The sequence below is a fragment of the Euprymna scolopes genome, chromosome 6 (genome assembly GCF_053919585.1).
Source record: "Euprymna scolopes isolate OS-2025 chromosome 6, ASM5391958v1, whole genome shotgun sequence".
NCBI classification, from domain to species: domain Eukaryota; kingdom Metazoa; phylum Mollusca; class Cephalopoda; order Sepiida; family Sepiolidae; genus Euprymna; species Euprymna scolopes.
This window is the reverse complement of record NC_136487.1, coordinates 101,635,740-102,589,508: the sequence shown is the minus strand read 5'-3', so window position 1 is coordinate 102,589,508 and position 953,769 is coordinate 101,635,740. Positions and strand designations below refer to the sequence as shown.

At 36.0% G+C, this 953,769-nt stretch overlaps 2 protein-coding genes and 1 pseudogene across 4 annotated transcripts in view; all 3 read right to left on the bottom strand.

The window, feature by feature from the left end:
* The window catches only part of LOC145277826 (fibroblast growth factor 9-like), a 384,714-nt gene extending 256,336 nt beyond the window's left edge, over positions 1-128,378 (bottom strand). The window contains exon 1 of the mRNA XM_080129731.1: positions 127,088-128,378. The gene's annotated coding sequence lies outside the window, so the exon portion shown is untranslated. The remainder of the gene's footprint in view (positions 1-127,087) is intronic.
* A 122,428-nt stretch (positions 128,379-250,806) lies between these two features.
* LOC145277825 (inositol monophosphatase 1-like) lies at positions 250,807-847,841 on the bottom strand. Of its 3 annotated transcripts, XM_080129728.1 has the most exons (9): positions 847,267-847,841; positions 764,053-764,245; positions 712,393-712,526; positions 642,548-642,652; positions 497,086-497,131; positions 490,441-490,549; positions 317,938-318,043; positions 256,642-256,796; positions 250,807-251,108 (listed from the first exon to the last, which is right to left on the bottom strand). In XM_080129728.1, exons 2-9 carry the CDS (start codon positions 764,194-764,196, stop codon positions 251,002-251,004), a joined length of 906 nt encoding a protein of 301 aa, XP_079985854.1. In that variant the 5' UTR covers positions 764,197-764,245; positions 847,267-847,841; the 3' UTR covers positions 250,807-251,001. The 3 variants fall into 3 exon arrangements, with proteins under 3 accessions (XP_079985854.1, XP_079985855.1, XP_079985856.1); XM_080129729.1 differs by lacking the exon at positions 642,548-642,652 and having other exon boundaries at positions 847,267-847,761; XM_080129730.1 differs by lacking the exon at positions 256,642-256,796 and having other exon boundaries at positions 847,267-847,641.
* LOC145278484 (U2 spliceosomal RNA) lies at positions 540,910-541,130 on the bottom strand (annotated as a pseudogene).
* Positions 847,842-953,769: the final 105,928 nt, after the last annotated feature.

Sequence of the window (953,769 nt, the reverse complement as noted above, 5' to 3'; positions counted from 1 at the left end):
GTTTAAGAAAAAACTATGTAGAATTCATGAAAGACATTCTTAGAGATGGGGATACAGAAAGGATAAAGAAACAACCAGAGCCAGGAGCTCTGTGATACATTCATCCCCCAAAATTCAATAAAATCAATGTTGTTTATGTTGCTTTTGCAAAGTATGAATAAACTGCCTAAATGACCACTTGCTAACAGGCCTTGATCTCATAAAAGGATCAACTGGAGTGCTCCACAGGTTCTGTAGTCATCAAATTGCCATCATGCGTGATGTTGAAAGAATGTTTCACAGATTTCATGTTGGTGAAAATAACATTATTATTATTTACAATTCTTATGCTTCACAATCGAATATTTCAACTATTGACTTGGGTCAACTAAGGATATCAACAGCAGCCGTGACTTTGCAGGAAAGCTGAACTCAGAAATTTCAGTGAAGATGATCTCAGTCTCAACTAGTACTGTTTTATCACAGGCCACCATTTCTCAATCTTTATTGGAACAAGTATTTTCTCAACAAAATGTTGTTGGAGGCCAACAGAACTTTTCCCAACTATAGCCAAAGTCAAATAACCTTACCTAACACTCAGTAGTTAACAAATGTGATATAACCCACTTAAATGCATCATCAGCATCAACATCGGATTCCAGCTCGATACTTACCACAAGTTGAAACAACAAAATCACATTCAATGGGAAATGAAGGAAGGCAAATAGTCCTGCAAATGCACCGTGATAAAAAAATCTAGCCATTTGAAGCAGCATATAAAATCTCATAAGACTGTTGAGCAGTGAGGAGAACACACCAGCATGGCTATTAAAAGCTGATACTCAAATCGAGTGAGATACAATGTCTTATAGATTCATCTACTGTCTCACCAGGACCTACAAGTGTTATGTAATGTGTTATTATTAGAAGGTACTAAATATGTGTATATGTTTCCTTGTTCTTATTTAGATGACGACCTATACATTTGTTGTTGTTGTTGTTCATATTTGTAAGAGTCTTAGTGAGAGATTAGAGACAGTCTTAGGAGCGTCTTGTGTGCTGAGTGTTCATATGTCTTAAGATGTTCATGTTGTAGGAGACGAAGACATTGGTGAGATATAGAGACAGAGTACATATAAAGAGAGAGAGACTTCTGCATATATATAATAGGAAGGTACATGTTACTACAAGAGAACCAATTCAATGAGAGGAGATTTATGAATATTTTGAGAGCTAGACCGAGTGATAGTGCGTTTGACATTTACGTTTTGACAGTTGTGCATATAATATAAACACGTTACCTTTCTCGTTGTAATGATGAACACAGTAGACGCAGATACACAAAGACGATGACGTCCTTTATTTCATGACCGGTCCATGATTTCGCGTGAGGAATTCAAAGTTTCTTTACATGATTATTTCTAAAACCCTCTCACTTCTAGAGGGTGTGTTGATTCTAACGGAGAATCGATCTGAACCTCTCTGCTTCTTCGACTCTCTCCCAGACTCCCAGACTGCATCTAAAAACTCTACCTATCTTGAGAACTCGTCACATCATCGCATGATTAATCATGTGCTCATAAAGCACGTCGCATGACATGCATCATATTGCCAAACTTGACATGACCCCGAGTTCAGTAACCTATTTTCTAAATAATATTTTTACAAAATATGTTTACAATTTCAATTGACGATTAAGGAATTTTCCTTAACAGAAACTTATGATTGGAGTTTTCAATCGCAAGTCTGAATCCTTGACTATCCTATTTCATATTTACATTTAACTAAATCCCTATTTTTTTTTTACTTACATGAAAAGGGGACAGCTCTTTTATCATGTAACACCTCTTCACCTTCTTTTTCAAAAAAAAAAGAAATGCACGTCTTTTTAAATTTTAGTACATTTTGTGTATATATATATATATATATATATATATATATATATATATATATATATATATATATATATATATATAACCACTTGGCTAAGAAAGATCAGACACCATAATACGAAACCGAAACTTCTTTTTTTCCAAGTCAGCCCTTTTCTAACTGACTTCATAATTTTATTTTTTTATACCAGACTCTCTATCTGATCTCCCTGGCATATTCCTTTTGGTTGTAGGGTAGTACCTCTTATAACTCACGTCAGCTGCTTCATCCAGCCACCCTTGTGCCGTAAACTGAGGTCTCATTTTACCTCTTTACAAAATCGACGACTCTTCGTCCAAATGTGTCCTTGATCCTTTCTTCCGTATGGTTCTTCTATTAATTTGAGCTTTGTTTTCGTTTTGTAACTAACTAATCTTTTTGGGACATTCTTAAAGCTCATTTATCTTTGTGGTTGGCTTCCAAAGTTTAAGATATACCTTTCATCTACTGATTCGCTCGGATTTCCTTGCTTGCACCCTTGGAACTTGATGAAGACCTGGAAATATCACCCTTAACTAACTAACACCCTTTGCGCCACAATACCTATTTGCGCACTAAATTCTATCTAATGGCCCGATTTTTGTGATTTTTCTTTTCTCTCACTAGAGCTTCCAAGATCCAGTAGATCTATCCCACGTTCATGCGTCTCTAAAAAATACAAAGTCATATCTTCCGACGTACTTACAGTATATTTTTCTTTTCTCTCACTTCATTATGCTATATGTGATTAGCCTTCGGGCTCTCATAGCCCTTTTTTCATAAGAATTATCGTATCTGTCCTACGCCTGCATTTTTAACTTATTGTGTCGGGACTTATTCCTTTTCTCAAAACCGTTACATGCGGCCTGCTTTATAAGCACACAATATCGCAGGTTCCCATCTGTATTTTTCTAATTAGGGGCACCTCTAGTGCTTATCATCTCTACCAAGTTACTCTTCTTGGGAAAAATGTTATGGGCATCATAAAAAAAGAAAAACCAATCGTCAAAAAAAAATATACCTTTCTTTCGACTGAAAACTCTCTAAATATCCGTTTACGTAATTTATTTTGTCCCCTCTCTAAAATTTTAACTGATTTCTAAGCCAACCATTTGTCTTAATTAATCTTATTTTCTCCTAGATCATTTCAATTCTAATGTATATACCTAATAATGACTTTGAATTCCTGTCGCAAAAAAACCCATAACATCTACATACATTTAAGACATTTACAATATAAAAACATTTAAAAAAAAATACGCTACATTATACATTTAAACTATGATTTTCACAAACAGTTGTAACTTTTCTCAAGAAAAGAAAGAAAAAAATTTTTTTCTTCTTTTCTGTAACGCAAAGTCCGTTAACACAAAAATAATAAATTGTCCCTTTTTCAAAGACAAAACAATTAACCACATTAAAAGCTGGAAAGTTCAACAGTTTCACATTTCTGCATCTTATTTTTGACCATAGCGTATTTTCGTTTTCGAACAAAACATGATCTTAAGTACACAATACTTTTGAAATTTTTTGATTGACATATGTAAACACATCCAGCAGGACATTTTTATACACATTTTTATGAATGACATACTGACTTACTTTTTCTTTCTCTGTGTTCGTGTGAGTTCATATTTTCCAAACAATTTATTAACCGAATTCAACAATTATCAAAGCAAAATTTTTCATCTCGTGTAGTATATCTGAACATAACAATCTCTTTATTTTTTTCTGCTTAAACTTTCTGCGTTTGTGTGTATATTTAAACAATCTTTAAATGAATGAAATGCATAGTGAAATTTTTTTTCCATTCATTACGTATGTTTTTTATTTGCGGCATATCGGCCTTTTTCTTGTATACTTTGTTCTATTGTGTGTATGTGTGTTCATTTTTTTTCTTTAATGATTGTTTTATTTCATTTTGCATTTTTTTCCTTTGAATTTTTTTTTTTAATCGACCCTTACGTTGTTACCGTGGTAACGCCAGTTTCTTTTTTCAAACCACTCTTGCATGAGTGGACTAGTTACGTTCACCAAATTACATATATGTTACGTGGTGGTGTTATTTTTAGAAGGGTACCAAACATTCGTATATGTTATGTAATTCTTATGAAAAAGAGGACTGATGTTATTTGTTGTTCATATTTGTGAGAGTCTTAGTGTTATATTAGAGTCTTAGGGTGATAGTCTTAGGCGTGATAGCATATTGGTGACATAAACAGGTATATATAAAGAGAGAGAGACTTCTGTATATATATATATATATATATATATATATATATATATATAATAGACAGGTACATGTTACTACAAGAGAACCAATTCAATGCAAGGGGATTTATGAATATTTGATAGCTAGATCGAGAGATAGTGCGTTTGACATTTACGTTTTGACAGTTGTGCATATAATATAAACACGTTACCTTTCTCGTTGTAATGATGAACACAGTAGACGCAGATACACAAAGATGATAAAATCCTTTATTTCATGACCGGTTCATGATTTTGCGTGAGGAATTCAAAATTTCTTTACATGGTTATTTCTAAAACCCTCTCACTTCTAGAAGGTGTGTTGATTCTTACGGAGAATCGGTCTGAACCTCTCTGCTTCTTTCCGACTCTCTCCCAGACTGCATCTAAAAACTCTACCTATCTAGAGAACTCGTCACGTCATCGCATGATAAAACATGTGCTCATAAAGCACGTCGCATGACATGCGTCACGTTGCAAAACTTGACATGACCCCGAATTCAGTAACCTATTTTCCAAATAATATTTTTACAAAATATGTTTACAATTTCAATTGACGATTAAATTCCTTAACAGGAACAAATTTCATTATTACATTTCCATATACAGATATGCAAGCTAAACAATTGCAATTTCTTATTTCAATAGCATTCTGTATTTATTGTAACTTATGATTGGAGTTTTCAATTCTGAATCTAGCTTCGCAAGTCTGAATCCTTGACTATCCTATTTCATATTTACATTTAACTAATTCCCTAATTTTTTTACTTATGGGACAGCCCTTTTATCATGTAACACAAGCTCTTCATTGGCCTAGTTGCAGACAGCATCTATCAATACTTCTGTTCGTGGGAATACCTGGAAAAGAACAAGCAGGATATAGGAAGACGTGCTGAGACACTAAGGACCAGTGTTGATTAATAAGACAATCCTTGAGGATTGTAATAAAGGATGGCTTAAATCGATTATCAAAATGTCTATGATAGTGTGTCCTACATGTGGATACTTTGATGTCTTGATTTAAATAAAATTCATCTCATAATCAAGAAAATCATGATTGAACACAAAGATGCGGCAGACAAACAGTGATAGAAGAATAACAATCCTTGACGTGAAGATCCAAAATCGAATTTTCCAAGAAAATAGTTAATCTCCTTTGCTCTGTAAACTAAAAAAATGTTTGTATGCCTACAACCTGTGCACGGGCTGCCAACAACCCCCCCCCCAAAAAAAATAACCACATAATTTCATGGATAACCTCAAGCTGTATGCCAGTTCAGACGTTGACTTAAGTCAGCTCTTCTAGATTGTACATACCTTCTCAAAATATATTGGAATGAAATTTGATCTAGAAAATGTGCCAAGTGTTCCATCAGAGCTGAGAAGAAGGTCCAAATGGAAAAAAAAATACGGCTTGAGTCTACTGACATCAAAGATCTAGGAGAACAGGGACAGTAGAAATGCATTGCCATAGAAGAAAATGACTTAATTCAACATAGCAAAATGAGATTATTGACTGACCACACAAGGACACTAACAGGTTGAATGAAACTAAGATTAAAAAATAATGATAATAAATATTCATCCAAACTCCTCCTTGCCAACTCCCGATTTTAACTGTAATCTTCACCGAATGTTTTCCCATATCTCTCTCTCTCTCTCAGCTATTCCAAAAAGAAAACTGCCCCGTGCCTTCCCCTTCATTCTTTTTCACAGCAGTCATTATTCTCACATGCAAATTAATGTCATATTTATATTAATAAGCCGTCTATAGACGAAAGTTTTTTTTCTCTTTCCTTCTTTTATCGAAAATCGAAAATAAACGATTTAAGAAAAAATACACGTCTGTTTTACCAAAACTTAATAAAGGACACAAAAGCCGCCTGAAAAAAACAACAGCTAGAGGATTATTGAAGGCCTCGCTTTGAAAATGAGGGTATAAATACAATAAAGAGCCCAATGGATTCTGGATGTTGCTAAAAGCAATGAAACCAAACCAGAAGTAACAGTTGGCATGATAAAACAAAAGATGTATGGGTTTCAGAATTACAAAAGGTCTGGTATAGACAACCTGCTCCACACTTCATAGTCATTATATCAGTTGCTTCACTAGACTATTGATGGGTGAAGAGGCCACACCAGCATGGCTGTTAAAAGGTGACACAACCCTAATACCCAAAACGAGAGAAACACAATGCTTTAGACCCATCTACTTTTTCACTACGACCTACAAGCTCTTCACTGCTCTGGAAAAAAAGCAGGATGCAGTATGACGTGTTTAGGCACCAAGGACTAATTATTGATTAATAAGACCATCCTTGAAGACTGTAGGAAGAGGCAGAGGAACCTCAACATGGCTTGTATTGATTAATTGATTATCAAAATGCATATGATAGCATGTCCCATATGTAGTTACTGCAGTACCTTGATTTATATAAAATCAATCATGTAATCAAAGCCAATGGGACTACACATAAAAATGTAGCAAACAACCATGGCATTAACCTACATAAATGGAACTGTAAAAATCCCTGACGTAAGGATCAGAAGAGGAATTTTACTCTTCTGCCTGGCAATAATGGTTCAATTCAATACTTAATAAAACCCGAAGTACTAACAATCTTAATCATGCCCACTAACACGATCCAAACAATAGAGTTAACCACTTGCCCTTCCTAGATGACCTCAAGCTGTATGCCAACTCAGATGCTGACTTATGAAATTTTCGTGAGATATTAGAATGAAGTATTGTGGTCTAAAATATAATTAAAAAAATTGATTACATGATGAAAGGAACAAAATAACTTACACAAACAGGTGCCCCTCTCTCTTTCCTGTCGCATGGCAGAATGAGGGAGGGAAAGAAAAAGAAAAATCTTCATTTGTAGAAGGCTCAGTAATGTTCATATGGTATCGATTTGCATAAGAGGACAGAAACTGTTATGAAAAGGACGAGTTGGAAGCATGGCAGCAGTTTTTTTATTTATTTTTATTTTTTTGACAGCGTGATCGGACGGTGGAAAATTGCAGTTGAATTTAGTCGTGGGAAAGCAGGAGTTTGAACAAATATTTTTTCTTCATTTAATTTTCCTTTTTTATTCCATATGGATATATTTTATTGAACGTTGGTTTCTTTCTGGACATATTTATTTGGTAGAAGAAAACTTGCAGTGTGGGGACGTTTTACCTTACCAACGTATCTAAAAACAAATATGGTTCAGATAAATGTGCCAAGTGCTCAATTAGAGTTGCTAAGAAGGTGAAAACGGAAAACATACAGCTTGATGAAGACATTGGCATCAAAGATTTAGAAGGAAAAATGCAAATCCGTCGCAATTTATATTCGGAAATCTCTTCACTCTGGCATTCATCCTATTTTAAATTCTGTCAAACTTCCTGAACTTTCTCGGGATTGCATATCTGTTTTTTTCCCCATCTTATTGGAATAGCATTTCATCTGAAATCTTTTTTCACTTTGGTTATCCTCATTGAAACAACACAAGCAATCCCATTCTGTAAAAATCACATTATGAGTTTTTTATCTCCTTTTGCCAACATCCACCAAAGCAGAATCTAGTTAGAAATCTCATGCCGCTTTGTTCGAACCCATTTGAATAGCCTCCACCGAAAATTCCACGTTATTTTTGTTAACCTTGTTATAATAGTATTTCGTCGTCGGAAATTGCTTCATACTTTTGTCCTCCATGTTACAACAGCATTCTCGTTTATACATCATCCCACTCTGTTCGAATAACATTCTGCATAAAATCCTATTTTACTTTCGTCCAAACAGCAGCCACTATGTAGTGTAAGTTACTTTGAAATAACACGGAAAAATTGTGTACATTAGTGATGCATCTGGAATAGAAAGCTGGAAAGCACAGTTGCTGGATTAGTTACATATTTCATGCAGTCAAATATGGTTAGCCTTTAATTTGAGATTTGCCAAGAAATTAAGAAGGAGGAAAATCAAAAACTAAAAAGTGAAGAGAGATAAAGTAGAGAGAGAGAGAGAGAGAGAGAGAGAGAGAGAGAGAGAGAGAGAGAGAGAGAGAGAGGGGGATGGGGGCAGATAATGGAGAGTATATAATGCATTATTTGGATGTAATTAAAAGAAGCAGTAACAACTGAAATAATTTAGAATAATAATAATAAACATTAGTTTGATGAAAAAGATGATGATGATAGAAGAGTCGAGGGATAAGAGTAATGGTGAATGGTGAAATAATATAAATATATTAGTTTGAATGGAGATCGATAATGTTAGTTGAATGATAAACATTAAATATTCGCATGAAAAAATATTTAAAAAAAAACATATGGTTTAATCAACAGTAAATAATTAAGCGTAAACAAAGCGGATCTACTGTAAGGAAATGACTAATAATGAAAAACATGGAATGATGTGAAAGGAGGTGTGGTTTGAGTTGTCCCCCTTTGCAAATTGGCTGTTTGGAGAAATGGAAAACTAGATGGCTCTGGTTGATAGTCAATTTGCATAAGTGGAGAAATGGGCAGCATATAAACGGTACTTTTTTTAAGCAGGGGTGAAGAGCGCAGAGAGTGAAACGACGGTTGGAAGAAGTGACGGCGAATTCTTTTTGTGACGGTGAATTATTTTTAGACGTTGAAGAGCTCGACCTTTTGGAAGGAACAGCTGTGTCTTATATATATATATTTTTTAAATATTCCTTTTTTTCTACTTCACTACAAGCTGTTTCGGCGGGAACTATGGAAGCAAAGAGGATCAGCAGTGAAATGCTTAAGACGTTATCTGGAGAGGGAGATGTTATAACCTGGCTGACCAAGGTTAAACTTGTCGCTAAGTTGCGAGACATCGCGGATGTAGCCAGCTTGATACCGCTGTATCTTGATGGTGATGCTCTGGCCCTATATCTGGAGATGCGGGAGGAGGATCGACTGTCTGTTGACGCCATTGAAGAAAAGTTGAAGGAAGCATTTACCGAAGGACCGTTTGTGGCATATGGCAAACTAAGCCGAATGGTGTGGACCGGAGAGCCTGTCGATGTTTACGCTAACAATATCAGGAGGTTGACGGGACTAGCAGGATTCAATGGAGGAGGCCGTCGACAGATGGTTAAGATGGCCTTTATCAATAGCTTCCCGGACCATATTTCTATAGCTCTGCAGCAACTGCCCGGTGTAAATACTATGGAGGTGGCGGAGTTGATTACACAGGCTAGGGTGCTGGCCAGGAAAAAGAGTGAGCAGGAAATCGTAGGTGTCGCTCAACGAAGCAAACTGCAGCAGGAAATTGTGAAGGACGAAAAGCAGAGAGGACTGTGGCAGAGACCCAGGTTCTCTGGCAGATGCTACTGATGCCAAGGCCCCCATATGGCGAGGGAGTGCAGGGAGCCAAAGCCAGAAGTCACGTGTTACTGCTGTGGGGAAGTCGGCCACATCAGCAGATTCTGTCCAGGGAAACGAACAGGGGGAAGCCACTGCGCTGGTGGCTACCCCACTTATTCGATGAAGGCGCTTCAGGGAATGTCACCACAAGTAGAGGTGACCCTAAATTGACGAAGTGCAAAAGCCCTTGTCGACACGGGCTGTACTTCAACAATTGTCACCAAAGACATGGTTGACACATGCAATGGAACCAGCAGCATTACGGCAGTTGACGGCAGAGAGGTGAAGTGCAATGGCACAAGTATCGTTCGGTTGATGGTACGTGGGATGTCAGTAACAATCCAGGCGATTGTTATTAACAAAATTGTCATGGGTGTCGATGTGGTGCTAGGGATGGACGCAATTGCTCGACTAGGGGGCGTTACGATATATAGGAACTCCGTGAGATTTGGAGGACATCAAGGGGCTGCATGTGTGCAATTCGAAAAAGGTGTCACAGGAACGGCCGGGTTAGACAAAAGTTGCACAATAGAGGACCAAGATTTCTCTGCACACTTTGATGGTGAGAAATGGACAGTCAAGTGGGCATGGAAGGGAGAACCTCCCATGCTGAACAACAGAGTGGAATGCTACGAGCATACGTTGCGAGGAGGCACAAGAGTTGAATTGAGAAGGAGGTGGACCGATGGATCTCAGAGGGGATTTTAAGACCATGGACGGAGAAGGTGGAAGGTGTGCTGCCGTTAATGGCGGTTGTTCAGCCCACAAAACAAAAAGTTTGGCCAGTACTGGACTTCAGGGAGCTGAACGTACACGTTGCGTGTCACACGGGAGGCGATGTGATGGATGTGTGCGGAGAGACCATGCGAGAGTGAAGGCAGATTCAGAAGGCTGCGACAATTGTGGATTTAAAATCTGCATACCTACAGATCCACATTTCACAGGAATTCTGGAAATACTAGCTGGTCAGATACAAGGGCCGAACGTACTGCCTGACTAGGTTGGGTTTTGGCCTGAATTCTGCACTAAAAATCATGGCAGCGATCCTGAAAACGGTGCTAAGCAAGGAGGACGCAGTCAGAAGAGCCACCAGTTTCTATATTGATGATATTTTGGTAGATGAGACTGTAACAACTGCGGAGGACGTAGTAAAACATCTCAACAGCTTTGGGCTAATTGCAAAATGCCCGGAATCGCTGGAGGGAGGAGCTGTGTTAGGGCTCCAACTAAGAAAGGACCAGATAGGACGGTTAGTGTTCCGGAGGGGAAATGAGATCCCAGAGGTGTCGGAAAAATTGAGCAGGCGAGAACTCTTCTCAATATGCGGAAGACTGGTGGGCCATTACCCTATTGCAGGATGGCTACGGACTGCATGTAGTTATATCAAAAGGCGAGCTAGTGGAGAGAAGTGGGAGGATGGAGTTGATAAAGAAACTGTGGACATTATGAGAGAGATTATTGAAGAGGTGAAGAGGGAGGATCCAGTGAGAGGGGTTTGGCATGTACCCAACAGTGCAGAAGGTGTTGTGTGGTGTGATGCAAGCTGTATAGCAGTGGGGGTCACCTTGGAGATAGGTGGTGTTACTACAGAAGATGCTGCTTGGTTGTGGAAGAAGGACAACGTGGCTCACATAAATGTGGCGGAACTGGATGCGGTTATGAAGGGCATCAACTTAGCCTTGAAATGGGGGCTACAGAATGTTGAGGTGAGGACCGACCCAGCCACTGTGTTCTCTTGGATCCTGTCCGAAGCTACAGGAGAAAGGAGGGTGAAGATGAAAGGCGCTGCCGAGATGCTAGTAAAGCATCGATTGATGATGTTAAGGGAGCTGATTAGGGAATTTGATCTTCAACTTAGGGTCACTATCGTTCCTTCAGCGAAAAACAGAGCAGATGTGATGACGAGGGTGCGGAAGACCTGGCTAAAGGCGCCGAATGAGGCGGCTATTGCAATATGTTGTTTGAATGAAGACACTCTGAAGGATTTGCATGACATGCACCATTTTGGAGTGGATAGAACCTTGTTCTTGGCCAGGAAGGTGGACCCCAGAATCACAAAGGAGGGCGTTAGGACCGTGGTTGAGAGATGCAGCCGGTGTCAATTAATCGACTCTGCGCCGAGTAGACACGAAGCTGGTGAGGTTCAGGTGGCAGAGAACTGGAGCAGGTTGGCGATAGACGTAACGCACTATCGACAGAGGCCGCATCTGTCAATGGTCGACTGTGGACCCGGAAGAGTAGCCATTTCGAGGGAAATCAAGGTGAAAAATGCAGGTGAAATTGCAAAGGTCTTGGAAGAGGTGTTTTTGGAGAGGGGTCCAGTGACGGAAGTGCTAATGGACAATGGAACTGCCTTTCGCTCAGCTGCCATGAAGAATGTGTTGGATAAGTGGGGAGTGCGGCGCTATTTCAGGGCTGCATATAGACCAGGCGAAAACGGAATTGTGGAACGGTATCACAGGACCATTAAGGCTATAGCTGAAAGGGGCCAGATTTCGCCGCCAGAAGCTGTCTTCTGGTATAATATGGCTCCAAAGTCAGGGCAAAAAGTGGAGTCAGTGCCGCAGAGGGCAGTCTTCAAGTACGAGTGGCGGCATCCCCAAACTGCACAGGTACCCGCGGAGGAAGGCGAGAAGCGAGCGACTGTGCGAGTGGGAGAGGAAGTGTGGATCAAATCGCTTGATGCTCGCTGTACCACACGCTGGGGGAGGGGCATTGTGACAAGTGTCCAGTCCCCGAACAATGTATCTATCGACGGCATCCCTCGACACATCCTTGATGTGCGGCCAGTAGTGGTGTCATCAGAGGAAGACAGCGACGTCGAGCCAAGTAGCGACGTTCATGAAGAGGCTCCGCGGAGATCGCAGCGAGAGAGACGGCCGCCATGTTGGTCGAGTGACTACGTGATGGGTTGACATGTGATGATCGTGTAGATCAAGGGGGCGTGTAGTTTGAGTTGTCCCCCTTTGCAAATTGGCTGTTTGGAGAAATGGAAAACTAGATGGCTCTGGTTGATAGTCAATTTGCATAAGTGGAGAAATGGGCAGCATATAAACGGTACTTTTTTTTAAGCAGGGGTGAAGAGCGCAGAGAGTGAAACGACGGTTGGAAGAAGTGACGGCGAATTCTTTTTGTGACGGTGAATTATTTTTGGACGTTGAAGAGCTCGACCTTTTGGAAGGAACAGCTGTGTCTTATATATATATATTTTTAAATATTCCTTTTTTTCTACTTCACTACAGGAGGTGAGAATGAGATGGTGAGAGATGTATTAGCAATACATAGCCGAAAGAATTGTGAAGGATCATGTTTTAGAAGGCGTTCACATTGGATCGTGTTTTAAAAGGCGTTCACATTGGATCATGTTTTAGAAGGCGTTCACAATTGGATCGTGTTTTAGAAGGCGTTCACAATTGGAGAAGAAATCGCTATGAGTAATATGATGGCTATTGAGGTGAACTGTGGAATTCAGTGGGTGAAGCTTTTCATATCTATTACCTTCACATTTTAATATCTTGGATAATGAAATATATGAATCAAATTCCTTTCAGGCCTGATTAAATCAGCTCTGTAAATTCGTCTACAATGTTGCAATAATCGTTACAAGTAATCGTGCCCAATTGAATAACGTCAATTGTCAAAGTTAAAATAATTAATAAAAAGAGTTGATATACCAAAAGAATGCGTTAAATGCTTATATGATACGGAATAATCTATATATGCTGCCATTTTATTCTTCAACATTAGTTTAATCATTTCATATGACAAGACTATAAAACTATTGTTTAACCAGTTCATATGACAAGAATATAAAACTATGGTTTAACCAGTTCATATGACAAGAATATAAAACTATGGTTTAACCAGTTCATATGACAAGAATATAAAACTATCGTTGCATTGTGCACCTCCAGTCGATATTAACGCAGAAAACTTAACTGGGAGTAATTACCTCCACAAATTCGGCGCATGCGGCAGGAGTAGGCATAGTTAATCTCAAGCCACACACACGAACACACACACACACACACACACACACACACACACACACACACACACACATTATACTGGTAAATCTATACCAAATGTCTCGGGATGTGTCGAAATATTTGTAAAACCATTTTTATGGTAGTTTCAGCTTCTTTAAGTTGTGTAATAGGATGAAAAAAAGTCCATTTTAAAAATTATGTAGCTTCGTTACTAGAAAAATATCTGTCTTTTTGTGAATAAGGTTGCATGTTTATATCACGTCTGGGGTCGCCAAATTTCAGTTTTGATGAGGAGGTTATGTGGTTGGTTAGGAAAAAGGTCAAAATGAAGAACGTAATTAGTAGAGTTAGTTGTATCTGACTAAAATAGAATATTGAATTAAAATCTTCTTCATAAGACCATATCTTCACAACTAAATTACACAACTTTTATTCAAGAGAAATCTATAATTGTTTGATAAGCTGGCCTTTTGTGGATAGACTAAAGCTGTATCCTGGAGTTCAAATCTAGTCGGCCGCTTGTAGCGAAACGGCGAGCACAAGATAACATTCTTTCAAGAGACAATCAAAACAGGAACTCAGAGAATCGAAATTTTGGCGCCAAAATACGTCTACCTGCGTTCTGCGTAAATATATCGTAACACCCACAAAATTAACAGTCCAAGCTCGATTATATGTGCACGAAGCCAGATCACAATTAAATAGCATGCATGATATAATAGGGAAATTAAGGACACAACACCGGTTGTAGATAACCGATGAGTGGTTTCCCCTGGTTTGGAAGCTGACAAGGGATTCGAGAAAGCACCTTCTCATTGTCATTTGCATGACACTGCTGTCCGAACTTTCACTTTCTGGTTACCACTTGACGCGTCTTCTCTCCACTCCAAAACGAACTTCTGCAACTTTAGCTTTTCTCTCCCCGAATCCGACTTTTCTCTTCTACAAATACAACTTCTCTGCTCGCAATCTAACTTCAGAATGCCTTCCTTCCCCAAATCACTCCTCTTTTATCTCCAATCAGGAGCATCTCATTTGCATACCTCGTGGTCACCCTGTAGGCATATAAAGAAACAGGGCAGCCATTTTTGTTTCTTTCTTCTTCATTATGAACACGAGGTAAGCCACACAAAAACGCGGTCGGTCGTTCTTGTTTCTTTTTTCTTCATTTACACCACACTCATGTATGGTGGGCCAAAACCCATGTGCGAGAAAGCATTATCACTTATCCTCTATTTTAGATACAAACCTTACATTGTCGTTGTTTTTTCTTAGCCACGCCGCATCCTCCACAGTTACACCTTCTATCTCTAGTACGACGCCCAATGCCAGGTTATTGGCATCGCACCAAACCACACCCGCATCTTCACCGCTGACATACCATTTCCCTTTCACTGGGTCCTCATTCCTCACTCTCGCAATGACTTCTTGCAGCATGTTCATGACCTCCTTCGTCACACGGCCCTCCCAGCCATCAGTGCCTGTTTGTCGTTTAATAAAGCTGCATGCTATCCTGAGCCAGCCAGCGATAGGATAGTGCCCGACCAGCCTCCCGCAGACTGAGAAGAGTTCTCGCCTCGTCAGCTCAGATCCGACTTCGGGTATTGCATTCCCTCGTTCGAAGACAAGGCTTTCTTTTCCATCTCGCCTTAGTTTCAACCCCAGCACCGCTCCTCCATCTAGGGCCTCCGCCGGTTTTGCAGTTAACCCATACTTCTCGACATGGCTTCTTACTTTCTCTGCTGTCACCTCTGCCTCCTCCACCAGGATGTCGTCAATGTACGAACTAGTGGCCTCCTCCACTGTACAGTCTTTGCTCAGCACTGTCTTCAGCACGGCAGTCATAATTTTGGGGGCTGAACTCAGCCCAAAGCCTAACCTCGTCAGACAATACACCCGCCCCTTGTACCGGACCAGTTGGTACTGCCAGAGTTTTTCATCTACATGGATCTGCAGATATGCCGATTTCAGATCGACAATCTTAGTGGCCCGCCCCATTCTTCTCCATTTCCTCATGACCTCCTCACATACGTCGATCCCCGTTCCAGGCTACGTGTCTGTTCAATTCCCTAAAATCCAGCACGGGCCTAATCTTGTTTTTGGTAGGCTGAACAACCGCCAGTAGTGGCAACACATCTTTTTCTTCCCCTGTCCACGGTTTCAGAATTCCTTCTTTTATCCACCTCTCCACTTCTTCCTCGAATCCTTTTCTTATTTCTCCTCGCAGGGTGTTTTCGTAGCAGCCCACCTTATTCTGTAGTTCTGGGGGCCCGGAGATCCATTTCCATTCCACCGTCCACCTCACGCCATCAAACTTCGCCAGGAAATCTTTGTCCTCAATACAGCAACTGACGGTTCTATCACCTTCCACTCCTGCCATCCCCACTGCGCCGAGACGTCCAAACGTCACTTGGCCCCCTCTTAACGTAGCGCCTCACAGTCGGTTAATTGCACTCATAGCTATAATCACGTCGACACCACCGACCAGATGATTCACCACTAGGGCTTGCAGTCCAATGGGCACCCCTTGCACCATTACTTCCGCTGTCGTCTCTCCTAGGCATTTCACATCCCTGCCATCAACGGTCCTAATAATCCTGGTTCCGCTCCATGACCTCGCAACGTTCCTCGCTAACAACGTTGTAGTGCAGCCTGTGTCTACAAGGGCTATGGCTCTCTTCCCACTGACTACCACCGGTAACCGAGGCAATGTTCCATCATGCGCCATTTCCACACAGAAGGGGTAACCACTGGCGCAATAGCTCCCCTTCACTGATTTCCCTGGTCCCGTGCAGCAACACAATAGCGGCTAATATGCCCCACTTGTCCACATCGGTAGCACGTGATCCCCGGTCTCGGCTCTTTGCAGTCCTTGATCAGATGAGGACCCTGGCACCGGAAACACTTGATGGCAGGTCTCCCCTCCTGTCGCCTCGCCGGCTGCCTCTCATTCAAGTGAGGCCTCATGCACATATTTCCACTCACAGCTGCAGCCACGATTGGGCTTTTAACATTTTTCACTAGGACTCTGGCGTGGACCAAGAGATCGTTCACTTCCATAGAATGGATCCCCGTGATTCTCTGCATGTTCGCAGAGATTTCCTCTGGGAAGCCGTTCACTAGGTACAGCTTTACCGTCATCTCCAGCCTCTTCCCCACGTAACCAGCCAACCCTGCCAGTCTCCTGATTTCTGCCGCAAAGACGTCAACGGACTCGCCGGTCCACCTCAAACTTGACAGCTTGCCAAGTGCTTCAAATGGGCCCTCAGCGAAGGCCAATTTCAGCCTTTGCTTCACTAAGGCAAGGTCTTCCTTGTCTTCATCTCGCATCTGCTGGTAAATCATGAGGGCTTCCCCCTCTAAGTATAGCGGCAGCAGGGTGACCACATCTTCTATCTTTTGCAGCTTCGCCACCATTTTTAATTTCTCCAGCCACTTAATCAGGTCACCCTCCCCAGTAAAGGGTCTCAACATCTGAGTGCTCAGTCTCCACTCAACCATGTTAATTTGCTTGATGTGCCGAAATAGCTTGGCGTTTGCGTGACACTGCTGTCCGAACTTTCACTTTCTGGTTACCACTTGACACGTCTTCTCTCCACTCCAAAACGAACTTCTGCAACTTTAGCTTTTCTCTCCCCGAATCCGACTTTTCTCTTCTACAAATACAACTTCTCTGCTCGCAATCTAACTTCAGAACGCCTTCCTTCCCCAAATCACTCCTCTTTTATCTCCAATCAGGAGCATCTCATTTGCATACCTCGTGGTCACCCTGTAGGCATATAAAGAAACAGGGCAGCCATTTTTGTTTCTTTCTTCTTCATTATGAACACGAGGTAAGCCACACAAAAACGCGGTCGGTCGTTCTTGTTTCTTTTTTCTTCATTTACACCACACTCATGTATGGTGGGCCAAAACCCATGTGCGAGAAAGCATTATCACTTATCCTCTATTTTAGATACAAACCTTACATTGGTAGAACATATCCATCCTATCAATGACAGAGGTCTCCACTGAACATTTGTATTGCTCTGTTATGTTGTGTTACTTGTCTGTATTGCATTTGTCAATGTGTTAATAAATGTCTATATTTGTACTTGCGTTCCGTTTAGTTAGTCATTATATGTAATTTATGCTTGTGAAGTATTTTCCGTTTCAGGTTAATTGCTTTAAGCAATACGTCCAAAAATATGCACGTATATTGCCCACTGTACAGATACCAACACAGTACACTGAAACAGACAATCTTTGTCAAACAGTAATAGTAACGTAATAATATATGAGCGTAACGGTATGTTGATGTTTGCAGGTGACACGATCGTGCACATGTGTTGATACTCATCAAATTAGCAAATACAGAGGAATAACAATCCATACACTTAGCTATAAACGATAGTAAACTTATATTATAGCTACTTGCATGCGGATGAATACATGTGTTTTATACTTATGAATACGCAATTTTTTTTTTAATTACATTTTCACCCCAAACAAGGCACATTGCCACTTTGGTGTAGGGGGCTACTATCAGGGGCAACAACTACTGGAGCACTATGTTGTAATTTGGGCAGGAAGATGTTGGTTCACGTTACACTTGAACTTCTGCATATCAGTACAGTTGGGGAAGTAGAGGCCTGGAGTGGAATTCCAGAGTCTAGCGGTTCTGGTGAAGAAACTACTGGAGTAGAAAGTCTTTTACATCCAGGGATCTCTACTGTGTGGGGGGTGGGATTTAGCTGCCTGTCGGGTTTGTCGAGCGTGTCTACATCGTGGGGGCACAAGTGTCTGCAGTTCGCCAGAGCGTTCACCATTAAAATAGTTGTAGAATAGGCAGAGGGATGCAACGTTTTGTCGATGGGACAGAGGCTGAAGCTTAGATGCCAGTTCAGGGCCTATCAGATTAGCGACTCTCTTTTGAACCTTGTCAAGGAGCAGGAGACTAGTAGCAGATGCACCAGCCCAAATGTGACAACAATACTCCATACATGGGCGAACGGTGGCCTTATAGAGGTACAGGATATTTTTGGGTGTTAGTAGTTTTCTAGCATGGTAGAGAGAGCCTACCTGCTTCGCAGCGGCCCTGGCAATGCTTTTAATGTAATTGTTCCAACTCATGTTTCCTGTGAACGTTAGGCCAAGGAGTTTGAAAGATGTACTCTCAGATAAAGAGTCACTGGCCATTGCTATTGGTGGCAGAGGAGGTTTCTTGTAATTATTGAAGGAAACCAGTTTAGTCTTGGCAGCATTGAATGTGACCATCCATTTTTGTCCCCATTCCACTACAGATTGGATGTCATCCTCTAGTGTTTTTGCCATTTCTTTAGATATGTGTTCATTTTTTTCCTGTTGTGCCTGTTATAGAGTGTGATGTCATCAGCATATATATCCATCTGAGGCAATTTTGTCGGAGAGGTCATTAATGAATATTAGGAACAATAGAGGTCCAAGGATAAACCCCTGAGGCACTCCCACATTTATATCATATTGTACGCATATGTACGACCGTGCATATATCATATATCGTATATGTACGACCATCGAGGACAACCTGGATTTTTCTTTTATCTAAGAAGGATTTAATTATGTTAAGTATTCTACCAGTGATACCATATTATCTAATTTTCCTGAGGAGACCTTCATGCCATACCCTGTCAAAAGCCTTGAATATATCTAGAGCTACCGCTCTGCCCTCCCCCTGCTTTGTCCAGTGAATGGTATATACGTTCAGAGATTACAGTGAGGATGTCTGCTGTGGAACGGGCTTGTCTAAATCAATAGTGTTTGTCAGTCAGAAGTATAGCATCTGTAAGGTGACGGACTAGAGCATGGTTAATTATGGTCTCAAATATTTTGGCGAAAAGTGGGAGGAGGCTAATAGGGCGATAATTTGATGGGTCAGTTCTTTCGCCAGAATTCTTGAATATTGGTACCACAGAAGCAGTTTTCCAACAGCCTGGAAAGCAAGATTCGTTCAGGCATTTGTTGTAGAGTTTGGAGAGAACTGGAGCTACTTCAGCTGAGCACTTTTTTAATAGCACAGCTGGGATAAGATCGGGTCCACATGCTTTTGAAGTGTCAAGGTTTTTTATGATAGCATGTACCTGAGCAGGGGTGATTTTTAGATCGTCTAGCGTGGCGTCTGTCTGCAAAGGAAAGTCAGGCAGGGGGTTGTTGGAAGGTTTCAGTGTGGAGTTTGAGGCAAACCAACTGGCAAGCATATTAGTCTTGTCGGTTGCTGAGCAAACAACCTCGTGATTGTTGGTTAGTGGGGGAATTGTTGATTGCCCATTATTTACTACACTGTTGTAGATTTTCCAGAAGTCACGAGTTCCTAATTTTTGTGCTTCAATGCATTTTTTAGTGGCTTCAGTAAATTCTCTCTTAGCTGTCGCTATTTCTTTCTTAACATTACTTCTAGCTTCTATATACTTCTGTCTGTTTGAACTGGACTTATGTCGGTTAAATCTGCGGTATGCATGCTGCCTTTGAGCAATGGCAGTTGCGCAAATAGAAGTAAACCAGTGGGGAGAGTGGGGCTTGCTATAAAATTTCCGTATGGTAACATGTGCTTCAATTGCTGTTTTGAATCATTCAGTGGTCTCATTTGCGCACTGTTCAGCATTAAGATAAAAATATTTCCCCATGGGGCATCTCTGATAAGATCTCTGATGGCTTCCCAGTTAGCCTTTTTATAATATCTCGTTGTTTTGAGCACTGGCTCTTCAGTTTTGTGTCTAGAGTTTAGGGCGATTTCGACCATTATCACTGCATGATCAGCATTCCCGAGTGGGCTGTCAGCATTTGTTATACAATCACCGAGAACTGTGGTCAGAAACAGATCTAAAAGTGATGCGTGTTGTTCTTGCTGGTCAGGAAAACGGGTTGGAAACATAACCATTTGTGATAGGGAATGAGATATAGAGAAGCTATGTGTTGTGCTGTCCACTGCATCAGTGTGAGTAGAGAATCCAAGCCCCTTTTTGTGGTGGTCATTAAAGTCACCAAATACATGTACTTGTGCGCTAGTGTCGAGGGAGAGTGCTGTGTCTATGCTGTCAGAGGCTTTGTTTATTATGGTGCAGTGGTCAAGGTCAAGGGAGATCAATAGAGAAAATAAAAGTAGCTAATGTTATGTTGTATGTTTAGTCTAAAGCACATAAAGGCTTGATCGTCCGATTCTAGGTTTGTTTCTCTAGTCAAGGGGAGGGTGTTACAAATGTAGACTCCAAGTCCGTACATATGTCTGTCAGAGTCCTTATGGCAGAGTGGGAGATAGCCTGGCCTGGTTTAAGCTTATTTATTGATTGTTCTGTCATCATGTTTTTAAAGAATTTCAGTTAGGTAAGGGGAAGCTGAACAAGAGGTTATGCAGGGTATCAGACATGCAACACAAGTAGACCATCAGCTGACTTTTCTTCAACTAGGACTGTGGCCTCAGGAAAGCCCATCGGGGATGAGTGCAGGGTCCCTTTCCATGTGTGACATGGCACTATAAACATCCCGATATTATACAACTGTTGATGGAGCAGCCGCTCTAAGCGCTACCAAAGAGTAAGTGCTTCTGTACTACCAGTCGGAAACAGCAGCCAGGAACTGTCTATCCAGTACCCTCAACCTATCAGAAGAAGTTCAACCCAATCTAATTGCACAGGCATGTGTGGTATTCAAGCACTCCCAAGTGCCCAGTTTTGAGGGGTGGGATGTTTCGGGAGTGGGGAAAACGGCGTTCATTGTCCAAGACAAGAAACAAGATCTACCACTAAGTGTTTTGTTGAATAACTGTGATAGTGTCTCTGCGCCTGACTAATAGGCAAAGAAGGAGTATGGAAGCCGAGTAATAGACAGAGCCTATCTACTCCTTACGCAGTTTAGGTTTGCAAACCGGTAATTTGTTTGAATCACCAGCTCTAGGAAGGTTGTCATCCAAGACTGGAGAGGCCTCCCTCCCTTAGGTTTAGTTTCAGAGTTTTCCTTCTCCTAGACGGGTGATCTGGGAAGATGTACTGGGTCCATCAGCCCTGAGAGGGGTTGCTCGGCGCCTTGGTCCTAATCCAGGTAATTGATGGGTACGAATTGATGGATACGAAAATCTGTACTTGAAGAAGAAGGTTTATACATGTGATCAAAAGCTAAGAAAAACTTACCATGGGTGTGCAGCAAGTGAGTTCAGGCTGAAAAAAGGAAAAACAAAGATGGCGGCCAGCATTTTATTACGTGCGTTCTCGCAAAATCTCGTGTGCATGTAAAGCTGGAAACTATAAAACGAGCTTCATTTTTCGGTGCTGGAGAGATTCTAGATCTGGCAGGAGAGTAGGTGCAACAGGAGTGGAGATTCTACTTTCTCGGATTTATTCCCTTTTGTATGTTTGAGGTGAACCTCCCCCTCGGGAGGCGCACTGCAGTTTAAGGACTGTGCTCCCCCTTTTTTTTAAAGATAGTATTTTCAAGCTATTTTGGCTTAAGCCAATCATGTTGCTTAAGCAACATGATTAAGCCTTTTAATGGCGACGGTGATGTGGTAGCATGGCTTAAAAAAGTGGACCTTGTGGCAAGGATTCAAAAGTTGGACGATGTGGCCGTAGTAATACCACTGTTTCTAGAAGGGGACGTGCTGGCCCTCTATTTGGAGCTCAGCGAGCGAGATCAGGGTGACCCAGATGCCATCAAGGGTCGACTGATCGAAGCTTTTTAAGAGGGGCCTTTCGAGGTCTTTAATAAGTTGAAGGAGAAGAGGTGGACTGGTGAATCTGTTGATGTCTACGCAAATGAGATAAGGAGATTGGTTGAGTGTCGGGCATCAAGAGATATGCCATGAGTCACGTAGACAAAATGACATTCATTACCGGGTTCCCGGAAGAGATATCAAAATGTTTGCAGCAGGTCTCGGGAATGAAGACGCTGGATATGAGTGAGCTGCTCAAAACTGCAAAGATCTTGGTGAGCACCCAGCCCACGGAGTCTGGAGGGACAACAGCAACGGTACATCAGGATGTGGGCAGGAGTCTGCCGAACCTGAGGATGGCATGCTTCGAATGTGGGGGACCACACATGAGAAAAGACTGCAGGAAGTTCTTGCAACGGACAGTGTGTTATAAATGCAATCGGAGAGGCCATTTAGTGGTGAAATGCACGAGTTTGGGAAACTGGCAAGAGGAAGCCGACGTGCCACAGTCCGCCCCGATTCGGGAATAGTGGCGCACTCGCAGCAGATGCCCAAATAGAAGATCGTGGCAGAAGGACGGGGAGTTATGGCCCTGAGCGACACTGGCTGTACCACTACCATGGTGTACACGACCCTGATCGGAAGATGGAAAGGGAATGGTGAAGTAGTGGCATTCGATGGGTCGCGAGTGAAGTGTCGAGGGAGGAAGACTGTCACTATTGATATTGCTGAACACCGGATGAGGGTCCATGCAATTGTCACCGATCATCTGGTGCCTGGCGTCCAAGCTATCATTGGAATGGATGTTATATGCCGACTTGGAGGTATTAACATCACATGCAACAAAGTGAGGTTCGGACTAGCTGAGTGCGCAGTGACAGAGGGAGGGGACCAACATGGCCAGGGAGGAAAGAAAAATGTTGATCAAAGATCAGGACTTCCGAGCCGAATTCAACAGAGAGCGGTGGACGGTGGAGTGGGCATAGAAACATCAAGCACCATCGCTGACAAACAGGCTGGCGTGCTACACTAATTCGCTTAGAAGAGGGGCGAGAAAGGAGTTTGAAGAAGAAGTGGACCGATGGATTGGGAAGGGTATACTGATGCCTTGGATGGATGACGTTGAGTCGGGCATTTTGCCGTTGATGGCTGTTCTGCAACCAACTAAAGGGAAAGTAAGACCAGTCTTGGATTTCCGAAAGCTGAACAAACATGTTGAGCGCCATACTGGAGGCAACACCGTAGATGGTGCAGTGAGACCATTAGAGAATGAAGGTAGATCTAAAATCTGTCTATTTGTAACTCCGCATCGCCAAGAAGATCTGGAAATACCAGTTAGTCAGGTACAAAGGCAAAACCTTACGTGAGTGGGGTTTGGGTTGAATTCGGCACCCAAGATCATGTCAACTATCCTCAGGAAGATTCTGGAGACAATGGGAAAAGGAGATGGGGCAGTGAGTTCATACATGGTGAATGAGACTCTAGTAACTGCCAAGGAGGTGGTGGCTCATTTGAAGAGGTTTGGGTTGGTTGCCAAAGCGCCTGAAAAATTAGACGGAGGGGCTGCTTTGGGGCTAAGGTTGAAACGAGGTGCATCGGGCAGCCTAGAGTTTTGAAGGGGGAACGAGATCCCGCAACTGAAGCAAGACGGGAACTTTTTTTCATATGCGGGAAGTTGATCGGACATTACCCCATTTCTGGCTGGCTTAGACCAGCATGCAGCTACATAAAGAGGCATGCCGAAGGAAGAGGATGGGATGATAAAGTGGGAGGAAGAACAGTCGCCATGATGGAAGAGCTCCTGAAAGAAGTAGAATGGCAAGACCCAGTCCGGGGAACCTGGAACATACCGCGAACATTGGATGGAGTTGTGTGGTGTGATGCAAGCAGCATTGCAACAGGGGTCGTCTCGGAAGTTGGAGGAGTGGTTGCAGAAGATGCGGCCTGGTTAAGGAAGAAGAATGATGTCAGCCACATCAATGTAGTGGAATTAGATGCGATAATCAAAGGGGTCAATCTGGCCTTGAAATGGGGACTGCGTGACATCTGCATCAAAGCAGACACTGCCACTGTGTTTACTTGGCTAAGTCTCTCATTTCAAGCGAAAAAAGGATAAGAACGAAAGGGGCAGCAGAGATGTTAGTGAAGCGCAGGCTTGGGATGCTAGCTGAGCTGATGCAGGAGTTTTGTTTGAAGCTTTGCGTAGACATGGTGGCTTCTGAGAAGAACTGAGCAGATGCTCTCACGAGAGAGAAGAAGAGCTGGCTTGTGCCAAAGAAAGATGTTGTTACTGCATCGAATCTAGATGATGTTGGCATACGAGAGCTGCACAATCTGAATCATATTGGGGTAGAGAGGACGTGGTACTTGGTGAAGAAAGTCGACCCGAGTGTCACCAAGGAGCAAGTGAGTTGAGTCGTCAGGACATGCGACAGATGTCAGTCGATTGATCCTGCTCCAAGCACACATGAAGCTGGTCAATTGGGGGTGAGTGGGACCTGGGAGAGACTAGCATGTGATGTAACCCATTACAGGGGTGGACTTTACCTGACCATGATTGACTGCGGGCCCGGGCGATTTGTCCTATGGAAGAAGCTACGTGGAGGAACAGGCAATGAAATAGCGGCAATCCTCGGTGAGGTGTTTTTGGAGCAAGGTCCCATGGAAGAGCTGTTAACTGACAACGGGACCGCATTCAAGTCAGTAGCAGTGACGGAAGTAATGGAGAAATGGAATATCCAACAATTTTTCAGAGCTGCCTACAGACCCAGTGGCAACGGGATCATGGAAAGAAACCACCGCACCATAAAGGCAGTTGCGGAGAGAGGAGGCACCTCACCTGAGCAAGCTGTCTTCTGGTATAATATGTCACCTAGATTGGGACAAGTGCCAGAGACGGTTCCGCAACTGTCAGCATTCACATATTCCTGGAGACATCCCAGGGTTGAGCCGGCAAGCAGAGAGGCGGAGGCCACAGGGACGATTAAAGTATGGGTGAAGCCACCGGGGGCACACTGCACTACACAATGGAGTAGAGGTCACGTGACTGGGAGGAACCAGAAACAACATTGTGGTGGACAGAGTACCAAGGCATCTTCTCGACATCAGACCAGTGGAAGGCAAAGCAATGGAGGGGAATGTGCGGCAACAGGAGGAGGATGAGACACCTCAGAGGCCAAGTAGAGAGAGGCGACCGCCACAGTGGATGAGAGACTACGAAATATGATCTTAAGATCAGGGGGGCGTGTGGTTAGAAGCTAAGAAAAACAGAAGTCTTACCATGGGTGTGGAGCGAGTGAGTTCAGGCCGAGAAAAGGAAAAACAAAGATGGCGGCCAGCATTTTATTACGTGCGTTCTCGCAAAATCTCGTGTGCGCGTGAAGCTGGAAACTACAAAACTAGCTTCATTTTTCGGTGCTGGAGAGATTCTAGATCTGGCAGGAAAGTAGGTGCAACGGGAGTGGAGATTCTACTTTCTCGGATTTATTCCCTTTTGTGTGTTTGAGGTGAACCCCCTCCCCTCGGGAGGCACACTGCAGTTTAAGGACCGTGTCCCCCCTTTTTTTTAAAGATAGTATTTTCAATACATTTATAGCAAGTTTTGCCGTGGATAAAAAAATAAAAGTAAAACACTGATATAAATACTGAAAAATAAATAAAAATATTAAATAAATAAACAATGGTTAGAACATTGACCTGCATAATATTAACAAATTAAGAAACCCGTAATAATTAAAGTAAAACAAACTAGAATTTATTCTTCAAAATGCAAATGTATACAAATGTTGAAATGCTGGGATATATATAGCCTGACAGAATTCTAACGAAAATGAAACACGGAATGTTCTGTGTAGCTTAATTGCAATATATATTTTTATAACTTACTACCTAGCTCTACCTATGCATGGAGCACTGTTGAAGCAAATACTGAAAATTTACGCATAAAAGTATACCTTCATATATTATTTTATGTGATTAAATGAAGTAGTCATATATATATATAATTATTATTATAATTTTTTAAAATACCTACAAACAGTAGTGTTTCATCCTTTCGTGAATCATCAGCGTCGGAAGTCACGATTACAGTTGGTCAGGGGATTTGAACCTGGCCACAAAGCCATTTCTGACTCCATTAGCATTAACCGTGAGAAGTACTGTTTAAATTTAAACATTTATTATTAAATGTCGAAACGTCTGTCTAAAGTGATCCAATGATTACAATATAATGATGTGCGCAAACTTAAGTGAAAGACTTTCATTTCAACTGCCACGTGCAACAAGAACCGCGTTCTTAAAGGGACTGACATAATTATTGCTATATATTTTTTTTAAATATCTACAGACACTAGTTTTTCATTCTTTCGGGAATCATCAGTGCAGGAAGCCATGATTACAGCCAGTCGGGAGATTCGAACCCGGCCACAACGCCATTTCTGACTCTATTAGCAAAGAACAAACCACTTGGCCAACGTTAATTGTGAGAAATACAGTTGAAATTTAAACATTTATTATTAAATGTCGAGACGTCGGCTCTAATGATTATAACAACATGATCTGTGCATATATATAAATATGAATGTGTATGCGTATTTATATCTATATATATGCGTGTATGTGCGTGAAGGTGCATGTAGATATGGTTAAGTATATATGGGGATATATGTATGGAATATATATATATATATGCATTTCCATATATATGTGTTATACATTCTCCATGGCCGGTTGTTCAAATGTGCTTTTCAATCTATATAATTTCTAAATCTACTTTTGTCACTGGTCTATGATGTATACACACTGACAGTGAGTAAAACACAACACATTTGATCTATAAAATAATATTTTGTTTAATTTCACACCAACAACAGTTTTGGATTGACAGTTATGACGGGTGTTTGACATAAGTGAAGGCGCGTGGAGGTGGTGTGAATGTTTGGCATTGAAGAAAATGTGTCGGTTTTTTCTCTGTTTGTGACCGACTGCTCGCTTTCTGTTGTGTCGATTTATATAAACATCCTTTCCCCATGGAATGTTTAATATTACCCATTGTTTCAAATTCTTTGACCAACATCCCCTCACACATTTCTGGTAAAATAATGTATTCCAATAAATAATGGTGGAAAGTCCAGCATTCCTCAAATGGATCAATCTGCATGTGTGCAACCCATCAAATGCCTCTCTTCCTGGGGTTACCTACCAAATATCCAGCACTCCTGCCCTTGTTATTTCGAAAAAAAAAAAATTTAATATATACACACCCCTTCCCCATCACGGAATACAACATAACAAAATAATACAATTGAATTTACAAAAAATGCATGTCACAATTACAATAATATATACACACGAAAAATAATATCTTTTAGTCCGATGTACATAATGATCTGCGCATGCGAGCTTAAAGTGATCAACAATAAGAACCTCTTAAAGGGTCTGACATGATTATTACTATAATTATTTTTTTTTAAATATCTACAGAAACAAAAATGATTCGTGAATCATTTTTTTCTCTCTGTTTTACTTTTCATTTCTCTGAATAATTCCTGTAAAGTTTTACTTTTCATTTCTCTGAATAATTCCTGTAAAGTTTTACTTTTCATTTCTCTGAATAATTCCTGTAAAGTTTTACTTTTCATTTCTCTGAATAATTCCTGTAAAGTTTTACTTTTCATTTCTCTGAATAATTCCTGTAAAGTTTTACTTTCATTTCTCTGAATAATTCCTGTAAAGTTTTACTTTTCATTTCTCTGAATAATTCCTGTAAAGTTTTACTTTTCATTTCTCTGAATAATTCCTGTAAAGTTTTACTTTCATTTCTCTGAATAATTCCTGTAAAGTTTTACTTTTCATTTCTCTGAATAATTCCTGTAAAGTTTTACTTTCATTTCTCTGAATAATTCCTGTAAAGTTTTACTTTTCATTTCTCTGAATAATTCCTGTAAAGTTTTACTTTTCATTTCTCTGAATAATTCCTGTAAAGTTTTACTTTCATTTCTCTGAATAATTCCTGTAAAGTTTTACTTTTCATTTCTCTGAATAATTCCTGTAAAGTTTTACGCATTATTTCATTTTTTTATGAACATTAGGTTTTACAATGTTCAATTTCACACACAAAAAAAAAAGTCCTTGTTTTTTCCTGGAGACATCTTTATCAAATTGGCATCGGGTAATAGACATTCGATAGGTCCATGCGTGCTTCTGTTCAGTTAATTTCGTTAAATCTAAACTTCTTGCCATTCCACATACTATGTTGAAACGGGAAGTACTGCTATCTTTCCAAATGTCATTTGTCAATGAACTAACATGAAAGATTTGTTTTTATTATTTTAGTATATATATATATATATATATATATATATATATATATATATATATATATATATATATATACTAGCTGTACCCTGCCACGCGTTGCAGTGGCTCAATTTGGTGTAATGGAAAAATTTAATAAAAAGAGAAAATGCATGTTTCTTATATTATTACAGCAATCCACTGCAAAAAGTGAAAAAGAAGGCGAAAATGAAAAAAAAAAAAAAAATGGTACTCTTGCAGAATTTGATCTGGATCCTCGGGAGTTTCTGTCAATCATTCATGGTTTGGACTTGACCAACAATCAGTGGATGAAGCCGAACGTAGCAAAAATGTTGAAACGCTAAATGTTTTTTTTTGTTGTTGTTTTACAAAAATGTGAGTTAGTAATTAATATTTAGTTGATGGTGGGGGGTTACTATACACAGATTCGAAAAAGTTGTCCAAAAACAAATAAATGAAAGCAAAGGTAAGGTAAGTTACGTTTCTACCTAATTGGATAATTGTTTAGTGTTTTTATGTAATGTAAAATGTTTAATCGGCTCAAAAAACAGAAATGGTCGCGGACTCTGTTGAATACGTTAAGTTTGGGAAAGTAAGTTGAAAACTAAAAACTATACAAAACAGTGTCTGAAACTCACCGAATATATGTTACCATGACATAGGCTGGCATAATCGGTGGGTTTCTGGCAGTATTTTGTATAGTTTTTTTAGTTTTAACTCACTTTCTCTAACTTAAAGTAATCAACAGTGTCCACCACCATTTGTAGCTTTCAAATACCCGATAAACACTGTTTTTCGAGCCAACTAAACGTTACATTAAATGAAAAGGGTTTGTATTACTAAACACAGATACAAAGAAGTTGTCAAAAAATAAATATATAACAAATAAATGTTATCAAAGGCAAGAAAAGTAAATGTTCTACCTAACTGGATAAGATTGTAGTGTTTTTATGTAATGTATAATCGGTTCAAAAACATTCAATGTTTATCGGTATATCTGAAAAATACAAATGACGGCAGACTGTATCGAACACGTTAAGTTTGGGTAAATTTTGGGAAAATGAGTTTAAACTAAAAAACTATACAAAATACTGTTAGGAACTCACTCAATATATGTTACCATGACGTAGGCTGGCATATAATCGGCTCGATACAGGTGACGACTTTTAAAAGTCCCTTTTAGTGATTACCTGGTTTGAGGATATTTGTACAACTAAACGGCAAATCTGCTCCAAAAAATCTGGTATTATTTTACTTTAAGGCCCGTTTCACGTTCGTATATAACGAAATATTTTATTGTAGATTTCGGTGTGCTAAAAACGAATCTGCAAACCGTTTCCGTAGCAAAAAGAAAGTTTTCATGATATTCATGAAATTACTTTTTCGAAAAGTGGGTGATCACTTTTCAATGTAAATTTAACTTCGAGTGAGCACCCACTTTCTGGCCACCTGTGAGAGGGGCATTTTTCTGTGTTTCTTGGCTAAAAAGTTTTTTGTTTGATTTCTTTTGCATGGTAATAACCCCTGAACTCTGGGACTATTTTCTATTTCACAGCCGTAGCCTTCATTTACGCTATGCGTGAGCATAAACGAAAGCTGTTTAGCCAATAAACATGGGAAAAAATCCCCCTCTCTCAGGTGGCTAGAAAGTGGGTGCTCATTTTAAGTTAAATTTACATGGAAAAGTGATCGCCGCTTTTTCGAAAAAGTAATTTCTTCATATCATAAAAACTATTTTTTTTGCGACGGAAACGGTTTGCAGATTCGTTTTTAGCACACCAAAATCTACAAAAATTTTTTTGTTATTTACGAACGTGAGACGCGCGGCCCTTAATGGAAAATTATATCAAAAATCCGGGGGAAAATAGTTTTCAATAAAAACAGCAAATGAATTCGATAGAAAAAAAATGGATGCTATTTTTTTTTTCTTTTTTCTGTGAGTTTCTTGGCTAAAAAGTTTTTTGTTTGATTTCTTTTGCATGGTATTAACCCCTGAACTCTGGGACTATTTTCCATTTCACAGACGTAGCCTTTGTTTATGCTATGCGTGAGCATAAAAACGAAAACTGTTAAATATGCATTCGCGTACCAAACTGCCTTGTCAAAAAACCTTTTAAGCCAATAAACACGAAAATAAATGCCCCTTCCTCAGGTGGCCAGAAAGTGGGTGCTCATTTTAAGACAAATTACCCACTTTTCGAAAAAAAAAATTCTTCAGATCATAAAAACTAGTTTGGTACTCCTTGGGCGTTGAGTTCCATGGCGACCCGCAGAATTATTTTCCCTTAGTTTATTATTAGTTCCCTTAGTACCCCTCTAGTCAAGGCTAACGCATGCGCACGTAACATTTTTTATTTATTTACTTACGTGGTGGAGTTTCTATACTGATAGGTTTTTTGAAATTTTTTCACTGGATTATTATTGAGTGAACACTAACCAGATTATGAAAAAAAATTGAAAAAAAAAATAATTTCAACATTTGAAAGGGGTACTCACTTTTTAGTTACCACGTTCTGGTAAATCGGTCACTCATTTTTTTTTTTTTTCTAAATATGGAAGTGTCTTCGGGAGATATAAAATGGTCGCATGTATCGGGAGGCGTACGGGATGAAAAATTATTGGTAAATTTTTAGATTAGGTCCACCTCCTCAATTTTCTTTTAAATGACGACTTGAAATGGTTTTTGACTATGCTGAATACGAAAATCGCATTGAAATTTTGCAGAAATAAGTAGTTATCAAGATATGAAAAGTTGTATTATGCATTGTAATCTTTGGCGGCCATCTTTTTTACGTGCGTGTATTTGTTTATGGCGCGTGTGCACGTAAAAAGATGGCCGCCGAAGAATACAACTATTTATTTCCGCAAAATTTCAATGCGATTTGCGTGTTCAGCATACTCGGAAACCTATACATGTCGTCATTGAAAGGAAAATTGTGGAGGTGGACCTAATCTAAAAAAATACCAAATTATTAAACATTTCTCCAGCATGTTAGTGAAATTTATAATACTTTTTAAAAAAATTAAAAAAAAAACAAACTCACCTCTCATAAAAACAATTAAAAAAAACCCACAAACTGACTTTTAACTGAATAAGTAAAAAAAAAAAATTAAAAAAACTCGAAAATTTATTTTCATAAACACAATAAAAAAAGTCATGTTCAATCTATTTTTTTCTTTGAGAAACAAATATATTTCTGACTTACAAATGCGGTAGAGGCTCATATTATTTTTACTTTCTATGGTTTTGATATACCGCGTTTTTATTGGTTACAAAATGGGTGACTGATTTATCAGAACGTTGTAACTAAAAAGTGAGCACCACTTTCAAATGTCGAAATAATGATTTCGTTTTAATTTTTTTTTTTAATAATCTGTTTAATTAGTGTCCAATCAATAATAATCCAGTGAAAAAAAAATTGCAAAAACCTATAAGTATAGAAATTAAGCATGGGAGTGATTGGTTGTACAACGTCGCCTTTCGCACTTTTACAAACATTATTTACGTTAACTCTTTTCATAAATAATTTTTAAAAAAGTAACTAAACCATTTATTGATAATTTGTCACGTGTACAAACATTTATTTATTTACGTAGGCTTAACTCTTTTCATGATTAAGAAAAGTTTTACTCTTTAAGAATAATAAAAGGAAAAAGTTACTGAACATTTATAAAAGGACTTACTTCTTTTCATGAAGGCCAGAGGAATAGTTGGCCGAAAATTCGTGAAACAACAACTAATAAAGATGAGAATAATAGTCCGCAATAAATAAAAATGGTGCTAATGCAGAGAGCGATCCGCGCTGTTTTTAAAATCATATTTCTACGTTTACGTTTATTTCCAAGTTTTACGATATGCTTTTTTTATTCAATTGTAATTGACAGAATAGGTACAAAACATCCTCCCCTCCCCATGTTAAGAATGACTTTTTAAATAATAACTCTATTTCAGCACGGATCACTCTCTGCATGAGTATCCTAAAAATTAATACAAATAATACTTATCTCAATAAGTGAAAGGCTAATTTCTACCGGAAATAAAATGGCGATAATCTCGCAGTTATGAAAAATATTTTTTATTTAATTTAATATTTTTATAATTCGCAATGTTAAATTATTTTAATAACATACAAACATTCCTTAAAATAGAATTTCTGAAAATTTCAATTAAATTGGTAACGTAGAAATATGGATTCGCTTTTAACGAACCGAACATTATATATATATATATATATATATAATATATATATATAATATATATATAATATATATATATAATGTATATATACATATATATATATATATATATATATATATATATATATATATATATATATATATATATATATATATATGAAAATCTTTCGAGGGGTACAGAATTTAATGATGGCTACATATAGACCAATATACATAATGATTATTTAAAAAAATAAAAAATGAAAATAAAGGCCAGCTAACCCGCTCAACAGAGCCAAATCGAGGACAATACGATTAAAAAATAAATAAATAAAATCATGAATATGGCAAGGGAAAGGAGAAAAAATATCAAAAATAAACAGGGGAAACAAAATTACATACGTATGGTTCTGCGATTTGCGACCACCTTATAAATAACCATGCGTGTGCCACGAATTTCAGTGTCGACATGTTCACTATTTTTGAGCAGGTCGCACTCTCCATATCATTTAAAAATTCTAGAGACTATGAGACCTTCTCTTTGCAAGCAAAAACAAAATATTCTCGGACTTAATTTGGTCTCTATGTAATTTTGTTTTCCCTGTTTATTTTTGATATTTTTTTTCTCCTTTCCCTTGCCATATTCATGACTTTATTTATTTATTGTTTTTTTTTTAATCGTATTGTCCTCGATTTGGCTCTGTTGAGCGAGGATCGAAACCGGGTTAGCTGGCCTTTATTTTCATTTTTTTTATTTTTTAAATAATCATTATGTATATTGGTCTATATGTAGCCATCATATATATATATATATATATATATATATATATATATATATATATATATATATATATATATATATACATTATATATATTATATATATATATATATTATATATATATATTATATATATATATATATATATATATATATATATATGACTACTTTGTTTAATCACATAAATTAATATACGAAAGTATAATTTTATGCGTAAACTTTAAGTATTTACTTCAACAGTGCTCAATACATAGGTAGAGGTAGGTAGTAAGTTATAAAAATATATATGGCAATTGAGCTATACAGAATGTTCCGCGTTTCATCCATTAGTGATGGAACGATTCCAAAATTTTTCCCGATTCCGATCCAATTACCGATTCTATTTTAAAATTTCGATTCCGATTCGATTCCCGGTTCCGATTCTTTTAATATTTATAAATATTTCATTAGAGATTTTTTTCTTTTCTTTTTTTGTAAATTTTTAAATTATTAAATAAAACCCCCGGGTAATTTCCGGGTATATTTTTTCTCAAATGTTTTCTTTGTAATTAATTGAAAGTTACGACACAAAGATTTATATTTCTTTTTAAACAAGGCTGGGTTTACAAGGTTTGTTCTTAATGTTATTTGAATTTTTTCATAATTGAAAATAATCGACAATTTTTATGCACAATTAGAGGACAGTGTAAAAAGAAAATAGTTTACATCCTTCTTCCTCTATTAAAATAATTTCCTAAAAAAACATTCGGCGGACGTTGTCTCTAAATTCCACAATTTTCACTTTTTTTATATTATATTTTACTTTTTCCCTGTTAATATCATTGATTACAGACTTAAGTTTCAGATTATAAAAAAATTGAAAAAAAATGCATAACTTTTCACGTGAGGGTTCAGTTTTCAATTATAACGTTGTATTAAATTGAACACGAACTTTCTGCCCACGGTGAAAAAAAATGGCAACTCTCTCTGATGTGACCGGAAGGTAGATGTTAGAATGGAAGAGGAGGATTTCTTTAATCCCCCCTCTTTCCTCCTCCCAATCTCATCTATGTATTTACCCACCTCTCTCTTTCCATCTCATCTTATTTCTCGTGGTCAGAAATTTCGTGTTCAGGTTAGTACAACGTTATAATTGAAAACTGAACCCCCACGTGAAAAGTTATAAAAATGTATTTTTTCAATTTTTTTTATAATCTGAAAAAATAAATCTGCTAAAAATAATAATAATAACTAGCGGGACCTGTGGAAATTCCAAAGGGCACTCATTCACATGTAATATATTGATGTTGGCATTCTGTAGATGTTCAGTGTAAATGGAGACGCTCTGATATTATTGTAGCTTTTTTTTGTTAAAACTGCAAAAGTATTTATCTAAGCTAAGCACAAACGCCCGCATATATAAGTTGAGTTCCTTCGGCCATAATCGAAACCGAAACCAAAACTTATGAAGAATTCTTGATAAAATTATTTATAAAAAATAGATGATTTAAGTGCCATCAGCTATAGTCGAAATCGAAACCAAAACTTTTTAAGAATTCTTGGTAAATTATTTATGACAAGAAATTGAAGACCATAACAATTAAACGATCCGGATGTAAGCGTGACACACAAAAGAACACACACGCTATCATATTAATATATAGATAATAATAGCAGCAGTAATTAACTCATTATAAGATTTGTATGTTTTTTTTCACTTGTGGCAAAAAAATAAAATAAAATAAAAATAAATTAATATATGCAATAAAACGTGGGATTATTTCAAAGATGACCACTCCAGACAACACGAGACTAGGTCGGTGCCAGAAAAATTAAAAATAAAGCCTTCAGGAGCGGCTTAACCCTTTTTCATTTAACTGTGAAGAACCAAGTAAAAAATAGATACCCTGTAGCAGAAGACGACTACTGGCGACCACCAGCGCTCATTTCAAGTGACACCTGTGATTCGACCTTGACATTAGCACAAGCACATGGCGTTGGTTATTTGTAAACACGTCAAATAGCAGACATGGTCGAATATTCGCAAGCAAGATTCTTTAAAAATATATTTACAAAACTTTGAAGATTTAAAAGAAACATATATATTTATAAAACATTTAAGTAAGTAACAAAACGAACGTATTTAAATAAAATATATTTAAATAAATGGGTGTCTTTTTGCGTTTTTAATATATTTACAGAACTTTTTAATAAAACTTATAATAATCTATATAGCGTGTGTGTTCTTTTGTATGTCACGCTTTCCGGCAAATCTGATTGGTTGAGATTTTATTCTGGAATAGACATTTAATTTCGGAATACACATTTACGAACGCTCTAGGTTCTATTCGATTAGCGTGTTCTCACAGATATATTTGTTTTTAATTCTATAAAATTTAGGGGTTTATCTTACAAAAGTTGTTAAGAAATAATTGATTTTAAGTTATTCCGTAATTAAAAAAAACTATAACACACATCTCTCGGCCAGTGGGGACAAAAAATTGAAAAGTTATTTGCTTTTTTTATTGTTTATTTTTCTTTACATTTGTTTATTGAGAGAGAAAGAGAGAGCGAGAGTGAGAGAGACGCTGATGTCTTCGTTCATAAAATATTATAGCTACTACTAATTGCTATAACATGTAAACAAAAGCGCAGATGCATATGCTATGAAACCTCGAAGTTAGCAACACGTTATATATATATATATATATATATATATATATATATATATATATATATATATATATATATATATATATATATACACACATATTAAATGACAGTTCCTTTTTCTAAATAAATTATTTTTGGTACTAGTGCAGAGAGTGATCCGGACATAACTCAGCCACTGCTCGGCTGTCACCAGAACACTGACGTCAACAGCCGGAGTAAGCCGAGCGTCGCCGAGGAAATTAAGCCGAGCGTCGCACAGCATTACAAGAAAAAGAAAAGCAAAACTTACCTTGGAACTTTAAAGTTTTATTACCGATAAAGGAAAAACTTTTTTTTATATAAATATTGTTTTATGGAAAATAATTTTAAACATCTGTTAGTTCAATAAAAGGTTCCCTGGTAAGTCCAAAACAATACTTTCAAAGATTTTTTTCCTTTTTTTTATTACAAGAAAAATAGAAACAAAACTGTTTGTTTTTTTTAGGCAGGGGTCATTTTTATGTTTTTTAATAGAAAAACGTGTAAAGTTGAAACATTTTTTTTTATAAAAAAAAACGAAACCAAACTTTTTTTTGGGCGGTGGGGGGGGTGTGAGAAATCTTTTTGTTTTTTATTTTAGAAAAACGTGAAAAGTGAAACATTTGTTCTTTTTTTGGGTGGGTATGTTGTTGTTTCCTCAGACTGTTGGACGGCATCACACGATGACAAAGTGGTAGCAGATGTGCAAGGGAGCAGCTTGTCATCAACCGGGTAGCTTTTGGCGATTTGAGCTAATATGGAGACAAACGGAGCATTACCAAATCTTTGCCTCCACATAAACTCTAGGTATGTGTCCAAAAGCTCCCGGTTGGTCCTGCATTCAACTTTGTTGCATTGTTTCGCTTCCTTCCACATTCGCTCCACATAATCATAGCCTTCATTTCAGGATCTACAAAATGAAGGCTGTGGTGGTTCACCGTCAAATGGCGATATCCCCCCTCCCACTTTGTTGTATGCCTTCCAACAGTCTGATACGACCGTGGTCCCCGGCAGAATATACTGTTTTACAGGGTGACCCAAAAAAAAAAAACAAAAAACAAAAACAAAAGCTAAATGGAGGCCATCTAGAACATATGCTATAGAATGGAGAAAAAAAAGGCCAAAGACCCTAGTGTTTTGATGTGATGTTTTGAATATAATAAACTAGTTATGACCAAAGTTTCATTTCATTCGGACAAAACACTAAGAAATGGGGCCTAATTAGAGTTGGGCCCCGTTTTTTTGGGTCACCCTGTATTAAGGGAAGGAGCATTTCGGTTTGGTACACTCTCCAAAAAACCCTCCTTGTTATGTTTTCGGCGGTTGAATACTGCCTCGTCTATTTCCACCGTATGGCCCGGGCCCCCTATCTGCCGGGGATTTTTGAGAAAATATTCTCCACAGATGTCTCCCAGGAAATTTTTCCAATCGGCGATGGTGTGTGATGACCTTAAACTGCATTCACGTTAGGCTCGCTGGTAGGCCCACAGGTAAATGATTTCGATAATTGTTGCTATTGTAAGCCTGGACTTGGCGAAAAATGTGCCAGTTCTTAGTGAATTATACGTTCAGCAATTGCTAGCCTGACACCTCCAGGCATAGCCATTGCTGACTTTGGTTCTTCTCATCAGCTGACAGCTGTGTCCGCATGACGAACACGCTTTCGACCTTGCCAGTAATTTTTTTTGTTGGCAAAAAATCCAGTACTCTGGCTGGGGTTTTGAGTTGGTCACATAAAGATGTGAAATTCATTTTTTTTTCACACTTTTTTTCTTCCTGCCTTGAATTTAATAACTTGTGTGTCTTTTCCGTTCTGGTGTGTGTGTTTTTTTTTTTAAACTTTTCTTTTTTCTTTTCTTCCTCTTCTAAATTGTTGTCTGCTGCTTTGAATTTACAACGCGTGCCGCGTTGAAAAACATTGCGCCTCATTTTAGGTACTCATGAGTGATCCAGACATAACTCAGAGTCCGCCCAGCTTTCTCTGGAACATGACGTCAACAGCCAGAGTAAGCCGAGCGTTGCCGAGGAAATTAAGTCGAGTGTTGCCGATGAAAGCATAACAAGAAAAGAAAACTTACCTTAAATTTTAAGTTTTATTAACTGTAAAGAAAAATGTTATAACAATATTTTTTCTTTTTTATTTGCTATATATATATATATATATATATATATATATATATATATATATATATATATATATATTAAAATAAATAATGTTAAAGATTTTTAAAAATAAATAATGTTAAAAAATTTTTGTTTGTAGAAAAGGTTTAGAGGTAAGTCAAATAAATACTTTCAAGGAATTTTTTTGTAATTTTTTTTTCAAGAAAAATTTAAGACAATTTTTTTATTTTTGTTTTTTGGGTGTTATTTTCTTATTTTATTTTATTTTTCAAGGAAAAACCTGAGAACTAGAAAAGTTCAAACAAAACTAGGTGAGATAGTTTTTTTTCATATTAAAACAGACATTGTTGTTGTTTCCTCAGACCGTTGTTTTATTAATCGTGTGTGTGTGTGTGTAGATTGTATTCTGCACTGTATTCGATGATTTTAATTATGATGGCAATTGTTAGCCTAGACTTGCCAAAAACGTTACTAGTATGGATGATGTAAGGGTTCGGCATTTGGTAGCCTGACACCTTCAGGCATAGCCATCGCTTACCTTTCCTCTTATAAAAAAATTACACCTGTGTCCACATGGCGCACAAGTTTTCGTCCGTACCAGTAAATTTTTTATTGACAAAATCGAGGACTCCGGCTGGTGTTTTCAGCTGCTCAATTAAGATTGTAAAATTCATGTTTTTTTTCTGATGTGAAAGTACGAAATGGTGAGCTTTTTTTTTGCCTTTTTTTGTTTTACAAATTTGTTTTCTTTTCTTCCTCTTCCAAATTGTCATCTGCTGCTTTCAATTTTCAACTCGCTTGAACGTGCGTCATTTTGAAAACCATCGTGCTACATTGTCATTGGCTCAGCTTTATGTTACGCTAGGCAGCTTAATTTCCTTAGCGATGCTTGGCTTAACTCCGGCTGTTGACGTCATGTTCCGAGGATAGCCGGGCGTGCACGTGTGCTGAGTTACGTCTGGATCACTCTCTGCATGAGTACCATATTTTAATCTATATGGCGTGTGTGTTATTTTCTGTGTCACATTTATTTTTTTTCTTCCGAGTGTCTGTCGTTTAATTGTTATGCCTTTCCATTTCTTGTAATAAATAATTTTACTAAGAATTCTTCATCAGTTTTGGTTTCGGTTTCGATTATAGCTAAAAGAACTCAAGTTATATGCCCATACATTCTTTTTTTCTTAAGTTTTGGTTTCGGTTTCGATTCAAGCTGATGCACTCAAGCTATATGGATATATTTTTTTATTTTTGAAATTACAGGTTTATAATATATAATGTTACACGATAAGGGCTGTCCCCCTTTTCATGTAAGTATAAAAATAGAGAGATTTAGTTAAAATGAAAATGAAATAGAATAGACAAAATTCGAACCTCGTAATTTAGGTTTAGAAATAGATTACGAGAGAGAATTAGAAAATGGAATGTAAAAACAAACCATTGTTTAGCTTAGAGATAAAATAGTTTTAAGAAAAGGAATGTGCATTTGTCAATTCTGTTATGAAATTGAATTGAGGAATGCAACTATAGGATAATTTAATAAACATGTTTTTAACATATTGGAAATATAGGTTACTGGAAATATAGGTTAAAATTCCTTTTGTAAACAAAGGAAAAAGTTTTGGACACGCATTTCTGTTACATGATAAGGGCTGTCCCCTTTTCATGTAAGTATAAAAATGGAGAATTTAGTTTAAAATGAAAATGAAATAGCAATAGACAAATTCGAACCTCGTAATTTAGTTTAGAAATAGATTACGTGTGAGAATTTAAAAATGTAAAACACACATTTGTTTAGAATACAGATAAATATTTCAAGGAAAGAATGTTAACTCTCAAGTTTGTTATGAAATTTTAAATTGAAAGAATGCAGCTTATAAGATAATGTTTTTAACATATTGAATATAGGTTAAAATTCCTTTTGTAGAAATAGGAAAAGTTTTGGACACGTATGTCCAGAACACGTGAAAGAATGCACATGTTTTAACATGTGTATGACGTCACGGAAAATAGAAAGTTCGAGGGATAGAAAAAAACTTCAGAGTTAGTCAGTCAGTGAAAAACTCGGAGAGAGACAGTCGTCTAGGAAGCGAGACGTCACTTCAAGAAAAAAATGTGAAGCCTTGAATTCTTGGTGATGGAAACACGGCCGTGTGACGAAATAAATCATCATGTGTTTTGTAAAGCTCGTCTTGTCTTATGATTCTTACAAAAATGTAAAGTGAAATTGCATTATATATTTGTGTTATAAAATGTCTTTACATACACGTCTCAACATCATCATGTCTACACAATGTCCGAACAGTGAACACTATCTCCTTCACTCAAAGAGCTTCTTCTCTTTCTTCTTCAACACAATTAAGGAATGAACATTTAATATATAAGAATCTCTCCTTACATGAACAAAATCTCTCTTAGTCTCTTCTACAACAAGTCTCTTGCAACAACATCTCTCTCTTTCTCTGAGTACATCAACATCCCTCTAATAAATCTCTCTCACTAAGAAAAAGCATCACTTATAATAAGACTCTTCTAAGACTGCGCATATAATAAGACTCTCTCAATGAAACCCCTATATGTAACATATGCATATTTTGGTTTCTAAGCATCTCTCTCAAGACAAACTCTCTAATAAGACTCTAAGACTCTCTTTTAATGAAACGAATATGCAACATATACATATTTTGGTGTCCGTGAACCAGTTTGCATCAGCGATGCAAAAGAAACACAACCTGGGGTCGATACCACGAAAAAAAAAACAACACAACGTTTACTAGACGATCACAGAATGCGAAAAAGAAAAAGAAACACAACGTTTTAAAAGGGTCCAAGATAATTAAGAAAATAAATAAATAAATAATACCACGGAAAAAAAAATTACATGATCACAGAATGGCGAAAAAAAAAGAACAAAAAAAATTGAACACACACGCACACAGAGAACAAAAGATATAAGAAATAAAAAAAAAGAGAAAAGAAAAGGCCGATATGCCGTAAAAGAAATCCGTAGTAATGAATGGAAATATAGTAAACAAGTCACCATGCGTAATTCATTGATAAATGAATTGGTTTGATAAAAAAAAAAAAACACACACACACACACATGCACGCAAATGCACAGATTGGGGTCACCTATTATTGTTTTGAAATTTGTATGAAGTGTCAATTAGAAAATTGTGTCAATATGAAATCGTTTGGACGAATAGTTGAATTTAATCTGTCAATCAAAACAGGATTTTTTCAAAGGTCGCATGTAGTCTCTGAAACAGCGTGTAAATTCTGTTGGAAATGCGTTTTTGTGTTCATAGTTGAACTTTTCGGCTTTTGTGTGTTCATTTATTTTGTTTTTGAAAAAAAAAGGACAAATTTTTGTTTTGTGTCAACGGACTTTTGAAATGTATAATGTAACGAATTTTTATTATTGTTTTTGTGTGTTTTGTTGCAAAATGTTTAAATGTATTAAGGTATTTTTTTATTGAAAATATTTTTATGATGTTGAACAAATATTGTAAATTGTCTAAATGTATGTTATTGATTTTCACAGCAAGAATTCAAAGTCAGCAGTAAATATACATTAGATTTAAACAGTCTAGGAGAAAATAAAATTAATTAAGACGTATGGTTGGCTTACAGATTCTGTTAGAATTTTAGAAGGGGGACAAGAATTAAAATTACGTAAACGGGTATTTAGAGAGTTTTTTAGATGTGATAAGCCGTAAGAAAGATGTTTTGTTTTAGCATTTGGTTTTGTTGTTTTTTTTAGAGATCCTAAAAAATTTTCTCCAAGAAAAGTGACTTGGTAGGGATTGATAAGCACAAGATGTGCCCCTATACGAAAAATTTGACAACCTGGTTAATTAAGTGCTTAAAATAAGCTGGTTGCACGTAACGACTCCAAGCAAAGTGGTAAGACTTGGCTTAATTAATTAACAGGCGTTGGAAAGAATACGAAAATTCTTAAGGGGACCAGTAAACAGATGAGAGGTAGTCCCGAGGCAATCACATATAGCTTAATGAAGTAAGAGACAGGCAAAAATATGCCGTAGATTACGTAAGAAAGATATAACCTTGTATTTTTTTCGAGATGCATGAATGTGGGATATATCTGCTGGATCTTAGAAGCTGGTGAGAGAAAAGAAAATCACAAAACAATCGGGCTATTAGATAGAATTTAGGCGCAATTAAGGTTGGGCGCGAAAAGTGTTAATTAGTTAGGGGTGATATTTCTAAATCCTCGTCGAAGTTTCTAGAATCCAAGCAAGGAAATCCGAGTGAATCCGTATGAGAGAAAAAAAAGGTATATCTTAAACTTCTGAAGCCAACCACAAAGATTTAAGTATATGAGCTTTGGTATGTCCCGTATAAGATAGTTATAGAATAAAAAAACAAAGCCATACTTGATAAGACTAACCATGCGGAAAGAGAGATCAGGACACTAGGGACGCAGGAAGTCGTCCATTTCGAGAAAGGTGAAAACCTCTAGTCTGCGGCATATGGGTGGCTGGAAAATAGCTGATGTAAAAAACACCCAAAAAGTAAATGCCACGAAGATCAGAAAGGTTCTGATCTTATAAAAAAAAAATAATAATTGTGAAGTCGGCCGTGAAGGGCTGACTGAAAAAGATATTTTTTGTGTTTTTTTAACCTGATCTTTCTAGCCGTGTGGTTGTGTAGATGTAAAAATAAAAAAAATGTACTAAATTTAAAAATGCATGCATTTTTTTTTGTGAAATATGGAAGGGAGGGATGTTACATGATAAGGGCTGTCCCCTTTTCATGTAAGTATAAAAATGGAGAATTTAGTTTAAAATGAAAATGAAATAGCAATAGACAAATTCGAACCTCGTAATTTGGTTTTAGCAATGGATTACGTGTGAGAATTTAAAAATGTAAAACAAACATTTGTTTGGAATATAGATAAATATTTCAAGGAAAGAATGTGAACTATCAAGTTTGTTATGAAATTTTAAATTGAAAGAATGCAGCTTATAAGATAATGTTTTTAACATATTGGATAAATAGGTTAAAATTCCTTTTGTAGAAATAGAAAAAGTTTTGGACACGTATGTCCAGAACACGTGAAAGAATGCACATGTTTTAACATGTGTATGACGTCACGGAAAATAGAAAGTTCGAGGGATAGAAAAAAACTTCAGAGTTAGTCAGTCAGTGAAAAACTCGGAGAGAGACAGTCGTCTAGGAAGCGAGACGTCACTTCAAGAAAAAAATGTGAAGCCTTGAATTCTTGGTGATGGAAACACGGCCGTGTGACGAAATAAATCATCATGTGTTTTGTAAAGCTCGTCTTGTCTTATGATTCTTACAAAGATGTAAAGTGAAATTGTATTATATATTTGTGTTATAAAATGTCTTTACATACACGTCTCAACATCATCATGTCTACACAGTCCGAACAGTGAACACTATCCCCTTCACTCAAAGAGCTTCTTCTCTTTCTTCTTCAACACAATTAAGGAATGAACATTTAATATATAAGAATCTCTCCTAACATGAACAAAATCTCTCTAAGTCTCTTCTACAACAAGTCTCTTGCAACAACATCTCTCTCTCTCTCTCTCTCTCTCTCTCTCTGAGTCTTACAACATCCCTTTCTGTAATAAGACGAACACTCACTAGAACTCTTTCTAAGCATCTCTCACTAAGACTCTCTTTCAATCAAACCACTATATAACATTTCCAGAACACGTGAAAGAAGACACATGTTATAACATGTGTATGACGTCATGGAAAATGGGAAGTTCTCGATATAGTTAGAAACTTTAGAGTTAAGCAGAGGGAATCTGAGGACGAGAGACGACAGTCTGGAGTCGATAGATGGACAGTCGAACGTCTGGAAGCGAGACGGTCACCTTTGAAACATAGAATTTAAAACTTTGAATTCCTGACTAAGAAAACCACCGACCGGTCGAAGAAGAAATAAACCCATCATGTGTTTTTATAAACGTCATCTTTGTGTTGTAATTCTACCAAAAGGTAAGGTGAAATTGTCATTATATGTCTTATATATCGTGTGTTTTAAAATGTCTTCACATACACAATTTGTCTACATCTCATATCTACAATGTGAACACTAAGACTGTCTCAACACTGTCTCCTCACTCTAAGAGCTTCTACTACACTTCTAAGTATGAACATTTTATATATATGAATCTCTTCATAACACGAACGCAGAACGCAACATCTCTCTTAATAAGACTCTCTAAGACTCACTTTTAATAAGACTTCATAACAACGAACAATAACACCACCAACAACAACAATAATAATAATAATAATAATAATAATAATAATAATAATAATAATAATAATAATGAAACCATATATATAACAATAAGAATAGGTCGAAAATTGACTCTTATAGTAATATATACGAAATCTGCATAAATTACAATATCATATTTAAGCATATTTTACGACCAGGCTATACTGGGCGTCCCTGCTAGCTAAGATATATACTTTTGCAGTTTTAACAAAAGAACTACAATAATATCAGTGTGTCTCCATTTATGCTCTATTCATCCAAAAAAATGCCAACATCAATATCTTACATATGAAAGAGTCCACTGTGGAAATTCCACAGGTCCCGCTAGTAATTATTATTATAATTATAATAAAATAAATAAATAAATTTAAGCCAAACTTATTAATGGTAGAAACAAATATAAAATAACTGACTTGTTCGGATTTTTGCGACCAAGATTGATTTTTATGTACAGTGCTTTTTCTTTCTTTCTGTGTGAGTTTTTAATACAATTCAATATTTATTTTATCATTCTTTAAAACATTAATTACAATTTTTTTACAATATTTTTAAAATAATATTTTTAAATATTAAATTTTCATTTAATCTCATGATACCCTCGTGCGATCAATTCATTAACTGACAAAAAAATCCCAAAGCAATAAAATGGGTGTCTTTCCAAGTGCGTTTTTAATATATTTACCAAACCTTTTAATAAAACTTAAAATAATTATTATAATAAAAATAAATAAAAAGAATGAGCTATATTAATTACTAAACATTAGAAAAAACATTAAAAATCGACATCCTATCTATTAAAAATACATCATTTTAAAAACTTTTAAAAATAAATTTATTTGAACCAAATTTTTTAATGGCAGAAACAAATATAAAATAACCGACTTGTCCAGACTTTTGCGAATGTTTTGTTGGTTTTAGCGACCAAGATTGATTTTTATGTACAGTTTTTTTTCTTTCTGTGTGTGTTTTTAATATAATTCTATATTTATTTTAAGTGCGGTGTATGTTGGTAGTCAGTGAAGGAGAAATCCTTCTAGGCCGAGGCAATTTTTATGCATAATAAAATCATTTTATGCATACGTATAAACAACAATTATAAAGAATCGAGATTTAAAAAATATATTATTATATTCACATATCATTTTATAACTTTTATTTTTATTCGCAAACATCCAAACACGCCAGTTATTTTATATTTGTTGCTGCCATTTATTAATTAATTAAGTTTGGCTTAAATGTATTTATTTTATTATAATTATAATAACTAGCGGGACCTGTGGAAATTCCACAGCAGCATTTTTCATATATAATACATTGTTGCTGGGCATGCTGTGAGCGTTCTGTTCAGCATGAATGAAGGCACAATCATATTATTCTACTTTTTTTATTAAAACTGTATCGCCCCCTTACTAAAATAATAACTTTGATATATTTCCTGGGCTGATTATTTCATTACAAACACACCGGTCAATTAACTCATATTTTATCATTTTTCATAATTATTGAATATGTTACTATGTTCGACAATAATGTTTCATAATTTCAACCCACATTATCGCCTCTCCCTTTACTAAAATATTAAATTTGATATATTGTATTGGCTGATTATTTTATAAAAAAAACACAACTATCAATTAACTCACATTTCATCATTTTTAATAATTCTTGGATATGGTACTAATTTTGACAATTATCGCACACCTTACTAAAATAATAACTTTGATATATTGTCTAGGCTGATTATTTCATTACAAACACACACATCAATCAACTCACATTTCATGATTTTTCGAAATTCTTGGATATGTTACTAATTTCGACAATATTTTTTTATAATTTAAACCAACGTTGTCGCCGAACTTTACTAAATAATAACTTTGATACATTTGCTGGGATGATTATTTCATTACAAACACTAATCAATTAACCTCCATTACATCATTTTTCAAAATTCTGGGGTATGTTACTAATTTCGACAATTATTTTTCATAATTTATACCCACATTATCGCCCTCTCCTTAATAAAATAATAACTTTGAAATATTGTCTGGGCTTATTATTTTATTACAAACACACTAATGCATGAAACCACATTTAATCATTTTTCATAATTCTTGGATATGTTACTGTCGACAATCATTTTTCATAATTTTAACCCACATTTTCGCCCTTCCCTTTTTACTAAATAATAAATTTGATATATTGTCTAAGCTGATTATTTCCTTACAAACACACCAATCAATTATCTAATATTTCATCATTTTTTCGCAATTGTTGGATATGTTACTTATTTCGACAATAATTTTTCATAATTTAAAGCCTCCTTATCTCCTTTCCCTTTGATATATTGTCTAGGCTGATATATTTGACATCAATCAAATAACATTTCGTTATTTTTCATAATTCTCGGATATGTTACTAATTTCGATAAATTTATTTTTTAATTTAAACCATCCTCGTCGCCCTCTTTTACTAAAAAGAAATTACTTTGATATATTGTCTGGGCTAATTATTTCATAAAAAACACAACAATCAATTAACTCACACTTCATCATTTTTCTTAATTCTTGGATATGTTACTCATTTCGACAATTATTTTTGATATTTTTAACCCACATTATCAACCCCCCCCCCACTACTAAAATAATAACTTCGATATATTATCTGGGATGATTATTTCATTTCAAACGCGCCAATCAATTAACTCACATTTTGTCATTTTTCATAATTCTTGGGTATGTTACTAATGTCGACAATCATTTTTCATCATTTTAACCCACATCATCGCTACACTTACTAAAATAATAACTTTGATATATTGTATGGTCTGATTATTTCATTGAAAACACACTAATATATTAAATAACCGATTAGATTTTTCATAATTCTTGGATATGTTACTAATTTCGACAATTATTTTTCATAATTTAAACCATCCTTATCGCCCTCTCTTACCAACATAATTACTTTGATATATTTCCTGGGCTGTATTTTATTATAAACACACAATCGATTAACTCACATTTAATCCTTGTTCATAATCCTGGATATGTTACTAATTTCGACAATAATTTTTATAATAAAAAAACCCACATTATGCCCTTCCCTCCTACTTATATAATAGATTTGATATATTGTCTGGGCTTATTATATCATTACAAACACACCAATCAAGTAACTCACATTTCATCATTTTTCATAATTCTTGGATATGTTACTAATTTCGACAATAATTTTCATAACTTTAATCCACTATGTTGCTTCGCCTTACTTTAATAATAACTTTGATATATTGCCTGAGCTGATTATTTCATTACAAAAAAATCAATAAATTCTGGGTATTTTCATAGTATATATGTTTCACCTATCTTATCCAATCCCGGGTGACGCCGCATATTCTACTAATATATATCATTCACTTATCTCATTCAATCACGGGCGATGCTGGGTATTTTGCTACTATATGTTTCCACCTATCTCATTCAATACTTGGCGACACTTTCTGATAGTATATATTTGCACATCTCATTCAATCCCGGGACTGACTTCATATCCGCCACCCCACTGTTAAAAAATACACATTAAATAAAGTAATGTTTTAATTGTAAACTGTTTCAGCCATTTCCGGGATTGCCTTTATATCCCCAATCCACTGCTAAAAATATACATGAAATAATGTAATGTCTAAATAGTAAACTGTTTCAGCCATTTCCGGGACCGACTTTATATCCCAAACCCACTGCTAAAAATATACATGAAATAATGTAATGTCTAAATAGTAAACTGTTTCAGCCATTTCTGGAACTGACTTATAATCCCCAACCCATTGTTGAAGATATATATGAAATAAAGTAATGTATAAATCGTAAACTTTTTTAGACATTTCCGGGACCGACTTCTTATCTCCCATCCTATTGTTTAAAATATACATTAAATAAAGTAATGTCCAAAACATAAATGGTTGCAGCCATTTCCGGCCTCGACTTTATATTTCCCACCCCAATGTTTAAAATATACATTAAATAAAGTGTGTAATGCGTAAACAGTTTCACCCATTTTCGGGACTGATTTAATATTCCCCACCCCACTGTTAAAAATATACATGAAATAAAGTAATGTTTAAATCATAGACAGTTTGAGTAATTTCCGGAACTGACTTCATATCCCGTAACCTACTGCTTGAAATATACTTGAAATAAAGTAATAAACTCTTTCAGCAGCTTTTCAAAAGTAATGCATAAAAACATTAACACAGTTAGAGATTAGGAAACCATTGCTTCAACATAAATTTCTGAATGTAGTATCAGTTTCAGCATTCCAGTGACTTTAATCCCCTCTTTTTTGGTCTTGGTTAATGGAGGAGAAATCCTTCATTACTGATAAAATTTTTATTTTTGTTATTGACCAGAGTGCCCCTTTTGGGGAGCTGGTTTTTCCCTTAATTTATAACCGACCTCATGTTCAATTCCGCCCTTGTGGGGAGGCAAGTAAACAAAAAAAATAATCAGAACGGACATTTTCCAGGCATTTTATAATTAATCAGAAGTGACATTTCCAGGGCATTTTGTGATTAAATCAGAAATAACCTTTTCCAGTTAGTTTTTTTAATATTAAAACTTTATTACATTAAACATAGTACCTACTCACAATGCCTCCCTATGGGACAGATTTAGACACCAGGGTCGTTTTTTAACGTAGAGAAAAAATTGTCTTATTCGTAAAGGTTTTCTCTTTCACTGAGAGAGAAGAAATTGAAATGTAGCACCTGAAGATACTACACTTTGATCTTAAAGTCTTTCCATAATTCCAAGTCTAGAGAACAAGAAATTTGACCGTACGTGGGGATGGGGGAGTGATTTACCGCCTGCAGTGTGATGGACGACACTGGAGGCTTCTCTGTAAGAAGTTTCAGTGGCCAGGTACTGCAGACTGCTCCAGTATCAACCAAGCAATGTGCTTGGGATAGGGAGTCTGTGATAAAATAGGCATGGTTATGGTAAATATTCCGTGGAAAGACTGCCATGCTCAGCTCCCCAGACCTTAGTTTCCCTGGTTCATGTACAAACAGGGGTTTTTGCATTTCCGCACCTCCATACCAAACCGACTGCGATGAAAGCACAGTTTCAGTTTGTTTGAGTGACTTTGGTGGCGACGATAGTGGCCTGTATGTAAGGGGTTAGTCTGGAGTCGGTGTCTGTGTGACTGCGGCTCCAGCTTGCCAAGTTTTTTTACCTCGTGAGTGAATCTCTCAATGGCTTTTAAAATAACCATGTCCATGCTGTCGTTAGGTTGTGACATCATTGCGAATGCTCGCGGCAACTATTTAATATCTCGTATATATAAAGAAAGTGACAACAGACAAAAAAAAAATTAACTATCCGAAATATAGATAGGATATTGTTGAAGGATCACGTGAGGAAAAAGGGGAAATATTTAATGAGACAAACATTACGAGAGAAAATACTTAAAGACGAAAAAGAGATTCCACAATCAAATAAAATAGAAAAATATACTCTTGAAAGTAAAAGGCGGTGGTAAAAAAGTGTATATGCGTGTGTGTTTTTTTTATTCGTAAGTGTATGTGTCTGTATATCTATATCTATCTATCTATCTATCTATCTATCTATCTATATATATATATATATATATATATATATATATATATATATAGAGAGAGAGAGAGAGAGAGAGAGATTTTTTTTAAATGTGTATATACGTAAAGCCTGAAGTTAAATCTTTTTGAAAGGGTACTTACGTTTTCTTTGGCCAAGAGACAAAGAGAAATGTTATATATATATATATATATATATATATATATATATATATATATATATGAACAAATGATTAATAAAACATGTTAAAAGATATCTTGAAAAAGAGTTAAAAACATATTTAATTTAAAAAAAAGGAAGCACAAGATAAGTGGATAGTCCTTAATCCGCGGAGTTTCGAAGAAATACTCTCCTTCTCATCAGAGGGCAGGAATTAGCAAAATGCAGGATCGGATTTTGCATATAAAAGTATTTAATGAAACTACAAGTCAGTCACAGATCTTACTTGATTAAAAAAAGGGTGAGGTAAGGGGAATAGGAGGTAAAAGAATATATATATATATATATTCTTTTTTTGGAAAACTTCTCTTTTCTGTATCAGTTGTCTCTTGCTTGAGTGTGTATGTGTACGCACGTGTGTGCATGCATGCTTTCGTTCTTCTTAGCCCCCCCCCCAAAAAAAAACATGTTTAGTCACTTTTTTTTTTAGGTCTGACATTTGCTTTTTTTTTATTTGTGCTGACATGTGCAACGAGTTGCTTGGACAGTGAAGTGAATTGTTCGTTTGGAAGGAAAATTTTTGTTCGTGTTGACGTGGTGTGTACAGTTGCCTGTGTCTTCGCAAGTGAGTCTGTGGTGGTATGTGTACATTGCCTGTACAGACGCTTGTTGCGCATTCGTTCATGTTGAACAGTGGGTTTCCAGTTACCGGCTGTCAACGAAACTTCCAGTTGTGAGTTTATCCGTGTGCGTGGTGCATCTCAACTCGTATTGTTGTTTTAACTTCTTCCTAATAGGGATGTCATGTTATTGTTACTTTGTTGTTGACTCTGCTGTGCGGGAGAGAATGTGTATAGGCCCATGTGATTTTGCCCCTCGCGTTTGTTGCAGGGTAATGTCAGGAAACCGTGAAAAATGTTTGTCGAGCTCGATTTTTTTTTTTAATTCAGTATGAAGTCAACAGCTCTATGTTTATTTATCTTAGCCGAGTCTGACGAGGGATTTCATCATTGTTGTTTGTCCGCTGCTGGAGAAATTCTCTTTTTCCTCGCCGTCTGTATACCCAACATTGCACATAACGGGGTGATGTGCCGGTTGTCTGAAAAGGAAAAGAGTTCTGGAAAAACGAAGTCCGTTAGTGTGAAGAGGAAATAGGGGGTTCAATGACATTGTTATTTGTTGAGTTTCTTGTCAGTAGTAATTTACTTGTCAGTAGTAATTTACTTGTCAGTAGTAATTTACTTGTTTTTCTTTGTTGAAAAGTTCGTTTTTTTTTTGTTTATCAAATAAAACGCGCGTCTCGCTCAAAACAATTCATTTAAAAAAAAGTAGGGTCACCATGCGTGTTCGTTTCACGTCAGTCGGGCGCCAGTTTGTTGCGGGACTTGTAATATAGAAGGAAATGCGTGTTCATCTCACGTTCGGGTGTCACCGGTTTGTAGCGGACTGGTGGATATTATATATATATCCCCCCGTCGTACAAAATAAGAAAAATGAACTGAATTGAGAAAGAAACGAACAACGCGTTTATTGAAATAAACGAACTAGAATTTATTTCATGAAGAAACAAATGAAAGAAAAGAGGGTCCGTTCCGTTTGGTGTCTCTCTCAGTAAGGACGAGTTCTTATTCCTCAAACCGGATGCTGGCCGAATTCCTTAGGGGATAGAAAGGATTAATGCGCCGTACCCCTGATTGGTCAGTATGTGGCCAAATAGCACAGGGGAGAGGCATTGATTCGTTAAAAGAAAAAAGTTCCATCTGTTTCTGCTACAATATTTGTCATAGTAGCGTCATTGCTTAGTGACTATTCGGCGTAGGAATATGTATCCTATTGAGATGCTCTCCGGTTACATACGAACTACATACTTATATAAGGCCGTGTTTTATTCAAATCTGCTAACTATTCGGCGCTTTGTCTCTGACAGGATCGTTTTCTCATGTGGATTATTGTTGTCATCTGCCTTTCCCAGAAAAGGCACCTTAAAGCCGCACACGTGGTGACAGCGGCAAACATTCAAAAGAATTCAGCCTTCGACGATAATACGTTCTACAAACGAAATAGTCGTACTCATTGACTAAGGACACGCAAAAGTTTTCCCGGAAATATTGTTAAAAGTACGAGGATTACAAGTCGCATTATATTGCATGTCGGAAAGTGGAACTTGTACCCTGAAAGAATTACGAAAAATACCACATCGTAATTTAAGATTTCGAGTCGCTACAAAAACGACGAGAAGAGACGATTTTCAAAAAAATAACTGATAAGAAAAAAAAAAAAAAAAAGTAACAAATGAACATTGTACTCCTACAAGTCGTTTCTAACTACGAGTGAAGATGGCTTACGCCAGAAATAAACGCGAGGAGTTAAAAACATTACATGCACCTCCAAGAAGAAAAGAGAAAAAAGTACTAAATATATTATTCACTTATGCAGTAAAAAAAAAAAAAAAAAAAAAAAACACTTGCTTGCGAGAGCCACGCAGCGTGAACGTGGTGGATTGTCGTAACGAAGGAACAAACGATATAAAATATTCGAATTATAGCCATCAATATCCCCAGAATAAAATGTAAATATACTTTTATTCATTTGTTCTTTTTCTTGCTAATTTTGAAGTAAGAAACTGTATGCAGCTCCCTTTGAAAGTGACAATATAACCAGTTTTCTGAAGTCGGCTTACTGCGATACAGGGACACGACAATCGCATCTCGTATCTACGCGGCACACATTAGTTTGTTTTAATCAATTATTGAAATCAATGTGCTGCTACAGAATCTGAACCGGACCAAATAGACTTTTACGTAAGTCAAAAAAAAAAAAAAAAAAAAAAAAAAATACTTACGGGAACCACGCAGTAAGTGAAAACAAATATATCCTATACGTTTTTCCACCAAAACAATTAATCTATTTAAACAAACATGTCTTAGTACTAAATAGAGAATCCTCACTGAACATGAATCGAAAGGTTCCCTCGAAGCGTGGTGTGAACAATTAATCTACCATATCTCAAATGAAGAAAATTTAAACGTTATTTGGAGGACATCAAAACCTGGAATAGTGTAATCACGCCGAATAGAGGGTTCAGTGCTGATGAACAGAAAGTCAATGGGAAAAAATTCTCAGCAGAAAAAAGGCCATTAACTTAAAAGTGCTACTTGGCTTCATAAGCATTCATGCTCCAGTTATTAGTAGTGTCTTCATTAAAGAAGAGGCACATAGTATAGATGAAATATTTGACAGACTCCAACAGTACTATGATTATCGCAAGTCCGGAACGAATATCATGAACATGTTCAGTTTCAAATGTGGCGCCACTGAAACAAGAGAGGCTCTCTGGGAAAGGTGCTACTTGTTCATGGAGGATAGTCTAATTACGAAAGCTTCAGCTATCAAACATTGCGGAGCAAAGCTAGAGAATGATAAACGCCTAACTCCAACTTTACAGAATATCACGGTGATGATTTGGCTTGATGCAATCCACCGAGACCTACCCTTCATTGTTAAGCAAAGATTTGCCATCACCTAAAGAGATTCTACACTATATTCCATTAGGAAGGAAATCAGTGATGCAATATCGTCCCTGTTACAAGAAATAGGTGATAAAGAGGGCAACATATCATACTCTAGTTCCAGCTATAGAAGGAAAGGACCGATGAAGCCAGGAAATCGGAGAAGTCACCTGGGAAACAGGCCTAAATGTTGCCTCTGCGATGCTGGCAATAGACCAGGAGCAGAAACCCACTATTTCCAAAACTGCCCTTTTATGCCAATCTTAGACAGAAAATTTCTTCGATCTAAAATTGGAGATATCGAAATCCTATCAGAAACTGAGGAAGATGACAAAAACTTAGAGTGTTATAGTTCCGATAATAGGATAATTCAAATCAAAAGACCCGAGAGTCCCAAAATCAACAGAGTAGACATCATATCATCGTGTATGGAGGTAGAAGTAAACAAAGAGGATGCAGACGTTACATTAGACACCAGAAAGTAACCTAATTAAAAAGAGTGAAGCAAGACATCTCAAATTGAATATCTTACCTACAAAGCCAACATGGCAGATGGTGTCTCCCCTATGCAAATAACAGGTGAGGTTCACAGAAAATGTTTCCAGAAAATGCCCAATCACAAAACAAACACACTCCTTTCGTTTCGATGGGCTTGTGGTAAAAGATTTCAATTGTGCAATTTTGGGCGGTATGCCATTCATGGGCAGAAATGATATTTATCTTCATGCAAACACAAATTGTGTATACCTTAGAGATTGCTGCAATTTCAAATATATAAGCATAAAAAGATGCGCTAATGTTAGAGCAGCAACCATATTACGCATCCCATATCAAACCTGCTTATTACCTGGCGCAGATATAGCTTTAACAATACTATCAGAATACCAAAGTGAAACGATTTCGGTGGAGCCCAGACACACTGATAACCATAATGACTGAATCCAATATAAAATAACCAAACCAGAATACAACAGAATAACCCTCACAAACAATTTAACCTGTATTTATCAAGCGGCATGAACAAATATGCCAGATATGCTATACTACTCAGATGCCTTTCACACGTGACTGATTCTGGCCTCTGAGCAATCGGACAGATCAGCAGAAATTTCTGTGGACCCCTCAAACATCCTCAATCAAGTTGAAAAGTCCACCTTCCACGAGACAAATAAAAGTACAGTCAATTGTTTTCACCATCACTAGGATGCTACAACGGAAAATCTAGTAAATTTCAACATAGATTTAATATGAGTACATCACTACCAGCACAAAGAATATGTATAATCGAGCGAACCTAGAACTCCTTCAAACGAAAATTGATGAACTATATGAGCAAGGTATCTTCGTGCGACGAGAAGACATAAAAATTCAAGCAGAATATGTAAGTCCGTCATTCCTCGTTGCGAAATCTTCAGGCGGCCATCGACTAGTAACTGCATTTACCGAATTGGGCCACCTGCTCTCATGCCTAAAGTTGACGATATCATCAAACATATTGCTTAGTTCAAATACATCATCAAATGTGATTTGAAACAAGCATATTTTCAGATACCCTTGACCAAATCATCAATGAAATATGTAGGTATTTGCACACCATTCCGTGCAATATATGTCTATACAAGAGTGGTAATGGGTTTCCCAGGCTCCGAATCTGCTTTAGAACAATTAATATCCAAAGTATTTGGCGACTTGATGGTTAAAGGATCAGTTGTAAAATTGGCCGATGACCTATATGTCGATGCCAATACACCCATGGAGCTTAACAGTGTATGGGAAGAAGTGTTACTAACACTACATGAGAATAATTTAAGATTGTCTTCATCAAAAACAATTTGCTGTCCGGCATCAACAGAAATCCTAGGCTGGCAATGGACCAGGGGAACGCTCAAAGCTACAAGCAATCGTATGAATACTTTGGCTATCTGTGATCCCCCTGAAACCATCAAAAACTTGAGATCATTCATAGGATCCTATAAGTTCCTGAGTAATCTGGCATCAATTGAAATGAATGGCTCTCGTCTTGGGGATGCCTCATGTTTTGACAAACTTCTAGGCTTGGCCTTTACTCCTGATCTTAAATGGAACACATACATTAAATCCATTGCCAAGGCCGCTGGAAAAATGGTGGGATCCTTCTATCGATCCAGTAGATATCTCACTGCTGATGCAATTCTCTATCTATATAAGAGCCAGGTACGTCCAAGGATGGAGTACTGTTGCCACATCTGGGCAGGAGCTGCTAGAAAGGACTTATCCTGCCTTGATAGAGTTTAAAATAGACTTCATAGCCTTGTGGGGGATGTCCTTTTCTCTTCCCTGCAACCTCTTTCTCATAGAAGAGATGTTACAAGTTTGTCTCTGCTTTATCATTATTTTCATGGCAAGTGCTCAATTGAGCTCCAATCTATGGTCCCCCCTCGCCAAACTTTCACAAGAAACACCCGTCTAGCAGAAAACACTATCCCTAATTTCCCCCACTCTTCATCTGTAGGTTCCATGAGCAAAGTTTCTTTCTTAGAACTGCATGCATGTGGAATTGTCTTCCATTTTTCTGCTTTCCAACTGACTACAATATGGTTGCCTTCAAGTCTAACGTAAACAAGTTTTTGATGAGCCGTTCCATATAAGTTAACAAATTTACCGAATCTCCATTACTAGCGGATACTATATTGTCCAATTTATACTGTACACTCTTTAACCCTTATCCTCGAATGGCCTCTTGATAAGTGGTGATGCCTATGTAAAAAAAAAAAAGAAAAAAAGTAAAGTCATACCTAAGCACTCGGATTTTTTAGTACCTCTGGATAAAGTCTGCGCAACAGGTTCATCAAATGACAGAATCCAATGGACGTCAGACCTGGAGGAGGCATTCTTCAAAGCAAAAGAACATCTTAAGCAAGCAAAAATTCTGACCTTACCTAGAAGAGAGGACCAACTACAAATAATTACTGATGCATCCACGACTTCTGATGGCTCAGCTGCATCCCTTTTCATCTTGAGAGAAGACAAAGCTCATCTCGCAGGTTTATTTAACACTCGTAAAACATCTAACCCAAGCAGGTTGGCTAGCCTGTGAGTTGGAAGCTCTGGGGATTGCTTCAGCTATCAAGCACTTCAGTCCATATATAATTCAATCGGAACATGCTACCGAAGTGCTCACAGATAGCCGCCCCTGTGTCCAAGCATCTGAGAAACTCTAACCTGGTGCATTCTCTGCGAGCTCTAGAGTCACAACGTTCTTGGGTGTTATCTCCCGATATTCTGTTAAATTATCCCATATATCAGGGAAAAATAATATCAGATTATGCTGGCCGGAACGCTATTCATTGTAAGGAAAAATGCCAAATTTGTAAATTTATCAACGCCCTGGAGACATCAGTAATTAGAGAAATCACTGTTAAAGATATATTAGCTGGTCATTGTCCGATCCCATACATGACTCGTAATGCATGGATCCAGGCTCAACAAGACTGTCCGGACTTACAAGTGTATAGACTATGGCAGAACTCCATCTAAGAAGAAGAAACGTTTAACCACTATTAAAAACTCTCATCAACCCTGGCAGATGGGTTAATCATAGCTACACAGGAGGAAGCCTTACGCACAGCTACACAGAGAATCGTCATTCCCCAAGTATTATTAGATGGACTTTTAGTCGCTCTACACTTACAACTTTACCATGCCAGTAAACACCAGTTAAAGCAGATTTTTAATATGGGATTCTATGCATTGGATGTGGACAAGGCCATCAGTCGTACCATAGATAGTTACCACACCTGCATGTCACTAAAGCAGATACCAAGCCAATTCAAGAAACAATCCTCAACAAAACCACCAAATAAAATTAGGAGCTGGTACGCTGGTGATGTCGTAAAACGTGAAGGACGACTAATATTATTGGTTCGAGAAAATGTTTCTGCCTTAACACATGCAACATTATTATTATCAGAAAGCAGCCAATCTCTAAGAGATGGTTTAATCACAACCATATCGAGGTTCCCCCCCCCCGTCGGGTGATGAAGTAAAGATCAGGGTTGATAGCGCTTCTGGATTTCAAGCCCTACTCACAGAAAGTTTACTGGGATCATTCCATATTAAAATAGAGATTTGAGAGATAAAGAACTGTAACAAAAATCCAATTAGTGAACGCTCAGTATTAGAATTTCATACGGAATTATGCAAATTAAAACCATTCGGCTGTAAGATAACAAGTTGGCCGTGATAATATCTAGTATGAATAGTAGAGTTAGAGAAAACGGCTACTTTTCTCTAGAAGTTTGCACAATTAGAGACCAAACCACTGGAGAGAAACTACCGATAGAAGACAAATACCTGATTAAAGAAAAATACCAAATTAGGTTAAAAAGTCACGAGGGATCAGCTAAATATAAAGGCCAGGCAAAACTACTGAGATAAAGATCGACGTAAAAGTTGGGAAGATTGTCTATCTATACCAAGATAGGGTGAAAACTAACGCCTGCAGTAAATATATGATGATGGAAGTTGGAGATCATTATTGTACTGTACAGAAGTTTACGGATAGACAGTTTAGGGGGAAAGTGAAGAAATGTGATATCAAAGTTGACCAACACCCTAACCATTCCACCACCGATCAAAACGGAAGTGAAAATATGACCTTCACCTTCACCGAGGTGAACGATTTATATGACCTTCACCGAGGTGCGCGACTTGACACACAAAAATAAACCGCCTCTTAATCACCTGCTAACGCACGCGTCACTCTAACGTCCAATGACAACAACAACAACAACAACAACCTTCTCACTCGACCTGCCTTTATACCACTATCTCAATCCCTTCTCTTGCACATGCATCTGTAGATTCCTGACAACCTCGAGACTTCCGCTTATAAAAACCCAAGTTTTGTTGTCACGTATACCTATACAAGGCACAAACACGAGGGCGTTTGTTGTGTTGGTAAGTACTACACTCCCCACTCCGGGGGTGGCCTCTTAGTTCGTTGGCTTCTGCGAAGGGTAGTATTTACACTCTCGGATTCAGGTTCTGGTTCTGGTTCTGGGTGTGGTTCTGGTTCTGGTTCTGATCCTGCCTGATCAGACGAACTACAACTACCACTCTCTTGCTCGGTGACCTCACTCATTAGCAGCTCATCATCTGATGATTCATCGCTCTCTGTAGTTGTGGGATGTACTTCACTAGCCGGGCGAAGATCGCGCACATGGCGTGGGGTTCCATCAACAAGGACCGACTGCTGGCTGACCACTCCAGATATTCGTCCTCACTTGAACTTGGTGGTGCACCGGTTTCCAGGGGGTCTAACCCAAACTGGATCCCCTACCTTGTATTTGTTATGACTCTCTTCGTCGATTAATTGGACAGTGTCAATGCCCTTTATCCTAACACGGTATTTGTGTATGGCATTGGCCGGTGCTGTTGTTAGTGTCTTCCCATCCTTTGGTGTGATGTTATACCAATACATGGCCTCCGTAATGGTGCATTGCTTTCTGGCAGCAATTCTCTTGATGCTGCGATGGCTCCTCTCAGCAATGCCATTCCCTGATGGCACATGAGCACATCGCAGTCGTAGTCGGACACCCCACTCATTCAACAACTGCCGAACTTGGTGGCTACAAAAAGCAGCATCGTTGTCCGTCAATATCTCTTCCGGCGCACCTCGCTCAGAAAAGATAGATGACAGTTGGCGGACAACATTCGCTGAGTCCTGCCTGGTCATTTGCCGCCACACCGCAAAACGAGTGGGTCCACAGTCGATAAGGGTTAGAAAGGGCTTACCACTGTAATGGGTAATATCCATCGCTAATCGTTGCCACACATGCTCAACTTCCAATCGCCCCTTCTGCCATTGCTCAGGTGCAGGATCGATAGACTGGCATGCCTCACAGTGCTTGATGATCTGCCTGACATCTGCCCTTGTCACTGCCAGGTCCACACGCCTCGCAAAATACAAAGTTCTTTTGATACCTGGATGTCCACTCTGCACATGAATTCTTTGTATTTGGCATGAGCTAATCGCGCCAACTGCACAAGATCGAGCAGTGAACTCCACGCCTGTCTTCACAGCTTCATACCATTTGTGAGGCACACGGGTTAGTTGGTCTGCACGATTACAGTGTGATGCCATGAGCGTTACACTCACCGACAGGTCATACTCTGATACCAGACTCTTCAGGGTGTTTAGCCTCCGCCGGATTAACATCTCACTGGCTGCCTTAGTACGGACACTTGTTCGTCCCGAGAGAGTGTCGGACACCCAGTGGTAGACGCAGAGAGAATCCGTGTACAAGTGTAACTTCTTTGACTGCCATTGCAGTGCCAGATTTAAACCCTTCACAACAGCATCCAGTTCCGCCAGGTTGATGTGTTGAGCATCATTCATGGGTCGCAGCCAGCATGCGTCTTCAATTACATTTCCACATTGCTCCAATAACACTCCCAATGCCAAAGAACTAGCGTCAACCCACACATTCACAGTGTCCCCATCGACACACCAATCTCCACGGGCAGGATCCTCCTTGTTAACTCTCTCTAGGGTTTCTGTCGTCATCAGAGTTAGAAGAGCATCATCAGATACATCATCCCAACCTGTAGTTACTAAACTTGCCCTGCGTTTGATGACGCCCACAGCTGCTCGGAGCCAGCCACACGCTGGTAAGTGACCAATAAGTTTCCCACACAAGGAAAAAATAGTCCGCCGCATAATAACATCAGGGATGGTTGGAATCTCACTGCCACGCCTCCATCGTAAGGTACCGTCTTTCCCGCAAACGTCCAATCCTAATACTCGTGCTCCATCCCTCAGACGTTCGGGATCCTTGCACTCCAACCCGAATTGAGCTAACTTTTCTCTGATGTGAGAAGCAGATTGTACGTCTTCATTGACATACACATCATCAATATAGGCCGGTGTTGCGTCCTCAGTGGTCTTTTCCTGGGACAACACTGCATTTACGATGGTCTTCATGATTTGCGGTGCCACATTCAGCTCAAAGCCAAGCCGAGTAAGGCAGTATCTCTGACCCCGGAACCACACTGTCTGGAACGGCCACAATGTCTCATCCACTCGCACCTGCAAATAAGTCTTCCGCAAGTCTACTATAGACACATTGGAGCCCTTCTGGCGCCATTCTCTCAGCTTGCTGGCGCACACGTCAGCATCGGCAGTGTACGTCTCAATGTATCTATTGAGTTCACAATAGTCCAGCACCGGACGAACTTTTGATTTGTTATGCTGGACTACCGCCATTAAGGGAATCAGACCCTTGGGTGGTCCCAGCTTGTTGGGGTAGGGGATTAGCCATCCATCCTGGATCCATGCCTCAAGTTCCTTCTTGTATTCATTATGGGCCTCGTCGGGTATCGAGTACTCTGCAATGCTATTCTTGAGTTCGGTTGGCGCCCTTCCTTCTGTCCACTTCCACGATGCAGTCCATGCTTTTTGATGAGGGTCGTAGTCCACCTTAAAATCAGGCCGATCAATGTGAACTGCAGCACACACTGGGGTTTCCAAAAATCACACAGTCCCATCTCTTCCGATAACCACTCGCCCCAGTGCCTTAATAGCATCATATCCCAACAGTACATCGAATCCCAGCAAATCCCCTAGCGTCACCAGCACATTAATGTTTGAGCCACACCAGAGTCTGTGTGGACTTTGACAGTTCCGGCTCCACAGCAAGCTTGCGTATTGCCACCTATTGTGGTTACTTTGATGTTCTGCTTTGTCCAGTTTCGACACAACTTGGCACTCATGATGGTGTGTGAGCACCCGGAGTCGAGAAGAGCTGAACAAAGCACTTGGTCCACATACACATTTATTGTCGGTTGCGCCTCAATTAAATCTTGTCCGGGGAACAGGGCGGCGCTGACGTCCTGCCCCCTAATGCATTTCCCGCACAATTTTGGGATAAATGTCCATAGCTACCACATTGGAAACAGCGCGGGCGCCCCCGCCCCTTGTTAGTACAATTTCTTGCGATATGGCCTCGCTGGCCACAGCAGAAACATCTCCCATTGGTCGTGGGTCTCAAACTGGGACTCTTTTCAGCATTAGTCTTGGCTGCCTGCACCATCATTACAAACGGTTCCCTCAGGTCCTCCTCATCTCTGATAATGGCTCGAGCGCGTTCTAACAAATGTTCCATGGGCGTTACAGATATGCTGGTGGAAGCCCTCAACAGTTGCTTAACATGGGTGGGAAGGCCGGCCACAAACGCGTACGCCAGTGTTTGCTCTGACACTCCATTGCCAAATAGAACTGCAAGTTTCTTCAGCTCCACGAAGAAGACGTCCACGGTTTCTCCTGGCATGAGCTTCCTAGTGGCAAATGTTTCGTAGGCCGTACAGGGATCCATGGCAAATGCCTTGTATAAAGCATTTTTTATACAGGTAATATCAGCCTTCTCCACAGCACTCAGTTGCTGATATACACTTAGGGCGCCTCCAGCCAATCTCAGGGGAATCACGGTATGCACCCCCTTTACTTCACAGAGGTTGCAGGTCAGCTCAACCCTTTCGACCCAGTCGACAACAGAAGTGGATCCGTCGAATTCGGGTATCAGTTTTAAATCAAACTTTGCCCCAGCCATAGTTGTCCAGGAAAAGAGACAAAATGAAATCGCTGAAATAGCTTATGACCTTCACCTTCACCGAGGTGAACGATTTATATGACCTTCACCGAGGTGCGCGACTTGACACACAAAAATAAACCGCCTCTTAATCACCTGCTAACGCACGCGTCACTGTAACGTCCAATGACAACAACAACAACAACCTTCTCACTCGACCTGCCTTTATACCACTATCTCAATCCCTTCTCTTGCGCATGCGCCTGTAGATTCCTGACAACCTCGAGACTTCCGCTTATAAAAACCCAAGTTTTGTTGTCACGTATACCTATACAAGGCACAAACACGAGGGCGTTTGTTGTGTTGGTAAGTACTACAGAAAATGAAATAAATATCCCTAAATATATCGAACCCAATTCATCATTCGATGAACAATCGAACTCTACTAAACATAGAGACACACAAAACATGCAAGATGACAGTACAAACTGTATGGACCCGATAGAAGAAAGCCCCCAGAGTTCCTGATGAAATTAGTGATCTGCGTCGGTCTTCACGAATCCGAAGATGTCCAAGATTTTTAGAAGAGAACTATGTGACGTATAGTAACTCTGATTAAGTTCTATTCAGAAATCGTACCCACGCAACTTGGTGGGAAAGAAAATGGAGTAAAAAGGACTCCGTCACTGCTTAGTGACCATTTGGCGTAGGAATATGTATCCTGTTGAGATGCTCTCCGGTCACATACGAACTACATACTTATATAAGGCCGTCAACACTACTTACGAGCAGTGTTTTATTCAAATCTGCTAACTATTTGGCGCTTTGCCTCTGACAGGATCGTTTTCTCACGTGGATTATTGTTGTCATCTGCCTTTCCCAGAAAAGGCACCTTAAAGACACACGTAGGTCAATGTACGTGGACAGTGTGTGTGTTTAAATTCTAAGGGGCATATGGAGTATGTTGGTTAAAAGAAGTTGCTCAATCAAACCTATGTGTATATGTGTTGTAGGTGTAGAGAGTGTTTACATTAAATAGGTTTCTTTCTGCTATGTTTGTATATTTTCGGAGGGCATGTCTTAGATAATGACAGTGCTAATACGAAATGTATTATGAGTGATAGTGGGAAGATTAATGTGGGGGGTGAATTAGAGGGGGTGTATAGTAATAGGTTTTTAATAGTGTAAGCTAAATGATAAACAGAAAATGGAGTAGGGGATAACAATGCCAAATGCTATGGAATAGATAGGTGCAAACATATAAGAATTATAGAGTAATAGGGATGCATACTTATTAAATATAGGAGAGTAGAAATAAAATATGAGAAAAGTTTGATGATAAAAAATAAACTACGGGAAATGTGATGTAAACAAAGCAGAAATATAGGAGTGTAAGGAGTAGAACGGAAGAAGTGAAAATAAATGAAAGGGTTAAAAAAGATATAAGATAAACGGGAATAAATCTAGTGAGGGAAATTTCTTTAAAGCAAGGGGTGAGAATGTGATGTGTGGGAACATGCCAACCGGATGCTAACGTCTCCAGCATAAGAGACAAAGTAAAAAAAATCTTCGTTTGCACATGGCTCCACGCATCGCTTCCGTTTGGAAAAAGAAAAATAAGAAACCATAAAAAGAATTATGAACCAATGGCAGAGCTCCCCGCCGAAAATAAAGGCCTAAAATATGACAGCCGCTGGGAGCCGGTTTACGACTATAAAAGGAGGGGACCAGAAAGAAGAAGAAAAGAAGGAAAGAGTTTCGCCCAGCTGTGTCAGTGAACGCACGGACATTCTTCCACCGGACCTACAAAAAAAGAAGAAGAAAATACAGGAGAAAAAAACTCCGCGCTGCTAGGTTGATAAATGTAGTCGTCGCTCTCCAGTTAAAAGCCTGATACATATCACCGAAGTAGCACGACTGGCCGCCACTTACCCCCCCCCCCCCGTCGTCTGAAAAGATAAGTACGCTTTGTTTAATTATAATACCCTACAAAAGTCACTCCTGATCAATGCATACACAAGCTGAACTACCATTCTCAATTTTCCTACAACATTTGTTTCTTTTCCCTCGCGGGAACAAGCAATAGTAACCCGAACTTGAGGTGAAAACACATCTCCTCCTTTTTGCTACAACACCAGTCCTGCAACGAGCATTGGTTACATACGCTCGGACACATCATAACTAAAACATTAATTTCTTTCAATAGCAAATAAACAACGTTTATCTTATCCATTAACTGAGCCTTTGTTTCCTTCAATTCCTCATTCGTTTCATTATTCTCTTGTAACGGGATTGGGGTATTTATATATCCTAGTCCCCTACAGATGTTAAGCATTTAAAATGAGTTCTTGTCTTGAATGCAAAACAAATGGTGAAATAATTTTTTAGACAGACCAAAATAGGCGAGTACAAGTGGGAAGATAAAGTCTTTATCCAATTTAAATATTGGTTCAGAAAAGCATGTTATTGTTGGTTGTAGAAAATATTGCAAGTTTTTAAATAATTGGCTTTAGACGACAATATAATGAAGAACACATTACCTCTTTCTTTATGAGTACAAGATAATCTTGGACGGTTTTTGAATTCCCGGGTGTCGTTTCTTCCTTCCGCCTTTATTGGAGTGGAAATATTTTTCCTTGAAAGATGATGGAGGTGTTTTCTGTGTTACTCTTGCTCATGGTCTGATAGAAGATGTAGTCCTTTACCCCACTAGATGTCTTCCCGTCTATCTAACTGTCATTTTCCTTTCTGCAACTTGACTCCTTACACCCCTATAGTTCTGTCTTGTTTACTTCCACTTTTTCCCATAGTTTATTTTTTATCCCTCACTAGATTTTTTTTCTTTTCTTTCTTTTTTTTTTTTACACATAGGCATCACCACTTATCAAGGCTGGCTGATTGGCTGCTTGAGCGGCATATCAACCCTTTTCAAGTTATTTAATGCCGAATCCAAAGATTTTGAAGAAAAAATTTTTAATAGAATATATTTGTTGTTTTCAAGTCGGTTTCTATTCAACCCATAGTTGGGACCCTAACAGGTACTACCACTCCGGGTCAGAGTGGACCTGGGAGCAATGGCAATTAAAGGGTGGCTTCACACTCCCCAAAGCTTGCAAGCTGGGGCCTCACCACTGGATATAGTTTAAGGTCATATCCAGGACCACTTATCAAGGCCCAGATACCACTCGAGGATAAGGGCTAAGAGTCAGTTGAACAATATAGTAATTGTTAGTAATAGAAATTCGGTAAATTTGTTAACTTAAGTGGAACGGCTCATCAAGAACTTGTTTACATTGGACTTGAAGACAACCATATTGTAGTCAGCTGGAAAGCATGAGAACAGAAGACAGTTCCACAGGCGTGCAGTTCTAAGAAAAAGCTTTTTTCATGGAAACTACGTTTAGGTTTAGACACAGATAAAGAGTGGGGGAATTATTGATAGTGTTTTCAGCTAGATGAGTGTTTCTTGTGAAAGTTTGGCGAGGGGGGACCATAGAAGTCGAGCACTTGCCATGAAAATAACGGTAAAGCAGAGACAAACTCGCAACATCTCTTCTGTGAGATAGAGGTTGCAGAGAAGAGAAAAGGACATCTCCTACAAGGCTACAAAGTCTATTTTGAACGGCAGCTCCTGCCCAACGTGGCAACAATACTCCATCCTTGGACGTACCTGGCTCTTATATAGATAGAGAATTGCATCATCAGTGAGACATCTACTGGGTCGATAGAAGGATCTCACCATTTTTCCAGTGGCCTTGGCAACAGATTTAATGTATGTGTTCCATTTCAAATCAGGAGTTTGTCAAAACATGAGGCCTTCTCAAGACGAGAGCCATTCATTTCAATTGATGCTAGATGGGGATCAGAATGTTGATGATGTAAAGATAGAAGTTTGGTTTTAGATGCATTAACAGTAACCAGCCACTCCTTTCCCCATTGTATCACGTGCTCAAGATCAGAGGAGAGAGAATCAGAGAGAACTTCGTCGTTTATGGTCTTAGATGTGCTACCATAGATAGTAGTGTCATCAGCATAAATATCTACGAATGATGGAAGGATGTGATTTGGAAGATCGTTAATGTAAATCAGGAAGAGAGTTGGGCCTAGGATGGAACCCTGAGGGACTCCAGCATTAATACTATGAGCTTCTGACTTCTGCCCATCAACTACTACTCTTATGAAAGGATTTAATAATTGAGAAAGGATTTAATAATCGAGAAGACATTTCCAGCTATACCATAGCTGGAGATCTTGTGAAGTAAACCTTTATGCCATACCCTATCAAAGGCCTTAGATATGTCAAGAGCAAATGCCCTTGAAAGGTAGCCTCCGTCGAGAGATTCGCTAATCCTATGGGATATAACTGTAAGCACATCTGCTGTAGATCTAGCAGAAGGGAAACCACATTGTGTGTCACTAAGAAGGTTATTTTTGTTGAGATGGTTGATTACTTCTCTATTCAACAGATTCCAGCAACTTACTCATGACGCACAGGAGACTTATTGGCCTGTACTGAGAAGGAGATGAGCGATCACCTGAATTCTTAAATACAGGGCATACTGATGAGATTTTCCAGGGTGATGGGAAGCAATTCTCCTTAAGACAACATTTAAACAGTTTTGTAAGTATAGCCGCTAGTTTTGGTTGAAGTTTTTTTAGCACTATAATTGGAATAAATAAATTGTACTGGATAAAGGAAATTTAACAATTTGTCGAGAAAATGTATTTCAATGTAAAACGATTTCATCAGGCGACAGAGGCCTCTGGTCTTGAGGCCAGTCTTTGAATGAAAAGAAGAAATTCGGAAGGCTTTTATTTATTTATAATTTCTATAGTGTGATTGGAATCACTAGAAGAAAGAGGAAGGTGGTTTAATTAGCAGCTACTCGATACAACGGAAATTAGCCTTAATTGCATTAAATTAGGTCAGACGGATAGACAAAAGGAAAAAGGGGGAAGAGCGTAGTCAATCCGTCTGTGGCAGGTTTTTATGTTTATGCACATACATTTTAGACAGTATTTGCTTAGTTTCATATATAATGATAGTGGTAAAATTTGTTGATAAAAACTTAGTTTGAATTAAAATTTCAGTTATTTTGAGAGGATTCCAAATTTAATATAATAATACTATTCAATCTACTCGATAAATATTTTCAGTATAAATAAAATAGTTGAAATTTATACAAAAAATGAAATAGTACTACATCCATTGTTATATCTATTTCATAAAAGTTGTTAATATTTATTTTATTAGAATTAAGTTATATATAATGGATAAGTACTTAATAGGAAGTAACAAATACAAACACATTATAAACATTAAATTAAAATCTTTTAGGTTAATATATCATACTAATATTAGTTAAGTTTATGAATTATGTATCTTTATTTTTTAAAGCTTATACATTTTTTAAAGTTTATATACAGTTTAGATAAATGGGTTGATCTAAAAATGTAGGGTTAAACCCTTAAGGTTGATATTGTGATATTCTAGGAGACAATGTCAACAATTAACTATACGATTTTTATAAGGTTTGTTTGTTTACTCATAAGAATAATTAAAAAAATTGTTAGATTAAGATAATGCATATTATAGGAGTGTATATTATTACAATTTTTCAATAAAAGTATTAATTTTACATATTAATATTATGAAGAGTAAAATCTACAAGTTTAGTTAATGAAAGATTAGTTTGATTTATCCACATCTTTTAAAACTATTAGTAAATTATAAGTATTAAACAACGTCTAGGTTTTGTAGAATACAATAATATGCAAGTGAAGGGAAATATTAGTAGAGAATTAAGAAGATACTATCTATATAGTCACACCTATGAAGGCATGCACATATATGTGTGCCCACAATTATATTGATATGTATTCAATATGTATATGTAAATCAATTAAATTTGTGGAAACAAATAATAGGGATTAAGATGGTAAAGTATTATTCAGAGTTGAAATAAATTGAATTTATAGCCCATAATAAGATACTAAAAGGAAGATTATGTTATAAACTTTGGTATCATAATTACTTTTAGCTTACAAAATAATATTTACATTGCTGAGGTGTTTTTAAGGGGTTTCTGGTTTTTATTGAGCTATCTTTAAATCTTATAATATATAATTTCTCAGCAAGGCATGAATAATGAGAGGAGTTAAGGGAAGAATAAATTTTAGCATTTTTCAGGATGTTCCACTTCACAGTTGGTGTTAAATTTTGTTCAATCAGTTCATTATAGTATACAGAAAGCGATGTTTTAACTTTATAGTTTGGATTCGTGAAAGAGCATTTATGATCTGTGAATCTTTCTATGAATGCCTTATATGCTCAAAATTTTCCTATTGTGTTTCTTAATTATTTTTTCCAGATTGTCACTGCCACTATAACTCAATTTTACTGTGTTTTTGTTAAATATTTTGGATAAAGTATGGAATAGGGACCCCAGAAGCTAAAATTTTACAGAACACATTCCAATCAACACCGGTTGGTTGCCAACATAGTGTCGTTTGTCAGCAAACACACACAAGCTAAGATGTTTGTTTTATTTGTTGATTTTAATATAAAAGAAAGATTTATTTAAACAAAAATGGAGAGATTATATTTGTTTTATGTTGGCCGCGTTTTCTTGTTGAGGGCGAGGTGGGTTCCGTTTTTTTTTTTAACAAAACAGTTTAATAAATGAACATAGGGATCGTAATTGTTTTAAATGAGAATTTTGGATGCTCACCTTTTCTGTCGTCGGTGAGTGAATGAGAAATCTTAAACCTAGACAATTTTTATGCATCAAATATTAAATTTTTAGTTTAATTTACAAAACTTAATAAACAAACAAAACATTGCAGAACACAGTTTACAAACTTTTTCATTTGTTTTTGTAAGCAAAAGTATAAATAAACGAAATAAGATTTAACAAATACACTTTTATTTTTAAATCTTTTTATAACTTTTACTTTAAAATATTTTATTTACTTGTCTAAAATGGTATTTAATGAGTGTCTTTCATATCACAGAAATTCCTTTACATAGGAATGTAAGTGAAAGCATTAATGTAATAAACCGTTAATAGAAATTCCAATAGCTTTTTATTGTCTGCATATGAATTTGATTTATAGGATTCACAAACTAACGTGAATGGTTTACAATGCAGACGGAAAATCCTAATGTGTTCTCTTTCGTGCAATATGATTTTTCACTCATTGCATATGACAATATTAAATTAAAATTTAATATTTAAAAAAATATTAAAAAATTGTTTTGGTCACTAAGATTAATATTTTCAAAAATGTTTAAGTATAGAGTGAGATAAAGTTAAAATTTCTGTGATATAAGTGTTGTTTGAGTTTAAAAATAAAATATGTGTTTATAAGCCAAATTACAACGCAATATCATATGAAATAAACAAATATTTATTTATTTAAAATTATCATTTAAAAGATATACGCCATCTTCGACTTTTAGACATTTTTTCCTTGCCATGGTTGTAAACAGAACACTACTTTGACTTTCATATCACACATGATAAGAGTAATCTTCCGGCATTAGGAAATATACTCACAGATGAACAACACACGAACTCTATACTAACTTTTTCTTCCATTTACTATCATGACGAGGAAAAACTTTTTAAAAATGTATAAAATTCTGAAGATGGCGTATATCGTCAAAATATTAATTTTAAACAAATAAATATTCGTTTATTTTATATAATATTGCATTGTAGTTTTGCTTAGAGACATATTTCATAGTATTTTATTTTAATACATTGAGATAATTTAAATTCAATCCAATTCTTCTTTTTTGGAGGTCAAAAGTTTTTGTAGTTAAAAAAAAGATTAAATATATAAATTTAAATTAAATATAAATCGCATAATCGTTGAGAATTAACTCAATAAAAAATAATTTAACGAGATAAATACACAATGTCTGCGTTTATTTATTAATAAGTTTTATAAAAGAAAAAGAAGAAAAACGCATCCTACATTAAAAATTTATATTTTATTTCTTTTCTTAAATGCCCAAAAGGAAAAACAAAATCGAATAATATTAGAGAATGAACTCATTTCAAATCAAGGAATTTCTCGATAGAGTAATTACTCTGCATTCGTTTATTGAAAAATGTTGTTAAAAAAATAGGAAACCCCTCCCCCAGAGAAAAAAAGCACACTATATAAAATATATTTCCCCATTTTTAAAATGTTTTCTTAATATTTAAAATAAATAACTCATGCTATGTATGTTTGTTTACAAATGACACGGTCGTTGAGAGTCAACTGGTTTCAATTGAAAAATGTGTTATGTTTGAGTCTCTCGACATCCGGAGTTCTTATTCCATACTTCATCCAATATTTTATGTAAGATATTATCAGGTGAAAAATGTAGCTTTATGAGAGTAAGACAGTTTTTCTTAAGTTTGTTTTGACATTTAGACTGAGATTTTTCTTTTTCTACTGTTTTTGGATGTGTTTGTACAGAATGTAGGCTAAAGTGGCACTTATGCACTTATGTTATCTGTTTTTGTACATTCTAACTGTGTGTGGTTTATATCCACTTTCCTTCAGAGTGTTGTTATAAAAAGTTTTGTGGGAGTTAACAATGTTTATGTTAGAAGAATTAGCCCTAATTCTTTTGCTGATTAATTTAGGGATATGCTTTATTGTGGATTTAGGGTGATTAGAGAGTGGATGTATGTAAATTGGGTTAGTGTTATCTTTTTTTGTATAGTTCATATATCTTTTTTATTAAGTCTAGCGTTACATCTAAGAAGTTAACTATTTTAATATTTGTGATAATTTCTACCTTTAACCTAATTCTTCTGAATTTCTTAAGGATTACTTTCTTCATATTTTTACATTTTGGGGCATTGGAATATTTTATAGCCATGAGTCCATTATCTCTATAAAATCCAATATTTTCTACTTCAATGTTTTTTGTTAGGTTATATAAATGTAGAGACCTACCAAATCAGTCATCTCGGTCGAATCCAAGGCCGATAGAAACATCAAATTGGCTTTGATCTTTTTTGGGCCACTGTTCGTAATTGCTTAATAGTACAGTGATTCTGTGCTTTCTGACAATTTCGATTTCATCCTTATAAATGCCCGAAAGAAGTTTGGCGAATTCCATTACTTCCTCGAAAAGTTCTTTGGTAATGGATAGGTAGTAGTGGTCTATGCCGAATTGTATAAAAAAAAACATTTTTCCTTTTTTTTTTCCAATATTTGAAAACCAACTGATTTTTTCAGCTGTGCTAATGCATAGATTCAGTTTATAAGTAGCCTTGATTGGCATTTGACTCTTTCTAGTATTTTCTAGTAGTATCAATTTCTAGTCTGATGGGGTTTTTTTGCAGAGTCGGAGTTTATGATCCTTTAGAAGAATGTACGCTTCTTTTTTTTGTGTAGTGTATTGCTTATTTTAAGCAGTATGGCCTAATTTAAAGTAACTAAGGCTACTTTTCATTGTCTAGCAGCTGCTGATTACACCACCTTCCCCTTCTTCCAGTGACTCCAATCACGCTATAGAAATTATAAATTAAAAAAAGGCCTTCCAAATTTCTTCTTTTCATTAAAAGACTGGTCTCAATGAAGACTGTAGGCCTTTTTTGCCTGATTACATTGAAACAGTAGATTTGCTGTCACGACAAATGGTAATTTTGTTTACCTAAATTGAATAAAATTATATATATATATATATATATATATATATATATATATATATATATATATATATATATACTAGCTGTACCCTACCACGCGTTGCTGTGGCTCAAATTGGTTTAATTTTCCATTTCGTATGGGTACACAGTTTTTGTTGTTCCATTTTCTTAGCTGATATAGAGATTTTCTGGTTTGGTGACTCTTGAATACATAACATGAATTGTCCATGTGAAAAAAACAGTCAGTGTGTAATTATAAGCCCCACAATTGTAAAGATTGTTCCCTGTGCTTTGGTGATGGTTATTGCAAACGACAATAAAATTGGAAAGTGCAATTTCCGAAAGTGTAATGATGTATCCAGTGGAATCATCGGAATGTATGGAATGAAGATATATTCATCTGTGAAAGGTCCTGCTAAGATTGTTGTTTCTATGATATTGTTTGTTAATTATTTTTACTGCAAGCTATGTGCCATTGCAAAGTTGGATTGGTTTATATTGCACAACATGATATGCCAAATTTCAATTGCAATATATGTGGTGGCATCCCTGGCAAATATAGCTGTTGGATAATTAACCACTTTATCTGCTTTCACAATAGTGTCGATGGATTTGTATTCGACTATCTCACTTAGAATTTTACATTGAATAATAGTGTTAAGTTCATGGGCGTCTTTGTATTGACCTGCAAGAATAGCTCATTCACTCAGTCAAGTGGAATTCTTATAATTTTAATATCTGCAAAAACCTTTTAAACTAACTGTTCTTTTGATGAAATAAAACTGCAGAAGTTAAAAGTCAAAGAATTTTGCCCTTAACTCTGATTAGCTAGCACTTTTCCGTACCCAATTTCCCACAAGTGATGCAAAAATGTTTGTGCGGATCGCACAGTCTGCAACTGGACATGCATATTTTGAGTTAAGTTTAATGTCTTCACATGGAACAAAAAAGTAGAGCATTTGAGGCAAGCATTTATTTCATCTACTGGTGTTGATTGAAGAATAACAGGTAACATTTATCTGAAATCTCCTGCAAGCAATATTACTGCATTCCCAAATGGTCTGACATTGCCAAGCAAATCTTGCAAGGATCGACCAAGAGCCTCAAGTGATTTTTTGCGTACCATTGGGCATTCATCCTAAACAATAAGTTTGCATTTCTGCAATATTTTTCCCCATATTGGATGTTTTGGAGATGTCGAACATGAGATTTTTGAAAAATTGAATGTTTCAAAGTAGAATAAATAATTCTACTTGGCAGCAAGGTCGCAGGTATTCCTCATGCAGCAAGGGCTAAGGCTATGTCATTTTGTTACTGAATGGCTGCCAAAATCAATTTAATTAGAAAGGTTTTACCAGTTACTTCTGGTGCTGTTCAAGGTAGCAGTAATTTCCAAATAACTTCTATTCTCACAGTCAGTAAATTAGGTGACAAAAATAAGATTTATCCATGTTTTGACAATGCCTTATTCACTGTAATTAATTTCAGAGACTAAAATAGGATGAGGGATTAGAAATGGACAGATAGAGAGGAAGATATATAGACAGAAAAGAGAAAGTGAGATGAAAATAGAGAAAGAGCAGGAGATAGAGAGAGATAAAAGGGATTGATAGATAGACAGAGAGAGGGGGAGAGTTAGAAACAGAGAGGGATGATACAGAGGAAAGGAGAGAGATAGAGGGAGTTAGAGAGAGAAAGGGGCTCAAAGAGAGATGGAGAGGGTGATATAGAGAGAAAGATAGATTGAGAGAGGGAAAGGGAAAGATGGATAGAGAAAGATATAAAGAGAGGAAGAGAGAGGGAGAGAGAAACAGAAGGTGAACTACACTTCACCGTTTTTTTCCTCGTTCAGTAGAAAATAAATCTTGCGAGACTGAGGCAATTTTAATTTTTTGGTACTATCCAGAGTAACCCTTTTTTTTGGGGGGGGGGGGGCTAGATTTTCCACGCATTATAAACCGACCGGGTTATCTGTACTTTCACCTAACAAATTAATAAAAGAAAAAGATTTTGTAAAATTTGAATTTAACATGAAAATACTATTTTAAAAAATAGCACGATAACATAAGTGCATAAGTGCCACTTTATGTACTCCTTGGGCGTTGAGTTCCATGGCGACCAGCATAATTATTTAATGGTCGCTCCCTTAGACCCCCCTCCAGTCAAGGCTAATGCATGCGCACGTAACATTTTTTTTATTTATTGAGGTTGGCTTAGCAAACTAAACGATTTATTGATAATTTAGTAACCCTTAAACGCATGCCGGAAGATTTAAATTGGTTCATTAAAAAAAAAGTTTCATTCAACAAAAACAAAAAACACATATTAATGATAAATGATTTATTATTATATTCATTGAAATTTAATGATTTTTAGATAAAATAAGTGAAAAAAGTTAATAAAAAAATACTTGCTTGTATGCGCATGTAAAAATGTTTGTAAAAGTGAGAAATTATTTTAATCATTTAAAAAACTTGCCTTATTTTTTTGTTTTATTTTTAGATTAGGTCCACCTTATAATCACCCCAACATCCTCATCTTAAGAACAGCTTCCGGAATAAACACCACTTTTGGAGGGGGGGGGGCTATTTGCAAAATTTAACTGATATTTGTTGTCAGCATACCCACCCGAAAATACTATTAAAAAAAGGGGAGGGGTTCAGTGCCCGTTGCAGAGAAGTAGATTTATTTATCAATGAAAGTTGCGAAGAAGTAAATTTATTTATCAATAAAAGTCGTCATTTAAAAAAGAAAATTGTGGAGGTGGACCTAAATGTAAATATTTACCCAAAAAACTATCCCGAAGTTTATTACAAAAACGTTTTGTTTTCGCACTATTCAACAATTTGTTCATCCACGCATGTAAATTAAAAAATATTTGTAAAATTGAGAAGTTATCAGTAAACGATTTATTTTTTTTATTTATTTATTTATTTTTTTTACATTAGGTCCACCTCCACAAATGTTAAGAACGGCTTTCAGAATAAACACCCTCAACCTCTCCATGTTAGCAACGGATTTTGGAATAAACACCATTGGGGGGGGGGGGTCAACATACCCATCCGCAAATACTATTAAAAAAAAAGTCGTCATTTAAAAAGAAATTTAAAATCAAATGTTTGTAAAAGTGAGAAATTATTAATAAATGTTTAGTAACATTTTTCGGTGCTAATACAGAGAGTGATCCGCGCTATTTTTTAAATCATATTTCCACGTTTAATTAAAGTTTTATGTTTTTTTGTATTCAATTGCAAGGTTAAAGTGCAGAATAGGTACAAAACACCCTCCCCTCCCCATGTTAAGAATGGCTTTTTAAATAATAACGTTATTATTTCAACACGGATCACTCTCTGCATGAGTACCCATTTTCTTTTAATATTCATAAAAAGTAAAACTTTTTTTCAAAATAAATAAATAAATAAATGTTTGTAAATGTGACAAATAATCGTTTAGTTACGGCAACGTCAGTAAATAAAAGATGTTACGTGCGGGGTGGGGTGGGGACTAAGGGAGCAACTACTATTTTTTTCTGCTGGTCGCCATGGAACTCAACGCCCAAGGAGTACCAAATTGTAATTTTTTTTGTCAAATAAATAAATTTCAAGCAATTTTTACAATAAAAACCCTCCCTTCCCCATGTTAAGAATGTCTTTTTTAATAATAACGTTATTATTTCAGCACGGATCACTGTCTGCATGAGTAACTTTATTTTTTTTTTTTTACTTATCTTGTAATTCGAGAGAAGTTGAAACGGAAGTTACCAGAAATATTATTGGGCAGTCTCGCAGAAACGACTTCGAAAAATATTTATATTTTAATTAATATTTTTATAATTCGCAATGTAAAATTATTTTAATAACATGCAAACATAGATTTTCTGAAAATTTCAATTAAATTGGTAACGTAGAAATATGGTTTTATTCACTTTTAACGAACCAAAATTACATATATATATATATATATATATATATATATATATATATATATATATATATATATATATATATATATAAGCGAGATAAGACACTGATAGAATTCAGATGAAAAATCCTGATAGATATTACTTGAAGTAATACTTTCAAGGAGATCCTAGCCAAAATGGAAAAACTCAATATTTAAGAATAGAGCAATATATAAGTTTCGTGGTTAAATTTTAAATTCTGCAAAAACAACATATAGAGACATATATTCGATTTAAGAATTTATTGCTTGACAAAAGGAATATATAGAAGGGGTTATTTTAATTTCCTTAATCCATGGATTTTCAACAATGGCTCATATCATAAGAGGAAATGAAATGCAGTTAGCAAAATGTTCAGCTGCGAATGGACGCTATTTTGCTTTTCAGCACAATTATTGAAAATAATTTTTTGAGTGGTTGTGGATAATCATATGGAGAAAATTATACGAAAAGAGAAGTTGATACAACCTGGGTAGTCCATTATCGGAAGGAGTCCAATGTCGTTCGGGGTTATAAATCCAGGTGGGCAGAATATAGGCCCATGGGAGAAAGTGATATTCCCATATAGCGAAAGCGTACTGCTCCTTATTGATATTTGGAAAAGTATACCTGGCCGCCTTATTTGATGTTGCGTTGGTTGCGTGTTGGTAGCTGTAGTCGAAATGCTTTCTCGGTGTTGACAAAGTATATCCGAAATTGGGTGGATATACCATTCCATTGTAATTATCCCCGTAAGTAATAGAGTTTGAGCATTGAGTTAAGTGTGCAATTGACCTCGGAATCAATAGTGTGGTTATCAAAATACCAAAGATAGCAATATAATCCTGGAGATGATATTTGGAATGGTAACATGGGAACGGCTTGCTTGAGGTGTGAGCGGCTTAGTTCGTTTTCTTGTTTATAGTGGATGAGGGATGGCTTTTAAATGAGGGAAAGAGGAGAGTGGGGTGAATTAGAGAGGGTAAAGAGAGAGGGGGGAGGGTTAAAGTTGGGCAAGCATACAGGTTCTTAATAGAATTTATTCGGCGGGGGGGGGGGGTAATGTGTTTTAGTAGGGTTGGCCTCTTGATTTTAAGTTCAAGTGAGAAATGGATATTATTGTGATTTTCAATGGGGGATGGTGCGTGATAGAGGGTGGGTGTGCTGTTCTTGCTGTGGAAATGGGTTAGCTGATGAGGTGGAGATAGAGACGAGTCATGGTGTGAAAATATGGAATGTTTGGAGGGTTACTTAATTAAGTGGATTTAAGGTTGGATTCTTTTAATTTTGAGTGTATATTTTAAAGGTGACTTGTTAGTTGAGATAAGTCAGTTAAATACGTTTGTTATCGTAGTTTGATATAGTTTAATTATGTTTGTTTAAATTTTATTTAAAATACATATATTTCTGTTTGGAGGCGATCTATAGACGAGTTTGTTTTGTTGTTCGTTGAGTTGCAATTGATGTTTGAGTGAGTGCTTTATATACTGTGGTTAATTATATATATTTTTTATATTTTTTATAAGGGGAGAGTTGATTTAAATGTGGGGCTGGGTATGTGGTCACCCAGGCGTGGCTAATTTTAACTATTTATATAATGATTACTTGTATATCAAACCTAAACGTAAGTGCAAATATAAGCATATATATATATACCCACAGACGCATGCATACGTACATATACATATATAGACATCCACATATGCATATAGATAGTATACATTTACGTACAAACACTGATCCATACCATGCTTACATAAATACAGACTTATATACATGCGCATCATTATACTAATGCATATGTGCACTCAATTACATATATACATATCATAACGCAAACACGCATATTAGAGAAGAGAACTACTTATACAGCCGGGTGAAAATGTATCCACACGTACTCAACTGTACAACTGTGCTCATAAGCACGGCCGAACATCGATATAATCAAGTGCAAGCATGCAATTCATACTCCTTTTAGTATATCATCCCATACATACAGAAAATATACAACTACATAAGTGTTATGTCTAGAAAGAGATAAATATTTTTATAAAGGTAAAAAAAAAAAAAAAAAATTCGCGTTGCAGCTATTTGCCTTTTAAGTGTTTACACGTATCTTATTTTATTTTCAAATTTCACTCAACGCCTTTTAATGGATAACCTACCCAGATTTTCAAACCATGCGCAACTACGCATAATTATCCGTCTACAGATAAATCCACAGCTAACATCATGTGGACTCAACTCAAATTCTCCCATTCAACACCATGGCAAAGAATAAGAGAAAAAATATAGGCATACATATAGATTGAAAAAGGAATGTATATCTCCGAAATATATCTCTTTAAAAAAATAAACATTCGTTTATTTTATAAAGGTAAAAAAAATAAATTTGCGTTGCAGCTATTTGGCTTTAAAGTGTTCAATGAAGCATGTATTTTATTTAATTTTCTTATATATATATATATATATATATATATATATATATATATATATATATATATATATATATTTATAAAAACAAGATCCAAAGCTGCAATAAAAATACAAATAAAATTCGTAAAATGCCGAAGTAAAAATAGCAAAAGGCATTTAGTGTTTTGCTTTTATTTGCTTTTATTTTAAATGCGAAAAGTTGCCGATTAAAAAAACAAGCTTTTATAGCTTTGCTTTTATTTATTTACGTATGCACACTTTTTTTGAAACCGGAAGCTGTAAACCGGATGGACGGTTTCAACGCCCAAGCAAGACGATTTGAGTTTTATATCATAATAGATAGATGAGTTCTAATTTAACTGACAGTGCCTACAAAATCTGAATTTATTGATTTAACAATTCTACAAGTGAAGTATTTTACTTTAATATGAAAGAATTTAAAAAAAAAAAAAAACTAGACTAAAATAAATTATAATTCCATTCCTTAAATTAGAGGATCGATATGGGAACATTTAAAGATCTGAGAAATAATAATATAAATATTATCAAAATGCATATAACAAGTTAATATCTGCAAATGATTGTGTGAGACGAATGACAAATAAATTACGAAGATCAAACTTGACGCATTTATTTACTTCAAGTTTAATTAATTATTATTAATTAATTATCATTATTAATGACAATTTCTTTAATAAACTCGAAAAGCAAAACATTTTTTAATAATCAAAAGAATTGAGTATAACATTGTAGGATGCATAATAATCTAAAATCACAAGAAAAATTAACATGTTTAAAAAACATGATAAAGGTAAATAAAACTGAACAAATATACATGCAGAGAAAATGATAATTGAAATGTAAATGAGAAAATAATATTAAAAATACTAGCAGAACCCATGTACCAGCATCTCCTGATGGAAGTATGATACAAAGTCAGGATAGGACAGGAATGAAGACCCTTGGCTCTGCTTGCACAGTTAACACAGATACTACGCTATGATCACAGCCTAAAAGGGTTATAACATTACACTGGAACCTTGAAGCGAAGGTGGAAAAAAATCCTGACATATTATCTGCTCGCCAACGACGGCACAGTAACAGAAAAGTGTTTTAATTTAACAATAAAAACTTAATTGACATGTGCGCGAATTTATTGATAATGAGGTCAAACATATCCAGCAGTTAAGTTTTGATGCAAGGCATTTTTTTTGTTTTCTTTCCCCAACTTTAGCTGTTTGTTTCCCCAAGATGTTGGGGGGGGGGGACCAGCTCCCTAATATCGCAATAAATAGTAATTGTCTGATATGTGTGGTTTCCCCCGCATTGATCAAACATGAGTGCTAATCAGCTGATATTCAGTTTCGCTTTTTTATACTGAAAATCTCGAAAATAGCGTGTAAAAGTTAACCAAATTAAAAATAGACGCAACCTCCCTTCATAACTCATAGATATTATAATTTAGACAGTATATAAAAAGTTTTAAGAATGAGTGACCCCACTGAGCGCGTTCCATAAAAAAGCCTTTGCCGGACATAGACAAAAAATGCACACACTAACACACATTTTGCCTTTTATATATATAGACTAGCGAGGGTGCCCGGCGTTGCCTGGATGTTTGGAGGTGTGTGTGTGTGTTGGGTAGGGGGTAGATCAAAACAAAAACATTGGGAAAACAAAAAAACAACAACGTTGAGTCGCCTGTGTGGTAAAAGAAAAAAAGTTTTGGTAGGTAGATAGGATCGAACATGGAACCTTGAGACGTAGGTGGGAAAAATTCCTGACATGTTACTCGCCCATGATGGAAGAGTAACAGGAAAGTATTTTAATTTAACAATAAAAACTTAATTGACAGGTACGCAAATTTAATGATAATATATATAGGGATGAGATGAAGGGAAGGGGAGCAAACTAATAAACACCCAAAAAGGAAAAAAAAAATAAAACGACTAAACAAAATGCCTATGGGGGCGGGTTAGTAAGGGGACCCTCCCGACCTAATCTCTAAGTATTGGACGCCCACTGTCTTCCGACCCAAAAGTCGAAAGTCGAAAGTAAGCAGATCATTCCCTAGTGGGGCGGGGGGGGGGACCTAAAGACAATGCTTTGAAAAACAAATTATATCAGGTTGGGGACGTAGGGAGTGGAAGATAATCAAACGTGCAGACTGGGGTACAAAACAAAGGGGGGAGTGGGCATCTTTGGAAGCTCTCCTAGCGCTGACGAAAAAGCAACTGGACAACATTCTGACCTTAGTATATGACCTAATAAATTATTTTCTCCACTCTAAGTGGTCACGTGTCTAACTAAACCTAGTTCTACCCATACTTTGTTCGGGGCTGGATACCGAAAAGAAACCAGCACCACCAGACCAATACTACTAGGACGGAAAGACAAACTTGACCCTAGCGCCTCGTCAGATGCACAAGCTAGTGTTGTGCACCCACCTCCTATCAAAGTCTATGTGATGTAATCTTTTCCAATCGCATCTGATCTTTACTTTAAGCTGATGCTTAAAGTAAATGACCAGATCCCGATCCGAAACAGATACAACCCCATAAACAATGTTAAGACATGAAACCCATGTTACTAGCCTAGCTACTGCTAGGATCACTAGAAACACCAACCGTTTCTCCCCAGTAAACGGCGGGTCCACATTGTCCACTGCATATGCTAAATCAAGTGGCACCGACTGCTTGGGGTCGATGCGAGCCATTACCTCTCCAACATACTCCCAGAGACTCCGAACTTCGCTGCAAAGAAAGAATTTGTGCTCCCTCGTTTCTTCCTCGTCCTTGTTGCAAAGCAGGCAGGATGGATAATACTTGTTATTCCTGCAATCGCTGGTGAGCCTGCCAAAGAGTGGCAGTGCATCCTGGACAAGCCTCCACATAATAAAAAATTCTAAGTTATTCTAATGGCTACTAGCTGGCGCCCAATTCCACAGCGAGAGAACCTCCCTCCTCGACATGTGTAGCTACTTAACCAGCGGGTCTTTTGTGGTCCCCACCACTAAATCCCGATATAGCCTCTTCCTAGGCCGTGCAAGGTCACTGGACTCCGGCAATGCCCTAAGGGCGGCTCAGCATTTGGTGAGGAAACGCATCTCCCCTACCGGTCTTCTGCGACCTTCAGCAGCAGTATGAGCCAAGGAAAAACTTGCTAGACTACAGGTACCCAGTGCAAATCCTCAATCAGTGTTCGACTCAGGAACGCCAACCTTTCAGCGTGTTTGTGATACTCTAGAGCAGGCATCCCCAAGTCTCCCTCGTTAAGTCTCTGTGTACAGACCTGTCTACGGACAAACGGCTTTCCCCACTTCCAACGGCTTTCAAAAGGAGGTGCTCTAAAACCTTACAGCGATCCGTAGGTAGGGGAAGTACAGACAAGCAGTAAAGACGAAAGTTGCACACGTCTCCCCACTACCCTTCAAGGACAATCTCCTACGAATCCAAATCCCAACTGACGACTCAACCTTCATCTGCACCTCTGACAAATTTCTATCCAGCTGGAGGCCCGGCCCAGACCACACTCCAAAGTCCAGCCGAAACCGCCTGGAAGGGTATTTATTCCCAACCAAGCTCCCAACCACTGGCCAATGGACTTGCTGCGATTGACTACGGCCCCTGTGACTTCATACTCAGCAATCACCTCCATCACCACTTTAATATTGATATGCTATGCAACAAACATGGTGACATAATCAACATACATGGACACTCTCGCAAATTTGCCACCAGGTAGAGCTAGCTACCTTGTCCCTTAACTTGCAAAGAAAGGGTTCCAACGCGGAACAAAATCTTCAACTCTGTGTATAGCAGAGTGATGGGCCTACAATCAGCTAAGTCCTCCCCACCATTCTCTTTTCTTGAGTACCACTCCTTTGGTAACTGCCCAGGGATGGATCCCTGAGCAAACCAGTGGTTAAACACATCCTTCAGAAGAGGAACAAACATGGGCAACAGCTATACAGTTTGTAGGGCAGACCATCGGGCCCTGGAGATTCGTTATAGCCGACCTGCCTCAATGCAGTAATGATCTCACACTCCGTAACCATCCCCTCACAGCTAGCCACTTGGGTCGCAGTAAGGTGGGGTGATCCAGCTAAATAGCTGTCAAACTCCTGGCCGCAGAGTCTGGATAGTTGAGTGAAGTGCTCCTCCAAATGTTGCCGAAACCCATTACAAATCTTTCGAGTCGATGCAAGAGTATGTCCTTCCAGTTTTTTCACCTCCTGAATGTACCCATCCGAGCTGCGTCTTAAAGCAGCCGTATGCTCAACAGCGTTAATGTTCACAGCTTCGTTAGAGACTCTGTTTAACCTAGCTCTAACTACTTGAAGTTTGTATCACTTGCTAGCCAAGCGACTGAGGTCCCCCTTAACTAATGCTATCTCTAGGGGATCTCCCCCTGCCACCACCTGTGCCTTTTCATCCGAGCCCTAGTTAACGCGAGGCTTTGGCTATATTGGACACAAAGGGCCTTATGGTAGCCTTAAGTCTAACCCATCAGCTACTCCCGGCAACCGCCCCCATTAACTCTTGCTGTCAGCTGCTCCTGGAAGTCGGCTGACTCCAACAAGAAGATGTTCAACTTCCAGTACCCAGCTAACCTAGGCCTATTACCTAACTTCATAACTAGTTTATGGTCCGAATAACCTAGCCAGTGTAACTTGGGAAAAGATAAGAAATCTATGTCGCCTCTTCTAACTAACATCAGATCAAAGTAAGTACTTGGATGGGAAGGCACACTAGCATGCCACGTCCACATCTCCCTCCCCTGTTGATCCGGACAGAACCTCTCGACAAGATCGCATGAGGCCATCAGGTTAGACAGGCTGCTTTCACACCTCTCCGAACCTCTATTCCCCTCGACTTTATCTATATTGGGGTCCAGGATGGCATTCCAGTCCCCCATTAACACTACTTGCTCTGGACCTGCTGAGAGAAACACCTCCACCCACCAAAAAAAGGAAACCCTCTTGCTGTAGACATTAAGCGCATAAAAAGCCACGATCCGGAACTCGCTGCTTTTAACGGCAATGTCGACCATGAATAACCTTCCATGAGCCTCTGCATGAACAACAGTAACCGTTGCAGATGGGGTGCGACTCATAAAAACCCCACAACTATGAAGATTGCCATATGCTGAGCAAACATCAAAGTCATTCACCAGCACATTGCAATCCCCGGGCCCAACAAAGCGGGTCTCCTGCAAAGCAGCTACATCTACTTCACGAGGGGCAGGAGATCCTCAGTATGCTTCGGGATCTCATGGCCCTCGTGTTTTAACTAACTAGGTTTAAGCTTGTGGCCATGCTCCCCAAACTAGTAGTATTTGTTGACGATGGGTCTGAAATCTTCGGGTGAAAGGATGTCGAAGACCTGGGTGAGACTGCCCGTGAGCAGGTCGGACGTAAGCTGTCTGTCTCGTGATAGCCCCCCCCCCCCCACGTCCAAGGGAACCGTCAGTTTGAGTGCTCTATAAAACGAGGGATGAACATAAATGGGGACCCTCCCTTCACACTTTGTGGCTATTTTGCCAAGGGATGGGTGCTCCCTGTCAATTAACTTGATTCCCGGAAATGCTGTCTTTCCAGCTTCTATCATTCGCCATAGTGCTGTAGCGTGCTCTTCCCTATTTGCCCTGACAGTCCAGGAGCATAAGGGAAGTTTCGTGGATCAGTGACCTCCTTGTCATCTACCTTTGTGATGCCCTCCAGGCTCTTAAGGAACTTTCTTTGCCTCCTGTTGAGATCACCGATCACATGCTCGCAGTCTACCAAACAAATTCGGTCACCCGGTCCAAAAAGAAGCTTCCTTGTTTTATCCACTTATGTGGCAGGTGCCGGTGTCGTTTTTGCTTGACCTTGGCTTTCTTTTTCTTTCGTTGCTTAGGCTTCTGTTATTGGCGTTTCAACGGGCTCCTTCTCCATTGGAGTGTTGAATAGGGGATGGGTAGGCTGAACTTCCTCCTGAGGGATGCTTGGTTGGGGAAATTCTGCGACCTTGGTCTTGTTCATCTTCAATGTCTTCAATGGCTTCCACTCTTTTTCCCTCTGTCTAGTCTTCTCTTCTCCCTCTTCTCCTTCCGATTCAGAGGAGCTTGTCCTTAGCTTTCTTTTAGCCACCGCCGTCCCTGCAGGTGTTTCTTGAGGGGGCCGCCACCTCTTGCTTCTTGCCTTTCTTAGTGACAACCTGGCTCCAGGTGGTGGCATCTACTCTTTACTCCCTTGGCTTATCTTCCTCCTTGCTCTTCTTCTGCCCTTCTTCGGACGGCTTTTCTGGTACCTTTCTTTGGGGACAGAACCTTGCTATATGTATTGGCTTTTGGCAGTGCCAATAATGTGGCCTCCTTCCCTCAATGATCATTGCCATAGACCAGTCCTCGCAGTTTGGCTTTGAATCCCTTTCTATCGACGTGCATGTTGAGGTTTTTCCATGTGAGGTCCGCTCTTGACACCTTTTCTGCTTCCTCCTTTGTTGGCAAGAGGAGGTCCCACATGGCATAGCTCCTCCTAACAATATACTGCGCCGGAATCTTCAGGTCACCAAGAAGCTCCAGCATTTTGTCTGTTGGGACCCCTGTTAGTCCCTTTTCTTCGACTTCAAACATAACTAAGGACACCAATCTTTCTTTGATTTGCTCCATTGTGCCCGGGACTACCTTGATCGTATTGCCTTCTACAAATTCCCTGTATTTGGTTTTGTACAACTCTTTGTAGTACTCCAGCGTTTTTCTCTCTTTTTGGGGCCCCAACTTTCCGCTGGTTTCTGTTGATCTTCCTGGGAGCTGGGCTTTGTTGGTGACTTTTGTGCTTCAGCTATCAGGGAGTCTGTTACTATGAAGGTTGACCATTCTTCTGCTTGTTCAATCCTCCTCCTGGCCGGTTTTGCTCTGATCCCCCTTCCCCCAGAGAGCACCTATCAACAACAATCTGGTCTTCCTAATCTGCACCTCTGCTTTTCTTGGGCTGCTAGTCACCGACTGGGACGTTGACAGCCTTTCATTGTCGATGATCCACCATGGCCTCTTCTTTCTTCTTGAATCCCTCTGCCTCACTTCTCTGGCATACTTCTCATCTACATTTGCGCAACCTGGGATCTTCTCCACATATTCCTGCAAGCGCCTCTCCTGCTCTTTTCAGTCCACTACTATCACGTCTGCTGACGCTATCCACTGGGACTGGGTCTGGTGATCCTCAAGAGCGCTGTCTCCTTCTGCTGATACTGCCAAGCTGGGAGACCTACTGGAGGTGAAGACCCCCGCAATGAATGCAGTGTCTTTCGAGGAAGCCACATTGGGGTTCCTTCTGGCATGGCAACCCCCGGTAGTGATGCGGGACTGACAATAGTTGGGGTTCCTTTCGGAGTGGATACCCCCTGCACAAATATGGACTTGAAACTGATGGAACTGGAGTTGGTAACCTCTGGAATGGACACAGACACTGGGGGGTACCACATTCGGTGGTACCCCCCAGTATGGACACTGGGGCACCACCGGGTATTGTACCCCCCAACACGGACCCTACACCAGGGGCGTCCATCATGGTGACAGGAGCAAAGGCCTGCTCCCTCTAAGTGTTGGCCCAGTGCCTGACCTCGACCCGCCGATTCAGAACTAGTGGTATCTTCGCCTAAAAAGGTATGTCAGTTTCCCCTAGACCTACCGGCTGCTTTAGTCGACGTCAAACACTGGACTGTCTGAAAAAGATTGAAAACGAAATAATTAATAATAACAAAAAGCCCAAGAGGGGCACAAAACAATAAACAAAGCAATGTTTTAGGGGACCATTCTCACAAAGAATGGGGTCGGTCCTTATCACCAACAACAAGAAAAAACCCTTCAACTTAATGCACAAAGTGGTCAAGTGAGTGCTCGCTGATCTCTTTACAAAATAAGATCGTATACTATCAGAGCAAATATTATCAATCTTGTCAAAACTGCCCGGGAGGAAACTTATGCTATGGATTCAGTTTCGTTTTTATACTGAAAAGCGAAATAAAGACGTGGCGAGTAAAAAAAAATCTCGAAAATAACAAAATTAAAAGTCGGCCAAATTAAAGATAGATGCAACCTCACTTCGTAACTCATAGATATTATAATTCAGACAGTATATAAAAAGTTTTAAGAATGAGTGACCTCACCGAATGCGCCCTGTAAAAAAGCCTTTGCTGGACATACACAAAAATACACAAACATATACAAAAAATACACAAAAAAATGCACAAAAATACACAAAAAATACACAAAAATACACAAAAAAAACACAAAAAATACACAAAAATACACAAAAAATACACAAAAAATGCACAAAAAATACACAAAAATACACAAAAAATACTAAAAAAATACACAAAAATACTAAAAAAATGCAAAAAAATACACAAAAAATACACAAAAATACACAAAAAATACACAGAAATACACAAAAAATACACAAAAAATACACAAAAATACACAAAAAATACACAAAAAATACACAAAAATACACAAAAATACACAAAAAATACACAAAAAATACACAAAAATACACAAAAATACACAAAAATACACAAAAAATACACAAAAAAATGCACTTAGGACTTTTTATATATTCATTAGATCATAATATCTATGATTTGTGTATGGACGTCGTGTCTATCTTTTATTTTGATCAACTTATCAGGAGGTGGCTTTCCCAAACTTCTTGCAGCGTGTAAAGCTTAACTGGCTTGCAGCCAAAGTTAAGTGTGGGATTTACTTTCCTTTCTTAACATCGTTAAATTTATGCACCTGTGTGAACTCATCCCCTTAACTTTGTACTCACTTAATTTCAACGCTTTTCACTTCCCCGCACCTCTTGGCACAGCAGTAACGTATCAGCTTTTTCACCTTCGCCTCAAGGCTACGTTTGAAGCTTGCCTACTAAGATTTTTTTTTCTTTCCTCCACACACACCTCCAATCACCCGCACAATGCTGGGTACCCACACAAGTATAATATAAATCTCACATGTCTGTTTAAATGTATGTATGTATGTATGTATGTCTAAAACTTTCGACAGAGGCTACAGATTTTCACAAGATTGGTATCATTTTGAAGCTCGATCCTTCGGACGACAAATATCGAAAAATTGACTAAAATCATTAAATCCATTCATGCTCAACTGTGAATTTTTCTACAAGGAGGGGTCGCTTTTTTTGCCGATATTTTCGAAAGTCCTCAATACACACCTCAAAACACCCAGGCAACGCCGGGCACTTATATATATATAGAAGCGAAAATGTATGTATGTATGTATGTATGTATGTATGTATGTACGCTTTTCCTCAATGTCCACAAAAGGCTTCTTTCAGGGAAGTGCTTGCTCGGTTCACAACTTCTTAAAACTTTTTATATCATCTATAAATTGTAATATCTCAGAGTTATCCACGGAGCTCGCCTGTCTATTTAATTTTATTGACTATCAAACGTTAATTATTCGACATTTCCCGCATCGGCATGCGTTACATTCAGTTTTTGGTATAAAAAAAAGCGAAACTCAACTCTAATCACTGGCCCACGGCCACTTGCCCCCGCGCCCTCCGGGGCCCGGGTGACATGATCAAAGTGTAGTATCGGTTCCGGCAGATACTGCAAGCTATGACTAGCTAGGACTAGCAAAGACTAGATGTGGGGGCAACCCCACATGCTTGACCCTTAACCAGCTCCCATTTCCCTCCTCTCGGGAGCTGGTCCCCATTTTCCCTTCCCCCTCCCTTGACTCCTCACATTAAAAATTGGCCTTGTGCCTAATTTGCTCGGTGGGGGAGCAAATAAATACAACAGGCCGACAAGCCACACTTGCCCGCGCGCCCTCCGGGGCCCCGGGTGACATGATCAAAGTGTAGTATCTGTTCCGGCAGATGCTGCAAGCTATGACTAGCAAAGACCAGATGTGGGGGCAACCCCACATGCTTGACCTTTAACCAGCTCCCATTTCCCTCCTCTCGGGAGCTGGTCCCCTTTTTCCCTTCCCCCTCCCTTCACTGCTCACATTAAAAATTGGCCTTGTGTCTAATTTGCTCGGTGGGGGAGCAAATAAATACAACAGGCCGACAAGCCGCTTGCCCGTGCGCCCTCCGGGGCCCGGGTGACATGATCAAAGTGTAGTATCTGTTTCGACAGATGCTGCAAGCTATGACTAGCTAGGACTAGCTATGACTAGCAAAGACCAGATGTGGGGGCAACCCCGCGTGCTTGACCTTTAACCAGCTACCATTTCCCTCCTCTCGGGAGCTGGTCCCCATTTTCCCTTCCCCCTCCCTTGACTCCTCACATTAAAAATTGGCCTTGTGCCTAATTTGCTCGGTGGGGGAGCAAATAAATACAACAGGCCGACAAGCCGCTTGCCCGATCGCCCTCCGGGGCCCGGGTGACATGATGAAAGTGTAGTATCTGTTCCGGCAGATACTGCAAGCTATGACTAGCTAGGACTAGCTATGACTAGCAAAGACCAGATGTGGGGGCAACCCCACATGTTGACCTTTAACCAGCTCCCATTTCCCTCCTCCCGGGAGCTGGTCCCCTTTTTCCCTTTCCCCTCCCTTGACTCCTCACATTAAAAATTGGCCTTGTGCCTAATTTGCTCGGTGGGGGAGCAAATAAATACAACAGGCTGCAAGCCGCTTGCCCGCGCGCCCTCTGGGGCCCGGGTGACATGATCAAAGTGTAGTATCTGTTCCGGCAGATACTGCAAGCAAAGACCATATGTGGGGGCGACCCCACATATAAGACCTTGGTCAATGTAGGGGCAACCCTTCATACCAATTGTCACTATCCAGCTCCCCTACTCCCCGGGGAGTTGGTCCCCATTTCCCCTTCACTCCTCACATTAAAAATCGGCCTTGTGCCTAATTTGCTCGGTGGGGGAGCAAATAAATACCATCTGTTCCGGCAGATACTGCAAGCTATGACTAGCTAGGACTAGCTATGACTAGCAAAGACCAAATGTGGGGGCAACCCCACATGCTTGACCTTTAACCAGCTCCCATTTCCCTCCTCTCGGGAACTGGTCCCCTTTTTCCCTTCCCCCTCCCATTAAAAATCACATTAAAAATCGGCCTTGTGCCTAATTTGCTCGGTGGGGGAGCAAATAAATACCCACAGGCTGAAAGCCAGCCACCCCCCCCCCCCCCGCTTCGGCGGCACGGGGGACAAGATCAAAGTGTAGTATCTGTTCCGGCAGATGCTGCAAGCTATGACTAGCTAGGACTAGCTATGACTAGCAAAGACCAGATGTGGGGGCAACCCCACATGCTTGACCTTTAACCAGCTCCCATTTCCCTCCTCTCGGGAGCTGGTCCCCTTTTTCCCTTCCCCCTCCCTTGACTCCTCACAACAAAAATTGGCCTTATGCTCAATTTGCTCGGTGGGGGAGCAAATAAATACCCACAGGCCGAAAGCCAGTTGTCTCAAGAGAGCTAAGTAACGTTTGTTCAATGTTGACTTCGTCATATCACTGTAACTTTCATTTCGCTCCTCCATTTTTAAAAACAAACAAACCGATTTATTCACCTCATTTAAAACTGTCCCGCACAAAATGCTTACTGCTATCGCCGTTACGTCAATCAAAAACGTGCACCTGTTTTTTTTAACACTTTACTATTTTCCAACTGCGCGTCGTGAAGGCTTCGTTTTTTTTTTCACGGGCACCTGTTTTTTTTCACATTTTCGGGTTTTTTTCACATACCCCGAAAACACCCGGTCAACGCCGGGTACCCCTCGCTAGTCTATATATATAAAAACGAAAATGTGTGTATGTATGTATGTATGTATGTATGTGTCGTAAAAACTCTCGACACGGATCATGGATTTTCACGAGATTGGTATCATTTTAAAATTCTAACCTTCGCCTGACAAATATCGAAAAATTGGCCAAAAACATTAATTTCTTCACCCTAAAATCATCAGTTTTCTATAGGGAGGGGTCAGCAAAAATAGTCCTCTTATGACAAGTTCGCTTCTACGCATGCGTCATACGACGTCGGAACATGATTTAGTTTAAATATTAAAATAACCAACACAATTTCGTCAATGTCGTCTGAGCTCAGTTGCTTAGAGCGCGGGGTAATTATCTAAAGGTTTTGGGTTCAAATCGTGGTGTGAGATGTCTTTTTTTTTTCGATTTTTTAAATTTTAATATTGAAACAGGTTTATTTAAGCCATTTTTCACGTGTTTTTTTTTTTGGGGGGGGTTATTTTTCAGATTTTTTAACGAAGTTGTAACGTTAATTTTTCTGCTTCGCGTTTTCTTTTTTTGTTTTTCCGATTTTTACAGTTAACATCGTTCGTTTGCCTTACGTTAATTTTTTTTGTGTTCTTTTTTAATATTTACTTCGCTTATTCTTATGTTTTGATTTTTGATTACCCCCTCGCTTGAGCACACACACCTCGATTCGAGCCGACCTGTCACCTCCCCGTTATTTTTTTTTTCCATTTTTAAAATCGCTGTTTTTATCATTTTTTTAATATTTAAACAGGGTTAAGTTTCCTTTTGGTTCTTCTTTACCCCCCCCCAAACGCACACACCTACAAGCACCCGGCCAACGCCGGGTACTTCCTGCTAGTCTATATATATAAAAGCGAAAATGTGTGTATGTATGTTCGCTTTTTGTGTATGTCCAAGAAAGGCTTCTTTCAGAGAACCGCTCGGTCGGCTCGCAACTTCTTAAAACTTTTATATCACATATAAATCATAATATCTCCGAGTTAACAATGGAGCTCGCCTGTCTATTTAATTTGCTCGACTTCGGGAAGATAAATATTCAACAGTTTTTGCTCGCCGCATGTGGATTAGGCTTTTTCCTATAATAAAAACGAACACTAATTCTGGCGGTATTTTTCCGGTCGCCATCGCCGGAAGTGTCCGAAAGCAATCAGCTTTGATTAATGTGGAAATATTTTCCTTATATCAGACAATTGCTATTCAAATTGGACAAGGGGAGCTGGTCCCCCCCAATATCTTGGGAAAATAAAAATAAAAACCCTGCTGTCAAAGTTGACCTCATTAAGACATTAAAACGTGCACCTGCAAATTCTAAGTAATTAAATAAATTCAAAAGTGTTTCTGTTAGTATGTCGCGGTGGCCCAATGGTTAACGTCGCTCTTTTTTTTTCACACTTTAATTTCCAACTTTGCCTTAAGGGTTCGAGTTCGATCCTCATACTCACCAACCAAAACTTTTTTTATTTTACCCCCCCCCCCGAAGTTTTGATGTACCTCCAAACACCCGGGCAACGCCGGGTGCGCCCCCCTCGCTAGTCTATATATATAAAATGTATGTATGTATGTGTGTATGTTTGTATGTCTGTAAAAACTTTTGACAGACAGAACAAAAATTCACAAACTTGGTCTCATATGAAAGCCCAACCCTCCAGACGACAAATATCGAAAAATTGGCTCAAAAAGACCATTAGAAGTGGGTCAGCTGATCGATTTTCTGCAGGGGGGGGGGCCAAAAAGTGACATTTTAATGTTAAACATTACATATTTTTAAATCGATTTATGAGTGCCCCCCACCCCAAAAAACGGGCCCCAACTCCTCTACATAAAGTGTACACGGGCCCGTTTATTTTAGGTCACGTTGTATTTAAAAACCGCTGAGACATGTCACGTGATCTTGACGTCAGCAAGCTGTAATGGCAGTCTGTATATAAAAACATTGTTGTTATCAGTAAAAAATGTAACACTCATACAAATTAAACTATAAACTTCTACGCTATGACAACGTTACCAAAGTTATTAGCAAGTTAAAAATAGTCAAATCCGAGACTTAAACCAAAAATAATACGCAAAAATGATAAGTAAATAAAAAAATCACGCTTAAAAATATTTGGCTTGAGACGATCGATGCCCGTTTGCAACACTACGACCTAATTCTATTGAGAAGGCGGAAGGTGGGAGGCATGAGTTAATCAGCGTTTGTTTCACTACAACCTATTTTAATATAATACGAAATGAGAGTTAATGGATTTCGTGACATAAATCCTTATTTTCGAGTTTCTTAGTGGGGGTTGGGGCAAAAGAGGAGACCACTTGAATTCTAAGAACAGATACTACACTTTGATCTTAGCCAAAAGACCAAGTAACCGTCTTATACAGCTTAATTTTCTGCCGAGCATTATTTTCTATTAAAAAAAGATGCATAATTTATATTTATCGATAAACTAAATTGAGACCAGATGTCATATTCCAAAAATCACAGCTGAACTAAAAACATTATTACTTAGAAGGCCATCCTTATTTACGATTGACGTTTGTTTCTCCAAAAATTGACATGCAAAGCATGACCAGCTCCTTATTTTCTTATTGGGGGTGAGGGGAGAAGGATGGAACCGCTTTAATTCTAAGAAAAGATACTACACTTTGATCTTAGCCAACAGACCAACTAATAAAAAAAGATGCACATTATATATTTTTCGTATATAAAATTAGTACAAGATGTCATATTCCAAACATCACAAATGCTAAACTGCTGATTCAAAATTCTGAAATAAAAACATTATTCAGAAAGCCATTCTTAGTATTGGGAGGTTATGTTTTTTAGTGGTGGTTGGGGCGAAAGATGAGACCACTTGAATTCTAAAAACAGATACTACACTTTGATTTTAGTAATATATTTTATTTCCGGCAAAAAATTGCAACATTTCACAAAAATAAATTTACAAAACATGCAACAAAATGCTAGACAATAAAATTAAGCACAAGACCAGCTAAGAAGGGGGAGGGGAAGGGTACAGGGTCTTTTTGACTAAAGTGAAAAAATTGAATGATGCAGACTTTGGAGTCTTACTCTTGACTGGCGACATTTACCACAATACCTCATTCACTTTGTGGATCCTAATCCAACTAATAAACCCCCATCGTTTTGTATAAAATTAACCTATTTACAATTAAAAGAGAAGAGGTGTTTGTATGTTGTGTATGCATTTTTTTTTTTTAAATAACATTTGTTAACAAATCTGTGCGTGTGTGAGAAAAAATAAAAGTTCAATTTCATTGGAAAATAAAAGTTTTTGAATTATGAGTGAAAATGTTCGTGGAGTGGGGAAAGCTAATCAACAAAGTTCTTTTAAAAAAATAAAGAATAAATCCAACTGGGTTGTTAGTAAGACCCCAGCCCACCCCCTGTACTAATCTAGGTGACTAGACCCCCCACTTTTTCCGGGGAACCGAAAACAAGCAGGGCGATCCCTATTGGGGATTGGGGAAGAAGCCTTAATGGAGGTGGGAGAAAACAAGGCAACGAGTGGAGGAGGTTGGAGGGTGACCGCTGAGTAGGGGGGGGGGCGGATGACCGTGGATATCAAAAAAACAAAAATGTGGCGTATAGGGGATGGGCAGACTCAGAGGTTCTCTAGTACCAAAAAATAAAATCAGGAACAGGATCTCATTTGTACCACCACTCAAGAGTCTTCTTAATTTAACTATGCTAAGACCTGAGCGGGATGGGTTCCGAAGGGCCCAGCACCACCCGTGCCATGCTCAAGGAGGGAACACGTATTCAAACTTGGCTCCTCGACGGATGCACAACACTAGTTTGTGCATCCACCTAAACTCCACTCGAGGCAACCTCCTCCAATCGCATCTGATCTTTAAAGTAAACGATCAGATCCCGATCTGGAACGCATATCCCTTTGCGGACCAACTTGAGGCGCGTGATCCAAATCACCATGCGCGCTACTGCTAAGATCGCCAGGAAAACCATTCTTTCCTCCCTGGGGAACGGCGGCTCCATGTTGTACACAAAATATTCTATGTCGAGATCGAGCAGCCACTCGCCATTGATGCGAGCCGTTACCTCTCCAACGTACTCCAATAGGGCCTGGATCTGGTTGCAGCGGAAAAACGCATGCTTGACTGATTCGAGCCTGCATTCGTCGCAGCGCAGGCACCAAGCCCTTCTTTGTTCTTTATACATGCTGAATTCGTTGAAGAGGGGCAGCACTTTTTGGACCAGTCGCCTGGTCAGAGAGAATTCCGAGTTAGTCATTCAATCCGCCTACCAAGAGGATTCTTCGCGGTGCCCTCCACTAATTCCCGATAAAGTTTCTTTCTAGGCTGATTGAGGGCACTGGTCCACGGCAACGCTCTAAGTGTGGTCCGGCATTTGGCAAAGAACTTGGACTCCCCCTTCGACCTCCGACAACGTTCTACCAAAGGGTTGGGTTTGAGATTGGGAAACAAGTTCACAACCGCAGGGACCCAAGGAGCGTTCTCCTCTAGCGAACGACCCAGGAAAGCCAATCTCTCTGCGTTTCTATGATACAAGAGACTGGGCTGACCCAAGCCTCCCTCGCTCGGACTCTAGACACAGACCTCTCTGCAGACATACTGCTTACCCTCTTCCTACAGAAGTGAGTCGAGGCGCTTTTGTAAGCGGGTTAGGCATTCTGCAGGGAGACGAAATACAGAAAATCGGAGTAAAGGATGAGCAGAAAGACGTATCTAGCACACGCCTCCACCAACCCTTCAAGGACAATTTCCTTCTAATCCAAGTCTTGATCGACGATTTGACCTTGATCTGTACTTCCGACCAATTTTTCTCCAGCTGAAGTCCCAGTCCAAACCAGACACCGAGAATACGGACCGGCCCATCGGTCCAGCTGAAGATTCCTGGAAGCAAGTTTACCCCGGTCCAGGCCCTTAACCACAGTCCGACAGACTTGCTGCGGTTGAAGACGGCCCCTGTGACTTCTTCGTATCGAGCGAGCGCCTCGACCACCGCTTGAACGTCCGTGGGGCACGAACATGGTGACGTCATCGGCGAACACGGAAACCCTGGCTCGTGTGCCTCCAGGTAAAGCAATTCCGCGCAGGTCTGAAGTGTAGTCGCCTCGTCCCTTTACTTGCAAAGAAAAGGTTCCAACGCCAAGATGTACAAAAGAGGTGACAGTGGACAACCCTGACGCACCGACCGGGAGACGGCGAACGGCTCCAGCAGATTACCGCTGATATGCACCGCTACTGTCGGCCTATCATACAGGACAAAGATCCACTTGCGGAAGTCCACATTAAATCCAGCGGCCTCTAGCACAGATCCCAGAAACTGATGGTCGACCCTATCGAACGCCTTGGACTGATCTAAACTAATCAGTGCTGCTTCAGTGTCGTCTTCTATTCTCTCTATGATCGAGCGAATCAGATGAAGATTGTCTTGAATTGATCTCCCCTTCACAGCATAGCTCTGGTCTGGTTCGATCAAGTCAGTGATGACAACCTACAAGCGATTCGCAAGAATATTTGCCAAAATCTTTAACTCTGTGTTTAGCAGAGTCAAGGGCTTAAAGTCGTCAAAAGTTTCCACCCCACCATGCCGTTGACCTTTCCTCAGCAATGTGATCACTCCCTTGGTCACCTGTCCAGGGATGGAACCCTGGGCAAACCAATGGTTGAATATATCCTTCAGAATAGGGACCAACATGGGCGACAGCCACAAGTAGAACTCATAGGTCAAACCATCAAGCCCCGGGGACTTGTTAAAGCCGACCTGCTTCAACGCAGTAATGACCTCACGTTCCATAGCAAGACCATCACAGCTAGCCACCCGAGCCGCCGTGAGGCGGGGCGAGTCAGCTAAATAGCTGCCAAACTCTTCGACCCTGAGTCTGGGTAGTTGGGTGAAGCACTCCGATAGATGCTCCCGAAACCCCTTGCAGATCTCCCAAGTCGACACGAGGGCATGTTCTTCCAGGTTATGTACTTTCCGAATGTACCCGTCCGAACCACGCCTTAAAGCAGCCTTATGCTAAACAGCGTCAACGTTCACAGCTTCGTTAGAGACTTTCATTAACCTAACCCTAACTATCTGACCTTCATACCGCTCGCTAGCCAAGCGACTGAGGTCCTGTCCCCCCCCTCCACCGCCTGAGTCAGCTTATCCTCTATACGCTTCTTTGCCTTAGTCTTATCTAGCGAGAGGCGTTGGCTGTACTGAACAGAGAAGCGTCTAATTTTGGCCTTAAGACTAACCCACCACTTACTCCCTGTAACCGCCCCCATTAAAGCCCGCTGAATTAATTCGGTAACCTTCAACCGGTAGTCCTTCAGTTCCAACAAGGTGCTGTTTGAACTTCCAGTATCTGGCTAGTTTAGGCCTAGCACTTAAGTTCAAACGGGCCATAACCAGTTTATGGTCCGAGTGTCCCAACAGTTGAAATGTGGGGCAAAATAGAAAGTCTACGTCGCCTCTTCGAACTAACATCCGATCCAAGTAAGTACTCGGATGGGAAGGCACTACAGAATGCCATGTCCACATCTCCCGCTCCGGATGATCCAGTCGGAATCCATCGACGAGATCGCACGAGGCCATCAGGATACCCTCTCTACAGCAGAATTGGGAGCATAAACAGCGACAACCCAAAAAACACTGCAATTAATGGCAACATCAACAACGACTAGCCGCCCGTCCTCGCCTGCGTGAACAACATTCACCGATGCTGACAGGGTGCGACTCACTAGTAAGGAGATTCCACGACTATAAGTATTGCCATATGCTGAGTAAACATCGTAATCGTTTGCCAGCACCTGAAAATCCTCGTCACAAACAAAGTGGGTCTTGCGGATAGCGGCAATATCTACCTTAAGGGACACCAGGTCTCTCACAATGCGCGAGGCCTTGCTTCGACACCTGATGCCTCTCACATTAAATGTAGCCAAGTTCAAAGACATGATCACTTACTTTAAGCAGTGTCACAGACGGGTCTGAAATCCTTGGCAGTCAGGATGTGGTAGGCCTGGCCAAGACTTCCGGTGAGTAAGTCTTCTTCGGGCTGACCATCCTTGGCTACGCCTTCCCCATCCAGAGGAAAGATTAGCTTCAATGCCCTGTATAATGATGGGTGGACGTAGATGGGGTTCTCCCTTCGCATTTGACCAGAGTCTTTAGGAGCGAATGGTGATCCGTGTCTACCAGCTTCAGGCCTGGTGTAGCCGTTTTGGCTGCCTCCAACATTGACTACAGGGCGTCTGTCCATGTGTCCTTATTTTTTTGTACGAAGGTGGTCAACATTGGGGCGTTTGGAAATTGGGTGGGATCGGTAACATTATTGCACCCGACGTAAACCATGTCCCGCAGTTTATTATGTTGAGTTTTCTGCTTGCCCTTCAACTCATGGGTTGCTGCCAGAAAACTCGTTTCACAGATCCTTCCTCCAGGGAGGAAGGGGAGTTTTCTGGTTCACTCCGTGTGAACCGTTGTTTTCTCCTTGTCGAGGGGGGGAGGAGGAGGAGGAGGAGGAGGAGGAGGGGTGTTGTGTTTGGTGCTGGGGATGGTTGCCTCCCTTTGCTCTTCCTGTCATAGGATGGGGTCCGAGATGAGTCTCTGGGGAAGAGGGGTGGGAGGGGGTTGATTGCTCTGGCTGTGAAGGGGTTGGGGGTTTGGGGGATTCAGCCTCTGCATTAGTTGGAATGTCTTTCTCGCGGGGTGTGGAGTTTACTCTTGTCCTCCTGCTCTTCTTCCTCCTTGACCTTCTTGTCTCTGCTTCTGCTGCTGTTGTTGTTGCCGCTGCTTCTTCTTGGACTGGGTTGACTTCTTCGGACACTACCTCCTCCTCCTCAGACTCTTGTAATTTCCTTTTGGTTGAGGAGAGAGTAGTCTCCATATCTATGGGAGCTGTCTTGTCTGCTTGGTCTCTGTCCACCATTTGTTTGGGCTTGTTTTTGGCATTTTTGACCTTTCTGGTGACCGTCGGCTGTAGGAGCTGTATGCACTGCTGCTGAAGTTGTGGGTGCAGCTGCAACTGGGGCTGAGGGCTGGACGTTCCCTGTGGCCTTGGTGGCTGTTTTTACTGGTGGTTTCTTGGGGCAGTCTCTGGCCATGTGTCTCTGCTTCTGGCAGTGCCAGCAGTGTGGTCTCCTGCCTTCCACTATCAACGACATGGTCCATTTGCTGAATTTCAACATTGCTGGCACCCTGTCAAATTCGGCCCTTTCCAGGACCATCATTAATTTATAGTCCCCAGTCATGACATTGCGTTGACCGCGGACTGAGAAGATTGTTTCGATGTCCCTGTATTGCTCATGATAGCCCCGAGCCTTCCAAGTGGCATGGGACGTTTAGCACTGAGACGTTGATCCTCCTCTTGTTGAGGTTTCAGGCTGTAACCGGATGTTCCGCCATTTGTGGTTGGTCCTGGACAGCCTGATCGCTTCTTCTTGGGTGGGAAGCAGGATGTCCCACATGGCATAGCTTCTTCGGCAGATGTAGCTGGCTGGGATGTTCAAGGCCACCAGCAGTTCTATCATTGTGTCTTTGTTGACACTGGCTAGCCCCCTGGTCTTTAGATCGGATGTGACCAGGGAGAGGACTGTGTTGGAGTTCTTCTACATGGTATGATGTTGATCCCCTCTGTGAACTTCTTGTATGTGCTGTCAAACAGCTTCCGGTAGTCCTCCGGTGTCATTTTCTCCTCCTTCTGAGGGCCCCATGCCACTTCCTCGTTTGCCTGGGAGTTTGAAGGACACGGCTACAGAGTAGCTGGCACTGCCTCCTTGAACTGGTGTTGTTGCTGCTGCTGCTGCTTCTTGGGTTGTGGTTGTCGCTGGGCAGTGGTGGTAGCCAGGGTTGGCCAGTCTTCTTGTTGTCCCTCTGTTGGGGAGGGTTTCCTCTTCTTGCTAGGCGTCTGCGGACTTGGCGATTTTTCCGCCGGCGCCTTACGCATAGAATCGGAGTTGGAGGCTTTGCCGCATGATGGTTACTTGGCCCCACTTGCTCATTCTAGGCTGTCCTGTAGGGGGGGCGTTGGTGTTGACTGGTGCCTCCTCACCCTGGAACAGCCTGTTAAGGGACGCGATGGTGTCACTGATGAGTGCCTTTGTTCTTTGGTTGACACCATCCTCTTCTTCTTCTTCCCCCGGTGTGGGGGAGTTGCCCTCTTGGGAGGTTGGTCGACTTGGCGAGCCTGTTGGAGACCCGGTAGTTCTCGTTTCCACTGGCTGTGGTTTCCCGGTCACTTCCGTGGACTCCTCTGCCTTTTTCTCCCTTTTTGGGTTGGTCTTGCCCTTTAGGGGAGCTGTGTCAGCCGGGCTGGCATCAGCCGACGAGGATCAAGACTTGAGAGGTGCCTCCGCTTGTGGTTCCTTAGCGCCTAGCCTCTTTCCCTCGCCAGCTGCATCCTTATTTCCCTCTAATGGGGAGTGGCCTTCTTGGGAAGCAGGGACCGAACTTGGTGGCTCTTCATGAGCTGGCTTCGTCTTTTGCGGCCCTACCCTGCCATCTGCTTCCTTCTTTTCTGGGAGCTGGGGTTTTGCTCTCTTTTCGGGGGATTCCTCCAACGGGGCAATGTTCCGCATTTGGACCGGTATGGTCTGCCTGCCGAGCATCATGGTGTTGGCAGCACTGGCCACTGATGTGGACCAAAGTGTAGTAGGGAGAAAAGAAAACCCAGGGGAATGAAGGGGGTGGAGGAGGAGGAGCGGGCTCAGAAGAAATTAGAGTCTTTGACCTCCCTTAACGGGGATGTCGGGTTAGCAGCTCGAATACCCCCGCGAGGGGGGAGAGTAGAGAAAAAAGACACAGTGGGTGTTAGCGGGTCAGAGTGCCGCGTCGCAATTAAGAGAGAGAGTGGATAGACATCTCTGCCCACAGAGGGGAGCAGAAACGAAGCACCCGCCCTACCCCATGTCACCCTACCCACTAACTATCCCAACGGAAGCGAGAAAGTGAACCCTGTCTGCTAGATCCAACGGGAGAGCAGCGAAAATAGACAAAGTTTGAGCATGGCAGGTCAGAGTGCTGCTCAGGCAATTAAGTGTGGACCATTCCCCGTCTCTAGAGAGAGATGGGACCAGAACGAAGAAAAAACATGCAAAAAAGGAAAAAACAAAAGGCAGGTCTCAACTACCAACTAGTGGTGTTGGTTCCGAAATTCCAGTCTCCCAAAAAAGGGGATCAGTTTTCGGGTCCAAGCTCCCACAAATGTGGAGTCGGTCCTTTAGGTCGTGACTCCCCAGAAGAGGGGGTCGGTCCTTTCTAACAAAAGTTAGTGTGTGAAAAAACACTTTAACCTAGCCCGAGAGCCCGGTGGTGGATCCCTTCCAAGAGCGAAAGTTTTGTAGTTGAGAGAACAAATACTACACTTTGATCTTATATATATATTTAATTGTCGTCAGAAATGAAATTACAATTAAAAAATCATTAAAACAAAAATAACAAACAACAAAATTAGGCACAAGGCCCTATAAGAAATTGGGGAGGGGTTGGGTTCAGGGTCTTTGTGACTATCTGACAAATGATTAAATGATGACTTTGGAGTCTTACTCTTGACTGGCAACTTTTACCACAATGCCTCATTCACTCTGTGGATCCTAATCTAACTAATGATTCCCCATCGTTTGAATAAAATAAACATATTTACAATAATAATAGAAAAAGAGGTGTCCGTATGTTGTGTATGCTTTTTTTTTTGTTTTTAAATTGTGTGTATGTGCATGTGTGAGAAAAAGTAAAAAGTTCAATTTCATTGGAAAAATTAAAAGTTTTCGAATTATGAGTGAAAATGTTCGTGGAGTGGGGAAAGTTCTTTTCGAAAAATAAAGAATAAATACTACTGGGTTGTTAGTGCGACCCCCCTGTACTAATCTAGGTGACTAGACCCCCCACTGTTTTCCGGGGAACCGAAAACAAGCAGGGCGATCCCTATTGGGGGTTGGGGAAGAAGCCTTAATGGAAGTGGGAGAAAACAAAGCAACGAGTGAAGGGGGTTGGAAAGTGACCTCTGAATAGGATATCAAAAAACCAAAAATGTGGCTTGTAGGGGGTGGGCAGACTCAGAGCACTAAAAAATAAAAACAGGAACAGGATCTCATTAGTACCACCAGTCTTAATCTTTCTTTAGCTAGAACCTAGGCGGGATGGGTTCCGATGGACCCAGCACCGCCCATGTCATGCTCAAGGAGGGAACATGTAATCAAACTTGGCTCCTCGACGGATGCACAAACTAGTGTTGTTCACCCACCTCTTATTAAACTCCACTCTAGGCAACCTCCTCCAATCGCATCTGATCTTTACCTTAAGCAGATCTGGAACAGATATCCCTTCGTGGACCAACTTGAGGCGCGTGATCCAAATCACCATGCGCACTACTGCTAGGATCGCCAGGAAAACCATTCTTTCCTCCCTGGGGAACGGCGGCTCCATGTTGTACACAAAATAACCTTTGTCGAGGTCGAGCGGCCACTCGCCATCGATGCGAGCCGTTACCTCTGCGACGTACTTCAATAGGGCCTGGATCCGGCTGCAGCGGAAAAACGCATGCTCGACTGTTTCGAGCTTGCAATCATCACAGCGCAGGCACCATGCCCTTGTTTGTTCTTTGTACAGGCAGAATTCGTCGGAGAGGGGCAGTGCCTTTTGGACCAGTCGCCAGGTCAGGGAAAATTCCGAGTGAGTCAGAGAATCCCTTCCCGGCGCCCAACTCCACTGAGAGCGGATAACCGCCATCGTCCAACCTAATCCCCTACAAAGAGGATCATTCGCAGTACCCACCACTAGTTCCTGATAAAGTTTCTTTCTAGGCTGATTGAGGACACTAGTCCCCGGCAAAGCTCTAAGAATGGTCAGGCATTCGGCAAAGAACTGTAACTCCCCTTTCGGCCTCCAACGACCTTCTACCGAGGGGTCGGGTTTGAGATTGGGAAACAAGTTCACAACCGCAGGGACCCAAGGAGCGTTTTCCTCTAGCGAACGACCCAGGAAAGCCAATCTCTCTGCGTTTCTATGATACAAGAGACTGGGCTGACCCAAGCCTCCCTCGCTCGGACTCTGGACACAGACCTCTCTGCTGACATACTGCTTACCCTCATCCCACAGAAGTGAGTCGAGGTGCTTTTGTAAGCAGGTTAGGCGTTCTGCAGGGAGAGGAAGTATAGACAATCGGTAAAGGATGAGCGGAAAGATGTATGTAGCACACGCCTCCGCCTGACCCTTCAAGGACAATTTCCTTCTAATCCAAGTCTTAACCGACAGTATAACCTTGTTCTGTACTTCCGACCAAGTCCAGCTGAAGATTCCTGGAAGCGAGTTTACCCCGTTCCAGGCCCCCAACCGCAGTCCGACAGACTTGCTGCGGTTGAAGACGGCCTCTGTGACTTCGTCGTATCGAGCGAGCGCCTCGACCACCGCTTGAACATCCGTGGGGCAAGACACGAACACGGTGACGTCATCGGCAAACACGGAAACCCTGACTCGTGTGCCTCCAGGTAAAGCGATTCTGCACAGGACTGGTGTAGCCACCTCGTCCCTTAACTTGCGAAGGAGGGGTTCCAACGCCAGAACATACAAAAGAGGCGATAGCGGACAACCCTGACGCAGCGACCGGGAGACAGCAAATGACTCCGATGGTAGTTGCTCTGCACCGCTACCGTCGGCCTATCATACAGGACAATGATCCACTTGCGGAAATCCGGATTAAATCCAGCGGCCTCTAGCACAGATCCCAGGAACCGATGGTCGACCCTATCGAACGCCTTGGACTGATCTAAACTGATCAACGCGGCTTCGGTGTTGTCTTCTATTCCCTCTATGATCAAGCGAATCAAATGAAGATTGTCTTGAATTGATCTCCCCTTCACAGCATAGCTCTGGTCTGGTTCGATCAAGTCAGTGATGACAACCTGCAAGCGATTTGCTAGAATCCTTGCCAAAATTTTTAACTCTGTGTTTAGCAGAGTCAAGGGCCTAAAGTCGTCAAAAGTTTCCACCCCACCATGCCGTTGACCTTTCCTCAGCAATGTGATCACTTCCTTGGTCACCTGCCCAGGGATGAAACCCTGAGCAAACCAATGGTTGAACATATCCTTCAGAATAGGGAACAACATGGGCGACAGCCTCAAGTAGAACTCATAGGGTAGACTATCAAGCTTCGGGACTTGTTGTAGCTGACCTGCAGTAATGACCTCATGTTCCATAACAAGACCATCACAGCTAGCCGCTCGAGCTGCCGTGATGTGGGGCGAGTCTGCCAAATAGCTTCCAAACTCTTCGACCCTGAGTCTGGGTAGTTGGGTGAAGCGCTCCGATAGATGCTCCCGAAACCCCTCACAGATCTTCCGAGTTGACACGAGGGCGTGTCCTTCCAGGTCAAGTACTTTCCGAATGTACCCGAACCACACCTTAAAGCAGCCTTTACACTTTGATCTTAGCCAAAAGACCAAGTAACCGTCTTAGACAGCTTAATTTTCTACCGAGCATTATCTTCTATTAAAAAAGATGCATAATTTATATTTATCGATAACTAAATTTAGACAAGATGTCATATTCCAAAAATCACAGCTGAACTAAAAACATTATTATTTAGAAGGCTATCCTTATTTATGATTGACGTTTGTTTCTCTAAAGATTGACATGCACACCATGGCCTCCTCCTTATTTTCTAAGTGGTAGAAAGATGAAACCGCTTTAATTCTAAGAACAGATACTACACTTTGATCTTAGTCAAAAGACTAAGTAAAAAAATGATGCGTATTATATATTTTTCGTATATTAAATTAGTACAAGATGTCATATTCCAAACATCACAAATGCTAAACTTCTGATTCAAAATTCTGAAATAAAAACATTATTCAGAAAGCCATTCTTAGTATTGGGAGGTAATGCTTTTTAGCGGGGGTTGGGGCGAAAGATGAGACCACTTGAATTCTAAGAACAGATACTACACTTTGATCTTAGCCAAAAGACCAAGTAGCCGTCTTATACAGCTTAATTTTCTTCCGAGCATTATCTTCTATTAAAAAAAAGATGCATAATTTATATTTATCGATAACTAATTTTAGACAAGATGTTATATTCCAAAAATCACAGCTGAACTAAAAACATTATTTAGAAGGCCATCCTTATTTACGATTGATGTTTGTTTCTCTAAAGATTGACATGCAAAGCATGACCAGCTCCTTATTTTCTTATTGGGGGTAGGGAGAGAAAGATGAAACCGCTTTAATTCTAAGAACAGATAGTGCACTTTGATCTTAGCCAAAAGACCAAGTAAAAAAAAAGATGCTTATTATATATTTTTCCTATATTAAATTAGTACAAAATGTCATGCAAAGCATGACCTCCTCCCTATTTTCTTATTGAGGAGGGGGGGGGGAGAAAGATGAAACCGCTTTATTTTTAAGAACAGATACTACACTTTGAGATATTAAATCTTTTATTCATGTTAAAAAATACAGTCAAAATTAACGATGAACAAAAAACTTAAGCACATGGCCAACTCAAAAGGGGGGATTTTGGGGGTCGTTGGTCATCCTTGTCACTCCAGAACTAAACAAAGTCAAAAGTTTCTCCCAGCTAGTATCTTCTTTCACCATAATACCACATTCACCCTTTCATATTGGGGGACGTCCTAGTAACTCCCAATTTTTAAAACATTTTTTATTGACGTGTAAAAACAAAAAAGATAACAATAAAATGGTACAATAATTCATTTGTGTCGAGGGCGGGGGAAGAAAAAACAAAAGGTGATTAGTAGGACCCTCCCAACCCCGTCTAGTAGATAGACTGCCCGTTCCACTAGGTTTGTAAAAGGAACCTCGCTTCTGCGGGTCAGTCTCTAGGTGGGGATGCCCTCTAGATGGGGGTGAATGGAGAAAAGAAAATTTTGTGGGTAAGGGATGGAGGTTAGTTTGTATTTCTTTTTCTTCAAGATGGGTAAAATTTAGAGGAAGGGGTGAAAACAAAAATTGCAGGTAAGAGGGGATGGGGATCTTGGAGGCTTCCTAATCGGGGAGGGATGGAACACACACTCAGCTAGCTGAGAGACTACTTGTTTAATTTTACTTTACAGAACTGCGCGTTCCACACCTAGGCGGGGAACACGTATTCAAATTTGGCTCCTCTTCGTACACACAGACTTGCCACATGTATCCATCTTCTGTCAAATGCCGCGCGATGCAGCCTTCTTCTATCACATCTGATCTTCACCCGTAGTTGGTGTTTAAAGAGCGCGATCAGATCTTGATCAGAAAAAGACAACACCCCCCGGCAACCTTGCAGACGCGACGTCCAAATCACCATTCTCGCCACGGCCAGGATCATAATGTAGACCATTTGTCTTTCCTGGTCCCACGGTGGCCTCACGTTGTCCACAACATTGGATACAGTAATTGGGCGAGGATGCTCAGGATCGATGCGAGCCGTCACTCTGCTGACATACGACCAGTACTGGCGGAGTTCGCGGCAATCGAAGAAAGCGTGATCCGTAGTTTCTACGGCCGTTGTCCCACAACGGGGACAATCAGGCAACTCAAAAAAACCGGAACTGCATTGTATGTTGTTGAGTGGAAGTGCATTTCGGGCCAATCGCCAGGTCAGAGAGAACTCCGAATTGTTCAGATGACTCGAACCTGGCGCCCAGCTCCACGCGGAGCGGATCTCACTCTGCTGCCACCCCAAACGCGCGCATAGCTGGTCGTCAGCGGCCCGCTTCACTAGATCCCTGTGGAGTTCCCTACGGGTAGCAGTCACAAGGTCACTGGACCTTGGTAGTCGTTTTAGCGCGGCTCGGCACTCTTTCATGTAGGCAGATTCTCCCCGCGGCCTGCGACAGCTCTCGATGGAAGGGTCGAGAACGAGGTCGGGGAAGGCGGCGATAACCACGGGGTGCCACGGTTGGTCATCCTGCATATAGTGGCTCAGGAAGGCCAGCCTCTCAGCATCTCGATGACACTTCAAGTCCGGCATTCCCAAGCCTCCCTCACACGGACGTTGAATACAGACCTGTCTGCTCACCCAGTGTCTTCCTCTGTCCCAAAGGAGCGAGGACAAGAGTTCGACAAGAGCTTTTAGGTGTTGTGCAGGCAGGGGAAGTACGGCCAGTCGGTAAAGGATGAGAGGAAAGACGTAAGTGGCGCACGCCTCAGCTCTACCCTTTAAGGAAAGTTTCCTAGGAAGCCGCGAATTGACTGCAGCCTCCACCTTTGACCGTACCTCCAACCAATGCTTGTCAAGCTGGAGACCCGGTCCGAACCACATGCCGAGGATCCGGACCGGGCCATCTGTCCAGCTGAAGGGCGCAGGGAGGTTTGCGTTACCACTCCATGCGCCCAACCGCAGTCCTACCGACTTGTTGCGGTTTATCTTGGCCCCCATGATTCTTTCATACTGTGTGAGTGCCTCCGACACGACCTCAATGTCTCTGAAGCCCGACACAAAGATCGTGACATTATCGGCGAACACGGATACCTTGGCAGCTGAGCCGCCAGGCAGAGCCATTCCGCGCAGGGCCGAATTTGCCTCCCCATGTCTCAGCTTGCGTAGAAGAGGCTCCAAAGCCAGGACATAAAGCAGGGGCGACAGTGGACAACCCTGACGAACCGACCGAGAGATAACGAGAGATTCCGTTGACTTGCACGACGGCCATGGGCTGTCGATACATTATGGAGATCCACTTGCAAAAGTCTGGTTTAAAACCGGCGGCCTCTAAGACAGATGCCAGGAAACGATGGTCGACCCTATCGAAAGCTTTGGACTGATCTAAGTTTATCAGCGCGGCTTCCGTGTCGTCATCTGTCCCTCCCTCTAGGATCATGCGGATCAGGTGCAAGTTGTTCTGAATCGATCTCTCCTTCACAGCGTAGTTCTGTTCTTGTTCAACCAACTCGTCGATAACAACCTGCAGCCGATTCGACAGGACCTTGGCCAAAATCTTCAACTCTGTGTTTAGCAGAGTTATGGGCCTGTAGTCGTCTAACTCTTCCCCTCCATGCCCATCACCTTTCTTCAGCAATGTGATCACTCCCTTGGTCACCTGCTCTGGGATGGATCCCTGAGCAAACCAATGGTTGAACATATCCGTCAGAAGAGGCAGAAACATGGGCGACAGCCTCAAGTACAGTTCGTATGGCAGACCATCAAGTCCTGGCGATCTGTTACAGCTGACCTGCTTCAGCGCAGTAAAGACCTCCCGCTCCGTCACCCGGCCCTCGCAACCAGCCGCTCTAGCCGCCTCGAGGTGGGGAGAGTCGGCCAAATAGTCGCTAAACTCAAGGACCGGAAGATCGGGCTGCTGCGTAAAACGCTTCTCGAAATGTTCTCGAAACCCCTCGCAGATCTCCCGAGCCAATTCCAGGGTGCGTCCATCCGGAAGTTTGACTTTCGCAATATATTTGTCCGAGCCACGCCTAGAAACCTCACGGCGCACGTCTGCATCAGAATTGACTGCTTCGTTGCCTATCTTTCTAAGCCTAGCTCTTACTACTTGGCCTTCGTAACGCTCGCTAGTCTCACGTAGAAGGTCCTGCTTAGCTAGTTCCTGACTAACCCTATCACCCTCCCCCGTAGCCTGGGCTAGTTTCTGCTCTAGCTGCTTCTTCGTCTTGGCCTTATCTAGTGCGAGGCGCTGGGCATACTTGACGGAGAAGCTTCTGATCTTGGCTTTGAGACCTAACCACCACTTACTCCCGGTAACCGCCCCCACTAGTGCCTTTTTAATCAATTCTCTTAACTGATCTTGGAAGTCTTGTATCTCCAGAAGGGAGGTGTTTAACTTCCATTTCTCCGCTAACTTAGGCCTATTTCCTAGCTTCAGCCGGGCCATAACTAATTTATGATCCGTCTGGCCTAGCCAAGTGAACGTGGGACAAGATAAGAAGTCTACTTCGCCTCTCCTAACTAACATCCTGTCCAAATAGGTATTTGGATAGGAGGAAACGCTATTGGTCCACGTCCACATCTCCCGCCCCGGATGCTTGAACCGAAACCTGTCGACCAGACCGCATCTAGCCATCAGATCAGCCAGGCTGGACTCGCACCTCTCCGATCCTCTAGCATCGCCTCCTACCTTATCTATCTCGGGGTCTAAGATGGCGTTCCAATCTCCTATTAGCACTACCCGCTTCCGACAATCTACAAACGCGTCAAGCTGACTGAAGAATGAGACCCTCTCACGAGCGGTGCTGGGCGCATGAACCGCGATCACCCGAAACACAGAATCTTTTACGGCAACATCGGCCACAACCAGCCTGCCCACCGCATCTCTATGGACAACGTCGACCATCGCCGACAGGGTACGTTTAACCAGCACGGAAACTCCCTTCCCCCGCGGGCTGCCATATGCTGAGAAAACCTCAAAATCTCTGGCCAGCACCTGACAGTCCACAGAGGAAACGAAATGCGTCTCCTGAATCGCAGCCACATCCACTCCCAGGGACAAGAGGTCGTACCGGAGGCGAGCCGCCCGGCCCGGTGATCTCAAGCCCCTCGCATTCAAACTAGCCAAATTCAAAGCCATGGTACCTACCTTAGGGTGTGTCATACTCAGCTCCGAAGTCAGCTGGGGAGAGGACGCCGACGTTATGTGCCATGCTCAAGGTGGTCAGGTTTTTCATATCCTGACCTTCTCTCGCAATGCCGCCGATGTCCAAAGGATAAATTAATTTTATGGCCCTGTAGAGTGACGGATGGACCAACACGGGGACCCTTCCCTTGCATTGTTTTGACAGTTCATCAAGAGAAGGGTCATTTTTTTTCACCAGTTCAATTCCCGGAAATGCCCCTTCAGCGGCCTGCAGCCTTGTCCACAAGTTGGTCTTGCAGGCCTCTAGAGTTCTGACAAAAGTTATTAGGAGTGGGGCGTCCGGGAAATTTGAGGGGATATTTACATCTTTCCCCTCTATCTGTTTGTAATCGAGCAGAGGTTTTAAGTTTTTCCTCTGCCGATGGGAAATGTCTGTGGCCACAGATAGAGGGTCTACATTACATAGTTCCTCAGGGGCAAGGACCTTTAGTCTGGTTGGTCTGCAAGAGGCAGAGGAGTCTCTCCCCTCCCTCGGTTCATTCTTTTCCTTTTCTTTTTGGGGTAGTGGCTCAGTTTGCCTTGGTGTGGGGACGGGTGTTTGTGTGGTGCCTGGTGTTGGTGTTGGTGTTGGTGTGGTGTCTGGTGTTGGTGCGGTGTTTGGTGTTGGTGCGGTGTCTGGTGTTGGTGTTGGTGCGGTGTCTGGTGTTGGTGTGGTGTCTGGTGTTGGTGTGGTGTCTGGTGTTGGTGCGGTGTCCGGTGTTGGTGCGGTGTCTGGTTTGGGGGTGGAAGTGGATTTTGTTGTTAGGGGTGGTGTATGTTCACAGGGAGTGGGGGCCACTTTTTCTTCCTCTTTTTTTCTTTTGTTTTTCTTTTTCATTCTTTCGAATGAACCGGGGAGAGGTGAGGTTGAGTTCCTCTCCCTCTCACTTGCGGATTCATCCTCAGAGGAGCAGTCTTTTCTCCGTTTGATCCCCGTCTCGATTGGTGTGGGGACCGTTGGTTGTGTCTGCTCCTCTATTTGCTGCTGCAGCTGTTTTTGTTGTTGCTGCTCTCGCTGGTGTCGTTGCTGCTGCTGCTTCTGCTGCACTTGCTGATTTTGCTGCTGCAGTAGTTGTTGCTGCAGTTGTTTCCGCGGCATTGGCTGCGGTGGCTGTTGTTGTTGCTGCATTTGCAGAGGCTCCTGCCTCGATTTTTGGGCTGGTGGTGGGACGGTGGCAGAAGGGATTATGTGTTTCCGCTTTTGTCTCACTACCGTGCTCCATTCTTCCCCCTTGGCCTCCTGGGTGGTTTGGGTTTTCCTTGGAGCTGGGGTTGGTGCTGCAGTTGCAGGGGTTGTTGCCGCCTGTTTTGGTGCGGGCGTTGTCTCAGGGGCTGTGACCGCCTTTTGGGTTGTTTGATTAGAGGTTACCCTTTGGGAGCAACTCCTAGCCATGTGGCCCTGCTTTTGGCAGAACCAACAGTGTGGACGACGGCCCTCCACCACTACCGTTATGCTGGCGTCTTTGTATGTCAGCAGCGGTGGTATTGCTCCAACACCCTCCCTCTTCAGCCTCATTGCTATTGTGTTGCAGCCCAGGTGAGTCCCAGTTTTTGATCGTACTGGGGTCACCTGTTCTACCTCACCGTACTGGCTGAAGAGGCATCCTAATACTTCCGCAGGTATTTGGGTTGGCACATTAAATACCTGCACCCGAGTCCTTCTCTTGCCCTGGTATTCAGGTATTAGTTTGACTCTCCCATGCTTTATTTCTTGGAGGGAGAGTCTCTCCGCATCATCCTTGGTGGGTAGGAGAATGTCCCACACAGCGAAGCTCCTCTGGTACAGGTATAGTACTGGGATGTTAAGTTTGTGGAGGAGCCCCGCCATGTCTTCCTTCTTCATCCCTAGGAGGCGGTTTTCCGGTATATCGGAAATGGCAAAGGACAGGACTCTGCCCTCAATCGCCTCCCAGGCACCTGGTATGGGTTTTATATTTGCCCCCTCTATGTATTGTCTGTACTTTGTCAGGTACAGGTCTCTATACTCTTGAGGGGACAGTTGTTTTTCTACGGTCTTCCCCCATGCAGACCTTCTTGTTGGTGTTGGTATGGGGTCTTTAGTGGGATTAGACCGTTTTTGGTCTTTTATGGAGGTCGCCCCTGCCTGTTTATTGGCGACGCTTCCTGCCTCCCCAGATGTCTTGGTCAGTCCTTTTGTGGGAGTGTCACATTTTTGGGCGGCGGCTCCCTTTTTAGTGTCTTTTTCGGGAGCAGCTTCCCGTTTTGGGGAGTCAGCCTCTTGGGGAGCATGATCTTTTTTGTTTACTTTGAGGCCATCTGCCCCTTCCTCGTTTGTGAGGTCCAGGCGGTATGCCCCCTCATTTTCTTGATCTGCTCCCCTTCTGAGAGAGCAGCGCTCCTGGGGAGCGCTGTCCCCTTTATTGTCCTTTTGGTCTGGCACCTCCTCCTTTTTGTGGTTGGAGTGAGATGCTACGACCGATTTTGGTTTTGCTCCCCTTTGGGGGGAGTCGCCCTCGGGGGGAGCTGTAGTTAAATTTTCCCCCTTCTGGGGAGCGTCCAATGGTGTCATACCCGGGCGGTACGCCCCATCAGCAGTTGTTTTTTCTCCTGTTGGGGATTCGTCCTCTTGGGGAGCAGTAGCCCCCTGGCTGAGGGTATCCATATTGGTGGGCCCCTGGCTGAGGGTATCCATATTGGTGGCCCCCGCGCTGAATTCACTGAAAAAAGTGACGTGGAATCAGCGTCCAAAGTGGGGAGCTGACTTTGGCGCCAAAAAGAGGTGGCGCCAAAAGGCGGCAAGAGGGGAGATAGAACTGAGAGAGGGAGTGGGAAGTTAGTGGAGGGAAGAGAGAAGGTGTTTCCGACCCTCCCTCGCGGGAAGGTCGTAAATTATCAGCTCGGATCCCCCCCCCCCGTGGGGGAGGGGGGAGAGCAGAGAAAGACAGACAAAGTCGGGGTGCGGACAGAACGCGACCCAAAAAGCTTGTCAGGTGTTCCGGGCACGAGAATGTGTCGCCAGAACAGCACTGCCTCGCACGATGTAGGTATCAGAACAGATACTACACTTTGATCTTGACCAAAAGGCCAAGAAACATCAGATACTACACTTTGATCTTAGCCAAAAGACCAAGTAAAAAAAAAAAGATGCGTATTGGATAAAATTGGTGCATATGTATGAGCAAAATATCAAGCGTCGCCCGGAATAGTATGACATAGCACTAGCACGACATATATACTAGCTGATTACCCGGCATGGCCTGGGATTGGAAGAACACTCGGCGACGCCTGGGATTGAAAAAAATTGGTTGATATATGTACTAGACAAATGCCCAGCGTCGCCTGGGATGGATTACATAGGTGGATATCTGTACTAGCAAAATACCCGGCATAGACCAGGATTGGATAAAGTAGGTGTACTAGCAGAACAACCGACGTCGCCCGGGATTGTATGACATAGGTGGATGTGTACTAGCTGAATACCAAGCGTCGCCTGGGATTGTATGACATAGGTGAAGTATAGGTCCAATTCGACAATTTTGAAGGTGCTTGTGCAGTATAGGTCCGATTTGAAAAATTTTGATGGTGCTTGTGCATTATAGGTCCGATTTGACAATTTTGAAGGTGCTTGTGCATTATAGGCCGATTTGACAATTTTGTAGGTACTTTTGCCATATAGGTCCCATTTGACAATTTTGAAGGTGCTTGTGCAGTATAGGTCCGATTTAAAAAATTTAGACGGTGCTTGTGCTGTATAGGTCCAATTTGAAAAATTTAGATGGTGCCTGTGCAGTATAGGTTCAATTTGAAAAATTTAGAAGGTGCTTGTGCAGTATAGGTTCGATGTGAAAATTTTGAAGGTGCTTGTGCATTATAGGTCCGATTTGAAAAATTTAGAAGGTGCTTGCGCAGTATATATGTTATAATATGCAAGTGACCTCCCTTGGATGTAGCTTCATTATCAGATTCCATTAAATTAATATACAATCATTGTTATAATATGCAAGTGACCTCCCTTGGATGTAGCTTCATTGTCGAATTTCATTATATTAATATACAATCATTGTTATAATATGCAAGTGACCTCCCTTGAGTGTAGCTTCATTGTCGAATTCCATTAGATCATTATACAATCATTGTTACAATATGCAAGTGACCTCCCCTGAGTGTAGCTTCATTGTCTAATTCCATTAGATTAATATACAATCATTGTTATAATATACAAGTTACCTCCCTTGGATGTAGCTTCATTGTCGAATACCATTACATTAATATACAATCATTGTTATAATATTAAACTTACCTCCCTTGGATGTAGCGTGATTATCAAATACCATTAGATTAATATAAAATAATGGGGGTAATATGCAAGTGACTTCCCTAGGGTGTAGCTCCATTGTCGAATTCCATTAGATTTATATACATTCATTGTCATAATATGCGAGTGACATCCTTTGGATGTAGCTTCATTGTCGAATATAATTAGAATTATATACAATCATTGTCATAATATTAAGTGACCTCCCTTGGATGTAGCTTCGTTGTCGAATACCATTAGATTAATATAAAATAATTTTTATGATATATAAGTTACTTCTCTTGGATGTACCTACATTGCATATTATTCTAATAGAATGTGACAATCATTATAATATGCAATTGACCTCCCTTTGGTGTAGCTTCATTTTCGAATTCCATTAGATTAATATACAATCATTGTCATAATAGATAAGTGACCTCCCTTGTGTGTAGCTTCATTGTTGAATACCATTAAAATAATATACAATCATTGTCATAATATGCAAGTGACCTCCCTTGGATGTAGGATCTTTGTCGAATACCATTAGAATAATAAAAATCATTGGTGTAATATGCAAGTGACCTCCATAGAGTGTAACTTCATTGTCGAATACCATTAGATTAATATACAATTATTGTCATAATATGTAAGTGACCTCCATTGAGTGTAGCTTCATTCTAGAATTCCATTATATTAATATACAATTATTGTTATAATATGCAAGTGATCTCCCTTCGATGTAGCTTCATTCTCGAATGCCATTATATTAATATACATTAATTGTCATAATATGTAATTGACCTCCCTTGGATGTAGCTTCATTCTCGAATGCTATTACATTTATATACAATCATTGTTATAATAGGCAAGTGACCTTCCTTGGATGCAGCTTCACTGTCAGATTCCATTAGAATAATATACAATCATTGTTATAGTATGCAAGTTACCTCCCTTGGATGTAGCTTCATTGTCAAATACCTTTAGAATAATATACAATCATTGTTATAGTATGCAAGTTACCTCCCTTGGATGTTGCTTCATTGTCGAATACCTTTAGATTAATATACAATCATTGTTATAACATGCAAGTGACCTCCCTTTGATGTAACTTCATTGGCGACTACCATTAGATTACGCAAGTGGCCTCCCTTGGATGTAATTTCATTTTCGAATACCATTAGATTAATATGTAATCAATGTAATATTATGCCAGTGAACGCTCTTGGATATGGCTTCATAGCTGGATATTTGTACTAGCATAATACCCAGCGTTGCCAGGGATTGTATAAGAAAGGTGGATATATGTACTAGCAACATTGCCTGGGATTGGATGTAATAGATGGGATGTTTCCTAGGAGAATACCTGAGATGGACCAGATAGGTGGATATTTGTGCTTACAGAATACCCCGTATAGGAAGATGTTGCGATTATGTCATAAAATCATGAAAAAATATTGTCCAAAATAGTAACATATCCAAGAATTATGAAAAATGATGAAATGTGTGTCATTTGTTGGTGTATTTATAATGAAATAACACACCAGACAATGCCACAAAATAATTATTTTAGCAAAAGGAAGGGATATTATGTGGGTTAAATTATAAAAAACGATTGTCGAAATTAGTAACATATCCAAGAATTATGAAAAGTGATTAAATGTAAGTTATTGTATTAGTTTATAATGAAATGAACAGCCCAGATATAGTCTTAAAGTTAATATTTTACTAAGAGGGTGTCGATTATGTGGGTTACATCATTAAAAATGATTGTAGAAATTAGTAACATATCCAAGAATTATGAAAAATGATTAAATGTGAGTTATTTCATTGGTGTGTTCGTAATGAAATAGACACGCTAGAAGATGTATCAAAGTTGTTATTTTTGTAAGAGGAAGGGAATCGTGTCGGTTAAAGAGAGGGGCGATTATTTGGGTTACTTCATTAAAAATAATTGTCGAAATTAGTAACATATCCAAGAATTATGAAAAATGGTCAAATGTGAGTAACTTGATAGGTGTGTTTGTAATGAAAAAACAGTTACACAATGTCTGAAACTTATTATTTTAGTGATAGGGGGTGGCGATAATGTGGATTAATGCGTGACAAATTATTTTCGAAATTAGTAACATATCCAAGAATTATGAAAAATGAAGTTTTAGTTATTTGATTGGTGTGTTTATAATGAAATAAACAGTCCAGTCAATGTAGCAAATTTATGATTTTAGTAAGAATTGGACGATTAGATGTGTGCACTTATTAAATTTGATTGTCGAAATTAATAACATATCCAAGAATTATGAAAAATGATCAAATGTGAGGTATTTTATTGATGTGTTTGTAATGAAATAAACAGCCCAGAAATGTCTCAAAGGTATTATTTTAGTAAGAGGAGAAGGATTATGTGATTGAACTCAGAAAAAATGACGTTTGAAATTAGCAACATATCCAAAAATTATGAAAAATGATGAAATGTGAGTTATTTAATTGGTGTATTCATAATGAAGTAGACAGACCAGACAATGTATGGAAGTTATTATTTTAGTAAGAGGTCACAATTATTTTCGTTACTTCATTAAAACTAATCGTCGAAATTAGTAACATATCCAAGAATTATGAAAAATGATATAATGTGAGTTACTTCTTTGGTGGGTTTTAATGAAATAACCAGCCATACAATGTCTAAAAGTTATTATTTTAGTGATAGAAGGGGCGATAATGTGGATTTACTCATGAAAAGTGATAGTCGAAATTAGTAACATACCATAGCCTATGCATCAAAGTTTTTATTTTAGTAAGAGTGGTGGCGATAATGTAAGTTAAATCATGTGAGAGCATTGTTGAAATTAGTAACATATCCAAAAATGATAAAAAATGATGAAATGTGAGTTATTTGGATGATGTGTAATAAAAAATCAGCCAAGACAATGTCTCAAAGTAATTATTTTAGACAGGTGAGCGATAATGTGGGTTAAATTTTCGAAATTTGTAACAATCCAAGAATTATGGGATTTAACAAGATACGTCCACATATATACTTATAGATTATCCGGAGTCACCCTGGATTCAATGAGATACATGCAAATGTATGCAAGCAGAATACACGGTCGCCTGGGATGTAATGACATAGATGCAAATATATACTAGCAGAATATTTGGCATTGCCTTGGATTGAATTAGATTGATTGAAATATATACTACCAGAATACCTTGCGTCATCCAGGATTTAATGAGATTGATTGAGATATATACTAGCAAAACACCCAGCGTTGCCCAGGATTGAATGAAATAGGCGAGAATATATAATAGTAAAATATCTGGCATCGCTTGGGATTTGATGAGATAAATGTGTTGTATATTACCCGTCCTTTCATATACATGCTATAAATGACCTACCCTAGGTAAGATACAATTATTTCATATGTGTATTACCCGTCTTATGTAGGTAAAATATTCTTTTGTTCTAAATAACAAATGATGCATAAACATACAAAATTCCTCTCTCATAAGAATAACAAATATATTACAAAACCAAATTAAATTTTCTCATTGTTTATACTATCCCGAGCAACGCCGGGTAGCCCCGCTAGTTTAATATAAATCTTACCTGTTTGTTTAAATGTATGTATGTTTGTATGTCTGCCTAAACCTTTCGTTAGTGGCGACGGATTTTCACGAGATCGATATCGTTTTGAAGCTCAACCCTTCGGACAACAAATATGTAAAAATTAGCTAAAAACATTAATTCCTTTACCCTCAACTGGGCAATTTTCTACTTTTTTTGTTTTTTTCCCCGATATTTTTGAAGTCATCCACTATTTTCGATTGAATAGCCTAAATTAAAACCTACAGCATTTCCGGTTTAGCAATAGGCCCAAGAGCAAAGACGTTACGTTTTTCTCTTCCTTCACGGTACGGGTTCAAGCCAATCTACCTACTACTGCTTTTTTTTTTATTTGCTTAAAACACACCTTTAAACACCCGGACAACGCCGGGCACACAGACTATATATATATATATATATATATATATAACTTGCCCAGGTGTTTAAATGTGTGTTTTAAGCAAAAATGAATATATATATATATATATATATATATATATATATATATATATATATATATATATATATATATATATATATATATATTATATATGTATATATTATTATTATATATTATATATTATATATGTATATATTATTATTATATATTATATATGTTATTATATTATATATTATATATATTATATATGTTATTATATATTATATATTATATATGTTATTATATATTATATATTATATATGTATATATTATATATATTATATATATGTATATATTATATATATATTATATGCATATGTATATATTATATATATTATATATATATTATATACATATGTATATATATGTTATATATATTTTATATATGTTATATATTATATATATATATTATATATATATATGTATATATATATTATATGTATATATATTATATATATTATATATATATTATATATATATTATATATATTATATATATTATATATATGTATATATATATTATATTATATATATGTATATATATATTATATATGTATATATTATATATGTATATATATATTATATATATAGTATATATATTATATATATATTATATATATATATTATATATATTATATATATATTATATATATATAATATATATATATAATATATATATATTATATATATATTATATATATATATTTTATATATATTATATATATATATTATATATATTTTTATTATATATAATATATATTTTATATATATTTTTATTATATATAATATATATATTATATATAATATATATATTATATATATATATATATATATATATATATATATATATATATATATATATATATATATATATATATATATATATTATATATATGTAATAAGAAGGAAATTGATTGATAGAAGAAGAATAGAGATAAATGGAGTATTCTAACACACTTATTGGGAATTAAATTAAAAAAATAAATGACCAGAAAACATTTCTTCATAAACAAAGGAGAATTTTGATAAAGAATTGTCAGGCAAGTCGTCTGTTATACTTATTGTTGTCACAAGTCGAAAACATATCTGATGATGAAAAGAATTTACCTTCAAGGTTAGCGATTGGCTATGAGTGGAACTCAGAGACAACCTTTAACTTAAATCCTGATTTTCATTTACTACTCAAAAAAATTACTTTGACCAAATGGTAGAGAATAGCAGAATTTTTCCTGCCAAATTCAGATTAAAGAACTTTCAGTTCATACAGTGTACAAGAAAAGTTCTCTTTTGTTTATCTAGTTGATTATTTTGTTTTATGGCATATCAATCTTTTGGGGGGTTATTTAATGTTGAATCCAGTCATTGTGGTAAGAAATGTTATGCATCAAGTAGTTATTCCTGGTATTTGGTTTGATTATTTTGTATAGAAAAATTGTTATTTTCGTGTTTGTCTTAGCAGGACCGGATTGAGTTTCACAAAGTGAAAAGAAAAAAATAGCATCAATGTTTTGTACCATTTTTAGATGGGAAACCGGTATTTTCAGACAGCCTGATTTGGAAGCACGAGTCTTTTTTTTTTTTGTGTATGCAGCATGAAATGATAAAATTATTGCCCTGAAGAACGCAACGCTACAATTTATTTTAAAACTGTTATTGAAAAAAATCAATTCAGGTAACCTGATTAAGTAGTAAAGCTGACATCTATTCAATGTAGCCGTCTTCAGCCTCAATCACTGCCTCGATACGGGTCTGAAACTGGGAGCATGCCTTTTCCACAAGCGCCAGCAGGTGCTCGGCAAATACTTAGTGAATGACTGCAATCAAGTTGGCTTTGGTATTGTTGTGATGCTCTCAACATACGACCATACAGAGTATTTCAGCGGGTTCAGGTCCTATGAGAGAAGGGTACAAAGTCATAGCCCACTTTCTGAAGCCAAGCCTGGGCCTCTTTCAACTTGTGAATCAGCGCCGAGTCCTGCTGCCACACCCAGGGTCTGACAGCGGCCACAACTGTATCAGGGGATCACCACACTCTTCAGCACATCAAGGTACACTTTGGTGTTGACTTCGAAGATGTAAGATGGCATGATGTAGCCCTCACTTGAAACCACACCAAAGACCATAACCGTGGCCGAAAACTTTATTTTCATCACTCTGGGCACGTCTCTGTTGCTCATGGCAATCCAGTGATGAATTCGAGGGTGCTGGCAATGGTCTTGTTGTCATAACTTGGATCTGTAGAGAGCATGAGTTGTACAACGGCGCATCTCTGATCTCGCTCATTGAACAATGTGTCACTTTTAGACATGATAGAAGGTCCCTATCGCTCTTGGGATTTGTGCACTACTGGCCAACTAGTAGATGGTCTGCAACAAACAAAGAAAACACGTTTTTATTTATCAAACGGAAATGGAATATAATATATTTTCTAGGGCAACAATTTTATCATTCCAACCAGTTCAAATTTTATTGCTATTCTATTATTTTATTGCATGCATCGACTACTATAATGATGTTGATTTTCTTTAATACTTTGCGTTTTGTTTTTGGCATTGTTAGAACAACATTAAAAAACAAAATATTGAAGATTTGCAGCTTTCAGTGAGCGAAAACATAGTTTAAGGCAGAGAAATGCAAGCTGTGTGGATCGTTAATCAAATGCAAAGACAGACAAGGTTTGCCCTGAGTGATGAAAGGATTTCTTTTTTTTTTTTTTTTTTTTTTTTTACACAGTGATCACCACTTATCAAGGCCCGGAAGCCACTCAGGGATAAGGGTTATTGTAAGTACATCACGTTAGTGAGGAGATTTTATGAAGTGTTTAATTAGGGGGGCGGTTCATTAGGAATTTGTTAACATTAGACTTGAAGACATCCAAGTTGTAGTCTGGAGGGAAGCAGGCAGACGGAACAGAGTTCCACAGGCGTGCAGTTCTAAGAAAGAAGCTTTGCTCATGAAATCCGCGTTTTGATTTAGGCACAGATATAGAGTGGGGGAAATTTTTCACAGTGGATTCAGCTAGACGGGTGTTTTTTGTGAAAGATTGGCGAGGGGGGACCAGGGATTGGAGTTCAGACGAGCACCTGCCATGAAAATAACGATAAAACAAGGATAGGCTCGCAACGTCTCTTCTGTGGGAGAGGGGTTGCAGGGTAGAGAAAAGGGCATCCCCCACTAAACCACAAAGTCTATTTTGTACTCTGTCAAGGCATGATAGGCTGTTTTTGGCAGCTCCTGCCCAGATATGGCAACAGTATTCCATCCTTGGCCGTACTTGGCTTTTATATAGATAGAGAATTGCATCAGTAGTGAGATATCTTCTGGAGCGGTAGAAGGATCCCACTATCTTTCCTGCGACCTTGGCAACAGACTTGATGTACGTGTTCCATTTCAGATCAGGAGTAAAGGTCAAACCCAGAAGCTTGTCAAAACACGGGGCCTCACCCAGACGAGAGCCATCCATCACAATTGATGCCAGCTGGGGATCAGAGCGTTGATGATGTAAGGATAGGAGTTTGGTTTTGGATGCATTAAAGGTAACTAGCCACATCTTCCCCCACTGAACCACGCGCTCGAGATCAGAGGAGAGAGAATCAGAGAGTACTTCGTCATTTACAGCCTTTGATGTGTTGCCGTAGATGGTCGTGTCATCAGCATAGATGTCAACGAATGATTTAAGTATGTGTTTAGGGAGGTCATTGATGTAGATCAGGAAGAGAGTTGGGCCCAGGATTGACCCCTGAGGGACTCCAGCATTTATATTGCAGGCCTCCGATTTTTGTCCATCTACCACTACTCTTATGAGCCTATCAGAGAGAAATGATTTAATGATTGAGAAAACATTTCCAGTTATACCGTAGCTGGAAATCATGTGAAGTAGACCCTTATGCCATACTTTGTCAAAGGCCTTTGATATGTCAAGAGCAATTGCCCTAGAAAGGAAGCCTTTGTCAAGAGATTCACTAATCCTGTGCATCTGCGGTAGATCTTGCAGAGCGGAAACCATATTGTGTGTCACTAAGAAGGTTATTCCTGCTGAGGTGGTTGACTATTTCTCTATTTAATATTGATTCCAGTAACTTACTCATAACACAGAGAAGACTTATTGGTCTGTATTGAGAGGGAGATGACTTATCACCTGAATTCTTAAATACAGGGCAAACTGATGAGGTCTTCCAGGGGGTCGGAAAGCACTTCTCCTTAAGGCAGCGCTTAAATAGTTTCGTAAGTATGGGAGCAAGTTCTGGTTGAAGCTTTTTTAACACTATAATTGGGATGCCATCAGGGCCAGTTGCTTTACTGGAATCTAGGTTTTTTATTAGGTTGGCGACCACATGCACAGATATTTGTATGTTACCTAGCTTGTTCTGTGTTATAGGAGGAAATATGGGGAGTTGATGGCCTTCGTCGCATAGGGTAGAATTAGCTGCAAAGTTCTTTGCAAATAGTTTGGCCTTGTCTGACGCTGACGAGATAACCTCTGGTCCATTGATAATGGTTGGGATAGAACGCACACTTCTGTTCAGGATCCTATTTGTTATTTGCCAAAACTGGTGGGAACCAAGCCGCTGATCAGCTACCTTGGATTTAACAGACTGGGCATATAGCTCTCTTGCATTTTTTATTACTCTTTTACAGTGGTTGCTGGCAGTCCTGAAAGCAGTTTTAGTCTCAGTGCATCTATTACGTTGGTAGTTATGGAAAAAGTGATTTCTGTGCGCGATAGCAGCAGCACATTCTGGGGAGAACCATGGCTGGCTGTTAGGTTTTTGTTGGAATTTTTTAGATGGTATGAATTGGTCTATGCCTACAATTAACCATTCGGTCAGATCTGATACTATAGAGGACACTTCCTTTTTAAACATGGAGTGCAGAGGTAAATCAGATATGAATGTACGGAAGCTATCCCAGTCAGCCATAGAGTATCGGTATACAGTACGGTGGAGGGGTACGTCTGATTGCTTCTTACATTTTGTTTTTATCTTAACTGATACGACGGAGTGGTCGGAGGATCCTAAAGGAGAATGAACGGTACATGAACATAGCTCAGGGGAAGTTGAAAGAAAAAGGTCTAAGAGGCTTGCATATTGATTGGGTGTATCGGGCACACGGGTGGGTTCGCGAACAATCTGAGTGAGGTCATAAGCAATGGCAAAATCATGACAAAACCTCCCCTCATCATCTGTCTTATTTGAATGGGTCAGCCATTCCACGTTATGGACGTTGAAGTCACCACAGATGTGGATGTTAGCCGAGGGATGTGAAGACAGTATGTGGTCTATTTTCTCAGATATGCTCTTAAAGATAGTAACTCCGCTGTTGTGGGGCCTATAGAGGGCAAATATAAATGCAGTGGTGTTAGCAAGTGCAACCCTGAAGCACATATAGGGTAAATTAGGATCTTCTCTAGAGATATCCCTGCCACATGGGAAGCCATCCTTAATGTAGGCACATATTCCATGCCCATGGCGATCTTTCAAATGATAATTAAAGTCAGGCAACCAATAAGTCAGAAACGAAGCGAACTAACAACATAGAAACCTGACAAAAAAAACAGCACTAAGAACCAAACACACTTTATTTTTTACCTACTGGTTCAGAAACAGTGTACCACAAAGGTGCCATTAATTGAGACTAGTAAGATACTTGCGGGGGGGGGAGGCTTCAAAATGTTTTTCTATAGTATTGTTCTTTTATGTACATGCTAACAACTATTTTTTTGAATTGTTCTATCCAATGTTGAACGAAGTCGCATCGTTTGAAGACACAGAAGTTAGTTATGTTTATTGTTTATTGTGTAGTCCGGATTATGATCTACAGAAAATTTAGACAAACTTTCAAAAACATCTGGAGAAACTTAAGACCACAGAGATAATTGTTGGAGGCTATCCAGAACAGACCAATGATTTAATGGATAAGGAATTAGTACTAGCAGCATTTGATAGAGCCACAGGACCAGTTTAAAGTATTGTAAGAAACTTATTTTCCAGAAGAGTCATGATTAATCAATAGAAGCAGTACAGTGTCTAATGAGAGTTGAACAGAGTATAGCCAGATGAAACCTGATGGCACATCTTGTGGAATAAGAAAAAGGAGTATTATATAAACACAGCCTCATTGGATTTTATGTGAACGTCTTCAGATGAACAGAGATTAATTGAGGTAGAGAAGGTCATGTTAAGCTCAGGGAAAAAAATGGTTCCAGATAGACAGGAAAATTACAAGTTGGAAGAAGAATACTAATCCCAAACAGAAGGAAGATTGGTCTTTATAGCATGGCTTCAGGTAACTTTGGATGAAGTGCTGAAATGCAATTATGAGGAGCAAAGGCTAAGTGGTGTCGACCTCTGAAGAGAGAAAAATGGGACGCTACTTATAGGGATAGATTTTTGTTTACTATTTCCATGTCCAGATTAGTTCAGCGACTAGAGGGGGAGAAAACAATAGCACCTCAAGTAATCAGGCTTCCCCATCAACATAGATGGCAAAGAAACAACGATGTACCCAGCTAAAAACAAAACAAAATATGATAAAATGACAGAAGAAAAATTTAGGTTGTTGGCCATGTAAACAACAAGTTGCATTTGCAAAAGTGCTGACGTTGTCAGAGGTTGTGTGCGTCCAAAAATAGGAGAATACAGAAAAAAGAGGGAAACACTATATGCCACTCTAATGTTTGTCTACCAGAAAAGAATTAGAATGGTGTTTTTTTATAATTCAAAATAAGACATATTGACACTGAAGCATAACAGGCTACCGTGATCAGAACCAGATTTATAGGGAGTAACATGGATAGAGAGTTCGGCAGGAAAACGTTTATTTACATTACATTTAAATTTTTACATGTTGATATGGTCAGAGAAAAAGGGGAAGTAAAGAAACAAGGGGGGTCAAAAAAATAAGCTATCAAAATAGAAAATCTTACATGATCTAGGGAATTCTACATTGAAGCGATGGAATCTAGCAGCTAGTCAGGTTCTTTGAGAGGATGCAAGTGCACTAATTTCATTATTACCCATTGCATGGAAGTAATTGTAGAAATACGAAGGTTAATGTTTTTTTTGGGGGGGGGATTAACTGTTAGGGTTTCCTGTATCTATAATGTTCTAAAAGTAGCTTAGTTCACTTTATGCTCTTGCCTAGGCGTCGTAATCTGTAGAAAGCTTAGGATAAACCTACATTTCAACATTATCAATTTGTGGTAGATTTCGAATCTGACGACGGACAGACAGAGAACTGATTATTTCCATTCCTAACCTGGATTAGGGCGCTCTCTGCATCCTTGCTGTGTGTGGAGGTGGGTGGGTTGAAGTCGCTTGACTTCTAGTACTACTACACATATGAGGTGTCAGACTGTCAGGGTACGATCATTTTGAATGATACTTCGGGTTAGTATGAGTATAACACTTAGTCAGGAAACTAATCATTTTAGTCAATCCTGTTTAAATTATGGGTCTTTTTATGCAAGTTTTGAAAATCTAAAATATTTCATGGAATTGAAAACATTTCAACAAAACATACGACATTTTGTAGGAATTTGCGGTGTTAATTTTCTTCTCTGGACTTTTATTTGTTTTGGCAGATCTACTTTTCGATATTATTTAAGTGTATTGTTCCTATCTGCTGCCTTGCAACGAGGGCTGAATACAAGGTCGATTTAATATGGGTGATACCAAGTTCCCCCCAAAATCCACTCTCACTCAAATAGAACAAAAAATATTGCCACAATCAAAAGTATTTCTTCTCTTCTAAGTGAGAATAAAACATATACTACACTTTGAACACAAATAAGAAATCAATTTCTTACAAATTAGGCTATCATCAAAACTATTAGAGTGTTACTCTTAACTGGATATGTTCTGACCCACTCATTTATTAGTTTCAGCACTCACCACGATACCACATTTATTGTATAGACATAAAATATCCACAATGGTTTGAATTTAATTAGCAAATATACCTAGTATTAAAAATATACCTAGTATTAAACCAAAGCTGAGTTAATCAGTGTTTGTTTCCCTAAGACTTATTTGCCATATCAAAATTAAATTACACAAAATACAAGTTAAAATGTTTATTAGTTTAAGGATTTTGAAGAAAAAAATTATTTTGATTTGTCTAATTAGCCATAATTTGCAATTAACTCACATCTCTTACCAAGTTTCTATCTGTCATTCTTTCCTTTTTATGTTAGCTCCATAACTCTCTCTCTCTCTCTCTCTCTCTCTCTCTCTCTCTCTATCTATCTATCTATCTATCTGGACATGTAGATTGTGATTCTCTTTTCAGCTACTTAACAATGTGTTCGTACACACCATGAACACGTATGTAAATTAGATAAAATAATAGGACTATTTACCCCATAATGATAATATAGGCAGAGATTCACTACTTTTAGTTATACAAGAATATTTTTTAATAAACATATCCAAGGACGAGCAAGGGAAGGAAAAGGATTTTTTTACTTTAAAAAGTGAATACCCACTCACCTCCGCCTCAATTAAAAAAAAATCTACCAAAAAATCAGATTATTTTCGAATCTTCTGGAATCTTAAGTATTTATTAAAATGAATGTTGATGATTTTATTTTGACAAAATCATAGACATTTTTTGGTTTCTGAATTTTTAAACGGGAAATGGTAATTTAGATCATTTGGACAATTACTGCTCTCATGTTAAGTGAGAATCTGGAGAACATAAATCCGAATAATGCAGACTTTTCTTTCTTTTTTGAGGTCACTTCAATCACTTGACCATCATTTCAAACATGAAATACGTCTCATCATAGCCATAGTCGAAAGTAAGTGATTTGGAGAAATTTCGAAATATGAAGGTTAATGTTTTTTTGTTTTTATTAACTGTTAGGGTTTCCTGTATCTATAATGTTCTAAAAGTAGTTTAGTTCACTTTATGCTCTTGCCTAGGCGTCGTAATCTATAGAAAGCTTCGGATAAACCTACATTTCAACATTATCAATTTGTGGTAGATTTCGAATCTGATGACGGACAGACAGAAAACTGATTATTTCCATTCCTAACCTGGATTAGGGCGCTCTCTGCATCCTTGCTGTGTGTGGAGGTGGGTGGGTTGAAGTCGCTTGACTTCTAGTACTACTACATCATATGAGGTGTCAGACTGTCAGGGTACGATCATTTTGAATGATACTTCGGGTTAGTATGAGTATAACACTTAGTCAGGAAACTAATCATTTTAGTCAATCCTGTTTAAATTATGGGTCTTTTTATGCAAGTTTTGAAAATCTAAAATATTTCATGGAATTGAAAACATTTCAACAAAACATACGACATTTTGTAGGAATTTGCGGTGTTAATTTTCTTCTCTGGACTTTTATTTGTTTTGGCAGATCTACTTTTCGATATTATTTAAGTGTATTGTTCCTAGCTACTGCCTTGCAACGAGGGCTTGATGTGATACAAAGTGCAAAAAATAATGATGATGGCAGTAATCTTTAGGGGCACGTCTTGTATGATTTTATTGGAAAATGATGGGGAGTAGTAGAAAAAAAGAAAAGAAAAAGAACGTCCACAAAAGAATAAACAAAATTTAAAAAAAAAAAAGAGGGTATTTTGAAGCGGTTAGCTCTTAAAATGGCTGTCAAATTTTATCGGTTAGTTTTGTCTGTTTTTTTGCAAAAAATAATCCACATACTAATTCGTTGTTTGACTCTTGCGGAATTAAACATATTGTTTGTTTTGCAAATATTAATGTGTTTGCTGATTTTTAAATTTCAGTAGTTACCTTTAGGAATTCCTCAGGCGCCGTTGTATAAAAACCTTGCCAATAACCATGGTCAAGTGTCAACGCTCTTGCGCCGTCATATATAAGATAATTTCTTCGGCAATATTGGCACCGATACCAATTTTGGCAGCCATTCTAGGAGTTAACCGCTTCAGTATATTCAAAATAAGTTAATTTACATTTTGTTTTGACCCTGCGTCTCTTTGTTCGGATAGGTGTATAATGTAAGAAATGTCAATGTTTAAAAATAAAGAAAACATAGAAATATAAATACCAATGTTGGTAAGAAAAACAAAACAAAAACAGAACCATACGATGTAGATGCGATGTATTGAAAATAAGTAGTTGGACTTACATTAATTTGTTGTTGCTACGGCAACCGAGATGCTGGAAGAGTTCACCGCCTTTTCTTAAAATATATATATTTTTTTTATTGTAGAGATATGTGAATTTCGCAGTTTGTCGCAATTTTTCTCCCTTTCTTTTCTTTAAATTTGTCTCTTTTATTTTTTTATTTATTTCAAATGTTTAGTTTTCCTTTTTCTTGTCTTATTTACATTTAATTATTGTAAGATTCTTCGTATAGTTTTTTATATGGGTTAGGTCGTTTGCTTTTCGCACTTATAAAGTTTTAAGTCTTTTATTTCAACACTTTTATAAGATCTTTTTTTGCCAAACTTTTTTAAAATTCCTTTGGAATAAATTCTTGAAATAATTAATCTTCAAATTAGTTGAGTAATTTCAAAGGATTTGTTACTTCCATTACCGAAAATAAGTTTGCATTTTATTATTATTATTATTATTATTATTATTATTTAATTAATTAATTAATTAATTTGTTTTATCGATATTATTTTTTACTTTCCGAAGGCTTAGATAGAATTGCTTGCTTCTTATACGTGTCGGTTTTTCTTTGCTTCTTTTTGTATTGGAGCTTTTGAAGCAAAGAAAGTTTTTTTTGTAAGAAGATGCCGATCAACGAGTTGTAACGGTGGTGGAGTGGATAGATGCGGGTTCTGAAGAAGGAGGTCTTTTACTCAGTCTGCCCGATGTGCAGTTCTCAAACGCTAATTTCCTTTCGGTCGGCTTTATTGCGTTTTATCATTATCTGTGAAGACATGCGTGGGTTCGTGTGCAAGAAGGCGAGGGAGAGATTGATTAGATGAACGTGTGTAAAATGAAAATGGAGATAGACCGAATACGCGTGCAACCAAAAAATAAATAAGAGAGAGAGAGAGAGAGAGAGAGAGAGAGAGAGAGAGAGAGAGAGAGAGAGAGAGAGAGTGTGTGTGTGTGTGTGTGTGTGTGTGTGTGTGTGTGTGTGTGTTGAGGTCGTTATTGGATTCTTCTCCGTTAATAACCAATGAGTACCAGCATTCATTTGAAATGACTCGTTCACTGACTCGTTCCATACCTGCCGAGCTACGTCATTGGCATTATCGTCTTGGCAGAGAAGCGAAATTGGCTCGCTTGTAAGCAAACCTTTCTTTTTTCGAAATAAAGCATGGTACGATTCAAACTTACGCGGAGCAAGCACCCTCTCAGATATTACGTTTTCCTTCGGAATTGATTTTGGTTTGTTGCTGATTGCCTGAGAATGCCAACAGGACTATTTTCAGCCATATGTGTACCTGTAGATATATAGGGAGATGCGAACCAAAGTGAAAAGTTACTATCTTTCTCCGTTTGTTTACCTTACTCTTTTTCTTTTTCTCTTTCTATATCGAGGGGAGATAGAACACGACTAAATCAATAGCGTTATGCCCACTGAACTGTAAAAAAAAAAAAAAAAAATTATTTCACATAAATATGTAAATTCCACAATCAATCAATGAAATGATATCCACTCGTTCGAAACAATTTTTTTACCTGTTGTAATATTGTGATATGCGGATGGTAAAGCAGAGGGCCGGGTCATGCCTTTTAGAGGCCCTAAACACTTAAGACTTAGTGTCACTCAGAATATAATACAATAAACCACTCTAATAATAAACACTCAGAATATAAATACAATAAACCACTCTAATAATAAACACTCAGAATATAATACAATAAACCACTCTAATAAAAAACACTCAGAATATAAATATAATAAACCACTCTAATAATAAACACTCAGAATATAAATACAATAAACCACTCTAATAATAAAAACTCAGAATATAATACAATAAACCACTCTAATAATAAACACTCAGAATATGCATACAATAAACCACTCTAATAATAAACACTAAGAATATAAATACAATAAACCACTCTAATAATAAACACTCAGAATATAATACAATAAACCACTCTAATAATAAACACTAAGAATATAAATACAATAAACCACTCTAATAATAAACACTCAGAATATAAATACAATAAACCACTCTAATAATAAACACTCAGAATATAAATACAATAAACCACTCAATAATAAACACTCAGAATATAAATACAATAAACCACTCTAATGATAAACACTCAGACTATAATACAATAAACCACTCTATTAATAAACACTCAGAATATAATACAATATACCACTCTAATTGTTGTGGTTGCAAGGTTGAACAATAATTAGTAAGGAAATACAATGAAGACGCAAACAACAAGATAACGCAATAATAAGTGTATTAAAGAAAAGGTATATTTACAATATGTACAAATGACGGTGTCGAGTCAGAGAGTCTTGGTGGGAGGACATGTACGCTCTTCCGCGTCACTTCCGGTGGCATTTGAGTAAGACACCCAAGGCCAACCTAGGCTTGCCATTTATAGTGTTATGTTATTCGCATATGCAAATAAGTGGTTGCCACCACAACACCCCCTCCCAAGATTTGAAGTCACACAGATTTCAATATCTTTTTCTTTTTGGGTTTACCATTAATGGTTCATTCACTTTTCTTTTCCTACCTGATCTTCGGGGTTCAAGTGCATTTTGAGGCGGTTTCAAATTAAAAGATTCGTATATGATATCTATGGTGTCCTCCTCTTCGACTGTTGTCGTATCATCATCATCTTGGATATGACGTTTTTTTTTATCTGATTTAGGTGCCTTTTATGTATATTCTGTGGACCTTTAATCATGTATGTACAATCACCAATGCGTTTATCCACTACTCCACATTCCCAGTAAGATGTGTTATTTCTGTAGCACTTAAAATATACTCGATCTCCCGAGTTATATTTCTTTCTTCTCGTGTGTGTAGTGTTTCGGATAATTGCCTGCCTTGGCAATAGTTTGTCAAACGCTGATTTTACCTTTCTGGCAAACATTAGATCAGCTGGTGATATGTTTGATGGTGTACTAGGATGTGGTGTAATCCTATATACTTGCAAGAATTGTTGCAAAGCTTTTTCTGTTGGTGTTCCAATGGATTTCTTTAACGCTCGTTTTAGCGTGTCCACGAACCTTTCCGCGAGGCCGTTCGACTTTGGATGATATGGCGGAGTCGTGATATCCTTCACTCGGAACGTGTCGCAAAATTCCTTAAACTCTGCGGATGTGAACTGCGTTCCGTTGTCAGTGACCAGTGTGTCTGGTACACCGAATCTTGCAAACAACTCGTGTAGGAACCCTATTGAGTTGTTCGTTGTTGGATTCCTGCAACGCATTACCTCCGGCCATTTTGTGAAACTATCCACTACAATTAAATAATAATTTTCACCTACTGGACCAGCGAAGTCCATGTGGATTCTCGACCATGGTTGGTCGGTTTTCGGCCAAGGTTTGTGTACTATAGGTGGAGATTTTGCCGCTAACTGGCATCCTTTACATTTATCAATTGTTGTCGCTATGTCAGTGTCCATGTTACGCCAGTACACGTAGCTTCTCATTAACGACCTCATTCGATTTATCCCCGGATGTCCTGTGTGGAAATCTCTTAACATCCTATTCTGCAATGTTTTGGGTATTACCACTCTCTCGCTGTACAGTAACACATCGTCACATATGGAGAAAACTTCCTGCACCTTTGTGTCCGTTATAATTTTCTCTTTTATGTCCTTTATATATTCGTCTTTCTCGGCTTCCCTTTTAATGTCCGACAAAGTTACGGGTAGTTCCTTAATGATGTTTGCTACCATATTTTTTACTTCAACATTTGTCCGAATTGCTGCAATGACTGATTCTTCCAGATTGTGTTTCTGTGGTATCAGTCTTGACAGTCCATCCGCATGGCAAATCTTTTTTGATGCTAGATGTTGTAGCTGGAAATCGTAATTAAGTAGTATTTTACCCCAGCGCAGCAATCTATTTGCGGTGTATACCGGCAATCCTTTTTTTGATCCATAGATCGTGACTAACGGTTTATGGTCGGTTTCAAGTATGAATTGTCTACCATATAAATATCGGTGAAATTTAGTCACGCCAAAGATTATGCTCAACGCTTCTTTTTCGATTTGTGAATATGCCCTTTCGGCTGGTATCAGCGTTCTCGAAGCGTGCGCTATTGGTTTTCTAGACCCATCCGGCATAATATGTTGAATGCATGCTCCTAAGCCGTAGGAGCTAGCGTCACTAGCGACGACTATTTTTAAGTTTGTGTCAAAGTGCGTTAAGAATTATTCGGATGTTAGTGCGTTCTTTATTTTGTCAAAAGCGGTTTGACATTCTTGCGTCCAGTTCCACGGTGTATCCTTTTTAAGCAGATTATTTAAGGGGGCTCGCAAGTTATGCATTCCTTCAATAAAAGATTGGTAATAATTTGCGAGTCCTAAGAAACTCTGCAAGGTTGTTACATTATCGGGTGCTGGCATATTTTTTATTGCCGCAGATCTGTCCGGGTCTGGACGTCGTCCATGTTTGTTTATTATGTGTCCAAGATACTTAATCTCGCTCATACAAAAGTCACATTTACTTTCTTTTACTTTAAAGCCGGATTCTTGTATTCGAGTAAATACTTGTTTCAAATGTTCCTTATGTTCTTCTAGGGATTTGCTCCTGACAACAATGTCGTCCAGGTATGCACATGTGCACTCAATACCACTTAGCATGGTGTCCATCGCTTGCTGAAAGATGGCAGGCGCTACTTTGATGCCAAAAGGCAATCGGTTGTATTTGTATAATCCCTTATGCGTATTGATGCATAGTATTTTTGAGCAATTCTCCTCGACCGGTATTTGCAAATACGCGTCGCTCAAGTCTATCTTGGAGAAGATATTACCCCCATTCAACTTCGTGAATATTTCCTCTGGGCTTGGTAGGGGGTAATGGTGATCTTTTAATAGGGAGTTGACCCCGGTCGAAAAGTCTGCGCACACTCTAACTTCGTCATTCTTTTTCTTTACGTATACGGTGGGGGCTGCCCACTCGCTGGGTTCTATTTTTGATAGAATTCCCGTCTGTTCCAATCTATTTAATTCTTTATCAATCTTTTCCAACCCGGCGAACGGAACATTTCGCTTTTTTCTAAAAATTGGGCTGGCGTTTTCTTTAAGTTCAAACGAGGCCTTGAATTTATTGCAGCGACCTAAGTTAGTCGTGAATGCCTCAGGAAATAATTCTTTTAAATCGTCTTTTATATTTACTGTTGTTGGAGAAGAACATTCTAATTTTTTACAGAATGTATTGATTGGCTTATCCCATAGTCCGAATTTCTCAATTAAATCTATTCCAAACAGATTTTCACTATTTTTTAGTACGAATATTTTTAATTTCTTCGAAATCCCTTTCAATTTTATCGGGAGGACAACTTCTCCTTCAAATTTTATACCACCACCAGTTACCGTCCGGGCTGCTTTACTAGTTTTCATCATGGCCGGTTTTCCCAACTTTTTCCACGTATTCAGGTTTATTATAGAAACATCGGAGCCGGAGTCGAGTTGTAACTTTATTGATGTTTTAAATATTTCCACTTTTACGTATTTTCGCCGATCTTTGTCTAATTTTGCATTTGATTTTGTTTGCTGTACTCTCTTTCTGGTGTAATCTTTATATCTGCAGCAATCGCTTTTGTGTCCCACCTTCTTACAAATGTAGCATTTTTTCTTCTTATAAGGACAATCTGATTCCCAATGCTTTTCTGCACATCTCTTACAGTTATATCTAGGAAGAGGCTTGTTATATTGTGTACTATATTTATGGTTATTATCTTTGGAATATCCCGTTCCATTGCTTTTCTTTGTAAAGTTCTTGGTTGGTTCGTATGGTTTTCTAACTTTTCTTACATATGCCACTCCGGATTCTTCTATATTTTTTAAATTCTTTTTTAGTGTAATGGCCCTTTCACAGTCCTCTGCTAGTTTCTGGAGGGTTAAATCTTGCTCAGATTCCAGCTTAGACAACACTCGTCTGCGTATTTCTGCATTTTTCGTGGAAATTAACTCTTAAGCGAAGATTAGACATTTAAAATCTTCTACCGTTAGTTCTGCAAGCTTAAAATTATCGCAGTTTTTATTGACAACTGATGCGTATGTCAAATAATCTTGGTTGTCCATCTTTCTTAGATTCATGCACAGCCATCTTTTATGAAAAAGAGATATATTTGGATTAAATAATTCTTTTAGTAATTCTACAGCTTCCATGAACTCTAATTCCGCAGTTTTTTTAGGTAATATGTAATCTACGAATTTGCTGTGTTCTGATGTACCCAATTTTCTGAGTAAGAGGCTCACTTTCTGACTATTTGGCCAATTTTTACCGTCCAGTTGAAAAACATCCTCGTATCTTGTGTAGTATGCTTCAAAATTCTTCTCTTCCTCAGGCACATAATGAAATGTGTCCATGCTATTAAAAATAGTTGTATAGGAGAAATTAACACTATCGACATTTTCTCGATTACTCTTTAGTAGTTCCAGTGTTTTAGCAAAACGTTCCTCTTGTCTTTCTTCATATTCCAATTGTAGTTTCTTATGCCTTTCTTTCTGTTCCAATTGTAGTTTTTTCTGCTTTGATTGCGCCATTTTCTGCTTTTCTTCTTGTTCCTGCTGCCATTTCAATAATCTGTCCTCTCTCTTTTCCTCGCGGTCAGCCTGTGCCTGTATTTGTGTTTGCAAAAGCTCGTTTTGTGTAGCTTGTCTGCGTTCATCCCGCTCAGCCTGTGGTTGTAAAAATTGCATGAACATTTTTGATAAGTCTTCCATGTTTTTTTTTTTTTTTTTTTTTTTTAGTGTGTAGCTAAAAAAAAATATTGTACCATGTACCATATACACCGGTTTGGGTTACAACAAAAAAACAAATTGCTGTAAGCTCCTGTTTTCAATAATAATATCGCTGCTTGCAATAATATATTCTTTTTGCGAGTCACGCTGCAAAAAAAAAAAAAAAAAAACAGGTTTATCTGGAATCACGAAATGGAATTGACTTTCCGTTTTTAGGCACTTACTAATAAGTATGTCTTTCCACAAAATAAAAGTTTGGGTTTTTTTTTTTTTAATCGAGTCACAATTGAATAAATGTATGCAGTACATTTAGTTCTTTGAGTTTTTTTTTTTTAGTATTTTAGTAATTAAAATACCTCTTAAATTGAGATTACCTTTTTTTTCCGTGACGTTTTACTGTATTATTCGTTATTCAGTGACAACTTCAAGAAAAAAAAATCCTTTCCTTGAATTTTAGTTTTAGCTGTGGTATTTCTTTTAGTACCGACATCAACCAAAACATTAATTAAAAAGTCCTTTAGTTGTTGTTTTGTTTACGGAGACCCGTAATTAGAATCAACTGGTGAACTTTTTCCGTAGGTTACTTCCTTGCTTTTCGTAATACGGGTCTGACCTGTCGTTTTTGCGACAGAACAAAGTTCGCTTTTCGTTTGCAAGTTGGTCCTTTAGTAAGATTTGTCGTGTAGCGACAAAACAAAAATTCACTTTTACATTCGTTTGCAAGTCGGATTCCCAGAAAACGGCGTAAATTGTCGCTTTTGCCACGTTAGAGTTTTTTTTTTCACTTGAGTTGAAACTTCACTTTAGCGTAAAATCCGTTTGCTCGACAACACTTTGCATTCCTTAAAAAAATGGTCAACCTTTGCGTTGTAGTTTTTTTTTTTTAAATAGTTCTTCGTCAAACTGTTATATTTGACGCTTCATATCTCGACGCCAACTGTTGTGGTTGCAAGGCTGAACAATACTTAGTAAGGAAATACAATGAAGACGCAAACAATAAGATAACGCAATAATAAGTGTATTAAAGAAAAGGTATATTTACAATATGTACAAATGACGGTGTTGATTCAGAGAGCCTTAGTCGGAGGACATGTACGCTCTTCGGCGTAACTTCTAGTGGACTTTGAGTAAGACACCCAAGGCCAACCTAGGCTTGCCATTTATAGTGTTATGTTATTCGCATATGCAAAAAAGTGGTTGCCACATAAACACTAATAATAAACACTCAGAATATTAATACAATAAACCACTCTAATAAAAAACACTCTGAATATAATACAATAAACCACTCTCATAATAAACACTCAGAATATTAATACAATAAACCACTCTAATAATAAACACTCAGAATATAATACATAAACCACTCTAATAATAAACACTCAGAATATAAATACATATACAACTCTAATAATAAACACTCAGAATATAATAAAAAAACCACTCGAATAATAAACACTCAGAATATAAATACAATAAACCACTCAAATAATAAACACTCAGAATATAATACAAAAACCACTCTAATAATAAACACTCAGAATATAAATACAATAAAACACTCTAATAATAAACACTCAGAATATAATACAATAAACCTCTCTAATAATAAACACTCAGAATATAATACAATAAACCACTCAAATAATAAATATAAAGAATATAAATACAATAAAACACTCTAATAATATACACCCATAATAAAATACAATAAACCATTCAACATTAAACACTAAGAATATAAATACAATAAACAACCCAAATAATAAACACTCAGAATATAAATATCATAAACCCCTCTCACATTAAACACTCAAAATATAAATACAATAAACCACTCTCATAATAAACACCAAGAATATAAATACAATAAACTACTCTAATAATAAACACTCAGAATATAAAACAAACAACCACTCTAATAATACACCCTCAAACTATGAATACAATAAACCACTCTAATAATAAACACTCAGAAGATAAATACAATAAACCACTCTAATAATAAACACTCAGAATATGAATACAATAAACCGATCTAATAATAAACACTCAGAATATGAATACAATAAACCACTCTAATAATAAACATTCAGAATATAAATACAAAAAACCACTCTAATAATATATACTCAGAATGTAAATACAATAAACCACTCTAATAATAAACACTCAGACTATCAATACAAAAAACCACTCTAATAATAAACACTCAGAATATAAATACAAAAAAACCCACTCTAATAATATAAACTCAGAATATAATACAATAAACCACTCTAATAATAAACAGTTAGAATATAATACAGTAAACCACTCTAATATTAACCACTCAGAATATAATACAATACACCACTCTAATAATAAACATTCCGAATATAAATACAATAAACCACTCTAATAATAAACACTCAGAATATAATAAATAACATATTCTAATAATAAACACTCAGAATATGAATACAAAAAAACACTCTCATAATAAGCACTCAGAATATAATACAATAAACAACTCTAATAAGAAACACTCAAAATATAATACAATAAACCACTCTAATAATTAACATTCAGAATATACTACAATAAATCACTCTCATATTAAACACTCATAATATGAATACAAAAAAAACACTCTCATAATAAGCACTCAGAATATAATACAATAAACAACTCTAATAAGAAACACTCAAAATATAATACAATAAACCACTCTAATAATTAACATTCAGAATATAATACAATAAACCACTCAAATAATACACCCTTAGAATACAATACAATAAACCACTCTAATAATTAACATTCAGAATATAATACAATAAACCACGCCAATAATAAAAACTCAGAATATAATACAATGGACCATTCTAATAATAAACACTAGAATATAATACAATAAACCACTCTAATAATAGACCCTCAGAATAATAATACAATAATCCACTCTAATAATAAACACTCAGAATATAATACAATAAACCACTCTCACATTAAACACTCAGAATATAAATAAAATAAACCACTCTAATTAAAAACACACAGAATATTTATACAATAAACCACTCTAATAATAAACAATCAGAATATAATACAACAAACCACTCTAATAATAAACCCTCAGAATATAATACAATAACCCACTCTAATAATAAACACTCAGAATATGAATACAATAAACCACTCTAACATTAAACACTCAGAATATAATACAATAAAACATCCTAAAAATAAACACTCAGAATATAATACAATAAACCATTCTAATAATAAACACTCAGTATACACTAGAAAAAAACACTCTAATAATAAACACTCAGAATATAATACAAACAACCACTCTTATAATACACACTCAGAATATAAATACAATATACCACTCTAATAATAAACACTCAGAATATAAATACAAAAAAAACACTCTAATAATAAACACTCAGAATATGAATACAATAAACCACTCTAACATTAAACACTCAGAATATAAATACAACAAACCACTCTAATAATAAACACTCAGACTATCAATACAAAAAAAAACACTCTAATATTAAACACTCAGAATATAATACAATAAACCACTCTAATAATAACCACTCAGAATATAATACAATAAACCACTCTAATAATAAGCATTCAGAATATAAATACAATAAACCACTCTAATAATGAACACTCAGAATAGAAATACAATAACCAATTCTAATAATAAACACTCAGCATATAATACAATAAACCACTCTAATATTGAACACTCAGAATATACATACAATAAACAAATCTAATAATAAACACTCAGAATATAATACAATAAATAACTCTAATAATAAACACTCAGAATATAAATACAATAGACCACTCTAACAATAAACACTCAGAATAAAAATACAATAAACCACTCTAATAATAAAAACTCAGACTATCAATACAAAAACCACTCTAATATTAAACACTCAGAATATAAATAAATAAACAACTCTAATAATATACGCTCAGAATGTAAATACAATAAACCACTCTAATAATAAACACTCAGAATATAATACAATAAACCACTCAAAAAATAACCACTCAGAATATGAATACAATAAACCACTCTAATAATAAGCATTCAGAATATAAGTACAATAAACCACTCTAATAATAAACACTCAGAATATAATACAATAACCAACTCTAATAATAAACACTCAGCCTATAATACAATAAACCACTCTAATATTGAACACTCAGAATATACATACAATAAACAACTCTAATAATAAACACTCAGAATATAATACAATAAACACTCAGACTATAAATACAATAAACATTCAAGAAAAAACACTCAGAATATAAATACAATAAACCACTCTAATAATAAACACTCAGAATATAAATACAATAATCCACTCTAATATAAAACACTCAGAATATGAATAAATTAAACCACTATAATAATACACACTCAGAATATAAATACTGTAAACCACTCAAATAATACAGACTCATTATATAAATAAAATAAACCACTCAAATCATAAACACTCAGAATATGAATACAATAAACCACTCTAAAAATAACACTCAGAAAATGAATACAATAAACCACTCTACCATTAAACACTTAGAATATAAATACAATAAACCACTCTAATAATAAACACTCAGAGTATAAATACAATAAACAACTGTAATAATATACACTCAGAATGTAAATACAATAAACCACTCTAATAACAAAATTCAGAATATAAATACAATACACGACTCTAATAATAAACATTCCGAATATAATACAATAAACCACCCTAATAATAAACACTCAGAATATAAATACAATAAACCACTCTCATAATAAACACTCAGAATATAATACAATAAACAACTCTAATAATAAACATTTAGAATATAAATACAATAAACCACTCTAATAACAAGCACTCAGAATATAATACAAATAACTACTCTAATAATAAACACTCAGAATATAATACAATGAACCACTCTAAAATTAAACATTCAGAATATAAATACAATAAACCACTGTAATTATAAACACTCAGAATATAAATACAATAAACCACTCTATGATTAAAAAATCATAATATAAATACAATAAACCACTCTAATAATAAACACTCAGCATATAATACAATAAACCACTCTAATAATAAACACTCAGAATATAAATACATTAAACCACTCTCATACTGAACACTACGAATATAATACAATAAACCACTTTAAAAAGTAACATTCAGAATATAAAAACAATAAACCACTCTAATAATAAACACTCAGAATATAAATACAATAAACCACTCTAATAATAAAAACTCAGAATATAAATACATTAATCCACTCCAATATTAAACACTCAGAATATGAATAAATTAAACCACTCTAATAATAAACACTCAGAATATAAATAGTATAAACCACTTAAATAATACACACTCATTATATAAATAAAATAAACCACTCTAATCATAAACACTCAGAATATGAATACAAAAACCCATTCTCATAATAAGCACTCAGAATATAATACAATAAACCACTCTAATAATAAACACTCAGAATATAAATACAATAAACCACTCTCATAATAAACACTCAGAATATAATACAATAAACCACTCTAATAATAAAAACTCAGAATATAATACAATTAACCACTCTAATAATTAACATTCAGAATATAAATACAATAAACCATTCTAATAATAAACACTCAGAATATAATGCAATAAACCATGCTAATATTAAACTCTCAGAATATGAATACAAAACACCACTCTCATAATAAGCACTCAGAATATAATACAATAAACCACTCTAATAATAAACACGCAGAATATAAATACAATAAACCACTCTCATAATACACACTAAGACTATAATACAATAAACCACTCTACTAATAAACCATCAAAATATAATACAATAAACCACTCTAATAATTAACAGTCAGAATATAAATACAAAAAACCCCTCTAATAATAAACACTCAGAATATAATACAATAAACCACTCTAATAATAAACACTCAGAATATAATACAAAAAACCACTCTAATAATAAACCCTCAGAATAATAATACAATAATCCACTCTAATAATAAACACGCAGAATATAATACAATAAACAATTCTTACATTAAACACTCAGAATATAAATAAAATAAACCACTCTTATTATAAACACTCAGAATATAATACAATAGACCACTCTAATAATAAACCCTCAGAATATAATACAATTAACCACTCTAATAATTAACACTCAGAATATAATACAATAACCAACTCTAATAATACATACTCAGAATATAATACAATAAACCACTCTATTATTAAACTCTCAGAATATGAATACAAAACACCACTCTCATAATAAGCACTCAGAATATAATACAATAAACCATCTAATAATAAACACTCAGAATATATATGCAATAAACCACTCTAATTATAAACACTCAGAATATATATACAATAACCCACTCAATCAGAATATCATAAAACACACCACTCTAATAAACCCTCAGAATATATTACAATAACCCACTTTAATAATAAAAACTCAGAATATGAATAATAATAAACACGCAAAATATAAATACAATAAACCACTCTCATAATACATACTAAGACTATAATACAATAAACCACTCTACTAATAAACCCTCAAAATATAATACAATAAACCACTCTAATAATTAACAGTCAGAATATAAATACAATACACCCCTCTAATAATAAACACTCAGAATATAATACAATAAACCATCTAATAATAAACACTCAGAATATAAATGCAATAAACCACTCTAATTATAAACACTCAGAATATATATACAATAAACCACTCAACCAGAATATAGTAAAACACACCACTCTAATAAACACTCAGAATATATTACAATAACCCACTTTAATAATAAAAACTCAGAATATGAATAAATAAACCACTCTAATAATAAATACTCAGAATATAATACAATAAGACAACCTAATAATAAACACTAAGAATATAATACGATAAAACACTCTAATAATAAAAACTCAGAATATAAATACAATAAACCACTCTAATAATAAACACTCAGAATATAAATACAATGAACCACTAAATAATAAACACTCAGAATATGATTACAATAAACCACTCTAATAATAAACACTCAGAATATAAATACAATACACCACTCTAATCACTAAATTCAGAATATAAATACAATACACGACTCTAATAATAATCATTCAGAATATAATACCATAAACCACCCTAATAATAAACACTCAGAATATAAATACAATAAACCACTCTCATAATAAACACTCAGAATATAATACAATAAACAACTCTAATAATAAACATTTAGAATATAAAAACAATAAACCACTCTAATAATAAACACTCAGAATATAAATACAATAAACAACTCTAATAATAAACACTCAGAATATAATACAATAAACCACTCTAATAATAAACACTTAGAATATGAATACAATAAACCATTCTAATAATAGAAACCCAGAATATAAATACAATACATCACTCTAATAATAAACACTCAGAATATAAATACAATAAACCACTCTAATAATAAACACTCATAATATAAATACAATAAACCGTTCTCATAATAAACACTACGAATATAATACAATAAACCACTCTAATAATTAACATTCAGAATATAAAAACAATAAACCACTGTAATAATAATAACTCTTATAATAAACACTCAGAATATAATACCATAAACCACTCTAATAATAAACACTCAGAATATGAATACAATAAACCACCCTAATAATAGACACCCAGAATATAAATACAATACATCACTCTAATAATAAAAACTCAGATTATAATGCAATAAACCAATCTAATAATAAACCCTCAGAATATAATACAATAACCAACTCTAATAATAAACACTCAGAATATGAATACAATAAACCACTATAATAATAAACACTCAGGATATAATACAATAAAACACTCTAATAATAAACACTAAGAATATAATACGATAAACCACTCTAATATTACACACACAGAATATAAATACAATAAACCACTCAATAATAAACACTCAGAATATGATTACAATAAACCACTCTAATAATAAACACTCAGAATATAAATACAATAAACAACTCCAATAACAAAGCTAATAATGTAAATACAATACACCACTCTAATAATAAACATTCAGAATATAATAAAATAAAATACTCTACTAATGAACACTCAGAATATAAATACAATAAACCACTCTCATAATAAACACTCAGAATATAATACAATAAACCACTCTAATAAAAAACATACAGAATATAAATACAATAAACCACTCTAATAACAAACACTCAGAATAAAATACAAGAAACCACTCTCATAATAAACACTCAGAATATAATACAATAAACCACTCTAATAATAAACACTCAGAATATAAATACAATAAACCACTCCAAATGTAAACACTCAGAATATAAGTACAATAAACACTCAAATAATAAACACTCAGAATATAAATACTATAAACCACTCTATTAATAAAAACCCAGAATATAAACAAAATAAACACTCAGAATATAAATACAATAATCCACTCTGAAAAACACTCACGATATAAATACAATAAACCATTCTAATGATAAGCACTAGGAATACAATACAACAAACTACTCTAATAATTTACATTCAGAATATAAAAACAATAAACCACTCTAATAATAAACACTCAGAATATAATACAATAAACCACTCTAATAATAAACACTCAGAATATAATACAATAAACCACTCTAATAATAAACACTCAGAATATGAATATAATAACCCACTCTAATAATAGAAACTCAGAATATAAATACAATAAATCACTCTAATAATAAACACTCAGAATATAATACAATAAACCACTCTAAAAATAAACACCCAGAATATAGTAGAAAAAAACCACTCGAATAATAAACACTCAGAATATAATACAAACAACCACTCTAACATTATACACTCAGAATGTAAATACAATAAACCACTCTAATAATAAACACTCAGAATATGAATACAAAAACCACTCTAATAATAAACACTCAGAATATGAATACAATAAAACACTCTAATAATAAACACTCAGAACATAAATACAATAAACCACTCTAATAACAAACACTTATACTATCAATACAAAAAACCACTCTAATAAGAAACACTCAGAATATAAATACAATAAACAACTCAAAAATATACACTCAGAATGTAAATACAATTAACCACTCTAACATTAAACACTCAGAATATAATACAATAAACCACTCTAATAATAAACATTCAGAATATAAATACAATAAACCACTCTAATAATAAACACTCACAAATTCAGTAAAGCATTCTAATAATAAACCCTCAGAATATAATACAATGACCCACTCTAATAATAAACACTAAGAATATGAATACAATAAACGACTCTAATAATAAACCCTCAGAATATAATACAATAACCCACTCTAATAATAAACACTAAGAATATAAATACAATAAACAACTCTAATAATAAACACTTACAATATTAATACAATAAACCACTCTAATCATAAACACTCAGAATATAATACAATAAACCACTCTAATAATAAACACTCAGAATATGAATACAATAAACGACTCTAATAATAAACATTCAGAATATAAATATAATAAACCACTGTAATAATACACACTCAGAATATGAAAAAATAAACCACTCTAATAAAAAACACTGAGAATATAATACAATAAACAACTCTAATAAAAAACACTCAGAATATAATACAATAAACCATTCTAATAATAAACACTTAGAATATAAATACAATAAACCACTCAATAATAAACTCTCAGAATATAAATACAATAAACCACTCTAATAATAAACATTCAGAATATAAATTCAATAAACCACTATAATAATAAACACTCAGATATAAATACAAGTAACCACTCTAATAATAAACACTCAGAATATAATAGAATAAACCACTCTTATAATAAACACTCAGAATATAAATACAATAAACCACTCTAATAATAAACACTCAGAATATGAATACAATAAACCACTCTAATAATAAACACTTAGAATATGAATACAATAAACCACTCTAATAATATACACTCAGAATATAAATACAATAAACCACTCGAATAATAAACACTTGGAATATAATAGAATAAATCACTCTAATAATAAACACTTAGAATATGAATACAATAAACCACTCTAATAATAAACACTTAGAATATAAATACAATAAACCACTCTAATAATAAACACTCAGAATATAAATACAATTAACAACACTTATAATAAACACTCAGACTATGAACACAATAAACCACTCTAATAATTAACACTCAGATATAAATACAAGTAACCACTCTAATAATAAACACTGAGAATATCATAGAATAAACCACTCTAATAATAAACACTCAGAATATAATACAATAAACCACGCAAATCAAAAACACTCAGAATATAAATACAATAAACCACTCAATAATAAACACTCAGAATATAAATAAACTAAACCACTCTAATAATAAACACTCAGAATATAATACAATAAACCAGTCTCATAATAAACACTCAGAATATGAATACAATAAACCACTCTAATAATAAACACTCAGAATATAATGGAATAAACCACTCCAATAATACACACTCAGAATATAATACAATAAACCACTCTAATAATAAACTCTCAGAATTTTAATACAATAAACCACTCTAATAATAAACACTCAGAATATGAATACAATAAACCACTCTAATAATAAACAATCAGAATATTAATACAATAAACCATTCTAATTATAAACACTCAGAATATAATAAATAAATCACTCTAATAATAAGCACTCAGAATATAATAAAATAAACCACTCAGAATATAATATAATAAACACTAAGAATATAATATAATAAACAATAAGAATATAATACAATAAACCACTCTAATAATAAACACTTAGAATATAAATACAATAAACCACTTAATAATAGACACTCAGAATATGCTTACAATAAACAACTCTAATAAAAAACACTCAGAATATACATACAATAAACCACTCTAATAATAAACATTCAGAATATAATACAATAAACCACTCTTATAATAAACACTCAAAATATAAATACAATAATCCACTCTAATAATAAACACCCAGGATAAAATACAATAAACCACTCTAACATTAAACACTCAGAATATAATACAATAAACCATTCTAACATTAAACACTTAGAATATAAATACAATAAACCACTCTAATTGTAAACACTCAGAATATAATATTATAAACCACTCTAATAATAAACACTCAGAATATAATACAATAAACCACTCTAATAATAAACATTCAGAATATAAATAAAATAAACCACTCTAATAACAAACACTCAGAATATAATACAAAAAAACACTCTAATAATAAACACTCAGAATATAATACAATAAACTACTCTAATAATAAACACTCAGCATATAAACACAATAAACCACTCTAATAATAAACATTCAGAATATAAATACAATAAACCACTCTAATAATAAACACTCAGAATATAATACTATAAACCACTCTATTAAAAACACCCAGAATATAATATAATAAACCACTCTAATAATAAACACTCAGAATATAAATACAATAAACCACTCTAATTATAAACACTCAGAATATGAATACAATAAACAACTCTAATAATATACGCTGAAAATATAATACTATAAAACACCCTAATAATAAACACTCAGAATATAATACAATAAACCACTCGTATAATAAACACTTAGAATATAATACGATAAACCACTCTAATAATAAACACTCAGAATATAAATACAATAAACCACTCTAATAATAAACACTCAGAATATAAATACAATAAACCACTCAATAATAAACACTCAGAATACGATTACAATAGACCACTCCAATAATAAACACTTAGAATATAATACAATAAATCACTCTTATAAAAAACCCTTAGAATATAAATACAATTATCCACTCTTATAATAAACACTCAGAATATAAATACAATAAACCACTCTAATTATAAACACTCAGAATATAAATACAATAAACCACTCTAATAATAAACACTTAGCATATTATACTATAAACCACTCTAATAATAAACATTCAGAATATTATACAATAAACCACTCTAATAATAAACACTCAGAATATGAATACAATAAACCACTCTAATAATAAATACTCAGAATATAATACAATAAAACACTCTAATAATAAACACTAAGAATATAATACGATAAACAACTCTAATAATAAACACTCAGAATATAAATACAATAAACGACTCAATAATAAACACTCAGAATATGATTACAATAAACTACTCTAATAATAAACACTCAGAATATAAATACAATAAACCACTCCAATAACAAAACTCAGAATATAAATACAATACACCACTCTAATAATAAACATTCAGAATATAATAAAATGAAATACTCTAATAAAAAACACTCAGAATATAAATACAATAAACCACTCTTATAAAAAACACTCAGAATATAATACAATAAACCACTCTAATAATAAACATTCAGAATATAAATACAATAAACCACTCTAATAACAAACACTCAGAATAAAATACAAACAACCACTCTAATAATAAACCCTCAGAATATAATACAATAAACCACTCTAATAATAAACACTCCGAATATAAATACAATAAACCACTCTAATTATAAACACTCAGAATATAAATACAATAAACACTGTAATAATAAACACTCAGAATATAAATACTATAAACCACTCTATTAATAAAAACTCAGAATATAAATACTATAAACCACTCTATTAATAAAAACTCAGAATATAAATAAAATAAACCACTCTAATAATAAACACTCACAATATGAATACAATCAACCACTCTCATGATAAACACTACGAATACAATACAATAAACCACTCTAATAATTAACATTCAGAATATAAAAACAATAAACCACGCTAAAAATAAACACTCAGAATATAATACAATAAACCACTCTAATATTAAACACTCAGAATATAATACAATAAACAACTCTAATATTAAACACTCAGCATATACATACAATAAACAACTCTAATAATAAACACTCAGAATATACATACAACAAACAACTCTAATAATAAACATGCAGAATATAAATACAATAAACAACTCTAATAATAAACACTCAGAATATAATACAATAAATAATTCTAATAATAAACACTCAGACTATAAATACAATAAACCACTCTAATAATAAACACTCAGAATATAAATACAATAAACCACTCTAATAATAAAAACTCAGAATATAAATACAATAATCCACTCTAATATTTAACACTCAGAATATGAATAAATTAAACCACTCTAATAATAAACACTCAGAATATAAATACAATAATCCACTCTAATATTAAACACTCAGAATATGAATAAATTAAACCACTCTAATCATAAACACTCATAATATAAATAAAATAAACCACTCTAATCATAAACACTCAGAATATGCATACAAAAAACCACTCTAATAATAAACACTCAGAATATAATACAATAAACCACTCTAATAATAAACACTCAGAATTAAAATACAATAAACCACTCTCATAATAAACACTCAGAATATAATACAATAAACCACTCTAATAATAAACACTCAGAATATAATACAATAAACCAATCTAATAATTAACTTTCAGAATATAAATACAATTAAACACTCTAATAATAAACACTCAGAATATAATACAATAAGCCACTCTAATAATAAACACTTAGAATATAATACATAAAGCACTTTAACAATAAACCCTAAGAATATAAATACAATAATCCACTCTAATAATAAACACTCAGAATATAATACAATAAACAACTCTAATAATAAACACTCAGAATATAAATACAATAAACCACTCTAATTATAAACACTCAGAATGTATATACAATAAACCACTCTAATAATAAACAATCAGAATATAATCCAATAAACCACTCTAATAATAAACACTCAGGATATAATACAATAAAACACTCTGATAATAAACACTCAGAATATAATCCAATAAACAACTTTAATAATAAACACTAAGAATATAATACGATAAACTGCTCTAATAATAAACACTCAGAATATAAATACAATAAACCACTCAATAATAGACACTCAGAATATGATTACAATAAACCAATCTAATAATAAACACTCAGAATATAAATACAATAAACCACTCTAATAACAGAACTTAGAATATAAATACAATACACTACTCTAATAATAAACATTCAGAATATAATACAATAAACCACTCTTATTATTGACGTTGTACCAATAGACTGCTTCAGGTACCGTACACCCCTTCCGCGCTGCGATTGTCTTAACAGTTCTGTGATTGCGCTCAATAATCCCGTTTCCACTGGGAACATGGGCACACCGAAAACGCAGATGGACACCCCAGCCATCTGCAAACTGTGTAAACGGCTCACTAACAAAAGCGGGGCCATTGTCGGTGAGTATCTCAGAAGGAGGGCCACGCTCGAGGAACACACCTTCTAACTCATGGATAATGGCAGCCGCGTCCTGCCGGCAAAGGGGCCGCCACAATGAAAACCTAGATGGTCCACAGTCGATAAGCGTCAAAAAATGCCTCCCGTTGTAGTGCGTTATGTCCATCGCAATCCTATCCCAATTACACTTCACACTGAGTATTCCCTTCTTCCACCAGACAGGTGCTGGGTCGATCGATCGGCAGGTGTTGTAGCTTCCCACAACAGATGTCACAGCCCTCCGAGACACAGAGGGGTCAAGCAATCTGGCGAAGTAAAGCGTTCGGTTTACACTGGGGTGCCCGCTTTGGCAATTGACATCATTAATATGCTCCGGGCTGAATCTATGTCCCACTGCAGTGCAATTTACAGGTGCTGACTCGTTCACTTCTTTTGGCAGGTCTAGCCAACGGCGTGGCACTCTGGTCAGACGATCCGCCCGATTCAAACAGGACTGCACCAGTGCCACATCTATGACCAAGTCGTATTCCTTAGTGGTTTTGGTTAGGGTAGCAAGCCGCCTCCGGATCAACATTTCGGCCGACGCCTTCGTTGTCAGACGTGCTTTTCCGTTCAAGGCATTGGTCATCCACCGATGCACACACGTGGAATCTGTGATGATGTGAAGGATTCTAGCCTGCCACTGAAGCGCTAGATTGACTCCTTTCAGTGTAGCATCGAGTTCAGCTAGGTTTATATGCTTGGCGTCATTCTCCGGCCGAAGGCAGCAGGCATCTTCTATTATCCTTCCGTCGACTGCCAGAGCAACGCCAAGGACAAGTGAGCTGGCGTCTACCCAAACTGTAAATTCACTCCCATCGACGCACCAGCTCCCCCGTACAGGGTCATCATTGGTCACTCTGGCCACAACTTCCACCAGCATGCTTCGCAGGGCAGGATCATGCACCTCATCGTCCCATCCAGTTGACATAGAAGTTGCCCGTCGCTTTATGGCCGCTACAGCCACTCGGAGCCACCCACACACAGGGAACTGACCCACCAATTTTCCGCAAATGGAAAACGTGCTCTGACGTGTGATGGTAGATGGGATTTCCGGGATTTCACCACTCCTTCCCCATTGAAGGCCATCTGCACTTCCGCTCACCTGCAGTCCGAGCACTTTCGCCCCGTCCTGTAGCTGCTCCGGCTCCTTGAACGACAATCCGAAGTGCTCGAAGTGTTCTTTGACCGCCTGGGCAGACAGGAGGCTCTCATTGACAAAAATGTCGTCTATATACGACGATGTCGCATGTTGCACCGCTTCATCTTGACGCCGGATCGCCTGCATGATTGCTGTCATGATGTTAGGGGCTACATTCAGGCTGAATCCTAGCCTGGTCAAGCAATAGCGAGTTCCTTTGATCACCACCGTCTGGAACGGCCACAGCGATTTCTCAACACGTATTTGCAAGTACGCTCTTCGCAAGTCCAGTATGGCTGCTTCCGCACCCTGCCGCCGCCACTCCCGTAGTTTATGAGCACAGACATCAGCCCCCGCAGTGTGTGGGTCAATGTATTCATTAAGTTCCCGGTAATCAAGAACAGGTCGAACTTTATGCTTGTTCTCTTGTCTGACAGCCATCAGGGAAATTAGCCCCCGCGGGGGCCCGAGCTCATCCTCTGGGTATGGAACTAACCAGCCATTATCCAGCCACACTTGAAGTTCTGCCTCGTACTGCCCCCTAAGCCACGCAGGAGGGGGATACTCTGTAAGTCGATTCCGCAATGACACTGGTGGCTGGTCGCCTACCCATTTCCAGGACGCTGTCCAAGTGTTTGTGCCCTTATCGTATTCTGCATGGAAGTCGGGCTCATCGAGAGTGATTGCTGCACACATTTGTTTGTTTGGTCGAGAGAAGCTCACATCACCGGCGCCGTTCACAGTAATTCCGCCTAGCTGTGTGATAGCGTCCATTTCAAGGAGAAGGTCATATCCGAGCAGCTCCCCATCGACCACTAACACCGTCACAGCAACCGGAGAGCCATTGCCAATGCTATTATGAACAACGCTGACCCCACAACACACCAATGAGCCTTGGCCGACAGTAAGTACAGGGATCCTTCGTTTCTTCCATGTGGCGCAATATTCCGTTCAAAAAAGGGTTTGGGTACAGCCGGTGTCAACCAGCGCTGAACGTTCACATCCATCAACTTGAACTGTTACTGCAGGCAGCGCTTTGTTCAATGCCGCGTTGGGGAGGGTGCTAGCGCTGCGGCGTCCTCCCCTTGCCCGTTTCCCGGACAATTCCGCGCTATGTGGCCTGGCTTATTGCATTGGTGACACCGTATTACTTGTCGTGCTCCATAATTAGGGGTGCGCCTTGTACCGCTTTTGCAGTCTCTGGAAAAGTGGTTGGAGCCACCACAGGTATAGCATCGTAGACCCTTCGTTGGCGAGTCCAGAGTGTCAACAACTGCGGAGACTAGTTCTCGATCGTCTTTCAAGATGTTTTGTGCTCTCGCCAATAACTCCTCCAATCCAATCTCAGTGAGTCTTGACGATGCTCGCAGCAGTCGACTTGCCTCATCCGGAAGTCCCGACAAAAAGGCGCATGCCAATATGCGATCACTTGCACCGCCGAAGGGAGTGGCAAGCTTTTTCAAATCGGCCATGTAGACATCCACTGTCTCCCCCGGCCCAAGTCGGCGTTCGGAAAACTACCTCTAGGCGACAAAAGGGTTTGTACCAAATGCCCCGTATAGCGCTTGTGTAATCTGCTCCATGGTCGGATCCTCCCCTATCTGCTGGTACACGGCATAAGCCCCTTTAGTGAGTCTCAATGGGATAACCATAGCTGGGTCTTTAATCTTGCACAACCGGCAAACGCGCTCAGCCTTTTACAGCCATTCGACCACCGAGGGACCAGTGGGGGAGCCATCGAATTCCGGAATTAATCTGATGTCAAATTTCTCCATACCAAAGCCGAGATAGCTTGTAATCAGAGTTTTTTTTCTGTCTGTTTCGATTTACTCAAAACCGCACACACCTCGTCTTCTCATGTATCTTCTTCCTCTTCTACTTCTTGCTCTTTTTCTTCTTTTTTCTTCTAAGTCGTCAGAAGCATCGTCTTTGTCTTGACTACGTTTTTCCTTCTACCTTCTTGCTCACAGTGACCCGTTTTTATGCTAAGCTGAACTCTCGTGTGTGCGGGAAAACACAAGATTTTGCGTGATTACTTGGCAATATTAACCGGCCGCCGCCATCTTGCCATTTTCCTTTAGACGTGCCCGCTTTGCAGAGTGCACACCTCGAGCGTTTGTCAGGTAAGCCCGTCTGTTTGCAATTTATTACACATAAACCACTCTAATAATAAACACTCAGAATATAATACAATAAACCACTCTAATAATAAACACTCAGAATATAATACAATAAACCACTCTAATAATAAACACTAATAATAAAAGAAACCACTCGATAATAAACACTCAGAATATAATACAATACACCACTCTCATAACAAACACTCAGAATATAATACAATAAACCACTTTACTAATAAACACTCAGAATATAATACAATAAACAACTCTAATAATAAACACTCAGAATATAAATACAATAAACCACTCAATAATACACATTCAGAATATAAATACAAAAAACCACTCTAATAATAAACACTAAGAATATAATACAAAAAAACACTCTAATAATAAACACTCAGAATATAATACAATAAACCTATCTCACACCAAACACTCAGAATATAATACAAAAAAACAACTATAATAATAAACACTCAGAATATAAATACAATAAACCACTCTAATAATAAACATTCAGAATATGCATACGATAAACCACTCTAACATTAAACACTCAGAATATAATACAATACACCACTCTAATAATAAACACTTAGAATATAATACAAGAAACTACTCGATAATAAAAACTCAGAATATAATACAATAAACCACTCTCATAACAAACACTCAGAATATAATACAATAAACCACTCTAATAATAAACGCTCAGAATATAATACAATACACCACTCTAATAATAAACACTCAGAATATAAATACAATAAACCACTCAATAATACACATTCAGAATAAAAATACAATAAACCCCTCTAATAATAAACACTAAGAATATAATACAATAAACCACTCTAATAATAAACACTCAGAGTATAATACAATAAACCACTCTCATAACAAACACTCAGAATAGTATACAATAAACCACTCTAATAATAAACACTCACAATATAATACATAAACCACTCTAATAATAAACACTCAGAATATGAATACCATATACCACTCAATAATAAACACTAAGATTATAAATACAATAAACCACTCTAATAATAAACACCCAGAATATAAATACAATACACCACTCTAATAACACAAACTCAGAATATACATACAATAAACCACTCTAATAATAAACACTCAGATTATAAATACAATAAACCACTCTAATAATAAACACTCAGTATATAAATACAATAAACCACTCTAATAATAAACACTCAGAATATAATACAATACACCACTCTAATAATAAACACTTAATATATAATAAAAGAAACTACTCGATATCAAACACTCAGAATATAATACAATAAAACACTCTAATAATAAACACTCAGAATATAATACATAAAACCACTCTAATAATAAACACTCAGAATATAAATACAATAAACCACTCTAATAATAAACACTCAGAATATAAATACAATAAACAACTCTAATAATAAACACTCAGATTATAATACAATAAACCACTCTAAAAATAAACACTCAATATATAAATACAATAAACCACTCTAATAATAAACACTCAGAATATAATACATTAAACCACTCTAATAATAAACACTCAGAATGTAAATACAATACACCACTCAATAATAAACACTAACAATATAAATACAATAAACCACTCTAATAATAAACGCTCAGAATAAAAATACAATAAACCACTGTAATAATAAACACTTAGAATATAATACAATAAACCACTCTAATCAGAAACACACAAAATATGATTACAATAAACCAATCTAATAATAAGCACTCAGAATATAATTACAATCAACCACTCTTATAATAAACACTCAGAATATACACACAATAAACCACTCTAATAATACAAATTCAGAATATAATACAATAAACCACCCTAATAATAAACACTCAGAATATAATACAAAAAACCACACTCATAATAAATACTCAGAATATAAATACAGTAAACCACTCTAATAATAAACAGTCAGAATATGAATACAATAAACCACTATAATAATACACACTCAGAATAAAAAAAAATAAACCACTCTAATAATAAACACTCAGAATATAATACAATAAACCACTCTAATAATAAACACTCAGAATATAAATACAATAAACAACTCTAATAATAAACTCGCAGAATATGAATACAATAAACCACTTTAATAGTAAACACTGAGAATATAATACAATAAACCACTCTAATAATAAACACCCAGAATATAATAACATAAAAGCAGTGTAATAATAAACTCGCAGAATATAAATACAATAAACTACTCTGATAATAAACACTCATAATATAAATACAATAAACCCCTCTAATAATAAACACTCAGTATATAAATACAATAAACAACTCTAATAATACACACTCATTATATAATACAATAAACTGTACAAATAATATACATTAAGAATATGAATACCATACACCATTCTAATAATAAACACTCAGAATATAAATACAATAAATCACTCTAATAAAAAACTCTCAGAATATAATACAATAAACCACTCTAATAATAAACACTCAGAATATAATACAATAAACCACTCTAATAATAAACGCTAAGAAGATAATACAATAGCCCACTCTAATAATAAACACTCAGAATATAAATAAACATAAATCACTCTAATTATAAACACTCAGAATATGATCACAATAAACCATCTAATAAAAAACACTCAGAATATAAATACAAAAAACCACTCTTATAATAAACACTCAGAATATAAATACAATACACCACTCTAATAAAAAACTCTCAGAATATGAATACAATACACCACTCTAATAATAAACACTCAGAATATAATACAATAAACCACTCTAATAATAAACACATAGAATATAATACAATAAACCACTCTAATAATAAACGCTAAGAATATAATACAATAAACAACTCTATTAATAAACACTCAGAATATAATAAAATAAAACAACTCTAATATTAAACACTCACAATATTAATAAAAAAAACCACGCTATAATACACACTCAGAATAGTAATACAATAAACCACTCTGATAATAAACACTCAGAATATGAATAAAATAAACCACTCTAATAATAAACACTCAGAATATAAATACCATAAACCACTCTAATAATAAACACTCACAATATAATACATTAAACAACTCTAATAATAAACACTAAGAATATGAATACAATAAACCACTCCAATAATAAACACTCAGAATATAAATACAATAAACCACTCAATAATACATATTCAGAATATAAATACAATAAACCACTCTAATTATAAACACTCAGAATATAATACAATAAACCACACTCATAATAAATACTCAGAATATAAATACAATAAACCACTCAATAATAAACACTCAGAATATAAATACAATAAACCACTCTAATAATAAACACTCAGAATATAAATACAATAAACCACTCTAATAATAAACAGTCAGAATATAAATAAAATAAACGACTCTAATAATAAACACTCAGAATATAAATACAATAAATCACTATAATAATACACACTCAGAATATAAAAAACATAAACCACTCTTATAATAAACACTCAGAATATAATACTATAAACCACTCTAATCATACAGACTCAGAATATGATTTAAATAAACCATTCTAATAATAAACACTAAGAATATAAATACAATAAAGCACTCTAATAATAAACAGTCCGATTATAAATAAAATAAACAACTCTAATAATAAACTCTCAGAATATGAATACAAAAAAACAGTCTAATAGTAAACACTGAGAATATAATACAATAAACCACTCTAATGATAAACACCTAGCATATAATAACATAAAACCAATGTAATAATAAACACTCATAATATGAATACAATAAACCCTCTAATAATAAACACTCAGTATGTAAATACAATAAACCACTCTAATAATAAACACTCATAATATAATACAATAAACTGCTCAAATAATATACATTAAGAATATTGATACCATACACCACTCTAATAATAATCACTCAGAATATAATACAAAAACCACTCTAATAATAAACACTCAGAATATAAATACAATAAACACCTCAATAATACATATTCAGAATACAAATACAATACACCACTCTAATTATAAACACTAAGAATATAACACAATAAACCACTCTAATAATAAACACTCAGAATATAAATACAATACATCACTAAAATAATAAACACTCAGAATATGATTACAATAAACCACTGTAATAACAAACACTCAGAATATAAATACAATAAACCAATCTAATAATAAACACTCAGAATATAAATACAATAGACCACTCTACTAAAAAACTCTCAGAATATGAATACAATAAACCACTCTAATAATAAACACTCAGAATATAATACAATAAACCACTCTAAAAATAAACACTCAGAATATAATACAATAAAGTACTCTATTAAAAAACGCTAAGAATATAATACAATAAACCACTCTTATAATAAACACTCAGAATATAATAACATAAAACAACTCAAATATTAAAAACTCACAATATTAATACAATAAACAACTCTATAATAAACACTCAGAATATGAATACAATAAACCACTCTGATAATAAACACTCAGAATATTAATACAATATACCACTCTAATAATAAACACTCAGAATATAAATACAAAAAACAACTCAATAATTAATATTCAGAATATTAATACAATAAACCACTCTAATTATAAACACTCAGAATATTATACAATAAACCACTTTAATAATAAACACTCAGAATATAAATACAATAAACCACTCAATAATAAAAACTCAGAATATAAATACAATACACAACTCTAATAATAAACACTCAGAATATAAATACAATAAACCACTCTAATAATACACCCTCAGAATATGAATAAAATAAACCACTCTAATAATAAACACACAGAATATAAATATATTAAACCACTGTAATAATACATACTCAGAATATAAATACAATAAACAACTCTAATAATAAACTCTACGAAGATGAATACAATACACAACTCTAATAATAAACACTCAGAATATAATACAATAAACCACTCAAATAATAAACACCCAGAATATGAATACAATAAACCACTCTAATAATAAACACTCAGAATATAAATACAACAAACCACTCTAATAATCAACAGTAAGAATATAAATAAAATAAACCACTCTAATAATAAACACACAGAATATAAATATATTTAACCACTGTAATAATACATACTCAGAATATAAATACAATAAACAACTCTAATAATAAACTCTACGAAGATGAATACAATACACAACTCTAATAATAAACACTCAGAATATAATACAATAAACCACTCAAATAATAAACACCCAGAATATAATAATATAAACAACTCTAATAATAAACACTATGAATATGAATACAATAAACCACTCTAATAATAAACACTCAGAATATAAATACAATAAACCACTCAATAATACATATTCAGAATATAAATACAATAAACCACTCTAATTATAAACACTCAGAATATAATACAATAAACCACACTCATAGTAAATACTCAGAATATAAATACAATAAACCACTCAATAATAAACACTCAGAATATAAATACAATAAACCACTCTAATAATAAACACTCAGAATATAAATACAAAAAACCACTCTAATAATAAACAGTCAGAATATAAATAAAATAAACGACTCTAATAATAAACACTCAGAATATAAATACATTAAATCACTATAATAATACACACTCAGAATATAAAAAACATAAACCACTCTTATAATAAACTCTCAGAATATAATACTATAAACCACTCTAATCATACAGACTCAGAATATGATTTAAATAAACCACTCTAATAATAAACACTAAGAATATAAATACAATAAAGCACTCTAATAATAAACACTCCGAATATAAATAAAATAAACAACTCTAATAATAAACTCTCAGAATATGAATACAAAAAAACACTATAATAGTAAACACTGAGAATATAATACAATAAACCACTCTAATGATAAACACCTAGCATATAATAACATAAAACCACTGTAATAATAAACACTCATAATATGAATACAATAAACCCTCTGATAATAAACACTCAGTATGTAAATACAATAAACCACTCTAATAATAAACACTCATAATATAATACAATAAACTGCTCAAATAATATACATTAAGAATATTGATACCATACACCACTCTAATAATAATCACTCAGAATATAATACAAACAACCACTCTAATAATAAACACTCAGAATATAAATACAATACACACCTCAATAATACATATTCAGAATACAAATACAATACACCACTCAAATTATAAACATTAAGAATATAACACAATAAACCACTCTAATAATAAACACTCAGAATATAAATACAATACATCACTCTAATAATAAACACTCAGAATATGATTACAATAAACCACTGTAATAACAAACACTCAGAATATAAATACAATAAACCACTCTAATAATAAACACTCAGAATATAATACAATAAACCACTCTAATAATAAACACTCAGAATATACTACAATAAAGTACTCTATTAAAAAACGCTAAGAATATAATACAATAAACCACTCTTATAATAAACACTCAGAATATAATAACATAAAACAACTCAAATATTAAAAACTCACAATATAAATACAATAAACAACTCTATAATAAACACTCAGAATATGAATACAATAAACCACTCTGATAATAAACACTCAGTATATGAATACAATAAACCACTCTTATAATAAACACTCAGAATATAAATACAAAAAACAACTCAATAATTAATATTCAGAATATAAATACAATAAACCACTCTAATTATAAACACTCAGAATATAATACAATAAACCACTTTAATAATAAACACTCAGAATATAAATACAATAAACCACTCAATAATAAAAACTCAGAATATAAATACAATACACAACTCTAATAATAAACACTCAGAATATAAATACAATACACCACTCTAATAATACACACTCAGAATATGAATAAAATAAACCACTCTAATAATAAACACACAGAATATAAATATATTTAACCACTGTAATAATACACACTCAGAATATCAATACAATAAACAACTCTAATAATAACTCTACGAAGATGAATACAATACACAACTCTAATAATAAACACTCAGAATATAATACAATAAACCACTCAAATAATAAACACCCAGAATATAATAATATAAACAACTCTAATAATAAACACTCAGAATATGAATACAATAAACCACTCTAATAATAACCACTCAGAATATGAATACAATAAACAACTCTAATAATAAACACTCAGAATATAAATGCAATAAACCATTCTTAAAATAAACTTTCAGAATATAAGTACAATAAAACACTCTAATAATAAAACACTCAGAATATAAATACAATAAACCACTCTAATAATAAACACTCAGAATGTAATACAATAAACCATTCTAAAAATAAACACTCAGTATATACATACAATACACCACTCTGATAATAGACACTCATTATATATTAGAATAAACCACTCTAATAATAAACATTCAGAATATTAATACAATAAACCACTCTAATAATAAACACTCAGAATAAAATACAATAAATCACACTAATAATAAACACTCAGAATATAAATACAATAAACCACTCTAATAATAAACACTCAGAATATAATACAATAAACCACTCTAATCATAAACACTCAGAATATGATTACAGCAAACCACTCTAATAATAAACACTCAGAATTTACATACAATAAACCACTCTAATAATAAACACTCAGAATATAATACAATCAACCACTCTAATAATAACCATTCAGAATATAAATACAATAAACCACTAAATAATAAACACTCAAAATATATATACTATAACCTACTCTAATAATAAACACTCAGAATATGAATAAAATAAAAAACTCTAATAATAAACACTCAGAATATGAATACAATAAACGACTCTAACAATAAACACTCAGAATATAAAAAAAAATAAACTACTCTAATAACAAAAACCCAGAATATAACACAATAAACCACTCTTATCATAAACACTCAGAATATTATTACAATAAACCATTCTAATAATAAACACTAAGAATAAAATACAATAAACCGCTCTGTTAATTAACACTCAGAATATAAATACAATAACCCACTCTAATAATAAACACTCAGAATATAAATACAATAAACAACTCTAATAGTAAACTCTCAGAATATGAATTAACTAAACCAGTCTAATCAAAAACACTCAGAATATGATTACAATTAACCACTCTTATAATAAACACTAAGAATATAAATACAATAAACCACTTTAATAATAAAAACACAGAATATAAATACAATACACCACTCTTATAATAAACACTCAGAATATAGATACAATAAACCACTCTAATAATAAACACTCAGAATATAATGCAATAAACCACTCTAATAATAAACACTCAGAATATAAATACAATAAACCACTGAATAATAAACACTCAGAATCTAATACAATAAACCACACTAATTATAAACACTCAGAATATAAATACAATAAACCACTCTAATTATAAACACTCAGAAAATAATACTATAAACAATTCTAATAATTAACATTTAGAATATAAATACAATAAACCAGTCTAATAATAAACACTCAGAATATGAATACAATAAACCACTCTAATAATACACACTCAGAATATAATACAATAAACCATGCTAATAATAAACACTCAGAATATAATACAATAAACCACTCTAATAATAAACACTCACAATATAATACAATAAACCACTCAGAATATAATATAATAAACACTCAGAATATAATATAATAAACACTCAGAATATAATACCATAAACTACTCTAATAATACACACTCAGAATATAAATACAATAAACAACTCTTATAATAAACACTCACAATATAATACAATAAACCACTCTAATAATAAACACTCAGAATACATACAATAAACCACTCAGAATATAATATAAAAAACACAGAATATAATATAATAAACACACAGAATATTATACAATAAACCACTCTAATAATAAACACTCAGAATATAAATACAATAAACCACTCGATAATACACATTCAGAATATAAATACAATAAAACACTCGAATATAAAAACCTAAGAATATAATACAATAAACCACTCTAATAATAAACACTCAGAATATGAATACAATAAACCACTCTAATAATAAACACTCAGAATTAAAGTACAATAAACCACTCTAATAATAAACACTCAGAATACAATACAATAAAATACTCTTATAATAAACACTCAGAATATAATACAATAAACCGCTCTAATAATAAACACTCAGAATATTATATAATAACCCACTCTAATAATAAACACTAACAATATAATACAATAATCCACTCCAATTATAAACACTATGAATATGAATACAATACACCACTCTAATAATAATCACTCAGAATATTATACAATAAACGTCTCTAATAATAATCACTCAGAATATAATACAATAAACCACTCTAATAATAAACACACAGAATATAAATAAAATAAACCACTCTAATAATAAACACTCAGAATATAATACAATAAACTACTCTTATAATAAACACTCAGAATATAATAAAATAAACCACTCTAATAATAAACACTCAGATTATAAATACAATAAACCACTCTAATAATAAACACACAGAATATAAATAAAATAAACCACTCTAATAATAAACACTCAGAATATTATACAATAAACTACTCTTATAATAAACACTCAGAATATAATACAATAAACATCTCGCATAATAAACACTCAGAATGTAAATACAATAAACAACTCTTATAATAAACACTCAGAATATAAATACAATAAACCACTCTAATGATTAACACTCAGAATAAAATACAATAAACTACGCTAATAAAAAACACTTCGATATATAATACAATAAGCCACTCTAATAATAAACACTCAGAATATAAATACAATAAACCACTCGATAATAAACACTCAGAATATAATACAATAAACCACTCTAATAATAAACACTCAGAATATAAATACAATAAACCACTCAATAATAAACACTCAGAATATAATACAATAAACCACTCTAATTATAAACACTCAGAATATGAATACAACAAACCACTCTAATAATAAACACTCAGAATATTATACAATACCCCACTCTAATAATAAAAACTCAGAATATAATACAATAAACCACTCTTGCTATAAACACTCAGAATATAATACACTAAACCACTCAAATAATAAACACTCAGAATATGAATACAGTACACCGCTCTAATAATACACATTTAGAATGTAAATACAATAAACCACTCTAATAATAACACTCAGAGTATAATACAATAAACTACTCTAATAATAAACACTCAGAATATAAATACAATAAACCATTCAATAATAAACACTCAGAATATAAATACAATAAACCACTCTTATAATTAACACTAAGAATATAAATACAATAAACCACTCTAATAATAAACACTCAGAATATCAATACAATAAACGACTCTAACAAAAAACTCTCAGAATATAATACAATAAACCACTCTTATCATAAACACTCAGAATATTATTATACTAAACCACTCTAATAATAAACACTAAGGATATAAATACAATAAACCACTCTAGTAATAAACACTTAGATTATAAATACAATAAACCACTCTAATAATAAACACTCACAATATAAATAGAATAAACTACTCTTATAATAAACACTCAGAATATAATACAATAAACCACTCTAATCATAAACACTCAGAATATGAATACAATAAACCACTCTAATTATAAACACTCAGAATATGAATACAATACACCACTCTTATAATAATCACTCAGAATATTATACAATAAACGACTCTAATAATAATCACTCAGAATATAATACAATAAACCACTCTAATAATAAACACGCAGAATATAAATACAATAAACCACTCTAATAATAAACACTCAGAATATAATACAATAAACCACTCTAATAATAAACAGTCAGAATATAATACAATAAACCATTCTAATAATAAATACTCAGAATATAAATACAATAAACCACTCTAATAATAACACCTCAAAATATAAATACAATAAACCACTCTAAAAATAAACACTCAGAATGTAAATACAATAAACCACTCTAATAACAAACACTCAGAATATAAATACAATAAACCACTCAATAATAAACACTCAGAATATAAATACAATAAACCACTCTAATAATAAACACTCATAATATAAATACAATAAACCACTCTAATAATAAACACTCAGAATATGAATACAATAAACGACTCTAATAATAAACACTCAGAATATAAATACAATAATCCACTGTAATCTTACACACTCAGAATATAAAAAAAATAAACCACTCTAATAATACACACTCAGAATATAATACAATACACCACTCTAATAATAAACACTCAGAATATAAATACAACAAACCACTCAATAATAAACACTCAGAATATAAATACAATAAACCACTCTAATAATAAACACTCAGAATATAATACAATAAACCACTCTAATAATAAACAGTCAGAATATAATACAATAAACCACTCTAATAATAAACACTCAGAATATAAATACAATAAACCACTCTAATAATAAACACTCAGAATATAATACAATAAACAACTCTAATAATAAACACTCATAATATAAATACAATAAACACCTCTAATAATAAACACCCAGAATATAATAACATAAAACAACTCTAATAATAAACACTTACAATATTAATACAATAACCTACTGTAATAATAAATACTCAGAATATGAATACAATAAACCACTCTAAAAATAAACACTCAGAATATAAATACAATAACCCACTCAATAATAAACACTAAGAATATAAATACAATAAACCACTCTAATAATAAACACTCATAATATAAATACAATAAACCACTCTAATAATAAAGATTCATAATATAAATACAATAAACACCTCTAATAATAAACACTAAGAATATAAATACAATAAACCACTGTAATAATACACACTCAGAATATGATACAATAAACCACTCTAAATATAAAACACTCAGGATATAATACAATAAACCACTCTCATAATAAACAATAAGAATATAATACAACAAACGACTCTAATAATAAACACTTAAAATATAAATACAATAAACCACTCAATAATAAACACTTAGAATATGAATACAATAAACCACTCTAATAATAAACACTCAGAATATAAATACAACAAACCACTCTAATAATAAACACTCAGAATATAAATACAATAAACCACTCGAATAATAAACACTCAGAATATGAATACAATAAACCACTCCAATAATAGAAACTCAGACTATAAATACAATAAATCACTCTAATAATAAACACTCAGAATATAATACAATAACCCACTCTAATAATAAACACTCAGAATATAAATACAATAAACCACTCTAGTAATAAACACTCAGAATATAAATACAATAAACCGCTCTAATAATAAACACTAAGAATATGAATACAATAAACCGCTCTAATAATAAACACTCAGAATATAATACAATAAACCACTCAAATAATAAACACTCAGAATATGAATACAATAAACCACTCTCATAATAAACACTTAGAAAATAATACAATAAACCACTCAGAATATAATATAATAAACACTCAGAATATAATATAATAAACACACAGAATATAATACAATAAACCACTCTAATAATAAACACTCAGAATATAAATACAATAAACACTCAATAATACACATTCAGAATATAAATACAATAAACCATTCGAGTAAAACAACCTCAGAATAGAATACAATAAACCACTCTAATAATAAACACTCAGTATATAAATGCAATAAACCACTCTAATAATAAACACACACAATATAAATACAATAAACTACTCTTATAATAAACACTCAGAATATAATACAATAATCCGCTCTAATAATAAACACTCAGAATATAATACAATAAACCACTCTAATTATAAACGCTCAGAATATGAATACAATACACCACTCTAATAATAATCACTCAGAATATTATACAATAAACGACTCTAATAATAATCACTCAGAATATAATACAATAAACCACTCTAATAATAAAGACGCAGAATATAAATACAATAAACCACTCTAATAATAAACACTTAGAATATAATACAATAAACCACTCTAATAATAAACACTCAGAATATAATACAATATACCACTCTAATAATAAATACTCAGAATATAAATACAATAAACCACTCTAATAATAACCACTCAAAATATAAATACAATAAACCTCTCTAATAATAAACACTCAGAATTTAAATACAATAAACCACTCTAATAATAAACATTCAGAATATAAATACAATAAACCACTCTAATAATAAACACTCAGAATATACATACAATAAACCACGCTAATAAAATGTGGAGAAATGCGTGACTTACCTGGATAGACCACGTGCGGGTCGGTCACCGAAAATAAATAAAAAGAAAGAAAAGAAACGGTCAAGACTCTTATTTATAGAGTAGTGATCACGTGAGTTAGAAGAATATGCAAATAGAGGTGAACGATTTTGCGATATAAAAAGCCTGTGTTGTTAAGAGGAGGGGCAGACTGTTGGCAGAAGTCAGTGCTGTCAGACGTGCTTTAGAGTTTTGTTATTATATGCTGTGTTCGATTGTTGGGAGAGAGAAAATAGAAGAGGAGGAACCAAGAAGACATTCTGCAGATACTTGACTTTGTGTTGGTTTTAAGCTATTTCGGCGCTTGGTGTGCGGTTACTAACAATGGACAGATTCGACATTCGCTTAATACCCGAGTTCGACGGATCTACCACTGGACCGGCTGTCGTTGAATGGATTGAAAAGGCAGAGAAAATCTGTAAACTGTGCAAAATTAAAGAACCAGCCACAGTTATCCCTTTGAGGCTAACCGGAGGGGCCTATGCAGTCTACCAACAACTCGGGGATGAACCAGACTGGGATGAAATCAAGCAGAGCCTGTATACAGCGTTTGGTACAGATCCATTTGTTGCGTGGCAACAGTTCACGAGCCGGACACTTCAACCCAAGGAAACAGTCGACGTGTACCTAGCCGACCTGCGAAAATTATCTGTACCGTTTGGTGGGGTCAACGATAAAATATTAAGCTGTGCTTTTTTGGTAGGCCTACCCGAGGAGGTCAGTAAACTGTTGCGGGCATCATCAAGAATCGATGAATTGTCAACTGATGAGTTATTGGCCCGAGCTCGAAACATCTGTAAGGAACAGGAACCAATTGCAGCAGCAGCTCGTTTTCGACATGGAGGCAATGTGGACTCTCTTCCAGATAGTAATAAGCATGCCACCCCAGTGTGCTATAAATGTGGGGAGGCCAATCATTTTGCTAAAGAGTGCCGGAGTGATAGGAGAGGTGTATATCCACAATCAAAGAGACCAGTGCAATGCTATCGCTGCAATAAGTTTGGGCACATATCTCGCAACTGTTCGGGAAACGAAGTTGGGGGCAAGGTACTATCGCTACCCTTGCCCCCTGCCAACCAATAAACACAGGATTGCCTGTCATTAGCGTTAAACTTGATGATGTGCAGTGTTCAGCACTTATAGACACGGGGTGTTCCCGGTCTATAGTTAGTGCCCATTGCTGTCCGGTGTGGCGGAGGAACCCAGTTGGCGTTATGACCATTAATGGCTTATCACGGGTATGTTGTGGTGAAGGGACAGTCACAATCTGCACTGAGAAGGGTGACACAGCTAAAGTTGACGTTCTGGTGATGCAGGAGAAACCCCTTGGCTACGACATGTTGCTTGGAATTGATGCAATACAAGCACTAGGAGGCGTTACAATCACAGCAGCTAGAGGTATCAGGCTTGGAGAAGGGAAAGACGTCTGTGCAGCCATGTCGATTGAAGAAAAGGACTTCTGTGCTACATTTGATGACAACGAAAGGGTGTGGACTGCAAAGTGGAAATGGGCCATGGGCCAGGAACCAGATCGGCTGTGCAACACGATTCCAGAGTATGCAGTTTCTACCAAGAATAGGGCCGCATATGAAGAAGAACTTCAGATGTGGATTGACAACGGTTGGTTAATACCATACCCACAGGAACGTCTGGGACCACCCAAGGGATTAATTCCGCTCATGGCTGTTGAACAACATACCAAAGAAAAAATTCGTCCCGTAATGGATTACCGAGAGTTGAATCGGCATGTTGATGCGTTTACCGGAAACGCAGATGTGTGCGCTGCTAAACTGAGAGAGTGGCGTCAAAAAGGGAGCAATGTAGCACTTCTGGATCTAAAGAGGGCCTACCTGCAGATACGTGTCCATGAGTCATTATGGCCGTTTCAGACAGTACTACTCAAGGGAAAACTATATTGTTTGACACGTTTGGGTTTTGGCCTAAACGTAGCACCCTTGATTATGACAACCATTGTTAAAACTGTTTTGATGCAGGATGAGACCACAGCAAAAGCTGCTTCAGCCTACATAGATGACATCTATGTTAATGAGGACATAATGTCTGCGGATGCAGTTCGAATAAAACTGAAAGCGTTTGGGTTAATAAGCAAAGACCCTAAGCGCCTAAAGGATGGAGTGCCCGTGCTAGGCCTCGAGGTCTGGGAGGAGGGCAATACGTTGCGATGGAAACGAGGGAGCCCACTTCCAAAGTTACCCAATGTATTAACAAGACGTACTGTGTTTTCTATCTGTGGTAAATTGGTAGGACATCTACCTGTCTGTGGATGGCTCCGATCGGCAACAGGAGTGGTGAAAAGACGAGTGACTACAGTAACAAAAGGATGGGACGATGTTGCGGATGATGATTCTCTCCAACAAATGATGGCTGAAATGTTGTCCAGAGTGCATAGGAATGACCCTGCCCGGGGTGAGTGGCAAGTGTCTGGAAACGAACTAAATGCATGGGTTGACGCAAGTTCGTTGGCTACAGGTGTCGTGTTGGAGCAACTAGGTGTTGTTGTGGAAGATGCATGCTGGCTTCGTCCGAAAAATGATGCCCAACATATAAATTTGGCAGAACTTGATGCCACGTTAAAAGGTCTTAATCTCGCATTGCAATGGCAGACTAATGTTGTGCATCTCCACACTGACTCATTGTGTGTTTACCATTGGTTAACCGACACCTTGACTGGAAAGGCTCGAGTTAAGACTAGAGCTGCAAGTGAAATGCTAGTACGAAGGAGACTAGCAATAATTAAGCGTCTAGTTGACGAATACAGCTTGCAGGTAGACATTACGTTAGTCTCGTCGATGCAGAATTTGGCTGATAGCTTGACTCGAGTACCAAAGAGGTGGATCGATGCAATGAGGCAGGGATCCGATCTTCAACAACAAACATGCGCGACTGTAACGGATCAATTAACACCTGACCAGATCCGTATGATACACCAGCAGATTGGACATCCTGGAATTCAGAGGACTGCATATTTTGTCCGAAGAGTATGCCCTGCAACTACAAAAGCATCAGTGAAAGCAGCCATACGTTCGTGTGAAGAGTGTCAGAGAATTGATCCGGCACCATCCCAATGGCAAAAAGGGAAGCTCGAGGTGGAGGGCAACTGGCAGCGAGTAGGGATGGACATAACACATTATGGGGGCAAACATTTTTTGACCATGACGGATTGTGGCCCGACGCGTTTCACAATATGGCGCCTGTTGACACGACAGGATGCAGCCAGCATTATACAACAGTTGAGAGCCGTCTTTTTTGAACGTGGTGCCCCGATTGAAATTCTGACTGATAATGCCGCCACATTTCGATGTCAAGAATTTCAGAAATTCGTGCACGAATGGGGGATTAAAATGCATTATCGGTGTGCATATTATCCCGAGGGTAATGGTATAGCAGAACGGTGTCACCGCACCATCAAAAGAATTGCAGCCAGGACGCAGTGCTCTATTCCAGAAGCTGTGTACTGGTATAATATAACACCCAAGGACAATGCAACACCAGCAACTGCACCAGCCAATGGGATTTACCAATATGAACAGCGTGTGAAAGGAGTTGATGCCATACCATCAGTGGTGAGTGTTGTCAATACACCATATCAGGTGGGAGACCTTGTTTGGATAAAACCCCCAAATGCTGGGTGCACTACGAAATTTTTCCGGGGAAAAATAGATGAAATCATAAGTCCTCAGACCATGTTGATTGGTGGCATACCACGTCACGTAAAAGATATCCGCCCTTGTTATACCTCTTCTGATTCTGAGGACGATGAGGAGGATCACACACCGTTCAGAGATGATCCTGATCACTTACTGCCCCTTCAGGTGAGCATAGAAACACCACCAACAGAACCAGATGAGGGAATGATGGGACATACTGATGACAATAGTGAGGAGAGCGATGGACACAAGGAAGTAATGCCTCATCGAAATACTCGACAGAGACGAATACTGCCCACCCCCCGTGATTGCGAAACCCAGCGAGAAGGGATGATGGAGCATACCGAGGAGATGACGCCTCCGATTCTTCGGAGAAGTACCCGACAAAGACGGATACTGCCCCCCTGCCCTGATTGTGAGACACCGCCTATGGAACCACGAGACGGGATAATGGAACAGACTGGTAGTAATGATGGTGGTAATGAAGAAAACAGCAATGAGGAAGTGCTTCTTCGAAGGAGTACCCGCCAACGACGATTGCCCGCATGTCCTGTTTGTGATCATGAGATCAGGGGGGAGTGTGGAGAAATGCGTGACTTACCTGGATAGACCACGTGCGGGTCGGTCACCGAAAATAAATAAAAAGAAAGAAAAGAAACGGTCAAGACTCTTATTTATAGAGTAGTGATCACGTGAGTTAGAAGAATATGCAAATAGAGGTGAACGATTTTGCGATATAAAAAGCCTGTGTTGTAAAGAGGAGGGGCAGACTGTTGGCAGAAGTCAGTGCTGTCAGACGTGCTTTAGAGTTTTGTTATTATATGCTGTGTTCGATTGTTGGGAGAGAGAAAAGAGAAGAGGAGGAACCAAGAAGACATTCTGCAGATACTTGACTTTGTGTTGGTTTACAATAAACAACATTCAGAATATAAATACAATAAACCACTCTAATAATAAACACTCAGAATATACATACATCAAACCACGCTAATAAAAAACACTCAGAATATAAATACAATAAACAACTCAATAATAAACCCTCAGAATATAAATACAATGAACCACTCTAATAATAAACACTCATAATATAAATACAATAAACCACTCTAATAATAAACACTCAGAATATAAATAAAATAAACCACTCGAATAATAAACACTCAGAATATAAATACAATAAACCACTCTAATAATAAACACTCGGAATATAAATACAATAAACAACTCTAATAATAAACACTCAGAATATAATACAATAAACCACTCTAACAATAAACACTCATAATATAAATACAATAAACACCTCTAATAATAAACACCCAGAATATAATAACATAAAACAACTCTAATAATAAACACTTACAATATTAATACAATAAACTACTGTAATAATAAATACTCAGAATATGAATACAATAAACCACTCTAAAAATAAACACTCAAAATATAAATACATTAAACCTCTCTAATAATAAACACTCAGAATTTAAATACAATAAACCACTCTAATAATAAACGTTCAGAATATAAATACAATAAACCACTCTAATAATAAACACTCAGAATATAAATACAATAAACCACGCTAATAAAAAACACTCAGAATATAAATGCAATAAACAACTCAATAATAAACTCTCAGAATATAAATACAATAAACCACTCTAATAATAAACACTCATAATATAAATACAATAAACCACTCTAATAATAAACACTCAGAATATAAATAAAATAAACCACTCTAATAATAAACACTCAGAATATAAATACAATAAACCACTCTAATAATAAACACTCACAATATAAATACAATACACCACTCTAATAATAAACACTCGGAATATAAATACAATAAACCACTCTAATAATAAACACTCATAATATAAATACAATAAACCACTGCCATAATAAACACTCAGAATATAAATAAAATAAACCACTCTAATAATAAACACTCAGAATATAAATACAATAAACCACTCGAATAATAAACACTTAGAATATAATAGAATAAACCACTCTAATAATAAACACTTAGATATAAATACAATAAACCACTCTAATAATAAACACTTAGAATATAAATACAATAAACAACTATTATAATAAACACTCAGAATATAATAGAATAAACCACTCTAATAATAAACACTAAGAATATAATAGAATAAACCACTCTAATAATACACTCTCAGAATATGAATACCATAAACCACTCTAATAATAAACACTCGGAATATAAATACAATACACCACTCTAATAATAAACACTCAGAATATAAATACAATAAACCACTCGAATAATAAACACTTAGAATATAATAGAATAAACCAGTCTCATAATAAACACTCAGAATATAAATACAATAAACCACTCTAATAATAAACACTTAGAATATAAATACAATAAACCACTCTAATAATAAACACTCAGAATATAAATACAATTAACAACATTTATAATAAACACTCAGACTATGAACACAATAAACCACTCTAATAATAAACACTCAGATATAAATACAAGTAACCACTCTAATAATAAACACTGAGAATATCATAGAATAAACCACTCTAATAATAAATACTCAGAATATAATATAATAAACCACGCAAATCAAAAACACTCAGAATATAAATACTATAAACCACTCAATAATAAACACTCAGAATATAAATAAACTAAACCACTCTAATAATAAACACTCAGAATATAATACAATAAACCAGTCTCATAATAAACACTCAGAATATGAATACAATAAACCACTCTAATAATAAACACTCAGAATATAATAGAATAAACCACTTCAATAATAATCACTCAGAATATAATACAATAAACCACTCTAATAATAAACTCTCAGAATTTTAATACAATAAACCACTCTAATAATAAACACTCAGAATATGAATACAATAAACCACTCTAATAATAAACAATCAGAATATTAATACAATAAACCATTCTAATTATAAACACCCAGAATATAATAAATAAATCACTCTAATAATAAGCACTCAGAATATAATAAAATAAACCACTCAGAATATAATATAATAAACACTAAGAATATAATATAATAAACACTCAGAATATAATACAATAAACCACTCTAATAATAAACACTCAGAATATAAATACAATAAACCACACTAATAATAAACACTCAGAATATAAATACAATTAACCACTCTAATAAGAAACACTCAGAATATAATACAATAAACCACTCTAATTATAAACACTCAGAATATGAATAAAACAAACGACTCTAATAATAAACACTCAGAATATTATAAAATAAACCACTCTAATAATAAACACTCAGAATATAATACAATAAACCACTCTTACAATAAACACTCAGAATATAATACACTAAACCACTCTTATAATAAACACTCAGAATATGAATACAATAAACCGCTCTAATAATAAACACTCAGAATGTAAATACAATAAACCACTCTAATAATAAACACTCAGAATATAAATACAATAAACCACTCTAATAATGAACACTAAGAAAATAAATACAATATACCACGCTTATAAAAAACACTCAGAATATAATACAATAAACCACTCTAATAATAAACACTCAGAATATAAATATAAACAAAACACTCTTATAATAAACACTCAGAATATAAATACAATAAACCACTCTAATAATAAACACTCAGAATATGAATACAATAAACGACTCTAATAATAAACACTCAGAATATGAATACAATAAACCACTCTAATAATAAACACTCAGAATATGAATACAAAAAACGACCCTAATAATACACACTCAGAATATAAATATTATAAAACACTCTAATAATACACACTCAGAATATAAAAAAATAAACCACTCTTATAATAAACACTCAGAATATACATATAATAAACCACTCTAATAATCAACACTCAGAATATAAATATAATAAAACACTCTAATAATAAACACTCAGAATATAAATATAATAAAACACTCTTATAATAAACACTCAGAATATAAATACAATAAACCACTCTAATAATAAACACTCATAATATAAATACACTAAACCACTCTAATAATAAACACTCAGCATATTAATACAATAAACGACTCTAATAAAAAAACTCTCAGAATATAATACAATAAACCACTCTTATGATAAACACTCAGATATTATTATAATAAACCATTCTAATAATAAACACTAAGAATATAAATACAATAAAACACTCTAATAATAAACTCTTAGAATATGAATACAATAAACCACTCTAATCATAAAAACTCAGAATATGATTACAATACACCACTCTAATAATAAACACTCAGAATATAAATACAATAAACAACTCTAAAAATAAACACTTAGAATATAAATACAATAAACCACTCTAATAATAAACACAAAGAATATAATAGAATAAACCACTCTAATAATAAACACCCAGAATATAAATACAATAAACCACTCTAATAATAAACTCTCAGAATATAAATACAATAAACCACTCTACTAATAAAAACTTAGAATATAAATACAATAAACCACTCTAATAATAAACACTCGTAATATAAATACAATAAACCACTCTAATAATAAACACTCAGAATATAATACAATAAACCACTCTTATAATAAACACCCAGAATATAATAACATAAAACAACTCTAATAATAAACACTTACAATATTAATACAATAAACCACTCTAATCATAAACACTCAGAATATAATACAATAAACCATTCTAATAATAAACACTCAGAATATGAATACAATAAACGACTCTAATAATAAACATTCAGAATATAAATATAATAAACCACTGTAATAATACACACTCAGAATATGAAAAATAAACCACTCTAATAAAAAACACTGAGAATATAATACAATAAACAACTCTAATAATAAACACTCAGAATATAATACAATAAACCATTCTAATAATAAACACTTAGAATATAAATACAATAAACCACTCAATAATAAACTCTCAGAATATAAATACAATAAACCACTCTAATAATAAACATTCAGAATATAAATTCAATAAACCACTCTAATAATAAACACTCAGATATAAATACAAGTAACCACTCTAATAATAAACACTCAGAATATAATAGAATAAACCACTCTTATAATAAACACTCAGAATATAAATACAATAAACCACTCTAATAATAAACACTCAGAATATGAATACAATAAACCACTCTAATAATAAACACTTAGAATATGAATACAATAAACCACTCTAATAATATACACTCAGAATATAAATACAATAAACCACTCGAATAATAAACACTTGGAATATAATAGAATAAATCACTCTAATAATAAACACTTAGAATATAAATACAATAAACCACTCTAATAATAAACACTTAGAATATAAATACAATAAACCACTCTAATAATAAACACTCAGAATATAAATACAATTAACAACACTTATAATAAACACTCAGACTATGAACACAATAAACCACTCTAATAATTAACACTCAGATATAAATACAAGTAACCACTCTAATAATAAACACTGAGAATATCATAGAATAAACCACTCTAATAATAAACACTCAGAATATAATACAATAAACCACGCAAATCAAAAACACTCAGAATATAAATACAATAAACCACTCAATAATAAACACTCAGAATATAAATAAACTAAACCACTCTAATAATAAACACTCAGAATATAATACAATAAACCAGTCTCATAATAAACACTCAGAATATGAATACAATAAACCACTCTAATAATAAACACTCAGAATATAATAGAATAAACCACTCCAATAATACACACTCAGAATATAATACAATAAACCACTCTAATAATAAACTCTCAGAATTTTAATACAATAAACCACTCTAATAATAAACACTCAGAATATGAATACAATAAACCACTCTAATAATAAACAATCAGAATATTAATACAATAAACCATTCTAATTATAAACACTCAGAATATAATAAATAAATCACTCTAATAATAAGCACTCAGAATATAATAAAATAAACCACTCAGAATATAATATAATAAACACTAAGAATATAATATAATAAACACTCAGAATATAATACAATAAACCACTCTAATAATAAACACTCAGAATATAAATACAATAAACCACACTAATAATAAACACTCAGAATATAAATACAATTAACCACTCTAATAAGAAACACTCAGAATATAATACAATAAACCACTCTTATTATAAACACTCAGAATATGAATAAAACAAACGACTCTAATAATAAACACTCAGAATATTATACAATAAACCACTCTAATAATAAACACTCAGAATATAATACAATAAACCACTCTTATAATAAACACTCAGAATATGAATACAATAAACCGCTCTAATAATAAACACTCAGAATGTAAATACAATAAACCACTCTAATAATAAACACTCAGAATATAAATACAATAAACCACTCTAATAATGAACACTAAGAAAATAAATACAATATACCACGCTTATAAAAAACACTCAGAATATAATACAATAAACCACTCTAATAATAAACACTCAGAATATAAATATAAACAAAACACTATTATAATAAACACTCAGAATATAAATACCATAAACCACTCTAATAATAAACACTCAGAATATGAATAAAATAAACGACTCTAATAATAAACACTCAGAATATGAATACAATAAACCACTCTAATAATAAACACTCAGAATATGAATACAATAAACGACTCTAATAATACACACTCAGAATATAAATATAATAAAACACTCTAATAATACACACTCAGAATATAAAAAAATAAACCACTCTAATAATCAACACTCAGAATATAAATATAATAAACCACTCTAATAATCAACACTCAGAATATAAATATAATAAAACACTCTAATAATAAACACTCAGAATATAAATATAATAAAACACTCTTATAATAAACACTCAGAATATAAATACAATAAACCACTCTAATAATAAACACTCATAATATAAATACAATAAACCACTCTAATAATAAACACTCAGCATATTAATACAATAAACGACTCTAATAAAAAAACTCTCAGAATATTATACAATAAACCACTCTTATGATAAACACTCAGATATTATTATAATAAACCATTCTAATAATAAACACTAAGAATATAAATACAATAAACCACTCTAGTAATAAACACTCAGAATATAAATACAATAAACCACTCTAATAATAAACTCTTAGAATATAAATACAATAAACCACTCTAATCATAAAAACTCAGAATATGATTACAATACACCACTCTAATAATAAACACTCAGAATATAAATACAATAAACAACTCTAAAAAAAACACTTAGAATATAAATACAATAAACCACTCTAATAATAAACACAAAGAATATAATAGAATAAACCACTCTAATAATAAACACCCAGAATATAAATACAATAAACCACTCTAATAATAAACTCTCAGAATATAAATACAATAAACCACTCTACTAATAAAAACTTAGAATATAAATACAATAATCCACTCTAATAATAAACACTCGTAATATAAATACAATAAACCACTCTAATAATAAACACTCAGAATATAATACAATAAACCACTCTAATAATAAACACCCAGAATATAATAACATAAAACAACTCTAATAATAAACACTTACAATATTAATACAATAAACCACTCTAATAATAAACACTCAGAATATAATACAATAAACCACTCTAATAATAAACACTCAGAATATAAATACAATAAACCACTCAATAATAAACACTCAGAATATTAATACAATAAACCACTCTAATAATAAACACTCATAATATAAATACAATAAACCACTCTAATAATAAACACTCAAAATATGAATACAATAAACGACTCTAAAAATAAACATTCAGAATATAAATATAATAAACCACTGTAATAATACACACTCGGAATATGAAAAAATAAACCACTCTAATAAAAAACACTGAGAATATAATACAATAAACAACTCTAATAATAAACACTCAGAATATAATACAATAAACCACTCTAATAATAAACACTTAGAATATAAATACAATAAACCACTCAATAATAAACTCTCAGAATATAAATACAATAAACCACTCTAATAATAAACATTCAGAATATAAATTCAATAAACCACTCTAATAATAAACACTCAGATATAAATACAAGTAACCACTCTAATAATAAACACTCAGAATATAATAGAATAAACCACTCTTATAATAAACACTCAGAATATAAATACAATAAACCACTCTAATAATAAACACTCAGAATATGAATACAATAAACCACTCTAATAATAAACACTTAGAATATGAATACAATAAACCACTCTAATAATATACACTCAGAATATAAATACAATAAACCACTCGAATAATAAACACTTGGAATATAATAGAATAAATCACTCTAATAATAAACACTTAGAATATAAATACAATAAACCACTCTAATAATAAACACTTAGAATATAAATACAATAAACCACTCTAATAATAAACACTCAGAATATAATAGAATAAACCACTCTAATAATACACACTCAGAATAAAATACAATAAACCACTCGAATAATAAACACTATGAATATAAATACAATAAACCACTCAATAATAAACACTCAGAATATAAATACAATAAACCACTATAATAATAAACACTCAGAATATGAATACAATAAACCACTCTAACAACAAACACTCAGATATGAATACAATAACCCACTCTAATAATAAACACTCACAATATGAATACAATAAACTAATCTAATAATAAACACTCAGAATATAATACAGTAAACCACTCAGAATATAATATAATAAACACTCAGAATATAATATATTCAACACACATAATATAATACAATAAACCACTCTAATAATAAACACTCAGAATATGAATACAATAAACCACTCAATAATACACATTCAGAATATAAATCCAATAAACCATTCGAATAAAAAAAACCTCAGATTAGAATACAATAAACCACTCTAATAATAAACACTCACAATATAAATACAATAAACTACTCTGATAATAAACACTCAGAATATAAATACAATAAACCACTCTAATAATAACCACTCATAATATAATACAATAAACCACTCTAATAATAAACAGGCAGAATATAAATAAAATAAACTACTCTAATAATAAACACTCAGAGTATAATACAATAAACCACTCTAATAATAAAAACTCAGAATATTATACAATAAACAACTCTAATAATAAATACTCAGAATATAAATACAATAAACCACTCAAATAATAACCACTCATAATATAATACAATAAACCTCTCTAATAATAAACACTCAGAATGTAAATACAATAAACCACTCTAATAATAAACACTCAGAATATAAATACAATAAACCACTCTAATAATAAACACTCAGAATATAAATAAAATAAACCACGCTAATAAAAAACACTCAGAATATAATACAATAAACCACTCTAATAATAAACACTCAGAATATAAATACAATAAACCACTCAATAATAAACAGTCAGAATATGAACGCAATAAACCACTCTAATAATAAACACTCATAATATAAATACAATAAACCATTCTAATAATAAACACTTAGAATATGAATACAATAACCAGCTCTAATAATAAACACTCAGAATATAAATACAATAAACCACTTTAATAATACACACTCAGAATATTAAAAAAAACACTCTAATAATAAACACTCAGAATATAATACAATAAACCACTCTAATAATAAACACTCAGAATATAAATAAAGTAAACCACTCAATAATAAACACTTAGAATATAGATACAATAAACCACTCTAATAATAAACTCTCAGAATATAAATACAATAAACCACTCTAATAATAAACACACAGAATATAATACAATAAACCACTCTAATTATAAACTCTCAGAATATGAATACAACAAACCACTCTAATAATAAACACTCAGAATATTATACAATGAACCACTCTAATAATAAACACTCAGAATATAATACAATAAACCACTCTTACTATAAACACTCAGAATATAATACACTAAACCACTCTAATAATAAACACTCAGAATATGAATACAATAAACCGCTCTAATAATAAACACTCAGAATGTAAATACAATAAACCACTCTAATAATAAACACTCAGAATATAAATACAATAAACCACTCTAATAATAAACACTCAGAATATAAATACAATAAACCACTCAATAATAAACTCTCAGAATATAAATACAATAAACCACTCTAATAATAAACATTCAGAATATAAATTCAATAAACCACTCTAATAATAAACACTCAGATATAAATACAAGTAACCACTCTAATAATAAACACTCAGAATATAATAGAATAAACCACTCTTATAATAAACACTCAGAATATAAATACAATAAACCACTCTTATAATAAACACTCAGAATATAAATACAATAAACCACTCTAATAATAAACACTCAGAATATGAATGCAATAAACCACTCTAATAATAAACACTTAGAATATAAATACAATAAACCACACTAATAATATACACTCAGAATATAAATACAATAAACCACTCGAATAATAAACACGTAGAATATAATAGAAAAAACCACTCTACTAATACACACTCAGAATAAATATACAATAAACAACTCTAATAATAAACACTAAGAATATAAATACAATAAACCACTCAATAATAAACACTCAGAATATAAATACAATAAACCACTATAATAATAAACACTCAGAATATGAATACAATAAACAACTCTAACAATAAACACTCAGAATATGAATACAATAACCCACTCTAATAATAACCACTCAGAATATGAATACAATAAACCAATCTAATAATAAACACTCAGAATATAATACAGTAAACCACTCAGAATATAATATAATAAACACTCAGAGTATAATATAATAAACACACAGAATATAATACAATAAACCACTCTAATAATAAACACTCAGAATATGAATACACCAAACCACTCAATAATACACATTCAGAATATAAATCCAATAAACCATTCGAATAAAAAAAACCTCAGAATAGAATACAATAAACGACTCTAATATTAAACACTCAGAATATAAATACAATAAACCACTCTAATAATAAACACTCACAATATAAATACAATAAACTACTCTGATAATAAAGACTCAGAATATAAATACAATAAACCACTCTAATAATAACCACTCATAATATAATACAATAAACCACTCTAATAATAAACACGCAGAATATAAATACAATAAACCACTCTAATAATAAACACTCAGAATATAATACAATAAACCACTCTAATAATAAAAACTCAGAATATTATACAATAAACCACTCTAATAATAAATACTCAGACTATAAATACAATAAACCACTCTAATAATAACCACTCATAATATAAATACAATAAACCTCTCTAATAATAAACACTCAGAATGTAAATACAATAAACCACTCTAATAATAAACACTCAGAATATAAATACAATAACCCACTCTAATAATAAACACTCAGAATATAAATAAAATAAACCACGCTAATACAAAACACTCAGAATATAATACAATAAACCACTCTAATAATAAACACTCAGAATATAAATACAATAAACCACTCAATAATAAACAGTCAGAATATGAATACAATAAACCACTCTAATAATAAACACTCAGAATATAAATACAATAAACCATTCTAATAATAAACACTTAGAATATGAATACAATAAACGGCTCTAATAATTAACACTCAGAATATAAATACAATAAACCACTCTAATAATACTCACTCAGAATATTAAAAAAAAACACTCTAATAATAAACACTCAGAATATAATACAATAAACCACTCTTATAATAAACACTCAGAATATAAATAAAATAAACCACTCAATAATAAACACTTAGAATATAAATACAATAAACCACTCTAATAATAAACTCTCAGAATATAAATGCAATAAACCACTCTAATAATAAACACTCAGAATATAATACAATAAACCACTCTTACTATAAACACTCAGAATATAATACACTAAACCACTCTAATAATAAACACTCAGAATATGAATACAATAAACCGCTCTAATAATAAACACTCAGAATGTAAATACAATAAACCACTCTAGTAATAAACACCCAGAATATAAATGCAATAAACCACTCTAATAATAAACACTCAGAATATAAATACAATAAACCACTCAATAATAAAAACTCAGAATATAAATACAATAAACCACTCTAATAATAAACACTCATAATATAAATCCAATAAACCACTCTAATAATAAACACTCAGAATATGAATACAATAAACGACTCTAATAATAAACACTCAGAATATATATACAATAAACCACTGTAATAATACACACTCAGAATATAAACAAATAAACCACTCTAATAATAACACTCAGAATATAATACAATAAACTACTCTAATAATAAACACTCAGAATATAAATACAATAAACCACTCTAATAATAAACACCCAGAATATAAATACAATAAACCACTCTAATAATAAACACTCAGAATATAAAAAAATAAACCACTCTAATAATAACACTCAGAATATAATACAATAAACTAATCTAATAATAAACACTCAGAATATAAATACAATAAACCACTCTAATAATAAACACTCAGAATATAAATACAATAAACCACTCTAATAATAAACACTCAGAATATAATACAATAAACCACTCTTATAATAAACACTCAGAATATAAATAGAGTAAACCACTCTAATAATAAACACTCAGAATACAAATAGAATAAACCACTCTAATAATAAACACTACGAATATAAATACAATACACCACTCTTATAATAAACAGTCAGAATATAAATACAATAAACCACTCTAATAATACACACTCAGAATATAATACAATAAACCACTCTTATAATAAACACTCAGAATATAAATAGAATAAACCACTCTAATAATAAACACTCAGAATATAAATACAATAAACGTCTCTAATAATAAACACTCAGAATATAAATAGAATAAACCACTCTAATAATAAACACTCAGAATATAAATACAATAAACCACTCAATAATAAACACTCAGAATATAAATACAATAAACCACTATAATAATAAACACTTAGAATATGAATACAATAAACCACTCTAACAATAAACACTCAGAATATGAATACAATAACCCACTCTAATAATAAACACTCAGAATATGAATACAATAAACCGATCTAATAATAAACACACAGAATATAATACAGTAAACCACTCAGAATATAATATAATAAACACTCAGAATATAATATAATAAACACACAGAATTTAATACAATAAACCACTCTAATAATAAACACTCCGAATATGAATACAATAAACCACTCAATAATACACATTCAGAATATAAATCCAATAAACCATTCGAATAAAAAAAACCTCAGAATAGAATACAATAAACCACTCTAATAATAAACACTCAGAATATAAATACAATAAACCACTCTAATAATAAACACTCACAATATAAATACAATAAACTACTCTGATATTAAACACTCAGAATATAAATACAATAAACCACTCTAATAATAACCACTCATAATATAATACAATAAACCACTCTAATAATAAACACGCAGAATATAAATACAATAAACCACTCTAATAATAAACACTCAGAATATAATACAATAAACAACTCTAATAATAAACACTCGGAATATTATACAATAAACCACTCTAATAATAAAAACTCAGAATATTATACAATAAACCACTCTAATAATAAATACTCAGAATATAAATACAATAAACCACTCTAATAATAAACACTCACAATATAAATACAATAAACTACTCTGATAATAAACACTCAGAATATAAATACAATAAACCACTCTAATAATAAACACTCAGAATGTAAATACAATAAACCACTCTAATAATAAACTCTCAGAATATAAATACAATAAACCACTCTAATAATAAAAACTCAGAATATTATACAATAAACCACTCTAATAATAAAAACTCAGAATATTATACAATAAACCACTCTAATAATTAATACTCAGAATATAAATACAATAAACCACTCTAATAATAACCACTCATAATATAAATACAATAAACCTCTCTAATAATAAACACTCAGAATGTAAATACAATAAACCTCTCTAATAATAAACACTCAGAATATAAATACAATAAACCACTCTAATAATAAACACTCAGAATATAATACAATAAACCACTCTAATCATAAAAACTCAGAATATTATACAATAAACCACTCTAATAATAAATACTCAGAATATAAATACAATAAACCACTCTAATAATAACCACTCATAATATAATACAATAAACCACTCTAATAATAAACATGCAGAATATAAATACAATAAACCACTCTAATAATAAACACTCACAATATAAATACAATAAACTACTCTGATAATAAACACTCAGAATATAAATACAATAAACCACTCTAATAATAAACACTCAGAATATAATACAATAAACCACTCTAATAATAAACACTCATAATATAAATACAATAAACACCTCTAATAATAAACACCCAGAATATAAATACAATAAACCACTCTAATAATAAACACTCAGAATATAAATAAAATAAACCACGCTAATAAAAAACACTCAGAATATAATACAATAAACCACTCTAATAATAAACACTCAGAATATAAATACAATAAACCACTCAATAATAAACAGTCAGAATATGAATACAATAAACCACTCTAATAATAAACACTCATAATATAAATACAATAAACCATGCTAATAATAAACACTTAGAATATGAATACAATAAACGGCTCTAATAATAAACACTCAGAATATAAATACAATAAACCACTCTAATAATACACACTCAGAATATAAAAAAAACACTCTAATAATAAACACTCAGAATATAATACAATAAACCACTCTTATAATAAACACTCAGAATATAAATAAAATAAACGACTCAATAATAATCACTTAGAATATAAATACAATAAACCACTCTAATAATAAACACTCAGAATATAAATAGAATAAACCACTCTAATAATAAACACTACGAATATAAATACAATACACCACTCTTATAATAAACACTCAGAATATAAATACAATAAACCACTCTAATAATAACCACTCATAATATAATACAATAAACCACTCTAATAATAAACAGGCAGAATATAAATAAAATAAACTACTCTAATAATAAACACTCAGAGTATAATACAATAAACCACTCTAATAATAAAAACTCAGAATATTATACAATAAACAACTCTAATAATAAATACTCAGAATATAAATACAATAAACCACTCAAATAATAACCACTCATAATATAATACAATAAACCTCTCTAATAATAAACACTCAGAATGTAAATACAATAAACCACTCTAATAATAAACACTCAGAATATAAATACAATAAACCACTCTAATAATAAACACTCAGAATATAAATAAAATAAACCACGCTAATAAAAAACACTCAGAATATAATACAATAAACCACTCTAATAATAAACACTCAGAATATAAATACAATAAACCACTCAATAATAAACAGTCAGAATATGAACGCAATAAACCACTCTAATAATAAACACTCATAATATAAATACAATAAACCATTCTAATAATAAACACTTAGAATATGAATACAATAACCAGCTCTAATAATAAACACTCAGAATATAAATACAATAAACCACTTTAATAATACACACTCAGAATATTAAAAAAAACACTCTAATAATAAACACTCAGAATATAATACAATAAACCACTCTAATAATAAACACTCAGAATATAAATAAAGTAAACCACTCAATAATAAACACTTAGAATATAGATACAATAACCCACTCTAATAATAAACTCTCAGAATATAAATACAATAAACCACTCTAATAATAAACACACAGAATATAATACAATAAACCACTCTAATTATAAACTCTCAGAATATGAATACAACAAACCACTCTAATAATAAACACTCAGAATATTATACAATGAACAACTCTAATAATAAACACTCAGAATATAATACAATAAACCACTCTTACTATAAACACTTAGAATATAATACACTAAACCACTCTAATAATAAACACTCAGAATATGAATACAATAAACCGCTCTAATAATAAACACTCAGAATGTAAATACAATAAACCACTCTAATAATAAACACTCAGAATATAAATACAATAAACCACTCTAATAATAAACACTCAGTATATAAATACAATAAACCACTCAATAATAAACTCTCAGAATATAAATACAATAAACCACTCTAATAATAAACATTCAGAATATAAATTCAATAAACCACTCTAATAATAAACACTCAGATATAAATACAAGTAACCACTCTAATAATAAACACTCAGAATATAATAGAATAAACCACTCTTATAATAAACACTCAGAATATAAATACAATAAACCACTCTTATAATAAACACTCAGAATATAAATACAATAAACCACTCTTATAATAAACACTCAGAATATAAATACAATAAACCACTCTAATAATAAACACTCAGAATATGAATGCAATAAACCACTCTAATAATAAACACTTAGAATATAAATACAATAAACCACTCTAATAATATACACTCAGAATATAAATACAATAAACCACTCGAATAATAAACACGTAGAATATAATAGAAAAAACCACTCTACTAATACACACTTAGAATAAATATACAATAAACCACTCTAATAATAAACACTAAGAATATAAATACAATAAACCACTCAATAATAAACACTCAGAATATAAATACAATAAACCACTATAATAATAAACACTCAGAATATGAATACAATAAACCACTCTAACAATAAACACTCAGAATATGAATACAATAACCCACTCTAATAATAACCACTCAGAATATGAATACAATAAACCAATCTAATAATAAACACTCAGAATATAATACAGAAAACCACTCAGAATATAATATAATAAACACTCAGAGTATAATATAATAAACACACAGAATATAATACAATAAACGACTCTAATAATAAAATCTCAGAATATGAATACAATAAACCACTCAATAATACACATTCAGAATATAAATCCAATAAACCATTCGAATAAAAAAAACCTCAGAATAGAATACAATAAACGACTCTAATATTAAACACTCAGAATATAAATACAATAAACCACTCTAATAATAAACACTCACAATATAAATACAATAGACTACTCTGATAATAAAGACTCAGAATATAAATACAATAAACCACTCTAATAATAACCACTCATAATATAATACAATAAACCACTCTAATAATAAACACGCAGAATATAAATACAATAAACCACTCTAATAATAAACACTCAGAATATAATACAATAAACCACTCTAATAATAAAAACTCAGAATATTATACAATAAACCACTCTAATAATAAATACTCAGACTATAAATACAATAAACCACTCTAATAATAACCACTCATAATATAAATACAATAAACCTCTCTAATAATAAACACTCAGAATATAAATAAAATAAACCACGCTAATAAAAAACACTCAGAATATAATACAATAAACCACTCTAATAATAAACACTCAGAATATAAATACAATAAACCACTCAATAATAAACAGTCAGAATATGAACGCAATAAACCACTCTAATAATAAACACTCATAATATAAATACAATAAACCATTCTAATAATAAACACTTAGAATATGAATACAATAACCAGCTCTAATAATAAACACTCAGAATATAAATACAATAAACCACTTTATTAATACACACTCAGAATATTAAAAAAAACACTCTAATAATAAACACTCAGAATATAATACAATAAACCACTCTAATAATAAACACTCAGAATATAAATAAAGTAAACCACTCAATAATAAACACTTAGAATATAGATACAATAAACCACTCTAATAATAAACTCTCAGAATATAAATACAATAAACCACTCTAATAATAAACACACAGAATATAATACAATAAACCACTCTAATTATAAACTCTCAGAATATGAATACAACAAACCACTCTAATAATAAACACTCAGAATATTATACAATGAACCACTCTAATAATAAACACTCAGAATATAATACAATAAACCACTCTTACTATAAACACTTAGAATATAATACACTAAACCACTCTAATAATAAACACTCAGAATATGAATACAATAAACCGCTCTAATAATAAACACTCAGAATGTAAATACAATAAACCACTCTAATAATAAACACTCAGAATATAAATACAATAAACCACTCTAATAATAAACACTCAGAATATAAATACAATAAACCACTCAATAATAAACTCTCAGAATATAAATACAATAAACCACTCTAATAATAAACATTCAGAATATAAATTCAATAAACCACTCTAATAATAAACACTCAGATATAAATACAAGTAACCACTCTAATAATAAACACTCAGAATATAATAGAATAAACCACTCTTATAATAAACACTCAGAATATAAATACAATAAACCACTCTTATAATAAACACTCAGAATATAAATACAATAAACCACTCTTATAATAAACACTCAGAATATAAATACAATAAACCACTCTAATAATAAACACTCAGAATATGAATGCAATAAACCACTCTAATAATAAACACTTAGAATATAAATACAATAAACCACTCTAATAATATACACTCAGAATATAAATACAATAAACCACTCGAATAATAAACACGTAGAATATAATAGAAAAAACCACTCTACTAATACACACTCAGAATAAATATACAATAAACCACTCTAATAATAAACACTAAGAATATAAATACAATAAACCACTCAATAATAAACACTCAGAATATAAATACAATAAACCACTATAATAATAAACACTCAGAATATGAATACAATAAACCACTCTAACAATAAACACTCAGAATATGAATACAATAACCCACTCTAATAATAACCACTCAGAATATGAATACAATAAACCAATCTAATAATAAACACTCAGAATATAATACAGAAAACCACTCAGAATATAATATAATAAACACTCAGAGTATAATATAATAAACACACAGAATATAATACAATAAACCACTCTAATAATAAACACTCAGAATATGAATACAATAAACCACTCAATAATACACATTCAGAATATAAATCCAATAAACCATTCGAATAAAAAAAACCTCAGAATAGAATACAATAAACGACTCTAATATTAAACACTCAGAATATAAATACAATAAACCACTCTAATAATAAACACTCACAATATAAATACAATAAACTACTCTGATAATAAAGACTCAGAATATAAATACAATAAACCACTCTAATAATAACCACTCATAATATAATACAATAAACCACTCTAATAATAAACACGCAGAATATAAATACAATAAACCACTCTAATAATAAACACTCAGAATATAATACAATAAACCACTCTAATAATAAAAACTCAGAATATTATACAATAAACCACTCTAATAATAAATACTCAGACTATAAATACAATAAACCACTCTAATAATAACCACTCATAATATAAATACAATAAACCTCTCTAATAATAAACACTCAGAATGTAAATACAATAAACCACTCTAATAATAAACACTCAGAATATAAATACAATAACCCACTCTAATAATAAACACTCAGAATATAAATAAAATAAACCACGCTAATACAAAACACTCAGAATATAATACAATAAACCACTCTAATAATAAACACTCAGAATATAAATACAATAAACCACTCAATAATAAACAGTCAGAATATGAATACAATAAACCACTCTAATAATAAACACTCAGAATATAAATACAATAAACCATTCTAATAATAAACACTTAGAATATGAATACAATAAACGGCTCTAATAATTAACACTCAGAATATAAATACAATAAACCACTCTAATAATACTCACTCAGAATATTAAAAAAAAACACTCTAATAATAAACACTCAGAATATAATACAATAAACCACTCTTATAATAAACACTCAGAATATAAATAAAATAAACCACTCAATAATAAACACTTAGAATATAAATACAATAAACCACTCTAATAATAAACTCTCAGAATATAAATGCAATAAACCACTCTAATAATAAACACTCAGAATATAATACAATAAACCACTCTTACTATAAACACTCAGAATATAATACACTAAACCACTCTAATAATAAACACTCAGAATATGAATACAATAAACCGCTCTAATAATAAACACTCAGAATGTAAATACAATAAACCACTCTAGTAATAAACACCCAGAATATAAATGCAATAAACCACTCTAATAATAAACACTCAGAATATAAATACAATAAACCACTCAATAATAAAAACTCAGAATATAAATACAATAAACCACTCTAATAATAAACACTCATAATATAAATCCAATAAACCACTCTAATAATAAACACTCAGAATATGAATACAATAAACGACTCTAATAATAAACACTCAGAATATATATACAATAAACCACTGTAATAATACACACTCAGAATATAAACAAATAAACCACTCTAATAATAACACTCAGAATATAATACAATAAACTACTCTAATAATAAACACTCAGAATATAAATACAATAAACCACTCTAATAATAAACACCCAGAATATAAATACAATAAACCACTCTAATAATAAACACTCAGAATATAAAAAAATAAACCACTCTAATAATAACACTCAGAATATAATACAATAAACTAATCTAATAATAAACACTCAGAATATAAATACAATAAACCACTCTAATAATAAACACTCAGAATATAAATACAATAAACCACTCTAATAATAAACACTCAGAATATAATACAATAAACCACTCTTATAATAAACACTCAGAATATAAATAGAGTAAACCACTCTAATAATAAACACTCAGAATACAAATAGAATAAACCACTCTAATAATAAACACTACGAATATAAATACAATACACCACTCTTATAATAAACAGTCAGAATATAAATACAATAAACCACTCTAATAATACACACTCAGAATATAATACAATAAACCACTCTTATAATAAACACTCAGAATATAAATAGAATAAACCACTCTAATAATAAACACTCAGAATATAAATACAATAAACGTCTCTAATAATAAACACTCAGAATATAAATAGAATAAACCACTCTAATAATAAACACTCAGAATATAAATACAATAAACCACTCAATAATAAACACTCAGAATATAAATACAATAAACCACTATAATAATAAACACTTAGAATATGAATACAATAAACCACTCTAATAATAAACACTCAGAATATGAATACAATAACCCACTCTAATAATAAACACTCAGAATATGAATACAATAAACCGATCTAATAATAAACACACAGAATATAATACAGTAAACCACTCAGAATATAATATAATAAACACTCAGAATATAATATAATAAACACACAGAATTTAATACAATAAACCACTCTAATAATAAACACTCCGAATATGAATACAATAAACCACTCAATAATACACATTCAGAATATAAATCCAATAAACCATTCGAATAAAAAAAACCTCAGAATAGAATACAATAAACCACTCTAATAATAAACACTCAGAATATAAATACAATAAACCACTCTAATAATACTCACTCAGAATATTAAAAAAAAACACTCTAATAATAAACACTCAGAATATAATACAATAAACCACTCTTATAATAAACACTCAGAATATAAATAAAATAAACCACTCAATAATAAACACTTAGAATATAAATACAATAAACCACTCTAATAATAAACTCTCAGAATATAAATGCAATAAACCACTCTAAAAATAAACACTCAGAATATAATACAATAAACCACTCTTACTATAAACACTCAGAATATAATACACTAAACCACTCTAATAATAAACACTCAGAATATGAATACAATAAACCGCTCTAATAATAAACACTCAGAATGTAAATACAATAAACCACTCTAGTAATAAACACCCAGAATATAAATGCAATAAACCACTCTAATAATAAACACTCAGAATATAAATACAATAAACCACTCAATAATAAAAACTCAGAATATAAATACAATAAACCACTCTAATAATAAACACTCATAATATAAATCCAATAAACCACTCTAATAATAAACACTCAGAATATGAATACAATAAACGACTCTAATAATAAACACTCAGAATATATATACAATAAACCACTGTAATAATACACACTCAGAATATAAACAAATAAACCACTCTAATAATAACACTCAGAATATAATACAATAAACTACTCTAATAATAAACACTCAGAATATAAATACAATAAACCACTCTAATAATAAACACCCAGAATATAAATACAATAAACCACTCTAATAATAAACACTCAGAATATAAAAAAATAAACCACTCTAATAATAACACTCAGAATATAATACAATAAACTAATCTAATAATAAACACTCAGAATATAAATACAATAAACCACTCTAATAATAAACACTCAGAATATAAATACAATAAACCACTCTAATAATAAACACTCAGAATATAATACAATAAACCACTCTTATAATAAACACTCAGAATATAAATAGAGTAAACCACTCTAATAATAAACACTCAGAATACAAATAGAATAAACCACTCTAATAATAAACACTACGAATATAAATACAATACACCACTCTTATAATAAACAGTCAGAATATAAATACAATAAACCACTCTAATAATACACACTCAGAATATAATACAATAAACCACTCTTATAATAAACACTCAGAATATAAATAGAATAAACCACTCTAATAATAAACACTCAGAATATAAATACAATAAACGTCTCTAATAATAAACACTCAGAATATAAATAGAATAAACCACTCTAATAATAAACACTCAGAATATAAATACAATAAACCACTCAATAATAAACACTCAGAATATAAATACAATAAACCACTATAATAATAAACACTTAGAATATGAATACAATAAACCACTCTAATAATAAACACTCAGAATATGAATACAATAACCCACTCTAATAATAAACACTCAGAATATGAATACAATAAACCGATCTAATAATAAACACACAGAATATAATACAGTAAACCACTCAGAATATAATATAATAAACACTCAGAATATAATATAATAAACACACAGAATTTAATACAATAAACCACTCTAATAATAAACACTCCGAATATGAATACAATAAACCACTCAATAATACACATTCAGAATATAAATCCAATAAACCATTCGAATAAAAAAAACCTCAGAATAGAATACAATAAACCACTCTAATAATAAACACTCAGAATATAAATACAATAAACCACTCTAATAATAAACACTCACAATATAAATACAATAAACTACTCTGATATTAAACACTCAGAATATAAATACAATAAACCACTCTAATAATAACCACTCATAATATAATACAATAAACCACTCTAATAATAAACACGCAGAATATAAATACAATAAACCACTCTAATAATAAACACTCAGAATATAATACAATAAACCACTCTAATAATAAACACTCGGAATATTATACAATAAACCACTCTAATAATAAAAACTCAGAATATTATACAATAAACCACTCTAATAATAAATACTCAGAATATAAATACAATAAACCACTCTAATAATAAACACTCACAATATAAATACAATAAACTACTCTGATAATAAACACTCAGAATATAAATACAATAAACCACTCTAATAATAAACACTCAGAATGTAAATACAATAAACCACTCTAATAATAAACTCTCAGAATATAAATACAATAAACCACTCTAATAATAAAAACTCAGAATATTATACAATAAACCACTCTAATAATAAAAACTCAGAATATTATACAATAAACCACTCTAATAATTAATACTCAGAATATAAATACAATAAACCACTCTAATAATAACCACTCATAATATAAATACAATAAACCTCTCTAATAATAAACACTCAGAATGTAAATACAATAAACCTCTCTAATAATAAACACTCAGAATATAAATACAATAAACCACTCTAATAATAAACACTCAGAATATAATACAATAAACCACTCTAATAATAAAAACTCAGAATATTATACAATAAACCACTCTAATAATAAATACTCAGAATATAAATACAATAAACCACTCTAATAATAACCACTCATAATATAATACAATAAACCACTCTAATAATAAACATGCAGAATATAAATACAATAAACCACTCTAATAATAAACACTCACAATATAAATACAATAAACTACTCTGATAATAAACACTCAGAATATAAATACAATAAACCACTCTAATAATAAACACTCAGAATATAATACAATAAACCACTCTAATAATAAACACTCATAATATAAATACAATAAACACCTCTAATAATAAACACCCAGAATATAAATACAATAAACCACTCTAATAATAAACACTCAGAATATAAATAAAATAAACCACGCTAATAAAAAACACTCAGAATATAATACAATAAACCACTCTAATAATAAACACTCAGAATATAAATACAATAAACCACTCAATAATAAACAGTCAGAATATGAATACAATAAACCACTCTAATAATAAACACTCATAATATAAATACAATAAACCATGCTAATAATAAACACTTAGAATATGAATACAATAAACGGCTCTAATAATAAACACTCAGAATATAAATACAATAAACCACTCTAATAATACACACTCAGAATATAAAAAAAACACTCTAATAATAAACACTCAGAATATAATACAATAAACCACTCTTATAATAAACACTCAGAATATAAATAAAATAAACGACTCAATAATAATCACTTAGAATATAAATACAATAAACCACTCTAATAATAAACACTCAGAATATAAATAGAATAAACCACTCTAATAATAAACACTACGAATATAAATACAATACACCACTCTTATAATAAACAGTCAGAATATAAATACAATAAACCACTCTAATAATACACACTTAGAATATAATACAATAAACCACTCTTATAATAAACACTCAGAATATAAATAGAATAAACCACTCTAATAATAAACACTCAGAATATAAATACAATAAACCATTCTAATAATAAACACTCAGAATATAAATAGAATAGACCACTCTAATAATAAACATGCAGAATATAAATACAATAAACCACTCTAATAATAAACACTCACAATATAAATACAATAAACTACTCTGATAATAAACACTCATAATATAAATACAATAAACACCTCTAATAATAAACACCCAGAATATAAATACAATAAACCACTCTAATAATAAACACTCAGAATATAAATAAAATAAACCACGCTAATAAAAAACACTCAGAATATAATACAATAAACCACTCTAATAATAAACACTCAGAATATAAATACAATAAACCAATCAATAATAAACAGTCAGAATATGAATACAATAAACCACTCTAATAATAAACACTCAGAATATAAATACAATAAACCATGCTAATAATAAACACTTAGAATATAAATACAATAAACGGCTCTAATAATAAACACTCAGAATATAAATACAATAAACCACTCTAATAATACACACTCAGAATATAAAAAAAAAACACTCTAATAATAAACACTCAGAATATAATACAATAAACCACTCTTATAATAAACACTCAGAATATAAATAAAATAAACGACTCAATAATAATCACTTAGAATATAAATACAATAAACCACTCTAATAATAAACTCTCAGAATATAAATACAATAAACCACTCTAATAATAAACACACAGAATATAATACAATAAACCACTCTAATTATAAACACTCAGAATATGAATACAACAAACCACTGTAATAATAAACACTCAGAATATTATACAATAAACCACTCTAATAATAAACACTCAGAATATAATACAATAAACCACTCTAATTATAAACACTCAGAATGTAAATACAATAAACCACTCTTGTAATAAACACTCAGAATATAAATACAATAAACCACTCTAATAATAAACACTCAGAATATAAATACAATAAACCACGCTAATAAAAAACACTCAGAATATAATACAATAAACCACTCTAATAATAAACACTCAGAATATAATCACAATAAACCACTCAATAATAAAAACTCAGAATATAAATACAATAAACCACTCTAATAATAAACACTCATAATATAAATACAATAAACCACTCTAATAATAAACACTCAGAATATGAATACAATAAACGACTCTAATAATAAACACTCAGAATATAAATACAATAAACCACTCTAATAATACACACTCAGAATATAAAAAAATAAACCACTCTAATAATAACACTCAGAATATAATACAATAAACTACTCTAATAATAAACACTCAGAATATAAATACAATAAACCACTCTAATAATAAACACTCAGAATATAAATACAATAAACCACTCTAATAATAAACACTCAGAATATAATACAATAAACCACTCTTATAATAAACACTCAGAATATAAATAGAATAAACCACTCTAATAATAAACACTCAGAATATAAATACAATAAACCACTCTAATAATAAACACTCAGAATATAAATATAATAAAACACTCTTATTATAAACACTCAGAATATAAATACAATTAACCACTCTAATAATAAACACTCAGAATATAATACAATAAACCACTCTTATAATAAACACTCAGAATATAAATAGAATAAACCACTCTAATAATAAACACTCAGAATATAAATACAATAAACCTCTCTAATAATAAACACTCAGAATATAAATACAATAAACCACTCTAATAATAAACACTACGAATATAAATACAATAAACCACTCTTATAATAAACAGTCAGAATATAAATACAATAAACCACTCTAATAATAAACACTCAGAATATAATACAATAAACCACTCTTATAATAAACACTCAGAATATAAATAGAATAAACCACTCTAATAATAAACACTCAGAATATAAATACAATAAACCACTCTTATAATAAACAGTCAGAATATAAATACAATAAACCATAAAAGATATGAATCAAAATCGTCGAAATTAAGCAAAACTAGCAATAAGAAATAAAACAACTTTTACTTACATTTGAACGTTTTCTCCCGTTTTTTTTTGCCTTTGCCTAAATCCTCAGAATTAATTGGCTGGCGTATCTTCTTCTTCTAATCTATTATATAAATCTCACCTGTCTGTTTAAATGTATGTATGTATGTATGTATGTATGCATGTATGTATGTATGTATGTATGTATGTATGTATGTATGTATGTCTTAAACTTTCGAGAGAAGTGACGGATTTTCACGAAATCGGTATTCTTTTGAAGCTCGACCCTTCGGACGACGAATATCGAAAAATTGGCTAAAATCAGTAATTCCTACACCCTTGACTGCACACTTTGCTACGAGGAGAGGCCGCTTTTTTCACGGATATTTTCGAAAGTCATCCATTCTTTTCGATTGACTAGCCTTAATTTAAATATTCGCCACTTCCGGGTTGGGTATGGACGTACAAGCACAGACGTCACGTTTATTTTCATGTTCTTTTCATCCTTCGTGGTACAGATTCGAGCTTGCCTGCCAATTACCACTTTTTTTTTTTTTTTTGGCTCAACACACACCTCCAAACACCTGGGCAACGCTGGGCAGCCAGGCTAGTCTAATATATAAAAGGCAAAATATGTGTGCGTGCGTGTGTGTGTATGTTTGCATGTCTCGCAAAAACTTTCGACGGAGACAATGGATCCTGAAGAAACATTTATTCCGCCCACCATGATCAGCACAGCGAAGCCAGACCGCTACCAGAACTATATCCAGACCAATGTGTGTGTATACTCAACAGGGCGTATCACACATGGAATCTGGGGACCAACCTCAAGAATGATGAGGGACCCAGTAGTTATATAGTCGAAACGCCTAATGGCGCAAGACTCCGTCGCAGTCGCACCCACCTGCGTGCCATACCTTTCCCAGCAACTAAGAAAGTACATTTTCAAATCCCTGAACCTAATATCGCGCATGATATGACCAAGCCAGAGGAAACAAAAACTGAGGACAAAACTAACGAAACCAAGAGCAACACACCCCTACAGGACAAAAGCAGGCATGGCCCACTCCAAACCAAACCTGGCAGAACTATAAGAACACCCTCACGATACAAAGACTAACCCCATCCCACAAACCAATGACATGAACTGTCACAAAAACAAAACAAAACAAAAAACACACACACACACACACACACACACACACACACACACAAATACACACAAGGAACTAAACAAGGGGATGTTGTAGTAATGCACAAAACCTCCCTTTGTATAGACCCGGATGTAACCTTACCGGCCCAGCTCTCATGCTAAATAAACGTCGATTTACTCGCTCCTCTATTCGACTCTATTTCCTATAAATATCACTCCAATAAGTAACACTTCACACAGTTTGTATCAAGAAATCCGACGAATCACAAAACAAAGTTCGATTAAATTTACGCTCCGCATCCTCGTGTTTACAAAGCCGTTTAGCGGAAGTAATGTCAAACAAATTCTTACAGATGACCAAAACTGTACAGAATGTACCTTTGTTTTTTAAATGCAAATAAAAAAATAGAAGTTTTATTCAAATCGTATTTATTTGAACTTTTGTAACAGATTCTGTTCACAAAATATAAAAGAATATCAAAAGTTGATTATCACGGACTTATGGATGTCAAAAGCAAGACATGAAATAGAAAAGGTGTAAGTTGGTTCAATTTTTTTGTGTTCAACTTATATTTGCGGCTTACACAAATCAAAAGTATATTCATTGTTGCATATACATTATTATCTAAACATGGAAGAATTCTCCAAAGTGATAACAGAATTATTCAAATCACAGCAAGAAAGTCAACAGCGTCAAAATGAACATCTGGCCCTTTTAATAAGGGAACTGTTTCATGTGTGAGGATGCCCACGGATAAATATAACATAAAACCAGTCGTTGTGTTTACTCGGCAACCATCTTTATTTAAACACCGGTCACCTCCAAGGGGCGTTACTCCAAACGGTGTAACACCTGTTGTTGTTCATGCAACATCTTCCCTTTTCTCAAAGAAAGGAGAAAACAAACAACAACAAAAACGTCTGAACGGAATTAAAATAAAATATATATAAAAAAGTGACCCAGGCATTCATTGGGCAGACTACCCTCCTGCCTAACAGGGATTATTCTGCCCTTCCCTACTTTATTTCGCGTAGTCCCTGAATCTCACAGGATCTCTCACTACTCTTCCTGTGTCGGGTTAACTCCCTCTCCCAATTCACTTTCATACCCAGGTTGGCCTGTGTCATCTCTCTCTTCTATGCCGTTACCTTCATTCTTTACTATTCCGCTCTGCACTCCGCATGGCTGGTGAATCAACAATGTAAGTGGGGGTGCTTCTGCAGTTTTTTTCAAGTCGACCCTATTCCATCGATATAGTTCCCCATTCACTGTATGACCGCTCATCCAGTCTCTCCCATACAATTGCCTTCTTCCACTCTCTCTGACCCTTTATGTGGGTTTTCATCCGTACTACATCTCCAGGGTGTAACGGTTGAAGTGGTTTGACTTTGTGGTTAAAAAACTGTTCTTGTCTCCTGCTGTCTCGTTTGACACACTTTTTGAGATTTTTGGCCAATTCTGGTCTGAGTAACTCCTCTCTAGTTGGAAGAAGCGTTTTTGTTCTCCTTGACACCAGCTTCTGAGCTGGTGATAAGAGACCCTTAGATGGTGTATTCCTATGATCCAACAGTGCTAGGTATGGATCAGCCTTATCCTCCATCGCTTTCCGGAAAAGGTTCGTTGCCATTTTTACTGCAGATTCCACTTTCCCATTCGCCTTGCTATTGTATGGACTGACAAGTGTATATATAAAACACCACTTTTTAGCAAAGGTGGAAAATTCCTGGCTGCTAAACTGAGGCCCATTATCAGTTACCACCTGATCTGGTATTCCATGTCATGCAAAATGATGTTTCGGTTTGGTTACTACTGTCTTAGCTTCTGTATTTTGAAGATGATCAATTTCCCAGAAGCTGCTCATGTAATCCACAATACAAAGATAGTCTCTATCTGTAAATTTAAACAGGTCCACTCCCACTTTCGCCCAGGGTCTGTCAGGAACTTCATGAGCCATTAATGGTTCGGCTGGATTGGCTACTTCGTATTTTCTGTATGTGGGGCATTTTGAAACATAGTCTCTGATCTCACTGTTCATGTTTGGCCAATACAAACATTCTCTTGCCCTTCTGCAACATCCTTCTATTCCTAGGTGTGTAGAATGCAGTTTCTCCTTCAGTATAGCCCGCTGGGTAATTGGAACCACTACACGATTACCCCTGAAAATTAACCCATCTTGTACAGTCATTTCATTTCGTATAGCAAAAAACGGTCTCACCTCTGGGTCAAGATGTATTTTTTCGTCTGGCCATCCCTCCACAATTACTTGCTGCAACTGTTGCATGCTTCAGTCTTTTTTGGTGGCTGAGCGCAGTTCAAGCAGCCTCCTCTCTGTTACAGGAATGTATTCAGCTTCCTTGACATCATCTTCATTGTCCATATCTTCGCTGTTCACTCCGTGGATATATGCTCTTGATAGCGTGTCTGCAAGGAACATCTTCCTACCTGGATGGTACAGAACGGTAGCATCGTAAGCCTGTAATCGCATCAGCATGTTTTGCGGTCGTTTGGGGCATTTTCCCAACTCTTTTTTCATGATAGCTTCTAATGGCCTATGATCGGTCAGTACCGTTATCTGTCGACCAAACGTATATTGATGAAACTGTTCGGTAGCATAGACTACTGCTAGCAGTTCTTTTTCAATTTGCGCATATCGGGTTTCTGTGTCAGTCAGTGCACAGATGATATAGGCTAGAGATTGACCTTCCTGCAGTAGTGCAGCCCCCATACCTTCTCACTTGCATCACATTAAATGACCAAAGGTTTGTTGGGTTCATAGTATCTCAATACTGGTGCCTCACTCACTAATCTTTTAATTTTTCCAAAAGCTTTTTCATGAATTTGGGACGACGTCCATGGCACATCTGCCTTCACTAAATTCCGAATTGGGGCCATCACATCCAGCCAATCTTTGCACGCCTTTAACATCTGTTGGGCATGGCATCTCTTTTATAGCTTTTACCTTCCCAGGGTCAGGAAGTAACCCATCACTGGTTATCGTGTGACCTAGGAAAGATATAGATGTTTGTCGTAGGTTCAATTTTCCAGCATTCAATCGAATCCCACGATCACGGCATCTCTGCAACAGTTTTCTCAGTTTTTTGTCATGATCAGCTGTTGCTTCCTCCATTGTTTTACCTTTCCCAATCACCAGAAGATCATCTGCTTTGTTGATCACACCTTCTAAATCCCATACATTGTTAAAGAGGGCCTTTTGAAATATCTCTGGAGCTGGAGTAATCCCAAATGGTAAAACCTTCCACTGAAACCAACCAAATGGCGTGGTAAATGTTGTCAAACGACTGACTCCATCCAATTTCAAATGCCAAAATCCATTTCGTAAATCCAGGGTGGAAAATACTTTGCTGTCAGCCAGTTCTGGCAGCAAATCATCCAATGTAGGTAGTTGAAAATGTTCCCTTTTCAAAGCCTTATTTAGTGGTCTTGGGTCTATGCAAATCCTTAGATTTCCATTTTTCTTCATCACCAATGCCAATGCACTTACCCATGGGGTTGGCTCACTTACTGGTTAAATAACTTTCTTTTTAACCAGTTTCTCCAATTCAACTTTTAATTTGTCTTTCAGTGCGACTGGCACTCTTCATGCTGCAGCTACATTTGGTGTTACTGCTGTATCCACCTCCAAATGTACCGCTCCAGGTAACTGACCCAATTCCTCCTTAAATACATCTCTGAACTCGTTTATAATGCTGTCAGAGTTCTGGCTGCTGGATTCATCCACTTGGGAAATTTTGGCTATCATTTTGAACTGGTCCTGGTTGATTGTGATGAGTGCCATCTTCTGAATTGCATTTGCTCCCAATAAAGGATGGAAATGCTCTTTTACAATGACAAACTTAACTGCATATTTTTGTCCAGTTTTGGGGTTTATCATTTTGACTCGACACTCTCCCAATGGCTTCACTTCTGTTCCATTCCACATGACCAGTGTCTTATTTGAAGGCTCCAGTGTTTTCCCCATTACATGCTTCTCATTCAGTATGTTTACTGATGCTCCACTGTCAAGCTGAAAAATAATTGGCTTTCCTTTCACCATCATTTCCGCCTTTATCACCTCATGATTCACAGCGTTAACTTTTTCTTTTATTGTTACACTGTCTACCTGCCCATAGTCTGAAGAACTACTACTGTCATCTTGATCCTCGTATTGTTGCGTTTTGACAGTCTGCACCTTCTTTTTCCTTGCTAGTCTGCATATCACAGAAAATGATTTTTTTTCCATTACAGTTGTAGCATGTCTTGCCAAATGCAGGACATACTTCCTTGTTCGGTCCATGTTGCAGTGTACACGCTCTGCATTCTCTCACCGTTTTTTCCCCTGGCTTTTTCTTGTGTCTGAACTCCACTCGGTTCACTCTCTCAAGCCTTAGGATACTGGCTTGTAACATAGCATTTTCAAACAGCTTACAAATGTCTATACATCTTTGTAAATCCAGCTGTCTTATTTTAAGTAACTCAGCTTGTGTCTGAGGGTTACGTATTCCCAGCACTACTTGATCTCTGAGTACTGAGGAAACGCAATTGTGACAAAAATTGCACGTTTTTACTAACGTCCAAAGTGCCGTAATAAAAGATTCAACGGTCTCCGTTTCTCCTTTCTTTCTCGTGTGAAAAACATAACGCTCGTAAGTTTCATTTGTTTCCCCTATAGCATATTTATCAAGCGCCTGAATAATTTCCGTAGGTGTTCTTTCATCTTCAGGCGTTGAAAAGTGAAACCCGTAGTACACTTTCAAAGCATCATCCCCTAACGTATGAAGCAAAAGTGCAGTTTGATATTATATCGACTGGGTTGTCAGATACGTAATAATAGCATAATTATGCCATTTCATCTTCAATAGCTTCCAATTCTCTGTCAAATTCTGCTCCATACAAAGGGGTGGTGGTGGTCTTATGCCAGCTACCGGTCTGTTTATTGCCCTCATGTCTCCTTCCGACATTTTTTTTCCTCACCACCTCGTGGCGTTGTAATTTTCACACCGAAAAATTAAACGTTACTTATCTGTTTTTTTTTTCTTCTTTTCTTTTTCTGCTACCTTTCCACCGTTTGGTTTTTTATTCTCTTTATTGTACATCCCACCTCTGCCACCATGTTTCATGTGTGAGGATGCCCACGGATAAATATAACATAAAACCAGTCGTTGTGTTTACTCGGCAACCATCTTTATTTAATACTCTTCTTACACCGGTCACCTCCAAGGGGCGTTACTCCAAACGGTGTAACACCTGTTGCTGTTCAATGCAGCAAAAATATCAAGAAAAACAAAATGAATAGATTGCTTTATTGTTGCAAAAACACGATGGAAGACAGCAAAAATTTAAAAAAAAAAAAAAAACAAGATGAAAGACTAGAAAAACAAGAACGGTTCACACTCCTGCAATTAGAGAACGAGAAATATCATAAAAAATTCCAAAAAGAACAAAGGAAATTTCAAACCGAATTACATAAAGAAGCAATGTCAAGGTCCGAAGAAATGTAGAACAAGCATTTAGAAATTAAAAGGTTAACCCTGGAGAAATTAAACAACAACCAGGCAAATGAAGGAAATTCTACATATTCTAATAAAACCATATTTAATTCGCTGGAAATTTTCAACTACGTAACAGACGAAGAGAAAACATTTGAATCGTATTATAAACGTCATGAGTCTATTTTCGGACTGTGAAAGCTGGTCGAACTCAAGCAAAATCAGTCTATTACTAAGAAAACTAGATACAGCGGAACATAGCAAATTTGTAGATTTTATTCTACCGAGGAAAACAAATGAGTTGGAATTCTCGGATGCAGTTAAATTGCCAAAGGAGCTGTTTGAATCAAATATGTCGCTTTGGCATCAGCGATGATTATACATGAATGTCTCTAAATCCGATGATCAGGATGACTTAACATATGCATCTATAGTAAATAGACATTGTAACAACTTCAGATTGGCAGATATTACGGTTGAGGATTTCAATTAATTTTTGTTCAAACACTAGTATTGTTATATCGCATATCCCTCCATATCTTCATGAATAAACCGAAAACCAGCAATGGCGACGCTAGGACAAATCTGTTCGTCGGTACAACGCAAATGAACACAATAAATACACATGACAACTTCAAATCCCCTTTCTTTAGATGCACACATCATTAGAGTACCTCTCACCTTACTTCAACAAAGAAAACTGCCAGAGAAAGCCGCACAGCAAAAGAAAAAAAAAATACAAAACACAAACATCACAGTAAACGCAACTCCTAAGCATATAAACACCAATATATAATTTACAAAACATTGCAACCTCAGAACACCAACTAGATTATATTCACAATTTTATCATCTTTAAATCGATATAACACATGCACACATACACCAAACAGACAATTCTTTACAACTCATTAAAGCACGAAAAACAAACACAATCAAAAAGTGAAACTCAAGCCAGCGACAAAAAAAAAAAAAAAAAAAACAGCGACTACTACTACGTCCGCTTCATGACTATAAAAGACAAGCCCTCTTCGACAACAGATAGATCGGCCCTAGCGTGGCGCACTGTGAACTCGCTCCGTCTTCAACCAGCATCCAACCCCTCGCCAGCAACCTCAGACGCGGAGCTTACTACGCACAGCCAGCATCGCCCACCGCTACCACCGCGATCCTGATACAAGCCCCTTTCCTTCTTCGGCTGATACCAAATCATCACCTCTCACCAACCCCGCGCTAAGCGACATCAACTAACAAGGATCGGTGCACACGCTAAGCCACATTTCTGCCATCACCACCCTAATGTGCTAACAGTTATATCCCATAGGATTAGTGAATCTCTTGACAAAGGCTTCATTTCTAGGGCAATTGCTCTTGACATATCAAAGGCCTTCGATAAGGTATGGCATAAGATTTTCAATTACGGTATAACTGGAAATGTTTTCTCAATCATTAAATCATTTCTCTCTGACAGGTTCATAAGAGTAGTGGTTGATGGGCAGAAATCTGAGGCCCACAGTATTAATGCTGGATTCCCCCAGAGGTCCATCCTGGGCTCAACTCTTTTCCTGATCTACATCAATGATCTCCCAAAACACATACTAAATTCATTCGTTGACATCTATGCTGATGACACGACCATCTACGGCAACACATCAAATACCGTAAATGACAAAGCTGACTCCCTCTCCTCTGATCTCGAGAATGTAGTTCAGTGGGGGAAGAGATGGCTGGTTACATTTAATGCATCTAAAACCAAGCTCCTAACTTTACATCATCAACGCTCTGTTCTTCATCTAGCATCAATTGAAATGGATGGCTCTCGTCTTGGGGAGGCTTCATGTTTTGACAAGCTCCTGGGTTTGACCTTTACTCCTGATCTGAAATGGAACACGTATATAAAGTCTGTTGCCCGAGCCGCTGGGAAAATGGTAGGATCCTTCTACCGCTCCAGAAGATATCTCACTACTGATGCAATTCTCTATCTCTATAAAAGCCAAGTACGTCCAAAGATGGAGTACTGCTGCCACATCTGGGCTGGAGCTTCAAAAAACAGCCTATCCTGCCTTGACAGAGTACAAAATAGACTTTGTGGCTTAGTGGGGGATGCTCTCTTCTCTTCCCTGCAACCTCTCTCTCACAGAAGAGACGTTGCGAGCCTGTCTTTGTTTTATCGTTATTTCCATGGCAAGTGCTCGTCCGAGCTCCAATCTCTGGTCCTCCCTCGCCAATCCTTCATGATAAACAACTGTCTAGCTAAAACCACTGTCAGTAATTTCCCCCACTCTTTATCTGTGCCTAAATCAAAACGTAGATTCCATGAACATAGCTTTTTTCTGAGAAGTGCACGCCTGTGGAATTCTCTCCTGTTTGCCTGTTTTCCACCTGATTACAACTTGGACGTCTTCAAGTCCAACATAAACAAATTCCTGATTAATCACCCCCTTAAGTAAGATGTTTATCAAATCTCCAATACCAACTATTACTACGATATTATCCCATCGATTATTTGTACACAAAATAACCCTTATCCCCGAGTGGCTTATGGATCTTGATAAGTGGCGATCCCCATGTAAAAAAAAAAATGTGATATCATAGATTGTAGTGTCGTCAGCATAAATGCCTACGAATGATGTAAGGATGTTATTTGGAAGATCATTAATGTAGATCAGGAAGAGAGTTTGGCCCATGATAAGCCCCTGAGGGACTCCAGCATTAATACTGAGAGCTTCTGATTTCTGCCCATCAGCCAGTACTCTTATGAACCTACCAGAGAGAAACGATTTAATAATTGAGAAGACATTTCAAGCTATACCATAGACGGAGATCTTGTGAAGTAGACCTTTATGCCATACCTTATCACAGGCCTTTGCCCTAGAGAGGAAGCCTCCGTCAAGAGATTCACTAATCCTATGTGATATAACTGTAAGCACGTCTGCTGTAGATCTAGCAGAACGGAAACGATATTGCATGTCACTAAGAAGGTTGTTTTTGCTGAGATGGTTGACTAATTCTCTATTTAACACAGATTCCAGCAGCTTACTCATGATGCATAGGAGACTTATTGGTCAGTACTGAGAGGGAGATGACCGATCACTTGCATTTTTAAATACATAGCATACTGATGAGATTTTCCAAGGTGTTGGTTGCATTTTTCCTTAAGACAATGCTTAAATAACTTTGTAAGTATGGACGCTAGTTTTGGTTGAAGCTTTTGAAGCACTATAATTGGAATGCCGTCAGGGCCAATTGCTTGTTTTTTTTTTATTAGCTTGGCAACATCACATACAGATATATGTATGTTGCATAGCGTGTTTTCAGATACACAAGGAAATACTGGGGGGTGGCGGCCTAGGTGATAAAGAGTAGAATTATCTGCAAAGATCTTGGCAAAGTGTGTGGCTTTGTCTGATGCTGACGAGATTACCTCAGGTCCATTGATGATAGTTGGGATAGAGCACACACTTCTGTTCAAGATTCTGTTTGCTATTTGCCAAAACTGATGGGACCCTAGCCACTGCTCAGCTACTTTGGACATGACGAAATGAGCATACAACTCTCTCGCATTCTTTATTACTGTTTTACAGAGGTTGCCTGAAGGCAGCTTTAGTCTCAGTACATTTATTACGTTGGAAGCAATGGAAAAAGTGATTTCTGTGTGCACTAGCAGCAGCACATTCCAGAGAGAACCATGGCTGGCTGTTAGGTTTTTGCTGGCACTTTGCTGTAAGGTTTTTGCTGGAACTACAATTAACCATTCAGTCAGGTCTGATACAATAGAGGATACATCCTTTTTAAACATGCAATGCAGAGGTTGATCTGATATAAATGTGCGGAAGCTATCCCTGTCAGCCATGGACATCGATATAATGGAGAGGTACGTCTGAAGACTTATTACATTTCATTTTTATCTTAACTGATACAACAGAGTGGTCGGAAGATCCCAGTGGAGACAGAATGTAAGATGAACATAGCTCAGGGCAAGTTGTAAGAAAAAGGTCTAGGAGACTTGCATACTGGCCGTCAGTGTCAGGGACACGGGTGGATTCATGAACAATCTGAGTGAGGTCATCAGCAATGGAGAAATCATGACAGAACCTCCCCTCGTCATCGGTCTTGTTTGAGTGGGTTAACCATTCCACATTGTGAACATTGAAGTCTCCACAGACCTGAATGTTTGCTGAGGGGTATGCAGACAGGACGTGGTCAATTTTCTCAGATATGCTTTTAAGGGTAGTAACTCCACTGTTGTGGGGAGGGATAGAGTGCAAATATGAACGTGGTAGTGTGAGCAAGTGCAACCTGGAAGCACATATACGGTAAATTAGGATCTTCTCTGGAGATGCCCCTGCCATATGGAAAGTCGTCTTTAATGTAGGCACATATTCCATGCCCATGGCGACCTTGGGGGTCGGGTTAGAGGTTGCCAGTCTCGCTTAGGAATAATAGGCCAGGTTTAGTCTCCTGTAATAGAATTTGAACCTCTGGAAGGTTGGAACATAGAACCCTAATGATGGAGAAGGGACATGGTAGTGGGGGTCTATGTTGAAAGTATGAGATCAGGGTGTGATCGAGTATTTATTCTGGAAACCTTTCATGACTGGGATTTGAGATTTGTAGAGTAGGTCGACAGACTTGCTTAGGGCAGAGCAGAGAGGGAAAGTAAGAGAAAAGGAAATCAAGAATTGTTTTTTTTGTAGCACATGATAAGGTAAAGCCGTAACAATTACCCATTAATATGGCATCAAGAAGCCCCACAAGGTACAGAATCAATTCACCAAATAGCAATACAGCAACCCTAGTGCTTTGCCCCTGCTGATAGGACAGCCTCCTTAGTGATTAATCCAAGGTTCGGGTCCCTGACCCTCAGGCGGATAACCTCAACTCAGTTGAAACGTTTACTTCCAGCACCCTTACATGGCCACAAGAATAGACAAAGAAACAATTTCCAACATCTTTGGCAACTGTTCACACAAAATACTGCCAACCTAGTAAACAGCTTTTTCTTCTGCTTTTGTCAGAAAAATCACTAATTGAAAAAATGAGGACTGAGGGACAAACAAGAAGAAGCGAGAGTAATGAGAACTGCCGATAACGCATCCACAATGCATTGTCTACTCTCCATTAAAAAAAAAAGGATTAAAGGGATTTATTAATATTTCCTTAGTAAAAGTCCGTGGCTCTAATTGTTACAGGAAAAAGGGCTGCCCCCTTTTCATGTAACTAAGAACATTAGATAAGTGGAAAATGAGATTAGGATAGACCGAGATTCGAACTTTGTAAGCAAGGTTCAGAAATAGATTCAGAAAATGGAATGTTAGAATTTCGCATTGTTAAATTTCATATAAAATAGTTTAGACATGTTTGTATTGTAAAAAGAATTTAATTGTGTATTCTTTTATGGAAAGTGAATTAAAAAGGTCAGATAAAAAATAATGAACAATACAATTTAAAAACATTGAAAAATAAGTTAGGTTGAAAAATAGGTTAGTGAGAATTCTTTGTTGCAGAAGTGTGTTTTGGAAATGTATGTTTAAGCCACGTGTGTCGATCACGTTTTGAGACCACACGTCTGACGTCATAGCAAAAATGAATTCTCAATATAGGAGCTAGAGTTGAAGATAAGAGTCAGTCGAGTCCGGATCGAACAGTCAGCAGGGTCGGTTGGAAAGAGCTGACATGATCAGAGGAGGGTCCCTTTAGAAGCGAAGGGAGAACGTTTAATCATGTAGTACGACTTTGAATTCCTTAACTTCATCATCATTCGATAATAAAGAAGTTATCATCATGTTTTTGTAAAACTGTGTCGTGTCATCATTCAACAGCAAACTTTGTATAATCCCATACTAAGTAATGTCTCTCTCCATCATAAGTAATGACTGTCTCCATCATAAGTAATGACTGTCTCCTCCTGTGTTAAAAGAACTGATCACCCTCTCCCCTCTCTAATATATGTGTTAAGAAGAAACATTCCAGAACTATATAAATGTCTCTCTCTTCTCTCCCTCATCATCGTCTATCTTGTATTACATGTCCCCGTCATCTCTCGGTATATGATTCCCAATATGAACACCCAGCAATACAACATAATTTAAAATTAAAGATATTATTTGAAGATACATTACCCTCCCATATTTATGCGTTGTCAAAACTTCCAACTTCCAACACTGTTGTCCAAACTTCCAACTTCCAAACACAACGATCTTTCTTCCATACGTCTGTACAAGTAACTCACCTTCTCTCAACTCCAAAAGCACTTCTGCTGATCGAACTTACTTCTTCAAAATCCAACTTCAAAATGAACCTCCTCTCTGAAAAATCAACCCTCTTTTATCTCCAACCAGGAGCATCTCATCTGCATATCAGGTGGTAACATTACAGACATATAAAGAGATAAGACAGCCATTTTTGTTTCTTTTTTCTTCATTCATTTCGTTCCACGACCGACCCGTTGAATTATGCACACGTGCTAGTTAGGTAAGTCATGCGTTTCCTACAATTATAGATTTCATATATATATTTTTTAATAGTCTACATACATTTGCATTTTAAGAATTAACTGAAATAAGCTTATATTAAACAAACTTAATAGAATAAATTTAGAATTTAGAACAAAACATGGTGGGGATTATCTCGTGTTTTAAATATGGTCTCCAAACATGTAGTCTGAAGAAAGAAAGCTCCACAGGCGGCATTGGTCAACAAAAGAATATAAACAAAATAAAATAATATAAAGTCAAAGAATCAAAGTGCGAATTTAGTTGGGAAGAAATTAAATATTTAAGATACATGATCAACAAAAACAGCAGACGACCTGATCCGAACAGGTCCATTGCAATTAGACATGCTAGCGTCCACTAACGTGGCAACGTTACAAAGTTTTCTGGGGCTCGCTAATTACTATCAAGCGTTCATTAAAGAAATGCACAATCTAAGAGCTCCGTTGAATGAACTATTGAAACAAGGCAGGGCATGGGAATGGACAGCAGAGTGTCAGAAAGCCTTTGAGGGAATCAAGAAAACTTCTTTTTAACCCATTACAATCCAAAACTGTGGCACCAATTCATATGGTGTAGGAGCGTGTATCCAACACACCATGCCACATGGTTCAAGGAAACCAATTGCAAACTGTGGGGTATATGGTCAGAAAAGAAGAAGGAAAAAAAAAGAAACGTACCGGGCGTATCTGCATCGCTCGTTGGGAAAGAAGAAGGAAAGGATGGCCAGCGCATTTGTATACACGAAGGGCATCTTGAGAAGGCAGGGCATGATGGGAGAAGCTATTATTTTTTTCTGTCTCTTCCTTTTTTTTCTAGATAGGAGGATATAAAAGCTGGGAAAAATTCCCTGTGGCAGAAGGGAGAAAAGAGTTGTGAACATCTCTTGAAAAGGAATTCGTGTTGCTGACGTTCGGATTGTGAGGTGTGACATTGGTGGCGAGAGGCCAGGTGTGGTCGATTGGAAAAGAAGAGGACAGAAACGTGCCGTTGTCGAGAGAGTGACTCACTCCTTCCCGAACTCCAGAACCGAATCCTGATTATAACCCTAGAACACTACTTCCAGCAGAGAGAAACCAAGAAAATGCTTACATCCAACCTCTTTTTAACCCATTACAATTCAAAATTGGATATTGTAGTGGCAAGTGACGCCGGTTCATGTGATGCAGGAGATAACCAATTGCAAACGCTTCTAGAACATACTTCCAGCAGAGAGAAGTTATTCACAAATCGAAAAAGAAGCTCTCAGTATCATTTTCGCCGTGATAAAATTTCATAGATACATCTACGGCAGGCAATTTATGCTAGAAACGGATCATAAATTTCTGATCACAATCTTTGCCATGGCAAATTGATTGCTAAGATGGGGTACCATTCTTCTCAATTATAACTTTCACATAAAGCATCTATCATCTAAAAACATAAATCATGCAGACAGTTTATCAAGACTCATACCAGTTCAAGAAAAAAAATTCGAAGAATCATTTATTGCAATATCAGAGCATTATTAGAGAGATATTGTAAGAGAACTGCCAATGACACCAAATGAAATCAAACTGAAAATGATGATTTCATTTTAGATATAAAAACAAAATTGTAACAAATGAGGTCCTGAATATGACCTTAAACTATATCCAGTGGTGAGGCCTCAGCTTGCGGGCTTTGGGAAGTGTGGAGCCACCCTTTAATTGCCATTGCTCTCAGGTCCACTCTGACCCGGAGTGGTAGTACCTGTTAGGGTCCGAACTATGGGTAAAATAGAAACCGACTTGAAAACAAATATATTCTATTAAAAAAATTTTCTTCAAAATCTTTGGATTCGGCATTAAAAGGGTTGATATGCCAGAACTCGCAAACAAACTTCTCTCTATAAAATGTGTATTCGATGTGTCACACAAAGAACTTAACTGGTTGTATCAAGTAATTCGGTGTGTCACACTCTACAAAGGTCTATACAGAAATTGACGAATCGCAAATCAAAGTGAAGTTTCAACTGCTTGTATCAAGAAACTCGAATAGTCGACCAACAAAGTTCACTATACACAAGTTGTATAAAAAAATTCGATAAGTTGCACAACAAAGTTCACTATAAACAGGTTGTATAAAAAAATTCGATAAGTTGCACAATAAAGTTCACTATACACAGGTTGTATAAAAAAATTCGATAAGTTGCACAACAACGTTCACTATACACAGGTTTCATAAAAAAAATTCGACGAGTGGCACAGCAAAGTTCAGTCTGCAGAGATTGTATCAAGAAATCCGACGTGTCACACTAAATTGAAGTTTACACAGGCCAGAAATTTGACGAGGCGCACAACAAAGTTCAGTCTTAACAGGTTATATAAGGAACTCCGACGAGTTGCACAACATAGTTCTCTCTCTCTCTCTCTCTCTCTCTCTCTCTCTCTATATATATATATATATAGGCTTGTATGAAGCCATTTTATGCGCATTAAAGTCTACATTGGTTGTGTTACAAAATTTGGCGAGTTGCATATCAAAGTTCAGTCTACACAGGTTGTATTAAGAAATCCGACCAGTCGCGCATAAAAGTTCACTCTACTCTGGAGGATGAGATATCATCTTTGGGGTCACTTTGCACAGACACCGTTCGATGGTTTTGACAATCCTGTGGTTCCGCTCAATGACGCCATTTTTGCTCAGTACGTAGGCACATCAGAACCGCAGGCATACTTCCCAGCTATCTGCAAACTTTCTGAATTCTTACTGGTAAATGCGGTACCAATTTCTGTTAGTATCTCTGTGGGGGGTCTCGTTCAAGGAAAACACTGTTAAATAGATGAATAATGGAGGATATATCTTGCTGGTGCAGCGGCCACCATATTGCAAACCTGGATGGGTCATTGAGTTTCAAGTTCTATCAAGAAATTCCACGAGTCACACAATAAAGTTAACTTTACACAGATTGTATCAAGAAATCCGACTAGTCTTGCAACAAAGTTCACTCTACACAGATTGTATCAAGAAATCTGATGAGTCGCACAACAAAGTTCACTAAACATAGATCTGAACGCTTCCATCCACTTCCCCTAGCAACCTGCTTTTATATTTCTGGGGCGCGCCTCAAAATCACATGTGTGACGTGATTTTTTGAGAACTGTGCGAGACCATGGTCATTGGAAACCACGGTCGACATCTTGGATATTTTCGTTTCTCCTTTTCATCCTGCAGGACAGAAAGACATGAGCACGTTTTTGCGGTAAGCCTTCCCTATTTTCCCCACACTTTCTCATAATCTCATGACCACAGCAATGGCAGAGAAGTAGTGATCGCCTCCGCTGGGTGCTTCTTTAAAGCGTTGATAAACGCCTTATCTTTGCTTGCACACTTTTATGCATCTGTTCCTTTTACCCTGACGTGGTACAATTCCTTGACCGGCGCCGTGGAAGATGATATTATCTTTGAGGTCACGTTGCACATGTAGACCACTTCAGACACCGTGCAGCTCATCCTGGCTTCGATGATCTTTACAGTCCTGTGGTTCCGATCAATGACCTCTATTTTGGCTAAGTACGTGAGCACATCGGAACAGCAGGTGTACTCTCCAGCCATCTGCAAACTTTCTGAATTCTTACTGGTCAATGCAGTGCCAATCTCGGTTAATATCTCTGTTGGAAGCCGCATTCAAGGAAAACACTCTTTAATTGATGAATTATGGCAGCTGTATCTTGCTGGTGCAGCGACCACCATATGGCAAACCTGGATGGGTCACTGAGTGTCAGGAAATCCTCACCATTGTGGTGAGTAATATCTATCGTAAGCCGGTTCCAATGGTCCCTCACCCCCCATCTTCCCTTTCTTCCAGTGAACGAGTGATGGGTTTGATCGATTGACAAGTGTCTGACTTCTGCATTCTTGAATCAACCAACTTAGTGAAATATAGGGTCTGTTGGATCCCAGGATGCACACTTTGTTGGTGGACTTCTTTAATTTGATTAAATCGAACAGGGCTCACGGATGTGCAGCAGGTTGATTGTATGGGTTCAATGGCTTTCTTAGTGGTGTCAAGTCATCTTTGGGGTACCCTTGTCAAACGATCTGTCTTGTTTAGGCTGAATTTGACCAGGGACACCTCTATTGACTGTGTGTATTCTTGAACCAGCCTCATGATTGTGTCAAGCCACCATCGGATGAGCATTTCACTTATGGCTTTGGTTTACACCATGACCCTCCCAGTAAAAGTATCTGGAATCCACTTGTGGACACAGGCAGAATCGGTGAACAGTTACAAGTTAGTTTATTTCCACAGGATTGCCACGTTTATCCCCTTGATGACACCATCGAACTCTGCCCGGTTTATATCCTGAGAGTCTGGTCATAGTCAGTAAGTATCCTCCACCACAGCCTCATCATGATCTAGTGACACGCCAGTGGCAAGAGAGCTTGCATCAACCTACACACTGAGGTTTCGGCTGTCAACACACCATCTGCCAATGCTGGGTCTTCCTCGCGCACACTGGTGAGAACCTCCCAAAACATTGTGTTGAGAGGGGCATCTCACCCAGTGGTAACATCAGATGCTCTCCGCTTGATGCAACATGAAGTCAGCTGTCCATAGGAAGATGCCCAACCAACTTTCCACATAGAGAAAATATGCTTTGCCCCGTAGCAACGTGGGGCATGTCCAGGACCTTGTTTCCTCGTTTCCAACATAGGACGTCATTCTCTTTCCAGACCTGCAGACCAAGCACCCGTGCACTATCCCGTAGCCTTTCCAGTTCCTTGCTGATGAGGCCAAAGTTGCAGAGATGCTCCTTCACGCACACCGCAGCCATAATTCCCTCGTCCACATACACATCATCAATATGTTCAGATGTTGCCTGCTGTACGCACTCATTCTTAGTGAGAACGGCATCTACAATCATCTTCATAATTAATGGCGCCACATTGTCCAAACCCTGTTAAGCAATACCTTTTCCCCTTTATAAAGTACGGTTTGGTAGGACCACAGTGATTGGTACATGTGCACTTGAAAATATGCCTAAGATCTAACACAGATACATTAGATCCCATTTGCTGCTATTCTTTCAATTTCTCGGCACATACATCCACGCAAGCTGTAAAAGGGTCCACGTGCTCACCTTTTGCTTGTTTTGCTGGATAACTGCCATTAGTGGGATCAGGTACTTTGGGTGACACATTCCTTGGGATAAAGAACTAGCTTCCCATTATCGATCCAAGTTTGTAGTTCCTTGTCGTATTCCACACGGGGGGGGGGGTTATATTCCAGCACTGTATTGTACAACTTCTCTGGCAGCCGCTTGTTCAACCATTTACCCTCCAGGACTTTGTGTGCTGGTTGAATTCCGCACGAAAGTCAGGCTGGTTTATAACACTTTGTCTTTCTGTTAGCAGTGCGGGTGCTTCCGCAGCTGCTGAAACCGGCTCCGCAATGTCTTTTAGAATATTCTGGCGTTGTCAACTCGTCAAGGCTCAGCTCACTGAGCCTTGACGGTGCTTGCACTTCAGCTGGCATTGTCTGGGAGTCCAGCCAGAAAGGCACATCCAAATATTTAGTTGCTCGCTCCACCGAATGGCACGGCTAGCTTCCTTAAATCAGTCAGGTATACATCCACCATCTCATTTGGCCCAAGCCGCTGTTCGGTGAACTGTCTCTAAGCGATGAAAGAGTCCATAGCAAAGGCCTATATAGTGCCTGTCTAACCATCCTCAAACCTGGTTCATCTCTGAGCTGCTGATAGACGGTGTATGCTCTTTTGGTGAGCCTCATCAGGATGACTGGTACTGGATCCTTTATTTGACATAGCCTGCAGGCATGCTTAGCCTTTGAAACAAAAATGTAGTAGGCAAAACAAACAAAAAAAAATACAACTAAAAACAAACGGAACAAAAACTCGCTTCTCACAGACACATGGGCCGTAACAAGCACAATCTACTCGCCAGAATCACCTACACACAATCTGCAGAACGCTCCCTCTCCTTTCCAGTGTCCTGCCTTTATAGCGGCCGGGAACGACATATTTGCATAATCGCTCGAGAGCAGACGTGATTCAACGATAATTACATTGGGTAAACGCTAATAAAAGCCCATGGACGCCATCTTGGAACTCTCTCTTTCGCTCAGCCCAAAACAGACGTATCCGAGGTAAGCTCTCTATTTCTCATTTTGGTTACTGCTAATTCTGCTACAGCCTTTTTCCACCACTCGACTACAGAGGGACCAGCGGGGGATCCGTCGAATTCTGGATTCAGTTTTAGGTCGAACCTGTCCATATAAATAGATGAAACTTTCAGATCATAAATGCATAAATTCAGTCATCATAACAATGTAATTTGCAATCCCCTTTAATTCATTTCAGTGGAATTTAAAAATAGGAGGCGTTACTTTATGGACGCTCCTACTACTACTACTACTACTACTACTACTACTACTACTACTACTACTAATAATAATAATAATAATAAGAAGAAGAAGAAGAAGAAGAAGAAGAAGAAGAAGCCAATGAGAGAACTAGGCGTACAAGGCACCTATAAATACTTAGGAGTTCTGGAAGCAGACACCATCAAAGCAACAGAGAAAGAGAGAATGAAAAAGTTCAAATTATGGAAAAGCGGAAATTGTTATTCAAGAATGGAGCACTTCACCCAAATTCTAATGTGCATCATAAAGAAGAAAGGAGGAAGAGGGCTGATTGGGATTGAGGAATGTATCGGAGGAGAGCTTAGAAGTATGCGCCACTACTTGGCTAACAGTGATGAATTGTTACTTGCAGCAGTGATGAAAGAAGAAGAGATAGATAAAGAATCACTGGAAGATAAGCAAGATACAAGGAAAAAATCGAAGCAGAAAAGTTGATTGAGTTGGTAAGAAGGAAACTTCATGGTCAGTTTGAGTAAGATACTAAAGACAGAAAATCTTATATTTTCTGCTCAGGAGCAGGCACTAAATGCAATCAATACAAACATCTTTGAGAAGAATTGTTCTGATAAATGCACGCTATGTGGTTTAACTGTGATTAAAAAGTGCAAATCTGACCTTGTACAACATGTCGTCCATTTCAGGATAAAGAAAAAAAAAAGTCCGCTCTGTAGTAACTGTGTCACACATTGTTAGTGTGCGTTCTACACTTTCTCAAAAAGAGTACAAACGTCACTATGACAAACTATCTGCATTAGAGTTTGTGCCAGCAGGTTGAAATCCAAGTGACGAACAAATGGTACCAACATCACCCAAAAGAGGTAGTTAAAAATGAGGACGTTAAGATTCTCTGGAATTTCGTGATTCAATGTGACCGAGAGATAACTCACTGGAAACCGGATATTGTAGTTGTGAACCAAAAAAAATAACAATGAATGCAAAATTATTGATGTGGCTTGCCCAAACGACATCAACTTAACAGGTAAAAAGATAGAAAAACTACAGAATTATCAAAAACTGAGGGTAGAGATTGCTAGGTTGTGGAATAAGAAAACTTCCATCGTGCCAGTCATCGTAGGTGCGCTTGGCTCAATTCCAGATGATTTTGAGAAACAGTTGCAATCAAGTACAACATCATCGTACTCGAGAAGCAAATTTTGCTTAGCACAGCAAACATCCTACATGAGGTTCTTTCCATTTAATAGACTCTTTTTGACTATGCTCACTAGCCTTGATGTAAAAGCCCATTCTTGAGTGAAAAAAAACGGTGTAAAACATCACAACATTTTGAAGTTAACGATGATGATGATGATGATGATGATGATGATGATGATGATGATGATGATGATGAGAGGAAGAAGAATGGAACTGACAGCTGATGGACAACACATAACAGAAATTAACATACAAAAAAGGCATCTTCCAAGGTGATACACTATCATCACTACTGTTCATCATAGCTATGATGCTCCTGAACAATATACTGAGAAAGTTCTCTAATATAAGGGAAAAAATAAATCACCTGATGCACATTGACGATCTGAAACTTTGTGCAAGGCCTGAAAAGGAACTAGAGATACTAATAAACACTACGAGGATCTTCAGCTAGGATATTCAAGTGAAGTTTGGTATGGAAAAGTGCGCACTACTAGTTATAAAACTAGAAACAACAGAAGGCATGGAACTACCCAACCAAATGGAGATGAGAGCACTAGGGGTACAAGGCACCTATAAATACTTGGGAGTTCTGGAAGCAGACACCATCAGAGCAACAGAAATGAAAGAGAGAATTGAAAAGGAATACCTCATGAAAACAAGAAAACTCCTGGAAACGAAATTATATAGCAGAAACTTAATAAAAGGTATAAATGCATGGGCAGTATCACTAGTAAGATACTCTGGACCGTTTATAGAGTGGACTAAAGAAGAACTGAGATAGCTCGATCAGAAGACCAGGAAACTCATGACCATGCATAATGCACTACACCCAAAGGACGACATTGACCGACTCTACATAAAAAGGAAGATAATGGGAGAGGACTGGTTTGTTTCGAAGTTTGTGTGAATGACACACACAAAAAAAAAAAGAACTAGAAAAATACTTAATACAAAACACTGAAGGGGTAATTATAGCAGCCAGAGACACTGAAAAAAATCAATAAAACAGAAAACAGAGAGACAAAGGATAAGACGAAAAGAAAAATTGGAAGAGAAATATCTGCACGGAAAATTCATGAAAATGACAAAAGATGAGAATAACGAAATCACCTGTAAACCGGGAAACTGAATCTCTGCAGCACAAGATAGCTCAATAAGAACCAACTACATCAAAAATTGACAAAACACAAGAAAACAGCAAATGCAGACTCTGTGGACAAAGAGACGAAACGATAAACATGAATGCAGCAAACTGGCCCAAAAGAAGAACAGGCACGATTTAGTGGGGAGGGCAGTACACTGGGAATTATGCTAACAACTGCATCTCAAATGCACAGACAAATGGTAAAAACATAAGCAGGCAACAGTACGTGAGGACGAAAATTACAAAATCCTATGGGACATGCACATACAAAAAGACAAACCCATCCAAGCAAGAAGAAAAGTCCTGTCAAATCGTAGACTTTGCTGTCCCAGCGGCCCACATGGTGAATATCAAAGAAAAGGAGAAATGCAGTATATACACAGAGCTAGCCAGAGAACTCAAAGGGATATGGATGATGAAGAAAATCAAGATAATAGTGGGAGCACTGGACTATAATAGTGGGAGCACTGGAAACAATTCCGGAAAGCTTTGAAAAAAGAGTGGGAGAAATTGGAATCAGAGGAATGGCTGGAAATATACAATGAATAAAAATAATGAAAACAGCTCAAATATTAAGGAAACTTTTGAACGCGGAGACTAATACACATGAGCCACATGCGTGGATCAGACAAATTGCTGCAAAAGCAAAACATAAAGAAGCGTTACATGGAACCAAGAACATTGAATCTGCATATCTATAAGTGCTCTATCCCCTCTCCCATTGCCCCATTACTGTGCCCCCAAAAAGAGTGATGTCAAATAGTTGAGAAAGGTCGAGGAGGATGGAAAGATCGAGGAGAAAGCACTGACCAGACCTCCGCTGGACAAGTGTGGAGAGAACTGGGACCTTGGGAAGGCTTATTGGATACCAATAGCCACTGTCAGCGAGAAATCAATGGTAAACGGTTGTTGCAATAACGCAAATTCATTTACGAATGTTATTGAAAGAGGTGGAGAATACTGGAAATCGGGGGAGACTTGTTGTCACTCAGCTTCCAAGGAACACTACAGGTTGTCTTCAAGGAGAGATCCTTGATGACCTGTGTGAGCGCTGCTTGTGAGCAAATAATAATATGATAATGTAGGAACAGAAAGCCTGCTGAAAAAGATCATATGGCACCAAGGATCATCTTCTTATTGATAAAATGATCATGAGAAACTGCAAACGAAGATCTAACCTTGTCATGGGTTGGTAGATTATAAGAAGGCATTTGACATGGGGCCTCCTACTCAAATGTTTGGAAATTTTCAGAATAGCTCCCAACATCCGAACATCTATAAAGAATAGCATGAGAAACCAATTTAACTTTAGAAAATATTGCATTAGGCAAAGTGAAAATTAAGAGAGAGATTTCCCTTTTTGTCAATAGCTTCATCCAGTTAACACTTCTTTTACAAAATGTGAAAGCAGGATATGAACTTGGAAAAGGACTCCCTAGAGTCAACCATCTACTATTCATGGTTAAAATTTTTGGAAGGAATGAAAACCAGCTAGATACCCAAATAAATATGATTAGATTGTTTAATAATGACATAAAGATGAAATTTGGCATCACCAAATGTGCTATTCTTGTGATAAGAAGGAGCAAGCTCGCTCATTCAGATGGCCTTGAACTTTCAACAAAAAATCTGATAAAGAATGTTGACAGCTACAAATATTTGGTGATCAGATTATGAAAAAGCAGGTCACAACTGAGTACGACAGAAGATTAAGGGTTATTCTTAAATCGCACCTCCACAGTTGGAATGCAATATATGCTATTAATACCAGAACATTCGATATATCACTGGTGTACTTGAAAATGAATTAAAATGTTTGGATGTAAAAACACTTAAAATCCTTACAATTTATGAGACTAACAAAGGTGTAGATCGATTGTATTTACCTAGAAAAGGTATGGCATAAGGGCCTACTTCACAAGATTTCCAGCTACGGTATAACTGTAAATGTTTTCTCAATCATTAAATTATTTCTCTCTAATAGGCTCATAAGAGTAGTGGTCGATGGACAAAAATCAGAGGCCTGTAGTATTAATGCTGGAGTCCCTGAGGGGTCCATCCTGGGCCCAACTCTCTTCCTGATCTACATCAATGATCTCCGTAAACACATACTTAAATCATTCGTTGACATCTATGCTGATGACACGACCATCTACGGCAACACATCAAAGGTTGTAAATGACAATGTTCTCTCTGATTCTCTCTCCTTTGATCTCGAGCGTGTAGTTCAGTGGGGGAAGACGTGGCTGGTCCCAGTATATCCGAAGTCTCACACAGTTGTGCCTTCTGCAGCACTTTCTCTGAGTCACGCCCTGGTAGGTGCGCAAATGACTCAGAAAACTTTTCACAAATCTGGCATTCTGCAGCAACATCCTCTCCTTGAACCACTCTTTTGAACAGTCGCGTAAATAATGGCTTCAGTGCTTCTAAGCAGATACCTCAGTTTTAAGCCATTGCCATGATCTTTCATTCGCCACATCTGCTTCATCCTAGAAGAACTTTCTGTGCATGAAGAAACAACTTCTTTGTTCTTTCTCTGTCCATACATTTAACATACTTGGCCTTGGTTCCATTCACTTCGACTTAATTTGACACAACCTTGAGCACCCACTCCTCACTTCTAACATACTCCTTCAACAATGTCTTTCTAACATTATCTTTTCTTTTCCGATATAACTTTGCTATGCTACTTCAACAATGTACCAAACATCGCCTAAATTTTTCTTTGTTTTGATGTCCATGCCATTCAACTCCTTGTAAGACCATTCCAGGATTCCCATACTATCCCTCAAAATACTGACATCCTATGCATTCACCACCTTAATTAGATTGACTCTATACAACTTGGACTTTGCAATAATCTTCACCCTTCTTTTTGACTTTCTCTTTCATGTCTCTGTTCCTATAACCTCCAACACACCCAAATACTTATACTCTGCTTCTTCTGTTTCTTTCATAATTTCTCCATTTGGCAAAATAATACCATTCGAATGCATCTTAACTCCCATTTTCATCACACTTACTCATTCAAAATTCCATCTGGATGTCTTCAGAGTATGCCCCGATGAGCTCCACTAGTGTCTCCACCTCCTTCTCATTCCTATCAAACAATTTCAGATCATCCATAAATAGCATGTGATCGAGGTGCCAAGAGGATGCTCAATGGTATCATCACTATTCTAAAATGGAGAGGAGATAATGAATCTCCTTGGAATATACTCCGTCTAATGCCAACTTCCCCAAGCATCTCACTGTTTGCTTTTAGGGCCGTTTTCCATTGAGCCATACTTGTCTTGAGAAGTCCTATAACATTTTCAGCAATTTTCATTGGCAGTGTTTCACGGAGCCATGTATGAGGGAAAATATTGTATACCTCTTTGCATCCCATAACCCTGCCTTATCAATAATAATAATAATAATAATAATAATAATAATAATAATAATAATAATAATAATTCTGATTTCGTTTATCAACGTTTCTCTGGAAAGGGATGGGATTCATTTCCAGAGGATTTCCCTTAATCTCGGCATCAAACCAGGAGCTTCAAAGATCAAGGGTTTTCCTAAGAATGTTGGTGGTACCTATAATTGCAGAGGTCTAAAGACCACCTAAAACATTGGGGATTTGTAGATTTTTCAATTGTCCTTCCAGACAACTTGATACTACTCCCAGTGTACCAACTACAACCGAGATTATTTGTGTTTTAACCCCGTGTATTTTCATGTATTTTCTTCCTAGTCAGTTCCTCTGCCCTTTCTTTATCCATACGTTTCACATAATCAGCCTTGGTCTCACATACCTCCACTTCATTGGCCACAACCTTAAGCATCCACTCCTCACTTCGAACCACATGCTCCTTCAACGACATCTCCTCGGTTCTAACACAATCTTTTACACTTTTCAATCCTCTCCCACCATCTTTCCTCTTTGGAGCTACGCTACTTCAAATGTGAAATATACCAAATATTGCAAAAACTTTTCTTGTTTTGATATCGATGGCAAATATTGCAAAAACTTTTCTTGTTTTGATATCGATGGCAAATCCTTGTCAGACCATTCTAAAAGTCCCGCACTGACTGCCCATGCATTCACTGCTTTCATTAGGTTTCCTCCATTTTTCGACTTTGCAATTAGTTTTACTCTTCTAAGATACTCCTTGCTAACTTTTTCCTTCATTTCTCTGTTCATAATGCCTACACCCTCCAACACTCTCAAATACTTATATCCTGTATCTTCTATTTCTTTCATGATTTCTCCATTTCGCAGCACTATTCCATTCGAATGAACCTTTACTCCTCTTTTCATCACCAGTACCGCACACTTACAAATCCCAAACTCCATCCCAATGTCTTCTGAGTATGTCCCCACAAGTTCTACCAGTCTCTCCATTTCCTTTTCATTTATACCGAAAATTTCCAAATCATCAATAAACAGTAGATGGTTGAGGTGGCTGTCACCAGATCCAAAGTTATACCCCAGTTTTTCTCTCTTCAAGAGGATGCTCAGTGGCATCATTATTATTATAAAAAGAAGTGGCGATAAGGAATCTCCTTGAAATATTCCACGTTTAATGCCAAACTGCCCCATCTCCTCTCTGTTCGCTGTCAGCACCGTTTCCATTAAGCCATACTTGTCTCCAAAAGCCCTACCACATTCTCAGCAACCTTCATCATCAATAGTGTTTCACGTATCCATGAATGAGGAACCATGTCATAAGCCTTTCTGTAATCGATCCTTGCTACGCTCAGATTCCTCTTCTTCTTCTTCTTCGCATCCTGCATTAATGCTTTATCAATTAGTAGTTGCTCTTTGGTACATCTCGAGCCTTTCTGGCACCCCTTTTGTTTGTCAGGAAAAACACCATTACTCTCAAGATGTTCATAAATTTTCTCCACAAATATTCCAGTCAACAGTTTCCACATCAATGGCAGACAATGTAATTGGTTTATAATTTGTGGCATCTGTTCCTTTTGCAGGATCTTTCCTAATCAGTGTTGTTCTTCCCTTCACAAGCCAATCGGGGACATCTCCCGACTCTACAACCCTTTGTAGGGCGGTAGCTATAGGTGGATAAAGGCATGGAAACTGTTTAAACCAGAAGCCCATCACTCCATCTGGACCAGGTGTATTCCAGTTTGTCATCCTTCGTATGCCAGCCTTAACGTCATCGATGGTTATCTCAACGTTCTTTATTTGTTGCATTTCTGATAGCCTTTCTCTGACCTCTCCCAACCAGCTAGCCTTCTTATTATATCGCCCTTCGACAGACCAAATCCCACTCCAGAACTTCCTTGCATGTTTTGCATTTGGAGTGTTGTTATTTCCCGCGTGTTTACTACCATCTAATTCTTTATACAGCTGAGACTGATTGTTCTGGAAAAGGTTGTTCTGCCAAAACGCAACACTTTTTCCATCAAAGTTCCGAATTTTCAGACCACCAGTGTGGATCTTCTCTTTCAACATTGTTAGAACGTTCATCGTTCCTTTTTCCAGCAATCTATACCTCCTTTCAAGCTCGTCCTTAGCGTTCTGCCATAGTTTGACTCCTTTTCTTATTTCTTTGATCCTACCAATATCTTTCCTTCACCGTTTAATACTTTCTTCAAGCCGCCTCTGCCAGTGTGGCCTTCTATCCTTCATTTCTCTCTTTTTCTTCTGTATTAAGCCAAGACGATTCGCAACACCATATGATGCTGCATATAGAAACCTGTTAAGTTCCGTAGTCGATATGTTCTTTCTTATGATGTAGGGAAACGTGCAACTAACCTAATTAGCACGTGTACATAATTCAACGGGTCGGTTGTGGAATGAAATGAATGAAGAAAAAAGAAACAAAAATGGCTGCCTTATCTCTTTATATGCCTGCAATGTGACCACCCGATATGCAAATGAGATGCTCCTGGTTGGAGATAAAAGAGGGTTGATTTTTTAGAGGGACGTTCATTTTGAAGTTGGATTTCGAAGAAATAAGTTGAATTCGCAGAAGTTCGTTGGGAGTTGAGAGAAGGTGCGTTACGTATACAGAAGTTTGGAAGTTGGAAGTTTGGACAACAGTGTAAACCTTACCCAGGAAATTATTGGTGTGACAGGTGGAAGAAATAACACTCAAGTTATTGAATTATAAGCTATTTATTATGTGCGGTGACTTGAAAGGCAGAAAATGTGCGGTAACTCGAAAGGCAGAAAATGGACAGATTCGACTTTCGCTTGATACCTGAGTTTGATGGATCTACCACTGGACCGTCTGTCGTCGAATGGGTGGAAAAGGCTGAGAAGATCTGTACACTGTGCAGAATTAAAGAACCAGCCACAGTCATTCCTTCGAGGTTAACCGGATGGGCCTATGCAGTCTACCAGCAACTCGGGGATGAACCAGACTGGGATACAATCAAACACAGCCTGTATACAGCGTTTGGTACAGATCCGTTTGTTGCATGGCAACAGTTCACGAGCCGGCGACTTCACCCCAAGGAAACAGTTGATGTGTACCTAGCCGACCTACAAAAGTTGTCGGTACCATTTGGTGGGGTTAACGATAAAAGATGTGCCTCATCTGAATAGATCAGAAAACTGTTGCGGGCATCATCACGGATTGATGAATTGACAGCAGACGAGTTATTAGCCCGAGCTCAAAGGGAAAAAAAAACAGATGACGTGAACCCCATCATTAACGTTAATGATGGGGGTCACGTCATCTGTTTTTTTTTCCCTGATAATTTTTAAATAGAATAGAATTGCAGTGCATGGGTTCGAGCCCTGATGTGGGTAGTGCCACGGCCTAATATCATAGTCATTGCTTATATAGTTTTGTGGCTGTGACCTACTTAGTTGACCTTGACCTCCTTTGCTGACCTACTTTTGAAGTTTTCTATCGTCGCTGATGCTGATTCGATGATGCCCCTTTGAAATTCTTTAACGATCCCAGGTCTGATGATCAATCTGAAATAGAATATCGAACATGCTAAAAAATATTGAATCATGCCAATACCATATCAGTTCAAGATGCAGTAATTTAATAACGATTTGAGTTTAGTGTATATATATCTCACAGTATGTACATCATCGTCAGTTGGGTTTAGAAAAGATTTATAATTTTCAAATATCATTGATCAGTGTCATTGATGTAAAAGTTTATCAATCGGAATCACTGAGCATTTCCTCACATTCTAAAAATAGCTGTGAAGTTGGCTCTCCTCCGTTTACCTGACGCAGGTATAGTGCTAGGACGTAGTTAATGTTGTTTTTTTTTGTTCTTTTTGGAGTGACGAAGTCGTCGTCGTCCTCGGGTGCCTCTGTTTCTGAGTCGGTGAGTATTATTACACCTGATATTGGGGTGTCCTCCGTAATTGTGTCCTGAGAGAAGGTGGGTGCGCTCGGACTTGGTCGGGTTCCTGCGTTAGGACATCTGTGGGCCTTACAGCCGTGTGTTTGACAGTATTGTGTGAGTTGGCTCTCATCCAATTCGCAGGCCTTCGTCATCCAGTCGTCCACGTTGAAATCGTCTGAGATGTGTATGTTGTCCACCTCCTCTCCGGCCATGAGGTCGTGGAATAGTTGCCGTCTTGCTTTACAGTAACCTGCCTGTTTCTCTGGTGATAACCCTTCCATCACCTGGACCGTAAACCGTTTGGATGCAGCAGGTTCCTCTACGTCCTCCTCCTCCTGGAACTGATACGTCTGGTTTGTATAGTCCATCACGTACTGTCTCCACACAGTTAGCCACATTGTTGGGTTCAGCTCGCGTACGCCCCATCCTTTTAGCGCAGGCATGGCCCTCTTGGTTTCGTAGAGGAACATGCGGTTGTGCATGGCTGTACGTTCCTGCAGTACGTGTATCCATGGGTCGTCATCGGAGGTCGACAGGCACGGCGTCCTTTCTAGGTAGCGTTCCGCTTGGTGCTTGACGTTGACCGCGGTTGTAGTGCCCTCCAGGATACATTTCCCCTCCTCGACGTTCTGTGGCGTGAACCACATCTCGTCCGTGTAGATCAGCGTCTTGTCGACGCACGACCCGAAGGTGAAATTATCTGAGGCCTGGCATCTCATCCGCCCACAGTTCATTAGTCCGTTACGTACCGATCCGAGTTGCTGGGTCCCGTAATGTGGAACCCGTTCTTTTTCGCCCGTATCATGTGGCAGACCTCAAAGAGATTACGACCAAACTCTACGGGATCGAAGCCGTGGTACTCAGCCCACACGTCGTATATATTGAGGCTCCTCTGGACTGTCCAATATCGGTTGCCGTCCATTGAAAACAGGTCCTTTTTCTGACGAATCTGTTCGAAAGTTGGCGTGACCTTTGTTTGAATTTGTAGGTCACTGGCCGCTGCTTGCATAATAGGTTGAATGTTCTGGGTGTTCGTGAATATGTGTTCCCACGTATCACGAACTTTGGCGTTGGTCGACTGTTTACAGTAGAGCATGACTTTCGCCATGTCCGTACTGTTACAGCGCCGCATTATGTCCAGTATAAATTTATACTTCTGTCCACGTAATGTGGACTTGCCCGTAAACCCAGTTTCGACCGTCGCCTCCTCTATTTTCTGCAAGGGTTTGTCGCAGATTCGTGTGTAGGTGGCTAGTTGGCCGGGCGTCTCCAGATGTCCTGCAGCAGTTACTGTTCTTTTTGCTGGATCCATCGTTAGGTAGTTGCATAACCCGTAAGGGTTATATATCTTTTGGCATGATATTTGGTATGGGTTGATAGCTCGTTCTCCCTGCAACCTCTTCATTTGCACGTAGCTGTGCTCGCAGGTGGGGTGGTTATGATGCCACGTGATCATGTGGAAATGGTCCACATCAGCGCAGTGTTTTAAACTGCTGGGTCCCGCTACGTGGTATATTATAATATACGGTCTCTGGTCCAGTACCCTGGCCAGGTACCCGTGTGTTGCATTCCCGGCCTGCAATGTTATTGCGTCCTGCTAATGTTTAGTTTCCGTCAGTCCTGGAGTTAATTTGAATTCCGCTGGAGTTTCCCAACGGTAGATCCAAGTGTACGGTCTTATTTGTTTGCCGTTTACAGTTTCGCCGTTTACTAGTTCGTTAAAATGTGCCTGTTCCTTGCGCTGAGTAGCACCGCTTGTCGAAGGTCCCTCCATCGTGCTGGTCTGGAACTTGTGGCTGGTTGGTGTCTGACTTCTCGTTTATATAGCCTCGAATTGCGTCGTCGAAATAAATAATTAATAAATATTACCTACAGAACCAGATGAAGGAATGATGGAACATACTAGTGGCAATAGTGATGAGAACGATGGACATGAGGAAGTAATACCACCAGTTCCTCATCAAAGTACCCGACAAAGACGAATACTAGCCACCCGCCATGATTGTGAAACACTGCCTATAGCACCACGAGAGGGAAAGATGAAACATACTGAGGAAGATGGAACCGAGGAAGTGATGCCTCCAATTATTCGAAGGAGTACCCGACAAAGACGGATAATGCCCCCTTGCCCTGATTGTGAAACACCACATAGGGAACCACAAGAAAGGATAATGGAACAGACTGGTGGCAATAACGGTGGTAATGAGGAAGATGGCAATGAGGAAGTGCTTCCCCCGATTCTTCGAAGAAGTACCCGACAAAGACGACTGCCCCCCTGCCCTGTGTGTGATCATGAGATCAGGGGGGAGTGTAGGGAAACATGCGACTTACCTAATTAGCACGTGTGCATAATTCAATGGGTTCAAAGCATCTGTAAGGAACAGGAGTCAATTGCAGTAGCAACTAGTATTCAACATGCAACAGTCGAACCGCATGGAAGCAATGTAGATCCTCTCCCAGGTAGTAATAAGCATGTAGGCCCAGTGTGCTATAAATGTGGGGAGGCCAATCATTTTGCTAAGGATTGCTGGAGTGATGAGAGGTGTGTATATCCACGAGCACAGAGAACAGTACAATGCTATCGCTGCAATAAGTATGGGCACATATCTTGCAACTATTTGGGAAACGACGTTGGGGGCAAGCTTGCCAACCAATAAACATAGGATTACCGGTCATTGGTGTTAAAATTGACGATGTGCAGTGTTCAGCACTCATAGATACGGGGTGTTCCCGGTTTATAGTTAGTGCACATTACTGTCAGATGTGGCGGGAGCAACCAGTCGGTATTATGACGATCAATGGTTTATCCCGAGCATGTTGTGGTGAAGGGACAGTCACGATCTGTACTGAGAAGGGTGACACAGCCAAAGTTGATGTTCTGGTGATGCAAGAAAAACCCCTTGGCTGTGACATGTTGATTGGAATTGATGCAATACAAGCACTAGGAGGCGTCATAATCACAGCGACTGGAGGTGTAATGCTTGGAGAAGGAAAAGAAGTCAGTGCAGCCATGTCTATTGAAGAAAAGGACTTCTGTGCTACGTTTGATGACAACGAAAAGGCGTGGATTGCAAAGTGGAAATGGACTATGCTGGAAAGTGGAAATGTACTATGACTGATGAAATTATGAGAAGTTTCCACGTCAGACCTGTGACTGCTAAATAATTTACTGTAGGATTTATTAAACAAAAACTTTTTAGGTGAAATTGTCATTACATAATAAAGTAGAAAATATGATATGAATTATGATCGGTAGCGAGTTAGAAAACTCATTTCAAATAAAAATTCCTGCTAAAAGCACTAACATATAGAAAATCTGCCTTCTGGCTGATTTTCTATGTCAGTGCTTTTAGCAGGAATTTTTAATTACCCTCAGTCAGCACAGTGAGCAGACTAAGAAAAAGACTAAGTCAGTGACAGATCAAATCAAAAGTGTAGGAATTATTTTCCAAAATTAACCTCCTCTAAGAAAAGTAAGATACTCTGTTCCAATAATTTCTATAAATTAGAGGGTATAATTAAAGAAAATTGGAAGATTCTACTTATACACACTGGTGATAGGAACAGAACAATCAAATGGAGACATGTTCTGCTAGCAAACAGAAATCAGGATCACTCCATAAAAATACTGAATCTTATAATTTTTTCATGTCCACATGAGAAAGATCTTTACTCTTCATATGCAAACTTTTACAGTTCAAGACTTATATAGATTAGCTACCCACTGAAAACTCTATTTTTCATCTCCAGACTTGTATAGATTAGCTACTGTAGCGGACCAGGGTATATACCCTAGCTCGCCACAAGAAAATAATGAAACGAATGGAATTGAAAGAAACAAAGACTCAATTGATGGATAAGATAAACGTCGTTTATTTGCTGTTGAAAGAACGTTTTAGTTATAACATGCGTTCATGTCCGCGCGTGTGTAACCAATGTTCGTTGCGGGACTGGTGTTGTAGCAAGAATAGGAAATGTGTGTTCATCTCAAGTTCGGGTCACTATCGTTTGTTCGCGTGTGGGAAGAGAAATGAGTGTTGTAGTGGAAATGAGAATGATAGTCCAGCGTGTAGACAAAGACAAAGAATGGAGAGCTGACGTCAGTTAGTAGTCAGCTACGCAAAGGTGTTCTCAGGGAACAGTAGTAGATAGAGAGAGAGAAAGAGTGTGAATGTGTACATATGGTCAGTTAGCTCGTGCCTCATACATAGTCGCAGGGAGGCGGCTGGTTAGCCCAACCTCTCTGGTCAAGAGCTAGTCCTAAAAAGGGATAGTAACAGCTTGTCTCTTTGTTTTATACTCGTTTCCGGTGGTCATTTGCGCATGTGTATTTTTCCTTAGAAAGCGGAAGTGACGTCGTCCATGTGTGCGTTCGTGTGCGCGTTAGCGTGTGTGTCTATACACGTGAATGTGAGTGTATGTAGGCGAACGTGAATATGTGTACATGTGTGGACGTGAGCACGTATGTTTGTGTGCGCATATGTATATAACATAGCTTGACATGTGAATGTGTGTTTTTGTGTGAGACTTGAAAAAGGCTCGTACAAAAAGGCTCATACACTACCCACTGAAAACTCTATTTTTCATCTCCAGACTTATATACATTAGCTACCCACTGAAAACTGTATTTTTAATCTCCAGACTTATATAGATTAGCTACCCACTGAAAACTCTATTTTTCATCTCCAGACTTATATAGATTAGCTACCCACTGAAAACTCTATTTTTCATCTCCAGACTTATATAGATTAGCTACCAACTGAAAACTCTATTTTTCATCTCCAGACATGTATAGATTAGCTACTCACTGAAAACTCTATTTTTCATCTCCAGACTTATATAGATTAGCTACCCACTGAAAACTCTATTTTTCATCTCCAGACTTATATACATTAGTTACCCACTGAAAACTCAATTTTTCATCTCCAGACATGTATAGATTAGCAACTCACTGAAAACTCTATTTTTCATCTCCAGACTTGTATAGATTAGCTACCCACTGAAAACTCTATTTTTAATCTCCAGACATATAGATTAGCTACCCACTGAAAACTCTATTTTTCATCAAAAGCCATATATAGATTAGCTACCCACTGAAAACTCTATTTTTCATCTCTACACATGTATAGATTAGCTACCCACTGAAAACTCTATTTTTCATCTCCAGACTTATATAGATTAGCTACCCACTGAAAACTCTATTTTTCATCTCCAGACTTATATACATTAGTTACCCACTGAAAACTCAATTTTTCATCTCCAGACATGTATAGATTAGCAACTCACTGAAAACTCTATTTTTCATCTCCAGACTTGTATAGATTAGCTACCCACTGAAAACTCTATTTTTAATCTCCAGACATATAGATTAGCTACCCACTGAAAACTCTATTTTTCATCAAAAGCCATATATAGATTAGCTACCCACTGAAAACTCTATTTTTCATCTCTACACATGTATATATTAGCTACCCACTGAAAACTCTATTTTTCATCTCCAGACTTTTATAGATTAGCTTCCCACTGAAAACTCTATTTTTCATCTCCAGACTTATATAGATTAGCTACCCACTGAAAACTCTATTTTTAATCTCCAGACTTATATATATTAGCTACCAACTGAAAACTATATTTTTCATCTCCAGACTTATATACATTAGCTACCCACTGAAAACTCTATTTTTCATCTCTAGACATGTATAGATTAGCTTCCCACTGAAAACTCTATTTTTCATCTCAAGACTTATATACATTAGCTACCCACTGAAAACTCTATTTTTCATCTCCAGACTTGTATACATTAGCTACCCACTGAAAACTCTATTTTTCATCTCCAGACATGAATAGATTAGCTACCCATCGAAAACTCTATTTTTCATCTCCAGACATGTATAGATTAGTTCCCACTTAAAACTATTTTTCATCTCCAGACATGTATAGATTAGTTCCCACTTAAAACTATTTTTCATCTCCAGACTTGTATAGATAAGCTACCCACTGAAAACTCTATTTTTCATCTCCAGACATGTATGGATTCTACCCATTGAAAACTCTATTTTTCATCTCCAGACATGTATGGATTCTACCCATTGAAAACTCTATTTTCCATCTCCAGACATGTATAGATTAGTTCCCACTTAAAACTCTATTTTTCATCTCCAGACTTGTATAGATTAGCTACCCACTTAAAACTCTATTTTTCATCTCCAGATTTATATACATTATCTACCCAATGAAAACTCTATTATTCATCTCCAGACTTGTATAGATTAGCTACATACTGAAAACTCTATTTTCCATCTCCAGACATGTATAGATTAGCTTCCCACTGAAAACTCTATTTTTCATCTCCAGACTTATATACATTAGCTTCCCACTGAAAACTCTATTTTTCATCTCCAGATTTATATACATTATCTACCCAATGAAAACTCTATATTTCATCTCTAGACATGTATAGATTTGCTACCCACTGAAAACTCTATTTTTCATATCCACCCTTATATAGATTATCTAATCACTGAAAACTCTGTTTTTTATCTCTAGACATGGATAGATAAGCTACCCACTGAAAACTCTATTTTTCATCTCCAGACATGTATAGATTAGCTTCCCACTGAACACTCTATTTTTCATCTCCAGACATGGATAGATAAGCTACCCACTGAAAACTCTATGTTTCATCTCCAGACTTATATTGATAAGCTACTCACTGAAAACTCTATTTTTCATCTCCAGACATGTATAGATTCGCTTCCCACTGAACACTCTATTTTTCATCTCACGACTTAGATAGATTAGCTTCCACTGAAAACTCTATTTTTCATCTCCAGACTTATATTGATTCGCTTCCCACTGAAAACACAATTTTTCATCTCCAGACTTATATAGATTAGCTAATCACTGAAAACTCTGTTTTTCATCTCCAGACATGTATAGATTAGCTTCCCACTGAAAACTCTATTATTCATCTCCAGACTTGTATAGATTAGCTACATACTGAAAACTCTATTTTTCATCTCCAGAATTATATTGATTCGCTTCCCACTGAAAACTCAATTTTTCATCTCCAGACTTATATAGATTAGCTAATCACTGAACACTCTGTTTTTCATCTCCAGACATGTATGGATTCTACCCATTGAAAACTCTATTTTTCATCTCCAGACATGTATGGATTCTACCCATTGAAAACTCTATTTTCCATCTCCAGACATGTATAGATTAGTTCCCACTTAAAACTCTATTTTTCATCTCCAGACTTGTATAGATTAGCTACCCACTTAAAACTCTATTTTTCATCTCCAGATTTATATACATTATCTACCCAATGAAAACTCTATTATTCATCTCCAGACTTGTATAGATTAGCTACATACTGAAAACTCTATTTTCCATCTCCAGACATGTATAGATTAGCTTCCCACTGAAAACTCTATTTTTCATCTCCAGACTTATATACATTAGCTTCCCACTGAAAACTCTATTTTTCATCTCCAGATTTATATACATTATCTACCCAATGAAAACTCTATATTTCATCTCTAGACATGTATAGATTTGCTACCCACTGAAAACTCTATTTTTCATATCCACCCTTATATAGATTATCTAATCACTGAAAACTCTGTTTTTTATCTCTAGACATGGATAGATAAGCTACCCACTGAAAACTCTATTTTTCATCTCCAGACATGTATAGATTAGCTTCCCACTGAACACTCTATTTTTCATCTCCAGACATGGATAGATAAGCTACCCACTGAAAACTCTATGTTTCATCTCCAGACTTATATTGATAAGCTACTCACTGAAAACTCTATTTTTCATCTCCAGACATGTATAGATTCGCTTCCCACTGAACACTCTATTTTTCATCTCACGACTTAGATAGATTAGCTTCCACTGAAAACTCTATTTTTCATCTCCAGACTTATATTGATTCGCTTCCCACTGAAAACACAATTTTTCATCTCCAGACTTATATAGATTAGCTAATCACTGAAAACTCTGTTTTTCATCTCCAGACATGTATAGATTAGCTTCCCACTGAAAACTCTATTATTCATCTCCAGACTTGTATAGATTAGCTACATACTGAAAACTCTATTTTTCATCTCCAGAATTATATTGATTCGCTTCCCACTGAAAACTCAATTTTTCATCTCCAGACTTATATAGATTAGCTAATCACTGAACACTCTGTTTTTCATCTCTAGACATGGATAGATAAGCTACCCACTGAAAACTCTATTTTTCATCTCAAGACTTGTATAGATTAGCTTCCCACTGAAAACTCTATTATTCATCTCCAGACTTGTATAGATTAGCTACATACTGAAAACTCTATTGTTCATCTCCAGACATGTATAGATTAGCTTCCCACTTAAAACTCTATTTTTAATCTCCAGACTTATATAGAGTAGCTCCCCACTGAAAACTCTATTTTTCATCTCCAGACATGTATAGATTTGCTTCCCACTGAAAACTCTATTATTCATCTCCAGACTTGTATAGATTAGCTACATACTGAAAACTCTATTTTTCATCTCCAGACTTATATTGATTCGCTTCCCACTGAAAACTCTATTTTTCATCTCCAGACTTATATAGATTAGCTAATCACTGAAAACTCTGTTTTTCATCTCTAGACATGGATAGATAAGCTACCCACTGAAAACTCTATTTTTCATCTCCAGACTTGTATAGATTTGCTTCCCACTGAAAACTCTATTATTCATCTCCAGACTTGTATAGATTAGCTACATACTGAAAACTCTATTTTTCATCTCCAGACATGTATAGATTAGCTTCCCACTTAAAACTCTATTTTTCATCTCCAGACTTATATAGATTAGCTACCCACTGAAAACTCTATTTTTCATCTCCAGACTTGTATAGATTAGCTTCCCACTGAAAACTATATTTTTCATCTCTAGACATGTATAGATTAGCTCCCCACTGAAAACTCTATTTTTCATCTCCAGACGTATATACATTAGCTTCCCACTGAAAACTCTATTTTTAATCTCCAGACTTATATAGATTAGCTACCCACTGAAAACTATATTTTTCATCTCTAGACATGTATAGATTAGCTCCCCACTGAAAACTCTATTTTTCATCTCTAGACATGTATAGATTAGCTTCCCACTGAAAACTCTATTGTTCATCTCCAGACGTATATACATTAGCTTCCCACTGAAAACTCTATTTTTCATCTCCAAACTTATATAGATTCGCTTCCCACTGAAAACTCTATTTTTCATCTCCAAACTTATATAGATTAGCTAATCACTGAAAACTCTATTTTTCATCTCCAGATTATATAGATTAGCTACCCACTGAAAACTCTATTTTTCATCTCCAGACTTATATACATTAGCTACCCACTGAAAACTCAATTTTTAATCTCCAGACTTATATAGATTAGCTAATCACTGAAAACTCTGTGTTTCAGTTCTAGATATGGATAGATAAGCTACCCACTGAAAACTCTATTTTTCATCTCCAGACATGTATAGATTAGCTTCCCACTGAAAACTCTATTTTTCATCTCCAGACTTATATAGATTAGCTAATCACTGAAAACTCTGTTTTTCATCTCTAAACATGGATAGATAAGCTACCCATTGAAAACTCTATTTTCCATCTCCAGACATGTATAGATTAGTTCCCACTTAAAACTCTATTTTTCATCTCCAGACTTGTATAGATTAGCTACCCACTTAAAACTCTATTTTTCATCTCCAGATTTATATACATTATCTACCCAATGAAAACTCTATTATTCATCTCCAGACTTGTATAGATTAGCTACATACTGAAAACTCTATTTATCATCTCCAGACTTATATTGATTCGCTTCCCACTGAAAACTCAATTTTTCATCTCCAGACTTATATAGATTAGCTAATCACTGAAAACTCTGTTTTTCATCTCTAAACATGGATAGATAAGCTACCCACTGAAAACTCTATTTTTCATCTCCAGACTTGTATAGATTAGCTTCCCACTGAAAACTCTATTATTCATCTCCAGACTTGTATAGATTAGCTACATACTGAAAACTCTATTTTTCATCTTAAGACATGTATGGATTAGCTACCCACTGAAAACTCTATTTTTCATCTCCAGACTTGTATAGATTAGCTACCCACTGAAAACTCTATTTTTCATCTCAAAGATGTATAGATTAGCTACCAACTGAAAACTCTATTTTTCATCTCCAGACTTATATAGATAAGCTACCCACTGAAAACTCTATTTTTCATCTCCAGACTTGTATAGGTTAGCTACCCACTGAAAACTCTATTTTTCATCTCAAGACTTGTATAGATTAGCTTCCCACTGAAAACTCTATTATTCATCTCCAGACTTGTATAGATTAGCTACATACTGAAAACTCTATTGTTCATCTCCAGACATGTATAGATTAGCTTCCCACTTAAAACTCTATTTTTAATCTCCAGACTTATATAGAGTAGCTCCCCACTGAAAACTCTATTTTTCATCTCCAGACGTATATAGATTAGCTACCCACTGAAAACTCTATTTTTCATCTCCAGACTTATATAGATTAGCTACCCACTGAAAACTCTATTGTTCATCTCCAGACGTATATACATTAGCTTCCCACTGAAAACTCTATTTTTCATCTCCAAACTTATATAGATTCGCTTCCCACTGAAAACTCTAGTTTTCATCTCCACACTTATATAGATTAGCTTCCACTAAACACTCTATTTTTCATCTCCAGACTTATATAGATTAGCTACCCACTGAAAACTCTATTTTTCATCTCCAGACTTGTATAGATTAGCTACCCACTGAAAACTCTATTTTTCTTCTCCAGACTTATATAGATTAGCTTCCCACTGAAAACTCTATTGTTCATCTCCAGACGTATATACATTAGCTTCCAACTGAAAACTCTATTTTTCATCTCCAAACTTATATAGATTCGCTTCCCACTGAAAACTCTATTTTTCATCTCCACACTTATAAAGATTAGCTTCTACTAAAAACTCTATTTTTCATCTCCAGACTTATATAGATTAGCTACCCACTGAAAACTCTATTTTTCTTCTCCAGACTTATATAGATTAGCTTCCCACTGAAAACTCTATTTTTCATCTCCAGACGTATATAGATTAGCATCCCACTGAAAACTCTATTTTTCAGCTCCAGACTTATATAGATTAGCTACCCACTGAAAACTCTATTTTTCATCTCCAGATTTATATTGATTCGCTTCCCACTGAACACTCTATTTTTCATCTCTAGACATGTATAGATTAGCTACCCACTGAAAACTCTATTTTTCATCTCAAGATTTATATAGATTAGCTACCCACTGAAAACTCTATTTGTCTAACTCCAGACTTATATAGATTCGCTTCCCACTGAAACTGTATTTTTCATCTCCAGACTTATATAGATTAGCTACCCATAAAACTCTATTTTTCATCTCTAGACATGTATAGATTAGCTACCCACTGAAAACTGTATTTTTCATCTCCAGACTTATATAGATTAGCTAATCACTGAAAACTCTTTTTTTCATCTCCAGACTTATATAGATTAGCTAATCACTGAAAACTCTTTTTTTCATCTCCAGACTTATATAGATTAGCTACCCACTGGAAACTCTATTTTTAATCTCCAGACATGTATAGATTTGTTCCCACTTAAAACTCTATTTTTCATCTCCAGACTTGTATAGATTAGCTACCCACTGAAAACTCTATTTTTCATCTCCAGACATGTATGGATTAGCTACCCACTGTAAACTCTATTTTTCATCTCCAGACATGTATAGATTAGTTCCCACTTAAAACTCTATTTTTCATCTCCAGACTTATATAGATTAGCTACCCACTGAAAACTCTATTTTTCATCTTAAGACATGTATGGATTAGCTACCCACTGAAAACTCTATTTTTCATCTCCAGACTTGTATAGATTAGCTACCCACTGAAAACTCTATTATTCATCTCCAAACATGTATAGATTAGCTTCCCACTGAAAACTCTATATTTCATCTCTAGACATGTATAGATTAGCTTCCCACTGAAAACTCTATTTTTCATCTCCAGACTTGTATAGATTAGCTTCCCACTGAAAACTCTTTTTTTCATCTCCAGACTTATATAGATTAGCTACCCACTGAAAACTCTATTTTTCATCTCCAAACATGTATAGATTAGCTACCCACTGAAAACTCTATATTTCATCTCTAGACATGGATAGATAAACTACCCACTGAAAACTCTATTTTTCATCTCCAGACATGTATAGATTAGCTTCCCACTGAAAACTCTATGTTTCATCTCCAGACATGTATAGATTAGCTTCCCACTGAAAACTCTATTTTTCATCTCCAGACTTATATAGATTAGCTTCCCACTGAAAACTCTATTTTTCATCTCAAACATGTATAGATTAGCTACCCACTGAAAACTCTATTTTCCATCTCCAGACATGTATAGATTAGCTTCCCACTGGAAACTCTATTTTCCATCTCCAGACATGTATAGATTAGCTTCCCACTGAAAACTCTATTTTCCATCTCCAGACATGTATATTTTAGCTACCCACTGAAAACTCTATTGTTCATCTCCAGACTTATATAGATTAGCTACACACTGAAAACTCTATTTTTCATCTCCAGACTTGTATAGATTAGCTACCCACTGAAAACTCTATTTTTCATCTCCAGACATGTATAGATTAGCTTCACACTGAAAACTCTATTATTCATCTCCAGACTTGTATAGATTAGCTACCCACTGAAAACTCTATTTTTCATCTACAGACATGTATAGATTAGCTTCCCACTGAAAACTCTATTATTCATCTCCAGACTTGTATAGATTAGCTACATACTGAAAACTCTATTTTTCATCTCCAGACAGGTATAGATTAGCTTCCTACTTAAAACTCTATTTTTCATCTCCAGACTTATATATATTTGCTACCCACTGAAAACTCTATTTTTCATCTCTAGACATGTATAGATTAGCTTCCCACTGAAAACTCTATTGTTCATCTCCAGACTTGTATAGATTAGCTCTCCACTGAAAACTCTATTTTTCATCTCCAGACTTGTATAGATTAGCTTCCCACTTAAAACTCTATTTTCCATCTCCAGACATGTATAGATTAGCTTCCCATTGAAAACTCTATTTTTCATCTCCAGACTTATATAGATTAGCTACCCACTGAAAACTATTTTTCATCTCCAGACTTGTATAGTTAGCTAAGTATCTGAAAAGTTTTGTTGGTTTATCATTTGTCAAATGCTTGTCTTCTACTAGACACTTTTTTTTATTGCTTAGTCCAGACGATAATAAAGAATAACATAAAATTAACACTTCTACCAATCATGGCTTATAGAATTAAATAGATGGTCCTGTTTACATGGTTAAAAGAACTAATTTAAGTCCAAGTTTACATCGGTCGAAACCTTGTGAAATAACTAGGATGAAAACAATCTTAAAAATCCACAATTTCTATTCAAACATTTCTATTTGCCCTCAATACAATAGATCAGATAAGATTGTTAGTTTTTATATTACATCAAAATTCTTGAATTGTTATCTTCAATTACATTTTGTTTTATTTTTCAACATATTTATAGATCTACAATTGCATAGTAATTTACATCCTTATGTGTTAAATCTTCATTTCCAATCTTTTCTCCCCATTGCGTCTCCTCACCCTAACAGCATTTCAACATTGAGGTCCACAAATTGTTTGGCATAATTTTAGATCAATTCCATCCCAGCAGCGGGGGTGGGCTTTTGTCTGATATTCACTTTCAGACGGTCTCTTCAACTCTCTGCTCAGGCTGCTCGAAAGCCTGCTTTACCATTAACCCACTCATCCATGACAGCTTGGTTTTGATTAAACTCCTTTAATGACTATGGAAACACTCTCTCAAGCAAAATTAATTTTAGAATTTCTTCATCTTTTATTCGATTAAAACAAAAACAAATGACACGCTTTTATCTCATCAAGTTGGTTCCTCAAGGTGACCACTGCTATAATTGAATGAAGACCACTGCTATAATTGAATGAAGACCACTGCTATAATTGAATGAAGACCCTAACGGGTGTTCACTGGTATAAGAGTTCGAGTCCAAAGTGTATCCGAAATTATGGAACACTCGGACAGAGTTCAGCAACTATCTAGTCACCCAAATAAAAGGCTCGTACAAGATCACAATAGTTTGGCCATGATTGATATGCGTGAGGGCAGGGTTGGCTGGTCATTCCAGGTTCTTCATTCTTCACATGAGGAGTCTTCTGCCTGTGATGAGCACTAGGGTATGGTATGTATGGAGGAACCTGTCTGTGAGGGCTGGACTTTATATTGCATTACCCTCACAGACAGATTCCCTAATAGAAAACATTCCATACCCTAGTGCCTGTTACAGGGAGAAGATGTTGTGTATATATAAACCTGCCTTTGATGAATATAATAATTTTACTGATAACCTACTTACCACATTCCAAGCATCACGTGATACAGCATGTAATCTGAAACCGAAAGCATTATGCCAATGATCGTTAAGAGATGCGGATGTAAGTGAAAAGGCTCCGACAGATGAGTGGGGTGGGAGTTTACAGTACCAGGATACATATTCCTCAGTCCTGGAACAGACCCAGACAAAGTATGATATCATACAGCAGTAAACAAATTTGACGGTTAAAGATCACAACCTAAATTATGAAAACCCTCGTAAATGAACACAAGGCGATACCCAAATCTGAGGGAACCAGAGTACTCGGCACCATCAGCAGAGCAGCTATCCAAGCAAAAAACTACCTTGAACTTTCAGAAACAGTAACCTCACCAACTGTGTTAGTGGTGATCATACTAATAAAACCATGGAAAGAGAGAATTCGTCAGATCGCGGACAGAGTAACGGGTGGCAGAGAACATCCGTTGGTGGAAGCTTCCCACCTGAGATGGGAAACGGTATTAAAGAGGTCATAATGAAGAGACGATTCAAAAACATGGTGAGGACCACAGACATTAACAGCACGCAGGGCACGTTCACAAAATACTAATCAGAAACGGATACAATACACAACATAGGGCACTTCTGTTGGTCTCAGCCGGAATCTGCAGATTACATCGTGCCATACTTTCTTTCGACACAGGTAGCGCAGATAAAATGGGAGGCGGCGATGATGGGTGGAACTTTGTACAGGGTAAAAAGCATGGGATATATGATATACAACATCATATGCAGGAAATGGTTACCAAAAAACACCGAAGCCTAAACCTTACTTACACAAACAATGGGAACTACAAAGGATGTGGAAACCTAGTCAGCATGACCAACATACCAAACAACTTCATAGAAATACAAACGATGACGAGAAACGACGCAGAATTACTGAAATATAAATGTAGTTATGGTGCGCTAATCCATCTGATAAACGAGCTACCAAATATGAGAGAGATAACAGCAGACAACTTAAGCATGAAGGTGCAAATGATACACGATTGGAGAGAGATGCCCAACAAGAGACAGTTACGTCAGGGAGACATGTTCACGCACATATGGAGGAACCACTCGCTCTTAAGAAAGCCGCTCACTAACATGGTGACTCAAGGTAACTACATGGTACAAGGTTCAATGCTCAGCTTGGCGGAGCTGCTATGGGACAACATATAGACAGGCAATTCCAGTGCACGGAACAGCAGAATAGACATTAGCACGATGCCCAAGTACGGGATGTTCATGACCAACTGCGAAAATAACCTGGGAAGCAAAAAGCCACAAAAACAAATGGATGAGGAAACGATGGACTTGGTACTAACAGAATTGTCAGACATAGTGTTTGACAACCATAGAGCGAGAAAAATGAACGCGTTGGGAAAAAAACAACAGCTGATGTAGACATCCGGGTCGGTGACTGTAAACAATCATATGGTAATAAACAAAGTCTTAACAAGGACACCCCGGAGATGATATTGAGACACGTCCTACCCATACTTTGCCCCAAATCATTCATGGGAACACTATACTTCATTTTACATCATTGAACTAGAAATCTATTGCGAGTCTACAAAAAGTTCTGGTGACGAATCACAAATGCTCAGAAATGGCAACATCATCAAAATTCGCATACGACTTGTTTTGCATCACACCACCCATCCATCATTTCCATGGACAGACAGCTAAAAGAATGCTCATAAGCACTCTACTCATATTGCAGAAAAAGCTAACAGTGCAGTCGGAGGTTACCAACAAGGACAATTCGTAAACAAGATCATATTACAGATGTATAAAAAGGAATGCAGAACACAACCATCACTTGCAAAAATGGCGTCAACATCGACACACAGCACAACACAGATGGAGGAGAAAAACTTATTCAACAACACGGCAGCACAGTGAACAGAAAACAACTGATACCATACATATGGATCTATCGCTGGGAAACTCCCACCGAATTTTAACTCACCATGAGATGGACAGGAAGCATTTCTGAGACATACAGAAGAGTCTCAACATCTATTCAGAATGGTGCACCACAACATCAACGAGGAGGAGTTCAGACAGCACATGCTTGAAATCTGTCACAAGAAAAATGGCCCGCACATAACAGGCGTCAGCAACAGTGGCAAATTTTACATCCTCCACTTCATATGTGATGGATTCACGAACTGCGTCAGAATGCAAGGACAACTTCATATTCGGCAGCTGCATTGACACAATTTAATACCATTAAGATGTTGCCAAGATGTTGTTCACGCCGAACAACACTGAGGAGGCCAAGTGCATAATGGAATGGAAACGTATGTCAACGTGAAGCACCAGAATGAACAGCTGCTGAGAAGAACCTCGAGCCTGAGTACCAGCAACAAGGAACCGTGGTGACACATACTGGGAGAGAAGGAAACTCTGTGCAATCGCATGTTTGTGTATGAGACCCGCTGCCTGATGACCAAACTCATAGAATGGGGTGCCATCGAACTGAACGTGTTGATGTGGCTAACCATATGGAACAAGTACATCGACAAGTTCATTCACAATGTGTACATGCAGAAGTACAGTGACAAAGCAACAAATATCTGCTTCTACCATCCCACTTATACGGCCTTGAGAAGATGAGATAGTGAGCCTCGGGGGGGGGGTTCACGTCAAACACACAAAAAAGGATTATAATTTCAGAAAGTATCTCCACTCTCGTTGCGCCTACTCGCCTGCCCGATCTGGAATCGCTCAGCACCGAGAAATGAAGCTCGTTTTATAGTTTCCAGCTTCACGCACACACAAGATTATGCGAGAACAGATGTAATAAAATGCTGGCCGCCATCTTTGTTTTTCCTTTTCTCGGCCTGAACTCACTCGCTGAGCACCCACAGTAAGACTTGTTTTTTCTTAGCTTCTAAGCACATGCCTCCCTGATCTCAAGATCATATTTCGTAGTCTCTCATCCACTGTGGCGGTCGCCTCTCTCTACTTGGACTCTGAGGTGTCTCGTCCTCCTCCTATTGCTGCACATTCCCCTCCATTGCTTCGCCTTCAACTGGTCTGATGTCGAGGATATGCCTCAGTACTCCATCCACCACAATGTTGTTTCTGGTGTTCCTCCCAGCCATACGACCTCTACTCCATTGTGTGGTGCAGTGCGCTTCTGATGGCTTCACCCATACTCCATACCTCATCCCCGAGTTTAATGGGCACTGTGGCCTCTGCCTCTCTGCTTGCCGATTCAACCCTGGAATGTCTCCAGGAATATGCGAACGTTGACAGTTGCGGAACCGTCTCTGGCACTTGTCCCAATCTAGGCAACATATTATACCAGTGCTCAGGTGAGATGCCTCCTCTTTCCGCAACTGCCTTTATGGTGCGGTGGTTTCTCTCCATGATCCCGTTGCCACTGGGTCTGTTGGCAGCTCTGAGAAATTGTTGGATATTCCATTTCTTCATTACTTCCATCACTGCTACTGACTTGAATGCGGTCCCGTTGTTGGTTACCAGCTCTTCCATGGGACCTTGCTCCAAAAACATCTCATCAAGGATTGCCGCTATTTCATTGCCTGTTCCTCCACGTAGCTTCTTCCATAGGGCAAATCGCCCGGGCCCGCAGTCAATCATGGTCAGGTAAAGTCCACCCCTGTAATGGGTTACATCGCATACCAATCTCTCCCAGGTCCCACTCACCCCCAATTGACCAGCTTCATGTGTGCTTGGAGTAGGATCAATCGACTGACATCTGTCGCATGTCCTGACCACTTGCTTCACTTGCTCCTTGGTGACACTCGGGTCGACTTTCTTCACCAAGTACCATGTCCTCTCTACTACCCCCATATGGTGCAGATTGTGCAGCTCTCGCACGCCAACATCATCTAGATCCGATGCAGCAACAACATCTTTCTTTGGCAAAAGCCAACTCTTCTTCACTCTCTTGAGAGCATCTGCTCGGTTCTTCTCAGAAACCACCATGTCTACACGAAGCTTCAAACAAAACTCCTGCATCAGCTCAGCTAGCATCCCAAGCCTGCGCTTCACTAACAGCTCTGCTGCCCCTATCGTTCTTATCTTTTTTTCGCTTGAAATGAGGGACTTTAGCCAAGCAAACACCGTAGCAGAGTCTGTTTTTATGCAGATGTCACGCAGTCCCCATTTCAAGGCCAGATTAACCCCTTTGATTATCACATCTAATTCCGCTACATTGATGTGGCTGACATCATTCTTCTTCCTTAACCAGGCCGCATCTTCTACAACCACTCCTCCAACTTCCAAAACGACCTCTGTTGCAATGCTGCTTGCATCACACCACACGACTCCATCCAATGTTCGCGGTACGTTCCAGGTTCCCCGGACTGGGTCTTGCTATTCTGCTTCTTTCAGGAGCTCTTCCATCATGGCGACCGTTTTTCCTCCCACTTTATCATTCCATCCTCTTCCTTCGGCATGCCTCTTTATGTAGCTGCATGCTGGTCTAAGCCAGCTAGCAACGAGGTAATGTCCGATCAACTTCCCGCATATGGAAAAAAAGTTCCTGTCTGTTGAGCTCTTGCTTCAGTTGCGGGATCTTGTTCCCCCTGTGAACTTCTAGGCTGCCCGACGCACCTCGTTTCAGCCTTAGCCCCAAAGCAGCCCCTCCGTCTAATTTTTTAGGCGCTTTGGCAACCAACCCAAACCTCTTCAAATGAGCCACCACCTCCTTGGCAGTTACCACAAGAATGTCGTCTATGTATGAACTCACTGCCCCATCTCCTTTTCCCATTGTCTCCAGAATCTTCCTAAGGATAGTTGACATGATCTTGGGTGCTGAATTCAACCAAAATCTCACTAGCGTAAGGCAGTAGGTTTTGCCTTTGTACCTGACTAACTGGTATTTCCAGAGCTTCTTGGCGATGTGGAGCTGCAAATAGACAGATTTTAGATCTACCAACGTAGAAGCGCCATTCATCTGCCTCCATTCTCTAATGGTCTCATCTACAGTGTCACCTCCAGTATGGCACTCAACATGTTGGTTCAGCTCTCAGAAATCCAGGACCGGTCTTACTTTCCCTTTAGTTGGTTGCAGAATGGCCATCAACGGCAAAATGCCCGACTCAACGTCATCCGTCCAAAGCAGCAGTATACCCTCCTCAATCCATCGATCCACTCTTGTTCAAACTCCTTTTTCGCCCCTCCTCTAAGCGAATTTGTGTAGCACGCCACCCTGTTTTTCAGCGATGGCGCTTGATGTTTCCATGCCCACTCCACCATCCACTGCTCTCCATCGAATTCGACTCAGAAGTCCTGATCTTTGATCGACCTTTTTCTTTCCTCCCCGGCCTTGTTGGTCCCTCCTGGAGCTTGCTTTGTCACTGCGCACTCAGCTAGTCTGAACCTCATGTTGTTGCATGTGATGGTAACGCCTCCAAGTCGGCATATAACATCAATTTCAATGATGGCTTGGACGCCAGGCACCAGATGATCGGTGACAATTGCATGGACCCTCATCTGGTGTTCAGCAATATCAATAGTGACGGTCTTCCTCCCTCAACACTTCACTCGCGACCCATCGAATGCCACTACTTCGCCCTTCCCTTTCCATCTTCCGACAAGGGTTGTGTGCACCATGGTAGTGGTACCGCCAGTGTCAATCAGGGCCGTAAGCTTGGACATCTGCTGCGAGTGCGCCACTATTCCCGAATCGGAGCAGCCGCTGGCACGTCGGCTTCCCCTTGCCAGTTTCCCAAACTTGTGCATTTCACCGCTAAATGGCCTCTCCGATTGCATTTATAACACACTGTCCATTGCAAGAACTTCCTGCAGTCTCCTCTCATGTGTGGTCCCCCACATTCGAAGCATGCCACCCTCAGGTTCGGCAGACTCCTGCCCACATCCTGCTGTACCGTTGCTGTTGTCCCTCCAGACTCCGTGAGCTTGGTGCTCACCAAGATCTTTGCAGTTTTGAGCAGCTCACTCACATCCAGCGTCTCCACTCCCAGGACCTGCTGCAAACGTTTCGATATCTCTTCCGGAACCCAGTAATGAATGTCATTTTGACTACGGGACTCATGGCGTGTCCCCTGATGCCCAACAACTCAACCAATCTCCTTATCTCGTTCGTGTAGACATCAACAGATTCACCAGTCCACCTCTTCTTCAACTCGAAAGGTCCCTCTGCAAAAGCTTTGATCAGTCGAACCTTGATGGCGTTCACGTCACCATGTTCTCTCTTGCTGAGCTCCAAATAGAGGGCCAGTGCATCCCCTTCTAGAAACAGTGGTATTACTGCGGCCACATCGTCCAACTTTTGAATCCTTGCCACAAGGTCCACTTTTTTAAGCCACGCCACCACATCACCATCGCCATTAAAAGGCTTAATCATGTTGCTTATGCCTGCGTTGGCCATCACCGAAATAGCTTGAGCCTCCGTAATGGGGGGGGGGATATTCACCTCAAACATACAAAAAAGGATTATAATTTCAGAAAGTATCTCCACTCTCGTTGCGCCTACTCGCCTGCCTTATCTGGAATCGCTCAGCACCGAGAAATGAAGCTCGTTTTATAGTTTCCAGCTTCACACGCACACGAGATTATGCGAGAACGCACGTAATAAAATGCTGGCAGCCATCTTTGTTTTTCCTTTTCTCGGCCTGAACTCACTCGCTGAGCACCTATGGTAAGACTTGTTTTTTCTTAGCTTCTAACTACACTGAAAGGAGCATTGAAACCTGGAGATAACTCTGATGGCTAACGAAACAATCAAGAGTTTGAGATCACCCAGTTGCCAGTACCATCCCAATAAGGACACTCAGTTCTGCGTGACGCACAATAGGCCCATGGCAGACTGTGACATCATCCAGCCGCTGGAATACACAGCTACACTGCTATACATGATAAGCACACACACACACACACCACAAAACTCACTAACATCAGACTTAACCTACACAGGACACTTTCGTTATCGCTCTCGATGATGACATCGACTCATATAAACCTGAAAAAAAATAAGCTAGATAGAACCACTTGCACAAAGCAGAAACATAGCATTGGGCCACCACTCCACACACTTACAGAATGAACACATCGCCATCAGAAACAGGAAGATAACAGGTAACAACATAGAAAGAAGCATACTGTACTGCTCCGAGGAAATCGAGTAACTGCTACTGGAAACTAGGTTAAGAGGTTGACCACACACCATGCACTGCGACAGCTAAAAATAGAATGCCCGCGAAAAACTTCTTCTCTTCAAAGGCAGCCCCCCCTCTTAACAGTGAAAAACTTCTTCTGTTCAAAGGCAGCCCACCCCTCTTAACAGTGAAAAACTTCTTCTCTTCAAAGGCAGCCCCCCCCTCTTAACAGCGAAAAACTTCTTCTCTTCAAAGGCAGCCCCCCCCTCTTAACAGTGAAAAACTTCTTCTCTTCAAAGGCAGCCCCCCCATCTTAACAGTGAAAAACTTCTTCTCTTCAAAGGCAGCCCCCCCCTCTTAACAGTGAAAAACTTCTTCTCTTCAAAGGCAGCCCCCCCTCTTAACATGGAATAACTTCTTCTCTTCAAAGGCAGCCCCCCCCCTCTTAACAGTGAAAAACTTCTTCTCTTCAAAGGCAGCCCCCCCTCTTAACAGTGAAAAACTTCTTCTCTTCAAAGGCAGCCCACCCCTCTTAACAGTGAAAAACTTCTTCTCTTCAAAGGCAGCCCCCCCCCTCTTAACAGCGAAAAACTTCTTCTCTTCAAAGGCAGCCCCCCCTCTTAAGAGCGAAAAACTTCTTCTCTTCAAAGGCAGCCCCCCTCTTAACAGTGAAAAACTTCTTCTTTTCAAAGGCAGCCCCCCTCTTAAGAGCGAAAAACTTCTTCTCTTCAAAGGCAGCCCCCCCTCTTAACAGTGAAAAACTTCTTCTCTTCAAAGGCAGCCCCCCCCTCTTAACAGCGAAAAACTTCTTCTCTTCAAAGGCAGCCCCCCCTCTTAACAGTGACAAACTTCTTCTCTTCAAAGGCAGCCCCCCCCCCTCTTAACGGCGAAAAACTTCTTCTCTTCAAAGGCAGCCCCCCCTCTTAACAGCGAAAAACTTCTTCTCTTCAAAGGCAGCCCCCCCCCCTCTTAACAGTGAAAAACTTCTTCTCTTCAAAGGCAGCCCCCCCTCTTAACAGCGAAAAACTTCTTCTCTTCAAAGGCAGCCCCCCCCCCTCTTAACAGTGAAAAACTTCTTCTCTTCAAAGGCAGTCCCCCCCTCTTAACAGCGAAAAACTTCTTCTCTTCAAAGGCATCCCCCCCCTCTTAACAGCGAAAAACTTCTTCTCTTCAAAGGCAGCCCCCCCTCTTAACAGCGAAAAACTTCTTCTCTCCAAAGGCAGCCCCCCCTCTTAACAGTGAAAAACTTCTTCTCTTCAAAGGCAGCCCACCCCTCTTAACAGTGAAAAACTTCTTCTCTTCAAAGGCAGCCCCCCCCCCCTCTTAACAGCGAAAAACTTCTTCTTTTCAAAGGCAGCCCCCCCTCTTAACAGTGAAAAACTTCTTCTCTTCAAAGGCAGCCCCCCCCCTCTTAACGGCGAAAAACTTCTTCTCTTCAAAGGCAGCCCCCCTCCTCTTAACAGCGAAAAACTTCTTCTCTTCAAAGGCAGCCCCCCCCCCTCTTAACAGCGAAAAACTTCTTCTCTTCAAAGGCAGCCCACCCCTCTTAACAGTGAAAACCTTTTTCTCTTCACAGGCAGATTTGTTCTCTTTTTCTTCTTTCTTATATATTATATATATACTATAAATATATATATATTGCATTTTGAATCTAAATTCCAATAGTAAATAAATATATAAAAACGTATATATGCTTATTTGTTTTTAATATGTACGTTGCCTGCCTCTGAGTGTTTATACTTTTTTTAAGCTCCGCACGAAACCTGCCTACCTGTAAAAAAAGAAATTTTTATTTTCAGAACCTGCCTGTCATTGATGTAGTATTTTCAATGGTTGCACGTGCGTACCAGGGAAATAATTATCTCTATCAAAGGTGAGGTAAATCTTTAATGGGTATCTCTTCCACCAGAAGTCACCTGTATCTTATTTTATTTATAAACTATCAAGGAGGAAAGTTAAGACTGGCTCTTTCTCATAAGGAACGTTTCTCATGAGAAAGAGTCAGTCTTAACTTTCCTTCTTTTGAACCTATCTGTTTCCAGATAGGCGTCACCTTAGTCTCTACGTGCAAGTCTGTGGCCGCCACATGTATGATGTTCTGCAGGTTTGATGTGTTTCGAAATATGTTTTTCCAAGTCTCCCTCATCCTGTCGTTTTTGGTCCTCTTGCAGTAGACCATGATGTCGTTCATGTCGGTAGAGTTGCATTTGCGCATGATCTTTTTAACAAAGTCATACTTTTTTCCTCACACAGACAACACTGTGAGGAAAAAAGTATGACTTTGTTAAACTTTGCTTGTGAGGTTATTCTCGTTGCTCGAACCATCGTCCTGTGTCCTAATGTCATGTAAGTATTTGTTCATGATTCTCTGTAGGAAACGGGTCTGGCGGTTGTAATGTTCCCTGCCAAGACTGCATATCTGCTCACTGGATCCTGTGTCAGGTACTCGCACGTCATAGATGTTGTACACCTTCTGGCATGAGATGGCGTATGGCTTTATGTCCCTAGTGTGCATCAATTTTTTTAGCATGATGAAACTATGGTCAGATGTTAGGCGGCTGCTGTGCCACATGGAGACATGTCACATGGAGGTTGATGTCCGAGCAGTGCTTTAGTTTGCTCAGCTCGGCTTTGTGGTAAACTACTATGTATGGATGGTTCTCCAAGATTTTCAGCCAGTACCTTCTCCTCTCATCCGGGTGATAGTGGAAAACCTTTTGTGCTGGTAGTAAGATGGATTTGATGCTGGTGGTCCTGCAAATTAAAGCATCTTAACTCCGAAAGTCACACAAAAAAGCGATAAATAACTCCTCTGCTTGTGTTCTGTACAAGGACTATATTGTCAGAACTAGATAATTATAAAGTTTTTAAAAAAACTGTACAAATATATAATGCTGTGGCAACAAAAGATGGTTAGATATATATTTGTAGACCATCAAGCCAGCCGCCCATTAAAGAAATACACCTTTTTTTTATACTGGAAATAGAAATGCCCATCCTTTAGAACCCCAGCCCCCACCTTTTGATTTGAATATCGGATAACAGTCTCATTGCAACATGTTAGTTCGTATTTCTCCCTCTCTCTTTCTGAGATACACTTTCTTTCTCTCTTCTTTTGGAGAGCTACAATTACGAGGCATGGGTGGTCAATGGGGATTAGTGAGATGGGAGTTTTTTTGGCGTGTTCCAATCTAGTGAGTTCCTTTTGTTGGCCTGCAAATGAGAAAGAGCTTGTGCAGAGTCAAATCTTAGCTCTATCTCGCTCGGCTGTCCTGAACTCCATGCTCTCTTACTCCCTTCTTCTCTGTCTTTTTTCTCTAAATTTGCTTGTGCACATCATTTTATATTTGGTAACAGAGAGAGTCAGGCACTCTTGCGGCATACACTTCAGTCAATGGGATATTGCCACGTCATACTAAGGCTCATTCCCATTGGTTAATTGCCAATCTTACTTAAGTATGGCCTGGTCAACCATCATCCCAATTTCCTCTCGCCATCCATCAGCACATTTACATATGTCTTAAATGCTAATGATTCTAAGAAGACACATTAACACTCTCATACAGAAAATACATATGACCTCTTTTGTTTTCCCAAATTCACTTAAACATACCTGAACCATAATTTCATCTTTACAAAACCAATTTATCCCAACAAAACTGCCTGACATTTATCCCAACAAAACTGCCTGACATTTATCCCAACAAAACTGCCTGACATTTATCCCAACAAAACTGCCTGACATTTGCTACTTCTATTTAGCAAAAAAAAAAAAAGTTTTGACCATGTCACAATGTGATAATCTTTAGATATTTTATTGATCTTAACTTTTTTTCAATGAATAAACAAATTAAACAGAGAAATTTCACACAAAGGCAGTTTAAAATATAATTATTTTACTAATAGATTTTGTAAGTGAGGTTAGTTTTAATAGCATCTTAACAGAGTTGACCACATCTGTCTTCTGAAGTGGTTTCTCTTGTGAACTAGTCAGATGGAAAACTTTGAGGTGTTACTTGATTTTTCAATTGATTGGCCAAAGATCGTGATGAAGCACACAAAATTCGCCGACTCATCAAATCCACTTTTCCGCCTGTAAAAGACAAACAAAATTTCTTTAATTAAAATACATGGACATATTTAGAACAGAATAATCAGATGATTTCAGCAAAATATCACATAATGTAATGAAAGAGCTAATCATAACAAGAATCGTTAACAATTTAATGTCAGCTTGTGCTTTACTTATGTATTTATCCAAGAAACCTATGCATAATAAACACAGCTTCATCTGAGATGAAATCTTTCAACCGGCATGAAACAATGATTCTTGGAAACTTTAATTGATATGAAACCACTGCATGTGACCATCTCAACGATATATATTAACTATTATGTAAAATTTGGAGAATTATAGTTCACAGCACCTGAACTCTTTGTGACAACTTTTTCTTTGATCACTGTTTTGTTCATACGTATGCATGTCTTTTTTTGCTGACGGAGATTTACTCATCAAGCGTGAGCAAAATTCCCTCAGAGTTTGGCTATTTATGTTCAGCAACTCTCACCACTTCACATAGCTTATCTCGTCCATCTCCATAAAACCACATCTCTTGAATCTTCTTCTAGTTTCCCTGTTCGTGTAGCAGAGGGAGCACAACTTTTGTTACTTTGAGGTGAGGTTGTTTGAACATGGAAGACCACCTCCCGAATGTTTCTTGTGTGATCATAAGATTATGGGGGAGTGTAGTACTCCCATGTGAAACATTTAGGAGATGATCTTCTGCACTGTGTCCTTTTTTGCAGCATTAAGTCTCTATGCGAAGTGCCATTGGAAGAGGTATCACCTGCAAATGCTGGGTGACTATTCACCTAATCTTTCTCTAATTGTCACAAATCTTTCACTGGCATTCTCTGAAGACAAAACAGACTGTCGACAGGCCTGGTCCCACTATGGGTTACAGATCTTTCACATGGCATGGCATTCCATCGACCAATATGTTCTATGCACTGGTAATTCTGGTCACATGTTCAACTCCATACTTTGTGGCACATCATCCATGTGAAGCCTTTACTCAGTCACTCGTTTTGGAGACATTCTGCTGTTGATTGTGTGGAGGCAGTGATGTTCCATTGATGCCTTTCAACCATATGCGGTACTGATAGATCATATTGGTAGGTGCTGTAGCAGAGGACACGTCATCTTTTGGCATGATATTGTACCACTGTACCAGTATGCTGTTTCCTGTATAGTACACCGTTTTCTGACTATGATCCTTTTTACACTTCTGTGACATCGCTTGATGATGCCGTTATCAGAAGAGATGCATAGTGGAATTGAAGTCGGGTTCTCCACTCATTTAGAAAGGTTCTAAACAAGCGTCTCTGGAAAGTGGTGTAATTATCTGTCAGAATCTCTGTTGGTTATCCCCACATAGAAGAGTGGTTGATTAGGTTGATTACATTTTTTGCATCTTACCAAAGAAGACACTGCCAGATAGCAAACCTAGTAGAGCTGCAGTCAGTCAATGTCAAAAATGGGCTCAATTGTAATGCGTAATACCCATTACCACTCGATGTCATGTTTGTTTAACATTTAAAATATCCTTTGACCAGTGCATAGGTGATGGATCTATCGACTGACACTCTTCATATTCTCTGATGACAGTTTCAAAGTGGTAGCTTGCAAAATAGAGTGTCCGTCTCACTCTAGGATGACCGTTTTGTTGGTGAACAATCTTGATGTGGTCAAATCTGACTGAGCTCACGAATGTAGTGCAGGCAGATTGCACAGGCTTAGTATTCAGCTGTGCACTCTTGTGAGAACTTCCTTAATGTTAAGGGGGGCATCATTTACTTTGTCATCTCTAATTGTTCATTAACGGCAACATAAAGCCAACTATCCACAGGAAGGTGTCCAACCAACTTGCCACATAATGAAAATATATTCCATTGTGTGTCGACACGAGGCAAAGACATGCGTGAGATTTTGTTTCAAACCAAGCACTTGTACACCATTCTGTTGCTTCTCCGGTTCTTTATTGAAGCGGTCCAAACTATAAAGATGCTCTTTCACATGCACCACTGGCACAAGACTCTTGTCATCAATATAAACATGCTCATTTCCTTCATCAAAATAGCATCAACAATTATTTGCATGATGGATGGTGTCACATTGAATCCGAACTCTATGTGACTTGAACAATTACTTCGTCCCTTGATCAGTCGGGCCACAGTGATTCGTGCATATATACTTGAAGGTTTGCTGCTTCCTGCAATTCTCTCAACTTTTCAGTCCATATGTTCACATCGACCATAAATGGGTTCATGTGCTCATTTAATTCCCGATAGTCGAACACCAGCCTCACCTTTTGTTTGCTCTGCTGAATGACTGCCATCTCTTTTTATCAATTCAGATCAGATGTAAATATTCGTTTAAACGAGATCAGGCATATAAACATTTTATTTTATCAAATTAAAATGTCTGATATATCCATATATGTTTTATTCGACTGTTGTTTGGATGATAACTTGAGGAAACGATTTGAAACCCCCAAAAATGGTGGCAACTAACGCCAGATAGAGTTATTTATGTCATGACTTACGAAAATTTATACAACATAATAGACGCACTACCAGTCGATGAATTGTCAGGTTTCAAACAGATCAACTATTACTTGGCATGTTTCAAACTGATAAAATATTGCTTGGCATTTTTGAAAGAGATCAAATATTACTTGCCATATTTCAAAGAGAAGTACCGACAACTTAGCAGAGATCAGCTATATGTCAAATGCTTGAATAGGAAAAAAAATCTCAGAATGAAATCAGTATTAAAACTTAACCTACTACTTAATAACGGAATTTATTTGACAAATTTACAAGAAGCTAACTGACAAGAGTGCAACAGTTAGATGTTTATAAATTGAACATAGATGTAACAGAGGATAATGTATAAGTTTTTGTTATAAATAGGAAATTCTTGTAGTAATGCTGTTTTTAAGAAAATAAAATTTAAAGTTGCAAGAATGTAGTAGTTGGAAGAGATAATATGGAAGAAATACCTGAAATATTTTCAGGCGATTAAATCCTAATTATATCAAAGCAAATTTTGTTCTCTACAATTACTACACTGTTAAAAATGTCTTTTTTGCGTCTTTCCATACATCAATTATTTTTTGTGACCGCACGCTATTTTTAAGGAATGAATTCTTCTTTCAGTCCCGTCTATGCTGTTGAGAACAAAACGCACACTCGGATTTTATCTTTCTTTTCCCACGACAAAACGTTCGCTTCTTCACCTGAGCAGCAGAGCAGCGGTCCATTCCTTTTTCTTTTTTCCCCAATTGAGCAGCGGTCCATTCATTTTTCGTTTTTTCCAAACGCGAACGAGACAACATCCAAAAAAATATATATTTAATTCATTGTTTGTTAGTATCTAAATTATTTGTTTGAATTTAATTTGTTTTATTTTCTTGTATCTTATCATTTGTTTTCATCTTAACTTATTGTTTTTTTACATTTTCACAATTGTTTATTGTTTGTTTTTTGTTTTTATTTTCTTTGTTATAATCGGCCTCATATGATAACAGGTTGAGGTCCACATAGGGAAAAATACCTTTTCTCATTGAGACAACTCACTTTCTTCAGATACATTTTCAGTGAGATTGGGATATGAGACCCAGAGAAGCTTGTAGTAATTTCAAATCTTCCACCAACGTTGGGGAACGTCTGGATATGTTTCAGTATGTAGATTCATATCACTATGCCAATGTCAGCAAGCCACTCCAACAACTCATAAGATACAGAATGGAGGTGGGTAGAGACAGAAGAAAAGGGAGTGAGAAAGTTAAAGGAAACCCTGATTTGAGCTGAGGCCTATTTTGACCTTAAAAAGGAAACAAATATCCCTTGTAGGTTCACCATCACCACTGACCATTTCTCGGAATCATAAAACGTCTCAAACCAGCCATATCTAGAATTGAATGCTGGTGACTGTGTGCCATACCATATGAATACTGCTAGGTGTACCAACCCACAACACAAATACTAGCGTTATATTATTATAACGTAAAGAAAAATTATAATCGGCCTCATATAATGACAGGTTGAGGCCCACACTAGAGGCTGAACAGGGAAAAATACCTTTTCTCAGTAAGAAACCTACTGACTATCTCAATCAATATCTTCATTACAACCTAAGACAAACATTGCAGATGAGATAGGCATAAGGTCTGTAGCTCAACATGCCTTCACCCTTAATCAATCACGCTTGGAGATGTAGGTAGCCACAAGAGAAGATCCTCTGTTTCAGAAAATGATGGCTGCATTTTTGGACATGCAATTGAATCACCTGAAGATATCCAGTTTCACACAATTTAAAGATGAGTTAACCATATGTTTTGATGGTTTCATATTTTGAAGCCATCATCTTTTGATCCTTTCCACTTAACATAGTCCATTGCACACACCAGTGTAATGCAGCTAATGAGAGAAAAATTCTGGTTCTCTACAATCGACGAACTAGTGGAAGAGATGGTACGTAACCCTGTCAGGCTTCCAACTCTACATCATCACACCATCAACCCATATACACCACCCCACTTTTCACTGCCCCATGGACTGAAATCTTGCTGATCTTTTCCCATCTGGAGATGACGTATTAGTCACTAATAATGATTACAGCAGATTCTCAGAAATAGAAGTACTCTTCTTACTATCAGCAAGAGTGATTATTCCTCATCTTTATGCAATCTTTGCCTGACAAGGCTACCCTGCTATTGTTAAGTTTGACAATGGTCCTCACCTTCCAAGGAGAGGAATTCAAAAACTATGCAATTCAGTTAGGATTTCATCAAAGAAAAGTGACACCTTCTTTGACCCAATGCGGAGAGGTTTAATGTTTTATAAGAAATTTAAATATATTCGCACCACCAATGTGGAGTGCATAAACTGGAAAACTCGGCTGCTCCAATTTCTAAGGTAGTACAGAGTCATCCTCCCTACAGGACAATATCTCTATTTGAAGCCTTCACTGGAAAGAAGGACCACGAATATCGGCATACACTTTGTTCCTAAGACTCTATGCCAGGACCGATCCACATTCACATAGCAGAGAATGATGCATAAGCAAAGAGAAAAACGAAGACCTATGCAGACATAAAAAAGACAAAGTTCTCACCGCTCGGCCTAGGGGACAGAGTACTTGTCAAACAGAAACATCTTAACAATTAATCTCAAAACAATTTATAATTATCAGTCAAAGGGTAGCATAGTTACAGCACAGACACCTCAAACTCATCTCTTCCATCAGATAGACCCTGACAGTTCTCCCAGAGAAGGAGTAGAGTCAGGTTTTAAATAAGAAGACCACACACCCATCCACAACATTAAGACACAATCCACCACCATTAAGGTGCAATACAAGAGTTACTTTTTCACTACAAACAATCTATGTGGCATAGTAATCCATAGGATGGCCTGCTCTTTTGATTATAGCACATTGAAATATTTAATGAAGCACAATTCAGTCACTACATATGACATTTATTATCTGATCAATGTTCTTGTGGCTAAATGTTTTGAAAAATCAAGCTAGCTTAGTTTATGTGAGAGTTTGCACTCACCTGTGTCTGGATCCATAATAATTCCTCCAGCCTCACATGCGATTAAGATTCCTGCTGCAATGTCCCAAACATGGATACCATACTCGACATAAGCATCTGCTTCTCCACAGGCGATACCACACATGTCCAGTGCGGCAGAACCTTGAGCACGGATGCTACCAACAAGAAACAAAATAATAATCTATATATCTATAAAAGTGAAAGTGTATGTCTGTCTGTCTGTCTGTGTACATTTCCCTACAAAATAACTCTGTCAATTTTCAGTCTACAGACTCGAAATTTGATATACAGCGTAGTGAGATTTGGGAAAATCTTTGTAATCAGTTTTCGGCTAGAGATTTGGCTGTTAAGGGGTCAAAGTTCAACGATTTGACCTTTGAGAACTCTACTAAACTCCTCCGCCAATTTTTGGTCTAAAGACTTGAAATTTTAGGTATAGGTTCTTTGGACATGGATCTAACTTGATTTGAACCCAAAACAATAAATATTAAGGGGTTATAATAGGGGTCAAAGTTTTAAAAAGCTTGACCTCTGAGGTCTCTACTAAATTACTCAGACAATTTCTGGTCTAAACATTTGAAATTTTACATAAAGTGTATTCAGAGATAGGATAAGCTTTTTAATCGATTTGGGTCGAAAATTTGAGCTATAAATATATAAATCTGTGCATGTATATTTGCATGTCTGCCTAAAACTTTCAACAGAGACGACTGATTTTCACAAGATCAGTATCGTTTTGAAGTGACAAATGCTGACAAATTGGCTAAAAATATTAATTTCTTCACCCTCAACTCGGCACTTTTCTACAGGGAGAGATTGCTTTTTTCGCTGATAGTTTCGAAAGTTATCCCTTCTTTTCGATTGCCTTAATTTAAACCTACATCATTTCCGGTTTGGCGGTGGTCGTAACAGCAAAGACGTCACGTTTTTTTCACGTTCTTTTCCTCCTTCGTGGTATGGGTTCGAGCCTGCCTTCCTACTACCACTGTTTTTTTTTTTTGCTCGACACACACCTCCAAGAACCTGGGCAACGCTGGGCACCCATGCTAGTATAATAAAAAGCATTTACCAAAGATTTTTTGATGGGGGGGGGTGACAGACATGCTAAAATAATTATTAAAAAACAAATAATAATTCTTAACAAAATAATGAAAATCATTAATTATAACCAGATACATTTTAACTACTAACACGAAAGATTATGTTAAACCATTAAATAGATTATTTAATAGTGCGACCTGTTCATCAGTGTTGCCCGGGGAAATAAATAAATCCAAAATCTCCTGCTTTTAATCGAACTTGCTTAGAAGCTTTCTGTTTTGGAAAGAGTGGGAAAGTTTAATACAAAATTTAATCCAAACTTATCTTTAAAATATATTTTAAATAAATAATGGATGAAAACAATGTAGTTTGCATTTCAATCGAACTTCAAATAATCAATGAAAAAGAAAAGAAATACGTACAAATAATTCTGACATCTGGGTTCATGAATTTATAGTTGAAAAACTGTTATATTAGATTTTTTCACCCAATACTTCCCAATAGGTGGAATTATTTCTGTTAGTTGTTCAAACGCACTATTTTCATTATTTTCTCTTGGAATGTATTTTATTAATAACAAGCTAAAAGCATATATGAATGTTAAAAAAATTGAAGTGTTAAAATAATACTAAGGCAGCCTCCAAAGCACTACCCCAACAATACTTTCTAGAGTGAATCATGAACTATTGCTGCTGTTAAAAGCCACTCTATTACTTTTTAGAATATATTAAATACATTGACAAAAAGTTAAACTAAATAGTCCTTTCCAAATTAACCCTGTGAAAATATGTTGTTGCTTTTAAGAAGCTTTGTATTAAGTTGAGAAGAAAGTTCTTGCAGAATTCTTTAATTTGATTTCAAATCAGTTTTCGTTATAATACCTTTACTTTATGTATCATTTTAAACAGCATTTAAATTACAATCGTTTTAAAACAAGTACGTCTTCTTTTCAGAACATTGAATACAAGATGGAAAAAAAGCAAATTCGCACAATTTTCTTATTTCAATTCAAGCTAGGCCAAAAAGCTGCTGAAACAGCTCGCGATATCAATGAAGCACTACTAAACACACAGCACAAGAAATTTTCTGGCGGCGACAAGAGTCTTGATGATGATGATGATGAGTGCAGTGGTTGGCCATCGGATGTTGACAACGATCAATTAAGAGCCTTAGTCGAAGCCAATCCACGCACAACTGTTTGAGAACTTGCTTCTAAATTAGACGTAACGTATACAACGATTTCCAACCACTTGAAAGAGATTGGAAAGACAAAAAACTTGATAAATGCGTACTTCACAAATTGAATGACAATCAAAAGAAACGCCATTATTGTCGTTTTCCCTTCTTTTACGCAACAAGAACGACCTGTTTCTCGACCGAGTGTGTCTTGTGGTGAAAAGTGAGTTCCTTAAGACAACTGACGATGCTCAGCTCAGTGGTTGGACGCCGATGAAACTACACGGCACTTCCCAAAGCCAGAGTTGCACAAAAAGAAGGTCATGTTGATTGTTTGGTGGTCTGTGACCGGTCTAATTCAATACAGTCTTTTTAATGCAGGCGGATAAATACTGTCAACAAATTGTTAGAAATGCATCAGAAGCTTCGACAACAGAAAAGGCCCAAATCTCTTCCATGACAATGCATGTTGCTAAACCGACCCTGCAGAGTTTTGAATCTGTAGACCAAAAATGAGTTTCCTCAGACAGAACGTTCCTCAGACAGACACACAAGGTCACTTATATATATACTAGTAGGCAATTGTAAAATAGGCATAAATATATTTTAATTCATGTAAATGTCATGTTTATTATTTTAGAGCCAATTATCTATTTATTATTATATTGTATCCAATACGTAGTAATGATTTCAAAAGTTATAAAAAAAATGACTAGCGAACCATCAGTTGGAATCGAAACCAAAACATCAATAGATGGATAAAAAACGTGAAAAATTAAGCGACTTTAAGATATGTATATATTTTTGGCGTAAGAGCTTTATTCAACTTTTAAAAAATTGTGACACATTTTTACAGGCTAAAAACAAAATTGAAAATGTTCCATATATATCAAGAGTCAAGTTTGCAGGCAAAAAATTCAGAGATGAGTTTGATCAAGACTTTTCATACACATACAAAGTCACTTAAATATATATATATTTTTATAATTATTTTCCACAGCCGAACCAACGTCGCAGCCCACAAGAGCCAAAAAAGCCAACAAACCGGAAGTCCAAGACTCGAGTTTCACCCTCATTTGGGCTCAGGATTTGAAACCCGAACCTCTTGCATGCTAGACGAGCACTCTATCAACTGAGCAAACACGCCACACACACAAGAATATCTATTAACTTACACAGATCAAACAATCTGCGGTACAGATCTGACAGTGGAAAGAACCTACCTCATATCGAACAAGGGACGAGGTATCAAACCAGCTTTAACCGAAGCCAATGACTCACCAGTAGGAATTTTATATACTCGAAAGGATGATGTCACCCCCACAAGCTAACCTAACGTGGCATGTTTGCTCAGTTGGTAGAGTGCTTCCCTAGCCCTTGCAGAGTTTCAAATCCTGAGTGCGAATGTGTCTAACTGATGAGCCCAAATGAGGGCGAAACTCGAGTCTTGGACTTCCAGTTTGTTGGCTTTCTTGGCTCTTGTGGGCTGCGACATTGGTTTGGCTGTGGAAAATAATTATATATATTCTCTCACACTTTCTGAATATATATTTTTTTTTTTTTTACATAGGCATCACCACATTATCAAGGCCAAGAGGCCACTCAAGGATAAGGGTTAAAAAGTGTACAGTAGAAATTGGACAATATAGTAATCATTAGTAATGAAAATTTGGTAAATTTGATAACTTATATGGAACGGCTCATCAAGAACTTATTTACGTTAGACTTGAAGACAACCATATTGTAGTCAGCCGGAAAGCAGGAAAACGGAAGACAATTCCACAGGCATGCAGTTCTAAGAAAGAAGCTTTGTTCATGGAATCTACGTTTAGGTTTAGGCACAGATAATAAGTGGGGGGAATTATTGATAGTGTTTACAGCTAGACGAGTGTTTCTTGTGAAAGTTTGGCGACGGGGGACCATAGATTGAAGCTCAGTCGAACACTTTCCATGAAAATAACGATACATCAGAGACAAACTCGCAACATCTCTTCTGTGAGATAGAGGTTGCAAGGAAGAGAAAAGGACATCTCCTACGAGGCTACGAAGTCTATTTTGAACTCTATCAAGGCAGGCCAAGTCCTTTCTAGCAGCTCCTGCCCAGATGTGGCAACAGTATTCCATCCTTGGACGTACCTGGCTCTTATATAGATTAGAGAATAGCATCAGCAGTGAGATATCTACCGGATCGATAGAAAGATCCCACCATTTTTCCAGCGTCCTTGGCAACAGATTTGATGTACGTGTTCCATTTAAGATCAGGAGTAATGGTCAAGCCAAGAAGCTTGTCAAAACTTGAGGCCTCCTGAAGACGAGAGCCATTCATTTCAATTGATGCCAGATGTGGATTAGAATGTTGATGATGTAAAGAGAGAAGCTTGGTTTTAGATGCATTAAAAGTAACCAGCCACTCCTTACCCCATTGTACTACGTGCTCAAGATCAGAGGTGAGAGAATTGGAGAGAACTTGGTCGTTTACTGTCTTAGATGTGCTACCATAAATGGTAGTGTCGTCAGCATAAATGTCTACAAATAATGTAAGGATGTGATTTAGAAGATCATTAATGTAGATTAGGAAAAGAGTTGGGCCCAGGATGGACCCCTGAGGGACACCGGCATTAATACTGTGAGCTTCTGATTTTTGCCCCTCAACTACTACTCTTATGAACCTATCAGAAAGAAATGTTTTTATAATTGAGAAGACATTTCCAGCAATACCATAGCTAGAGATCTTATGAAGTAAACCTTTATGCCATACCCTATCAAAGGCCTTAGATATATCAAGAGCAATTGCCCTAGAAAGGTTGCCTCCATCGAGAGATTTGCTAATCCTATGAGATATAACTGTAAGCACATCTGCTGTAGATCTAGCAGAACAGAAACCATATTGAGTGTCACTAAGAAGGTTATTTTTGTTGAGATGGTTGATTACTTCTGTATTTAACACAGATTCCAGCAACTTACTCATGACGCACAGGAGACTTATTGGCCTGTACTGAGAGGGGGATGAGCGATCACCTGAATTCTTAAATACAGGGCATACTGATGAAATTTTTCAGGGAGATGGGAAACTATTCTCCTTAAGACAACGTTTAAACAGTTTTGTAAGTATGGGCGCTAGTTCAGGTTGAAGTTTTTTGAGTACTATAATTGGAATACCGTCAGGGCCAGTTGCTTTACTGGAATCAAGGTTTTTGATTAGCTTGGCAACATCACGTACAGATATACGTATATCACATAGCGTGTTTTCTGATACAGGAGGAAATATTGGGGGTTGGTGGCCTTGATCGCAAAGGGTAGAATTAGCTGCAAAGTTCTTGACAAAGAGTTTGGCTTTGTCTGATGCTGACGAGATTACCTCAGGTCCATTGATGATAGTTGGGATGGAGCACACGCTTCTGTTCAGGATTCTGTTTGCTATTTGCCAAAACTGGTGGGAACCAAGCCGCTGCTCAGCTACTTTGGACTTAACATACATAGCATACAACTCTCTTGCATTCTTTATTACTTTCTTACAATGGTTGCTGGCAGTCCTGAAAGCGGCTTTAGTTTTCATACATCTATTACGTTGGAAACAGTGGAAAAAGTGATTTCTGTGCGCAATGGCAGCAGCACATTCTGGAGAGAACCATGGCTGGCTGTTAGGTTTTTGCTGAAACTTTTTAGAGGGTATGAAACGGTCAATACCTACAATTAACCATTCCGTCAGGTCTAATACTATAGAGGACACATCCTTTTTAAACATGGAATGCAGTGGTAGATCAGATATAAATGTACGGAAGCTATCCCAGTCAGCCTTAGTGTATCGATATACTGTACGATGGAGAGGTACGTCTGGGGACTTATTACATTTCATTTTTATCTTAATTGATACAACAGAGTGGTCGGAAGATCCAAGAGGCGACAGAACAGAAACTGAACATAGTTCAGGGCAAGTTGTGAGAAAAAGGTCTAGTAGGCTCGCATACTGGCCGTCATTGTCGGGCACACGGGTGGGTTCCTGAACAATCTGAGTGAGGTCATAGGCAATGGAGAAATCATAACAGAACCTCCCCTCATCATCAGTCTTGTTAGAGTGGGTCAACCATTCGACGTTGTGAACATTGAAGTCACCACATACGTGAATGTTAGCTGAAGGATAAGCAGATAGGACTTGGTCAATTTTCTCAGATATGCTTTGAAAGATAGTAACTCCGCTGTAATGAGGGCGATAGAGAGTAAATATAAATGCTGTAGTGTGAGCTAAAGCAACCCGGAAGCACATATAGGGTAAGTTAGGATCTTCCCTGGAGATGTCCCTCCCACATGGAAAGTTATCCCTAATATAGGCACATATTCCATGCCCATGGCGATCTTGGGGGTCAGATTTGGAAGTTAAGTTAGAGTATCCTTTAATTGCGAACTCTTCTAGGGAAATAGCCTGTCCAATGCCAGTTTCACTTAAAAATAAAAGGTCTGGTTTAGTCTCCTATAATTGGGTTTCAACCTCTGGAAGGTTAGAACGTAGACCCCTGATGTTGGAGAAGGAGACATGGTAGTAGGGGTCTACGTTGGAAGTTGGAGAACCGGGTTTAATCGTGTATTTTTTCTTGAAACTTGTCATGATGAATTTTTGGAATTTGTGGACTAGGTCGTCAGATTTACTTAGAGCAGGACAGAGAGGGGAAACTAAGAGAGAAAAAGAAACGAAGAATTTTTTAAATTTTTTTATTTGTAGCTAATGATAAGGTAAAGCCGTAACAATTACCCACTAGTATGGCATCGAGAGGCCCTGCATGGTCCAGAATCCATTCACCAAATGGCAATACAGCAGCCCCAGTACTTTGCACCTGCTGATAGGACAGCCTCCTTAGTGGCTAGTCCAAGGTTCGGGTCCCTGACTATCAGGCGGATAACGTCAGCCCAGACAAAACATTTACCTCCAGCACCCTTACTAGTGACATGGCTACAAGGATAGACATAGAAACAGAAAATCTCCGCCATCTCTGCCAACTGTTTGCGCAAAATACTGCCAAGCTAGAAAACAGCTTTTTCTTCTCCCTTTGTCAGAAAAATCACTCATTAAAAAATGAGGACTGAGGGACAAATAAGAAGAAGCGAGAGTAACAGGAGCTGCCGATAACGCATCCACAATGCGTTTTCTACTCTCCATTTAAAAAAAAAAAAATATATATATATATATATATATATATATATATGTGTGTGTGCGTTTGCTAAAACATTTTCATCCCCCCCCAAGTGACATTTTAATGTTAAATTCTACGTAATTTAAAAAACGCTGAGTAATGTCACGTGACCTGACGTAACCAAGCTGTAATGGCGGCTGCTAATACACAAATTAACTACCTTCGAAGGGTAACTTGATATTATAACCCAGAGTTAAATATTAATTTTCGAGTTGAAACGTAATTATCGCATTTCAAAACGTAGAATCCCAAATTTACACGAAAATTGAAGGGAAAATAAAATTATTAGTGATCAAACTTTTTTACCGACGGCAATCGATTTGCTATCTTTTAAAATGTAAACAATGCATTTCACAATCTAAAACATTACATATAGGCGAGTATGAAGGGAAGGGGGGGCATAATATTAGTTAATGATCGTTTGTTTCACTACACCGTTACGAAATGTGAGTTAATGGATTTGGTGACATCTCAGGCATAAACACTGTCATAATATAGGCTAAGAGACTATTAGTCGCCTAGAGTTATGCCCCTTGGCCCGTGACGTATGAATCTCGTCCGCCATTGTTTCTCAGTGCAACGTTTACTACTAGACAATAAAGAACGCATTTTACACCACCTTCGAGTCTGTTTATCAATGCTTCCAAAGTATGTATTATCACGACATGGTGTCTGAAGTGGGATCCTCTAAAGAATCAAAGGAATAGTAACAATATTACCCTAAAAAAAAAAAAAAAAAAAAAAAAAACGAACATTTTCGGGATCTAAAAAAAAATTAATACAAAAACACACGTGGTGTCGGTATTTTTCTCGCAATCGACGATGAATACATATTCGCAACTACCACCTCCAACAATCGATTGGAACACTTCAAATTTGGCCAAATCAATGGACCGATTTATCAGGCAAGTTCATTTATATTTCGACGGCCCAATGAAAGACGTAGATTCAGACACAAAGTTAAATTACTTGCTAATATGGTCTGGTATCGAGGGCCAGGAAATAAGTGACACTTTTCCCTTTCGACAGGGAGAAGAAAGGACATTGGATAAATATATCCAATTTTTTAAGGAATATGCGAATCCGCGATCGAACTTTCGTGTAGCTAGACACAACCTACTAAAATGTAAACAAAACGCGGATGAATCGGCACACGCATTTCTAAGTCGGCTGCGTCAGACAGCCAAACAGTGTGAATACGGTCGGACGGTGGAAGAGACCATTGTGTTGGACCTATTCATATTCGGTATTTATTTACAGTCTGCACAAAAGTCCCTAATAAGAGAAGGAAGCGATCTCACGATCGAGAAATCACTCGGAATCGTCGAGACAGAAGAAGCCACGTGTAAACAAATGGAAGCATTACGTACAACAGCAGTAGAAGACAGCTCTACACTCGCAGTTAGAGCCAGACAGCCCAGTGGACCTACCACATGTGGTAATTGTGGCACAAAACACCATCAATATAAATGCCCAGCTAAAGGCAAATACTGCCTAAAATGCAATAAAAAGGGACACTTTGCTAAAGTTTGCCACTCTGAAATGGGAGACGAGGGGCACACACGCAGACAGTCATTCCAGCCACAGAGGAAATATAATAAGAATAAAATCCACATGGCAGCAGCACATATGGGTAGCAACGACGACAGTTCCACAGAGGAGCTGTACTTTCACACAGTAAAGGAATTACCGTTAGCGACCACAGAAGCTTTCACAAAACTGAAGATAGGCAACAGCAAAGCCCAAATAGAGGTTGACGCGAAAATCGACACAGGTGCAATGAGCAACCTGTTACCTAAACAGGTATTCAAGGAACTGAAAGGAGTACCACTGGAAAAATCAGCTATAAGGCTAATTGCGTTTGGAGGCTCAACGATAGACCAAGAAGGGACCTGTCGTTTAGGGGTCAGATCCCGCGACAAGTTCGTTAAAGCGACCTTTCACGTGGTGAAATCAAGAGACCCTATACTAATAGGACTCCAAACATCAAGAGAATTAGGGCTAGTCACCCTTAACTTGGCTATAAAAACGGACACAACTCATGTGACGGACAAAGCATCCCGGCCTACTCCCCCGCACGACATGAAACCGGTCCCCGTGCAGGAACCATGTACGATGGGAAACCTTGGAGAAAGGAGGAAAATCATTGAGGAATTTCCAGACGTATTCGACTCCATTGGTTGTCTGCCAGGTGAACACACCATCCATTTAAACCCCGAAGTACCACCAGTTGTCCACCCACCACGGCGAGTCCCAATATCCCTAAAAGGAAAGTTGAAATTGGAGTTGGACTCCTTAGAGGCCCAGGGAATAATTTCCCCTGTAAAGGACCCAATGCCCTGGGTAAACTCATTCGTCTGTACCACTAAAAGGAACGGATCGGTCAGGCTATGCCTCGACCCCCGAGACTTAAATAAAGCAGTGCACAGACCACACTATGCGACTCCGACATTCGAAGACATCACTGCGGAACTAGACAACGCTAGATGGTTCACAAAAGTCGATATCAAGTCCGGCTACTCGCATTTGAAACTGGACGAAAAGTCGAGACGTCTCACAACATTCATTACCCCACATGGCAGATACATGTACAACAGGTACCCCATGGGAGTCAAATCTGCCCAAGATGAGTTCCAAAGAGCCATGCAGGAAAACTTCGGAGACCTCGAAAATGTCCTATCCATATGCGACGACATAGTAGTGTACGGATTCGAGGAAGACGGCAGTGACCATGACAAGGCACTGAGGCAGCTAATGTTTAGAGCAAGGGAAAGAAACTGCAGGTTTAATTCAGAGAAATTTGTGGTGAAAACCTCCGAAATCCCTTTCTACGGCCACATAATCTCAAGAGACGGTGTCAAGCCAGATCCCCGGAAAATAGAGGCGATCACACAGATGCAACCCCCCGAGGATGCAAAGCAGCTCACCAGCTTCCTAGGCCTGGTGAACTACTTGAACAAATTCTCTCCACGACTCGCGACACTGACAAAACCCCTACGTGAGTTAACATCGAAGAAGAATGAGTTCACATGGTCTTCACAGGAGCAACAGGCATTCGAAGAAATCAAAAAAGAGATCGGAAATCATACGACACTCCGATACTTCGACCCTAAAGAACCAATAGTGCTACAGGTAGATGCGTCTTCAATGGGTATAGGCGCGGCTCTGCTACAAAACGAGAGACCAGAAGCATTCGCGAGCAAAGCACTTTCCGGACCAGAAACACGCTACTCAAACATAGAGAGGGAGATGTTGGCTATCGTCTTTGGCCTGGAGAAATTTCACAGTTACGTTTGGGGCCACAAAACGACAATTCATACGGATCACAAGCCATTGGAGTCGATAGCATTGAAAAATCTAGCACAAGCACCCCCAAGACTGGCTAGAATGTTATTGAAGGTCGAGGGATATGATTTTACTGTAAAATATACCCCAGGAAAAACAGTTCCAATTGCAGACTGCTTGTCACGAGTAGCACCCAGACCCAGTGGGCACATTGAAGGGATCGATCTCAACGTCCATAGCATGATCTCATACCTCAACTTTGCACCGACGAGAGTTGAAGATATAAGAGTGGAAACATCCCAGGATCCACTCCTAAAGCAACTTGTAAGCATGGTATTGACCGGCTGGCCTTCCAACCGGGCTGACTGCCCAGGAATTCTCCTGCCATTCTGGAATTTCAGAGATGAGATTGGGGTCCAGGATGGAATTCTACTCAAGAGCCAGAGAATCATTATCCCAGCCTCGTTGCAAAGAGGCATACTGGAAGAGCTGCATGCTTCACATCAAGGAGTAGAGAGAACGAGGTTACGAGCGCGTTCAGCGGTGTACTGGATAGGGTTAAATAAGGACATAGAAGATATAGTCCGAGAGTGCCACACATGCCAGAAATACCAAGCCAGTATCCCGCCCGAATCAATACTCCAGCACGAAACCCCTACGTACCCCTGGCAGTACGTCAGCACAGACTTGTTCACATTGGCAGGGAAAGAATATCTGCTTGTGGCGGATCAGTACAGCCGAAACCCCTTCGTACGACGCCTTCCGTCCGCCTCATCAATATCCGTTATTAGAAGTATTAAGACGATATTTGAGGAACAAGGAGTGCCGGAAATCTTGTACTCGGACAATGGTCCACAATTTACAAGTAAAGATTTCAAGGATTTCGCCAGGACGTACAGCTTCCAACACAGGACATCGTCCCCACATTACCCCAAGTCTAACGGATTCGCCGAAAGAATGGTGGGAACATGCAAGAAGATTTTGACGAAGGCAGGGGAAACTGGTCAAGACAGCTACCTAGCAATGATGGCTTACAGAGCCACGCCACTGTCATCAGACATTAAGTCCCCGGCAGAGTTACTCAACGGACGAAAAATACGGACACCCCTAGTATCCAAGCAACAACTTGGCGATGAGCAGACTAGGACAGCCATACAGAAACAGAAAGATCATTCTAAGGTCTGCTATGACAGGAAACATAACAGACACCACTCCCACCTACATGCAGGACAGAATGTCTATGTCCAGCAGGAAAAAGCAAAGATATGGGAGCCTGGAAAAATTCAGCGCTCCAGCGTGACACCCAGATCCTACATAGTTGAATCTGAGAACGGCAACACCTATAGAAGGAACAGGCAGTTCCTCAGACCAGCTGGGAGGAGATCAACAACCGCAAATAGATCCGACCAACCTCGCCCCAGCGACTCTCCACCGGATCCCACCCAGAAGGAAGGTCCCCCCCCTAAACAAATCGAAATGCCGACCACCGAACAACACTCCAGCGGCACGCCTCACACCCGAACTGAGAAACTCACCCCCGAATTAAGAAGATCTCAGAGACGAGTGAATGCTCCTCAGAAACTGAACTTATAGGTTACACTATCCTAAAAAAGAGACAATACCATTACCCTAGAACAATGGAGACAAGCTAAATAATATATTAGAGACTATGTTATCCCTTAATCAGATAAAGGCTAAATATCGCCCTTGGACTATATACATATATATGGAAGGGAAGGGATGTCATAATATAGGCTAAGAGACTATTAGTCGCCTAGAGTTATGCCCCTTGGCCCGTGACGTATGAATCTCATCCACCATTGTTTCTCAGTGCAACGTTTACTACTAGACAATAAAGAACGCATTTTACACCACCTTCGAGTCTGTTTATCAATGCTTCCAAAGTATGTATTATCACGACAAACACCTCCTTATTTTCGAGTAACTTTTGTTTCTCTAAAGCTTGAGATCCCAGGCATCATCTCCCCCTTATTTTCTTACAGAGAGGGAGCCGAAAGATGAGACCGCTTCAATTCTAAGAACATTTTGATCTTAGCCGAAAGGCCAAGTAAACAAAGATACAAATTATATATTTATCGTATACCAAATTGAGACAAGATGTCATATTCCAAACATCACACATCGCTAAAATGCTAATTCCAAATTCTGAAATTAAAACATTATTATTCAGAAAGCCATTCTTAGTATTTATTTTATAAACAATCATTATCATAATATGCAAGTGACCTCCCTTGGATGTAGCTTCATTGTCGAATACCATTACAATAATATAGAGTCATTGTTATAATATTCAAGTGTATTGGATGTAGCTTCATTGTCGAATACATTAGAAAAATATATATGCAAGTGACCTTCCTTGGATGTAGCTTCAATGTCGAATTTCATTAGAAAAATATACATTTATAGTTATTACCTCACGTGGATATAGCTTCATTGTCTAATACAATTAGAATAATATACAATTATTGTTATAATATGAAGGTGACCTCCCTTGGATGTAGTTCATTATCAAACACCATTAGATTAATATACAATCATTGTTATAATATGTAAATGACCTCCCTTGGATGTAGCTTCATTGTCGAATACCATTAGATTAATAATAAATCATTGTTATAATATGTAAGTGACCTCCCTTGGATGTAGCTTCATTGTCGAATACCATTAGATTAATATAAAATCATTGTTATAATATGTAAGTAACCTCCCTTGGATGTAGCTTCATTGTCGAATACCATTAGATTTATATATAATCATTGTTATAATATGCAAGTGACCTTCCTTGGATGTACCTTCATTGTTGAACATCATTAGAATAATATGCAATCATTGTTACAACATGCAAGTGACCTCCCTCAGATGTAGCTTCATTGTCGAATACCATTAGATTAATATACAATCATTGTTATAATATGTAAGTGACTTCCCTTTGATGTAGCTTCATTGTCGAATACCATTAGATTACTATACAATCATTGTTATAATATGCAAGTGACCACTCTTGGATGTAGCTTCATTTTCAAATACCATTAGATTAATATATGATCATTGTTATAATATGCAAGTGACCTCCCTTGGATGCAGCTCAATTGTTTAATACCATTAGATTAATATACAATCATTGTTATAATATGCAAGTGACCTCCCTTAGATGTAGCTTCATTGTTTAATACCATTAGATTAATATACAATCATTGTAATATAATGCCAGTGACCTCCCTTGGATGTGGCTTTATAGCTGGATATATGTACTAGCAGAATACCCAGCGTCACCTGGGATTTTATAAGAAATGTGGATATATGTACTAGCTAAATACCCGACGTTTCCTGGGATTAGATGAGATAGGTGTGATGTTTCCTAGTAGAATACCTGATAAATGGATATTTATGCTAACAGAATACCCTATATAGGAAGATGGGGCGATTATGTCATTACATCATGAAAAACAGTTGTCGAAATTAGCAACATACCCAAGAATTATGAAAAGTGAGTAAATGTAAGTTATTTGTGCTTATAATGAATAAACAGTTCAGACAGTCTCAAAGTTATTTTTTTAGTAGAAGGTGGTCGATTCTGTGAGTTAAATCATGAAAATGATTGTCGAAATTAGTAACATATCCAAGAATGATAAAAAATGATGAAATGTGAATTACTTCATTGGTGTGTTTGTAATGAAATATCGAGCCAAGACAATGTCTCAAAGTTATGATTTTAGTAAGAGGAAGGGGATTATATGGGTTAAACTATCAAAAATGTTTCTCGAAATAAATAACACATCCAAGGATTATGAAAAATGATTTAATCTGAGTTATTTGATTGATGTGTTTATAATGAAATAACTAGCTCAAACAATGTCTCAAAGGTTTTACTTTTGTAAGAGGTAAGCGATAATGTGTGTTAAATCATAAAAAATGATTGTCGAAATTAGTAACATATCCAAGAATTGTGAAAAATGTGTAAATGTGAGTGTTGGTGTGTTTGTAATAAAATAACCAGCTCACACAATGTCTCAAAATTATGATTTTAATAAGAGGAAGGCGATTGTATGTGTTGAATAATTAAAAATGATTGTCGAAATTAGAAACATATCCAAGAATTATGAAAAATGATGAAATGTGATTTATTTGATGTGTGTGTTTGTAATGAAAAAAAAAACAGTCAGACAATATCTCAAAGTTATTATTTTAGTAAGAGGAAAGGGATTATGGAGGTTAAATCATGAAAAACGATTTTCGAAATTAGCAACATATCCAAGAAATGAGGAAAGTGATTAAATGTAAGTTATTTGTGTTTATAATGAAATAAATAGCCCATACATAGTCTCAAAATGATTATTTTAGTAAGAGGGGGTTAATTATGTGGGTTATATGATAAAAATGATTGTATAAATTAGTAAAATATCCAAGAATTATGAACAATGATGAGATGTGAGTTATTTGTGTTTATAATGAAATAGACAGCCAAGACAATGTCTCAAAGGTATTATTTTAGTAAGAGGTGGGCGATAATGTTGGCTAACTCATGAAACATGATTGTCGAAATAAGTAACATAGCCAAGAATTAAGAAAAGTGATGAAATGTAAGTTATTTGATTTGTGTGTTTATAATGAAATAAATAGCCCAGAAAAAGTCTCAAAATTATTTTTTAGTAGGGCGGTGTCGATTATGTGGGTTTAATTATTAAAAATGACTGTCAAAATTAGTAAGATATCCAAGAATGATGAAAAATGTGAGGTGTTTGTGAGGTGTTTGTAATGAAATAACTAGCCAGACATTGTCTCAAAGGTATTATTTTAGTAAAAGGAAAGGATATTATGTGGGTTAAATCAAGAAAAATGATTGTCGAAATTAGTAACATATCCAAGAATTATGAAATATAACGAAATGTGGGGTATTTGTATGTGTGTTTGTAATGAAATACCCAGCCAGATAATGTCACGAAGTAATTATTTTAGCAAAAGGAAAGGATATTTTGTGGGTTAAATTATAAAAAACGATTGTCGAAATTAGTAACATATCCAAGAATTATGAAAAGTAATTACATCTAAGTTATTGCATTGGTGTGTTTATAATGAAATAAACAGCCCAGATATAGTCTTAAAGTTAATATTTTATTAAGAGGGGGTCGATTATGTAGATTACATCATTAAAATGATTGTCGAAATTAGTAACATATACAAGAAAAGTGAAAAAGGATGAAATGTGTTATGTGATTGGTGTGTTTGTAATGAAATTACCAGCACAGACAATGTCTCAAATGTATTATTTTAGTAAGAGGAAGGAGATTATGTGGGTTAACTCATGAAACATGATTGTCGAAATTAGTAACATATCTAAGAATTATGAAAAATGATGAAATGTTAGTTATTTGATTGGTGTGTTTGTAATAAAATAGACACCCCAGACAATGTTGCATGGTTATTATTTTATTAAGAGAGGGGCGATTCTGTGTGTTAAATCATGTCAAATGATTGTCAGAATTAATAACATATCCAAGAATTATGAAAAATGATAAAATATGAGATATTTCATTTGTGTGTTTATAATGAAATACCCAGCAAGACAATGCTTCAAAAGTATTATTTTAGTAAAGGGAGAGGGTTAAATAATGAAAAACGGTTGTCGAAATTAGTAACATATCTAAGAAGTATTAAAAATGATAAAATGTGAGTTATTTGATTGGTATGTTTATAATGAAATCACCAGCAAGCCAATGTCTCAAAGTTATTATTTTAGCAAGAGGAGAGGGGATTATGTGGGTTAAATCATGAAAAACGATTGTTGAAATTAGTAACATATCCAAGAACTATGAAAAGTTATTAAATGTATGTTATTTGATTGGTGTGTTTATAATGAAATAAACAGCCCAGCTATTGTCTCAAAGTTATTATTTTAGTAAGAGGGTTTCGATTATGTGGATTAAATCATAAACAATGATTGTCGAAATTAGTAACATATCTAGGATTATGAAAAATGAGGAAATGTGAGTTACTTGACTGGTGTGTTCGTAATGGAACAGAAAGGCTAGAAGATGTATCAAAGTTGTTACTTTTGTAAGAGAAAGAGGATCCTGTCGGTGATTATTTAGGTTACTTCATTAAAAATAATTGTCGAAATTAGTAACATATCCAAGAATTATGAAAAATGATCAAATATGAGTTATTTGATCGGTGTGAAATGTCTGAAAATTATTATTTTAGTGATAGGAGGTGGCGATAATGTGGATTAACTCATGAAAAATTATTGTCGAAAATAGTAACATATCCAAGAATTATGAAAAATGAAGTTGTAGTTATTTGATTGGTGTGTTTATAATGAAATAAACAGCCCAGACAATGTAGCAAATTTATGATTTTAGTAAGAAGTGGGTGATTTTATGTGTGAACTCATTAAATATGATTGTCGAAATTTATAAAATATCCAAGAATTATGAAAAATGATGAAATCTGAGGTATTTTATTGATGTGTTTGTAATGAAATAAACAGCCCAGAAATGTATCAAAGGTATTATTTTAGTAAGAGGAGAGGGATTATGTGATTGAACTCATAAAAAATTACAGTTGAAATTAGCAACATATCCAAAAATTATGAAAAATGATGAAATGTGAGTTATTTGATTGGTGTATTCGTAATGAAGTAGACAGACCAGACAATGTATGGAAGTTATTATTTTAGTAAAAGGTGGCGATTATTTGGGTTACTTCATTAAAAATAATTGTCGAAATTATGAAAAATGATATGTGAGTTACTTTGTTGGTGTGTTTGTAATGAAATAACCAGCCATACAATGTCTAAAAGTTATTATTTTAGTGATAGAAGGGGGCGATAATGGTGATTTACTCATGAAAAATGATAGTCGAAATTAGTAACATACGTACATACATGTATCAAAGTTTTTATTTTAGTTAAAGTGGGGGCGATAATGTAAGTTAAATTATGTGACATGTTTGTTGAAATTAGTAACATATCCAAAAATTATGAAAAATGATGAAATGTGAATTATTTGGATGATGTGTTTGTAATCAAATAACCAGCCAAGATAATGTCTCAAAGTTATTATTTTAGACAGGTGAGCGATAATGGTGGTTAAATTGTCAAAATTATTAACAATCCAAGAATTATGGGATTTAACGAGATACGTCCACATATATACTTACAGATTACCCAGAGTCACCCTGGATTCAATGTGATACATGCAAATGTATGCTAGCAGAATACATGGCCGACTTGGACGTAATTAGATAGATGCAAATATATACTAGCAGAATACTTGGCGTTGCTTTGGATTGAATTAGATTGATTGAAATATATACTAACAGAATACCTTGGGCCGCCCAGGATTTAATGAGATTGATTGAGATATATACTAGCAGAATACCCAGTGTTGCCCGAGATTGGAAGAAATAGGTGAGAATATATATTAGCAAAATACCTGGCGTCGCTTGGGATTTGATGAGATAAATTTGTTGTATATTAACCGTCCTTGCATATACATGCTGTAAATTACCTACTCTAGGAAAGATACAATCATTTCATACGTGTAATACCTGTCCTAGGTTGGTAAAATATTCTTTTGCTTGAAATAGGAAATGATAAACATACAAAATTCCTCTCTCATAAAAATAACAAATACATTACAAAATCAAATTCAATATTCTCATTGTTTATACGGTCCCGAGCAACGCCGGGTAACCCCGCTAGTCTATATATATATGTATATAAAAGCGAAAATGTATGTATGTATGTATGTATGTATGTTTGTGTGTCTGCTAAAAACTTCGACAGACGAGACGAAAATTCACAAACTCGGTATCATATCGAAGCTCCAAGCTCCATCCTTCGCTCAAAAAATATCGAAAAATTGGCCAAAAACATTCACTTTTTCACCCCGAAATCGATAAGTTTCGACAGTGGGGAGTCAACAAAAACGGTCTTCTCGTGACAGTGGCCAGTTCTACGCATGCGCCAGATGTCGTCATGACCTGATTGATTTAAATAGTTGAAAAACGGACTAAATTTCATGTACGTTGCGTTAGGTCAGTCGATTAGCGCGTTGGTTCATTGTCTAAACGTTTTGGGTTCGAATCGTGGTGTGAGATGTCTTTTTTTTTTCGATTTTTTAAATGTAAATATTGAACCAGTGTTATTTAAACCATTTTCACGTAACGTTCATTTTTCTGTTTTTTTTTTTTGTTTTTTACTTCGCTTATACACCCCCACCACACACCCCAAAAACACCCGGGTACCCACGGACTTTTTAAATTTTAATATAGAAACAGGCTTATTTAAGCCATTTTTCACGTGTTCATTTTCTGTTTTCATCGTTCATTTGCCTTACGTTAGTTTTTTTCGTGTTTTTTTTTCGATGTTTTGATTAGAGGGAGGCAAAGGAGGGAGGCATAACATGAGTTAATCAGTAGAGACTTAGACTTATACATTTTAATATTATACGAAATGTGAGTTTATGGATTTAGTGAGGTCCCAACGATAAACTACTCCTTATTTTCGAGTAGATCGAACAATGCTATATTTTTAGTATTTTACTATTATGGAATACGAACCGTGCTAAAATAAACAAATTACATGAATTAAACATTATATAAGTTATGCAGCGTTTATCAGTCTTATAACCTCCTCCATATATTCAAGTAACATTTGTTTCTCTATAGCTTGACGTCCCAGGCATAAACTCCTCCTTATTTTCGAGTAATATCTGTTTTTCTAAAACTCGACATCCCAGACATAACCTCCTTATTTTCCAGTAATGTTTGTCTCTCTAAAGCTTGCCATCCCAGGCATAAACTCCTCCTTATTTTCGAGTAACCTTTGTTTCTCTAAAGCCTGATATCAGACATAACCTCCTCCTTATTTTCAAGTAACGTTTGTTCCTCTAAAGCTTGACACACCAGGCATAACTTCCTCCTTATTTTGAGTAACTTTTATTTCTCTAAAGCTTGACATCCCAGGCAAATCTTCCTCCGTATTTTCGAGTAACGTTTGTTTCTCTGAAGCTTGATATTCCAGGCATAACCTCCGGGTTATTTCGAGTAACGTTTGTTTCTCTAAAGCCTGATATCCAAGGCATAACTCCCTTATTTTCGAGTAACGTTTGTTTCTCTACAGCTTGATATCCCAGGCATAACTTCCTCCTTATTTTTGAGTAACGTTTGTTTCATTAAAGCTTAACCTCCTCCTTATTTTCAAGTAATATTTGTTTTTCTAAAGCTTGACATCCCAAGTTTAACCTTCTCCTTATTTTCGAGTAACGTTTGTGTCTCTAAAGCTTAGTATACCAGGAATAATCTCCACATTATTTTCAAGTAATATTTCCCTCTAAAGCTTGACATCCCAGGCATATCCTCCTGCTTATTTTCAAGTAACGTTTGTTTCTCCAAAGCTTGACATCACAGGCATAACCTCCACTTTATATTAAAGTAACGTTTGTTACTCTAAATCTTGACATCACAGGCATAACTTCCTACTTATTTTCGAGTAATGTTTGTTTCTCGTACCCTAGACATTCAAGGCATAAACTCCACCTTATTTTCAAGTAACGTTTGTTTCTCAAAAGCTTGACATCACAGACATAACCTCCACCTTATTTTCAAGTAACGTTTGTTTCTCCAAAGCTTTATATAAGACGTAACCTCCACCTTATTTTCAAGTAACGTTTGTTTCTCCAAATCTTGACATCACAGACATAACCTCCACCTTATTTTCAAGTAACGTTTGTTTCTCCAAAGCTTGACATCAGACATAACCTCCACTTTATGTTCAAGTAACGTTTGTTTCTCCAAAGCTTGACATCAGACATAACCTCCACCTTATTTTCAAGTAACGTTTGTTTCTCCAAAGCTTGATATCAGACATAACCTCCACTTTATTTTCAAGTAACGTTTGTTTCTCCAAAGCTTGACATCAAACATAACCTCCACCTTATTTTCAAGTAACGTTTGTTTCTCCAAAGCTTTATATCAGACGTAACCTCCACCTTATTTTCAAGTAACGTTTGTTTCTCCAAAGTTTGATATCAGACGTAACCTCCACCTTATTTTCAAGTAACGTTTGTTTCTCCAAAGCTTGACATCACAGATATAACCTCCACCTTATTTTCAAGTAACGTTGTATTCTCCAAAGCTTGACATCAGACATAACCTCCACCATATTTTCAAGTAACGTTTGTTTCTCCAAAGCCTGACATCAGACATAACCTCCACTTTATTTTAAAGTAACGTTGCTTTCTCCAAAGCTTGATATCAGACGTAACCTCCACCTTATTTTCAAGTAATGTTTGTTTCTCCAAAGCTTGACATCAGACATAACCTCCACCTTTTTTTCAAGTAACGTTTGTTTCTCCAAAGCTTGACATCAGACATAACCTCCACCTTATTTTCAAGTAACGTTTCTTTCTCCAAAGCTTGACATCAGACATAACCTCCACCTTTTTTTCAAGTAACGTTTGTTTCTCCAAAGCTTGACACCAGAATAACCTCCACCTTATTTTCAAGTAACGTTTGTTTCTCCAAAGCTTTATATCAGACGTAACCTCCACCTTATTTTAAAGTAACGTTTGTTTCTCCAAAGCTTGACATCACAGACATAACCTCCACCTTATTTTCAAGTAACGTTTGTTTCTCCAAAGCTTGACATCAGACATAACCTCCACCGTATGTTAGAGTAACGTTTTTTTCTCCAAAGCATGATATCCGACAGAACCTCCATCTTATTTTCAAGTAACGTTTGTTTCTCCAAAGCTTGACATCAGACATAACCTCCACCTTATTTTCAAGTAACGTTTGTTTCTCCAAAGTTTGATATCAGACGTAACCTCCACCTTAGTTTCAAGTAACGTTTGTTTCTCCAAAGCTTGACATCAGACATAACCTCCACCTTATTTTAAAGTAACGTTTGTTTCTCCAAATCTTGACATCACAGATATAACCTCCACCTTATTTTCAAGTAACGTTGGTTTCTCCAAAGCTTGACATCAGACATAACCTCTACCATATTTTCAAGTAACGTTTGTTTCTCCAAAGCTTGACATTAGACATAACCTCCACCTTATTTTCGAGTAACGTTTGTTTCTCCAAAGCTTGATATCAGACGTAACCTCCACCTTATTTTCAAGTAACGTTTGTTTCTCCAAAGCTTGACACCAGACATAACCTCCACCTTTTTTCAAGTAACGTTTGTTTTTCCAAAGCTTTACATCAGACATAACCTCCACCTTTTTTTCAAGTAACGTTTGTTTCTCCAACGCTTGACATCAGACATAACCTCCACCTTATTTTCAAGTAACGTTTGTTTCTCCAAAGCTTGACACCAGACATAACCTCCACCTTATTTTCAAGTAACGTTTGTTTCTCCAAAGCTTGACATCACAGACATAACCTCCACATTATTTTCAAGTAACGTTTGTTTCTCCAAAGCTTGACATCACAGATATAACCTCCACCTTATTTTCAAGTAACGTTTGTTTCTCCAAAGCTTGACATCAGACATAACCTCCACCGTATGTTCAAGTAACATTTTTTTTCCCCAAAGCATGATATCCGACAGAACCTCCATCTTATTTTCAAGTAACGTTCGTTTCTCCAAAGCTTGACATCAGGCATAACCTCCACCTTATTCTCAAGTAACGTTCGGTTCTCCAAAGCTTGACATCACAGACATAACCTCCACCTTATTTTCAAGTAACGTTTGTTTCTCCAAAGCTTGACATCAGACATAACCTCCACCTTATTTTCAAGTAACGTTTGTTTCTCCAAAGCTTTACATCAGACATAACCTCCCCCTTAGTTTCAAGTAACGTTTGTTTCTCCAAAGCTTGACATCAGACATAACCTCCACCTTATTTTCAAGTAACGTTTGTTTCTCCAAAGCTTGACATCACAGACATAACCTCCACCTTATTTTCAAGTAATGTTTGTTTCTCCAAAGCTTGACACCAGACATAACCTCCACCTTATTTTCAAGTAACGTTTGTTTCTCCAAAGCTTGACATCAGACATAACTTCCACCTTATTTTTCAGTAACGTTTGTTTCTCCAAAGCTTGACATCACAGACATAACCTCCACATTATTTTCAAGTAACGTTTGTTTCTCCAAAGCTTGACATCACAGACATAACCTCCACCTTATTCTCAAGTAACGTTTGTTTCTCCAAAGCTTGACATCAGACATAACCTCCCCCGTATGTTCAAGTAACGTTTGTTTCTCCAAAGCATGATATCCGACAGAACCTCCATCTTATTTTCAAGTAACGTTTGTTTCTCCAAAGCTTGACATCAGACATAACCTCCACCTTATTCTCAAGTAACGTTTGTTTCTCCAAAGTTTGATATCAGACGTAACCTCAACCTTATTTTCAAGTAATGTTTGTTTCTCCAAAGCTTGACATCACAGATATAACCTCCACCTTATTTTCAAGTAACGTTGGTTTCTCCAAAGCTTGACATCAGACATAACCTCCACCATATTTTCAAGTAACGTTTGTTTCTCCAAAGCTTGACATCAGACATAACCTCCACCTTATTTTAAAGTAACGTTTGTTTCTCCAAAGTTTGATATCAAACGTAACCTCCACCTTATTTTCAAGTAACGTTTGTTTCTCCAAAGCTTGACACCAGACATAACCTCCACCTTTTTTTCAAGTAACGTTTGTTTCTCCAAAGCTTTACATCAGACATAACCTCCACCTTTTTTCAAGTAACATTTGTTTCTCCAAAAGTTGACATCAGACATAACCTCCACCTTATTTTCAAGTAACGTTTGTTTCTCCAAAGCTTGACACCAGACATAACCTCCACCTTATTTTCAAGTAACGTTTGTTTCTCCAAAGCTTGACATCACAGACATAACCTCCACATTATTTTCAAGTAACGTTTGTTTCTCCAAAGCTTGACATCACAGATATAACCTCCACCTTATTTTCAAGTAACGTTTGTTTCTCCAAAGCTTGACATCAGACATAACCTCCACCGTATGTTCAAGTAACGTTTCTTTCTCCAAAGCATGATATCCGACAGAACCTCCATCTTATTTTCAAGTAACGTTCGTTTCTCCAAAGCTTGACATCAGGCATAACCTCCACCTTATTCTCAAGTAACGTTTGGTTCTCCAAAGCTTGACATCACAGACATAACCTCCACCTTATTTTCAAGTAACGTTTGTTTCTCCAAAGCTTGACATCAGACATAACCTCCACCTTATTTTCAAGTAACGTTTGTTTCTCCAAAGCTTTACATCAGACATAACATCCCCCTTATTTTAAAGTAACGTTTGTTTCTCCAAAGCTTGACATCAGACATAACCTCCACCTTATTTTCAAGTAACGTTTGTTTCTCCAAAGCTTGACATCACAGACATAACCTCCACCTTATTTTCAAGTAACGTTTGTTTCTCCAAAGCTTGACACCAGATATAACCTCCACCTTATTTTCAAGTAACGTTTGTTTCTCCAAAGCTTGACATCAGACATAACCTCCACATTATTTTCAAGTAACGTTTGTTTCTCCAAAGCTTGACATCACAGACATAACCTCCACCTTATTTTCAAGTAACCTTTGTTTCTCCAAAGCTTGACATCAGACATAACCTCCACTGTATGTTCAAGTAACGTTTTTTTCTCCAAAGCATGATATCCAACAGAACCTCCATCTTATTTTCAAGTAACGTTTGTTTCTCCAAAGCTTGACGTCACAGACATAACCTCCACCTTATTTTCAAGTAACGTTTATTTCTCCAAAGCTTGACATAAGACATAACCTCCACCTTATTTTCAAGTAACGTTTGTTTATCCAAAGCTTGACACCAGACATAACCTCCACCTTATTTTCAAGTAACGTTTATTTCTCCAAAGCTTGACATCAGACATAACCTCCACCTTATTTTCAAGTAACGTTTGTTTCTCCAAAGCTTGACATCAGACATAACCTCCACCTTAGTTTCAAGTAACGTTTGTTTCTCCAAAGCTTGACATCAGACATAACCTCCACCTTATTTTAAAGTAACGTTTGTTCCTCCAAAGCTTTGCATCACAGACATAACCTCCACCTTATTTTCAAGTAACGTTTTTTTCTCCAAAGCTTGACATCACAGACATAACCTCCACCATATTTTCAAGTAACGTTTGTTTCTCCAAAGCTTGACACCAAACATAACCTCCACCTTAGTTTCAAGTAACGTTTGTTTCTCCAAAGCTTGACATCACATACATAACCTCCACCTTATTTTCAAGTAACTTTTGTTTCTCCAAAGCTTTATATAAGACGTAACCTCCACCTTATTTTCAAGTAACGTTTGTTTCTCCAAATCTTGACATCACAGACATAACCTCCACCTTATTTTCAAGTAACGTTTGTTTCTCCAAAGCTTGACATAAGACATAACCTCCACCTTATTTTCAAGTAACGTTTGTTTCTCCAAAGCTTGACATCAGACATAACCTCCACCTTATTTTAAAGTAACGTTTGTTTCTCCAAAGCTTGATATCAGACGTAACCTCCACCTAATGTTCAAGTAATGTTTGTTTCTCCAAAGCTTGACATCACAGACATAACCTCCACCTTTTTTTAAAGTAACATTCGTTTCTCCAAAGCGTGACATCAGTCATAACCTCCACTTTATTTTCAAGTAACGTTTGTTTCTCCAAAGCTTGACATCAGACATAACCTCCACCTTTTTTTCAAGTAACGTTTGTTTCTCCAAAGCTTTATATCAGACGTAACCTCCACCTTATTTTCAAGTAACGTTTGTTTCTCCAAAGTTTGATATCAGACGTAACCTCCAGCTTATTTTAAAGTAACGTTTGTTTCTCCAAAGCTTGACATCACAGATATAACCTCCACCTTATTTTCAAGTAACGTTGGTTTCTCCAAAGCTTGACATCAGACATAACCTCCACCTTATTTTCAAGTAACGTTTGTTTCTCAAAAGCTTGACATCAGACATAACCTCCACCTTATTTTAAAGTAACGTTTGTTTCTCCAAAGCTTGATATCGGACGTAACCTCCACCTTATTTTCAAGAAACGTTTGTTTCTCCAAAGCTTGACATCACAGACATAACCTCCACCTTATTTTCGAGTAACGTTTGTTTCTCCAAAGCTTGACATCAAACATACCCTCCACCTTATTTTTAAGTAACGTTTGTTTCTCCAAAGCTTGACATCAGACATAACCTCCACCTTATTTTCAAGTAACGTGTGTTTCTCCAAAGCTTGATATCAGACGTAACCTCCACCTTATTTTCAAGTAACGTTTGTTTCTCCAAAGCTTCACATCACAGACATAACCTCCACCTTATTTTCAAGTAACGTTGATTTCTCCAAAGCTTGATATCAGACGTAACCTCCAGCTTATTTTAAAGTAACGTTTGTTTCTCCAAAGCTTGACATCACAGATATAACCTCCACCTTATTTTCAAGTAACGTTTGTTTCTTCAAAGCTTGACATCAGACATAACCTCCACCGTAGGTTCAAGTAACGTTTCTTTCTCCAAAGCATGATATCCGACAGAACCTCCATCTTATTTTCAAGTAACGTGCGTTTCTCCAAAGCTTGACATCAGGCATAACCTCCACCTTATTCTCAAGTAACGTTTGGTTCTCCAAAGCTTGACATCACAGACATAACCTCCACCTTATTTTCAAGTAACGTTTGTTTCTCCAAAGCTTGACATCAGACATAACCTCCACCTTATTTTCAAGTAACGTTTGTTTCTCCAAAGCTTTACATCAGACATAACCTCCACCTTATTTTCAAGTAACGTTTGTTTCTCCAAAGCTTGACATCAGACATAACCTCCACCTTATTTTCAAGTAACGTTTGTTTCTCCAAAGCTTGACATCACAGACATAACCTCCACCTTATTTTCAAGTAATGTTTGTTTCTCCAAAGCTTGACACCAGACATAACCTCCACCTTATTTTCAAGTAACGTTTGTTTCTCCAAAGCTTGACATCAGACATAACCTCCACCTTATTTTCAAGTAACGTTTGTTTCTCCAAAGCTTGACATCAGACATAACCTCCACCTTATTTTCAAGTAACGTTTGTTTCTCCAAAGCTTGACACCAGACATAACCTCCACCTTATTTTCAAGTAACGTTTATTTCTCCAAAGCTTGACATCAGACATAACGTCCACCTTATTTTCAAGTAACGTTTGTTTCTCCATAGCTTGACATCAGACATAACCTCCACCTTAGTTGTGAGTAACGTTTGTTTTTCCAAAGCTTGACATCAGACATAACCTCCACCTTATTTTAAAGTAACGTTTGTTCCTCCAAAGCTTGACATCACAGACATAACCTCCACCTTATTTTCAAGTAACGTTTGTTTCTCCAAAGCTTGACATCACAGACATAACCTCCACCTTAGTTTCAAGTAACGTTTGTTTCTCCAAAGCTTGACGTCACATACATAACCTCCACCTTATTTTCAAGTAACTTTTGTTTCTCCAAAGCTTTATATAAGACGTAACCTCCACCTTATTTTCAAGTAATGTTTGTTTCTCCAAAGCTTGACATCACAGACATAACCTCCACCTTTTTTTCAAGTAACATTCGTTTCTCCAAAGCGTGACATCAGTCATAACCTCCACTTTATTTTCAAGTAACGTTTGTTTCTCCAAAGCTTGACATCAGACATAAGCTCCACCTTATTTTCAAGTAACGTTTGTTTCTCCAAAGCTTTATATCAGACGTAACCTCCAGCTTATTTTAAAGTAACGTTTGTTTCTCCAAAGCTTGACATCACAGATATAACCTCCACCTTATTTTCAAGTAACGTTGGTTTCTCCAAAGCTTGACATCAGACATAACCTCCACCATATTTTCAAGTAACGTTTGTTTCTCCAAAGCTTGACATCAGACATAACCTCCACCTTATTTTAAAGTAACGTTTGTTTCTCCAAAGCTTGATATCAGACGTAACCTCCACCTTATTTTCAAGTAACGTTTGTTTCTCCAAAGCTTGACATCAGACATAACCTCCACCTTATTTTCAAGTAACGTGTGTTTCTCCAAAGCTTGACATCAGACATAACCTCCACCTTATTTTAAAGTAACGTTTGTTTCTCCAAAGCTTGATATCAGACGTAACCTCCATATTATTGAAAAGTAACGTTTGTTTCTCCAAAGCTTGACATCACAGACATAACCTCCACCTTATTTTCGTGTAACGTTTGTTTCTCCAAAGCTTGACATCAGACATAACCTCCACCTTATTTTCAAGTAACGTTTGTTTCTCCAAAGCTTGACATCAGACATAACCTCCACCTTATTTTCAAGTAACGTGTGTTTCTCCAAAGCTTGACATCAGACATAACCTCCACTTTATTTTCAAGTAACGTGTGTTTCTCCAAAGCTTGACATCAGACATAACCTCCACTTTATTTTCAAGTAACGTTTGTTTCTCCAAAGCTTGACATCAGACATAACCTCCACCTTTTTTTCAAGTAACGTTTGTTTCTCCAAAGCTTTATATCAGACGTAACCTCCACCTTATTTTCAAGTAACGTTTGTTTCTCCAAAGTTTGATATCAGACGTAACCTCCACCTTATTTTAAAGTAACGTTTGTTTCTCCAAAGCTTGACATCACAGATATAACCTCCACCTTATTTTCAAGTAACGTTGGTTTCTCCAAAGCTTGACATCAGACATAACCTCCACCATATTTTACAGTAACGTTTGTTTCTCCAAAGCTTGACATCAGACATAACCTCCACCTTATTTTAAAGTAACGTTTGTTTCTCCAAAGCTTGATATAAGACGTAACCTCCACCTTATTTTCAAGTAACGTTTGTTTCTCCAAAGCTTGACATCACAGACATAACCTCCACCTTATTTTCGTGTAACGTTTGTTTCTCCAAAGCTTGACATCAGACATAACCTCCACCTTATTTTCAAGTAACGTTTGTTTCTCCAAAGCTTGACATCAGACATAACCTCCACCTTATTTTCAAGTAACGTGTGTGTCTCCAAAGTTGACATCAGACATAACCTCCACCTTATTTTCAAGTAACGTTTGTTTCTCCAAAGCTTGATATCAGACGTAACCTCCACCTTATTTTCAAGTAACGTTTGTTTCTCCAAAGCTTCACACCACAGACATAACCTCCACTTATTTTCAAGTAACGTTGATTTCTCCAAAGCTTGACATCAGACATAACCTCCACCTTATTTTCAAGTAACGTTTGTTTCTCCAAAGCTTGACATCAGACATAACCTCCACTTTATTTTCAAGTAACGTTTGTTTCTCCAAAGCTTGAGATCACAGACATAACCTCCACATTATTTTCAAGTAACGTTTGTTTCTCCAAAGCTTGACATCACAGACATAACCTCCACCTTATTTTCAAGTAACGTTTGTTTCTCCAAATCTTGACATCAGACATAACCTCCACCGTATGTTCAATTAACGTTTGTTTCTCCAAAGCATGATATCCGACAGAACCTCCATCTTATTTTCAAGTAATGTTTGTTTCCTCAAAGCTTGACATCAGACATAACCTCCACCTAATTTTCAAGTAACGTTTTTTTCTCCAAAGCTTGACATCACAGACATAACATCCACCTTATTTTCAAGTAACGTTTGTTTCTCCAAAGCTTGACATCACAGATATAACCTCGACCTTATTTTCAAGTAACGTTTGTTTCTCCAAAGCTTGACATCAGACATAACCTCAACCTTATTTTCAAGTAACGTTTGTTTCTCCAAAGCTTGACATCAGACATAACCTCCACCTTATTTTCAAGTAACGTTTGTTTCTCCAAAGCTTGATATCAGACGTAACCTCCACCTTATTTTCAAGTAACGTTTGTTCCTCCAAAGCTTGACATCACAGACATAACCTCCACCTTATTTTAAAGTAACGTTTGTTTCTCCAAAGCTTGACATCAGACATAACCTCCACCTTATTTTAAAGTAACGTTTGTTTCTCCAAAGCTTGACATCAGACATAACCTCCACCTTATTTTCAAGTAACGTTTGTTTCTCCAAAGCTTGACATCAGACATAACCTCCACCTTATTTTCAAGTAACGTTTGTTTCTCCAAAGCTTGACATAAGACATAACCTCCACCTTGTTTTCAAGTAACGTTTCTTTCTCCAAAGCTTGACATCACAGGCATAACCTCAACCTTATTTTCAAGTAACGTTTGTTTCTCCAAAGCTTGACATCACAGACATAACCTCCACCTTATTTTCAAGTAACGTTTGTTTCTCCAAAGCTTGACATCAGACATTACCTCCACTGTATGTTACGTAACGTTTGTTTCTCCAAAGCATGATATCCGACAGAACCTCCATCAGATTTTCAAGTAACGTTTGTTTCTCCAAAGCTTGACATCACTGACATAACCTCCACCTTATTTTCAAGTAACGTTTGTTTCTCCAAAGCTTGACATCACAGACATAACCTCCACCTTAGTTTCAAGTAACGTTTGTTTCTCCAAAGCTTGACGTCACATACATAACCTCCACCTTATTTTCAAGTAACTTTTGTTTCTCCAAAGCTTTATATAAGACGTAACCTCCACCTTATTTTCAAGTAATGTTTGTTTCTCCAAAGCTTGACATCACAGACATAACCTCCACCTTTTTTTCAAGTAACATTCGTTTCTCCAAAGCGTGACATCAGTCATAACCTCCACTTTATTTTCAAGTAACGTTTGTTTCTCCAAAGCTTGACATCAGACATAAGCTCCACCGTATTTTCAAGTAACGTTTGTTTCTCCAAAGCTTTATATCAGACGTAACCTCCAGCTTATTTTAAAGTAACGTTTGTTTCTCCAAAGCTTGACATCACAGATATAACCTCCACCTTATTTTCAAGTAACGTTGGTTTCTCCAAAGCTTGACATCAGACATAACCTCCACCATATTTTCAAGTAACGTTTGTTTCTCCAAAGCTTGACATCAGACATAACCTCCACCTTATTTTAAAGTAACGTTTGTTTCTCCAAAGCTTGATATCAGACGTAACCTCCACCTTATTTTCAAGTAACGTTTGTTTCTCCAAAGCTTGACATCAGACATAACCTCCACCTTATTTTCAAGTAACGTGTGTTTCTCCAAAGCTTGACATCAGACATAACCTCCACCTTATTTTAAAGTAACGTTTGTTTCTCCAAAGCTTGATATCAGACGTAACCTCCATATTATTGAAAAGTAACGTTTGTTTCTCCAAAGCTTGACATCACAGACATAACCTCCACCTTATTTTCGTGTAACGTTTGTTTCTCCAAAGCTTGACATCAGACATAACCTCCACCTTATTTTCAAGTAACGTTTGTTTCTCCAAAGCTTGACATCAGACATAACCTCCACCTTATTTTCAAGTAACGTGTGTTTCTCCAAAGCTTGACATCAGACATAACCTCCACTTTATTTTCAAGTAACGTTTGTTTCTCCAAAGCTTGACATCAGACATAACCTCCACCTTTTTTTCAAGTAACGTTTGTTTCTCCAAAGCTTTATATCAGACGTAACCTCCACCTTATTTTCAAGTAACGTTTGTTTCTCCAAAGTTTGATATCAGACGTAACCTCCACCTTATTTTCAAGTAACGTTTGTTTCTCCAAAGCTTGACATCACAGATATAACCTCCACCTTATTTTCAAGTAACGTTGGTTTCTCCAAAGCTTGACATCAGACATAACCTCCACCATATTTTACAGTAACGTTTGTTTCTCCAAAGCTTGACATCAGACATAACCTCCACCTTATTTTAAAGTAACGTTTGTTTCTCCAAAGCTTGATATCAGACGTAACCTCCACCTTATTTTCAAGTAACGTTTGTTTCTCCAAAGCTTGACATCACAGACATAACCTCCACCTTATTTTCGTGTAACGTTTGTTTCTCCAAAGCTTGACATCAGACATAACCTCCACCTTATTTTCAAGTAACGTTTGTTTCTCCAAAGCTTGACATCAGACATAACCTCCACCTTATTTTCAAGTAACGTGTGTGTCTCCAAAGTTGACATCAGACATAACCTCCACCTTATTTTCAAGTAACGTTTGTTTCTCCAAAGCTTGATATCAGACGTAACCTCCACCTTATTTTCAAGTAACGTTTGTTTCTCCAAAGCTTCACACCACAGACATAACCTCCACTTATTTTCAAGTAACGTTGATTTCTCCAAAGCTTGACATCAGACATAACCTCCACCTTATTTTCAAGTAACGTTTGTTTCTCCAAAGCTTGACATCAGACATAACCTCCACTTTATTTTCAAGTAACGTTTGTTTCTCCAAAGCTTGAGATCACAGACATAACCTCCACATTATTTTCAAGTAACGTTTGTTTCTCTAAAGCTTGACATCACAGACATAACCTCCACCTTATTTTCAAGTAACGTTTGTTTCTCCAAATCTTGACATCAGACATAACCTCCACCGTATGTTCAATTAACGTTTGTTTCTCCAAAGCATGATATCCGACAGAACCTCCATCTTATTTTCAAGTAATGTTTGTTTCCTCAAAGCTTGACATCAGACATAACCTCCACCTAATTTTCAAGTAACGTTTTTTTCTCCAAAGCTTGACATCACAGACATAACATCCACCTTATTTTCAAGTAACGTTTGTTTCTCCAAAGCTTGACATCACAGATATAACCTCGACCTTATTTTCAAGTAACGTTTGTTTCTCCAAAGCTTGACATCAGACATAACCTCCACCTTATTTTCAAGTAACGTTTGTTTCTCCAAAGCTTGACACCAGACATAACCTCCACCTTATTTTCAAGTAATGTTTGTTTCTCCAAAGCTTGACATCACAGACATAACCAACACCTTATTTTCAAGTAACGTTTGTTTCTCCAAAGCTTGACACCAGACATAACCTCCACCTTATTTTCAAGTAACGTTTGTTTCTCCAAAGCTTGACATCAGACATAACCTCCACCTTATTTTCAAGTAACGTTTGTTTCTCCAAAGCTTGACATCAGACATAACCTCCACCTTATTTTCACGTAACGTTTGTTTCTCCAAAGCTTGACATCAGACATAACCTCCACCTTATTTATATAATATAATACCTGGATTTCAAATAATTCCACTTATTTATATAGGCAACCAGTTACTTCGCGTCGATCTAGAGTCTAGATCAACAATGGTTACGTTTTTGTGTAATAAAACAGCAAACTATGGAAGACCAAACAGGCCAAAAAAAACTTATTTTTCAGTGACGAAAATTTCAATGTATTATTAACGCTGAGGCTGGCCAGTCTAGATTGGTGACCATTTGTACGAGTTTGGTTTTTAATGTGCATGTGTGTGGGTGCCAGGTTCCCAAAAATGGGGGGGGGGGCAATTTAAAGCAGAATAATAAAAAAAATTATTTCAGCGCGTTTGGTCTACCGTAGTCGAAAGGCGGCAAACGTTTTCAAACGGGATCGAAAAAATGATGCTATTTTTAACACAAAGGGCACAATATTTATAGAATTTTTTTTTAGTATCGATTCTTCAAAGCATTGTTTAATAATGGTCATGCGTTATTCAGCTCGCTAAAAAAAAATTGTTAATTTATTCATCAAAGATTTTAAAATGGCTTTTTTCGTTTTGCTTAACTTAAATTATTTTACTTAACATATTCACCGAATTTCACACTTCAAAACTCAAGAGCGGGATAATTAAACACAATCGAAGTTCTGATATTCAGACGTCAAAATAAGGTATGCAAACAATTTTTTTTTCCAGGCAATCGCCATATTTTGCAAAACTAAATAACGTTTAGCAGCTTGTTGTGAAGAAAAAAAAAATAAAAGGGAAGAGAAGATTGAAACTCCTGAGGATATTTGCAAGGAAAATGGAAAAAGGAATACCAATTTGAGAAGTCCCTCTTAAAAAAAAAAAACATTTATTTCGTTTCCAAAAAAAAAAAACGAATAAATAGTATTTCTGCCTTTGTTAAAGGTTTAAAATTCAATGAACATTTTAAAGGAAAAAGAATTTATTTCGTTTCCAAAAAAAAACGAACAAATAGTATTTCTGCCTTTGTTAAAGGTTTAAAATTCAAAGAACATTTTAAAGGAAAAAAAATTTATTTCGTTTCCATAAAAAAACGAACAAATAGTATTTCTGCCTTTGTTAAAGGTTTAAAATTCAATGAACATTTTAAAGGAAAAAGAATTTATTTCGTTTCCAAAAAAAAACGAATAAATAGTATTTCTGCCTTTGTTAAAGGTTTAAAATTCAAAGAACATTTTAAAGGAAAAAAAAATTTATTTCGTTTCCAAAAAAAAACGAACAAATAGTATTTCTGCCTTTGTTAAAGGTTTAAAATTCAATGAACATTTTAAAAGAAAAAAAAATTTATTTCGTTTCCAAAAAAAAAGAAAACGAACAAATAATATTTCTGCCTTTGTTAAGGGTTTAAAATTCAATGAACATTTTAAAAGAAAAAAATTTTTATTTCGTTTCCAAAAAAAAAAAACGAATAAATAGTATTTCTGCCTTTGTTAAAGGTTTAAAATTCAATGAACATTTTAAAGGAAAAAAAATTATTTCGTTTCCCAAAAAAACGAACAAATAGTATTTCTGCCTTTGTTAAAGGTTTAAAATTCAATGAACATTTTAAAGGAAAAAGAATTTATTTCGTTTCCAAAAAAAAACGAATAAATAGTATTTCTGCCTTTGTTAAAGGTTTAAAATTCAAAGAACATTTTAAAGGAAAAAAAATTTATTTCGTTTCCAAAAAAAAAACGAACAAATAGTATTTCTGCCTTTGTTAAAGGTTTAAAATTCAATGAACATTTTAAAAGAAAAAAAAATTTATTTCGTTTCCAAAAAAAAAGAAAACGAACAAATAATATTTCTGCTTTTGTTAAGGGTTTAAAATTCAATGAACATTTTAAAAGAAAAAATTTTTTATTTCGTTTCCAAAAAAAAAAAACGAATAAATAGTATTTCTGCCTTTGTTAAAGGTTTAAAATTCAATGAACATTTTAAAGGAAAAAAAATTATTTCGTTTCCAAAAAAAACGAACAAATAGTATTTCTGCCTTTGTTAAAGGTTTAAAATTCAATGAACATTTTAAAAGAAAAAAAATTTTTATTTCGTTTCCAAAAAAAAAGAAAACGAACAAATAATATTTCTGCCTTTGTTAAGGGTTTAAAATTCAATGAACATTTAAAAAAAAAATTTTTTATTTCGTTTCCAAAAAAAAAAGGAAAACGAACAAATAATATTTCTGCCTTTGGTAAAGGTTTAAAATTCAATGAACATTTTAAAAGAAAAAAAAAAAAATTTATTTCGTTTCCAAAAAAAAAACGAACAAATAATATAATATTTCCTGTTGTATTATTAAAAGTTTGAAACTTTCTACCGACTGAAGTTCGCGTAAAGCAGGCATCATTCGTTCAAGAGCGTGGCGCCGTACATACGAATGTAAATAAACATGGCCTCCTTATATAAGGGCGATAACTCCACTTATGCAAACTTCCGTCCAAGGGCCATAACTCCATTTATGCTAAGTTCCGTCCAAGGGCCATAACTCTTCTCGGCCTATACACAGACATTATCAAAAATACTCCCACAAATTTAACTTGTTTAAAAAAAAAAAAACAACTTAAAACCATCATCCTTTCCCAAAACAAAACAACTGTAAAATGGATGATTTCCGGACCTTGAAGGGTGTTAGGGCGCTCATGGACTCCAGAAACGTGTTAAAGGAAGATATTTCCCTTAACACGGACATGTTGGAAGAACGCGAAGGTTTGAGAAAAAAAACCTTCCAGAAGGAAGAAGCTATAATTAAGGAGTTGCAGATTGAGGTCCGCTCCTTAAATGATAAAATTAAAGGGCTGTGTATAAAAGCAGAACTTGATTTAAGGGAGTGTGGATTTGTTGAGGAGCAAAGGAGGGAAATTGGCTTTCGAGCTAATATTAATGATCGCCTTGCCGACATTGAAAATTCTATTGAAAACCCCACCACATCACGGAAAAATGAACCTACCTCTGTACCTTTGCTTTCTGTCCCCAAGTTGCAATGTGCCACCTTTAGCGGAATCAATCCTTCCAAATTTGAATATAAAAATTTTATTGCTCAATTCAAAAACTGTACTGAGTCTATTGATTCCGGCAGGGCAAAATTAGCCTTATTGAAAGGGTATTTTAGTTACTATGCCTTGCAATTGGTTTCCCATCTGACCTTGGAGGATGGTAATTACGATGTAGCGGTGGATTTGCTGACCAAGGAATTCCTGGATGTCCCCTTTATAATAAGTGAGATCTTCAAGCAGATCATTTCTACTTCTCCTCAATATGACCCTGAATTTGTGGCTGTGAAGCGATACCTTGCTGAGGTGAGAGCGGATTTATCCGAATTGAGGACTTCATATCTGATAGATTTTTTTTAGGAGAACTCCCCCGGATTTTTGCTGGTCAGCCATATTATATACGAAAAGTTGTCAGTTGCCTTGAGAAGGGAAATTAACCACAGAGTGGGCACGAGTTACCCGTCTCTAACACAAATTTTTGAAAATTACAATGAGGCACTTCGTGCTCTGTCTCGAAATAAAAAACTTTTTCGGGTTACGGAAAACCCCTCGAAGAATGATAAAGGGCAGGTCAAGACCTATGAAAAAAAGAATGGTGATGCTGCTCTACAGAATTTCACTACAAGATCTTCTGGGGCATATTGCAAACTTTGCACATCACGTGGCCACACTATGCTAAAATGCATCAAGTTTGCATCTTATGAAGCCAGAGTTGAGAGGTGCAAGCAACTGAAACTGTGTACAGGATGTTCCAGCTTAAAACATAAAAGTGAGAATTGTCCTGGACTCCAGAGCAAATCCCCCCTCACGTCCAGCTTAGGCCTTTCAAAGGCGCATATTGCACCCCTGTGCAACACTAAGAGAGTGGTTTCTCTATTCTCTCACGTTTATGAAAACGAAATCATATTGCCTGTTGTAGCTATTTCTTTAAATTATGGATCTGAGAAAGCTACTATTAACTGCCTATTGGACACAGGGAGTCAGCGTTCATATTTTTCTAAGAAAATATTAAAGGAGCTGAAGTATCCTGATGGAAATTCTGATCCAACCGATTATCAAATGAAGACCTATGCGGGTGTGACTATGAAGCGATTTGAACAGGTTGTCTTGAACGTTACCGTGGGAAAGGGGAAACAACTCCCTATTCCTGTTTTAATCGATGATGGATTCAGTATGCAGTTTGAGTTCGCCAGCTTTGGCCAAGTGAAGTCCAACCTGAATGAGTTGAAACACAGATTGGCATTTTCAAATGAAAAACAGGGTGATTCCATAGCAATTCAGGGTATCCTGGGAGTTGACATATTTCAGTTCATGGAGGGTTCCAGAATCATTAAATGTATGAATGGACAGGCCTGGGATTTGCCTCAAGGGATTGCCCCATTTGGTAATGTACAACACTTTTTATATCCTCATCAAGTCAGTCCTGTGAGATGTGGAATTTCCAAAACAATTGTCAATTATCATACTACAATATCCAAATATGCCCATTGCCCTGAACGACAGTTGAATTCCATATTGGAACCCAAGTCTTCCTACCCGGATCCGTTTCCAGATGTATTTGAGAATTCCAACATGGAACGGAATTTGGAAAAAATGTTTGCTGTGGACTCAGCTGCTGCTTCCCATGACGAAGAACTAATTGGTGATTATGACAGAAATAGGATTGAAAACTTCAGGAAGTCTATCGAATTCAGGGACAATTCTTATTTCGTGGATCTACCTTGGCATAAGGACAAAATAGATTCCGTTCCCTCTAACTATCAAGTCGCTCTTAAAGTGCTTGACAGAACAATGCTTTCATTGGAGAAAAGGGACTTGGATAAGACCTATACTGATATTTTTCTTCAGCAAGAGAGCGAAGGGATTATCGAGAGAATTGAAGTCGCCCCACAAGATTTCTGCAAATACATCTGGATACCCCATCGACCGGTCTTTAAGTCGGATCAACAGGTAACCACTAAAATCAGGCCTGTTTTTAACTGTTCGTTGAAGACCGGGGGTGGTTACTCCTTCAATGAAGCATCTTATCCGGGTGTGAACATGATGAATAACATGCTTGAACTGTTGCTCTTATTTCTTACTAACAAATATGTATTATTGGGAGACATAAGAAAGGCATTTCTTATGATCAAACTCCGGTCAGTTGAGGACAAAAACAGATTTTGTTTTTTCGTAAAAGATGGAGACAATTTGCTTTGCTTCCGATATTGTACATTGATATTTGGCTTCAATGCCAGCCCATTCATTTTAAATTACGTTCTCAAACACCATGTCAGCCGTTTTCCGAATGATGCATGTACTGAGATGCTGAAAAATCGATTTTATGTCGACAATTTATGTATGACCAGCAATTCTTCTGAGGAAATAATCAGTCTCTATAAGAGTGCCGTGCCTCGTCTGCAGACGGGAAATTTCCAGTTGAGATCGTGTAACTCCAACTATGAGCCTCTTCGAGACATTATAACGGAGGATGACAGAATCGTGCAGCATGGTTGCGAGTACGAAAAGGTCTTGGGATATAAATATCACCCTGAATTGGATACTATTAGCATTGTTAACACTATGGTTCAGAGGAACATACTCTCAAAAAGGGATATTTTGGCCCAGACAGCAAAAATATTTGACCCACTGTCACTATGTGCCCCAGTTACAATTAGGGCAAAAATACTTCTCCGAAGATTGTGGTTGCTCAAGTTGGGTTGGGATGAAAAGGTTCCTACTGACATAATGACTACCTGGTCGAATTTGGCCGAGGACCTTTTTGGTCTAGGTGATCTATTTTTTACAAGACATGCTATAGACACTGGTAGCCAACTGAAATTATATTTGTTCTGTGATGCGTCACCACAGGCTTATGGATTTGTCATATATGGCGTGCAAAATGAGAAGTCTCACATAATATTTTCCAAGGTTAAAGTGGCCCCGATGAGGACAAAGACATTACCTATGATGGAGTTGCTTGCAGTATATATTGCATTCAAGGCTTTAACTATGATACTGAGATCCTTCTCTGGTGTCAACATAGAGGACGTTTTTGTTTCTGTGGATGCGCAAGTTGTTTTGTCATGGTTGCTCACCGAGAATATAAAGGCAAAGAGTCTGTATACCAGAAACAGAATTAAAGATATTCGAGAAATGAAGGAGAAGTTGAGTGAGGAATTTGGGTTGGGCATTCATTACAAATATGTTCCTTCTGCCGACAACCCGGCTGACCTTCTTTCTCGTGGTATCACTCTGGAAAAGTTTAAACAGGGATTGGACTACTGGACATGCGGACCTGCGTGGCTTGTTGAGCAACCTGAGAAGTGGCCTACGAGTACTTTGAGCTGTCTGAGCCCGGAAAATAAGTGTCATGTGGAAAGTGTTTTCCATAATACATTGAGTGAAGCTGTTAGGGAACCACTGATTCCATTTGACAGGTTCTCGGACTTCAACAAGTTGTGTCGATCAACTGCTTTCGTATTCAAGTTTGTGCATCGATGCAGAAAAGTGAAGGAACATTCAGATCCAAAACAGACAGCCACGAATTACCTGATAAAGATGATGCAATTGCAATCGTTTGAAAAGGAAATTGCTTATTTGAAGAATCCTCTTGACAGGGAAATCCCAGTGCTGGTGAAGAATCTTAACGTTTTCATCGATTCTGATGGGATTTTGAGAGTGGATGGTAGAATTGCCAATTCGACAAGATATGACTACAATTTAATCTATCCAATATTGCTTGCAAAACATCACTCTCTTACAAAATTACTGATTATGGATAGCCATAATCGATGCAGGCATTTGGGTATTGGTACGACAGTGACCAAATTGCGGTTATCCGGATACTGGGTCCCACAGGCAAGACAGTCTGTGAAGACTGTGATTTCTAACTGCAATACCTGTAGGAAATTCAACAGCCTAGCCTTCAAATACCCCAAATTGACAAATTTACCAAAACACCGTGTTAGATTAATCAATCCTTTCCAACACACAGGCATAGACTACACAGGTCACATCTGGGTACAAAGAGATGGAAAGTCTCATAAAATGTACTTATTAATTTTCACATGTATGAACGTGAGGGCTGTTCACATTGAACTTGTACCTGATATGAGCACACAAGCCTTCATTCAAGCCTTGATTCGGTTTTCAAATACCTATGGAGTTCCCAGTCACATATACAGTGACAATGCACGTTCCTTTAATGCAGCCTTAGGTGGTGATGTAATTAAACATCACATAAACAGTAATGAGTTCTGTAACTCATATTCAAGCGCTGGCATTAAACACATAAAAATACCCTTATACTCCCCTTGGGTTGGAAGTACTTGGGAAAGAATGATCAGAGTGATAAAGTCATGCCTATTCAAAACACTTGGCCGATCTAAAATCAGTTATTTTAACCTTCTAACCCTTCTATCAGACATCAAAAGAGCCGTGAACTCTCGACCTCTGACTTACAGATGCTCTACCGATATTGATCTGCTTCCCTTAACACCCAACTGCTTCACTCATCCAAATATAAACTGTGAGCTCTCCTTCCAATCTGACACACCCAGTTTGGTTGAGACAGAACCAATAACTAGGTCTCTCCTTGTGAGTACCTTGGAAAGCAGAGAGGAATTAATATCTAAATTCAAAGAGATGTGGCACGATGAATATTTGCTAAGTCTGAGGGAGAGTTGCAAGGATTTACACGAAATCGAATTTCACAATAAAATAAATATCAACGACGTAATACTCGTCAAGAATCCGGCCAAGTCCAGGCCCTTCTGGAAGCTGGGCAGAGTTATTGAGCTATTTAGTGGCAATGATGGCAAGGTTCGTTCTGCTCGAATAAAAAGAGGTGATGGTGCAGTGGAAACACATAGCCTCAAACATTTATATCCGTTGGAGTTATCACTCACTCATAACCACTTTCCTGACACCCCAGCAGATGAGGAATCTGATGAATTTGCATCCCACCCTATAGAAGAATGTAGGGACCCATCGGAACCTTCAGAAGAAATGGCCAATTACAGGCCTAAAAGGATCAAGAAATCCACATCTAATCCTGAATACATTTATTATTAAAAAAAAAAAAAATTTCCATTGTAAATGGGCCATAATAATGCCCAACACATTAAGGTATATTCTACCTGTTAAATATTTCTATTAAACAGAATATTCTGTACAATTTAATTTAAACACTTTACGTAGCAATCACAAATATTGTAACTGATTGCCTTTATATAGCATGCAACGATTTCAATCGTCGCATTATTTGTTGTTGTTGGGAGAGTATAAAAGAATTAGTTACCTCCCTTTGTTCAAACTAATTATATCGACCACTTCTCCTTTCTGAAAGCCCTATTTTGATTGGCTAGGATGAAGCTCCTTGGCCAATCAACAAACATTTAATATAAGCAGAATTCTGGAAAAACAGATTCGCCCTCTTTTTGAATCAATCGTCGGCCTATAGACAACTATGGAAAATCTCTCCTAAATTTGCCGCCGAATTTTGATTGAACTTTTTCAGGGAGCCGTCCAAGACTTTTGGACGATAAAGAACTTTTTATTGGACTTCTAAAGCCGCAAACACAATTAGTTTTGCAAGAACCTTTTCTTTGTAATATTTTCAATTTAATATACATAATTTTCTCCAATTCTTGTGTGAGTTCAACAATCTTTATTTCTGTATTTCCCAGTTCCTACTTCAACAAGACACCAAGCTCCCGGCAATCGCCATAATTTCGTATTGATTGGATAATTACCTAAGTTTTGGTAGATTTTTAAAAAGACGGTCCGTCAAAAAGTACTTACTTGTCCCCCCCCCCCAGTTTTGGCGGTGCCTACTCTATACCTTCACATCCCAGGCATGACCTCCTCCTTATTTTCGAGTAAGTTTTATTTCTCTAAAGCTTGACATCCCAGGCATAACCTTCTTATTTGCGAGTAATATTTGTTTCTCTAAAGCTTGACATCCCAAGCATAAACTCCTCCTTATTTTCGAGTTACGTTTGTTTCTCTAAAGTTTGATATCTCAGGCATAACCTTTTCCTTATTTTTGAATAACGTTTGTTTCTCTAAAGCTTTACATCCCAGGCACAACCTTCTCCTTATTTTCGAGTAATATTTGTTTATCTAAAGCTTGACATCCCAGGCATAACCTCCTCCTTATTTTCGAGTTAGATTTGTTTCTCTAAAGCTTTACATCCCAGGCATGACCTTCTCCGAATTTTCGAGTGACGTTTGTTTCTCTATATATTGACATCCCAGGCATAACCTCCTCCTTAAAATGCTCGGCATTTCCCGGTATTGGATGAAATAGATGGAAAAATGTACTAGCAGAATACCCGGCATCATCGGGGATTGGATGAAATAGGTTGATATATATATATACTAGCAGAATACCACCATTGCCTGGGATTGGATGAGATAGGTGGAAATATGCACTAGCAAAATACCCGGCGTCGCCCTGGATCGGATAAGATAGGTGGACATGGACATGTACTAGCAGAATACGTCGCATCGCCCGGGATTGGATTACATAGAATGATATATGTACTAGCAGAGTACCCAGTGTTGTTTGGGATTGGATGAGATAAGTTGATCTATCTACTAGGAGAATACATGGAGTCGCCCGGGATTGGATGACATATATGGAATACCCGATAAGATAGGTGGTAATATGTACTAGCAGAATAAGTCGCATCACCCGGGATTGGAAGCCCAGGATTGGATAAGACAGGTGAAATGTTTCCTAGCAGAATACCTGGCATCGCCTGTGATTGGATAATATGGGTGGATATATGTACTAGCAGAATATCCGGCATTATGCAGGATTGTATGAGATAGGCGGATATATGTATTTAGTAAAATACCCGGCGTCGCCCGGGATTGGATGATATAGGTGGATATATGTACTAACCGAATTCGTTGCATTGCATAGGATTGGATGAGATAGGTCAACATATGTACTAGCAAAATACCCGGCGTTGCCCGGAATTGGATAACATAGGTGGATATTTTTACTAGCGAAATACCTGGGATTGGTCTGGATGAGATAGGTGTAAATATGTTCTAGCAGAATACAAGGCGTCACCCAGGACACTCGGGGGTGGATGACATAGGTCTATACGTGTCCTAGCAGAATACCTGGCGTTGCCCGGGATTGAATGAGGTAGATCAATATATATACAAGCAGAATAACCGGCGTTTCCCGGGATTGAATGAAATAGGTGGAAATATGTACTAGCAGAATACCCGGTGTCACCTGGGATTGGATGAGGTAGGTAGAAATATGGACTAGCAGAATACCCAGCGTTGCCTGGGATTGGAGGAAATAGGTGGATATATGTACTTGCTGAACACCTGGCGTCGCCCGGGATTGGATGAGATAGGTGGAAATATTATTGACCAGATTACCTGTTATCACTCGGTATTGATATATATATGTATAGGTGGAAATATATACAAACAGAATACCTGACTTCGCTCAGGATTGAATGAGATAGGTGGAATTATATACTAGCAGAATACCTAGCGCCGCGCCGCGCAGGATTGAATGAGACAGGTGTTAATACATACTAGCAGAATACCCAGAATTGCCCGTGAAAGGATTAAACAGGTGGAAATATATAATAGAAGATTACGCGGCATGGCCTGGGATTGAATAACCTTGCTGGAAATATATACTAGCTTTGTATCCACCATCGACCAGCATTGAAAACGTTGCTGGAAATATATGCTAACAGAATGTATCAAAGTTATTATTTTAATAAAGTGGGTCGATAATGTGGGTGTAATCATTTACAATAACTGTCGAAATTAGTAACATATCCAAGTATTTTGAAAAATGATGAAATGTGAGTTATTTTATTGGTGTGTTTGTAATAGAATAACTAGTCTAGACAATGTATCAAAGTTATTATTTTAGTAAGAGGGGGCGATAATGTGGGTTGAATCGTAAAAAATAATTGTCGAAATTAGTAACATTTCTCAGAATTATGAAAAATGATGAAATGTGAGTTATTTTATTGGTGTGTTTTTAATGAGAAAAAACAGCCCAGACAATATTTCAAATTATTATTTTAGTAATGGGGGGGGGGGCGATCATGTGCGTTGAATAATGAAAAATGATTGTCTAAATTAGTAACATATCCAAGAATTATGAAAAATGATGAAATGTGAGTTATTTCATTAGTTTGTTTGTACTGAAATAAACAGCCAAGATAATTTATCAAAGTTATTATTTTAGTAAGAGGGAGGCGATAATGTGAGTTAAATTATGAAAAATGATTTTCGAAATTAATAACATATCCAAGAATTATAGGATTTAATGAGATATGTCAAAATATATACTAGAATTTTTACCCGGAGTCACTCGGGATTGAATGAGATACATGCAAATGTATGCACGCAGAATACACGGGTGCCTGGGATTCAATGAGATAGATGCAAATATATACTAGCAGAATACCTGGCGTTGCCTTGAATTGAATGAGATTGATTGAAATATATACTAACAGAATACCTAGCGTCGCTCAGGATGTAATGAGATTGATTAGGATATATACTAGCATTTGAGATATATACTAGAATTTCCTGGGATTGAATGAAGTAGGTGAGAATATATACTAGCAAAATTCCCAACGTCACTTGGGATTGAATGAGATAGGTGGAAATATATATTAACAGAATACCCTACATCACCCCGGATTGAATTATATAGGTGGAAATATATAGAAGCAGAATAACAGGCATGAATGAGATAGGTGAGACAATTTACTAGCAATATCGTCGGCGTCGCCCAGAATTGAAGGAAATTGTTGGAAATATATATTAGCAAAATTCCTGGCGTTGCTCGAGATTGAATGAGATAGGGGAAAATATATACTACCAGAATACTAAGCGTCGCTCTGGATTAAACGAGGATTAAATTACTAAAGAAAACAAATAGTATAATTACTAAAGAAAACAAACAAATTAATTACTAAAGAAAACAAATAGTATAATTACTAAAGAAAACAAATAGTATAATTACTAAAATAAAACAAATTGTATAATTACTAAAGCAAGCAAAAACATTAATTACTAAAGAAAACGAGTAGTATAATTACTAAAGACAACAAACAAATTAATTAATACAGAAAACAAGTAGTATAAATACTAAAGAAAACAAACAAATATATTACTAAAGATAACAAGTAGTATAATTCCTAAACAAAAACAAATAAATAAATTACTAAAGAAAACAAACAAATTAATTTCTAAAGAAAACAAATAGTATTATTAGTAAAGTAAACAAACAAATTAATTACAAAAGGAAACAAAGATTATAACTACTAAAGTAAACAAATAGTATAATTACTAAAGAAAACAAATAGTATAATTACTAAAGAACACAAACAAATGAATTCCTAAAGAAAACAAATAGTATAATTACACAGGAAAACGAATAATATACTTACTGAAGAGAACAAACAAATTAATTACAAAAGAAGACAAGTAGTATAATTACTAAAGAAAACAAATAGTATTATTACTAAAGTAAACAAACAAATTAATTACTAAAGGAAACAAAGAGTATAACTACTAAAGAAAACAAATAGTATAATTACTAAAGAAAACAAACAAATTAATTACTAAAGAAAACAAGTAGTATAATTACTAAAGAAAACAAATTAATTACTAAAGAAAAAAATAGTATAATTACAAAGGAAAACGAATAATATACTTACTAAAGAGAACAAACAAATTAATTACTAAAGAAAACAAGTAGTATAATACCTTAAGAAAACAAATTAATTTCTAAAGAAAATAAATAGTATAATTACAAAGGAAAACGAATAGTATACTTACTGAAGAGAACAAACAAATTAATTACTAAAGAAGATAAGTAGTATAATTACTAAAAAAACAAAAAATTAATTACTAAAGAAAACAAACAGTATAATTACTAAAGAAAACAAACAAATTAATTACTAAAGAAAACAAGTAGTATAATTACTAAAGAAAACAAATTAATTACTAAAGAAAACAAGTAGTATAATTACTAAAGAAAACAAACAAATTTATTACTAAAGGAAACAAATAGTATAATTACTAAAGAAAACAAATAGTATAATTACTAAAGAAACCTACAAATTAATTACAAACGAAAACAAATAGTATAATTACTAAAGATAACAAATAGTATTATTACTAAAGAAAAAAATAGTCTAATTACTATAGAAAACAAATACTTTAATTACTAAAAAAACAAACAAATAAATTACTAAAGAAAACAAATAGTACAATTACTAAAGAAAAAAAAACAAATTACTTACTAAAGAAAACAAATAGTATAAAATCTAAAGAAAACAAACAAATAATTACTAAAGAAACAAGTAGTATAATTACTAAAGAAAAGAAACAAATTTATTACTAAAGAAAACAAATAGTATAATTACTAAAGACAACAAACAAATCAATTATTACAGAAAACAAGTAGTATAATTACTAAACAAAACAAATTAATTACTAAAGAAAACAAGTAGGGTAATTACTAAAGAAAACAAGTAGTATAATTACTCAAGAAAAAAACAAATTCATTACTAAAGAAAACAAATTAATTACTAAAGAAAACAAATAGTATAATTATTAAAGAAAACAAGTAGTATAATTACTCAAGAAAACAAATTGATTACTAAAGAAAATAAGTAGTATAATTACTAAAGAAAACAAACAAATTTATTACTTAAGGGAACAAATAGTATGATTACTAAAGAAAACAAATCGTATAATTACTAAAGAAAACAAACAAATTAATTATTACAGATAACAAGTAGTATAATTACTAAAGAAAACAAATAGTATAATTACTAAAGAAAACAATAGTGTAATCACTAAAGATACAAATATTAAAATTACTAAAGAAAACAAAGAAATTAATTACTACAGAAAACATATAGTATAATTACTAAAGATAACAAATAGTATAATTACTAAAGAAAACGAATAATATAACTACTAAAGAAAACAAACAAATTAATTACTAAAGAAAACAAATAGAATAATTACTAAAGAAAACAAACAAATAAATTACAAAAGAAAGCAAATTGTATAATTACTAAAGAAAACAACCAAATGATTTAGTAAAGAAAACAAATAGTATAATTACTACAGAAAACAAACAGATTAATTACAAAAGAAAACAAATAAATTACTAGTGAAAACAAGTAGTAAAATTACTAAAGAAAACAAGCAATTTAATTACTAAAGAAAACAAGTAGTAAAATTACTAAAGAAAACAAACAAATTTATTACTAAAGGAAAGAAAAAAATTATTACTAAAGAAAACAAGTAGTATAATTCCTAAAGAAAACAAACAAATTAATTACTAAAGAAAACAAACAAATTTATTACTAAAGAAAACAAATAGTATTATTACTAAAGAAAACTAACAAATTAAGTACTAAAGGAAACAAATAGTATAACTACTAAAGGAAACAAGTAGTATAATTACTAAAGAAAACAAACCAATTACTTACTAAAAAAACAAATAGTATAATTACAAAGGAAAACGAATAGTATACTTACTGAGGAGAACATACAAATTAATTACTAAAGATGACAAGTAGTATTTTTTACTAAAGAAAACAAACAAATTAATTACTAAATAAAACAAGTAGTATAATTACTAAAGAAAACAAACAAATTAATTACTAAACAAAACAAGTAGTATAATTACTAAAGAAAACAAACAAATTAATTACTAAATAAAACAAGTAGTATAATTACTAAAGAAAACAAACAAATTAATTACTAAACAAAACAAGTAGTATAATTACTAAAGAAAACATAGAGTATAATTACTAAAGAAAACAAATTAATTACTTAAGCAAACAAGTATTATATTTACTAAAGAAAACAAAGAAATTAATTACTAAAGAAAACAAATTAATTACTAAAGAAACAAATAGTATAATTACTAAAGAAAACAAACAAATTAATTACTAACGAAAACAAGTAGTATAATTACGAAATAAAAAAATGTATAATTACTAAAGAAAACAAACAAATTAATTACTAACGAAAACAAGTAGTATAATTACTAAATACAAAAATGTATAATTACTAAAGAAAACAAACAAATTAATTACTAACGAAAAAAAGTAGAAAAATTACTAAAGAAAAAAAACTAATTACTAAAGAAAACAAGTAGTATAATTACTAAAGTTTTTGTTAGTAATTATACTACTTTCTTTTCTTTAGTAATTAATTTGTTTGTTTTCTTTAGTAATTATACTATTTGTATTCTTTAGTAATAAATCTGTTCGTTTTCTTTAGTAATTATACTATTTATTTTCTTAAGTAATTATACTATTTGTTTTCTTTAGTAATTATATTACTTGTTTTCTTTAGTAATTATATTACTTGTTTTCTTTAGTAATTATATTACTTGTTTTCTTTAGTAATTAATTTGTTTGTTTTCTTTAGTAATTATACTACTTGTTTTCTTTGGTAATTAATTTGTTTGTTTTCTTCAATAATTATACTATTTGATTTCTTTAGTAATTATACTACTTGTTATCCTCAGTAATAATACTCTTTGTTTTCTTTAGTAATTATACTATTTGTTTTCTTTTGTAATTATACTATTTGTTTTCTTTAGTAATTATACTACTTGTTGTCTTTAGTAATTATACTATTTGGTTTCTTTAGTAATTAATTTGTTTGTTTTCTTTAGTAATTATACTATTTGGTTTCTTTAGTAATTAATTTGTTTTCTTAAGTAATTAATGGTTTTTTTTGTTTAGTAATTATACTATTTGTTTTCTTTAGTAATTATACTACTTGTTTTCTTTAGTAATTATACTATTTGTTTTCTTTAGTAATTAATTTGTTTGTTTTCTTCAGTAATTATATTATTTGTTTTCTTTAGTTATACATTTTGTTTATTCTTTAATAATTATACTATTAGTTTTCTTTAGTAATTGATTTGTGGTCTTTAGTAATTAATTTGTTTGTTTTCGTTAGTAATTATACTACTTGCTTTCTTTAGTAATGATACTGCTTGTTTTCTTTAGTAAATAATTTGTTTGTTTTCTTTAGTAATTATACTATTTGTATTCTTTAGTAATTATACTATTTGTTTTCTTTCGTAATTATACTATTTGTTTTCTTCAGTAATTATACTATTTGTTTTCTGTAGTAATTATACTATTTGTATTCTTTAATTATTATACCATTTTTTCTTTAGTAATTATACTATTTGTTTTCTTTAGTAATTAATTTGTTTGTTTTCTTTAGTAATTATACTACTTGTTTTCGTTAGTAATTAATTTGTTTGTTTTCTTTAGTAATTATACTATTTTGTTTCTTTAGTAATTAATTTGTTTTCTTTAGTAATTAATTTGTTTGTTTTCTTTAGTAATTATACTACTTGTTTGCTTTAGTAGTTAATTTTTTTTTCTTTAGTAATTATACTATTTGTTTACTTTAGTAATTATACTACTTGTTATCCTTAGTAATTAATGCCTTTGCTTCTTTAGCAATTATACTACTTGTATTCTTTATTTATTATTGTTTTCGTTGGTAATTATATTACTTGTTTTCTTGAGTAATTAATGTGTTATTTTCTTTAGTAATTATACAATTTGTTTTCTGTAGTAATAAATTTGTTTGTTTTCTTTAGTAATTATACAATTTGTTTTCTTTAGTAATTAATTTGTTTTGTTTTCATTAGTAATTATACTATTTGTTTTCTTTAGTAATTAATTTGTTTTGTTTTCATTAGTAATTATACTACTTGTTTTCTTTAGTACTAAATCTGTTTGTTTTCTATTTTTTTAAGGAATTTGTTTTTTGCTTTAGTAATTATATTCCTTGTTTTCTATAGTAATTAATTTGTTTTCTTTAATAATAATACTACTTGTTTCTTTAGTAATTAATGTGTTTGTTTTCGTTAGTAATTATACTATTTGTTTTGTTTAGTAAGTAATTTCGTTTCTTTAATAATTAATTTGTTTGTTTTCTCTAGTAATTATACTACTTGTTTTCTTTAGTAATTATACTATTTGTTTTCTTTAGTAATCATACTATTTGTTCTCTTTAGTAATTAATTTTTTTCTTTAGTAATTATACTATTTGTTTTCTTTAGTAACTTTTTAGTTTGTTTTCTTTAGTAATTATACAACTTGTTTTCTTTAGTAATTTATTTGTTTTCTGTAGTAATTATACTATTTGTTTTCTTTAGTAATTAATTTGTTTTCTTTTGTAACTAATTTTTTAGTGTTTTTAGTAATTATACTACTTGTTTTCTTTAGTAATTATACTACTTGTGCTCTTTAGTACTTAATTTGTTTGTTTTTTCTTTAGTAATTATACTATTTGTTTTCTTTAGTAATTATACTAATTGTTGTCCTTAGTAATTATCCTATTTGTTTTCTTCAGTAATTATACTATTTGTTTTCTTTAGTAATTTATTTGTTTTCTTTAGTAATTATCCTACTTGTTTTCTTAAGTAATTAATTTATTTGTTTTCGTTTGTAGTTATATTACTTGTTTTCTTGAGTAATTAATATGTTTGTTTTCTTTAGTAATTATACTATTTGTTTACTTTAGTAATTAATTTGTTTGTTTTCTTTAGTAATTAAACTATGTGTTTTCTTTAGTAATTAATTTGTTTGTTTTCTTTAGTAATTATACTATTTTTTTTTTAGTAGTAAATCTGTTTGTTTTCTGTAGAAATTAATTTGTTTTCTTTTGTAATTAATTTGTTTGTTTTTCTTTAGGAATTATACTACTTGTTTTCTTTAGTAATTATACTATTTGTTTCCTTTAGTAATTAATTTGTGTTCTAAAGTAATTATACTACTTTTTTCTTTAGTAATTACTTGTTTGTTTTCTCAAGTTATTATACTATTTGGTTTCTTTAGTAAGTAATTTGTTTCTTTAGTAATTAATCTGTTCGTTTCCTTTTGTAATTATACTACTTGTTTTCTTTAGTAATTGTACTTTTTGTTTTCTTTAGAAATTATACTATTTGTTTTCTTTAGTAATTATACTAATTGTTTTCTTTAGTAATTAATTTGTTTGTTTAGTAATTAGACTAATTGTTTGCTTTAGTTATTAATTTGTTTCTTTAGTAATTAGACTAATTGTGTTTTTTAGTAATTAATTGGTTTGATCTTCTTTAGTAATTATTCTATTTGTTTTCTTTAGTAATTATTTTGGTAGTGTTCTTTAGTAATTATACTCCTTCTTTTCCTTAGTAATTAAGTTGTTTTCTTTAGTAATTAAAATTATTTGTTGTTTTCTTTAGTAATTTATTAATAGAACCTGATATCTTTAGTAATCAATTTGATTGTTTTCTTTAGTAATTATACTATTTGTTTTCTTTAGTAATTTATTTGTTTTCTTTCTTTAGTAATAATACTATTTGTTTTCTTTAGTAATCATACTATGTGTTTTCTTTAGTAATTATACTAGTTTTTTCTTTAGTAATTATACTATTTGTTTTCTTTAGTAATTTTTTTGTTGTCTTTTTTTAGTAATAATACTACTTGTTTTCTTTAGTAATTATCCAATTTGTTTTCTTTAGTAATCATACTATGTGTTTTCTTTAATAATTAATTTGTTTTCTTTAGTAATTATAATACTTTTTCTTTAGTAATTATACTATTTTTTTTCTTTAGTAATTATACTATTTGAAAACAAGTAGTATAATTACTTAAGAAATTACTTAAGAAATTACTTAAGAAATAAGTAGTATAATTACTAAAGAAAAGAAATAGTATCATTGCTAAAGAAAACAAAACAAATTAATTACTAAAGAAAACAAATAGTATAATTACTAAAGAAAACAAACAAATTAATTACTAAAGAAAACCAGTAGTATAATTACTAAAGAATACAAATTAGTTACTAAAGAAAACAAACAAATTGATTACTAAAGAAAATAAATAGTATAATTACTAAAGAAATCAAACAAATTAATAACTAAAGAAAAAAAGCAGTATAATTACTAAAGAAAATTAACAAATTAATTACTAACGAAAACAAATATTAATATTACTAAAGAAACCAACCAAATTCATTACTACAGAAAACAAGTAGTATAATTACTAAAGAAAACAAGTAGTATAATTTCTAAAGAAAACAAACAATTTAATTACTAAAGAAAACAAATAGTGTAATTCCTAAAGAAAACAATAAATATATTACTAAAAAAAACAAGTAATATAATTACTACAGAAAACAAAATGTATAATTACTAAAGAAAAGAAACAATTTAATTACTAAATAAAACAAGTAGTATAATTACTAAAGAAAACAAATAGTGTAATTCCTAAAGAAAACAAACCAATTTATTACTAAAGAAAACAAGTAGTATAATTACTAAAGAAAACAAGTAGTATAACTACTAAAGAAATAAGTAGTATAATTACTAAAGAAAATAAATAGTATCATTGCTAAAGAAAACAAAAAAAAATAATTACTAAAGAAAACAAATAGTATAATTACTAAAGAAAATTAACAAATTAATTACTAAAGAACACAAGTAGTATAATTACTAAAGAATACAAATTAGTTACTAAAGAAAACAAACAAATTGATTACTAAAGAAAATAAATAGTATAATTACTAAAGAAAACAAACAAATTAGTTACCAAAGAAAACGAGTAGTATAATTACTAAAGAAAATAAATTAATTACTAAAGAAAACAAACAAAGTAATTACTAAAGAAACGAGTAGTATAATTACTTAAGAAAACACATTAATGACTAAAGAAAACAAGTAGTATAATTACTAAAGAAAACAAGTAGTGTAATTACTAAAGAAAACAAGTAGTATAATTACTAAAGAAAACAAATTCCTGAATTACTAAAGAATACAAATAGTATAATTAGTAAAGAAAACAAACAAATTAATTACTAAAGAAAACAAGTAGTATAATTACTAAAGAAAACAAATAGTGTAATTCCTAAAGAAAACAATCAATTTGTTTTCTTTAGTAATTATACTACTTTTTTCTTTAGTAATTATACTATTTTTTTCTTTAGTAATTATACTATTTGTTTTCTTTAGTAATTTATTGGTGTGTTTTCTTTAGTAATTATACAACTTGTTTTCTGTAGTAATTTTATTTATTTGTTTTCTTTAATAATTATACTACTTGTTTCCTTTAGTAATTAATTTGTTTTTTTCTTTAGTAATAATACGACTTGTTTTCTTTAGTAATTATACTATTTGTTTACTTTAGTAATTATTTGTTTGTTTTCTGTAGTAATAATACTACTTGTTTCCTTTAATAATTGATTTGTTTTTTCTTTAGTAATTATACTATATGTTATTTTTAGTAATTAATTTGTTTGGTGTTTTTAGTAATAATACTACTTGTTTTCTGTAGTGATTATACTATTTGTTTTCTTTAGTAATTAATTTGTTTTCTTTAGTAATTATACTACTTGTTTTCTTTATTAATTAAGTTGTTTGTTTTCTTTAGTAATTATACTACTTTTTTTCTATTGTAATTATACTATTTGATTTCTTTAGTAATTATACTATTTGTTTTCTTTAGTTATTATTTGATTTGTTTCCTTAATAAGTATACTATTTGTTTTCTTTAGTAATTATACTATTTGTTTTCTTTAGTAATTTATTTGTTGTTTTCTTTAGTAATTATACAACTTGGTTTCTTTAGTAATTTATTTGTTTGTTTTCTCTAGTAATTATACTACGTCTTTTTTTGGTAATTAATTTGTTTGTTTTCTGTAGTAATTATACTACTTGTTTGCTTTAGTAATTAACTTGTTTGTTTGCTTTAGTAATAATACTTTTTGTTTTCTTTAGTAATTATATTATTTGTTTCCAATTAGTAATTATACTATTTGTTTTCTTTAGTAATTATACTATTGGTTATCTTTAGTAATTATATTATTTGTCTTCGTTAGAAATTAATTTGTTTCTTTTCTTTAGTAATTTCACTATTTCTTTTCTTTAGTAATTATACTACTTGTTTTCTTTAGTAATTAATTTGTTGTATAATTTCTTAAGAAAACAAAAAGTATTATTACTAAAGAAAGCAAACAAATAAATTACTACAGAAAACCAGTTTTATAATTACTAAAGACAACAAATAGTATAATTACTAAAGAAAACACACAAATAAATTACTAAAGAAAACAAATAGTATAATTACTAAAGAAAACACACAAATAAATTACTAAAGAAAACAAATAGTATAATTACAAAAGAAAAAAAAATTAATTACTAAAGTAAACAAGTAGTATAATTACTAAAAAAAACAAACAAATTGATTACTATAGAAAACAAATAGTATTATTACTCTAAGAAAACAAAGAAATTAAATACTAAAGAAAACAAGTAGTATAATTACTAAAGAAGACAAGTAGTATAATTACTAGAGAAAACGAGTAGTATAATTACTAAAGAAAACAAGTAGTATAATTACTAGAGAAAACGAGTAGTATAATTACTAGAGAAAACAAGTAGTATAATTACCAAAGAAAAGAAAACAAATGTATTACTAAAGAAAAATAGATAGTATAATTACTAAAGAAAACAAACTAATTAATTACTAAAGAAACAAGTAGTATAATTACTAAAGAAAAGAAATTAATTACTACAGAAAACACAGATTATAATTACTACAGAAACACAAACAAATTAATTACTAAAGAAAACAAGTAGTATAATTACTAAAGGATACAAACAAATTAATTAATAAAGAAAACAAATAGTATAATTACTACAGAAAAACAACAAATTAATTACTAAAGGAAACAAGTAGTATAATTACTAAAGAGAACAATCAAATTATTGCTAAAGAAAACAATAGTATAATTACTAAAGAAAATAAATTAACTACTAAAGAAAACAAATAGTATACTTACTACAGAAAACAAATAAACTACTAAAGAAATTAATTACTAAAAAAAACAATTGTATAATTACTAAAGAAAATAAATTAATTACTAAACAAAATTAGTATAATTACTAACGAAAACAAATAGTATAATTACTAAAGAAAACTAACAAATTAATTACTAAAGAAAACAAATAGTATAATTACTACAGAAACCAAACAAATTAATTACTAAAGAAAACAAGTAGTATAATTACTAAAGGAAACAAACAAATTAATTACTAAAGAAAACAAACAAATTAATTACTAAAGAAAACCAATAGTATAATTACTAAAGAAATCCAGTAAATTAATTACTAAAGAAAACAAGTATTACAATTACTAAAGAAAACAAACAAATTAATTACTAAAGAAAGCCAATAGTATAATTACTAAAGAAAACAAGTAGTATAATTACTCAAGAAAACAAACAAATTAATTACTAAAGAAAACAAATGGTATAATTACTAAAGAAATCAAACAAATTAATTACTAAAGAAAAAAGCAGTATAATTACTAAAGAAAACAGGTAGTATAATTACTAAAGGAAACAAGTAGTATAATTTCTAAAGAAAACAAACAATTTAATAACTAAAGAAAACAAATAGTGTAATTCCTAAAGAAAACAATAAATATATTACTAAAGAAAACAAGTAATATAATTACTACAGAAAACAAAATGTATAATTACTAAAGAAAAGAAACAATTTAATTACTAAATAAAACAAGTAGTATAATTACTAAAGAAAACAAATAGTGTAATTCCTAAAGAAAACAATCAATTTATTACTAAAGAAAACAAGTAATATAATTACTACAGAAAACCAAATGTATAATTACTAAAGAAAACAAACAAATTAATTACTAAAGAAAACAAATAGTATAATTACTAAAGAAAACAAACAAATCAATTACTAAAGAAAACAAGTAGTTTAATTACAAAAGAATACAAATTAGTTACTAAAGAAAACAAACCAATTGATTACTAAAGAAAATAAATAGTATAATTACTAAAGAAAACAACCAAATTAGTTACCAAAGAAAACGAGTAGTATAATTACTAAAGAAAAAACAGTAATTACTAAAGAAAACAAACAAATTAAATACTTAAGAAAACGAGTAGTATAATTACTTAAGAAAACAAATTAATGACTAAAGAAAACAAGTAGTATAATTACTAAAGAAAACAAGTAGTGTAATTACTAAAGAAAAACAAGTAGTATAATTACTAAAGAAAACAAACAAATTGATTACTAAAGAAAACAAATAGTATAATTACTAAAGAAAACAAATTCCTTAATGACTAAAGAATACAAATAGTATAATTAGTAAAGAACACAAACAAATTAATTACTAAAGAAAATCAGTAGTATAATTAGTAAAGAAAACAACAAATTTCTTACTAAAGAAAACAAATAGTATAATTACTAAAGAAAACAAATAGTGTAATTACTAAAGAACACAATTAGTATAATTACTAAAGAAAAAAAGTAGTATAATTACTTAAGAAAACAAACAAATTAATTACTAAAGAAAACAAGTTGAATGATTAGTAAAGAAAACAAATAGTATAATTACTAAAGTGTTTTCTTTCGTAATTATACTAGTTTTTTCTTTAGTAATTATACTATTTGTTTTCTTTAGTAATTTATTTGTTGTCTTTTTTTAGTAATAATACGATTTGATTTCTTTAGTAATTATCCAATTTGTTTTCTTTAGTAATCATACTATGTGTTTTCTTTAGTAATTAATTTGTTTTCTTTAGTAATTATACTACTTTTTTCTTTAGTAATTATACAATTTTTTCTTTAGTAATTATACTATTTGTTTTCTTTAGTAATTTATTTCTGTGTTTTCTTTAGTAATTATCCAACTTGTTTTCTGTAGTAATTTTATTTGTTTGTTTTCTTTAATAAGTATACTATTTGTTTCCTTTAGTAATTCATTTGTTTTTTTTTCTTTAGTAATAATACTACTTTTTTCCTTTAGTAATTATACTATTTGTTTCTTTAGTAATTATTTGTTTGTTTTCTGTAGTAATAATACTACTTGTTTCCTTTAATAATTGATTTGTTTGTTTTCTTTAGTAATTATACTATATGTTATTTTTAGTAATTAATTTTTTTTCTTTAGTAATTAATTGGTTTGGTTTCTTTAGTAATAATACTACTTGTTTTCTGTACTGATTATACTATTTGTTTTCTTTAGTAATTAATTTGTTGTCTTTAGTAATTATACTACTTGTTTTTTTTATTAATTAAGTTGTTTGTTTTCTTTAGTAATTATACTACTTGTTTTCTTTAGTGATTATACTATTTGTTTTCTTTAGTAATTATACTATTTGTTTTCTTTAGTTATTATTTTATTTGTTATCTTTAATAAGTATACTATTTGTTTTCTTCAGTAATTATACTATTTGTTTTCTTTAGTAATTTATTTGTTTTTCTTTTTAGTAATTATACAACATGGTTTCTTTAGTAATTTATTTGTTTGTTTTCTGTAGTAATTATACTATAGCTTTTCTTTAGTAATTAATTTGTTTTCTGTTGGAATTTATTTGTTTGTTTTCTTTAATAATAACACTACTGGTTTTCTCTAGTAATTATACTACTTTTTTTCTTTAGTAATTAATTTCTTTTGTTTTCTTTAGTAATTATACCACGTCTTTTCTTTGGTAATTAATTGGTTTGTTTTCTCTAGTAATTATACTACTTGTTTGCTTTAGTAATTAACTTGTTTTTTGCTTTAGTAATCATACTTTTTGTTTTCTTTAGTAATCATACTATATATTTCCTTTAGTAATTATTCTATTTGTTTTCTGTAGTAATTATACTATTGGTTTTCTTAAGTAATTATACTATTTGTCTTCTTTAGTAATTAATTTGTTCATTTTCTTTAGTAATTTTACTATTTCTTTTCTTTTGTAATTATACTACTTGTTTTCTTTAGTAATTAATTTGTTGTATAATTTCTAAAGAAAACAAATAGTATTATTACTAAAGGAAGCAAACAAATAAATTACTACAGAAAACCAGTTGTATAATTACTAAAGAAAACAAATAGTATAATTACTAAAGAAAACACACAAATAAATAACTAAAGAAAACAAATAGTATAATTACTAAAGAGAACACACAAATAAATTACTAAAGAAAACAAATAGTATAATTACTAAAGAAAAAAAAATTAATTACTAAAGGAAACAAGTAGCATAATTACTAAAGATAACAAACAAATTGATTACTATAGAAAACAAATAGTATAATTACTCTAAGAAAACAAACAAATTAATTACTAAAGAAAACAAGTAGTATAATTACTTAAGAAGACAGGTAGTATAATTACTAAAGAAAACAAGTAGTGTAATTACTAAAGAAAACAAAACAAATGTATTACTAAAGAAAAATAGATAGTATAATTACTAAAGAAAATAAACAAATTAATTACTAAAGAAACAAGTAGTATAATTACAAAAGAAAACAAATTAATTACTACAGAAAACAAAGAGTATAATTACTAAAAAACACACACATTGATTCATAAAGAAAACAAATAGTATATTTACTACAGAAAACAAACAAATTAATTAATAAAGAAAACAAATAGTATAATTACTACAGAAAACAAACAAATTAATTACTAAAGAAAACAAATAGTACAATTACTAAAGAAAACAAACAAATTAATTACTAAAGAAAACAATTAGTATAATTACTAAAGAAAACAATAAAATTAATTACTAAAGAAAACAATAAAATTAATTACTAAAGAAAATAAATTAACTACTAAAGAAAACAAATAGTATACTTACTACAGAAAACAAATGAACTACTAAAGAAAACAAACAAATTAATTACTAAAAAAAAACAATTGTATAATTACTAAAGAAAATACATTAATTACTAAAGAAAATTAGTATAATTACTAAAGAAAACAAATAGTATAATTACTAAAGAAAACTAACAAATTAATTACTAAAGAAAACAAGTAGTATAACTACTAAAGGAAACAAACAAATTAATTACTAAAGAAAACAAGTATTACAATTACTAAAGAAAACAAACAAATTAATTACTAGAGGAAACAAATAGTATAATTACTAAAGAAAACAATAAATATATTACTAAAGAAAACAAGTAATATAATTACTACAGAAAACCAAATGTATAATTACTAAAGAAAACAAACAAATTAATTACTAAAGAAAACAAGTAGTATAATTACTAAAGAAAACAAGTAGTATAATTACTAAAGAAATAAGTAGTATAATTACTAAAGAAAAGAAATAGTATAATTACTAAAGGAAACAAAACAAATTAATTACTAAAGAAAACAAATAGTATAATTACTAAAAAAAACAAACAAAGCAATTACTAAAGAAAACAAGTAGTATAATTACAAAAGAATACAAATTAGTTACTAAAGAAAACAAACAAATTGATTACTAAAGAAAATAAATGGTATAATTACTAAAGAAAACAAACAAGTTAGTTACGAAAGAAAACGAGTAGTATAATTACTAAAGAAAATAAATTAATTACTAAAGAAAAACAAACAAATTAATTACTAACGAAAACGAGTAGTATAATTACTAAAGAAAGCAAGTAGTATAATTACTAAAGAAAACAAGTAGTATAATTACTAAAGAAAACAAATAGTATAATTACTAAAGAAAACAAACAAATTGATTACTAAAGAAAACAAATTGTATAATTACTAAAGAAAACAAATTCCTTAATTACTAAAGAATACAAATAGTATAATTAGTAAAGAAAACAAACAAATTAATTACTAAAAAAAAACAAGTAGTATAATTACTAAAGAAAACAACAAATTTCTTATTAAAGAAACAAATAGTATAATTACTAAAGAAAACAAGTAGTATAATTACTAAAGAAAAAAATAGTGTAATTCCTAAAGAAAACAATCAATTAATTACTAAAGAAAACAAGTAATATAATAACTACAGAAAACAAAATGTATAATTACTAAAGAAAACAAATAGTATAATTACTAAAGAAAACAAATAGTATAATTACTAAAGAAAACAAATAGTATAATTACTAAAGAAAACAAATAGTATAATTACTAAAGAAAACAAGTAGTATAATTACTAAAGAAAAAAATAGTGTAATTCCTAAAGAAAACAATCAATTAATTACTAAAGAAAACAAGTAATATAATAACTACAGAAAACAAAATGTATAATTACTAAAGAAAACAAACACATGAATTACTAAAGAAGACAAATAGTATAATTACTAAAGAAAACAAACAAAGTAATTACTAAAGAAAACAATTAGTATAATTACTAAAGAAAACAAGTAGTATAATTACTTAAGAAAAGAAACAAATTACTTACCTTAGAAAACAAGTATTATAATTACTAAAGAAAACAAACAAATTAATTACCCAAGAAAACAAGTTGAATGATTAGTAAAGAAATAGTGTAATTACTAAAGAAAAAAAGAAATTAATTACTTAAGAAAACAAATAGTATAATTACTAAAGAAAATGTGTAGTATAATTACTAAAGAAAACAAGTAATATAATTACTAAAGAAAACAAACAAATTAATTACCAAAGAAAATAAGTTGAATGATTAGTAAAGAAAACAAATAGTATAATTACTTAAGAAAACAAATAGTATAATTACTAAAGAAAACAAGTAGTATAATTACTATAGAAAACAAGTAGTATAATTACTAAACAAAACAAATAGTATAATTACTTACGAAAACAAGTAGTATAATTACTAAAGAAAACAAATAGTATAATTACTAAAGAAAACAAATAGTATAATTACTAAAGAAAACAAACAAATGAAGAGCAAACGATTTAAAAACTGAAAATATGATAAATAGAAAAATTTTGTTCATAAATAAACTTGTTTGATTGCTCATTTTGTTTAAATTGCACTTCTTGTCCTTAAATAAAATTGTTGTACACATGTTTACACAAAATCCCCAAAAAATAAAATTTGAAAAAATTTAAACAAAATAATTTATCAATAAATGTTTATCATGATAAACAAAATGTTTTATGCTATACAGACTTATCATCGTGTACAATTATTAATAATAATTATAATAAAAATATTATAATACAAGAATATTACTTTAGAGAAAATGAGCACATTTTTTATTTAATATTTTTCTATCAAAACTGAATTTTAGTCTAAACAAGCTTTTGTATAGCTTTATCTCTAAATCACTATCAGAATTCTACCTTGAAAACGACATCATCCATAAGTATTCTGTTTTCGATATCAAACAATTATTAGATAAAAAGAAGAAATAATTTAAGAGAAAAATCACCACCGTCATAGATCTACATGCGTCTAGTTTATCTGCTCAGGCATGACTCAGTATCAAAGCAATGACGTCACCAGATAAATGCGACTTCGTGAACAGGAATTGTCTTAACGAAGGTCCATTCATAATTATGTGTGAGTGAGGTCAAACTATACATTTCATCTTCATTCATAATGATGTGTGAGAGTGAAGGGAAATCAAACTACACATACTTGTCCATTCATAATTATATGTGAGTAGCAGATGTCAAACTCGAACATACTTAACTATAAGCATCGATAATTGCTGCGTGGAGTGAGGTGGGTGAGGATGTCAAGCTACACATACTCACCCATTCTCTTTTTACAATCCTGTGTTGGCTGTGATGGATGTCTAAATATACTTACCCATGTCCATTCATAATAATGTTGTACATATTGCCAAATTTTATCTCCAGTTTTTCTGGATCACGATGCGCTCCGAACTCAGAATAAATGAGTGCGTTTTCCAATTCTATAAAAGAATAAAATAAATAAACAAGAGAATTCACGTAATCAATTCTATTTGCTTATTTCCATATTTTCTAAGCTTAATTTTTATTTAACATGGTTAACCGACGTTTCCTCGGTTATCATTAAAATCAACATCACATGCCAAACATCATATGAACTATTATCATTACTTTTATGCATTTTACAATAAATGTGGGTTCCGTCTTTTTACACTCCCTTCCATACGTAATATTTTCTAAATTTCTGTAAAAAAAACTTTAAAAATTTTTGCATCTTTGAATGATTTTATTTCCAACGGGTGATACGTGGGGGTTAGTTAAAAATGAAGACAACGAAAGGAAGTCTCATTTTAACATTTAATAAACAACTTTATTTGTCATTTTCGTTATTAGCATTAGTAGAAGTGATAAACAGGTTTGTAGGTTGAAATATACTTGTGTGAAGATATTTTGCGGGCTTGTTAAGGAGAGAACAGCTCAGTCCACACGTGTGGACTGAGCCTAGCAGGTGTGGACTGAGTCTAGTAGTCGCCGGGACAAAGGAAGCCGATTAAAGGAGAAAGAAAGGGCAAAGTCTTCAGTGTGTTTACGTGTTGGCGTGGGTGAGTATGAGTAGCATCGACGAGATCAGTTCTTTAGCATGGTAAATAAAGTTTGTGTGGGTACCGCACGTGAAAACACATGGGAGTTTGAAAAGAGCCATTGTTAGCTTGTAGTACTCACGTTTGCCTGGGGCCAAAGCCCCAAGCGAAGTCTGCTCCCAGGCAGGGTCAAGATCAAAAAGAGTTAATTTCAGATATCGCCTTTTATATACTCTGTCACGTGATAGAGAGCTGGCTTGTGATTCGAAAAGCCAGGAGAAAATGGATTTCAAATCTCGAATCGTGAGAATTAGCTTCTGCCTGTGATGTAGCGAGTGTCGGCTGCTACAAGGAATATCTGCTCTATTTGCTTCTTAAACAACGAATGTGAGAAGTGTTGTAATTTGATGCGATCAAAAATATTTTCAACATATGTGCATTATAATTTGGAGGTTAAACACCCCATTATGTAGTGTTTCAGAATTCTTTGTAAAATATCAGAATTTTAGAATCTAAATTTGCGTATAAATTCCCGCAGATTAAAAATATTATTTTTTCAATACCCTTTTTATCCTGCACTCTCACATTAAAATGATCAAATGATATCGAAATTTAGGAATATTTCGTAATTGGTCCAAATCATTCCTAATATTTTTCAAGTTTCATACAAATCGGATATATTTTAATTTTGAAAGCGTTTTTACTTTTATGGCCCCCTCTCCACAAACCATAAAAATTATATACAAATTGCAACAACATCCTTAAAATATTGTTGGTTACAAATATTTTATTGGTTTTGTTGCATTAACCATTGGAAACTGACGCTCACACATGCATATATATGTTACATAGATATACATAGCACTGCCGGGGGATGCCAAGTAACTATTGAGTATCAGCCTTTGGTGGCAAGAGTTAGTGAAATTGCAACCCCAACAGAATAATTGAAAAGATTATGAAATCACCAACTTGATCCGGCGTTGGTTGTTAAGAAGAAGAGATGAGACGATGGCAAAAAACACCCCCCCACACACACGGACATAAACGAGATGGTATATACATCAGACCCTTTTTGTTCTGCATACATTTTTTAATTAAATGTTGCGGGGTATATGGTTAGAAAGAAAAAAAACGTACCGGGCGTATCTGCATCGCTCTTTGGGAAAGGAGAAGGAAAGAATGGCTAGCTCATTAATATACACGAAGGCAGGGCATGGTGGGAGAAGCTATTTTTCCCCTGTCTCTTCCTTTTTTTCTAGATGGGATATAAAAGCTGGGAAAATTGGTCTCTGTGGGTGGTTCGAACGTACGGTTTGCGTGTCAGTAGGAAGAAAGAAAGACGGATTTTCTACGAACGTCGAAACTGGAAGAGAAAAAGGATTGTCGTTTTTTTTTTGTGTGCGTGCCGAGAGTGTTGCAAGCTGAAGAAGAAAAGCCTCTTTTTTTTGCATGAACATTTAACAGTATTCGGCAGTTAAGAGGAAAACTTTAATTTCAATACTAGAAGCTATTTCGGCCTATCAAACAGGTTAACATTGTGCTGTCCTCGCAAAAATGCTATTTGACACCTTGCTCGGACAGCCAGATAAACTCAGACGCAAAGAAAAACAAACGAGCGCATTCCAATTAAGAACAATACGGTATTTATTCTTCAATGAATCAGGTAAAAATCTGAAATAGAAAATAAAGGAAAGTGAGTTCTACTGCGACAAAAAAAAAAAAAAAAAAAGGAAAAAAGGAAAAGGGATACTAAATGAAGTAGAAGATAACTATAAACATTGTGGAGAGAACTACAAGGAAAGCAAACGTCCACTATCAAGTGACAGTTTAAATGCTTTCAAATTCCTTTCAACGTAAACAGGGAACGAGAATGCTAGAGCAAAATTATCTTGCTTAAGAAATTGGTGGAATCTAAATGAATTTAATTGCGAGGAAATATAGCAAGCATATATCCTATGAAAGAAGGTAGAGGATTCACTTAAACAAACACTGGAGAATTTAAAATGAACATACTCAGTTGTTTGACCGGCATAGGCGAGCGTGGAAGAACTACATACATACACATGGGCTGGCTAGAGTGCGCTGGCTTGAAAAACCCGCTACTCTGACCAAGTCTCGTCGTAATCACCACGACGAGAATGAGTAAAAAATGTATTCTAAATTAATTTAACTATAAGTACGCTAACGGTTGTTGTGTATTGGAGACTTAGGCACAAAGAAGAGGAAAGAAAAATAAAAAATGATTAAACAAAATAAATGAAATAACGTCGCTGCAAAACGAGAAGTTACATATAAATACGGTGACAAGTAGGTTTGTCCCTGATGAAATAAATACCGTTCCCGAAAACATAACAAACATGGCTGACTGGAGACTCTCAACTCAGATGTTGAGACCCTTCACTGGGGAGGGTGACCTAATTAAATGGCTGGAAAAATTAAAGATGGTGGCAAGGTTGCAAAAAATTGAAGACGTGGTCACCCTGCTGCCACTCTACTTAGTGGGGGAAGCCCTCACTATTTACCAGCAGATGCGCGATGAAGATAAGGGAGACCTTGCCTCAGTGAAGCAAAGACTGAAATTGGCTTTTGCTGAGAGTCCATTTGAAGCACTCGGCAAGCTTGCAAGTTTGAAGTGGACTGGTGAGTCTGTTGACGTCTTTGTTGCAGAGATCAGGAGACTGGTAGGATTGGCTGGTTACGTGGGGAGGAGCCTGGAGATGACGGCAAAGCTATACCTAGTGAACGGCTTCCCAGAAGAAATCCTTGTGAACATGCAGAGAATCACTGAGATCAATACGATGGAAGTGGACGATCTCTTGGTCCACGCCAGAGTCCTAGTCAAGAATATCAAGGGCCCAATCGTGGCTGCAGCTATGAGTGGAAATAAGTGCATGAGGCTCCACTTGAATGACGAGAGACAGACAGTGAGGCCACAGGAAGGGAAACCTGCCATCAAGTGCTTCCGGTACCAGGGTCCTCACCTGCTCAAGGACTGCAAAGAGCTGAGACCGGGGGTCACCTGCTACCGATGTGGACGAGTGGGGCACATTAGCCGCTATTGTGTTGCTACACGGAACCAGGGAAATGAGTAAAGGTACCCCCTTCTATGTGGAAATGGCGCACAACAAAACGTTGCCTCAGTTACCGGTAGTAGTCAATGGGAAGAGAGCCATGGCCCTTGTTGACTCGGGCTGCACCACGACGTTGGTAACAAAGAATGTTGCTAGATCATGGAGCGGAGCCAGGAATATTAAAACCAACATAAAGTCAAGTATCTGCAGAATGTCTTCTTGGTTCCTCCTCTTCTCTTTTCTCTCTCCCAACAATCGAACACAGCATATAATAACAAAACTCTAAAGCACGTCTGACAGCACTGACTTCTGCCAACAGTCTGCCCCTCCTCTTAACAACACAGGCTTTTTATATCGCAAAATCGTTCACCTCTATTTGCATATTTTTCTAACTTACGTGATCACTACTCTATAAATAAGAGTCTTGACCGTTTCTTTTCTTTCTTTTTATTTATTTTCGGTGACCGACCCGCACGTGGTCTATCCAGGTAAGTCACGCATTTCTCCACACTCCCCCCTGATCTCATGATCACAAACAGGACATTCGGGCAATCGTCGTTGGCGGGTACTCCTTCGAAGAATTGGGGGCAGCACTTCCTCATTGCTGTTTTCTTCATTACCACCATCATTACTATCAGTCTGTTCCATTATCCCGTCTCGTGGTTCCATAGGCGGTGTCTCATAATCAGGGCAGGGGGGCAGTATCTGTCTTTGTCGGGTACTTCTCCGAAGAATCGGAGGCGTCATCTCCTCGGTATGCTCCATCATCCCTTCTCGCGGGGTTTCGCAATCACGGGGGGTGGGCAGTATTCGTCTCTGTCGAGTATTTCGATGAGGCATTACTTCCTTGTGTCCATCGCTCTCCTCACTATTGTCATCAGTATGTCCCATCATTCCCTCGTCTGGTTCCATTGGTGGTGTTTCTATGCTCATCTGAAGGGGCAGTAAGTGATCAAGATCATCTCTGAACGGTGTGTGATCCTCCTCATCGTCCTCAGAATCAGAAGAGGTATAACAAGGGCGGATATCTTTTACGTGACGTGGTATACCATACGTTCGTGTGAAGAGTGTCAGAGAATTGATCCGGCACCATCCCAATGGCAAAAAGGGAAGCTCGAGGTGGAGGGCAACTGGCAGCGAGTAGGGATGGACATAACACCTTATGGGGACAAACTATAGACCGGGAACACCCCGTGTCTATAAGTGCTGAAGGTCCCTGGTTTATACCCGAGTTCGACGGATCTACCACTGGACTGGCTGTCGTCGAATGGATTGAAAAGGCAGAGAAAATCTGTAAACTGTGCAAAATTAAAGAACCAGCCACAGTTATCCCTTTGAGGCTAACCGGAGGGGCCTATGCAGTCTACCAACAACTCGGGGATGAACCAGACTGGGATGAAATCAAGCAGAGCCTGTATACAGCGTTTGGTACAGATCCATTTGTTGCGTGGCAACAGTTCACGAGCCGGACACTTCAACCCAAGGAAACAGTCGACGTGTACCTAGCCGACCTGCGAAAATTATCTGTACCGTTTAATGGGGTCAACGATAAAATATTAAGCTGTGCTTTTTTGGTAGGCCTACCCGAGGAGGTCAGTAAACTGTTGCGGGCATCATCAAGAATCGATGAATTGTCAACTGATGAGTTATTGGCCCGAGCTCGAAACATCTGTAAGGAACAGGAACCAATTGCAGCAGCAGCAGCTCGTTTTCGACATGGAGGCAATGTGGACTCTCTTCCAGATAGTAATAAGCATGCCACCCCAGTGTGCTATAAATGTAGGGAGGCCAATCATTTTGCTAAAGAGTGCCGGAGTGATAAGAGAGGTGTATATCCACAATCAAAGAGACCAGTGCAATGCTATCGCTGCAATAAGTTTGGGCACATATCTCGCAACTGTTCGGGAAACGAAGTTAGGGGCAAGGTACTATCGCTCTCCTCACTATTGTCATCAGTATGTCCCATCATTCCCTCGTCTGGTTCTGTTGGTGGTGTTTCTATGCTCACCTGAAGGGGCAGTAAGTGATCAGGATCATCTCTGAATGGTGTGTGATCCTCCTCATCGTCCTCAGAATCAGAAGAGGTATAACAAGGGCGGATATCTTTTACGTGACGTGGTATGCCACCAATCAACATGGTCTGAGGACTTATGATTTCGTCTATTTTTCCCCGGAAAAATTTCGTAGTGCACCCAGCATTCGGGGGTTTTAACCAAACAAGGTCTCCCACCTGATATGGTGTATTGACAACACTCACCACTGATGGTATGGCATCAACTCCTTTCACACGCTGTTCATATCGGTAAATCCCATTGGCTGGTGCAGTTGCTGGTGTTGCATTGTCCTTGGGTGTTATATTATACCAGTACACAGCTTCTGGAATAGAGCACTGCGTCCTGGCTGCAATTCTTTTGATGGTGCGGTGACACCGTTCTGCTATACCATTACCCTCGGGATAATATGCACACCGATAATGCATTTTAATCCCCCATTCGTGCACGAATTTCTGAAATTCTTGACATCGAAATGTGGCGGCATTATCAGTCAGAATTTCAATCGGGGCACCACGTTCAAAAAGGACGGCTCTCAACTGTTGTATAATGCTGGCTGCATCCTGTCGTGTCAACAGGCGCCATATTGTGAAACGCGTCGGGCCACAATCCGTCATGGTCAAAAAATGTTTGTCCCCATAATGTGTTATGTCCATCCCTACTCGCTGCCAGTTGCCCTCCACCTCGAGCTTCCCTTTTTGCCATTGGGACGGTGGCCACGGAAGTCGGAATCCGCTAAGGAGTGTGTAACAACTCACCTGCCGAAATAGCTTAAAACCAACACAAAGTCAAGTATCTGCAGAATGTCTTCTTGGTTCCTCCTCTTCTCTTTTCCCTCTCCCAACAATCGAACACAGCATATAATAACAAAACTCTAAAGCACGTCTGACAGCACTGACTTCTGCCAACAGTCTGCCCCTCCTCTTAACAACACAGGCTTTTTATATCGCAAAATCGTTCACCTCTATTTGCATATTCTTCTAACTCACGTGATCACTGCTCTATAAATAAGAGTCTTGACCGTTTCTTTTCTTTCTTTTTATCTATTTTCGGTGACCGACCCGCACGTGGTCTATCCAGGTAAGTCACGCATTTCTCCACAAGTATTGACCGTGGATGGCAGGGAGGTGAAATGCCTAGGAGAGACAACAGCAGAAGTACTGGTGCAACGTGTGTCTATTGAACTACAAGCCCTGGTGTTGAATCGTCTGGTTGGTGATGTTGATGTGGTTTTAGGTGTAAGTGCGATCAACCAACTGGGAGGCGCTACGTTGAGAGGGGGCCAACGAACTTTCGGACACCTCAGCACAGTAGGAATAGCAGGAGTGGAAGGTGATAAAAATATCAGAACACAAAAACCGGAGGCTTGCTGGATTGAGGACGAGGATTTCCTGGTGAGGTTCGATGGCAAAAGGTGGACGGTAGAATGGAAATGGATCTCCATGCCTCCAGAACTACGAAACAAAGTAAGCTGCTATGAGAAAACACTGCGAGGAGACATAAGAAAAGGATTCGAAGAAGAAGTGGATAGAGGAGAGAATTCTGAAACTGTGGACAGGGGAAGAAAAAGGAGTGCTACCATTACTGGCGGTTGTTCAACCCACAAAGAACAAAGTTAGACCGGTACTGGATTTTAGAGAATAAACAGATATGTAACCTGCCACACTGGAAAGGGGATTGACGTATGCAAAGAGGTGATGAGGAAATGGAGGAGGATGGAGTGGGCCACTAAGATTGTCGACCTGAAGACGGCTTATCTCCAGATCCATGCAAATGAAAAGCTCTGGCAACATCAATTGGTCCGGTACAAGGGAAGATGTATTGTCTGTCGAGGTTAGGCTTTGGGCTGAGCTCAGCCCTCAAAATTATTACTGCTGTGCTGAAGACGGTACTAAGTAAAGACTGTACAGTGGACAAGGCCACTAGTTCGTACATTGACAACACTCTCGTGGAGGAAGCAGAGGTGACAGCGGAGAAAGTGAGAGGCCATGTTGCGAGGTATGGGTTAACTGCAAAACCGGTGGAGTCCCTGGATAGAGGAGCGGTGTTGGGGTTAAAACTATGCCGAGATGGCAAAGGAAGCCTTGTCTTTAGACGAGGGAATGCAATACCCGAAATCGGAACCGACCTGACAAAACAAGAACTCTTCTCGGTCTGCGGGAGACTGGTGGGACACTATCCAATCGCCGGCTAGCTCAGGATACCGTGCAGCTTTATTAAACAACAAACAGGCACCGATGGTTGAGAGGGCCATGTAATGAAGGAGGTCACGAACATGCTACAAGAAATCATCATGAGAGTGACGAAAGAAGACGCAGTAAAGGGGGAATGGTACGTCAGCGGGGGAGACGCGAGGGTGATTTGGTGCGTTGCCAGCATTCTGGCATTGGGTGTCATATTAGAGATGGGAGGTGTAACTGTGGAAGATGCGGCGTGGTTAAGAAAGAAAAACGACTATTCCCATATCAACATAGCCGAACTGGAGGCCGCTATGAAAGGAATCAATCTGGCCCTGAAGTGGGGATTGAAAACGATTGAAATCAAATCCGATTCGGCAACGGTAGTTTCATGAATCTGGTCGGCAGTGACTGGCGATAAGAGAGTTAGGACCAGAGGTGTGCAGAAATGCTGATCAAGCGCAAGCTCAGAGCACTCGCAGATGTGATAGGGGAATTCCAGTTGAAGTTATCTGTAGTGCTGGTCCCATCAGAAAAGAACAAGGCGGATTCGATGACACGGGTAAAGAAGGCCTGGCTGCAAGAGGGAAAGGAGGTTTCCTCGGTATGCTGTGCAGGGGAGGAAGTTAAAAAGTTACATTAAATGCACCACTTTGGTCGAGAATGGACGTTATTCCTGGCAAGAGAGGTTTAGCTGGAAACCACCAAGAAGGAGGTCAGGGATAGTGGAGCACTGTCAGGAGTGCTAATCGATAGACCCTGGACCATCCTGACATGAAGCAGGAGAGTTACACATTGCGGTGGACTGGAGCGATTGGCCATTGATGTGACCCATTATCACCATAAGCTGTATCTGGCGATGATCGACTGTGGACCGGGAAGTTTGCCATATGGAGTGAGATCAGGGCAGAAGATGCATGGGTGATCGGAGAGGTCATCGAAGAAATATTTTTGGAGAGGGGGCTAGTTGAGGAACTGTTAATGGACAATGGCCCAGCTTTCCGATCAGAAACCTTTAAAGAGGTGTGTGATAAGTGGGGAGTAAGGCAATGTTTTAGAGCAGCGTACCGGCCAAGTGGCAGTGGGATAGTGGTGAGGAATCATCGCACCATCAAGGCTGCTGCGGAAAAAAGCAACATTTCACCCATGGAGGCGGTGTTTTGTGTTAGGAGAAACATATATACCCCCCTCCTTATAATCATAATAGATATACAGATATGAGCCAGACAGACCTCCCCTTCCCCCCTTCCAAGTCAAGCCAGACAGACCTCCCCTTCCCCCTTCCAAGTCAAGCAGCAGACCTCCCCTTCCTAAGTTGACCAGCGAACAATCGAACGACACAACCCCTCCCTCCCTCACTGATCAACTATAAGCAGCAGTCAAACACCCATGCAAACATAGGTAACCATGACAACCGACATCAAGCGATCGTGACATTAAGCGCAGAAAGAAAATGCGCGAAAAAGTTTAGTTTCAAGTTGACAACCATTGTGAAACAATGGCAATATTTTCTGCTCCCCAAAACGCAGGAATATGCACCTGCGTGGACGACGCATGGTGACCGACAAATGATCAGCTCAACTCAACTTGGCGGACGGCCATGAGACCAAAAAGGGACATTTACTCCAACATGGAATTACCTTGGTCAACATAATTTAACGAGAGCCATTCTACCCGAGAACTTTATTAGGGCAAACCGCATATTGAAAATGACGAAGAAAGAAAAAGAAGTGATAAAGAAAACCTAAGGACATTATCACGTCATCGAAATGCATGCATCAGGGGAGAAATTCCCACCAAAAAAGCTAAGTATCGTTCGATATCCATTCTCTCATATTTCACCCCCCCCCCTCAGCCCGCTCAGTGACAGTCGAGTTCTTTCCATGAAATAATTTCTTTCCTCACCAAGCATAAAAGTTGTGCGGTGTGACATTGGTGGTGAGAGGCCAGGTGTCATCGATTAAAAAAGAAGAGGGCAAAAACGTGCTGCTTTCGAGCGAGTGACTCACTCCTTCCCGAACTTCAAGACCGAATCCTGATTGTAACCTTTAGAAAGCCTAAAGCAGAGTTGAAAGCAAACTGACAGGCAAGCAGGTTAGCCTTCGCAGTTGCTATGCAAACAACCTCAAGATTGTTGGATAGTGAGGGAATTGTTGATTGCACATTATTTATTACACTTCTATAAATTTTACAAAAATCATGAGTTCCTAATTTCTGTTCTTCAATGCGTTTTCTGATTGTTTTGATATATTCTCTCTTAGCTACAACTATTCCTCTCTTACAATTACTGTAGACAAAATAAAGAAAATTTTGCTATGGTAATTCTTCTGCAACTTTGATAAAGAGAAAAACATTCATGGGAGAGCGGAAACGAAGAAGAAAAGAGAGAAAGGGACAAAATAAAATAGTGGAAATAATTTTCCACATCAATTCTAGCTTCTATAATGTACTATTTGTACTTGACTTATGTCAGATAAATCTGTGATATGCATGCTACTTTTGAGCAATGGCAGCTGTACAGGTAGAAGTAAATCATTGGGGAGAGAGGGGTTTTTACAGAAGTTCCGTGTGGAAACATGCACTTCAATTGCTGCTTTGAACCATTCAGTAGTCTCATTTGCGTACTATTCTACAGGAAGAGAAAGATATTTCCCCATAGAACATCTCTGATGTGATCCCTGATCGCTTCCCAGTCAGCCTTATTGTAGTACCTTATCGTTTTGAGCAATGGTTCTTCAATGTAGGAGGGAGAGTTCAGAGTGATGTCTATCATTATCACAGTGTGATCAGCATTCCCAAGAGGGCGATGGGCATTTGTTATACAATCCTCGGGAACTATGGTTAGAAATAGGTCTAGAAGTGAGGAATACTTGTCCTGACAATCTGGAAGATGGGTCAGGAAATGGGATATATTTTATAATTTCAGTTTTAGGGTGAGAGCGTGTCAGGGAATGGGATATATTTAATAATTTCAGTTTTAAGGTGAGAGTGTGTCAGGGAATGGGATATATTTTATAATTTCAGTTTTAGGATGAGAGTGTATCAGGGAATGGGATATATTTAATAATTTCAGTTTTAGGGTGAGAGCGTATCAGGGAATGGGATATATTTTATAATTTCAGTTTTAGGGTGAGAGTGTATCAGGGAATGGGATATATTTTATAATTTCAGTTTTAGGATGAGAGCGTATCAGGGAATGGGATATATTTTATAATTTCAGTTTTAGGGTGAGAGTGTATCAGGGAATGGGATATATTTAATAATTTCAGTTTTAGGATGAGAGCGTGTCAGGGAATGGGATATATTTAATAATTTCAGTTTTAGGGTGAGAGTGTATCAGGGAATGGGATATATTTAATAATTTCAGTTTTAGGATGAGAGCGTGTCAGGGAATGGGATATATTTAATAATTTCAGTTTTAGGGTGAGAGTGTATCAGGGAATGGGATATATTTAATAATTTCAGTTTTAGGATGAGAGCGTGTCAGGGAATGGGATATATTTAATAATTTCAGTTTTAGAGTGAGAGTGTATCAGGGAATGGGATATATTTAATAATTTCAGTTTTAGGGTGAGAGCGTGTCAGGAAATGGGATATATTTAATAATTTCAGTTTTAGGGTGAGAGTGTGTCAGGGAATGGGATATATTTAATAATTTCAGTTTTAGGGTGAGAGTGTGTCAGGGAATGGGATATATTTAATAATTTCAGTTTTAGGGTGAGAGTGTGTCAGGGAATGGGATATATTTAATAATTTCAGTTTTAGGGTGAGAGGTGCTAGAAAAAGTGGATGTGCATAGCCTCCATCAGGGAACACAAGAAGACCATCAGCCGACTCCTTGTTCACCGGAATGTGGTCTTGAGAATGCCCACCAGCGTGATTAGTGCAGGATTCCTTTCCATGCACGATATGGCACTACAACCATCCCAATATTATACAACTGATGACAGAGCATGCTACAAAAGAGTTGGGGCTTCTGTACTGTCAGTCGGAATATACCAACTAGACAAAATGTCAAATCGGTACCCTCAAAACTGCTAACAGTTTTGAAGGTACCTGTAAGAGTAGCGAATCTAATCATGTCAACAAGCACCCCATAAGATGACCATTTTTAGAGAAAGTCAGGAAACAAGGTCAAGCACTGAACGTCTCTAATGAGTCCCTGTAACCGCATCTTTACTCCTGGCTAATAGACAAAGAAGGGATATGACAGCCGGGTGATAAACAAAGCCTATCTACTCCTTAAGCAGTGTAAGTTTCCAAAGCGGTGATTTGATAGTTACCAACTCTAGGCTTCTCTTCCCCGTTTAATGCCGAGACATATGAAATTAGTGGCACAAGTTTATCATCAGAGTTTTCCTTCTCCTAGGTGGATGACCTGACAAGATCTTCAGGTCCATCAGCACCGAGTAGCCCTGCGCCTGGTTTCAAAACCATGTATTTTTACGCCCCTGCATGGGTAGCTAGAATTAATAGAGTTAGTATCAAAGATAATTAGTATATGTTATGAAGTTATACTCCTCAACAAAATAGAATAAGATTGGAAGATGTGGTTATTCACAGATTATGAGTGGAAAGGTGGAGAAGTATGTATGAGTATGGAGTGTAGATTTAAAGTTAGTGTCTGTCAGAGTGAAACGAGGAATAAATATGGTTTATGGATTAATAAATACATTGGAAAAAGTATAGTATAAAAAGTTAGGGTATGATTTAAAATGAGCTTCAAACACCAGATTTTGGTTTTCATGTAAAAACAATCACCAGATATAGAGAGTTTCTATTTAACAAGATATAGAGAGTTTCTATTTAACAAGATATAGAGTTTCTATTTAACATAGATAACATTAAGAATACATATAAGTATAAACTATGGCTAATAAGTATTTATCTTATATAGATAAAAATTAGAGTATAAGTATAAATTATAGATAATACATATCTACTCTATATAGAAGATAAGTATAAATGTTTAGTATTGATTTTTAAAGTTCTTTCTTCTAAAGTTAAGGACTAGAAGATAAACCCTGTAGCAGCCGGAACTTGCTACAATCACAGGCAGGAGCTAATTCTCATGACTCGAGATTTGAAATCCATTTTCTACCTGGCTTGTCCAATCACAAGTCAGATCTCAATCCGAGTACATAAAAGGCGAAATCTGAAACTCTTATTCCTTTTTCCTCCTGGCTTCAGCTAGCAGCAGACTTCACATCAGGCTGAACGTGAGTACAACAAGCCAACAATGGCTCTCTTCTAACTACCACTTATTTTCACGTGCAGTACCCACACACAAACTTTATTTATCATGCTAAAGAACTGCTTTCATCGATACACCGACATACACACACACATACACCCACGGCAACACGTAAACACACTGAATACCTTTTCCTTTCTTTCTCCTTTAACCAGCCTCCTTCGTCCCAACGACTACTGGCTACAAACACGTGTAAACTGAACTATTCTCTCCTCCAACCAGCCGGCATGATATTAAATCTATCTTTACTCAAGAACACTTCCACCTACCAACCCACATCTCTCTTGTACACGCTCCTAACGAGGATGACAAATAAAGTTATTAAATGTTAAAATGAGACTTCCTTTCATCGTCTTCATTATTAACAACCTCCTCTCCCATGGTATGTGCAAAGTACGATGTGTGTGATTTTATATCAGCTTGGAGAGCAGTTAATTATTGTTCAGTTAGAGTAGGAGAGATGATCTAACCTATAATAATACAGTATTAATATACATTAGGATTTACAGGAATTAGGTTAAGATTTAGCAGTATAAGGATTTATGTTTATTGTACAAAACAGCCACAAGCAGTCGTCTTGGCGGCACAGTAACTAGCCTTTTTAATTCTACATTTAGAAAAGAATTAATTTATCTGTGATTTAAAAATGTCCTGATTTTGCTTATTTTGTGCAGAAGTCTTTTGTGTAATGTCTCGGATGTCCATTGATGACGAAGGAATATAATAATAGAATGAATGGGTTAATTACATCTTATAAGATGACTGATCAATTTTTATGATTTTATATTAAGAAATAAGGTACTAGTACTTACTGATTAATGCTGAAATAATAACGTTATTATTTAGAAAGCCATTCTTAACATGGGGAAGGAAGGGTGCTTTGTACCTATTCTGTAATTTAACCTTACAACTTCATAAAAACAGATATCATAAAACTTTAATGAAACTTGAAAATACTAGTGCAGATCAATAAGTGCACTAGCGCTAAAAATAATGCAGCAATATTTATCTCGGTGATGGTCGCAAAGTATGTGTTCAATTTAGCAAAACGTTATGTACGGCACAATCACGTTGACACACCAGTTCCCGCCATATCACCGAAGTTAAGCAACGTTGAGCCTGGCCAGTACCAGATGGGTGACCATTTGGGAAGGCTAGGCGCTGTATGTACCTTCTGGGAAGGTTGGGCATGGGGCCAGCACCCTCAGCCTGTAAAAAGAACTCCTCGCTACAAAAACATCTACAAAAGTTGTAGATAACCTATGCCCCTCCAGGGGCTCAAAGGCAATGGATGGATGGATGGATGGATGGATGGATTATGATTAAAAAATGATCCCTGAATTGTATTAATAAAAGAAAATAAATAAATAAATTGAAGTCATTTCAGGAGTAAAACTTGAACGATGTTTCTTTTTGTGTTTTTTTTAATGGAGAACGCACAATTTTTATTATTTCATATTTTTGAATGACAATGTGACAATATTGTATGATTTTTTATTTTTTTTTTAAATGCAGATGGCAATTTTTTAGCGAACGATACCCTAACATGTACGCTTTATATTTAAAAAAAAGGAAGAAATACCACAATGCGAAAATGTCTTTATGGAGAATCAATGTTTCCGTGAGTTATAAGTATATGTCCTGGTTTTGTTTAGTTTGTGCAGAAGTTTTTTTTAGTATTGTCTCGGGTGTCCGTTGATGATATAGGAATATAACAGCGTAATGAATGGGTTAATTTAATGGAGGAAAACTTCTGAAAATCAAAATTATTTTACTCCAAGAAAATAGTGGCGAGCAGTTCGTTTAATGTTGGAATAACCGAATTGCACAATTCGGAATTGTCTTATTATCAGCCAATAAGTTGGGTTGGAATCCTGGGGGGGAGAAATTATTATTTGTGTAGATGGAAAGTAGTAAGACAGTGCGTTGAGTATGAATGTAGTAGTCAGTTACTGACAGCATCACCTCAGGAAAGCAGGAACAAGTATAAGTTAACGTGGTGAAGAATGGGGTTATAAGAGTACTTACGGAGCAGAGGGTGTAATTGGAACTACTCCCTTGGCAAGCTATGAAGATGATGATGATGGCACTCCTCGGAAAAAAATGTAATGTTTTAATATTACGAATAAATGTGTCGAAAAGGTCGTTCTACAGTTAAATAAGGCAATGGCTAATAGTGTAATAATAATGAATTTGTATCTGCCATCTGCTGTTGTAAACCTACAGGTTATGCGTGGAAAGGTGGAGAAGCAATTTTCCCCTCTGGGGAAAATTGCGCCTCTTTTATTATATATATATATATATATATATATATATATATATATATATATATATATATATATATAATAAATGTCCAGTAAATTGTTAATTCTGATGGAATGTCCAGTAAATTGTTAATTCTGATGAAATAAATAATAAATAAACTATTCAATTGTTAGTCCTCCGGTCGTGAAGAAATAAACCCATCATGTGTTTTGATAAAGTGTCGTCTTGTGTTTGTGATTCTATCAAAAAGGTAAAGTGAAAATTGTATTATATGTCTATATATCTGTGTTATAAAATGTCATTACATACACGTCTTGACATCTCATATCCACAATGTGAATCTACATCTCATATCTACACTAAGACTGTCTGAACACTATCTCCTCACTAAGAGATTCCTCCATCAACACTTCTAAGTAAAGAACATCTTAATATATATGAATCATCATAACACGGAACGAACAATCTCTGTCTCTTCATCCCTCCTAATCTCTCTCACAACAATCTCTCTAAGTCTCACAACATCCCTCTCTCAACAGCATCACTTGTAATAAGACTCTCTCTCTAAACATCACTTATAATTAGAGACTCGTCAATATATAACATAAATGAAATTTGGTGTACGTGACTAGTCCACTCATGCAAGGGTTAAAAAAAAAAAAAGAAACTGGCGTTACCAAAAAAAAACAAAAAAAAACACAACGTTTACTAGACGATCACAGAATGCGAAAAAGAAATTCAAAACGAAATAAAACAATAATTAAAAAAAGAGAACATACACACATACGCAGTATTAAAAAAATAGAAGAAAAAAATGAACACACAAAAGAAAACTAAAGTATACAAGAAAAATTTAAAAAAAAAGGCCGATATGCCACAAAAGAAAACCGCAGTAATGAATGAAAAAAAATAAATAAAATAAACAGTTGTAAAAACAAGTCACCATGCGTAATTCATTGATAAATGAATTGGTTTGTTAAAAAAAAACACACACACACACATACACGCAAATGCAGAGATTGGGATCAACCATTATTGTTTTGAAAAATGTATGGAGTGTTAATTAGAAAATTTGTGTCAATATGAAATCGTTTGGACGAATTGTTGAATTTAATCTGTCAATCAAACAGGAATTTTTCCAAGGTCGCATGTAGTCTCTGAAACAGCGTGTAAATTCTGTTTGGAAATGCATTTTTGTGTTCATAATTGAACTTTTCGGCTTTTTGTGTGTTTCATTTGTTTTGTTTTTGAAAAAAAAAAGGGACAATTGTTTTGGACAGACTTTGTTGAATTGTTACAGATAACTTTTTTTGTTGTTGAAAAAAGTTATGACTGTTGATCATAGTTTTGTGTAAATCATAGTTAAATGTATTAAGGCATTTTTTTTAAAAATGTTTTTATGATGTTGAACAAATATTGTAAATTGTCTTAAATGTATGTAAATGTTATTGATTTTCACAGCAAGAATTCAAAGTTATCAGTAAATATACATTAGATTTAAACAGTCTAGGAGAAAATAAAACTAGTTAAGACGTATGGTTGGCTTACAGATTCAGTTAGAATTTTAGAAGGGGGACAAGAATTAAAATTACGTAAACGGGTATTTGGAGAGTTTTTAGATGTGACAAGCCGTAAGAAAGATGGTTTTTTTTAGCATTCGGTTTTGTTGGTTTTTTTTTTTTAGAGATCCTATAATTTTTTTCTCCAAGAAAAGTTACTTGGTAGGGATTGATAAGCACAAGATGTGCCCCTATACGAAAAATTTGGGAACCTGGTTAATTAAGTGCTTAAAATAAGCTGGTTGCACGTAACGACTCCAAGCAAGTGGTAAGACTTGGCTTAATTAATAAACTGGCGTTGGAAAGAATACGAATATTCTTAAGGGGGCCGGTAAGCCGATGATAGGTAGTCCCGAGGCAATCACATATAGCTTAATGAAGTAAGAGACAGGCAAAGATTACGTAGATTACGTAAGAAAGATATAACCTTGTATTTTTTTAGAGACGCATGAATGTGGGATATATCTGCTGGATCTTGGAAGCTCTGGTGAGAGAAAAGAAAAATCACAAAAAATCGGGCTATTAGATAGAATTTAGCGCGCAATTAAGGTGTTGGGCGCAGAAAAGTGTTAGTTAGTTAGGGGTGATATTTCTAAATCCTCGTCGAAGTTTCAAGAATCCAAGCAAGGAAATCCGAGTGAATCCGTATGAGAGAAGAAAAAAAGGTATATCTTAAACTTCTGAAGCCAACCACAAAGATTTAAGTATATGAGCTTTGGTATGTCCCGTATAAGATAGTTATAGAATAAAAAAACAAATCCATACTTGATAAGACTAACCATGCGGAAAGAATTGATCAGGACACTTTTGGGACGAAGGAAGTCGTCCATTTCGAGGAAGGTGGAAACCTCTAGTCTGCGGCATATGGGTGGCTGGAAAGTAGCTGATGTGAATCATAGGTAAAGACCCTACACCCAAAAAGTAAATGCCAAGAAGACCAGAAAAGTTCTGATCTTATAAAAATAAATAATTGTGAAGTCGGCCGTGGAGGGCTGACTGAAAGAGATTTTTTTTTTGTTTTTTTTTTAGCCTGACCTTTCTAGCCGTGTGGTTGTGTAGATGTAAAAATAAAAAATGTACTAAATTTAAAAATGCATACATTTTTTTTTGTGAAATATGGAAGAGAGGGATGTTACATGATAAGGGCTGTCCCCTTTTCATGTAAGTATAAAAATAGAGAGATTAGTTAAAATGAAAATAAAATGAGAGAAAGCAGAAATCGAACCCTGGACATAAGTTTTAAAGAACAATAGGTTTAAATGGAATGTCCAGTAAATTGTTAATTCTGATGAAATAAATAATAAATAAACTATTCAATTGTTAGAAAGAATCTGGATAATTAAATATGGGTTAAATAAATTAGATATGTAGGTTGAATTCCTTTGTGAAAATAAAGAAAAAATAGGTTATTGAAACATCAGAATGTTTGGGAAACGTGCGACTCGCGCATGTGATGGCACGTGAGTTTGATCACGTTGGCCGGACATGTATGGATTTCTCAATATAGGAAGTAAGAGTTAGTTAATTGGATATAGTCAGTGAGAAACTCAGAGAGGGTCTGGGAATTCGAACGTCTAGGAAACGAGACGATCACTTTGAAACTAAAATGTGAAGCTTTGAATTCTTGATGATGAAAACCACGGCCGGTCGTGAAGAAATAAACCCATCATGTGTTTTATAAAGCGTCGTCTTGTGTTTGTGATTCTATCAAAAAGGTAAAGTGAAAATTGTATTATATGTCTATATATCTGTGTTATAAAATGTCATGACATACATGTCTCACATCTCATATCCACAATGTTAATCCACATCTCATATCTACACTAAGACTGTCTGAACATTATCTCCTTCACTCTAAGAGCTTCACATAGCAACACATCTATTAACCTAAGAATGAACATATTTTTAATATATATGAATCTCTCTACAACAATTTCTCTCACAACATCCCTCTCTCAACAGCATCACTATAATAAGACTGTCTCTTCATCCCTCCTAAGACTCTTACACTTCTTAACATGTAAACAAAAGAACATTCATCATCATCAGGATAATTAGAGAAACGTTAAAAAATAACACATATAATATTATGTATATATTACTGCTGAGACGATTATCGGAATTGGAATCAGAAATCAAAATAATTAGAACATTTTGGCGTATCAGAATAGAAAAAAATTGAGCCTAATTTCCGATTCCAAAACGAATATTTTAATTTTGAAATGAAACAAACATAAATTGATTTATTTACAGTAGGCCGCCCAGCATTGGCTGGTTGTAAAATATGTAGAAATATTATATTTTAATACATACAGATTATTTATTAATAAATAAGAAATCTGCATGAATTAAAATAGAGTCAATTCTTTATCGATTATTATCCAATATATAGTAATGATTCCGAAATTATTAAAAAAAACATGACTTGGGTATGATTTGCTAGGATCTAAAACAAGATGTTTTGTGATTCAGCCTTAGACGTTATTCATCTTTCTTGCGTTATTATTGTCTGAGCTTCTGTTAGATAAATAGGAAATATTAAAAATGAAGAGACTTTGAGCTTTAAATGTTTAAATTTGCGCATGTGCAAAAGTAACAGCAGGCGTAATATTTTATTCGACTTATCCTGTCAGAGTCAACTGTTTCGTTTTCAATTTTGATCCCTTACCAGAATTTTTTCTAGTCAAAGACCAAATCGAATTTACTACAGGTCCAAATACTCTATATATCAAATTTCAACTCTGTAGGCCAAATTTTCAGTAAGGAGTTTGGAAGAGACTTTTTGAAAACACCGACAAGGTCACTTTTATGCATAATGATAGCAGGCTGCCCGGCGCTGTCCAGTCGTAAGATACGCTTAAATATGATATTTTAGTTCATGCTGATGACGTATTTATTATTATAGAGACAATTCTCTATCGATTATTATATTGAACCTAATGTATAGTAGTGAGAGCAAAACTAAAAAAAATTATATACATGGCTTGGATTCCATCAGCTAGAATCGAAACCAAAACAAAAATTTTGCACCCTTATTCTTTTGTCTCTGAGCCACTCTCATATGCATATATCTGTGTGGAACAGTTGACATGATTTTTTCAGCCTGTCAATTAATGGAGAAATGCAAGGAGCAATAGGTATCTTTCTACTAAGTTTTTATGGACCTGATCTCAGCTTTTGACACCATCAATCGTGATGCACTATGGATTATCCTAAGCAAACTTAGATGTCCTGGCCATTTTGTGGAAATGCTGAAAGAGTTACATCAGAACATGAAGGCCCGAGTGAACATTTACGGTGTATTTTCTGAACCAATATCAATGACAATAGAGTCAAGCAAAGTGGCATATCAGCATCCACACTTTTTTTAATTTACTTTGTCACAATGCTTGTTTATGCTTTTAAAGACAGTGATGTTGAAGTGCCTTTGCTTTTTTGAGCTTCTGGTGGGCTGTTCAATCTTCAACATTTGAGTGCGAATTCAAAAACCTTCCATTTGTGAGTTGTGGTATGCAGACGATGCACTTCTTGTTGCACACAAAAGAGGACATGCAGTTAGCAATGGACAAATTCTCTAACGTTTGCAGAGTTTTCGGTCTGACCATTAGTTTGAAGAAAACTTGTTATTTATTCACCTCCAACTAGTGCGCCATATACGGAACCAACTATTCTGGTTGATGGGAGGAGATTGAAGATCTTGAGAGTATGCTGTGTAGAGATGGAACCTTAGATGTTGAAATAGCCACAGGCTAGTGCTAAGTGAGAGGCTTGAAAAACGTGTATGGTCAAATAGAGGAATCAGCGTGAAGATAAAGATCAGTTTATATGAAGCATGTGTCCTGACTTATCTACTGTATGCATCAGAAACTTGGACTACATATTGAAGGATTCTTAAAGCTCTAGAAAGGTTGCATCAAAAAGTGCATCCATAGAATACTGAACATCAGTTGGAGGTCTTCCACTCCTGATACTGCTGTCCTTGAACAATCCAACTGCTGTAGCTTAGAAATAAGAATAGTTCAAAATCAGATCAGGACTGTACACTAACTGAGGATGAGAGATGATAGGATACAACTGTTTTATAGTGCGCTTTCCATAGGAAAGAGATCGCAGCATAAACCTACGACAAGGTTTAAGGATGCATTGAGGGCTAACCTCAAGTTGCTAGAGATTTTTACAAACAACTGGGAAGTTCAAACTGCAGATCAAAATAAACTAAAAACAATAATCACAGAAGGATGTAGAACATTTGAGAAAAAGCGTTTTAAGTAATCAAGTACTGAGAAAGCAGGATGAATCAGCAATTCCTGCCGAATTGCAACAAGAACTGAAATGCCCAATCTGTGGCAGATTTCTTCTAAAGCCGGTTTAGTAAAGCATGTGAGGTCACATGATAAACAATTTTATGTGGCTGGGCTACTTCCCAGACCACACAGGTATTGCTGTAATATTTCTGTTTTGTCTCCCTATTCAGAGACTAGACTCTCAAAGGTGCATAATGAAGTCCCACAACACATACTGGCAAGTTCCCCCGTCACCTTTGTAAACAATTTTGCAATAACGTAGATGGTTTGAAAAACCATCTACGTGGGCATGGACGCTCTACATCAAACTGAACAGATGGCAAGCTTCTGTCAAGAAGGTCCTGGATATGACCCTAAACTATATCCAGTGGTGAGGCCCCAGCTTGCGGGCTTTGGGGAGTGTGGAGCCACCCTTTAATTACCATTGCTCACAGGTCCACTCTTACCCGGAGTGGTAGTACCTGTTTGGGTCCCAACTATGGGTTAAATAGAAACCGACTTGAAAACAAATATATTCAATTAAAAGAATTTTCTTCAAAATCTTTGGATTCGGTATTAAATATATATATATATATATATATATATATATATATATATATATATATATATATATATATATATATATTTGTTTATTAATTATACAGAAGTTCAGAAAAACATTGGTACCGTCGGTTTCAAGCCCAACACAACGGGAAACCGTTAATAGTAACACATAAATAATGACCTTTTTCTCTCAACTTCCCCTGAGCTATGTTCATGTTCCGTTTATTCTCCTCTAGGATCCTCCGACCACTCCGTCGTATCAGTTAAGATAAAAACGAAATGTTAGAAGTCCCCATGCGTACCCCTCCACCATACTGTATACCGATACTCTAGGGTTGACTGGGATAGCTTCCGTACATTCATATCTGATTTACATCTGCACTCCATGTTTAAAAAGGAAGTGTCCTCTATAGTATCAGATCTGACCGAATGGTTAATTGTAGGCATAGACCAATTCATACCATCTAAAAAATTCCAATAAAAATCTACCAGGCAGCCATAGTTCTCCCCAGAATGTGCTGCTGCCATCACGCACAGAAATCACTTTTTCCATAGCTACCAACGTAATAGATGCACTGAGATTAAAGCTGCTTCCAGGACTGCCAGCAACCACTGTAAAAGAGTAATAAAAAATGCAAGAGAGCTATATGCCCAGTCTGTTAAATCCAAGGTAGCTGATCAGCGGCTTGGTTTCCACCAGTTTTGGCAAATAACAAATAGGATCCTGAACAGAAGTGTGTGTTCTATCCCAACCATTATCAATGGACCAGAGGTCAGCGTCAGACAAGGCCAAACTATTTGCCAAGAACTTTGCAGCTAATTCTACCCTATGCGACGAAGGCCATCAACTCCCCATATTTCCTCCTATAACACAGAACAAGCTAGGTAACATACAAATATCCGTGCATGAGGTCGCTAAGCTAATCAAGAACCTAGATTCCAGTAAAGCAACTGGCCCTGATGGCATCCCAATTATAGTGTTAAAAAAGCTTCAACCAGAACTTGCTCCTATACTTACGAAACTATTTAAGCGCTGCCTTAAGGAGAAGTGCTTTCCGACTCCCTGGAAGACCTCATCAGTTTGCCCTATATTCAAGAATTCAGGTGATAAGTCATCTCCGTCTCAGTACAGACCAATAAGTCTCCTGTGTGTTATGAGAAAGTTGCTGGAATCCATATTAAATAGAGAAATAGTCAACCACCTCAGCAGGAATAACCTTCTTAGTGACACACAATATGGTTTCCGCTCTGCAAGATCTACCGCAGATGTGCTGACGGTTATATCCCACAGGATTAGTGAATCTCTTGACAAAGGCTTCCTTTCTAGGGCAATTGCTCTTGACATATCAAAGGCCTTCGACAAGGTATGGCATAAGGGTCTACTTCACAAAATTTCCAGCTACGGTATAACTGGAAATGTTTTCTCAATCATTAAATCATTTCTCTCCGATAGGCTCATAAGAGTAGTGGTCGATGGACAAAAATCGGAGGCCTGCAATATAAATGCTGGAGTCCCTCAAGGGTGAATCCTGGGCCCAACTCTCTTCCTGATCTACATCAATGACCTCCCTAAACACATGCTTAAATCATTCATTGACATCTATGCTGATGACACGACCATCTACGGCAACACATCAAAGGCTGTAAATGAGAAAGCTCTCTCTGATTCTCTCTCCTCTGATCTCAAGCGGGTGGTTCAGTGGGGAAAGATGTGGCTGGTTACCTATAATGCATCCAAAACCGAACTCCTATCCTTACATCATCAGCGCTCTGATCCCCATCTGGCATCAATTGTGATGGATGGCTCTCGTCTGGGTGAGGTCCCATATTTTGACAAGCTTCTGGGTTTGACCTTTACTCCTGATCTGAAATGGAACACGTACATCAAGTCTGTTGCCAAGGTCGCTGGAAAGATGGTGGGATCCTTCTACCGCTCCAGAAGATATCTCACTACTGATGCAATTCTCTATCTATATAAAAGCCAAGTACGTCGAAGGATGGAATACTGTTGCAATATATGGGCAGGAGCTGCTAAAAACAGCTTATCCTGCCTTGACAGAGTACAAAATAGACTTCGTGGCTTAGTGGAGGATGCCCTTTTCTCTACCCTGCAACCTCTCTCCCATAGGAGAGACGTTGTGAGCCTATCCTTGTTTTATCGTTATTTCCATGGCAGGTGCTCGTCTGAACTCCAATCTCTGGTCCCCCCTCGCCAATCTTTCACAAAAAACACCCGTCTAGCTGAATCCACTGTGAAAAATTTCCTCCACTCTATATCTGTGCCTAAATCAAAACACGGATTCCATGAACAAAGCTTCTTTCTTAGAACTGCACGCCTGTGGAACTCTGTTCCGTCTGCCTGCTTCCCACCGGACTACAACTTGGATGTCTTCAAGTCCAACGTTAACAAATTTCTAATGAACCGCCCCCTTAAGTAAACACTTCATCAAATCTCCACACTAACGTAATGTACTTGCAATAACCTTTATCCCTGAGTGGCTTCCGGGCCTTGATAAGTGGTGATCACTGTGTAAAAAAAAAAAAAATGTTCAGCTCTCGTCAGCCATCTGGTTTTCTGCCCTGGGGCAAATACTTCCAGGTCCGCATTTGTTTGTTTATATAATGATGTATGTATTTATTTAACTATAGCTTATTCCTATCTCTGTATATTATATTTTAATTTTTTTATTTATATTTTTAATTTTTTTAAATTTTTTAAAATTTTTTATTTAATGCATTTTAGTAATTATGTACTGTTTGTTTTGTTTCCGGTCTGCCTTCTATTAATTTTTGTTGGGGCAAGGGGGATAAATAATTTATCTTATTAGACTTCCCTTCCTTTTTTCAGTTAAGGGGAGATAACCCTTGTTTCAGTGGTCTAGGGGAGGTAACTAATCTATCTTATTTATTCTTTTAACCTTTTTTGTATTAATTATTATAATAGTTGAGGGTAGGTGTGTAATTTAATTCTAAATTCTTTTATATAACTGTGTAATGTATTTCAGGCAGTCTTATTCTTCTTCATCTATTCTAATATTTATGCTTAATGTATACTGACAAATGTCTATATGTCCGTTACACTTTACTAGTTTATGCGTTAAGTTGGCTGCATCTGGAATACTCTTGGTGGGCTCTTTTAGGTGGGGTCCTCGTTTATTGTTCTGTCTTCCCAGTTTATTAGTAGCGCTTGTCTCCTATGCAGACATCCTTTGAGTGTCTCACTGCGTACGTTCAAACATGTCTTTTGAGGGTCATTAATAGCCTTTATGATGTGGTACTTCTCCGCGTCACAAAGCGGGCATCGTTTTGAGGTTGGTGAGTATGCTGATTTTCTTTCTATGATCTTCCATTTGATGCTGAATTTGTTCCTTTGTATTTAAGCTGCCATACTCGGGCGGCTAAAGCTGTCTTTATCCTCGTCTTTGCCCTAAAGGAACTGTTGTGCATGTAAAATCTCTGCTTGAACGTCACTTTCGTCATCCCTATGTATATCTCTGGTTTATCGCCGGTCTCATGCGTGAGTGTCGCTTCGTATACGAGGGATTTCACCTTGCATTTTCCCTCTAAAGGGCAATCTTCCATGGATCTGCAAGAGCAGCCCTCAATTTCATTTTCATTGCATTCCTTTGCAATGTTTTTTTTTATTGATGGAGCGGTGGAATAGCTGACCTTAATCATGTTTCTATTGAATAGTTTGTGCAGCTTATGTTGTGGAGGAAAATTTCTGTCTAGCAGTTTCAGGAACAGGTGTCCTACTCGTGTTTTTTGTGTTGAGGGAAAACGGAGGTGAGAACCAAATGATGTTCCGCCCCCTGTTGCGCTTGTCTTTTGTTAGCTGATTTTGGGTTGGCTGGTATTTGATGCTTTCCGTGAATCCACTTTTTTGGAGCGCTTCATTGTAATATGGGGCTGCTGTGTTGAAGATGTCGGCGTTTGATGAGAGCGTGGAGATTCTTTTACTGATATTGGCAACCATGTTTTTGAAAACCGTAGGGAGGTGACAGGATTCTTTGTTTATGTACCGGAGTGTCTCATTGGGTTTGTGGAAGGGTTTATGTGTCTTGTTCTTTAGATTTAGAGTTATGTCTAGAAAGTCCACTTCGTGTAAGTTGGTGCTAATAGTTATCTTAAAACCTAGTTCATGAAAAGTTTTGGTTAGATCCTTTCTAAGCTTATCTAGGCTAATCCCGTTGTGATCGCGTGAGACAAAGGCCGTCGTCCCTATACAGGCCAAATGTATGGTCTGGGAATTTTTTGTTTAGAGTCTCTAGTAGGAATACGCCTATTAAGTCGCAGATATCTGCACTATCGTAGGCCCCCATTGTCACGTCAAATGGGTCTTCTGGGTTTGATTTTTTTACCCAGGTTTTCCCTTCACAGAATAAGAGGGTTCGTCTAGCATGCATGATGGTTTCTATTTCTATATTGCTGATTTTTTTGTATTTTGATGCGAATTTCAATGCTTTTTCTAGTGTGCCTTTCGTAATGGAGGGGTAAAAGTCTGTGATATCTAGTTGAGTGAATTTGCATCTATGTGGGTCGGTTATATTGTAAAACCATTTTAACACTGACTGCGTTTTACTCTATAGGTTGAGGTTGGTTTTACTTATTATATTCTTAATTATTTCTTTTATTATAGCTTTACTGGCTAATCCTATTTCGCTTTTGGCTGGGTTTATAAGTCTGCAGGATGGATTATTGGTGAAATTTTCCTTATGGTCTTTTAGAGTTACGAACGCTTTTCTCTTAGCTAGGCGGTTAGCTCTATATTCTATGCCTAATTTCGTAGCTACTTCTGTGGCTTCTATGTTAATAGATCTATATGTTTCTTTATTTGCTATTTGGTATTTATCGTTAATTGCGTTTGACGTCAGCTGGGTTTTCTTTGCTTTGTCCATTTTGTATAAATGTTTGGTTTTATCGGAGAAAACTATTGCGTCATTATTCCTTTTTAATCTCTTAATATCGTTGGCTAAAGTGTATCTACACCTGCCATTATTAGATGGAACTAATACTCATGCAAAAGTGTATCTATACCTGCCATTATCAGATGGAACTAATACTCATGCAAAAGTGTATCTATACCTGCCATTATCAGATGGAACTAATACCCATGCAAAAGTGTATCTATACCTGCCATTATCAGATGGAACTAATACCCATGCAAAAGTGTATCTATACCTGCCATTATCAGTTGGAACTAATACCCATGCAAAAGTGTATCTATACCTGCCATTATCAGATGGAACTAATACCCATGCAAAAGTGTATCTATACCTGCCATTATCAGATGGAACTAATACCCATGCAAAAGTGTATCTATACCTGCCATTATCAGATGGAACTAATACCCATGCAAAAGTGTATCTATACCTGCCATTATCAGATGGAACTAATACCCATGCAAAAGTGTATCTATACCTGCCATTATCAGATGGAACTAATACCCATGCAAAAGTGTATCTATACCTGCCATTATCAGATGGAACTAATACCCATGCAAAAGTGTATCTATACCTGCCATTATCAGATGGAACTAATACCCATGCAAAAGTGTATCTATACCTGCCATTATCAGATGGAACTAATACCCATGCAAAAGTGTATCTATACCTGCCATTATCAGATGGAACTAATACCCATGCAAAAGTGTATCTATACCTGCCATTATCAGATGGAACTAATACCCATGCAAAAGTGTATCTATACCTGCCATTATCAGATGGAACTAATACCCATGCAAAAGTGTATCTATACCTGCCATTATCAGATGGAACTAATACCCATGCAAAAGTGTATCTATACCTGCCATTATCAGATGGAACTAATACCCATGCAAAAGTGTATCTATACCTGCCATTATCAGATGGAACTAATACCCATGCAAAAGTGTATCTATACCTGCCATTATCAGATGGAACTAATACCCATGCAAAAGTGTATCTATACCTGCCATTATCAGATGGAACTAATACCCATGCAAAAGTGTATCTATACCTGACATTATCAGATGGAACTAATACCCATGCAAAAGTGTATCTATACCTGCCATTATCAGATGGAACTAATACCCATGTAAAAGTGTATCTATACCTGCCATTATCAGATGGAACTAATACCCATGCAAAAGTGTATCTATACCTGCCATTATCAGATGGAACTAATACCCATGCAAAAGTGTATCTATACCTGCCATTATCAGATGGAACTAATACCCATGCAAAAGTGTATCTATACCTGCCATTATCAGATGGAACTAATACCCATGCAAAAGTGTATCTATACCTGCCATTATCAGATGGAACTAATACCCATGCAAAAGTGTATCTATACCTGCCATTATCAGATGGAACTAATACCCATGCAAAAGTGTATCTATACCTGCCATTATCAGATGGAACTAATACCCATGCAAAAGTGTATCTATACCTGCCATTATCAGATGGAACTAATACCCATGCAAAAGTGTATCTATACCTGCCATTATCAGATGGAACTAATACCCATGCAAAAGTGTATCTATACCTGCCATTATCAGATGGAACTAATACCCATGCAAAAGTGTATCTATACCTGCCATTATCAGATGGAACTAATACCCATGCAAAAGTGTATCTATACCTGCCATTATCAGATGGAACTAATACCCATGCAAAAGTGTATCTATACCTGCCATTATCAGATGGAACTAATACCCATGCAAAAGTGTATCTATACCTGCCATTATCAGATGGAACTAATACCCATGCAAAAGTGTATCTATACCTGCCATTATCAGATGGAACTAATACCCATGCAAAAGTGTATCTATACCTGCCATTATCAGATGGAACTAATACCCATGCAAAAGTGTATCTATACCTGCCATTATCAGATGGAACTAATACTCATGTAAAAGTGTATCTATACCTGCCATTATCAGATGGAACTAATACCCATGCAAAAGTGTATCTATACCTGCCATTATCAGATGGAACTAATACCCATGCAAAAGTGTATCTATACCTGCCATTATCAGATGGAACTAATACCCATGCAAAAGTGTATCTATACCTGCCATTATCAGATGGAACTAATACTCATGCAAAAGTGTATCTATACCTGCCATTATCAGATGGAACTAATACCCATGCAAAAGTGTAAGAGTATCTTGTGTAGGAGACGGTGAGACTCGTCGTGGGCGACGAAGCGTTTCACTGAAGAACCACGGCAACACACAGCAAACCAACAAACAATGACAGCCACGGCGCGAAGGCAACTAACAAAGCTCAGCTGCCTGCACAAATAGAAACGGAACCCAACGGTCACTGTACTGATCGCCACGAACGTCAGAACCCGACTGCCTCCAATGGACCGATTTTTATTACTCAAGATGGCCTAGCTAATTTGCATCCCCGCGAGATCTCGCACGATCCTGCGAGATTCCGTCTCTAATAAAAGCAGGCAGGCGCCATCTTGAAACTCTTTCTTCCCTGCCCCGACCACAGGATCAGCCACCACCCCACACGCCAGGCACACACGGACCCTCTTGCGCCGAGGGCTACGGTTAGTCTCACACTCCCCCCTGGTCTCCAGATCACATACGTGACACGGCGGACGTGGCCGTTTGATTCGAGCACTCCTGCGGAGGGGTATTGCCGGGACTTCCTCATTGGAGCTCTCAGAAGTGGCATCGGAAGCATCAGCATCAGCATTAGAGCTCGCAGTTGAGTCATCAGGTCCATGGGGCACAGGTTGGATCCATCGCTCATCGTCGGATGACTCGCTCCTTCTACTGCTCGCAGTTGAGTCACCAGGTTCGTGGGGCACGGGTTGGATCCATCGCTCATCGTCGGATGACTCGCTACTTCCACTGCTTGCCGATTGGTCAACGCTTAGAGCGGGCCGGACATCCCTTACGTGGCGCGGAGTATCATCGACTAGTATGGCCTGTTCACTGATGACGCCAGTGACCCGCCCCCTCCAAAAGCTGCTGGTGCACCGGCCGCCGGGTGGCTTCACCCAGACGGTGTCTCCCACTTGGTACGTCCCCTGGGGTTCTCGTTGGTCGGGTAGACACACTTCAACGTCCTTGACGCGCACGTGGTAGTGATGAATCGCATCAGCGGGCGCACTGCCGCCAGTCACGGTGTCCTTAGGCGTTGTGTTGTATCTGTAAACCGCCTCCGCGATCGTACACTTCTTCCTGGCCGCGATCCTCTTCACGGTTCGGTGGCATCGCTCCGCTATGCCGTTGCCGCTCGGCACATACGCGCATCGGTGTCGAAGGCGGATCCCCCAGTTGTCCATAAAATGCCTAAATTCCCTGCTGCAGAACGCCCTGTCGTTATCCGTGAGGATCTCCTCAGGCGGCCCCCTTTCGTAGAATATGGATTCCAATTCGTGGATGACACTGGTGGAATCCTGCCTTGCCAATTGGCGCCAAATCGCGAACCTCGTTGGCCCGCAGTCTATCAGCGTGAGGAAGTGTTGGCTGCCGTAGTGGGTTATATCCATACCCAACCGACTCCAAGTCGCGTCCACTCCCAGCTGTCCTTTCCGCCATCTGGCTGGGGCGGGGTCGATGGACTGGCACGTTTGGCACTCCCTGACCACTGCTCTTACTGCGCTTTTTGGTATTGATGGTCTAGCCAACTTCACAAAGTAGTAGGTCCGTTGCACTCCGGGGTGCCCACTGTCGTGATGTATCTTCCTGATTTCGTCCTCCTCGACGGAGGCAGCACACAGAGGCAATGGCTTAGCTTCTTTCTTCATAGCCTCATACCATCTCCGTGGTACCCGAGTGAGCTTGTCGGCGAGGTTGTAGTCCGAGGTGACGAGCACTACGTCTACGGACAGGTTGTACTCCGTCACCAGTTTTTTCACAGTCTCGAGCCTCCGTCTTATCAGCATTTCGCTGGCTGCCTTGGTGCGTGCCCTGGCCTTGCTCGTGAGTGTGTCCGACACCCAGTGGTGCACGCAAAGTGAGTCAGTGCGCACACGCAGTTTCTTCACTTCCCATTGAAGTGCCAGGTTAATGCCCTTTATTACAGCGTCGAGTTCTGCCAGGTTGATATGGGCAGCATCATTTGCCGGTCGCAGCCAGCAGGCATCCTCAACTACGGCCCCATCTTTCTCCAAAACTACACCGATCGCTAGAGAACTTGCGTCCACCCACACGCTCAGTTCGTCTCCCTGCACGCACCAGTCCCCTGTGGCGGGGTCATTCTTTTTCACACTAGCGACGGTCTCCTTTAACATTCGAACCAATAGTTCGTCGGTTATCTCATCATCCCAGCCTTTGCTGACCGCATTTGCCCTCCTTTTTATGACGCCTGTCGCTGCACGAACCCATCCGCATACTGGAAGGTGCCCCACAAGTTTCCCGCACAGGGAGAACACGGCACGTCTTGTGTAAACGTCGGGTACGTCGGGAACTGCGGTTCCACGCCTCCACTTCAGGATCCCTCGCTCCTCTTGAACGCTCAAGCCCAATACGCGGGCACCATCCTCAAGCCGCTCCGAGTCCTTGCAGTTTAGACCAAACTCGGCAAGTTTGGATCTTACGCACGAAGAGGACACGATATCTTCATTCACGTATATATCGTCAATATACGCCAATGTTCTCTTTCTGATCCATTCTTCTTGTGACAACACGGCATTGACGATAGCCTTCATTATCTGGGGTGCTACGTTTAGCCCAAATCCGAGTCGCGTAAGACAGTATCTCTTCCCGGAAAACATCACTGTCTGGAAAGGCCACATCGCCTCGCCGATCCGGACCTGCAAGTATGCTTTTCTCAAGTCCAGTAGGGACACATTGGACCCCTGCCGGCGCCACTCTCGCAGCTTGCTGGCACAGACGTCGGCGTCCGCTGTGAACGCATCAACGTGCGCAATCAACTCACGGTAGACCATTACCGGCCTCACCTTTGACTTGTTAGGTTGGGCAACTGCCATCAGCGGTATCAGGACCTTGGGGGGTCCAAGTTTGTCGTAGGGGTATGGAAACAGCCAACCGTTCTTAATCCATTCACGGAGCTCGTTTTCGTATGCAGGCCTTATCTGGTCGGGCATACGGTACTCTGCCACTTTGTTTTGTAGTTTGGCCGGTTCCTTGTCTTCTGACCACCTCCAAGTGGCGGTCCACGCCTTCTTTTGGTCGTCGAATTCCGCACTGAAGTCCGGCTGGTCGACTCTTAGTGCTGCGCACACCGGGGGCCTATCCTGAAACTCTACAACGCCAGCGCGCATTATGCGCATGCCGCCCAGGGCTTTGATGGCATCGTAGCCTAGCAACAGGTCGAAACTCAGCGGCTTTTCGCGTGTCACCAGCGCTTCGACGTTGGCCGAGTTCCCAGTTCTTGTGCGAATGTGTACCACACCCACGCCGCAACACATTCGTATTTTTCCAGTGATGGTAGTTATCCTGACGTTCTTCTTTTTCCACGCCCGACAGAAGTCCGCACACACTATGGTGCGGGAGCAACCGGAATCAAGGAGGGCTGAACATAACGTGTCATTAACTCGGACCTGAATGACAGGGAGCGCCTTGTTTATTTTCTGTTCGGGGAAGAGGTCGGCACTGGCACCTTGTCCCCGTCCCCGTTTCCCGCACAGTCTCGGGCCATGTGCCCAGTCTTGTTACAGCGGTAGCAGCGAACAGCCGTCTACAATTTCTTGCCATGTGGCCCCGCCCATTGCATCTGTAGCAGATGACATCACCTTGCGGGCTGGGTCCCTGAGACGGTCCTTCGCCACTTGGTGGGGCCTGTGCGACGGCGACTACCGGTTCCTGCACCGTCGAGTCATCCTTCATTATTGTCCTGGCTCTGTCCACTAGGTCACTCAGCGGTAGTGAGGACATGGTAGAGGTTGCTCGCAGGAGCTGCTTTGCTCCAGCGGGGAGTCCTGACAGGAATTTGTAGGCTAGGGCCCTCTCGGGAAGACCGCCGAACAACACCGTCAGCTTCTTAAGTTCGGCGAGATACACGTCCACAGTTTCGCCCAAGCGAATAGACCTCGTCTCAAACTGCTCCCATGCAGTGGCGGGGTCAGTGGCGAACGCCCTGTACAACGCCGCCTTGATACTCGAGTAGTCACACTTCTCCTCAGCGCTGAGTTGCTGATATACAGCGAAGGCCCCGCCGGTCAGCCGCAGAGGAATCACGCGCTCGACATTTTTCACGCCGGACAACTGACAATGTAACTCGACCTTCTCAACCCAGCTGAGTACCGGGTCGGATCCGTCGAATTCCGGTATCAACTTTAGATCGAACCTATCCGCCATTGAAGAAAAGAAAACCAAGTTCGGAGTGGGCAGGCCGAAATAGCTTGTAAGAGTATCTTGTGTAGGAGACGGTGAGACTCGTCGTGGGCGACGAAGCGTTTCACTGAAGAACCACGGCAACACACAGCAAACCAACAAACAATGACAGCCACGGCACGAAGGCAACTAACAAAGCTCAGCTGACTGCACGAATAGAAACGGAACCCAACGGTCACTGCACTGATCGCCACGAACGTCAGAACCCGACTGCCTCGCACCTCCAATGGACCGATTTTTATTACTCAAGATGGCCTAGCTAATTTGCATACCCGCGAGATCTCGCACGATCCTGCGAGATTCCGTCTCTAATAAAAGCAGGCAGGCGCCATCTTGAAACTCTTTCTTCCGCTGCCCCGACCACAGGATCAGCCACCACCCCACACGCCAGGCACACACAGACCCTCTTGCGCCGAGGGCTACGGTTAGTCTCACAAAAAGTGTATCTATACCTGCCATTATCAGATGGAACTAATACCCATGCAAAAGTGTATCTATACCTGCCATTATCAGATGGAACTAATACCCATGCAAAAGTGTATCTATACCTGCCATAATCAGATGGAACTAATACCCATGCAAAAGTGTATCTATGCCTGCCATTATCAGATGGAACTAATACCCATGCAAAAGTGTATCTATACCTGCCATTATCAGATGGAACTAATACTCATGCAAAAGTGTATCTATACCTGCCATTATCAGATGGAACTAATACCCATGCAAAAGTGTATCTATACCTGCCATTATCAGATGGAACTAATACCCATGCAAAAGTGTATCTATACCTGCCATTATCAGATGGAACTAATACCCATGCAAAAGTGTATCTATGCCTGCCATTATCAGATGGAACTAATACCCATGCAAAAGTGTATCTATACCTGCCATTATCAGATGGAACTAATACCCATGCAAAAGTGTATCTATACCTGCCATTATCAGATGGAACTAATACCCATGCAAAAGTGTATCTATACCTGCCATTATCAGATGGAACTAATACCCATGCAAAAGTGTATCTATGCCTGCCATTATCAGATGGAACTAATACTCATGCAAAAGTGTATCTATACCTGCCATTATCAGATGGAACTAATACCCATGCAAAAGTGTATCTATACCTGCCATTATCAGATGGAACTAATACCCATGCAAAAGTGTATCTATACCTGCCATTATCAGATGAGAACTAATACCCATGCAAAAGTGTATCTATACCTGCCATTATCAGATGGAACTAATACCCATGCAAAAGTGTATCTATACCTGCCATTATCAGATGGCACTAATACCCATGCAAAAGTGTATCTATACCTGCCATTATCAGATGGAACTAATACCCATGCAAAAGTGTATCTATACCTGCCATTATCAGATGGAACTAATACCCATGCAAAAGTGTATCTATACCTGCCATTATCAGATGGAACTAATACTCATGCAAAAGTGTATCTATACCTGCCATTATCAGATGGAACTAATACCCATGCAAAAGTGTATCTATACCTGCCATTATCAGATGGAACTAATACCCATGCAAAAGTGTATCTATACCTGCCATTATCAGATGGAACTAATACCCATGCAAAAGTGCATCTATGCCTGCCATTATCAGATGGAACTAATACCCATGCAAAAGTGTATCTATGCCTGCCATTATCAGATGGAACTAATACCCATGCAAAAGTGTATCTATACCTGCCATTATCAGATGAGAACTAATACCCATGCAAAAGTGTATCTATACCTGCCATTATCAGATGGAACTAATACCCATGCAAAAGTGTATCTATACCTGCCATTATCAGATGGAAATAATACCCATGCAAAAGTGTATCTATACCTGCCATTATCAGATGGAACTAATACCCATGCAAAAGTGTATCTATACCTGCCATTATCAGTTGGAACTAATACTCATGCAAAAGTGTATCTATACCTGCCATTATCAGATGGAACTAATACCCATGCAAAAGTGTATCTATACCTGCCATTATCAGATGGAACTAATACTCATGCAAAAGTGTATCTATACCTGCCATTATCAGATGGAACTAATACCCATGCAAAAGTGTATCTATACCTGCCATTATCAGTTGGAACTAATACCCATGCAAAAGTGTATCTATACCTGCCATTATCAGATGGAACTAATACCCATGCAAAAGTGTATCTATACCTGCCATTATCAGATGGAACTAATACTAATCAAAAGTGTATCTATACCTGCCATTATCAGATGGAACTAATACTCATGCAAAAGTGTATCTATACCTGCCATTATCAGATGGAACTAATACCCATGCAAAAGTGTATCTATACCTGCCATTATCAGATGAGAAATAATACTCATGCAAAAGTGTATCTATACCTGCCATTATCAGATGGAACTAATACCCATGCAAAAGTGTATCTATACCTGCCATTATCAGTTGGAACTAATACTCATGCAAAAGTGTATCTATACCTGCCATTATCAGATGGAACTAATACTCATGCAAAAGTGTATCTATACCTGCCATTATCAGATGGAACTAATACCCATGCAAAAGTGTATCTATACATGCCACTATCAGATGAGAATTAATACCCATGCAAAAGTGTATCTATACCTGCCATTATCAGATGGAACTAATACCCATGCAAAAGTGTATCTATACCTGCCATTATCAGATGGAACTAATACTCATGCAAAAGTGTATCTATACCTGCCATTATCAGATGGAACAAATACCCATGCAAAAGTGTATCTATACCTGCCATTATCAGATGAGAACTAATACTCATGCAAAAGTGTATCTATACCTGCCATTATCAGATGAGAACTAATACTCATGCAAAAGTGTATCTATACCTGCCATTATCAGATGGAACTAATACCCATGCAAAAGTGTATCTATGCCTGCCATTATCAGATGGAACTAATACCCATGCAAAAGTGTATCTATACCTGCCATTATCAGATGGAACTAATACCAATGCAAAAGTGTATCTATACCTGCCATTATCAGATGGAACTAATACCCATGCAAAAGTGTATCTATACCTGTCATTATCAGATGGAACTAATACCCATGCAAAAGTGTATCTATGCCTTCCATTATCAGATGGAACTAATACCCATGCAAAAGTGTATCTATACCTGCCATTATCAGATGGAACTAATACCAATGCAAAAGTGTATCTATACCTGCCATTATCCGATGGAACTAATACCCATGCAAACGTGTATCTATACCTGCCATTATCAGATGGAACTAATACCCATGCAAAAGTGTATCTATACCTGCCATTATCAGATGAGAACTAATACTCATTCAAAAGTGTATCTATACCTGCCATTACAAGTTGGAACTAATACCCATGCAAAAGTGTATCTTTACCTGCCATTATCAGATGGAACTAATACCCATGCAAAAGTGTATCTATACCTGCCATTATCAGATGAGAACTAATACTCATTCAAAAGTGTATCTATACCTGCCATTATCAGTTGGAACTAATACCCATGCAAAAGTGTATCAATACCTGCCATTATCAGATGGAACTAGTACCCATGCAAAAGTGTATCTATACCTGCCATTATCAGATGGAACTAATACCCATGCAAAAGTGTATCTATACCTGCCATTATCAGATGGAACTAATACCCATGCAAAAGTGTATCTATACCTGCCATTATCAGATGAGAACTAATACTCATGCAAAAGTGTATCTATACCTGCCATTATCAGATGGAACTAATACCCATGCAAAAGTGTATCTATACCTGCCATTATCAGATGGAACTAATACCAATGCAAAAGTGTATCTATACCTGCCATTATCAGTTGGAACTAATACCCATGCAAAAGTGTATCTATACCTGCCATTATCAGATGGAACTAATACCCATGCAAAAGTGTATCTATACCTGCCATTATCAGATGAGAACTAATACTCATGCAAAAGTGTATCTATACCTGCCATTATCAGATGGAACTAATACCCATGCAAAAGTGTATCTATACCTGCCATTATCAGATGGAACTAATACCCATGCAAAAGTGTATCTATACCTGCCATTATCAGATGAGAACTAATACTCATGCAAAAGTGTATCTATACCTGCCATTATCAGATGGAACTAATACCCATGCAAAAGTGTATCTATACCTGCCATTATCAGATGAGAACTAATACTCATGCAAAAGTGTATCTATACCTGCCATTATCAGATGGAACTAATACCCATGCAAAAGTGTATCTATACCTGCCATTATCAGATGAGAACTAATACTCATTCAAAAGTGTATCTATACCTGCCATTATCAGATGGAACTAATACCACTGCAAAAGTGTATCTATACCTGCCATTATCAGATGAGAACTAATACTCATGCAAAAGTGTATCTATACCTGCCATTATCAGATGGAACTAATACCCATGCAAAAGTGTATCTATACCTGCCATTATCAGATGGAACTAATACTCATGCAAAAGTGTATCTATACCTGCCATTATCAGATGGAACTAATACCCATGCAAAAGTGTATCTATACCTGCCATTATCAGATGAGAACTAATACTCATTCAAAAGTGTATCTATACCTGCCATTATCAGTTGGAACTAATACCCATGCAAAAGTGTATCTATACCTGCCATTATCAGATGGAACTAATACTCATGCAAAAGTGTATCTATACCTGCCATTATCAGATGGAACTAATACCCATGCAAAAGTGTATCTATACCTGCCATTATCAGATGGAACTAATACCCATGCAAAAGTGTATCTATACCTGCCATTATCAGATGAGAACTAATACTCATGCAAAAGTGTATCTATACCTGCCATTATCAGATGGAACTAATACCCATGCAAAAGTGTATCTATACCTGCCATTATCAGATGGAACTAATACCCATGCAAAAGTGTATCTATACCTGCCATTATCAGTTGGAACTAATACCCATGCAAAAGTGTATCTATACCTGCCATTATCAGATGGAACTAATACCCATGCCAAAGTGTATCTATACCTGCCATTATCAGATGGAACTAATACCCATGCAAAAGTGTATCTATACCTGCCATTATCAGATGGAACTAATACCCATGCAAAAGTGTATCTATACCTGCCATTATCAGATGAGAACTAATACTCATGCAAAAGTGTATCTATACCTGCCATTATCAGATGGAACTAATACCCATGCAAAAGTGTATCTATACCTGCCATTATCAGATGAGAACTAATAGTCATGCAAAAGTGTATCTATACCTGCCATTATCAGATGAGAACTAATACTCATGCAAAAGTGTATCTATACCTGCCATTATCAGATGGAACTAATACCCATGCAAAAGTGTATCTATACCTGCCATTATCAGATGGAACTAATACCCATGCAAAAGTGTATCTATACCTGCCATTATCAGATGAGATCTAATACCCATGCAAAAGTGTATCTATACCTGCCATTATCAGATGAGAACTAATACTCATGCAAAAGTGTATCTATACCTGCCATTATCAGATGGAACTAATACCCATGCAAAAGTGTATCTATACCTGCCATTATCAGATGGAACTAATACCCATGCAAAAGTGTATCTATACCTGCCATTATCAGATAAGAACTAATACTCATGCAAAAGTGTATCTATACCTGCCATTATCAGATGGAACTAATACCCATGCAAAAGTGTATCTATACCTGCCATTATCAGATGAGAACTAATACTCATGCAAAAGTGTATCTATACCTGCCATTATCAGATGAGAACTAATACTCATGCAAAAGTGTATCTATACCTGCCATTATCAGATGGAACTAATACCCATGCAAAAGTGTATCTATACCTGCCATTATCAGATGGAACTAATACTCATGCAAAAGTGTATCTATACCTGCCATTATCAGATGGAACTAATACCCATGCAAAAGTGTATCTATACCTGCCATTATCAGATGAGAACTAATACTCATGCAAACGTGTATCTATACCTGCCATTATCAGATGGAACTAATACCCATGCAAAAGTGTATCTATGCCTGCCATTATCAGATGAGAACTAATACTCATGCAAAAGTGTATCTATACCTGCCATTATCAGATGAGAAATAATACTCATGCAAAAGTGTATCTATACCTGCCATTATCAGATGGAACTAATACCCATGCAAAAGTGTATCTATACCTGCCATTATCAGATGGAACTAATACCCATGCAAAAGTGTATCTATACCTGCCATTATCAGATGGAACTAATACTCATGCAAAAGTGTATCTATACCTGCCATTATCAGATGGAACTAATACCCATGCAAAAGTGTATCTATACCTGCCATTATCAGATGGAACTAATACCCATGCAAAAGTGTATCTATACCTGCCATTATCAGATGGAACTAATACCCATGCAAAAGTGTATCTATACCTGCCATTATCAGATGGAACTAATACTCATGCAAAAGTGTATCTATACCTGCCATTATCAGATGGAACTAATACCCATGCAAAAGTGTATCTATACCTGCCATTATCAGATGGAACTAATACCCATGCAAAAGTGTATCTATACCTGCCATTATCAGATGGAACTAATACCCATGCAAAAGTGTATCTATACCTGCCATTATCAGATGAGAACTAATACTCATGCAAAAGTGTATCTATACCTGCAATTATCAGATGGAACTAATACCCATGCAAAAGTGTATCTATACCTGCCATTATCAGATGGAACTAATACCCATGCAAAAGTGTATCTATACCTGCCATTATCAGATGAGAACTAATACTCATGCAAAAGTGTATCTATACCTGCCATTATCAGATGGAACTAATACCCATGCAAAAGTGTATCTATACCTGCCATTATCAGATGGAACTAATACCCATGCAAAAGTGTATCTATACCTGCCATTATCAGATGAGAACTAATACTAATGCAAACGTGTATCTATACCTGCCATTATCAGATGGAACTAATACCCATGCAAAAGTGTATCTATACCTGCCATTATCAGATGAGAACTAATACTCATGCAAAAGTGTATCTATACCTGCCATTATCAGATGGAACTAATACCCATGCAAAAGTGTATCTATACCTGCCATTATCAGATGGAACTAATACCCATGCAAAAGTGTATCTATACCTGCCATTATCAGATGGAACTAATACTCATGCAAAAGTGTATCTATACCTGCCATTATCAGATGGAACTAATACCCATGCAAAAGTGTATCTATACCTGCCATTATCAGATGGAACTAATACTCATGCAAAAGTGTATCTATACCTGCCATTATCAGATGGAACTAATACCCATGCAAAAGTGTATCTATACCTGCCATTATCAGATGAGAACTAATACTCATGCAAAAGTGTATCTATACCTGCCATTATCAGATGGAACTAATACCCATGCAAAAGTGTATCTATACCTGCCATTATCAGATGGAACTAATACCCATGCAAAAGTGTATCTATACCTGCCATTATCAGATGAGAACTAATACTCATGCAAACGTGTATCTATACCTGCCATTATCAGATGGAACTAATACCCATGCAAAAGTGTATCTATGCCTGCCATTATCAGATGAGAACTAATACTCATGCAAAAGTGTATCTATACCTGCCATTATCAGATGAGAAATAATACTCATGCAAAAGTGTATCTATACCTGCCATTATCAGATGGAACTAATACCCATGCAAAAGTGTATCTATACCTGCCATTATCAGATGGAACTAATACCCATGCAAAAGTGTATCTATACCTGCCATTATCAGATGGAACTAATACTCATGCAAAAGTGTATCTATACCTGCCATTATCAGATGGAACTAATACCCATGCAAAAGTGTATCTATACCTGCCATTATCAGATGGAACTAATACCCATGCAAAAGTGTATCTATACCTGCCATTATCAGATGGAACTAATACCCATGCAAAAGTGTATCTATACCTGCCATTATCAGATGGAACTAATACTCATGCAAAAGTGTATCTATACCTGCCATTATCAGATGGAACTAATACCCATGCAAAAGTGTATCTATACCTGCCATTATCAGATGGAACTAATACCCATGCAAAAGTGTATCTATACCTGCCATTATCAGATGGAACTAATACCCATGCAAAAGTGTATCTATACCTGCCATTATCAGATGAGAACTAATACTCATGCAAAAGTGTATCTATACCTGCAATTATCAGATGGAACTAATACCCATGCAAAAGTGTATCTATACCTGCCATTATCAGATGGAACTAATACCCATGCAAAAGTGTATCTATACCTGCCATTATCAGATGAGAACTAATACTCATGCAAAAGTGTATCTATACCTGCCATTATCAGATGGAACTAATACCCATGCAAAAGTGTATCTATACCTGCCATTATCAGATGGAACTAATACCCATGCAAAAGTGTATCTATACCTGCCATTATCAGATGAGAACTAATACTAATGCAAACGTGTATCTATACCTGCCATTATCAGATGGAACTAATACCCATGCAAAAGTGTATCTATACCTGCCATTATCAGATGAGAACTAATACTCATGCAAAAGTGTATCTATACCTGCCATTATCAGATGGAACTAATACCCATGCAAAAGTGTATCTATACCTGCCATTATCAGATGGAACTAATACCCATGCAAAAGTGTATCTATACCTGCCATTATCAGATGGAACTAATACTCATGCAAAAGTGTATCTATACCTGCCATTATCAGATGGAACTAATACCCATGCAAAAGTGTATCTATACCTGCCATTATCAGATGGAACTAATACTCATGCAAAAGTGTATCTATACCTGCCATTATCAGATGGAACTAATACCCATGCAAAAGTGTATCTATACCTGCCATTATCAGATGAGAACTAATACTCATGCAAAAGTGTATCTATACCTGCCATTATCAGATGGAACTAATACCCATGCAAAAGTGTATCTATACCTGCCATTATCAGATGGAACTAATACCCATGCAAAAGTGTATCTATACCTGCCATTATCAGATGAGAACTAATACTCATGCAAACGTGTATCTATACCTGCCATTATCAGATGGAACTAATACCCATGCAAAAGTGTATCTATACCTGCCATTATCAGTTGGAACTAATACCCATGCAAAAGTGTATCTATACCTGCCATGATCAGATGGAACTAATAGCCATGCAAACGTGTATCTATACCTGCCATTATCAGATGGAACTAATACCCATGCAAACGTGTATCTATACATGCCATTATCAGTTGGAACTAATACCCATGCAAAAGTGTATCTATACCTGCCATTATCAGATGGAACTAATACCCATGCAAAAGTGTATCTATACCTGCCATTATCAGATGGAACTAATACTCATGCAAAAGTGTATCTATACCTGCCATTATCAGATGGAACTAATACTCATGCAAACGTGTATCTATACCTGCCATTATCAGATGGAACTAATACCCATGCAAAAGTGTATCTATACCTGCCATTATCAGATGAGAACTAATACTCATGCAAAAGTGTATCTATACCTGCCATTATCAGATGGAACTAATACCCATGCAAAAGTGTATCTATACCTGCCATTATCAGATGGAACTAATACTCATGCAAAAGTGTATCTATACCTGCCATTATCAGATGGAACTAATACTCATGCAAAAGTGTATCTATACCTGCCATTATCAGATGGAACTAATACCCATGCAAAAGTGTATCTATACCTGCCATTATCAGATGAGAACTAATACTCATGCAAAAGTGTATCTATACCTGCCATTATCAAATGGAACTAATACCCATGCAAAAGTGTATCTATACCTGCCATTATCAGATGAGAACTAATACTCATGCAAACGTGTATCTATACCTGCCATTATCAGATGGAACTAATACCCATGCAAAAGTGTATCTATACCTGCCATTATCAGTTGGAACTAATACCCATGCAAAAGTGTATCTATACCTGCCATTATCAGATGGAACTAATACCCATGCAAACGTGTATCTATACCTGCCATTATCAGATGGAACTAATACCCATGCAAACGTGTATCTATACCTGCCATTATCAGTTGGAACTAATACCCATGCAAAAGTGTATCTATACCTGCCATTATCAGATGGAACTAATACCCATGCAAAAGTGTATCTATACCTGCCATTATCAGATGGAACTAATACTCATGCAAACGTGTATCTATACCTGCCATTATCAGATGGAACTAATACTCATGCAAACGTGTATCTATACCTGCCATTATCAGATGGAACTAATACCCATGCAAAAGTGTATCTATACCTGCCATTATCAGATGAGAACTAATACTCATGCAAAAGTGTATCTATACCTGCCATTATCAGATGGAACTAATACCCATGCAAACGTGTATCTATACCTGCCATTATCAGATGGAACTAATACCCATGCAAAAGTGTATCTATACCTGACATTATCAGTTGGAACTAATACCCATGCAAAAGTGTATCTATACCTGCCATTATCAGATGGAACTAATACCCATGCAAAAGTGTATCTATACCTGCCATTATCAGATGGAACTAATACTCATGCAAAAGTGTATCTATACCTGCCATTATCAGATGGAACTAATACCAATGCAAAAGTGTATCTATACCTGTCATTATCAGATGAGAACTAATACTCATGCAAACGTGTATCTATACCTGCCATTATCAGATGGAACTAATACCCATGCAAAAGTGTATCTATACCTGCCTTTATCAGTTGGCACTAATACCCATGCAAAAGTGTATCTATACCTGCCATTATCAGATGGAACTAATACCCATGCAAACGTGTATCTATACCTGCCATTATCAGATGGAACTAATACTCATGCAAAAGTGTATCTATACCTGCCATTATCAGATGGAACTAATACTCATGCAAAAGTGTATCTATACCTGCCATTATCAGATGGAACTAATACCCATGCAAAAGTGTATCTATACCTGCCATTATCAGATGAGAACTAATACTCATGCAAAAGTGTATCTATACCTGCCATTATCAGATGGAACTAATACCCATGCAAAAGTGTATCTATACCTGCCATTATCAGATGGAACTAATACCCATGCAAAAGTGTATCTATACCTGCCATTATCAGATGGAACTAATACTCATGCAAAAGTGTATCTATACCTGCCATTATCAGATGGAACTAATACCCATGCAAAAGTGTATCTATACCTGCCATTATCAGATGGAACTAATACTCATGCAAAAGTGTATCTATACCTGCCATTATCAGATGGAACTAATACCCATGCAAAAGTGTATCTATACCTGCCATTATCAGATGGAACTAATACCCATGCAAAAGTGTATCTATACCTGCCATTATCAGATGGAACTAATACCCATGCAAAAGTGTATCTATACCTGCCATTATCAGATGAGAACTATTACTCATGCAAAAGTGTATCTATACCTGCCATTATCAGATGGAACTAATACTCATGCAAAAGTGTATCTATACCTGCCATTATCAGATGGAACTAATACCCATGCAAAAGTGTATCTATACCTGCCATTATCAGATGGAACTAATACCCATGCAAAAGTGTATCTATACCTGCCATTATCAGATGGAACTAATACTCATGCAAAAGTGTATCTATACCTGCCATTATCAGATGGAACTAATACCCATGCAAAAGTGTATCTATACCTGCCATTATCAGATGGAACTAATACCCATGCAAAAGTGTATCTATACCTGCCATTATCAGATGAGAACTAATACTCATGCAAAAGTGTATCTATACCTGCCATTATCAGATGGAACTAATACCCATGCAAAAGTGTATCTATACCTGCCATTATCAGATGAGAACTAATACTCATGCAAAAGTGTATCTATACCTGCCATTATCAGATGAGAACTAATACTCATGCAAAAGTGTATCTATACCTGCCATTATCAGATGAGAACTAATACTCATGCAAAAGTGTATCTATACCTGCCATTATCAGATGGAACTAATACTCATGCAAAAGTGTATCTATACCTGCCATTATCAGATGAGAACTAATACCCATGCAAAAGTGTATCTATACCTGCCATTATCAGATGGAACTAATACCCATGCAAAAGTGTATCTATACCTGCCATTATCAGATGGAACTAATACCCATGCAAAAGTGTATCTATACCTGCCATTATCAGATGGAACTAATACCCATGCAAAAGTGTATCTATACCTGCCATTATCAGATGAGAACTAATACTCATGCAAAAGTGTATCTATACCTGCCATTATCAGATGGAACTAATACTCATGCAAAAGTGTATCTATACCTGCCATTATCAGATGGAACTAATACCCATGCAAAAGTGTATCTATACCTGCCATTATCAGATGAGAACTAATACCCATGCAAAAGTGTATCTATACCTGCCATTATCAGATGAGAACTAATACTCATGCAAAAGTGTATCTATACCTGCCATTATCAGATGGAACTAATACTCATGCAAAAGTGTATCTATACCTGCCATTATCAGATGGAACTAATACCCATGCAAAAGTGTATCTATACCTGCCATTATCAGATGGAACTAATACCCATGCAAAAGTGTATCTATACCTGCCATTATCAGATGAGAACTAATACTCATGCAAAAGTGTATCTATACCTGCCATTATCAGATGGAACTAATACTCATGCAAAAGTGTATCTATACCTGCCATTATCAGATGGAACTAATACTCATGCAAAAGTGTATCTATACCTGCCATTATCAGATGGAACTAATACTCATGCAAAAGTGTATCTATACCTGCCATTATCAGATGGAACTAATACCCATGCAAAAGTGTATCTATACCTGCCATTATCAGATGAGAACTAATACTCATGCAAAAGCGTATCTATACCTGCCATTATCAGATGGAACTAATACCCATGCAAAAGTGTATCTATACCTGCCATTATCAGATGGAACTAATACCCATGCAAAAGTGTATCTATACCTGCCATTATCAGATGGAACTAATACTCATGCAAAAGTGTATCTATACCTGCCATTATCAGATGGAACTAATACTCATGCAAACGTGTATCTATACCTGCCATTATCAGATGGAACTAATACCCATGCAAAAGTGTATCTATACCTGCCATTATCAGATGAGAACTAATACTCATGCAAAAGTGTATCTATACCTGCCATTATCAGATGAGAACTAATACTCATGCAAAAGCGTATCTATACCTGCCATTATCAGATGGAACTAATACCCATGCAAAAGTGTATCTATACCTGCCATTATCAGATGAGAACTAATACTCATGCAAAAGCGTATCAATACCTGCCATTATCAGATGGAACTAATACCCATGCAAAAGTGTATCTATACCTGCCATTATCAGATGGAACTAATACCCATGCAAAAGTGTATCTATACCTGCCATTATCAGATGAGAACTAATACTCATGCAAAAGCGTATCTATACCTGCCATTATCAGATGGAACTAATACCCATGCAAAAGTGTATCTATACCTGCCATTATCAGATGGAACTAATACCCATGCAAAAGTGTATCTATACCTGCCATTATCAGATGGAACTAATACTCATGCAAAAGTGTATCTATACCTGCCATTATCAGATGGAACTAATACTCATGCAAAAGTGTATCTATACCTGCCATTATCAGATGGAACTAATACCCATGCAAAAGTGTATCTATACCTGCCATTATCAGATGAGAACTAATACTCATGCAAAAGTGTATCTATACCTGCCATTATCAGATGAGAACTAATACTCATGCAAAAGCGTATCTATACCTGCCATTATCAGATGGAACTAATACCCATGCAAAAGTGTATCTATACCTGCCATTATCAGATGAGAACTAATACTCATGCAAAAGCGTATCTATACCTGCCATTATCAGATGGAACTAATACCCATGCAAAAGTGTATCTATACCTGCCATTATCAGATGGAACTAATACCCATGCAAAAGTGTATCTATACCTGCCATTATCAGATGGAACTAATACCCATGCAAACGTGTATCTATACCTGCCATTATCAGATGGAACTAATACCCATGCAAAAGTGTATCTATACCTGACATTATCAGTTGGAACTAATACCCATGCAAAAGTGTATCTATACCTGCCATTATCAGATGGAACTAATACCCATGCAAAAGTGTATCTATACCTGCCATTATCAGATGGAACTAATACTCATGCAAAAGTGTATCTATACCTGCCATTATCAGATGGAACTAATACCAATGCAAAAGTGTATCTATACCTGTCATTATCAGATGAGAACTAATACTCATGCAAACGTGTATCTATACCTGCCATTATCAGATGGAACTAATACCCATGCAAAAGTGTATCTATACCTGCCATTATCAGTTGGCACTAATACCCATGCAAAAGTGTATCTATACCTGCCATTATCAGATGGAACTAATACCCATGCAAACGTGTATCTATACCTGCCATTATCAGATGGAACTAATACTCATGCAAAAGTGTATCTATACCTGCCATTATCAGATGGAACTAATACTCATGCAAACGTGTATCTATACCTGCCATTATCAGATGGAACTAATACCCATGCAAAAGTGTATCTATACCTGCCATTATCAGATGAGAACTAATACTCATGCAAAAGTGTATCTATACCTGCCATTATCAGATGGAACTAATACCCATGCAAAAGTGTATCTATACCTGCCATTATCAGATGGAACTAATACCCATTCAAAAGTGTATCTATACCTGCCATTATCAGATGGAACTAATACTCATGCAAAAGTGTATCTATACCTGCCATTATCAGATGGAACTAATACCCATGCAAAAGTGTATCTATACCTGCCATTATCAGATGGAACTAATACTCATGCAAAAGTGTATCTATACCTGCCATTATCAGATGGAACTAATACCCATGCAAAAGTGTATCTATACCTGCCATTATCAGATGGAACTAATACCCATGCAAAAGTGTATCTATACCTGCCATTATCAGATGGAACTAATACCCATGCAAAAGTGTATCTATACCTGCCATTATCAGATGAGAACTAATACTCATGCAAAAGTGTATCTATACCTGCCATTATCAGATGGAACTAATACTCATGCAAAAGTGTATCTATACCTGCCATTATCAGATGGAACTAATACCCATGCAAAAGTGTATCTATACCTGCCATTATCAGATGGAACTAATACCCATGCAAAAGTGTATCTATACCTGCCATTATCAGATGGAACTAATACTCATGCAAAAGTGTATCTATACCTGCCATTATCAGATGGAACTAATACCCATGCAAAAGTGTATCTATACCTGCCATTATCAGATGGAACTAATACCCATGCAAAAGTGTATCTATACCTGCCATTATCAGATGAGAACTAATACTCATGCAAAAGTGTATCTATACCTGCCATTATCAGATGGAACTAATACCCATGCAAAAGTGTATCTATACCTGCCATTATCAGATGAGAACTAATACTCATGCAAAAGTGTATCTATACCTGCCATTATCAGATGAGAACTAATACTCATGCAAAAGTGTATCTATACCTGCCATTATCAGATGAGAACTAATACTCATGCAAAAGTGTATCTATACCTGCCATTATCAGATGGAACTAATACTCATGCAAAAGTGTATCTATACCTGCCATTATCAGATGAGAACTAATACCCATGCAAAAGTGTATCTATACCTGCCATTATCAGATGGAACTAATACCCATGCAAAAGTGTATCTATACCTGCCATTATCAGATGGAACTAATACCCATGCAAAAGTGTATCTATACCTGCCATTATCAGATGGAACTAATACCCATGCAAAAGTGTATCTATACCTGCCATTATCAGATGAGAACTAATACTCATGCAAAAGTGTATCTATACCTGCCATTATCAGATGGAACTAATACTCATGCAAAAGTGTATCTATACCTGCCATTATCAGATGGAACTAATACCCATGCAAAAGTGTATCTATACCTGCCATTATCAGATGAGAACTAATACCCATGCAAAAGTGTATCTATACCTGCCATTATCAGATGAGAACTAATACTCATGCAAAAGTGTATCTATACCTGCCATTATCAGATGGAACTAATACTCATGCAAAAGTGTATCTATACCTGCCATTATCAGATGGAACTAATACCCATGCAAAAGTGTATCTATACCTGCCATTATCAGATGGAACTAATACCCATGCAAAAGTGTATCTATACCTGCCATTATCAGATGAGAACTAATACTCATGCAAAAGTGTATCTATACCTGCCATTATCAGATGGAACTAATACTCATGCAAAAGTGTATCTATACCTGCCATTATCAGATGGAACTAATACTCATGCAAAAGTGTATCTATACCTGCCATTATCAGATGGAACAAATACTCATGCAAAAGTGTATCTATACCTGCCATTATCAGATGGAACTAATACCCATGCAAAAGTGTATCTATACCTGCCATTATCAGATGAGAACTAATACTCATGCAAAAGCGTATCTATACCTGCCATTATCAGATGGAACTAATACCCATGCAAAAGTGTATCTATACCTGCCATTATCAGATGGAACTAATACCCATGCAAAAGTGTATCTATACCTGCCATTATCAGATGGAACTAATACTCATGCAAAAGTGTATCTATACCTGCCATTATCAGTGTGAACTAATACCCATGCAAAAGTGTATCTATACCTGCCATTATCAGATGGAACTAATACCCATGCAAAAGTGTATCTATACCTGCCATTATCAGATGAGAACTAATACTCATGCAAAAGTGTATCTATACCTGCCATTATCAGATGGAACTAATACCCATGCAAAAGTGTATCTATACCTGCCATTATCAGATGAGAACTAATACTCATGCAAAAGTGTATCTATACCTGCCATTATCAGATGAGAACTAATACTCATGCAAAAGTGTATCTATACCTGCCATTATCAGATGAGAACTAATACTCATGCAAAAGTGTATCTATACCTGCCATTATCAGATGGAACTAATACTCATGCAAAAGTGTATCTATACCTGCCATTATCAGATGAGAACTAATACCCATGCAAAAGTGTATCTATACCTGCCATTATCAGATGGAACTAATACCCATGCAAAAGTGTATCTATACCTGCCATTATCAGATGGAACTAATACCCATGCAAAAGTGTATCTATACCTGCCATTATCAGATGGAACTAATACCCATGCAAAAGTGTATCTATACCTGCCATTATCAGATGAGAACTAATACTCATGCAAAAGTTTATCTATACCTGCCATTATCAGATGGAACTAATACTCATGCAAAAGTGTATCTATACCTGCCATTATCAGATGGAACTAATACCCATGCAAAAGTGTATCTATACCTGCCATTATCAGATGAGAACTAATACCCATGCAAAAGTGTATCTATACCTGCCATTATCAGATGAGAACTAATACTCATGCAAAAGTGTATCTATACCTGCCATTATCAGATGGAACTAATACTCATGCAAAAGTGTATCTATACCTGCCATTATCAGATGGAACTAATACCCATGCAAAAGTGTATCTATACCTGCCATTATCAGATGGACCTAATACCCATGCAAAAGTGTATCTATACCTGCCATTATCAGATGAGAACTAATACTCATGCAAAAGTGTATCTATACCTGCCATTATCAGATGGAACTAATACTCATGCAAAAGTGTATCTATACCTGCCATTATCAGATGGAACTAATACTCATGCAAAAGTGTATCTATACCTGCCATTATCAGATGGAACTAATACTCATGCAAAAGTGTATCTATACCTGCCATTATCAGATGGAACTAATACCCATGCAAAAGTGTATCTATACCTGCCATTATCAGATGAGAACTAATACTCATGCAAAAGCGTATCTATACCTGCCATTATCAGATGAGAACTAATACCCATGCAAAAGTGTATCTATACCTGCCATTATCAGATGAGAACTAATACCCATGCAAAAGTGTATCTATACCTGCCATTATCAGATGGAACTAATACCCATGCAAAAGTGTATCTATACCTTCCATTATCAGATGAGAACTAATACTCATGCAAAAGTGTATCTATACCTGCCATTATCAGATGAGAACTAATACTCATGCAAAAGTGTATCTATACCTGCCATTATCAGATGAGAACTAATACCCATGCAAAAGTGTATCTATACCTGCCATTATCAGATGAGAACTAATACCCATGCAAAAGTGTATCTATACCTGCCATTATCAGATGAGAACTAATACTCATGCAAAAGTGTATCTATACCTGCCATTATCAGATGAGAACTAATACTCATGCAAAAGTGTATCTATACCTGCCATTATCAGATGGAACTAATACTCATGCAAAAGTGTATCTATACCTGCCATTATCAGATGGAACTAATACACATGCAAAAGTGTATCTATACCTGCCATTATCAGATGGAACTAATACCCATGCAAAAGTGTATCTATACCTGCCATTATCAGATGAGAACTAATACTCATGCAAAAGTGTATCTATACCTGCCATTATCAGATGGAACTAATACTCATGCAAAAGTGTATCTATACCTGCCATTATCAGATGAGAACTAATACCCATGCAAAAGTGTATCTGTACCTGCCATTATCAGATGGAACTAATACCCATGCAAAAGTGTATCTATACCTGCCATTATCAGATGGAACTAATACCCATGCAAAAGTGTATCTATACCTGCCATTATCAGATGAGAACTAATACCCATGCAAAAGTGTATCTATACCTGCCATTATCAGATGAGAACTAATACCCATGCAAAAGTGTATCTATACCTGCCATTATCAGATGAGAACTAATACCCATGCAAAAGTGTATCTATACCTGCCATTATCAGATGAGAACTAATACTCATGCAAAAGTGTATCTATACCTGCCATTATCAGATGAGAACTAATACCCATGCAAAAGTGTATCTATACCTGCCATTATCAGATGAGAACTAATACCCATGCAAAAGTGTATCTATACCTGCCATTATCAGATGGAACTAATACCCATGCAAAAGTGTATCTATACCTGCCATTATCAGATGAGAACTAATACTCATGCAAAAGTGTATCTATACCTGCCATTATCAGATGAGAACTAATACCCATGCAAAAGTGTATCTATACCTGCCATTATCAGATGTGAACTAATACTCATGCAAAAGTGTATCTATACCTGCCATTATCAGATGAGAACTAATACTCATGCAAAAGTGTATCTATACCTGCCATTATCAGATTGAACTAATACTCATGCAAAAGTGTATCTATACCTGCCATTATCAGATGAGAACTAATACCCATGCAAAAGTGTATCTATACCTGCCATTATCAGATGGAACTAATACTCATGCAAAAGTGTATCTATACCTGCCATAATCAGATGAAACTAATACCCATGCAAAAGTGTATCTATACCTGCCATTATCAGATGAGAACTAATACTCATGCAAAAGTGTATCTATACCTGCCATTATCAGATGGAACTAATACTCATGCAAAAGTGTATCTATACCTGCAATTATCAGATGAGAACTAATACCCATGCAAAAGTGTATCTATACCTGCCATTATAAGATGGAACTAATACTCATGCAAAAGTGTATCTATACCTGCCATTATCAGATGGAACTAAGTCCCATGCAAAAGTGTATCTATACCTGCCATTATCAGATGAGAACTAATACTCATGCAAAAGTGTATCTATACCTGCCATTATCAGATGGAACTAATACTCATGCAAAAGTGTATCTATACCTGCCATTATCAGATGAGAACTAATACCCATGCAAAAGTGTATCTATACCTGCCATTATCAGATGGAACTAATACCCATGCAAAAGTGTATCTATACCTGCCATTATCAGATGGAACTAATACCCATGCAAAAGTGTATCTATACCTGCCATTATCAGATGGAACTAATACTCATGCAAAAGTGTATCTATACCTGCCATTATCAGATGAGAACTAATACTCATGCAAAAGTGTATCTATACCTGCCATTATCAGATGGAACTAATACTCATGCAAAAGTGTATCTATACCTGCCATTATCAGATGGAACTAATACCCATGCAAAAGTGTATCTATACCTGCCATTATCAGATGGAACTAATACTCATGCAAAAGTGTATCTATACCTGCCATTATCAGATGGAACTAATACCCATGCAAAAGTGTATCTATACCTGCCATTATCAGATGGAACTAATACTCATGCAAAAGTGTATCTATACCTGCCATTATCAGATGGAACTAATACCCATGCAAAAGTGTATCTATACCTGCCATTATCAGATGGAACTAATACTCATGCAAAAGTGTATCTATACCTGCCATTATCAGATGGAACTAATACTCATGCAAAAGTGTATCTATACCTGCCATTATCAGATGGAACTAATACCCATGCAAAAGTGTATCTATACCTGCCATTATCAGATGAGAACTAATACTCATGCAAAAGTGTATCTATACCTGCCATTATCAGATGGAACTAATACTCATGCAAAAGTGTATCTATACCTGCCATTATCAGATGGAACTAATACCCATGCAAAAGTGTATCTATACCTGCCATTATCAGATGAGAACTAATACCCATGCAAAAGTGTATCTATACCTGCCATTATCAGATGAGAACTAATACTCATGCAAAAGTGTATCTATACCTGCCATTATCAGATGGAACTAATACTCATGCAAAAGTGTATCTATACCTGCCATTATCAGATGGAACTAATACCCATGCAAAAGTGTATCTATACCTGCCATTATCAGATGGAACTAATACCCATGCAAAAGTGTATCTATACCTGCCATTATCAGATGAGAACAAATACTCATGCAAAAGTGTATCTATACCTGCCATTATCAGATGGAACTAATACTCATGCAAAAGTGTATCTATACCTGCCATTATCAGATGGAACTAATACTCATGCAAAAGTGTATATATACCTGCCATTATCAGATGGAACTAATACTCATGCAAAAGTGTATCTATACCTGCCATTATCAGATGGAACTAATACCCATGCAAAAGTGTATCTATACCTGCCATTATCAGATGAGAACTAATACTCATGCAAAAGTGTATCTATACCTGCCATTATCAGATGAGAACTAATACCCATGCAAAAGTGTATCTATACCTGCCATTATCAGATGAGAACTAATACCCATGCAAAAGTGTATCTATACCTGCCATTATCAGATGGAACTAATACCTCTGCAAAAGTGTATCTATACCTGCCATTCTCAGATGAGAACTAATACTCATGCAAAAGTGTATCTATACCTGCCATTATCAGATGAGAACTAATAATCATGCAAAAGTGTATCTATACCTGCCATTATAAGATGAGAACTAATACCCATGCAAAAGTGTATCTATACCTGCCATTATCAGATGAGAATTAATACCCATGCAAAAGTGTATCTATACCTGCCATTATCAGATGAGAACTAATACTCATGCAAAAGTGTATCTATACCTGCCATTATCAGATGAGAACTAATACTCATGCAAAAGTGTATCTATACCTGCCATTATCAGATGGAACTAATACTCATGCAAAAGTGTATCTATACCTGCCATTATCAGATGGAACTAATACTCATGCAAAAGTGTATCTATACCTGCCATTATCAGATGGAACTAATACCCATGCAAAAGTGTATCTATACCTGCCATTATCAGATGAGAACTAATACTCATGCAAAAGTGTATCTATACCTGCTATTATCAGATGGAACTAATACTCATGCAAAAGTGTATCTATACCTGCCATTATCAGATGAGAACTAATACCCATGCAAAAGTGTATCTATACCTGCCATTATCAGATGGAATTAATACCCATGCAAAAGTGTATCTATACCTGCAATTATCAGATGGAACTAATACCCATGCAAAAGTGTATCTATACCTGCCATTATCAGATGAGAACTAATACCCATGCAAAAGTGTATCTATACCTGCCATTATCAGATGAGAACTAATACCCATGCAAAAGTGTATCTATACCTGCCATTATCAGATGAGAACTAATACCCATGCAAAAGTGTATCTATACCTGCCATTATCAGATGAGAACTAATACTCATGCAAAAGTGTATCTATACCTGCCATTTTCAGATGAGAACTAATACCCATGCAAAAGTGCATCTATACCTGCCATTATCAGATGAGAACTAATACCCATGCAAAAGTGTATCTATACCTGCCATTATCAGATGGAACTAATACCCATGCAAAAGTGTATCTATACCTGCCATTATCAGATGAGAACTAATACTCATGCAAAAGTGTATCTATACCTGCCATTATCAGATGAGAACTAATACCCATGCAAAAGTGTATCTATACCTGCCATTATCAGATGAGAACTAATACTTATGCAAAAGTGTATCTATACCTGCCATTATCAGATGAGAACTAATACTCATGCAAAAGTGTATCTATACCTGCCATTATCAGATGGAACTAATACTCATGCAAAAGTGTATCTATACCTGCCATTATCAGATGAGAACTAATACCCATGCAAAAGTGTATCTATACCTGCCATTATCAGATGGAACTAATACTCATGCAAAAGTGTATCTATACCTGCCATTATCAGATGGAACTAATACCCATGCAAAAGTGTATCTATACCTGCCATTATCAGATGAGAACTAATACTCATGCAAAAGTGTATCTATACCTGCCATTATCAGATGGAACTAATACTCATGCAAAAGTGTATCTATACCTGCCATTATCAGATGAGAACTAATACCCATGCAAAAGTGTATCTATACCTGCCATTATCAGATGGAACTAATACTCATGCAAAAGTGTATCTATACCTGCCATTATCAGATGGAACTAATACCCATGCAAAAGTGTATCTATACCTGCCATTATCAGATGAGAACTAATACTCATGCAAAAGTGTATCTATACCTGCCATTATCAGATGGAACTAATACTCATGCAAAAGTGTATCTATACCTGCCATTATCAGATGAGAACTAATACCAATGCAAAAGTGTATCTATACCTGCCATTATCAGATGGAACTAATACCCATGCAAAAGTGTATCTATACCTGCCATTATCAGATGGAACTAATACCCATGCAAAAGTGTATCTATACCTGCCATTATCAGATGAACTAATACCCATGCAAAAGTGTATCTATACCTGCCATTATCAGATGAGAACTAATACTCATGCAAAAGTGTATCTATACCTGCCATTATCAGATGGAACTAATACTCATGCAAAAGTGTATCTATACCTGCCATTATCAGATGGAACTAATACCCATGCAAAAGTGTATCTATACCTGCCATTATCAGATGGAACTAATACTCATGCAAAAGTGTATCTATACCTGCCATTATCAGATGGAACTAATACCCATGCAAAAGTGTATCTATACCTGCCATTATCAGATGGAACTAATACTCATGCAAAAGTGTATCTATACCTGCCATTATCAGATGGAACTAATACTCATGCAAAAGTGTATCTATACCTGCCATTATCAGATGAGAACTAATACCAATGCAAAAGTGTATCTATACCTGCCATTATCAGATGGAACTAATACCCATGCAAAAGTGTATCTATACCTGCCATTATCAGATGGAACTAATACCCATGCAAAAGTGTATCTATACCTGCCATTATCAGATGAACTAATACCCATGCAAAAGTGTATCTATACCTGCCATTATCAGATGAGAACTAATACTCATGCAAAAGTGTATCTATACCTGCCATTATCAGATGGAACTAATACTCATGCAAAAGTGTATCTATACCTGCCATTATCAGATGGAACTAATACCCATGCAAAAGTGTATCTATACCTGCCATTATCAGATGGAACTAATACTCATGCAAAAGTGTATCTATACCTGCCATTATCAGATGGAACTAATACCCATGCAAAAGTGTATCTATACCTGCCATTATCAGATGGAACTAATACTCATGCAAAAGTGTATCTATACCTGCCATTATCAGATGGAACTAATACCCATGCAAAAGTGTATCTATACCTGCCATTATCAGATGGAACTAATACTCATGCAAAAGTGTATCTATACCTGCCATTATCAGATGGAACTAATACCCATGCAAAAGTGTATCTATACCTGCCATTATCAGATGGAACTAATACTCATGCAAAAGTGTATCTATACCTGCCATTATCAGATGGAACTAATACTCATGCAAAAGTGTATCTATACCTGCCATTATCAGATGGAACTAATACTCATGCAAAAGTGTATCTATACCTGCCATTATCAGATGGAACTAATACCCATGCAAAAGTGTATCTATACCTGCCATTATCAGATGGAACTAATACCCATGCAAAAGTGTATCAATACCTGCCATTATCAGATGAGAACTAATACTCATGCAAAAGTGTATCTATACCTGCCATTATCAGATGGAACTAATACCCATGCAAAAGTGTATCTATACCTGCCATTATCAGATGAGAACAAATACTCATGCAAAAGTGTATCTATACCTGCCATTATCAGATGGAACTAATACTCATGCAAAAGTGTATCTATACCTGCCATTATCAGATGGAACTAATACCCATGCAAAAGTGTATCTATACCTGCCATTATCAGATGGAACTAATACCCATGCAAAAGTGTATCTATACCTGCCATTATCAGATGAGAACTAATACTCATGCAAAAGTGTATCTATACCTGCCATTATCAGATGGAACTAATACTCATGCAAAAGTGTATCTATACCTGCCATTATCAGATGGAACTAATACCCATGCAAAAGTGTATCTAAACCTGCAATTATCAGATGGAACTAATACTCATGCAAAAGTGTATCTATACCTGCCATTATCAGATGGAACTAATACCCATGCAAAAGTGTATCTATACCTGCCATTATCAGATGGAACTAATACTCATGCAAAAGTGTATCTATACCTGCCATTATCAGATGGAACTAATACCCATGCAAAAGTGTATCAATACCTGCCATTATCAGATGGAACTAATACTCATGCAAAAGTGTATCTATACCTGCCATTATCAGATGGAACTAATACCCATGCAAAAGTGTATCTATACCTGCCATTATCAGATGGAACTAATACTCATGCAAAAGTGTATCTATACCTGCCATTATCAGATGGAACTAATACTCATGCAAAAGTGTATCTATACCTGCCATTATCAGATGGAACTAATACTCATGCAAAAGTGTATCTATACCTGCCATTATCAGATGGAACTAATACCCATGCAAAAGTGTATCTATACCTGCCATTATCAGATGGAACTAATACCCATGCAAAAGTGTATCTATACCTGCCATTATCAGATGAGAACTAATACTCATGCAAAAGTGTATCTATACCTGCCATTATCAGATGGAACTAATACCCATTCAAAAGTGTATCTATACCTGCCATTATCAGATGAGAACTAATACTCATGCAAAAGTGTATCTATACCTGCCATTATCAGATGGAACTAATACTCATGCAAAAGTGTATCTATACCTGCCATTATCAGATGGAACTAATACCCATGCAAAAGTGTATCTATACCTGCCATTATCAGATGGAACTAATACCCATGCAAAAGTGTATCTATACCTGCCATTATCAGATGAGAACTAATACTCATGCAAAAGTGTATCTATACCTGCCATTATCAGATGGAACTAATACTCATGCAAAAGTGTATCTATACCTGCCATTATCAGATGGAACTAATACTCATGCAAAAGTGTATCTATACCTGCCATTATCAGATGGAACTAATACTCATGCAAAAGTGTATCTATACCTGCCATTATCAGATGGAACTAATACTCATGCAAAAGTGTATCTATACCTGCCATTATCAGATGGAACTAATACTCATGCAAAAGTGTATCTATACCTGCCATTATCAGATGGAACTAATACTCATGCAAAAGTGTATCTATACCTGCCATTATCAGATGAGAACTAATACTCATGCAAAAGTGTATCTATACCTGCCATTATCAGATGGAACTAATACTCATGCAAAAGTGTATCTATACCTGCCATTATCAGATGGAACTAATACTCATGCAAAAGTGTATCTATACCTGCCATTATCAGATGAGAACTAATACTCATGCAAAAGTGTATCTATACCTGCCATTATCAGATGGAACTAATACTCATGCAAAAGTGTATCTATACCTGCCATTATCAGATGAGAACTAATAATCATGCAAAAGTGTATCTATACCTGCCATTATCAGATGGAACTAATACTCATGCAAAAGTGTATCTATACCTGCCATTATCAGATGGAACTAATACTCATGCAAAAGTGTATCTATACCTGCCATTATCAGATGGAACTAATACCCATGCAAAAGTGTATCTATACCTGCCATTATCAGATGGAACTAATACTCATGCAAAAGTGTATCTATACCTGCCATTATCAGATGGATCTAATACTCATGCAAAAGTGTATCTATACCTGCCATTATCAGATGAGAACTAATACTCATGCAAAAGTTTATCTTTACCTGCCATTATCAGATGAGAACTAATACTCGTGCAAAAGTGTATCTATACCTGCCATTATCAGATGGAACTAATACTCATGCAAAAGTGTATCTATACCTGCCATTATCAGATGGAACTAATACTCATGCAAAAGTGTATCTATACCTGCCATTATCAGATGGAACTAATACCCATGCAAAAGTGTATCTATACCTGCCATTATCAGATGGAACTAATACCCATGCAAAAGTGTATCTATACCTGCCATTATCAGATGAGAACTAATACTCATGCAAAAGTGTATCTATACCTGCCATTATCAGATGGAACTAATACTCATGCAAAAGTGTATCTATACCTGCCATTATCAGATGGAACTAATACCCATGCAAAAGTGTATCTAAACCTGCAATTATCAGATGGAACTAATACTCATGCAAAAGTGTATCTATACCTGCCATTATCAGATGGAACTAATACCCATGCAAAAGTGTATCTATACCTGCCATTATCAGATGGAACTAATACTCATGCAAAAGTGTATCTATACCTGCCATTATCAGATGGAACTAATACCCATGCAAAAGTGTATCCATACCTGCCATTATCAGATGGAACTAATACTCATGCAAAAGTGTATCTATACCTGCCATTATCAGATGGAACTAATACCCATGCAAAAGTGTATCTATACCTGCCATTATCAGATGGAACTAATACTCATGCAAAAGTGTATCTATACCTGCCATTATCAGATGGAACTAATACTCATGCAAAAGTGTATCTATACCTGCCATTATCAGATGGAACTAATACTCATGCAAAAGTGTATCTATACCTGCCATTATCAGATGGAACTAATACCCATGCAAAAGTGTATCTATACCTGCCATTATCAGATGGAACTAATACCCATGCAAAAGTGTATCTATACCTGCCATTATCAGATGAGAACTAATACTCATGCAAAAGTGTATCTATACCTGCCATTATCAGATGGAACTAATACCCATGCAAAAGTGTATCTATACCTGCCATTATCAGATGAGAACTAATACTCATGCAAAAGTGTATCTATACCTGCCATTATCAGATGGAACTAATACTCATGCAAAAGTGTATCTATACCTGCCATTATCAGATGGAACTAATACCCATGCAAAAGTGTATCTATACCTGCCATTATCAGATGGAACTAATACCCATGCAAAAGTGTATCTATACCTGCCATTATCAGATGAGAACTAATACTCATGCAAAAGTGTATCTATACCTGCCATTATCAGATGGAACTAATACTCATGCAAAAGTGTATCTATACCTGCCATTATCAGATGGAACTAATACTCATGCAAAAGTGTATCTATACCTGCCATTATCAGATGGAACTAATACTCATGCAAAAGTGTATCTATACCTGCCATTATCAGATGGAACTAATACTCATGCAAAAGTGTATCTATACCTGCCATTATCAGATGGAACTAATACTCATGCAAAAGTGTATCTATACCTGCCATTATCAGATGGAACTAATACTCATGCAAAAGTGTATCTATACCTGCCATTATCAGATGAGAACTAATACTCATGCAAAAGTGTATCTATACCTGCCATTATCAGATGGAACTAATACTCATGCAAAAGTGTATCTATACCTGCCATTATCAGATGGAACTAATACTCATGCAAAAGTGTATCTATACCTGCCATTATCAGATGAGAACTAATACTCATGCAAAAGTGTATCTATACCTGCCATTATCAGATGGAACTAATACTCATGCAAAAGTGTATCTATACCTGCCATTATCAGATGAGAACTAATAATCATGCAAAAGTGTATCTATACCTGCCATTATCAGATGGAACTAATACTCATGCAAAAGTGTATCTATACCTGCCATTATCAGATGGAACTAATACTCATGCAAAAGTGTATCTATACCTGCCATTATCAGATGGAACTAATACCCATGCAAAAGTGTATCTATACCTGCCATTATCAGATGGAACTAATACTCATGCAAAAGTGTATCTATACCTGCCATTATCAGATGGATCTAATACTCATGCAAAAGTGTATCTATACCTGCCATTATCAGATGAGAACTAATACTCATGCAAAAGTTTATCTTTACCTGCCATTATCAGATTAGAACTAATACTCATGCAAAAGTGTATCTATACCTGCCATTATCAGATGGAACTAATACTCATGCAAAAGTGTATCTATACCTGCCATTATCAGATGAGAACTAATACTCATGCAAAAGTGTATCTATACCTGCCATTATCAGATGGAACTAATACTCATGCAAAAGTGTATCTATACCTGCCATTATCAGATGAGAACTAATACTCATGCAAAAGTGTATCTATACCTGCCATTATCAGATGGAACTAATACTCATGCAAAAGTGTATCTATACCTGCCATTATCAGATGAGAACGAATACTCATGCAAAAGTGTATCTATACCTGCCATTATCAGATGGAACTAATACTCATGCAAAAGTGTATCTATACCTGCCATTATCAGATGGAACTAATACTCATGCAAAAGTGTATCTATACCTGCAATTATCAGATGGAACTAATACTCATGCAAAAGTGTATCTATACCTGCCATTATCAGATGGAACTAATACCCATGCAAAAGTGTATCTATACCTGCCATTATCAGATGGAACTAATACCCATGCAAAAGTGTATGTATACCTGCCATTATCAGATGAGAACTAATACTCATGCAAAAGTGTATCTATACCTGCCATTATCAGATGGAACTAATACTCATGCAAAAGTGTATCTATACCTGCCATTATCAGATGAGAACTAATACTCATGCAAAAGTGTATCTATACCTGCCATTATCAGATGGAACTAATACTCATGCAAAAGTGTATCTATACCTGCCATTATCAGATGAGAATTAATACTCATGCAAAAGTGTATCTATACCTGCCATTATCAGATGAGAACTAATACTCATGCAAAAGTGTATCTATACCTGCCATTATCAGATAAGAACTAATACTCATGCAAAAGTGTATCTATATATGCCATTATCAGATGAGAACTAATACTCATGCAAAAGTGTATCTATACCTGCCATTATCAGATGGGCACTAATACTCATGCAAAAGTGTATCTATAGCTGCCATTATGAGATGGAACTAATACCCATGCAAAAGTGTATCTATACCTGCCATTATCAGATGGAACTAATACCCATGCAAAAGTGTATCTATACCTGCCATTATCAGATGAGAACTAATACTCATGCAAAAGTGTATCTATACCTGCCATTATCAGATGGAACTAATACTCATGCAAAAGTGTATCTATACCTGCCATTATCAGATGGAACTAATACCCATGCAAAAGTGTATCTATACCTGCCATTATCAGTTGGAACTAATACCCATGCAAAAGTGTATCTATACCTGCCATTATCAGATGGAACTAATACCCATGCAAAAGTGTATCTATACCTGCCATTATCAGATGGAACTAATACCCATGCAAAAGTGTATCTATACCTGCCATTATCAGATGGAACTAATACTCATGCAAAAGTGTATCTATACCTGCCATTATCAGATGAGAACTAATACTCATGCAAAAGAGTATCTATACCTGCCATTATCAGATGGAACTAATACTCATGCAAAAGTGTATCTATACCTGCCATTATCAGATGAGAACTAATACTCATGCAAAAGTGTATCTATACCTGCCATTATCAGATGAGAACTAATACTCATGCAAAAGTGTATCTATACCTGCCATTATCAGATGAGAACTAATACTCATGCAAAAGTGTATCTATACCTGCCATTATCAGATGGAACTAATACTCATGCAAAAGTGTATCTATACCTGCCATTATCAGATGAGAACTAATACTCATGCAAAAGTGTATCTATACCTGCCATTATCAGATGAGAACTAATACTCATGCAAAAGTGTATCTATACCTGCCATTATCAGATGAGAACTAATACTCATGCAAAAGTGTATCTATACCTGCCATTATCAGATGGAACTAATACTCATGCAAAAGTGTATCTATACCTGCCATTATCAGATGGAACTAATACTCATGCAAAAGTGTATCTATACCTGCCATTATCAGATGAGAACTAATACTCATGCAAAAGTGTATCTATACCTGCCATTATCAGATGGAACTAATACTCATGCAAAAGTGTATCTATACCTGCCATTATCAGATGAGAACTAATACTCATGCAAAAGTGTATCTATACCTGCCATTATCAGATGAGAACTAATACTCATGCAAAAGTGTATCTATACCTGCCATTATCAGATGGAGCTAATACTCATGCAAAAGTGTATCTATACCTGCCATTATCAGATGAGAACTCATACTCATGCAAAAGTGTATCTATACCTGCCATTATCAGATGGAACTAATACTCATGCAAAAGTGTATCTATACCTGCCATTATCAGATGAGAACTAATACTCATGCAAAAGTGTATCTATACCTGCCATTATCAGATGAGAACTAATACTCATGCAAAAGTGTATCTATACCTGCCATTATCAGATGAGAACTAATACTCATGCAAAAGTGTATCTATACCTGCCATTATCAGATGGAACTAATACTCATGCAAATGTGTATCTATACCTGCCATTATCAGATGAGAACTAATACTCATGCAAAAGTGTATCTATACCTGCCATTATCAGATGAGAACTAATACTCATGCAAAAGTGTATCTATACCTGCCATTATCAGATGAGAACTAATACCCATGCAAAAGTGTATCTATACCTGCCATTATCAGATGGAACTAATACCCATGCAAAAGTGTATCTATACCTGTCATTATCAGATGAGAACTAATACTCATGCAAAAGTGTATCTATACCTGCCATTATCAGATGAGAACTAATACTCATGCAAAAGTGTATCTATACCTGCCATTATCAGATAAGAACTAATACTCATGCAAAAGTGTATCTATATATGCCATTATCAGATGAGAACTAATACTCATGCAAAAGTGTATCTATACCTGCCATTATCAGATGGGCACTAATACTCATGCAAAAGTGTATCTATAGCTGCCATTATGAGATGGAACTAATACCCATGCAAAAGTGTATCTATACCTGCCATTATCAGATGGAACTAATACCCATGCAAAAGTGTATCTATACCTGCCATTATCAGATGAGAACTAATACTCATGCAAAAGTGTATCTATACCTGCCATTATCAGATGGAACTAATACTCATGCAAAAGTGTATCTATACCTGCCATTATCAGATGGAACTAATACCCATGCAAAAGTGTATCTATACCTGCCATTATCAGTTGGAACTAATACCCATGCAAAAGTGTATCTATACCTGCCATTATCAGATGGAACTAATACCCATGCAAAAGTGTATCTATACCTGCCATTATCAGATGGAACTAATACCCATGCAAAAGTGTATCTATACCTGCCATTATCAGATGGAACTAATACTCATGCAAAAGTGTATCTATACCTGCCATTATCAGATGAGAACTAATACTCATGCAAAAGTGTATCTATACCTGCCATTATCAGATGGAACTAATACTCATGCAAAAGTGTATCTATACCTGCCATTATCAGATGAGAACTAATACTCATGCAAAAGTGTATCTATACCTGCCATTATCAGATGAGAACTAATACTCATGCAAAAGTGTATCTATACCTGCCATTATCAGATGAGAACTAATACTCATGCAAAAGTGTATCTATACCTGCCATTATCAGATGGAACTAATACTCATGCAAAAGTGTATCTATACCTGCCATTATCAGATGAGAACTAATACTCATGCAAAAGTGTATCTATACCTGCCATTATCAGATGAGAACTAATACTCATGCAAAAGTGTATCTATACCTGCCATTATCAGATGAGAACTAATACTCATGCAAAAGTGTATCTATACCTGCCATTATCAGATGGAACTAATACTCATGCAAAAGTGTATCTATACCTGCCATTATCAGATGGAACTAATACTCATGCAAAAGTGTATCTATACCTGCCATTATCAGATGAGAACTAATACTCATGCAAAAGTGTATCTATACCTGCCATTATCAGATGGAACTAATACTCATGCAAAAGTGTATCTATACCTGCCATTATCAGATGAGAACTAATACTCATGCAAAAGTGTATCTATACCTGCCATTATCAGATGAGAACTAATACTCATGCAAAAGTGTATCTATACCTGCCATTATCAGATGGAACTAATACTCATGCAAAAGTGTATCTATACCTGCCATTATCAGATGAGAACTAATACTCATGCAAAAGTGTATCTATACCTGCCATTATCAGATGGAACTAATACTCATGCAAAAGTGTATCTATACTTGCCATTATCAGATGAGAACTAATACTCATGCAAAAGTGTATCTATACCTGCCATTATCAGATGAGAACTAATACTCATGCAAAAGTGTATCTATACCTGCCATTATCAGATGAGAACTAATACTCATGCAAAAGTGTATCTATACCTGCCATTATCAGATGGAACTAATACACATGCAAAAGTTTATCTATACCTGCCATTATCAGATGAGAACTAATACTCATGCAAAAGTGTATCTATACCTGCCATTATCAGATGAGAACTAATACTCATGCAAAAGTGTATCTATACCTGCCATTATCAGATGGAACTAATACTCATGCAAAAGTGTATCTATACCTGCCATTATCAGATGGAACTAATACTCATGCAAAAGTTTATCTATACCTGCCATTATCAGATGAGAACTAATACTCATGCAAAAGTGTATCTATACCTGCCATTATCAGATGAGAACTAATACTCATGCAAAAGTGTATCTATACCTGCCATTATCAGATGGAACTAATACTCATGCAAAAGTGTATCTATACCTGCCATTATCAGATGAGAACTAATACCCATGCAAAAGTGTATCTATACCTGCCATTATCAGATGGAACTAATACCCATGCAAAAGTGTATCTATACCTGCCATTATCAGATGGAACTAATACCCATGCAAAAGTGTATCTATACCTGCCATTATCAGATGAGAACTAATACTCATGCAAAAGTGTATCTATACCTGCCATTATCAGATGAGAACTAATACTCATGCAAAAGTGTATCTATACCTGCCATTATCAGATGGAACTAATACTCATGCAAAAGTGTATCTATACCTGCCATTATCAGTTGGAACTAATACCCATGCAAAAGTGTATCTATACCTGCCATTATCAGATGGAACTAATACCCATGCAAAAGTGTATCTATACCTACCATTATCAGATGGAACTAATACTCATGCAAAAGTGTATCTATACCTGCCATTATCAGATGGAACTAATACTCATGCAAAAGTGTATCTATACCTGCCATTATCAGATGAGAACTAATACTCATGCAAAAGTGTATCTATACCTGCCATTATCAGATGAGAACTAATACTCATGCAAAAGTGTATCTATACCTGCCATTATCAGATGGAACTAATACTCATGCAAAAGTGTATCTATACCTGCCATTATCAGATGAGAACTAATACTCATGCAAAAGTGTATCTATACCTGCCATTATCAGATGGAACTAATACTCATGCAAAAGTGTATCTATACCTGCCATTATCAGATGAGAACTAATACACATGCAAAAGTGTATCTATACCTGCCATTATCAGATGAGAACTAATACTCATGCAAAAGTGTATCTATACCTGCCATTATCAGATGGAACTAATACTCATGCAAAAGTGTATCTATACCTGCCATTATCAGATGGAACTAATACCCATGCAAAAGTGTATCTATACCTGCCATTATCAGATGAGAACTAATACTCATGCAAAAGTGTATCTATACCTGCCATTATCAGATGGAACTAATACCCATGCAAAAGTGTATCTATACCTGCCATTATCAGATGGAACTAATACCCATGCAAAAGTGTATCTATACCTGCCATTATCAGATGGAACTAATACTCATGCAAAAGTGTATCTATACCTGCCATTATCAGATGGAACTAATACCCATGCAAAAGTGTATCTATACCTGCCATTATCAGATGGAACTAATACCCATGCAAAAGTGTATCTATACCTGCCATTATCAGATGGAACTAAGACTCATGCAAAAGTGTATCTATACCTGCCATTATCAGATGAGAACAAATACCCATGCAAAAGTGTATATATACCTGCCATTATCAGATGGAACTAATACCCATGCAAAAGTGTATCTATACCTGCCATTATCAGATGGAACTAATACCCATGCAAAAGTGTATCTATACCTGCCATTATCAGATGGAACTAATACCCATGCAAAAGTGTATCTATACCTGCCATTATCAGATGGAACTAATACCCATGCAAAAGTGTATCTATACCTGCCATTATCAGATGGAACTAATACCCATGCAAAAGTGTATCTATACCTGCCATTATCAGATGAGAACTAATACCCATGCAAAAGTGTATCTATACCTGCCATTATCAGATGAGAACTAATACCCATGCAAAAGTGTATCTATACCTGCCATTATCAGATGGAACTAATACTCATGCAAAAGTGTATCTATACCTGCCATTATCAGATGGAACTAATACCCATGCAAAAGTGTATCTATACCTGCCATTATCAGATGAGAACTAATACCCATGCAAAAGTGTATCTATACCTGCCATTATCAGATGGAACTAATACTCATGCAAAAGTGTATCTATACCTGCCATTATCAGATGGAACTAATACCCATGCAAAAGTGTATCTATACCTGCCATTATCAGATGGAACTAATACCCATGCAAAAGTGTATCTATACCTGCCATTATCAGATTAGAACTAATACTCATGCAAAAGTGTATCTATACCTGCCATTATCAGATGGAACTAATACTCATGCAAAAGTGTATCTATACCTGCCATTATCAGATGAGAACTAATACTCATGCAAAAGTGTATCTATACCTGCCATTATCAGATTAGAACTAATACTCATGCAAAAGTGTATCTATACCTGCCATTATCAGATGGAACTAATACTCATGCAAAAGTGTATCTATACCTGCCATTATCAGATGGAACTAATACCCATGAAAAAGTGTATCTATACCTGCCATTATCAGATGAGAACTAATACTCATGCAAAAGTGTATCTATACCTGCCATTATCAGATGAGAACTAATACTCATGCAAAAGTGTATCTGTACCTGCCATTATCAGATGGAACTAATACCCATGCAAAAGTGTATCTATACCTGCCATTATCAGATGAGAACTAATACTCATGCAAAAGTGTATCTATACCTGCCATTATCAGATGGAACTAATACTCATGCAAAAGTGTATCTATACCTGCCATTATCAGATGGAACTAATACTCATGCAAAAGTGTATCTATACCTGCCATTATCAGATGGAACTAATACCCATGCAAAAGTGTATCTATACCTGCCATTATCAGTTGGAACTAATACCCATGCAAAAGTGTATCTATACCTGCCATTATAAGATGGAACTAATACCCATGCAAAAGTGTATCTATACCTGCCATTATCAGATGAGAACTAATACCCATGCAAAAGTGTATCTATACCTGCCATTATCAGATGAGAACTAATACTCATGCAAAAGTGTATCTATACCTGCCATTATCAGATGAGAACTAATACTCATGCAAAAGTGTATCTATACCTGCCATTATCAGATGGAACTAATACTCATGCAAAAGTGTATCTATACCTGCCATTATCAGATGGAACTAATACTCATGCAAAAGTGTATCTATACCTGCCATTATCAGATGAGAACTAATACTCATGCAAAAGTGTATCTATACCTGCCATTATCAGATGAGAACTAATACTCATGCAAAAGTGTATCTATACCTGCCATTATCAGATGGAATTAATACTCATGCAAAAGTGTATCTATACCTGCCATTATCAGATGAGAACTAATACTCATGCAAAAGTGTATCTATACCTGCCATTATCAGATCGAACTAATACTCATGCAAAAGTGTATCTATACCTGCCATTATCAGATGGAACTAATACTCATGCAAAAGTGTATCTATACCTGCCATTATCAGATGAGAACTAATACTCATGCAAAAGTGTATCTATACCTGCCATTATCAGATGAGAACTAATACTCATGCAAAAGTGTATCTATACCTGCCATTATCAGATGGAACTAATACTCATGCAAAAGTGTATCTATACCTGCCATTATCAGATCGAACTAATACTCATGCAAAAGTGTATCTATACCTGCCATTATCAGATGGAACTAATACTCATGCAAAAGTGTATCTATACCTGCCATTATCAGATGAGAACTAATACTCATGCAAAAGTGTATCTATACCTGCCATTATCAGATGAGAACTAATACTCATGCAAAAGTGTATCTATACCTGCCATTATCAGATGGAACTAATACTCATGCAAAAGTGTATCTATACCTGCCATTATAAGATGAGAACTAATACTCATGCAAAAGTGTATCTATACCTGCCATTATCAGATGGAACTAATACTCATGCAAAAGTGTATCTATACCTGTCATTATCAGATGGAACTAATACTCATGCAAAAGTGTATCTATACCTGTTATTATCAGATGAGAACTAATACTCATGCAAAAGTGTATCTATACCTGCCATTATCAGATGAGAACTTATACTCATGCAAAAGTGTATCTATACCTGCCATTATCAGATGGAACTAATACTCATGCAAAAGTGTATCTATACCTGCCATTATCAGATGGAACTAATACTCATGCAAAAGTGTATCTATACCTGCCATTATCAGATGGAACTAATACTCATGCAAAAGTGTATCTATACCTGCCATTATCAGATGGAATTAATACCCATGCAAAAGTGTATCTATACCTGCCATTATCAGATGAGAACTAATACTTATGCAAAAGTGTATCTATACCTGCCATTATCAGATGGAACTAATACTCATGCAAAAGTGTATCTATACCTGCCATTATCAGATGAGAACTAATACTCATGCAAAAGTGTATCTATACCTGCCATTATCAGATGGAACTAATACCCATGCAAAAGTGTATCTATACCTGCCATTATCAGATGAGAACTAATACTCATGCAAAAGTGTATCTATACCTGCCATTATCAGATGGAACTAATACTCATGCAAAAGTGTATCTATACCTGCCATTATCAGATGGAACTAATACTCATGCAAAAGTGTATCACTACCTGCCATTATCAGATGGAACTAATACTAATGCAAAAGTGTATCTATACCTGCCATTATCAGATGGAACTAATACTCATGCAAAAGTGTATCTATACCTGCCATTATCAGATGGAACTAATACTCATGCAAAAGTGTATCTATACCTGCCATTATCAGATGGAACTAATACCCATGCTAAAGTGTATCTATACCTGCCATTATCAGATGAGAACTAATACTCATGCAAAAGTGTATCTATACCTGCCATTATCAGATGAGAACTAATACTCATGCAAAAGTGTATCTATACCTGCCATTATCAGATGGAACTAATACCCATGCAAAAGTGTATCTATACCTGCCATTATCAGATGGAACTAATACTCATGCAAAAGTGTATCTATACCTGCCATTATCAGATGAGAACTAATACGCATGCAAAAGTGTATCTATACCTGCCATTATCAGATGAGAACTAATACTCATGCAAAAGTGTATCTATACCTGCCATTATCAGATGGAACTAATACTCATGCAAAAGTGTATCTATACCTGCCATTATCAGATGGAACTAATACTCATGCAAAAGTGTATCTATACCTGCCATTATCAGATGGAACTAATACCCATGCAAAAGTGTATCTATACCTGCCATTATCAGATGGAACTAATACTCATGCAAAAGTGTATCTATACCTGCCATTATCAGATGGAACTAATACTCATGCAAAAGTGTATCTATACCTGCCATTATCAGATGGAACTAATACTCATGCAAAAGTGTATCTATACCTGCCATTATCAGATGGCACTAATACTCATGCAAAAGTGTATCTATACCTGCCATTATCAGATGAGAACTAATACCCATGCAAAAGTGTATCTATACCTGCCATTATCAGATGAGAACTAATACCCATGCAAAAGTGTATCTATACCTGCCATTATCAGATGAGAACTAATACTCATGCAAAAGTGTATCTATACCTGCCATTATCAGATGAAACTAATACTCATGCAAAAGTGTATCTATACCTGCCATTATCAGATGAGAACTAATACTCATGCAAAAGTGTATCTATACCTGCCATTATCAGATTAGAACTAATACTCATGCAAAAGTGTATCTATACCTGCCATTATCAGATGGAACTAATACTCATGCAAAAGTGTATCTATACCTGCCATTATCAGATGGAACTAATACCCATGAAAAAGTGTATCTATACCTGCCATTATCAGATGAGAACTAATACTCATGCAAAAGTGTATCTATACCTGCCATTATCAGATGAGAACTAATACTCATGCAAAAGTGTATCTGTACCTGCCATTATCAGATGGAACTAATACCCATGCAAAAGTGTATCTATACCTGCCATTATCAGATGAGAACTAATACTCATGCAAAAGTGTATCTATACCTGCCATTATCAGATGGAACTAATACTCATGCAAACGTGTATCTATACCTGCCATTATCAGATGGAACTAATACTCATGCAAAAGTGTATCTATACCTGCCATTATCAGATGGAACTAATACCCATGCAAAAGTGTATCTATACCTGCCATTATCAGTTGGAACTAATACCCATGCAAAAGTGTATCTATACCTGCCATTACCAGATCGAACTAATACCCATGCAAAAGTGTATCTATACCTGCCATTATCAGATGAGAACTAATACCCATGCAAAAGTGTATCTATACCTGCCATTATCAGATGAGAACTAATACTCATGCAAAAGTGTATCTATACCTGCCATTATCAGATGAGAACTAATACTCATGCAAAAGTGTATCTATACCTGCCATTATCAGATGGAACTAATACTCATGCAAAAGTGTATCTATACCTGCCATTATCAGATGGAACTAATACTCATGCAAAAGTGTATCTATACCTGCCATTATCAGATGAGAACTAATACTCATGCAAAAGTGTATCTATACCTGCCATTATCAGATGAGAACTAATACTCATGCAAAAGTGTATCTATACCTGCCATTATCAGATGGAATTAATACTCATGCAAAAGTGTATCTATACCTGCCATTATCAGATGAGAACTAATACTCATGCAAAAGTGTATCTATACCTGCCATTATCAGATCGAACTAATACTCATGCAAAAGTGTATCTATACCTGCCATTATCAGATGGAACTAATACTCATGCAAAAGTGTATCTATACCTGCCATTATCAGATGAGAACTAATACTCATGCAAAAGTGTATCTATACCTGCCATTATCAGATGAGAACTAATACTCATGCAAAAGTGTATCTATACCTGCCATTATCAGATGGAACTAATACTCATGCAAAAGTGTATCTATACCTGCCATTATCAGATGGAACTAATACTCATGCAAAAGTGTATCTATACCTGCCATTATCAGATGAGAACTAATACTCATGCAAAAGTGTATCTATACCTGCCATTATCAGATGAGAACTAATACTCATGCAAAAGTGTATCTATACCTGCCATTATCAGATGGAACTAATACTCATGCAAAAGTGTATCTATACCTGCCATTATCAGATGGAACTAATACTCATGCAAAAGTGTATCTATACCTGCCATTATCAGATGGAACTAATACTCATGCAAAAGTGTATCTATACCTGCCATTATCAGATGGCACTAATACTCATGCAAAAGTGTATCTATACCTGCCATTATCAGATGAGAACTAATACCCATGCAAAAGTGTATCTATACCTGCCATTATCAGATGAGAACTAATACCCATGCAAAAGTGTATCTATACCTGCCATTATCAGATGAGAACTAATACTCATGCAAAAGTGTATCTATACCTGCCATTATCAGATGAAACTAATACTCATGCAAAAGTGTATCTATACCTGCCATTATCAGATGAGAACTAATACTCATGCAAAAGTGTATCTATACCTGCCATTATCAGATTAGAACTAATACTCATGCAAAAGTGTATCTATACCTGCCATTATCAGATGGAACTAATACTCATGCAAAAGTGTATCTATACCTGCCATTATCAGATGGAACTAATACCCATGAAAAAGTGTATCTATACCTGCCATTATCAGATGAGAACTAATACTCATGCAAAAGTGTATCTATACCTGCCATTATCAGATGAGAACTAATACTCATGCAAAAGTGTATCTGTACCTGCCATTATCAGATGGAACTCATACCCATGCAAAAGTGTATCTATACCTGCCATTATCAGATGAGAACTAATACTCATGCAAAAGTGTATCTATACCTGCCATTATCAGATGGAACTAATACTCATGCAAACGTGTATCTATACCTGCCATTATCAGATGGAACTAATACTCATGCAAAAGTGTATCTATACCTGCCATTATCAGATGGAACTAATACCCATGCAAAAGTGTATCTATACCTGCCATTATCAGTTGGAACTAATACCCATGCAAAAGTGTATCTATACCTGCCATTATCAGATGGAACTAATACCCATGCAAAAGTGTATCTATACCTGCCATTATCAGATGAGAACTAATACCCATGCAAAAGTGTATCTATACCTGCCATTATCAGATGAGAACTAATACTCATGCAAAAGTGTATCTATACCTGCCATTATCAGATGAGAACTAATACTCATGCAAAAGTGTATCTATACCTGCCATTATCAGATGGAAGTAATACTCATGCAAAAGTGTATCTATACCTGCCATTATCAGATGGAACTAATACTCATGCAAAAGTGTATCTATACCTGCCATTATCAGATGAGAACTAATACTCATGCAAAAGTGTATCTATACCTGCCATTATCAGATAAGAACTAATACTCATGCAAAAGTGTATCTATACCTGCCATTATCAGATGGAATTAATACTCATGCAAAAGTGTATCTATACCTGCCATTATCAGATGAGAACTAATACTCATGCAAAAGTGTATCTATACCTGCCATTATCAGATCGAACTAATACTCATGCAAAAGTGTATCTATACCTGCCATTATCAGATGGAACTAATACTCATGCAAAAGTGTATCTATACCTGCCATTATCAGATGAGAACTAATACTCATGCAAAAGTGTATCTATACCTGCCATTATCAGATGAGAACTAATACTCATGCAAAAGTGTATCTATACCTGCCATTATCAGATGGAACTAATACTCATGCAAAAGTGTATCTATACCTGCCATTATCAGATGGAACTAATACTCATGCAAAAGTGTATCTATACCTGCCATTATCAGATGGAACTAATACTCATGCAAAAGTGTATCTATACCTGCCATTATCAGATGAGAACTAATACTCATGCAAAAGTGTATCTATACCTGCCATTATCAGATGAGAACTAATACTCATGCAAAAGTGTATCTATACCTGCCATTATCAGATGGAACTAATACTCATGCAAAAGTGTATCTATACCTGCCATTATCAGATGAGAACTAATACTCATGCAAAAGTGTATCTATACCTGCCATTATCAGATGGAACTAATACTCATGCAAAAGTGTATCTATACCTGTCATTATCAGATTGAACTAATACTAATGCAAAAGTGTATCTATACCTGTTATTATCAGATGAGAACTAATACTCATGCAAAAGTGTATCTATACCTGCCATTATCAGATGAGAACTAATACTCATGCAAAAGTGTATCTATACCTGCCATTATCAGATGGAACTAATACTCATGCAAAAGTGTATCTATACCTGCCATTATCAGATGGAACTAATACTCATGCAAAAGTGTATCTATACCTGCCATTATCAGATGGAACTAATACTCATGCAAAAGTGTATCTATACCTGCCATTATCAGATGGAATTAATACCCATGCAAAAGTGTATCTATACCTGCCATTATCAGATGAGAACTAATACTCATGCAAAAGTGTATCTATACCTGCCATTATCAGATGGAACTAATACTCATGCAAAAGTGTATCTATACCTGCCATTATCAGATGAGAACTAATACTCATGCAAAAGTGTATCTATACCTGCCATTATCAGATGAGAACTAATACTCATGCAAAAGTGTATCTATACCTGCCATTATCAGATGGAACTAATACTCATGCAAAAGTGTATCTATACCTGCCATTATCAGATGAGAACTAATACTCATGCAAAAGTGTATCACTACCTGCCATTATCAGATGGAACTAATACTCATGCAAAAGTGTATCTATACCTGCCATTATCAGATGGAACTAATACTCATGCAAAAGTGTATCTATACCTGCCATTATCAGATGGAACTAATACTCATGCAAAAGTGTATCTATACCTGCCATTATCAGATGGAACTAATACCCATGCAAAAGTGTATCTATACCTGCCATTATCAGATGAGAACTAATACTCATGCAAAAGTGTATCTATACCTGCCATTATCAGATGAGAACTAATACTCATGCAAAAGTGTATCTATACCTGCCATTATCAGATGGAACTAATACCCATGCAAAAGTGTATCTATACCTGCAATTATCAGATGGAACTAATACTCATGCAAAAGTGTATCTATACCTGCCATTATCAGATGAGAACTAATACTCATGCAAAAGTGTATCTATACCTGCCATTATCAGATGAGAACTAATACTCATGCAAAAGTGTATCTATACCTGCCATTATCAGATGGAACTAATACTCATGCAAAAGTGTATCTATACCTGCCATTATCAGATGGAACTAATACTCATGCAAAAGTGTATCTATACCTGCCATTATCAGATGGAACTAATACCCATGCAAAAGTGTATCTATACCTGCCATTATCAGATGGAACTAATACTCATGCAAAAGTGTATCTATACCTGCCATTATCAGATGGAACTAATACTCATGCAAAAGTGTATCTATACCTGCCATTATCAGATGGAACTAATACTCATGCAAAAGTGTATCTATACCTGCCATTATCAGATGGCACTAATACTCATGCAAAAGTGTATCTATACCTGCCATTATCAGATGAGAACTAATACCCATGCAAAAGTGTATCTATACCTGCCATTATCAGATGAGAACTAATACTCATGCAAAAGTGTATCTATACCTGCCATTATCAGATGAGAACTAATACTCATGCAAAAGTGTATCTATACCTGCCATTATCAGATGGAACTAATACTCATGCAAAAGTGTATCTATACCTGCCATTATCAGATGGAACCAATACTCATGCAAAAGTGTATCTATACCTGCCATTATCAGATGAGAACTAATACTCATGCAAAAGTGTATCTATACCTGCCATTATCAGATGAGAACTAATACTCATGCAAAAGTGTATCTATACCTGCCGTTATCAGATGGAACTAATACTCATGCAAAAGTGTATCTATACCTCCCATTATCAGATGGAACTAATACTCATGCAAAAGTGTATCTATACCTGCCATTATCAGATGGAACTAATACTCATGCAAAAGTGTATCTATACCTGCCATTATCAGATGGAACTAATACTCATGCAAAAGTGTATCTATACCTGCCATTATCAGATGGAACTAATACCCATGCAAAAGTGTATCTATACCTGCCATTATCAGTTGGATATAATACCCATGCAAAAGTGTATCTATACCTGCCATTATCAGATGGAACTAATACCCATGCAAAAGTGTATCTATACCTGCCATTATCAGATGAGAACTAATACCCATGCAAAAGTGTATCTATACCTGCCATTATCAGATGAGAACTAATACTCATGCAAAAGTGTATCTATACCTGCCATTATCAGATGAGAACTAATACTCATGCAAAAGTGTATCTATACCTGCCATTATCAGATGGAACTAATACTCATGCAAAAGTGTATCTATACCTGCCATTATCAGATGGAACTAATACTCATGCAAAAGTGTATCTATACCTGCCATTATCAGATGAGAACTAATACTCATGCAAAAGTGTATCTATACCTGCCACTATCAGATCGAACTAATACTCATGCAAAAGTGTATCTATACCTGCCATTATCAGATGGAACTAATACTCATGCAAAAGTGTATCTATACCTGCCATTATCAGATGAGAACTAATACTCATGCAAAAGTGTATCTATACCTGCCATTATCAGATGGAACTAATACTCATGCAAAAGTGTATCTATACCTGCCATTATCAGATGGAACTAATACCCATGCAAAAGTGTATCTATACCTGCCATTATCAGATGAGAACTAATACTCATGCAAAAGTGTATCTATACCTGCCATTATCAGATGGAACTAATACTCATGCAAAAGTGTATCTATACCTGCCATTATCAGATGAGAACTAATACTCATGCAAAAGTGTATCTATACCTGCCATTATCAGATGAGAACTAATACTCATGCAAAAGTGTATCTATACCTGCCATTATCAGATGGAACTAATACTCATGCAAAAGTGTATCTATACCTGTCATTATCAGATGGAACTAATACTCATGCAAAAGTGTATCTATACCTGCCATTATCAGATGAGAACTAATACTCATGCAAAAGTGTATCTATACCTGCCATTATCAGATGAGAACTAATACTCATGCAAAAGTGTATCTATACCTGCCATTATCAGATGGAACTAATACTCATGCAAAAGTGTATCTATACCTGCCATTATCAGATGGAACTAATACTCATGCAAAAGTGTATCTATACCTGCCATTATCAGATGGAACTAATACTCATGCAAAAGTGTATCTATACCTGCCATTATCAGATGGAACTAATACCCATGCAAAAGTGTATCTATACCTGCCATTATCAGATGAGAACTAATACTCATGCAAAAGTGTATCTATACCTGCCATTATCAGATGGAACTAATACTCATGCAAAAGTGTATCTATACCTGCCATTATCAGATGAGAACTAATACTCATGCAAAAGTGTATCTATACCTGCCATTATCAGATGAGAACTAATACTCATGCAAAAGTGTATCTATACCTGCCATTATCAGATGGAACTAATACTCATGCAAAAGTGTATCTATACCTGCCATTATCAGATGAGAACTAATACTCATGCAAAAGTGTATCACTACCTGCCATTATCAGATGGAACTAATACTCATGCAAAAGTGTATCTATACCTGCCATTATCAGATGGAACTAATACTCATGCAAAAGTGTATCTATACCTGCCATTATCAGATGGAACTAATACTCATGCAAAAGTGTATCTATACCTGCCATTATCAGATGGAACTAATACCCATGCAAAAGTGTATCTATACCTGCCATTATCAGATGAGAACTAATACTCATGCAAAAGTGTATCTATACCTGCCATTATAAGATGAGAACTAATACTCATGCAAAAGTGTATCTATACCTGCCATTATCAGATGGAACTAATACTCATGCAAAAGTGTATCTATACCTGCCATTATCAGATGGAACTAATACTCATGCAAAAGTGTATCTATACCTGCCATTATCAGATGAGAACTAATACTCATGCAAAAGTGTATCTATACCTGCCATTATCAGATGAGAACTAATACTCATGCAAAAGTGTATCTATACCTGCCATTATCAGATGGAACTAATACTCATGCAAAAGTGTATCTATACCTGCCATTATCAGATGGAACTAATACTCATGCAAAAGTGTATCTATACCTGCCATTATCAGATGGAACTAATACTCATGCAAAAGTGTATCTATACCTGCCATTATCAGATGGAACTAATACCCATGCAAAAGTGTATCTATACCTGCCATTATCAGTTGGAACTAATACCCATGCAAAAGTGTATCTATACCTGCCATTATCAGATGGAACTAATACCCATGCAAAAGTGTATCTATACCTGCCATTATCAGATGAGAACTAATACCCATGCAAAAGTGTATCTATACCTGCCATTATCAGATGAGAACTAATACTCATGCAAAAGTGTATCTATACCTGCCATTATCAGATGAGAACTAATACTCATGCAAAAGTGTATCTATACCTGCCATTATCAGATGGAACTAATACTCATGCAAAAGTGTATCTATACCTGCCATTATCAGATGGAACTAATACTCATGCAAAAGTGTATCTATACCTGCCATTATCAGATGAGAACTAATACTCATGCAAAAGTGTATCTATACCTGCCACTATCAGATCGAACTAATACTCATGCAAAAGTGTATCTATACCTGCCATTATCAGATGGAACTAATACTCATGCAAAAGTGTATCTATACCTGCCATTATCAGATGAGAACTAATACTCATGCAAAAGTGTATCTATACCTGCCATTATCAGATGGAACTAATACTCATGCAAAAGTGTATCTATACCTGCCATTATCAGATGGAACTAATACCCATGCAAAAGTGTATCTATACCTGCCATTATCAGATGAGAACTAATACTCATGCAAAAGTGTATCTATACCTGCCATTATCAGATGGAACTAATACTCATGCAAAAGTGTATCTATACCTGCCATTATCAGATGAGAACTAATACTCATGCAAAAGTGTATCTATACCTGCCATTATCAGATGAGAACTAATACTCATGCAAAAGTGTATCTATACCTGCCATTATCAGATGGAACTAATACTCATGCAAAAGTGTATCTATACCTGTCATTATCAGATGGAACTAATACTCATGCAAAAGTGTATCTATACCTGCCATTATCAGATGAGAACTAATACTCATGCAAAAGTGTATCTATACCTGCCATTATCAGATGAGAACTAATACTCATGCAAAAGTGTATCTATACCTGCCATTATCAGATGGAACTAATACTCATGCAAAAGTGTATCTATACCTGCCATTATCAGATGGAACTAATACTCATGCAAAAGTGTATCTATACCTGCCATTATCAGATGGAACTAATACTCATGCAAAAGTGTATCTATACCTGCCATTATCAGATGGAACTAATACCCATGCAAAAGTGTATCTATACCTGCCATTATCAGATGAGAACTAATACTCATGCAAAAGTGTATCTATACCTGCCATTATCAGATGGAACTAATACTCATGCAAAAGAGTATCTATACCTGCCCTTATCAGATGAGAACTAATACTCATGCAAAAGTGTATCTATACCTGCCATTATCAGATGAGAACTAATACTCATGCAAAAGTGTATCTATACCTGCCATTATCAGATGGAACTAATACTCATGCAAAAGTGTATCTATACCTGCCATTATCAGATGAGAACTAATACTCATGCAAAAGTGTATCTATACCTGCCACTATCAGATCGAACTAATACTCATGCAAAAGTGTATCTATACCTGCCATTATCAGATGGAACTAATACTCATGCAAAAGTGTATCTATACCTGCCATTATCAGATGAGAACTAATACTCATGCAAAAGTGTATCTATACCTGCCATTATCAGATGGAACTAATACTCATGCAAAAGTGTATCTATACCTGCCATTATCAGATGGAACTAATACCCATGCAAAAGTGTATCTATACCTGCCATTATCAGATGAGAACTAATACTCATGCAAAAGTGTATCTATACCTGCCATTATCAGATGGAACTAATACTCATGCAAAAGTGTATCTATACCTGCCATTATCAGATGAGAACTAATACTCATGCAAAAGTGTATCTATACCTGCCATTATCAGATGAGAACTAATACTCATGCAAAAGTGTATCTATACCTGCCATTATCAGATGGAACTAATACTCATGCAAAAGTGTATCTATACCTGTCATTATCAGATGGAACTAATACTCATGCAAAAGTGTATCTATACCTGCCATTATCAGATGAGAACTAATACTCATGCAAAAGTGTATCTATACCTGCCATTATCAGATGAGAACTAATACTCATGCAAAAGTGTATCTATACCTGCCATTATCAGATGGAACTAATACTCATGCAAAAGTGTATCTATACCTGCCATTATCAGATGGAACTAATACTCATGCAAAAGTGTATCTATACCTGCCATTATCAGATGGAACTAATACTCATGCAAAAGTGTATCTATACCTGCCATTATCAGATGGAACTAATACCCATGCAAAAGTGTATCTATACCTGCCATTATCAGATGAGAACTAATACTCATGCAAAAGTGTATCTATACCTGCCATTATCAGATGGAACTAATACTCATGCAAAAGAGTATCTATACCTGCCCTTATCAGATGAGAACTAATACTCATGCAAAAGTGTATCTATACCTGCCATTATCAGATGAGAACTAATACTCATGCAAAAGTGTATCTATACCTGCCATTATCAGATGGAACTAATACTCATGCAAAAGTGTATCTATACCTGCCATTATCAGATGAGAACTAATACTCATGCAAAAGTGTATCACTACCTGCCATTATCAGATGGAACTAATACTCATGCAAAAGTGTATCTATACCTGCCATTATCAGATGGAACTAATACTCATGCAAAAGTGTATCTATACCTGCCATTATCAGATGGAACTAATACTCATGCAAAAGTGTATCTATACCTGCCATTATCAGATGGAACTAATACCCATGCAAAAGTGTATCTATACCTGCCATTATCAGATGAGAACTAATACTCATGCAAAAGTGTATCTATACCTGCCATTATAAGATGAGAACTAATACTCATGCAAAAGTGTATCTATACCTGCCATTATCAGATGGAACTAATACTCATGCAAAAGTGTATCTATACCTGCCATTATCAGATGGAACTAATACTCATGCAAAAGTGTATCTATACCTGCCATTATCAGATGAGAACTAATACTCATGCAAAAGTGTATCTATACCTGCCATTATCAGATGAGAACTAATACTCATGCAAAAGTGTATCTATACCTGCCATTATCAGATGGAACTAATACTCATGCAAAAGTGTATCTATACCTGCCATTATCAGATGGAACTAATACTCATGCAAAAGTGTATCTATACCTGCCATTATCATATGGAACTAATACCCATGCAAAAGTGTATCTATACCTGCCATTATCAGATGGAACTAATACTCATGCAAAAGTGTATCTATACCTGCCATTATCAGATGGAACTAATACTCATGCAAAAGTGTATCTATACCTGCCATTATCAGATGGAACTAATACCCATGCAAAAGTGTATCTATACCTGCCATTATCAGATGAGAACTAATACTCATGCAAAAGTGTATCTATACCTGCCATTATCAGATGGAACTAATACTCATGCAAAAGTGTATCTATACCTGCCATTATCAGATGAGAACTAATACTCATGCAAAAGTGTATCTATACCTGCCATTATCAGATGAGAACTAATACTCATGCAAAAGTGTATCTATACCTGCCATTATCAGATGGAACTAATACTCATGCAAAAGTGTATCTATACCTGCCATTATCAGATGAGAACTAATACTCATGCAAAAGTGTATCTATACCTGCCATTATCAGATGGAACTAATACTCATGCAAAAGTGTATCTATACCTGCCATTATCAGATGGAACTAATACCCATGCAAAAGTGTATCTATACCTGCCATTATCAGATGAGAACTAATACTCATGCAAAAGTGTATCTATACCTGCCATTATCAGATGGAACTAATACTCATGCAAAAGTGTATCTATACCTGCCATTATCAGATGAGAACTAATACTCATGCAAAAGTGTATCTATACCTGCCATTATCAGATGGAACTAATACTCATGCAAAAGTGTATCTATACCTGCCATTATCAGATGGAACTAATACTCATGCAAAAGTGTATCTATACCTGCCATTATCAGATGGAACTAATACTCATGCAAAAGTGTATCTATACCTGCCATTATCAGATGAGAACTAATACTCATGCAAAAGTGTATCTATACCTGCCATTATCAGATGGAACTAATACCCATGCAAAAGTGTATCTATACCTGCCATTATCAGATGGAACTAATACCCATGCAAAAGTGTTTCTATGCCTGCCATTATCAGATGAGAACTAATACTCATGCAAAAGTGTATCTATACCTGCCATTATCAGATGAGAACTAATACTCATGCAAAAGTGTATCTATACCTGCCATTATCAGATGAGAACTAATACTCATGCAAAAGTGTATCTATACCTGCCATTATCAGATGAGAACTAATACTCATGCAAAAGTGTATCTATACCTGCCATTATCAGATGAGAACTAATACTCATGCAAAAGTGTATCTATACCTGCCATTATCAGATGGAACTAATACCCATGCAAAAGTGTATCTATACCTGCCATTATCAGATGAGAACTAATACTCATGCAAAAGTGTATCTATACCTTCCATTATCAGATGAGAACTAATACTCATGCTAAAGTGTATCTATACCTGCCATTATCAGATGGAACTAATACCCATGCAAAAGTGTATCTATACCTGCCATTATCAGATGAGAACTAATACTCATGCAAAAGTGTATCTATACCTGCCATTATCAGATGAGAACTAATACTCATGCAAAAGTGTATCTATACCTGCCATTATCAGATGAGAACTAATACTCATGCAAAAGTGTATCTATACCTGCCATTATCAGATGAGAACTAATACTCATGCAAAAGTGTATCTATACCTGCCATTATCAGATGGAACTAATACCCATGCAAAAGTGTATCTATACCTTCCATTATCAGATGAGAACTAATACTCATGCAAAAGTGTATCTATACCTGCCATTATCAGATGAGAACTAATACTCATGCAAAAGTGTATCTATACCTGCCATTATCAGATGGAACTAATACCCATGCAAAAGTGTATCTATACCTGCCATTATCAGATGAGAACTAATACTCATGCAAAAGTGTATCTATACCTGCCATTATCAGATGAGAACTAATACTCATGCAAAAGTGTATCTATACCTGCCATTATCAGATGAGAACTAATACTCATGCAAAAGTGTATCTATACCTGCCATTATCAGATGGAACTAATACCCATGATAAAGTGTATCTATACCTGCCATTATCAGATGAGAACTAATACTCATGCAAAAGTGTATCTATACCTGCCATTATCAGATGAGAACTAATACTCATGCAAAAGTGTATCTATACCTGCCATTATCAGATGAGAACTAATACTCATGCAAAAGTGTATCTATACCTGCCATTATCAGATGGAACTAATACCCATGCAAAAGTGTATCTATACCTGCCATTATCAGATGGAACTAATACCCATGCAAAAGTTTATCTATGCCTGCCATTATCAGATGAGAACTAATACTCATGCAAAAGTGTATCTATACCTGCCATTATCAGATGAGAACTAATACTCATGCAAAAGTGTATCTATACCTGCCATTATCAGATGAGAACTAATACTCATGCAAAAGTGTATCTATACCTGCCATTATCAGATGAGAACTAATACCCATGCAAAAGTGTATCTATACCTGCCATTATCAGAAAAGAACAAATACTCATGCAAAAGTGTATCTATACCTGCCATTATCAGATGAGAACTAATACTCATGCAAAAGTGTATCTATACCTGCCATTATCAGATGAGAACTAATACTCATGCAAAAGTGTATCTATACCTGCCATTATCAGATGAGAACTAATACTCATGCAAAAGTGTATCTATACCTGCCATTATAAGATGAGAACTAATACTCATGCAAAAGTGTATCTATACCTGCCATTATCAGATGAGAACTAATTCCCATGCAAAAGTGTATCTATACCTGCCATTATCAGAGGAGAACTAATACCCATGCAAAAGTGTATCTATACCTGCCATTATCAGATGGAACTAATACCCATGCAAAAGTGTATCTATACCTGCCATTATCAGATGAGAACTAATACTCATGCAAAAGTGTATCTATACCTGCCATTATCAGATGGAACTAATACTCATGCAAAAGTGTATCTATACCTGCCATTATCAGATGAGAACTAATACTCATGCAAAAGTGTATCTATACCTGCCATTATCAGATGGAACTAATACTCATGCAAAAGTGTATCTATACCTGCCATTATCAGATGGAACTAATACTCATGCAAAAGTGTATCTATACCTGCCATTATCAGATGGAACTAATACTCATGCAAAAGTGTATCTATACCTGCCATTATCAGATGAGAACTAATACACATGCAAAAGTGTATCTATACCTGCCATTATCAGATGGAACTAATACCCATGCAAAAGTGTATCTATACCTGCCATTATCAGATGAGAACTAATACTCATGCAAAAGTGTATCTATACCTGCCATTATCAGATGAGAACTAATACTCATGCAAAAGTGTATCTATACCTGCCATTATCAGATGGAACTAATACCCATGCAAAAGTGTATCTATACCTGCCATTATCAGATGAGAACTAATACCCATGCAAAAGTGTATCTATACCTGCCATTATCAGATGAGAACTAATACTCATGCAAAAGTGTATCTATACCTGCCATTATCAGATGAGAACTAATACTCATGCAAAAGTGTATCTATACCTGCCATTATCAGATGGAACTAATACCCATGATAAAGTGTATCTATACCTGCCATTATCAGATGAGAACTAATACTCATGCAAAAGTGTATCTATACCTGCCATTATCAGATGAGAACTAATACTCATGCAAAAGTGTATCTATACCTGCCATTATCAGATGAGAACTAATACTCATGCAAAAGTGTATCTATACCCGCCATTATCAGATGGAACTAATACCCATGCAAAAGTGTATCTATACCTGCCATTATCAGATGGAACTAATACCCATGCAAAAGTGTATCTATGCCTGCCATTATCAGATGAGAACTAATACTCATGCAAAAGTGTATCTATACCTGCCATTATCAGATGAGAACTAATACTCATGCAAAAGTGTATCTATACCTTCCATTATCAGATGAGAACTAATACTCATGCAAAAGTGTATCTATACCTGCCATTATCAGATGAGAACTAATACCCATGCAAAAGTGTATCTATACCTGCCATTATCATATGAGAACTAATACTCATGCAAAAGTGTATCTATACCTGCCATTATCAGATGAGAACTAATACTCATGCAAAAGTGTATCTATACCTGCCATTATAAGATGAGAACTAATACTCATGCAAAAGTGTATCTATACCTGCCATTATCAGATGAGAACTAATACTCATGCAAAAGTGTATCTATACCTGCCATTATCAGATGAGAACTAATACTCATGCAAAAGTGTATCTATACCTGCCATTATCAGATGAGAACTAATACCCATGCAAAAGTGTATCTATACCTGCCATTATCAGATGAGAACTAATACCCATGCAAAAGTGTATCTAAACCTGCCATTATCAGATGGAACTAATACTCATGCAAAAGTGTATCTATACCTGCCATTATCAGATGAGAACTAATACCCATGCAAAAGTGTATCTATACCTGCCATTATCAGATGAGAACTAATACCCATGCAAAAGTGTATCTATACCTGCCATTATCAGATGGAACTAATACTCATGCAAAAGTGTATCTATACCTGCCATTATCAGATGAGAACTAATACTCATGCAAAAGTGTATCTATACCTGCCATTATCAGATGAGAACTAATACCCATGCAAAAGTGTATCTATACCTGCCATTATCAGATGGAACTAATACTCATGCAAAAGTGTATCTATACCTGCCATTATCAGATGGAACTAATACTCATGCAAAAGTGTATCTATACCTGCCATTATCAGATGAGAACTAATACTCATGCAAAAGTGTATCTATACCTGCCATTATCAGATGGAACTAATACTCATGCAAAAGTGTATCTATACCTGCCATTGTCAGATTGAACTAATACTCATGCAAAAGTGTATCTATACCTGCCATTATCAGATGGAACTAATACTCATGCAAAAGTGTATCTATACCTGCCATTATCAGATGGAACTAATACCCATGCAAAAGTGTATCTATACCTGCCATTATCAGATGAGAACTAATACTCATGCAAAAGTGTATCTATACCTGCCATTATCAGATGGAACTAATACTCATGCAAAAGTGTATCTATACCTGCCATTATCAGATGAGAACTAATACTCATGCAAAAGTGTATCTATACCTGCCATTATCAGATGGAACTAATACTCATGCAAAAGTGTATCTATACCTGCCATTATCAGATGGAACTAATACCCATGCAAAAGTGTATCTATACCTGCCATTATCAGATGAGAACTAATACTCATTCAAAAGTGTATCTATACCTGCCATTATCAGATGGAACTAATACTCATGCAAAAGTGTATCTATACCTGCCATTATCAGATGAGAACTAATACTCATGCAAAAGTGTATCTATACCTGCCATTATCAGATGGAACTAATACTCATGCAAAAGTGTATCTATACCTGCCATTATCAGATGGAACTAATACTCATGCAAAAGTGTATCTATACCTGCCATTATCAGATGGAACTAATACTCATGCAAAAGTGTATCTATACCTGCCATTATCAGATGAGAACTAATACTCATGCAAAAGTGTATCTATACCTGCCATTATCAGATGGAACTAATACCCATGCAAAAGTGTATCTATACCTGCCATTATCAGATGGAACTAATACCCATGCAAAAGTGTATCTATGCCTGCCATTATCAGATGAGAACTAATACTCATGCAAAAGTGTATCTATACCTGCCATTATCAGATGAGAACTAATACTCATGCAAAAGTGTATCTATACCTGCCATTATCAGATGAGAATTAATACTCATGCAAAAGTGTATCTATACCTGCCATTATCAGATGAGAACTAATACTCATGCAAAAGTGTATCTATACCTGCCATTATCAGATGAGAACTAATACTCATGCAAAAGTGTATCTATACCTGCCATTATCAGATGGAACTAATACCCATGCAAACGTGTATCTATACCTGCCATTATCAGATGAGAACTAATACTCATGCAAAAGTGTATCTATACCTGCCATTATCAGATGAGAACTAATACTCATGCAAAAGTGTATCCATACCTGCCATTATCAGATGGAACTAATACCCATGCAAAAGTGTATCTATACCTGTCATTATCAGATGAGAACTAATACTCATGCAAAAGTGTATCTATACCTGCCATTATCAGATGAGAACTAATACTCATGCAAAAGTGTATCTATACCTGCCATTATCAGATGAGAACTAATACTCATGCAAAAGTGTATCTATACCTGCCATTATCAGATGAGAACTAATACTCATGCAAAAGTGTATCTATACCTGCCATTATCAGATGGAACTAATACCCATGCAAAAGTGTATCTATACCTGCCATTATCAGATGAGAACTAATACTCATGCAAAAGTGTATCTATACCTGCCATTATCAGATGAGAACTAATACTCATGCAAAAGTGTATCTATACCTGCCATTATCAGATGGAACTAATACCCATGCAAAAGTGTATCTATACCTGCCATTATCAGATGAGAACTAATACTCATGCAAAAGTGTATCTATACCTGCCATTATCAGATGAGAACTAATACTCATGCAAAAGTGTATCTATACCTGCCATTATCAGATGAGAACTAATACTCACGCAAAAGTGTATCTATACCTGCCATTATCAGATGGAACTAATACCCATGATAAAGTGTATCTATACCTGCCATTATCAGATGAGAACTAATACTCATGCAAAAGTGTATCTATACCTGCCATTATCAGATGAGAACTAATACTCATGCAAAAGTGTATCTATACCTGCCATTATCAGATGAGAACTAATACTCATGCAAAAGTGTATCTATACCTGCCATTATCAGATGGAACTAATACCCATGCAAAAGTGTATCTATACCTGCCATTATCAGATGGAACTAATACCCATGCAAAAGTGTATCTATGCCTGCCATTATCAGATGAGAACTAATACTCATGCAAAAGTGTATCTATACCTGCCATTATCAGATGAGAACTAATACTCATGCAAAAGTGTATCTATACCTGCCATTATCATATGAGAACTAATACTCATGCAAAAGTGTATCTATACCTGCCATTATCAGATGAGAACTTATACCCATGCAAAAGTGTATCTATACCTGCCATTATCAGATGAGAACTAATACTCATGCAAAAGTGTATCTATACCTGCCATTATCAGATGAGAACTAATACTCATGCAAAAGTGTATCTATACCTGCCATTATCAGATGAGAACTAATACTCATGCAAAAGTGTATCTATACCTGCCATTATCAGATGAGAACTAATACTCATGCAAAAGTGTATCTATACCTGCCATTATCAGATGAGAACTAATACTCATGCAAAAGTGTATCTATACCTGCCATTATCAGATGAGAACTAATACCCATGCAAAAGTGTATCTATACCCGCCATTATCAGATGAGAACTAATACCCATGCAAAAGTGTATCTATACCTGCCATTATCAGATGGAACTAATACTCATGCAAAAGTGTATCTATACCTGCCATTATCAGATGAGAACTAATACCCATGCAAAAGTGTATCTATACCTGCCATTATCAGATGAGAACTAATACCCATGCAAAAGTGTATCTATACCTGCCATTATCAGATGGAACTAATACTCATGCAAAAGTGTATCTATACCTGCTATTATCAGATGAGAACTAATACTCATGCAAAAGTGTATCTATACCTGCCATTATCAGATGAGAACTAATACCCATGCAAAAGTGTATCTATACCTGCCATTATCAGATGGAACTAATACTCATGCAAAAGTGTATCTATACCTGCCATTATCAGATGAGAAATAATACCCATGCAAAAGTGTATCTATACCTGCCATTATCAGATGAGAACTAATACCCATGCAAAAGTGTATCTATACCTGCCATTATCAGATGAGAACTAATACTCATGCAAAAGTGTATCTATACCTGCCATTATCAGATGGAACTAATACTCATGCAAAAGTGTATCTATACCTGCCATTATCAGATGAGAACTAATACTCATGCAAAAGTGTATCTATACCTGCCATTATCAGATGAGAACTAATACTCATGACAAAGTGTATCTATACCTGCCATTATCAGATGAGAACTAATACCCATGCAAAAGTGTATCTATACCTGCCATTATCAGATGAGAACTAATACCCATGCAAAAGTGTATCTATACCTGCCATTATCAGATGGAACTAATACTCATGCAAAAGTGTATCTATACCTGCCATTATCAGATGAGAACTAATACCCATGCAAAAGTGTATCTATACCTGCCATTATCAGATGAGAACTAATACCCATGCAAAAGTGTATCTATACCTGCCATTATCAGATGAGAACTAATACCCATGCAAAAGTGTATCTATACCTGCCATTATCAGATGGAACTAATACTCATGCAAAAGTGTATCTATACCTGCCATTATCAGATGAGAACTAATACTCATGCAAAAGTGTATCTATACCTGCCATTATCAGATGAGAACTAATACTCATGACAAAGTGTATCTATACCTGCCATTATCAGATGGAACTAATACCCATGCCAAAGTGTATCTATACCTGCCATTATCAGATGAGAACTAATACTCATGCAAAAGTGTATCTATACCTGCCATTATCAGATGAGAACTAATACTCATTCAAAAGTGTATCTATACCTGCCATTTTCAGATGAGAACTAATACTCATGCAAAAGTGTATCTATACCTGCCATTATCAGATGAGAACTAATACTCATGCAAAAGTGTATCTATACCTGCCATTATCAGATGAGAACTAATACCCATGCAAAAGTGTATCTATACCTGCCATTATCAGATGAGAACTAATACTCATGCAAAAGTGTATCTATACCTGCCATTATAAGATGAGAACTAATACTCATGCAAAAGTGTATCTATACCTGCCATTATCAGATGAGAACTAATACTCATGCAAAAGTGTATCTATACCTGCCATTATCAGATGAGAACTAATACTCATGCAAAAGTGTATCTATACCTGCAATTATCAGATGAGAACTAATACTCATGCAAAAGTGTATCTATACCTGTCATTATCAGATGAGAACTAATACCCATGCAAAAGTGTATCTATACCTGCCATTATCAGATGAGAACTAATACTCATGCAAAAGTGTATCTATACCTGCCATTATCAGATGAGAACTAATACTCATGCAAAAGTGTATCTATACCTGCCATTATCAGATGAGAACTAATACCCATGCAAAAGTGTATCTATACCTGCCATTATCAGATGAGAACTAATACTCATGCAAAAGTGTATCTATACCTGCCATTATCAGATGAGAACTAATACTCATGCAAAAGTGTATCTATACCTGCCATTATCAGATGAGAACTAATACTCATGCAAAAGTGTATCTATACCTGCCATTATCAGATGAGAACTAATACTCATGCAAAAGTGTATCTATACCTGCCATTATCAGATGAGAACTAATACCCATGCAAAAGTGTATCTATACCTGCCATTATCAGATGAGAACTAATACTCATGCAAAAGTGTATCTATACCTGCCATTATCAGATGAGAACTAATACTCATGCAAAAGTGTATCTATACCTGCCATTATCAGATGAGAACTAATACCCATGCAAAAGTGTATCTATACCTGCCATTATCAGATGAGAACTAATACCCATGCAAAAGTGTATCTATACCTGCCATTATCAGATGAGAACTAATACTCATGCAAAAGTGTATCTATACCTGCCATTATCAGATGAGAACTAATACTCATGCAAAAGTGTATCTATACCTGCCATTATCAGATGAGAACTAATACTCATGCAAAAGTGTATCTATACCTGCCATTATCAGATGAGAACTAATACCCATGCAAAAGTGTATCTATACCTGCCATTATCAGATGAGAACTAATACTCATGCAAAAGTGTATCTATACCTGCCATTATCAGATGAGAACTAATACTCATGCAAAAGTGTATCTATACCTGCCATTATCAGATGGAACTAATACTCATGCAAAAGTGTATCTATGCCTGCCATTATCAGATGGAACTAATACTCATGCAAAAGTGTATCTATGCCTGCCATTATCAGATGGAACTAATACCCATGCAAAAGTGTATCTATACCTGCCATTATCAGATGGAACTAATACTCATGCAAAAGTGTATCTATACCTGCCATTATCAGATGAGAACTAATACTCATGCAAAAGTGTATCTATACCTGCCATTATCAGATGAGAACTAATACTCATGCAAAAGTGTATCTATACCTGCCATTATCAGATGAGAACTAATACCCATGCAAAAGTGTATCTATACCTGCCATTATCAGATCAGAACTAATACTCATGCAAAAGTGTATCTATACCTGCCATTATCAGATGAGAACTAATACCCATGCAAAAGTGTATCTATACCTGCCATTATCAGATGGAACTAATACCCATGCAAAAGTGTATCTATACCTGCCATTATCAGATGGAACTAATACCCATGCAAAAGTGTATCTATACCTGCCATTATCAGATGGAACTAATACCCATGCAAAAGTGTATCTATACCTGCCATTATCAGATGAGAACTAATACTCATGCAAAAGTGTATCTATACCTGCCATTATCAGATGAGAACTAATACTCATGCAAAAGTGTATCTATACCTGCCAATATCAGATGAGAACTAATACCCATGCAAAAGTGTATCTATACCTGCCATTATCAGATGAGAACTAATACTCATGCAAAAGTGTATCTATACCTGCCATTATCAGATGAGAACTAATACTCATGCAAAAGTGTATCTATACCTGCCATTATCAGATGGAACTAATACTCATGCAAAAGTGTATCTATGCCTGCCATTATCAGATAGAACTAATACTCATGCAAAAGTGTATCTATGCCTGCCATTATCAGATGGAACTAATACCCATGCAAAAGTGTATCTATACCTGCCATTATCAGATGGAACTAATACTCATGCAAAAGTGTATCTATACCTGCCATTATCAGATGAGAACTAATACTCATGCAAAAGTGTATCTATACCTGCCATTATCAGATGAGAACTAATACTCATGCAAAAGTGTATCTATACCTGCCATTATCAGATGAGAACTAATACCCATGCAAAAGTGTATCTATACCTGCCATTATCAGATGAGAACTAATACTCATGCAAAAGTGTATCTATACCTGCCATTATTAGATGAGAACTAATACCCATGCAAAAGTGTATCTATACCTGCCATTATCAGATGGAACTAATACCCATGCAAAAGTGTATCTATACCTGCCATTATAAGATGGAACTAATACCCATGCAAAAGTGTATCTATACCTGCCATTATCAGATGGAACTAATACTCATGCAAAAGTGTATCTATACCTGCCATTATCAGATGAGAACTAATACTCATGCAAAAGTGTATCTATACCTGCCATTATCAGATGGAACTAATACTCATGCAAAAGTGTATCTATACCTGCCATTATCAGATGAGAACTAATACTCATGCAAAAGTGTATCTATACCTGCCATTATCAGTTGGAACTAATACCCATGCAAAAGTGTATCTATACCTGCCATTATCAGATGGAACTAATACTCATGCAAAAGTGTATCTATACCTGCCATTATCAGATTGAACTAATACCCATGCAAAAGTTTATCTATACCTGCCATTATCAGATGGAACTAATACTCATGCCAAAAGTGTATCTATACCTGCCATTATCAGATGAGAACTAATACTCATGCAAAAGTGTATCTATACCTGCCATTATCAGTTGGAACTAATACCCATGCAAAAGTGTATCTATACCTGCCATTATCAGATGGAACTAATACTCATGCAAAAGTGTATCTATACCTGCCATTATCAGATTGAACTAATACCCATGCAAAAGTTTATCTATACCTGCCATTATCAGATTGAACTAATACCCATGCAAAAGTGTATCTATACCTGCCATTATCAGATGGAACTAATACCCATGCAAAAGTGTATCTATACCTGCCATTATCAGATGAGAACTAATACTCATGCAAAAGTGTATCTATACCTGCCATTATCAGATGGAACTAATACTCATGCAAAAGTGTATCTATACCTGCCATTATCAGATGGAACTAATACCCATGCAAATGTGTATCTATACCTGCCATTATCAGATGAGAACTAATACTCATGCAAAAGTGTATCTATACCTGCCATTATCAGATGGAACTAATACTCTTGCAAAAGTGTATCTATACCTGCCATTATCAGATGGAACTAATACCCATGCAAAAGTGTATCTATACCTGCCATTATCAGATGGAACTAATACCCATGCAAAAGTGTATCTATACCTGCCATTATCAGATGGAACTAATACCCATGCAAAAGTGTATCTATACCTGCAATTATCAGATGGAACTAATACCCATGCAAAAGTGTATCACTACCTGCCATTATCAGATGGAACTTATACCCATGCCAAAGTGTATCTATACCTGCCATTATCAGATGGAACTAATACTCATGCAAAAGTGTATCTATACCTGCCATTATCAGATGGAACTAATACCCATGCAAAAGTGTATCTATACCTGCCATTATCAGATGGAACTAATACCCATGCAAAAGTGTATCTATACCTGCCATTATCAGATGGAACTAATACCCATGCAAAAGTGTATCTATACCTGCCATTATCAGATGAGAACTAATACTCATGCAAAAGTGTATCTATACCTGCCATTATCAGATGAGAACTAATACCCATGCAAAAGTGTATCTATACCTGCCATTATCAGATGAGAACTAATACTCATGCAAAAGTGTATCTATACCTGCCATTATCAGATGGAACTAATACCCATGCAAAAGTGTATCTATACCTGCCATTATCAGATGAGAACTAATACTCATGCAAAAGTGTATCTATACCTGCCATTATCAGATGAGAACTAATACCCATGCAAAAGTGTATCTATACCTGCTATTATCAGATGAGAACTAATACTCATGCAAAAGTGTATCTATACCTGCCATTATAAGATGAGAACTAATACTCATGCAAAAGTGTATCTATACCTGCCATTATCAGATGGAACTAATACTCATGCAAAAGTGTATCTATACCTGCCATTATCAGATGGAACTAATACCCATGCAAAAGTGTATCTATACCTGCCATTATCAGATGAGAACTAATACTCATGCAAAAGTGTATCTATACCTGCCATTATCAGATTGAACTAATACTCATGCAAAAGTGTATCTATACCTGCCATTATCAGATGGAACTAATACTCATGCAAAAGTGTATCTATACCTGCCATTATCAGATGGAACTAATACCCATGCAAAAGTGTATCTATACCTGCTATTATCAGATGGAACTAATACCAATGCAAAAGTGTATCTATACCTGCCATTATCAGATGGAACTAATACTCATGCAAAAGTGTATCTATACCTGCCATTATCAGATGAGAACTAATACTCATGCAAAAGTGTATCTATACCTGCCATAATCAGATGAGAACTAATACCCATGCAAAAGTGTATCTATACCTGCCATTATCAGATGGAACTAATACCCATGCAAAAGTGTATCTATACCTGCCATTATCAGATGAGAACTAATACCCATGCAAAAGTGTATCTATACCTGCCATTATCAGATGGAACTAATACTCATGCAAAAGTGTATCTATACCTGCCATTATCAGATGGAACTAATACCCATGCAAAAGTGTATCTATACCTGCCATTATCAGATGAGAACTAATACCCATGCAAAAGTGTATCTATACCTGCCATTATCAGATGGAACTAATACCCATGCAAAAGTGTATCTATACCTGCCATTATCAGATGAGAACTAATACCCATGCAAAAGTGTATCTATACCTGCCATTATCAGATGGAACTAATACTCATGCAAAAGTGTATCTATACCTGCCATTATCAGATGGAACTAATACCCATGCAAAAGTGTATCTATACCTGCCATTATCAGATGAGAACTAATACTCATGCAAAAGTGTATCTATACCTGCCATTATCAGATGGAACTAATACCCATGCAAAAGTGTATCTATACCTGCCATTATCAGATGAGAACTAATACTCATGCAAAAGTGTATCTATACCTGCCATTATCAGATGAGAACTAATACTCATGCAAAAGTGTATCTATACCTGCCATTATCAGATGAGAACTAATACTCATGCAAAAGTGTATCTATACCTGCCATTATCAGATGAGAACTAATACCCATGCAAAAGTGTATCTATACCTGCCATTATCAGATGAGAACTAATACTCATGCAAAAGTGTATCTATACCTGCCATTATCAGATGAGAACTAATACCCATGCAAAAGTGTATCTATACCTGCCATTATCAGATGAGAACTAATACTCATGCAAAAGTGTATCTATACCTGCCATTATCAGATGAGAAATCATACTCATGCAAAAGTGTATCTATACCTGCCATTATCAGATGAGAACTAATACTCATGCAAAAGTGTATCTATACCTGCCATTATCAGATGAGAACTAATACTCATGCAAAAGTGTATCTATACCTGCCATTATCAGATGAGAACTAATACCCATGCAAAAGTGTATCTATACCTGCCATTATCAGATGAGAACTAATACTCATGCAAAAGTGTATCTATACCTGCCATTATCAGATGAGAACTAATACTCATGCAAAAGTGTATCTATACCTGCCATTATCAGATGAGAACTAATACTCATGCAAAAGTGTATCTATACCTGCCATTATCAGATGAGAACTAATACTCATGCAAAAGTGTATCTATACCTGCCATTATCAGATGAGAACTAATACCCATGCAAAAGTGTATCTATACCTGCCATTATCAGATGCGAACTAATACTCATGCAAAAGTGTATCTATACCTGCCATTATCAGATGAGAACTAATACCCATGCGAAAGTGTATCTATACCTGCCATTATCAGATGAGAACTAATACTCATGCAAAAGTGTATCTATACCTGCCATTATCAGATGAGAACTAATACTCATGCAAAAGTGTATCTATACCTGCCATTATCAGATGAGAACTAATACTCATGCAAAAGTGTATCTATACCTGCCATTATCAGATGAGAACTAATACTCATGCAAAAGTGTATCTATACCTGCCATTATCAGATGAGAACTAATACTCATGCAAAAGTGGATCTATACCTGCCATTATCAGATGAGAACTAATACTCATGCAAAAGTGTATCTATACCTGCCATTATCAGATGAGAACTAATACCCATGCAAAAGTGTATCTATACCTGCAATTATCAGATGAGAACTAATACTCATGCAAAAGTGTATCTATACCTGCCATTATCAGATGAGAACTAATACTCATGCAAAAGTGTATCTATACCTGCCATTATCAGATGAGAACTAATACTCATGCAAAAGTGTATCTATACCTGCCATTATCAGATGAGAACTAATACTCATGCAAAAGTGTATCTATACCTGCCATTATCAGATGAGAACTAATACTCATGCAAAAGTGTATCTATACCTGCCATTATCAGATGAGACCTAATACTCATGCAAAAGTGTATCTATACCTGCCATTATCAGATGAGAACTAATACTCATGCAAAAGTGTATCTATACCTGCCATTATCAGATGAGAACTAATACTCATGCAAAAGTGTATCTATACCTGCCATTATCAGATGAGAACTAATACCCATGCAAAAGTGTATCTATACCTGCCATTATCAGATGAGAACTAATACTCATGCAAAAGTGTATCTATACCTGCCATTATCAGATGAGAACTAATACTCATGCAAAAGTGTATCTATACCTGCCATTATCAGATGCGAACTAATACTCATGCAAAAGTGTATCTATACCTGCCATTATCAGATGAGAACTAATACTCATGCAAAAGTGTATCTATACCTGCCATTATCAGATGAGAACTAATACTCATGCAAAAGTGTATTTATACCTGCCATTATCAGATGAGAACTAATACCCATGCAAAAGTGTATCTATACCTGCCATTATCAGATGAGAACTAATACTCATGCAAAAGTGTATCTATACCTGCCATTATCAGATGAGAACTAATACTCATGCAAAAGTGTATCTATACCTGCCATTATCAGATGAGAACTAATACTCATGCAAAAGTGTATCTATACCTGCCATTATCAGATGAGAACTAATACTCATGGAAAAGTGTATCTATACCTGCCATTATCAGAAGAGAACTAATACTCATGCAAAAGTGTATCTATACCTGCCATTATCAGATGAGAACTAATACTCATGCAAAAGTGTATCTATACCTGCCATTATCAGATGAGAACTAATACTCATGCAAAAGTGTATCAATACTGCCATTATCAGATGAGAACTAATACTCATGCAAAAGTGTATCTATACCTGCCATTATCAGATGAGAACTACTACTCATGCAAAAGTGTATCTATACCTGCCATTATCAGATGGAACTAATACTCATGCAAAAGTGTATCTATACCTGCCATTATCAGATGAGAACTAATACCCATGCAAAAGTGTATCTATACCTGCCATTATCAGATGAGAACTAATACTCATGCAAAAGTGTATCTATACCTGCGATTATCAGATGAGAACTAATACTCATGCAAAAGTGTATCTATACCTGCCATTATCAGATGAGAACTAATACTCATGCAAAAGTGTATCTATACCTGCCATTATCAGATGAGAACTAATACCCATGCAAAAGTGTATCTATACCTGCCATTATCAGATGAGAACTAATACTCATGCAAAAGTGTATCTATACCTGCCATTATCAGATGAGAACTAATACTCATGCAAAAGTGTATCTATACCTGCCATTATCAGATGAGAACTAATACTCATGCAAAAGTGTATCTATACCTGCCATTATCAGATGGAACTAATACCCATGCAAAAGTGTATCTATACCTGCCATTATCAGATGAGAACTAATACTCATGCAAAAGTGTATCTATACCTGCCATTATCAGATGAGAACTAATACTCATGCAAAAGTGTATCTATACCTGCCATTATCAGATGAGAACTAATACTCATGCAAAAGTGTATCTATACCTGCCATTATCAGATGAGAACTAATACCCATGCAAAAGTGTATCTATACCTGCCATATCAGATGAGAACTAATACTCATGCAAAAGTGTATCTATACCTGCCATTATCAGATGGAACTAATACTCATGCAAAAGTGTATCTATACCTGCCATTATCAGATGAGAACTAATACCCATGCAAAAGTGTATCTATACCTGCCATTATCAGATGAGAACTAATACTCATGCAAAAGTGTATCTATACCTGCCATTATCAGATGAGAACTAATACTCATGCAAAAGTGTATCTATACCTGCCATTATCAGATGAGAACTAATACTCATGCAAAAGTGTATCTATACCTGCCATTATCAGATGAGAACTAATACCCATGCAAAAGTGTATCTATACCTGCCATTATCAGATGAGAACTAATACTCATGCAAAAGTGTATCTATACCTGCCATTATCAGATGAGAACTAATACTCATGCAAAAGTGTATCTATACCTGCCATTATCAGATGAGAACTAATACTCATGCAAAAGTGTATCTATACCTGCCATTATCAGATGGAACTAATACCCATGCAAAAGTGTATCTATACCTGCCATTATCAGATGAGAACTAATACTCATGCAAAAGTGTATCTATACCTGCCATTATCAGATGAGAACTAATACTCATGCAAAAGTGTATCTATACCTGCCATTATCAGATGAGAACTAATACTCATGCAAAAGTGTATCTATACCTGCCATTATCAGATGAGAACTAATACTCATGCAAAAGTGTATCTATACCTGCCATTATCAGATGAGAACTAATACTCATGCAAAAGTGTATCTATACCTGCCATTATCAGATGAGAACTAATACTCATGCAAAAGTGTATCTATACCTGCCATTATCAGATGAGAACTAATACTCATGCAAAAGTGTATCTATACCTGCCATTATCAGATGAGAACTAATACTCATGCAAAAGTGTATCTATACCTGCCATTATCAGATGAGAACTAATACTCATGCAAAAGTGTATCTATACCTGCCATTATCAGATGAGAACTAATACTCATGCAAAAGTGTATCTATACCTGCCATTATCAGATGAGAACTAATACTCATGCAAAAGTGTATCTATACCTGCCATTATCAGAAGAGAACTAATACCCATGCAAAAGTGTATCTATACCTGCCATTATCAGATGAGAACTAATACTCATGCAAAAGTGTATCTATACCTGCCATTATCAGATGAGAACTAATACTCATGCAAAAGTGTATCTATACCTGCCATTATCAGATGAGAACTAATACTCATGCAAAAGTGTATCTATACCTGCCATTATCAGATGAGAACTAATACTCATGCAAAAGTGTATCTATACCTGCCATTATAAGATGAGAACTAATACTCATGCAAAAGTGTATCTATACCTGCCATTATCAGATGAGAACTAATACCCATGCAAAGGTGTATCTATACCTGCCATTATCAGATGAGAATTAATACTCATGCAAAAGTGTATCTATACCTGCCATTATCAGATGAGAACTAATACTCATGCAAAAGTGTATCTATACCTGCCATTATCAGATGAGAACTAATACTCATGCAAAAGTGTATCTATACCTGCCATTATCAGATGAGAACTAATACTCATGCAAAAGTGTATCTATACCTGCCATTATCAGAAGAGAACTAATACTCATGCAAAAGTGTATCTATACCTGCCATTATCAGATGAGAACTAATACTCATGCAAAAGTGTATCTATACCTGCCATTATCAGATGAGAACTAATACTCATGCAAAAGTGTATCTATACCTGCCATTATCAGATGAGAACTAATACTCATGCAAAAGTGTATCTATACCTGCCATTATCAGATGAGAACTACTACTCATGCAAAAGTGTATCTATACCTGCCATTATCAGATGGAACTAATACTCATGCAAAAGTGTATCTATACCTGCCATTATCAGATGAGAACTAATACCCATGCAAAAGTGTATCTATACCTGCCATTATCAGATGAGAACTAATACTCATGCAAAAGTGTATCTATACCTGCCATTATCAGATGAGAACTAATACTCATGCAAAAGTGTATCTATACCTGCCATTATCAGATGAGAACTAATACTCATGCAAAAGTGTATCTATACCTGCCATTATCAGATGAGAACTAATACCCATGCAAAAGTGTATCTATACCTGCCATTATCAGATGAGAACTAATACTCATGCAAAAGTGTATCTATACCTGCCATTATCAGATGAGAACTAATACTCATGCAAAAGTGTATCTATACCTGCCATTATCAGATGAGAACTAATACTCATGCAAAAGTGTATCTATACCTGCCATTATCAGATGGAACTAATACCCATGCAAAAGTGTATCTATACCTGCCATTATCAGATGAGAACTAATACTCATGCAAAAGTGTATCTATACCTGCCATTATCAGATGAGAACTAATACCCATGCAAAAGTGTATCTATGCCTGCCATTATCAGATGAGAACATAATAACTCATGCAAAAGTGTATCTATACCTGCCATTATCAGATGAGAACTAATACTCATGCAAAAGTGTATCTATACCTGCCATTATCAGATGAGAACTAATACTCATGTAAAAGTGTATCTATACCTGCCATTATCAGATGAGAACTAATACCCATGCAAAAGTGTATCTATACCTGCCATTATCAGATGAGAACTAATACCCATGCAAAAGTGTATCTATACCTGCCATTATCAGATGAGAACTAATACCCATGCAAAAGTGTATCTATACCTGCCATTATCAGATGAGAACTAATACTCATGCAAAAGTGTATCTATACCTGCCATTATCAGATGAGAACTAATACTCATGCAAAAGTGTATCTATACCTGCCATTATCAGATGAGAACTAATACTCATGCAAAAGTATATCTATACCTGCCATTATCAGATGGAACTAATACCCATGCAAAAGTGTATCTATACCTGCCATTATCAGATGAGAACTAATACTCATGCAAAAGTGTATCTATACCTGCCATTATCAGATGAGAACTAATACCCATGCAAAAGTGTATCTATGCCTGCCATTATCAGATGAGAACTAATACTCATGCAAAAGTGTATCTATACCTGCCATTATCAGATGAGAACTAATACTCATGCAAAAGTGTATCTATACCTGCCATTATCAGATCAGAACTAATACTCATGCAAAAGTGTATCTATACCTGCCATTATCAGATGAGAACTAATACTCATGCAAAAGTGTATCTATACCTGCCATTATCAGATGAGAACTAATACTCATGCAAAAGTGTATCTATACCTGCCATTATCAGATGAGAACTAATACTCATGCAAAAGTGTATCTATACCTGCCATTATCAGATGAGAACTAATACTCATGCAAAAGTGTATCTATACCTGCCATTATCAGATGAGAACTAATACTCATGCAAAAGTGTATCTATACCTGCCATTATCAGATGAGAACTAATACTCATGCAAAAGTGTATCTATACCTGCCATTATCAGATGAGAACTAATACTCATGCAAAAGTGTATCTATACCTGCCATTATCAGATGAGAACTAATACTCATGCAAAAGTGTATCTATACCTGCCATTATCAGATGAGAACTAATACTCATGCAAAAGTGTATCTATACCTGCCATTATCAGATGGAACTTATACTCATGCAAAAGTGTATCTATACCTGCCATTATCAGATGAGAACTAATACCCATGCAAAAGTGTATCTATACCTGCCATTATCAGATGAGAACTAATACTCATGCAAAAGTGTATCTATACCTGCCATTATCAGATGAGAACTAATACTCATGCAAAAGTGTATCTATACCTGCCATTATCAGATGAGAACTAATACTCATGCAAAAGTGTATCTATACCTGCCATTATCAGATGAGAACTAATACTCATGCAAAAGTGTATCTATACCTGCCATTATCAGATGAGAACTAATACTCATGCAAATATGTATCTATACCTGCCATTATCAGATGAGAACTAATACCCATGCAAAAGTGTATCTATACCTGCCATTATCAGATGAGAACTAATACTCATGCAAAAGTGTATCTATACCTGCCATTATCAGATGGAACTAATACCCATGCAAAAGTGTATCTATACCTGCCATTATCAGATGGAACTAATACCCATGCAAAAGTGTATCTATACCTGCCATTATCAGATGGAACTAATACCCATGCAAAAGTGTATCTATACCTGCCATTATCAGATGAGAACTAATACTCATGCAAAAGTGTATCTATACCTGCCATTATCAGATGAGAACTAATACTCATGCAAAAGTGTATCTATACCTGCCATTATCAGATGAGAACTAATACTCATGCAAAAGTGTATCTATACCTGCCATTATCAGATGAGAACTAATACCCATGCAAAGGTGTATCTATACCTGCCATTATCAGATGAGAACTAATACTCATGCAAAAGTGTATCTATACCTGCCATTATCAGATGAGAACTAATACTCATGCAAAAGTGTATCTATACCTGCCATTATCAGATGAGAACTAATACTCATGCAAAAGTGTATCTATACCTGCCATTATCAGATGAGAACTAATACTCATGCAAAAGTGTATCTATACCTGCCATTATCAGAAGAGAACTAATACTCATGCAAAAGTGTATCTATACCTGCCATTATCAGATGAGAACTAATACTCATGCAAAAGTGTATCTATACCTGCCATTATCAGATGAGAACTAATACTCATGCAAAAGTGTATCTATACCTGCCATTATCAGATGAGAACTAATACTCATGCAAAAGTGTATCTATACCTGCCATTATCAGATGAGAACTACTACTCATGCAAAAGTGTATCTATACCTGCCATTATCAGATGGAACTAATACTCATGCAAAAGTGTATCTATACCTGCCATTATCAGATGAGAACTAATACCCATGCAAAAGTGTATCTATACCTGCCATTATCAGATGAGAACTAATACTCATGCAAAAGTGTATCTATACCTGCCATTATCAGATGAGAACTAATACTCATGCAAAAGTGTATCTATACCTGCCATTATCAGATGAGAACTAATACTCCTGCAAAAGTGTATCTATACCTGCCATTATCAGATGAGAACTAATACCCATGCAAAAGTGTATCTATACCTGCCATTATCAGATGAGAACTAATACTCATGCAAAAGTGTATCTATACCTGCCATTATCAGATGAGAACTAATACTCATGCAAAAGTGTATCTATACCTGCCATTATCAGATCAGAACTAATACTCATGCAAAAGTGTATCTATACCTGCCGGTATCAGATGGAACTAATACCCATGCAAAAGTGTATCTATACCTGCCATTATCAGATGAGAACTAATACTCATGCAAAAGTGTATCTATACCTGCCATTATCAGATGAGAACTAATACCCATGCAAAAGTGTATCTATGCCTGCCATTATCAGATGAGAACTAATACTCATGCAAAAGTGTATCTATACCTGCCATTATCAGATGAGAACTAATACTCATGCAAAAGTGTATCTATACCTGCCATTATCAGATGAGAACTAATACTCATGCAAAAGTGTATCTATACCTGCCATTATCAGATGAGAACTAATACCCATGCAAAAGTGTATCTATACCTGCCATTATCAGATGAGAACTAATACTCATGCAAAAGTGTATCTATACCTGCCATTATCAGATGAGAACTAATACCCATGCAAAAGTGTATCTATACCTGCCATTATCAGATGAGAACTAATACTCATGCAAAAGTGTATCTATACCTGCCATTATCAGATGAGAACTAATACTCATGCAAAAGTGTATCTATACCTGCCATTATCAGATGAGAACTAATACTCATGCAAAAGTGTATCTATACCTGCCATTATCAGATGGAACTAATACCCATGCAAAAGTGTATCTATACCTGCCATTATCAGATGAGAACTAATACTCATGCAAAAGTGTATCTATACCTGCCATTATCAGATGAGAACTAATACCCATGCAAAAGTGTATCTATGCCTGCCATTATCAGATGAGAACTAATACTCATGCAAAAGTGTATCTATACCTGCCATTATCAGATGAGAACTAATACTCATGCAAAAGTGTATCTATACCTGCCATTATCAGATCAGAACTAATACTCATGCAAAAGTGTATCTATACCTGCCATTATCAGATGAGAACTAATACTCATGCAAAAGTGTATCTATACCTGCCATTATCAGATGAGAACTAATACTCATGCAAAAGTGTATCTATACCTGCCATTATCAGATGAGAACTAATACTCATGCAAAAGTGTATCTATACCTGCCATTATCAGATGAGAACTAATACTCATGCAAAAGTGTATCTATACCTGCCATTATCAGATGAGAACTAATACTCATGCAAAAGTGTATCTATACCTGCCATTATCAGATGAGAACTAATACTCATGCAAAAGTGTATCTATACCTGCCATTATCAGATGAGAACTAATACTCATGCAAAAGTGTATCTATACCTGCCATTATCAGATGAGAACTAATACTCATGCAAAAGTGTATCTATACCTGCAATTATCAGATGAGAACTAATACCCATGCAAAAGTGTATCTATACCTGCCATTATCAGATGGAACTAATACTCATGCAAAAGTGTATCTATACCTGCCATTATCAGATGAGAACTAATACCCATGCAAAAGTGTATCTATACCTGCCATTATCAGATGAGAACTAATACTCATGCAAAAGTGTATCTATACCTGCCATTATCAGATGAGAACTAATACTCATGCAAAAGTGTATCTATACCTGCCATTATCAGATGAGAACTAATACTCATGCAAAAGTGTATCTATACCTGCCATTATCAGATGAGAACTAATACTCATGCAAAAGTGTATCTATACCTGCCATTATCAGATGAGAACTAATACTCATGCAAATATGTATCTATACCTGCCATTATCAGATGAGAACTAATACCCATGCAAAAGTGTATCTATACCTGCCATTATCAGATGAGAACTAATACTCATGCAAAAGTGTATCTATACCTGCCATTATCAGATGGAACTAATACCCATGCAAAAGTTTATCTATACCTGCCATTATCAGATGGAACTAATACCCATGCAAAAGTGTATCTATACCTGCCATTATCAGATGGAACTAATACCCATGCAAAAGTGTATCTATACCTGCCATTATCAGATGAGAACTAATACCCATGCAAATGTGTATCTATACCTACCATTATCAGATGAGAACTAATACCCATGCAAAAGTGTATCTATACCTGCCATTATCAGATGGAACTAATACTCATGCAAAAGTGTATCTATGCCTGCCATTATCAGATGGAACTAATACCCATGCAAAAGTGTATCTATACCTGCCATTATCAGATTGAACTAATACCCATGCCAAAGTGTATCTATACCTGCCATTATCAGATGAGAACTAATACTCATGCAAAAGTGTATCTATACCTGCCATTATCAGATGGAACTAATACCCATGCAAAAGTGTATCTATACCTGCCATTATCAGATGAGAACTAATACTCATGCAAAAGTGTATCTATACCTGCCATTATCAGTTGGAACTAATACCCATGCAAAAGTGTATCTATACCTGCCATTATCAGATGGAACTAATACCCATGCAAAAGTGTATCTATACCTGCCATTATCAGATGGAACTAATACCCATGCAAAAGTGTATCTATGCCTGCCATTATCAGATGGAACTAATACTCATGCAAAAGTGTATCTATACCTGCCATTATCAGATGGAACTAATACCCATGCAAAAGTGTATCTATACCTGCCATTATCAGATGGAACTAATACCCATGCAAAAGTGTATCTATACCTGCAATTATCAGATGGAACTAATACCCATGCAAAAGTGTATCTATACCTGCCATTATAAGATGGAACTAATACCCATGCAAAAGTGTATCTATACCTGCCATTATCAGATGGAACTTATACCCATGCAAAAGTGTATCTATACCTGCCATTATCAGATGGAACTGATACCCATGCAAAAGTGTATCTATACCTGCCATTATCAGATGGAACTAATACCCATGCAAGTGTATCTATACCTGCCATTATCAGATGGAACTAATACTCATGCAAAAGTGTATCTATACCTGCCATTATCAGATGGAACTAATACCCATGCAAAAGTGTATCTATACCTGCCATTATCAGATGGAACTAATACCCATGCAAAAGTGTATCTATACCTGCCATTATCAGATGGAACTAATACCCATGCAAAAGTGTATCTATACCTGCCATTATCAGATGGAACTAATACCCATGCAAAAGTGTATCTATGCCTGCCATTATCAGATGGAACTAATACCTATGCAAAAGTGTATCTATGCCTGCCATTATCAGATGGAACTAATACCCATGCAAAAGTGTATCTATACCTGCCATTATCAGATGGAACTAATACCCATGCAAAAGTGTATCTATACCTGCCATTATCAGATGGAACTAATACCCATGCAAAAGTGTATCTATACCTGCAATTATCAGATGGAACTAATACCCATGCAAAAGTGTATCTATACCTGCCATTATCAGATGGAACTAATACCCATGCAAAAGTGTATCTATACCTGCCATTATCAGATGGAACTAATACCCATGCAAAAGTGTATCTATACCTGCCATTATCAGATGGAACTAATACCCATGCAAAAGTGTATCTATACCTGCCATTATCAGATGGAACTTATACTCATGCAAAAGTGTATCTATACCTGCCATTATCAGATGGAACTAATACCCATGCAAAAGTGTATCTATACCTGCCATTATCAGATGGAACTAATACCCATGCAAAAGTGTATCTATACCTGCCATTATCAGATGAGAACTAATACTCATGCAAAAGTGTATCTATACCTGCCATTATCAGATGGAACTAATACCCATGCAAAAGTGTATCTATGCCTGCCATTATCAGATGGAACTAATACCCATGCAAAAGTGTATCTATACCTGCCATTATCAGATGGAACTAATACCCATGCAAAAGTGTATCTATACCTGCCATTATCAGATGGAACTAATACCCATGCAAAAGTGTATCTATACCTGCCATTACCAGATGGAACTAATACCCATGCAAAAGTGTATCTATGCCTGCCATTATCAGATTGAACTAATACCCATGCAAAAGTGTATCTATACCTGCCATTATCAGATGGAACTAGTACCCATGCAAAAGTGTATCTATACCTGCCATTATCAGATGGAACTAATACCCATGCAAACGTGTATCTATACCTGCCATTATCAGATGAGAACTTATACTCATGCAAAAGTGTATCTATACCTGCCATTATCAGATGGAACTAATACCCATGCAAAAGTGTATCTATACCTGCCATTATCAGTTGGAACTAATACCCATGCAAAGTTTTATCTATACCTGCCATTATCAGATGAGAACTAATACTCATGCAAAAGTGTATCTATACCTGCCATTATCAGATGGAACTAATACCCATGCAAAATTGTATCTATACCTGCCATTATCAGATGGAACTAATACCCATGCAAAAGTGTATCTATACCTGCCATTATCAGATGGAACTAATACCCATGCAAAAGTGTATCTATACCTGCCATTATCAGATGGAACTAATACCCATGCAAAAGTGTATCTATACCTGCCATTATCAGATGGAACTAATACCCATGCAAAAGTGTATCTATACCTGCCATTATCAGATGGAACTAATACCCATGCAAAAGTGTATCTATACCTGCCATTATCAGATGGAACTAATACCCATGCAAAAGTGTATCTATACCTGCCATTATCAGATGGAACTAATACCCATGCAAAAGTGTATCTATACCTGCCATTATCAGATGGAACTAATACCCATGCAAAAGTGTATCTATACCTGCCATTATCAGATGGAACTAATACCCATGCAAAAGTGTATCTATACCTGCCATTATCAGATGGAACTAATACTCATTAAAAAGTGTATCTATACCTGCCATTATCAGATGGAACTAATACCCATGCAAAAGTGTATCTATACCTGCCATTATCAGATGGAACTAATACCCATGCAAAAGTTTATCTATACCTGCCATTATCAGATGAGAACTAATACTCATGCAAAAGTGTATCTATACCTGCCATTATCAGATGGAACTAATACCCATGCAAAAGTGTATCTATGCCTGCTATTATCAGATGGAACTAATACCCATGCAAAAGTGTATCTATACCTGCCATTATCAGATGGAACTAATACCCATGCAAAAGTGTATCTATACCTGCCATTATCAGATGGAACTAATACCCATGCAAAAGTGTATCTATACCTGCCATTACCAGATGGAACTAATACCCATGCAAAAGTGTATCTATGCCTGCCATTATCAGATGGAACTAATACCCATGCAAAAGTGTATCTATACCTGCCATTATCAGATGGAACTAATACCCATGCAAAAGTGTATCTATACCTGCCATTATCAGATGGAACTAATACCCATGCAAAAGTGTATCTATGCCTGCCATTATCAGTTGGAACTAATACCCATGCAAAAGTGTATCTATACCTGCCATTATCAGTTGGAACTAATACCCATTCAAAAGTGTATCTATACCTGCCATTATCAGATGGAACTAATACCCATGCAAAGGTGTATCTATACCTGCCATTATCAGATGAGAACTAATACCCATGCAAAAGTGTATCTATACCTGCCATTATCAGATGGAACTAATACCCATGCAAACGTGTATCTATACCTGCCATTATCAGATGAGAACTTATACTCATGCAAAAGTGTATCTATACCTGCCATTATCAGATGGAACTAATACCCATGCAAAAGTGTATCTATACCTGCCATTATCAGTTGGAACTAATACCCATGCAAAGTTTTATCTATACCTGCCATTATCAGATGAGAACTAATACTCATGCAAAAGTGTATCTATACCTGCCATTATCAGATGGAACTAATACCCATGCAAAATTGTATCTATACCTGCCATTATCAGATGGAACTAATACCCATGCAAAAGTGTATCTATACCTGCCATTATCAGATGGAACTAATACCCATGCAAAAGTGTATCTATACCTGCCATTATCAGATGGAACTAATACCCATGCAAAAGTGTATCTATACCTGCCATTATCAGATGGAACTAATACCCATGCAAAAGTGTATCTATACCTGCCATTATCAGATGGAACTAATACCCATGCAAAAGTGTATCTATACCTGCCATTATCAGATGGAACTAATACCCATGCAAAAGTGTATCTATACCTGCCATTATCAGATGGAACTAATACCCATGCAAAAGTGTATCTATACCTGCCATTATCAGATGGAACTAATACCCATGCAAAAGTGTATCTATACCTGCCATTATCAGATGGAACTAATACCCATGCAAAAGTGTATCTATACCTGCCATTATCAGATGGAACTAATACTCATTAAAAAGTGTATCTATACCTGCCATTATCAGATGGAACTAATACCCATGCAAAAGTGTATCTATACCTGCCATTATCAGATGGAACTAATACCCATGCAAAAGTTTATCTATACCTGCCATTATCAGATGAGAACTAATACTCATGCAAAAGTGTATCTATACCTGCCATTATCAGATGGAACTAATACCCATGCAAAAGTGTATCTATGCCTGCCATTATCAGATGGAACTAATACCCATGCAAAAGTGTATCTATACCTGCCATTATCAGATGGAACTAATACCCATGCAAAAGTGTATCTATACCTGCCATTATCAGATGGAACTAATACCCATGCAAAAGTGTATCTATACCTGCCATTACCAGATGGAACTAATACCCATGCAAAAGTGTATCTATGCCTGCCATTATCAGATGGAACTAATACCCATGCAAAAGTGTATCTATACCTGCCATTATCAGATGGAACTAATACCCATGCAAAAGTGTATCTATACCTGCCATTATCAGATGGAACTAATACCCATGCAAAAGTGTATCTATACCTGCCATTATCAGTTGGAACTAATACCCATGCAAAAGTGTATCTATACCTGCCATTATCAGTTGGAACTAATACCCATGCAAAAGTGTATCTATACCTGCCATTATCAGATGGAACTAATACCCATGCAAAGGTGTATCTATACCTGCCATTATCAGATGAGAACTAATACTCATGCAAAAGTGTATCTATACCTGCCATTATCAGATGGAACTAATACCCATGCAAAAGTGTATCTATGCCTGCCATTATCAGATGGAACTAATACCCATGCAAAAGTGTATCTATACCTGCCATTATCAGATGGAACTAATACCCATGCAAAAGTGTATCTATACCTGCCATTATCAGATGGAACTAATACCCATGCAAAAGTGTATCTATACCTGCCATTATCAGATGAGAACTAATACTCATGCAAAAGTGTATCTATACCTGCCATTATCAGATGAGAACTAATACTCATGCAAAAGTGTATCTATACCTGCCATTATCAGATGAGAACTAATACTCATGCAAAAGTGTATCTATACCTGCCATTATCAGATGAGAACTAATACTCATGCAAAAGTGTATCTATAACTGCCATTATCAGATGAGAACTAATACTCATGCAAAAGTGTATCTATACCTGCCATTATCAGATGAGAACTAATACCCATGCAAAAGTGTATCTATACCTGCCATTATCAGATGAGAACTGATACTCATGCAAAAGTGTATCTATACCTGCCATTATCAGATGGAACTAATACCCATGCAAAAGTGTATCTATACCTGCCATTATCAGATGGAACTAATACCCATGCAAAAGTGTATCTATACCTGCCATTATCAGATGAGAACTAATACTCATGCAAAAGTGTATCTATACCTGCCATTATCAGATGGAACTAATACCCATGCAAAAGTGTATCTATGCCTGCCATTATCAGATGGAACTAATACCCATGCAAAAGTGTATCTATACCTGCCATTATCAGATGGAACTAATACCCATGCAAAAGTGTATCTATACCTGCCATTATCAGATGGAACTAATACCCATGCAAAAGTGTATCTATACCTGCCATTACCAGATGGAACTAATACCCATGCAAAAGTGTATCTATGCCTGCCATTATCAGATTGAACTAATACCCATGCAAAAGTGTATCTATACCTGCCATTATCAGATGGAACTAGTACCCATGCAAAAGTGTATCTATACCTGCCATTATCAGATGGAACTAATACCCATGCAAACGTGTATCTATACCTGCCATTATCAGATGAGAACTTATACTCATGCAAAAGTGTATCTATACCTGCCATTATCAGATGGAACTAATACCCATGCAAAAGTGTATCTATACCTGCCATTATCAGTTGGAACTAATACCCATGCAAAGTTTTATCTATACCTGCCATTATCAGATGAGAACTAATACTCATGCAAAAGTGTATCTATACCTGCCATTATCAGATGGAACTAATACCCATGCAAAATTGTATCTATACCTGCCATTATCAGATGGAACTAATACCCATGCAAAAGTGTATCTATACCTGCCATTATCAGATGGAACTAATACCCATGCAAAAGTGTATCTATACCTGCCATTATCAGATGGAACTAATACCCATGCAAAAGTGTATCTATACCTGCCATTATCAGATGGAACTAATACCCATGCAAAAGTGTATCTATACCTGCCATTATCAGATGGAACTAATACCCATGCAAAAGTGTATCTATACCTGCCATTATCAGATGGAACTAATACCCATGCAAAAGTGTATCTATACCTGCCATTATCAGATGGAACTAATACCCATGCAAAAGTGTATCTATACCTGCCATTATCAGATGGAACTAATACCCATGCAAAAGTGTATCTATACCTGCCATTATCAGATGGAACTAATACCCATGCAAAAGTGTATCTATACCTGCCATTATCAGATGGAACTAATACTCATTAAAAAGTGTATCTATACCTGCCATTATCAGATGGAACTAATACCCATGCAAAAGTGTATCTATACCTGCCATTATCAGATGGAACTAATACCCATGCAAAAGTTTATCTATACCTGCCATTATCAGATGAGAACTAATACTCATGCAAAAGTGTATCTATACCTGCCATTATCAGATGGAACTAATACCCATGCAAAAGTGTATCTATGCCTGCCATTATCAGATGGAACTAATACCCATGCAAAAGTGTATCTATACCTGCCATTATCAGATGGAACTAATACCCATGCAAAAGTGTATCTATACCTGCCATTATCAGATGGAACTAATACCCATGCAAAAGTGTATCTATACCTGCCATTACCAGATGGAACTAATACCCATGCAAAAGTGTATCTATGCCTGCCATTATCAGATGGAACTAATACCCATGCAAAAGTGTATCTATACCTGCCATTATCAGATGGAACTAATACCCATGCAAAAGTGTATCTATACCTGCCATTATCAGATGGAACTAATACCCATGCAAAAGTGTATCTATGCCTGCCATTATCAGTTGGAACTAATACCCATGCAAAAGTGTATCTATACCTGCCATTATCAGTTGGAACTAATACCCATGCAAAAGTGTATCTATACCTGCCATTATCAGATGGAACTAATACCCATGCAAAGGTGTATCTATACCTGCCATTATCAGATGAGAACTAATACCCATGCAAAAGTGTATCTATACCTGCCATTATCAGATGGAACTAATACCCATGCAAACGTGTATCTATACCTGCCATTATCAGATGAGAACTTATACTCATGCAAAAGTGTATCTATACCTGCCATTATCAGATGGAACTAATACCCATGCAAAAGTGTATCTATACCTGCCATTATCAGTTGGAACTAATACCCATGCAAAGTTTTATCTATACCTGCCATTATCAGATGAGAACTAATACTCATGCAAAAGTGTATCTATACCTGCCATTATCAGATGGAACTAATACCCATGCAAAATTGTATCTATACCTGCCATTATCAGATGGAACTAATACCCATGCAAAAGTGTATCTATACCTGCCATTATCAGATGGAACTAATACCCATGCAAAAGTGTATCTATACCTGCCATTATCAGATGGAACTAATACCCATGCAAAAGTGTATCTATACCTGCCATTATCAGATGGAACTAATACCCATGCAAAAGTGTATCTATACCTGCCATTATCAGATGGAACTAATACCCATGCAAAAGTGTATCTATACCTGCCATTATCAGATGGAACTAATACCCATGCAAAAGTGTATCTATACCTGCCATTATCAGATGGAACTAATACCCATGCAAAAGTGTATCTATACCTGCCATTATCAGATGGAACTAATACCCATGCAAAAGTGTATCTATACCTGCCATTATCAGATGGAACTAATACCCATGCAAAAGTGTATCTATACCTGCCATTATCAGATGGAACTAATACTCATTAAAAAGTGTATCTATACCTGCCATTATCAGATGGAACTAATACCCATGCAAAAGTGTATCTATACCTGCCATTATCAGATGGAACTAATACCCATGCAAAAGTTTATCTATACCTGCCATTATCAGATGAGAACTAATACTCATGCAAAAGTGTATCTATACCTGCCATTATCAGATGGAACTAATACCCATGCAAAAGTGTATCTATGCCTGCCATTATCAGATGGAACTAATACCCATGCAAAAGTGTATCTATACCTGCCATTATCAGATGGAACTAATACCCATGCAAAAGTGTATCTATACCTGCCATTATCAGATGGAACTAATACCCATGCAAAAGTGTATCTATACCTGCCATTACCAGATGGAACTAATACCCATGCAAAAGTGTATCTATGCCTGCCATTATCAGATGGAACTAATACCCATGCAAAAGTGTATCTATACCTGCCATTATCAGATGGAACTAATACCCATGCAAAAGTGTATCTATACCTGCCATTATCAGATGGAACTAATACCCATGCAAAAGTGTATCTATGCCTGCCATTATCAGTTGGAACTAATACCCATGCAAAAGTGTATCTATACCTGCCATTATCAGTTGGAACTAATACCCATGCAAAAGTGTATCTATACCTGCCATTATCAGATGGAACTAATACCCATGCAAAGGTGTATCTATACCTGCCATTATCAGATGAGAACTAATACTCATGCAAAAGTGTATCTATACCTGCCATTATCAGATGGAACTAATACCCATGCAAAAGTGTATCTATGCCTGCCATTATCAGATGGAACTAATACCCATGCAAAAGTGTATCTATACCTGCCATTATCAGATGGAACTAATACCCATGCAAAAGTGTATCTATACCTGCCATTATCAGATGGAACTAATACCCATGCAAAAGTGTATCTATACCTGCCTTTATCAGATGAGAACTAATACTCATGCAAAAGTGTATCTATACCTGCCATTATCAGATGAGAACTAATACTCATGCAAAAGTGTATCTATACCTGCCATTATCAGATGAGAACTAATACTCATGCAAAAGTGTATCTATACCTGCCATTATCAGATGAGAACTAATACTCATGCAAAAGTGTATCTATAACTGCCATTATCAGATGAGAACTAATACTCATGCAAAAGTGTATCTATACCTGCCATTATCAGATGAGAACTAATACCCATGCAAAAGTGTATCTATACCTGCCATTATCAGATGAGAACTGATACTCATGCAAAAGTGTATCTATACCTGCCATTATCAGATGGAACTAATACCCATGCAAAAGTGTATCTATACCTGCCATTATCAGATGAGAACTGATACTCATGCAAAAGTGTATCTATACCTGCCATTATCAGATGGAACTAATACCCATGCAAAAGTGTATCTATACCTGCCATTATCAGATGGAACTAATACCCATGCAAAAGTGTATCTATACCTGCCATTATCAGATGAGAACTAATATCCATGCAAAAGTGTATCTATACCTACCATTATCAGATGAGAACTAATACTCATGCAAAAGTGTATCTATACCTGCCATTATCAGATGGAACTAATACTCATGCAAAAGTGTATCTATGCCTGCCATTATCAGATGGAACTAATTCCCATGCAAAAGTGTATCTATACCTGCCATTATCAGATGGAACTAATACCCATGCCAAAGTGTATCTATACCTGCCATTATCAGATGAGAACTAATACTCATGCAAAAGTGTATCTATACCTGCCATTATCAGATGGAACTAATACCCATGCAAAAGTGTATCTATACCTGCCATTATCAGATGAGAACTAATACTCATGCAAAAGTGTATCTATACCTGCCATTATCAGTTGGAACTAATACCCATGCAAAAGTGTATCTATACCTGCCATTATCAGATGGAACTAATAGCCATGCAAAAGTGTATCTATACCTGCCATTATCAGATGGAACTAATACCTATGCAAAAGTGTATCTATGCCTGCCATTATCAGATGGAACTAATACTCATGCAAAAGTGTATCTATACCTGCCATTATCAGATGGAACTAATACTCATGCAAAAGTGTATCTATACCTGCCATTATCAGATGGAACTAATACCCATGCAAAAGTGTATCTATACCTGCCATTATCAGATGGAACTAATACCCATGCAAAAGTGTATCTATACCTGCCATTATCAGATGGAACTAATACCCATGCAAAAGTGTATCTATACCTGCCATTATCAGATGGAACTAATACCCATGCAAAAGTGTATCTATACCTGCCATTATCAGATGGAACTAATACCCATGCAAAAGTGTATCTATACCTGCCATTATCAGATGGAACTAATACCCATGCAAAAGTGTATCTATACCTGCCATTATCAGATGGAACTAATACCCATGCAAGTGTATCTATACCTGCCATTATCAGATGGAACTAATACTCATGCAAAAGTGTATCTATACCTGCCATTATCAGATGGAACTAATACCCATGCAAAAGTGTATCTATACCTGCCATTATCAGATGGAACTAATACCCATGCAAAAGTGTATCTATACCTGCCATTATCAGATGGAACTAATACCCATGCAAAAGTGTATCTATACCTGCCATTATCAGATGGAACTAATACCCATGCAAAAGTGTATCTCTGCCTGCCATTATCAGATGGAACTAATACCTATGCAAAAGTGTATCTATGCCTGCCATTATCAGATGGAACTAATACCCATGCAAAAGTGTATCTATACCTGCCATTATCAGATGGAACTAATACCCATGCAAAAGTGTATCTATACCTGCCATTATCAGATGGAACTAATACCCATGCAAAAGTGTATCTATACCTGCAATTATCAGATGGAACTAATACCCATGCAAAAGTGTATCTATACATGCCATTATCAGATGGAACTAATACCCATGCAAAAGTGTATCTATACCTGCCATTATCAGATGGAACTAATACCCATGCAAAAGTGTATCTATACCTGCCATTATCAGATGGAACTAATACCCATGCAAAAGTGTATCTATACCTGCCATTATCAGATGGAACTAATACCCATGCAAAAGTGTATCTATACCTGCCATTATCAGATGGAACTAATACTCATTCAAAAGTGTATCTATACCTGCCATTATCAGATGGAACTAATACCCATGCAAAAGTGTATCTATACCTGCCATTATCAGATGAGAACTAATACCCATGCAAAAGTTTATCTATACCTGCCATTATCAGATGAGAACTAATACTCATGCAAAAGTGTATCTATACCTGCCATTATCAGATGGAACTAATACCCATGCAAAAGTGTATCTATGCCTGCCATTATCAGATGGAACTAATACCCATGCAAAAGTGTATCTATACCTGCCATTATCAGATGGAACTAATACCCATGCAAAAGTGTATCTATACCTGCCATTATCAGATGGAACTAATACCCATGCAAAAGTGTATCTATACCTGCCATTACCAGATGGAACTAATACCCATGCAAAAGTGTATCTATGCCTGCCATTATCAGATGGAACTAATACCCATGCAAAAGTGTATCTATACCTGCCATTATCAGATGGAACTAATACCCATGCAAAAGTGTATCTATACCTGCCATTATCAGATGGAACTAATACCCATGCAAAAGTGTATCTATGCCTGCCATTATCAGTTGGAACTAATACCCATGCAAAAGTGTATCTATACCTGCCATTATCAGTTGGAACTAATACCCATGCAAAAGTGTATCTATACCTGCCATTAACAGATGGAACTAATACCCATGCAAAGGTGAATCTATACCTGCCATTATCAGATGAGAACTAATACTCATGCAAAAGTGTATCTATACCTGCCATTATCAGATGGAACTAATACCCATGCTAAAGTGTATCTATGCCTGCCATTATCAGATGGAACTAATACCCATGCAAAAGTGTATCTATACCTGCCATTATCAGATGGAACTAATACCCATGCAAAAGTGTATCTATACCTGCCATTATCAGATGGAACTAATACCCATGCAAAAGTGTATCTATACCTGCCATTATCAGATGAGAACTAATACTCATGCAAAAGTGTATCTATACCTGCCATTATCAGATGAGAACTAATACTCATGCAAAAGTGTATCTATACCTGCCATTATCAGATGAGAACTAATACTCATGCAAAAGTGTATCTATACCTGCCATTATCAGATGAGAACTAATACCCATGCAAAAGTGTATCTATACCTGCCATTATCAGATGAGAACTAATACTCATGCAAAAGTGTATCTATACCTGCCATTATCAGATGGAACTAATACCCATGCAAAAGTGTATCTATACCTGCCATTATCAGATGGAACTAATACCCATGCAAAAGTGTATCTATACCTGCCATTATCAGATGGAACTAATACCCATGCAAAAGTGTATCTATACCTGCCTTTATCAGATGAGAACTAATACCCATGCAAAAGTGTATCTATACCTACCATTATCAGATGAGAACTAATACTCATGCAAAAGTGTATCTATACCTGCCATTATCAGATGGAACTAATACTCATGCAAAAGTGTATCTATGCCTGCCATTATCAGATGGAACTAATTCCCATGCAAAAGTGTATCTATACCTGCCATTATCAGATGGAACTAATACCCATGCCAAAGTGTATCTATACCTGCCATTATCAGATGAGAACTAATACTCATGCAAAAGTGTATCTATACCTGCCATTATCAGATGGAACTAATACCCATGCAAAAGTGTATCTATACCTGCCATTATCAGATGAGAACTAATACTCATGCAAAAGTGTATCTATACCTGCCATTATCAGTTGGAACTAATACCCATGCAAAAGTGTATCTATACCTGCCATTATCAGATTGAACTAATACCCATGCAAAAGTGTATCTATACCTGCCATTATCAGATGGAACTAATACCCATGCAAAAGTGTATCTATGCCTGCCATTATCAGATGGAACTAATACTCATGCAAAAGTGTATCTATACCTGCCATTATCAGATGGAACTAATACCAATGCAAAAGTGTATCTATACCTGCCATTATCAGATGGAACTAATACCCATGCAAAAGTGTATCTATACCTGCCATTATCAGATGGAACTAATACCCATGCAAAAGTGTATCTATACCTGCCATTATCAGATGGAACTAATACCCATGCAAAAGTGTATCTATACCTGCCATTATCAGATGGAACTAATACCCATGCAAAAGTGTATCTATACCTGCCATTATCAGATGGAACTAATACCCATGCAAAAGTGTATCTATACCTGCCATTATCAGATGGAACTAATACCCATGCAAGTGTATCTATACCTGCCATTATCAGATGGAACTAATACTCATGCAAAAGTGTATCTATACCTGCCATTATCAGATGGAACTAATACCCATGCAAAAGTGTATCTATACCTGCCATTATCAGATGGAACTAATACCCATGCAAAAGTGTATCTATACCTGCCATTATCAGATGGAACTAATACCCATGCAAAAGTGTATCTATACCTGCCATTATCAGATGGAACTAATACCCATGCAAAAGTGTATCTATGCCTGCCATTATCAGATGGAACTAATACCTATGCAAAAGTGTATCTATGCCTGCCATTATCAGATGGAACTAATACCCATGCAAAAGTGTATCTATACCTGCCATTATCAGATGGAACTAATACCCATGCAAAAGTGTATCTATACCTGCCATTATCAGATGGAACTAATACCCATGCAAAAGTGTATCTATGCCTTCCATTATCAGATGGAACTAATACCCATGCAAAAGTGTATCTATACCTGCCATTATCAGATGGAACTAATACCCATGCAAAAGTGTATCTATACCTGCCATTATCAGATGGAACTAATACCCATGCAAAAGTGTATCTATACCTGCCATTACCAGATGGAACTAATACCCATGCAAAAGTGTATCTATGCCTGCCATTATCAGATTGAACTAATACACATGCAAAATGTATCTATACCTGCCATTATCAGATGGAACTAGTACCCATGCAAAAGTGTATCTATACCTGCCATTATCAGATGGAACTAATACCCATGCAAACGTGTATCTATACCTGCCATTATCAGATGAGAACTTATACTCATGCAAAAGTGTATCTATACCTGCCATTATCAGATGGAACTAATACCCATGCAAAAGTGTATCTATACCTGCCATTATCAGTTGGAACTAATACCCATGCAAAGGTGTATCTATACCTGCCATTATCAGATGAGAACTAATACTCATGCAAAAGTGTATCTATACCTGCCATTATCAGATGGAACTAATACCCATGCAAAAGTGTATCTATACCTGCCATTATCAGATGGAACTAATACCCATGCAAAAGTGTATCTATACCTGCCATTATCAGATGGAACTAATACCCATGCAAAAGTGTATCTATACCTGCCATTATCAGATGGAACTAATACCCATGCAAAAGTGTATCTATACCTGCCATTATCAGATGGAACTAATACCCATGCAAAAGTGTATCTATACCTGCCATTATCAGATAGAACTAATACCCATGCAAAAGTGTATCTATACCTGCCATTATCAGATGGAACTAATACCCATGCAAAAGTGTATCTATACCTGCCATTTTCAGATGGAACTAATACCCATGCAAAAGTGTATCTATACCTGCCATTATCAGATGGAACTAATACCCATGCAAAAGTGTATCTATACCTGCCATTATCAGATGGAACTAATACCAATGCAAAAGTGTATCTATACCTGCCATTATCAGATGGAACTAATACTCATTCAAAAGTGTATCTATACCTGCCATTATCAGATGGAACTAATACCCATGCAAAAGTGTATCTATACCTGCCATTATCAGATAGAACTAATACCCATGCAAAAGTTTATCTATACCTGCCATTATCAGATGAGAACTAATACTCATGCAAAAGTGTATCTTTACCTGCCATTATCAGATGGAACTAATACCCATGCAAAAGTGTATCTATGCCTGCCATTATCAGATGGAACTAATACCCATGCAAAAGTGTATCTATACCTGCCATTATCAGATGGAACTAATACCCATGCAAAAGTGTATCTATACCTGCCATTATCAGATGGAACTAATACCCATGCAAAAGTGTATCTATACCTGCCATTACCAGATGGAACTAATACCCATGCAAAAGTGTATCTATGCCTGCCATTATCAGATGGAACTAATACCCATGCAAAAGTGTATCTATACCTGCTATTATCAGATGGAACTTATACCCATGCAAAAGTGTATCTATACCTGCCATTATCAGATGGAACTAATACCCATGCAAAAGTGTATCTATGCCTGCCATTATCAGTTGGAACTAATACCCATGCAAAAGTGTATCTATACCTGCCATTATCAGTTGGAACTAATACCCATGCAAAAGTGTATCTGTACCTGCCATTATCAGATGGAACTAATACCCATGCAAAGGTGTATCTATACCTGCCATTATCAGATGAGAACTAATACTCATGCAAAAGTGTATCTATACCTGCCATTATCAGATGGAACTAATACCAATGCAAAAGTGTATCTATGCCTGCCATTATAAGATGGAACTAATACCCATGCAAAAGTGTATCTATACCTGCAATTATCAGATGGAACTAATACCCATGCAAAAGTGTATCTATACATGCCATTATCAGATGGAACTAATACCCATGCAAAAGTGTATCTATACCTGCCATTATCAGATGAGAACTAATACTCATGCAAAAGTGTATCTATGCCTGCCATTATCAGATGGAACTAATACCCATGCAAAAGTGTATCTATACCTGCCATTATCAGATGGAACTAATACCCATGCAAAAGTGTATCTATACCTGCCATTATCAGATGAGAACTAATACTCATGCAAAAGTGTATCTATACCTGCCATTATCAGATGAGAACTAATACCCATGCAAAAGTGTATCTATACCTGCCATTATCAGTTGGAACTAATACTCATGCAAAAGTGTATCTATACCTGCCATTATCAGATGAGAACTAATACCCATGCAAAAGTGTATCTATACCTGCCATTATCAGATGGAACTAATACCCATGCAAAAGTGTATCTATACCTGCCATTATCAGATGAGAACTAATACTCATGCAAAAGTGTATCTATACCTGCCATTATCAGTTGGAAATTATACCCATGCAAAAGTGTATCTATACCTGCCATTATCAGATGAGAACTAATACTCATGCAAAAGTGTATCTATACCTGCCATTATCAGATGGAACTAATACCCATGCAAAAGTGTATCTATGCCTGCCATTATCAGATGGAACTAATACCCATGCAAAAGTGTATCTATACCTGCCATTATCAGATGGAACTAATACCCATGCAAAAGTGTATCTATACCTGCCATTATCAGATGGAACTAATACCCATGCAAAAGTGTATCTATACCTGCCATTATCAGTTGGAACTAATACCCATGCAAAAGTGTATCTATACCTGCCATAATCAGATGGAACTAATACCCATGCAAAAGTGTATCTATACCTGCCATTATCAGATGGAACTAATACCCATGCAAAAGTGTATCTATACCTGCCATTATCAGATGAGAACTAATACCCATGCAAAAGTGTATCTATGCCTGCCATTATCAGATGAGAACTAATACTCATGCAAAAGTGTATCTCTACCTGCCATTATCAGATGGAACTAATACCCATGCAAAAGTGTATCTATGCCTGCCATTATCAGATGGAACTAATACCCATGCAAAAGTGTATCTATACCTGCCATTATCAGATGGAACTAATACCCATGCAAAAGTGTATCTATACCTGCCATTATCAGATGAGAACTAATACTCATGCAAAAGTGTATCTATACCTGCCATTATCAGATGGAACTAATACCCATGCAAAAGTGTATCTATGCCTGCCATTATCAGATGGAACTAATACCCATGCAAAAGTGTATCTATACCTGCCATTATCAGATGGAACTAATACCCATGCAAAAGTGTATCTATACCTGCCATTATCAGATGAGAACTAATACTCATGCAAAAGTGTATCTATACCTGCCATTATCAGATGGAACTAATACCCATGCAAAAGTGTATCTATACCTGCCATTATCAGATGGAACTAATACCCATGCAAAGGTGTATCTATACCTGCCATTATCAGATGAGAACTAATACTCATGCAAAAGTGTATCTATACCTGCCATTATCAGATGGAACTAATACTCATGCAAAAGTGTATCTATACCTGCCATTATCAGATGGAACTAATACTCATGCAAAAGTGTATCTATACCTGCCATTATCAGATCAGAACTCATACCCATGCAAAAGTGTATCTATGCCTGCCATTATCAGATGGAACTAATACCCATGCAAAGGTGTATCTATACCTGCCATTATCAGATGAGAACTAATACTCATGCAAAAGTGTATCTATACCTGCCATTATCAGATGGAACTAATACCCATGCAAAAGTGTATCTATACCTGCAATTATCAGATGGAACTAATAACCATGCAAAGGTGTATCTATACCTGCCATTATCAGATGAGAACTAATACTCATGCAAAAGTGTATCTATACCTGCCATTATCAGATGGAACTAATACTCATGCAAAAGTGTATCTATACCTGCCATTATCAGATGGAACTAATACCCATGCAAAGGTGTATCTATACCTGCCATTATCAGATGGAACTAATACCCATGCAAAAGTGTATCTATACCTGCCATTATCAGATGAGAACTAATACTCATGCAAAAGTGTATCTATACCTGCCATTATCAGATGGAACTAATAACCATGCAAAGGTGTATCTATACCTGCCATTATCAGATGGAACTAATACCCATGCAAAAGTGTATCTATACCTGCCATTATCAGATGGAACTAATAACCATGCAAAGGTGTATCTATACCTGCCATTATCAGATGAGAACTAATACTCATGCAAAAGTGTATCTATACCTGCCATTATCAGATGAGAACTAATACTCATGCAAAAGTGTATCTATACCTGCCATTATCAGATGAGAACTAATACTCATGCAAAAGTGTATCTATACCTGCCATTATCAGATGGAACTAATACCCATGCAAAAGTGTATCTATACCTGCCATTATCAGATGAGAACTAATACTCATGCAAAAGTGTATCTATACCTGCCATTATCAGATGAGAACTAATACTCATGCAAAAGTGTATCTATACCTGCCATTATCAGATGAGAACTAATACTCATGCAAAAGTGTATCTATACCTGCCATTATCAGATGAGAACTAATACCCATGCAAAAGTGTATCTATACCTGCCATTATCAGATGAGAACTAATACTCATGCAAAAGTGTATCTATACCTGCCATTATCAGATGAGAACTAATACTCATGCAAAAGTGTATCTATACCTGCCATTATCAGATGGAACTAATACCTATGCAAAAGTGTATCTATACCTGCCATTATCAGATGAGAACTAATACTCATGCAAAAGTGTATCTATACCTGCCATTATCAGATGAGAACTAATACTCATGCAAAAGTGTATCTATACCTGCCATTATCAGATGAGAACTAATACTCATGCAAAAGTGTATCTATACCTGCCATTATCAGATGGAACTAATACCCATGCAAAAGTGTATCTATACCTGCCATTATCAGATGAGAACTAATACTCATGCAAAAGTGTATCCATACCTGCCATTATCAGATGGAACTAATACCCATGCAAAAGTGTATCTATACCTGCCATTATCAGATGGAACTAATACCCATGCAAAAGTGTATCTATACCTGCCATTATCAGATGGAACTAATACCCATGCAAAAGTGTATCTATACCTGCCATTATCAGATGAGAACTAATACTCATGCAAAAGTGTATCTATACCTGCCATTATCAGATGAGAACTAATACTCATGCAAAAGTGTATCTATACCTGCCATTATCAGATGGAACTAATACCCATGCAAAAGTGTATCTATACCTGCCATTATCAGATGAGAACTAATACTCATGCAAAAGTGTATCTATACCTGCCATTATCAGATCGAACTAATACCCATGCAAAAGTGTATCTATACCTGCCATTATCAGATGGAACTAATACCCATGCAAAAGTGTATCTATACCTGCCATTATCAGATGAGAACTAATACTCATGCAAAAGTGTATCTATACCTGCCATTATCAGATGGAACTAATACCCATGCAAAAGTGTATCTATACCTGCCATTATCAGTTGGAACTAATACCCATGCAAAAGTGTATCTATACCTGCCATTATCAGATGAGAACTAATACTCATGCAAAAGTGTATCTATACCTGCCATTATCAGATGGAACTAATACCCATGCAAAGGTGTATCTATACCTGCAATTATCAGATGAGAACTAATACTCATGCAAAAGTGTATCTATACCTGCCATTATCAGATGGAACTAATACCCATGCAAAAGTGTATCTATGCCTGCCATTATCAGATGGAACTAATACCCATGCAAAAGTGTATCTATACCTGCCATTATCAGATGGAACTAATACCCATGCAAAAGTGTATCTATACCTGCCATTATCAGATGAGAACTAATACTCATGCAAAAGTGTATCTATACCTGCCATTATCAGATGGAACTAATACCCATGCAAAAGTGTATCTATACCTGCCATTATCAGATGAGAACTAATACTCATGCAAAAGTGTATCTATACCTGCCATTATCAGATGAAACTAATACTCATGCAAAAGTGTATCTATACCTGCCATTATCAGAGGGAACTAAGACTCATGCAAAAGTGTATCTATACCTGCCATTATCAGATGGAACTAATACCCATGCAAACGTGTATCTATACCTGCCATTATCAGATGAGAACTAATACCCATGCAAAAGTGTATCTATACCTGCCATTATCAGATGGAACTAATACCCATGCAAAAGTGTATCTATACCTGCCATTATCAGATGGAACTAATACCCATGCAAAAGTGTATCTATGCCTGCCATTATCAGATGGAACTAATATCCATGACAAAAGTGTATCTATCCCTGCCATTATCAGATGGAACTAATACCCATGCAAAAGTGTATCTATCCCTGCCATTATCAGATGGAACTAATACCCATGCAAAAGTGTATCTATACCTGCCATTATCAGATGAGAACTAATACCCATGCAAAAGTGTATCTATACCTGCCATTATCAGATGGAACTAATACCCATGCAAAAGTTTATCTATACCTGCCATTATCAGATGGAACTAATACCCATGCAAAAGTGTATCTATACCTGCCATTATCAGATGGAACTAATACTCATGCAAAAGTGTATCTATACCTGCCATTATCAGAGGGAACTAATACTCATGCAAAAGTGTATCTATACCTGCCATTATCAGATGGAACTAATACCCATGCAAACGTGTATCTATACCTGCCATTATCAGATGAGAACTAATACCCATGCCAAAGTGTATCTATACCTGCCATTATCAGATGAGAACTAATACCCATGCCAAAGTGTATCTATACCTGCCATTATCAGAGTGAACTAATACCCATGCCAAAGTGTATCTATACCTGCCATTATCAGATGAGAACTAATACCCATGCAAAAGTGTATCTATACCTGCCATTATCAGATGAGAACTAATACTCATGCAAAAGTGTATCTATACCTGCCATTATCAGATGAGAACTAATACTCATGCAAAAGTGTATCTATACCTGCCATTATCAGATGGAACTAATACCCATGCAAAAGTGTATCTATGCCTGCCATTATCAGATGAGAACTAATACTCATGCAAAAGTGTATCTATACCTGCCATTATCAGATGAAACTAATACTCATGCAAAAGTGTATCTATACCTGCCATTATCAGAGGGAACTAATACTCATGCAAAAGTGTATCTATACCTGCCATTATCAGATGGAACTAATACCAATGCAAACGTGTATCTATACCTGCCATTATCAGATGAGAACTAATACCCATGCAAAAGTGTATCTATACCTGCCATTATCAGATGGAACTAATACCCATGCAAAAGTGTATCTATACCTGCCATTATCAGATGGAACTAATACCCATGCAAAAGTGTATCTATACCTGCCATTATCAGATGGAACTAATATCCATGCCAAAGTGTATCTATACCTGCCATTATCAGATGAGAACTAATATCCATGCAAAAGTGTATCTATACCTGCCATTATCAGATGGAACTAATACCCATGCAAAAGTGTATCTATACCTGCCATTATCAGATGGAACTAATACCCATGCAAAAGTGTATCTATACCTGCCATTATCAGATGGAACTAATACCCATGCAAAAGTGTATCTATACCTGCCATTATCAGAGGGAACTAATACTCATGCAAAAGTGTATCTATACCTGCCATTATCAGATGGAACTAATACCCATGCAAACGTGTATCTATACCTGCCATTATCAGATGAGAACTAATACCCATGCAAAAGTGTATCTATACCTGCCATTATCAGATGGAACTAATACCCATGCAAAAGTGTATCTATACCTGCCATTATCAGATGGAACTAATACCCATGCAAAAGTGTATCTATACCTGCCATTATCAGATGGAACTAATATCCATGCCAAAGTGTATCTATACCTGCCATTATCAGATGGAACTAATACCCATGCAAAAGTGTATCTATACCTGCCATTATCAGATGGAACTAATACTCATGCAAAAGTGTATCTATACCTGCCATTATCAGATGGAACTAATACCCATGCAAAAGTGTATCTATACCTGCCATTATCAGATGGAACTAATACTCATGCAAAAGTGTATCTATACCTGCCATTATCAGATGGAACTAATACCCATGCAAAAGTGTATCTATACCTGCCATTATCAGATGGAACTAATACCCATGCAAAAGTGTATCTATACCTGCCATTATCAGATGGAACTAATATCCATGCAAAAGTGTATCTATACCTGCCATTATCAGATGGAACTAATACCCATGCAAAAGTGTATCTATACCTGCCATTATCAGATGGAACTAATACTCATGCAAAAGTGTATCTATACCTGCCATTATCAGATGGAACTAATACCCATGCAAAAGTGTATCTATACCTGCCATTATCAGATGGAACTAATACTCATGCAAAAGTGTATCTATACCTGCCATTATCAGATGGAACTAATACCCATGCAAAAGTGTATCTATACCTGCCATTATCAGATGGAACTAATATCCATGCAAAAGTGTATCTATACCTGCCATTATCAGATGGAACTAATACCCATGCAAAAGTGTATCTATACCTGCCATTATCAGATGGAACTAATACTCATGCAAAAGTGTATCTATACCTGCCATTATCAGATGGAACTAATACCCATGCAAAAGTGTATCTATACCTGCCATTATCAGATGGAACTAATACTCATGCAAAAGTGTATCTATACCTGCCATTATCAGATGGAACTAATACCCATGCAAAAGTGTATCTATACCTGCCATTATCAGATGGAACTAATATCCATGCAAAAGTGTATCTATACCTGCTCTTATCAGATGGAACTAATACCCATGCAAAAGTGTATCTATACCTGCCATTATCAGATGGAACTAATACTCATGCAAAAGTGTATCTATACCTGCCATTATCAGATGGAACTAATACTCATGCAAAAGTGTATCTATACCTGCCATTATCAGATGGAACTAATACCCATGCAAAAGTGTATCTATACCTGCCATTATCAGATGGAACTAATACCCATGCAAAAGTGTATCTATACCTGCCATTATCAGATGGAACTAATACTCATGCAAAAGTGTATCTATACCTGCCATTATCAGATGGAACTAATACCCATGCAAAAGTGTATCTATACCTGCCATTATCAGATGGAACTAATACTCATGCAAAAGTGTATCTATACCTGCCATTATCAGATGGAACTAATACTCATGCAAAAGTGTATCTATACCTGCCATTATCAGATGGAACTAATACTCATGCAAAAGTGTACCTATACCTGCCATTATCAGATGGAACTAATACCCATGCAAAAGTGTATCTATACCTGCCATTATCAGATGGAACTAATACCCATGCAAAAGTGTATCTATACCTGCCATTATCAGATGGAACTAATATCCATGCCAAAGTGTATCTATACCTGCCATTATCAGATGGAACTAATACTCATGCAAAAGTGTATCTATACCTGCCATTATCAGATGGAACTAATACCCATGCAAAAGTGTATCTATACCTGCCATTATCAGATGGAACTAATACCCATGCAAAAGTGTATCTATACCTGCCATTATCAGATGGAACTAATACTCATGCAAAAGTGTATCTATACCTGCCATTATCAGATGGAACTAATACTCATGCAAAAGTGTATCTATACCTGCCATTATCAGATGGAACTAATACTCATGCAAAAGTGTATCTATACCTGCCATTATCAGATGGAACTAATACCCATGCAAAAGTGTATCTATACCTGCCATTATCAGATGGAACTAATACTCATGCAAAAGTGTATCTATACCTGCCATTATCAGATGGAACTAATACTCATGCAAAAGTGTATCTATACCTGCCATTATCAGATGGAACTAATACTCATGCAAAAGTGTACCTATACCTGCCATTATCAGATGGAACTAATACCCATGCAAAAGTGTATCTATACCTGCCATTATCAGATGGAACTAATACCCATGCAAAAGTGTATCTATACCTGCCATTATCAGATGGAACTAATATCCATGCCAAAGTGTATCTATACCTGCCATAATCAGATGGAACTAATACCCATGCAAAAGTGTATCTATACCTGCCATTATCAGATGGAACTAATACTCATGCAAAAGTGTATCTATACCTGCCATTATCAGATGGAACTAATACCCATGCAAAAGTGTATCTATACCTGCCATTATCAGATGGAACTAATACCCATGCAAAAGTGTATCTATACCTGCCATTATCAGATGGAACTAATACCCATGCAAAAGTGTATCTATACCTGCAATTATCAGATGGAACTAATACCCATGCAAAAGTGTATCTATACCTGCCATTATCAGATGGAACTAATACCCATGCAAAAGTGTATCTATACCTGCCATTATCAGATGGAACTAATATCCATGCCAAAGTGTATCTATACCTGCCATTATCAGATGGAACTAATACCCATGCAAAAGTGTATCTATACCTGCCATTATCAGATGGAACTAATACTCATGCAAAAGTGTATCTATACCTGCCATTATCAGATGGAACTAATACCCATGCAAAAGTGTATCTATACCTGCCATTATCAGATGAGAACTAATACCTATGCAAAAGTGTATCTATACCTGCCATTATCAGATGAGAACTAATACCCATGCAAAAGTATATCTATACCTGCCATTATCAGATGAGAACTAATACCCATGCAAAAGTGTATCTATACCTGCCATTATCAGATAAGAACTAATACCCATGCAAAAGTGTATCTATACCTGCCATTATCAGATGGAACTAATATCCATGACAAAAGTGTATCTATACCTGCCATTATCAGATGAGAACTAATACTCATGCAAAAGTGTATCTATACCTGCCATTATCAGATGAGAACTAATACCCATGCAAAAGTATATCTATACCTGCCATTATCAGATGAGAACTAATACCCATGCAAAAGTGTATCTATACCTGCCATTATCAGATGAGAACTAATACCCATGCAAAAGTGTATCTATACCTGCCATTATCAGATGAGAACTAATACCCATGCAAAAGTATATCTATACCTGCCATTATCAGATGAGAACTAATACTCATGCAAAAGTGTATCTATGCCTGCCATTATAAGATGGAACTAATACCCATGCAAAAGTGTATCTATACCTGCCATTATCAGATGGAACTAATACTCATGCAAAAGTGTATCTATACCTGCCATTATCAGATGGAACTAATACCCATGCAAAAGTGTATCTATACCTGCCATTATCAGATGGAACTAATACTCATGCAAAAGTGTATCTATACCTGCCATTATCAGATGGAACTAATACCCATGCAAAAGTGTATCTATACCTGCCATTATCAGATGGAACTAATACCCATGCAAAAGTGTATCTATACCTGCCATTATCAGATGGAACTAATATCCATGCAAAAGTGTATCTATACCTGCCATTATCAGATGGAACTAATACCCATGCAAAAGTGTATCTATACCTGCCATTATCAGATGGAACTAATACTCATGCAAAAGTGTATCTATACCTGCCATTATCAGATGGAACTAATACCCATGCAAAAGTGTATCTATACCTGCCATTATCAGATGGAACTAATATCCATGCAAAAGTGTATCTATACCTGCCATTATCAGATGGAACTAATACCCATGCAAAAGTGTATCTATACCTGCCATTATCAGATGGAACTAATACTCATGCAAAAGTGTATCTATACCTGCCATTATCAGATGGAACTAATACCCATGCAAAAGTGTATCTATACCTGCCATTATCAGATGGAACTAATACTCATGCAAAAGTGTATCTATACCTGCCATTATCAGATGGAACTAATACCCATGCAAAAGTGTATCTATACCTGCCATTATCAGATGGAACTAATATCCATGCAAAAGTGTATCTATACCTGCCATTATCAGATGGAACTAATACCCATGCAAAAGTGTATCTATACCTGCCATTATCAGATGGAACTAATACTCATGCAAAAGTGTATCTATACCTGCCATTATCAGATGGATCTAATACTCATGCAAAAGTGTATCTATACCTGCCATTATCAGATGGAACTAATACCCATGCAAAAGTGTATCTATACCTGCCATTATCAGATGGAACTAATACCCATGCAAAAGTGTATCTATACCTGCCATTATCAGATGGAACTAATACTCATGCAAAAGTGTATCTATACCTGCCATTATCAGATGGAACTAATACTCATGCAAAAGTGTATCTATACCTGCCATTATCAGATGGAACTAATACTCATGCAAAAGTGTATCTATACCTGCCATTATCAGATGGAACTAATACCCATGCAAAAGTGTATCTATACCTGCCATTATCAGATGGAACTAATACTCATGCAAAAGTGTATCTATACCTGCCATTATCAGATGGAACTAATACCCATGCAAAAGTGTATCTATACCTGCCATTATCAGATGGAACTAATACTCATGCAAAAGTGTATCTATACCTGCCATTATCAGATGGAACTAATACTCATGCAAAAGTGTATCTATACCTGCCATTATCAGATGGAACTAATACTCATGCAAAAGTGTACCTATACCTGCCATTATCAGATGGAACTAATACCCATGCAAAAGTGTATCTATACCTGCCATTATCAGATGGAACTAATACCCATGCAAAAGTGTATCTATACCTGCCATTATCAGATGGAACTAATATCCATGCCAAAGTGTATCTATACCTGCCATTATCAGATGGAACTAATACCCATGCAAAAGTGTATCTATACCTGCCATTATCAGATGGAACTAATACTCATGCAAAAGTGTATCTATACCTGCCATTATCAGATTGAACTAATACCCATGCAAAAGTGTATCTATACCTGCCATTATCAGATGGAACTAATACCCATGCAAAAGTGTATCTATACCTGCCATTATCAGATGGAACTAATACCCATGCAAAAGTGTATCTATACCTGCAATTATCAGATGGAACTAATACCCATGCAAAAGTGTATCTATACCTGCCATTATCAGATGGAACTAATACCCATGCAAAAGTGTATCTATACCTGCCATTATCAGATGGAACTAATATCCATGCCAAAGTGTATCTATACCTGCCATTATCAGATGGAACTAATACCCATGCAAAAGTGTATCTATACCTGCCATTATCAGATGGAACTAATACTCATGCAAAAGTGTATCTATACCTGCCATTATCAGATGGAACTAATACCCATGCAAAAGTGTATCTATACCTGCCATTATCAGATGAGAACTAATACCCATGCAAAAGTGTATCTATACCTGCCATTATCAGATGAGAACTAATACCCATGCAAAAGTATATCTATACCTGCCATTATCAGATGAGAACTAATACCCATGCAAAAGTGTATCTATACCTGCCATTATCAGATGAGAACTAATACCCATGCAAAAGTGTATCTATACCTGCCATTATCAGATGGAACTAATATCCATGACAAAAGTGTATCTATACCTGCCATTATCAGATGAGAACTAATACTCATGCAAAAGTGTATCTATACCTGCCATTATCAGATGAGAACTAATACCCATGCAAAAGTATATCTATACCTGCCATTATCAGATGAGAACTAATACCCATGCAAAAGTGTATCTATACCTGCCATTATCAGATGAGAACTAATACCCATGCAAAAGTGTATCTATACCTGCCATTATCAGATGAGAACTAATACCCATGCAAAAGTATATCTATACCTGCCATTATCAGATGAGAACTAATACTCATGCAAAAGTGTATCTATGCCTGCCATTATAAGATGGAACTAATACCCATGCAAAAGTGTATCTATACCTGCCATTATCAGATGGAACTAATACTCATGCAAAAGTGTATCTATACCTGCCATTATCAGATGGAACTAATACCCATGCAAAAGTGTATCTATACCTGCCATTATCAGATGGAACTAATACTCATGCAAAAGTGTATCTATACCTGCCATTATCAGATGGAACTAATACCCATGCAAAAGTGTATCTATACCTGCCATTATCAGATGGAACTAATACCCATGCAAAAGTGTATCTATACCTGCCATTATCAGATGGAACTAATATCCATGCAAAAGTGTATCTATACCTGCCATTATCAGATGGAACTAATACCCATGCAAAAGTGTATCTATACCTGCCATTATCAGATGGAACTAATACTCATGCAAAAGTGTATCTATACCTGCCATTATCAGATGGAACTAATACCCATGCAAAAGTGTATCTATACCTGCCATTATCAGATGGAACTAATACTCATGCAAAAGTGTATCTATACCTGCCATTATCAGATGGAACTAATACCCATGCAAAAGTGTATCTATACCTGCCATTATCAGATGGAACTAATATCCATGCAAAAGTGTATCTATACCTGCCATTATCAGATGGAACTAATACCCATGCAAAAGTGTATCTATACCTGCCATTATCAGATGGAACTAATACTCATGCAAAAGTGTATCTATACCTGCCATTATCAGATGGAACTAATACCCATGCAAAAGTGTATCTATACCTGCCATTATCAGATGGAACTAATACTCATGCAAAAGTGTATCTATACCTGCCATTATCAGATGGAACTAATACCCATGCAAAAGTGTATCTATACCTGCCATTATCAGATGGAACTAATATCCATGCAAAAGTGTATCTATACCTGCCATTATCAGATGGAACTAATACCCATGCAAAAGTGTATCTATACCTGCCATTATCAGATGGAACTAATACTCATGCAAAAGTGTATCTATACCTGCCATTATCAGATGGATCTAATACTCATGCAAAAGTGTATCTATACCTGCCATTATCAGATGGAACTAATACCCATGCAAAAGTGTATCTATACCTGCCATTATCAGATGGAACTAATACCCATGCAAAAGTGTATCTATACCTGCCATTATCAGATGGAACTAATACTCATGCAAAAGTGTATCTATACCTGCCATTATCAGATGGAACTAATACTCATGCAAAAGTGTATCTATACCTGCCATTATCAGATGGAACTAATACCCATGCAAAAGTGTATCTATACCTGCCATTATCAGATGGAACTAATACCCATGCAAAAGTGTATCTATACCTGCCATTATCAGATGGAACTAATACTCATGCAAAAGTGTATCTATACCTGCCATTATCAGATGGAACTAATACCCATGCAAAAGTGTATCTATACCTGCCATTATCAGATGGAACTAATACTCATGCAAAAGTGTATCTATACCTGCCATTATCAGATGGAACTAATACTCATGCAAAAGTGTATCTATACCTGCCATTATCAGATGGAACTAATACTCATGCAAAAGTGTACCTATACCTGCCATTATCAGATGGAACTAATACCCATGCAAAAGTGTATCTATACCTGCCATTATCAGATGGAACTAATACCCATGCAAAAGTGTATCTATACCTGCCATTATCAGATGGAACTAATATCCATGCCAAAGTGTATCTATACCTGCCATTATCAGATGGAACTAATACCCATGCAAAAGTGTATCTATACCTGCCATTATCAGATGGAACTAATACTCATGCAAAAGTGTATCTATACCTGCCATTATCAGATGGAACTAATACCCATGCAACAGTGTATCTATACCTGCCATTATCAGATGGAACTAATACCCATGCAAAAGTGTATCTATACCTGCCATTATCAGATGGAACTAATACCCATGCAAAAGTGTATCTATACCTGCAATTATCAGATGGAACTAATACCCATGCAAAAGTGTATCTATACCTGCCATTATCAGATGGAACTAATACCCATGCAAAAGTGTATCTATACCTGCCATTATCAGATGGAACTAATATCCATGCCAAAGTGTATCTATACCTGCCATTATCAGATGGAACTAATACCCATGCAAAAGTGTATCTATACCTGCCATTATCAGATGGAACTAATACTCATGCAAAAGTGTATCTATACCTGCCATTATCAGATGGAACTAATACCCATGCAAAAGTGTATCTATACCTGCCATTATCAGATGAGAACTAATACCCATGCAAAAGTGTATCTATACCTGCCATTATCAGATGAGAACTAATACCCATGCAAAAGTATATCTATACCTGCCATTATCAGATGAGAACTAATACCCATGCAAAAGTGTATCTATACCTGCCATTATCAGATGAGAACTAATACCCATGCAAAAGTGTATCTATACCTGCCATTATCAGATGGAACTAATATCCATGACAAAAGTGTATCTATACCTGCCATTATCAGATGAGAACTAATACTCATGCAAAAGTGTATCTATACCTGCCATTATCAGATGAGAACTAATACCCATGCAAAAGTATATCTATACCTGCCATTATCAGATGAGAACTAATACCCATGCAAAAGTGTATCTATACCTGCCATTATCAGATGAGAACTAATACCCATGCAAAAGTGTATCTATACCTGCCATTATCAGATGAGAACTAATACCCATGCAAAAGTATATCTATACCTGCCATTATCAGATGAGAACTAATACTCATGCAAAAGTGTATCTATGCCTGCCATTATAAGATGGAACTAATACCCATGCAAAAGTGTATCTATACCTGCCATTATCAGATGGAACTAATACTCATGCAAAAGTGTATCTATACCTGCCATTATCAGATGGAACTAATACCCATGCAAAAGTGTATCTATACCTGCCATTATCAGATGGAACTAATACTCATGCAAAAGTGTATCTATACCTGCCATTATCAGATGGAACTAATACCCATGCAAAAGTGTATCTATACCTGCCATTATCAGATGGAACTAATACCCATGCAAAAGTGTATCTATACCTGCCATTATCAGATGGAACTAATACCCATGCAAAAGTGTATCTATACCTGCCATTATCAGATGGAACTAATACTCATGCAAAAGTGTATCTATACCTGCCATTATCAGATGGAACTAATACCCATGCAAAAGTGTATCTATACCTGCCATTATCAGATGGAACTAATATCCATGCAAAAGTGTATCTATACCTGCCATTATCAGATGGAACTAATACCCATGCAAAAGTGTATCTATACCTGCCATTATCAGATGGAACTAATACTCATGCAAAAGTGTATCTATACCTGCCATTATCAGATGGAACTAATACCCATGCAAAAGTGTATCTATACCTGCCATTATCAGATGGAACTAATACTCATGCAAAAGTGTATCTATACCTGCCATTATCAGATGGAACTAATACCCATGCAAAAGTGTATCTATACCTGCCATTATCAGATGGAACTAATATCCATGCAAAAGTGTATCTATACCTGCCATTATCAGATGGAACTAATACCCATGCAAAAGTGTATCTATACCTGCCATTATCAGATGGAACTAATACTCATGCAAAAGTGTATCTATACCTGCCATTATCAGATGGATCTAATACTCATGCAAAAGTGTATCTATACCTGCCATTATCAGATGGAACTAATACCCATGCAAAAGTGTATCTATACCTGCCATTATCAGATGGAACTAATACCCATGCAAAAGTGTATCTATACCTGCCATTATCAGATGGAACTAATACTCATGCAAAAGTGTATCTATACCTGCCATTATCAGATGGAACTAATACTCATGCAAAAGTGTATCTATACCTGCCATTATCAGATGGAACTAATACTCATGCAAAAGTGTATCTATACCTGCCATTATCAGATGGAACTAATACCCATGCAAAAGTGTATCTATACCTGCCATTATCTGATGGAACTAATACTCATGCAAAAGTGTATCTATACCTGCCATTATCAGATGGAACTAATACTCATGCAAAAGTGTATCTATACCTGCCATTATCAGATGGAACTAATACTCATGCAAAAGTGTACCTATACCTGCCATTATCAGATGGAACTAATACCCATGCAAAAGTGTATCTATACCTGCCATTATCAGATGGAACTAATACCCATGCAAAAGTGTATCTATACCTACCATTATCAGATGGAACTAATATCCATGCCAAAGTGTATCTATACCTGCCATTATCAGATGGAACTAATACTCATGCAAAAGTGTATCTATACCTGCCATTATCAGATGGAACTAATACCCATGCAAAAGTGTATCTATACCTGCCATTATCAGATGGAACTAATACCCATGCAAAAGTGTATCTATACCTGCCATTATCAGATGGAACTAATACTCATGCAAAAGTGTATCTATACCTGCCATTATCAGATGGAACTAATACTCATGCAAAAGTGTATCTATACCTGCCATTATCAGATGGAACTAATACTCATGCAAAAGTGTATCTATACCTGCCATTATCAGATGGAACTAATACCCATGCAAAAGTGTATCTATACCTGCCATTACCAGATGGAACTAATACTCATGCAAAAGTGTATCTATACCTGCCATTATCAGATGGAACTAATACTCATGCAAAAGTGTATCTATACCTGCCATTATCAGATGGAACTAATACTCATGCAAAAGTGTACCTATACCTGCCATTATCAGATGGAACTAATACCCATGCAAAAGTGTATCTATACCTGCCATTATCAGATGGAACTAATACCCATGCAAAAGTGTATCTATACCTGCCATTATCAGATGGAACTAATATCCATGCCAAAGTGTATCTATACCTGCCATTATCAGATGGAACTAATACCCATGCAAAAGTGTATCTATACCTGCCATTATCAGATGGAACTAATACTCATGCAAAAGTGTATCTATACCTGCCATTATCAGATGGAACTAATACCCATGCAAAAGTGTATCTATACCTGCCATTATCAGATGGAACTAATACCCATGCAAAAGTGTATCTATACCTGCCATTATCAGATGGAACTAATACCCATGCAAAAGTGTATCTATACCTGCAATTATCAGATGGAACTAATACCCATGCAAAAGTGTATCTATACCTGCCATTATCAGATGGAACTAATACCCATGCAAAAGTGTATCTATACCTGCCATTATCAGATGGAACTAATATCCATGCCAAAGTGTATCTATACCTGCCATTATCAGATGGAACTAATACCCATGCAAAAGTGTATCTATACCTGCCATTATCAGATGGAACTAATACTCATGCAAAAGTGTATCTATACCTGCCATTATCAGATGGAACTAATACCCATGCAAAAGTGTATCTATACCTGCCATTATCAGATGAGAACTAATACCCATGCAAAAGTGTATCTATACCTGCCATTATCAGATGAGAACTAATACCCATGCAAAAGTATATCTATACCTGCCATTATCAGATGAACTAATACCCATGCAAAAGTGTATCTATACCTGCCATTATCAGATGAGAACTAATACCCATGCAAAAGTGTATCTATACCTGCCATTATCAGATGGAACTAATATCCATGACAAAAGTGTATCTATACCTGCCATTATCAGATGAGAACTAATACTCATGCAAAAGTGTATCTATACCTGCCATTATCAGATGAGAACTAATACCCATGCAAAAGTATATCTATACCTGCCATTATCAGATGAGAACTAATACCCATGCAAAAGTGTATCTATACCTGCCATTATCAGATGAGAACTAATACCCATGCAAAAGTGTATCTATACCTGCCATTATCAGATGAGAACTAATACCCATGCAAAAGTATATCTATACCTGCCATTATCAGATGAGAACTAATACTCATGCAAAAGTGTATCTATGCCTGCCATTATCAGATGGAACTAATATCCATGACAAAAGTGTATCTATACCTGCCATTATCAGATGGAACTAATACCCATGCAAAAGTGTATCTATACCTGCCATTATCAGATGAGAACTAATACCCATGCAAAAGTGTATCTATACCTGCCATTATCAGATGAGAACTAATACCCATGCAAAAGTGTATCTATACCTGCCATTATCAGATGGAACTAATACCCATGCAAAAGTGTATCTATACCTGCCATTATCAGATGGAACTAATATCCATGCCAAAGTGTATCTATACCTGCCATTATCAGATGGAACTAATACCCATGCCAAAGTGTATCTATACCTGCCATTATCAGATGGAACTAATATCCATGCCAAAGTGTATCTATACCTGCCATTATCAGATGGAACTAATACCCATGCAAAAGTGTATCTATACCTGCCATTATCAGATGGAACTAATACCCATGCAAAAGTGTATCTATACATGCCATTATCAGATGGAACTAATACCCATGCAAAAGTGTATCTATACCTGCCATTATCAGATGGAACTAATACTCATGCAAAAGTGTATCTATACCTGCCATTATCAGATGGAACTAATACCCATGCAAAAGTGTATCTATACCTGCCATTATCAGATGGAACTAATATCCATGCCAAAGTGTATCTATACCTGCCATTATCAGATGGAACTAATACCCATGCAAAAGTGTATCTATACCTGCCATTATCAGATGGAACTAATACTCATGCAAAAGTGTATCTATACCTGCCATTATCAGATGGAACTAATACCCATGCAAAAGTGTATCTATACCTGCCATTATCAGATGGAACTAATATCCATGCCAAAGTGTATCTATACCTGCCATTATCAGATGGAACTAATACCCATGCAAAAGTGTATCTATACCTGCCATTATCAGATGGAACTAATATCCATGCCAAAGTGTATCTATACCTGCCATTATCAGATGGAACTAATACCCATGCAAAAGTGTATCTATACCTGCCATTATCAGATGGAACTAATACTCATGCAAAAGTGTATCTATACCTGCCATTATCAGATGGAACTAATACCCATGCAAAAGTGTATCTATACCTGCCATTATCAGATGGAACTAATATCCATGCCAAAGTGTATCTATACCTGCCATTATCAGATGGAACTAATACCCATGCAAAAGTGTATCTATACCTGCCATTATCAGATGGAACTAATATCCATGCCAAAGTGTATCTATACCTGCCATTATCAGATGGAACTAATACCCATGCAAAAGTGTATCTATACCTGCCATTATCAGATGGAACTAATACTCATGCAAAAGTGTATCTATACCTGCCATTATCAGATGGAACTAATACCCATGCAAAAGTGTATCTATACCTGCCATTATCAGATGGAACTAATATCCATGCCAAAGTGTATCTATACCTGCCATTATCAGATGGAACTAATACCCATGCAAAAGTGTATCTATACCTGCCATTATCAGATGGAACTAATACTCATGCAAAAGTGTATCTATACCTGCCATTATCAGATGGAACTAATACCCATGCAAAAGTGTATCTATACCTGCCATTATCAGATGGAACTAATACCCATGCAAAAGTGTATCTATACCTGCCATTATCAGATGGAACTAATACCCATGCAAAAGTGTATCTATACATGCCATTATCAGATGGAACTAATACCCATGCAAAAGTGTATCTATACCTGCCATTATCAGATGGAACTAATACCCATGCAAAAGTGTATCTATACCTGCCATTATCAGATGGAACTAATACTCATGCCAAAGTGTATCTATACCTGCCATTATCAGATGGAACTAATATCCATGCCAAAGTGTATCTATACCTGCCATTATCAGATGGAACTAATACCCATGCAAAAGTGTATCTATACCTGCCATTATCAGATGGAACTAATACCCATGCAAAAGTGTATCTATACCTGCCATTATCAGATGGAACTAATACTCATGCAAAAGTGTATCTATACCTGCCATTATCAGATGGAACTAATACCCATGCAAAAGTGTATCTATACCTGCCATTATCAGATGGAACTAATACCCATGCAAAAGTGTATCTATACCTGCCATTATCAGATGGAACTAATACCCATGCAAAAGTGTATCTATACATGCCATTATCAGATGGAACTAATACCCATGCAAAAGTGTATCTATACCTGCCATTATCAGATGGAACTAATACCCATGCAAAAGTGTATCTATACCTGCCATTATCAGATGGAACTAATACTCATGCAAAAGTGTATCTATACCTGCCATTATCAGATGGAACTAATACCCATGCAAAAGTGTATCTATACCTGCCATTATCAGATGAGAACTAATACCCATGCAAAAGTGTATCTATACCTGCCATTATCAGATGAGAACTAATACCCATGCAAAAGTATATCTATACCTGCCATTATCAGATGAGAACTAATACCCATGCAAAAGTGTATCTATACCTGCCATTATCAGATGAGAACTAATACTCATGCAAAAGTGTATCTATACCTGCCATTATCAGATGGAACTAATATCCATGACAAAAGTGTATCTATACCTGCCATTATCAGATGAGAACTAATACTCATGCAAAAGTGTATCTATACCTGCCATTATCAGATGAGAACTAATACCCATGCAAAAGTATATCTATACCTGCCATTATCAGATGAGAACTAATACCCATGCAAAAGTGTATCTATACCTGCCATTATCAGATGAGAACTAATACTCATGCAAAAGTGTATCTATACCTGCCATTATCAGATGAGAACTAATACCCATGCAAAAGTATATCTATACCTGCCATTATCAGATGAGAACTAATACCCATGCAAAAGTGTATCTATACCTGCCATTATCAGATGAGAACTAATATCCATGCAAAAGTGTATCTATACCTGCCATTATCAGATGAGAACTAATACCCATGCAAAAGTATATCTATACCTGCCATTATCAGATGAGAACTAATACTCATGCAAAAGTGTATCTATGCCTGCCATTATCAGATGGAACTAATATCCATGACAAAAGTGTATCTATACCTGCCATTATCAGATGGAACTAATACCCATGCAAAAGTGTATCTATACCTGCCATTATCAGATGAGAACTAATACCCATGCAAAAGTGTATCTATACCTGCCATTATCAGATGAGAACTAATACCCATGCAAAAGTGTATCTATACCTGCCATTATCAGATGGAACTAATACCCATGCAAAAGTGTATCTATACCTGCCATTATCAGATGGAACTAATACCCATGCAAAAGTGTATCTATACCTGCCATTATCAGATGGAACTAATATCCATGCCAAAGTGTATCTATACCTGCCATTATCAGATGGAACTAATACCCATGCAAAAGTGTATCTATACCTGCCATTATCAGATGGAACTAATATCCATGCCAAAGTGTATCTATACCTGCCATTATCAGATGGAACTAATACCCATGCAAAAGTGTATCTATACCTGCCATTATCAGATGGAACTAATATCCATGCCAAAGTGTATCTATACCTGCCATTATCAGATGGAACTAATACCCATGCAAAAGTGTATCTATACCTGCCATTATCAGATGGAACTAATACTCATGCAAAAGTGTATCTATACCTGCCATTATCAGATGGAACTAATACCCATGCAAAAGTGTATCTATACCTGCCATTATCAGATGGAACTAATACCCATGCAAAAGTGTATCTATACCTGCCATTATCAGATGGAACTAATACCCATGCAAAAGTGTATCTATACCTGCCATTATCAGATGGAACTAATACCCATGCAAAAGTGTATCTATACCTGCCATTATCAGATGGAACTAATACCCATGCAAAAGTGTATCTATACCTGCCATTATCAGATGGAACTAATATCCATGCCAAAGTGTATCTATACCTGCCATTATCAGATGGAACTAATACCCATGCAAAAGTGTATCTATACCTGCCATTATCAGATGGAACTAATACTCATGCAAAAGTGTATCTATACCTGCCATTATCAGATGGAACTAATACCCATGCAAAAGTGTATCTATACCTGCCATTATCAGATGGAACTAATACCCATGCAAAAGTGTATCTATACCTGCCATTATCAGATGGAACTAATACCCATGCAAAAGTGTATCTATACATGCCATTATCAGATGGAACTAATACCCATGCAAAAGTGTATCTATACCTGCCATTATCAGATGGAACTAATACCCATGCAAAAGTGTATCTATACCTGCCATTATCAGATGGAACTAATACTCATGCCAAAGTGTATCTATACCTGCCATTATCAGATGGAACTAATATCCATGCCAAAGTGTATCTATACCTGCCATTATCAGATGAGAACTAATACCCATGCAAAAGTGTATCTATACCTGCCATTATCAGATGGAACTAATACCCATGCAAAAGTGTATCTATACCTGCCATTATCAGATGGAACTAATACTCATGCAAAAGTGTATCTATACCTGCCATTATCAGATGGAACTAATACCCATGCAAAAGTGTATCTATACCTGCCATTATCAGATGGAACTAATACCCATGCAAAAGTGTATCTATACCTGCCATTATCAGATGGAACTAATACCCATGCAAAAGTGTATCTATACATGCCATTATCAGATGGAACTAATACCCATGCAAAAGTGTATCTATACCTGCCATTATCAGATGGAACTAATACCCATGCAAAAGTGTATCTATACCTGCCATTATCAGATGGAACTAATACTCATGCAAAAGTGTATCTATACCTGCCATTATCAGATGGAACTAATACCCATGCAAAAGTGTATCTATACCTGCCATTATCAGATGAGAACTAATACCCATGCAAAAGTGTATCTATACCTGCCATTATCAGATGAGAACTAATACCCATGCAAAAGTATATCTATACCTGCCATTATCAGATGAGAACTAATACCCATGCAAAAGTGTATCTATACCTGCCATTATCAGATGAGAACTAATACCCATGCAAAAGTGTATCTATACCTGCCATTATCAGATGGAACTAATATCCATGACAAAAGTGTATCTATACCTGCCATTATCAGATGAGAACTAATACTCATGCAAAAGTGTATCTATACCTGCCATTATCAGATGAGAACTAATACCCATGCAAAAGTATATCTATACCTGCCATTATCAGATGAGAACTAATACCCATGCAAAAGTGTATCTATACCTGCCATTATCAGATGAGAACTAATACTCATGCAAAAGTGTATCTATACCTGCCATTATCAGATGAGAACTAATACCCATGCAAAAGTATATCTATACCTGCCATTATCAGATGAGAACTAATACCCATGCAAAAGTGTATCTATACCTGCCATTATCAGATGAGAACTAATATCCATGCAAAAGTGTATCTATACCTGCCATTATCAGATGAGAACTAATACCCATGCAAAAGTATATCTATACCTGCCATTATCAGATGAGAACTAATACTCATGCAAAAGTGTATCTATGCCTGCCATTATCAGATGGAACTAATATCCATGACAAAAGTGTATCTATACCTGCCATTATCAGATGGAACTAATACCCATGCAAAAGTGTATCTATACCTGCCATTATCAGATGAGAACTAATACCCATGCAAAAGTGTATCTATACCTGCCATTATCAGATGAGAACTAATACCCATGCAAAAGTGTATCTATACCTGCCATTATCAGATGGAACTAATACCCATGCAAAAGTGTATCTATACCTGCCATTATCAGATGGAACTAATACCCATGCAAAAGTGTATCTATACCTGCCATTATCAGATGGAACTAATATCCATGCCAAAGTGTATCTATACCTGCCATTATCAGATGGAACTAATACCCATGCAAAAGTGTATCTATACCTGCCATTATCAGATGGAACTAATATCCATGCCAAAGTGTATCTATACCTGCCATTATCAGATGGAACTAATACCCATGCAAAAGTGTATCTATACCTGCCATTATCAGATGGAACTAATATCCATGCCAAAGTGTATCTATACCTGCCATTATCAGATGGAACTAATACCCATGCAAAAGTGTATCTATACCTGCCATTATCAGATGGAACTAATACTCATGCAAAAGTGTATCTATACCTGCCATTATCAGATGGAACTAATACCCATGCAAAAGTGTATCTATACCTGCCATTATCAGATGGAACTAATACCCATGCAAAAGTGTATCTATACCTGCCATTATCAGATGGAACTAATACCCATGCAAAAGTGTATCTATACCTGCCATTATCAGATGGAACTAATACCCATGCAAAAGTGTATCTATACCTGCCATTATCAGATGGAACTAATACCCATGCAAAAGTGTATCTATACCTGCCATTATCAGATGGAACTAATATCCATGCCAAAGTGTATCTATACCTGCCATTATCAGATGGAACTAATACCCATGCAAAAGTGTATCTATACCTGCCATTATCATATGGAACTAATACTCATGCAAAAGTGTATCTATACCTGCCATTATCAGATGGAACTAATACTCATGCAAAAGTGTATCTATACCTGCCATTATCAGATGGAACTAATACTCATGCAAAAGTGTATCTATACCTGCCATTATCAGATGGAACTAATACCCATGCAAAAGTTTATCTATACCTGCAATTATCAGATGGAACTAATACCCATGCAAAAGTGTATCTATACCTGCCATTATCAGATGGAACTAATACTCATGCAAAAGTGTATCTATACCTGCCATTATCAAATGGAACTAATACCCATGCAAAAGTGTATCTATACCTGCCATTATCAGATGGAACTAATACCCATGCAAAAGTGTATCTATACCTGCCATTATCAGATGGAACTAATACCCATGCAAAAGTGTATCTATACCTGCCATTATCAGATGGAACTAATACCCATGCAAAAGTGTATCTATACCTGCCATTATCAGATGGAACTAATACCCATGCAAAAGTGTATCTATACCTGCCATTATCAGATGGAACTAATATCCATGCCAAAGTGTATCTATACCTGCCATTATCAGATGGAACTAATACCCATGCAAAAGTGTATCTATACCTGCCATTATCAGATGGAACTAATATCCATGCCAAAGTGTATCTATACCTGCCATTATCAGATGGAACTAATACCCATGCAAAAGTGTATCTATACCTGCCATTATAAGATGGAACTAATACTCATGCAAAAGTGTATCTATACCTGCCATTATCAGATGGAACTAATACCCATGCAAAAGTGTATCTATACCTGCCATTATCAGATGGAACTAATACCCATGCAAAAGTGTATCTATACCTGCCATTATCAGATGGAACTAATACTCATGCAAAAGTGTATCTATACCTGCCATTATCAGATGGAACTAATACCCATGCAAAAGTGTATCTATACCTGCCATTATCAGATGAGAACTAATACCCATGCAAAAGTGTATCTATACCTGCCATTATCAGATGAGAACTAATACCCATGCAAAAGTATATCTATACCTGCCATTATCAGATGAGAACTAATACCCATGCAAAAGTGTATCTATACCTGCCATTATCAGATGAGAACTAATACCCATGCAAAAGTGTATCTATACCTGCCATTATCAGATGGAACTAATATCCATGACAAAAGTGTATCTATACCTGCCATTATCAGATGAGAACTAATACTCATGCAAAAGTGTATCTATACCTGCCATTATCAGATGAGAACTAATACCCATGCAAAAGTATATCTATACCTGCCATTATCAGATGAGAACTAATACCCATGCAAAAGTGTATCTATACCTGCCATTATCAGATGAGAACTAATACCCATGCAAAAGTGTATCTATACCTGCCATTATCAGATGAGAACTAATACCCATGCAAAAGTATATCTATACCTGCCATTATCAGATGAGAACTAATACTCATGCAAAAGTGTATCTATGCCTGCCATTATCAGATGGAACTAATATCCATGACAAAAGTGTATCTATACCTGCCATTATCAGATGGAACTAATACCCATGCAAAAGTGTATCTATACCTGCCATTATCAGATGAGAACTAATACCCATGCAAAAGTGTATCTATACCTGCCATTATCAGATGAGAACTAATACCCATGCAAAAGTGTATCTATACCTGCCATTATCAGATGAGAACTAATACCCATGCAAAAGTGTATCTATACCTGCCATTATCAGATGGAACTAATACCCATGCAAAAGTGTATCTATACCTGCCATTATCAGATGGAACTAATACCCATGCAAAAGTGTATCTATACCTGCCATTATCAGATGGAACTAATATCCATGCCAAAGTGTATCTATACCTGCCATTATCAGATGGAACTAATACCCATGCAAAAGTGTATCTATACCTGCCATTATCAGATGGAACTAATACTCATGCAAAAGTGTATCTATACCTGCCATTATCAGATGGAACTAATACCCATGCAAAAGTGTATCTATACCTGCCATTATCAGATGGAACTAATACCCATGCAAAAGTATATCTATACCTGCCATTATCAGATGGAACTAATACCCATGCAAAAGTGTATCTATACCTGCCATTATAAGATGGAACTAATACCCATGCAAAACTGTATCTATACCTGCCATTATCAGATGGAACTAATACCCATGCAAAAGTGTATCTATACCTGCCATTATCAGATGGAACTAATACTCATGCAAAAGTGTATCTATACCTGCCATTATCAGATGGAACTAATACCCATGCAAAAGTGTATCTATACCTGCCATTATCAGATGAGAACTAATACCCATGCAAAAGTGTATCTATACCTGCCATTATCAGATGAGAACTAATACCCATGCAAAAGTATATCTATACCTGCCATTATCAGATGAGAACTAATACCCATGCAAAAGTGTATCTATACCTGCCATTATCAGATGAGAACTAATACCCATGCAAAAGTGTATCTATACCTGCCATTATCAGATGAGAACTAATACCCATGCAAAAGTGTATCTATACCTGCCATTATCAGATGAGAACTAATACCCATGCAAAAGTGTATCTATACCTGCCATTATCAGATGAGAACTAATACCCATGCAAAAGTGTATCTATACCTGCCATTATCAGATGGAACTAATATCCATGACAAAAGTGTATCTATACCTGCCATTATCAGATGAGAACTAATACTCATGCAAAAGTCTGGTTACTTTTAATGCATCTAAAACCAAGCTTCTCTCTTTACATCATCAACATTCTAATCCACATTTGTCATCAATTGAAATGAATGGCTCTCGTCTTCAGGAGGCCTCAAGTTTTGACAAGCTTCTGGGCTTGACCATTACTCCTGATCTTAAATGGAACACGTATATCAAATCTGTTGCCAAGGCCGCTGGAAAAATGGTGGGATCTTTCTATCGATCCAGTAGATATCTCACTGCTGATGCTATTCTCTATCTATATAAGAGCCAGGTACGTCCAAGGATGGAATACTGTTGCCACATCTGGGCAGGAGCTGCTAGAAAGAACTTGTCCTGCCTTGATAGAGTTCAAAATAGACTTCGTAGCCTCGTAGGAGATGTCCTTTTCTCCTCCTTGCAACCTCTATCTCACAGAAGAGATGTTGCGAGTTTGTCTCTGATGTATCGTTATTTTCATGGAAAGTGTTCAACTGAGCTTCAATCTATGGTCCCCCCTCGCCAAACTTTCACAAGAAACACTCGTCTAGCTGTAAACACTATCAATAATTTCCCCCACTCTTTATCTGTGCCTAAACCTAAACGTAGATTCCATGAACAAAGCTTCTTTCTTAGAACTGCACGCCTGTGGAATTGTATTCCGTTTTCCTGCTTTCCGGCTGACTACAATATGGTTTTGTTCAAGTCTAAAGTAAATAAGTTCTTGATGAGCCGTTCCATATAAGTTATTAAATTTACCAAATTTTCATTACTAATGATTACTATATTGACCAACTTCTACTGTACACTCTTTAACCCTTATCCTTGAGTGGCCTCTGGGCCTTGATAATGTGGTGATGCCTTTGTAAAAAAAAAAAAAAAAAAAAAAAAAATACCCATGCAAAAGTATATCTATACCTGCCATTATCAGATGAGAACTAATACCCATGCAAAAGTGTATCTATACCTGCCATTATCAGATGAGAACTAATACCCATGCAAAAGTGTATCTATACCTGCCATTATCAGATGAGAACTAATACCCATGCAAAAGTATATCTATACCTGCCATTATCAGATGAGAACTAATACTCATGCAAAAGTGTATCTATGCCTGCCATTATCAGATGGAACTAATATCCATGACAAAAGTGTATCTATACCTGCCATTATCAGATGGAACTAATACCCATGCAAAAGTGTATCTATACCTGCCATTATCAGATGAGAACTAATACCCATGCAAAAGTGTATCTATACCTGCCATTATCAGATGAGAACTAATACCCATGCAAAAGTGTATCTATACCTGCCATTATCAGATGGAACTAATACCCATGCAAAAGTGTATCTATACCTGCCATTATCAGATGAGAACTAATACCCATGCAAAAGTGTATCTATACCTGCCATTATCAGATGGAACTAATACTCATGCAAAAGTGTATCTATACCTGCCATTATCAGATGGAACTAATACTCATGCAAAAGTGTATCTATACCTGCCATTATCAGATGGAACTAATACTCATGCAAAAGTATATCTATACCTGCCATTATCAGATGGAACTAATACTCATGCAAAAGTATATCTATACCTGCCATTATCAGATGGAACTAATACCCATGCAAAAGTGTATCTATACCTTCCATTATCAGATGGAACTAATACCCATGCAAAAGTGTATCTATACCTGCCATTATCAGAGCAGAACTAATACCCATGCAAAAGTGTATCTATACCTGCCATTATCAGATGAGAACTAATACTCATGCAAAAGTGTATCTATACCTGCCATTATCAGATGGAACTAATACCCATGCAAAAGTGTATCTATACCTGCCATTATCAGATGAGAACTAATACCCATGCAAAAGTGTATCTATACCTGCCATTATCAGATGGAACTAATACCCATGCAAAAGTGTATCTATACCTGCCATTATCAGATGGAACTAATACTCATGCAAAAGTATATCTATACCTGCCATTATCAGATGGAACTAATACCCATGCAAAAGTATATCTATACCTGCCATTATCAGATGGAACTAATACTCATGCAAAAGTATATCTATACCTGCCATTATCAGATGGAACTAATACTCATGCAAAAGTATATCTATACCTGCCATTATCAGAGCAGAACTAATACCCATGCAAAAGTGTATCTATACCTGCCATTATCAGATGGAACTAATACCCATGCAAAAGTGTATCTATACCTGCCATTATCAGATGGAACTAATATCCATGACAAAAGTGTATCTATGCCTGCCATTATCAGATGGAACTAATACCCATGCAAAAGTGTATCTATACCTGCCATTATCAGATGGAACTAATACTCATGCAAAAGTGTATCTATACCTGCCATTATCAGATTAGAACTAATACTCATGCTAAAGTGTATCTATACCTGCCATTATCAGATGAGAACTAATACCCATGCAAAAGTGTATCTATACCTGCCATTATCAGATGGAACTAATACCCATGCAAAAGTGTATCTATACCTGCCATTATCAGATGAACTAATACCCATGCAAAAGTGTATCTATACCTGCCATTATCAGATGAGAACTAATACCCATGCAAACGTGTATTAATACCTGCCATTATCAGATGAGAACTAATACTCATGCAAAAGTGTATCTATACCTGCCATTATCAGATGAGAACTAATACTCATGCAAAAGTGTATCTATGCCTGCCATTATCAGATGAGAACTAATACCCATGCAAAAGTGTATCTATACCTGCCATTATCAGATGAGAACTAATACTCATGCAAACGTGTATCTATACCTGCCATTATCAGATGAGAACTAATACCCATGCAAAAGTGTATCTATACCTGCCATTATCAGATGAGAACTAATACCCATGCAAACGTGTATCTATACCTGCCATTATCAGATGAGAACTAATACCCATGCAAACGTGTATCTATACCTGCCATTATCAGATGAGAACTAATACTCATGCAAAAGTGTATCTATACCTGCCATTATCAGATGAGAACTAATACCCATGCAAAAGTGTATCTATGCCTGCCATTATCAGATGGAACTAATACCCATGCAAAAGTGTATCTATACCTGCCATTATCAGATGAGAACTAATACCCATGCAAAAGTGTATCTATGCCTGCCATTATCAGATGGAACTAATACCCATGCAAAAGTGTATCTATACCTGCCATTATCAGATGAGAACTAATACCCATGCAAAAGTGTATCTATACCTGCCATTATCAGATGAGAACTAATACCCATGCAAAAGTGTATCTATACCTGCCATTATCAGATGGAACTAATATCCATGACAAAAGTGTATCTATGCCTGCCATTATCAGATGGAACTAATACTCATGCAAAAGTATATCTATACCTGCCATTATCAGATGGAACTAATACTCATGCAAAAGTATATCTATACCTGCCATTATCAGATGAGAACTAATACCCATGCAAAAGTGTATCTATACCTGCCATTATCAGATGGAACTAATACCCATGCAAAAGTGTATCTATACCTGCCATTATCAGATGGAACTAATATCCATGACAAAAGTGTATCTATGCCTGCCATTATCAGATGGAACTAATACCCATGCAAAAGTGTATCTATACCTGCCATTATCAGATGGAACTAATACTCATGCAAAAGTGTATCTATACCTGCCATTATCAGATGAGAACTAATACCCATGCAAAAGTGTATCTATACCTGCCATTATCAGATGGAACTAATACCCATGCAAAAGTGTATCTATACCTGCCATTATCAGATGAACTAATACCCATGCAAAAGTGTATCTATACCTGCCATTATCAGATGAGAACTAATACCCATGCAAACGTGTATCTATACCTGCCATTATCAGATGAGAACTAATACTCATGCAAAAGTGTATCTATACCTGCCATTATCAGATGAGAACTAATACTCATGCAAAAGTGTATCTATACCTGCCATTATCAGATGGAACTAATACCCATGCAAAAGTGTATCTATGCCTGCCATTATCAGATGGAACTAATACCCATGCAAAAGTTTATCTATACCTGCCATTATCAGATGGAACTAATACCCATGCAAAAGTGTATCTATACCTGCTATTATCAGATGGAACTAATACCCATGCAAAAGTGTATCTATACCTGCCATTATCAGATGGAACTAATACCCATGCAAAAGTGTATCTATACCTGCCATTATCAGATGAGAACTAATACTCATGCAAAAGTGTATCTATACCTGCCATTATCAGATGGAACTAATACCCATGCAAAAGTGTATCTATACCTGCCATTATCAGATGGAACTAATACCCATGAAAAAGTGTATCTATACCTGCCATTATCAGATGGAACTAATACCCATGCAAAAGTGTATCTATACCTGCCATTATCAGATGAGAACTAATACCCATGCAAAAGTGTATCTATACCTGCCATTATCAGATGGAACTAATATCCATGCCAAAGTGTATCTATACCTGCCATTATCAGATGGAACTAATACCCATGCAAAAGTGTATCTATACCTGCCATTATCAGATGGAACTAATATCCATGCCAAAGTGTATCTATACCTGCCATTATCAGATGGAACTAATACCCATGCAAAAGTGTATCTATACCTGCCATTATCAGATGGAACTTATATACATGCCAAAGTGTATCTATACCTGCCATTATCAGATGGAGCTAATACCCATGCAAAAGTGTATCTATACCTGCCATTATCAGATGGAACTAATACTCATGCAAAAGTGTATCTATACCTGCCATTATCAGATGGAACTAATACCCATGCAAAAGTGTATCTATACCTGCCATTATCAGATGGAACTAATACCCATGCAAAAGTGTATCTATACCTGCCATTATCAGATGGAACTAATACCCATGCAAAAGTGTATCTATACCTGCCATTATCAGATGGAACTAATATCCATGCAAAAGTGTATCTATACCTGCCATTATCAGATGGAACTAATACCCATGCAAAAGTGTATCTATACCTGCCATTATCAGATGGAACTAATACCCATGCAAAAGTGTATCTATACCTGCCATTATCAGATGGAACTAATACTCATGCAAAAGTGTATCAATACCTGCCATTATCAGATGAGAACTAATACTCATGCAAAAGTGTATCTATACCTGCCATTATCAGATGGAACTAATACCCATGCAAAAGTGTATCTATACCTGCCATTATCAGATGGAACTAATACTCATGCAAAAGTGTATCAATACCTGCCATTATCAGATGAGAACTAATACTCATGCAAAAGTGTATCTATACCTGCCATTATCAGATGGAACTAATACCCATGCAAAAGTGTATCTATACCTGCCATTATAGGATGGAACTAATATCCATGCAAAAGTGTATCTATACCTGCCATTATCAGATGGAACTAATACCCATGCAAAAGTGTATCTATACCTGCCATTATCAGATGGAACTAATACCCATGCAAAAGTGTATCTATACCTGCCATTATCAGATGGAACTAATACTCATGCAAAAGTGTATCTATACCTGCCATTATCAGATGGAACTAATACCCATGCAAAAGTGTATCTATACCTGCCATTATCAGATGGAACTAATACCCATGCAAAAGTGTATCTATACCTGCCATTATCAGATGGAACTAATACCCATGCAAAAGTGTATCTATACCTGCCATTATCAGATGGAACTAATACCCATGCAAAAGTGTATCTATACCTGCCATTATCAGATGGAACTAATACCCATGCAAAAGTGTATCTATACCTGCCATTATCAGATGGAACTAATATCCATGCCAAAGTGTATCTATACCTGCCATTATCAGATGGAACTAATACCCATGCAAAAGTGTATCTATACCTGCCATTATCAGATGGAACTAATATCCATGCCAAAGTGTATCTATACCTGCCATTATCAGATGGAACTAATACTCATGCAAAAGTGTATCTATACCTGCCATTATCAGATGGAACTAATACTCATGCAAAAGTGTATCTATACCTGCCATTATCAGATGGAACTAATACCCATGCAAAAGTGTATCTATACCTGCCATTATCAGATGGAACTAATACCCATGCAAAAGTGTATCTATACCTGCCATTATCAGATGGAACTAATACTCATGCAAAAGTGTATCTATACCTGCCATTATCAGATGGAACTAATACCCATGCAAAAGTGTATCTATACCTGCCATTATCAGATGAGAACTAATACCCATGCAAAAGTGTATCTATACCTGCCATTATCAGATGAGAACTAATACCCATGCAAAAGTATATCTATACCTGCCATTATCAGATGAGAACTAATACCCATGCAAAAGTGTATCTATACCTGCCATTATCAGATGAGAACTAATACCCATGCAAAAGTGTATCTATACCTGCCATTATCAGATGGAACTAATATCCATGACAAAAGTGTATCTATACCTGCCATTATCAGATGAGAACTAATACTCATGCAAAAGTGTATCTATACCTGCCATTATCAGATGAGAACTAATACCCATGCAAAAGTATATCTATACCTGCCATTATAAGATGAGAACTAATACCCATGCAAAAGTGTATCTATACCTGCCATTATCAGATGAGAACTAATACCCATGCAAAAGTGTATCTATACCTGCCATTATCAGATGAGAACTAATACCCATGCAAAAGTATATCTATACCTGCCATTATCAGATGAGAACTAATACTCATGCAAAAGTGTATCTATGCCTGCCATTATCAGATGGAACTAATATCCATGACAAAAGTGTATCTATACCTGCCATTATCAGATGGAACTAATACCCATGCAAAAGTGTATCTATACCTGCCATTATCAGATGAGAACTAATACCCATGCAAAAGTGTATCTATACCTGCCATTATCAGATGAGAACTAATACCCATGCAAAAGTGTATCTATACCTGCCATTATCAGATGGAACTAATACCCATGCAAAAGTGTATCTATACCTGCCATTATCAGATGGAACTAATACCCATGCAAAAGTGTATCTATACCTGCCATTATCAGATGGAACTAATATCCATGCCAAAGTGTATCTATACCTGCCATTATCAGATGGAACTAATACCCATGCAAAAGTGTATCTATACCTGCCATTATCAGATGGAACTAATACTCATGCAAAAGTGTATCTATACCTGCCATTATAAGATGGAACTAATACCCATGCAAAAGTGTATCTATACCTGCCATTATCAGATGGAACTAATACCCATGCAAAAGTATATCTATACCTGCCATTATCAGATGGAACTAATACCCATGCAAAAGTGTATCTATACCTGCCATTATAAGATGGAACTAATACCCATGCAAAAGTGTATCTATACCTGCCATTATCAGATGGAACTAATACCCATGCAAAAGTGTATCTATACCTGCCATTATCAGATGGAACTAATACTCATGCAAAAGTGTATCTATACCTGCCATTATCAGATGGAACTAATACCCATGCAAAAGTGTATCTATACCTGCCATTATCAGATGAGAATTAATACCCATGCAAAAGTGTATCTATACCTGCCATTATCAGATGAGAACTAATACCCATGCAAAAGTATATCTATACCTGCCATTATCAGATGAGAACTAATACCCATGCAAAAGTGTATCTATACCTGCCATTATCAGATGAGAACTAATACCCATGCAAAAGTGTATCTATACCTGCCATTATCAGATGAGAACTAATACCCATGCAAAAGTGTATCTATACCTGCCATTATCAGATGAGAACTAATACCCATGCAAAAGTGTATCTATACCTGCCATTATCAGATGAGAACTAATACCCATGCAAAAGTGTATCTATACCTGCCATTATCAGATGGAACTAATATCCATGACAAAAGTGTATCTATACCTGCCATTATCAGATGAGAACTAATACTCATGCAAAAGTGTATCTATACCTGCCATTATCAGATGAGAACTAATACCCATGCAAAAGTATATCTATACCTGCCATTATCAGATGAGAACTAATACCCATGCAAAAGTGTATCTATACCTGCCATTATCAGATGAGAACTAATACCCATGCAAAAGTGTATCTATACCTGCCATTATCAGATGAGAACTAATACCCATGCAAAAGTATATCTATACCTGCCATTATCAGATGAGAACTAATACTCATGCAAAAGTGTATCTATGCCTGCCATTATCAGATGGAACTAATATCCATGACAAAAGTGTATCTATACCTGCCATTATCAGATGGAACTAATACCCATGCAAAAGTGTATCTATACCTGCCATTATCAGATGAGAACTAATACCCATGCAAAAGTGTATCTATACCTGCCATTATCAGATGAGAACTAATACCCATGCAAAAGTGTATCTATACCTGCCATTATCAGATGGAACTAATACCCATGCAAAAGTGTATCTATACCTGCCATTATCAGATGAGAACTAATACCCATGCAAAAGTGTATCTATACCTGCCATTATCAGATGGAACTAATACCCATGCAAAAGTGTATCTATACCTGCCATTATCAGATGGAACTAATACTCATGCAAAAGTGTATCTATACCTGCCATTATCAGATGGGACTAATACTCATGCAAAAGTATATCTATACCTGCCATTATCAGATGGAACTAATACTCATGCAAAAGTATATCTATACCTGCCATTATCAGATGGAACTAATACCCATGCAAAAGTGTATCTATACCTTCCATTATCAGAGCAGAACTAATACCCATGCAAAAGTGTATCTATACCTGCCATTATCAGATGGAACTAATACCAATGCAAAAGTGTATCTATACCTGCCATTATCAGATGGAACTAATATCCATGACAAAAGTGTATCTATGCCTGCCATTATCAGATGGAACTAATACCCATGCAAAAGTGTATCTATACCTGCCATTATCAGATGGAACTAATACTCATGCAAAAGTGTATCTATACCTGCCATTATCAGATTAGAACTAATACTCATGCTAAAGTGTATCTATACCTGCCATTATCAGATGAGAACTAATACCCATGCAAAAGTGTATCTATACCTGCCATTATCAGATGGAACTAATACCCATGCAAAAGTGTATCTATACCTGCCATTATCAGATGAACTAATACCCATGCAAAAGTGTATCTATACCTGCCATTATCAGATGAGAACTAATACCCATGCAAACGTGTATCTATACCTGCCATTATCAGATGAGAACTAATACTCATGCAAAAGTGTATCTATACCTGCCATTATCAGATGAGAACTAATACCCATGCAAAAGTGTATCTATGCCTGCCATTATCAGATGAGAACTAATACCCATGCAAAAGTGTATCTATACCTGCCATTATCAGATGAGAACTAATACTCATGCAAACGTGTATCTATACCTGCCATTATCAGATGAGAACTTATACCCATGCAAAAGTGTATCTATACCTGCCATTATCAGATGAGAACTAATACCCATGCAAACGTGTATCTATACCTGCCATTATCAGATGAGAACTAATACCCATGCAAACGTGTATCTATACCTGCCATTATCAGATGAGAACTAATACCCATGCAAAAGTGTATCTATACCTGCCATTATCAGATGAACTAATACCCATGCAAAAGTGTATCTATACCTGCCATTATCAGATGAGAACTAATACCCATGCAAAAGTGTATCTATACCTGCCATTATCAGATGAGAACTAATACCCATGCAAAAGTGTATCTATACCTGCCATTATCAGATGAGAACTAATACTCATGCAAAAGTGTATCTATGCCTGCCATTATCAGATGAGAACTAATACCCATGCAAAAGTGTATCTATACCTGCCATTATCAGATGAGAACTAATACTCATGCAAACGTGTATCTATACCTGCCATTATCAGATGAGAACTAATACCCATGCAAAAGTGTATCTATACCTGCCATTATCAGATGAGAACTAATACCCATGCAAACGTGTATCTATACCTGCCATTATCAGATGAGAACTAATACCCATGCAAACGTGTATCTATACCTGCCATTATCAGATGAGAACTAATACTCATGCAAAAGTGTATCTATACCTGCCATTATCAGATGAGAACTAATACCCATGCAAAAGTGTATCTATGCCTGCCATTATCAGATGGAACTAATACCCATGCAAAAGTGTATCTATACCTGCCATTATCAGATGAGAACTAATACCCATGCAAAAGTGTATCTATGCCTGCCATTATCAGATGGAACTAATACCCATGCAAAAGTGTATCTATACCTGCCATTATCAGATGAGAACTAATACCCATGCAAAAGTGTATCTATACCTGCCATTATCAGATGAGAACTAATACCCATGCAAAAGTGTATCTATACCTGCCATTATCAGATGGAACTAATATCCATGACAAAAGTGTATCTATGCCTGCCATTATCAGATGGAACTAATACTCATGCAAAAGTATATCTATACCTGCCATTATCAGATGGAACTAATACTCATGCAAAAGTATATCTATACCTGCCATTATAAGATGAGAACTAATACCCATGCAAAAGTGTATCTATACCTGCCATTATCAGATGGAACTAATACCCATGCAAAAGTGTATCTATACCTGCCATTATCAGATGGAACTAATATCCATGACAAAAGTGTATCTATGCCTGCCATTATCAGATGGAACTAATACCCATGCAAAAGTGTATCTATACCTGCCATTATCAGATGGAACTAATACTCATGCAAAAGTGTATCTATACCTGCCATTATCAGATGAGAACTAATACCCATGCAAAAGTGTATCTATACCTGCCATTATCAGATGGAACTAATACCCATGCAAAAGTGTATCTATACCTGCCATTATCAGATGAACTAATACCCATGCAAAAGTGTATCTATACCTGCCATTATCAGATGAGAACTAATACCCATGCAAACGTGTATCTATACCTGCCATTATCAGATGAGAACTAATACTCATGCAAAAGTGTATCTATACCTGCCATTATCAGATGAGAACTAATACTCATGCAAAAGTGTATCTATACCTGCCATTATCAGATGGAACTAATACCCATGCAAAAGTGTATCTATGCCTGCCATTATCAGATGGAACTAATACCCATGCAAAAGTTTATCTATACCTGCCATTATCAGATGGAACTAATACCCATGCAAAAGTGTATCTATACCTGCTATTATCAGATGGAACTAATACCCATGCAAAAGTGTATCTATACCTGCCATTATCAGATGGAACTAATACCCATGCAAAAGTGTATCTATACCTGCCATTATCAGATGAGAACTAATACTCATGCAAAAGTGTATCTATACCTGCCATTATCAGATGGAACTAATACCCATGCAAAAGTGTATCTATACCTGCCATTATCAGATGGAACTAATACCCATGCAAAAGTGTATCTATACCTGCCATTATCAGATGGAACTAATACCCATGCAAAAGTGTATCTATACCTGCCATTATCAGATGAGAACTAATACCCATGCAAAAGTGTATCTATACCTGCCATTATCAGATGGAACTAATACCCATGCAAAAGTGTATCTATACCTGCCATTATCAGATGAGAACTAATACTCATGCAAAAGTGTATCTATACCTGCCATTATCAGATGGAACTAATACCCATGCAAAGGTGTATCTATGCCTGCCATTATCAGATGGAACTAATACCCATGCAAAAGTGTATCTATACCTGCCATTATCAGATGGAACTAATACCCATGCAAAAGTGTATCTATACCTGCCATTATCAGATGGAACTAATACCCATGCAAAAGTGTATCTATACCTGCCATTATCAGATGGAACTAATACTCATGCAAAAGTGTATCTATACCTGCCATTATCAGATGGAACTAATACCCATGCAAAAGTGTATCTATACCCGCCATTATCAGATGGAACTAATACCCATGCAAAAGTGTATCTATACCTGCCATTATCAGATGGAACTAATACTCATGCAAAAGTGTATCTATACCTGCCATTATCAGATGGAACTAATACCCATGCAAAAGTGTATCTATACCTGCCATTATCAGATGGAACTAATACTCATGCAAAAGTGTATCTATACCTGCCATTATCAGATGGAACTAATACTCATGCAAAAGTGTATCTATACCTGCCATTATCAGATGGAACTAATACCCATGCAAAAGTGTATCTATACCTGCCATTATCAGATGGAACTAATACCCATGCAAAAGTGTATCTATACCTGCCATTATCAGATGGAACTAATACCCATGCAAAAGTGTATCTATACCTGCCATTATCAGATGGAACTAATATCCATGACAAAAGTGTATCTATGCCTGCCATTATCAGATGGAACTAATACCCATGCAAAAGTGTATCTATACCTGCCATTATCAGATGGAACTAATACTCATGCAAAAGTGTATCTATACCTGCCATTATCAGATGAGAACTAATACTCATGCTAAAGTGTATCTATACCTGCCATTATCAGATGAGAACTAATACCCATGCAAAAGTGTATCTATACCTGCCATTATCAGATGGAACTAATACCCATGCAAAAGTGTATCTATACCTGCCATTATCAGATGAACTAATACCCATGCAAAAGTGTATCTATACCTGCCATTATCAGATGAGAACTAATACCCATGCAAACGTGTATCTATACCTGCCATTATCAGATGAGAACTAATACTCATGCAAAAGTGTATCTATACCTGCCATTATCAGATGAGAACTAATACTCATGCAAAAGTGTATCTATGCCTGCCATTATCAGATGAAAACTAATACCCATGCAAAAGTGTATCTATACCTGCCATTATCAGATGAGAACTAATACTCATGCAAACGTGTATCTATACCTGCCATTATCAGATGAGAACTAATACCCATGCAAAAGTGTATCTATACCTGCCATTATCAGATGAGAACTAATACCCATGCAAACGTGTATCTATACCTGCCATTATCAGATGAGAACTAATACCCATGCAAACGTGTATCTATACCTGCCATTATCAGATGAGAACTAATACTCATGCAAAAGTGTATCTATACCTGCCATTATCAGATGAGAACTAATACCCATGCAAAGTGTATCTATGCCTGCCATTATCAGATGGAACTAATACCCATGCAAAAGTGTATCTATACCTGCCATTATCAGATGAGAACTAATACCCATGCAAAAGTGTATCTATGCCTGCCATTATCAGATGGAACTAATACCCATGCAAAAGTGTATCTATACCTGCCATTATCAGATGAGAACTAATACCCATGCAAAAGTGTATCTATACCTGCCATTATCAGATGAGAACTAATACCCATGCAAAAGTGTATCTATACCTGCCATTATCAGATGGAACTAATATCCATGACAAAAGTGTATCTATGCCTGCCATTATCAGATGGAACTAATACTCATGCAAAAGTATATCTATACCTGCCATTATCAGATGGAACTAATACTCATGCAAAAGTGTATCTATACCTGCCATTATCAGATGGAACTAATACCCATGCAAAAGTGTATCTATACCTGCCATTATCAGATGGAACTAATACCCATGCAAAAGTGTATCTATACCTGCCATTATCAGATGGAACTAATACCCATGCAAAAGTGTATCTATACCTGCCATTATCAGATGGAACTAATATCCATGACAAAAGTGTATCTATGCCTGCAATTATCAGATGGAACTAATACCCATGCAAAAGTGTATCTATACCTGCCATTATCAGATGGAACTAATACTCATGCAAAAGTGTATCTATACCTGCCATTATCAGATAAGAACTAATACTCATGCTAAAGTGTATCTATACCTGCCATTATCAGATGAGAAATAATACCCATGCAAAAGTGTATCTATACCTGCCATTATCAGATGGAACTAATACCCATGCAAAAGTGTATCTATACCTGCCATTATCAGATGAACTAATACCCATGCAAAAGTGTATCTATACCTGCCATTATCAGATGAGAACTAATACCCATGCAAACGTGTATCTATACCTGCCATTATCAGATGAGAACTAATACTCATGCAAAAGTGTATCTATACCTGCCATTATCAGATGAGAACTAATACTCATGCAAAAGTGTATCTATGCCTGCCATTATCAGATGAGAACTAATACCCATGCAAAAGTGTATCTATACCTGCCATTATCAGATGAGAACTAATACTCATGCAAACGTGTATCTATACCTGCCATTATCAGATGAGAACTAATACCCATGCAAAAGTGTATCTATACCTGCCATTATCAGATGAGAACTAATACCCATGCAAACGTGTATCTATACCTGCCATTATCAGATGAGAACTAATACCCATGCAAACGTGTATCTATACCTGCCATTATCAGATGAGAACTAATACTCATGCAAAAGTGTATCTATACCTGCCATTATCAGATGAGAACTAATACCCATGCAAAAGTGTATCTATGCCTGCCATTATCAGATGGAACTAATACCCATGCAAAAGTGTATCTATACCTGCCATTATCAGATGAGAACTAATACCCATGCAAAAGTGTATCTATGCCTGCCATTATCAGATGGAACTAATACCCATGCAAAAGTGTATCTATACCTGCCATTATCAGATGAGAACTAATACCCATGCAAAAGTGTATCTATACCTGCCATTATCAGATGAGAACTAATACCCATGCAAAAGTGTATCTATACCTGCCATTATCAGATGGAACTAATATCCATGACAAAAGTGTATCTATGCCTGCCATTATCAGATGGAACTAATACTCATGCAAAAGTATATCTATACCTGCCATTATCAGATGGAACTAATACTCATGCAAAAGTATATCTATACCTGCCATTATCAGATGAGAACTAATACCCATGCAAAAGTTTATCTATACCTGCCATTATCAGATGGAACTAATACCCATGCAAAAGTGTATCTATACCTGCCATTATCAGATGGAACTAATATCCATGACAAAAGTGTATCTATGCCTGCCATTATCAGATGGAACTAATACCCATGCAAAAGTGTATCTATACCTGCCATTATCAGATGGAACTAATACTCATGCAAAAGTGTATCTATACCTGCCATTATCAGATGAGAACTAATACCCATGCAAAAGTGTATCTATACCTGCCATTATCAGATGGAACTAATTCCCATGCAAAAGTGTATCTATACCTGCCATTATCAGATGAACTAATACCCATGCAAAAGTGTATCTATACCTGCCATTATCAGATGAGAACTAATACCCATGCAAACGTGTATCTATACCTGCCATTATCAGATGAGAACTAATACTCATGCAAAAGTGTATCTATACCTGCCTATATCAGATGAGAACTAATACTCATGCAAAAGTGTATCTATACCTGACATTATCAGATGGAACTAATACCCATGCAAAAGTGTATCTATGCCTGCCATTATCAGATGGAACTAATACCCATGCAAAAGTTTATCTATACCTGCCATTATCAGATGGAACTAATACCCATGCAAAAGTGTATCTATACCTGCTATTATCAGATGGAACTAATACCCATGCAAAAGTGTATCTATACCTGCCATTATCAGATGGAACTAATACCCATGCAAAAGTGTATCTATACCTGCCATTATCAGATGAGAACTAATACTCATGCAAAAGTGTATCTATACCTGCCATTATCAGATGGAACTAATACCCATGCAAAAGTGTATCTATACCTGCCATTATCAGATGGAACTAATACCCATGCAAAAGTGTATCTATACCTGCCATTATCAGATGGAACTAATACCCATGCAAAAGTGTATCTATACCTGCCATTATCAGATGGAACTAATACCCATGCAAAAGTGTATCTATACCTGCCATTATCAGATGGAACTAATACCCATGCAAAAGTGTATCTATACCTGCCATTATCAGATGAGAACTAATACTCATGCAAAAGTGTATCTATACCTGCCATTATCAGATGGAACTAATACCCATGCAAAGGTGTATCTATGCCTGCCATTATCAGATGGAACTAATACCCATGCAAAAGTGTATCTATACCTGCCATTATCAGATGGAACTAATACCCATGCAAAAGTGTATCTATACCTGCCATTATCAGATGGAACTAATACCCATGCAAAAGTGTATCTATACCTGCCATTATCAGATGGAACTAATACTCATGCAAAAGTGTATCTATACCTGCCATTATCAGATGGAACTAATACCCATGCAAAAGTGTATCTATACCCGCCATTATCAGATGGAACTAATACCCATGCAAAAGTGTATCTATACCTGCCATTATCAGATGGAACTAATACTCATGCAAAAGTGTATCTATACCTGCCATTATCAGATGGAACTAATACCCATGCAAAAGTGTATCTATACCTGCCATTATCAGATGGAACTAATACTCATGCAAAAGTGTATCTATACCTGCCATTATCAGATGGAACTAATACTCATGCAAAAGTGTATCTATACCTGCCATTATCAGATGGAACTAATACCCATGCAAAAGTGTATCTATACCTGCCATTATCAGATGGAACTAATACCCATGCAAAAGTGTATCTATACCTGCCATTATCAGATGGAACTAATACCCATGCAAAAGTGTATCTATACCTGCCATTATCAGATGGAACTAATACCCATGCAAAGGTGTATCTATGCCTGCCATTATCAGATGGAACTAATACCCATGCAAAAGTGTATCTATACCTGCCATTATTAGATCCATAATCTAATATATAAAAAAAACTATATGTCTCTTTGTCAGTCTGTCTCTATATTTTCAAACTCTATCTCCGCTGAAGCTAAAAGTCGCAGAGCGCACAAGGGGCCTCAAATGATTAGATTTCTTGCGGACTATACTTTTTGGGGTCTTTAGCTGGTTAAAATAGTTTTTAACGGGTCAAAAATGGGTCAAAATTGTAAAAATCGTTATACATTTTGTACATTCAGCTTAGTTTATTTGTAATATTTTGATTAGTTCATATGTGTGTCACCTTGGCACAGTGATAACGTTTCCAGCTTTTAATGCTACAGTTTTGCTTCTGGTTTCGATTCTAGCTAATGGTACCCAAATACTTTATTTTTTCTTTTGAAATCACGACTCTATAATAATATATACGAAATCTGGAAAAATTAAAATATTATATTTAAGCGTATATTACATCCCGGCAAAGCCGGGTGCCCCTTCCCCCCAATTTTAAGTCTAAAATGCTTTAATCTTAAATTTTAAAATTATTTTAACCTTTCAGATGATCTTATTCTTTCGCCCATGACTTCAAGTATAGCTTACTAATAGTCATAGGGGAAAAGAATAAGATCATCTGAAAGGCTAAAATAATTAAAATCTAATATTATCTCCATCTATAATAAAATCATAGCAGAAATTCTCCTTTGGACCAAAGTACCGTAAGTTTGCAACAACAGAGGCCACATTGTATGTGGCCTCTGTTGTTGCAAACCTGCAGTACTTCAATACCCTGATAGCCACTATGTTATGTAGCTTATGACCACTATTTTTGCTACATTCACTCGTGATAATCAAATGCTACATTACATCCGATGAACCACATCTAGAGAGGAAGAAGTTCCTATTTTTCTCTCTCAATATTTAGTGCTCCCACCACTACCAGTAAAGACCAGGTCAAATTCTATATTTTCTGACGATATTGTGCTTGCACTCCCATAAACTAGTTTATTACATACATACACATAATATAGTTTTTCCATTTTCCAATTCAAACATAATAAATTTTCCCTTCTCAAATTCCGCCCATTTTGATTGGCTAATAACTGATATTCCGGGATCCACTTCTACAACGAATAAATGAATGTTCTAGAAATTATACAATATGGCGTTGCTCTCCACAGAAAAAGGTCGTGCTACAAACTTACTAAATTAAACATTTTAACTGATTGATTGTCATTGCTGAAAAAAAAAAAATTAAACATATTAACCAATTGGCATTGCTAAAAAATTAACTAAATTAAACATATTTTTAAAAAAAATTCTTTTTTACTACATTTTCAACCCCAAACAAGGCACATTGCCACTTTGATGTAGGGGCTACTATGAGGGACATAAGCTACAGGGGTACTATGTGGGGAGTTGGGCAGCAAGATATCGGTTCATGTTACACTTGAACTTCTGCATGTCAGTACAGTTGGTGAAGCAGGAACCCGGAAGGGAAGTCCAAAGTCTAGCAGCTATGGGGAAGACACTACTGGAGTAGAAGGCTCTCTTACATCTAGGGATCTCAACTGTGAAGGGGTGGGATTTTGCTGCTTGTCAGGTTTGTCGGGAGTATTTACGCCGAGGGGGTACAAGTGCTTGCAGTTCATTGGAGCATTCACCATTAAAGTACTTGCAGAACAGGCAGAGGGATGCTACATTTCGTCGATGGGACAGAGGCTGAAGCTTAGATGACAGTTCAGGTTGGCGACTCTCTTTTGAACTTTGTCTAGGAGTGAGAGATGCACCAGCTCAAATATGACAACAATACTTCATACATCGGCGAATGGTGGCCTTATAGAGGTACAGGATATTTTTGGGCATTATTAGTTTTCTAGCACAGTAGAGAGAACCTACCTTTTTCGCAGAGGTCCCGGCAATGCTCTCAATGTAATTTTTCCAACTCATGTTTCCTGTGAACGTTAGGCCGAGGGGTTTAAAAGATGTACTTTCAGATAAAGAGTCTTTGGCCATTGCTATTGGTGGTAGAGAAGTTTCTTGTAGTTATTGAAGGAAACAAGTTTAATCTTGGCCGCATTGAATGTGACCATCCATTTTTGCCCCCATTTCACTACAGATTGGAGGTCGTCCTCTAGTGTTTCGGCCATTTCTTTAGATATATGTTCATTTGTTTTCCTATCATGTCTGTTATAGAGCATGGTGTCATCAGTATATATACCCATCTCACAGACAATTTTGTCAGGGAGGTCATTTATGAATATTAGGAATAATAGAGGCTCAAGGATAGACCCCTGGTACACTCCCGCATTTATATCATATTGTTTAGATGTATGACCATCGAGGACAACCTGGATTTTTCTCTTATCTAAGAAGGATTTAATTATGTTAAATATTTTTCCAGTGATACCGTATGATCTGATTTTCCTTAGAAGACCTTCATGCCATACCTTGTCAAAAGCCTTAGATATATCTAGAGCTACCGCTCTACCCTCCCCTGCTTTGTCAAGTGAATGGTATATATGCTCAGAAATTACAGTTAGGATGTCTGCTGTGGAACAGGCTTACCTAAATCCATATTGTTGGTCGGTCAAAATTTTAGCATCTGTAAGATGATGGACTAGAGCTTGGTTAATTATGGACTCTAATATTTGGGCGAAAAGTGGGAGGAGGCTAATGGGGTGATAATTTACTGGGTCTGTTCTTTCACCAGAATTCTTGAAAACTGGTACCACAGAAGCAGTTTTCCAGCAGGCAGGAAAGCAAGATTCATTAAGGCATTTGTTGTAAAGTTTGGAGAGAACCGGAGCTACTTTGGAGGAGCACATTTTTAATAGCACAGCCAGGATGAGATCAGGTCCACATGCTTTTGAAGTGTCAAGATTTTTTATGATAGCATGCACCTGAGCAGGTGTGATTTTCAGATCGTCTAGTGTGGCGTCTGCCGCAAAGGAAAGTCGGGGAGGAGGTGGTTAGCAAAATCCAGTGTGGAATTGAAGGCAAACCGACTGGCAAGCATGTTAGCCTTCTCAGTTGTTGAGCAAACAGCCTCGTGATTGTTGGATAGTGGGGGAATTGTTGATTGCCCATTATTTACTACAGTGTTGTAGATTTTCCAGAAGTCATGGGTTCCTAATTTCTGTGTTTCGATGCTTTTTTTGGTGGTTTCAGTAAATTCTCTCTTAGCTGTCGCTATTTCTTTCTTAACGTTACTTCTAGCTTCTATATACTTCTGTCTGTTTGAACTGGACTTATGTCGGTTAAATCTGCGGTATGCATGCTGCCTTTGAGCAATGGCAGTTGCACAAGTAGAAGTAAACTATTGGGGAGAGTGGGGCTTGCTATAAAATTTCTGTATGGGAACATGTGCTTCAATTGCTGTTTTGAATCATTCAGTGGTCTCATTTGCGCACTGTTCAGCATTAAGAGAAAAATATTTCCCCATGGGGCATCTCTGATAAGATCTCTGATGGCTTCCCAGTCAGCCTTTTTATATCTCGTTGCTTTGAGCAATGGCTCGTCCGTTTTGGCTCTAGAGTTTAGGGCGATTTCAACTATTATCACTACACGATCAGCATTCCCAAGTGGGCCGTGGGCATTTGTAACACAATCCTCAGGAACTGTGGTCAGAAACAGATCTAAAAGTTATGCATGTTGTTCTTGCTGGTCAGGGAAACGGCTGGGAAACGTAACCATCTGTGATAGGGAATATTAAGCGATTGTCATCGCACTCTACAGATTACAATAGTGCTGAAAAAAATGCAAACAAAATTATGCCAACCAATTAACCAATTGACGTCACAAAAAAAAAACAATTAACCAATTGACGTCACTAAAAAAAAACAACAACCAATCGGTTAATGTTTCATTCTCTACAGATTAAAATGAAACATATTTACCGATTAGCGTCGCTCTATACAGAAAACAATAACTTTGTTTTTTTTTTGTGGGCAAATTTTACATTAGCTCCACCTCCACAATTTTCTTTAGCATGATGACTTTTATAAGTTTTCAACTATGCTGATTACGAAAATCTCATTTAAATTTGGCAGAGACAAGTACTTTTTGTTGGTTGGGGGTGTCTATTCCGAAAGCCGTTCTTAACATGAGTTGGTTGTGGTTGTCTAGTTCGAAAGCCGTTCTTAACATGGGGAGATTGGGGGTGTCTATTCCAAAAGCTGTTCTAAACATGCAGAGGTTGGGGTGTCTATTCCAAAAGCCATTCTTAACATGAGGAGGTCGGGGTTTGGCCACCAACAACAACGTACTTTAATTTTATACAAGAGGGGAGACTGCATCAAATGGGCAATGCCGCTTAATGGGTCCTGTTAGTATACTATAAGTCCGTCCCCTACCAAGTTGTACTGAATAAGTTAATAAGTTTAGCTATTTTTTAATTGAAATAATCTTTTTTTGTCTGTTTAAACGCTTTCCTTTCTATTTTCTAAGAAAGAGTTAAAACAAAACAAAAGTTTTGTTTTGGTTTTACTACGATTTTCTCTCTTTGACTATGAAATTTGGAAATCTGTCGATATTTTTACTTACAATTGGCTGATAATCCCCCTACCCAAATTTATCGGAGAGGATCAAAGTTTTGTTTCTTAATGTTTTCTACGAGTGTGAGAGAATCTTGATGCTAGCATGAGGAAATTTGAGAAAGTTTCACTAGTGAAATGCATTTGGTACAAATTGCAAATATTTTTTAAGGGCGAATCTTTGTATAAGCTCAGTGTGTTTGTATTACAAAAGATCAGAGCAAAATCAGTACCGTCGGTTTCAAATCCAAACAAAAGGGGTCTGTAGTTGGTCTCCAATACTGAACTCCCTTCAGCCTCTGTTTATATCAGTTCTCTCCCTCTAAATATAATTAGGTTATTCTGAATAAGATTTTTCGGGCAAATTATCTATAGAAACTATAATTAGAAAATGTTTAAATGTGATGGATTGTTCTACTATACAGAGATATGTTCTCCTTTGACCCAATATAAAACCGATATGACTAACCTGTTTGACCGGACACTGTTACTTCTTCATTGTTGCAATAAGCTCCTTGTCCTTTCTTAGCTGAATACAAACGCTCTTGAATCGGGTTGTATACAATTCCTATCAACAACTAGAACAAAGAAAAAAAGAAGAATTCAATTATAATAAACATGCATTACATTTTTGTATGTATTTGTGTTTTGATCAACCTAAACACTCAAGTCAGAAAATCCGTTTGATGCAGAAAAATACATTTGAATTACCCAGACTGCTGGAAAGGTGCCCCCCCCCCACCTTAGTTAAATTAATATTATTTGTACATGTAATAAGATTAATACCGGATCGAAAAGCTAGGACAATTCTTGATTGTTAAAATCAGGGTTAGAGTCGGAGTCGGAGTCGGAGGTTTTAGCTGGAGTCGGAGTCGGATTTCTAAGAGTACGAGGAGTAAGAGTCGGAGTCGGAATTTTTTATCCGACTCCTTAAGTCCAATAAATTTATTTTTTATGTAATTTTTCTGCTCGGTTTTACTAGTTCTTTTTTTAAATTACATTTTCACACCAAACAAGGCACATTGCCACTTTGATGTAGGGAGCTACTATCAGGGATCTAAGTTGCAGGTGTACTATGTAGGGAGTTCACATTACACTTGAACTTCTGCATGTCAGTACAGTTGGGGAAGCAGGAACCTGGAAGAGAATTCCAGTCTAGCAGTTCTGGGAAACAAGTTATCAGAGTAGAGGGCTTTCTTACATGTAGGGGTGGGACTTCCCTGATTGTCGGGTCAGAGCATCCACCATTAAAATACTTGTAAAACAAGCAAAGGGATGCAATATTTCGTCGATGGGACAGGGTCTGAAACTTAGATGACAGTTCAGGATATATCAGGTTGGCGAACAGAAGCGTGTGCTCTGGGATAGAGCACATGATTCAGTTCAGGATCTTCAGGATCCCGTTTGCTAGTTGACAAAACTGGTGGCAACCAAGCCACTACTCAGCTACTTTGGACTTAACGGACTGATCATACAACTCTCTCGCATTCTTTATTACTCTTTTACAGTGATTGCTGGCAATCCTGGAATCGGCTTTAGTCTCGGTACAGCTTCTTGTTTTTTCCTTTGATCCTCTTTCCATAAAGGCAATATTATCTTTTAAAAACTTTACTCCCCTCTTTTGATGAGATGCGTTTGGCTTCGAAATGCGATGGCCTAAAGAGGTTTCCCTTTCCCGAAATATTGTAGTCCCTTTTGTACTGATAGCATAATAAAATTTAATTGTAATTTTTTGTTATCCCTTTGTTATTTTTACTTATTCTATAAACTTAGTTCATGTTTTTAAATATATTTATAGTGTTTTTTAAACCACATTTCCAAACTTCCATTCTTTTCTGAATTCATTTTAACTGGCGAGTCTACTCCTCATGTTATACAATAAAATACAATAATGAAATCTTTTAAGGGGGTCTTGCATTAAAAAAAAAAAAAGCTTTAATACTATTTAAAATTGTAACCATCCCTTAATCTGCCTTTAAAATAAATATTATTAAAAAATTAATTTTTTTTATTGTATTATTTTATTCCATTATATTCCGTGCTTGAAACTATTTTCCCCGATTTTTCTTGCATGTCATTTGTTTGTAATATATTAGTAATAGTTAGCAACATATGTATAGACACAATAGAAAAATTGGAAATATGCATCTCTTTTCTAGCATTCATCACCTTTGGTAAATGAGTTTGTATGTTTTAAATTATTAATACAGAAATCGAAAATTATACCGTTTCAATTGAATAAAAGAAGGAAGTATTTAAATCAAAACACACATTTGGCTCTTAAGGCAGATCCTCCCTCCCTCTCTCTTACTGCTCTCAAATAAACGCTAATCTTCGCACCCTAATTCATTCCATGTGGAGACCTTAGTCTTTTAGCTAGACCAACATGGGTCGCTTGAAGAACATCAAGTTAAGGGCATCTATATATCCGTGTTGTGTGGAACCTCATTGTGTAGATCTAGTCCTACCATTTCTTTTGTTTTCTTTGCTTTATATTTTCTTACATATTGAAGTAATTATTATTAATATCCTATTCATTTATTTTAAAACAAATAAGTTGCTAGAGCAGATTGATTCTCTCACAGTACTTGAAAGATATAATTTCTTGTAAATGTTAGAGGGGAATCTATCTCCAATCCTGCACTTATTTATGTAAAATAGAGAAAAACTTGAAAGTAAAATACTCAATATCTTCATCCTTGTGGGGCACAAAAATACCAGGTGTAGAAACCAGGCGCATGGTTATCCCCCTTAGTATGATGGACCCGTAGATCTTTCAGGTCATCCATCTAAGAGAAAAGAAACTCTGATAATAAAACTAGGAGAGTGAGGCCTCTTCAGTCATAGTCGACAACCTTCCTGGTGATTCGAACAAATTCCCGGATTGCAAACCTAACTTACTTAAGGAGTAGATTGGATCTTCCTATCACCGGCTGCCACACTTCTTCTTTGTCTATTAGACAGGCCAGAGGTACAAGACTCACCACAGCCGTCCTGTGCTTGGCCTTGTTTTCTGACTAAGACATTGAACATGGTTCCCTTATTCCCTATTTTAAATTTCACTCTTTCTCTCAGAAACTGATAAAATTGGGTTTGCTTGCATGCTACTTGTGCTCACTAGACTTGTTTGGGCCGGACTTGTCTGAGATGTTGAGAGTAACTGATTGACAGATTGCAAAAGATAGGAACTTGTGATTTCTGAAAAATCTATACTAGTGTAGTGAATAAAGGACAATCAGTAATTCCTTTACTGAGCAACCACCAAAAAGTTGCATGCACAGTAACGGAAAAACAAAACTGCTGTCTTAGCGATGTGCCTTCAATTCCACCTTAGAGCCAACAAACAACTCCCTCCTACGCAAACTGAAGTCACATTAGATGATGTAAAAATCACCCCTTCTCATGCCTGCGATATCATAAAAAACTTAGAGACCTCAAAGGCGTGTGGGCCTGATCGCATCTCTGCTATACTAATTAAGAAATGTTTAACTGAACTAGTCCCCATACTTTCTAAGCTCTACAATAAATGCCCTGCCGAATCTTGCTTCCTAATAGCTGGAAGATGGCCTCTGCGGTACCAGTGTACAGGAATTCTGGGGATAGAACAGCCCCTCTCAATTATCACCACATTAATCTCCTCCCCCTCTTCACTAAAATCTTTGAGACCTTAATTAATTAAGTACAACACAAAAGCAAATCTTCTCTCCGACAAACAGTATGGATTCAGGCAATATCATTCTACTGCATATATTTTAACATTCATCTGTGAACGCATTTACCATGTACTGGATAAAGTGGGCAAAGCCACAGCTGTAGCACCTGATATATTCAAGTCTGGCACAAAGGACTGCTAATGAAAATTAAATTGTATGTTATAATTGGACGTATACTAAATATAATTAGACCCATCTTAGACAATAGAAGCACACAGATTGTCATTGACGGACATACATCCAAGCAGCATAACATTAATGCAGGAGTGTCTCAGGGGTCGATCTTTGGACCATTATTATTCCTGATATTCAAAAACGACTTCCATGATAATATTGTGTCCGAGATGGGTATATTTGCTGATGATAAAAGGCTCTATAACATGCATTAGGGAAGAACGGATGTACATAAATCTAAGATAATGGCAGAATCGTTAGAAAATGACCACCAGGCCATTATGGAATGGGAATACAAATGGATGGTAACATTTAATGCTAGTAAAACTAAGCTGCTCTCCTTTAATAATTATATGACGCCTCTCGAACCGCCTATGTCGATGAAAAATAACACCCCACCTGAGAATTCTACCTTCAAAATCCTTGGCCTAACATTTGTTGGGGCAATATGAACTGGAACAAATACATAGAGGACAAAGACTGTTGACACCTGAGGGTATCCTGTACCTCTACAAGACCACCATTCGCCCATGCCTAAAGTATTGTTGCCACATCTGGGCTAGTGCATCTACCACGAGTCTCTACCCCTTGGATAGGTTAAAAAAAGTTGTCAATCTAATCAATCCCACTTTATCAACTAAGCTCCAGCCTTTGTCCCATCACCGCAATGTTGCATCTCTGTGCCTGTTTCACAAATTTTTAATGGAATGTGTTCTGATGAACTTGTTGCACTTGTATCCCCTCGCTGTACACATCCCCAACAAACCCACTTAGCAATAAAATCTCACCCCTTCACTGTTGAGGTCTCTAGATGCCAGAAAGCTTTCTATTCTAATAGTCTTTTTCCTCGAACAGCTAGACTTTGGAATTCTCTTCCTGCTACCTGCCTCCCTGGTCGTACTGATATGCAGAAGTTTAAATGTAACATAAACCGACATCTTGTTAATCTTTCCTGGACATTCCTTTTACGCCCAAGTAATGATATGCCTTGTTAGGGGTTAATTGAGTAAAATAAATAAATAAATAAATAAAGCTGGTTGTATATGTGAGTATATTTATCATACAAATGAATGTTAAACATCAAAAATAATATACATGAAAAGTGATTATAAAATGCTGAAGAGGTGTGGGAGGCTGGTATATGGATCTGCAGAATAGATTTCCATATAGGAGTCGGAGTCGAAGATATCATAGGAGTAGGAGTCGGCATTCTAGGAATTCTAGGAGTTGGAGTCGGAGTTGGAGTCGGGGTCGGACTTTTACCATCCGACTCCGCAACCCTGGTTAAAATAACGAGTGAAACGTTCTCGAACAATTAATTATTAGTTCAGATGAATTAATGTTATTGCTGTGTTTCAATCTGTTATCTTCATCTTAGTTATTGTTATACAATGTTTAAACTGCTGTACTCACTGACCTTGTCATAGTGTTTCACGTTTCCTGAATTTCAAATGGAAATATTTAATCCGCCGGTTTTCAATCTGCATTTTATGCCTTGTGTACGTAAATGTTTCTAAACCCCAATATACAAAAGCAGAGGTGTTCGATCTTAGTGTCCACTTGCTTCAGGCGGATTGAACCACCGATAAGCCTGTTAGTGTTGTCAATTGCTTCATCATCAGATTAATTTACCTCGTTACATTAGTTATAATACTTAAGAGTCATACTGAGAAACCTGTTGAAATTTACATTAATTTGAAATGTTTTTTAATGTATATCTAATTTTTAAAAAATTGATCATTGATATGAAACAATTTCAAAGGTTGAACTGTGGGTAAACTAGATAGCATTCTTAATATTGACCTTAGAATATAGTTGCATACTTTTTCTAACTTCTGTAATTTGTTAACTTGAAATGTTGTATTGGCTGATTTCTTTTGTCCGCAAATTCATGGTTTTATATCAGATATTTATCGAAAGTTTATTTAGTTTTCAATCTGTTGTAGTCACTGCATTATCCTGTAGGAGTGAACCTAAGTGACCTCAGGCCACATACTACTACCATGAAGAAAAGACATTGTTTCTTTAATCCCCTCTTTCTCTAAAAGAACTCAACTACCAAGATACTCAAAAATCTATTCTCTTTTCTCTTCTGCTGTTACTGCTCGCTCACCCACACACACACACACACTCTCTCTCTCTCTCTCTCTCTCTCTCTCTCGCTCTTTGACCGATGATTGACCTAAAAGGATGAGTCAGTCAGTCTCCAGGTTTCTACGTTGACACACGTGTCCTGCGAAGAGCAGACACAGAATTCTAAAAGTATGTAAAGCTAAGAAAATAAAATATTCCTCTCAAGCTAATATTTGTATCCACTTTGTCAGTTATAACAACCAAATAAACAAATATTACAATGGTGACCCGACGAAAAGGACATTACAACCTCAAGAAACAAACTAATTTTACCCAGGACTAAAAGGAAAGACACACTTTTTGGAGTTTTTCAGGAAAATTACAAGTAACTGTTATTTCACGTCACAAACGCTTTCAAAGAGAACCTTCAACGTAAGTAAAACAAACTATTTTTTTTTTCCACCTTTCTTCGGTTAAAAGAAAAATACTCGAATATATTTTTACATACACACAAAAAAAAATTAAAATGGAAGAAGCCTCCTTACAACAAATTACAATAAAACCGCCGGAATTCATGGAAACAGCAGTGAATGGCTGGTTTTCCATTCTGGAAGCGCAACTCCATCTGCGGAACATTACAAATTCGACAACAAAATTTTATACGGTCATATCAGCTCTGCCAGCAGAGGTGGTAACAAAAATACCGCTTCATATTTTAAACGAAAAGGACTATGAGGAACTGAAATGCTCCTTAATTGAAGCAAATGGAAGAACGAAGCCTGAGTTGCTAGACAAGTTAATGTCACTTGTGCTTTTTTTTTCTGATTTCCTCCAGATTGTCTTTCAATGTGATTCCTATCATGGAATGTCCAATGATCCTTCCCAAGAAAATCCTTCTTCAGTGCCTGAAGATGGTTACTTGGTAGCATCAGGCAACATGCACATTTAGTAGAAGTTAAAATGCAGCTACACGGAAGCACTTAACCTTAATGAGAAGGATGGCGACGATACTTCAGTAATAAAACATCACTTACCTTTGTAGATATATTCACGTTCACGTACATACACCCACATTCACGTGCACACACACACACACGCTAACGTACACACATGCATTCAATTAAGTGAAAATGTTACAAGATAAATATACTAACCTCTTTCTTTACAGCCAATCCAATAGAAATGGCGATGCACGGGTTGCTGAAATGAAAAATAAGAGAAATTCACGAATATTAATAAAATCACATTTATATAAGTCCATATATATATATATATATATATATATATGATTATAAATACTCGTAATTTATGTATATTCATCAAAACAAATGCCAATAATGTGTGAAATAAATAATTGTTTGATTAGTCAATGAACAATTCCAACATTTTTGTTTCTTAAAAATAATCGAAGTTCATTTAGGGCCGTATTTTAAGAAAAAATAACTTTTATTCAATGAAGTTAAATCGTTTATAGTAATTAAAAACATTTTCGGTTTTAGATTCTGCACAAAAGCAGCGATTTAGTTCAAAGCAAAACAAATTAACCATTCTATATTAGCAAATCAAAATTCGGTGCATATGTCTCTTATTAAATAAAACCTTGTTGTTAATGAATGATAGATCGAGGATTTAAGACTGTGGGAGAACATCTCTTCATTCCTACTCTGAAATATAACTAGGTAAAATGGAAATATCTATAGGAGAAATATCTAATAACAATTGGATATGGTTGGCAGTTCCGGTTTCTAATCATGTCGTGGATACATTTGTTATGTATAGCCACATCGATAAGTCATATGTGACGAAATAGATGATTATATTTGTTGTATAATGATAACAACTCCCATAGCGATGATGAGTGTGATTAAAAAGTAGTACAAACCTAATGGTGGACTGGTGGCCACGTGAGGTAATGAGTTGGGGAAAATATGTAAATGAGATGCAGTCGGTTTTTAAAATACAAAGCCTGTGTGCCAGAGAGAGAGAGAGAGAGAGAGAGAGAGAGAGAGAGAGAGGGGGGGTCTTTTTGGCAGAAGTGAGTTCGGACAGATGTGCGCTGGCGTTTGAGAGAATTGCAAAAAGAAGAACATAAAGGTTGCGTCACTGCTTAGTGACCATTCGGCGTAGGAATATGTATCCTGTTGAGATGCTCCCCGGTTACATACGAACCTACGAGCAGGGTTTCAACACTACCTACGAGCAGGGTTTTATTCAAGTCTGCTAACTATTCGGCGCTTTGTCTCTGACAGGATCGTTTTCTCACGTGGATTATTGCTGTCATCTGCCTTTCCCAGAAAAGGCACCTTAAACCTGTGCGAGACTAGAAAGGCTCGCACAAAAACACGCGTTCAAATCTCAAGTCATTTTTCTTGTCATACACATGCACGCACACAAACATACGCGCACATGTAGATATATTCACGTTCACATACATACACCCACATTCACGTGCATACACACACACGCTAACGTACACACATGCACTCACATATACGCACACGTACGCACACATGGGCAACGTCACTCCCCCTTTGAAGGAAATCCATACATGCGCAAAAGACCACCGGAAACAACTATAAAAGCAAGAGACAAGCTGTTTCCTTCCTTTTTTCAATTCGGCTTCCGAGCTGAGAGGTCGACGGACCAGCCGCCTCCCTTTCGGGGCCCGCGCGCCCGCGCGCCTCACGCCACCTGCTACTGTGTGGGGCAGGAGCTAACAGACAGTACGTACACTTTATACGCTTTCTCTCTCCATGAACTGGCTTGACTTTCTCACTCTTTTTCCCCCTTTCGCTTTGGTCCATCAACCAGACAAGTTCGTGTTCACAGCTAGTGGCCTGAAGACATTTCCACGTGGACAAGTACCAACATGTGCGCGCAGCTTTACTGATGTCAACCTTCTATCTTTTTCTTTGTCTACACGCTGGACTGCCATTTCTCGTTCCACTACATTACTCACTCCTCTTTCCCCGCGCGGACATGAACACGAGTTACACACCTAAAACATTCATTTTTCAACAGAAAATAAACGGCATGTTTATTTTATATCTTTTACTATTGATTGAGTTTTGTTTTCTTCTTTCCATTCGCTTCATTATTTTCTTTTGTAGCGAGTTAGGATAGTTATAGCCTGGCCCGCAACAAACCCACACACGTGATGGCAGCGGCAAACATTCAAAAGAATTCAGCCTTCGACGATAATACGTTCTACAAACGAAACAGTCGTACTCATTGACTAAGGACACGCAAAAGTTTTCCCGGAAATATTAAGTTAAAAGTGCGAGGATTACAAGTCGCATTATATTGCATGTCGGAAAGTGGAACTTGTACCCTGAAAGAATTACGAAAAATACCACATCGTAATTTAAGATTTCGAGTCGCTACAAAAACGACGAGAAGAGACGATTTTCAAAAAAATAACTGATAAGAAAAAAAAAAAAAAGTAACAAATGAACATTGTACCCCTACAAGTCGTTTCTAACTACGAGTGAAGATGGCTTACGCCAGAAATAAACGCGAGGAGTTAAAAACATTACATGCACCTCCAAGAAGAAAAGAGAAAAAAGTACTAAATATATTATTCACTTACGCACTGCAGTAAAAAAAAAAAAAAAAAAAACACTTCCTTGCGAGAGCCACCCAGTAAGTTGCAAACAAACATTATATTCAAATCAGAAAACAACGTGAACGTGGTGGAACAAACGATATAAAATATTCGAATTATAGCAATCAATATCCCCAGAATAAAATGTAAATATACTTAAAAAGAAAATCATTTGTTCCTTTTCTTGCTTATTTAGAAGTAAGAAACTGTATGCAGGTTTAAACCAACAGTTCTCTTTGAAAGTGACAATATAACCAGTTTTCTGAAGTCGTTTTATTGCGATACAGGGACACGACAATCGCATGACAATTTTATGTTAGTACATTTATATGTATTCTCATACATACGTAGTACAGTAGTACACATTAGTTTGTTTTAATCTATTATTGAAATCAACGTGCTACTGAATCTGAGCCGGACCAAATAGCCCTTTATTGAAGTAAAAAATAAATAAAATAAAATAAAACGGGAACCACGCAGTAAGCCACACACGCTACATGGTATGCTCACCTCTTTCGATCAACGTTTTAAAGCGTTGTAAATGGTACGTATAATAGAATTTTGAAAATTGGTAAAAACACATGGATTACAAGAATATCTAAAAATGTATGTTCTATTTTATATACCACGCGAATAGATCAAAACGAGATTGCAAATTGCTTTCTTATGTTGACTGAACGTATGCATTCATGTTCTAAAAGTTTTATTTCTCCCCTGCAAATATTAACCTTGTGAGACTCTAAAAATCTAACCTTGGTCATGAATGTGCGTCAAAAGGAGACTGTAATCAGTTTTTTTTTCCTGTCTGTTTCGATTTACTCAAAACCGCACACACCTCGTCTTCTCATGTATCGTTCTCTTCTTCCTCTTCTACTTCTTGCTCTTTTTCTTCTTTTTTCTTCTCAGTCGTCAGAAGCGTCGTCTTTTCTTGACTACGTTTTTCCTTCTCGCTTCTTGCTCACAGTGACCCGTTTTTATGCTAAGTTGAACTCTCGTGTGTGCGAGAGAACACGAGATTTTGCATGATTACTTGGCAATATTAACCGGCCGCCGCCATCTTGCCATTTTTCTTTGGACGTGCCCGCTTTGCAGAATGCACACCTCGAGCGTTTGTCAGGTAAGCCCATCTGTTCGCAATTTATTACACACTCCCCCCCTGATCTCATTATCACAGAAAGAGCAGGGAGGCGGTGGTCTTTTTCTTCGAGTGCTTCTTTGGAGAGGGGGATTCGGGGCTTCATCATCGTCTGCGCTGTCTTCCGTGACACGAAGGTCGGCGAACCTAAAGCTGAGCATCGCAGTATCACTGTCCGGGTCTTACTCATCAGCAGCAGGGTCAGTACTTTGAAGGCTACCACTCTCAGTGTCGCTGTGCGTTGAAGCCGTCATGAACCAGAATGATGGGTCGCTGGTCACGGATTCAATTTCACTATCTTCGTCAAGCGGCAGCTGCGTTTGGAATACTGATCTTAAGTCTTTAATATGACGAGGTACTCCATCAACTCGCACCGCCTGTGGGCTGATCACTTCAGTGACATGACTGGTTCCGTAGCGAGTCGTGCACTGGCCTCGGGGTTTTTTAACCCAGACGACATCTCCTTCTTTTATGCTCTTTTGTGGTGGCTCCGGTTCGGGTAGTGAGCTGCTCTCCAAACCTCTCACCCTGACACGGTATGTATGTAGCGCGTTGGCTGGCGCGGTGGAGGGTGAAACATCATCCTTAGGGGTGACGTTGTACCAATAGACTGCTTCAGGTACCGTACACCCCTTCCGTGCTGCGATTGTCTTAACCGTTCTGTGATTGCGCTCAATAATCCCGTTTCCACTGGGAACATGGGCACACCGAAAATGTAGATGGACACCCCAGCCATCTGCAAACTGTTTAAACGGCTCACTAACAAAAGCGGGGCCATTGTCGGTGAGTATCTCAGAAGGAGGGCTACGCTCGAGGAACACACCTTCCAACTCATGGATAATGGCAGCCGCGTCCTGCCGGCGAAGGGGCCGCCACAATGAAAACCTAGATGGTCCACAGTCGATAAGCGTCAAAAAATGCCTCCCGTTGTAGTGCGTTATGTCCATCGCAATCCTATCCCAATTACGCTTCACACTGAGTATTCCCTTCTTCCACCGGACAGGTGCTGGGTCGATCGATCGGCAGGTGTTGCAGCTTCCCACAACAGATTTCACAGCCCTCCGAGACACAGAGGGGTCAACCAATCTGGCGAAGTAAAGCGTTCAGTTTACACCGGGGTGCCCGCTTTGGCAATGGACATCATTAATATGCTCCGGGCTGAGTCTATGTCCCACTGCAGCGCAATTTACAGGTGCTGACTCGTTCACTTCTTTTGGCAGGTCTAGCCAACGGCGTGGCACTCTGGTCAGACGATCCGCCTGATTCAAACAGGACTGCACCAGTGTCACATCTATGACCAAGTCGTATTCCTTAGTGGTTTCGGTTAGGGTAGCAAGCCACCTCCGGATCAACATTTCGGCCAACGCCTTCGTTGTCAGACGTGCTTTTCTGTTCAAGGCATTGGTCATCCACCGATGCACACACGTGGAATCCGTGATGATGTGAAGGATTCTAGCCTGCCACTGAAGCGCTAGATTGACTCCTTTCAGTGTAGCATCGAGTTCAGCTAGGTTTATATGCTTGGCGTCATTCTCCGGCCGAAGCCAGCAGGCATCTTCTATTATCCTTCCGTCGACCGCCAGAGCAACGCCAAGGGCAAGTGAGCTGGCGTCTACCCAAACTGTAAATTCACTCCCATCGATGCACCAGCTCCCCCGTACAGGGTCATCATTGGTCACTCTGGCCACAACTTCCACCAGCATGCTTCGCAGGGCAGGATCATGCACCTCATCGTCCCATCCAGTTGACATAGAAGTTGCCCGTCGCTTTATGGCCGCTACAGCCACTCGGAGCCACCCACACACAGGGAAGTGACCCACCAATTTTCCGCAAATGGAAAACGTGCTCCGACGTGTGATGGTAGATGGGATTTCCGGGATTTCACCACTCCTTCCCCATTGAAGGCCATCTGCACTTCCGCTCACCTGCAGTCCGAGCACTTTCGCCCCGTCCTGTAGCCGCTCCGGCTCCTTGCACGACAATCCGAAGTGCTCAAAGTGTTCTTTGACCGCCTGGGCAGACAGGAGGCTCTCAATGACAAAAATGTCGTCTATATACGACGATGTCGCATGTTGCACCGCTTCATCTTGACGCCGGATCGCCTGCATGATTGCTGTCATGATGTTAGGGGCTACATTCAGGCCGAATCCTAGCCTGGTCAAGCAATAGCGAGTTCCTTTGATCACCACCGTCTGGAACGGCCACAGCGATTTCTCAACACGTATTTGCAAGTACGCTCTTCGCAAGTCCAGTATGGCTGCTTCCGCACCCTGCCGCCGCCACTCCCGTAGTTTATGAGCACAGACATCAGCCCCTGCAGTGTGTGGGTCAACGTATTCATTAAGTTCTCGGTAATCAAGAACAGGTCGAACTTTCTGCTTGTTCTCTTGTCTGACAGCCATCAGGGGAATTAGCCCCCGCGGGGGCCCAAGCTCATCCTCTGGGTATGGAACTAACCAGCCATTATCCAGTCACACTTGAAGTTCTGCCTCGTACTGCCCCCTAAGCCACGCAGGAGGAGGATACTCTGTAAGTCGATTCCGCAATGACACTGGTGGCTGGTCGCCTGCCCATTTCCAGGACGCTGTCCAAGTGTTTGTGCCCTTATCGTATTCTGCATGGAAGTCGGGCTCATCGAGAGTGATTGCTGCACACATTTGTTTGTTTGGTCGAGAGAAGCTCACATCACCGGCGCCGTTCACAGTAATTCCGCCTAGCTGTGTGATAGCATCCATTCCAAGGAGAAGGTCATATCCGAGCAGCTCCCCATCGACCACTAACACCGTCACAGCAACCGGAGAGCCATTGCCAATGCTGATATTAACAACGCTGACCCCACAACACACCAATGAGCCTTGGCCGACAGTAAGTACAGGGATCCTTCGTTTCTTCCATGTGGCGCAATATTCCTTTCGAAGAAGGGTTTGGGTACAGCCGGTGTCAACCAGCGCTGAACGTTCACATCCATCAACTTGAACTGTTACTGCAGACAGCGCTTTGTTCAATGCTGCGTTGGGGAGGGTGCTAGCGCTGCGGCGGACTCCCCTTGCCCGTTTCCCGGACAATTCCGCGCTATGTGGCCTGGCTTATTGCATTGATGACACCGTATTACTTGTCGTGCTCCATAATTAGGGGTGCGCCTTGTACCGCTTTTGCAGTCTCTGGAAAAGTGGTTGGGGCCACCACAGGTATAGCATCGTAGACCCTTCGTTGGCGAGTCCAGAGTGTCAACAGCTGTGGAGACTAGTTCTCGATCGTCTTTCAAGATGTTTCGTGCTCTCGCAAATAACTCCTCCAATCCAATCTCAGTAAGTCTTGACGATGCTCGCAGCAGTCGACTTGCCTCATCCGGAAGTCCCGACAAAAAGGCACATGCCAATATGCGATCACTTGCACCGCCGAAGGGAGTGGCAAGCTTTTTCAAGTCGGCCATGTAGACATCCACTGTCTCCCCCGGCCCAAGTCGGCGTTCGGAAAACTGCCTCCAGGCGACAAAAGGGTCTGTACCAAATGCCCCGTATAGCGCTTGTGTAATCTGCTCCATGGTCGGATCCTCCCCTAGCTGCTGGTACACGGCATAAGCCCCTTTAGTGAGTCTCAATGGGATAACCATAGCTGGGTCTTTAATCTTGCACAACCGGCAAACGCGCTCAGCCTTTTCCAGCCATTTCGACCACCGAGGGACCAGTGGGGGAGCCATCGAATTCCGGAATTAATCTGATGTCAAATTTCTCCATACCAAAGCCGAAATAGCTTGTAATCAGAGTTTTTTTTTCTGTCTGTTTCGATTTACTCAAAACCGCACACACCTCGTCTTCTCATGTATCGTTCTCTTCTTCCTCTTCTACTTCTTGCTCTTTTACTTCTTTTTTCTTCTCAGTCGTCAGAAGCATCGTCTTTTCTTGACTACGTTTTTCCTTCTCGCTTCTTGCTCACAGTGACCTGTTTTTATGCTAAGTTGAACTCTCGTGTGTGCGAGAGAACACGAGATTTTGCGTGATTACTTGGCAATATTAACCGGCCGCCGCCATCTTGCCATTTTTCTTTGGACGTCTGTTCGCAATTTATTACACATGCGTCATAATTTGCTGGAAAGAACTTATATTTAGCTGATGCCTCGTGACTTATATTTTGGTATTTTTCTTTAATCAGGTATTTGTCTTCTATCGGTAGTTTCTCTCCAGTGGTTTGGTCTCTCATTGTCCAAACTTCTAGAGAAGAGTAGCTGTTTTCTCTAACTCTGCTGTTCATCCTAGATATTATCATGGCCAACTCAGTATCCGTTATCTTAAAAGGCAAAACTACTGAGATAACGATTGACGTAAAAGTTGGGGAGATTGTCTATCTATACCAAGATAGGGTGAAACCTAACGCCTGCAGTAAATATATGATGATGGAAGTTGGAGATCATTATTGTACTGTACAGAAGTTTACGGATAGACAGTTTAGGGGGAAAGTGAAGAAATGTGATATCAAAGTTGACCAACACCCTAACCATTCCACCACCGATCAAAACGGAAGTGAAAATGAAATAAATATCCCTAAATACATCGAACCCAATTCATCATTCGATGAACAATCGAACTCTACTAAACATAGAGACACACAAAACATGCAAGATGACAGTACAAACTGTATGGACCCGATAGAAGAAAGCCCCCAGAGTATAGTTCCTGATGAAATTAGTGATCTGCGTCGGTCTTCACGAATCCGAAGACGTCCAAGATTTTTAGAAGAGAACTGTGATGTATAGTAACTCTGATTAAGTTCTATTCAGAAATCGTACCCACGCAACTTGGGGGGGGGGAGAAAAAAGGACTCCGTCACTGCTTAGTGACCATTCGGCGTAGGAATATGTATCCTGTTGAGATGCTCTCCGGTTACATACGAACTACATACTTATATAAGGCCGTCAACACTACCTACGAGCAGGGTTTCATTCAAGTCTGCTAACTATTCGGCGCATTGTCTTTGACAGGATCGTTTTCTCACGTGAATTATTGTTGTCATCTGCCTTTCCCAGAAAAGGCACCTTAAAGACACATATGTTGGAAATTCTTTCTTTGGACTTTACTTTCTAATAATACCAACATCTTTAACTGCAGTGAATTAAATCTGAACAGAACTACAAATAATATTCATGTTATTTGTTACTTGAAAGTGAGAACATAATATTTTGATGTTCGAATCTTGTGTTCGAGTGTATTTTATGACTCTTGATGTTCAATACAACAGATTAGTGGCAAATAAAGAATTTCATATTGATCTTTGCAGAATTAATCAAATTAAGAACAAGAGAAAAAGGAAGTTCATCCAGGTATTTTTAATATGAAGAACTTTTAAAAAGTATTATGTTGGAATCCTTAAACTAAGTAGTAAAAATATGAAAAAAAAAAATAATCGAAGAAACATTTTGTCCAATAAAGACTCGCAAAGCAGCATATAGCAAACTTCGAAAGAGAGAGGAAATTTTTTCTTAGAAATTTTCTTGAGAAAAAAGTTTTACGGGATTCTGTAATCAACTTAATTGGAGAATTTAGGTACAAACTAAATGTTTGCAGTATATTTTCGAACATACAAGGAAATTTTAAAATAGATTTTTCTACATTTGATACTTTTGCTGACAAAATTCCGCGCTATTAAGCCTGAAAAGTGTTTTAGTTGCATACAGACAAAACCCCAAGAGATATTTCATTGCAAAAACCACTTTGCTATTAACTTATATAATTTCTTAGTACACATTGGCTTTAAGTTTCTACGTAAAAAGAATTCAGAAGATTATACTAGTGTGAAAAATCCAAACTTAGCAGACTTACTCCAGAGATGTTCAACTTTTAATATTTGTTTAAGGTCTTATATCTCCGAGGGGTATTGAAAGTAGATCACATTGACTATCAAAATAAGACCAAGATTTTAAGTTAACATTAGAAAATATAGCAAAATAATATCAATGTATAATAAATCTGTTATAACGTTACAAAAATTGAGGAAATTGAGGAAAGTCCAAAAATGCAACTAGATAATAAGATTTTCTTTCAAAATAAATATTTGTTATGCATCAAATACATGTATACATGTATTTGATGCATGTTTACAAAATGTCATAATTGAAGCAATAAAGGACATAAGTTTTTACATTGTAGAAAAGAACTGTGGAGAAAGAAGTGGCTTACCATTAAAGCGGCTGCGCGTTTGTTCCTGCAGAGCACAAATTGATAAAGAAAAGCCCTAATACTATAGATCAAGCGGCAGCTGTACAACCATCACAGGTTGGATTGCAGGACCTGGGCGCAGCTACAACCTGCTATAAGTGTGGAGGACCCAACCATTTGGCCTGTGATTGTCTTCTGTTACGTCAACCAACTCGGAAACTTGACGGGGCGCAGTGCTACAAGTGCAAAAAACGCGGACACCTGGCCCGCACCTGTCCGGGAAACGGGCAAGGGGAAGAAGCTACAGCGCCAGTCTTCTCCCCAGATCGTCATTGAGCAGGACGCTACCCACTGTAAGCATACACATTAATGGAAGCGAGCGCCTCGCGCTTGTAGACACTGGGTGCACCCAGACTCCCGTGAGCAAGATATGCTATGCCACTTGGAAAGCAGAGAGAATTCCGGTACTAACTGTAGGCAGAGGTTCACTGGCCTCTTGTGGGGTGAGCATTATCTGCGCAAGCATCAACAACGGGCCTGCAGTAGCCGTGCAAGCCCTGGTTGTGGAGGGAGACCTTCTCGGGTACGACCTACTCCTGGGTATGGACTTGATTACACAACTGAGTGGAATTACTGTGGACGGAACCGGCAAGGTACAGTTCTCCCGATGTGAGGAACACGTTTGTGTTGCCATAACTCTCGACTAGCCTGACTTTCGTGCAGAGTATGATAGAAACACCAATGCATGGACGGCGTCTTGGAAGTGGGCAAACGATCAGCCACCCATATCCTTGCGGAACCGGTTATCGGAATATCTCCCACCCATGTGGCTAAGGGAACAGTATGAAGAAGAACTGCAGACGTGGATCAACAATGGCTGGCTTCTTCCATACCCAGAGGATGAGCTTGGCATCCCGCGAGGGCTGATTCCCTTGATGCCCATCGTACAAGCAACCAAACAAAAGGTCCGCCCCGTCCTAGACTACCGTGAGCTCAATGAGCATGTCGACCCATATACAGCAAGGGCTGATGTGTGTGCACTCAAATTAAGGGAGTGGCGACAGCAGGGATCGAACGTGGCAACTCTGCACCTACGCAGGGCCTATCTGCAAATACGCATTGAGAGGAAATTGTGGCCATTTCAGACTGTGGAAATTGGAGGAACCCGATATTATCTAACCAGGCTAGGGTTCGGTCTAAATGTGGCACCAGGCATTATGACAGCAATCATGCATGCTATCCGGCAGCAAGATGAGGCAGTGCAACAGGCAACATCCTCATACATCGATGATGTATTTGTCAATGAGAGCCTCAATCGGTTAGAATGCACTTTGAGAGCTTTGGACTGACATGTAAGGAACCAGAGCGTCTGTGCGATGAAGCAAAAATTCTCGGCCTGCATGTGTGCAATAGCAAGGAGGGACTTTGCTGGAGAAGAGGAAGTCACGTCCCCAAGGTCCCATCAAACATCACTCGATGAACAGTGTTTTCGCTTTGTGGAAAGATGATAGGCCATTTCCCTGTGTGCGGTTGGCTCAGGGTGGCCGTGGCGGCCATAAAAAGACGTGCAACAGCCGTGTCGTCGGGATGGAATGATGAAGTACACAATGTCACCCTAAGGAGCATGCTGACAGAGACTGTGTCCAGGGTGACCAGTGATGACCTCGTTCAGGGAAAGTGGTGCGTCAGCAGGAATGAGTTCACGGTCTGGGTGGATGCTAGTTCACTGGCCCTTGGAGTTGCACTTGCAGTTAATGATTCCATTATTGAAGATGCTTGTTGGCTTCGGCCAGAGAATGATTCGAGGCACATAAACCTGGTCGAACTTGATGCCACATTGAAGGGCGTTAACTTGGCGCTTCAATGGCAAGCCAACGTTCTACATATCATGACTGACTTGGCATGCACTCATCGGTGGATAACCGATGCATTAAGTGGAAGAGCACGGCTGACGACATGAGCATCGAGTGAGATGTTAATTCGAGATGGCTTGCCACCTTGGTCGACATCATCACAGAGTACGATCTGACCATGGACGTAGTGTTGATCAGGTCTGCGCTCAACAGAGCAGATGCTCTGACAAGAGTCCCTCAACGATGGCTTCTGGCTGGTGCTCGGAGAAATTCTGATAATCTGCAAAACACATGTGCAGCAGTTGTGTGTAATGTGGATGCAGCGCACATCATGGACATTCATCGACAGTGTGGACATCCTGACATCAAGCGGACACTGTACTTTGTCAAGATGATTGATCCAGGAGTAGAAAAAAAAGATATCCGGAGAGTGGTGGAAAGTTGCGAGGCCTGCCAATCCATCGACCCAGCTCCAGCACGATGGAAGAAAGGGGAGTTGGGAGTGAGTGGTAAGTGGCAGAGAGTGGGCATGGACATCACACACTACGGTGGCAACCACTTCCTTACCCTCATCGATTGTGGGCCTACACGTTTCGCGGTCTGGAGACTCCTCGGGCGCCAGGACTCTTGCAACATTATTCGCCAGCTGTCATCTGTGTTCTGTGAAAGAAGTGCGCCATATGAAGTGCTGACGGACAACGATCCAGCCTTTTGCAGCCATCAGATGAGGCAGTTCTTACAAGAATGGGGTGTGCGGTTGCGGCTTAGATGCGCTTATGTGCCTTCTGGCAATGGTATAGCTGAGAGAAGCCATCGCAGCATCAAAACAATTGCAGCCAGGAAGCAGTGCACCATCGCAGAAGCTGTGTACTGGTATAATCTCATGCCAAAGGATGGCGTCTCTCCAGGAACGGCGCCTGCAAACGCAATCTATTAGTACCGTATCCGAGAAAAAGGAATCCACCCAGATACAACTGTGGCCACTGAGATAAAATGGAATCGATATGCCAAAGGGGATGCTGTCTGGGTAAAGCCACCAGGAAACCAATGTACTGACAAGTATAAACGGGGCACAGTGACCGATGTGGTGAGTCAACAGTGTGTCCAGGTTGATGATGTACACCGTCACGTTAGGTACCTACGGCCGGCGACACATGTACCACCTCCAGTGGACGATGAGAGTGACTCTGACTCTGAGACGAGTGGGCCATTGCTTTGGTTTGCACCATCCCTATCAAGCAGTGACTCTCATATCAGTAGCCTCCACGGAGATGAAGCCTTCCTCGACCATCAGGTGGTGGATGAAAGCCCACGAAAAGATGAGAGCAGCACTGTCCCCCTTCACAGAAGCACCCAACGGCGGCGATCGCCGCCCTCCTGCCGTCTCTGTGATCATGAGATCAGGGGGGAGTGTGGAGAAAGAAGTGGCTTACCGTTAAAGCGGCTGTGCGTTTGTGCCTACAGAGCACAAATTGAGAATCAAGATGGCGCCCGCAGGATTTTATGTGGAAAAAAGTCTTGTGGAACCTCGGGGAATCTCGGAGAATATCGTACCATGGTTCCATAAATAACGAGGAAAGGAAAGCGGCAGGAGGGACGATTTGTAGTCACTAAAGCGAATGGACGTGTGTAAAAGAAGAGGTAGAAGAAAAGAGTGTGGTAAACGAAACAAACAGCGACTCGGTTGAAAGTAGAGTTGTAACGAACACAAGAACCCAGAAAAAAAACGAATCTGTAGGAATTGAAATTCTCAGGCTAACTCGATTGTCGCCCTTTAACTCAGAGTGCGACCTAGCTACGTCATTTCCTTTTTCTCATATTTCTATATTTCTTCCTCTTTTCCGCTGAACGCTCGACCAGTCAAGATGTGACAGAAATCGCTCCTGGTGGGGGCATCGGCCACCCAGCCAGTTCCTGACTAGCCAGTCAGCCTTTCGCAGCTACCAATCGCAGTAACGAACTCTTATTCTAACGAACTCTTATTCTAACGAACTCTCATTCTTTCTATCTTTAATATTTCTCATGTAAATAAACTGCATTCCTTCGCTGATATATAACGGTATGTGTTCGTTGTCACTATGCGACCTTTTGCTTTTTCAATCCTTCTATCATCCAATGCATTCTCCATGCACATTGGGGGTGGGATCGTCTATCACACAACCATCCCATCCTGTCCTGTTCCCCCTCAAAAAATCCGAAATTTTAATTGCACAGAAACTGTGATTAAAAGAAAAAAATTTAACTGTAAAAGTGGAAAATATTAAATTACAGTTAGTAATGTCCTCTGGGCTATATCCGTCGCAATCCTGGTTCACAGGACCATATTTGTGATATATCCCTGGCCGTGTTCGTCGATCCTGACTCACAGGATGATAGATACAACCCAGCAGGGCTACACTCTTAGCTTTGCCTCGTGACAAGGGTGACCAAACTCTCACTGGCCACTGGAAAATACCGCTTTGATGTTCAGGGTATGCAAAACGTGCATGACCCTAAGACTGTGTGGCAATACTGTTTACTTCGGCTGTCATTTTGACATTGTGCTGAATCTGATCTGTGTCTTCCATCGTCTGGCATCAGGGTATATCTGACATAAACTGCATCCTCACTCAGGCAGACATTCAATAAGTAAAGAAAAGGTCATTTTCTTATAAAAAAATAAAATAATTATTCATAAAATATTCTTAAGATATACAAGGTACACTTGTGTAAAGTTGAGTTCTTTGGGGTTTTAACGGCTTTCTGTTACAACTAGGTTCGTTTAGGCAGTCTCCCAACTAAGGAACAAGAGCTTTTCAACTCAGCTTTTCTGGGGGTTTCTGGCCTTTGGGCTAGAGGCCAGGGGTGATGCATTCTCTTCAACACCATTTTTAAAAACACAATGGTTTTTATCAAATCTAAAAACACAATGGTTTTTATCAAATGTAATTTCCAGCCATTTACCTTTTGAGATAATTCTGTTTTCCTATCTAGAGATTTTTTTTTCTTTTACACGGTGGTCACCACTTATCAAGGCCACTCAGGGATAAGGGTTATTGCAAGTACAGTACATTAGTGTGAAAATTTAATGAAGTGTCTACTAAAGGGGGCGGTTCATCAGGAATTTGTTTATATTGGACTTGAAGACATCCAGGTTGTAATCAGGTGGGAAGCAGGCAGACAGAACAGAGTTCCACAGGTGTGCAATTCTAAGAAAGAAGCTTTGTTCATGGAATCTACGTTTTGATTTAGACATAGATAAAGAGTGGGGAAAATTTTTGACAGTGGATTCAGTTAGACGGGTTTTTTTCGTAAAAGATTGGCAAGGGGGGACCAGAGATTGGAGTTCAGACGAGCACCTGCCATGGAAATAACGATAAAACAAAGATAGGCTTGCAACGCCTCTTCTGTGGGAGAGAGGTTGCAGGGTAGAGAAAAGGGCATCCCTCACTAAGCTACGAAGTCTATTTTGTACTCTGTCAAGGCAGGATAGGCTGTTTTTAGCAGCTCCTGCCCAGATACGGCAGCAGTATTCCATCCTTGGACGTACTTTGCTTTTATATAGATAGAGCTTGCATCAGTAGTGAGATATCTTCTGGAGTGGTAGAAGGATCCCACCATCTTTCCAGCGACCTTGGCAACAGACTTGATGTACATGTTCCATTTCAGATCAGGAGTAAAGGTCAAACCCAGAAGCTTGTCAAAACATGGGGCTTCTCCTAGACTAGAGCCATCCATTTCAATTGATACCAGATTGGGATCAGAGCGTTGATGATGTAAAGATAGGAGTTTGGCTTCAGATGCATTAAAGGTAACCAGCCACGTCTTCCCCCACTGAACCACTCATTCGAGATCAGAGAAGAGAGAATCAGAGAGAGCTTTCTCATTTACAGCCTTTGATGTGTTGCTGTAGATGGTCGTGTCATCCACATAGATGTCAACGAATGATTTAAGTATGTGTTTAGGGAGATCATTGATGTAGATCAGGAAGAGAGTTGGGCCCAGGATGTACCCTTGAGGAACTCCAGCATTAATACTGCAGACCTCTGATTTTTGTCCATCAACCACTACTCTTATGAGCCTATAAGAGAGAAATGATTTAATGATAGACAGAATATTTCCAGTTATACCGTAGCTGGAAATCTTGTGAAGTAGGCCTTTATGCCACACCTTGTCGAAGGCCTTTGATATGTCAAGAGCAATTGCCCTAGAAAGGAAGCCTTTGTCAAGAGATTCAATAATCCTATGAGATATAACCGTTAGCACATCTGTGGTAGATCTTGCAGAATGGAAACCATATTGTGTATCACTAAGAATGTTATTTCTGCTGAGGTGGGTGACTATTTCTCTATTTTATATGGATTCCAGCAACTTACTCATAACACACAGGAGACTAATTGGTCTGTACTGAGAGGGAGATGACTTATCACCTGAGTTCTTAAATACAGGGCATACTGATGAGGTTTTCCAGGGTGTTGCAAAGCACTTCTCCTTAAGGCAACGTTAAAACAGTTTCGTAAGTATGGGAGCAAGTTCTGGTTGAAGCTTTTTTAACACTATAATTGGGATGCCATCAGATCCAGTAGCTTTACTGGAATCAAGGTTCTTGATTAACTTGGCGACCTCATGCACAGATATTTGTATGTTACCTAACATGTTTCGTGTTATAGGAGGAAATATGGGGAGTTGATAGCCTTCATCGCATAGGGTAGAATTAGCTGCAAAGTTCTTGGCAAATAGTTTGGCCTTGTCTGAAGCTGAGGAGATGACCTCTGGTCCATTGATAATGGTTGGGATAGAATGCACACTTCTATTCAGGATCCTATTTTTTATTTGCCAAAACTGGTGGGAACCAAGCCGCTGATCAGCTACTTTGGATTTAACAGACTGGGCATATAGTTTCTTGCATTTTTTATTACTCTTTTACAGTGGTGCTGGCGTTCCTGAAAGCAGTTTTAGTCTCAGTGCATCTATTACGTTGGTAGCTATGGAAAAAGTGGTTTCTGTGCGCGATGGCAGCAGCACGTTCTGGGGAGAACTATGGCTGGCTGTTAGGGTTTTGTTGGAATTTTTAAGATGGTATGAATCGGTCTATGCCTACAATTAACGATTCAGTCAGGTCTGATACTATAGAGGACACATCCTTTTTAAACATGGAATGCAGAGGTAGATTAGATATAAATGTACAGAAGCTATACCAGTCAACCATGGAGTATTGCTATACAGTACGGTGGAGGGGTACGTCTTGGGACTTATCACATTTCATTTTTATCTTAACTGATACGACATAGCTCAGGGGAAGTTGAAAGAAAAAGGTCTAGGAGGCTTGCATATTGACCTGTAGTATCGTGCACACAGGTGAGCTCGCGAACAATCTGAGTGAGGTCATAAGCAATGGCAAAATCATGACAGAACCTCCCCTCATCGTCTGTCTTATTTGAGTGGGTCAGCCATTCCACGTTATGGATGTTGAAGTCACCACAGATGTGGATGTTAGTCGAGGGGTGTGCAGACAGGATGTGGTCTATTTTCTCAGATATACTCTTAAAGATAGTAACTCCACTGTTGTGGGGCCAATAGAGGGCAAATATAAATGCAGTGGTGCACGCAAGTGCAACCCGGAAGCACATATATGGTAAATTAGGATCTTCTCTAGAGATATCCCTGCCACATGGGAAGCCATCTTTAATGTAGGCACATATTCCATGCCCATGGCGATCTTGGGGGTCAGATTTAGATGTTAAGTTAGAATATCCGTTAATTATGAACTCATCTAGGGAAGTGGTCGGCCCTAGTCCAGTTTCACTTAGAAAGAATATGTCCGGTTTCATCTCCTGTATTTTGGTTTCAACCTCTGGAAGGTTGGAACGTAGACCCCTGATGTTGGAGAAGAAGACATGGTAGTATGGGTCTACATTGGAAGAAGGGATTCTAGGTTTATTCAAGTTTTTTGGGGGGGAGATGTTTCATGTTGAGGTTTTGGGATTTGTGGATCAGGTCGGCATACTTGGTTAGAGCAGTACAGAGAGGGAAAGTAAGAGAGAAAAAGACAGGAATTTTTTTTTTTTTTTGTAGCACATGAAAAGGTAAGGCCGTAACAATTACCCACTAATATGGCATCGAGAGGGCCCACCAGAGACTACTGCATGGTCCAGAGTTCATTCACCAAATGGCAATACAGCAGTCCCAGTACTTTTCGCCTGCTGATAGGACAGCCTCCTTAGTGGTTAACCCAAGGTTTGGGTCCCTGACTATCAAGCGGATAACGTCAGCCCAGACAAAACGTTTACCTCCAGCACCCTTACTAGTGACATGGCCATAAGGATAGACATAGAGACAGAAAAATTTCCGTCATCTCAGACTACTGTTTACCAAGTACTACCAACCTTTAAAGCAGCTTTTTCTTCACCCTTTGTCAGAAAAATTACTCATTTACATGAGGATTGAGGGACAAAAAAGGAGAAGCGAGAGTTACTGGAGCTGCCAATAACACATCCACTGTATTATCTACTCTCCATTAAAAAAAGGGGGGGATAGGTACGAGGGACATATTAATATCTACTTAGTATAAGTCCGGTGCTCAATTATCAATTCAGGATGCTTTTGAAGATAATCTCCCCTCCCATATTAATGGCATTTTATATCTCGTGTTTGAAATCTTCGAGCTTCACCTTATAATTAAAATCCAATAATTAACTTTTATCAATTTGTGAAGTCGGCTTAATATTAATTTACATTTGAGTTTAGATACTTATTCAAGATTGTAATGTGGAAGGTTCTCGTTTACATAGGTGACTTTTTTCTTTTTTTTTTCTTTCCGTTTTACATGTAACAAGACGTATTGGTTAACAGCATATTTGACAAAGATTTCAGAACAGAACAAAAAAGCAAAACAAGATAGGTAAAATTTAGTTACGAGTTTTCAAGTCAAAGCTGTAATAAGAAAACAGTTAGCGGTAATTAGTACAAATTAGGTTCAAAAGTTGGAAACATTTTTTAACCTTAGCTGAAGAGTCTGGAAACAGCGACCTACCTTTTTTAGGGTCATATCGGAAGTGGGAACCTAGTAGACTCATTCTAGCTACATAAGGATATGGTGGGCGTTGTGTGTGTATGTTGAAGGTGGGGGGTAATGCTTTTATTTATTTTTTATTTATTTTATTTTTTGTCTATTTTTATTCTTTTTTTTCACAGAAATACCACAATCGTTCTATGAAACAGCTACTTAAAAACGATAAGTGATGTGGAGAGTTGGGAAATAAAATTTTATATACAGCAAAAACGAATGACTAACATATGAAATGTAAAAAGGTTTAAGACCCCCCCCCCTTCACTAGAAAATGTGGCAGATAAGCAGTTTGCCAGTCGAAAAATGATGCAGGTCCCCCAAAATCAACTTTATTCAAACGCCTCGAAAGTGGGCCTACATCACTGACAAACCAGCAAATCTGTCACCTAATTGGGGAAGGAAGTGGAGATTATCGAAAGAAAAGGGGGAAATAAAAGAGGGACATATGACGTCATTCATATTCTAGCTAAGTAAAAACAGGAAAAATACCTAAAACTAGTCTAGGATCTGAGGGAGAGAGAAATTAAAGATGGCAGCTATGGATTTATAAGGTGTAATCTCGTGGAATCTCACGAGATCTCATCTTCCACTGCATACGTATGCAAATGGTATGGGGTCAGTTTTCTAATAAAATGCCTGTTGGCAGAAGGGGTTGGCAGAACACGTGCTGGAAGTTAAGAGAGAAAGTTGACAGTGACGAATTCTAGCTGAACTTTTGCTTATTGTATTTATTTTATTTTGTTTTGCTGTTTACCAGCCCATTTAACTGCATGCTTGAAAATGGGAACAAACTGGGGAGCAGTGAAAGTCTCATCTCCATAAAATTCCTTCTGCTGCATTGACCAAATCACACTTTTCATAACTACTAGCGAGCAGAGAAAAACATAGTGTTCCTCTTTTCTTTCCATGTGAACCGTGAAGCCTTCAACTAACTCACACAATGGACGTACGATAGCGCAGTGGGAGATAGTGTGGTTGATAACTTTCATCCAGTCCCTGCATAGCACAATGAATAGAGTGAGTCTCCTGTGGACAACAATATCCACATCAAAGCGTTGAAGGTGGCATGCAACTCGAAGTTTACAAGAGGCAACCCTAAACCCTCGGACATTCAAGCTTGCTAATCTGAGTGCCATTGTGATAATCTGAGTGCTATTGTGAGTTGGGTACCCAGAACAAACATGTCAAGGGTCAGGATATCAATGGCACATCCTATGGAATACTTCAGCTTTGAAAGTGTTTAGAAGGCCGTCCTGAGACACCACCGACATCCAAAGAGAATGTCAGTTTAGCAGCCCTATATATTATATAATGAGGGATAAATACGAACAAGATTTTTGTAAAGTTCATAAAGCAAGGTCTTTGGTGATTATAAATAAATAACTCGAGTGTTATTTCTTCTGCCTTTCACGTCAACAATTTCTTAGTTAAGTTTGACACTGTTGTCCAAACTTCCAACTTCCAAACTTCTGTATACGTAACGCATCTTCTCTCAACTGCAAACACACTTCTGCTGATTGAACTTACTTCTTCAAAATCCAACTTCAAAATGAACCTCCTCTCTGAAAAATTAACCCTCTTTTATCTCCAATCAGGAGCATCTCATTTGCATATCAGGTGGTAACATTGGAGGCATATAAAGAGATAAGACAGCCATTTTTGTTTCTTTCTTCTTCATTCATTTCATTCCACAACCAACCCATTGAATTATGCACACATGCTAGTTAGGTAAGTCACGCGTTTCCCTACAGTGATAAACATGTGAGTGGAGGGGGTGAAATAATTAGCTTCCTCCAGCATTCGTTAGAATTCTTTCACTTTGTCTCTGGTTCTGATGACTGGCAGTATTCTTTTCGAAGAGAAAACAGAAATTAAATATTTTTCTTTATGAAGGCAGTAGAAAGTGAAGTGGAGAGATAAGGAGAATATTTCTTGGTTTCATTTGGGAGAACTATTGTAGTGTCTTTGGTGTATATCGAGCGTGTGCGAAAGTCCGCAGCGGTGAAAATCACGTCTCACCTCATTGACAAAGAGAGAAAAAAAGAGGAAGAGTGACAACTCAAATTTTGCGTCACAGTTTTTTTGTCCTCTTTATGGGAGCTCTCCGGAAATGGTGACACATCAAAAAGGTCCCCGTCAAATTTTAGTTCTACACTAACCCCCCCCCCTACTAGACAGTATGTCGATAAAGAGACAACAGAATGTCACTGAGTGTAAACAGCACATCGGTGTGACCGCTGGATGCGTCTATCCGATCTGATAGAAATGGTTGCGCTCGATGAGTCAGGTTTGTCAAACAGGACCGTAGTCTTTCGTTTCTGCATGAGTACGACATCGTCGTCAAAAGTCGCTTTCTTTAGGCGATCAACACTGACCAAGTCACGTCTACTGTTAATCTCGATTATGAAGAACTTCGGGTATCTCTTCAGTATATTGTAAGGGCCAGAGTACGGCGACTGAAGACGGGTAGTCACGCCACTATTCCAAACGAACACGTAGGTCCATGAGTTCATGTCCTTGGGAACATGTGTGTTTACATCTTGTGCCCTTGACGCGATGTTGAGAGGTTTTGTCATATATTCCTTTGCATGGAAGGTGTAACTCACTGGGTCTGGCATGCGTTCGGGGGGTGTTGGTGCGACCATATGTCCAGGCAGGGTCGGTGAAGCTCAGTAGACCATTTCAGCCGGGGTCAGACCGATGTCTGTTTTGATGGTGGACCTAATACCTAGGAGAATGAAGGGAAGGTATTCCATCCATCTGTTAGGGTCGGAGTATGATTTCAAGGACGCTTTCAATTGCCTGTGAAAATGCTCAATCATGACATTTGCTGCCGGATGGTACGAAGTAGTGCGTATGTGTTTACATCCGAGCAGGTGAGACAGTTCTGAAAAGAGGTAAGAGTCGAATTGTCTACCTCTGTCGGTTGTAATGGTGTTAGGCACCCCGTAACGAGCTATCCAGTGTGTAATAAGTGTTTGGGCCACACTTTCGGCAGAAGTATCTTTAATGGGTATGGCTTCAGGCCATCTCGAAAACCTGTCAATGCAAGTCAACAGATGTGTACAGTCTCTGGAAGGTGGGAGTGGGCCCACTGTCTATATGGACGTGCTGAAAAAGAACTTCAGGGATTGAGAAGGTCGAAAGTGGGCTTTTAATGTGCCTATGAATTTTAGACTTTTGGTAAGGGATGCAACTCCTGGTCCATTCGCGTATATCTTGATTGATGGCTGTTCATATAAACCGAGACGTCACCAACTTCTGTGTAGGGCGGATGCCAGGATGTGATAGGTTGTGCAGCTGAAAGAAAACGGCTCGCCTATGTTTGAGAGGAATATACAGACGCTCATGTCCGGTTGAGGTATCACACCAAATCACTTCACTAGAAGAGGGTATGGGAACCTGTTTGAATGATAGGTTTTCAGAATGTAGCAAGTTATTCAACTCCTCATCATTTCTTTGGTCGACGGCGATCTGTTTAAGATCGATACTATCAGTAGGCTGAATGGCATCAATGTGCATGCGCGATAATGTCGGCAACAACGTTCTCAGTGCCTTTGATGTATTTGATGTCTGAAGTGAACTGAGAAATGTAGTCCAAATGACGAGCTTCTCTGGGTGAATGCTTGCGGGATTTGGTGAGTAAGGCGTGTGACAGCGGTTTATGGTCCCTAAAGAGAGTGAAGTTGGATCCTTCTAGCATGTAGTGAAAATGCTTGACCGCACAATAAGCGGCTAAACGTTCTCTGCTAAAGGTACTATATTTGGTCTTGGCATTCTGAAGTCCCCTGGAGAAAAAAGATAGTGGTTGTCATGTGTTGTCTACGAACTGCTATAATACCCCTCCAATGCCCATATCAGATGCATCTACTGACAGGGCTACGGGTGCGTGTGGGTGGGGAAAACCAACATTGTCGCAGCTGTTAACGCTTCTTTTACTTTGTTAAAGGAGTGTAATTCCGGTTCGTTCAAGGTGATTGTCTCATTTTTTTTCTTTTTGTTCCCGAGTACATCCGTTAAGGGCTGTGTGATTTTGGCACAGTGAGGAACAAAACAACCTGAGGAATTCCCAAAGTTTACGAAGGGAAGTGGGAGGCGGGTAGTCAACAAAGAATTGGACTTTTTCCGGTAGAGGGCGGATACCCTCCGAATCAATTAAATGCCCCAGGAAAGAAAGTGAAGAGACTCCAAACTCACACTTGCCAGTGTTGATGATAACACTGTATTCCGAGAATCTGTGGAACAATTGCTGTAGATGTTGCACGTGTTTGCTCTCAGATGAACTCGCTACGAGTAGATCATCAATGTATGCATAAACGGTAATTCACGTAAGACTGCGTCGATAAATCGCTGGAAAGACTGGCCAGCATTTCTCAGTCTAAAGGGCATTCGTAGAAACTCAAAGAGTCTGAATGTGGTAGTAATGGCAGTTTTGGGGATATCTTCAGGGTCCACAGGAATCTGATTGTATGCACAGACGAGATCGATCTTGGAGAGTATTGATTTACCATGGAGATAGTTTGAGAAATCCTGGAAGTGTGGAATGGGGTAATTATTCAGAGTTGTGCGACTGTTGAGTGCTTGATAATCCCCGCAAGGGCGCCAGTGGCTTGCTGACTTTTTGGGCACCTTGTGGAATTACTGTCAGAGGGTCGAATAATGCCCAAGTCCAACACGTGCTGAAATTCTTGCTTGGCGACTTTCAGAGAATCAGGTCTGAGTCTGCACGGGCGCGCGCTCACAGGAGGTCCTCTGGTCTGGATGTGGTGGGTAACATCATGTGTAACCCTGTCGTTGCTAAAACCAGAACGAGTTATATCAGGAAAGCCCCTTAAGAGGTCTGTGTACGAGTCCGTAGCATCCTTCAATATGACCGGGCTTATCTCCATCGTTCTATTAATCTTCCCTTGCACGGTAAGTCCAGTGCTATTGTCGATTAATTTGCCGCACTTGATGTTGTGTAATAAATTGCGAACAGACGGGCTTACCTGACAAACGCTCGAGGTGTGCATTCTGCAAAGCGGGCACGTCCAAAGAAAAATGGCAAGATGGCGGCGGCCGGTTAATATTGTCAAGTAATCACGCAAAATCTCGTGTTCTCTCGCACACACGAGAGTTCAGCTTAGCATAAAAACGGGTCACTATGAGCAAGAAGCGAGAAGGAAAAACGTAGTCAAGAAAAGACGATGCTTCTGACGACTGAGAAGAAAAAAGAAGTAAAAGAGCAAGTAGAAGAGGAAGAAGAGAACGATACATAAGACGAGGTGTGTGCGGTTTTGAGTAAATCGAAACAGACAGAAAAAAAAACTCTGATTACAAGCTATTTCGGCTTTGGTATGGAGAAATTTGACATCAGATTAATTCCGGAATTCGATGGCTCCCCCACTGGTCCCTCGGTGGTCGAATGGCTGGAAAAGGCTGAGCGCGTTTGCCGGTTGTGCAAGATTAAAGACCCAGCTATGGTTATCCCATTGAGACTCACTAAAGGGGCTTATGCCGTGTACCAGCAGCTAGGGGAGGATCCGACCATGGAGCAGATTACACAAGCGCTATACGGGGCATTTGGTACAGACCCTTTTGTCGCCTGGAGGCAGTTTTCCGAACGCCGACTTGGGCCGGGGGAGACAGTGGATGTCTACATGGCCGACTTGAAAAAGCTTGCCACTCCCTTCGGCGGTGCAAGTGATCACATATTGGCATGCGCCTTTTTGTCGGGACTTCCGGATGAGGCAAGTCGACTGCTGCGAGCATCGTCAAGACTCACTGAGATTGGATTGGAGGAGTTATTTGCGAGAGCACGAAACATCTTGAAAGACGATCGAGAACTAGTCTCCACAGCTGTTGACACTCTGGACTCGCCAACGAAGGGTCTACGATGCTATACCTGTGGTGGCCCCAACCACTTTTCCAGAGACTGCAAAAGCGGTACAAGGCGCACCCCTAATTATGGAGCACGACAAGTAATACGGTGTCACCAATGCAATAAGCCAGGCCACATAGCGCGGAATTGTCCGGGAAACGGGCAAGGGGAGGACGCCGCAGTGCTAGCACCCTCCCCAACGCGGCATTGAACAAAGCGCTGCCTGCAGTAACAGTTCAAGTTGATGGATGTGAACGTTCAGCGCTGGTTGACACCGGCTGTACCCAAACCCTTCTTCGAAAGGAATATTGCGCCACATGGAAGGAATGAAGGATCCCTGTACTTACTGTCGGCCAAGGCTCATTGGTGTGTTGTGGGGTCAGCGTTGTTCATATCAGCATTGGCAATGGCTCTCCGGTTGCTGTGACGGTGTTAGTGGTCGATGGGGAGCTGCTCGGATATGACCTTCTCCTTGGAATGGACGCTATCACACAGCTAGGCGGAATTACTGTGAACAGCGCCGGTGATGTGAGCTTCTCTCGACCAAACAAACAAATGTGTGCAGCAATCACTCTCGATGAGCCCGACTTCCATGCAGAATACGATAAGGGCACAAACACTTGGACAGCGTCCTGGAAATGGGCAGGCGACCAGCCACCAGTGTCATTGCGGAATCGACTTACAGAGTATCCTCCTCCTGCGTGGCTTAGGGGGCAGTACGAGGCAGAACTTCAAGTGTGGCTGGATAATGGCTGGTTAGTTCCATACCCAGAGGATGAGCTCGGGCCCCTGCGGGGGCTAATTCCCCTGATGGCTGTCAGACAAGAGAACAAGCAGAAAGTTCGACCTGTTCTTGATTACCGGGAACTTAATGAATACGTTGACCCACACACTGCGGGGGCTGATGTCTGTGCTCATAAACTACGGGAGTGGCGGCGGCAGGGTGCGGAAGCAGCCATACTGGACTTGCGAAGAGCGTACTTGCAAATATGTGTTGAGAAATCGCTGTGGCCGTTCCAGACGGTGGTGATCAAAGGAACTCGCTATTGCTTGACCAGGCTAGGATTCGGCCTGAATGTAGCCCCTAACATCATGACAGCAATCATGCAGGCGATCCGGCGTCAAGATGAAGCGGTGCAACATGCGACATCGTCGTATATAGACGACATTTTTGTCAATGAGAGCCTCCTGTCTGCCCAGGCGGTCAAAGAACACTTCGAACACTTCGGATTGTCGTGCAAGGAGCCGGAGCGCCTACAGGACGGGGCGAAAGTGCTCGGACTGCAGGTGAGCAGAAGTGCAGATGGCCTTCAATGGGGAAGGAGTGGTGAAATCCCGGAAATCCCATTTACCATCACACGTCGGAGCACGTTTTCCATTTGCGGAAAATTGGTGGGTCACTTCCCTGTGTGTGGGTGGCTCCGAGTGGCTGTAGCGGCCATAAAGCGACGGGCAACTTCTATGTCAACTGGATGGGACGATGAGGTGCATGATCCTGCCCTGCGAAGCATGCTGGTGGAAGTTGTGGCCAGAGTGACCAATGATGACCCTGTACGGGGGAGCTGGTGCGTCGATGGGAGTGAATTTACAGTTTGGGTAGACGCCAGCTCACTTGCCCTTGGCGTTGCTCTGGCGGTCGACGGAAGGATAATAGAAGATGCCTGCTGGCTTCGGCCGGAGAATGACGCCAAGCATATAAACCTAGCTGAACTCGATGCTACACTGAAAGGAGTCAATCTAGCGCTTCAGTGGCAGGCTAGAATCCTTCACATCATCACGGATTCCACGTGTGTGCATCGGTGGATGACCAATGCCTTGAACGGAAAAGCACGTCTGACAACGAAGGCGTCGGCCGAAATGTTGATCCGGAGGCAGCTTGCTACCCTAACCGAAACCACTAAGGAATACGACTTGGTCATAGATGTGACACTGGTGCAGTCCTGTTTGAATCAGGCTGATCGTCTGACCAGAGTGCCACGCCGTTGGCTAGACCTGCCAAAAGAAGTGAACGAGTCAGCACCTGTAAATTGCGCTGCAGTGGGACATAGACTCAGCCCGGAGCATATTAATGATGTCCATTGCCAAAGCGGGCACCCCGGTGTAAACCGAACGCTTTACTTCGCCAGATTGGTTGACCCCTCTGTGTCTCGGAGGGCTGTGAAATCTGTTGTGGGAAGCTGCAACACCTGCCGATCGATCGACCCAGCACCTGTCCGGTGGAAGAAGGGAATACTCAGTGTGAAGCGTAATTGGGATAGGATTGCGATGGACATAACGCACTACAACGGGAGGCATTTTTTGACGCTTATCGACTGTGGACCATCTAGGTTTTCATTGTGGCGGCCCCTTCGCCGGCAGGACGCGGCTGCCATTATCCATGAGTTGGAAGGTGTGTTCCTCGAGCGTGGCCCTCCTTCTGAGATACTCACCGACAATGGCCCCGCTTTTGTTAGTGAGCCATTTAAACAGTTTGCAGATGGCTGGGGTGTCCATCTGCGTTTTCGGTGTGTCCATGTTACCAGTGGAAACGGGATTATTGAGCGCAATCACAGAACGGTTAAGACAATTGCAGCGCGGAAGGGGTGTACGGTACCTGAAGCAGTCTATTGGTACAACGTCACCCCTAAGGACGATGTTTCACCCTCCACTGCGCCAGCCAACGCGCTACATACATACCGTGTCAGGGTGAGAGGTTTGGAGAGCAGCTCACTACCCGAACCGGAGCCACCACAAAAGAACATAAAAGAAGGAGATGTCGTCTGGGTTAAAAAATAACCCGAGGCCAGTGCACGACTCGCTACGGAACCGGTCGCTGAAGTGATCAGCCCGCAGGTGGTGCGAGTTGATGGAGTACCTCGTCATATTAAAGACTTAAGATCAGTATTCCAAACGCAGCTGCCGCTTGACGAAGATAGTGAAATTGAATCCGTGACCAGCGACCCATCATTCTGGTTCATGACGGCTTCAATGCACAGCGACACTGAGAGTGGTAGCCTTTAAAGTACTGACCCTCCTGCTGATGATGAAGACCCGGACAGTGATACTGCGATGCTCAGCTTTAGGTTCGCCGACCTTCGTGTCACGGAAGACAGCGCAGACGATGATGAAGCCCCGAATCCCCCTCTCCGAAGAAGCACTCGAAGAAAAAGGCCACCGCCTCCCTGCTCTTTCTGTGATAATGAGATCAGGGGGGAGTGTGTAATAAATTGCGAACAGACGGGCTTACCTGACAAACGCTCGAGGTGTGCATTCTGCAAAGCGGGCACGTCCAAAGAAAAATGGCAAGATGGCGGCGGCCGGTTAATATTGCCAAGTAATCACGCAAAATCTCGTGTTCTCTCGTACACACGAGAGTTCAGCTTAGCATAAAAACGGGTCACTATGAGCAAGAAGCGAGAAGGAAAAACGTAGTCAAGAAAAGACGACGCTTCTGACGACTTAGAAGAAAAAAGAAGAAAAAGAGCAAGTAGAAGAGGAAGAAGAGAACGATACATAAGACGAGGTGTGTGCGGTTTTGAGTAAATCGAAACAGACAGAAAAAAAAATTCTGATTACAGATATCCACAAGTATGCCAAAATGATGCAAGAAATCCGCTCCCAAAATTGGAATAGGCAGCTTCGCGATAGCAAAAATCCATTGGAAGGTGCGTCGGAATCCCAGGTTTAATGTTAATGATTTCTCTCTGAAGGTCGGAGTAGACGAGTGATTCACGGCTTGTAGACAGAAAGTCGACTAGGGTCGTTTCTCTTTCACCAGTTCCTTGGGGATTATGCTGACTTCTGCACCGGTATCAACGAGGAATCGTGTCCCAGTGTTCTTGTCCGTGACATAAAAGGTGCGACAAATGTGGTTTCTGCCAGGTCGCCCCTACCGCCTGGCTTGGCCGTTTCCCGCTTGCTTATCGTTCTTAATGAAAGAGCAAGGCTTGCGGCATCAGAAAGCCTCTTTGCCATAACGCGCATGGAAATGACACAGCCTGTCACCATTTTGACTGTTATTTCGTCGCCAAAAACGGTCCTGTCTGCTCGGATGCGGGTATCTACTTGGTCTGAGCTCCATATCGCAAATCTAGTCACTCAGAATTTGGATTAGTTGGGCTTGTCTCTCCAGTTCTTTGCGGATATCTGTGGAGGAGCCTGAGGTTTCGGGAAAGGAATCCTTTGAGGCCTGTGTGTGCACCGGGGCTACAGAAACTGTTACTTCCATTATTTTGTCCGCCAACTCTGCCAATTCCTCGACTACGGTGGTATCTTTGGAAGACGCTAATATCATCTGGATACTGGACGGCAACCTGCTACCGAATAATTGTTTGAGGATGTCCAGCTGTAGAGCACTTTTGCCCATTAATTGCTTCATCCGTCTCAGTAGTAGGGATGGTTTTCAATCACCGAGTTCCTCCTCGATCAGCAGTTGCCAGAGACGCGTTTGTTGGGAGTCGGTCGTTCTTCTGATTAACTCTGACTTGAAGGTGTCATAGGAAATAGATCCCGGAGGTGCCATAATCAAGTCGCGGACTTCAGTCATCACCTCGTGCGTATGTGCGGCCACCATGTGGTTCAGCTTAGTCAATTCATTGTGAATTCACTGAGTGAAAAACTGTGCTTCCACGTGGACGAACCACAAAGTCGAGTTGTGTGTCCAGAAAGGCGGAATTCTGAGAACGGCTTGCATTGCCGTAATCGCCGATAGAGTATCGCTATCCATAGTTTGAAGGTTAGCTCTGTATCTGTAATTCGTTCAAAGCCGTCCTGGCCTGTGTCGAGAGAAAATGTTTAGTAGGTTGAAGGTCTTTAAAGTGCCAAATTAGAAATGCCCAGCTCCTCGCGTGTTCTACCAAAGTCTGACGAAAAGGGGTCACCAGTGAAGCGAGCTGCTCGCCAGACAAAAATGACAAATAGCTCCCTTAAAATAATTTTTTAGAAAAATTAATAAAAACAAATATTCAGACTTGGCTTATTAAAGGAAGTGTAAATTTATTTACCGTTTCTTTGGGTTACACTCATGTGCTTTTTTAGTGTCCATTGAAAAAGAAGAAATCCTTATTGACTGGGTAAATGTTCTTTTTGGTGTAACATTCGAAGAGAAAACAGAAATTAAATGTTTTTCTTTATGAATGCAGTTCGCGTAGAAAGTGGAGGAGAATATTTCTTGGTTTCATTTGGGAGAACTATTGTAGTGTCTTTGGTGTATATCGAGCGTGTGCGAAAGTCCGCAGCGGTGAAAATCACGTCTCACCTCATCGACGGTCTGACAGAAAAAGAGGAAGAGTGACAACTCAAATTTTGCGCCACAGTTTTTTTTCTTTGTCCTCTTTATGGGAGCTCTCCGGAAATGGTGACACATCAAAAAGGTCCCCGTCAAATTTTAGTTTCGAGGTAGACGCTACAAAGTTTAAAAATTGAAAAAAAATTAACTCGTAAAATTCAATTCATTTCATTACGTAAAAAAATAGCTGCATGAAGGCGCGCCGGCATTTTGTAAACATTTTGTAAACATTTTGTAAACAGTGTTCTTTTAAAAAATAAAAAAATATTTCTATTATTTTTTAAACAACTTTAATAGTTTATTTTGGAAGTATATTCCATAAAGAAAATAAACAACCAACTTTAAAAAGAGAAATTACGAGTTTTTTTTTTTTATAGTTTATTCGCAGTTTCGTGTTAGGGGTGTCAAAAATTCGTACAAAAATTCTGATACACCTACTGGTGAGGTCAAAGATGACGTCGTCTTTTGGAGTCATGTTGTACCAGTAGACTGCCTCAGGTATAGTTTTAAACTACCCAGTACCATTTCATGCGCAAAGAAAATCCGTCATTCTTTTTCCCACTGACACGCGAGTTAATTGTACAAAAAAAAACAAAAACATCCGTCGTTTTTTCCCCACTGACAGGCGAATTAACTGTATGCACAAAATGACTCCGAGTAAGCAAAACATCTTCTGTCCAATCAAAGAAATACCGACATATGCAAATTAAGACGCGATCTGTGGTGTAAATGAAGAAAAAAGAAACAAGAACGACCGACCGCGTTTTTGTGTGGCTTACCTCGTGTTCATAATGAAGAAGAAAGAAACAAAAATGGCTGCCCTGTTTCTTTATATGCCTACAGGGTGACCACGAGGTATGCAAATGAGATGCTCCTGATTGGAGATAAAAGAGGAGTGATTTGGGGAAGGAAGGCATTCTGAAGTTAGATTGCGAGCAGAGAAGTTGTATTTATAGAAGAGAAAAGTCGGATTCGGGGAGAGAAAAGCTAAAGTTGCAGAAGTTCGTTTTGGAGTGGAGAGAAGATGCGTCAAGTGGTAACCAGAAAGTGAAAGTTCGGACAGCAGTGTCACGCAAACGACACGATCGAATTTCGGGTTCCGAGTTTGAGCGTTGCGTTGCACATGCCACCATTGGCTGCTTGTTTCCGTGACTGTTGTGACATACTACAGCAGATTTATAAAGAAAATTAAATCAAGTTTTTACGGGAATTTTTGTGAAGATTTAGGAAGGTGTTCAAAAGTCGAAGCTACATTTAAATAGCAAAATAATGTATAAGCGATTTTTCGATAAAAAGGGCTTTTACATCTTAAGAAATGATTGAAAAAGAATCGGACCGTTTAGAAAAATCAGTTCTAAATAGAACATACTATTATGAAAGTCCCACGATTTATGTAAACAAAGAAGAATAAAATTCGGGTTTGTATAGATTATTTAACTAGAGTAAAACAAAAACCCCAAAAAAAACAAACTATTGTTGCAAATCTTACAGTTACAGTTAGCCGTAAAGATATAGTTTTATAGGGCGAAAATTATTCTCAAAATTCACTTTATCGTTTTTAAGTTATAGAAATGATGTACAAAATCGTCACTATGAACACACAAAATGGTTTGAACAAAATAGACTATATTTTGCATGGAGCGCTAGGAATAATTCTAACAAACAATGGCAGGCATGTTAAGTGACTTGAATTTTGCAGTCAACAAAATGGAGAAGATATGGATTAACAAGTGGAGGTCAATCCTGCGCGCAGTCATTAGTTCTGGCGTGGATTGGGCATGAGTGTCCCACCATGGATAGCAGTAAACAGGTTTCAGTAGACATGCGAAAGATTAGGGCGGGGGAGAATCGTGATCCAGCCTGTTCACTGTTCAGTCAATCTGTGTTTTGTTACGTTTCTATTAATAACAACAGGACAAGGATATATCATCGTTCATGTGAGGAAAATGGCTTACCGTACAAACGTCCTCGTGTCTGTCTGTCCTGTGAGTCGCACACGTCGAGAAAGAAAGAAAGAGTTCATCATGGCGGCTGTGACGTTTTGTAGTGAACGAAGTCTCGCGGGATCACGTGCGCGTGCCTTATAAAAATAGGTCACTTGTGGGTGGGAGAAGGAGAAATCATTTGACGTTTGAGAAGCGGCAAAATCAGTTGGAAGAATTTGTGTGAGCAGTGATTTTTGCCTGTTGATTAACTGTAAGCTATTTCGGCCCATTTTTTTGCAATGAATAAGTTTGATTTAAGATTGATACCAGAAATCGACGGCTCTTCCGCCGGACATTCGATAGTTGAATGGTTGGAAAAAGCTGAGCTTGTCTGCCGGCTTTGCAAAATAAAGGATCCCATGCTTGTCATCCCATTGAGGCTGACTAAGGGGGCATACTCCGTTTATTAATAGCTTGGGGATGAACAAACCCTAGAGGAGGTTAAGGAGGCACTATATGCAGCCTTTGCTACAGATCATTTTATTGCCTGGAGGCAGTTCACCGAACGGTGGCTTAGGTTGGATGAGATGGCGGACGTCTACCTGGCGGATTTAAAAAGATTAGCTGCGCCGTTTGATGGAGTGACTGAACGCATATTAAATTGTGCCTTTCTCACAGGACTCCCAGATGACACCAGCCGACTGCTATGAGCATCGTCAAAGCTTAGCGAGATTAGGCTTCAGGAATTGTTGGCTAGAGCCCGCAATATTTTAAAAGAAAAAGATGCGAAGCCAGTGCTAGCAGCCACAGAAGCATCTACTCCATTAGAAGATGGCATAAGCTGTTATAAATGTGGCAGGCCAAACCACTTTTCTAGGGACTGCCGAAGCCGAAGCAGTGTAAAGGACACGTCTACTCATGAAATGCCAAGACGCATGCGTTGCTACCGGTGCAGCAAGCTAGGTCACGTAGCAAGGAGTTGTCTGGGAAACGAACAAGGGGAGTAAATTATAGCGCCAGTATTCTCCACAGATCATTGACAAATAGGGCGCTACCCGCGGTGAGAGTGCACGTGAATGGGCGTGAACGCTTTGTACTTGTAGACACAGGGTGCATGCAGACTCTCGTGCGCAAGGCATGCTGTGGTGCATGGGACAAGAACAGGATTCCAGTACTGACACTCGGCAGGGGCACGCTAGCCTCTTGTGGAGTAAGTGTCATTCGTACACGTGTCGGTAATGGGCCTACAATAACCGTACGAGCCCTGGTTGTGAGCGGGGACCTTCTTGGTTATGACCTGCTGTTAGGAATGGACGTTATCAAAGAATTGGGTGGTGTCCGTATTGATGGTGAGGGTAAGGCACATTTCTCTAATGCCTGCCTTTCTCTGGGTGCATCCATGAAACTGAAACAGCCTGACTTTCATGTGGAAATTGACCAATGTACGAGATCCTGGACAGTTTCTTGGAAATGGTCGGACGAACAGTCACCTGGGAAGTTGTACAATAGGGTTCCGAAATATAAAATTCTCCCGGGAGCTCATGGAGAATACGATAAAGAACTACAGACTTGGATAAAAAATGGATGGCTAGTTCCCTAACCAGAGAAGGAATTGGGCCCTCCAAAGTGTCTGATCCCATTAATGGCGGTTATCCAGCATAATAAACAGAAGGTGAGGCTGGTACTCGATTATCGAGAACTAAACGAGCACGTAAATCCTTTTACAGCCTGCGTGGATGTATGTACCAAGAAGTTGAGGGAATGATGGCAAGCAGGATCTAATGTATCTGTGCTGGATCTTCGTAAAGCATACCTTCAAGTGCATGTACATCAGTCACTATGGCCCTATCAAACAGTGCTCATCAAGGGAGAAAGATATTGCTTAACCCACATGGGATTTGGACTTAATGTGGCACCATCAATTATGCAAAGGATTGTTGATGCTATATTTATTAAGGATGAGCGCATTCAGCAACATTTGCATATATTGATGATGTGTATGTGGATGAAGAAATTGTGCCTGCAACACACGTAAAAGGACATCTTCACAACTTTGGCCTTCTCAGCAAGGAACCAGAAAGGCTACGGGACGATGCAAGAGTGCTTGGTTTGCAGGTCTGGGAAGAAGATAATGTCCTGTGTTGGAAACGAGGCAATGAAATCCCAGGTATGCCCTGTATTTTCACGCGACGGAACGCATTTTCATTGTGCGTAAAATTGGTTGGACACCTTCCTGTGGGTGGATAGCTTCGTATTGCAGTGCCATTCATCAAACGGAGAGCCTCTGACGTCACCACCGGATGGGATGACAAAATTTATGACGCCCCTCTCAATACAATGGTCGGAGAGGTCCTCACCAGAGTGCACAAAGAAGAGACACCAGTGAACCTTTCTGGGTCAGGTCGCAAGTCGTCAGCACTGAGTATATGTCCAAGAAATTTTACTGATGACTTGGATATTTCGCATTTTTCGGAATTGAGTGTAATACCAGCAGCCTGAATTTTTTGTAGTGTGCTTTTCAGCCGAGCATCATGTCCTTGTTGATTTTTTCCATATACTAAAACGTCATCTTGCGTGCATATGACTCCAATTACTTGTGACATGTGCCTTTGGTAGATTTCACTCGCTGATGAAATACCAAACTGGAAGCGGTTGAATTGGTATCATCCAAATGGAGTTATGAAGGTTGTCAGCGAACGGGATTCCGATGAAAGTGGAATCTGACTGTTGGCGTCCAATTTGCTCATGATTTTTACTTCCCCTAACTGGACCAAAAGGTGGACGACCATGGGGAGCATGTGTAGTTCACGTTTTACGCACTTATTGAGCTTTGTGAGATCTACACATATCCAAATCATTCCGTTTGCTTTTAGGATTACCACTATGGGGGAACATCATTCGATGGGTGTGTCAATCTTGCTTATGACCCCCAGCTTTTCCATTCTCTGGAGCTCTGCCCATGTTTTCTCCATCAAGGGTAGTGGTATGCATCGTGGTGTGGGTACTGAGTATGGACTCGCATCCGGATGCAAGAGTATAGTACATTCTTCCCAAATGTGCCTAGGCCTGTGAATAGGTGTGGCATTTCTTTTTTTGAGGTCGAATGGGCGTTTCTGGCTGCTGATGGTATGCAAGTTTGGGTGGACAGTTACGAGCTTAAGTGCTTCGATCGCTGGCCTTCCTCCTCGAGATTGGGGATAATAAATATCTGCTGTTCTGTTGAAAGCTCCTCATGCGAGACAGTTGCAGTGACCACTCCAGTCACTTTGAGTGGAATACGTCTTGGACCATGAGGAATTTTGTAGGTATCCGAGAGATCTGGTAGGGCTCTCCTTGACTTGTACATGTGCTCTGGAATCGCGGTCATATCTGCCCTAGAGTCCAGCTTTCAGTGGCACTCCATTGATGGCGATATTGGTTTGCCAAGGTTTACTCATGCTGATCTCTGATATCGTCAGAATACCAAGGAACGCATTCTGATTACTTTCACAGTCATCCGACCTAGGTTTAATTTCATGCAGCTTTCTCGTGTGGCAGCACTGAGCATAGTGGCCAATCCTACCACAGCGGTGGCATTCAGTCTCTGGTCTATGCTGCTGCATGCGCTCATTTTTTTGTTGATTCTCATAGTGCAATTCTCGCCCAGGTCTTGTCATGCTGTTGTGATTTTATTGTTTCACTCTGTCGTGCGTGTCTGATGGTGAGGTTTGGAATCATTTGCAGACTTAGTGATAGCTTAGGATCTGTGCACCCAACTACAATTCTGTCACAAATTAATTCCTCGTGCAGGTCTCGGAAATTGCAGTTTTTAGCTAGTATGTGGGGATTAATGCTGAATGAATCAATGGACTCACCTTCCTCTTGACACTTTTGATTGAATCTGGCCCATTCGTAAATTATGTTCATGTCGTCTTTGAAATGGTCATTGAACTTTGCTACCACTATATTGAAGTTCTGGGCTTCCTTCGGTGAAAGTTAGAATGTGGCGAAAATGTCTTCGGCTTTATCGCCCATACAATATATTAAGGTGTCCACCTGACAAGGACTTGGTTTTTCGTCAAGGCTGAACACTGTCCAGTAACGGTTGAACCATCGAATCCATTTTTCCCATAACTCGGGTTGGTTGAACGGAAAGGGTTCTGGTGGGCTCACATGGCTATTCATTCTGGGGGACGGGGTGGGGTGGGGGTCTTATGGAATTTCACTTTTTTTTAACGGCTCTTAGGCTCGGTATTTAGTATAAGTCTTTCTCCATATTTTGCTCACATTCTGACATCAATGTTTTGTTACGTTTCTATTAATAACAACAGGACAAGGATATATCATCGTTCAGACCAACATGGCTGACTGACCAAGTCTCGTTTATTCACGTTTATATTAAAAAACATTGAACAATGGGGGCAATTCCCACTGATCCAAGGGACATAAGAATCTGGCCTTTGATTTTAGCGTTAAGAGAAATTAATTGCTATCGCGGACTCAGTGGCGTAGCAAGGGCGGGGCGGGGGGACGGTCCGTCCCGGACTGCATGTTCCAGGGGGCGGCATTTCGAGAGGGTAAAAAAATAAATGAAAGCTAACAAAAAATCTGAAATTTTATGCGGAAAAAGTTGTAAAACATCGGGACTTTTAAAGATATCGGAATCAGAAAAATGTGTTCCTATTTTGTGAGCGGCACACGTCAGGGGCGGCATTTTGAGAGGTTAAAAATAGAAAATATAAATAAAAGCTAACAAAAAATCGGAATTTTTTAATGAAAATTTTGTAAAATGTCGAAATTTTTGGAGGTATCGGAATCAGAAAAATGTGACCCTATTTTACGAGGGGCCCATGTCAGGGGCGGCATTTTGAAAGGATAAAAATTGGAAATAGAATAAATAAATAAAAATGAATAAAAGCTACAAAAATATCTTAAATTTTATTCGGAAAAGTTTGAAAGAATCGGAATTTTTGGAGGTATTAGAATCGGAAAAATGTGTCCCTATTTTATGGGCGGCACATATCAGGGGCGGCATTTTGAGAGGTTAAAAAGAGGAAATAGAAAAGATAAACAAAAGCTAACGAAAAATCTGAAATTTTATACCGAAAAGGTTGTAAAAAATCGGAACTTTTGGAGGTATCGGAATCGGAAAAATGTGTCCCTAATTTACAATTCCAAAACCGATTGTTTTAAATGTTTACTTTACTTTTCATTATTGGTACTAATGATAAATAGTTATTGTTTTTAAATTATCACTAAAACTAAAATGATAATAACATCAAAATACGATGTAAATTTATTTCATTTCTAAAACAAAGTTTCAAAAAGTTGCATAAATTCTCTAGGTAACCTTTCAAAGAAACCAATTGATTTAAATGTTCCCAAAAATGTTGAAAAATTAAATAAAACATATTTGTCAAGAAAAATACTTTCAATCATCACTGATAATTAAATGATACAACGTAAAGGTAGAACAGGAAATTACGTAATTTTAGAATTAAGCAAGTACGGAATAAAAATCGACTGTAAACAGATTTTATGATCGTCATATCAGGGGATATAATTTTAAGTGTGAACTAAGCGCTACACTAGGTGTAGCAGAATTTTTGTAGGAATTTTTGACACTCCTAACACGAAACTGCGAATAAAATATAAAAAAAACTCGTCATTTCTCTTTTAAAAGTGGGTTGTTTATTTTCTTTATGGAATATACTTCCAAAATAAACTTTTAAAGTTGTTTTAAAAGTAATAGAAATATTTTTTTTTAAAACAGTAATGAATTTTACGAACTCAATATTTTTCAATTTTTAAACTTTAAAAATCTATCAAAATGTTTCTATTGATTCTATTTTTACGATATTTTCAGGATCAATGTGAAATTTTATGCTCTTTCCAATAAACCGAATATAATATTTTAGACAAACGTTTTTTTAATTCACGCCCCCCCCCCATTTTCAAGTGTCTATTAAAAAGTAAATAATTAATTTACTCACCAAAGTTTTATATATCACAAATGGAAGAGAAAAGGTCAATAAATAATATATTCAAATTTAAAACGAAAAAAGTGGTGCCAGGCGCACAATTCAACTAACACCGGCGATTCGACCTTGACATTGGCACAAGCACATGGCGTCAGTTGTTTTTAAACACGTCAAATAGCAAACATGCTCGAATATTCACCAGCATTTTTTTAAAAATATATTCGTTTTAAAAATATATTCGTTCGTTTTGTTACTTATTTTAAAAAAATGTTTTGTAAATATATATTTTTTCTTTTAAATCTTCAAAGGTTTTTTAAAAATGCTGGTGAATATTCGAGCATGTTTGCTATTTGACGTGTTTAAAAACAACTGACGTCATGTGCTTGTGCCAATGTCAAGGTCGAATCACCGGTGTTAGTTGAATTGTGTGCCTGGCACCGCCAGGCGGCGTCGTCTGCTACGGGGTATCTATTCTTTACTTCATCCAAAAAAAGTAATGTTTTTTAGAAATTTACCTGTAAAGTCCGAAGTTTAAAACCTTTTTTTTTTTTTTAAACACGTTTTTTTTTTTGTTTTTTTTTTTAAATAAAACCTTGCTCCTTTTTAATTGAAAAAAAATTAGGGCTTGAATTACATTTTTCGAGGAGTTATAAGCTTGGAAAGATGGGGTGGAATTATTCACTATTTTTCACGAAATTTCTGACACACCTAGCGCTACACCTCAAATACTATTTAAGTGGCTTTCTATTTGATTGTTTTAAACTACTGCCGAATTTCTGTCAAGTTTCAAACAATCACGGAGTAATTAATTTTTCAAACTATTAACAAAATTTTATTATCACTGACTTAATTATAATTAAACATAATTATGATTAAACCTAAATTAATTATGATGAATTAATTCTGGTAATAGGATTTTAATTATTTTTGGAGTTTACAGAGAGATTCGAAAATGTGGTAAAATATCAAATATACAACAAATATCAAATATACAACAAATAAATGTACCCATTAGCTATAAAAGTTATTTTGCAACCTAACTGAATCATTTATTGGTGTTTTAAAGTAGTTTTAAACGCTCTTTATTTCACTTTAAATATTAACTTTTAAGAGTCGTAAGAATTCAACAAGGTGAAACATGCTTCCCTCTTCGTGAGGTAGATGTTGCATGAGGAACTAATCTCAGGTTACACCGCTAGAGTAATGTCCCTTGGCGGTAACGGACCTGTATTGGAGATGTTGGCGCGAGAATAAATAAGATGCCTGTAAACCACGTGTACGCGTTATGTTGTTTTCATTAATGGGAATCCGCATGTAAAGATAATGAAACATGTTGGCAGCGGTCGGATGAACAGAGTTCAAAAGGAGAATACAAAATGGAAAATGTATTGTAAGAAAAATAAACGAAGATAAGTAATGTTTGATTTATTGTTTGACATTGCGCACGGACACACACAAAAAAACAACAACAATAAAAAAGTTTGTTTTGCTTTATCTGGCCATTGTAATCTTTTTGCGTTTAAATAATATGAAAAAAGAAGTTTAAACCAATTTAATCGGCCGTAAAACACAAGATTGTATCGAAAAAAAAAAGTGCCCGAGCATAACATGGAAGGGATAAATAGACCAGTGGCGGGGATACAACCCCCAAACCACCTGTGTATGGAAAATAATCTGTCAGCGAACTGGAAGCTGTTTAAATTAAGATGGAATAACTATGCTATCATCACGTATCTAGCGAGACAGCCAGTACCATACCAAACGGCGATGTTGCTGCATACACTTGGAGACAAAGCGTTAAAAGTATATTATGGGTTTCAATTTCTGACTTCGGAAGAAGAGAGAACACCCAATGAAATTCTCCAAGCGTTCAATAAGTATGCCATTGGAGAAATTAATGAGACATACAAACGATATATCTTTCACACAAGAAAAGGGGGAGAAGGTGAAACAGTGGAAGCATTTATCACGGCACTCCATACGTTGATAAAGACATGCAATTTCTGTGAGAATTGCGTCTCTTCCATACTACGAGACCAGATAATTCTTGGAGTATATAACCTCCACACCCAAGCGGAACTGCTTAAAATGAGACAGTTGGACTTACAGAGATGCATAGACATATGCAAACTATCGGAAAATGCAACGCTACAGTCGAGAATTCTGAGACCCGAGGCAGTTAACAGAGTGGACTTGAAACCTAAGGGAAGGCCAACAACCATAGAAAGTAACAGAGGGTGTAGGGCGTGTGCATTGCAACATGAACCCGGAAAAAGTTTTGTCCAGCTTTTGGGAAGACATGTTTCAAATGCAATGGAAAGAACCACTTTGCAAAAAGATGCAAATCAAGAAAAAAGTATATCTGGTTTGTTGGAAAACAAGATGATAGCGATAGCAGTAATGATGGTTCGGACTATGGACATGTGGACAGTGTGACCACGAAAGAAGGAATCAATTCCATCAGACCTGAAGTGATAATGATGGTCAAAGGAAAGCCAGTTGTTTTTCAGCTAGATAGTGGAGCCTTAGTAAACATCCTGAACGAGAAACATGTGGCGGGAAAAACACTTGAGCAGTCCAATAAGACCCTTGTCATGTAGAATGGGTCACAAATGAAACCGTTAGGAGAACGTCGGATAAAAATGATAAACCCAAAAATCGGACTCAAGTATGCAGTGAAGTTTGTCATTGTACTTGGAGCGAATGCCATCCAGCAAATGGCACTCATTAGTGTGAACAATGACAAATTTAAGAGGGTTGCAAGCATATCTCAAAAAGACAGCAGCCAGCAGCCGGAGAGCATCATATCCGAATTTCAGGATGCATTCCAGGAAGAATTGGGTACGTTATCTGGAGAGGTTCATCTGAAGGTGAACTCCAACGTAACACCACATGTTGCAGCGGCTCGAAGAATACCAGTGGCTATCAAGGGAAAAGTGAAAGGCGAATTAGAAAGACTGGTCAAAAAGAAAGTAATTGAACCAGTGAACGAGCCAACACCATGGGTAAGTGACTTATAACTAGTAATCAAAAAAAAAAATGGAAAGTTACGGATATGTATTGACCCCAGACCATTAAATAAGGCTCTTAAACGGGAGCATTTCCAGTTACCGGTACTGGACGATCTTCCTCCCAGAACTAGCTGATAGTAAAGTTTTCTCAACTCTTGATCTAAGGGATGGATTTTGGCACCTGAAATTTGATGAAGCCAACAGTCGCTTGACCACTTTTACCACTCCATATGGTGCAAAGATGTCGTGATTGTGTGATGCGATTGAATGCTGAGAAAATGAATTTACGGCAAACATCTGTATCATTTCTGGGTCACAGGATAACCAGTGAGGGTTTACTTTCAGATCCTGAGAAAATAAAAGCCATAAAAGATATGCCACGGCCAACAGACATTAAGGGAGTGCAACGATTGGGAGGATTCGTGAATTATTTGGCAAAGTTTCTGCCCCATATCTCTGACGTGATGGCTCCAATTCGCAACTTAACAAAGGCGGATGTGCCATGGATGTGGTCTTAGACCCATGAAGAAGCTTTTGAGAAAATCAAAAAGTTGGTGAGTGAAGCACCAATATTGAGATACTATGACCCCAAAAAACATTGGTCGTTCAATGTGATGCAAGTGAGAAAGGAATAGGGGCTGCATTGCTACAAGAAGGTCAACCCTTAGCATATATTAGCCAAGCACTTACAGACACAGAAACCCGATATGCACAGATCGAGAAAGAACTATTGGCAGTAGTTTATGCCTGTGAACGGTTTCACCAATACACATTTGGTCAACAGGTTACAGTACTGACTGATCATAAACCATTAGAAGCAATAATGAAAAAGGAATTGGGAAAAGCCCAAAGCGACTGCAAAATATGTTAATGCGGTTGCAAGTTTACAATTTGATTGTTTTATACCATCCTGGTAAGAAGATGTTCCTAGCAGACACATTATCAAGGGCATACATTCATGGAATGAGCAATGAATGTATCAATGATGATGATGATGTCCAGGAAACAGAATATATTCCAGTAACTGAGGGAAGGTTGCTTGAATTGTGCTCAGCCACAAAAGAAGACAGATGTATGCAGATGTTACAGCAAGTAATTATGGAAGGATGGCCAGAAGACAAAGTACATCTTAACCCAGAGGTGAGATCATATTTCAGCATGTGGAATGAAATGACAGTACAAGATGGATTAATATTCAGAGGAAACCGAGTAGTAGTACCAACAACACAGCGAGCAGTGTTAAAAGAAAAATTGCATTCTACACACCTAGGGGTCGAAGGATGCTGCAGAAGAATGCTTGTACTGGCCAAATATGAATAGTGACATCAGAGACTTTGTCTCAAAATGCCCAACGTGCAGGAAATATGAGGTAGCCAATCCTGCAGAGCCGTTAATGGTTCATGAAATTCCAGAGAGACCCTGGGCAAAAGTAGGAGTAGATCTCTTTAGCTTTGCAGATAGGGACTATCTCTGCACCGTTGATTATATGAGTAATTTCTGGGAAATTGACCATCTCCCGACTACACAAGCTAGAACGGTGATCACTAAGCTTAAGCACCATTCTGCACGACATGGGATACCAGATCAGGTGGTCACTGATAATGGACCACAGTTTAGTAGTCAAGAATTCTCCACCTTTGCAAGAAAGTGGTGTTTTGCACATACACCCGTCAGTCCTTACAGTAGTAAGGTAAATGGAAAAGTAGAATCTGCGGTAAAGATGGCAAAGAACCTTTTCCGGAAATCAATGGAAGATAAGGCTGAGCCATACCTAGCGATGCTGGGTTACAGGAATACGCCAGCCAAGGGTCACTTATCACATGCGCAGAAGCTAATGTCAAGAAGAACAAAGACACTTCTTCCAACCAGAGAGGACCTACTCAGACCAGAACTACACAAAAATCTAAGCAAAACAGTTAAGTGGGACAGCAGAAAGCAAAAGCATTATTTCAACCGAAAAGTAAAACCACTTCAACCAGTGCAACATGGAGATGTGGTATGTATTAAACCATACATAAAAGGTCAGCGAGAGTGGAAGAAGGCAGTTGTGTGGCAGAGACTGGATGAGAGGTCATCCCATGTCAAAGTTGATGGGGAGTTGCTCCGACGTAATAGGGTGGATTTAAAAAAAACAGCAGAAGCACTCCCATCACCATCATTGATCCCTCAGTAATACCAAAGGCCTAGCGAGGAGGCACTGATAACTGAACTGCCAAGTACAGAAGGGGTTTGTAATTCGCAAACACCTCAGCTCGAAAGTAATAGAAGAGAAGGAATGAGGCCGGTGACACCATCCCCAACAAACCAAAATACTGAAGGAATGAGGATGACATGTTCAGGGAGACTAGTAAGGAATCCGGCTAGATTCAAAGACTATACAAACTAATTGAGTCCAAGTGAAAAGGGCAGAATAATCCCTATTAGGCCGGAGGGTAGTCCGCCCACTGAAAGCCTAGGTCACAAGGACAAAGCATTGTTTTGTTTTTGTATTTCTGTTATTTTGTGTTTTTTGTTAGTGGATCTTTTTCTTTGTTGTTGTCTTAAAAGGGGAAAGATGTTGCATGAGGAACTAATCTCAGGTTACACCACTAGAGTAATGTCCCTTAGGGGTGACGGACCTATATTGGAGATGCTGGTGCGAGAATAATTAAGATGCCTGTAAACCACGTGTACGCGTTGTGTGTTTTCATTAATGGGAATCCGCATGTAAAAATAATGAAACAGTAGGAGCGAGGAGCTTCGTTTTCTCAAAAATAGAAAATGGAAAAGTGGTCAAAACACATATAACATTTAAAATAGAAAATAAAATGACAGACTCTTTCCCCGTAAGTTTCTTGTTTTAAGGGGGAGGGAGTAATGACGCTCTCTCTTTCTCTCTCTCTCTCTCTTTCTCTCTCTCTCTCTCTCTCTCTCTCTATATATATATATATATATATATATATAAGCGAGATAAGACACTGATAGAAATCAGATGAAAAATCCTGATAGATATTACTTAAAGTAATACTTTCAAGGTGATCCTAGCCAAAATATGTCTCTATATGTTGTTTTTTTTTCAGAATTTAAAATTTAACCACGAAACTTATATATATATATATATATATATATATATATATATATATATATATATATATATATATATTAGTTTCGTGGTTAAAAAACGCGGATGAAACGCCAAATATTTAGTGTACCTATTTACTATGTCTCCCCACGGGACAGAGTTAGACACCAGGGTCGTTTTTTAACGTGGAGAAAAGGTACAAAAATAAAAATTGTCTCAGTCGTGAAGGATTTCTCCTCCACCGAAAGAGAACAAGAAAATGAAGTGCAGCATCTGAAGAACAGATACTACACTTTGATCTTGACCAAAAGGCCAAGAATCAAGAAGTCAGCTATTTAGTGTAGCTTAATCGCCATATATATTTCATAAATTACTATATATATATATATATATATATATATATATATATATATATATATATATATATATATATATATATATATATATATATGGTTAGATATCTCAGAAAAATTATTTTATGTGCGGGGGAATTTCACTTTTTGTGGTGCTAGTATGGAACAACACAAGAAGGTGCTTATGCAGAGAAATGCTGTGCTATTTTTTTAAATAGAATTTTTAATTTTTTACGAATATTTGCGTGAATTTTACAAAGAATGTACCGTAATGAAGAGAATGAAGGACAATTGTGCGACATTCCGTAAAAAGCGAAAAACAAAAGAAGAGGAAGCAAAAAAGAATGAAGGCATGGTGTTGAAATTCATGGAAAAGACTTCTATGGCTGAAATGGCCGAAGCAAAGTCGAAAATCATGCTAAAACCGTAGATGAAGTTGATATTATTAACGTTGAAATTACTTCGGAAATTGACATTGACAGTGTTGATACATCAAAAATTGTCAATGATGATGATGCGCCATAAATTGAAGAATTGGAAAGACAGTAATTAGTTGGCGCGAAAACATGCAACCGATTTTACAGATGTTGGTTTATGACCAGTTGAGATTAATCGTAAAATTGGCGCTATGCTTGTTCTGTGCAGCACCTTTGTCATGAATTCAAGGAAGTAGTCCAACCAGGAACAAAAACAAAAGGCGACGTTAGAAAGCTAACTAAAAAAATGGTTCTATCGGGAATTGCGCAAACAATGGTGAGAAAATGTTGAGAACATGGATGGTGGATTCTCCTTCCAAAGAAGCCTTATTTTACTTCCACTACAGACTAATTTAATCTAGACTGTCAAGTTTTTCTACTGGTGTGGGTTTTACGAATTGGTGGAAATTAAACCAAAAAGTATATGAACATGAAGCTAGCACATCTCATGCTCAAGCGTTTCTCATGGAAGGATCTAGATATCCAACTTGCTGAAAGAAAAGTAGAGCAACATCTTATTGAGAAGGAAACTAACTGGCGGAAAATTCTAGCTAGATTGCTGGACATCATCAGGTTTCTCGCCAAGCAGAATCTGGCACTATGGGGTCACCGGGAAGACATCCATAATGATGAAAGAGATCAAGAAAACAAAGGAAGTTTTTTTAGAATTGGTAAATTTATTGGCCAATTATGACCATGTGCTCTGTTAACATTTGGTGAAAGTTAACCTGGGAAAGAAAATCGCTTCTTATCTGTCACCAGAAATTCAAAATGAATTTGTGAGCATTTTGGCAAAGCAGGTGAGAACGAAAATCATCGATCAGATCAAGGAAGGCAAACATTTTTGCATAATTTCTGATAGCACTCCTGATGTATCTCACAAGAACCAGATGTGTGAGGTGTTGCGCTACGTAAAAATTGACGAAAATAAAGTGACAGTGGAGGAGTCGTTTCTCCGCTTCATCAAGACAAAAGATAAAAGCGTGAAGGACATTTCTAAACTGATTTTGAGAGAACTGGAGGACGCTAGGATTAAGATTAGTGACTGTATTGGCCAGGTATTTGATAATGCTGCTATTAGAGTAGGCCACTGATCGGGTGTGCAGAAACGAATCTCCGAAATCAATCCAAAAGCTCTATTTGTGCCATGCACTAACCAAATCTGGCTTGTGCACATGCCGCTTCTGTAGCGGTTCACTCTGTTACATTTTTTGGCATAGTGGGCTGATTATTCTCATTCAGCTCACAGAAGAAAGAGAAAATGCAAACAAAAAATCAGATGCATCTTTAATTCTCAACTCGGTATGGTCGTTTCCGTTTATTTTATTTCTGGGCCTTTGGAAAACTATTCTCCCAGAATTCAATGATGCCCAGAAGTATCTTCAAGAAAAGGGGCTGGATCTGCAACAAAGTTCTGTCAGGCTGACGGCGTTGAAAGATTGTCTTCTTCAAAATAGAGAAAAGATGATGGGCACTGCAATAGACGAGTCAAAACAACTCTGCTCTGAAATGGGGATAAGCATAGAACATCGTATCCGCAAAAACAAACGAATGGGTGGTGAACGATTGACTAATGCAGTACTGCGGTTGAGACGAGAAATGCTGTCATAGACAGGTTGACTGAAGAAATATCTTGCAGATTTCAACAAGTTCACAATCTTGCAAGTAAATACGCTTTTCTTACACCGTCAAATCTGCTTGATGATAATTATGATTGTCAGGCTGGTGAAGTTGAGGAAGATATAGATAAAGATAAATTCTTTGCTGAAAGGAAGAGATTACAGTATTTTGTGAAAGTTTCAGGAAAAGACAAAATCAATGGACCTCTTGAACTTTTGAACTTTATGCAGAGATATCGCCTTGGGGATTCCGTCCCTAATATTGTGATCTTGCTGCGCATTTTCCTTACCCGACCCAGCTGTTAGCGCTCTTTCTTGAAACTGAAGCTCATAAAAAACTACCTTCGATCAAAAATGAGCCAGACAAGGGTTACAGACTTGGTAATCCTCTCCATAGAGAGGGAACTTGTCGATAGAGTGAATTTTGATAGAGGATAATTTTGCCGAAAAAAAAGCAAAAAGTATGTTTGTAAATTGTCAACCGACTTGATGCCTTGCGATAGTTCTCTCACAAAAAAATAATAAATTTATAGCCTTATTTTCAATTCATAAATACATTTATTGAAAAAATTATTTTAACTATTTTTAAAAGGATTGAAACATTATTAACAACAACAAATTTCTTAAATTTCGCGCTTAAACCGAGTGATTACACACACGGATTTCAAAAAGCACAGATATAAGACGGGAAGCTCGACCTTTTAATAATAACATTATGGTGAAAAGGAAAAGAAAACTACATTGGACTATCCTCTCCTTGATACAGCCATGTTTTTTTTGTGAAAATTCGAAAATAACAACAATAAAGAAGTAAATAAAAATGATTTTATCATTTCTTAACCTTTTCATTTTTTCAGATGTTCTCATTTAAATTCATAAATTCAAATTTCAAATATTTTCATTTAAATTCATAAAAAAAATGTTTTCTAAAATGTGTGACTTTCCATTTCTAAAATTTTGTGCTTAAACCGAGCGATTACACACAAGGATTTCAAACCACGCCGGTTCAAGACGTTTTTTCTCAACAACAAAAAAGTAAATGAAAATGATTTTATCATTTCATAACATTTTCAGGTGTCCAAATTTATTATTATATTTGTTTGTGTAGCAATTAATTTAATTTAACATTTTTTTTTATAATTTGAATTATACGTTTTTGTTTTGAACAAAAAATATTTGGTTTCTTTTGTTTCATATAAACGTTTGCATAATTCCCTTCAGATTAATGTTTACATATTATTATTTAAATTATTGAAAAGAAATTGTTAAATTAAATTAAAATTAAAAACAGGGGATTTGTGTAAACGTTAATCTGAAGGGAATTGTGTAAACATTAGTTCAATGAAAATAAATATTTTGAGGGATTTTTGGAATTTTGAAGGTTTTAACAAGTTGTCATATGCCGGCAGTGAAGGGGGGGGGGCGACAAAGCATATAATTTGCCAGCGAGGGTGAGCGGTGGGCAGGTAATTATATACCTGGGGGAGGGGCAATTTTACGACCGCCTCGGGTGGTAAAAACTGATGCTACGCCACTGCGTGGACTTAATTTGGAAAAAAATAGCCCCTCCCCCTCCCCATTTTTTTTAGAGAAAGAAAAAATATTTTGAAAACAAAAAGAAAACAGGAAGAAAGAAAAAGAAAGAAAAAGAAATAAACAAAATAGAATCGAAGGACGGCCATGTAATCATTAAAAAGAAATAAACAGGAATGAGGATGACAGTGTTTTTCCAAGAATTTCTTAAATGTGGTTGGTTTAGATGAAGAAAAGAACAGGTCTAGAAAAAAAAAAAGATTTTTTTTCATATATTTTTTCTTAAAATCGTGGCCATTGTTGAATTACGATTCGACGTGTTGTGTATAAGGGCTGTCAAGAGATAGAGAGGAATAAATAAGGAATTTCACGAGGTTCCCAGCCATTAGTGGAACGCCGTGGTCGGTGATCGTCGCGGGTTAGCGGACTGAGATGCAAAGAAAGTTATGTTTGAAGATGCAAAGGTTAGGCATGAAGAAATGCAATGGAAAAATGCGGCAAGAAACCGAGGAGAATTGACCAAATATGAAAGAGATGTAGTCCCTGCAGAGGAGTACGAAAACCACAGTGGGCACTGTCTGTAAAATGAAGTTTGATTAAAGAATTTAACGGGACACGGGAGTGTCTCCGTGAGATGCCAGAGGAAGAATATTATAGGGATGTAACGCATATTTGTTTTTCACCCAATCTGCGATGCATGGACGACTCCGAGACCCACTGGTGAACGAAGAAGTGCTGAAAATAATGGCCCATGAAAAAGAGAGGTCAAATCAGTAAGAGGAACAAAGACGTTCTCGGCGAGATAACCTGAAGAATGGTTGCGAAAAGAAAATTAAATAGAGATGAAGTGATGGTTTATCTGAGATAAGTTGTTGTAAGACATTTAAACTGTCAAAGAGTTTAATTCTGATATTGTCTTGGCACACGGTTGCGATACTTTTGTTGAGCAGAGTTTATAAAGGAGTGAGAACAAATTATTTGAAGGGGTTTTTTAAGCATTTAAACTGTCAAACAGAAATTCATTTGGTCTGAGAATTTTCATAAAATATGAAATAGTAAATTGTTTGGAAGTGGTGTTAAAATATTTAAACTGTTGAACAAAAAGTATTACAAAACTGACGGTACTGACGGTTGCTCTGATTTTTATGATGTATATTGCATTTTCAGTTTTTAGATATTTTTGTAATCGAGCACACCGCTGGAGGTGTAACTAATAATGTTAATGTGCTCACCACACCGTTTGTGTTCGAAAACCGACGGTACCCATAGTCTTCTTTATTTTTGGAAAGAGATAGTTTATCGCCGAGATGTATTAAGGAATAGTTGGGGAACGAAATATTGAATATAGACGGAGGTTTACATCGATTATTTGGAAAGGCCGAAGCTGACAAGCACTGAGTGATGCAGAAATGCCAATGGGTGCACCTCTGACGAGATGAAACGTAGCATGCATGTTGAGCAGAACAATTAGACAAGGACATTTTTTGTTTTTGCATGCTGAATGGACAATTAATCTAGGAACATTTTGATGATTTCCTTTTATTGTTTTTTTCTTGGTGACCTGGTGACTTATGTTGGGGAGGTCAGCATTCTGAGTGCAGTGTGTGTCATCTGCGAGCAATTGACAAGAAAAAAAAGGAGTGTAATGTAACAAGATCTGTCCGGGACAATGGCGGGTTGCCTTGCTTGTGACACTTCAAGAAAAACAAATTCAGAAAAAAATAGCATCCGGTTTATTGAGAGAATGAGGGGAATAATATTGTCCTTGAAGAGAATTGATTTTGATGTGATTCCATGAATATGTGTCTTAAAGTTACATGAAAATATTGTTAACTGGATTTGCCTGTTTTTATTGTAGCTATAGGCTTCCTACAGAGGATGGGGGTATATCATAGCAGAAAAAATAGACCTTATAGAAAAAAAGTGACAGCATTTCTGAAATCAGCACCCTCAAATTCGGTAAAAACAGTTGAAACATCTTAGGCACCATGACAATATTTTTTTTTCTTGGCTAGTGTTATTGAAAACACTGTATATTTTAGCGATAGTATATGTCACTAAAGTGCAGAGGAAAAATGACAGATAAGGGTGTATACATTCGCATGAATGAAAAACACACCAAGTGAAAGATTACATTTTTACGATCGCTTATAATACAACACTAGTCAATTTGGTTGCCGTCCACCATTATATACTATCAAAGAATAAGGAACTGAGCTACCATGGACAAAACAATAAAAAGAAAAGGCCCATAAGAAAAAAAAGAGAAATAAGTGACTTTCAATTTTTACCCTGTGTGTTTCTTCTCTTGAAAAATATATATCAGGCCACTCGGCATTGCCCAGTTGTAAAATATGCTTTTAATTCATGCAGATTTTGTATTTATTAATATAGATCTAATTTTCTATCGATTATTATATTGTACCTAATATTAATATATAGTAATAATTTCAATAGTAAAAAAATGACTTGTGACCCATCAGCTAGAATCGAGACAAAACATTATAGCTCTCCAGCCTTATCTGTTAGTGTATGAGCTAAAACTATACACATACAAAAACTGCAAAAAAAATAACGTTGTTTAATGTATAACTGTTATAATTAACAGTTACATGCATGCACAGAAAAAAAATGGGTATAGTCGACTTACGCCAGGCCAAGGTCAATGTTTTTTTAAAATTCAATTTTGACCTCTTAGCAGCTATTTTACCGGTTAAAAACTAAATCGAAAATGTGCCACACATTCAAATACCCTATATATCAAATTTCAACTCTATAGACCTAATATTCAGAAAAGGTTTGGTAGAGACTTTTCACACACATACTGACAAAGTCATATATATGGTGCACCAATGAAAAATCGAACTTATGATTCAAATTTATATATTTAAAGGTTAAAAATAATGAAGTAAACATTAACAAATCTATTGTAAGAACAATCCATATTTAGCATGTTCTCCTGTTACCTTTATAACAGCTTTATTCGTTTTTGAATATTATTGGCTAAATTGTTGCAGGTGGTAGGAAGGATCTATTTTCTGCCACTCTTCTTGAAGTTTGGCGTCTAATTCTTTTTTGATGGATGCATTCACACTCTTTTCCCTCGATGGGACCAGAAAGTTTCAATGGGATTTAGGTCTGGAGATTAAGGGGGCAACTTCATCACTGTAATCTCTTTTTTTTCAAACCAACCGATTGAAACTTTTGGCATATGGCATGGAGCATTGTCTTGTTGGAAGATTACATCACTTGGAATGTTATTAAATATTTTAGTCAAAGAGGTTTGGTAAACCTGGTCCAGCATGTCAGTATAAATTGTAAAGTCAATTCTGTCCTCACATGTGTACAACAGTCCAGTGCCTGAAGAAGCCATGCAGCCCCAAACCATTGCACTCCCTTCTCCAAATGTGACAGTTGGAACGACACAAATACCTCTCCTTTCTTACGGTAAACATAAACCACTCCAGGAATGCCAAAAATCTGGTGAAAAAATGAGAATTTGCTGCAATTTTTGAATAGCTGTTATGGATGTTTATTTACATAAAAATTTCAATTGTTCCTTTCAAAGTTTAGGAAATAGAAGCTGTTAACTTATCTCAAAGTTACTTTCGCCAAACCAAGCAATTTTGGCCCAATCATCAGGTGTCCAATTTTCATGTTTTTTTTTTTTACAAATTCTAGTCGTTTTTTCTTGCTTCTTCCTTGCTTTGCAATATTTTAATCCTGTTACTAATAAACTTCTTCTCATTGTTTGGGCTGATATGTTTTTACTTGCATCCTCCTTTAAGTTCAGCAACAAGTTCTGAAGCACTTGTCTTCCTATCTGCAAGAGATGCTCTTTTCAAAGATCTGTCTTCCCTGATGGTTGTAGACTTTTTACGGCCTTGTTCTTTTCTGTTTTTGAAAAACTTTGTTTCCTTGTACCTTTTAATCGTTGTTTGAACTCCCTTTTCCATCTTCCGATAATTTCTATCTGAGAATATCCTTCACCAGATAAAGCAACAATTTGTGCCCTATAAATCTAGAAAATGCTTCTTTGGAAGCATTTTCAATTATAGCACTGACAGGAATCAAATATTACATGAAAAATAAGAAACAACTTTTAGTATGACAATGAATCATTTTGAATATTGGAATGGATTTAGTAGGAAACTCAGCTAACACTCTTGAAAGAGGCTTTAAAGCAAATAAATACTACAATTTACTGTTAAATATTTTATATTTGCTCTCAACTGTTCATTGTTAACCTTTAAATGCGTAGGTTTAAACTATTATCTAAGATTTTTATAGGTGCCTCATAATTTTGACCATAGTTGTATATATAGATATATATTGTGGTTTGAGTTGTCCCCCTTTGCAAATTGGCTGTTTCTCACCATCAAAGTGTGCAGAAAAATCTTGGTCCTCCATAGTGCAACTTTTGTCTAACCCGGCCGTTCCTGTGACACCTTTTTCGAATTGCACACCTGCAGCCCCTTGATGTCCTCCAAATCTCATGGAGTTCCTATATACCGTAACGCCCCCTAGTCGAGCAATTGCGTCCATCCCTAGCACCACATCGACACCCGTGACAATTTTGTTAATAACAATCGCCTGGATTGTTAGTGACATCCCAGGAATGATGCTCGCTGTACCACACGCTGGGGGAGGGGCATTGTGACAAGTGTCCAGTCCCCGAACAATGTATCTATCGACGGCATCCCTCGACACATCCTTGATGTGCGACCAGTAGTGGTGTCATCAGAGGAAGACAGCAACGTCGAGCCAAGTAGCGATGTTCACGAAGAGGCTCCGCGGAGATCGCAGCAAGAGAGACGGCCGCCATGTTGGTCAAGCGACTACGTGATGGGTTGACATGTGATGATCGTGTAGATCAAGGGGGCGTGTGGTTTGAGTTGTGCCCCTTTGCAAATTGGCTGTTTGGAGAAATGGAAAACTAGATGGCTCTGGTTGATAGTCAATTTGCATAAGTGGAGAAATGGGCAGCATATAAACGGTACTTTTTTTTAAACAGGGGTGAAGAGCGCAGAGAGTGAAACGACGGTTGGAAGAAGTGACGGCGAATTCTTTTTTGTGACGGTGAATTATTTTTGGACGTTGAAGAGCTCGACCTGTTGGAAGGAACAGCTGTGTCTTATATATTTTTTTTAATTTCTTTTTTTTTCTACTTCACTACATATATAAAAATATTTCTATGTGCTAGAACGTTTTCATCTTAAATTCTATAGGCTATGGGCCCAAAAGTTGAAAATCCCTCTAGATTTTTGATTCTGCGACCTTGGTTGGGAGTGAAAGAAAAAATGGTGGCAAATTTTCGACTCATGAGCATCATGATATTTTTCAAAAGCATAAATGTTGTGCATTCGCGAGAATAGCAACCATATTTAAAGATGGCCAACAATCATTCAAATACAACATCATGACTTACCTAGTAACACCCAAAACAATAAACATACAAACATGTAATTAATACCCTGTTTAAGCAGTCAGCTAGTTCTAAGTAATATAGATTATCAATCCTCATCTAAAACATTCCAAAACGTATGTACGTTTGTTATTTTTTTGAATATTTAAAAATTCAAATTTTGGCTGGGCTCAAGAATGTACGCAACATCTGATTGGTTGAAATGTAAGTAAATTGTTTATTATATGGATATTGAACTTAATCTTTATAGTCTATTTCAGTCGAGATTATTTGTAGAAAAAAAGATTTTTGTTCAGGCATTTTCTGTAATACTATTTCAATATTTTATATGTATAGATCTTTTGTTAAAATTTGATATTTCTCATGTAGAGTCATTTATATTCTACCACATGGCACGCCACACAAAATTATAGTGTTTTTACCTCCACTAAAGAGGTTATGTTTTCAGTCATGTTTGTAACTATATTTTTTTATTTTGGAGTTCACCTTCTTCTCATTGTTCGGGCTGATATGTTTTTGTTTGCATCCTCCCTTAAGTTCAGCAGCAAGTTCTGAAGAACTTTTTCTTCCTATCTGCAAGGGATGCTCTTTTCAAAGATCTGTCTTCCCTGACGGTTGTAGACTTTTTAAAGTCTTATCCTTTTCTGTTTTTGAAAGACTTTGTTTCCTTGTACCTTTTAATTGTTGTTTGGACTTCCTTCCTTGAACATTCCATCTTCCTGGCAATTTCTACTTGAAAATATCCTTTACCAAATAAAGCAACAATTTGTGCCCTTCTAAGTAGACAACTATATCAAATGTTTTGCCATTAATGTCTATCTATTAGAAGTTAAAAATATAATGTCTTGTGAAGTAGACAAAAGCTTTCTATAAGCAAATACATCCACTATTTTTTCTGTTTCAGATGCAATAACTATCCATGCAAGAAAGTTATATAAAATGTGGAGTACTGTCTTTTCAGTCTTTTGCAATAACACAGATAGTGTAATTTATCTGATTATCTTTCTCTGATTCATAGATAGAAGATTTGAATGAGTGTGCATGACTTGTTTACTGTTGTGATGATAAATCGGTGTAATTTTATGATTAGTGTCTTTTGCTTCGTGTTGTGGTCTATGTTTCCATTATGAAGTACTCATTTTAACTCTACAAGAAAAGACATTCACATAATCAAGGTCGTCTGTGACCTCATTTTAGGACTACTTAATACAATAGAGGAAATTGTCTTTCGGCTTAAATATTCTGTTTTATACGAGTACGTATCAACACCATTCATTTATTGTATCTGCTGGACAGAGTCTTTGAAACTTTTTAGTCTCATTATTTTCTTGGTTTCGATTGTGAACGAATTTGACAAAACCCTTAAATGATTTACCAAGCTGTTCAGTTTCGTTAATTACTAGAAATTATTGTATTACTCATTGATTGCTACACAATCTTGATTTGTTCATTTGCATGAAGTGCGCTCCATTTTTTTTTTTTTTTTTTGTAATTCTAAAATTTATGATCAAACATTTTACACGCTTCTCTGTTTCTTTTCCAGATATTCTGCATATTATAGTTTTTACTTTTTGCCAGATCTAGCTTTCTTTTATGTTTTAATCTAAATGGCAAAGATAGTCAATGAAATTAGAATGTAGATCCCATCTTTTTTTAGTCGGTGGTTCATTCTTTCCAGTACTTATGTACTGTTGATATTTAGAGACTGTAAAACAAATATAATCAAGGGTTTTATGTGCATTTGAAGTCAATAACTTACACACATAAGAAAATTCAATTTTAAAATAATAGCCAGCCCTTATTTGATAAAACCAGAATATTTGATTTAAATTTTAATAATTATTTTTGCATAGTTTAAAAACATCCACAGCTAAATTTCTGTGAAAAAGAAGAAAATTGGATTTCTTAGTTTACATTCTACAATTAAATCATCCAGTTAATCATTATTAATGAAACCAGCGAATGTTCATATAATCATGCATGAATTTAGTAGAAGACTTTAATGTTGTAATGCATTTATTTGTTACTGATGAGTCATCACTTATCAAAGCTAAATGTTGTTCAAGATAAAGTTTAGTAAAATGAATAAATTTGTCAGATGAAAGATACTGTTTGTGGATTGAAAATAATAAAAAGAATAACATTTGGTTATTTATGACAACGTGTCTGTTAACATTGAAATTGAAGACGACTAAGTTGTAACTCAAAGAGAAGCATTTTTGTGGTAACATGTTTCACAAATGGAAAATTCTTGTAAAGAAACTTTGCTTGTGAAAACTCGGATAAAAAAAGGAAAATTCTTTGTAGTTAATGAACATGTTCTTCTTATGAACGTCTGACAGGAACCAAAGATTAAAGGTCGGTCTAGCATCTTTTCATGAAAATAATGATAGAGTAGAGAAAAACTAGCAAGGTTTCTCATGTGAGAAAGGGGCTGTAAAGATCACCTCTCCATTTGATTATGAAGTTTGTTTTGAACTCTGTCAAAGAATGAAAAATGCTCTAAGCAACACCTCCCCAATTTAGAAACGGCATCTAACTTAGGATGTATCTGAGTTTTGTAAAGCTAACACATTGCATCAGGAGTTTATACTTTTGCAGCAGTAGAAAGATTCATCCATTTTTTCGGCAACCTTAGAAATAGATTGGATACAGGTCTTTTATTTTAGATCTGGTATGAACTTCTAGGATTTTAACTGGAACTGAAAAAAGGGTGTGAGCATTGATAGTGAAAGCAAAAAAGCTTAGTAAAATTAACAATTTCTCCCATTTGCACCTCATGCTCCAGATCAGAAATGAGTGAATCAGCAAGATTTTGATTACAAGATTTTGATTACAAGATTTTGATTACAAGATTTTGATTACTAGATTTTGATTACAAGATTTTGATTACAGATTCTGATTACAAGATTTTGATTACAAGATTTTGATTACAGATTTTGATTACAAGATTTTGATTACAAGATTTTGATTACAAGATTTTGATTACAAGATTTTGATTACAGATTTTGATTACAAGATTTTGATTACAAGATTTTAATTACAAGATTTTGATTACAAGATTTTGATTACAAGATTTTGATTACAAGATTCTGATTACAAGATTTTGATTACAAGATTTTGATTACAAGATTTTGATTACAGATTTTGATTACAAGATTTTGATTACAAGATTTTGATTACAGATTCTGATTACAAGATTTTGATTACAAGATTTTGATTACAAGATTCTGATTACAAGATTTTGATTACAGATTCTGATTACAAGATTTTGATTACAAGATTTTGATTACAAGATTCTGATTACAAGATTTTGATTACAAGATTTTGATTACAGATTCTGATTACAAGATTTTGATTACAAGATTTTGATTACAAGATTCTGATTACAAGATTTTGATTACAGATTCTGATTACAAGATTTTGATTACAAGATTTTGATTACAAGATTCTGATTACAAGATTTTGATTACAAGATTTTGATTACAAGATTTTGATTACAAGATTTTGATTACAAGATTTTGATTACAAGATTTTGATTACAAGATTCTGATTACAAGATTTTGATTACAAGATTTTGATTACAAGATTTTGATTACAGATTTTGATTACAAGATTTTGATTACAAGATTTTGATTACAGATTCTGATTACAAGATTTTGATTACAAGATTTTGATTACAAGATTTTGATTACAAGATTTTGATTACAAGATTTTGATTACAGATTTTGATTACAAGATTTTGATTACAAGATTTTAATTACAAGATTTTGATTACAAGATTTTGATTACAAGATTTTGATTACAGATTTTGATTACAAGATTTTGATTACAAGATTTTGATTACAAGATTCTGATTACAAGATTTTGATTACAAAAGGTCTTCAAACTTTTGCCGTATATTAAAAATAAACACATTTTCATATCAGTGCATAACCAGCATGAGCTACTAGAGTAAAAATAAATTACTTAAAAATATACGAAATGGAATTTATCTTCTAAATGTCAAACTTCATTTGAAGAAATTATAAAAGTTTTAACATCTGGCTCTTAATGAAATTAATAATATCAGATATTTCTTCTTTACAAGACAAGAAAAATGACGGGTGACTGAAAACAGGCGTCCACTTATTAAGAATGTCATTGCCAGAATAAAAACATACGGTCAAATAGAAAAAAAGAAAGATGCATTTGTTATAATATTTATAGAAACAACTGCTAAATTTTTCCATTGAAGATGTTTTTTGCAAACGGATTATTGTCCATCTATTAATATCAATATTTGATTATAAGAAATGAAGACTAGCTCATGTTGCACATCGCCCGATGGGAGACTATATTTTAATTATATATTTACAATGAATTACTTGAATAAGAAGCAGTGATAGCTTCAGTACAGAAATAGAGATAAAAATGTACTTTGTAATGCAGTAAAAGAAATGCCAGTTACATTAAAGAGGTGAAATTGAAATGAAAATTTGATAAATTTATTATTGAAACAGAAAAAAAATCATGAGTTGGCAAAATAAAAAGATCAAACCATGTAACCATATTTCTTCTTGTGGTGATAGTTTGCTAAGTGTGTGTGTGTGTGTGTGTGTGTGTGTGTGTGTGTGTGTGTGTGTGTGTGTGTGTGTGTGTGTGTGTGTGTGTGTGTGTGTGTGTGTGTGTGTGTGTGTGTGTGTGTGTGTTTATTGACTTGGTATGTGATATAGACCCAGGTTGGGACCACAAAAAGACAACTCAGAACACGGTATAAATTTTAAAATTTACTTTCACCATGACTAATGTTTGTGCAAAATTTTTAAAAAATCCAAGACATGGTTATTGAGAAAAGTGTAAACAAATGAACGGATGAAAGATTTATCCCCGGAAAATTCGTTCTGGCAAAAAATTACATTCACTATGAATAATATTTGTGCAAAATTTCAAAAAAAAATTCAAGGATTAGTTATTGAAAAAGTGTGAACAAATGAACAGATGAACGGATAAACGGGAACGAATTACAAGGTCCAATCCCTCCTTTGTTAGGGAACCAAAAAGTAATAAGATACAGAGAAAAGTGGAGATGTAAGCTAGGCTTACATGTCAGTGGAATATCAGTAGAGTATTCAATATCCACAAGAGTACTTGGCTCTCGATTAATGTAGTCCCCATAACATTTCCTATTTCAGGAGTTTTTTTTGTTTTTTTAAGAAAGAAAAAAACCGGTTTAGTATTTTTCCTTTTAGGATCGATGCTCCGGGGCATCTGTAAATTTCCTTTTCCTGTCTGGACATCTAATCTCGGAGAAGCCTGGGGTGCATCGAGATCAAAATTCTTGAATATCTGCAAGTGTGACAGAGAGCTCTCTTATAGTATCTGCGATCATATTATTTATTTCACAGTTAGTCCTTAACGTTGTAATGATTGAATCATCAAATTCTTTGGTATTCTTGGAAACAAGTTGGGATAAACCGTCGGCATGACAGATGTTTTTAGAAGACAGGTACTCAATTCTCAAATTCTAGTTCTACCTAACGTAGAAGTTTGTTGGCAGTATATAGTGGTAGACCTTTTTTTATCTGAATATCGACAACAGGATCTGTGATCCGTTTGTAACGTAAATTGTCTACTGTGGAGGTATCTATGGAACTTAGTTACAGCGAAAATTATACCCAGCATGTTGTCCATGACCGGCTGAAAAATAGCCGGCACAACGTTGACCTCAAATGCAAAGGCTTTTGTGCATGCTGATGCACAGGAGCTTTGAACTATTTTTTTCTACCTAGATTTGAAAATATGCATCCGATAAATCTATTTTTGAAAAGATTTTGCCACCATTGAGTTTATTAAAAATCACAGGGCTCGGATGGTTCTTTTAGGGCTTCGTTCAACCCTGTTTAAAAAGTCGGTGCAAACACTAATTTGATTAGATTTCTTCCTTACATATACTGTTGGCACATTACACTCACTGAAATCTGTCTTAGATAAGATACCTGCTCTTTTAAACCTGTCCAGCTCTTCATTTATTTTTTCTGGAGTCGCGAACGGGACATTTCACTTTTTTAAAATATGGGCTGACCATTGTCCTTTACCTGGAACTGAGCTTTAATTTTTGTATATTTCCCTAGACTGCTTGAAAGCACCCCAGGGAATTTTTGTTTAAGTTCCTTTTTTAATTTTTCAGTGTTAGTAGTTGGCCATTCTAATTTATGACAGAACGTGCTCATAGGGGCAGTCCAATCCAATTTCCTTTCAATCCAATCCATAGTGAATATGTTGTCTGTGTTTTTTTTTAGCACATACACTTTGAGTTTATTTGCAAATCTGTTCAGAGTTACACTGAGGACCACTTCAGCCAGAATTTTTATACTGTCACCTGTTACAGAACGTTCTCAATAAAGATGACTTGTTTAGAGGATGCCATGTAAGTACAGTTGTTATCAAAAGGTCAAAACATGAGTCAAACTAGAATTTTACTGTCTTGTTAAAAATGTAACCATTTGCATAAATTTCGGTCTTCGTTATCACCTGACCATGTTTGTCTTATTTTATTACAGGGTTTCCTCCATTGTTTTGCATAGCAACAATGTGTTACTGCGTAGCCAACTTTACCAGTTTTTTTTTCTTTTTCACAAGACAAATCCAGTGTAGGTCATCACAGATATAAATTGATTAAAAAGTAGTACAACCCTGACCTTGTACAACGTGATGTCCGTTTCAGAAAAAAATGGCCACTTCTAGTATTTATGGACTAGTTGTCTCGTGAGGTAATGAGATTCGGGGAAAATAAAATATACAAATGAGATGCAGCCGGTTTTTCAAATAAAATGTCTGTGTGTCGGAGATGGAGAGACAGCGAGAGAGAGAGAGAGAGAGAGAGAGAAGTCAATTCTGATAGCTATGAGAATTGCGAGAAGGAGAACTTAATGGTTGGAAATCCTTTCTTTGGACCTTTCTTTCTGATAATACCAACATATTTAACTACAAGCTATTCCAGTACAAAGACGAAAATGAACGAACGAATAAGGTTAAGTAACAACATCCTGGGGCTGTTTACTGAGGAAGGTGAAGCGATCGCATGACTTAACAAGCTGAAGTTGGTGGCAAAGCTGCAAAAGATGGAAGACATCAAGAAAAGAAAGTTTTTCTAGATTCGAAATCATTCGACAGTCGATAAGCTTTTGCATGTCGTTCTCTTGGCTATTTGCGTGAATATTGTCACCTCGAATCTTCAACGTTACTTGGTGTATGAATCGAATCTTTTTGTGTAAGTATATCGTCTCGATCCTCATTCATCAGTTAATATGGACCCAGGTTGGAACCACAAATGACAATTTGGAACACGGTATAAGTTTAAAGGTATATTGAAAAAGGAACAAAATACAGAAAAAAGTGATGTAAGCTAGGTTTACTTGTCTCTCGAATATCCATGAGAGTACTTGGCTCTCGATTAATAATTTGGAAGAGTCGATCAATGGGTAGGTAACGGTCCCATAACAGTATGGATAAAGAATTCAAAGATTTCTTGAAACTTTGTAAATTCTGTGCAATAGCAGCAAAATGACTGTAAAAATTTAATGGAAATTTTGAATGATTGAATATTATATATTAGATATGCAGTACTAATGAATGGGCTTAAGATTTAGGGTTGTTATAGTTTTAAAAAGTGATCACAAGTTGTCAAATGCACAAACATTTTGCACAAAATCTTTGCAATATTTGGTATTCCTGATAAAATTGTTTATGGCTAAAGAATTCGAAACTTTCTGCAAAGAATTTTCAATCACATTACAACAGCATTTAACAATTTCCTAGCTATCCAACCACGCTACTAGCACAGCAACTGATTAGCCTAAATTGTTTCCAAGCGGATCGCTTTAAATTCCACTTTAAACTCCAGAAATCACTCCATCTCAAACTTTCCACTGTGAACAGAAGCCGCACTCGATGATCTGATCATCATGTCCAAATGTCCATGATAAAAAAAAACCCTAACACTTCCAATAAATGTCTACTTGCCGAATTTAACAAGAAAGCCTAACCTGCCTAAAAAAGAACAGTGTAAAAATCTATTGCCGATGAATCATTCTCGGAACTCTATTATGGAACATATAAGTACATGTTTCTTTGTCACAAGTGCCTTTTATATTTAAAAACACTTTTCCTGATTCCAATTTTTTTTCTTTTCAGTATTTCCATATGCTAATCTTAAAAATAAATATTTTTGTCCTGTTGATTCTGTTGTGCCTGATCTCTGAATTCCAATGATGTGCTCCAACACCGGTACAGACTCACTTTTTCTGGCTTTGCAGACTCACTTGCAAACCTTGCACAACTGACTTTAACCATGGTGTACCACCGATCTTTACAATTAACTCCGCAACATAAATGATGCAATCGACAAGTACAGACTCACTTGCACTCATCTCTTTGATTCTGCAGATAAACATGCAGGCAGACCAAGAGCACAAACAATCGTGCAGACCAGTCACTCATCACTTTCAATGTAGAGGCACGTCCATCACATATATTTCATCACCATTGCTGATCCACTTGGACTTATCATTGCGACAATCCTTGCAAATACATTTACACACATCAACACATATTTTTAATACAAATATTCGACACATTGTTTCTTTTAATAATTGATTACTATCTAGCTATGTTGCAGTCTCAGTTACCACTTCCATTTGTTTACAAGCACAAACATGCTTGTTGGCAGAGACCGACACCTCTTGGACATGTCACAACCATGTGTGCTAAAAATAGCAACAACTTTTTCAATAACATTAAGAAACATATAAACTTCATTTTTCGCAAACTAAACAAAAACAACAGATTTTTAATTTTGGACCGAGATTAATATATACACAGGCAGAAAACACCCGACCTGTGTACACAGGCATCTTTTTCAGGGTCAGAAGGTTCCTCCTGTGGAGCACTGACTTTTTAAATTCCACTTTCTGGGCCTAGTGTCACAGTTCTTGTAGTGGGAGAAAGCTAAATACCCAATATATACAGTGATGATCATATTTATTGGCACGGTAAAATAAAAGTTAAATTTTGTCTAATAAATTCTAAAAAAGGGATTAAATTAAAGAAAATAACAAAGTATATTATGTATTTTTAACTGTCCTTTCCGATGCAGCAATCGGATTTTAGAAAAAATAAATAACAAAGGAACAACAAACATAATTGCAAAAAACCCTTGTTCAAAATTATTGGCACGGCTTTGTTTTTCTTTTAGTATCAGTATAATATCAATCAATTTCCGGTTTACGTGCTTTCTGAACTTTTTTATAGCCATATTATGCTTGTTTAACGCTAATTCAGTGAATAATTTGTTTCAGATAATTTTTAGATAGCGATTTATTTAAACTATTATAAGTGACTAAATTATAATTTTCAATCGCCATGGTTAAAACTAAGGAACACAGCGAAGACGTCAGGAAGCTTGTTGTAGCATGCCATACCAATGGGGAGGGCTATGATAAGATTTCAAAGAAGCTAAACCTTCCCAAATCCACTGTTAGAGCCATAATAAACAAGTTCAAATCGCAAGGCCACGTTATGAGTTTAGAGGGTAGAGGGAGAAAAAGGATTCTTTCCCCAAGAGATGAACGGAAAATTGTTCGACAAGTAAAACAAAACCCAGGGATCTCTGTTGGGGAGATTGTTGATGAACAGAGCACCTCTGGAGTGAATGTATCTCGACATACAGTTGGTAGAGTTTTGAAGAGAGCTGGTTTAAAAGCATGTCGTCCGAGAAAGACTCCCTTATTGAAGCCTATGCACCTGAAAGCAAGGCTAGCCTTTGCAAAACGTCATATTGATAAAGATGTTGCATTCTGGAAACGTGTTCTATGGACTGACGAAACGAAAATAGAGTTATTTGGCCATAATAAAGTGTCTTATATTTACAGAAAATCTGGCGAAGCTTTCCTGCCTAAGAACATCATACCCACAGTGAAGCACGGTGGAGTCAGTTTGATGTTTTGGGGATCCTTTGCTGCCTCTGGACCAGGGCGACTTGTTAAGGTCACAGGTAGCATAAAAAAGGAAGATTATGTTAAAATATTGGATGAAAACCTGAAAGACTCTGCTAAAGAGCTCTCACCTGGTCGTCGTTGGTGGTTCATGCAAGATAATGACCCAAAGCATTCGGCTAAACTGACTAAGAAATGGCTTGAGGACAATCATATTAATGTTTTGGAGTGGCCATCACAAAGCCCAGACCTTAATCCAATTGAAAATTTATGGGGAACATTAAAATTGAGGGTAATGCAAAGGAAGTCTAAGAATCTTATTCAATTGGAGGATTATTGTCAGGAAGAGTGGGCTAAAATTACTACTGAAGAGTGCAACAACTTGGTTGTAAACTATGAAAAGCGACTGAGGAAGGTAATCAAGGCCAAAGGCTATACAATTGATTATTAAATAAATCGTGCCAATAATTTTGAACAAGGGTTTTTTGCAATTATGTTTGTTGTTCCTTTGTTATTTATTTTTTTCTAAAATCCGATTGCTGCATCGGAAAGGCCAGTTAAAAATACATAATATACTTTGTTATTTTCTTTAATTTAATCCCTTTTTTAGAATTTATTAGACAAAATTTAACTTTTATTTTACCGTGCCAATAAATATGATCATCACTGTATATATATATATATATATATATATATATATATATATATATATATATATATATATATATATCCTCAATTTTCTGAAAGAGGACCGTGAAGCACACCTCGGGAAAAATATCTTTCATCCCACTAGTGAAGAATGTCCAACCAGGAGTAATAATTAGTCAAAGGTGGAAGGTAATACAAGCTGTAAAAGATGCAGGATCGGCCCTTAAAGTGAAAGAAATAATCAGTGGCATGGCATGTTTTAGAGCAGGTCTAGGTCCATATCCACAGTTATGGTGGTACAAAGTAGAGGAAAATGATTTGGGAAGAAATTCATAATCTTGACGAAGCCAAGGTCCAAATAACCAAAGGGCATTGGCCAAGCGGAAGTGTGTAACAAACAAAGAAATACATGGAGCCTAAAAAATTAATTTTCTTATAAAGGCAACCTACAATATCTTATCAGCACCAGTTAACCTGCTTTCCTAAGGGTTAACGATATCCAATCAATGCAGACCATGTGAAAAAACTGCTAACCTCGAACATGTTCTCACTGGATGTGAGCATTCCCTAAGAAGCTACATTTGGAGACCCAATGAAGTATTGGAAATTGTTTCTGAGTCTACAAAGATATGTTGCGTGACTGCTAATAAAACTCAAAATGTCATCAGTAGAGTAATTCATTTTGTTAAAGAAGGAAATAGTTCAAAATCTATGTAAAAATTGGTAGGATCGTCATTGTTTGATCGCTGCACAGATTGCATGTTGTATTTGACTTAGAATGCCAGCTTGTATTTTTAACTTTAATGACTCAATGTCTGGCTATCCTCATTTAATCTGTTAATTTAAAAAAAGTTTTTGTCATTGAATTATGGCTCCATTTGAGAAAAAGTTTGACTGGTCACACCAACGCAAGTTGGAGAGATATGATGAACATATGATGAGCATATTAAGGACAATGTGTAAAAATTGGCTAGAAATTTGAATGCTGAGATTTTATTGCCAACTCAACCTCCACGTTCTTGAATAATCTTTATCTTTACCGTGATAACAACGTATTCAATATCATTTAAGCTATACTTTTGTATTAGGATTATTTAGTTTTGTTACCATTGACATATATTTACATTCCATTCATCATCCATTAATTAAAAGTATAGCTTAAATGATATTAAATACTTTGTTATTACAGTATACTTTCAGAAAAAATTAAAATAAAAAAAATTATTGGATATAATATTAATATTAATTTATTAATATTAATATATTAAGAAAATAAAAAAATAAAAATACAAAAATTGGGGTATATTTGATTTTAATAAATTCGATTAGCGAAAATGTAATTATTTGAAGTAAATCTAATAGACATTTACACGTAACCATTGAATTGAATATTATAACCAAATAAGAATATTAAAGTATAGAACTCATGGATCAATTTACATTGAAAATGTTTTTAAATATTAAAATTTAAATAAATAACATAATTAATAAAAATACAGTTTAATTAATAAACAAATAAAATAAAACAATTAAATTATATAACTATATAATTTTTTTAGTATAGTTAAACCCCTTAAAATCTTTAAAAAATGATATTTGATTGGATAAAGGGAAATAACTTACTTTAACTATGAAAAAGGTTGTCTTCCTTGAACAGATTATTAGCAAATGATAGGAAAAATTAAGGGGATCCCTCATACTAAAGTTAGAAGTGGTTAATTAAAATAAATTAAATAGCAATATAAAAGAATTCTGTTTAAAATAGAAATAAATTTAATAAAAATATTTATGTGTGTAATAAAATAAGATTTATATCTATGAAAAATGTAGGCCTAATCATCAAATGTTATTACCATAAGCAGATTAGGTAATTAGTTTTGTATAAAAATAAACATAAATACATACCTTTTATTATTATGACAGTTATCAATATTATCTAAGTAAATAAATATAGACTAATTATAAATAAAAAAAATAATAAAGTATGAAATAAAATATCTATATTAAAATATTAATAAAATATCTATATTAAAATAAAATAATGTCTATCAAAATGAATAAAATTTATTAATGCGGAAATTTAAAGACCTTACATGAAAATTAAAAAAATGATGTAACAAAATGCAAAATAACTGCAAATTCTCTCCCAATTTTCGGATTTTGTAATCATGGCCATATGGCTTTATTTTTTTTTTAATTGATATGATTTTCTTGTGTTAAGGGCGGAATATATTCAAGAATTGACATAATTTCATGAAACTGCACTATGAAACAGGTGCTATAAACGGTAAAATGGTTAATCCCTTAAAATTTTGAATATAGACTTTTGTTAATTTTTTTGTTATATGCTCTGTAGTTACAACGAGCTTCATAAATTAAAGGATTGATCCGATTGGTATAAATAAAAAGTGAAATATTATTAAATAAACATATTTCTCTATGAATATTAGGCACACTCTAGATTTTAACATCTAGTACACTCGCAAGAAGAAGAATCCGACACCGTTATTGTTTCAAGCAGCCGACCAACATTCCTGTCCTGACAATCTCAACAGCTTCTATTACAATCATTTTAACTTTGAATAAAAGTTTGAACTGTACTTTTTTTTGTCTTTCTTGCTTCCATATGCTTATTTTAGTAATATAACAAATTGGTGTCAAGTTTGCGGCAAGGGCTTGTGTTTAGGTGCGAGGTGGTGTTGATATCTGCAGTTGCGTCTAAAGCAAGGAAGGCTTTGAGGTGTCAGGGAAACTTTGTTACTGTTGAGCTTCTTGATGTGGATTGATCTGTTTGTTAATGCTCGTTCAGGCAAGGGTGTCTGCTGGGTCCGGTGTGTTGGTTCGATGTGTTATGTGTCTTTCTCTGACTTGGGTGTTGTTCTTGAGGAAGAAATGTGGCGTCTTAGGCGGGGTGACGTCAGTTTTACACCACGATCCAAGCAGTTGTGGTATAGTGACTGTCCATCCTCCTGACAAGGTGGGGTAGATGTTCAAGTTCCACATTTTGACTTTTTCACTCATAAGCATTTGATGTTTGGTGTCGACAGTAGCAATGACAGGAATGTTGGTCAATTGCTTGAAACGACGATGGCGGTGACGGCAGCGATGGCGATGAAAAAGTGGTAGTCTAAATAGCTGCTACGGACGTCACTAGGGAAAGCTGGTGGCTGCTGTTGGCTTAAGCTGCTGGTATTGTGAACCGGCGACGAGGAGCTGCTGCTTCTGGTGATAGGATGAAGTTCACTGCTTGATGGTCTCGCCTGTTCTGGCTGCTTGTTGAAAAAGCAATCATATTTATACTCATGTCGAGGACGTAGTTGTAGACAATTGGTTCCCGGTGTAAATCATTATTTTCGTTTTTGATTTGTGTTTGTTTTCATGTTTTAACGTACTGTACAGAGTCATCTGTCGGGTGGGGGTATATTCACTTGTCTGCATCAAATTGAGGCTGGTAAAGTCGTGAATATGTTCGAGTAGGAATTGTACTCTTATAGTGATCTATAGGCTAATTATTTTTGTTTATATACTGCCGGAGAGGCGTCGGCTGTGATGTTCGTCTTTGAATTTGATTTTTCTTTTAATGAACGGCTTTCTCGTTGAAGTGAGTTGTGAGTTATGCCATCGATGTGGGCGTAGAAAGAAATAGGCTTTGATGTTGTCGTGTGCGTTTGGTGTAATCATTTATGTTGTATCAACGAACCAGTTCGTCTTAGCGTATCCATTATTGTCATTGCTCCGGCTGATTTCTGTTTTATTTATGTAAATATAGAGGGATATGTGATATAATAATGGCATTAAAATTTCTTCCTTCTCAAACTGCGACCAGAAAGAAATACAGTATGAGCATAATCTTAGTAATGAGAATGAACAACAGAGCCAGTCAGTTGCATGAACTATGTAAGTTGTCCAAAATGTTTTTTCTAAAAATCTGATGAGTACGTGACTAAATATGCAGCAAAGATACAATTTTGCAGATTTGTTAGTCACAATAAGAAACAATATTCTAATGAATACCTTTTGAAAGGCAATAAACAACCAACTGAGAAAATTTGATATTTAGAATTTGGGGAATTATTATATTACACTATATATATCTTTCTGTGGTCTCAATAGTGCCTTGTATCTAGAATGGAATGTTCTACCCTGGAGCAGCAAAGTAGCAACAATTCCACTTGAGGCAACTGCCAGTGCCACTTACTTGGAGTCTGTCATGGTCCTAACTGCTGCCATTACTGTCGTTACTGTCAGAGCTAGTGCTGGATGGATAATAAAAGCTAATAATATATATATATATATATATATATATATATATATATATATATATATATATATATATATATATATATATTCTTTTGAATGTGAGATATATAATTATTTCTACAGTCAAAAACGTTGCAGATCAACGTCCTAGAATGTATGGTCTTCCCAAAATCCACAAGCAAGGTGTTCCACTGAGACCTATTTTATCAATGGTTGGTTTGGCACAACATTCTTTGGCTCAGTGGCTTGTGGAAATTCTGCAACCTGTGCACGAGTTATATATCACGCAGTGTATTCCTGATTGTTTTCTGTTTGTTGATTATGTACGTGGGTTGGATTCTAATGCAGAGATATCTTTTATGTGCTCATTTGATGTCTCTAGTCTCTTTACCAACATACCGTTGGATGAGACTATACGTATATGTACCGACACGCTTTACGATGGTCGCCTGACTGCTCCACGTTTTTCTAAAGAGATTCTTATTGAACTCATTTTAATGTGCACAAAATCTGTGGAGTTTAGTTTTTGTAATATTATGTACTGTCAGGTTGACGGGGTTTCAATGGGGAGTCCGTTAGCCCCAATTTTAGGGGATATTTTCGTAGGGTACAATGAATCCGTTTTGTTTAACTCTATAACAAAACCCACTGCATATTTCAGATATGTTAACGACACTTTTGCTGTTTTTTCATCGCAAAGTGAAGCGTCGATATTTTTTGATAGATTGAATTCTTTGCATGGAGCTCTAAAGTTCACTATGGAAAGTGAGAAGGACAATTCGCTTCCCTTCTTAGATGTTCTTGTCGAACGTTCAAGGGGGGGGGGCTTTCTCACTACAATTTATAGGAAGCCGACATTTACTGGCCTATATGTGAACTGGTTGTCTTTTGTACCAAAATCACGTGAGGTCGGCTTAATCAATACTTTGGTACATAGAGTCCTGATGATTTGTTCACCTAACAGATTGGACGCCAAACTCGATAAGATCAGGGAAATATTCATCAATAATGGTTATCCTGTTGACCTTATTGATGACTGTATTTTCAAAAAGGTTGCGGATTTTAAATCCCCTAAAAAGTTTGTACCTTTGAAATGCCCGGTTTATTTAAAATTACCGTGGATTGGTGAAAAGAGTAACAGACTTTCCAAACAGATTCACAGAAGTATTTATGATTGCTTTTATTCTGTGTCCTTGCATTTGGTATATACTACGAGACCTGCATTTCCTTCTTTTCGCAAAGATAGTTTGCCTTACATCCAAAATAGCAATATTATATATCAATTCAAATGCCAGTGCGATATTGGTTATGTTGGGCGAACATCCTTGCATCTTTTGACTCGTATAAACCAGCATGTTCCATCGAAGATCAGACAAGGGAGGATGGGGTCTGGTAGTCTCCCTCCTTTTGCAGCCTTGGACTCTGCTATTGGCCAGCATTTGGTTGACAACCTGTGTTGTGCCGATAGATATAAAATTGAATGGTTCGAGGTGCTACATAGAGCAGACTCCAGAAACCATTTAAAGATTTTGGAGTCTGTCTCTATTGCGGTGCGTAAACCTTCTTTGTGCCGGCAGAAAGAAACATCTAACGCATTGTTTCTCTTTGAGGAACTGTGAATCTTTTCTCCCGTTTTTTCCCCCTCGTTATGCCATTAATTTAAACGTTTTTTGAAACGTTAATAAATGTTATTTTAGTGTCCCCGTAATTTTTGGCACATTCAATAGTTCCCCATCAGAACTCTTTACTTTTGACATAGTATTATTAATTTTACGCTATCGATTTTCTTCCGATGAGATGATAGCTGAAAGAGCTCTCGAGAGACTTCCGCCCATTATATTTAAAACTATATATATATATATATATATATTGCTATATATATCACCCGTAAAATACAGTTAAATATGATATTTTATGCAGATTTTGTATTTATTATTATAGAGCAAATTATCTATTGATTATTATTGGACCCTATATATATATATATATATATATATATATATATATATATATATATATACAGTCCTGGTCAAAATCATAAGACCACTTAAGAAAGTAAATGTTTACGCATATTATCGAATTTTTAATCAAACAAATGGTTGAAACCATTGCCAAAAGGAAAATATGATGGAAAAAATGAAATCTGCTTCATTCGAAACCTTAACCCTATTTTTAAAAAAAAACATTTTCACCTGATCAAAATGATAAGACCACTGATAATTTATCTAACAAAAGGCAATTATAAATCACTAAAAAGGGTCTCAGTATTTAGTATAGCCTCCATTATTACGAATTACTTCAAAAATTCTCTTCGGCATGCTTGCAACTAAATTTTTTATCAGTTGCGGAGGAATTTTATCCCATGTACTGAAAACTGAATCAGAAAGTTCCTTTATCGAATCATACTGGGTTCCATCCTTGAACACTTCTTTTGCCATCCATCCCCAAAGATTTTCAATGGGATTGAGGTCCGGAGAACATGCTGGATGATCTAACAATTCTATATTATTTGAAGAAAAGTATTCTCGTGCTTGTCGAGAAGTGTGTATCGCAGCATTGTCTTGCTGGAAAATCCAATTTCTTCCACACAGATGTGGACCTTCAGTCCTGATAGAAGCATTTTCAAGCATTGAAGTGTACTTCAATGATGTTTGCCGGCCTTTCACTACTTGCAACTTCAGGGTCCTAGCTGACAAGAAAGCACCCCAGATCTCCTCCACTATGCTGAGTTGAAAAAGTCTCTTTGGGCAAATTTTTATCATGCCAATAGTGTTGAAATCCATCTGGATCATCTAGATTAAACTTTTTCTCATTGGAGAAAATTACATTTTCCCACTTCTCTTCATTCCAAGTCTGGTATTTGGCGGCATATTTAAGTCGGTTAGTTTTGTGCTGTTCAAGAAGACGTAGTTTCTGCAGTCGCTTTAAATGATTGAAACCCTTCATTTTCAGATGCCTTCTGATGGTTTTAGGACTACATTCTGCTGCTGTTTGGCTTTTCAATCGACGAGCTCATACTGGAGTTTTTTTTTTAAACTTCTGATACGGCGATCCAGTGATGGGGTTATTTTTTTTGGTCGACCTGGACTTTTTTTGTGCCCATATTGATCTGGATTTCTTTAAAAATTTGTGATGACCGTTTTGCTACGATTCACTTCGTTTGCAATGGATCTATGGGAGAGTCTACCACTGTTAAGCTCAAAGATACTTCCTCTCTCAAACTCTGATAATGGTTTCCCTTTTGCCATTTATAATTTAGTAAGATGTTTTTTATCCACTAAATAGTGGCTTTTAGTAACATAGAAAGCTTTTCTTATTCATTTTTTCAAAACTAGCCGATTTTATTAAAGTGGTCTTATTATTTTGACCAGGTGAAAATGTTTGTTTTTTAAAAAATAATTATTATATCAGGGTTAAGGTTTCGAATGAAGCAGATTTCATTTTTTTCCAAAACTTTCTTAAGCGGTCCTATGATTTTGACCAGTACTATATATATATATATATATATATATGTGTGTGTATATATAGGAATGATGTCAAAAGTTTTTAAAAAAATGACTTCAGTGCCATCATCTAGAATAGAAACCAAAACAGTCGGCGCTCCAGCCACTGTCGTTACTGTCAGAGCTACTGCTGGATGGAGAATAAAAGCTAATAATTAAGCGATATCAAACTTTAAAGTTAGTCAATTTACTCCCGCCAAGGTCAACTGTTTTTTTTTTTTATTTGGACCACATAGCAGCTATTTTTACAAATTAAAGTAAGCCACATATGTCACAAAAGTGAGCCACATATCCAAATACCTTATACATCAAATTTCAAGTCTGTAGATCAAATATTCTGAGAGGAGTTTAGTAGAAAATTTTTCCACACATTGACAAGTTCAATTTTATATATATACTAGAAGGACCTGTTAACCGGCATTGGCCGATAGAACCCTGACCCCCACCAACTTCACCAAAACATAAACTATGGTTGTTGGTGGTGGCCACTGCCATCTCTGAACAGTTGCAGACACTGGCGATGAAGGCCAAAGTGAAATAATCTGGTTTTCACTGGTGCTGATTTAGAGCGATAACATATAGATACTGTTTGAATTTTAAAAAAAGCTATCAAGGGAATGCGTAAATGAGTATGAATTAATAAACGTACAAAATATAGTCCATTAGAATGGAAAGTAAAAACAGAAGTTTTAAAAGTTAGGGATTCTCACTATATATGAACTGCTTAGAGTGATCGAAATCAGTGGTTGCAGCCCTAGCTGCTTCCATTTGTCGTTCAAGTCTTCTGAAATAGTATTAAAGTAAATTCCAGTTTTATGTCGTCTTTTTTAACGTGTAAAACAATTACGACATTTTTCACTTCACTTCTTTGAGTATTGTCATGTTAAGAACGGCGTTTGGAATAGACATCCCAAACTCCCCATGTTAAGAATGGCGTTCGGAATAGACACCCTTAACACCCCTATGTAAAAACGGCTTTTGAAGCAGAAAACCCCTTTGGAAAAATAATCCCCTAAATTTAACACTGATAATCATTGTCAGCATACTCACCCACAAATGTAAAAAAAAAAAAAAAAAAAATGGGGAGTGTGGCAGTGTCGGTAGGATAGAAGTAGATTTGTTTATTGCGCATGTGTACAAACCTGGCAGCCAGTGAATTACAGTGCATAATACAGGTCTTTATAGCTCTGTAAATACTTGGGAGTTTGTTGAGGAAATCAACAAGAAACCTGGTCGAATCTTTGGGTTCACTTGTGCTGTCAGCACTTGGCAGTATGATGGCTTCCCCCGGCAACAGCTCTTGTGAAATGATGGCATTGATCTTATCAACAGAGTTGTTCTTGGGTGCTAGTATTGCCCTCTGATACCCAAGAGATCCAATGCTGCTCTGGGGCTTCGAAGTTTCTCAACAAACTGTTTAAGGGATTCCTTGATAGCAATAAATCCATTTCCAACTTCATCTTGTATCTCAAAGAGATTTTCTGGTGGAATATGAATGATGTCAGGCTTTTCTGCTATTGGTAAGTCTCCATTTCCCAGCTTGAGAAGCCACCTGTCGAAGTCCTGAAAAAAAGGATCTTGGCCAATTCTCATGTTTTCTTTAAGTTCAAAGGCAGTGAAGAATCGCCAGAGGGGGCTCTTCTTCATCGATGTTGCTGTAATATAAGCTCTGGAATCTCTCGTAATGACTGGCAAAATTTGTCTGTAGTCTCCTGCTAGAATAAGACACTTTCCCCCAAATGGTTCTTGTGATTTTGTGATGTCCTTTAAGGTTCTGTCCAGACCCTCGAGATGGTTTCTGTGAGTCATAGGAGCCTCATCCCAAATAATCAGTTTGGGCATTTTGATAAGCTGTGCCAATGTGTTTGTTGGTTTGATGGAAAGTGTGGAGTCTTTCTGTGGTCTCAATGGTGCCTTGAATTTAAAATGGAATGTTCTACCCTGGAGCAGCAAAGTAGCAACAATTCCACTTGAGGCAACTGCCAGTGCCACTTACTTGGAGTCTGTCATGGTCCTAACTGCTGCCAGCAGAGTATTTAACAGGAAGGTTTCCCCAGTCCCACCTCTCGCATCTAGAAAGACACAGAAGGATTCTCCATTGGTGACAGATTGAAGAACTCTCTCAGCCACTGTTCTTTGGGATGGAGTAAGTATGGCCAGGTGCTGTTCTGCCTTTTGTTTGAGTAAGTCATAATCAAACCCCAATTCTTCCTGCATGACAATAGGCTGATTGATTTCACCTTGATTGTCTGTCAGCTGATGCACGTATTGCTTCTCCTGTACAGTACGGCAAGGTAGGCTTAAGTCGCCCAGAGTTTTGCTCATCAGTATCAGTTTCTTTTCTATATCTGCCAGAACCATGACCTTGAACTGATCCTAAGTTGCTGTTAGAGTTTTTCACTTAAAATCATCCCACCATTGTTCAACATGGTTGTTGAAAAGCTGAAGGGGAGTAGATGGCTCACAGAAAAGAAGAATGGTCACAAACAATGATCTGATTTGAAGACAGAGCTTGGTCAGAGCTGCTTCCTGTAGCACAGTATTTCATTCTTCATCATCCTGAAGCAGACCGAGTGTTCTGCACACTGCTTTGTAGGATTCATGGCTGACATTGTTGACTATGAGAAGGTCTCTAAAACTCTTTTTCCCCTTGCAATAGTTGTGATGAAGGAGTATTCTGAGATAGAACTCATCCCCACTCAATGGATGCATAGTATGAAGCCTGCCAATTATTCCTTGATGCCCTCTCTATCGCTTGTTCCATTTACCGTTTTTCCAGACAAAGTGCTTGGGGAAGTCTACATACTTCATCTGGGTTTCTGGGTTATCTTTATTGTAGGCAAAGAAGGTTGTGAGTTTTGTGGATTTGGCTGCCTGCTGGGCTACATTGGCTTCCTGACCTTGTTCGAAAGTGATGTATTGTTCTCCTTTAAGATTAACTCGGAGGGCCTGGACAGCTGGGTACTGGCTAGTGATCTCAAACTCAAATAGTTTCCAACAGGCCTCACTGGCTCCAATCGATCTGAGATTCTGGTATTCCTTCACCTCGTTGTATTCATCCTGGAGCTTAGCCATAGCCCTATTTGATCCCTTGGTAATATATTTGAACAGGTATCTGGCAGCCATTGGTGAGACACAGGCTTCTAAATTGATATGAGCCTGGTACTTAAGCAACAGGTAATAGATTGTAGGGTACTATCCAGCTGTTGTCAATGGTTTTATTTCGAACCTCCACTGCCCTTCCTCCATTCCCTGGTGGTCTCCGTCTGTAGATGGGATGAAAGGCATTGTCATCCCAATGTGTCACCTCTGAGAATTGTTTGGGGAAGCCTTTTTGACACTGATTGCCTTGCTGTCTACAGGCTTCAGTGCAATTGTGAACCATGTTATGGATTACTAACTGTTCAAGTAATCTGGCTTGTTCCCTCTGCGGTCCTTCTGGAAATGTATCTGGGTCTGGTGGTAGCTCAGCTGTGATTACCAGGTCAACTTCATCGGCAGTGTCTTGCTCTTGGAGTATGAAGAGGATGTGGGAGTGAGGAAGCCCTTTTTTTTTATTTTTTTTTTTTTATTACATTTTCACCCCAAACAAGGCAAATTGCCACTTTGGTGTAGGGGGCTACTATCAGGGGCAACAACTACTGGGGTACTATGTAGGGATTTGGGCAGCAAGGTGTCGGTTCACGTTACACTTGAACTTCTGCACGTCAGTACTGTTGGGGAAGCAGGGACCTGGAATGGAATTCCAGAGTCTAGCAGTTCTGGGGAAGAAACTATTGGAGTAAAAAGATCTTTTACATCTAGGGACCTCTACAGTGTGGCGGTGGGATCTAGTAGCCTGTCGGGTTTGTCGAGGGTGCTCGCATCGTGGGGGCACAAGTGATTACAGTTCGTCAGAGCATTCACCACTAAAATACTTGTAGAAAAGGCAGAGGGATGCAACATTTCGTCGATGGGACAGAGGCTGAAGCTTAGATGCCAGTTCAGGGCCTATCAGGTTTGCGACTCTCTTTTGAACCTTGTCAAGGAGCGAGAGACTAGTAGCAGATGCACCAGCCCAGATGTGGCAGCAATACTCCATACATGGGCGAATGGTGGCCTTATAGAGGTACAGGATACTTTCGGGTGTTAGTAGTTTTCTAGCACGGTAGAGAGAGCCTACCTTTCTTGCAGCGGCCCTGGCAATGCCTTCAATGTAATTGTTCCAACTCATGTTTCCTGTGAACGTTAGGCCAAGGAGTTTGAAAGATGGACTCTCAGATAAAGAGTCGTTGGCCATTGCTATGGGTGGTAGAGAGGGTTTCTTGTAATTATTGAATGAAACTAGTTTAGTCTTGGCAGCATTGAACGCGACCAACCACTTTTGTCCCCATTCCACTACAGATTGGAGGTCTTCCTCTAGTGTTTCTGCCATTTCTTTAGAAATGTGTTCATTCGTCTTCCTGTCGTGTCTGCCATAGAGTGTAGTGTCATCAGCATATATACCCATCTCAGAGGCAATGTTGTCGGGGAGGTCATTTATGAATATCAGGAACAATAGAGGTCCAAGGATAGAACCCTGGGGCACTCCCGCATTTATATCATATTGTTTAGATGTGCGACCATCGAGGACTACCTGGATTTTTCTCTTATCTAAGAAGGATTTAATTATGTTAAGTATTCTACCAGTGATACCGTATGATCTGATTTTACTGAGGAGACCCTCATGCCATACCCTGTCAAAAGCCTTAGATATATCTAGAGCTACCGCTCTGCCTTCCCCCGCTTTGTCCAGTGAATGGTATATACGTTCAGAGATCACAGTGAGGATGTCTGCTGTGGAACGGGCTTGTCTAAATCCATATTGCTTGTCAGTCAGTAGTTTAGCATCTGTAAGATGATGGACTAGAGCATGGTTAATTATGGTCTCAAATATTTTGGCAAAAAGTGGGAGGAGGCTAATGGGGCGATAATTTGATGGGTCTGTCCTTTCGCCAGAATTCTTGAATACTGGTACAACAGAAGCAGTTTTCCAACAGCCCGGAAAGCAAGCTTCATTAAGACATTTGTTGTAGAGTTTGGAGAGAACTGGAGCTACTTCGGCTGAGCACTTTTTTAATAGCACAGCTGGGATAAGATCGGGTCCACATGCTTTTGAGGTGTCAAGGTTTTTTATGATAGCATGCACCTGAGCAGGGGTGGTTTTCAGATCGTCTAGTGTGGCGTCTGTCCGCATAGGAAAGTCAGGTAGGGGGTGGTTGGAAGGGTCCAGTGTGGAGTTTGAGGCAAACCGACTGGCAAGCATGTTAGCCTTGTCGGTTGCTGAGGAGACAACCTCGTAGTTGTTGGTTAGTGGGGGAATTGTTGATTGCCCATTATTTACTACACTGTTGTAGATTTTCCAGAAGTCTCGAGTTCCTAGTTTTTGTGCTTCGATGCGCTTTTTAGTGGTTTCCGTAAATTCTCTCTTAGCTGTCGCTATTTCTTTCTTAACGTTATTTCTAGCTTCTATATACTTCAGTCTGTTTGAACTGGACTTATGTCGGTTAAACCTACGGTATGCATGCTGCTTTTGAGTAATGGCAGTTGCACAAGTCGATGTAAACCATTGGGGAGAGTGGGGCTTACTATAAAATTTCCGCATGGGAACATGCGCTTCGATTGCAGTTTTGAACCAGTCAGTGGTCTCGTTTGCACATTGTTCAGCAGGGAGAGAGAAAATATTTTTCCATGGAGCATCTCTAATTAGTTCCCTGATGGCTTCCCAGTCAGCCTTATTATAATATCTCGTTGTTTTGAGCACTGGCTCTTCAGTTTTGGGTCTAGAGTTTAGGGCGATTTCAACCATTATCACTGCATGATCAGCGTTCCCGAGTGGGCTGTGGGCCTTCGTTATGCAGTCATCGGGAACTGTGGTCAAAAACAGATCTAGAAGTGATGCGTGTTGTTCTTCCTGGTCAGGGAAACGGGTTGGAAACGTAACAATTTGTGATAGGGAGTGAGATATAGCGAAGCTATGGGTTGTGCTGCCCGCTGCATCTGTGTGAGTAGAGAATCCAAGCCAGTTTTTGTGGTGGACATTAAAGTCACCAAATACATGTATTTGTGTGCTAGTGTCGAGGGACAGTGCCGTGTCTATGCTGTCAGATACTTTGTTTATTATGGAGCAGTCCTGAGTCGAGGGAGAGCGGTAGAGAAAATAATAGTAGCTAATGTGTTGCACGTTTAGTCTAAAGCACATAAAGGCTTGATCATCTGTTTCTAGGTTTGTTTCTCTAGTCAAGGGAAGGGTATTACGAATGTAAACTCCAAGTCCGTGCATATGTCTGTTAGAGTCCTTACGGCAGAGTGGGAGATATCCAGGCATGTTAAAGTGGTTAGAGGGAATGGAGGAGTGTAGGTTAGTCTCACTTAGTGCTAAGATATCCGGGGTATTTGTTAAGAGAAATGCTTCAACATCAGCTAAGTTAGTTCTAAGCCCACGGATATTTGTGAATGAGAGCCTCAAGGGAGGAGGCAAGTTGAATTTGTTTGTCCCTAATCCTGGTTTAAGCTGGTTTAAGCTGGTTTAAGCCCTCTCTTTTGGAATTCGACCACATCCACGTGGACAGCCCTTCTACCACTTGGTACTGATGAGATCGTTCATCAGCTCCTTTTGTTTGAGATTAAACACCCTAGCCACAATATCAGGTCTGTCTTGTGGCTTTTGGTTGGGGAGGAGGGAGTGCATGATTTCAGGCCACTGAGGGTTACATGTAAATGTCATGAAAAGGTCGGGTTTGTAGTATTCCCTTGCAATACCCACTGCATTTTGCAAGTGCTTATGTATATATCGTGGACTTCCAGTATAGGATGGTAGCAGGATGACTTTTCTTCCTGATCTGATATCATCTGGATTGTTGGCAGTGGCAACATCTTCGCACAGTCTTGTGTATTTCTCACTTCTGAGAGTTTGCTGATTGTGCTCAATGTAGATGAGCCTTTGATTTTCTACCTTAGCATAACTGATGCAAAGGTACTCTTGGAAAAGCTTGTTCCCTCTCAAAAGAATGTTAGGATTGTTGAGGCGATGCTGAATGTGGAATGAATAAAATTGGAGAGGTGACAGATTTTTCCTGCCTTCCTCTTGTTTCAGGCCTAGATGCCAGCCATCAGTTTCAGTAGGAAAAAGAATGACAAAATGAAGAGGATCTGCCGATCTGTGAGTGTCAAGTATCTCTCTGATTCCCCCACCCCCGAGAAGCACTGAGAAGCTTCTTCTTTCTACTGTCTCATCGCCCATCAGGACTGAGATTTCTTTCAGTCCTTTCCTTGAGTGCTCTCCAGTGGGTCGTTTTCTTTCATCCAGCACCAGATTTAATTGTTGGGGATTCTTTTGGCGGAGGATCTGACAGCCCATCTTAAAGTTATGGGCATAAGGGTTCCAATCTCTCAGATGCTGCTGAAGAATATCAATGAGGTTCTGCAGAATCTGCTTTTCATGGACAGTAGCTGATGCTGGTTGGGTTACATTAGCTAGTCTAACTTCATTCTCTTTTTAAGCATGATCAGGGTCCATGGGCAAACTTGTGTTCTTGTCCTACATCTGACTGCAGTCCCCCCATCAGTATGGATACCTTTCCTTGTATGGTGACTATTGGTTGCCATCCATGGTATCCAGGTGATCCTGGTGGGTGATCGATTTTGAGACAGGCCATTGCTAGAGAATTGTGTACTTGAGGAAGTATGCAGAGTGCGGATGATTTCCTTCCCAAAACTGTTTCAATGGATCAGGATGATCAGGGAATGTGGGTGGGGCAACCTTTCTGTTCTTACAACACATGCCTCTTGCTTCATTTTTCCATTTAATCGCATGACAACTTGGGCATACTGTGGCCATTGGGGAGGCTGCGCCATCTTCAGTGATGAGAGATCAAACACTGGAGTAGGAAACCAATTGGTCTCCAGAGAGGATTTCTTCAGCGGCGCGTGCTTTATTGTAAGCAAAGCATAGTTTTCTCTGGTGTGCACGCCAATCAGCTGTCTGTCTTCTGTCCTGATCACGCCATAAACTCCTGCTGTGTAGTGACTCCCTCGCCTCGCATTACCAGTAGCCCCCCGATCCTCTTGCAGTCTTTCATCCCTGGTGTGTGGTGCCTCCTGTTGCCTCGCATCACCAGTGGCCTCCCAATTTCTTTGAAGCATTCATCCCTGGTGTGTGGTACCTCCTTTTGCCTCGCATCATTTTTGGCCTCCCGATTTCTTTGGAGCCTTTCATCCCTGGTATGTGGTACCTCCTGTCGCCTCGCATCAGCTGTGGCCTACCGATTTCTCTCAAGCCTTTCATCCCTGGTGTGTGGTGCCTCCTGTCGCCTCGCATCAGCTGTGGCCTACCGATTTCTCTCAAGCCTTCTTTTTTTTTACTCTGAAGACATTTGTCATCTTCTCTCTTGAGATTTCACAGCTGTATTCGTTTTCTGACTTAACAACCTTTTCCATCTTTTAGACATAGTGATAGCTGGAATAATAATACTATAGAATAGAATGTTGGTGAAATTGAATATTAGACATGGACAGATAGACAAACATACATAGACACATAGACACACACATAGACACACACAGATAGATAGATACATAGGACATTATAGGCATATAGATATATAGATAGACACGTATATTGACACATCGACACATATATATATAGATATATAGATATATAGACCACAGAAAGATATATAGACATAGACACAGATCTATAGAAATATAGGCCTACTATATAGATACACAGAAAGTTCTGTCAGACACATATACACACAAATATATAGGTATATAGATAGATAGATAGATAGATAGATAGATAGAGGGATTGAGAGCGCACTAAAAATGTGACTTTTTCGCATTTTTTGCATGCATTTTTTTTCATTTTTTTTGCATTTCCATACACCAAGCATGGATATAAATATCACCAAAACATTGGTGATGAGCTTCATTTCGGTACCTAACTTGCCAGGGTGGGTTGCCTGTATATTGAGATAAACCGTGTCACACACACAACACACAGTCACACACACAGTAGGAAAATTTATATATAGATAGTCGAAAACATATAAGAGTCATCATTGTAAAGAAAATGGTGGAGGTGGATTTGATGGACAAATTTACCCCCCCCCACACACACACAAATAAGTTAATGTGTGTTCAATCTCGAGAATCAGTGCAGAAAAGAAAATTAAATAAATTTCTTCACAGAATTCAAAATTGGTGAAAGCACAATTATATAACAAATAATTGTTTTCCAATGTAATGTAATTTACTTTAAAACTGAAATTGATGTAAAATATCAGTAATTGTGCATAAAAGCAGACCTTAACTTTCAAATACGCTGCCAGGTCTGTCAATTGAGGTATAGGTAGCACAAAATGGATATAATACTTTACTTATTCTTCGAAACTGCTTATTTATATATTTGAGCAAAATGTTGAAATATTTTTATTAATATACTTTTTTTTTTTTTTTTTTTTTATATATAGTTAGGTTTTTTAAAATGTACTTTATTTAAATCTGTGCAATCTATTATGATCGTCGCCAGTTTAAAAATAAATGTTTGGGCAATATCATCTACTGGATTCGTACTTATTTATTTTTAAATCGGCGACGATCGTCATAGATTATGCAGGTTTAAATAAAGAATATTTAAATAAAGTACTTTAAAAAACGTAACTATGTTTAAAAAAAAAAAATTAATTACTGGAACAAATGTACAAAGTGAGTGAGCGAGTGAGAGAGAGAGGGGAAATAAATGTTTGTTGTTTTTTTTCTTCAGTATCATCATGAATTTTTTTTTCTTTAGCATAAAAAGAAATGTAAAAAAGTGAGCGAGAGAGAGCTAGAGAGAGAGAGTTGGGAAGTATATATGCAGTGAGAGATAGGGAGAGAGAGATGCAATACAAACTGAAAATGTAAGAAAATGAACACAGCAATTTACTCAGAGGGCAAAAGTAGGTATCATTGTGACGCTGTATTTGAATTGTAGATTAGCGTTTGTTTGGCATGCAAATACCGTTAATCTAGAATATAAGAATGGTCAGAGTTCAGCCAATCTGAATGAGTGGAATTAGTCTGGGAACACTTTATTATTTTTGAATTGGAAAAGGGACAGATTATGTTATGTCTATGAGTTTATTATCCAGTTACGAAGGATGCAAACACAATATATGTATGATGTGTATATTTCCTCCTGGTATTGACTGTGACGGTAGAAGAACTTGATATTTATAAGGAAAAATAGAAACTCCTTCCTGTAAAGATGGTTGCAAATGTGAGGGTGTTGCTCCCACGATGAAATGTAATATTTTATTATAACGACTAAATGTGTCTAAAATGTTGTTACATAAAATAATGGCTAATAGTTTAGACATAATAAATTTGTATGTGGCATCTGCTGTTGCAAACCTATGGTACTTTTGTTCAGAGGGGAATTTCTGCAATCAAAATATTTTATGTATATATATATATATATATATATATATATATATAGTGCCCTGCAAAAGTTTACAATACACATTTGAAATCCAGTTTTTCTTCCAAATAGTAATGAAACTTTTTAGAAACATAGAAAATGTATTGAAACTAAGATAGGAAAAATTAAAATTTAGCACAACGCAAAGAGAAAACTCAATAATTAGCACTGAAAAAGTACAACAAATATCAAATTCATTAGTTTTCTCAACAATTTTATGACGGTTTATCATGGAAAATGCTTAGAAGCTTCTAGAATGTTCAGGAATATGCAATAGATTTGTGAGACCAGATCTCACCCCATAATGGATTCGTCCAGATTCTATATAATCAGCCCCTAAGGCTGGTACGGTGGAGCGAGATCTCAATGGATATTGTACCTCAGGGAGCGAAATCTTATTGATACCTGCAACTATTCAATTCTCTTTATCTTTCTCTATATCCTTGTACCTTTCCTTAATACACTTGTAAACCACCTACTACGTGTTTTCCCGTGTCGTTCTTGTGGACCCAACTGAGACCCACAACAAATAGACATCGAAGTAAACAATTAGTAAAAGTATTGCGTCATTCTTTATTTAATAACCGTATTGTAAGCAACCACATCATGGGAAAGAATAAACAGATTGGTCAAGAGCTCAGAAAACGAATTGTAAGTCTTCATCAAAATGGATTGGGATATCCAAACAGTTGATGGTTCCATTGAATTCTGTTGGAATAATAATTTGGCACTAAAAGTCTCACAAACCAACCCTTCCTTTGGCCGGATCAGGTCGTCCTAAAAAAATAAACAAACGTGCTGAAAGGTTATTAACAAGGAAGGTTATGAATTCGCCTAGAATTACTCTTGGAGAGCTGCAGAAGGACTTAGAAAACAGTGAAATTAAAGTTAGCAAGGACATAATCAGTAGAACCTTTCACCTTAAAGACATCTTCTCTAGGTCAGCAAGCATGTTCGTGCTAGGCTTGATTTTGCAAATGAGTATGCAAGCAAGCTTCTAGAGTTTTGGTATAACATGCTTTTGGTCAGATGAGACCAAAATTGACTTGTTTGGCACTCCCCAAACACAGAAAGTGTGTGGGAAAAAGGTACTGAATAACGGTCAAAAAACACCATTCCAACGGTATAATTTGGAGGAGGATCTGGGGTTGTTTTAGTGCAGGCAGGAGGTGTAGGAAAAGTGGAAATAATAAAAGGAAAAATGAATGGAGCACTTTATAGGAATATCTTGGAGAAAACCTTAAAGAAAGTGTGAAGTTACTCAAATTGAAATCAAACTCGATCTTTCAACCGGATAACGATCCAAAACACACTATGAAACTCACACAAAATTGGTTTAATTCAAATAAAGTGTATGTTCTAAAGTGGCCTTGTCAATCTCCCGATCTCAACCCTTTAGAGAATTTATGGGAAGAATTGAAATTACGGGTCCATAGAAGAGAACATTACAATCTGCGAGAATTGGAGAGAATTTGTGTGGCAGAATGGAATAAAATAACACAAGACACATGTAAGAAGTTCGTAGGAGATTACTTAAAACGTCTGCATGTTGTAATCAACAATAATTGGTTATGCTACAAAATACTAGATATTATTTTGCAAATGTGTTGTAAACTTTTGCCTTGCTACTTATTAAGTTTTCTTTTCGTGTTGTGTTAATTCCCCCCCCCCACTGTTCCTATTTTAGTTTCAATACAATTTCTATGTTTATAAAAAAGTTTCATTACCATTTAGAAGCTAGAAATACAAAAGCTGACAGTTTCAAATGTGTAATGTAAACTTTTGTGGGGCGGATACTACTTCACTACCCAGTTTATGATCATGAGATCAAGGGGTCGTGTAGTGAAAATTGAATGTGACTGCAGTCACGGAGGTGGGCTGCATGTGCGAACTCGAAGCCGAGCAGGTTCGAATGCGCATTAATTTGCATAAATGAGATAATATAAGGCCAGGAGTTGAGATGTTTGGGAGAGGCGAGCCGTTGAGTTCTTAGAACCTGATGGAACCTGGTTAGAGTGGAGAGTGTCGCTGAGAATCGAGTCCCAGGGATTTTTTTTTCGTTCTCGCTTCTGGAATGGTGTGAGCAACCTGGGAATCCATCTGACAGACACCTTATTCATATGCAAATGGTCATGAATGATAGTTTCCACAGACCCTGTACTAATCTTGACATCTTGGGCTATTTGGTGAATAGTAATGCACCGATCATCTAAAATGGCAGCCTCAACTTGACAGACAGATGCCTTATCAATGGCAGAAGGGGTGCGACCAGGTCTGGGAGCCGTTTCCACAGACTTCCGGCCATGTTTGAATTCACAATGCCAGCATTTTACAAGGTCATATGATGGGGCATATCACCATAAGTTTCTTTCATTTCATCAAAAGTCTCCTGTGGTGTGAGTCCTTTCAAATACAAAAACCGGATCCCTGCTCGACATTCAACAGGCTCCATTTCACACCTGACTCAGTTCAAACACCTGTAAAACAAAAACCACAGTTAGTTCAGAGCTGTAATTTACCACATAACCCGTAGAGATATAAATCATTGCACATGCAAAATTTCAGCTAGATCAGACAACTGGAAGTGGGTCAGGAGCATTACTTATTGCACACCCCTCGTATATGCATTATATTTTTATATTGTCGTTTTGTTTACATTTTCTCTCTTACACACACACACACACACACACACACACACACACATATATATATATATATATATATATATATATATATATATATATATATATATATATATATATATATAATTCTTGCAAGGACACCCGGCATTGCTCGGGACCAATGAGAAAAATTTTGAACATACCTGTTATTTTTAGAATAGAGGAAGTTTTTATGTTTATGTATCATTTGTCATCTTGAGCAAAAAAATATTTTACCTACCCTATGACGGGTATTACACAACATATGTATGGAATAATTGTACCTTCATTGGACAAGAAATTTACAGCACGTATGTAAAAAAAAAAAAAAAAAAAAAAAAAAATTCCTTACCTAGGGCGGGTAATGTACAACACATATTTAAAATTATTACCATAAGTTTATGTTGTGCTAAATTTTTGGTATGTCACAGGTAAGAGTGTTTGTTTTTACATCAGAGTGCTATAGTGGAGAAGCATCGGATTTTTTATATGAATGTTATACTACTCGAATATATTACATGATTTTCGATTTTGATAACTTATGTCACAGATCAGAATTTTTGTTTTTCATATATTCACTGTACAAGTACCTTATTTCCTGGGTAAAAGTACTATTTTTCTAATTTAAAAATGTAAGAACTCGATACTTTTAAATAATTTTCTGTTGTGCGTCTAGAGTAAAAATTTGTTTTTTCATCTATTGCTATAGTGAAGAAGCACCTAATTTCGCATTTAAAAGTCATGCTATTCGAATATATAACGTGATTTTCGGTTTCAGTGACTTTCATGCACGTCACAGGTAGGATTTTATTTGTTTTTCATATGAGTACTATACTACACAAGTACCTTATTTCTTGGGTAGGATAATATGCAAGTACCTTATTTACAATATAAAAATGAAACGACTCGATAATGTTACATAATTTTTTGTTGTGTGAACTTTTCCGTATGTTATAGGTGAGAGTTTGTTCTTATATTAGAGTACTATACAAAAGAAGCACCTTATTTCTTATATAAATGCCATACTACTCGAATATATTATATAATTTTCGGTTTGGATTACTTTTATGTACGCCACGGGTAAGATTTCCTTTAAATTTCATATGGATACTATACTGTACAAGTTTATTTCTTGGGTAGGATACTGTACAAGTACCTTATTTCTAATGTAAAAATGAAAAAACTCGATATGTTTCTGTAATTTTCTGTTGTGTTACATTTTCTGTACGCCAGGGATAAGAATTTGTTTTGTTACCTGGGTACTATAGTGAAGAAGCACCTTATTTCTCATATGTAAGTCATACTACTCGAATATTAAACGGGATTTTCGGTTTTAATAACTTTATGTATGTCGCAGGTAAGATTTTCTTTGTTTTTTTCATGAGTACTATACTACACAAGTACCTTATTACTTTGATAGAATTTCTTGTACACATTAAAAAGTGATCATTGTGTGTGATTTTTGAAATATGACTATACAAATATACAACCATATATAATACATTAAATTTAAAATGATCAGTTAATTAGTATAAGAATGAATCCAATACATACAAATATATAAGTATATATGTATATTAATCATTCATAATGATCGGTTAATTAACTTAAGAGTGAATCCAATACATAGAAATATATAAACATATACACATAACTATAATGCACAATGGTCGATTAATTAGTTTAGGAGTGAATCCAATACATACAAATATGTAAACATATACACATAATTAACATTCCAATACATAAAAATATATAAACATATACACATAATTAAAATTCATAATGATCGATTAGTTAGTTTAGGAGTGAATCCAAGACATAGAAATATATAAACATATACGCATAATTAATATTCTTAATGATCGGTTAATTAGTTTAGGAGTAAATCCAATACAAATGCCATTACTTGATCTATATGATATATCGGCTTATTTGTTACATTCCAAAAATAGTTATTGTGAAGTATAGACAAACAAAATTACATAGAAATCAGTTAATTACAACTTTTCAGAAAGTTTTATAAAATCCAAGGCATCACTTGTTTTTAAAAAGCACAAAATTGTCAATTTTAGCCATTTTAACCCAAAAGGCATGACGAGGGAGGCAACCGTTTTCCCGGAAAATGTATTCTGTTACTTTTTTACTTATATCATGTTTAATATTTGAAAATGTATTCTGTTACTTTTTTACTTATATCATGTTTAATATTTGAGCAAACTTTAAAAAATTTCCAAGGCGTAGTTATCGAGAAAAGTATGGGCAGACGAACAGACGAACAGACAAGGGTGAATTTACAGGTCCACCCTCCTTTTGTCGGGGGACCAACAAGACAAAGTCATATGTTAGTATATATAGATTTATTTGTTGATGTAATAAGGAGACAGTAATTGGGGGAGGTGTTATATACTCTTTTTTGGCACACACACGGAAAGTTATATATATATATATATATATATATATATATATATATATATATATATATATATCGAGAGAGAGAGAGAGAGAGAGAGAGAGAGAGTCAGTGAGAGAGAGAATAAATGACAAAAAGTTATATTCCAAAAGTCATGATGTTGACCATCTTATAATTTATTCCTTTAATTCAGTTGACTTATATAATTCTTGGCAGTATCTGTTTCATAGCGCAAAATTAATCACTTAATTATTATATCAATCAGTGAATCTATGTTGTCTTTAACTCATCAGAAGAAATAGCAACAATCAATCCATCAAAAGAAATTGAAATGTGATTTGACATGGTGAAAATCCGAAAATTGGAAGAGAAGTTGCAGATACCTTTATATTTTTCCATTATATATAATAAGGTATCTGCAGCTTCTCTTCCAATTTTCGGATTTTTACCATGGATGAAACGCGGAATATTCAGTGTAGTTTAATCGCCATATATATTTTATAAATTACTAACTAGCTCTACCTACGTATTGAGCACACTTTTGAAGTAAATATTTAAAGTTTACGCATAAATTTATAATTTCGTATATTAATTTTATGTGAGTAAATGAAGTATATATATATATATATATATATATATATATATATATATATATATATATATATATATATATATATGTACACACATAGAAAAAAGGATTTCATACAACCTGGGCAGTCCATTCTGAAACCTACTCCCCTGACCATAAGCCCAACTTGAGCCTATTCTATGTACATAAGCAATCAAATCATCTCAGATCTATTATAAATTCCATAGTACAAACCATCTCAAATCAGCCGACAAAAAACATTTCGCCAAGTCGCAACCTTTTATGCCTTTATGCAACTTAGGATGTTTTCTAATTTATTCCCCTTGTATTCAATCTTATCTAAGATTGAATACAAGGGAAATAAATTAGAAAACAACAAGAACAAATCTGTAATCACACATAACATTACCCAAAAGAAAAATAATAATGCTATCCGTAATTTTTTGTACAAGCATAACCCCAACTAAAATTACACCAATACCAGGACTAAATCCAATAACAATCAAAATAAAAATAATAACAATAAATTAAGGCAAAAAAATCCATATGGTTCAACCCGTCATATAACTCCAATGTTAAAACCAACATACCAAGGGAATTCTTTAAAATAATTGAACAATCCTTTAAACATCCGCATAGGTACAGCACTATATTAAACAAAAACTCAATAAAAATCTCTTACTCTACTATACTGAACCTAGCACAAACGATAATAACCTCAAATAACTCTAAGATAAAAGCCCAGACCCCTCCATCCACAGATACCACCCACACAAAACTGTAATTGCCAAAACAAACCACTGTGCCCTTTAAGAAATAACTGCATGCACAAAGACGTCATATATTTATGCACAGTTACCGAACTCCCAATAACAACAGCAAATGTAATTGATAGAATCCCTAACAACCACAGTGAAAATACATTAACCACAGAACCAACAACACTAGAGAACTCTAATAACCTCCATGACAATGCCCCCATAATTGGGACACAAAGTAACACCCAAGTTACTCATGAACCCCTTTTGAAAATGGCACAGACCCGATTATCCCTTCCTTCTCTACAGACATATCCCATGCCCAGAATAGAAACTTAAACTATATAACTACCATAAACGCAAATGTTAAACCCCACACATCTATCAGCGCAACAGCAAATCTAATAAAACTGAGAATTTCCAACCATATAAGTTCCTTTAATAATGAGAATGCAAATAGCAATAAAGGCACCTCCTAAACAACTCTGATTAAAAACCTCTCACGCAGGAATATTCTGTACTCGCTAAAATGGAATATATTGAAAAAAAAAATCCAACTCATACCCCACAAGATCCAAATTCTGTAATCTTTGCAGGTGCCTATTTTCTGCGATTTTGATGTTGGATCGATGTAAGGCTCCTCTATTACTAAGGTTTTTAGTAGCGCCTATGTAGGATTTATCGCATGCTGCACATCTTATTACATAGACGACATTTTTGAAGGTGCAGTCAAAATCACAGAAAATAGACACCTGCATGTGTCACAGCACATACACACATGCAGTGGAGGCAAATTCGGGATAATGCCCATTTTCCAAACTGACAACTACTTCTATTTACTTACACAAGAAAAAAAACTTCATAACAAAGTTCAACCCCGCATTGAACATATCCTAATAACAACAAATGTGCACCCTTACACACAAATCAAGACAAGCACGTGCATACATTCATGGGCACGCACATCTATATCCAAAATAATACCATTTCCCTAAACTACTCAAATGATTAGAAACAAAATACACTACTCTGCCCACATTTAATAAAAGAAAATCTTTCTAGACTAAGGCAATTTTAAGCAATATGTGTGTAGGTGTGTGGGTGTGTGTAGGTGCGTGTGTGTGTATATGTGTGTGTATGTGTGTATGCATGTGTGTATGTGAGTATATATGCATATGTATGTATGTGTGTATATTTATATATATATTTATGTGTGTATATATGTATATATCATGTATTTTCCATTTTGTTTGTGTGTGTGCGTGTGTTTGTGTGTAGGTGACTGAATACATGTATGTATGTTTAGATTGGGAATCGACCTTATACCTATGTAGATATCCTGCCTCTATCTCTCTCTTACACATACAGGCACATGTAGAGGTATGCGCATGCATTCAAAGGAATACGCACACGAACACCCACACGTGTGAAAATAAGAACTCACATATTTTAACCCATGTACACTAATGTACGCATGCAACACACAACTCCCGCTCTAATACACACACACACACACACACACACGTGCACATTCATGGGCATGCACACGCACACATGGGCACACACAAGCACACGCATGTGAAAGAAGAAATCACTGATCTTGACCCACACACATTCACACGCGCACATAACACACAACCCTCGCCTTAACACACCAGCACACACTGACACACACATACACACACATCAAAAAAGAAAGAAGCTCATAAAAACCCATTAAAATATCTACCAAATAGACCTAAACCCCACTTGCTCATTAAATTGACTTAATTCTAACTCATTGAACTCTTGACCTAGATTGACATTTCTTTGAAAAACACGATCAGTGTTAGCAGAGATAACATGTTTTCCAAAAAGAAATTCCAAACTTTTAACTAAGAACCTTTATATAAAAATATCTGACGAGAGCTGATTAAGGCTTGAAACGCATTATAAAAATCTTTCAAAATATTTAAAAAATGATGAAAGTCTGAAAAACCTACAATTGTTGATGATTACACCCTTTTAAATATATATATATATACATATTTTTTAACGATCAAATAATGTGTTAAACGATAAGTTATATTTTAAACGTTCATTCTGATATATATATATATATATATATATATATATATATATATATATATATATATATATATATACTAGCGGGGGTACCCGACGTTTGTGAAGAGTTGGTGTAGTAAGGAGTTAATACAACCAGAAAAAAATTGACGCTGCCTGGGTGGAGAGAGGTTTGAAAAAGAAAGTTTAAGTGAACGGTAAAATATTTCAGTTTTTGTTTTAAAAATTCCCATTACATAAGCCTCGAAATAAGAAAAAAAAAAAAGAAAAACAAAGGATAAAGCAAGTAGGCTCGAACCTGTAATGCGAAGGAAGAAAAGAAGGTGAAAAAAGCAAACCGCTGAACTCCCGCGGCCACCATGACATACGACTTCGCTGCCATTCAAATTAAAGCTAGTCATTGCAAGTACGTATGATGACTTTGCAAAAATGTTGGCGAAAAAGTGACCCCTCCTGCCCAGTTGAGGGTGAAGGAATGAATGTTTTTGGCCACTTTTTCAATATTTGTCGTCCAAGATAACGATACTGATCTGGTCAGGCTCCGTCATGTTTTTGCAACACACAGACACAGACACAGACACACACACACACATTTTGCTTTATATATATATATATATAAATATATATATATATATATATATATATATATATATATATATATATACCTGATAATCATTAACACCACATGTAAATTTTAGTACTTTATTTGTATATTTTATTACTCACTAAATATTTGGCATGGTAAGTCAGGAATTTTTAAATGGGGATGAAGAAACTGTATATCATGTGTGGGAACATGCCAACCGGATGCTAACGTCTCCAGCATAAGAGATAAAATAAAAAATCGTCGTTTGCACATGGCTCCACGCATCGCTTCCGTTTGGAAAAAGAAAAATAAGAAACCATAAAAAGAATTATGAACCAATGGCAGAGCTCCCCGCCGAAAATAAAGGCCTAAATTATCACAGCCGCTGGAAGCCGGTTTACGACTATAAAAGGAGGGGACCAGAAAGAAAGAGAGGAGAGATTCGCCTAGCTGCGTCAGTGAACGCACGGACAGTCTTCCACCCGACCTAAAGAAATGAAGAAGAAAAAGAAAAGAAAAAGAGATTCGCCTAGCTGCGTCAGTGAACGCACGGACAGTCTTCCACCCGACCTAAAGAAATGAAGAAGAAAAAGAAAAGAAAAGGAGATTCGCCCAGCTGCGTCAGTGAACGCACAGACATTCTTCCACCCGACCTAAAGAGATGAAGAAGAAGAAGAAGAAATAAGGCACCAGTGAACTGAAGCCAACTCCGCTCTCACGTTATGAGCCAAGACGCCTTCAATTCTAACAATGCCTATCTTACACAAACCAAAGAAGAAAAACACAGGAGGCAAAAACGCCGCGCCGCTAGGTTGATAAATGTAGTCGTCGCTCTCCAGTTAAAAGCCTGACACATATCGCCGAAGTAGCGCGACTGGTCGCCACTTACCACCCCCGTCGTCTGAAAAGATAAGTACGCTTTGTTTAATTATACTACCCCCACAGAAGTTAATTCCTTATCAATGCATACACACGCTGGACTACTATTCTCAATTTTCCTACAACAATTATTTCTCTTCCCACGCGCGAACAAACAATAGTGACCCGAACTTGAGATGAAAATACATTTCCTTTCTTGCAACAACACCAGTCCTGCAACGAACATTGGCCACATACGCGCGGACATATTGTAACTAAAACGTTCATTTCTTTCAATAGCAAATAAACAACGTTTATCTTATCCATTAACCGAGCCTTTGTTTCCTTCAATTCCTCATTCGTTTCATTATTCTCTTGTAACGGGATTGGGGTATTTATATATCCTAGTCCCCTACACATGCTAACAGGTTTAATTTTTTACCGAGTTGACCCTCCCCCGACTCCACGTTCAACGGGATTATCTCTGACTAATAATATCAAATGGCCCGAGGTAGTAAATTAACGTAACCGTGTTTCTCTCTAAAAGAAATTTTTTTTTCTTTCCTTCTGGAAGACTAGCCTCTCCCCCTCCTTACCAGACAGAGCTGGCTGGTGAGGGAACCAGTCTAGTCGCTGGTTATCCGAGCATGCGGCAGGTTGTACTGGGTTACATTAGACCTGACATACGATTGGGAAACTATTCCATGCACAAAAAGTGGATTGCATGCAGTGCAAGCTCAACTATGAAAAAAACTTATGCACAGGTACATCCTTGACCTTTTTTGTGTTTTCTTGTGACGCATTCTTACAAGTATCATTCACCTTAAAGTCACTGTTGATAAACTTTTTGGCGACACATACAACTTTTAACTTATTTTAGCATCGCTTCAATTGTCTAAACAATGTGAAAAGCATAATTCAGTGTAGTTAAGGGTGTCAAAGCAGTGTTTCTAGGAGTGCACTGCTTGCTTCGTGTAGGGATTAGAAAAGGTATCTCAAATTCTTTGCCTCAAAATCTGGCCTTTAGCTGTGGCTGACAGTGGTAACAAAATTAAGGCAATAAATCGATATTATCAAGAAATGGCAAGTGTACAAATCGGTTTATCACCTCCATCAACACGAAAGGTGCATGCTAGAATGTACAAACATTACTCGACAATTTGTTGTCTGAAAGGCCACACTGCAGAACTGCTCTATTAGCCAGGAAGCTTTCTCTATATGACATTGACATTACTGACCTCTTTGAGGCACACCTTGCCGATAGTCAACTCACAGGAACAAGCTTCGGTAATACTTTCGTTTGGAAGGGGGAACCTGCTGTTAAAGCAAGAAAACACAAATCCTCACGAATTAAAAGACGTCCATTTGATTAAATTAAAATGCATTATTTCTTTACGTTTCTCTGTGACAAAAACGTTTTGTCACAATCGTGTTGGTTTATGCCCCAGCCATGGACTCTTCTGAAACAAACATACTCTCTTTTTATGATGAGCTAAGAAAAATATTTCTTTTTATGATGAGCTAAGAAAAATATTTCTTTTTATGATGAGCTAAGAAAAATATTTCTTTTTATGATGAGCTAAGAAAAATATTTCTTTTTATGATGAGCTAAGAAAAATATTTCTTTTTATGATGAGCTAAGAAAAATATTTCTTTTTATGATGAGCTAAGAAAAATATTTCTTTTTATGATGAGCTAAGAAAAATATTTCTTTTTATGATGAGCTAAGAAAAATATTTCTTTTTATGATGAGCTAAGAAAAATATTTCTTTTTATGATGAGCTAAGAAAAATATTTCTTTTTATGATGAGCTAAGAAAAATATTTCTTTTTATGATGAGCTAAGAAAAATATTTCTTTTTATGATGAGCTAAGAAAAATATTTCTTTTTATGATGAGCTAAGAAAAATATTTCTTTTTATGATGAGCTAAGAAAAATATTTCTTTTTATGATGAGCTAAGAAAAATATTTCTTTTTATGATGAGCTAAGAAAAATATTTCTTTTTATGATGAGCTAAGAAAAATATTTCTTTTTATGATGAGCTAAGAAACATATTTCTTTTTATGATGAGCTAAGAAAAATATTTCTTTTTATGATGAGCTAAGAAAAATATTTCTTTTTATGATGAGCTAAGAAAAATATTTCTCAACATCCCTGATGATGATAGGATCATTCTTCTTAGTGTTTTGAATGCGAGAGTGGAGAGGGATTCTCAAACTTGGAAATGTTTAGGTGCACATGGACTGGGAAATGCAAACATCAATGGCCTTCAGCTGTTGCAATTTTGCAACAAGCATGGTGTCATGGTTTCATGAGAAAAACAAATACAAAGATACAACACTCACGTTTTAGACACTGGCATATGATAGATTATGGTTTTGTTCCCCAGCAGGATCTACAAGATCTGCACCATGTTCGAGCTATGAGAAATGCTGAATGTTGGACAGATCATCGGCTGGTTAGAGCAAAAATGGAACTCAAAATGCCAAAGCATGACATACCATCACACCATGCACAAAAAGCTTAAGATCTCAAAGATTTTTCATCTTCTTGAAACAAAGAACATCTTTCAGAATGCACTTACTTCTATTGAATTGGATGAAACAAAGTAAAAATTTAAAAGTGAAAGTACTTTCTGCTGTTCAGAAAAAGAAGAGTGAAGGTTTGCTAAAAAGTTTGAGGAAATTAATGCATACTTTAAATAAACACAATCTTTTCTGAAAAACCTTGTCATCAAATCTATCCAACCAAGCGAAAATGGAAGCGACAAAAATATATAAGGACTCCTCTGCTTGTAAGAAGCATTTAGCTTCGGAATGTCATGACCCTTATTCATCTTTCTGTAAACCCTTATTGACTTGATAATGCAATTAATTTTCTATGTAACTTTATGCTTTATCTTCTTAACTTATTCTGTTTTTGCTCCTCTTAACTGGGTAGAACTTTTGTTTATCTAGATAGGCTTGCATTGGCAATTTATTTTCGGCTTAATTTTTATGACATTATATACACACATACACATATACATATGTATATTCATATATATAGATACACATATATATGCATATATTCATAGGGAAATTATATTTGCATATTATCTGAACTCAAAAACATGCGGCTTTTTTTCTTTTTCTTCTCAAGTATGTATTACTTCTAGCTAAAGTTAATACATAACCCTAAAGGTATTACTTCTTAACCAGCTTTTTAAACGAGTTAAAAATAACCAGACTTTTTCAATTTGATAAAAGTTCGATTATAGCATATTTATTATGGAGTGGTCGAGCATTCTGGCATTAGATAGATAATTCAATGTTGAATTTAAAAGAAATAAATAAAAATACAAAACCCACCAAGACCCCCACCCCCGACCACCCAACATACCCTTTAAATATCGGCATAAAAGCAGCCGGAATTCGTCCTCTTTAAGCTATCGACTCCAAGCTAAGTCGAGCCCTACGGTCCCAAAAGCTAAGAAACTTTTCTGTTTGTAACTTTTGCAGCCTACTAATCTAAAAACACTAACATGTTTATTTTTTTATTTTTTATTTTTCTCTTTTTCCTTATCACAGGTTTGACTTTAATTCTGAATATTTGTCTTGTTTTCTTATCTTTCTCCTAAATCTTTTTTGTCAAAAATACTATTATTTTTTCTTATATTTAAAACGAGAAAAAAAAAGTCCCCCATGAAATGGAACATTTCCCAAATTATATTTGCATATAATCTGAACTCAAAAACACGCGGCTTTTTTTTTGTCTTCTTCTAAAGTATGCATTACTTCAAGCTAAAGTTAATACATAACCCTAAAGGTATTACTTCTTAACCAGCTTTTTAAACGAGTTAAAAGTAACCAGACTTTTTCAATTTGATAAAAGTTCCATTATAGCATATTTATTATGGGGGGAGCTGGAACGATTTAACATCCCAGCTTGACCTAGATAAAGACAAAAAGTATCCATACACTAACATGGGAGGGGAGACTATCTTCAAATACTAGCCTAAGCCGGGAATGGGGTAACGGACTTATACTAAGTAGATATTAATAAGTCCTTCTCACCTTTTTTTTTTTCAATGGAGAATAGATAATGCATGTGGATGTGTTATCGGCAGCTCCAGTAACTCTCACTTCTCCTTTTTTTGTCCTTCAGCCCTCATTTCCAGTGAGTGATTTTTTTGACAAAGGGTGAAGAAAAAGCTGCTTTCTAGGTCGGTAGTACTTTGTAAAGAGTAGCCTGAGATATCGGAAAATTTCTGTTTCTATGTCTATCCTTGTGGTCATGTCACTAGTAAGGGTGCTGGAGGTAAACATTTCATCTGGGCTGACGTTACCCGCCTGTTAGTCAGGGACCCAAACCTTGGATTAACCACAAAGGAGGCTGTCCTATCAGCAGGTGCAAAGTACCGGGGCTGCTGTATTGCCATTTGGTGAATCGATTCTGTAGTTTCAATAGTTTCTGGTAGGACCTCTCGATGCCATACTAGTGGGTAATTTTTAAGGCTTTACCTTATCATGTGCCACAAAAAAAAAAAAATTTCTTGTCTTTTTTCTCTCTTATTTTCCCTCTCTGTCCTGCTCCAACCAAGTCTACCGACCTGCATCACAAACCCCAAAACCTCAACAATCATGACAAATCTCCAAAAAAGAAACACGAATAAACCTAGAACCCCATCCTCCAACGTAGACCCCTACAACCACGTCTCCTTCTCCAACATCAGGGGTCTACGTTCCAACCTTCCAGAGGTTGAAACACAATTACAGGAGACGAAACCGGACATATTCTTTCTAAGTGAAACTGGCATAGGGCCAACCACTTCTCTAGACGAATTCATAATTAAAGGATACTCCAACTTAACATCTAAATCTGACCCCCAAGATCGCCATGGGCATGGAATATGTGCCTACATCAAAGATGGCTTTCCATGTGGTAGGGATATCTCCAGAGAAGAACCTAGTTTACCTTACATGTGCTTCCGGGTTGCACTAGCTTACACCACTGCATTTATATTTGCTCTCTATCGCCCCCACAACAGTAGGGTTCAGATCTTTAAGAGCATATCTGAGAAAATTGACCACATCTTGTCTGCTCATCCTTCGGCTAACATTCACATTTGCGGGGACTTAATTATCCATAACGTGGAATGGCTGACTCACTCAAATAAGACAGATGATGAGGGGAGGTCCTGTCATGACTTTGCCATTGCCTATCACTTCACTCAGATTTTTCACGAACCCACCCGTTGTGGAAATTATGTTCCACCATCTTTCTTTCCTTTTTTCTTTCCTTCTTTCTGCTGTTTCTGTTCTTCCTTCCTTCCTTCTTTACTCCCTTCCTGCCCCCTTTCCTAGCTTCCCCTTTTTTATGTCACCTGACTCCCTTATGCCCGTTGATTGGATGAGACGTTTTCGTGCTAAATTGAAGCACGTGTGTGACATTTTTGAATTAATTGGACAGTTGTGGAAATGGCGTCGTCGAGACAACAAGTATCGAATGCATTCCTTTAAGGCCTCGGATAAAAAAGGGAGGCCTGAAAATTTACTAAGGCGATGTACAACTCTGTCCTAACAAGACATTAAAATTGTTGAAAAGAACCAAGCCTGGAAAATAACTTAGGCGATGTACAACTCTGTCCTAACAAGACATTAAAATTATTGAAAAGAACCAAGAGAAGAAAATTCGCCTCAAAGTTTTCTAAGACACTTGAAAACTGAATTCAATTATCGAGAAAAGGATCATTGAAAGAAAATTCGCCGCTGAAAAGTTTCTAAGAAACTTGAAAACTCAAAAATATTCTGCCTCCATGGAATTTTAATCTTTGCAAAAAGAACTACGGAAACGAGTTTCCAGGAAAAGGACTGATAAAAAAGAACTTTTAAATAACACGAACTCTGAAAGTAAAAAGCCCAAACAAAACAAACTTTCTAAATGTTCCATTCGAAAAGGGCGCCCAGAAGCTTCCAGTAAGTGCACCCCCTTCTTTCTTTCTTTCTTTCTTCCACCTTCTCTATCTCTCTTTCCTTCTCTTTCTCTTCACTCTCTCCCCTTTCGGTTACTACTACAAGAATACTTGTAAACCAGATGGACATTTTTGGCAGCCCATAGAGGTCACGAACTTTTCCTTTTGTCATTTTTTTTAATAAATTCTATTTCTCATATTTTTCTTTTTTTGTTTGTTTTCTTCCTTGATGTTTCAGAGTTTAGTAGTAACGTCTAATTGATTAAGAAGAATTACCTTCCACGGGAAGAAGTGGATAATAAATTTCTTCACTCTGCCAAAAATTGGTACTCATAGAGTTAATAACTCTGCCAGTTTAGTAAGCTACTCTCTGCTAAAACTGGTCTAAGCTTTATTTGGTGACCGCGGCTGCTGTCCGTTGCGTAGATAGTACCCCCTCCCTCCTTCGTTCTTCTTTGTTTCTGCATCGGCTATCTTGGCTTCTTGTTCATTCTTTTACAGGCATTTTTGGCGCCAAGAGAGGTTGTTGGTGTCTCGCGCGCCACGGGAGGAGTGGTTTAGCATTTAGTCATTGATAGGTTAGAAGGGGCGGTGTTTAGTATTCTAAAATGACTACCTCTCCCACTACCACAATGTTACTTGAAAAAAGAAAGATTATTAGAGACAAAATCTTAACTGTGTTTGAGTTCTTAGACTCGTTAGATGAAATCAACGAAGCAGGTTATACGTTGTATAAAAATCAGATAGATGATTACACTGCTTCAGTGGATTTGTTAGATGAGCAGATTATTAATGCTTATTTAATTGAGGGAACAGAAGATGAGGAGATAAGGTCATTTAATAAGGATTGCGCTCTTCATTGGGTGAAGGTTTTGGAAAAAATTGTCAAGACTCAAGCCTTCGGTAGAAGTAAAGGATAATGCAAATCACAAAGTCTAAGGAAAAACGTCTGGGGATAGCGCCCAAAATTGAATGTCTCAAGTTTAGTGAAAAGGATTTAGAAAGCAATATATAAGCTTTCCTTAATTTTCAGCGGGAATTCGAGAATAGCGTAGTGGACTTAGAAAATGACGCCCTGAGGTTAGTTGTGCTGAAAAACCATATGTCTGGCTACACTTTTCAATTGGTATGGCACCTCTCTATATCTGAGGAAAACTATCGCATAGCCACCGACATTCTCGCGTCGGAATTTCTAGATAAGGACAACATTGTGGATTCAGTTTTTTCTCATATATTGGGCATCGAGAAGTTAAGCAACCACTTAGTAGCAAAGAAGTTTTTGAATTCCATTAAGGCTCAGGTACACGAATTAAATAGTTCCTTCAGTGTAAATTTCTTGGAGATGAACTCTCCCGTAAACAAGTTATTAAGTCACATTGTTTTTGGTAAGCTGCCCGCTCTTTTTAGGTCTGAGTTAATTCATAAAATAGGGAATAATTACCCTACCCTGGAAGACATACTAGACCACAGTTCGGAAATATTTCGAACGATTGAGTTTTGTAAAAAATAAGGAAACATATCCTCGGAAGGTGGCTAGTATACCTAAGAAAACATTTTCTCCTAGGTTCATGGGTTCGTCGGATGCTAAAAAACCTTCCACGCTGGAAAACTTTCATATCCAGTCTACTAAGATTGAATTTAAGTGTAATTTTTGTCAAACCAATAACCATAACGGTTATTCCAGCAAGTTTTTTCCTTCTCATGCAGATCGGTTGAGGAGGTGTAAGGAGATTGGCTTATGTAGCAAGTGCTCGAGCCCTTCTCATGCAGAAGAGTCATGTCTTTGCAAGGGTAAGGAGTATGGAATGTGCTGGCTATGTAATAAGAGAGGCCACTGTAGAGTGTTGTGTCCTTCTGTTGAGGGTGAATCTACTGCTTCTAATGCTTGTTGGCACTTGAATAGCTCTTCGTTGCTGCCTGTTGTTGAGGTTGCCGTCAACAATGGATCTGGTGAAAGTGTATCTTTCAACTGCCTTATCGACACTGGTAGTGAACGATCCTATTTGTGTGGAAAAATGTTGGATGCTTTTTCTAATATTAATACTCCCATGAGAGACCGTAAATTTCTGATTAAGACCTTTTTGGGAAAAGAAATTAAACACTTGAAGGAAGTTAATCTTCAAGTGAGGTTTCCAAATTCCTGCCATTCTGTGTCGTTCTTGGTGGATGATGATATGGACCTTTCGTTTTGTGTTCACGGATTAAATTCTGTGGTAGAAGACCTTAAGAAACATCAGGTCAAATTGGCTGCCAATTTCTCGGAGTTGAGAGATGACACATTACCTGTATATGGTTTATTGGGCGTGGACGTGCTTAGGGTTTTGGGACCCATGAATTTAAAGGAGTTTAGAGAGGGCCTTGTGTGGGAATTTCCCCAAGGAATGGTTTTGTTTGGTGATCTGGCGGATTTTGGGTCTCCTCCTCCCAAAGACCAGGCAAAGGGGTTGGAATTGAATTATGCTCAAGTCATCAAAGAACACTCTGTGTGTGACCTCACTCATGTATATTTTGTGTTGAACCCCAAGTCTGTGTATACTGATCCGTTCAGTTGTTTTGAGGAGTCTACTGTTGAGAGAACTGTGGAAAAATGCTTAGTTTGGAAACCATAGGTATTGTTGACGAAAAATTCAGTGATTTCGATAAGAATATGATTAAGTCCTTTTGCTCCTCCATTCGCTTCATAGATAACTGTTACTATGCAGTTTGCCTTAGAATGAAGAAAAACTAAAGTCGGTGCCTGCTAATCATCAGGTGTCTTTTTCAGTTTTGAATCGCATATCAAAGAAGCTGACGGAACAAGGTTTGTACAAAGATTATTGTCAGGTCTTCTTAGACTAAGAAAAGGAAGGAATAATTGAAAGGATTGCGGTTGCTCCTTCCGATTTTAACAAATATGTATGGATTCCTCATCGACCGGTGATAAAACAAGATTTACAGTGCACCATCAAGATTAGACCGGTCTTCAATTGTTCTTTGAGAACTGGTGGGAAACCTTCTTTAAATGACTGCGCTTATTCTGGTATCAATATGTACACTGACATGCTGGATTTGCTTTTGCGGTTTCAGATGGACCAGTATGTTCTACTGGCCGATATTCGGAAGGCCTTTTTAATAATTCGTTTGAATGACGAACGTGACAGAAATAGATTCTGCTTCTTTTTAAGATTGGGTGATGAGTTGATCTGCTTTAGATACAACACTCTTATATTTGGCTTTGTATCCAGTCCTTTCATACTGAGCTACATGGTTCGATATCATGTGGAGAAATACACTCCTAGTCCTTGCAGGGAGATGCTTTTGGGTCACTTCTATATGGACAACTTGGTAAAAACTCATAATTCTGCTGAAGTTCTGATGCAGCTGTATTTGGAGGCTGTTTCTGTCATGGGGGAAGGTGGATTTTCCTTGAGGAATTGCTGTAGCAACGATGAAGTGCTTGCTAAGCGAATGTTGCAGGATAACAGTCTCTCCTCCCATGGTTCTGACACTGAGAAGGTATTGGGCTATTTGTATAACCCCTCCTCTGACAAAATGCGAGCAAGTTCTTGTATTGAAGGAAGATCAGTATCCTCTGAGAGGGATATTTTGTCTGTAAATTCCCCTTGGCTTAATGCTCCCTGTTACTATTAAAGGTAGGATCCTTCTTAGTAAATTGTGGAAGTTGAAAGTATCCTGGGACCAGCCGGTCCCACCTAACGTTATGGTTGACTGGGAGAGGTTGTATAAGGATCTGGTACGTATTGGGGAGCTTGAACTCGACCGTTACTCCGTGGCTTCCGATTCTTCAGCCACTTTGATAGTTTTTTGTGATGCCTCAAACCTGGCCCATGGAATCGCAGTATATTTACATCAGCATGGTGAAGCCAGACTGATATTCGCTAAAGCCAGGGTTGTTCCCTCTGTTAAGAGAACCTTACCCACCTTGGAGCTGTTAGCGATATATTTATGCATGAAGCACATTTCTGTTCTGGTGAAAATACTCCCTTTGGAAGTGATCAGTTCTGTGATTATCACTGTAGATGCACAGGTAGTACTATCCTGGGTTTTATCTGACAATGTCAATACAAAATGTCAATTCACTCATAACCGGTTAAAAGATATAAAAGCGATGGTAAAAAATCTTAGTGATAAAGGTTTGACAGTGAAGTTTAAGTATGTGAAGACTAATGACAATCCTGTTGACTTTGTCACGAGGGGTATGTCCCTGAACAAATTTAAAATGGTTTTTACTCGTTGGTTATTCGGGCCTGAATGGTTGAGAGGAGATAACTTGATCTGGCCTAGTTATGACCTGAATTGTCTTAATCCGGCTAGCCAGATGTTGATCAGTACAGTTACTGGTTGTGAACTTGTCATTCAAGGCAGTTATATAATTGAAGTAGAGAAATTCTCTTCACTGAATAAGCTCATTGGAGTTTTGACTGCAATTTTCCGATTTATATAAAAAATGAGAGGTATTGTTCTCGACTCGGGTATTAAGGCGAGATTGTACTTGTTCAGAATGACACAAGGACTGTTCCTTTCTAAGGAAAAGGATTATTTGTTTAAGTTTGATAGCGGTAAAGCCCCCCCCCCTTTGGTTTCTAAATTTAATTTATTTTTGGACGATGAAGGATTGATTCGCTCATGAGGTAGAATTGGTAAATCTACTTATTTTTCTGATGCAGTCCTTCATCCTATTCTGCTTCCCAAGTCTTGTCATGTTACAAGTTTGATAATCATGGATTGTCATTTAAAGTGTAAGCATCTGGGAATTGCTGCTACGCTTAGCAAATTCAGAATGTTGGGATTTTGGATACCCAAAGCTCGACAAGCTATTAAAACGGTGATATCCGGTTGTGTCATTTGCAAAAAATATAACACTCTTTCCTTTAGATATCCCAAGGTTACAAATTTGCCTAAGCATCGGGTTAATTTAGTTAAGCCGCTGTTGCACACCGGGATCGATTTTACTGGCCATTTGTGGGTGCATGAAGGTGATGAAACTGAAAAGATGTATATTTTAATCTTCACCTGTTTTAGTGTGCGAGCTATACACTTGGAACTGTTGCCTGATATGACCACTCAGTCTGTGGTTTTGGCATTTGTGAGATTTTTCAATTTTTATGGGGTCCCTTTTCACATTTATTTGGATAATACAAAGTTCTTTGTTGCGGGTTGTGACCTTGTCAAACAGGTTTATTTGTCTGACGAATTTAGAGGACAGTTGATGCCCATCTTATCAAACACCAAACGATACCTTTATATTCTGCTTGGTACGGTGCTGTGTGGGAAAGATTAATTCGAGTTGTAAAAGGTTGTCTTTTCAAGGTTATAGGACGTAGGAAGTTAAGTTATTTTCAACTTTTGACGGTTCTGTCAGATGTGCAGGGATCTGTTAACGATCGGCCCTTGACCTATCGTTGCTCTGATGATTCTGGCTTGGAGGTGATTACTCCTAATGCCTTTGTGCACCCCTTCCATAAAAACTCTGTGTTTTTGTCCTTAGAATAAGATTGTTTCCAGGATAACCCTCCTAGCAAGGAAGATCTTATTGAGAGTCTGGGATGTAGAGATGAATTCTTGAATCGCTTTAAAAGGCTATGGTATGAACAATATCTCTTGGGTCTGAGAGAGTTGTCGCAAGATCTTTACCAATTCGATTTTGAAAATATGATTAAGCTGGGCGATGTCGTTTTGATAAAAGACCCTATGAAGCCTCGTCCTTATTGGTCCTTGGGAAGGGTGGTTAATCTAACTTCTGGATCGGATAGCTTAGTTCGGTCAGCTTTAATCAAAAGGAGTGATGGCAGCACTCAGGAACATTCCTTAAAGAACTTGTGTCCTTTAGAACTTTCCATAACCCACTCTCACCAAGCTTCTAACGATGGAGAGGGCAATTCTCTGAGTTCAGGAACTAGTTGGGACAGGGAAAACTTTCGGTCTAGGCCTGTAAGGTCTGTTAAATCTTTAAATGAAAGAAATCCAGAATACGTTTGGTATTAGATTGTTGTTTGAGGATTTTTCTTTTTGTCTTTTTTCTTTTTAGGGAGAGTGTGGAAATTATCTTCCATCATCTTTCTTTCCTTTTTTCTTTCCTTCTTTCTGCTGTTTCTGTTCTTCCTTCCTTCCTTCTTTACTCCCTTCCTGCCCCCTTCCCTAGCTTCCCCTTTTTTTATGTCACCTGACTCCCTTATGCCCGTTGATTGGATGAGACGTTTTCGTGCTAAATTGAAGCACGTGTGTGACATTTTTGAATTAATTGGACAGTTGTGGAAATGGCGTCGTCGAGACAACAAGTATCGGATGCATTCCTTTAAGGCCTCGGATAAAAAAGGGAGGCCTGAAAATTTACTAAGGCGATGTACAACTCTGTCCTAACAAGACATTAAAATTATTGAAAAGAACCAAGAGAAGAAAATTCGCCTCAAAGTTTTCTAAGACACTTGAAAACTGAATTCAATTATCGAGAAAAGGATCATTGAAAGAAAATTCGCCGCTGAAAAGTTTCTAAGAAACTTGAAAACTCAAAAATATTCTGCCTCCATGGAATTTTAATCTTTGCAAAAAGAACTACGGAAACGAGTTTCCAGGAAAAAGACTGATAAAAAAGAACTTTTAAATAACACGAACTCTGAAAGTAAAAAGCCCAAACAAAACAAACTTTCTAAATGTTCCATTCGAAAAGGGCGCCCAGAAGCTTCCAGTAAGTGCACCCTCCTTCTTTCTTTCTTTCTTTCTTCCACCTTCTCTATCTCTCTTTCCTTCTCTTTCTCTTCACTCTCTCCCCTTTCGGTTACTACTACAAGAATACTTGTAAACCAGATGGACATTTTTGGCAGCCCATAGAGGTCAGGAACTTTTCCTTTTGCCATTATTTTTAATAAATTCTATTCCTCGTATTTTTCTTTTTTTGTTTGTTTTCTTCCTTGATGTTTCAGAGTTTAGTAGCAACGTCTAATTGATTAAGAAGAATTACCTTCCACGGGAAGAAGTGGATAATAAATTATTAATGCTGGAGTCCCTCAGGGGTCCATCCTGGGCCCAACTCTCTTCCTGATCTATATCAATGATGTCTCAAAACACATACTTAAATCATTCATTGGCATCTATGCTGATGACACAACCATCTATGGAAAAACATCAAAGGCCGTAAATGACAAAGTTCTCTCTAATTCTCTCTCATCTGATCTTGAGCATGTGGTACAATGGTGGAAGAGGTGGCTGGTTACTTTTAATTCATCCAAAACCAAGCTTCTATCTTTACATCATCAACGCTCTGATCCCCATCTGGCATCAATTGAAATGGATGCATCTCGTCTTAGGGAGGCTCCATGTTTTGACAATATTGCTCCTGATCTGAAATGGAACACTTACATCAAATCTGTTGCCAGGGACGTTGGGAAAATGGTGGGATCCTTCTACCGCTCCAGAAGATATCTCACTACTGATGCAATTCTCTATCTGTATAAAAGCCAAGTACGTCCAAGGATGGAGTACTGCTGCCACATCTGGGCAGGAGCTGCTAAAACAGCCTATCCTGCCTTGACAGAGTACAAAATAGACTTTGTGGTTTAGTGAGGGATGCCCTTTTCTCTTCCCTGTAACCTCTCTCTCACAGAAGAGACGTTGCGAGCCTGTCTTTGTTTTATCGTTATTTCCATGGCGGGTGCTCGTCTGAGCTCCAATCCCTCGTCTCCCCCTCACCAATCTTTCACGAGAAGCACCCGTCTGGATGAAACTACTGTCAATAATTTTCCCCACTTTTTATCTGTGCCTAAATCCAAACGTAGATTCCATGAGCAAAGCTTCTTTCTTAGAACTGCACGCCAGTGGAACTCTCTGCCGCTAGCCTATTTCCCACCTGACTACAACTTGGACGTATTCAAGTCCAACATAAACAAACTCCTGACAAACCGCCCCCTTAAGTAAGACACTCTATCAAAACCCCTAATACTAATGATTACTACAATACTATCTCATTGATTACTGTACACGCAATAACCCTTATCCCTGAGTGGCCTTTGGGCCTTGATAAGTGGTGACTCCCATGTAAAAAAAAAAAAAAGAAATCTGTTTAGCTTATATGACAGAGTTAATTTATTTTCCCCCTAACTAAACCCCAAACTTACAAAAGTAAGTACATCCTTTAGAGAAAGTTGTCACCATGTCAACTGTCAATATTTTGTGTAGCCATCATTAATATCCAGAACTACCTTTACTTTCCTGGGTATGGAGCTTACTAGAGCATTACAGGTAGCCATTGGAATGATCTTCCACTCCTCCATGATGACGTCACGAAGCTGGCAGATATTTGATATTTTGCACATCTTCACCTTCCACTTGAGGATGTTCGATTGGGTTCAAGTCTGGAGGCCTGATTGGCCAGTCCATCATCTTTATCCTCAGCCTTTTTAGTAAAGCAGTGGTCGTCTTGGAGGTGTGTTTGGGGTGATTATCATGTTGGAACACTGCCCTGCGACCCTGTTTCTGAAGGGAGGGGATCATGCTCTGATGCAGTATTTCACAGTATATGTTTGAGTTCTTTTCCCTCAATGAAATGTAACTGTCCAACACCTGCAGAACTCATGCAGCCCCGGACCATGACATTCCCATCAACATGCTTAACTGTAGGCATGACACAATTATCTTTGTATTCCTCACCTGGTCGCCACCACACATGCTTGAAACCACCAGAACCAAACAAATTAATCTTCATCTCATCAGATCATAGAACATGGTTCCAGTAATCCATGTGCTTTGTTGACATGTCTTCAGCAAACTGTTTGCAGGCTTTCTTGCATGTTATCTATAGAAGAAGCTTCCTCTTGGGGTGACTACCATGCCCACCAATTTGAGAAATAGTGCAGTGTATGGTCTGAGCACTGACCCCTCGCTACTTCCTCAATCTCTGCAGCAATACTGACTGCACTCCTACGCCGATCTTTCAAAACAAAAAGCATTTGGATGTGATGCTCAGCACGTGCACTCAACTTTTTAGGACAGCCCATCCAAGGCATGTGGTTCTAAAACGTTGGATAATCTTAGCCACTGTTCTGCAGCTCAGTTTCAGGGTGTTGGCAATCTTCTTGTTTTAGTCATCTTCATGTAGCACACCAATACGTCTTTTAAAATCCTTAGAGAATTCTTTGCCATGTGATGCCATGTTGGAACTTTCAGTGACCAGTATGAGAGAGTGTGAGAGCAACACTACAAATTTGAACACACCTCCTACCTATGCACACATGACCATAGTAACAATAATGAGTGACGTGACACAATGAAAGAAACCACAAGTAGTATACGAGTGACGTGACACAAATGAAAGAAACCACAAGTAGTATAAAGTGTATAAAATATAATATGTATTTATCATAAAGAATACAGGAGCTACTAAAGTGGTATTTTTTTTTACATGGGTGTCACCAATTATCAAGGCCCGAAGGCCACTCGGGGATAAGGGTTATTGCGTGTACAGTAATCAATGAGATAGTGTTGGACTAATCATTAGTATTGGGGATTTTGATAGAGTGTCTTACTTAAGGGGGCGGTTTGTCAGGAGTTTGTTTATGTTGGACTTGAAGACGTCCAAGTTGTAGTTAGATGGGAAACAGGCTAGCGGCAGAGAGTTCCACTGGCGTGCAATTCTAAGAAAGAAGCATTGCTCATGGAATCTACATTTGGATTTAGGCACAGACAAAGAGTGGGGAAAATTATTGACAGTAGTTTCAGCCAGACGGGTGCTTCTCATGAAAGATTAGCAAGGGAAGATGAGGGATTGGAGCTCAGACGAGCACCTGCCATGGAAATAACGATAAAACAAAGACAGGCTCGCAACGTCTCTTCTGTGTGAGAGAGGTTACAGGGAAGAGAAAAGGGTGTCCTCCACAAAATCAAGAAGTCTATTTTGTACTCTGTCAAGGCAGGATAGGCTGTTTTAGCAGCTCCTGCTCAGATGTGGCAGCAGTACTCCATCCTTAGACATACTTGGCTTTTATACAGATAGAGAATTGCATCAGTAGTGAGATATCTTCTGGAACGGTAGAAGGATACCACCATTTTACCCAGCGTCCCTGGCAACAGATTTGATGTAAGTGTTCCATTTAAGATCAGGAGTAAAGGTCAAACCCAGAAGCTTGTCAAAACATGGAGCCTCCCTAAGACGAGATGCATCCATTTCAATTGATGTCAGATGGGGATCAAAGCGTTGATGATGTAAAGATAGAAGCTTGGTTTTGGATGAATTAAAAGTAACCAGCCACCTCTTCCCCCATTATACCACATGCTCAAGATCAGATGAGAGAGAATTAGAGAGAACTTTGTCATTTACGGCCTTTGATGTGTTGCCATAGATGGTCGTGTAATCAGCATAGATGTCAATGAATGATTTAAGTATGTGTTTTGAGAGATCATTAATGTAGATCAGGAAGAGAGTTGGGCCCAGGATGGACCCCTGGGGGACTCCAGCATTAATACTGTGGGCCTTTGATTTCTGCCCATCAACCACTACTCTTATGAACCTATCAGAGAGAAATGATTTAATGATTGAGAGGTATGAGAGGAATGTGTTCGTAGCATGCGGTTAAATATGGTATGAATATCTCCATTTAGTCTCTGAAACCAATGGTATGCATAGGACTGGTTGATCCCACTTAGCTCTCAAATAGGGGTGATTTGTACTCCACAATAGTACTCAATTTGGACATTTAAAAGTGTAGTTTCTTCGGGGTGTACTTATTTTTGTTAGCTTTAGTTATATTTTGAGTAATTTTGAGGGAAAAATAAATTAACTCTGTTATATAAGTTGCACACAGATTACTTTTCATTGTGTCAAAGTGTCATTTTGTCAGTGTTGTCCCACGAATATATATATATATATATATATATATATATATATATATATATATATATATATATATATATATATATATATTATGTGACCATACGTCCCGGTTGAAAAATCCCAAAAGGGAATTTATCCCTGAAACGTATTGTAACATAAAAACAAAACAATAATGTACATGGCGGCTGTAAAATAATCACAACCATGTAACACCTAACCAGATTCTGGACAGTCGTAGAATGTTCTTAAAAGATTCACAGTTAACGAAATACCAGGCAATGAATGACGAAACACGGTTATATATATATATTATATACATGTTGTTTATTGTGCATTAAGATTCAACAACCAAGACAAAATATTAAAAGGAAATAATAATAAGAAAACATGCAGACAGTGTCCAACGGGTCAAAAGGGGGGGGCAACAATAAAGAAAACTGTTCAGATAAACATAGCTTCTTTTCTTTCCTTCCCTTTTCTTTTTATCTTTTCTTTTTTTTTTCATGTGGGAAAAAAACGGTTGAATCATATGAGGCAGCAGAAATTTTTCGAAATAAAAAACAACAATTTAGTCCAGCATGTCGATGTTTGTGAAATATGGGGGCTGGGGGCGATATTGAACAATACTTAGCTGTGAGGATGTGCATTCAACCGATGGTTAGGTATCTGATAAAATTCAATATTCCGATGGAAGGCAGTCCCATTTCGCCAACGTGCGAGTCGCTATCCTTCGAATTTCATTTTTCCACTTGTCTCCCCTCGTTTTTTTTTTCTCGCTTATTTCTCAACCACCGACGTTTGGATGTCTCATTCCCACATATCTGATCCAAGGTATTTTCGTAGTTTTGATGAGTTCCCTTTTCGACTGCAGGAATAAGACTCAGTTAAGAGAGTCACCATTTCACTGCATAAATTGTGTTGCTGGTGTTCATCGTGTCCTCTCCACTCGGGGATGTATCCCATTCCAATATCTCTGAGTTAAGGTGTTTTTGTAGTTTTGCAGTGTTTCCTTTTTGGCTCCAGGGATGAGGCTTAAGTCGAGTGAACTTCCAATTTATCAAGCAATCATATTGGCTAGTATCTATCGCATTTTTATTATTGACATTCGTTTGGCGATGTGATCAGCTCCATTATTTGAAACTGACTCTCCTGCTTCTTCCTCCTCGCACGTAACTCCTGCCAAAAAAGTATTTTTTTCTTCTTCCTCCTTTTTCCCCGCATGCTGCTTCATTTGGAGTGGAGGTGGGGTTTCTGGATGGTTTCTCGTCGGGGCCTTGGCCTGTGTTTTTGGTGAGGGGATGGGGATGGGGTGTCTAACTAGCTTTCTTTTATGGGTAACGCGTAGATATTTCGTTGCCGAATGTCTCGATAGCAATGGGGTGGGGTGGGGCTGATGAATATTCAAAATAAAATTTATAAACGAGAGAAACGAGGAGAATGGTCACTTCTGCACTATGCCCTGTTTTCCTGTGATAACACACAAACACACACACATACACAAACACACACACACACAGACACACACACACATATATATATATATATATATATATATATATATATATATATATATATATATATATATATAATGAATTAATGAATGAATGACAAAAGTCAATATTCTAAATTTCATGATGTTCACCATCTTAAAATAGATTCACTGATTAATATAGTAATTAAGTGATTGATTTTCTGCTACGAAACAAATACCTTCAAGAATTGTAAGGAATATATATATATTCCTTACAATTCTTGAAGGTATTTGTTTCGTAACAGAAAATCAATCACTTAATTACTATATTAATCAGTGAATCTATTTTACCCTTAACTCATCAGAAGAAATGGCAACATTCAATCCACCAAAAGGAAATAAAATGCTTTGGACATGATTTTAAAAAAATCTGAAAATTGGAAGAGAAGCTGCAAATACCTTATAGTTTGCTTACATTACGTCATTTTGAATTCAAAAATAAAGTCACTGAAACCCACATATTCGTATTTACAAATTCCATTAATTTAGGAATATTCTGCCAGAAATGTTCTATTTATTAATTAGTAAATTTATTATTTATGCTTAATATATCCATATTTACCTAAATAATATCAAACTATATATGTGTGTGTGTGTGTGTGTGTGTGTGTGTGTGTGTGTGTGTGTGTGTGTGTGTGATTTTTATTACCGTTTTATCCGTTTGGTTACATATGTTTCGGATGTTGGACCGTGTTTACGACCTAAAAGCCTCGTCAAACCTTACAGAAATGGTTAGTTAGTATTAGGAAGAATTGTTTTTAGAAGGAATACGAAAAAAAAGGGGGGAAGACAAAGGAGGGAGGTTGGGGTAGGAGATAATAGGGGGGAGGCGTGTAATGACAATATTTCAGTTTTGAAGGTTAAAATATATTAGGTTGCATTGTGTGTGTGGGGGTAGCAGATTCAGGTAGGCTTGGGTGGATATATAGGGAGGGAGGGGTGGAGACAGGATGGTAAAGAGAAAAGAGAGTTGGTAATGAGAGGAGGGGGGAAATAGGAGTTTCAATTTTTTTTTTTTAATTTTGACTACTTTTTTCCCTTGTTCGATAAGGTATGTTTTTTAACTGAGAGGGAGAGAGAGGGATGGGAGGAAAGGGAGAGAGAGATAGAAAGGGTTAGTGTAGCTGTCATGTTTGGCAGTTACAATGTTTAATTTACGGTTTTCGTGGTCGCTGTTCATTTCATAGTGGGTTGTTTTTAAGCAGTTAAGAGTTAATACAGACGTTTATACGCACATAAAAATACATACATATTACACACCAATATGTAGACATATAGGCACACACATAAAAAAAACAATGCCCACGCAGACGTACATGGATTTATATGCAGAATATACACACATACAAGCAACTCTCATACACACATATATATATATAATCGCATATATATACAGATATAAATACATGCTCACACATATATAAATATATACATACACACACCCAGCCATATACATATACGTGGACATACAGATCTCCAGTAAGAAGTAGATGCACACATACGCATATATAGACATATACATACAAGTACATACACACGCACGGGCTCATGCATACGTACACACAATTACATAAAAATACATATTTATAAAATATAAATATACAGACCTATATAGGCACATATATATACACATATACACAACCATACATACATATATATACATACGCATACCGGCATGTATACATAAAGTAAATAAATAAAGTTAGGATAAATAAATAATAATAATAATAATAAATAAATAAATAAGTGAGTACATGGTTTAATTTAGTTAAGTTAGTTAATACTGCTGGGGTTATATAATATATATAAACATATACAATTATACAAGTATACACATTCATAAAATATAAACATACATACACATACAGACATATATACATATATACACAGAGATGTGTATATTTATGCTGAGTAAGGTAAATTTAGGGTAGATAAATGAATGAATAGATAAAGGATAAATAGGTAAGCGGGTGTAGATAATGCAAGTTTAGGTGGACATGTTGAAGTTATGTTCGAAATGCATGTTGTTGATTTAATTTTTAGGGGTCTGTATTGATTTGCTTTGCTTATTAGATGGGGATTATTTTATATTTTCTAGGAAAAAAGGGGGGTTTAAATGGGGTATAAAGGTTTAAAAGTTAACTATTAGGTGCATATACATAGAGGAGGGGCTCCTAACATGTTGGTTTGAGCAGTGGCTATGCTTAACTTTATTTTCAGTGTGTATTGTGGATATAGGCATACACATACATACATACACATATATGCATATAAATCCAGGCATAGCTACATCTGTACATATATGCCCACTTATGTGCATATACATATAGTCACTAGGACAGCAGATGCATGCATGCAGATACATGTGTATGCAGACATAGACATACAAATATATATATATATGCATACATACAACCCATGATAACACATAATCATGCCCGTGTATATAGAGAAATAAACATAAACACAGACAGGGATACATACATAGGTTCAATCATGCCCGCACATACACATACATGTGAAGATACATGCACGCACATAGACAAGTAAGTAGGTGCGTTAAATATAATGGTGTTTCTGACATATCTACAAAAATATATATATATATATATATATATATATATATATATACATACAGATATCTATACAAGTTGCCACATATGTACATTCATATAATGTGGGGAGTTTTAGTCGTAATTGGTAAGTGGGTTGGGGTAGTAGGATTCATGGGTAGATGAATGTGTACATGGGTAGACTAATATAGGATATGGGGAGAGTTGAGTAAGGGAGATTGGTTGTGTTAATGTTACATTAGTTGGGTGTCTGCGGTAGATGGGTGTATTGTGTGTATTATTATTCAGCGGTTCTAAAGAGGATGTTGTCTAGGGGATGTTTCAGAAAGGTGTATACTTGCTAAGGAGGTGGGATTTGCGGTGCCAGCAATTTATGGTGATTTCATGTTTTTTATTTAGTAATTTGTCTCTATCTTTAAAACTGAATATAAAAAGTTTTTCGTCCAAGCAGAGGAGGCATGGGGAGTCTAAAGATTTACATACGTTAGATTTTTTTAGGATTTCCCACGTAATGTTTGGTGTAAGGTTATTTTGGATTTGATCTAGATATTGGGAGGTTAGTGAGGTTTTGTTAGGGTGGTTGGGGTTTGTAAATGAGCATATATGTACTCTAAACCTATCTTTGAAGGAGGTGCCTGCCAGGCCAATGTAGTATTTTTGTCGTTTGGGTTTTCTTCAGGTGCAATTGTGGCTTTATAGACTACTTCTGTGTGTAGGCATTGTTGATTAAGTTGGCATTGTGATTTGTTGGTGCAGTTACAATTATTTCTGCTGGTGTTATTCGTATTCTCATCTTTGTTAAGTATTTTTCTATTGTGTTTCTTGATTATTTGTTCCAGGTTATCAGTGCAGCTGTAGCTAAGTTTAATTGTGTTTTTATTAAATATTTTGTATAGTGTGTGATTGGGTGGAAAGTGGTTGCTTATTAGTTGAAAGAATTTTTTGCCTAGTTTCGTTTTAACAATTATATTGAAGGGGGTTGTGAACCAAATTATTTTCCTGGCTCTATTTTTCTTGTTTAGGGTATTGGATGGATTAGGTTCAATGTCGTCAAAGGTGGTGTTTGGGTGGCCGCTTTCTTTAAGAGCAGTTTCATAAAATGTTTTATGTTTGTTGAATATTTCAAGTTTAGAGTTTCAAGTTTATATATATATATATATATATATATATATATATATATATAGTAAGTTATAATATGCATATATATATGGCAATTAAGTTACACAGAATATTCCGCATTTCATCCACACTAGGATTCATCAGGCTTATGCAAGGATTTTGTGGTTGTCTTGTATTTTTATACACGCATCTTCCATTGAGTTTTTAGTTAGCCAATCAGCTTTCTAGTTTCCACCGCACCCTTCCTAATCAGCCAATGAGCAGGCACTTACAAGACAAAGGCCCAGTTGATCTCCGGTTCATCCGTTCCTTTGTGTGTGCTATTTTAGTGGGGAGCATAGATATTTAGTGTCCTGATCTCTTTTAAACCTAGGTTAAATGCATTTTTATGTTAGTTTATATATATATATATATATATATATATATATATATATATATATATATATATATATATATTTGATAAATGTATATGTATGTTTATTTTATTTGTTTATTTCCTATTGTTATTGTTAGTTTTAAAATTACTTTGTATCGCTATCCTAGAGTAAAGTTTATCCTGTGAACACAGTTGTTCGCTATTTCTCTCCTACAATTTAATAGATGTTGGGGTTATTTAACATATAGGATAGCAAATTTTTCGTGAAGGCATAATCTACATGGATCGTCTAGGTCTTTAAGTGTGTTTGCTTGTCTTACTATTTTCCATTCGACTACTGGCGAACGTCTGCTTTTTTTTAGTTCCCAGTATTTGTTTGGTAGAGTTGTTTTCTGTTATATTGTTGTGGTGGCAACCACTTATTTGCATATGCGAATAACATAACACTATAAATGGCAAGCCTAGGTTGGCCTTGGTGTGTCTTACTCAAATGCCACCAGAAGTGACGCCGAAGAGCGTACATGTCCTCCCACCAAGACTCTCTGACTCGACACCGTCATTTGTACATATTGTAAATATACCTTTTCTTTAATACACTTATTATTGCGTTATCTTGTTGTTTGCGTCTTCATTGTATTCCTTACTAATTATTGTTCAACCTTGCAACCACAACAGTTGGCGACGAGATATGAAGCGTCAAATATAACAGTTTGACGAAGAACTATTAAAAAAAAAAGTACAACGCAAAGGTTGACCTTTTTTTTTAAGGAATGCAAAGTGTTGACGAGCAAACGGATTTTACGCTAAAGAGAAGTTTCAACTCAAGTGAAAAAAAAAACTCTAACGTGGCAAAAGCGACAATTTACGCCGTTTTCTGGGAATCCGACTTGCAAACGAATGTAAAAGTGAATTTTTGTTTGTCGCTACACGACAAATCTTACTAAAGGACCAACTTGCAAACGAAAAGTGAACTTTGTTCTGTCGCAAAAACGACAGGTCAGACCCGTATTACGAAAAGCAAGGAAGTAACCTACGAAAAAAGTTCACCAGTGGATTCTAATTACTGTCCTCCGTAAACAAAACAACAACTAAAGGACTTTTTTTAATGTTTTGGTTGACGTCGGTACTAAAAGGAAATACCACAGCTAAAACTAAAATTCAAGGAAAGGATTTTTTTTCTTGAAGTTGTCACTGAATAACGGATAATACAGTAAAACGTCACGGAAAAAAAAGGTAATCTCAATTTAAGAGGTATTTTAATTCCTAAAATACTAGAGAAAAAAAACTCAAAGAACTAAATGTACTGCATACATTTATTCAATTGTGACTCGATTGAAAAAAAAAAAAAACCCAAACTTTTATTTTGTGGAAAGAGTTACTTATTAGTAAGTGCCTAAAAACGGAAAGTCAATTCCATTTCGTGATTCCAGATAAACCTGTTTTATTTTATTTTATTTTTTTTTGCAGCGTGACTCGCAAAAAGAATATATTATTGCAAGCAGCGATATGATTATTGAAAACAGGAGCTTACAGCAATTTGCTTTTTTTTGTTGTAACCCAAACCGGTGTATATTGTACATGGTACAATTTTTTTTTTAACTACACACTAAAAAAAAAAAAAAAAAAACATGGAAGACTTATCAAAAATGTTCATGCAATTTTTACAAGCACAGGCTGAGCGGGATAAACGCATTGGTGATTGTACATACATGATTAAAGGTCCACAGAATATACATAAAAGGCACCTAAATCAGATAAAAAAACGTCATATCCAAGATGATAATGATACGACAACAGTCGAAGAGGAGGACACCATAGATATCATATACGAATCTTTTAATTTGGAACCGCCTCAAAATGCACCTGAACCCCGAAGATCAGGTAGGAAAAGAAAAGTGAATGAACCATTAATGGTAAACCCAAAAAGAAAAAGATATTGAAATCTGTGTGACTTCAAATCTTGGGAGGGGGGTGTTGTGGTGGCAACCACTTATTTGCATATGCGAATAACATAACACTATAAATGGCAAGCCTAGGTTGGACTTGGTGTGTCTTACTCAAATGCCACCAGAAGTGACGCCGAAGAGCGTACATGTCCTCCCACCAAGACTCTCTGACTCGACACCGTGTTTGTACATATTGTAAATATACCTTTTCTTTAATACACTTATTATTGCGTTATCTTGTTGTTTGCGTCTTCATTGTATTCCTTACTAATTATTGTTCAACCTTGCAACCACAACATATATCCTTACTTTAAATAAGAATACAGCAAGAAACACGGGGTTATATATGAAAGACAAAGGGGTTTATTTACAAGAGAATACATGTGACATAAGAGTTACTCGACATATTTTCTTATTCTCTTCCTGTCTTTTTTCCTTCTACCTCAGTCACGTGAGAGGGTCAATATATCCATAGTTCATTTCATCTATGAAGGGATGGTTGGTTATTCAATTACATCACCTTCCTCCTAAGCAAAATTCTTCCATAGAATTTTGCTTCTACCATTTTTTCCTTTTTAGACTTTGTCCAAAAAATTCGGTCCTTTTCCTTTTCCTTTCACTTCTCCTCACCATTTGTGTTTGCCGATTTTTTACTTTTGGAAAGTGACTGGATTTCTGAGCTACTGGTTCTTCCTTGTTTGGAGGTTGTATATGGAAAGTGTCATATAGTACTTCCATTGGTAACTCTTGGTTTCTGACTGTTTCTATGTATCGGGGTCTCAGTTGGTTAATATGTTTTCTGTGGAAAAAAGTTTGCCCTTTTATAATGTAAACCATTCTCCCAATTTTCTTGAGATTCTGCCTTCTTCCCAAAAACTCTTCCCTGCCCGATAATGTTTGGAGAAAACTTTATCCCTGTCATCGTAAGTCAAGTCTTGTACCTTAGATTATCCTTGATACTTTTTTTTATTTTTTCTCTTGGGATTAACTGGTCGAACACCGAACGTACCTTCCTGGCAAACATGATTTCATCTGGGGATATTTTAGCATTTGGATTTGGATTTGGATTTGGATTTGGATTTGGATTTGGATTTGGTGCTATCCTATGTATTGCTAAGAATTTTTGAATGCTTTTTTTCTTCCGTGTCGATGTTATTATTCTTTTTTAAAGCTCGTTTAAAAGTATTGACAAATCTTTCCGCTTGTCTGTTTGATTGAGGGTTAAAAGTTAGTGTTGTCATGTGTTCAATGGCCAGTGCCTCACAGTAGTGCGTGAATTCCTGACCTGTGAACATAGTGCCATTATCACTAACAATTGTTTTCGGAACTCCGAATCAATTAAATACCTCGTCAAGCACTTTTATTGTTTGCTGCTGGCCATTTTGACATACTATTTACGATTACTAGGTAATAATATCCCTTCAGAGGTCCTGCGTAATCGATATGGATGCGTTTCCAGGGTACATTTGTTTAAGGCCAAGGTTGCGTCCGTATGGGAGGGAGATCTCGCGGCTAGTTGGCAACCTTTACATAATTTCATCATTTTCTTAATGTCCTGATCCATTCCAGGCCAGTATGTGAATCCTCTCATTAGGGCCTTCATTCTGGAGATTCCAGGATGTTCTATGTGGATTTCTTTTAGGATTTTCTTTTGTAATACTTGCGGTATTACCACTCTGTCGGCGTACATCAGAGTTTCATCACACATAGAAAATGGAAACACTCTTAATCCTTTTTTATTCTTTTCGTGTTGTCCCACTTGTTTTTTATCTTATTAATATATTTATCTGTTTTCGCTGCTTTCTTTATTTCCTCAAGTGTAACAGGAAGTTCCCTAACAGTGTTTATTAATATATCTGTTAGTTCATTTTCTTCTTTTAGTGCTGCTATAACAGTTGCTTCAAATTCAGTTTTACTAGGGATCAATCTCGACAAACTATCTGCATGTGCAATTTTACTAGTTGCTAGGTGTTTCATTTTGAAATCGTAATTGAGCAAAATAATACTTCATCTCTTTAATCTATTTGCCGTATGAGTAGGAATCCTTTTTACGAACCAAAAATCGATAGTAATGGTTTATGGTCCGTTTCCAAAACGAAAGATCTTCCATGAATGAATCTATGAAACTTTATCACGGAATATCTAATTGCCAGACCCTCTTTTTCGATCTGACTGTACCTTCTTTCAGCAGGTAATAAAACCCTTGAGGCGTGAGAAATTGGTTTAGTAGATCCATCTTCCATTCTGTGTAGAAGCACCGCTCTTAAACTGTATTCGCTCACCTCTGCCGCTACAATTAAATCTTTTTTAAATCATTTTTCAAGGGCCACTTTAAATCCGTAGTCTTCTATTTTCTCAAATACCTTACGAATATGGTTTTTATGTTCTTCAACATTTTTACTTCTTATCAAAATGTCGTCTAAATAAGCCATTGCAAAATCCAAACCTGCTAGCATGGCATCCATAATTTGTTGGAATAAATTTGGTGCTACTTTCAACCCAAACGGCAATCGTTTTAGGGAAAATAATCCTTTATTATTCATTGTCAGGTATTTAGAACAATCTTTGTGGACTTTGATCTGCAAATATACTTCTGATAAGTCAAGTTTTGTGAAAAATTTTCCTCCATTTAACTTAGAAAATATTTCCTCATGGGTAGGGAGTGGATAGTTATGATCCTTTAAACAATCATTCAGTCCTGTCGAAAAATCTCCACATACCCTGATTTTTTTCTTTTTCTTTTTCACATAAACTGTTCAGAGTAGTCCACTTTTTTATTACTCCGATTTCTTCGAGTCTATTTAATTCTTTCTTGCTTGTTTCTAATGCTGAATATGGAACCTTCTTTTTGGGTTTAAACACCGGTTTCGCTTCATCTTTCAGTTCAAATTTCACTTTCGTTTAAGTGCAGCAACCCAGACCTTCAGAAAATATATTTTTAAAATCCTTCTTCAAATCCCCAACAAATCTTCCTGGCAGTTTGGGACTTTCAGATCCTGTCAAATTTACGCTTTTGCAAAATGAGTTTATTGGTTTCTCCCATGAATTGAAAAGTATCATCAAATCTATCCCGAATAAATTAGAACTTTTTCCAGGTATCACATACATTTAAGTTTATAACGTTTTTTCATTTAGGATCACATTAGTATAAAATACACCTTTCAATTTTAATCTATTACCAGACATTCCTCTGGCAATTTTCTTTGTGTTTTGCAGCTTTGGAGAACCGATTTTCTTCCATGTTGTTTCATCAATTAAGGATATGTCACTTCCAGTATCCAAAAGACAATTTATTTTCCGGCCATTAATTCTAACTTCAGTATATTTCCCTTTTTTACCATACATGGACTCTTTTTTTCAGGCTTACAGTATTTCTCCTTTTTGCATACTATTGACTTGTGTCTTTTACGCCTGCCCTTATAGCATATTTTGCTTTTGAAGTAGCACTCTTTTGTGAAGTGATTCTTTTCTCCATACGTCTTACAGTATTTTTTTTACATAGTGGGCATCTTTGTATTTTGTCAATATTTTTCTCTTCGATACTAGTATTATCCTGTTTTAAATTTAACATTTTCTGACATTCCTCAGTAACTTTCTGTAAGGTTATTTCTATGTTTTTGTTCATAATGGATAATATCCTAGAAAGAATCTCTTTATCCTTCGAGGATGTTCTTGCACAACTATCAAGCATTTAAACATGTCCTCTTTTAGGTCTTTCAACTTAAATAACTTGCATTGAGCATTTACTCTCCCAGCCTAGACGATAAAGTCTTCATCATCTTGTTTCAAAATATTTAAACGCCTATAACGAGTATAAAATAAGCTATCACGCTCCCCAAAAATGTTCAATAAAATGTCTATAGTCTCTTTAAAAGAAATATCTTCGGGTTTCTTTGGGAGTATAAAATTGGTATACTTGGTATTTTCATGGGAACCCAGTTTTTGCAATAATAAAGTAATTTTTTCTTCATCCGACCAGGCATGACATCGTTTGGAAAAATATTTTCGTATCTACGATAATATGCTGGAAACGTTAAGCCATTAGTTGGTTCATATAAAAACTCTGTCAGCGAATTTGCAATTCCTTCCAAAGTGGACCGACTATCCTTTTTTTCTTCTTGTTTCATTAATATTGTTTTTAATACTTCATTTTGTTTTAACTATTCTTTTTTTGTAAAAATTCCATCTGGCTTTGTTGGGCCGCCAGTGCCAGTTATATAGTTTTTTTTTTAAACTCAGCTAATTGTTTCATGTTGAAGAATGTTTTCTTTTTTTTAACACAGTAATAAAACAAAAGGTTAACAGTACTTGCACAAAGCATTAAATAAATTCACTGAATAGTTTTTTTGTTTTTTTTTTAAACCACAAAAAGAAACATTCTTTTGTAGACAAGGTTTTTGGAGGGGGTTATAAATATGAAATTAACACCGAACCAACAGCATACGTGCGTTCTTTTTTTCGTATTTTTTTCTTCTTATGAAATAAAAGAAATTTGAAATGGACAACTATCTTCCGTTCCGAGAAAAATTGTCCTTTCAATGCTTTGTGAAATGCCAATTTCTCTTTTTTTCTCAGTAGGATCGTAACAGACTGAATTTAAAAAAAAAATAACTTACTTTTTGTGTGTGTCTTAGCTTTTTTTTTTCAGTAGTTGAATTTTTCGTGCAGTATTTTTTTTTCCATTCGTTGTCCAATATCTTTTTGGCTTAAAGTTTCCTTTTTGTGAATTCGAATCCTCATCGCCATTTGTTATATCCTTACTTTAAAAGAATACAGCAAGAAACACGGGGTTATGAGTGAAAGACAAAGGGGTTTATTTGCAAGGGAATACATGTGACATAAGAGTTACTCGACATATTTTCTTATTCTCTTCCTGTCTTTTTTTCCGTCTGCCTCAGTCACGTGAGAGGGCCAATATATCCATAGTTCATTTCATCTATGAAAGGATATAAAGTTATTCCATTACATCATTTTCATTCAGTGTTTTTTTTATTTTTGAACGTACTTTTGTGGTCATAATATCGGGTTTTGAAATCTAACGAAGCCATACCTACGTAATATTTCTTGTTATTCGTGTTTTCTTTCGCAAATATTGTGGCCTGGTAAACTATGTTTTAGGTTAGACATTTATTTTGAAGTGGGCAAAGTGTGTGAGATCTACAATTGCATTTATCTTGTTCATTATTAGTATTTTTATTTTTATTTCTACCATGGTTGTCGTTATCCGGACTTGGTTTATTATTATTATTATTATTATTATTATTATTATTATTATTATTATTATTATTATTATTATTATTATTGTTATTATTATTATTATTATTGTTATTATTATTATTATTATTATTGTTATTATTATAAATATTATTATTATTATTTCTACTATTTACATATGTGTTCTTTGTGTTAGTTTTATTTTTCTAATGGTGTCCACTTTTCTTATTGTTTATTTTGTTGTTGTTTTCTGTAGTACTTACCAACACAATGAACGCCCACGTGTTTGTGCCTTGTATAGGCATGCGCAACAACAAAACTTGGGTTTTTATAAGCGGAAGTCTCGAGGTTGTCAGGAATCTACAGGCGCATGCGCAAGAGAAGGGATTGAGATAGTGGTATAAAAGGCAGGTCGAGTGAGAAGGTTGTTGTTGTTGTCATTGGACGTTACAGTGACGCGTGCGTTAGCAGGTGATTAAGAGGCTGTTTTTTTTGTGTGTCAAGTCGCACACCTCGGTGAAGATCATATAAATCGTTCACCTCGGTGAAGGTGACGGTCATAAGCTATTTCGGCCTATATTGATGATGTGTACGTCAATGAAGACGTACGATCTGCGTCGTATGTCAGAGAAAAGTTAGCTCAATTCAGGTTGGAGTGCAAGGATCCCGAATGTCTGAGGGATGGAGCATGGGTAGTAGGATTGGACGTTTGCGGGAAAGACGGTACCTTACGATGGAGGCGTGGCAGTGAGATTCCAAACATTCCTGATGTTATTACACGGCGGACTATTTTTTCCTTTGTGTGGGAAACTTATTGGTCACTTACCAGCGTGTCATCAAACGCAGGGCAAGTTTAGTAACTACAGGTTGGGATGATGTATCTGATGATGCTCTTCTAACTCTGATGACGACAGAAACCCTAGAAAGAGTTAACAAGGAGGACCCTGCCCGTGGAGAATGGTGTGTTGATGAGGACACTGTGAATGTGTGGGTTGACGCTAGTTCTTTGGCATTAGGAGTGTTATTGGAACAACGTGGAAATGTAATTGAAGACGCATGCTGGCTGCGACCCATGAATGATGCTCAACACATCAACCTGGCAGAACTGGATGCTGTTGTGAAGGGTTTAAATCTGGCACTGCAATGGCAGTCAAAGAAGTTACACTTGTACACGGATTCTCTCTGCGTCTACCACTGGGTGTCCGACACTCTTTCGGGACGAACGAGAGTCCGCACTAAGGCAGCCAGTGAGATGTTAATCCGGCGGAGGCTAAACACCCTGAAGAGTCTGGTATCAGAGTATGGCCTGTCGGTGAGTGTAACGCTCATGGCATCACACTGTAATCGTGCAGACCAACTAACCCGTGTGCCTCACAAATGGTATGAAGCTGTGAAGACAGGCGTGGAGTTCGCTGCTCGATCTTGCGCAGTTGGCGCGATTAGCTCATGCCAAATACAAAGAATTCATGTGCAGAGTGGACATCCAGGTATCAAAAGAACTTTGTATTTTGCGAGGCATGGTGACCCGGCAGTGACAAGGGCGGATGTCAGGCAGATCATCAAGCACTGTGAGGTATGCCAGTCTATCGATCCTGCACCTGAGCAATGGCAGAAGGGGCGATTGGAAGTTGAGCATGTGTGGCAACGATTAGCCATGGATATTACCCATTACAGTGGTAAGCCCTTTCTAACCCTTATCGACTGTGGACCCAATCGTTTTGCGGTGTGGCAGCAAATGACTAGGCAGGACTCAGCGAATGTTGTCCGCCAACTGTCATCTATCTTTTCTGAGCGAGGTGCCCGGAAGAGATATTGACGGACAACGATGCTGCTTTTTGTAGCCACCAAGTTCGGCAGTTGTTGAATGAGTGGGGTGTCCAACTACGACTGCGATGTGCTCATGTGCCATCAGGGAATGGCATTGCTGAGAGGAGCCATCGCAGCATCAAGAGAATTGCTGCCAGAAAGCAATGCACCATTACGGAGGCCACGTATTGGTATAACATCACACCAAAGGATGGGAAGACACTAACAACAGCACCGGCCACTGCCATACACAAATACAGTGTTAGGATAAAGGGTATTGACACTGTCCAACCAATCGACGAGGAGAGTCATAACAAATACAAGGTAGGGGATCCAGTTTGGGTTAGACCCCCTGGAAACCGGTGCACCACCACGTTCAAGCGAGGACGAATATCTGGAGTGGTCAGCCAGCAGTCGGTCCTTGTTGATGGAACCCCACGCCATGTGCGCGATCTTCGCCCAGCTAGTGAAGTACATCCCACAACTACAGAGAGCGATGAATCATCAGATGATGAGCTGCTGATAAATGAGGTCACCGAGCAAGAGAGTGGTAGTTGTAATTCGTCTGATCAGGCAGGATCAGAACCAGAATCAGAACCACACCCAGAACCAGAACCAGAACCTGAAGCCGAGAGTGTAAATACCACCCTTCGCAGAAGCCAACGAACTAAGAGGCCACCCCCGGAGTGCACTCTATGTGATCATCAGATCAGGGGGGAGTGTAGTACTTACCAACACAACAAACGCCCACGACAAAACTTGGGTTTTTATAAGCGGAAGCCTCGAGGTTGTCAGGAATCTACAGGCGCATGCGCAAGAGAAGGGATTGAGATAGTGGTATAAAAGGCAGGTCGAGTGAGAAGGTTGTTGTTGTTGTCATTGGATGTTACAGTGACGCGTGCGTTAGCAGGTGATTAAGAGGCTGTTTTTTTTTTGTGTGTCAAGTCGCGCACCTCAGCGAAGATCATATAAATCGTGCACCTCGGTGAAGGTGAAGGTCATATTTTCATCGCTTTTATATAATATTTTGTTATTACGTGTTTTAATTATCATCTCTAAATTTTCGCAGCAGCTTTAGAATAACTTAAGTTATTGTTATTGAAAATTGTGTAAGGGATTGGTTGTGGGGAATTGCTTTTCGATAAGATCTAGAAATTTCTTGCCAAGTTTTGTTTTTAACACTTGATTGTATGGCGCCGTATACCAGATTATATTTCTTTTTCTTCTATTTTTGACTTTATTATAGTTATGAGTGTTCTATTGTTTATTTTTTATATCAATATTTTTGTATCCACAGTTTTTTTAGGGCTGTTTCATAGATATTGGTTGATTTGTTAAATACATTTTCATCGCTTGAGTTATTGCTGAGTCGACTTACGATCGAGTTAGAAATGTGTTTTATAATTGATGGTGGGTGATTGGACTTATGGTTTACGTATATTAGATTAGCATTATCCTTTAAATAGGGTTCATATGTGTTTTTATCTAAATTTAACGTCGAGAAAGTTTGTTATTTTTATGTTAGCTAGTACGTCTTGTTTTAGGCCTAAGTTTTTCATTTCCTTGTGTATGATTTTCTTAAAGTTATCTCCCTTGACTTTGTTGGAGTCTTTTATTATATCTAGTCCATCATCTCTATATAGGCCAATATCCATAGTATCAAATATGCTTGTGCGGGTATACTGAATAACCCCACATGATCTGATGCCTCTGCAGAATCCAAGGCATCTATCGCCAAATCATTTTAGTTTTTATCCATTGGTTATTGTTATTTACTAGAATTGATTTTCTACATTTTTTAATAATGTGGATTTCTTCCGAGGATATATCAGTGTATGCTTCGGCAAATTCTATGGCAATGTTTAAAAGATAGAGATAGAGGTCTATGATGTCGAACTGTATGAACGTACATTCATTATTTTTCTATATTTTTAAACCAAATGATTGCTTTGGCAGTATTTGCCCACTGGTTTAATTCTAGGTCTTGTTTGATTTGTTTGTTTACTCTAGAAAGTATTGCTTTGCTAATTCTACCTTATTAGCAATCACAAAGAACACATATGTAACTAGTAGAAATAATAATAATAATAATAATAATAATAATAATAATAATAATAATAATAATAATAATAATAATAACTAGTGGGACCTGTGATAATTCCACAGCAGCATTTTTCATATGTAATATATTGTTGCTGGGCATGCTGTGAGCGTTCTGTTCAGCAATGAATGAAGGCACAATCATATTATTCTACCTTTTTTTTTAAATTGTATCGCCCCCTTACTAAAATGATAACTTTGATATATTTCCTGGGCTGATTATTTCATTACAAACACACCGGTCAATTAACTCGCATTTTATCATTTTTCATAATTATTGAATATGTTACTATGTTCGACAATAATTTTTCATAATTCCAACCCACATTATCGCCCCTCCCTTTACTAAAATATTAAATTTGATATATTGTATTGGCTTATTATTTAATAAAAAAACACAACTATCAATTAATTCACATTTCATCATTTTTAATAATTCTTGGATATGGTACTAATTTTGACAATAATTTTTCATCATTTAAACTCACCATATCGCACACCTTACTAAAATAATAACTTTGGTATATTGTCTAGGCTGATTGTTTCATTACAAACACATATCAATCAACTCACATTTCATCATATTTCGTAATTCTTGGATATGTTACTAATTTCGACAATATTTTTTTATAATTTGAACCAACGTTGTCACCCAACCTTACTAAAATAATAACTTTAATATATTTGCTGGGCTGATTATTTCATTACAAACACACTAATCAATTAACCTCCATTTCATCATTTTTCATAATTCTTGGGTATGTTACTAATTTCGACAATTATTTTTCATAATTTATACCCACATTATCGCCCCCTCCTTAATAAAATAATAACTTTGAAATATTGTACTGGCTTATTATTTTATTACAAACACACTAATGCATGAAATCACATTTAATCATTTTTCATAATTCTTGGATATGTTATTTATTTCAACAATCATTTTTCATAATTTTAACCCACATTCCCGCCCTTCCCTCTTTACTAAATAATAACTTTGATATATTGTCTACGCTGATTATTTCCTTACAAACACACCAATCAATTAACTAATATTTCATCATTTTATCGTAATTCTTGGATATGTTACTAATTTCGACAATAATTTTTCATAATTTAAGCCCTCCTTATCTCCTTCCCCTTTACTTATATAATAAGTTTGATATATTTTCTAGGCTGATTATTTTATTATAAACGCACCAATCAATTAAATCACATTTCGTCATTTTTCGTAATTCTTGGATATGTTACTAATTTCAACAATAATTTTTTATAATTTAAACCATCCTCGTCGCCCTCTCTTACTAAAAAATTACTTTGATATATTGTTTGGGCTGATTATTTCATAAAAAACACAACTATCAATTAGCTCACACTTCATCATTTTTCTTAATTCTTGGATATGTTACTCATTTCGACAATTAGTGTTAATATTTTTAACCCACATTATCAACTTAAACCTACTAAAATAATAACTTTTATATATTATCTATATTATATATTATATTATATTTCATTTTAAACACACCAATAAATTAACTCACATTTTGTCATTTTTCATAGTTTTTGGATATGTTACTAATGTCGACAATCATTTTTCATCACTTTAACCCACATCATCGCCCCACTTATTAAAATAATAACTTGGATATATTGTCTGGTCTGATTATTTCATTGCAAACACACTAATGCATTAAATAGCATCTTACATTTTTCATAATTCTTGGATATGTTACCTATTTCGATAATTATTTTTCATAATTTAAACCATCCTTATCGCCCTCTCTTACTAACATAATTATTTGATATATTTCCTGGGCTGATTATTTTATTATAAACACACAATCGATTAACTCACATTTAATCCTTGTTCATAATCCTGGATATGTTACTAATTTTGACAATAATTTTTGTAATTAAAAAACCACATTATGCCTCTCCCTCCTACTTATATAATATATTTGATATATTGTCTGGGCTTATCATATCATAACAAACACACCAATCAAGTAATTCACATTTCATCATTTTTCATAATTCTTGGATATGTTACTAATTTCAACAATAATTTTCATAACTTTAACCCACTATGTCGCTCCCCCTTACTTAAATAATAACTTTGATATATTCCACTACAAACAAATCAATTAATTCTGGGGGGTATTCTCATAGTATATATGTTTCACCTATCAATCCCGGGTGACATTGCATATTCTGCTAATATATATTGTTCAATTATCTCATTCGATCCCGGGCGACACTGGGTATTTTGCTACTATATGCTTTCCAACTATCTCATTCAATACTTGGTGACACTTTCTGATAGTATATATTTGCACATCTCATTCAATCCCGGGACTGACTTCATATCCACCACCTCACTGTTGAAAATAGACATTAAATAAAGTAATGTTTTAATCGTAAACTGTTTCAGTCATTTCTGGGACTGACTTTATATCCCCAACCGACTGCTAAAAATGTACATGAAATAATGTAATGTCTAAATAGTAAACTGTTTCAGCCATTTCTGGAACTGACTTATAATCCCAACCCACTGTTAAAAATATACTTGAAATAAAGTAATGTATAAATCGTAAACTTTTTCAGCCATTTCCGGGACCGACATATTATCTCCCATCCTACTGTTAAAAATATACATTAAATAAAGTAATGTGTAATGCGTAAACAGTTTCACCCATTCTGGGACTGATTTAAGATCCCCCACCCCACTGTTAAAAATATACATGAAAGTAACGTTTAAATCGTAAACGGTTTGAGTAATTACCGGAACTGACTTCATATCCCGTAACCTACTGCTTAAAATATACTTGAAATAAAGTAATAAACTGTTTTAGCAGCTTTTCTAAAGTAATACATAAAAACATTAACATTAGGCAACCATTGCTTAAACATAAATTTCTGAGTGTAGTATCAGTTTCAGCATTCCAATGACTTAAATCACCCCTTTTTTGGTTTTGGTTAATGGAGGAGAAATCCTTCATTACTGATACAATTCTTATTTTTGTTATTGACCAGAGTACCGCTTTTGGGGAGCTGGTTTCCCCCTAAATTTTTAAAATATAAAATAAAATAAAAATATTGATATTATAGAAATAACATCTTAATAATATAAAGAGAACATAAAGAAAATGGTGTTTTTGTGGTATTTAGATCACAGCACTCGTTATTCTCTCAGATATTATGTCTTCCCTTTAAAGATGTCATCTCATGAAAAGTGCTGAAAAGATCGACCTGACTATTTGGGGAGAGAAATTGACTTTTAACTTTCCATCAGAAACTGACATTACACCCTCTCCTTGCACGACAACAGCGTCTCTGGCTATTGTATATTTCTTCTTTGTATTGCAATCTCGGAATTATTGAATTAATGAATGACATGGGTTGTTTTTTTTTATTTCAACAATTTATTGGTACTACTCTTCTGCATGAAAGGTGGCTTGCTTGACACGATAACATAATAAATTTTGTTTAGGAACGTTAACTTTGCAGTACATTTTTGAAGATTATCAAATGTTAATTTCACCATATTTTGGTTCCAATTCAGAGTGCTCCTTTCTGGGAAGCTGAATTTTCTACACATTTAAAGACCTTATGTCTATTTTTATTCCAATGAGGAAGCAAGTCAAAACGAACAGCTACAACAATAAGATTTGTGTGTGGTTATTCATTTAATATTCATAGAGCACTATAATTAAATTGAGTAAAATATTTACATGGGTTACATGGATTGGAGCACAAGTTTCTTAGGTTCTTCAGTTTTCCAGGGCAACGCATGTGTACGGCTCCGGATGTCCTTTGTTTTAGTTTTGCTACTAGCAATATTTTTTATATATAGTTTTACACTGATAAGTAACTAATACACACACACACACACACACACACACACACACACACACACACACACACACACTAAAAGTCATCACTTATCACGGCTCAAGGACTGCTTGAGGACAGTCGAGTTAAAAATATCGGTTGGGTAATGAGTGCCACTACACATTGGTTAGAAACAATAGATTGGGTAGAAGATTTAGGAATTATTTATCTAAGAGCAAAGCTCAACAAGTTTATATTTATTGTTTTATTCATTTACTTGAAGACGAACATGTTGTAGTCAGTTGAGAAACAGCTCTGTGGTATTTTGTTCCACAGATAGAACATTCTGGGAAAGAAAATTTGTTCATGGAAGTCCCACCTAGTCTTTGGTACAAAAAGAGAAAGAAAAAAAATAGGTTTTCTGTAGTGGCCAGATGGGTTCTTAATGTGAATGTTTTACAAGTGAGAGGGGACAAGGGATTGGAGTTCAGTCGAGCACCTAAGATGAGTATATACATATAAATCTTTTATGAAATACATTAAATTACAATAGTAAGATTTTAAATTAGACTTAGCAAGCATCAGATACACCATATGTTTGAATAAACATTAAACGATCAAAATTCTAACAAATCCATAAACTTTAGTAAAATGAATAATCTTTAAGTTCTCTTTAAAAATAGCTTTACCATATTACTGGTTAAATACAATTAGATACACTTCAATACATTTAATCACTGAAAATTATAATTGATCACATTCTATGTTAAGATCTCGTGTTTCAACTCACAATTGAATAGAATTTAAAATCCGATTTCCACAACTCATTTGAATCTAACCTAATGCATGTATGTAATTTGGTGCTTAATATTTTTCCTCATTTAGTTAATTCTTTATTGTTTTGATTGAAAACATTTCTTCTTCTAACCTTCCTATCTCAAAATTAATAACAAAAAATTAGTTTGCTCTCCATGCAATATACATACTTCTTACTCATTATAAGAAGATCTCCGATGTAATTTAAATTTCATTAGAATTCAGAGGAAATATATTTTAAGTAGATATTTATTATCTATATATAATATTTACATTTTATAATTATATTTTATATTTATATTTTATATGTCTATATTATATTTATATATTATATTTATATATTATATTTATATTTTATATTTATATATAATATTTATATATTTTTATATTATATTTATATTTTATATTTACATATTATATTTATATATTATATTTATATATTATATTTATATTTTATATATAATATTTATATTATATTTTTATATTATATTTATATTTTATATTTACATATTATATTTATATATTATATTTATATATTATATTTATATATTATATTTATATATTATATTAATATTTTATATTTATATATTATATTTATATATTATATTAATATTTTATATTTATATATTATATTTAATATTTATATATTATATTTATATATTATATTTACATATTATATTTACATATTATATTAATATTTTATATTTATATATTATATTTATATATTATATTTATATTTTATATTTATAAATTATATTTAATATTTATATATTATATTTATATATTATATTTATATATTATATTTACATATTATATTTATATATTATATTTATATACTATATTTATATATCATATTTATATTTCATATTAATATTTTATAATTATATATTATATTTATATTTTATATTTATATATTTATATATTACATTTATATTTTATATTTATATTTTATATTTATATCTTATATTAATGATTATATTTATATATTATATTATATTTTATATTTTTATTTATATATTATATAATATATTTATATATTATATTTATATTTTATATTTATATATTATATTAATATGTAATATTTATATTTTATATTTATATATTATAGATATATATTATATTTATATATTATACTTATATTTTATATTTATATATGATATTTTATAGTTTACATTTTATATTTATATATTATATTTATATTTCATATTTATATTTTATATTCATATTTTACATTTTTATTTAATATTTATATTTATAATCATATATTATATTTTAGTTAATATTTTACATTTAATATATTATATTCATATTCCATATTTATATTTTATGTTTATATGTTATATTTATATTTTATATTTATATATTATATTTATATATTATATTTGTATTTTATTTATATATATATTATATTTATATTTTATATTTATTAATTGTATTTATATTTTATATTTTATATTTATATTTTATAATTATAATTATGTAGTATATTTATATTTTTTATTTTTATTTTATATTTATATTTATATATTATATTTATATTTTGTATTTTATATTTATATATTATATTCATACTTATATTTATATTTTATATTCATATTTTATATTTATATATTATATCTATATTTTTATATATATGATATTTATATATATTTATATTTATATATTATATATATTATATTTATATTTATATATATTTATATTTATATATTATATATATTATATTTATATTTTGTATTTATATTTTATATTTATATTTTATATTTATGTACATTTTATATTTATATTTATATTTATAGTATAGTTTTTTATTTATGTATTATATTTATATATTATATTTTATTTTATATTTATATTTTATATTTATATTTTATATTTCGATTTTATATTTATATCTAATATTTATATTTTATATTTATATATTATATTTATATATTATACTTATATAATATATTTAAATTATATTTATATTTTATTTTTATATTTATATTTATATATTATATTTTTATTTTATATTTTATATATATATTTTATTTATATTTTATGTTTATATATTATATTTATATTTATATTTTTTTCTTTTTATTTAATATTTATATTTATATATTACATTTATAGTTTTATATTTATATATTATATTTATATTTTATATTTATATATTTATTTATTTTTTATATTTCATATTTATATATTATATTTATATTTTATATTCATATTTTATATTTATATATTATATTTATATATTATATATTTTATTTATATATTATATTTATATTTTATATTTTTATTTATATCTCATATTGATATTTCATTTTCATATTTTATATTTATATTTTATATTTATATTGTATATTTATATTTTATATTTATATTTTATATTTATATGCATATATTATATTTATAGTTTAGTTCTTTTTATTTATATATTATATTTATATATTTATATATTTATATATATTTATATATTATATTTATATTTAATATTTATCTTTTATATTTATATATTATATTTATATTTTATATTTATATTTGTATATTATATTTATGTTTCATATTTATATTTTTATGTATTATATTTATATTTTATATTTATATATGATATTTACATATTATATTTTTATTTTATATTTATATTGTATATTTATATGTTATATTCATATTTTATATTTTATTTTATATATTTTATTTATAGTTTATATTAATATATTATATTTATATTTTATATATTATATTTTATATTTATATTGATATATTATATTTATATTTTATTTTTTTATTTCATATTTAAATCTATATATTATATTTATAGTCTGTATTTTATATTTATATATTATATTTATATTTATATTTCATATTTACATGTTTTATTTATATTTATATAATGTATTTATATATTACATTTATATTTTATAGTTATATTTATATATTATATTTTTTTTTTATATTTTATAATTATATATTACATTTATATTTTTTATTTATATATTATATTATATTTTATGTATCATATTTATATTTTATTTTTATATATTATATTTATAGTTTATATTTATATTTTCTGTTTATATTTATATATTATATTTATATTTTATATTTATATTCATATTTTATATTTATATTTATATTTTGTATTTATATTTTATACTTTATATTTAAATTTTATATTTATATTTATATTTTGTATTTATATTTCATACTTTATATTTTTTATTTATATTTTATGTGTATATTCTATATTTATATATTGTATTTTATATATTATATTTATATTTTATATTTATATATTATATTTCTATATTATATTCCTATTTTATATTTATATTTTATATTTAGATTTATATTTTATATTTATATATTATATTTATATTATATATTGGTATTTTTTATTTATATATTATATTCATACATTATATTTATATTTATATTTTCTTTTCATATTTTCTATTCATATATTATATTTATATTTTATATTCATGGTTTATATTTATATTTTATATTTATATATTATATTTATATATTATATTTATATTTTATATTTATATATTATATTTATATATTATATTTATATTTTATATTTATATATTATATTTATTTATTATATTTATATTTTATATTAATATTTTATAATTTATATTATATTTATATATTAGATTTATATTATATATTTTTATATTATATTTATATTTTGTATGCATAGTTTATATTTATAGTTTATATTTATATTGTATATTCATATATTTATATTCTATATTTATATATTATATTTATATATTATATTTATATATTATATTTATATTTTCTTTTCATATTTTCTATTTATATATTATATTTATATTTTATATTTATAGTTTATATGTATATTTTATATTTATATATTATATTTATATTGTATATTTATATTTTATATATATATATATATATATATATATATATATATATATATATATATATATATATATATATATATATATATATATATATATATTATAATTATATTTTATACTTATATATCATATTTATATCCATAATAAGTAGATACTTGTTATTTATTTTTCTCATAGCAGGGGGTATAGAAATACCTGCTTTAGGACCCAGGTGTGGGGCTACCCTTCTCTTCTGTGATGGAGCCACAAACCTTGTCATGTAATCTATCTAGGAGAAGGAAAACGCTAATGTAATACCTGTGCTACTAACCATACCCATCGTTGCACAAACTATTGGGGGAGGGAGGCCTTCTTGGTCCTGGTCGACAACCTTCCTAAAGTTGCTAACTCTAACAAATAATCTGGTTTGCAAAATTAAATTTCTTAAGGAGTAAGTTAGCTTTACCTATCACCTGGTTTTCATACTCCTTCTTTGTCACAGGCACATCTAGGACTTTATCAGTGACACTCTGTGCCAGGCTTTGTGTTCTGACTAAGACAACGAACGCTGTCCCCCATTCCTTTCTTCCTCTCATTGCCTTTTCCATCTCTTTTGAACTGAGCAATACAGTGAAGCTTACTTGACACTCATGTCCAAAAAACTAGTTTGGGCAATTCTTCTCATTGAGAGTGTAGGTTTGGCAGTTTGTCTGACTATTATTTGCAACTGACACTGCAAACGTCCTAACTCTTTGATAGTGCTTAGAATGGCTGCTCTATCATGTATAATATCAGGATGGTTGTAGTGCCACATTGCATATGGAAAGGGATCCTGCAATTATCTCCGGTGGGCTTTCTCAAGGCCACAATCACCTAGACAAGATTCGACCAATAGACTACTTGTATGTGCATATTTGGCATTAAGATGACATACTTTACTCAACCCACTCTACCCTCAAACTAAATTTTAAAAAACTCAAATGAATTTGTGTTGTTTGAACACGTTTCTTGCTTTGGATGTCATTTGACAACACAAATTCACCTCCTCCCTTGAGGCTCGCATTCACAAATATCTGTTGGCTTAGAAGTAATTTAGATGATGTAGAATCTTTTCTTCTAATAAACTCCCTAAATGTCTTAGCATTAAGTGAAACTTCTTAATACTCTCCAACTACTTAAACATGGTAGGATATCTTCCTTTCTGCCGTAAGGATTATGACACGTATATGCATGGACTTGGAGTCTACATTCATAACACCCTCCCTCTAACTAGAAGGCACAGTCTAGAATTAGATGCTCAGGCTTTCATGTGTTTTAAATTAGCCTTACAACACTGTATTAGTAATTCATATTTTTCCAACTGCTCCCCCTCAAATCAGAACTACCCTAGTCGATCATGTCCCTGCCTGTATAAATGCAGCATTCTCTTTAGATACTAACGCCCAGGTACACATATTTGAGGATTTTAATATTCACGACAGTACTTGTATTGGTTTCTCAAGTTAGACAGATGCAGCTAGTAGCAGCACATATAGCTTCTCTATAGCTTATTAAGCAGTCACCTTCCTGACCCGCCATCCAGATCATGCCTCATTTCTAGATCTATGCCTAACCACAGTACTCAAAGATTGTGTGATAAATACTCATAGTCCACTCGGGAATGCCGATCATCTTGTGACATTGGTTGATATTGCTCTATGTCAAGCTGAAGAACCTTGACTAAAAATGACAAGACATATCAAAAAAGCTAATCATGGAAACTATCAAAGAACACATTTTGATGTGTTCTTTGATAGTTTCCATGAATTAATATCTTTTCTCTTCCTGTTGAACAGTGTGCCAATAAGACAACTGAATGGTGCAAAGCGGCTATTAAAGCACATTTTCTCAAACGGAAATACTATAGCAAGGCCTATTTTCCCCAATGGATCACTTCAACTTGTGCAGATGCCATTGCACAAAGCAGCATGCATTCTGTCGATTTGTTTGTCATAAATACTCATATATAAACAAAAGTTTATAAAAGCTAGAAATAATTGTAAGGGTGAAATAGCTACAGTCAAGAGAAAGCATACCAAAGTGATCAGGAAATGTATCAAATTGCGAAAAATAGAATCTCGTGATTTCTGGAAAATTTATAATAGTATGGTGAATAATGGGCAATCAATAATTCTCTTACTATCCAACAACCATAAAGTCACTTGCACGCCAACTGAGAAAGCAGACAGAAGCCACCCTCGTAGATATAAAAATCACCCCTTCTCATGTCATAAAAAACTCAGACACTCTTAGTTGTGTGGACCCGATCTCATCCCCGTCATACTAATAAAAAATGTTCCGCTGAGCTATCTCCTATCCTCTCCAACTTTTTCAACAAATGCCTAGCTGAGTCTTGCTTTCCTGATAAATGGAAAATTGCCTCCATTGCACCAGTATTCAATAATTCTAGTGAAAGAACTGAGCCATTAATCACTACACCATCACGACTCTTCTCCTCTTCACTAAAATCTATGTCTTTAATTAATCAAGTATTAGTCCACCATATTTCTGATGAACCGTATGGATTTAGACAAACCCGTTCTACTGTGGATATTTAAATCATCATCTCTGAATGCATTCAATAAGGCAAGAGAAGCTGCTAGAGCTGTAACCTGTGCGAGCCTTTTCTAGTCTCAAACAAAAACACACGTTCACATTTCAAGCTATATTACTTGTCGCATACATACACGCACACAAACATACGCACGCACGTCTACACACGTACATATATTCACATTCGTGTACATACACTCACATTCACGTGTATATACACACACGCTAACGTACACACATGTACTCACACACGCGCACACGTACGCACACAAGGACAACGTCACTTCCCTTTTCAAAGGAAATCCACACATGCGCAAAAGACCAGCGGAAACACCTATAAAAGAAAGAGCAATAAGCGGCTTCTTCCTTTCCCGACCTGCCTTTCTGAGGTGGTTGGTCGGCACACCAATCACCGCCGTTTCGGAAGGCGCGCGCACGCACATACCTCCCACCACTTGTTACTATGTGGGACAAAAAGCTATCAGACCGTATGTACACTTTATAAGCTTTCTATTTCCATAACCTGGATTGACTTTCTCACTCTATCTCCCTTTCGTCTTGGTCCATCAAAACAGACATGTGCGCGACTCTCTACTGAGCTTAACCCTCTCTTTCTACAGGCCGGCATGCCACTTCGCATTTCTCTATTGCATTCCCCTTTCCTTCCATGCGCGTAGTCGTCAACGGCTGAATGAGCACGTGTACACCCAAGACTTTCATTTCTCAACAGAAAATAAACAACATGTTTATTTTATTCTAGCATTTGAGTTCTTTGTTTTCCTTCATTCAATTTGTTTCATTATTTTTTCTTGTAGCGAGTTAGGGTATTTATATCCTAGTCTTCTACATGAAATGGTGACCCCTTTTTTTTTAATGAAATGAATGTGAGTGAACGAAACACACAGTGTAAGCTAAACTCTTTCACAAAAATTCACGGCACGCACGAAAAATTTTCCTCCAGCATTTCATTTTTTGTTCCTTTACTCCATTTCTTTTTCTTGCATGCGCAACATGAAATGGTGACCCCTTTATTTAAAATGAAATGAAATGGATGAGTTTGAACGAAACACTCATACACACACAGACTCTCTCTCTCTCTCTCTACAACAATAAACTTTCCCTCTCACCAGCCAACAACGAGAGATGCATGCCAAACTTTAGACCTTCCTCTTCACCAGTAAACAACGAGAGACGCACGCCAAACTAAACACGTGTAGTACCCTTTTCTTTCATTTGTTTCTTCACGAAATAAATCCTAGTTCGTTTAATTCAATTTAACATGTACTTTGTCTTTTTCTCAATTCAATTCATTAGTCCTAATTTTCATCACCACAACAAACTGGCGCCCGACTGATGCGAAACGAACAAGCATGGCGACCCTATCTTTTTTTAAATTAATTTGTTTTGAGTGAGACGCGCATTTTATTTGATAAAGAAAAAAACGAACTTTTCAACAAAGAAAGACAAGTAACCTCCTACCGACAAGAACCTCAAAGAAGTACAATGACGAAACCCCTCGTCAGACTCGGCAGAAAACAAACACGGAGCTGTCGACTTCATAGCGAATTTAAAGAAAAATTCGAGCTCGACAAACATTTTTCACGGGTTCCTGACATTACCCTGCAACAAACGCGAGGAGCAAAATCACATAGGCCTATACACAATCTCTTCCGCACAGCAGACGCAACAACAGAGAAACAATTACAGGACATCCCTATCAACACATAGAAAGAAGTTGAATCAACAATACGAGTTGAGATGCACCACGCACGCTGATAAACTCACAACTTGGAAGTTTCGTTGACAGCCAGCAACCACACTCACGAATGCACAACAAGTGCCCGTACAGACAACGTAAATACTACTGCAGAATCACATGCGAAGACACCGTCAACACGAAACAGAAATTTTCCTTCCAAACGAACAATTCACTTCTCTGTCCAAGCAACTCGTTGCACATGTCAGCACACAACAAAAAACCAAACAAACAAATGTCACCCTAAAAAAGAGTAAACGCCTTTTCCACGCGTAAGTAAATATTTTTTTTTACGAACACACTCCGTTTTTGACGTTTTATTTTAAACAACCACACCAACAGGACGAAAAGTCAACTGCCGAAAACATTACTTACAAAACAATATATATATATACATGTAAATATATGTACACTGCATATATTTATTTTTCCTAGGAAGGGGAGTATTGCGCGGGCTTTTACTAGTCTCACACAAAAACATGCGTTCACATTTCAAGCTATATTACTTGTCATATACATACACGCACACAAACATACGCGCCCACGTCCATACACGTACATATATTCACGTTTGCGTACATACACTCACATTCACGTGTATATACACACACGCTAACGTACACACATGTACTCACACACGCGCACACGTACGCACACATGGACAACGTCACTTCCCCTTTCAAAGGAAATCCACACATGCGCAAAAGACCAGCGGAAACACCTATAAAAGAAAGAGCAATAAGCGGCTTCTTCCTTTCCCGACCTGCCTTTCCGAGGTGGTTAGTCAGCGCACCAATCACCGCCGTTTCGGCAGAGGCTCACACCACTTGCTACTATGTGGGACAAAAAGCTATCAGACCGTACGTACACTTTATAAGCTTTCTATTTCCATAACCTGGATTGACTTTCTCACTCTATCTCCCTTTCGTCTTGGTCCATCAACACAAACATGTGCGCGACGCTCTACTGAGCTTAACCCTCTCTTTCTACAGGCCGGCTTGCCACTTCGCATTTCTCTATTGCATTCCTCTTTCCTTCCATGCGCGTAGTCGTCAACGGCTGAATGAACACGTGTACACCCAAGACTTTCATTTCTCAACAGAAAATAAACAACATGTTTATTTTATTCCAGCATTTGAGTTCTTTGTTTCCTTCATTCAATTTGTTTCATTATTTTTTCTTGTAGCGAGTTAGGGTATTTATATCCTAGTCTTCTACATGAAATGGTGACCCCCTTTTTTTTTAATGAAATGAATGTGAGTGAACGAAACACACAGTGTAAGCTAAACTCTTCCACAAAAATTCACGGCACGCACGAAAAATTTTCCTCCAGCATTTCATTTTTTGTTCCTTTACTCCATTTCCTTTTCTTGCATGCGCAACATGAAATGGTGACCCCTTTATTTAAAATGAAATGAAATGGATGAGTTTGAACGAAACACTCATACACACACAGACTCTCTCTCTCTCTCTCTCTCTACAACAATAAACTTTCCCTCTCACCAGCCAACAACGAGAGATGCATTCCAAACTTTAGACCTTCCTCTTCACCAGTAAACAACGAGAGACGCACGCCAAACTAAACACGTGTAGTACCCTTTTCTTTCATTTGTTTCTTCACGAAATAAATCCTAGTTCGTTTAATTCAATTTAACATGTACTTTGTCTTTTTCTCAATTCAATTCATTAGTCCTAATTTTCATCACCACAACAAACTGGCGCCCGACTGATGCGAAACGAACAAGCATGGCGACCCTATCTTTTTTTAAATTAATTGTTTTGAGTGAGACGCGCATTTTATTTGATAAAGAAAAAAACGAACTTTTCAACAAAGAAAGACAAGTAACCTCCTACCGACAAGAACCTCAAAGAAGTACAATGACGAAACCCCTCGTCAGACTCGGCAGAAAACAAACACGGAGCTGTCGACTTCATAGCGAATTTAAAGAAAAATTCGAGCTCGACAAACATTTTTCACGGGTTCCTGACATTACCCTGCAACAAACGCGAGGAGCAAAATCACATAGGCCTATACACAATCTCTTCCGCACAGCAGACGCAACAACAAAGAAACAATTACAGGACATCCCTATCAACACATAGAAAGAAGTTGAATCAACAATACGAGTTGAGATGCACCACGCACGCTGATAAACTCACAACTTGGAAGTTTCGTTGACAGCCAGCAACCACACTCACGAATGCACAACAAGTGCCCGTACAGACAATGTACATACTACTGCAGAATCACATGCGAAGACACCGTCAACACGAAACAGAAATTTTCCTTCCAAACGAACAATTCACTTCTCTGTCCAAGCAACTCGTTGCACATGTCAGCACACAACAAAAAACCAAACAAACAAATGTCACCCTAAAAAAGAGTAAACGCCTTTTCCACGCGTAAGTAAATATTTTTTTTTACGAACACACTCCGTTTTTGACGTTTTATTTTAAACAACCACACCAACAGGACGAAAAGTCAACTGCCGAAAACATTACTTACAAAACAATATATATATATACATGTAAATATATGTACACTGCATATATTTATTTTTCCTAGGAAGGGGAGTATTGCGCGGGCCTTTTCTAGTCTCACACAAAAACATGCGTTCACATTTCAAGCTATATTACTTGTCATATACATACACGCACACAAACATACGCGCCCACGTCCATACACGTACATATATTCACGTTTGCGTACATACACTCACATTCACGTGTATATACACACACGCTAACGTACACACATGTACTCACACACGCGCACACGTACGCACACATGGACAACGTCACTTCCCCTTTCAAAGGAAATCCACACATGCGCAAAAGACCAGCGGAAACACCTATAAAAGAAAGAGCAATAAGCGGCTTCTTCCTTTCCCGACCTGCCTTTCCGAGGTGGTTAGTCAGCGCACCAATCACCGCCGTTTCGGCAGAGGCTCACACCACTTGCTACTATGTGGGACAAAAAGCTATCAGACCGTACGTACACTTTATAAGCTTTCTATTTCCATAACCTGGATTGACTTTCTCACTCTATCTCCCTTTCGTCTTGGTCCATCAACACAAACATGTGCGCGACGCTCTACTGAGCTTAACCCTCTCTTTCTACAGGCCGGCTTGCCACTTCGCATTTCTCTATTGCATTCCTCTTTCCTTCCATGCGCGTAGTCGTCAACGGCTGAATGAACACGTGTACACCCAAGACTTTCATTTCTCAACAGAAAATAAACAACATGTTTATTTTATTCCAGCATTTGAGTTCTTTGTTTCCTTCATTCAATTTGTTTCATTATTTTTTCTTGTAGCGAGTTAGGGTATTTATATCCTAGTCTTCTACATGAAATGGTGACCCCCTTTTTTTTTAATGAAATGAATGTGAGTGAACGAAACACACAGTGTAAGCTAAACTCTTCCACAAAAATTCACGGCACGCACGAAAAATTTTCCTCCAGCATTTCATTTTTTGTTCCTTTACTCCATTTCCTTTTCTTGCATGCGCAACATGAAATGGTGACCCCTTTATTTAAAATGAAATGAAATGGATGAGTTTGAACGAAACACTCATACACACACAGACTCTCTCTCTCTCTCTCTCTACAACAATAAACTTTCCCTCTCACCAGCCAACAACGAGAGATGCATTCCAAACTTTAGACCTTCCTCTTCACCAGTAAACAACGAGAGACGCACGCCAAACTAAACACGTGTAGTACCCTTTTCTTTCATTTGTTTCTTCACGAAATAAATCCTAGTTCGTTTAATTCAATTTAACATGTACTTTGTCTTTTTCTCAATTCAATTCATTAGTCCTAATTTTCATCACCACAACAAACTGGCGCCCGACTGATGCGAAACGAACAAGCATGGCGACCCTATCTTTTTTTAAATTAATTGTTTTGAGTGAGACGCGCATTTTATTTGATAAAGAAAAAAACGAACTTTTCAACAAAGAAAGACAAGTAACCTCCTACCGACAAGAACCTCAAAGAAGTACAATGACGAAACCCCTCGTCAGACTCGGCAGAAAACAAACACGGAGCTGTCGACTTCATAGCGAATTTAAAGAAAAATTCGAGCTCGACAAACATTTTTCACGGGTTCCTGACATTACCCTGCAACAAACGCGAGGAGCAAAATCACATAGGCCTATACACAATCTCTTCCGCACAGCAGACGCAACAACAAAGAAACAATTACAGGACATCCCTATCAACACATAGAAAGAAGTTGAATCAACAATACGAGTTGAGATGCACCACGCACGCTGATAAACTCACAACTTGGAAGTTTCGTTGACAGCCAGCAACCACACTCACGAATGCACAACAAGTGCCCGTACAGACAATGTACATACTACTGCAGAATCACATGCGAAGACACCGTCAACACGAAACAGAAATTTTCCTTCCAAACGAACAATTCACTTCTCTGTCCAAGCAACTCGTTGCACATGTCAGCACACAACAAAAAACCAAACAAACAAATGTCACCCTAAAAAAGAGTAAACGCCTTTTCCACGCGTAAGTAAATATTTTTTTTTACGAACACACTCCGTTTTTGACGTTTTATTTTAAACAACCACACCAACAGGACGAAAAGTCAACTGCCGAAAACATTACTTACAAAACAATATATATATATACATGTAAATATATGTACACTGCATATATTTATTTTTCCTAGGAAGGGGAGTATTGCGCGGGCCTTTTCTAGTCTCACACAAAAACATGCGTTCACATTTCAAGCTATATTACTTGTCATATACATACACGCACACAAACATACGCGCCCACGTCCATACACGTACATATATTCACGTTTGCGTACATACACTCACATTCACGTGTATATACACACACGCTAACGTACACACATGTACTCACACACGCGCACACGTACGCACACATGGACAACGTCACTTCCCCTTTCAAAGGAAATCCACACATGCGCAAAAGACCAGCGGAAACACCTATAAAAGAAAGAGCAATAAGCGGCTTCTTCCATTCCCGACCTGCCTTTCCGAGGTGGTTGGTCAGCGCACCAACCACCGCCGTTTCGGCAGAGGCTCACACCACTTGCTACTATGTGGGACAAAAAGCTATCAGACCGTACGTACACTTTATAAGCTTTCTATTTCCATAACCTGGATTGACTTTCTCACTCTATCTCCCTTTCGTCTTGGTCCATCAACACAAACATGTGCGCGACGCTCTACTGAGCTTAACCCTCTCTTTCTACAGGCCGGCTTGCCACTTCGCATTTCTCTATTGCATTCCCCTTTCCTTCCATGCGCGTAGTCGTCAACGGCTGAATGAACACGTGTACACCCAAGACTTTCATTTCTCAACAGAAAATAAACAACATGTTTATTTTATTCCAGCATTTGAGTTCTTTGTTTCCTTCATTCAATTCGTTTCATTATTTTTTCTTGTAGCGAATTAGGGTATTTATATCCTAGTCTTCTACAAGCCCTTACTATATCCAAAGCCTTTGACAAAATCTGACATAAAGGGTTTCTCATGAAAATTAAATCATATTGTATTTCTGGACAAATACTCAACATAATTAGATCCTGTTAATTTTTTTATTTTTATTTCGGACTATTAGTCTCATCTTTATTAGTTGTTGTTTTTGGATCTTTTTATTGGTTCACAACGTTTCGGCCAACTTCCTCTAGCCTTCGTCAGGTGAACCAATAAAAAGATCCAAAAACAACAACTAATAAAGATGAGACTAATAGTCTGAAATAAAAATAAAAAAATTAACATATAATGCTCATCTCAAAAAAATGAATTCCAATTAAGGAATAAAATATATACTAATCGGTACGGACCCGACTATAGAAGATCAGATAATAAATAAACGTGGATTTATAAGATCAAAGAATCCAACCTTGATCGCCCTTCGGGACCCGTGGCGCAGTTGATAGAGACGTTGAATCTCTATGGTTCCAGATGAACATTGTCTGAAGATAGCGGTTTCAATCCCACCCAAAGCGTGCCAGAGGTTAATTGGTCAAAAATGTGGTGAGACGACAACAACTACGGATGGCAGTTAGGAGATTCGAAGTTCCTATCCGTCGCGGTTACCACCTGACGAAGGCCAGAGGAAGTTGGCCGAAACGTTGTGAACCAATAAAAAGATCCAAAAACAACAACTAATAAAGATGAGGCTAATAGTCCGAAATAAAAATAAAAAAATTAACATATAATGCTCATCTCAAAAAAATGAATTCCAATTAAGGAATAATATATATATATAATTAGATCCTTCCTAAACAATCCAGGTTGTCCACAATAGTCACATGTCAGCAGCATGCAGATGTGCCTCGAGGGTCAATCCTTGCACCTTTATTAATACTGATATTCGTAAATTATCCCCCTGATAAAATTGTATCTGATCTATAATAGATATAAGGGAAAAATGAATGTACACATATCAAAGGCTAATGGTTAATGGTTGGTAATTTAATGCTATTATAACTAAGTTTTTTTTAACTACAACAAAAGACATTTTTCAACCGATTACCATGATAAATAGCACCCTACCTGAGAGCACATCTTTCAAACTCATCGGCTTAATATTCTCAGGCAACATGAATTGAAAAACATACATTAAAGACATTGCCAAGGCTGCTGTAAAGAATATGAGCTCCCTCTACTATTCTAGAAAATTACTCACACCAGACATCATCATATTTATACAAAGCCACAATTCACCTATACATGAAGTATTGTTGTCACATCTGGGCCGGTGCATCTACCACTCGTCTTTAGAGTCCAACAAAGAGTCTCAAATCTAATAAATCATTCACTGTTGGTTAAGCTTCAAACTCTGTCACATCTCTGTGCCTATTTTACAACTATATGTATATATATATATACACTAATCCAAGAAGCAGCAAAATCCAACGCCTTCATTGTTGAGGTTCCTAGATGTCAGAAAGTCTTCTACTCTAATGGTTTCTTCAATCGAACTTCTAGATTTTAGAATTTCCTACCTGTTTCCTGTTTCACTGACTGTACTAAAATGCAGAAGTTTAAATGTAATGTGAACAGACATCTTGCTGCTAAACTCCCCGTTACACATGATTACAAATAATAGTCTTTACGTTTCAAGTGGCAATATGCCTTGTTTGGGGTGAAAAAGAGTCAAAAATAAAAAAATTAATAAAAGATAAGATTTGCTGTACAAATTTTCTGATTAGAATTTAGAAATATTCTCTTCTTACCCATGTACAAAATTGTTGGTTCCATCAATAGGATCAATGATCCAAGTCGGATTATCAGTTAGTTCACACTTTTTGCCGGCAGACACTGATTCCTCTCCAATGAAACTGAAAATAAGAAATAAGTAATATAGATATTTATGTTTTCATGTACCTCTCTGTCTGTCTGTCTGTCTGTCTGTCTGTCTGTCTCTCTCTCTCTCTCTCTCTCTCTCTATATATATATATATATATATATATATATATATATATATATATATGTTTTATATTATGCGGAGCGAACAGAATACCCCCAATTGGATAAAGGTAAGTGCACTTTGTATACTTAATAGTTAAACACTCTAAAACGATTAACTAAAATAATCTATGGGCCAAACACGCTTGCAATTGGAATGTTAATATATACCTACAAAAAGTATTATCATAAAGTAGTGCTACATTAGGAAACCAACCACATAACTGACCCCAAATGATAACTAAGTACTCTAATTAGAGAACTCTGGGAATGGAATACTCAACAAATATAGATAAATATATACTATTATGCACCTGTTTGCATGTGTATCATCTCAAGAACCTATCCCTAAAACGACGCATATAAACCTATAAAATATATACATATTCTAGTGTTGGAGATGGATAAACAATCCAAATGAAAGAATGACAACCATTGAAATCAAGTTTATATATAGATATAAAAACCTTTGCCATGACAATTACCTCAAACACCACGGTAGAGGGGAAATATAACTACCGGTATACCACCTTTATTTAAATCATATAAATAAGTCCATATATCTACTCAACTAACTGTTAATTTGACCATATAGAAATATATATTATAAATAAACAAACAAATAAATAAAGAATTTGAAAACTAATGAACGGATAAAAAAGGTGCATTCATAAATAAAATAAAAATATAAATAACAAATAAATAAACAAAACTCGCCAATAGGAAAATGAAATCGCCACCAGAAAAATAAAAACAACAACTAAGATAGGGAAATAGCAACGATAAGAGTATAATATATTTTCAGATCAAAGCAAAATCTAAAACCTATAAGAAACTACCAAGTTAAAAGAATACTAACATTTCAGTGCGACACCTTAACCACACAAAATCGAATTTCCCATCTCCTCTCTCGCCTAATCCCTCCCTCCAAAACCCCTATTGCCCACATTCACAAAGTATACACCCTACGTTTTTCTAGAATGTAAACCACACCCTAATATCTTTTAAAAAAACTAATGTAATTTTGACTCCTGTTTCAATATCGATTCTTTTTTGTTCTGATGAAGTGTTATCCCTGAATTGGGATTCCACTGAAACATGTACGCACATATGCAACCAATCATGTTTGTTTAATAAACAAACTATATGCCAGCTTTGTCCTGCATTGAGCATTCTTTTATAATCACATAAGTTATATATATATATATATATATATATATATATATATATATATATATATATATATATATATATATATATATATGGACATTCTGAGTTAAATTAGAATTACAACAAAATTTATTGTTTGACAAAGGAGTAGAAATAATTTTTAAAGTTTTTTCCTTAATCCATGGATTTTCAATGAATGGCTCATCTCATATGAGGAAATGTTCTTAGTAAAATAGATATAGGTAATTATAAAGTTTGCTTCTTAGCACATAAATTGAAAATTAAATTTGAAATAATAGTGTAAAAAGGATATTCCATGGTTGAATGAATGAGAATACAGGGATCGTTATAAAACCCAAAGCAATGAATGCTGGTATAAAAAAGAATGCATTGCAGTTTTTTTAATCTATTGCTATGAGAATTTATGGCCTTTTAACTGATAAAAGCATTTGATCAAAACTTTTCTTTAGAATAAACAGAAAACATAGAATACTGCAAAAACAACTCTGATACAAGTAAATTAAAATCTGTAATTACTTACTATATGACTCAACTAAATCCAATATAAAAAATCCCTCTAATGCAATAAAAAATAATCTCCATCCAAAACAACATAATCCAAGGATATTTAAAATCAATCAGAAACATGTAACCGCATTTGGCAAAAGAAATGCATTTCGTGTAAACCCTCCTTTAGTTCTAATGTTAAAACTAATATACCGAAAGAAGTTTTCAAGATCGTGGAAAACTACTTCAAATATCCACATACATACAACATTTATGGAAATAAAAATTCGATTAAAGTAGCCTATTCAACCATGCCAAACTTGGCACATACAATTATCACATTGAATAATAAGAAAATCAAAATCGCTCAAACAACTCCAGTCTATTTACCTCCTAAAACAAATTGTAACTGCTGAAATAAGTATAACTTTAATAATGAAAACATCAATAATAATAATAATAGTACCTCTCTAACAACCTTCATAAGAAAACTGAAATCCAAAAATCTAGCTTTCTCTAAAACTGAAAAAAAAAAAAAACTGAAAAGAAAAAAATCAAAATCGTAGAACCCAGACTCTAAATTTTGTATCTTAGAGACAGTTAAGATAATTACATCCTCTCAAAGTGAAAATGTAATTAATTTTAAAAAATGAACTAATTTCACATACCCAAACTCCAGAGGGTCTAAAACTTTGCTTTTAAATCCTAATCTGTCGCTTAATTCCATTCTTTTCTATTTGAAATATTCCCAGATTTACTGATGATATTTACTATTGAATAATTATCTTTCACCAACTGCTCACATAATATAACGTTTGATTAGTTCCGAACTCATTATGACCATATGAGGGGCGTGCAATAAGTAATTCCCCTGACCAACTTCCAATTGTTTGATCTAGCTGAAATTTTGCAAGTGCAATGATTTATATGTCTACGGGTTATGTGGTAAATTACAGCTCTGAACTAATTGTGGTTTCTGTTTTACAGGTGTTTGAACTGAGTCAGGTGTGAAATGGAGCCTGTTGAATGTCGAGCAGTGATCCGGTTTTTGTATTTGAAAGGACGCACACCACAGGACACTTTTGATGAAATGAAAGAAACTTATTGTAATAATGCTCCATCATATGACCTTGTAAAACGCTGGCATCGTGAATTCAAACATGGCCGGAAATCTGTGGAAACAGCTCCCAGATCTGGTCGCCCCCCCCTTGCCATTGATGAGGCATCTGTCCGTCAATTGAGGCTGCCATTTTGGAAGATCAGCGTATTACTATTCGCCAAATAGCACAAGATGTCAAGATTAGTACAGGGTCTGTGAAAACTATCATTCATGACCATTTGCATATGCATAAGGTGTCTGTCAGATAGATTCCCAGGTTGCTCACACCATTCCAGAAGCGAGAGCGTGTCGAGTGCTTGAGGATGAATTTAGAGATGTGCCAAGAAGATGAGTCAAAGTTTTTCAAAAAACTGATTACACAGGATGAAACCTGGGTTCATCACTAGGATCCAGAGACCAAAGTCCAGTCAATACAGTGGAAGCACTTGGACTCACCACCTCCAAAGAAGGCAAGAGTGCAGCCCTCCGCTGGCAAGGTCATGCTCACAGTGTTCTGGGACCAGGACGAGTAGTGATGACAGATTTCCTGGCAAAGGGTACCACAATTACAGGAGCCTATTATGTTTCACTTTTGGGGAAATTCAGGGAAGCTATCAAAATCAAGAGGCGGGGAAAGATCAGCTAAGGTACCCTCCTCCTGCAGGACAATGCTCCAGTCCACAACTTGCATGTCGCCAGATCAGAAGCACGGGCGTGTGGTTATGAAATCCACCCCCATCCTCCCTACTCTCCTAATCTTGCACCCTCTGACTTTCAGCTCTTTCCAGCCATGAAGTTGTTTTTGACAGGAAAGCGTTTCCCAGATGATGCAGCCTTGATTTCTGAAGTCACGTCGTGGTTGGATGACCAACCTGGGATGTTCTACAAAAACGGTCTCTAGAACTGCATCAAAAGATGGGAGAAATGCATAACTGAGTGGTTCCTATGTAGAGAAAGACTAATAACTGTGCCAAGTTTCGTTGCTCTACTGCTATGGGAAGTGGGCCAGGGGCATTACTTATTGCACGCCCCTCGTATTAACAATATCCGGTTGAACATTAAGACTCTCTAGAAATGCGTTTATTCTTTTAAATAACTCACCGTAGAACCTCATTCTTAACACACTAATGAATGTGGTATATAATAACTTATAGATCACTGTCATAGTAAGTTTCTTGTCCTTGGAATTGGGTCTCAGCTACTATCGTTTTTAATCATATCCTTTCTAAATTGATAGTATCCACAACATAAACGATTCCATTTTTATCCTCATCATTATTATTGTAATAATTTTTCATCATTATTACTGTAATAGTTTCTCGTCATTATTATTGTAATCGTACCTCTCCTTCTATTGATTCACTCTAACAATGAATAACTTGAAAATCTTGGATGCCTATAAAACCTCATATTTATAACGTTTAAGACTAGAAATAATCTAATTAACGCTCGCTTCTTTCCATACCAATCTTGAATTCTAATATTATCGTAGAATATGACCGATCTATAAACCTATGTTAGTCAAATAATGTTTAATCTTATTTTAAATCATAAAATTCAATTTTAAATACGATAATTAAAATTAAGAATGCTATTTTAAGTGTTGGTTTGTTAAATTTGTGACATCAAAAATGAAAGAATACGAGGAGGTAATGAACTACATTAAATTATTTAAAATTCGAACATATCTAATGACCTCCAATCTGTAGTGGAATGAGGACAAAAATGGATGGTCGCATTCAATGCTACCAAGACTAAACTTGTTTCCTTCAATAATTACAAGAAACCTTCTCTACCACCAATAGCAATGGCCAAAGATTCATTATCTGAAAGTACTTCTTTTAAACTCCTCGGCCTAACGTTCACAGGAAACATGAGTTGGAAAAATTACATTGAGAGCATTGCCAGGACCGCTGTGAGGAAGGTAGGCTCTCTCTACCGTGCTAGAAAGCTACTAACGCCCGAAAGTATCCTGCACCTCTATAAGGAGTATTGTTGTCATGTTTGGGATGGCGCATCTGCTACTAGTCTCTCGTTCCTAAACAAGGTCCAAAAGAGAGTCTCCAACTTGATAGGTCCTGAGCTGTCATTTAAGCCGACGAAATATTGCATCCCTATGCCTTTTCTGCAAGTATTTTAATGGTGAATGCTCTGACGAACTGTAAGCACTTGTGCCCCCACGACATAAATACCCTTGACAAACCCGACAAGCAGATAAATCCCATATCTACACAGTAGAGATCCCAAGCTGTAAGAGAGCTTTCTACTCCAGTAGTTTCTTCCCCAGAACCGCTAGACTTTGAAATTCCATTCCAGGTCCCTGCTTCCCCAACGGTACTGACATGCAGAAGTTCAAATGCAACGTGAACCGACATCTTGCTGCCCAACTCTCCCAGTAGCTTATGTCCCTGATAGTAGCCCCTTACACCAAAGTGGCAATGTGCTTTGTTTGAGGTGAAAATATAAAAAAAAAAAAATAAATAAACTTCAACATATTTGCTTATGAAGTTCAGAATTGTAAAGTGACAGTACTACTTTAGATGCACCCCCCCCACCTCGGTTTTCCCAAACTTCAATCTATACGACTATATATGTATCCTTCCTCTCCACTTTTATTCATCTGGTTTATATACTCCTTTAATCATAGCAACTGCCAATTTCCCGTTCCAGCTCTGAACCCTGTATCAGAGAGCTTCTAATATTCCTCATATCTCTGTTCTTATCTCCATATCTATCCCTTTCCTCTTAAACCCTAACTTCGACGTAATACAGTCGTTGGTTTACGACCTAGATATAACAGAGAAAATTAGGTTTCATTTGTACATAAATCTCTGACGAGAGCATTTGAGAATTTCTTCCCCCGCTTTAGCTTATCTAACATTATATTACACTTGAAACACTTTTAATAACAAATATAAGAAAAATATATTGATTTAATATAAATTAACTACAAAAGAAATTTCTCAGCAAATAGTACATTAGAAAACTGCCTTTCAGTTAATTCATTCCAGTATTTGCCTGAACGAACATCAAGTTATTCAAAGAACTTTTCAAAGAATTTTACCACATTGAAAATAATAAATAACCACATGTACATGACTTGGACTTTCAAAGATTTTATTCTCCAGCCTCGAATATATTTTAAAAACTGCAATTCCAGCATTCATTGCTTTGTATTTTACAACTATCCGTACATTCGCATTCATTCAACAATGGCATATCCTTTTTACACTATTCATGTGCTACAAAAAAAAATATTTCTTTGTTTCTTTTTCTCCCTTATATCTTCTCTCTGCCCTGCTCTAACCAAGTTTGTCGACCTGTTCCGCAAATTCCCAAACTCCATCATGAAACGTTTCAAGAAAGAATACAAGATTAAACCCAGAATTCCAATTTCCAATGTAAACCAACACTACCATGTCTCCTTCTCTAACATCAGGGGTTCACATTCCAAACTCCCAGAGATTGAAACCCAATTACAGGAGAACAAACCAGACATTGTTCCTATGCAAAACTGACATTGGACCGACTATTTCCCTAGATGAGTTTGTGATTAAAGCATACTCTCACTTAACATCAAAATCTGACGCCCAAGATCGCCATGAGGATGGAATATGTGCCTACATTAGGGATGGCTTTTTATGTGGTAAGGACATCTCCAAAGAAGATCCTAAATTTCCCTAAATGTGCTTCCAGGTTGCATTTGCTCACAGCACTGCATTCATATTTGCGTTCTATCGCCTTCACAACAGCAAATCTTTACGAGCATATTTGATAAAATTGACAAGATTCTGTCTGCTCATCCCTCGGCTAACATCCACGTCTGTGAAGACTTCAATGTTCACAATATGGAATGGTTAGCCTACTCAAACAAGACAGATGGTGGGGGGAAGTTGTGTCACGATTTCTCCATTACTTATGATCTAACTCAGATTGTTCACGAACCCACCTCTGTGCCCAACACTGAGGGTTAATATACAAGCCTCCTAGACGTTTTTCTTACAACTTGCCCTAAGCTATGTTCATCCTCTATTCTGTCTCCATTGGGATCTTCCGACCACTCGGTTGTCTCAGTTAAGTTAAAAACAAAATGTAATAAGTTCTCAGACGTACCTCTCCATCGATATATCGATACTCTATGGCTGACTAGGATAGTGAGACTAACCGTAGCCCTCGGCGCAAGAGGGTCCGTGTGTGCCTGGCGTGTGGGGTGGTGGCTGATCCTGTGGTCGGGGCAGCGGAAGAAAGAGTTTCAAGATGGCGCCTGCCTGCTTTTATTAGAGACGGAATCTCGCAGGATCGCGCGAGATCTCGCGGGGATGCAAATTAGCTAGGCCATCTTGAGTAATAAAAATCGGTCCATTGGAGGTGCGAGTCAGTCGGGTTCTGACGTTCGTGGCGATCAGTACAGTGACCGTTGGGTTCCGTGTCTATTCGTGCAGTCAGCTGAGCTTTGTTAGTTGCCTTCGCGCCGTGGCTGTCATTGTTTGTTGGTGTGCTCTGTTGCCGTGGTTCTTCAGTGAAACGCTTCGTCGCCCACGACGAGTCTCACCGTCTCCTACACAAGATACTCTTACAAGCTATTTCGGCCTCCGAACTTGGTTTTCTTTTCTTCAATGGCGGATAGGTTCGATCTAAAGTTGATACCGGAATTCGACGGATCCGACCCGGTACTCAGCTGGGTTGAGAAGGTCGAGTTACATTGTCAGTTGTCTGGCGTGAAAAATGTCGAGCGCGTGATTCCTCTGCGGCTGACCGGCGGGGCCTTCGCTGTATATCAGCAACTCAGCGCTGAGGAGAAGTGTGACTACTCGAGTATCAAGGCGGCGTTGTACAGGGCGTTGTAAACAGCAGTTTGAGACGAGGTCTATACGCTTGGGCGAAACTGTGGACGTGTATCTCGCCGAACTTAAGAAGCTGACGGTGTTGTTCGGCGGTCTTCCCGAGAGGGCCCTAGCCTACAAATTCCTGTCAGGACTCCCCGCTGGAGCAAAGCAGCTCCTGCGAGCAACCTCTACCATGTCCTCACTACCGCTGAGTGACCTAGTGGACAGAGCCAGGACAATAATGAAGGACGACTCGACGGTGCAGGAACCGGTAGATGCCATCAAAGCCCTGGGCGGCGTGCGCATAACGCGCGCTGGCGTTGTAGAGTTTCAGGATAGGCCCCCGGTGTGCGCAGCACTAAGAGTCGACCAGCCGGACTTCAGTGCGGAATTCGACGACCAACAGAAGGCGTGGACCGCCACTTGGAGGTGGTCAGAAGACAAGGAACCGGCCAAACTACAAAACAAAGTGGCAGAGTACCGTATGCCCGACCAGATAAGGCCTGCATACGAAAGCGAGCTCCGTGAATGGATTAAGAACGGTTGGCTGATTCCATACCCCTACGACAAACTTGGACCCCCCAAGGGCCTGATACCGCTGATGGCAGTTGCCCAACCTAACAAGTCAAAGGTGAGGCCAGTAATGGACTACCGTGAGTTGAATGCGCACGTTGATGCGTTCACAGCGGACGCCGACGTCTGTGCCAGCAAGCTGCGAGAGTGGCGCCGGCAGGGGTCCAATGTGTCCCTACTGGACTTGAGAAAAGCATACTTGCAGGTCCGGATCGGCGAGGCGATGTGGCCCTTCCAGACAGTGATCTTTTCCGGGAAGAAATACTGTCTTACGCGACTCGGATTTGGGCTAAACGTAGCACCCCAGATAATGAAGGCTATCGTCAATGCCGTGCTGTCACAAGAAGAATGGATCAGAAAGGGAACATCGGCGTATATTGACGATATATACGTGAACGAAGATATCGTGTCCTCTTCGCGCGTAAGATCCAAACTTGCCGAGTTTGGTCTAAACTGCAAGGACTCGGAGCGGCTTGAGGATGGTGCCCGCGTATTGGGCTTGAGCGTTCAAGAGGAGCGAGGGATCCTGAAGTGGAGGCGTGGAACCGCAGTTCCCGACGTACCCGACGTTTACACAAGACGTGCCGTGTTCTCCCTGTGCGGGAAACTTGTGGGGCACCTTCCAGTATGCGGATGGGTTTGTGCAGCGACAGGCGTCATAAAAAGGAGGGCAAATGCGGTCAGCAAAGGCTGGGACGATGAGATAACCGACGAACTATTGGTTCGAATGTTAAAGGAGACCGTCGCTAGTGTGAAAAAGAATGACCCCGCCACAGGGGACTGGTGCGTGCAGGGAGACAAACTGAGCGTGTGGGTGGACGCAAGTTCTCTAGCGATCGGTGTAGTTTTGGAGAAAGATGGGGCCGTAGTTGAGGATGCCTGCTGGCTGCGACCGGCGAATGATGCTGCCCATATCAACCTGGCAGAATTCGACGCTGTAATAAAGGGCATTAACCTGGCACTTCAATGGGAAGTGAAGAAACTGCGTGTGCACACTGACTCACTTTGCGTGCACCACTGGGTGTCGGACACACTCACGAGCAAGGCCAGGGCACGCACCAAGGCAGCCAGCGAAATGCTGATAAGACGGAGGCTCGAGACTGTGAAAAAACTGGTGACGGAGTACAACCTGTCCGTAGACGTAGTGCTCGTCGCCTCGGACTACAACCTCACCGACAAGCTCACTCGGGTACCACGGAGATGGTATGAGGCTATGAAGAAAGAAGCTAAGCCATTGCCTCTGTGTGCTGCCTCCGTCGAGGAGGACGAAATCAGGAAGATACATCACGACAGTGGGCACCCCGGAGTGCAACGGACCTACTACTTTGTGAAGTTGGCTAGACCATCAATACCAAAAAGCGCAGTAAGAGCAGTGGTCAGGGAGTGCCAAACGTGCCAGTCCATCGACCCCGCCCCAGCCAGATGGCGGAAAGGACAGCTGGGATTGGACGCGACTTGGAGTCGGTTGGGTATGGATATAACCCACTACGGCAGCCAACACTTCCTCACGCTGATAGACTGCGGGCCAACGAGGTTCGCGATTTGGCGCCAATTGGCAAGGCAGGATTCCACCAGTGTCATCCACGAATTGGAATCCATATTCTACGAAAGGGGGCCGCCTGAGGAGATCCTCACAGATAACGACACGGCATTCTGCAGCAGGGAATTTAGGCATTTTATGGACAACTGGGGGATCCGCCTTCGACACCGATGCGCGTATGTGCCGAGCGGCAATGGCATAGCGGAGCGATGCCACCGAACCGTGAAGAGGATCCCGGCCAGGAAGAAGTGTACGATCGCGGAGGCGGTTCACAGATACAACACAACGCCTAAGGACACCGTGACTGGCGGCAGTGCGCCTGCTGATGCGATTCATCACTACCACGTGCGCGTCAAGGACGTTGAAGTGTGTCTACCCGACCAACGAGAACCCCAGGGGACGTACCAAGTGGGAGACACCGTCTGGGTGAAGCCACCCGGCGGCCGGTGCACCAGCAGCTTTTGGAGGGGGCGGGTCACCGGCGTCATCAGTGAACAGGCCATACTAGTCGATGGTACTCCGCGCCACGTAAGGGATGTCCGGCCCGCTCTAAGCGCTGACCAATCGGCAAGCAGTGGAAGTAGCGAGTCATCCGACGATGAGCGATGGATCCAACCCGTGCCCCACGAACCTGGTGACTCAACTGCGAGCAGTGGAAGGAGCGAGTCATCCGACGATGAGCGATGGATCCAACCTGTGCCCCATGGACCTGATGACTCAACTGCGAGCTCTAATGCTGATGCTGATGCTTCCGATGCCACTTCTGAGAGCTCCGATGAGGAAGTCCCGGCAATACCCCTCCGCAGGAGTGCTCGAATCAAACGGCCACGTCCGCTGTGTCACGTATGTGATCTGGAGACCAGGGGGGAGTGTGAGACTAACCGTAGCCCTCGGCGCAAGAGGGTCCGTGTGTGCCTGGCGTGTGGGGTGGTGGCTGATCCTGTGGTCGGGGCAGCGGAAGAAAGAGTTTCAAGATGGCGCCTGCCTGCTTTTATTAGAGACGGAATCTCGCAGGATCGCACGAGATCTCGCGGGGATGCAAATTAGCTAGGCCATCTTGAGTAATAAAAATCAGTCCATTGGAGGTGCGAGTCAGTCGGGTTCTGACCTTCGTGGCGATCAGTACAGTGACCGTTGGGTTCCGTGTCTATTCGTGCAGTCAGCTGAGCTTTGTTAGTTGCCTTCGCGCCGTGGCTGTCATTGTTTGTTGGTGTGCTCTGTTGCCGTGGTTCTTCAGTGAAACGCTTCATCGCCCACGACGAGTCTCACCGTCTCCTACACAAGATACTCTTACAATATCAGATATACTTCTGTGTTTCATGTTTAAAAAGAATGTGTCCTCTATAGTGTCAGACCTGACGGAATGAATATTTGTAAGTATAGACCGCTTCATACCCTCTAAAAATTCCAACAAAAACGTAACAGCCAGCTGTGGTTCTATTCAGAATGTGCTGCTGCCATTGCACACAGAAATCACTTTTTCCATTGCTTTCAACGAAACAGATGTACCGAGACTAAAGCCGCCTTCAGAACTGCCAGCAACTACTTTAAAAGAGTAATAAAGTCCGTCAAGTCCAAAGTAGATGAGCAGCGACTTCGTTCCTACCAGTTTTGGCGAATAGCAAACAGGATCCTGAACAAATGTTTGTGCTCTATCCCAACCATCATCAATTGCTCTCAGGTAACTCATCAGCATTGGACAAAGCCAAACTCTTTGCCTAGAATTTCGTAGCTAATTCTCCCCCTTGCTATTACCCCCCCCCCTATTTTCTCCTGTCTGAAAACACGCTATGCGACATGCAAATATTAAAAAAGATTCAACTAGAACTAGCTCCCATACTTACAAAGCTGTTTAAGCATTGTCTTCGGTAGAAATGCTTCCCAACACCCTGGAAACCCTCATCAGTCTGCTCCGTATTTAAAAATTCAGGTAATCAGTTATTTCCCTCTCAGTACAGACCAATTAGTCTCCTGTGTGTCATGAACAAGTTACTGGAATCCATGTTAAATAAAGTAGTCAGCCACCTCAGCAAAAATAACTTCCTCAGTGACATGCAATATGATTTCCGTTCTACAGCAGATGTGCTAACTATTATATCTCATAGGATTAGCAAATCTCTTGACGGAGGCTTCATTTATAGGGCAATTGCTCTTGACATATTAAAGGCCTTTGATAGAGTATGGCATAGAGGTCTACTCCACGTAGCTGGAAATTTATTCTCAGTTATTAAATCATTTCTTTCTTACAGGTTTTGTTGTGCCCCGAGAAATGGATATGTCGGAATTAGTGGAGGTCAAATTAGAAGACAAGCTCATTGTAAGTTAAATACAATTTATTTATGGCAGAAATAGTAATGATTTACAAACAATATTCATGTGTCAATTGACGCAGCCATATTGTTCCCTGTTCCTCCTCGGAACTCTCTTGTCATTCTCAGGATCTATAAAGGGCAATAATTCTTACTTTCTTTATTAGAGTTATTTCTGTACTATGTGACCTTGTGTCCATTTTTCTTTACCATTGCGGAAATATTTTGCCCATACAGGTTAGCCTGGTATGAATTTACATGACCTTGCTCCACAATCGCGATTGAATTGGTTTTCCATCGTTGTTAGAAAGATTATTTGATGATGGGCGAATGACATCCATTGGTAAACGTATTTTTTTGTTCATCAGTGCTTCAACAGAAGATTTTCCATTTAAGCAATTTGGATTTGGGGTAGTTCTGTAGCTAATTAAAAGTATTTCTATGATCTCTCAAGTAGTTTCTTCCCTTTTTACTTCGAGAGTGCTCTCTTAAATGTATTGACAATGCGTTCGGCTTGGCCATTTGATTGTGGGTGGAAAGGTGATGATCTGTGATACTGAATAGTGTTTTGCTTACAGAAGTCACAAAATTCTGCTAAGGTAAATTCAGTACTATTATCAGAAACTAAGATTTCAGAAACGCCCAATCTGCTGAAAATTTCTTGCAGTTTCTTTACAGTTTCATTTGATGTAGTATGATTTATATGGAAGACTTCTTGCTACTTACTGTAAGCACCAACCAGGATTAAGTAATGTTGTACATTAATTGGTCCTGTAAAATCCATGTGTAGTTGTGACCAAGGCATTTCTGGGGTAGGCCATACATGCAATTTTGTTTTCCAAGGAGACTTTGCAACCAGTTGACATTTGGCACAACTTTTTACGAGTTCCTCTAATTGCCTGTCCATGTTTGGCCAATAACGTAGCCATGTACCAAGGCTTTCATCCAATTAATTCCTTGATGTCCATAGTGGAATCGCTTGAAAACTCTGTTCTGGAGTTTGAATGGGACAACAACACGTTCTCAAAAAAAATAAAATAAATAAAAATTAAAAATAAAGAAGATCTCTGAAAAAATGATTGAAGTTGCTGGTCAGTGCATGTTTTTGGCTTGTGAGATAAAAATGTCGAATTTTCTGTTATAATGGATTTGCGCCTGTAGCCTCCTGGATCATCTTTGAAGTGAGAGATAGCGATGTCACCATGGAAACAAGTGCAGAGACAACTTCAGATACCACAGATATAGCAGCGATGACTGTATCTTCCACTACTTTCTGATAAGAAGAATGAGTTTGGATAACGCATCTGCATGGATACTTTAGCTGCCTGATTGGTACTTTATAGAAAATATATATCGTAATCTAAAAGCATAGTTGTAAGTGGTTTACTGTATCAACTGGAATTCTTTTCCTGGAACCAAAAATACTTAAGTGCTTGTGATCTGTGATCAGAGTCATATAATGGCCATATAGCACTTTGTGAAATTTCTTTACCGCATAGATAATTGCTAGGGTTTCTTTTTCAATTTAGCTATACTAGGCGTCAAAGTTTTGATGCATGTGCAGATTTTTTCGCTCCCAATCAGGAAAAATATGTGATATTACTGCTCCGACTCCATAGTCTGAAGCATCCGTCACAACAGTAATGTCTAATGATGGATTGTAATGTGTCAGCAACAGATAAGAACGAGCTTCTTGATATGACCCTTATTCCTGATCTAAAATGAAACACGTACATCAAACTTGTTGCCAAAGTCGTTGCTGTTCTAATAGATATCTCACTCCTGATGCAATTTTTCTACCTATATAAAAGCCAAGTACTCCTAGGATGAAGTACTGTTGCCACATCTGGACAGGAGCTACTAGAAGCACCTTATCCTGCCTTGACAAAGTTGAAAAAAGATTTTGTAGCCTATTAAAAGATGCCCTTTTCTCTTCCCTGCAAGCACTTTCCTACAGAAGAAACGTTACAAGCCTGTTTCTGCTCTGTCATTATTTTCATGGCAAGTGCTCGTCTGAGCTCCAGTCTATGGTTCCCCCCTTGCCAAACTTACACAAAAAACACTCATCTATCTGAAACCACTATCAATAATTTCCCTCACTCTTTATGTGTGCCCAAAAGATAAACGTGGATTCCATGAACAGAGATTTTTTCTTAGAACTGCATGCCTGTGGAAATATATAACGTTTGCCTCCTTTCCAACTGACTACAATATGGTCGTCTTCGTCTAACATAAGCTCTTGATGAGCCGTCCTTTTAAGTAATTCAATTTGCCAAATTTCAACTGCTAACAATTACTATGATATTGTCCCATTGACTACCGCGCACTCATTAACCCTTATTCTCAAGTGGCAACCAAGGCTCCTTTGTAACAAGAAAAAATTTCACTAAATTAGTGCCGAAATGTTTCAACTTGGTTATTTAAGATTAAAGTTAGTTTAGAATGTTAAACTATTAAATTGTCAATTAAATCGAGGCAAGATTAAAACTGAATTCTGTTGAACAGTCTTTTGTCTTGCGTCGGTAATTCCTCCCCTAAACTTAAATGGGATATTTTTTCTTTTAGAGATAAAGTCAATTGTTTTTTGTTTGTTTCTTTCTTTTGTTTATATCGACAGTCTCCGTGACAGATATGCTTTCTTGTTAATTGTATTCAAAGATTGTTTTGTTATTTTTTTTTCGGTCGTGTCAGCTTTTTTCTCCTGCATTTTTCCAATTTCTTCCTAAACTTAAATGGGATATTTTTTCTTGCAGCAATAAAGTCAGTTATTTATTATTGTTACCATGTTATGATTTGCAAAATTCGTTTGTTATTTTGTTTATTTTCAGTCATATGAGGTTTTTTTCTCATGCCCCGACAACTTTCAATCTTACACAGAAGACGTATTATACTTATATTAATATTTCCCCTTGTTTTCGTTTTATAGATTTTCACACTGCCTGGAGGAATGTTAACCAAAAGAAAACTAGCTTAACTAGTTTTCTTTTTGTTAAAATTCCTCTTTAAAATTCTTACTTAAACAATTAGCATAACTTTTTGCTTAGTTTTACGATCTACTTATCTCTTAGCTGCTAAAACCCTTGTGGTGAGATTATTCAAGACAATTAAAGTTGACACCTGACCCCGACTTAATCGGATATCAAAATTTTATGCAACAACTATTGTTCTGTTGTGTCACATTCCAGTATCGTCCTACAATACAGGGTTTATCCTTTATTAGTTATCTTAGGCAGTCCTCATTGTTCACTTGTTACTTCTCTAATTTTGCTAAGCTACTTTGTTGGTAAACGAAACCTTCAGAACCCCTGTTACTAACTTCCATGTCCTCTTCATCTCTCATGACTAAATGACGTTCCGGGAAATCTGATTCATTACCTGAATTCTCTTGGCAGCGTTTTTTTAATTTGTTGTTAGTCACATCCTCAGTTTCTGATTTGAGGATTGTGAGTACCTTAAATGCTTAGTGGACTCTTATCTTTCTACTACAGCGACGATACAGCCACTTCATCTTATGATCATAAAGATTTTCAGTTTTAAGAGTAAAGAATAATGCTTCCTTAACGGCAAGTGTCTTACTTGACTGCCAAACAATTTTGCTTGCCATTAGTTTTAAAATTAAAGATGACTTTACAGGTTAATATTTCTGTGTTCGATATTAGTTTTATATAAGAATCCTAGTAACAAAATACGGAAAAATAAAACCACCAAACACAGTTTAAAAATTTACAAATATGGACACTTTCTTTCTTTCTTTCTTGATGCGCACGACTCACATACAGACAGACATGAGGACGTTTGTACGGTAAGCCATTTTCCCCACACTCCACCCTGATCCCATGATCACAGAGATGACAAGGGGGGGGGGTGATCGTCTTCACCGGGTGCTTCTTCAAGGAGGGATGACACACGCCTCATCTTCACTTGTGCTTTCGTCTGTGGTCTGAGGGTCGAGCATCTCTGTGTCTTCTGGGAGGCTACTAATCTCTGAGTCACTGTCTGATTAGGGTGCTGCAATCCAGAGTGATGCCTCGCCAGATTCTGACTCTGATTCGCTCGTGTCATCTAATGATGGTTGCATTACTAACCGCATGTCTTTAACATGCAGTCGACCCGCACCGTTTGTGGGCTGATTATTTCAGAGACTCACCTGACTCCATACCTTGTCGTGCACTTGCCTCGCAGGTTCTTGATCCACACGACATCCCCTTTCCTCACTCTCTCTCCAGCTACTTCCAGTTCAGGCAGCGGGTTCGTCTCTATGCCCTTCACCCTGACATGATACCTATGCAATGTATCAGCCGGTGCCATAGAGGGCGAAGCATCATCCTTCGGGGTTACATTGTACAAATAAACTGCCTCAAACACTGTGCAGCCTGATCTAGCTGCAATTGTTTTGACAGTTCGATGATTCTGTTCAATGATCCCATTTCCACTAGGTACATGGGCGCATCGAAACCTCAGATGTATTCCCCAGCTGTCAGTAAACTTTCTAAACTGCTCACTGGTAAATGCAGCACCATTATCAAACAATATCTCTGTTGAAGGTCCACGTTCAAGGAAAATATTGTTTAGTTGATGGACAATAGTGACTATATCTTGTCAACGCAACATACGCCATATGGCAAACGTTGATAGACCACAATCAATGAGGGTCAAGAAATCCTCGCCATTGTGGTGAGTAATGCCTATCGCTAGCTGGCTCCAGTGGCTCCTAACTACCAACTTCCCCTTTTCCCAGTGAACGGGTGCCGGGTCAATGGACTGGCATTCTACGCAGTTTTTGACCACTTCCATGACGTCTTCCCTCTGCACTCCTGGTTCAACCAACAGCGAAATACAGGATTCCAGCTTTTTGGTGGATTTCCTTAATCCGATTAGATTGACCAGGGATCATAGATGCAGCACAGGGAGGTTGCATAGGTTCAACAGTTCTTTTTATGGCATCAAGTCATCTTTGAGTTACCCTTGTTAAACAATCTGCCTTGTTTATGCTGGATCTGACCAGGGACACCTCCATTGATAGTGCATATTCGTTCACCAGGCTCATGATCGTGTCGAGCCGCTGACGGATGAGCATCTCGCTCGTTGCTTTGGTTCGTACTCTAGCCCGTCCGGTAAGAGTGTCTGAAATCCACTTATGGATGCAAGCAGAATCTGTGAATAGTTGCAGGGTGGTTGTCTTCCAAAGGATTGCCAAGTTTATTCCCTTGATCACTGCATCGAGTTCTGCCAGGTTTATGTGTTAGGAGTCCTTTTCTGGGCATAACCAGCAAGCGTCTTCCACTACGGCTCCATCATGGACTAATGACACGCCAATGGCAAGAGAGCTTGCGTCACCTCACACATTACAGTTCTGGCTGCCAACACACCATCTGTTGGATGTTATTTGTGCACTCTGGTGAGGACCTCTCTGACCATTGTATTGAGAGGGGCGTCATAAATTTTATCATCCCATCCAGTGGTGACGTCAGAGGCTCTCCATTTGATGAATGCCACTGCAATACGAAGCCAGCCACCCACAGGAAGGTGTCCAACCAACTCTCCACAATGGAAATACGTTCCATCGCGTGAAAACACAGGGCATACTTGGGATTCCATTGCCTCGTTTCCAACACAGGACATAATCTTCTTCCCAGACCTGCAAACCGAGCACTTTGCACCATCCTGTAGCCTTTCTAGTTCCTTGCTGAGAAGGCCAAAGTTATGAAGATGTTCTTTTACACACGTTGCAGGCACATCGTCAATATATGCAGATGTTCCCCGCTGAACGCACTCATCCTTAGTCAATATAACGTCAACAATCCTTTGCATAATTGATGGTGCCACATTAAGTCCAAATCCCATGCAGGTTAAGCAATACCTTTCTCCCTTGATGAGCACCGTTTGATAGGGCCATAGTGATTGATGGGCATGCACTTGAAGGTATGCTTTATGAAGATCCAGCACAGATACATTAGATCTTGCTTGCCACCATTCCCTCAACTTCTTGGTACGTACATCCACATGGGCTGTAAAAGGATTTACGTGCTTGTTTAGTTCCTAATAGTCGAGTACCAGCCTCACCTTCTGTTTATTATGCTGGATAACCGCCATTAACATGATCAGACTCTGGGGGGGGGGGCAATTCCTTCTCTGGATAGGGAACTAGCCATCCATTTTTTATCCAAGTCTGTAGTTCTTTATCGTATTCTCCATGAGCTCCAGGGGGAATTTTATATTCCGGAACCATATTGTACAACTTCCTGGGTGGCTGCTCCTCCGACCATTTCCAGGAATCTGTCCAGGGTCTTGTACACTGGTTGAATTCCACATGAAAGTCAGGCTGTTCCAGTTTCATGGATGCACCCAGAGAAAGGCAGGCATTAGAGAAATGTGCCTTACCCTCACCATCAATACAGACACCACCCAATTCTTTGATAACGTCCATTCCTAACAGCAGGTCATAACTAAGAAGGTCTATGCTCACAACTAGGGCTCGTACGGTTATTGTAGGCCCATCACCGACACGTGTACGAATGACGCTAACTCCACAAGAGGCTAGCGTGCCCCTGCCGACTGTCAGTACTGGAATCCTGTTCTTGTCCCATGTGTCACAGCATGAGAGTTTGCATGCACCTTATGTCTATGAGTACAAAGCGTTCACGCCCATTCACGCACACTCTCATTGTGGGTAGCGCCCTATTTGTCAATGATCTGGGGAGAATACTGGCGCTATAATTTACTCCCCTTGTCCGTTTCCTGGACAACTCCTTGCTATGTGACCTAGCTTGCTGCACCGGCAGCAATGCATGCATCTTGGCGTTTCCTGAGTAGACGTGTCCTTTACACTGCTTTGGCTTTGGCAGTCCCTAGAAAAGTGGTTTGGCCCGCCGCATTTATAACAGCTTACGCCATCTTCTAATGGAGTAGATGCTTCTGCAGCTGCTAGCACCGGCTTCACATCTTTTTCTTTTAAAATACTGCGGGCTCTAGCCAACATTTCCTGAAGCCCAATCTCACTGAGCCTTGACGATGTTCATAGCAGTCGGCTGGTGTCGTCCGGGAATCCTGTGAGACAACTTAATATGCATTCAGTCACTCCACCAAACGGCGCAGCTAATCTCTTTAAATCCGCCAGGTAGACGTCCACCATCTCATCCAATCCAAGCCACCGTTCGGTGAACTGCCTCCAGGCAATAAAAGGGTCCATAGCAAAGGCTGCATATAGTGCGTCATTAACTTCCTTCAGAGTTTGTTCATCCCCGAGCTGTTGATAAATGGAGTATGCCCCCTTGGTCAGCCTCAATGGGATGACAAGTGTGGGATCCTTTATTTTGCAAAGCTCAGCTTTTTCCCACTACTCAACTACCAAGGGTCCGGCGGAGGAACCATCGAATTCTGGTATCAATCTCAGATCAAACTTGTCCATGAAATAGCTTGAAGTCGATCCACAGGCAAAAATGACTGCTCACATAAATTCTTCCAACTGATTTTGTCGCGTCTCAAACGTCAAATCATTTCTCAATCCCTCCCACCAACAAGTGACCTGTTTTTATAAGGCACACGCACGTGATCTCGCGAGACTTTGTTCACTACAAAACGTCACGGCTGCCATGATGGACTCTTTTTTTCTTTCGTTCGACTAACAGGACAGACAGACACGAGGACGTTTGTATGGTAAGCCATTTCCCCCACAGAAACAGTAAAAAAAAGAATGATACTACTCACAGACCGGTGACAATTCTATTTTTAAGTTTTCTCTGTTCTTTGCTTTGTCCGTTATCTCTTCCTTCCTTGTGACTGAATTCTTTCGTGGTAACTTTTTCTTCCATCTTTTTGTAGATACATTTTTGTGAAAAAAGCCAGGTCATCACGATCTTTCTGCCTTTCTTACGATTCTGCTTTTCTTGCGATTCCAAATAATTTTCTGTACTTTTCGTGCAGTGTTTTGCAAAGAACAAAGAAAAGAAATTCGATACATGCTTTTTTCAGTTGAAAGCAAAGGCATATATTACCGGTCGTTTATAACATCAAGCCATCAGATGCGTATTTTCCAACGACAACTGTGTCAATTAGTTGCTTAATCTGCAGTTGTTAGGTGTGTCATTTGTTCCATTGTATACAGTCGTTCGAAAATCTTGTTCAAAGTTCGGATTGCATCAAGTTTAAAAATTCATGTCATGCTGCCACGTAGTTAAAAAAAACTCTGCCATGTAGGCACGTACTTAAAAGTCTCTCTTGTGCTAAGTGTTGTTTTTCTCTTTTTTCTTTCCTTTTCCTCTGTTTCTGATGTCATATATATCTTTTTATTTATATGATGTCGTATATATCTTTCTATTTATATGATGTCATATATATCTTTTTATTTATATGATGTCATATATATCTTTTTATTTATATGATGTTATATATATCTTTTTATTTATATGATGTTATATATATCTTTTTATTTATATGATTTCACATCTGCCTCATGGCTTGGTCATTTTCATATGTGTCAGTGATTCATTACACACACACACACACACACACACACACGGACACACACACACACATATATATATATATATATATATATATATGTGTGTGTGTGTGTGTGTGTGTGTGTGTGTGTGTGTGTGTGTGTGTGTGTGTAAAAGCATGCAACTGTTGCGATCAGCAGTTGTGGGAGGATGGCCAGAAGACAAGTACATCTTGACCGAGAGACGAGAGCATATTTTAACATGCGGAATGAAATGACTGTACAAGACGGGTTAATTTTCAAAGAAAACCGAGTCACCAAGCAGATTGTTTTGAAAGAAAAAAATGCATTCCACACATTTAGGAGTCGAAGCATGTTGAAGAAGAGTTAGAGAATTTTTGTGCTGGACAAATATGAACAAAGACTCTGTTTGAAAATACCATATGTGTACAAAATATGAAGTACCCTTACTTGTCCATGAAATTCCCGAGAGACCTTGGGCAAAAGTAAAAGTAGGTTTCTTTAAGTTTTCAGATAAGGAATATATATCTACAATTAATTACATGAGCAACTTCTTGAAACGGTGATCCCTAAACTTAAACACAATTTTGCACAACATGGGATACCAGATCAGGTGGTTACTGATAATGAATCCCAATTTAGTAGCCAGGAATTTTCCACTTTTGCAAAAAAGTGGTATTTTGCACATACACCTCTCAGTCCTTACAATAGCAAAGAAAATAAGAAAGTGAAATCTGCAGTAAAGATGGCAAAGAAGCTTTTCTGGAAAGCAATACATGATAAGGCTGATCCATAACTAGCAATACTTGATCACAATAATACACCTTCTAAAGATCTCCTATTACTAGCATAGAAACTGATGTTCAGAAGAACGAAATCACTTCTTCCAACCAAAGAGGATCTACTCAAACCGGAATTACCCCCCAAATCCAAACAATATAGTGAAGTAGGAGAGCAGGAAGCAAGAGCATTACTTCAATCACAAAGTAAAACCACTTCAAGAATTGCACCCAGGAGATGTAGTATGGATTAAACCACACAAAAATGTCAGAAAGAGTAGCAGAGACGGCATGAGAGGTTATACTGAAGTTGAAGTCCAATCTAAACAAATTCAAAGTCCAATGTGCAAGTCCAATGTAAACCAATTCAAAGTCCAATGTGTAAGGGACAGGAAAGCGGTTCGATCAGTATACACACAGACACGGTGACACGCCACCAACACAATCCAGCATACACAATTACCAACCGGCCGTTCTTTCCTCACTCCTTGCCTTCCAAAATGACCCAAATTTATAGTTGTCGAAGACCAACTGATTTGCATATATGCACGAGATTTTGCGAGAGTTTCCGAGATCATACCATTACAAAACGCCGTCGGCGCCATCTTGGAATTCTTTTCTTATCCTAGCTTCGCAGCGATGACAAAGCACACACGCACACCTAGGTCGTTTGAACGGTAAGCCCTCATTTTCACAGCTTTTGCCACATGTCAAAGTTGATGAGGAGCTGCATTGATGGAATAAGATGGATTTAAAAAATGCATAGAATTAGATATGACGGCAACAAAGAAAAGAGAATAACAGACAAAAAAAAAAAACTCGCGCACGCACAGTCGGCCAATGACCACATGGGTATATGAATGACGCCATATTGAAAAAAAGCGTGAGTACGTATCATTTCCACCCCTTGGAGCCCCGCTCTTAATAATAAAAAAATAAACAAATAAATAAAAATAATAAAAAATTTAAAAAATTTTAAAAAACACAAATAATAATAATAATAATAATAATAATAATAATAATAATAATAATAATATTTGCCGTCAAAAGAACATCAACAAACAATAAATTATGGCACACCTCCTACCGACTATGAACTGGTCAGACCCAGACCTCAGCGAAGCTATATCCCTGTTGAAACAGAAAATGAACCTCTATATAGAGGATGAAGAAATCACTGAACGCACAAAGCAAGCTAAGAAAATATGCCGCCGTATAGGTGACCAAGGCCTAAGACGCCTAAATGTCAGTGGACTCACTGATGAGGAAAAGAAGTCACCGGAACTCCTGTGGAACTTCTTCGAAAGTCAACTCCGGGTGAATGTAAACTTCCGAATCCACTGACTTCACCTGATGCAGTACCGTCAGAAACAAAACGAGATACTGGATGACTTCATTACACGAGCCAGAACCTTAGCACATAAATGTGATTTTACATACGAGGAGCTGAGCGAGAGATTAAATGAAAGGAAATGTGAGAACTGCAATACCAGCCACAAGCCCAGGCAATGCCCAACATATAATGATGAGTGTTCTGCATGTGGAATTGTAATATCCCTAACCCCTCATCCCTTGAATGAACTCTTCGTAATTAACGCTATTTGTGACTTGCTTTCTTTTGTGAATAAAACCTTTACAAAGGTATACGGCTCTTCGTTTTTCACTACAATTTTATTCACAAAAGAAATGGACCGAGTACTTCGACGTCGTCCCGAACGATTCGACACCGAGTCTACAGCCTTCAATGCAGAAAAAAAGTACAAACACTGGAAACTCACGTTTATGAATTACTTACATACGGTTAACGGCACTAAAGAAACTGGAAACACCCAAACTGACTGCTATGCTTTGATAAATAGCATATCGGCTGATGTATACGAAATAATCAGTGACACAAGCGACTATGCATCTGCCATGAGAGCTCTGGACGCGGCATACATCAGGCCTACTAATATCGTTTACAACCGACACCAACTTATTACCATGAAAGAGCAACCAGCGCAAACAGTGGATTCTTTCAGGCTACAGTTGGAAAACCTCGCTAAGACATGCAACTTCCAAGCCGTGAGTGCTGAAACAAATAAAAGCCAGCATATGCGGGAGGCTTTTATTAGCGGTATCTCCTCCTCCTCCTCCTCCTCCTCAATTCGGCAACGACTTCTCGAGAAATCCTCGCTAACTTTTCGGGAAGCATACGAGATGGCAAGATCTCTGGAACAAGCAGAAAAACACTGCGTGTTACAACCAAGAGAGTGTGATTTCTGCGCCAATAATCGCTTCAGGAGAAAATACGAGTCTGGCTGCAACACAAAAAAAAACGAGGCCGATGGAAATTTGTTTTTTCTGCGGGAATTCTCGTCATCCGCGTCGCCTTTGTCCAGCACGGGACTCGAACTGCAATAAGTGTTTGAAAAAAGGACACTGGGCCAAAGTCTGCAAATCTTCCGTGTCAGCGGTGTTAAATGAAGACACTTATTTCCCCGAGTCTCGCATGTCTAGGAAGGAAAAAAAACATTACTTTTACTAAGTGTAAAATAAATAGATTCACTGTCAATACCATGATAGATTCTGGTAGTGTGGGGACTTTCATTAACGACAATATTGCAAAAAAAATGAACCTCGAAATTATTCCCAAACACAAAGAAATATCGTTAGCCGACCCTAAAATGAGTGCGAAAATTGTGGGAGAAACTAAAGTCGATATCTCTCTAAATAATAATGTACACTCTAACATAATAGTGGAGGTCATTAAAAATTTATTTGTCGACTTAATCATAGGAAAAGATATTCTCGGCAGATACAAGATGGTAACTTTCAAATTCGATGGACCGGAGGAAGAACTTATTATCGGAGCAGTCACCAAGAATACCTTTTTTCCATCCATGAACGTTTCTCCTCCCCCATTATTTTCTCATCTCTCTATGAAAACAACACCAATCAGCACCAAGTCACGTCGCCACACAATTGCTGATAGCAAATTTATAAGAGCAGAGACTGCAAAATTGTTGGAGGAAAATGTTATAGAACCCTCAATTTCACCTTGGCGAGCGCAAGTTCTAGTAACATCGAATGAAAACCGAAAAAAAAAGAATGGTGATTGATTATAGCGACACAATCAACAGATTTACTGAATTAGACGCTTATCCGATACCAAGTATATCAAAGATTGTCGAGGAAATAGCCAGGTATAATGTTTTCACTACGCTTGATCTTAAATCAGCATACCATCAAATCCCCATCAGTAAGGAGGATCGTAAATTTACAGCATTCGAGGCGAATGGTAAATTATACCAGTTTACTCGCCTGCCGTTCGGGGTTACTAATGGAGTAAGCGCCTTCCAAAGGACCATTGACGGCATTGTCAGCAAAGAGCAATTAGTAGATACTTTTGTCTATGTGGATAATGTTACTATCTGTGGAAAAACCCAAAAAGAGCATGACTATAATCTTCAAAGATTTTATGAGGTTGCTAAACAGTACAACATCACGCTTGATAAAAAAAAAGCATCGTTTCAGTCTCAACGATAACATTACTTGGGTACACTATCAAAAACGACCAGATATCACCCGACAACGAACGTCTTAAACCTCTACTTGAGATGTCATCTCCTCTAAATCTAAAATCACAAAGACGGATTATTGGGATGTTCTCCTACTACAGCAAATTTATCCAGAATTTTTCAGAGAAAATATTAGCACTAAACCGCAATAGAGAATTCCCGTTATCTTCTGTGGCGTTGGACTCTTTCATAAGACTGAAAAACGACTTAAAGATGCTATGCTGGTAACGGTTGATCCAGAAAAAGAATTTATAGTAGAAACAGATGCTAGTAACAACTGTATTGCAGCTACCCTTAATCAAGAGAATCGTCCGGTTGCATTCTATTCCAGAACACTAAGCCCTAGTGAAACGAAACATCACGCGGTAGAAAAAGAAGCAGCTGCTATTGTTGAAGCACTACGTAAGTGGCGACATTTTCTCCTTGGTAAACACTTTACTGTAATTACGGACCAAAAAGTATTAGCTTCATGTTTGATAATACCAGGAAATCAAAAATAAAAAATGACAAAATATGCCGTTGGCGCATTGAACTGTCACAATTTAAGTTTAGCATCATCTACCGTCCTGGTAGAGAAAATATTGTCGCTGATACGTTTTCCCGAATATCTGCTCTCACTTATTCCTTACAAGATCTTCGGGACCTACACTGTAAATTATGCCATCCAGGCATTACCCGACTCTTCCATCTTTACAAAGAAAGAAACTTTCCTTTCTCCCTCGATCAAATAAAAGGAGTAACTAATTCGTGCTCGTCTTGCCAGTATTTAAAACCCAAATTCTTCACTGGTAACAAGGGAACTCTCATAAAAGCAATAGTACCATTTCAGCGATTAAACATGGATTTCAAGGGACCACTGCCTACGTCCACACATGGTAACAAATACCTACCTACGATAATCGACGAATACTCGCGTTTTCCTTTTGCATTTCCGTGTAAAGATATGACAAGCTCAACGATCACACAATGCCTGAATCAATTATTTGCGATATTTGCTTGCCCGATATGATTCACACAGATAGAGCGACTGATTTTCTGTCGAAAGAAATGACCAATTACTTACATGGGAAAGGCATTGCGACTTCGAAAACGAGTAGATATCACCCGGAAGGCAATGGTCAAATTGAGAAACTAAACGGCACACTATGGAAGGCCATACAAGTAACCTTACATTCTCGTAAAATGAGACTATCCTGCTGGGAAAATATTCTACCTGATGCTCTACATTCTATTCGATCATTGCTCTGCACAGCTACGAATGCGACCCCTCATGATAGACTATTTAAGTACAGCCGTAAATCCACTTCTGGTACTTCTATTCCCCTGTGGGCAAAACCAGGCCAAGTATACGTCAGAGATCATATTAGGTCGAGTAAAAATGACCCCCCGGTTACACCTGCGACGTTACTGGAGATCAACCCTCATTATGCTCAAGTACGACTACCTTCAGGCATCGAAACTACCGTCAACGTCAAAGATTTGGCTCCCAACACAATTAATGGAGACAACACGTTAGAGAATGGTTGCATGCCACCTGTGAGTAAGCCAGGGAGTGAAAACGAATGTATACAATATCCTGAACATATAGAAGAAAACACCCATGGGGAACCAGTTGAGAGCGAAATGCCAACCGAGCCGCTGCGTAGATCTGGCAGAATACTGAACTTTCCTGAGAAATACAAGGACTTCATTACTAAGTAAGGCACGAAAAAAAAGGTTTAAATTATAGGCAAAAAAAAAAAAAAACAAAGTTAGAGAAAAAAAATAATGAAAAAAAAAAAATAAAATAATAACGAAAAAAAAAAACTTGAAGGGGAAAGTGTAATATCCCTAACCCCTCATCCCTTGAATGAACTCTTCCGTTAACTATAAATGCTGCATAATTAACGCTATTTGTGACTTGCTTTCTTTTGTGAATAAAACCTTTACAAAGGTATTCGGCTCTTCGTTTTTCACTACAAAAAGCAAGGAACACTGGGCCAGATGCTGGAGAAAGGCAAAAACCAAAGACCACAAAAGAATAGGCAAACACTGCAGCAATTCTCGTAGACACCGAAACCAAACCCAAAGGAGAACCGAAGGCAGGACATATGGGAAATGTTTTGATCATATAGATACTGGCAGTGATGAGGACGCTTATCTGCAGCACTTCTACTCCATCACCGTCAGTGCAAAATGCATGGACAGCATCACTATGAGACTTAGGGATGAGGCCTACACAACCATGAACACCCCACCTAAAGTGTAAAACGCACCACACCCTACAAATGAAAATCGACTCTGGGGCATCAGGCAACACTCTGCCACTGTGAACTTTCCAGAAGATGTATGGCAAATCTCAAGAAGCCCTGTCCATCTTAAAACCCTGTCCACACGTTAAACTGACCTCATACGGAGGTGAGCGTATCCGATGCCTGGGAATTTTTAGCTTCCCATGTCAACACAAGGACTTGAAGTGGACGAACACATTGTTCTATGTTGTAGAAGTACCAGGACCTGCAGTCATGGGGCTCCCAACATGTGAAAATCTGAGGCTTATCACAATTCATGTCGACACCCTCAAAAGATGCCCAGCTGCACCCATCATGTCCATCACTCAACTGATGTCCAATTTCCCAAATCAGTTTGACAGCATAAGAAATTTTAGTGGGACTGCCAAACTCCTACTAAAGGAAGGTGCCGAGCCTTTCATTGACCCTCCACGGAAGTGCAGCATCCACCTCAAGGATAAAATAAAGAAGGAAATCAATAGGCTCATTGAGGAAGATGTGCTCATGAAGGTTGAAGAACACACAGGTTAGTGCTCCAGCCTCGTGTACAACACAAAGAAAGATGGGTCACTTCGAATATGCATGGATCCACAGAAGCTTAACGCAAGTCTCAAGAGGTGCCCACACAAAATACCCACTGTGGAGGAACTGAACCTAGCTTTTGCAAAAGCCAAAGTATTCAGCAAACTCGATGCCAAGACTGGATACTGGTCGATACACCTAGATGAAGAGTCACAGCTCTTGACAACCTGCAGGACACCTTTCGGACAGGTATGCTGGAAACGCTTACCATTTGGCCTTAATGTCTCCCAGGATATTTTCCAAGCAAAAATGGATCAAATCCTAGTGGCCAGTATTTGGCCAGAACGACGAAGACCACAACATCAATCTATGCAAACTCATGACCTGAGCAGCTGAAACGGATCTTGTTTTTAACAGCCAGAAATGCTTTATAAAACAGCCCACCATACCGTTTTTGGGAAACGTCTACACCCCTAATGGAATAAAGCCAGACCCGGATAAGGTACATGATATAAAGATGCCAAACCCACAAAACAATGGGGAAGTACAATGCTTCTTAGGTATGTTGAACTACCTGTCCCCATACATTCCTAACTATGCTGAGAAGGCACACCCACTACACAGTCTTCTTAAATCCCAAGCACCATGGGTTTGGGACCTTGGACACCAAAGGTGCTATGACCAGCTTAAAGAGATGATCTCCCAGGCCACATGCCTGTTGTACTGCCTATAACGCTCGAGGTGGACGCTTCGCAGAAGGGTCTGGGAGTAGCCCGGATCCAGAATGGCAAACCGATTGCCTTTGGATCAAAGACGCTTACCAATGCCCAAACCCGGTATAGCAACATTAAAGGGAAATGTTGGTCGTGGTGCATGGTATTCAACGGTACCATACGTACCTTCATCGAAAAGCCTTTTCTGTCATCACGAACCATAAAACACTAGTAACAATCTGCGCCAAGCCACTGCATTCAGCGTCACACCAGTTACAGCGCATGCTGCTAAAGATCAAGGGGTACAACTACAACATCATGTATAGACCGGGCAGTGAAATGATCCTTGCTGACATCCTAAGCCAGCTACCCAATCCTGACAACAACAAATCAATTGAGCTGGATGAGAAGGTTGACAACCTAAACACAGAGGTCAACAAAGATCAAACCATCTCAACCATCAACTTCTCACAGGAAAAGCAGAAGATGCTACGGATGGAAACTATCAGAGACCCAACCATGAATCTCATCAAGGAGGTCATACACCAAGGATGGCCTGACAAGATCCGGGATTTACCTACAGGGATCCGCCCATACTAGTCTTTCCGTGATGTACTTGCTGTCAAATCGGAAATTTTATTTAAAGGCAGACAAGTTCTCATCCCAGAAACCATGAGAGAAGACATTCTCCACCAACTTCACCAAGCCCACCAAGGCATTGAAAAAACACGCTGATTTACCAGAGAATGCGTGTACTGGATCAATATCAATAAGGACATTGAAAGGATGAAAGGATGTGCAGGTCGTACACACTATGCTAAGAGTACCAGAATGTGCACAGGCATGAACCACTGTTCCCAGCCTTGGAAGCTCATCGCATCGGACATATTTGAAATTGATGGACAACAATACCTACTCACCGTCGACAGATACTCTAAATATCCCATCGTCGATGAGATTATATTGCCTATAACCAGCAATGCAGTGGCAGACAAAATCAAATACTATGCCTCACTTTTTGGTCGTCCGGACGAAATTATGACCGACAATGGCCCCCAGTACTCTGGACATGCCTTCCAAAACTTCATAAAATCCTGAGGCATAAGACATGTGACAAGCTCACCCCACTATGCCAGAAGCAATGGCTTTGTGGAAAGACATGTGAGACATATCAAGTCGATCATAAAGAAGTGCAAAAGGGAGAGAACTGACATCCACCTTGCTCTGCTTCAGGCCAGGGCAACACCAATAGATAGCAAACTCCCTTCACCAGCCAAAATGCTATTTGGTAGGCCAATACTTACCACTCGATCCAGCCGGCCAGAATCAGGCAAAGAAGACCACTGCGACCAACTACAGGCAAAGTCGTCAAATATGAAGACCCACCATGATCAGCACAGTGTAGCCAGACTGCTACCAGCACTATATCCAGGCCAATGTGTGCGGATACTCAACAGGACAGATCACACATGGCACTCGGGGACCATCCTCAAAAATGATTAGGACCCAGTAGTTATATAGTCAAAACACCTAATGGCGCAAGACTCTGTTGCAGCCACACCCACCTGCATGCCATACCTTTCCCAGCAACTAAGAAAGTACGTTTTCAAATCCCTGAACCTGATATCCCACATGATATGAACAAGCCAGAGGAAACAAAGACTGAGGACAAAACCAACAGCAACGCACCCCCACGGGACAAAAGCAGGTATGGCCAAACTAAATCCGGCAGAACTATAAGAACACCCTCACGATACAAAGACTGACCCCACTCCACAAACCAATGACATAAACTGTCACAAAAACAAAACAAAACAAAAACGCACACACACACACACACACACACACACACACACACACACACACACACACAATGAACTAAACAGGTTGTAATAATGCACTAAACCAATTACCTCCCTTTGTACCGGCCTAGCTCTCATGCTAAATAAACGTCAATTTAATCACTCCTCTGTTCAGCTCTATTTCCTATAAATAGTACTCTAATAAGCAACACTTCAGTACCATCTTGATCCATCCGGCTTCCAGGGTAGGAAAATTAGAGTTACAGGATTGCAACTCAAATCTGCCTTTCAGTAATCGCTCTCTGGCTTGACAATATAAATTTGCCAGCCTTCTGGGATCCAATTCGGTCACTACTAAGTTGTCCATATAGAAACAGTTCTCCATCATATTTCTATATGGATCCAATGGAAATTGAGCTGCATGAAATTTTAATATACAATCCAAGATAAAAGGGATAGAGACGAATCCAAAAATAATAGTGGTATAGCAGAAACAACGCAGCCTGTCCCCGTCCTTGAGAAAAAAGCAGAATTTGTTTCAGTCAACTTCTAAATCCAACCGAATCATCAAAAAGGCATCTCTGATCGGAAAGATAGTAACAAGTCCAGCATATCGTCAGTCACATTCATGCCCAGTCTTCAGACTACAATTTAAGATGGGACGAATTTTAGTTGTAGAAGAGGGATCCGTTTTAAGAACAGGTCGATGTAGAATCCAGGTAAAATTCTGGAAATAACAGGGGGGCACAAAGATCTCCTTGATGATACCTTCTTGCGCCTGCTGTCAGAAGACCTCCAAATATTTTTTATATATCCCCTTCTTCTCCAAGGGTTGAACCACACAATCCAAAATACTTAGGGATACCGTATGGTTTGATGAAACCCTTGCCAACTTGTCCACATTATCCCTCAGAAGAATATTCTTCTTGAATTGATCTATTTTCTTTTAGTCATAATCAAAAAATCTCTCTTGCTTGAGAAACCCTAAAGACTCTATGCTGAACATCCCCCGCTGGACTTGGCTGTCAAGAAAGAAGTCGGCAAAAGTGTCCAGGTAAGAGGCTTCAGACTCCAAAACAAAACACAAGTGAACTGATTTAACGTATGTTGTAGTACAGAGTAAAGAGGAAGCCAAGCACTCTCAACAGGCAAAGACTGGTTAGCAGAGTGAAAAGGTCCCACTTGACCAAAAGAGACTATTCCAGCCGAAACTGAGAAGGCCTATCCCTGCACACAGGGTACAAGCTGCAAGGAGGCAAAATGTCTGATAAGATCAAGTTCAATTATTCCTTTAATAGAAATATCACCAAAACTCTGGTCAAACTTTCCATTTAGGGAGAAGTTGGCCTCACGAAACTCATCCAGCAGGGAATCCAATTGGAGTATGTGAACAGACAAATCTAATATCTCATCAACTAAGCCCAGGAAAGGCTGCACAGGACCAGTGCCCAAATCAATATTCACTTCTCTGAATTGCTTTTCAGATTCTCCCAGCAGCAGTAGCAGTAGTTTTTGCCGCCTGGGGCGGTCGGAAAATTTTCCGCCCCTCCCCTGCTGGCATATAATTACCTGCTCCCCTCCCCCCACTGGCATATAATTACATGTTTGCCCTCCCCACCGCTGACATATAATTACCTGTTTTATCGCTCCCCCGCCTACTGCTGGCATATGAAAACCTGTTAAAATCTTCAAAATTCCAAAAAGCCCTCAAAATATTTATTTTCATTGAACTAATGTTTACACAATTCCCTTCATATTAATGTTTACACAATTCCCCCTTTTTTTTAATTTAATTTAATTTAACAATTTGTTTTCAATAATTTGAATAATAATAATAATAATAATAATAATAATAATAATAATAATAATAATAATAATAATAATAATAATAATAATAATAAGTATGCAAACATTAATCTTAATATAAACGTTAATATGAAACAAAAGAAACCAATTTTTTTCCAAACAAAAACGTATCATTCAAATTATAAAAATGTTAAATTAATTGGCTACACAAACAAATATAATAATAAATTTAAATGAGAACATTTGGACATGTTATGAAAATGTTATGAAATGATAAAATCATTTTTATTTGCTTTTTAAAGTCCGAATTTTCGCAAAAAACATGGCTTTATCAAAGCGAGGATAGTCGGATGTAGTTTTCTTCATAATGTTATAATTAAGAGATCGAGCCTCTCGAAGAGAAAAAAAGTTTTGTATCAGCGCTTTTTTAAATCTTTGTGTGTAATCGATTGGTTTAAGCACAAAATTTAAGAAATGGAAAGTTACACATTTTAGAAAACATATTTTTATTAATTTAAATGAGAATATTTGAAATTTGAATTTATAGATTTAAATGAGAACATTTGAAAACATAAAAAGGTTAAGAAATGATAAAATCATTTTTATTTACTTTATTATTGTTGTTATTTCCGAATTTTCACAAAACACATGGCTGTATCAAGGAGAGAATAGTCCAATGTAGTTTTCTTTTCTTTTTCGTCAATGTTATTATTAAGAGGTCGAGCCTCCCAAAGAAAAAAAAAACGTCTTGTATTCGTGCTTTTTGAAATTCGTGTGTTGTAATTGCTCGGTTTAAGCGTGAAATTTAAGAAATTTGTAGTTGTTAAATAATGTTTCAATCCTTTATAAAAATAGTTTTAAAATTTTTTTAATGAATGTCTTTATGAATTGAAAATAAGGCCATAAATTTATTTTTTGTGAGAGAACTATCGCAAGGCATCAAGTTGGTTGAAAATTTACAAACATAATTTTCACACTTTTTTTTAAGCAAACCTATCAATAACTCTATCAAAATTCACTCTATCGACAAGTTCCCTCTCTATGGAAAAGATTGCCAAGTCTGTGAGCCTTGTCTGGCTCATTTTTGATCGAAAGTAGTTTTTTATGAGTTTCAGTTTCAAGAAAGAGCGCTCACAGCTGGCAACGCTTAAAGCTCGGGTAAGGAAAATGCACAGCAAAATCACAATATTAAGGACGGATCGCCAAGGTGGTATTTCTGTATAAAGTTCAAAAGTTCAAGAGGTCCAGTGATTTTGTCTTTTCCTGAAACTTTCACAAAATACCGTAATCTCTTCTTTTTGGCAAGAATTTATCTTTTTTCTATATGTTTGTCAACTTCACCAAGCTGACAATCATAATTATCATCAAGCAGATTTGACGGTGTAAGAAAAACGTATTTACTTGCAAGATTGTGAACTTGTTGAAATCTGCAGGATACTTTTCAGTCCACCTGTCTTTGACAGACAGCATTTCCCGTCTTAACTCAGTGTGTATCAATCATTCACCACCCATTCGTTTGTTTTTTGCGGATACAATGCTCCATGCTTATCTCCATTTCAGAGAACAGTTTTTGACTCGTCTATTGCAGTATCCACCATCTTTTCTCTATTCTGAAGAAGGCAATCTCTCAACGCCATCAGCCTGACATAACTTTGTTGCAGATTCCAATAATTTTTTTACCACATCATTTACAGCATCTGCTCGACTACTCCATCTAGTTTCTATAGTTTGCTTGATCTTTAGACCGGTCTCAGCGATGTGTAGATGCAGAAAAGAACGAGAATAACTGGTCCAGTATGCCAAAAAATGAAACAGAGTGAATAGCTACAGCATGTACACAAGCCACATTTAATGAATGGTTAGTGCACGGCACAAATAGGGTTTTTGGGTTGATTTTGGTGATTCGTTGCTGCACACATAATCGGTGGCCTGCTATAATAGCAGCATTGTCAAATGTCTGACCAATATAGTCACCAATCTGAATCCTATCGTTCTCCAGTTCTCTCAAAATCAGTTCTCTGCGCTTTTACCTTTTGTCTCGGTGGAGCGGAGAAACGACTCCTCCACTGTCACTTTATTTTTGTCAATTTTTACGTAGCGCAACACTCATCTGGTCCTTGTGAGATACATCAGAATTGCTATCAAGAATTATGCAAAAATATTTGCTTTCCTTGATCGGATCGAAGATTTTCTTTCTCACCTGCTTTGCCAAAATGATCACAAATTCATTTTGAATGTCTGGTGACAGATAAGAAGTAGCGATTTTCTTTCCAAAAAAATGGTTAAATACAATGACCCCACAACTCAATCTTCACTCTTCAATCCTGCAGTCCAATGCACTTCTGACAGCAATTGCTTCTGCCAAACAAAAAAGACACCCTCTCTCCCAAATACAGGCTTTTTATAGGACAAAACCGTCCAAAGTTATTTGCATACTCTTCCCATGATCTCTAGTCTATAAATAGACGCAGTGGCCATTCTCTTCTTCTTCTTTCTTCTTTCACTCTCTGAAGCGGGCGTTGCCAGTGGTAAAAGGTTTGCACGATTTTTTTTTTTTTTACTACACGCCCCCATGATCATTAAAGATCATTCACATCTCATAATCCCGTGTCCAGATCGGCGCATTGCGTTCTCTTTGCGGTCTCTGCATCGGCACCGGTTCATCTTCATCACTCCCTGGCTCAGTACCACCATCCTCATCACCTAAATGGACCACACGCCTTAAATCTAAAACATGTCGTGGCATTCCATTGACACTTAAGTTGTTTGGGGATTGCACTCCTGTTATCACTCCTCTTCCCCTCTGCGTTGTGCATTGGGCATTAGGCGGTTTCACCCAAACTTCTTCTCCTATTTGGATTCTGGCTGGTCCTTGATCATTAATTTCCGGTGACATGTCTCTAGGATGCCTCCATTCGTAATTAAAGATTGCTCTATGTGGTACTGTGTCATCTCTTTGCCCGACCTTAGGGGACATGTTGTACCAAAATGTGGCCTCTTCAGGCGATATTCTTCCTCTCTCAGCTATTGCTTTCACGGTCCGATGATGTCGCTCCACAATGCCATTTCCTCCAGGTCTGTAGGCTGCCCTGTAATAACTTTTAATCTTCCATTTTTTTAGCATCGTCTGAAAGATTTCTGAGCGAAAAACAGTGCCGTTGTCCATTATCACCTCCCTTACTAGACCTCGTTCAAGCATCACCTTTTCTAATTCAGTTGCAACTGCAGATGCGGCTTCCACTCGCAGTTCCTTCCATATCGCCAGTCTACTTGGCCCACAATCAATTATTGATAAGTACGCTCCCCCTCGGTAGTGTGCTATGTCAATAGCTAGTCTCGTCCAGTTCGTTAAAACTCCAATTTCCCCAGGATTATGTATATTTGGGGCAGGATCGATCGATTGACACCGAACACAGTTCTTTACTATCATCTGAATTTCTTCCCGTTTTACATTCGGATCCACTTGCCTCACCAAATATAATGTTCTCTCCACTCCCATGTGATGCATGTCATGCAACTCTTTAATTTCTCCAATTCCAAGGCAGCATATCGGCGCCTCCTCTTTCTCAATTAACCACTGTTTTTTTATCCGTGTTAGCGCATCTGCCTTGTTTCTTTCAGAAGGCACAAACACTGCTTTTATTTGCAGTTTCAATTCAGACATCAACTCTCTAAGCATCCTTAATCTCCGCTTTATTATCACTTCTCCGGCACCCTTTGTTCGTATTCTGCCACTCTCCTCCACAGTAGAGTTCACCCAACTGAGTACAGTGGCTGAATCAGTTCTTATTTCAATATTAGTCGGTCTCCATTTGATAGCTAAATTGACACCCTTTAGAACAGCATCTAATTCAGCTATGTTAATGTGATTAAAGTCATCACTTTTCCTCAGCCAAGTTGCATCTTCCGCCACCACACTGCCAATCTCGACAACCACGCCAGTTACAACATTGCTTGCATCACACCACACGACTCCTGTGCTCACTTCAGGTATGTGCCAAGCGCCATTAACAGGGTCTTCTTTTTTCACCTCAGCTAGAACCTCCTGCGTCACTTTTATGGTTCTGCAATCAACTTTTTCTTCCCAATCCATTCCATTTGCTCTTCTTTTCACATAACTGCATGCTAATCGCAGCCATTCAGCAATTGGATAGTGCCCCAATAATTTACCACAGATCGAAAATAGCTCCTGCCTACTAATTTCTCCTCCCATCTCTGGGATCTCGTTGCCTCTCCTGAACATTAGTGCACCCATCTTATTTTTCATAAGCTTAAGGCCCAGTGCCGCTCCTCCGTCCAGGGATTCCGGAGATTTTGCTGCTAACCCAAACCCCTTCAAATGTTCCTGTGTCGATATTTTCGTTACGTCTACCATTATATCATCAATGTATGAATCAGTGGCCTCTTTCGTCCTACTTCCTTTCTTTAATACTGTTTTTAAAATGGCTGCCATAATCTTTGGTGCGACATTAAGTCCGAATCCTAATCGTGTTAGGCAATAGGTTTTTCCTTTATAACAGACCAGCTGGTACTGCCATAGTTCCTTTGCCACATGTAGTTGCAGGTAGGCAGACTTAAGGTCTACTATTACGGTCCCTCCTACCAACTGTCTCCACTTTCTTATCTTTTCATCACATACATCTATTATGTCGCTCCCTGTATGACACGCCACAAAACGGTTCAACTCACGAAAGTCGAACACTGGCCTAACTTTCCCTTTTGTGGCCTGAAATACTGCCATCAATGGCAACACGCCTTTTCTTTCTCCTTTCCATGGTAACAGAATACCATCCGATATCCATCTTTCCACCTCTTTCTCGAATTCTAATTTCTTATCGCCTTCCAGAGAGTTTTTATAATATTGGACTTTGTTCTGCAATACTGGAGGCTCTCCCTTCCATGTCCATCTTACTGTCCATTTATCTCCATCGAAGTTTGCTTCAAAGTCTTTATCCTCGATTTTGCAAACATTCAGCTGATGGGCAGCCACGGCACATTGTATATCTCCAAACTTCACTTTGGCTTTCTTTATAGTTACACCTCCCAGCTCATTAATCACGTCCATTCCAATTATGACGTCGATCCCATCAACGATTGCCCTCACCTTTACGTGCATTCCACAGACTTTTATCTCCACTTGTCTGGCTCCTTTACATTCTATATTCCTCCCATCAACTGCTTTCACTGTACCGCTCCTTCCATATCCCTTCAAAAGTTTGGAATTGATTAAAGTAGTGGTGCACCCAGTATCGACAAGTGCAGTCATTACAGAATCATTCACCTTTACTTCTATTATAGGAAGAGGCCAGTATCGCGCCTTCATTTCATTGCTAGGGTAGCTTGCGGCGCAGAAGCTCCCCCTTGCTCGTTTCCCTGAATCTGAGGACAATATCTCGCAATGTGGCCAAATTTTCCACAATTGTAGCATGTTGCCCTGGCCCTAGGGATCTCTGTGCAATCTTTTTTTAGGTGCGGTCCTTGACATCTAAAGCACTGAAGGCTTGATTCTTTCTTTCCCTTATTAGTCTCATTAGTTTGCGCACTTGCGGCCAATGTCCGAGTTTCTACGACCCTTTTGCTGACTAAAAGCCGTGCAGTCGGTATCAGTTTGCTAACATTCATTCTCTCTATGTTCGGTAGCTGCTGTAATGCCACAGATACATCGTCTGGGAATCCAGTTATGAATGCCAGTTTGGCTGTATGTTCCAGCCCTCTTCCCAGATATCCCTCCAGTCCAGCCAATCTTTTGATTTTATTAGCATAAACATCCACCGATTCTCCTGTCCACTTGAATCGTTGCAGTTTTTCGTATGCCTCAAAAGGCCCCTCAGTGAAGGCGGTCACGAGTCTCATCTCTATCAGTTCTGCATCTTCTTGTTCTGCATTATTCATCTCAAGATAGAGAGTGAGTGCATCTCCCTGCAAAAAAAGTGGAATAAAACTGGTAAGGTCTGGCACATGTTGAAGCTTAGCCACCAGTTTTACTTTCTTTATCCATCCGACTACATCACCTTCTCCACTAAAAGGTGGTATCACATCTTTTCCCAATCTCAACATCCCAGATTCCATGATCTGTTCTTTGCCGAAATAGCTTGTGGTTAAATACAATGACCTCACAACTCAATCTTCACTCTTCAATCCTGCAGTCCAATGCACTTCTGACAGCAATTGCTTCTGCCAAACAAAAAAGACACCCTCTCTCCCAAATACAGGCTTTTTATAGGACAAAACCGTCCAAAGTTATTTGCATACTCTTCCCATGATCTCTAGTCTATAAATAGACGCAGTGGCCATTCTCTTCTTCTTCTTTCTTCTTTCACTCTCTGAAGCGGGCGTTGCACGATTTTTTTTTTTTTTTTACTACAGTTAACTTTCACCAAATATTCACGGAGCACAGGGTCATACTTGGCAAATACATTTACCAATTCTAAAAAAACTTCCTTTGTTTTCTTGATCTCTTTTATCATTATGGATGTCTTCCAGGTGACCCCGTAGTGCCAGATTCTGCTTGGCGAGAAACCTGATGATGTCCAGCAATCTAGCTAGAATTTTCCGCCACTTCTTAGTTTCTTTCTCAATAAGATGTTGGTCTACTTTGTCAACTACTTTTCCTTCACCAAGTCGGATCTCTAGATCCTTCCAGTTGAGAAACGCTTGAGCAATATTAATTGGACGTAAAATGTTTTTTTAATTTTAGAGACATTGTAGCCTTTTAGAACACTAACCAAAAATTATTATTTTCCTCATGGAAATAAATTTTGTAAGCTTTTTTTTTTAGGGGGGGTGGGGTTCTAAGCGATTACGCATAGTTTTACAACCTTGCCAGTTAGACCTCAACTTAGTGAACATTTCTACAATGTTAGAGTAGCCTGGAAATGATGATTAGTCATCATTTTAGGTTAAATTGATGTACGAAAGTTGAAATTTAAAAATAATTGTTTTTGCATCTTTCCGGCAAAATTTTTAAGGTGTCCATATGCAATCGCATAAAACAAAATGAAAGTCGAATAAAACAAAAGGAAAATATTATTTTTTTGCCAATGGTGTAAGTCTAAAATTCTCACAATATTAGTAAAAAGTATTTCTATTATAATTACCTGTATCTTGTTTTTTGTTTGTTTGTTTTTTTATTTATTTATTTTTTTTTTTTGCATTGAAACAAATCAATCTACTACATATCTATGACATTGTCAGTAGTAATAACCGGGCAAATATTTATGATTAAGGTAAACACATAAACATTCTTTGGTAGAGAGAACGTACAGAATAGTTAATACATCCACATCCGTTCTTAAGTTAAGAATTGTTTTCTATATAGTAACTATGTTATTTACAAACGCATGTTTAAAATGGAGAGGGGACTTTGTTTATACTGTTCCTATACCGCTTTATTTTGCATAACATTCGTTAATTATTTTCAATTGTTTCTGAAGTATTGAAATAGCATTTTGTCAACTAAAGACAAATGCAAATGTTTTAAAAGAGAAATGCATCTTTAGTTGTTTCAATCAATTAAAAGGAAAACATTTGAGAAAAATGTTTAGAATCTCACCCCCGTATATTTAATATATGCCCCCCCTCACGCACACACTAAGTGCATTTTTTGTCTGCGAAAATATATGCAGACAGGAGAAGGTTTAAGAGTAATTCGAAAAAAAGAAAAAGACAAAAACAAATCACTAATTAAATATTTAGAAATTTAAAAAGAATCGGAATTAGAACCGCAAATCGTATCGGGTCGGGAATTTAAGACAGAATCGGTAATTGAATTGGAATCGGAAAAAATTTGGAATCGCCTCATCACTAGTATATACACACACACACACACACACACATATATATATATATATATATATATATATATATATATATATATATATATATATATATATGCATACATGGATACACATATGTATACATACATATATATATGATGATTGCAACGTCTTGTCAGAAGAATGCCACTCCCTCAGTCACTGAAAGTCCACGTGCCTGAAGATAACCTTTTTTTTTTCTTTTAGTCCTGCCAGCGAATTCACACGCTCAAGCAGACAGGACATTGATGACGGTCCTTGGCATACATGCACATATATACATATACACACATACATACACATACACATACATACCCATAAACATACACACATGCACACATCCATACATACATACATACATACATACACAATACATATAACACATACATACTAACATATACAAACATATATACACACATATACATACATATGCTTACCCATATATACAAACATATACAAATACATACACGCATATACATACATATTCACATATACATGCGTACACATGTATGCACATGTACATACATACACATATAGTTACCTACATATACATACACATACATATATATGCACTTATATGTATGCATATATATGCATATATACATATACATACACACACAATATATATATACGTATATACATACAAACACACATAAACATATATACACAAAAATAAATAAATAAATAAAAATATATACACGCATACATATATACGAGGGGCGTGCAATAAGTAATGCCCCTGACCCACTTCCCATAGCAGTAGAGCAACGAAACTTGGCACAGTTATTAGTCTTTCTCTACATAGAAACCACCCAAAGTTATGCATTTCTCCCATCGTTTGATGCAGTTCTGGGGACCGTTTTTGTAGAACACCCCAGGTTGGTTCTCCAACCACGACGTGACTTCAGAAATCAAGGCTGTATCATCTGGGAAACGCTTTCCTTTCAAAAACAACTTAATGGCTGGGAAGAGCTGAAAGTCAGAGGGTGCAAATTCAGGAGAGTAAGGAGGATGGGGTAGGATTTCATAACCACACGCCCGTGCTTCTGATCTGGCAACATACGAGTTGTGGATCGGAGTGTTGTCCTGCAGGAGGAGGGTATCTTTCCTGATCTCGCCTCATCTCTTGATTTTGATAACTTCCCTGAATTTCCTCAAAAGTGAAGCATAATAGGCTCCTGTAATTGTAGTATCCTTTGCCAGGAAATCTGTCATCACTAATCCATCCTGGTCCCAGAAGACTGTGAGCATGACCTTGCCAGCGGAGGGCTGCACCCTTGCCGTCTTTGGAGGTGGTGAATGGAAGTGCTTCCACTGCATCTCCAAATTCATCCTCGAGCACTCGACGCGTTCTCGCTTCTGAAATGGTGTGAGCAACCTGGGAATCCATCTGGCAGACACCTTATGCATATGCAAATGGTCATGAATGATAGTTTCCACAGACCCTGTACTAATCTTGACATCTTGGGCTATTTGGCGAATAGTAATGCGCCGATCTTCCAAAATTGACGGACAGATGCCTCATCAATGGCAGAAGGGGGCGACCAGGTCTGGGAGCTGTTTGAATTCACGATGCCAGTGTTTTACAAGGTCATATGATGGGGCATTATAACCATAAGTTTCTTTCATTTCATCAAAAGTCTCCTGTGGTGTGCGCCCTTTCAAATACAAAAACCGGATCACTGCTCGACATTCAACAGGCTCCATTTCACACCTGACTCAGTTCAAACACCTGTAAAACAGAAACCACAATTAGTTCAGAGCTGTAATTTGCCACATAACCCGTAGACATATAAATCATTGCACATGCAAAATTTCAGCTAGATCAGACAACTGGAAGTGGGTCAGGGGCATTACATATTGCACGCCCCTCGTACATATATACAAATAGATATACATACACATACATACACTAGTACATATATTAACATACATACATACATGATGATGATGATTGCAACGTCTTGTCAGACGAGTGCCACACCCTCAGACATTTAAAATCCATGAGCCCAAATGCCTGAGGGAGTATCTATACAAAGATGATGTTACAGAGTCTTAGCTTTGTACGACAGCTAAGTCTCTCTCTCGGTTCAAAATGTTGAGATCCAGCAACAAGCAAGAGCAAGATAGCCAGCAACAAATTAAACTTCAGACCAGCTTAATGCGGGTACTGGTCTCCCGCTTTATGGTTTTTTTAAATCAGAGATTTGCTTCTCCTAGAAAGGTTGCCTTCACCACGGCTTACGGAAGCCCTCTCCACCCCAATACACACACACACATAAATATACACGGTGCTAGTTGGCCGTTGACCCAGAAAAAGATTACATACATACATACATACATACATACATACATACATACATACACATATGCATATATAGAATGATGGCAGATCAATTATTACATGCTTCCAGCATTTCAGGGCTACACAATTTTTCCATCGCCATGGACAATTTTTTATAGACAAATGCCTGAGGAAGTATCTATACAAAGATGATGTTACAGAGTTTTAGCTTTGTATGACTGCTAAGTCACTTTCTCTCGATTCAAAATGTTGAGATTCAGCAACAAGCCTGAGCAAGATAGCCAGCAACAAGTCAAACTGCAGACCAGCTGGTCTCCCGCTTTATGTTTTTTTTTTTTTAAATCAGAGATTTGCTTCACCTAGAGGGGTTGCCTTAACAAGGCTTTTGGAAGTCCTCTACACCCCACACACACATCGAAATAATCATATACACATACATATACAAGCAAGCATACATACAGATGCACGCAAACATACATACGCAAGAACACACACAAACACACATGACAATATGCACATCCACACATACATGCATACATACACGCATGTACATACATATGCACATTCACGTACATGTAGAATATACATGAAGGAGCATTCATGATGACGATAGTGAATTGTTACGAATAGGTGAATTAAACATGAATAAAAGAGTAAAACAATCCAAAATTCACAGCACATAGAATAGAGAGACGTTCGCTTCGCTGCTAGTACAGCACACACACACACACACACACACACACACACACACACACACACACATATATATATATATATATATATATATATATATATATATATATATATATACCTAGAGGATCAGACAAAAGGACACTAGACAAGACCCACCAGTTAATTAAAGCAAAAACAAATAAAATCCCAAATGGAGCAAAAACATTAAAAATCACTTTTTATATTTCTTTTTTAATTTAATTAAGTTTTAAAAAATTAGACACCGGAGAACTAATTTTGGCAAGGTATGAAAATTAAGTATCTACGGAATAAATGTCACCTGAAGATAGAGTTTAAGACCATTCTTAAAGACGATATAGTTTTAAATAGGATTCAAGTGCCTCTCACAGAAATATACCTATTTTTAAATATTTACTCTTGTTTGAAAGCAAGTAAGTCGATTTTTCTAAGTTGGGTATGTGTTCTAAGGAGATTTTTCTTGTATTATCGTTTACAAGTATTATATTAATAAAAAAAGTAAAAAATTAAAAAATTAAAAATTCATCATAATAAATTCCAGTAATTATAAAATTTCAGTAATTATAAAATTTCGTTTATAGTTTGAAAAAAATCAATTACTTTGTGATTGTTCGAAACTTGACAGAAATTCGGCAGTATTTAAACTATCAAATAGAAAGCCACTTAAATAGTATTTGATGTCTAGTGCTTAGTTCCCATTTAAAATTATATTCCCTGATATGACGATCATAAAATCTGTTTACAGTCGATTTTTATTCCGTGCTTGCTTAATGTTTCTACCAGGGTTGCTGAGTCGGATGGTAAAAGTCTGACTCCAACTCCCGACTTCTTGGCCCCTATGTGAAAATCTATTTTGCAGATCCATATACCAACCTCCCACACCTCTTCAGCATTTTATAATTACTTTTCGTGTATATCATTTTTTATGTTTAACATTCACTTGTATGATAAATATACTCACATATACAGCCAGCTTTATTAATTAATTTATTTATTTATTCATTTATTTTATTCACATTAACCTCTAACAAGGCATATCGCCACTTAGACATAAAAGGCTACTATTTGGGACCATGTCCAGGAAAGATTAAGATGTCGGTTTATGTTACATTTAAACTTCTGCCTATCAGTACGACCAGAAAAGCAGGTAGCAGGAAGGGAATTCCAATGTCTAGCTGTTCGAGGAAAAAGACTATTAGAATAGAAAGCTTTCTGGCATCTAGGGACCTCAACAGTGAAGGGGTGAGATCTTATTGCTAAGCGGGTTTGTCGGGGATGTGTACAGCGAGGGGGTACAAGTGCAATGAGTTCATCAGAACACATTCCATTGAAATATTTGTGAAACAGGCACAGAGATGCAACATTGCGGTGATGGGACAAAGGCTGGAGCTTAAGTTGATAAAGGGGGATTGATTAGATTGACAACTTTTTTTTGGAACCTATCTAAGAGGTAGAGACTAGTGGTAGATGCACCAGCCCAGATGTGGCAACAATACTTCATGCATGGGCGAATGGTGGCCTTGTAAAGGTACAGGATCCTCTCAGGTGTGAGTAGTCTTCTAGCTCGATAGAGGGAATCCACCATCTTTGCAGCAGTCTTTGAAATGTTCTCTATGTATTTGTTCCAGTTCATATTACCTGCAAATAAAGCCGAGGAGTTTGAAGGTAGGGTGTTATTTTTCATTGATATAGGCAGTTTGAGAGGCGTCTTGTAATTATTAAAGTAGAGCAGCTTAATCTTACTAGCATTAAATGCTACCATCCATTTGCATCCCCATTCGATAATGGTCTGGGGGTCATTTTCTAACGATGTTTCCATTGTCTTAGATTTATATTCTTCCCTCATGCATATTATAAAGCGTTTTATCATCAGAAAATATATCCATCTCAGACAATATTATCAAGGAGGTCGTTTGTGAATATCAGGAATAATAATGGTCCAAGGATCGACCCTGAGGCACTCCCGCATTAATGTTATGTTGCTTGGATGTATGTCCGTCAATGACAACCTGTATGCTTCTATTGTCTAAGATGGATGTAATTATATTTAGTATACGTCCAGTTATAATGTACGATTTAATTTTCATTAGCAGCCCTTTGTGCCAGACTGTCAAATGCCTTGGATGTATCAAGGGCTACAGCTGTGACTCCACTCACTTTATCCAGTACATGGTAAATGCATTCACAGATAAATGTTAAAATATATGCAGAAGAACGACATTACCTGAATCCATACTGTTTGTCAGAGAGAAGATTTGTTTTAGCGGGGTGGTGAACTAGATTAATGGGGCGATAATTGAGAGGGTTTGTTCTTTCACCAAAATTCCTGTACACTGGTACTACAAAGGCCATATTCCAGCTATTAGGGAAGCAAGATTCAGCAAGGCAAGAGATCAGGCCCACACGCCTTTGAGGTGTCTACGTTTTTTATGATTTTGCGGACATGAGAAGGAGTGATTTTTACATCATCTAATGTGGCTTCAGTCTACATAGGGAAATTTGGGAGGGAGCTGTTTGTTGGCTCTAAGGTGGAGTTGGAGGCGAATCACAAGGACAGCAGTTCTGTTTTCTGCGTTACTTTGCATACAACTGTCTGGTTGTTGTTCAGTGGAGAAATTACTGATTGTCCTTTATTCACTACATTATTATAGATTTTTCAGAAATCATGAGTTTCTATCTTTTGTGATTCTATGCGTTCCCTGATTATTTCAACATGCTTTCTTTTGACTGTCGCTATTTCTCTCTTACAATGATTTGAGCATCTACGAATGCCTATTTGTATTTGACTTATAACTGGTGGAATGCATGCCGTCTTTGTGTAATAGCAGCTGCACAATCTGTAGTGGACCATGAGGGTGAGTGGGGTTTGCTATAATACTTCCATCTGGGAACATGTGTTTCAATTCCTGCTTTGCACCATTCAGTTGTCTCATTGGCACACTGTTCAGCAGGAAGAGAGAAGATATCGGTCCATGGGGCATCTCGGATGTGTTCTCTAATGGTTTCCCAGTCAGCTCTGTTATATTATCTTGTTGTTTTGAGCAATGATCCCTCACTTTGAGGTTGGGATTTAAATGTGATGTCAACTGATACCACTAGGTGGTCTGCCTTTTTAAATGGACTGTGGGCATTAGTCACAAAATCCTCAGGTACTGTGGTGAGGAATAGGTCTAGGAGTGAAGCCTGCTGATGTTCACGATATGGTAGACCTGTTTGTGTGAGGGAATGGACTATAGAGAAGCTAAAAGTCAAGCGTCCAGCTGCATGTGTAACCTGAGAAACCAAGCCAATTTTTATTTGGACATTACTATCCAAGGAGAGTGCTGCATCGATACTATCAGAGACATGGCTGATTAGAGTACAATCCTGTCTTGAGGAAAAATGGTAGAGAAAATATAAGTAACGCAGTGATGAAATGTTAATCAAAAGCACATAAAAGCCTGATCATCCGATTCAAGATTTTTCTCTCTAGTTTAAAGGAGGGTGCTGCGGATATAGACTCTAAGCCCGTGCATATATATATTCGAGTCCTTACGGCAAAGAAGGCGGTATCCTATCATGTTAAATGAGAGGATTGAAGAGTGTAAGTTTGTTTCACTTAATGCTAAGATATCTAGGGAGTTTACTAAAAGGTAAGACTCTACATCATCTAAATTACGTCTAAGCCCACTGATATTTGTGAAAGCGAGCTTCAAGGGTGGAGGTGAATTGGTTTTGTTTGGGTGGTTGTGAGGTTTTATCGTGATATTTGTTTGGGTTGTTTTTGTTTAATGTCAGGTTAGGAGAAGAGTGCTGAGCAAATTGGGCTTGTTTTGACGCTAACTATACACACGCAGTGGTCCATTCGCCGAGTCCTGTCTAGAAGGTGTGATCTTGTGAAAGCCCACTAGATATAGCAGAAGGGTCCCTTTCCTTGCACGACATGGCACTACAACTATCCTGATATTATACAACTGATGATAGAGCAGCCAGTCTAAGTGTTACCAAAGAGTTAGGTCTTCTGTACTGTCAGTCAGAAACAGCAGCAAGAAAAACTGTCAATCAGTTACTCTCAACCTCTCAGACAAAACCGGCCCAAATAAGTCATGTGAGCACAGGTGGCATGTAAGCAACCCCAATTTTCTCAGTTTCTGAGAGAAAGAGAGAAATTTAATATAGGGAATAGGGGAACGGTATTCAATGTCCTAGTCAAGAAACAAGGCCAAGCACAGGGTGGTTCTGGTGAGTCCCTAGTATTGTACCTCTGCCCTGGCTAATAGACAAAGAAGAAGTTTGAAAGCCGGTGATAGGCAAAGCTTATCTACTCCTTAAGCAAGTTAGGTTTGCAAACCTGGAATTTGTTTGAGTCACCAGCTCCAGGAAGGTTGTCGACCATGACTGAGGAGGCCTCCCTCTCCCAGTTTTATTATCAGAGTTTTCTTTCTCTTAGATGGATGATCTGACAAGATCTATGGGTCCATCACACCGAGAGGGGTAACCATGCGCCTGGTTTCTACACCAGGTATTTCTGCTTCCCCGCTATATATATATATATATATGTGAAGATATTGAGTAACTTACTTTAAAGTTTTTCTCTACTCTCCATAAATAAGCGCAGGATGGGAGATAGATTCCCCTCTAACATTTAAAAGATATAGTATCTTTCAAGTGCAGTGAGAGAATCAATCTGCTCTAGCAACTTATTTGTTTTAAAATAAATGAATAGGATATTAATAATAATTACTTGAATATGTAAGAGAATATAAAGCAAAGAAAACAAAAGGAATGGTGGAACTAGATCTGCATAAAGAAGTTACACAAAAGACGGATATATAGATGTACTTAACTTGGTGTTCTTCGAGTGACCCACGTTGGTCTAGCTAAAAGACCAGTGTCTCCACATGGAATGAGTTGGGGTGCGAAGATTAGCGTTTGAGAGCCAAATGTGTGTTTTGATTTTAATACTTCCTTCATTTATTTAATTGAAACGGTATAATTTTTGATTTCTGTATTAATAATTCAAAACATACAAACTCATTTACCAAAGGCGATAAATACTAGAAAAGAGATGCATATTTCCAATTTTTCTATTGTGTCTATACATATGTTGCTAACTATTACTAATATATTACAAACAAATGACATGTATTTTATTGTATAACATGAGGAGTAGACTCGCCAGTTAAAATGAATTCAGAAAAGAATGGAAGTTTGGAAATGTGGTTTAAAATACACTATAAATACATTTAAAAACACGAACTAAGTTTATAGAATTAGTTAAAATAACAAAGGGATAAAAAAATTACAATTAAATTTTATTATGCTATCAGTTCGAAAGGGACTACAATATTTCAGGATAGGGAAACCTCTTTAGGCCATGGCATTTCGAAGCCAAACGCTTCTCATAAGAAGAGGAGAGTAAAAACACATATAGAAATTTTTTATAAGATAATATTGCCTTTATGGAAAGTAGATCAAAAGAAAGCAAGAAGCTGTACTGTAACTAAAGCCGATTCCAGGACTGCCGGCAATTACTGTAAAAATGTAATAATGAATACGAGTCCGTTAAGTCCAAAGTAGCTAAGCAGCGACTTGGTTGCAACCAGTTTTGGCAAATAGCAAACAGAATCCCGAACAGAAGTGTGTGCTCTATTCCAACAATCATCAATGGACCTGAGAAAATCTCGTCAGCATCAGACAAAGCCAAAATCTTTGCCAAGAATTTTGCAACTAATTATACCATATGCGACTAAGGCCATCAACCCCCCATATTTCCTCTTTTATCAGAAAACATGCTATGCAACATACAAATATTTGTGCATGATATTGCCAAGCTAATCAAAAACCTTAATTCCAGTAAAGCAATTGGCCCTGATGGCATTCCAATTATGATTTAAGAATTCAGGTGATCGATCATCTTCCTTTGTAAAAAAAAAAAAGAAACAATTATTAATTGCTTTCCAAGCAGTGGTTTGTACAGTTTTGGCAGTTTTTGTATGATTTTGCGTTTATTTTTGGAGATGTATCATAGTTGTACTGTACTGAAATCCTTCTACTTCATCAAGATATTTCCGTCTATCGGATCACTGCAAATCCTGTCTGGACAGCTGTTTTCATTTTGGTTGGGATGTTACATAAGATCAATGAAAGTTCTGTCTTTAAGTGGGATCACTGTGGATTACATTTGATAACAATCGGATTGTAATCTGAAAGTTATCCAATTACTGAATGAAATAGAATTTGGCAATTGAATCAGTCTGGGATTGATCCGGAATTACAATCTCATCCACCCCCTCAAAAAAAAAATAAGGGCATAAATCAATAAGAAGCAACCCATGGCACTATAGCCCTACATAGCTTTTTCCTTTTTTACATAGTAGTCGCCACTCTGAACTTTGTCGAGGCAGCATAAGAGTTTTCTAGCAGCTCCTGCTCATCTTTGAATGTACCTGGCTCTTACTTAGGTAGAGAATTGGATCAGCATTGAGATATCTTCTAGAGCGCTAGACAAATGCTACCATTTTTCCAACCCAGAAGCTTGTCAAAATATTGAGCCTCCTCAAGATGAGAGTCATTTATTTCAATTGATGCCAAATAGGGGTTCAGCAGGTTGATGATATAAAGATAGAAGTTTGGTTTTAGATGCATTTTTCCCCCATTGTACCATGTGCTCCAGATGAGAGAAGAGAGAATCAGAGAGAACTTGGTCATTTACAGCCTTTGATGTGATGATATAGATGGTAATGTCATCAGCATAAAGGTCTACAAATGATCTTAGGATGTGATTTGGAAGATCATTGATGTAGAGCAGAAAGAGAGTTGGGTTCAAGAGGGGACCCTGAGGAACTCCAGCATTAATACTGTGAGCTTCTGATTTCTACCCATCAACCACTACTCTTATGAACCTATCAGACAGAAATCTATATATCTATAAAAGTGAACGTGTCTGTCTGTCTGTCTGTCTGTCTGTCTGTGTGTCTGTCTGTGTACATTTCCCTACGCAATAACTCTGTCAATTTTTAGTCTATAGACTCGAAATTTGAAATACCGGGTACTGAGATTTGTGAAAATCGATGTGACGGGTGTCAGCCATAAATTTGGCTGTTAAGGGGTCAAATGTCAACGATTTGACCTTTAAGAACTCTACCAAACTCCTCCGACAATTTTGGGTCTAGACACTTGAAATTTTAGATATAGGTTCCTTGAACCTGGATCTAACTTAATAAAGTGATTTGATCCCGAAACAATAAATTTTAAGGGGTCATAATAGGGGTCAAAGTTTAAAAAGAATTGACCGCTTTCTTTTTTTTTTTTTTTTTGCTCAACATATACCTCAAAACATCCGAGCAACGCCGGGCTGAAATGCTAGTATATCTATAAAAGTGAAATTGTCTCTGTGTATGTATATGTTTCCCTACCAAACTACTCTACCAATTTTCAATCTACAGACACAAGATTTGACATAAGGCCTATTGAGATTTGGAAAAATCTTTTTAATCGGTTTCCGGACAGAAATTTGGCTGTCAAGGGGTCAAAGTTCAACGATTTGACCTTTGAAAATTGTATCAAACTCCTCATCCAATTTTGGGTCTAAATACTTGAAATTTTAGATATAGGTTACTTAGACATGGATCACACTTTTTAATTCGATTCGAACCCAAAACAATAAATGTTAAGGGGTAAAACTTGAGGTCAAAGTTTAAAAAAAAAAAATTGATCTCTGCGATCTCTACGAAATTACTTAGCCAATTTTTGGTCTAAACATTTGAAATTTTACATCAAGTGTATTCAGATATAGGACAAGCTTTTTAATCGGTTTTCGGCCGAAATTTTGACCTTCAAGGGGTCAAAGTGCAAAAGATTTGACCTTTGCGGTCTCTAACAAGCTATTCAACAAATTCTGGGGCTAAACATTTGAAATTTTACATAAAGGGTATTCAGACATGCAGCAAGCTTTTTAATCATATTTTGGGCAAAACTTTTGCTGCCAAGAGGTAAAAGTTTAACGACTTTATCTTTGCAAACACTACCAAACTCCTCTTTCAATTTCACTTGAAATTTTAGATGTAGGTTACCTGGACATGAGTCAAGTATTCTAATATATATATATATATATATATATATATATATATATATATATATATATATATATATATATGCACATAAAATTATGCATAGTACATAGAGCCCAAGCAAAGCCGGGTTGAACTGCTAGTGATTTAATAATTGAGAAAACATTTCCAGCTGTGGAGATCTTGTGAAGTAGGCCTCTTGCCATACCCTACAAATGGTCTTTGATACATCAAGAGCAATTGCCTTAAAAAAATGGCCTCCATCGAGAGTTTTGCTAATCCTATGAGAAATAACTGTAAGCACATCCGCTGTAGATCTAGCAGAACAGAAACTATATTGAATGTCACTAAGATGGTTATTTTGTTGAGGATGTTAAATACTCTTCCATTTAACACAGATTCAAGTAACTTACTCATGATGCACAGGAGACTTATTGGTCTGTACTAAGAGTGAGATGACCGATCACCTAAATTCTTCAATACAGGTCATACCGATGAGATTTTTCAGGGTGTTGAGAAGCAATTCTCCTTAAGACAACACTCATGATAGCCTTGTAAGTATGGGAGCCAGTTCTGGTTGAAGTTTTTTCAGCACTATAATTGGAATTCTCTCAGGGCCAATTGCTTTACTGGAATCGAGGTTTTTGATTAGCTTGGCAACACCACGCACAGATATTTGTACGTCGCATTGCGTGTTTCTGATACAGGAGGATATATGGGGGGTTGATGGCCTTAGTCACATCGAGTAGAATTAGCTGCAAAGTCGGCAAAGAGTTTAGCTTTGTCTGATACTGATGAGATTACCTCAGGTTCATTGATGATAGTTGGGGTAGAGTACACACTTCTGTTCAGGATCCTGTTTGCTATTTACTAAAACTGGTGACAACCAAGCCGCATCTCAGCCACTTTGGACTTGACAGACTGAGCGTACAATTCTCTTCATTACTCTTTTACAGTGGTTGCTGGCAGTCCTAAAAGTGGTTTTAGTCTCAGTACATCTGTTACGTTAGAAGCAATGGAAAAAGTGATTTCTGTGCGCAATGGCAGCAGCACATTCTGGAGAGAACCACAGCTGGCTGTTAGGTTTTGCTGGATTTTTTTTGAGCGTATGAAATGCTCTATACCTACAATTAACCATTCCGTCAGGTGTCTTACATATCCTTTTAAAAATGGAACGCAGAGGTAGATCAGATATAAATGTACAGAAGCTATCCTAGTTAGCCATAGAGTATCGATATACTGTACGATCGAGAGGTACGTCTGAGAACTTATTACATTTCGTTTTTATTTTAACTGATGCAACAAGATCTCAGTGGAGACAGAACAGATGAACATAACTCAGGGCAAATTGTGAGCAAAAGATCCAGGAGACTTGCATACTGACTGTATCGTGCACACGGGTGGGTTTGCAAACAATCTGAGTGAGATCAGAAGCAATGGAGAAATCGTGACAGAACCTCCCCTCATCATCGGTCTTGTTTAAGTGGGTTAACCATTCTACATTGTGAACATTGAAGTCTCCACGAACGTGAATGTTAGCTGAAGGATTTTCTCAGATATGCTATTAAAGATAGTAACTCCGCTGTTGTGGGGGTGATAGAGGACAAATATAAACGCAGTCATGTGAGCAAGTGCAACCTGGACGCACATATAGGGTAAGTTAGGATCTTTTCTGGAGATGTCCCTACCACATGGAAAGCCATCTTTAATGTAGGCACGTATTCCATGTCCATGGCGATCTTGGGGGTCAGATTTAGATGTTAATTTAAAGTATCCTTTAATTCCAAACTCTTCTAGGGAAATAGTCAGTCCAATGCCAATTTTGCTTAGGAATAATAGGTCTGGTTTAGTCTCCTGTAATTGGATTTCAACTTCTGAAAGGTTAAAACGTAGACCCCTGATGTTGGAGAAGGAGAGATGGCCGTAATGGTTTACATATTATGAGTGGCAGGTTGCAGAAGGCCAAAAGTCAGAAGCTACCTGGTAGGAAAAGTCCCTGTGAACATATGGGGGGGGGTACTAGATGAACTCGGATTGACATTAATAAGAGGCCAGTGCTCTTCACCTCCCTTGATCAGCAGCTGTTTAATCGCTTCCTTCAACTTCTTCAAGACTGAAGACAACGGGGCTATCTGCCTCCAAGATAGCTAAATCACTTCTCCCTTCAGTTCACGGGGTAATTTAGAAAAAAGTATTTTAGCTATTAGTTATGCTCCAGGGGAAAGATCGTCTGAAAAATCGCATGCAAGGGACCTTCCCAATTCACCCAGAAGTGATCCTGTTCTTGATAAAAAGCTCCCAATGTCAGAGTAAGACTTGTCACGTTTGGAGAAGTAGTTGATAATGTTTTGGAAAACATTATCAATGATTTCATCAACATCCAAGTACTCATTTTTAAGGATGTTGAGAGCAACCTGGTAGTTAATATCGTTCATACTAAGATGGTTGATTAACAATAATGGGCGATCCTAACTCTAAAAATTTCGATTCTCAGCGGTGAGAACTATCATGAATGTTGGTCAAATATGTAGAAATTCCAATACCTAATTTAGTATAACGAGAGAACTCTGACTTATTTCACGAAGAGATAGGCAATAAAATCTTTTGACAAGTAATTAATATTTTGAGGTTAAAATTAATCAATCTGAATTTAATGTATTATACAGAAGTATGTATCCTATTTATTTTAATAATAAAACATATATATCAATAAATCAATAGTTGTTATGCATTTAATTTACTTACCTTGTTATTAGCCTGTTTTAACAAATAATTTTTAATTTCGTGATTTGTAAAAGGAAAATGGGGAAAGGTCATATTTTTCAAATAAATTTCTTGAAAAGCAAGAGTTTAAAATGATACAATTGGTAATTTGGACATATTTCAAACGCTTTCCTGTGTTCTGGCGTTATTCAGAAAAGTATATTAACTCAAGAACTCTCCAGTCCCTACTTTATACTATTAAATTATTTGCTGCTTATAGGTGTCAGTCATGAACGCAAACCCCATGAAGTTAATGTAAAACATTTCTTTGCTACCTGAACTATGGTGGAAGTTTAACCGGAAGTTAAGATTAACGAAGAACACTTATTGCTTAAAAAGCCAAACAAGTGATACCATTAAAAATCAGTTTCCCCAAACTTTTTTTTTTTTTTTTACATGGAAGTCACCACTTATCAAGGCCCGGGAGCCACTTGGGTATAAAGGGTTATTGTGTGTACAGTAATCGTTAGTATTGGAGATTTGATAAAGTGTCTTACTTAAAGGGGCGGTTCATCAGGAATTTGTTTATCTTGGACTTGAAGACATCCAAGTTGTAGTCAGGTGGGAAACAGGCAGACGGAAGAGAGTTCCACTGGCATGCACTTCTAAGAAAGAAGCTTTGTTCATGGAATCTACGTTTTCGTTTTGGCACAGATAAAGAGTGGGGAGAATTTTTGACAGTGGTTTCAGCTAAACGGGTGTTTATCATGAAAGATTGGCTAGGGGGGACCAGGGATTATAGCTCAGACGAGCATTTCCTATGGAAATAACGATAAAACAAAAACAAGCCTGCGACGTCTCTTTTGTAGAAGAGAGGTTGCAGAGAAGAGAAAAGGGTATCCCCCCACTAAGCCACAAAGTCTATTTTGTACTCTGTCAAGCTAGGATAGGCTATTTTTAGCAGCTCCTGCCCAGATGTGGCAGCAGTACTCCATCCTTGGACGTACTTGGCTTTTATATAGATAGAGAATTGCATCAGTAGTGAGATATCTTCTGGAGCGGTAGAAGGATTCCACAATCTTTCCAGCAATTTTGGCAACAAACTTGATGTACGTGTTCCATTTCAGATCAGGAGTAAAGGTTAATCCCAGAAGCTTATCAAAACATGGACGAGAGCCATCCATTTCAATTGATGCCAGATGGGGATCAGAGCGTTGATGATGTAAGGATAGGAGTTTGGTTTTAGATGCATTAAAGGTAACCAGCCACGTCTTCCCCCACTGAACCACGTGCTCGAGATCAGAGGAGAGAGAATCAGAGAGAACTTTGTCATTTACAACCTTTGATGTGTTGCTGTAGATGGTCGTGTCATCAGCATAGATGTCAACTAATGATTTAAGTATGTGTTTAGGGAGATCATTGATGTAGATCAGGAAGAGAGTTGGGCCCAGGATGGACCCTTGAGGGACTCCAGCATTAATACTGCAGGCCTCTTATTTTTATCCATCGACCACTACTCTTATGAGCCTATCAGAAAGAAATGATTTAATGATTGAGAAAACATTTCCAGTTATACCTTAGCTGGAAATCTTGTGAAGTAGGCCCTTATGCCATACCTTATCGAAGGCCTTCGATATGTCAAGAGCAATTGCCCTGGAAAGGAAACCTTTGTCAAGAGATTCACTAATCCTATGTGATATAACCGTTAGTACATCTGCTGTAGATCTGTCAGAGCGGAAACCATATTGCATGTCACTAAGAAGGTTATTTCTGCTGAGGTGGTTGACTACTTCTCTATTTAATATGGATTTCAGCAGCTTACTCATGACACACAGGAGACTTATTGGTCTGTACTGAGAGGGGTGTGACTTATCACCTGAATTCTTAAATACAGGGCATACTGATGAGGTTTTCAGGGTGTGTGGACATTAATAAGAGGCCAGTGTAGTTTTGTAAGTATGGGGGCAAGTTCTGGTTGAAACTTTTTTAACACTATAATTGGGATGCCGTCAGGACCAGTTGCTTTACTGGAATCAAGGTTCTTGATTAGCTTGGCGACCTCACGCACAGATATTTTCATGTTCCATAGCATGTTGTCTGTTATAGGAGGAAATACAGGGAGTTGATGGCGTACAAAAAATAAGTGGTACTGTTAAAAATCAATTTCCCCAAACTACAAAAAATAAAATAAAATAAAATAGAAAAATAAAATAAAAAATAAATCGATAACAAAATTAATGTGTTTTTATTTCTTTCTGGTTTTCTGGCATAAACGCAATCTGAATGTAAAATTGCCTTTATTCTAGACAAGTTTCATTGGCGGAAGTTTAATTGGCAACCTAGTCTTAAAAAGTGTGACCATTAGAAGGCAGTGTCATCAAAATTTAAAAAAAAAAGAAACAAAAAAAGGAAAATGAAGAACATGACAAAATAGCAAAAACGAATAAAAAGATGAAATAAAAAGTCTGATTTGGAAATTGAGGGATTATATATAACCATACACAATTACGATAAATAAAAGAAAATATGACATCATCGAAACCAATAGGCATTTATGCGATTTAAAAGTGTATATTTATTTGTTGAAAACGGGCGAAAGGAAACCTTTGTGTGAAGTAATGCGAGATCTGACGAGTTTTAAAACTGGGGACGTGTATTTGATATTCGCTGACAAAAATAGCATTCATTCGATAACTATGTATTTTTTTTTTATATATATATAGATAGTATATTGCCAAACAGAATCTATGAAATAAATTGTTAAAAAAAAAAAATAAAATGGAAAATAGATTTTAGGAATTAAAACGAAACTAATAGCCAATCTTTCATAGTTGCGTTTTATTTCGTTATGTGTTCGTAAATTCAATTCTGATTATATTCTTATGATCTTTTATTCTAAACGAATTTCGAAAAGTAAAGATGAAGGCAATGTAAATAAATATTTATGGTGACGTGGGGATGTATTATTATTGTTATATGCACATTGCGCAGTCACACACATACACACACACACACACACACACACACACACACACACACTCGCGCGCAAATTGCAAATTGCAATTGCAATTTTCCCCGCGCATTTTGCACAAAGAACATATTCTCTCAGCAACGACACAATTTCAAATACGCCCACACACTTTTCTCAAACAACAAAAGTAAAAATAACATATGTTTGGCAGGCGTAGTAAAAAGCACTAGGTGTTTCAGAAACTGACCTTACGAATGCGTGAAAAAATATTGAATAATTCGACCCCTGTCTTTCCAAGCTTATAACTACTCGAAAAATGCACACCCTATTTTTTTTTCAATTAAAGGAGCAACGACCAAATTTTAAAAAAATATCACGTTTAATAGCAAACTATGCAATATTTGTTTTTTTGAATCGGTTTTAAAGATTTGAAGAAAATAAACGAAATTTAGCTTAGGTCGAGTATAAAAAATCGATATAAATCCCCCCCCCCAAAAAAAACACTTACCTTTAAAAATTACTAATCAATGTGTAGTTGCATTCTTCATTGTTAAGAATTTATCCATATTTATATTTTACATTCCATTTATTTTTTAAATAAAAGAATTTTTTAAACGCCTATTTGAAAAACCCGCCATCATGCAAACATTTTGCGTTTTTATTTAAAACCGGAAATAGTTTTTTTTTTTTTTTTTTTTAGTGTTTTGAATTACGGGTGTACAGAAGGAAGTAAAAACCATATGTTCGCGTTAGTCGTCTACCTTTGCGCGTAAAGAAATTTGTGCCTCCATACCTGAAAACTAGTCACATTTGCTTATAATTTTTTGCCTAAAAAAAAAAAAGAAAAAAACAGTTCAAGAAATTTTTTTTCTTTTCTCAAAAAATACACGAGTTTTTGATTTAATATATTTAATTACCACTTTATGGAGTGATTTTTTTTTCTTAATATCTAAAAAAAACAAAACATTTAATGAAATAGAAATAATTTTCGTAATAAAACAAAACTTTCTGTTTTTTAAAAAAATATATGGGTTTGAAAAAAGGTTTTAAACTTTGGACTTTACAGGTAAATTTCTAAAAAACACTATTTTTTTTGTTTTAAATTTGAATATATTATTTATTGATCGTTTATCTTCAATTTTTGATGTATAAAACTTTGGTGAATAAATTAATTATTTACTTTTTAATAAACATTTCAAAATTGGGGGGGATGATGAATTTTAAAAATAAAAGTTTGTCTAAAATATTCGGTTTATTGGAAAAGAGCATAAAATTTCACATTGACCCTGAAAATATTTTTAAAATAGAATCAATAGAAAAATTTTGGTAGATTTTTAAATTTTAAAAATTGAAAAATATGTAACTTGTAAAATTCAATTGATTTCATTACGTAAAAAAAAAATGGCTGCATGGACGCTGGCTGGCACTTTGTAAACACTGGGGTTTTTTTTTTAAATAAAAAAAAATATTTCTATTACTTTTAAAACAACTTTAATAGTTTATTTTGGAAGTATATTCCATAAAGAAAATAAACAACCCACTTTTAAAAGAGAAATTACGAGTTTTTTTTTAAATATTTTATTCGCAGTTTCGTGTTAGGGGTGTCAAAATTTCCCCCAAAATTCTGATACTCCTATGAAAGTGCGATCACGTGACACAACCAACCAATGAGAAAATTAAGAATATAATCCTTTTAACGAATTTCCAAACGCCAAAATATCAGCAGAAGCTAATGCCCTGGATGTATAAAAAGAGCATTTTGCGTCCAAACGAGTCAGTTGACCTTTTGAGCAGCATGGCGTAGACATCAACGTCCGCGTTGGACGTTAAACATGTGTACGACGCCCGACAATTAATTCCTCTACATGGAGACGGACTTGCTACCCTAATGGACTTTTTACCCTTTTCTATCTCTCTGCTAAGTAAGCGAAGGACTTTTATATTGATTAATTTTTCCTTAAAAAGAACAGATTTTTTCTTTACATAAAAACATTTAATTACCCCCGTCATCGTTCACAAAGAAAACAATCCTTTCTGATCATTTATTTACCTTTGTGTAATCACCTTATTGTTGTTGTTAAAAAATGAATGCGGTGCATTCAAATCAGAAGGAGGTGTCGTTTGTTTCATTCTTTATTATTATTTTTTGTTTGGGACGAGGAAATTTAATGTCACTTAAATTTTTTACCCCCACTACAAAATTGGTGACGCCCGACCGTGAAATGAGACACGCATGTCCTTCTGTACACCTACAAAATTGGTGACGGCCGACTGTGAAATGAAACATACACTTCCTTCGACAACCCACAGTTTCACATTACGCTAGTTTCCCATTTAATTCGGGACTGCAGAAGTCCGTCTTTGGCCTATTCCTTATTTTTTTATCGTTTAATTATTATTAATTAATGTTATTATTGTGGGAAAAGAAGTAAAGAGAACGAGACAGAGAGTCGAATTTACGAGGTTCTTTCGTATAAAATATATCAACATAACAAACAAGGTTAACTCTCAATTTATAAAAGGAAAAAGATTTATTACATTTTAGGAAATATTTTCATTGAAAATAATAGTTCATTTATGAGTGAACAAAAGGGGGAAATTAGTTTGAGATTTCGAGGAAGTTTTAGTTGATAATTCAAGAACCGTGATTAGTTCACGGGTCTGTAAATCGTAAAGAAAACTTCCTCACTCAACTATATAAAATAATTTTCACTGAAAGTTTTTGACTAGAGTTAATTAATCACTTTGGAAGGTTCATTGAAAAATGTGAGAAGTTTTAAAATATTTTCATAAACTTAATTTCAAGTGAGCATACGATAATAAAAGGGGGAATGCAAAAGTTAGTTACTGTGTCTGTGTGTTCGCCTAAATTGTCTGATTAGCTGTTGTCGTGTTAGATTTGAGTTGCAGACAGTAGTGATATATACCTTCCAACACTATCTCTGAAATTTTGTTAACTCGTCTTTTTTTGGAAAATACAGAGCTCTTTTAAAGATTCTCATCGGCTCCCACAGACACCGAATTTCCGACAGCCCGGAAAACTCTCTGATTGGTCAGAAAATCAAAACATTGAACCTCCAAAGCAATTCAGTAAAAAGGCGCCTCTAGCTGCATGCGTAGAAAACGTCTCGGGGCACAGTGAACATCGTAGCTCACCATATAACTTTCCGCCCAGTAAACGGAGTTTAAAGGTTCATCGTTCACGATAAAATAGCTTTGGTTTTCTTTGTGAAGAAAAGTTTGGTAGGACATTTACATGTAAATGTAGGTTGGGAAAATTTATATATATATATATATATATATATATATATATATATAAACGTAAAACAAAATTTACTTATTAGCGAAAAGATGAAGCATGTGCTGAAGGATTAGAAAAGTTTTATTTCATTTTTCTTTTTAATAATAAAAATATGTTTTGTCCTTCTTCCACCGGACTTTGATTTAGTTTGTTTCTTATCAACCTCTGTATCAGAGGAAGATACAAAAGTGTCAGATACTGGAAGGGGTGGAACAAAATCTTTCGACGTTGTTGAAGAATATGCAGGCTTCAATCTATCTATAGAAACGTTACTGTGTACATCATCAGACATTTTAATAGTAAAATATTTGCCATGACGATGTACTACTTGGAATGGACCTGTATATGGAGCTTCCATAGATTTTCGAATCCTGTCTGTTCTCAACCAGACGCTGTCACAAATTTGAAGATCCTTAGGAATGTACACAGTAGGTAAAGAATGGAGGTGTCCACTGGATAATCCGTCTGTGTCAAATTTCCGCATCTCCTCAGCTAGGGCTTTTATGTGAGCATCTGTTATATCAATGTTTGCATCCTCGTACGCATCGATTAACAATCTAGGTATCTGCGCATTAGCACCCGTAACTGCAGTAAATGGTGAATAATTGGAATCGTTCGGTGTAATCCTGATACCTAGAAGAACTATAGGAAGAGCAGACAACCAAGATTCTCTTCTGGCAATAATTGCTGTCTTTAATGTTCTGTGTGCTCGTTCGATCATTCCGTTTGCTTGGGGATGGTACGAAGTCGTTCTCAGCCTGTGGAACCCTATAATTTTAGACAGTTCTGAGAACAGCTCAGACTCGAATTGGCTACCTCTGTCTGTAACGACATGGAGGGGCACACCAAATCGCGATATCCACAGATCAACAAAAGCAGTTGATACTGACGCTGCAGTTATTTTGGTCAATGGACAAGCCTCTACCCATCTCGTATTTCTATCGATGCATGTTAATAAATAACGATAGGGAGAGAAATACGGGTCTGTTTTGCTCTTGACTGGTGGTAGAGGGCCAACAATGTCAATGTGCACAGTTTGAAATCTGCTGGATGGCAATTCAAACGGATGCACGTCACTTTTTGTGTGTTTGTTTATCTTTGCTTGTTGGCAATGCTGACATTCCTTGCACCATTCCTTTATTGACTTGGCCATTTTGGGCCAAAAATATCTGGAAGTTATCATTTTAGTTGAAGCAGCAGTTCCAGGGTGTGATAAGTTGTGTAAACTGTCAAAAACAGATTTCCGGAGCTTTTGTGTGACAAAAGGTCGTGAAAAAGGTAATGACACGTCACATAGGATTGTATTATGTTCATTAATCTGATACGGCTTCAGTTGATCACATAGAGTTTTCGTTTCTTCAGCAGTGGTTTGGTGATTGGCCATCTCCTGTAAGTCACAAATATCAATTGTGATTGCATACGCTGTTTGCGATAAGCAATCAGCTACAATGTTCTGTGAACCTTTTATGTGTGAAATATCAGTCACATATTCACTCAAGAAACAAAGGTGACGCTGTTGTCTATCGGATTTTAAAGGTGTTTGGCTTTTAAAGGCACTGCAGAGCGGTTTATGATCTGTTAATAACAACAAGTTTCTGCCTTCCACCTGATGTTTAAAATACAAGACTGCTAAATAAGCAGCTAGCAATTCTCTGTCAAAGGTAGAATATTTTTGTTGAGTTTGTGATAACTTTTTTTAAAAGAATCCAATAGGAATTGGTTGATTGTCAATCATTTGATGAAGTGCTGCTCCAACAGCGTAACTGGAACTGTCCGTAACAAGCTGATAATTAGTAGCTTTTGAATCGGGATAAGGTAGAGCGGTTACACCTGATAAACTTGTTTTTATCCTTTCAAAGGATTAAACTTCCTCCTTTGTAAAATCTATTTTCTTAGATTTTTGATTCAACCGAATACACTCGGTGAGTGGTAAACTGATTTCGCTGAAATTTGGAACTAATTTTCTGTAAAAATTTGCCATGCCAAGGAATCGACGCAGTGATTTTGGATCGTTCGGTTGAGGAAATTCATTTAATTCGCGGATTTTCTTGTCACTTGGCTTAAGACCATCAACAGATATGTGAAATCCCAAAAATTCAAGTTGAAAAACATTGAAAATACATTTAGAAAGGGAAATTTTAAGGTCGTACTCACTGAGTTTCTGTAAAACAATATCGAGGTGTTTGGAATGCTCTTCTTCACTATTTGTGAAAATAAGAATATCATCGATGTATATAAAAATACAATCGATGTCGCGGAAAATATTGTCCATCATCCTTTGGAAAGTACTAGATGCGTTCCGCAAACCGAAAGGCATGTAATTGTACTCATATAAACCGAAGGGTGTTGTGATGGCTGTTTTGCATACATCATCCGGATGGACTGGTACTTGGTAGTAAGCAGAAGATAAATCAATTTTTGAAAAAACTTTTTACCGTGCAGTTTTGACGACAAGGAATTTATGTTTGGCACTTGGTATCGATCTGGTTTTGTTATAGTTTTTAGTAACCTGTAGTCACCTACAGGTCTACAAGTCCCATCAGATTTATTCACCATGTGCAAGGCCGAACTCCACTCTGATTTAGAGGGGGATATAATTCCGGCATTCTGGAGTTTCCTGAATTCCTCTTTTGCTATGTTGTATTTCTGGGCTGATAACTGCCTCGTTTTAGAGAAAGATGGAGGGTTACTGCCAGTTTCAATTCTATGAAACACTTTAGGTTTTGTTGCGTTGGAGTCGCGATGGGGAGAAATTAAGTTGGGATATTTTTGCGAAATTGTGTGAACAGTTGTGTCAGCAACATTATCCGAGCATAAAGCAATGTTCATAAGTATTGGTGATGGCTGTGCGTTTGAATATCTTTTGGTTGTTTGATCAATCAATTTGTTATTTGTGCAATCAACCATCAATCCAAAATGATTCAGAAAATCATAACCTATGAGAGGTCTGGTAGTTTCTGCAATGAGAAAGGTCCAAGTGAAATCACGCCTCAAGTTATGAAGTGCCAGGTTTAATACTGCTTGACTGGAACATTCAATGTTCTGACCGTTAGCAGACACAATTGAGATGTATGTTGGGTATATAACTATACCGCTTATATATTTTCTTGGGATTACAGATATTGCAGCTCCCATATCCACAACGAAATTCAATTTTATAGCTCCTAACCGTGCGGCTACTTCAAGAAGCGGCGAAGATGTGGAAGCTATCACGCTTTGCTGGGTTAGTTTTCCGATGTTTTACTAAAAGCAGGGGAGGCAGGACGAGAACTGTGTTTAGGGAGGTCATTGATGTAGATCAGGAAGAGAGTTGGGCCCAGGATTGACCCCTGAGGGACTCCAGCATTTATATTGCAGGCCTCCGATTTTTGTCCATCTACCACTACTCTTATGAGCCTATCGGAGAGAAATGATTTAATGATTGAGAAAACATTTCCAGTTATACCGTAGCTGGAAATCTTGTGAAGTAGACCCTTATGCCATACCTTGTCGAAGGCCTTTGATATGTCAAGAGCAATTGCCCTAGAAAGGAAGCCTTTGTCAAGAGATTCACTAATCCTGTGAGATATTACCGTCAGCACATCTGCGGTAGATCTTGCAGAGCGGAAACCATATTGTGTGTCACTAAGAAGGTGATTTCTGCTGAGGTGGTTGACTACTTCTCTATTTAATATGGATTCCAGCAACTTACTCATAACACACAGGAGACTTATTGGTCTGTACCGAGAGGAGGATGACTTATCACCTGAATTCTTAAATACAGGGCAAACTGATGAGGTCTTCCAGGGAGTCGGAAAGCACTTCTCCTTAAGGCAGCACTCAAATAGTTTCATAAGTATGGGAGAAAGTTCTGGTTGAAGCTTTTTTAACACTATAATTGGGATGCCATCAGGGCCAGTTGCTTTACTGGAATCAAGGTTTTTGATTAGCTTGGCGACCTCATGCACGGATATTTGTATGTTACCTAGCTTGTTCTGTGTTATAGGAGGAAATATGGGGAGTTGATGGCCTTCATCGCATAGGGTAGAATTAGCTGCAAAGTTCTTTGCAAATAGTTTGGCCTTGTCTGATGCTGACGAGATGACCTCTGGTCCATTGATAATGGTTGGGATAGAACGCACACTTCTGTTCAGGATCCTATTTGTTATTTGCCAAAACTGGTGGGAACCAAGCCGCTGATCAGCTACCTTGGATTTAACAGACTGGGCATATAGCTCTCTTGCATTTTTTATTACTCTTTTACAGTGGTTGTTGGCAGTCCTGAAAGCAGCTTTAGTCTCAGTGCATCTATTACGTTGGTAGCTATGGTAAAAGTGATTTCTGTGCGCGATAGCAGCAGCACATTCTGGGGAGAACCATGGCTGGCTGGTAGGTTTTTGTTGGAATTTTTTAGATGGTATGAATTGGTCTATGCCTACAATTAACCATTCGGTCAGATCTGATATTATAGAGGACACTTCCTTTTTAAACATGGAGTGCAGAGGTAAATCAGATATGAATGTACGGAAGCTATCCCAGTCAGCCATAGAGTATCGGTATACAGTACGGTGGAAGGGTACGTCTGGGGGCTTCTTACATTTCGTTTTTATCTTAACTGATACGACGGAGTGGTCGGAGGATCCTAGAGGAGAATGAACGGAACATGAACATAGCTCAGGAGAAGTTGAGAGGAAAAAGGTCTAGGAGGCTTGCATATTGACCGGGTGTATCAGGCACACGGGTGGGTTTGCGAACAATATGAGTGAGGTCATAAGCAATGGCAAAATCATGACAAAACCTCCCCTCATCATCTGTCTTATTTGAATGGGTCAGCCATTCCACATTATGGACGTTGAAGTCACCACAGATGTGGATGTTAGCCGAGGGATGTGAAGACAATATGTGGTCTATTTTCTCAGATATGCTCTTAAAGATAGTAACTCCACTGTTGTGGGGCCTATAGAGGGCAAATATAAATGCAGTGGTGTTAGTAAGTGCAACCCGGAAGCACATATAGTGTAAATTAGGATCTTCTCTAGAGATATCCCTGCCACACGGGAAGCCATTCTTAATGTAGGCACATATTCCATGCCCATGGCGATCTTGGGTGTCAGATTTAGCTGTTAAATTAGAGTATCCGTTAATTATGAACTCATCTAGGGAAGTGGTCGGCCCTATTCCAGTTTCACTTAGAAATAATATGTCCGGTTTCGTCTCCTATAATTGGGTTTCAACCTCTGGAAGGTTGGAACGTAAACCCCTGATGTTGGAGAAGGAGACCTGGTAGTAGGGGTCTACGTTGGAAGATGGGGTTCTAGGTTTAATCGATAATCCATAAGTGGAAAAATGGGCAGCATATAAACGGTACTTTTTTTAAGCAGGGTGAAGAGCGCAGAGAGTGAAACGATGGTTGGAAGAAGTGACGGTGAATTCTTTTTGGAAGGAACAGCTGTGTCATATATTTTTTAAAAATTTCTTTTTCTTTTCTACTTCACTACAAGCTATTTTGGCAGGAACTATGGAAGCAAAGGGGGGACAACTCAAACCACATACCCCCTTGATCTACACGATCATCACATGTCACCACAAGTAGAGGTGACCCTAAATGGACGAAGTGCAAAAGCCCTTGTCGACACGGGCTGTACTTCAACAATTGTCACCAAAGACATGGTTGACACATGCAATGGAACCAGCAGCATTACGGCAGTTGACGGCAGAGAGGTGAAGTGCAATGGCACAAGTATCGTTCGGTTGATGGTACGTGGGATGTCACTAACAATCCAGGCGATTGTTATTAACAAAATTGTCACGGGTGTCGATGTGGTGCTAGGGATGGACGCAATTCTCGACTAGGGGGCGTTACGGTATATGGGAACTCCATGAGATTTGGAGGACATCAAGGGCTGCAGGTGTGCAATTCGAAAAAGGTGTCACAGGAACGGCCGGGTCAGACAAAAGTTGCACGATAGAGGACCAAGATTCCTCTGCACACTTTGATGGTGAGAAATGGACAGTCAAGTGGGCATGGAAGGGAGAACCTCCCATACTGAATAACAGAGTGGAATGCTACGAGCATACGTTGCGAGGAGGCACAAGAGTTGAATTTGAGAAGGAGGTGGACCGATGGATCTCAGAGGAGATTTTAAGACCATGGACGGAGAAGGTGGAAGGTGTGCTGCCGTTAATGGCGGTTGTTCAGCCCACAAAACAAAAAGTTCGGCCAGTACTGGACTTCAGGGAGCTGAACATACACGTTGCGTGTCACACGGGAGGCGATGTGATGGACGTGTGTGGAGAGACCATGCGAGAGTGGAGGCAGATTCAGAAGGCTGCGACGATTGTGGATTTAAAATCTGCATACCTACAGATCCACATTTCACAGGAATTCTGGAAATACCAGCTGGTCAGATACAAGGGCCGAACGTACTGCCTGACTAGGTTGGGTTTTGGCCTGAATTCTGCACCAAAAATCATGGCAGCGATCCTCAAAACGGTGCTAAGCAAGGAGGACGCAGTCAGAAGAGCCACGAGTTCCTACATTGATGATATTTTGGTGGATGAGACGGTAACAACTGCGGAGGACGTAGCAAAACACCTCAACAGCTTTGGGCTAATTGCAAAACGCCCAGAATCGTTGGAGGGAGGAGCTGTGTTAGAGCTCCAACTAAGAAAAGACCAGATAGGACGGTTAGTGTTCTGGAGGGGAAATGAGATCCCGGAGGTGGTGGAAAAATTGAGCAGGTGAGAACTCTTCTCAATATGCGGAAGACTGGTGGGCCATTACCCTATTGCAGGATGGCTACGGACTGCATGTAGTTATATCAAAAGGCTAGCTAGTGGAGCGAAGTGGGAGGATGGAGTTGATAAAGAGACTGTGGACATTATGAGAGAGATTATTGAAGAGGTGAAGAGGGAGAATCCAGTGAGAGGTGTTTGGCATGTACCCAACAGTGCAGAAGGTGTTGTGTGGTGTGATGCAAGCTGTATAGCAGTGGGGGTCACCTTGGAGATAGGTGGTGTTACTGCAGAAGATGCTGCTTGGTTGCGGAAGAAGGACAACATGGCTCACATAAATGTGGCGGAACTGGATGCGGTTATGAAGGGCATCAACTTAACCTTGAAATGGGGGCTACAGAATGTTGAGGTGAGGACCGACTCAGCCACTGTGTTCTCTTGGATCCAGTCCGAAGCTACAGGAGAAAGGAGGGTGAAGACGAAAGGCGCTGCCGAGATGCTAGTAAAGCGTCGATTGATGATGTTAAGGGAGCTGATTAGGGAATTTGATCTTCAACTTAGGGTCACTATCGTTCCTTCAGCGAAGAACAGAGCAGATGTGATGACGAGGGTGCGGAAGACCTGGATAAAGGCGCCGAATGAGGCGGCTGTTGCAATATGTTGTTTGAATGAAGACACTCTGAAGGATTTGCATGACATGCACCATTTTGGAGTGGATAGAACCTTGTTCTTGGCCAGGAAGGTGGACCCCAGAATCACAAAGGAGGCCGTTAGGACAGTGGTTGAGAGATGCAGCCGGTGTCAATTAATCGACCCTGCGCCGAGTAGATACGATGTTAGAGAACTGGAGCAGGTTGGCGATAGACGTAACACACTATTGACAGAGGCCGTATCTGTCAATGGTCGACTGTGGACCAGGAAGAGTAGCCATTTGGAGGGAGATCAAGGCGGAAAATGCAGGTGAAATTGCAAAAGTCTTGGAAGAGGTATTCTTGGAGAGGGGTCCAGTGACGGAAGTGCTAATGGACAATGGAACTGCCTTTCGCTCAGCTGCCATGGAGAATGTGTTGGATAAGTGGGGAGTGCGGCGCTATTTCAGGGCTGCATATAGACCAGGCGGAAATGGAATTGTGGAGCGGCATCACAGGACCATTAAGGCTATAGCTGAAAGGGGCCAGATTTCGCCGCCAGAAGCTGTCTTCTGGTATAATATGGCTCCAAAGTCAGGGCAAAAAGTGGAGTCAGAGGGCAGTCTTCAAGTACGAGTGGCGGCATCCCCGAACTGCACAGGTACCCGCGGAGGAAGGTGAGAAGCGAGCGACTGTGCGAGTGGGAGAGGAAGTGTGGATCAAACTGCCTGATGCTCGCTGTACCACACGCTGGGGGAGGGGCATTTTGACAAGTGTCCAGTCCCCGAACAATGTATCTATCGACGGCATCCCTCGACACATCCTTGATGTGCGGCCGGTAGTGGTGTCATCAGAGGAAGACAGCGACGTCGAGCCAAGTAGCGACATTCACGAAGAGGCTCCGCGGAGATCGCAGCGAGAGAGACGCCCGCCATGTTGGTCGAGCGACTACGTGATGGGTTGACATGTGATGATCGTGTAGATCAAGGGGGCGTGTGGTTTGAGTTGTCCCCCTTTGCAAATTGGCTGTTTGGAGAAATGGAAAACTAGATGGCTCTGGTTGATAGTCAATTTGCATAAGTGGAGAAATGGGCAGCATATAAACGGTACTTTTTTTTAAGCAGGGTGAAGAGCGCAGAGAGTGAAACGACGGTTGGAAGAAGTGACGGTGAATTCTTTTTTGATGTTGAAGAGCTCAACCTTTTGGAAGGAATAGTTGTGTCTTATATATTTTTTTAAAATTTCTTTTTTTTTTCTACTTCACTACACATTAACTCACAAAGATGCTCACTAAACACTGTGAACGTCTGGATCTCACAACGACTCATCTCACTTCACGCCACTGAACTTCTCCAGCCAACATGAGTAAGCTGCATCATGTACACTGATACACTCATCCCTGGGCGTCCAGACCCATACCGACCCACTGAGTATGCCGATCAATTACCTGAACAACGTTGACACAGTTTTCTTTGAATTAACGGTCATGTCGCTAAAACGTTGAGCAAACTGAAAAACTAACAGAATTCTACTTACATTGTCAGCAGTCATTGCTAATGCCTATTAACACAATATTTTCCACAAAACCCGCGTCATCATGAGGATTATTAACTCTTGTGCCTACACACGGCCTTTTCAAAACAAAAAGCTAATCAGAGATACCGCCATTTTTTCCACATGCGGAAATGAATCACACCCCTTGGGCTAAATAACATGCACGACACTGCAGAACAATCCTTTCTGTTCATTTATTTACCTTTGTGTAATCACCTTATTGTTGTTGTTATAAAATAAATGTGGTGCATTCAAATCAGAAGGAGGTGTCGTTTGTTTCATTCTTTTTTATTATTTGTTTGGGACGAGGAAATTTAATGTCACTTAAATTTCTGACCCCCACTACAACTTTTAATAAAAGAAGTTCTTTGGGAGGGGGGGGTAATGGTAAACCGCTGTTCTTATATTCCATCATTCTAAAATATGTGCTGAAAGGAGAAAGAATTCTTGAAGAAAGCTGCCTGTACTTAAATTTTAAATCTAGTATATTACATATTACAATAATATATTATTACAATAGTAATTTATTCTATAGATGATCTTAAAGTTAATTTATTTGGACTAGTTGTAATTCTATAGATATTATACTTAACAATATGGTCTATGTCATGTGTAGTGAGAACTGTATATTGATGATTCTTTGCAATATAGTCATTTTGGTATGACGCGAATAAGCAAGATTTATTTTATATCTTCTCAAACAATGTATATATTTTCTAAATTTTACTTCTTCTTGTAATTCCTAACTCATAGGTTCAAATAAGGAAAAAATCAACAAAAATATTTGTTCCAGCAAGACGTATATAGGTATGAAAGTATGTAGAAAATGACAACAGTTTTAGTATAGACTGAGCATGTAATCATGTGATCATCTCTGGGTGGTCAGTGTCTTCAGTAAGTTTGTTGGAAGCAAATGTGTTTACCTGTGCGTTGGGAATCTTTCCTTGAGTGATGAAATGAGCATCTTTTCGACTGCCTGGTCAGTCTCCGTCACCAAATCCTGTCCAGTCAGTTTGGTATTAATATTCTTTTTCTCAGAGAAAGCACTTCGTACCACCTGAAAAAGAAAGAGATCGAAATCCTGTTGCAAGTCAAGGAAGATAAGGAACTTAACCTAAACAATTAAGGAAATGATTTTGAAAACCTGTCCGATGCTGTTCATTTTACAATGATTCATTAATAAAATAGCGTGAATTTAATGACAAATTTCTTTATTAACACCGAATGTAATTGATCAATTATCACCTTTGATATTGAAATAGAGTGAGCTGCATCATCATTATGAATCGCACAGGATTAAGAAAATTTGAAAATATTAACTGCCAATCATTAGATATGAGTTGGCTAGCAGGAAGAATCATAGCAATTGTGCCTAGTTTTGTCTATACAAGGAAATTAGTTGCAAAATAGATGCAGAAAGATCCAGGCAAGACAATGTGGGAATTGGTGAGGGAGATGTATGGAATGGCGACTGAAGAAAGCGCTGAACAAAGTCATTGTTACTTATCATGCAAGAGTCGCCATGGCCAACTACTACAGCTAAGGCCCAAGAGAATTATAAAATAAAATCCTCAACAAAGTCAAATAGTGCGTTTGGGATGCTCTGGTTCCTCATATGGTCGGTTTGCACAGCACACACAACAATAGCAGCATGCAGTTCACACAATACCCAAATTCTCTCAAACTATGATGACCATGCTACCCCAAATTTTCGAAAAAATTGTCTGAGAACTTTCACGAATTCACAAGTATAAACACCTGCCCCCTCCCAACTCTTATTATGTGTGGAGTAAAGTTAAGAAAACCACACATCATATTGCATGCACAACAAGAACAGATCTGTCTTTCAAAAGATCATGATGGTTGAGTGTATCAGATTCAAGTCCCATTTGAGAGTCACAGCTTCTTCAAATGATCAACTATTCTGCAAAACTCCTTTGGTACACTTTGAATTTTAAAGCTACATCAATTATTGGCCAGGTTCCTTTCCTTCCCAGAAAGTGTTAAAATTTGTCTTGAACACCATCTAGATGATATGATATTTTAACGTTTAAATTTAGTTTAAATTTTGTCCTGAAATACTTGGTAGCTTGTCTCATTTAAAGATATATATTCCAGTTTTAATATGAATTAATAAGTGCTCAAAAATCACTCAAAATGCATTGATGTTCACTGCCATTAATATCTGTAAACATTTAGGTTCAACATTGGAAAAGACGGCATACAAAGTGTGATAGGTCAGATAAAAATAATTTGAGTGCGAAAGATAAAAGAAAATTAGAAATAAAAGATTGATGAGATCCTGAAAGCGAACTCATACAATCAAAACATTTAATGAAGATGCTCTATCCGATAATCTCCACCCCCATTAATGCCGGATTTGAAATATAATTTCCATTCTAATTCCATTTGAAACGACATTAATAGAGTTTGTACGAGCCTTTTTCAAGTCTCACACAAAAACACATTCATATTTCAAGCTGTCATATATATACGCGCACACAAACATACGCGCCCACGTCCACACATGTATACATATTCACGTTCGCGTACATACACTCACATTCACGTATATATACACACACGCTTACGTATACACATGTACTCACACACGCGAACACGAACACACACATGGACGACGTCACTTCCGCTTTCTAAGGAAATACACATGCGCAAAAGACACTCCAGAAGCGAGTATAAAACATGGAGACAAGTTGTTTCTAATCCTCTTTTTAGGACCAACTCTCAACTAGAGAGGTTGGGCGAACAAGCCGCCGCCGTTTCGGCGCGCGCGCACGCGCACCTCACGCCCACTTCCTACTATGTATGGGGCACGAGCTAATGACTGTATGTATACATTCTCCCTCTTTCTCTCTCCATCTACTACTGGCAACTAAGAACACCTTCGCGTAGCTGACTACTAACTGATGACAACTCTAATATCCACTCGTTGTCTACACGCTGGACTACCATTCTCAATTTTCCTACAACATTTATTTCTCTTCCCACACGCGAACAAACAATAGTGACCCGAACTTGAGATGAAAACACATTTCCTATTCTTGCTACAACACCAGTCCTGCAACGGACATTGGTTACATATGCGCAGACATGTTATAACTAAAATGTTCATTTCTTTCAACAGCAAATAAACGACGTTTATCTTATCCATTACTTGAGTCTTTGTTTCCTTCAATTCCCATTCGTTTCATTATTCTTTTGTAACGGGATTGGGGTATTTATATATCCTAGTCCCCTACAAATTTGGTGACCCCTTTATTTAAATGAAATGGATGAGGTTGAACGAAGCACTCATACACACACAGACTCTTTCTCTACAAAGATAAACTTTCCCTCTTCACCACTTAACGAGAGACGCACGCCAAGGTATAAACTTTTCCTCTTCACCAGCTAACAGAGAGAGACGCACGCAAAACTAACGACGTGTGGTACCCTTTTCTTTTACTTGTTTCTTTCACCAAAGAAATTCCTGTTCGTTTAATTCAATTTAACACGTCGTTCGTTTCTTCCTCGAGACAATTCATTTTCCCTCGGAACGCGAGAGGAGCACGCATTTCCTCCTATGCCACAAGTCCACAACAAACTGGCGCCTGATTGACGTGGAACGAGCAGGCATGGCGACCCTACCGTTTTGAGATTAATTGTTTTGAGCGAGACGCGCGTTTTATTTGATAAAGAAAAAAACGAACTTCTCAACAAAGAAAACCAAGCGAACCACTACCCACAGGAATAACTACTACCAACCACAATGACGAACCCTCGTCAGACTCGGCAAAAAAAAAAAAAAAAAAACGAACACGGAGCTATCCTAGTCCCCTACAAGTTTGCTTGAACAGCTCCTTTCATCTGGACACGTTTTAATACAAGCAATTACAAATAGAACAAAGAATCAAAACGGAATCGACAATGTTTGGAAATGGTTCTAATTAGATTGTCTTTATAAAATTCGCCAACAGGTCCCGTAAAGCATGAAAAGGATATACACATATAGTGTCGTAATAAATATTGTATCTTCAGCTCTCACATCCACGATCGAGCACTTTATTGGATTTTTTTCATTGCCTCCTGACACGCTTATATAAATATATATATATATATATATATATATATATATATATATATATATATATATATATATATATATTTATATATATATATAGTAACATATATATATATATGTGTGTGTGTGTGTGTGTGTGTGTGTGTGTGACTAAATTCCGTTTAAAAACACAAAACAAACCCCTAAACTTAATTTCCTTACAAATATGTCTTTTTGGGCTCAGGCTATTTTCATCGATGTGTTGGGCATCTCGCCACTGTTGTCACCAAATGATTCCACCAGATCAACGTGTCGTAAATGTATGAGCTGAAGGAATTAACAATTAAATCAGGTTTGACATTCGATCATTTACAAACTGTACATTTTATTCATAAGTATGTTTGTCATATTTGCACTGTTTTCACTATCTACACAATAAAATAATTATTGTAATAAAAATGATCGTTGTTTCTAAATCTCATTTACCCTCTGAAATTGTTCCTCTACAAATAGTAATACCCACCTTATTCTGAACACAGCATATAAATTGGCGGTGAATTGCCAAGGTAACTGAGTTCCTATCAAGCGCACATATCTCGGGTAAAATCTCCTCCGGCACATCATAACTCACAAAGTATCTGCATAAAATATTGCATACTGTGGAGATACTGGCATCCCGGTGCACTGAAGCTATTTCTGTCCAACCTGAATATCTATCAGCATATATTAAAGATATCTGTGACTGTTGACTGGAAGGGGTAATCTGGGTGGACAGGTGGGAGTATGGGTTCTTTATGATTTGATGGGGCAATATTGTTGCAGTGTTTGCATTGGTTACGTCTTTCCTGTAATTGTACACCCATACCCGGCAAAAAAAAAAAAACGCTGGCCTTCCTTGAACACTAGGGATTAAACTGTGTACAAGTCATTCCGCATATTCCAGAACTCTTTAAGGTTTTGATCCTTATGTTCAGGGAACCCATTTTCTATTGTATCTGCGAGGCTTAAGTATTGGTTATCTACCTTAGCCTCTTGCTGTATACGTGCCATTCTGATGGGTGATGTTTCCTGGCTGTGCCGAGACTCTATTCCAGCTTGTAATGCTTCTGTTATATATTAGTGTTCTTGAGTGTTCAAATTGTGAGATACAGATAGAGACATATTATGAGATAGAGACAAGGTACATGTTAATACTGGAGAGCCGACGACATGTAATACACTATGAGAGGAGATTTAGATATATAGATAGATAGATCGAGAGATAGTGCGTTTGACATTTGTACTTTTGACAGTTCTGACAATGGGAGTGTTTCTATAAACATTGACACATATTTCTTTTACCTATTTTTGAGATGATGATTTTCACAAAGTTCTTATAATATAAATTCTGTTGAATAACATAACACGACGATGCAGATACAAAATGATGGTGATGTTGTTTATTCCATTACGACCGGTCAATGGCTTTGCATTAAGGAATTCAAGTCTTTACATTATTCTTTCTTCTTCTAACCTTCGCTTCCAAGGTTCCATGTCAACTTTGTCTCTGACTCCTCTCTTCCCCCCCTGACTGACTGACTGCCTTGCTGATTGACTGACTTATCCACCTAAATTCAAAACTCCTGACGTCATTGCATGACCAACACGTGCATATCAGATACATCAACTGACATGCCTTCATGTTTAAGCATGGATTGTTACTCACATGTTTGAAACCGATATCTCTAACCTACTTTACAAATATATTTAATATTTTCTATTGTTCTGATCTAGATTCATTATTTTAATTTCATTTCATTACATTCATATTTCAATAAACAGATATCTAACTATTTTATGTGAACCAAACAATGGTAATCCTACATTCCATTTTCAATAACATTCTTATTATTTATTTTAACTTATGATCGGAATTCTCAATTCCAAATCTAGCTTCGCAAGTTCGAATCCTTGACTATCCTATTTCTTATTTACTCACTTACAAGAACAGGCGGCTGTTCTTTAACACTTCGTCAATGTTGTCCGATTCAGCTTCTGTGACTTTGGTGATAGGTGCAAGGATGCAAGACATAGCATTTGCTCCACCATTAGCATTGTCTGCCTTGAATCTGTACTTCAGTGTCTGCTCTCTGATGTCCAATATCCTAGTTTTTTTTTATTTCGTCCAGGTCACGATCATTGAATATTGGCACGAGGGGTTTGTGGTCAATGGCGAGTATCAGGTGAGGGCAGCCTAGAACAAACATTTTTCAAACCAAACTTTATGGCTAAAGCTTCCCCTGCAATTATTGCATAACGACTCTCAGCAGGCCTAGTGAATCGGGAAACAGCATATACAATTTTACAGTGCCCTGGCCCACAAAGATGATTCACTGTGGATGTGCACCCACAATGTTTTGGGAGTAGAGTAAATCCTCTCTCTGTTCAACTTCAGTCCGTAGCCAGGTATGTTGGCCGATTTATTTCGAATGTTTAAACACCATCTCGGATGCTTTCTAGTATTTTCTGCTTAGACTATTGAAAGAGTTGCTCCAACATATCATCTCAGTAAAACCTGCTGTTATGCTTAAATCGCTCCCTGAAAGGTGACATGACGGATGCTTGGGCAAAAGCATATGAAACCTGGTTAATCAGAAAAAAGATCTGACTCCTGCTTTATTTTTGGGGATGGAAAGTTTCTGATTCCCTCAACCAGTTTTGGAGACGGTTTATGTCAGGCTGATGTCAAAATCGGCAAACTCCACATTGTCTTTTGCAAAATGGAATTTATCTGGGTTGAACACGATCACATTTTTTCGCACAAAGCATGATGTATCTAATAGTGTGCCAAAAGGATGTTGCTACGAGGGGCGTGCAATAAGTAATGCCCCTGACCAACTTCCAGTTGTCTGATCTAGCTGAAATTTTGCATGTGTAATGATTTATATCTCTACGAGTTATGTGGCAAATTACAGCTTTGAACTAATTGTGGTTTCTGTTTTACAGGTGTTTGAACTGAGTCGGGTATGAAATGGAGCCTGTTGAATGTCGAGCACCGATCCGGTTTTTGTATTTGAAAGGACGCACACCACAGGAGACTTTTGATGAGATGAAAGAAACTTATGGTGATAATGCCCCATGATATGACCTTGTAAAACACTGGCATCGTGAATTCAAACATGGCCGGAAGTCTGTGGAAACAGCTCCCAGACCTGATCCCCCCCCTTTCTGCCATTGATGAGGCATCTGTCCGTCAAGTTGAGGCTGCCAGTTTGGAAGATCGGTGCATTACTATTCGCCAAATAGCCCAAGATGTCAAGATTAGTACAGCGTCTGTGAAAACTATCATTCATGACCATTTGTATATGCATAAGGTGTCTGCTAGATGGATTCCCAGGTTGCTCACACCATTTCAGAAGCGAGAATGCATCGAGTGCTCGAGGATGAATTTGGAGATGTGCCAAGAAGATGAGTCAAAGTTGTAGCAGAATTAGCAATAACGGAAATGAGGGAAAATAGAGAGCTTACCTCGGATATGTCTGTTGTGTTTCGGGCCGAGCTGAAGAAAAGGTTCACAGGAGATGGCTTAGAGAGACTCACAAAATTGACTTTCGTCACTGGGTTCCCTGACGCCATCTGAATTGCTCTTCAACAGGTGCCAAACATTAAAACCCTGACCATGGCGGAGGTAATGTCGAGAGCGAGAATTTTAACGATGACTGGGGAACAAAATCAGGATGTGGTTGCGGCCACATGCTCGCTCAACAGGGCCCAGAATATTCCTGTTAGTGTGACCTGTTTCAAGTGCAATGATAAAGGCCACCTTGCAAAGGACTGTTGAAAATGCGGTGAGAGTGGACACTGGGCTCGCAACTGCTCGGGAAACGAGCAAGGGGAGGATGCATAAGCGCCAGTCTCCTTCCCCATCCAGATGTGAACACGACGCTCCTGGTGATAAGCATCCATGTTGACGGGACGCAATGTTTGGCGCTTATTGATACAGGATGCTCTTGGACGATTTTACATGCAGACCGGTGTCGGTCTTGGAGAAAAACAACGTGGAATGTCCCATGCATGCTGCGGTGTTGGAGCGGTCTCTGTATCCACTGATGAAGGTGTGTCTGCCAGAATCGATGTGTTGGTGGTGCATGGCAAACCGCTGGGGTTTGACTTACTTCTAGGGATCGACGCCATAAAAGCTCTGGGAGGTGTTGTTGTCAAGCCTACAGGATCAGTGCGGCTGGGCGGCAGGAAAAATATTAAATGCACAGCCATTTCTATTAATGAACCGGATTTCACTGCCACCTTTGACCATCAAAACCGAATGTGGACCGCATCGTGGAAGTGGTCTGAGGACCACCCCCCTGAAAGGCTACACTATCGAGTGTCAGAATACCCAGTGCCGGCAGAAATCCATGAAGAATACACGCAGGAGCCTTGCACCTGGATCGATAATGGTTGGCTCGTGCCGTACCCAGAGAATAAATTGTGACCTCCCAAAGGCCTAATTCCCCTGATGGCTGTGATACAACAGAACAAAGCCAAAGTGCGCCTGGTGATAGACTACTGGGAGCTAAATCATTATGTAGATCCGTTTACGGCCAACGCAGATGTTTGTGCGGCTAAGCTGCATGAATGGAGACAAAAAGGTGCCAACGTGTCTCTACTGGACCTCAGGAGAGCATACCTACAAGTCCGGGTCCATGAGATACTGTGGCCATACCAGACTGTGGAAATCGATGGGAAAGGTACTATCTAACCCGTCAGGAGTTCGGTTTGAATGTGGCTCCCCTGATAATGAGAGCAATTGTCAGCGAAGTATTATCCCAGGAAGAAGTTGTAAGCCGCGCAGCATCTGTTTACATTGATGACATTTTTGTCAACAAAGATGTGGTGCACATGACCCATGTAAGAGAACACCTAGCGCAGTTTGGGTTGGAGTGCAAGAACCCGGAGCGGTTGAAGGACGGTGCACGGGTGCTGGGATTGGCGGTCAGGATGGAACACAATGAACTGCAGTAGAAGCAAGGAAATGCAATTCCAAAGGCTCCCAGCATTGTTACGCGATGAACAATGTTTTCCCTGTGTGGTCGACTTGTCGGGCACTTTCCGGTGTACGGTTGGCTTCGTGTGGCTTGTGGAATACTCAGAAGGAGAGTAAGTTCGGTAACGAAGGGCTGGAATGGTGAAGCAAAAGACGCCATACTGCATTGTATGATGTTCGAAACCTTAGAATCTGTGCAGCAGAACGATCCGGTCCGGGGAAATTGGTGTGTGGACAGCAAGAGCTGAATGTAAGGGTCGATGCTAGCTCCCTAGCAATTGGTGCAGCCTTGGAGATGTGCGAAACTGTGCTGGAAGATGCATGTTGGCTGTGACCTGAAGATGACTCTCAACATATCAACTTAGCCGAACTGGATGCCATATTGAAAGCATCAACTTGGCTCTTCAGCAAGGTGCTACACATAAAGACAGATTCTGTCTGTGTATACCATTGGGTCTCGGACACGCTAACTGGAAAAGTACGAGTACGCACCAAAGTAGCAAGCGAGATGCTTATTAGGAGGCGATTAAGCACTCTCAAGGAGCTCATGAAAGAGTACGGGCTGACAGTGGACGTGACGCTGGTTCCATCAGCACAAAACATCACTGACCGATTGACACGAGTACCACAGCGGTGGTTTGAGACAATGAAAAAGAAAAACGGCCGTGACCCGGTGATAGGCACGATTCACACAGATTAGCTGGATGAGAGTCAAATCATGGCTATTCACAAAGGTAGTGAACATCCGGGGGTGCGACGCACTACCTACTTTGTCAGGAGAAGTTGCCCAACCACAACAAAAGCAACCGTTAAAACGGTTATATGGAAATGCAAGGAATGCAGTCCATTGACCCAGCACCAGTCAGATGGGAAAAGGGAAAGCTGAAGTTAACGAGAATTGGCAGAGAATTGGAATGGATATCACGCATTATGGCACCTTCCATTTTTTAACTCTAACAGACTGTGGTCCATCGCGTTTCTCCATTTGGAGGAAATTGGCAAGGCAGGACTCGGCAAGCATGCAAGATCTGCGCCCTCGCCATTATGTTGTTACATCAGAGGAAGAGAAAGACTCAGACAGTACAATGTCTTCTGAAAGGACAGAGAATATGATGCAGGACGAAGTAGAGGATTTTGAGCCATATAATGCACATACTGAAGAAGCGGAAGAGGGACCACCCGAAGGAGTACCCGACAAAGACGGCTATTGCCCCCCTGCCCTGATTGTGAAACACCGCCTATGGAACAGACTGGTGGCAATAACGGTTGTAATGAGGAAGATGATAAAGAGGAAGTGCTGCCTCTGGCTCTTCGAAGAAGTATCCGACAAAGACAACTGCCCCCCTGCCCCGTTTGTGAGATCAGGGGGGGGGGGAGTGTAGCAGAATTAGCAATAACTGAAATGAGGGGAACTAAAGAGCTTACCTCGGATACATCTGTTGTGTTTCGGGCCGAGCGGAAGTGTGGGTTCCAAGATGGTGTCCATGGGTTTATGGGTTTTTATTAGTGTTTACTCCATGCAATTATCGAAGAATCGCGTTTGCTCTCGCACGATTATGCAAATACATAATTCCCGGCCGCTATAAAGGCAGGACACTGGACAGGAGTCGGGGGCGTCCTGCAGATTGTGTGTAGGTGGTTCTGGCGATTAGATTGGATTAGATTCGATTGGATTTTTCTTGGGTATGAACCACGTGTCTGCGAGAAGCGAGTTTTTGTTCTTTCTGTTTTTTTTTGTCTTCTTCTTTCTCCACGGTTATTACAGACAAGAAATCCTCTCTTCTTGAGGTGGGCGATACTGACCATTTCCTATCTGTGTTCCTGATTTTTTTGTTTTGCCTACTACATTTTGCTTCAAAAGTTTTTCAAAAGACTGATTACACAGGATGAAACCTGGGTCCATCACTATGGTCCAGAGACCAAAGCCCAGTCAATGCAGTGGAAGCACTTGGACTCACCACCTCCAAAGAAGACAAGGGTGCAGCCCTCTGCTGGCAAGGTCATGCTCACAGTTTTCTGGGACCAGGACGGAGTAGTGATGACAGATTTCCTGGCAAAGGGTACCACAATTACAGAAACCTCTTATGCTTCACTTTTGAGGAAATTCAGGGAAACTATCAAAATCAAGAGGTGAGGCGAGATGAGCAAAGGTACCCTCTTCCTGCAGGACAATGCTCCGGTTCACAACTTGCATGTCACTAGATCAGAAGCACGGGCGTGTGGTGATGAAATCCTCCCCCATCCTCCCTACTCTACTGACTTTGCACTCTCTGATTTTCATCTCTTCCCAGCCATGAAGTTGTTTTTGAAAGGAAAGCGTTTCCAGATGATGCAGCCTTGATTTCTGAAGTCACATCGTGGTTGGAGGAACAACCTGGGGTGTTCTACAAAAACGGTCTCCAGAGCTGCATCAAACGATGGGAGAAATGCATAACTCTGGGTGATTCCTATGTAGAAAAAGACTAATAACTGTACCAAGTTTCGTTGCTCTACTGCTGTGGGAAGTGGGTCAGGGGCATTACTTATTGCACGCCCCTCGTATATCATCATCCCATAAAATGGAATCGTCTACACAACGAGGCACACAAAGGAAACCTTCCATAATGGTGCCGAATCTCTTTGTGTAGCCATCATCTGATGCTTGAAAACCTTGGGGAGCTCGCAAATATCGGTATCTGCCCCATTCTATTATGAAGTTGGTGGCATCCCGTGCTTCCGCAGCAAGAGGAACACTGTGATATCCATTCTATGCATCGAGGATGGTTTTCTTTTTTGCTGGGAGTATTGTATTGACAAAGTTGATTGGAAAAGGTGTGTGATGTGTCTCCCGTTTTATTGCTGCGTTCAAATTCTGCAAGTCAACTGTTCTTTTTTGGAACTGTGATCATTATGGAACACCACGTTGTTGGTGTCTAAGCTGGCACTGATTCAATTATGTTCAGTGCTACGTCGGCATTTAGCTGGGATTTGACAGCTTCTTTTCAGTGGTGGAGGACTGGGATTAGTTTGTGAACGGCTTTGGGTTGATAGTCATCTAAAAATGTAATCGTGAGTGGCTCACCTGTCATGGTCTACAACTTTTGGTATGTGCACGTGTTGAATGCACTGCTGGCGAAGTGACACTTGATCCAATTTTCTGGGTCGTTGCGATAATCACGTGTTGCAGGGAATGGCAGCTTGTTTGGTAGTGGTGGACAAGGTGATCTGGATGGGTAACTACAAGAAGATAATGTACAGTTAGCCGGTTTACAGTTTATCTTTGTTGTGGCCACTTGACTCCTAATTTGTATTGGAAAGTGATTGTCAGTAACCTTAGTTTTTTTTAGGGCCGCCTGTGAGATATATAGGCCCCTAATTTTTGGGCATCTGTAAATCATCTCTGTGCATGTTACATCACCAAGTTTTAATGTGGCGATTAAGGCTCCTATGATGGGCAAGTTGTTGTTGTTTACAGAACATAATCGATACTTCGTGTGTAATAGATGTTTGGAACTCGAGATCCTTCAATATATCCTCTCCAGCTGTACTGGTTTGCGCCTCAGTATCTGCCTTTGCAGTTAATTGAGTTGATCGTAGTTTCACCTCAGTATGCATCAATTGTCTACGGTGCCTGTGAGCCATGGTGGCTCTGGTTGTCCTGGTGTGAACTGGGTGTTGGTCCATGCGGAATTCTCTCTTCTTTTAGTCACCTGGGCTGCATATTTCATGGTTGATATGAAATAAGTCTCCTCACTTTGGTTATCATCAGAGTGATCCTCAATTATGGCATTGAATAATGCTTTGCTGTTGCATGTGCTCGAGAAGTGGTTTTCTCTTCCACATTTGTGGCACGATTTACCCCAAGCGAGGCATTGCCTGCAGCCCTTTTCGGTGTGCTCTGTGACCACAACCTTTACATTTGTTCTCATTACTTGTCTTATTCTGTGGCAGTAATTTTTGTGATGACACAGATCTGATCGGGGCTATTTGTGGGGTCTCAGCTGGCCGGAAGTGGCTCAATGCTCTGACAGGAGACTCTAGAGTCAACAAACGTTAGGTTAGATTGCTTAGCCTTGGCAATGAATTAATCTCTATCAAAATTTTGATATGGTGGGAAATGTCCCGTAAGCCGGCAATGATCTGGGATTTGATCATATCCTCGGAGAATGAGGTTGTGTACATCGTTGGTTGTTGGCCAATGAAATTGAACAGCATTTCATTAATAGACGAGCTGCATGCGGATTGTAGCTCGTTTTGGATTTCTGTGGGGTTGGTGAGTTGGGTAATCTCTTTGTAACAGAGTTATGCATCTTTGAAGATGATCCATTTATTGTCTGACGAGTCTTGTTCTATGATTGGGCGGTTGGGATTAACATGTGGGCGCGTGTTGCTCGGTAGGTAATAAACGTGCCATGAGTTGTGTCATTTGCTCTTGCATGGCGAGCTGCTGCTGCTGCTGCTTCTTCTTCTGATTCTGCTGCTGCTGCTGTTTCATTTGCATCATGAACGTTACCGGGTCGATTCCGGTCCATTTTGGTGGAGGTTCGCATGGGTTAGACATTTTCAGTAATTGTTATATGTCAAAATGTGTAAAATGTATGAGGCGTTAACCATTTTGGGTGTAAATGTGAGGCTAGGGGTTGAAAAAGTATTCAGACTCACCCATGTGCATCCGTTGTCCTGTCCTGTAGTTTTCTCCATTCTTGACTCGAGATGGGCTGTTCTATTAACGATTTATTTATTTAGTACATCCCATTTCTGACACCATTTATAATTAGAATATGGGATATTTTATGTGAAGCAATAATAACAGGACACTTTATTCAGTAAGTACTTAGCACAGGAGGAAGTGCCTTTATTCAGGTCGCCATGACCATTTTCTGTTACCTCTGCCAGGGGAATTGCCCCCGATACCAAAGTAACCAAGTTCCTATCAAGTGCAAATAACTCGGGTAATATGTTAACAATATGGTAAGAAAATGGAAGTAGACTAGAGACCGTGTGGTGATTAGCATGCTCTCAATGCAGCTACGGATTTGGATGACTTTTCCTCTTAGTTGTCAGTCTCTATCATCAATGTAATCCGTCCTTACATTGCTAAGACTACTATTTATACTCCCTTCGGACTGTAAAAGTTTACATGACTACTTTTTTGGGCTGTGTAATGCTACCCAGGCCTCCCAAATGTTCATCAATGAGATCCTTCATGGGCTACCCTTTGTTTTCACGTACATTGATTGCAAAATCCTTTCAAGAACATTTGATGCATATAACTGAAGTCTTCCGATGTTCACAATTCTTCAGATTAAAAGTTAATGTCACAAAGTGTGAATTCAGTGTTGACTCTAAATTTCCTTGGGCACTGAATCGACAAATATAGCCGTTACATGCAAAAGTGCAAGCCGTCTAGGATTTTCCCATACAGTAATTACATCGTTATGTTGGACTCATTATTATCGCCGTTTTTTTTTATAAATGTTTAAAGCTTACAGACTCACTCAAAAGAAAACCTTGTCTCTCACAGACGAAGCCATGACAGCTTTTCATACCTCCAAAGGAGCTTTAGTGAATTTCACAAAACTTTCTTTCATCAATCCTGACCTTACAGCTAAGATTTTTCTTTCAACTTATGCTTCTGATGTCGCCATTGGGACTGTACTACACCAGTTAACGGATGTTCAAATGTGACTACTGTCTTTCTTTACTGCTACGCTGCACCTTTGGGGGTAAACTGCTCACTATGTAGTATTTAGCAGTAAAACATTTTTTTATGTTGTGTGGTTAGAAGCAAGAAAGAGAAGTCTTAACGTGGGTGCTCAGCGAGTGAGTACAGGCGAAGAAAAGGAAGAACAAACATGGCGGCCAGCATTTTTATTTCGTCCATTCTCGCATAATCTCGTGTGTGCGTGAAGATGGAACCTATAAAACGATGTTCATTTCTGGGTGCTGGGAGATGATTCCCGACCAGCCAAGAGAGAAGAGACAGAGGACTGTAGCGATAATCTTTCTTGAACATTCCGTTTGTGTATTTGAGGTGAACCCCCCCCCCCATTTTACGTCAAGCTATTTCGGCGATGGCCAACGCAGGTTTAAGCAGTATGATTAAGCCTTTTAATGGCGACGGTGATGTGGTGGCGTGGCTTAAAAAAGTGGACCTTGTAGCAAGGATTCAGAAGCTGGATGATGTGGCCGCAGTAATACCACTGTTTCTGGAAGGGGACGCACTGGCCCTCTATTTGGAGCTCAGTGAGCGGGAACAGGGTGATGCAGACGCCATCAAGGGTCGACTGATCGAAGCTTTTGCAGAGGGGCCTTTCGAGGCCTTTAATAAGTTGAAAGAGAAGAGGTGGACTGGTGAATCTGTGGATGTCTATGCGAATGAGATAAGGAGATTGGTTGAGTTGTCGGGCATCAGAGGATATGCCACGAGTCACGTAGTCAAGATGACTTTTGTTACCGGGTTACCGGAAGAAATATCGAAAAGGTTGCAGCAGGTACCGGGGGTGGAGACGCTGGATGTGAGTGAGCTGCTTAGAACTGCGAAAATTTTAGTGAGCACCCAGCCCACGGAGCCTGGAGGAACGACAGCAACGGTACAGCAGGATGTGGGCAGGAATCTGCCAAACCCGGGGATCGCATGCTTCGGTGGCGTGCTACACAAATTCGCTTAGAGGAGGGGCGAGAAAGGAGTTTGAGCAGGAAGTCGACCAATGGATTGAGGAAGGGATACTGATGCCTTGGACGGATGATGTGGAGTCGGGCATTTTGCCGTTGATGGCCGTTCTGCAAACAACTAAAGGGAAAGTAAGACCGGTCCTGGATTTCCGAGAGCTGAACGGCCATGTTAAGTGCCATACGGGAGGCGACACCGTAGATGTGTGCAGTGAGACCATTAGGGAATGGAGGCAGATGAATGGCGCATCTACATTGGTAGATCTAAAATCTGCCTATTTGCAACTCCATGTTGCCAAGAAACTCTGGAAATATCAGTTAGTCAAGTACAAAGGCAAAACCTACTGCCTTACGCGAGTAGGGTTCGGGTTAAATTCGGCACTCAAGATTATGTCAACTATCCTCAGGAAGATTCTGGAGACAATGGGAAAGGGAGATGGGGTAGTGAGCTCATACATAGACGACATTCTGGTGAATGAAACTGTGGTAACTGCCAAGGAGGTGGTAGCTCATTTGAAGAAGTTCAGGTTGGTCGCCAAAGAGCCGGAAAAATTAGACGGAGGGGCTGCTTTTGGCCTAAAACTGAAACGAGGTGCGTCAGGCGGCCTAGAGTTTCACAGGGGAAACGAGATCCCACAGCTGAAGCAGGAGCTCAACAGACGTGAACTTTTTTCCATATGCGGAAAGTTGATCGGACATTACCCCATTGCTAGCTGGCTTAGACCAGCATGCAGCTACATAAAGAGACACGCCAAAGGACAAGGATGGAATGATAAGGTGGGAGAAAGAACGGTCGCCATGATGGAAGAGCTCCTGAAAGAAGCAGAACGGCAAGACCCAGTCCGGGGAACCTGGAACATACCGCGAACATTGGATGGAGTCGTGTGGTGCGATGCGAGCAGCATTGCAACAGGGGTCGTTTTGGAAATTGGAGGAGTAGTTGCAGAAGATGCAGCCTGGTTGAGGAAAAAGAATGACGTCAGCCACATCAATGTGGCGGAATTAGACGCGACAATAAAAGGAGTCAATCTGACCTTGAAATGGGGACTACGTGACATCTGCATCAAAACAGACTCCGCCACGGTGTTTGCTTGGCTAAAGTCTCTCATTTCAAGCGAAAAAAGGATAAAAACGAGAGGGGCTGCTGAGATGTTAGTGAAGCGCAGGCTTGGGATGCTGGCTGAGCTGATGCAAGAGTTTTGTTTGAAGCTTCGCGTAGACATGGTGGCTTCTGAAAAGAACCGAGCAGATGCTCTCACGAGACTGAAGAAGAGTTGGCTGTTGCCAAAGAAAGATGTTGTTGCTGCATCGGATCTAGATGATGTTGGTGTGCGAGAACTGCACAATTTGCACCATATGGGGGTAGAGAGGACTTGGTACTTAGTGAAAAAAGTCAACCCAAGGATCACCAAGGAGCAGGTGAGGCAAGTGGTCAGGACATGCGACAGATGTCAGTCGATTGATCCTGCTCCAAGCACGCATGAAGCTGGCCAATTGGAGGTGAGTGGGACCTGGGAGAGACTGGCATGCGATGTCACCCATTACAGGGGTGGACTTTACCTTACCATGATTGACTGTGGGCCCAGGCGATTTGCCCTATGGAAGAAGCTACGTGGAGGAACAGGCAATGAAATAGCGGCAATCTTTGATGAGGTGTTTTTGGAGCGAGGCCCCGTGGAAGAGTTGTTAACCGACAACGGGACTGCGTTCAAGTCAGTAGCAGTGACAGAAGTACTGAAGAAATGGAAGATCCAACAATTTTTCAGAGCTGCCTACAGACCTAGTGGCAACGGGATCGTAGAGAGAAACCACCGCACCATAAAGGCAGTTGCGGAAAGAGGAGGCACCTAACCTGAGCAAGCCGTCTTCTGGTATAACATGTCGCCTAAACTGGGACAAGTACCAGAGACGGTCCCGCAACTGTCAATGTTTGCATATTCCTGGAGGCATCCCAGGGTGGAGCCGGCAAGCCGAGAAGTAGAGGCCACAGGGACAATTAAACTCGGGGACGAGGTATGGGTGAAGCCACCGGGGGCGCGCTGCACCACACAATGGAGTAGGGGTCGCGTGACTGGGAGGAACACTAGTAACAACATTGTGGTGGGAGGAGTCCCGAGGCACATTCTTGACGTCAGACCAGTTGAGGGCGAAGCAGTGGAGGGGAGTGTGCAGCCACAGGAGGAGGACGAGACACCTCAGAGGCCAAGTAGAGAGAGGCGACCGCCACAGTGGATGAGAGACTATGAAATGTGATCTTGAGATCAGGGAGGCATGTGGTTAGAAGCAAGAAAGAGAAGTCTTACCGTGGGTGCTCAGCGAGTGAGTACAGGCGAAGAAAAGGAAGAACAAACATGGCGGCCAGTATTTTTATTTCGTCCGTTCTCGCATAATCTTGTGTGTGCGTGAAGATGGAACCTATAAAACGATGTTCATTTCTGGATGCTGGGAGATGATTCCCGGCCAGCCAAGAGAGAAGAGACAGAGGACTGTAGCGATAATCTTTCTTGAACATTCCGTTTGTGTATTTGAGGTGACTCCCCCCCCCCCATTTTACGTCATGTTGGAAGACAATTAACTATTTTTATGGACCACATGCGTTTGATTGCCTTCCTCACGTCATCCATTTCAAGGAAAAATACCCCAAGAGAACTACAACAGATGGATTTCATTACATAATTTTCTGCTGATATCCAGTATTTACCTTGTGGCTGATACTCTATTGTGATAGTTATGTCTCCTTGTTATAACTTGAAGTTGAGAAAAGTTATTGTTCTTCTTCATAATCGCACCTTGTAAATAAAAGCATGTGTTTACCTAGCTCTCGTTTTATCTATTTATTATCGCAGCCATCCTGACTGATCAACACAATAATGCAATATGGTGTCTGCTGTGTCTGCACAAATAATTAACAAGACACGAAAGTAAAGGTATACAATAATATATTAGGAAGAAAAGTTATATACATATTTACATGTCTTCAGATATACTTCAGTTGGAGATATTCTGGCAGGTGGCGTGTTGCATGTCTTACTGAAGGCAACATAGGTGTCTTGCCTATTTGGCGGTCGTTGTCAAACCCTCCCGGTATTGGTGATTGATACCTTTATATATCTCACTCACCCACCTAGGTTAATTAGTGGGCGTCTCCACAACACCCCCTCCCAAGATTTAAAGTCGTGTAGATTTCAATATCTTTTTCTCTTGAGGTTCATGTAAACTTTGGTTCTGTAAACTTTCTTTTCCTTCCCGATCTTCTCGGTTCGAGCATGGTTTGTGGTGGTTCGATATGAAACGCTTTGTATAGTCTATCAATTGGATCTTCCTTTTCATCAGGTTTATCATGTTCGTTGTCTTTTATATGAAGTTTTCTCAATTGATTTTGTGTATCCCTTTTGAACCTTTTATCATGTAGACCAAGTCGCCGATACGTTTATCTACCGTACCAAACTCCCAATATGAAATATTATTTTTCATACATTTAAAATATACACGATCACCAGGTTTAAACCTTTTACATGATGTGTGCGTAGTTTGATGGACGATTGCTTGCTTTGGTATTAATTTATCAAATGGTGATTTTATTTTTCTAGCAAACATTAATTCTGCTGGCGATAATTTCGACGGTGTATTTGGGTTCTTTGTTATCCTGGATATTTGCAGGAACTGTTGTAATGCTTTATCCGTCGGGGTCCCTAAGTGCACGTTTTATCGTGTCTATGAACCTTTCCGCTAATCCATTTGATCCTGAATGGAACAGTGGTGTAGTTATATGTTTTACCTGAAAAGTGTCAAAAAAAGTCCTTGAAACCACTTGATGTAAATTGTATTCCGTTATGTGTTACTATAATGTCTGGCACATCAAACCGTGCAAATATTTAATGCAGAAAACTTATTGTGTTATTTCTCGTCGGTTTCTTGAAAAGCTTTACTTCAGGCCATCTGGAAAAACTATCTACTATGATTAGGTAGTATTGTCCTTCGGTCGTCCCAGCAAAGTCTATATGAATGCGTGACCATGGATGGTCAGTTTTTTTCCAAGGTTTATGAACTATCGGTGGTGCCTTTGCGGCTAACGCACAACCTTTACACTTGTTTACTGTTAGTGCAATATCCACATCCATGTTACGCCAGTAAACGTGACTCCGCATAAGTGTCTTCATCCTATTTATACCCAGGTGTCCTGTATGAAAATCACGTAAGATCTTTTTCTGCAAGGTTTTCGGGATAACAACTCTTTCACTATATAACAAAACATCATTGCATACGGAAAATATACTTTGCGTTTTTTCATCATTTTCCCTTATTTTTTTTATGTCTGTGATGACATTTTCAGCCTCCCTTTTTATATTTGTTAACTTGACTGGTAATGCTTTTATTATATTCGCCACCATGTTTTTTTTTCCTCATAATTGGAACGTATAGCTGCAATTACTGACTCTTCAAGGGTTTCCTCCATTTTCGGTATAAGCCTTGACAGGCCATCCGCATGACCTATTTTTTTCGAATCCAGATGTTTTATTTGAAAGTCATAATTTAGCAAGATCGTACCCCAACAGACTAGGCGATTTGCCATATATACTGGCAAGCCCTTTTTTGAGCCGAAGATTGTCACTAGGGGCTTGTGATCTGTTTCCAGTATAAAGTGTCTCCCGTACAGGTAGCAGTGGAATTTCGTCACCGTGAAAATAATGCTTAACCCCTCTTTTTCTATTTGAGAGTAAGCCTTTTCTGCTGGAAGTAGTATCCTTGAGGCGTGAGATATAGGTTTCTTTGATCCATCTGGCAGGATATGCTGTATACATGCTCCTATGCCATACAAGCTTGCGTCGCTCGCAACACTTATTTCTAATTTTGGGTCGTAATATGTTAAAACTAGATTGGACGTCAGCGTCTTTTTGATGTTCTCAAATGCGTCTTGACATTCTTTTGTCCATATCCACAGTGTTTCTTTCTTTAATAACTCGTTAAGCGGAGCTCTTAGGCCGTGCATTCATTTGATAAATACTTGGTAGTAGTTTGCGAGACCTAAGAAGCTCTATAGAGTCGTCATGTTATGTGGTGCTGGCATGTTTTTAATTGCTGTCGATCTTTCCGGGTCTGGGCGTTAACCGTCTTTATTTATTATTTGCCCTAAATATTTGATTTCGTCTAAACAAAACTCGCATTTTGTTTTCTTTCACCTCTTTCACTTCTTTTAGATGCTGTTGGTGTTCCCTTATGGACGCGGTCCTGATGATTATGTCATCCAGGTATGCACAAGCACAATCTATTCCATTCAGCATTGTATCCATTGCTTGTTGGAAAATCGCCGGTACGACTTTGATCCTGAAGGGTAGACGGTTGTATTTGAACAACCCTTTGTGCGTGTTAATGCATAATATCTTTGAGCATTCTTCTTCCATCAGAATTTGTAAATAGGCATCAGACAAATCTATTTTTGAAAACATTTTGCCACCATTTAGACTGGCAAATATCTCCTCAGGGCTTGGTAAAGGGTAGTGGGGGTCTTTTAATTTATCGTTTAGGCCCGTAGAAAAATCTGCACGGACTTGAATTTGTTCCGACTTTTTTTTACGTACACCGTAGGGGCTGGCCAAACGCTAGTTTCGATTTTTGATAAGATGCCTGTTTTTTCGAGTCTATATAGCTCGCTATTTATTTTGTCTAAACCGGCGAACGGTACATTCCATTTTTTTCTTAAATACCAGTGTTGCATCCTCTTTTTTTTAGCTCGAATGAAGTCTTAAATTTATTGCATCTTCCCAGTCCAGTAGTAAATATTTCTGGGAATTTCTTTTTTAGATCGTTTTTAATATTTTCTGATGTTGTGGTGCAACTGGTTATTTTTCTACAAAAAGCGTTCATTGGTTTATCCCAAAGATTGAATTTTTCAACCCAGTCAATTCCCAGTAAGTTCCCGCTTTCTTTAATTACGCAGATTTTCAATTTTTTCGTCGTGCCATTTAAATTAATGGGCAGGATGACCTCTCCTTCAAATTTTATTTCGTCTCCTGTCACTGTTCATGCACCTTTACTTGACTTTTGAAGAGTCGGTTTACCCAGCCTTTTCCAAGTGTTGGCGTTTATTAACGACAAATCCGATCCAGAGTCAAGCTGAAATTTCACTTTTTGTCGAAAATATTTACTGATACATATTTTCGTAAATTATTTTCCCTTTCTCGTTTGTTCTCATTTGGTGTACTCTATTTTTTGTTCTGCAGCAAACACTCTTATGTCCAACTTTATCGCAATTGTAGCATCTGATATTTTTGTAAGAACAATCCTTTTCCAAATGTTTTTCATCACATCTTCTGCAATTATTACCTGATACTGTCTTTTTATAATTCCTTTGATTATTATCGTAATTTCGTTTTCTGTAGTTATTATATTGACTATTATCGTAATTTCGTTTTCTGTAGTTATTATAATTTGAGTATTTATAATTTGAGTATTTTTTTGACTTTTGACTAGTCTCAAAATTTCTTTGTCCTGAGTTTCTGAAAGGTTTTTTAATCTTCCTAATGTACGCCACTCCTGCTTTTTCTATATCCCTGGAATCTTTTTTTAGTGATACTGCCCTTTGGCAATCTTCTAATTTCTGCAATATCAGGCCTTGTTCTGTCTCTAATTTTGAGAGAACGCGTCTTCGGATCTCTGAATTTTTTGTGGATACTAGACCCTGTGCAAAGATTAAGCATTGGAAATCGTCCACCGTGAGTTCCGATAATTTGAAGTTGTCGCAGTTTTTGTTTACTACTGACGCGTATGTCAAGTAGTCCTGCTACTCAGTTTTCTTAAGATTCATACATGACCATCTCTTGTGGAAAGAGACATGTTCGGTTCGAATAACTCCTTAAGAAGCTTTAACGGTCTCAGCGAAATCTAACTGATTCGGTCTCCTTGGCAATATGAAATCAACAAATTTGAAATGTTCACTGGTACCAAGCTTTCGAAGTAATAAACTTACTTTCTTTACATTTGGCCAGTTTTCGCAGTCTGTTTCAAAAATATCTTCATCCCACTTGAAGCATGCATCAAAAGTTTTATCCTCTTCCGGTACGTATGTGAACACATCTATGCTGTTAACAATTGTTGTGTTTGAGGAAAGTGTATTACTTTCTTGTATGGAATTAGCTGTTAATCTTTCTAATAGTTCTTTCTGTTCAAGTTGCACCTGCGCGAACCTTTCTTCCTGCCTTTCTAGGCATTTTATGAGTCGTTCATTTTGTCTTTTGTCTCTTTCTGCTTATAGCGCTTGCTGTTCTTTTTGTAGGATCTGCTGATTCTGCATGAACTGTGTCATTATTTTAACAAATTCCTCCATGTTATTTTTTTTCAAAGATTAAAAAAATCAGTCCATTTTACTAATTCACTTTTTACAATAACTACGAACAACCATTTTTAGGTTCGCTTTTTTTTTGTGTCAACCGAATTCTATCGATATATTATTTTTTGCGTTGACCCTTTCTTTTTCCCTTTTTCTATTGAGGGATAAAAAAATGTATTTTGTTTTTTTTTTCTCTTAATCCATTAAGTTTTGATTATTTACAAGAAAAAAATCCTTTCTTGGTACAGTTGAAAAAAAATATCACTTTTCTCCTTCAACACAATTTGCATAAATTAGTTCACAGTGCACTAGCGACAACACCCTTTTTTTTCTTTGACTTTCGTAGTCATTTTGAAATCGTCACTTTTCTCCTTCAAGACAATTTGAATAATTTAGTTCACGGTCTACTAGTGAAAACACCTTTTTTTTTTCTTTGACTTTCGTAGTCACTTTGAAATGATTATTAATATTTTGCTTTCAAGTATCCAGTGTTCGAATATCTTGTTCGACAATTTTGTAGTTACTTTCCTTTGTTTTTCTTTTGTATTTTTGTTTTTTGGTTTTTTTCGACCATCATAACTTTTGCGTAAATTATTTTTCGAATACTGTTGCTGTGCAGTGAATTCTCGAGTAAATCTTTTTTCAAAATCCTCGATGTTACTGTTGTGTTCAACAGTAGATTTATTTTTCTTTGAGTACGTTTTTTTTTTCAATCTTTCTCGAGTAAGTATATTTCGTACACCACTGTTGAGTTTAGTAGTGGATTTTCCCGCGTAAGTCTTTTTTCGAATTCTCGAAGCTACTGTTGTGTTTAATAGTGGATTTTATCCCGCGTAAGTTTTTTTTCTAATTCCCGTCGCCACTGTATTGTCTGCACAAATAATTAACAAGAACACGAAAGTAAAGGTATACAATTATATATTAGGAAGAAAAGTTATATACATATTTACATGTCTTCAGATATACTTCAATTGGAGATATTCCGGCAGGTGGCGTGTTGCATGTCTTACTGGAGGCAACATAGGCATCTTGCCTGTTTGGCGGTCGTTGCCGAACTCTCCCGGTATTGGTGATTGATACCGTTATATATCTCACTCACCCACCTATATTAATTAGTGGGCGTCTCCACAACAGTATCAGAAGTGGTATTATAAGGACACACGTATACAAAAATGAAATGAATTGAAATAATGAATTTATTTTTGGTCCACAAGGATTAAAAAAAAAATGAACACGTGTTCAGCCGTTAAGTAAAAAAGGATAAGATAATTATCTTTATACCATAAGATTTAGTATGGCAGCTTAATCTCGCATTCCTCTAACAATAGATTGGTTTAGCACAAACTTTACCAAATCAATGGACAGATTTATTCAACAAGTCAAACTTTATTTTGAAAGTCCCATGCATAACGTTGACAACGTCAAGCTTAGATATCACATACACACAGGAAATAAGTGACAGATTTGTTTTTTAGCATGGATCATCGGAACATACATTAAATACTTTAGACAATATACAAACCCAAGGTCTAATTTTCATATGGCAAGACAAAGATTGCTGGAGTGCAAACAAAATTCAGGCGAATCAGCACACTCGTTCTTACAAAATTGCTTTGTCAAAATAGCTAACCAGTGTGAATACGAGCAAATGGTTGTGATTAGAAATTGGTATAAACTTTTTGTGCAGCTTGTAGATTCTGATGAAGACAAAGAACGAAGAAACAAAAAGATGACTGCTGATTCTGTTTATATGCTTACGACATTGTCACCTGATATGCAAATAAGATGATTCTGAAGTAAATAAAAAGCCAGATTTTTTAGAAACACAGTTAGTTTTGAGTTGGACATTGGAGTAGCAAGTATTGGACAACAGTGCGTCGAATTTTGAGCAGTCGAACTCTTTATATTCGGCATTTATTTAAAGTCAGCACAGAAATCCTCAATTAAGGAAGGTAATGATCTGACTATATCAAGAGCACTACACATAATAGAGACAGCGGAGGCAACTTGCAAGCAAGTGGAAGCTATACGCACTCCATTAGAAAAGTGTCGTATGCATGCGATTTAGGTTAAGGACAATAAAAAGCCAACACATTAGGTTAAGGACAATAAAACGCCAACACATTAGGTTAAGGACAATAAAAAGTGTGAATCTTGTGGCAAAGGACATCCTCGAGCAGAGTGGCCAGCAAAAGAAAAAAGTGCATGAAAGGAATATTTTGCTAATATGGGAGACACAAAACAAGCAGAAAAATGACACACAGTCACAGTGGCACAAAAACAGGAGAATCCTCATGGCGACACAAAATGGAAGCAATGCTAATGGTTCAAGTAAAGCTATATATTTCCACTCTGTTCAGCAGTTACCGTCAACTAATACAGAGGCGTATGCCAAGTTAATTTAGTTGTAAAGTTAGTTTCAATAAAGTTGTTTGATCTTTTCCATCTACGGTTTTTTTTTACTTAAACAATGCTCGTGTTTATCTTCATATTACCTCTTCTTCCAACTGAATCTTCCGTCCTCTCCACTTTTTATGCACTGGTATAATCTCAGTTGCATAGAAACAATGAAAGTCTGCGTTACTCATGTATGATCGTCAAGCACAAAAGTAACTGTGAGTCGTCATTTTTTTTCTTTTCAAGCGACTAACCCTACAAAGCACATGATAGTCAGGTAAGTTACGATTTTTCGTACATTTCATCCTTCTTTCATGATCACAATCAGAACAGGGGTAGTATCCGTTTTTATCAGGTACTTCTTTAAAGAAGAACGATGCAAGCTTCATCCTTGCACATATTCTTGTCTGCGGTTCCAGTTTCAATAGACACTCTATCAGCTTTGAGGTTACTGACATTGGAATCTAGTCTGTCTAGTGTATTTGAATTCGAATTAAACATTCACTATCTTCAGAATTGCTTTCGTCACTCAATGATAATTGCGTCCATATCATTGGTCGGAGGTCTTTAACATGACTAAGCATCCCATCAATATTCACAGACTGCTTGCTTCTTTGATGAATATTACACCCCCCCCCCTGATCTCATGATCACACAGAGTGCATTGCGGGGTTGGTCTTTTATTCCGTTCACTTCTGCAAAGGGGAACATTCATCATCTCTGGTTCTGGTTCCGGTTCTGATTCTGGTTCTGATTCTGGTTCCGGTTCTGGTTCTGCCTTGTCAAACGAACTATTGCCAAAACTCTCTTGCGAGGGGGGGGGGGGTCACTGATCGCGTTTGTCAGCAGTTCATCACTTGATGATTCATTGCTTTCCTCTGTAGTTGTGTGATGTATCTCAGCAGCCGGGAAAAGGTCGCACATGGCGTGGAGTTCCATCAACTAGGATCGACTGCTGGCTAATCACCCCAAATATTCGTCCCCGTTTGAACTTGGTGGTGCACCGGTTTCCTGGGGTTCTCACCAAGACTGGATCCCCTATTCCATATCTGTTGTGTGTTCCATCGATTGGCTGTATAGTGTCAATTCCCTTTACTCTGACATGGTATGTGTGTATAGCATTGGAAGACGCTGTTGTAGGTGACTTCTGATCCTTTGGTGTGATGTTATACCAATACGTGGCCTTTGTAATGGTGCATTGCTTTCTGGCAGCAATTCTCTTAATGCTGCAATGGCTCCATTCACTGATGGCACATGAGCACATCACAATCATAGTCGGGGGCCCCATTCATCTAACAATTGCCAGACTTGTTGGCTGCAAGAAGCGGCATCATTGTCCATCAAAACCTCTTCCGGTGCACCTTGCTCAGAAAAGATGGACGATGACTGACAAACAACATTTGCCACCACACCACAAAATGGGTAGATCCACAATCAATAAGAGTTAAAAAGGGCTTTCTACTGTAATAGGTGATATCCATCGCCATCAATTGCTATACATCCTTCACTTCCAATCACCCTTTCTGCCATTTATCTGGTGCAACATTAACAAATTGACATGCCTCACAGTGCTTGACAATCTGCTTGACATCTGCCCTTGTCACTGCCGGGTTCATGCACCTCACAAAATACAGGGTCCTCTTGATACCTGGATGTCCGGTGCATGAATCTCCTTTATTTGGCATAGGCTCATCGCACCAATTGCAACTGCATAGGATTGAACAGTGTGTTCCACGCCCATTTTCATGGCATTGTGAGGCACATGGGTTAATTGGTCAGAAAAATTACAGTGTGATACTACCAGCGTTACACTCAATGATAGTGCGGGCTCAGAGATCAGACTATTCAGTATGTGTAGTCTTCACTGGATCAACATTTCACTGGTCACCTTGGTACGGATTCTTGCTCGTTCTGAAAGTGTGTCAGACACCCAGTGGTAGATACACAGAGAATCTGTGTACAATTTTTTGGACTGCCATTGCAGTATCAGATTTATGCCTTTTACAACAGCGTCCAACTCCACCAGGTTGATGTGCTGAGCATCACTTACAGGTCACAGACAAGATGCATCCTCAAACACATTTTCTCTTTGCTCTAATGAGACTCCCAATACCAATGAACTCGTGTCGACCCACACATTCACATCGTCACCATCGACACAGTACTTCCCACAGATAGGGTTCTTTTCATCCACTTTCTCCAGAGTTTCCATTATCATTAAAGCTAGGAGAGAATCATCAGGTACATCATCCAAACCTGAGGTCACTAAATTTGCTCTACATTTAATAGCACCTACGTCTGCACGGAGCCAACCACAGGCTGGTAAGTGACCAACAAGCTTCCCACACGAGTTAAAAACGGTCCGCCGTGTAATAACGTCAGGCCTGCCTGGAACCCCACTGCCACGTATCCATCGTAGGGTGCCTCTTTCCTCACAGATATCTAACCCCAATATGCATGCTCTATCTTTTAGATGTTCAGGATCCTTGCACTTCAGGTCGAACTGAGCTAATTTTTCTGACACATGATGCAGACTGTACATCCTCATTAGCATATCATTACTGTAGGCTAATGTTGCATCCTCAATGGTCTTTTCCTGTGACAACATTCATAATAGTTTTCATGATCTATGATGGCACATTCAGACCAAAGCCGAGTCGTGTCAAGTATTACCTCTGGCCCTGGAATCACACAGTCTGGAACGGCCACAACATCTCATCAACTCGCACCTGCAAATAGGCCTTCTGCAAATCTTATATTGACATATTGGAGCCTTTCTGGCACCATACCCTCAATTTGCTGGCGCACACATCAGCATCAGCAGTATAAGCCTCAATGGGATTGTTGAGTTCACGATAATCCAGCACTAATCTAATTTTTTATATATTATGCTGGCCCACCGCCATTAAGTGTATCAGACCTTTGGGAGGTTTAAGTTTGTCGTCAGAGTAGGGGATCAACCATCCATCTCAGACCCACACCTCAAGTTCTTGCTCGTATTCATCATGAGCCTCGTCAGGTATGGGGTACTCCACAACACCATTCTTAAGTTCGGTTGGCACCCTTCCTTCAGTCCACTTCCATTATGCAGTTCAGGCCTTCTGTCGATGGTCGTAGTCCACCTTGAAATCAGTCTGATCAATGTGGATTGCAGCACATTCTGGGGCTTCCAAAAAGTGCATGCTCCCATTTCATTCAATGACAACTTTCCGCAGTACCTTGATGGCGTCATATCATAGTAATAAGGCGAACCCCAGCAAATTCCCTTGCATTAGCAACACATTGATTTCTGCGCCCACACTGGAGTTTGTATAAATCTGTATGGTTCTGGCTGCACAGCATACTTGCATCTCACCACCTATTGTGGTGACTTTGATGTTTTTCTTATTTCAGGCTCGACATAGTCTGGCATTCACTGTGATATTTGAGCAGCCTGAATCAAGAAGAGCTGAGCAGGGCACTTGGTTTACGTATATATATATATATATATATATATACATATATATATATATATATATATATATATATATATATATATATATATATAGTCATTGTTGGTTGTGCCTCACTTACATCTTGTCCAGGGAGCAGAGCAACGTTGATGTCCTATCCCCTGACACATTTCCCACACAATTAGGAGCTAAGTGTCCAATACCTTTGGAATGCATTGCAAACAGTGTGCGCATTCCCATTCCCTGTCATTGCAACTTTTCGCAAAATGACCGCAGCATAAACATCTCCCATTGGTCATGGAGCTCATACTAGGAGTCTCCCCTGCACTATTCTAGGCTGTCTGCACTGGTTCCCCAGGTCTTCCTCATCTCTGATAATGGCTCGAGCACATTCCAGCAAGTGTTCCATAGGCGTTACTGAAATGTTGGTGGAGACTTTCAGCAGTTGTTTACTACGTTGGAAGGCTGGAAGGCTGGCCACAAACGCATATGCATATGTCCATTCCGATACGCCACCACCAAACTAGATTGCAAGTTTTTTCAGCTCTGCAAAAAAGACATCCACCATTTCTCCTGCCATGAGTCTCCTCGAAGCAAATTTCTGATAAGCTGTACATGGATCCATGTCAAATGCCTTGTACAGTGCGTTTTTACTTGCCGTTAAGTCAGTCTTCTCGGCAGCACTAAATTGTTGATATACACTCAAGGCGCCTCCAGCCAATCTCAAGGGAATCCTCTTTACTTCACAAAGGTTGCAGGTCAACTCAACCCTTTCAACCCAGTCAACAACAGACGTGGACCCGTCAAATTCGGGTATCAGCTTCAAATCAAACTTCGATTCAGTCATTGCCTTTTTATCTCCCAACACCACTTGATTGAAAACAAAAATGGCCAAAATAGCTTGTAGCAAAACAAAAAGAAAATGTCTTACGAGATGCAAAGCAAATTTCACTATACGAGTTGTATCAAAATGTCTGATAAGACGCAGAGCACTATTCACTGTATACAGGTTTGGACGCTTTTCCCAATCTGAGTATGGCTGATTAGCAGGTGTATCATGCGACCATGTGAGACTAGGCTTTAGAAGATCACGGACGCCATCTTGGATCTTTTTGATTTTTCTTTTTTCTTACTAGCCCACAGGACAAACAGACATAAGGACATTTCTGGGGTCAGTGTTGATTATTTATTTATCGTTTGTATAGCCACACAAGGCACAAACACGTGGCCGGTTGCTTCTTTGATGAATATCACACTTCCCTCCAGTTATCTCTGTTTCAGGCAGCGGGTTAACCTCAACACCCTTTATTCAGACTATGTAGTGCATCAGCTGACACAGAGGAAGGTGAAACGTTATTTTTCTAGATGACATTGTGCCAGTAGACCACTTTCAATATTGAACAATTCTTTCTGGCTGTGATAGTTTTAATGGTTCTATGACATCATTTCACAATTCCATTTCCACACGGCGAATATGCACAGCAAAACCGCAGATGCTCATCCCAATTCTTCACAAATTCACCAAATTCTTTACTACTGAATGCAGTGTTGTTATTAGTTAGCAGGCCTTGCTCAAGGAAAATATTCTCTAACTGTTGGATAATAGTTGTCACATCTTGTTGTTGCAGTGGTTGTCATGTTGAAAATCTAGAGGAATCATAGTCAATGATAGTTAGAAAATTCTCACCAACGATTGCAAGGTTCCTAACCATCGCCTGACTAGCATCTCACAAGCTGCACTCATGTTTACGCATGCCTTTCCAGTTAATCAGTGACATGCTGAATCAGTGACCAAGTGTAACACTGTTGTCTCCCAATAAAGGGCCAAATTGACTCCTTTGAGTGCCACATCAAGTTTAGCTGGATTGATGTGCTGAGCATTGTTAGTTGGATGTAACCAACACACATCTCTAATGACAGTCCCATTTGCTTCCAATGCTACACCACCATTATGTGCCTTTGATTGTGAAGGTGTCCGTTTGATAAAAGTGGCAGCCAATTCTGTAAGGCTTGTGTTGCCAGTTTTGACAGCTTTGGGTTAACAGTTATTTTGCACTCATTGTTTCTATCCTGGATGAGGCACATAGTAAATGTTTAACATGTTGCGGTAGTTCAGAGACACATGTGTATGTGAACCAATGACCCACATTTGGACAATGGTCCTCCAACCAAGCTAGGCATCACAGCTAAGCAAAAAAAAAACAAACTTGTCTACTGTTTCATCTGGACGAATTGTCGAGGGATAAACTAATCATTTGCATTAAATGCAACAGTAGCATATGCGGTTATGAAAGCTTGCTTGATCTGTTTTGCATCTGCTTTCTATTCCTGACTAAGTTACCTGTATATGGCTAAAGCTCCACCTTACAATCTCAATGGCAGGATGTGCTCAATATTCTTCATAGTGTAAAGCTCACACACAAGTTCCGAATTTTTTTTTTTTTTTACATAGGCATAACCACTTATCAAAGCCCAGAGACCACTCGAGGATAAGGGTTAAGAGTGTACAGTAGTCAATTGGACAATATAGTAATTGTTAGTAATGGAAATTTGGTAAATTTGTTAACTTAAGTGGAACGGATCATCAAAAACTTGTTTACGTTGGACTCGAAGACAACCATATTGTAGTCAGCTGGAAAGCAGGAAAACAGAAGACAATTCCATAGGCATGTAGTTCTAAGAAAGAAGCTTTGTTCATGGAATCTACGTTTAGGGTTAGGCACAGATAAAGAGTGGGGGAAATTATTGATAGTGTTTTCAACTAGACCATAGATTGAAGCTCAGTCAGGCACTTGCCATGAAAATAACGATAAAGCAGAGACAAACTCGCAACATCTTTTCTGTGAGATAGAGGTTGCAGGGAAGAGAAAAGGGCATCTCCTATTAGGCTATGAAGTTTATTTTGAACTCTATCAAGGCAGGACAAGTCCTTTCTAGCAGCTCCTACCCAGATGTGGCAATAGTACTCCATCCCTGGACGTACCTGACTCTTACATAGATAGAGAATTCCATCAGCAGTGAGATATCTACTGGATCGATAGAAGGATCCCACTATTTTTCCAACGGCCTTGGCAACAGATTTGATGTACGTGTTCCATTTCAGATCAGGAGTAAAGGTCAAGCCCAGAAGCTTGTCAAAACATGAGGCCTCACCAAGACGAGAACCATTCATTTCAATTGATGCCAGATGGGGGTCAGAACGTTGATGATGTAAAGATCGAAGCTTGGTTTTAGATGCATTAAAAGTAACCGGCCACTCATTTCCCCATTGTACCTCGTGCTCAAGATCAGAGGAGAGAGAATCAGAGAGAACTTGGTCGTTTATGGGCTTAGATGTGCTACCATAGATGATAGTGTAATCAGCAAAAATGTCTATGAATGATGTAAGGATGTGATTAGGAAGATCATTAATGTAGATCAGGAAAAGAGTTGGGCCCAGGATGGACACCTGAGGGACTCCAGCATTAATACTGTGAGCTTCTGATTTTTGCCCATCAACTAGTACTCTTATGAACCTATCAGAGAGAAATGATTTAATAATTGAGAAGACATTTCCAGCTATACCATAGCTGGAGATCTTGTGACGTAAACCTTTATGTCATATCCTACTCGATAATGGGTATATTAGTCGCAGCATCACTAAGCTCCAGAATCCGTAGGACATCAACAATGTTGCCCTTCATCACCAAAAGGTAATATACAGTCGAAATAACTTCTAGTCTGAAAGTTAGTTTCAATAAAGTTCTGTGATCTTTTTTGTCTACATTTTTTCTAATCGACTTAAACAATCTATTGTACGTTTTCTTGTCCACATTACCTCTCCTTCCTTCCGTCCTCTTCACCATTCCTTTTATGCACTAAGATAGTCCCATTTGCATAGAAACAGTGAGAGTTTGTGTTACTCATGCATGACTGTCAAGCACAAAAGTAACTGTGAGTCGCCATTTTTTTCCTGTTATTGTATTCGGAGAATGGATTGTCAGAATCATTGGAATTCAAAAAATTAAATGAACCAACTTATTATAATTTAAATATAATTCATTTACGGCAGAAACATTAATTATTTACAGAACGATATTCCTGTGCCAAGCGAAGCGCCATATTATTTTCTGTGCCTCCAGTGAAACTCTCTTGTCTTTTTAGGATCTATAAAAGATGATAACTTTCTTTATAGAATTATTTCCCTTTTGATTGCTATGTCAAGCGAATTATCCCTACAAGGCACACACACGCTTTTCCCACACTTGAAACTTGGCAACAGACAAATGCAGATAAACGTCAATGCTTGTCGATAGATGTGCTATGAGCAACCTTTTGCCCAAGAAAGTATATAAAAAGACTGCATGGATTGCCACTCAAAGCGACAGCAATATGGTTAATTACTTTCAGCCGAACAAGAAGGAACCTGTCGGCTAGGAGTAAAATTCCACAACAGATTTGTTAGTGCAACATTTCATGTTGTAAATTGAAAAGGTCCAATATTGATAAGGCTATAGACAGCATGGAAACTATGGTTAGTAACCCTAAACTTAGCTGTAAAATCAGTTGTTACAGCTACAAAAATACATCTCGGCAGAATACAAAACCGGATCCAATGCCAAGATCAAATTGTAAAGAAAATGTTCTGAAATCCAGAATTGATGACGATCTTCAAAGCTAATATCAAGAAGCCCTTTCTTTTAGTAAATGAAGAAAATCTTTGGAAATCTTGATTGAATGCAGTTCTTTCCAGTGGATATCAAGCAGCTGCTTCTTCCAAAAATAAACAAAATGTTCTGCAATCCATGATGTTGTTTGTAGATGAATACAAAGTACCTCCTCTTCAATCAAAATTCAGGAGTACAAATATATGTTGATACTGTGGTTTCTTCACACATTGAAATGTTGCCAGAACCATAGTAAACCTGCTGAGATTCCGACTCTGATTCTTATGTTGTTCAAATAATCAGAGTAGCATGTTGGCGAATATGGTGGATTTGTGGAAGAAAGGAAAATTTTGTGATGCAACTATTGGAAATGGTACAAAGAAAATTACGATACACAAAATTGTATTGCTGGCGAGTCAAGCAGGTAAACATGGCTGACTGGAGACTCTCAACTCAGATGTTGAGACCCTTCACTGGGGAAGGTGACCTAATTAAATGGCTGGAAAAATTAAAGATGGTGGCAAGGTTGCAAAAAATCAAAGATGTGGTCACCCTGCTGCCGCTCTACTTAGAGGGGGAAGCCCTCACTATTTACCAGCAGATGCGTAATGAAGATAAGGGAGACCTTGCCTCAGTGGAGCAAAGACTGAAATTGGCTTTCGCTGAGAGTCCATTTGAAGCACTCGGCAAGCTTGCAAGTTTGAGGTGGACTGGCGACTCTGTTGACGTCTTTGCTGCGGAGATCAGGAGACTGGCAGGATTGGCTGGTTATGTGGGGAGGAGCCTGGAGATGATGGTAAAGCTATACCTAGTGAACAGCTTCCCAGAAGAAATCTCTGTGAACATGCAGAGAATCACTGAGATCAATACGATGGAAGTGGACGATCTCTTGGTCCACGCCAGAGTCCTAGTCAAGAATATCAAGGGCCCAATCGTGGCTGCAGCTGTGAGTGGAAATAAGTGCATGAGGCTCCACTTGAATGACGAGAGACAGACAGTGAGGCCACAGGAAGGGAAACCTGCCATCAAGTGCTTCCGGTACCAGGGTCCTCACCTGCTCAAGGACTGCAAAGAGCTGAGACCGGGGGTCACCTGCTACCGATGTGGACGAGTGGGGCACATTAGCCGCTATTGCATTGCTTCATGGGACCAGGGAAACGAGTGAAGGGGAGCCATTGCGCCAGTGGTTCCCCCTTCTATGTGGAAATAGCACACAACGAAACGTTGCTTCAGTTACCGGTAGTAGTCAATGGGAAGAGAGCCATGGCCCTTGTTGACACAGACTGCACCATGATGTTGGTAGTGAAGAATGTCGCAAGATCATGGAGCGGAGCCAGGAGTATTAAGACCGTGGATGGTAGGGGGGTGAAATGCCTAGGAGAGACAACAGCGGAAGCACTGGTGCAAGGTATGCCTATTGGACTACGAGACCTGGTGTTGGATCGTCTGGTTGGTGATGTTGATGGGGTTTTAGGTGTAAGTGCGATCAACCAACGGGGGGGGGCACTAGGTTGAGAGGGGGCCAAGTAACTTTCAGACGCCTCGATGCAGTAGGAATGGCAGGAGTGGAAGGTGATAGAAATATCAGAATGCAAAAACCGGAGGCTTGCTGCATCGAGGACGAGGATTTCCTGGCGAGGTTCGATGGTGAGAGGTGGACGGTGGAATAGAAATGGATCTCCGGGCCTCAGGAACTACGAAAGAAAGTAAGCTGCTATGAGAAAACACTGCGAGGAGAAATAAGAAAAGGATTCGAAGAAGAAGTGGAGAGGTGGATAGAGGAGAGAATTCTGAAACCGTGGACAGGGGAAGATAAAGGAGTGCTACCATTACTGGCAGTTGTTCAACCCACAAAGAATAAAGTTAGACCGGTACTGGATTTCAGAGAATTAAACAGATACATAGCCTGCCACACTGGAAAGGGGATTGATGTATGCAAAGAGGTTATGAGGAAATGGAGGAGGATGGAGTGGGCCACTAAGATTGTTGACCTGAAGTTGGCTTATCTCCAGATCCATGTAGATGAAAAACTCTGGCAACATCAATTGGTCTGGTACAAGGGGAAGATGTATTGCCTGTCGAGGTTAGACTTTGGGCCAAGCTCAGCCCCCAAAATTATGACTGCCATGCTGAAGACGGTGCTGAGTAAAGACTGTACAGTGGACAAGGCCACTAGTTCATACATTGAGGACATTCTTATGGAGGAAGCAGAGGTGACAGCAGAGAAGGTGAGAGGCCATGTGGCGAGGTATGGGTTGACTGCAAAACTGGCGGAGTCCCTGGATGGAGGAGCGGCGTTGGGGTTGAAAACATGCCGAGATGGCAAAGGAAGCCTTGTCTTTAGACGAGGGAATGCAAAACCCGCAATCGGAACCGACCTGACAAAACGAGAACTCTTCTCGGTCTGCGGGAGACTGGTGGGACACTATCCAATCGCCAGCTGGCTCAGGATAGCATGCAGCTTTATTAAACAAATGGGCACTGATGGCTGGGAGAGCCATGTGACGAAGTAGGTCATGAACATGCTACAAGAAATCATCGCTAGAGACATGAAAGAAGACTCAGTAAAGCGGCGGAGACGGAGGGGTGATTTGGTGCAATTCCAGCAGCCTGGCATTGGGCGTCGTATTAGAGATGAGAGGTGTAACTGTGAAAGATGCGTCGTGGCTAAGAAAGAAAAACAACTATTCCCATATCAACATAGCCAAAATGGAGGCCGCTATGAAAGGAATCAATCTGGCTCTGAAGTGGGGATTGAAAACGATTGAAATCAAATCCAATTCGGCAACAGTAGTTTCACGGATCAGGTCGGCAGTGACTGGCGATAAGAGAGTTAGGACCAGAGGTGCTGCAGAAATGCCGATCAAGTGCAGGCTTGGAGCACTCACAGATTTGATAGCAGAATTCCAGTTGAAGGTATCAGAAAAGAACAAGGCGGATTCGATAACACAGGTAAAGAAGGCCTGGCTGCAAGATAGAAAGGAGGTTTCCTCGGTATGCTGTGCAGGGGAGGAAGTTAAAAAGTTACATAAAATTAACCACTTTGGTCGAGAACGGACGTTATTCCTGGCAAGAGAGGTTTACCCAGAAAACACCGAGAAGGACGTCAGGGAGGTAGTGGAGCACTGTCAGGAGTGCCAATCGATAGACCCTGGACCATCCAGACATGAAGCAGGAGAGTTACACATTGCGGAGGACTGGAAGCGATTGGCCATTGATGTGACCCATTATCGCCATAAGCTGTATCTGTCGATGGTCGACTGTGGACCGGGGAAGTTTGCCATATGAAGAGAGATCAGGGCAGAAGCTGCATGGGCGATCGGAGGGGTCATCGAAGAAATATTTTTGGAAAGAGGGCCGGTTGAGGAACTGTTAATGGATAATGGCCACGCTTACCGATCAGAAGCCTTTAAAGAGGTGTGTGATAAGTGGGGAGTAAGGCAATTTTTTAGGGCAGCATATCAGCCGAGTGGCAATGGGATAGTGGAGAGGAATCATCGCACCATCAAGGCTGCTGTGGAAAAAAGCAACATTGCACCCATGGAAGCGGTGTTTTGGTACAACATCTCACTGAAAACCAGACAAGATGAGACAACTGTGTCTCATAGAGCCATCTTTGCATATAAGTGGCGGCATCCATGCAACAAAACGGTAGGAATTGAGAGTGAAGAAGCTCCCATTAAAGTGGGTGAGGAGGTGTGTGTGAAGCCCCCCCCCCCCAATGAAAAATGTACCACTCACTGGGAGAGGGAGGTCGTAACTGGAACGCAGTCAAAGAACAATGTGATGGTGAATGGCGTCACCTGGCAAATCCTAGACCTGCGTCGTGTAACCCTGCCGGTGCGCAGTGATGGCAGTGAAGAGGAGGAAGTCGAGATTCACCAAGAAACTAACGATGCACCCCAATTCGGCTTAGCCCCACATTGTGGTTCTTTAGAACCGGACGAGAATGTCCGTAGTGAACCTGAAAACGTCAATCCCCAAGAAGTTTTCCCCCGGAGGCCTCAACGTGAGAGGAGGAGGCCTGCTAGGATGAAGGATTATGAAGTGTCTTATTGATCTCGAAGATCAGGGGGTCGTGTGAAGTAATCGTTAGAAAAAAAAAATAATAACGTACCGGGCCTATCGGCATCGCTCTTTGGGAAAGAAGAAGGAAAGGATGGCTAGCTCATTTATATACACAAAGGGCATCTTGGGAAGGCAGAAGCTATTTTTTTCCCCCTGTCTCTTCCTTTTTTTTTTTTTTTTTTTTTCTAGATAGGAGGATATAAAAGCTGGGGAAAATTCCCTGGAGATTGCAAAAAGAAAAGAGTCGTGAACATCTTCTCTTGAAAAGTATTTCGTATTGTTGACGTTCAGATTGTGGGGTGTGACAATGGTGGCGAGAGGCTAAGTGTGGTCGATTGGAAAAGAAGAGGGCAGAAACATGCTGTTGTCGAGCAAGTTACTCACTCCTTCCGGAACCCCAGAACCGAATCCTGATTGTAACTCTAGTCATCAATTACACGGATAAAGCAGCCAACTACGGAATCACACACCAGTGAATCCTGCAGACCAACCCCGAGCTTAGAAGATCCCTAATATGTATAAAGGCCCCACAGAGACGAGATCCATAAAGTTCCACACCCTTAAACAGATAGACTATATTCTCCAATTTAAAATAAATAAAATAAAATAAAATTTTGTTAAGCAATTAAATGAGTTCACTCTCAATTGAAGAGGGGAGATGTTGTAATAATTATGTTCCCTCTGTCATAACTCTGAAGTTGAGAAGAGTTATTGCCGTTAGTTATTATCATTCTTCATGCAAATAAAAGCTCCTGTCGCAGTGCGCTTACGTCGATTTGTAATACGCCGGCCATGTGTTATATTTGTAAACATTCGCACAGATGCCGTCTCGTGGCAGACAAACGAAACCACTGACCTTGTGCAAAAAATAGAAACACCCGGTTTTCCTATGTCGAACTTAAAAGAAAGAAATCTAAATTAAACTCTTTTTTCATTAAGAAGAGATTTTTATTCCAAGTTGAATCGAATATAAACACAGTAAACTTAAGTCTGAAGTTCTATTTATTGTGATTAATTCAGCAAAGATTTCATTCTAAATTCTAAATATTTTTTTTTGGGGGGGGGGGTTCTAAGGGTGGCGACTGTTGTAACAATAGGGCAGGTCGATTTTGGAACCCCGGTGAGGCAGGCAATAGTGATGATAGTTGGGGTTTGACATAGAAAATATTTTTCTCAAAATCGTTATCTTTGCTTGAGGAAATGACTTTAAAAGTTGAAAAATTGAAGTGATTAAAAGTTTTTCGGTAAATTGTCAAGAACGCCCCGTCATCAAAACAATCCGTACTGTTAAGAAAATAGAATCATTATTTAGAATAATTTTTAAACTACATTTTAAAATAAAATGAGTGAGGATAAATAAATATTAAGTGTAAAGGCAAAATTATGTTTTTTAAATAATAACGACCAAAGTTCGCTTTTTCATTTCAGGACCTTTTGGGGGGTGGAAAACACGCTCGTTATTGATATTGAAAATTAAGGTTTGTTTATTATTTAATTTGAAAACATTACGATTTAGGCTTAATTATTTCGAAAGGGAAAACGAAAAAGACTTGTTTAAAATATATATTATTATATTTCAAGTGTCTGCAGTGAATTTAAACATATTTGTTTTATCTTTTTTAATTTGTTTTTCTATGAGGTTGACACAAAAACAATGTCATTTTTTGACGTTCATTTGAACGTCAAAAGCATTATTTTTTGCACCAACCTAATATTTCACATCAAATTCTATTTGAAATTTTTATTAAAATATGGTAATACTCCAGTTTTATATTAAAACAACAACAAAAATATAGTCCATACAATTTTATTCTACACATTCTTTACGAAACATAACCACGTAAATTTTCAAGTTTTTCTACTATTATAAGTAGATTTGCAGAAAATTAGTGTCAAATTTTAATTTCTTTTATTTTTAAGGAGTAATTGCTTTTAAGCAGTGTTTTTCTTCTAAAATTATAGTTTTAAAATCAGATAACCCACAAAGATTAATACAAGTAAATAAGGAAACTCCTTTAAAGGTTTTTCGTTATGTGTGCATCTTATGTTATTGTGCTAAAATAACTTTGTTATTTAGAAAGCCATTCTTAATATGGGCAGGAGGTTCTATTGTAACTATTCTGTACTTTCACTTAAAAATTTAATAAACAAAAATTTCATAAAAATTAAATTTAACTTGAAAATACTATTAGCATAGTAACATAGATGCACAAGCACTGGTTTTTCAAACTCTAAACACTAAACACTCGTTTAAAATGGCACAGCTACAGCAAGAATGAATCTCTTTATGGATAAATTCATGTTATCGAAGGCGGAGCTAAAATCTGCTAAAAATGTCTAAACTAAACACTGTTATGCCTCTGATTTGGTTTGGTCCTCTCTCTTCAATACATCTAATTCAACTCTACAAAGTTTTTCATTATTTCTTATAACTAGCACTTATTTTTTTATGTATGAAACTGGAAGATAGCCTAATACAGTTTCCTTCAGTTATTATCCATTTATTTATTTTACTTTTCAGATTAGAATGTCAGTAAAAGCAGAACGTTCAGTTTTAACCCGTGGTTCACAAAGTTTGCTGGTCCACCTTGTCATTTGGATGAAACAGCACCCCCAACTTTCCGATAAGTCATCCAGTTTAGTTACTTCCTCAAAAACAGTTGTCCCCACTTAAAAATAGTGAGATTTCTAAGTTAATTGCCAAGGAAATAATTAGTATTTGGCAAGCAGTCAATCCACAAGGGAACGTTACATAGGACAGAAGTTCAATATATTTTGCTATAAGAGGGCCAAACAAATTGACAGGAAATCTCTTAGAGCAATCAAAGTGAAAAGAATGAAGGAACAGCTAGACAGAATATTTGATATATTTTCTTGTAGCTGTAAACTTTCTGTCTTGAGATGTGATGACTTTGCAGTAAAGTGTAAGACAGAAACAAAACAGTTAACTAAAATTCAAATTACTGTTTTAAACAAAATATAGTGCTTTTGCACTACTTCCGGAAAATATAATATCAATGATAAAAGATGAATTGGATGTGAGAGAAGAGGGCATTCAAACAGCTTTGTCCATTAAGTAAATAAATATTTATCCATTAAATTTTATTAGTTTTCTTAATTTACCCAAACAATAGTTAGTTTTATTACATCGCAAAATATAAAAAAAATAAGTGTTTTCAAATAATTTTTCTGTTGTTTTTTACAGAAATAGTGAACAACTCAAAAAAAAATAAATAAAAAGATTACTGCTATCAATTTTGCAGCCACACACTGGTCAAATTTGATTGATTTTTCTTAAAAAGTTATATATGGGAAGGAAGCAAGACATAGACACATTATTACAAAGTCATCGTGCCAGCAAATAGATCTCCATTTTCCTCGAAAGGAACAGAACAATTTAGTTCTATTATAACAGTTTATATTATTGCATTTAATAAAAAATACATGGTTCTGTAACTTGTATCAAGTTGTTATATTGTGTAATACATCTCCACATATCTTTTTGAATTGTGAAATTTAAAAGACTTAGTTGCTAATTAGCTTTTTTTACAATTTTTGTTTAATCAATGCAGTAAAAGTTGAGATATTTTGCTAGTTGTGGTTCATAATTAAAGTTATAATTCATGTATATACTTTTCTTTCAATGTATTTCATATAAATATATCAATTTTAATTGAATATTTTATAAAAATAGTGAAATTTCAAAGTCAATGTTGTGTAAAATGCTATGAAAATGAAGGATTTTTCAGCATTTTTCTACACGATTTTTAAAATGAAATGCTCAATTTTCTGTTCAAGATGGGAATCTAATTTTTGGTATATGTTCTTATTACATCAAATCCCAACTATCATCACCAGTGCCATGTTGATTTTCTGAAAAAAGTTGCAAATCGACCTGCCCTATTGTAACAATACGATTTCATAAATACAGCATGTCTCCTGCCATTTGGTAATTCCAGCAGAGGGGAGTCAACACTTTGGCACGGCCAGTCAAAGCTCTCAGCAGCAGTTCTTCAAATTTTTCCACAAACTCAGACTCAGAAGGTTTTCCACAAACAGTTCTTTTAAGGGCTACAGTTTTTCCTCAGACTCAGAAAGTTTTTTTTTCAGGGCTAACCTTCGGAAAGTTTTTCTTCTTTCGCTGCCTGCATGCTGAAAAGCCGCTGAGACGGTTGCCTACTCCTCCAGGTCTTTCTTCCAGCCCTTGGTGCCACCTGCAGCCTTCCAGTGCTGGTCGACGTCAGGCTACTATACTAGAGCGTGTCGATGTCTGGTTGCCAGTTCCAGTGCCGATAGCTGTCAAGCTATCCCTTTCAGTGCCAGTCAATGTCGGGCTTTTTTTTTGCTTTTTTTTTACACGGTGGTCACCACTTATCAAGGCCTGGAAGCCACTCAGGAATAAGGGCTATTGCAAGTACAGTACGTTAGTTATTGAAGTGTTTACTTAAGGGGGCGGTTCATTAGGAATTTGCTTACGTTGGACTTGAAGACATCCAGGTTGTAGTCAGGTGGGAAGCAGGCAGACGGAACAGAGTTCCACAGGCGTGCAGTTATAAGAAATAAGCTTTGTTCATGGAATCTTCGTTTTGATTTAGGCACAGATAAAGAGTGGGGAAAATTTTTGACAGTGGATTCAGCTAGACGAGAGTTTTTCGTGAAAGATTGGCGAGGGGGGACCAGAGATTGGAGTTCAGACGAGCACCTGCCATGGAAATAACGATAAAACAAGGATAGGCTCGCAACGTCTCTTCTGTGGGAGAGAGGTTGCAGGGAAGAGAAAAGGGCATCCCCCACTAAGCCACGAAGTCTATTTTGTACTCTGTCAAGGCAGGATAGGCTGTTTTTAGCAGCTCCTGCCCAGATATGGCAGCAGTATTCCATCCTTGGACGTACTTGGCTTTAATATAGATAGAGAATTGCATCAGTAGTGAGATATCTTCTAGAGCGGTAGAAGGATCCCACCATCTTTCCAGCGACCTTGGCAACAGACTTGATGTACGTGTTCCATTTAAGATCAGGAGTAAAGGACAAACCCAGAAGCTTGTCAAAACATGGGGCTTCTCCTAGACGAGAGCCATCCATTTCAATTGATGCCAGATGGGGATCAGAGCGTTGATGATGTAAAGATAGAAGCTTGGTTTTGGATGAATTAAAAGTGACCAGCCACCTCTTCCCCCACTGAACCACGTGCTCGAGATCAGAGGAAAGAGAATCAGAGAGAACTTTGTCATTTACAGCCTTTGATGTGTTGCTGTAGATAGTCGTGTCATCAGCATGGATGTCAACGAATGATTTAAGTATGTGTTTTGAGAGATCATTGATGTAGATCAGGAAGAGAGTTGTGCCCAGGATTGACCCTTGAGGGACTCCAGCATTAATACTGCAGGCCTCTGATTTTTGTCCATTGAGCCTACCAACAATCGGTTTCTGCCTCCAGTATCCACTGATGTCCAGCTCAGCAGCCCGCTGACGCTCCCTTGCAGTATCCACTGAGGTCTTGATCAGCAGCCCGCTGACGCCTACCTCTAGGAATCCACTGACGTCCAGCTCAACAGTGTCCTCTGACATCCAGTTCATGATCTTGTGATCTATCTTTATTTTTTTTTTTTTTTTTTTTTTTTTGGCCTAACGATCTCACATTTTTGGTTGTCAATAAAAGAGACGGTTCCTACCTTTTTAAACTGACATCTCTGTGTTTTGTCATTCTTCTTTGTCTTTGCTCTTTCCTTCCTTTGTATTGTGTCTAATATTATGTAGTACTATCGCTCCCCAGAAGGGTTACTTGGTTGATGAACGTCTTGGGAATGCAACCAGCTCCACGGGGAATGAACGATATCCAACAATATCTAAACGATAGACACATGCTGGAAACACAACGAGAACGGGTCGATCCGTCGTCGGCTATAACTGTTTGGTACGGGTCGCATTATGTGTGGTCATTGCAGGCATCTTCCCATCGTCGCTTGTTGCGTGTTCAGTGCAGCTTTCTGTCGTCGGCATTAATGGTATGCTGAAATCGAACACTTGTATAAAAACAGCGACAAGATACATTTTATAAAAATATAGATAATTTATTAAACAGTTAACAAGTTAGGAAACATATTTAGTCGACCCATCGCGTACGGCGAGCAAATCTCAACTGTCTTTACAACAATCAAATTATATTTAATTTCTCTCTTTCTTCATTGAAAGAGAGAGAAAGGAAGTCAATGAGAGAAATAGAGAAAGAAAGAGTGAGAGAATGAGAGAGAGAGAGAGAGAGAGAAGCATGCTTTTCACACAATGTTTTAGTTTTCAACTTCAGATATCCGCGTGTAAATCTGACCTTTAAAAGTTTCATAACACCTGTCACTCAAACCCAACCGACATGATCTAACGTTCCCAAACCCAAAAAACACCTGCATGAAACGTTTATAACTGCATCACAAAGTCAGGCACAAGGTTAGAAGCTAGATATAGGGGTTATTAATGTAGCAGCCCCCAGCTCCCTTAAAAGGGGCTACGTCATTGTGCCACATCTCGTCCCTCCCTTTTTGTGACCTTTGCTCTGACTGGCAAATGTCATATCATCGGGTCATTGGCACAATGATTATTTTAAAATCTTTTTCTCTTCTCTCAGTTATTCTCAAGTATTAATCACCTTTTTTTTAAGCATTAATTCTTTAGATCATTTTTTATTTTTAATAAAATATTATTTTATTTATTTTGAAAACCCTTTATCTTCCCCTGTTAAATTTTTTTCTCATTCAATTTTATGGACATTTTTCTCCCGAAGCATTCAATCTTTTGATCATTTTTTTTTTTTAATATAATATTTGATCAATTTGTTGTATCTTCTTTTTCGAAAAACGTTAGTCGTTCGCTGTTTCGTTTTATAGTCATTTGATTTTTCATTGACTTTTTGTGAAGCTTTGCTTGTTTTGAATTTGTCAACATTTTTCTTTATGCGCGCACGCGCGTGGGTGTGTGTGTTGGTGACAATTTCTCTTTGCTCCTCTGTATATATATTTTCTTTCTTTTTATTTTTAAATTTCTTGGCCGTTTTCAAAAGTTTTTTGTTTTGTAGTCGGCTTCTGCTAATAATGTTGGACAGGGGTGAATTCGGGAATTCTGTAAGTTGTGGGTTATCCAGATATTTTCTACGCGGTTGAGAGTTCTTGGATTTTTGTGTGAAGGAATTAGTCATTAAAAACTCATTCTTTTTCCGAAAGGAAAAGTCTTGTGAAAAGCCGGCAGTTTTTCTGAGGCTTTTACGATTCACAGGTACCTGTGGTGTGGATAGCTCGGGGCATACTTTAATTGCCTCTGATACAGGTTTCCTTTTTCGGACTGGAGATCGATGTTGACGGGGTGGATTCTTGTTTTGTTTTTTAGAAATTACTCTAACAGTGCTCGTCGATGCAGTGCATGGCGATAACTTGACTCTATCACTGGTATTATTAACAAGTGGTATGTTCATCCCTTTAACCGTTAGTTGGTTAGGGTGGAAGGTTATTTGGGCGTGGTTCCTTTCTAACCAATCTGCACCTAATATCAACTCCCGATCTAAGTCTGGGGTGATATAAAACCTAGATAAAGTTTGCACCTTCTTAATTTTAATAGGCAAATGGACCATGCTTTTCAGTGGCATTCTTTGCCCGTTTGCGAGAGTAACTGTTAGGTTAGAATCCCTTAACTCTCCTTTATGCGTTTTTAACTCTTCAAAAACTGATGTTTTGAGGAGCGAGACTTCCGATCCAGTGTCGATCAATGCCTCTATCGGTCTACCTCTTATTTTAACTATACACTCCATTCCGGAGCTCTGGTTGTGGATTTTATTTCTTTGGGTCTCTTTATTTTCCCGAGTTTTCTTGACCGATTTATTCTTTTGGTGGGCCCGTTTAGGTCTGCTCTCACGGCTTTCCAGACATCCATGACCTCTGGTGTTTATTCTTCCCAGGGTTACTCCTTTCTTTGAGGGTTTGTCATGGTTGCATGTCCGTGTGTTTGACCTCTGTGGCGGTCGGTGGTGAGTGGGTTTCGAGTGTAACTTGACCTTGCTTTTTCCTGAAGTGAAGTTATTTAATCTTTCTTCAGGTGCGCATTGCCAGTCTCTTTCTAGCCTATTATAGCTGGAACGCCCTCGCTGCAGTCTTGCTGAAGCACACCCACAAAACTTATATCTTACAGCGTTACAGCTACTGTTAGGTTCGGATTTGGGTACCCTAAATCTAATTGGAGCCCCCTTTGGTCCCTGATACCTGTTAAAGCTATTATTTAAGAAAGCCTGCTCCTTCTTGTGGCCACTTTGGAGTCGTTCATAAAGCATTTCGCTTTGTCTAGCAGCAGACAAGGCCTCCGATAATGTCGTCGGATTCGATCTGACCACATCCTCCTTGATAAAGGAGTTATTTAACGCATCTATGAAGAACTCAGCTAAGTGCACTTGCACAGCTGGACCTTCCCTCATCTCTGCGTCCCTATAGGCTAACTTAGCAATTTTATTCATCCTACTTGCTAAATCGGCGAGTACCTCACCTCGATCTTGCTTTATTCTTATTAAAGCCCGAGCAGCGTCGGCAGCATTTGTAAACTCGCCGTACTGGGCTGCTATTTGATCGAGCAGATCCTTACTGGTGCAGTTCGGATGATCATCGAGAAATTCTCCGATCATTTCCGATACTAGTCCGTCCGTAAAATCATACGCTAGGTTTACTAGCTCGGGGTCTGTAAGCTGGTAGATCCGCTCTTTCTTTTTCAGAGCTGCTAGCCATGGACCAAAGTCGGATGGTTTTCCAGTAAAGATTGGGATCTTCGATCCACCTGTGAGGATTCTGTTAAATGGGGCTTGGTTTGTGTTAGCCATTTTGTCTAAATGTATATTTTTAAATAGCCGACGTTTAAACAAAAAGCTCTATCCACAAAATAATTTTTACAAATTATTAAAACCAAAAAATTTGCAGAGTAACAAAAAGAGCAGAGAAAATAGTCACCTACCTTAGTTTTTCTTAAGAGTTCAGGTGTCTTTTTTTCTGTAGATGCTGGGTTGAAGTGGCTGTTTTTGAGTTGAGTTCTTCGTTGTTGTGTTTCCCTGGACTTTGACTGACTAATCTTGTGTTTCTTTTCTTTAGTTTTTGTGTCCGTGGATTTTTATTTGTCTAGTGGTTGATTTTTTTTTCCTTGTGTCCGTGGATTTTCCCATAGGGTCGTGCTTGTTTCTCATGCGAGAAACAATCCTGGATTAACGGCAACAATGTAGTACTATCGCTCCCCAGAAGGGTTACTTGGTTGATGAACGTCTTGGGAATGCAACCAGCTCCACGGGGAATGAACGATATCCAACAATATCTAAACGATAGACACATGCTGGAAACACAACGATAACGGGTCGATCCGTCGTCGGCTATAACTGTTTGGTATGGGTCGCATTATGTGTGGTCATTGCAGGCATCTTCCCATCGTCGCTTGTTGCGTGTTCAGTGCAGCTTTCTGTCGTCGGCATTAATGGTATGCTGAAATCGAACACTTGTATAAAAACAGCGACAAGATACATTTTATAAAAATATAGATAATTTATTAAACAGTTAACAAGTTAGGAAACATATTTAGTCGACCCATCGCGTACGGCGAGCAAATCTCAACTGTCTTTACAACAATCAAATTATATTTAATTTCTCTCTTTCTTCATTGAAAGAGAGAGAAAGGAAGTCAATGAGAGAAATAGAGAAAGAAAGAGTGAGAGAATGAGAGAGAGAGAGAGAGAGAGAGAGAAGCATGCTTTTCACACAATGTTTTAGTTTTCAACTTCAGATATCCGCGTGTAAATCTGACCTTTAAAAGTTTCATAACACCTGTCACTCAAACCCAACCGACATGATCTAACGTTCCCAAACCCAAAAAACACCTGCATGAAACGTTTATAACTGCATCACAAAGTCAGGCACAAGGTTAGAAGCTAGATATAGGGGTTATTAATGTAGCAGCCCCCAGCTCCCTTAAAAGGGGCTACGTCATTGTGCCACATCTCGTCCCTCCCTTTTTGTGACCTTTGCTCTGACTGGCAAATGTCATATCATCGGGTCATTGGCACAATGATTATTTTAAAATCTTTTTCTCTTCTCTCAGTTATTCTCAAGTATTAATCACCTTTTTTTTAAGCATTAATTCTTTAGATCATTTTTTATTTTTAATAAAATATTATTTTATTTATTTTGAAAACCCTTTATCTTCCCCTGTTAAATTTTTTTCTCATTCAATTTTATGGACATTTTTCTCCCGAAGCATTCAATCTTTTGATCATTTTTTTTTTTTAATATAATATTTGATCAATTTGTTGTATCTTCTTTTTCGAAAAACGTTAGTCGTTCGCTGTTTCGTTTTATAGTCATTTGATTTTTCATTGACTTTTTGTGAAGCTTTGCTTGTTTTGAATTTGTCAACATTTTTCTTTATGCGCGCACGCGCGTGGGTGTGTGTGTTGGTGACAATTTCTCTTTGCTCCTCTGTATATATATTTTCTTTCTTTTTATTTTTAAATTTCTTGGCCGTTTTCAAAAGTTTTTTGTTTTGTAGTCGGCTTCTGCTAATAATGTTGGACAGGGGTGAATTCGGGAATTCTGTAAGTTGTGGGTTATCCAGATATTTTCTACGCGGTTGAGAGTTCTTGGATTTTTGTGTGAAGGAATTAGTCATTAAAAACTCATTCTTTTTCCGAAAGGAAAAGTCTTGTGAAAAGCCGGCAGTTTTTCTGAGGCTTTTACGATTCACAGGTACCTGTGGTGTGGATAGCTCGGGGCATACTTTAATTGCCTCTGATACAGGTTTCCTTTTTCGGACTGGAGATCGATGTTGACGGGGTGGATTCTTGTTTTGTTTTTTAGAAATTACTCTAACAGTGCTCGTCGATGCAGTGCATGGCGATAACTTGACTCTATCACTGGTATTATTAACAAGTGGTATGTTCATCCCTTTAACCGTTAGTTGGTTAGGGTGGAAGGTTATTTGGGCGTGGTTCCTTTCTAACCAATCTGCACCTAATATCAACTCCCGATCTAAGTCTGGGGTGATATAAAACCTAGATAAAGTTTGCACCTTCTTAATTTTAATAGGCAAATGGACCATGCTTTTCAGTGGCATTCTTTGCCCGTTTGCGAGAGTAACTGTTAGGTTAGAATCCCTTAACTCTCCTTTATGCGTTTTTAACTCTTCAAAAACTGATGTTTTGAGGAGCGAGACTTCCGATCCAGTGTCGATCAATGCCTCTATCGGTCTACCTCTTATTTTAACTATACACTCCATTCCGGAGCTCTGGTTGTGGATTTTATTTCTTTGGGTCTCTTTATTTTCCCGAGTTTTCTTGACCGATTTATTCTTTTGGTGGGCCCGTTTAGGTCTGCTCTCACGGCTTTCCAGACATCCATGACCTCTGGTGTTTATTCTTCCCAGGGTTACTCCTTTCTTTGAGGGTTTGTCATGGTTGCATGTCCGTGTGTTTGACCTCTGTGGCGGTCGGTGGTGAGTGGGTTTCGAGTGTAACTTGACCTTGCTTTTTCCTGAAGTGAAGTTATTTAATCTTTCTTCAGGTGCGCATTGCCAGTCTCTTTCTAGCCTATTATAGCTGGAACGCCCTCGCTGCAGTCTTGCTGAAGCACACCCACAAAACTTATATCTTACAGCGTTACAGCTACTGTTAGGTTCGGATTTGGGTACCCTAAATCTAATTGGAGCCCCCTTTGGTCCCTGATACCTGTTAAAGCTATTATTTAAGAAAGCCTGCTCCTTCTTGTGGCCACTTTGGAGTCGTTCATAAAGCATTTCGCTTTGTCTAGCAGCAGACAAGGCCTCCGATAATGTCGTCGGATTCGATCTGACCACATCCTCCTTGATAAAGGAGTTATTTAACGCATCTATGAAGAACTCAGCTAAGTGCACTTGCACAGCTGGACCTTCCCTCATCTCTGCGTCCCTATAGGCTAACTTAGCAATTTTATTCATCCTACTTGCTAAATCGGCGAGTACCTCACCTCGATCTTGCTTTATTCTTATTAAAGCCCGAGCAGCGTCGGCAGCATTTGTAAACTCGCCGTACTGGGCTGCTATTTGATCGAGCAGATCCTTACTGGTGCAGTTCGGATGATCATCGAGAAATTCTCCGATCATTTCCGATACTAGTCCGTCCGTAAAATCATACGCTAGGTTTACTAGCTCGGGGTCTGTAAGCTGGTAGATCCGCTCTTTCTTTTTCAGAGCTGCTAGCCATGGACCAAAGTCGGATGGTTTTCCAGTAAAGATTGGGATCTTCGATCCACCTGTGAGGATTCTGTTAAATGGGGCTTGGTTTGTGTTAGCCATTTTGTCTAAATGTATATTTTTAAATAGCCGACGTTTAAACAAAAAGCTCTATCCACAAAATAATTTTTACAAATTATTAAAACCAAAAAATTTGCAGAGTAACAAAAAGAGCAGAGAAAATAGTCACCTACCTTAGTTTTTCTTAAGAGTTCAGGTGTCTTTTTTTCTGTAGATGCTGGGTTGAAGTGGCTGTTTTTGAGTTGAGTTCTTCGTTGTTGTGTTTCCCTGGACTTTGACTGACTAATCTTGTGTTTCTTTTCTTTAGTTTTTGTGTCCGTGGATTTTTATTTGTCTAGTGGTTGATTTTTTTTTCCTTGTGTCCGTGGATTTTCCCATAGGGTCGTGCTTGTTTCTCATGCGAGAAACAATCCTGGATTAACGGCAACAATGTAGTACTATCGCTCCCCAGAAGGGTTACTTGGTTGATGAACGTCTTGGGAATGCAACCAGCTCCACGGGGAATGAACGATATCCAACAATATCTAAACGATAGACACATGCTGGAAACACAACGATAACGGGTCGATCCGTCGTCGGCTATAACTGTTTGGTATGGGTCGCATTATGTGTGGTCATTGCAGGCATCTTCCCATCGTCGCTTGTTGCGTGTTCAGTGCAGCTTTCTGTCGTCGGCATTAATGGTATGCTGAAATCGAACACTTGTATAAAAACAGCGACAAGATACATTTTATAAAAATATAGATAATTTATTAAACAGTTAACAAGTTAGGAAACATATTTAGTCGACCCATCGCGTACGGCGAGCAAATCTCAACTGTCTTTACAACAATCAAATTATATTTAATTTCTCTCTTTCTTCATTGAAAGAGAGAGAAAGGAAGTCAATGAGAGAAATAGAGAAAGAAAGAGTGAGAGAATGAGAGAGAGAGAGAGAGAGAGAGAAGCATGCTTTTCACACAATGTTTTAGTTTTCAACTTCAGATATCCGCGTGTAAATCTGACCTTTAAAAGTTTCATAACACCTGTCACTCAAACCCAACCGACATGATCTAACGTTCCCAAACCCAAAAAAACACCTGCATGAAACGTTTATAACTGCATCACAAAGTCAGGCACAAGGTTAGAAGCTAGATATAGGGGTTATTAATGTAGCAGCCCCCAGCTCCCTTAAAAGGGGCTACGTCATTGGGCCACATTTGGTTGTACGGTCAACCGCATTTATAACTGGTTGTTAAACCCTCTGCAACACTCTCTTATATGGATAAGATGAGAGTGTTGCAGAGGGTTTAACAACCAGTTATTATCACAGCCATCCTGACCGAAGAACCTCCTAATATAACACTCTCTCCCGTTTTTTTTTTTTTTTTTTTGCAATCTGAATAGTCCTGATCAACTACTGGACTATGGTTACATTGCTTCTGGACAGGCAAGTCATACATCATTGACTGAATTTATGTATACTTTCACTGTTCCGCTTCAAAAAATACCAGTTCCATTTACAGACAAATTCATGTCAACGGGTCATAATTGAAGTAATTAACAATTAAATTAGGTTTGACATTTACGCATTTACAAACTGTTGTCATCTGAAATGCTAGCAAAGGCAGAATAGGTTGCTCTTTTGTAATGAAACATTTAAAAAAATAGTACAAACGTGTCTGTACTGTAGAATTGTGTGCAGACAAAAAGAATGAAGAAAAAGAAGAAAAAAATGGCCGCCTACTCTCTTTATATACTTGCGATATTGTCACCTAATATGCAAATGAGATGCTTCCGGTTGGATATAAAAACCTGATTTTTCATAGACTGTGTTGATTTTGGATTTGGATGTCAGAGCAGCAAGTGTTCTCGGCAGTGTGTCATATTCTAGAGTTGAGTTTTGACAGCAAAGCCCCGAGATTTGCAGTAGTGCGTCGAATTTAACACTAGATTGTTTTAACCACAACTGTCCACTTTTACATGAGTAAAATGTATGGTTGTCATATTTATGTTGTTTTCACTATCTACACAATAAAATAATACTTGTAATCAAAATGATCGTTGCTTCTAAATCTCATTTACCCCTCTCATCTTGTTCTACTGTATGGAATGTTGTTTAAAGTTAGCAGAAGGAAAGGAGAAAAAGAAAGGTAAAAACAGATCAAACGAACAGAGGTCTTACCGCGTGTGTCGGGCAAGGTTGGGCGAAAGAGAGAGAGAAATCAAGATGGCGTCCATAGTTTTAAAAGGTGTGCTCTGGTGGAAGTCACACAAAATCACATGAAATCATGCGAGAGACATGTATAAAAGGAGTTGACAGGTTAGGTCGGAGAGAGGCTGACAGACGAAGGTTGGTGTCAGTGGTGATCTCAAACCCGGCGGTTATTGGCTTGCAAAGACGAATTCTTTTTATTTCTTTCTTTAATTTTGTTGTCCTAACTCAAGAACACTTCATGGAAGTTGAGAGATAATGTCTTACAGATCTCAAATTGTTATGCATGTGCATGTGTTTTCATGTGAGGTACAGCAGGATGAAAGAATATTAATTTTGTGTATCCCTTTTTATATATCAATTAATTTCAGTGCCAGGGAAATAATAGACATGCCTTCTAGTGAATGCATGTGCAGTAAAAGTGTAGAAAAAGTGTAGGTAATGCTATCGAAAAATGCCATAACTAATCATCCTTACCTTGCCTGCATTTTTAGCTAGTTCCATTGCAACGTTGAAGAACTCTTCAATGTCCTCAGTTTCATTCTCAAGTAACGAACTATTTTGGCTTTCAACGAGAATGTCAGCAGTTTCTTCTGATGAACAATCAACAGCAACAGACATCGTTTTAATTCACAGCTGACAATGGGGATGACTAATTGACTTCACGAATCTGAAGTTAGAAAGTATATGGAGATATATATAGTAATAATAAAACAAATAAATGAAAAGTGAATGTCTACTAAAATGTAATCATATTTCGATCCCAAATCTTACAATCAGATACTATTGAAGAAATGAATAAATGCCAAAGTTGTTCATTTATCCAAACTATACTGATATCAAAACACACCGAGCTTATTTAATACAATAAAGTATTTGGAAATACCCTGTAGATAGTGATCGGCAAACATCTAAACATAAGTGTGGCTGTGTTTAATTGGCTTATTTTATAAACAGTTTATAATAGATTAATATTCTGTATAAGCTGAACTGAAAGCCACTAGTTTTATGGAGAGTTGTTGGATATACAGGCTCTACGGCCAGTGATAGTGTTGCTAAACGATGAATTTTACACCATATTACCTACAGTTAAAAGTATCTTCGGTGTTTCGAAATAATAGTTTGTTTTTTTTTTGTTTAATTTGTGAAAGATGAAGTTTTGTGTTTTCTCTTTATTGCTTGAAAATAGTCCTTTCTATTTTTAGCACATGTAGTCGTAACGAGTCAGGTTTCAACCGACAGCAACTTAGTAATGGTTACCTGACCAATCACGGCAGATCCATGCAGAATAAATATTGAAAGACAAAAGGTGGGGTGGGAGTCAATATTCGGTGGGCCACGCAAGATTATTCATCAGTTGGATGTCGATTGCGTGACACTGCTGTCCGAACTTTCACCTTCTGGTTACCACTTGACGCGTCTTCTCTCCACTCCAAAACGAACTTCTGCAACTTTAGCTTTTCTCTCCCCGAATCCGACTTTTCTCTTCTACAAATACAACTTCTCTGCTCGCAATCTAACTTCAGAATACCTTCCTTCCCCAAATCACTCCTCTTTTATCTCCAATCAGGAGCATCTCATTTGTATACCTCGTGGTCACCCTGTAGGCATATAAAGAAACAGGGCAGCCATTTTTGTTTCTTTCTTCTTCATTATGAACACGAGGTAAGCCACACAAAAACGCGGTCGGTCGTTCTTGTTTCTTTTTTTCTTCATTTACACCACACGCCCCCCTGATCTTCGAGATCAATAGGATACTTCGTAATCCTCCATCCAAGCAGGCCGCCTCCTCTCACGTCGAGGCCTCTGGAGGACAACTTCTCGGGGGTTAAAGTTTTCAGGTTCACTACAACGCGGGCCTAAGTCAGGTCGAGCAGCATCATTTGCTTCTCGGTGGCCCTCGATTTCTTCTTCTTCACTGCCCTCACTGCATACCGGCAATGTCACACGACGCAGGTCTAAGATATGCCAGGGAACGCCATTCACCATCACATTGTTCTTCGACTGCAATCCTGTTACGACCCCTCTTTTCCAACGAGTGGTACACTGTGCATTGGGGGGTTTCACCCACACCTCTTCACCTACTTTGATAGTGGCTTCTTCACTCTCAATTTCTGCTGTTTTGTTGCACGAATGCCGCCACTTATATGTGAAAACGGCCCTATGAGGCACAGTTGTCTCATCTTGTTTGGTCTTCGGCGAGATGTTGTACCAAAACACCGCCTCTATGGGTGATACGTTGCTTTTTTCCGCAGCGGCTTTAATCGTGCGATGATTCCTCTCCACTGTTCCGTTGCCACTCGGCCGATACGTTGCTCTGAAAAATTGCCTTACTCCCCACTTATCGCACACCCCTTTAAAGGCTTCTGATCAGAAAGCGGGGCCATTGTCCATTAAGAGTTCCTCAACCGGCCCTCTCTCCAAAACTATCTCCTCGATGACCCCTCCGATCGCCCATGCAGCTTCTGCCCTGATCTCTCTCCAGATGGCAAACCTTCCCGGTCCACAGTCGACCATCGACAGATACAATTTGTGGTGATAGTTTGTCACATCAATGGCCAATCGCTTCCAGTCCTCCGCAACGTGTAGCTCTCCTGCTTCGTGTCTGGACGGTCCAGGGTCAATTGATTGGCACTCTCGACAGTTCTCCACCACCTCCCTAACCTCCTCCTCGGTGGTCTCCGGGTAAACCTCTCTGGCTAGGAATAACATTCGTTCTCGACCAAAGTGGTGCATTTCGTGTGACTCTTTGACTTCTTCCCCTGCACAGCATGCCGAGGAGATCTCCTTTCCCTCCTGCAGCCAGGCCTTCTTCACGCGTGTCATCGAATCCGCCTTGTTTTTTTCTGACGGGACCAACACAACAGATACTCTCAACTGGAATTCCGCTATCAGGTTGGTGAGCGCTCCGAGTCTGCGCTTGATCAGCATTTCTGCAGCACCCCTTGTCTTAACTCTCTTATCGCCAGTTACTGCCAACCGAATCCACGACGCTACTGTTGCCGAATCGGTTTTGACTTCAATTATTTTCAATCCCCATTTCAGGGCCAGATTGATTCCTTTTATAGCGGCATCTAGTTCTGCTACGTTGATATGGGAGAAGTCGTTGATTTTCTTAGCCACGCTTACACCTCCTATCTCTAGTACGACGCCCAACGCCAGGTTACTGGCATCGCACCAAACCACACCTGCGTCTTCGCCGCTGACATACCATTTCCCTTTCACTGGGTCCTCATTCCTCACTCTCGCAATGACTTCTTGCAGCATGTTCATGACCTCCTTCGTCACACGGCCTTCCCAATCATCAGTGCCTGTTTGTCGTTTAATAAAGCTGCATGCTATCCCGAGCCAGCCAGCGATAGGATAGTGCCCGACCAGCCTCCCGCAGACTGAGAAGAGTTCTCGCCTCGTCAGCTCAGATCCGACTTCGGGTATTGCATTCCCTCGTTCGAAGACAAGGCTTTCTTTTCCATCTCGCCTTAGTTTCAACCCCAGCGTCGCTCCTCCATCTAGGGCCTCCGCCGGTTTTGCGGTTAACCCATACTTCTCGACATGGCTTCTTACTTTTTCTGCTGTCACCTCTGCCTCCTCCACCAGGATGTCGTCAATGTACGAGCTAGTGGCCTCCTCCACTGTACAGTCTTTGCTCAGCACTGTCTTCAGCACGGCAGTCATAATTTTGGGGGATGAACTCAGCCCAAAGCCTAACCTCGTCAGACAATACACCCGCCCCTTGTACCGGACCAGTTGGTACTGTCAGAGTTTTTCATCTACATGGATCTGCAGATATGCCGATTTCAGATCGACAATCTTAGTGGCCCGCCCCATTCTTCTCCATTTCCTCATGACATCCTCACATACGTCGATCCCCGTTCCAGTGTGGCAGGCTACGTGTCTGTTCAATTCCCTAAAATCCAGCACGGGCCTAATCTTGTTTTTGGTAGGCTGAACAACCGCCAGTAGTGGCAACACATCTTTTTCTTCCCCTGTCCACGGTTTCAGAATTCCTTCTTTTATCCACCTCTCCACTTCTTCCTCGAATCCTTTTCTTATTTCTCCTCGCAGGGTGTTTTCGTAGCAGCCCACCTTATTCCGTAGTTCTGGGGGCCCGGAAATCCATTTCCATTCCACCGTACACCTCACGCCATCAAACTTCGCCAGGAAATCTTTGTCCTCAATGCAGCAAACCTCCGGTTTTGGGGTTCTGACGGTTCTATCACCTTCCACTCCTGCCATCCCCACTGCGCCGAGACGTCCAAACGTCACTTGGCCCCCTCTTAACGTAGTGCCCCCCAGTCGGTTAATTGCACTCATACCTATAATCACGTCGACACCACCGACCAGATGATTCAACACCAGGGCTTGCAGTCCAATGGGCACCCCTTGCACCATTACTTCCGCTGTCGTCTCTCCTAGGCATTTCACATCCCTGCCATCCACGGTCCTAATAATCCTGGTTCCGCTCCATGACCTCGCGACATTCCTTGCTAACAGCATTGTAGTGCAGCCTGTGTCGACAAGGGCTATGGCTCTCTTCCCATTGACTACCACCGGTAACCGAGGCAATGTTCCATCATGCGCCATTTCCACACAGAAGGGGTAACCACTGGCGCAATAGCTCCCCTTCACTCGTTTCCCTGGTCCCGTGCAGCAACACAATAGCGGCTAATATGCCCCACTTGTCCACATCGGTAGCACGTGATCCCCGGTCTCGGCTCTTTGCAGTCCTTGATCAGATGAGGACCCTGGACCGGAAACACTTGATGGCAGGTCTCCCCTCCTGTCGCCTCGCCGGCTGCCTCTCATTCAAGTGAGGCCTCATGCACATATTTCCACTCACAGCTGCAGCCACGATTGGGCTTTTAACATTTTTCACTAGGACTCTGGCGTGGACCAAGAGATCGTCCACTTCCATAGAATGGATCCCCGTGATTCTCTGCATGTTCGCAGAGATTTCCTCTGGGAAGCCGTTCACTAGGTACAGCTTTACCGTCATCTCCAGGCTCCTCCCCACGTAACCAGCCAACCCTGCCAGTCTCCTGATCTCTGCCGCAAAGACATCAACGGACTCGCCGGTTCACCTCAAACTTGACAGCTTGCGAAGTGCTTCAAATGGGCCCTCCGCGAAGGCCAATTTCAGCCTTTGCTCTACTAAGGCGAGGTCTTCCTTGTCTTCATCTCGCATCTGCTGGTAAATCGTGAGGGCTTCCCCCTCTAAGTATAGCGGCAGCAGGGTGACCACATCTTCTATCTTTTGCAGCTTTGCCACCATTTTTAATTTCTCCAGCCACTTAATCAGGTCGCCCTCCCCAGTAAAGGGTCTCAACATCTGAGTGCTCAGTCTCCACTCAGCCATGTTAATTGCTTGATACGCCGAAATAGCTTGTCGATTGCGTGACACTGCTGTCCGAACTTTCACCTTCTGGTTACCACTTGACGCGTCTTCTCTCCACTCCAAAACGAACTTCTGCAACTTTAGCTTTTCTCTCCCCGAATCCGACTTTTCTCTTCTACAAATACAACTTCTCTGCTCGCAATCTAACTCCAGAATGCCTTCCTTCCCCAAAATCACTCCTCTTTTATCTCCAATCAGGAGCATCTCATTTGCATACCTCGTGGTCAAACAGGGCAGCCATTTTTGTTTCTTTCTTCTTCATTATGAACACGAGGTAAGCCACACAAAAACGCGGTCGGTCGTTCTTGTTTCTTTTTTCTTCATTTACACCACATTGGATAAACACCCCTCACTTTTATAGATTCCTGTAAATATATTTTGTTACTCTATTCCCATGTTGCGTTTTCCTTGTGACCTCTTTAACAGGATCATAACAGTGACGACGAAAAGATTTAAAAATGCAGGGAACACAAGTTTAAACATCCCAGTGTTGCAAGAACCCGAAAAAACTTATGCAGAAAACACGTTTAAATATCCCATTGTCGCATAACAGTGGCGACGTTGGATTTCAAGAACTTCAAAAGAAACCAAATTTTAAACACCCGAGTGTTTGTATAACACGGGCGATATTAGGATTTGAAGGACCCATAAGGGAAATACGAGTTTAACCACTCCAAGATTTATATTACACTGGAAAAAAAACACATAGCGTGTATGGGCGCATATGAGAAAATCAGCAGCAGCCATAGAATAGCTGATTAGCAAAAATATTAGAAGCAATAGCCTTCTTAGCACATATGCAAATGAAGAAAGTGTGTTAGCGTCACGGGAAGAAGAAGGAGAGGAAAAGAAAAAAGGACAGCACATGGTCGAGCAAAGCAATCAGACGTGTTTTGACTTTTGGACGGCGAGAGAAAATGTTCCACATGGTCGAAAAAACGAAAAGGCAAGCGACGACAAAGACACGTGTGTGAAAGAGCGTCTCGACAGTCATGTTCGACATGTGAATGATATTTTGAAACACAGTAAAGTGTGTTATCGGAAATTACTGGAATAAATGCTTTTTGTATTCATCTAGAAAAAAATGCTGAGTTGTATTTTTTATGTCCTTTTTTGTTTGTTCTTGCGATGGTACCAGACAAAGTGCGAGTGAAATGCAACAACACAGTTAATGGCCAAAAAGTAACGACGAAAGTTGTTTTTGCAATCTTTACTTCTTTAAGTTTGTGTATTGATATTCATATTAAAAACCCTTTTTTCTATTTATTTTAAAAGAAAATACAACTTTATTTATGGGCTGTGGAATTGCATCTACTAGCAAACGATCTAGCTAATTTGCATATTCTTTTAAACATTCATTTAATCAATTCCTTTGTGTCATTATCTTATTGAGGATGTCAATGGATTATAAATGATATAACGATAGATCGGCTTTTACATAATGGCGTCTTTATTTAACATTTGTAAACAAAGCAAAAACGTACACCAGTAAGGGACGCAACTCGAGACGGTGAAAATTCTTGTTAGTCCCTCATGCAACATCTTCCCTTTTCTCAATGACAAGACAGAACAAAAAAAACCCAAAGTCTAAAAATTGAAACAGAGTCTATAAAATATAGTGATCTAGGCATTCATTGGGCTGACTACCCTCATACCTAACAGGGATTATTCTGGCCTTTCACTTATGTTGTGAAATCTCTGAATCTCACAGGATCTCTTACTATTCTTCCCGACCGTGTTGTCTGCAACCTTTCCAGGCTTGCTTTTGTTGGGGATGGGGTCGGATTTGGGCTTTCTCTTATTTCACCTTCATATTGAGGTGGTCCTGTGGTACATATCTCTTCTGTACTCCACCCTGCATTCTTGGGTAACTCGCTCTGCACTTCATATGGCTGGTGCATTACTGATGTGTGGGGGAGTGTCTCTGCAGTTTTCTTCAAATCTACTCTATTCCGTCGATATAATTCTCCATCCACTTTTATATGGTATGATCACTCATCCAGTCTCCGCCATACCACTGCTTTCCTTCTCTCTTTTTGACGGTTTATGTGTGGTTTTATCCATACTACATCTCCAGGATACAATGGTTTCAGTGGTTTTACTTTGTGGTTGAAAGAATATTCTTGCTTCCTGCGGTCTTGCTTCACCATTTTTCTTAGATTTTTGGGCAATTCTGGCTTGAGTAAACTCTCTCTGGTTGGGAGAAATGTTTTTGTTCTCCTTGACATCAGCTCCTGAGCTGGTGATAAGGTAGAAAATTCCTGGCTACTAAACTGAGGCCAATTATCAGTTACCACCTGATCTGGTATTCCATGTCGTGCAAAATGATGTTTCAGTTTAGTTATCACTGTCTTTGCTTGTGTATTGAGAAGATGATCAATTTCCCAAAAGTTGCTCATGTAGTCAACTGTGCAGAGATAGTCTCTATCTTCAAACTTAAAGAGATATATTCCCACTTTCACCCAGGGTCTGTCAGGAACTTCATGGACCCTTAATGATTCTGCTGGATTGGTTACTTCATATTTTCTACACGTGGGGCATTTTGAAACGTAGTCCTTTATGTCACTGTTCATATTTGGCCAATACAAACATTCTCTTACTCTTCTGCAACATCCCTCTACTCCCAGGTGTGTGGAATGCAGCTTTTCTTTCAACACTCCCCGCTATGTCAGTAGGACCACTACCCGGCTTCCTCTGAAAATTAACCTATCTTGCACCGTCATTTCACTTCACATATTAAAATAATGGTCTCAACTCTGGGTCAAGATGTATTTTGTCTTCTGGCCATCCTTCCAGAATTACTTGCTGCAACTGCTGCATGCTTCTGTCTTCCTTCGTGGCTGAGCGCAGTTCAAGCAGCCCTCTTTCTGTTATCGGAATATATTCTGCTTCCTTGACATCATCTTCATCGTCCATATATTCACCACCCAATCCATAGATGTATGTTCTTGATAGCGTGTTTGCAAGGAAAATTTTGTTACCTGGATGGTACAGAACTGTAGCATCGTAAGCCTGTTGGCGCATCAGCATGTTTTGGGCATTTTACCAATTCTTTTTCATGATCGCTTCCAGTGACCTATGATTAGTTAGTACTGTTATCTGTCGACCAAACGTATATTGGTGAAACCATTCACATGCGTAGACTACTGCTAGTAGTTCCTTCTCAATCTGTGCATATCGAGTTTCTGTGTCAGTCAGTGAACGGCTGATTATAGCTAGCGGTTGACCCTCTTGCAGTAGTGCAGCCCCCATGCCCTTCTCACATTGAATGACCAAAGATTTGTTGGGGTCATAGTACCTTAATACTGGTGCCTCACTCACTAACTCTTTAATTTTCCCAAAAGCCTCTTCCTGAATTTGGGACCATGTCCATGGCACATCTGCCTTCACTAAATTTCTAATAGGGGCCATCACGTCAGATATGTGTGGTAGAAATTTTTCCAGGTAATTTACGAATCCAACCAATCGTTGCACTCCCTACACGTCTGTTGGGCACGGCATCTCTTTTATGGCTCTTACCTTCAGGATGTAAACCATTTGTCATAGGTTCAATTTTTCAGCATTCAATCGCATCCCACGATCACAACATCTCTGCAACAGGTTCCTGAGTTTTTGGTCATGATCAGTTGTTGCTTCTTCCATCGTTTTACCCTTCCCAATCACCAGAAAATTTGTTAACCACCAAATCGGACATCTTGTCAAAAAGGGTCTTTTGAAATATCTTCGGTGCTGGAGCAATCCCGAAAAGTAAAACTTTCCACCGGAACCTACCATATGGTGTAGAAAATGCTGGCTTCGTCTAATTTTACATGCCAAAATCCATCTCGTAGATCCAGGGTAGAAAATACCTTGCTGTAAGCTATTTCTGGTAGTAAATCGTCCAGTGTAGGTAACTGTGGTCTTGGGTCTATGCATATTCGTATGCTTCCATTTTTCTTAGCTACCAGTGCTAAAGCACTGACAGATGGTGTTGGGTCTCTCACTGGTTCAATAACATTCTTCTTTACCAGTTTTTCTTACTCGACTTTTAGCTTGTCCTTAAGTGCCACTGGTATTATCTGTGTTGCTGCAACATTTGGTGTTACTCCTGGATCCACCTGCAAATGTACTTCTCCTGGTAATTGACACAATTCTTCCTTGAACACATCTCTGAAGTCATTGATAATGCTGTCTGAGTACTGGCTGCTGGATTCATTCATTTGAGAAACTTTGGCAACCATTTTGAATTTGTCGTTATTGATTGTGACAAGTTCCATTTTCTGGATTGCATTTGCTCCAAGTAAGGGATGGAAATCCTCTTTCACAATGACAAACTTGACTGCATATTTTTGTCCAGTTTTAAGGTTTATCATTTTTACTCGACATTCTCCCAATGACTTCACTTCTGCTTCATTTCACATGACAAGAGTCTTATTTGAATGTTCCAGTGTTTTTCCAATCACGTGTTTCTCATTCAATATGTTCATGGACGCTCCACTATCGAGCTGAAAGGCAATTGGTTTTCCTTTCACCCTCATTTTCGCTTTTATCACCTCTTGACTTATATCATTCACCTTTTCCTTAATTGTTACGCTGTCTACATGTTCATAGTTTGAACAACTACTACTGTCGTTTTCCTGGTCATAATGTTGGGTTTTGACAGTCTGCAACTTCTTTTTCCTTGATACTTTGCATTTCACGGCAAAGTGGTTTTTCCCTTACATTTATAACAGATTTTACCAAATGCAGGACATAACTCTTTGCTCGCTCCATGCTGCAATGCACACGCCCAACACTCTCTGTTAGATTGTGCCGATGTCTTTCATATTAAAAATCAACTCTGTTCACTCTTTCAGACCTAAGGATTCTGGACTGGATTGTAGCATTTTCAGACAGCTTACAGATATCAATACATTTTTGTAAGTCTGTTTTATTTTCAATGACTCAGCTTGTGTCTGGGAGTTGTGTATTCCCAATACTACCTGATCTCTGAGTACTGATGAAACGCAATTGTCGCAAAAATTGCACGTTTTTATCAACGTTCGAAGTGCCGTAATAAAGGATTCCACAGTCTCTGATTCTCTTTGCGTTCTAGAATGAAATACGTTACGCCCGTAGGTTTCAGTCGTTTCCCCTATAGCATATTTATCAAATGCCTGAATAATTTCGGTGGGTGTTCTTTCGTCCTCGAGTGTTGAAAATTGAAACCCGTAGTAAACTTTCAATGCGTCGTTTCCCAACGTATGAAGCAAAAGTGTCCCCTGATATTGTAATGGCGGTTTCATCAAACATATAATAATGGTAGTTATACCATTTCAGTTTAAACAACTTCCAATTCACCGCTAAATTGTCTTCCATACATAGGGGCGCTGAAGGCCTTATGCCAGCCACTGGTCTGTTTGTTTCTTCCATGTCCGCTTCCGACATTTTTTCTTCGTCTACGTGACGTACGTATAAATTACATTTTGCCACAAGAACAATAAAGTTATTATCTGTTTCTGCAAATAACTTTCCGTTTCTTATTCTTTTCTACATCTTACTTGGACTCGTTCCATCCCACCGCTGCCGCCATGTGTCATCTTATTAAAGGCCAATGGATTATAAAAGACATAACGATAGATTGGCTTTTACATAATGGCATCTTCATTTAACATTTGTAAACAAAGCAAAAACGTACACCGGTAAGGGACGAAACTCGAGACGGTGAAAACTCTTGTTAGTCCCTCGTGCAACATCCTTATTAGTCGTTTCGGTTTTCTTATACGATGATTATTTTCAGTTAACTATTTGTAGTGTTGTAAATGAATGAAGGTGTAAAACAAACCTCTTTCCAAGGCTTTATTGAATAAAATTCACAGCTACTAAAGCAAGAGGGAAAGAACTCAGTCTCTTAAAGACAAAGGAACGCGTTCAAAATTACGTGGACAGAAACTGAATTTGCATTTTTTTTAAATAGTAAGAACAAAATAATTTAAATGAAAATATAACAATCTCCTCCACTTGTAAAAGTGATTGTAAATAGTTTTTTGTTTTATAAATCCAGTCGCTGGACTGGTCTGCGAATTCTATTAGATCGGCGTGGAGGTAGTTCGCTATTCGAAGGACCGGTGATCCTCTGGGAAAGTTGGTTCCCAGGGTTCTGACTATTTTAGTCAAATTCATCTTCTGTATTCAGTGTAGTACTAACAGGGCTTGTTCCGGTCAACTGGATCGGGTCTGCATTTCCAATGTCGGGTTGAATACTTTTAGCAGGATTTTGAGGTCTATCAGAGCGTGGAAAGCGAGCTAGATGTCTCAGCGCTACTGAATCTTCCCAGCCATCATTATGTCGTATTCTTGCATATGTAGGGTTAGCTTCGTGGAGTTCCACTACCTCGACAATCGGGTCATATTTGTTCCTGTTATCAAACCGTTTTAATAGTACCTCCCCAGGGTCACAGAGCCAAACAGGTAAAGCAGTACCAGTAGAAGAGCGCCTTTCAAAGTTGAACATGCGTTCGTGAGGAGTTGCATTTGTAATAGTGCACAGCAGGGAGCGAATAACATTTAAAACATCCTGTAGAACATCCTGCCAAGCGCTAACTGGTAATCGTCTAGGTGTTCCAAATAATGCCGTTGTAACGCTTGCATTGACGGTTTCCTCGTGGGTTTATATGCAGTAGTGTTGCTGGATCCAATTCCAAGTCGCGTCAAAAAATTTTTGAATTCTTCCGACAAAACCAAGTTCCTCGATCGGAATGGATAAATGAGGGGAATATGGAGAAAATATTTGTCAGGCACTGGATTGTGGTTTGCGAAGAACAATCGCGACAAGGGAAAGCAAAAGGAAATAGACTGTATTCATCGATGACAGTAAATATATAATGATATCCCGTCGAAGATACCAGGACAGGTACTTTGTAGTCTATGGAGAGGCGCTGAAAGGGAGCAGTGTATTATTAGTAGAATTGAAGAATTGAGGTTTTATTTTGGCACAAGTCATACATTCAGATGTCACACGCCGGACTTCATCAATTGAATATGGCATATTTTGTTCCAGGATGTATTAATGAATTGTGTAGTGACTTTACTTTCTCCAAGGAAGAAGCAGCAGCACCACATACTCTCGATAATGCATCGGCAACAATGTTTTCACTTCCGGTGCGGTTTTTTTTTTATGTCGTATCACAACGGGAAAAGTTCCATTTTCCACCGTATAAGTTTTAATTTTTCCTCGGTTAGCAGGTTTAAACATAAAAGATACGGCTTGCTGGTCTGTTACAATAGTAAGTGCTTCTGCTTCCCAGCAAGGAGATTCCTCCATTTTCGGATGCACTCGACTATGGCATAAGCCTCTTTCTCGACTATGTGAAGTCGTGTTTCAGATGGGTTTAGCGATCTAGAAAAGAATGCTACAGGTCTCTCAGCCTGTAGGAGAGTGCCTCCGACAGCTTTTTCTGGGGCATCGGTTTCAATAGTAAATGGTAATTCTGTTAAAAATATCAATGTCTAACAGTCTAAAAGAGTTATCTGCTCTTGTTCTTAAAAAATTCTGTAGTGATTATCTCCCTTTGTACTTTTTGTTTTAATTCCAATGTAAAAGAGAACGTCTCGTGCGTATTTTTTTTTACTCTATGCTAACAATCTATGTTTCTGGTTATTTTTTACTATAGAGTATAAAGATTGAAGCAAGCGAGATATGTACACTTGTCTAACCGTTTGATTCTTCCTCTTCTGTAGTGGAAATTGTAGTACGACTGCAGTCACGGAGGTGGGCTGCATGTGCGAACTCGAAACCCGAGCGATGGGAGAGGAGAAGGCAACAAATCATCAGGTTCGATTGTGCATTAATTTGCATAAATGAGATAATATAAGGCCGGGAGTTAAGATGTTTGGGTGAGTCGAGCCGTTGAGTTCTCGAGAACCGGGTGGAACCTGGTTAGAGTGGAGAGTGTCGCTGAGAATCGAGTCCAGGTTTTTTTTCGATTAGATCTTCATAGGTTATGGCCCAGTCAACGTCTTGAAGATAATAGAACACGTGTGACGGTATTTTTTTTTTTTCTTGTACGGCCATCTTGAATTTTGTTGTAGTGAAAGTTTTGTATTGCTTTTAAATGTACAATGGCGATGGAAACAAAACTTAGTAACTTGGTGCCACTAAATGGTACAAATTATAATACTTGGAAGGTTCAATGTAAAATGGCTTTAATTAAGGATGGTTTATGGAACATTGTTAATGAAACGGAAATCGTTCCCGATAAACGAACAGATTCTGCATCGCACGTAAAATATTTATCAAGAAGGGATCGTGCATTAGCGACGATTGTGCTATCGGTGGAAACTTCATTCTTATATTTATTTGGAGACCCTGACCATCCCGCATTAGTGTGGAAGAAATTGGCTAATCAGTTTCAAAAGAAGACGTGGGCGAACAAGTTAGCATTGAGGAGAAAATTATATTCTCTTAGATTAAAAGACGGCGATTACGTTCATGAACACATCAAAACTACGATGGAAATATTCGGTGAATTAGCAGTCATTGGCGATTCAATTGATAAGGAGGATAGAGTTGTTCATTTTCTGGCTACTCTCCCAGAGTCTTATAATATGTTGGCAACAGCACTCAAAGCAAGCCAGGACGTTCCTAAATGGGTGTTAGTCACTGAACGATTGCTGCATGAGGAAACCAAGATTAAAGAGAGGGAACTAAATGATACCGAATTGAAAGCCATGGCGTCTAAACACCGCGTTAACAAAAGGGTGTCAAAGTGTTATCACTGCGGGAAGAACGGGCACATTAAACGTGACTGTCGCTCACTTAAAAATAACGGCAATTTCAAGTCGAACCCTCGGAAAAAGAAAGTTTTTTTCACGAAGAAAACACAGGGTGAATCAAGTGACTCTAGTGATTGCATTGTTGGACTCCTCACACATCATGCGTTATTATCCGAGGATAAAAGGAGCAACTGGATTGTGGACTCCGGAGCAACATGTCACATGTGTCATGATGTTGAGAAATTCATAAATTTCAGAAAATTGGATGTAACAGAGGAAATTACCCTTGGTGATGGATTCTCTGTTGAGGCACTAGGAACAGGAACAATAGAACTAAATGTGAACGTACCAGATGGGAAATACCAAAAAATGCAGGTTATATGATACTTTATATGTTCCTAAATTGTCTTACAATTTATTAAGTGTTTCTAGAGCCACTAAATCTGAAAAAAAAACATGTATTTTTGATAACTTAGGATATCAACTACTGGATAACAGACAAAAAATAGTGGCTACAGGTTCAAACATTGGGGACATCTTTTATTTGAACTGCAGTGACGTAAATGAAGCAACTCATACAGCGAACTCCTGCTTAGGTAGTATCACAAAAGAGGAAATTTGGCATAAACGTTTTGGCCACCTTGGAGAAAATAGTTTACAAAAACTAGTAAAGGACCAGCTCGTAACTGGCCTTGACTATGATGTAACCAAAGATAAAAACTTTTGTGAACCACCATCGTTCCTCATTTCTAAAATCTGGTGGAAAGCGAGTCACTCAACTCCTAGGAATCGTGCATCGCGATGTTTGTGGGAGGATAGAGGCAAAATCGTTTGGTGGCGTTGAATATTTCATAACATTTATTGATGATAAATCAAGATTTGTTTGGATATATGTGCTCAAGCACAAGAGAGATGCCTTTAAAATGTTCCTGGAATGGAAAGCCATGGTGGAGAAATTAGCTGGGCATAATATAAAAATCCTACGCATTGACAATGGTGGAGAATACACTTCAAGAGAATTTGAAGATTATTTGAAAAGGGAGGGTATTCGACATGAATATACTGTTCCCAAAACTCCAGAGCAAAATGGAGTAGCCGAAATTGAATCGAACTTTAGTGGAAACAGTGCGAGCAATGTTATCAGATTCGAAGCTGCCTAAAGTATTTTGGGCAAAGGTTTTATATATTCGAAACCGGAGCTCAACAACTGCTGTACAGGGTATGGCGCCATATAAAGTATTGAAGAGTCACAAACCTAATGTGAAACATTTATGCATTTTTGGATGTAATGCCTTTGTCCACGTACCAAAGGATAAAAGATTTTAAATGGATTCCAAAGCAAAGAAAAGCATATTTCTTGGCTATGGTATTGGCTTAAAGGGGTACAGACTCTATGATACCAGAAAATCTAGAGTATTCCATAGTAGAGATGTCATATTCAATGAAACAGGTTCAATAGCTGAACAGGAGAAAAAGGAAGTAGCAAACCCATCACCAGTAGAAATTGAATATCAAGGCAACTATGATGATGATGATGATGATGATGATGATGATGATGATGACGATGACGACGACGACAACTTGCAGGAGGTGGAAGGACCTAGTGAAACACACACAGGAAACAGTACCTCAAAGATCACGAAGAATAAAGAAAGCTCCAGATAGATATGGTGAATGGGTTTACATAGCTCATAGTTTAAATGACCCATTGACGATGAGAGAAGCACTGTCCAGTCTTCAGAAAAATGAATGGATGAAAGCAATGGAAAGTGAAATTTCCTCCTTACATACTAATATATGTAATGGGATCTTACGGAATTGCCCAGTGGACGAAAAGCTATTGATAGCTAGTGCGGCACAAGAGGCTGTTTGGATGCAGCGCCTTCAAGGTGCTTTATTAAAAACCTCAGTTACACCAACACTTATCTACGAGGATAATCAGTCAACAATATGTATGGCAAAGAATCCACAGCATAATGGAAGGGCCAAACATGTTGACATTAAATTCCACTATGATGGAAAAGAAAACAGTTAAACTGGAGTACTGTCAGAGTAAAGACATGGTAGAAGACATACTAACAAAAAAACTTGTGAGCACACAGTTTGTGAAGTTCGGGGAACTGTTAGGTCTTAAAGAACTGGAAATTTAGACTGTCAGCAATATCAATGTCTAACAGTCTAAAAGAGTTGTCTGCTCTTGTTCTTAGAAAATTCTCTAGGGATTATCTTCCTTTTTACTTTTTTTTTTATTCCAATGTAAATAAAAGAGAATATCTCGTGGGTTTTTTTACTCTACGCTAACAATCCATGTTTCTGGTTATTTTTTACTATGGAGTATAAAAATTGAAGCAAGCGTGGTATGTGCACTTGTCTAACCGTTTGATTCTTCCTCTTCAAATTCATCATCAATTTTTTTTACAGACGTTTCCGCAACGTCCTTCTTAAGTTTTTCAAAGGAATTGGTAACTATAGGAGGCATGGGAAATTGTTTATTTTCAGTGGATAAATTATGTGTGAAGGTCCCCATTCCGCGTAGTACGAAAACATTCCAAGACACCTCTTTAACGAATCTGAATTGAAAGGAGGAGGCATTTGTAAAAGAGGTTTCAAACGCTCAGGGTCTGGTTGTATAGTCCCGTTACAAATTTGGTACCCAAGCAAATTGATGAAATGAAGTGAAACCGTTGATTTTTCTTGGTTTATTTCGAGGCAGCCTTTAAAAAACATTCCAAATGAACATGACGTGCCTCCTGAGTTTTACCACAAATAATATTATCTATATATGAAAAAGTTCCAGATAATTTGTTGTCAGAAATGAAAGAATTTATAAAACGTTGAAAAACAGAAACCCCATTAGTGACACCCATGGGTATTCGTTTGAATTGGTACAAACGATTTCCAGCTTGAAAGGCCGTGAAGGGCCGATCTTCGAGACAGATTTCAATCTGCTAGTACGCTTTGGATAAGTCAGTTGTACTAAATATACGATATTGGGCTATTTGGTTCACGAGATCCTCAATCCGAACAAAAAGTATGAATCAAGTTAAGGTGAAACGGTTAATAGTTTGGGAGAAATCAATAATCGTTTCATTTTATAAGGCGACGAAGTCACAACAATCTGAGCACACCATGATGAATAACTTGTTTCAATTACATTATCCTCAAGCAGTTGTAGAATTTTCTTTTCAATGAATCGAGCATCCTCCGCACGGTAATTTCAGGATTTAGTAGCAATAGGTTTGCAATCAGGGGTTAAGTTTCGAAACAATTTCACAGAGGCACAGCTGATCTTGGTTAGGGCGCAGATTTTTAGAATATCCTAAGGTCCACCAAAAGAAATAGTGATACCCTGATGTAGTTTTAAAAAAGGCACTCCGAGTAGAATATCCATACAGGAATCAGGAAGCACTGTAAAGTCAATTTCTTTATATTCGCAACCAATGAAGGAAATGTTCTCCATGCAATATTCCGATAGTTTGAGGGAAACGGCGGATGATGCCATGGAAATTACGGAATTACGTTTTGAAGTAGACAGCTTAATTGTTTTTACAATACGAGCACTGATAAAGTTATCAGAACTGCCGGTGTCTATGAGGGCAGTTAATTTTTTCCTTTTAATTCAACAATTTTAGTAATGGGAGGGAACCTATCACCACCTTTAGCATGGGCTACCATAATAGCAGTAAAAGTGTCGGCATAGTAGAACGGCAAAATTTGGAGAAATGAGCGAGTTTACCACAGTTTCGACATACCTTATCGCGGACAGGAAAATGACGGCGATCATCCTTAAAGTGGCGGCTTCCCTCCACAGTTATAACACTTGCCATGAGCAGGAAAGGCAGCAGACAATTGCAGAGTCACACTTCATACGAGAACCAGTAGAATCAGAAATTTTAGTAATAGTGGCCTCATCGGCAGGATCAGTAAACACATTGTTAGTTCTAATAGAAGTAGTAGTAGTAGCGCCTGCTCCAATCGGATAAGCGTATGATTCAGCACGAAAGGGGGCTTGTTCTGAAGCCCTAGCACATTGAGTAGCCTCTTTGAGAGTTAGCGTATCAGTTTCAAGTAGTCTAGCACGTATTACTGAGGACCAGAGACCACGGATAAATGCATCACGGACAGATTCGTCCCTGTAAGTAGTAGCAGTAACGTCTTTAAAGTAACAATCAGTTAGGTTTTTGGGGGGAATGTTTGACACCCCTAACACAAACTGCGAATAAAATATAAAAAAAACTCTCTTTTTAAAGTGGGCTGTTTATTTTCTTTATGGAATATACTTCCAACATAAAATATTAAAGTTGTTAAAAAAATAATAGAAATATTATTTTTTTATTAAAAAAAACAAACAGTGTTTACAAAGTGCCGGCGCGCCTTCATGCAGCCATTTTTTTTTTTTACATAATGAAATCTATTGAATTTTACGAGTTAAATATTTTTCAATTTTTAAACTTTAAAAATCTATCAAAATTTTTCTATTGGTTCAATATTTACGATATTTTCAGGGTCAATGTGAAATTTTATGCTCTTTCCAATAAACCAAATATAATATTTTAGACAAACGTTTTTTTTTAATTCACCCCCCCCATTTTGAAATGTCTATTAAAATTTAAATAACTAATTTACGTACCAAAGTTTTATATATCACAAATTGAAGATAAAAAGCAATAAATAAAATATTCTAATTTAAAACAACAAAAAAGAAGTGGGTTTTTTTTTGGAAATTTACATGTAAAATCCAAAGTGTAAAATCTTTTTTTTAAAAAAAAACACGTTGATTTCTTTTTTTTTTAAGTGGAAGCTTAGAATGTCAAGTAAATATCGGGCGCTTACGACAATTTTTTCTATTTCATTCAATGTTTTCTTTTTTTTTAGATATTAAAATAAATTTCAGTCGACCGACTTTTTTATCCTCTTAATGAAATACATGAGTTTTTCATTGATATATTTTAATACTCCTTTAAGAAGGCCCCAAGATACTAATTTTAGATTACAGCACGCAATAGAAAGAGACATTAATTATGTCCCTTAGAAGTCACCGGAAGATAAACGTGAAGAATATCAGATATTTGTCTCCCTTTATTTGAACAGTGAAAAAAATCTGAGTTCGCGTCTTTTTGTATCCTTGTTTTAAGAAAGTATTTTATTTAAAAGGGACATGGAATATAAGTATAAATATGGATAAATTCTTAACAATGAACAATGGAAGTACACATTGAATAGTATTTTTTGTAGGCAAATGATTTTTTGGAATTTATATATATTTTTTATAATCGAAGTAAGTAAACTTTCATTGATTTTCTTTAAATCTTTTTTTTATAGAAAACCGATTTAAAAAAAAACAAATATTGCATAATTTGCTATTAAAACCTATTTTTTTAAATTTTGGTCTTTACTCCTTTAATTAAAAAATATAGGGGTTGAATTATATTTATAAGTTATAAGCTTCGAAAAACAGTAAGTCTAAATATTCCAGTGTTTTACCACGAATTTTTACTGACGATTTCTGACACTGCTAACAGTCAGCGGCAAGTCGATTCAAGACCTGAAGTCGACAGACTCGTTTTCTTGTTGCAGACGCGTGGAAAGCAAATGTCTAGCATGTAAACCGCTTGGAGACTTGTCGTAAACACCTTTCAGTAATTCGACAGCATGTTCAAATCCTGAACAACCCTCGATAACGTCAGCAACGGTGGGGCCGATGATTAAATAAAAAAACTTCGAGTTTATCAGGATTTGATGAAGCAATAGTTGATAAATAGTAATTAAAGTTATGACACCACAAACTCCAAAGCCTGGGGGTCTGCCGAGGATACGTCAAATTTGTCCAGTGTTTGTTTCCGGGACGGGGGGGGGGTAAAAAATGTTATGGTAGGTAAGTAGGAAGGATCAAACCCGGAGTCATGAGTAAAAGTAGGAAAATAAAGTGTGAAAAAAAAACAAAACATCTGCAGCGTTAACAGTTCGGCCACCAAGAAAAGTCCATTCCAGTTGTTTAGGAAAAAAAAAAAAAAACGACTACGGTAGATCGGCGCGAACGTGAAAATATAATGTGAATTGTCCAGCACGCTAACCACTACACCACAGAGCACTGCAGCTAAGTTTAGTGATTTTAAATAACTTCACATGAAAGAACTACGAAGCCAAACCGGTGTTCTCTTCTCAACTGTTCCTTGTGAACGATCCCCAAACGGTGTTAAGTGGTGGCAGGGGGAGGAGGAATTTATTAGAGAGAAAATATTTTACCACTTCCATTGATCTTAACCGATTTTGGCCGTGACTTCCCAGCAGAAAAAGTATAGAAATCTAAGATTATTGAGGAATTTGAGAAATAATAAGCCTATAATACACCTCTGCCGTTTGTGCATATTATATTTTCATGAAATATCTTGATTTTTAATCCTATTAATGTCAAAATCAAACGGGAAAAAATGAGTTCATTTTATTTATATACTAGCGGGGGTACCCGGCGTTGCCCGAGTGTTTGTTTCCGGGACGGGGGGGGAGTTTTAAAAAATGTTATGGTAGGCAAGTAGGAAGGATCAAACCCGGAGTCATGAGTAAAAGTAGGAAAATAAACTGTGAAAAAAAAAACAAAAAAAGCATCTGCAGCGTTAACAGTTCGGCCACCAAGAAAAGTTCATTCCAGTTGTTTAGGAAAAAAAAAACCGACTACGGTAGGTCGGCGCGAACGTGAAAATATAATGTGAATTGTCCAGCACGCTAACCACTACGCCACAGAGCACTGCAGCTTAGTTTAGTGATTTTAAATAACTTCACATGAAAGAACTACGAAGCCAAACCGGTGTTCTCTTCTCAACTGTTCCTTGCGAACGATCCCCAAACGGTGTTAAGTGGTGGCAGGGGGAGGAGGAATTTATTAGAGAGAAGATATTTTACCACTTCCATTGATCTTAACCGATTTTGGCCGTGACTTCTCAGCAGAAAAAGCATAGAAATCTAAGATTATCGAGGAATTTGAGAAATAATAAGCCTATAACACACCTCAGATATTGTTCTGCCGTTTGTGCATATTATATTTGCATGAAATATCTTGATTTTTAATCCTATTAATGTCAAAATCAGACGGGAAAAAATGAGTTCATTTTATTTATATAGAATAGCGGGGGTACCCGGCGTTGCCCGAGTGTTTGTTTCCGGGACGGGGGGGGAGTTTTAAAAAATGTTATGGTAGGCAAGTAGGAAGGATCAAACCCGGAGTCATGAGTAAAAGTAGGAAAATAAACTGTGAAAAAAAAAACAAAAAAAGCATCTGCAGCGTTAACAGTTCGGCCACCAAGAAAAGTTCATTCCAGTTGTTTAGGAAAAAAAAAAACGACTACGGTAGGTCGGCGCGAACGTGAAAATATAATGTGAATTGTCCAGCACGCTAACCACTACGCCACAGAGCACTGCAGCTTAGTTTAGTGATTTTAAATAACTTCACATGAAAGAACTACGAAGCCAAACCGGTGTTCTCTTCTCAACTGTTCCTTGCGAACGATCCCCAAACGGTGTTAAGTGGTGGCAGGGGGAGGAGGAATTTATTAGAGAGAAGATATTTTACCACTTCCATTGATCTTAACCGATTTTGGCCGTGACTTCTCAGCAGAAAAAGCATAGAAATCTAAGATTATCGAGGAATTTGAGAAATAATAAGCCTATAACACACCTCAGATATTGTTCTGCCGTTTGTGCATATTATATTTGCATGAAATATCTTGATTTTTAATCCTATTAATGTCAAAATCAGACGGGAAAAAATGAGTTCATTTTATTTATATAGATAGATAGAAGAAGATATATATATATATATATATATATATATATATATATATATATATATATATATATATAAGATAGATAGAATAGAGAAGATGATTTATACTTGCGTAATATTTGCGTAAAAAGCTTATAGTAAAACACAAAACTCTTTTTATATATATTTATGCTTTATGCATGCTGCGTATGTATATATATATATTAATTTTATTTATACAAACATTAATGGCTACATATGTGCATACATGTTTCTGTAATCACCCACGCTGTGGGATTACGTCTTCAGGCCAAGAATTACCGTCAAAAGTGATATTTCCACCAAATACATTTTTCTATTTCGTTTATCAAGTTAGAATACAACCTGGGTGGGCGTCATAAAAAACGGTAAAAGGATGAGTGAGTTCTTTGAAGATAATAAACATCTTTTTCATTTCCCCTTCCCCCATCCAACCTAACTTTTGGTTTTATGGCATAAGGTTCTTGAGAATTTAGTTTTCTTGTCTTAGAGTCTGTAAGTTAAGAACCTTAGCTATGGTCAATTAAGTACTGACCGGTGCCTTTTAATCTACCTCCACCCACACATACATGCAACACACATACAACACACACATACACAGACACCACACACACACACACACATTAATACATATATTCAAAAGCGAATCCATGCTGTACGCTTTTTATTTTATTTACTGAAACTAGACAATAACTCTGAAACTACGCAGGAATAAAGTAAAAATTACATTAAGGTAAATAAAACAAAACAAAAAATAAATAAAATTAAATAAAAATAAATAAATAAAAATAAAAATTAAATTAAATTAAAACAAATAAATAAACAAACAAAAATATTTGGTGGAAATATCACTTTTGACGGTAATTCTTGGCCTGAAGACGTAATCCCCCAACCTGGGTGATTACAGAAACATGTATGCACATATGTAGCCATTAATGTTTATATAAATAAAATTAATATACCTGCTCTGTTCACTCATTGAGCACTATTTTGGTAGACACATGTTGTTTCATTGGATGTACTTCTAGGAAACTAAACTCTACTGGCTATATATATATATATATATATATATATATATATATATATATATATATATATATATATGTATATATATATATAAAGGAGATTAGAACAATAGTCTAAAGAGCTGAGTGTATTTTAATGTAACAGTGAAATTACTAGTTTAATTAAAATACAGGAAATAGAAAATGCTCGTTGTAATTTAGATATATAATAAGCTCGATAGTTAAATGTCCTAGAGCTAATTCAATATTAGATAATTGATTTTATTGTTGTTCCTTCTTATGAAACTGATTTTTAATTTAATTAAAATTTGATTTTTAAATTTTAAAAAATTTTAAAAATTTTTAAATTTTAAATTATAAATCACATTACTTAATATATATATATATATATATATATATATATATATATATATATATATATATATATATATATATATATATTTATGCATGCGTATATAATAAACTGATAAACTCGAAGTTCTTTATTCAATCATCGGTCCCACCGTTGCTGACGTTATCTTCTTTTTTTCTTTTTTTTTTACACAGTGATCACCACTTATCAAGGCCCGGAAGCCACTCAGGGATAAGGGTTATTGCAAGTACATTACGTTAGCGTGGAGATTTGATGAAGTGTTTACTTAAGGGGGCGGTTCATTAGGAATTTGTTAAAGTTGGACTTGGAAGACATCCAAGTTGTAGTTCGGTGGGAAGCAGGCAGACGGAACAGAGTTCCACTGGCGTGCAGTTCTAAGAAAGAAGCTTTGTTCATGGAATCTACGTTTTGATTTAGGCACAGATAAAGAGTGGGGGAATTTTTCACAGTGGATTCAGCTAGACGGGTGTTTTTCGTGAAAGACTGGCGAGGGGGGACCAGAGATTGGAGTTCAGACGAGCACCTGCCATGGAAATAACGATAAAACAAGGACAGGCTCGCAACGTCTCTTCTGTGGGAGAGAGGTTGCAGGGTAGAGAAAAGGGCATCCCCCACTAAGCCACGAAGTCTATTTTGTACTCAGTCAAGACAGGATAGGCTGTTTTTAACAGCTCCTGCCCAGATATGGCAACAGTATTTCATCCTTGGACGTACTTGGCTTTTATATAGATAGAGAATTGCATCAGTAGTGAGATATCTTCTGGAGCGGTAGAAGGATCCCACCATCTTTCCAGCGACCTTGGTAACAGACTTGATGTACATGTTCCATTTTAGATCAGGAGTAAAGGTCACCCCCAGGAGCTTGTCAAAACACGGTGCCTCACCCAGACGAGAGCCATCCATCACAATTGATGCCAGATGGGGATCAGAGCGTTGATGATGTAAGGATAGGAGTTTGGTTTTGGGTGCATTAAAGGTAACCAGCCACGTCTTCCCCCACTGAACCACGCGCTCGAGATCAGAGGAGAGAGAATCAGAGAGAACTTTGTCATTTACAGCCTTTGATGTGTTGCCGTAGATGGTCGTGTCATCAGCATAGATGTCGACGAATGATTTAAGTATGTGTTTTGGGAGGTCATTGATGTAGATCAGGAAGAGAGTTGGGCCCAGGATTGACCCCTGAGGGACTCCAGCATTTATATTGCAGGCCTCCGATTTTTGTCCATCGATCACTACTCTTATGGGCCTATCGGAGAGAAATGATTTAATGATTGAGAAAACATTTCCAGTTATACCGTAGCTGGAGATCTTGTGAAGTAGACCCTTATGCCATACCTTGTCGAAGGCCTTTGATATGTCAAGAGCAATTGCCCTAGAAAGGTAGCCTTTGTCAAGAGATTCACTAATCCTGTGAGATATAACCGTCAGCACATCTGCGGTAGATCTTGCAGAGCGGAAACCATATCGAGAGTTGTTCAGGATTTGAACACGTTGTCGAATTACTGAAAGGTGTTTACGACAAGTCTTCAAAAATTTATGTTTTTAAATTTTGCTTACCAAACTCCTCTGTCGGTTTTTATTTACAGAATGAAGCTTCATATATAGGGTATATGTGAAACTTTATATTTGGGTTTTAGCCGGGGGAAATTGGTGCAAAAGTGTGAAAAAAAAATGAAATTTGCCAGGTGGAGGTCGAACGACTGTATTACGAATATGCACCCGTGACGTAATAGCTATTGGTTCATGTTTTGATTTTTAGCATTGCAATAAATATGTCTTCATAGTGCAGTCATTAACGTCAAAGGAAAAAGTAAATCGTTAGTTAGACGTTTGGGTTTCGGTAATCATTGGTGGCGCACTAGTTATTTATTTATTTATTTTTGTAGCTTTTGAAACCATTTCTATAGATTGGGTCCAATATAATATAATAATAAATACGAAATATACATTAATCAAAATATCATATTTAAGCGTATTTTACGACCGGGCAATGCCGGGCGGCCTACTAGTTATAGAAAAAAAAACACACACACAGTGTTTTTTTTTCCGGGGTGTAAGAACCTGTATGTTATAACAAAATCATTGTCTTCAAAATGGGAGGAAAAAATTAAACAGTTGCGTAAAAAAAGGGCGAGAAAGATTATTTTTGATTATTTATTCATTAATTTATTTATGCCTTTTTCTTTATTCGTCCACGACAGTTAAAATAACACTCAACGGGTGTTACGAATAAAAGGGGACACGGATTTTCGTTGTCACTTTTTGCCTTTGCTGTGAAATATTTCCTAAACATTTCTGTACCGTTAGGTGTATCAGAATCGGCCATTAAAAATGCCGTATATGAACATGAATAAATCAACTTACTATCTTTCGAAGCTTATAACTACTTGAAAAATGTAAGTCAAACCCTAATTTTTTTCAATTAAAGGAGTAAAGAACAAATGTTAAAAAAACAAACAAGTTTAATAGCAAATTATGCAATATTTTTTTAAATCGGTTTTCTTTAAAAAGATTTAAAGAAAATCAACGAAATTTAACTTACTTCGATTATAAAAATTATATAAAAATTCCAAAAAATCACTTATCTATAAAAAAAATTCTACTCAATGTGTACTTTCATTGTTCATTGTTAAAAAATTTATCCATATTTATACATATATTCCATGTTCTTTTTTACTAAAATACTTTTTTAAAACAAGGATTCAAAAAAAAAAAAACGCGAACTCATTTTTTGACTGTTCAAATAAAGGGAGACAAATCTCTAATTTTTTTTTCGCGATTATCTTACGGTGAGTTATAAACGCCAGAATTAATGTAAAAAAAGGAGCACATTCACTCATTGCCGTTAAATAAAAAACCCAGTCGACCGTTTTTTCTTTAATTCTCTAATCAAAAACTCATGTATTTCATTAATTATATTTTATTTCTACTTTATCGAGTGAATTTTTTTTTTTAATAAAAAAGAAAACATTGAATGAAATTGAAAAAAAAATTCTCGTCAGCGTACGGTATTTACTTGACGATATAAGCATAACATGCGCTTTCATTAAAAAAAATCGCCGTGGTTTATAAAAAACAGGTTTTACACTTTGGACTTTACAGGTAAATTTCCAAACACATTTCTTTTTTGTTGTTTTAAATTAGAATATTTTATTTATTGATCTTTTATCTTCGATTTGTGATATATAAAACTTTGGTGAGTAAATTAATTATTTAAATTTTAATAGAAATTTTAAATTCGGGGGTGGGGGTGAATTTAAAAAACACGTTTGTCTAAAATATTATATTCAGTTTATTGGAAAGAGCATAGAATTTCACATTGATCCTGAAAATGTCATAAAAATTGGACTAATAGAAAGATTTTGATAGATTTTTAAAGTTTAAAAACTGAAAAATATTTAACTCGTAAAATTCAATTGATTTCATTACGTAAAAAAAATGGCTGCATGGACACTGACCGACACTTTGTAAACACTGTTTATTAAAAAATCAAAAATAATATTTCTATTATTTTTTAAACAACTTTAATAGTTTATTTTGAAAGTATATTCCATAAAGAAAATAAACAACCGACTTTAAAAAGAGAAATTACGAGTTTTTTTATATTTTATTCGCAGTTTGTGTTAAGGGTCTAAAAAATCCCCCAAAATTCTGATACTCCTACTGTATCGTGTACGTTTTTTTCTTCTTCTATGACCCCCCCCCCTAAAAAACATATTCTTTGGAAGAAATAGCGAGTAAAAGCTTTGTTTAAACCGAACACGATTTAAATATTTCAAAAAGCATATGTTTGGTTTTTTTTACATGGGGGTCACCACTTATCAAGGCCCGAAGGACACTCAGGGATAAGGGCTATTGCGTGTACAGATTTTGATAGAGTGTCTTACTTAAGGGGGCGGTTTGTCAGAAGTTTGTTTATGTTGGACTTGAAGACGTTCAGGTTGTAGTCAGGTGGGAAACAGGCAAGCGGCAGAGAGTTCCACTGGCGTGCAGTTCTAAGAAAGAAGCTTTGCTCATGGAATCCACGTTTGGATTTAGGCACAGATAAAGAGTGGGGAAAATTATTAACAGTAGTTTCAGCCAGACGGGTGTTTCTCATGAAAGATTAGCGAGGGGGGGACGAGGGATTGGAGCTCAGACGAGCACCTGCCATAGAAATAACGATAAAACAAGGACAGGCTCGCAACGTCGCTTCTGTGGGAGAGAGGTTGCAGGGAAGAGAAAAGGGCATCCCCCACTAAACCATGAAGTTTATTTTGTATTCTGTCAAGGCAGGATAGGCTGTTTTTAGCAGCTCCTGCCCAGATGTGGCAGCAGTATTCCATCCTTGGACGTACTTGATAGATAGAGAATTGCATCAGTAGTGAGATATCTTCTGGAGAGGTAGAAGGATCCCACCATTTTCCCAGCGTCTCTGGCAACAGATTTGATGTACGTGTTCCATTTCAGAACAAGAGTAAAGGTCAAACCCAGAAGCTTGTCAAAACATGGAGCCGCCCCAAGACCAGACCCATCCATTTCAATTGATGTCAGATGGGGATCAGAGCGTTGATGATGTAAAGATAGAAGCTTGGTTTTGGATGAATTAAAAGTGACCAGCCACCTCTTCCCCCATTGTACCACGCGCTCAAGATCAGAGGAGAGAGGATTAGAGAGAACTTTGTCATTTACGGCCTTTGATGTGTTGCCGTAGATGGTCATGTCATAAGCATAGATGTCAACGAATGATTTAAGTATGTGTTTTGGGAGATCATTGATGTAGATCAGGAAAAGAGTTGGGCCAAGGATGGACCCCTGGGGGACTCCAGCATTAATACTGTGGGCCTCTGATTTCTGCCCATCAACCACTACTCTTATGAACCTATCAGAGAGAAATGATTTAATGATTGAGAAAACATTTCCAGTAATACCGTAGCTGGAAATCTTGTGAAGTAGGCCCTCGATATGTCAAGAGCAATTGCCCTAGAAAGGAAACCTTTGTCAAGAGATTCACTAATCATCTGCTGTAGATCTTGCAGCGTGGAAACCATATTGCATGTCACTAAGAAGGTTGTTTCTGTTGAGGTGGTTGACTACTTTTTTATTTAATATGGATTCCAACAACTTACTCATGACACACAGGAGACTTATTGGTCTGTACTGAGAGGGAGATGACTTTTCATCTGAATTCTTAAATACAGGGCATACTGATGAGGTTTACCAGGGTGTTGGAAAGCACTTCTCCTTAAGGCAACGCTTAAACAGTTTTGTAAGTATGGGGGCAAGTTCTGGTTGGAGCTTTTTCAGCACTATAACTGGAATGCCGTCAGGGCCAGTTGCTTTACTGGAATCAAGGTTCTTGATTAGCTTGGCGACCTCACGCACAGATATTTGTATGTTGCATGTACATTGTTTATTGTTACCAATCACAATCGTGGACCCCCTCCAGGCAGCTTTAGACCAATTAGTTAAATTGCAAATACAGCACCAGAAACGCACAGATAAAAAACACCAACAGCAACAACAATTATTCGAACACCTAAAACGTTCTGATAAAAACCTCAAACGTCTACAGATGAAAGCAACAAAAAAATACGAGAACAATTAAGGCGTGTTCTAATAAACTTTTGTTGTATATATATACACACCCCGTGCCAGAATTATATGCAAATCGGTATTTTTGTTCTAACTCCGATATTTTTCAATGAAAATTTGGTAAATTTAGCGCATTATATGGCAACACTAACACAAGAAGCGCAGATCTAAAATTTTAAGCTAATCTGCACAGTAATAAACAATTGGCAGCCATTTTGGTGAGTTGCATTTTTTTTTCAGCGTGCCAACTTTATATGCAAAACAATGCTAAAATATGGTGAAGTGCTAAAAGATCATCGAAACATTGATTATTCTAGGAATTTGTAAATTGAGAACAACAATAATAAAGAACAAACAACTTCAATATTGTTTCATAGTACAATCAATATCTTATATAATTACCATTTTTATTGACAAGAGCAAAAAGCCTTTGGTCTATTGCAGATGTCAAACTTTCGATTTCATCTGATGAAATGTCTTTGGCAGCAGTCAGAATAGCATTCCAAAGGTCATCCTGGAAGTTGTACTGCCTTCCTCCGGAGTCGCACCTAACTCAAACTGGTATGAGTTCAATGTCGGTTGTTATTGCTGTCCACAGATATTGTGCGTGTGGCAAAAATCCATGAGGGTTTGAGTTTGATGAATTAAGTCGTCGGAGAGAGTCGGTAGGCCTTGAAGGGTATTGTTGATGTTCGCAGAGCTTAACTTTTTACATCTTGTATGAAGTCAAAAGCTCGGTGTTGGTTCTGTGCATCAGTTAGTTGAACTGTTTGGCCGTAGTCAAGTCTGGATAAAATATCATCTTCTTCAAACAGCTGCAGCCTACGTCCAAGGATGTTGTGGGCTTTATCGTCATCTCCTCACCTACTGCTCCTTTCTGCGTGTGTCTTAGTATCACGTCGGGTTCATCTGTATTTTCAGCCATCTTCTCTGCCAGCCGTTTGCCCGTGTCAAAGATCACGTCGGGGTCACGACTTGTTGCGGTACCGGTCGTCCGGGGACAATCGACCCAACAACTAACAAGGTAGACACGGGCAAAAAGTAAACAGTAAAAAGGCAAAGAAGAATGACAGACACAGTTTGTTTGGTTAAAGACGAGGGTTTGTTTTTTTATTTGTAAAGGAAGCGAAAAATCGTATGATCTGGGTGCTGGTTGTCCGGGCGGTCGTACGTAACCGGAGGCTAAGGTCTGGAGGTACTTTAGACGTAGCGTGATTTAGGGTTGTTCGCTGAGTCTGGAACGATTGGTTGGACGTCAGGACACTGAGAATGAGGTGGTCAGTGTTAAGGAACGGATGACACTGAGAACGTAGGATCAGTGTTAAGGGACGGACAACACTGAGAATGCGGGGTCAGAGACGCTGATCTTGAAACCGCGACAACACACACAAATACAAATATACATAATTTAAAATTCATATATATATATATATATATATATATATGAGAAAGAAAATTAAAACTGTACGTGGAACTTTACAATCAAAATTTATTGTTCGACTGAATACTCCAAAAAACAATTTACAAAGTCCTTATTCCACGGAGTTTCAAAGAATGCTACTCTTATTATTCTTCTCATCAGAGGACACAAAAAATCAGCAAATTATATTTGCTAGAATTTGCTAGTTAAGTGAAACCGCAATTTATTGTAGTTATAAATTGCCAAATAAAAAAATGAAAAAAATTGGATATGTAAAAAACTAATATAAAAACAAACCGTGCATAATATTTCAGCTTGAATGAAACTCCTCTAGAGTTTATCAAAAATGAAAAATAGTTCTTTAGATAGAATGTATTCCAAAATAAATTCAGCGTGACGATGCATATAATCCGATTGGAAAATTTTCAAAAATCCGATTGGAAAGTTTACAAAACAGCTGAAATAATGCAAATTATTTTTTTCCGGGCAGTGCAGTAGTCCAAAGAGAAGTATGTCTCTCTTCAAATGGAATTTAATAATAAGAAGAGAGAAATCGAAAATGAGAACCTTCATCCTCGGCTTAAAAAGAAAAAGTGATTTCAAGCGGGGGGGGGACAAAAACAAACAAACAAAAAAATACCGTAAAAGCTCGTAATTACTGTGACCGGAGATTGTCTGGACAGAATGAAACAGGTCTTTCTATGAAGAAATTCGATGTCATTATTAAAAGGAAATGTGTAGGATTGATAATTATAATTTTTGAAGTGTTGCAGAATCATAGTTTTTTAAGGCTGTCAAAATGTCATAATGATGATAAAGGTAACAAAATAACAACAACAATAATAATAATAATAATAATAATAATAATAATAATAATAATAAAAATAATAATAGTGATAATGATAATAGTGATAATGATAATAATAATAATAATAATAATAATAATAATGATAATAATAATTTAGTAATTATAGTAGAAAGTTTAGTAATAAATATAAAAAACACCTATTTAAGGTGTCGATAATAATAATGTTAAATAGCAGCAACAAGGATGGTGACACAAATGATTATGTCAATCGTATAGCGATATTGATAAAGTAAATATACACATACATACACATATATACACATATATACATACACATACACACATTCATACACACATGCATACTTATACATATACACATATTTCGTATTTGTTTATTTTATTTACTCGTAATAATGTGAAAATTTTTGCCTTGTTATCATCGTGATAGCCGTGGAAAAATGCATGACATTATTTTTGACTGCTTGAACTAATAAGAAAGACAGAAAAAGCATTTGTTTTTTGGGGTTTTTTTTTTCAGAAATGTTTTTCATATTTAAAGGAATTGTTTATTTAATTTACTAAATTTTTGTCTTTTCATCGTCGTGATAGCCGTGAAAAAATGAATGACAATATTTGGGATTGTTTGAACTAAAAGAAAGACAAGAAAAGTGTTTGCTTTTCCGGAGAGGTTTTTCGTATGTAAAAGATTTGTTTATTTTATTTACTTGTAAAAATGTGTAAGTTCCCTTTCTAGCAGTAGGCTACACTAATACCCTCTGGAGGGGGGGGAGGGTTTTTGCCCCTTTTCGTCAGTTCGAACCTTGCTGGCCATGAAGAAGTGGTCTAAATTCGGCTCCGTCAAAAAAGGATTTTTGCCGTTAAATTCTTACGTTTTTTTCTGTCCTCTTTTGGAGAAAGACGTTTGTTTAGAACTTCATTGGGTGTTACTAAACTGTTAACGTTATTTTATTCTCAGTCATTCTCAGACAACAAGGTCTTACGGCTGGAAAATTAATACCAGTTATCAAAAGGCAAACAAGAGTCTTACAACGGGTAAATTATTATTCTCAAACGATTAACGAAGGAAACCGCAGTATGTTGAGGAGTTCTTTTCTGTAAAGAACAAAAATTAATTTCGCCGACGAGAACGAGCAGAATATCGGCCCTAGAAAGAAAATTCTCTCTTAGTTCTTGAAAGATTAGTCAACCGAAGTTTCCTTCAGAAAGGAAATCTTCCATAATACAAGAGCTTTACCCCGTATTTGTACAAATAAAACCTACCAAAGGGGCTTTATGGTTTTCTGTTTCTCCCCTTTGAATTAAAAGGTACCCGAGCCTTCACAAAGGGAAAATATTTTACTTGTTTCTCCCATTTTAGATCAAGAAACTTTTTGTTTGTGATTCCTTTCGGAAAAGAAAAAAACATTTTATGGAAAGACTGAACATTTGTTTTTGAGAAGAACTGAACATTTGTTTTTGAGAAGGACTGAACAAGGACTGCTTTCCGTTTTTTATATGTTTTCTTTCAGCCTTTCTTACAAGTAAGGATTGTCGTCTTATTATGTTTTATTTTTTTATGTAGTTTTAATTGTTTTTTAAGGGTTTTTTTTTTACCCCAGCCTTGGGAAATAAAGGCAATTGATAACTTTTTTTTAAAAATAAACTTGGATCATTTGAAATATATTCAGGTGTGTATTTCTTTAGCTCATTTCTATGGTTCCCATTTTCTACAAATTTGGCTCATATGCTTTTTTTCCTTTTTTTTTTCTTTCATTTTTGTTACTATGAAAAACGGATTTTGGTGACGAACCCAAAATTCCGTCATTTTGCCTCTATGATTCCAAGTCTTATGCGTTTACAAACAGCATAAGACATTTTCTTTTAAACCTCTATACTTTGCCTTTAACCCTCTACACTTTGCATTTATATTTTCAAATTCTTATTCATTTACGAGATACAATAGACATTTTTCTAAATTTTCTGAATTTTGCTTTTAACTTCTTTCAAGTCTGATATGTTTCCAACCACGTGGGAGCTTTTAAATTCTCCCGCTATTTCAACTTGTGTGCGTGACGTCAGCAAATAAGTTGTGATTTCCCGTTCCATTAAGCTTTACATTAGTCCGTTTTCTGTTACTATTTTGGACTCTAAAAGTTTTACATTTTGAGCAAGACCCATTTAATTTGACCCGGTTATTGATTGCTTTATTTCCATTTTTGTATGTTTTATATGTAATTTTGTAAGCTGTTTCCCACCATTTTTGCCTGACTCTGCGCTACCTCACACCTTTTTATGTGCTTCCTCCCTTGACCATATCGCCATTTTGAATATTTTAGGGAATTGAAATTTAAATATTTTTGCTTTGGAATTTTTTCCCCTATAAATTTGCAGTTTCCTTTTATTTGTTACTTTAGTGGAACACACGTAACCTTTATTGATACAAATTTGAAAATTTATTGTATTTACTTTTCTTTATTTTTAATATGTAGAAATTACCTTTTACCTCGTGAGTTAAGCGAGAATTTAATAAGATATTTATCTTCTGATAATTTAGTCTTAAACAGCAGGTTCTTAAGAGAGATATTTGCTCTCCTATAATTTTTTAATTTACGATAAATTTATTTATCAACAATTAAATTATTTTTCCATAGTCATAGTGGGTTTATTATTTAAAAGAAAAAGGTTTAAAAAGGAAATAGGTTTCCTGGGATATATTTTTATTCCAGTAAATTGTATTCGTTTATTTCAACAAAGAATTAATTTCTTCTTTGTTAGTTCATTTACCCCCAAACCTTAGCACCTCAGGTTTTAAGAAGAAAGTTTTAACAGAAATATTTCCTTTCTTTGTTTTCGCCAATAGTTGGCAGTTAGGTGCATTTAATTATTGTAAGTCTACAACGTGGGAATTTGCCCTCGGACTTAGCGTTAATAATTAAATTTAAGTTGTAGTTTTCTTCTGACTTTGGTTTTTAGTCCAGAAAAGAGAAATTTCTTTGCACTTGTTAAAATAGAAAAAAATTCCTTCTGTCCTCAATCGGAAAAGGAAAAATTGATAGTTTTTATTTTAGGAGAAAAACATTAGAAAAATTCTGCTGCACTTTTGCAGCTAATGTAAGAAGTTTATTTCTGCCGTCAGTCTTGAAGGATAACATTCCTTCAGAGGTTATTTAATTTGTCCCAATCCAAAGTGCATCCTTGGAATTGGATTTTCTCCTTTGTTAAGCCCGACTTTGTGTCCACTTACATCTTAAGATGAATACATAATAATTTTATTTATACAATTTTATTGTTTAAAATTATTACTAACGCAAACCTGAGTTTAATGCGTATTTGTTTTAACTTTCTATAAGAGAAAATTTACTTTTAAAATTTAGTTAGAATTCTGTGTGATATTTATTCGGCTTTAATTTACATTTATTTAATATTTTTAAAAGCCTCAATATGTCTTCAAATTCTTCTTACCGTACATTGGTGGAGGAAAGGTTATTTGTTATGGATACTATTGTTCTCAACCTCAGATTTATGAGTTCAGGCAAAAATTATCCTAAAGTTATCTTTCGACAAAATATGACTGAGATAAGAGAGGGCTTAGACACGTTTCTTGACTTGACTGAGCAAGTCTGTGCTTGTTTTTCTCCTGAGACTGGATATGGAATTTCTAGAAGCAGATGCTTCTCGTAGATGCATTCCAGAATGGTGTTAGAGAAGCCATGCATAGTTTAGCTAGTGGTAAGCTAGGTGATTCTATTAGTATCCCGATGCTCTTTGATACACCGACGATAATGCCGGTCAAGGTTTCCGATCCGGAACCAGAATGCCAGGTTGCTGAGACCAACTCTCTAAGTACTGGCGAATTCGGCCGCAGTTAGAAAATTGTGCAGCAATTAAATTTAATCTGCCTAGATTGCAGCTTGCCGTTAATGTAATTAGGAAGAATTAAAATTTGTTAGAAAATTTTGAGTACTCCAGCTTGGTCCATAATTTGTTGAGCATGGATCCCTGGAATTTTATGCAATTCATGGAGGAATTTAAGTGGGAATTGGTTAGAGGCATTGTGCTTATATTAAAAGGAAACAGCTAGGTTTTTTTAAGCAGTCCGCTGATAGTCAGGGAAACTATTTAGATTTGGGCACTTTCCAAGATGGCCAAGCCCTGTTTTCTGCATGCGTTGATGTGCATGGTGATCCTAACGGATACATTACCACTGACCATTTAACGTACCCTTATAAAGATGAAAGTCGTTTCGGACTTGATATGAGCCTATTGCCCCGAGCAAATAACTCTGAAAAGGGTCAGTGGAAGGGCAGGAGTTTGACTTGTGACAACTCCATCCAAGGAAAGGTACTGGATAAACTCAGTATCTTTGTCTCATTAGAAGTACTTGCTTTCAGTACTTCATTTGGTGTAAGTATGTACCCTAGGAGAGAAAGTCTCTCCAAAGTTTTAGGATCTCTGGTTCTATATCCCTTTGTCTCCGTGTGTGGGTCATGGGGAGAGTTTTCAAACTTAAGCTTGACTGGATTTTTACAGTCGAGTGTCACCTGGTTGTAGAATCTAGAGTGTATGTTAGCTGCATGATTTCTTGCACAGCCCCTCTGAAGATCTGTGAGAGTGCAGATTTTTTAAGATGTTGTAAGACTGAGGTGAAGTCCCCGAGGCTAGAACCTGGAACATCAGATCTTACCCTGGAAATTTCAAGCGCCAGGAGCTTGGATGTTTTTAAAAGACTTGTGAATCTTGGATTGTCGGGCTTGGTGTGTGAAGCTCGGTAGACCTTTAGTGCTGCATTTTCCCTGTGCAGTTTCTGCAGGAAATATACCTTGGCTTTATGTAGATTAAGAGCATGTGGTAGCTTCTTTAATCAAAGGAAAAGCTACGTTCGCCCCCTCCTATTTTCGGAGTAAATATGACTGGCTTGTTATGGATTAAGGACATAATTCAGACTTGCCTGTTCTCGCAATTTAAACTCCATAATCAAGGACAGCCATTTTCATGTTCACCTTTAAAAACTCCCAAAAACATATAGAAGATTCATATTTTTCAAAATTTTAATTATGTTTATATTTCGCCGTTCCATAGATAAAAGTAAAAAATTAAGCCCCTTAATTTTTTACTTTTATCTAGGATTTAATCTTTTTGTTATCAGAATTTTTTTTCTTTTCTTATCGGGAGAGTGTCGAAATTTTTTAATAAAGAAATACTTTTTATTTATTTTTTATTTACACACATTCAACATCTCGGAATTTGGGGAAAGAAACGCTTTCCTTGACCGGCCTTTGCAGGTCAGTTCCCTCCTCCTCCTCCTCCTCATCATCATCATCACCATCACCATCACCATTATCATCATCATCATCATCATCGTTAAAGTTCACTTTCTAGCAATAGGCTACACTCCTACCATCCGGAGAAGGAGGAGGAGGAGGAGGAGGAGGAGGAGGAGGAGGAAAGGGCTTTTGTTTGCACTAATAAGAAAGACAAGAAAAGCGTTTGTTTTTCTGGAGAGATTTTTCGTATGTAATGGATTTGTTTATTTTATTTACTTGTAAAATGTGTAAATTTGTGCCTTGTCACCGTCGTGGTAGCCATGGAAAAATGTATGACATTATTGGGGAGTGTTTGACCTAATAAGAAAGATAAGAAAAGTGTTTGGCTTACCGGAGAGGTTTTTCGTATGTAAAGGATTTGTTGATTTTATTTACTGGAACAAATGTGTAAATTGTTGCCTTGTGATCGTCGTAGTAGCCATGGAAAAATCCATGACATTATTTGGGATTGTTTGAACTAATATGAAAGACAAAAAAAGCGTTTGTTTTTCCGGAGAGTTTTTTTTATGTAAAGGATTTGTTTATTTTACTTGTAAAATGTGTAAATTTGCGCCTTGTAATCGTCGTCGTAGCCATGGAAAAATATATGAACTTTTTGGGGATTGTTTGAATTAATATGAAAGACAAGAAAAGCGTTTGTTTTTCCGGGGGGGGGGTATTGTATGTAAAGGATTTGTTTATTTTATTTACTTGTAAAATGTGTAAATATTTGCTTTGTCATCGTCGTGGTAGCCATGAAAAAATTTATGACATTATTTGGGATAGTCTGAACTAATATGAAAGACAAGAAAAGCGTTTGTTTTTCCGGAGGGTTTTTTTTTTTTTTTTTTGTATGTAAAGGATTTGTTTATTTTATTTACTTGTAATATGTCTAAATTTTTGCCTTGTCATCGTTGTGGAAGCCAAGGAAAAATGTATGACGTTATTTGGGATTGTTTGAACGATAAGAAAAGTGTTCGCTTTTCCAGGGGGGATTTTCGTATGTAAAGATTTGTTTATTTTATTTATTGGTACAAATATGTAAATTGTTGCCTTGTCATTGCCGTGATCACCGTGGAAAAATGTATAACATTATCTGGGATTGTTTAAACTAAAATGAAAGACAAGAAAAGCATTTGTTTTTCCGGAGGGGGTTATTGTATGTAAAGGATTTGTTTATTTTATTTACTTGTAAAATATGTAAATTTTTGCCTTGTGATCGTCGTGGTAGCCATGGAAAAAGGCATGACATTATTTGGGATTGTTTGAAAGATAAGAAAAGTGTTTGCTTGTAGGGGAATAAATAAGAGCACCGGATTACCGGTGTAGGGTAAGGAGTGAGGTCCCTTGAGAAAAGAAGAGGAGAGTCCGTACACATGAGGCACGGACGCAAAAAGTTCTTCTCATAAAAGAAAATGTTGGACAGGCAGAGTACAACTCTAGAATACAGTCCTCACTCCTCCCGTAAACCCCACTATTGAAGTGAGTAATCTTTTTACCTTAATGTTCTGAATTGCAGTGTTGTCATGTTTTCATGTTTGTTAATAAATTCTTGTCGTTTATACTTGTTGTACGTTTAGTAATTATTAAAGCTGGTCGGTAGTTTTGGGACTTGGAAGAGCCTAAACCCGTACCAACAGTGGTGACCCCAACTAGCAACATAGAATACGCAAAGCAACGTTTTTTTATGTTTTAATAACAAAAGGAAAATGCGTAAAATTAAAGTTTATTTTTAAATAAAAATAATCCATAACATGAATCCCGGCGTCAGAGTAGTTAAAAATAAATAAACAAAACATTTACGTACGTAAGTTAAAAATAAAAAAATAATGACTAGTTACGTTTTTGTGCCGAGATTTATTTTATACAAGTATCGTTACCCTTTCATCGGGATATTCACATTTTTCTCGCACAACAAATATAGCCGACCGCGTCTTCTTCAATTTGCACGCGGCGCCAGTCTCGTGATTGGCTGATGTGAACACTACGTCACACTTCGTCTTCCTCTTGCTCTGTCCCTACTATTACTACTATACGGTGTCATCTAGCTAACTGTCGCTATAAATAAATAAATAAGATAAAAATAAATAATAATAATAATAATAATAATAATAATAATAATAATAATAATAATAATAATAATAATAATAATAATAATAATAATAAAAATCATAAATAAATGTGAAATGGCGTCGCCCACATTCAGTCTGATTCCAACGGATGTACGGAATGACCCTGCTTTGTTTTTCGCACAGCTAGATTTATATTTTCGGCAGAAAACGATATCAGGACAGACTGAAAAGTTTTGCCATGTGGCGACTATATTACCTCAGGATGTTATCGTCGAGGTGAGAGACCTAATTATATCTCCTCCCACGGAGAAACCATATGACACCCTACGAGAAAGAGTGACAACGGCTGTGTCAGTTTAAGCACACAGGCGAATCTCACAATTATTAGAACAGGAAATGATGGGGGATAGCACGCCGTCACAGTTTCTAAAGCGCTTGCGGAAGTTGGCTGAAGGGACAATGGACAATAATATTGTCAAACACATCTTCCTACAGCGCATACCAACCGAGTATAAGGTGGTAATAGCTGCACAAGATGAATCTATGCCAGTGGAACGAGTGGCTGAGATAGCCGACCATATTGCCGATATAATGTCGACACGGTCGTCAACTGGCTGGCGTTCAGACATCGGAGAAAGACGAGCTACTCTCCAAACTAATGGAGGGACAGACCAGATTGGAAGCTCGCATGAACAAAATGGCGGAGGACATCGCGAGACTTACCCTCGAGAATAAGCAAAGGCGGGGGGGGGTGCGCAGAGGCAGGATATGACCATTTGCTGGAAGCACAAGAGATTTGGGGAGAAGGCAAACTCCTGTATCCCACCGTGTAGTTACAAGAGTTCGGGAAAAGCTTAAATCGACAGAAGAATGCGGCATCAACTGTCGGTGCATCTCGTTCAGGCCGCCTATTGTATGTGGTGGACAAAAACTCAGGTACGTCCTTTTTGGTGGACAGCGGGGCACAGGTGTCTCTCATTCCTGCGACTGCAGCCGACAAGAAATCCCCTCCCTGTAAATTCACACTACGAGCTGTGAATGGCTCGTTAATATACACATATGGGGAGAAGTGTATGGACCTTAATTTAGGCCTGCATAGAACATTTACCTACATTTTTATAGTGGCGGATGTAGACAGTGCTATTTTAGGTACCGATTTTTTATAGGCGTTCGGTTTGGTGGTGGATATAACAGGCCAGTGTCTGAAAGATCCAGAAACGCATCTCACAGCGTGTGGGGTAGTTAGGACTGGTACTCCATTGTGTCCAGCAGTGGCACATGCAAACCAGGATAACGATTTTCTGAGTCTCTTGAAGGAATACCCTTCAATTTCAGTGCCTTCTTTCCATAGGGACGTTTTGCCACACTCCACCACACACTATATCGAAACAAAGGGTCCGCCCGTTCATAGCAAAGCTAGGCGCTTAGCACCAGAAAAGGTAACAGCGGCCAAGGCTGAATTTCAGCAAATGATGAAGTTAAGCATAGTTCGCTTTTCAAAGAGCGAATGGCTTCACCTCTTCATCTTGTCAACAAAGGTGTTAACACATGGCGGGCATGTGGGGACTACAGAGCACTGAATGCAGTCACTAAACCAGATAGATACCCAGTACCACATGTCCAGGACGTGACAGCAGTGGCTCAAAATAACCGTTTTTTTACAAAATTGGATTTAATTCGAGCATATCACCAAATACCGGTGGAGCCCGAACACATTCCTAAAACGGCTATCATCACCCCATTCGGGATGTTCGAGTTCATGCGAGTTCCTTTTGGGTTGCGGAATGCAGCACAAACATTCCAACGGTTCATAGACCAGGTGTTGTCAGATTTGCCATTCGTCTGTGCATATATTGACGATGTACTTATTGCTAGCCAAACTAGAAAGGAACACATCGGTCATGTGCGACAGGTCTTCGAACGTTTGAAGCAATATGGGATAGTCCTAAACCCATTAAAATGTGCTTTTGGTCAATCCGAAGTAATTTTTTTAGGACACCATATTTCAGAGAGGGGAATATCCCCATCACCAGAGATGGTCAAGTCCATTCAAAATTTCCCTATCCCTGCCACAATGAGGCAGCTGCGTCAATTCTTGGGGCTGATAAACTTTTATCGTAGGTTCTTACCTCACTGTGCACAAGTACTTTTACCATTGACAAGTTTGTTGACAAATGTGAGGAAGTGTGACATTGTATTTTCAGAGCACGCGGTAGAAGCATTCAACAAGATCAAGGCTATGTTGCAGGAGACTGCAAAATTGTCTCACATCCAACCCAACCAGGAGCTGTGCCTAGCAGTGGATGCATCCGCAATTGGAATTGGAGCGGTCCTACAACAAAAATGTGATGCGGACTGGAAACCCATTTCCTTTTTCTCAAAAAAATTAACAGAGACTGAGAAACGCTATAGTACATTTTCCAGAGAGCTGTTAGCTGCATTCTCCGCGATACGCCATTTCCGGCAGCTCTTGGAGGGTCAGTAGTTCCATATCCTCACAGACCACAAACCCCTGTTAGGCGCTTTACAGTCTTCCTCGGACAAATATTCTCCCAGAGAGATTCGCCAGATGGATTATATCCTTCAATTGACATCGGATATCCGGCACATCAAGGGAACAGACAACATCCCAGCAGACACCTTATCACGGGGAATTAATTCCTTCCTGTTGCAGCCGGCAATTGACGTCGACACCTTGTATAAAGAACAACAGAAGGATGAACATTTACAAAATCTCCTGCAGAATAATCCAACTTCATTGAACCTAGTGACAATTACCAACCCTACCAGCCACACAAAAGTTGTGTGTGACACAAGCACAAACAAACTGCGACCATACGTTCCAGCATCGCTACGCAAAGACATATTTAAGGCAGTACATGGTCTATCGCATCCAGTGGTCAATGCCTCTGTAAGGCTACTAACAGACCGATATGTCTGGCCGCGAATAAAAGCCAATACAAGAGCGTGGGCGAAAACGTGTGTGGAGTGTCAAAAAGCCAAGGTCGGTCGTCACACGCGGGCTCCTCTAGGCACGTTTCCAGTTCCAGATGAGAGATTTCAGCACATTCATATCGACATCACCGGACCATTTCCGACATGTGAAGGTCAGTGCTATCTGCTGACATGTATCGACAGATTCTCACGATGGTTTGAAGCTCTACCGATGCCAGACATGACGGCATACACAACTGCCAGGACATTCCTTGCTGGCTGGGTGGCCAGATTCGGTGTACCACAAAATGTTACATCAGACAGAGGTCGACAGTTTGAGTCAGACCTTTTTCATAAACTTGCAAAACTTTTGGGCACCAAGAGTATACACACCACGGCTTATCACCCCCAGGCAAACGGCATGGTCGAGCGACTACATCGCAGTCTGAAAGCCTCCTTATGGGCACCACTTACGGACAATACAAGGTGGTTAGAACATCTGCCACTAATATTGTTTGGACTGCGGACAACGGTGAAAAGAGATATGGAGTGCTCAGCAGCGGAGGCTCTATATGGAACCACATTGCGGTTGCCAGCACAATATTTTTTTGAAGCACCAAAAAAGTTATGGACATGACAGCGTTTGTCGACCGGCTAACAACAAAAATGGCCAAGATGGCATATTCTCCCTCAGGCTCGAATAGGAACATGGTATCATATGTACCTAAGGGTTTAGAGACTTGCACGCACGTCTTTATCCATGATACGGAAAGGAGGCATTCCCTGCAACCGCCGTATCGTGGCCCCTTTAAGGTTGTGGAGAGACAAAATAAGTTTTTCAAGGTGCTTATGAGGAACAAAACATTTCGGTAGACAGGTTAAAACCCGCAGCACTGGAAGAGACATATCTGAAAGTATCACCCCCAAACGCCATGCCGGTAGATATGACGCTTCAGAAAGTAGAAAAGAAAAAGACACGGTCAGGTAGACATGTCAGATGGCCAGCACATTTAAAAAATTTGTGACGGTTTAAATAAGATTAAAAATGTTGCCCATTTATTTCAGGTACTCCGTATTTTGGGGGGGAGTACTGTAGGGGAATAAATAAGAGCACCGGATTACCGGTGTAGGGTAAGGAGTGAGGTCCCTTGAGAAAAGAAGAGGAGAGTCCGTACACATGAGGCACGGACGCAAAAAGTTCTTCTCATAAAAGAAAATGCTGGACAGGCAGAGTACAACTCTAGAATACAGTCCTCACTCCTCCCGTAAACCCCACTATTGAAGTGAGTAATCTTTTTACCTTAATGTTCTGAATTGCAGTGTTGTCATGTTTTCATGTTTGTTAATAAATTCTTGTCGTTTATACTTGTTGTACGTTTAGTAATTATTAAAGCTGGTCGGTAGTTTTGGGACTTGGAAGAGCCTAAACCCGTACCAACATGCTTTTTCCGGGGGGGGGGGGTTGTATGTAAAGGATTTTTTATTTCATTAACTTGTAAAATGTGTAAATTGTTGCCTTGTCATCGTCGTGGTAGCCATGGAAACGTGTATGACATTATTTGGGATTGTTTGAACTAATATGAAAGACAAGAAAAGCGTTTGTTTTTCCGAAGGGTTTTTTCTATGTAAAGGATTTGTTTATTTTATTTATTGGTACAAGTGTGTAAATGTTTGCCTTGTCATTGTCGTGGTTGCTATGGAAAAATGTATGACATTATTTGGGATTGTTTGAACTAATATGAAAGACAAGAAAAGCGTTTGTGTTTTCCGGAGGGGTTTTTTTTTTTGTATGTAAAGGATTTGTGTATTTTATTTACTTGTAAAATGTGTAAATTGTTGCCTTGTCATCGTCTTGGTAGCCATAGAAAAATGTATGACATTGTTTGGGATTGTTTGAACTAATATGAAAGACAAGCGTTTGTGTTTTCCGGAGGGATTTTTTTTTTTATCTAAAGGATTTGTGTATTTTATTTACTTGTAAATATGTGTAAATGTTTGCCTTGTCATCGTCGTGGTAGTCATGGAAAAAGGCATGAAATTATTTGGGATTGTTTGAAAGATGAGAAAAGTGTTTGTTTTCCAGTAGGGTTTTTTGTTTAATAAGGATGTTCATTTACACATTTTTACCAATAAATATTGGTAAAAATGTGTAAATTTTTGCCTAGTAATTGTCGTTGTAGCCATGGAAAAATGTATGACATTATTTGGGATTGCTTGGACTAATATTAAAGACAAGAAAAGCGTTTGTTTTTCCGGAGGGGTTTTTTGTATGTAAAGGATTTGTTTATTTTATTTACTTGTAAATATGTACATTTTTGCCTTGTAATCATCGTGGTAGCCATGGAAAAATGTATGACATAAATTGGGATTGTTTGAACTAACATGAAAAACGAGAAAATTGTTTGTTTTAACTGAGGATTTTTATGTAAATAAAGGATTTGTTTAGTTTATTTACTTGTAAAATATGTTAATTTGTGCCTTGTCATCGTCGTGGTAGCACTGGAAAACCGTATGGAATTATTTGGGATTGTTCGAACTAATATAAAAGACAAGAAAAGTGTTTGTTTGTCTGGGGGGGTCGTATATAAAGTATTCGTTCATTTTATGTACTTGTAAAATGTGAAAATTTTTGCTTAGTCATCGTCGCGGTACTCATGGAAAAATGTATGATATTATTATGGATTGTTTGAACTAATATGAAAGACAAGAAAAGCGTTTGTTTTTCCGGAGGTTTTTTGTATGTAAAGGATTTGTTTGTTTTATTTACTTGTAAAATGTGTAAATTTATTCCTTGTCCTCGTTGTGGTTGTCCTGGAAAAGTGTATGACATTATTTGGGAGTGTTTAAACTAATATGAAAGACAAGAAAAGTGTTAATTTTTCCCAGGGGGTTTTTGTATGTAAAGGATTTGTTTATTTTATTTACTTGTAAAATGTGTAAATTTTTGCCTTGTCATCGTCGTAGTAGCCATAGAAAAATGTATGACATTGTTTGAGATTGTTTGATCTAATATGAAAGACAAGCGTTTTTTTTCCGGAGGGATTTTGTTTTGTATCTAAAGGATTTGTTTAGTTTATTTACTTGTAAAAAGTGTAAATTTTGCCTTGTCACCGTCGTGGTAGCAATGGAAAAATGTATGGCATTATTGGGGAGTGTTTGACCTAATAAGAAAGATACGAAAAGTGTTTGGCTTACCGGAGAGGTTTTTCGTATGTAAAGGATTTGTTGATTTTATTTACTGGAGCAAATATGTAAATTGTTGCCTTGTGATTGTCATGGTAGCCATGGAAAAATGCATGACATTATTTGGGATTGTTTAAACTAATATGAAAAACAAGAAAAGTGTTTGTTTTTCCTGAGGGATTTTTGTATGTAAAGGATTCGTTTATTTTATTTACTTGTAAATATGTAAATTTTTTCCTTGTCGTCGTGGTAGCCATGGGAAATTTTATGACATTAATTGGGATTGTTTAAACTAATATGAAAGACAAGAAAAGTGTTTGTTTTAACTGAGGATTTTTATGTAAGTAAAGGATTTGTTTATTTTATTTACTTGTAAAATGTGTTAATCTCTGCCTTGTCATCGTCGTCGTAGCATTGGAAAACCGTATAGTATTATTTGGGATAGTTTGAACTAATATTAAAGACAAGAAAAGTGTTTGTTTGTCCGGGGGGTGGGTCGTATATAAAGTATTTGTTTATTTTATGTACTTGTAAAATGTGAAAATTTTTGCTTAGTCATCGTCGCGGTACTCATGGAAAAATGTATGATATTATTATGGATTGTTTGAACTAATATGAAAGACAAGAAAAGCGTTTGTTTTTCCGGAGTGGTTTTTTGTATGTAAAGGATTTGTTTATTTCATTTACTTGTTAAATGTGTAAATTCATACTTGTCCTCGTCGTGGTTGTCCTGGGAAAGTATATGACATTATTTGGGATTGTTTAAACTAATATGAAAGACAAGAAAAGGTTTTGTTTTCCAGAAGGGTTTTTTGTGTAAATTTTTGCAAATTTTTTTTTTCCAGAAGGGTTTTTTGTGTAAATTTTTGCCTTGTCATTGTCGTGGTTGCTATGGAAAAATGTATGACATTATTTGGGATTGTTTGAACTAATATGAAAGACAAGAAAAGTGGGCCCTGTCGGTGGGGCATTAGAATACGCCGACTGCTCCCCTGCAGAGGGTAAAAGTCCCTCAATGGGCGTCCTGAATATGACCTTAAACTATATCCAGCGGTGAGGCCCCAGCTTGTGGATTTGGGGAGTGTGGAGCCCCCCTTAAATTTCCATTGTTCCAGGTCCACTTTGACCCAGAGTGGTAGTACCTGTAAGGGTCCCAACTATGGGTTAAATAGAAACCGGCGTGAAAACAACAAATATATTCTATTAAAAAAATTTTCTTCAAAATCTTTGGATTCGGCATTAAATAACTCGAAAAGGGTTGATATGCCGTAAAACAAAAACAACCAACCAACCAACCAACCAACCAACCAAGAAAAGCGTTTGTTTTTCGGGAGGATTTTTTTATGTAAAGGATTTGTTTATTTTATTTACTTGTAAAATGTGTACATTTTTACCTTGTCATCGTCGTGGTATCCATGGAAAAATGTATGACATTATTTGGGATTGTTTGAACCAATATGAAAGGCAAGAAAAGTATTTGTTTTTCCTGAGGGTCTTTTTTTTTTGTATGTAAAGGATTTGTTTATTTTATTTACTTGTAAAATGTGTAAATTTTTGCCTTGCCATCGTCGTGGTAGTAATGGAAAACTGTATGACATTATTTGGGATTGTTTGACCTAATAAGAAAAATAAAAAAGCGTTTGTTTTTCCGGAGAGTTTATTTTGTATGTAAAGGATTTGTTTATTTTATTTATTCATAAAAATGTGTAAATTTGTGCCTTGTCATTGTCGTGGTAACCGTGGAAAAATGCATGACAATATTTGAGGCTGTTTGAACTAATAAGAAAGACAAGAAAACCTTTGTTTTTCCGAAGAAAAATAAGAAGAAAGACAGCAAAACTGTTATGACCTTCACCTTCACCGAGGTGCACGTCGAGTTCACAGTTGAGGACACTTCCCGTAGCTGGTGCTTCCGGTAAGATGGCATTCTGGAAATGAAAGGTGTTTTAAACTACTCAGAGTCAATCTCTTTCCTCATATCTCTTCCACAGGACATCCTGATCTCTACTCACTCATAATGATATTGAATAAGTATCTGCACGGTAAGACAAACTTATTTTATTGTCACACTCACAAATAAACTTTGCTTATATAAATCACATATATAATGATGCATGTATACAACGACTTTGACGAAAAAAAATAATAAATAAAAATAAATAAATCAAATGGATTCGCATTTTATTCCGCCTCCTCCACCTGATTTTTCCTCAGAAAATCTTTCTGAAGACTGGAAGGGTTTTAAACAAGACCTTAAAATATATTTAACAGCAACGGAAAAACTCGAGGGAAGTGACAAAGTTAAAATAAGCATTCTTTTGCAATGTCTAGGCAAACAAGGTCGCAGAATTTATAGAAACTTGGATTTTCAAACTGAGGAAGACTTAAATTTGCAACAGTTTTAAACAAATTTGAAGAATTTTGTAACCCTCGAAGAAATGTAACACTCTCTTGTTTTCAGTTTCTCACTGCTCGTCAAGAAGACGCGGAATCTTTTAATGAGTTCATTACTAGGATAAAAACACTCAGCCAAGAATGTAAATTTGGTGAACTCTGTGAAAGTTTAATAAGAGATGTAATAATAATAGGTACTAATGACTCACATTTACAAGAAAAACTATTGGCCGAATGTGATTTAACTTTGAAAAGAACTATAAAAGCGGGTCGGACAGCAGAATTAACTAGACAAAGACTGGAGGTATTACAGAAAGAATTAAAATCAGTGAACTTTACAAAAAAAAAAGTCTGTAAAAAAGGAAAATACTAATCAACCACAACAACCGGAATTGATTTACCACATTCTTTAAATAATAACTAAAGTAACGACAAACTAAAAAACTGTAGATTCTGTTCATTCTCACATTTTCGTGGAAACTGCCCTGCATATGGTCGAATCTGCAATAAATGCCAGAGACAAAATCATTTTGCGAGTAGATGTCCAGCTAACAGAGTAGTACAGAAAGTGCACCAGGAACAGAGTGAGGCATCTTCTACAGATGATAATTATGAAAATTATGTGGATAGCATCTCTGCCAAATTCTCATCCAAGGAGAAAAAGTAACAAAAATCCACACTGTTAATGCCTACGCTGAAGATTGGAACATTAATTTCCAAGTCAATGGGACGACGTACAATTTAAAATGGACTCCGGCAGTCAAGTTGACATTCTTTCGATAAAGGATTACTACGGATTATCGGTTTGTCCAAAATTGCATTCAACCCAACATAACAATTTCTGTCTATAACGACACAGCAATACCAGTTCAGGGTTAGTGTGTTGTTCAAGTAATAAGAAATAATGTACAGGTATCATGTCATGTTTGTCATAGCAGATATAGATGCATCTCCAATACTAGGACTAATCACCTGTAATAGTCTCAACCTAATAAAAAAGGTATGCAAAATTAACACAGATAACAATGATTTTCTCTCTGAATTTAAGATATGCTTTGGAGAACTTGGGACTCTCCCAGGTATTCATAACATCACAATTGACCCAGAAGTTAAACCTGTCATAAACCCTCCACGGAATATTCCAATTGTACTAAAGAAAAAAGAAAAAAGGAACTTATAAAAATGACAGAGTTAGGTGTCATTAAACCTGTATCAGAACCAACAGAATGGGTATCATCACTGGTGGTAGTAGAAAACCCCAATGGTTCCCTTCGTGTATGCCTTGACCCACGGAATCTTAACAAGGCTATAAAAAGAGAGCATTATAGGTTACCAACAGCATCAGACATAATACAGGAAATGGCAGGTGCAAAGTTTTTCACTAAGCTTGATGCATCTAATGCATTCTGGCAGATTAAAGTTGACGAGGAAAAATTTCTCACTTTCAACTCACCTTGTGGACGCTACAGATTCACACGTCTACCATATGGCATACACAGTGCCAGTGAAATATGTCATACAAAAATAACAGCTATCATAGAACATGTTGAAGGATGCAGAAACTCACAGGATGATATCATCATTTGAGCAGACACTCCAGAACTCTTACAAAAGAGAACTACTGAGGTTTTGAATGCTACAAGGAAATCCGGTATGAAACTAAATCAATCAAAGTGTCAGTTCAACATAACTAAGTTGACATTCCTAGGACAAAATATCCAGTAGAGGGGTTGAACCTGATGACAACAAATGCAAAGCGATCATGAACATGCCAGATCCAGCAAACAAAACAGAACTTCAGCGTTTTCTAGGCATGATAAATTACTTAGGAAAATTCATTCCTAACTTATCTTGTTGAGAAAAGATAATATGTGGTTTTTTGATGAACCACAGAAAGATCTGTTCGACGACTAAAAAAATTAGTTACACAGAATCCAACATTAAAATACATTGACCCAGCACTTCCCATCAGAGTCTCTCCAGACGCATCAATCCTAGGACTTTGGGCTATGTTGGAACAAAAACACAACAATAACTGGGCTCCAGTGGCATTTGCTAGCCGTTCTCTAACATCAGCTGAGGGAAACTATTGCCCGCTTGAACTGGAAATGTTGTCTATAGTATTTGCGTGTGAACATTTCCATGAATTCTTATATGGGCAACGCTTTCTAATAAACAATGATCACAAACCTCCCAAAACTATTGTCACAAAACCAATCTCTAAAACCCCACCCAGAGTACAACATTTCCTATTACGCTTACAGAAATACAATTTCGAAATTGAATACACTCAGGGCAAACTAATGCACATTGTTGACACATTCAGCCATGCAGCACAAAAGTACAACAATCCAGAAATCTCTGATAAAGAAATGAACTTTTTTGTCCACTTCCTAATTTCTTCAATACTCATTAGCGACAAACTTCGACAACAGCTCATAACTCATACGGCTAATGATGAAACATTACAACAACTGCAACAGCAAATCGAGTCAGGATGGCCACAGCATCGAAATAATCTCAACGCCTATCTTCAACCATATTTTAATTACAAAGATGACATGGCATACCAGGAAGGACTACTATTAAAGGGTTAACAAATTGTTGTTCCAACCAATATGCGAACAGAAATGCGCAGGATTTTACATCGGGCACATCTTCGTATTGAGAAAACCAAATCCAATGCTAGGCAGTCTCTTTTTTGGCCAAACATGAATAAAGAAATAGAGGGCATGATAAAAAAAATTGCGATTCATGTCAACACTATAGCAATCAACAAAGTTCAGAGCCATGGCATAAGGTTGGTACAGACCTCTGCTAGAAATAGCGCGGTGGATACTAGAAAGCTGATTGGCTAACTAAAATCTCAATAGAAGATGCGCATATAAAAACAACAAACAACCACAGAATTCTCGCATAAGCCTGAAGAGTCCTAGAGTGGATGAAATGCGGAATATTCAGTGTAGCTTAATCGCCATATATTTTATAAATTACTAACTAGCTCTACCTACGTATTGAGCACTTTTGAAGTAAATACTTAAAGTTTATGCATAAATCTATACTTTTGTATATTAATTTTATGTGAATAAATTAAGTAGTTATACTTAGCTCCTAAAACAGTCGAGCAATCTCAAAAGAATTTATTTCACCACATTAAAAATAGATATGGAAAGAGTTAATTTCGATACATCGCTAAAAAAACATCCCCACACCTAGCAAGCATAGCTATATTATTAAATTAATCCAAAAAACAGATGAACTAATACGCCGAATGCGATGGCGAGCAAATTTCTTCCTTAAAAATGAAAACGTAAACAAAAAAGAATCCTACGGTTTTAAAACCCTTAAAAATGCGAAAATAGTAGACCTTTTGATAAACTTTGAAAATGACCTTTTAAACGTAATTAAAAACTTAGAATTCCACAATCAACCTAACAATTTCCAACGGAAACTACACAAAATCGTTAGAAACATAAACAACTCTAATAAAATCTTTGTATAAGCAGATAAAACTAGAAACTTTTATAAAATAGATAAGCAAGAATATAACAAACTAATCACAGAAAACATTACAAAAAACTACAAAAACTAGACACAAACGAATGCGACTACATATCTATGTAGTATAATAAATACTGAAAGTAAACAAATTACCGATAAATTAAAAATTAGCGATAAAGTAGGCAAATTGAAACCTAGAGAGGCATACATTCTGCTTAAAGACCACAAATGGGACTGTAGGGAAACGTGCGATTTACTTAATTAGCACGTGTGCATAATTCAACGGGTCGGTCGTGGAATGAAATGAGTGAAGAAGAAAGAAACAAAAATGGCTGCCTTATCTCTTTATATGCCTGCAATGTGACCACCCGATATGCAAATGAGATGCTCCTGGTTGGAGATAAAAGAGGGTTGATTTTTTAGAGGGTCGTTCATTTTGAAGTTGGATTTCGAAGAAATAAGTTGAATTAGCAGAAGTACATTGGGAGTTGAGAGAAGGTGTGTTACATGTACAGAAGTTGGAAGTTTGGACAAAAGTGTTAACCTTACTCAGGAAATTATTGATGTGACGGGCGGAAGAAATAAAACTCAAGTTATTGAGTTATAAGTTATTTCGGCTCTCGGTGTGCGGTGACTCGAAAGGCAGAAAATGGACAGATTCGACTTTCGCTTGATACCTGAGTTTGATGGATCTACCACTGAACCGTCTGTCGTTGAATGGGTGGAAAAGGCTGAGAAGATCTGTACACTGTGCAGAATTAAAGAACCAGCACCAGTCATTCCTTTGAGGTTAACCGGAGGTGCCTATGCAGTCTACCAGCAACTCGGGGATGAACCAGACTGGGATACAATCAAACACAGCCTGTATACAGCGTTTGGTACAGATCCGCTTGTAGCATGGCAACAGTTCCCAAGCCGGCGACTTCACCCCAAGGAAACTGTTGATGTGTACCTAGCCGACCTACGAAAGTTGTCGGTACCATTTGGTGGGGTTAACGATAAGATATTAAGATGTGCCTTTTTAGTAGGCTTACCTGAGGAGGTCAGCAAACTGTTGCGGGCATCGTCACGAATTGATGAATTGACAACAGACGAGTTATTAGCCCGAGCTCGAAACATCTGTAAGGAACAGGAGCCAATTGCAGTAGCAACTAGCATTCAACATGCAACAGTCGAACCGCATGGAGGCAATGTAGATTCTCTCCCAGGTAGTAATAAGCGTGTAGGCCCAGTGTGCTATAAATGTGGGGAGGCCAATCATTTTGCTAAGGATTGCCGGAGTGATAGGAGGTGTGTATATCCATGAGCACAGAGAACAGTACAATGCTATCGCTGCAATAAGTATGGGCACATATCTCACAACTGTTCGGGAAATGACATTGGTGTGATAGTATGAACCATTACCTCCCCTTAAAGAACTCTTCAGTAAAGAAGTCTCGGATATACTTTCACTTCCGTTTGACACAGAACTGGGTTCAATAAAAAAAAATGGAGACCGTATTCCGCTTCTCATAAATGAATCTCATGTTTTGGTATTCTTTTACATAATGTTTCATGGTGGCAAGCGGTGGTGTTTCCCATTTGGGAAACCTTACGAACAGGTCGTCCCTATTATATACACACGACAGCAAAAGAAATATAAAAAAATAAATAAATAAATAAATGAATAAAATTGGCCACGTTCAGACCGCATGAGAAAAATTAATACTTGGCGCCAAGCTTCAAACTGTGAGTAAGCATTGTTTTTCGTGTTTTGTGTTTCAAATGCAACGAAAATAAATAAATAAATGAATATATATATACATTACTGTCATTAAAAATATATATATATATACATATATTAGGAAGTATATGTATAAATTCTCAGACGTTTAAATTTTCCACGGAAAACACATATACATGTACATTTGTTCTGTCAGTTTATTAAAAAAATAAATAAATAAAATAAAAAAATAAAATAAATAAACGGAAGACTTAATTTATATCGTCTGGAACTAAACGAAATAAATAAATACAATGGCTACAAACGAACCGTCGATGAATTGGTCGTCCACAGACCTAACGGAAGCATTTCGATTATTTAAGCAACGTTGTAATCTTTACTTCTCAGTTAAAAATATTTCGTTGGAAAAACAGGTCGACCACATCCTGCTACTGTCCGGAGAAGAAGGCCTTAAAAGATCATTGGTCATTCGAAAACGAGGCCGACAGGAATAATCCAGAAATAATTTGGGAAAAATTCGAGGAAAGACTGCAGCCACAATTAAACTTCTGAATCGCTCGTTTTTACCTGCGCCAGTATAATCAAAAGGAATCAGAGAATTCGATGACTTTCTGGCCCGGTGTAAATCGCAGGCATTGTAATGCAAGTTCCGGGATATCCAGGAAATATAGGAACGCCTCATCGAGCAGGTTATATCAGGAACAAAGCACTCAGAACTCCAAAAGCAGCTTCTAGCGAAAGGTGAACAATTGACACTGCCGGAAGCTATAAACTGTGGTAGGACACATGAAGTTTCCATAACCCACATGAGACAGTTGGCTGAACTAGAGCAGAATAAGCATGAAATAGATGCAATCAAGTACAAACAGTGTAACAGATGCGGAGACTCCCATCTGAGGCAAAAATGTCCAACATGTGGTACCACATGTTCCGCGTGTGGACAACAAAATCATTGGGTTAAGGTCTGCGCAAGCAAAAATAAAAACGCAGCAGGACGTTTTCCGACATGCACAACATGGAAAGATGGAGGTAATAAACCAGGACATGGAGAAGCACAAAGGGACCAGTGCAAACATTGGAAACACGGCAACCATATGCACTCGGTAAATACCTCTCAGAGGGACAATGAAGGGATTTATAACAAGTTTGAACAAATGTCTTTCGACTTTATTCAAGAACAAGGCGACAGTCGGACAGAGGTTTTTCACAGACCTTGTAATCAAGCTTCCCAACCTCCTAGGCACCCATTTTCTGAAAGCTAAGGTTGACACAGGAGCCGAAGGCAACATACTCCCATTACATACCTTCCGGAAGATGTTCCCACACCTAATAAGTGCAGCAAGACAGCTACTCCCCGGTGCAACAAAGGATGAACCAACTGTTCTAACAGCCTATAATGGTTCTCATATTACCCAACATGGATCCGTTAAAATAGCTTGTTCACACAAAGGAATATGGAAGACCATCAAATTCTTTGTAGTGACAACAGAAGGGCCTACCATCATAGGACTACCTTCAATCAGAGACTTGAGACTGGTAACGTTACACTGTGCAATCCAGGAAACACCAGTCTCAGTACGTTCAACATTGGATCTGGTAAATATGTACCCAAACCGTTTTGACAATATCGGCAATTTTGAGGGTGAATATCACATTGTCCTGAAACCAGACAACACCCCTGTCATACATGCACAAAGAAAATGTCCTATACATATGAGGGAGGAAATCCAGACCGAATTGGAAAATATGACAAAACAAGGCATGATACAGAAAGTAACCGAGCCTACCCCGTGGGTCAGCAGCTTGGTTTATGTGCGGAAAGGCAATGGAAAGCTCCGTCTCTGTTTAGATCCAAAAGATTTAAACAAGGCCATCATGAGATGCCATTACAAGACCCCAACAATGGAAGAACTGACACATAAACTCTCTGGTGCAAAATATTTCTCCAAGTTGGATGCCAAGAATGGATATTGGTCCATCAAACTAGATGCAGCCTCACAACTGTTGACTACCTTCAACTCCCCTTTTGGAAGATTCTGTTTCCAGCGGATGCCTTTTTGTCTGGTGATGTCTCAGGGTGTGTTTGTTCAGAGGATGAACATGATTCTGGAGAAGTGCTCTGGCACCTTAGGGATAGTTGACGATGTCATTGTCTTTGGAAAAACCAGAGAGGAGCATGATAGGAACCTCCACAATCTAATGAGAATTGCTCCAAAGGAAGGAATGTGCTTCAACCATGAAAAGTGTGCCATCAATAAGAAACAAATTTGTTTTTTTGGCACAATCTATGATCAGAATGGTATGCACCCTGATCCCAGCAAGGTAACAGAAATAAAAATGTTACCTAGTCCAGCAAACACTACCGACCTGCAGAGGGTGTTGGGAATCATCACATATATGGCACCTTTCATTCCACACCTGTCCGATCTCACAGCACTCCAGAGAGATCTCCTAAAGAAAGAAGTGGAATACCAGTGGACAGAAAGTCATCAGAGATCCCTCCAGCAAATCAAGGATCTAATTTGCAAAGACATGTTGCTATCATACTTCGACCCTTCCAAGCAAACTGTTATCCAAGTCGATGCATCAAGTAAAGGACTCGGCGCCGCACTCCTTCAAGGAGGTAAACCCATAGCTTTTGCATCCGAGTCCTTAACAGTAACTGAACAACGCTATGCCAACATAGAGCGGGAGCTCCTTGCAGTTGTTTTCGGCTGCAAACCATTTCGGACATATCTATGGAAGTGCGTTCCAGGTGGAAAGTGATCATAAACCTTTGGAAATGATCAACTTAAAAAATTTGATTTCAGCTCCACCTCGCCTCCAATGCATGCTACTACGTTTGCAGGGGTATGATATGACAATTGTATATCGCCCTGGAAAAGATATGGCACTAGTAGATGGATTCTCAAGGTTACCAAATAAAAAAACTAAAGAAGCTATTGACTTCGATTTGAGGGTGGATTTTGTTCAATTTTCTACCCAAAAGCTAGCTCAAGTGAAGATGCCACACTATGTGAATTGAGGGACATTATTCTGAGAGGTTGGCCCGACACTCTCAGAGAAATGGGCAAGAATATGAAACCTTATTGGCCCTATCGAGACGAACTGTCGATTGAAAATGGCATATTATTGAAAGCAAACAGAATAATAATACCTAAATCGATGCAACAAGAGGTATTACAGAAAATACATTATGGGCACCAAGGGATGGAGAAATGTAAACTCCGAGCCAAAAGTTGCGTTTTTTGGCACAACATTAACAAAGACATCGACAACATAGTACAACATAGTACAACATTTGCCAGCAGCACCAAAAAATGCAGAGTGCTGAACCCCTGATGCCCCATGAGATTCCGGTGAGGCCATGCAGATAGTGGCTACCGACTTATTTCACATTGAAGGTCTCAACTTTATGCTCATTGCGGACTATTATTCCAAGTTCCCATTTGTGCGAGTGTTGAAGGAGTTCTCCAGTCAGGAAGTTATCTGACAAAGCAAATATTTGGAGAACAAGAAATTCCAGAGAGAGTGATAAGTGACAATGGCCCACACTTCAGCTCGATACATTTCAAGCAATTCGCAAAAGAATGGGGTTTTGAACACCACACATCTTCACCTAAGTTTCCGCAGTCAAATGGCTTTGCTGAACGCTGTATCCAGGAAGTGAAATCTGCATCCAAAAAAGCTGCCTCAAGCGGTCATGTCTTGGATATGCTACTATTATGCTTGCGTTCGACTCCTTTAGATCATACCCTTCCCTCACCAGGTGAGCTTATATACCAAAGGAAGTTAGCAGGGAACATCCCAGTCAAATGTACCAACCAAAACGCTAACAAGGAGAAAATAATGGAACGACTGTATCAGAAGCAAGAAAAACAAAAGATGTACCATGATCAACATACAAAAGAGCTGCCCAGACTGCCCATCGGACAACCTGTACGTGTGTTAAATAAAGAAGCAGGTGAGTGGTCTCCTGCAGTTGTCACACAATTGGACCGAGAACCAAGGTCGTACATAGTACAGACCCCCTCCGGAAAAACTCTTCGTCGAAATCGACAGCATCTTAGAGTAATCCCCTCCAGAAGCATAGCACATCCAGAGATGCACTCCACTGAAATTCCTCAGGAACCTACCAGGGACGGTTCATCGAGTATAGAGATGGACAGTACACAATGTCAACAGGCACCTTTCAAACGTACACCCCACGGAGTGCCAGACACGGGCACCTATAGCAACCATACGACAGTTCAAGCCACCAGATCTGGACGTGTCGTCAGACCCCCAAAAGATTCAGAGATGGGACAGTTACTAACTGACTTTTTATTTTATTTTTTATCTCATCATTGTAAATAAATTCCTTTTTTTCTCTTTTCATTTCAATTATTGAAAGAAGAGGGATGTGATAGTATGAACCATTACCTCCCCTTAAAGAACTCTTCAGTAAAGAAGTCTCGGATATACTTTCACTTCCGTTTGACACGGAACTGGGTTCAATAAAAAAAATGGAGACCGTATTCCGCTTCTCATAAATGAATCTCATGTTTTGGTATTTTTTTACATAATGTTTCAGTTGGGGGCAAAGTACTATCGCCACCCTTGCCCCTTGCCAACCAATAAACACAGGATTACCGGTCATTGGCGTTAAAATTGACGATGTGCAGTGTTTAGATACGGGGTGTTCCCGGTCTATAGTTAGTGCACATTACTGTCAGATGTGGCGGGGGCAACCAGTCGGTATTATGACGATCAATGGTTTATCCCGAGCATGTTGTGGTGAAGGGACGATCACGATCTGTGCTAAGAAGGGTGACACAGCCAAAGTTGATGTTCTGGTGATGCAAGAAAAACCCCTTGGCTATGACATGTTGATTGGAATTGATGCAATACAAGCACTAGAAAGCGTCATAATCACAGCGACTGGAGGTGTAATGCTTGGAGAAGGAAAAGAAGTCTGTGCAGCCATGTCTATTGAAGAAAAGGACTTCTGTGATACGTTTGACGACAACGAAAAGTTGTGGACTGCAATGTGGAAATGTACTATGAGCCAGGCACCAGATCGACTGTGCAACACCATTCCAGAGTATGCAGTTTCCATAAAGAATAGGGCCGCATATGAAGAAGAACTTCAGATGTGGATTGATAACGGATGGTTAATACCGTACCCACAGGAACGTCTGGGACCACCCAAAGGATTAATTCCGCTCATGGCTGTTGAACAATCTACTAAAGACAAAATTCGGCCCGTAATGGATTACCGAGAATTGAATCAACATCTTGATGCTTTCACTGAAAACGCAGATGTGTGCGCTGCTAAACTAAGAGAGTGGCGTCAGAAAGGGAGTAATGTGGCACTGCTGGATTTGAAGAGAGCCTACCTGCAGATACGTGTCCATGAGTCATTATGGTCATTTCAGATAGTGATAATCAAGGGAAAATGATATTGTTTGACACGTTTAGGTTTTGGCCTAAACGTAGCACCCTTAATAATGACAACTATTATTAAAACTGTTTTGATGCAGGATGAGACCACAGCAAAAGCTGCTTCAGCTTACATTGATGACATATACGTTAATGAGGATATAATGTCTGCAGATGTGGTTCGAGCAAAACTGGAATCGTTTGGGTTAATAAGTAAAGACCCTAAGCGCCTAAAGGACGGGGTGCCCGTGTTAGGCCTAGAGATCTATGAGAAGGGCAATACTTTGCGATGGAAGCGAGGGAGCGCAATTCCAGAGTTACCCAGTGTATTGACAAGATGCATTGCGTTTTCTATTTGCGGTAAATTAGTAGGACATCTACCTGTCTGTGGATGGCTCCGATCGACAACAGGAGTGTTAAAAAGACGAGCAACTGCAGTAACCAAAGGGTGGGACAACATGGTGGATGATGATTCTCTCCAGCAAATGATGGCTGAAATGTTGTCCAGAGTACATAGAAACGATCCTGCCCGGGGTGAGTGGCAAGTATCTGGAGACAAACTGAATGCATGGGTTGACGCAAGTTCACTGGCTACAGGTGTCGTGTTTGAACAGTTGGGTGCTGTTGTGGAAGATGCGTGCTGGCTTCTCCCAAAGAATGATGCCCAGCATATAAATTTTTCAGAATTGATGCCACGTTAAAAGGGCTTAATCTTGCATTGCAATGGCAGGCTAAGGTTGTGCATCTCCACACTGACTCGTTGTGTGTTTACCACTGGTTGACCGACACTTTGACTGGAAAGGCTCGAGTTAAGACTAGAGCTGCAAGTGAGATGTTAGTATGAAGGAGACTGGCAATAATAAAGTATATAGTTGACGAATACAGCTTGCAGGTGGACATTACCTTAGTTTTGTCGATGCAGAATTTGGCTGATAGCTTGACTAGAGTACCAAAGAGGTGGATTGATGTAATGAGGCAGGGATCTGATCCTCCACAACAGACATGTGCAGCCGTAACAGATCAATTAACACCTGACCAGATCCGTACAATACATCAGCAGAGTGGACATCCCGGAATTCGGAGGACAACATATTTTGTCCGAAGAGTGTGTCCTGCAACTACAAGAGCATCAATCAAGGCAGCTATACGCTCATGTGAAGAGTGTCAGCGAATTGATCCGGCACCGTCCCAATGGCAAAAAGGGAAGGTTGAGGTGGAGGACAACTGGTATCGAGTAGGAATGGATGTAACGCATTATGAGGGCAAGCATTTTTTGACCTTGACAGATTGTGGTCCGATGCGTTTCACAATATGGCGCCTGTTGACACGACATGATGCATCTAACATTATACGACAGTTGGGAGCTGTCTTTTTTAAACGTGGTGCCCCGCTGGAAATTCTGACTGATAACACCACTACATTTTGATGTCAAGAATTTAAGAAATTTACGTAAGAATGGGGGATTAGAATGCGTTACTGATGTGCATATTTTCTAGAAGGTAACGGTATAGCGGAGCGGTGTCACTGCACCATTAAAAGAATTGTGGCCGGGACACAGTGTTCTATTCCAGAAGCCGTGTACTAGTATAATGTGACACCAAAGGACGATGCAACACCAGAAACTGGGGGGTTCATTTTGAAGTTGGATTTCGAAGAAATAAGTTGAATTAGCAGAAGTTCGTTGGGAGTTGAGAGAAGGTGCGTTACGTATACAGAAGTTTGGAAGTTGGAAGTTTGGACAAAAGTGTTAACCTTACCCAGGAAATTATTGGTGTGACGGGCGGAAGAAATAACACTCAAGTTATTGAATCATAACAAGAAAAGCGTTTGTTTTTCCGAAGAGGTTTTTCATATGTAAAGGATTTGTTTATTTTTATTTACTCGTAAAAATGTGTAGTATTGTGCCTTGTTATCGTCGTGGTAGCCATGGAAAAATGCATGACATTATTTGGGATTGTTTGAACTTATAAGAAAGACAATTATGTATGGAGTATTGTTGTCACATTTGGGCTGGTGTATCTGCTGCTAGTCTCTCGCTCCAAGACAAGGTTCAAAAGAGAGTCGCCAATCTGATAGGCCCTGAACTGGCATCTAAGCTTCAGCCTCTGTCCCATCGATGAAACGTTGCATCCATCTGCCTGTTCTACAAGTATTTTAATGGTGAATGCTCTGACGAACTGCAGACACTTGTGCCCCCACGACGTAGACACCCTCGACAAACCCGACAGGCAGCTAAATCCCACCCCACACACAGTAGAGATCCCTAGATGTGAAAGATCTTTCTACTCCAGTAGTTTCTTCCCAGAACCGCTAGACTCTGGAATTCCATTCCAGGTCCCTGCTTCCTTAACTGTACTGACATGCAGAAGTTCAAGTGTAACGTGAACCGACATCTTGCTGCCCAAATCCCAACATAGTGCCCCAGCAGTTGCTGCCCCTGATAGTAGCCCCCTACACCAAAGTGGCAATGTGCCTTGTTTAGGGTGAAAATGTAATAAAAAAAAAAGAAAAGCGTTTGTTTTTTCCAGAGAGGTTTTTCGTAAGTAAAGGATTTGTTTATTTTATATACTGGTAAAAACGTGTCAATATGTGTCGTGACAGAGCCGTGGAAAAATGCATGACATTATTTGAAACTGTTTGAACTAATAAGAAAGACAAGAAAAGTGCTTGTTTTTCCGGGGATTTGTTTATTTTATTTACTCGTAAAAATGTGTAAATTTGTGGCCTGTCATCGTCGTGGTAGCCGTGGAAAAATGCATGACATTATTTAGGATTGTTTGAAGTAATAAGAAAGACAAGAAAAGTGTTTGTTTTTAGGAGAGATTTTTCGTATGCAAAGGATTTATTTATCTTATTTATTCGTAAAAATATGTAAATGTGTTCCTTGTCATCATCATGATAGCTGTGGAAAATGTACCACTTTATTTGGGATTGTTTGAAATTATAAGAAACACAAGAAAAGCGTTTGTTTTTTCTAGAGAGTTTCTCGTATGTAAAGGATTTATTTTATTTACTCCTTAATATGTCTAAATTTCTACCTGGTCATCCAGAGATGTTTTTCATATGTAAAGGATGTGTTCCCAAGTATTTATAGTTGTCTTGTTGGAGAAATGGGAAGAGAATCAACTCCACAGAAGATTCATAAGAATGACGAAAAGATGAGAATAACGAAAACACCTGAACATGGATGCGAAAAGGACATATAAACTGAAAAACTAAATCTCTAATAACTGCAGCACAAGATAACTCAATAAGAACCAACCATATCAAAGCAAAGATCGATAAAACACAAGAAAACAGCAAATGCAGACTCTGTGGACAAAGAGACGAAACGATAAACCATATAGTAAGTGAATGCAGCAAACTGGCCGAAAAGGAATACAAAAACAGGCATGACCAAGTGAGGAGGGCTGTGCACTGGGAATTGTGCAAATGGCTGCATTTTGGACGTACAGACAAATGGTACAAGCATAAACCCACAACACCACTCGAAAACGAGAACCACAAAATCACATGGACATACAGACAGACAAATCCATCCAAGAAAGAAGACCAGATGTCGTAATAATTAACAAGAAAGAAAAATCCTGTCAAATCATAGACTTTGCTGCCCCAGATGACCATAGAGTGAGTATGAAAGAAAAGGAGAAATGAAGCAAATACACAGAGCTAGCCAGAGTTAAAAGGGATGATAAAGAAAATCAAAATAGTACCGATAACAGTAGGAGCACTAGGAACAATTCCGAAAAACTTTGAAAAAAGAATGGCAGAAATTGGAATCAGAAGAATAGCTGCAAAAATACAATGACTAATGATAATGAAAACGGCTGAAATATTAAGGAAACACCTTGAATGCGGAGAATAATACAAGAATACAATATGACGAAGAAGCGTTACAGGGAATGAAGAACACTGAAGTTGCATATCCACAAGTTCTACACCCCCATCACGCATCCCCTCCCATTGTCTCATCACCGTTCCCCCCAATAGAAAAGTGGTATCAAATAGCCGAGAAGGGTCAAGGAGGATGGAAAGACTGAGCAGAGAGCAATGACCAGACCTCCGCTGGACAAGCGCGAAGAGAACTGGGACCTTGGGGAAGCTTAGTGCCACTCAAATTCCAGTATAAACCAATGACCACTGCCAGCGAGAAATCAGTGGTAAGAGGCTGTTGCGATGACGCAAATTTATTTGCAAATACTATCGGAGGAGGTGGAGAGAGCTGGACGTCTGGGGAGACTTGTTGTCACTCAGCTTTCAGAGAACACCACAGGTTTCCAATCAGATCGTTTGCTGACTTGTGTGAAAGCTCCATGTGAGCCAATAATAATAATAATAATAATAATAATAATAATAATAATAATAATAATAATTTATACAAGTACTCTCATCGTCCTGTTGTCTTTACAAAATTAATTTGTGTTTCGAATTACCTTTTTTGCGTATGAGACTAATGTGTATTTGCCCAAAATGAATCTTATAGTAGAACGAATAATGTATTTGCCTATTTATTTTGAGAAATATTCATATTTTAAAAAGAAATGTGGCTTTTTTTTTATCTTAACGCCCTCACCCCTTTTCGCTCTCTCCTTCGATTCTCATCCCAATTTAAATATCTAAAAAAAGAAAACATTGAATGAAATAGGGAAATTTGCCGTCAGCGTCCGGTATTTACTTGACGATATAAGCATAACATCAGTTTTCATTTAAAAAAAAAAAAAAAATCAACGTGTTTTAAAAAAAAAAGGTTTTAAACTTTGGACATTACAGGTAAATTTCCAACAAACTATTGTTTTTGCTGTTTTAAATCAGAATATTTTCTTTATTAATCTTTTATCTTCAATTTGTGATATATAAACCTTTGGTACATAAATTAATTATTAAAATTTTAATAGACATTTCAAAATGGGGTGAGGTAAAAAAACATTTGTCTAAAATATTATATTTGGTTTATTGGAAAGAGCATAACATTTCATATTGATCCTGAAAATATCGTAAAAATTGAACCAATAGAAAATTTTTTATAGATTTTTAAAGTTTAAAAATTGAAAAATATTTAACACGTAAAATTCAATTTTACGTAAAAAAAAATGGCTGCATGAAGGCGCGCTGGCATTTTGTAAACATTTTGTAAACACTGTTTTTTAAAAAATAAAAGATAATATTTCTATTATTTTTTAAACAACTTTAATAGTTTATTTTGGAAGTATATTCCATACAGAAAATAAACAACCCACTTTAAAAAGAGAAATTACGAGTTTTTTATATTTTATTCGCAGTTTTCTGTTAGGGGTGTCAAAAATTCCTCCAAATTTCTGATATACCTAAAGAAACAAATATAGTCAAACTGAGAAGCGGCTCATACGGCAAATATTATCAGCTTTTTTTTTTTCTCTACAAAATTCATTTTTGTTTCGTATTAGGCTGTGTGTGTGTGTGTGTGTGTGTGTGTGTGTGTGTGTGTGTGTGTGTGTGTGTGTGTGTGTGTGTGTGTGTGACTAAGATATATTTACACAAACCGAGTCTTACAGTAAAAGGAATATATATATATATATATATATATATATATATATATATATATATATATATATATATATATATATATATATAAGTTTGTAAAGCTAATGTATTTGCGTATTTATTTAGGAAAATATTAATATTCATTTAAAAAGAAATGTGGTCAAGATATATTTGCTCTTCTTCTTCGTTGTCGTCGCTGTCCTCATCGTCGTCAAAATAACTATTAAAAAATTTGGTATCTAAGTGGAATAAAGACAGTGCGTGCAGTTTTATAAAGACATTAATAAAAAAAACACAAAGAAAATTCCGTATGCCTATCCATGACGGAAAGAAATTCTCATAAAACATTCCGTATGATGATAGTGCAGACGATTATTTTGTTTTGAAATAACGTTTAAACTGTACAAATAACATTTTTGGCATAACATTTTGAAATTATCTACCCCTCTTCTCCTTACCCCGTCAGCTCATACTGTTTTCAAGATACTGTCTAATGTTCGACCAGCGTTGATAAATCTAAAATTTGATTATCTTATACTAAAATACTTGATCATTTTACAATCACCGTGCAAATCTTTTTCGTTAAAACAAGTAAACTAATACAATGAAAAACTATTTTTTGATTGCTGTTATTCAAAAATTAAATATTTTTTTCCTATTTACTAAATTTGCCTACATTTGCACGAAAACATATCATCTTTTGTGTTTCAAAGGAATGTATTGTTAGTCTGTGCCTCACGGAGACACGCTACTTTCATGGCAACTACATGGTAGCAGTGACACGCTGTCAATTTCAGTGGTACAGACCTATCTGTGTCAATTAAAATAATAATAATTCTGATTTCGTTTATCAATATCTCTCTGGAAAGGGATGGGATTCATTTCCAGAGGATTTCCCTCAATCCCGGCTCTAAACCAAGAGCTTCAAATATCAAGGGTTTTCCTAAGGATGTTGGTGGTACCTACAATAGCAGAGGTCTGAAGGCCGCCTAAAACATGGGGGATTTGTAGTTTTTTTCAATTGTCCTTCCAGACGACTTGATACTACTCTTAGCATACCTACTATATCGGGATTATTTGTGTTTTAACCCCCGTGTTTACGCCTTATCTCCAATGCCAATGGAGCATAATTGCTTAACTTCTTGTTTTCCTTCTCTCTAACATTCCTGTCCCAAAATACTGAGAAGTCTACAATCTGACAACTTTTTGAGAGCTGGTCAATGACGACCAAATCCGGACGTCTTTGCAACAACCTTCTGAGTTTTCTATCATGGTCCTCTGTTGCTTCTTCCATCGTTTTACCAATCCCGACCACCATAAGATCGTTTGCTTTGTTGATGATTCCTTTCAAATTGGACACATTATTATATAGTTCTGTAGCAGAAACAAATGGGACTTTTTTCTTCCTTGAATCAATGCCTCTCTCCTGTGCTATTTGGACACATATTGACCAATCAGGGGTACGGCGCATTGATCCTTCCTATCACCAAAGGAAATCGGCCAGCATCCGGTTGGAAGAAGAACAACTCGTCCTTACTGAGAGAGACGCCAAACAGAAGGGACCTCCCTTTTCTTCTCTCTCTTCACCTCGGTGATTTCTAACGGTATCGACGATTCCACGGGGAATAACTACCGCGACACCACCAGGTAGATGGAGTCCAGCTTTTGACAATGAACATATTACATTCTCCTTAATAAACCTTTTCTGTGTTGCATTTTATGAAGTTGTTGTGTTCGTCATTTCAGAAGCTTGTATTGAATTATTTATTTTATTAGGTTGTGCACTAAAAGCATTCAAAACGCTAAAATGGTGACCCCCCCCTCGTGATATGCAAGCAATTCTGAATGGCCTTTTTCTTCATTTTTTGTAAAATCCGACACAGCACAGAAAAATCAGCGACCCCCCCCCCCCGCAAAAAAAAAACGTCATTTTACACTGACGAGCGAAAACAACCTTTCAATGTCGCTTATCACTTGAGAATTTTCTAGAACACTGTTCTAACTCTGGATATTCTTTTCACTGAAAAGAAAGACAAAACATTCTCGGCGAACAAGATAAACGAAAAAGCCAAAATATGGTCAAAGACATGTTTCATAAAAAAAAAGGTGAAAACGCATTTTGTAAGAAACACTTCTCATAGTTTCACGGAGAAAAATAAAACGTTCCAACCGGATACATTTCCTTGAAACAGAACGAAGAAAAAACACATTTTCTTTCACAACGGCTACACACACACAAAAAAAAAATAAATAAATGTCAGCCCTAAAAGAGTAAAACGCCTTTTCCACGCGTAAGTAAGTACTTTTTTATGAACACACTTCGTTTTTTTAAACAACAAAAACAGGACGAAAACTCAATTGCCCAAAACATTTTCTTAAAAAAAATTTTTTAAAAAGTGACTAAACATTTTTTTTGTTTTGGTTAAGAAGGACGGAAGCACGCACACACACGTGCGTACACATACACACTCAAGCAAGAGACAACCGATACAGAAAAGAGAACATTTCCCCCCCCCCCAAAAAAAAAAAATAAATAAATAAATATATATATATATATATATATATATATATATATATATATATATATATATATATATATATATATATATATACAGTGATGATCATATTTATTGGCACGGTAAAATAAAAGTTAAATTTTGTCTAATAAATTCTAAAAAAGGGATTAAATTAAAGAAAATAACAAAGTATATTATGTATTTTTAACTGGCCTTTCCGATGCAGCAATTGGATTTTAGAAAAAATAAATAACAAAGGAACAACAAACATAATTGCAAAAAACCCTTGTTCAAAATTATTGGCACGGCTTTGTTTTTCTTTTAGCATCAGTATAATATCAATCAATTTCCGGTTTACGTGCTTTCTGAACTTTTTTATAGCCATATTATGCTTGTTTAACGCTAATTCAGTGAATAATTTTTTTCAGATAATTTTTAGATAGCGATTTATTTAAACTATTATAAGTGACTAAATTATAATTTTCAATCGCCATGGTTAAAACTAAGGAACACAGCGAAGACGTCAGGAAGCTTGTTGTAGCATGCCATACCAATGGGGAGGGCTATGATAAGATTTCAAAGAAGCTAAACCTTCCCAAATCCACTGTTAGAGCCATAATAAACAAGTTCAAATCGCAAGGCCACGTTATGAGTTTAGAGGGAAGAGGGAGAAAAAGGATTCTTTCCCCAAGAGATGAACGGAAAATTGTTCGACAAGTAAAACAAAACCCAAGGATCTCTGTTGGGGAGATTGCTGATGAACAGAGCACCTCTGGAGTGAATGTATCTCGACATACAGTTGGTAGAGTTTTGAAGAGAGCTGGTTTAAAAGCATGTCGTCCGAGAAAGACTCCCTTATTGAAGCCTATGCACCTGAAAGTAAGGCTAGCCTTTGCAAAACGTCATATTGATAAAGATGTTGCATTCTGGAAACGTGTTCTATGGACTGACGAAACGAAAATAGAGTTATTTGGCCATAATAAAGTGTCTTATATTTACAGAAAATCTGGCGAAGCTTTCCTGCCTAAGAACACCTTACCCACAGTGAAGCACGGTGGAGGCAGTTTGATGTTTTGGGGATCCTTTGCTGCCTCTGGACCAGGGCGACTTGTTAAGGTCACAGGTAGCATAAAAAAGTAAGATTATGTTAAAATATTGGATGAAAACCTGAAAGACTCTGCTAAAGAGCTCTCACTTGGTCGTCGTTGGTGGTTCATGCAAGATAATGACCCAAAGCATTCGGCTAAACTGACTAAGAAATGGCTTGAGGACAATCATATTAATGTTTTGGAGTGGCCATCACAAAGCCCAGACCTTAATCCAATTGAAAATTTATGGAGAACATTAAAATTGAGGGTAATGCAAAGGAAGCCTAAGAATCGTATTCAATTGGAGGATTATTGTCAGGAAGAGTGGGCTAAAATTACTACTGAAGAGTGCAACAACTTGGTTGTAAACTATGAAAAGCGACTGAGGAAGGTAATCAAGGCCAAAGGCTATACAGTTGATTATTAAATAAATCGTGCCAATAATTTTGAACAAGGGTTTTTTGCAATTATGTTTGTTGTTCCTTTGTTATTTATTTTTTCTAAAATCCGATTGCTGCATCGGAAAGGCCAGTTAAAAATACATAATATACTTTGTTATTTTCTTTAATTTAATCCCTTTTTTAGAATTTATTAGACAAAATTTAACTTTTATTTTACCGTGCCAATAAATATGATCATCACTGTATATATATATATATATATATATATATATATATATATATATATATATATACTACATTTCTCTTTGTCTCTCGGCCAAAGAAAACGTAAATACACTTTTAAGAACATTTAACTTCAGGCTTTACATATATACACAAACAAATCTCTCTCTCTCTCTCTCTCTCTCTATATATATATATATATATATATATATATATATATATATATATATATATATATATATATATATATATGTATATATATATATATATATATATACACTCACAAAAAAAAGAAAAAAAAGAAAAAAAAAGAAAAACACACACACATATTTATCTTTTACCACTGCCTTTTCTTCCAAGAGTATATTTTTCTATTTTATTTTTTCGTGGAATCTTTTTTTTTTTTTTCGTCTTTTAAGTATTTTCTCTCGTATTTTTTGTTTAGTGTAAAATATTTCCCCATTTTTTTCTCACGTGGTCCTTCGACAATGTCCTATCTATATTTCGGATAGTTAATTTTTTTTATTTTGGTCTGGTGTCGCTTTCTTTATATATATGAGTATATAAAATAGTTGCCGCGAGCCTTCACAATGATGTCACAACCTAACGACATCGTGGATATGGCTATTTTAAAAGCCATTGAGAGACTCACTCACGAAGTAAAAAAATTTGGCAAGCTGGAGCCGCAGTTGCGCAGGGAATGCAAAAACCCCTGTTCGTACATGAACCAGGGAAACTAAGGTCTGGGGAGCTGAGCACGGCAGGCTCTCCACAGGATATTTACAATAACCGTGCCTATTTTATTACAGACTCCGGATCCCAAGCACGTTGTTTGGTAGATACGGGTGCAGCTTGCAGTATCTGGCCGCTGAAACTCATTAAAGAGAGGCCACCAGTGTCGCTTATAACACTGCAAGCGGTAAATCATTCTCCCATTCCCACGTACGGTCAAATTTCTCGTTCTCTGGACTTGGAATTACGGAGAGACTTTACGCGGGTCTTCACTATAGCAGATTTACCCTACCCCATCCTAGGCGCAGACTTCCTGCACCACTTAAACTTGATAGTGGATATGTGCAGACGCCGGCTGATAGACACAAATACAGAACTTTCTGTTTCTGGTGTAAAAACAAACACCCCCTCTATCAGCCCAGTATTCTTCATTGCCGCTTCAGATAACCCGTATCAGACCGCCTTAGACTCCTAGCCGGAGTTAACAAATTTAAATTGTGTGGTAAGCAAACCAACGCACACCACCAAACACCACATCGAGACCACAGGTTTTCCTGTTTTCTCACGCCCTCGTCGCCTCTAGCTAGCTAGGAATAATACGCCCCTAGTCCAGTCCATGGGCTTGCCCTTTGCATATGGTCCCGAAACGAGATGGAGATTGGCGTCCGACTGGGGACTACCGACGACTCAATGCCATAACGGTACCTGATCGTTACCCAATTCCACATATACAAGATTTTGCTTCCTCTCTGCATGGTTGTAAGGCCTTCTCCAAACTAGACCTAGTTAAGACTTACCATCAGATTCCAGTGAATCCTGCTGACATACCCAAGACTGCGGTCACGACTCCATTCGGAGCGTTTGAATTCTTAACTATGCCCTTTGGTTTATAAAATTCAGCGTTTCATGGATGAAGTAGTGCGTGACTTGGACTTCGTCTATAACTATATAGACGACATTCTTGTGGCAAGTTCCTCACCTGAGGAACATGTCACTCACCTCCGCCTACTGTTCGAATGGTTTCAGCAATACCAGGTGAGGATTGACCCTGGTAAATGTGTTTTCGGTGCTTTGTCACTTGTTTTCCTGTGCCACATTATCAGCCCAGACGGTATATCTCCGTTACCGAAAAAGGTGAAGGCTCTACAAGACCTTCAACCACCCACTTCACTTCGCCAACTAAGGCACTTCCTTGGTCTGTTGAACTACTACAGACGCTTTATCCCACACTGTGCGGATGTTCTAGCTCCTCTTTCCGACCCGTTACGTAACAAGAAGAAGAAAAATGAGCAAATCTCACTTAATGAGATCCAGCGTAAAGCTTTTAATGAATTGAAAACAAAACTGGCGACAGCATCTCTACTTGCACATCCTGTACCCGATGGCCAGTTTTCCCTGGTCGTTGACGCATCAGACACAGTAATGTAACAGCAGCACCAACAACAGTTACAACCTCTCACATACTTTTCGAGACAGCTGAAACTGGTTGAACAACGTTACAGCACTTTGGCCGTGAACTCCTGGCAATGTACCTTGCAGTGAAACATTTCCAACATTCACTCGAGGGCCGTCAATTTGTGATGTACACTGATCATCGTCCGCTTACATACGCACTGCGTTCTAACCCGAACAAATATTCTCCCCGCGAAACACGCCACTTGAATTTTGTTTCACAATTTACCAGTGATATCCGACACATCTCGGGTGAGCAGAATGCTGCGGCAGACGCTTTGTCCCACCTTCCCATTAATTCTCTGTCCTCACCATCGAATATCGATGCAGGCAGGACGGGAGTACAAGGAGCTAGCTATGGCTCTTTACAAACTCTCATTTGTTTCCACGTGCGGTATCTAAACGAATATTCTTTATTACGCTAAAGAACATATATCAATACAACTCACACTCACGCGCGACAACACGTCAACGCACTGAAGACTTTGCCCTTTCTTTCTCTTTTAAGCGGCTTCCTTTGTTCCAGCGACTACTAGCTATAAACACATGCGCACACGAACACTAAACTATTCTCTTCTTCAACCAGCCGGCATGATATTAAATCTATCTTTAAACACATTGAACACTTTTCCCTCTTTCAGTGAACTGTCTTACTAATACGTTTTTCTCTTCTACCAAAGCTATTAACGAAAATTACAAATAAAGTTTGTTTATTAAATATTAAAATGAGAATTCCTTTCGTTGTCTTCATTATTAACTAAAATTGTGACCCCATGGCCTTCTAGGCTTTATTTTTTAATTTCGTTAAGCTTAAAAACAACAAGCTTTCAGTAATGTTACATTTCACACTGCCGAAGATTTTTTTTCCTTACAAAAGAATTTTGCCTGCATACTCGTCACGAACAAAACAAAGGAGCATAAAAAAAACTGCCAATTTACACTGACGAGCGAAAACAATCTTCAAATGTAGCTCATCACATGCGAATTCTTTAGAACAAAGAAAGACAAAACATCCTCGTCGATCACGATAAACTAAAATACTGAAACATTTTCAAAAACACGTGTCACATGAGCAAAGCTAAAAAAATGTTAGCAGAAATACATTTCACTTCAAATACATTCCACATTTTCACGGAAAAAATAAAACATTTCAACCTGATGCGTTTCCTTGAAACAAAGCAAAACAAAAACAACTTTTCTTTCACAACGACTTCATATAGGAAATACTTCTTACATTTTCACGGAAAAAAAATAAAACATTTCAACCGGATACGTTTCCTCGAAATAAACAAAACAAAACAAAACAAAAAAACACCTTTTTTTCACACCGGCTACATGTAAAAAAACGCCAGTATACAAAAACGTGAACGAAAAATTCTAATACCTGGCCTGGACTTTCGCTGTTTTACATGCTACTTTTTCTATTACTTACTCTCTGCCTTTTACGCGCATACAACAACAAAAGAAAAACATGGGTCAATTCGACTCCATTTACACACATGGTGTTGCTACAAGAAATACTCCCCTCGCTAAAAAAATTCTTTTCACAGAAAACCAACAATTTTTTTTCACAGAAAAAATAAATAACTGTTTACTCAACATTCGAGTCCAACAAAAACGCGTTACTGTCCACTAGCCATACAAAACACTGTTCACAAAAGAACACACTCGACACATTTATTTTTTTCACAACCTCCACCGAAGTAAACTCGTCAACAAATCAATTCGTCACCGACGTTTAGCAACGAGCAACTTAACGACTTCAAATTCCACTGGAATCGTTCAAATTTAAAGAAATTATTAATTCTACGAAACAAATTTGAACACTGTCACAAACAATAAGTCTCGTGTTTACACACACACAAAAAAACGGATTTTACAAGCAACTGTCACGGACAGACATATTAGAAAATCCTCACTACCTCGAATTTTCTAAATCACAACTGACACACATAAAAGAACCTTTCTTTTATTTCGATAAAGATTTTTGGTTTTCTTCCCAAAATTTTTCCAACAAGAGGGTATCTGTAGCAGTGTAACACAACTTCGAGATTTTAAATCCATTTCTCCCTGGCTTGTCCAATCACAAGCCAGCTCTCAGTCACGTGACCGAATATATAAAAGGTGAAATCACAAGCCTTTAATTCGCTTTCTCGCTGGTCTGCGCAACAGCAGAATTCGCTTGAGGCTGCGGCCCTAGGCAGGACGTTTCTCTCTTCTAATAAAGCTACTAACGAAGATAACAAATAAAGTTTGTTTATTAAATGTGAAAATGAGACTTCCTTTCGTTACCATCATTTTTAACTAAACTAATATCGGTAGTAATAATAATAGTAGTAACAACAACAATAGCAATGACAGCAAAAACAACACCAACAACAATAACAGCTACAATAATAATAAAAACATACTAATACTACTACTACTACTACATAATATTAATAATAATAATAATAATAATAATAATAATAATAATAACAAAACTACTACTACTACTAAATAATAATAATAATAATAATAATAACAAACATAATAATAATAATAACAACAAAAACAACAATAATAATAATAGCAATAATAGTAATAACCAATAATAATAAATGATTGGGAATGATTTTTCCCTCCTCTCTATCCCCCTCTTCTCCCCTTTATTTTTTTAATACTTATGATCACGATGAATTAACAAGTTTACTTATTGTAAGGATTAATTAAGAAGTTTACTTATGATCAGGATGAATTAACAAGTTTATTTATAATTAGGATGAATACAGAAGTTATGATCAGGACGAATTAAGAAGGGTACTTATGATCAGGACGAATAAAGAAGTTTACTTATGATCACGATGAATTAACAAGTTTATTTATGATCAGGATGACTTTAGAATTTTATTTATGATCAGGATGAATTAAGAAGTTTACTTATGCTCAGGATGAATTACAAAGTTTATTTATGATCAGGATGAATTAATACGTTAACTTATGATCAGGATGAATTAAGAAGTTTACTTATGATCAGGATGAATTAACAAGTTTACTTATGATCACAATGAATTCACGAGTTTTCTTATGATCAGGATTAATTATGAAGTTTACTTATGATCAGGATGAATTAACAAGTTTATTTATGATCAGGATGAATTAACAAGTTTACTTATGATCAGGATGAATTAAGAAGTTTACTTATGGTCAGGATGAATTAAGAAGTTTACTTAAGATCAGGATGAATTAACAAGTTTACTTATAATTAGGATGAATACAGAAGTTTACTTATGATCAGGACGCATTAAGAAGTTTACTTGTGATCAGGACGAATTAAGAAGTTTACTTATGATCACGATGTATTAACAAGTTTACTTATGATCAGGATGACTTGAGAATTTTATTTATGATCAGGATAAATTAAGAAGTTTACTTATGATAACGATGAATTAAGAAGTTTATTCATGATCAGGATGAATTAAGAAGTTTACTTATGATCAGGATGAATTTACAAGTTTACTTTTGATCAGGATGAATTAAGAAGTTTACTTATGATCAGGACGAATTAACAAGTTTACTTATGATCAGGATGAATTAAGAAGTTTACTTATGATCAGGATGAATTAGCAAGTTTACTTATGATCAGGATGAATTAACAAGTTTATTTACGATCAGGATGAATTAACAAGTTTAATATAATTAGAATGAATACAGAAGTTTACTTATGATCAGTACGAATTAAGAAGTTTACTTATGATCAGGATGAATTAACAAGTTTACTTATGATCAGGATGAATTTACAAGTTTACTTATGATCAGGATGAATTAGCAAGTTTACTTATGATCAGGATGAATTAACAAGTTTACTTATGGTCAGGATGAATTAAGAAGTTTACTTACGATCAGGATGAATTAAGAAGTTTACTGAGAAGTAGGATGAATTAACAAGTTTATTTATAATTAGGATGAATGCAGAAGTTATGATCAGGACGAATTAAGAAGGGTACTTATGATCAGGACACATTAAGAAGTTTACTTATGATCACGATGAATTAACAAGTTTATTTATGATCAGGATGACTTGAGAATTTTATTTATGATCAGGATTAATTAAGAAGTTTTCTTATGGTCAGGATCAATGAACAAGTTTATTTATGATCAGGACGAATTAAGAAGTTTACTTATGATCAGGATCAATTAACAAGTTCATTCATGATCAGGATGAATAAGGAAGTTTAATTATGATCAGGATGAATTAACAAGTTTATTTATGGTCAGTATGACTTGAGAATTTTATTTATGATCCGGATGAATTAAGAAGTTTACTTATGATCAGGTTTTATTAGCAAGTTTACTTATTGTCAGGATTTATTAGGAAGTTTACTTATGATCAGGATGAATTAACAAGTTTATTTATAATTAGGATGAATGCAGAAGTTATGATCAGGACGAATTAAGAAGGGTACTTATGATCAGGACGAATTAAGAAGTTTACTTATGATCACAATGAATTAACAAGTTTATTTATGATCAGGATGACTTGAGAATTTTATCTATGATCAGGATGAATTAAGAAGTGTACTTATAATCAGGATGAATTAAGAAGTTTATTTATGATCACGATGACTTGAGAATTTTATCTATGATCAGGATGAATTAAGAAGTTTATCTAATCAGGATGAATTAAGAAGTTTATTTATGATAAGGAGGCATTAAGAAGTTTACTTATGATCAGGACGAATTAAAAAGTTTACTTATGATCAGGATGAATTAACAAGTTTACTTATGATCAGGGTGAATTTACAAGTTTATTCATGGTCAGGATTAATTAAGAAGTTTACTTATGATCAGGATGAATTAAAAAGTTTATTTATGATCAGGATGAATTAACAAGTTTACTTATGATCAGGATGAATTAACAAGTTTACTTATGATCAGGATGAATTAACAAGTGTACTTATGCTCAGGAAGAATTAAGAAGTTTACTTATGATCAGAATGAATTAACAAGTTTACTTATAATTAGGATGAATACAGACGTTTACTTATGATCAGGATGAATTAACAAGTTTACTTATGATCACAATGAATTAAAAAGTTTATTTATGATCAGGATGACTTGAGAATTTTATTTATGATCAGGATGAATTAAGAAGTTTACTTATTGTCAGGATGAATTAACAAGTTTATTTGTGATCAGGAGGAATAAGAAGCTTACTTATGACCAGGATGAATTAACAAGTTTACTTATGGTCAGGATGAATTAAGAAGTTTACTTATGATCAGGATGAATTAACAAGTTTACTTATGGTCAGGATGAATTAAGAAGTTTACTTATGATCAGGATGAATTAAGAAGTTTACTGAGAAGTAGGATGAATACAGAAGTTATGATGAGGACGAATTAAGAAGTTTACTTATGATCAGGACGAATTAAGAAGTATACTTATGATCACGATGAATTAACAAGTTTATTTATGATCAGGATGAATTAAGAAGTTTACTTATGGTCAGGACGAATTAAGTAGTTTACTTATGATCAGGATGAATTAACGAGTTCATTTATGATCAGGATGAATTAGGAAGTTTATTTATGATCAGGATGAATTAACAAGTTTATTTATGATCAGTATGACTTGAGAATGTTATTTATGATCCGGATGAATTAAGAAGTTTACTTATGATCAGGTTTTATTAGCAAGTTTACTTATTGACAGGATGAATTAAGAAGTTTACTTATGATCAGGATGAATTAACAAGTTTACTTATAATTAGGATGAATACAGAGGTTTACTTATGATCAGGATGAATTAAGAAGTTTACTTATGATCAGGATGAATTAACAAGTTTACTTCTAATCAGGATGAATTAACAAGTTTACTTATGATCAGGATGAATTGACAAGTTTACTTATGGTCAGGATGAATTAAGAAGTTTACTTATGATCAGGATGAATTAACAAGTTTACTTATAATTAGGATGAATACAAAAGTTTACTTATGATCGGGACGAATTAAGAAGTCTACTTATGATCAGGATGAATTAACAAGTTTACTTATGATCACGATGAATTAACAAGTTTATTTATGATCAGGATGACTTGAGAATTTTATTTATGATCAGGATTAATTAAGAAGTTAACTTATGGTAAGGATGAATTTACAAGTTTATTTATGATCAGGAGGAATTACGAAGTTTACTTATGATCAGGAGGAATTAACAAGTTCACTTATGGTCAGGATGAATTAAGAAGTTTACTTCTGATCAGGATGAATTAACAAGTTTATTTTTGATTAGGATGGATACAGAAGTTATGATCAGGACGAATAAAGAAGGGTACTTATGATCAGGACGAATTAAGAAGTTTACTTATGATCACTATGAATTAACAAGTTTATTTATGATCAGGATGACTTGAGAATTTTGTTTATGATCAGGATGAATTAACAAGTTTATTTATGATCAGGAGGATTTTAGAAGTTTACTTATGATCAGGATGAATTAACAAGTTTATTTATGATCAGGATGAATTAAGACGTTAACTTACTATCAGGATGAATTAAGAAGTTTACTTATAATCAGGATGAATAACAAGTTTACTTATGATCACAATGAATTAACGAGTTTTCTTATGATCAGGATGAATTAAGGAGTTTACTTATGATCAGGATTAATTAACAAGTTTATTTGTGATCAGGATGAATTAACAAGTTTACTTATGATCAGGATGAATTAACAAGATTAGTTATGGTCAGGATGAATTAAGAAGTTTACTTAAGATCAGGATGAATTAACAAGTTTACTTATAATTAGGAGGAATACAGAAGTTTACTTATGATCAATACGAATTAAGAAGTTTACTTGATATCAGGACGATTTAAGAAGTTTTCTTATGATCAGGATGAATTAACAAGTTTACTTATGATCATGATGACTTGAGAATTTTATTTATGATCAAAATGAATTTAGAAGTTTACTTATGGTCAGGATGAATTAAGAAGTCTATTTATGATCAGGAGAAATTTAGAAGTTTACTTATGATTAGGATGAATTAACAAGTTTATTTATGATCACGATGAATTAACAAGTTTACTTATTGTCAGGATTAATTAAGAATTTACTTATGATCAGGATGAATAAACAAGTGTGTTTATAATTAGGATGAATACAGAAGTTTACTTATGATCAGGCCGAATTAAGAAGTTTACTTGTGATCAGGATGAATTAACAAGTTTACTTATGATCACGATGAAGTAACAAGTTTACTTATTGTCAGGATTAATTGAGAATTTACTTATGATCAGGATGAATTAACAAGTTTATTTATAATTAGGATGAATACAGAAGCTATGATCAGGACGAATTAAGAAGTTTACTTATGATAACGATGAATTAAAAAATTTATTTATGATCAGGAGGAATTAACAAGTTTACTTAGGATCAGGATGAATTAACAAGTTTACTTTTTATCAGGGTGAATTGACAAGTTTATTTATGATCAGGATGAATTAAGAAGTTTCCTTATGATCAGGATGAATTAACAAGTTTACTTTTGATCCGGATGGATCAACAAGTTTACTTATGATCAGGAGAAATTAACAAGTTTACTTATGCTCAGGATGAATTAACAAGTTTACTTATGATTAGGATGAATTAACAAGTTTACTTATAATTAGGATGAATACAGAAGTTTACTTATGATCAGGACGAATTGAGAAGTTTACTTATGATCAGGAGGAATTAACAAGTTTATTTATGATCAGGATGAATTAAGAAGTGTACTTATGATCAGGATGAATTAACAAGGTTACTTATGATCAGGATGAATTAACAAGTTTACTTATGATCAGGATTAATTAAGAAGTTTACTTATGATCAGGATGAATTAACAAGTTTACTCATGGTCAGGATTAATAAAGAAGTTTACTTATGATCAGGATGAATTAACAAGTTTACTTATGGTCAGGACGAATTAAGAATGTACTTATGATCAGGACGAATTAACAAGTTTACTTATGGTGAGGATGAATTAAGAAGTTTACTTATGATCAGGATGAATTAAGAAGTTTACTTAAAAGTAGGATGAATACAGAAGTAATGATCAGGACGAATTAAAAAGTTTACTTATGATCAGGACGAATTAAGAAGTTTACTTATGATGATGATTAATTAACAAGTTTATTTATGATCAGGATGACTTGAGAATTTCATTTATGATCAGGATAAATTAAGAAGTTTACTTATGCTCAGGATCAATTAACAAGTTTATTTATGATCAGGAGGAATTAAGAAGTTTACTTATGATCAGGATGAATTAACAAGTTTATTTATGATCAGGATGAATTAACAAGTTTACTTATGATAAGGATGAATTAACAAGGTTATTTATGATCAGTATGACTTGAGAATTTTATTTATGATCCGGATGAATTAAGAAGTTTACTTATGGTCAGGATGAATTAACAAGTTTATTTATGATCAGGAGGAATTAACAAGTATATTTATCATCAGGATTAATTAAGACGTTAACTTATGATCAGGATGAATTAAGAAGTTTACTTATGCTTAGGATGAATTAACAAGTTTACTTATGATCACAATGAATTAACAAGTTTTCTTATGATCAGGATGAATTTACGAGTTTACTTATAATTAGGATGAATACAGAATTTTACTTATGATCAGGACGAATTAAGAAGTTTACTTATGATCAGGATGAATTAACAAGTTTACTTATAATCAGGATTAATTAAGAAGTTTACTTATGATCAGGATGAATTAACAAGTTTACTTATGGTCAGGATTAATTAAGAAGTTTACTTATGATCAGGATTAATTAACAAGTGTACTTTTGATGACGATGAATTAACAAGTTTATTAATGATCAGGATGACTTTAGAATTTTATTTATGATCAGGATTAATTAAGAAGTTTACTTATGGTCAGGATGAATTAACAAGTTTATTTATGATCAGGAGGAATTAACAAGTTTACTTATGATCAGGAGGAATTAACAAGTTTACTTATGGTCAGGATGAATTAAGAAGTTTACTTATGATCAGGATGAATTAACAAGTGTATTTATAATTAGGATGGATACACAAGTTATGATCAGGACGAATTAAGAAGGGTACTTATGATCAGGACGAATTAAGAAGTTTACTAATGATCACGATGAATTTACAAGTTTATTTATGATCAGGATGACTTGAGAATTTTATTTATGATCAGGATGAATTAAGAAGTTTACTCATGCTCAGGATGAATTAAAAAGTTTATTTATGATCAGGAGGAATTAAGAAGTTTACTTATGATCAGGATGAATTAACAAGTTTATTTATGATCAGGATGAATTAAGACGTTAACTTATTATCAGGATGAATTAAGAAGTTTACTTATGATCAGGATGAATTAACAAGTTTACTTATGATCACAATGAATTAAAAAGTTTTCTTATGATCAGGATGAATTAAGAAGTTTTCTTATGATCAGGATGAATTAACAAGTTTTTTCATGATCAGGATGAATTAACAAGTTTACTTATGATCAGGATGAATTAACAAGATTACTTATGGTCAGGATAAATTAAGAAGTTTACTTAAGATCAGGATGAATTAACAAGTTTACTTATAATTAGGATGAATACAGAAGTTTACTTATGATCAATACGAATAAAGAAGTTAACTAGGTATCAGGACGAATTAAGAAGTTTACTTATGATCAGGATGAATTAACAAGTGTACTTATGATCAGGATGACTTGAGAATTTTATGTATGATCAGGATGAATTTAGAAGTTTACTTATGGTCAGGATGAATTAACAAGTTTATTTATGATCAGGAGGAATTAAGAAGTTTACTTATGATCAGGATGAATTAACAACTCTAATTATGATCAGGATTAATTAACAAGTTTACTTATAATTAGGATGAATACAGAAGTTTACTTATGATCAGGACGAATTGAGAAGTTTACTTATGATCAGGATGAATTAACAAGTTTACTTATGATCACGATGAATTAACAAGTTTATTTATGATCAGGATGACTTGAGAAATTTATTTATGATCAGGATGAATTAAGAAGTTTACTTATGGTCAGGATTAATTAACAAGTTTACTAATGATCAGGATGAATTAACAAGTTTACTTATGGTCAGGATGAATTAAGAAGTTTACTTATGATCAGGATGAATTAACAAGTTTACTAATGATCAGGATGAATTAACAAGTTTACTTATGGTCAGGATGAATTAAGAAGTTTACTTATGATCAGGATGAATTAACAACTCTAATTATGATCAGGATTAATTAACAAGTTTACTTATAATTAGGATGAATACAGAAGTTTACTTATGATCAGGACGAATTAAGAAGTTTACTTATGATCAGGATGAATTAACAAGTTTACTTATGATCACGATGAATTAACAAGTTTATTTATGATCAGGATGACTTGAGAAATTTATTTATGATCAGGATGAATTAAGAAGTTTACTTATGGTCAGGATTAATTAACAAGTTTATTTATGATCAGGAGGTATTAACAAGTTTTCTTATGATCAGGATGAATTAACAAGTTTATTTATGATCAGGATGAATTAAGACGTTAACTTATGATCAGGATGAATTAACAAGTTTACTTATGGTCAGGATGAATTAACAAGTTTACTTATGATCACGATTAATTAACAAGTGTACTTATAATTAGGATGAATACAGAAGTTTACTTATGATCAGGACGAATTGAGAAGTTTACTTATGATCAGGATGAATTAACAAGTTTACTTATGATCACGATGAATTAACAAGTTTATTTATGATCAGGATGACTTGAGAAATTTATTTATGATCAGGATGAATTAAGAAGTTTACTTATGGTCAGGATTAATTAACAAGTTTACTAATGATCAGGATGAATTAACAAGTTTACTTATGGTCAGGATGAATTAAGAAGTTTACTTATGATCAGGATGAATTAACAAGTTTACTAATGATCAGGATGAATTAACAAGTTTACTTATGGTCAGGATGAATTAAGAAGTTTACTTATGATCAGGATGAATTAACAACTCTAATTATGATCAGGATTAATTAACAAGTTTACTTATAATTAGGATGAATACAGAAGTTTACTTATGATCAGGACGAATTAAGAAGTTTACTTATGATCAGGATGAATTAACAAGTTTACTTATGATCACGATGAATTAACAAGTTTATTTATGATCAGGATGACTTGAGAAATTTATTTATGATCAGGATGAATTAAGAAGTTTACTTATGGTCAGGATTAATTAACAAGTTTATTTATGATCAGGAGGTATTAACAAGTTTTCTTATGATCAGGATGAATTAACAAGTTTATTTATGATCAGGATGAATTAAGACGTTAACTTATGATCAGGATGAATTAACAAGTTTACTTATGGTCAGGATGAATTAACAAGTTTACTTATGATCACGATTAATTAACAAGTGTACTTATAATTAGGATGAATACAGAAGTTTACTTATGATCGGACGAATTAAGAAGTTTACTTATGATCAGGATGAATTAACAAATTTACTTATGGTCAGGATGAATTAACAAGTTTACTTATGATCACGATGAATTAACAAGTTTATTTATGATCAGGATGACTTGAGAATTTTATTTATGATCAGGATGAATCAAGAAGTTTACTTATGGTCAGGATGAATTAACAAGTTTATTCATGATCAGGATGAATTAAGAAGTTTACTTATGATCAGAATCAATGAACAAGTTTGTTTATGATCAGGATGAATTAACAAGGTTACTTATGATCAGGATTAATTAACAAGCTTACTTATGATCAGGATGAATTAACAAGTTTACTTATGATCGGGACGAATTAAGACGTTTACTTATGATCAGGATGAATTAACAAGTTTCCTTATGATCGGGATGAATTAACAAGTTTCCTTATGATCAGGATTAATTAACAAGTTTACTTATGGTCAGGATGAATTAACAAGTTTACTTATGATCAGGATGAATTAACAAGTTTACTTATAATTAGGATGAATACAGAAGTTTACTTATGATCAGGACGAATTAAGAAGTTTACTTATGATCAGGATGAATTAAGAAGTTTACTTAGGATCACGATGAATTAACAAGTTTACTTATTGTCAGGATGAATTAAGAAGTTTACTTATGATCAGGATGAATTAACAAGTTTATTTATAATTAGGATTAATACAGAAGTTATGATCAGGACGAATTAAGAAGGGTACTTATGAACAGGATGAATTAACAAGTTTACTTATGATCACGATGAATTAACAAGTTTATTTATGATCAGGATGATTTGAGAATTTTATTTATGATCAGGACGAATTAAGAAGTTTACTTATGATCAGGAGGAATTAACAAGTTTATTGATGATCAGGAGGAATTAAGAAGTTTACTTATGATCAGGATGAATTAGAAGTTTGTTTATGATCAGGATGAATTAAGACTTAACTTATGATCAGGATGAATTAAGAAGTTTACTTGTGATCAAGATGAATTAACAAGTTTACTTATGATCACAATGAATTAACAAGTTTACCTCTGATCAGGATGAATTAAGAAGTTTACTTATGATCAGGATAAATTAACAAGTTTATTTATGATCAGGACGAATTAACAAGTTTACTTATGATCACGACGAATTAAGAAGTTTATTTATGATCAGGATGACTTGAGAATTTTGTTTATGATCAGGATGAATTAACAAGTTTACTTATGGTCAGGATTAATTAACAAGTTTATTTATGATCAGGATGAATTAAGAAGTTTACTTTTGATCAGGACGAATTAAGAAGTTTACTTATGATCAGGAGGAATTAACAAGTTTATTTATGATCAGGATGAATTAAGAAGTGTACTTATGATCAGGATGAATTAACAAGTTTACTTATGATCAGGATGAATTAACAAGTTTACTTATGATCAGGATGAATTAACAAGTTTATTTATGATCAGAATGAATTTAGAAGTTTACTTATGATCAGGATGAATTAACAAGTTTACTTATGATTAGGATGAATTAACAAGTTTACTTATGATCAGGATGAATTAAGAAGTTTACTTATGATCAGGATGAATTAACAAGTTTACTTATGATCACGATGAATTAAGAAGTTTATTTATGATCAGGATGACTTGAGAATTTTGTTTATGATCAGGATGAATTAACAAGTTTACTTATGGTCAGGATGAATTAACAAGTTTATTTATGATCAGGATGAATTAAGAAGTTTACTTTTGATCAGGACGAATTAAGAAGTTTACTTATGATCAGGAGGAATTAACAAGTTTATTTATGATCAGGATGAATTAAGAAGTGTACTTATGATCAGGATGAATTAACAAGGTTACTTATGATCAGGATGAATTAACAAGTTTACTTATGATCAGGATTAATTAAGAAGTTTACTTATGATCAGGATGAATTAACAAGTTTACTTATGATCAGGATCAATTAAGAAGTTTACTTATGGTCAGGATGAATTAAGAAGTGTACTTATGATCAGGATCAATTAAGAAGTTTACTTATGATCAGGATGAGTTAAGAAGTTTACTTATGATCAGGATAAATTAAGAAGTTTATTTATGATCAGGATGAATTAACAAGTGTATTTATGATCAGGATGAATTAACAAGTTTGTTTATGATCAGGATGAATTAAGAAGTTTACTTATGATCAGGATAAATTAAGAAGTTTACTTATGATCAGGATGAATTAAAGAAGTTTATTTATGATTAGGATGAATTAAGACCCGACGATATTGCAAAACATTCTAATACAAAAGTCATGCAATCACTGGATTCCTTGTGAAAAGTTGTATTTGATCTGAGTATTCTGTATGAAGTGTAATAACATACTGCATAACATATAATTGCATTTAATGGAACGATCAGAATATTAAAAAGATCTAGCATTGCCAGTTACTACAAAATTATAAGAAAATTGAAAAAAAAAAAAAAAAAGAAAGAAAGACGCGGCACGAAGAAGAGATGCCGCTAACAACATAAGTTCACTGAAGAGAAAGTCAGGTAAGCTTAAAAAATCATTTAAAAAGAAAACATTCAAAGAATACAAAATAGTAACTCACATTGTAAAATGTTTTCCTCTCGCTTTCCAGCTGTATATCTGATTTTTGTTTCAGCGTTGCTTTCCTTGATTTATTTGTACTTTTTCTTTTTGGTCTACATCAATAACAATCGATGAATTCTGAAACTTTTGCTTGAAACATCAATTCTTTCGTTGTGTATTGTTTATGAAAACGAGTTTCATACTGATTTATATGAGTGCATAAATAATCGGGTGGGAGATAGGAAAGGGGAGGAAGGGCGAGGGTAAATCGGTCGACATTTTAGGTGTGCGTCCCTCCTCATACCTATGCGTGTGTATGTGTATATTTGTATCTGCATGTATGTGCGTGCATGTGTGTGTGTGTGTGTGTGTGTATGTATGTGTGTGTGTGTGTGTGTGTGTGTGTGTGTGTGTGTGTGTGTGTGTGTGTGTGTGTGTGTGTGTGTGTGTGTGTGTGACTAATCTATTCATGGGATTACGTTTTTACATGTTTTATAATTCTTTTGAATTTGTGAACCCTTTGTGAACCCCTCCCCCATCCAGTTGAACGATGTCTATGTAAAGTTTACTTCTTTTTTTCAATTTTCGCTGGTATATACGTGTATATATGTTGTATACGTGTGTATATATGTTGTGTACGTGTATATATGTTGTATACGTGTGTGTATATATGTTGCATATGTATGTGCGTGTGTGCTTACATACACTTGTAATTAAATATAGTATGTGCGTTCGTACGTATGCATATATTATTTAAAGTATCCAATAACAAATTGTTCACTTTTGCGGAAGCTTAATCAAATTGCAAGTTTTGAAAGGCGCGAAGGCTCTGTAATGACTGGCTACAATCGGTGTAGGTGTGTGTGTACGTGCTGTGTAATTACGTGTGGACGACAGTAGGAACGGATAAGTGCGTCGTTTGTCTTTAGAAAAAAAAAACGGGGCAATTAGTAAATTTCCAATTTCCAGCCAATTGTCGACCGTCATTCTATTTCCTTAACTGTTCACACACACACACACACACACACACACACACACACACACACACACACACACACGTCAGAAGTACGCTGGTACGTATGCTAAAAAAATAGAAATAAACTCACATATTCCCTCTCAGCACCCGGTTCTCGACTGCATCAACATGCAAAAATTTCAATGTAATGTGAACAAACATCTTACTGCACATTTCCTCACTTACGTATTGCAACTAATTCAGAGTACTTGACATCTTAGTGGCAATCTGCCTTGTTTGTGGTGAATTAAACTAAAGAGAAAAAGAATTACTTTTAATACTTGAGAGGAATTTGGAAGGATTTAAACTATCAAATCATTTCTGGCTTTAAAATTTATGTCAAATCCTCATGTATTTTATTGAAAGTTTTGCAAGCTTACAAAAACGTTCAATAAATTGAATAATTTTAATATTACAATTAAACAAATATAACAAAAAAAACTAGACTACTCGTGACCCGTTGGGTCAGTATTTTATTTTGGCTATGGAATTAATGTATGAACGTGACACTTGTGACGTAAAGAAAATAGTTTTTTTGTGACATAACAGAAACATTTCTATGAAAGTATATTAAAATGAAAAAAGAATATAGATAGATTTCTCTGAGTTGTTCTGTTTATAATTGTTTATGTTTGAAAAAAAAAGTTACAGCTATTGAATTCTAAGTGGTTTGCCATACTTATAGGTAAATGTGCAGTCAACAGACACCATGATACTTAAAGTTAAATTTAAATGTTGATATACCTTAATTTAAACGTGAAAAAAAACAATTGGGACGCTGAAAACATACACAGTAAAACAACACGTTTTATTGTCGCGTTGATTATTTATTTGTAACGCAAAATAAAAAAAAACATTTTCAGGGTCATTTATTTATGTTGGTAGTGTAGAAGAAAATTATGTTTTTTAAGAAAGGTCAAATTCTGCAAAAGTAGCGATTTGTGTTTATTTGTTTACGCTGTTATGGGTTTATGCTTATGTACGCATGCGCAACCGGAAGTTATAAACCGGATGTTGGTTACAACACCCATTACAAGGTCATTTGAGTTTTATAATTATATAGATAAGTAAAGAAAAATTAATTTGTAGCAATCGCATATTTTGATGTACTTTTTTTCTCCTGGTATAAATAGAGATGGTTGATCACTGGGTAATTGGCACATTGACAAATCGGATGTTTGGGCGGAGGAATACAATTTAATGAACTACTTGTGGCACATACACAATTTAGTTCTTTCCTGCTTTTCAATCAATTGAAATTCGAGAATGTGCTGGCCGGATGTTCTGTTACTGTCCCTTCCAACGCACCGATAAGGATTTAAAATCTACAAATATACAAAGCCATTCCCTTTTGAAAGAGAGCTCACAGTTTACGCTTGGGTGATCAAATCAGTTGAGCGTTTAGGAGACATCTGTAGATCGGAGGAATTCACTGCTTTTTTGGATGTCTGATTAGAAGATTAAAAATGAACTAATTTGGGATCGCTGACTAAATAGGCAGGATTTTATCACCCTAATCATTCTTTCTCATGTACTTCAAATCCAAGGGGAATATAAAGATATTTCTATATGTTTGATGATAGAACTTATTGTGGTTGATGAGATGTTTAAGGATGCATTAAAAGAATGTGCACTGTCACTTTGCATATGACTTAGTGCTCCAGGGGAGAATTTGAATGCCTACTAGACACTGTCCTCGAGTGTCTAAGGTCTCTCTGTACAGGGGTTTGTCAGAACAATCTGGCATGAGGATACTTTTTCCATAGAAGTAAACCCTGACCAAATATTCAAAATCACATAGTATTCGCAGCCCAAATAAGATCTCCTCACTACAGCTACTCCACAGCTTTTCCGAGGAATGGTGCACCCTCTCTAAGTGAAATTACCTCAAGTAATAGAACGAAGCTGGATACTCCACCAGACTAAATAAATTCTTGTCCTGGAATCCAGTAAGACCATGAGACCAATATGAAAGATATACTACAACGTATAAAAATGGTTAATTGGGAGAGGAAAATTATGTTCTCAATTTCTTTACTAGCTCAGTGCTTGAGAGATAAAGAACTTAAATGGAACATTCGAATATCTATGTATCTCATATAGACTTCAAGTATTAGCCCCTGGTTGTGGGCCCCTTGATTTCTGAGAACTTCGACTAAAACAAAATTAGAAAACCGAATTAAGGCTTTTGTATGTTTCATGTGAATAGCTCTCATATTACGTTCATATGAAAATTTATAACTCCCTTTTACGTGACTTTGTACCTACACGTGACTCATGTGATTGATACCAGTGTTAGGTTTATCAACATAATTCTGTTTTCGCAAATTTGTCAAATTGGGGTATTTGAAAGCTAAGCTGTTGAATTTTCTATAAGTATTGCTGTCCGAGATCACAGTCTTCACAGACTGCCTCGGTTGTGGAACCCTGGAACCCAATACCGTAATAAGCGCAGTAAGTAAAAAAAATTAAATCGAAAAACAGGAACATAGAAAAATAATTTAATTAAAAAATGGCAAAAAATTATACGAACGTTCCATGTCGGTAAGTACGGATGCGCAGAGTTGAAAAGAAAACCAGTCTGTTTTGCCCACCCTCCTCCTCTTTTCAAGTACTCGTCTGTTTGTGTTTATCAACTTTAAATTTCACGTAAACATTATGATAAATTTTAACGTAAGTCTGTATTTTTTAGTGTGTAATTTTTTTTAATGATTATAAATTGTTTTCTTAACCAATTGTAATTCTGTATTAATATTAATAAATAATGGTACTAACTTTGTTTTTCAATGAATAAATTGTCAGTAGTATAATAAATGAGTTTAATTAACTTTTTTGTGTTTTTAAATGAAGGAAGGAGGGTCTGCGACTCAAAAAAAAGTCGCTTAGTATGCCAGAATAATGTTAAATAAAGACATAAATTATGTCTAATTTGTCCTTACATACATATTTGAATATTGCCGCCAGAGTTTTTTTTTTTTTATACGATAAACAAGTCTCGTTCCAACCTTTTTTGAGATAATTATTACTTTTTTAGCAAAAGTTAAGAACATTTGTTGTATTAATTCATTATCTTAAGAATTTAACTTAATACTTAACTTGGAAATAATTGCCAGAAAAATGTAAACGCGATTTTTGTCATAATGAATTTTTACGTGAAATCTAAGGTTTTTGAGATTTTAGATAAAATTATTCCATGTATCTTTTATTTCACACACTTTTTTTCTTTGAGAAATTAACTTTAAACTATAATCTTTCAAATACAATAAAAAAAAGTACTCGAAAATTAAAAAAATTATTATGATTGACCGGAGTTAAAAACCATGCCCCCCTTACGGAAGTAGCCATTAAATTGCCCGTACCTATATAATACTCAAATATTTTTTTTGTCTCAGCTAGAATCTCCTGCATCAATTTGATGGTTTTGCAATCAACTTTGCCCTCCCAGTCTACTCCACTTGCTTTTCTTTTAACATAACTGCACGCCAGTCGCAGCCATCCAGCAATTGGCTAGTACACCAACAATCTTCTGCAGATAGAAAATAACTCCCATCTACTAATTTTTCCTCCCATCTCTGGAGTTTCATTGGTTGTCCTGAATATCAGCGCTCCATCCTATTTTTTATAAGCTTAAAGCCCAGTGCCGGTTCTCCGTCCAGGGATTCTGGCGATTTAACTGCTAGCCCAAATCCTTTCAAATGTTGCACAACTTTTTTATCAATATCTTCGCTACATCCACCATTATATCATCGATCTAGGAATCAGTGGTGTCTTTCGTTTTGCTTCCTTTCTTTAACACTGTTTTAAAAATGGCTGCCATAATCTTTGGTGCAACATTACGTGCGAATCCTAACCGTGTTGGGCAAAATGTTTTTCCTTTATAACAGACCAGCTGATACTGCCATAGTTCTTTTGCCACATGCAGCTGTAAGTAGGCAAACTTAAAGTCCAAAATGGTGCTTCCTCCTACCAACCGTCTCCATTTTCTCATCTTTTCATCACATAAATTTGTTATGTCGCTCCCTGTATGACACGCAACAAAACGGTTTAACTTACAAAAGTCTAACACTGGCCTGACTTTCCCTTTTGTGACTGGAAACTCTGCCATCAATGGTAACACACCTATTCTTTCTCCCTTCAATGGTAAAAGAATACTGTCCGATATCCATCTTTCCCCCTCTTTCTCAAATTCTAAATTTTTCTCACTTTCCAGGAATTCTTATAATACTGCACTCTATTTTATTACACTGAAGACTCGCCCTTCCATTTCCATCTTACTGTCCATTTTTCTCCATCGAAATTTGCTTCAAAGTCTTTATCCTCAATTTTACAAACATTCAGCTGATGGCCAGCCACGGCATATTTTGTACATTTCCAAACTTTGCATCAGCTTTCTTTATAGTAACACCTCTCATCTCATTGATTACGTCCATTCCAATTATGACGTCAATGCTGTCATTGATGTGATTCATCAAGATCGCCCCCACTTTCACTCGTACAGCACATACTTTTTTCTCCACTTGCTTGGTTTTTTACATTTTATGCCCCCCCCCCATCAACTGCTTTCACTATGCCACTCCTACCATATCCACTCATGCGGTTTGAGTTGATTAAATTGGTGCTGCACTCAGTATCGACAAGTGCGGTCATTACTGAATCATCCACCACCATATTATTATAGGAAGACGCCCGTATTATGCCTTCATTCTGTTGTCGCGGTAGCTTGTGGCGCAGAAGCCCCCTCCATGCTCGTTTCCCTGAACCTGAGGACAATACCTAGCAATATAGTCACACTGTCCAGAATTGTAGCCCATTACTCTGTCTCTGTGCATCTTTTTTCAGGTTTGGTCATTGACATCTAAAGCACTGAAGGTTTAATGATTCTTTTTTAGCCTTATTTCTCAACGTATTACTGTGTGAATTGCTACCAATGTCCCAGTCTCTCGAATTTTCTTGCTGGCTAAAAGCCGTGCAGTTTGTATCAGTTTGCTGACGTCCATTCTCTCTATGTGAGGTAGCTGTTGTTGTGCTACAGATACATCATCTGGGAATTCTGTTATAAAAGCAAGTTTGACTGTATGACCCAGGTTGGTATCCTGCTAGTCCAGCCAATCTTTTTATTGCAGTGGCGTAAATATCAATTGATTCACTTGTCCACTTGAATAGTTGTAGCTTTTCATAGGCTTCAAAAAGCCTTTCAATGAATGCGGCCACTAGTCTCATTTCTATCTGTTCTGTATTTTCTTGTTCTTCATCAGAATAGAGGGCGAGCGCATCTCCATGCAATAAAACTTGCAAAGTCTGGCACATAGTTTAGCTATCAATTTTACCTTTTCTATCCGACTACATCACCTCCACTAAAACGTGGTATCACATCTTTGCCAAATCCCAGCATACTGGATTCCATGATCTGTTCGCTGCCAAAATAGCTTATAGTAAAATGTGTTGCTATTATTAAAATCTCATGCACATCCAACAGAACTCACGTCTGCCAAAGAGACAACGTCGAATTGATAGAACACGATCCCGAGCAACACCATTGAATTGATAGAACAGGAACCCAAGCATGAATGCAGTAACACGCCACCAGAGCAATTCTCCTCAACTGACGCCTATAGAGGGTCCCAGTCGTAGAGATGTGCCTGGTTGTTCGTTATCGGAAGGCTGTCGATTGTGGGACTGATTATTGTGAATGGTGTGTGTTCGAAGGGTAATAGGCAGTGGCGTCGCATCAGATTTTGCCGCCCCGGGACGGTGGTAAATTTTGCCCCCCCCTCCGCTGGCATATAATTGCCTGCTTTGCCCCTCCCCCATTGGAATATAATTATCTGTTTTACCCCCCCCCTCCGCTTGCATACGATTACGTGTTTTGCGCCCCCCTCCCGCTGGCATATGATTACCTGTTTTGCCCCTCCACCGCTGGCATATAATTACCTGTTTTGTCGCCCCCCCCCCAATGCGGGCATATGACAACCTGTTAAAACCTTCAAAATTCAAAAAAGCCTTCAAAATATTTATTTTCATTGAAGTAATATTTACACAATTCCCCCTTTTTTATTTTAATTTAACCAATTCTTTTCAATAATTTGAATAATAATAAGTATGTAAACTGAAAGGTATTATTATTATTATTATATTTTCATTTAAAGGAAACGCTAATGCAAATTGCCTTGTTCTTACTGTTTAAAAATAATAGATATGAAAATTCAGTTTCTTGTCACATGATTTTGCATGCGTTCCTTTTTATTTAAAAGACAGAGTACTTTATCTCTTGCTTTAGTAGCTGCGAATCTTGTTCAATAAAGCCTTGAAAAGAGGTTTCTTTTACGTCTTCATTCATTTACAACTCTACAATTTATTGAACAAAAATTATTTCCCTCGTGGAGAAGATCATTCGTCTGGAAAAATTTGACTTACCCTCGGCGGACCCTCAGGCTTTGGAGATTGTAGTGTCGTAACTTTAATTACTATTTATCAATTTTGCTTCGTTAAACCCAGATAAACACGAAATTCTTTATTTAAACATCGGTCCCACCGTTGCTGACTTTATCGAGAGTTGTTTGGGATTGGAACACGCTGAAAGGTGTTTACAACAAGTCTCCAAGCCTTATTCATGCTAGACATCTGCTTTCTACGCGTCTGCAACAAGAAAACAAGTCGCCCAATATCTTCAGGTCTTGAATCGATTTGCCGCTGACTGTTACTTTACTTACAGGGATATCCGTGATGCATTTGTATATGGTGTCCGGTCCTCAGTAATACGTGCTAGACGACTTGAAACTGATACGCTAGCTCTCAAAGAGGCTACTCAATGTGCTAGAGCTTTAGAACAAGCTCACTTTCGTGCTGAATCATACGCTTCCCCAATTGGAGTAGCTACTACTACTTCTATTAGAACTAACAATGTGTCTACTGATCTTGCTGAGGAGACCACTACTATTACTAAAATTTCTGATTCTACTGGTTCTCGTATGGAGTGTGACTCTGTACAATTTTCTGCTGCCCTTCATGGCAAATGTTACAATTATGGAAGGAGACGTCACTTTAAGGATGATCGCCATCATTGTCCTGCCCGCGATAAGGTATATCGAAACTGTGGTAAACTCGTTCATTTCTCCAAAGTTTGCTGTTCTACTATGCCGACACATTCACGTTCTACTTCTGCTATCATGGTAGGCCATGCTAAAGGTGGTTATAGGTGCCCTCCCATTACTAAAATTGTTGAATTAAAAGGAAAAAAATTAACTGCCCTCATATACACCGGCAGTTCTGATAACTTTATCAGTGCTCGTATTATAAAAACAATTAAGCTGTCTACTTCAAAACGTAATTCCGTAATTTCCATGGTATCATCCGTTGTTTCCCTCAAACTATCGGAATATTGCATGGAGAACATTTCCTTCAATATTTGCGAGTATAAAAAATTAACAGTGCTTCCTGATTCCTGTATGGATATTATACTCGAAGTGCCTTTTTTAAAACTACAGGGAATTCTGAAAGTCTGCGCCCTAACCAAGACCAACTGTGCTCCTTTGAAATTGTTTCGAAACTTAACCCCTGACTGCAAACCTATCGCTACTAAATCCCGAAATTACCGTGCGGAGGATGCTCGATTCATTAAAAAGAAAATTCTACAACTGCTTGAGGATGATGTAATTGAAACAAATTATTAACCATGGCGTGCTCACATTGTTGTGAATTCGTCGCCTAATAAAAAGAAACAATTAGTAGTTGATTTCTCCCAAACTATTAACCGTTTCACCTTACTTGATGCATACGCTTTGCCTTGGATTGAGGATCTCATGAACCAAATAGCCCAATATCGTATATTTAGTACAACTGACTTATCCAAAACGTACTACCAGATCGAAATTTGTCCCGAAAATCGGCCCTACACGGCCTTTCAAGCTGGAAATCGTTTGTACCAATTCAAACGAATACCCATGGGTGTCACTAATGGGGTTTCTGCTTTTCAACGGTTTATGAATTCTTTCATATCTGACAACAAATTATGTGGAACTTTTTCATATGTAGATGATATTACAATTTGCGATAAAACTCAGGAGAAACTTAATGTTAATTTGGAGTGTTTTTTAAAGGCTACCTCGACATATAACCTCGAAATAAACTGAGAAAAATCAAAGTTTTCACTTCATTCCATCAATTTGCTTGGGTACCAAATTTGTAACGGGACTATGATATGCAACCAGATCCTAAGTGTTTGAAACTCCTTCCGATTCAGATTCGTTAAAGAGGTGTCTTGGAATGTTTTCGTACTACGCGAAATGGATATATTTAAAATAAAAGGGCTTGCATTGAATTAGCATACCGACGAGTAGGGGGGAGAAGAAAAGACGGTTTAAGTCTTGCCACGAAATGTCGACGTTGCTTACAAGCAGTCTTTCCTTGTAAAAGTAACAAATGGGTAACGATGGTCGAAGTGCGATTTGTCTAAAAGACAGCAACAACTACTACAACAACAGTAGAGCGGGCACCCCTTTTTATCTACTCCAACTCTCAGTCAACGAGATTCACGCGTGACTGGAATGGCTATTTAACTTGTAAGGAATAGGCACTCAGGTTCTTTGATTAACGGACCACCGGCCGTGTTGGTCACAGCTACCAGCACTCCTTTCTTCCCCACCGACCTACCCTCGGCAAGTCAACCAATTCAAAATTCTCACACTATGTATTCATACAAAATTTATCCACTTGTCGAAAATAAACAATTTCCCATGCCTCCTATAGTTATCAATTCCTTTGAAAAACTAAAGAAAGATGTTGCCGAATCGTCTGTATCGATGATGAATTATCATTTACTATTGAAACCGATGCCTCAGAAAAGGCTATCGGAGGCACTCTCTTGCAAGCTGCAGGCTTGTCACATGATTTTGCACGTGTTCCTTTTTCTTTAAAAGACTGAGTTCTTTATCTCTTGCTTTAGTAGCTGTGAATTTTGTTCAATAAAGCCTTGGAAAGATATTTTTTTACATCTTCATTTATTTACACCACTACAATTATGTAAACGTTAATATGAAACAATTTTGTTTTCAAAACAAAAGCATATTATTCAAATTATAAAAATAATGTTAAATTAAATTAATTGGCTACGCAAACAAATATAATAAATTTAAATGAGAACATTTGGACACCTGAAAATGTTATAAAATTATGAAATCATTTTTATTTACTTTTTTGTTGTTGTTCGAGTCCGAATTTTCGCCAAATAGCATTGCTGTATCAAAGAGAGGATGTAGTGTCTTTTCTTTTTCTTTATAATGTTATTATTAAGAGGTCGAGCCTCTCGAAGAGAAAAAAACGTCTTGTATCGGAGCTTTTTGAAATTCTTGTGTGTAATAGCTCGGTTTAAGCGCAAAATTTAAGAATTGCAAAATTTAAGAAATGGAGTCACACATTTTAGAAAACATTTTTTTTAATGAGAATATTTTGAATTTGAATTTATAAATTTAAATGAGAACATTTGAAAACATGAAAAGGTTAAGAAATGATAAAATCATTTTTATTTACTTTTTTATTGTTATTTCCGAATTTTCACAAAAACATGGGTATATGAAGAAGAGGATAGTCCGATGCAGTTTTATTTTCTTTTTCTTCATAATGTTATTACTAAGAGGTCGAGCCTCCCGAAGAGTAAAAAAACGTTTTTTATCTGTGCTTTTTTAAATCCGTGTGTGTAATCGCTCGGTTTAAGCGTGAAAATGAAGAAATTTGTTGTTGTTAATAATATTTCAAACCTTTTAAACATAGTTTTAAATTTATATAAAAAAATGTTTTTATGAGTTGAAAATAAGCCTATAATTTTTTTTTTGTGAGAGAACTATCGCAAGGCATCAAGTTGGTTGAAAATTTACAAACTCACTTTTCGCGCTTTTTTTCGGAAAACTTATCAATAACTCAATCAAAATTCACTCTATCGACAAGTTCCCTCTCTATGTAGCGGATTACCAAGTCAAAAGTTCAAGAGGTCCAGTGATTTTGTCTTTTCCTGAAGCTTTCACAAAATACTGTAATCTCTTCCTTTCCGCAAAGAATTTATCTTTATCTATATCTTCGTCAACTTCACCAAACTGATAATCATAATTATCATCAAGCAGATTTGACGGTGTAAGAAAAGATTGTGAAATTGTTGAAATCTGTAATATATTTCTTCAGTCAATCTGTCTATGACAGACAGCATTTCCCATCTCAACTCAGTATGAAACCCCAGTGCTGCATTACTCAATCGTTCACCATCCATTCGTTTCTTTTTGCGGATACGATGCTCCATGCTTATCCCCATTTCAAAGCAGAGTTTTTTTACTCGTCTATTGCAGTGTCCACCATCTTTTCTCTATTCTGAAAAAGGCAATCTCTCAACGCCGTCAGCCTGACTAATAGAACTTTGTTGCAGATCCAGTCCCTTTTCTTGAAGGTACTTCTGGGCATCATTGATTTCTGGAAGAATAGTTTTCCAAGGGCTCAGAAATAAAAGAAATGCAAACGCAATACCGAGCTGAGAATTAAAGATGCATCTGATTTTGTGGTTGCATTTTCTTCTTCTTCTGTGAGCTGTTCCAGGGCAATAATGACGTACAATAATTTTATTTACCACAATATTTACAGCATCTGCTCGACTACTCCATTTAATTTCCACAATCCACTTGATACTTAGACCGGTCAACTGAATGAAGACGTCCCAACGATGTTTAGATGCAGAAAAGAACGAGAATAACCGGTCCAGTATGCCAAAAAATGTAACAGAGTGAACCGCTACAGAAGCTGCATGTACACAAGCCAGATTTAATGAATGGTTAATGCATGGCACAAATAGAGGTTTTGGCTTGATTTAAGAGATTCGTTTCTGCACGCCCGATCGGTGACTTGCCATAATAGCAGCATTGTCAAATATCTGACCAATACAGTCACCAATCTGAATCTCATCGTTCTGCAGTTCTCTTAAAATCAATTTAGAAATGTCCTCCGCGCATTTACCTGTTGTTTCGATGAAGCGGTGAAATGACTCCTCCACTGTCACCTAATTTTTGTCAATTTTACGTAGCGCAACGCCTCACTCATCTGGTCTTTGTGAGATACATCAGGAGTGCTATCAAAATTTATGCAAAAATATTTGCTTTTTTTAGATCTGATCGATAATTTTCTTTGCCAAAATGATCACAAATTCATTTTGAATGTCTGGTAACAGATAAGAAGAAGCGATTTTCTTTCCAAGGTTAACTTTCACTAAATGTTCATGGAGCACAGGGTCATACTTGGCCAATAAATTTACCAATTCTAAAAACTTCTTTGTTTTCTTGATCTCTTTTATCATTATGGATGTCTTCCCGGTGACCCCGTAGTGCCAGATTCTGCTTGGTGAAAAACCTGATGATGTCCAGCAATTTAGCTAGAATTTCTCGCCACTTTTTAGTATCCTTCTCAATAAGATGTTGCTCTACTTTGTTAACTATGTTTCCTTCGACAAGTTGGATCTCTAGATCCTTCCAGTTTAGACACGCTTGAGCAATATTAATTGGGCGTAAAATAATTCTTCATTTCAGAGACATTGTAGCATTTTAGAACACTTACCAAAAATTATTATTTTCCTTATGGAAATAAATTCTGTAAGCTTTTTGTGTGGTGGGGGTCTAAGCGATTACGCATAATTTTACAGCCTTGCCAGTCAGACTTCGAAATAGTGAACATTTCTATAATGTTAAAGTAGCATAAACTAAATGAAAGTCGATTAAAACAAAAGGAAAATATTATTTTAGCCAAGTGTGTTAGTCTAAAATTCTTACAATATTAGTAAAAAGTATTTCTATTATAATCATCTGTATCTTTTCTTTTTTCTTTTTTTTTTTTTTGCATTGAAACAAATCAATCTACTACATATCTATGACATTGTCAGTAGTAATAACCGGGCAAATATTTATGATTAAGGTAAACACATAAACATTCTTTGGTAGAGAGAACGTACAGAATAGTTAATACATCCACATCCGTTCTTAAGTTAAGAATTGATTTCTATATAGTAACTATGTTATTTAGAACTCATGTTTAAAATGGAGAAGTGATTTCGTTAACTATTCTGTTCCTATACCGTTTTATTTTGCATAACAATCGTTAATTATTTTCAATTGTTTATGAAATATTCAAATAGTATTTTGCCAACTAATGACAAATGCAAATCGGCTTTGTTTTAAAAGAGAAATGCATATTCAGTTGTTTTATTTTCAATCAATTAAAAGGAAAACATTCGAGAAAAATAATTAGACCCCACCCCGTATATTTAATATATGTCCCTCCCCCACACACACACACACATACACGCACACACGCACGCACACACACACACGCACACACTAAGTGCATTTTTTGTTTGCGAAAATATATGCAGACATGAGGAGGTTTTAGAGTAAAAAAAAGAAGACAAAAGCAAATCACTAATTAAATATTTAGAAATTTAAAAATAATCGGAATCGGGAATCGTATCTGATCGGGAATATGTAGCGGACTGGTGGATATATTATTTATATCCCCCAGTCGTACAAAATAGGAAAAATGAATTGAATTGAGAATGGAACGAACAGCGCGTTTATTGAAATAAACGAACTAGAATTTATTTTATGAAGAAATAAATGAAAGAAAAGGGTACAGCACGTGTTTAGTTTGGCGTGCGTCTCTCGCTGTTAACTGATGAAAAGGAAAGTTTATTGTTGCAGAGAAAGAGAGAGACAGAGTGAGAGAGAAAGTCAATCCAGTTTGGCGCGCGTCTCTCACTGTTAGTTGGTGAGAGGGAAAGTCTATTGTTGTATAGAGAGAGAGAGAGAGAGAAAGAGAAAGAGAAAATCAATCCCGGCCATGAAGATAGAAAGCGTGTAAGGTGTACGTACTGTCTGTTGGCTCTTGCCCCACACATAGTAGCAGGTGACGTGAGGCGCGCGCGAAAGGGAACGGAAGTCGAATCGAAAAGGAGGAAATAGCTCGGGTCTCTTGCTTTTATAGTTGTTTCCGGTAGTCTTTTGCGCATGTGTGGATTTCCTTCAACGGGGAAGTTACGTTGCCCATGTGTGCCTACGTGTGCGCGTATGTGTGCGTACATGTGTGTATGTTAGCGTGTGTGTGTATGCACGTGAATGTGAGTATATGCATGCGTGTGTACGTGCGCGCATATGTTTGTGTGCGCGTATGTGTATGACAAGAAAAATGGCTTGAGATGTGAACGCGTGTTTTTGTGCGAGACTAGAAAGGGCTCGTACAATACTCACCTTCCCAGGAAAAAAAATATGCAGTGTATATATATATATATATATATATATATATATATATATATATATATATATATATATATATATGTATATATATATATGTATGTATATATATATATATATGTATATATATACATATATATATATATATATATATATATATATATATATATATATATATATATATATATATATATATATGTGTATATATATTTTAAGTAATGTTTTGGGCAATTGTCGTCCTGTTTTTTTTTTGTTTTTGTTTTTTTGTGTTGGTGTGGTTATTTAAAACAAAACGTCAAAAACGGAGTGTGTTCGTAAAAAAAGTATTTACTTACGCGTGAAAAAGGCGTTTACTCTTTTTTAGGCTGACATTTGTTTGTTTGTTTGTGTGGTTGGTTGGTTGTTTTTTTTGTGCTGACATGTGCAAAGAGTTGCATGGACAGTGAAGTGATTTGTTCGTTTAGAAGGAAAATTTTTGTTCGTGTTGACGTGGTGTGTGTAGTTGCCAGTTTCTTCGCAAGTGAGTCTGTGGTAGCATGTGTACATTGCTTGTACGGGCGCTTGTTGCCCATTCGTTCGTGTTGAACGGTGGTGTCCAGTTGCCGGCTGCCGACGGAACTTCCAGTTGTGAGTTTATCAGTGTACGTGGTGCATCTCAACTCGTATTGTTGATTTAACTTCTTCCTATGTGTTAATAGGGATGTCCTGTAATTGTTTCTTTGTTATTGCATCTGCTGTGCGGGAGAGAATGTGATTTTGATCCTCGCAATTGTTGCAGGTTAATGTCAGAAAACCGTGAAAAATGTTTGTCGAGCTCGAATTTTTCTTTATATTCGGTATGAAGTCGAGAGCTTTGTGTTTATTTTTCTGCCGAGTCTGACGAGGGATTTCGTCATTGTTGTTCGTCCGCTGCTGAAGAAATTCTGTTTTTCCTCACTGTCTGTATACCCAACATTGCTTGTCAAATAACGGGGTGATGTGCCGGTTGTCTGAAATGGAAAAAGAGTTCTGGAAAAATAAGGTCCGTTAGCGCGAAGAGGAAAAGGGGGTTCAATGACATTGTTGTTTGTTGAGATTCTTGCACGTAGGAGTTTACTGGTTGTTTTTCTTTGTTGAAAGGTTCGTTTTTTTTTTTGTTTGTTTATCAAATAAAACGCGCCCTGACAAGGACTACTCGTCAAATAGGGACACATTTTTCACATTTCAACATGGGCTACTCGTAAAATAGGGACACATTTTTTTCAATTTTAATACATTTAAAAGTTCCGATTTTTAAAAAAACTTTTCGTTAAAACAACTCCGATTTTTTATTAGCTTTTATTTATTTTCTCTATTTTAAAATTTTACCCTCACAAAATGCCGCCTCTGACATGGACCGCTCGTAAAATTTTTCTGATTCCGATACTTACAAAAGTTCCGATTTTTTACAACATTTTCGGTATAAAATTTCAAATATTTTGTTAGCATTTATTTATTTTTTCTATTTTCGATTTTTAACCTCTCACAATGCCGCCCCCTGGCATGGGCCGCTCGTAAAATAGGTACACATTTTTCTGATTCCGATACCTCCAAATGTTCCGATTTTTAACATTTTTAGTATAAAATATAAAATATTTTCTAGCTTTTAATTATTTTTATTTACTTTTTCTGTTTTGAATTTTTACCCCCTCAAAATGCCGCGTCTGACATGGGCCGCTCGTAAAATAGGTACACATTTTCTGATTCCGATACCTCCAAAAGTTCCGATTTTTTACAACATTTTCTGTATAAAATATCAAATATTTTGTTAGCTTTTATTTTTTCTATTTTCGATTTTTTACTTCTCAAAATGCCACCCCCTGACATGGGCCGCTCGAAAAATAAATACACATTTTTCTGATTCCGATACCTCCAAAAGTTCGGATTTTTTGTGACATTTTCGGTCTTAAAACTTAAAACATTTTGTAAGCTTTTATTTATTTTTATTTATTTTTTCTATTTTTACCCTCTCAAAATGCCGCCCCCTGACATGGGCCGCTCGTAAAATTGGTACACATTTTTCTTATTCCGATACCCCCAAAAGTTCCAATTTTTTACAACATTTTCTGTATAAAATTTCAAATATTTTGTTACCTTTTATTTATTTTTATTCATTTTTTCCATTTTCTATTTTTAACCTCTCAAACTGCCTCCCCCTGACATGGGTGGCTCGTAAAATATTTTGTTAGCTTTTATTTATATTTATTTATTTTTCTATTTTCTATTTTTATCCCCCCCCCCCCAAAAAAAATGCCGCCCCCTGACATGGGCCGCTCGTAAAATAAGTACACATTTTTCTGATTCCGATACCTGCAAACGTTCCGATTTTTTACATTTTCGGTATAAAATTTCAAATATTTTGTTAGCTTTTATTTTTGCTATTTTCTATTTTTATCCTCTCAAAATGCCGCCCCCTGACATGAGCCGCTCGTAAAATAGGTACACATTTTTCTGATTGCGATACCTCAAAAAGTTCGGATTTTTTTACAACATTTTTGGTATAAAATTTCAAATATTTTGTTAGCTTTATTTATTTATTTTTTTCTATTATTTATTTTTAACTTTTCAAAATGCCGGCCCCGGACACGGGCCGTTCGTAAAATAGGTACACATTTTTCTGATTCCGATATCTGCAAAAGTTCCGATTTTTACAAAATTTTCGCTATAAAATTTCAAATATTTTGTTAGCTTTTGTTTATTTTTATTTATTTTTTTCTATTTTCTATTTTTAACTTCCAAGTTCTAGTCAGGTGGGAAACAGGCAGACGGAACAGAGTTCCACTGGCGTGGTGTTCTAAGAAAGAAGCTGTGTTCATGGAATCTACGTTTTGATTTAGGCACAGATAAAGAGTGGAGAAAATTTTTGACAGGGTATTCAGCTACACGGGTGTTTTTCGTAAAAGATTAGCGAGGGGGGGGACCAGAGATGTGAGCTCAGACGAGCACTTGCCATGGAAATAACGGTAAAACGAAGACAGGCTCGCAACGTCTCTTCTGTTGGAGAGAGGTTGCAGGGAAGAGAAAAGGGCATCCCCCACTAAGCCACGAAGTCTATTTTGTACTCTGTCAAGGCAGGATAGGCTTTTTTTAGCAGCTCCTGCCCAGATATCACAGCAGTATTCCATCCTTGGACGTACTTGGCTTTTATATAGATAGAGAATTGCATCATTAGTGAGATATCTTCTGGAGCGGTAGAAGGAACCCACCATCTTTCCAGCGACCCTGGCAACAGACTTGATGTATGTGTTCCATTTCATATCAGGAGTAAAGGTCAAGCCCAGAAGCTTGTCAAAACATTGAGCTTCTAGGCGAGAGCCATCCATTACAATTGATGCCAGATGGGGATCAGAGCGTTCATGGTTTAAAGATAGGAGCTTGGTTTTAGATGCATTAAAGGTAACCAGCCATGTCTTCCCCCACTGAACTACACGCTCGAGATCAGAGGAGAGAGAATCAGAGAGAACTTTGTCATTTACAGCCTTTGATGTGTTGCTGTAGATGGTCGTGTCATCAGCATAGATGTCAACTAATGATTTAAGTATGTGTTTAGGGAGATCATTGATGTAGATCAGGAAGAGAGTTGGGCCCAGGATGGACCCTTGAGGGACTCCAGCATTAATACTGCAGGCCTCTGATTTTTGTCCATCGACCACTACTCTTATGAGCCTATTAGAGAGAAATGATTTAATGATTGAGAAAACATTTCCAGTTATACCGTAGCTGGAAATCTTTTGAAGTAGGCCTTTATGCCATACCCTGTTGAAGGCCTTTGATATGTCAAGAGCAATTGCCCTAGAAAGGTAGCCTTTGTCAAGAGATTCGTTAATCCTATGAGATATAACCTTTAGCACATCTGCGGTAGATCTTGCAGAACGGAAACCATATTGCATGTCACTAAGGAGGTTATTTCTGCTGAGGTGGTTGACTATTTCTCTATTTAGTATGGATTCCAGCAACTTACTCATGACACACAGGAGACTTATAGGTCTGTACTGAGAGGGAGACGACTCATCGCCTGAATTCTTAAATACAGGGCATACTGATGAGGTTTTCCAGGGGTGTTGGAAAGCACTTCTCCTTAAGGCAACGCTTAAACAGTTTTGTAAGTATGGGAGCAAGTTCAGGTTGAAGCTTTTTTAACACTATAATTGGGATGCCGTCAGGGCCAGTTGCTTTACTGAAATCAAGGTTCTTGATTAGCTTGGCAACCTCACGCACAGATATTTGTATTAATATTAAGCGTGTTTTGTGTTATAGGAGGAAATATGGTGAGTTGATGGCCTTCGTCGCATAGGGTAGAATTAGCTGCAAAGTTCTTTGCTAATAGTTTGGCCTTGTCTGATGCTGACGGGATGACCTCTGGTCCATTGATAATGGTTGGGATAGAACGCACATTCTGTTCAGGATCCTATTTGTTATTTGCCAAAACTGGTGGGAACCAAGCCGCTGCTCAGTTACTTTGGATTTAACAGACTGGGCATATAGCTCTCTTGCATTTTTTATTACTCTTTTACAGTGGTTGCTGGCGTTCCATAAAGCAACTTTAGTCTCAGTGCATCTATTACGTTGGTAGTTATGGAAAAAGTGATTTCTGTGCACAATGGCAGCAGCACATTCTGGAGAAAACCATGGCTGGCTGTTAGGTTTTTGTTGGAATTTTTTAGATGGTATGAATCGGTCTATGCCTGCAATTAACCATTCGGTTAGGTATGATACTATAGAGGACACATCCTTTTTAAACATTGAATGAAGAGGTAGATCAGATATGAATGTACAGAAGCTATCCCAGTCAGCCATGGAGTATCGGTATACAGTATGGTGGAGAGGTACATCTGGGGACTTATTACATTTCATTTTTATCTTAACTGATACAACGGAGTGGTCGGAGGATCCTAGAGGAGAAAGAACAGTGCATGAACATAGCTCAGGGGAAGTTGAGAGAAAAAGGTCTCGAAGGCTTGCAAACTGACCGGTAGTATCTGGCACTCGGGTGGGCTCGCAAACAATCTGAGTGAGGTCATAGGCAATGGCAAAGTCATAACAGAACCTCCCCTCGTCGTCTGTCTTATGTGAGTGGGTCAGCTATTCCACGTTATGGACATTGAAGTCACCACAAATGTGAATATTAGCCGAGGGATGTGCAGACAGGATGTGGTCTATTTTCTCAGATATACTCTTAAAGATAGTAACTCCGCTGTTGTGGAGGCGATAGAGGCCAAATATAAATGCAGTGGTGTAAGCTAGTCCATCCCGAAAGCACATATAAGGTAAATTAGGGTCTTCTCTGGAAATATCCCTGCCACACGGGAAACCATCTTTAATGTAGGCACATATTCCATGCCCATGGCGATCTTGGGGGTCAGATTTCGATGTTAAGTTAGAGTATCCATTAATTATGAATTCATCTAGGGAAGTGGTCGGCCCTATTCCAGTTTCGCTTAGAAAGAATATGTCCGGTTTCGTCTCCTGTAATTGGGTTTCAACCTCTGGAAGGTTGGAACGTAGACCCCTGATGTTGGAGAAGGAGACAAGGTAGTAGGGGTCTACGTTGGAAGATGGGGTTCTAGGTTTATTTGAGTTTTTGTTTTTGAGATGTTTCATGTTAAGGTTTTGGGGTTTGTGGAACAGGTCAGCATACTAGGTTTGAGCAAGAATGAGAGGGAACGACAGAGAGAAAAGGATAGGAATTTTTTTGTTTTTTGTAGCACGAAAAGGTAAAGCCGTAACAATTACCCACTAGTATGGCATCGAGAGGCCCCACCAGAGACTACTACAAGGTCCAGAATCCATTCACCAAATGGCAATACAGCAGCCCCAGTACTTTGCACCTGCTGATAGGACAGCCTCCTTAGTGGTTATACCAAGGTTCGGGTCCCTATCAGGCGGATAACGTCAGCCCAAACAAAACGTTTACCTCCAGCACCCTTACTAGTGACATGGACACGAGGACAGACATAGAGACAGAAAAATTTCCGACATCTCATACTACTGTTCACAAAGTACTACCGACCTGGAAGCAGCTTTTTCTTCACACTTTGTCAGAAAAATCACTCATTTGAATGAGGACTGAGGGACAAAAAAAAGGAGAAGCGAGAGTTACTGGTACACATTTTTCTGATTCCAAAAGTTCCAATTTTTTACAACATTTCGGTATAAAATTTCAAATATTTTGTTAGCTTTTATTTATTGTTATTTTTTATTTTCTACTTTCTATTTTTCACCTCTCAAAATCCCGCTCCCTGACATGGACTACTCGTAAAATAGGGACCCATTTTTCCAATTTCAGTACCTTTAAATTTCCGATTGTTTAAAAACCTTTTTTTTGATGAGCTGTTATTTTTTTTTCCTATTTTCTATTTTCAACCTCAAAATGCCGTCTCTGACGTGTGTCACACAAAATATAGGAATACATTTTTCTGATTTCAATATCTCTAAAATTCTTGATGGTTTACCACCTTTTCGGCATAAAATTTCAGAATTTTTGTTAGCTTTCATTTATTTTTTACCCTCTTCAAATGCTGCCCTCTAACACGTGCCGCCCGGAGGGGACCGCCTCCGCCCCCACGCCTGATACGCCACTGGCAACATGACATTAAAAAACTTCATTAACTTTATGCCACAACGCTATACACACTTTGAATGCTAACGGCTTTTTTGGTTCTGAAATAAAACTAAGACGTCCTTTTCACCGTATAAACGCAACAAATACATTTTTAAATATTGTACTTGGTATGTTATTTTTTCAAATTTATCATCATGAAGAAGTATTGAAATAAAGGCGAAACGTTGATGAACATATAATTTGATTAGTTTCTTTTTGTGTATATTGTGGCACTATTTTCCGTGCTACTGTTTCTAACATGCTCTACAGCGTGGCTGAGTGGTAATTTGGCCATGAGCATAGAGATACAATGAAATCTCTTCCCATAATTCCCTTTGTATCTTTCTGTCTTTTTTCTGCACGACCACCATGAAGTGAAGACGCATATTCTGTCTCTCCGTAAATGGGGGAGGCCCTCCCTCAATACTAGTTAGGTTAGCTTTGAAACGCTTATTGTCCAGTTTTAAATTGTAAAAGTTTTTTTGTAATATATTGTATCTCTAATGTAAAATTAAATAGTTATTACAATTGTGTCGCGTGTCGTCTTTCTTGTGTCTGCCATAAATGCCTTCATAAATGCCTTTATTGAAACAACGAAACGGTCTGGAAAATGAAGAAAGAAATTCCAGTCAGAACGCCAGCAAGGGTGAAGAGGTCAAGACGTTTCCTGAGAGAAGAAGGAGCCACACAGCACATCCAACATCTCAGGTATGCTTTTCTTCTTATAGACCCTAATGACAGCCATCTTCATATCTTCCCGAGACCGCTTTAAGACATTTACTATAACACGTCTGTCGGTCACACCTCAGTGACCGGCTGATAGTGATATAAATGGTGCCGTGGCCAGGATATATTGTTTCCCAGCATCGAAATAATTTCGATCCTTAAACCCACGGCACAACCAAAAATAATGACCACTAGACAAATCGAATAAAAAAAATGGTCCACGGTCTTTAAAAACGAAAAAAAACTGAATATTTCATGCAAAATTTTTAAAAAATAGCAGAGCAGTACACAGGCGCACAAAAAAAACACACTCAAAAAGAAAATTTAGAACCTGAAAAGAAAAATTGTCTTGCACCTACAAAAAAAAGTTACAAAAGATCGATTAAAAAAAAAGAGTATTGAAAAATAACCCTTCGAAAAACAATAAGAAATGTGTCCTACACAAGAAAAAACAGAGACGAGAAAGAAGTGTCTCTAGAATATGCAATAGCTCTTTCTCTCTCACGCTTTCTCTTTTTCTGTCTCTCTCAAGATATATATCTATATGTGTGTATATCTATTCATCTTGTAATTACATGAAAGAAAAAGAAAAATATCTTTCAAACATGAAACTCGAAAAATAAATTTAAAAGAGAAAAAAGGAAAGAAAAAAGGATACCTAACATTTTTTTTATTTAATCTTTATTTCAGGTTTATAAAAATATAGGACTTTTTAACAAAATTGCTTTTGACTTTTCAAATGTAAGAACCTTGTAGAATGTTAATGACTTTTTCAGTTTATATTTGAGAAAATGGAACTCTATTTCGGCACTGTGTTTCATGAACAGTTGATATGTCCTTTTTCAGGTTAGGTAACAATTAACGCTGAAACATAAGGGGACTTTTTGATTTGATAATGTTTTTTATTGATTTTCTTTTTCTGTTAAAAAAAAGGAAGGAAACAAAAAATAATATTGCTAAAAATTTAGATTACATAATATGAAGTTTTTTTTTGTGTGAGCGCCTTACAAAATTGATAAAAACAAGATTTTTTCTATGTTGTTATTTTTTTTAAAACTATAGAACTGTTTAAGTCTACCTGTCACTCATTTGTTTAGAACAATAGCACACATATAAAAGTGAGTTGTTGGGCCGGTTTGGCCTCAACGTTATAAGTGAGAAGGGTGTTGGAACAATGCTACCTGCCTCTGTTTCTCTCTCTCTCTCTCTCTCTCTCTCTCTCTCTCTCTCTCTACCTCTCGTGTTGTCTACCATTCTTTCACCCTCTGCAAGTTTGTTTTTTTTAGGACGAGAGAGTGACTTTTAAAATTGTGTGTCGCGTGTCGTCTTTCTTGTGTCTGCCATAAATGCCTTCATAAATGCCTTTATTGAAACAACGAAACTGTCCGGAAAATGAAGAAAGAAATTCCAGTCAGAACGCCAGCAAGGGTGAAGAGGTCAAGACGTTTCCTGAGAGAAGAAGGAGCCACACAGCACATCCAACATCTCAGGTATGCTTTTCTTCTTATAGACCCTAATGACAGCCATCTTCATATCTTCCTGAGACCGCTTTAAGACATTTACTATAACACTCTGTTGGTCACACCTCAGTGACCGGCTGATAGTGGTATATATATGTCAAGTGGATCCTATATTTCGCCAAGGTGAGTGACCCAGAAGTAAGAAAGTCATGAGAGCAATGAAAAGTTGCAAGGCATGCCAAATCAATCGACCCAGCTCCGATACAGTGGAAGAGGCGGCAGTTGGGAGTAAGTGGCATGTGACAGAGGGTGGGCATAGTATCACACATTACGGTGGCAATCACTTCCTCATCCTCATTTATTGTTTTGCGGTCTTGAGACCATTCAGACACCAAAACTTGTACATTGTTGGCCAGCTATCATCTGTGTTCTTTGAGAGAGGTACGCCCGAAGAGGTGCTGATGGACAATGACCCAGCCTTCTGCAGCCGTCAGGTCAGGCAGTTCCTAGAGGAGTGAGGAGTGCGATTGTGACTGCGATGTGCTTATGTGCCACCTGGCAACAGTATCGCTAGGAGAGGCCATCACAGCATCAAAAGAATTGCAGCCAGAAAGCAGTGCACCATCTTGGAAGTCGTGTACTGGTACAACATCATGCCGAAGGATGGCGTCTCTCCAGGAACAGCGTCTGCAAATGCAGTCTTCCAATACTGAGTCCAGGAAAAGGGAATCTACTCGGCAGAGCAGTCACCAATGAGGAAGAGCAGGGGGTCATATGCTAAAGGGAATCCTGTCTGGATGAAGCCGCTGGAAAGCTAGTGCACTGACAGTTATAAACGGGGCCGAGTGAGGAACATAGTGAGTCAGTCCGTCCTGGTTGACGGTGTGCCCCGGCCAGCGATACAGTTGCTACTACCACTGGATGACGAGAGGGAGTTTGGGTCTGAGGCAAGTGGGCCATCGCTCTGATTCGCACCAGCCTCATCAAGCAGTGACTCAGATGTCACTGGCCTCCCAGGAGATGCAGTGTTCCTCCTCCATCAGACTGTGGATGAGAGGCTTGCATCGTCCCCCTTCAAAGAAGCACCTGGAGGAGGCGATCGCCACCTCCCTGCCATCTCTGTGATCATGAAATCAGGGGGGGGGGGTGTAGGGAAAAAGGTACAGCCTGTCTTTCAAACACCCTCGTGTCTGTCTTCCCTGCAGGTTGGGACGAAAAGAGATCCAAGATGACGTTTTAACACACATGATCTCAGACGATCTCACAAAGTCACGCTACACGCATGCAAATGAGGTCTGTCGGGCTTCATAAAGCAGGTGGCTTGGAGGAGTTGGTGGGTTGGTTAAAATTTTGTTTGACACATTGAACATTTTGAAAACGTTGGCCCGTTGAGGTGTACGGGAGAGAGATAAAGAAACGTATCCCTTGGGATACTCCACCCCTTACAACACAAATATTACAATGGCTACAAACGAACCGACTATGTGTCGGACATTGGCAGACCTAATGAAATCATCCACATTTTTAAGCAGCGTTGTAACCTTTTTCGGTTAAAAATATTCCAGTTACGACACAGGTCGATCACATTTTATTACTGTTGGGAGAAGAAGACCTTAAATGGTATAACAAGAAGGCATTTGAAAATGAAACCGGCAGAAATAACCCAGAAGTTATTTGGCAAAAATTCAAAAAAAGATTACACCCATCAGTGAATTTCCACATTGTTTTTATCTGCATCAATACAAACAAATGGAACAAAATAAAGCCAGATGCAAATTACAGACAATAAAATGCAACTTTTATGCCCAGAAAAAGGATGAACAACTTTCAAAGCAGGTCATATCTGGAACAGAGTATCTAGAACTTCAAAAACAGCATAAAGCCATTAAGTGTGGCAGGGTACATGAAACTTCCATAAACCACATGAGACAACTAGCTGAACTAGACAAAAAAATACAATTAAATACAAACATTGTAAATGATGCAGAAGCTTTCATCAGAATGAAAAATGTCCAGCATGGAGTACCATATATTCAGCTTGTGGAAAAAAATCATTGGGCCACAGTCTGCACCAACAAAAATGAGAAAGCAGTAAAACACCTGCAAAGATGCTGTTATCTTATTAGTAAAGGATTATTGACAGTATGCCTACAACATTCTACATTCATCTTGTTCTATTTGTTGGCAACTACTCCAGTCTTCTCACTTACGGTCTTTTTATAACGTCTTTTTAGGACAAATGAATGCTTAGCAAACTATACGCCCTTCATGATCTATAAAAATCATTTGACATAAATCCGTGTCCGAATCAGCACTCACATCACAGGACTTCTAGACACAGCTAACCCTCACTACATGGTTAGATGCAGCTAGCCCTCGTTACATGACTAGACGTAACTAGCCCTCATTACACGGCTAGAATCAGCTAGCACTCGCTACACGGCTAGCACAATTAGCATACACAACACAATGACACCAATTCTAAAAAAAAAAATGTCCGTCTTGAATTGTAACTTAATCCTGTCCATAACTTAACAACGCACATCTCAAAAGTTCAACATAAATCATATTTTAATCTTTCTATTTCACAACGATGACGCTTTTTGAAAAGTTCAACTCGAATCGTATTTTAACTACCAATTTCACAACAACAAGACCTTTCAGAAAAATCCAGACAGAATCATATTTTGATTGCTCGATTACACAACAATAACGGCGCTTTTTTTTTTTAAGTCCGACCCGAATAGTATTTTATTTGCTCTGTTTCACAACGATGGCAACACTTTTTTTTAAAGTCCAAACTGAATCATATTTTAATTGCTCAATTTCAGGACGATAATGTTTTCGTAAAGTTCAATCCAAATCGTATTTTAATTGCTGCATTTCATGAAAACAACAACGCTTTTCGTAAAGTCGAATCCAAGCCGTATTTTAATTGCTCTACTTCACAGTTACAATGCTTTTTGTAATGTCTAACCTGAATTGTATTTTAATTGCTCCATTTCACAACGACAGTAACACTTTTTGTAGTCCAAACTGAATTGTATTAATTGCTCCATTTCACAATGACAACGCTTTTTATAAAGTCCAACCTGAATAGCATTTTAATAAGTTCATTTCACAACAATGACAATGCTTTCCAACTTGAATCATATTTTAATTGCTCCATTTCACAACGATGACAACAATTTTTGTAAAGTCCAAACTGGATTGTATATTAATTATATTTTATATGCTCCATTTCACAACAATGACAAAGCTTTTCGTGAAGTCCAACCCAAATAGTATTTTAATTGTTCCCTTTCACAACAACAGTAACATTTTTTGTAAAGTCCAAACTGAGTCGTATATTAATTGTTTCATTTCACAGTGACAACAACACTGTTCATAAAGTTCAACTCGAATAGTATTTTAATTACTCCATTTCACGGGGATAACACTTTTTGAAAGTCCAAACTGAATTGTATTTAATTGCTACATTTCACAGAATGACAACGGTTTTTGTAAAGTCCAACCCGAATCCTATTTTCACAACTCGATTTCATAACAATGACAACTGTAACGTATGTAACATGTGCAGACAGAGTAGTGTCCCTTGAACTAAGAAACCAACTAACATCCGGGTTTCACTACGCATGTGAAAACGCCATTACAGTACGTGTAAACAACGACTAATAAAACGAGTTTAAATCTACCTTTCATCTTGTGAGTTTATTACAAATTGGCGACGAGGATTCGAATAAAAAACGAATTATGGCTACTTTCGGTCGTTTGGAATCGTTTGATAATACAAGTGAACAATGGGATCAATATATCGAACGTCTGGAGAACTTTTTCGAAGCAAACGAGATACCCGAAGATACAGCTCACGTGAAAAAGAGGAGAGCGATTCTTTTATCGGTTTGTGGGAGCAAGGTATATAAACAAATATCAAGTTTATTAGCTCCAGAAAAACCGAAAGATAAAGAATTTGACGAACTGGTCAAACTCATGCAAAATTATTTCAGCCCAAAGCCGTCTGTGATCGTTCAGAGAACAAAGTTTTATACGAGAAACCGCCAACCAGGCGAGTCGATCACAGATTATGTGGCAGAATTAAGAAGCATGTGTGAAGATTGTCGTTTTGGAACGTTTTTGGACGAAATGCTACGGGATAAACTCGTAGTAGGAGTAAACGATGACAATATTCAGAGGAGACTACTAGCAGAGAAAGACACAATAACTTTTAACGAAGCTTTCAAAATAGCGGTCAACATCGAATCTGCCTCCAAACATTTACGAGATATTCAAACAAAAAAAATAGAAGTAAACAAAATTTTCACACCACCACGGAGGCAGACCGAAAAAATAAAATATGAGACCAGATCGAATGAAAGGTTGGAAGAAGAGTGTACTCGTTGTGGAGCAACACACGAAACAAGTAAGTGTCCTTTTAGATATGCCATGTGTCACTACTGTAAAAGACAAGGGCACATAGCAGAGAAATGTTTTAAATTAAACATGAAAAAGAAACCCCCCAATAGGTTAGAAAAGAAAAAAAATTCAGTGAGGCAAATAGAAGTGGAAGCCACAGACTCGGATAATAGGATCAGAGTGCCACTGGAAAAAGTAGACCCCTATTGTGTAGACATCAACATTTGTGACAAGAGGGTTTCTATGGAGATAGATACAGGAGCATCTGTAACGATAATGGGACTAAAAACGTGGAAAAAAATAAACAACAAAAAGTTGCTGGAGCCCACAAAAGTGCGTCTTAGGTCTTATACGGGAAATTGCATCCAGGTGATTGGACAAACAAAAGTTCCAGTGCAGTTGGACAGTCGTCGGGTGGAATTACCGTTAATTGTGGTAGCGGGGGATTCCCCCACACTCCTGGGAAGAAACTGGCTGCAACATGTGAGGTTGCCATGGAAGGAGATTTTTAAGGTGCAGACAATAAAGGAGACTGACCAAGACAAATTGAAAGAAATATTAGCAAAGCATGAGGCTGTGTTCGATGGGAAGTTAGGTCAAGTGAAAGGAACCCAGGCCAGTTTGTATATAGACCCAGACGCAAAACCCAGGTATTTCAAACCAAGGCCAGTACCCTATATGCTGAAGAAGAAAATAGAAGAGGAATTAGGAAGACTGCAAAAAGAAGGAACAATTTCACCAGTTGAATTCTCTGAATGGGCTACACCAATAGTACCCATTTTAAAAGCGGATCAGTCTGTACGTATTTGTGGGGACTATAAAGTGACAATCAATCCAGTCACTAAATTGGATAATTATCCAATACCAAAAACAGAAGATCTGTATGCGACATTGGGTGGAGGTGAAGCCTATACCAAGCTAGATTTAAGCCAAGCTTACCAGCAATTACTGATGGATGAAAAATCTAGAAAATTAACAACTATCAATACTCATAAAGGCCTTTTCATGTACTATGCTATGGATTGAAATCAGCCCCAGGAATATTTCAGAGAACTATGGAAAACACTTGGCAGGGCATTGAAAATGTAATTGTTAAAATTGGCGACATTCTACTGACAGGCAAAACCAGGAAAAAACACTTAAAGACCCTGGAGGAAGTTTTAAACAGGCTAGAAAAAAGTGGAATTAAATTAAACCGGGAAAAATGCAAATTTTTAGTGCCCGAGGTATTATATCTAGGCCACATAGTAAACAGGGAAGGCATAAAACCTGCAGAGGAAAAAGTGAAATCGATCAAGCAGGCACCACGCCCAACATCGGTAAAGGAGCTACAAGCTTTTCTGGGGATGATAAATTATTATGCCCAGTACATTCCGAACATTTCAAACATTCTAGCTCCTTTGCATCAGTTATTGAAGAAGGATTCAATATGGGAATGGACGTCAAAACAAGAAAGAGCATGGGAAGAAGCAAAAGAACAATTAAGTTCCTCAAAAGTGTTGGTACATTTCGACCCAAACAAAGCCGTAACAGTGGCATCTGATGCTTCCCCATATGGGGTGGGTGCTGTACTATCTCACATCATGGAGGATGGCTCCGAAAGACCAATAGCTTTTGTATCACGGACCCTCGCACCAGCAGAAAAGAATTACGTCCAAATTGATAAGGAGGCATTGGCAGTAGTTTTTGGGGTGAAAAAATTTCACCAGTATCTGTATGGAAGGCCATTCACATTATATACTGATCATAAGCCGCTCTTGGGATATTTTAAAGAAAATAAGAAAATCCCAGAGATCAGTTCGGCGAGAATTCAACATTGGGCAGTAATCCTATCTGCATATTCATACCAGCTAGAATATCGGGAAGAAAGAAAAAATGGAAATGCCGATGGGTTGAGTAGGTTGCCAAGATCTACAACACTGGGAGAAGTGCCCATACCAGAGGAGAACATTATGCTGCTAGACTACCTGGATCAAGCTCCTGTTACACATCAAGAAATCGCCAGGTTGACAAAAAAGGATAAACTCCTAAAACAGGTGCTGGACTATGTAAAAAATGGGTGGCCAGAGAAGTGTCCTACTACAGAAGATTGGCACCCTTATTTTAATAGAGGACATGAATTGGAAATTGTGGAAGAATGCTTACTGTGGGGAAAGCGAGTAGTGGTACCAATACAAGGGCGGAAAGAACTCTTAGAGGCACTCCATGAGGGACATCCAGGAATTGTAAAAATGAAAGGGCTGAGCAGAAGCTATTTCTGGTGGCCAAAATTAGACCAGGAAATAGAATTTAAGGTGAGGAATTGCTATGAGTGTCAACAAACCAATCAAATGCCAGCAACCGCACCTTTACATCCTTGGGAAATCCCTGAAGAGGAGTGGTCCAGACTTCACATAGATTATGCAGGCCCATTTAAAGGTCACATGTTTCTGGTAATAGTGGATGCGTTCAGCAAATGGTTAGACGTCTACATGTCAAACTCATCCACCACAAACGCCACCCTGGAACACCTACAAAGATGTTTTGCAACTCACGGGTTGCCCCAAAAAATTGTAACGGATAATGCAGCCGTTTTTGTAGGTGAAGAATTCCAAGCATTTATGTCAAGACAAGGAATCCAACATATCACAACAGCACCAAAACACGCCTCTTCAAATGGATTGGCTGAAAGATATGTGCGGATTTTTAAGGAAGGAATGAAAAAAATGAGCCATGAGAAAGGCTCCCTAAGCTCAAAACTGAGCCGTTTCTTGTTGTCATATAACTCCACACCACAAACGGTCACGGGCATATCATCAGCAGAATTATTAATGAACCGGAAAATAAAGACAGTTTTGGATTGGATCATTCCGCAGAAAACTACAGTGAGGGAGCGTATGAGAAAACACCAGGAAATTCAAAAGAAATATGACAACTCTCGGAGCATACGAGAATTTAGAGAAGGTGAATTAGTCTGGGCCAAAAATTTCTATACAGGACCAAAATGGAAAAAGGGAGCGGTCAAGAGACGGACAGGTCCAGTGCCATATGAAATTAAACTGGAGTCGGGGACAGTGGTAAGAGACATGTGGACCATGTAAAAAAACAGATGGAGCTGGACGCAGATAGAGCTTCGGAAATAGGAAGAACAAGTCCACAAAATAGAAATCAAAATTTGGATACAGACTGGGTGATCCCACTGACCTCAGGCACCAGTAGTCCAGGTAGCTTCAGTCCGGACCAGGAAACAACAAATGGAGTGGGGAATACACAGCAGGAGGCCCCAGTAAGAGAAACCATTAGATGTAGTGAAAGAACAAAAAACAAACCGAAGCACTTGAAAGACTATGTCACATAAACAAGTAATTCGGAACAATGGGTGGAGGGATGTAATGTATGTAACATGTGCAGACAGAGTAGTGTCCCTTGAACTAAGAAACCAACTAACATCCGGGTTTCACTACGCATGTGAAAACGCCATTACAGTAGTATCATCGTGTAAACAATGACTAATAAAACGAGTTTAAATCTACCTTTCATCTTGTGAGTTTATTACAACAATGCTTTTCGAAAAGTCCGACCTGAATCGTATTTTAATTGTTTCATTTCACAATGATGAAAACGCTTTTCGTAAGGACCAACTCAAATTGTTTTTTAATTGCTCCATTTGACACAAAGATGGCACTTTAAAAAAAATAAACCTTAATCGTATTTTAATCGCTTAATTTCACAGTGACAAAAACGTTTTTCGCAAAGTCCAACTAAAATCGTATTTTAATATCTCCATTTCACGACGCCGACGACGACACATGGTAAGTATAGGAAGTACAAAGAAACCAGTAAACGTACCAAAAACACAGCAACTGTGTGCATCCTATTAATGCCTGTCAGAGGGATAATGAAGAGATATTTCAAATATTTGAACAAACGTTTTTCAATACTATTCAGAAACAAAGTGACATTTAGACAGTAATCTTCACAAACCTTCTAATCAAACTTTCCAAACACTCAGGCACCCACTTTCTGAAAGCTAAAGTTGAAACAGGAACAAAAGACAATAGACTTCCAGAAGATGTTCCCATACCTGATAAGTCCAACTTGCATATAAGCTCTCTGGTGCCAAATATTTCTCAAAATTGGGTATCAAAAATGGCTAAATACATTAAACTCGATGCAGACTCACAACTATTGACTACGTTCAACTCTCCTTTTGGAAGATTCTGCTTCCAGTGGATGCCTTTTGATCTAGTGATATTTCTGAGATGCAGGTTTCGTTTTTAGTGCAATTTATGTTCAAAATTGCTTATACCTTGATCTCAGTCAAGTCATCTCCTCCAAGAAGGAAATGCCGTTTGACATTTAACAGAGACCGAACATCATTATGCAAACATAGAGAGAGAGAGAGTTGCTTGAAATTGTTTTGAGGATGTACCTACATGGAAAAGCCTGTGGAAATGATCAATTAAAAAAATCTAGTTGCAGCTCCGTCTCACCTCCAACACATGCTGTTATGTTTGCAAAGATATGATATGACGATTGTATATCGCCCTGAAAAAGATATGGCATTAGTGGATGGATTCTCAAGTTTATTCAAAAAGTAAGCTAAAGACTTGTATCTGTGAGTGGATTTCGCTCAATTTTCACCCCCCCCCCTCCAAAAATAGCCCAGTTTTACTAAACAACAAATGAAGATCACACTCTATATGAACTGATGGACATAATTCTAAGAAGTTAGTCTGGCACGTTTAGGGAAGTGAACAAAAATATACAATCCTATTGGCCTTATCGGGACGAACGATCTATTGAAAATGGAATTTTATTGAAATCAAACAGAATAAATGGATGCAACACAAAGTATTGCAAAAAATACATTATGGACATCAAAGGATGGAGAAATGTTAGTTCCAAGCAAAATGTTGTCTTTTGGCACAACATTAATAAAGACATGGACAACATAATACAACAATGTGCTTCATGTTAGCAACATCCAAAAGTGCAAAGTGCAGAACACCTAAAGCCTTATAAGATTCCAGTGAGGTCATGGCAGATAGTGGTCACTGATATATTTCACATTGAATGTTTTAACTTTATGCTCATTGTGGACTACTATTCCAAGTTCCCATTTGTGAGATTGTTAAAGGAATTCTCCAGTCATGAAATAATCAAACTAACAAAGCCAATTTACCATGATCAACATACAAAAAAATCAAACCTGAGCATATGTTAGGCACGTGAATGGTCTCCTCTACTTGTCACACAATTTAGCAGAGAACCAAGGTCCTACATAGTACAGACTCTTTTCAGAAAAAGTCAACATTGAAATCGACAGCACCTTAAGGTAGGCCCATCCAGGAATCCTGAGGTACACCCAACTAAAATTCCTCAAAAGCCCACCAAAAACTGTACACCCAGTATAGAGACAAACGACACACAAAAGCAACAGCCACCTCTTAAACAAACACCTTTCAGAATACCAGATACAAACACATACAACAACACATTAGATCAAATCAGATCTGGATGTATCATCGGACCACCTAAGAAGTTTAGAGATGGAACAATCACAAATTGACTTTTTTGTTTTGTCGTTTTCTTAAATTTTCCTTTTCTTCCCTTTCATTTAGTCATTTTAAAGAAGAGGAATGTGAAAGTATGTCACCTCCCTAAACTTTCTAAAAAATGGAGTTCGTAGAAAAGAAACACTTGCCTTTGGAACTATAGTAAAACTAATAAACTATGGTCGCTTTCACTGTACCATGTGTTGTGTGTACTTTCTTCCTAAACAACAATATTTCAATGCTGTCTTGTTGCTGACAATATGTTGAAAATTCGAATTATCTTGAGTAGATGACTGCTCAAGATGAAAAGGAACCCTGCCCTAGAAAAGTGCAAATCCAGAAAGAAGATCATTGCCACAGTCCATGGACCACACATGTTCGTTACCGACAGTTTGACGCTCTCGCATTAGTCTCTTCAGCCACAAGCAGTTCTGCTCCACTCAAGCAGACAGCCGGGACAACTAGGTTACGGATACTTCATCCATGGTCGACACTGACCGACGGAAGCTTACTACTACTATTTACCTCTGTCATGTCTGTGTGTATTTCTGCTGGATATGTAAACCTATTCTTTTTCAGTAGTAGTAGTAGTAGTGGGATGATTTTTGAGATTTGCTGCAAAATAAATGCAAGTAATTTTCTGTTATTATTTTTAATGGCAGCATCTAAAAAGAAACAAGATTTGTTTAATTAAAAACCTTTAAAAAATGTCAAATGATTTAATTGCTTAAAAAGAGGTCAGCTTAAACAATAAAAGCTCGACTGTTTCATACAAACAATTTTAAAGGTGAAAATGTAAAATGAAAGGCAATATCAAGTGAAAATGTAAAATGAAAGGCAATATCAAGTGAAAATGTAAAATGAAAGGCAATATCAAGTGAAAATGTAAAATGAAAGGCAATATCAAGTGAAAATGTAAAATGAAAGGCAATATCAAGTGAAAATGTAAAATGAAAGGCAATATCAAGTGAAAGAATGACAAAGTCGATCCATACAAATTAATTTTTACTGACAACTTGTTAAGACAACCAAACATGAAGAGTTCACCAAGAAATTAAAGATTTAAATGTCTAATAAACGTTATTGACTGGAAAAATGTGCCCTTTTTTCATTCTATTATTTTGAAGCATTTGCAAAAGCTTGATTATAAAAGCTAGTGAGAGAGAGACAGAGAGGGAGACAGAGATAGATAGATAGATAGAGAGAGAGGGAGAGAGAGAGAGAGAGAGAGAGAGAGAGAGAGAGAGGGAGAGAGAGTATGTAACATGATTGAGGAAGTTTTAAAAGATGCACATTACAAAACTTTTCTATTTTATTATTCTGGCTTGGCTAAAATAATAATAGCAACAACAACAACAACAACAACAACAACAACAACAACAATAACTCGCTGTACCCGTGGAAATTCCACGGAATGAGAAATATACTTAATCAACAAATATGTTTTGATAAAGCTGACATTTTTCAAAAAATTAGTTTTATGGTCAGAAAAACCAATAACATGCAGTAATGAAAATAATGTCCATTGTATTTTACATGTAGAACTAACCTAAATAAGATAAATTCATAAGTAGCAATAAATACTCAGAAAGTAATATTGTGCTACATAGTTCAATACAAATAATAAAATCACATTGTAAGAGACAATTTTTAATTTACTACTTCAGTCCAGTATCTTCGTTCTTTTTCACTTTCATAGATATATAGATATACTAGCCGGGAGATTCGACGGTGTCTGGGATTAAATGATTATCAACAAAATGTGTCACACTCACATATTTTTATTGTCACTGAAATTTGTGAAATCGCCCATTTTTCAATTAAATCAATTGATTGCCTAGTTGGGGGCTCACCACGGTGCACCAAGAGAAAGCTTTACATGTCTCCCGACAATGACTTAGTTCACAATATATTGTATTCTACATTGTACTGTAGAGAACCCACTGTTGATTTTATAAATTTTTTTATATATAATTAGCGAGGGTACCTGGCATTGCCCGAGTGTTTGTAGGTAGAAAAAAAATTGCTTTCTGGATGTTCCGGCACGAAAGGCCGAGAAGATGCCTTTGCTTTTGATTCAGTTTCACTTTTATACAAAAAACACAAAAAACATGTGAGAGGATGGAATAGCATGAATTTTATAAAAGTCGATGCAAATAAATGTAGATACGACGTCCCCTTGCAAATCATAGATATTACAATCTAAGGAGTATACAAAAAGTTCTAAAGAATAGTAACCAACCCATTTTGTCAATTATATATATATATACTAGTGGAGGTGCCTGGCGTTCCCGGGTGTTTGGAGGTGTGTGTTGAGAAAAAAAAATTGGGGGAGGGAGGTAAGCTCGAACCTGAACCCTTGACGCGAAGGTGAAAAGAAAGTGTGAAAAAAACTGACATCTTACTGCTTGGCCATGACGGGACAGTAAGTGAAAAGCATTCTAATTTAACGATTGAAAAGTTAAGTGACAGGGGTATAAATTTAATGAGGTCAAACGTCACGCCATAGGGGAATTAAATCTCGCACTTAACTTTCGCTGTGAGGCAGTTTTTTTTTGTTTCTCCACGATGTTGGGGAAAGCCATACATAGGGGAGTGTCCACTTGAATAGTAATTGCCTGATACGACGATTTTTTCCTGCATTTATCAAAGCTGATTACTTTTATGGATGGCCCTGGGATTCGTGCCAGAGAGACTCCTAACGGATTCAGTTTTGCTTTTATCCTGAAAAGCCAAACAAACACGTAGCAAGTGAAAAAAATCGCTAAAACAGCGTGTAAAAGTCGTTCAAAATAGACGCGACCTCCCTTCGTAAATCGTAGATATTATAATCTAGGGAGCATATAAAAAGTTTTAAGAATGTGTTACCTCCCAAAGCCTTTGCTGGACATACACAAAAAATGCACACCCACACAAACACACACACATTTTTGCTTTTACATAATAGATAGATTAGTGGGGAACCCGATGTCACCCGGTTATTTGGAGTCTGGAGGTGTGTGTTTAGCCCCCCCCTCTTCAAAATGTGTTAATAGGCAGGCAGGCTTGAACCCATGACATGCATTACTCGGGTGTTTGGAATAAAAATAAAAATAAAAAGTGTTAGTAGGCAGGGAGGTTCGGACCCATAATGAACCCGTGATGCAAAGGCGAAAAAGAAAGTGAAGAAAACGTGACATCTTAGCGCTACGCTATGAAGCCACAGGAAACGGAAAGTGTTAAAAATTTAGTGATGCAGAAACGAACGTTGGCTGGAGGTCAGTTCAGCTTTCCGCCGTTTCATTTATTTGTTTCCCCACGATGTTGGGGGAAATCAGCTCCCCACAAAATGGGAGTGTCCAAATGAATAGTAATTGTCTGATATTTGATGTTTTTCATAGATTGATCAAAGCTGATTGCTTTCTGGACATCCCGGCACGAAAGGCGAGGGGGCGAGAAGCTTACTTTGCTTTCAAGTTAGTTTCACTTTTATACAAAACGCACGAACAAACACGCAAGAGGAAGGATTAACGCAAATTTTATAAAAGTTGATCAAAATAAAGGTTGACACGACGTCCCTTCGCAAATCGTAGATATTATGATCTAGGGAGTATATAAAAAGTTTTAAGAAATAGTAACCCTGAGGAGCCCAGCGAAAAAAGCCTTTGCTGGACATACGAAAATGTGCATGGCCATTTTGTCTTTTATATAGATGGCTTAAATTAAAGTTTAAAATGCAAAAGTCAAGTACGACAGTTCAATAGTGCTCTAAACAGAAACATTCATTTCAAACGCTCTCCAAAGAATCTACTGTTGATTTTACATGCTGAGCCTTTTGGCTTGTGTAGTAATAAACTTTCTTAAATGCACTTGTGATGTTAGGCTGTGTAAGGTGTTAACTTTAGTCAAAATCGCCACTTCCTTCGTTTACCAGACTTTTTTCTGTTAAGTGTTGAGACATTATGTTGAACAAAGATGGCGGTAGTAAATCAAATCAGCGAAGAATCGGTGTAGTTACAATATCGAGTGCTGAGTAATTCTTTAGAAGATGATGGCATTAGATTGGTGGAGAATCAGTGTAATTTGGGTCAGCAGTGGTTCAGTCATTTCAAGATAGAGACTGACAGCGAACTGACTTGCATCCAAAATTTGATATTTTTATGATGAGGTTGGAGGCTTCTCATTGGTTGATTGTCCTAACCTGCAGTTATAAATAAAATGAACTCTTGTAGTCATACCCGCATTACAGATCAAAAACATTTTAACCCCACCCCATTTTGACATAATGAAAAAGTCCTTTCGGACTCGATTTGGTTTGATAGTGTAAATATATATATATATATATATATATATATATATATATATATATATATATATATATATATATATATGTATATTCTTTTTTATTTTATTTATTTTTGAAATTTACCTTTATTCTCATTGATCAAAAATAAATATCAATATTTGGTATAATGTATGTAAAAAGAAGCCATTTTTAATCCAATTGTTTAAGATTTTTTACAAATATATATATATAAATGCAGATATACATACTCTTCAAATATATATACAAATACATACAGATATACATGCTTTTTAAATATATATATATTTAAAAAGCATATATATATATAATATAAAGCTGAATGTGTGTGTGTGTGTGTGTGTGTGTGTGTGTGTGTGTGTGTGTGTGTGTCTGGTCACGAATAGGCTCCTATATGGTTGACTATTTTAAAAAACTGATTACATATAATGATAGAAGATGTATACACAGGAATGGGTATGTTTGATCTGGCAGAACAGTGGTTCATTAAAATTGTGAGGTCTGCGTTCATGCCTGGTCCACAAAGTATGGAAATAAAAAATTTAGAAATAAAAAAAAACGTTTACAAGTGTTTTTGATATAGATGTACATAAGAATACTTTGATAAGTATGTTTCAACTTAAATAGGGATGGTATAATAAAATTGTGGGGTCTGCGTTCATGCCTGGCCTCCATAGAACGGAAATAGGCACAAACTTTAATAAAGACTTTTCATATCTATCTGCGTAAGTATACTTTGATAATTATGTTTCAGTTTGAAGGAATATAGTATAATAAAATTATGGGATGTTCGTTCACGCCTGACCTCCATAGAATGGAAATATGTCACAAAGTTTAACAAGGTTTTTTAATATAGATCCACAGAATATTGTGATAAGTGTTTCAGTGTGAACAGGTATGGTATAATAAATTATGGGGTTTATCTATTTTATTTTTACTTTCATCATATTTTGCTTTGGTTTTGATACCCCAAAATTCGAAGCTATCTCTTTACAACCCTTCCTTTTCATAACCTATCATACTTTCATAAATCAGTCCATTTTCGGTAGGCTGTTTTTGAACCCAGTCAACGACGGGTACTTTTGCTAGTATATATATATATATATATATATATATATATATATATATTTACCAGTTTTTAAATAAGCAAATGAACTTGGTTGTTTTTCAAAATAACAGAATATTTTTTATCTGATAAAAGATTTTTTATATATAGATATTTAAAAATCATGTATATCTGTATGTATTTGTATATATATATATATATATATATATATATATACAAATACATACAGATATACATGATTTTTAAATATCTATATATAAAATACATAGAGATATAAATACTTTTAAATATATATATATATATATATATATATATATATATATATATATATTAAGAGTGTACTGATTAATCGGCAGGTAATCGGTAATCGACCTAATCGGTTGTTTTTTTTTTTTTTTTGATTAATCAGTAATCGGCAAATTTGCTGATTAATCGACCGATTAATTACTTTTTTCTTTCCTATTAAATTTAAATCATTTCATTGCTGCCAAGTTACTCATCAGATACCTGACACATTAACATAGTAACTGCTAACTTTACATTTGTTAAGTGTCTGACCACTATTATGGCTTTTTGTCTTTATTAAATAAAATTACAAAATACAATTTCTAATTCTTAAATGAATACAATTAAACAATTAGATAAGAAAAGGCAATTACAAACCAACTACAAAGTACAAATCATAATTCTTTAAGTGAATAACTATAAGCTGAAGCTCTGCACCTGCTGCTGCTGCTCTTCCTCAAATATACTATAGTTAAACAATTAGATAAGAACAAGAAATTACAAACCAACTACAAAGTACAAATTGTAATTCTTTAAGTGAATAACTATAAGCTGAAACTCTGCACTTGCTGCTGCTTTTCCTTTTCTACCTACCTTCTCTGCTCTCATAGTCTCCTCAATATTTAAAGGTGAATATTTTTAATTTGTAATGTAAAAACATTAGACTTTCTCTATTGTCATGACGCAGCCTGTTCCTCATATGCTTATACATATTACCATCTCTACTAAAGAGACTCCAAGATGAAGGTGGTGGGCTTAAATATTTTGAAGCCAGTTTACTCAACAGTGTCTCCTGTGTCTACTTTCACTACTGAAATGGATCATCACCTCTTGCAAGTAGTTGTAAAGCTATGTAATAGTCGTTATTTTGTGCACTTAACCATAACATATTTACTCCTTTTGAGTTTAGATTTTGATTCTTGTATTTCTGTTGTAGTTGTAGTTTCCAGGTTCAACTCAGCTTCTACTTGCTCTAAGTTTTGATTTGTTACTGTAGGTTTATTCGAAGCTCATTCGTCGGACATACTTGAAAAAGATACAGTTTTATTTTCACTTTGATCTTCTTGATCCTCAACAGAACTTGAAATGTATCCTGCTTCATTATCATCAGTAAAAAGTAGATGTAAAATCCAATTCTTAGTGTTTTTCATGTCATTCTTTCGAAATTTAAATAAGAATCTTGGATCTAGAAAAGTAGGCACAAGTTTTTATCATTTAGATAGGATGAAAATCTTGTTTCCATTGATTCATTCAATTGTTCAACAGTGGTAAGGATTCCACTAAAGTCAGAAATATCAGAATTAGATTGGACAGCTTTTGAAAGAACTAACCTCAAAGCTAAAATTGTAACTATTATCATCGATATGGTTGAAGTTCTTTGACTTGCTTCTTTGGTTATTTTTTTCAAATGGACTCAGTAACTGGACAATTTTTTCAACAAGTCCTAACTGGTAAGTTGTTAAGGTAGGAATTTTATAGCGTCACAAATTCTCATATGAAATAAATTAACAAATCTTATGAAAAAAATCCAGTTTGGGTGAATCATTCTGCTTCACATATATGCCACGAAAAATCTTTTACCAGATAAAAAAATTCTGTTATTTGGAAAACAACCAAGTTCATTTGCTTATTTGAAAACTGGTAAACATTAATCAGAAGGGACTTTTTCTGGGCATTCAATGTAAAGCAGAACGGTCTGCACAAACCAGAAATAAATTATTTGTAAACAATCACAGCATTAACATGAACAAAGCCAATACAAAAATAAAGATGTTAAAACAATAAAGAACAATAGTATTTATGCAGAGAACTTTTTGAATCCATCCAGTCTGGTGGAGTATCCAGCATCATATTGTTGCTTGAAGTAAGATCAATTAGAGAAGATTTACCATTCCTCGTAAAAGCCAATGTGGGTACACCATAGCAAAGAAATCTTATTTGCGCCACGAATACTTCATGTGATATTAAATATTTAGTCAGGGTTTAGCTGTAGTGAAAAGTATCCTCATGCCAGGTTGACCTGACAAACCCATCGACCTTAGACCTTAGATATTTTCATAAACCCATCGACCTTAGAGCTTAGATATTTTCATAAACCCATCGACCTTAGAGCTTAGATATTTTCATAAACCCATCGACCTTAGAGCTTAGATATTTTCATAAACCCATCGACCTTAGACCTTAGATATTTTCATAAACCCATCGACCTTAGACCTTAGATATTTTCATAAACCCATCGATCTTAGACCTTAGATATTTTCATAAACCCATGGACCTTAGAGCTTAGATATTTGAAGACAGTGCCTAGTAGGTCTTCAAATATCTCTCCAGATATGCATGATGGTTTGATGTGGAAAATATGAATGATCATTATAAGTATGTTCAGTTAGCTAAAAATGGTGGAACATTTGTTGCTAATTAACATGCATCTAATTTTGAATCATGAGTTTTAAAATGTTTCAAGAACTTTTGACATTGATAAGGACAACAGAGCAATGGTGGTGAGTTCAAATTTGTCAGATTAGTTTGGCTCAATCATGATACACATAGATGACTTTGCTTTAGAGAGAGACAGGGAGATAGTATGCGACTTTTATAAGAAAACCAATACATGAGAATACAAATTTTATGATAAAAGAAGGGGGAAATGGGCACTGCCAGATTCTGCTGTTCTAACACACTTTACAAGATGGGTATCCACTATCCCCCACCCACTACATAGAAAGATACAAAATCGTTTGCATGAAAAATATTTCAAAAATATTTGCAAAATGTTCCAAGTGTTTAATAATTGCTCCATGACAAATTTATTTTAAAACTTTGGAATTTTATTTTTCACAAATGCTTCTCAATAACCTCGTGGTGTAATCTATTGCTACAAATGCTGAAACAATAGAAGCAAATAAATCGAATTAATCACGTGATAATCACGTGATTCACATGAAATAGATTTGCTACATTCTTTTCAGTCATTATTGTTTGTTTCTTTTTATATTTGTTCCCCTGTTTTTTTAAATTTATTTTTACTGTATTCATTGTTTTGTGTTTGTGTTCATTGTTGCTTATCTATTCCTATTGGTTTATATTTGTTATATCAGCTTTATTTCTTGGCACATCTTTCAATCTGATGTGTCCCTCCCAACACAATTATCAGGCCAAACTGTTTCCTGTATTATTTGTTAGATTATGTTATACGCACTCTTAACAGCTAATAAAAGTGCTTTTGAATTTGTTTTTTAATCCCTTCTTGCAACTGTGCCAAGGTTTTCCAAATTTCTTTTGTAGTTTGGCAATTATGTGAAAGCTTTTATTAACAAGTTAAATAAAAAGCAAGAAATAATAAATTACGCTGTGTTTGGGTTTGCAGCACAATTGTGGATCTAATGGTCTTGTCTTTCTGCTTATTTGCTATCACTCTTATTTAACCGTCGTTCTTACTACTTTTTGAGCACATCACAAAAGAAATAAACTTTACATTTATTGATTCTCATTACATTTTTATCAGGTAAAAAAAGTAGGAATATCTGCCATTGACAACTCCTTCCTGAAGGAGAGCTGATATGGCGCATTGGTGCTCTAATTTTCTTTTTTTCTGGATATTCCTAAAAAAAAAGCTAACTTTAAGGAAAATAGGGAAAATATTTAACAATATATCCTTTCTGAAGGTCTCAGTTTATTACTGGTTATTGGAAGCTTCTGAAGAAAGGATTTTCTCATTCGGTGTACCTTTTTTTGGGTGGGGGGATTTTTCACATAAACAACTGCCATGCAAGTAAATAGTTACATGTCGTCTTTCTGCCATGAGACACTGGTAATAACTTTGTGTACTCAAAAAATGTGGAAGATAAAAATATCTGTTGGTTTTGGCAGCTGTTATGAAAAAAAATATGGCAACATAACGATAATCAGCTGAATTAGAAAATAAATGTTATAAAAAATATGGCAACATAACGATAATACGCTGAATTAGAAAATTAATGTTATAAAAAATATGGCAACATAACGATAATAAGCTGATTTAGAAAATTAATGTTATAAAAAATATGGCAACATAACGATAATCAGCTAAATAAGACAATTAATGTTATAAAAAATATGGCAACATAACGATAATCAGCTAAATAAGAAAATTAATGTTATAAAAAATACAGAAACATAACGATAATCAGCTAAATAAGAAAATTAATGTTATAAAAAATATGGCAACATAACGATAATCAGCTAAATAAGAAAATTAATGTTATAAAAAAATATGGCAACATAACGATAATCAGCTTAAAAAGAAAATTAATGTTATAAAAAATATGGCAACATAACGATAATCAGCTAAATAAGAAAATTAATGTTATAAAAAATATGGCAACATAACGATAATCAGCTTAAAAAGAAAATTAATGTTATAAAAAATATGGCAACATAACGATAATCAGCTAAATAAGAAAATTAATGTTATAAAAAATATGGCAACATAACGATAATCAGCTGAATTAGAAAATTAATGTTATAAAAAATATGGCAACATAACGATAATCAGCTAAATAAGACAATTAATGTTATAAAAAATATGGAAACATAACGATAATCAGCTAAATAAGAAAATTAATGTTATAAAAAATATGGAAACATAACGATAATCAGCTAAATAAGAAAATTAATGTTATAAAAAATATGGCAACATAACGATAATCAGCTAAATAAGAAAATTAATGTTATAAAAAATATGGAAACATAACGATAATCAGCTAAATAAGACAATTAATGTTATAAAAAATATGGCAACATAACGATAATCAGCTAAATAAGACAATTAATGTTATAAAAAATATGGCAACATAACGATAATCAGCTAAATAAGACAATTAATGTTATAAAAAATATGGCAACATAACGATAATCAGCTAAATATGAAAATTAATGTTATAAAAAATATGGCAACATAACGATAATCAGCTAAATAAGAAAATTAATGTTATAAAAAATATGGAAAGTTAACGATAATCAGCTAAATAAGACAATTAATGTTATAAAAAATATGGCAACATAACGATAATCAGCTAAATAAGAAAATTAATGTTATAAAAAATATGGCAACATAACGATAATCAGCTAAATAAGACAATTAATGTTATAAAAAATATGGCAACATAACGATAATCAGCTAAATAAGAAAATTAATGTTATAAAAAATATGGAAACATAACGATAATCAGCTAAATAAGACAATTAATGTTATAAAAAATATGGCAACATAACGATAATCAGCTAAATAAGACAATTAATGTTATAAAAAATATGGAAACATAACGATAATCAGCTAAATAAGAAAAATAATGTTATAAAAAAAATATGGCAACATAACGATAATCAGCTAAATAAGACAATTAATGTTATAAAAAATATGGAAACATAACGATAATCAGCTAAATAAGAAAATTAATGTTATAAAAAATATGGCAACATAACGATAATCAGCTAAATAAGACAATTAATGTTATAAAAAATATGGAAACATAACGATAATCAGCTAAATAAGACAATTAATGTTATAAAAAATATGGAAACATAACGATAATCAGCTAAATAAGAAAATTAATGTTATAAAAAAATATGGCAACATAACGATAATCAGCTAAATAAGACAATTAATGTTATAAAAAATATGGAAACATAACGATAATCAGCTAAATAAGACAATTAATGTTATAAAAAATATGGAAACATAACGATAATCAGCTAAATAAGACAATTAATGTTATAAAAAATATGGCAACATAACGATAATCAGCTAAATAAGACAATTAATGTTATAAAAAATATGGAAACATAACGATAATCAGCTAAATAAGAAAATTAATGTTATAAAAAATATGGAAACATAACGATAATCAGCTAAATAAGAAAATTAATGTTATAAAAAATATGGAAACATAACGATAATCAGCTAAATAAGACAATTAATGTTATAAAAAATATGGCAACATAACGATAATAAGCTAAATAAGACAATTAATGTTATAAAAAATATGGCAACATAACGATAATCAGCTAAATAAGACAATTAATGTTATAAAAAATATGGAAACATAACGATAATCAGCTAAATAAGAAAATTAATGTTATAAAAAAATATGGCAACATAACGATAATCAGCTGAATAAGAAAATTAATGTTATAAAAAATATGGAAACATAACGATAATCAGCTAAATAAGAAAATTAATGTTATAAAAAATATGGAAACATAACGATAATAAGCTAAATAAGAAAATTAATGTTATAAAAAATATGGCAACATAACGATAATCAGCTAAATAAGACAATTAATGTTATAAAAAATATGGCAACATAACGATAATCAGCTAAATAAGACAATTAATGTTATAAAAAATATGGAAACATAACGATAATCAGCTAAATAAGACAATTAATGTTATAAAAAATATGGCAACATAACGATAATCAGCTAAATAAGAAAATTAATGTTATAAAAAATATGGAAACATAACGATAATCAGCTAAATAAGAAAATTAATGTTATAAAAAATATGGAAACATAACGATAATAAGCTAAATAAGAAAATTAATGTTATAAAAAATATGGCAACATAACGATAATCAGCTAAATAAGAAAATTAATGTTATAAAAAATATGGAAACATAACGATAATCAGCTAAATAAGACAATTAATGTTATAAAAAATATGGAAACATAACGATAATCAGCTAAATAAGACAATTAATGTTATAAAAAATATGGCAACATAACGATAATCAGCTAAATAAGAAAATTAATGTTATAAAAAATATGGAAACATAACGATAATCAGCTAAATAAGACAATTAATGTTATAAAAAATATGGCAACATAACGATAATCAGCTAAATAAGAAAATTAATGTTATAAAAAATATGGCAACATAACGATAATCAGCTAAATAAGAAAATTAATGTTATAAAAAATATGGCAACATAACGATAATCAGCTAAATAAGAAAATTAATGTTATAAAAAATATGGAAACATAACGATAATAAGCTAAATAAGAAAATTAATGTTATAAAAAATATGGCAACATAACGATAATCAGCTAAATAAGACAATTAATGTTATAAAAAATATGGCAACATAACGATAATCAGCTAAATAAGACAATTAATGTTATAAAAAATATGGAAACATAACGATAATCAGCTAAATAAGACAATTAATGTTATAAAAAATATGGCAACATAACGATAATCAGCTAAATAAGACAATTAATGTTATAAAAAATATGGCAACATAACGATAATCAGCTAAATAAGAAAATTAATGTTATAAAAAATATGGAAACATAACGATAATCAGCTAAATAAGACAATTAATGTTATAAAAAATATGGCAACATAACGATAATCAGCTAAATAAGAAAATTAATGTTATAAAAAATATGGCAACATAACGATAATCAGCTAAATAAGACAATTAATGTTATAAAAAATATGGCAACATAACGATAATCAGCTAAATAAGAAAATTAATGTTATAAAAAATATGGCAACATAACGATAAATAGCTAAATAAGAAAATTAATGTTATAAAAAATATGGAAACATAACGATAATCAGCTAAATAAGACAATTAATGTTATAAAAAATATGGCAACATAACGATAATAAGCTAAATAAGACAATTAATGTTATAAAAAATATAGCAACATAACGATAATCAGCTGAATTAGAAAATTAATGTTATAAAAAATATGGCAACATAACGATAATCAGCTGAATTAGAAAATTAATGTTATAAAAAATATGGCAACATAACGATAATCAGCTTAAAAAGAAAATTAATGTTATAAAAAATATGGCAACATAACGATAATCAGCTAAATAAGAAAATTAATGTTATAAAAAATATGGCAACATAACGATAATCAGCTGAATTAGAAAATTAATGTTATAAAAAATATGGCAACATAACGATAATCAGCTGAATTAGAAAATTAATGTTATAAAAAATATGGCAACATAACGATAACTAGCTAAATAAGAAAATTAATGTTATAAAAAATATGGCAACATAACGATAATCAGCTTAAAAAGAAAATTAATGTTATAAAAAATATGGCAACATAACGATAATCAGCTGAATAAGAAAATTAATGTTATAAAAAATATGGCAACATAACGATAATCAGCTGAATTAGAAAATTAATGTTATAAAAAATATGGCAACATAACGATAATCAGCTTAAAAAGAAAATTAATGTTATAAAAAATACAGAAACATAACGATAATCAGCTAAATAAGACAATTAATGTTATAAAAAATATGGCAACATAACGATAATCAGCTGAATAAGAAAATTAATGTTATAAAAAATATGGCAACATAACGATAATCAGCTAAATAAGAAAATTAATGTTATAAAAAATATGGCAACATAACGATAATCAGCTAAATAAGAAAATTAATGTCATAAACATATGGCAACATAATGATAATCAGCTAAATAAGAAAATTAATGTTATAAAAAATATGGCAACATAACGATAATCAGCTAAATAAGAAAATTAATGTTATAAAAAATATGGCAACATAACGATAATCAGCTAAATAAGAAAATTAATGTCATAAACATATGGCAACATAATGATAATCAGCTAAATAAGAAAATTAATGTTATAAAAAATATGGCAACATAACGATAATCAGCTAAATAAGACAATTAATGTTATAAAAAATATGGCAACATAACGATAATCAGCTAAATAAGAAAATTAATGTTATAAAAAATATGGCAACATAACGATAATCAGCTGAATTAGAAAATTAATGTTATAAAAAATATGGCAACATAACGATAATCAGCTTAAAAAGAAAATTAATGTTATAAAAAATATGGCAACATAACGATAATCAGCTAAATAAGACAATTAATGTTATAAAAAATATGGCAACATAACGATAATCAGCTAAATAAGAAAATTAATGTTATAAAAAATATGGCAACATAATGATAATCAGCTGAATTAGAAAATTAATGTTATAAAAAATATAGCAACATAACGATAATCAGCTTAAAAAGAAAATTAATGTTATAAAAAATATGGCAACATAACGATAATCAGCTAAATAAGAAAATTAATGTTATAAAAAATATGGCAACATAACGATAATCAGCTGAATTAGAAAATTAATGTTATAAAAAATATGGCAACATAACGATAATCAGCTAAATAAGAAAATTAATGTTATAAAAAAATATGGCAACATAACGATAATCAGCTAAATAAGACAATTAATGTTATAAAAAATATGGCAACATAACGATAATCAGCTAAATAAGAAAATTAATGTTATAAAAAATATGGCAACATAACGATAATCAGCTGAATTAGAAAATTAATGTTATAAAAAATATGGCAACATAACGATAATCAGCTAAATAAGAAAATTAATGTTATAAAAAATATGGCAACATAACGATAATCAGCTAAATAAGACAATTAATGTTATAAAAAATATGGCAACATAACGATAATCAGCTGAATTAGAAAATTAATGTTATAAAAAATACAGAAACATTACGATAATCAGCTAAATAAGACAATTAATGTTATAAAAAATATGGCAACATAACGATAATCAGCTAAATAAGAAAATTAATGTTATAAAAAATATGGCAACATAACGATAATCAGCTGAATAAGAAAATTAATGTTATAAAAAATATGGCAACATAACGATAATCAGCTAAATAAGAAAATTAATGTTATAAAAAATACAGAAACATAACGATAATCAGCTAAATAAGACAATTAATGTTATAAAAAAATATGGCAACATAACGATAATCAGCTAAATAAGAAAATTAATGTTATAAAAAATACAGAAACATAACGATAATCAGCTAAATAAGACAATTAATGTTATAAAAAAATATGGCAACATAACGATAATCAGCTGAATTAGAAAATTAATGTTATAAAAAATATGGCAACATAACGATAATCAGCTGAATTAGAAAATTAATGTTATAAAAAATATGGCAACATAACGATAATCAGCTAAATAAGACAATTAATGTTATAAAAAAATATGGCAACATAACGATAATCAGCTGAATTAGAAAATTAATGTTATAAAAAATACAGAAACATAACGATAATCAGCTAAATAAGACAATTAATGTTATAAAAAAATATGGCAACATAACGATAATCAGCTAAATAAGAAAATTAATGTTATAAAAAATACAGAAACATAACGATAATAAGCTAAATAAGACAATTAATGTTATAAAAAATATGGCAACATAACGATAATCAGCTGAATTAGAAAATTAATGTTATAAAAAATATGGCAACATAACGATAATCAGCTGAATTAGAAAATTAATGTTATAAAAAATATGGCAACATAACGATAATCAGCTAAATAAGACAATTAATGTTATAAAAAAATATGGCAACATAACGATAATCAGCTGAATTAGAAAATTAATGTTATAAAAAATACAGAAACATAACGATAATCAGCTAAATAAGACAATTAATGTTATAAAAAAATATGGCAACATAACGATAATCAGCTAAATAAGAAAATTAATGTTATAAAAAATACAGAAACATAACGATAATCAGCTAAATAAGACAATTAATGTTATAAAAAAATATGGCAACATAACGATAATCAGCTGAATTAGAAAATTAATGTTATAAAAAATATGGCAACATAACGATAATCAGCTGAATTAGAAAATTAATGTTATAAAAAATATGGCAACATAACGATAATCAGCTAAATAAGACAATTAATGTTATAAAAATATGGCAACATAACGATAATCAGCTAAATAAGAAAATTAATGTTATAAAAAATACAGAAACATAACGATAATCAGCTAAATAAGAAAATTAATGTTATAAAAAATATGGCAACATAACGATAATCAGCTGAATTAGAAAATTAATGTTATAAAAAATATGGCAACATAACGATAATCAGCTAAATAAGAAAATTAATGTTATAAAAAATATGGCAACATAACGATAATCAGCTAAATAAGACAATTAATGTTATAAAAAATATGGCAACATAACGATAATCAGCTAAATAAGAAAATTAATGTTATAAAAAATATGGAAACATAACGATAATCAGCTGAATTAGAAAATTAATGTTATAAAAAATATGGCAACATAACGATAATCAGCTTAAAAAGAAAATTAATGTTATAAAAAATATGGCAACATAACGAAAATCAGCTAAATAAGAAAATTAATGTTATAAAAAATATGGAAACATAACGATAATCAGCTGAATTAGAAAATTAATGTTATAAAAAATATGGCAACATAACGATAATCAGCTAAATAAGACAATTAATGTTATAAAAAATATGGCAACATAACGATAATCAGCTAAATAAGAAAATTAATGTTATAAAAAATACAGAAACATAACGATAATCAGCTAAATAAGACAATGATTGTGATAAAAAATATGGCAACATAACGATAATCAGCTAAATAAGAAAATTAATGTTATAAAAAATATGGCAACATAACGATAATCAGATAGATAAGAAAATTAATGTTATAAAAAAATATGGCAACATAACGATAATCAGCTAAATAAGAAAATTAATGTTATAAAAAATATGGCAACACAACGATAATCAGCTAAATAAGAAAATTAATGTTATAAAAAAAAGGCAACATAACGATAATCAGCTAAATAAGAAAATTAATGTTATAAAAAAAATGGCAACATAACGATAATCAGCTGAATTAGAAAATTAATGTTATAAAAAATATGGCAACATAACGATAATCAGCAGAATTAGAAAATTAATGTTATAAAAAATATGGATACATAACGATAATCAGCTGAATTAGAAAATTAATGTTATAAAAAATATGGCAACATAACGATAATCAGCTAAATAAGAAAATTAATGTTATAAAAAAATATGGCAACATAACGATAATCAGCTGAATTAGAACATTAATGTTATAAAAAAATATGGCAACATAACGATAATCAGATGAATAAGAAAATTAATGTTATAAAAAAATATGGCAACATAACGATAATCAGCAGAATTAGAAAATTAATGTTATAAAAAATATGGATACATAACGATAATCAGATGAATAAGAAAATTAATGTTATAAAAAAATATGGCAACAAAACGATAATCAGCTAAATAAGAAAATTAATGTTATAAAAAATATGGCAACATAACGATAATCAGCTGAATTAGAAAATTAATGTTATAAAAAATATGGCAACATAACGATAATCAGAAGAATTAGAAAATTAATGTTATAAAAAATATGGATACATAACGATAATCAGATGAATTAGAAAATTAATGTCATAAAAAAATATGGCAACATAACGATAATCAGCTAAATAAGACAATTAATGTTATAATAAATATGGCAACATAACGATAATCAGCTAAATAAGAAAATTAATGTCATAAAAATATGGCAACATAACGATAATCAGCTAAATAAGAAAATTAATGTCATAAAAAAATATGGCAACATAACGATAATCAGCTAAATAAGAAAATTAATGTCATAAAAATATGGCAACATAACGATAATCAGCTAAATAAGAAAATTAATGTTATAAAAAAATATGGCAACATAACGATAATCAGCTAAATAAGAACATTAATGTCATAAAAATATGGCAACATAACGATAATCAGCTAAAAAAGAAAATTAATGTTATAAAAAATATGGCAACATAACGATAATCAGCTAAATAAGACAATTAATGTCATAAAAATATGGCAACATAACGATAATCAGCTAAATAAGAAAATTAATGTCATAAAAATATGGCAACATAACGATAATCAGATGAATAAGAAAATTAATGTTATAAAAAAATATGGCAACATAACGATAATCAGCTGAATAAGAAAATTAATGTTATAAAAAATATGGCAACATAACGATAATCAGCTAAATAAGAAAATTAATGTTATAAAAATATGGCAACATAACGATAATCAGATGAATAAGAAAATTAATGTTATAAAAAAATATGGAAACATAACGATAATCAGCTAAATAAGAAAATTAATGTCATAAAAATATGGCAACATAACGATAATCAGCTAAATAAGAAAATTAATGTTATAAAAAATATGGCAACATAACGATAATCAGCTAAATAAGAAAATTAATGTTATAAAAAAATATGGCAACATAACGATAATCAGCTGAATAAGAAAATTAATGTTATAAAAAATATGGCAACATAACGATAATAAGCTAAATAAGAAAATTAATGTCATAAAAAAATATGGGAATATAACGATAATCAGCTAAATAAGAAAAAAAATGTTATAAAAAAATATGGGAATATAACGATAATCAGCTGAATTAGAAAATTAATGTTATAAAAAAATATGGCAACATAACGATAATCAGCTTAAAAAGAAAATTAATGTTATAAAAAATATGGCAACATAACGATAATCAGCTTAATAAGAAAATTAATGTTATAAAAAAATATGGCAACATAACGATAATCAGCTGAATAAGAACATTAATGTTATAAAAAATATGGCAACATAACGATAATCAGCTAAATAAGAAAATTAATGTCATAAAAATATGGCAACATAACGATAATCAGCTAAATAAGAAAATTAATGTTATAAAAAAATATGGCAACATAACGATAATCAGCTAAATAAGAAAATTATGTTATAAAAAAATATGGCAACATAACGATAATCAGCTAAAAAAGAAAATTAATGTTATAAAAAAATATGGCAACATAACGATAATCAGCTAAATAAGAAAATTAATGTTATAAAAAAATATGGCAACATAACGATAATCAGCTAAATAAGAAAATTAATGTTATAAAAAAATATGGCAACATAACGATAATCAGCTAAATAATAAAATTAATGCTATAAAAAAATATGGCAACATAACGATAATCAGCTAAATAAGAAAATTAATGTCATAAAAATATGGCAACATAACGATAATCAGCTTAATAAGAAAATTAATGTTATAAAAAATATGGCAACATAACGATAATAAGCTTAATAAGAAAATTAATGTTATAAAAAAATATGGCAACATAACGATAATCAGCTGAATAAGAAAATTAATGTTATAAAAAATATGGCAACATAACGATAATCAGCTAAATAAGAAAATTAATGTCATAAAAATATGGCAACATAACGATAATCAGCTAAATAAGAAAATTAATGTTATAAAAAATATGGCAACATAACGATAATCAGCTAAATAAGAAAATTAATGTTATAAAAAATACAGAAACATAACGATAATCAGCTAAATAAGACAATTAATGTTATAAAAAGATATGGCAACATAACGATAATCAGCTAAATAAGAAAATTAATGTTATAAAAAATACAGAAACATAACGATAATCAGCTAAATAAGACAATTAATGTTATAAAAAAATATGGCAACATAACGATAATCAGCTGAATTAGAAAATTAATGTTATAAAAAATATGGCAACATAACGATAATCAGCTGAATTAGAAAATTAATGTTATAAAAAATATGGCAACATAACGATAATCAGCTATATAAGACAATTAATGTTATAAAAAAATATGGCAACATAACGATAATCAGCTGAATTAGAAAATTAATGTTATAAAAAATACAGAAACATAACGATAATCAGCTAAATAAGACAATTAATGTTATAAAAAAATATGGCAACATAACGATAATCAGCTAAATAAGAAAATTAATGTTATAAAAAATACAGAAACATAACGATAATCAGCTAAATAAGACAATTAATGTTATAAAAAAATATGGCAACATAACGATAATCAGCTGAATTAGAAAATTAATGTTATAAAAAATATGGCAACATAACGATAATCAGCTGAATTAGAAAATTAATGTTATAAAAAATATGGCAACATAACGATAATCAGCTAAATAAGACAATTAATGTTATAAAAAAATATGGCAACATAACGATAATCAGCTGAATTAGAAAATTAATGTTATAAAAAATACAGAAACATAACGATAATCAGCTAAATAAGACAATTAATGTTATAAAAAAATATGGCAACATAACGCTAATCAGCTAAATAAGAAAATTAATGTTATAAAAAATACAGAAACATAACGATAATCAGCTAAATAAGACAATTAATGTTATAAAAAAATATGGCAACATAACGATAATCAGCTGAATTAGAAAATTAATGTTATAAAAAATATGGCAACATAACGATAATCAGCTGAATTAGAAAATTAATGTTATAAAAAATATGGCAACATAACGATAATCAGCTAAATAAGACAATTAATGTTATAAAAAATATGGCAACATAACGATAATCAGCTAAATAAGAAAATTAATGTTATAAAAAATATGGCAACATAACGATAATCAGCTAAATAAGACAATTAATGTTATAAAAAATATGGCAACATAACGATAATCAGCTGAATTAGAAAATTAATGTTATAAAAAATACAGAAACATTACGATAATCAGCTAAATAAGACAATTAATGTTATAAAAAATATGGCAACATAACGATAATCAGCTAAATAAGAAAATTAATGTTATAAAAAATATGGCAACATAACGATAATCAGCTGAATTAGAAAATTAATGTTATAAAAAATATGGCAACATAACGATAATCAGCTAAATAAGAAAATTAATGTTATAAAAAATACAGAAACATAACGATAATCAGCTAAATAAGACAATTAATGTTATAAAAAAATATGGCAACATAACGATAATCAGCTAAATAAGAAAATTAATGTTATAAAAAATACAGAAACATAACGATAATCAGCTAAATAAGACAATTAATGTTATAAAAAAATATGGCAACATAACGATAATCAGCTGAATTAGAAAATTAATGTTATAAAAAATATGGCAACATAACGATAATCAGCTGAATTAGAAAATTAATGTTATAAAAAATATGGCAACATAACGATAATCAGCTAAATAAGACAATTAATGTTATAAAAAAATATGGCAACATAACGATAATCAGCTGAATTAGAAAATTAATGTTATAAAAAATACAGAAACATAACGATAATCAGCTAAATAAGACAATTAATGTTATAAAAAAATATGGCAACATAACGATAATCAGCTAAATAAGAAAATTAATGTTATAAAAAATACAGAAACATAACGATAATAAGCTAAATAAGACAATTAATGTTATAAAAAATATAGCAACATAACGATAATCAGCTGAATTAGAAAATTAATGTTATAAAAAATATGGCAACATAACGATAATCAGCTGAATTAGAAAATTAATGTTATAAAAAATATGGCAACATAACGATAATCAGCTAAATAAGACAATTAATGTTATAAAAAAATATGGCAACATAACGATAATCAGCTGAATTAGAAAATTAATGTTATAAAAAATACAGAAACATAACGATAATCAGCTAAATAAGACAATTAATGTTATAAAAAAATATGGCAACATAACGATAATCAGCTAAATAAGAAAATTAATGTTATAAAAAATACAGAAACATAACGATAATCAGCTAAATAAGACAATTAATGTTATAAAAAAATATGGCAACATAACGATAATCAGCTGAATTAGAAAATTAATGTTATAAAAAATATGGCAACATAACGATAATCAGCTGAATTAGAAAATTAATGTTATAAAAAATATGGCAACATAACGATAATCAGCTAAATAAGACAATTAATGTTATAAAAAAATATGGCAACATAACGATAATCAGCTAAATAAGAAAATTAATGTTATAAAAAATACAGAAACATAACGATAATCAGCTAAATAAGAAAATTAATGTTATAAAAAATATGGCAACATAACGATAATCAGCTGAATTAGAAAATTAATGTTATAAAAAATATGGCAACATAACGATAATCAGCTAAATAAGAAAATTAATGTTATAAAAAATATGGCAACATAACGATAATCAGCTAAATAAGACAATTAATGTTATAAAAAATATGGCAACATAACGATAATCAGCTAAATAAGAAAATTAATGTTATAAAAAATATGGCAACATAACGATAATCAGCTGAATTAGAAAATTAATGTTATAAAAAATATGGCAACATAACGATAATCAGCTTAAAAAGAAAATTAATGTTATAAAAAATATGGCAACATAACGAAAATCAGCTAAATAAGAAAATTAATGTTATAAAAAATATGGAAACATAACGATAATCAGCTGAATTAGAAAATTAATGTTATAAAAAATATGGCAACATAACGATAATCAGCTAAATAAGACAATTAAGGTTATAAAAAATATGGCAACATAACGATAATCAGCTAAATAAGAAAATTAATGTTATAAAAAATACAGAAACATAACGATAATCAGCTAAATAAGACAATGATTGTGATAAAAAATATGGCAACATAACGATAATCAGCTAAATAAGAAAATTAATGTTATAAAAAATATGGCAACATAACGATAATCAGATAGATAAGAAAATTAATGTTATAAAAAAATATGGCAACATAACGATAATCAGCTAAATAAGAAAATTAATGTTATAAAAAATATGGCAACACAACGATAATCAGCTAAATAAGAAAATTAATGTTATAAAAAAAAGGCAACATAACGATAATCAGCTAAATAAGAAAATTAATGTTATAAAAAAAATGGCAACATAACGATAATCAGCTGAATTAGAAAATTAATGTTATAAAAAATATGGCAACATAACGATAATCAGCAGAATTAGAAAATTAATGTTATAAAAAATATGGATACATAACGATAATCAGCTGAATTAGAAAATTAATGTTATAAAAAATATGGCAACATAACGATAATCAGCTAAATAAGAAAATTAATGTTATAAAAAAATATGGCAACATAACGATAATCAGCTGAATTAGAACATTAATGTTATAAAAAAATATGGCAACATAACGATAATCAGATGAATAAGAAAATTAATGTTATAAAAATATGGCAACATAACGATAATCAGTTAAATAAGCAAATTAATGTTATAAAAAATATGGCAACATAACGATAATCAGCTGAATTAGAAAATTAATGTTATAAAAAAATATGGCAACATAACGATAATCAGCTGAATTAGAAAATTAATGTTATAAAAAAATATGGCAACATAACGATAATCAGCAGAATTAGAAAATTAATGTTATAAAAAATATGGATACATAACGATAATCAGATGAATAAGAAAATTAATGTTATAAAAAAATATGGCAACAAAACGATAATCAGCTAAATACGAAAATTAATGTTATAAAAAATATGGCAACATAACGATAATCAGCTGAATTAGAAAATTAATGTTATAAAAAATATGGCAACATAACGATAATCAGAAGAATTTGAAAATTAATGTTATAAAAAATATGGATACATAACGATAATCAGATGAATTAGAAAATTAATGTCATAAAAAAATATGGCAACATAACGATAATCAGCTAAATAAGACAATTAATGTTATAATAAATATGGCAACATAACGATAATCAGCTAAATAAGAAAATTAATGTCATAAAAATATGGCAACATAACGATAATCAGCTAAATAAGAAAATTAATGTCATAAAAAAATATGGCAACATAACGATAATCAGCTAAATAAGAAAATTAATGTCATAAAAATATGGCAACATAACGATAATCAGCTAAATAAGAAAATTAATGTTATAAAAAAATATGGCAACATAACGATAATCAGCTAAATAAGAACATTAATGTCATAAAAATATGGCAACATAACGATAATCAGCTAAAAAAGAAAATTAATGTTATAAAAAATATGGCAACATAACGATAATCAGCTAAATAAGAAAATTAATGTCATAAAAATATGGCAACATAACGATAATCAGCTAAATAAGAAAATTAATGTCATAAAAATATGGCAACATAACGATAATCAGATGAATAAGAAAATTAATGTTATAAAAAAATATGGCAACATAACGATAATCAGCTGAATAAGAAAATTAATGTTATAAAAAATATGGCAACATAACGATAATCAGCTAAATAAGAAAATTAATGTTATAAAAAATATGGCAACATAACGATAATCAGCTAAATAAGAACATTAATGTCATAAAAATATGGCAACATAACGATAATCAGCTAAATAAGAAAATTAATGTCATAAAAATATGGCAACATAACGATAATCAGATGAATAAGAAAATTAATGTTATAAAAAAATATGGCAACATAACGATAATCAGCTGAATAAGAAAATTAATGTTATAAAAAATATGGCAACATAACGATAATCAGCTAAATAAGAAAATTAATGTTATAAAAAATATGGCAACATAACGATAATCAGCTAAATAAGAACATTAATGTCATAAAAATATGGCAACATAACGATAATCAGCTAAATAAGAAAATTAATGTCATAAAAATATGGCAACATAACGATAATCAGATGAATAAGAAAATTAATGTTATAAAAAAATATGGCAACATAACGATAATCAGCTGAATAAGAAAATTAATGTTATAAAAAATATGGCAACATAACGATAATCAGCTAAATAAGAAAATTAATGTTATAAAAAATATGGCAACATAACGATAATCAGCTAAATAAGAACATTAATGTCATAAAAATATGGCAACATAACGATAATCAGCTAAATAAGAAAATTAATGTCATAAAAATATGGCAACATAACGATAATCAGCTGAATAAGAAAATTAATGTTATAAAAAATATGGCAACATAACGATAATCAGCTAAATAAGAAAATTAATGTTATAAAAATATGGCAACATAACGATAATCAGATGAATAAGAAAATTAATGTTATAAAAAAATATGGAAACATAACGATAATCAGCTAAATAAGAAAATTAATGTCATAAAAATATGGCAACATAACGATAATCAGCTAAATAAGAAAATTAATGTTATAAAAAATATGGCAACATAACGATAATCAGCTAAATAAGAAAATTAATGTTATAAAAAAATATGGCAACATAACGATAATCAGCTGAATAAGAAAATTAATGTTATAAAAAATATGGCAACATAACGATAATAAGCTAAATAAGAAAATTAATGTCATAAAAAAATATGGGAATATAACGATAATCAGCTAAATAAGAAAAATAATGTTATAAAAAAATATGGGAATATAACGATAATCAGCTGAATTAGAAAATTAATGTTATAAAAAAATATGGCAACATAACGATAATCAGCTTAAAAAGAAAATTAATGTTATAAAAAATATTGCAACATAACGATAATCAGCTTAATAAGAAAATTAATGTTATAAAAAAATATGGCAACATAACGATAATCAGCTGAATAAGAACATTAATGTTATAAAAAATATGGCAACATAACGATGATCAGCTAAATAAGAAAATTAATGTCATAAAAATATGGCAACATAACGATAATCAGCTAAATAAGAAAATTAATGTTATAAAAAAATATGGCAACATAACGATAATCAGCTAAATAAGAAAATTATGTTATAAAAAAATATGGCAACATAACGATAATCAGCTAAAAAAGAAAATTAATGTTATAAAAAAATATGGCAACATAACGATAATCAGCTAAATAAGAAAATTAATGTTATAAAAAAATATGGCAACATAACGATAATCAGCTAAATAAGAAAATTAATGTTATAAAAAAATATGGCAACATAACGATAATCAGCTAAATAATAAAATTAATGCTATAAAAAAATATGGCAACATAACGATAATCAGCTAAATAAGAAAATTAATGTCATAAAAATATGGCAACATAACGATAATCAGCTTAATAAGAAAATTAATGTTATAAAAAATATGGCAACATAACGATAATAAGCTTAATAAGAAAATTAATGTTATAAAAAAATATGGCAACATAACGATAATCAGCTGAATAAGAAAATTAATGTTATAAAAAATATGGCAACATAACGATAATCAGCTAAATAAGAAAATTAATGTCATAAAAATATGGCAACATAACGATAATCAGCTAAATAAGAAAATTAATGTTATAAAAAATATGGCAACATAACGATAATCAGCTAAATAAGAAAATTAATGTTATAAAAAATACAGAAACATAACGATAATCAGCTAAATAAGACAATTAATGTTATAAAAAGATATGGCAACATAACGATAATCAGCTAAATAAGAAAATTAATGTTATAAAAAATACAGAAACATAACGATAATCAGCTAAATAAGACAATTAATGTTATAAAAAAATATGGCAACATAACGATAATCAGCTGAATTAGAAAATTAATGTTATAAAAAATATGGCAACATAACGATAATCAGCTGAATTAGAAAATTAATGTTATAAAAAATATGGCAACATAACGATAATCAGCTAAATAAGACAATTAATGTTATAAAAAAATATGGCAACATAACGATAATCAGCTGAATTAGAAAATTAATGTTATAAAAAATACAGAAACATAACGATAATCAGCTAAATAAGACAATTAATGTTATAAAAAAATATGGCAACATAACGATAATCAGCTAAATAAGAAAATTAATGTTATAAAAAATACAGAAACATAACGATAATCAGCTAAATAAGACAATTAATGTTATAAAAAAATATGGCAACATAACGATAATCAGCTGAATTAGAAAATTAATGTTATAAAAAATATGGCAACATAACGATAATCAGCTGAATTAGAAAATTAATGTTATAAAAAATATGGCAACATAACGATAATCAGCTAAATAAGACAATTAATGTTATAAAAAAATATGGCAACATAACGATAATCAGCTGAATTAGAAAATTAATGTTATAAAAAATACAGAAACATAACGATAATCAGCTAAATAAGACAATTAATGTTATAAAAAAATATGGCAACATAACGCTAATCAGCTAAATAAGAAAATTAATGTTATAAAAAATACAGAAACATAACGATAATCAGCTAAATAAGACAATTAATGTTATAAAAAAATATGGCAACATAACGATAATCAGCTGAATTAGAAAATTAATGTTATAAAAAATATGGCAACATAACGATAATCAGCTGAATTAGAAAATTAATGTTATAAAAAATATGGCAACATAACGATAATCAGCTAAATAAGACAATTAATGTTATAAAAAATATGGCAACATAACGATAATCAGCTGAATTAGAAAATTAATGTTATAAAAAATATGGCAACATAACGATAATCAGCTAAATAAGAAAATTAATGTTATAAAAAATATGGCAACATAACGATAATCAGCTAAATAAGAAAATTAATGTTATAAAAAATACAGAAACATAACGATAATCAGCTAAATAAGAAAATTAATGTTATAAAAAATATGGCAACATAACGATAATCAGCTGAATTAGAAAATTAATGTTATAAAAAATATGGCAACATAACGATAATCAGCTAAATAAGAAAATTAATGTTATAAAAAATATGGCAACATAACGATAATCAGCTAAATAAGAAAATTAATGTTATAAAAAATATGGCAACATAACGATAATCAGCTGAATTAGAAAATTAATGTTATAAAAAATATGGCAACATAACGATAATCAGCTTAAAAAGAAAATTAATGTTATAAAAAATATGGCAACATAACGATAATCAGCTAAATAAGAAAATTAATGTTATAAAAAATATGGCAACATAACGATAATCAGCTGAATTAGAAAATTAATGTTATAAAAAATATTGCAACATAACGATAATCAGCTAAATAAGACAATTAATGTTATAAAAAATATGGCAACATAACGATAATCAGCTAAATAAGAAAATTAATGTTATAAAAAATACAGAAACATAACGATAATCAGCTAAATAAGACAATTAATGTTATAAAAAATACAGAAACATAACGATAATCAGCTGAATTAGAAAATTAATGTTATAAAAAATATGGCAACATAACGATAATCAGCTAAATAAGAAAATTAATGTTATAAAAAATACAGAAACATAACGATAATCAGCTAAATAAGAAAATTAATGTTATAAAAAATACAGAAACATAACGATAATCAGCTGAATTAGAAAATTAATGTTATAAAAAATATGGCAACATAACGATAATCAGCTAAATAAGAAAATTAATGTTATAAAAAATATGGCAACATAACGATAATCAGATAGATAAGAAAATTAATGTTATAAAAAAATATGGCAACATAACGATAATCAGCTAAATAAGAAAATTAATGTTATAAAAAATATGGCAACACAACGATAATCAGCTAAATAAGAAAATTAATGTTATAAAAAAAAGGCAACATAACGATAATCAGCTAAATAAGAAAATTAATGTTATAAAAAAAATGGCAACATAACGATAATCAGCTGAATTAGAAAATTAATGTTATAAAAAATATGGCAACATAACGATAATCAGCAGAATTAGAAAATTAATGTTATAAAAAATATGGATACATAACGATAATCAGCTGAATTAGAAAATTAATGTTATAAAAAATATGGCAACATAACGATAATCAGCTAAATAAGACAATTAATGTTATAATAAATATGGCAACATAACGATAATCAGCTAAATAAGAAAATTAATGTCATAAAAATATGGCAACATAACGATAATCAGCTAAATAAGAAAATTAATGTCATAAAAAAATATGGCAACATAACGATAATCAGCTAAATAAGAAAATTAATGTCATAAAAATATGGCAACATAACGATAATCAGCTAAATAAGAAAATTAATGTTATAAAAAAATATGGCAACATAACGATAATCAGCTAAATGAGAACATTAATGTCATAAAAATATGGCAACATAACGATAATCAGCTAAATAAAATAAATAAGAAAAATTAATGTTATAAAAAATATGGCAACATAACGATAATCAGCTAAATAAGAAAATTAATGTCATAAAAATATGGCAACATAACGATAATCAGCTAAATAAGCAAATAAATGTCATAAAAATATGGCAACATAACGATAATCAGATGAATAAGAAAATTAATGTTATAAAAAAATATGGCAACATAACGATAATCAGCTGAATAAGAAAATTAATGTTATAAAAAATATGGCAACATAACGATAATCAGCTAAATAAGAAAATTAATGTTATAAAAATATGGCAACATAACGATAATCAGATGAATAAGAAAATTAATGTTATAAAAAAATATGGAAACATAACGATAATCAGCTAAATAAGAAAATTAATGTCATAAAAATATGGCAACATAACGATAATCAGCTGAATAAGAAAATTAATGTTATAAAAAATATGGCAACATAACGATAATCAGCTAAATAAGAAAATTAATGTTATAAAAAAATATGGCAACATAACGATAATCAGCTGAATAAGAAAATTAATGTTATAAAAAATATGGCAACATAACGATAATCAGCTAAATAAGAAAATTAATGTCATAAAAAAATATGGGAATATAACGATAATCAGCTAAATAAGAAAAATAATGTTATAAAAAAATATGGGAATATAACGATAATCAGCTGAATTAGAAAATTAATGTTATAAAAAAATATGGCAACATAACGATAATCAGCTTAAAAAGAAAATTAATGTTATAAAAAATATGGCAACATAACGATAATCAGCTTAATAAGAAAATTAATGTTATAAAAAAATATGGCAACATAACGATAATCAGCTGAATAAGAAAATTAATGTTATAAAAAATATGGCAACATAACGATAATCAGCTAAATAAGAAAATTAATGTCATAAAAATATGGCAACATAACGATAATCAGCTAAATAAGAAAATTAATGTTATAAAAAAATATGGCAACATAACGATAATCAGCTAAATAAGAAAATTATGTTATAAAAAAATATGGCAACATAACGATAATCAGCTAAAAAAGAAAATTAATGTTATAAAAAAATATGGCAACATAACGATAATCAGCTAAATAAGAAAATTAATGTTATAAAAAAATATGGCAACATAACGATAATCAGCTAAATAAGAAAATTAATGTTATAAAAAAATATGGCAACATAACGATAATCAGCTAAATAATAAAATTAATGCTATAAAAAAATATGGCAACATAACGATAATCAGCTAAATAAGAAAATTAATGTCATAAAAATATGGCAACATAACGATAATCAGCTTAATAAGAAAATTAATGTTATAAAAAATATGGCAACATAACGATAATCAGCTTAATAAGAAAATTAATGTTATAAAAAAATATGGCAACATAACGATAATCAGCTGAATAAGAAAATTAATGTTATAAAAAATATGGCAACATAACGATAATCAGCTAAATAAGAAAATTAATGTCATAAAAATATGGCAACATAACGATAATCAGCTAAATAAGAAAATTAATGTTATAAAAAAATATGGCAACATAACGATAATCAGCTAAATAAGAAAATTAATGTTATAAAAAAATATGGCAACATAACGATAATCAGCTAAATAAGAAAATTAATGTTATAAAAAAATATGGCAACATAACGATAATCAGCTAAATAATAAAATTAATGCTATAAAAAAATATGGCAACATAACGATAATCAGCTGAATAAGAAAATTAATGTTATAAAAAATATGGCAACATAACGATAATCAGCTGAATAAGAAAATTAATGTTATAAAAAAATATGGCAACATAACGATAATCAGCTTAATAAGAAAATTAATGTTATAAAAAAATATGGCAACATAACGATAATCAGCTGAATAAGAAAATTAATGTTATAAAAAATATGGCAACATAACGATAATCAGCTGAATAAGAAAATTAATGTTATAAAAAATATGGCAACATAACGATAATCAGCTGAATAAGAAAATTAATGTTATAAAAAAATATGGCAACATAACGATAATCAGCTGAATAAGAAAATTAATGCTATAAAAAAATATGGCAACATAACGATAATCAGCTGAATAAGAAAATTAATGTTATAAAAACTATGGCAACATAACGATAATCAGCTGAATAAGAAAATTAATGTTATAAAAAAATATGGCAACATAACGATAATCAGCTGAATAAGAAAATTAATGCTATAAAAAAATATGGCAACATAACGATAATCAGCTGAATAAGAAAATTAATGTTATAAAAAATATGGCAACATAACGATAATCAGCTGAATAAGAAAATTAATGTTATAAAAAAATATGGCAACATAACGATAATCAGCTTAATAAGAAAATTAATGTTATAAAAAAATATGGCAACATAACGATAATCAGCTGAATAAGAAAATTAATGTTATAAAAAATATGGCAACATAACGATAATCAGCTAAATAAGAAAATTAATGTCATAAAAATATGGCAACATAACGATAATCAGCTTAATAAGAAAATTAATGTTATAAAAAATATGGCAACATAACGATAATCAGCTGAATAAGAAAATTAATGTTATAAAAAATATGGCAACACAACGATAATCAGCTAGATAAGAAAATTAATGTTATAAAAAATATGGCAACATAACGATAATAAGCTAAATAAGAAAATTAATGTCATAAAAATATGGCAACATAACGATAATCAGCTGAATTAGAAAATTAATGTTATAAAAAAATATGGCAACATAACGATAATCAGCTGAATAAGAAAATTAATGTTATAAAAAATATAGCAACATAACGATAATCAGCTGAATAAGAAAATTAATGTCATAAAAAATAGAGCAACATAACGATAATCAGATGAATAAGAAAATTAATGTTATAAAAAATATAGCAACATAACGATAATCAGATGAATAAGAAAATTAATGTTATAAAAATATAGCAACATAACGATAATCAGATGAATAAGAAAATTAATGTTATAAAAATATGGCAACATAACGATAATCAGATGAATAGGAAAATTTAAGTTATAAAAAATATGGCAACATAACGATAATCAGCTAAATAAGAAAATTAATGTTATAAAAAATATAGCAACATAACGATAATCAGCTAAATAAGAAAATTAATGTTATAAAAAATATAGCAACAGAACGATAATCAGATGAATAAGAAAATTAATGTTATAAAAAATATAGCAACATAACGATAATCAGATGAATAAGAAAATTAATGTTATAAAAAATATAGCAACATAATGATAATCAGATTAATTAGAAAATTAATGTTATAAAAAATATAGCAACATAACGATAATCAGATGAATAAGAAAATTAATGTTATAAAAAATATAGCAACATAATGATAATCAGATTAATAAGAAAATTAATGTTATAAAAAATATAGCAACATAACGATAATCAGATGAATAAGAAAATTAATGTTATAAAAAATATGGCAACATAACGATAATCAGATTAATAAGAAAATTAATGTTATAAAAAATATAGCAACATAACGATAATCAGATGAATAAGAAAATTAATGTTATAAAAAATATAGCAACATAACGATAATCAGATGAATAAGAAAATTAATGTTATAAAAAATATAGCAACATAACGATAATCAGATAATTAAGAAAATTAATGTTATAAAAAATATGGCAACATAACGATAATCAGATTAATAAGAAAATTAATGTTATAAAAAATATAGCAACATAACGATAATCAGATGAATAAGAAAATTAATGTTATAAAAAATATAGCAACATAACGATAATCAGATGAATAAGAAAATTAATGTTATAAAAAATATAGCAACATAACGATAATCAGATGAATAAGAAAATTAATGTGATAAAAAATATAGCAACATAACGATAATCAGATTAATAAGAAAATTAATGTTATAAAAAATATGGCAAAATAACGATAATCAGATTAATAAGAAAATTAATGTTATAAAAAATATAGCAACATAATGATAATCAGATTAATAAGAAAATTAATGTTATAAAAAATATGGCAACATAACGATAATCAGATTAATAAGAAAATTAATGTTATAAAAAATATAGCAACATAACGATAATCAGATGAATAAGAAAATTAATGTTATAAAAAATATAGCAACATAACGATAATCAGATTAATAAGAAAATTAATGTTATAAAAAATATAGCAACATAATGATAATCAGATTAATAAGAAAATTAATGTTATAAAAAATATAGCAACATAGCGATAATCAGATGAATAAGAAAATTAATGTTATAAAAAATATAGCAACATAACGATAATCAGATTAATAAGAAAATTAATGTTATAAAAAATATAGCAACATAACGATAATCAGATGAATAAGAAAATTAATGTTATAAAAAATATAGCAACATAACGATAATCAGATGAATAAGAAAATTAATGTTATAAAAAATATAGCAACATAACGATAATCAGATGAATAAGAAAATTAATGTTATAAAAAATATGGCAACATAACGATAATCAGATTAATAAGAAAATTAATGTTATAAAAAATATAGCAACATAATGATAATCAGATTAATAAGAAAATTAATGTTATAAAAAATATAGCAACATAACGATAATCAGCTGAATAAGAAAATTAATGTCATAAAAAATATAGCAACATAACGATAATCAGCTGAATAAGAAAATTAATGTCATAAAAAATATAGCAACATAACGATAATCAGATGAATAAGAAAATTAATGTTATAAAAAATATGGCAACATAACGATAACTAGCTAAATAAGAAAATTAATGTTATAAAAAATATAGCAACATAATGATAATCAGATTAATAAGAAAATAAATGTAATAAAAAATATAGCAACATAACGATAATCAGATTAATAAGAAAATTAATGTCATAAAAAATATAGAAAAATTACAATAATCAGATGAATAAGAAAATTAATGTTATAAAAATATAGCAACATAACGATAATCAGCTGAATAAGAAAATTAATGTTATAAAAAATATGGCAACATAACGGTAATCAGCTGAATAAGAACATTAATGTTATAAAAATATGGCAACATAACGATAATCAGCTTAATAAGAAAATTAATGTTATAAAAAATATGGCAACATAACGATAATCAGCTGAATAAGAAAATTAATGTTATAAAAAAATATGGCAACATAACGATAATCAGCTGAATAAGAAAATTAATGCTATAAAAAAATATGGCAACATAACGATAATCAGCTGAATAAGAAAATTAATGTTATAAAAAATATGGCAACATAACGATAATCAGCTGAATAAGAAAATTAATGTTATAAAAAAATATGGCAACATAACGATAATCAGCTGAATAAGAAAATTAATGCTATAAAAAAATATGGCAACATAACGATAATCAGCTGAATAAGAAAATTAATGTTATAAAAAATATGGCAACATAACGATAATCAGCTGAATAAGAAAATTAATGTTATAAAAAAATATGGCAACATAACGATAATCAGCTTAATAAGAAAATTAATGTTATAAAAAATATGGCAACATAACGATAATCAGCTGACTAAGAAAATTAATGTTATAAAAAATATGGCAACATAACGATAATCAGCTAAATAAGAAAATTAATGTCATAAAAATATGGCAACATAACGATAATCAGCTTAATAAGAAAATTAATGTTATAAAAAATATGGCAACATAACGATAATCAGCTGAATAAGAAAATTAATGTTATAAAAAATATAGCAACATAACGATAATCAGCTGAATAAGAAAATTAATGTCATAAAAAATAGAGCAACATAACGATAATCAGATGAATAAGAAAATTAATGTTATAAAAAATATAGCAACATAACGATAATCAGATGAATAAGAAAATTAATGTTATAAAAATATAGCAACATAACGATAATCAGATGAATAAGAAAATTAATGTTATAAAAATATGGCAACATAACGATAATCAGATGAATAGGAAAATTTAAGTTATAAAAAATATGGCAACATAACGATAATCAGCTAAATAAGAAAATTAATGTTATAAAAAATATAGCAACATAACGATAATCAGCTAAATAAGAAAATTAATGTTATAAAAAATATAGCAACAGAACGATAATCAGATGAATAAGAAAATTAATGTTATAAAAAATATAGCAACATAATGATAATCAGATTAATAAGAAAATTAATGTTATAAAAAATATAGCAACATAACGATAATCAGATGAATAAGAAAATTAATGTTATAAAAAATATGGCAACATAACGATAATCAGATTAATAAGAAAATTAATGTTATAAAAAATATAGCAACATAACGATAATCAGATGAATAAGAAAATTAATGTTATAAAAAATATAGCAACATAACGATAATCAGATGAATAAGAAAATTAATGTTATAAAAAATATAGCAACATAACGATAATCAGATAATTAAGAAAATTAATGTTATAAAAAATATGGCAACATAACGATAATCAGATTAATAAGAAAATTAATGTTATAAAAAATATAGCAACATAACGATAATCAGATGAATAAGAAAATTAATGTTATAAAAAATATAGCAACATAACGATAATCAGATGAATAAGAAAATTAATGTTATAAAAAATATAGCAACATAACGATAATCAGATGAATAAGAAAATTAATGTGATAAAAAATATAGCAACATAACGATAATCAGATTAATAAGAAAATTAATGTTATAAAAAATATGGCAAAATAACGATAATCAGATTAATAAGAAAATTAATGTTATAAAAAATATAGCAACATAATGATAATCAGATTAATAAGAAAATTAATGTTATAAAAAATATGGCAACATAACGATAATCAGATTAATAAGAAAATTAATGTTATAAAAAATATAGCAACATAACGATAATCAGATGAATAAGAAAATTAATGTTATAAAAAATATAGCAACATAACGATAATCAGATTAATAAGAAAATTAATGTTATAAAAAATATAGCAACATAATGATAATCAGATTAATAAGAACATTAATGTTATAAAAAATATAGCAACATAGCGATAATCAGATGAATAAGAAAATTAATGTTATAAAAAATATAGCAACATAACGATAATCAGATTAATAAGAAAATTAATGTTATAAAAAATATAGCAACATAACGATAATCAGATGAATAAGACAATTAATGTTATAAAAAATATAGCAACATAACGATAATCAGATGAATAAGAAAATTAATGTTATAAAAAATATAGCAACATAACGATAATCAGATGAATAAGAAAATTAATGTTATAAAAAATATGGCAACATAACGATAATCAGATTAATAAGAAAATTAATGTTATAAAAAATATAGCAACATAATGATAATCAGATTAATAAGAAAATTAATGTTATAAAAAATATAGCAACATAACGATAATCAGCTGAATAAGAAAATTAATGTCATAAAAAATATAGCAACATAACGATAATCAGCTGAATAAGAAAATTAATGTCATAAAAAATATAGCAACATAACGATAATCAGATGAATAAGAAAATTAATGTTATAAAAAATATGGCAACATAACGATAACTAGCTAAATAAGAAAATTAATGTTATAAAAAATATAGCAACATAATGATAATCAGATTAATAAGAAAATAAATGTAATAAAAAATATAGCAACATAACGATAATCAGATTAATAAGAAAATTAATGTCATAAAAAATATAGAAAAATTACAATAATCAGATGAATAAGAAAATTAATGTTATAAAAATATAGCAACATAACGATAATCAGCTGAATAAGAAAATTAATGTTATAAAAAATATGGCAACATAACGGTAATCAGCTGAATAAGAACATTAATGTTATAAAAATATGGCAACATAACGATAATCAGCTTAATAAGAAAATTAATGTTATAAAAAATATGGCAACATAACGATAATCAGCTGAATAAGAAAATTAATGTTATAAAAAAATATGGCAACATAACGATAATCAGCTGAATAAGAAAATTAATGCTATAAAAAAATATGGCAACATAACGATAATCAGCTGAATAAGAAAATTAATGTTATAAAAACTATGGCAACATAACGATAATCAGCTGAATAAGAAAATTAATGTTATAAAAAAATATGGCAACATAACGATAATCAGCTGAATAAGAAAATTAATGCTATAAAAAAATATGGCAACATAACGATAATCAGCTGAATAAGAAAATTAATGTTATAAAAAATATGGCAACATAACGATAATCAGCTGAATAAGAAAATTAATGTTATAAAAAAATATGGCAACATAACGATAATCAGCTTAATAAGAAAATTAATGTTATAAAAAAATATGGCAACATAACGATAATCAGCTGACTAAGAAAATTAATGTTATAAAAAATATGGCAACATAACGATAATCAGCTAAATAAGAAAATTAATGTCATAAAAATATGGCAACATAACGATAATCAGCTTAATAAGAAAATTAATGTTATAAAAAATATGGCAACATAACGATAATCAGCTGAATAAGAAAATTAATGTTATAAAAAATATGGCAACACAACGATAATCAGCTAGATAAGAAAATTAATGTTATAAAAAATATGGCAACATAACGATAATAAGCTAAATAAGAAAATTAATGTCATAAAAATATGGCAACATAACGATAATCAGCTGAATTAGAAAATTAATGTTATAAAAAAATATGGCAACATAACGATAATCAGCTGAATAAGAAAATTAATGTTATAAAAAATATAGCAACATAACGATAATCAGCTGAATAAGAAAATTAATGTCATAAAAAATAGAGCAACATAACGATAATCAGATGAATAAGAAAATTAATGTTATAAAAAATATAGCAACATAACGATAATCAGATGAATAAGAAAATTAATGTTATAAAAATATAGCAACATAACGATAATCAGATGAATAAGAAAATTAATGTTATAAAAATATGGCAACATAACGATAATCAGATGAATAGGAAAATTTAAGTTATAAAAAATATGGCAACATAACGATAATCAGCTAAATAAGAAAATTAATGTTATAAAAAATATAGCAACATAACGATAATCAGTTAATAAGAAAATTAATGTTATAAAAAATATAGCAACAGAACGATAATCAGATGAATAAGAAAATTAATGTTATAAAAAATATAGCAACATAACGATAATCAGATGAATAAGAAAATTAATGTTATAAAAAATATAGCAACATAATGATAATCAGATTAATTAGAAAATTAATGTTATAAAAAATATAGCAACATAACGATAATCAGATGAATAAGAAAATTAATGTTATAAAAAATATAGCAACATAATGATAATCAGATTAATAAGAAAATTAATGTTATAAAAAATATAGCAACATAACGATAATCAGATGAATAAGAAAATTAATGTTATAAAAAATATGGCAACATAACGATAATCAGATTAATAAGAAAATTAATGTTATAAAAAATATAGCAACATAACGATAATCAGATGAATAAGAAAATTAATGTTATAAAAAATATAGCAACATAACGATAATCAGATGAATAAGAAAATTAATGTTATAAAAAATATAGCAACATAACGATAATCAGATTAATAAGAAAATTAATGTTATAAAAAATATGGCAACATAACGATAATCAGCTGAATAAGAAAATTAATGTTATAAAAAAATATGGCAACATAACGATAATCAGCTGAATAAGAAAATTAATGCTATAAAAAAATATGGCAACATAACGATAATCAGCTGAATAAGAAAATTAATGTTATAAAAACTATGGCAACATAACGATAATCAGCTGAATAAGAAAATTAATGTTATAAAAAAATATGGCAACATAACGATAATCAGCTGAATAAGAAAATTAATGCTATAAAAAAATATGGCAACATAACGATAATCAGCTGAATAAGAAAATTAATGTTATAAAAAATATGGCAACATAACGATAATCAGCTGAATAAGAAAATTAATGTTATAAAAAAATATGGCAACATAACGATAATCAGCTTAATAAAAAAATTAATGTTATAAAAAAATATGGCAACATAACGATAATCAGCTGACTAAGAAAATTAATGTTATAAAAAATATGGCAACATAACGATAATCAGCTAAATAAGAAAATTAATGTCATAAAAATATGGCAACATAACGATAATCAGCTTAATAAGAAAATTAATGTTATAAAAAATATGGCAACATAACGATAATCAGCTGAATAAGAAAATTAATGTTATAAAAAATATGGCAACACAACGATAATCAGCTAGATAAGAAAATTAATGTTATAAAAAATATGGCAACATAACGATAATAAGCTAAATAAGAAAATTAATGTCATAAAAATATGGCAACATAACGATAATCAGCTGAATTAGAAAATTAATGTTATAAAAAAATATGGCAACATAACGATAATCAGCTGAATAAGAAAATTAATGTTATAAAAAATATAGCAACATAACGATAATCAGCTGAATAAGAAAATTAATGTCATAAAAAATAGAGCAACATAACGATAATCAGATGAATAAGAAAATTAATGTTATAAAAAATATAGCAACATAACGATAATCAGATGAATAAGAAAATTAATGTTATAAAAATATAGCAACATAACGATAATCAGATGAATAAGAAAATTAATGTTATAAAAATATGGCAACATAACGATAATCAGATGAATAGGAAAATTTAAGTTATAAAAAATATGGCAACATAACGATAATCAGCTAAATAAGAAAATTAATGTTATAAAAAATATAGCAACATAACGATAATCAGCTAAATAAGAAAATTAATGTTATAAAAAATATAGCAACAGAACGATAATCAGATGAATAAGAAAATTAATGTTATAAAAAATATAGCAACATAACGATAATCAGATGAATAAGAAAATTAATGTTATAAAAAATATAGCAACATAATGATAATCAGATTAATTAGAAAATTAATGTTATAAAAAATATAGCAACATAACGATAATCAGATGAATAAGAAAATTAATGTTATAAAAAATATAGCAACATAATGATAATCAGATTAATAAGAAAATTAATGTTATAAAAAATATAGCAACATAACGATAATCAGATGAATAAGAAAATTAATGTTATAAAAAATATGGCAACATAACGATAATCAGATTAATAAGAAAATTAATGTTATAAAAAATATAGCAACATAACGATAATCAGATGAATAAGAAAATTAATGTTATAAAAAATATAGCAACATAACGATAATCAGATGAATAAGAAAATTAATGTTATAAAAAATATAGCAACATAACGATAATCAGATTAATAAGAAAATTAATGTTATAAAAAATACGGCAACATAACGATAATCAGATTAATAAGAAAATTAATGTTATAAAAAATATAGCAACATAACGATAATCAGATGAATAAGAAAATTAATGTTATAAAAAATATAGCAACATAACGATAATCAGATGAATAAGAAAATTAATGTTATAAAAAATATAGCAACATAACGATAATCAGATGAATAAGAAAATTAATGTGATAAAAAATATAGCAACATAACGATAATCAGATTAATAAGAAAATTAATGTTATAAAAAATATGGCAAAATAACGATAATCAGATTAATAAGAAAATTAATGTTATAAAAAATATAGCAACATAATGATAATCAGATTAATAAGAAAATTAATGTTATAAAAAATATGGCAACATAACGATAATCAGATTAATAAGAAAATTAATGTTATAAAAAATATAGCAACATAACGATAATCAGATGAATAAGAAAATTAATGTTATAAAAAATATAGCAACATAACGATAATCAGATTAATAAGAAAATTAATGTTATAAAAAATATAGCAACATAATGATAATCAGATTAATAAGAAAATTAATGTTATAAAAAATATAGCAACATAGCGATAATCAGATGAATAAGAAAATTAATGTTATAAAAAATATAGCAACATAACGATAATCAGATTAATAAGAAAATTAATGTTATAAAAAATATAGCAACATAACGATAATCAGATGAATAAGAAAATTAATGTTATAAAAAATATAGCAACATAACGATAATCAGCTAATAAGAAAATTAATGTTATAAAAAATATAGCAACATAACGATAATCAGATGAATAAGAAAATTAATGTTATAAAAAATATGGCAACATAACGATAATCAGATTAATAAGAAAATTAATGTTATAAAAAATATAGCAACATAATGATAATCAAATTAATAAGAAAATTAATGTTATAAAAAATATAGCAACATAACGATAATCAGCTGAATAAGAAAATTAATGTCATAAAAAATATAGCAACATAACGATAATCAGCTGAATAAGAAAATTAATGTCATAAAAAATATAGCAACATAACGATAATAAGATGAATAAGAAAATTAATGTTATAAAAAATATGGCAACATAACGATAACTAGCTAAATAAGAAAATTAATGTTATAAAAAATATAGCAACATAATGATAATCAGATTAATAAGAAAATTAATGTAATAAAAAATATAGCAACATTACGATAATCAGCTGAATAAGAAAATTAATGTCATAAAAAATATAGAAAAATTACAATAATCAGATGAATAAAAAAATTAATGTTATAAAAATATAGCAACATAACGATAATCAGCTGAATAAGATAATTAATGTTATAAAAAATATAGCAACATAACGATAATCAGCTGAATAAGAAAATTAATGTTATAAAAAATATGGCAACATAACGATAATCAGCTAAATAAGAAAATTAATGTTATAAAAATATGGCAACATAACGGTAATCAGCTGAATAAGAACATTAATGTTATAAAAATATGGCAACATAACGATAATCAGCTTAATAAGAAAATTAATGTTATAAAAAATATAGCAACATAAATATAATCAGATGAATAAGAAAATTAATGTTATAAAAAATATGGCAACATAACGATAATCAGCTAAATAAGAAAATTAATGCTATAAAAAAATATGGCAACATAACGATAATCAGCTAAATAAGAAAATTAATGTCATAAAAATATGGCAACATAACGATAATCAGCTTAAAAAGAAAATTAATGTTATAAAAAATATGGCAACATAACGATAATCAGCTTAATAAGAAAATTAATGTTATAAAAAAATATGGCAACATAACGATAATCAGCTGAATAAGAAAATTAATGTTATAAAAAATATGGCAACATAACGATAATCAGCTAAATAAGAAAATTAATATCATAAAAATATGGCAACATAACGATAATCAGCTAAATAAGAAAATTAATGTTATAAAAAAATATGGCAACATAACGATAATCAGCTAAATAAGAAAATTATGTTATAAAAAAATATGGCAACATAACGATAATCAGCTAAATAAGAAAATTAATGTTATAAAAAAATATGGCAACATAACGATAATCAGCTAAATAAGAAAATTAATGTTATAAAAAATATGGCAACATAACGATAATCAGCTAAATAATAAAATTAATGCTATAAAAAAATATGGCAACATAACGATAATCAGCTAAATAAGAAAATTAATGTCATAAAAATATGGCAACATAACGATAATCAGCTTAATAAGAAAATTAATGTTATATAAAAATATGGCAACATAACGATAATCAGCTGAATAAGAAAATTAATGTTATAAAAAATATAGCAACATAACGATAATCAGCTGAATAAGAAAATTAATGTTATAAAAAATAGAGCAACATAACGATAATCAGATGAATAAGAAAATTAATGTTATAAAAAATATAGCAACATAACGATAATCAGATGAATAAGAAAATTAATGTTATAAAAATATAGCAACATAACGATAATCAGATGAATAGGAAAATTTAAGTTATAAAAAATATGGCAACATAACGATTATCAGCTAAATAAGAAAATTAATGTTATAAAAAATATAGCAACATAACGATAATCAGCTAAATAAGAAAATTAATGTTATAAAAAATATAGCAACAGAACGATAATCAGATGAATAAGAAAATTAATGTTATAAAAAATATAGCAACATAACGATAATCAGATGAATAAGAAAATTAATGTTATAAAAAATATAGCAACATAATGATAATCAGATTAATTAGAAAATTAATGTTATAAAAAATATAGCAACATAACGATAATCAGATGAATAAGAAAATTAATGTTATAAAAAATATAGCAACATAACGATAATCAGCTAAATAAGAAAATTAATGTTATAAAAAATATAGCAACATAACGATAATCAGATTAACAAGAAAATTAATGTTATAAAAAATATGGCAACATAACGATAATCAGATTAATAAGAAAATTAATGTTATAAAAAATATAGCAACATAACGATAATCAGATTAACAAGAAAATTAATGTTATAAAAAATATGGCAACATAACGATAATCAGCTTAATAAGAAAATTAATGTTATAAAAAAATATGGCAACATAACGATAATCAGCTGAATAAGAAAATTAATGTTATAAAAAATATGGCAACATAACGATAATCAGCTAAATAAGAAAATTAATGTCATAAAAATATGGCAACATAACGATAATCAGCTTAATAAGAAAATTAATGTTATAAAAAATATGGCAACATAACGATAATCAGCTTAATAAGAAAATTAATGTTATAAAAAAATATGGCAACATAACGATAATCAGCTGAATAAGAAAATTAATGTTATAAAAAATATGGCAACATAACGATAATCAGCTAAATAAGAAAATTAATGTCATAAAAATATGGCAACATAACGATAATCAGCTAAATAAGAAAATTAATGTTATAAAAAAATATGGCAACATAACGATAATCAGCTAAATAAGAAAATTAATGTTATAAAAAAATATGGCAACATAACGATAATCAGCTAAATAAGAAAATTAATGTCATAAAAACATGGCAACATAACGATAATCAGCTAAATAAGAAAATTAATGTTATAAAAAAATATGGCAACATAACGATAATCAGCTAAATAAGAAAATTAATGTTATAAAAAAATATGGCAACATAACGATAATCAGCTAAATAATAAAATTAATGCTATAAAAAAATATGGCAACATAACGATAATCAGCTGAATAAGAAAATTAATGTTATAAAAAATATGGCAACATAACGATAATCAGCTGAATAAGAAAATTAATGTTATAAAAAAATATGGCAACATAACGATAATCAGCTTAATAAGAAAATTAATGTTATAAAAAAATATGGCAACATAACGATAATCAGCTGAATGAGAAAATTAATGTTATAAAAAATATGGCAACATAACGATAATCAGCTGAATAAGAAAATTAATGTTATAAAAAATATGGCAACATAACGATAATCAGCTGAATAAGAAAATTAATGTTATAAAAAAATATGGCAACATAACGATAATCAGCTGAATAAGAAAATTAATGCTATAAAAAAATATGGCAACATAACGATAATCAGCTGAATAAGAAAATTAATGTTATAAAAACTATGGCAACATAACGATAATCAGCTGAATAAGAAAATTAATGTTATAAAAAAATATGGCAACATAACGATAATCAGCTGAATAAGAAAATTAATGCTATAAAAAAATATGGCAACATAACGATAATCAGCTGAATAAGAAAATTAATGTTATAAAAAATATGGCAACATAACGATAATCAGCTGAATAAGAAAATTAATGTTATAAAAAAATATGGCAACATAACGATAATCAGCTTAATAAGAAAATTAATGTTATAAAAAAATATGGCAACATAACGATAATCAGCTGAATAAGAAAATTAATGTTATAAAAAATATGGCAACACAACGATAATCAGCTAGATAAGAAAATTAATGTTATAAAAAATATGGCAACATAACGATAATAAGCTATATAAGAAAATTAATGTCATAAAAATATGGCAACATAACGATAATCAGCTGAATTAGAAAATTAATGTTATAAAAAAATATGGCAACATAACGATAATCAGCTGAATAAGAAAATTAATGTTATAAAAAATATAGCAACATAACGATAATCAGCTGAATAAGAAAATTAATGTCATAAAAATAGAGCAACATAACGATAATCAGATGAATAAGAAAATTAATGTTATAAAAAATATAGCAACATAACGATAATCAGATGAATAAGAAAATTAATGTTATAAAAATATAGCAACATAACGATAATCAGATGAATAAGAAAATTAATGTTATAAAAATATGGCAACATAACGATAATCAGATGAATAGGAAAATTTAAGTTATAAAAAATATGGCAACATAACGATAATCAGCTAAATAAGAAAATTAATGTTATAAAAAATATAGCAACATAACGATAATCAGCTAAATAAGAAAATTAATGTTATAAAAAATATAGCAACAGAACGATAATCAGATGAATAAGAAAATTAATGTTATAAAAAATATAGCAACATAACGATAATCAGATGAATAAGAAAATTAATGTTATAAAAAATATAGCAACATAATGATAATCAGATTAATTAGAAAATTAATGTTATAAAAAATATAGCAACATAACGATAATCAGATGAATAAGAAAATTAATGTTATAAAAAATATAGCAACATAATGATAATCAGATTAATAAGAAAATTAATGTTATAAAAAATATAGCAACATAACGATAATCAGATGAATAAGAAAATTAATGTTATAAAAAATATGGCAACATAACGATAATCAGATTAATAAGAAAATTAATGTTATAAAAAATATAGCAACATAACGATAATCAGATGAATAAGAAAATTAATGTTATAAAAAATATAGCAACATAACGATAATCAGATGAATAAGAAAATTAATGTTATAAAAAATATAGCAACATAACGATAATCAGATTAATAAGAAAATTAATGTTATAAAAAATATGGCAACATAACGATAATCAGATTAATAAGAAAATTAATGTTATAAAAAATATAGCAACATAACGATAATCAGATGAATAAGAAAATTAATGTTATAAAAAATATAGCAACATAACGATAATCAGATGAATAAGAAAATTAATGTTATAAAAAATATAGCAACATAACGATAATCAGATGAATAAGAAAATTAATGTGATAAAAAATATAGCAACATAACGATAATCAGATTAATAAGAAAATTAATGTTATAAAAAATATGGCAAAATAACGATAATCAGATTAATAAGACAATTAATGTTATAAAAAATATAGCAACATAATGATAATCAGATTAATAAGAAAATTAATGTTATAAAAAATGTGGCAACATAACGATAATCAGATTAATAAGAAAATTAATGTTATAAAAAATATAGCAACATAACGATAATCAGATGAATAAGAAAATTAATGTTATAAAAAATATAGCAACATAACGATAATCAGATTAATAAGAAAATTAATGTTATAAAAAATATAGCAACATAATGATAATAAGATTAATAAGAAAATTAATGTTATAAAAAATATAGCAACATAGCGATAATCAGATGAATAAGAAAATTAATGTTATAAAAAATATAGCAACATAACAATAATCAGATTAATAAGAAAATTAATGTTATAAAAAATATAGCAACATAACGATAATCAGATGAATAAGAAAATTAATGTTATAAAAAATATAGCAACATAACGATAATCAGCTAAATAAGAAAATTAATGTTATAAAAAATATAGCAACATAACGATAATCAGATGAATAAGAAAATTAATGTTATAAAAAATATGGCAACATAACGATAATCAGATTAATAAGAAAATTAATGTTATAAAAAATATAGCAACATAATGATAATCAGATTAATAAGAAAATTAATGTTATAAAAAATATAGCAACATAACGATAATCAGCAGAATAAGAAAATTAATGTCATAAAAAATATAGCAACATAACGATAATCAGCTGAATAAGAAAATTAATGTCATAAAAAATATAGCAACATAACGATAATCAGATGAATAAGAAAATTAATGTTATAAAAAATATGGCAACATAACGATAACTAGCTAAATAAGAAAATTAATGTTATAAAAAATATAGCAACATAATGATAATCAGATTAATAAGAAAATTAATGTAATAAAAAATATAGCAACATTACGATAATCAGCTGAATAAGAAAATTAATGTCATAAAAAATATAGAAAAATTACAATAATCAGATGAATAAGAAAATTAATGTTATAAAAATATAGCAACATAACGATAATCAGCTAAATAAGAAAATTAATGTTATAAAAATATGGCAACATAACGGTAATCAGCTGAATAAGAACATTAATGTTATAAAAATATGGAAACATAACGATAATCAGCTTAATAAGAAAATTAATGTTATAAAAAATATGGCAACATAACGATAATCAGCTGAATAAGAAAATTAATGTTATAAAAAAATATGGCAACATAACGATAATCAGCTGAATAAGAAAATTAATGCTATAAAAAAATATGGCAACATAACGATAATCAGCTGAATAAGAAAATTAATGTTATAAAAACTATGGCAACATAACGATAATCAGCTGAATAAGAAAATTAATGTTATAAAAAAATATGGCAACATAACGATAATCAGCTGAATAAGAAAATTAATGCTATAAAAAAATATGGCAACATAACGATAATCAGCTGAATAAGAAAATTAATGTTATAAAAAATATGGCAACATAACGATAATCAGCTGAATAAGAAAATTAATGTTATAAAAAAATATGGCAACATAACGATAATCAGCTTAATAAGAAAATTAATGTTATAAAAAAATATGGCAACATAACGATAATCAGCTGAATAAGAAAATTAATGTCATAAAAATATGGCAACATAACGATAATCAGCTGAATAAGAAAATTAATGTTATAAAAAATATGGCAACATAACGATAATCAGCTAAATAAGAAAATTAATGTCATAAAAATATGGCAACATAACGATAATCAGCTTAATAAGAAAATTAATGTTATAAAAAATATGGCAACATAACGATAATCAGCTGAATAAGAAAATTAATGTTATAAAAAATATGGCAACACAACGATAATCAGCTAGATAAGAAAATTAATGTTATAAAAAATATGGCAACATAACGATAATAAGCTAAATAAGAAAATTAATGTCATAAAAATATGGCAACATAACGATAATCAGCTGAATTAGAAAATTAATGTTATAAAAAAATATGGCAACATAACGATAATCAGCTGAATAAGAAAATTAATGTTATAAAAAATATAGCAACATAACGATAATCAGCTGAATAAGAAAATTAATGTCATAAAAAATAGAGCAACATAACGATAATCAGATGAATAAGAAAATTAATGTTATAAAAAATATAGCAACATAACGATAATCAGATGAATAAGAAAATTAATGTTATAAAAATATAGCAACATAACGATAATCAGATGAATAAGAAAATTAATGTTATAAAAATATGGCAACATAACGATAATCAGATGAATAGGAAAATTTAAGTTATAAAAAATATGGCAACATAACGATAATCAGCTAAATAAGAAAATTAATGTTATAAAAAATATAGCAACATAACGATAATCAGCTAAATAAGAAAATTAATGTTATAAAAAATATAGCAACAGAACGATAATCAGATGAATAAGAAAATTAATGTTATAAAAAATATAGCAACATAACGATAATCAGATGAATAAGAAAATTAATGTTATAAAAAATATAGCAACATAATGATAATCAGATTAATTAGAAAATTAATGTTATAAAAAATATAGCAACATAACGATAATCAGATGAATAAGAAAATTAATGTTATAAAAAATATAGCAACATAATGATAATCAGATTAATAAGAAAATTAATGTTATAAAAAATATAGCAACATAACGATAATCAGATGAATAAGAAAATTAATGTTATAAAAAATATGGCAACATAACGATAATCAGATTAATAAGAAAATTAATGTTATAAAAAATATAGCAACATAACGATAATCAGATGAATAAGAAAATTAATGTTATAAAAAATATAGCAACATAACGATAATCAGATGAATAAGAAAATTAATGTTATAAAAAATATAGCAACATAACGATAATCAGATTAATAAGAAAATTAATGTTATAAAAAATACGGCAACATAACGATAATCAGATTAATAAGAAAATTAATGTTATAAAAAATATAGCAACATAACGATAATCAGATGAATAAGAAAATTAATGTTATAAAAAATATAGCAACATAACGATAATCAGATGAATAAGAAAATTAATGTTATAAAAAATATAGCAACATAACGATAATCAGATGAATAAGAAAATTAATGTGATAAAAAATATAGCAACATAACGATAATCAGCTTAATAAGAAAATTAATGTTATAAAAAATATGGCAAAATAACGATAATCAGATTAATAAGAAAATTAATGTTATAAAAAATATAGCAACATAATGATAATCAGATTAATAAGAAAATTAATGTTATAAAAAATATGGCAACATAACGATAATCAGATTAATAAGAAAATTAATGTTATAAAAAATATAGCAACATAACGATAATCAGATGAATAAGAAAATTAATGTTATAAAAAATATAGCAACATAACGATAATCAGATTAATAAGAAAATTAATGTTATAAAAAATATAGCAACATAATGATAATCAGATTAATAAGAAAATTAATGTTATAAAAAATATAGCAACATAGCGATAATCAGATGAATAAGAAAATTAATGTTATAAAAAATATAGCAACATAACGATAATCAGATTAATAAGAAAATTAATGTTATAAAAAATATAGCAACATAACGATAATCAGATGAATAAGAAAATTAATGTTATAAAAAATATAGCAACATAACGATAATCAGCTAAATAAGAAAATTAATGTTATAAAAAATATAGCAACATAACGATAATCAGATGAATAAGAAAATTAATGTTATAAAAAATATGGCAACATAACGATAATCAGATTAATAAGAAAATTAATGTTATAAAAAATATAGCAACATAATGATAATCAGATTAATAAGAAAATTAATGTTATAAAAAATATAGCAACATAACGATAATCAGCTGAATAAGAAAATTAATGTCATAAAAAATATAGCAACATAACGATAATCAGCTGAATAAGAAAATTAATGTCATAAAAAATATAGCAACATAACGATAATAAGATGAATAAGAAAATTAATGTTATAAAAAATATGGCAACATAACGATAACTAGCTAAATAAGAAAATTAATGTTATAAAAAATATAGCAACATAATGATAATCAGATTAATAAGAAAATTAATGTAATAAAAAATATAGCAACATTACGATAATCAGCTGAATAAGAAAATTAATGTCATTAAAAATATAGAAAAATTACAATAATCAGATGAATAAGAAAATTAATGTTATAAAAATATAGCAACATAACGATAATCAGCTGAATAAGAAAATTAATGTTATAAAAAATATAGCAACATAACGATAATCAGCTGAATAAGAAAATTAATGTTATAAAAAATATGGCAACATAACGATAATCAGCTAAATAAGAAAATTAATGTTATAAAAATATGGCAACATAACGGTAATCAGCTGAATAAGAACATTAATGTTATAAAAATATGGCAACATAACGATAATCAGCTTAATAAGAAAATTAATGTTATAAAAAATATAGCAACATAAATATAATCAGATGAATAAGAAAATTAATGTTATAAAAAATATGGCAACATAACGATAATCAGCTAAATAAGAAAATTAATGCTATAAAAAAATATGGCAACATAACGATAATCAGCTAAATAAGAAAATTAATGTCATAAAAATATGGCAACATAACGATAATCAGCTTAAAAAGAAAATTAATGTTATAAAAAATATGGCAACATAACGATAATCAGCTTAATAAGAAAATTAATGTTATAAAAAAATATGGCAACATAACGATAATCAGCTGAATAAGAAAATTAATGTTATAAAAAATATGGCAACATAACGATAATCAGCTAAATAAGAAAATTAATATCATAAAAATATGGCAACATAACGATAATCAGCTAAATAAGAAAATTAATGTTATAAAAAAATATGGCAACATAACGATAATCAGCTAAATAAGAAAGTTATGTTATAAAAAAATATGGCAACATAACGATAATCAGCTAAATAAGAAAATTAATGTTATAAAAAAATATGGCAACATAACGATAATCAGCTAAATAATAAAATTAATGCTATAAAAAAATATGGCAACATAACGATAATCAGCTAAATAAGAAAATTAATGTCATAAAAATATGGCAACATAACGATAATCAGCTTAATAAGAAAATTAATGTTATAAAAAATATGGCAACATAACGATAATCAGCTGAATAAGAAAATTAATGTTATAAAAAATATGGCAACACAACGATAATCAGCTAGATAAGAAAATTAATGTTATAAAAAATATGGCAACATAACGATAATCAGCTAAATAAGAAAATTAATGTCATAAAAATATGGCAACATAACGATAATCAGCTGAATTAGAAAATTAATGTTATAAAAAAATATGGCAACATAACGATAATCAGATTAATAAGAAAATTAATGTTATAAAAAATATAGCAACATAACGATAATCAGCTGAATAAGAAAATTAATGTTATAAAAAATAGAGCAACATAACGATAATCAGATGAATAAGAAAATTAATGTTATAAAAAATATAGCAACATAACGATAATCAGATGAATAAGAAAATTAATGTTATAAAAATATAGCAACATAACGATAATCAGATGAATAGGAAAATTTAAGTTATAAAAAATATGGCAACATAACGATAATCAGCTAAATAAGAAAATTAATGTTATAAAAAATATAGCAACATAACGATAATCAGCTAAATAAGAAAATTAATGTTATAAAAAATATAGCAACAGAACGATAATCAGATGAATAAGAAAATTAATGTTATAAAAAATATAGCAACATAACGATAATCAGATGAATAAGAAAATTAATGTTATAAAAAATATAGCAACATAATGATAATCAAATTAATTAGAAAATTAATGTTATAAAAAATATAGCAACATAACGATAATCAGATGAATAAGAAAATTAATGTTATAAAAAATATAGCAACATAACGATAATCAGCTAAATAAGAAAATTAATGTTATAAAAAATATAGCAACATAACGATAATCAGATTAACAAGAAAATTAATGTTATAAAAAATATGGCAACATAACGATAATCAGATTAATAAGAAAATTAATGTTATAAAAAATATAGCAACATAACGATAATCAGATGAATAAGAAAATTAATGTTATAAAAAATATAGCAACATAACGATAATCAGATTAATAAGAAAATTAATGTTATAAAAAATATAGCAACATAATGATAATCAGATTAATAAGAAAATTAATGTTATAAAAAATATGGCAACATAACGATAATCAGATTAATAAGAAAATTAATGTTATAAAAAATATGGCAACATAACGATAATCAGATGAATAAGAAAATTAATGTTATAAAAAATATAGCAACATAACGATAATCAGATTAATAAGAAAATTAATGTTATAAAAAATATAGCAACATAACGATAATCAGATGAATAAGAAAATTAATGTTATAAAAAATATAGCAACATAACGATAATCAGATGAATAAGAAAATTAATGTTATAAAAAATATGGCAACATAACGATAATCAGATTAATAAGAAAATTAATGTTATAAAAAATATAGCAACATAATGATAATCAGATGAATAAGAAAATTAATGTTATAAAAAATATAGCAACATAATGATAATCAGATGAATAAGAAAATTAATGTTATAAAAAATATAGCAACATAATGATAATCAGATGAATAAGAAAATTAATGTTATAAAAAATATAGCAACATAACGATAATCAGATTAATAAGAAAATTAATGTTATAAAAAATATAGCAACATAATGATAATCAGATTAATAAGAAAATTAATGTTATAAAAAATATAGCAACATAACGATAATCAGATGAATAAGAAAATTAATGTTATAAAAAATATAGCAACATAACGATAATCAGATTAATAAGAAAATTAATGTTATAAAAAATATAGCAACATAATGATAATCAGATGAATAAGAAAATTAATGTTATAAAAAATATAGCAACATAATGATAATCAGATTAATAAGAAAATTAATGTTATAAAAAATATAGCAACATAACGATAATCAGATTAATAAGAAAATTAATGTTATAAAAAATATAGCAACATAATGATAATCAGATTAATAAGAAAATTAATGTTATAAAAAATATGGCAACATAACGATAATCAGATGAATAAGAAAATTAATGTTATAAAAAATATAGCAACATAATGATAATCAGATTAATAAGAAAATTAATGTTATAAAAAATATAGCAACATAACGATAATCAGATGAATAAGATAATTAATGTTATAAAAAATATAGCAACATAACGATAATCAGATGAATAAGAAAATTAATGTTATAAAAAATATAGCAACATAATGATAATCAGATTAATAAGAAAATTAATGTTATAAAAAATATAGCAACATAATGATAATCAGATTAATAAGAAAATTAATGTTATAAAAAATATAGCAACATAACGATAATCAGATGAATAAGAAAATTAATGTTATAAAAAATATAGCAACATAACGATAATCAGATGAATAAGAAAATTAATGTTATAAAAAATATAGCAACATAACGATAATCAGATGAATAAGAAAATTAATGTTATAAAAAATATAGCAACGTAATGATAATCAGATTAATAAGAAAATTAATGTTATAAAAAATATAGCAACATAACGATAATCAGATGAATAAGAAAATTAATGTTATAAAAAATATAGCAACATAACGATAATCAGATTAATAAGAAAATTAATGTTATAAAAAATATAGCAACATAACGATAATCAGATGAATAAGAAAATTAATGTTATAAAAAATATAGCAACATAATGATAATCAGATTAATAAGAAAATTAATGTTATAAAAAATATAGCAACATAACGATAATCAGATGAATAAGAAAATTAATGTTATAAAAAATATAGCAACATAACGATAATCAGATTTATAAGAAAATTAATGTTATAAAAAATATAGCAACATAATGATAATCAGATTAATAAGAAAATTAATGTTATAAAAAATATAGCAACATAACGATAATCAGATGAATAAGAAAATTAATGTTATAAAAAATATAGCAACATAACGATAATCAGATTAATAAGAAAATTAATGTTATAAAAAATATAGCAACATAACGATAATCAGATGAATAAGAAAATTAATGTTATAAAAAATATAGCAACATAACGATAATCAGCTAAATAAGAAAATTAATGTTATAAAAAATATAGCAACATAACGATAATCAGATGAATAAGAAAATTAATGTTATAAAAAATATGGCAACATAACGATAATCAGATTAATAAGAAAATTAATGTTATAAAAAATATAGCAACATAACGATAATCAGCTGAATAAGAAAATTAATGTCATAAAAAATATAGCAACATAACGATAATCAGCTGAATAAGAAAATTAATGTCATAAAAAATATAGCAACATAACGATAATCAGATGAATAAGAAAATTAATGTTATAAAAAATATGGCAACATAACGATAACTAGCTAAATAAGAAAATTAATGTTATAAAAAATATAGCAGCATAATGATAATCAGATTAATAAGAAAATTAATGTAATAAAAAATATAGCAACATTACGATAATCAGCTGAATAAGAAAATTAATGTCATAAAAATATAGAAACATTACAATAATCAGATGAATAAGAAAATTAATGTTATAAAAATATAGCAACATAACGATAATCAGCTGAATAAGAAAATTAATGTTATAAAAAATATAGCAACATAACGATAATCAGCTGAATAAGAAAATTAATGTTATAAAAAATATGGCAACATAACGATAATCAGCTAAATAAGAAAATTAATGTTATAAAAATATAGCAACATAACGGTAATCAGCTGAATAAGAACATTAATGTTATAAAAAATATGGCAACATAACGATAATCAGCTTAATAAGAAAATTAATGTTATAAAAAATATGGCAACATAAATATAATCAGATGAATAAGAAAATTAATGTTATAAAAAATATGGCAACATAAATATAATCAGCTAAATAAGAAAATTAATGTCATAAACATATGGCAACATAACGATAATAAGCTGAATAAGAAAATTAATGTTATAAAAAATATGGCAACATAACGATAATCAGCTAAATAAGAAAATTAATGTTATAAAAATATGGAAACATAACGATAATCTGCTAAATAAGGAAATTAATGTTATAAAAAATATGGAAACATAACGATAATCAGCTAAATAAGAAAATTAATGTTATAAAAAATATGGAAACATAACGATAATCAGCTAAATAAGAAAATTAATGTTATAAAAAATATGGAAACATAACGATAATCAGCTAAATAAGGAAATTAATGTTATAAAAAATATGGAAACATAACGATAATCTGCTAAATAAGGAAATTAATGTTATAAAAAATATAGCAACATAACGATAATCAGATGAATAAGAAAATTAATGTTATAAAAAATATAGCAACATAACGATAATCAGATTTATAAGAAAATTAATGTTATAAAAAATATAGCAACATAATGATAATCAGATTAATAAGAAAATTAATGTTATAAAAAATATAGCAACATAACGATAATCAGATGAATAAGAAAATTAATGTTATAAAAAATATAGCAACATAACGATAATCAGATTAATAAGAAAATTAATGTTATAAAAAATATAGCAACATAACGATAATCAGATGAATAAGAAAATTAATGTTATAAAAAATATAGCAACATAACGATAATCAGCTAAATAAGAAAATTAATGTTATAAAAAATATAGCAACATAACGATAATCAGATGAATAAGAAAATTAATGTTATAAAAAATATGGCAACATAACGATAACTAGCTAAATAAGAAAATTAATGTTATAAAAAATATAGCAGCATAATGATAATCAGATTAATAAGAAAATTAATGTAATAAAAAATATAGCAACATTACGATAATCAGCTGAATAAGAAAATTAATGTCATAAAAATATAGAAACATTACAATAATCAGATTAATAAGAAAATTAATGTTATAAAAATATAGCAACATAACGATAATCAGCTGAATAAGAAAATTAATGTTATAAAAAATATAGCAACATAACGATAATCAGCTGAATAAGAAAATTAATGTTATAAAAAATATGGCAACATAACGATAATCAGCTAAATAAGAAAATTAATGTTATAAAAATATAGCAACATAACGGTAATCAGCTGAATAAGAACATTAATGTTATAAAAAATATGGCAACATAACGATAATCAGCTTAATAAGAAAATTAATGTTATAAAAAATATGGCAACATAAATATAATCAGATGAATAAGAAAATTAATGTTATAAAAAATATGGCAACATAAATATAATCAGCTAAATAAGAAAATTAATGTCATAAACATATGGCAACATAACGATAATAAGCTGAATAAGAAAATTAATGTTATAAAAAATATGGCAACATAACGATAATCAGCTAAATAAGAAAATTAATGTTATAAAAATATGGAAACATAACGATAATCTGCTAAATAAGGAAATTAATGTTATAAAAAATATGGAAACATAACGATAATCAGCTAAATAAGAAAATTAATGTTATAAAAAATATGGAAACATAACGATAATCAGCTAAATAAGAAAATTAATGTTATAAAAAATATGGAAACATAACGATAATCAGCTAAATAAGGAAATTAATGTTATAAAAAATATGGAAACATAACGATAATCTGCTAAATAAGGAAATTAATGTTATAAAAAATATGGAAACATAACGATAATCTGCTAAATAAGGAAATTAATGTTATAAAAAATATGGAAACATAACGATAATCAGATGAATAAGAAAATTAATGTTATAAAAAATATGGAAACATAACGATAATCAGCTAAATAAGGAAATTAATGTTATAAAAAATATGGAAACATAACGATAATCTGCTAAATAAGGAAATTAATGTTATAAAAAATATGGAAACATAACGATAATCTGCTAAATAAGGAAATTAATGTTATAAAAAATATGGAAACATAACGATAATCTGCTAAATAAGGAAATTAATGTTATAAAAAATATGGAAACATAACGATAATCTGCTAAATAAGGAAATTAATGTTATAAAAAATATGGAAACATAACGATAATCTGCTAAATAAGGAAATTAATGTTATAAAAAATATGGAAACATAACGATAATCAGATGAATAAGAAAATTAATGTTATAAAAAATATGGAAACATAACGATAATCAGCTAAATAAGGAAATTAATGTTATAAAAAATATGGAAACATAACGATAATCAGCTAAATAAGGAAATTAATGTTATAAAAAATATGGAAACATAACGATAATCAGATGAATAAGGAAATTAATGTCATAAAAAATATGGAAACATAACGATAATCAGCTAAATAAGGAAATTAATGTTATAAAAAATATGGAAACATAACGATAATCAGCTAAATAAGGAAATTAATGTTATAAAAAATATGGAAACATAACGATAATCTGCTAAATAAGGAAATTAATGTTATAAAAAATATGGAAACATAACGATAATCTGCTAAATAAGGAAATTAATGTTATAAAAAATATGGAAACATAACGATAATCTGCTAAATAAGGAAATTAATGTTATAAAAAATATGGAAACATAACGATAATCTGCTAAATAAGGAAATTAATGTTATAAAAAATATGGAAACATAACGATAATCTGCTAAATAAGGAAATTAATGTTATAAAAAATATGGAAACATAACGATAATCAGATGAATAAGAAAATTAATGTTATAAAAAATATGGAAACATAACGATAATCAGCTAAATAAGGAAATTAATGTTATAAAAATATGGAAACATAACGATAATCTGCTAAATAAGGAAATTAATGTTATAAAAAATATGGAAACATAACGATAATCTGCTAAATAAGGAAATTAATGTTATAAAAAATATGGAAACATAACGATAATCAGATGAATAAGAAAATTAATGTTATAAAAAATATGGAAACATAACGATAATCAGCTAAATAAGGAAATTAATGTTATAAAAAATATGGAAACATAACGATAATCAGCTAAATAAGGAAATTAATGTTATAAAAAATATGGAAACATAACGATAATCTGCTAAATAAGGAAATTAATGTTATAAAAAATATTGAAACATAACGATAATCTGCTAAATAAGGAAATTAATGTTATAAAAAATATGGAAACATAACGATAATCTGCTAAATAAGGAAATTAATGTTATAAAAAATATGGAAACATAACGATAATCAGCTGAATAAGAAAATTAATGTTATAAAAAATATGGAAACATAACGATAATCTGCTAAATAAGGAAATTAATGTTATAAAAAATATGGAAACATAACGATAATCTGCTAAATAAGGAAATTAATGTTATAAAAAATATGGAAACATAACGATAATCTGCTAAATAAGGAAATTAATGTTATAAAAAATATGGAAACATAACGATAATCTGCTAAATAAGAAAATTAATGTTATAAAAAATATGGAAACATAACGATAATCTGCTAAATAAGGAAATTAATGTTATAAAAAATATGGAAACATAACGATAATCAGCTAAATAAGGAAATTAATGTTATAAAAAATATGGAAACATAACGATAATCTGCTAAATAAGGAAATTAATGTTATAAAAAATATGGCAACATAACGATAATCAGCTAAATAAGACAATTAATGTTATAAAAAATATGGAAACATAACGATAATCTGCTAAATAAGGAAATTAATGTTATAAAAAATATGGAAACATAACGATAATCAGCTAAATAAGAAAATTAATGTTATAAAAAAATATGGCAACATAACGATAATCAGCTAAATAAGAAAATTAATGTTATAAAAAATATGGAAACATAACGATAATCTGCTAAATAAGGAAATTAATGTTATAAAAAATATGGAAACATAACGATAATCAGCTAAATAAGAAAATTAATGTTATAAAAAATATGGAAACATAACGATAATCAGATGAATAAGAAAATTAATGTTATAAAAAATATGGAAACATAACGATAATCAGCTAAATAAGAAAATTAATGTTATAAAAAATATGGAAACATAACGATAATCAGCTAAATAAGGAAATTAATGTTATAAAAAATATGGAAACATAACGATAATCTGCTAAATAAGGAAATTAATGTTATAAAAAATATGGAAACATAACGATAATCTGCTAAATAAGGAAATTAATGTTATAAAAAATATGGAAACATAACGATAATCAGATGAATAAGAAAATTAATGTTATAAAAAATATGGAAACATAACGATAATCAGCTAAATAAGGAAATTAATGTTATAAAAAATATGGAAACATAACGATAATCTGCTAAATAAGGAAATTAATGTTATAAAAAATATGGAAACATAACGATAATCTGCTAAATAAGGAAATTAATGTTATAAAAAATATGGAAACATAACGATAATCTGCTAAATAAGGAAATTAATGTTATAAAAAATATGGAAACATAACGATAATCTGCTAAATAAGGAAATTAATGTTATAAAAAATATGGAAACATAACGATAATCTGCTAAATAAGGAAATTAATGTTATAAAAAATATGGAAACATAACGATAATCAGATGAATAAGAAAATTAATGTTATAAAAAATATGGAAACATAACGATAATCAGCTAAATAAGGAAATTAATGTTATAAAAAATATGGAAACATAACGATAATCAGCTAAATAAGGAAATTAATGTTATAAAAAATATGGAAACATAACGATAATCAGATGAATAAGGAAATTAATGTCATAAAAAATATGGAAACATAACGATAATCAGCTAAATAAGGAAATTAATGTTATAAAAAATATGGAAACATAACGATAATCAGCTAAATAAGGAAATTAATGTTATAAAAAATATGGAAACATAACGATAATCTGCTAAATAAGGAAATTAATGTTATAAAAAATATGGAAACATAACGATAATCTGCTAAATAAGGAAATTAATGTTATAAAAAATATGGAAACATAACGATAATCTGCTAAATAAGGAAATTAATGTTATAAAAAATATGGAAACATAACGATAATCTGCTAAATAAGGAAATTAATGTTATAAAAAATATGGAAACATAACGATAATCTGCTAAATAAGGAAATTAATGTTATAAAAAATATGGAAACATAACGATAATCAGATGAATAAGAAAATTAATGTTATAAAAAATATGGAAACATAACGATAATCAGCTAAATAAGGAAATTAATGTTATAAAAAATATGGAAACATAACGATAATCTGCTAAATAAGGAAATTAATGTTATAAAAAATATGGAAACATAACGATAATCTGCTAAATAAGGAAATTAATGTTATAAAAAATATGGAAACATAACGATAATCAGATGAATAAGAAAATTAATGTTATAAAAAATATGGAAACATAACGATAATCAGCTAAATAAGGAAATTAATGTTATAAAAAATATGGAAACATAACGATAATCAGCTAAATAAGGAAATTAATGTTATAAAAAATATGGAAACATAACGATAATCTGCTAAATAAGGAAATTAATGTTATAAAAAATATGGAAACATAACGATAATCTGCTAAATAAGGAAATTAATGTTATAAAAAATATGGAAACATAACGATAATCTGCTAAATAAGAAAATTAATGTTATAAAAAATATGGAAACATAACGATAATCTGCTAAATAAGGAAATTAATGTTATAAAAAATATGGAAACATAACGATAATCTGCTAAATAAGGAAATTAATGTTATAAAAAATATGGAAACATAACGATAATCTGCTAAATAAGGAAATTAATGTTATAAAAAATATGGAAACATAACGATAATCAGATGAATAAGAAAATTAATGTTATAAAAAATATGGAAACATAACGATAATCTGCTAAATAAGGAAATTAATGTTATAAAAAATATGGAAACATAACGATAATCTGCTAAATAAGGAAATTAATGTTATAAAAAATATGGAAACATAACGATAATCTGCTAAATAAGGAAATTAATGTTATAAAAAATATGGAAACATAACGATAATCAGCTGAATAAGAAAATTAATGTTATAAAAAATATGGAAACATAACGATAATCTGCTAAATAAGGAAATTAATGTTATAAAAAATATGGAAACATAACGATAATCTGCTAAATAAGGAAATTAATGTTATAAAAAATATGGAAACATAACGATAATCTGCTAAATAAGGAAATTAATGTTATAAAAAATATGGAAACATAACGATAATCTGCTAAATAAGAAAATTAATGTTATAAAAAATATGGAAACATAACGATAATCTGCTAAATAAGGAAATTAATGTTATAAAAAATATGGAAACATAACGATAATCAGCTAAATAAGGAAATTAATGTTATAAAAAATATGGAAACATAACGATAATCTGCTAAATAAGGAAATTAATGTCATAAAAAAATATGGCAACATAACGATAATCAGCTGAATAAGAAAATTAATGTTATAAAAAATATGGAAACATAACGATAATCTGCTAAATAAGGAAATTAATGTTATAAAAAATATGGAAACATAACGATAATCAGCTAAATAAGAAAATTAATGTTATAAAAAATATGGAAACATAACGATAATCTGCTAAATAAGGAAATTAATGTTATAAAAAATATGGAAACATAACGATAATCTGCTAAATAAGGAAATTAATGTTATAAAAAAATATGGAAACATAACGATAATCAGCTAAATAAGAAAATTAATGTTATAAAAAAATATGGCAACATAACGATAATCAGCTAAATAAGAAAATTAATGTTATAAAAAATATGGCAACATAACGATAATCAGCTAAATAAGAAAATTAATGTTATAAAAAATATGGCAACATAACGATAATCAGCTAAATAAGAAAATTAATGTTATAAAAAATATGGCAACATAACGATAATCAGCTAAATAAGAAAATTAATGTTATAAAAAATATGGCAACATAACGATAATCAGATGAATAAGAAAATTAATGTTATAAAAAATATAGCAACATAACGATAATCAGATTAATAAGAAAATTAATGTTATAAAAAATATAGCAACATAACGATAATCAGATGAATAAGAAAATTAATGTTATAAAAAATATAGCAACATAATGATAATCAGATTAATAAGAAAATTAATGTTATATAAAATATAGCAACATAACGATAATCAGATGAATAAGAAAATTAATGTTATAAAAAATATAGCAACATAACGATAATCAGATTAATAAGAAAATTAATGTTATAAAAAATATAGCAACATAATGATAATCAGATTAATAAGAAAATTAATGTTATAAAAAATATAGCAACATAACGATAATCAGATGAATAAGAAAATTAATGTTATAAAAAATATAGCAACATAACGATAATCAGATTAATAAGAAAATTAATGTTATAAAAAATATAGCAACATAACGATAATCAGATGAATAAGAAAATTAATGTTATAAAAAATATAGCAACATAACGATAATCAGCTAAATAAGAAAATTAATGTTATAAAAAATATAGCAACATAACGATAATCAGATGAATAAGAAAATTAATGTTATAAAAAATATGGCAACATAACGATAATCAGATTAATAAGAAAATTAATGTTATAAAAAATATAGCAACATAATGATAATCAGATTAATAAGAAAATTAATGTTATAAAAAATATAGCAACATAACGATAATCAGCTGAATAAGAAAATTAATGTCATAAAAAATATAGCAACATAACGATAATCAGCTGAATAAGAAAATTAATGTCATAAAAAATATAGCAACATAACGATAATCAGATGAATAAGAAAATTAATGTTATAAAAAATATGGCAACATAACGATAACTAGCTAAATAAGAAAATTAATGTTATAAAAAATATAGCAACATAATGATAATCAGATTAATAAGAAAATTAATGTAATAAAAAATATAGCAACATTACGATAATCAGCTGAATAAGAAAATTAATGTCATAAAAAATATAGAAACATTACAATAATCAGATGAATAAGAAAATTAATGTTATAAAAATATAGCAACATAACGATAATCAGCTGAATAAGAAAATTAATGTTATAAAAAATATAGCAACATAACGATAATCAGCTGAATAAGAAAATTAATGTTATAAAAAATATGGCAACATAACGATAATCAGCTAAATAAGAAAATTAATGTTATAAAAATATGGCAACATAACGGTAATCAGCTGAATAAGAACATTAATGTTATAAAAATATGGCAACATAACGATAATCAGATTAATATGAAAATTTATGTTATAAAAAATATGGCAACATAAATATAATCAGATGAATAAGAAAATTAATGTTATAAAAAATATGGCAACATAAATATAATCAGCTAAATAAGAAAATTAATGTCATAAACATATGGCAACATAACGATAATCAGCTGAATAAGAAAATTAATGTTATAAAAAATATGGCAACATAACGATAATCAGCTAAATAAGGAAATTAATGTTATAAAAAATATGGAAACATAACGATAATCTGCTAAATAAGGAAATTAATGTTATAAAAAATATGGAAACATAACGATAATCAGCTAAATAAGAAAATTAATGTTATAAAAAATATGGAAACATAACGATAATCTGCTAAATAAGGAAATTAATGTTATAAAAAATATGGAAACATAACGATAATCTGCTAAATAAGGAAATTAATGTTATAAAAAATATGGAAACATAACGATAATCTGCTAAATAAGGAAATTAATGTTATAAAAAATATGGAAACATAACGATAATCTGCTAAATAAGGAAATTAATGTTATAAAAAAATATGGAAACATAACGATAATCAGCTAAATAAGAAAATTAATGTTATAAAAAAATATGGCAACATAACGATAATCAGCTAAATAAGAAAATTAATGTTATAAAAAATATGGCAACATAACGATAATCAGCTAAATAAGAAAATTAATGTTATAAAAAATATGGCAACATAACGATAATCAGCTAAATAAGAAAATTAATGTTATAAAAAATATGGCAACATAACGATAATCAGCTAAATAAGAAAATTAATGTTATAAAAAATATGGCAACATAACGATAATCAGATGAATAAGAAAATTAATGTCATAATAAACAAAAATATAGCAACATAACGATAATCAGCTAAATAAGAAAATTAATGTTATAAAAAATATGGTAACATAACGATAATCAGATGAATAAGAAAATTAATGTCATAATAAACAAAAATATAGCAACATAACGATAATCAGCTGAATAAGAAAATGAATGTTATAAAAAATATGGTAACATAACGATAATCAGATGAATAAGAAAAGTAATGTCATAATAAACAAAAATATAGCAACATAACGATAATCAGCTGAATAAGAAAATTAATGTTATAAAAAATATGGTAACATAACGATAATCAGATGAATAAGAAAATTAATGTTATAAAAAATATCGCAACATAACGATAATCAGCTAACCGATATTGGTAAAAGGTGAGGAAGGGATTAGACAGACTCCTTGCCATGTGCCTTGGTGGCACGCTTCTCTGATACACGGGTCTCCCTCCGTGAGATGATCTCCCCCCCCCCCCCGCGATAGAAAAAATGAAGTACTTGGTTAAAGAAAGAAAACCGCCAGCCCCTGTTTGCATGACTAGGCCAGTTGTGTAACTATTATTTGTAAAGTCGAAAGCAATAATTATTCTATGTTAAGAAAAGCCAATTCAGCTTTGACTCTTTTTTTTCTTTTTTTTGAAAACACCGTTGGTGAATGCAGGCAGCCCAGCCCAGTGACAGTTTGGAAGCTGATTGAAAGGAGAAACAGACGGCGATGGGGACGAACTTGACCACTGGACGAAAACACAGGTAATGCCACAGATATCGGCGTCAATTGCATCTCACACCTAAGCCTGTGCATCTGAGCTGCCATGTAGGGTTTTATATATATATATATATATATGTATATATATATATGTATATATATATATATATATATACACACACACACACACATATATATATATATATATATATATATATATATATATATATATATATATATATATATATATATACAGACCCCCACAGCATAACAACAGGTAGATTACACTAATCAGCAACAAATTTGCATTTTTTTTTTTCAGCTAATTTAGAATAGAACTGATGCGCTGAATCTAAAAAGCACATTGGTTTTGCTCAATCAGTTGAGTTTTTGAGTTATGACCATATTTATTCACATGGTTGCATGTATGGGAGCATTTTAAAAGAAATTGGTGGGGGTAAAATGCCATGTTTTCATTGGAAATGATTATTTTAATGGCAAGAAGTATTCAAGTCATATAGTTCTGAGTGATTATGTCGAAAAGGGATCAGTTTGAAGTCATAAAACATCGAAATCTTCCCAAAATTGGTGCTCAGTATACACGAAGAAGGCCTGGCCTGTGCAGGAGGAGTTGGTGCCTTTCAAAGAAATGAACATCATCAACAACCCTCTCGTAGACAGAAACAGAATACTCTTCCCACCACTGCACATCAATCTCGGTTTAATCAAGCAGTTCATCAAAGCTCTGGACAGGGATGGTGACTGCGTCATTTACTTGTGCCAGGTTTTTCCAGGATTGACCAGGGAAAAGTTGAAAGCTAGCATCTTTTACGCTCATTCGAGATTCAGAATTCAGAAACTCAATGAACAAAATGGAACTGGAAGCATGCAAGGTATTTGTTCTGGCAGTGAAGAACTTTCTTGGCAATAATAAGGCCAGAAACTACAACTACCAATTTTCATATCTGGACAAGTTTCCTGAGAACCTAGATTCCATCAGGATCTGAAAGGAATAAAGATTAGGTATCGGGGTCGCTGAGATGTAGTCATGATAGCTGACTACTGTTGGAATCTGGAGAGAGACCTCCCTGCCACTGAACATTCCAGGAGTTTGAAGAAACAGAAATTCAAATATGAATTTTGAACAATAGTGAAGCAACATGCAATTTACATGCACTTAACTTTATCAGTGTCCAGTATTCAGTTTATAATGATGTTTCAATCAGGTAATTAATATATGATGTTGACAAAACATTTTTTTCTCTTAAACATTTAGGATGATATGTGTTGAGAAAAATCATCTTATAATGCCACAAGATCTGATTTTTTTCAAATCAACTTAGTACAAAAACCTTATCTGAGAGAAACAAATGCCATTTCCTGATTAAGCAGTGCAAAAATACCCTAAATCAGTTGTAGAAATCTAGACAACATTCACAAAGAAAAAATTTGTTGCCCGGTATTATCTTTATGATTTTGGTGATTTTTATTCATGCTTGTTCAAGGAGGTCCACTTTCAGCATAGTACATTTGTGCACCTTCAACCGAAACTATCGCTAAGAGAAGCTTGCAATTCTGGTCACATGTCCTGCACCTCATTTCAGATGCTATTAGTTTGTTATTTTGAATGAACTCTATGACTTACTCACACGTTGGTTAAATTTATTGCTGTGTGTTGTTCCACGATTTAAAATAATTTTTTTTTTTCAAAATGTATCAATGTTGTCTGCTTATCATGTAGTTTCTTATTGGCTAATTGCGTTTGTTGTCGCTTTTTGATTGTCTGATCAAGTTAACCAGTACTCAGTGTATTCCAGTCATCTGCACAAGTTTCCAGCCCTACCAGATATTTACATGAATCTGTTTTACACTAATAATAATAATAATGTTTGCACTAATAATAATAATAATGTTCAACATTGTTTTACATGCTGGTATTATTGGACAGCTTTTAGAAATTGACTGGTCAGTTTTTATTTATTTCTCAGATTCATTTTTAGCACTTCCTCCTGTGTTTTCCTTGACCTCATTCATTTAATGGGGCCATACCAACCTTAATCTTCCCTGGAGATTTTCATCATACAACATGTGAAAGCATGTGCAATACCTGCCCTCATCAGCCACCAACCCAGGGTGATAACAGTTTCAGTAGCTCAAGGCGGTACTGCTACTCATGATGCTACAAAGCAGCTTTTGCCAATGGGCAGAATATTAAACAATAACACAAAAAAAAAAAAAAAAAAAAAAAAAAAATCAATAAGAATTTATAACGTCTGTTCATGCTGAAGTTTTTTCGCTCTTGACCAAATCCAACGATGCCTATTGTGTTGTGACGATCAGAGGCAACTTTCAGATTGCGACTTGTGATTCCTATTTTTTGTAAGAAACGAGATGACAAAGTATCCTAGAAATCCACAACCAACTTCCATAGGAATCACATAGCATCTCCAACACTTTTCTATGCAGTCGGCACGCAGTGTCTTGTATCAGTTTTTCTTTTGTTCGTGTGCCTCCTCCTGGTTTTCTTCCCAAGGGATGGCCAATTTTATGAGGAGGACACTTTTCTTTGAAACGAACCATGCTACAATGTCTGGCTACTTTTCTGTTTAGATTATGTGGACTGAAAATTGTAGAGATGTCTTGAGATTTACTGAAATTTTCCAGTCTGCAGCTTTTCATTAGTTTTTTGCTTCATCACCATGGCATTTACCTTCTTTGTGAAACTGAATTATGGGTTCCTTCTTGCTGGTTTGTTTTTCACATTATGTTTTCAACAATTCCATAATAATTTTTAACAGCTTGTTATGTCACCATGTGTACATTTGAAGTGATTGTGGGCATGTAGATAGTACATGGTACCCCGATCATGTTTACATGAAAAACACAGGTCTGAATCATTTTAGGTTGGTCGCATTTTGTAGATCATATCTAGAGCAAATTGCCATTCGATTGCAATTAAGGATTTCCAGAATAATTTAATTAGTTCAATGTTAATCTGGTTTGTCTCTGCAGATTGTTTGGTCTAAATGACAGCAATGGCTTTTCCTCAAACATCCTGATCACTTCGATCATCATGTCTTTTCTTTTTTTCTCCTCTTTAGAGAATAACTTGCTGCTTGTGATGCCCAGTCCAGCTTTATTGGTTTGAGTGATGCCTACTGTGTCCTTTATTCACAGGCTACATTCCGCCTCCTGTGTGGTCTTAAACGGCTGGCCATTTCCTCTCTAATACGCCCTTTTAATGATGCCGTCGGCTGAATACCTCATCATCATATGGAATCTCATTTCACAATTTTAAACTCTTCCACCAGTGAAGATACTGGGAGCTACAGGTTTCCAGAATTGATATATAAATCTACTTTCGAAAAACATGGACGTACTCCAAGCCACTTATGCAGGTATATATTACAAAACTGTTGAATTCGTTCAACACAAGATAATGCAATCTCATACATCTGTAAGAGCTTTAAAAGACGAGGTAGCAGACCATGTTGGTAATATCAAACCTTTATCCTTCCAGGTAGATAGGTTTTGTCAATTGATTTAAGACCCTTCAAGGTTATTTTCTGGATCTTTGTATCCCAATGTTGATCAGTCAAGTGGAATAAATATGCTGAAGGCTTTTAACTGGAATCTCCCTAACTTTTGGGATCGTATCTCCCCAATATTGAAATGGATTATCCTGACAGATCCTCAGACTAACGAAAGGCTTTGACTTTCCTTTGGCTTAGCCTTCATTCTCACCCATGTGAAAAGGTCATGGTATTTTTGTAGCAGTGCATCGACATCAGTTTTGGATGGGACGAGAATGGTGATATTATTCATAAAAACTCTAGACGAAGGAAAAATCAAATCATGTTCACTGCACCATGCAATATGATTTTCATGGCTAGAATGAAAAAGAGTGGAGAAATTACACAACTCATCATAATGCCGTCCACTTTTTGGTATAATTTTACAGTAAATTTCAAAAAGGATGAATTGAAATACTTTATGATTTCATCAACCTTGCTAGGGAAGATGAAAAAGTCGAGGGCCATTTAGATTAAGTGGTGCATTTGCAATCATGAAATTTCATTTCATATTTTTTGACGGATAATATTGAGTTCTATATTATCCATGAATGCTCTGGATATCTGGGGAAGCTGGGTATCCCAGCCTTCTGAACAGATGGATTTAAATGTTGAATGCTCATCAGGACGAGCAAGAATTCCGCAAAATATTTTCCCTTCTACATTTAGGAGGGATATGGGGCAAAAATTAATGATATCTTTCGACTGCATTTTCTTTACCATTAGTTAAACACCATTCCTGTGGCACAATACCTGACCTCCAAACCTGCCGAAAGAAAGTGAGTCTCTTGAGGACATATGATCAGTTTGTACATAATGTGTATGATATCTCATTCATACCTGGGGCACTACTTACACAAGCTTCACTCAGTTTTAGTCTGCTATTATTGAACATTACCATTGGATCTCTCAGGTTTGGTAAATCTTTTAGAGGAGATATTGACATATCGTTCAATTCATTCGGATATCCTCAAGTGACTCTCGAGTTTTTCCCTCAATACTTCAAGCTTACAACTTTTCGATTAGAACTAAGCCTGTTTTAAAGATTAATGACACATTCATCATACTATTCTCATATTTATCTCCATGCAATGCATATCTTCAATCCTTACTGGCAAAGTTTCATTTCTATACATTATCATACAAAAAATTCTCAATTTACTTCATTCAATCCTAACTCATATGAGCACATTAGCCATTAGCATCTGCTCCTTCCTGTGCCTCTAATGGTATAAACTTTTGAACAACCACAATAACTTTGCCATTCAAATATACTTTCTCCATATCTGAGTTCTCATCCATGTCTGTTGTCTTACACTTCTTGCACACAAATTGGTTATTCTAATTCAATATTTCATTAATTCCACTGCACTCCTTGCGTACTTAATACTTACAAGTATCACAAAAAATTTAATTACATCAGAGTCCTTTTCCACAAAATGATCAGAGAGGAATGTTCCTCTTTTTGAGAGTTTAACAAATTCTCACTTTAGTTTTAATAACATTCACTCTTTAAACCTTTACTTGTCAAAACATTTCTCCAAACCGTTAACATTAAAGCTATCATTAAATGTGTCTTTAATTCAAATATGAAGTTGATGATTTCTGTACATAATTTCCCAGTCTTTAAGGATAACTTCTACCATGGTCTGATTTGTCAAGTTTGTAATCATCTCAGTGCCTGTGTGACTTACAATCTTTTAACATTTTTGCAATGATGCCTGAGATTCTTCCGGCCTTATCTTTCTTCAACTTATAGACGTCCTGTATAGTAGGATCTACATTCATGCTTGACATTTATAAAAAGAAGACGTGTTTTAACTTTGATTTAATCATACTAATATATAATATGTACATTTGTGTGTTTGGATTTCCAACACTAAAACTTGAAAAATGCACCACAAAATTGTTATTTCCTTGACTGATGTTACTCCTGCTATATAATATCTAAAATTTACAAAAAATATTTATTCCTATGGTCAGCTAGTCATGGTTTTGTTTGGGAATTGAGGAGGTCTGTTTTTTTTTTTGTTTTTGAGTAATTATGCAAAGAAAATAATGTAATTATGTAGTAATATGGAGAAAAAAACTACCGAGTCATTTCTCCAAAATCTTATGGAAATGACATCATTTCTCTTCCAATAGTGGTGAGTGGATAGGATGGATAGAAAATTCTACTTTTTTGACAGGAAATATTTCTGAATTTTTAATAGACATTCACTCTAAATTTTATATCATTTATTGATATTCTAGTTGGAATAGAGAGGTGTGGCAAGATACCTGAAAAGGTCTCCTTAATTTTATTAATATTATTAAGTAAACATGAGCTTGTGTTATTAGTAATCAGTGTCATTATATAATAATTATAAAAGAATTGTTGCGTCATTCTTCATTCATTTTGGGAAACGCTGATTGCTTGGATATTAATGGAGTTTATGATTGTCATTAACAAGTGATCAATACAATAGATAGACCATGCGTGTTTTTAAACACCATGTTACACCAGATAAAGGGTTGATATGATATAAAATGTACACACAGATAAAACTATGATTCTATATTTTTAGATGGTCTGTATATTATGCACACAAAGACAGACAGACAGACACAAACAAATTTTTATAGGTATGTTCTCCTACTTGTGGTGGGAATCCAATCTGGATTAGGTGGTGATGGTCCTCTGTTTATAAATATGCATACACTACTCAATCTATATGCACAACACACTTGAATTCTTCGATCTACATATAAAAATGCATGAGTAGGTGTCTACATGTGTTCTAAACATGAATACACACACGCACGATAATATAAGATTGTTAAGCTGCATTATCAAGGAGAAGCAAGTTAGTTTGTTTTGGTGGAGTTGGAGAACAGGTCATTTGTGTTTCTGGTGTTTTGTCCTATGGTCGAAGTAGTATTTTTATGTTGTGTGTAGATGGCATAGGTTAGCAACTGAAAACTTGAATTGACTTGTGTAGTGTGTCACAAATTCCTGAGTTGTTGGTTTATGTTTATTTGGTAGCTGTAGATTTTCTTTTATGTGGACGGTGTTTGAAGATTTCCACTTTCACGTTCAAAAATTTATTTATAGATGAGAGTAAAACATTTTAAGCTTTGATTTACATAACATTCAACCCATTTTAATATTTATATAGGAGTGATAAATGAAAAAAAATTGCATTTATTTAGATTGTACTGTTATAGCTGACAAGATAATATAATTTGAGCTTTTAGCAAAATTCATTTCAAAATAGGTAAAGTCATACATTAATCTGATGTTGGCAATATTTGATTAATTACCAATCACCATCTTTGCTTTCACAATCTCATTTTTTTTTAAGTGAAAAGTGATAGCATATATGAACATGAAATACCTTAGCACATTATTAAATAGATAATATATTACATATCAACAATATTTAAGATACAGGTACAGCTTAGTAGCAATATAAAGATAATAGTAGTATAAAAATATAATTATAGCAAACTTATTAGCAAATAAGTTACACAAAAATGTGTTTCATTCCAGAGGGAAATTATCAAAGAATGAAACAAACATTTTTGTGTAGCTTATTTGCCATAAACATATATTTTATGCATGTACACATGTCCCAAACATGGATTTGGAATTAGCTGCTTCGCCATCCTATTAAATAAAAAAAAGTTTTTTTTTTTTTTTTTTTAAATAAGTTTTCCAGTGATACTGAGCTTTCTAACATCGCATACATAGTCCCAGCTAATGTAACATTCTGTTTAAAAGTCTTGTCAGGATTTCCCAGCAATGAATGACACTGGTTCACTAATGCTCCTAGCCATGAATACTATATTACCATTTTTAGTCTTAAATGATTTTATCCTTTGCAAATAAAATAAAGTGAAATGCTGCCTTTATGGACGTCTGTCACAAAACAAAAAAAAAGAAACATCCTACAATATTATTTTGGATTTTTTTCTGAATTTTTAATTAAGGAAAATTCTATGATCTTCGGACACATCTTTGTTTTCAGTTGCATCTGCGGAGAGAGAGAAACACTACAAATATAGTATAGATAAGTGTTTATTCCTCTGCAAAATAACATTTTTATTGTTTATTAATACAAATAATCATTGCTTATTCAGAAGACAGGATCATGCTTATTTACATCAAAATGTTTCTAAAGAAGAAGTGGATTATCATTTCTAAAGTTTCTTCGGGACATGAGCAATAATTGGTTTG

Coding starts and splice junctions, on each gene's coding strand:
- LOC145277825 (XM_080129728.1), bottom strand. CDS start 764,196: ATGTCTGTTGCTGTTGATTGTTCATCAGAAGAAACTGCTGACATTCTC. Junction 642,653..712,392: donor GAAAGATTCCCAACGCACAG/GTAAACACATTT, acceptor TCTTATTTTCAG/TTTCATTGGAGAGGAATCAG. Junction 251,109..256,641: donor TATTATGGATCCAGACACAG/GTGAGTGCAAAC, acceptor TGTCTTTTACAG/GCGGAAAAGTGGATTTGATG.